The sequence below is a fragment of the Peromyscus californicus genome, unplaced genomic scaffold (assembly GCF_007827085.1).
Source record: "Peromyscus californicus insignis strain IS unplaced genomic scaffold, ASM782708v3 Scaffold_12__1_contigs__length_115047231, whole genome shotgun sequence".
Lineage (NCBI taxonomy): Eukaryota > Metazoa > Chordata > Mammalia > Rodentia > Cricetidae > Peromyscus > Peromyscus californicus.
Window position 1 is genome coordinate 110,186,770 of NW_026294413.1, and position 1,153,433 is coordinate 111,340,202.

The following is a 1,153,433-nucleotide window of genomic DNA, read 5'->3' on the forward strand; positions in this document are numbered from 1 at the left end:
GTGTAACTTTAAGTTGACTTCCTGTTGCCTGCAAGATGTAGCACTTTCAGCTCCGCACCACATCTGGCTGCATGCTGCCGTGCTCCCCACCATGGTAATGGTTGGAACCTCTGAAGCTGAAAACAAGCCCCCTCAGTTAAATGTTTTCCTTGTAAGATTTGCCGTGGTCCTGGTGTCTCTTTACAGCAATAAAAAACCTAACTAAGACAGGGCGGTTTGGGAGAAGATCTCTTTATGTAGCCCTAACTGCCCTGGAACTCTCTACATGGCCTGAGCTGGCTATAAGTCTTTGGTAGTCATGTTTCAGCCTTGTGACCTGGAATTATAGGCTTGCAAAACTATACTCAGCTGTGGAGGTGTTTTTCTTTCTCTAAAGGTTTTTTCCCCTTCCAAGAAGCAAATGTAAGTTGGCAGTGGAAGCCCAAATCTACACTACCAGCACTCAACAGGAAGACTGCAGAGACATGGTACCAGTCCGAGGCCAGCCTGGTCTATTTAGCAAGACCATGTTTCAAAAGCCAAAACCAAAACAAACAACAACAACAAAAACCAAACAAACCAAAGACAAGGACAAACACCCAAACAAAACAAACCTCTATTTTATTAAAATAAAAATGTCATCTGGGGGAGGTGGGGCCAAAGCCGGAGCTGGTGTCTCAGAGACAAGAGAGGTTAAAAATGGCACAGTGATGGGACTAGAGGGCGTTTTGCATAGAAAGTTCTCTTCGAACAATGTGGCTCCTTTTCTGCTCAGCACTCCCATGATATAGTAACAATTTGTTAAATACAGTTTAAAAAATGGGGTGGGGAGGGGCCTCTCAGGCCAGACTCTAGAAATATTTGAATGGCATCAAACCCCGAAATGACTTGAAGTCTGTCTGGCTTTAAGGATTGGTACCAAAAGCCATTTGCCTGTTTTATTTTTCATTTTTTAAGGGGGGAGCTACAAGGACTTGAATCCAGGGCCTTGTATAGTTTGAACAAAAACACTCTGTGCCTGAGCGAGAATTCCAGCCTTTTTGCTTTTATTTTTTCCAAGCTGTGCTAAGTTTCCCAGGCTAGCCTTGAACACACTTTGTTGCCCAGGCTGGCCTTGAACTTATAATATTCTTTCTTACCTCAGTCTCCTGAATATCTGGGATTTTAAGCATGCATCACCGTGTATAGCTCTTTGCTTTGTTTATTGAAGAGTATACATTTTCTGCTTTACAAAAATGCATTCCTATAGTACCTCTCAGAACCCACTCATTGAGTAAGCTTATCAGTACAAACAGGGAATCAAACATAGAAAATAGAGAGCTAGCTAAAGGGGTCGTCAGGGGAAAGGATTTACTTCCAGAAACACTGAAATTCCTGATAGCTGAGGCTTTAAAGCAAGGACAGTACACTGTGTTGTCCTGTTGTTATTCAAGAGACATTGGAAAATAAACCCAACAGCTTTTTGAATCAGACTTCTTTCAGTTTCTTTCCAGTTACTTCTTCAACCTTGAACATTGTAAAGTGTGCTCATTCCTCTTCATATGGTCTCGCAAACCTTAACATACAGGATCCCTTCCTTACAGGTTAGCACCAGCTGGGTTGTGCTCGCACAGCTAGAAGGTGCCATTATGTTCAGCACCAGCACAGTTTACAGGGAAACGATGCAGGAAGCTGAAGTTGTCTGATGATTGTCACTGACTCATGAAAATGCATGGCATTGGTAGAGTCTTCCTCTTGACCGCACTTTTCTCTCACATGAATTTCTCCTGTCTTACACATCTATAATAAAGTGTGTGGGCTTTCTCTAGGGGTGAGAGCTGGAGCAGAGTTGGCTGTTCTGAGTGAAGCAGAGTAAACATGGGATTTAAATTGTAGGTCTAGGATTATGTTGAGAAGATACACAGAGTCTCTACGGTTTTCTTTCAAATCTATAAAATTGACATAAGACTACTGACTATCTCGTGCAAAAGAATATTGTGATGGGAGAATGTACCAATGTTTGCAATGATGTCCCAGGAGGGGAGCTTTGTAGAACTCATGAGTGGCTGTGAGCTTACAGCACTCCCATTGCATGACTTCTGGGTAGATGGCAGGGGATGAATAGCACTGGATGTCGGTGGTGTAAATCCCACCTCTGGGAACATAAATGCTTACGTGTCTGCTACTGAGGAGACATTCGGAAGGTCTTCATTTCCCATGAGGTTTTTGTGTGTGTGCTTTGTTTTTTAAAATGAGGTCTTTTATAATATGTAACCCAGGCTGACCTTAGACTCTAGATCTGCCTACCTCAGCTTCCTCAGTGCTGGATAGATGAGCGCCAACCTCCACATCTGGCTTCCTGAGTTCTCTGCTAGTGGCTAAGTTTCTGCCAAGTTTGAGTCTGCTCACTGCTGGTATTGTGTATGTACCATTTTCTTTGCTCTGCCCAAGCATCCTTCTCCCTCCTCCTCTTCCTTCTTGTGGCTGTCTCCTGCTCCACTTGAGGACGTACCTGTTTTAGAAAAGACTTTCCTAGAAATGAAGAAGTTGAGTAACACTGTTGAGCAGCCCTTGGCCCAGATTTGGCTTTTAAAGATCTTTGGGGAGATTGAACCTTGCCAGCTGGATTGGATTTCTTCGGTTCTTCTCTGCCTCAATCATGGTCCATGTCGTCTTTTCATTTGTTTTGTGGTATCATATATTTCCTTGTTCCTTCCTAATTTGCTATCCCAGAACGTGGAAACATCACATGGTAATGTAAGGTTATGCTGTCATTGGAGTGTCAAGTGTCAGGCCCTATGCCTGGCACATTGTAGACACTCAATAATTCTAAGGTATGAATAAAATAAAGTTTCTCTTCAGAAAAAAAAAATCACGAGTTGCAAATGATATGCAAAGTTCAAAGTGGAGCTGCTACATGTCCTTTGCTCTCGACTGGGGAGTGGAAACTGAAATGAGTAGAATATATATTTGTCATAATAATTATCATTTGCTATGTTCATGGACTTTGATGAATGCTATTTTTAATTTTCCCAACCTGCTAAGCACATGCCATGTTTCAAAAGAGAAAACAGACTCCCAAAAGGCTCCTGTTGGTCCTGAGCTGTGACTCACTAAGCAGTGTTTGAAGCTCACTGGACTCCACATCTTGCTCTGTCCAACTCCCTGTGTTGTCTTCTCTCCTTGTCTACCTGGCCCGACACGGAATTTGGTCCTGCCTCCTTCAGTGGGACTTGTTTTTCTTGGCACCGAAAGCTTTTGATCTATGCGCCTTCTTTGATGGCTGACGTTTTTCTGTCTTGGGTCACCAGCTTTGTATTTCAGTTTCTTTAGCAGCCTAGCCTGTCTGCAGCCTATGGCTCCAGTCTCCTGCCTCCTCCTACTCCTCATCTGCACTGAGATTAGCCACACTGTTGGCTTCAGTCCTTGCAAGCCTTATCCCTTTGTTTCTGCCTGATGTTCTCTTCCCTCTCCCACCCTCTGACTCTGCATTTAGCTCATCTGCATTCTCTAAGGCTCTTATCAAATGTTACCTTCATCTCTGAACACCCTGCAGGATGTACACTTCCCTTTGTATTCTTCCCTCCTAATCTTTTAGGGTCCAAGTACTTAGCCTCTTTCTTGTTTTTCCTTCTTTCCTTCTGGGATGTGATGCTCAGTAAATATTTGTTAGAACGCATTGGATCTCTGCTGTCACTCTGCTTCTCAAAATCCCTCGATGTGTTACTCTTGATAACTCAGGGCAAACATCTTACTGTCCCTTACAAAGCCCCTCCCCATCCCTTCATGTTGATTTTTCTGAGTTCACTCACCTATTTCTCTTCACTCCCCTCCACTCCAACTACTCTGGCCTCATTGGTAGCAAGCAAGCTCCTGCCTCAGGACCTTTATGTGAGCTATGCTTTCCTCTAGACCCCCTTCCTCACCTTCCTTTAGGTGTTTGCTTCTGTCTTGCCCTCTGAGGTTGTAAAAGGCTTCCCCTGCCAATCTACCGGAACTATGACACTTTCCTACAAATACTCCCCATCACCCTCTGGGGCTTTACTTATTGTCTCCTCCCTGCATCAAACTGATGTGTAAAGTTCGTTAGGGCATGAAGATCTTTGGGGGAGATGGAGCCTTCCTCTCTCTGCTGCCTCCCGCTTCATTCGCTTCATTCTTGGATCCCAGGATGCTGTCTCACATAGATGTGTGCATTAAGTACCGAATGAAAAAAAAGGCTGTGTCGTCCCTTCTGGTATGCTCCCCTGCTCTTCTTGGCCTCTCAAGTCCCAGCAAGCCTCCACTGAGTCTCTCAGCAAAGAATGAGAAGACCTAAAGGTAAACACTAAATACAGACCCTTGAAAAGTGTGCTAGACTTCTGCCATTGAACTGTAGATACCTGGGGACTCTGAGAGGAAACCTACCCCTGAGAAACTTACTACTGAGCTGTAGCCTTTCATTGATGCTGACGATGAATCTAACAATTAAACAAAATAATGTCTTCTCCTCCTTCCTGTCTCTCTCCTCTCCCAACTCATGGCTTCTGTCTCAGGCTAAGGAGTCAGCTTCGCAAAGTAGGGCAATTCTAGCAATCCCTGAGCTGTATAAGCCTTTGATTTGTCTCCATTCTTAAGAAAGAAAATCAGAAAGCAATCAGAAAGAATTGGAGAGGTTGAATTGATTTGGGCTTTCCAACTTTATGTACCCAAAGCAAAAGTAGCAGTTTAGGGGTTATGATGATGAATATGGCTCTTGTCTTTCTTTCTTTTATATATATAATACACACACACACACACACACACACACACACACACACACACATATATATATAATACACATACACACACACACATATATATAATACACACACACACACATATATATAATACACACACACACACTCACACCACACACACACACACACACACACACACACACACACACACACACACACACACGGTTCTGCTGTGTAGCCCAGACTTACCTCAAACTTAAGACCCTCTCTCCTATGCCTCACTGGAGATGGGATTACATGTGGGAATTACCATTCCCAGAATGTGCAGCTGTAACACAGGTTACAAGGTGTGAATGGTATCTGCCTCTGCGCTAGCTGGGTTCAGTGATTCCACCACATTTATCAGGTTTCTGAGGACTGGGCGTGTGCCTGCTTCTGTGTTTAAGAAGCCCGTCTTTGAGTACATAGCAGCCCTCTTCCTGAGGAGGCCCAGGACCTGTCCACCACCCAGCCCTACCCTTTGTCTTCTGAGGCACTTGCAGCTTTTCTAAAGCACTCTTGCTCAGGAGCCTGTCTTCTCTTTGTCCACCCTTCCCTCCAGGGGTGGGCACCAGCATATGGAAAGCAGAACTCAACACAATTCATTGAAAATAATGTGAAAATTATGTGTTTCCCCCCTGTTCATTAGAGCTTTGGGATGTTAACTTCTCTTTGACCTAAATATGAGTTATATCCTAACTCCATAATATGCATGAAATGTCTCATTTCCATTTTCTAAAGAAATACAGTTTTAAAACAAAGTCAGTAGAACGTGTACTTATTAATTATCCTGATGCTTCTGTTACAGACAGATGTTAGCATAACCTAGACACCTCATAGGTGCTCCAGTTAGGGACCACATAAAAATTCTGTTATTTCTGAGGCTTTTAAAAAAAATCTAACTTTCTGGGAAACAAACAAACACAACCAACCTTTTGTTCTTCATAAATGACCCTTAAGCCAATATGTGCTCACTCTGGCTTCAGAATTTGCTTCTGCTCAGCACTTAGACTGATCAGTTTTCAGAAATTGTAGGAGAAGAAAATAAATTCTGTCTCCAAATGATGTTTATAATCTCATATCTAAATTAAAACATGTCGATTCCACAGCAATAGTCACTATGGAAATAGAAACATATAGGCCTCGATTCTAAATCAAGAGAGTGTTTAGCTGGGTGGTATATATTTTCCATCATGTTTTTAAAAAATCTGTTACAGTGTATGCATTTTCAAAGACTTGGATTTGATAAGCCTTTAAGAAACAGTACATGTGCGGGTCAGAGTAGAGTGAAATGTACTTTGTGTGGTTTCAAACGGGCTTGTGACATATTTTCCTGTTAATGAAAGCTATGTCGAATTGTTAGAATTACTATAAGATTTTTAAAAAATGAAACAAAACATCTATGAAGTAAGTCCAAGGAAGCTTCCATAACAAGGAACTATGCCCAACTACCTCCACTCAGATTCTTCTAAAATTCAAATGTTGTATTGAGAATACTGGCAAGTATAGAATGGATTTCAGAGTTTAAATAGAATTGCCACTCACATCTCAATTTACACGTAATTATCAAGCTTAATTTAGCTTTAGAAACTGCTTAAAAATATATTTGCCAGTCCAAAAAAAATTGTTAGCTTAAAAAAGTCAAGCAATAATAGAAGTAATTTATTCTAATGTTACAGCAAGCAAAAGGATTTTAAACTTATTTAGAAGTTTTAGAAGATAGAAAGGGCTTTTTCTCCCTATTCAGAAGAATAAATAAAAATGTCTTTATCCTTTCAAACACCTCCCCAGCAATACTTCCTCAACCAGTATCTGCATGCCTACTGTGTGCCAGGCAATGTTCTGAAATCTAATGTCACTCTCCAGATCACAGAAAACAAACATATGCTGTGATCATTTTGCTTTAAAGATCACAAGCTAAGCATATAACTCTTTTACATAAAATATATCATTATTCTCATTTAAAATGGCAAACTTCCTTTCTTTCAAAGAGCTAGATGTTTTCAGAGTCAAACACATCATCTTCACATCACCCTTCTGATGATGGAAACTGAGTCAGTCCCACCTTTTCTTTGTCTAGGTATGTTTTCTAAAAATTAGAAATGGAAAGAAGATAAAGTGATACAGCCAGGATGATACATCCTTGCCCACTAATTGTTCATTGATGGTAAAATGATAGCGTCTTGTTCTCTTCTTTATGGTGAAAAGCTCTTTTGCCAAATGTAGTCCCCTCCCCTTCCAGGTGTGAAACAGAACTCTTGTCTCCCTGTTGATATAGCCAACCTCAGAGCCATCTGCTTATATACACCATTCAGGACCATGTTGTGAAATACATAGATCAGCCCAGTTAGGGGATGTGTCCAGAACTTTAGGTATTTGGAAGCCTTTCTAAGAGTACAGCTTGTCTCATAACTAACCAGAATCTGAAGATCTTTCTTGGTAGCAGCTGACATCTTCTAGTCATTCCTCCAAATGCAGTGGGGATAATGATGTGTGAATCCGAGATGTGTGACGGTTTCCTCTCCTTTCCTGCTGAGGGGGTAACTGAGGCACAGTCATCTACATTTCTTGCTTTTTTCTGTTCAACCCCTTTCAGTGTAAGAACTCCAACTTTTCAGACATTTGAACATCATATCAAGTCTTGCATGATTTAATGTCAAGGATGAGCTGTTTCAGGAGGGGTGTCACACTTATCTGCTGTCAATGTTACAAATTGCTTATAAATGATAGATTGGGAAGTTCACCTGAAATTCTGTCCAGAAAATGTAACACTGAGAGCTCTTAGCTGCAAGCAGCTTGCAAGGGGCTGACAAGCCAACACTGAATGCTGAGGAATATTAAAGTGTGCTACTTTTGTTTATGCTGCATTTAACTCTGTAGAGCTGTGTTACTGTGCCTGTCTAAAACACCTGATGGTCTAATAAAGAACTGAACGGTCAGTGGCAAGGCAGGAGAAAGGATAGGCAGGCCTGGCAGGCAGAGATAATATATAGAAGGAGAAATCTGGAAGAAAGATGAAGAAGTAGCCAGAGAAGGAAGAGGACTTCAGGGGCCAGCTACCCAGCCACCCAGCTACACAGCCCCAGAGGTCAAAAATAGACGGGATAAGTTAAGTAAAACTGGCTAGCAACAAGCCAAGCTAAGGCCAGACATTTATAATTAGAAATAAGTCTTCATGTGTGATTTATTTGGGAACTGGGTGGCGGGTCCCCCCCCCCAAAAAAAAAACAAAACCAAACAACAATTGAGTATTTGGCATTTTAAGAAATCATGAGCAGGAGATGGGGGGTAGGGATGTAGGAGAGGGCCTCAAGTCTGATGCTCCTTGGTCTATAGCTTCCTTTCAGGCTAAAGAAAGTGCCTCAGGCCCAGCCTCATCTACAGTGTCAACCATGTCCAGATGAGCAAAAAGTTTCCACCTTTTTGGGGCTGGAGACCTTTTCCCAGGAGTGATCTTGACTGACTAATTTCACTCCTGCCTTAGGATCAGAGTTGTGTCCCATGTTCATTCCAAAGCCAATCAATGATGAGAAGGAAATTAGCATGATTGCTTTAGGTCAACAGTATATCTGGTTACTAGAAGGGTGGCACCACTCCCTTGAAGGCACAGTAGTTTTTAAAAGATGATACCTGATGGAAATCAAGCTGCACTGAAGAAAAGAGTATGGTGAAGTGATATAAATGACAGGATACAGCCAAAGGTGTCTGCTACACAAGATCCGGGGAAGGAACACAAGGACCTTAAGTTGTAACATCACAAGGGCATGTCAAAGTTGATGGATATCTTCTCATAGGGTAGCAAAAGAAAGACAGAGTGATATATAGTTTCAGATGGCAACATTCAAAATTTATCTATTCTGGCATAATAAAAAAACATAGTTTTATTTAATGTTAGAAATTTCCAATTAGTACAAAAATAGAAATTGTCTTAATTTTTTTCATGTATGCAGCCAATTTGCTTTGTAAATTAGCCACTACAAGTTATTGGTGAAATTATTAAGGCCACTCCACGTAGTTAAAAGGGAGGTTTATTTAGTGGTGTAACTTACAAATGAAGGGATAGGTAGGTTTCAGGGTCTGGGAAAGGCGTGGCGCAGCCTGGTGGTGTTCTCTGGAGAACTCTGTTCGGTCTACCTCCGGCGTCCAGGGTCCAGGAACCAAGAGAGCCGGTGCATCCGGATCTCGGGTCTTCAGGGCCCTCTCTTGGCCCCACCTAGGCGTGACAGTTACCAAAGCCTCAGTGGGGGTTGGAACTTCCAGATCAAAGCTGAAATGGCTACCCACTACAACAAGTAACAACAGAAATTAACTGCTTAACAATCTTTGTGTCTAAAGTTCAAAACATTATCAGTGGAGAAAATTAATTAGTCAAAGTCATCTATATAAACTTTGTAATTTGTTTTCCTTTAAGTTTGATTTGACATTTAGATTAAACTCAGATTTGGGGGAAAATGTTTTTGATGCTACTTGGCATGCCTTTGAAATACATTATGTGTTGCTGCAGAATTTACACAATCAACATTTAGATGTCACCAGAGAGACATACATCCTTGCACTGTGACAGACATTAGCAGGCACTCCCAAAGCAGCAGCAGCTATTCACATTGAACTTCAAGAGGCAACCAAGGAAATGTCAAGAAGCATTGCATTTTTGGAAGTCGGAAGCACAGGCGACTCATGCTTTCCATTTTGAAGTTGCATTCAAGTGACCAGCGGCAGTCTTATGAGCAGGATTCCATATGTACAGAGAAGAGATGGAAGCCAGCGGCTTGCTCCATTCGTTATAAGCGTAGTGACCACCCGCTCACCTTTGGCCATCCTCATTAGATCACTCCCTTCTATTATTTAGTTTAAAAAAAATTGAACTGAATTTTGAACTTTGGTTTCATATGTGTGGAAGAGTCTCCTCTATCCTAGGGTGGTTTCCTCCTTGCTGTGGAACCTAACCAAGCACTTTGAACTTCTGGTCTTCCCACCCCCACCCCCTCAGTGCCGGGATTACACGCACGTGCCACCATGTAGGTAGGTTTATGCTGTTCTGCAGATTGAACAGCATGCAAAATAGGCAAGCATGCTACTTACTGAGCGGTGTTCCCCAGCTCTTAATGTTTTTATTGTGAAAAAAACCCAAACACACAGAACAGTAGAGAAAACAGCACACCTAACATCTGCGATTTGGAAGTCAAAGTGCTACCAAATCTGAAGCCACTCTGGGTGCTTACAGGATGTCACTGTGGACAGTTCTATACCTACTCTTACAGGATGGGACATGGTTACATAGACATACCTGCACACTTAGCAGGGATATGAGAGGCAGAGCTACATTTTCTTATTTAGATATGGGTGCATAATGGGTACACTATTTATATGTAAATATATCAAAATAAAAACAAGACTGGAGCCCTGGTGATCTGAGGCATTTCTTGTGCAGGTTTCCAGCCTGAGTCTTGAATCCTTGCCTGCCCACCCCCAGACACAGTAGTAAGGTCCTGACTGACTGCCTTGGCTCTGGCTTTTCACCGAAACAGCAGTTGTTCGTTGAAATATCATAAAGCAAGTTCAAGATATTCCTTTATTTTGCCCCAGCATGCTGCTTCTGTGTCCTTCAGTTTGGGGATTGCTTCTCCACTCATGTGGAGTACTGCATGTGGCTCATATGCACCTCTGCCTTTGAAATTTAGTTTTCACTTCAAGTTATAGAATTTGAATTATGTCTTTTAAAAGCTATAGGCTTTTTCTTTAAACACAATTACAACATAATTTAATTTAGTATTACCACTTACAAAAACAGTAAGCTTGTAAGGTTATGTGATAGTAAATCCATATATTCCAACTCCCCTACTTGATTAAAAATAATCACTTTTCTATAATTTTTTTCTTTGAAATAAAATTTGTTTTATGTGTCTTTATATCTCCCTTTGGTGTGTGATGTGTGTGTTGTGGTTTTGTATGTGTGTGTGTGTGTGTGTGTGTGTGTGTGTGTGTACATGCCCATGTGATACATACCAGAGCAGGACATTGGGTGTCTTCCTTTATGACTCTTTACCTCATTGCCTTGAGACAGGGTTTCTTGAACCGGAAGCTCAGGGTCGGCTGGCTGTCTGGCAGCAAGTTCTCAGGATCCGCCTGTCTTCCCCCCACATGCTGGTGTTACAGGTTTATGCGGCTGTGCAGCTGTGTGGCTGTGATGTGGAGCTGAGGAACTGAAGGTGGACCTTCATGCTTTGCAGTGCAGAAGCTCCTTGTCATTGAGCTATCTCCCCAGCTCTCCACAGTGTGATATGCATTTATTTATTTTGGTGCTGAGAAGTGAACTCAGGTCTTTGTACTCAAGCATTCTATCACTGCATTACAGCCTCAACCCTGAAATTTATTCAAATGTTTTGAGTTGGCATACATAATGACTTTCATTATGACCTTTTCATTCATGTATAGCATTGCAGTTTTTTCATATTGACTTCTCCCCTTGAAGTACATTTTTAAATTAAAAAAATGTATTATTGTATATATGTGTATGTGTGCATGCTGTGTGTGTGTTACTGCAGGCATGTGTGTGCCACAGTGCATATGTGGAGGTCATGTCATCACATTGTGGCATTAGTTCTTTTCTTTTGCATTTATGTGGTGTGTGTGTGTGTGTGTGTGTGTGTGTGTGTGTGTGTGTGCGCGTGCGCGTGTCCTAGGTTGTCAGTTTGCATAGCAAGCTCTTTACCCACAGAGCCATGTCACCTGCCCCACACTCGTGTCTTAATGTGAGTTGCCATCAAACACATATTGAAAGGTCATGACCAAGGACACGCACGAGTTTGGCTTAGGCAGTAAGGAGCTGACTTTACTAGTCAGGAGTTTCTTGTTTTCAATTTGCTTTTTTATTTATTCTTTGTGTCTTTCACATCATGCCTCCAGATCCCACCCATCTCCCTCTCCACCCCAAAATAAAACAAAATAAAATTTAAGAGAAAAAGAGAAAAAAAGAAAAGAAAAAGAAAAAAAGAAGAAGGAGAAAATATGGTCATGGAAGTTGCTGTGTGACCCAGTAAGTCACGCAGTAAACACCTTTATCTGTATATTTTACATGCAGGCATTTATCAAAAAGAATCATTGGTCTGATTTGAGGCCCCTGGTCTCTGCTGCACTATCGACACTGGGCCCTCACTGGGACTCTTCCTGGACATCTCCTTGCTGCCCTGTGTTGTGGAGATCCTGCAGCCCTGATTCCACAGGACTGACCCCTACACACACACACACACACACACACACACACACACACACACACACACAGATAGGTTGGATGTTGGGGTGGGCCAACACATAACCCTGGTTTTGGGCCTGGGTTCATGAAGGGTTGGTCAGTCCACCAGCTCTCCCCTGTCTTCAGTCAGGAGTTTCTATACATGCAAAAAAAAAAAAAAAAAAAAAAAAAGAAAAGAAAAAGAAAAGAAAAAGAAACAGTAACATCAAAACTTTGCTGGAGCGCTAGCTTCAGCCCTTGTAAGCACACACCGCTCCTAAGACAGCAGTTCTCAACCTTCCTAATGCTGTGACCCTTTAACACAGTTCCTCAATTTGTGGTGACCCCCAACCATAAGATTATTTTATTGCTCCTCAATAACTGTAGTTTTGCTGCTGTTATGAATCATAATATAAATATCTGTGTTTTCTGATTGTCTTAGGCAAACCCTGTGAGTCACGACCCACAGGTTGAGAAGAACTGTCCTAAGAGGATTCAAATTTAGTTTCTAATACCCACATGGAATCTCATAACTGCCTGTAACTCCAGCTCACTCAAGGGAATCCAGCACCCATTTCTGGCCTCCCAGGGACCACAACCACACGAGACACGAATTCACACACACACACACACACACACACACACACACACACCCCACATTCACATACATACACACTACATTCACACACACACACACACACACACACACACACACACACACACACACACACCATATTCACATAGGTGAAAAACATAGAATTAGTGCTGGAGAAACGGTTTGGTGGTTAAGAGCAATTTCTGCTCTTGCAGACAACCTGAGTTCTATTCCTAGCACCCATAGGGGCAGCTTACAGCCTTCACTAACTCCAGTTCCGGGAGATGGGAGATCCAAAGCCCTCTTCTGGACTGCTTGGGTAATGCATGCAAATGGTACGATTAAAGACACAAAGACCACACAGATTACAAATTAAAAAATTAATATTTAAGAAATGTTTATTTTTTCCCTGTGGAGACTGAAAAATACTTGATTTTTGTGTGTGTGAGAGTGTGGTTTTACAACCTCAGAGTTTTCTTACTTAATGAACACACAAGACATTTCCAGGGGCTAATTATCTATTTGTGCTTCTCTACAAAGTACATTTACAAAAAATACAGCCTCAAGTTTAAGACTCACCTTCAAACACAATGAGTTGGAAAGTATTGTCTCTGACTGAACATGAAGATGGCATGGCCGTGTGTGTAGGTGTGTCATTATGTGACTTATTGGCACTCTTTTCAGTTACCCCAAGTGAACACACTAGAAATAACACCAAGAAATGAAGTTTTCTTAGGCAACTAAGTTTTTAAAGATCCACTGAAAATTTAGTATTGAGACTTGTTGGGGAATATCTTTTTGTACATTGTGAAAACTTGTCACTAAGATTGGTTTAAAGAAAGCTAAGGGGCTGGAGAGATGGCTCAGAGGTTAAGAGCACTGGCAGCTCTTCCCGAGGTCCTGAGTTCAATTCCCAGCAACCACATGGTGGCTCACAACCATCTGTAATTTGATCTGGTGCCCTCTTCTGGTGTGTAGGCAGAATACTGTATACATAATAAATAAATAAATCTTTAAAAAAAAAAAAAAGAAAGCTAAATATCCAATAGCTAGGCAGGACTTTCGGGGCAGAGATGATGCTGGGAAGAAGGGCAGAGATGCAGGAGTCGCCAGTCAGATGGAGAGGAAGCAGGATGGGGAGTACAGAGTAAAGGTAACCAGGCCACTTAAAAGAACGTAGATTAAAAGTTATGAGTTAATTTAAGGTATAAGAACTAGTTAGGAGCAAGTTTAAGCCATTGGCCGAGCTTTCATAATTAATAAGAAGTCTCCATGTGGTTATTTAGGTGCTAGCTGGTGGGATGGAAAAAAAAAACACCTATAAATGGCGCCCAACATCTGGCCACATATATCTACATAAGACCTGAGAAAGCTTTAAAAAAGATTCTAAACACACAAAGACAGAGCCAAACACTGCTTCCTACTCTTGTGTCTCTCATGTAGCCGTGGTTCAGAGACACATCTCCCAGCAGCTGCCTGTGTGCTTGAGTGGCCAATATGCCATGAACTAAGCCACATGGTGGGTTTAAGGTTTTGCTCATGCAGACAGAAAAGGTTACAGACACACAGTAAAACAGGTTCAGATGAAAATAAACAAACAAACAATAACAAAAACAACCTGCTAAATGGGTAACAGTGTGTTTGACAATGTGTGTGGCCTTAAGGAAAAAACATGGGTATAGAGAGTCATAGAAAAAATAAATAGTTTAAAAATAATAAAGTAAAGAAAGAATAAAGTAATTAAAAAAAAATAAGCCATGTACGGATGGAAAATACATAGGGAGTCTGGATCCTATATGTTGTCTTGTTAACTTTGAATTTTTTAAATGTGAATATACAAAAAACAATAGCTGCTGAGAAACATTAGATTGTAGAATCTGCTAAATTAAGCCAACCTATATATTTTTAAAATGTCTTAACTTCAAAATCGAAGTTGGACAATATGTTGTGTTGGGGGAAAGATTATGCTTTTGTTTTCACAGGAAATGAAAGGCTGTGGATTCCTTCCAGATTAATAGAGATAAGATTTGGCCAGGGGAGACCTCCTGAGTATCTTGGTTATAGACATGGGGGAGGAAGCCAAAAAAGACTACAGGACAGGTGATATGTAAGCTGATCCTTTGACACAGAAATAGCTCTGAGACTGGATGACACATGATAAATTTTGTTGGCTACAGAGTCCTCATGATTTCTTATTACATGCCATCCTTTAATATGGCATGGATTGAGATTTATATTACAATTTGATTATAGAGTCCAAACAGACTTATAAAGTTGACAAATGGCTTTTACCTGCTCAAATGTAAAATAAAAAATCATCTTTAACTGACTTGTGCACATTGCCCATTCCATACTTGTGTTGATGTAGATATGTATGTTACCTTTGAAAGTGTATGTGTTTTCAGAGCAAGGAGACCAAACACCAATGAAAATGGGTAGCCTAGGTGATCCAGCAGCTCAGAGTGCCTCTGTTGCAGTTTCCTCAGAGTTCTGCATCCAGAACAGCTTCAAGACCAATGGTTGAGATGGTCCAGCCTCACAGACTACTCCAGCCAGGACTTTAGGTAAGTCTTGCACTTCCTCATTGCACAGAAACTAGACAACAAATAACACAACTAACTCTCCCAGGACTCAACCATTATCCCAATTTTCTCAGGGACCCCTAAAGATGCCAGAACCCACAGAAAACAGCAAGCAGTCTGGAGAACACAATACCCACATTCCCAAGAGGTAGGATGAATGGCTTTTGGTCATTTAATGGGTTATAGACATTTGTCATCATTTAGGAGGGTTGGTTACAAGTTGTTATTGGTCATGGTCAGTAAAAAAGCTAAAAAAGGAGTTAGATTCAAGGATCTCTTTCTGAAGGATAAAAGGGGATAATAGTATAAAAATGATGAGATAAAAGGGTAGATTGTTGAGTCTACTTTTGAACAACCACTAGTCTCAGATATTTTACATTGGTATGGATTTTTGTATATTGATACAAATTTAAGGTTATTTTTGTTATACTATATATGTTTCTATTCTTGTTTAAGGTATTGTACCTATGCAGCTAATTTTAAAAGGTTATGTAAAGTTTTAGTCTTTGAAAGCTATTTAGGATAATAAATACAGGTTAATAGTCTATCAAACTTATAGCCATGTTAGATATGTTTTCAAGGTCATACAGAGATATATTTTACATAGATAGGTGATCTTCAAACACTTCAAAGATCTACAGAATATGACATTTAAAATGTTTTAATAACATAAGGCTTTTCACGACAGTGAGACATGTCTGCTACTGGCAGCATCGATTCACTTCAAAGAAGGATGATGGGCATCAAAGAACCTCTGTATGGAGTTTTCTTTCTTTATGGCAAAAACTAGCCATTTGGGCAAGAAACTGCCCTTGTCTCAACTGCTGATAGTATGCTGTCCAAACCAGACCAGCAAGACACAAAGAAAAGTTACGCTGAACTTTGCTAAGACAGGGTAGAACAGTCCTTCAAAAATTCCTGCTTCACAGAAAAGTCTGTCAGATATTCTAGGCCTGTAGGCCAAAGACGGATGTCCCAACATTGCAGAGGAAACTTGAGTAACTGTCCAGGCAGCCAGATATTTCTGTCATTTTTTTTTTTTTTTCAGTTTTGGAAGTTGCTTGCTCTGCCCTTCCTGTTTACTAAGGCAATATTATATCCTTCTGGGGTCTTTGATGGAGTTGAAGACTAGATAGTCATAGTTACAGTTTTCCTTAGTTAAGATAGAAGGTGAAGTAGGTACAGAGCTCTGTACTCATCAAGATAAAATAAATAATTGAGTATTTTCTCTAAATATGCCAAATACAAATGGACTGGACATTGTAAATGTAATTTTTACCTGCTAATTGCTCTTATTGTTTATCGTTTTATCATGTTAGAGTTAAGATCTTTCCTTTTTATAGACAAAAGGAGAAATATTGTGGAATAATCTTTTTATACACTGTGAAGATTTGTCACTTGGATTGATTTCATAAAAAGCTGAACAGCCAATAGCTAGCTAGGATTTTGGGGACAGAGAGGATGCTGGGAAGATGAAGGGCAGAGATGCAAGGAGTTGCCAGTCAGCCAGAGGAAGCAGGATAGGGAGTACAGAGTAAAGGTAACCATGCCACTTAAAAGAACATAGATTAAAAGATATGGGCTTTTAAGTTTTAAGAACTAGTTAGGAGCAAGCCTAAGCTATTGGATGAGCTTTAATAACTAATAAATAAGAAGTCTTTGTGTGGTTTTTTGGGAGCTAGTAGGATAGGACCAAAAAAATCCACCTACAGAGACTCCTGCCAGAGAGGTGGGTAGGCTGACTGCAGATCTGCTCCTCTTCCTCTGTTCCTCCAGATACAATCCTCCAGTCTCACCCCACATCTGCAACAAACAAAAGAACAGCTGCTGCAGCCTTCCCTCCCCCTGCCCCCCATTCTCTGTGAATCCCACAGATCTTCCCTCCTAACATCCCTCCCCCAGCTTGTTGCTTTATCACAGCCCTAATCTCAGCAGGTATGCCCTGCTAACCCACAAGCCACTCCTGACAGGGGAGGAAGAGACTGACTGCAGACCTTCACCCCCCTTTCTGCTTCTCCAGATACAATCCCCCTAGCAGAACACCTGCTGTAGCCTCTCTTTCCTCACAGACCCCATCCCCAATTGATCAGAGTGATCATCTCCTCCAACATTCCTTCCTCCAACACATGCCTTTATCCAAGCCTCTGACACCAGCAGACATTCCCTGGGAACACACCAGCTAAGCAGGACAGAGAAACAGATGCCTAGATGCCAATGTAAAAACACAATAACAGCCGGGCGGTGGTGGCGCACACCTTTAATCCCAGCACTTGGGAGGCAGAGCCAGGCGGATCTCTGTGAGTTCGAGGCCAGCTTGGGCTACCAAGTGAGTTCCAGGACAGGCGCAAAACTACACAGAGAAACCCTGTCTTGAAAAACCAAAAAAAAAAAAAAACAAAAAAAAACACAATAACAACCAGGACAAAATGTTACCACTAGAGCCCAGCAACCCTATACCACAGCAGGCCCTGAATATTCTAACACAGCCAAAGCATAGGAAAAAGACCTTAAAACAGCCTGTGTAAAAAAAATGATAGAGGTCCTTAAAGAGGAAATGAATAAATTCCTTTAAGAAATCCAGACAAATGCCGGGCGGTGGTGGCACACGCCTTTAATCCCAGCACTCCGGAGGCAGAGGCAGGCGGATCTCTGTGAGTTCAAGGCCAGCCTGGTCTACAGAGCAAGATCCAGGAAAGACGCAAAGCTACACAGAGAAACCCTGTCTTGAAAAACTAAAAAAAAAGAAAGAAAGAAAGAAAGAAAGAAAGAAAGAAAGAAAGAAAGAAAGAAAGAAAGAAAGAAGGAAGAAAGGAAGAAAGAAAGAAAGAAAGAAAGAATGAAAGAAAAAAGAAATCAAAAAAAAACACATACAAACAGTGGAGGGAAATGAATGAAACTGCTCAAGACCTGAAAACAGAAATAGAATCAATAAAGAAAACCCAAACTGAGGGAATTCTGGAAATGAAAAATTTAGGAATTCAAACAGATGCAAGCTACACCAACAGAATATAAGAAATGGAAGAGAATCTCAGGCATTGAAGATACAAAAGAAGAAATGGATACATTGACCAAAGAAAATATTAAGTCTAAAAACTCCTAACATAAAACATCCAGGAAATCTGGGACACTATGAAAAGACTAAATCTAAAAATAATAGGAACAGAGGAAAACTTTCAATCACCAAAGATTTAGGAAAATAAGACATTCCAAAATAAAACCAAATTTAAGCAATACTTATCTATAAATCTAGCCCTATAGAAAGTACTAGAAGGAAAACTCCAACTGAAAGAGGTTAACTACAACCATGAAAACACAGAAAATAATCTCATACAAGAAAAATCAACAGAAGGGAAACACACACACACACACACACACACACACACACACACACACCCCACTACCACCACCACCGTCAACATCAACAAAATAACAGGAATCAATAATCATTGGTCATTAATATCTCTCAACATCAATGGTCTTTTTTTTTGTCTTTTGTTGTTGTTTTTGTTTTTGTTTTTCTGGAGCTGAGGACCTAACCCAGGGCCTTGCACTTGCTAGGCAAGTGCTCTACCACTGAGCTAAGTCCCCAACACCAACATCAATGGTCTTAATTTCCCAATAAAAAGACAGATGCAAAAACAGGATTCATCCTTCTGTTGTATCCAAAAAACACACCTCAACATCAAGGATAGACATCATCTCAGGGTAAAGGGTTGGAAAAAGATGTTCCAAACAGATAGAACTAAGTGGCAAGCTGGCATAGCCATTTTAATATCTAACAAAGTAGATTTCAAACCAAAACTAATCAGAAGAGATAGGGAAGGATACTACATACTCATCAAAGAAAAAATCCACCAAGAGGACATTCCAATTCTTAACATCTATGGCCCAAACACAAGGACAACCAACTCATAAAAGAAGCATGACTATAGCTTGTAGGCCAAAGTTTCTGTCTGTCCTGCCAGCAGCTCCCAAATAAACACAGTGAGGCTCATATTAATTATAAATGCTTGGATAATAGCTCAGGCTTATTACTAACTAGCTCTTATAACCTAAATTAACCAATTTCTATTAATCTATGTGCTGCCTTGAGGCTCGTGGCATTTATCTCTCTGGCATTTTTTGCTTACTTTCTGTCTGTCTGGTGACTCCTCTCACTCTGCCCTCCTTCTCCCCAGAGTCTTCTGTGTCGGCTGTTCCTCCTATACTTCCTGTCTATCTACTGCCCAGTCAGTTTTTTATTAAACCAATCTGAGTGACAAATCTTCACAGTGTACAAAAGGATTATTCCACAGCAATAGCTTAAATCATATTTTGATCCTAACACACTGATAGTGCGAGACTTCAATACCCCACTCTCATCAATAGACAGGTCATCTAGACAAAACACTAAACAGAGAAATGCTGGAGCTAACAGACATTATAAAATAAATGGACCTAACAGATATCTGCACAACATTTCATCCAAACACAAAAGAAAATACCTTCTTCTCTGTAGACTATGGAACTTTCTCTAAACTTGATGACTTACCCAGTCTCAACAGATACAAGAAAATTGAAATAACTCCCTGCATCCTATCAGAGCTTCACAGATTAAAGCTGGATTTCAACAACAACAGAAACAAAAGAAAGCAAAGCTTACAAACTCATGGAAACTGAACAACTCACTACTGAATGAAAAATAGATCAAGACAGAAATTAAGAAAGAAATTAAAGAATTTCTAGAATTGAATGAAAATAAATACACAACAGACCCAAACTTACAGGACACAATGAAGGTGGTTCTTAGAGGCAAGTCCTACATAAAAAAAATGAAAACAAACAAACAAAAAACTGGAGAGACCTCATTCTAGCAACTTAACAGCACACCTGAAAGCTCTAGAACAAAAAGAAGAAATCACACCCCCAAAAGTGGCAAGAAATAATTAAACTCAGAGCTGAAATCAATAAAATAGAAACAAAGAAGACAGTACAAAGAATCAATAAAACAAAGAGTTGTTTCTTTGAGAAAAATCAATAAGATTGACAAACCATTATCCAAGTTAGCTATAAGGCATAGAAAGAATATCCAAATATCCAAAATCAGAAATGAAAAGGGGGAGACAGCAGAAATCAAGGAAATACAGAGAATCATAAGGACATACTTTAGAAACCTGTACTCCACCAAATTTGAAAATCTAAAAGAAATGGATAATTATCTTGATAGGTACCACTTATTACAGTTAAGTCAAGATCAGATAAACAATTTAAATATACCTATAACCCCTAAGGAAATAGAAACAGTCTTTAAAAGTCTCCCAAACAACAACAACAACAAAAAATCCCAGGGCCAGATAGTTTGAACAAAAAATTCTACCAGACTTACAAAGAAGAGTTAATGCCAATACTCCTCAAATTATTCCACAAAATAGAAACAGATAGACCATTGCCCAGTTCATTTTGTGAGGTCATATTCACCCTGATACCCAAACCACATAAAAACCAAAGAAAAAGAATTACAGACCAATTTCCCTTATGAACATAAATGCAAAAATATTCAATAAAATATTTGCAAAGCAAATCCAAGAACCCATCAAAAAGGACATCCACCATGATCAAGTAAGCTTCATCCCAGAGATGAAGGGATGGTTCAACATATGAAAACCTGTCAATGTAATCCATCATATAAACAAACTGAAAGACAAAAACACAATCACCTCATTAGATGCTGAAAAGGCCTTTGACAAAAATCCAACAATCCTTTATGATAAAAGTACTGGAGAGATTAAGGATTCCAAGGACATACCTAAACATACTAAAGGCAGTTTACAGAAAGCTGATAGCCAATATCAAATTAAATGGAGAGAAACAAAATGCAATTCCACTAAAATCAGGAACAAGAAACAGTTATTCACTCTCTCCATATCTATTCAACTTAGAACTTGAAGCCTTAGAGCAGCAACTGAAGGAGATCAAGGGGATACAAACTAGAAAGGAATAAGTTAAAGTATCTCTATTTGCAGATATGATAGTACACATAAGTGAGCATAAAAATTCCACATGGTAACTCCTACAGCCAATAAACACATTCAACAAAGTAGCTGAATACAAGATTAACTCACAAATATCCATAGCTTTCCTATATACAAATTACAAATGGACTGAGAAAGATATCAGGAAAATGACACCCTTGACAATACCCTCAAATAATATAAAATATCTTAGGATAACTCCTATCAAGAAAGTGAAAAATCTCTATGATAAAAACTTTAGACATTGCAGAGAGAAATGGAAGAAGATATCAGAAGATGGAAAGATCTCCCATGCTCATGGACCCATAGGATTAATATAGTAAAAATGGCTATCCTACCAAAAGCAATATATAACTTCAAAGCATTCCTCATCAAAATTCCAACACAATTCTTCATAGATCTTTAAAAGACAATTTTCAGTTTCATATGAAAACACAAAAACCTCAGGAGAGCTAAAACAATTCAGAATAATAAAAGAACTACTGGCGGTATTACTGTCTCTGATTTCAAACTGTACTTCAGAGCTATAGTAACAAAAACAGCATGGTATTGGCACAAAAATGGACACATTGCTCAATGAAATAAACTGAAGACCCAGGCATAAATCCACATACCTGTGGACACCTGATTTTTGAAAAAGCCAGAAATACACACTAGGAAAAGGACAGCATCTTCAACAAATTATGCTGGTCAAATTGGATGACTACATATAGAAGAATGCAAATAGATCCATACTTATTACCCTGTACAGAACTCAAGTCCAAATGGATCAAAGACCTCAATGTAAAATCAGACACACTGAGCCTAATAGAAGAGAAAGTGGGGGATAGTCTTGAACACATTGGCACAGGAGAAGACTTTTGGAAGAGAATACTGTTAGTGGAGGCACTAAGATCTACAATTAATAAATGGGACTTCATGAAACTGAAAAGCTTTTGTAAGGCAAAGGACATCATCATTCAGTCAAAGTGGTAGGCTACAGAATGGGAAAATATTTTTACCAACTCTACATCTGATAGAGGACTAATATCCAAAATATATAAAGAATTCAAGAAACTAGGTATCAAAAACAAATAATCCATTCAAAAATGGGGCACAGATCTAAACAGAATTCTCAATAGAGGGAACTCAAATGACTGAGAAACATTTAAAGAAATGTTCAGGTATAGAGGAAGGGACTAAGAGGGAAACATGGGTTTCCCTCAAAGAGGGAAATAGAATAGATTTTCTGGGTGGACTGGAGGCAGGGGAGGGCAGAGCTGGCTGATGGGGGGCGGAGTATGGGGAGAGATAGTTCGAATTGAGGGGCATTTGAGGGATAGTATGGAAACCAGTGCAGTGGAGACTTCCTAAAATATATGAAGGTGATCCTAATTAAGTCTCCAAATAATGGGCGAGACAGTACTGACTGACCATCTCTTGTCACAAAAAGAAGTGTCCAGTACCGGGACTGGGTTATATCCAATTGAGTTGTTGGCCAAAGGGGTCCCATGGAAATTTCCAAACAATCCAGGCTGTTACCAAGTCAAAAAGTTGCTCTCCACAAACTGACTGTAAGCACCCATTGCCGAAGACAATACCCACACAACTCATTGAACATGGAAAGGTTGAGCTGTTGCCTGCATAGAACCTTCACCCCTACATTCTAGTGTCTTTGGTGTGGGAAAGTACTTTGCAGGCTACCGAAAAAGAAATGTAAACACCAACCCAGACACAAACCGTTTGATTACAATGCTGTCCTGTCTGCAAAATCTGCTAGGGCTATGGTGGCACAAAGCTTGTGAGAGTAACCAACCAATGTCTGTTTGACTTAAGGCCCATTCCACAAGAGAGTCAGAGACTAGATAGCCCAGAGACTAGGGCAAAACCACATACTACTAGTCTAAAAAGGAAAAAAAGAGTAATGTTAAAATGACAATGATATTATGCTATGCTGTACTCTTAGATGAGTGCTTTATTCAGTCATTATCAGAGAAGCTTCCTCTTTCAGCAGATGGAACAAATACAGAGACCCACAAGTCAGACATCACACACACACACACACACACACACACACACACACACACACACACACACACACACAGTGGGAGGGGACCTTAGAATACATAGTTCTAAATGGGATGTCTTCATCAACTCCCTCCCCGCCAAGCTCAGAGAACCCTGCAGAAGAGGAGGTGGAAAGAGTGTGAGAGCCAGACTGGAGGGAGGACACTGGAGACCAAGTCTCTCCAAGTCACCTGAGCAAAGCTAATATGAAGCCACAGACACTGAGGCAGAAGCACAGGGCTGACGTGGAGTGCATCAGGTCCTGTGCCTATACATTACAGCTTTCAGCTGAGCACTTGAATAACGCTGAGGAGTGTGAGAACAAGTGAGTCTCTGATTCTTGTGCCTTTTCTTGGACTCCTTTCATTTTTGTTGATTTTTCCATGTCCAACTTCTACATGATGGTTTTTGTTTTATCTTATATTTTATTTTGTCATGCTTGGCTGTTCTCTCTTAGAAGCCTGTTCTTTTCGAAAGAAAGAAAGAAAGAAAGAAAGAAAGAAAGAAAGAAAGAAAGAAAGAAAGAAAGAAAGAAAGAAAGAAAGAAAGAAAGAAAGAAAGAAAGAAAGAAAAAGAAAGAAAGAAAGGGAGTGGATCCAGAGAGGAGGGGGAACTGGGAGGAGTAGAGGAAGGGGAAATTAATCAGGATATATATTGTATGAGAAAAGAATCTATTTTCAATAAAGGGGAGAAATCTAAGTTTTAAAAACTGATTCTGCTGAGCATTAGAGTTTCCAGCGGTGGGAATAAAAGGCATGCAAGCTCTGGAAAAAAAGAAAAAAAAAGAAAACTTGGAGTTGCTCCTTTCTAGGCACAAGCTTTTTGTATTTGCTGCTCCATTTGCCAAAAATAATTTCCTCCTCCACTGCCAACTCTCCTGGTTTTTCCTTTTCTTCTTTTAAATTCAATCTCTTCTTTCTTAACGTTTTTTTCTTTTGGGCTAGGATTTCGCATCGTACCCAGGCTGACCTGGACCTCAGGGTTATCCTTCTGCCTCAGCTTCCCAATGGTAAGGAGTGCAGGCATGAGCCACTACCTCCAGATTTCAATCTTCTTTCTTAGCAAAACCTTCTTTGACCTCCATAAGTTACATTCCTCCACTATACTCTAAGCCACCAACATATATATTGCTTCTTCTCATATATTCATTACCTATAATAAAGTTTAATTCATAAATTAGACAAAAGGAGGCTGACAAAATGTAATAACAAAGTAAGCCATAATAGGATATAATAAAGGTTGTGAAATGTCTGTTTGTACCGTATTCCACCTTGTGATGAAGTGAGATGTTATACTTCACACATGAGGTACCATGAGGTAAATGGTGTGGCATGCTGACCATGTCTGTAAATGGTGTGGGCATGCTGACCATATCTGTAAATGGTGTGGGCATGCTGACCATATCTGTAAATGGCGTGGGCATGCTATGTCTGTAAATGGTGTGGGCATGCTGACCATGTCTGTAAATGGCGTGGGCATGCTATGTCTGTAAATGGTGTGGGCATGCTGACCATGTCTGTAAATGGCGTGGGCATGCTATGTCTGTAAATGGTGTGGGCATGCTGACCATGTCTGTAAATGGTGTGGGCATGCTGACCATATCTGTAAATGGCATGGGCATGCTATGTCTGTATATGGTGTGGGCACGCTGACCATGTCTGTAAATGGCGTGGGCACGCTGACCATATCTGTAAATGGCGTGGGCATGCTGACCATGTCTGTAAATGGCGTGGGCATGCTGACCATGTCTGTAAATGGCGTGGGCATGCTGACCGTGTCTGTAAATGGCGTGGGCATGCTGACCGTGTCTGTAAATGGCGTGGGCATGCTGACCGTGTCTGTAAATGGCGTGGGCATGCTGACCGTGTCTGTAAATGGCGTGGGCATGCTGACTATGTCTGTAAATGGTGTGGGCATGCTGACCATATCTGTAAATGGCGTGGGCATGCTATGTCTGCATATGGTGTGGGCATGCTGACCATGTCTGTAAATGGCGTGGGCATGCTGACCATATCTGTAAATGGCATGGGCATGCTGACCATGTCTGTAAATGGCGTGGACATGCTGACCGTGTCTGTAAATGGCGTGGGCATGCTGACTATGTCTGTAAATGGTGTGGGCATGCTGACCATGTTTGGCTATGCTGTAAGGAACACCTGCATATCACACTGCAATGACATGTCAGTCATCTCACAACCAAACAGGTTCCTACATAGTACATACCATTGTGGATATTCTGGACATGGGGATGATTGACATCTCAGGTAGAATGAAATGAGGTGATATGAGATTTCAATATTCTCTTCAAAATAGCAAATCATTAAAACTATAAATTGTTTGTTTCTAGGGTAGTGGTTCTCAACTTTCCTAATGCTGTGACCTGACCCCCAACCATAAAATTATTTTCATTGCTACTTCATAACTGTAATTTTGCTACTGCTATGAATCATAATGTAAACATCTGTGTTTTTTAATGGTCTTAGGTGACCCCTGTGGAAGGGTTGTTCAGCCCCAGGTGGGTCATGACCCACAGGTTAAGAACAAATGTTCTAGAGCTTTTCATGTAATAGCTCTTGACTGTTGTCCAGTGAAATTATGGAAAATAGAACTACAGGTGTCTGGGAACTACTGTGCTACACAGTTATCCTTCAAAGGGGCGGTACCTACCTGTACTCGTCCCAGGAGCATATGAAAGGCCATTTCCCCATCTACTTAGCAATGCTTGATGCTACACTTTGTTCATTTTTCTTAATGTGATGGGGAAAATGATATCTGGAGCTCATTTCCACTTTCCAGGATGTTTCCAAGATTCAGCACCCTTTCTCACCTTGTTTGGCTGCTGGGGCATCTTCTGTGTGTTTTTGTGTGGATCGGTACACATAACCATATGCGTGTGCACGTGCAGGCCAGAGGACAATCCTGGTGTCATTCTTCAGGAGTTTTCCTCCTTGTCTTTTCAGATGCGAGCTCTCGCTGGCTTTGAACTCACCAAGTAGGCTAGGCTGAGTAGCTCCAAGTAGATCTACCTGTCCCTCACCAGTGCTCTGATTTACAAGCAAACCCCACCACACCTGAATTTTGATTTATGTGGTGGGAATCAAACTCAGATCCTCAGCGGCCTAGAGCAGGCCCTTTACTAGTGGATCCAGGTCCTCAGCGGCCATACAGCAGGCCCTTTACTGGCAGATCCAGATCCTCAGCGGCCATACAGCAGGCCCTTTACTGGCGGATCCAGGTCCTCAGCGGCCATACAGCAGGTCCTTTACTGGCGGATCCAGGTCCTCAGCGGCCATACAGCAGGCCCTTTACTGGCGGATCCAGGTCCTCAGCGGCCATACAGCAGGCCCTTTACTGGCGGATCCAGGTCCTCAGCGGCCATACAGCAGGCCCTTTACTGGCGGATCCAGGTCCTCAGCGGCCATACAGCAGGCCCTTTACTAGTGGATCCAGGTCCTCAGCGGCCATACAGCAGGCCCTTTACTGGCGGATCCAGATCCTCAGCTTCTGCTGTTCTTTGTTGGGGTCCAGCTCACCCGCTTCTTGCTTGGGCTGGACCATTGCTGTAACTTCTTGGTTCTCACTCCTTTTGGCTCTCTAATATTTCTCTTCAGTTTTTTTCCTGTGTAATCTATCTAAAATATAGTTAGTGAGGACCTTTAGTATGCTAGACAGTGGAGGGGCCGGTACAGCGGTAACACAATGGAGTCTTCCCGATCGCGGAGCTTGAGATTCAGAAGGAGAAACAGATGATGTAGTGTAAATGGGCACACACTAGAGTGCCATGCAGTGTGAACACACTGCAGGGAAGGTGACAGCATTCTAGGGTAGAAGGTTGGGGTGCTTCAGAGGAGGCCATCAAAGAAGACCTGCACTAACTGGAGACCTGAGGGGAGGCCGGCATAAAGCGGAAGAGCAGGGCCTGCTGTGCAGCAGAATTAGCACTCACAATGCTGCCAAGATAAGGAGGGAGGCATGGGAAGAAGGCAGCTGTGGCTAGAGCTCAGAGGTCAAGGTGCAGAGTGGTGGGAAACCACGGGGTGGGGGGTGATTCAGGGTGCCTACTTCAGTTGATAGAGACTAAGGGGACATGACTTGAGCTCCAGCTTGGCGGTGTTAACTTGAGACGTTTACTAGGTTGCTATGAGTTAAGTAGACACTGAGCTCATGGGGAAAATGAGAAGGCAGATATTCTGGGGAGGCGTTCCCCTCCACAACTAGATGAAAACTATGACTAGATGCCATTACTAAAAACATCGGGTAGAAAGGAGTAGCGTCAAAAGCTGAGCTGTGATGTGCTGGGACATTTAGGAGGCGTTAGGCTGAGGAAATGTCCAGGTTCCAGAAGTCCATGAAGAGACATCTCAACAAGGAGGAGTGGCTCTGGAGATGCTGCCGAGGAACGGAGAAAAAGGAGTGATTAGGATGGACACTAGTGAGGAAGACCACATTTTGGTGGCCTCCATTGGAGCCTGTCAGCGGAGATAGAAAGAGGAAGAAGTAGAGTCCCCATTTGTTAAAGTCAGGGTCAGAGGAGGATGTCAGTGTCACTACCGGCCACTTTGAAACGGGAAGTCTCTCGGCCACTTTTCACTCTTCATGAATGTTTCATGCAGGGTTTTCCTCTTTTCTTTCCCAGCTTCCTTCTTCCCCAACCCACTCATACCTGTTTTCCAGGCTGAGTTGGAACTCTTGCTGGCCTGCCTGCCTGCCTACCTTCCAAATAGGCATGCCAGACAGTCTTACTATGTAGCTCAGGCTAGGCTTAAATTTCTGATCTTCCTGCCTCATCCTCTTCCTGCTAGGATTAAGGTGTGCACTATCATGCCTGGCTTTTTTATTCTAATTTTGGGGGGTTGGTTGTTTTGATAGTATTTTTTTTTTTTTTTTTTTTTTTTTTTTTGGTTTTTCGAGACAGGGTTTCTCTGTGTAGCTTTGTGCCTTTCCTGGAACTCACTTGGTAGCCCAGGCTGGCCTCGAACTCACAGAGATAGTATGTTTTATTTGTGTATGTAGATGACTCTGCTCATGTGAAGCAAGTATATTGTTTATCTCCATTTATAGTGCTAGTTCATTCTGGATCTAAATATTCATTATTTGTTTAATTGAATTTTCAGTTATTTTAAAGGACATGGTACAAAGAATTTCAGATTTTGACAAACAGGTAAAGAAGCACATAAGGTCTATTAGATGAGTAATCATTTACCCCCATTAATGTAAAAATTTTGAACCATTTTTCATGACATCACATTGACAGTAGCTGCCTTTTGTCAGGGCACTCTAAGGACTTGGTATGTTTGTTAAAGGGAGAAAAACAAAACAAAAACAACAACAACAACAAAATCAAAAACAACAGCTAGGGTTGGGGAGATGACTCAGTGGATAAAAGCACTTGTGAGCATGAGGGCCTGAGTTTGAACCCCCAGCACTCATATGAAAGCTATACATGGCTATGCATGACCATGATCTCAGCAGTGGGGCTAGTCAAAGAGGTGGACCCAGGTAGCCTACCAAAACAGCAGATCTCTGATTCAGTGAGAGACCCCATCTCAAGGCAGGAAGGCAGTGACAGAGGAAGATGCTGACTTCCTGACACCTGTACACTCATATGCATGTACCATCTACACACTTGTGCACTCACATGTATGCACCATCTACACACCTGTACACTCACATGCATGCACCATCTACACACCTGTACACTCACATACATGCACCATCTACACACCTATACACTTACATGCATGCACCATCTACACATCATTCACACACATGGGCTGGGGAGAAGAGAGAAGGTATTGATTCTTTTCACTGGTTCATGTAAAGGTCTTTGTGAAAGCTGTGTTCCCTTTCAACCTGTCTTAAGTGGTAATTGCTTCTCCCTGGTTGCTCTGGAGCACCTGTTTGTGAGGTGGTGGGAGCAGGAGATAAGGAAAACGAAGAACCCTGAGTTCTCAGGTATAGGAAGGGAATCATTGGTGTGACTTCCACAGTCACTTAATGTCACACTGCTTTCATATTGCCATCAATAATATGATAATTTTATCTAGGACTCAGCAGTAGAGCACTTGCCCAGCATGTGTGAGACCCTAGGTTTAATCTCTAGTATCACAGAAAATGACAAAAAATCTAATACCCACAGTGTGCATTTCCTGTAGAAGCTGCTTTGCTGCCAGCAAGCACTAGCATTACATTGAGAGGTTTTCAAGGTTGAGAAAAAGCAAACCTACGATCTTACTACCCAGCTTCTTTTTATCTTGTGTGTATTAGACACAGGCCTAATTATTTTATATGGCTATAGTCTCCTGCTGTGTCATCTTTAATGAATGTTCTTATCAAATGTCAGGAGGGGCATGGTAGTACATGCCTGTTTTCCTAGCACTTGAGAGGCAGAAGCAGGAGGATGGTCACTTGTTCTGGGACATCTAAAATTGCATGGTAAGACTCTGTCTTAAAATAAGAGACTGCTTGGATTGTAAATCTTCTCACTATTCATTCAGTGCGTGACATCTTCTAGGCATCAAGCTTGGACTTGAGATTCTAAAAAGGAGCACAGGTCTGACTGTAACTCTAAAGGCACAGTTCTTAGAAACACCTACTATTTAACCGGCTGGGGATGTCACTCAGTAGAGTACTTGCCTAGGGTGCACAAAGCTCTAGGCTTGATCATTAGCACCACATAAACTGGGTGTTGTGGTGCATGCCTGTAATCTCAGCACTCAGGAGATGCACAGACAAGAACAGGAAGTTCAAGGTCATCCTTGGCTACCTAGCAAGTTGAAAGTCAGCATGGAATACATGAGATTCCTCTCAAAAAATCAAACCAAACAAAAATAAAATACCATTCTTTGGAAGTGAAGTTTGAAAATCTCAAGTATTTATCCAGTTTCCCTCCACAAGTTTATCAATTATTGGCTTTATAATTACATAATAAAGTGGTTAAGTAACTACAAAGACATTGACTCAGAATTGCAAAAGCACTTAGGAAATGTCTAGTTTAATGGTGTTCAGTGAGATATGTGAGTCACAGGTAAAAATTTGAATTTTCTAGTAGATACTTGATAATACGGTTTTTAAGGTAAAACTATTTTGGTAATTTGTTCCATTAGAAATATTTCAATACGCATTCAATAAAAAATTAACCAGTATATTATCATGTTTATATAGCTTTTGAAATCCAGTATGTATCTTACACTGGTAGCAGATGTCCATCAAAAGCCAACTTTTCATTAGTAGTAGTTTCCTAAGATTTAGTTGAAAAAGTACCTAATTTGCACTAACAATTCTTAAAGTAATAGTTGAAAGTCAAATGCATGAGACTTATTTCCAGTGCTCAGGATCCATGCATGAGCAGGTGCTGGGATACTGGATAGAGCTGAGTTTAGAATCCTCAGCAATATAGAAAGCTATCCTGGACACTGTGGCTGTAACTCAGCTCACCAAGGAGGTGCTGGTGGCAGTCTTGGGAAAAGAGATTTTAAAGGAGTTTTTAGGCATATTTACAATATCAGCTTTTTTTTTTTTTTTTTTTGGAGACAGGGTTTCTCTGTGTAGCTTGGCACCTTTCCTGGAACTCACTCTGTAGCCCAGGCTGGCCTCGAATTCACGGAGATCCACCTGGCTCTGCCTCCCAAGTGCTGGGATTAAAGGTGTGCGCCACCACACACCAGTTAGGCAGTATCAGCCTTTTTTAAAAGCAGGATTGCTTAAACAGTCACACGTTGCTCGGTGATGGTGCTGTGTTAGACTGTTTTAGTTGCGTGAGGATCATGGAGTGTGCCTGCATAAACCTAAATGGTTTGGCCTCCTACCCTCTAGGCTATATGGTACATGTGTAGGGTAGCCTATGGCCATGATGAATATGGGATTAATCTGGTCCATGAGCAAATGAGGCAATGAGGAGCATTAAACATGTGATGTATAAGGGACTGCCATCATGGATGTGGTCCATTATCCACCGAAACCTTGTTGGACAATACCTGCCTGTACTTAACTCTAGAAGGCATGAACCTCGCTTATGTGTATTTGGTTGTTACAAATGAAGTTAGCATTTCAAAGGGCTCAAGGTCTGGTTTCTTTTGAGCATTTTTGTGATTGTTTGCCGGTGATAGAGCAGTCCAGTACAAAATGTGTTACAGACTTTTTAAGTATTTGGAATCAGGTATAAAAAATAATTACAGAGTATTGGGGGATAAGATAAACTAGAGAGATGCTGAACAAAAGACATAAATGGAATCTTTTTTAACTTCCCATTTGGCTGTATTTTTCCTAAAGTTGTGTTGTGTGAAATATCAAACAATTTCCTACACTGAAACCCAGGATTAAAGGAGGAGCAGTGACGAGCACGGGGAACCTGTGAGTCGAGGTTAAACAATCGGTCTTCAGAAGATGGAAGCCATAAGCTGCTGCTTCCTAAGATAAGTGTATTTTAGGGTTTTCTCTCAGTACCAGTTCTCACTGCAGTTAAGCTACATGCTATTAATACTTTCACAGAGTCTCTATCTCTGCCTTTGTCTGATAGACAAATTTGAGTTTCTAGAATTGCAAGAGCCTCTCATCACTGTAACTTAAGAGGAAGCAGGAAACTCAACTCTATGGATAGATGATGTCCGGAAATATTCTAGGCCTCTGGCTTCGTGGGAGCTGCTTTCCTTGTCTTGGATTTTGGTAAGGATATAACCTCAGTTCCATTAGAGAGGGCGCTCACAAAGACAGCTGTCAAATCCCCACATCAGTCCTCTCCGGAATTGCCAAAGGTTGACACCTCTGCACATGTCTCAAAAAAAAACTTTATTAGCAACGAGGAATTAGATTTCCTATGCAGACAAATTAACTTCTAACCTATAAGGGAAACAAACACCACACAGAGAGGTAGGGTGGAGCCCTCTCCTTCCAGCCTAAAGCTTTCTCAAAAAGCATCTCTCCTCTCCTGTTTCCCTGGTCTCTTCAATTCTTGTTGGCACTGATCCCCTGGTTATTATCCACTCGGAAGGGTAGATTTGGTCTGCAACTCTTAAAGCTATCTCAGTACCACAATTGAAGGAGAAGTACAATACACTTTGAGCAATTCTTGAAAAGTAGGAGAAATCGGCAGGGTGAGCTGAAAACTTGGTTTTAAGTAAAAGACTTCTTTAAATAGACAAAATGCTATGAATCGGCTTGGAGTAAATTAATATAGCAGGGAAGGAAAGTGAAGAATCCGTTTTGTAAAGGAGCCAGCTTCATGGTCTTCTATGTTAAGTTTTATGTATCGGAATGTGTGTCACACAGATTTTCAAGTCTGTCCTTACTTCTCAAGTTGGTAACTTTATACACACACAGCTCCAGTCACACGATAAGTGATAAAATAGAAGTTGAAATTTTTTCAAACATAAATATGCCCCCATGCTCACTTTATTTATTCTAATGGGTCAGAAGAATGAGGCAGAGGCCAAGATTGGAAACAAAGTCAAGCTTCTCCATAAGCTGAGAAGTTAAGGCACCCCTGTCCACAGCAGAGGCATACCTGTTTCCCCAAGACTCTGCCTCCATCCACGGCTCTCTTTAGAGAGGACCCCATGTCTAGCTCCAGAGCAGAAGGCTTTTTCCTTAGTATCTATAATTCATGAGTTTCCTTTCAGATTTATTTTATGTATGGGTGTTTTGCCTACACATGTGTATGTGCACCACGTTCATGGCTGGAGCCTATGGAGGTCAGAAGAGGGCATGGGGTTCTCTGAACCTGGAGTCATGGATACTAGTGAGCCACTATGTAGGTGCTGGGAACCAAATACAGCTCCTCTGCAAGAGCAACAAGTGCTCTTAACTGCTGAGCCATCTCTCCAACCCCATTTTTTAAGTATGAGGAAAAACTACAGTTCCTTCTGATTTTAGCATTTTATAGTTTGACAATTTCATAACCAGAAATGTTCCAGCAGAAAGTGAGCTTTGAATATTTATGCTTCAAACAAGCCTAGAAAGACTTTGGGGGGAAAATCTTTGATCTTTAAAAGAAAAAAATAAATAAACCAACAGTTTCCCTTCAAACACTATTATTCTAAAAACAAACAAACAAAAACCAACAACAAAAAACCCAATTCATTCTGTTATGTTCATGGAGAATTCTGTTCTGATTGGGATATTGATTTGGTTGGTTGAGACATGGCTTAGCAGTTCAGGGGCCTACTGCTTTTGCAAAGGGCCAGAGTTCTATTCCTGGCACCCACAAGGGGCAGTTCACAACTGCTTGTAACTCTAGCTCCAAGGGGTAAGGAGTCCAATCTGACCTACTTGGCACCTGCACAATGCCCCCCCCCCCACTTAACTAAAAAAATAATAATAATCTAAAAACCATTGTTCTGTAGGAGGAAGGTATGAGTAGATGTCTCCTCTTTCCTTATAACAGTTCCTAGTTGTAGAAGAAGAAACTTCGTATGTAGCATCTCTTCCCTCCTCCCATTAAGTGATGTTGGGAAACTCCTGTGTTAAGCTAATTTGCCATTAGAAATATAAAGCCCTTGAATGGGATATCCAGAGTCCATGGGATTTTTATTTTTTAACAGACACCATGTGCTACAATCTGCTACAGCCTCCAAGGCAGGGTGGGGTGGGTGGCTCTGCAAGGGCCAAGGACAAAGTCCTCTGTGGGAATTCGGGAAGTATTAACCAAAACGGGGAAATGGTTCGGCTGCAGCTTTAGAACTCCTCTCTTCGCCCTAAACTGTGTGAGGTTTATTAGATTATCTTTAAAAAATACCCAAACCAAACTAGCCAGTCAGTCAAAGTAGGGAGAAACAAAACAGTCTTCTGAGAGGGCTATGCTGCCACTCATTTTGTATTTTAATTCAACCTACTGGTGATTTAATTTACAGATCTCAAAGGAAGTGTACGCTCAAATATTTGAGGACGGTAACATATCAACCACTGTTTAATTTTGGAATGTTCCTACTTACTTGACACAATATTTTACTAGCTAACAAATGTTTAGCCTTTTTTTACTTGACTAAAGAGAAATAAGTTTCACGTTGCTTCGTTCACCTTCTTATGTGCATATGCTGGGAGACTGGATGTTAAAAAAAAAAACCTTCCTCATGTTCCGTCCTACATCTAAATCTGTTTACCAATTTGGAGCTGCTAAGAAACCTGCATTTTCCTGCTAAATCAACTGGATGGCTGGAGCCCAAACTGCAATGTAACAGAAAAAATTATCAATTTGTTTTCATGACAGTCTTGAGAATGTATAAAATTGTCTGGCCGCTAAGTCAGCCTTCCCATTTCCTCCTTCTCTGTCTCTTCTCTTAAAGATGCCTTCAGCTCTCAGCTGGTACTTTTTATAGCTCTGTAACAGTTCTAATATTTTGTGACATTTTGTATTGTGACACTATAGATGAAATTGTCATCGGACTGACACCCTGTGCTGCTTATTCCTTAATTACAACTGTTAACACTGCGGAGAAGTGTGCTAATCTGCCAGCGCATATTATGAAAACAATGTTATTGTTACCCACACCAACACCCACTCACCAGGACATTTCCAAGATGGCAGTGAACGGGGACGTGTTGCACACTGGACGTGTTACTAGTTTTTTTGTTGTAGTGAGGCTTATGTGAGTTTTTAAAACTACAAATGACCTGCGTGTAGGTGCTCATACCTGTAATCCCAGTGCTCAGAAGCTGAAGCAGGAGGATTGCTGTGACTTTGAGACCAGCTTGGGCTATAAAGTGAAACTTGGTCTTAAAGACAACACAAAATACCAGAAAGAAGAATCTTTTACACACTGAGACAAAACCATGAGTTTGCAATTCAGAACAGTTCACTGCAATGCAGTGCAGACCACCTCCAGAAGCTGCCTCCACAGTTAAAATACCGGCTTTGTTTTTCCTTCCAGTGCTCATCCAGCGGTGGTGAACTGAGGAGCGGTTGTGTTGAGGGCTGGGACTCACAGCTTCCTGAGTATATTTCTTTAAAGTTTTAGAGAGGAGAGGAGAGGGGAGGGCAAGTGGGAAGATAACACCGAGGGCGAGGCTGTTTTCACAAGGTTGGGAGTCTTCAAGTCAGTCAGAATGCAGTAGCTACTTCCAGCTCTCATGGGTCTTTTTCAAAACCATACCAAGCCTTCCTGAAACTGGCTACATACTGAGTCCTTTAGTCAGAATCTCAGCGAAGCCTGTCTGAGGCACCCAGTCCTGGGGATCCACTTTCCCCTAACTAGTGTTCGACAAGGGCGGCTAAGCAAGCCTCTGTTCCTGTTCTCATGGTGAATAATGGAAGACTAGACAGGGTGTAATGAGGCTGAATGTTTAACACACACAGCACTGCTTTAATACCATCTTTAACAAACATTCTGTCTTAGCATTAGCTTTTAACCCTTTCATTGCAAATCTACGACCTTGCAGTAGTCTAACCCGAGACCTGTCAGTGGCTCTCAGACCGACCTTGCAGTGGTCTAACCTGAGACCTGTCAGTGGCTCTCAGACCGACCCTGCAGTGGTCTAACCTGAGACCTGTCAGTGGCTCTCAGACTGACAATAATGAGACAAACAAAGCACATTACTCCCTCAAGTTCCTGCCACGACTTACAGAGTTTTATCAAACAATTGTTTTTGGATTTTGTTTTTGTTTTCTGAGTAACATATGAACGAGTTATCACTTCATCTCATTTTGAACGGTGTTTCCTGCCTCATTTTCATTTTCGCCACCAATCGGATATGGTGCTCTGCCTAAAAGGAACTGTTCCCATTTGGGGACATGTTCTTCTACTGATGCCCAGTAACGAGTCTGGAAAAACAAAAAACAAAAACGAAGTAAGATAGCATAGCAAGAAGTTCAACTCAGCTCTTCATAATAATCTAAATATTTTATTATCTTAAGTGTGTGTGTGTGCACACATGTACACACTCTCACATACATATATGTAGAGTACATTTCCTCTACGGAACATTTTATGTTAATTTTAGGAAAAAAAAAAACCTGGCTACTTACTAGTGTTAATTTTCAAATTTTTCAGCAAACCAGAGCCTGGCAGAATTAAGGTTTTCAATTTTATTGTGATTTTACACGCCCTCTTGTGGCCAGTTTTGTGATTATTAACAGTAATGTCATTTATGGTACCTGTTATTAAATATTTTGTTTACTATTCTAGATTCCAAACCTGGATTGTCCATATGAAAAGGACCATAAAAGATTATACATGAACAAGTTCCTTGGAATTAACAGGAGATGATATGACCTGGCCTCACCCAAGAACAGGAATGTAGCTAAAATATAGAGAGCTTGTAAGTCAGCTCCTCAGGTGCATGGATGTTACGTATCCACACATCTTTTAAAAGAATATTTGACGTGACACATTTTCATTTTTCTTAAATTTGTGTCTGTGTACAAATGTGGTGTATGTGCACACGAGTGTGCACACATGCCCATGGAAACAAGGATATTGGGAACCCCCCTCTATCACTCTCTGTCTTATTCCTTTGAGACAGTGCCTCTCTGATCCTGGACTGAGTCTGGCAGCCAGCAAACCCAGTGGTGATCCTCCTGTATCTCATTCCCACAGTGCTGGGGTTTCAGGCATGCAGGGCCACACCTCCTTTTTAGGTGGGTGCTGGGATCCAAACTCAGGTCCTCATGCTTATGCAGCACGTGCTCCTACCTGCTAAGCCATTTCTCCAGCTCTTCAGACTTTTATGATAAAATAACTAACGAAGTGGACCCATTTTGATGGCAATAACTTGCAAGTTGAGATGCTGTATATGTCTGACAGTTGTGATCTACAGGCTATAGAAATCCAAGTAGTACTGCTACATGGTGGAGGAGCTTTGATGAGCTTGGAGTGACTGCCAAGGAGGCCAAAGTTTGCATCAGAGGATGGATGGCATTTTCTATTGGATCAACACCATCAGTTTCTGGGGTAATTCTGCACCGAGTCAGATAGCACTAGGAACACATACAATGGTTCTACTGTTTGAAGATGATGTGAGAGACTCGAAATATCTGTACATCTGTGCATGTGGTCTGAGAAACAGCCTGACATACGTAAGATAAAGGTTACCCTGCTGTGCCAGTATAGCTCCGAACACCATCCAAGGCCAGAGACTGGGGGCTTCTGTGCCATTCACGGCTGAATTAACCACTATTGTGTGGGCCCTGTATGTGCTCAAATAAGGCATTGGTGAATTCAACAAAGGAGGGCATACCCAATGCACAACTTTGTGCCAGTTTTTTCTGCACTCGATCACTGCTTTTTCCTGTTACCCTAAATGACACAGAAAATTGAGGGGCAGATTCTCAGCCTCTACTTTTGAGTCTATTCTTATCCCCAGTTGGGCAAAAAGGAAAATGACATCTGAGAAAGCTCATTAGAAGTAGAAAATGAAACTATTCTATATGTAGTGAATTCCCACCCAGCACAAACATCCACAGACTAAGTGTGGCTCCCTTTTGCCAACCATCTCCCCAGTCTGCTTCTGAAAACTGAGCTAATAAAACTGTTTGCATTGTGTGGTAAGCATGGTGATAGACATTTATTTCCTCTTTCTTTTTAATCTTCTCTCACTATGTAGACTCAACAGTCTCCTGCCTCAGCCTTCCACTGGGTGTACTGATAATATGAATCTGAAAGGCTTTGGCCACATCTGAGTCAAGTATGGTGATATTGTGTTCCCCAATATATTGTAACACTTAATAAACTTATCTGGGATCAGAGAACAGAACAGCCACTAGATAGAGAGGCCAGAAAATGGTGGCACACACGCCTTTAATCCTAGCATTCCAAAGGCAGGGATCCATCTGGAACTCTGTGAGTTCAAGGCCACACTGGAAACAGCCAGGCATGATGACACACACCTTTAATCCCAGAAAGTGATGGCAGGAAGCAGAAAGGTATATAAGGTGTGAAAACCAGGAACTAGGTCTGGTTAAGCTTTTAGGTTTTTGAGCAGCAGTTCAGCTGAGATCCATCTGGATGAGGACACAGAGGCTTCTAGTTTAAGGAAATGAGATCAGCTGAGGAATCGGCAAGGTGAGGTTAGCTGTGGCTGGTTCGGTTTCTCTGATCTTTCATTGTTCACCGCAATACCTGGCTCCAGGTTTGTTTTTATGAATAAGATCTTTTAAGATTCTTGTTATAGTCAAGGGACTCCTTATATTTCCAACAAGCACTCCTTGGTTGGGCATGCTGTCACTCAGGAGTCACAGCATATTCAACAGGACATTGCTTCAATGTGACAGGAGGGAGAAGACAAGACGTTGTGTACGATCTCCATTCTGTTGCCTGAGCCCTGGTTAACACTGATGTCCCGGTTAGGGATGAGCACCTAGTCTCATTCTCAGCACTCTGACCAGTTCTGCACTTGCACAGACTGCTGCCCACTGCAGAAAGAAGTTTCTCTGACCAAGGTTGACAGCAGCCAAGGTCTATGGGCACATGCATAACTATGTGGAAGGCAATTTGACAGCATGCCCATTTGGTAAAATAACAATGCTCTAGGGCCTACGACCTCCATAGTCATGGACTTTTGACTAGGATTTCAGTATTAGGCAAGAAATTCCATCCTGTGGAGCAGGTGGTCTCAGATCCTATCAGAAAGTAGTTACCCACCCCATAACAGTTATGACACTATTATAGCAGTAGGCACATCTTGCCTGGCCGACTGGTATTAATGCATGTAAGGTTCAACATTTGGTAAGACCATTGATGTCTTTTCTCTCCCAGCAGCCTGCATAGCACCTTCTGACACAGGAAGTTTCCTGTGGTTTGAAATTCACTTCTCTTTATCTGGAAGCCAAGTGTATGGTGGCTTCAGCAGTAGAGTTTTCCCATGCATTTATGGCAGGTAACCAAGTATGATGGCAATAGCAATAGGCTTTGTTGTCTTGGAGACCTTACAGGCTTCTTGACCAATAACTCATAGGAAGCTATCCAATTTGTATTTAAAAACTCAAGCCTTCTAGTAGTGACACTAAGTCTGCAGGGCAATTCCATTAGAAAAGGAGGCAGAAAGAACGTAGAAGTCTGGGGATGGCAATGAGTGTTGTGAAATGCTGTCCTGTGGACGTGACATGACTGTCCTAGTCATGAACTCATAGCTGCTGTGCTTACCTGCACAAGATCAAGCCAGCCAAAATCTTGGCACACATGAGGTAGATGATCTCCTGGCCCCCTGGCATACTGAAGAGCTATTGGTAGTGGACAGTTGCTGGGGGAGGGAGGCTCCAGGGAATTCCTTACATCCATGCACACAAGGGCAGCTCTAACTGGACTTAATTGTTTTAAAAAGTGTGTGTATGGGGGGGGATAGGTAAGGGGATAGAGATAGATCTGTGTACATGAATGAATATTTCAAGTATTAAAAACATTATTCCATTAGAGAACTAGATGGCTTAGTGAGTTAATACACATACCACTGAGCCTGATGACCTGAGTTTGATCCCCAGAATCCACATGGTGGAGACAAACGGCTCTTGAAGGTAGTCTTCTGATCTCCACCTATGTACCACAACATGTATGCATGCATGTGCACTTGCATATGTACATGTACTGCATCACATACACACAAAACTGGGTGTAGATTAAATTATTTTCATCAAGATATGCATTAATTACCAGCTGTATATAAAACATTGTACTGTGAACATAAAAATATTAACCCTTCTTGCTTATTTTACTGACAAAGTAAACCTAGGCAATACAGCTGTGTAGGCCTTGTTTAACTTGCAGGGAACTTACAGTTGTCACTTTTGTTACAGTTAACTCAGGGTCTTACCTCAAGGGAACACACTGCAGGTTGTGGGCGTGGCTTAAGCCTGGCCTGTAAAGACTTCTCTGCAGCTTCTATGTCCTACAATAGACACCAGCATTTAAAACTGAAGTGTGTTTGTGTGCAACAGAAATGGTACCCCAGTGTCTGTACCTCAAATCTCTCACCACAGCCCTTCTCTGGATACACAGTGAGTTCATATGGTGGTGGAGGGACACATAAGTAGGAGACTGGATTACAGATCAATTAACCCACTTCCACTAAGAGTGCAGGCTATCTTATTTAACACAGGAGTACTGGTGGTACTTTTGTGTCCTACCTTTTTACTCTGAATAATTAGTAAACACCAGTAATTACTTTGTGGAAGAAAAAAAAACCATACTTCCTTTAAAAACCACTCAGAGTGGGGTGTGGTGAAGCATGCCCAGAACCCCAGAATGTGGGAGGCCATGGTAGGAGGGCTAAGTTCAAGGCCAATCTGCATTAGATAAGGAGACCCTGACACAAAAATCAGCACAGCAAAAAATTTTCAAGGCATAAATGGCATTAGCTTTAAGATCACCTGAAAACAGGCAAAGTGATAAAATAATGACACACTGAAACACAAAACTAGATACTCAGAGTCACACTATGCAGTGAAGCATTTGATCTCTGCAGAGGATGTGGCTAGCATATTAATGGCACATATTTTATCAATATTCTAGTTTAGAATGTTATACCATGGAAATATTACACATAGTTAAAGCTACTACTTTGTAACAGGGTTTTTTAAATATGTTACTACACGTCTAACCTTTTCATATTTTGAAACAATATTATCACCTACAAAGTCCATGTTGAGAACTACGTAATTACCCCACTCTCATCTCATGATGGTTTAAAAGTTTGCAATTCTGTGTTGGGCTGTATCATAGCCTTCCTTGACCATGTATAGCCCTCAGGCTGTGAACACCTAAAGGTCTTTAGGATTGGATTTTAATGCTAATGTACATGGGAAGAGTCACTGCCAGATATCACTTAGTGGATGGCTTTGCCAATGGGAAGTGCCATTGCATAGCTCAGAGAATGGCATTCAAGAACCACACTTAAATTTGTAGTTTAATTTCAAGATGAGTATATTTTCTTCTATAGTTGTAAAGACAGCAAGGCGATTAAGCTTAACCTGGTATAATTTTTCTTCCCTACACACCTTAAACACGTGCACAGAAATGTAGGGCTCTGCATGTTGTTACAGAAACATTTGAGTCTGGTTAATGCTCCCCACACCAGCACCGCTGCTGTCTAGAGCACGCTTACTATGTTAAGTTCAAAGAGGTCTGGGTGAAAGGCTTAGCACATTCTGTGTCTCCTTTGCTTGCTAGCAAAAAGTTCTCTTGATCCATGTACACGCATCAGAGCAATCTAAGTAGAGGGTTGTTGGACAGACGGAGAGAAATGGAAGAGGGCGTGGGAGTGGGGTGTGAAGAAGCCAATGCTGAACAGGAGAAGAAAGAGAGCAGATGGTAGCGGCGGCGGCGGGAGCAAGGAATGGGTGTGAAATGTAAAAAGAAAAACAGGAAATTCCCTAAAGGGACTCCCCAAAGTTGCACAACCATTAATGCACCTGCTGTCTAGGGGAAGGTGATTTGAAGGAAAAAACACACAATTTAGGGATATAAAAGCTGATGTTAGCATGTCTATCCCTTACCAGAAGTTTACCGCTAAGACGCATGCTAAAGATACACACTGATGCCATGACAGTATAGAAGTCTGACTCTTCTCTGATATTTACTGAGATTTTACAAGGTTTGTGAAAGTTATATTTTATTGTTAGTAAAGAAAACACAAAATAACCATTCCTCCGGTTCTGCCAGGACTCCAAGAACAGGTCCACTGTTCCTGTCACTGGCAGATCTGTGTGACACTTAGCTCTGATATTATCAAGACTTTTCTTGAAGACAGAAAATAGGGACACTGAGTGTCTCTCACAGAGAGGTAGATATGCAAACAGGAGAGCAGACAGCAGCAGAGGCAGATCCTGGTAGTATTTACCCCACACCACATCACTCAAGCTTCCTTAGCACGAACGGCTTGAGGCTCTTAGGATCTGCTGACCTCTCGTTTTTCTCTTTGGCTGTCTTGGTGTAGGCTTTCTTAAGATGCATGACATCTTGCTTCCCATGCTTACTTTGTCCTTCTTTGTGACTGCCTCTTACACAGCTTCAACCACTCCTGTAGAGGAGGGCTAGACTTCTACCCCACCACTCACTTCTCTACTGGGTAAAGCCACGTGTGGAGTGGGCTGAGTGGTACACCTGGTGCACCCTCTATCTTCATGCTCCCTTACTCCTTGCTAGCAGGATCACAAAGCTCTCTAGAATGTTCCTTCAGGATTCCTTTCATTGTCTCCACTTCATTCCTGGTGTCATGGCCTTATTACTGATTTATTCATTCAAGTGCTCACCAAGTACTTGCTTCGACTCCTGCCAAGAGAATATTTTGTTTTATTTTGTCACTGTCCTAGGATTGATCTGTTGGTTAAATAACCACTTGAAATTTATCCTCATATACCTTAGACTCAAAAACAGTTGATACCCAGTAAACAAGATGAAGTGTGCCTTTCCTTTGCTGGACTGCAGTAAAACAAATGCAACAAAAAGACCCCAATTTGATTAGCACATTCTGTAACAAGTTATATCCTGAAATTTCCATATGAAGCCTCCTCTTTGACAGCTGTATACATGGCCAGAGTTTTATATATATATATATATATATATATATATATATATAGTCACATAAAACTTTTATGTGCACTTAAATAGTCAATGAATAAATAACCATGATGTCAAAGTTTCCTGAGGAAACTCAGAAACTTAAAAAGAAAAAGGCAAAGGGGAAAGCAAAAGCAGGCTAGATTTAGTTGCCTGTAAATTGTTACTCTGTTTTAAAGATCTATCCCCAGACTCTTTAAAGTTTGAGCAGTTACATAATATGAAAAAGCAAGCATCAGAAGTTGGCAGCCAAGTGAAAAAGATGTACTGTATTGGTGGTAAAACCATTTGCTGGTCTTTGAACATAGTAGTGACTGAACTTCCCTGGTAGGACAAGCTCTAGAATCAAAAGCATCTTACTAAAAAGCATTTCTGGTGGTCATAATGGTGCCAGTAGTGATGTCTGTATCACAAGACTGAGTCAAGGAAGTAGTTGTCCTCATCCTTGGTTTTGCTATTCAGTTTCACTTTTCATGGTTAATAGTGGGCTGCAGATAACAAACTGAAAGTTGGGGACTAAGGGTGCATCTTACTAGTACAGTGCTAGCATGGATGAGGCCTTGGTATCAATCTCCCGGTTGGACAGGTACATCAGAAACAAGCACCTGGTAAATTTTAAATTGGGTATCATTCTGAGTGGCATAATGAAATTTCATGACTTCTACTCTGTTCTGCCTAGGCTGTACACAATCTCTTTGTCAGTATATATGCTACACTGGTCACTTGCAGTTGTCTGGGTTGTTAGATCGGCCTTTGAAGTATCTTGGAGTTTGTATCTAAGTAACCCTTTTGTAGTAGGCAAACACCGGGTAACACGCCTCACTTGCATGTCATCACAGAGGCACAATTTTACATCATAGGAAGGGTAAGTACGATACAGCATCCTGAGACTGTATCCACCCAGTCTTTATTAGACTATAACCATTCTACTTTAGTGCTGCTAATTCTTTCTGTGTCTTACTTATACATGAAGCCTCACTGCAAGTGTGTAACTATAAGGGAGAACAGTATGGATAGGATTTGGCATTATCCATGGTTTCAGATGTCCGCTGGCAAGTCCTGGACCATATGCTCCACAGACCAGGTATGCTGCTGATGGGGAGCTCCTCGGGACCAAACATTTGGGTTTTTTTAAACAAAGTCTCACTCTGTGGCTCAGACTTGCCTCAAACTCACAGCAGTCCTGCTTCAGCCTCCCAAGTACTGGGATTACAGATGTGAGACATCACACTTAGTTCAGAACTGAGGTTTCTGGTATAAGGGGGAAAAGTTAGGGGCACAAAAATCAATGGTTTTAAGTTAAAAACCTTACAATCCTTTGACTGAATTGGAATTACTGATAGGAACTCTTGTTGTATCTTATCTTAAAAAGGAAAATCAAAGAAGTTGCAATAAATAGTCCCAGTGCCCAGATTGAGAGCTCTAAATATATTTCCTGCCAAAAGGAGCCAAAGCTCCTTGAAGCAATGACCAATTCCAAGTCTGGATGGCAAATACAAGAAGCCTGCAAGAACTCATCAGGTCAGAAAGAAAGGAAACTATCGAAGACTGTTACTATCTGGCTAAGGCATCCACGGCTAACTTGAGAGGCTTCCATTTGGTAAGAATGGCATAATCTGAATATAAAAAGTCACAAAGAAACAAAACATTTCAAATCTCAGAAAATTAAAGGCAAAGTAGTGTCTCACGAGTCACCCTGGAGAAATGGTGGGGAACTGGCCTGTTTTAAAAACAAAGTACAGGCACTGGAGTGATGGTCAGGTGGGTTGGTTCCTAGCACTCAAATCAGATACCTCACAAGTGCCTATAAATCCAGATCCAGGGGATCAGATGTCCCCTTCTGGCCTCCACAAGCACTTGCACTCATGTGACTAGCACATAACTAAAAACAAATCTTAAAAAAATATAACAATACAAGGTGGGAAATGTGGCTCAGTGATTGCCTAACATGAACAAGGCCTTAGATTTGATTCCCAGCTCTGAAAAACAAAAGCATCTAAATTCACAAAAGGAATCAAGTATTAACTATACTGTTTCCTACATTAACTATATGTAATTAGGTAAGATGTGGGGCAGATTCTCTTTAAATAAATAAAAATCAGAAGTCAAATGAGAAGGAATAAAATAACTAGAACACAAATTTGAATTTTTTTCTCTTAAGATAGAGTACTGCTGTGTTACTTCGGCTAGCCTACACTTCTTCATTGATGAGACTGGCTTGAAATTTGTAGGAACCCCTGTTGGTGCCTCTGAGTGCTGAAATTATACCCATGAGCTATATATAGCCTTTAGAATACTTCTAGTCAGTGATCATGAACACTGAAGCACTCTTGCCCCAAACATCAAACTCGAATTTGATAGGGTTTCTAGATTTCCACTCTTATTGCTATAGCCATCAACCTACTTACCCGGGCTTAAAATGTGCTAGTTGTGAGTTATGATGTACTTAAGTAAAAAATTCATACCAAATTTTGAAGGTTGGTGGGAAAAAAACCTTTTTGAAAGCAATGTTTGCGATATTTTATAAATACTAAAAACTAACTTACTCTAGGGCCTGGTGCTCACTAGGCTCAGCTGTTTCGTTTGTCTTCATTAAAAGTACTTATCATTGGCCATCCAGGTGACAGTTTGTTGAAGTTCCTACTTAATTGCCACCTGCTCCGTGATGGCTTCTAGGCTGCCCTCAGTAGAGGCACTCACTCTATTCCTGATTGTAATGCTTCCCTATCCTATGTTGTCCTTGGGGCTTGAACTTCTATAACCACAGCATGGTTTTTCTGTGGAAGGCTGAGTTTTGTGGGAGGTGTGGAGGGTGTGTATTTTATAATACAGAAGGATTTACACTAACAAAATCCTCCCTCTCCTCCAAATGCACACCAATCATGCTTGTTTTTAAAGGCTGATATTCTACTTAATACTAGTCAGGAAAGTCACTCAGCCTGTGTCTCCTAAGTCTTAGTGACATTTGTTGACGGATACTGGACTCAGGACTGTCTTCCATCACATGTAGTTCATTGATTAAGCTGTCAAATATTTGATGGATTAGTTGTTTCCTTATGCTTCCTTTAAAAAAATTCTCTGGCGTTTGATACAGCTTTTAAAAAATAATTTTAAAGTTAGCATACAAAATAATGGACTTTGTTAGGGCATTTCCCCACGTACATGTCACTATATTTTGTCTTTATTCATCTCTTCCCTGTGTTCCCTTCCTTCCCTCTGGCTGGTCTCACTTGCTTTCACATTGATTACTTGTACTAGTTTATTTTCCCCCAGATGACTTTACAGAAATGTTATCACATTCACTGCAAATTTTGTTGGGATCAAAATATATGTATAAATAACTTAGTAATGAGTGACTGTAGGTAAATAATGAGCTTCTCCAGCAAGAATGAGGTTATTGTCTCCTCTTATATTTTAGTGTAATAAATCTCTTTATACTATCATGAATAGCAGGAAAGAGTGCCCAAGTAGCTTAGAATTTTGTTGCAAATATAAATCTGATTTTATGCATTTTCTAGCTAGATATAAGAATGTTGTTGACTCTTAAATCTTTAATATACTAGTTTTGTTCAATTTATAATATTCGGTGTTTTCAAGGTTACACCCATACAATATAAAATGCTGGTCAATCATCCTTTTCAAAAGAGGCTGATTCCTGGTTAATGTTCGTTACACCAGTCAGAAGACCTAAGGAACGTCACATAATTGGTAGTAAGAGAGGTCATGCTTGTGTTAGTATCGTTGTTACCACACACATTTTAAAGGAACCATCTGTAAGCTGTGGGTACCTCAAATGTGCCTGCCCTAGAGGTAACCTACCCTATTCTTGACAAAATATCAAAGGCAGTTACACTATGGTTTACTATTCTTTAAATAATTAGGCCAGACTGGTGGTTTTTATAGTTCTAGAGCAGTGCTTGGGCATAATGGAAAAGTTGAATGGAAGCAGGGGGGGGGGGGCAGGTCGAGTTCATGTCTATTTTTTAAACCTTTAAAAAACATTTAATGTTAAAAAGAATGTTTAACCTTTCAATAAGAATCTAATGTAATATACGTGCCATTTAATGTCTTTCCCATAAACTGGGCCTAGTGGTATAGTCTGTAATCCCAGCTACACAAGAGACTGAGGCAAGAGGATTACTTTTTGCACACTTATTGCGCCTATCTAGGCAACAGAGTAAGTTTAAGAGCAGTCTAGGAAACTCAGACTCTTATTTCAAAATGAAAAGGAGGCCAGTGGATGGCTCAGTGGGAAAAAGCACTTGTGGCTGGGCCAGACAGCCTGAGTCAGTCTCTAGAACCCACAGTAGACAGAGAAAAATCTCCCACAAATTGTCCTCTGATCTTTGTAAGAATGCCCCCCCCCATATATAAATAAAAAGTAAAATAAGGGCTGGAGATATAGTTCAGCAGTGGAATGCTTGCTTAGCATGTGTAAAAAATCCTGGGTTTAATAAACCCCACTCTCCCAGACCTCATCCCCTATACACACAATAGCTCTCTTGGAAAATGGGAAGCAGTTCTCTGATAGTGTGTGTTTAACATCCATGATGGCTTGGGTTTATTCTCTAGCACCCCATCTCCCCAGAAAATATCTCTCAACACAATATTTTACAGTAATCAAATTCTATTTATCTTACTTTTATACAATGATTTCTATATTAATAACATTAATACTGCTTTGGAATTTTAAAAAATGAAAGCAACACAGGATTTAAAAATGCATATGTAATTAAATGTATAAAACAAAGGCAGGACCAAAATCATGTCTAGCAGCAGTCACCAAGCCTGTGCTACAGCAACTGCTCAATAAATGAGTAGGGCACTCTGAAGACAGGCATTCTGTCCTTTTCATTTCTGTTCACTCGGACGGTCAGGGAAAGCCCAGCATACTAACTCATATCTTTAGGTCATGAGGGCCAGTGTACTTCTACTTCCTTCCTTCCTTATCCACTGATGTTCCTGAACTTGTGATGGATTAGACCCATGGACTCGCAATCTGAAAATCAACTTAGAATGTACTTAATATACCCAATCTATAGAACTTTATAAGATAGAAATATGAACTTTATATAAATATATATAAAATGTAAACTGAACTTTATATAAAACTGAGTTTTATATAAAATATAAAAAATATAAGGAAACTGGGTTGATGACTATATTTTAGCTTCTCTCCTTATCTCTAGTAAAGTCAAGAATAGTTTCTCTATTCACTGAAAAAATTAGTTTTAGATGTATATGTGTGTGACTGAGTGTTCAAGAACTCACTGGGGTCAGAAGAGGTGTCAGATACCCTGAAACTGGAGTTAGGGGTGGTTGTGAGCCACCATGTGGGTACTGAGCATTGAACCTGGTCCTCTAGAAGAACAGCCTGTGCTCCTAACCACTGAGCTTTCTCTCCATCCTATTTCCCTATTCTTGAATCATCTAAGTAGAAAATCAATCTTTCTTAAATATTTGTATGTCTGTGTGTGCTCATATGCATGCGTGTGAATATGTGTGGGTGTGTGCATACCACAGCACACATATGGAGGTCAGAGGACAACTTGTATTAACCAGTTCTCTTCTATCATGTGGGTCCTGGGAATCCAATTTAGGTCATCAGGCTTGGTGGCAAATGCCTTTACATGCAGAGTCATCTTGCCAGCTCCTGTTTATTTCTTATGTAAGTCTGTAGTCTTCTTGAACTTAGACATTTCTAGTAAGACATTACCATTATATATTATGCCTTATGTTCTTTGGTTCTTGTATCAATTACTTTTTCTGTCGCTAAGATGAAATACCATGACAAAAGCAACGTAATAAAGAGTTTATTTTGGCTTATGGTTCCAGAGAGTAAGAGTCCACCATGGAGGGAAGGCATGGCAGCAAGTGACTGTAGCAGGGAACTTAGAGATCACAGATCAATTGCACACAGGAAGCAGAGTGCAAACTGAAGTGAGGCTATAAACCAAAAAGTCCACCCCCAGTAACATACTTCCTCCAGCAATGCTACAGCTCCTAAACGGTCCATAATCTCCCCAAACAGCACCACAAACTGGAGACCTCTAGGGGGCACTGTTTATTCAAACCATTACAGCATCTGAACATACCCAACTTTGTGTCCTGTGAATTTTCAAGCTTGTTATATCATAATCCCACTAACATCAATAGGGTCATTCAATTCTTACTCTTGACTCTTTTTATTTAAGAATCCAGTGGAATGTCTTGACTATTTAAACCCTGATGATGATTAAACACTTCATCTCAGAAGTCTCTATGAATATTTCTGCATTAGTTCTGTCCCATTAATTATGTCTAATATTCAGAACATAGAAATTATACCAAATTATAAATTCATGCAAAATATTTTTGGAAAGGTGGGGGAAATCTCTATATTAAGTAAGATCTCAAGAACATTTTTACTCTTAATCTTCACAGTCTCCATTCTATTCCACGTAATTTAGTATTTGATCACATAAAGTATCGGTCATTTGCAATGAGGAACTCATAGACTTCTTACATTATCTAATCTGTAGCCTCCCTGAAGCAAAAACCTTGATTTATTCTTAGTTTGTTATCTCTACTTTAGCTCTAGGCATTCATCAGATGCTTGCTTATTAAAAGAAAAATACTTGAAAACCAAGTACCACATCACTTGCTACAGGTAGTAGCAATCAAGTCTTCCAATTTAGTTTCTCTAACTTTTCACAGCAAATTCCAGAATACCCTATATATTTCCATTTAAAAATAAATATTGTTAACACCATTGGGCAAGTAAGACATATGGCAATATAGAATGCTTTGGTAGCACTATGGCTGTGACTTAAATTACTGTGGATCAAACTGCCAGAAGCTGAGAAGATAACTGAATTTTCCTCTCCCTTTATCCTGTAGTGAGGATAGAAGATAGCTGTATCATGCCTATCGATGAAAATATTTAACAATAAAAAACTGAAAACACTGCTTTATAACTTAAATAATATAGTCTTACTACCAAATGTTTTAGTCATAGGATCTCTTGGAAGCTTGAATGGAAGCAAACTCTAGGGTTTTAATTATGGATGAAGCCACACAATTCTGGAAGCACAGTATAGCAAGCAGCCAAAAATGTTACACATATGATTTTATTCCAAATGGGCACATTGGCCAAATGGTGAGGCCCTGCGCAATCATACACTTTGACCACCTTCTCCATAACTATCCAAAGGCATCTCTGAAGTGAGCTCTCACACAGTGAATTCTGTGTGTTTCCTGTGAATTAGCTGGGCAAAATCAATGGTTCATGTTTTCATGCTGTTTAGTATTTGAGTTGGATCTAAACACATCACAGCTTAAGGTCTTCGGGGTCCTTCCTTGAAATGGAAGAGTACGAAAAATGTAAGGATACACTTTCTGCTGCTGCTTGCACAAAGGTGACCTTAATATTCTTCCTGTCGTCATTGATTTTTTGGTTGACAGAAAATATTTAGCTTATGTAAACTTCAATTTTTTTCATTTTTAAAAACCAAGAATCCATATGCTATTTGCCCAATAACACAGGCTTGAAAAAGACATTGGCTCATTAATTCTGCTTGTTACTAAAAACAAAGAAATGTGAATCAAAATCGTAAGACGCATGTAAATACCTTAGGAAAGGGGAAAACATCTATACCCAAGTCATGGAAATTACCTGCAAGAGACTGAGGTTCCTTTTTGAAGCAGTTTCAGTGGCTTGGAGAAGACATGCCCTTTCTGTGTTTTGATCTCCAAAATTATTCTTCCTTTTCTGAAGTAACATTAATCTTTGTGATACTCTGAAAAAAAGTTAAGATTATATATAGAGGAAAAAATTGAAAAGCAAACATTTTATTGTTCGACCAGTATATAACATTTCTTTCTTAATTGCATTTCACCTCAACTATGACCCATTATTGAAAGCCAACTATTTTATCAACTAATGAGACAATGAGAAGAATAGTTTGCTATGCCTTAAGTCAATCTGGATAAAATTATTTTTATTTTCATTAACATATACTTCCTATATGCCATAAGTACATGCCTCTCTTTTTTAGCCTCTGTGGTCTTTTGAAATTACTTTAGAGTGTTGAAGATATGTAATTTTTGGTGAAAATGCAAACTGTAATACATCTCTCCTTGTACACATAGTTATATATACCTCCCCACACATATACATTGCTATAACTTGCTGTAGGAAACCTTCTGCTTAACACTTCAGTACCCCTGAATCTCATGTTACACATTTAGAATTGTGCTAAACTTCCATATGTTTGAAGAAGCAATAAAAATATTTTTTATCTCTTTTTCCAAGAGAAAGATGATGGTTTGATATATGAGTGAGAGGCAGTATGTATGCATGCATGCATGCATGCGTGCGTGCTCACAAGGTAAACCAACGTTTGAAAAAAGATGTAAAGTTATGAGTAAATTATTTAACAACTTCATTATATATAATGCACTTGAAAAGTTTCTTGTTCATTTTATAAGTTTTTGGGTCCCCTAAATGATGAGAAATTATGTACAATGCTTAAAAATACATAAGTGGTATACAGAAAAGTAAGAATAAGTCATGAAGGTTCTCAAAGAACACTGTTTTATAGGGCTATCTTGGGATATCGTGAATGTAGAACTAAAAGCTGAGGTTGATGAACATTTGTTTTATTTTTGTTTTTATTAGAATAGTGTATTAGAACACCAAAGGGCAGGCCTTGGTAATTAGTTAAACAACAGGAAAATCTGAGAGCTCACAGATAGATGAAGAAGATTAATATTAACTATAAGATCACGGCAAGCTATACAATATGCTGGACCAAGTGAAAAATGATTAAATGACATTAGAACATTAAAGCGAATGCTAAGCCTGTGAGTGTACAGGTCATGCTCCATGAACAAGAGATTTCAAGTCTATCGAAAGCCACGCCTGGAGCTGGAAAGATGGCTCAGAAGTTATGGGCTCTTGCTTTTCTAGAGGACTTGAGTTTAGTTCTCAGCACCCACATCAAGCAGCAAACAACTGCCTGCAACTCTTAGCTCTGGGAGTTCTAATACCCTCTCACCCTCTTCAGGACTCCTTGTATATTCACACACACACACACCCCCCCCACACACACACACATTTTTTTTTTTTTCTTTTTTTGGTTTTTCGAGACAGGGTTTCTCCGTGCAGTTTTGGTTCCTGTCCTGGAGCTCATCTGTAGACTAGGCTGGCCTCGAACTCACAGAGATCCACCTGGCTCTGCCTCCTGAGTGCTGGGATTAAAGGCGTGCGCCACCACTGCCCGGCACACACAAATTTTTAAATAATAAAGTTTAAAAAAAATTTTAGTTAAAAAAAAAAAAGATCCAAGCACGGTGGTGATTACCCTCACTCCAAGCACTGAGAAGAGAACGATCAGGGGTTCAAAATCAGTTTTGTTTATATGTCAGTTCATGACCAGTCTGCATTACATGAGATCCTGTCTCAAGAACCTCTGCCACCAGAAAATTTCTATTGTGAAGCTTAGGAAGAGTGAATTTTGATATTAGTTTTTTAAAAGTAAGTACAGATGTATAGAACATAATTGTGCCTTTTAATCTTATTCTTAAGAGACAATGAAATTACAATATAATCTCATGTCAGAAAGTGATACTTTTACATTTTTTAAGTCTTCCTGTGCATGTTTCACTAATAAAGCCAGCACACACTCCATATTTGGAGCATCTTTTTCAAAAACTTACATTTCTTCATGTCTTTTAGAAAGGTGAACTTCTTGAGTGAACAAGGAAGTCATCTTTAATCAAAGCTGGGCTATAAGTTTTCTGCTAAATAATAAAAAGTTATTTTTCCCATGTGTTCAGCTATGCGATTTGATCATTTTAGTACTGCAACAACCCACTGATTCTCTCAGAAGAGAAAACTGACAGTTTCATGTGTAGTGTGAAAGAATGCACTCAAACCCACTTGTATTAATGATCTTGTGTTTTGTTTTTTGCATTTACCAGATTCACTCAAAATACTATGGGTCAGGTAAACTCAACACCTGATATTTTGTATCTCCACCCAAGCTCTAACCTTAAACAGAATTTAAACAAGCAGTTGGTACTAAGTGTAATTTTAACAGACAGAAAAAAAGACTATCTAAAACTTCAAAACAGGAATACCGTCCTTTATGCGTGTGCACAGACACAGTGACAGAACGGCAACCAAGTATGAGAACCAACTGGAAACTCATGGTCTTTCCTTCACTGGAAGGCCGCCCGTTTCACCATCACCCTTCCGAACCAGGGAAGTGGTTTTTCAAGTGGTACTTTCACTGTCTCCTAGCAGGTCAGAACTCTCATTCAGAAAAACCCTTCTATGCCACACTTTACACCAGGGGCGCGTACACCTTGGCTAGACACCTTGCACTAGTATAGATGGCGGTCTACAGGTGCTCTGAAAGCGCGGGGCTGAAAAGCACAAAAGCTAACGGTGCCCCACCTAAAGGAGAAAAACTACCACAAAGACGACGTCCCTTGAAGGAGGCTTCCCTCAACTTTCTGAAATGAGACACTCATTCCCTGCACCGCCTCGGTGCGCTGACGGGACGCCTGAGCCCCGGCCCGCACACTGCCTTCCGCAGCGCTCCCGGGCGGCCCGCAGCGCGCCCGCCTCGGTCCCCGCGGGGTCTGAAGCCCCCCAGGCAGCGTCCTGGCGCCCTGCTAACCCCTGCTAACTCCGCTCCTTCGCCGCACGACAGGGGCAAGTCTGCCTTTCGAAGCGAAGCCACGGCCCCCCAGCCCCGCCTCTCTCCCCGGAAACCTCTTGAGAACCTTCCTCATCACCGGGCTCGGCCCTTAAGAGCTCCTCCGGCTCGGCCCACCGGCCTCGGGGGCCAGCGGCCGCGGCCACACGGCGCCCACCTCCGAGCTCTTCCGGGAACGCGCCGCGAACTACGCCTGCGCAGGACCTGGGCGTGGCCAGGCAGCCATCTTTGCGCACTGTACGCTCCTGACGTCAGCCGGAGTCCTGAATGCGAGGCGGGCTTGTCTCTGTTCCTCAGTGAGGCTGGGACTGTGGACGGCCGCCTGAGGGGCCTTGGGGACCTGGAGGACCATCTGGTGATAGCTCAGGCTTTTAAAAAGTGGGATCTCTGTTTAAAAGTCGTCGGGGAGTGCAGGTGGTTCCCTGGGACCTTGGAACGTTCCAGCAGTGTGTGTAGAAGTCGGGGTCTGTCGGAACGGTTCATCAGAGCAGAGCATCCTCAGGATGCTTTGAGGTCCCACATAGAACGGTGTAGCAAGCTCACAGCCTTGTGTTGTTTAGTCTCCAGGGCACTCTCTGCCTCTGGGAAAGTGGGCCCTTAAGCGTCATTTTATTCTCTGAAATAACAGAGTAGCTCTGTTTACCCTCAGCTTATAGAAAGGCATGGAAGAGCAATCAAGCCGGCCTAAAGGTTACTCAGCTGGTAAAGGGTAAAGAGGACGTGAGACATTTCAGCCTGTTTTCCCTTCTAGGTTACCTGCATTACATTTAGCCCCTGCTTTAGACCTTTTGAGCTCTGTGTCTCCTTTGTTTTGAAAGCCTCTTTCCTACACACTGAGGAAGTTTCACTTTTTTTTTTTTTTTTTTTTTTGGTTTTTCGAGACAGGGTTTCTCTGTGTAGCTTTGCGCCTTTTCCTGGAACTCACTTGGTAGCCCAGGCTGGCCTCGAACTCACAGAGATCCGCCTGGCTCTGCCTCCCGAGTGCTGGGATTAAAGGCGTGCGCCACCACCGCCCGGCCGAAGTTTCACTTTTTATATCTTTTTGTTTTGTTTTTCTGAGACAGGGTCTCACTATGTAGACCAGGATCATCCTTGAAATCACAGGTCCCTGCCTCTGCCTCTAGTTCTGGGACCAAAGGCCTGGCTCTTCATATCTTACAATGCTACTTCCTCAACAAAGGTATTCTTTCACCCCCAGTATGAGATTCCCCACTTCCCCAAACTACATTTTTTCTCCACAACAAAATAGCATTTTGTGTTTTGCAAAACTTCCTTTAAATTTTGCTTATGTTATGTGTAGGTGTGTGTGTGTTGGGATGGTATGCCGCAGTATGTATAGGTGCCCTCAAAGGCCAGAAAAGAGCTTCAGATCCCCTAGAGATTCTGTGTGGAAGTTGTGATGGGAACTCTGGTCCTCTGGAAGAACAGCCAGCACTCATAACTACTGAGCCATCTCTCTAGCACCAAGAACAAGTATTTTTTCTTTGATTTACTATTGTGTATTTTCTGTATTTGATTTACTATTGTGTGTTTTCTGACTGAATGAATGGAATTCTTTTGCTTGCTGAAATTTCATCTGATTTCAAAGCACCATGTCTTTACTTGGCAGATCTGTTTAGTTGGTAAATTGCTCCACGCCCTTCCCTCTTTAAACATAGACCCTTGAATGGCCCTGTGTTCTGGGTTCACCTATGAATAAAATAGAGCGTTTGCACGATTACAATGCATTCTTGTTTGTTTTGTAGGATTTATAAACAATGTTTTCTTAAATTGGTTTTGGATCGCATGAACAAAGGGTCTATCTATGAACATGTTGTCAAACTTTATGCCCCCTGCTTTGCGGAAGTTTGCATAACAACACAACTAGGAGAAACCCACAGTTTTTTGCTCAAAGCCTCACCTTTCGGGTCATTGTCTGCCTTACTGTTAAACTAAGGGCTCGTTTGTAAAACTTGCAATCTTTAGGAAAACAGTAACCAGGAATTCATCACAGAAACATAAAGATTATCTAGATATACTGTAATCATATATAGCAACCCATAAAAGTGCTTCCTCTTTAAAGATCAGTTATGATAGCTCCTCTAGTATGACAAATCATATGGGTGATCCTTTCCATGAGACAGCTAGCTGGTGAGGACAATCCTCTGGCAACTGCAAGGGCATCAATTCATACACAGCTTCTGTGTTTTATTAGGTAAGTTTGGTTTCTGCAGTGAAATACTCCTGCTTCAACCTGCAAATCATTATGATCCTCTAAATAGCAACTGGCCCATTGCTGGGTATTCGTCTGTACATGTGTAGTGAAGGTAATGTTTTGTAGTGCTGATTTGTGCACCAGTTTACTGTAATTATTGTCTTAGCCTCTCTGTATAGGAATTGTTGTCTCATTGAAAAGAAAGATGTGTGTGTCTATGGAGGCCCAAAGAGGGCATCATATCCCCTGGAGCTGGAGTTACAGGTGGTTGTGAGTGTGTACTGGGAACTGAACTTGCATCTTCTGGAAGTGCAGCAATTACTTTAACCACTGAGCCATCTCTCCAGCTCCAGAAATACCACCTTTTAAGCTGTACTTTCTGTAAAGGTATATGTAATGTAGTATAATATGCCTTTAAGAGCCTACTGACTGGTTGAGCTCTCAATATATGATCAAAAACTGCCAGAGGATGGCAGCTGACAACATACAATGACTAATATTTGTCACTGCTCATTCTGTACTGGGCATTTGGAATGAATTCCACCTAATCTTAAACAAGTATAGGTGGTGAACTCAAAATTATAGCTGAAGAAATTGATACTTGGAGAAATGACTGACTCATGATCATACTCCTTGCAAATGAGTATCAGCTTGTTTGTTAGAATCTTCCCATAAAAGATTTATTTTCCTAATGGACTGAGAAGTAACAACTGTAAGCAGTTGCTGGTATTAATCAGGGGTTGCAAGGACATTTGAAATTCCTGCTTTTCCCCATGGTCACAAGATGGCTGTTGTAGTCACTTTGGTCAGCTTAGTGCAGGATCAGTTGGCTTTTGGGTCTGCAGTGAAACAGTTCATCATGATAAGAACACACGGCAGAGGAAGCTGCCCTATGGAGCCATGATTTATAGAGTATGGAGGCCCAAGTTACTCAGGGTCAGAGAATCTGAGCATGCTTTACCCAGCAGGGCTGCATAAGGAGATGATTTGGCCAGGGGTATGTTTACCAGGTGTTTGGAAGGGTCTACACTTGGCTGTACGGTGTGCTTTGATGTTGCCAGGGGGAGGTCTCTTGCTGCTCCCCTTGACATGTTATAAAAAGCTTTTTGAATAAACCTTCGAGGCTGTTGGGTAGTGATCCAGGTCCTCCTGAAGTTATCCTGTGTTTCTGTCTTTCTTCTGGTCAATTAGGTTTTCTCTCTTTCTATCTGACAGTTTCTTATCCCTCTCTCCTCCTCCTAAGAACCCTAGAAAGGGTGGGAAAGGTAGGAGCTGGACTCCCACAGTCTCCCACAATAGAGAGGATGTATAACTAAGAGTATAATGTGGATGGATGGCATGGTTGGTCATAGATGAGAGAGTGCATTGCGCTCATTAGTCTGGACAGCATTTTGGAAAACTGAAGTGGACTTGGAAAATTCAGTTGGTTTTAGAAGCCTGTCTCTGAGGTTAAATGTTTCAGGCGGTGAGAGTGGAGTGGTGGTGTTGGGTTTTCTAGGGGAAGGGAAGAGTTTGCACAGAAGTATGTGGGGAGAGAGAGAGAGAGAGAGAGAGAGAGAGAGAGAGAGAGAGAGAGAGAGAGAGAGAGAGAGAGACAGAGACAGAGACAGAGACAGAGACACAGAGAGAGACACAGAGAGAGAGACACACACACAGAGAGAGAATACACATTGAGAAGAATTTTCTCCAGATTTCTACAAACTTTGTAGATCGTATTTCCAGTGCTAAGAGGATATTAGACAGAGGCCTGACAGTAACAAACAGGATTATTAGAGAAGGTGAGTCTAGTGAACAGAGAATAGGAATGAGGAGGACAAGGAAGACTTGATGAAAATGGCAAAGTAAGAAATTTATGAAAAAAATGGCAGAATCCGTGACAATTTCCAACACTCCAATTCTGGCATATGCTGCAGAGGATTTTTTAGACACCCTTCATGTTTACCATAGATAGATAAATGTTTACTAAATAAAGAACTCATGATTTAAATGGTCTTGATTTTTCTTCTTCTTTCACAAATTTGGTAAAATGGGTCCAAATGTCTGTTTTTATTCCATTTGAAATAGAATGCTTAGAATTTTACTGTTCTGTACTCATACTTTGCCTGTTTTACCGTTGAAGATATTTTACACCCAAAAAATATACAAAAATGCTTAAAACTGTCTCCTAATGGACTTTGACCAGGGAAATTTATAGACACATACCATTTTAGGAGCTCTTACTAGTGAATCAAGTACATATCTATCTAGGTCCAGTCAGAAAAAATGCTACAATGAAGAAATCATTATCACACCTGGGACCTGTGTAGTGGCTATCCTTGGCTGAGATAATAAGGTCTAGTTCCTAGAACCGTGTTTAACTCCAGAGATGTCCAGTGAGAGTTTGCATATGCCCTTTTCATTCTTGGGAAATGGAATTACAAATATCACCAATTCTAAAATTGATTGAAGAAAGCATTAGGATTTTTACATTTAATGCATATATGACAATTCTTAGTGAATCATTTATATATTGTATACCTGTTAAATATGTATGCTTCTTACTCCCCAAATCCATTCATGTAAAGCTCACACAATCTGTCTGTCTTATTCTGATAACCTTCTAGCTGTCTATAGTCTATAAACATTTTCCAGTCCTGGGTCCTTGATTTCCCACTGCCATCTGATACATATCTACTAGTCTACAAATTCTTGATATAGGATATCCTTAAAGTAGACATTTTAATCCTTTTAAAAAATTATTTATTTTAATTTTATGAGAATTGATTGATGTTTTGCCTGCGTGCATGCCTGTGTGAGAGCGTCAGATCAGATCCCCTGGAACTGGAGCTACAGACGGTTGTAAGCTGCCACATGGATTCTGAGAATTGAACCCAGGTCCTCTGGAAAAGCAGCAATGTTCTTAACCACTGAGCCATCACTCCAGCTCCAAAGTAGGTATTTTCTACTCATAGCCTTCTTGCTTGTTTCTTTTCTTGAAGTTTGTTTTTTTCTCTCTTACAGCCCTGTGACAACTTTATCATTAGTTCGTGTTGTGTGATATTTTGATTGTGTTCTGACAAATAAAGCTGGCTTGGAGTCAGAGGGTGGAGCTCGCCACTGGCTGACCAAAATGAACCTTAAGGGTTTGGAGGACTGTAGACAGAGAGGAGGCAGGAAGTAGTACGGCGGTGCTGAGAGGATCTCAGCACTTTTAGATGGAAGAATGGAAGAGGTAGGAGGCGACTGATGACTGCTCCCTGCTTCTCTGATCTTTCAAGTTCTTTCCCCAATATCTGACTCCGGATTATTTATTATTTTAATTATATAATAATCTATAATAATAATCTATAATAATAATAATTATTAATCTAACTAATCTTTATCTTCATCTGCAAAAGGGGTAATAAAACCCCCCATAGATAGATTGCACAATGGTTTATTATCTTTAAATTTTCTAAGTGCTAATGAGAAAGGAATGACAGCTGTGGAGAGACATAGGATAGTAGAAAAAAAACTACTGAATTAAATCAGCCTGTATGCTTTAAAGATGTGTTGACCTCAGAATGGAAACCAGGATATGTGTTACATTGGGAAAGAGGTTTTGCTTTTGTTTCCATAGGAAAAGAAAAGGTATGGATAGCATCAAAATTGATAAAGATTAGATTTGAACAAGAGAGACTTCTTGATTAGAAGAGGCAATAGTTCATCAACCAGCATGACCTTTCAATCTAAACTGACTTATAAAACTAACAAATGCTTTTCATTTGATCAGATATAACTTGCCAAAAGGGAAACTCCCCAAAGTCAGGGTTGGGACAGGGTTTTGTTTTTGTCTTTCAAGGAGAGTAAAAGCATCCAACTAAGGAATCTGAAGACCACTGGACAAATGAGACATCTGAAGAAAAAGAACAAATCATCCAGAAAAAAAAGTCCCAAGAAAAAGAGTAAATTGGCCTAATGATATATCATATTTCCAACAGGATAAAATTACGTAAATTTTTCCTAATGTTTGTTTCTGCTGTTCTCTACAGGCATATAATACAAATGGTCTTTTTGTAGTTCCAGTTCAATTAAAAATTAAAGCTGGCTTTGGAGTTGGAGCATGGCTCTCTCCTTCTTCAAACCCAAGCATGTTTGTTGAAGGAAAACCCAAAATCTCTGTCTCATGTCAAAAGAGCCACCTGCTATGGGACAGAAAAAAAATTAATCTCAAATTATTTGGTTTTGACTCTTTAAAACTTTTCTTAAGGTATAAATATTATCTCAAAATTTATAAAATTCATATTTTTTTAAATTTTTTGTTATATTAATGGTCATATAGAGTGCTGACTAATTCTAGAAAAAGGCTTCATCTAGCTTTCTGTACATGATTTTTGGCTTCAGTTTCTATCAAGTAACTAGGAATTAAGTTTTTGTACTCTGGATGTACACAACAAATATTGATCCTTTAACCACTTTGAGATCTGCTGCATTTGACATATGAAATATTTAAGTTTTCTGCAGTGAACCAAGACCATGCCTAACAGTGACCTTTGAAGTCTCTAAAAGGAGGATGGGGCCCTACAATGATGATTCCATTTGCATTGTTGTAATGCCGCTAAGCTGATAAACACAAGCCAAAGATCAGCTTTGGACTACAAATTGCTCAGGACAATTTCAAGGTGGCTAGCTGAGATGATTCAGCCTCATGGACTACTCTAGTCAGGGCTTGAGATAAGCCCTACACTTTCCCATTACACAGAGACTGGACAACAAATGATATAGGTAGCTCTCCCAGGACTTAACAATTATCCTATTTTTTTTCAGGGTCCCCAAAGATGCCATCACCCCCCAGACAACAGAAAGTAATTTTAAGAACACAGCACCCACATTCCCAAGAGGTGGGGTAGGGGTTTTTTGGTCTTTGGTCGTTCAGTGGGTTATGGATATTTGTTATTGTTTCAGGGGATTGGTTACAAGTTGTTATTTGTAATGTCAAGATAAAAGCTAAACAAAGGAGATTTGATTCAGAGATCTTGATCTGAAAAGAAAATGGGGGGGGATATAGAAATGATAGGATAAAGGGTAGATTACTGAATCTACTTTTAAACCAAAAAAGCAACTACTATTGTTAAATATTTTACATTGGTATGAATTTTTGTATATTGATATAAATTTATGTTATTTTTGTTAGAACATACTGTACATATGTTTCTACTCTTGTTCAAGGTATTGTACCTATACAGCTCATTTAACAATGTAAAGTAAATTTTTAGTCCTTGAAAGTGATCATTCCAAACTATTTAGGATAAATAAAGAATTTCAGGTTAATAGTTAGTCACCTATTAAATCAAACTTGTAGTCATGTTAGGTATGTTTTCAAGGTCAAACAGAGATATTTTTTGAGAGACAAGTGTTCTTCAACCACTTCAGAGATCTACAGAATATGGCATTTAAGAGGTTTTAATAATATAAGGTTTTTTTTTTTTAATGACAATGAGTCTGCTCCTGGCAGCACCAATCGACTTCAGAGAAGATGATGGGCATTGAAGAAACTCTGTATAGAGTTTAGTCTCTTTGTGGCAAAAGTTAGCCACTGGGCAAGAAAGTGTCTTTATATCGACTGCTGACAGTATACTGTCCAAATTGGATAAGCAGGACACAAAAGAAAGTGACTGCTGAACTTTGCCAAGACAAGGCAGGACAGTCCTTCAAAATTCCTGTTTTCTCAAAAAGTTTTGTCAGATACTCTAGGCCTGCAGGCCAGGGATGGATGCCTCAACATTACAGAGAAACCTTGGGTGACTGTCCAGATAGCCAACTGTTCCTGTCGCCAGGGATGGATGCCCAAACATTACAGAGGAACTTTGGGTGACTGTCTAGGCAGCCAGATGTCTCTGTCATTTTGTAGTTTTGGAAGTTGTTTGCTCTGAACTTCCTGTTTACTTAGGTGATATTGATCCTTTTTGGGTCTCTGATGGAGTTGAAGACTAGATAGTTAATAGTTTTCCTTGTTACCAAATTCAGAAAAGAAACTCACGAAAGAGGTGAAGTGTATAAGGTTGAGAGACATAAAAGATAGTTTTGGGTTGGTAATGCAAGTTAGGATAGAAAGTGAATTAGGTACAACACTTTGGACTCACCCACATAGGATAGATAATGGAGTATTTTCTCTGAATTTGTCATATGAAAATGGACTAGACATTGTTAATGTAATTATTGCCTGCATGTATTTGTATATAGTTATTGTACTTATTGTATATAGTTTTACTTTGTTTGCTTTTTATTTAGACAAAAAGGGGAAATGTGTATTATTTTGATTGTGTTCTGACAAATACAGCTTGCTTGTAGTCAGAGGGTAGAGCTAGCCACTAGCTGACCAAAATTAAACATAGAGGTTTGGAGGACGGTAGAGAGAAAATAGGAAATAGTAAGGTGGGGCTGAGAGAGGATCTTGGCCCTTTTAGACTGAGGAATGGAAGAGGTAGGAGGTGACTGGTGGCTGCTCCCTGCTTCTCTCATCTTTCAGGTTGTTTCCCTAATATCTGACTCCAGATTATTAATTGATAAAGTTTAATTTGATTAACGCTTCAAATTCGCCATTGAGCAGTCAATTGATAACTCACATAACTGGTACTTGAAGAGTTGCTAAGCATTGTCTTCTGCCTTTCACAGGCTTTTGTAATATGCAGTTAAGTTTTATGAGAACATTCAAGGCTCTGTGTACCTGGACATTTTTTAAACAAATAATTTGCTGTTTGCATCCACTTGAAAATTTTCCTGCTATTTCCTTAAACAATAAAAACACAGGAATTGCAATTTTACTGCATTTCAGTTCATTTATAATTTAATAATACAATAAGAATTTGTCTGAAAGGCTATTGTAGCTTGATGCATTTTTTTGGGGGGGAAACCCATGTCCTTTATTTATATGAAAACAAATGTTTTACCTGACTGAAGACTTCATGTGAATATACTCCCTTTTTTGGTGGACATTGAGTTTTACTTTCAAATCTGATTTTACTTTTTTATTTTTCTTTTGCTTTTCAATAAATACTTTAAAGTTAACTGCAAATGTGGTTTAATCTTATAAACTCTTCAAATTTTAATACAAATGTCATTCAACATATAAGTATTAAAATTAAATTAGGTAGGGACTTAGTTTCATCTATCTAGCTACCTATCTATCTATTTATTTATTTATTTATTTAGAGTGTGAGTGATATGTGTGGGGGTGGAGGATGACTTTCAAGTTTTTTTCTCCTTCCATTATCTGAGTCCTGGGGATTGAACTCAGGTCACCAAGTTTGGCAGCAAGCACATTTACTCGTTGAACCATATTGCCCACCCCTAATTTTTATAATCATATTTTTCAGAGGTTAAAATGAAATAAAATTTTAATATCTTTTTGAGTCTGATTTTCTTAAACTATGAGAATGGGGGAGTTGGAGACAATAGGAAGAGACTATAACATACCTGTGTTTTTGATATATCACCCTGAGGTTTCTTACTTATACAACAAATAGTGGAACATTTGTTAGATTAAATGTAAATCTCACCTACTAGTCGCCCTATAATGACTGCAACAGGTGGGAATGTTTACCTTGATTGACAAGTTGAATAATTAGTTATCCCTTGAAAATCTGGAGTCTGAGTATTTGTTCAACATGAAACTGGTTAAATGTAATTGCTTTTATTCCTAAAAATTTGAAGATTAGTAACAGAGGAGAAAAGAAATGGATTCATTTTAACTCTAGATGGCAGTTAAACACAACTAACAAAGATCAATTTCTTTTGAAATACAGAAAAACAAAAGTAACAAAACACACATTCTGCTCCTGCCTTCTAGTTAATTATATTGTCCAAATGAAGTCCTGAATTGATATTACTAAACAGATGTATATAAAATGTGGTTATGCAAATGTTAAATATATAGTGGAAGCCTGTCATGGCAAGTTTTTCTTTGTTTTGTTTTTTTAATCTGATGGCATGGCATACATATGTGCGATGCTTTATATTGTATTTTGTTTTGTAATTTTAGCTCAGTATAGTTTTATTTTATGTACAGTTTTTTTTACCAAGTCAAGCCATGCACCATTGGTAAAAATACTGCATATTTAGTGGCGGAAATGTTTCTCAGAATATTTATAAGAAAAAGGAAAACCTTGTTAGATCTTGCTTTGTACTTGTTCTTTGAGTGGACTGTGTGTTAGTGGACTTGGGGACAGTTGTAAACAACTCTCTCTTGAGTGTTAGGATGCCTGGCAAGTGGTACAGAGGTTCTTATATGGGACAGAATTAATATACCTCATCCAACTTGTCAGCTAGCTAGAAAGGAAAACTTATGGTAGCTTTAAAACATTTTTATTGCACTAAAAATGGATGCATTTTGAAAGAATTTGCTTTATTTGATTCTCATTTCTGGTGTTTAGTAATTTATGCTGGGTCTTTCTCTAAGTAGTGAATTATTGCATAGCCCCTGGCCCTGCTGTCTACACCGCTGTGGGCCTAATGAAGCTGGAAGGAATGTTGTAGTCAGGATTCAAATGCATGTCGGTCCGGGTACACCCACTGGAACCTGTGACCCCACTGAACATCTCAGATGTTAGAGTAAGTATCTGCTGTTTGGGTTGCTTATAGAATAAATGTTCAGTAGGCTCCACCCAAGAGATGGGGTGAAGCGTGATCCTAATTAGTCTTAACAATAAAAACCTGGAGTCAGATATCAAGGGTGAAAGCTGAAAGATCAGAGAAGCAGAGCAGCCAGCCACCAGAAACTTCTTACCTCTAAGAAATCTCAGATCAAATAGGGCATCCTGTCTCTACGAATCCTCATACTGAATGGGCGGGAAACCCTGTCTCTACCTGCCTTATATTCCTGCCTCCACCTCCCTAGTGCTGGGATTAAAGGTGTATGCCTGGCCTCTATGGTTAATTAGTGGCTAGCTCCGCCCTCTGATCTCCAGGCAAGCTTATTTGTCAAAACACAAACAAAACATACAACAAAGCCGTAATGTTGCAGCAAGTTCCTTGTGGTGTTCAAGTTATCCCCAACCTCCTGACAGCAGGTATTGGTTAGTGCCAGGTTCCTGGATATGCCAGTCTGATGCATTTCAGTTAGCATAAGGATAAATGTTTTTTCTGTTTGAAAATCCACATGAAGTCGTGTTAACTAGAAAGTTAAAGTTATAGGTTACACACTTATTTTAGAGAGACCCCTACTAGAGCTTTTTGTGCTTCCTCTTCTATTACCCTGCTGTGTTTGTTGTGCTAAGTAGTGGTTTAATTGTTACATCTTTACACTGGTGTATTGGGCTTTTGCTTATACTCCTCCCACCCTGCCTTGTCCTCCCCTTCTGCTGGTCCCTTCTCAATAGTCCCTCTTCTGGTTGTCATGTATTATTTTAAAGTATACATTCTGTAGATGGGAGAAAACATGCAATATTTTTGCTTTCTAAGTCTGCTTTATTTTGCTTAATTTGATCTCTAGTTCCATACATTTTCCTGTGTGTAACATGATTTCACTGTTCTTTATGGTCAGATGGAACTACATTGTGTATACATAGGATATTTTATTTAGTCTTCTGTTGATAGACACACAGACTAATTCTATAACTTGTCTGTCTTGAATAGTGATGCAGTAAATACGGATGTGAAGGTTCTATGCAGACTCAAATTAGATGCTGGGAACCAAACTCAAGTCCTCCTCAAGAGCAGCTGAGTGTGCTCTTAGTCACGTAGCCATTTCTAGCCCCAGTATTTTTTTTTAAGTTTGTGGGTATTCTAGTAATAATCACCTGTCAGATGATGAGATACCAAAAATTTCTTCCATTGTGTAGTCTGTCTCTCCATTCTTTACTCACATCCAGGTCCTCAGTATTATTTCATTAATTAATATGTCTTTTTTATTTAAAAAATTTAATTCATTTTACATACCAACCACAGCTTGCCCTCTCATCCTTCCTCCCTCTGCCCCTTAGCCTCCCCTCTGACCTACCTCATCATCCCCTCCTCCAAAAGGAGGACCAAGCCCTTCCCCCTGGCAGGGGCCCCTCAAACAGACCAAGCTACACAACTGTACACAACTGTGTCCCATATGCAGAGGGCCTAGTTTAGTCCCATGCAGGCTCCACAGCTGTTGGTCTAAAGTTCGTGAGTTCCTATGAGGTTGGTTCAGTCATCTCTGTAGATTTCCCTTTCATGATTTTGACTTTCCTTGCTCATAGGATTCCTCCTCCCTCTCTTCAACTGGACTCCTGGAGCTTAGCCTGGTGCGTGGCTGTGGATCTCTGCATCTGCTTCTATCAGTTACTGGATGAAGGCTCTATGATGACAGAGTATTCACCAATCTGATTACCAGGGTAGGCAATTTCAGGCACCCTCTCCATTACTACTAGTAGTCTAAGCTGGGGTCATCCGTGTGTATTCCTAGAAATTTCCCTAGCACCAGGTTTCTCCCTTACTCCATAATGTCTCCCTCTATCAAGATATCTCTTTCATTGCTCTTCCACTCAGTACCTTCCCCAGCTGGACCATCCCATTCCCTCATGTTCTCATCCCCCATCCCCTCCCCTCTATTGCCTCCTCCTCACCCCCAGTTAACTCATGGAGATCTCATCTATTTCCCCTTCCCACCAGGGTGATCCGTGTGTCCCTCTTTGGGTCTTGCTTGTTTCCTAGCTTTTCTGGAACTGGATTGTAGTCTGGTTATCCTTTGCTTTACATCTAGTATCCACTTATAAGTGAATACATACCATGTTTGTCTTTCTGAGTCTGGGTTACCTCACTCAGGATGATATTTTCTAGTTCCATCCATTTGCCTGCAAATTTCATGATGTCGTTGTTTTTTACAGCTGAGTAATACTCCATTGTGTGTATGTCCCACATTTTCTTTATCCATTCTTCGGTTGAGGGGCATCTAGGTTGTTTCCAGGTCCTGGCTATTACAAATAATGCTGCTATGAACATAGTTGAGCAAGTGTCCTTATGGTATGATTGAGCATCCCTTGGGTGTATGCCCAAGAGTGTTATCATTGGATCTTGAGGTAGATTGATTCCCAATTTTCTGGGAAGTCACCATACTGATTTCCAAAGTGGCTGTACAAGTTTGTACTCCCATCAACAGTTGGAGATGTGTTCACCTTGCTCCACATCCTCTCCAAGACAAGCTGTCATCAGTGTTTTTGATCTTAGCCATTCTGACAGGTGTAAGATGGTATCTCAGAGTCCTTTTGATTTTCCTGATGACCAAAGATGTTGAGCAATTCCTTAAATGTCTTTTGGCCATTTGAAATTCTTCTGTTGAGAATTCTCTGTTTAGATCTGTAGCTCATTTTTTAATTGAATTATTTGATATTTTGATGTCTGGTTTCTTGAGTTCTTTATATATTTTGGAGATCAGCCCTCTGTCAGATGTGGGGTTGGTGAAGATCTTTTCCCATTCTCTCAGCTGTCATTTGTCTTATTGACCATGTCCTTTGCCTTATAGAAGCTTTTCAGTTTCAGAGGTCCCATTTAGTAATTGTTGCTTTCAGTGTCTGTGCTACTGGTGTTATGTTTAGGAAGTGATCTCCGGTGCCAATAAGTTCAAGACTACTTCCCACTTTCTCTTTTATCAGATTCAGTGTAACTGGATTTATGTTGAGGTCTTTGATCCACTTGGACTTAAATTTTGTGCATGGTGAAAGATATGGATCTATTTGTTAACTTCTACATGTTGACATCCAGTTATGCCAGCACCATTTGTTGAAGATGCTTTCTTTTTTCCATTGTACCATTTTGGCTTCTTTATAAAAAAAATCAGGTGTTCATAGGAGTGTGGATTATTGTTAGGGTCTTCAGTTCGATTCCATTGGTCCACATGTCGGTTTTTATGCCAATACCAAGCTGTTTTTATTACTATAGCTCTATAGTAGAGCTTGAAGTCAGGGAAGGTGATGCCTCCAGAAATTGCTTTATTGTAAAGGATTGTTTTAACTATCCTGAGGTTTTTTTTTTCTATATGAAGTTGAGTATTGTTCTTTCCAGGTTTGTGAAGAATTGTGTTGGGATCTGATGGAGATTGCATTGAATATGTAGATTGCTTTTGGTAAGATTGCTATTTTTATTATGTTGGTTCTACCTATTCATGAGCATGGGAGATCTTTCCATTTTCTGATATCTTCTTCAATTTTTTTTTCCTCAAGGACTTAAAGTTCTTGTCATACAGAACTTTCATTTGTTTGATTAGAGTAATGCCAATGACTTTTATATTATTTGTGGCTATTGTAAAGAGTGATATTTCTCTGATTTCTTTCTTGGCCCATTTATCATTTGTATATGGGAGGGCTGCTGTTTTTGTTTTTGTTTTTGTTTTTTTAGTTAATCTTGTACCCTGTCACATTACTGAAGGTGTTTATTAGTTGTAGGAGTTCCCTGATAGAATTTTTGGGGTCGCTTATGTATACTATCATATCATCTGCAAATATCGAAAGTTTGACTTCTTCCTTTCCAATTTGTATCCCCTTGATCTCCTTTTGTTGTCTTATTGCTCTAGCTAGAACTTTGAGTACTATATTGAATAGATCTGGGGAGAGAACAGTCTTGTCTTGTTCCTGATTTTAGTGGAATCACTTAGCATTTCTCTCCATTTAATTTGGTACAGGCTGTCGGCTTGCTGTAAATTGCCTTTGTTATGTTTAGGTATGTTCCTTGTATCCCTGATCTCTCCAAGACCTTTATCATGAAGGGGTGATGGATTTTGTCAAAGGCTTTTTCAGCATCTAATGAGATAATCTTGTGTTTTTTTTTCTTTCAGTTTGTTTATATGGTGAACTACATTGACAGATTTTCATATGTTGAACCATCCCTGCATCTCTGGCATGAAGCCTACTTGATCATAGTGGATGATTTTTTTTGATGTGTTCTTGGATTCTGTTTGCCAGCATTTTATTGAGTATTTTTACATCAATGTTCATAAGGGAGATTGGTCTGTAATTCTCTTTCTTTGTTGCAAATTTGTATGATTTGGGTATCAGGGTAACTGTAGCCTCATAGAAAGTTTGGCAGTGTTCTTTCTGTTTCTATTGTGTGGAACAATTTGCTGAGTATTGGTATTAGCTCTTCTGTCAAATTCTGGTAGAATTCTGCACTGCACCATCTGGCCCTTGGCTTTTTTTTTTTTTTGGTTGGGAGACTTTTAATGACTGCTTCTATTTCCATAGGGGTTGTAGGTCTATTTAAATTTAAAATCTGGTCTTGATTTAATTTTGGTAGGTGGTACCTACCCGGAAAACTGTCCGTTTCTTTTATATTTTCGAATTTTGTGGAATACAGGCTTTTGAAGTATGACCAGATGATTCTCTGGATTTCTTCATTGTCTGTTGTTATAACCCCCTTATCATTTCTGATTTTGTTGATTTAGTTGCTCTCTCTACCTTTTGGTTAGTTTGGATGAGTTTGGCTATCTTGTTGATTTTCTCAAAGAACCAACTCTTGGTTTCATTGAGTCTTTCTACTCTTCTCTTTGTTTCTGTTTTATTGATTTCAGCCCTCAATTTGATTATTTCCTGGTGTCTACTCCTCCTGGGTGAGTTTGCTTCTTTTTGTTCTAGAGCTTTCAGGTGTGCTGTTTAGTTGCTAGTGTGAGATTTCTCCAACTTCTTTGTGTGGGCATTTAGAGCTATGAATTTTCCTCTTAGCACTGCTTTCACAGTGTCCCATAAGTTTGGGTATGTTGTACATTTATTTTCATTGAATTTTAGGAAGTCTTTAATTTCTTTCTTTATTTCTTCCTTGACTCAGTGGTGATTCAGTTGAGCATTATTCAGTTTCTATGAGTTTGTAGGCTTTCTGTAATTGTTGTTATTGTTGAATTCTTTAAGGAATGATGGTACAATAAAGTACAAGAGGTTATTCCAATTTTTTTATATCTTGTTGAGATTTACCTTGTGACTAAGTGTGTGGTCAATTTTAGAGAAGGTTCCATGGGGTGCTGAGAAGAAGGTATATTCTTTTGTGTTTGGGTGGAATGTTCTATAGATGTCTATTAAGTCCATTTGAGTCATAACATCTGTTAGTTCCCTTATTTCTCTGCTAAGTTTCTGTTTAGCAGGCCTGTCCAGTGGTGAGAGTGGGGTGTTGAAGTCTCCCATTATTAATGTGTGGGTTTTGATGTGTGATTTAAGCTTTAGTAATATTTTTTTGACATTTGTGGGTGCCCTTGTATTGGGGGCATAAATGTTCAAAATTGAGACTTCATCTTGATGGACTTTTTCCTGTGATGAATATGTAATGTCCTTCTTGATCTCTTTTGATTAATTCTAATTTGAAGTCTATTTTGTTAGATATTAGGATAGCTACACCAGCTTGCTTCTTAAGTCCATTTAACTGGAAAGACTTTCCCCAGCCCTTTACACTCAGATAGTGTCTGTCTTTGAAGCTGAAGTGTGTTTCTTGTAGGCAGCAGAAGGATGGATCCTATTTTCATATTCATTCTCTTAGCTTGTGTCTTTTTATAGGTGAATTGAGCCATTGATATTAAGAGATATTACTGACCAGTGACTGTTAATTCCTGTTATCTTTTGGTGGTAGTGTGTGCATGTTTCCCTTATTTAGGATTTGTTGGTGTGGCATTATCTATTGCCTGTGTTTTAGTGAGCACATCTAACTTCCTTAGGTTGGATTTTTTCTTCTAGTGCTTTCTGTAGGGCTGGATTTGTGGATAAGTATTGTTTAAAATCTGGTTTTGTCATGGAATATCTTTTTTACTCCGTCTATGGTGATTGAGAGTTTTGCTGGGTATGATAGTCTGGACTGGCATCTGTGGTCTCTTAGTGTCTGCATAACCTTCTGGCTTTCAGAGTCTCCATTGAGAAGTCGGGTATTATTTTTTAGGTCTGCCTTTATATGTTACTTGGCCTTTTTCCTTCGCAGCTCTTAATATTCTTTCTTTATTCTGTATGTTTAGTTATTTGATTATTATGTGGCAAGGGGACTTTTTTGGGGGTCCAATCTATTTGCTGTTCTGTAAGCTTCTTGTATTTTCATAAGCATTTCCTTTTTTAGGTTGGGGAAGTTTTCTTCTATTATTTTGTTGAATATATTTTCTGTGCCTTTCAGCTGGTATTCTCCTTCTTCTATTCCTATTTTTCTTAAGATTTCCTGGATGTTTTTTGTTATGACTTTGTTGGCTTTAATGTTTTCTTTGATCGACAAATCTATTTCCTCTATTGTATCTTCAATGCCAGAGATTTTTTTCTTCCATCTCTTGCATTCTGTTGGTTATGCTTGCATCTATAGTTCCTCTTCATTTACTCAGATTTTTCATTTCCAGCCTTCCCTCAGTTTGTGTCTTCTTTATTACTCTATTTCAGTTTTCAAGTCTTGAACTGTTTCCTTCACCTGTGTAATTGCTTTTTCTTGGTTTTCTTAACTTTCTTTAAGGGATTTATTGATTTCTTCCAATTTTTTGTTTGTCTTTTCCTCAATTTCTTTAAGGGAATATTTCATTTTCTCTTTAAATGCCTATATCATCTTCATAAAGTCATTTTTAAGGTCATTTTCTTCTGCTTCTTCTACGTTGTGATGTTCAGGTCTTGGTGTAGTAGAATTGCTAGGTTCTGGTGGTGCCATATTGCTCTTTATGTTGTTGAATAAATTTTTTCACTAGCGTCTACCCATCTCTTCCTCCAATCGATGCAAACAGTGTCTGTGTCTCAGGGAGCCACTCTTGGTCCAGTTGGAGCTGGCAGAGTCTGCGTCTGAAGGAGCAGCTGCGGTCTTGGGGGATAGGTGGGTTGGGGGGGACAGAATGGGGTTTGTAGATTATAGGATCCAATGGGTGGTGGTAGTCAGGACTACCTGCAGGAGTCTTACCTACTGGCCTGCAACTGGGGCTGCAATGGTTGGGGTATGGGGGCATGGTTGTGCTCCTGGGCCTAAGGCCTAGAGGCTAGAGTGACCAGCTAGAACAGTCACTCACCTCCTGATCCAACCAGAGCTGGTGGAGTCTGTATCAAAATGTATCTGTTTTTATGTCAGTACCATGATGTCCAGGGCCACCATCTGCTTTACTGTTAGCATCCTTATCTTTCAAACTCCTGGAGAAAAGCCCACTGAGCTCTGAGAACTCAATGGCTTTTCTAACCCAAAGATCAAATGTCAACACAGTCCTTCTAACAACACATAGGCAGGTCCATCACAGCAATACTCTACAGCCTGGTACCAATCTCTGTCTTACGGTTTCTGTTAAAGCACCATGACCAAACACAACTTGGGGAAGAAAGGGTTTATTTCAAAACCTTATGACTCTCAGGTCATAGTCCATCACTAAGGGAAGTCAAAGCAGGAACCTGGAAGCATGGGGAAGTGCTGCTTCTTGGCTTGCTAAACCTGCTTTCCTATAGCATCTGAGACTGCCAACCCAGGGATGGCACTCCCACACCATTGCATCATTCATTAATCAAGAAAATGCCCTCATGGAATGCCCATGGGACAGTCTGGTGGAGGCATTCTCTCAGTTGTGGTTACTGCTTCAAAAATGACTCTAACTTGTGTCAAGTTGTCATAAAACTAGTCAGCACAATGTGGTTTCTGCCCCTGAATCTGTTTATGTGATGGATTACATTTGTTGGTTTACATTGCTTCATCCTGGGATGAATGAAGCCAACTTGATTATGGGGGTTAATCTTTTTATGTGCTCTTGAATTTGATTTGTAAGTATTTAATTGACAATATTTGTGTCTATGTTCTTCAGATAGATTGCCCTATAATTTTGTTTTTTGTTGTATCATTGTGTGGTTTTAGTATCTGAGTAACACTAGCTCTATAAAAAGAATTTAGACGTGTTTTTTTTTTCTTATAAACAACTTGAAGCACATTGGTTAATTAGTTCTTCTTTGAAGGTCTGGTATAAATATGCATTGTATTCATCTAGTACTAGGCTTCTTTTTAGTTGGGAGAGTTTTAATTACTGTTTCTTTCTCATTGGTTTTTATGAGTCTATTTGTATTAATTACTTTTTCTTTATTTATGTAGATCATGTAAATCTAAAGATGTACTAATTTCCTTTACATTTTCTAGTTCAGTGGAATATAGATTTTAAAGTAATATCCTTATGACTCTCAGAATTTCCTCAGAATCTGTTGTAAAGTTTCCTTTTTCATCTCTGATTTGATTAATTTGGGTCTTCTCCTCTTTTGGTTAACTTGGCTAAGGGTTTGTCAATTGTTAATATTTTCAAAGGACCAATTTTTCATTTCATTCATTCTTTTACCTCCTTTTTTTCGTTTCTATTTCAATGATTTCAGGCCTGATTTTCATTCTCTTTTTGTCCATTCTTTTTTTGGATGATTTTTGTTCTTCTTTTTCCCAAGCCTTAAGATGCATCATTAAGTTATTAATATGAGATCTCTCCAGTTTTTTGTTGTAGTCACTTAGAGCTCTAAACATTACTCTTAAGATGCCTTCACTTTGTCTCTTAGATTTTGGTGTGTTGTTTTTTATTTTCATTCAATTTTAGAAATCTGAAAATTGCTTTCTAGATTTCTCCTTTTTAGATCTCTCCTTTTACCCAGTTTGCATTCAGCAATGTGTTGTTCAGTCTCCCTGAGTTTACGGGCTTTCTGTTGATTCTTTGCTGTGACCATCCAGCTTTATTCCATAGTGGTCACACAGAATGCAGACTGCTTGAATTCACAGAAGTTTGATTTCTCTTCCTCCTCCTATACTGCTGAGTCACAGGTTTGGTCTCTTATTATGTTACAGAGTTCCTTCATGTTCCATTACCGGCTTTTTTAGATTTAACATTTCTCTTGAGTGATCCAGTTCTACCTTGTCTTGGAGACCTAGTGTTCTCTATTCCACTTGATGCAATCTATTGGTATGACTTTCCTCTGAGTTTTCATCTGTCTTTCTGACTTTTTCTACTTTTATTCCAGTTTGGCTTAGAAGATTCTCACTGCCAAGCTTCAGAAGTCTACAGAGAACTCAGCAAACTCTACAGGTGGTTCTGGGGTACCCAGAGCTGGGGTCAGAGCAGAAGTGGGTGGTGATCCATGGAGGGCAGGACATAGGATGCTATAACATACCCAGGTGGAGGGAGGTGGGGTGGAGGCTAGGGAGAAGCACACCAGGGGATCCTGGGACATATTGGTAGATAGGGTGGTGGACTAGCTTTGGAAGGTCCCTATCTGGGGTGGTCACAAGACTTCATGTGGTCCTGGAGAGGCGCAGTGAGTGTGCCTACTAGAGGGATTGGCTCTCCCTAGTTTTCTTAATTGATTTTTTTGCATGGAGTGATTCTGCTAGAAATTTTTAATGATAAATGATAACAAAATTCATGCCAACTTGCAACAGTTTGTAGCCTTTTAAGAGAAAAATGTGTCAAAGCTGTTGACTTTTTTTTCAATTAAAGACAGAAATCTGGATTCCCATGGAAATCATTTTATATTAGTTTTAATGACTCATTCACACTAGGCATATAACTCTGTTGGTAGACTGTTTGCCTATCATGTACACTGACAAGGGTTCAATCCCCAGTAGTTCATAAATGAGGATTCTTGGGGATGTCCATAATCCCAACACCGGGGAAGTGGAGCATGAGTTCAAGGTCATCATTTGCTATAAATATAAAACATAAGAATTGTTTAATACATGAGAACCATTCTCAAAATAAAAACAAACCTAACCAATAAACAACTACACAGCCGCCGGCCGGGCCCCCCCCCCCCCCCCCCCCCCCCCCCCCCCCCCCCCCCGCAAACAACTCATTCAAATTGAAACCCACAAAGCAAGACAAAAGCCCAACAAAAAACCCAAAATGATAAATCTGGACTATTTCTACCCCTTAATGGGTCAGTATTCTTTATATCCTCTAAACCTGGTTACTCAAGATCTTCATGCCTACATATGACCATTTCCTAGTCACCATTTGACAACAGTGGTATTACATCTTCATTGGCTGTCACCTGCAGGCCAAGTGAAGTTCAAACCCTTTCAGATGGCAACCAAGATCTTCCAAGGTCCAGGACTGCTCCTGCTTTTCCAAGTTCATCCCACTTTTTAAGATGAAAATTTTGCTTTGCAAGTTTTTCTCTAACAGTAATATAGAATGTCCCTTTTTTAAACCTATTTTGCCATTCAAGATTTACCCATCTTTTGATACCCAGCTAAAGCATCATCTTCTTGGAACTTTCCTCTGAACTCCTGTGGCACTTAGTTCTGTTTATACTAATTCTTCCAAGGCCTAATGATAAACTCCCATGTGCTATTATTAAAATTTTAGGTCTTGGGGCTGGAGAGATGGCTCAGTGGTTAAGGGAACTTGTTCTCCCAGATGACTCTGGTTCAATTCCCAGCACCCACATGGTGCTAGGGGATATAACGTACACATGTAGTGTATATACATGCTTTAAGGCAAAACATCCATATAAATAAATTAAATAAAACATATAAAAATTTAAAAAAATAATTTTAGATCTAGAGGCTATTAATGGCTCACTTGGCAAAATGCATACCACACAAGAATGAGGCCCTGAATTTGATTGTCACATCTTTGTGTTCTTATAAAGGAAGCAGAGATGGGCAAACCTGAGATGTGCTGGTCAGCCAGTATAGGTGAACTGGTGAACTCCAGATTCAGTGGAGGACTTATCTCAAAAAAATAATCTGCAGAATAACAGAGGAAGACATTTGATGTCAACCTTCAGACACAGGCCTTCACATGTATATGTGTGTGTGTGTTTACTGCACACACACACACACACACACACACACACACACACACACACACACAGAATAAATAAAACTTATATAAATCTTTTATGTGTTTGTTAATGTACATATACACACTATATATAGTTTTCATTGTTTCTGTCTTCTTCAGACCCTAAGGCATACAGTGATAAGTATGTCAAGCATCCTTAATTGGTTAAAGTAGTTCTGATAGTTGCATTCTCTAATATTGTAGTTTTTCATTAGAAAGTTAGCTTTAATTTACTCCCCAAAACTAGGGCACAGACCCTTTTACTGTAAGTGCATTTTTTTCCCTGCAAAACAAAACTCTCAGATTGGAAAAACTCTTGACTAAACTGTCTAAACAAGTATTTGGGAAAGGAACCATATTTAGTCATTATAAATTGTTTTCATGGAATTAGCAGTTATTGAAAGCCCTCATTTTACATGCTCATATTCAAAATATTATGTCAGCCTATCATGTTAAAAGAAAAGCCAACCAGTCTGAGGCAGAGGAGATAGTGATCACCATATCTCTTCATGCTGGATTGTAAGACAGCTCACTTCTCCATCCCCATCCCTCAGTCATCAATATAGCTCAGGGATAGCTGATGAAGAGCGAACCTGGAATAAGTTTGGTAGCAAGAGCATAACAAGAAGTAAGTGGTTAATCTTACAGGTAGATGTTCTGAGCTAACTAGTCAGAAACGTTTTAGGAGAAAGCCGTGGCATGAGAGGGAAATGGGAGTGGTGTGAAGGGCATTGGAAGGGACAACAGGAGTGAAAGGCAATGCGGGAAGGAAGCAGTGGTGTGTGTAGATTGAATGAACCCCAGGCCAGCACAGGGGTGTGAAGACTTCTCTTGAAGATGAGAAGAGACTGGGTGAGTGGAGGTGGTGATGAGGGAGAGGTGAGACTTCTGAAGACAGCTGATGTTTACAGAAGAACTGTCAGATGTTATAAGGTCTGGTGAGGTTAAATCAGTTTAGAGGGAAACTAAAAGAACTGTGTACTTGCATTAGCTAAATGTTTTTTACATACTTTTTTAAGATACCAGCTTTCATCCATTGGCTATCTGAGTGATGTAAATGCAGCTATAGACTGGTTTTATTCAAATTCTGAGAAAGTTTTTTTGAAAGATTGTTTATTCTAATATTCATTTTTAAAAATGTATTTTCTTACCACCATATCATGAATAGGAGTGTAGTTCGTGGGTGTATGTGGTGCTGGGTATTGAACCCAGAGCCTTGTACATGCAAGGTAAGATCTCTTCCCGAAGCTCCAGCTGCAGCCCTAAGCTGCATCTCAGTGGAGGTGTCTGTGTTTGATTGACACCTTTGTTGATATTATCGGATTTTATTGAGAAAGTTACACAATCTTTTAATGGCAGAAGTATAACAATATAATAGTTTATTTCTGCTAATGCCAGCTCAGTTTTTAACTTGATAATTTTACACAAAGATCTGCTGAGTTCATATTTTCTATAAATAGATACATTAATAATTTCTATTTGGATATTATTAAATTGTATTTGTGAAACATTGTCTGGAAAAACATACCTGATCCCAGGGTTGGCTTTTATTTAGAGAACAGAATGTCTATAAGAATATTACTATAAATAGAAAAAGGTTTTATTCAACCACAAAAGTAACGATTGATTAGAAACAGAACTCTGAACAGGGTCGGCAGGGTGCTAACCAGTAAAGATGCTGCCAAGCCTAGAGACCTGAGTTCAGCCCCAGGCTCCACATGGTGGGCGGAGAGGTTGAAGGAGTACACACCCATTCACACCACATAAATGGATCAATCAATCAATCGATCAATCAGCAATGAAACTGAGACATTTTTAAAGGGGAGAACACTCGGTGGACAGGGCTTCTGTTTTCCTTTCAGCACTTTAGGGATGTTGCTCTGTTGGCTTCTGTCCTGTGTGCTCCATGACATGAAGCTGGCTGTGCTGCTCCGTTACGAAATGTCTGTAGCTGTTTTCAAGGAGCTGTGTGTGTGTGTGTGTGTGTGTGTGTGTGTGTGATATGTGTAAGTGGGTATGTGTATGAGTGTTTGTATGTGTGTGCACATGTGTGTATGTGTGCATATGTGTATATGTATATCTATATGTGTGTAAGTGTGTATATGAGTGAGTGTGTGTTTGTGTATGTGTGTACTGTTATTTGATTAGTGTTTTCTAAGACACCTGGATCTGTGGTTTCATACCATTAGTTATAAACCATATGCTTTTATATCCTCAGATATTTCTTCAAACTGCTCTCTTTTTGGGATTCCAATGATATGTACATATATCATTTGCTACAATTTCACAGTTTCTGGATTCACTGTATTGTTTTATTCATTCTTTTCCCATTTACTTTTTTCTTTTGTTCATGTCCTACCTTGCCCTCAAGTTCACTGGTTCTATAGAGTAGACAGTGGTGTTTACATCTCTGAAACGAGTGAGGGCATTGTGCAGCTCTTGATACTCTTACCATTTAGTATACATCTTTTTTTTTTAAAGATTTATTTCTTTATTATGTATACAATGTTCTGCCTGCATGTATTCCTGCACACCAGAAGAGGGCACCAGATCTCATTATAGATGGTTGTGAGCCACCATGTGGTTGCTGGGAATTGAACTCAGGACCTCTGGAAGAGCAGTCAGTGCTCTTAACCTCTGTGCCATCTCGCCAGCCCTAGTATCCACCTTAATAAGTGTTAAAATAAGTGTGGGCTTGAGAATTTAACTTTAAATCAATTTGAATTTTTAAAAATTTTTACGTGTGTGTGTGTGTGTGTGTGTGTGTGTGTGTGTGTGTGTGTGTACATAACCATGCACAGGTGTGCAGATGCCAGAGGCCAGCCTTGGGTTTTGTCACCATGCCCAACTTTTTATATGAGTTCAAGGGATCAAATTAAACATTTCACTTACTTCACTGGCTGACCCATCTTCCATGCCCTTATCTTAACATTTTTTAAAAATTAGCATACAAGTTAACTGGTTTTGTTGTGGCCTCTTTATACATACGTTCTCGTCGATCTTCCTTGCCCACTCTTCTCCCTTACCCAGCACTGGGTTGCTCTCCTTCCCTCAAGAGTGCCTCTTCTGATGTCACGTCTCATATGCTCTATATCCACTTCCCCCATCATAGATCTCTCCTGCCCCTCTCGTGGTCCCCTTCCTTATTCCCTGACCCCCATATTTACATATGTATGTACCTATACGTATATAAAAATTAAAATATAACATCCATATGTAGGAGGTATCTTTTTGTGTGTCTAGATTATTTTGCCTAACAAAATAACTTTTGGTTCTAATAGCTGCTATTTACATATTATGATTTTATTTTTCTTTAATGGCTGGATAAAATTAAAAGTCCATACACACAACATTCTCCTTATCTGTTGATAAGCATCTACACTTAGCATGGTAGTTCTTTGTGTAGTCTGTGTGCACATGTGTGTATACCTGTGTACACACATGTTGTGTACACACGTGGAGGCTAGGGTGATATCAGGCATCTTAATTGCACTCCGCTGTCACACGAATTGCTAAAAGATCTTATTAATTAAAAAAACAAAACAAAACCCAGAGCCAGATATTGGGATGAAAGCTGAAATAACAGAGAAACAGAACAAGCCAGCTGCATTCTTACCTCTACGAAATCCTCAGCCTCAAGAGAGCGACTTCCTGTTTCTTCAGACGGAAAGCTTCCAAGTCCTCACCAGATAGGGTCTCAGTTAAACTGCTGCTTAGTTCCTGTCTCCTCATGCCTTATATACCATTTTCCACCCAGCCATATCACTTAAAGGTGTGTGTGCTTTCCAAGTAAAGGCATGAGATTTCAAGTGCTGGGATTAAAAGTGTGTGCCACCACTGCCTGACTCTGTTTCCAGTGTGGCCTTGAACTCACAGAGATCCAGACAGATAGGATTAAGGGTGTGTGCCACCACTCTCTGTCCTCTGATCCCCAGGTAAATTTATTAGGGTGCACAAGATATTACCACACTCCACCTTATTTGCTGTGGACCTGAGTTCAGATCCTCATGTTTGTGAGCAAACACTTTATTCACTGAGCCAGCTCCCAGGCCCTTATTCTTGCTTGTTTTGAGAAACCTAGATACTGATTTATATAGTAGCTACACCGGTTTATACTCCCACCAGCAGTGAATGAACATTGCTCTTTTCCTACATCTCACCAGAATTTGTTATTTTTTTCTGGATGTTAGCCATTCTGACTTGGGTGATGTGGAATCTCAACATAGTTTAGATTTCATTTCCCTGATAGCCAGGTGTTTATTGACTATTTGTTTTTTGTTTGTTTTCTGTTGTGAGAACTCTCTACTCAGTTCATCAGCCTATTTATTGATTGAGTGTGTGTGTATAAGCTTTATAGATTTTTGTTACTGTTTTCTTTTGTAGATCTTTGAGAACTATCAGTTGAGCTGTTCTGCCCATGTTTAAATTGTGTAATCTCTAAATGTGCTTGGTGCAGTGTTCTGAAGCAAGCGGTAGTCTGGGTTCTGAGACCAGAAGATTACTTGGATTTAAGGACTTGGGGTTAGCCTCGGCAATACAGCAAGACACTAGTTCTGAAAAGATGGCAAGGAATGGACAGAAATCCAGGTTTTTAGTTAGACCTGCATAGACACTATTGCTTTTTATTTACATATGAAAGTCTCAGGGAGAAGTAAGATAAGGAGAAGTGCTGAATTGTGCTTTTATTGTATTACATTTGGGATGCTGACTAAGAGCTACACATGGAAATAATAAATATCCAGCTGGACATGAATCTAGAATGCTCAGTGAAGTGTATACTGGGACTAGATATATACCCTATGAGTCATTGGAATATATATGAGTTTCGTGATAAAACTTTTCTTGGGGAGATGCAACACACATATCTATTCACCCCAGATGGGGAACCCATGATAAACCAAGGTACAGATATCACCAAACTCCAGCATGTTGAACCAATTAGGTTTTGTGGGTTACTTACATGAGTATGGGTGAGGGGTTACTAGCAGGAGCAGAAATGACTCACAGATAGCTGTGTTACCCAAGCCCACCCCAGCACTGGTGACAGCTCCTACAATCTGGGAACCTGTAGCACATTCCAAAGTCTGTAGGCAGCTCATCAGGTTGGAGAGTGTCCTTTCCAAATCACTCTGTTCCAAGCTTCTTCCAGGCAACTCAGCTGGTTTCTGCTTCTTCCAAGCAAGCTGACCTGGTTTAAGAGTCTTCTTTGCAGCTCAGCTTTGCCTAGTCTGAGAGGGTCTCTCAGGTTTTATTGCTTACCACGGCAGCGAGGGGACTTAGGAAATCTGGTCAGTTTCAGGGAATTTCTGAAGCTATTTTGAGTTGTTTACCTTTTTTGCTCAAGAGCTTCCCTACGGGATGGAATGTTTCAATCTTGGAGGAAACTGGTACACAAATGATATGTATATAAAGTTACAGGAGATTGGGTGGACTTGCATAATTACATGAGGATGTTCCTGTTGTCTAACAACTTAAAAAGAGGGAGATTTTAGCCTGAGGCATGCCAATGCTTACATACAAAAGATGAGAAGAAAAGTGGAGTCTGAAGAAATAGCAGATGTTGAGGTAACTCAGTAACTTTTAGAAGCTAAGACAGTTGTTCTTGTGAGGTCCCAGATACTTCCCATCATGTTCCCTAGCAGTGAGGTAAGCCAAACATGACAAGAAAAGACACAGAATGAGCCTCTATATAAGTCTTGTCGTATAAATATGACTGACCAATTTATCTGCCATCCTTTACTGCTCTGCATTCCCATCCAGCTTTGTTTGTTGATATATACTAAATTTTTCATGTATTACTACTTTCTGTCTAGCATCACATGTCCTATGAAGTCAAGAATGTATTCCTGCCACTTACAATGTATCCTGACCTCCTGGAACTAGTAGTTGATTGTAGTTCATTGAGTGCTTGAAGGAAGTAGTTGTTGCTGACGGACTAGTGGAGCAGAGGTAAAGAAGAGTCTTGGGATGGTCATGATGCAAGTCCAGCATCGACAGGTTAAGCAGAGATTGAAGGAAAAGAATGGATTTTTTGATTATAGATACCTCTTCTAAGAAGTTGCTTCCTATTACTGCTGTGGGGAACTGAAGTAGGCAGCATGCTCTCTTGCTGAAGCTACATCCTCAGCCTCTTCTGGGAAGGTTCTCCATCACAGGAAATGGTTACAGTGAGAGAAAAGAAGTCTTGTCATACAGAGCAAGTTTGTATGTTAGTGTAGTAAAATTGGTGACTTGTCAAAGAAACAACTGCCCCATTCAAGTGAAGGGAGGGGAGCTGCACTCATTAGGTTCATGAGAGGACGTGAGGGCATGGGTGGGCTACTGCTGAGTGGTGAAAGATGTTGGAAAAGCTGGCCTTCCATGGCCACAAGGATACTTCTTCCATTGTGATAAGTAGAAGGCACATACTGTGGATCCAGGGAAGCTGATACATTTACTTGTCTTTTGCCTAAGTTATTTAGCTGAGTAATGCCTGAAGATATCTTATTCAAATATTGTTATGTAAATATGCTAGCAGTTGGCAGTGGAAGTGTCATGGTATGGCATAAAGTTATGATGACTTTCCTTATTTTTCTTTGGAGTGTTTTTGCAGTGTCTGATATCAAGCTTCCAGTTTGAGTTTATGCTTTATAAACTGCATGAGAAGATGATAGCAGTATATAACTGCTCTGGGTAATGCCTCTACAGACATGGCTACTGGTGAGTGAAGCCAAGAATATTTTCAGATGAGGGGGAGAAGAGAGAGCTCTTGAGAGGGACAAGGTGAGGCCAGCTGCTTTTCCTCGGTGCTCACAGCAGGGAGGGGATATTGAGCACTTGTTTTTAAAATACTTAGCAAGTCCTTTGTAGTATTTGAAAAAAAAGTCCAGAGTAAAATTGAAAAGACTTGGAATAGTTTGTAAGTACATGGACAGCTTACACACATGTACTCACATAAGACACTTAAGAACAAGTGTCCTTGTAGTATGATTGAGCTTTCCTTGGGTGTATGCCTGGGTATACTGGGTCTTGAGGTAGATTGATTCCCAATTTTCTGAGAAACCACCATACTGATTTCCAAAGTGGCTATACAAGTTTGCACTCTCACCAACAGTGGAGGAGTGTTCTCCTTGTGCCATATCCTCTCCAACACAGCTGTCATCAATGTTTTTGATCTTAGCCATTCTGACAGGTGTAAGATGGTATCTCAGAGTTATTTTGATTTGTATTTCCCTGATGACTAAGCAGCATTATTCATAGTAGACAGAAACTGGAAACAACCTAGATGCCCCTCAACCAAAAAATGGATAAAGAAAATGTGGTACATATACACAATGGAATACTACTCAGCAGTAAAAAACAATGACATCATATAATTTGCAGGCAAATGGATGGAACTAGAAAATATCATCCTGAGTGAGGTAACCCAGACTCAGAAAGACAAACATGGTGTGTACTCACTTATAAGTGGATACTAGATGTAAAGCAAAGGATAACCAGACTACAAACCACAGCTCCAGAGAAGCTAGCTAACTAGGAGGACCCTAAGAGGGATGCATAGATTGCCCTGGGAAGGGGAAATAGATGAGATCTCCATGAGCAAACTGGGGGTGAGGAGGATGAGAACATAAGGGAATGGGATGATCAAGCTGGAACAGGGATGGAGTGGGAGAGCAATGAAAGAGATACCATGATAGAAGGAGACATCATGGGGATAGGGAGAAACCTGGTGCTAGGGAAGTTCCTAGGAATCCACAAGGATGACCCCAGCTTAGACTACTAGCAATAGTGGAGAGGGTGCCTGAGCAGGCTTACCCCAGTAATCAGATTGATGAATACCCTGTCATCATAGAGCCTTCATCCAGTAACTGATAGAAGCAGATGCAGAGATCCACAGCCAAGCACTGTGGTGATATTTTATTTGTGCTGAAATGTGGTGATACTTTATTTGTGCTTTGATAAATAAAGCTTGCCTGCAGATCAGGGGGAAAAGGCCAGCCATTTTAAGTAAACAAAGTCAGGCAGCACACGCCCTTAATCTGATCACTTAGCAGGCAGGGTCCCTGTGTGTTCAAGGACACACTAGGGAACAACCAAGCAAGGTGACACACCCCTTTAATCCCAGTACCAACCATAGAGACCTGGAGGTCTGTACAGACAGACAGTGACAAGAAAGTGAGGTAGCTGGGCTAAGAGTTAATGAGAGGGCAGAAAAGCAAGGCATATAAAGGCATGGGTAGACAGGAAGTAGCTCACATTTAGAAGCTGCAGAGTTGATGAGGTAAGGTTGACTGATGGCTTTTCCTATTTCTCTGATCTCTAAGGTTATATTTGGCTCCATGTTTTTTATTTAATAAGACCATTTAGAAATTCGTCTACAAAGTGCCAGGCCAAGCTCCAGGAGTTCAGTCAAAGAGAGAGAAGAGGGAGTCTATGAGTAAGGGGCATCAACATCATGATGGGGAAGCTTACAGACACAACTGATCCAAGCTTGTGGAAACTCATGAACTTTAGACCAACAGCTGTGGAGCCTCCACAGGACTGGACTAGGTCCTCTGCATAAGTGAGACAGTTGTGTAGCTTGGTCTGCTTAAAGGATCCCCTGGCAGTGGGATCAAGATCCATCCCTAGTGCATGAGCCGGCTTTTTGGAGCCCATTACCTATGGTGGGACAGCTTTCACAGTGTGGATGCAGGCTTAGATCTGCCTCAGCTGAATGTACCAGGCTTTGCTGACTCCCCATGGGAGGCCTTACCTTTTCGGAGGAGGGAGGCTGGGGGGCAGGCAGGAGGTGGGAAGAGAGGAGGATCTGTGGTTGGTATGTAAAATGAATAAAAAAATTCTTAATAAGGAAAAAAGATACTTAAGAAATGAGAAAGACAAAGGGGGTAGAGTGTGAAGTTCTTTATCTGCTTGAGCTATTTGCTTAGTAGCATTGAAGAAACTTTAAGAAGTTGATTAGTTACTTAGGATGACTACAAAATCTAGTTCATATACTTGCAACCAATGCGAACATTTGGTTATATGAATACTAGTGATTAATTCTACTTAGATTCAAATGATTGTAATTCATTTTTTCCATGAAAAAAATGGCTCAGATCTATTCTCTTGTTATAAAACCTCATTCCACAGGAGCTTTCACATCGTCATTTTTGAAACATTGTAATAATTCATGGAAGTGTGATGTATTGGAATGCATTATAAAATGTGTTGTTAAAATACAACAGTTATAAGAGAAATGACCATAACTCACATAACAGTCCTTCAGTCACTAAATCTTTGTGTAAGAAACAAGGGGTCTTACTTGTGTGGAAATATGCTCTACACTAAAGGTAGACACTTCATAGGATTAAGGAATGTCACAAAAAGAGGAAATGGCTCTAACTTAGGTCCACAAAAAGAGGAAATCCTCTTCAAAAGATAACAGTGAGTGGCCAAAGAGGCCTAGTGTGTCTACAGTGGCCAATAAACGAGGCTTACGGTCATGAATGTGATGTGTAGAAATTAGCGGCAATTCTAGTGGTTATAAGTTGGTTAAGGGAGTGGCAATATGGGTCAGCAGGTACAGTTTTGGCCAAGCCTGATGACAGGAGTTTATTTCCCAGATCCTGTGAGGAAGAGAACGTACTCTTGAAGATCCTCTGACCTCCACATGTGTGCAGTGTCATGCCCACGCTGCACAGCATGGAGACTGTAGCCAGGGATAGCACCCCACCCATCTCCTCACAGTGCTGCACTGCAGCCAGGGATAGAACCCCACCCATCTCCTCACAGTGCTGCACTCCAGCCAGGGATAGAACCTCACCCATCTCCTCACAGTGCTGCACTGCAGCCAGGGATAGAACCCCACCCATCTCCTCACAGTGCTGCACTGCAGCCAGGGATAGAACCCCACCCATCTCCTCACAGTGCTGCACTGCAGCCAGGGATAGCACCCCGCCCATCTCCTCACAGTGCTGCACTGCAGCCAGGGATAGAACCCCACCCATCTCCTCACAGTGCTGCACTCCAGCCAGGGATAGCACCCCGCCCATCTCCTCACAGTGCTGCACTCCAGCCAGGGATAGAACCCCGCCCATCTCCTCACAGTGCTGCACTGCATTCCACACTTGCATTCTGCACTTGGTGCTGAAGAATAAAACAGCGCGAAGCTTTCTGTTTCACTTCTCTGAAGTTGTGGGAGTGCTTGTTCTCTTAAAACCGCCCTCTCAGAATTCGGAGAGAGATTTCAACTCGTAGAGGCAGTCTAACTTCTTTACCGGCTGCTGCGGGAACACTGAACATTCAAGGCCTGCCTAGGCCACAGAGTGAGCTCCCGGCCAGCATGGGCAGCTTAGCTAGACCCTGTTTTTAAAGGGCTAAGGCTGTTTCAAGGAGATAGAGACTTGTGTAGCACACACAAGATCCTGGGTTCAAACTCCAGTATAGGAAGAAGGAACATGGCGGGGAGGAGACTCCTCAGTATTGAAATCTCTTGGCATTGTTATGAATATGAGAAAGCTAAAGTAATATTTTGTTTCATGATTGATCATAGATATACTAAGTAAATAAAACTATGAGATCTTTTAGTGGATGATACTGAGTACTCACTATGCACTGTATCAGAATTTTGCACAAATAACCTCATTTACTTCTCCCAGCTGCTTAACTAGGTAAACATTAGTTTTTGTGTTCTCTAGAAGAGGAACGTGGCACTTGGGGAGGGATGGTGTAACTTTCCCTGGATCACTGTCAGTAAGTGGCAGAACTGTCTAGACATTGGCTGTTTGACTCCATATTCCTCATCCATTTCTCTCCACCCACTGGTAAATGTTGTTCCAGTAACTAGTTTAATGTAGAATAAAAGGAATTTGTGAGCATTGTGCAGCCAGAAGGCGTATCTGTGGTGAATGGTTACTTACTTGCTCACAATGGTGCACAGCTGTCTTTTTATTCTTTGTCTAAAATCCATCTGTACTGAAATGTCAAAAGTGTGTTGTTTTTTTAATTTTGTGTGCGTGTTTGAGTAATGTTGGTGTTTCCCTCTGTTGTCTCCACCTAGTTCTGAGATGGCGGTATGTCTTACTCCATCTGGAGCATGCTGCTTTGGCAAGCCAGAGATTCCTCTCCACTCACTCCTCTAGCTCCCCTGCTCTAGAGTTACAGGTGCTGTGTGCTACAGGACCTAGCTTTTACATAGGAGAACCAAACTCAATGCACAGAACCACCTCCCCAGCCATGCCAAGAAATAACTTTGAAGGAATTGAACTTTTGTTTCGTTACTGGAGATTGAGCCCAGGCCCCACACAGTTTAGGCAAGTGGTCTACCTCAGCTTAAAGGACTCCCTTTGAAGACTAAACTGTACTCTCCACCTCATGTGACTGAAAGGCCTTTGTCAGTGACTTTACATTCTAAGAGTAAAGCTACTGTATAGTCTGTGGATTAACGTTAGGTTGCATTTCAGCAACTGCTTGTGAGACGGACTCTACATGATGCTAAAGGTATCTTTAGTTAAAACAAGAGACTGGATTGTAGCACAAAGTCTGACCTTACACCAAGGCCATATCAGCTAATATTAATTTCTTCTTTCTCAGTTTTTAAGCAGCATTTCTAGATAAAATGCAGCTTTTACTATTCTCCCTGCCAAATGAAATGTCATAACCAAAAAGCTATTTTTAACTTGTTAGTTTTCACCTTTAACATAGGATATATAAAGTAAAGCTAGAATTTCATTAGTCTTGGTGTCCGTGGTTTGGAGGAAAGGTGTTATGAAATGATGCTGGACTTGAATTCATTTGTGTAGCTAAGGATGACCTTAATTCTGGATTCTCCTATCTCATCCTTCCAAGAGCTAGGATTATCACCCATGACACCCAACTTGAACCTGTGTCATCTGTGACTTGTTCCTAGGTCATTGAAATTTTACATTTAGTGTGTAAGAAGGTGGAGTTTTACTTCAGCGTCTCCTTCCCAATTCTCAGTAACAGAAATGAAGCTTCCTAGTTTAGAGATATATTCTGTACAATCAAAGCCATGGAGTCGGACAATTGATTGAACTATGTCTGAAGTCATAATGTCTTACTTAACAGTATCATCTTGGTTGACTCCAAGGGAGTCAAGGATGTTGAGCCCACTGTGCTCTGACTGGCAGGGTGTGAATGACAGGTCCATTCAAGGCTCCTGCTGCTGCTCTTGGTGGCTGGTTCACCAGCCTGAGATGAAAATGGCCCTGGGATTCTGACTGGATAGTGTAGAGGCTGCTTACCGAACCTCAAAAGGTTAAATGACTGATAGGGACCAGACACTATTGCTGTGGGAGACTGGGGGGACTGGGAGCCTGCTGCCGTACCACCATCCAGTTTTGAAAAGGAGCTTGAAATATGAATGTAAAAAGTGTATATTTTAAATGTTGGTAACCAATAGGAATTAGCAAAAATACAGGCCAAGTAAAATATGCCTGTTGCCTGACCAGATTTGTGGTCAATACAGACAATTGATTTGTGAGCCTCTAAAACAGTACACTGGAGTCACCAAGGATATAACTTGAGAAAGAGATACATTCTTACAGGACAGGTACACACACACACACACACACACACACACACACACACACACACACACACACACACCCCACACACCAATACACACCTGAGAGAGAATGGTAAGCTAAGAACCCATGTCCTGACATAGAAGAACTTGTACTGATCCTATGTCTACTCCATGATTCTACAAATGTCTTGCCGTGATCCACCCTTCATTCTAGACAGTAAATGTTAAGAGTGGAAGTTGCTCCCGGTGTGGTTAAGATGCTGGCGGAAGTCACAAGGTAGAGGATGTTTGACACTGGTAAGACTCTGTCTTGTTTTCTTGTAAAAGGAGGGATGAATGGAGAGTAAATCAGCATGGCAGGAGCATGTCCTTTTGCTTATAAAGGTGACTACTACCTTTCATTTATTACAGTAAAAACTGATGGAGGGCTGCTGAGTGCTAATGTGACATAAAAGAGAGCAGAATCTTTCATAGAAATGCTCAATACTAAGGAGTACATCAAAAACCATACTTTATTTTATGTATAGCAATACAATTTACATATTAAATAACACTATAATAGAATGATTTGATATAGTTTAAAACAGAAGGAAAAAGGGAAAAATTTTCAGGTTATAAAACCCCTGCCCCCACGGAACAAATCTTAAAAAAAAAAATCACTTTTTTCAAAATGAGTCAATGCGACAAATGTACTCAGTGACTAGTCATGTCTAATTGCTATTGCACTAATGGTCAATGGAATTAAAAAGAAAGCCCGACTTTCACAATCACTGCCTCAAAAGAAGAACACACGCTGGATTCTTTTGGAATGCAAAGATGGTTCTCGCTACTTTAGAACACAGAAGTTCACATATCCACCACGGAAACAAAACAAAATAAAACAAAAAACTAGGACATAGTTGAAACTAGAAAAAAATTAGCTTTATATGAAAATATAAAATTCTATGATTATATACCATAGATACAAAGTTCCCAGGAGATGCTTACTCAAGCAACAAAATATTTACAGTTTTAATGATTTTAGCTACTTGAAAATGAAGTGAAAGAAACACGAGTCGGCATGAAGGTGGAGTTCTTTAGAAACAATGGCTGCTTGTTAGTTTCAAATGTCTTAACAAAAAAGGAGTCACTACCCCAAATGTTGGAGAGTTACGACATTTTATAAAATTGACTGTCTCCTTTTCTGGAGATGTTTATTTCTTAAAACTCAAGATTATTTCTTGAAATTAATTATCCTCTGTAGAAAATGCTTCCCTTTGCAAATATTTAACAAAAATACTAAAAACCTTTTAACAGCTAAGACAAAAGTAGAGGCCAAATGTCATTATAATTTCTTGTTTTTTTTTTTACCATGCCTTCTTTCTAGAGATAAATAAAGCCAATATTGTGTGTTGAGTGGTAACTAAGGGAATTGCAAAGGGTTATGTGAAATTATAGCTGCTATAAAGAAAAAAAGCAGGCATTTTCCCCTTCATATAAAAATTTACTGGCACCATTTGAACAGAAAATTTAGAACATAGGGGTTGAAAATGCATTTTCCAGTTTAATTGCAAAAGCCTTAAGACAACTACATTTTGATTACTTTTTCTTAAATTATGATGCATTTGGGTTTCTTTTTTATTTTTATTTTTTTGCTTAGAATTAGTAATGTGTATCTTTGGTAAATTGGTATCTATATTTTAATTTTAAATATATATGCAATTAAGAAAAAGTCATGAGAAGGCAGTTGTGCTGTGTCTTTATAAAACAAATCTTACTGATTTCATTGTCACTCTGGGGTAAAAATGACCAACCAGACCTTGAACACCATGACCCTTCTTTCATCTTGAACACTTTAACTTCATTTGACCCCGCTGGACTTTTCTATTCAAACAGGCTCTCAAAGCTTGCACAAAGTTTAGGAGAACCACTGAATGAACTGTACTATTCTTGAAATTCAGAAGGTAACATATAAAAACATTAAGGATGGTATTATGGTTCGATGTCTTTAGTACATCTTTGATGTCCAGCATGTCCGCCTGATCTAATTTTAACAATTCAGCTTCGTTTGGTTTGTGTACTTCATTTCCCTGGAGGTAAATCATACATGCAAACAGCTTAGCTCAGGAGCATTAGCTCCAGCAACAGCTCTATCCTCTCCCCTTGACTGTAAGTGGTTACAACCTGATTACGTACTTAAGCAATGCGCTTATGTCTCAAAGAAAACAACATCTTTGGAACACCCTGCCTCTGGAAAGATGCAAAATATTTTTGCCAATAGCAAAGAATTGTGGTACAAGTGAGGGCTGAGGACGGCTGAAGGTAACTATCCTCGGTGAAGGGTGTGTGGACCACTTTGGCAAAATGGGCATATAGTAACTGCTCATAGGCGGGTAGGCTGGGATCTGCAGGCTCTGGTTCAAGGCTGCTGTGGATACACAGTCTTCCCACAGAGAGCCTCTGATCCCCCTTGATTTTATTTCTGGTCTACTTATTTCACCCCTCGTTCCTCCTTTCTCTTTCGCATGTAAGAGATAGTCCCAGAGTTGTGAGGAGTATGCAGTTCCACAAATCGGATCTCCTGTGTGAATAGCACAGAAAGTAATACTTGCTATTTGTCCTCTAAACAATGTTACTTTTATTAAGGGAAAATTGTGAGACTGTGAACTCCAACTCGAATGTTAATTCCGAATGGCAGAACCACTGAGCATCTAACTGAAGAACATCAGCTAATATCAGATCTGTGTACAGCAAAAAGAATGCTTAATTGGCTAGGAAATTCTAGTTCTTACCATGATCTTTTTCCTTCATTATTTCGCTCAGCCCTAGAGTTGTATCTACAGTCAGTCCTTTTTTGAATTGTGCAGGGTGATACCTCTGGTGGGCCGTGTGTGTGTGTGTGTGTGTGTGTGTGTGTGTGTGTGTGTGTGTGTGTGTGTTAGTAAATGTGCTCAGTGTGCTATCTAGCAGACACCATACAGACTTTGCTTAACTGGTCACCATTCCTGAAAGCCACCATGTCAGTTCTCTGTGTGCTCAAAAGCTTAGGTTAGTCTGCACTAATTATCGTCATGGGACTCCGTGGGCCTGGCCCATGCACGGAAACCCTTGGACTCGGCCTGTGACCCTCTCCTTAGCTCTGGTTCTCCAGCACTTCTGTGACTAGCTTCAGAAAAACAACTCAAGAAGAACAAAGCCTCATTCCTGCGGCAATGCCGCCCCAATAGTGATGGCAGCCACAGGGCATCATGGTCAAGCTCCTGGCATAATAAGGAAATCAAACCCTGTTCTTCATGGGCCCAATCTTGGGGGATGATTTCAAGTCTGACAGAAAGGAGACAGGAAAAGGAAGATACAGATCTTGGTGAATAGCACAGTGGGCTTTGTTTTGTTTTAAACAAACTCAAATGAAATTTCTTAATAATGCTTCCAGTTTTCCCATGATGTACTATGGGCTGAAAGCAGCTCCAGCCAGACCTAGCGCTGACTAATGACTCTTGTCACCCTTACAGATGAGCATCTGCTCCTGAATATCCACAACTCTCCTCATTAAACCTACTCTAAAATGGAGACGTCACCTTTCATTCAAAAACTGAATTTTCTCTTTAAGACTCAAATTTCTCTCTCCAAATAAGACCAATTCATCTGTAGGAATTTAGTCCCAAATATATTTCCATTTCAATCTTAAGTAGAGTATTATGTAATTAAGAGATTACAAAACATTTGGCAAAAAAAAGGAAGAAAAGAACGCTGTCTATAGGTAGTTTTTTTTTTATTAGATTGCTATAGGAGTAGTTAGTAGGGGTTTTTGAATACTAAATTTAAATTTAAATACCTATTTTTCCTGTCGTTGTAGCTACTGTGAGGTATGGTACTATATACCAAAAAGCCTTCGTGGAGATAACTAAAGGGTGTCATAAGTAAATTGTATGAAATAGTGCCACCTTTCCATTGTAAAAGACACCCCTGATTTTAGGGTGTAGCTACTTCAGAGAGTCAAAATGGAAATAACACACACTGTTCACATAGCTACTGTGAAATCTGTAATACAGAATGATTCTTTATTTTGACACATTTCAACTGTGAATATAACTTGGTAACTAATAAGAGATGTTCACACGAAGCAACTCTTAAGCCCTCTTCTTAGCGGATTCCTCAACCACTACAAATGGAACTAACGTTAACAGACTTCTTAGGGGCTCCCATTAACCTGCTGTCCTGCAAAAGGAAACAATGCCCATCCACTCCATGAAAACAGAAGGCATGTAGTATTGAACAGTGCCTAAAAGTTGAGGGAGACTGAGGAAGGACAGGGCTGCCTGCGAGGGAAATGCAGTTGCTTTAGAATAACAACAAAACTGAGATTCACTGTCATAACAAAGACCTTCACTGCACGGAGACAATAGTAGCATGTATGTTGTCATGGAATGTCACATCAGGGTTTGCTGTAGCGTTAGAGTATAGGCAGTAACACTGATCATATAGTGCAAACTAGTAAACTTGCGTTTCACTGTGTGAAATGAACAGGTGCAAATGCTCAGTAGGATACCATTAAGACATAAAATGGCAAAAAATAAATATCAAAACTTTTATCAGTGTAAAAAAGTAACTGGGTTATTGTATAACCTAGAGTCTGGCAAAAAAGGCCTCAAAAAAGTTCTGTCTTTACAAGTCTCAGAAGTTTACAAATGAAGCGCCCTCTGGGGTCCAGTCACACCAGAGACTCCATGCTCTCGGCAGGGTCTGATTCTTCTGCAGTTAGCACAGCACCATTTTTGTCCCCTGCCATGGGACCATTTCCATTTTCTTTCGTGCTGACTAAGCTGAGCATTGCTTTGTAGACAAACTGGTATTGTTCCTGGAAGACAGGAGGGAACAGAGGGTCAGACATTTTATCTAAGGTGCAAATACTGATCAAAATATACTTCTAAAAACACTCCCAGAGAGACAAGAATAGCAGAAATCTTATCTGGGAAACTTTAAAAGCAACCACTTGAATCACTGAGCTCAATACCTTCTTCATATCATTCTGTCTTTGTTAGCATAGAACCTGTTTCAGGGTTGGTGGCTCACAAGATAATGGAATATCCCTGTTTTGTAACTGGACAACACTACTCCTAAGCAGAGTTGTCTTTTTAACTACAACATTACTGATATTTGAGTTAGATAATTCTGTATTGGCAAGGGTTGTCTTATGCATGGCAGGGTGTTTACCCTAGCCTTGGCCTTTACACACTAAATGCCACAGAACCTCTTTCCAGTTGTGAAAACCAGTAAGTCTCCAGGTACTGCCAGATGTCTTCTGGTGACACCCCTAGTTGAGAACCCCTGGTCGATAGGACAGATCTAAGGATCATCTAATAGGGTTGACACACACGCAAACTACTTACAATGTCTGTGAATACTCCAGGTCTCATAAGATTGATCATTTTTGCCACCTGAAAGACATCCACAGCATTTTCATTCTCTAGCTGCTGGGACAAGGTGGTAAGGGCACATAGCATTCCTGCAGAAACTGCTCCATACCTGGGGAGGAGAAGAGAAAGATTTATGAATGGACTGCATGGAGGAGACAGCAAGTACCACCACATACTTTCCTAGTAATTAAGTAGGCTAGGCTGGTGTCTATTCCAGACAAAATGAATTAAAATATTAGACGGTGGAGGCGCGGGGAGGGGGGTCTAGAAGTTTACATAGAGGTGACATTTTTGCCAAATGCTCCAATAGAAACTCAGCTTGACATCTAATATGAAACAAAAGGTTCAAAAGAGACTTGGAAATATTACAGATTTGGTGTTGGATAAGACGTATTAAAATAGGTGGGAAAAAAAACAATATGAAAAGTATGACTATTTCCTATCCTATCCAGTAAACAGGGCCCTCATTTTTCAATGATCATAAGCATATCAAATGTCCATTCGGTTGTGACCCTAACCTTTAATAGCTGAGCCAGATAAATTGAATGAAAAAAAATTAATCACTGCATAATGATGTTTTTGCTAACCACAGACTATATTTATGATGGGCCTGTAAGATTAGAGTGTAGCTGGGAATTCCTAATGTCAGTGACATCATAACATAGAAAGATCCCAGTGCACACACCGATGTCTGTGATAATGCTGGTTTAAATTTAAACAGACCACTTTGATGTCCGTCACATACAGCGAATGCAGTGGAGTCGCGTTGCAGCCATAAGAGATGGCTACACTCACGCTGTGGTGCTTGCACAGCAGAATCACCTAATGGTGAAGGTCTAAGAACTTATGGCTAGCATGTATGAATATATGTGGCTCAAAATGAGTCAGAACTTCTAAAACTAACTTCACATTACATTTTAAGTTTCAAAGATACTGCCATATGACCCTCCCTTAAAGTGACCATCACCTGTTCATAATCTTCCCAGGTGGGATACTAATTGCTCACTTTAAACTTTAAAAGCTTTTGTGAAGTTGATGGGTGATTTCCTTGACTATGAAGAAGGTTCCTCATATGTTTTTTTTTTTAAACCATCTTTATTTATTCTTCCGAGCTTTCCTCATTAATAAACTTTGGATACATCTGTTAGGTTTGTTTCTTTCAAATGGTTTTATAAATGATTTTATAGTATTTCTAATACATGTTCCAAGTATTTCCCCTTTATTTAGTTTTTATAAACATTATTTATGATCACTTTTGTTTCCCTGGAATACAATTCAGTTTAAACGTAAATCAAGGTCATCTTTTATTTTGGGGCAGGGAGATTCTGTTTGAGAATTCTGTCTGTAAAGATTTCCTTTTATACCTTCTAATTTTATTTTTCACTGTTTCAAGTATAGGTTATAAACACCTCCTGCTGCTGGGCCCCCAAACCTGTGCACTGCAAATTTTCACTTCATATTCATTTCAAAAAACTTGTAACCTTCTGTCCCACTCTACCCCATTTTCCAGTGATTTTGGAACCAGACTATCAAGGAACAAATACTATTGTTAGGATTTTTGCTACATTGCATGAATATACGGATGAGTTTGAGGACAGCCAGGCCTTTTCAGTCTTGGTTTTTCTCTTCACCAACAGCATGCCCTTTCTCCTTCATTCAGGTCACTTGGGCTTCTGAGCGTCTTCTCTATCCTTGCATACTGTGTTTTAGGTTAATTCCTGGGTTCACAGAGTCTCTGTGTTGGAATTCCTGGCCACTCCACTAGCTACATGACCACACATGCACTGTCTAGTGGCCAGGCAAGATGCTTAGTCATTCGGGGGCCTTATGTCATACATAATCCGTGCACTGGTGGTCACGTAATTTTCATGCAGCGTGATCAGGTAACCTATGCACATGCATGCATGGCGTAGCTATGTAAGCCCGTATGTGCATGTGCAGGGGAATCCATAGAAAGCAGGTCACAGACCCTCCCCTCTCTCTCTCCTTGCACAACCATTTCCATAGGCCTAAGCACCACCCCCTGTTCTCCTTCCCTAATAAACTCCTAATGGGTTCTGTTGTTCCGTGGCTTTTCTTGCACAGTAAACAGCCACCTAATAATGAACACTCTGCTACTCCTCAGAATGGCTTCCTGGGCAATGTCTCTTCACCTTCAGCTGGTGTACAGAGACGTTAATTACGTCAACAAAGTGAGCTTGTAGACAGTCACACAGCAGAACTTTTGAAACTCCAGTAATTTGAAGGCTCTCTGAGTAGTGTAAGCTCTCTGGGTGGTGTGGGCTCTCTGGGTGGTGTGGGCTCTCTGGGTGGTGTGGGCTCTCTGGGTGGTGATGGGCTCTCTGGGTGGTGATGGGCTCTCTGGGTGGTGATGGGCTCTCTGGGTGGTGTGGGCTCTCTGGATGTTATGGGCTCTCTAGGTGTTGTGGGCTCTCTAGGTGTTGTGGGCTCTGCCTCTTGATGTTTATTCTTGTCTTTGTGGTTTACTACCTTGGTTAGACCTAAAATGTTTACTGTGCCAACACTGGAAGCAGGCATGCTCGTTACCATCTTTTATGGTCAAGCCAGTCACATTTTGAATAAAAAAATAAAAGCATGTGTAATGGGCTTCTTGTGAATGATATCTGGTTAAGGATGATGGCTTGTTTTCTTTGCTGAAGGTATTGGTGGGGGTATGAATGGACATTATTTTATTCCATTATTTATTTAGGTTTTTCGAGACAGGGTTTCCTTCCTTCCTTCCTTCCTTCCTTCCTTCCTTCCTTCCTTCCTTCCTTCCTTCCTTCCTTCCTTCCTTCCTTCCTTCCTTCCCTTCCTTCCTTTCTTTCGGTTTTTTGAGACAGGGTTTCTCTGTGTAACAGCCCTGGCTGTCCTGGAATTCACTCTGTAGATCAGGATGACCTTGAACTCACAGAGATCCACCTACCTTTGACTCCCTAGTGCTGGGATTAAAGGCATGCGCCACCATTGCTCGGCTTTTTCCACTATTTATTATAGATATTTTTCTACCTATTTTTAATCTATCTGTTGATTTCTTTTAAATCCCTTTGAAAATGTCTTGACTTCATCAATACATTTTGGCACTATTTAATTAGGGTTATATTACCAGGATAAAGTTTATTTCCTCATAATATGTAACTCCTTTTGTACTAGGTTTTGTTGGACGGTATTTTACTCTCAATTACTAAATGTATGGACTAGCCTGTGCACTGCAGTTCTGGGGCTAGCACTGTCCTTTGAACTCAGTTTGTGCTCCTCTCCTCACTGGATGTTCCTATTCTGAAGCAGCCTCATCGAGAGTTTGGGGGCCCAGGCCCCTGGAGAGCTTGCTCTCTCTCTCTCTCACCCACTTCTTGGTAATCACGGCTGTGTGGTCTATGTCCTCTCCAGATAAGTACATACATGGAGTTAATCTTCCCCATGCAGCTATCCTGCCGTCATCGTCACGTGATGCTGAAGAGGCAGAGTCAGGTGAAGTAACTCACCAATGAGACTTAGAGCGAGACTATGGCTAAATGTAAGTGGCTTAGAACAGAGCTGGGTGCATCTCATGTATACATCATCTACTGCCTGTGCTTAAAGTTTATTGACATAATGTAAGTAAATAGTCAAGTACTCACTTCATTTCCTTTTAAATGTATTTATTTCTAGCTTTATATCAGAGAGTGTGTTCAACATACACAAAAGTACAATCTCACAAGGACCTGTCTGTAACTATCACTCAGCTCCACCAATCACCAGACTGTGAATAGTCTTCTATCTGTTTCTTCCTCCACATGTAATGATGTAAATCACAGATGTTTTATTTATAATTAGCTTGTATAAGTAATTTATAAATGGTAAGGACCTAAAAGAACAAGCTTAAACAGATAATTTCAGATGTTTTTAAGTAAACATGTAAAAATGGAAGTTTTTCCTTCTTAACTTATGCCTTTTTTAACTGTTTTCTTTGTTACATTTCCCAGTGTTTATTCCCAGCCTCCTTCTCAAGATAACTTGTCATTGTGGAGTCCAGGCTGGCCGTGAATTCCTGATCCTCCTACCTCTGTCTCCTCAGAGCTGGGACTGTAGAAGCATATCACCTCTCTGGATATCACCATGTATCTTTTATTAGGCCAGGCCTCTTTATTACTTACACTTTCTCTCTTTTTTCCCATTCCATTCTTTTTTCTCTCATCTGTTAATCAGCTGTATTTCAGCAGTTTTTTTTTTTTTTTTTTTTTGGTTTTTCGAGACAGGGTTTCTCTGTGTAGCTTTGCGCCTTTCCTGGAACTCACTTGGTAGCCCAGGCTGGCCTCGAACTCTGTTCCCCCCACCCCCCAGCTTTTTAAACTGGAAGCCAAGTTTGTTTCTGAACATCAATAAATGCAGATTGGGCTATGACTTTTTAAGGGTGGTACATTTTGGTTCTTTTTGAAAGTTAATGCTTTGATCATTTGTTATTATTTTTCAGTTTCAATCTTGTTTACCTCTTTAAGCCATTAATTGTTTATAAAGCATTTCATGTGTAAGAATTTCAGTTTCCATTAGTAGGATTTAGAATCTTATTTAACTGTGGATTTCTAATACTGTGTTGTGATGAATGAGTGTGGCTTTGTATACAGTTTGCAATGATTGACTGAAATTAGACTGTCTCTCGCTCAGTACCCCTTAGTGCGCGTGTGTCTGCATCAACACTGGGTGAAGCTGTGTTGCTTTTCAAATGGCTCCCAATTGGTTCAGCTTTGAACTCGACTCTTCACTGTCTCTAAAACTTTAGCTGTGTTCTTCTAGGGTTTTATCTCCCTGTGCATCAGCTCTTAGACATGACAGAGGTCCCATGTCTACTTCTGCTAGCTAGGTCTAGGTCGGCCTCACCCATTCCACCACCAGCATTTCCCTTTCATTTTTAATAGCAGCGTTTTGATTTTTAGGTGTTAATTTTGTTAAGTGGTTCATAGCATGTGTTTGTAATTATTTCAAAAACTCTTCCATTGGCCCTCTAAATATATTATTTTACTATTCACTATGGTCACTCTATTTTGGGATTTGTTGTTGTTTTTTTGGTCCTTTCTCATTGTGTTCTCTTTTGTAGGATTCTAAGTTGTACTAAGTTGAGTATTTTCACATAGTATTTTTTTAAAAAAACATTTGTACTGACTTGGTTTTCTGAAGGAAACAATTTAACCTTTACTTAACTGGTTCTAATGAAATAATTAAACTTAAGACTCCCCTCTTTATTTTCCTAGCTCTTCTTAAAGATGAGCTCAAGCCAGTCAGACAGAGCAGTGAGATGACATGGTCTGCTTGTGGAGTGTGCTTTCATGAAGGCTGGCTGCCTTTCCTACCACTGGCCATTCTTCGCCAGGCTTCTTTTTTGGAGGCTGTTCTGGAACTTGCTTTGTTCAAGGCTGGCCTTGCACTTGTAGAGATCTGTCTGCCTCTGCCTCCCAAGTGCTGAGATTAAAGGCCTGCACCACCATTGCCAGGCTTCTACTGGCCATTCTTAATACATACGCTGTTTAGCATTTTTTGTCAAGGACAGGTAACATACATAGTGGTAGTTCTAACACATTGACTAGCTATAATGGGCTAGATGTCTCTAGTTTTATGCAAGGACAACTGTGATGTTCACACAGGAGGAAAGACCTAGAAGCTAAAATCAAGTGTACCTACACACCTAACATAAAGGAAGACTGAAGAAAGAAAGGCCATTCTCTTTTAGAACTTTATGCATTATGTAGGACTGGATGATATTTGCTGAGTCTCCTAGATTTGTGTTCAGAACCCCACAGACCTGGTACAAAGTGATCTGACACTTACAGGCTACACTCCACAATAGCTACAAATCCGCTCACTCTGGAAGTCAGCTCGCCACTTTCTCTAGTTGAAAGTAATGCTGATTTAGTGCTGTTTAAAAAAATGCCCAAGTGCTTGGACTGTGTTGATTTTAAAATAGACTGATGGTCCATGTCAAGTGTGCATAACATCTATGGCCATAAAAGGTACAATTATTCTACCTTTAGAATTGCTTTTAAGATCGCAGCTGGGAATGTTGACATGGTACTAGAAGGTACTTGGCATTGCATGCTAGCAAAGGAGAAAGGTAAACACCAACCCAGCTGCAACCTCTGATCTACAGTGGTGACCAGACTGCAAGATGCGCTGGTGCAATGTGGCACAGAGCTTGTGGAGTCACCAACCCAGATCTGATTAGATTCAAGGCTCCCACCATGAGATGGAGCCCATACCTGACATGGCTTGGGTTGCCAAGAACCTGAGATTAGATAGGCCAGGGACCTGGGGGAAAACCAAACACCACTGTTCTGCTAAAGGAATATAGCAATAAAATGACTCCTAATGACATTCTGCTATATCATAGATCAGTGCCTTGCTCAGCCATCATCAGAGAAGTTTCCTCTTGCAGCGATGGGAACAAACAGAGATCCACATGCAGACAGTATGCACAGAATGATAGACCTTGGAACACTCAGACCTAAACCAGATGCCTCCATCAAATCCCTCCCCTCAGGACTCAGGGAACTCTGCAGAAGAGGAAACAGAAGAGTGTAAGAGCCAAAGGGGATGGTGGACACCAAGGAAACAAGACCTTCTAAACACAACATGACTGAAAAGCACTTACGAACTCAGAAACTGAGGCAGCATGCACAGGGCCTGCAAGGGGCTGCGCCAGATGGGCTCCTAGAGCCAAAAGTAGACACGTGCTCCGTCCCTAACCCAGAAGCTAGTGCCAACTGATAACTACTTGCAAATGAAAACTTAGGGCTTTTTTTCCTAAGGCAGGGAGGGTCACTGGGGAAACAAACCACTCCTATGGGTAGGCCTCACGTCCAGCAGACAGAAAATGAACTCAATAGCATCTTTTGAGTTTCTTTGTCTCACAATGCTGTATCAGGACATTTTTATTTTCCTTTTTTTCTCTCACAGCTCCTTTGTGTATAGCCTATGGCTTCTGGTTTTGTGTTTCCATGAGATTCCTGTGTGTGTGAACGTGTGTCTCTGTGTCTATATGTGTTTCTTGTGCTTTTTCTTTGGCTCTTTTTCTATTTGTCTTATTCCAAATTTTTGTTTTATCATATATCATTTTATTATTATTCCTTAGATACTGATTTCATATCTTTTTAACTTTCTTTTTATTTATCCTTTGTGTCTTTCACATCATGCATCTCCATTCCATTCATTTTCCCGTCCCTTCATATCTGCCCTCTGCCCTTGCAACCTCCCCCAAAAAATAAAATAAAATACAATTTATGAGAAAAAAAAAGAAAAATCAGTCTCATCATGGAACTTGTAGTGTGACATAGTGAGTCATCCAATAAATCCTTTTATCCATATGACTTTCTTTGCAAGTGTTCATCGGTCTGGTTCGAGGCCTCTGGTTTTCTGCTGCACTGTCAATGCTGGGCCCTCACTGGGACTCCTCTTGGAGATTCTGTTGTTGCCCTGTATCATGGAGATCCTGCAGCTTTGGATCTGCAGCACTGGTTCCTTCGAGTGCTCTAGCAGATCACAGATGGGGTGGATGTTGGGGTGGGTCAACTCATAACCCTGGTTCTAGACCTGGGTAGTTGCAGGGTTGGTCAGCCAGACAGCTCTCCCTTGTCCTCACCAACATGGTGCACTCTACAGCATTATCCTGGCTAGTTTACCCCTTGCAGTGATGAGCAAGGGGTGGGGTCAGTTCTCCTCTTTCATGTCCTCAGGGTCAGTTCTCCCACCTGCCTCAGGGGTTGATGGCAGCAAGGGGGAAGGGTGAGGAGGCATTTCTCTCCTGCCCATGCTGCCACATGTAATGGGGACCACTCTCCCATGCTCATAAATTCTGCTGGGCTCGCTTACCCACACCTCTGAGACTATTTGTTTTCTAAGAAGAGACAGAAAGACAGATCTGGATGGGAAGAGAAGTAAGGAAGAAGTTGAAGGAGTTGGTGAAGGGAAAACGTGACCCAAATATAACTGTAAGGAAAAAAATCTATTTTCAATAAAAGAGGCGGGGGGAGGGAAGGAGGGGAGTGGGAGGGAGAGAGAGAGGACTACAGTTGGGAATGCCATCCCGAGTTACATCACTGAAGAGCAGTGGCAGGGCAAAGTTCAACTTAAAAATCAGCTTGTATCCAGAGGCAGGCGGATCTCTGTGAGTTCGAGGCCAGCCTGGTCTACAGCGCGAGATCCAGGAAAGGCGCAAAGCTACACAGAGAAACCCTGTCTTGAAAAACCAAAAAAAAAAAAAAAAAAAAAAAAAATCAGCTTGTATCCAGCATGGCGGAACCCTAGCACCTGGGAGGCTGAGGCCAAAGGAGCGCCAGGAGTTCCAGGTCGGTTCGGTCTTACACAACAAGACCTTGTCAACAACAACAACAACAACAACAACAATGCCCATACAAACAAACAATCCCAACAAACCCCAAATCTAAGATCCTATTAAAGTGTGGGAAGTGAGTGAGAAAAGAAAGCAGGAAAGAGTTATAGCACAGCCTGAGAGAGAGACACAGAGAGAGACAGAGAGAGACAGAGAGAGAGAGAGACAGAGACAGAGACACAGAGACAGAGACAGAAGGACCGGCCACAGGAACAACCAAAGGGAGGCAGTGTGGAATGGCTGGGACGGAGGTGCCTTGAGCCCCAGCGCTGGGCTCCTGTGTCAAGGGCCTTTCTCACTCAGGGGAGCCCTGAGTGCTCAGAACCTGACAGCTGCCCTGGAGACTCTTTGTCTTTTAGGAGAGATCCGTAAATTGTGTGGCTGATGCTGACTGACATGGACTGCGAGTCTCTCCAGGCTCTAAGCACCTTCTGCCCTGTGCCTGTCCCCCCAACACAGAGTAAATACCATAAACCATGTACTTAGTAATGCTAAGCAGGTATGACTCGTGGTGTCTTTGCAACAGTGGAGACCAGTCAATGTATTTTGTTATGGAATTTCTTACCAGTCTTCAGTCCTTGATCTCAAGACCAAATTTCCACTTATTTAGGCAATTTAAGGTATTAGGAATTGAAACTGAGAAAATGTTACCCTTCTGCTCATCTTGAGTGACAGTTTCATTACATGTCAAGTAGCTCTGGAAATCTCTATATATTCATGACAGGCAGTGAACAAGGCAGATGGTCTCTTTGTTTTATATATATTAATGTATATTGTAATATACAGCTTGATTTTTCTGATCTCCTGGAAAGACCTTAAATATACAACCCAAAGGGTTCTCAGATCACATTTTGTGAATTATTAAATGAAACTAGCTTAGTTACACAGGAAACTAGTTGTCATTATTTGAGTAAAGTGTCTATTCTATAACCATCTCAAAAGATTATGTATGCTGCAGGCATCCTGGGTAGGAACAGACTAGCCTGGGAATAGAACAGACTTGAGCAGGTGAATACAGCATGCTGAGAATATTACTGTGAGGGTGTGCCTGCCCCAAGAAAGAATTGGCTTACTTTCTGGTGAAGAAGAGAAGTGTAGTATTTTCCCCTTCTACATCATACACTCTAGGAACACTTAGAGCCTGGCAAAATCTGACCAATTAAAACACAACCACAATGCTTCTGCATATGCATGCACCCAATAGAAATAACATGAAGTGTCGAAAGCAGAGAGAGGGAGGTGTTCCCTTTCAATTTCTGTAGGAATCCAATAAGAACAGCCCCAGAATTTAACATACATAATTAGATACATACTCGTCATGAACGATAGTGGGGCCATCCCGTGTTAAGGCCTCTTCCTTGATGACGTTGATCAGCTCAAAGGTACTGCTTATGGGGGCATCTGGGTTCGGCCATTTGGGGCACTGGAAGTGCCGAACTTCCAGTACATAGTCATCCTACAACCAACAAAACAGAATCATAGCTCCTCCTGTAATTCACTTCTATAGCCAAGTGGCGGAAGCCTGCTCCCTAGAAAGCACGTATCCCAGGAAACTAAACAGTGTTCTGTTGCCCAAACTGCACAAGACCCACCTGCCATCAACAGACACTAACCAGTGAACAGTAGGCAAGACAAAACAAAACACAAAGCCTGCAAGAGACATTATTATGCCCCATTACTACAACTGTGACTTGGGATAGGAAAGAAAGAGGGGAGGGGCTCGAGGACCTAGGCCCTGGGACACAGTCAGTCCCTGGGAACCCCTACCCATCTCTGCTCCAGTTGCTAGGCAGCAGGGAAAACTCTCGTGGGCAGGCCCCCTCACCAGAATGAAGGGATGGGCTTAGGTATCATTTAAACTGCTGATACACAGAGTGTCTCTTACCCTTCTAAGAAGGCCGTTATTATAGGTGAAAATCATGATTATTAAAGTGTTGTCTTCATAACTCATCACAAGGTTATGTTTCTGATGTCAAAGCAGGCAGTATTTCTCTCCTATACTGAATATTATCTCATACACTTATCATTAAGCCAAAAGGTCTACTTGCATGCATGCTGAACCAGAGACTGTTACATTTCATCTACCCAATTGGAAAAAGCAAATATTTGAAGGAAGGAAAAATGGAAATGCACATATTTAGTCTTACTCAAACAGCTGGCCCTATCTTGAGGGTAGTAAAATCACTTTATTATTACTTAAAAGAACGACATAGGGCCCAAGTTGGTCAATTTTGGAGGAAATGTGGTTTAAGTTACCTGTGTAGCTTCAAGGATAAAGTCATGGATGATAATTTGTTCTTCATTAGAGAGGCACAGCCTGTCCTTGCTGATAAGGGTAACAGTAAAGGCCTCACAGTTCATGGATTCTTCTCGACTTGGCCAGTACACAAACTCATCTTCTGCCTTTGGGAACCAGGAAAACAAATTATTTTACAGTGTTACCAAATATTTGCTTTTCAGTTTTCTTGCAAACTGATTCCTCGTACTTGCCATCTCCCAAACCATTCAAGTTCTTTTATATTGGTTATATGAATTATTAACCCCATCTAGTCATTTTTAATGTTATAAATTATACTTTGATAATAACCATTTTATAGTCCGTCTCTCTTGTCATACCAACCCAAATTACTGCTCTAAAGAGGATGTACTACCTGTAAGTGACAAGTGTTCTCAGTTATGATGGACAGGGCAAAACCAGAGATTAGCTATAGTTCATTTAGTTTTGTTATTTTACAGCTGCGTTAGTTTACACGTGATTAGTAATAATGTTTAAAAAATAAATTTTACTGTGTATTTTGAACTATAATGTATGTTATAGAACAGATAGTGAAGTTTACTAAAGTCAACTAAATGAACAGATTATCACTTTACATACATATATATATCTTTTGTGGCAACAGCTACAATATCATTTACCACAAATGCTAAGTATAGTACAATTTTATTATTTATAGTTTTTAGATGGTACATGAACTCTAGATTTACTCATTCTACATACATGCTGTGTGTCCTCTGACCTACCCACCCAGATCACCATCTTGTTAGTTCTGTATCTTTGAATTGTTTTTATTAATGTGGATTGTTGAACATTTTCTTCCTTTGTATGGCTTATTTAACTTAGTGCAGGCTTCTCTGAGCTCAATCTGTGGCAAAAACTAGATCTCATTCTTTCTTGGGGCCAGAAAATACGTGCCTTTGAGACACTTAGGTTGTTTCTGTATTTTGGCTGTTGTGTACAGTGCAGCAGAGAACACTGGAGTGTGGCCACTTCACATAGTGCTTGTCTTCTTTCTGGGGAAATGGATGCCCAGCAGGCATTTTATAATTCCTTAGAAACTTGAATACTGTTTTCCATATGGTTGTATTAGCCTATAATCCAATGTATAGTGAGTTGTCCTTCTCTCTCTCTCTCTCTCTCTCTCTCTCTCTCTCTCTCTCTCTCTCTTCCTGCCATGCTGTACCATGCCAGCAAGAGTTCCTAGTCTTCCTTACCAACATTTGTCATTCCTTGGTTTTTTTTAAAGCCACCCTAATTGGTAGGAGGTGGTATTTTATAAGAGAATTGATAACAACACTGAGTACCTTTTCATATATCTGCTGATCATTTTTGTCATACTTGAAGATATATTTTGCCCACTTTTTAGAGTTCTTTATAAATTTTGGATGATAGCTGCTAGATATGGGATATGGGATTTGTACCATCTGTCTTGACAAATGAGGACATGCTCAGAGATGTCCATAAATTGTCTCAATCACACTGCTGATAAAGGATAAAACTGCACCTTTTGGAGAGGAAGCTGTGCATAAATAAGCAGGCAGGCCATCAGTACTGGGCACCTTGTAACGACAAGTTACCCTGTTGGCATCAGATTTCAAGAGGGTAATACAGAAGCCATTCAGCTTTGAAGCAGGCAAGCTTTTACATGTTCATCTATTTTAAGTTTAAAAATAGAAATTCAGGCTTAGTACTTGAATTCTATCCCTGAAAATGATGGCTTCCTAAGAAAAACTTAATGGTTTTTCTATGAAATATGATTATGAGGATGTATACTCTTCCTCCTTTCTCTAATGAGCTCAAAAGAGAAACTCCCATTTGCCTGTAGCATAGAGGTTTTTATGAGCATTTTACTCAGAATGCTTATTTACTATCACAGAAATCAGGAGTAATGTTCACAACAAAGAAGGCTTTGTTTAGGCTTACATTGTTGCATTAGAAATGAGCCAGCAGTCCAATGAGACTTATCACCCCTTCAAGTTTCAATATACATTATTGCCAAGTACATTTTTATTTTTAAAGCTTAGCATAAGGGGAAGCAGATTAGCAATTGGGTTTAGTCTATACAAAAGAAGTCTGAAACTGTTGTGAGTTTTATTATGCTTTGTTCAAGGAAATGGAAGTATGACCCTGTAAACAGATTCAGGATATAGAGTTAAGATGGACAGAGCATCAGAATCTAACCACTATGTAGAGATTAATTTATCTAGTATTCTATCTCCCCATACTTATCGCCAAACCTTTATTTCCATATTTTAAAAATGAGAACAATATAAGCCTGTATTCTCAAAGGACATGACAGGAACAGCTGATGATACAGTTTGTTTAGAGGTGTCAAAGAGATCAAAGGCAGGAAAAACTCCCAAATATAGACATGGAATTAGGAGTAATAACTCATCTTGAAAGATTAAACAATTAAATTCTATTTTTTTTTCTTTTTGGTTGTTCGTTTTGGAGGCAGAAGCTCATGTAGCCCAGGGTGAACTTGAGCTTGCTACACCAAGGATGACCTTGAACTCCTGATCCTCCTGCCTCTCCCTCCCCAAGCACTGCTGAGATTACAGGCATGTGTCACCATCAGTTTTAGGTGGTACTGGGGATTAAACCCGGGGCTTCAAACGTGCTAGGCAAGCACTCTATCAACTGCACTACAGTCCCAGATCCAAGAGCAACTTCTGAATTCAGCAGGCTTTCTGTCACAGGTATGCACTGTCTGTTAAATTGAGACAAATTCCTTCACAATGGTAATTTGGTTTCCAGTAGTGATATAACTAATTTTTCTGGATTCCTGACTGCTCTGCCCCTGGGACCCCCAGTAGTGGCCCCCATGAAAGGTGTCTATTGATCACCTGGCATTCTTTAACTGACAACTTCCTGGTTGCCCCTAGCAATGGCCAACTTTGGATCCCAAAGAAAACTTTACCACCTTCTTCTCTACCTCCCTTCTGCCCTGTAACTACCCCAGCTTATAGGAATAAGGCAGGCTGACTCTTAGAGACCCCTCTCCAGGTCCCCCCATAAAGATCCACAGAGAGTACAGGCTAGACTTGGTAGCTGATGATAATCTCGAATTCTTGATCCTTCAGCTTCCATCTCCCAAATTCTAGAGATTATCTAGATATAGAAAACTACCTAGACAGAAAGATATGAGTATCTAGATAGAAAGGTCTAAGACTATCTAGATATAAAGATGTAAGACTATCTAGATAGAAAAGTATAAGATTATCTAAATATAAAGGTAAAAGATTATCTAAATATGAAGGCATAAGGTTATCTAGATATAAAGGGAAAAGGTTATCTAGATAGACAGGCATAAGATTATCTAGATTTTAAAGATATAAGATTATCTAGATACAAAGGTATAAGACTATCTACATATAAAGATATGAATATCTAGATATATAATCTAGATGTATATAAGATCTAGATATACAGGTAAAAGATTATCTAGATATAAAAGTATGTAGACATAAAATGAGCATCTAGATATAAAAGTATAAGATTATCTAGATATAAAGGAATTGGTAATACTGATTTTGAATTAGATTAGTTACTTTCAAGTCAGTTAAAAATTGGAGTGTTGTACGGTTATAGTAGTAGTAAAAACAAAACAAAATGATGCCAACATTAGGTAGTCTTCTACCCTGGCTTCAGAGAGACCCTGGGATGCCGTGTTCCATATCAGTCACTGTATTCTATCTGGAGGAGAACAGGTATCTCTTGGTTGGGTCTAACAGTCCCCAGCTTTCCCACCGATGAGCCCTGGGACGAACCTCGGTGGGGAGCGGCCTCTGTTAAATGATAGTAACGAAAGACTGACTCATCCAACCAAGGAACATTTCAACCCCAATGCCTTCCGTTTCCATGTGCCAATCAGAACGGGCCCTGCTGCCGGCTAATGTGAACACTTACACTCCAGTTCTCAGCTTAAGCTTCTCAACCTTGCTGTCATCCCATCATACAGAAGCAACCTTGGGTCCTGAAGCTGGAGCAAAATTCGACAGAGCAAGAAGTTCCTACTGACTGGCACACAGTCAGACACTGTCACCCAGACTCGGGGTTCAACCACAGGCTGTTCTTTCTTAATTAAAAACTCATTCATCTGACATCCAGAGGCAGTTCCTCATTAGTTTTTATCATGTAGGCTCCATGTCCACAGAATAACTTTTCTTTAAGACCCAGCTAATTCTGAAAATGTACGTATGCATAAGGTCTAAGCAGAAACATGCAATTCTGTTTTTAAGTGTGCTTTCCCATCTCCTATACAGACTCTTAATGGAGAAGGACCAAAGGATGCAAAGAATGAGAGGCTTAAATCCTCTCTGTAGGAGGGACCTAAACAGCCTCTCCTTTCTCGTCTCACTGTGGACCTGACTATGGAAAGGAAACACTATCAGCACTTAGTTGAGACCCATTCCTCTGATGTGGTGTGATGGCACACATAGCAAAATAATTAAAAGCATGGACTTTGGAGAGGCAGATGGTATAAATCCAAGTCTAATTATTATTGCACGCTCTTGGACAAGGTCATTACTTCAGTTTCTCCAGCTGTAAATACGTTAAGTCATACAAGGTAAACATAGTGACATATACCATAAACGTAATAAGATACCTATTTTCTGAAAGTGCCATGCAGTGGATAAGAAGTCAGTCTGAAGTCATATTAAGGAGTCTACTAAAAGGCTGTTTTCAAAGCCTTTACCCAGTCCAGTGTGATTGAAGAGCAGTATAAACAGTATTAGGGAATCACGTACTACAAAAACGCCCTTCTTAGCATACACAGACACAACAGCCATGGCAAGGTATCACAGTAAATTATGTCTGTGGCTTCACGGGCTCGTTAATATACAGCAGCTGTACTCTACTCACCAGGCTCTGGTTGTCTGGCAGCATGACAATGATCTGTGCGTTATGATCCCAAATCATCCTCCAGAAATCTTTCGTAGTGTGTGGCAGAGGGTGCTGGGTTATAATGAATTCATTGCTTCTGTAATAGCCCTTCAGTTAGGGAGAGGAAGAATTAGGGACTGTGTATGTGTCGCTACAACTCTGTAGTAGTAAAATACATTCATGTATCGAGGCAGCATTATTTTGGCTTCACTGAAAACACTGAGAAAGGCATTCAGTGCGTTTGGCTAATTTTAAGTTGTACTTCTGTGAGCATTGTGCAGACAATTTTCTCTCCACATGCAATTCACTGCAAGTCACCCCTGCTGTTTTTACTTAACAGCAATTTCAACATTTATTTAAAAGCTAGTTGGGTGAATTAACAATAAAATTAATTCCTTAAGAAGCATTTTCCTTAATTTAGATATTTTTGTATTCCCACCCTTTAGGCATCTTTTGTTAAAAGTTTCAAGCACAGAAATTTCTATACTTTTGATGTTACACATTGAGAAATTACTTCAAAAATGAAATCAGTCACAGGGGTGGTATGTACTCCTTAATCATAAATACAGCCAATTAAACTGAAAGGTGTGAACGGTCGACTCTCACCATGATGTAAGAAGCATTAATGTAATCTGTTCCTTTCATTCCGGGCAATGGTGCAAGCCCCACTCGAGCACGCTCAGCTATCATACGGAAAGAAACAATAACACCACATTTGCCTTATTGTTCAAAGGAACCAGCAATTCTTCCTAGGATTTACTTGGTGAATGGCATGACTCCCTGGCTCCTTTCTAACACTGACATATTTAAGCAAGCTTAAGTGTTATCTAGTGAGGAGGGCATAAAATGAAAATTTCCCTGGGTACTCAGGACAGACACTGTAGCATAAAAATGGAACTGTAGGAAAGGCTTTCATAGTCTATTAGAGTATAAACTTGGAAACGTGTTGCAGATAACCTGACCCTGGTTTATCACATTTCTATAGTTACACCAATATACTGTACTTTGTTCTTCTCCTCCTATCCCTTAGTGTCTTCTCTCCACACAGGGTGTAGAGGGCAGTGACCCTTTTCAATAGAGACAGAGCTATCCAACGATCAACAAATGCCGGTGTTTACAAGGTACACAAAATGTTCTCGGCTGTGTCCTCAGTTATGGATACAAAGGTCACTACAAACCAATAGGGCCCAGATCTCAATAGTTAATCTAATGATACAGTTCTAAATAATCTAATTAGTCCAGATTAATCTAAGACCTAAAGTCTAAATGCTATAGGGATAGTAGCTTTATCATCATTTTTCAAGTTGAAATACGGTGGCATTTTGAGGCAAATCAAAACCAGGTTTCATGTCAGATAGGTCAAGTGACTTGCTGATGTCCAAACCCACTGCTTCTATTTGCCTCAAATGCTTTCACTGAAGAGACTATACCACCTCTCTATGGATAACTGTTGTGTCCTTACACAATACATCATATCTAGTTTAAAAATGTTCACCCACTGAACCACTATGTTAATGTCTCACCCGGTACAACGGAGGAGTTCCTGTTCTTCTCCTTGTTACACTCCTTCTGGGCACTGAAGCATTCCACATACTTTGCATTACACTGTGTGATCAGCTGAAAAGGAAGAGCATTTGGGGCATTATTCGAAGGTACAATCACTGGTGCCTGCTTGAAACTCTGGAAGAATGTCAATCACCAGCCAGACTATTAAGCAATAAAAATACTTTTGTACCCCAAAAGAACACTCATGTTTCACTCGTGGCCCTTCTCTTGGTCCTTGACTTGTGTTAAGGTCCTCAGAGTCTGCTGAAGGTACTGTGCATGTGGTATCTACTGAACTGTGGAGTTTTCTGTGTACGCCACTGCTATTGGGGATTTCATATAATTCTTCAATAGCATATAAGAGTCAAATCTATACTGCAATATTATTTAATTTAATTAAGAGCTAATCATACCTCTTAAAGATAAAAAGACCTGGACTGAGTCTCTGCACATTTCTGTTGATGGCAGGCTATTTATCTTACAGCCCAGTAGTGCTACTCTTCTTGTTTATGTGACTGGGCCGAACAAGCTGCTTTTTGTGTTGTTTTAATGTTTTTTCCAGTCTTTGACAGTTTCATACATGTCTATAATACATTGGTCACTCTCACCCCCTGTGGCCCTCTTATTACCCTTCCAGTGCTGTTGAATCTTGTCTTCTTCACAACAAATCCCCTTATTTGTGTGTTTAATCAGTGTGACCTGCATAAGGATGGACGACTCACCAGTGACTACAGCACAGAAGAAAATGTCAGTGCTGTGTGTATAGTACACAGTGTGATTAGCTGAAATGATAGCAGGGATTCTATGTGCATGAAATGCAGCACAAGAATCTCTCCATGTGCTTTCTTGCCACTGTCCTGGGCCTTGGAGGGTATTTTTCATTTTTGAGTTTCTGCAAATGGCTGGTGCCTTAAAAGAGCCAGTTGCCTGGCTTCTTTCCAAGTTTTGCAAAGGCTGGCTTGTTCAGTGAGTTCTTTGAAAAGTATACATAAAGAAACACAGATCAAGAGGTAATGCTTGGGAGCAGTCTGTCTGCCTGTCTGTCATCTATGTATCTTTAATACATATAATTAGATATCTTGGGGACAGGAATCACAGCATGATGGTAGCTTTATATATCTTTTGTGCATGAAACAATGATTTCATGGTATGGAAATTCTCTTTATGACATCGTGTAGGTGATCAGAAAGGTTTAGATTCTGAAACATTTTTGATTTTAGATTTTTAATGTAGAGATGCTCTTATTAGTCTCTGATTGTATTTTTGGCCTACATGTAAACAGTTTTTCATTTGTGTCAAGATGGACAAAATGAGGTGAATTTGTTCACTCTTTGTTTTCACATTCAAACTTTCCTTAAACTCTGAAATCTTCAAATATATCAGAAATGTAAAACAAAGGAAATTTTAAAAATTGGTATGTACTGTTTTGTGATAACCATTTTTACTTTCACAGCGATACTGTGCCATCTAATCACCTCAAGTGATTTCACAACAGTTAGGCTGTTGAGAAGAGAACTGGAAATTTGAAATTGGTGCTATGATTGAACTCAGGAAAATTAATTTGTTTTTCATTTCATAGCACTTGGTATAATTTGTCTGAATGTCTTTCTCATTTCTTTAGCTGAGATTCCAGTGAGGATTTCAGAGTCTAGGGCAACATGAAAACTTTAACTGTAATCAGCTTTCCATTGTGATATGGAGTGAGGAGATTACATGCAGAATGATGTGCACATGAGAAGCTAAGAAAAAGGGAAGTACTCCGTCACTGGGAAGGCAGTGTCTGAAAGTGACAGCTAACGACTTCAATAGTTGTCACCTCCAACTACTCCCAAGTCTTAACTACCACTAGCCTTCCTGTTCCATTAAAGTAAGTTAAGCTTATCTCTACTACTTAGAAACTCCTTTTTTTAGTTTCCCAATTGCCTTCTGTATCGATTTTTCAAAGAAGTGTATTTTGATCACAATATGTACATAGTCACTCCTCCCTCCCGCCTTCTCTTTCTGACAGGTTCTCACTCTAAAGCACAGGCTGATCTTGAACTTGTGATTCTTCTGCCTCAGCCTGAGTGTTGGGATTACAGGCACGAGCTACCACTCCTGGATCAAATAACCATCCTCAATAAAAGTATTGTTGAATACTTCTGGGGAAAAAAGAAAAACAGTATTGGGGGGCTTGAAAACTGACTGAAAGTCTTATGTCAGCAGGCTAGAGGATGGTGTCTACATTCAGATAAAGCCATCAATGGCTCAAAAGAAAATAAAGCACTATGCCACATCTACGTGATCAAAACTTCCCTTCACATTACAATAATCATTTCCGCATCTACAGGAATATAAAGAAGACATGACCCCAAGTCAGGGCATTTCCTAATAAAGACACTGCCCAGAGCCTTACCTTGAACTGCTTTTCTAGCCGTGTCTTTCCTCCTACTCCTGGGATGAGGATGCTGTTAACATAGCTGTGCAGCTGACTAGAAGATACTTCAGTCTCCTTTCCGAGAATGGCTTCCAACAAGGCATCGTGAATGAAAATGTACTGCTCCTGAAAGGTTCCATGTGTAGCAGTCACTGAGGGGATAGCTACCCATTCATAAAGTTGACTTTCCATCGACACTGCTCTCAAGGACCTATGGTGCATTTCTCAAGCATTTGTAGCTAGATAGTGACCCCAATATTCACTTGCTGATCTGCTGTAATTTACTTTGGAACAGAAGCCTATGCTGAGTTTAGCTCTGTATTTCTCCATGTCTAGAGCAGGTGGTCTGGTAATAACCCAGAGCTACAAACACACGTTCAGTGGAGGACTTAAGAACCAACTTTTCCCACGTGTTTGCCAGAGAGCATGCTTAACTCACTGTGATCTGGAGCATGACTTGGTATAACTGTAACTGATTCCTGAGTGTCTAGACATTAAGACAGCAATAGGAAGCTGTGGTCCAAAAAGAGCATTATCCTCAGAATTCTCAAGCACAAGCCCGGATATTCCTTCAAGTTCTAAGGGGACGGCTCTCTCTCCTCAGCTGCCTTAACCTGCTGGGCTGTCCCAACAGCCACTCCTTACCTCAGTCTGGACGAGGTAGTTGCGCTGTGTCCTGATATGCTTCAGGAACCCCAGGACATTGACTGTGCTTTTGTCTTTTATCTGTTGCAGCATGCTGTCTATTACGATGTAGGTGCCTGTCCTGCCCACACCAGCACTGGAAGAGATGAAGGCACTCAGCTAGTACTTTTAGCCATTGACCAAAAAAAAAGAAAAAAAAAAAGTACAAGCTCGTGACTGAAGAGCTAGCCCATTTTCCAGAGCCCACCAGAAGTGGCATAGGCATTTTCCTTTCAGTAAAGGAGAATGCTATGCCCAGAAGATTTGGCTTCTTGTAGTTATGTTCCTAATTCCTGTTTTAAAAGATATCCAAGAAGATCGGACAGCTGTAGTACTGAATGGCAAGCTTATTTCGGCAGAATGCTTCCGGGAGGTTCCTCATCGAGCACAACACAGGCAGTCTGGCAGACCTCTTTCCACTGGTGATTGCAAAATGGATTAGCAAAAAGGTAGAGTTCTCACAAGGCTTTACACACGGGCTGTGTCTCAGCTTCTGCAAATGTCCTGTTTTGTTAAAGCATATTGTAAGAATTCCCCCCACAGAAATGCTTAGACAATGCTGTGCGGCTATGCGCCATTAGCTACAGAAAACGGGACTGAATACTAAAGTAGGGGGAGAGTCATGAGTGCTCTCAGAAGTGAAGTACACAGTAAAGACATTCAAACAACCATCTCAAGTTGTTTTAGTTTGTTCACAGAAAATAGGATTTTTTCTAGAGTTTTTGTTCAGAGAAAATATGAACTTTTTCAAGAGTTTTTATAAGAGGTAGTTTATGTAGCACATATAAGTTAGAAATTAAAAGAACCATTTTATACATGTCATAAATATTATTATTTAGAGGGTTCCCTCAGTAAATCTATTTAGAGAAAGGTTAGAATCTCTGCTATGAACTCTTTCATGTATATTCCAATTTTCTTAGGCAGAGCGCGCAATTTCCCTACAGTAGTAGGATCTTACCAAAATCATTTCATAAAAACTGGATATTTAGTCAGAGAGTTTTTTCCTCAAAGCTACAGATTTCTTCTTTTTTTACTTTTTTTTCCAGATGATGTTTTCATGTGACTGAAGTCCAGTTATTCATAATTGCACCAAGTTTACTCACTCTAGCGCAAGGAGAGGACATTGGCCACAGGAATCCTCTCTATGTCTTGTTGGAGCACAGGCCGAGTTCACATAGCTCATATCCCCCACCTTCACCCCCTCTACACGCTGCCCTACCTGCAGGGCACCGAATGGGGCTCAGACCCCCAGCTTCACCCCTCTGCACGCTCCCCTACCTGGAGGGCACCGAATGGGGCTCAGACCCCCAGTTTCACCCCTCTGCACGCTGCCCTACCTGCAGGGCACCGAATGGGGCTCAGACCCCCAGCTTCACCCCTCTGCACACTCCCCTACCTGCAGGGCACCGAATGGGGCTCAGACCCCCAGCTTCACCCCTCTGCACGCTCCCCTACCTGCAGTGCACCAACACTGGGCCCATGTCTGGTATCCGGGCTGCTGATGATCTCCGCACAAAGGTCAGGACGGGAAGAGTATATTCAGGAACTCCCATGTCAGGCCACTGTGTGTAGTGATACTGGATCACTGTCCTCTCGTTCTGACGCCCCTTGGGGTTTCCCTTCTGGCCCTGTAGAAAAGTGTAAAAGGTACCTTGAACGCCGAGGGTTAGCTCCGCGTTAAGAACAGTACAAAGCTGTCAGGAAACATGACCTTTGGTCTCAATCCTTAAACTACTGCTTTGGGGATAAATTGTTTCCTGTTTGTGACCGACTTTCATGTGACCACATGGCAACATCCACATCTCTCAGAAGCGAAGAATAAAATGGTCCCAAGAATGAACACTTAACAACTCCACGCTTTTGGACTTGGAAGAATCCAAAGAGCCTTGAACTCTGCTGCGAGGCCTGCTTTCCCCGGCTTGCTGCCCAACGACGTGCTTCGTTTTCATCTGCCATTTCCGTTTCCTCTCCACCGCTCAGTCTGGGCACCTGAGCCAGGGGTCCTTCCTGCCACACATTCTCCAAGAATCCAGGGGAAGCTGGAAGTGTAAAGGAACCTGTGGCTCTAGAGCCCCGGCCACGCCTCATTTCTCTGTCACTCTCACAAGCGACTTTTACAGAGTGGTTTCCATTTAGAAGCAAACTTTTTACAATCTCACTCACCCAAGTGGCTGACATGCTCTGCATCAGTCAAACCCAGAACACCCTGAGTTCCTAGTGCTTTCTCTCACTGAGGCTCTTCTCAAAGAAGGGTCACGGCCTGCTTAAATACTTGAAGGACGCCTAGAAGTTCTCTAAATTTGAGAATGATTACTGATTGGCTTGGACCACCCAGAGGCTGAACAATAAAGAACACGTAATGCTTCTGATTTAAAACAGCGCAGCTGGTGCTAAACATAAGCACACTGAGGAAGGACTGTTCGTCCTGGGCTCTGGGTGGGCTTCAGAGCTGAGTGAATGTGAATTCTTCTAAGGCACGGAGGCCACACCACCTGACTACATTCTCTGAGATGCCCATGGAGATCACACGGCACAGCTTCAGAAAACTGTCAGACACAAGACTGTCACAACTGTGCTTTCAAAATATTGCTGTGGTGACTCCTGTTGGGACGGGATTTGAGGGGGAAAAAACTGAGATAACTTGAAAGCAGCATTTCCACACCGTGATTCTCAGAATACTACTAGTTTATAGAAAAAGATGTTATGGTTAAGTCCCATGACGAAACATGAACTCCAACACTATGGTCACTTGTGTTCACTGTCCATTTCTAAAAGAGGGGCATATTATGTGGCAGCATTTTCCATTCTTACTCAACGGCAGAACATGAGTTTTAAGTAACTGTCTTGCAGGACTAGAAGTCCTTGGGCCAGTCTTCGGGAAACACTGCACTGAGGACGTCAGGAACGTGGAGATAAAAAGCAAAGCCAGCAAACGGGTGCCACTGGACCTGCAGTGCCCTCCACCTCAGACGACACATTCCAAGCCTGGTCTGCGAGGCGAAAGGAGCCAGCCAGAGCACCTAGCGGCTCCATGTACTTTGCCAATACCTTTCACATGACACACAGACATCAGGCAGAAGAGGGACAGGGCTGGAGAGCTAAGGGGCAGAGCCCTGGGTTGGCTTCCTAGTACCATATAAACCTGGAATGGTAGTGCAAGCCTGTAATCCAGCACTCAGGAAGTGCGGATGGGAAGGCTAACTCAATGACCTCAGCTACACAGCCAGTTTGAGGCCAGTGTGAGCTACATGGGTTGTTGTTTTTGTTTTTGTTTTTGTTTTTTGAGATCCTGCCTAAAAAAAAAGAAAAAGAAAAAAGGTGAAAACCGTCCTAAAGGTCTGGCCAGGATTCGCCTTCCTTGTGCAGTGGTCTGCACTCAGCTCCTCAGTGCACACACACCTTTTTCACTTTCGTATTCCTGACTGAAAAACGGCGAACAGTATAGCAGGCATGGACTTTTGTGCTCTTCAGTGTGACAATAATGTTTCCATACTCCTCGCTATTCTCCATTGGCCAATACTGATCACATTTTCTCTGCAAAAAGGAGAAAGTTAGGCTTTTCAAACAACAGTATTAAGACACAGATATTATTATTATTATTATTATTATTATTATTATTATTATTATTTACTAAAAAAGAAAGGTATGGGCTGAAATGCTAAAAGGCTGGTGTGACCTCTGAAGTGGTTCATGACCTTGGATATGTTTGCCTAACATTATCTGAGAAATGAACCAATATTTATGATCAACACACACACACACACACACACACACACACACACACGAGACAGAGACGACAGAGAGAGAACGCTTAAGAGGGAACCTTGTACAAAATACGAGTAGAATATGATACAGACTAGTTTTAAGCACCATCTGGGCTGGGCTTACAGAAGCCCGGCTGGGAATCTCTGTGTTACAAGACCAGGTCACCACCAGCAAAACAGGACCCCATAGACAATGAATCTGAGACTTAGTCTTTATTTTAGCCTCAGTCAGCACCATCTCCACAAGATAAAAGTACAGCATATTCAACTCCACTCTTCATGACGGTCAACAGGGTCAGCCTCTGCTCTCCTTAGCTTCTTTCTTACACATGCATTTCCCAACTTCCACAGTTTCTGCTGTCTCTTATTCCTGTGCATTCTTTTTCTCGTTAGCCTGTTTCTCACCTCAAATATGAGCTTCTCTAAAACTTCCATACTAGAAGGTGCATTCATTTGTCTCACTGAACCCCTAAAACACACCCATGTTATCATTTTAATTTGCACTTGTGATGCCTTAGCTCTTTCAGAGAACACAAGCAATCCCACGTGGAGAGAGGTCTCTTCTTTACACCTGGATGGCTGCCTTCCTACAGCAGGTGCCTAATTCACTTTGATTCACAAAGGGAAAAGAGTGAAGGAAGAGGCTCTTACCCTCCCCTTTTCCACAAGGTTTGTGATCATAATGATGACGCCTGTATTTTGTTCCCAGATCATCCTCCAGAAATCTTCAAATGTCGACTTTAAGGGTCCCTGGGAGGCAATGTAGGCTTTCGCTTTGTTGTAGCCCTTCAAAGACGACACAGCACAAAGTGAGACCAAAGTGGTTTTACAGAGACCAGTTAATAATTCAAGCACCTTCCAGCAGGCCATGTTTTTAGTGACACTTCTGTGTAGTGCTAAAACACACCCACACCTCTGTCACAGTCCTCAATTTCCGGAACAAGCGTAAGAAGCTTTCTTACTCACATCGACATAGTTGGCATTGATGTAGTCGCTGTGCTTAGAGTCTTTTCCTGGTAAAGGTCTCAACTTCACCCTACTGTGATCATCTACAGAGAATAAAAGACAAAACGAAGAGGAGAATTAAAACAGCAACAACTGGCTGCATCCTTAAGACAAAGCGATGTGATGAGCAGCTACTGAGTACAGCTTCCAAGCCATCTCAAGACTGCAGGGCTACTGCTATCCCAGAGGGGGCCTGAGGAGCACAGAGCACAGCCCTTACTAGTTCTTATAACACTGCCAGAAATTTTACAATACTCCCAAATTTCATTTTTCTATTTCAAAAGTAAACTCAAGGCCTTTGATTATCCATTCCTCCATCCTCTTCCTAGTAATATAAATTTAGAGAGAGAGAGAGAGAGAGAGAGAGAGAGAGAGAGAGAGAGAGAGAGAGAGAGAGAGAGAGAGAGAGAATAAGAATACACATGAACAAGAACACAGGAACTCAAGAGGTTGTGTGGGTAAGGAAGTTGGGAAAATTTGGGAGAGAAAAAAGATATGATCAAAATGTATTGTATGAAAAAAATTTAAACAATGTTTTTATAAAGTGACTTTCTATGAAGTTCATAATGTGTGTAGAGTATTTCACTGCTCTGTAAGGATGGATTCTAGCCATCTTTCCAGAACCAAGGGATTGGAAAGAACAAGAACTTTTCCTATATCGTGATTCTGGCACATTCAGGATCTGACCTTACTGGTTTCTGGGACAATTCTTCAGTGTCCTTTGCTATACTGCGTCACGAACAAAGGGGCAGATGAACGTGACAGGCAATATGCACAGAATATGAGTGGCTAAAACACAAAACCTGGGGCTGGAGAGATGGCTCAGAGGTTAAGAGCACTGACTGCTCTTCCAGAGGTCCTGAGTTCAATTCCCAGCAACCACATGGTGGCTCACAACCATCTGTAACGAGATCTGGTGCCCTCTTCTGGCCTGCAGTCATACATGCTGTATACATAATAAATAAATAAATCTTTAAAAAAAAAAAAAAAAAAACACAAAACCTAACTCTCTGAACTTGTGAAGCAGAGATGATGGTCTTCCAGCAAAATACTTCCAGCGGGGCATGGTGGCCCTCAGGAGGCAGAAGCAGGCAGATCCTTGTGAGTTTGAGACCAGCCTGGTCTACACAGCAAGTTCTAAGCCAGACAGGGCTACACAAAGGGACCCTGTCTAAACAAACAACATCATACAAATGCTGCATTGATTTTCTGTCCCATTTTGCCACCTACTTTCTGACTGCTGCATGTGGAGGAGGGCATTACGTGTGCCCTTGCCCGACTCACATGGTAAAAGGGTCTGTCTACAGACAGAGGCTCCCATTCAAAGGCTGGTGACCCTTGACTGGGTGAACCAACAGATACTGTTAAATGGATCCGTGCAGAGAACAGAAGAGAAAGGAAAGACTTTTTCTTGCACCATTTCACCTCCTCTTTACTCATTCATATAAATGAAACCAACAGTCCTACTCCAAAACAAGTTGGTCTCTTAGAAATTAGGACAAATAAAACTATCTCTGTTCATACATGATATGATCAAATAGATATAAGCCCAAGAGGTTCACAAAAATAATCTTTTAGAATAAATGGGTCTAACATGGCTGCACGAAATATAATCAATATATAAAAATCAACTGTACTTCTTTAATACTGAACATTTTCATTTGCGACAAGCATCAAAAAGAATAAATAGAATGGGCAGAGACATGGCTCAGTGGTTGAGAGCACTTACTGCTCTTTGTTGTTGTTGTTTGTTTGTTTTTCAATGCAGGGTTTCTCTAAGCAGCTTTGGCGCCTTTCCTGGAACTCATGCTGTAGCCCAGGCAGGTCCTGAACTCACAGAGACCCGCCTGCCTCTGCCTCCCCGTGTGCTGGGATTAAAGGTGTGTACCACCACCGCCCAGCTCACTTACTGCTCTTGTGGAGGACTGGGGTTCCATCCCAAGTACCTATAAGGTGGCTAACAACTGTCTGTGACTCCAGTTCCAAGGGGATCTGATGCCCTCTTCTGGCCTCTGTGAGCACTGCATGTACATGGTTCATCCATGCAGGCAAACAACCATACTCATATAAATAAATCTCAAAAAAAAAAAGGCCCAACACAATAAAACAAGAATAAATTTCACAAAGGAAGCAAAAGTTTGTGCAATGCCAGTGTAAACCACAGTTGAAAGAAATAAGAAGGTCTAGGTGAAAGACATCCACCTTCGCAGCCCCAAGACAATATTAAAACGGCAGTGGTTTCCCAAGTTCACCTCACGTTCAATACAATCCTTATCGGAATCCTGGTTCTATATCATATAGTAAGAGTCTAGGTGATGCAAAAATTCCTATGAAAATGCAGGGGGCTGAGACAGCCTGAACAGGAGAATCCTGGTTTCCAATTTCCAACTTTGCCACGAAGCTGCCAATAATTACGGCAGTGCAGTGCTGGCAAAGGTTCTGACAGAGACATCACCAGAAACAGAACCCAGGATCCAGAAGCAACTCATTACCTTATAGTACGATGCCTGCCAAACAGTGCTAAGCCATTTCAATGGGGAGCCTTAGCTCTTGAGCCACAGTACAAGTAGATATCCACATGTAACAGAGTGAAGACTAGCTCCTACCTCAGAACACACAAAAACGTAATCAAAGTGGATCAGAGACCGAAACAGGAGTGCTGAAACCATAAAACTTTAAAGACAAGAACACAGGAGTAAACTTGGTATGGCCTTCCTTTCTAAGAACACCACCACCATCAAAAAACAGGTCAAGTTGGATACTGACAGATTTTAGAGGACACCATTATGAAAGTTAAAAGATAATGCAAAGAATGAGCAGAAATGTAGGGAATCCCACAAGAGAAAAAATTCAGCTAAGGAAAAGTGGAAGAAGAAAAGATGAGGAGAGATTTTCCCAAAGAAGATACACAGACGGCCAAGGAGCACATGAGACAGACTGAGCCCACTGGCCACTCGGGCAATCACTAGAGAAATGTACATCGGTGCTTCCCATCTCATGGTTCAGAAGACTCCCTCCACAAAACAAAACAGGATGCTTCTGTAAAAACTCGGAGCCACTGGACCTCTCCTTCACTGCCGGGGAGAGTGGAGCTCAGCACAGGCACTTGGGAAGAAGCCTGTCAGCTCTACTAAACGTTGAACACGGGCTCATCCATAAGCCAGCAACTCCACTCCTATGATGCACCCAAGAAAGCAGAAAACAGATCTACATAAAGCCTTGTCTGTGAACGTTTCTAACAGCATTATTCTTAATAGCCTCAAGTTGATAAAACTCAAACATCTATCAAATGATGAATGGATAATCAAAATATCATACATCTATGCTATGGAGTATTAAAAGTGAACGGATTCACTGATACATAGTACAACATGGAGGAACTCTAAAAAGATGCTAAGTGGGAGAAGCCAGACACAAAGGCTTCACATGTATGATTCCATCCACAGGGACTGTCCAGAAAATCCAAATCCTGAGAGGTAGAAGGTAGTAACTAATTTCAGGGGAGAAGGGTGTCAGTTAACAGTCATTGAGTTTCTTGTTGCTAGAGATACTAGAAAATTAGATTGTGGTTATGACATAATCCCTGAATAAATCCACTGAACTGTATACTTTAAATTGCACGTAGATATGGTGATATTTTATCTGTGCTCTAATAAATAAAACTTATCTGGGGATCAGAGGACAGAGACAGCCACTAGATTAGTGGTGGCACATGCCTTTAATCCTATCACTCGGGAGGCAGAGATCCATCCAGATCTCTGTGAGTTCAAGGCCACACTAGGAACAAAGCCAGGTGTGGTGGCACACTCCTTTCATGCCAGGACTTGAGATCTCATGTCTTGCTTGGGAAAGACACACGCCTTTAGCCCCAGGAAATGATGGCAGGAAGCAGAAAGGTATATAAGGTGTGAGGTCCAGGAACTAGAGGCTTTTAAACTTTTAGGCTTTTAGCAGTAGTTTAGCTGAGATCCATTTGGGTGAAGACTCAGAAGCTTTCAGTCTGAGGATTCGTGGAAACAGAACTGGATGAGAAGTTATCCAGGTGAGGTTGGCTGTAGCTTGTTCTGTTCCTCTGATCTTTTGGAATTCACCCCAATACCTGGCTCCCAGGATTTTTATTAATAAGACCCTTTAAGATTTGTGTTACACATAGATGATCTCATTAACATTTTATTAAAAAATCTTTATAGCAATGTTCAAACTTTAAGTGGTCCAATCTAAAGTCCTCAGATAAACTATTTTGTGTAATATGGTCTTTATTATAGTATGTGTTAGCCATGAAATTGGTCCCTCCATTTTCCAAAGCACCATGCAGTTATAATTTTAAACTGTTTTAAAGTTGGGCGTATTTGACTCAGTTTTCCAAATTTGTATTAAAAAGACTTTCCTCTCACTGGTTAAAAACAAATGTCGAGATAGCCATATTACATTCATACTTTGGCTCCCAAGATCTGATATGACATCACCTCCTGTGAAAATACAAAAGCCCAGAACAGTTTCTTTTAGTCACTTTATTAACCTCTCTGAGTTTTGACAGTCCAAAGAAAGACCACAGGGGCAAAAAATGCCCCACATTGCATATACCTTGTGACATATTAGCTTTCAAGTACCAGCCTTTCTCGGTATTCTGGCTCTGACTGTTTGGCTTTTATGCAGCATGAAGGTTTAATTTTCTCACAGTTGAAGATTGTTTAAAGCTTATTACTCACATGCTAAAATGTTGATGTATCTGTTTTTGTGCTTGTTATCTGGATGATTGGAATGTTCTGCAGTGATGTTCATATCAGCTGTACAGCGCTGGACTTCCTAAAAGAGAGAACCAACAAGGTGTTAGACACACTAGAAACTAAAGGAACTGCCACCATGTATCGTGCTGTTCTGTTAGCACAGGCTACATGCATGGTAGTGGCCCTCTAAGATCACACTGTCACTGAATTCTTATTGCCTAGTGACAGGGAAGCTATAGGACATTTTAGCGCACACTCTGCTGCTGAAACACGATGAAGTAAACAGACCTAGAGTGAGCTAGTCATATAAAGTGCGGCACGGTACAGAGGACAGGGCCCCTGCACTTCATTAAACAATACCGTAAAGCAGTATGTCCTTTTATATAAAAAATGACCTCAATACTCTTGCTTCCTGTGTATCTGGACTATACCACAAGATCATGTTGAATGAATGGCCTAGACTAAGTTTGTCTAGGTTCACTTTATGGCATTTGTATTCGGATGAAACCACCCAATGGGGGCCATTCCTATTATGCGACCCCATCTTACATGGTATGACCCTCCTCTATATACACACAGAGACAGCTACCTGCTCAGCCCCTACCAGTGCTGTTATGTCCTCAAGCTCAATCCGATCTGAGGACTGCTGTAATCATAGCAAGCATATGAATAATGTGAATTAGGTATGACTTCATTCTTTACTAATTTCGTCATTTATCTACTTTGTTCCAAGTTTTGACCTGGTGTTGGAGTGGTACAAAACAATCTCTTTTGGAGTGCTGAGATACAAAAGAATATCTCTTTTTAAATAAATCACAGTCTACAAGAAAAAAAAAAAAGACTGTTAGCCAAATGTGATCAACAGAGAAGAGGCCTGAAAAAAATATGGGAACAAAAATAGAGGAACTGAGGGAGGCTTAAAATAGGACATGGCAATTCACTTGAGTCTCAAAGGATACACAGGAATTTCCAAGAAGGAGAATACACCAGGATTTGCAATGTGCTTGTGGGCTGCATGGCCTCGGTTCATAGTCAGAACCCTACACACTAAAGAGTCTGTAGGACATGACGGTCGTGTTTAGCCGACTAATTATCTTGACTGGCTCAGATACAGCTGGTCCTGATTAAGTGTTGGTGGACTCTAGTTTTAGTCAACTGAACTTTCACTAGAGAAACAGCGGTATCAGAAGCAGCTCTGTACCACTTCCTCAGCCCCAGATATAAACCACATCTATTAGCTCAATATGAGGCCGCTGAAAAGCTGAATTCTTCTACCCTGGATGCTTCACACACACAGAAATACTGGAGCTAACTAGTATTTAAAGGAAGCCATTAGCGTGCGTAGCTGCTACTGAGAGCAGGAGTGAAGTCACAAGACCATTGGGGACGTTTTACACACGACAGATTATTTTGTTCCACAAAGCAGCTGCGTGACATTTATGAATGTTTCTATAGCAGTTACGTTAAGGACAGTGAACACAGGGAACTGACTGTCTCATATAACCTCAAAGTACTTCCTAGCAAGGAGTCCCTTCTCCACAAAGAAGAACTCTGTAGTAAAATAACTTAAGGTATAAAAATGAAGGGTTATGAACTGTTCATATTACTGAGTCTCCAATGCCTGGAAGCTCATATTTATTTTTTCATAACTGAAGGTCTTCCCAGCTGTCCCTGAAGAAAAGACCCCAAAGGCATTAACCTGACCCACAACTTCCGGAGAAAGTGTTGGCTGATGACTCTCACCCGTTTCCTACCCCTACCATGTGTGATAAGTTCTGCTATCTCCTGTTCTAGTTTATGACTCAGTTTGCAACCAGTACTTTAAAGGGCTGTAAGGCTGCCTTTGGCTCTTTTCTCTAAAATGAAAAAAAAAGTGTGAGTACATGATTATGAGTCTGCTATCTTGACAATGGTAAGAACATGGTAATGCTGATCATACTTGGGGTATTGGGACCCGCCTTTTGGAATTGCCTTAAAAGTGTGAGGCCAGTTTAAGGCAAAACATTTCACAAATGGTTCTGTATCCTGAATAGCATTAATTCACTCTATACACAAATCCTAGATATGAGTCAACACTCTGTTACTCCTGGGTAAAAGCCTTTTTGGCAGGTACTGAGATGATCAGATATTTTATACTGAGAAATTTTAGCCTTGAGTTCTTTAGTTTGAGATTCATTTCATCTGTTGATTTTTTTCTCTCTCCTGCTATATGCATCTGACTACCATAGCCATGAACTGAGGCTGGGCCTCAGCTACACTATAACGACTAAGGCTGCTTCTGTGAAGCAGTCATTCAAGACAGCCAATCAAATCCCTTTGTTACCTAAAACCCGTGGTCTGATGCGCTGCCTCCATTCCGTGTTTCCAATTACATGAATGACATAAAACAAAGGAAAGCTAAGTAATGCTAAATCTGATTTTTTAGAATTCATGGGGTCTGGCTAAGGTCTTCAGATTTTGTCTTGTGGATAATAATGTCATCTGTAAATCCTTGCAATATGGCTTGGCTCATTCAGATGCTGATAATATCATTTGATCCTGGAATGATCCTTTTCTCTACCAGACCTGACATTTCAAAGTTAATGTGATTTTAATGGGTGTTAAAGCCTTTTAAAGTGACCCTCGCTGATGGTGCACACATAGGAAACTTACCTATTAGCACTCTGATGAGAAGCTTAAGTCTGTTTGTATTTTACTGTCTATATAATCAATCTAGAATTCTACAAGTGGATATTCTGATATTGACAGGTACACAACCACAGGGGAGGGTCAAGAGAAGATAAGAGGCTTAAAAGAAAAAAAATGAGTTAAAAATAAAACATGAAAATATTAACACTTGGTATCACCAGAATTCTTGGCAGATGTAATAGGCTGACTCTCCTCCTGCTTGGAGTTGTTGAGGGGAGAGGCCGTCTGGAGAGCATGGGAAGGCCTGCCAGCCTGCCGTTCTGTGGCACTATTCAAACGAATACTATCCACACATCTGTCAGACTACCCAACAAAGAACCCTGGGAGAAAATATTTGGACCTGGTATGTTAAGAGGACAAATCCACAGACAATGAGATGCATTAGGTCATGACTAGTCCAGAGCTGGTACAATGTCCAACGGAGTTGGTCCTCAACAGAGATGTGTTATGGTGTGTCTTTCCTCTTCCGCCATTTGTCCTTGGCCATTCCATCTAACTTTCTTCCCACGCAGTGCCGTGTAGGACTCCAGTACGCAGGAACCTTTAGGTGGATTCCAAATGACTCTGCCAACTTTTCAGGGTCTTATCTTCTACCAGAGCCTGTTCTAATCTTAGCCTTAAATACATGCTTTTCAGAAAGGAGGCATGTTTTCCTGTCCTAGGCCTTACTGCCTTTTATCTCTCCACTCCCATAATCCAAATCCATGGTCTTTGCTCCCAGGAGCTGCCCTTTCCCCCTGTCCCACAGCTGGTCTGTAACATAAAATCCTTTCAGGCAGAAATTTATGAAACTCCTTTACAAAAGGCCCTAATGAGACAGTTCTTTTCTTGATAACGTGGATTTCAAAGATGTTCGCACCGTCTACCACATGCTCAGAAGCTCTTCAGGGTCATTTCTGGCATCCTGTGGTAGTCACTGTGCAGCAGTACACCTCCTTCTGGGGACTTTCCTGTTCCACATTATCAGCAGTCACCAAAGTCTCCGCTCATGAGACAAACAATGGGGCCACTAGTCCCTCTGCGCGGGGCTCAGGTGGACAAGCTTTGTGCTCTTAATTTAAGATGAACAACCAGCAGCCCACATTTAGCTCAGTAGTTAATTGGAGGAGAGGTCATCCCCCAAAGGACTATGTCAAGGGCCATGGACCTCTGGCTTCACCTCTGTCAGCCTTTCAACTTCTCATCCTCCAACCCCCATGTACTAGTTCGTGGAGTATTGTAGCCTTCTCCTCATTGTGCCAGTACGGTACTTTAGGAAGCCTTCTGCGTTATGATGGTGGGGGCAGGGAAAGGGGCTTCTCATATTTAAAAAAATAATCAGGCTGGGAACCCACTGTCCAGAAAGCCCAGTGAACTAGTCCATTCAGGAAGTCAGAGAAATGGAACCAGGAAACACTAGTCTAAGATAAGAACCGGTGTCTGCCACTGGCTGCAGAACCGATGGGAGGCACAATGCCACCAGCTTTGCCGACTGTTCACGTTTATCTGACAAAGACAAAACACTGTTTTTCAGCATCACCTCTAGACAAAAACTCAGACTCAAAATTACTCCTCCAGTAGGCTGTTCCCATTACCCCTTAAGCAACAACATTCTTAAAATATGACAGTCACTAACTCTATTTTTTTTTAATCCCAAGACTGAAAAATCATATGGGGAAAGGAGAATCGTCACTGAGATACCCAGTGACAACCTATACCGTGGCAATGCACCGATTTTGTTTGCCCTTATTTTCTAGTACCACCAGACTGAGCTCTTTCAGGAAGGGATTCTAATTCATCTTTGTACGGAGATACTATTTATTTTACCTTGTCTCACTAACTACAAGCTTGAGTGGTATTCTCGAGAAGATCAGTGATTTGATTAACTTTAGGCTTCTGTTCAGATGTTGAGTAAGATTTCTATAAGCCACATTTGGGGCTAAAAAGGCTGTATAATAGAAAGACCATGTACTACTCACATACTATGTGTAGGAGCGGGCCCCTTAACACCCTCATTTTATTTTTTTGCCAAGGTACAGACACATGGCAGTAAAGAGCAAACCTGTTTATTCTTCTTGACTCCAACTCATTACCAGACACTACTTCCAGGAGTCTGGAAGGCACTGGGGTTAACCACAGGGCGTGAAGTTGATGGTGCTGGTCTTAAGCTCTGCTGCCATGTTTCAAACCTTGGCCACCTAATATCTTGGTTTTCTTATGGATAAAGTTTCCTCAACTTTAAAGTGAGGTCAGTGAGAAATGAGATCAAACAGAGGAGTGACATAATCCACTGTGCTAAGTGCTGGCCATGGTTATTTCACACAAGTGGGTGGAAATCTGTGGAGGAGCTTACTACCCTCTAACCGTAAGAAAGGGTTTATTTTAATTATTTAATTATTCTTCACACTACATAAGATCTCCTTTCCTGTCCTTCCTTCCATGGCCAGCTACTACCTCTGCTTATCAAATAGCTTTACTTTCTTACATGGCTTGTTACTATCTTTCTCTTTTAGTACGGTTACCAAGAAGGAATAATGCTTTTGTTTAAAAATACTTCAAAGTTTTGCTCAATTTTAGAGGTCACAGTATACTGGTGAGCTCCTGCTCTGTCCCGTTCTCCCCTTTATGCGTGCTTTACTATTTTTTCAGAATTCTTCCAATTCGAAGTAACTTCAGCTTCTAGTTCTCCCCAGGAGGAGCCAAGAGACGGTAGCAGAAGTGTAGTGGCTGCTCCTACTCAGTTTCCCCATCCCCTCCCATTAACTACCAGCTCATGGTACTGATGCTGCAAAGTTCAGTAGAGGCCATTAAACTGTTAACCCACACACAGTATTAATATTTTTAGGATAGAAACAGGACACAAATAAATGCCAGGATTTGTTCACAGGCATGATTTTGATATAGCAAAGCCCATCGTTAAGTCAGATCAAGTATACAGAGGTGTAGCTGATTATTTTGAATAATTAAATGGTGTCAAAACCAGCTGTGATGAATAGCACTGAGGTCTCAAATCATAAATAATTGAGAAACCAGAGATGCATTTGATCATCCTGATCCAATTCTGTTCTCTAGAGGATAACTGTTTGTCTTGAATACCATCAACATGGTTAAATGCCTCAATATTCTTGCTCAGTCATCCAGCCAACAGTCAATTGAACTAAATCACTTCAACGCCACACACATTTGCTGTCCTCATGAATACAAAATGTTTGACTTAAGCCATGCTCTTTGTCATGGAATAGGCACCTTTTTGGGCCAGCATACAATAGCAGTATTAAATACTTAACAAGCTTTTGTTCATTTTCACAAAGTGTAAGTTCTTTCTCTCTCCTACCTTTGCTACCACTTTTCTCAATAAACCCAAACCAAACCAAAAAACAAAATGAAACAAAAACATTGTAAAACTAACAACAACAACAAAATCCTCACAGAAAGATTTAACTTGAGATGTCAATATAATTGCCTTTCTGATGACCTTTGGGGATTCCAAATTTGCATAGAGACAGGGGTTCTGGTCCCATTTTTCTCATTGTTCATGCAAGATAATTGCACCTCAGAGCTTTTTATGTCCATCATGGTCCCCAAGTGCTTCCTTCCCATTACTGTATTTGAGCCACATAACCAATTGTTTGAAGAGGGAGTCAAGAAAGGATCTTCACCATCATTTCCATTATACAGTAGAAATGGAAAGAGAAAGAAACCCACTCACCCCTACAGCTAGAAGACAGCTGAGCTGCCATGAAAGCATGCCCTGCTCCACACAGCCCCTGCTGCCAGGGATGAGCCTCAGTGAAGAAAAGGGCAGTCTGTTTAATGGCTCCTCATTGACACCCTGTCACTGCTGAACTGGCACGGAACCCAGAGCTGGCAGAATGGGACGCGCCACTTCTCTACCTTGTTCCCTACACACCAGCTCTTAAAATCAGAAGGCTGTGCTAACCCACGTCTTCTCTCCAAGGATTAATACACACGCAAACAACAACAGTCAATTAATAATTAACCCAGCATTTTTGTAGATGTTTATTTCTTAATCTAACAACTTTATAATGCGGGTGACATTAGCACCATCTTTCTAAGGATGAGGAAACTGGGGACCAGAGACGAAGCGATTGGCCTTATGAAGCTCACTTCTGGCAGAGTCTGCACTTTCTCTGATGCCAAACCTCCTGTCTCTACTGTACCATGCGTATCCCAGAGATGACATGGAATCAGGGAGCTGGGCAGTGTCACTGTGCTCCTACTTAGGATGAAGAACCAGAAAAGCTGTCCCCGCCAACTATGCTCTTCTTAACCACTATATCCACTCTTCCACAGATGTGCACACGCAAGACAGGCAGGACGAACCCCCTCTCTCTACAACGGATTCGGAACGGGTTTATGAAAACCATCAACGAAAAGAGAAAGACATCTCTGGTTGGCAGAGTTGTTGTTCTGATGTGCTTAGAATAAACGTAGTCCCCGCTGTCAAAAACCCCTATGAGATCAAACAGACTTTCTAGAAATTAGTTTCCAGTTTTAAAACATACCTCAAAATCTTCAGAGAACCCATGCTGGTTATTAGAATAGAGCTCACCGACGTGTTTAACAAACTGTTTGACAGGGATGGCTTCCATGTCATCTGGAAGAACAAAATAATACTCAGGATCACATAGAATATGTTCAGAACACAAATGATACCAAAAAAGAAAATCCTACATAAGATAAATATTTGACAAAAATGATAAAATTTTATCAACTGAAATAAATTTCTGAAGAAAGGTCTTGGATTTCATTTTACATCAAGATCTCATTAGGATTCTGAATTGCTTACGAGCCAGGCTAAACAAGGTATTTCAAAAACACACACACCTCTCTGCTCTTATTTTGAAGAAAATTTACATAGTAAAGGAAATACATTATACTCTTAGCTAAAAAGTCTGCTTTTATCAAGGGTACCCATTTGCCAAGAAGTTTGGCACTTCCTGGGTTTTTAAATTTTAATTATTATTCAATGGCTAGGGCTTGAGTGTGCAGCACTTAGGTTTGACTAGCAGTCTCTGAAGGCGATTTAGTCTTCTTCTCTCGGACGGATGCCCTGCACCAGCTGTGCAAAGCCTTCTATCCTTAACTGTTCAGAATATTAGCTCAAGACAGCTGTGTCTATATGGTGCCAAACAATCGATTTGATGGAATTAGCTGATTTTTTTTTTTTTTTTTTTTTTTGGTGTTGACAGCCTAGGTAGAGACTCAAGAAGACGACTCTACACACCCTGGTTCATTGTAGTGCTGTCACTTGAAGGGACATTTTCAGCTCGGGAGCCTAATACATGTTTTAGGTTTATTTACAGCCTTGACTGTTTCTGCTAAATGGCCACACCCACTTCCTCACCGCCACTTAACTCCTCCTCCCTCAGCCCTCCCCCGCAAATATTTCCTTTAAAAAATGTTCGGCTGAATTTGAGATAAACAACAGACATGACATTTACTTTATTCAGAGTGAAAGATCTTTGGCAAAGGCACAAACATCTAAACTGCCGCAGATGCTTTTCTTAGCAAAGGGTATGAAGATCTGTATGTGTAAATGAGGTCCTACTTTGGCAAGAATTTCATAGATCCAGGCCTGACAATCTGATTTCTCTTCATCTGGTGACAGTTAACATTGACTCTGTCAGTCCTGCTCTACGTTCTGTTGAGAGAGCAAAGCTCTAGGGTGGCTTTTTGCATCTATTGACATTTTCAAACTTGAATCATTCTTCAGTGGGAAATTGCAACTCTTACACTTTGTTTAAGAAAGGTGATTTATATGTCCATACCCGAAGTTGCTCAGTATTGAAACATTATTTCAATGGAACAGCTTGTACTTTGCAAGCACAAATTCTCCCTGTGTAACAATTAAAGTCCTAATCACTTTAATAGGAAACTTTATGAAAAAATTGCCAAGTTATTTACAAATATTTCAGGATTGAAGATGTTCATGAATATGCAATCATTTTGTATGCCCAAGAAATCTATAGCTTCCATGATGTAACCAGCATTAACAAACTATGAAGAGCCAAAATGTTTGCCCAGAATATTTAGCAGAATGCTATTCAAGAAAAGTTTCCAAAATTATCTGATCACTTAAAATGTTTAGAAGTAAGTGAATTCTATAATAACAGTTATGTGGCAATGGAGGCCCTTCAGGCTAAGGTGAAAAAAGGGATTAATATGCACAAAAATGTAACCATCCAAGGATAAACACATCTTTGGATTTGAACCATATAATGGTTCTCAAGGGCAAAGTAGCACAGTTAATAACTGGATGACAGCAATGCTTTATTCCATAATTACTGTTTGGAATTCCAATTCCCAGAAATTTATGGTGCTGGGATGAATGACATGGAGCTTGGTTCAAAATGAGAAAAAATGTTTGCTATATTTAGATATTTTACATGTAACATAAAAGGTTTTCAAGACATCAAGATGCTGAGGTAAAAAACATGGCATTTTGAAGGTTACAGCCCATGGCAAATCCTTAAAAGAAATGCTTTCAAATTCACAGTAAACTACTTTTTTTCTATAGTGTGATCAACTGTAATGTCCAAGCTAATGTCACACACCCAGAAATCAATCTGCCTGTTGACCCCATGACAGGATGCAGTAAAACTTCAGCAGAGCTCAGTATGGTCACCATGGAAATACATGATGCACCATTTCTCCCATTTGCGTTTTTCTCCAAGGAAACTGAGCCACACCTAATTCACACCCTCTGGGTTCCCAGGCACCACCAAAACCATAATGAAAGTAAGAAACAGGCAGATGTGTCTACAGAGGCACGCTGCACTGACCACTGCCAACTACTCAGATAACACATCACTTGGCCTTCACTCAAGATAAACAGCAGAGGGGTCATAAATCTTTTCTTTCTTAAGATAAATATAACACAGCAATTAACTAGAAGCCCTGGTCAACTCCCTCTTGAACAGTTTTTCTTTTAAGTTTTCTCAACAATTTTGAACAGCACCACAGGCCTGATCTACTCAGCTTTTACCTGGAAAGATCCAACTCAGTATGGGAAACATCTATCTACAGGATATTATTTCTACCTAAACAAGTTCGATTACAGATAACAGCAGAACTAATGAATGACCAAGTGCTTTGTGTACACCTTATATGTGTCCTGGTGTAGGTACCACATGTATCCTCCTCTTACAAGCAAACAATTTCTTAAAGATGAACTAAATAATGGTGTTCTGGTTGGTTTCCTGTGCTGTGATAAAACACTCTGTTAAAAGCACCTTGGGGAAGAAAGGTTGGAAGCCAAGGCAGGACCTTAGGAAGACATCTGAAGTACAAACCGTGAAGAAGCACTGCTTACTGGCTTGTCCAGGTTCACAGTCATCTATGTTCTTATATTGCGCAGGCCCACGTGCCTAGGGGATGGTACTACCTACAATGAGCTGGGCCGCCTACATCAATTAGCAATCAAGAAAATGCCCCACGGATGTGCTCTCAGGCCAATCAGACGAAGGCAGTTCCTGAATGAAGGTTCCCTTTTCCAAGGTATGTAAAGGTGACAACCAAGATTAGCCATCACAGAAGGGTGTGGCCTAAACAGCTGGCTGTTGACCCATAACAGTGTTCCAACTGAGGGAAAGGCCAAACTGTATGTTCCACTGTGGTTAATCACTGTATCATTCATTGGCTGAGCACCCAGGATCAGCCAGAAGTTATGGAGATGGTCCCTGTTCATGGGCAACATTTGTGTCAGAATACAATCAACATAAGAGAGTGAAGGGAAAACTCGTGTGTAATCTCAGGTTGAACACTGCTATTGCTGTCGAAAACCGGATGTGGGGGGACGGCCATTAACGTGGTGGTGACGGGAGAAGATCGAGGAAAAAGGTTGGTAAACTCCAGGCACAGAAATAAATCAATAGGGTATATGCGGAAACATGTGGAAATGGAGCTGGCATGATTCAAAGAGAGCAACCACTCAGCCTGTACCCATGACAACACTTTGAAGTCATTTTTTAGAAGAACCAGGTGAAAGGAACAGAAATATCTTTGTGATACACATGCAGACACTTGAGGCCATTATCTAAACTGAATGGCAGAGCTGAGCTTTGGCCTGGTCAAGTCAACGCCTGGGCTCTCTCCATTCTTAAAATTAGAATAGCTTAAAGGAAAAACATGGCATTGAACAGAGGGCCTTGGGTAAGCTGGTAAATAAACATGATTTTGTACCAGTATTTTTATTTGTAGAATGTTCTGTTGGGATTTGTTAGGTGAAAATGAGGCCACTGCTCTTTATCACTAAATCCCTTGATTATAGAATGTTTTATATAATCAACTGAGAATTCCTATCTAAAGTGTGAACTTTGTTATCAAATATGATCATTCATTCTTAGCTTTTGTGACAAGAGTTAAACCAGGGAAACAGCAGTCTTTTTATCTGGGCTAATCCACAAAAGAACCCCCTTATCTTATTCTCTGACCCGTAGGTACCGGCAGCTGAGCCCTGGAGGATGAAGTGAAGAAAAATGAAGTGGAGAAAGCAACTTTGGCTCAGAGAAGGCATCGAAGCTCAGATAATGGTGAGCTCACACACCAGTGCTAGGAATAAAGAACAAAGCATCTGAACATAAAGAAAATCCATTCCACAGATCCTCGGCAAGTCCCTGCATCTTCAGAACAGAAGAGGCAAGCCTCCAATATCTTAGGCTTCTCCAACCCATTCAGCACATGCCAGATTTGCTCTCTCTCTCTCTCCTTATCTTAAGGAGAATCTGATAGAAAGAGAAAAAAGTTAACATTCTTGTTGCTTTGGCTTGACACCAGAAAAGGGAAAAAAATCAATTTAGCAAAGGCTAGTCCTGACTTCAGCATCTTACCCAGCCAGCAGGAGAACTATGTTTATTTTATCAGTCCCATCTAATTAACAGCTTCTTTCTATAGATCAGGCATCTTCACTCAGTGGCGTAAGCGGAAGAGCCAGAGCCAGGCTAGACCAGTGCTATGACTGCCGCTGGGATTCCCTTCCTCTGTCTGGGAAATGGCAGCAATCACAACGCCTAAGTCACTAAGTCAGCTGTTCTCAACCTGTGGGTCTCAAGCCCTCTGAGGGTCAAACAACCCTTTCACAGGGGTTGCATATCAGATATTTACATTACAGTTCATAACAGCAGCAACACTTCAGTTATGAAGTAGCAATGAAAATACTTTTATGGTTGGGGTCAGCACACCATGAGGAACTGCTGCAGCATTAGGAAGGGTGAGAACCACTGTGCTATCAGAAATAACAAAGTAAGGACTTGTGAGAGGCTTGGCATTTGGTGACTTTAATAACTATGAGTTGTCATTTGGTACGATTTGCTCTCCCTGTACCATCAGATCCAGGGGAGAAATCAAATGATCTATAGACATGGGGGTACTTGCCCAGTGTCCTTCAGCTACTGCTGGGACTAGGCTGTCTCCAGGGCCAGGCTCTCCCTTAGTGCAGTGCCTTCCAGACCTGACATTTGACCAGATCCTTTCCATACAGGGAACTGAAGTGACAAGCTTTGCTTTAATGGTAAGCCTTGCTCACACTGGGTCACTGGCCACCTTGTTGATACCAGGTAAAAAAAGTACTAAGTATTTAGCTTCTTGCCAGGTTGTCAGCTGCTGGGTTTACTGGCTAAAACTCAATTTAAGAAAAGATCCCTTTTGCTGGCTTGGGAAGTGGATGGGCATGTACACAGACACCATTAGGATTTTAGAAGTCCTTAGGTTACCTATTCTGTAGGAAAAAAAAAGAAGAAAATCCCTGTACAATGTTCATCTAACCCTCAGCAGATTTCTAAACCTTATCCCAATTCCAGCATACTCCACCAGCAGGAGGAAGAACACACAAAACTCTGGTACGGGGCTCCGTTTACATCATCACTGCTCAAATCCTCCCCCAGGCTCCTCCACCGAGACACCACCAGGTACCGATAAACACACCTTTAGAGGACAGACCTCAGTCTGAAGAGCCCAGTTCCCCTCTGACTACCCTTCCATCCTCCAGTTCCAGGCTTAGTGTTACCTCTGTGTCAACTCAGGCAGATAAAATAAGCATGAAAGCAAAGAGCACTGTCAAGGTTTTAGTCCCTGAGTTAGAAAAACAATAAACAGATGTTTGTCTAAATCAAACTCTCAGGATGGAGGAGTGTCTGGAGATGAGAGAATTTTATTTCCTGACAAAGAAAAAAAATCTTTTCATTCATGGTACAATGGAGTCAATGAAGAAAGGGCTTCACTATAGTCAAAACACCAATGAATCTCCATTGGAGATAATCTTCGTATAAATAAAATATGCCAAAAGGGTTGATTTAATCCCAAGGGTTTTAAACAGCACGTAGAAAACCCTTTATATGCTGGCACCCAGCTGAAGCCAGTGACCTTCAAATTATTAAGCTGTATTTTAACTGCTGGAAAGGTGTGAATCATTTCTAGATTTTTGGGCTACTGGCAGCCCCCACATTTTGGTTTGTAATATGCTTATTAGAAAGTTAGGTTTTCTAGAGAAAGCATTTTTAAGGACATTTGTTTTTGACATGTTGCATATCTGTAAATCTCTTCCAGTGTTTTCTTAAAGTTAGGTTTTCTAGAGAAAGCATTTTTAAGGACATTTGTTTTTGACATATTTCGTATCTATAAATCTCTTCCAGTATCTTCTTTAAGTAGGTTAATTTCATGAACTAACTTCTAATTTTAAAAAGTTTATCTATAATACAAGTCTAAAAGAATGGTATATTATAGTAAATACAATTTTGAGATAATATACTGTGGTGGTTTGAAAAAAAAAGGCCCCCAAAGGGAGTGACACTATTAGGAGGTGTGGCCTTGTTGGAGGAGGTGTCAATGTGGGGGTGGGCTTTGAGGACTCTTTTGCTCAAGCTTCCCTCAGTCAACTTCCTGTTGCCTCAAAATGTAGCACTCTCAGCTCCAGCACCATGTCTGCCTACATACCATATGCCCCTTCATAATGAAAATGGACTGAACCTCTGAAATTGTAAGCAAGCCACCCCATTAAATGTTTTACTTTATAAGAGTTGCCATGGTCATGGTGTCTCTTCACAGCAATAAAAACCCAACTAAGACATCTATATTGGTAATGCTTCATTAATAACTAATGAAAATTTTATTCAGATTTGTTGTTTCAAAAGAATTGCACCTGGCAAGGAGTCTAGAAGACCTCTGGCATCTCAGATGCATACAAGTATGCATGTATATACATACAAAAATACACACATACATATAGACACATAATCATGCAAAGGGACTTTCCAGATGTTTGGTTACTTTGTTATTTTTTATTATCAACACTGTGTGGTGCTGCAGTTTAACCACATGCCTTGAGGAATGTGGGTACGCATTCTACTCATGAGTACCATGCCCACCATTAGTCATGCTGTGGAGCTTAGGAAGGGCTTGACTTGCTGTGTGACACAGGCTGGCCTTGAACTTGTGAGTCTTTTCCTCTGCCTCGTGATTGATCCTTTAAAAATGACTATCAAGCCGGGCGGTGGTGGCGCACGCCTTTAATCCCAGCACTCGGGAGGCAGAGCCAGGCGGATCTCTGTGAGTTCGAGGCCAGCCTGGTCCCCAAAGTGAGTTCCAGGAAAGGCGCAAAGCTACACAGAGAAACCCTGTCTCGAAAAACCAAAAAAAAAAAAAAAAAAATGACTATCAAATGTCTATAAACCTAAAAACTGTGTGTGTCAGATGAGTCACCAGCAAGGAGAAAGTGGCCCCAGGAATTTCCAGCAGTCAACACACACTCTGGGCAATACCAGAGGAAAGTGAGGACACACATGGTCCTGCGCAGAGCTGGATGAACCAGTCATCCTGATGAAGCCTGTTCGTTCCTCTCTGCGGCTCTTCGTAGCAGGTGCAGTGCCTCCACCAAGGATAAAAGTTAGTGGGAGGAACCCAGGGTATCACAGGGCCTGTCCCCGCCTGCACTGAACCCTTTAGCTGTCTATCCAGCAGGAACAAGCAAGGTCATTCTGTTATCCATCTTGTCTCTTTGACAAATTCTAGAGAGAAAAGGCTGCCTAGATATAGCCAATTCCAGCAATATCTAATGACAACATATATAGACACGTTAAGGGACAATTAAGTCCCCGATTATGACCACACCTCATGACACCCTGCAAACAAAATGGCTTTTGATAGCAGAGAACAGCTGTTCCTTGAGCTTCATGCAATGGTTTTTGCGAACTTTTAAATGTTTTGCTAACATTCATGTATCCATCTGACAGGTTAAAATTGCCTGCTATGTGATAAGGAGTCTTATGGCTTTCATTTGCTCTTATACATCTCCAATTAAAGATAAAGTGACTGCAAATAAGTAAAATAGATTTGCCAGTAAGAGTTCTGTGATAATGAAGCAGACTAGTAAAGCTGCAAGTATGGAGGAATAGCACTTTTAAAAGTAGCTTCTGTGTATAAACAACAATGTCAGGAGGACAGATGCATAAGATATCTGAATGTATGTATTCTCACACACACACACACACACACACACACACACACACACACACACACCCCTCAGCAGTACAAAGGTCCTATCTGACAAAAGGAAAAGGATCAAATACAAATGGTGGGTGAGATCTTCAAACCTCACATCCTACTTATGACAGCCAGCCCAGCTCCAAGTTTCCAAGTGTCTGCAGCAGTTGCTTGCACTTCCTGCAGCATGTCCTGCCAGGCCTTATCACACCACAACTGTTCCAGGCTGCACTGTAGCAGACCGGGCTAGTAACAGCATTATCAAAGTGTCCAAAGTTCCAAAAAACGAACAGACTATGGAATCTTGGAGAAAAACTCACCTTTGAAAATACGTTTACAAACTGTGATTTAAAATCAGTGCATTTCCCACTTTGCTGCTGCCACTTTTTCTCCTTATGTGACGTTGTCCTACACTAACCCATGGGTATTTGCTTCTGTAATGAGGATTTTACCTCTTTGTAGATATGAAAAGGGGCAAAAATTTATTACATTAGCCTTAGTGAAGTATATCTTAGACTGGGCAAGCTTCAAACAGCTATGAAAGTAATATGTTATCATGTACATCAATCCCATAAAACAGAGAACAAAAGAGAAAACCCACTGGGAGTACAATGGTGTCTCACTTACCCGGGATGGGAATAATAGGAATACTTTCGTTGGGGACCACCCGAGGTGAACTGCTGTCTTCCACATAGAAATGAGCAGTCTGGAAACATTTTCTGTGTGGAAAAGGAAAACATGCCAACAGTGAGCACAGAAGTACACTTTGTCTAAGTTTATCATCTCAAAATCCTTCTTTAACAGTTTCCCCAGCTTGAAACATCACATAGCATGGATGGCAAACCCAAGGAAAAGTGGTAAATGCAAGCACAGTGTTCGGCACACTGGAGGAACCCAAAGGTCTGAAGAGCATCTCCTGTTACAGCCAGTCCCAACCCCAGAGCTCCAAACTGCTCAAACGAGTGAGACTTCGGCACAGAGTAACCTCCTGCACAGGCTGTGGGGATTCCACCCACTATCTCTACAGCTGATGGGTTATAGAGGAACCGCCTGCTATTCTGACTAGCTCCCCAAGTACCAAGTTCAAAACCACACCTTGAATCCCCTCCAATATAGTCATCAAACAACCCAACTGCATAATAGCACCACATTGTCTGTGCTTAGCCAAGGCCCCAAATCCTTAGACAGCTTTTAAAGGGGTCAGGGGGCTTCAATAGGATAAGCACGCCCAAATCAGAGGCTCTCTCCAGACAGCACGCAAGGCCAGGGCAGAAGCCTGCAGGAGTTTCTGCTCGTCTTCCTTTCACTTTGTTTTACCTGTACTTCAGGCAAAGCAGGGAGCACACACTGGTCATCACAGGACAGGCAGTGAACAGAAGGGCTAGGAGCAGCTCACGAAGCCTCTGCTGAGATGCTGGCCAGCCCACAGCTTGCCAGCATCCACGTCACTGCTTGCTGAGGCCTTAATGAGCTGCCGGAAACACAGGCTGAATATTTAATGAGACTGCTCAGTGTGAATGGCTATTGTGACCAGAGAAGGGTCCCTGTTCATCTGGCAGAGGGGCTTTACAATAGCCGGCCCTACTGCTGGGCCTTTTAGCCAGACAGGCGGCATCCTTCTGGTACTCCCAGCCACCAGGCCCCTGTGTTTCTTGCCAAACGACGTTTACACACCATGGCTTTGCATCTTCTGGGGTCTGTATTGCAACTACTAAGGACAAGTCAACTTTTCTTCAGGGTATCTTGAAAAACAACAACAACAACAACAAAACAAAACAAAAACCCTGGGATGTTTTTAGGAAGCCAAAGAATGTGGGTGGTGGTGGGGGAACTAGGGAGAAAAGTCAGTCACCCCCCAAAACCACACCAGATCCCGAGAGACTGAGGAGACCTCAGAGTCATGCAGCTTTCCCACAGCAGGGTACTGCAGACCTGCTGTCACCCCTGCTGTTAGAGATGAGCACTTGTCCCAGAAGGAAGGCATTTCCTTTACGGGTGCTGCTGTGGCGCAGTCTGCACAGGGTTCCTGAACATAAATGACCCCACCCCACATATACCACAGGCCTGGCCTTGAAGAGCATCGAGGAAGGTCAGTGTTTTCTGCTTGTGCCTGCCATTTGTAGTAGGAGTGGAGAACCAAGGGTTTATTACTATACTCACTCGCCTTTACCTCGCCTGGGGTTAAGATGCATACATTGTGGGACTCTGGCCCTAAACGTATAGTGCCAAATCCAGGAAAACTAAGACCTCCATATTTGAAATGCCAACTTCTTCCTGTTTTTAAATTAGTTGTTATTTTTTACTGTTGGTTTTCCTCAGGCCCTTTCTCATCGCCTGTGTGAACATATTTCCAGAATGCAATCCGGAGGTTGAAGCATGGATCATGGACACTACAAATGAATGGGAGCCTTACTTGTTTAGGGCCACAGAGATTGGAATTTTGCTTCGGTTTAGTTACTCAGCAGCCTGAACAAGTTCTCAAAGTCCCTCAGATAAATGTCACACACTGCACCAGCTCAGTTTTAAAATACAGAACCACAAGTGAACAGCAACAACAGAAATAATAACTTCTGGGCTGGGAACAGGAGCAAGAGTGTATTCCAGCACTCCAGGGGTAGAGGTACAAGGATCCTGAGTTCAAGGCCAGCTTAGTTTACCAGTATGAGACAAACCTCTAAAACAATTTCATGTTTTAAGACTGCAAATTACTATGCCTGTTACTTCTAAGACAGAAGAGGTTAGCCCATGGGATTCCGTTACTATTACAGTCAGACAGCCTAGGAAGGTACAGACCGTGGTGTGGATTATTATTTTATTACTATCATTATTTTCTAGAAAACAGGCAGACAGTCCAGCCAACCTTACTGTTAAATATAGAACTAACAGCTACACATTATCTTTGGGAAAACAGCAGTGTACTGAAGCAAATCTCACTCCAGTGCCCCATGTGCTGCTGTTTATAATGGATTTTCCCTGGAGCAAAGTAACACTGTGATTGCCAGAGCAAAGCTGGCAAGTGGGCCAGGGGTCAGGAACCTGGGAGATCAAGCTATGCACATCTGTGCCTAGCTGCATATCACATGCTTTTATCCCCCCCAGTGACGTGGGTGGACAAATCACTACAGAACCTGGGGAAACCTCCTCCCTTTGAATGAAGCTTTTAGCATATGGCAGGAGTTAGCTCAGGGCCCAGCCACAGCATCACACATGTAGATTACACACTCTGCAACTGTCTGTGATCCTCAGAACCAGCTCCTTAGCCTAACTAAGCACTGAGTCATTAGAAAGAACACACAGGAGCAGATGAACCTGCTGGAGACATGAGTGAATCCCAATGAACTGAGGGGGAAAATCAATTACAACCACCTCAAGTCCTCCTCCTTCCTCTAACCACTATTCACATTTGGGGGACTATCCTTCCACACCTTTGCTCATTGCTTACTTAGTAGTGTGGGATCATTTTCAATGACGTTGGGAGCAGGAAAAACAGGAGACAAGGATTCTGCCTTCTCACCACTTACGTTTTCGTAGGAAAGGGAACCACAAATCCGTGAGCCCTTAAGAGGAAACACAGCTTAACAGGATAGTGTTAAGTCATGAAGGTGAAAGAGGGGATTTGAGCTGAGACCTCAAAGTGAAGGACAGGCTCACAGTAGGAGTGGAAGAGCATTCTAGGCAGAGCTAGCAGCTACAGAAAGTGTCTAAGAACAGAGCAAACCCGGCAGGTGCTGGAACTGAAAAGCAACCGGGAAGCAAGCCATAGGCTGGACAAGAGGGCAAAAGCCCCAGCATACAAGACCCAGGAGGCCTTTGTTGGCTCTTGTTGGCATCTAAGAGCCATGCAAAGCCAGTGAGGATGCCAACCTATGCTGGGACACACTTTCAGCTACCTCTCTGAACAGGCTCACATGGACTGCTATGTGAGATAGATCAAAAGCATCAAGAAGGTAACAAGAAGATTAACCAAGGGCTACTGTTGTAATCACTCCAAAACTCAGGTAGATTGGGTGTGTGTGCACAAAACATTTTGTGGTATTGGGCACTGAGCCTAGAGCTTCACACACACGATAAGTGCTCTACCACTGGGCTACACCTCTAGCCCTGCTTTATATATTAATATCGAACTACAATCCTATCATAAACACATATCCCTTTTGACAAACAGAGATGACATCCTCATTACTAATGTCTGCCTAACCTTCCACTGCATAGTTAGAATTGCTGCTTTAATAACCATTTACTAAGTGTCTATCCTGGGGCCAGGCTGCCACCAGTACTTCACTGCACTCCCCAAATGTGATGATCTGTTCTCACGTACAAATCCTACACTTTGGTTTTAACTTTCCAATAAGGCAGAAGGATATTGCATGGTATTGTATTTTAATTTCTTCACTTCTGAAAACTCTCATGAAAAAGGTTTTATCTGATGGTTGGCAAGGCACAGAAAAAAAGCAAAAGGAAAAACACCCACATGTTTCAATTCCTCCAAATTTCTCCCTTGGATTTGATCAGAGAAGCAGGGTTGCCTCTGATTTTGAGCCCAAGGGAACAGAGACGAATTTCTCCAAGTGTTCTCAAGTATGTCACTGAGTATGCAATTTCAATTTTCTTTGTAGTTTCAATTCTCTCTCAACTAACATAGCCTAACAATCCCTTCTTGAATGAACAGATTTCTAGAATAGTGAAAAGTCATTTCCAAAATTGCTTTACCATGAATATGTTTATGTATTATTATAAAAATGGAAAAACAAAGTAGGTCATGTTTAGAATAAAGAAGAAATGTATATACCAGTTTAGTTACAAATTATAATCTCATTGATCACCACCACACATTTTGTTTTTTCACTTTCTATGCCTCAGGGCACTCACCCCTCTCCTAAGGAGCTAGGATCAGGTAACAGTATTTTCACTGAATTGACATCATTGGTGTATTGATAATCCAAATGAATTATCTGCTGCCTTCCTGATTCTATACTAGCAATAGATATTTTTCTGATACAGTTTCTAATTTGGAGAGTCTTTAGAGTTTTGAGGGTTCCTGAAGATAGACTGGCTATTTGTTTCTCTCTGTACCTGCCTGTTCTACCACCCTTACAGTAATGTGTCAGTCAACAGTGGTAATTAACTGAAGTCCAGTTCTCACGGTTTAAGTAAGCCATGTGGGATGAAGCCCATACATGGTGACAACCACCTAAGAAGGCTAGATGGGAAACAGCCACTCACTGAGGAAGCTGGTTTGCACTGTTCCTAGTTAAGAACTTCTGACAAAGAGAGTGAGTGGTTCCAGTGACTCTCTGGGGCTCTCACTAAGAAGTCACTGAAAATGAAAAAACCTTAAATGGAAGGTAGACAGTATTGTAAAAGTGGCCATAAAAGTTATGAGAATTTACAGGATCCCACATGGCATGAGAAGTAGTCATTATGACTTTAAGGGTGTTAACATGATGATCAAATTAAGCGCACCATGGAAAGTTGTACAGCACATACTTGAGTAAGCCTGGCAAAGTCCTCAGGTCCACTCCTGTTAGAATCTGAGTGCCAGAAATAGGGTGGCAGCTGGGCGTGGTGGTGCGCACGTTTAATCCCAGCACTTGGGAGGCAGAGGCAGACGAATCTCGGTGAGCTCAAGTTCAACTCACTGGTCTACATAGTGAGTTCCAGGACAGCCAGAGCTACTTAGCGAGACCCTGCCTCAAAAACAAACAAACAAACAAACAAACAAACAAACGGAATAGAATGGTATTCTGATAGGATGGCAAAATGCTCTTCTATATACACTAAATAAAAGTCTTTTTTGGAAAGAGGCTAAATTATAGAAAGGACATTTCTCAGTTTTTCCCTCCTAGGGCTAATTTTTAAATCACCCTTATGACTTACTCTGCCTGTCTGGTAGCAATATTCATTTTAGTTTCTGTGAAGGAATTGAAGTTTGTGGTATTTACTAAATATCAAGGACTGTGCAGTATTCTGGTATCTTCAGTTCCAAGTGCCTGGTTACTTGAAGAATCTAGAAATCACAGGGTGACATGACTTCGCATGACCTGACTCCATGAAAGTAATAGTAGAGTGAGACTAAACAGTATCATATGATAGCAGGAGGCAGACAACACCGTGTGCATGAGGTATTTTCACAGTGCAACTCAGTGAGTGTAAGGGACGGAACAGGAGATATGTATCTGTTACTCCTTTAGTTGGCCATGATTCTGGTGTGTCTCTCCCATAGTAAGCATCCTGACACAGTGAGCCAGTCTCCAACCTAAGTATTCACCTTGAAGGTAAGCATGTCTCCAAATGCATCAGATGCTGGACCAAGGTTGGCCAATGTATTAATCTATACCCACTTCCACAAAAGTACTAGGTAGCCAGATGGGAACAACTTTCCTATATTCTTCTGTATTCATCTGTCCTCTTTGAGAAAGCTAACATGGACTTGTACATTTTGGAATGATTTCTAAGAAAGGCTTCACTGGAAGTCAAAAGGGTAATGTGGGGGTATTTTCCCTAGCAGTTTTTCTAGTCTGTGTGGGTTCTTCGTAGCAGCTCCCTAGGTCTCAAGCCCACCTCCCACCACTGTGGTCCAGGGGGATGTCTGATTTCTTTTTGTTGTTGTTGTACAAGTGTGCATGTGTGTCTAACTTTTTAAAAGCCGAGAGCATTATGGGTCATCAAATTTTGTTCTTTAGCTAACATTTCTAAAATACCTTTCAAATAAGGGGCCTATTTTGAAGAGAGAGATTTTGTCAAAACTCAAGCATTCCATTGTTGTGACAGCAGAAGCTATCTCTAATCAGGATGCGGCAGACACTGACCTGTATCAGCTGTCAGCTCTAAGTCCTACAGCTACCACCGAAGCACACCCCCCAGCACATGGCAGGTTCTGCTGTTTTTAATTGGCCCCCATGACTAACGACACGCACACCAACAGCTGCTCCAATGGCATAATCCAGTTAAAGAGTCCTGCTTTGCCAACAACATACAGCAAACTACAAAGATGAGCAGGGAACTAGATTTTAACACCCTTCCCCATTTCCTTCCAGAAATCTGACATATTCTTAAGGGAGAACACCCAGGAGGCCTGCATGTCTGCACAGCCCCCTCCCCCCCGGCCCCATTCTGCTGCTTCTGCTTTTCCAGGTACCTGTTTAGACAACCTCTGAGGGGGCTAACAATTTTCCTGCTTCTATCTCTTTCTGCTTGCCTGAGAAGAATTTGTGAATTAGCAGACAACCAACACTTTTCTGAAACAAAGGGCTGACACTGAGTCTAGAAATGTCTAAAGCTGCACTCTGTAATGCTGTCTATCAAAAGGGCCCTCCAACGGCATGCCGGGCTTCTGGACTTCCAGACATTTGGCTCAGCATGTCCATCCTTTGGACAAGCTTGTTTCCATTCTCAGTCTTTGGCTTATTACGACACTGTTCCTCTAGTGCTGTGCTCTAGGGCTGTGGGCTGGAGCGGAATCCTAACAAGGTTTTCAGACTTATATGAAAACTCAGAATTTCAAACTAAACAAATGTTGATATACAGAGACTAGAAATCAAATCACTATCTTCAAATTAAGTTCAATGGTTTATAATCACATCACAGTGTGAAAGAGTTTGTTTGCAGTGTGGAGGCAAAATTCTAATTGCAGACTATAGCAGGCAGTTGGCTGAACCACTACTGAATATTAATTAAGCAGTCTTAACCGATTCATAGACTGCTCTCATTTAAATTTACAGTGGCATACTCACTAATAATCTCATTTATTTTCTTGTTGTCAAGAACAGAAGTCCCATTAATATTTATTTTTGTAAATGGGTGTGTTGTAGTGACCTTTGTACATGTAAGAGCCACTCATTCATGGAAAGATGCAAACACTAACGGGCCAGCAAAGATGGAGACTGCGAGCTGTGCTAAAAAGACTCATTGATTTATTAGGGCAAAATGTTTCCAGAAACAGAGTGGCAAACACAATAGAAGGGAAAGACCGTGCACAGTGCTGGGCTTCCCTCAGGAGGGCCTGCCCAAGCTGCTCCCGGCCTTGCTTGGAAGGCGGCCCAATGCAATTCTAAGTTGAGATTTTTCATACACAACAACCCACTTGCTGTTGAGTTTTCCTCACTGACTGTTAAGTGATCCAGCTCATGCAGCTAAGTTTACACAGTGTAGTCTCCGGAAGGGCTCTTCCAGCATGAAAGATTCAGAGACCAAAATATGCTTCTGGTAGGCATATTTTCCAAGCCATGAAAGGGGACACAAAAATCTGACAAGTCAGAATGTGCTTTGGGGGATAGTAAAGTGGTACGTTTCACATCAGGGTTGCTGAGATTCCTGGGCATATGTCTGTCATGCTCTGGACAAATGGGGTGTTGAGTAGGAAAGGGGAGGGAGAGACGAGGAGAGAAAAGGGAACAAGATTCCCAGAAAGTGGATAGGCAAGGAGAGGGAATTCAGAGACTGAGGAGAAAGTGTTCCCAGATCTTAGGGATTTCATATGGGTAGCAACAATGTCCTAACTCACCCTTGCTAAAGGAGAACATGAAAAAGGAAGTTTATTTCCACAGGAAGAATGTTGTTGGATGAGGCAGGCTGCCTGCAGTGAACTTCTTTAAGAAATGGGAGAAAATGAACCAACGGCAGACATAAAACTGGCCTTGAGACAACACTCTTTCTTGCTCAACATTATTTTGCCAAGAAATTCTCATAGATCCCTAGAGATGAGTGCAGGGCACTTTCCAGGAAACAGGACAGCAGAGGTCACTTCCTAAGCCATATCCAGTAACCTGTTCATGCTCTTTTCAGTATTTTAGCCAATTCCAATAAGATGAATCCCTCACAGTCCATCTCCAATACTCAATGAAGACAGGAAAAGCTTGAAATCAGGGTCTTTAAGAAAGCTGTTGTGCCTTTGTACCCTATCCTGGAATGTTCTGAGCACCCAGAATAATGCTCCAAGTGCTCACCATGGTTCAGAATAGCCCTGGCTGTCCTGGAACTCACCATGTAGACCAGGCTGGCCTTGAACTCAGAGAGACACCTGCCTGTGCTTTCCTAGTGCTGGGATTAAAGATGTGCAGCACCACGTCTGGCTTGCTGTATTAGTCTTTTATTTTTTTAATTAAGAATTTTTTTAATTCATTTTATATACCAATCAAACATCACCCTCTTCCCAAAAATATGCAACGAATTTGTGTGCCATCCTTGTGCAGGGGCCATACTAATCTTCTCTGTATCGTTCCAATTTTAGTCTATGCCGAAGTGAGCACAGTAATATTCTCTTTTTTTTGTATTTTTTTGTAATATTCTTTTTTTTGTTTGTTTTTGTTTTTGTTTTTCGAGACAGGGTTTCTCTGTAGTTTTGCGCCTTCCCTGGAACTCACTTGGTAGCCCAGGCTGGCCTCGAACTCACAGAGATCCGCCTGGCTCTGCCGCCCAAGTGCTGGGATTAAAGGCGTGCGCCACCACCGCCCGGCTCTTTTTTGTAATATTCTTAATAGCCTTAATAGTTCAGGATCTAGGAAAATGCCATGTGCTTTTTTACTGACCATCTCCATTGTAGCAGTACTTGTGAAACGTGAGAGTAGTCCCCTGCCTAAAGACACCCCACTGTTATCCAGGTGACATTCCCAATGATCAAGAACTGACTCTTAAAAAAAAAAAAAAAAAAACCACCACAAAGTACCCATACAAGAACTTTGGAATAAGTGTCTCAGAATGAAGAGACTTTCTAAAGATGGTGGTTCTCAACCTGTGGATCATGACCCCTTTGGGGTCAGATGGCCCTTTCACAGGGGTTGCATATCAGACATCCTGTATATCAGACAGTTACATTACAATTCCTAACAGCAGCAAAATTACAGCTATGAAGTAACAACGAACACAGTTTTATGGTAGGGTCACCACAGCACAAAGAACTGTATTAAAAGGCGGCAGCATTAAGAAGGTTGAGAACTACTGTTTTAAAGAAGAACTTTAGAGGAAAGGTCTGATCTCCTTTGGAATGAAATAGCAGCACTCTGGGAGTACACAGACACTATTTCTACACCTTCTAAGAGCTAACAGAAAGGCCATGGCACCCAGCACTGGAGGGGCAGAGCCAGACACAGCTAACAGAAACCCCTCCGAGTCTATCCAAAGCACTACACACACACCCTGTGATGCTGCCGCTTCCCTGGATTTATCCTGCAGTTGTATTTATCCATGTGCAAAACGACACATTAACAAAGCTACTCAGCACAGTACTGTGTTGTCACAGAACCGAGAGCCTTAGAGGACTGCTTAGATAAAAAAATCATGGTACATCTACTTTAGAAGCACCCCTCCCCCAAACAGGGAAGGTATAGATGCCTAGAGAAAACTGTTATCTCAAACAAAGACAAGCACATGGGTGAACATGGAGTACTTTACTATGTAAAAGAGATACCTCTATTGTTTCAACAATAAATTCTTGAATGATGTATAAATTACCAAAGACGAGCACCTATTGGTGAGGAGGTGGGGAGTACGGTGGGTGGATGGAACAGTGAGGGGATACATGATTTTAAACTTTATTATTTTGAATTACGTCAAGTATTTATTCAAAATTTAAACCAACTTCTTTGAAAACTTTAACACTCAAGTCTGTTTGTATAGTTTTACCCTTGGCTCACATCTTTCATGATTTGGGGCCTCAGAGGCACAGCCCTTTCTCACGTCCAGAGGGACAGTTAAGAAAAGCATCGCGGACAGCAGGGCTAGAAGGCTGATGTCACATCAGGTTCATACCTAGCTCCTGCAGCGGTGTGCGGTTCTGTGGTGTGTGGTGCTGCAGCGGTGTGCGGTGCTGTGTGTGGTGCTGTGCGTTGCAGCTGTGTGTGGTGCTGTGCGTTGCAGCTGCAGCTATGTGGGGTGCTGTGTGTGGTGCGGCAGCAATGTGTGGTGCTGTGTGCTGCAGCTGTGTGCGGTGCTGTGCATTGCAGCTGTGTGCGGTGCTGTGCGGTGCAGTTGTGTGTGGTGCTGTGCATTGCAGCTGTGTGCGGTGCTGTGCATTGCAGCTGTGTGTGGTGCTGTGCGGTGCAGCTGTGTGTGGTGCTGTGCGGTGCAGCTGTGTGTGGTGCTGTGCGGTGCTGTGCATTGCAGCTGTGTGCGGTGCTGTGCATTGCAGCTGTGTGTGGTGCTGTGCGCTGCAGCTGTGTGGGGTGCTGCTCTCTCAGCATCTCTGGAGGCCTTTCTTCCCTCCTAATTCCAGGCTGCAGTTTGGATGGGTACAGGCCATGGGAGGAGATGATGGAAAAAGAGACAAAGGTAGGAGACAGGGAGGCTGGTGGAAGTGCCTGTCCTGATGCATTCCAGCCTCCAACACAAGGGGTGGCAGCCTACGCACCAGAAAACTATGCAGTGTGGAGCTGGGTGGGCAGCTAGGGCAGTGGGCACACTGGAGTGACGAGGAACATGTGGGTCGCTGGCCTTACACATAGAGAACACACAGGGGAGGGGGGTGACTGTAGGCTTTGGAGGAATGATCACAGAGGCAGAGCAACTCCTCAGGGAAGATAAGGAAGCCCTGGGCCCTCTGAGGACAGAGTTTCTATGAGGCCCTGCTCTTCCTTGTGGAGTACTAAACCCAGCATAGAGCAGGAGATTAAGGTCTAGCTGCCTAGAGTAGAGCCCTGACCCAACTCATCCACTTCAACAGGTCTGCCTGGCAAGTTACTCACCTTCTCAGAACCTCAATGTCCCTTCTTCTCAGGTGTTAACTAAGCACTCCACACATGCTGCCTAATTTACTCTTCATAGCCATCCTAAGAGGAAGAGTTCTCAATAGACCCATTTTCTAGATGAGGAAATGGAGTCTCAAAGGGATCCCTGGTTACTGAGCCAGGAAATGGTGGAGCTAAAGTTACAATTCACACGTCTCTGATTCAAGGTCTGTTTGTAGCCACAATGCAGGAAATTCATTTTATACTGCACAACTCACACTTAGGTAGAGTTCATAAATACTTGCCATTCCTCAAAATGATTTCTAGCATGGACTTAGGTAGAACTGAGTTCTATTTTTCTCAGTCTTAAGCAAAGTTATCAGATTCCTTGTAACAAAGGGCAGACATGAGGTATCCCCTGTGTGAAGAAGCACAGTGTGCCTGTAGCAAGTCTACTCCCATACAGAGGGCCAAGCACGTAAGTGGACAGAGCATCGTGTCTGAGACCGCAGAAGCTGGACAGGCATTTACCTTTGTGTTAAAGACACGCTGGTTCTTTAAAGTACTATAGTAAGACAATTGTTCACGTGATGTCCATGGAAGAAGCGCCATCATGGACTGGTATAACAATTGTTCACATGATGTCCACGGAAGAAGTGCCGTCATGGACTGGTATAACAATTGTTCACGTGATGTCCATGGAAGAAATATTACCACAGACTGGGTATAACAATTGTTCACGTGATGTCCATGGACCTCTCTCTTAAGATCTTTGAATTGAAAGCTACATAGAGAGATTTCTGGTCCCATTTTTTTAAAGGCTGCTGGAGGTTTGAAAGTGTAATAGAAATTGAAACTTCAAAAGATTAAAAACCCATAGTGAGGAATAATGGCCTCCCCAGTGTCAGTGTGCCTTGCACAGGGCCAGAGCTATACAGGTAGAGAGGCCAGCAAGGGCCTTTCTCATTAACCTATCAAAATTCCTCCTCTGTTATCACAGCTCTGTTGGATTACCCTGGGAATAAAGCTGAAACTTCATCTCAGTAATCTGATCTATGACAACCAATGGAGACAAGTCATTCCATGTAAAAGGCTAGATGTAAATTTTATAAATTGACTCACTGAAAGTACAAAGGTACTACTTACAACATAAGTTGATTAACTACCCTACTTAATAATTTAGTATTAAAAGATTATCAATATTAAACAGTTTAGGTAAGATAAGCAATACAAATATTATCAAGAAGTTCAAGTACAGTAATCGAGACTACATTTACAACTTGCAATTGTTTCTTATAAAACTCGTCAGGTTAGTACTTTTTGAAGTATTACGATTTCATGCACATTTGCTTTTTATGGAAAAGCATGTTATATCTACATTTGTCCATTTTCTCTTTCCTAGTTTTAACCCTTTATTTATAAAGTAAGACATTTTTCATTTATAAGGATTATGCTTTTTTGGAAAAAAAAAAAAAAAGAAGCTCTAAACATGCATTATGCTCTTTTGAAACAACCAAAGCTCTAAACATGCAACATCTGAATTGGTTTTTTGTAAAAAAATGGATGCAACATACATACAGTCACGCACACATAGCGGGCCCATAGTACCACCAATAGGAACAGAGAATACGGGCCAGCCCACAGAAAAAGCAGAGCAAGCAGGCGCTGGAGCTGCTGTAAGGACAGCAGCCACCCGGAGGCTCAGCTGGTCCTTACAGATCATACTGGTGGGGTGGAACAGGTGGACATCAGCATTTTCTGTCTAGAAGACTTTCATCCCCACAGCAACAAAACAAAAGTCCCGCACGCCAGTCCCGGCCACTGAGAGCCCCCATAAGCAGGTCCGCCCTCACCTGCTCCCCTTCTCTCCTCTCTCCCCAGAAGAAGGCACTTCACAGGAGCGTCTGGGCAAGCCTTTGGACTTTATTTTGTTACACCCTCTAAACGGACAAGAAACAAAAGAGAACATGTGTAGAAGACAGCATTGCAATTGGCCACCCGGAGTTCCACACAAATGCCCTCCCTCCACACTCGCACAGACACCCCTCTATCAAGGCCTCATTAGACATTTTCAAAAGGGGGCACTCATGCAGAAATGGCTACTTAGGTAAGTCTCTGATGCTGAAGGAAGAAACACAGGTAGTGTTGTTCTCCAAAGTGATGACATGTATCAGGAGGTGGCATTATTCTAATGTTCACAGAGGTCAGGGAGTCACAATCAAGACCTCATTCAGATGCCTGCCTGTCACTTCTGCTGGCACACTGTCCCAGCAACAGACAGCTTAGAAGAATGCCCGCAACTTGCTGGGTCTCACTGCCCAGTGTGGCCGGCCTTCCACCACCAATGCCTCCGCTTTAGACCGAGTTTCACCTTTTCCCCATGCATCCTTGCCACTTCTGGATAACCTACCTGTACACAGAAGGCACCTCAGCAGACAGGCCCAGTATTGGCAAGAGTCTCTTAAACATTTAAACACCTCAGCCTCCGACACTAGGCTGTCTATGTTAAGGACGCACTTCCTGACCAATGCAAACACCTGCAGGTGGCTGATTATATCAGATTGGCCCAAGCCGCCTGGGCTATAGGATTTCACACTGGAATGATTCTAAGTTCCGTTCACAGAACAACAACAACAACAACAACAACAACAACAACAAAAACCCTAATACATAACTTTGTCTTCTGTGGGAGCCCTGCTGACTGCCATCCAGAAAAGTAAAGCCAGGGCCACCGCTCCACTTCTCAGACTCCTTAGCAGCTGCCCCCTTCTAGGAACAAACACCACTAGCTTTTCAGTGTTCATGATTTCCTCCTCCTTTCATACAAGCTTCAAGTTACTTCGGTCATTACTAGACTGACTATTAGATAAAAGTGCTTGTCATGGGAGCCGACCGTTAGAGAAAGTAGAACTTGGGAACAAGGCTGAAAGGGGGAGGGGCTGCGCAGTTCAGAACTTCCTGTCTCCCTCTGTTGAAACTATTCTGTCACTACAGTGACTTCCTCCAAACATCAGGACTCTGTTGTGTGCCTGTGAACACTAATCTGAAGACACCATGAGTATGTTGGAATGTTTTTATAAATTTTCATAAAAACTTGAAATTTGCAGCTTCCTAAAATATTTAGACTTTTTCTCAACCCTTAGCCCTGCTCTGAATTCTGCCAGATTTACTCGTGGGGGAATTCTGGAGCAGAGCCGGCTAGCTCCACGGTTTTCTCACGCACAATCACAGGCTCTTGAGACTTCCACCCATAAACTGACAACACTTTAGTGAGAAGCAAATGCCAGTAACTAATACCTCCAGCAGCAAGGGGTAACCTGAGCAAGCACCCTGAGCAAGCACCAGGGGTAACCCTGGGGCAGAAGGCCGTGAATTCTGAGGAACTGGAAGAAAATGGCTTACCCAGCCTAGAGCAAACACCAAAGGAGACGCTTTCCCGAAAGTGAGCTCCGTTTAAAACTGTATCAGCCAGCACAGCCTGTGCTGTCTTTGATGCATCGAGGAACGTGTTTAAATGGCAACCTTAGTGGTGCTTCCCTCCTGCTCCTGTCTAATGACTGTTAGCCTGTTCCAAGAGCTTCAACTGGCATCTCAGGGCCAACTTGACAGCAGGGGGCCGGTTACTATAACAACTGACAGCTCTCATGAATTCTGAAAGGCCCCTGAGTAGCCATTTGGGAAACAGTTATTGAGCAAAAAGTTGCCTGGGATCGGAGGCATTAGTTGCCACGTGACCCGGCTTTCCCTGAACAGTTGGGAGGAAAAAGGAAAAAAAAATGGTGCCCACCTCCTGGAACACCTGGGGACCTCAAAACATCCCCACCCCCACTCCTTTCAGATTCTCAGGGCAAGGCAGTTTAACGCCACTGAGTTATCATAATCCCAAACCTCCAAGGCAAGTCTTCTTTTGGCACCATGAAATGTGTCTTAGTCTCCCCACAGGTTTGACACATTTTTAGGCTTTGGAGAGATGAATGGTAAAAATTATTCCTAGTGGTTAACAATCTTGAAATACAGCCAGAAAGAGAAGTTCTAGGTAGAGAGAAGTTCTAGGTAGCAATTAATTTTAGAAGAAAACAAACAACAAAAATGCACACAACACCTATGAATGGTCTGTTCATAGGAAGGGTTAATAAAGGTGACTGCACGCGTCATCAGAATGACTGAAGCCCGGGCTGTTCTACCCTGTCACCGGACCCTGAGCAGCGGGGCCGAAGGCAGTGTTTTGTACATGCAGAACCCTCCAGAACGGGCCTGTGAGAGGCCAAGAAAGTGCCTTTGCTTGACACGAGGGAAGCGTCACGAGCGACACTCCTATGGCATACTGAGTGCACTAGGACCTGGTCTGTGTCTGGCACTGACCCTCCACTTTTCCCAGCAAACTCACAGCTGAGGCAGCCTCTCCAGGAAGTCCTTCCACTGAACCCTAGTCATGTCGATTTCCAAAGGACCCACTGCCCCCCTTTATCGTGCCTGGTGCCCTGGGGAGCACAAATGCATCCAGGAATCAGGCAGGAAGAGAAAGGACGGCAGACCCTGGCCACCTGGCAAACAGTGGCCAAGACAAGGGAGGCACGGGGTTTGCTCTGTCCAGCTTGCTGTCACCACACAGGAAGGTGACAACAGTGTAGCTGGGTTTTCTAGTTCACCATGCAAATGAGACAGCCAGCTGGGGACTAAGTTAGATGTTATTTTCAAAGAGCACAAACATTTTTTAAAAAAACGGGCCAGTTGATACAGGTTAGTGTTTGAGGTAATCTTTATTGACTTATTTACCGCCTGGAGGATTCTCCAATGCCCTGTACAAAGTGGATGTGGAAGAGGTGGTAAATGAGTGATCACTGGAAGGAGCACACAGGCCAACCACAAAGGCCTTAGAAGGTTCCGCAATACAATCCTAGCTACGAGAAACTAACATGAGGTGTGCGATCCTGGTCAGTCTTCCTTTCTGGAAACTGTTTCCTCTCTTGGATCAAGGATGTCTCCTTCCTGATGCCCTGGCCACTGTACAGAATCTCTAAAATCAGAACTGTCATGCATGCAGGGAATGGCCGAGCACAATTGCTGTCCCAGGTTCTCAGGGGTCTGCAGTAGGTGACTTGTTCATCTGAGGCCAAGCAACTTATGTGAGCCTATTGAAAAATCTTTAAAGAGTGTTAGGGCTCAGTGGTAAGAACACTTAACTGGTATGCACGAGGCCCAGGGTTCAATCCCTAGCACCGCACAGGGAAACAGATGGAGCACGTGCTTTCTTTCATTCAACAATATTGGTGGCTTCTACTAGCAGCTTCACATTTGACATCCCTTCAGCCACCTACCTAGAAAAAACAAATTCTTAGTAGATGTCTCCCTTATGGCTCTGCTTGGGTGGAAAGCAGGCAGACACCTAATGTGAAGCCACCTCCAGCAGTTGAGGAAGTGCTGGCTGCCAGAGCAGCAGGTGCAGAGCATGCTCTCATGTGCCTCTCACAGATGATCTGTCATTGTCACTACTGTGTAACTGGAGGAAAAACCCACTTTCCAGAGAAGCACACGGGATCAGTCACGCTGCGAGCACACGTGCCATGTTCTCACATGCCCACACTCTGTGTCCATGTGTTCCTGCCTGCCTGCGCCTCCATTGTGCCAACACAAATCCCCTACACATCTGCACTTTGTATCCTTTCATACCCTCGATACTCCGTCTCCTAGTGAACATCCAGGGAAGAAAAACACTGCAATGTCAACAAAACTCACTTGTGTTCATGAACAGCATTTTTAAAGAGGATGTCAAATATGTAGGAAGGTCTGAAAATGGAACTCAGGAAAAAAGAGACCTTTTTCTACCTGCAGATATGACTCACTGATATGAGCGGACTTGTCACAAAGTTTACAAATGACTTGGTCAGATGATCAAGAGGGACATGAATTTACTAGATCAGAGCAGTCTTGGCCATATCCAACTTTAGTATCCTAGGATCAGAGGCTACAGTTTCCGCTTACAAAGCTTACAGCCTATAGTACAGAATCCATGAAGTTAGGCGAGGCCTATCTGAAGGAAGGCTGCTGCTGTGTACTTCTGCAAAGTCCATTTCCAAGCTAGAATTATGGTCAGTAAGATACTACAGGCATTAGCACTAATTAGCTGGGACTACGACAAAGCAGGTGATATTATTTAACATCAAATTCTCAAACTAATAGAGACGTAGCTGAATGTAAACATCATTTTTGAGTTTCCAGAACACCCGAAAATAGAATTATTTCTCAAACTTTTTATTCACATCATTTCAGCAAATTCAGAACCCAAGTTAATTCCCAGCTAGCCCTCTGGCCAGGTGGTCATTACTGTGAAAATATCACGCAGTAGTAGCTAATGGTTCCTTCACCTGCACTGTCTGTTTGGCCTGCAGACATGAAAGCTGGCTACATAAGGAATAACTGTTCCCATCACGCATGTTATTCCCCGATCTGGGGCAACATAATGTAATAGCTCTGATGGTGGGCCATGGGGTTCTGGATAGACGGACCAGTGGGCAAGAACACTTGCTGGGCCTGGTTCCTATCCCAGCACCCATGTATAAGGCTATATCCTCGGCTCGAGACTCCACAGTGCGATTTAGAGCGGAGTAGGAGGACCACTGGGGCTTGCCTGCCATAAGTCCAGCTGTAGGTTGAGAGAGCGACCATGTCTCAAAAGGAAAAGCAGGACACCAAGTGTCCTCCCCTAGTCTCTGCATGCATGCACCCCCCCCACATGAAGTACATATAACGGTGGGCTATGAAGTCAGGTTGGCTGGGTTCAAATCCAGGATCCACCCACTAAAGATCTGTACCATGACGTGGGCCGAGTACATGCCTGAGATGATAAAACAAAATAAAGCAAAACAGTCAATAGAAAGTTCTGGGCTATCCAGGCCTTTAGGGGCACAAACACCACTTACAAACAAAACCTGCCTTCACGACGATCACAATTCTAGATGTACATTGATGCCTGGCTCACGGTCGCTAATCTGCACTACAGCACAGATGCTCAACAAGTGGCACAAACCAGCACACGCGGCACCTCGCCATCAGCCACCTCAAATTACGCAAATCAAAAAGGTACCGTCCAAAACTTCCCTCTTTTGAGTGGCAGCAGCTGCTGTTCATGTCTTTCCAGGGCGTTAATGCCATATAAGCAGCTTGCCCCGGTAGAGCCGGGATCCACAGCTCTTGCAGTGCGCTTCCTCGCTATTAGTTCAAAGCCTGTGCTGTTCCCACTAGAGTAGTGAGGCCAACATGGCACACTTTCCTTTTCCGGCATCTTTAAGAACTCTGATTTTTTTAAGGTTGTTCTGACTCATTTGCAGTAGCTCTGAGCCACGGAAACAGACGGCAAGATCTGTAATATTTATCACGCACATAAGTGGGTGCCATTTGCTGAAGGAGACAAGCGTTAACTTGGGTGATTTCCTTCCTCTGTCCTGCTCTATTACCCTGTCCTTTGTCCCAAACCACTTTGCATGGATGTCTACCCTCACTGTACTCTCTAGAGTGTTACAGATTTTGGGGTTTCCTTTTTTGCGAGACCATACAAGAGCAAACTGGAGCATCCTATTTGCAACGCCTCTGCTAAGAGTATTACAAAGTGCTTTCCTTTGCAGATCCACATCACCAGCCATTTTCACTCAATAGTCCTGGAGGCTCCTCAGTAGTTCTGGGTGGACTCTATCCAAGATCTCTCAGACATCTCAAGTCTGTGCCCCTACTTTTTTGTTTGGGCGATCTGAAGTAATGAGGCTGTCCCTTATTGGACACATATGCTGATACGATGGCTCTGATACTCAAGGACACCCATGTGTGGAGGTACTTCATAAATGCAGGTGTCCTCAGGGGCTCCAGTGATTTCTCATTTCTCATGCAGCAATTCCAGAAAGTTGGGCCACCATGGAGAAGAGCCTGACCCTGAGAGATTCCATGTGGGTGAGAAGTAAACCTGCCTCTGCTTGACAGGCCGACAGTCTGCTGTAGCTGCTATTAAAGCTTCTAGAATACAACCAGCCCTGAGTGAGCAAGGATGACTCCCAGGCTTCAGAGCTCTTTCCTGGGGGGTTGGCGCCCCTCTTTACTCTGTTCTACTTGATGATGCCCTCCTCTGGAAATGCCTTTGGGCCCATTAGAAGTATCATCCAAACCAATTTTATTAACTTTATAGTCACCCTTTCGTTTTGGCTCAAAGTAGTTCTGCTCAGTTGGTTAACCTACATTTATACTATACTTAGCTCTAAATTGATGACTGAGCTATTTCTAGGCTACTGTGCATAATGAGATCATTCCAAAGAATAAACTCTAGAAGGATATTCCTAACATTTTTTCAAATACTGTCTTATGCCACAGTGAGACTACTGGAAACTATGTACAGCTAGCTATCAAAATAAAAGGTATTTATTTTCATCTAGGGATTCCATTTTCTCACTTCCAAACACTTTAGGTATACGAGGACCCAGAATTATGTTTCTATTTTTCCTTAAAGTCAGATCTGGTATAACACCATGGCACAGATATACTTAGCCCCCATCCACTACCCAGGGCAGACGTTTCTCACAACCTATATTGCCTGCCCATATGCCCTCGGTGGCATGTTTCTGAACTACTTTACAGGTAAGGAAATTGACACTGAAAGATGAATCTGCATTGAAGGTAGTACTTCTTAATGGCCTCTCCCTAGTGTGTCCCTCAGCTCCCATTATAGACAGTCCCAGATTTCCAAGCCCAACACAACTTTTACACCTGACACATGCTGAGTCTGCATGTCTCTCTCTCTCTCTCTCTCTCTCACATACACACACACACACACACACACACACACACACACACACACACACACACACACACAGTGTTTTATATACAAAAGAATTTTTCAGCTCCCCAGAACCACATTTCATCCTTTGGGAATGACAGCAACCTTTGGTAAGAATAGATGTGCACTGTCCCCAGAGGCTATAGGTATGATGGAGTCCAGCTTCAAACCCAGGCTTTGACCTATGTTCCTACTTCACCACTGTACAGTACTACCTCTCAGGAGCTGCCTCCTGCACCGCAGCTCCCCCGGTGTCTTTCAGTCGTTCTTAGCACGATGGCATCCAGTACTTATGGTGCCTTTGCTGCCCCTGCGGTCTGTTCCCATGACCCTGAGCCAGTGTGTCTGCTTGCCGGAGGCCATTCTCTCTCCAGGCTCGTCCCTCTCCAGCTCCCTCCCTGACTTTTTCGTTTCTTTTTTTGGTTTTTCAAGACAGGGTTTCTCTGTATAGCTTTTGGAGCCTGTCTTGGAACTCACTTTGTAGACCAGGCTGGCCTGCCTCCCGAGTGCTGGGATTAAAGGCGTGAAGCCACCACCGGCCGGCCCTTCCCTGACTTCTAACTGTTCAGCTGTCAGCTTTCCAGGGAGCTTCTCCTGGACCTGACTTTCCTCCCAGGCTGTGATGAAGCCCAATGTGCACTTAGCCTTCCATGGACATTCTCCATACTTCATGATGTCACACACCCAATTCTTTAATGAACCCTGAGGGTCATAGGGCTTTGTGACTGAATCACCAAGCACACCACAATGCATGCCACAAACTCCATAAGCACTGTATAAACAACAAGACCACACCCACGCAATGACAGAAGTGGCTTCATAATTACATAAATGACAGGACGCTTAGCTGAACCTTCTAAACTAGCTGTCTTTCTGACCTGGACAGTCCCCTGAGAAACTACCCACAGCCACCGTTCACTTCGTGTTTTTCAGGATACTGGCAGTAAGGCGAATTTTGGGCTCCAGAGCGAAACCCGGGCATGATGGGCATATTCCAGTCTTCAGGCACCAGAAGACTCTGGCGGTGGCCAGAGGACCAAAGTCAGACATGAGAAGCAGCATTAGGGGACCTCACTGGAACTGCTAGATGACAAAGGTCCTTTCTGTTGGGATGGAGTGACAGAAGTCTAGCATAGGCCAGAGGGCTCCCATGAAAAACAAAGCATGCCAGCCATGTCCTCACTCTATCTTCTGAGACCGGTCACGCCTGATGGCCCTGGAACTTTCAGTGGAATGAGTCAATGCTAGTTTTTTGCCTTGGACTTAAGGAAATTTGATTTGTGTGTCAAATACACCAGAAGGTGCTCTGATAACATTGTATTTTGCCTGGCTCACAGCCACTATTCAACAGATGTCAGCTCCCTTTCTCTCCCCAGGTCCCACCTACCACACAGATCTGTGTAAACCGCAGGAGACAGTGCCACCCAAGGGTCTGGCACAAAGCCTGGCACTCACAGTGGACCTGTTGAACATCACACTCTCCGACTGCGCAGCAGGAAACAGAGAGACTACAGAGACCCTGGGTGTCGTTCTCACACTTTTCCACGAACCCGCCTCACCAGCTCCAGGTGAACTTACTAAATCCAGTCCTATGGTTGGGCTGCCACTGTGGGCGCTGGGCTTGCCACCTGAGGACATGATCACGGAGGGCTGGGTGAGCCTCGCTGCTCTGCTTCTGAGTCCCTTTGTCATTTCAGTCATCCTCTGTCTCCACGCCTGAAAAGGCAGAGACGCACTGCTGCTGTAGCTTCAAAGCCACGCCACCACGGGGACACAAGTCTCTGCGCGCTTGCCAGTTCTCTGTGTGAGCTGCCTGGTGCTGCTTCCTTTCATGTTAACCACAGGAAAAGAGTTGGAGAGAAAAAAGGCCTTGTCCCCTCTAGGCTGTTCTCAGGCTTGCCAACGTACCCATCTTAGCACAAATTCAATTCCATTTTTCTTGCTGTCAGGTTTTTTTTCTTTTACATGTTTTGTGCACTTTACACCAAGCTTAAAGGGGAAAGTAACAATATTTTAGCATAAACTATTAATCTGTTTTCCATTTGGACTAGCCAAGTTTTGCAGAAACATAAACAGTCATCATTTCTATATTAAGGGAAAGGATGCCCTGAACAGTAGGTGGTTTAGAGCTGTCCATCCTATGTACCAAGCCCGTTTTGAGTCAAAGTGCACAGGGGATGTGGTTTTCAGCTGCCTGTTGTCCTTGTGTGTCCTGCTACTGTCCCCAGCCCCTCTCAGTCTCTGTGATCTGTGAGAAGAAACAATATGGGATATGGTCTAGTTGGGTTTTTTCCTTTCCTAGAACTGCCTGGTACAAGTGCCATGCCCCGCCCTTTCTATGTAGCCCAGGCTGTAAAATTGCTACACAATACAGATTGTCCCTGAAGTTGCAATCCTCCTGCCTCTGCCTTCAAAATCAAAATGCTGGGATGATATGTGTGTACCATCATACATGGCTCCACTAGATGTTGCTGCTGCTGCTTTTTTCCCCTGGTTTTTCAAGACAGTGTTTCTCTGTATAGCCCTGGCTGTCCTGGAACTCACTGTATAGGCTGGCCTGCAACTCAGAAATTCACCTGCCTCTGCCTCCTGAGTGATGGGATTAAAGGCATGCGCCACTTCTGCCCAGCTCAGATACTTCTTTATGGCAGGATTAGAAGACATGGTCAGCAGAAGAACTGCTCCAGTGGTTCTCAACCTGTGGGTCGTGACCCCTTTGGAGACCACATATCAGATATCCTGCATATCAAATATTTTCATTACGATTCATGACAGTAGCAAAATTACAGTTATGAAGTAGCAATGAAATAATTTCGTGGTTGGGGTCAGCACAACATGAGGTACTATATCAAGGGTCACCATGTTAAGAAGGCTGAGAACACACTGTGCTGTGCCCCCGTGTGGGGAGTTATTGTCACATACGTGGGGGTCCTGAGATGAGCACAGTATCTTGTCCTACTCAGTTGAGAACAGACGTGAGGACACACAGCTAACATGTACACCCTCATTTTCTGCTGAGCCTTCCCTCCAAGTACCCCTGTAGTGATGGATGCTCACCACTCAAGTACCCCTGTAGTGATGGATGCTCACCACTTACACTATCGCCTCCTCTGAGCTACTGACACACCTTACCCGGCCTCCAACTGCTCTTCCTCACATTCTCTGCTTAACACAGCAGCAAGTAATTCTAAAGTTAGACTACAACACTCACATTAGTGTCAAAGGCAAGGTGGTGGTGCACACCTTTAAATCCAGCACTCAGGAGGCAGAGGCAGGTGGATCTCTGAGTTTGAGGACAGCCTGGCCTACAGAGTGAGTTCCATGACAGCCAGGACTACACAGAGAAACTCTGTCTTGAAAAACCAGGAAAAAAAAGGTCCAAAGGCTAAAAGGCTGTCTACACCCAATCCTTCCTGCTCTGGCCTGCCTCTTCCTGACATTCTCCAGTACTCTAGCACTCCAATCATTCTCACTTCCTGGTTATTTCTGCAACATGTGAGGCATGCTCCTGCCTCAGGGTCTTTTACACTTGCTGCCTCCTATGCTAGAAAGGGCACTGGGTGGGGCTAAGATGGAGCCCATCTTTTAGGTCTTTGCTCATACATGATTGCCCCAACCAGGATTTTCATGGCCACTCTGAACACTCAGAATGCTCAACTCTAGGTCCCAGCACGTCCTGCCTCTTTCCAGATGTAGCTTTCTCCAGCTCACACATGGAACTCTCTTAGGAATGTCTTAGAGGTTGCTTTCTTGCCTGTCTCCACTACAGCAGAAGGTCACAAGTGCTGAGCCACAAATGCTGAACCACTGATTCTCACTGTTGCTTTAAGGCCACAAGGTCTGAGCCACTGACTCTTACTGTTGCTTTAAGGCCACAAGGGCTGAACCACTGACTCTCACTGTTGCTTTAAGGCCACAAGGTCTGAACCACTGACTCTCACTGTTGCTTTAAGGCCACAAGGGCTGAACCACTGACTCTCACTGTTGTTTTAAGGCCACAAGGGCTGAGCCACTGATTCACTACTGCTTTGCTTGTCTCAACAAGATGCTCTGACGAAAATGTAAGAGAACTGATGGATGAAGATGAGGAAGAACTGAGATATACCTGTGGCCACTGGCTTTTTCTCCCTTTCCTGTTGCCATGAGCAAATCCCTGAGCAGACTCAGCTTTGGGGAGGAAGGATTACGCAGGGTTTTGAGTGTACTCTTTCCTGCAGGGGAGATGTGGTAGCAGAGGCATAAAGCTACTTAATGTCTACCCGTCATCAGAGAAGAGGATTCTAGCACTCCGACAGCTTCCTACTTCCCCTCTCTGTGTTCAGCCCTGATGCCATCCCGTGGGGCAGTGCTGCCCACTTTCAGGGTGGATCGTTCCTAGGGATTTAATAGAATCAAGTTGACAACCAAAATTAACCACCACGCTGGTCATCCTAGTTTGCTTTCGATGGCTGTGATGAATACCTTGACCAGAAGCAACTGGGTGGGGGAGGGGTTCGCTTGGTTGACACATCTCTACTGCAGGTGCCATTGAGGGAAATCAGGGCAGGACCTAAAGCAGAGCAAAGGGGGGAACCAGGGGCAGCTGCACACGGGCTCACTCCCCTGGCTTTCTCAGCCACTCCTCTTACACATCCAGGTCCACCTGGCCAGAGATGGCACTGCCCATAGTGGGCCAGGCCCACCTACATCAACCAGCAATCAGAAACACCCACAGGCCCGTCTCCTGGAGGCAACCCCTCACCTGAGGGGCCTTCTTCCCAGGTGACTCCAGTCTGTGTCAAGCTGACAAAAGCTAAGGGGCACCCTGCTAGCTCCTTTTAGATGAAGAAGACTGGGGTGCTCCAGCGACGAAGGCTGCCTGGGCCGCCATCTAGTTAGCTGACTTCTTCAACTGAAGTAGCTGAGACTCTAGCTGAAAACTCTGGAACTTCTACACACAGGCTCTAGGCTGGCTCCTGGGGGACACAGTGAGAACTCTCCAGAGGACAACGATAAGGCTGGCCACAAGCCAACACACTTACCTCTCCAGTACAAAATGCCACATGATAGAGTAACTGTTTAGTGACCACCCAATTTAATCTTCACCAAAAGGCTATGAAATATTTTAAAGACAAAAGCTACTTAATGTACTGTAAGAATATTGCAAGGTAAAGGCATGGTTTGAAAGAGACTGGAAGCTCCGAGGCACCTGCCCACTCCTTTTGTAGGTTTGGACAACTAAGATTCAAAACAGAAAAGGAATTTGCATCCAGCAAGCAGCCGAGCTGGGATGTGAGTACGGACCTCCCAGACTCTCCGGCAAAGTTTACCACAAGTGCCTCAGAGGCAGTTCTGGCCTGTGCCTTCTTCCTGAGACAACATGTCTCCAGATCAGAGACACAAGGCTAGCAAACGCTCACTACTGCAGTGTTGAACACAGAGGCCACATGTTCCACTCCCCAGGGGTCAGTACCGGGCTAGCCGCCCTGCTCACTCACCTCCAGTACACGAGCACAGCAATGAGAAGGACGAGGCACAGGAAGGTCAAGGCTGAGACCACAATCAGGGGGATGATCCACTCCATCCTCCCCGGCGAGGGCCGGCTTATCATTCCAGAGGTATTCTTCTCGGCTGCAAGAGAAATCAACCAGTCAATGGGCAGATGATACTGAGCTCCACTCAGGGAGAACTGAGCCCTACCCACACTGAACCAGCACAGGGCAAGAGGGGCAAACGGCTGTCCTAACCCAAGTCTTCTGCAGGTGGCACTCTTTAGTGACCAGAAGAATGGATTCGCTTGTGAGATTAAAGTCATTTCTAGGGAGAGCTCTGCAGAAGACAGACTTCAGCTTTACTCCGAGGATGTTCTCAACCCAGAGAGAACCTTGGATGCACTCAGAAATCGCACTCAGGGCCCAGAAAGGAAGACAAGTGAGAACAGGGAATCAGCTTCCCCCTGCTCACAGCACGCTCCTGCCTCTAGAGTGCAGTCACAGTCCTGGGGTTAAGCGGCAAATCTACTAACTGGTGGAGTTCTCCCTGGCCATCCAATATTCTTACCAGCAGATCTTTCTTCCAGCATCTATTATCTCCAGAAGCCTTAGCAGGACAGCTGAGTCTGTCTTGAACTATGGGGCAGATGCCTGGGAACGGCGAGGGTTGTTGAGTGAGACAGAGACGCAGCCCTGAGAGTCCGCGTGCACAGAGGCAGGCAGTGACAAGGTTAACACTAATCTCTGAGGCAAGACCCCAACCCTCCAGGGCCGCTGAACAGCCATCTATGGACAGCAAGGATCCCACCTGCTCGGCAGAAAAGAGGTTAGCACACTGCCAGCCCAGAAGTGTCCCTTGGCAGCATGGACTACATGCAGCATTAATCAGGCTGTGTTTTCAAGGGACGGAAGATGGGCCCAGGAAGCAAGAGAAGAGATGGCAGGCCTCGGGAGCAGATATTCGAAGAGGAAAGACTCCTGGCCTCGAGGATGCTCCTGTGTGATGCAGTGCACTTTGCTGGGTTTCCTGTGTGTCTACTTTTAGACACAGGCTCCCGAAGCAGGGGCTGCCCAGGGGCTTCCTGACTCACTGAAGAAACACCAGATAGGCAGCAAACCCCACCGATTAAAACCCTAGCAGCCTCTCAGTGTTCGAGACTGCCTTCTGGACCCACTATTCCACTGCAGACACCCTTCCAGAGGACAGGGATGCAGCAGTGGCTCATCCGGGCCTTTGCTGGGATTGGTTACGAGGTAGACTTTGGAAGAAGTAATCACAGGGCAACTAACGTGGTGCCAGGGGAAGCGCAAGGGCTCAGTGGAAAACAACAACAGCACTGAAGGCCCGTGCTCACACTGCGAGATCTGAAGGGTGAAGATAAGTTAGCTAGGTGAGCGTGTTCTGAGCAGAGGCCATGTGATTGTGGGAGTGTAAGGATGGGGGGACCAGGATGGAAAACTAGAAGTCAATCAACCGAGGCCTCAGAGGCTCAGTGAAGGGCACGGACTTTAGTCCTAACAGTGCAAGTTACTGTCGTGTTTGAAGTGAAAGTGAACAAGCTTCTCACCTTCACACTCTTCTCCACACACTGCCTTAAGTGCAAAGAGTGACAACCGTCCAGAGGAGCCAGGGGGTGCAAATGAGAATAACTTTGCAGGGCTCCGACAGGGGTCAGTTCAGCCAGGCATTACCTGGCTGCTGGTGGGAACATCTCAAGACCCAGAGGTCCCGCTATGGAAGGAGTGTCAGGAGGGCGGAGAGCAGAGGCCATGTGACCCGTTAGCTCTGCTTTTACCCTGGGAAGCCCCCAGGTACTGGGGATGCCCAGTGTCTTTCTGCTTCTCTCCCACCTGACAGAAAAGGATTCTTGCCTGTGGTCTACTTTCAATTCTAAACAGCCAGCTTTGGTAGAGCTGGCTGAGTCACTTCTTCCTAGCACTGTGTGGTGCTATGTGACACTGTCCCCAAGGCAATGCTGCATGGGAGACCTCAGTTGGCAGTCACTTGCACCCTGACAGTGCGGATTTCAATCGTCGCCTGTGGCTGGTCTTCCTTTAAACACCTGATACAGGGCTGGTACCAGATTTCCAAATGGGATACGAGACAGTTAGCCTCGCTGCCAACTTCACAGCACTGTCTTGTCTTGTGCATCAGGGGCCTGGAAGTGGTTTCCACTTCCTGTTAAAATCCCACAAGCTGTCACTCTACTGAACCCTGGGTTTCTGCCCAGAGAGAACAGGGGGAGTGCCCAACCAGCCAGCCCTGCTGCACTACAGAACGTCTACCTGACAGACCACATTTCAAGTGGGAAGCCCCACCTTTTATCTGGATATTCCAAGGTGAAAAAATCCACCTTAAATCTGGGCTACACCTTCTGGTGGCGGCCTATATAAAGGCCATGAAAGAAGGAAGTGATTGCTCTTTGCCTGCCCTCACTCTTGCTGGCAAGTTCATCCCTTAACTGGCATTAGAGGGTACTTCAGGAATCCAGTGTCTACTGCAGACCAGCTGAGACATGCAGTCTTGTGGACCTTTCATCAGGGGACAGCCATCGTTGGGTTAAATCAGATCATAACCTGCAAACCACTCTAACAGATTCAGTTTTCATATACATAGATTCGCTCTGTCAGTTGTCTCTTCAGAGAACCGTGACCAATACTGCGTCCCTCAATGGGAAGATGTGTGTACAACACCTGGAAGTGTCCCCACAAATGGAGAGCACCATCCCCCACCTCCATCTGTGTGTAAACCTAGGTAAGTGAGCTACTGTTATAATTACCACTGTTAATTTCTTTATGCCTCAGTTTCCTCCTCCGTAAAAGGAGGTGACAAATCTGTTCCCTGTATTGTGGAGTAAGTACAGATACAACGTTTAGAATGTTGCCTGGTAGGTGTCCTGGCTACCATTAGCTGTTGGGCCTGTCCCCATCACTATATGCTATCATCGCTGGTACCATCACTCCTGCCCTCTGAACTGTGAGCATCACCACATCAGCTCCATCACTGCTGCCATCTGAACTGTGAGCATCACCACATCAGCTCCATCACTCCTGCCCTCTGAACTGTGAGCATCACCACATCAGCTCCATCACTGCTGTCATCTGAACTGTGAGCATCACCACATCAGCTCCATCACTCCTGCCCTCTGAACTGTGAGCATCACCACATCAGCTCCATCACTCCTGCCCTCTGAACTATGAGCATCACCACATCAGCTCCATCACTGCTGCCATCTGAACTGTGAGCATCACCACATCAGCTCCATCACTGCTGCCCTCTGAACTGTGAGCATCACCACATCAGCTCCATCACTCCTGCCATCTGAACTATGAGTATCACATCAGCTCCATCACTCCTGCCATCTGAACTATGAGCATCACCACATCAGCTCTATCACTCCTGAACTATGAGCATCACCACATCAGCTCCATCACTCCTGCCCTCTGAACTATGAACATCACCACATCAGCTCTATCACTCCTGAACTATGGGCATCACCACATCAGTTCTATCACTCCTGAACTATGGGCATCACCACATCAGCTCCATCACTCCTGAACTATGAGCATCACCACATCAGCTCCATCACTCCTGAACTATGAGCATCACCACATCAGCTCCATCACTCCTGCCCTCTGAACTATGAGCATCACCACATCAGCTCCATCACTTCTGCCATCTGAACTATGAGCATCACCACATCAGCTCCATCACTGCTGCCATCTGAACTATGAGCATCATTACATCAGCTCCATCACTCCTGTCCTCTGAACTGTGAGCATCAGCACATCAGCTCCATCACTGCTGCCATCTGAACTATGAGCATCATTACATCAGCTCCATCACTCCTGCCCTCTGAACTGTGAGCATCACCACATCAGCTCCATCACTCCTGCCCTCTGAACTGTGAGCATCACCACATCAGCTCCATCACTCCTGCCCTCTGAACTATGAGCATCACCACATCAGCTCCATCACTCCTGCCCTCTGAACTGTGAGCATCACCACATCAGCTCTATCACTCCTGCCCTCTGAACTATGAGCATCACCACATCAGCTCCATCACTCCTGCCCTCTGAACTATGAGCATCACCACATCAGCTCCATCACTCCTGCCCTCTGAACTGTGAGCATCACCACATCAGCTCTATCACTCCTGAACTATGAGCATCACCACATCAGCTCCATCACTCCTGCCCTCTGAACTGTGAGCATCACCACATCAGCTCCATCACTCCTGCCCTCTGAACTGTGAGCATCACCACATCAGCTCCATCACTCCTGCCCTCTGAACTGTGAGCATCACCACATCAGCTCCATCACTCCTGCCCTCTGAACTATGAGCATCACCACATCAGCTCCATCACTGCTGCCCTCTGAACTGTGAGCATCACCACATCAGCTCCATCACTCCTGCCATCTGAACTATGAGCATCACCACATCAGCTCCATCACTCCTGCCATCTGAACTATGAGCATCACCACATCAGCTCTATCACTCCTGAACTATGGGCATCACCACATCAGCTCTATCACTCCTGCCCTCTGAACTGTGAGCATCACCACATCAGCTCTATCACTCCTGAACTATGGGCATCACCACATCGGCTCTATCACTCCTGAACTATGGGCATCACCACATCAGCTCCATCACTCCTGAACTATGAGCATCACCACATCAGCTCCATCACTCCTGCCCTCTGAACTGTGAGCATCACCACATCAGCTCCATCACTCCTGCCCTCTAAACTGTGAGCATCACCACATCAGCTCCATCACTGCTGCCATCTGAACTGTGAGCATCACCACATCAGCTCTATCACTCCTGAACTATGGGCATCACCACATCAGCTCCATCACTCCTGCCCTCTGAACTGTGAGCATCACTACATCAGCTCCATCACTCCTGCCCTCTGAACTGTGAGCATCACCACATCAGCTCCATCACTCCTGCCCTCTGAACTGTGAGCATCACCACATCAGCTCCATCACTCCTGCCCTCTGAACTGTGAGCATCACTACATCAGCTCCATCACTCCTGCCCTCTGAACTGTGAGCATCACCACATCAGCTCCATCACTGCTGCCATCTGAACTATGAGCATCACCACATCAGCTCCATCACTGCTGCCCTCTGAACTGTGAGCATCACCACATCAGCTCCATCACTGCTGCCATCTGAACTGTGAGCATCACCACATCAGCTCCATCACTCCTGCCATCAGCTCCATTACTGGTCTCTTCTTCATCAGTTGCCCAGCCCAGCCCCAAGGGGATTCGATGGCTGCTGAGTCTGACTCCTCCCTGTATGACTTGAGCATGTGGTCACACAGCACTTTAGACACACAGGGCACAGCACAGGAGTCTGCCTGTCGTCTGCCTACCATAATGAGCTGCCTATAAGACACTGGAGCTTGAAAATTGGCCTCAAGGGGAGACCAACCACATTCTTTCTGCTTCAGAAAGACAGCTGTCCAGTTGTTATCTCACCTATGACCCTAATGGAAGAACGAGCTGCTAGGAGCTACTAAGAACACATGGCATCCTCACAGGCTGTCACCTGCTCCCCAAAACCTTCCACATGCCTCTGAAGACAAGGAATCTCTGGGAGTTCCCCAGTACCTGTAGAAGTCTGTTCAGGCCCCCAGTGCTGCCTGAGGACACAGACAGGACAAGCAAGCTTATATATGCTGTGTTTCTCCTATACATGTTTATGATGCAGTTGAACTCATCAATTAGAGTAAGATTAATAACAGTGAAATAGGACAATTAGAACATCCTGGAATGAAAACTTTTTCTCTCAAAATAGGAACCATGATAATAGTGTCAATTTGATAACTATGTAACTGACGTAAGTGTAGGTGGTGAATCCAGTAACAACAGAGAGAATTCACTTTCCGGCAGCATGGAGTGAAGACAGGGTGACATTTTTTCAAGATTCTCATAACCACAGGGCATTTGGGAGGAAGACAGACAGATCACTGTGATTTTGAAGCCAGCCTGCTCTACATTATACAATTGCTAAATTCTAGAATTTCCCTTTCATTTTGTTTGGACAATAGTTGACTGCTGGTAACTTAAACTATAGAAAGCAAGCCTTGGGGACTCCTGTACACTTTCTTTTTAACTGAGGCAGTGTGTCTGACAGCAAGCTCCTGGGCCTCAGACCAGGTGGAGCTACAAGTGGACAGGTTTGTGTGTGGCTTTGCCTAAGTAACCGGCAGTCCCTGCGCCTCTGGACCCTCCGCTGCTGGAGGAAAGCAGGTGGTAACAATCACCTCTACTGGGCACGTGAGGTTACACTGCCGGCCTGCATAAGGCTGACTCTAAATTATGTCTGTATAATTCTCCAGTCACATGCAAATGAAATCCCGGGGCTCCTTGTTCAAAGCTCACTGAGGAATTTGCAGAAGGGACCTGGGTAACCTGACTGCAGACACGGGCTGTCCTGAGACAGCGGCGGTAAGTGTTCACCTCACGTGGTCACAGAGCTGCTTCTGACCACTAGTGGCGAGCGCCATTAATCCTGCCCGACGCAGAGGGGGTCTCAAGCTCAGAGGATGGACTTGCTTCAGAACCACCTCCCACACGAAACTGAGCAACTGGCTAAGAGGCTCTGGGCATGTGAAGAAGGGAGGTAGGGAACGCAGAAGCACCTCCCTTTCTCAAGATTCATTTCTGTATCCAGCAGCAATTGAATACAGTGCCTTCATTCTGTTAAAAAAAATTCAAAAAAAAAAGAAAAGAAAAACAGTTTTCAGTGGCATATGTCATCACTGAATTAATGCTGTTTGCCTTTTACTGGCTTGGCTCTCATCCCAGTAGAAGCAAATAAAAACGAGCACAATGTACTATAAATGCTACAGGCAGAGAGACGTCAGATGGACCCAGCTCAAGTGCTTCCTGCCTTGAGGAGGGGCTCAGCTCCAGCCACAGGTCAAGAACTCCTGAGTTGTTACAACTAAGACCAGCTCAGTCATGAGGCACTGCCTAGACAGAGAAAATGGCTCCTTTGTTCTTCAGAGAGACATGGAAGGAGGGTGCTCTCATCATGGGTGACTTCACTAGAGTTGTTCTGAGTGACACCCTCATAAAAACCACCCAGGCTGCTGCTGCGTGTGTGTCTGTGTACGCACATAATGTAAAAGTTACCATTTTAAGCATTTCTAAGTATACAGTAAGTATACACGTAGGGCTAGGCGTCACTGTTGGGAAGCTCATCTCCCCAACATTTTGATCTTACAAAGAGGAAACTGCACTTAGTAAATCACAACTTTCTATCCCGCTCTCCCGGCCTCTGGTCCGTATAGAAACTGGCAGGTCCAGAGTCTTACACAGGAATCCCACAGGGTCTGTATTAGTGACTGGCTTGTTTCACTTAGCACACTGTACTCAAAGGCTTCTCCAGGGCACGTGTGTGGCAGGGTTCTGTTTAACTCCCTCCTGCCCGCCCCCATCCCCACCAGGGTTTCCCTTCCAAGGTTCAGTGATGTTGCATTTTGGCGTGCATTCCAGCTGGTTCCATGTGTTGACTACTGTGTGAACAATGGGACTAAAACCCACATGTGCAGATGCCTCCTCGAGCCGCTGCTGGGAACTCTGGGATGAGAGTCTTACGGTCATTCTATTTCCATTTTTTTAAAACATCTGCCTCCACTGTGTCTCCCTCCTAACAACTGCCGAGATCTCTCCTCTAAGAGTGTTAAAAATGGTCCCCATTTCTCCACATTTTTACTGATACCTTATTGTTATTATTAGCTTTAAAATACTGTGATATAGTAATCTCTTTTACAGGGCCATGAGAGTTTTCTTTATCTTCCTGGAGCCCTGAGGGTACAGTAGTTTCAGAGAACCAGTTCCTCATCAATTTACACACAATTGACATGTGTAAACCACACTAGAGTACCATTTGTCTCTACTTGTACCCATGCCCAGAGTTCTCGTGAGCAAATCTCCCTCCCAACTCCACAAATGCCTGTTTACCAGACCAGACAATCAAAGGATGAACTGTTACCTCTGGGAGAGCTTGGAATGTTAAGGGTGTTTAATCGTTGCCAATCTAATTCAAAGCCGCACACATATAGCTAGTCCTAACCCACCAGACTGCTATCAGGGATACTTGAACCATCATGTGGATTATAGTCACGTTGTTCACACAATAGCCAAGACACAGAAGCAACTGGAATGCCTATCAGTGGCTGAAGGATACCAGAAGCACCATATGGTCCTGAAGTTGGTTGGAGAAAGAAGCCATATACACCTTACATCAAATATCCCACCCCTACTCCCACCCCAATTCCTGATTCCAACCTCCTTCTTTGGGTTTGGTTTTTTCACATCAAGAATTACACAGATTTTCTTAGTTCAAAGATCACATGGAGTATGGGAAGAGAAACTTTTGAGGAGCCAATACTCTTTTGAGAGGAAACTAAACCATGTTTGGCATCCTGAACACTGCTTTGGGTTACCAAGAGCTGGTACCACAACACTTGTGAAAGTGGTAAAGACTCACACTAGATATAGATCACAAAAGGAAGCAGACCAGTGTAGCTAGCCTTGGTTGAAAATTACCTGTGGCGTTTCTCCAGTATCTTCTGCCATGTATTTTAAATGCAGTGCACTATATTGGTCCTAACCCACGAAAAGCTCAGTACTGTATTTGTGACTTCTTCTTTATCCTGGAGAACTTGCTCTGATACTAATTTTTTTTAAAAAAATACTACATTTATTTTGTGTGTGCATGCATGTGTGTGTATGTTTGCTTGTGTAGAGTATGTGCACTCAAGTGTAAGTGTGAAGGTCAGAGGTCAACTTGCAGGAGTTGGTTTTCTTCTAGCTCGTTTTCTGGGGATGGAACTTAAGTTATCAGTCTTGACAGCAGGCACCTTTAGTGGTTGAGCCATATTACAAGCTTTTGGCCTTTAAATCGGTGACTCGACTCTCCTCTCTCCGAATAATCTTCCTTCAAAGTATACTTGATAGGAATACCACAAGTCAGGTCTGTCAGCTTTGGCAATGTTGATTGACACTTTGGGACAGATATTCCCTCCCTGTGGGGCTGTGTGTGCACTAGTCCCTGGCCCTTTCCTAGTAGATCCCAGGAGAACTCCCTGTCTAACAACCCAAACAGTTTCCACGGCCCTGCAGGGAGGTGCAGAACACCTGACTGGGAACTTCGGCTGTAATGGAACGCTGGCAGCTTCTGAAGGATGCCCTTTATGATGTTCATGTCCTACTTCATCTGCAATCATCTCACGCTGCTCACTCTCGAACTAGTACCAGAGAAGGCCCTGACGCATCATGCAGACTAGTCCTTGCACCTTGGATTGACAAAGCCTGTCTTGGGCCCTGTTGCACCACATGCTGAGAACTGGACACGCTCCTTTACCCTCCTAAACCTTGGTTTCCTCATAGGTATGGTGGTAACCATGACAGCAAAGCCTTCAAGGGAGTGCCTTAGGATAAGGGACAGGAAAGTGGCGTCAGCACAGGGAGCAAACTCAAACCCAGGGTGTTGTTCCAATAACTAGCTTTTTAACGTTGGGTCCCTTAGAGGTTTTCTACACTTCCCAAAGGAGCAGGCTTTCTGGGTCTCAGCATCCGCCACTGTGGTTCAGCTCAGAGCACAGCAGCAACCTAGGAACCACCTATGTCCCTTTTCAGCATTCACAGCTCATGGGCCATATAACACCGGGTCATATAAGCTGTGTCCTGAAGTTTGTCATTTGCCATCCCTGACCCACACCATCATCTTCAGCACCCAGCTTGGGACAGACTTGAAGGGGTAGTAAGTAGGTTCTAAGTAGGGTGTGATTTGAAAAACATCGTTTCCCTCACCTACGGAGGCAAACACCGACAAGCCCAGCCCTAAATGATGAGCTCCCAGGTGGCATGCACTCTGAAATATTTACGCTATGGCATGCTGTTCTCACACACCATCCAGGAACTACATCAGCTGGCTTCAAATCTGCCTCACATTGCAGGCTATGGCTCCTTAATGAGGACTCACAGGCTAGATGTCCATGCAGCACTGATCCAGGGATGCCTGGGCACTAGAGGATGCTGGGAAAAGGTTTGGTGAAGGACACACACACACACACACACACACACACACACACACACACACACACACACCTCCAGACCCTAAGATCACTGCCAGCACAATGACTGATGGTAGCAGTCACCACTCCAGTGGTGGGCCCAGGGACATATTTAATTTGGCATATGCCAAAGCAAATTGGTTTTAAGATTTAAAAACTGGAGTACTCTGCCCCAAACTAGGCTTTCTGACTCACGCGAGTTTCCAGTGACAACCGTGGGAGCTGAGGTGGCACTCCAGAGTTTGCTAGTGTCCTCGACACTCTGTATTATGTAATATCTGGTCTTCCCTCTCACTGAGATGTCTGATTTCTGTGTGCCTGAGTTTGCCGCGACCTCCATGGAGGGATTTCAGGGATGCAGTGACGTCACCATCACGGAAGGCGTCTAAGCGAGTCTCTGGGGGATACTGCCTGAAGTGTAACGTACTTTGCTAACTTTAGGCACTGCTGATTTTTCAAAGACACTCAAGACTGATTCAGTGACATTTTTCCTTCATGAGAAGAAAATTTAACTCTGGAATAAACAAATACATACCCAAAGTCTCTAAGATCAATCACCACCAACATAAAAATGATGGTTATTTCAGTTAAAACAAAACCAAATCCAAGCTGGCAGAGCAGGTGAAGGGCGTGGTAGGAAGGGTGGAGGAGGACTGAGATCCTGGGACCACACACTGATGGGGCTTTGCCGTTCCCCTCAGTTATCTGAATCCTTTATTAAACAACACATACATTTTTTTTTTTTTTTGCATTTTATACTGGAGGCTGGAAAATGACAGAGTGTGGGACAAATCAGGCCCACTGCCTGTTTTTATGAACAGAACGGCCTGGCGTACAGTCACAGCCAATCACTGATATCCTGTCCGTGGCTGTGTGTGCTGTAAGGCTGAACCTGAGAGCTGAGAACTGTGGCCTGGAAAAACTGTTCACTACTTGGTTTTTCTCCTAAAGGTTTGCAAGTCATGATTTCAACCTAGAACCACTTTCGAATTCAAATCACCAGAAATTCAGAACATTCTCTGTGGCTTTAGGGAGAGGTGGACCTTGCTGTTCTGACTACAGAGATCACAGGACAGATGAGTGTTCCTGGACAGTCTCATGTATCCCCAGCTGTCCCTGAACTTTATGGAGCCTAGGATGACCTTGAACTTCTGATCTTCTTGTCTCACCCTCTGAGTGCTGGGATCACAGGTATGTGTTACCGTGCCGGTGTATGCAGTGCTGGGATTACAGGTGTGTGTTACCATGCATGGTGTATGCAGTGTTGCAGTGCACTGGGCTTTTTGCATGATAAAGAAGCACTCTGTCGATTTAGTTACATTATCAAACTCCTGTAGGTCATTTTAACTTCAGGTAGCTGGGGAATTGCTCTTTAATGCTCATTCAGATTGCGAATCGACCCACTGATGCCCCGCAAAGTTCCCACTGTTCTGTGGCTTTGGCTGCTGGCAGCACTCCTGAGCACTGGTGAGACAGGCGTCTTTCAGGGATTTGTGTGTCATCCTTGCACGGCAGCCATTCTAAACTTCTCCAATAATTTTAGCTGGGCAGTGGTGGTGCACATCTTTAATCCCAGCCTCGGGAGGCACAGGCAGGTGGATCCATGTGGGAGGCCAGCCTGGTCTACAGAGTGAGTTCCAAGACAGCCAGGGATACACAGAGAAACCCTGTGTTGAAACTTCCTGTCCACACACACACACACACACACACACACACACACACACACACACACACACACACACACGAAGACAGGCAGCTTTATGAGCACTATCTCTGCACTGAGGACTTCTCTCATTACTGGCACTTTGCAGACAAGGTCACTGGCACAAACTTACTTGAGGGTCAAGTGAATGAGGGGGAAGACCTACTGAGTTGAGTCGACTCTAAAGGCCACTCCCGCCAACTGTAAATGTTTTCTGATGCTGGGGTGGGAGGGGATGGGACAGGGATGGAGGCTGGACTTGGGAATCCCAGGGTTCACTCTCTTCTCCCTTTCTCTGGAATTTCCGCTCACCAGAATTAGTCTTGGAGCCCAGCCTTGCAGCTTCCCAAGCTACGCAAGCACACAGCAGGCACTGTCTTCAGAAGAACAGCAAAGAAATGTTTCTGAAAAGCAGCCTTGTAGTGGGTATTTGTTCCACCTATGACCTTGGGGTTCCAGCCCCTAGGGCATGGCCTCTTGGCTAGCTTAAAACCTGAAGAGCACACTCTTGGATGGTGGAGACTGACTCAGGCGGCAGCGGGAAGTAGTGTGGGACCAGCTCTCAGCCTTCCAGGACTCTGTGTAGGATTTGCCTTCTCCTGTGTTAGGGAACTGTTCTCCTCAATATAATTCCTTAGTAAACAATTCCTTTATCAGTTATCTGTGGACTTTCTGCATAACAGGCTGAGTGGACTCTATCCCTTGTCTTAAAGCGGAAACACACTGGCCCAAGCCACAGGGCCCCTCCTCCATCTCTAGCATAGGCAAGTGTGCTTGAGAAAAGGTCGATGACACAAGTAACTTCTCCTGCTAGTATCTACCCCCTAGTGTGCTATTTCCATTAAAATCTGACCCTCAGCATGGCCAATGCTCCCTTCATTTTCATGCTCTCCCAGTGTCTGACTCAATCCTTATTACCACTCCCCCCTCTCTATGGTCCTTCTCCACAGGGAGCTTCTCAACCCATCCAAGCTCATTCCCAGTTTAGGATCTCTAGACCTGCCACTCCAGCAGCCCAGAACGTTCTCTCATGAGTCTGTGAGTGGCTGACTCCCCACACTGGTTTCTGTTTAAATGCATTTGTTTGCTGGGATATCTATCCTCAACCCTTCCCATGAGCATGCACCCCTGGGAGAAGAGAAGTCTCCATGGACAGTCTTTCCCTAATGCCCAGGCTAGAACCTTGCACACAGTGGGAAGGGACTCCGTATTCTTTCCTATATTTAAATGCAAGAAATTCAGTTTTTACACAGCAGTCTCTCAGGGGGAATGCACAAGAACAGCTTCATCAATGGCCCCGCGCTTCCGTCATCTATACAAGGCTACTGTGACTGTCTGTCAAACTGCCCCGCACCGAATGACACCCATGGGAGACCCCCACTTGGAAAAAATTAGTTCATAGCAGCTTTAAGGGAAAGTAATTCAAAACATGAAAATGTATTCTAAGTTGAATCTTAACATACGAGATCTCAGCTTTAGATGAATTTTAATGTTTACAAGTGCAAAAGCAAATAAATATTTACCAGTTGCCTTTTTTTTGCACTCATAACTCCACAACAGCTTAAATGAAAAAAACATTGTTGCTAAACGTCTTGCAGTCTGGCAACACGAAGGGTTTCTTATTAAGAAAAGCCCTCACAACAGTAGCAGCCCCTCATGCCACAGCTCCAGCACAAGCATCATGATGGCTCATTAAGATCTGAGCACGTGACTGAGGGAAAACATTGCCTCTGGTGCCACAGCAAGTGGAGGCCGAACCAGCCATGCATGCTTCCCCAGCTACCGATGGGTAGTTCACGCAGCCAGGGACAGCCTGAGGCCAGCCAGCCACACTGCTCAGGCCAGGACCACGGACTCCCCAGACTGGACATGTCACCTTTTCTCACTTAAGGTGGGCCTCCATCCTCCCCATAATTGTCGGTCACAGCACCCTATTTCTTCTGCTGCTCTTTCACAACTGAACATCCCAGTTGGGCAGTTTCCTGGCTTGCTCACTCTCCTAAGTCTCCATTACCTAACTCCTTGGAATGTGCTCTAGGCAGCTGCTGTCAATCACTTTTCCGTCATCCACTCTATTCCAGTATGCAGGCAAGGGGCTTCCCTGGCAGAGCATCCAGCCTAGTGCCTGGCACAATGGCTACCCAGAAATAAATGTGTTTAATAAACGATTAAGGAATAAAAATGCTTGCATGTGCATGCATGCCTTAGAGAGGGTTTCTCACTGATACAGAACTCACAAAGTAGGCTAGGCTATCTGGCCCCTGAGCCCCGGAAATCTGCCTGACTCTGTCCCCTCAGTGCAGGGGTTACAAGTGCATGTAACCATGCTTGACTTCTTTTAAAACTTCATGCTTTCAAGACAAGCAATTTACTTTTCTTTGGCTACCCCCCGCCCCAGGAATAGAATAGGAATGGAAAACGTTTTAGAACCAGCGGCCACTTTCTTCATTTGGATCTCTGTCTGAGGCCTTGGAGTTCTTCTGAAAGACAGAAGTGCAGAGAAAGACTTGCTCCAGTGAAGAGAATGCATCTTACCAGGATGGACAAGATGTGGTCGCAGGCAGAGACGCACCAGGGATCCACACAATCCCAAGGATATTACCTACTTCTCCACTCCTTACTCCCTTGACCCCCCAACTTTTAGGAATAGGTCGAGCCTGCTCAAAGCAACCTGGACCCTCAGGTGTGGACCAGCACCACTTACCTGGGTTAACAGTGATGAATTTGCTATCCTCAGATAATCGGTCCCCTCGGGACATAGGCTTTTTAGATGGCATTTCGGGCCTCCGGGGATCACTCCCTGAATAATGTTCCTCTGTGGCTGTTGGGGGCACTTGGGTGGCTGTGTCCTCATAGGGATCCAAGTCTGGGGCAACATGGCCTGGCTGGTCTGTTGCAGGGGCGGAGGGGTCCTGCCTGCGCCCAGGTATAGTCTGATGTCCTCCCTCCTCTGCAGTCCTGTGAGGGGAAGAAGGCGTGGGGGTAGGAGCGGTCTGGTTCCTCTCTTCCGCTGGATGGGTGGCCTCACTCTTCTCCTTCTTCTCAGAGTCCTTCTCCCCCTCCTCCTCGTGCTCCCGCTCTCCCTCCTCACTCTCGCTCTTCTCCTCCTTCTCCCCTTCCTCTGCACCCTCGTTGTCCTTTGTAGGAGCAGAGTCGCCATCAGGCCCGGGAGCAGCTAAGGCCTCGGTAGTGGCAAGGACTGGCCTCCCTGCCTGCTTGCTGGCTGCCGCTGCAGTAGGAAGGCGCGTGGGCCACACGGCACTGGGGAAGGAGGAGATGCCACCGCCACCGAAGCCCAGGCCTGCTAAGAGTGTGCTGGTGACCACAGAGGCTACTGTAGCCTGGCTGCCACTGGAGGAAGGACCCATCCCAGTTGCCATGGAAACAAATGAGAAGGGGATGCCAGAGGATGTCCAAGTAGAAGAGCCGGAGCTGATGGGGGCCATGTCTGCTGAAGAGGCAGGAGAGGCTGTCGGCTGAAAGGGCCACCCGGGGTGTGGAGAAGGGAAATGAAGGAAAAAGCAGAGCAAAATCAGTAATCAAGAATCAAAGCGAGGCCCCTCTGTAAAGCCTGAGAATATTACTCGTCCATCCTATAGGCTTTCATAAGCTATGGCATGAACATTGAACATGGCTGCTGGCCCAGGGAAACCAAGTCTTATTTCAGTGACTTTATAATTACTTTGAATTAAAACATTTAACTAGTGTATTAAATTCAGTTTTTCACTGATGTGGCTCAGGGTTGGGCTAGATGGGGAAATAGAAGCATTAAAAGTGCCTTAAAGACAAGCAACAAATAAGTCATAAAACGGCCAGATGCCCGCCATTTGTGTGTGTTTGGGGGGGCGGGGAGGTGAGAAGCAGAAGTCAATGCTTCAAGTCAATTTCTGCTGTTGACTACCAGCTCTGAGACGTGGAAAACCACCAGATGGAATTAACTCCGCCATCACACAGGGAGGCAGTCAGCAGAGCAAGAGGGAAGGCGGCAGGCCTCGGTCAGCAGGGGCCACACTCAGGACACAAGCTCTACACACGTCTCTACAACTTCAAGTTGAGTGCAGCCCAGCCACAGAGCCTTTCAGTGTCTGCATTTCTCCACAGTGCAACATTCAGGACAGAAGCAGGCATTCCATTTACGGAGTGCCACCTTGGGGCAGGGCTTGCCATGCTGCCTGCTCCACGGGCAAGGAAGCAGAGGCGCAGAGGTGACAGGGAGCTTATCAAAGTGCATGGCTGCGGAGCCAGAGGCAGGGCTGCTGGGGCTGAAGCTCAGCTCATCCTTTCCTTACGTTCAACTGGGGCACAGTGATGATGTGACTCATCTGAGCCATTTTCTACTAGAGCCAGGAGACGTCCTGGGATAGCAGTTTAAGTTCAGTCCTTATGAGCTGGTGCAGAGAACCCAAAATTGTATCACATCACGTATGCAAGTCCAAAACAATAGAACAAGTCACATTTGAGAACTTCATCCAATTTTACACACACACACACACACACACACACACACACACACACACACACACACACAAACCTTACAGTTTAAGGACGAGTTCGAAAGCTCATTATTCAAAATCAAGTGTCACATAGGATTAAGTACCAAACACAGACAAGCCCTTCATCCCAGCTTTGAGTCGACTCCTTGCCTCATTCTGTGTCATGATGAGCCTCAATTTCTTCACCTGTCAAATGGGAGAGACGGTACTACCCTCCCAGGCTGTTTGGAGATGCAGACAGAATAACCTGTTTCTGGATGCTGGAATGTGCTTAGTGAGTTTCAGATTGCGATTATCTCCAGCACTGGTAATTTCTTACTGGTGGGTGGGTGACAACTTCTGGATTTTAACATGAGTGGAGGGCTGCGGAGGATAACGCCTATATCATCTGATTCCAGGGAACCATACATAATTACAGATCTGAAAGATTTTTATTTTGACAAAATAATACAATAGACGCCACTAATATTGCTGCATAGCATACTAACTTACACAGAAAAATGTGTATTTGTCTCTAAGCTGCTCTATGCGGGCAGTTCAACAACATTATACTGACACCTTGTGGCAAGAGCTTTAACTGTCTCCAAATCAACACCAGCTCACCCAGCCTTCTGCACTTACCACTCCCGTTTTCACAATCCTGGTCCCTTGGAATATTCGGGTAGTGTTAGCTGAGAAAAAAAGAAGTTATAATGTAAACAACACACAGTGTTCACATCTGCTTCCAACAAAACCCTACTTACAGATACACGAATCTAAGCTACACATAATTTTCATGTCACAAAATAGTATTCCTTTGTACACTTTCCAACCATTTCAACCAATGATGCTCTGCTGATTCATGAAGACATGTTCAGACAGTCAGGATCTAGCCAGCTGTTCCTGATGCAAGAAATTCATTTAAAATTTGTAATTTATAATAATTACAGAACTTCAACAATGGTAAGATGCCCATGATTCCAATGGACAGTTGAATTATTGTTACATCTAATACCTGTGTAAGATTCATTTTCAGGTGCTGTTGGGCTTCTGAGTTTCATATATATATATATATAATATGAAATATATGACAATATATTTGAATATATATGAAATATATGACTATATATGTATTGTCACCATCTCTCATCCTTTCTATTATGCATCTTTAACTTATGACAGTTTATCATTTCCTAAACTTCTGTTACATTTATGTATGTATTTATTTATTAGAAGGAGGGAATGGTGTAGGTGGGTGTGGGTGTGTCAGAGAAGGGAGAGGGAAGGAGGGAGGGAGATGTGGAGATCAAAGGACAACTTTGTGGAGTTGGTTCTCTCTTTCCATCATGTGGGGCTGAGCTCAGCTCACCAGGTTTGGCCACAAGTGCTTCACGGACTGAGTCATCTTGCCAGCCCTATGGTTTATCTTACATTAGTTCATTAGTTCATATAGAGTACACTGTGTGCTACCACACACTTTCTTCCTGCTTGCATTTGATGGTCTCTAAGATATGTCTGACACAGTCACATCATTTATCTTCACGGCATACCTGTCTGGTAGTCTTTGTTTCTTGTAGTTCTACTCTCCCATGCCGTATTCTTAAGCACATAACTTCAGTACATATTAAGTTGTATTAAGAGGCAAAGGATATAAAATTTACCATGATAGCCATTTTTAGTGTCTGCTCCAGGAAAGTTCAGTCCATTCACTTTATAACGCAGCTGACCTCGCCACCATCCATCTTCAGAGCTTCCTCATCTTCTAAAACGGAACTCCGGGTACACACCCACCAACTCATTTCCTTTTACCTGATCCCTGGGAACCACTACATGGTGGTATTTTATGTTTCTGCATGTGACTATTCTAGATATGGTAATCATGCCCATTTGTATTTCTGTGGCTGATATATTTCACTTAGCATAATGTCCTTAAAGGTCACCCCTGCAACACAAGCATGGGCCAGAATTTCTTATTTTTTTTTAATGCTCAATAATATTCTCTTGTGTGTCTCCACGGTATTTGTTTAGTCATTTATTTGTTGAGGCACATTTGGCTCCTGAATAATGCTAGACATCATAACTTATAGTAGAAATATATCAACCTTTTGTGGTTATTTAATAAAACAGGAGCATTCTATAAACTCAAGACCTGCCTCCTGTATACACAGCATCAAAACATTACCAAAAATGCCAGTTAACAAAGTGAGGTATGTATCCGCTATGCTTTTTTTTTTTTTTTTTTTTGAGCTTTTTGAGACAGGGTATCTCTGTGTAGCTTTGCATCTTTCCTGGGGTGCCGCTATGCTTTTTACCTAATCTAGAAATGGCAAGGGACCTACATACATTTTTGTTTGCCCTATATGATTAAAAAAAAAAGACCCTCCCAAACCAAAAAAAATGTGTTATTAACAAAAAATGAATGTGTTATTAACTTTAGTCTGCCACTCCTTTTCTTGGGCCCGTGGTGTCCTGTTTCTTACTTTATCAAACATGCCCCTGGCCCCCTGGACACTTGAGCTCACAATCCCTGACCTAATGATGCACTTTCATGCACAGTATGAAGAGTGAAATGTGGAGATGGATCTACTAGTCAACACAACTGTTTAGATTACAGGTCAAATAGGCAGCTAAGGGAGCAAATCTAACCCCATGATCACTGAGCTACTCAAACATGTGTGTACATCCTGCTTCCGTCACACAAGATAAAAGGCTCCCAGGAGCCCTGCGGTCCACGCCCTTTAAAAGGGGCAGTAAGAAGGCCAATCGAGCCGTTCCATCAGCCTGCGGGCTCGATTCGTCTTGAACAGTCTCTACCTCAGCAGCCGCCACAGTGCTGATGACTAGACACGGGCCTTTCAGATCATGAGTGCTTTGCCTGGGATCCAGGGGCCTGAGCACATGCTGCTAACAGGGAGCTAGTACATCTGCACTTTCCCTGAGCTTCCAGTGATGGCCCATTCCTTCCAGGAAGTGGAAGGGTGAGTCTTGGCTGCATTCTCTGGAAGTGTGGCTTTGTCTCTGAGATTTGAGACCTTCCCGCTGTTGGATCGACTCTGTAATTTCAGAGAATTGCTGATGTTGATCACTCAGCAACGACAGCAGCTCCAGGACCAACTGCCTGTCACTTGGTGCTTTCATTAAATGCACACACACATCACCACAGCCCAGATTTGTTTAAAATATTGTGACAAGCGCATATGAATCTAACTGATTCCCCTCTGATGAATTTCAGCTCTTAAGACCACTGTGAGCGAGGATGTGCCTAACGAGTTTGATGTTAGAGGGAAGCCCCATCCTTGACTGCTGAGCACTGTGCAGTGAGCGGCCAGAACAGTTGCCCATCAGGCCGCTTCTCCTCAAGGTGGAAGACCTGCTGTGGTGAGTGATGTGTACTTCAGGATGGTCCACTGCTGTCCATGAGCCATGGGGCTTAGAGTAAGAACACAGAACTCCACTCAGCAGCTTAAATGATTTCTCTCAAGTTACTTGCACTCTGAACATAACTTCCTCATTTGTAAAACCGAAACAAACCAAAACTACAGCCCACACCCCCAAACAAACACACGACAAACTGTCACATGATGTTGGGGTGAAGCAGACGAAGTGGTGACACTCTAATGGGAGCCACACTGTCAATGTCCCTTGCTATTAGTGCTGCTAATACATGTATCACAGTGGCCAGAAGTACAGTTATTGGCATCTTAGTTTTTATTCTCCTTTATTAATTTATTTACTTTGTGTGTGTGTGTGTGTGTGTGTGTGTGTGTGTGTGTGTGTGTGTGTGTGTACCTGTGCATGTCACAGCATGTGCATGCCATAGATACATGCTTTGAAGTCAGAGTTCAACTTTCTGGAGTCAATTTTCTCCTTCTGTCATGTGGATCCTGAGGATCAAGCTCAGGTCTGCAGGCCTGGCCTGGCAGCAGCTGTCTTTACCAGCCGAGCTACCTCACCAGCCCGATGCTTTGGTATATTATATGGGTCATAAATATTTTCATAATCACTACATACAATACTCCATGTGGGTTTCCATGCTCCCAAATCTGATGTAAACTTATTTCTAAAAGCAGTTATTGAAAAAACTTCCCTGGAATTCTCAAAGATCTTGTTTTCTTTCTTAAGCCTTGAGTCTGAACAGGAGGTGGATTCTGCACCTTGCTCTCTCTTGTTCCTAAGCAGTAGAAAAATCTGGGCAGAAAAGGGCAGTGGTCTAACCTTGATGAAGGTGCGGGTTGGCACAAGGCTTCCATGAGTGCTGTGGGGAGGTGTCTCTGAGCAGAGATGGAAAGCATGTGCGGATACCGGTCATTTTCAACAAGCCACTGTGACCAGAGATTTAAAATGTTCCCTGATTTGAATTTATACCTGATGGGGCCTTTTTAGAATTGCATTATATTATAAGCCTTTAATTTTTCAGAGGCCAGGCAGCCCAAGACTATTAATCAAAGGAGGCAGCTCTGCAGCTCCCAGGCTCCTGGTCCAGGCCAGGAGAGGCCTAATCATGATTTATGGGTCTGAAGTCCCAAGGCCTGGCCACAGCGAGCTCCCAGACTGGCCTACCTTCTCCCTCCCCTTTCTCACACAGACCCTGCCATGGCCCAAGGCGCTTGCTCACCATGGAATAATATTTTGTATATGTGTGGATACAGATTTATTCACGAAAATATGCAACTTTGGTAAATTTCAGCACCCAGCACCCTCCCAGCAGAGCCCAGCTCCAACCTGGCATTCTTCAGCACGTAATGCCAGTCAGTGGGGCCGTCTTGCTAGAACTCACATTGCTAGGCCCCACTGCCAGGATTCAGAGGAATTGGTTTGAGGGTTTATGAATGTGCATTGTTCAGAGTCTTCAGGTGCCCCTGGTTCAACTTGCCCACGCGGCTAATAGGGTCTGTAATTTTATACACAACGGTGGCATTTTCTAGTGGGAAGTCCAGATGTTTAATGTGATCCACAACTCAAAAGTTAGAATCAGCTGAGTATGGTCACACATGCCTAGGGAAACTCCATTGCACAAAACCACGGCAAATGAAAATGGGCTAACAGTGGCCTGATGTGCAGGCTTTTCATGTGACAGACAGGAGAGCTGAGGCCTGGAGAAGCAAGCAGCTGGTGCAGCCAGAGTCTCCGTGTGAGGCCTGAGCTCTGACCTTGACTTTCATGATGCGTTTAGTGTCTGATATGAAACTGGATTCACAAACTAAGGCCCACAGCTGACTGCCGATTTCTGTAAATAATACTAGAGCCAGGATCACATGGGGTAGGAAAGACAGACCAAGTCCTACCATTACTTCTATAATCTTTTGTTATTTTCTTTTTTGTGCTGGAGAGTGAACCGAAGCCTCGTGTATGCTAAGCACATGCTGCACTACTGAGCTACAACCTATCTATCTACAGTTCTAATATTTCTGGGGCTTGAGAAGACTCAGCTGTTAAAAGCACTTGCTGCTCTTGCAGAGGAGCTGGTTTGGTTCCTGGCACTCATATGGCGGCTCACAAGGGTCTGTTTGTGCAGTTCCAGGGGATCTTCTACCCTCCCCTGGCCCTGCCCATGGGTACTGCATGTATGTGGGACATATACACACACGAAGATAAAATACTTATACCCATAAAATAAACTAAGTTAATAAAATAAAATTCCAATATTTCATTCATGAAATCTTTGAACTGAGACTGCTTTAATAAAATAACTCCATTAAAATGCAAGAAGGCAGAGTTCCATTTGCTTCACCCTCACGTTGGCCCCAGACCCTCCTACAGGTCTCCAGTTAGCACAGACATAGATCTCCAGACTGGGAACGATAAAGATACTTGTCTGTGTGACGTGCCAATTGGAAGGACAAATTTTATATCTTGGGCTCTAGTTGTTAAAAGACAGTGAGGACCAGTCATGGCAGGCATCTAAGTAAGAGCCTATGGCAGGACTCGGGGAGCCCACACCATCTGACACAGCGGCACAGCTGGAAAACGTCAATAAAACAACGCAAAAGTAGCCCTGTTTTCCTTTTCTTTTGGCCTCTGAAACCAACCCCAAGGATAGATCTAAACGACCAGAGCTCCCTGAATCTGGCTTACACCCTACATGAACCACGTTTCTTTACTTCTGGCCAAGCCCCCGAAGAGACAAGCAGCTTCAGGCACATTGGTGGCAGGAAGAGGACAACCAGACTTACCTTGAAAGAGCATCGTCTGACTAAAGTCACTGCGCATGTCGTTCCGACACACGGCCTGGACTCGGAACAGGTAAAGGCTGTCAGGTGACACATGGCTAATGGTGGCCTTCTGTAGGGGAAGAAAGAGAGGGTGCTGAGTTGGTTTTGAAAGCCCACGGGTGTGATGTACCTGGGTATCCCAGCAGTCCAGACTGTAGGCTTTTTCTAGAGAGAAAGACTGACTAGAAATAACCTTGTGTGGGAATCTGTTCTCAACACTGAAGCAGTAGCAGCAACTGGTCCACATGGGACACGTCTCCAGCCTTCCTGGTCTCACAGCCTGGACTTCCACCATAACTACCACACCTCAGAAACTGTAATTATTATCCACAACAGCCTCCACAGTTATTAAATAAGAGAACTACAGAGCCATGTTGACTTTAGAAAATCAACAAGAAATTCTCTGCCTGGATGTTTTCTTGTTGTCGTTGTCTTAAGGCCTCCATACAAAGAACAAAATCAACACAGTTATAAGATGTTACTCTGCCACACCGCTCTCTGGTTGTGTGATCCTGAAACATATGCTAAATGTCTTCCAAATTCTGCTACCACATGGCAGGCACCGCCACCTAACAGGGTTGTGTGACACAGGCCAGGGAAACTCTGCTCATAGGAACATTGAACCTAACGGCAGCAAGAGTCAGCAAGCTACAGCCTGTAGTCTAGATCTGCAGGCCATCTCTTATTATAAATAAAGTTTTACAGTTATATAGGCATGGCAATTGCTCTGTGTGTGTGTGTGTGTGTGTGTGTGTGTGTGTGTGTGTGTGTGTGTGTATTCTGTACACTTTCACCCAAACATCAACAAGGTTAAGACATTATAACAGATTGACTAAAATATTTATTGCCTGACCCTTTCTAGAAAACTGTCATCAGACGTCATCAGCCACATCCTGGTCACCATTCCTCAATGCTTCTTCTCCATAACCTTCAACACTGAAGAAAGAGAACAGACCTACAAAGCCGGCAGCACTGTTTCGGGAGGAACAAGCGGGGAATGTCCCTGGTCTCCAGAGGTTCCTTCTAAAGGACTCTGGGTGTGCTAGAGGACATATGCACTCTCGGCCAGTCTGAACTGAACTGCCGAGAGGGTTTTCCTGGCACAGCTGCTGTAATCCTCTAGATTGGTATCAGCATGTGACCATGGCAACACTGGTTGCTACAACTGGGAACAACTTCCAGATGGGAACAGGGGGTTAAGGTCATGTTACAGAGCTTCAGGCTTCACTCTGTTCTCTTAGAAAAAGCATTGAGCACCAACACGGTTTGTGAAAAAGGTGTGGGACAAGGCTGGAAAAGCCTCGTGGTAACTGTAAGCTAGAAGAGAGCGCTGTCCTGAGGCAGCACTCCCGACATGTGGCAGAAGAAGAAACTTCATTTTGTGTGTCCCAAAAGGAAATAAGAAAAGCCTCTAGAAATTCTTGTGAAATGGGACGTGCTGCCAAAGGTGCTCTTCTGTACACCTCTTTCTCGGAATCCAATTTGTGCCTTGATCCCTGGACCTCTGCCCCATCCTCTAACCAGAGGAAAATCTTCACTCCATCTATGTGGGAATTTACTAGAATCTACCCCAAGCCAGTGTCTCTTCCTCCCTGCATATTTATTTTCCACTTAGAACAAGAAACAGAAGGAGCGCCTAGATGGTTTCGGCTGATGACCGTAAGTGTGGCTTCAGCGAGAGAGGGCTCCTGATGGACTCCAGTGCGAACGTAAAGGTTAAAGTGCACTGTGACCTTGGGTGTCTTCCAAAACATCCTTCTCCAACTTCAGGAGCTCTCTGTTCCTGGTGTGACCCAGATAACAATGTCTAGTGGGGGAATTGAAAATATAAATGGAAATGAAGTCAAAGAATCTTCATCTAAAGGAATATGAAAAGTATTATTCTATGACTGATTGAATGAGCCCGGAGGATTTTCTATTGGGAGAAAAAAAAGTGGTAAGTCATTAAGAGTCCCGCTCTGAGCTGCAGCATTTTTCATTGCATATACAATTACCGGCTTCATTATTCTGGGGCCTCCTTTGATTAACAATAAAGCAGCAAGGCTTTCAAACCCACGTGCCACTGAGTTTCTGTGTAAAGTCTTAAAGACTAGCGATTGCTGGAGGGTTTACAACGATGAGGAGAACAGCTTCCACAGCAGATGCCCAAAGGGCCTTGTCGGGTGTCTGATGCTAGACATTCATGTACCTTTGAAAGATGTGTTGACTTTGGTCTGTGTGGTCAAAGCGAGGGAGGTCAGGGACATCCCAGCATCTACAACAGCACAGAGTAGAAAGTCTCTGGGCCCTGGAGTCCAGCAGGCAATGAGAGTGTGTGCTGACACATGACACAAGGGGCAGTGGGGAGGTGGAGGCCGAGGTGGGGGACGGTACGAGGTAATACTCACACAGTGCTCACTAAGTGTCGTGACTCACAGTGCACTTACAACCCGGTCAGAAGAAAGGGGTTTGTTTGGGATGAATGAAAAGCAGCCAGTTTAAAAGGGAACAATCTGTATGTGTGATGTGGTCATGTGTGTGAGCCATGGCACATGTGTGGGGAGAAGAGGACAACATCAGGTGTGGTCCTTGCTTTCCATCTTGCTGGAGACACAGTCTTGCCCACTGCCCTGTATGCCAGGCTAGCTGGCCTGCAGCTCCTAGGGACTCTCTGTCACAGCCCCTATCTCCCTAGAGGAAGAGGTATGTTCTCTACATACTGTGAGAGGAATATGAGCCTGGACCCGATCCAAGGTGGCCTTACCAAGTCCTTGTCACTGTCCTTAGTAAATGTCTTCTCTTTCTCATCCTCATTCTTGGTCCAGCTATACGAGATCATGTAATTCATGATGGGCGGGTGGTAGATGGCTTCTGGCTGGCTCCAGGACACCTGCAGCGCTGTCTGGTTCAGAGGCTGCACCTTCATGTGGATGGGTGGAGAGCTGCAAACTGGAGACACAGGTAAGGTTAACAGGCATCAGCACTACTGCCACTCACGTGTGCCCCTGACTCCAGGAAATGCTTCCACAGGAAGTACGTACCCACAGTCCCCCAAGTCCTGTTAGCACTCTTCCACATCAGCTGTTCCTTCCTCTCTTCATTTACTTATTCCTCCATTTTGTGTGTAAACATGTATGTGGACACGTGTATTTGCACACAAGTGTGCATCCACCTGTGCAAATGTGTATAGGAGATGACAACCTTGGCTGTCGTTTCTCAGGAGATAGCCACTGTTGAGACAATGTTTCTCACTGGCCTGGAACTTTCCAAGGACAGGGACCCACTCAGTGCTGAGGTCACATGCACTGGAGCGCTAGTTCACACCTGGAAATCTTTCTCTTTTTAAATACAGGTTCTGGGGATCGAACTTGGGTCCTCAGCTTGCAAGGCAAGTACTTTGTTGACTGAACAATCTGCCCAGCTCCCTTTTTATTTTCTGAGACACAGTCTTGCTGTGGATTCCAGACTAACCATAAAGTTATGATTCTACTGCCTTAGTCCCCTAAATCCTGGGATTGTAGTCATGTACTACCCTGCTTACCCCCGACCCCCAACACACACACACACACACACACACACACACACACACACACACACACACACACACACACACACACTTTTAGCTAACTAGATACTCTGTTACTTCAGCCCTCAATACTCTGGCCTACAACTTTTAAGAACAAGAACATCCTCTCATCTAACCTTATGGCCATTATTATACCTAAGAAAGCACATGCCGAGCAGACAGGATATCTCATACAATGTCCATATTCAATGTGTCTTAAGGATCACTTAGAACTACCCTTCCCATGTCACCCTTTACTAATGAAGTGCTCTCCTCAGATTTTCCTCAGGACAGACTCTTGGAAGAAGAGGACATGTGACTGTAGGACCATCCAACTAATTAAAATTGCAGATGAAATTTTATTGCAAACAGATAAAGTGTAAACGCAATGTAGTCTTTAAATGATTTAAAAGCAAAGGTGCCCACAGAAAGAATGGCTTCTTCTAAAGGTCAGTCTGTCTTTCCATCCATGGAGCTGGGAAGCTTTAGGAGATGAGACAGAGCCACGTCTGTTTAGGGCCAACTCACTACAGGATTGACCTCTCCGGCTCAGCCTGTGAATCGGTGACTGGGACAATTCTCTGCTCTTGAAGGTGCCCAGTGACTGTGCAGTCAAGAGTGCCACCCTGCTCTTCACTGTCACAGCCAAACTTGTCTCTAGACACAAACCAATGTCTCCCCAGTCACCACGGGGAAAGGAAGGTTTGGAGGACCCACCGTGTAAGACTGATACTGAGAGTTGGGCAAGACTACACGGGTGGGGTGGGTGGGGAAGACACGGAGGCCGTGGACGGACACGGAGCAGTGCTCTAGGGTCTGAACAGGACTCTCAGGTGGGACCAAGGCGGGAAAAAGGGCCAGTGAAAAGACAGGTACAGCTGACTGAGAAGGACCGGATGAAAATTCTGGCCTTTCTCCTTGAAGCCCCTGGAAACCACTGGAAAGTCTGAGGCCCGACGGCAAGGTGAGGCTGTTCTGACAAAGACTCATTCGCCCCCACCAAAGCAGAGATCCCAAGAGGGAGGGGAGGCCTGTCCAGAGGGGGAGCCACAGCTTTCTCTGCACCTTAGGGCCGGACTGTGACCAGGAGAATGGCAAGTTCTAGAACAAACAGAACGCAAAACTGAGAACTCAGGTAGTGGAAGGTACTCAAGAGAGAGGGGCATAGAACGGCAACTGGTGTGGGGTACAGGGGCTGATGGGTGAGCCCACTAGAGTGGTCAGGCTTGGAGCGGCACAGGACCTTCCAGAAGCCAGCTATGTGCCAAACAGAGTACCAAGAGACACACACCTCTTTTCCCGCCCCAGACTCCCAAACCTGAGGCTGCCCCTGAAGCCACTGGCCACACTCCTGCCAAGAGGCATGGCCGGCGGCTTTGGCTTCAGCAGCCCTGCCTGCTAAGAGGCTCCCTTGTTTCTGTTGGGAAGACGTGCTTTGTGTGGCTTCCACAGGAAGAAGTGGGGATTGATGAACCATTCTCACTGCCCTGCAGAATGCTCCCTACCCCGAGACGTAGCTACCAAGTCACCATGCATTTGCCTTCAGAGCAGACACAGACTATGAAGAGGGCCGGGATGGCCAAAGGTGACATAACAGAACAAGGACACTAGGTGGCGACAAGGTACTGCTTTTAAATAGTCCAACATACTGGGCTTCTGTTTCTCAAGACAGGACAAAGGGAGGAGGGAAAATCAGCAAAGATCCACACCTCCATCCTTAGCATTGGCAGTGAGGCCAGGTGTATATACTGGGAATATTCTATATCCACAGTGATGACCTAACTTCCACACCCATTCACCCCCGCTCGGATGACTGGGGAGCTGTCCGGGGCACATCTCTCCAGCAGTTACATCACAGCCACCTAAATCATCTCAGCACCCACATGCAGATGCATCATTCTTACTTATTTTTTGAATTGAAAATGGCTGCTCTTTTCTATGCAGATTAAGATGATTCATGTTTTTCTTTAATTACAAAGTATATAAAAGTAAGAAGAAAGTTAAGATTCACCACAAAAGTTACTGTAACCACAGACAACCATTGCAAGCATCCTAGGATTTACTGTCTAATAGGTCATCTATCTCTTTCGGGATATGTGAAAGAGGATTGCATATAATTTGCTGGGTGTGGACATGCCGACATCCTCAGGCTGACACAGGAGGCTCTCAGATCTGAGACCAGGTGAAGCAACACAGTGAGACCCTGTCTCAAAAACAAAACGAATCAGAAACAAATAAACCAAAACCCCAGACAAAGTGACAAGGACAGAGGCATAAGGTCTGCAGGTCAGTGAATGCTGCAGTTAGTAGCCTGTCCCTATGACAAGCGGAGGTTATGACATTGGAAAGTACAGAGTGGAAAGTACAGAATCCCCCAGTCTATTACAAAATACAGAGCTAAGCTCTCAGGGACCAGGATGGCCTGCCAGGAAAAGGCTTCTCTAACTAAGTGGTCACCTAGACCCACACTCGCCCGAGACTGCTCCAGGCCAGAGGTAGTCAGAGGCTGACGGAGGGGCCCTCCTCCCATCACCCCTCGCTGGAGAGAAGTGCAACCAGGGGGGACTTGTCCTCCTCTGTTCCCAAGCCTGCTTCCTATCTTCCTAGACAGGGGGCTCTGGACAGGGGACACGGTGGGGCTGCTGTGGAGGCGGCCTCTGCAGAGAGAGTACTATACCAGAAGGACCCAGAAGAGAGCTTGGCATTCCTATCCACAGAAAGGGCAGATAGGAAATATTTTGGTTTTGCAAGTCATGTGGTCTCTCCTACCATCAAAGCACAAAGGAGCAGAGGCAGTGAGCGTGTGAGTGTGGCATGTGAGAACTTAGACACTGATACTGAATTTTACTTTTGTATGATTTCTGTGGGTCTCAAACTTTGATCTTTTGCATTAAGGATATTAACATTCAGTTTATTTTATAAAAACTTGGTGGTGGGTGATGTTTGCACCATGAAAAGAAACAAGTGTGTTTGTCTTCTCAGCACTGAACTCAGCCCCTCAGCACAGCTCACAGGCGGCTCCTCTACAGAGAGCAGACCCTGCACAGCACTCACCCTGAATTACACTGCTGCTTCACTGTTCACAGATCTGGAACAATCTGCCTTCCCACTAGAGTAAGGTGCCTCTTTGGCCATGTTCCATACACCGAGTCTACAGCAGGGCATGTGTGCCTGAGCAGCGAGCAAGCTGATGGTACAGGGCTTAGGTCCCTGGTCATTCCCTGGTCCACAGGCCTGTGCGATGTGACCTGTTCCAAGCTCCCAGCACTCCACCCTGCTCCTCACTCGCCTGTATTTGGCCAGCACTGCTTCAGTCTTAATGATGGTCTGCCTTCAATGTCATGTAGCTCCTCTGGCCCTTCCTTACCGCCTGTTCATGTCCCTGTCATTCTGCCTGAGCTGTGAGGACCTCCAGGGAAGGGACCACACCATTGATCACCAGGGTACTGGGTACATGCACAGATTTCATCCTTGTGAAGAAAGGATTTTGCTCTTTAGCACTGTGGAGAAAGACCCCATCTACAAAATCAGGGCTGTTCAGCTTATTCTGCAGCCACATTCAGGGACTTCTGTTGGTATAGAGATGCCGTCTACATTCTTTAACTCACACCTCTCAGCAAGGAGATGCTTGCTACTCAGGAAACACATCTAGTCTACACAAGTGGTAAGTACAAGTCCAGGCTGAGGGAGAGGAGTAGCCTTGCGCCTGTGCCTAAGGTTCTGCAGGTGTGCGCCCTTGGGAAACCCTTGTGTCACACAAGGCCTCCCTTCCAAGCCCAGAAGGGAAGGAATCGGAAACAGTGCAGTTTATGGGAGGGTTTGGGAAAGCTGGTATATCAAAGTGTGGGACTTGGGCTCTTGATAACCTGTTGTTTCTTTATCTGTATCATGGGCCACTATTTGGTAATGGCTTCCTCATAGACTTGGGGTGAGTGTGACGGGCACACTGTAACCTCATGGGATTGGGGTGAACGTGACAGACACACTGGAAATAAACTACAGTTGCGGGCCTCAGGCCCGCTGGACATCCAGGCCCCCTAACATTTACTTGTCTGTGTGTTTAAATCAGGTGAGCTAGAACAGGAAAGCAAGGGTCTCCTTTAGACTAGATGTATGTGTTCATGTTTGCTACAGTTCCCACCACACCCCACTGCTCCTACATGGCCCCTCATCCTCAGCTGCCTGAACCCTCAAAGCGAGTGCAGTGGTAACCGCCTAATTTCCACATCCTTCCTTCCCTCAGTGATGGCCATTACAAACTGGGATATTTTGGCACATCCCTTTGTATAAAATCAAAGCCTTTTAACCGTGCAGGAGGTGCCACACCCGGCTCTCTAAACAAACATCCCCTGTGAGGTGTCCCTGACATCAGCCCTTCCCTTCCCAGGGCCTGATGACATGTTCACTGGGGACTGATTGCTTTTCAGATTTCCAGGATGACACTCCCTTGCAGCACTGAGAATTCCTGCTTTTACTCTGAACCACCTTTAATTATGATCCCAGCTTTCGTTAAATAATGAAGAGGCTTCTAGCTGAGCACCCGAGGTCCTCCGATTTTACATCAATGTCAAGGAAATGCTCTCAGTGGTTCCAAAAGTGAATCTAAGTCTGTCCTGACTCTGCTCATTTGGGGGCTTTAGGTAAGCTGCTGGGATAGCTCTGATGAAGTCAGCATAACCCCCAAGTGTCCTAAGTTGTTAGAGTAAATGGCTACTCCAGGGATCTCCCTCTCGGGCCCTCCACTCAGTGTCACATTTGAGGCAATGGGCCAACTGTGGACCAGTGTGACACAGACTGCTCACACACAGCACTTACTATTTCATTATATTATATTAATTATATTAATTATATTATATTATATTATATATATTGTATTATATTATTCCACAGCAATAGAACCCATGCCAGGGTGGAGAGAGGGGTGATACCATGCACCCATGGGGTGGTACATCACCCCAGGGTAGTGAGTGGCAGTTTGAGCCATGCCCTGAAGCACCGCCCCTAGTAGACACCTGTCTATGACCTTGAGGTACATGCCCCTGGGGCGTGGCCACTGGGGGACCCTTAAGGCCTGGGATGTGGTACTTCAGGGCATGGCTCAAACAGCCACCCACTACACCCCTGCCCAACTTAGGAACCCTTAAATGCAGGGAACTTTCCAAAGACCTGGCCTAAGGAAAACGGTCTCTTACTGTATCAGAGTCCCCACAGCAGATCACACAAGACTCAAAACAAAACAAAAACCCCCAAGCCCCTAGAATCTTGCTGCCTCATAGTGTCACCTCCCTTTTCTCTCTGTCCAAGAGCTCATGAACGGCACACCACTCTGAAGAAGGTACAGGGACTCGGGGACAACTTAAAGTGACCATAGCTCTGATGTGACTTGCATTCCCATCTTCCAAAGACCATGGAGTGAGGGCTGCCATCTGCCAAGTCCACGCTGTCTGAGGACAGGCTCTGCACCCATCTCTGATATTCCAGGCACGCAACAGGAGGGGCATCTCCATCATGCTGAGGACTGCACAGTCCAGAGAGAACAAGTCACTAAGCAGACCGTGAGACACCGAGTGCGAGGATTCCGGCGAGGAGAAGAGTCAGCCTGATTTGAACCTGGGAGCGGGGCAGTAAAGCACCTGTGTTTGTTCTCTCCGCTCCTGTCCCCCCCCTCTTATCCCCTCCACATGAGGATGATAAAGGCATCAGGACATGGCTCAAACTGCTACAAGGGGGAGCACTGTCCCATGGGGCAGGCATGGTCCTTAATTGGTGCTGTTCTGGCTGACGTGTGAGACACCTACTATGACTCCACGAAGCTCCCCGTGTCCCCATTGCCTTGTTTTAGAGACCCAGACTTAATAGGATCTCTTATTCACTTACTCAAAAGATGAACATGGGCTAGCATAAGCCTTGGTGTTTTGGAGATCATAGTCTGGCAGGGAAAAAGATAACCATTACCAAACCTGCAAAATCAAGTTCTTAACTTGGGGCTCCTTAAGGGCTGGAGAGAATTTAATGAAACTACAGACTTGGATGAAAAGGATGCTGCTATCTTCACCAGTCTCTAAGATGTCATCGTCGTATTTCTTTACATCTCAAATGCTGGCAGCAAACTGCAGCGATGCTCACAGGGTTGGTGTGACATTACCAATTGGTGGCTGAGTCTAATGATGAACAGCTTGTTGCTCAATCTTGCAAACTAAATGTCACTAGAAAGCAAAGTGTAGTGGTTCAAATGAGAACGCCCCCCCACCCCCACTCATATATTTGAGCACAGGGTCCCCAAGTGGTGGCGCTGTTTGGGCAGGTTTAAGAAGTGTGGCCTTGCTGGAGGAAGTATGTCACTGGGGGCAGGCTTTGAGAGCCTAAGGTCACCATACTCCCACGCAATCTGTGCTTTGTTCTTGTGGTTCAAGATGTGAGCACTCGGCATTCTGCTCTAGCCCCCGTGCCGGCCGCCTCGGCCCTGCCATTATGGACCCTAAGCCTGTGGAAAGATGAGCTCAAATAAACTATCTCTTCTACAAGTTGCCTTGGTTATGGTATTTTACCATAGCAACAGCAGAGTAACTAATACAATAAGTATACCATAATTTAAAAATATTTTCATATTATCTGTATATACCTGGCTTTTTTTATAATCATTTATATTTTATAATATCACACCTAAAATTATTAATATGAGGCCTATGGAATTCTGCAGATGGATAAACTGGGAGCCAGAGTTAGGGCTAACATCAGCCCAAGAATTACATACTCCCAGCACTAAGGAATGTAATAATATGCTTTTATTGACAATATTATAGAAAAGTTTAAAAAAGAACCTGGATCTGGATTTGTGGGGGGCAGGGACTGGGGCGGAGACCTTCTGAGAAGAGTGAGGCTGAACTGAACCCCGAATGACAAACAGGTATTTAAACAGTGACTGGGGGGATGACGGTCAGGCTGGGTCAGACTGTGACGGCCCTGCCACAGGGGTGCAGAAGCCACATGGAGGAGCACGTTGCCAGACTAGAACCCAAAGCTGCTAAGGACTGGTGTCGGGATCTCCTCCTTTGCTCTGACTGCAGAAGTCAGATCTGGCTAGGTGGCTATCGTACCTCTGCCGTGGGAGAACACTGGGTATGGTGGCCTGATCCTGTTGAGCACCAGCCGGCTACTTCAAATCTTCCCTCCTGTGCTGCCTTGGGACGTTCCCCCTCCACCATGGAAAGGCATCTCCTCCATCGCTGCCAGGAGCATGACCTGCAGCCCCACTTCTCAGCAAACAGGGTTAGGGTTGGCTCTAACGACCAGAGGCCAGCAGACACTAGAACAGTTACTGATGCGCTGCTCTAGGCTCAGCACACAGGCGGCCTGGGGAGGCAGAGGGTAAAAATTGTGTGCATTCTGGACTTGCCTCGCCCCGCCTACCATTCTGGAGTCTGTTTAATCCATGATGTCCCTCTTCTGAGAGCTAATGGCCATGGGAGGTGTCCACATCCTGTACAGGAAGAAGCATTGTCTGGCTTGACACTAAGGGAGGTGGCCGTATTCAAATCCATCCATCTTCCAAGCCACACTTAATAAAAACAATAGGACCAAGCTTTGAGTCCTTAGTAGAAGCCTGGATCCTGGACCTCTTTCACACACTCTGGGACACTACCTCCCTAAGCCAAAAGAGCAACATGGACTGGCTCCACCTTCACAGAGAACCCTTCCACATGGACCTCTAACCTTCCTCCATCCCATGGACCTGGCTTTCAGACATGGAGTCACACACAACAGGATCTCTGTCAGAGACCCAGCACCCAGCATTGGGCTGAAGCTCAGCCTCGTATTTCTGACTAAGAGCATGTTACAGCCATGGAGAAACAGCCATGTCACACAGATTAAGGGTCCAAAGACGCCTCTGGCAACCAAGGGAGAGCTCTGTATAACACTCTAACAGCCTACAATCTGACTTAAAGCTATCTCAACAGACATGACAAAAAATTACCCCACAGAAAGTAGCTAGGCTTTCATTTGAGTAAATTAGGGTTAGGAAGTAAGGAATCATTTGTACAGAAACAAGATTAGGGATGAGCAGTAGGTTCTAGGAAACCCTATTTAAACGACGAATGCTATACACAGAGACTGAGCTAGCTCTGACACTAGGCTGCCTCTAACAAATGGTTCCACATGTTCAGAGCAGCTCAGGACCTGTGGCTGGCAACAGCTGGAAGAGGTCAGCCTATTCCTCTTTGAGAAAGCTCTTCTCTTCTGAGAAGCTGTTCCTGGTACTAGCCAAGAAACATTGCTCTGGGTCCTTGATAACACAGGAAAAGTGCTCAGCTTGACAGCATCTCCTCCATACAAGATCTGAAATGGGACAGGAAAGACATGCATCTCAGCCCAAGCCAATGCACTGGAATTAAGACAGACACACACAGACGAGAGAGAGAGAGAGAGAGAGAGAGAGAGAGAGAGAGAGAGAGAGAGAGAGAGAGAGAGAGAGAGAATATTTTCCCAAAGGCACAACCATAAGGCCCCTGGGTGTGTGGAGAAGTAAAGAGCAACGGATGAATGGAGAGTCAGCCTCACACAGATCCCCATGCTGCATTATTCATGGTTCCTTCTACTTCTCAGCAGTATGGAAGTAGCTGTTTCTTAGTTCATGAGAAAGTAGGGGTCTTGCTCATATCCTTGTTCAGTAGCTAAAGAACAGCACCCACACCCACCTCAAGGAGGCCTGAGGAGTAACGGGCAGGAAGATACACTGTCTCCCAGCAATATTCCTCTGCTGACTCTGAGGAGATGCCTGCAATCTGGGAGCCCCATGCTTCATGAGCAGCACCTGCTAGCTAGCAGGAAAGAGGAAGTCCATTGCTCTGGGAGGAAGGGCACTGTCGTCCTTTATTCATTTCCACATGGTTGTTCACAAGCACCCCACTGTCCACACGAATAACCCCAATATCAGAACAGATTTATCTGGCGAGTGGAAGGAAGAAGAAGAAGCTGTAGGAGGATTGCTAAGTTGGCCTTGAAGCTCCAACTCTGCCTACCTGCCTGGAGACAGAGAGGATTAAGTAATTAGGTAATATTTATAAAGTGTGAAAACGACTGACAGCCCCTGGCACCTGCTACCAGAATTGGCTCAATACTCCCAACCGAGCACAGACAGCAGTGGTGCCTGGGAACATCTTGACTCCAGCCAGCACCTGCCAGCCAAAGCTCTTCCTCTCCGTGCTGTAAGGGTGATCTTTGAGACAGTGAAGCAAGCTCTCTCTTCATGGTTGCTTGGAAATGAAATTCAGGAGGATTTTGTCTATGGTAGAAGAAGCCTCTCTGGCTGCAGGTTCTGGGAAGGATGCAGATCCATCCTATAAATGCATGGTTATGCTCTTGCCATGAGAGAACCTAGCCTGGATAGATGGTAATGCCCACATGGCATATACCATCTACCCACCCACCCACCCACCCATCCATCCATCCATCCATCCATCCATCCACCCACCCACACACCCACCCTTCCATCCATCCATCCATCCATCCATCCATCCATCCATCCATCCATCCACCCACCCACCCACCCTTCCTTCCATCCATCCATCCATCCATCCATCCATCCATCCATCCATCCATTCTCTTTACTGAAGAATAAGCAATGATCACAGTGCCACCTCCCCAAGAGACAGTCTCACCACATCATGGTACTCGTAGGGTAGAAGAGGAACAAGATATTCTAAAAACAAACATCAGTAGTGGTAAGTGCTGTGAGGGAAAAGTATGGGTGTCCTCTCAAATGAGCAGACCAAAGCAGCCAAGGTGCCTTGGAAGGGCACCTTAGGCAGAGTTGTGACGGCTGAGAAGAATGAGTCAAGTGTCTGGAGGCAGAAGGAGCTGGCTGCTGGGGCTGGAGCATGCCAGTGAGCTGATGATGCCAAAGGAAGTGACATGCAAGACAGGTCTGGGGAGGGAACGGGATTCAGAGATCACGGTGTCTACGTTTCTCTTCCTGTTGCTGTGATGAGACACTCTGATAAAGGTAATTTAAGGGAGACAGGACTTATTTTAGCCCACAGTTTAAGGTACAATCCATCAAGGCTGGGAAGTCAAGGTAGCTGGAGTTTGAAGACTTAGTGATGTCAAACCAAGGGTCAGGAAACAGGGTGGTGGATGCCATGTTCTCAGCTCACTTCCTCCTTTTTATTCAGCCTAAGCCTCAAGTCCAGAGAATGGTCTTGTCCGAAATTAAGATGGGTCTTCCCATGTCAGTTAAGGCATCGAAGATGATTCTCTACAGGCACGCCCAGAGGCCCATCTCCTAGCTGATTATATACTCTGTCAAGCTGACACTAACCATCACACACAGAAACTATAACCTCCCCAGAGAGGTTTCGACACTTGCAAACAGCCCGGCTTCACACTTCTTCCAGGAGGCATAACCCCTACTTCTGAAATGTGAGCTCCATGTCACAGAAAAAATGTACACAGGACTCTGGGCTCACCTACAGACTGGAAAGTACAATTATTTGCAGAGAATGTTCCGTATCTCAGACTGTGTATTATCTGTCCCACAGACTGCCACATTAAAAGGCCATAGGCTGTCAAGGGGTATGATGACTGCATCCAGAACAAATTTGCAGCCTTAGGACCTGAGCCTTGCTAGGTGCACCCCCAAGCCTGGTTTCTAACGCTGCCGTAGGCTGTTCCCTGAGCCAGTGGACAATGAACGGCCTTGTACCTGTGACAGCACTGGCTACCATGGGAGGCTCCACTTATTTAAATAGTTCCAGGTGAAGTGGGCACGCTGGCTTCCCAGGGGTTGACTCTGTGACCAGGGCCTCAGTAGCTCGTACAAGGAGCACCCAAGGTAAGCTGGCAAGCAGGAACCACTAAGCACATGATGGCGATGATGAGGTGCTTTGTGGTGGTTGGTTTTAAATGGCATCTTGCTACAACTCAGAATCACTGGAACAGGGAAACTTAACTGAGGAATTGTCTACATCAGCTGGTCTGTGGGCATGTCTGTATAGGATTCTCTTGACTGCCTTAACTGATACAGGCAGACCCACCTGAAATGTGGACATCTGTGTGTTCCATACATAGGCTACTCAGGTCATGGGTCATGGGGTAGCCATCAGGAGGGCAGTGAATGCAATCTTGTAGAGATCCAGAGGGAAAGCCCAGGAGTATAGAAAGCATCAGGGAACAGTGAACACCCACTGCTTCTGGTAGCGGCCAGATATAAAAAGATACACGATAAGGACACTTGCTCTTTACTTCCTTGGCCTTGCTACTCACTGCTAATTGGTGGTGGTGGTGCTGGAGGTGGTGCTGGTGATGCTGATCCCTTTGCTGGTATTTGAACAGGCTTTTCTGGGTTTCCAGGATGGATTGAGGACCAGTGGCTCTCTAGGAACCCTCTAGGCCAATGGTTCTCAACCATTCTAATTCTGTGACCCTTTAATACAGTTGTGATCCCCAACCGTAAAATTATTTTGTTGCTACTTCATAACTGTAATTTTGCTACTGTTATGAATTGTAATGTAAATATCTGGTATGCAGGATATCTGATCTACAACTCCCAAAGTGGTCATGACTCACAGGTTGAGAACCGCTGCTCTAGGCCTTTGGCACCAGATTGGAACGGTTGAATGGACATAACAGCTGTGTGAACTAAGCAACTGTGTCTGCCTCTCGGTGTGGGACAGCTGCTGTTGGACTGTTTCAATTACATTGTGTGAGCTGGTTTATAAAAGCCTTTTATCTATCTATATCTATCCATCATCTCTATCTATCTATCTATCTATCTATCTATCTATCTATCTATCTATCTATCTATCTATCCACTCTATTGGTCCTGTCTCTCTAAGAAACCTGACTACTACAATGTTGCATAAGAAGATCTTAGTCTCCTGCGTCCCTGCTTTGTCTTGCCACCTCCTGGCTGTGAGCTTGTGTGTAAGGCACTGATTCTAGCTGTTAAGACTCCCTCCTCTTAAACAGCTGCTATAACACTCACCCAACTCAGCCTCCATCCAAATGCTGAAGTCAGCTCCTGTGGGACACCACCCCATCCCTATCTGGACACTTCTAACTCCTGATCATGTCACCTGACCTAGAACATTCCATGGAGCCTTCTGCTGGTCTTGTGGACTCCTCTGCAAACATTCTTTACATGACAGCCTAAATGAGAGGCTCACACACCTGTTCATATCACTGTACCCGAGCTGTGAAAATGCGATCACCACCCCCAGCAACGTTCCTGGCTTGGCAAAGGTCCATCTCCCCTGCCCTATGTCTAATCTTGCTTCTTCTTTGTTCACTGTTCCATGATGCTTCCCGTACCCAAGGGGATTTGCAAATCACCTTCCCCTCTAGATCTCTTCAGGATTCCCTTCCAGTCCTCCAGTGGCTCACCCCATAATGAGGTCTACCCATGGAACACCCAAGATAGCCTGGCAGAACAGACAACACCAAGCACAGAAGAATGATGGACGGCCCTGCTCAAGGAAACTTCTTCCCCACTGCCTCCCCAACTCTTAGGACACGATCTGGTTTCCTATAAAACCAGTTACACTTGGGCATGATGGCCTGTGCTTGCCTCATTTCCTTTCTTCCATTCACAATGTCAAATGTGTACATGTCTGTCTGTCTGTGTGTCAGTAGGGAGGGTGTGTGTGTGTGTGTGTGTGTGTGTGTGTGTGTGTGTGTGTGTGTGTGTGTCAGTGGTGGGGTGGGGGGTATATGTGCACATGGAGGCCAGAGGTCAATATCTGGTTATCTTCTTTCATCAACTACGATTTTGAAACAAGGTCTCTCATTGAACCTGGAGCTAACCAACTTTGGTGATGCTCACCAACCAATGATCTCTAGGAATCCTGTGCCTCTACTTCTCTGTGCAGTGATTTTATACACACACACACACACACACACACACACACACACACACACACACACACACCAGCAGCAGGTGGCCTTTATGTGGGTGCTATGGATCTGAACCTAGGTCTGCCTTCATGTTGGCAATGAAAGTCAACAAGCTCATCTTCACTCCTAGTGCCTAGATGTTCACAGTGGATACTCAACAGGTATGTGGTCAGTCCTGGCTGAAGGCATTTTGAAAATCAAATAAAACATATGTGAGTGTCAAGAGGCCAGCCCAGCATCTGGCACCACCAAGCTCTTCCTGGGCACAGATACTCTTCTTGGTAAACTTTTCAAAGGCAGCTGAAGATACACATGAAGACAAATCTCCTGGTGGCAAACAGCAAGTGAAACAGGCAATGTCAGCTGTAGTTTGAGTGTGGCTTGTCTCCGCCGAAACCCATGGTGAGGCCTGGTCCTCAGTGAGACACACAACGGTACGGAGTGGCGGTGAGGACTCAGGAGGGAGAGGCTCCCCCTCCATAGGGAACCAATGCAGCTCCCTGGGGGAATCGATGAGTTGCCAGGGAAGCTGGCTGGTAGACGGCAGACCAGTTCCGTCCCCTCTCTTCTCAGCATAACCTCATCCTTTGCTGCCAACACTGTACTTCCTGTCCCTTACCAGACGCTGGCCAGATCCCAAACAAGCCTTGCTGCTTGTAAACAAATTACTGGGTCTCGGGTACTGTGCTGTCGCAACAGGAAACAGACGATATGACATGTCTGCAGAACACTAACACCATGTCAAGCAAAAAAAAAAAAAAAAAAAAAAAAAAAGGCAATCTACACAACCATATATGAGGGGAACCGTGAGATGTCAGACACTTAAAAATGTTTGGTCCTGGGTGTTTTAAACCAGGCCTAGATCTTGCCTTCCTCTTATCTGCTCCCAGGTTAGATCTCAGCCCTCTGCGAACCTGCCTGGAATGGAGGCTTTGCTTCAGTGTGTACCTGCCCGAGAGTTTCTGAAGTAACAAGATAACTTTGCAGAAGCGTTCCTGAGAGGAGCAGCTGGAATGAAACATTCCTATCAGATAATAAGATAAAGTAATTGCAGCTCATTAATGTGGGATGTGGAGATGATTGAACTGAAAATAGAACAACATTAATATTTTCTCCAAAAATAGCACAAAACCAACATTTCAATGTCAAACTCTTTCTGCAGCAATCATGGATTTACATCTTTGTTTGCTCATTTTGGTGGAAAATGTGATGTTCTGCCTCAGTGTGTTCTGGTTTCAAATCAGCTAGTTACTTGTGAATATGTCCTTGTGAATATGTGCTTGTGAATATGTCCTTGTGAATATGTGCCATCTTTGGTACCAGGCTGCTGCTGAAAAGGACATCCCACAGCCCACTTTCTATAAACCAAGGCACGAGGCTGCGACACTGAGTACGTAGGCAGCCAGTGTCCGCTCTGTTTCCTCTGTTTTTATTACATTATACAGTGTCACTTTAATTAAGCCATCAAATCAAATTATCAGATCAAGTGGCTTCGATTCCACTGCGGGTTGAACAGGTTTCGTTAAATTAATAAACCATATGTTTTGTGTTGTTGGAAGCAAAGTTATTTTTCTTCAACCACCATTCCAAATTTCTTCACAATAGCCAGTATTCAGCACTTAATCAGAGGATGCTCCTCCATGTGCCCAGGATGAGCTAAAGAATCACCGAAATGACAGGTCATTAAATCCTAAAGTCTATCCAAGTTATTTACAGACAAAGGGCAGAGTAGCAAATTGGATGTCCCTTGAACAACTGCCTGAGCCTAAATATTGTTTCTGTTTTCTGGAACCAAGGTTTTATGTTTTTTATGGATGGCATTCATTATGTCTTTCTTGAGCAACAAAGCAGGATTCAGATGACCATTCCTCCCCTTTTCTTTGGTGCCCTGTAAGACCATGCTTCTTGGGCTGGGGCAGTAGGAGACTGCATTCTGTTGTCTCCCTGCAGCTGCAACCAACCATCTGGACAGAGGAATGATGAAGGTGGAGATGGGGACCTTGCCTTGGCACCCAACCAGCACTGTTCTCATTAAAGATCACAGCCATGGGACCAGAGACAAAGAGGAGCTACATGCACTCAATTGAGGCTCTAGTTACACCTCTGATGGAAAGACGGTCAGGTTCTAAGTTGAAATAGTGAGAAGCCGACAACCAGGTTCATAAATCTCTAAATAGAATGTAAAAACCAAACAAGTCATAGTTACTACTACCCCCACTGGTGGGGAGGTGACAGGGGATGGAACACCTGTGTCTTGGGCATTTTCTGCACACCCTCTACCATTAAGCTGTATCCTTAATCACACCACAACTGTTGAGATATTCAATATTTACCTTTAAAAAACCATATGCTTTCTCCATCTTACTGTGGCATATTCCCTAGAGCAGGGGGCAAAATTAGGTTCCCATGACAACTCTGTTCTGGACTCATTTGTGCTAAATAAAGTGTCACTGGAGGACACTACCTATGCCCACTCATTTGGGTATTGGTATAAAGTGTCACTGGAGGACACTACCTATGCCCATTCATTTGGGTATTGGTATAAAGTGTCACTGGAGGGCACTATCTATGCCCACTCATTTTGGTATTGGTATTGGCTCCTTCCATGGATCAATGGCAGCCTTGAGCAGTTATAACAGGAGTCACGTGGCCTGCAGTCAAGAGTATTCACTATCTGACACCCAACCAGACAAGTTTAACAATGACTCCTGACTTACATGATTAATTTTTCTTTCTTCTGTAACAATATGTAACAAATGCATAAGACATCGTATCTTTCTGGAGGACCTAGAGCTTCTGAAGGTGAGCTGCTGAGAATGCCAACCAGATACACTTGGTCTTCTGTGAACCATCACGAGATTTCAGCACACCACACTACCCTTGGAGGATCTAGATTTTGCGGATGACTGGAAAAAGGAAAGACTTTTCTTTGCACTGCATCTTTCCTGGTATCCCTAAGTCCAACCACATCAGCTCCTGGGGCTGCCTGGTGACTGTGAGCATCTGTACGTGGGGCTTCTGCCTGTGACACTAGTGAATATAGCAGCTGTCTCCAGAGAAACAGAGGGGCATTTTGCCAGGTAAAATGTCACAGCATGTACATGTAAAAATAAAACATAGCTATCCTTAGTTATTTTGAAAACAAAATCCAAAGGGAAATTACTTTAGCTCCATTAGTGTGGCCAAAATACAAAAGATGCACAGTAACCAGTGTTGGCAAGGATGTGAAGACACTGTATTCACTCCATACACTATGAATGAGAGTGTGAATGGGTGTTGGTTGCCACTGTGGAAAATGTAAGGCTGGTCCTACCAACTACACACCTAGAGATCTGGTATTAATGGGCAGTTCTATGCCTGACTCTATCTAAAGGAGCTGAAAGCATATGCCAACACAAAGACTTAAATCCAGATGTGAATCCAGATGTGAGAGTAGCAACATTCCAATAACTGGACAGTGGAAAGCTCCACACATCCAGCAAGCAGTACGTGAACAGACAAACTGTAACATGGCTACACAGTGCTATCACGATATTCATTGCTGACTCCTGCTCCAACACATCTTACATAAAGTGAAAGAAGCCAGAGACACTCTGTGATCTACTGATATGAACTGTCCATCATAGGCCAATCTAGACTGACAGGAAAGAAATTTGTGGTTACCAGGGGGAGAGGAAGGGTGAGTGTGGAAATTATGGAAAGAGTAGTAGCTAGAGGGGTGTTGTTCTTTAGAACGAGGAAAGTGTTCTAGAAATAGACAGCAGAGATGACCATTCAACTTGCCATCCACATTAAAGCCACTGAAGTGGACACTTAATGATAATAAACTTCGTGGTATATTAATTAAATCTCAATAAAGCTGTTATTAAAAACAAACAGAGGAGCTGGAGAGAGGGATCAGTGGTTAAGAGCACTGACTGATCTTGAAAAGGACCCAGGTTCAACTCCCAGCAGTCACATGGTGGCTCACAACCACCTGTCAACTCCAGTTCCAGGGGACCTGACGCCCTCTTCTGGGCTCTATGGTCACCTGCATACACGTGGTACACATACAGGCAGGTAGTGAGTGGGCATCCACGGTGAAGGAAGTGTCCTCAAACTGGGCTGCACTGACTTGTTGTGTAGCGATGAATCCACTAAAAATAATCAAACTGCACATAACAGGGGTGGGACTGACACGTAAATCTCACCTAAATTTTTGTAAAAGTTGGGAGAGAAAAAGAACTGGAGTGCTGGGGTGAGGCTCAGCAGTAGAGAACTTGCTTAGCATGTACGAGGCTCTGGATTTAATCTCCGGCATCTCAGAGTGCAAAGATTAAATAAATAGGGATATCTCCCACACTGTGGCCAAAAGAGTAAAGAATGAATACAGTCACTCTAGGAAACTGACAAGGTCTAAGCGAAGCTGCACAGTAGAGGATGTGGCCTGACCTTCAGACGACAGACAGTGTCTATATGGTCACTAAGAAGCAGGACGTTTTCATTCTCACTGGAACTTAGAAATAGGTCGTGTAATCCTGTATAAGTAAGTACTTTCTGGACTAGTCACACACGGAATATAGTCTTCAGAATGAACAAACCACACTCCATGTAACACTCTCAGCACCAGGTGGAGTAGGGCACTAAGCAGGCTAGTCACAAGCACACGAGGACAACACCACTCTCTGGTAGTGGTTACCAGGGGACTCCACATCTGAAAGGGCATGGCGACCATCCTTTGACAGTGGGGATGTTAGCTCCTTGATCTGACTTCTTGTTATTACTCAGGTGCATTTCATTGTGGAAATTCGTCCAGCTGTGCTCACATTTCATGCATATCTCTACAGTTGTGCAGCACTGCACTTCCAGTGAGTTCAAGGCTCTTGTGCTAAATATGCTGCTTTGGACTTCAAACTGAATGCACCTATGGGGTGCATCTGGGGGTCACAGATCTCCTCCCAGAAACTCACTAGCTAGGGAAGATCCACCTGTACCGAAGGAGAGGCTGTGTCCTCTTCTCCTCTCTTCTCTATGAGGAAGATTCTAGACCTGGTTTACATTCTCGCTTCTCCTTTATGCAGTGGCCGAGTACATGTACTTCATTTTTAGACCTGTCTTCTACTCATCTGTCTACTGCGTCAGTATGTGGCAGGAGAGAAGGGTTGGATAAAGAGATAGCAAGACTAACACAGAAGCAGCTGGCAGGAAGCCTGGAGACCTGCGCGCCCCCCCCCCCCCACCAGAGTCACACAGGGAGAGCAGAACATGAGCAAAGAAAGTCACATTTCTGAACATGGAAAGAGATGGGTGCTATGTAAATGACACAAAGAGGGTCAAGGCAATGGGGGCAACACGTTTGGGTCTCAGTGCTGTTCCCTCTTCAGCCCACATCCATTCCAAGGAGTGCCTTTTTCTTCCTTAATTAACAGCCTCCATATCCATCACTATCCCTGTGGCCTGGTCCAATGCTTTGGTCTACAATACAAGAACCTGGAAGTTTCCACATGGACTCAGACCCACGCCTACGACAAGGGTTTTATACCGATTCAGTTATCAAACACTGAGGTAGGAAAGGGAGTGATTTCACTTTTCTACAATGCTGAAAATCCAAACAGGATTGCAGAGTTCTCTCGCTCTCTCCCCCCTCCCCCGCTATCTCCCTCCCTCCCCCACTCTTTCTCTCTCCCTCCCCCACTCTCTCCCTCCCTCCCTCCCCCACTCTTTCTCTCTCCCTCCCCCACTCTCTCCCTCCCTCCCCCACTCTCTCCCTCCCTCCCCCACTCTCTCCCTCCCTCCCCCACTCTCTCCCTCCCTCCCTCCCCCACTCTCTCCCTCCCTCCCCCACTCTCTCTCCCTCCCTCCCTCCCCCACTCTCTTTCTCTCCCTCCCCCACTCTTTCTCTCTCCCTCCCCCACTCTCTTTCTCTCCCTCCCCCACTCTCTCTCTCCCTCCCCCCACTCTCTCCCTCCCTCCCTCCCCCACTCTCTCTCTCCCTCCCCCACTCTCTCTCCCTCCCTCCCCCACTCTCTCTCTCCCCTCCCTCCCCCACTCTCTCCCTCCCTCCCTCCCCCACTCTCTCTCTCCCTCCCCCACTCTCTCCCTCCCTCCCTCCCCCACTCTCTCCCTCCCTCCCTCCCCCACTCTCTCTCTCCCTCCCCCACTCTTTCTCTCTCCCTCCCCCACTCTCTCCCTCCCTCCCCCACTCTCTCTCCCTCCCCCACTCTCTCTCCCTCCCTCCCCCACTCTCTTTCTCTCTCCCTCCCCCACTCTCTCCCTCCCTCCCTCCCCCACTCTCTTTCTCTCCCTCCCCCACCTCTCTCTCTCTCCCTCCCCCACTCTCTCCCTCCCTCCCTCCCCCACTCTCTCTCTCTCCCCTCTTTCTCTCCTTATGATCCCTCTAGAAATAGCAGACATCCTTTTAATAATTACACATTTTAAGAGTTAAGAATGGACATGATCTGCAGTAAGCTTTGGAGAACGAGGAACTGACTGTCCACAGCCCTATTTAAGGCTTGGGCCACGTTCAGTGGAGGGCCTTGTCCACACTGACACTTAAGTGAAGGAAGACCACCCGCCTCTAACTTTCTTAGATGACAGATGCCATACATCCTTCCTGCACAGCTCAGCTGTCACTCACTCAGCCGCTCAGCCCACTTTCCAGGGAAGAGCTTTGTGACTGTGGGGTTCTCAGCATTTCTGAGCTAGCAGATTGCTCTTGATCCAGATTTCACATCCCTTGCATGACCTCTGTACAGATTTCTCACAAAGAGAGAACCCTAAGGAGGTCTCCTTTCCCAAGATTCTCTTGGGAAAAAGCCTTCAAGTCCAGTTATTTTTAGCCAAGTTTAAAAGGTTAGCCCAAGTGAGGATTTTTTAATACCAATCCAACCCTGAGGCATCTCATAGGTTTGTGAGCATCTTAATTGTCCTGCTACTGACAGGAAATGAGCTTGACCTGAATCTCAAGCCTTTCGTGAGCATGCCTGGCCAGAGCAGTGTCCTACACTAAACCACAGACAGACAAGTCAGACCCCTACACATCCCTGCTCCTGCTGCCGATCCTCGTGCTAAGGGCTGAACCCAAGAGTCTTGCTCTGACGTTAGGTGAATGCTCTGCCACAGGCTGCATCCTGCTCTTCCCTGTCTCCTTTCTGCTCCGTTTTAGGTCTAGGAGCTTGGAAAACAGGCTCAGTACTATTATCCAAGTACAGGTGTTGTGGACTATAATCTCATTCTTCTGGACCTGAAAAGCTCATGTGCTAATAATGGGGGTGGGGACATTCTTGGAACAAGCTCCCCCTGTCACTTACCACACCACACAGAACACAGTCTGCTTTTCCTGTTGACAAAGCATGTGAGCTCCTCCTATACCACCTAAACACACAACTCCAAAGGAAGAGCGCACTCGGGTGAGAAGGAGCTGCATCATCACAACAAGGCCAAAATTTCTGTTTCCACCTCTCCCAGGACTAGGGCTTTGATCAGACATACTTCTCCACATGGTTCTGAAGAAGCAACTCATAATTGTAAGTGATTTATAAACAAACAACAACAACAAAAACAAGAGTAAAAGGGAGAGCAAGGGTCCCTGGGGTTGGAACTCATGTTCAGTTCACATGAGAATACAGAAACGGAGTAAGATGCCAGCAAATGAGCTCACATGCTTAGCAGACACCAGCACTAAACTCGTCAACAGGAATGCTGCATGGAGTACTTCAAAGATGCTGGTGGTTCAGCTCAGAGAAAATTCCTGATCTCTACAGAGAAATGCCTGAAAGGTAGGACAGGGCTGGGGACATGGCTCAGTGGGGAGTACTTCAACCTAACAGGCACAGATCCTTGGGCTCCATACTCAGCACTGCATAACCAAGGGCATGGTGGCACATGTCTACAGTTTCAGCCCTGAGGAGCTGGAGGGGGGAAGATGAGGAGTCCAAGGTCACCTCTGCCTGCATAGCAAACTTGAGGCCAGCTTGGGCTATCTGAGACCCTGCCTCAAAAAACCAAACAACAACAATAAAACACACAAGTAAGACAAGAGTTTGATTAAATAAGAGTTTCATTTAGACATTACTAATTAGTTTGGAAGTATGAAATAAAAATAGACAGAGAATGACTGATCTATTCCTGCTAGTCAAAGGGGCAATTTTAAACAATCCAACCAAAATTATCCACATCATTTCTATTTATTGTCTAGACAAATTTCTTTTCACAGAGAAACGTATACTCTTAACAACAAGTCACAATTCTTGGCTGACTTTGAACTGTACCTGTGTGTGTGTGTGTAGAGGTTGACATCAGGTGTCTCCCTCAATTTTTCTCTATATTAGTTTTTGAGACAGGGTCTATCACTGAACCTAGAGCTCACTGATTGGAAATACTGGCTGGTCAATGAGCTCTGGGCATTCTACATGTCTTTGTACCCCACAGCCACTCCCAGAACTAGGTTACAGATGCATGGTACTAAGCCTGGCTTTTATGTGGGTCTGGGGATCCAAATCCATGTCTTCATTCCCTTTATAATTTAAAATCATTTATGATGAGAAACCTTCCTCCTTCAGGCTAGAGGACTCAATCAAAATTTACCTTTAGAGGCTTCTGTCCCTAGTGGGTTGTCCAAGAAGTCGGCTAGGTCATGGTTCCAGGCATCTCGGACAGCGGACTTGGACACCACTCTGTCATTCAGAGCCTGCTGTGGTCGGAAGTTGTTTCTCAGGTACTCTACTGACTTGACATGGTCTTGCTGCTCCGTGGTGAAGATGGAATAAAAAGCCTCAAGCTGAACAAAGAACCAGAGAGAGGAGGAGAGAAACTCAATGAGTAAAGCTATATGATCCAAAGGGTATGGGTGATCAGAACACAAAGTGGCAAGTGGCCAGGCCAAGGCTCATCACCGAGTTACTGCTGTTTGCCTTCCAGAACCACCACCAGGGGCTGCATCTGTCATGACCACTAATTGGGGCTGTTCTTAGCTGCAGGTAGGGTGGGGCTCTCAGACCATGTGCTTTCTGTAGATTTTCCCAGCAATACTTTTAGTACTATGGGAAGAGCACAGACTTCTGACGAGTCCTGGAAGTAAACTGCCTAGGTATGAACTAGAGGCCCTGCACACACGACTTCCCCACACTCTCCTTCCATAAAACGGTAGTAATCATAATAGTGTTTACCTAGTAAGGTTTGAGCAACAGGACCAATGATAAAACATTTCATCCACATAGAGCATTCAAAGTACACACTAACAGCTTAAGAAATAGTACTAACTTAATTCTTATAAACAAGCCTCTGTGGATGTATTACAAATCAAATTCAGCCAAGTCATGACAATGCTCAGTGCTAAATGTGTGGGTAAGTTCAATTGCCCAGTTCTAAACTTACCAGATAGTTGTCTAGTCACAGACAAATGACTCAAGCTCTCTAAAAAACGCAAGCTTCCTTATCAGTGAAATGCCTATAAACGTAGGGTTCTGAGAAGATGGAATCTATGTGGGTCATCCAGACCACAACAGGTGTTTAAAGAAGATCAGCTGCTGTCATGATCACTATGAAGAAACATCTTCCACAAGAACACTGATGAAACTTTTTAAGAAAAAAAAAAATCAGCATCCCACAATCATATCCTGACCATCAAGATGGATTCTTTGTAGCCTGTAGCACTGTGTCATTAAGAAAGGTCATTCTTCTGTGGGTGAGGATGGAGCACTGACTGGCTGTCACAATTGCTCTCATCAGAACACAAAGATAATCTTGTCACCAAAGAAAGGGCAGAAAAGCAGAGGAAACTATTGCAGGCTTCAGGGAGCTAGGGAGCTGGCCATCAATACTAGTATATAAAAACTTTTAAATTTTTATCAATACTATCTGGATTTTTGCAGATTCCGAGTTGGGGGTCATCTTCAGGCCTGGATCAACACTCAGTTCAGACAATGACCCAGAAAATGATCAGCTTGAGGTTTCCTTCCTTTGCATGAGAAAGGGATGCAGTTCTAGAGCGATTCCAGCCAAGTAAAATCATTCACTAGACTGCTGATGCTGTGAAGATATGAACCACTGAGCTGGAAACAATTAAAGGGGCTAAAAGCCCCCCAGCCCACTAGCTTGACATGATGACCAAAATCAGACACACACACACACACACACACACACACACACACACACACAGAGAGAGAGAGAGAGAGAGAGAGAGAGAGAGAGAGAGAGAGAGAGGGAGGGAGGGAGGGAGGGAGGGAGGGAGGGAGGGAGGGAGGGAGGGAGGGAGGGAGGGAGACAGACAGAGAGAGACAGAGAGTGCGCACAGGTTTCCGATTTTCTCAGAGGAAATGACTTCCTAAAACTTTATGAAAGGAATTAACAAAGACCCTCTAGAGATGGTCCAGGTAAAGACCGATCAAAATGATTAAAAGTTGGAGAATAAATCCTGTGAGGAAAATAGAAAGGCCATAAGAGAATTGTTTGGCCTGAAGAAAGGGTGAGGGAGGCACAATTTGATTAAAGGCCTTGTAGAAGATGCTGATCAGCTACTCTCATGTCCACTGAAGGCCAAATAAAAATGGCTTAAATAAAAGCCACAGAAATGTGAGTTGAATAAAGGGAAGGATTTCTTCACATTCCGGGTGGGTTTTTTTGTTGTTGTTGTTTGCTTTTTTTTTTTTTTTTTTTTTTTTTTTTTTTTTAACATGGACTGGGCTGTCACATAGAAGTCAGACAGGAAGTCTTCTGGAAGAGAGTAGTCTGGCCAGAGAGCCATTAAGCTTTGAAGAGCCAAAGAGAAGAACCTGGGATACTCTCAGCAATACAGCGTCACACCTTGTTTATTCTCTAGACTATGTGCTTCCTTCTCGGCTAGCACTTAGTTCTAAAAAGTTTACTTCTGAAGCCTCAGTAAAGAATTAGTCACATAACTGTAAAAAGAGGCAGGTTGTGAATTAAACACAAAAGTGCCTCCGTTTAAATTGCTCCCACAGCTTAATGACACGCTATGGCTTAAAAGCTCAAGATGCTTCCTTGTCATTAACTCAACTCGCCTGGCCGACTTTGAGGGAAGGTTGTGATGGTTCTGAGTGAACTGATGACCTGAATGATATTATATTGTCAACTGGATCATAGTTTCCCTTGACAGCCACACAAAAGGGTTCACACGGGAGGACAGGCTTAGCAGGCTTATCTAACGCCTTGAGGTAGGTTGGCAGCCTTCACTAAAGGCTGTCATTCCTCTAAAAGGAACGGAAATTGCCGGGGGCCCATCCCTTTGGCAATAATGGCCACAGTTGGTGACAGAGCAGAAACCTCCCTGATTCTTGGATTAGGGAAAAGTCTACCTTCTTCGTTTGCCAGTAGAACTCGTGACCTTCACATCCAAAGCCCCAAAGAGGAGGAGCTATATGACATGGCAGTCTAAACGCCAGACCACAGGACCAACCAGACAGACATGCCTCTCTGAGCCTTCGACCAGTGTGCATATTTGATGCTCGATTTGTTGGAACCTTTCATATCTGGTTAGAAGTGACACAGTGATCCTTTAAATTGTACACTGGGGCTCTGGAGAGATGACTCAGCAGTTATGACACCAGCTACCCTTGCAGAAGACCAAGGTTTGGATCCTAGCACCCATATATAAGCTCACAACCATCTACAATCAAGTTCCAGGGGATCCAACACCTTCTTCTGTCCTCTATGAGCACCAGGCACGCGTGTAAAACATTCATACACATAAGATAAAAATAAATCCCAAATAAAATAACTGCACACTCCATCATGCTACAGCTCTGGCTCCATACCACCCCAGTCTCCCACTCTTGATGATCTGGCCTGTGCCTTGCTTTCCATCTTGAAAGTTCTCACTCTTGATACTTGGGTCCAACCTTCTGTTTTCAGAGACTGCCTGACGAAGGTGTGGTCTTGGCCTTGCTCTTCCTAGTTTTGTGAGTATTGTGTGTATGTGTAAATGTATATGCATGTGTGTCTATGTGCAGGCAAATGTGGAGACCAGCAGTTAATGGAAGGAGCCTTCACTGGTCACCCTCCACTTTACTTTTTGAGAAGGCATCTCTCACTAACCTGGAGGTTACCAATTCTGCTAGACTGGCTGGCACCAATGCTCAGTGATCCCCCGTCTCTGCGGGGATTACAGTCATGTTGCTGCTCTATCTGGCTTCGTTAGAGGTTACGGGGAAATCCAAGCTCAGGTCCTCATGCTTTCAAACACTGAATGAGCTGTCTTCCTAGCTCCCCACACGTTCTGTACTGTTGAGACTTTACAGGGCAACAGGATAACAAATCTCCTTACCTCATGTGCTTTTTCTAACTCTTTAATGAGTTGCTATATATAAAGTGTTTGAAATAGTTCCTGACACAAGGAAGTACTCAATAAATATTGTTATTACTACAATTATTTTTATTTTATGAAGACTGTAGCTAATGGTGATTGTACTCTGATTACAACAATGTAACATGGCAAATCTGCTCTTTCCTCATTCTCTTTATTACTTATTTTGTCAACTTACTTTATACCAGGCAGTTCATCAAACACTAGAAAACATTGTTTTAAAACTCACTTTTAGCCTAAAAGAATAATATTAATAACATATTATTATTATTATTATTATTATTATTATTATTATTATTTTGTGGTGGTTTGAATAAGAATGGCCCCCATAGGCTCATATTTGAATGTTTAATTTCCAGTGGTAGACTTTTGGGAAGGATTGTGGCTGTCTGTGGTAGAGAAGTTGCATCACTTGGGGTGGGTTTTGAGGTTTCAAAAGCCCATGCCAGGCTCAATGTCTCTTTCTCTCTCTGCCTTAGGCTTGTGGAAAAAATGTAAGTCTTCAGCTAACAGTTCCATGCCTGTCTGCCTGATGTCATGCTCCTCACCATTATGACCATGGACTAAGCCCCTGAAGTCCCCAGCTCAATCCTTTCTTTTCACGAGTTGCCTGGGCCATGGTGTCTCTTCACTGCAATAGAACAGTGACTAAGGCAGACACTGACTCGAGCAGCTAGGACTTACCAAGCCCTTGTGATATGCAAGCACCATAGAAAAAGTAGCATGTGCTTTGTTACTTAGTCATCAGAGAGGTCCTGTGAGGTTGGGGCCATTGTTACTGTTAGCAGTCATGAGTTACTGACACGGATTAGGAAACTGGCCCTTGAGACATTAAATAACATGCCCAGATCACAAAGGGAACAAAGGATGAAGTAAGGACTGAAAACCCATGTCTGAGTCACTCAATTTCTCTCAACCCACACCATGTCACACGTAACAGGCCCATAGCATGATTCAGTGAATGAGAAGCCAGCAGTGGAGGAACCCAATGTGGTGACGGTTTGTCCCCAGCAGTTCCTGTTAGCTAAGTCCAAGGCCAATTGAGGCAGGCTACCCAATATCATCTATTTGTCCTCTTTTGTGTTCTGAAAGGAAGCCACACACAGCCAACAGAGTGGCATGAACAAGATGGCCGCCAAGGAGAAAAACGCTCTCCACATCCCAAAGCCTTTGCCACTATTCACCTGAGCTATTTCCAGGAGGAGGTAATAAACACATTCTGATTTATCTTAACTTTAATGTAACTAATGAAGTCTTTATCATTTAGTAAAAATAAATGAAAGTTTTTATTTCTATAATATCAAATTGACTTTTTAACTTTTGAAGAGAGTGTGTAAAATACTTCTTTCTTTTATCCCTGCTTGGGGAGCTGTAATTGCATTTTAACTGTGCTGTTACAAGAACCATTTTAACCTTGAATCGCAAATGTGCTGGCTGGAAGTGTATATAAATCATTTCAACTTAGTTTTTATTATAAAAGTATTTCAGAGAATAATTAGTTTTTAATCTGTCAGTTTGAATCAAAGGAAAGTTGAAATCTATTCATGCCATGTGTGTGTTGCCAGGGCTCTTGGTCCATAAGATGTCAGGAGGGGACCACTGAGGCTGAAGGGAAGAGATTAGAGAAAATAAAAAATAATAGGATTAGGAGCCATTAAACACTGGCACAATCAGTACTTTAAGAGGTGGGTATACAGCACCGATTTGAAAGACCCGGAGTCCATGTTTAACTCCTAAAACCCAGGGAGCTGCATTAGGAATGAACATATTTCATCTCAGGCCCTGGACATGCTTCAGGACTGGCAGGGTGGGCCCTGTGTGTTGCCTCATTACAGAACAGACAGTGACGATGGAATATTAAATACCCAATAACCCTGAGCATCTCAGGTACTTCTGAACCACAGCTGCAAAAAATGTAATCTGAGACTTGTTAGCTAAATGCAAGGCCACGTCCTTCCTGCGGCTCAGACACTTCTACAGGAAGGCAATTACAGAAAGGCCTTCTACAGAAAGAAATCGCCTTCAGATAATTAACAAGGAAAGCAGTCTCTTTTGGATTAATCATGGCACCTTCACCCCACAATTTAGAACTTGCCTTTCTTCACGTGTACTGTACATCACATGGTGTTGGTGAGGACATTTCTGGATACCAGACACACAGTTGTCATGGCCTTAACACTTCAATATCCAGGGGCTATGCATGCTCTTCCATTAGCTAGCCCACACTGAAGTAATAGTTCAGAATACTGGGTTGAACTCTGTTAAAACTAATTTTCTGTTCTTACTTATATTTTTCAATGTGTCCACTATAGAATTGAAACAAAATACATGGTTTTCTTTATTTCTATGGGGCAAAGCTGTCCTTTGGTTATGGTGATCATTTAATAAAGAAGACAGGAAGGCCATCAAGCTGCTTCCTCTCCTGTCAGGCACAAGTTTCACCTTTATTATGTTTTTACAGATGGGAAGACAGAGGCACAAAGTAGAGAAACTTATCTGAGAAATGGAGTCAGGAATGGAACTCACTGTCTGAAGGCAATTAGCCTCCAAAGCATAAGCTCTGAACTCCAAAGACATAGTCTAATTATTCTGACAGACATAAGAACAGTCAAAAGGAGACAATGCTGATAACCCTGTCCTTTCCGATCTATCTCACTGATAGGGGAAAAAAGGTCAAACATCCAAAGCAGACTAATTAAGACATACTCAGATTTACTGAATATCAGAAAGCATACCCCCAAAAGTCACACTTATTGTAAGAGATAGCTCAGTGGTTGAGCCTTGTTGCTCCTGCAGAAGATTTGGGTTTACTTCCAAGCACCCACATTGTGGCTCACTCTAGTCCATAACTCCAGTTTCAGAAGATTCAGTGCAGTCTGCAGGCTTCCTCAGGTACCATGAATCATGTTCATGCAGTACATGGACATATGTGTAGGCAAAATATCCATGCACATAAAATTCAAAAATTAAAACAAAGTCATGCTGGAGAAAACTATGGACAATGCCATAGTTGAACCTATAGGAGAAGCCAGTCTGTTGGTGATGGGGCTAAGGAGCATCATTTGTGAGACTCTGCTGCAGAATGAAGGGAACCTTACCAACTGAACTCAAGAAAAATATCTTCTGGACTCACCATGAGAGAATGTGTTCAACATCTACTATACACATACACGAAAGTGTAAAGAAAGACTGTAGGCAGCTGACTCAAAGAAGTAGGCCTACTCCTGAAGCTTCCAGACCCAGACTGCAATGCCGTCATTTTGTGTGGATGACAAGGGGATGGCATCATTTTATTTCCCATTTTCTCTCTCACTCTTATCCCACTACCCGCCCCCCTGCCCCGTGTGTGTGTGTGTGTGTGTGTGTGTGTGTGTGTGTGTGTGTACACTTGGAAGCCTGAACAATCATTCTCTATCTCTACCTTATTCATTGCGACAGTCTCTCTCAATCAAACTCCAAGCTCCCCATATAGCCAGTTTTGATAATCAGTTTTCTCTGGGATCTCCTGTTTCTGCCTTCCAAGGTTGGCAGCTACAGGCAGGCCACTGTGCTCACTCAGTATTTTTATCGTTTCCTGGGATCTGAACTTTGGTCTTCACACTTGTGCAGCAAGTGTTTTCACCATTAAATCATATTTCCAGCCCGACGGCTTTTGCCTGGTGTTTACAATGGATGGACAGCGGAGTCAAATAAACCACACCAACTACTGATCAACAAGATGTCTAGGTTCCACCAAAAAGGATCATATTTGGATCTACATTATCATGCAAGCCAGAAGCTGAGTTCACCAGCTAAGAGCTCGTTAGAATGCTATGTAGAGTCACAGGGGAGTACAAAAGAGGCAACTTAAGAACCTGTTCGTGTGCTCTGCAAACCTTTAAAGAAATCCATATCCCCAGTTCCTGCTCCTGCTGGTCGCCACATCTTAGGAAGAACTAATGTCCTCACTGCTTATAGGCACCGCAGCTATGAGAGAAGATACAAGGGGGTGAGGGGAGGCTTCTGAGAAATAGCTGAACAGGACCTGAAAGACCTGGTTTCTCTCTGATAGAGGCAGACGTGGAATTCCTAACCACTCAGCTTTTCCAAATTGGCCTCTGCCTCCATGAAATGTGTGTTCTGTGCTAGGTTCAGAAAGAATGTTGGCAGTGGCGGAGTCGGAAGGTCTGAAGCAAGAATACTTGGATAGCTGACACTTTCCTTTCTGGGTGGAGGTAGGGTGGGGGTGGGGTCGATGCAGCTGTGGCCTCTGCAAAGCTGGCTAGCAAGGAGCCAGTGCAGTTATAGGGGAAAGGAGCCGTCTTCTTCCCCTGGGAGTGAGGCTGTGATGTAGGGAGCAGGGTCTGACAGACGTGCAGCATTAGCTTCAGGCAATTGGTAATAAAAAATTAGAAAGCAAGTATGATTTCTGTCTTTTTTGTTTCTTTGTAACACAACCCTTCCAGGGAAGGCAATGAATTCTTCTCCTTGCATGACCTTGTTCTGTTCCAGAGCTCCAAAGAGCACAAAGGTATCAACAAAGCACTTTCTAAAAGCTCCAATTCCAAATGTCAGAATGCTCCAAATCCACAAACACTTCTGCAGACATCCACTTCTCAAAAGCCTGTGTTTTGTTTGAACCTATTAGATATCCGAAGCTGCCCAAACAACCAGTATATGTTGACGGCCCTCAAATCTCCTGAGCTGGTCAACTGCTACCCTCATCCCCCATTTCACCAGAATCTCTACCAAAAGAAAAATGTGGGCAAATCTGTATTACTTTACTTCAACAGCTCAAGCATTTAAATATTTGAAGACAGAAGCATTTATCTTAAGTAACAAAAAGGACCCTTTTAAAAATCAACTACATTCTTTACTCAACCCTAAGAAATAAATATTTGGACTGATTTCTTTAAAGACAAAACAATGTTGGCTTCACCGTTAGGAAGAAAACTCATCTCTGTTTCGTCTTCTCCTTGCAGCTGGCAGATCCTGTTCAGGAATCAAACCGCTAGTCCTTCCTTTTTTGTCATAGTGTGAATTAAGAAGAAAAACATCCTCAAAGAAAAATGGATGCTACCAGCAGAAAACCCCAGGTTAGCCTGGCACCATGCCACCCTGCTTTGCCAGGAGGATACAGGCTGCTCTGCTGAATCTCCTCCAGCTCCTGTAACCCGAGAAAGGTCAATACTGGCTGCTCTGGGGCACTACCCAGCACCTCTGCCGGCTTATTTAAGGACAGGCATGTGACTCAAGGCCAGATTTTGGTTGGCTGACTTCTTAGATCCATCTTCAAGAATCCTTTCTTGATGGAAGACCTGGCTTTAGCCAGCTATTGCCAGCTTTTGACCTTAAGGGTCCACTGGGACTAGTACAACCATAGTGGACCACGAAACCAAGAGCAAACAGACGGGGCGGAGCTGTGCCAAGGACAGGATCAGTTCCAAAGCCTTCAAGAAGCTCCCTGATTTATGAGACCTCTGGAGGCAAGACAGAAGCAAAGCCCGGGCTTTGCTTCCTAGTCAGAAGTCAGTCCTGTGTAGGAAGGCACACTGTTGTGTGTGCCTCACCTCAAAACGTCCTGACTACTGCTTCTCCAAAATACACTGTCTGCTTGGGCTTACTGAGGTGGTCATCTGTTTGCTGTAGCCAAACCATGCCTAAGCAGAGAGCCATCTGACCCTTCCTCCTGCTCCCTAGTCTCTACCCTCTGCCTTGCTTTAGGAAAAACTCTGGACCATGCCCCAAGATTAAAACCTTATTACCCGTGTTCTTCGTTAAGCACTGGCATTATCACATCATTCTAGAACTTTGCCCTTCCGTCTGTTTCCCTGCTCCCCACCACTGTAAGGGTGGCTGGGTAGGGAAGGGCCTCACCAGAGCCCTTCACAGTCCTGGTTAGTGGCTCCATTCTACCTCCTATGTCCTGCCCACTGCTCCTGGCACTACACACCAGGCATCTTACTATATTTTCCCCAGTACAAGCTGAAATCTTAATTTTTTTTAAATTGCATTTACTTATTTATTTTGGAGGGCCACGCATGTGGAAGTCACAGGACAATGTGTGGGAGTTGGTTCATCTTGGAGACCCTGGGGATTGAACTTACGTCATTAGGCGTGGGTGGCTACAAGTGGCTTTCCCAATGAACTATGTTAAGGACTCTAGATTGAACTTTTGACAAGGAACACGTGCTTTCTAAAAAGTCTCTCCTTCATCCTGTCACCCCTCGGGATGTGATTTAAGGGCCCTCACTTCTCTGGTGGCTCTCTCTCCTCAGCCAGTGTGCCAATTCCAGTCTTATTTCACCAGTTTCTCCCCATGATGAACTGCGTGGCCTGCATCCCATCTTCCGAGGAGGTCAGCCCAGACCCAAACCAAAGGGCAGCAGTGTAGCAGCAGGTCACATGGTTGGGTCCTCACACGGCACCCGATGCCTTTATACTCTCATGCCCTTCGTGGGCCACGTCTGGGCAGGGCCCATCTCTCAGTGCCTTCGTGTCACTGACCCAGCTGACACACATAAGAAGCCTGTTCAGTGTGGCCCCCGGGAGGCTCAGGCATACCGGGCCCCAGATGCTGGCACCACTGAGAAATGAGAGACAGGTCAGGAGGATGCCAGCCCACCAAAGGCTTACCACCGATGAAGTCACAGTGCTGTGCCTTTGGTGTCATGTCCCCACATGTCCTTGCCGCCAGTTGCTTTCTGGTCATGATGGGGTAGGTTGTTTCCTTCCCCATATCCTGTCACCCAGGACCAGAACAGCAAACCCAGCCAACCACAGTAAAAACATAACTTTGCTCCTTCATGTTGGTCTGCTTAGATATTCTGACAGTGAGAAGAAGTGAGGGCCAGAGAGCTCAGTGAGCAACGCATTAGTCATATTTCTTTATGCATATGGATCTGTTTTCTCAGCTGTGGTAGACTGGGTACTCAGAGTATGATACTGAGAACAGACACCATGGCTTTGCTACCAGTGGGGTCCTGGAAGCCACTGACCCCCCACTGTCTCTATATCCACCATAAAATCAGGGTCTAAACAGTGTCTGCCTTCTAAGACCATGCATGGGGAGACACACAGGAAGAACAGATGTGCCTCTGATGTAAGCTTTCACTGTGGACCCACTATTATTTCCCCAAGACCAAATCCCAAACAACACCTCATTTCATGTCTGCAATTCTCAGCTGGTTAATCTTCAACTGAAAACATTTTTTTTTCATGTTTAAAGCTTATCGATTATACCACTTTTACAAATTTTGTTCTTTGTCAATTTCATGCATGTATAATGCAGATTCTGAATACTGTAACCCACCCCATAATCTCTAATGTCACTTACATCCCTATTATTTTCTCTGTTCCCTAAAGTTCCTTTTCCACATTTGTGTCTCTTCACTTATTTATTCTAGAGCCACCAAGTTTAACCAAGACTATCTCTGTGACCATGGGTTTGGAACTACCCATTGAGCTTGTTGGGGTCCTTGGTGAGTACGCAGCTGAATCCAGTGATTGCCCCTTCTCCAGAATCCATCAGCAGCCAATAGGGACGGGTGGGGCCCTGCAAGCCTCTCCTAAATCCATGCCTGACTACTGACAGGCCGGGTCTGTGCAGGCACACTGCCTGAAGCCACGCTGCCATGGGACACTGATGGCACTGGTTATGTCACATCCAGAAGACAGCATTGAGAAATCCTATTTTATATTCTGCTATTCTTGGGTTTAGAACTATATGAAGAAATCAATAAAAAGCAGAGAATTAAACCAAACCCCGTATCAGTCAAGATGGAGAGCACAAGTGGGAGCAGACTGCTCACCTGGTGGTAGGAGATGGGAACAGGCCTCCGGAAGACAATCCACTCCACGATTTCACTACACGGCGGGGTGGTCAAGGAGCCTGTGTACCGGTAGTAGCTACCCAGGGACGCGGGCAGGAGGTCTCGGAGGACGAAAGGATCCAGGAAGGTCTCCTTCTCTGTTTGGGGAGGGGGGAGAAGATCACAACAGTATCATGTATCACAGCATGCCTCTGATACAGAGCTCAAACCGCAGGCGCACTCAGATCCCACCTAGCCTGTCCCTCGGAAGCACAGCCACCTGGTGGCAGGAGGACCTCAGAAAATGAGGCAGGCAGCCAGCCGGGATGGTGAAGACAACAGTACCACTGCACTTCTTATAGACAAGGTTCTCCACGAGGGAGGCGAGGCGAGGCGAGGCGCAGCAGGGTGGTCCCTCCCACCCCAGGGATCAGAACACTCCTCGTGAAGATTCTAACAAGTGCTGCAGAAAAGCCCTTCCCAATCTTGCTCTATTTACCACAGAAGCCTTCTCTACCTAGCACCTATAAACTAACAACCAGGAGAGAAAAACATGGAATAAAATGAGACAATTGCGAAAACAAACAAAACAAATGAACAAACAAACAAAACCACCGATGCGCTAATGATACTAACTTCCCGAATGGGCCACTCCCTTTGCGATGAATTCAGTCAACCGATGCCTGTTAGTTTCCACAGTCACTTGACTGGATTAGAAACAACCAGGGCATTACCGAAGCACACCTTTGGGGGTGTCTCTGAGAATGTTTCCGGAGAGGATTGAATGGGGCAGGGGAAGCCCACCCACCGCACATGTGGGTGGTCCCACTACATGGTCTGGAGTCTAGGACTGAATAAAATAGAAAAAAAAAAGAAAGACGAAAACAAGCTGAGTGTTGGCATCCCTCCCATCCATTTTCTAGTCAGCTAAGACAAGAGCAAGCAATCTCATGACCCCACTGCCACAGCTGCTAGCAGCTCCCTGTAATGCCTCCCCTAACGTAGCGGGCTGTACCCTCAAATCGTGAGCCACAGCAAACCCTACCTCCCGCCAGTCAGAGATTTTCACAAGAATGAGAAAAGCAGCTGGGTGTGGTGGCACACGCCTTTAATCCTGCACTCTGGAGGCAGAGGCAGGCAGATCTCTGTGAGTGTGAGGTCAGCCTGGTCTACAAAGTGAATTCAGGACAGCCAAGGCTACACAGAGAAACCCTGTCTCAGAAAAAAAAAAATGATGTGGGGGGAGGGGTGACTTATTGGTTAAGAGCACTGGCTGCTCTTCCAGAGGACCCGAGTTCAATTCCCAGCACCCACATGGCAGCTCACAATTGTCTGTACTCCAGCTCTGGGAGATCCAACACCTTCAGACCAATGAACAGAAAATAAAATTAAATAAATTGATTTTAAAAAATCGATGAGAAAAGGGGAATTATTCAAGGCCTATCCAGTTCCAGGTGAAGCCTAGACAGGGAATGTCTCTGGCCTTGAAAATGTTGGCCCTAGAAAGAGGCTGGGGAGAAAAAAAGGAAGGGAGGGAGGGAAGGAGATAGAGAAAGAGGGAGGGAGATAGAGAAGGAGGAGGAGGAGGGAATCCTTACTCAAACAAAGAGCAACACTATTTAGGCTGAGCCAATGACCCTGACAAGAACTGTATGTGGAAAGCAGGGCATGCTGCAAGTTGGTCTATGTCCGAGGTTACACAGCTTCGACCAAAGGACCTCAAACGAATTAGCTGAAAACTGGGGGGGGGGGGGGGGGGGGGGGGGGGGGGGGGGGGGGGGGGGGGGGACTGGGAGTGGGTGGGATTTCAGGCAGTGGGGACCGTGAGTGCAGCGCTGCCCAGGCACACAGGAAGAGCGCGCGAGAGAGGACCTGGCCTTGTGTTTGCCATGTGAGGTTTTTTTGGTTAACTAGACACAAGCCAGGGTCACCTGGGAAGAGGGACTACCAACTGAGGGATTGCCTGGAGCACACCGGCCCACGGCCATGTCTGTGACAGACTTCTGACTGAAGACTGAAGGGTAGGGAGGGTAGGCAGTCTGGGCGGTAAGCAAGCCAGCCCACATGAGCCGAGAGTGGCCCAGTCCAGCAGGAGTGCTCCGTGGTTTCTGCCCTGGCTTCCCTCACTGAGGGGTTACGAGACAACAGTGTAGGCCAAACAAACTCTTCCCCTCAAGCTGCTTTTTGTCAGCCCAGGAGAGCAAAGTAGGAAAGTGCCACGTCTGCGTAAGCTCACTCAGAAGCTGGCTCTGAAGGTGGGGTGGCTCTCCCCTTCAGACTCCCAAGCTGATTCTGTGTCCTCTACCGCTTCTTGTTTGTGGATGGGCTGTGACGGGAAGGACGGAAACAACCCAAGAGTAAAACCGCCGTGACTGTGAGGACACCCAGAAGGCAGTCTATTTCCGACAGACCACCACTGTCCATCCCAGAACGTAACTATGGGAGAGAGAAGGCGGAAGTCTGGCCATAGATGTTCGGCCATGGAGAGAAGGTTCAGCTGGGAACTACCCTGCTTGCCTCAACTTCCCCGGGTGGTCTCTGTTAGAGGCTTTGAGCACCTGAACTGAGGGTAATTTCCTGTTGTTTGCTCTTCCCCTTGTAAACTGTACACTTCTGTTTAACGAAGAACCACAAACTGTCCTGGACTATAAAATGACTAAACTATAATATATTATAAGAGCAAATTTGTTTAAACAGGGGCCACTCTACTCTGTCAGAGATTCTCTCTACTGGGGACTCTAGCTGACGGCCTCAACGGGAGCTTCCTCAGTCAATTTATGCTGGGTGTTTTATGTACCTGCTTTGACAATGTTTTGTTATCTACTATCTATCTATCTATCTATCTATCTATCTATCTATCTATCTATCTATCTATCTATCTACCTACCTACCTATCATCTATTTACCTAGCTATTATCTATCTATAATCTACCTATCAATTATCAATTATCTATCATTATATATTAGATATCATTAAATATCACCTATCATCCATCTATCATTATCATCTACCTATCTACCTACCTAACCTATCTATTATATAGATGTCTATCATCTACCTATCAATCACCTATCATTATCTATCTATCTGTCTGTCTATCTATTATCTAGATATTATTTATCACTTGCTAGTTTTACTTTAGCTTACTGTAAACTCAATAAACATACTCATTCAAAACTAAAAATACAGCAACCACATATCATTCTCTAGATTAAATGGAACAGTCTTATTATCCTCCCTACCAGGCTTAGTAGAGTATACACCTTTCTTTCCAAATCAGAGAAGGCTCTAGTTTCTATCTGCATCTCCAGGTAAGACCTGAATTTGAAACAGAAGCCCCCCTGCCCCCTGTTGCACTTACAGATGTCTGAAGGCTATCAAAGTCCTGCTAACGGTTTGCCTCCATTCCTAAGCAGCTTCCACCACAGCTCCCAAGACGTTGGTGGTGGACTTCAAGTCTTCGAGCAACCATTTAGACACACCTATGAGGCCTGCAACTACCTTCTTTCCATGGTTTGACAATACTCATGCAGAATACCCAGTACAGGCACAGTATAACTTCCACACTTCAGAAGTTTGGCAGAAATTGCAAGAACCAGTAGAAAGCAAATGTACTAAAATCACTGAAACTGTAATATTTTCTAGAAGAGATTTTTTTTTAACAAGACATTATGAGTTGTACTCTATATTAGGCAATATTCTATTCATATGCCAAAACACTTTCACAGCATTTAACATATGCAGAAGGTCCTGTTCTAAGAGCTTTGCAAACTTTACATTATTTGATACTTAACTCCATCAAGTCAGTCCATTATGGACTCAATTCCCAGAGTCTACAATGTCAAACCAGGGAGCTAAGAAACAGGCCATTGTAATTCCTAGCAGTTCACCGGTCTACAAAGTATGCACTTTTGTGTATGTACATGTGTGTGTGTATGTGTGCATATGTGTCTGTGATGCATGTGAATGCTTGCATGCAGAGGTCGAAAGTCAGCCTCTTAGGCAGTGTTCACCTTGTTTTTGCGACAGGGCCTCTTGGGGCCTGGAGCTCCCCAGTCAGGCTGGGGTGGCTAGCCAGTGAACCCCAGGTAGAGACCCATCTTTGTCACCCTGCACTTGGATTACAAACACGCTCCACTGTCCCAGCTGTTTTTTACCATGGCTTCTAGGGATCATACTCCAGCTTGTACAGCCAGCACTTCCCTGACTGAACTATCTCCACAGACCACAAGTATACACTTAAAGACACATGAGCAATGTGAAAACCAAGGCCCAGTGAAGCTAAACATGCACCCCCATGTCCTAAGAGGGCACAGTACAGCAGTCACTTAGGGAAGGTCAGCAAGAGAAGCCCATTCTCCTAGAAGCTTGATTTTTTTTAAAAGAAAAGATTACCTAATAAATGCAAAAGTCTTTAAATCATAGGTTTTGCAATCAAAATCATGGGGGAAAAAAAGTAGTCCCAGTTGAACAAAAGGTGAAAATTAGAGGGCTTGCCTCTCCACCCCCTGGCAAGTCTGGCCTTTAATTTTATCTGGTTAGCAGGAAGCCAAATCACAGAGGCACCTATCAAAGTGTGCTTGGCTTGGACTGGTTTGGCTGGGAGAAGGACTATTTTGGCCTCTGCTTGCTGCCTCTGTGTTTCCTGGTCCATGCAACAGCCAAGACAAAGCCTGGAGCCCCCGAGGGTGTGTACAGGGCTTGGCATCGTGAGCGACAAAACTGCCACGTAGCTGTCTCCCTTGAGCAGAGGTGAACTGGGCATCACACCGGCCTGCACCAGGATCAACAGCTCCAAACTAGAAGATCAGAAAAACCTGCAGTTTTCCTCGAGGGGCCTAATCCAATGTCAAGTTTTCAGGAAAGCAGGCTGTGTATAGACCATCAGGATGAAACACGAAAATCCCGGCCAGCCGACACTGCCCCCAACTCCAGGAAGAGGTGATGGCTCTAACAAGAATGAAAAGATGAAGCAGCAACCTGGGTGGGGTGACGTAATATTGTGAGAGAACACTGGCTCGGCAGAAGCGAGATTCATGCGTCTGTGAGCTCTGTACGGTCTCATGAGAGCTACAAGTGTGGACCCTGCTGTATATTCAGAAGAGAGTCCCTGGCCTTGAATGTTTACCAGGTGTGCTCAGTTCTGTGATGGAGATGGTAGATGTAGCTAGGGGCTGGATTCCATTTCTCCCTTCGGTCCCCACTGCTCCACCCAGGAGAAGGCTTGGGATTGCCCTAAGTAGGGGCTTTGAGAAAGAGACTACCATTTCTTCTGGAAAAATCCCACTCAGGAGACCAGCAACTCTAACAGCAAAAAATGTAGCCACTATGTCCAGAGATGAGTTGGAGACCAAGGGTCACTCTCAGAACTGCTGATTTAGTCCAGTTTGTTAACATGACAATAGGGGAGATAAAGGCCACGGAGAAATACAGACCTGGGGTGAGAAGCTTGAGAAGAGCAGAGACTCGGGTATAGTTCCTTCCTAGTATTTGGAAAAGCAATGCCTTCAGGACCTACACCTCGCCTAGAGTTTCTTCTCTTTCAACTTAACTACTGGTGCCTTGAGGACACACGTTTGTCTGTGCAAAGAGAAAAAGCCTGAGCTGTGGAATGCAATGGTACCTAAAAGCTGTGCAACTTTAGGCAAAAGCTTTAGCCTCTCTGGGCTATTTCTATAATCCATAAAACAATAATCATGAGATGTTATACCCTTCAGGGTTGCTATGACAATTAAGAAGCGACTTGGTGTAAGGGGCTTAACAAAGTACCTCATCCACTGTAAGCCTCCATTTATCAAGGCAGCCCTTGGCTGAGGGCAGGCACGGAAGTGTCCCAGGCTAGCCTTTGCTGTGCTTCTAAGCAAGGATAGCAAGCATTCTCTGTAAAGCACCAGATAGTAAATATTTTAAGTTTTACAGACCAAGAGATAAAAATCAGAGATATCATGTTAAGACTTATGTAACAGAATCACTTCTACAATCTTATTAAGGACATTCTAAATTCTAATAATAACTGTATACACCCTTCAAAATATATCTGCATTAATGAGAAGACTGTAACTCATGTTGGGGAATAACAGTTTGCCTAATTAGAGATGCGGTGTAAAAGCTCAGGGGCTGTGCCGAAATTGGCAATGGAAAGGATTGGTTTTCTGTCCACAATTTGCCTACCTCTATCTTTAAGTTTTAGAAGAGGTCCCACAAAATGTGACACAAATGTCACCCTCATAAGCTGTAGCTGGAGTTTTCTCCAGTCCTGCCCAGCACCACGGACCCCACAACCTCTTATAAAATAATCACTCAGAAACTTATATTAATTAAACTGCTGGGCCATTAGCTCAGGCCTACCACTGTCTGGCTCTTACACTTAACTCAGCCCATTTCTGTTAATCTATATGTCGCCACGTGTTCCGTGTCTTCACCTGTTGTCTTTACATGCTGCTCCCTGGACGGCAGGCTGGCGTCTCCCCCAGCTTCCACCTCCCCGTCTCTCCTCTCTGTTTGTCCCGCCTATCCTATACTTCCTGCCTGGCTACTGGCCAATCAGTGTTTTATTTATCAATCAATCATAGCAACACATTCACAGCATGCAGGACATCCCACAGCAATAAGCCATAGCCAGACTTGCAAGAGGGTCAGGGAAGACATGCTATGTGCTCAGGCGCCATCATCACTTATTTTGTTTTTGGGTTTTGAGATGTTTTGCTATACAATGTGGGATAGCCTAGAACTTGGGAATGGAGGCACCTAACACGGCAGAGCTTCCAGTGCTGTCCACAGTCTGATTCAGTCACAGATACTGAACTAACAGCCCAAATGTGAGATTCCTAACGACAGGCTTGGGGAAGGTGAAAGAACACGTTTCCAGCTGAGAACCTAGCTCTTCATGAAGATCTTAATAATTCAGACACTAGGGAGTAGAGAGTCGTACTCCAGCCAAGCCACCTAGGCTAGCATTACAATTCAGCTTCTCCCAAAAAGCTACCAGGCTTCTCTCTAACTGATGTATCTCTGAGACAAGATAAAAAGATACTGGAGTCTGAACAGTAACCAGTTACCACTAATTAAGAGGTTAGGAGAGCACTTGGCATTGAGAGTGCCCAGAAACGCTGTTCAATGAAACTTGTTTGTCTTGTGATCTTATAGGAGCTGTGTGCTCACGCCCACTCAGAACTGCATACTTCCCCCCACTTCCAGACTAATTAGTAACTTGAATCCACAGCATTTTTATTGCACCCACTTACCAGTTGAGAAAAGCACATGAAACACTAGGCTTCGCCCACCATTCACTCCATTATGCCATAATAAGCAGGTACTGTGCACTACTAGATAAAAGAACTGAAAAGGACTAAGCCTCCTGTTCCACTTTCAAGGATCCCGGGTGCTGTATGCAGACAATATTATATTTTAATAATTAATTGTTCATCAAAGAAAAAAATGAGGAACAGGGATGCTAAATTCAAAGTTATTCAAATTGCAAAAATGAATAATGCATGACTTTTATATTAAATACACACTGTATTAAGTAGTCTACATTTCACCCAACTCTGTCTTTCATTTTTTAAGCATTTTGAACGACAATATGAATAATCAGTTAGGGGAGGTTTGTTTGGAAAAAGGAATACCTTATTTGAATGCAAATGAAGTATATTTGAAGATGATTAAATTTTTCTTATCAATTAGGAAATTTTGTATGAGGGCCTTAAAGTCATGGTCAGCCATTAAGTTCAGCCCAGCCCGGTTACCCTTGCAGCTTCCTCTCAACATTAAATTATATCTGGCTCATTCTGTTCAATTTCTTCTTTCTGATAGCAGTGCCAAGAGGCAATTTTTAATTAAAGAAAATTTGAAAGATTCAAACATGCATAATTGGATTAAAAATGTGATCATTAAAACATTAGATGATAATCATCTGATTGATTGCATTTTTCAGTGTGTTAATAACTTAATATTTGTAATGCTTTGGTTACATAGGGACAAAGAGGGTTCTTTATAAAACATGCTTAATAGTCAACATACAGAAGAGACCAGTGAGGTCATCAGGAACCGTGGGATTTGTCAAAGACGGCAGCACACACTGCTAGCCATAGAGAAGAGTGGGTGTTCAAAAGAAGCAAGAACAAGACAACATTACTTATTTTGTCTTCCTAACATGTACACTCCAGAGGAAAACCCAGAACATCTACAATGCCATAAATACCTAAAGTGGTTATGGAGGCCAAGGGAGAATGGTTTATAGGTTGGAGAACCTACCTGAAGAACCCAGATCCCCAGATGCAAACACAGAGAGGCCCTGGATAATGACATAGTCACACAACCCTACTGCAAAGCCACCTAGCCTCTTGATTATGTTAATGGTTTGACCAAGCACGGCATTTTAATTTAAAGTTGATGTTCAAATAAAACAAAAGAGAAATTATATGAAGATCACAGTTAGAGAAATGGATGTGGCACTTAAATTTCAGAAATTATATAATGACAAAATCCAGGACCATCTCAAGCAGATTCAGGGCTTGTCTCTACCTGTAAGGCCCTGGAGATCATAACTGACACAGTGATACATTCATATGGCTTCCTTTTGAACAACTCAAAGAGCTAATTCACAAAAGAGGAACAAGGTACACAAGAACCAACTGATTCAGACAACAAACAAGAAAGTGGTTGATGCCAGAAGGTGGCCCAGCAGAGTAGAATGAAAAGGCATCTCAGACCAGGCAGAGTGACATATGCCTTTCATCCCAGCACTCCAGAGGCAGAGATGGGCAGATCTCTGTGAGGTTGAGGCCAGCTGGGACTACAAAGAGAGAGAATGAGAGACAGAACGAAAGACAGAGAAAAAAGAAAACACATCTCGGAATTTAGTACAACTGGGCTCAAATCAATGCTCCACTATGGGAGCTGGGACAGCTCGGCTGATCTCTCTGAAGCCTCAGCTTTCCTATCTGGAGCAGCATTGTTATCTCCTAGGCAACTGCAGGGACAAAACAAGGCTACCTGTAGAAAGCACCAAGGCAGGGCTAAGTGCACAGCAGGTCAAACAGCTGGACAGATCTGCTTTGTCCTGTCCCCGCCTTCTGGCTCTTTACCCTAATCAAAACAGTACTGCTTACCACAGACCATCTTTACCATCAACATCTCCACTGTTCCCTTTCTTTTCTAGATCCTGTTGTCTGCAGCTCAGACTGCCTCGCCCTTGTGGTCCTCCTGCTTCAGCCTACTGAGTGCTGGGATCACAGGCATTCTTGACGTGCCTGGTTGCATTTCCATGACATTTTGTATGCCCCAGCAAAGTCAAGCGCCACGCATTCAGTAGTCAGGTGGAGGCAGATGCAGAACACTCCAGATGACATCACCACCTGTCCACAGCCCCCAAGTAGAAGTCAACAAGGGAGATGGTGGAGGAGGGATCACAGCTCACACTGAGTGTTTTCCATGTGCCAGGCACACTGTGTGCTGGAAGACAATGTACCTTCAAGATAAACCAAAGACCTCACCATACAGTGGAGAAAACTGAGCCACTGAGAAAGTAGGTGATTTTCTGTACATCTGGTCACAGGGAGAAATAATATTCAAAGCCAAGTCTTGTGCTCTTGGCCCTGGGGTGACAGTACTTCTCCTATTAATGTGACATATGGACAGGAGAGAAGCATGGTAGAAAAGTCACCCAAGGGAGACCAGTGGATCCCTGGAGATCTTTCTTAAACCCTTTGTTCTTTACATTTCATTGAAACAAGCATGTTTCCCTAAACTCCCATAGTCCTGGTTCAAATGCTAAAGCACTGACAAAGGAGGGTGGGTGAATGAGGACTTCTGAGGCCTTTTTATGTCTTAATGCTATTGTTAACAATGCTTTTTAGTGATAAAATAGCAATCACACAGCATCCGACTTCCTGGACTTAGCCAAGAAAAGAAACGGAAACAGTTCACATCTATGGTGGAGGTTTTGATAAACCCAAATCCAGGAAACTGGAAATGGCTTAAGCCTGTCTGTTTCTAGAAGATTTTGAGATCAAAAGCATTCAGATAGGCATCAGTCCTTCCTGGATCCATAAAAAGACAGGAGCCAATTAGCCAGGCACTGGCTGCTGCACATTTATAGCACACTTCAGGAAAGTTCCATGTAATTAAGTGCTGGAAACATAAACTTCAAACGGGAAATTTTGTCGCGTGTTATGATGCTCAAAATCACCAGTGAGCTGTAAATGTTCAGAGCTATCAGTGAGCCACAGATAACATAGCGCTGGCTTCCTCATTCAAAAGAGAGAAGATGATTTGAACGATTGCTTCAAGGTAAACATTCCAACAGAACCCTCATTAATTCGCTTGAAACACATTTGGAGTATGTGAGGATTGAGGAAAGATCAAAACCAAAGCTCAGTCTGTTACATGGTGAGTATTGACCCAACTAAGTATACTATCTGATCTCTCTCTCTCTCTCTCTCTCTCTCTCTCTCTCTCTCTCACACACACACACACACACACACACACACACACACACACACACACACCAGTGGATAGCGGCAGTGCCACGAATAAAGCAAACAAAATTCAAAATTCCAGCTTCCTCTGAGATAAGGCTGGCAAACTTTTTCTGAGAAGGCCCAGAGAGCAAATATTTAAAGCTTTGTAAGACTTATGCATTGCTGGTGACAACTACCGTCTGTACAACAAAAGCAGCCATAGATATCTGTGGACAAATGAGTACGGCTGAGTGATAAAACTTTATTTATAATGACAAGCAGTGGGCCAAGATTTGTGTGACCTAATAAAACTTTGAACAAACAAGCAGGAGGCTTGATTTGGTCTACAGATTATAGTTCCTTGAGTCCTAATCTAGAGTGCTCTGGGCAGCAAGCATCATTCCCCATGTCTGCCCAGCCTCAACACATTTATCCAAGGTAAATCATTATTCTCATTTTTCAAATGGAAATATTAACAAGAGACACAATCATTTGCACAGGATCACATAGCTTCCTAACTGGAGAGTCAGAACTCCAATTCAGGACAGCCTGAACTGACAAGAACTTCTAAAATATTCTCCATGTCTGCGGGGCTCCCATCAAGTGGAAAGTAAGAAAACACACTTATATTTTTGGACACGTGAAGCAACTTTGCAGACATATGAAACGTCAGTCTCGGTAACACCAGGAATGCCAAAGATAGAAAGGAAACTTTGAATGAGCATAAGACTGTCCCACATGCAAGGACTGTCTTTTTCCTTTGACCTCAGTGTCTTGCCTGGTGTTTCCTGGGCACTCCATGGTGGAAGGAGGAATGGACTCATCAAAGATGCTTAAAGCTCTGGGCACAAAACAAGCGAGATGCCTCAAACGAAAGGCAGCTCATCTCTGTGATGGCTTACTGCTGCATGACACAGGTGCCTATTTGCGTCCTGATCAGTGTTCCCAAAGTCTTCTTTCCTAGAATTTGTGCTTTGCTTCCAGAATTCATGCAGATATTTTCAGAAAGTTTAGCCATTTGGCCCCAGATAGTTACTTAAATATTTTTTTCTTTTTAGATATGAGCCCCAGTCATAACAATGATGGAGCAATAGCAATATATTAGAGTCCTCTGAAATACTTTTTAACCTGCTCCTTCAACAGAACCTATCTGGTGGGACTCTGTGAAGACAGAAACCTGCAGATGGGGCCACACACAGACACAGTGGCGACAGCCTGGGAGGAACAGGACCTTACAGCTGGACCACTTGTCAAGGTGTGTCAAGGTGTGACAGCTTCCCAGCATGTCTGCATCACCTGTCTGTGTGTCCTGTGGACTAAGCAGTTGACTGTCCAAGGGTTTTTAACAGATTCCATGATGCCTGTTGGGCTGGTCCGACCTTTCCTGGGTGTACAATGATCATGCAGCAACACAGAATCGAGGGGCTTTTTGTAGACTGTCACCTGCCCCCCTTTGTTGCTTTTTCCTTTTTCTAAACCCCAGGAGCAGAGCAGATTCTGGCATCTAAAGTTAGCTCTTGATGGTATGAGCCCGAGGCAGACACAGTTCTTTCACTGGTCTCTAGCCAATTAACATACAGAAGAAACAGCCTGGCCAAAAGGTTTTAGGAGAGTATTGTCACTCCCCTCGGCTTGCTGTGCGGTCTCTCACTTCTGAATTCTAATCATCCTCTTCTTTGACTGTAGAATGTAACGTAAAGGTGTGCAAAGCCAAAATGCCAATCACCCCAAAAACAGTCCCAGTGTGTGGCCTCCACTGGACTCCCAGGACACACTCCCTCTCCCACTCACTCCAAGAAGTGACCACATCTTTCATTTTGAAATAATCATTGTGTTGCTTTCCTTTCAGACTTACCACTGAAATCTTGTAAAACCTTGTTCCACTCTCCCTCAGCTTCCTGGTTATCAAATACGCCATGCTGCTTGATGGTCCACTCCTTTTCATTGTGGCAAAATGCTGTACTGTATGATTACAATAAGTTGTCTTCGCCTCACCTGCTAATGAATGGGCTTTGAGGCTTTTTCAGCATTTGGGTAATTGGAAGTAGCAATGCCACAAATATTCATCTGTTGCCAGGCACATTTCTGAATTTCTCTTTGCATGGTTTTCCAGAGTGGCTGTGCTAACGTATTATCACACAGCATGTACAAAAGTCCTGGGTATTTGTACCACAGCTAGCACTCAATACTTCTGGCAATTTAAGTATCAGACTATGCATGCTGATAGGTTTTTGTTGTTGTTTAAAGCTTTGTAGATGGGACATAGTTGAGAAATTAGTGTATCAAACACATGAACTATTTTTTAACTCACAAAGAGCCAAATGTACAAATCAACAGGGATACCAGGTTGAAATTGTATTATAACTAAGCAATTACGCTCTATGAGGTGTGTCCAAACACAGATGTGAATATGGCCCAACACAAAATAATAAACTTACTTTGGAAATCACGTAAGTTTTTGGTAATTTGCTTTTGTAAACGCAACTGTGTGATTCTCAGGTATGAACTTACGTGTGACATCATCATGTCTCATTTTGAAAATGTTGGCATACCCATATAAACAGGTAACAAAGGACATTTTTACACCCAAGAAAAGCCCCGAGCCTCCCCGCCACCTCACTCTCCCATTCTGACTTGCATCGCCTTGGACTAACTGGCTTGTTCTTGAGCTTAATATAAACAAGCCATGCAGTGTCTGTTCCTCTGTGCAGGTTGGTAAGTCGTCATTTTTTAACTGCCGTACGTAGTGGGCTACAACCTACTAGGCCATGGCTAGTACATATGTTCCCACTGCTGGACACTTGGTATTTCTAAGTCTTTTGTGTGGCTGTTTCTCTTGTGCACACACTTAACCCTGAGACTGCCAGATCCGAGAGTGAGGCTCTCGTACACTGCAGCTTTCTGAAGGGGCTCTTCTAACCAATTCACTACACACAGCCGTGAGATCACAATCTCGTGAGATGGAGCCTACCTGCTGTTTCAGAAACCCTCCAAGTCTGGGCATGTGTAGAACTAGAATTCATTCTTTATTGGTGAAGCATCAGTTGAGTCAGGTGCGATGTGAAAAAAACAGCGAATACACTGGCACTTGCCCTCACCACACGGCAAAGCTTGGCTGGGGGCTGTTAACTTACACAATTTTACTTGCTCACTCCACTTTCTGTTCGGGGCTTGGAATGACTCCAGCCACTATAGGACTTTGTCCACAGACTAAGTAGAAGATGTATCCTAGGGCAAGGGGAAAAGAGAGAGAAGCACAAGGCAGATGTGCCAGGAAAGGTGTTGCATGGCATCTTCCTCCGAGTTACAACATTCCCCTCACGGGGGAAAGTGGAGGCCCAGGAGCCCCGGGAGTGTAAACAAAGGTTTCATGTCTGGAGCACAGAAACTTGGGAGACTCTTGGGGGCAGCTGTTAACACTCTTAACAGTATGAAAGTGCGTACCAGTTGCTTGAGCTGGAGACTCTCACAAGCCAAATCCAGAAAGAAGGATATATTTGGATCTGGGAGCTGGCTGCATGGTGTACACAACAAGCTCAGGGTCACAGCTTTCAGAAGTCATCATCCATGGTGGAATTGATTTCTGCATATGCAGCTGCTTTAGAGTTGTCCCTGTTCCTTGTAAGTAAGCCCTCACTTACACTCCTGTTAGTAACCCCAATACAATGTTCACCAAATTGTTACCTTGGTCTGTCAAGTGAGTGTTGCATCTCCCCCAACTGTCTGTGGGGTGAGTGCATGTGAGTGTTGCATCTCCCCCAACAGTCTGTGGGGTGAGTGCATGTGAGTGTTGCATCTCCTCCAACTGTCTGTGCGGTGAGTGCATGTGAGTGTTGCATCTCCCCCAACTGTCTGTGGGGTGAGTGCATGTGAGTGTTGCATCTCCCCCAACAGTCTGTGGGGTGAGTGCATGTGAGTGTTGCATCTCCTCCAACTGTCTGTGGGGTGAGTGCATGTGAGTGTTGCATCTCCCCCAACAGTCTGTGGGGTAAGTGCATGTGAGTGTTGCATCTCCCCCAACAGTCTGTGGGGTAAGTGCATGTGACTGTTGCATCTCCCCCAAGAAAGTTTGTCGCAATGTTGTTTTGTTTGACAGGTCACTTGAAGATCTCCTGAGAGACGGGTCTGCCATCTTGTCCTACCCATAACTTCCACTGACAAGAAAAACTTGCCAGAGCCTCATTCGGGGGACATCTTAGAAGTGTGCTCCCAATGATCAGAATTTGTCCTTTCCCAGATAGCTTTCTTGGAAAATCCAGGGAGGGAGCAACAGAAGACGTTAGATAGAACAGCTATCCAGAAAATGGCCCGTGCAAAGTTTTGTTGTGTAGGGCAAATTGCTGTTTCTAATCACCCTTACATTTCTGGGGCAAAAAAGCAGCCCACCTCACATTAAGAAGGAAGAAAAAAGTGATGGCAGGTTAGGGGAGCTCGGGAAGGAGGGGCCAAGAAACCAGGCTCAAGAACCTAGTCATTGGCATCAGCAGGTTTCCATTCAGAAACAAAAGCACTGGGGAGGCAGAGGCAGGCAACTGTGTGTCAGTTTGAGGTCAGCCTGGTCCGAGGAGGAGGAGGAGGAGGAGGAGGAGGAGGAGGAGGAGGAGAAGGAGGAGGAGGAGGAGGAGGAGAAAGAATTAGAAAAGTGGGATATTTTGGTAATGAGAGAGAGGAAGTATCGTGTTTCCATGGATTTTGACAGTGTGTAAAATACATACAAAAAGGTGGTGGCATCTGTTTGGGTGGGTGCTTAAAGGCTCAATAAAAAACATGTATGCCCCAAAATTTAGGAAAAATACATACTTTCAGCATAGAACTAAATGCACATTTCTCAGTTAGGTAAAATGAGTTACATGCCAACATTTCTATAAGGCTGCACATGTACCCTGCATTTTGACATCAGAAAAGTGCAAGTAAGAAACAGCACTTCGCCGGGCGGTGGTGGCGCACGCCTTTAATCCCAGCACTCGGGAGGCAGAGCCAGGCGGATCTCTGTGAGTTCGAGGCCAGCCTGGGCTACCAAGTGAGTTCCAGGAGAGGCGCAAAGCTACACAGAGAAACCCTGTCTCGAAAAACCAAAAAAAAAAAAAAAAAAAAAAAAAGGAAAAGAAACAGCACTTCATGTGGCCTGTAAGCTTCTAGAGTTTATCCCTGCAGCCATGGAGAAAGATGTCACTGAGCTCGAGTCCCCAGGGCACCACGTCGTCTCTCCCCGCCACCAGACACTTCATCTAAGCTCACAGTGCTGAATCCGGAGCGTGCTCCCAGCCTGGAGCATCTCTTGCTCGGCACTCTTCAGGCCTACACTTGACAGCTCCGCATTCCCAAGTCTGAGCGAAACTGGCTACTCTTCAAGCACTGTCTGTTAACCACAGGCTCCTCCCATGCGTTCAGACCCACCCCACACCTAGCTCGGCGGTGTCAATCACCACAGCAAGAACAGATGACACTACTTATAAGATCCACCTAACATTTTAGAAGAAAGGATAAGCAGTAGAGCAGCCACTGGGAGGGGATCAGGTGGATGACTTTGAAAGGAAGCAGAAGAGCTCTACGCTATCTGTAGAGTGGCCCTGCGACACTCCTTCCAGAGACAAGCTGAGGTCAGGTCACATCTTCCAGATTTCACGGTGTCTTCGTGGAGTACTCCCACCATGCTGATCCAGCCAGTGAGCACACACAGCAGGGAGTCACAGAGGCCCCTAAGGATCCTATGCCCGGCTCCATGTGGGGGCAGTCTTGGCTCGGGGGTTCTCTGATGTCCTGGCCAAGACTGAATACAGCCTCTTGCTGCACCTCTCAGCCCTATTCTCCCCAGGCCATCTTTCCCCATGAGAAACCTCTCTTATACTTAAAACTCCATCTTGGCATCTGATTCACAGAGCACCCCTGTAACCAAGCGCCAAGCATGCAGTGTAGCCAAGATCAGATAATTACATCTCAGCTGAAGGAACAGAGAAGATTCTTCTTACTAACAACAAAACGTCAGTTAATAACAAATTAACTTTCTAAGATGCGACCCCTAGAGGTTAGGAAGTCAGGCCGCTTCAGCAATCCATACTGACTCTGCACTTCACACATCGCACCATCACTCCCTCACCAGAGAATCCGTGAAGAGCGTAATTAGTTATGCTCCTTCAAATCAGCAGATCACACAAACCCCTCACAGGACCGTCAACCAAAACCACATCTAATTCAACAAAAGAGCGTTTCAACTCTTCAAGATGTCCATCCTTTCTGGGAGAACGGCACTCTCTTCTGACACCCCCACCCTGCATTTTCACTTTCTCTTCTCAATCAGAGCCAAGCCTCAGTGGTCTTCAGGTCCTCCCCACCCCCACCCCCCACGTTGTTTTCTATTTTCATACATTAATACTTTCACTTGTATGAGTGTTCCTTTCCCTGACTTAGACATTACTTGTGATTTACTGAGTAGCTGCTGCCTGCCAGCTGTGCTGTGTCATCCTTTGGCCTTTATTGAGGCTTACACTTGGGGAGGTGTTGTAAGAGTAAACAAGCAAAGAAGGTCTTCCAGATACGTTTGAGAAAGAAACCTGGATGATAGGACATAAAGTGATGGGAGTGGAGGAGTCACTTGACAGACAAGATCTGAAGGGAGACTAGCAGGCGGGCAATGGAGACACCCTTGGTCAACATGCAGGAGAGGAAGAGAAGTGTGCCAGCAGAGGACTTCACAGGAGACATCTGCAAAGACTTCAGGAAGAGAGGGGCAGCACCTCTCTTCCTCTCCCTTCCCGTAGGAACTGGCTAGGGTGTCTCTATCTATGCCCAAAGCCAGGGCTGCCTGTGGTCAGGCACACATCTCATTTTTACTCGAGAGATGTAAACTTTCTTGTCGGCAGACACTGTTTGCAGCTCCTTCCTGTCAGAGACCAGGGTAGAACCCGGAGTCGCTGTGTCCCTAAGTCAGACAGAGTGCTCCTATGTTGCATTATTTGCACCCCTCTCTGAATAACTCATACCCAAGGAGATGGCATTAGGAGGGGTTTGGGGAAGGCAATCCCCGTCCTGAGGAAAGAGTCCTCACAGATGAGATATGTGGAGACTCCTCAATGGCAGAGTATTACCACCAGTGAGGCCCTGGGTTTGAGTCCCAGAAGGGGGGGGTACCATTCTTAACATAGATTTGGAAGGGAGGGATTCAAGCTGCAAGTGAAAAAGCTCCATGGGATGCTGTCAGTCATCACACACTCTTCCTTCTTTGTCCATGTGTGTGTTTAGTATGTGTGTGGTAGATGAATGTGTGCAGATGCACACGGTGTGCACGTGCAGAGCAGAACTGGGTGTTTTCCTTGATTGCTCTCCACCTTGGTTTTGGAGGGAGGGTCTCTCGTGGATTAGGCCGGGCTGGCTGGTCCACCAGTGAGATCTAGGGTTATCTTGTCTCTGCACACACCCCACCCCAGCATTGGAGTTCTGACATATGCTGCCAAGCTTGGCTTTCTATGTGGGTGCTGGAGATGTGTGTGCAGGTCCTCATGCTTCTGGGGTGGACACTATACTGACTAAGCCACTGTCCAGCTCTCACTTCTCTGTTTTCACTTGGTTTATTCTTGTTACCTGCTGCATGACTGAACAGAACAATTAATGCTCAATCCAACTTAATCAAACTCCAATAACAAGCTTAGTTTCCCTGGAAGAGGTATTTGTTAAGCTCTACAGAGTTGGCTCATGTCAGCAGACAATCCTCTCAAAAGGTGTGAAGACATTTTATCACGGTGGTGGGAATGCAAGGAGATTTATTATGGTTACTAATGCTATTTTTGTCAATGTCGTTGGAATTCTAATTAGAATATTAAAACTTTACAAATCATTACATGAGATCCAGACTCAACACCTTCCTGCAGCAAGGGTGCTTCTGAAATGAGAGCATCCTGGTGCCACAGGTAATGATGCATCGCTGATAATAAAGTTGCAGGGAAATTCCGCCAATAAACCCAGCTGGAAGAGACAGAACCCATTCATCTTCCTTCCTCTCCCAGGCCTATGCCTGAGGATGTGATGTCTGCTGTAGAGAACACCAGCCTCGCCCTTTCCATTTTCGCAGCTGCATGGTGCTGGCTCATAGACTGTGAAGTTTAATGGCTTGTTCTGGCTACTTATATTTTCCCTCTTAAATCTGAGAGGCAAATCAAAAATATTTACAAGTGACAAGACACTTGAAAAAGGAATATTTTTAGGAGAGAAATGAGACAAATGGCAGATTCAACTCCTAAAGCATCATATATCTTAGAGCATTTTGATTTACAACACATGCATTCACAGAAATGCCTGGGGGAAACAAATGGCTCATTGTTAACCCAGGCCCATTTGCAGGTTATAAATGCAGGTGCTCTTTACTCATGAGATAATGGCTCTATAGCCCTTGCACAGCAGAGGGCAAGGAATGCCACCACCCTCTGTCCTCTGCAAGATAACCTGATTCCTTCAGGTGAAGATCCCAGCCCTTCACTTTCTAGCTGAAGGAAGAAGATGGAGCTTACTCACCATGATGTACGACGCCCTTCAACCCATGGATAATAGGATCCAGTGCAGAATTGTCCCTCGGACTGACCTACATGTAAAGGAAACACGATTGGTTAAATCTGTCCTGGCATCAGCTACAACAGCCTCAGTTTAATCTTCTAAAGAGAAGGGGAAAATGGATGCATCTAGCAAGCTGTTTAGGTCTCACATATACCATGGTGCTCACCAAATGCCAGAGATTTATGACACAATAAAATCAAGTGAGGAAGTCTAAATCACAACAAAGAAACTTCTCAGAATACATTATAACAGGAGAGAAATACCACCTTCTCAGCAAAGCCTCAAAAAGCGACTGCTGTTTTATTAAAAGTAGTCATGATCGGCTAAAAAGTCATTGAAAGTCATCAGAGAACAATCCATCATGGACCGAGTATTCCACACCTCCTGGTGGTTGTGTTTTCCTGTTCTCCTTAGAAAATGGCCCAGTTCCCTGTCAGCTCACTCTCCTCCGTAAAGACCCCAGTTCCCTGGGAAAACCCATGTTCTCTGTGAGCTACTTTCATTTTCTAAAATTGATGCTTCTCCAAACCAAGCCTCATTGTCCATGGGCCCTTCAACTTTTAGATACTACTTAGCAAATTATTGTCTTTGCTAGATGAAAATATCCCAGTATGCTATAGTTATAATTTCAAGTACTTTCTCTTAGATAGGTACAATAAAATATTTACAAATGAAATATAACAATGTCTGAAGTGTGCTTTAAAGTAATCTAGGAGTGGATAGCAACTGGAGAGTGGGAAGACATGCCCAATCACTTAGGACCTTGAACGACAGGCATAGGATGTGTCATGATATATCCTTTTTACTTCTATGTATGTCCTTTTTCTCCCCTAAAAATAAAGAGCTTTTCAAAATCCATTATCTGTGGTTAGCATAGTTCCTGCATTTCTTCCCCTTCAGGGACTGCATTTCCTATTAATCCACTTCTCACATAATGAAGTTGAGATATTGATGAACCTTTCAATGTGCAGCAAGACCCAATTTGCTGTTTAAAGCTAACTCAGAGGAATCCAGAAGCAGCCAATGTTGAATTTCTAGGAACTACAAAGGATGTACACCACTTCCAGGTTACACAGATGCCTCCAGCCCTGTTGAGCTGCCATTTCTGACGTGCTCTCTTGGAGAATAATCCACACTTCACACGTTTCCTTCCCTTTTTGCTCCTGCAGCTCCAGGACACAGCAGTGGCTCTAAAATGTAAACTGGGACACCTCTGCCCCCCTAAGGCAACATGTGATCATGCCCAAGACATTTCTGGTTGTCACAACTACAGTAGATGAAGACAGGAGGGAATGGGGCAGGATTCTACAGAGCCCTTGACATCGAGTGCGAGAATAGGACTGCTGTTAAACATCAATGATGCTTACGATTATACCCTAAAATGAAGAATTACAAGATGTTGAGGTCAATGATGTGTTGAAGAACTCAATGTCTGGAGTCCCAAGTTACATCTACCTATTCAGAACACAGTGGCCATTATGCAGTATTATGTTTATAAACTAAAAATGTAACATAATATGGGAGTTGGTACTACACTGTAAACACTACAGATGAGGGAAGGAAGAAAGAAGGAAGGAAGGAAGGAGGGAGGAAGGGAGGGAGGGAGGGATGAAGGGAGGGAAGGGGAGGGATGGAAGGGAAGGGGAGGGAAGGGAAGGGAAGGGGATGGAGGGAAGGGAAGGAAGGGAGGGAGGGAGGGAGGGAGGGAAGAAGGAAGGAAGGAAGGAAGGAAGGAAGGAAGGAAGGAAGGAAGGAAGGAAGGAAGGAAGGAAGGAAGGAAGGGCTGATCGACAGTAAATAAGGACTCAGAGTGTTAGATCACATGGGTGAAATCCTAGAAGTTGCCATGACTGAGTCTCCATATTGTCTGACAGGGAGCCCAGATCAGGGCAGATAGTGATTAGAGAGGAAAACATTCTTAAAAAGCCAACGTATGGCAAGTATTCATAGGATATACCAAACCAGAATTATATCTGAAGAAATACTATATCTCCATCAACCAAGTAATTGATCAAAAATTTAAGCCATGGCCCCCAAAAGGGATCACAACTCAAGACTATAAGATAAGAGACTCTCATCCGTAAATGTGGTCACATTTCAAAAGCCCAGAATAGAATAAGAGCCCAGAGAAAAAGCCACAGCTGTAGGAAGAAGGGTGTTTTGGATGAGTGTCCTTACCGTGTGTTTAAGGCTTTGTTTTCAAGGGGTGCTATGGGAGGTGGTGGAACCTTTAAGAGTTAGGGCCTAGTTGGGAGGTTCTTAGTCATTGGGGACATGCCCTGGTGGGGCCTATGGGACCCTAGACTCACCCTCCTTCTCTTTTAGCTTGCTGAGTGATGACGTCAGCACTACTACACATTCCACCATGTAATAGGACCTCAGGTCTACAGTAAGAGGGGTGGGGCAATCAATCATGGACTTGAACACATAATATGAGTCAAAATAAATCTTTTCTAAGCCAGATGTCTTATGTATTTTGTTATGCAGCAAGAGGCTGACACAGGGGAGTGGAAATGTTCATGTGAGTCTAATTGCCTAAACTCCTAAAGTCTATGAAGAGATGGGGAGGTGGCCACAAACCCCTCACCTCCATGCCACACCTCTAGAGCCGGGGTCTGCGGTCTTCCATCAAGAGTGTGTATCCATTTTTCCTACTTTGGAAAGAAAGTGTCTATCTTATTGTTTGGGGTTAGGGAAATCTGGTGAATGTAATAAAGGCAGATGCTATTAAAGCATTGAGACTATAAGGCCACCATGAGAAGAACCGCAAACTAGCTTATCACAGGCTAAAAGGGAATAGGGAGTGAACATGGGCAATTCCTGTGAGCAAGTCCACTCGAAGGCACGTGGCCTCCGCTGAACACCTGCAACTTGTGTACAGCTGCTGAGCTCGCCTAACCAGAGAATCCAGGAATAACAGTATGACTGTGGTTTCAACCAATCAGGGCCATTTTTCTTTCAACAGAGCGAACTGTACACATGGGAGCCTCTGTGACTGTGTGTAGAGGCTGAAGTTGGAGGAATGGCCATGATAATTTTCTCCACCAATACATGTTGCTTATGCTGTGTTGTAAAGTTTTCTAAACAAGATTACTTATCAGACCAATTCAGCTGACTCAACCCTTCAAAACAATGGTACCCTTCTGCGGCCGATGGAGGCAACGGTCCTGAAACAGTGTGCCAAGGTTCACTGTCTGTATTTCATTCACCTACAGCCAACTATTACCTGAACAGATGAAATGGGAAACTCCTAGCAAGGTGTGGTGATGGGCCTGTCTAATCCCAGCACCAAGAGATGGAGGCAGCAAGCTCAGTTCAAGGTTATCCTCAGCTACAAACGGAGTTCTTAGAAATCCTGGACTATATGAGACTCTCTCTCAAAAAGCAAGCAAGCAAGGAGGAGGAGGAAGAGGAGAAGAAACTTAAAAAAGAAACAAATAATTCCTAAGTTTCAAACTGAACACTGTTCTGGGTTGGGGATGAAATCCTCTGATGTCTAGAACATAAATGAGCCACTGCCCTGTGTGCCCACATGGGACCAGCTTCCTTCCTGTTGGTCCCTTAGTTCTCACATCTCAGGTCTCAGATCAGATGTCCCTGCAGTGCTTCTGTTCAAGTAGCCCTTATTTTACTCACTAATGGCCCCAAATACCAGAAAAATTTATTACAGTACATTGTTAGAATTATTCTATCATTAGTTGTTTGTTTGTCTGTTTTGTGATAAGGTCTCACACTGGCCTTGAACTTTCTAGGAGACTGAGGATGACTTTGAACTCCTGATCCTCCTGCCTCTACTTTCCAAGCACTGAGATGACAGGGATGAATCTCCATGCCTGCTTTCTAATCAGATATTATTGTTAATTTCTTACTGTATATACCAATCAATTAATTAATCTGTCCATTGAACTTTATTGTAGGTATGCATGGGTAGGAAAAATATAATTATGTTAGGTCTGGTATAACCTTCAGGTTTCAGCACTGCTTTGAATGCAGCCCTTGCAGATAAGGGGGATTACTGTACCATGATGCTCCATCCAAGAGGAGAAGGGATGTCTTACAGTCAGGGGCCCCTCAGTGCATTTAGTCTTGTCTGATGGTGTGAAGGCTCAAAGGAGGTGTTCCTAATCCTCCATGACTGACACCCACTGATAACATACAGTGGAAAATAACCAGGCAAACTAATCCAAGCTCAATTTCTGTTCACTTGTGATTACAGTACCTTTGAGTTCAACACTCAGACCTGGTCTCATCTGAGCTCAAAGGCCTGAGCCCAGATTCAGAGCAACCCCACAATTGAAAGTCTCTATACAGTCTCTTCAGCTACCAGTGAGAAGACAGGCAAGGAGAGGGAAAGAAAATGGAGCTGTTGGCTAGTCAAAAAAACTGCCTAATAATACGAGCTCATTCTCCAGTCCATGGGCGGGGAATCCAAACTGCATGCTAATAAGTGGATTTGTTCCAGGAAGGCAAAGCCCTCACTGAAATAATCCCTTCCACTGACTGTTTCAATCAATTTGCCACTTAAACAAAATTGTGGATATCAGCTAAGCAATGTGGGCAGCTTTTCAACGTGATGGCAGTGAACAGGGTGTTCTAGCAACCCGTGTTTACATTCTGGTTTCCGTTCCAGCTAGAAGGAGGCCAAGAGAGAGGGTGAGAAAGATGGGACTCTAAATCAGGCATGAACCCTCACAGCTTCAGTGTCCACACCCCTGCAACGGGGACTGACAGTGGAAAGCACCGCTCAGCATGCAGTGTCTGCCTGGGTGGGTCCTACTGGATAGCAAGTCATCCTGAACCCTTGCATCAACGGTTGCCAAACAGCAGCCGTCCTGCCCAGTATCTCTGTGTGCTTTGCGGTAAGGAAGACCACTTTGAGTTCAAATTTCAGAAGATCTGTGTTTTGTTTGACATCCACTCAATTTTGTAATATGCTGCTCCTTTCAGAGCCACATGAGTGCTTTCCTGGCTTTTTAAACTTGCTTCCTTCCGCTTTAAGATCAAAGCAGTTGCATGGTAATACAGAGAAGCCAGAACTTCCACAAATGAGCTTTAAAATGATGAGGGGGGAGACCCCCCCCCCTTCCCACAGTTTGTGCTTGAACTGAAAAACTTAGCTCCTGGCACTTCCAATTTTGAGCAGCTTTGTAGCATCAGTCATCTTCAAAAGATGGCACATAAACATGACAGAGGGCTCTGAGTCAACGCCTTCCAGTTGTCTTCGGATAGAACTCCACTACACATTGCCAACCCAGGAAGCTGACATGGACTTTGGGACTAAAGACTAACTTCAGGCACAAGCTATTGAGATCTAAGCCACCAAATTTTCTTTTCAAGTGGTCACTTACCATATGGGTTTGTACCATTATCAAATTAATAGCCAGGTTCTCAGTTGTCTCTATATCTAATGCTTGTCATCCAGGCACTACATGATGGGCTGTGCTTATCCCCAACTTGGAACAAAATAAAACAGATGCAGAGCAGCCCCAGCAGACCACGTGTGCCACATTCAAACAGGCTTCTATACTATAGCCTTTTCCTGAACCCTGTGCCATTTGGCCCTTGTCTCAGATTCTAATAATTGTCAATCTATCAAGTCCCAGCCATCTGGTAGACAGGATGGCCAAGACAACTTCCTTGCCCCAAGTCTGACATTGGCAGCTGCTACTTTACTACCACAAACCTCATATCCAGCCAATAACATCCTCTTGGGGAAAAAAATATTTTTATGTTTGCAGAGGGTAGAGCTATCCCATGAACCAGGACTGTGGGGGAAAGTGTCAAACATCAGAGAGTCTGCGCAGCCTTCCTGAACTGCAGAAACGATCCAACCAGCCCGAGGGCTAGCAGATAACTGTGCATTCCAAGGCTGACACACCTGATCAGAAAGAGGGCAGGGGCTTCCCATGAGGTCCAGTTTCACATCAGGCTCCTCTCCTTCAATCTCTCTCACCTAAGAATCACACAGCAAGGAGACTGCGTGTTCTTCCATTGTGACTGCCACCTACCTTTTCACTGCACTCTGGTATCTCTTGCTGTTAAGAGCTTCCCTGTACCAACCATTTTCACCTTGGCCTCTTCCCCACTATTTCAGGGAGCCCTTACCTGCAGCTAAAAGAGTGACTACTTTCTGCTGCTAACATTAAACTCTTTGTGTGTGTGTGTGTGTGTGTGTGTGTGTGTGTGTGTGTGTGTGTGTGTGTGTGTATGTATGTATGTATGTGTTGGGCAGAAGCCAGAGGGTGCTGGGTATTTTGTCCGATCACTCTTCTATTCTCTTGAGACATAGTCTGGTCACTGCACCTGGAGCGAGGATGGTTGGTTGGTTGGTTGGTTGGTTGGTTGGTTGGTGTGTGTGTGTTCCTATTTGTTTGTTTTTGTTTTGTCAACCAGATACAAGCCAGGGTCATCTAAGAAGAGGAAACCTCAACTGAGACATGTCTCTATCAGACTGGCCTATAGGCAAGTCTGTGGGATGTTTTCTTGATTGATGATTGATGTGGGAGGGCCAGTCTCTGCCGTGGTGCCTCTCCTGGGGAGGTGATCTTGGATTGTATAAGAAAGCAAGCTGAGCTAGCCAATACCCAGCATTCCTCCATGGCTTCTGCTACTATTCCTGCCTCAGCTTCCCTCAGTGATGAACTGTGACTGGTCTTGTAAGCAGAATAAACCCATTCCTCCCCAAGTTGCTTTGGTCAAGGTCTTTACGGCAGCACAACAAAAGAAAGTTAACGGGGACAGACGGTAGCCAGCAAGTCCTGGCAATCCTCCTGTCTCTGCCCTCCAGTGTGGGGTTATGGGTGTGTGTGGCTAAGCCTGAATTTTTAAGTGGATTCTGGGGATTTGAACTCAGGCTCTGCTTGTGCTGCAAGCTATCTTACCCACCTATCCATCTTCCCAGCACGGATGCTAGGCAACGTGTCTATGCCCAGGGGGCGAGTCTTCCACTAGCTCAGTCCTGCTAAGTTACACTCCAACCAGTCTCTTACTGGCTTTTCCCAGTCTCTTACTGGGACTCAGAAATACTTCTTTTCTTGGGTACAGCCTAAAGTCTCAGGTGTGGATGCTCAGATGTCTTTCTTCCCTTCTGACATCTCAACACCATCTTCTCTGCCAGCTGTCACTGCTGTAACAGGATTATGAAATGTGGGATCGGAGGTGCTGAAGCGTTTAGCACCTCACATCACAAGGAAATCAAGGAGGAAAATGGGGACAAGCCTCAGAAAGAGGCAAGGCACGAGGTACATGGATGGGTGGAGGTGGGGGGTTGGGGGTGGGAGTGAGGTACAGCAAGGCAGTAGGGTCTTTCCTGAAGTGCACACTACAGTCTCCAGGAGAATCTAAGAGTAGATTCCTGCCCAGAAGGGTGGCTCTAAATGGGACTATAAAATCCAAGATCAAGGGCCAGAGAGGTAGCTCAATTGGTAAGAACACTCATGAGGATAAGGACCTGAGTTCAGGTCCATGACAAACACATGTAACAATAGCCAGACATGGCTGTGTGGATTTTATCTCAGCACTGTTGTGGGTAGGAACAGGAGGATCCATGGGGCTTACAGGCTAGCAGGCTAGTTTCCCATTCAGTGAGAGAGCCTGATTTGAGAGAATAAGGTGGAGAGTGACAGAGCCCAACACTCACACAGACACGTGAATCTGCATACAGCTCTGAATACAGCAAACCCAAGACATGTTTACATACAACACACACTCCAGTATCAGACCTTCCCTCTAACCTAATAGCTTTCTATGCCAAGTGTCACCACAGCCACAGGGTACAGCGAGCCCCTGTCCAAGGGGAAGGTTCTGGCCCTTGGTTATCATCTCACCTCCAGCACTTGACGGACAGACCTCCAGGACCAGCTGCCATGGGCAGATGAAAAATTTCTACAACACAGCTCCCGGTAAGGATTGGCACAAAAAGAAGTGTGTGCTAGGAGGATATAAACTCCTGTCTGTTCAACAGAGCTTGGGCCCTAACATGGCTTAATTACGGTCAGCTGATATTCTTGGTGGTTACTAGTTCACTCAGGAGTTATTCACCTTCAGAACAAGCCACAGATCTGCCCGACATCAGACTGTGCCAGACAGGCTTGCTCACTGCCCTATAGGCAGTGTCCCACGTTCACGGGTGTCAGTGTCTCAAGCATGGTGGTCAAGTCCATTCTTTTGACTTTCAGGTCACCTCCCACTCAATGCAAGGCCATAGAAGAGGAGGAGGGTGTGGGGAGGGCAGTCATGTGGCAAACAGCACCAGCACAGGGCCACATGGGCTCTTGCCCTGTGTCTTTAAATTGGTCTTCCAGAAGCTGAAGATATGGTTCCAGAACCACCTGTCCCATCCAAGTTAGCCTTTTCCAAGGAGAGTTGGCTCTTGAATTGGAGAGCACATATGAACTTCAAACCCATGACGCTCAACCTAGAGTCCCAAGCTACAGTGTTCACTGTCTCACAGTGATACTGATGTGACCTTCGAATTAAAAAAGAGAAAAAAATGTGTGTGATCTGGGGGAGCCTGGAGCAAAAGAGCAGTGTGTTTTAAGCTCAACAGCTGGCCGGAAGTTTCTCTCTGTTCTGCGTGGCGTTGTTGAACAGCCCCTACTCTCCCTTGGTAATACCCCCACCATGCACGGCAAGCTCCAGCACTAGCAAGAGCTTAGGGGAGAAAGCAGGCCAGCCGTTTCCCAGGGTAGAGAGACTTCAAGGAAAACACATTGGATGTGAACTCTCACCTCTGCTATCTCCTTTTCTCCAAGCAAAAAGCTGCTCCAGGCACTCCACTCACAAAAGACTCAGGGTCCAGAAGGGGCCGTGTAGGGACTGATATAAATCCCCACCATGTATGCAGCAAGAGAAGTACAAGAAACAAGGCATGCTGGATCAAACGGCTGCCAGACTGATCCTGTGGCAGCAAATCCTTTTCTAGCAGCAGGGAATGCCACTGCTCACATTAGAAAGGCAGGAGGAACAGGTAACTAAGCGAGAGCTGGCATGTGTCAAACATTCAATCAGGGCCTGGGGGACTCTCTAGGACAGCACCTGCCCAGTATATAGGATGCCTTGAGTTTGATGTCTTCAGCATTGGGTGGGGAAAAAAGGAAAGCAAATCAAATATTAAAATGACATGACTCAGGGCAGTGAACCATGGGCCAGAGGCTGCGTGCAACCCCGGATAGCTAGGAATATGGCCTGATACAAAATTGCAAACAAAACATTATAAATTTTTTTTGACATTTTAAAAATGCTGTGGTGTGTATATGGTGTATGACTGTTCTGCAATGGTGTACGTGCTGGTGTCTGTACCTGTTTGTGTGCACACGAGTGTGTGTAGGACATTGGGTGACTTCCTGTAGCCTCTTTTTCTCTGCCTTATTCCCTTCATGATCTCTCACTGAACCTGGAACTTAACATTTTTCAATAAGGCCAGTGTTCAGAAAGTCTCAGCGATCTTCCTGTCTCTACTCTCTACAGTGCTCTGGTTACCGGCAAACATAACCATGTTTGTGATTTAAAAACAAAACAAAACAAAACAAAATCTGTTGTGGTAGTGAATGTAATTGGCCTCATAAGCTAATAGGGAGTAGCACTATTAGGAGGTGTGGCCTTATTGGAGGAAGTATGCCACTGTGGGGGCGGACTTTGTGGTCTTCTATGCTCAAGCTACACCCAGTGTAGACACAGATTCCTTCTGCTGCCTGAAATCAAGATGTAGAACGAGAGTGCTCCTTCTTCAGCACCTTGGCTTCCTGTATGAGGCCATGTCCCACTATGATGATAATGGACTAAACCTCTGAACTGTAAGCCAGCTCAATTAAACGTTTGCCTTTATAAGAGTTGCTATGATCATGATGTCTCTTCATAGCAACAGAAACCCTAGCTAAGACACCTATGCGAAGTTCTCAAATAGGAACGTTGTAGATGTCAATGTTGTGTCACAGTGTCAAAAGACTGTTTGTACCTGTAGTTATATGAAGAGGTGACAGGTAAGTGAACAGTGTTCTTAATCCAATTACATGTACCCAGCTCTTCAGTCTTATTCATTCAACAAATATGTACTGAACAGCCATGGAAGGCTGGGCTAGGATGACTCCAGAAAGACCTCCAGTAATGCCAATTCCAAGTACCCTGGGCCTTAGAGTGATGTACACTGATGCAGCAGCATGAAGCAAAGCCATAAGATCACTTCTCTGGTGTGGTTATAAAAGATCCTAACCTGCATCTTGATGGCTGGCATCAGTATTCTCCTAATAGTCATGTTGGAAAAGCTCACATCACAAAGAAACACAGGTAACTTTTGCCAACGGCTAAGAGAAAAGTGAGGTTCTCTGAAGGGGTGACCTTGGCCAACAACCTGAACAAGCTGGGAAGTGGATCGTCTCCAAAGTGAAGTTCCAGATGAACCCCAGCCATGGCTGTCAACTGGACCAGTGAGATACCTTGACCCAGAGGACCCAGAACTTTCACAATGATTGTGTGCTGTGTTTAAGTTGTTAGACTTGTAGTAATGTGTTACATTGCAACAGACATATGCCACGACTGGAGTGTTAACCAGGAACGAATTATGGCACTCTGCCTGAAGAGCTGACAATCTAGTTCTGTCTCAAAGAGTACAAGAGGGCTCTTTTCTCCTCTGCCATCTTCCTTACACTGTGACACCAACTCCATAAAAGGGACTTGGTAGTTTCCATCCTTCCGGCTTAGCTCTTGCCCTTTGCAGACCTCAGCTGCCAGCAGTGGGGTAGAGAACGCAGTTATAAGTCAGGTTCAGTTGGGGAAATGGAGCAGCAGTAGTGAAAAAGGTCACCAAGCAGAGCAATTAAGCATCAATAATCAATTCTGAGACAAAGACATTTCAGCAGCTTTTATGTTTTACCAAAGAGAGGAAAGCAATAAATTGCAGCATGGAATTTGAGGCCATCATCATGAAAGGTGTCCCTGGGCATAGTACAGGGCACAGTGCAGCAGCAGGAACAGCTGCTCAGAATCCCGGCAACCAAGTGCAGCTCATTACACACCGCAGCGCTCTTTCACAGAGGGTATTTCTACTCTGACTTCCTTTCGGGACTGAATGATTGCTCCATTAATGTAGTCTCTGAAGATGGATTAAGTATCAATTCACTCTTCTCAGCAATACCTCATAAGCCACCCCCTATTTCACATGGTTCTCCCACATAAAGGGCTTGCTGCCCACCACTATAAGACAGACACAAGCTCCCTGCTGCCGTCTTTTGAAATAAACCTGTTCACTCATCTAAACAGTACACTTCATTCACACACAGTGACAGCTGCATCAGGACCACCAGTACATCTGTCTCGGCACCTGATTTAAGAGCCCCAGCTAAGCAATGCTTTGGACATTACAATTGGATTATCTAAGTGGGTAAACATATCTAAATCCACTAATTAGACAAACTCCTGTCTCCTAAGTGGTCCTGTAAATGGCCAGACTCACCTTGGAGAGAACTCAGCACTTCGGAGTGAACTGAGCACTTCGGCGTTGTACTTAAAATGTACCTGAGTTCAGCAGAGGATAAAATTAAATTGCAACAAGGAAAGACAAAATCTTTCCCAGCAGGCTTTGATTGATAGAACATGCCATTTGTAACAGAATGGAATGGAAAACCAGAAAGTTTGTTCCCGCTAACACTGCCTTACTGGGGCAACTTTCTCTCCTTTGAGAAAATACTATGACTTTCTCCACAGAGCATAAAGTCACTCATCCAGGCACCAGGGCTCCAGCACTCTAGATCTGCCATTAGTTCCATTGGGGGGAAAACCTCTCCATGGGGAAGAGAGAATCCCAATGACATTATAAAACTGTCATTGACAAGAGCCTCAGAAGCAGAAAGGACAAACACAGATGAATCTGCTAAGCTGAATGCAACAAGGCCATTAAAAGAGCTGGTTTGGTACGTTAGTGATTAAATGCAGAGATTTTTTTTAATTAATTAATTTTATGAACGTTTGTATGTTTGTGTTGGAAATGTGCTTGTGTGTGCCAGGAGTTGACATCAAGTGTCTTCCCCAAATGACATTCACCTTATTTTTGAAACAAGATCTCTTACTGACCCTGGTGCTTGCTATTGGCTAGACTGGATGGACTTGCCAGCAAGCCCCAGGAGCCTTTCTGGGTATACCATCACACTTGGATTCTGACATGGCGCTGTGGATCTGAACTCAGGTCCTTAAGCTTGCAATGGCAAGCACTTTACTGGATGATCCATCTCACCACACCCAAGTGCAGAGATTTTGAAAGCAGGTTGGTAGATACAGATTAGAAATCTGTATGCTCTTCAACTACACACACACACACACACAAACACACACACAAATACAAATCTACTCTGCTTCTAGTTACACACAGACCTACTGTTTTGGGGTCTGGAGATAAAGTGAGTTGGCTACGATTCAATTACTACTGCCTTAATCTTTTCCGGAGCTGAGGACCAAACCCAGGGCCTTGCACTTGCTAGGCAAGCACTCTACCACTGAGCTAAATCCCTAACCCCATGCCTTAATCTTTATCTTCAAGAACACGTTAGCAGCTTTTTACCCAGGAAATCAAATCTGCAGACCTGGGTGGAATGCTCACCCCTCCCTTTCTTGATGATACTCCAGATGATGATTCTGCCCACCGAGCACATCCTGAATCCAGCTTGTATTGTCTGCAGCTCCTTTCTTCTGACTCCAGCCTACGTTACTATGGTGTCGGATCCTCACTGCCAACTTAGAAGTGAGATTAAAGCATACCTCCAGTGTGTCTGCGACTGCATTTCCAGAGGCAATGAGAAGGTTTGGGCTCTCACCCAATGAGGAACTTGTGGATTCAAAACCCGAATAGACTATTGGGAGGGAAGGACTGTGCAGGGTAGGAGAAGTAGACCCCCAGGAATGGTACGTGGGGGCTGTCGTGTCTTGGTCCCTTCCTGTAGCACCCCGCTCCGCTCCCTGTCTGTCTTTAGGTGAGCTTCTCTTCCAAATTCTCCCATCACTTTGCTGTTCTGCCTCACCATGGGCCCAACATCAACGGAGCCAAAGAGCATAGACTGAAACCTGCCTGACCAAGAGCAGAAGGAGAAGCCTCCTTCCTGAGGTTGTTTATGTCAGGCATTTTGTCACACAATGAGACAGGTCACTAATAAAGCCATCTGTCTCAAACCAAATCTGACCGAAAATATTCTGCCCAGCTGGGCTTCGGCATTTGCACTTTCAATACCCTCAACCCTGAATAACAGACAGGGTTCTCATGCACACCCTCTACTGGAATCCTTCTTTCCCAGTCCAGGACAATCAGCAGCACAAAAACACAGCAATGACAAACACTGTTTGCTCTGGCCTGGGGCTGGAGCTAGGGCCGTGGAGTATTCTCACTCTCGTGGTCTGCAATCCATCTTGACACCTCTCTCTCTCTCTCTCTCTCTCTCTCTCTCTCTCTCTCTCTCTCTCTCTCTCTCTCTCCTGTACTGTCTTTTTCCTCTAATTAAAGCTATCTTGCAAATCTGTGTGAACCCTTATTTTCAGTTCTTTGGATAAGAGCAAAGGAACATCCATAACACTAAGAGGGGAACAAAAGCAAAAAGCAAAAAACCAAAAACCTGAAAGAGAAGACTGTGTACACTCCCTTCTCCCCACCTCCCACTGCTGGAGACAGGCTCATGTACATAGGCTGGCCTGGAATGCCATATGCAGTGGAGAATGACCTTCAACCTCCTGCCCACATAGGCTACTGTAACTGTTGACGCAGTACTGGGGTTTGAACCCAGGGCCCCCGCATGCTGGACAAGCATTCTACCAACTGAGCCACCTGCCCAGCCTGAAAAAGGGAGATTTTTCCTCCTATCACAAGGCTTTAAAACCTGTGAGCTACCAACAGTGATATAAACAGAGCAGTCAAGGCTGAATTTGTTTGATTTTATGATGCCCTGCAGCAGAAATCCCAGTGCCCGCCCACTTCAAAACTTCTTTGAGCGATGATTGATTGATGGTCATTCCAAAGGGTTTGACTATCACAAGCTCAAGGTACAGTACTCTGTGCCTATTCGTAAGCATCACGTGAGCATCCTGGATACCTAAAACAGCCTTCACAGGAGTGGTACTCACTGCCAAATGATCCAGGGAGACTGCATAGGGAATGGAGAGAATTCACCCTGTGAGGTTTGCCAAGTGCAGGTCTTCTGTGCACGGGACAGTATAGAGATGCACCCCACTAAAGCAGATGCTCAACATCCTGGGATAACTTCCTTTAATTTCTCCAATTCTATTCTTATTATTTTAGAGACAACCCATGTTTTGTTGACTTTTCAAACAAATTAAAGCTCTGCAAGGGCTTTCTGAGTAATCCCTGGGGGATCAGGTTCTAATAAAACAAAAGTCTTTGGGGCGTGGGCTCTCATGCTGAGTGTCCCAGCGGGTGGGTGCATTTACAGCCCTGGGAGCTCTCATGGACTGAGTGTGCTGGATTCAGTGACATATAAAATGAATCTGCTGAACCTGAAAAAATATTTTAAAGTAATTGCCTATTCACGTCTCAAGACTGTCAGGTAAATGACCACATTTAAGTTGGTTGGCAATAAGAAATTTTATTAAGAAACAACTCAAAGACATTGTGGCCTTTAGTTTTGACCAGGTGTGGTGGCCCACACCTTTGATCCTAGCATTTGGGAGGCAGAGGCTCTCATTAGTGCTGCAGAGAGTCCCATCACACAGAAACACCAAAGAAATCTGAGCAGGATGTTAGAAGGGAGGCAGCATAGCAATGGTGCTCAACTTGAACCTTATCCAAAGGCACCAAAAGGCATATGCTCAGTGCTAGAGCGGATTCTCAATTTGCCCCATCACCACAGGAGCTGGAAGAGCATCATGGTTGAAAATAAGGCCTTGATTTGGGTAAACCACTTGACCTCAAGACTTAGTTCCCTTAACTTGGAAATACAGGGTCAACAGTAAACCCTTAACAGCTGTCCTGAGAACTGATAAGATAATCCATTTATAGGATAAGGCCCCCGTGATACCAGCTATTATTGTAATTGGAAAAGTTGCTTTCAATATACAGAAAGCTTGACTGGCTAAGACAGACAGATGTCAGACTAAGCCCTACCTTCCTCTGGTACTGAGCAATCAATTCAGTGGCGTGCACAGGCATGGGCTCTTCCACTGGGATTATATCCCCAGCTCGTGAACATATTTTGAACAACCATTCTACTTACATTCTCTCCAATCATTAGAAAATGCCTTAGATCAATCAGTGCTGTGCCTGCTACCCTCTCTTATCTAATTAAATTCTGAATAGTAAACAGAAATTAATAATGGTCTTGAGTTTAGCTCTCTAGAAAGCAAGCATGTGCTTCATGCTCTTTCCTCTTTTAGAAGTCATTTTAGAGAAGACCCTCCCTGCTTATGCCCCCGCCTCTTGGAAACCTGATGATGCATAGTGAAGATCACAAATTAGAAGAGAGTCTGCACCAGAGATACTGTTTAATCTCCCCCAAAGGGGGCATTTTCTGCTTGAGAATTTTAGTCATCTGCATTCATGTTGAGAGATAAGACAGGAGGAAGGTTATCTATGTATTTTAGATACTCTATACTCTATCTCTAGTGGAATCTGAGGGAGATTACACTGCTGTCTGGTTGGCAGGTTCAGAATAATCAGGAGGTAGGGTACTATGAGACGAGACTAACATGATGGTAGCCTGAAAAAAAATCTTCATTTTATGGATTCTTTGGAAATCTATTATACAAACTCTGTCTGTGTCTCTATACAATTAAAGTATTCAGTCAAACCCCATGTTAGCAAGGCTAGGCCCCTATAGCAGCCCAAGAGTACAAATCACCATCTATAATTTGAGTTTGAAAGATGACTTTAAAATTAACTTTCTATGTCTAGCGGTCAGCATTCCTTATTCTGCTCTCACTTTTTTGGGTATTGGCACAGTGAAAGTCTGTAATGGATAGTGGCCAGGACAGGTGCGAACAACACACAGCACAAGAACCTTGTGAGCAACAACAGTGACCTCCTCCTGAACTTAAAAACTCCCCGTGTAAATGACCAAGCAGGGGCTGGCACACTTCATTAGTGTGCTGCGATGTGTACTAGGTATTTTTAGAATCAAAACTGAGTATTCTGATTGAAATTTACTTCTACGAATTAATACAAAGGAAAAAGAACCTTGCAATCGAACAAGGGCACAAACATGAATGCAGCACTCCTCCTCCTGTGCTGTTCATTATAGGGAAAAAACCAACTGAAAGTCACTGGTCACTTATAACTTAAATAAATAACAGCATTTAGAGCAATACTATCAAATGGATGAAAAAAGATAAGGAAAAATGACACGTGCTAACATTCAGACATGACCTTGACACACTGTTAGGGTCAAAACCACTTTACAGCTGAGTTCCACCCTACTTAGGTAACATGGGTTATAAATATGCTTTAAAATATCTGATAGAAGGAAGATCAAATATAGGTGGTTCTCTCTTTACAGCAGGATTAAAGCATCCCACTTTCTCTCTAACAGACTTTCATGTTCCCTGAACTGTCTACAAACACAATTATTATGTGTGTTTGAATAGGTACATACATGTATTCCAGAGATTAACCTTAGGAGTCACTAACTAGCTGCCACCCACGTTGGTTATTTGTTTATTTTATAGACAGGAGCTCTACATAGCCCTGGCTGTCCTGGACTTATTATGTAACCAGGCTGGCAGCAGACTCACAGAGATCCCCACTTGCCTTTGCCTCCAGAAAACTGGGATTAAAGGCATGAGCTACCATACCCAGTCCCACCTTGCTTTTTGAGACAGGGTTTCTCACTTGATATGGAAGCAATCAATTTAGACAGGCTACATAGCCTCTAAGGCCCTGGGATCCTCCTGCCTCTGCTTTCCAAGAAATGGGATGGTAAATATATACCCCTATGTCTAACCTTTTTTTTTTTTTTAAACACGAGGATTACAGGGATTAAACTACAGTTTGGTCTGTTGTTTCCATGGGAAGTCCTTTGCCCAAGATTATTTTTAGAGCTCCAAAAAAGTTTTCTGCATTTAAAAACATTATATTAAAATGTTAATATTAAAATTATTTGGGGACTGGAGAGATGGGTCAGTGGTTAAGAGAACTTGCTGTTCACCATTAAGACTAGAGTTTGGATCCCAGCACCTACATCACACTGCTCAAAGTGTCTACAACTCAGCTCCAAGAGATCTGATTTTTCACAGAGAAATAAATCCAAGATAAGGAAACCTCATGTTTAATGTTAAAACTATTTCACATGTAAACGCTGATATAGATACACAAATACCAACTCCGATGGCATATTTTAATACTTTGGCCTATTTGGTGAATATGTATGGTGGTGGTTAGTTTTAACTATCTACTGGACACCACCTAGAGTTTCAATTGAGGAATTTTCTAATGTGGCCTGTCAGCATGTTTAAGAGGGGATTATCTTGATTATTAGCTAATGCAGAAGAGCCCACCCATTGTAGGTAGCTCCAGGGCAGATGAGCAGTAAGCAAAGACGAACATAGTCTCTCTTTGTTCTTAACTGTGGATGTGCTGTGACTAGCTGCTTGAATTCCTGCCTTGACTTCCTCCAAAGGATGGGCTGTACTCTGGAACTAAGTCTAAAAACCTCTCTCCTCCCCCATGATGCTTCAACAAAAGTCACATTGGAACAGAAACTGATACTGAGAATGGGGTGTTGCTGTGAAAGACCTGACCATGTAACTTGTACGCTTGAATTGTTTTGGGAGGGAGGACTGTGAAGACTTTGGAACTCTGGGCTGGAACAGCCACTGAGGACTGTGGTGAGAGTGTAACGGGCCTTCCTGTGGGAGCTCAGACGACTGGATGCTCCAAGTAATCGTGACAGTGGAGGCCCAGGTCATGTTTCAGAAGGGAATGAGAACCTCATTAACTGGGCTATTCAGCTGCTATTTTGGCCAAGAATGTGTGTGCTGACCATGAAGAAGCAGTTGTGATTGTCAAAGAGATCACCACCAGTGAAGTGAAACCTGCCAGGCTTCAGACACAATCAGAATATGTTTCTGGTTGTGATGTGCGATCAGTACAAAGAGGCTCCGATCCAAGGGAGCAAGGCTCTATCTTGAGCTGAACTTGGCAATGTAAGCAGCATGCATGTGGTACTGATGTTGAAGGCATGCAAGATGTAAGACTAAGTGAATCATGGAGGCTGAGTGTCTTGTGACCAGGCTGGAAGTCCCTGGGGATGTCTTGAGAAGCTGCTAGTAAAGGTGAAGCCTCAGTTTCAGTCTCTGGGATGCTGGGGATGTTAGGGGCACAGAATGTCCACCAAGAAGAGCTCCAGGTGTGCCCTGCCTATGCCTACGAGAGAAGCTGTGTATGCTGCTGATAACAGAGCTGGGGTAGGGTGGCACTACCCATGCCCTTTGGAGCCCAGAAGATTACAAGCTATATGCATCAGACAGTGAGCTACACTGATTCACACTGCTGGATTTCCTTTTCCTTAAGTATGATTATTGTATGGCCCCATCTTTACATTTTGGAATTTAAAAAAATAGGAGCCCACATATAAGAGACTTTGGACTTTTAAAGTGTTGGAATTTTTAAAGACTATGGGACTTGTAAGGCGGGACCATAGTTTACATTAAGATATTGACTTTGGAGACAAGAGTTGGGAAGTTATGGTTCTAAATGTGTTTATCCTTAAAGTTGACAGGGAGTGGATGGTATTGCTTAGTTTTAACTGTCAACTGATACAATCTAGAGCAGTGGTTCTCAACCTTCCTAACAATGCCACCCTTTGGCCGGGCGGTGGTGGCGCACGCCTTTAATTCCAGTACTCGGGAGGCAGAGCCAGGTGGATCTCTGTGAGTTCGAGGCCAGCCTGGGCTACCAAGTGAGTCCCAGGAAAGGCACAAAGCTACACAGAGAAACCCTGTCTCGAAAAACGAAAAAAAAAAAAAATGCCACCCTTTAATACAGTTCCTCATGTTGTGGTGACCCCCAACCATAAAATTATTTCATAACTACTTCATAACTGTAATTTTGCTACTGTTAAAAATCGCAATGTAAATAGATAATATGCAGGATATCTGATACGTGACACCCAAAGGGTCGAGACCCACAGGTTGAGAACTGCTGGACTGAGCGAGGGAAGAAAAGGCTAAATGAATACTAGCAGGCAGGCAACACGGGGCACATGCTTCCCTCTGCTCTTAAATGCGATATGAGGTGACTGGCTGCCTGTATTCACACTCTGACAATGACTAACTGGAATCTCGAATTGTAAGGCAAATAAACCCTTAGGTGTTTGTCACAACAACAGAAAGAAAACTAGAGCTTGTATTAAATACATAAATTGAAAAGGACTTAGTTTATCCACATCCCTGGGACAGCAAACATGTTTCAATAAAGACCAACCCAGGGCCAATGCGGGTAACATGGTACCTCGGTGTTCAGCCGCCATTGTAGTTCAGAGTCCAACAGGTGGAGTAAGAGCAAAGCTTCATGTGACAATAGGGTTACATTGCTTCCTATGCCCTGTCATGTGTACCTTGGCAGAGACAGGAGGTGCCAACACTGGATATTGTGGGGACGAGGAGACCCTAGCATCACCCTGACCTGGACAAGGGAACTGAGGACACACCCTAAAGTAAGAACCATTTTCTCAAGTTGATGCAGAGTGTGCGAGCTCTCAGTCAGGAATTTTCTTTTCCTCCATGCAACTCTTCATGAGCTTTTACATGACATGGTCTTTGCTGGCAGGCAGGTAGACCTGAAGAAACAGACCCCAATGGGACCATTTCAAGGATGGTCTCAGAAAAAGTCAAAGGTGGACATCTGATGGTAAACCAGAGGGAACATCTTGGTTGTGAGTTGCTGTTTTTCTTTCTCACTCTGACAGGACCTCTCCTCATAGGTCTGAACATAAGTCCACATCTTAGGGACATGATATTCCCCATTTCACCTTGGAGTTAGTGAGCCTCCTCCAACACCCGAAGGACTTTGCACCCCTGGTTGGGAAGGGTTAATTCATTGCCTCTCTGACAATCCCAATGCTGGCACTAATCCTTTGCCAAGTAACACTTAACATGTAGGTGGATCTTTGAAGGGCCATACACTACACCAAGTACCCACAAAGAGCCTCCATGTGAAACAAGCAACTCCCTCTGTAGAACTAACAGTTCTCCTCCTGCTACAGATCCTGCAACCAGAGCGAGAATGAGAGACTTCACCACAGTCACAAGCATGAGGTAGGAGTTGGCTTCACCCTAGGGTCATGGCCACTGGGCCCAACTTAAGCTACTGCCAATACTTCATGACAGGTTTCCATCTTATATTCACAGCTAAGGCCCATGACCACTTAGTTAGTTCTTCAAATCCTTAGGGAAGACAGAGGCCATGAGAAATATTCTTAAATTTTAACATGTAATAGATTTACATGCACTCACCGTCAGGCAATGGTTTGGAGGAACACAGGCAGAAACGATAGTCAGATTCCTGGTATTTTCCCTCTAAGTTAAGTGCAGGGACAGCTGGTATGTAGGGCAAGCAAAGGATCCAGGGTAAACACTAGTTCAGGACTACTGTTGTAAAATGACAGCTTCCCTTTACGGCAGCATTTATCAGAGAGCTTTTACCCCACTAAAGCACAGCCAGTTTCCAGGAGACACACTAGACTAGACAGCATTTCCCAACACTTGATCAAGGTCAAACACGCTCCAAGAGCATTTCTAGGAACAGTGGCACTGGGGCAGTCCGAAGCACCACTTTCAGCAATGGTTCATAGCTCCAAGGGCTGAGCTTGTCAGTGTGATTTAACTACATGACCAGCGACACAGCAGAGAGAAGACGGCTCCACCGGAGAGACGGGCCAGAACACTTCTAGGATGGTGACTGCCTAAATATTATTGTGTAGAGAGTGTGTGTATGAAGGACAGAGGACACCTTCAATGTAGGAATAAGAATTTTGCCCACACTAGAACCATTTCAGCTGGAGTCATCCAATCTCCACAGCCAAACATACATCACAGCATCCCATTGCACTCTGGTCAGCTGGCTTCTAGAATCCCCAGAGTCAAAGGGGTGTGGCCAGGAGCCCCAAAGTATACAATATTCAGACACTATTCCAGAAGCCTAGTGTCATAGACTATTTCTTTCCATTGATTACTGAGAATCTACCAATTTACAGCCCCTGTATCTCCTAGTAGCAAGTATCATAAAGGTAGAGAAAATGGGAAACAATTGAAAAGACAAATAAATGACCAGGCACTTAGAAATGTGAATGGATCACACAGAACAGAATGCTGGTGCTTTATAATATCACTTAGTCTAGAAACATGAGGCCATGCAAATGCTAATGAAGCCTACTTTGCAAACTCGGCTGCCTCCATGGTTAACTTTTCATACACCAGGTCCTGTCTCCCTAACGAACTTGCAAGGCTGAGTCTGGGTCCTTTATTTTTTTTTAAGTGCCTACTCTATTGCCAGTCTGCAGACACTGTTGAATAACTCTCTGCTGAGCAGATAAATGCCTTCATATTACTGAGTCATAAAAGGATATTTACTTATTTTGTGCTTGCTGCAGTCATGCTGGTGAGAATACTCGGCACCTGATTACAGAATGTCTGATGTAATCCAGACTAAAGTAAAATCAGTTATTGAGCATGTTGAGAAAAATAGGGCACTAGCCACAAGTTGGTGATTCTGTGGCAATTAATTATTTTTTGTGGGTGGCTTTTCCTGTTACCCCTTTTCTTCCAGTCAGGGTCCCATCAGGAGATGGAAACCATACCAGTAATATGAATGTGGAAATTTTTAATACAAAGAATTGCTAGCAAGCCAAAAGTAGTTAACTACTGAAAATGAGTGGGATAAGAGGGCCCTAAAGGGACAAGAAGCTACAGCAAGGAGTGACTATTACCTCTGGAAGAAAAAGAAAAAACCAGGGGGGAGAGCTAAACAAGAAGGTAGACCACCCCAAGGCTGATCCACTGAGCTATGGAAAGGGAAGAATGCCAAAGGAACAGGAGGCAAGCTGCTGCTGCTGCTGCAAAGAAATGCTGCTGCTGCTGCACAGAAAAGCTGCTGCTGCTGCTGCTGCTGCTGTACAGAAATGCTGCTGCTGCTGCACAGAAAAGCTGCTGCTGCTGTACAGAAATGCTGCTGCTGCTGCACAGAAAAGCTGCTGCTGCTGCTGTACAGAAATGCTGCTGCTGCTGCTGCTGCTGCTGCACAGAAATGCTGCTGCTGCTGCACAGAAAAGCTGCTGCTGCTGCTGCTGCTGCTGTACAGAAATGCTGCTGCTGCTGCTGCTGCACAGAAATGCTCCCCACTCACCCACCCAAAGCAAAGAAGCTTCCTGGAGGGAAGTGGGCCAGAGGACATCTGGAGGAGTGGCCCATGGATGCCATGGAGAAATTCACCAGGAAATACAGGCTCCAGAAAATCTGGGAAGACTGAACTGCCAAACATTGCTAAGAATCCTATCACTGCACTCTAGCTGACAAAGGGCACAGAACCTTATACAAGGGTCAGCTCCAGGTGGGTAGGTGGGTGGGTTTGTAACTGCGAGGAAACCCTTGCCAAGTGACATACTTTACACTGGAGAGTTTCAGTAATAAAAGACAGATAGATACCAACAGTCACTGAAAATTCTGTAAGGAAATGATTATTTTCCATCCGTCAGAAGAATGAATGAGGAGGAAATAGTTGGTATTCCTGGTACTTCAAGAAGGTAAGTCAAAATAATGAGTAAATAACTGAATAAATATGTAAAAGTTGTTGTTTTATTGTTGTTGCTTATTTTTTAATATATGTGTGTGTGTGTGTGTGTGTGTGTGTGTGTGTGTGTGTGTGTGTGTGTGTGTGTGTGTGTTGAGGTCAGAAGACAAACCTTAGGTGCCATGTCCAAGAAAGTTAAGCTACCTGGTGAGCAAGCATCATCTCTTCCTCCAGGTGCAAGCTCCACCTCAGGCACACTTTTCACATGAGCTCTGTGTGTGAGTCACCTACAGATCTCGGTAACACTTAGCTCTCATGACACATCTGAGCTTCTGAGTCCACTGACGAATTCGGATGAAGACATAATCAATCACAGGCATGCCAACTGAGAGAGAGAGACAGACACATTCCTATAACCAACTCACAATTCTCTTTGTTCTCAGTCTTAATTGGAACACCTTCAACACCTCTAATTTATAGGTAGGAAGACTGGTTCAATGAAGAAAATCAACTTCTTAATGTCAAGAGTGGTTTGACATTACTATTCCTAGGAAAGGTAATCAAGAACAGACAGCCTCTGATCCTGTCTTCAATAAGGTTCTTGTGTTGGTATAAATTATTTGATTCATCATATGTAAACCAAATGATAACTTACAAAGAAGATTGGATATACGACAAACACCCAAAGAATTTCAGAAATACAAAAGGATAAAATTACAATGAAGCTTTGCTATAATGCTACATGAACGACACTGTATCGCTTGTATTTCCCCCCAATGGAAAGAGCAGTTTTACCAAAGGCATTGTAAGGTAAGAGGTGATGGGGATCTGGGGTGAAGCTTAGTGGTAGAGCATCTTGTCTACCAAGCAGAAAGCCCCAGGTCTGATCCCCAGCAGTACTGCAAGAGGTGGGGTGGATTACAACAGTCAAAACAAAACTCAGTTTTGTTAGGACTAGAAGGTAAGTCAGCATACCTGATGTCTAGGAAAGGCAGCCCTTGCTCTTAGATACTTGGTGGAGGTCTCTCCCCTCCCCTCTACTTCTCTGGCTAGTTAGGAATGTACAGGACTTCCCTGCTAAGTCTGATGAGATGTTCTATGATGTGCTACACAATTCTGCACCTAGATTCCAGGAATACAGCAAAAACCACTTACCAGCCACCATGACACCCCTAGATCCTACTGGGAGCCCATCATTTCCTTAAGGGCAAAACTTGTAATTTGCAAATATTTTGTTCATACCATCTCCTTTTCAGTTTTCCGATAGACAATAAAATTTCCCCTAAAGAGATTAAGTAGGCTGAGAGTTTCTTATCTAAAATGGCTGAAGCCAGAAGTGTTTCAGATGGCGTTTGCTCAGATTTTGGAATACTTACATATTCCTAACGTGTTATTTTGGGGATAGGACTCAGATTTCAACATGAAATTCATCCATTATTCCTGTTGACTTGCAGAGAAATGAGGTTTGCTTAGCTCAGTTTTGGAGACGAAGCGCGGCAGCGACAGGAGCTTCCGGGACTGGAGGAGGGAAGGAAGGAGACAAGGCAGGCGGACACCATGGAAGAGCCGGGCCTGCTTCCTGACAACAGCCTCTCCTTTTGAGGAGGGAAGGAAGGAGCCAAGGCAGGCGGACACCGTGGAAGAGCCGGGCCTGCTTCCTGACAACAGCCTCTCCTTTTGAGGAGGGAAGGAAGGAGCCAAGGCAGGCGGACACCGTGGAAGAGCCGGGCCTGCTTCCTGACAACAGCCTCTCCTTTTGAGGAGGGAAGGAAGGAGCCAAGGCAGGCGGACACCGTGGAAGAGCCGGGCCTGCTTCCTGACAACAGCCTCTCCTTTTGAGGAGGGAAGGAAGGAGCCAAGGCAGGCGGACACCGTGGAAGAGCCGGGCCTGCTTCCTGACAACAGCCTCTCCTTTTGAGGAGGGAAGGAAGGAGACAAGGCAGGCGGACACCATGGAAGAGCCAGGCCTGCTTCGTGACAACAGCCTCTCCTTTTGAGGAGGGAAGGAAGGAGACAAGGCAGGCAGACACCGTGGAAGAGCCAGGCCTGCTTCGTGACAACAGCCTCTCCTTTTGAGAACTAACTTGTTCAGATTAGACACAATTATATAGCCCTGGCTGGTCTGGAAGTCACTATGTAGATGGGGCTAGCCTGGAACACACAGAGATCTGCCTGCCTCTCCCTCACAACTGCTAGGTTCCAAAAGGCATGTGCTATCACACACAGCCCATTCCCTTCTCCCCTTTTTTGGAACAGTGTCTTGTTATGCAGCCTAGGCTGGTGACAGATTCCTGATTCCTCTGCCTCTGTCTCCTAAGGACCCAGATCACAGGCACATGTTGTCATGTACTATTTTATATACATGCTTTCAATGGTAATTTCATGTTTTCAGTACACACCCATTTTCACTGTCATATGAGGTCAGGTGTGGATTTTCCTTTTCCAGGCACACAAAAGGTGCTCATCATTTTGGATTTGGGGTACTTTATATTTTCACATTCACACAGAGGACATAGATACTATAGGAAAAGCATCAGATTCAGTAGTGTTATCTTGAAAATAAAATAGGCATTAAGATAATGACTAAAAATGACAACAATACTTCCCAAGTTTATGAATTTTTCTTCAGAAAATATCCTGTCAGAATCCTTACATTGCTGCAGAGATCACACCTGCCATGGTGATTACTGGATCTGAGACATTGCAGCAAGTTTATTAAATAGATGAAGTAATAGACCTGAGAGAAGACCGAGAGGTTCACATGATCTACAAAGCCCAGGCAACCTGTCACTGGGTAGCTGACCGGCTCTGGCTTCCAGGATTGCATGTCCAGGCTCTGTGCCATCTCCAGAGCTGTGGGACTCGTTAAAATGCCAATACAGGAAATGTTACTTCTCACACTAACTCTCCTTTCCCTGTGGCCTCTGGCCTTGCCTTAAACTAGTTTCTCATCTACCCTAGACAACACTGTCAGTCTCTCCCTCAAGGGAAGGTCTTCTGGTCTTAAGTAAAGCTGTAGGCAAGTCAACTGCCGTATGTCTAAAGGGGAGTAAAAATCAAATTGAGGCTTTCCATGGCAAGCTTGTATGATGAGTCTTGCATCTTCAACAGTGTGGTTTACAGCTGCTGATTTCAGTTGTCTGCACAAGAAGTTCAGTTTTGGTGATACAATAGCAATCTTGAATTCTTTAAGTTTTATCTGCTAAAATTTCTTTTAAAGCCTAATAGAACCATGACAAAATTGCTTCAAATTGTTCACTGGAACATTTATCTAGCTGTTTGGCCATGGTGGCTGGTACAGACACCCAGAAAAACAATGAATTTCCTCCTTGATATGACTAACGCATATTATCTTTCCCTTAAACTACACTGTTTAAATAATGAAGACTTCTTTATTACATAACTAAAGCATGCTAATTGAACGAAATTATTAAATATCAGTGGGGAAAGCTATGAAAATAAAAATTCATTTCATTGTCCATAGATAAACAACCTTGCCACTTTGGTTAATAATTCACTTCTAGGTTTTTTTTTATTTAAAGAAACTAACCTAGTGTAATATGATAGATAATAATTCAATTAGTCTATATCTTATAAAAATATCTTCAGAGCTCTGAAGTTTTGACACAGTGGGTCACATATGACTTTCAGGTTATGCCAGGTCCAGGTTTCTATACTGCTACAGCTTGTGGAAAGGCCTCTTCCCAATGTAACGTTGATGTGAATTCTGCTCTTCAGTAAAGCGTCATAGTAAAGTAAGAAGTAGGCTCAAGTCTACGACTGGAAAAGACAGTGAACTGGACTGCATTCTCCGCAGGCCTGACATCACCAGGAAAACGGCTTCACAGGCCTGGTCACACTGAGAACTCCATTGTCATTTACTAAGCGAATGATTGCACAGATACCTATTGCATAAAGCCTAGGTCATTACCAAGAGAAAAGCATTTCCAGAGAGCAAGGCTGAAAAGCCTTTAGGTTGGACTATTACTCTCTGGGAGGGTTTTGACTTCATCTCTATTAGTGTTTTCTGGAATTTCTAACACGCAGGTGGCATCTCCAAATCCCACACTGGACATAAGAAAGTGGAAGAAGAGAACACATGCCAGTCATGGGACCAGTGCCAGAGCAAGATGAGCAGAACATCCTACGGCGATCTCACCAAGACACTACCCCCAAGGCCACCAGCCATGAGAGACAGCCAAGGTACAAGGTCTTTCTGTCTTCTGTAACTGTAAGAAATCCTTATAAAGTTGGTTTCTCTTTTTTTCCCCCCAAGACAGGCTTTCTCTGTGTAATAGCCTTGGCTGTCCTGGAACTCACTCTGTAGACCAGGATGGCCTTGAACTCACAGAGATAAGCCTGCCCCTGCCTCCCAAGTGCTGGGATGAAGGGTGCGCACCACCATTACCTGGCTAAATATACTACAGCTGCCCCTTCTGAGGTCCTTAGAAAGTTTCAAGCTGGGCGGTGGAGGCAGAGGCAGGTAGATCTCTGTGAGTTTGAGGACAGCCTGGTCTACAGAGTGAGTTCCAAGACAGCCAGGACTGCTTCAGAGGCACTCTTGCTATGGGATGGTCTGTATGTCAAGTGTGTTGCTGATTGGTCAATAAATAAATCACTGATTGGCCAGTGGCTAGGCAGGAAGTATAGGCAGGACAAAGAGGAGAATAAAGCTGGGAAGTGGAAGGCTGAGTCAGAGACACTGCCAGCCGCCACGATGACAAACAGCATGTGAAGATGCCGGTAAACCACGAGCCACGTGGCAAGGTATAGATTAATGGAAATGGATTAATTTAAGCTGTAAGAACAGTTAGCAAGAAGCCTGCCACGGTCATACAGCTTGTAACCAATATAAGTCTCTGTGTTTACTTGGTCGGATCTGAGTGGCTGTGGGACTGGCAGGTGAGAGAGATTTGCCCTGACTGTGGGCCAGGCAGGAAAACTTTAGCTACACACTCTGTCTCAAAAAACCAAAACAAACAAACAAACAAAGAAACAAACAAACAAACAAACAAACAAGTAGTGCCACAAGGAGCATTTAGCGCTCCAGCAAGACATGAAGTCAAGAGCTCCTTCCCCACGGCTGAAAGCAGTATTGTGGATGGCATGCATTTTATTACAGAGGACAGCCCTCCCCGAGAACCTGAGGTGGATGTCTAAGCAATACAACGTAGCAACCAGAAATTTATCTGATTTATTTATCTGGGCAAAATTTATCTCTGCTAATTCAGCCAGTGTAATATAGTCTAATGCATCATTGGTTCTATAGTTTGGATTTCTTTTTCTTGAGATAGGGTCTCTTTATGTAGCCTTAGCTGTTCTGGAGCTCTCTATGTAGACCAGACTGGCCTTGAACTAACAATGATCTACCTGTCTTTGCTCCCAGTGTTGGGATTAAAGGTGTACAACACCATGCCAGTGTATAGTCTTTATCTTGAAGTCAGCCAAAAGCTTACACGTTAAGAGCCCACAGGGTGGAGCTATTGGGAGGCAGCAGAACCTGGAGGAGGTGGGTGCCTTGTAGGAACACTGGGGATGTGCCCTGGAAAAAGACAGCAGGACTCTGATCTCATTTCTCTTTTTGTTCCTGGCATGAAGCAAGCAATTGCTGTCTGCCATATACTCCTGTGATGATGTACTACTTCACCACAGGCTTCCAAAAGTAGAGGCCAATCAATTACAGACCTCGGCCTCCAAAACTGTGAGCCCCGGGAAAACTTTAGTCTTCACAAGGTAATTCTCTTGGGTGTTTAATTACAGCAGGGAAGCTAACTAACCCAACCAATGACATTCAAGAGAGCTTAAGGAGCTCAAATTGTAAGTAGATGGATGGAGAGGTACAATCATTCACATACAGACATTCATTCATGCCACATACACATGAGAGGAGGGAGCAGGGAGAGACATGGGGACCAGGAATGTTAAGAAGGGAGATGAAAAATCGGTGGAGGAGGAGGAGAACATGGAAGAACTCCCTTCATTCCTTTGGGCCTTGTGTTAGAAATGCCTATGATAGCAGTGGATCTCCTGTTTTTACCATCTCCAATAGGACAGCACCTTGGTAAGCCAGAGAAAGAACTTGGCTAGTGGATCATTTAGGTTGGGCAGGCAGAATGACTTGAAGTTACTATGGATGCTTGGTAGCATGTGCAGGTGGGCCTCTGCTCTGGCCACGACACACCTCTGATACTGGAGAATCAGTGAAACACTAAAAACAAATCCGATATTCTAGAACTCGAACTTAGAATGTTAGATAATCAGGGTGGGGGACATTGACTGTGCTTTTATTTATGACTTTAGTGCAACAGGATTCTGTGCCAAGGGTGAGAGGAAACTGGATTCAAAGTGTGAGCAAATCTGTACAATATCGGTGTGCTTAAGATTTCCCAACTTCTTACACAATTACATCAAAACTCTGTGCGCAGTCGAGAAACTGTGGCTGCTGGAGGAGGAAGTTTCCAGGCTGCCCACTTCCGCCTCGCCCGGGAATCCATCTCAGCCTGTGAGCTTGGGTTGTCTAGTGACAGGGGGCATGAAAAAGCAGACACAGATACTCGGCCACCTGGCCTGAGCCTGGTGCTCCATTCACCATCTGTCACTAAAATGACAAGAGTCTGAGGAGAAGAGGGTCTGCAGGAGACTGCAGGAGCTTGAACTCTCCTCCTGGGAGCCAAGAGACGGAAGGAACCAAGCGTCACTACTGTACATCCTGTTCTAGGGCCGGCCCTTCCAGGCACACCTGAGACCAGGGGAGGAAGGGAGCTAGATGACAAGAGAGAGAAAGGAGGGGAAGAGGGAAGGGGAGGGAAGGGCAGAGAAAGGAAGGGGAGGGTAAGAGAAAGCCAGGGATGGCGCCTCGTGACTACCATGGAATCCGAGTACTCGGGAAGTGGAGGCAGCGGATTTGCTCAGTTCTAGATCAGATCTAGATCAGACTCAGCTACAGTGTTAGACTTTGTCTCGGAAAAGCAAAAGAGAGAGCTGAGGAGACAGCTCAGCAGCTAAGAGCACACAGGCTCTTCCAGAGGAACTGAGTTCTAGTCCCTGCGCCAACACAGCACCTCACAACCATCTGTAGGGCTAGTTCCAGGAGATTTGACTCTCTTCTGGCCTCTGGCCATCACCTACGCACGTGGTGTACACACAAACATGCAGGCAAAACACACACACATTCCAAACAACACTGAAGGAACAAGAGGGAGGAGAGAAGGAAAACAGAAAGGCGCTAGGGTACAGGGCCGGGATTTTGTCCAAGCTTCTCATTTTACTTTGCTCCAACCCTAACCAACTCCTCTAGGAGAACTCCACCATGACTTGAGGAAGGGCAGGACTCTGTGGGTGCTAACAGCGATGAGGATTTGGTAAGGGCCCAGTGTGCCAACACTTCAGGAGGGGGTTAATTTATGGGTGTGCACCAAGAGCATTGCAAAGGAAAGCCTTCCCCTTGTCAAGGAAGAGTCCCAGCATGCCACGGGACGATCAGAGCCTTGGGGCTGACTGTGCAATAACTGAGAAAACAAAATCAAGGAAGGCTGCCAAGAAGCAGGATTTATGAGGCAAACTGTTTTAAAAAGTGATTTTATAGGAGCAAAGAGCAGGTGTGGAGAAGAGCAGAGCACCACAGAAGACAGGGCAGGAGGAGACAACCGAGAAGCTGGTGGGTCTCTTCATTATGTTTGAGAAAGAGGTGGGGGGATGTCACAAGACAACCTAGGGTATCCACCAGAGTAAAAGGAAGTCTTCCCAGGGCGTGCTATGACACTGTGGTCCACTTAGAAGACGGCTCGAGAAACTGCTGGTTACTTCCATGTGACATGAGCAGCTTCCATATTTTTATTCATTATACTGTCCTGATGGCCAGCAGGCAGAGCTTACCATGGTCAGCCTTGTGCTGTAGCCACTTGCCACCCAGGCCTCTCCGAGGGGCACTGATGGAAAACAGCAATCATGTATTCTGGAGGTAAAAAGTAGGCTTCCATGAGTTGAGTAATGAGTGTCATTTAGCAATGAGTATCACAGAAAACGTCACTTGACAGAGGTATTATTGGGCTGGGGGTATAGCTTACTGGTAAAGTATATGGCTTCTAGCAGAAAGCCCAAGTGTGGTTCCCAGTAAAGAGAAGGAGGAGGAGGAGGAGGAGGAGGAGGAGGGAGAGGAAGAAGAGCAACAGCAGCAACAGAAGAAACATTCTCAGTTTTCTGTTTTATTTATTTTTATTTTTAGAAAGCTGTTAAAATGAGGTAACAGTTATCTTAAGTATATATGCTGAGTTAGGCACTTGACCAGTAACTGAAGATAAAAAAAATGGTGAGATAATATTGGTCCCTTGGCATTAGATAATGGAGTATGAGCTTCTATCTTGCTGGGAAACAAAAAAACAAAAACAAACCTCAGAATAAACAATACGAAAGCAGAGGGTGTTAGAAGCAAATACATTTTAAGTGGACAAGGAAAAGAAAATCAATGAATATGTGGGAAAATCCCATCCACATGATTCCTTTAAGAAAAGAGACAGCTTTTTGTATGGCCTATCATTTCAGAAGATAGTTTTGAAAAATAATAATGTTCACTGTGTAGAAAAGTGGTTTATGCCCTTGGTGGGAGAGCAAACTCATTTCAGGATAGCATTAGAAATAAAGCCAGAGAGTTTTTAAGTAGTTCATTCTCTTAGGATGATGTGGGTCCACTGAGAGAGAATGCTTATGGTTGAAGAAATCCACCTGCAGGGATGGTTTGAGGCCAGACTAAAACATCTGCATTGCATTCACAGGGAACTGGAGAGCAAATGCCACCTTCTGAATAAGGCCATGATACACACTCCTAGTGTAGAGGGAACACTGGCCTCAGAGCTTGCACCCGACACGAGCATTCACACCTGCGCAATGACCAAGTGTGGGACAGTCACAACCTGTAAGAAGCCTCAAGCTCAAACTCATGATTAAGCAGATCAAAATCCAATGATATAATTGTAAAACTAGTTGAAGAAATAATCAAATTCTTCTTTGGCCTGGTCCTATATGCAAATGATGCAAGGATGAAGTGCAAACTTTTCTTTTTATTTTTTTTAAACAGTCACATCATGGAACTGTGGCTGATCTGGAATTCAGTGAAGACCTCAAAATGTGAGAGACCCACCTGCCTCTACTTCCCAAGTAGTGGGATTAAAGATATGTACCGCCACCCATGGTAGACCATGGGAAATTCTAGCACAGCAAAGGCAGGGCAATGTATGCGCTGAAGTTCTCTATACCTTCCTGAACTAGCTCAGTTAGTTGCATAGTATGGCTGAAAAAAAAAAAACTGCTGGGGTAGCGTGAAGTATCTGATTCATTCATTCATTCATTCATTCATTTAATGAAGATAATTTTTCAAATAAATCAGAGCAGAAAGAGTACATATGACGACGTTCTCCCACGTACCCACAGCTCAGCTTGAGGACTGGTCCTGTCTCGTCCTTACAAACCTCCCTCTGCGCTGAAGTCCTCAAATGCTTCACATGCATCTCTCTAAGAAAAGGGGGTTGCTTTGAAAATCTCTTAGCTGGTTCCCTCAGTATTTTTCTGCACCACTTTCATCATGGCAAGCATTTAAGCAGGGCACAAAATTTAGTGGGGAGGGAGCAACAATGAACAAGGAAGCCTCCCCCCATCTCCAAAAACACAGCACTTGAACTAGCATATAAACAGCCCATCTGTCCAGGGCTCTCCAAAAACCGTGCACTGACGAAATGCCTTCCATTATTTATCCCATAATGTCTTCGCTGGTATTTATCCCATGGCTAAAATGGCCAAGCGTTTAGCCAAATCAACTAAAAACTAATGACATGAGAGCTTAGGGACACAGATTTTGTGGCAAGCGCTCCCACATGCGTTTCGTGTCATACTCAGGACAGACGAGCAAAAAGCCTCCCAGGCAGATCCAGACTGTGTCCAGACTCACTTTCTAGAACACTAGTGAGGAAGGAAGTCATCACTGATGTTTGCTCTGGGGACACCAGACACAGGAAGGGACAGTAATGGCAGAGGAGGGCCAGGTGTTCACTCAGTGGTAAGGAAACTGCAGAGGATAAAGGAGGATCCCATTTCCTTGTCTGAAGTCACATTACTTTCAAAGGACGAAAGCACGGTCAGATGCCTAGGGCAGGAACAAACAGCCAGTTCCTGCCACACAGGAGGGAAAAACGCCTGCCACATGCCCTTCCAAATTCTCACACACAGAAACATGCATGTGAACATTTGCTATGTACCCCACAGACCAAACAGCTACGGTGACCAGGATGCTCATCCACTTACTAGCCACATGAGTTAATGGCTGGATTCCAGTTCCCTCGTCTAAAATGAAGCTTCTAAATGGATGCATCTCATCCATCTATGTCTGCCTGCTTCAGCCACTTGATGTTAAATGCCTTGATGGAAACCTGGGAAGGGCAAACATACATATAGTTCCTAATTGCTATGTTTGCCTATGGCATTCATTGATAATGTGCCTCATGCCATCAAAAGTCTCCATGAAGCATCATTTTAATGACTACTTAGTATTCTGAAGTCAAGACTGGCCTAACTTCTCAACTCAGTTCCAACGTATTGAGTGTTGGAGGTCCTATACCACTTGCCAGAACCTGACACATGTGCAACCTCAAATTCCCCCCACCTATCCTTCCTCATTCCTGCCTCTTGAGTGCTGGCATTACAGGCATATAACACTAGACCCAGCTGGAGCTGCAATTATTTTTATAAGGTTAATCTTCAATCTTAAAATATCATTTTTGAAGGACTGGTAATGGTAACGAGTAAGGGCTACTATTTTTTGTTTACTTGTTTGTCTGTTTTGCACTGAGGGCTTGCTTCAGCCAGAATCTGTGGTCAAAGTGGACAAAGACACTTGTGAGAATCCCAAATGAATACAGCCTTGGATTCCAGGGCTTTACTATGAATCATGTGTTCAGACAAATCATCTGTACAAAGGCAGACCCCAGAAAAGAGCATCAATGCAGCTCTACTGAGGACATTCCTCCATGTTTAGAACTTGTATTACATCTATTTACTTATTTCTTGTATGCACTCATGTGGGTATGTGCACGTGTATCAGAGGACACCTTGTAGGAGGCAGTTCTCTGCTCCCATGTGGGTCCAGGCAGTGGAGTTCAGGTTGTCAGTCTTGGTGGCAAACGTCTTCATGAGCTGTGCCATCTCACTGGCCCAGGAGATTTCTTAAATGCCGCAGTGATTTTTGGAGCAAACGAAAGAAAGAGCTGTATGTGTAGACAGGTGGCACAGGGCACCACTGAAACGTCGCCACGAAGGATTTTGTCCACCCTGTGATCCTGAGATCTGCATGCTGCCTCTGTCACACTCTCATCCCCACAGTCCCAGCACATGCTTTGGCTGGGACCTTTCAAGTTCCATTCTGTCACTTCAAGCATGAAGACTAGGTCCTACCAAACTCAGCTGTCAGTCTTCCTGAGATTGAATACAAAACACTTCCCATATGTTCTAGAAAATCCTCTGACCCTGACATCTCAGGAAAACCCAAGAGAAAGCTAACAGCTGGAGAAAAACCAGGTTTCCTGGAAAGCAGAGACAAACCCAGGAATGCATGCTGATGGGTCTTGATCCAATGCTGTGATACCAGGCATGGCAGCAAATACCTGCCCTTCCCCCAAGGTTTATTAAGAAATGGATGAGCATCATAGAGCCTGCATGGGTCTGAACTAGGTCTTGTCTTTTGCATATATGTTGTGGTTGTTAGCTTGGGGTCTTTGTGGGACTCCTAACAGTGGCCCTGACTCTTTAGCCTGCTCTTGGGACCCTTTTCTTCCTACTGGGTTGCTTCGTTCAGCCTTGATATGAAGGTTTGTGCCTGGTCTTATTGCATCTTGTTATGCCATGTTCGGTTGATATCCCAGGAGGCCTGCTCTTTTCTGAAGGGAAATGGAGGAGCAGTGTATCTGGGGGAGTGGGGGTGGGGCGGACCAAGACGAGTATAGGGAGGGGTGGCAGCGGTCAGGGTGTGTTGTGCAAGAGAAGAATGAACACACAAAAAGAACTAGGTGAGCATGAAAATGCTTAAAGCCAAGGTGGAGAGCAGAATGATTCACAATGACTACTTGCCTACTTAAGTATCAAGTTATGCAATGTAGGTAAAAGCACTACGTAAAATTTCAAGGATTATAGAAAAGTGATGTTAAATATTTTCCAAGTCCTTTTAGCAATTAGTCACATGGTTGCAAAGGTCCACAGTGAAGATAATCTGAGGCAGTGACCTTCAAAGCTGCCCAATGTGATGTTGCTCATTACTACTGGGAGGGACTCATTGCTTACTTTAAACCATTTTCAAAACATTTCACTAAAAGTACTTTGGAAAATCCCAAATGCTGCCTCGCCTAAAGCAGATGTTGTGATCTAATGTCTGGCCATGCTTCTCATCTCACAAAACAGTTCTCAACACTAACAATGCACTCGGCGTGCTTTACACTAGAAAACTGAACAAGGATTGAAGAGCAAAGCGTCACAATTTGTTATAAATATGTAATCTAATCAACCTGTCTGAAAGGAGAAAAACAGCAGAATAGTGGAAATTGCATGGAAGAGATCTCTTGGAAAAAGAAATTCCTAGTTTCTAAGGCTTCTGATCATTAGTGTACATTTATTTACTCTGAGTATAATTTAAAGTTATTCCCACTGTTATTCAACATACACACTACAGTGTACTTAACCACTGAACTGCTGGGATTTTTGAAGTTCTATTTTTAAGGCATGTAAGAGTGACATTTTTCCTATCAGGAATACTGTCGTCAAGTTCCTTTCTAGCAGATCCTAATATGCCCCAGCATTTTCTAATTTGGGTAAAGGTGGGAGAAAAATCTTCTGCCCTCAAAAAAAGGTGTGTCCTTCAATTCACATTCATATACCAGCAACTAACACGAGTGTGTCAGGATGTACTGTGATGCCCTTTAAAAAACACGAGGTGCTGCTGTGGGCCTTTTTGGTCTGCATTTCCTGGACGGGATATGGGTCTGGAGTAACACTGCCTTTGGCAGAACATCCTGAACTACATTCGATGGGAGGCATATTCTCCCTTTTCAGCCAGAAGACTGCATGAGTAAGAGCTAAAGGAACTGCAAAGGCCATCCTGTACCAAGCCCATTTATACTATTAGAGTTTTACAGCCATATCTCCTTTACAGCACTAAGTGGCAGGAGGCAATCACTTCCGAAGAGTCTGGGCGTTTGCCCTTCACTTCAGTGTGCAATGATAGGGAAGCTGGCCGCATGCTTCCTTACTGTCTCTAACAGTGAGTTTCTAATGGTGTGATCTTAAGTGAGTCCGACTCCAGAGTTTCACTTTTAAGGTGTTTGGGATTTTGTTTTGTGTTTTTGAAGTAATCTGCTAAATTTTATATTTAAAAATCCTTACATGATGCTATAAGTGGGACAGGAATGGGAGGTCTTGGGAATTGTAAATTGTAATTGAGTACAAAATATGACTGGCATAAAGGTGGTGAAGACAGAGGCCATCCTCCTATTTTGTCCTTTTGTTCAAATAATTGTAATTGGCCTTCTGCTTGGTCATTGATGTGTCCTCACACAAGGGTGTGGAGATAGTATGTTACTGTGAGTAGGGACAGTATTCTTTACATGAGACACCTACAGATTATCTTGTACAAATGCACTAATGAAATCTCCCCAGAGTCCAATCATGCGTTCACAGGTTTAGTAAGACAGGTGCAAGACTAACTTACACACTGGAAAGTGGCCAGTTGTATCTGAAGACACAGCACATACAACACAAAGTGACCATCACTGTCCTCTCAGGCTCACTCCCAATAACAACAGAGCCTCGAGAAGGTAGGAGGCTCACTCAATACAGTCACGTGATGCACACAGACTGGACAGAAACAGATACAACAAGAGAGAACATCAAATGCGGAAAGGGGCAGGAGGCAGCAGCGAGCTTGGAAACACTGGGAGTATCTGAACAACAAGGGTGCTTCGGCAAGCCCCATCCAACTCTCTGCCCTACTCTAGAAATGCTATTTTCATTAGTCACCAAGTTGCTTCAAATAGAGGCTCCCAGAACCAGAAACTAATTTTCTTTCTCCTGCATAAGAACATAAAATCCTTACAATCTTGGTAATAGAAAGAGATTGTTTTTCCCAAGGTTCCAGCCTCCACCATTCCTTTTCTTTATAGCCAAACCACTTCAGTGCACTACCCCTTGCCTCTCTGCAGAGGGTGCACTCACCTAAGCTTGCTTAAAATGTTAACCAGATTAGCCACTCTGCTTCTTGACAGAACTCCCCCAGAAACGTCCGGAATTGGTCGCTTTCAAGGCTTTTTGAATGTCAAGACTCCAGCAAGGCCAGGATTGCTTCCAGCACCTGTGGTTGTTCTCAGCCCCCAGTGACCCACAGTTCTCCTGACAGACCATCAGTGTGCTGTTCCCTTTGAGGGACAATCCCACAACACTCAGTTTGAAACACTTCCCTTTCAGCTGACCTTAGCTCAGTCCTGTGGTCTTCAGGACAGTGTCTCCTGATGCCAAACCAGGCTGTTGATATCACAGGCTCTCAAAGCACGGAGTGACTCCTTCCTTCCCTAGACCTAATGCAAGTTTAATAGAGAACCATGGCTACATGTGTATGTGTGCAATATTCATCTGTGTGGGGGTGCGTATGTACACACATGCCAGTGGAGGCCATGTGGAGCACATGTGGAGGCCAGAGGTCAACCTACAGTGTCCTTCCTCGGGGTTTTATTTCTTAGGTACTGTCCACCTTGCTTTTAGAGATAGGAGGGACCGAAGCTCTTCAAATAGACTAGCCAGCAAACCCAAGGGATCTGCCTACCTGTCTCCTGACCTCTGGGATTACAAGTATGAGCTCCTGTGCTCCAGGTTTTCACACAGGTTCTGGAATTGAATCCTGGTCTTCATGCTTGTCCATCAAACACTTCACTAACTGAGATTCTTCCTGGGCTCCATCACTATCTGAGCTTCCTCCAGGCCTCCATCACTAACTCAGCTTCCTCCAGGCCTCCATCACTAACTCAGCTTCCTCCAGGCCTCCATCACTGTCTGAGCTTCCTCCAGGCCTCCATCACTATCTAAGCTTCCTCCAGGCCTCCATCACTAACTCAGCTTCCTCCAGGCCTCCATCACTATCTAAGCTTCCTCCAGGCCTCCATCACTAACTCAGCTTCCTCCAGGCCTCCATCACTAACTCAGCTTCCTCCAGGCTTCCATCACTATCTGATCTTCCTCCTGGCCTCCACCCCTAACTCAGCTTCCTCCTGGGCTTCATCAATAACTGAGCTTCCTCCAGGCCTCCATCACTATCTCAGCTTCCTCCAGGCTTCCATCACTATCTGATCTTCCTCCTGGGCTTCATCACTAACTGAGCTTCCTCCTGGGCTCCATCACTAACTGAGCTTCCTCCAGGCCTCCATCACTGTCTGAGCTTCCTCCAGGCCTCCATCACTAACTGAGCTTCCTCCTGGCCTCCACCCCTAACTCATCTTCCTCCTGGCCTCCATCACTATCTCAGCTTCCTCCAGGCCTCCACCCCTAACTCATCTTCCTCCTGGCCTCCATCACTATCTCAGCTTCCTCCAGGCCTCCATCACTAACTCATCTTCCTCCAGGCCTCCATCACTATCTCAGCGTCCTCCTGGCCTCCATCACCACATTTGTTCCTTTAGTGCCCATTCCTCCAGTAGACTGTGATGGCCATAAGGTTACATCCATTATGTCCTTACTAGAGCAGATTCTAGGTCCCACAGAGGCATCCTTTTGGCCTTAAGGAATATTTGGTGGCTGGATACCAAAAGAGGCTCAATTAGGCTCCATACTTGAAAAGGCAGGTGTGAATCCAAAGCCTGCTTTGTGCCTCCCTATGAGGCCTCATCCATACCACATCACACAAATCTCCTTCTAGGTATTCTTCCTTCAACTCACTAAAGGCCACACAAGGGACACATGTGTCCTCCAAACGACAGCTCTGTGTAACAGGGTCCCCTCTGACAGCAAGACTGCTGGCGAGCAGCTGCTGATGGTAAGTCATCCTCACACTTTGCTTTATGACCCATGTGCTTTTAAACGAAGCTTTTATACCAAGGATGTAATTGAAGGCACAGCTCTCTGCTGGATGTCTGGCCTGATACTACATTTGCTTGATGGGAAAACACTGCAACAACTCATCACACCCAAAGCCAGGGACGACTGCATTGGAACTAGGCAGATCAAGGCACCCAAGTTAAATGATCTTGCTTGGCCTGTGACAGGTCTCAGCCTTCCCTTCTCTGACATGTCCAAAAGGTTCTCTAGGGATAACAATCTCACCTGACATGGGCAGAGCCATTTCAGCATTTCCCCAGAAGTTGCCACAGCACTAAGAGGCCCACCTGCTACATGTGGTTATTGCAGAGGCTCCCACATTTCACAAGACTATCATTCTTCTTGGCTTGGTGCAGAAATAAATTCTTAGCACTGGGCCCGGGTGGCAGTGGTGAGGACGCTGAGGGACTTAGCTTTGGGCGCTAAGCTCTTCAGCCTGTGCCACAGGTGTCTGGGATATCTCCAGCATCCTCTGCTGAACCAACAGGACTGTCTGGCCAAAGCCAAACTGTAGTGAGGCCCCATAGGCAGCTAACTGAAATCACATGAAGGCCCAGGGAAAGCCAAGCGACTCATAGCCTTAGCCCCACCGGCATCTCAGGAGCAAGCACTGGTAGGAGCCATTCATGAATGCAAGACCCCTTGTGCCCCTAGTAGCCTAGCTCCTTAGGTACTAGGTAAGATCACCAGGGCGCTCAACCGAAGGAGGAATGAGAAGTGTGTTGGGGGTGTTAGCCCTGCTACAAGCAGGCCACACTAGGGAGAAAGGGGGCAGGCAAACCAAGATGCGGAATAATGTTGAGACTGAGAGGAGAGCAAGTCCCTGCAGAGTAAGAAAGACCCGGTTTGGATCTGACCCTTGTCCAGTTTTGAGGCCCATGGAACATCGCTGATCTCTGTTTCCTGGCAGGGGAGGGGAGGAGCTGGGCAGGGATGGGCAGTAAGAAGAAGAGTAGGAAGAGGAAAAGGATGAGTAAGAAAGAAGAGGAGAGGAAGAGGCGGAGGAGGAAGAGGAAGAGGAGGAAGAGGAGGAGGAGGAAGGAGTTTGTCCTTCTGTCCACATTTGATACTGCCTGGGATTTAAGAAGTGGGAAGTGGTTCCCACACTAATTTATTCTGAGAATTTAGAAGTCTTCCTCACACTTTCCCTCCCTCTCCCAGTTCTTTTCACAGACCCCTACATCCACTTAGTACTGGGCGACTCACAGGACAACGGATCCTTCCCTTTCCTCTGGAGTGGCCTCTGGCTCTCTGGGCCACACCCAAGCCTGAGGTGGGGTGGCCTTGCTCCAGTGTTATGCAGACCCAAGACCAAGTCCTTGGTCCTCACACTTGTTTGGTCTAATGGGACAAACGGGACTTGCCCTGCATCCCATCCTGGCCTCTAATCGGCCCTAGATCTGCAAGTGACTCTCAGGTCTGACTTGGTTCTAGCTCAGAGCAGGAAGAAGGTCACCCACAGGCAAGGACACTTCCTAACCCAGGGCTTCCTGACTGCAGGTCAAAATGAGAAGAACATCCAACGTGCAGGAGACCCGGGGGTACTCGGGGAGACACAATGGTGATGTCACTCTATTCTGAGATTAGAGGGGGGCTATCGGCATCTCAAGACGTGAGAATACACTAAGAAAAGTGCAACCCCGAGGAAGGTCTGGCAGAGACAGGAGGGGTAGAGGGCAATGAAAGAACCCAGAGAGCCCACTTGGCGGCGGGCGTGAGCCTGCGACTCTCAACCGCACTGCACTTTGAAATTATGGAGGAAATGAATAAATACAGCCATGCTCAAGCCATGTTCTGGACCAGTTATTGCCACCCCTCAATGTCTGTGGGCCACTGAGACCATCTAAAGATGGCAAAATCCATATGCACCAGTTCCATATATGAAATGTGTGGGCTGCCTATGGTCTATGAAATATCGTACCTATTTTCAATCACCTCTGGTTCATACATCACATATAACACTATTGAAATTCTGTATACATAGCTGTCATACTCAGCTCAGGGAGTAATGATTTAAAAAAGTCCTCATGTTCAGAACAGATGTGACTTTAAACATTTTTAGAATTAGATCTGTGGTTGGACTGAATGCACGGTTGGTTCGAATGCACCACAGACTAACATGGAGGGCCAGCTGTACATTTAAATACTGGGATGGGATTCCAGCATCACCGTCATTTAGAATCTGCTCCATGATCCCAGCATGCAGCCACTGTTGAGGACAACTGTTCTCTCCCTCGTCAGTCCAAGGAACTTGGAAAAACACAAGATCACTAGGCAAGGCAAAGAGTGCCTTCCTCTCTCACACAACCCAAGCCCACACCTCTCCCACGGCACACATGATGATAAGTGCTGCTACTTACACTGTAGTGAAAGTTGATATTTACTGAAGACCTACAACATTCCAGTACATGTTCATTTTTCTGCAAGATTGAATACAAACTTTAAAGCAACTTTCCAAGAATGAACTGTTATTACCTGTCCCATTTTCAAGACAAGTACACTGAGATAGAAAGAGGCCAGGTGGAATTTCTAGAACTTACTGTTTCTAGAAATTTCTAGAACAAGGTCCTTCCGTGTGTGTGTGTGTGTGTGTGTGTGTGTGTGTGTGTGTGTGTATGTGTGTGTGTGTGTGTATGTGTGTGTGTGTGTGTATGTGTGTGTGTGTGTGTGTGTGTGTGTGTAGAGTACATGGTCACTACATATGGCACACTGTAGTGACCTTACAGCTCTACAAAGGGAATAAGCAAAGGCAAGAGAAAGGACCCACGCAAAGGTGTGCATGTCAACACAGAATGGAATCACAGTTCCCACACCCACCCTGGATCCACACTGAGACTAAGGACACACATCATTAGAAGAGGCAGCAATACCCCTGCACAGTATTTAACACTTCCAAGTGCTCACATCTACTGCTGCATTGCCTATGACCAACCATCTCACAGCAGAGGCTGTACTGTATTCCTAGCACTGATAAGACCACAGAGCAAATCTGTTTTTTTATGCTCTTAACACAAGGGGAAAACTCACTGCTAAGAAATAAGGAATCCCTTGGGTAATGGAGACAGCCAATGGGAACTTTTGGCTTCCAATGATCCTCCCCATATCCAGTGGTCCTCCCCATATACAGGCATCTGAGTTCCTTGTCTCTCTATAGCCAACTGGCTGATTGAGTCAGTAACTACTTACTTCACCACCCAAAGTGTGTGACAATTACATTAGCCCCTCTTTATAGCAGTAAAAGAGACATGGAGATGCTCCTTGAGGAAATTTGAATTTAGTTAACTCCTCTTGAATTACTGAGTTACAGCACCAATAGCAACTCCTTAAGACCTTGACTCACAGCCAAGGCAGTCAGACGAGAGCATCTTCTGCCAAATTCAAGAAGGCTGGGAGGGTACACTGTGTAGTCACAAAGGGGGCAATGTGTCTCCATCACTGTGTGTGTTCTCAGAGTAACCAGAAAGGAACGATTTAATGTGTCCCTGTTACTGTGGTATTTCACCTCGAATCATTACAAATAATCATCATCAAAACTATTACTATTTTGACCCTTATTATTTGTTTTTATAACATGCAATCATCTTTGCTCGGCTATCCACACACACTGGAAATAAATATTAGGTACAAAAACTATTATTATTTTGAGATTTCTATGAAGAGCTTCAAAAACTTCTCCACAATAGTTTTTAAACATGAACTCATGTGAAATTTACGACAAATCAATCAGAAAGTGTTATTTCCATTGTGTAGACAAAAGAATTGAAGGACCAACCCACTACAGGAATGACAATAAATGGACATTTAGAATTTTAGCACATAATATATTACTCCAAATCCTTAGACACTGATTTCATAGGAAAAGGAGCTTTTAGCATTTACGAGGGTTCTGGAGTCAGGATCTTCTTAGTGGGAAATTCAGAGCATTATTGTATTGTATGGGATGCGTGGTAGATGGAACAAGCAGGGTTCATCCATATCCCAACTGCTACTGTCAACAGCATTATTTATAGTGAATGAGAATCAGACAGTGAAAGTCTCTTTCCAAAAGGCTTAGGATTTTACCTGTCAGATCGTTTTAGTGAAACAAGGACATGTTTTACCTATAAAATTCAGAAAACAGAGCAACCTTTTGAAAAATGCCTTAATTAGAAATAATTCATGGACACCCCAAAGGCTCAGTAGAAGGGTTTTAGAGATGCCAGGGTGCTGGAGTGAACAGCTCACAAAGCTGAGCAGAACCACAGCCAGAAGCATCACCAAGTGCAGTGTGAACTCCCTGGAATCTACCAAGGTGACTCTAGCAAAGTCCCTAGGACCGTGGGATTTGAGCCCCAACTGGCCATCTTCTATAAGCAGGCAAGGCTCCTAGCAGTGGGACCAGGACATCAACCCAGCCGTTAAGACCTTCAACCTACAATCTGCCCTGCCTGCAAGACATGCTGGGACAATGGGGGCACAGAACTTGTGGGAGTGCCTATCCCATGACTGGTCTAATTTGAGGCCCAGGCCACGAGAGGGAGCCCACATCTGACACTGCCTGGATGGCCATGAACCAGAGGCAGGACATCCCAGAGACCCCAGGATAGAACCAAACACAAGTGGAAAAAAAAAAAAGTCAATGAAATGATTCCTAATGATGATATGTTCAGATCACTCATAGACCAGTGCCTAGCATAATCATCATCAGGCAGGCTTCATCCAGCAGCTGATGGGAGCAGATGCAGAGACCCACAGACAAACATTTGGCAGAGATCAGGGAATCCTGCAGAAGAGGTCGATGAAGGATTGAAGGAGCCAGAGGGTACAAGGACACCACAAGAAAATGGCCCACAGAATCAACTGAGCAGGACTCACAGGGGCTCAGAGACTAACCCAACAATCACAGGGCCTGTATGAGTCTGAACCAGGTCCTCTGCATATGCATATGGTTGTACAGCTTGGTGTTCTTGTGGGACTCCCAACACTGGGAGTGGAGGTGTCTCTGACTCTTTTCCTCCCACTGGGTTGCCACATCCAGCCCTGATATGAGGGTTTGTGCCCAGTCTCACTGAATCTTGTTAGGCCATGCTCGGTGGAAATTCCTAGGAGGCCGGCTCTTTTTTTTTTTTTTTTTAAGAGGAGGAGTTGATCTGGAGGAGAGTGGAAGTTGAGGGAGGGAGGGAGAGGAGTGGAGAGAGGGGAAACTGGATTTGGGATGTAGTATATGAGAGAAGAATAAAAGGGTATGTTTTAAGACATATCAGATGAAAATACTGCATGTCAAGACACACTGGGCAGGACAACCACAGGGCACTGGACTTCAGTGTTACTTCAAGAGTGACCTCCACTAAGCCTGCTTATATGGTCACATAAGGAACCTCTGTGACAACCAAAGGAGCAAGACTAGAAAAATACTAAATAAATGACTGGCAATGTCCAGTTGATACAGAAACCAAACCACCCTTTTAATTGCAATTTTATTCACAGTACTAGGTGCTCAATTAATGTATTCTTACAATACAAAGCAAGGCTTTGCTTACTAAAATTTTGCACAATTCCAAATAAGCAAGATCTAATTTCATTAGTTCTATTATTTTGATTTTTTTAAAATGCATGACTTCAATGCTGAAGATTGGATGGGGGCATGGTTCATATGAACTCCCACTAGACCCCTGTGCTACATATATCTCAAGTCCGTACTATTATATTTTTGTACTATGTACAACTAACTAACTAGGAATTTATGGAATTTGTGTTTAAGCACAAATATCATGTAACTCAGTATTTACTTCTTCCAAGAACGTATGAGTTAAGAAAAAGAGAGCCCGATGTACAAATATATCCAGGAACGTCAATGCAGAGCTATGCTTTACAGCATCCACAAAACTCAAAATGGGGGGTTTGATGCTAGTCATTTTCTGAAAAGACATCTGTAGTGATAACAAAGACACACAGTGAACTCTTAACACCATGCTTATTATACTCTCCCATTTAGATGCTTACCTATGGCAGGTTAAATGGCTGGAAGAATACAGTATTTTTAAGATGGAGGCTCTCCCTACTGTTTCCTAATACCTCACAAACAAGAGTTGCATCTTGAAAAACACCACGGTTGGCAAATCACTGTGGCCAAGATCAAGGGTTATAAAGAAAGAAGAAAGATGAGAAAAACCACAGAAAGGCTCCTGCAGTGCTGTAGTTTGGTATGGTTTACGCTGCAGAAGTGCACAGGCAGGAAGCTTGGCCCTGATGTAACTTCACCGAGACACAGCAAAGCCCGTAAGAGGCGGAGTCTGCAGGAGGTAACTGAGTGTGAGCATCTGCACAGGAAAGGATAAAGGCTGGTCTCTCGGGAGTGGATGAGTTTCCACAAGAATAGGTTATTCATAAAAAGGGTGAGCCTCTCCTCCTCACTCTCTGACCACATCAGTTTTCTCCCTCAGTGCTCCTGCTTACAACTCTCTCTGTTCGTCTGATGCCATCTGCCACACTCTGACCCAAGACACCGGTTCCTCCTTCCTTGGACTGTGCAGTCAATAGAATCATCAGACAAAGAAACTCCTTGTCTTTACATATTTCCTAGTATTGGGTATTTGGTTACAGCATCACAAAACAGACAAGACCCATGGACAATGTTTACTGCATGGCTAAGTCACAGACTCAACCTACGAGTCCCAGAACAGAACAGGTAAGGAAAACGCAGCTTATATGTACAATGGAACTGTTTCCAGCTGCAAAGCAGAGCGAAGTCGGAATTTGCAGAAAAGCCACACAACTGGAGGTAATCGCATGAAACAACTGAAATGGCCTCCAAAGACAAACGTGCTTTTTTTTTCAATTTGTGGTTCCTAGATTTTATGCAGTCGTGCAAAATCATGTGTGTAGGGATTAAATGAAATTGTCTAAGGAACAACGTGGGCTGACAGGAGGAGAAGGTAGGAAAAGGGAGGCCAGAAGGAGCAGGGCAAGTGGAATACAACTAGGCTCAACATAATTTCTTTTTTAAATTTTCAAAAACACTAAACATTTTCTCCCTTGTTTGTTATCATATTATGTAAAAAACAGCTGAATGAATTTCTACTAAACTAGAAAATGTCTGTGTGAACTGGTCCATCTTAAAATACAATCCAGGTGTGTTGCTGGCATCTGCTTTGGGAGTGTGGATTACAGGAGCACTGAGAGATTGACACTATACAGAGCAGATTGAAACAAAAGCCTTGCGCTATGTCTGGATTCAGACAACCGATACTTGGGTCTCCAAACTGAGAACACGAAGCAGTGTCAATGGAAACTCTACGGAACCCGGGGCCATCTTTGCATTTTACGGAACCCGGGGCCATCTTTGCATTTCTTTCTGAGCAGTGAGGGCCACACAGTAGTGTGGACTGGAGCATCAGAACTAAGGAGTGTTAATGATTCTGCCCAAACACGCAAAGGGCCAGGCAGTGGAGAAGATCTAAAAAGTGAAATACTTAATTTTATGATTTTTAAACTAGATAAATAAAGTAGAGAGGAGGGCAGAGGGAGAGAGAAGGAGGGGAGAGATGAGGAGGTAACAATGACCGAAGGTAGACATTTCTCTTCCTCTACCCCTTCAGCAGAAAACTCTTTCTGATTCTGTTTTCTACAAAGAATTTAGACAGACTGTATTCACCAAAATGTTAGCTCTGCAATGTACTAGTCTGTGTAATTGTGGCATAACTTACATTGAAATAAGCCACAGGCCTTTTTTTCTATATCTACAAAAGGAAACAAATCCCTCAAGAGTTAAAAGCCTGCCCTGGGTGCTGGCTTAATGGTACAGGCCTTTAGTCCCAGCACTCAGGAGGCAGAGTCAGGCAGATTTCTGTGAGTTCTGAGTTTGAGGCCAGCCTGGTTTACAATGCCAGGTCCAAGAGTGCCAGAGCTACATAGTGAGATCCTGTTTCAAAGAAAAAGAAAGGAAGAAAGAGAAAGAGCAGCAAAACCCCCTGCCCCAGGGCAATCCTTGGCTGCTAAGGGAAGGGAGACGGACTTGACAGCCTCACAACTCTCACAAAAGAGATGCTCATTTTCTACTGTTTGCTCACTCACTCACTCACTCACTCACTCACTCATTTGGGGTGTGTGTGTGTGTGTGTGTGTGTGTGTGTGTGTGTGTGTGTGTGTGTGAGAGAGAGAGAGAGAGAGAGAGAGAGAGAGAGAGAGAGAGAGAGAGAGAGAGGTCAGAGCATCTTTCTTGACTGCTCTCCAGTTAATTTCTTGAGGACTGGTCTCTTGCTGAATACAGAGATGCCATTGCAGCTAGTCTAGCCCTGGGGATCCTCTGTCTTTGCCTCAGGAGTGCTGGGAGTACAGGCAGCCATTGTGCCCAGTCTGCTCTCACATGGGTTCAGAGATCTAAACTCTGATCCTCAAGCACGTGAGAGAAACACTTTATCCACCGAGCCCCTTCCCAACCCACACTATCTTCTTTGAGGTTTCAAACGGTACTCACTGATGTTTAAGTTCAAAGGAACCTGCATGTACTCTTAGCTCTGTTTACTTTCCCTATCTGAGCGAGTGTGCTATTAAATTGGTGCTTGTTCCTAACATTGCTGCCTGAGAAGAAACACCCACAGGAGCTCTTGAGAAGGCCGTAACACTTAGAACTACAGCAGATGTCTTGCCTGTTAACTGTTGCTGTACTTTATGTTGGAATCCCAGATAGCCAAGATCACATCAGCAAGGACTGGGAGTGTTGGGCCTGGGATTGCTAGTCATTCCTGAATTCTATCAACCTGTATCCTGACATCATCAGCCCCTGGGTCATAATATCATCAGCCTTCCTCGAGCTGGGCACCTTTTTGAAATCAAACTCTAGAATTCTCAGTCACTTAGTAGAATTTCCCAACCTGAAACAGCATGGACAATCTGGCCTTGTTCAGGGAATTCCCCTGTGCATTAAAGGATCTTCCCTGCATCCAGGATTTCTATCCAATAGATGCCACTGGATGCCAACACTACCTCTGCCTCAGGTGTCACAAGTGATGGCATCTTCAGAGAGGACCACATGTCCCCTGGGGAGCAAAATCCCCCATATATTCCCCATCCTTGGTGTCCTTAAAAGAAGTTCCTGAATGACCAATGACATCTTCTCCCTGTTCAACCATACTGCACATTCCATATTTCTATAGAGCTTTGAAAGGAGGGAGGAAACTAAAGAAAAAGCCTGCCAATCAGAATTGTAAGATAACGATATGCACACAGAAGGTGAGGGAATTTAGGATCAGAGGCTTCAACTAAGGACAAAAGAACCAGATCATAATTTAAAGTGAGGAGAAAGTAACTATTCAGGTATCTGCACAGTGAGGAGAGGCCCTGAAGACTTGCACAGCGTGAGGATGATGGACTGACGACTGATCTCTCTCTACCTCTGCAATGTGAAACCCAACTTCACGGTGTGGTTCCCGACAGAGTACAAACAGTGCAGACAGACTTCATTCACAGGAATGCTGGCTCCACAGTTGTGAGCTGCCATATGGGTGCTGGGAACTGAACCTAGGTCCTCTAACAGCACAGCCAACGCTCTGAACTGCCTTGTCATCTCTCCAGCCTGATCGATCTAATTTTGCCATAATTTACACTGGAAAAAGCAATGCCTTAGTTTCCACATTTGCAAAGAAATAATATCTGGAAAAGTTTCAGAGAAGAAAAGTAAAAAGAAAAGTGTAGCAGGCGCTCTGTCTTTGGTATCTTACGGAGCGAATCTTCTCCATTGCTAGCTGGCTGGTAGTAGTTAGTACTCTGTAGGAGCAGCTTTTGAACTAGTCTATGTGGGGGAGGAGAGAGGGGGTGAGGAGTTACCACTGGCCTCTAAGCTTGGAATGTAAGGTTCCATGTGTGTGGAAATCTGATCAATGAAGGCACCCCACACAAACACACTCCAGGGAGTAGCATCTAAGAAAAAACAACGGGACTTAGACATAAAACTCAAACTCCTGGCTTAGAACATTCTGGGTTATAGGAGACAATGGCCATTCACTCCACCTGTCAGAAAGCCAAGCCTGTTGTCAGTTATTTGGGAGTGGAGCAAGTCACTATGGAGTGACTAGGATCCCCAGGTCTAAGACAGAAGAGTCTCTGACATGTAGCAGAACAAATGGCTTCAGCAATTCTAAACTACCACTTAATGTGCAAAAGCGAAGTAGTTGGTAACCGTCCTTGAAGTGCAATGATTTAATTAAAATAGATTTTCACATGGTCACATTCAAAGAACTCAAGTCTCTTAATTATGTAATGCTTTGCCAATAATTAAATAGTCTTCTGTAACATCCACTAGGAGGGAACGGGCTCTTTGCAGACAGGCAATGTGCTGAAAACACCTGAGAAGGCTATAAATCCCGTGTTGTACATCCACAAATCAGCTCTAAAGTTGCATCGGAATATTAAGAATGACTCTGGCTTTCACTTGATGGTAAGTTCTATGAAATCAATTAACTGTTAAAATAGCTGAAATGGAACATATGTATTTTAATTTTTGTGTGTGTAGAAAAAAAAGTATTTTTAATCAACCCCAAACATTGTGAAATTCCGTTTCTAGGTAATGTAGTGAAAGAATTGAACTTATGACAGGAGAAAAGCATGGATGCGGAAATGTGGGAAGGGCGTTAGGCAAACAGCAGCAATTCGAGAGGAGGGCAGGAAATCACACTGGTTGCTGTGATTATGCTGAAAAGCAATCTAAAAACGAGGTTCCTCAGCACAAGTGCATGTTTTCAGACACAAACACTGTTCTGGGGTTGTTAAAATACCTGGGGGTGGGGTGGGGAGCAGGGAAACTGTCCAGTAGGCAGAGGCGCATGCTACAAGTCTTGATGCCCGGAGATAACTGCGCGCTGAAAGTTGTCCTCTGACCTCCATACCCATGGCGTATCTCTCTCTCTCTCTCTCTCTCTCTCTCTCTCTCTCTCTCTCTCTCTCTCTCTCTCTCTTCCTCCCACCCTCACCCCCAAACAAAAAAACAAACGTAATAAAAAGAAAAATGGTGGGGGAAATCTTGGCAGTTGAGCACCATTACTGATTCCTACCCCTGCCCCCTACTTCAGAGAACTCGTGGGGAAAAATGAGAGCTAGTTATAGCTGTGATAAATAATTTATTGTTAACAACAGCAACAACCAAAAAAGGCAGAAAAAAATCCTTGGAAATATGATCTTTAAAATTACCTACTGAGGTCACCATGAACAAAAGCATGATTTATGCTTTAGTATTGGTAGTTGGTTTTAAAAAGAGTAGAAGAAAAGAAAAACAGAGAAAGGACAATTCCAAAATTCATAACTGCAAACTACATGCTCTTCAAATGAAATATTCATCACTGTGAAATTACACGAAAGATACCATTTCACTTGGTATTTTATCTCCTGGACATGGTCTGACTTCCCTCATCCTAAGGACAGAAGGCAGTCACTTCTGAAGACAGGATTCAAGCATCCCACTCTAGGACCTACTGCTCCTGATTACATGGCAGGATACACTGTCAGGTTTCCTTTGAAATTTTCCTGGGGCCTGGCATGGTAAAGTTGTCGTCGGATAAACACTACAGGGTGAAGGAGTAAGTCAGCAAATGAGTACATGATTGAAGAAGGGGAAATCTGAAGGAGAAAACAGATGTAAGTAACAACACCAGTGGAAAAACCAAAAAGACCAAATGCAGTACCACAGAACCGACCATCAGGACCACAGGCCCTCCGAGAGCAGACAACCAGAGGCGGCGGAGCAAGCCAGCAGGTCGGCAAAGCCACCCGCACAGATACATGCAGCCCATACAGCCTTGGCACTCAAATATCCCTTTGGGTCTCTGAATTCAGTCGTGAAGAATTGTAAGGCTTGTTGCTCATTCCGGATTGCAGACACAAATATAGAAATGCGTCCCTATAAGACTATGCTACGGTAGGTGGCTCCGTGACCCCCTGGGGGGAATCATCAGTTAAAGCGAGTCACGAGACTCACAGCCCTCACTCACAACCAAGGTCTGACTATCTCAAGGGTCATGCACTTTTGATATAACCAGTATTTTTATGGGTGACGCACAAAGAGTCATTTGGACAATGCTTTTCCCAAAACACAATTCACAGATGGTGTGGGAAAGCTCTGCTGATTTCCTCTAATTGAATCCTATTGAACACTTATCTGATGAACAGCAACCGAGGCACAGCACTAGTGTGAGGGTTTGGGAGAGATGGGTCAGTAGAAACAGAAAGAAAAGCAGCCATGGGCCTCAGCTTCAGAGAGGTCACACTCCACTCTTCCAGGAACTACACCTCCCAGGGAAAATTTCCAATACTCGCTCACTGACAAGCCATCAGGATATTCCACCACAGTCAACCTCCAAGAATCTCAATGTTATGGTCAATTAAGTATTTGCACAAGCAAGTTACAAAGCCAGCCACATACAAAAGATGCAATGATGAACAGACCCTCTGACCCACAATGAGCTCATGGCACAGAGGGCAGAGGAAGCAAGCAAAATAACAGTTTCTGCACAAGATGGAAGGTTACGGGCCACAGCAGGTCAAAAGAAGGACAAGCCATATCTGCCTCTGACGGGTGGGGGAGCAGAAGGTGAAGGCGGGGAGGTGGAGGAAAAGGCTTTGGAGCCAGCCCTGGATGGATGAGTCACCAAGAACTTCTCCTGCCTTCTCCATGTCTATAAATAATCCCAGGTGCTGCCATTTCATTTAATTACTAAGCCTCTCCAGATGGAGAAAAATAATTAAGCAGTCTGTGGTGCCGACATGATATAAAGAATAGGTTAGCAACTCGTGAGACATTTGAATTCTGATGTTCTTTTTCAACTGTGAAGTGAGGGCGGAAAGGAAAAGGGGTAAAGGACACCACAGACCTCAGGAAAACCCAAATAAGTGTAGTCAAATCCAGCAGAACAAACAGAAATGGGAAGGTAGTGCGACCGTCCAAAGCAGAACTGCTAAGGTGAAATGGAGAAAGTACACTAAGAGTTCTTGATGATGGGCTGTCAAAAAGAATACTTCAGGGGGGCTGAGGCACAGCTCAGCAGGGAACAGCACTTGCTCCTTCAGAGGACTCAAGTTCTTCCAAATGAAATGGCACCTGTCCACACCAGGCAGCTCACACCCAGCTCTAACTCAGGCTGGCTCTCTCTCTCTCTCTCTCTCTCTCTCTCTCTCTCTCTCTCTCTCTCTCTCTCTCTCTCTCTCTCTCTCTTCGGGTGTGTGTGTGTGTGTGTGTGTGTGTGTGTGTGTGTGATAGAGTTCCAATAACCTCTTTTAGCCTCCGCAGATTCTTTTATCAACATGGTATACACATACACATAAATTTAAAGGTTTAAAATAATACTTCAAGAATGCTTATTTATATACAAGTGCAACATAACATATTTACTTCTTAGAAATATACTAATTGGCTGTGTCTTTTCTGACATGAGAACCATTTTATATCTTTGCATTCCGAACAGATTTAAAAGAGACCCTATCCAAGGACTGAAACAGAAGAACAAAGTGTCTAACTCTAGTTGGCCCTTAAAGCCTCAAGCATTTACAACCGAAAATTGCCTGGACTCAATGACAAATGAAGGAAACTTCTGACAAGCACATGTAAGACAGTGGATGTGATGGAGATGACTGGGACATTTCACCAAAATAAAATCAATGAAGTCAACAGTCTTCAGGTGTTCTGTGGGAAAGCAGAAGGAAGCAAATCTCTAAGACGGCGGCAGCAAGCCTCTGCTCAGCAGACCGAAATGCTTTAGATGGTCACATGGCTAAAAAATATCACCTTAGTCCTGGTGGGAAACAGGAAAGTATGGGATGACTACTGCTGAAGAACCAGCTGTAAGTGAGAAACCAGAGTGGACCTAAGTTAGTGGTTGTGATCCAAGACAACCCTACACAAAGAATGGTTATCCTGAATTCTAGATACTCTCCTCTCAGAACTTCAGGTGAAGCCAATTAAATCTTCCAGTGTATTATTTTTAAAAGCAAAATATCCTTCCACTAATCGCCCAATTATTCTCCTGATTCTAGCCCATGTAAGCATGAGTATATTCTTACTTGTTTAACCAGATAACCCATGGAAGGCACTACAATAAGAGAATGGCTTAAAAGAGTACTTTAATAGTTTTCAGAACATTTTACATTTTTATCGGCATTCAAACAAGGTTAACAATAGAGAATATTCAAAGTTCTACTCTAAAAACAAGATAATTATTTTAATTTTTGTACTTACACTAATTATTTATTCTTTGGAATGGTTTAACAACAAATTCTTTTATCCTTAGCCAAGTGTTTATTTCAAATTATCTCTTTTTTTTAAGTCCTTTCAAATGAAACTTTACTCTTACTTATCTTTTTTTTCTCCCCAGGGCTGTGAGCCCAAATGTGACCTGTATGACTGAGAGAACATGGGGTGCAGTCTGGATATATTACTATCAGATTGCCAGGGCCTGCACAGACGGTGACTCTCAGCTTTGTGGACCAGCATTACAGTCACTGGTGGCTGATGTCACTCTATTTCCGGCACATGGAAGCGGTTCTTCTGCCCTTCATGTGGGTCACAGGAAGCACTTGCAGAAAACCTGCCTTGCCACTGTTCAGCACTAAGACTGACTCTCAAGTTGACCTGTTACCAAAAGATGCCAGCTGCCATTCAAAGTTCCTGCAGTCTATGTCCCACACAGAGACCTTAGGAGCATGTAAACATGAGCAGATGAGAACATCTGCATGTCAAAAACACCATGTTACAGTGGGAAGGCTCATCCCGCCAAGGCAGAAGGTCAGACACTTCTCATCTTGATGACTGCTAGAGTATCAAGATATTTTATGCAAAACCTCCCATACCCAACATTCTAAAAACTTTACAAGTTCAACAAATCATGTCTAAGATCTGTAATAAAGCCAGGTCAATGACACTACATTTAAGCCAAAACAAGAGTCCTTGGTCTACCTGCTGGGCCTGTGCTGAATACAACGCTCTGGCAACATTATGAACCTTATAGGTCTAACCATCACAAAGGCACAGAAAGCACCAGAATTACTCAGAACAACAGATCTGTGTGTAGAGTAAAACAGGAGGGCCAACATCTAAACATAAATGGATGACATGACTCTCCATGGTATGGTTAAGGGGAAGGTTTCCATTGTAGGGGGAGGGCGGGGGGAGAGGGAGAGAGCGAGAGAACAGCCAGAGGCATCTAGATGAGTCCAGAGCAGAGAGAGAAAATAGTAGACTGACAATGACCAGTAGGCTGGACCTGGTCCTGTAGAGAAGCAGGAGCAGAGTGGGGGTGGAGGGGTGGAAGAGGATATAGAGAGATGGAGAACGGAGGGGGAAAAGGAGCCAGGGGTGGGGACAAAGAGACTGTGGGCAAAGGAATACCAGGGCTGGAATACCAGGGTTATAAGGAGAATGAGTAGCTGGGGAAAGTTTAAGGTAGGGGTGGAGGTGAGGAGAGCTAGGAGCCCTGCTATTAACAGGTACTGGTGATACTGAGGGAGCCGGAAGCCAGCATGTGCTTTGGTATGCTAATAGGCACCACAGGTAGCCATTTGTCCCTTCTCCAGTGATAAGGAAAATGGCTCCTTTTGGTAAAGGGAAACCAGCTTCATAAATTCCTAAGGAATGTTGGCTTTTATCTAATCTCCAGAATTTGGCAAAGTATAGTTTCCTTTGGACCTGAATATCTACTCAGAACTTGGCCTTGAAGCTTGTACCATATCACTCTGGATTATCAAACAGCAGTAGATGAAGACAAGGTGAGAATGAGGTGTTTCTCAACTCAGATGTGTGTGTGTGTGTGTGTGTGTGTGTGTGTGTGTGTGTGTGTGTACACGTGTGTGTGGGTGGGGCAGGGGGATACAAGTGTGTCACTGCATGCTGTGAATGTCAGAGAACAAGTCTCTCCTTCTACCAGGATGGAACTCAGGCCATCAAACACTCATAGCAAAGACCTTTACCCACTAAGCCACATCAGCAGCTTAAGACAAATAAAAATTTACAAACTTATTCTTCTTTTTAAGAAGGATTTTTTGTTATTATTGTTTTAAATTATGTGTATATGTGTGTTTGTGTGTACGGACACCTGAGTGCAGGGCTCTACAGAGGCCAAGAGAGGCGATCAGATCCCCTGGAGCTGGAGTTATAGGCAGTTGTGAGCCAACTGATATGGGAACTGAACTCAGGTCCTCAGCAACAGCAGCCAGTACCCACTCTTCACCAGTGAACCTTCTTTCCATCCCTCAAACTCATTCTTATAAGGCGATTCAAAAAAGAAAACCAAACCAGACTGAAAAAAAAATAACAATACTACCTTTTTCTTCTATTGCATGGCAAAGTTAAACTCCAATGTCTCTGTACACAGGTGGCCCAAAGAGGAGAGGAACCAAAGCCACTCAGCACAGCTGTGTCCACAGTGCTGTCCCTTTTATTATCTGCCCTGTAGTTTTTGTCTCTAGGACACCAGGCCAAAACTTGGAAAAGTACCAGCTAATGAAATATACAGTCAACTTTTCCATACATGAAATAGGAGCTGTGTCCTAGAAACATTTCAAAAACTCAAAACCTAGATTTCACAGTCAAGTATTTTAGTGGTTTGCCTGCCCAAGACTCTAATTGGTCCTATATTTAACAAGTGTTTGTGGAGGAATCAAAAAGAAAAGAAAAAGAATTCAAACATTTTGGTGAAGCATGCATCCTTCCAATACTCAAAAAAAGTCTTTCTAAATATCTTCTCCTACACAAACAGCGCCCCACAGAGCAGGGCCTGGCTGCTCACAGTGGCTGTGGAGGAAGGTGGGAAACGGACAGTCAGCTGCACAAAAAGCAGCATGCAAGAAGGTCAGAAAACTGGATTAACAGCTGGGTGGAAATGCTTCAGAGTGAGATGTCAGTGTTGCCAACTGTAATCTGGTCACTTCAGGAGCAGGGAGGGGTCCAGACAGAACCCAGCAGAGCAGACCCCTCTGCTCACAATGAGGATACATGATATATTGAGGGTCTCCAGCCCACAGAACCCCACAGGTCAGATGCATATGTTTTCCTTGGTCTAGTGCCGCCTCCGTGTGAGGAGCCAACCCAGTGACTGAGGCTGTGATGTGTTGTTCCCCTTCAAAGGCAGAGTGCTGGCCTAGGAAGGCCAACTGCATGGCTGTCACTCAACTGTGAGGTGGAAGTGGGGCTCAAAAACAAGTGATTCCTACCCTAGTGCACAGCTCTGCAAACACTGTGCCCTACTTTGGTGAATGAATGCAGTCAAGGAAAGGAGAGGTCCTGAGGACCAATTGAGGACAGCAATATGCAGTATAAACACAGATCTCCACAGTATTTGACCCCGACTATGTTAAATAATACTCCTTACAGCTTAACACAGCACCTCTAGATTATATTTTTATGCATAAATAACCAAGGACATTCTAAGAAAAAGTCGCCATGCATGATACATTCCAGTTTTTTAAGTTTTTTATTTTTTTCAATTTTAGCGTATTCTGTCTCATTATATTTAAAATGCTACCAGAAATCCTTGAACTAGTTTCATGGTCCAGTGAAACAGTACTCTACATTTGAAATCTGATGCCAGGGGCTAGACAGAGGGTCAGTGATTAAAACTGCTTTCTTTTCTTGCAGAGGCCATGGATTCAGTTCCCAGCACCCACATCAGGCAGATTACAACTGGAACTCAAGTTCCAGAGGCCCTCCACTTTCTTCTGACTTCCACAGGGACTCCCACATCTAGATCCATTCCCGCGCCGCTGGTAGTGGCCCTTCTGGGCCCCTGGCATAGTATAATGCTAAGGCTGGTCCATAAATATTATACAGAAGGAAAATGGAGAGATTTGTCAATCATATGTTCCCCACTTGAAGGGACAGTGGAATGAACTTACTCCAAACAAGAATGTTCCTTCTCCATGGCAGCAGCCTGCTCACAGAGACAGGTGTGGCAGACCTATTCTGGAGAGGGCTATCAGTCCCTCTGAGTTATCAAAAGAGCACACCCTGCCAACTCTGACCTCTGAGGAAAAGCAACACTTGCATGTAGTGGTATTAGACAATTTTGAAGACTGAAAGGCAAACCACATACGTACTGCTTAGGTAACATTCCACACTAAACAACAGCCATGTTTCCTAAGGACATACTACCTCACTGTGAATGGATTTCTTCAAAAACCTGAGCATGGACCAGAGAGATGACTCAGTTGACAAGGTTTGCCTCGTAAGCAGAAGGACCTGGGTTTGATCCCCACATAAAAAGCTGGGCGTTGTGAGATGAGTGGTGAAAACAGGAGGGTCCCCGAAAAAACGCTGTCCAGAGAGCCTGACCATTGGACAAAGTTCCAAGCCAACAAGAGACCCTGTCTCAAGCAAAAAGTGGAAGGTACCTGAAGAATGACACTCAAAGTTGCCCTCAGATCACAAACACATGCTACATGAGCACACACACATGAACATAAGCATATGTGCAGAGAGAGAGAGAGAGAGAGAGAGAGAGAGAGAGAGAGAGAGAGAGAGAGAACAGGCATCTGAGAAGCATCATCTGTAGCAGGATGAAGGGTTTCCACCTTACACTGAAACCTGATCCAGGAGCTGTGAACAGTAATCAGTATAAATATGTGAAAGGAGAGGGACAGAGCTGAGGCTAGTGGCCAACGCCTGTAGTCCCAGCACAAGGAAGCTAAGGCAGGAGTATTACTGTGAGTTCCAGGCTAGTATGGATGATAATGTGAGACTCTATCTCAAACCAAACCAAACCCGAGATGTAGGATGGAGATTCCTAAGTGAACCAACTTGGAAGGAGTCTTGACAAAGATGAGTTGCCATGGGGACCTGGGGATGGAAGGAAGAGGGTCTTTTCTAACAAGTGGCTGCTGCTACTTATTAATGCTTCTTCAGGTAATGTCAGATTTCAAAGTTGCTTGAAAGAAAACCACCTCTTTTTCATCTGCCTCTTAATATGCTGAAGGAGCCTGTTGAAGACGAGGCAGCCACAAAGTAAGTTAGATGATAAATGTGTTCTTCAATCTGCGCACCAGTCAAGTAGCAATAAAATCAGAATAATTCATGCAAAAATTTTCATTATGTTTCTAAACATACTTATTTACATTTTAAATCACACATTAGACAATATGAAATATCTTTCATTTAGACAGGTGTGAGCTAGAAAACAGATGCATTCATTAAACATGGAACAATTCGGCAAATTAAAGGAAAAAAAAAAGAAGTCTCTGGTTGAAGTATTTCAGCCACCGTTAACTTACTTGAAAAAATATGGCCATGGCTCCAATTATTCTGTTCTCAGAAATTGCCGTTTGGAAGCTGTCAAAGTCGTCTGGATTGTAAAAGAAAATCTGCATCTGTAAAATAGTTAAAAATTGTATTAGAAAGAAACTTCAAACCTATGGAAAAGCAGAGAACAGTACAATGGACCTGTGTTTCCCAAGACTAAGCCCACAACCCATTTATTCTTATATAGTTTTCCTTGGCTGAAGCCTGTGCAAGCACACCCCATATAACATGCCATTTCACTCATATTCCAGAATGCAACACAGCTTCCCACATGACTGCATCCATGCTGCCCAGAATGCACACTTCTACTGATGCCTTCTTATTGCCATTCCCTGGCTCATGACAAAACCTTCCCAAAGGGCTTGCACACAGTTCAGCACATTCAAGTAGGAAGCTAAGCCCATGAGGGGTAGCCAGTGTGTGAAATCGTCAACACGATAATTGACTTGGACACAAATACTGAGAATTGTAACCCATATCTCAGGAGATTGTGGGAAACACTTGAAGTGTGATATCGGAGATTTCACAAAGAAAAAAATGAATGGTGAAAACATTGAAACAGTGTCTTACAGTTTACCGTGTACATAGAGCTATTCTACACATCATGTCATTGACTGCGCTTCAAAAACGATGAAGACGGAAGCCAAAGGCAAGGAAACGGTGCTCAGGAAATGCCCTCCAAGTAGCTGCAGGCTGAATACCACATGAAGACTAGATTTGGGGTGCCCCCACCCCAACCATAAGTACCTTCTCTTGTATTTAGCTAGAGTTTCTTATTCAAAAAACAAAATCCAGACACATCAACTTAATCTTAAAAGATTGAGCACACAAGTGGATGACAAAAGGGACTACTTTTTGCTGTTGTTTGTTTGGGGTTTTGGTTTTGGTTTTTTGAGATGGGTTTTCTCTGTGTAGCCAGGCTGTTTTGGAACTTGCTTTGTACACCAGGCTGGCCTGGAACTCACTAAGATCTGCCTGCCTCTGCCTTCTGAGTGCTGGGACTAAAGGCGTGCGCCACCACTGCCCAGCTGACTACATGCATCCCTATTCCAGCATGCCCGGCTCCTTCTCTAGGAGACGCTGTGGATGGCAATGTTTTCCACAGCAGCTTCCTGACATAGAGAGTCAGCACTTCTATGTGGCAGACGGTTGTGAAGGGGAAGTGCATGAGTAGTGTTAGTGAACCATGCTCGGATCCCAACAGCACTCCATCCAACAACAACACAGGCTAACACCAGCAGAGTTCTTAAAAATCCTAGGAAGAGGGCTGGAGAGACAGCTCAGTGGTTAAGAGCACTGGCTGCTCTTCTAGAGGAAACAGGGATTATTCCCAGGCTCCACATGGTGGCTTACAACCACCTCTAACTCTAGATCTGACGCCCTCTTCTGGCCTCCTTGGGCACCAGATACACAAGTCGTACATAGATACACATGCAGGAAAAACACACATACACACACATATAATAAAAATTAAATAACTAAAAATAGTATGAATGGCATTGGACTCAGTCTCCCAGGAAACCCTGCTCCTTCAAAAAAATCAGATCTCCTATGGCAGATCTCATCTTTCTCTACCACTGCTCCCCCCAGTTCCTAAATGGTGTGCTAAAATGGTTTGTAATGGAAATGATGATCACATCCCAGCTGGGAGCTTGGAGATTCCATACCAAATAATTAATTCCCAGCAGACAAAGTGAACTCAAGGTGACTGCACATAGGGCAAAGGTGAATGGCGTCTGCATGACAAAATGAACTGAGATGCTAAGGCAAGGGTGACAAGCATTTCTGAGGGGAGATGAAGCCTGCTGTAACAAATCACTTTCCTGGGAAATTCAGGAATCTATGTAGATGGGGCAAAGAGGCAGATTCTTTTGTGATATTTTTCTCTTAAAGCAAATTCATTTTCTTAAGACCTTGAGTTCTTACCAACACTGGCAGTCTGGACAGCTTTAGACATCATGAATTTACACTAAGAAAAACCCGCTCTGCAAGGTGCTGATTAAAACCATTTAATACTGGGTCAGTTGCTTCAGGTTCAATGCCACTAAAGCGAGGGAACAGTCTCCACCAGACTCTCAAAGTAGGGGTTCCAGAAAGCCTATGCTTCAGCCCCTGAACAGAGCAGTATTGTTCAATGTACCACCTGAGTAGCCTGGGACACAAACTACGTTAAGACTTCAAGGGTACTCTGACATACAGCTCAAGAAGGAAATGCATTTTTGGAAGACATATTTAGGTGGAGGCTCCACCCACTGCATAATACAATGTCTCAGAAAGAAACCACTAGGGCAGGCTGGACACATCAATTTCCCTTGGTACTGCTTTCAAGTTGAAGCCTACTGAATTATCTTAACATCTGAAGCTATCTAAAGATAAGAAAGTAAATAAAGGGATAAAGTTTTGCTGGGTTAACTGGACTCTAGCAATTTGGTGTTGATAAGAAACAAATGGGGTAGAGACTGGAAATCAATTTTGCAAAGATATCTCTGGCAAACCTTTTTGGTTAATTCAGTCACCATGACCCTGGTTTTGACCTATACCAAGTCCCTCTCATTTAGCTTTGCCTGCTAAATCATTTCAATGTCAGATCCCCTAGAATTGCCAATTTCTGCATTTATTCTCAAAAGCCACACCCAAAACTACGGGGAAGGGGGGTGATGCATGCCTATAATCCTTGTATTTGGGTGGCTGAGGCAGGGGGATATATAGAAAATCTTGACTGAAACAAACAAAACAAAACAAACAACAGAAAAAGTAATACCCACTATAGACTTTACATAGATCTGAGGGACATTTGCTATATAGTAAATCCTTCTATAAGGAATAGGACACAAGCTGTACATGAGCTAAGGGAAAGACCTGGAAAGTCCAGTGACAGAGATGTCTAACTGTGCCGTATCCACCAAGAATTTCCATTTTGTCCCACTGGCCCTGCACTTGCTCTGTAGACATCCCACTACCACCACACCTTTATCTCTCCTTCAATCACTTGGGAATATGAGGGAGATAGTGTGCCCCATGTGCTGAATCCCTAAGTGTTTAATTTCTAAGAATAAGGCTATCCTCTTACATGATAGCGTTGTAATTGTTACAATAAGGAAATTTTACTTTGATGTGATCCGATTATCCAATTCTTGGTTCACTTTCAAATTTAGTAAGTGCCCAATAAAAGCCCATTACAGATCATCTTACAGTTCTGGGTGCAGGATGCAATAGAAGATTAAACTCTGCACTCAGTGACCACATCTGCGCTGTCTGTTCCCACTGCCATCTGGAACAAATCCTTGGCGTTCCTGACTCTGAGAATGAGATGCCCCAAGGACAATTCTACATAAAACTGTGCTCCATCTTGTCACAGTTTCTCAAGGGCACATTCAGGTGGTATGTTCGTGCAAGCCGCCGCCCAGACTACGGTCTTTACTCAAGGCGCTGGGTCAGAGTGAACACGGCAAGGCTCTCTCCTCATACTAGGACTGTTGACCTCAGTCATTTCAAGGGTGACTTTGGACAATCTTCTCCACTATAGTTTTTCATCTCCTTTGGAAATGAAAAGATCTTTTTAGGGATACAGTGTGAAACAACATTCCTACCCTGGTTCCTCACCTTTCACGTACTAGTTTTAACATTCATTAATGATTTTCTAACTCTGTTTTTTCTGTATTCCTGAATGAAGAGTCTCACACAAGGAATATCTGTCCCTTCTCCAGATTTATTCATTCGTGTGTTTTGTGTGTACAGACTTGTTTTAGTTTTTACTTGATTCAGTCCATGATGGTACTTATTCCTAACATTATCATCTTGATGTTCAAACTGCCCCAGCTCCGCCCAGCAGGAGACCCTTCAGAATGCTCCTGTCATTTTCTTGGCTTATTTTTAACTACCTCCATCTAATCAGGTACACTGGTTTGGCTGCAACTTATACTTTATCCATCCCTGCCCCCTCCCCCAAAAAGCCATTCTATTCTAGCATATACTGGTTTCTTTTGGTGGGAAGAGTGGTTTAAAGACTCAGGAACTCACTTTTTTCCAAATGTACTAAATAAAAATAGAAAACATCACGTTTGACAGTGGTGGTGCACACCTTTAATCCCAGCACTCGGAAGGCAGAGGCAGGTGGATCTCTGTGAGTTTGAGGCCAGCCTGGGCTACAGAGTGAGTGCCAGGACAGCTGGAACTGGTTCACAGAGAAACTCTGTCTTGAAAACCATCCCCTAACCCCTTGCCAAAAAAAAAAAAAGAGAGAAAGGAAAACATTGGTTCTTCAAGAACACAGTATAGCTGAAGGCCAGTGTATCCATTCTGAACAGGAAAGGAAACTGAATCAACTCTGTGAATGTATGTCACATGGTTGTCCTTTCTCACAAAGACAGGCTGAATGAAACTAAAGTAGAAAGCTACCGACACAGTATGCTGTGGGACAGTCATGAGACCTGTTCAGTCAACATTTCAAAGCCAGGAGTGACAAGATGGGCTTGAGAGTGCCTACCAAGTGCAATGGAAGAACTGGACAACCCTCCAGGTATTTCTCTAGCCAGGTTAGGTGTGTCTTACCAAGAGCATCATATGACATCACATGGCATTTAGAAAGTAGTCATTTACAGGAGAAAACAAATCATAAGGAAGCCTCACCCCTTCCAGGACACATGTGGTAATGGTGTGTGTGTGTGGCGGTGGGGGGGGGGGATGCCAGCACAAGCTCTGCCGTACGAGATGGGCATGGTGATGGCTGACAATGTGGCATGGCCTTGGGTGCTAAGGAATGTACACAGAGACTAAGATGCTCGCAGCCCTCTCTCTCACTCTGCACAATTTCCCTCTCATTTAAATCGACTCTAGGTGCAATGTGATTTAATGTGGTTTTCTTTCAATTTGCATCACTGTGCATATAAAGTTGAATGAACCACAAAGGATCAATCTGAAATAGACTTGATATTGTTATTTTTCACACATTTATTGACCATCTACAGTATATCAAATCCTGTGCTAATGCTCATTAACACCCTGTGAATAAGACATTACCATGAGTCTCAGGCAAGGAAAGCAAGGGTTTGTAAGACCTCTAAAGTCCAAGCTCTTAAAAAAAGAAAGCACATTAGTACAGAAAAGTAACCTTTTACACTCAAGAGTTCAAGGTCTTCATCACTGTGCTTCCTTCCACCTGGCAAGAATATTTGCTTAATGGTGACTCTGTAAGATGCCATGATGGATGAAGATATAGTCAATGCTTGGAAAGACCAAAGTGCCATTAATGAGACAAGGTCAGCTTTGTCTTTGGATGCCAGAGTTAGGTTGAAGCATGGATAAAGAGCCCAAGGTCATGGTCAAATGAAATACATACTAAAATAAAGCCTATTTTAGTCCAGCAAGGGGGAGGATGGGACGTCTTCACGAGGGTGAACTCATTCTCTAACGTTACGCTTGTGTGCCTAATACAGTGCTCAGGTGACTGTGACAATGGAGGCAACAGGAAACTACCCCAAGTCAAGAGAGGAGACCGCTCGAGTCCTTCTTTGCAGATTCAGAAAGTGCTATGTTTGTATTATCTCTTAGAAACCTCCATGTCCCTTACATATTCTCCACACAAGGCAAAGGGGGGAAGTCGCAGAGAAATAAATAGGGAGACAGTGCCCAGAGAGCTCAGAGGAAAGGCCAGTGGCTGAATGACCCAGTTAACTGGGACTGCTGGGAAGTTTCCATACAGGAAAGACCACACAGATAAATGCTGCAGAACAGAAAGTTAGAGGAACTGGAGAGACGGTTTATGAATACATAATGCTCTTGCAGAACCTGGGTCTAGTATCCTGAACCTATACTTAGCATCTCACAAATGCCTGTAACTCTATCACTAGAGGATCTAGAGCCTTCTTCTGGCCTCTCTGGACACATACATTCACGTGCATATGCCCCCAACCAAGACAGACACAAATGTACATAATGAAAAAAGACTGAATAAATCTTAAAGAGAGCTTGGGGTGTGTGGGGGTGTCAAAGATGACATGTGATGTCTGACCAGACAGCAGTGGTGTGGAAAAGGACACAGAAGATGGCAGTACAGGAGGGAGGAAGTGAAAGGCGGGTTTTTAATTATGGCTGGGGACAATCTGCAGAGAGCCAGTTGGGATGTAGCAGTGGGCAAGAAAAAGCCGCAGAGGGACAATCTAAATGCAATGAGCATCAGTTAGGTTGACTTCCTGGCTGATCTGAAGTGGGTGGTGTGAGAGCTGGAGAAAGAGAACCCGAGTTCTTCTGCTCTTCTGCTGCAATCGTGAAGGCGGACTGCATACACATTATACAGACACAACACTGATTCAAGGGCCCATAGTTCCAGGGCACAGGACTTCACGGTGGGACAGTCAGGGTGGTGGGACTGAGGCAGGTGCTCACACTGGCTTCAGTCAGGAAAAAGAGAATAGTGTGTGAAGCTGCTCAAATCACTTTTTTTTTTTTTTTTTGGTTTTTCGAGACAGGGTTTCTCTGTGTAGCTTTGCTCCTTTCCTGGATCTCACTCTGTAGACCACGCTGGCCTCGAACTCACAGAGATCCGCCTGGCTCTGCCTCCCGAGTGCTGGGATTAAAGGCGTGCGCCACCACCGCCCGGTCACTTTTTCTTTTTTAATTCAGCCCAGGACCCAAGTCCCCAGGAATGGTACCATATATATGCAGTGTGGATCTTCCTGCTCTAATTAATCCAATCTAGAAAATTACAGACATGCCCACAGAATGGTCTCCCAGGTGATTCCAGATCCAGTTTAGTTAACAATCAAGTTTAACCATCACATACACAAAGCCATGTTCCAATTCTTTAATTCTATCAATGTCATTAGCCAGAAAGATCTCTGCAGGCGGAACATAAATCAGCCTGGCTGGAGGATGTGTGTGTCTGACAGTGCTGGTCAGTACAAATACTGTTCATTTGATGCTGGAAGGAATAAAATGAGTGGGAACACTGAGTGGCATGAAGAAAAGATTTCCACAATGACAAAGTCAACAACAAATTCATGAAGCCTTTGATATTTCCAGGAATAAATACCAAGAGACAAAGTGTGATCAGGACATTGAAAGAACAAAGAGATTTAAGCTTCTGGCATAAAATCTTGGGAAGGTACTGATACAGATCAAAGTCACCATAAAGTCTCTAAGTAGCTCCAGGTATGATTCTGTTAAACACAGATTATATATATTAAATTTTCTTTAATGCACAAGATATTGGACCATTTCCTAACGGACTCTGGACTAAGAATATGATGCTCAAACAAAAAAAGAGATTTGCTCATTTCAATTGTAGAGAAAATGGTAAACAAATGCACTATGTATATTATATGATAATTGATAACACAGAGTTCCCAATGATCCAGGACACATATTTTATAAAGATTTATTTTTATTTTTGTGAATAAAATGGGCATGGGCGTTTGTATGTGTGCACATGAGTACAGATACCTGAGCAGGCCAGAAGAGGGCGCTAGATCCCCTGGAGCAGGAGTGACAGGTGGTTGTGAGCCACCTAATGAGAATGCTGGAAACTATACTTGGATTGTCTGTGACAGCAGTATGTGCTCTTAACCACTGAGCCACTATTCCAGCTCCTGTCATTATTTTTACAAGAATCTTTAGATTTTGTGGTAGTGTTATGAGAAAGTATTTTTTCACATGTGCTCAAGATTTCACATGTGCTCATGAGAACTTGAGAGTCCAGCAGATTGACTTCCATGATGTGGCTGGGTCTTATCTAATCAGCCAAAGGTATGAGGTCTCTGGCAATGTCAGCCTTCAGACACAGGATTGCAACATCAAACTGAAGACTAAATTACATGGACCTGTGCATATCATATGATGAAACCAGTCTGATTCAGTGACTTAACCATCATATCTTCATTCACCAGAATCAGGCTCCTCCCAGGAGAATGCAGTCCCAGTCACAACCCAGCCCACCCTTTTGTGCCTGAGAGAAAACTGTTCATGAGGTGGCAGGGGTGGGGAGTGGGTACTCGGTTGTGGATGCAGAGCTCATTTGTTGACTGAAGACTTTGTTCTCATTTATCTATTTTTAGCATGTATCAACTATATACAACATGGATTTCATTGTGAAATTCCCTGTGTATATAATGTACCCAGATCACAGTCACATGCGTCCCGTTACCCTCTCATTTCTCCATGTTTTGCTCTTCCACAGCACTCTCCCTACTAACTCTCATGTCCCTGTTTGGTGTTCCAATCAGCTTAATTAGAGGTACAGAAGGGGCATGGGTGTGGAGTTATTCACAGGGAAACAGCCGCTTACTAGTGGCTCCATCACTGAAGAAAATCTCTGTCTCCCCCAGCATCCCGTAACTACTCACAGTGGGTAGGGCCTATGAGACCCTTCACTCAGGGTTCCCATCTGAAAATCAGAGGCCATTCCCAGCCTGAAGATACACTAAGCAATGCTTTAGAAAAGTAAGAATAAAGGAGACAGCTCGTATTTTCCCATGAATCTCTACAAGCAGAAGGGATATGTCAATTATGGTGAAATCAATCCTTTCCACATGCCAGCCAGTCTCCCAGTGAGTCACGCCAAAAGGTGTGGGCTCAAGCAGCCTTCATTGAAAGAGTATTTTTAGGAGAGCTAAATCCTAAAGAGGAACGAATATTCAGGATCTCTGTGGGCAAAGCAACATTCAAATAACCATCCACATCAACATTCTGGAAGGGTTGCTTAATACCATGCCGTTCAGCACATGACACCCCGATCCTTGTTAACCCCTTTCTGCCTTTGCCATGGACCCTGGAACTGTCTCCAGCTCCTTTGTACCTGGAGTTCTAGTTTGTGGAGCAGATGACCCCAACGTGCACACTAGGTCTAAGGGCCATGAGAGCAGAAGTCAGGACAACTGGGGGTCTACTGTGAATTCTCTCTATAACTTCTTTACTCTGTTACACACTTCCTCACAACTCCAGACCCAGGACACATCATTGCATTTCTCCTCTGACAGGGAAGAATCTGCATCCTTGGTGACTAAGCACGTTGCATTTCCCAGGAATTCACTATGCATGATTCATTAAGTTTTCACCTCAAGCTAAGCGCAAGTCTGGAAAGAAACGCGGTAGGTTCTGTATTGCATATTCTGAACTGTATCGTGCTCTAACCCCTTATCACACATTTAGGGAAGGTGACAATAAGCTACAGCTCTCCCACTTAAGAGCTATGTGATACAGATGAAGGAAGCTACTGACATCCCCAAGAGTACACTCAAGAAAAACTACGGCACCAAGCTACAGGGAATAGCAGATAAAATTAGTCAAGTAAAGCACCTTTCTCATGTCTCCCACACTGCAAGTCACGGTTGTTCATGGCTTTAAATTTAGTTTAAGAGGAAGGAGGAGAGAAAATGCCAATAGCGCAGTGAAAGGCCTACCTTACAGTGTTCTGAGATGAGAACATCCCATATCCAAGGGTAACGGATAATGAAACAGGGACAGCTTCACTCCAGCCACAGCAACAGACAGATCTCACCAACAGAGCCCAACCACACAAGCCACATACACAAAGGGGAGGAAGGGAAGGAGGGGAAGGAAACCCCCGAGTTCAAAGGCAGCATAGTGGCTCCCCCTCGGGCAGAACCTTGGAAAGGCATGTAGCAGGCTCTCTTTCTGACCTGAGCACTCGCTACCAGAAGGAACTCAGTTGCATGCCTATTATTTATGGACTTTCCTCTGTGTATATGATGCCTCAGTAGTGACTAGACAAAATTACCAAAGCAGCTGTGCTATTGAGCCTGGGGTGAATAAAGCCTGTCCCTGCAGAGCTATGATGGCCCATGCCTGCAATCCCAGCACTAGGGAGGCTGAAGCAGGAGGATTGCCACAACTTAAAAGCTAGTGCTACAGAGCCAACAGAGTGTCAGGGCATAATGCAGTTCAGTATAAGCAAAGTAGAATGTATGTCCTCATGTCTGTCCACATTCTCCCTACAGAGACCGGGTCACTAAATAAATAAAGACATTTTGAAAAGAATTCAAACTAAAATTAACAAAATAAAAAGTAGGCAAGGTGGCACACACCAGTACTCCCTGCACTTGAGAGACTGAGGCAGGAGAACTGCATCAGGTTCAACTTTTTAGACACTATTAGAAAAAGCAAAACAAAATAAAAACAAGCCATTTCCTCATGCTTGTAGCATGCGTGCGTGCGCGCATGCACACACACACGCACACACACACACACACACACACACACACACACACACACACACGCTCATGTGCACACACAGACACAGACACAGACACACACACACACACACACACACACACACACACACACGCTCATGTGCACACACAGACACACACACACACACACACACACACACACACACACACACACACACACACGCTCATGTGCACACACAGACACACAGCTGGCTCTGAAACCCAGAGGACTCACCACTCTGAGGACAGAGGACAGGGAGAGTCCCCGGGTGCACATGGAAATACAAACACATTTGTATTTCAGAAACATGCAAATCACCACTGGTGTTTGTGCTCCTTGTAAAGTGAAACTTTGTTGAAATCGCTTTGTATCTGGAAGCAACAGCCACATGATTCACCATGAAATGAATCTGGAAAATCATTTTGGATAAATGGGTCTGTAAATTCAATAGAATTTCCATGACAACACAGACTGCAACACTCACCACAAATAAAAGGCTATAAATCATTCAAAACCAACTAGGAATTGGCAATATGTCTCCCATCTCGAAATGCAAGGAAGCCAAAGCTCAGGATGTTACTCGCCCGCCCGCATTTCCCATTATGCTTCACTCCTTACTTCTCATATTGTACTCTCTACCCCATAATGGGCTGTGGGTGACATCATGAGGCTATAAAACTGCAATTAAGTTAAGGAAAATTAGTACAGGCGTGGCACTGGTTGTGGCCCCTTCCCTACTCCCAGCCAGAGCACCCCCCCATGAATTCTGTGCAAAGACGAGCAACGTAGTTATCCACTGCTCCTGTGAAGCACGGAAACAAGCCTCAGGATCTCCATAAGCTACGGCAATGGGAAGAGGGGATGGCTCAGTTGGGAAACTGCTCAGGCACAAGTATCAGGACCCGAGTTTGATCCCCAGAATCTGTGAAAAGCTGTCACAGGCACTGGTGGATGCTTATAATCCCAGTATTGAGGAGGCAGTGACAGGCAGATCCTTGGATTCACTGGCCAGCCCAGCCTAGCCTGATTGATGAGGTACAGGCCAGTGAGAGAGATGCTCTCCTAAAATTAAAAGCTGGACAGTGCTCCTGAGAAGACACATGAAGTTGTCCTCTAGCTTACAAACACAAAACTATATACAAACACAAAAGAAATGTTTTATGCAAAATATTTCTGAGGAAACATGTGTAAGATACCAAGTGACTTCTCAAATGCTTAAGCTCTGTCAGTGGAGTCCACTGTGGTGCATTTCTAAGATGAGGCAGATTGACCAATTAGAACACCTATAGCGGAATGCACCTAAGGCCATCTTTGAGTTTCAGTTGGAGGCCTCTTAAAACAGGATCACTTTGTAACCTCTATGAGCACTTGGGGGCGGGGGGGGACGGGGGGGGGGGGGGGGGGGGACAGGTGGCAGGACCAAGCATGCAGCAAGTACTTATTTGGTGACTGAGTTTTTTCCTGGTCCAACTCATTCTAACCAACAGCTGTAGAGAGATGCCTGCTAGAGAGGGCAGTTTATGAGGCTCTGGATCTACCTTCCAACAAGGCTTCACGTGCCCTGGCATGCTGCTCAAGGCTGCGTACGGCAATGGCCCGTGTCCATCACATCTCACCACTTAGACTTTGATGACTCCATTTTAGGACCATGAGCTCATAGCCCTTTTTGATACTTGATTTTAATGTCAGCAGAATTGGATTTAGAAGCATCTAGCAGATTGGTAAAGTAATCTGTTAGTCATGAGTCCATTTCAGAGAGGATTAAGTAAGAGGGGAATACCTGCCCTGAATGTGGACTCTAAGTGGGGGACTCAGAACAAATGACCAATGAACAATGAACACAGCTTAGGCATGCCCTTTTCTCTGCTTCCTGGATGCCGGGAAGGTGAACTGCTTTGCTCCATCACACCCTCCATACCAGGATGGATTGACATCTAATAAACCCTTCCTCCCCTGCTTATTCTGATGAAAAAACAAAGCAAAACCACATACCTTCAGTCCTGGTCTTACAAAGTCCAGAGCTTTCATTGGAATCTTCAGGGGCTTAGAATACCAGAATGGTTAGGACTCAATACTCCAAAAAGTCTATGGGCAAGCAAAGGTGCCTGCTACAAAACTGGCCCCTGCAAGTGGCTTAAACCATCCTCTGAGAAGAATGTACACATTGTACACTCCCACTAAGGATGAGGAGAAGGGCTGGAGACGGCCAGTTAGTAGGGTGCCTGCCCTGCAAGCACGAGGCCATGAATTTTAGTCCCCAGCAAGCACATAAAAGTACAGTCCTGTTGTGCACATTTGTAACCAAAGTGCCCGGAGGCTGAGAAAGGCAGCCCACTAGTGGGTCAGTCAGTGAGCCCCTGGTTCAGTGAGAGACCTTCCCTCAAAAGATAATATCAAAAGCAACCAAAGAGGACATCATGGTCAAACTCTGGCCTCCACACACACCTGCATGTACATCTATGTCAACACACACACACACACACACTTCTTACACTATTGCTAATTTAAACTCATCATCCTCAGGATGGATGCTTCTAATTTCATTTAATATTGCCCTGATAAACATTTAGAATAAAGACTTTCCCTCATCTTTTCCTAATGATGGCCATTTCATTACTCACTGAGGCTTTTTATTTAGACAAATCAATGCTCTGCTACAGGCCCTAGAAGTTCAAAGGCAAATGCATGTATACCTGTGCCTCAATGTTGTTGATATAAAGAAATAAACTTGTTCTACATAATGTGTAGGAGAATTAACAAAACAGCTCACTGAGAAGAGGAAAGGAAGTGATTAATCTTCATTGAAAGTTCCTAAATGTACATTCTCAATGGAGAAAGCAATGTGCAAATTAAATACACTGTGACCGCATTCGATTTTCAAAACAGCATGCCCCACCACGCCGCATGCATCACAATACTGGATGCCCCACATATGTGTGTGCGGAGGCTTGGAAATGATGGGAGCGAGCACAGCTGGGGGACCACCACACACTGGTGGGGGTTCTCAGAAGAAGGGAGCAAAATCAGGGAGGGACCCAGACAGGAATTTGTTCTCAGGATAATTTAAAACCCTTGATGGGTTTGTGACATTCCTGCTAGAAGATACAGAAACAACTAAAATGAGGAAAGAAAAAAGTGAAGTAAGATTCAAAGAGAGCAGACCCGAAATTGCTTCCCCAGCTCTGGAGGGAGCGGGAGAAACTAACGGCTGGATCTGGGGACACCATGCTAGCAGCAGCCTCCTCTGCCAACTGCTCTGAGGAATGGAGCCCCACCATGGCTGGAGCGTCTCCACTGCTCACTCCTCACGTGTTATGCCAGGAGTCAGATGACTCAAGCTCCCCAACACTGTAAGGGAGGCAGAAGTAAAAAAAGACCATGTCTCCATCTCTGATGCGGCTCTTAATGGACTTACCACGGCCACTCTGATGAGTTTATTTGCCAGTTTCCTACGAATCCGGTCATAAAGTGACACTCCACAAAGCCACCTTTGAGAACTAGAGAGGGAAGCAGAGCTTGCTGGGCAGAGCGCAGCACTGTCTAGGGAGAGGACAGTTCACTACTGCTTGGCTCAGAGCCCTCCTTTCCAGGAATTCACCAGGGACTAACACTGGGTTTCAGAATCACGTCATCAGAAATAACATCCGACAGTGAAGAGAAGACACCATTAGGAAATGCGAGTTCTCCACTTAGATGATACCCTCAGAGCAGTCAAATCCAGAGATGCAGAAAGCTGAGTGGACACTGTAGGGTTTGTGAGGAAGGACTGGGGAGTTGGTGTCCCATGGGGGTAGAGTTCTAGTGTGACATGATAATAATGTTCTGGAGATGAATGGTGTGGTGCCCGCATAACAGTTTGAATGTAGTAAACATCACTGAACTGCACACTTAATTGAAATGATAAAATAATAATTGAGACGGTAATCTTATATTATGTGCAATTTACTACAATTAGAAAAAATAAGAATGAGCCATTGGAAAAAAGTAAATAAAAATGAAAGTCTAAATGCAAGCTCTACCACACAGGTACTAATATCACAAGCAATCAGTTCAAGTTCCCGTTTCTGAGTGAAATTGAGACAAATGTAGTCATGAATGAGGACAGTTTCAACAAGATGTGAGGATTCCATACATCCTTTCAAGAGTCTGGGGCAAAGATTTAACACCAGAGGGAAATAGAAAAGTCACAACAACTACAGAATGTTACATTCTCCTCCTCCCCCTTCTTCTTCATAATTATCAACATAGCATAAAACTTGTAAAAAATCCCTATTTCTGTTGGGCTGATTACTTGATTCTGATCGTTTACTGTATCATCTCAAAGCCTTTCATTGGCTGCTCTTCTGATCTTCTCATTCCAGTTCATGAGCTTCATGTGCGAAGCTTCATCGTGAGCATTTTAAACAAGGGGCAGAGATTGAAAGAGCATCATTGTGAACACCTCTACGCTCACCGCCTACATTCCACCAGGAATATTTTAATAGATTTTCTTTCAGACACTTTACCCCACTATCCACCATATGGTCAGGCAAAGAATGCTAACGGGCAGAAGCCCACTGGCATTCTCTACTACTCAGTCACTGCCAAACTAGTAACACTGGTGCCAAAAGGAAGCCAAGCTTTGTTTCCCAGGCTCTAGTGAAGTTCTTCTGGCTAGAACATGCTGAGACCCTAGAGCAGCAGTTCTCAACCTGTGGGTCGTGACCCCTTTGGCATCCCATATCCTGAATATCAGCTATTTACATTAGAATTCACAACAGTAGCAAATTTACAGTTATAAAGTAGCAATGGAGTAATTTTATGGTTGGGGGTCACCACGACATGAGGAATTGTATTAAAGGGTCACAGCATTAAGAAGGTTGAGAACCACTGCTCTAGAGGGTAAATTTCAGTGGGTAGTTGCTACTAATTTAGAATAAAATGAAATTTAAGGAGATTAAAAACAACAAAATATCAAAGCATGGCTTTATGAAGACAAGAATCCATAGTACACAGACAGCCCCCTAGTCATGCTATCAATTGACTCTGCTCATTACCTACATTCAATAGCTGACTGACATAGAAAGTTGTCCACATAGACTAGATGCTAATGATAACTGTGCTCAAACACATGTATCCTCGACTTGTCTCAGATCTGTAATGCAGAAGCTCATACCCAGAAGTCTGCACAGGAAGTCTGGTCCAGAATCTCTGAACCCACCAATCAGCTACCACTGACAAATGTGCTCACAAAACCTCCTGACCAACACCTTACTGCAGAGGAGAGTTTAAATGGACATATTTAAAACTGGCTGCCTTCACTGGGATTGAAGTATCTGCTGATACTACAGAGGAGTTAAAAAAAAGAATGAGTTATAATAACACTGCCATTAATTGGCAGGTTCACTTCCAATTAATAAGAGAATGACTAGATCTATTGAGCAATGTCTGAACTATGTATGGAGTATGAAGCAGAACTTAAAAAGAATGGTCTGATTACATTTTTCAGTTAAAGGAGGAAATACAGAAACACACAGCGAGGGAGAGATGACTCTTCAGAGATTTGACTGTTGTTTCTTCCAAGATCTGGAAATGCAGGCTTCAGATGAAGAAATGACTTGGATAAGATAGAGTCAGCACTGTTTAAAACACCATAATACAAGCCACCAACCCCAAGGGAAGATGAAAAGGGGCCCAGTGGTGCACAGGGCCCCTTTTCATATCTGCAGGCCAGTCCACAGTCCCAGTACAATCTCTGAGTAACCCTGGGGAGGTCTCGGAGTGAATGTAACAAGTATTTATGAAGATGCTGAGAAATACTGCCTCTTAGGATCACAGAGTTTACTCGTGTGGTCATTATCAATGGCTACCTAGAAGTTATCTAGACACATGTGAATTCTGTCATTAAGCCTGCGAACTGCTTAGAAAAATGCAGTATGAGCACTTCACAGAGAGTGCTGCCTTCCTACAACTCACTGGAAGAGGTGCTGTTCTGCAATCATTCTAAAGACTAGAAAGGTAGGTTTGGACAGATGAGGAATGACTTCAGGAACACAGCTGGCTTCCTGACTTCTACAGGTACTCCATTGAAACACATCTATGCAGAAGTTCAGAGCTAGTATCTACATATGAGAGAGAACATCTGGCCTTTGTCTGAATTTGGGTTACCTCACTCAAAATGATTATTTTCAGGTTCATCCATTTACTTGCAAATTTCATGATTTCATTTTTTTGTAGCTGAATAATATTCCACTGGGATTATGTGCCGCGTGTACTTTCCGTTCACTAGTTGATGGGCATCTAGGCTACTTCCATTTTCTGACATTTAAATAGGGCAGGAATGAACATAGGTGAGCAAGTGTCTCTGTGGCAGCAGACACAGTCTTCGGGAATATGCCTGGTGGGGGCAGGTAGTGATGGATCATGTGGTAGATTCCTTCTTAACTCTTGGAGGAACATCTACACTGGTCTCTGTAGTGGCTACACCAGCTTGCCCTTCTAACCAGCGGTGAATAAGTGTCCCCGTTTCCCTAGATCCAGTTTGTTATTTGTTCTCTTGATCTTAGCCACTATAACTGGGCCATGGGAAGAGAGCAGAACAGAGGTGGTATGTAGGGAAGGAGCAATATAGAGATAGGAAGAGTTAAATAGGGTGGGGATGGGAAGGCAGGGTGTGGGCTGGGGTACTAAACACTGAAGATCTACGAAACCTGTATAGAAATGCACAACTACAATAGAAGCTTCCTGAAGCATACACATACAGAGGAAGGGTTTAAATGAAGTTACCCTCTACAGAAAATATGCCTCTCTCAGATGCCAGAGGCTACCAAGTAAAATGCTCAGCGCCAAGCATGGGTTACTTTCCTTCCAGTATAAGTATATGGAGACACCCCTGCCCCCAAATAACACAGGCTATTGTCAGTGTTCTTGGTTACCCTTCAGGATTTGACGGATGTTTAAAACAACATATACTTGAGTCACAGGACCTGGAGATAGTCAAGCTGGTACTGACCGAGAAGCTTCATCCATACTGGCTTGCCTTCATAGTGCCAGAGGTCCTATGCATGCTACTGTGAAAGGAAAGGAATCAGCACATCTGGACACAGTTTGCACCCAGATGTAAACTCTGAAAGCCACAATGCAGACTGGTCTAGCGAGATAGCTATCTCCATGATGATTTTAGAGTAGCCAATTTCTTCCTGGTCATATTTAAGGCTTGCTCCACAGGATGAACTCACACTTGGCAATGTTAACTGAGCCAAGACCTGTGTCTAAGTAGGTCATGGGCCGAGGGAAGAATTGATTACTGTCATTCTGCTAAATTGACATAGCATTAAGTATCCCTAAATGGTTACATTTACACCCACAGATTAGTGGCCCTCACAACTCTCTCCACTGAGGCTTCTTTTTACAGCACAGGATGATAAATAGAGGTTCACCATTGATTAAAGCACAGAGAATAAGAGATTGGGGGATGCTTAACACTTAAGTGGGACATTTACATCATAACCCCCCCCCCAAAAAAAAAAAAAACAACTCAGCAGAAAGAGTGCAAGAGCCAGAGATAGAGGAGGACAGTTGTGCTTTCTGGACATGACAAGGCTGTTGCTCACATGATCTCAACAGAAGCTATGACGACATTATCAAGAGTTGCACAATATCAAGTCAGCCAAAATGCCAGTGTGGACGGGGGAGGGGCTCACAAATTCCCACCCTTAGCTGAGGAGCTATTGGCAATTGATGGCTGTTGGGATGAGGGAGAATCAGTTTTCTTCAGTTGTGGTCCCTGACAGGCTGTCCATGCTCCAAAGGATGGCCTGACACCCAAGCACATATTGGCAGAACTACCCAGTGGCTTTAAAAACAAAAGTAGTAGTGCATCGTGTTGGGAGGGAAAAGTGGTGGTGAGGTATGGGAGGAGACAGAAGGGAGAGAGTGGGGTATGGGTCTGATCGAAACATATTGTATCCATGTATGAAATTCTCAAACAAGTTTAAAAACAATGAATACAGCTGGTGGGAGACGATGACCATCTGCAGACTATCTGACTCCTGGGGACAGCCCTCCAGCACACATTGTAGGGATCTCTCTACAGTGTGCTGACCACTCACAGGCAGTTGGCAGTTGAGGAAGAAAAAGCCTCTGCCTTGGGATCAATCTCAAGTTCAGGCAGTGACATACTGCACTGACTGATGGGAGTCTGAGCCATGGGGGAGGTGTGAAGGAGTGCACTGACTGATGGGAGTCTGAGCCATGGGGGAGGTGTGAAGGAGTGCACTGACTGGTGGGAGTCAGAGCCAGGCAGAGGTGTGAAGGAGTGCACTGACTGATGGGAGTCTGAGCCATGGGGGAGGTGTGAAGGAGTGCACTGACTGGTGGGAGTCTGAGCCATGGGGGAGGTGTGAAGGAGTGCACTGACTGATGGGAGTCAGAGCCAGGCAGAGGTGTGAAGCAGTGCACTGACTGGTGGGAGTCTGAGCCATGGGGGAGGTGTGAAGGAGTGCACTGACTGACTGGAATCAGAGCCAGGCAGAGGTGTGAAGCAATGCACTAACTGATGGGAGTCTGAGCCAGGCAGGATGTGAGAACCTTAACTGAAGAAATGCCTCATGGGGCTGGCTTGCAGGTGCATCTGAGGGGCATTTCCTTGGTTGCTGATTGATGTGGGAGGGTCTAGCCCATTGTGGGCAAGGCCACCCCTGGGCACATGGTCCTGGCATGTATGAGAAAGGTAGCTGAGGTGAGCTTGGAGCAAGCCAGTAAGCTCTATGGCCTCCACTTTCGTTCCTGACTTGAGCTCCTGCTCTGGCTTCCCTCGGTGATGAACTATTACCTGGAAGTATAATATGAGATAAAGGCTTTCCTTTCACATTGCCTTGGTCATGGTGTCCATCACGGCAACAGAAAGCACACGAGGACAGTAGCCATCAGCCACGCTCTTCCTCTCTGGATGACTTTTCGTCTTAACAGCTGCTTTGGTCAGAATCAGCTGCCCTCCCCATCATTACTAATACAGACTCTGATTTCACCCTGCTCCTTCAGCTGCTACCAGGGTCACATGGACCAACTGTACCCAGGATGGACCTGTTGTGTACAGAGAGCACCTCAACTCCCCAGACCAGCAACCACACAGCAAGGACAGAGGTAGGCAGAAGTCATCAGAGATATTTCTTGAGCATGAACATGTTGTAGAACAGTATTTTAAGGTGTGTTACTTTTGTTTATGCTGCATTTGTTTAACTCCGTGAAGCTGTGTTACTGTGCCTGTCTAAAACACCTGATGGTCTAGTAAAGAACTGAATGGCCAATGGCAAGGCAGGAGAAGGGACAGGCAGGGCTGGCAGGCAGAGAGTATATATAGAAGGAGAAATCTGGGAGAAAAGGAGGAAGTAGCCAGAGAAAGAGGAGGACACAGGGGGGCAGCCACCCAGCTACATAGCAAGCCATTGAGTAAGAGTAAGATTTACAGAAGTAAGAGAACAGGAAAAGCCCAGAGGCAAAAGGTAGACAGGATAATTTAAGTTAAGGAAAGCTGGCAAGAAACAAGTCAAGCTAAGGCCAGGCATTCATAAGTAAGAATTCATCTCTAGGTGATTTATTTGGGAGCCGGGTGGTGGGTACCCAAAAGAGTAAAAAAACAACAACAACATGAACAGAATGTGGGAAAGGAAGACAGGCTATTGTCATGGGACTGGCATAGAGTAAATAATCAAATATCCAGTTTTCTCCCTATCACAAGCCATGGCTCACTATGGCATTTACTGTTACATAATGCATACAATGTGCTACAAATATCACATGGTACTAATCTATGGGAATTTGTTATCCAACAGTTTAAAACTTTATATTATCAATTATTATGTGAAGTTGGGAATGGGATAAGCCAGCTGTCATACAATGAAGACACATAACTTCTGTGGAGAATGTGACTGGGTAAACACAATTTCTCACCCACCCTTTCTGAATTGGGTTGAGACAGGGAATAAGGTTGTCTCCAAGGGGAACTGTACGAAAGAGGAAACATATCCTCACATACATGCTATGTTTTCAGAGGGGTTTCTGGCAGGGGTTAGATTTTTATTCAAAGCATTGCATCCCAATTTGATGTCTCGACCTTCAGGTTGCTGTACTGTGCCTTGTTACTTCCTCAGCTGCCTCCACCTCGAGGTGTTTAATAAGCTGTTTAGCAATTCTTACCAACAGAGTCCACCACATGCCATTTTCCCTTCCCAGTCAGGGGGAGCAGAGTGGCAGGAAACTTGAAGCTGTCTGTGTTTTCTGAGTTCTAAAAAGCACATTAAGGTCTTGGGCTTTGCGGTTCAGGAATGCTAATCAAATAATAAATATATTTCCCCCTTTTCCTGTGGTATATGTTTGTGTCTGGATGGGTGCACATGTATATGGATGGACAGGCGGTGGAGGGCAAAGGTCAACTGCAGATATCATTCCTCCTCAGGGACCATCTAGATTTATTTTGAGATGGAGTCTCATTGAACCTGAAATTTACTGATCATTAGGCTGGGCTGGTTGGCTACTGAGCCCCAGGAACTCACCTGCCTCTGCCTCCCCAGTGCTGGGAGGACAGGAATGTGCCACCAAACCTAGCTTTTATGTAGGTGCTGAGATTGAACTCCGGTCCTTAGTCCTGAATGAGGGATACTTCACCAGCTGAGCTCCATCCCCAGCCCGTCCTTCCAGGCCACTGGTACTAGGGCTCTCAGAGTGTAAACCTGCCCTCTACTGCATTGGCACTTAGTTATTCCTCTTAGTGGACATTCTTCACTGATAAACTTCTACACTCTGTGTTCAGTCTTTTGGGTTGTGATCAGTGTGTACAACCACATTAGCGGTCGCAGCCAGGGGTAACACACTGGCTGGTATAAAGACACAACACCATTGTGTACCATGTAGACAACTGGACATGACTCAGGAAAGGGTAGTGCCAACTTCAAAGAGTAAACACATCACCACATTCTTGAGCAGCAGAGAAGCAGCATAACTCCGATGATAGACTCCACTCAGAACTTCCCAACAGTACTCCAAAGGCCAGCTGCAAACAGCTGTGGCTTCTCAATGTAAAACATTATTGGTCTTACAAACTGTCCTGCAGGTGTGACCAGGGTAACCACACCCTTTGCCTAAGGACAAGGACACACCAGAACCTTGATGTCAATGGCAAATGTTTCCCAAATGAATGATCTGACTCATTTATTTTTTAGTGAAAGCAGGAATGGTCCCTTATCGATCTCGATCAGAAGAATCTGTGCCATCTCCTACTCATTCCAAATGAGTCCTGCCTTGAACAAATCAAGACACATGTGTAACCGGTTTTCACTTCACTAAGTCTCCATCTTGCCTGAGGATCACCTTCCCATGCCCATGGGGGTTGCACAGGACCCCCCAAGGCACCCACGGGGAACAGATGTGAAATCAGAGGGATGCACAAGTGTCATGTGAGACCAGTTCAGCCACAGTGCCTCCCTCCTATCCAGTCAGAGGTTCTCAAGCTAGCTGGCTCTGCCCCTCGGAAGGCCTTTGGTAATGTTTGAGGATGTGCCGCCTTACAGACAGGAGGCAAAGGATACTTTTAAATATCCTACAATAAAAATCAGAATTATACATATCAGTGCTGAGGCCAAGATGCTGTTCCTAGTTAGACCAAAAAGAACACTATCTGAATGTCCTCTGCACACAGAACAGGGCAAGTATATATAAACGCTCTCATCCCACAAAAATCAGCTAACACTTGTTACCAGGAGATGACCCCAAGTCAGTCCTGTGTAAACAGGGTGTTAGTCTCACAGTTCCTGTCTATCCATGCCTGGAAGATGACATGCATAGTCCTTGGATATGAATGCATCTGTCTCATATGTGATGGAATGGTTGTTCAAACCTCTAGATGTCAATCACATGGGCTGGCGATTGAATTTTGTCTCTTTTGTTCACTAGGGAGTTGGATCAGGAAATTTATGGTTTGAATCGTGCCCTCCCTCTGCCCTTTCTAACAGTGGTTGTTGTCTTATTGAGAAACAGGGTCTTTGAAACTGACTGGGTTAAGATGAAGTCATCAGAGCGCAATAGGATGGTGTTCTTATAACTAGGAGAAACTTCTGCTGCGGAGTGATAAAAGTATGTGATGTACGTAAGATCCATGGACTGTCAAAGGTGGCCAGCACAGTGTTGTAAGCTAACAGCATGGAAGGCATCACTCCCCACTAGCCTGAAAAGTGGACCCTGCTGATACCCTCATCTTGGACTGCTGGCTTCTAGAGTCAGAAAAGGAAAATCTCTGTTCTCACTTAGCTTCTGGGTAGTGCTTTGTGAAGGTAGCTACAGGGATCGGGCCAGTCTTAGTCTTCTATCTGTAAGATGGGATGAAGTGTGACAGCATCTGGTGCTAAAGGATGCTCTGCAAGCAACTGAAGAAGCTGAGAAAGAAGTCATCTTATAAGTCTGACAGACAGAAGTGGTTCACTCCTTAGCAGCCTGGACTCACCTCTGTGGCACCTTCCCACTTCTAATAAGCTTGCAACTGTAATCCAGAATGCAAAAACGTAAGTAGGGTATCATCCTTAAAATGTGTATCCTATAATAATAGCACCATAATAATTATCACTTTAAATTTTGCAACGCAAATTTATGGGCTCAATTCTGCTAATACTTGAAACATAATTGAGCCTTAATTACAATATTAACCACAATAGCAATTTATGATGTGAGTATATCAATTCAGAACAACCAAAACTAGGAAAGCTTAAGATAGAATTCTACCTGGAAACCTCCTATGCACCATCTTCCAAAACTCAAATTTGGGTCTACATGCAAGAGGAAGTATTTCCTGCCCATTGTGCATCACTGTCCTGGCCTGTCTTCCCAGCAGATGCCAGAGTACTGGTAACCTTTTGTTTCCAATAAGGCCTATAAATTTGTCTTTGTAAATACAATATATGTAATAGCATGCAGGGCTCTGCCATGTGCATTCTATATGGTCTCTTTTATCAAGCATGCTGCCATCTGCTTCATGAAAGTCAAAATAATACAGTCCTGTCAAGACTGAGAAACAGGACTCCCAAAAGGAAGAAACATAATATAGATTCTCATGTTTGCATGCATTTCTAAATGTGAAAGGACAGTCATGTCCTAACAGGACCAGTCAGCTGTCTCAATCTTTACTGTGGCTGACCTTGCCTCTTACATATATTTTTCATACAGATCAGGTCAAAGTAGTGTCAAGGACCATCATGTTCCTTATTATTTCTCTGCATCAAATCAACGGCCTGAGTATCTCTCTTTGGAGGAAATGGCAAGCTAATCAGATCAACTGATCTTTATAAATGGGTCTAGAGACAGTAATATGTGGGCAAACTCTTCTGAGCAGATGATATATAAAAACCAAGTGGAGAGAGAAAGCCAAATGGAAACACAAAATAATTATTTCTAACAGTGCTTAATCAACACTGGAGCTTGACTGTTTCCGCAGGTATTCCAGAAGACACTGCAGGCAAGTAGGCCTGTGCCGTCCATGGAGGGCTACAGAAATTTAAGGCTTATCTTGTACACTCTCCAGGAATAATATTCTAACATAGTACCAAATAAGACAGTAACAGCAGCCATCATGGGTCATGAACAGGCAGAAGAGACCTGAAAAAGACTGCAATCATCTAGGCACTGAATTCTGGCTTACAATTAAGCAGGATGTTAAGAGAAAAAAACTTTATCCACATCTTGGTCTGGAGTTAGCTGTGCCCAACATTTCAGCTTATACAAAATTCAAGTTGGAAAAAGTTCCAATCAAATTAAAAATCAAATTACAAATAAATCTGTTTTAAGTAAACTTATGATGTTATGTTGGACAGTAGGCTGGACACACCTGGTTCTGAATGGGGTCTACATGCATGTACACATATGAGCAGCTCATCAAGCTGTTCCCTTCCCCCTGAACACTTTGCTCATCTACAGCTTGTGCTAATACAAAGTTAAAGAACACTCTCACTGTGTGGCAGCTAGGATACAGAGCTAGGAAGTCAAGTGACTCGACTCACGACCCTGAAAGAGCAGCGATGGGAAGGAGTCCATATTTTAGTTTACATTTAGATGAGGAAAAATCTCAGAGCACAGACAGCTCCCTGAGGATTCCGCAAAGCGTGCTGGCTCTAGCTGACTGCGCACCCTTTATCCTCAGCACCACAGGTGTGAGGCAGATGCTATGCTTATCTTTCTCACTGCAAACAAATTCATGCATTTGGAATTCTGAGCACCAGCCAGAGAAGTTTTAAATGTATTAAAAGCAAAGCAAGGCACTGAAGTTCAAAATACAGATAATCGTTTATAAATTACTGATTTCCTTTGGAGTGCAATTACATTTATAAATATGAATACAGTCTATATTAAACCATGAAAAATGACACTCAAATATCTGTCAAGAGTTTGACATACCCTCAGGGAGAAATTTTTTTTAAAACTTAGTTGAATGCACACTAACATATTTCTTTTGTCAAAGTATATTAAAATAGGGAAAGCAAGTGGAAGAGACTTAGGGATAGTTTAAAAATTGATGCATGATATAAACTGAGCAATGACTACTCTGGTGTCTCCCTCTTTTATGTTAATAAATCAACATGTAAATGAATCTGACCACCAGAAAAAAAAAAACAACAACAACTTACCAACACAAACACAGGTGAGATATTTTCCCTAGGGCTTGACTCTAACACTACTAACACAAGCTCATTCTTACTTAGGGTGTTTTTCTCTTCTTTTTTTAACAGGGCATGGCTTTGTCAAGTTAGAGAAGTCTGGAAACAGCACACCTTAATGCCAGCTCCTCCTTCCTCTTTCTAATGTAAGATAACAAGGGTGTTAAAGGTTACGCAAATCTACTAAAATATGGGCATGAGAATCCTAAGTAAAGGGCCCGCCTGCCTACATGCCTCTCTCCCCATCCCTTCCTTCCTCTCTCCCTTCCCCTCTCCCTTCCTCTCTCCCTTCCCCTCTCCCCATCCCTTCCTTCCCCTCTCCCTTCCCTTCTCCCTTCCCCTCTCCCTTCCCTTCTCCCTTCCCCTCTCCCTTCCCCTCTCCCTTCCCCTCTCCCTTCCCCTCTCCCTTCCCCTCTCCCTTCCTCTCTCCCCATCCCTCCCTTCCCCTCTCCCTTCCCCTCTCCCTTCCTCTCTCCCTTCCCCTCTCCTTTCCTGTAACACCTTCACCTTTCAGAATTTGCCCATCTCAACTGTGGCAATTTTTTGCATGTACATATCTCTTTACTTTTGTTTCTTGATAAAAAAATATGACTTGCCGGGCGGTGGTGGCGCACGCCTTTAATCCCAGCACTTGGGAGGCAGAGGCAGGCGGATCTCTGTGAGTTCGAGGCCAGCCTGGGCTACCAAGTGAGTCCCAGGAAAGGCGCAAAGCTACACAGAGAAACCCTGTCTCAAAAAACCAAAAAAAAAATAAAAAATAAAAAATGACTGTATTAGCATAGTATGTTTACTCTCAAAATATAAACTAAAACAAAAACAGAATATCAGATATGGTAGAAGTAATTAAAAACATTTCAAAGAAGCATACTAATATTTACATTACAGTAAGGTAATAATACACAAAATGTATTTCAGGTGAGCTTCAAGGTTAATGACAGGGCATGATAAAAACATGTATTAAATTACATGGATAACTTATAATTTTCATGACTATGCTTCCATCAGACTTGATTATATCCTCCATGGGTTTTTGGGTTTTTTGTTTTGTTTTGCCCAGAAGAATGGTCAAGAAGAAGGATGCTGACTGAGCCATCTGTCTGTTTAAGGAGTGGTAGTTTAGTTACATGGATAATATTAGCACACAGATTCATCTGTAATGTCACACAGATTTTGTTACTCTGTTCTTTCCATATAATATCTATCAAACAATGCAAGTGACCTCCTCTGACTCAAAAAACTACATGAGCATTCCAGCTGTAAAGAATATACTGAATATTAATAATGATTTATTTTCATTGAAAAATATCACAACCTAGCTTTCTAGCATATACTTTTCACCCTGAGCCTTAATAGTTCAATGCACTTCCTCAAATGGGAGGGTAATTTGATCGAATGTCCAAATTCACCTGAGTAGTTAAAGAAAATATAAATTCCTAAGCCCAAGATGAAAAAGCTGAATGGGTCTAGGGTGGAGTACCAGGATTATCATAGTTTAATATGATAATTCCAAATCAAATACTTTATGCCCCTAACTCTGAGGAGCTCAAACCTGGAATGCATATATAGCCTAGATAGCTTTGCACGCAAATATTCATTGCAATGAATCATTGGTCTGGTTCAAGGTTTCTGGTTTCTCAAGCAACATAAGTACTGGACCATTGCTGAGACTCATCTCAGATATGCTGCTGTTGCCAGTCATAGTGATCCTGCAGCTGTGGTCCTGCAGGGCTGCTCCTTCTTGCGCTCCAGCAGCTCATAGTTGGGGTACCTGTTGGAGTGGACCAACTCAAAAGTGCTCGATCTGGGCCCAGATGGTAGCTGAGTTGGGTCAAGTCCCAGTCTCCACTGTCATCACCGTCAGCAGGGAACATTAAGTGTTTTATTAATGTCCCAAATGAAAAATTGGAAGGTGAGGCAGAACCAGGACATGCTCCTCAGGCCGGGCCTAAAGCAATGCACATCGGAAGGCTGCACTCAGGTTGGGTAACCAAGTCCAGATTCCTCTCAGATAACAACTCCTGTACCACCCTTGAGGGGAAATTCCTTTAGAGACTCCAATGTCATAAAGCAGGGGTCTTCTGAGAACCGCAGAGCACGACGAGAGGGGTGGATGCGGATGTGTGAGGATGTAAAATGGTGATGTAGCAAGCAACCCCAAAGACACGGGCTTGTTTGAGGGCAATGCAGTGAAGAACGGAGCCAGGCCACAGACACTGACTCCTGGTGACTAGAGTTCATATTTGCAAACCAATTCCATCCTTGGGTTTCTCAGTTATGTGACCCACTATGTGCTCACAGTATTTTTTCACCTTGCTTGTGATGGATTTGGTAGTTTCCAGCCAAACAGGAGTGCTTTCACCTCTGGTTACTACAGGACTGAGATCAGCTTAGGAACTTGGTAAAGCATACTTCTGGGCAAATCCATGGGAGTGTTTCCAGAGATGAGTGACATGTATATCAGCCAATGGAGGGAAAAGATACTCTGTAAGTAGAAGCATGAGGCTGGGACAGAACCCAAAAATTTGGACCCGTCTCTGCTGTAAGTGGGACTGTTCTACAGCAGGTACACTGATTTTCCTAACACTCCATCTCCTGAGGCATCGGACTTTGACATTTAGCCTTCAAATTAGATACACACTAGCCCTGGGAGAAGCTTCAAGGCCTTCAGCCATGGCCTGGGGCTGATCACAGGTTGGTTTTGTTCTCAGGCTTCCAGTTTTGAGGTCTGGGATCTCTGACTTGAAAATGGCCACTGAAGGACTACTGAACCTCTCAGTATGCCAATTGATCTAGTAAATCCATGTAGACGACTTTCTATTGGTTGTGCTCCTCTGAAGAACTGTAGCACAGTGGTTCCTAACTTCCTCCTCATTTAGAAGCCGGTACGGGCTGCCTCACAAGCCCCTTCCAGCCTACACCTACATCTCTCTCACACAACTGAATGTTCTCTTTCACACAATGGAATTTTCAGTTTTAAACACTGTGCCACCTTTGACAATTTCTCTGTTGGGACACTGCCCCTTTTCTGATACTCTTGCCATCTAGTCAAGGCTCCCAGCCATCTTCCTCCCCAACTCCCTGTGAGCTTTCAAAAACCCCCACTGTCACTGTATCATGGATTCTACTTTTTTTTTCCATTTTATTCTCCATTTTGATAGTTTTCAGGGTCCAGAAAGAATTCTACATATTCCCACATGGAAATAACTTCCCAGCTCACTCAACTTGACAGCTCAAGTAACTTCTTAGGCCCTCCTCTGAATTTCCTGTGACCTGCCAGATAGGGCCAGCATGGCAGGACCTGTTCAACACGTAAATTATCCAGAACTTTCTATTCACCTGCTCCAATATTTCAAACCTTTTCAACTTACCTAGCTGTTCACTCTACATGACAGCTTTTATGGTTTTTGTTTTTGTTTTTTTTTAAAATAGGCACAAGACAATGAACTACACATGAGAAGTTACTGAGTAAAGATATATGTGACTACAGGAGACTGCAAGCATCACTCATAACAAATCCTGGGCAACTGCTGCGGGCCACAGAAATATGAAATAGGAATTCAGCTGGACAAACCTAGTACCTGGAAGAAGCCAAGGGTCCTTCCAGAGGATAAAGCCAAGACTTAAGGAGTCTTGGTGACATTGGCTTTTGAATATTAGCTGTTTCCTGCTACGAATTTTGTATGTACTATTATAGCTTTCCCATTTGATTCTAAGGACTTCTAACAGTGTGACTGATCACTCTTTGGGCACAGTTTTTCCTATAAAATTAAGGTGTTTGGATAACTTCCCCCAACTGTGTCAACAACAGTCACACAGGCAAGACTTCCTTTTCCAGGCTTTTGTTTCCACTTTTTAGCATTAGACTCAGATATCTGCCTTCTGTAATTATCTCCATCAGCAAAAACCCAGGGCCATGGCCATCTCCGGACTAAAGCATTTTATCTGAGATACCTCTCGAACATCCAAGGACAGAGTGCAGACAGATAAACACTCAGACCACCTGCTAGTCTCCTGAAAATAAGGTAAATATCCATACTGAGACAACCGCCAAGGCCAGGCAGGTACAAAACTTGTTTCTTGTGCAAATTACACTTAAACCCTCCTTCTCCCATAGCTCTAGTGGAATCTCTAGACTTCCTCTTTAACAATTACTCAGAACAAGAGGGTTTTTACACTCCAGGTACATCAAGCTGTGACACAAGCTGCCTAGCTACTCCGCCCTGCCAGAAAATGGCACAGCCAAGATCAGGCTGAAATAGATAAGACTCCAAAGGAAAATAAGAAGGTTTTATTTTCATCTGTGACTTTACGAATTATAGACTCTTAACATTTAACTAACTACTTCTAAGAATATAGTTTGAGCACATAAATCCCCTTTTTTGGATTCATTAACCGAATTTAGCCCTCAGTTGATTTTATTCCCCATTAGTCACTTCCCTTTTGGGTTGTAAATGATAGCTGACAATTATAGCTCTTTATGTAGATCTTATTGCCTCTCTGTTTGATCCTGAAAAAATTCAAGTTGTGTGACCTTGCTTTGGCCAGAGCAGACTTGAGAGGTCTAGATTGGAGAACTAGAATGAGGAATTAAGTTGGGTAAGAATTAAGATAGGAAGAACTAGATGGGAAAGAATGAGATGGAAAAGAACTAAACTGGAAAGAACTAGATGGGGAAGAACTACATGGGAGAATTAACATTGAACTTAGAGAGAACAGCAGATAAATGTAGAGAGAATCAGGCAAGAAAGGAGCTAATATGAGAGCAGAAAAGAGGCTGTGTGGAGAGAGAACTGACGCAGGAGAATAAAGGGAATGGACTAAGGAGTTTCTTGTACGTAGATGCATTCGAGAATCCCTCAGATTATTAATCCGCCGTTAGTAGTGTCTGTTCTAGAACTCTGGGAAAAGACTATAGAGGGGCTGAACCCCAATAGTCTTTGTTAGGCAATGTCAGATAAGTACCAAAGCAAGAAAGACCTGTTTGCACCTGACAAGGATGCAACCAACTGACTTCTAAATAAGCCCTTCTCTATCTAGTATACCAAATAGCTGAGCGCTGCATCCGTTTACTAGGAAATGGAGAAGTCTACAAAAGAACTAATACTCAAAGAGTCAAAACCCTGCATAAACTAAAGCTGAAGCTGGAAACAGCAGTATCTTCCTCAGGTTGTATGGACACCAAACCAACAGGGATTAGCTGGGTCTGTGCCAACTAAAGGATACAAAGGAGTTATAATAAGGGGCATTTACAAATACAGTTTTATTATTAAAATTCACTTAGGAGTTTCACCTTCTCACTCCAACTTCAAATTTGTGCCAAAGTCATCTCCCTTTTAACTGTTTTCTCATTCAGTTCATAAAGCATTCATTTTTATAATGTGTCCCTTTGAAAAGTCCACAGGAAATAGGCTGCAGGCCACTCATCCCAGCTTATCTAAGACTCCCTTAGCTCAGCACCTTTAATTAGATGAAAGTCATGTGATTTCCTAGACAGATTCCGAATGACAATGTTCACCATCTTGGTTGTTGCAGGGGGAAAGGACACACTTACCTTACAGATCAAATAAAGAGCAAAGCGAGCCCAGAACATGAATGGCTGTCCATTCTAGATGGAGAACACTAACACTGCAAAGACAGTGATGGTCCCCTATTAACGTGGCTTACTTCAATTTCAGAGTACAAGTGTTCCTGGGATCCAGCAGCGAAGCTCTTCTTAACAGCTACTGCAGGTGGCTAATGCAAGGACAAGAAGAGCTGCCGTTTAATTTTTAATTTTATTAATTGATTTTCTTTCTTTCTTTTTTTTTTTTTTTTGAGACAGGGTCTGTCTTCATAGCCCTAGGCAGCCTGGAACTCACTGTATAGACCAGGCTGGCCTTGAACTCATAGAGATCTGCCTGCCTCTGCCTCCAGAGTGCTGGGATTAAAGGCGTGTGCCACATTCCAGGTAAGGAAGGACCTGCTTTCTAGCTACTCTCTATGTATTTAGTAGACAAACAAACATGACTTTGGAGAAATCTGAATACATTTTAGACTTTTTGCTTATATATACCAAAACTTAAAGTAATAGTAGTAGAGTATTTCTAAATTTCCAAACAATTAAATAGCAATATTACCTATCACCTGCCTGAACAGTTCTCTTTTTTTCCCTTGAGGGCGAGGGCATCTGCAGACCCTGCCTCCTATGGGTATATGGGGGCCTTTTTCTAATTACTCCCTTGGTATGTATATGTACATACATATATACATACATACATGCTTTTTAAGTCAGTAAAAAAAGTATTCTCTTATCTCTACAAAACAACACTATTATGTTAACATGTTTCATTTAATATGAAATACTTGGAGATCTGAGTAGAGGTAATTGTCTTACTTTCAGCAGGCTTCTAAGAAAAAAACAAGGAAAGTTAGGCCTCACAATATGAACTATAGTAATTAATGGAGTGTCAAGTTGATAATGCACATTTAAAAGAGTGAGTAAAATTAGCAAACTGGGGCTAAATAACTGTACAGGCTTTTTAACATGTGTAAATCTAAACCTGAAGTGTATTTTAAAAAAGAATGGAAGGGAATGAGAAAAGCTTACTGCATTTACACACTCAAAGCTCTGCTGGAATGATTTCTATCACAGGATGAGGGGTCCTTCACACTGTATCTGAGGAGTCAGAGCTGGCAGCCAAGCACTCTAAAAGGAAAAGTACCTATTGCATAAATAAGGTGGCAGCTGAAAGAGGAAAGGCGGGTATACAAAATTGAGACTTCTTGCAATTCTGGATCTATGAGTAAGGCATTCGGGGACACTATTTAAATCATAGGCATTTGGGCATGAGAATTAATGGATGCAGCTCATCTTTGCCTGCTGGATGCTGTTTGCAAATGCACCACTGGGCAAGGAGACAGATTATTTGGGGTTATGCTGGCAGAATGTTTTAAGCTGAAAGAATATGACTGAAATTGGAAATGAAGCTTGAAAGCCTGGCAGAGATGGGGCTCTGTTATAGATTCCACCTGTGGTTATTGTACTTATATATGAATTACCCTCTCTGAGTCCCACTTACATCTTCTGTAATGTGGAGCGTAATATCACCTACTTAGCACACTTGTGAGAACTAAGTGACATCATGTTCCTAATTAGCTCAGGGCACCATCTCGCACCCTGCAAATGTCCAATAAAGAGTAGTAGCTGTTATGAGGATCTCTTTCTCCATGCATATTACAAGTTTCAAACATCTATCCATTTAGAAAAAGAGTCAAAACTATCCAGCTAAATAACAACCATCTCCTGCTAAGTTTAAGGATAGTTTTTACAAAAGGCATGCCAATACTCTTGCTTTGGTTATACAATTTTTTTTTTTTTTTTTGCACAGACAACTGTGACTACATCAGATACCAGGTGAAGCATGAATTTTGAAGGGTGGATTTAAAAAAATTCAGCATATGATAGTAAGAGACAGTAAGATTCTGCAGGCTAAAAACAGACAAATAAGACCTTAACTTAAATTGAAGGTAGCAAATAGGTTTAATCTAGCATGCAGATGTTGACTAATTAGGGATGGCTGCTTGACTCTGACCTTTGGGAAAGATCAGGAAGCATCATCAAACTTGGAGTAGAATCTGTGCTCAATTAGTGATGTCTAGCATGAACTCAGTGGGCAACACATAGGTGTTCAAGTCATCTTCCATCATATTCTACAGTTATACTCCAGGGAGAAGAAGAATCAACAAAAGGCACAGTAGATTGACACATGGAAGTGAAATAAGTAAGAAATCTGAGGGTTCATCAAAGCATGAGTGGGAGGGAGTAGTGGAGAATGTGCTATATACTCTCATCACACATCATGAGCTATTTTCTTTTTGCCTCAGGAGTTACTGTTGTCTTTTGGTGAAGCTCAGAGGGGGCAGAAGATTCCATGGTGAGATCGGAATGAGTTTAAGTCACAGCCATCACTCTTGACTGCTATAGTGGTTTGAATAAGAATGGCCCCCATAGGCTCATGGTCATCTGGGAGTGGCACTAATTGAGACAGATTAGGAGGTGTGGCCTTGTTGGAGGAAGTGTGTCACTGGGGAAGGCTTTGAGGTTTCAGGCTGGCCCTGTGTCTCTCTCTTCCTGCTGTCTGCAGATCCAGGTGTAGAACTCTCAGCTACTTCTCCAGCACCATGTCTGCCTGTGTGCCACCATGCTTCTAGCCATGATGATAACCTCTGAACTGTAAGCCAGCCCCAGTGAAATGTTTTCCTTTATAAGAGTTGCCGTGGTCATGGTGTCTCTTCACAGTCATCGAACACCTCTTGGTGATGAATCTATGGCCTGTGGAGAGCACTGCTGAGAAATTCAGGCTGAATGGCTTCAGTCTTGTCTGGTCCTGTCACTTACCTCATTTTTTACTTATCCAGTGGGATCGATCTCATTGCAGCAATAGGACCCGCATGAGTGAGTACAAAGCTTGGTGCCCCTGTTCAACAGCACACCATGAGAAGCGGTGGAGGAAGCAGTTAGGACTATAAGGAGGAGTCTAAGAACATTTTATTCAAAGTAATGATGGGCCCTGGTGACTGCAGCCAGTCTACAGTGCTCTGGCTACCCCGTGAGTCCCATAAGTATCGGCCATGGCAGCAGGACACAGAAGCCTATGAGACAAGGCAGTGGATATTCATGGGGTGTGCATGTTTCTGGTTTGCAGAACTTTAATAAAAAGATGACAAAAAAAGAAGTTTGATTCTACTAGTTCATGTCTGTTGAAGATTTTTAAAGGGGAAAAAAATGTCCAGTAGGAGAAAACAGCTCGGGTTTCCGTTTCTGTTTCTTGGCTTAAGTCTGTGCAGCCAGCTCATCACCAGCTTTGGAGCCTCTAAGTGGGTAAATTTAAATTTCCTTCAGATAAATGTTTTCCCAAATGAGAAAATGCTATTTTTAATGAAACCAAATAGCCTTAATTGGTTGTGATGGGAAGTAAACTCAGAGATAAACACTGCATAAATAATTCAAGGCTTCCCATCTGGGGAAACTTCTATGTGAATTGGATAACGGATATTCGACCTAAGACAGAGTTTGCAGCATGTGAGAACCAACTCGCACCTTAGTCGGCTTTCCAACGCATAGCTACAGTCTGGGAAGGATTCTGGGACTACGGTTTTGGGTTCCAAACCCTGCAACTCCACCCTCTCACCATTCTTACAATAAAAGCAGATTAAAACATTCGCCCGGGTCACACATTTTTATCCTCTCCTCCATCATTATGCTGTTCAATTTAAAATGATTACTATGTTCAGACTGGATTAAAAGGATGGGTGAGAAATGGCCCCAAGTTTCCAGAACTTACATAATAAAATCCATTAAGTATTAAGGGCTATAATAAACACACAGGAAAGAGTAAATAAGAATATAGAAGGGTAATTAATTCCAATGGGGAGGAGGGACTGCTTAATGGAAAAGCTGGCATTTGGGCTGAGCAATGACATCTGAGATCAGAAGGATATTAATAAGGATGGCAACATACTGCACTGCATATGTCATCGATTGTTTTTATTTCACATTAATAGCCACAGTGAAGGATTCAGCTGTATTTACTATGCCAGACCATGAGCTATCTGTCTGAGTGCAGTAGCTCATTTAATTGCACAACAGTAATCACAAGAGGGAAGGATCACTGGTAACTCAGTGTAAAGACAGAGAAACCTAACAGAGAGGTTAAACGTGTTGTTGGATGCCTTACAGCTGGGAGGAGGCTAAGCTGAGGCTGTGCCCTCTCTGCAGATAAACACTGAAATGTGGTGCTAAAGGAGAAGCCTTCTGAAGAGACAGGAAGGGACGGTGGCTGGGTAGAAAGCGCTGCCTATTAGGAGCAAAGGCGGTCCTCCAAGTGCCCAGCTCAGGAGAACGGAGAATCGCCACCGCCACGGTCTGTGTTTGTTCTAGTTTATAAGCACTAAGGACATGCACTGGGCTATGACCATCTTGTGATCAACTGACCTAATGTTCTCTTAGCATGAGTTCAAACTTCAACAACACCGTGTGTGTGTGTGTGTGTGTGTGTGTGTGTGTGTGTGTGTGTTCGTTCATGTGAAAGCATGGAAGCACACATGAGGAAGCCAGAGGACAGTCTCAGGTATCGTTCCTTAGGTGATACATTTTTGGAATGTGGGCATTCACTGGCCTGGAACTCAAAAGTAGGCGAGGCTGCCTGGCCTGGGAGTTTCAGGGATCCTCCTATTCCTGACTATGCAATCCTGGGATTATGGGGCTCAAATTCCTTGTCCTCTTTTTTTCTTTAAGGATTGTGTTATTCCTCACTCACTTTAACAACTACTTTGCTAAAGATTGGGTTTTCTAGTTTTTTAGAACCTAAGAAAGACTAACTTGGTCCAATCACAGATCCAACAAAACTTCAGAAAAACAAAGAAAAAAATGTCTGACCCACAGCAAAGGCTGGCCTAATTTCCAAGCATAGAATATACTACCTAAAACACTGAATAATTAACAGGAAAAGAGAAAGGGAGAAAGGACCGGAGGGAGGGAGGGGGGGGGAGGGAGGGAGGGAGGGAGAGAGGGAGAGAGGGGGGAATGAAAAGGGAGGAGAGGAGGGAAGGGGAGCTCTGAGATGCAGGACTGTTACTTTATCTGCCCTTTAAAGATAGAGGATATGGGCTGGAGAAATGGCTCAGCAGTAAAGCCTGTAAAGCACTCCTGCAAAAAAACAGAATATGATCCCAGCATCCACATCAGAGGGCTCACAATCGCCTCTAACTCCAGCTCCAAGAAATCCAATGCACACGTCTGCAGCCATGCGCATGCATGCACAAGAGCACACACTACACCCCAAAGCATATCATTTAGAAAGAAAGAAAAGTTCTCCCCATCTTTATTATCTCATTTAAAAGGTTCTGCAGCAGTGGTTCTCAACCTTCCTAATGCTGTGACCCTTTAATACAGTTCCTCATGTTGTGGTGACCCCCAACCATACAATTATTTCAAAACTATTTCATAACTGTGAATTTGCTACTATAATGAACTGTAATGTAAATATCTGATATGCAGGATATCTGATATGTGACCCCTGTGAAAGAATATGACCCACAAAGGGGTCATGGCCCACAGGTTGAGAACCATTTTCTACAATAATTGTATAAGGGGGAAAACTCTAAGGACATTATCCCAAGGAAGACACAAATTATATTTAATAATATAAACACAACAATCATTCTAAAATATACAAGAAAGTCATAGTATAATATTGAATATGGGTTTAAAAAGTCTTGATGAATATTGTGAGTAAGAGGATATAGGACACAAAAATATTCTGGAGAGTAAGACACTAACTTGTCTTTATAGAACTGAGTCTATAACATAAATAGAGAAACCTCATGGAAAACTGTAGCTAGAGTTTTCCTGCCTGGCTCACAGTCAGGACAAATCTCTCTCACCTGCCAGTCCCACAGCCGCTCAGACCCGACCAAGTAAACACAGAGACTTATATTGGTTACAAACTGTATGGCCGTGGCAGGCTTCTTGCTAACTGTTCTTATAGCTTAAATTAATCCATTTCCATTAATCTATACCTTGCCATGTGGCTCGTGGCTTACTGGCATCTTCACATGCTGTTTGTCATCGTGGCGGCTGGCGGTGTCTCTCTGACTCAGCCTTCCACTTCCCAGCTTTATTCTCCTCCTTGTCCCGCCTATACTTCCTGCCTGGCCACGGGCCAATCAGTGATTTATTTATTGACCAATCAGCAACACACATACAGACCATCCCACAGCAGAAAACGCATATTTGCTGAGGGATTTTTATATGATGAAATTTAAAAAAATAGGAAGCTAAGTTCTATCTCTCTTTCTCTCTGTCTCTTAAACAGAAGAACCAGACAGGTGAATCTGAACAACTGGGCAGATGGCCTTGACAACCACAAACATAGGCCTCAGGAAGAGCTCTCAAGAAGAAATGTATTTGTGCTATGTGGGGTCAACTGTGTGGTGACATACTGTGTACCCCAATAAAGCTTACCTGGAGATCAGAGGGCAGAGGCAGTCACTGAATTAGACATAGAGGCCAGACAGTGGTGGCACACACCCTTAATCCTATCACTCGGGAGGCAGAGACCCCTTTGGATCTCTGTGAGTTCAAGCCCACACTGGAAACAGAGCCAGGCAGTGGTGGCACACACCTTTAATCCTAGTACTGGGAAGCACACACACCTTTAACCCCAGGAAGAGACATTGCTGGGCAGAGAAGGGTATATAAGGCATGAGGAAACAGGAACTAAAGCAGTTCAGCTGAGATCCTTTCAGGTGAGGACTCAGAGGCTTTCAGTCTGAGGAAACAGGACCGGCTGAGGAGTTGGTGAAATGAGGTTGGCTGTGGCTTGCTCTGTTCCTCTGATCTTTCAGCATTCACCCCAATATCTGGCTCCAGGTTTTTTATTGTAAGACCATCTAAGATTCGAACAACACAACTGTATGTAAGTCAACAATTTTATCCTTTTAAAATGTGGACCAAAAGATGAATGTGACAGCACCATCCCTATTCCCTACTTCCTGAGGAGGTTCTGAGGTACACAACAAAAAATGTTCCACCAGGCCACCAGTCCTGGGGGAACACGGACAGTGTGCCACATTGTGGGCAGAAAGAGCCCATCTTCTAGATTTAGCAGGTTAGCATCCAGATCAACTGTTTTCTGAGGAACCACTGCCAAGGAACAACTCTGCCTCTCAGTTACACAGGTATAAAACTGCAGCAAGAAGCACCGAGAACACTGAATAGACTCGGTGCTGAACACTAACTTCACCACGTGCCGGGGCGTTTAGATCTCATCGCCTGAAGAGTCAGTTATTGCTACCCAAAATTTACAGAACACAAGGAGACATGGGCTCAGAGCCACTGAGAAGAACAGGAAGAGGAAGTACTCCTTGACCTGTGCCTACTTCTGTATCTGCATCCTGCAGGGTACTCACCCCAGCACCGGCCTATGGGAGTCACCGTCCACGTTGGCAAATTGTTAATTTTTTTTATATAAGCAGAGAACACAACCCAGGGTTTTGTTTTGTCTTGGTTTTTCGGTTTTTCAAGACAGGGTTTCTCTGTGTGTAGCCCTAACTGTCCTGGAACTCTGTTTGTAGATCAGGCTGGCCTCAAAGTCAAAGATCCCTTGGCATTTGCCTCCAGAGTGGTGGATTAAATGAATTATTAAGAGTTAAGAACTAGCCGGGCAGAGGTGGCGCGCACTTTTAATCCCAGCACTTGGGAGGCAGAGCCAGGTGGATCTCTGTGAATTCCAGGCCACCCTGGTCTACAGATTGAGATCCAGGACAGGTACCAAAACTACACAGAGAAATCCTGTCTCAAAAAACCAAAAGAGTTAAGAACTAGAGGGTTGGAGAGAGAGCTCAGAGGTTAAGAGCATGGCTGCTTTTCTAGAGGACATGAGTTCAATTCCCAGCACCCATATGGCTGCACATAACTGTCTGTAACTCACTCTTGGGGAATCTGATACCCTTCATGCAGGCAAAACACCCATGCACACAAAATTAAAATAAATTAAAAAAATAAAGAGGTACTCAATAGGACAGGAGACTCTAATGGAAGGGATCATATGTCCAAAATGCAATAAGATGTGTGAATGAAGATGTCAAAATGAAACCCATTGTTTTGTACAGAAATTTAAAATTCTAAAACCACAAAAAGAGTTACACATCCCTGAAACAGAAATAAAGATGTGTTTGCCAGCTTCAGCGGGTGTCACGGATGGTAATAGCTACTTTTGAGTTGTTGTGACAAAATATCTACCAGAAAGAACTTATGAGAAAGAAAGGTTTGCTAGGCATGGTATCACACACTTTTAATCCCAGTTCCCTGGGAGGCAGAGGCAGACAGACAGCTGTGAGTTCAAGGCCATCCTGATTTACAGGGTCAGTTCAAGGACAGCCAGGGCTACACAGGAAGACCCTGGAGAAAAAAGAAAAAAGAAGGAAGGAAGGAAGGAAGGAAGGAAAGAATTCTCTTCTGGCTCCCAGTTTCGGAGGGCCTCTGCACAGAGGGGAGGAAGGGGAGGGTTATAGTGACTGGTGCATGGGGCAGAGGCTCCTCCCATCACAGTGGACCAGATATCAAAGGGCGAGGAGCCAGGACTTCGAAATAATTGTTGAAGACTCCCCCCTAGCTACCTATTTCTATCAGGTAGGCCCCACCTCCTAACGTTTCCAAGGCCTACTACAACAGTGCCTTGATTTGGGACAAGTGTTTAAGCTTGTGCCTATCCAGGACTCTTCAGTTTCCAAGCACAATTCTGGCTTCTTTCCAACCAACTCCTTTACATCACTGCTCTGCTGCACTAAAATATCCACTCATGAGAACCACATCTGAGTTCCATTCAGGCCTTTAAAGATAAGCTGATTTTTCAGTAAGGACTCAGGGGGTTAATGGGACATGGCATTATACATCTTCATCACTAGGGCTGGAGCATTCCCCACAGGTGTTAAATCCTGGATAAATACATTTGTTCAGGGGGCCTTCTTCTCCAGTGTCTTGCAAGGCATTTATACTGATGTTTGGGGGAAATTGTCTCCAATTTGTGAAACTCAGAATCTACTTGGTGTGTGAAATATAAATATGTTGAGAAAATGAAAATGCTTTCCTCTTATGTTCATTAGGAAGAGTCTTTTGAAATGGAGCGGCAATCCTCACGTTATGTTTTATACACAGATGCACCAAGCAGCTATAAAGACAACTTTTTAAATATTAAAGACTTGGAGCTGGTTGTCGGCTGCTAAAGAAACTACCTATACCAAACACTTAACACTGAGAACCATCAGATAGCATCACTTTCTTATTAAATCTACTTAATGTCAAGACTGCTTAGTGAGGGTCACTTGCAAGCTGAGAAGATATTTTTTATTAAACACACTTAATGATGAGTGTATTAAACACACGGTGATGCTGGGTGGGAGAAGAGTTGTAACTATGCTAGAACAAACACTAAGTGTCTGGAGCGGCACTCGCCCCAGATGCTGCCCTATGAGGCATGTGCAGAACCAACTAGCTGTAGCCATACGTGGCTGATCAACCCCATTACATCTTTTCTGACACATAGGGCTGACCTATGTGGCCCAGGCTGGCTTCAAATTTATAATCCTCTTGCCTTTGATTCCTGAGTGGTGGTACTGCAGACAGAAACTACCATGTCCAGTTATCCAACAACATTGTTAAGTTCAATACACAAGCACATTTGCTTAGACCAATCAGCTACGCATTTCATGCCTCACAATGACAAGTACACAGATTCTCTTTAGATCTATCAAAAACTGAAATCTGAGGTTCAAATTTATGTAGACGACTTGTATTGTCATTAAAAGAAGGCAAATATAGAAACCCACATATTGATATGGAAAACATTATAAAGCTTTTGTAAGGAGCACTTCTCATCGTTTCCACCGTTATGTAATAGAAAAAGATTCTTTTCTTCTTCCTCTATTGCATGTGGACATTTAATCTATACCAGAGAGGGTGAGCAAGTTCCCAAGCACTTCTTAGAGACTTTACAGGTTTGAAGATCTGTAGAGTCCTCGCTAATCAGAAAAGAAAGGAGAGAGAGGGAGGGAGGGCATATCTAGTCACATGATTGTGAGCTGGACAAAACCGCAATGAGTCCGCTGTACTGACTACAGATTGACTTTACCTTTCTAACCTTGAAGTGCAAGCATGTCACCCACTTAGGGTCCACGGAGAGAGATTTTAAAGGCAACTGAAGAAGGAATAAAATTTTCTTTCCTGTTAAAAAAAGAGGCATCTTGAGAGAGATTATTTCATTTAGTCTCCAAATTCATCCCATGAAGCAGATAACGAACAATTCAGGAAATGGGCTACACAAAGGTTTCAGACTGCCCAGAACTGGACCAGGAGCAAACGGGCACATTTGACCGATTATTTTCCTTTATCCTTGGAGTTACCAAAGCCCGGCACTATGGAATGAATGTTTATGTCCCTTCCCTCATTTCCAGACTGAAGCCCAAGCTGTACTGCACTGAGATAGAGGCCTTTCTGTTGGATGAGGTCATGCCTGTGGAGCCCCCACATGAGAATTTTAACCTTATGTGAAGAGGCAGGAAAGCCCGCTTTCTCCCTGCCTGCACACAGTGGAGAAGATGCCTCACAGGAACATCTACACACTGGCTCTGGATACTTTCCAACTTCCAGAACCATCGAGAAATAAATTTCTGTTGCTAAACCACTCAACTATGGGCTATGGCATTCTGATGTGGCAGTCTGGGCATACCAATAGAACAATGGTGAATCGTTCCATGATTCTAACATCAATAGCAGATACAAATAACCTGAGAATGTAGAATACAAGCCCTTAAAAGGGTGATTCTGTTCTTCCCTGCCTGTGACACTAGGATCGTCTAGAGACACCCTGACTGTCTGTCATGGAGTACAGAGGACCCAGGGACCTGCCACACAGAGCACCTGAGAAGACAGTGACAGAAGTGAGGGCTGGAGACGTCAACACATCTGGAAGTACAATGCTGTGCTAGGAACATAGCTCAGGAACAGAGTGGCTGCCCAGCATGCACAATGTCCTTGGTTCAACTCCCAGGAATCAACTGGGGGATGGGTGTGTGTGTGGAAAGCCAACATTAAGGTAAACTCCATAGGGCCTACAGTATGTCAGTAAGCCAACAGAAGTGACTTATCTATGTAAGCCTGGGTGGAGTGCCAGGGTAAACCCACACAAGCACTCCTTTCTTGGCTGTGAGTTCCCAGTTCCTGGGATCACTAATTTAATCACCCCAGGACCAACTTTGCATATCTGTATACTGCGATAAAAAGGAACACTTAGCTGATAAGGTCACAGGGAGATAAAACAGTGACATTAAATAACACCTGGCCCTGGCTCTGCATTCAGGACACCAGGAATGGCAGGGCTGAGGGTGGAGGCCTGACAATCCTGCCTGAGTTATCTGAGTACAGAGCTATGCACAGGGAGTGTCATCCCCAGCTACAACAAAGCGCGATGGAGTGTGCCCTGGAGGCCATTTAATCAGAGCAGGGTACAAATTATCCAGCATTTGTCTTCCGGCTTCTTCTGGAGCACACAGCTTTAGCAACTGCTTTTCTTGCTGTTTATTTATACTGTTTCTTTTTAGAACAAAATCTTAGTAAAAGTGCTCTAGGGACAGTTTTATCTCCCCACCCCCACCCCCAAGAAGTGACATGCAAAAAGGAACTGGGAAGAAGGATCGGGACAGTCAACTCACAGAACACCAGGCAGGGTGGGGTGGGAGTGCCTGTGGTGAGGCCTTCTGACCTCTACACTCCTGAACATTAGCAAATTCTGATTTCTTCAGATCCTTGCAGTGTAAGGACGGATGAAGTGCTGGCCAGTGTCCCCAAATAATGATAGGGCTCAGACACAAGGGCAGAAAACCCAGAAGTTGAAAGAGGTGAGGAAGCATTTTTAGTTATAATAACTGGGATTTATTATGCTCCACTTAGGATTATTTAAATTTGTTTGTTCTTTTAATTTTAATTATTTACTTATTTATTTGGTTTTCCAAGACAGGGTTTCTCTGTGTAAACCTGGCTGTCCTGGAACTCACTATGTAGACCAGGCTGGCCTCAGAGATCCACCTGCCTCTGCCTTGAGAGTGCTTGGGACTAAGTGCGCCCACCACCGCACCGCCTGGCAGTTTATATTTTTTGTTTTTTTTTTTTCTTCCTTCCTTCCTTCCTTCCTTCCTCCCTCCCTCCCTCCCTCCCTTCCTTTTTTATATGGTTTTTTGAGACAGGGTTTCTCCGTGTAGCTTTGGAGCCTGTCCTGGAACTCGCTCTGTAGACCAGGCTGGCCTTGAACTCAAAGGCATGCGCCACCAACCGCCCAGCTTATTTATATATTTCCTTCCTTCCTTCCTTCCTTCCTTCCTTCCTTCCTTCCTCCCTCCCTCCCTTTCTTTTCTTTCTTAATTTTTTTTTTTTTTCAAGAGAAGGTCTCACTATGTAGCTCTGGCTGTCCTGGAACACATTATGTAGATCAGGCTGGCCTTGAACTCACAAAGTTCACCTGCCTCTGCCTCCCAAGTGCTAGAATTACAGGCCTGGCATTATTGTTTTTCTTAACCTAACATGGAATTCCTTTGGGGGTTTCTAAAACTTAGCAAGTCACTAAATGGAAGCTTAGCTTTAGCCATCTAGTACTGAGCCTGGTAAACTACAACAAAATACAGAGTTCAAATGATTTCCCTCAGTGAACACTGCTGCTTTTTCCAAAGCACTCTTCACTTTCTCAACTCTGTAATTTTCCCTCGAGAGACTCAACCCACCTGGCCCTGGCGAGGTAGATGTTCACTCTCTGCATAAAGCAGTGCCTGACATAAAGAAAGCATTGGGTAGGGTGAGTATATCACCGAACTAACATGACATGAATTCCTCACTCATAAAATCTACAGGTAAGAACTAACAATGTCCCTCCCATCACTGGACCTAGGCCTACATCTGTCTGAGGTTTAAGTATGATCCAGAGCCTGAGAGAACAGCCTCAGCGAGGACCGTATCCAAGATGAAGAATATTGCAGTGGGTGGACCTGCCAGCTTTCCAGCTAGAAGCTACAGCTTCTCCATTAGAGAATGATAAATGTCACTGTCATAATCAGAAATTTTCTGCGGTTTCCAATGTGCTGGCTTTTACGCTGAAAGCCAAAGCATTAATAAAGCAATTGAAGGAGTTGGATTATAAGTCTATGAATGTCAGTGGCAAGGTTTCCCATATGTCACTCTGCAGTAATAAAGGACTTCAGAGAGAGTGCTCGGGACTGGGCAGAGCAGCATAGCTGCATTTTTAAACAGTGGATGGTGAAGATAGGACCAAAAACAAATAAATGAGAACAATGAAGGCAACTCAATTAATCACTTTGCCCACGGACACGCTAATGCACTACTGGTACACTCTCTGAAATGTACCTGAAGGATCTGCACACCTTCTCAACCCCAGCCCAACAGCCTTCCTAGGTGGCTTTAATGTAGCGAGGTCTCTGCTTTGCAGGTGAGGTTAAGGTTTCTGGAACACCAGTGGTACCAGATCACCACAAATTTGTGTCCACTTCTCAGAGAGGCTCTTGCTTAGAGAAAAGGGCCACCAAATAGTCTAAAGCCAGCACCATTCTGGAGCCCCCAGAAAAGTCTTGACATTCACAGGGCCCACAGACTAACTTTAAACGTTTGGGGGTGGGGTGCATGGTATGCTGTTCCCAGCCCAGCAAGGCTAACTTCCTCAAAGGCACAGGGGTCTGCCTAGGATGAGATCCCAGTGTGGGCACCTGCCCTGCCTCCAAACACTTAATATTCTCAACCACCATTCAAATCAATGTAGCGCAGTCCTATTCCCCGAGGAGGAGCCATGGATGAGGACAGCCACGTGCATCTAGTTTAATTTAAAAGTAATAGAGTGAGATTGCTCCCATTACATTTATCGAACTGGCCCTCAAGTCGCTGGCTGCAGTGGCCGCTAAGTATACTGGTAGGACTCACATGGAAAACCCATCAAAGCCACGACTCAGATTTTATTTATTTTTTAATCATACACGCTTTTCTTCTGCTCCTGCCTATGTGCTGAAACTTTCCCAGTGTGTGGATGCGGACTTAGGCTCCCGCATTCCTTTCTCGCCAGCACTCATCTCTTCTTGTCATCCAACAGGACAGCTGCTGAGAGTTTTAATAGACACATACCTTGAAGGAAGAGTCACTGACAAGCCAGGAGGAACACGAGAGAAGGGTCTGAAGGGCAGGCCACCAGCAGCATCCAACACGACAGCAGCTGCTCCCTTTAAAGACCCTCCCAGGGTGCAGCATGGTGATGCACCCCTTAATCCCAGCACTGGGGAGGCAGAAGAGGGAAAGCACACCACCACCCAGAGGGCTTGGGCTACATTACCATGTATTATAAAATTAAAAAAAAAAAGACTTTGTGCCCCAGTTTTCCTGTACAACAAGCTAGAAAAAACTGCTAATTTAGGTCTCCTGTGAGAATTAAAGACATTTGGATTGGGCTGGAGACATGGTTCAGTGGTTATGAGCACTGGCTGCTCTTCCAGAGGCCCTGAGTTTGACTCCCGGCACACACATGGTGACTTACAACCACCTTTAACTCTAGTTCCAAGGGAAGACCCTTTTTTATTGCCTGCGCAGGCACAAGGCATAATATATGTGATACGCACACAAACGTGGAGGCAAACCACCCATACCATAAATAATAAACACTTAAAAGAGAAATTGGAGATTGTAAGATGTCTGGGGCAGTAAAGTCACTTGCCACACACCTGCCCAAAGGAATTTAATCCCCAGAACCTGAGGAAGGTGGAAGAAGAAAACTGAGTGCACAAAAGTCACCTCTGACCTCCACACATGCCCTGGTGCATGCCTACAATCCCTTTCATGAACACACATACCCACAATAATAATTAACCTTTTAAAAAAGCAGTAAAAATGATATTTGTGGCACACACATTGAGTGGCCTCTGAACAGAACATTAACTCATATTGTCATATCCTCATGAATATCATCAGCTAACAATGGTTTCTGAACACTCCAGAAGAGTTGCCAAAGGGCTGGAAAGATGCCTCAAGAGATAAGAGCACATAGTGCTCTTGCAAAGGACCTGGGTTCGAATCCCATCACCTATATGAGGTGACTCAGAACAACCTGCAACTCCAATTTCAAGGGATCTGGGCACATCTAGAACATCTAAACTCATGCAGACAGACAGACAGACAGACTTGCCAAGCTCATTCTTACTCATGCCTTTTCTCTTGAATTTACACACACTTGCGGTGGGGAAAGGCTTCTCAGCTGTCATATAGGATAGAGCAGCTTCTCAGAGGGAGGACAGGCTGGGAGTGAAGTCCAGAGGAAGAGGTCAGCAGAGGAAGGAGTAAGTAAGGAGATCAGTGGTGCTGGAGCACACAGGACATGGAAAGACTATTTCCAGATGCAACTGACTGGGAGAGCAGGCAGCCATCAGGACACCACGCATCTCAGCCGCATGGTGCACCCACGCCAGCATGCCAGGCAAGCTGAACAACCTTTGTGAGATTAAAACAAGATGAACTCATCATGTCTCTATCTCAGAACTAGGCCAGTCATTCAACCTTTCAATATTATCATGAGGGAGAGATTTTATAGACAAAGCCTGTGCAAATCTTGCCATCTGATTCCCCTTAGCATTAATAGTTTTGCCTGACAAAACCATCTGTACCAGCTGAGAACTCTACTCTTGAAGTCTCTTACACATGAGGAGGCGTCATGATTTTTCACTGATCTGAAATTAAAATTTCCAACCATAAAAAATATATTTAGATCCAAGGCTACGTGTCACTTCTGAAATCTTGTCATTTAAATCACGTTAGATGTTGAATGAGATATAGGTGAAATTTAACTTTCACTGTGATTTAGTCTCGATCACAGAAAAATTTATAACCTAGGAGTAAATCTTGCTGTCAGGCACAACATCTTCACTAAATCAGACTTGTGGCTTCCCTCCTTCCTCCAACACTGTCGTAGAACTGAAATGTTCTTCACTAAAACCAGTTGTCTCCTTCTTTCCTGGCCACAAAGGCCCAGCTGAGGTTACCAGTTCAACACTGGCACTTACTGGAGTTGCCTGCAATTCTATACCGGGTAATCTGGCTTGCTCACAGTTGTATGTTGGAAATGTTTACTCAAATCTGTACAGATTCAATCGGAAGTAGCTGGTCAGGCAGAGGTCACCAGGAAACTCTCCAATAAGCTGCTTTCCACTTCAGTCTTTATCCCCAGCAGCCTGGTGGGGACACTACTCCTGTGTTCCTCAAGTCGATGTGTCCCTTGGCTTTTGTGAGCACAGGATATCCCATCTCAGTGTTCTTGGCAGACCCTGATGCCCTGGGACCCCGACTGTCTCCTTTAGTTCATTGTAAGTCAAAAGACTCCAGTGGGACAGTACACAGTGAAGTCTACTCCCACCAGGCCTCAAGCGTTGCTCCTGATGTCCAGCTCTGACACAGTTTGTGAATGGCAGGTCCATAGGAACCACTGTTCTCTCAGACTTCCCCCAAAGGCATATACCACAGATGTGAAAAGCAGAATCCTGGCACAGTGGTGCATGCCTTGAATTCCAGCAGTTGAGAAGCAGAGGCAGGCAGATCTCTGTGGGTTCGAGGACAGCCTGGGCTACAGAGTGAGACCCTGGGGAGAGAGAGAGAAACAGAATCCATATTCTTGCCCAGGCCTTTCCATCCAACGCTCACCTTCTCAACACAGCACCACCCTGAACCAGCTGCATTAACCCAAAGCCTCCACTGCCTCTGTCTGCATTTTCCCTCCACACTGAACACAGAGACTTGCTCATTGCCATTGTTCTCCCCAGCCGGCCTCCAGTGGGATCTAGATAAACAAGCACCATCACTTTGGCTCTGTTGTTTCCTGAGCCTCTCAAGGTCACTTTGGGTGGCAGGCCTCCTCAATATCTCCCATTCGCCACACTGCTACCTCACTTATCTTCTGAAGACATAGATCTACGTATGTCAATTCCCACTTCAGGATGTTTGAAAGGATTCTCATTCCCCTCAGGGTAAAAATGCAAGCTCCTCAGTGTAGTGAGCCATGTCTATCTTCCTGGCCATCCCTCTGGTGAGGCCCATCTGACTCTGTCACTGTCCATTAGCCATCTGGTCAGTACCTCACACGGCTGAGTCTCTCCCAGAGCTGTAATCTCTCCTCAGGCTTTTCCATCACACTCTTCTACCCAAGTCCTCTGTACTTTCCACACTGAGGAACTCAGAGTTCTTCCTCAGAAGTGTTCCAATCCCCGAGCTTCCATGCCCGGTAGGTCTGTCACCTCCTCCTGTTCCTCAGTGCTGGCACACAGACTGGGACATAGGAGTCCTCAATCCCTCTTTGTTGACTAGTTGCTGTAGCAGTAGCTGGGTCATCTCAAGTTCCTGTCTGCTCAGGAGGTGAAGCAGCTGCCATTTCACATGAAGTCAAGGGCAATTCCTTTTCTTGTGAAGCTCTTTCCACAACTAATTCCTTAATTGAGACTCACATCATATCCTCAGACTTGTCTGCATCCCAATTCTTCATTTCATATTGCTAGCTGCTCATTAAGGAGCTCCTCATCCCCAGGCCATGATTTATGAGTCCTCTTCCACTCCCAGGGCCCCGCCTCCTCAACCGTCCCTTGCCGGTCAACTGATTGATCAATGGTGGCATTTCCAGTAAAAGCCTGATTCCCTTTCCCCGTAATTAAGGAGCATGCACAAGCTGACTAACACCTATTTAACACAAATTCTACCGTAAATCCCCAGGCTGGAACTTTTCATTTTTAGAAATGTTGTATCATCTATTAAAAATACTAATTAGTCTTATGTAGATACTGTCTTCTTCCTTATGTCTAAAACTGACTTAGGGCAATATTTCAATTACACTGTTTGTGGAAACAACAAATTTATGAGAAATTTGATAGGCTGACCTTGGACACCAAATAAATGCCAGCATCAGAAAGGTTCCCCCAGCTCCCCGAGAATTTATGCAGATTTTATTTCCTTTGGGAGTCTGTCATTAAAACTTTTATTTAAAAAAGGCAGAAAGTAAAAGAAAAAAAAGGATAATGTTTTCATCATTGAAAAACTGTATGCATCTATAGAATACATCCATATAAACATATCTGCTTATGCTTAGATATACAGAGTTTCACTAAAAGCCTCATGCAATTTAAAACTTGAGTAACTCAGGATATGTGACCGATAGTGGCAAACTGTAAACAGTATATTTGTTCATCAAACCCATCTCCTTTAATGGAACATGGGGATGATCATGAAAGCAATTTATGAAGTCATTCAACCACAGCCAGAAAATGCAAGTTGGAAAATTATGTTGGACAATGCTTGGTGACAGGTGGAAGAGGGCCAGACAATAGAAAACGCACAGCATTATTTTAGGATGTGTGTCTTGCGTGGATTTGTAATGCACATTTTATTATCATTATGATACAAAGTTTAGAGTAAATGCAAGGTCTCCTAAACGAACCCTGAGCCCACCGAGTGAAGAGCGCGTGTTCCCGTCTTCTCCCACATTCCAGCACCGTCAGAATGGACATGGCTGGCTGTGGTAAGAGGAGCCTGAAGGTCGCCCATGGAAGAGTCAACTTGCCTTGGGTTTTAATTTATGTGTTTGTAAAATGTGGACAGCATCCAGATGGTAAGTTTTCCAATGGGGTGGGACAAATTAATAAATAAATAAATAGCCCAAGCATCTCTTCAGAGGACATGCTGCTGTCTGGCTTGTTCATAAATAACATCTAGTGCTCTATCCATTTTTAAGGGCATGCTAGGGATGTGCAATTTAGGATGACACCCTGGTTACCTTTAAATAATGAGCACGTCTCTAAGAATACATACACTTCTCTGTTCTTGGAGGCAGACCTGAAACCTGTGACAATGTGAGACAAACCCGTGAGAATGACATGGGTGGTGCACCTGGAGGGACTCTTGGGGCCTGCTGTATGCAGCACTCTGTCCAGCGGTTAAAAAGGAGTTTTGTACCAACTGACACTGATGCTGACCCAGGGTGGCGATGTCTCTACAGAAGCTACAATGAAAATTCTCCTTGGATGAGCGAGCTGATGTGTGGGGAGTCTTCCTTGTCTCTTCTCCCCTGGTAACATCCACCCAGGTGTAAGCTTGTGACAGTCATCTTTGTCTTTATATTAAATATAAAGAGCTGAGTGTGAGCACCATCCCCTGATACGTACACGCAGGATGGATCAGACACCTCACCTACTAACAGCAGCAAACAGGAAGAGGCCATGAAGACATCAATGGAATCTGACACCATAGAACAAGGCTGCCTTTTGCTTCTGTCCACATTTGTACCCATGCTCCCGAAGACATTTCTGTGTCTTTGTAATCAAGTTGTCGACTGTTAAACTGACTTTTCTTCCTTGTCTTCTGGGTAGAAGGGCCATGAAAGATGGCACTATTTTGCCTTCAGAGCATGACCTAAAATTTCTTTGGATATACAACATACAACATGGTTTAATGAGGTTTAATGAGGGATGGGAAGGACATAGAATACCATAGCAAACTCCTGTTTGCCTAAGTTGGATCTACATGATTTCCTTCTGGCTAAATTAGCGACAGGATTTAATGAAACCACATATTTCATAATGTGTTTGGTCATGCATTTCAGTTTTGTCTGGAATCAAAATCCTTCCTCTTCTAGAATATGACAGATTAAACTATTAAAAATGTATAGGCAGTAATTAGTGTACAGTTGCCAGGAACACAAGAATATTTTCCCACGTAATGTGGATCCACAGCAGAAAGATCATTTTGGAAAAGCTTTTCTTAAATGACAAAAGGTGCCTGTGTTTGCATATAATACTAAAAGGGCATTTCTGTGTGTGCATGTACATGGGCACACTTGCATTCACACTGAGGTGCAGCTGGAGACCAGGGGTTGACATAGGGTATTTTCCCCATTCCTCTACAACTTATTTTTTGAGACAAGGTCTCTCACCAGCTGTAACTCACCAGTTTAGCTAGGCTGACTGGCCAGCACACCCCAGGAATCCTCCTGTCTCCACCTCCCAACAGAATTACAAGTATGCCCAGCCATGGCCAGCCTTGGGTATGGCAGATGCAAAAATTCAGCCCTCATGTCTACACAGCAAGTACTTTAGCAACGGAGACATCTGCCCATTACAGGAACATTCCGGAAAGTCTTCCTTTCTGCAGATGACGCCTTTCTCCTCTTTAGAACAAAGAACACGGAGATTCCAGCTTCCAGTAAACCGCCGCCTCATCCTCTCAGTAATTAATGGATGCTGTGATACCTAGGAACCCTAAAGGATATTTTTCAAGCCTTAAATGCAGGCTGGGCTGATTCACGCATAGCACATTTCCAAAGATCTGTGGAGTAAATAATCATGAGAAGAAACACTTGCCCAGAGCAATCGACACACTCCAGATTTCCAACAAGTGATGCGATTTTTTATTATAACAAGGAAAATTACTCACTGAAACAAACAAAAAAGTGCCTTCTTTTCCAACCCCTGGCCTTGTCTTATAGATGAACACACACATTTCCTGGATGATCATTTAGCCAATTCTTTTTTTCCCCCTGTGTTGGCTCTGGGGCACATTTTTTGATGGATTTGGAAAGCTGTGTTCATGAAGGACGTTTATTTCTTTTCTAGGCTTCTGACTAGGGTAAAATCTGATTAAGCTAGCCTACAGGTAAATTTTTGTCAACTGCTTGGCTTAAAACACAAGTCGACACTTGGAAGAATTTGGAGGAATTAGAGTTAGCATGGCATACAGGCTTTTTCATGAAAGCAGCAAGCAGACTCCTGCCTCTGCTAAGACCCTGAAGGTCTGAGGTCCTCCTGGTGGCTGCACGGGGAGGGGAGTTGACAGACCTGGGCACAGGCCATGCACTGGGCAGGGGAATGTGGAGAAAAAGCTTTGAGGAAGAAGGACAGCCACTGGTGGCCGTCTATTCCTCACAACCAGCACAGTGAAAGGTGGTTTAGGATACAGCCCTGGGGGGCTGTTAGGGCATTATGGGGAACACCATTTCCCTAAAGGTTTTCCAGAGTTAGGGGAGTCCAGGTGGTAGGTCTTTTTTCTTACATTAATTAACAATTTTAAAAATCACCTGTGAAAATTTTTAATTAATATGCTAAGCTTCATCCCTAATTTGCCCTATTCAATTGTACAGAGTGGAGGGCAATGAAAAAAAGGGGCAGATATATGTCCTTTTCCTAAGTGATAACTATGGTGCCTCTTAGTAACTACTGGGGTGAATAATGCTCTGACTCAGTAGTTATGACAAGGGTAGTAGTCAATGAAACCATGGCTCCCATCCACTGGCTGTGGGGGGCACCTTGTCATGTACTACCTATATACTTAAGGTATTTTTATATACCTGCTTTGGAGATAAGAAAACTGGGGCTTGCCAAAATAAAGCCATGGGCCTGCATCCTGCAGGGAAGAATACAGGCTGTGATTCACACCCAGACACACATGGGAATATAAATCACTCACATTGGTCTGCTATGATATTCTTGCATCTCCAAATGAACATAAGGGAGGTACCCATGGCAACCAGAAAAAATTTACTGAGGTGCAGAAAAGCCAAGACACACAGTTAATATTAAAACATTAAGGGTTGGGGAGATGGGCTAGTGGGTGAGCACACTTGCTGCACAGGCATGAGGACCCGAGCTGAATCCACAGCACCCATGCAGAAAAGCAATGCATGGCTCTCAGCATGCTCCAGATTCAGCAGGAGACCAGGACAGCTGGGTCCTCCTCAGGCCTTCATACACCTGTGCATAGGAACAACAGCCACACATGCATGTCCCTGCATGACACACACATACAAATACACAAGCATGCCCCTGCATGACACACACACAAACATACATGCACGTTCCTGCATGACACACACACACAAACATACATTCACATTCCTGCATGACACACACACACAAACACAAACACACATCCCTGCATGACACACAAACACAATGACACATGCACATTCCTGCATGACACACACACAAACACAAACACACATACATGTCCCTGCATGACACACACACAAACACACATAAACACACATGAAACAAGATGAGTGAAAATTAGAATTTCATAAATGCTGAAGCATTGTATTTTCAATACTTAAGATCTTTTTTTTTGAAACTTTTGTTTGTAAGAAAATCCAAGACTAACCAAGGACAACACTTAATACAGTCATCATCAAAGCCTTGTGTGTGATAAAAGCTGCTTCAGGCTAGGAAATCAATTCCATTATGGCTATTTATGCAGTAGTGCTAGGAAATCCGTGAGAAATAAACTGGCCGCACTTGCTCCATTGATTGCCCAGGCTTAAGACAGATGGCTTTGCAAACCCTAATGCATGGGTTGCGAAATCATTTTTCTCTTTAATAACATACCCTTTATTGAAAAAGAAATCATTTAAGCATCATGACAATAAGGCACCACAATTTCTATTAACCTTTTCAAAAACTTGTGATTAGAAATGTATGAGTAAAATATGAGAAAGAATATAAAAATGGTCTTCCCTTCTATGAGCCAATAAGTGAGGAAGTCACGTGGCAATTTTCTTCCCTAAGTCTGGTAAACATCAGTGGTACCATCATTGAGAATTCCAGCATCACAGCCCACCCCCATGACATTCTCTAATCAGACTACTCATTCTAGCATAAAATGATCATAATTTCTACAATTTTATGAAACATGGGAATTTTTAAGGACAGGTAAGTTTTTGTGGAAAAACTTTTAATAACTGATGTCACATGAGAAGAATTTGAAGGGACAATTTCTTATAGTTGTAAACAAAGAAAATCTTAGACACTTTTGGGATTCTCAAATTCAACTTAAAAAACAAACCCAGTTTCTATAAAAAAATATTTTTTGAAGCTGGTCAGAGGAGGCAGGCAGATCTCTGAGTTCGAGGCCAGACTGGTCTACAGAGTGAGTCCCAGGACAGCCAGGGCTACACAGAGAAACTCTGTCTCAACTCAACCCCCGCCCCCGTACACCCCCCTCAAAAAAACCCAGAAACATTTTGAAAAAAAATCATACCAAGCCGAGGATTCTTAGAAAACACGCAGAGAGAGGCGCAGAGGCACAGAAACTAGTTTTGTGCCTCTCAGCCTCTGTCCAGATCGTACAACTATACTCTCAAACAGCAGAGAAGAGCACTGCCCTCCGAAGGCAACTTAGCAGCATCACCATGGCATGTCAGGGCTGGTGTCTGCCTAGTGTGTGCAAGGCCTGGTTTCAGTTTCCAGGGAGAGCACAAGGCGGGTGGGGAAAGAGGGGGAGGGGGGGAGGGAGGGAGGGAGGGAGGGAGGGAGAGAGGGAGAGAGAAAGAGAGAAAGAGAGAAGGGTGTGTTGCTATATATAATGCACTCAGACCTATAATTTTTTAAAAATAAGTTGACTTTTTCAGCACAGAGGTGGGTAGTGACAGCCAGAGATTGCACACACTGGAATCTTAAGCGCCTCATCCCACTCCATCGTGCAGCGTCTAACTCTGATTTCTCTGCCCATACAGACCTTCTGGTCCAGCTCCTACCTACTGCATAGACACTTCCCTTCTAACTGGGTCATAGCATGGCTTTCAGACTGTGAAAAGAACTCACACTAGCAAATAAACTACTAAGGCTAGGTAATGAATGCAACAGTAGTAGAACCTGCTTTTCAGGACAGATTACTACAAAAAAGGAGATAAATGTCTTCCCACCATCCACTGAACTAGACAATCTCAAGACCAAACCCCTAAAACAAAATCCTACCGGAGTCCCTCAGCTCAGTGTTCTGAAGTATTTTCCAGATGCACACATTCAAACAGCCCATTGTGTGAGCAATCCTAACCTACAGGTGCTAATCCTTAGAGGTTCAAAAAATCTCATTTCTTCAAAAAACCCAATTACAGTGGAGCGTGAGACATGGCGAGAAGGTGAGGAAAAAGAACTAAAGAGGGAAATGGCTGGACAATCCACCACGGCTACCAAACTGGGGTCAGACAACGCGAAAACAGAACAAAAGAAACAAAGACTCAGCTGATTTTCCGGGTACACCTTTGTACCAAGAGTCCCGAGGACAGCTCTGGAAATGTCCTCAGCAGTCTGCTTCTGCTCAGTCCCGCACTGGCCAAAGACAAGCTGGGGTCCCATGAGCTTTTCCTCAGCATTAGGTCATTCCTGCACTGCATGCTTACTGACGTATTTACAGTGTCTGGGGTGGATCTGAGGAGGTGTTAGTGTAGTTGATTGACAGAGTAATATGCACTGCTCTTTCTGTATTCTGTCTTATTCAATATTTAGAGCAGATAATTTAATGATAACATGTGGCAGTACAGTTAAGCTGTGGCTTTTATAGTTTAAATTTAATTAATTAGAATTTTATTAAATAACAAATTCATTTTTTGAATTTATTTATTGTATTATTTTAATAAAGAGACAGAAAAACTGATGACATTTTAAAAGATGAATAGCCAAGGGGAAAATAAAAAGGGCTGAGATAAAAACCTTATCATCAAGAAATAAATTACGTATTTTGTTAGGGGAAATAGCAGCTTTGTTTTCTGTAGAAATGATAGCTCCACAAAAAAAGCAACTTATAGCACACATACAAATGACTCTGAAATACAAGCATCACGAGGGGTTGTTATCTCCAGCTGCTCTGAGGTGAGCTTCAGACCCCTAAGGCGTATCACTGCAGTTCTTAGCAAATCCAATTACTAATCCACCCTGGACTCTATCGATCCCGAAGTCAATCTCCGCACCCATCACCAAAACCAGGGTCCGTACCCACGCATAAGAACATTAGACGTGTCAGAAAAATGCAAGTTCCTATTCAAATCCCAGGTCCTGCCACTCTGACCACCACCGCCGCCGCCGTCCATGCCATAATCTGCTTACACTGAACAAAGTCTGCTGGGTAAGTCCTGCTGAACTGTCTACCCTTCCCCTATCAACAGACACAAGCATTGATTCTGCAGTTTTGACAGGCAGAAAGGGCCATTCATGCAGGTGCTGGTGTCTGGTGCCCTCATGGACAGATACTTAGCATCACCATCTAGTTCTAAATCTGCGACGGAAGATCCCTAATGTGTTCAATTAGATAACAGTAAAAGCAGTGGTTCTGTTCCTTTAGTCAATACAAAGAAAACAAACAAACAAAAAATCCACAACACTAAAGCAGGTCCCGTAAGAAACCAGGGCACTACACTTGGCACAGATTTAAAGAAATTGAGGAGACTCAAATGGTCCTTCTGCGCAGCATGCTGGTCACACACACACACTGAAGTCACTCACAGAAGCCTTCACTGGGAAGTGTTGGTTTTGCTTTGTTTTGGAACAGGCTCCCATTGTGTAAGCCCTGGCTGGCCTGGAACTTGCTAGATAAACCAGGCTGGCCAACACAATGCAATGGAGACACTGTGCCATCCACATAATGATGCACTCTTGGCTTTTCCAATAGAAGTTTCTAGCTTCATTTATAAAGTCAGACATTCTGACCGAGGCTGGCTTATATCCCTAAATGCCACCAAAGCATTGTCAGTGAACACTCTCTTTCATCTTCACACATACATATGCCTGGCCTTAGGTCACCAGAGTTAAACCCAGATATTCTTAGCTGGATGCTGCTGACAGGGACCGATGAAAGAGCCGAAATGACAACCAATGATGGAAAGCAACAATAAACTCTGTGGCATCTCCATCACAGAAGCAGAAACAACATTTGCACATGGCCCGGTATGTGACAGTCCACAAAGCACTGGAATAATTCCCATCAAAACTCCCCCAGATGAGCCGTTAGCTCCGGGTGTCAGTTCACAGAAGGGAAAAGAAGTTCACGAGCAGTCCAGAACGGTCCAGCATCCCACCGTCGGGAAGCAGCAGTGATGGCATCTCAGTGGCAACCTGCCGGCTCCATGGCCCTAGCTGTTGGCATTAATCACCCTGAGAACTCTGGAAGCTGTAGAAGGCACTGCCTGGGTGCAGGCAGCTCCCTCCCCAAAGAGACTCCATCTCCTGGTGAAAGCAGGGTTCGAAAAGTACGTGGGGCATGTTGACATTTCTGTATGTTTTCAAGAAAAGCATACTCCCTTTAACTCATGTTAGGTATGACTTTGGTAATAAAAATACCATAAATGATTTGGAAATTTTATTTTTATACTTTCACATGCTATTTTTCTACTTATTTGTGACTAAAAAATAAGGTCTTAGAAATGACATTAGATTAGACCAAGTCTGTTAGGGTTCCCCTCCCTCCATCTTAAAATAAAATGCTTTAATTGTGGAAAAACCTATAGAATGCAGTGAGATACAAATAAGAAAGTAAGTGATTTAGAAGGGCTAGGAAAAGGTTCAACATCTTTGGAGGTCATAAGGCTGCCTATGAGCGTACTCACTTTGATAGTGTTTAGTGTCTCTCACAGCACTACAAAGCAATGCAAATATATCTGGACATCAGCCAGTCACTGTGTGATCAATGGAAAAGGACCCTGAAGGCACGATTAGTTTCCGTGACTGCTTTGGATCAGATTTAGTTTAGACTCTTTAGAGATTTCTATCAAAATAACCTCTCTCGGCTCAGACTTTGTTTCAGCTGAAAACTGGAGGTAGTGGATGTTAATTAATTGCTACATCTATAAAAGAATTTCTTAAATGATGATTAAATAACAACATATAAACACTGCTCTGAGTATATACAGTCAAAACTCAATTGTTATTATGCTAGGTGCTTCTAGCATTTATTATTGATTTATTTGTTTGAGATAGGTTCATACTCTGTAGCTCTGATGTCTTGAAAATTGCTGTAAATCCGTGTCTGGGAGTGAAACCTGGTACTCTCCTGCCTCACCTCCCAAATGTTTGATATTACAGTGGTAGAGCCCCGTGTCTATGTATTGTTTTAATGTACAAGATTTGTGTTTGTGGAATATACCATGATATTCTGACATACGGACATCACTGTGGAATGACTACAAGCTAATCATGTACCTGTCGCTTCACTTATCACTTCTTATGGTGGAAACATTTTGAGCCTATTCTCCAAGGGCTTTGAGTATGGCTGTGATTCAGCAGTTTCCTAAGCATTAGCTGATCAAACATAACACCATCACCCACAAACAAAAATTACAACAAACAAGAACAAACAAACAAAAACCAACAAAACGGCCACCAAACACACCCAATGTACTTTCTGAGAGATTTTTAAGAATATAATCAGTTGCTACTAACTATAACCACTGTGCTCTGCTCCAGACCTAAATATTCTGCTCTTCCACCAGGAGACACCAGATTCTCCAGAGGGACTGAGCTCAGGACTGGCACATGCCACCAGCATGGGAACTGTGTGATAAGCTGTAACCAGATTCTTCAGTACAGTCTGCTTCTCTAGGTCCTCTTTCCACTAAGGCTGCTGGTTTTGTTTGCTTTGTGCTGCCGTGACAATAACATTCTGATCAAAAATAACATGTGATGGAAAGGGCTTATTTTATCTTACAGGTTACAGTCTACCATTGAGGGGTGCCAAGGCAGGAACTTGAAACAGAAACCATGGAAGAATGCTTAGCGGCATACTTCCAAGTTCACATTTAGCTACACCATCTCTATACAGCCCAGACCTACCTGCCTAGGGATGGCACTGCCCAGAGTGGGCTGGAATTTTCTGTATCAATTAGCAATCAAGAAAATACCCTGCTAGCACATCTACAGGCCACTCTAACGAGAGTTTCTAAACTGAGCATTTTTCTTTCCAGGTGTGTTAAGCTGACAAACAAGATTAGTTATCACTGATGCATAAGACAAAGCTGCTTTGTCCTAAGAGAATCTGCTCAAATCTGTTAAGATGCCCAGCACAGTCTATTCGGATAATTCCCTCAAGAAATGAGGCAAGCTCGCTTGCCCATCAGAAATAAAACCACTGTGCCTATTGATCTAACACTTGCTGTCCTTGATCCATATCCTCACTCATAACAAATCTGGGCCCTCCTTTCCAGGGAAGTGTCATATTCCAGACTGCCCACACTGGGTCCTAACACAGTTGATCAACCATGAACCTATGCTCTGTATACCACAGAAATGCTATCTTGTGAGTTCTACTAAGGCATTCAATACAACTGCAACACACTGTAACTACAGTCTCAGTTTTTCTCCTTTTAGAATAGTTTATCATAGGCATAGATATCTCTCCACAAATGGTAAAAGTTCTGATACTTTTGAGATTCACCTGGTGACCTTAAACTATTCAGGGCTGGCCTACTAGAAAGAAAGCAGTGTGGGTTCCATCATTTGAATCCAGCCCCTATTCTTATTGTCAGAGTTTAGTAACTCTGGAAATATTGTCTGACTGCGGTGGAGAGGAACAGCATACCCATGAAAGACACAGGAGAAACCAAAAAACACTAGTGTATTTGCCATCATTTATTAGTAATGAGAAATGGGCAGAACAAAGGTATACTAACTCAACGCCTTAGCTCATCTCAAATGCCAACTTGATGAGATCTAGAATTTGGGCGCTTTATCTTGATTATGTTAATTGAAGTGGGAAGACCTGCTCACTGTGGGTGGCACCATTTCCTGTTCTGGGACCTTATGAAAAGGAGAAAGTGAGCTGCGCACAAGCTTTCCCTGCCCTCTGCTTTCTGACCATCGTTTTGGCTGCTGCCACATTGACCACCCTGTGATGATGAACGGCATGCACTTAGGAATTGTGAACTGAGATAAACCATCTCTCTCCTAACCTGATTCTGTCAGGACCCTGTATCATAGCAGCAGGAAGAGTGAATAAGACACTTCGGTTTTAGGTTTTTTCTTTCCTACTTTCTTCTTTTTCTTTTTGAGGCAGGTGTCTTAGTTAGGATTACTATTGTTGTGATGAAACGCCATACCCAGAAGCAACTTGGGAAAAAAGGGTTTGCTGCTCTTCCATGTCCACATTACAGTTCATCACCGACAGCAGTCAGCAGGAGCCCCCTCCTCTCAGATGACTTCAGCTTGCCTCAAATTCCAATACTCCTACCCTTGCCAACCAACACAAGCACTCCAGTCAGATCAAGTTCGGTTTACAAGGTAACGATGCCTGCTTCCTTTTGCTGTAAATCACCAGGACTACCGACTTCACTTCTCTTAGTTTTCACAAGCTTAAAGCTTAAACGGATTGTGGGTTTTGATGATTTACATGTCCAAGGGGCCTGGTTCCAAGTGAATCTGTAGGAAAGTATGGCCTGGGAGCACACGGGGTGGAGCTAAGCACAGGAAACTGTAGCCTCCTAAGCTTTCCAGTGCGGGTAATCTTCCAGGAAAAGCAGTGTGCCATTTTCATGGCTCTTGCCTTAGCGTCTAAAGAAACTGCTAATCTCAATCTAAAAGTCCCACAGGCACACACTGTAATTCTACAACAGTAATTGCTCATGTACATATTAACAGCTCTCATGAATCTGAACCTCACTGACTAATTGGAACAATCTGTCTTGATGCATAGATGTGATGGCTGTTAATAGAAGAACCATCCTCTGGAAGAACGGGCCTCAAAAAGAGCATTTCCTGGGCTGCAGGACCAACCCCCAGCCTCGAAGCAGGAGGCAAGCAGATGAATGTGTTTACATGGGAATAATAACTCATTTATTTGAGGGTTTCTCATCCTTCATATAAAGAAGCATGTTGGAGGGAAGATTTGCTCCTTTAAACATCTTTTAAATGAATAAATTAAAAGTTTCCATTCTCAGAAATTAGTTTTTTGGTTTGCAAACCAGTGTGCCTACAAGAAGAGGCTACGTTAAGGAAATGTCATTTTCTTAGCACATATTACATAGCTCATCCTGCTATGGGATTGTATTCCTTAGCTGGTGCCAAGATTCAGCAAAACAGACAGACCGCTTGCGCCCCAAAGCATACACGCAGCTAAGTAGACAGTGGAGGGGGCTAATAAACAAGTAAACAAATCAATAAGTAATTTCAGAAAGTGATGGGCACTGCGAAGAAAATGAAAGCATGGACAGCAAAGGAGGGGACAGGCCTGAGAGAGGAGAGGGTGGACGATGCTGTGCGTGTTGGGGTGTGGGTGCGCGTGGGGGGTGCGGGTCGGGGTGCGGGTACGGGTGCGGGTGGGGGTGGGTGGGGGTGCGGGTACAGTGGGGGTGCAGGTCGGGGTCGGCCAGGAAGGAGCAACACAGCAGGCAGAGAATGCTTTGGAATCAGAAAAGTATCAACGAAAGCAGAGTGAAGAGACACTGAAGAAGGGAGAGGGGAAGAGGAGTCGGATCAAGCAGGATCTGGGAAGGTAAGGGAGGATTTTGGGATTTATTTAAGATGTAGCTGGAAACTAATAGAAGGTTTTAAAGCAAAGGAGAAATGTGGTGCGGTTCCAGGGTTTAAAACAGGCCTTTGTGGAAAGGGACGGCAGTTCAGTCAGGAAAAGGCTTCTGCAGACTCATTAAAAGCCTGGGTCCAACTGAGAACCTAAGGGAAAGGCCAGCAGAGGCGGCTCACCACCGAATCCCAGCATACCGGAGCAGAAACAGCCAGGCAACCCAGTGCAATGGGCAAGCCAGTCCAAGTAGAAGCCTTGTTTCAAAAAACAAACGTGTTTGCTAGGAGTGTTGATGTATACCTTTAATCCAGCACTTGGGAAACAGAGGCAGGAGGATCTCTATGAGCTTGGTCTACTTAGTGAATTCCACACCAGTCTGAGCTACATAGTAAGACTGTCTCAACAACAGAAAAAGGTTGATCTCCAACATCCACATGTAACTATAAATATGTGCACATACATATGCACACCTGCCCATACAAAAGGAAAAGAATAAAAATAAATCTTTTTTTAAAAAAGAAACAGATGGATTGAAGACGAGCCAATGTGAGGAGGAAACTCAAGCAATAATGATGTGAATTCAAGTTGTTCCTTAGTTGGCGATGTTTTGTTCCAAGACAGCACTGTAGGTGGAACAGCATTTGCTACATCTAAGAGGCCAAACATTCCGCTTCCCCACCCCACTTCCCAAGTGCAGAGCAGGGGCTATTTGCATGGCATGGCTGCTGTGGTCCATCCAGGAGAAGACTGGATTGCACAGCAGGGGCTGCCCGAGGGCCAGGCTTAGACTTGTAGCTTGCTTTATACTGAATGCCTATCATTTTCATGCCCTCCTGGACTAAAAAGTTTAAATCAACTCACCCTAAATTGGGTGCTGCCTACCTTGAAAACATGCTTCAGAACAAGCCAGGGCCACACAGTCCACGTCTATCAACTCAAATCCACCCTGAAAAGGGGACTTCTTTTATTAATACTAGGTTTAATAGTCACTTCTCTGAGCTCTGCTGCTCTTCAGCATATAACATTTACTATGGAATGAAACCAGAATGTGAATACTTTATCATCAGACATTTTAAAGGTTTTTCCCCTTAAAAGACCTGATGGCTATATTGGATAGTTATTCATGATTTTCTCCTCAAATTGTTCCTATTAAAAAAAAAGTCAAGAAATACAAATTTTATCATCCAAGTGAGCACTGATACTGTCTCCCTGAGGTGGGTGGGTGTGTTCTCAATACAGCCAGAACTGCTATTCTCAATACGCTACCTCTGCTCCAAGCAGTCACGTCTGGAAGTAAAACCTCGTCTCCTCACAGAGCCCTGCGCTCCTCCACTCCTCCATTCCAGTGCAGCCAGGAACACCTTCTAATCTGGCTTCCAGTAACGCGGCTGCTCTTGGTGAGCAGAACTTACCTACAGCTTCGCATCTCACCTGTGCCACAAGGCCTTGGGATGGCGCCTGTGTCCCCTGCCCTGCCCTTCCTTACCCTCCTCCTGGTGTGCTAGACTAGAAGCTGGACCACAATTATTCTAGGCACACTCCCGTCTTAGGACCTCAGCACCCAGTGAAGTCAAATTCCCAAGACCTGGGACTCTAAAGAGATAGATGCAGTTTCCAAATGAACCACTGCCCTCCACAGTTAAAAACAGGAGAGGGATGCAAGGCATCCATCCACTCAAGCCTTCCACACAGAGGCAGGGAGGCTTCCTTCTGAAGGCCAGGAACCATTTCCCCAAAAGGTTTTCACCCCTACACCATAGGGCATGAAAATACTCAGGATCCTAGGGGCAACTGCATGGGGGTCCTCAGTTAACCGGTAAAAGGAAAGCCAAGCCGGTTTCTGTGCTGGACTAGTTTAGACGTCCCACACATTTGCTGCTCATTAAGCTATTAACAGAAGGAGACATTTTGCAGAGTTTTTTAAATATACCAGACTAAAGCTCACTTTTCATAAAAGGTTTAAGACAGTGGTCCAGGGAACATCACATGATGTGATTCACACATTGTTATGGTATGCTATGCTAATGCATGGGACAAAATGTGACAAAGAAACTAAGTAACAGAGGCAAACACAGTGGCAGAAGCAAGCCCAGGGTGGCTGAGGGCTGGAAACTTTGTTTATTCCAAGCCACCGTGATCTTGGAATGCTAAACACTGACAGAGAACTAGGAAATGTCCTGAAGCTGTTCTCCAGTAGCGCTGCTGTCGGGCTTTAATGGAGACAGGAATATCAAATGGTAAGCACTGGATTTAGGGTCATCTTCCACATATTAACCCGAGTTTTAAACCCTATCTCTTAAGACATCATCAAACATTCAGGAGAGGAAATTTCTTTTTCACATACAGTTCAGTTTTGCTGAATTTGCCATATATCCCCGTAAATGTTTCCAGAACACAGTCTGCACTGAACCCAGTGCCAGGCATACAATCCAGGTTGGGAGCCTGCAGAATGTCCTTCCTGTTCCATTCAGGGCTGCGATGAATTTCCGTGCCAGGGACTGAGTGGAGTAAGAGGAAATAGACTTTCTTTCAAACTTGACTTCTTTCTATTCCCTATAAATCTTTCTGACTGTCCCTTCCCAGGGGCAGTGATACTAAAGAACTTGCTAAAGGCTTTAGATTTAAGATGGCTTGAAGTCTTTCTGTTCAAGTTGTGACAGGGCACAATAAAAGTGGGTGTAGGGGGTGTGAGCGGCATGCCAGTAAATCCTCCAGACTTGAACTCACAATACATGTGATCAGGCTGCCAGAGGCCTCCACATCAGAGCACAAAGGTCTCTCCGGCCAGCTTTATTTGAGTTTTTCAGGTTGGAAAAGGATTCTGAAAAGAACAAGGCTCAAAGCTCTGGGAATAAACATTATGAAAGAAAAAAAGAAGAGAAAAACCAGAAAGTTTATGAAGAAATCAGTTCTGTCATGCCTGCAGTTGAAGTCTGTAATAAAGACGGCATACCCCAAAATGAAATAGAAGAATTATAAATATCTACTGGTATTTTAATATAATTCATTGTGTAGAGATAAAGTGTGTACATGAGATTTGAGACAAAGCTAAATGGTTACTACAGAGAAACAAATTAAGTTATCCAATACACCAACAGATACCTGCATTTGCCCCTGGGGGTTACAGAAGCCAAGGGCATTCGTTCAGGAGACATCCTTCTATGGCCTATAATTGCTGTATTGTGGATTAGACCTTTCAACTTGTTCATCCTACTACTTTAGTAGCGTCTGCTACTTTATGTACTTTGACCGTTTTTGTTCTTCTTAGAAGAGAAAAATGACAAAATATAAAACTCTTGAATGACCTCCACTGGTTTCTGGATAACTCATTACCTAATTCCATTACTGTAGCCTAGAACCTGGAAGTCTACATTTCCACTTAGGGGTCATAATGTGCATGTGGCTAGTGGTGGGCATGTGGAATACAGAAGTGGCTTGTCCAATAGAAATATGCTGTTGTAATATGTAAATTGGAACCAGTGAGATGGTTCAGTGGGAATGGAACATTGCTGCCAAGCTTGACGACCTGATTTGGGGCCCAGGAACCCAAAAAAGGGCAAACTGACTCTATCTATCAGGTTGTACTCTGACCTCTATACACATGCTGTGGCAAAGTGCCCCTGACCAAAGAATAAAGTTTAAAAGATAAACTGAGTTTCAAAAACTTACTATTAAAAACAGAACGCAAGAGAGCTCAGTCATAACTTTCTACAGTTGGTTTTATGTTGGATAATATTAAGGTAAATATTAACATTTTATTAAAATCAATGAAATTGTGATAGCTTTTATAATAAATAACAATAAAATAATCTGCATAAAACAAACTGTGTAATTTAGATCAAATCACCTATTTCTTTTTATCTCTTTTAGTGTAGGCTCTAAAAAATCAGAACAGCAATGCACAGTTCACGTGACATTTGTCCTAAGGTGGTTGAAGTGGTCAGTCTTGGTAACTGCAGGTTTTCCACAGAATCCCCTGTCTGTCTACACCACCTGTCCCACACTGCACTCTCCACAGAATCCCGTCTGTCTACACCACCTGTCCGGCACTGCAGCACTCTCCACAGAATCCCCTGTCTGTCTACACCACCTGTCCGGCACTGCAGCACTCTCCACAGAATCCCCTGTCTGTCTACACCACCTGTCCCTCACTGCAACACTCTCCACAGAATCCCGTCTGTCTACACCACCTGTCCCGCACTGCACTCTCCACAGAATCCCGTCTGTCTACACCACCTGTCCCGCACTGCACTCTCCACAGAATCCCGTCTGTCTACACCACCTGTCCCGCACTGCACTCTCCACAGAATCCCCTGTCTGTCTACACCACCTGTCCAGCTCAGCCTTTTAGGAGCAGTTAACGCCCCTCCACTCTTCTCTTTCCTATTACACAATAAGCAGTAGTTAAGATTCTAACATGACTTCCTGGATGTTTTGTAAAACTGGCGAAGCAATGTCAAAGAAAAAAAAGCAATGAAATCACTCATCAAATCCAAACAGGCATGGCCTACACTTCACAGACTATATAGAGCCTAGACACTAAAACAACAGTTCTTAACCTGTGGGTCAAGCAGGGGTTGCATAGCACATATTGCATATCAGATATTTATGCTACAATTCATAACAGTAACAAAATTACAGTTATGAAGTAGCAACAAAATAATTTTATGGTTGGGGTCACCACAACATGAGGAGTTGTATTAAAGGGTCGCAGCATTAGGAAGGCTGGGAATCAGTGACAAAGAACATAAACATGGGTCTCTGCAAACCAAACTTCTCACTGGTGCATGAGTTCAGACATTCTGGGATTAAGATGGGTGTGGAACTGAACCTCCCTACAGCTCCAGATGAAATCAAATCAAGAAACACCTGGAAATTTCTTAGCACACATATACTGTACATTATATTGGTCTACAACATGACTTGTAATACCCACCACCCAATCCCATTCCCAGTCTTCTCCACGTTGCTGCTTGGACTATGACTCCAATGGAAGCAGGTCTGTTTTTCAAGGTGTGTCATCTCCGTGGTTCTCAGGCTCAGGATGAGTCAGTTCCCAGCATGCCACAGGTGCGGGACACACAATCCATCCTTTCCCTCACAGAGCCTGCCCTCGGGCTTTGTAACAACCAGACTTTAGCTTACCCACTGAGCACACTCCTGCAGAAGACATGCAAAGGGAAGCCCAGCCCAGTGAACACTAGATTTTAAAATAAAGTCTTTATTGCAATGAAGTCAGCATCTAAGTTTCAGGGAAATGCATGGGCATTTGACAGAAGTCACTTCTGCACAAATAACTAACAGTCACAGCAGAGCACAGAACCAGCTCTCCAGGACCCTCAACTTCCCATACAGAGCCTGGCCACAGACGGCAAGCATGACAAAGGACTCTGAGGAAAGTTTGCTTCCTTGTGTATAAAACAGTGAAAAGAAAAAGTAAGAGAACATGTCTCAGTCTCCTCTAAGGGAAGTTCTCTCTGGTGACCAATCAAGATGCTATCGAGTCATAAAGATCTGAATTACTAGTTTTGAATAAGCCAAGAGTCCAGTATAATTTTCAAGATAACAGAAATGTCAAAACACCCCTGTGTCCTCTGAAGATATTTGAACAGGATTCCATTTGAAGACGCCAATCAGAAGAGGGGAAACATCTAAACCTCCATTTTCAAAAGGAAGGTAATACTGCCACACAGATAAAGGAGAGGGTAATCCTCGTATAAGCTGTATCTTCAGATGAGCTTATTGTGTTAGGGGCCAGGAAGGTGGCGCCATGGGTACAGGCACTTGTCCTGGGCAAGCCTGATAACCTACATGAAAACTACACAGTGGAAGGAGAAAACCAACTCCCGCAAGTTGCCTTCTGACTTCTCCATGTACTCTAAACACACACACACACACACACACACACACACACACACACACACACACACACACACCCCAGAAAAATTAAAAAAAAATATTATGTTATGTTAAATAAAACTGAACAGATTTCTCTCTGTGTTATTTATTGTTAAGTTATACAAAGTAATGGGCTTAACTGTGGCATTTTCATACTTTACTTTTAAAGTGGAAGATGCTTCAAATCCCTTAATACACAAGCATATGACATAAATCTTTAAGAAAGCATGCCTTATGCCTGAATTTATTCTCAGAAGAACGCAGAGAAGAGTGGGCCGAACATTAAAACCATAACCTATCAAGCTGTGAAGGTCAGAGATCAAAGTGGGCCAAGATGTCCAGATGCTCTGACCCATAAATGAGCTGTGAGGATGCTGCCATGCATGCAGTGGGTGGAGAGGGGGATGTCAGGGGTCAGCATTGCTCCGACTTAGCAGAAGGAAAGTAGGTATGAATCTCATGAGCCAGAACGCAAGGGTCATGGCAGCACACTGTCTAGCTAGACAGTGACATAAGTACTCCCAGGCATAAGCAAGATGTGTTTCATCAAGGGAAAGTCGCTGCTTTGCCTCTGTGTGAGCAGCAGGCTGTGGGCAGACAGGTCCTTCCTGGAGCACAGCTGGGGAATGACAGTTAACAGGCCCAAGCAGAATACGGGGGAAGTGGACACCCAACAAAGTCAGCACAGACTGGCCACTTCTTGTTCCCTAGACAGTCCTTCATCTTGACCAAGAATGTTCATAGTATTTTGGAAGAAAAGGATCAGAAGAACACCAAAATACAGAAAGATGGTCAACATGCTGGGTCAGGGCTGCAATATGACACTGGAGCTGTACACGGGGCACAAGAACCACAGAATGGTCTTAGACGTCTCTGGGAGACCCAAAGGAATCTTGTTGCTATTTATGTTTTGCAGAAATTTACTCAGTGATGAAACCTGATGTGAGGAGGCATGATGCTATTTATAGAATGTATATTTCCATTAAGTACAAGCATTCTACTTAGGGGCAGGGGCAGCTTCTGTGATGTGAGCACACGTGAAAACACAAGTACACACACACACACACACACACACACACACACACACACACACACACGAACACATGAACCTTTCCAAAAAAGATTGGAGATTCTAAAACATCTGGGCTCCAGAGTCTGAGATAAGGAATCGCTGCCCTGTACCACACGGTAATGTGTACATGGGATGAATTGAGACGAATGTCTTCGCTTCCCCATACTTGCCAAGATGCTCTAACCAGAGCTGAAAGGAACCAGCTGTGAGTCTAGCTGGAAAGGCCATAGACAATCAATTTGGATCATTTAAGCTTATTGAAGACTTCAACTCATAAAGCACCAGTAAGTCTGAATCAACAACTCCTGCAATCTCTTATTGTAATAAATACGATTTTAATTACCTTAGACAACAAGCATGCAATGAACCTCCACTTTAATGGAGCTCTCAGAGGTTCTGTCTGGAGGTTTCCCTTTGAATTCACAACAACTTCAATTATTAGTGGAAACGTGATGTGATGTAATTCCTATTTGTGAGTTAGGAATCGTTAGTTACAGGACCAACCGCAGGCCAAAGAAAGAATATGGAAAGGGAAGAGAGTAAGAGAAGGGGATTGTTAAGAGGACTGTGGTGGTGTTGACACCAGGAAGCCCAGGAGCCAAGGAAGAACAAGCTATTCTCACACTGCAGTCTCATTCCTGGAGAATTTTGAATTCCGTCACAGACAAGTACACTCCCTCATATAAGCAAAGTCACCTCTGCCTACTAAAATACCCACTGGCCTTACAGACCGTCACAGATCTCAGGACCTTTGCATAGCTCTGCTAACAACAGGCTCAAATTCACCCCTTTTACCTTTCTAAGCATCATCATCTCTTCCAGGACCCATTGTCTCTTGGCACAAGCCCCCCGCCCCCCCCTTCAGGGTCCATCTATTACAGCTGAAAGGACACAGCCAGCTGTGCAAGTGCTCACTCTCAGCATCAACCCCAGCACACAAGCAACCGGAAGGCAGGCACTCCGGCTTCCTGCTCTACCTGTGCGTCATCAGCATCTGTGAGGCAGGGAATCTTCAGTCAGCAGGGAAGCTGCTGCAGGGCTACAGAGGGCACCTGAGGGTGGGTCTGTCCCCAACAGGGCATGGCAGACACTCCCATTTGCTTTTCTAAGTTTAACTACTCAAAAGAAAGAGTGGGGGGAGGGAGGGAGGGAGGACAAGAACAACAGCTGGTTTTTGAAGATCACTGACTTTGGATTATATAATGACTTTTTAGTTAATATTAGATTGGATGCTTTTAAGTACAGCCACTATGAGACTAAATCCAGGATTTCAGCCAGGAAAATGGAGACAGGTCTAAACTGTGGGTGCCTAAAAAGCCACAGATAACCCCAAAGAGCTCCTGGGAAGGAGCAAAATCTACAAGGCTGGTTTTGTGGCCATTTACCCTCAGGGAGTGGGGCCAGGTTCTGAGGGGACAAATGCTGGAAATTCAGCCTGAGGGTGGAAGCCTAAAGGAGTCGCTGAAATTGCCAGGGTTGTGCTGCATCTTCAGAGGCAAGGACACCGCTTTTGCAGCCAACACAGGAACCAAGCCCTCAGTAATCAGATGTGTTTACAGTGATGCCCTCGGATGAAGGGTGGCCCCATTCCACTGATGATGCTGGTTTGCTCTGATGGTTCACACATGTGACACTGGTGACACCTGTGGGCTGGGTGGCTTCTTGTACAGAGGGCTGTCATACACACCGGCACATTACCAGCATCCTGTCTTCAATCAACGAGAAACCAGTAGCATACAGTGCCAACAGTGATGACGGCCCCGCTGTCCCGAGCTGGTGACTGGTGCTGTCTGGCAGGAGTCACAGGCAGTGGGGACAGCCCCGTTCCACCGACTCAGTGTAGTCTTCAACACTGCCTCTTTGTAACAACAGTGGCAGAAACAAAGGTACTCTAAAGAAACACCTGGGCCACTCCCTTTGGTTACCAGATTATTAAAACAATGCTCTCCCCCGTACTGGAATTTCCTCAGGAACTACGTGCTAGGAGAAGATAGACTGCAAACCAGAGCTGGCCAGAGAGGGAGTCTATTTCCCAAAAAGAGATTTCTTTGTATGTGTGTGTCTGCAAATACACACCCACACTTGTGGAGGCCAGAGAGCCAAAGGTGTCACTGCTCAGGAACTAACCACCTTGTTTTTGGATACAGGGTCTCTCATTGGCTTAAAACTTACCAATGCGTCTAGGCTGGTAGATAAGATCCCCGGGATTTGCCCGACTCTGCCTCCCCAGCACTGGGATTACAAATGCATGCCATCATACCTGGCTTTTTCACATGGGTACTAGGGAGCAAACTCAGGTTCCAAGTACTATATCAACTGAGGCATCCTACCACACCTCCCTGAAAAGCATTTCCACAGTTGCCTAGCAACAGAGACTGAAGCCAGACAGTGGTGATGGATAGGCCACAGGGAAACCAGGACAGCTTAGCTCGGAGCAGCACTTCATTCCCTCTACATGAGCACAGACCGCATGTCAGAACCCAGTCAATGGGCCTCTCAGTTCTCCTCCCCAAATTTGCTGAACTGGCCCTTTGAGGACACATGACCACCTTATCAGGGCTGCCAGGGCCCAGGCTCTGACCTTAATAATTCCAATAACACTGAGTCACTTATACATGGCACATAAAAAAAAATGATACCCGCAGCCCGGTGGTGGCGCACGCCTTTAATCCCAACACTTGGGAAGCAGAGGCAGGCAGATCTCTGTGAGTTCAAGACCAGCCTGGTCTCCAGAGTGAGTTCCAGGATAGGCTCCAAAGCTACACAGAGAAACCCTGTGTCAAAAAAACAAAACAAAAACAAACAAACAAAAATGATACCCCAGATGCAGATCAAATTTTCTAAAATACAAGAAAATTCAAAGAAAGCCTGCACAAATGGCTGAGTGCTATTAACATACCAAAGGGGAGACTGCTTAGATCTCCCAGCATCACTCAGTACCTGTAGGCCCTCTGCCCCCCCAGCATCACTCAGTACCTGTAGCCCTCTGCCCCCCCAGCTCTCCCAGCATCACTCAGTACCTGTAGCCCTCTGCCCCCCCAGCATCACTCAGTACCTGTAGCCCCTCTGCCCCCCCAGCATCACTCAGTACCTGTAGCCCCTCTGCCCCCCCAGCATCACTCAGTACCTGTAGCCCTCTGCCCCCCCACCTCTCCCAGCATCACTCAGTACCTGTAGCCCCTCTTCCCCCCCAGCTCTCCCAGCATCACTCAGTACCTGTAGCCCCTCTGCCCCCCCAGCTCTCCCTGTATCACTCAGTACCTGTAGCCCCTCTGCCCCCCCAGCTCTCCCAGCATCACTCAGTACCTGAAGCCCCTCTTCCCCCCCAGCTCTCCCAGCATCACTCAGTACCTGTAGCCCCTCTGCACCCCCAGCATCACTCAGTACCTGTAGCCCCTCTGCCCCCCCAGTTCTCCCAGCATCACTCAGTACCTGTAGCCCCTCTGCCCCCCCAGCTCTCCCAGCATCACTCAGTACCTGTAGCCCCTCTGCCCCCCCAGCATCACTCAGTACCTGTAGCCCCTCTGCCCCCCCAGCATCACTCAGTACCTGTAGCCCCTCTGCCCCCCCAGCTCTCCCAGCATCACTCAGTACCTGTAGCCCCTCTGCACCCCCAGCTCTCCCAGCATCACTCAGTACCTGTAGCCCCTCTTCCCCCCCAGCTCTCCCAGCATCACTCAGTACCTGTAGCCCCTCTGCACCCCCAGCTCTCCCAGCATCACTGAGTACCTGTAGCCCCTCTTCCCCCCCAGTTCTCCCAGCATCACTGAGTACCTGTAGCCCCTCTGCCCCCCAGCTCTCCCAGCATCACTGAGTACCTGTAGCCCCTCTTCCCCCCCAGTTCTCCCAGCATCACTCAGTACCTGTAGCCCCTCTTCCCCCCCAGTTCTCCCAGCATCACTCAGTACCTGTAGCCCCTCTACCCTCCTAGCACTTCTCACCCTCCCCCCATCCTAAACCTGTCCCTCCCTGGGGCTAGGGTTCTGCTTCCTACCCCTATATAATTCAGCCATTTTGGCTAAGTGTCCTCTTGAACCACATGCTCTCTTGGTCTCTTTTTCTCCGGGTCTCCTAGCTCACCTCTAGCCTGTTGGCTCCTGGTCGCTATCCTGTCGTCCTTCCTCTCACTCTCCAAGTCTGCTGGCCATGTTCAGACTGGACCTTCCAGATGCCTCTGGCTGTTTTCTCCCTCTTGTCTACAATAAACCTTCTCCTCACCCAATACCTAGGAGCAGTCATATCCTAATTTTTTTCATTCAATATGGAAAGAAGTAAGCTGACTCTGTGATGTTCCAACACTGCAGAGAACACCAGGAAGAGCTGGTGTCAATAATGAGATTTAGTAATGCAAGCTATCACAAAATTTTATAGACACATTTGAGACAGAAGTGAGCAACATTCCTGTGCATATTTTACAGTTAAATTGGATCCAATTGCCTTTAATCCCTGAGATTTAAGTACCTCCAAATATACCACTAAGAACATCAACATGTCACAATTTATAACAGCAAGCTATGAACCAGCTGGGCATAAGGAACCCAGTTAATACAGGCAGGCTTACTACCTGATGCCACTCAAAAGCGAAGAACCCCAGCAACTTGACCACAGAGTAAATCTGGGCACAGCTTATGAGCTTCAGCAGTCAGTGACATTCTTCAAAGAATGGGAAACAGTTTTCAGAACTCATAGGCCTCAAAAGCAAATTCCATCTATGCTGCACGCTGATCTAGAACGAGACTGCAGATGAGGCACAAGCTCCCTTCCTGCTCCACAGACATGCTGTTCCAAGACAGATTAAGTTTTCAAACTTTTGAGCAATTGTAGCTGGAGATTTTGTCTCCAGCTCCCGCCAAGCCCCGGCAGTCCGACAACCCACTTATAAAATAAACACACAGATGCTTATATTATTTAAACTGTTTGGCCTAATGGCTCAGGCTTCTAGCTATCTAGTTCTTACATCTTAAATTAATCCATTTCTATAAATCTATACCTTGGCACGTGGCTCGTGGCTTACTGGCATCTTCACATGCTGCTTGTCATGGCGGCGGCTGGCAGTGGCTCCCTCTGCCTTCCTGTTCTCTCAGTTCTCCTCTCTGTTAGTCCCATCTATACTTCCTGCCTGGCAGGACACAAACTACCCCTTCAACTTCCAGGGCCCATGGGAAGCAGGGTGCGGGGGGAGACCAGAGGGGAAACCACACTTACAAACTCCATGTGAGTCTGACTCTAGGAGGCAAGTTTGCCATGTATAAAAAGTGCTAGTACTTCTAAAAAATGACTCATCCCATTCACAGGACAGGAGGCCCATTAAGTCTAAATCCTACTCAGAATCATATCATTAATGTGACCAGGAGAGGAAGTCCCACAGACAAGGGTGCACAGGGAAGATGTTGGTACTGCAAATTAAATGAATGAGAGAAATAGGAAGCATCTTCTCAGAGTAGCTATCTCTGGTGTCTCCAGGGGAGTGTATCAGTGTAGGGGACATTCATTAGGATACATGTGAGTGTGTGCATGAATGTGTGCGAATATGCATCCATGTATGTATATGTTTTCACCCACAATTCTTGCTTCTGATCTTCCAACAAGCTGAAGAATGCTTCTCTAGAGGAAAGAAATGAGAATCCTACGAGGCCAGTCTGAAAACACCACTCTGCCTGACACTGTGTCTTGGAATTGCCTGTAAGGAGACTCTTTGTGCTTCCTTGTCTGACAGGATAACCAACCCTAGGAGGTTAGTTATCTAACTAGGAGGGCCTGCTCTCTATCCAGGAAGAACGGTACAGCCGGCCCAAGAAGAATTTGAAGAAACAGGTCTTGCTAGGTTGTCCTGCTCAAGCTAGTGGCAGGAGCTCAGACATGTCTGTACACGCTTCTTTAATGCTGTTCACACTTGGATGAAATCTCCAAAAAGACTCCTCACAGATGTGGGGCTAGGAGATCTCTGGAAAATGGGAAAGGAAGAGGCTCATGGGAAGGTTGAGTAAGAACTCATTCGTGGCAACATGAGAAGCTCCCATGGCCAGGATCATCCCAGACCTACTCTATCTACATCTTTTTTTCTAACATATTGTCTAGAACCTTTAAAATTTCATTTGCAACAAACTGGTGAAATGTAACTGTTTCTCTAAATTCTATGAGAAATTAAAGTTCTATTCTAGAAAATTAATAATGTACAGTCTCCCAGGCAGGAACTTGTGAAGGCAGTAGGGAGTGTCTGGTAGGAATGAGGCTTTCGCAGGGCTCTGCAGGATCTACACACAGAGGTAATATTGGAAAGGAACAGATTTCAAGAGAAGCCAGCGGAACTATTCACACACAGTTGGGGTGGAAGCTTCACATATTCCGGGATCTAAAGTGGTCTGTGCTGTGAGAATACAGTAGGAAAAGCTGGCATTGAATGCATCGTCCCATTTATCCTCAAAAGAATCTCCACAAAAGAGATATTAATACCTTTCCCAACTTACACAAGTTCTCATAGAAGTGTCAAGTATTCCTAGAGGGTTCATAAACAGGCTTGAGGAGCTAGGTAATATACCTAACACTTTACAAATCACACATAAATCTGAAATACATGTATTTTCATTATGAAGAGGGTCTGAAATATTTATCAGACTATCAAAACAGGACACCAATTGAGAAACATTTAGAGCTGACAATGATACTCTGCCATCTGGTTCCTTTGATTAAAACATTCCAGCACTCCACAGTGACTCCCTGTTTTGTATAACCAAAGACTACTACCAGATCTAGTGAGATCTGCCACAAGCCTGTCGGGCTTAGCACATGGGGAACAAGCCAATCGGCACATGTTTCCCCAACGGAACAAAATCCAATCGCACAAGGAAAGCAAAACAGGCTGACAGCACCCGTGATGTGGAGGTGACACTGCTGGAGGACCCCTGGTGTCACGGCTTCCTTTTCAACTCTCTCCCATGGCCTTCCCATCACCGGCCTGGCTCTGTGAAAAGACGGACTCTAAGTGCTGAGGGAATGAAGCCGTGTCACCGTCAGTCCTAACAAAAGGCGACAGAGACTCACACCATCCATGCTCACGTCCTCTGTCGCAACAGCTGGCAGGGACCAAAACAAACCGTTCAAAGAAGTACACAACTCAGAGAGGGTTCTGAGACTCCTTTCCATGTCACCAGCCTTGTCATTTTCTAAAGAGTGACAACAGTCTTCTCAGCATCACATGAACTGTCACCTTCAGAAAAGAGGGCTTGAGGAATGGAGAAGAGAAGCTGTGTCAAAGGGAACAGCCGAGGGACATCACTGGGCAGGCAAAGGTCAGTCTGCCCGCTCGTGGACGCTTTGTGCTCTCCTGCTGAGCAGAGATGAGCCTTAAGGGAGGCCCTCTGCCATGCTCGAGACACAGGGTTTCCTGAGAGAGGAAAGCAGGGAATGTCCGTCTAACCTGCACAACGCTGAAGTAAGATTGCAGTAACCCACAGCGGGAATCCCTGGGGCCCCAGTTTTCTCACCTCCACAGGAAACCTCCGGCCATTGACACTATGTTCCGAGCCAGCTGAACCATTGCTGTGGCCCCAGTGAAACTCCACCTTCTCAGCTTTGAATCTGCCAGGCAGTCCAGCACCACTCACAAAATAATCGTCTTTCAGAAGGATGGCAACTGTCCAATGAGAAGAGAGAAGAAAAAGAGTGAGTTCCAAACCCAAACTTAACTTTCTTTTGCTTGTTCTTCTATTGCTTCAGCCGAGTTCATGATTTACCATGGTGTGAATAACTTCCCCATACACCTGTAAGACAATTCAAGACCACGGGTTTGAGTAAAGGAGGGCACTGAAGCCACCGAGAGCCCCGGTTCTTGTGGTGTGGTGTTATCCTTTGAGCATAACGGCCGTCACCTTCATCAGAACGGCTGTGGCTGCTTGTGAGAGAAGCCGGGATTGGGTTTGCTGGCCATGGGGGCTCCCTCACAGAAGAAGAGGGAGGGGAGGATCCCAGCCAGTCCCTCCTGAGCCAGCTACTATTATGTCATTTTGCCCTACTGACACATGGCTCCCTGGCTGGTTTCATGAGTGCTGGAGCATAGTGGATGAAGCTTAACTGAGGTGGGAACTACACCTGTGCACAACTACCGGGAAGTCCTCATCCATACTACCGGGAAGTCCTCATCCATACTACCGGGAAGTCCTCATCCATACTACCGGGAAGTCCTCATCCATACTCCCGGGAAGCCCTCATCCATACTCCCGGGAAGTCCTCATCCATACTACCGGGAAGTCCTCATCCATGCTTTTGGGAGTCACCTACATTCCTGCAAGTGACCCATCTTCCATGCTTTGTGAATAAGCCTAATAAATGCATCAGTCCCCCAATTTGGACTCTGGTGGGCCTTTATTCTGATTTGTCACTTATGTCCTTGAAGGAAGGGGACAGAAATTTGTTTACATCCTCCTAGGGAAAGAGTTAACACAATAGTTCTGAATGGTGACAATTCCCAGGGAGAGGGTGCAGAATCTCTGACCCATTTAACGGACAGAAGGAAATGGAGATGTTTCTAGAAAGTGAGATACTTCTAAAGCACTGACTCCAGAGGCTGCCCTCGGATTCAAGGTCTAAAATCAGATGAGAAACACACAATATACCACACGTGACAGACATGTTTCTTTGACCAAAAAAAAACAAAACAAAATAAACAAATGTTGGGCAGCAAGCATGGAAAAGGTTTGGGAGGCTGGTCCCAGAGCGAGGCAACAACAGTGGGCAGACAGTCCGAGCTGTGGACGGCTGTCTTCAGGCACTCGCCATCCCAGCAATGCAGTGCACAACCTGATCATGAGCACTTCACTAAAATATTGCTCCATAATTGTATTTCCTGTACTGCTTTCCTCTGACTCCAAGCATAGGAAAATTATGTTCAGTTCATGATAATACATGAGTGTATCCACAACATACAGGCCTCGACCAATGAAAACCTCAAATATTAAAAATGTAATTCTCTTCCTCGAACCCCAAGAACAAGAACTCAAGAACCATTTAAATTCTATTTCTACAAACTTTAGTTTTTTTCAAGGGGAATGGGATTATTTTAAGTATACAAAACAGTTTGGGTTTTACAATTGCTACATTCTCACTCTTTTCCCCCACCCCCATCATTCATTCATTTAACAAATTCTTATTGGCTGCTAAATCCGTGGCAGTTGCCAACCGATACACTGACTGGCTAGGGACCAAAAGGCAAGTATGTGTAAGCCATGGGAAAGCACTCAGGTTCTCATTGTCTCTTCTTCCAAAAGATCCCCGTCAGAGCCTCACAGGGGAATCCTGCATGAGAATTAGGTCCACATAAAAGACAGGGACTAGACTAATGACCCATTTCTGAAACAGGGCAATTAGTTTCAGTGCTTTGCTATGGAAAGGAAGCATTAAAAGCAAGGGAAGGAGCCCTGCTCACATAAATCCCCCTATTATTGCTTTCAAAAGGCACTTGTTCACCAACTTTTGAGAAATACACAGTAAATGTTCAATTAGTGGGACAATGCATTAAAGAATAAAATGGAGTAAAAGCAAGCCTTTCTTGTGCCAGTTAAACAAGCTATGGCATTGTTCCAGTGTTGCTGTTTGGGATGTGCTTTAGAACAGAGGTCGGCACACTTTCCCCTTTAATGGCCACTGTAAATATTTTTGGCTTTGCAGAGCACTGAGCCCCTGGTGGAAACTTGGTAGACTAGAAAAAGAAAGAGACCATATGGAAATGAACAAACTAGACTACTTTGAACAAAAACGTAATTTAATCACATTGAAATCTGAACTTAATGTAATTTATATGCATCACTAAGTATTATTCTCCTTTTGAGTGTGTGTGTGTGTGTGTGTGTGTGTGTGTGTATGTGTATGTGTGTGCGCGCGCACGCGCGCACATGCGCGCATGTGCTTTCCTGTGAGCATATATGTGTGTATATGGGTATACATATACATGAGCATAGAAGCCAGAGGTCCAAGTTGGGTGTCATCCTCAATAGCCCTTTAGTTGACTTTGTGAGGTAGATCTGCTCACTGAACCTGGAGCGCACTGACTGGTTAGGCTTGAAGGCCAGTGAGCCCTGAATCCTCTTGGTCTCTGTCTCCCAGCACTGAGGTTGTAAGAACACACCATCTCACATGGCTTTTATACAGGTACTGGGGGATCCAAAATCAGGTCCCCATACTTGTGAGGCAAACATTTAACCAACTGAAACTTTTCTCTAGCCCCTGCTTGTTTTAACCACTTAAAAATATTAAAAGGGGCAGATGTCCTGTCACTAAGTGGAAAAATATTATCAAAATTATTATGAAGTTGTATTGTAGGAATTTTAGCAGAGTCACTGTATCTGGGATAAACATTAGAATGAACAGCTGTTTTCTAGAAGTAGTTGACCTTGAAGAATCCTGGTGGTAAACAGTAAAGAATCCTTGTGGAAAACAGTGATTGTTTCCTGTGATCTGTAGAATTGTTTTTCTGAAGGGGTGTTGTGGCCTTCACATGACTTTGGTCACAGGATGCCTCTGGCACACCTGAGACTCTTGATTATTGTGTATTGCAAACGATGCACGTTAAAGGACTAGAGTCATGAGGGCATGTGATGCTCTCCTTTAGAGAGACATACTGATTCGATTAGGGACTTTGGTATGAGGAAATACTTTACCCCAAAAACAACTTTGTGTAACAATCAATAGAGAGGTCTTTGTATGGCTGTTCTGGGTTCAGTCCATCAGAGAGGCTGGACCTTCCTGCTGCCATATAGGCCTTAAAATTTCATCTTGGAGCGCCTTCTTTCTTCAACCGATCAGTGCTACACAGAACACCCCGACAAAGTTGAGCACACTGTTTTATGGGTATTAATTGGCGGATACAAAACTATTATAAAATACCTCCTAAAGTGTTCTACAACACCTCTGTGTACCTTCATGCCAGTGCCAAGACACACAGGCATGTGTCCAGCAGTGTCTTAAACACTGTAGGCTATCTCAGCCTGCTATGAATTCCACAGACACACTTTTGCTTCAGAAGGATGGAAGCAAAAATTTTTTTAGGACACACCCAGGGACTCGGCATCATCGCATGAATATTTGATTCTACCTAAATCATTTATGCCTCTGTCAGGGGTCATTTTACTTGTTTTACATGAATAATTGAAGGTATAATTAGGGAACTGCATAATCTGAAACATTAATCTCAGTTTTCATTTTATGGAATTTCTCACCAGACACACAGCATGCCCATGCATATATAATCCTCCAAAAACAGCTTATGTTTTGTTTACATCTTATGACATGGGGAAGAGAAGGCTTCCCAGCTATGTTGTGACAACTTTTCTAAGGGTCAGGGATGGACGGCAGCACCACAGGGAGGAAAAGGTAGTTTTACAAAAGTCTTAGGTCAAGTGTTATGACCTCAGGCAAGTTACCAAATGCTCTGTGCCTCAGTTTCCCTCACTGTTCTCAAGGGCATGGTAATAGTGCCAATCCAGTGAGGCTAAAGGATACCAGTTTGCAAAGGCCTCATATACAGTGCCAGTACTGCACGCACATGTCTAATGCCGACTACTGTCAATCATTTCAGGAATCAAGATGGAAAAGCATGTGAGGTGGACAGAAGGCTGTGGTCATGTTAAGTGTGACTCTACATGTTCACAAAGAGCTTCATTCAGGCTTCAGCGTGGCTCGGTGGCATGCTCAAGGCCATGGGTTCAATAACCAGCAAAACACCCACGACAGAATTTAAAGGTAAAGCCAAGGGTGCCCGAGGTCAGTCGTGCGAGGGGACCTCAGGATTGAACTGGCACTTTCAGTTCACCTCAACACAGACCGAAAACAGATACTTTTACAAATTATTTCAATTCTTTCTTCTTTAAAAAGCAAAGAAAAAGCCGGGCGGTGGTGGCGCACGCCTTTAATCCCAGCACTCGGGAGGCAGAGGCAGGCGGATCTCTGTGAGTTCAAGGCCAGCCTGGGCTACAGAGTGAGTTCCAGGAAAGGCACAAAGCTACACAGAGAAACCCTGTCTCGAAAAAACCAAAAAAAAAAAAAAATAAATAAAAATAAAAAAAAATAAAAATAAAAAGCAAAGAAAATCCCTGTTACTTACTCATTTCACTCTTTGTTTCAAAAGGAAATATTAAACTAGAACTTAATAACATAGGAATCTTTGATTTATTTTCATGGATTATAGACTTAATTTTAACAGAGATTCTGTTTCAAACCTCTGGGTTTTCCATTTGTGATTTGGATACAAAGTTTTCTTTGAAAAATAACCTTATTTAATCAAAAGAAAATTATCAAACTTAAAGAAAAAGACTAAGCAAAGAATACTATAAGAATAAATGAAAATAAAACAACAGAAATAAGAGCTAAATATTGATAAGGCAAACATGAGAGAGTTTGCCAGTGAATAAATAGTTCAACACTGAAAAACAATGATTTAAAAATGGGAAGTCTATGAGGCCCTAACCCTGGGACACTGAATTCCCATTCCCAGTGTTCTTTATTAGATGGGGAAGCCCTTGGAAGGAGTTGAGATCATGATGTAGGAGTTTTCATGCATGGAATGAGTGTCCTCAGAAGTGAGCAGGGAGAGATCCTTGGCCCTTTCCATCCACAGGAGGACACAGTGAGAGGAGACCCCTCTAAAAACCAGAAAAAAAAGGCCTGGCTGGGAGTGGAGTCCAGGTCCACAGCAGCAGCCAGTGGAGGCCTTTCTTTGCGCTCTAAGGTCAAGGTCTCCTTCAAGCCAGGGCAAGAACAGTGACTCTTCAGGTTTACATAGAGCCGATGTCTAAGGTGTCCTCTGCAGTGAACAGATAGGTATCTCAATATCGGAGACTCATTTGATGGAAGCTCTGGGAGTCTTGCAGGGAGCTGCAACCTCCTTTGCACTATGTTATGTAGTCAGGCAGGGAGAAGCGGGTCAGAAGCTAGTTTCCTCTGTGTGTCCAATCAGTGTGTTCTTAAGTCTACAGTTCTTACAATGTAGCTCGACTATTAAAGTCCCAAGGTCAGGAAAACGCAAGTAACAGAATGGCCTCTGACTTGTGTCATTAGTTGACGTGAATTACGTGTCTACAAATGTGTCCTCTGCCATCAATATTTTTATTAACATAAAGTGATTTTTAAAAAAGGCTTATTTTTTTGTTTTATGTATGTGAGTGTTTGCCTGCATGTATGCATGTGTACTACGTTTATGGCTGGTGCCTGCAGAAGCCAGAGAGGGTGATGGATTTCCTGGAGTACAGATGGTTTGAGCTACCAAGGGGTTCTGGGAAGCAAAGCTGGGCCCTCTGCAAGAGCAGCTGGTGCTTTTCACTGTGGGGCCAGCTCTCCAGCCCCTTACAACCATTTCTTGAAGATGACTGCAATAAGTGCAATGGTATTTTCAGATGTAGGAAGAAATATAGGCAGAGAGAAAAATACAGTAAATCAAAATACAGTGGGAAAATGGAAGAAACACGCTCCATGGCAAACATGTTTACTAAGTGTCCCAGGTGCAGTACTGAAAAACCAGTGGTTCAAAACAATACAAAAGTCCTCCAATAGTTAAAAATCAGAGGAGAACAAGACTTATTAGTATATGTCAGAAATTCCATGGGAGCTTTAAACCCAATCACTTTGCTAGACATTAATGCTGGCACAGTAATATTACACTGAGGCCTTGTTGGTAGAAGCATTGTCTTTTCGTCCCATGGAAGTCAAAGAAAGAGAATTACTCTGGATGGCTCAGCAGGAGAACTGTAAATCAGACAGCCATGGCTCCTGGGGAAGAAACAGAGAGGCACTATCTGTTTAATCAGGATATTTTAGATGACTTGTCAGAAGTGGGCAAGGGGCAACCAAGTCACCCTGTGATTACGCCGGATGAGACATGTATATGTTGGTCCCAGGAGTAAAGACAGATCTAAAGACTAAGACCGTTTTACAGGAAGCCACTATCTCCATGTAACAGGAAGCTTTAAATATTAGTTTTCTATATTCATATTTCAATATCAGGAAGCATTCCTTTTACAGATAAGTGACCTCAAATCTCTATGGGTTGGGAATACTTCCTGGATTTACTTTCTGGAAATATATTGTAAAAATACTTCCACTGAAGAAAAAATATGCTTAAATAATGTTTTATAGGCCAGGAATATAACTCAGTGGGAGACATCCTGCCTAGCAATGCACAAAGAGCTGGGTTACATCCCTATCACGGTGAAAAAACAAATGGGGAACAACTAATGACTTAAGAAAGAGAAGATTGTTTTCATTATCTAGATATGAAGGGCAGACACGGCTACAGCAAGAGCAGACCTCGTGGCTCACAGAGTGCGGATGCTAAAAGAATAAACGTAATTTTTCTGAGTAACATCTAGTTTTAAGAAACAGGTAAAGATAACATCCCCCTAGAATAATGTTTTAAAACACACAATATGTATGCAAGAAACATCCCCAAATAACTTGAATGTTCCAGGTTATGTCTCAATATGAGTCACTGGAAATTAGCACCTCATGCTAAACAGCTACAAAGGACTCTGAACTCATGTGTACTGAATCCACATGAATTATATGAACTGATATGGTTCAAACAGAACCCTCAGTGGGTGGATATATCTCCCAAATACTAGTAAATCTGTGGACCTAATTTTAACATCAATAGAATGAAAAGTATCTAGGGTTCATCATTTAAAAAGAATACAAATTGGTTTCAGTGCCAAAGCTTCTATAACACTGTATGCTGAAACTTTTAAGAGCTCAAGAAAATGACTGTGTGTTCTTCTGTCAAATAGCAGGTAGTGGCTGTCACTCCGAACACCCCCTCATCTGCCATCATCTTAGTGAATTCATGGGCCGCCATCTAGTCTCCTGTGAATTCCACAGTCCTACAGGGAGTCTGAGAACCAGGGATTGATTCCTGCTTCTCCTAGCACCTCGCTTCTGTATGGCAGACAGATGTATCTGCATGCTACTGGCTGTGTTCCAAAATCTGGAGCACACTCTCTGAGCAACAGGTACCACATCACTCTAGGAAGTCAGCAGAATGACAGAGATTGATAATCAGCTTCTGGAAGGCCAAGGTCATGAATCAACTTACACTGAATGAACCCTGCACATGTCTGAAACCTTTCACTGGTGATACCAAGCTGAAAGCTGTCACTGAAACATGTTATCTCTGCAGAAGGCTGTCAAGCACCGCCAAGTCAAGTAGAAAACCGCAGCAGGGCACCCAGTGCGCTGCTTCCGGCTGGCTTCTAGAGCGAGGCCCTCAAGGTTACCCTGAGCGTGACGAAGCTATCACCCGCTGTACTCAGATGGCTTCGCAGTTTTCCAAGGACACTAACATTTGATCTACAAAACTTGACCACTTCCCGGGAGTGGACTGTAACAGTAAGGCCATGATCTGTGCTGAAGGAGGGGAGGGGACAGGAGATGGAAAGGCATTTGGAAACAGCATTGCTGCGGGGTGTGACATGGCTCAGCTGGTCAAAGTTCAGAGTAGAGAAAAAGAACACCCAAAAGTTGTCCGCTGAGCTCTCCTCTACACACATGCTGGGGCAGATACCCCCACCAACCTCTCTCTGTGTCTCTGTCTGTCTGTCTGTCTATCACACACACACACACACACACACACACACACACACACACACACACACACACGCATGAACACATGCATGAACACATGCATGCACACATACACACACATACCAGTGTACTGATATCATTAAGTAACACTGGCGGGTCACCAGTTTACCTCGAACAGCTACAAAAATGGGTAAATCTAGGCCCAGGACAAGGTTGTCTGCTACCTGGCCGTGTGGTGGTTTGAGTGAGAAGTGTCTCCCATGGATTCAGGTATTTGAATACTAGTTGGTGCCGCTGTCTGGGGAGGTTATGCAGCCTCACTGAAGGAAACATGTCACTGAGGGCCGGATGTAAGAAGGCACAGCTTTACCTAACTCCTACTTTGCCCTCTGCTTCATGCTTGCAGATGAGGATGTGGCCTCTCAGATTCCTGTCCATGCCTGTCTGATGCCATGATGAACTCCTTCTGGAATCAAAACCCCAATAACCTCTTTGTTTTATAATCTGGCTTGTGTATAGTCTTATCATGGTCCAGGAAAGTAACTAATGAAGAGCAGAAGATGATCTGCACACAGGGCCTTACGGGAAAGAACCACTGTAAGGGGTATGTGGCAAACAGTTGTGTGAACAAGTCAGGCCAGGTCAAAGCCAAAAGCGGCTTCACACAGATGCTGCTCTGCAAAAGGAAATAAATCCCTAAAGCTGTCTACGCAACCAAGGAGGTTTAACGAAAATGTGAGGCTGAGGTCCACTGACACACATGGCCATGGCAGAGAATTTCATTTGAGCCCAACACAGCGCCTCAGGTCACCAGGGTCCACACATTACTAAGAGTGACTTGATTGGCTGCAAAGGATTCACTGAGACTGGGGAAGAGAGAGAGGGAGTAAGGACATTTATTTTAATGGACTCAAGTTATAAGCAGTTAAGTAGTAAGATGATAAAAATCTCTTTAGATATGAACTTAATCCTTGGCTATAGTAAGCAGTGACATCATACACACCCCAGTGTTTCCAGTGAGGTCAGAGATGAGGGCACAGCATAACATTCTCTGACTTCTGCGAACAATCCAGAAACCCTTAGTTTTACTGGAGTAATTAACCAGGAGACTTACTCCATTCACTGACCCCCAGATGACAAGTGTGCGCAGGAGAAGAGCAGGAGGTTCAAACAGCAGGTCTGTGACAGACAGGGCTGAGGCAGTTCATGCCACTCCGATAGCTGAACAGTTCTGAACAAAGCACGTTGTCAAGGAAGACAGGACCTATTTCCATTGGTTCACTTGGCACAGTGCATTCTCCCAGGATTTTCCCTATCTGAGGCACTCAGTATGGTAGCCACTAACTCTATGTGGCTGCTGAGCTTCAAGACCTGTTCACTACAGTGGAGGGATCAGTTTCACCTCATTTAATGTCTGTTTTTTATTTATTTTTTTTTTCCCTGCGATGGGATCTTACTGTGTATCCCTGGCTGTTCTAGAACTCACTCTGTCAACCTCAAACCGGTCTCAAACTCAAAGATTGGCCTGCCTCTGCCTCCCTTGTGCTGGGGTTAAGGTAAATGTCACCATGTCCAGCTTTTATATAATTTTCAATTAAAACTTAAATTTTTTTTAAGATTTATTTATTTTATGTATATGATGCTCTATCTGCATGTACACCTGCACACCAGAAGAGGGCACCAGATCTCATTACAGATGATTGTGAGCCACCATGTGGTTGCTGGGAATTGAACTCAGGACCATCTGGAAGAGCAACCAGTGCTCTTAACCTCTGAGCCATCTCTCCAGCCCCTAAAACTTAAATTTAAATGATGCCCTCAGTAGTTAGTGAATGCAACATCAGGTGTTTAGACTTAATGAGTATCTTCCTCAAGTCCATTCCATGAACCTAACACATGAATTCACTAGACAACTGCAACCCTTTAAGACTCTTATAATTTTATGGTACATATTTTATTTATTTGTAAAAATCTGAGGCACAGATTAATCAGATATTTGTCTGAAGTCACACATTGGTTGGTTGTCAAACCAAAGAATGCTTTAGGTTCCCTAAAGCAGTGGATACTATTTGAGAAACAAGCTAGAATAAAGTCATATACCAAAGACACCCCAAAATAGTTTTTTGTTGGTGGTAAACAAAGAGATAAATAAAGAGTCTACCTGTTTTCCCTGTGTTTTTCATCCAGGTTTTGTTAGAGGACTCATTGTCAAATCCATCAAGTTGAAGCTCCTGGTATTCTTCGCCAACACGTGCATGGTGGTCTAAAATGTCTATAGGCGACTGATGGTTGCCTCCACAGCTGACACTGGATGTGACCCAGTGCTCAGGACCATAGGCACCTGTTGAGAAAAGCAACACTTCAATCCTCAGGGCCCAAAACTCTGGCTTAAACAAGTAAGACATGGAGCCAAGGGGGCTGAGGAGGGGCTCGGGGGGTAAAGTTCTTGTGAGCAAGCATGAGGACCTGAGTTCAGATCCCCAACATCCATGTAAAACCAGGCATGGAGGTCCAGGTTTGCAACCTTACACTAGACGATAGGTGGGCTCAATGTCCAGTCAGTCTAGCTAAAGATTGAGCTCAAGGTGAAACAAAAAAAATCTGTCTCAAAACCTAAGATGGGGAACACTAGAATATGTGGATCTCTGCCCTGCATACGAGCACACACATACGCACACACACCCTGATATGGACCTCTCTCTGCTCTACACACACACACACACACACACACACACACACACACACACACACTCCCTCCCTCCCTCTCTCCCTCCTTTTCTCTCTTGAGCTGATTGCTACATCTTCCAAAGTATACTTTTCACATGCCCCATTCACAGAACAGCCCAGTACTGAAACTTGATCTCAGAGAACTTGAGATGGTTTTGGTCTTTGCTGGCTTCATTAGAATTCCTAGCCATTCCCCCTGCTACCCCCCACTACATGACCACACATGTACTGTCCAGTAGCCAGGCAAGGTGCTTAGTCATCCCAGGGCCTTAGGTCCTAGGTAATCCGTACACTGTGTGATCATAGCTACATAAGCCCATATGCGCATGTGCAGGGGAGGTGGGGACGGGGATGACTATAAAAGTGGGTTCCACTTATTCCTTCCCTCTCCTCCTGCACGGTCATTCCATAGGCCTATGCACACCCCCTCTCTATTCCCTTAAGAAACTCTTATAGTGGGTTTTGTTGTACCTTGTGCTTTTCTTGCATGGTAAACAGTGCCGCTTAATAAATAATATTGCACCACTTAATAAATAACAAGCTTCATTTTAGTCCAACCCAGGAAGCTATGTAAAAGGCTCATAAGGGTTGTTCACATTTTTTAAAAACTAAATAAGTTTCCTAAAAATAAGCAGAGTGCTCATTCATAAAAAGTGGATTAATTAATTAAGCATGTTTTAGTACTGCGAATAATATCCCAAGTATGACTTTCTTCTTAGTTCATAATAGCCTATAAACAGAAAAAAAAAGAAAACAAACAAACAAACTCAAGACTAAATGCAAATCAAGACAGGATGAGTATCATTATCAGTGATGAGGAGGCCTTCACTGACCAAGGAGGGGCTCTCGGCTGTCCACAGGTTTTGCCTGCGTCTCTTTCCCAAGCCTCTGTCTCATAAGTCATGGAAGGAAGGAGATCACTGTTGAGACTCAGCACTGATCGGAATAACAGACTTCTAAGAAAATGTATGTCATTAATAAAGGAGAACCACCACACAACAGACCTCAGATGGGTCCCAAGAAGGCAGAGGGCCAGGAAACACACTGTATTTGCTGCTCTGCCCAGTCTGGAAACGAAACACTAGGTGAACGACGGCTGTTCAGTTGAGAACATGCTCTCAGAGCTTTCTACTGCTGTGCCTCACTTTTTATCTTGTTGATATAGCAAAGCAAGAAAGATACAATGTCTCTTGAGAAGATGAAGAGGGAGCCCTTTTAACTTCAGGCCAATAGGAAGTCTAACAAGTTCAGAAAATAAGCCACAGGCATCTCAGTACAGTAAAACACACACACACACACACACACACACACACACACACACACACACACACACACACACTCACTCATGTGTAGCTGTCTTTTTTGGACCGCCAGTCCTCAAATCATGACATAGAGACTTATTATTAATTATGAATGCTTGGCCTTAGCTTAGGCTTGTTTCTAGCTAGTATTTTTTTTAAACTTAAATCAATCCATTTCTATTAATTTATGTGCTGCCCCAGGGCTCGCTCCCCTTATCCACATTAGCATTCAGACCCGCCCTTTGGGTACCTGGCCAATACGCAGGCAATAACTTGGCCCTATGTGCATACTGACAACATCATGCACTCATTGCTGCATGCTCCCTCTGTGCATACACAAAGTCCCCTCATAAAAGGTGGGCCCCGCCCACCTTCTCTCTCTTACTCGCTCTGGGCTCCCTCTCCCTCTCCCTCACCACTAATAAAACTCTCCACATGAACACTGTCTGCATGTCTCTGTCTCTTACTCAACATGGGACACTTTGGCTCCAACCCACCAAGGCCCCTCTCCTGCAGTTGTACAGAAATCTATGTATCATCCATCCTGCTTCTTCCTCTGTGTCTGGCTGGCTGGCAGCTCCCTTTTTCTCTCTGTCTACCAACACTGCCTATCTCTCTCCTGCCTAGTTACCGGTCATTCAGCTTTTTATTAGACCAATCAGGTGCCTTAAGAAGGCAAGATGAAACAGCAACACATCTTTACACAGTTAAACAATCATTCTGCAACACAAACAAATGCAGCACATCTTTACATAGATAAACAAATATTCTGTTCCACAACACTCATGGACATGCACACATACACATGCACACACACACACACGCAACAGAACACACACACACACACACACACACACACACACACACACGCACACACATATATACTTTTGCATTTTTAGCTTTCAGCTATGTAACTATGGCACAGAAAAAGTTGGATGGGAAGGTGGACTAGGCATTAACTACCTGACGTGAGAAGGATTCAGGAAGACGACCAGTCTCTCTGCTCCTCAGCAAGAGCCCCAGTGTGCATCAGCCCTACCCCAGGCCATCAGTCCACAGTCCCTCATGCCTCCTGCAGCCAAAAGGGGACACAAACAATGGCTCCAGGAAAGGAAGGGACAACCACAGACACCTTCTCTGTCACAGAAGTGGATCTGCCAAAGCTGCGAGAGCAATCAGTAAGTCCTTACAATGATTCACATTCTCGCTCTCGGGAAATACTTCAGCTTGGCTACAGTGCTGAGCCGTTTTCCCAAACGCTATCCCTAACAGTAAGAGAAAAAAAGGACTATCAGAAAGAACTCATTCACACATTGGAAAAGGTGTAGTAAGCCTGGGGCACTGTTGAGTCATTTGTTAGCGTTTAGTACTTTCTAGAAAAAGTCAACATTACTATTTTCTTTAGGGCGAGACTGCAGTGGAGCAGGGCAATGTCGAGGGCTTTTCACACAGAACACTGCACCTCTTGTTGAAGTTCCCCAAGGCTAACGTGAGTCACAAAGAGAAGCAGTATATTTCTGCAAACATTTTAGCCAAACTTGATTTTCATCCTCAACACAGCTGAGGAGTCCAAGGGGAGGGGACAGAACAAATAAGTCCAATTAGCCTCTTTCCACCGTCACAATTTTTTTTTCAGATCACACACACACACACACACACACACACACACACACACACAACAAACCTGAAAAAAAAATTGAAAAAAAAACTGAGTGAAGCAATTGCTGATACACTAAATAGAAATGTGTATTCAGGTTCAGCATGTTCAAAACATGAGCTGTTGATATGGACATCAACAAATAAAATGCACAGAGACCTCTTATTGGAATAAAGTAATGACCAATGCATTAGGAAAATAATGCTAAATATACAACACCCAGGAATAATGAAAGCAAGACATCATTGTGGAAATGGAGACTTAACAACTATCCTACTACACCACCACTATTACACTAATAACAATTATTATGATGATAATAAAAATACTAAGGTCAGCAGAGTGTTTACCATCCACATTAGAAGGGTGAAATATAATTTAGGAGATTATAAAAAAATCATTAGTGCTCATACTGGTGGGATTTGTTCATTCCGATCTGAGGGTTCTAGCTGACTGCGTGCCTGCTTCCACACCTCCATCCAATACACATTCAAGTGCAATTTTAATTGAAACTGATCTTCCACTTCAGCTTTCAAATTAATTCTTCTTTGGAGCTTCATGCTCCAGACACCCTTGCTTTGCAAACCCCCATGTCATTAGTGGAGGAAATAGAACACTTTTTCCAAGCTTGCAGGTATTGATTACCTATTTCCACTTGGAAACACTGTTGCCATTCCATGCTGTCTGCATCTTTCTACTGTTAGACACTTTCTAAAACTTCGTATCATTAATCATTCACAGCTGCACAGTCTCACCATGTTGAGCGGTTTTGGTTTTTAGAATTTTGAACAAATGCTTCAAAGTAAAAAAAAAAAGAGAGAGAGAAAACCAAAATGACATTTAATACAGACTAGTTATCTAACCCCCTAGCTTTCTGAGAAAAACAGAACAAAAGCAACCCACCAGCAAGCCGGCTTCCTCTCCAGGTGTGAAGTTACCCAGCTAAAATGAGGGAAACTCACTTGCAGGCTGTTTCTCTCTTAAAGAGAATGGGCAGGGTATTTGCATTTCAGTAGCTCGGTCCATTCCAAACAGCTTACCCCTCTGATAGCACAACTTCCTAACAGGCTCATATTCTCCCATGGGGAAAGCTGGGCTTGGGTAGGAGGCCACAGCTGACTCTTCCACACCCAAAGTAACTAACTTGTCTATGAAAACTCTTACACAAATTAGACCAGAGTGGAGACACCCTGCCAACCTTTACAAACCAAGAGAATCTAACAGTTCCTCATTCAGCCTAGGACAAAAATATTTTCTTTGTAATGAGTGCATCTGAAGCCACTGGCTGAAAGCGTCGTCTTCATAAAAATGGCCTTCTCCTATGGGCAGTCTTCTTATTTTCCTTTGTGCCTCACCGTCACTACTGCTGACTTACTACTTGCTCCTAAATATCTGTCCTCCCCACTCGTGAGCACATCGGTAAGACAATGTTCTTACAGATACCTTGAGTATCTACACCAATGAGTAGTGTCAGATCACATAGGCAGGGTACCTGTGTCATCTCCCCACCTCCAAATAACGGGCCCTTCCAGATAGCAAAGTCCTACAGGAGAAGGGTCATAGGCAGGACATATGACAACTGTCGGGTCCCATACTAACCAAGGCTACTGTTCCTCTAGACGCTCCACATCCAAAACTATCCCTGGGACTTTGCAAATCTCAACTAAAAGTACAAGAAAACACAGTGTGTCTTAGGCAGGTGACTTCAGCCCGTTAGACTCATTTCCTGGTGGCACACCATCTCCCCACTTCCTGTTTCCTTCATGGAGCACCTTGAGAGGGCAGGGATCTAGACTCCTTAGGTGGGACTGGCACTAGTTCAGAGTCCTGCTGTGTAGCCCACATTATTAAAGACTCTAAAGAGATTCTCAATTGAGAAAATGCCTTCACATAAGATCTGCTTGTGGGCAAGTCTGTAAAGCATTTTCTTGATTAATGATCGACATGTAAGGGCCCAGCCCCTTGTGGGTAGCGCCATCCCTGGGCAGGTGGTCCTGAGTGTTATAAGAAATATGACTAAACAAGCCATGAGGAGCAAGCTAGTGAGCAGCATCCCTCCATAGCCTCCAGATTCCTACCTTCAATTCCAGCTCTGTCTTCCTGGATGACAGACTACAATCTACAAGCTGAAATCAACCCTTTCATTCCATGTTCCTGCTGTTTTATCACAGCAACAGAAAACCTAGCTGAAACAGTGGCCTCCACCTAAAAGGATGTTCCCTCTCTGTGCCTCTCTTGTGCCTCCTCATCTAACACCTGCCATGGGCTCCTCAGTACAAGAGGTCCTAAAGCATACTTTGAGATGAAAATAAATTTGAAAAAGAAACAAAAGAGTGACAAAGTATCTTCTAATGACACTCTGCACATTCTTGGCCATGATTTCACTTTAATTTTGCACATCTATCTGCAGACTGTTTAATAAATCTTCCTCACTTCCTGGGTCTCCAGGGTCAGGATGCCAATTTCACAGGTAAATACTCCTTAGCTTCATTAATACATCGAATTAGTCTGAACTGTGACAAGGTAAGATGTGCTGTGAGCAAATGATGAGCAAACTGGACCAGCCGAGCCTGATGACTGTGATTTTTAAAGCAACGGCGTTAACAGGACCTGCGCTTTTGATGCCCATTAGGAAGCATGGTTAGTTGCCACTGAACCTCTCACTGTTTTGCATATTATAATAGACTTCTCTATTCAAAGACAGTCGAGGACGAGGAGGAAGCTGATTTCTAGTGGTTTATTTAAACATGAACTTGTTCAGTGCTGGGCACAGTGAACCCCAGTTTCCTTGGGGTTCAACGTAAGCTGCTGTGGCTTAGCAGCCTCATCCATGTGATGAGCTGCTCATATCAAAGGGTACTTAGGCGAACTCTATGAGCTACCCCATGCCAAGTTCTAGAACAATAGCAGACTATGGAAGCTTGCCAAGGGGTGGTTGCTACAACTACTGGTTCTGCTGTTGGGCTACAAAACATGCTCAAGGAACAGGCCTTAGAACAGGGGAAAGCAGCACAGAGGCCAGCACAGGAGGTGAGAGCTGACTGCCAGCACAGGAGGTGAGAGCTGATTGACACCGCTTCTTCAAGCACACATTTACTAGGCCAAGGTCATCTGCCTTAGGTCCTCACTTGACAGGGAGGTTTTTGTTTGCTGCTGCTGTTGTTTTTAAGTACATTTGATTTCTATGGAACATGGAGCCTAATGCTAGCTGCAGCTGGTTAGTCACATGCTTGAAGACAAAAATAAGGTTGGAGATGTGGCTCAGCTGGCAGAGTGATTAATATGCACCGAGCACCGGGCTGGCTCTCCGTCACTGCATGAAAGTGAGTGTGGGGCACACGCCAGTAATCTGCGCACTCGGTAGGTGAGGGAAGGAGATCAGAGGTCTGAAGTCATTTGAAGAAACCCGAGAATTTGAATCCTAGGCCAGCTTGAGTTATATGACAATGTCTCACCACCACCTCCCCCTAAAACAAACAAAGGAGGAGAGGGAGGAGGTGATGTTAAAAGGTAACTTCACAGCCGGGCGGTGGTGGCGCACGCCTTTAATCCCAGCACTCGGGAGGCAGAGCCAGGTGGATCTCTGTGAGTTCGAGGCCAGCCTGGGCTACCAAGCGAGTTCCAGGAAAAGGCGCAAAGCTACACAGAGAAACCCTGTCTTGAAAAACAAACCAAAAAAAAAAAAAAAAGTAAAATAAAAGGTAACTTCACAACGGAGAAGCCTGGCAAACACCACCACAGCCAAGCGGAGATCACCTGTCACATGACATGGTTACAGTGGCGACATCATGACTGGCTTCCACAGGGAGGCCCACCACCTCTGTAGTGGGTTTTCAAACACTCCGTTACCATTTGATCTAACCAGGAAGAATGCATCGGGCAAAACCCAAGATGCTTGATCAGCACACCTAACCATCAAAGTCAAGAAATAAAACAAAATGTATGCACACACACACACACACACACACACACACACACACACACACACAGAGCAACAAATCATGACAGACTAAAACCCCATCACAGACCACAAAAGAAGAGAGATCTTCACATCAGTATGGCTTGCTGCTTTTTTTTTTTTTTTTTTTTTTTTTTTTTTTTTTTTTTTTTTTTTTATTTCTTTGTGCTTTGAGACAGAGTCTGGCTAGCTGGCCTCTAAATTACTTCCCTCCAGCTTCAGCTACCCATGGACTACAATCCCCCATACCCCATCAAAAAGTCATTCTTTTGTGGATAAGTGCCAATACAAAGAGGAAATATTTTTAAATTTGCACAAGAGCCAGAAAAAACTGTGAGCATTGTTAACACATTCAATTTTCAGTGTTACTGAGCACATTTGGGACCTGCCCGTGGCCTAGCAGGTGATAATGGTTGGCTCATCATTTATGATGACCAGAATTACACTGAGCAAAGACCCAGGAAACAAAGACTGGGCTAAAGGAGAAGCCCAGCAAACTTGAGGCTGATGTTTCATTATTTAAAGTCATCTTAAAAAAGCCTTATGACATATAAAGTAGGAGAAATTCACCTTTAAAAACTGTTGTTAAGAAATAACATTATTAGCTTAATTTATGGACCATCCATGCCTTAAAACAACACACTCCTCCTCCGTGTGCCATTGTCAAGCCACCGTGTTCTCCCCATTGTGAAACACAACGGTTCAGGACGCTGGCATCGGGAAGATGGAATCCATCAGTATGGAAGATGAATCACACGACTGAGATCCATTCCAAACGTCTGCTAAAAGCAGACAGAATTCCCCACAAAGAAATAGCTGCAAGTCCAGCAAATCCAGGCGGGTGTCTCACAGCCTGTTTGACATTCAGGTTTCCTTTTTGGGCAGACATATCTTCAAAGACCTGGTCCACAGGTATCAATACCAGTTATTCCATTATTCAAAAAAATGCAAATAAAACACACACCTACACACACACACACACACACACACACACACACACACAGAGAGAGAGAGAGAGAGAGAGAGAGAGAATATAGTCTCCTAATTTTTGTCCACGGTCAGCATGAGCCATAATCAGAATCAGCACTTGAAAGTCCAGGTAAGACAAATGGACTTTTCCGAGCTTTACACCAAGCACCCCACTTCAATATAGTTCTCTCTTAACAGGATTGGAGATACAGCTAGAAGGTTTACTTACAGCACATACAAGTCACACAATCCCTATTCCAAACATGGTTTCCTAAAATACATACATGGTATTTTTCAGAAAATAAATATGCATTTTTGAAATTATTTTCCACAACAGATTCAAATAATGGTTTCCATTCACTAATGAAAAGCCATTAAAAATAATGAATTCTGTCTAAATCTAATTAAAAATAAAACTAATATACATGTTATGTGCTGTTTGCAGTCAAATATGTTTATTAATACCCCCCTCAAGGAACTTTTATTAAAAACATTACCTGAATCCAGGCTTATTACTCTGCATCTTGTTGTCTACTTTTAACCAACAGTAAAAATCCAAAATACATGTGTTCATTTATTTTACCAAGTATTATTAATGCTTTTTCCCCAAATCTAATATACATCTTTAAATTATCCCATTTTTAATTAAAAACACTTTGTGAGATTCACTTTATGTGTTTGCTCACACCAGAACTAGTAACTTAATTACTATTTATGCATTTATTGTTATACATGTGAAAAAGTGCTAAAAAGCACTCAGATTGCTCTTTGCTGCTTTCATTAATTAATGTATAATTACATAGTTGTTCATCTGTGTTAGGAGCAATACTCCAGTTCCAAATTCAGTTCAGAAATGTTCAGTAACTTTAAAGATGATAAAATCAGCCTCCACATTTTTGTTTGTAAATTTTAAGCATAAAAACATTATGTTTCTATTTCCCATCAATGATGGGAACTATCAATAACCAGCCATTAACACCAGACAACCGAACCAAAAGTGTAATTGACTTTCTTACTGGCAAAAATTGCATTTCTTACTACCAACTATTATCTGTCCAGTTTCTCATGGTACTTGTTTTAAGACTCAGTGTTCTCTCTCTCTCTCTCTCTCTCTCTCTCTCTCTCTCTCTCTCTCTCTCTCTCTCTCTCTCTCAATACATATTTTTGAATGCTTATTTTACGTGTATGGGTATTTTGCTTTGCACGTAGGTCTGTGCTCCATGTACATATGGTAGTGAGACATCAGAGAGGGTATCAGATCCCCTAAAACTAGAGTTACAGATAGTTGTGCACCACCGTAGGGCTGCTGGGAATAGAAACCAGGGCCTCTGGAAGAGCAGCCAGTACTCTTAGCCACTGAGCCATCTCTCCAGGCCCTGGACAGTCTCTCCACTTTTCTGAAACAGGTAAAGTGGCAATTACTGCCATCCAGGAGGCTTGAGCCACAGCGGTTACGGTAGCACAAGACTGCTCAGCAGTGGACGGCCTGGTGTATACAAGAGAACCAGCAGAGGAAACCAGGGTGTGTATGACAGGAGCAGCAGAGAGTACCAAAGGTCTCTCCAAGTCCAAGTCTATAATTATGCATGTATCTTAGATAAAAATTCTACATGTCACAGTTACAGTCTAGTCTACATTCAAACATTCAACACAAATGTCTGGCTCTAAATGGGATCATTTAATACCTCCAAATCTCCTTGGTACAGTTTCAAGTTGGACGGCCTTTATTCTGGCCTCTTACAGACACAGCATAGGACTGGTTAATGATGCCATCACCTTTTTCGCTGCACAACATCTTACAGACTTGTAAAATGGAGAGAAACTGGTTCTAGACCTCAAGTTTTCCACTTTATTCAACAGAGATACGTCTCTAGCAGCCAACAATCATTACTTGGCAAAATACCTGTTCTTTTGAAATTTTTACTTCTTGTTATAGACTAAAAGAAGCAGTCACAGAAGTGAAAAGAGCACTACACAAAGAATGGAGTGACCAGATTTGTATTACAGGGAGGTTAACAAAAAGAGATGCGACTTGTGTACTAGAACCAAATAATTCCCAGACTGTAGGATTACTGTTGTGTGCTTATCCATGAAGCCCAGGTCCATTAGCAATGTCTGAACAGAGCGCAGCCAGAGAAGTAGCTTTGGTCACGGTGGTTCACTGCAGCAACAGTAGCCCTGACTAAGACAACACCCAACTAGAAATGGGGAGCAGCTCGCAGAGGTGCAGCCTCCTCCAGCAGTATGAGTCAGGAAGTGTTCTGGCCAAAGCCTATAGCGAATATGCTATGGGGCTCCTATTCAGAGGGTCTGACTTAGGTCGATGCTATTCACACAGGGAGGCACAGCCTTTGTGTGGCTGACCCTGTGGAACCTGGCTCTTCCCCAAACATGATTGAAGAAGGAAGGGAGGGACCTGCCCTGCAAACAGGAGATAATGAGAAAAGCAAAAAAGCAGGACCAAGAGGGAGGAAAAAGAAGTAAGAGGTCAGGCCCTGAACAAAACACACATGGAATGTAAATTTTATCTTTAGACACTTCCATTTCAAGTGCCTTTGTATTTAAGGCTGAGAGGCTTTCCACTCTTTGTAACTAATACTAGAAGAGATAATCCAAATGCTGCTCTAAGACTAGCAGTTCAATGATCCAGTGCATTCTACATTCATCAGTAAGACAAAAACTGTCAAATTAGAAAGATAAAAATCAGCAGTACGTGCTGGCTGCCATATATAAGGACATTTCTCTGTCCCTTCGTCTTCTATCTCTCCCTACAGCTTCATTCCCTATAAGGGAACATAAACCTGGGTTAGGATTTAAAGATCTCATTTAGACAAAGGGAGAGAAACAAGGTCTGGGGGTTCCTCGCTGTAAATTTTTACTCTGGTAACACCGGGGTCACAGAGAAGAGTTTAAGAAAGTTATAAAGTGAACAGGAACTTCTCAGGCAAGTCCTCTGCCTCAGAGAACCGCATGGCTCAGGGTATTATGTGGGAACACTTGCCAGTGTGGGCATGAACTACTGTGCAAGGTCACAATAGCATCTCAGAGAGGAAAAGAGGCCCTGCACTGAAGGTCTGGCGTAAACAGAGCTGCGTTTCCCGTCCGGGACTGCACAGCTGCTGCACAGTGCTCCACTCTCAGTGCTGGCCCTCTGAAGTTCTGTGTCAGCTGCTTCAGCTCATGATAGACTTCAGCACATCCACGTAAGACCCTGTCTCAAAAGGGGGGGGGGGCAAGACGTCAAGCCCACACTGACACACTTTATCGCGTTCACTGTTTGAAACCCCATTGTCGTCCCAGGCAACAAATGACACAAGAGCAGACAGCAATTGCAGGACACCAGTAGTGCTTCCCCCTTTGGGGAACACTCACTCTATTCACTGTGATAAAAACTTCCTGCACTTTGACACCTTTGACTCTCTCAACAACTCAGTTAAGTATGTTTTTGTTTCTTTGTTTAATAGATAAGGCAATTGATGCTTAGAAGCTAGGAGTTCTTTAAGCTAAAACAGAACAGACTCCAAGTTATATTTCTAAATGGAAAATCCAATATGCATTATGGCATACTACCACTTATTTAAAAAAAAAAAAACAAATAGAAAATAGGGTCTAGGAACAAGTTCGTGGCACAGTGGTGACCTAACAAGTTTAAGACCCTGGGTTCAATCCCTACCACTTCAAAAGGGAGAAAAAAATAACTGACCACATGTTTATATATGTGTATATCAAATAGCCATGCAAGCATATTTAAGATGATAAAGCACTAATGCAGTAGGAAAAGTGACTTTTCAGCAATTATATGTTCAAATATCAAATTTAAAGATTTAATATAAAGATATAATATACGGCTGGCTTAAAAGTGAAGTATTAAGAGTTCACAGAAATTTAAGACAGAGGCAAGAGCATCTCACACCATTCTGTGAAGGAAGAGAAGCTAGATTCAGAGTTGTAACTATACGATTACATCATGGCATCTGAAGAAAAACAAATACACATCAAATCCAGGAATGGATCACACAAAGATGAAAGGGGATCCTGTGAAATGACTGGGCAAAAAGACATGAACTTCATCTAGGAAAATGCATGCCTTCAGGAGTCAATATATTTTGAGAATACATGGACTATGTCTGCCATTAACCAAAGTGAAAGCAAGGGCTGTAGAAGAACTCACCCTGGCAACCTCCCTCTGGAGGTGCCATCACGTGTGGCAGGTACTTTCCTGGAAGATGGACTACCTCCAGTTAAAGTGTTTTCTTACTCTTTTCATCTTTAAAGCATACAGAAAGTACAGGATCTTATATAAAAGCTATCTACAGCATTAAACTTCAGGGGATAAAGTGTTGGTTAGGAGGGAAAACAGGCTGGAAAGATCCCGGCAATAATTTCAGTAACAGAACAAGATTAGCAGATTCCTCATAGAATTATGCCGTCTTTTCCATGCACTGCTAAGTTAGATTCTTATCCAGCCAGATGTACTTTATCCTAAAAGTACACAACTGTAAGTGCCCCATACTTTTGAGAAGTCACAATAGTCTTCACTGTCGCTCTACACATCAGTCCCATCTGATGTCCTATAAGATACAAAGGTTCTAAGTGCTACACACGGATAGTGAGCCTCACTGCCTGGCTGCAACGCATCAGGGCTGCAACGCATCAAGGCTGCAACGGGAAGCCAAGCGCAAGCCTTTCCATCACTGGAATGCACTCCTGTTCCTCATCCATTATTTTCACTCTCCAATCTGACCTTCAAGACTGGAGAGATCTTGAAGTTTTTCCCTCCAATTTCTGACCCATGCCTCCTAGCAACATGTCATTCATAAATTTAATAAACTCATCTCCTTTGTCAAGTTCTTTGATTAGAAATACTCAAAAGGCCATAGCTAAAAACAGATTTGTCACTACAATGGTGTTTTAGGCAGAATTCCCTAGGAAGGGTTTTCTCTGTCAGGATCTTCCGAACTCCATCTTAGCCCTGATGTGACCGTGACATACACCCCAAGGCTTTTGTCATCCTGATGTGACTACAACATATTCCCCAAGGCTTCTGCTATCTTGATGTGACCATGACATACTCCCCAAGGCTTTGGCCAACCTGACATGATCGTGACATACTCCCCAAGGCTTTGGTCAACCTGACATGATCATGACATACTCCCCAAGGCTTTGACCAACCTGACATGACCATGACAAACTCCCCAAGGCTTTGGCCAACCTAACATGACCATGACATACTCCCCAAGGCTTTGGCCAACCTGACATGATCATGACATACTCCCCAAGGCTTTTGCCACCCAGGTATACACATGGGCTGCTCATGAAAATTGGCTCATGTTTTCAACATATGTAATGGCATCTCAACAGGGTTAACAAGAACTTCTCCAGGAAACCTTCAAGGGCAGGGCACACTTCAGTCTCTTCGGCCCTGTAGACCCATCCATGACAAAGAGGGTATCTGATAAATAAGTTATTGGACATATATAGGGGTTTCTAAAGAAACATGACAAAGGAGAGAAATGGCAGGAGCTAGGGGTGTGACACGGCAGGTAGCATGGTTGCCAGCAACACAAGAGGCCCTGACTTCTACCCCAGCGCATCAAAAACCAGCATGCTGGCACAGGCCTGCCCTTCTGAGGTAGCCACAGAAGGATGAGAGGTTCAGGGTCATCCTATGCACACACAGTTGAGCTGGAGGTCAACCTGGGTTACATGAAACCTCACCTCAAAAAACAAAATAAAATAAGGCTAGTATTCTTATTTTCCAACAAGTCCAAGTTTGTCATCAATGTGAAATCTTCACCAAACCTTAAGAATCAGCATGACTCCCCACCTCTCTTTTTTAAATTTTTTCAAGACAGGGTTTCTCTGTGTAGCCCTGGCTCCCTCTGTAGACCAGGCTGGCCTCAAACTCACAGAGATCCGCCTGCCTCTGCCTCCCTGGTGCTGGGATTAAAGGCGTGCACCACCACACATGGCTTCAGCATGACCCTTTTAAGGGCTAAAGGAGGACAGCAAAGTCAGTGACAGACGGTACAGGAAGGACTGTCATTGGCAGGAAGAGTGCCACTGTCACAACAGTATCCAACAGGAAAAGAATCCGCATGTCATTTGGAAGTGAAACACACATGTATTTCAGCTTCAGAGTGGCAAGAGGTACATCACTTATCCTGACCAGGGATGACGAGGACACGAAGGCCAGTGGCGCAATGGGACAGAAGGCCCATGTGGCTCAACAGGGAAAGGTGCTTGTCCCACAAGCCTGACACCTGACCTCAACCCCTCAACACCATCCAGAGACGGGCAAAGAGAACTGACTCCACCGTTATTCTTTGACCTCCACACGTGTGCTGAGGCTTGTGCACCCACAAAAACACAGAGACACACACAAAAAAAGTACAAAATAAAGTTAAAGCAAACAATAACAGCAACAACACACCAGTGCTGGTCTCATTAACAATAAAGTTTCATACTCTTTAGCCCCTAGATCAGTGTACGGTGGCGGCGGTGGTGGCGGGTGTTGAGGTTTTTATCTTTTTCTTTTTTTCTTTTTTTTAAAGACAGAGACTCTATAGCCCAGGCTGAGCTATAGAAACTCACCATGTAGATGACACCAGTCTCAAACACGGTGATCTTCCTGCCTCAGTCTCTTGAGTACTGGGATTATAGGCATGAAGTATCGTATACAACATGGAAATATGTTTTTCATCAAGAGCAGGCTACCACAGTACTAACGGCACACTCAACAACATATCAGCAGGTATCCCTAAGTGCCTCACTAGACCCACATCCAAATTCTGAAACATACTCCATTCTGCCGAAGCACGTGAGAGGAAGAGGGCAAGTGAGAGCTTCAATGCCCTCCCTCATCATTCCTTACTAAAAGGTATCATTCACAGCCACCAGTTAGAGGCCAGCACCCACAGGTGCCTCTGCTCCTGAAGAGACCATTTTCATTTCAGGAACGAAGAAACGGGGGTCTGAAGAGATGAGGTTCTCCGGCACTTGGACGGATCCTGTAGCCAAAGAGGAGAGGGAAGATTGAAGCTGAAACAGACGGTTCCTTGTCTCTGACCTATGCAATCTCCCCTAATTGCTCTTGGCCGATCTCACGGCAGCCATCATCTAGAGGCCAACCTGGAGTTCTCGCGCATGTGTGTAGTCCAAGAGTTGAGCCCAGCTGCAACCTCAATTACTTACTCACTGGTTACCTCTGACCATGGCTCTTTATAAGCCACAAAGAAAATAGTTTACTATCAAGGATTACCCATGACATTTTAAATAAAACCTTACATTTGTGAACTGTATGTAAAGCTAAGCACACAGATAAAAGGCCACGAGGAATGTTTACAACTGCTTTTGATATCTGAAGACAGCTAGCCACAAAGATTCAGGCCCCTCAGTGCCTGCTGTGGTTTCAGTGAGAAGCGTCCCCCACAGGCTCTGTTGGGACACCTAGTTGGTGGTGCTGTTTGGCAATGTTATGTAACTTTTAAGACACGGACCATGCTAGAAGGATGTCACCAGGGCCATCCTTCTCAAGTTTTATAGCCCCACCCTACTCCCAGTTTGCTCTCCCTGCTTCCTGTGTGCAGACACAAGGCAACGAGCCAGCTTCTTGCTCCAGAGCCCAGCTGCCATGCCACCCTCCCGTTACAGACTCACTCCCAAAGAAACGTTTTTCCCTTAAATTGCTTCTGACCATTGTATTTTATTATAATAGTAGAAAAATAACTAATACAGTATCATTCTACGTTTAAAACACTAATGTCATCTATATTGAGAGATTAAGAAGGAAAGAAAAACTAGAGGAAAGATTAACTAAAATCACAGAGCAATAAAAGGAGAGTGTCTATCCATCGATCATGATTAAGCAGGGGACAGCACATTCATGTTGCCTTCTAGATACTAAAAAGAACATTGAAGGGTGAAAGCATAGGGCAATCCCTGTCCACCACATTGATGGAAGATGGAATTCTTGAGCTCAGGTACTCACATCCCAGGAAAACACTAAGTGATCCCAAAACAGATGGATCCTGCCTCTGAAAAACAAGTGGCCTAATGAGGAAATCAGAAGACAGACTAATGCTGAGAAAGCCTCAAGACAACAGAGGCACTCTCAGGAGAGGCTGGACGGATGAAATCAGCCGTCATTTTCTAAGACTGCTTGGTAAGCGGGAAATTCCAAGACGCTGTTTTCATTTATTAGCACTAGGCTGTCTCCCATCTCCCTCCATAAACATGTAATTCAGAAAAACAAAAAACCAATTCTGATAAGGAGCGAACTTTCTGTAAACTGCAGGCTCTTAAGCATGCTTGCCGAGCACGTCCATGTAAACAGATATCCAAACACTGTGGGCCTGAACAACACTTCATACTTCATATTCTGTTTGGCATTTCTTTTAGAATAAATGCAAGTAAGCCATTTTCCTCTCTCTGAATAAGATCCCAAAGAGAAGCAAATTGCAAGACAGGAAGAAAGATTAGTCAAGGCATTCCAGGGTGGAAGGACCGCTGTGGTTCTCTTGTTAGCCACTAGTCTAAGGAGTGGCGCTCATGAGCACAGGATCCTTTGTAAATACAGGAAAGTCCTCTTCCTGCTCGGAGCAAAGAGCACACGCTATATGTGCAGTATTATCTTTAACACAAAAGAGTTTCCAAAACTAAAGAACAAACAAACAAATAAAAACCATTACTTAATTCGAGTAAAGGGTAGCTGACCTCTTCAGGTCTCTGTAAATGCTGCCCTTGGTTTTCTGCATTTCTTTGATGGGAATTGATCAAAAACACAGAAGCAAGCAAAGCTCGCTCAGAATGTCTACTTTGTCACACTAAAGCACAGATGGAACTCAGCCAATGACAAGTGGTTAAGAGTGTTCTTTAGTCTCCTTGCTGGGGACAGATGTTTTTCAGTCCCATCCCAAAGTCATGCAGGTATCCTGTGCTCATGATATGATGAACCTGAGGTGAGAGGAGACCACCGGCAATGGGAAGAAAGATAGATAGCCTGAGATCACAGGGTTCCAGAGAGTGGCATTTCCTTACCTTGTTCTCGGATATTTACGACTAACTACCTGCTGTGCTGAGAAGGCCAATAGTCTAACAGGCACTTACAAGTCGCTTTCATCAAAACGCATTGAACCCTCACTTGGGCTCACAGAGTAGAGGAAAGGAGAAGGCGGGCCTGGCATCTGTGCCTCCATCTTGTCTGACTCCTAGACCTCGGGTCAGACAACTGCTTGCCATCGCATAGTCACTTGAGGAGTGTCTATCTGTGTCTCTCACCTCATTACCCTTAACGTTGAAAGCACAGGGAAAGCCACTGCCCTGAATCTGGAGTCATCTGGGATCCCAGACGAGCAAAACCTCATGAGACAGGCCACACTTCAGGGAACGATAATTCCTTTTATTCCCTGGCCATTCTCTACTACCCACTGTGCCCTATTCCTGCCTCTCTGGATATCATCCCTGTCTTCCTAAGTACATTTTGCTAAGAACCTATCTATATTACACAATTCAGCATTCAACTACTGTGTGCCTACGTGGTTTTTATTATTTTGCAAAGCTAATTAAAACTCCCCATGAAAAATTAATTTATTCACAAAACAGCAAGTCTTTCCTACTTCTATTATACGTTCATAATGCAAGGCTCCATTCACAGTTCCCCATCCCCACCCCCAGGCTCCATGCATTCATTGTCAGTGTGGATTTGAGTCGCAGGCTACTTGCCCAAGTACTAGCTAGGTTCTTAAGTAACATCAAAGAATTAAAGTAGAGACACATAGTTATACAATTTATCAGGAAAGGGAAAGTACACTGGGGAGTGGGAATGAGAGAGTCGGCTGAGGGAAAGCCCCAGAATCCATGTACCACAAGGCCCAGGATGCTTAGGTTGTTTACAACTCCCCCATCGGCGATTCCCAAGCTGTTCTTGAGCATGGTTTTGGAAATTCAGGCGGAGCGGGGCGGAGTTTCCAGTCTTCCTCTGCCAACGGGCCTGAGCACACCCTTTGTTGAACGAAGTACAGGTTGAAAATGGCTCCATTCTCTAATCTTACACCAGATATGTACTGAATCTGCACGCAAGGCACCTGAGAACATGGTAGAGGGGCAGAGCTTTCTGCCTCATGAAGAGTACATTTAAAAATAATTTTTTTTGAAGATTTTGAGCGAGTTTTTGTCTGCATGTGAGTCAGAGCACCACATGTGTATATGCCTGGTGCTCTGAGAAGTCCAAAAAGTAGCCGATACTCTTAACCACTAGGCTATTTCCCCAGCCCCAAGAACACACTCTGGGCACAGACCTACTGCCTCTCTTGCTAGGGCCCTCACTGCCCCCAAGGAACCCACTCATCAAGGTGGCCTGCATTATTGACACATACTCACTCATTCTCTACCAAGAAGAGGACTGTATTCCCTGCATATGGGCAAGAAAATGGATGCACAAAGGTACCCATACACATGAAGTAAGTGAACTAAAAGTATAACCACCCCAGCTGGAGAGATGGCTCAGCAGGCAATAGAACTGGCTGCTCTCTTCCCGTGGAACCCAGGTTCAACTCCCAGCACCTGTGTGGTGGCTCACACCCCACCTGTAAGTCCCAGATCTGACACCTGCTTCTAGTGTATGTGGGCACCAGGTATGCACATGGTACACATACATGCAGACAAAACTCTCAGTGTTCATCCAATAAATAAATACAAATTTAAAAAGAATAATTACTAGTCCACCTAATACTCCTTTCCGACGGTTCTGGAGGCGGGGTCTCTTGTTATTTCTTCCGCTATTGGAGCTGCTTCTTTAAGCATCAGGTTGATCCTTCTCAACCTCCCATTTCATGCTGTGAGCGCTAGGGCTAGAATTATAAATGCCACCCAAGCATACACAGGGGGAGTAGTTTCTTGGGTTCCACGTCTTCATGGTTATTCAGGAAGCATTCTTACCTGCCGAGCCATCTTTCTGGCCTGGGCTGAATCTCACTGAAATTCCAAAGCCACCTGGCCTTTTTCCTGCTTTTGGTTTTCATAGAGTATAAGAAATACTTAGTACAAAATGAGAGGGCCAGGCAAATATCATGACAGGCCCCTAATAACTCAGTTAAGAACTAGGCCTCAGTTCACAAAGGGCAATCAACCACCAATGCCCCTGACACTGGACAAGGAGAATTGCATATATACCCGGGCCAACTCCCCTCCACTCCCACCCCCACCCCTACAGGGAATAACCAAATAAGGACCACACCTAGGACTTGTCCAGACTTACCCAAGAATGGAAAAGCTATAGCCTTAGGCCCATCCCTGCTAGCCCTAACCAATTAGAAATGTACTAACATATGTGCCACTAGTTTAAGCCAATCATAAAAAAATGATCAAATGACCCAACTGCCCTAGGAACTCCCCTGAGCTATGCTTAAAAGCTTACACGTCTTTCTCAAGGTCATCAGCATCTTGTACAGGTGAGCAACCCCCCCCCCCCCATACATGTGGTATAATAAATGCTCTTGCTGACTGCATTGTGACTAGTGGTCTTTTGGGGGACTTCTCGTAGACCCTAACACAAAATAGGTACCCAAATACTTCTCCTGAATTCAGGCTATGAGAAAGAACTAATGCTTGAATAAATGCTAGTTCATTTGGTCTAATCCTCTCAACGTGTTTTCCAAGTTAAAGTAGCATCGTATAAATACTAACTCCCTGTCATACAATTCTACTGGTGCCCCAGAAGATAACCTCACAGCAGTGCATCCCAGCTTAAGACAAAGGTCTGGTTCATGGTGCACTGATGTGACATGAGACCCAACACACCCTTAGACAGAGTGCAGCTTGGCCCTTCTTCACACTCCTCATTCCCCACTCATCAAGATGCTTCATTAAAGGCCCAATTCCAGATGTCTCAAGTAACTTCTCGTCCAGGAGCTGCTGGTGGCTGCCTGTTTCCAGAACCTCCTGCAGTGCACACAAGTAATTAGCTCGCGATGCTCCGCTGGCTCTCACATAGTCCGTGACATCAAAAGGGAAAAGCACATCTAAAGCAAGTAGCTAGGCTTCACGGTGTTGTCCAAGTTAAACTTGATAAGCAAATATCACTGGTAACTGGAGTCAGTATGGGAGTGTTTGTTGACATGTCGGTGAAGTACTGTTACTCCTTGCTTCAAAATCCATTAATCTAGACTGTGTGATGGTACAGATGGCGCTAGAATCAGGAACCGCTCTGGCCTTGGAAGAAACAAACTCTGTGGACTAGGTTCAACTCGGTCAGTTCAATTCAGACAAACGCCATGCATATGCCGGCGCAGATCTAGAGGCCATGGATACTGAAGCAGGAGGAAAGAACCCCACACTTTGGCAACTTAACTAAACTACTTGGGCTTCATTTCCCTTCCTTTATCCATGAGGTTATTAAATGCCCAAATGTGATTATTTTTCTCCATTGTAAACTTGACTGGGTTAAGAAAGGCTTAGAAGGGGCTGAAGAGATGGCTCAGAGGTTAAGAGCACTGACTGCTCTTCCAGAAGTCCTGAGTTCAATTCCCAGCAACCACATGGTGGCTCACAACCATCTACAATTATATCTGGTGCCCTCTTCTGGCGTAGGAAGAACACTGTATACATAATAATAAATAAATCTGAAAAAAAAAAAGTCTTAGAAGAGGAAAACACACCTCTGGGTATGTCTGTGATGCATTTCCAGAGGTTACTCAGGGCTCTGGCTTACTGACTAGACTGATTCCTTGACAGATTCAGAAGCTGATGGCAGGGCTGGGAGGCACAGGAAAGAAGGTAGAAGCAGGTAACGTCCCTCTTTTCACTTTCTGGCTATCATGATGTGAAGAACTGTGCTCTACCGCACCTTACCAGCTGGAGTAAAATGAACCCTGAGACACTGTGATGAACTCTCAGAGACTGTAAGACAAAGTAAAACCTTACCTTGCTTAAGCCCTTTCTTGTATGCATTTTGGACACTATGCAAAAGTAATACACAACTCATGTCCTGGGCCAAGTTCAGTGCTTTATTAATACCATACCAACAGCATGCTATATGTTAAGTTTTATGCTTTTATGATTTAAGATCATCATTCCAAAAGTAAGACCCTCTATTTTTAACTATGCCACCTAAAGTACATAATTGTTCTTTAGGAATAACTGGAAAAACATAATTGTGGATATGCAAACCAAGCAAATAAAAAGTTCCTATGTGAACATCATTTATAGATCCCTGTTGTATTATATACCCATTTCATAGATTAGGAAAGAGAACTCAAAGAAGTAAAAGATGTTCACTCAAACCAAGCAACTTCAGGAACAACACAATTGGGGACACAGGAAGCTAAACCTCAGCTTTCTAGTGTGCTTCGAAAAGTTGTGTTCTTTAGACAACGTATTGGTTTTGTAGAGTCTAATATTCTGGGCCTGTCTTGAGCGTCAACACAATGGTCAACAATCTTCCACAATGTTAAACACTCTCTTAAAGACATGTCCCTATCAACAAGTATTTCTACTCAGGCTCAGGAGAGCTTAAAGGGCTCACAGGAGCTTAAGGTGTCAAGCCCACTGAGGCAGAACACAAACCACACATAAACAACCCAGCCCTGAAGTCCCAGACAGAAACGCCTCGGGTTACTGAGAGGGTTCAGTTATCTCAGTGAGAGGCAAGGCAGCAGGGCAGCATGCAGTCTGCAGAGAACGTCAAAGCAGAATTCATCTCTAACCCTTTCCCAATCCCTGATACAAGGGGGAGTGGCCTGGGGAGTTCCATTTAAATGCACCGGGATGGGAAGGGAAGAGGTGTGGAAATGGAGATCTTTTCCTTTTCTTTTTGGTTCCTCATTTAATTTTTGTTAATCAGGGTCTAACACTAGCTCGTGCTGGCATGTAATTCGCACTGGTCTCAGACTCATGTGATCCTATAGATGTGCACCATGGGGAAAAATGTGCATTTCCGACAAGCCTAGGCTACGGACTGCATTTTGAGAACAAAGACACCCAGAAAACAGCTTCAGGAAGTAAGAAACAGACAGACACTCAGAGCCAGATAGATGGCTCAGTGGGTAAAGGTACCTGTCACGAAGCCTGATGCTGTGAGTTCAATTCCTGGCACCCACATAGTGGAAGGAAACCAACATGGGAAAGTTATTATGCTCTGACCTCCATGTGTGTGTACGCGCGCGCGCATGCACACACACACACACACACACACACACACACACACGCTCACTGTATGAATATAAACGTAGTAAATTTTATTTGATAGACATAGAAATTCAGAGAATCAAGAATTTTCAAACAAAACTAAGTTTTCGTAATCTATTTGTTAAAAACAGTATGCAATCAAATCTGAATTTGTATGTGTTTGGGGAGGGGTTGCATGAGTGTCTTTCACTTGTGTATCTGGGTCCACATATGGCTTTCCATCTTATTTTTCTGATATAAGTCTCTTTCTGAACTGTAGCTAGAGTTTTCCTGGCCCACAGTCAGGACAAATCTCTCTCACCTGCCAGTCCCGCAGCCACTCAGACCCAAATAAACACACAAAGACTTATATTACTTATAAACTGTATGGCCGTGGCAGGCTTCTTGCTATCTGTTCTTATATCTTAAATTAACACTTTTCTATTAAACTATAAGTTGCCACGTAGTTTGTGGCTTACCGGTATCTTAACATCTGCTTCTCATCCTGGCGGCTGGCAGCATCTCTCTGCCTCAGCTTTCCACCTCCCAGAATTCTTCTCCTCTCTGTCCTGCCTACCCTGTCCTTCCTGCCTGACTACTGGCCAATCAGAGTTTTATTTATCAAGCAATCGTCCACAGCACTGAACATAGAGATCACTGTTGAGGCTAACAGGCAAGCAAGTGAGCCGCTGGGACCCACTTATCTCTCAGCCCCATCACCCCCCAGCTGTATTATAGACACAGCTTTTACAAAGCTGCTAGGGACTTGAACTCAGGTCCCCATGATCACATGGTAGACTCTTCACCAATGGAGCCCACAAACTATAATGTCTTACTTCCCAAAGCAGTACATCAAAAATCATCTTGTACTGTGATGCAAAAGTGGAGTGGCTCAAACTGCCTAACTTGCATATCAAAAAACCTTAACATATCTGGACACTGAGTCTGGCAACTGGGGAGCAGAGACACTGATTGGAGTCAGCCGTCACACAAGCAAAACACATTAAATTCTTATGCCTGAGACAGAACCCATTGATTTGTTTTACTTAGATGCAGTCTGGAAAGCAGACTTCATAACTTAGGTTTATGGCTTGATAAATGATGCAGAAAAGCAAGCTCAAACGCTAAATGACTGTCTCATGCACACCATGGGAAGCCACATTCATGGCAGGCCAGCTGACTACACAGCAGGAAATTTATCACCTGGACATGAGGTGAGACAAAGGCTTCAGTTCCAAGTGTTCAAGAAGAGGCTGGGTTACAGTCCTGGATAAATATGACACCACAAGCCAGCAAGTGGAAGACATATCCAGGGTCCCCACTGTCTACAAAGCTATGGGATCCACTGGGAATGAGGCTGAAATGCCACGAGAAAAGAAACCATGAGAGATGAGCATAGCTGCAACTTCAGAGAAATAAGAAACTGCTAAAGGTGTGACTGAGGAGGAGATCTTCAGGAGGTGTGACTGAGGAGATCTTCAGGAGGTGTGACTGGAGGAGATCTTCAGGAGGTGTGACTGAGGAGATCTTCAGGAGGTGTGACTGGAGAAGATCTTCAGGAGGTGTGACTGGAGATCTTCAGGAGGTGTGACTGGAGGAGATCTTCAGGAGGTGTGACTGAGGAGATCTTCAGGAGGTGTGACTGGAGGAGATCTTCAGGAGGTGTGACTGAGGAGATCTTCAGGAGGTGTGACTGGAGGACATCTTCAGGAGGTGTGACTGGAGGAGATCTTCAGGAGGTGTGACTGGAGGAGATCTTCAGGAGGTGTGACTGAGGAGATCTTCAGGAGGTGTGACTGAGGAGATCTTCAGGAGGTGTGACTGGAGGAGATCTTCAGGAGGTGTGACTGAGGAGATCTTCAGGAGGTGTGACTGGAGGAGATCTTCAGGAGGTGTGACTGGAGATCTTCAGGAGGTGTGACTGGAGGAGATCTTCAGGAGGTGTGACTGGAGGAGATCTTCAGGAGGTGTGACTGGAGGAGATCTTCAGGAGGTGTGACTGAGGAGATCTTCAGGAGGTGTGACTGGAGGAGATCTTCAGGAGGTGTGACTGGAGGAGATCTTCAGGAGGTGTGACTGAGGAGATCTTCAGGAGGTGTGACTGAGGAGATCTTCAGGAGGTGTGACTGAGGAGATCTTCAGGAGGTGTGACTGGAGGAGATCTTCAGGAGGTGTGACTGGAGGAGATCTTCAGGAGAGGAGGAGATCTTCAGGAGGTGTGACTGGATGAGACACTCCAGGAGGTGTGACTGGAGACAAAGTTTAAGCTGCCCTGGTGGCTGTCTAAAGCTAAGCAGCAGGGGTTCTGGGAACATGAAAACCACTCACAAAAGCTGTAGCATGCTTAGAAGGATGCAAATCATCACAGATGGGAGGTGAATGAAATGTTTCTTCTCTAAACTTATGAAGAACAACGGTCCAGTGATAAGGGAAGTTCCTCTATGCGAGAGCTCTAACCAAACAAGGAGGTGTGCGTTTATGGGTGAGAAGAGTAAACACACACACACACACACACACACACACACACACACGATGATTAAAGCAATGGAGAACAAAACTACAGCTAACCCTGGTCACAGACAATGCTCTCTTCCCTAAATGTGGTCTCTAACATCTTCGGGTGACAGCAGTGCGCCAGGCCTGCTGGGCTGCTGTGACTATCAGACTATTGAAAACACAGGCTCCAAGAAAGTACAGTTTCACTAGGAATCTCTTGGTGAAGAGAAGAAGGCTGAAGCCTGCGAGCAGCCAAGGAAGGAACTTTTCTCATGGAGAAACATTTACAATGCACAGTTACGAGATACAGACAGAAGGCAGCCACTAACGGGCTCCAGGCCACTGAGGACGGGCTTGCTCTCAACTGTAGTAACTTTAGGATTCCATCTCACATTTCCCCATGCATCTGCAGCAAGTTCCCTTTCCTGAGATCCACACTACAGCAAAAAAGAAAAGAGGGTTCAAAGCTTGCTGTGAGGCTCATTTGGGAAAAGCTACTTCCCCTGGTCAAAAGCACAGATCTTCAGAGTTCTCTCTCTGGTCCTGGTAGAGATATGGCTGGCCCTAACTCAGAATCCTGCCAACTGCCACCTAGCACCTGCTGAGACTCAAGGTGTGCCTTCCTTCCTCCAGTGTCAAAACATCATTTAATACCCCTGGGGGAACCAGCTCACCTCAACAACCACCAGACTGAATAAAGATTTTGACCAAGGTCAATCCCATGATGAAGTTAACATTACACTTCAAACTTGCCTAGCAAAAGCAGTTCAGAAAAGTGCTGAGCATTTAATAGAACATTTTCAGCCATTTTGAGGACATCTACACTAAATCCAGGAATTGAGTCCTTCTTCAGCCTCAGTTTCCAGAATTAATATTTCAAAGTGTCAGATCCAAAATTCAAAAAGTAAGTTTAAAATTAACTGCCAAAGGGCAAGTCTAGCAAAACCTGACTCCCCTTTGGGGGAATCCCTTCAAATTAAAATTGTATCTAAATCCTTGCCTTTTAAGCTAGGTTGAAGACAGATCCAGGTGCTGGGGGATGACTCAGTGACTCCTTGCTGCTGAGGTCCCAGGTTCACTTTCCAGCACCCACATGGTGGCTCACAACCCTCTCTGTAACATGGTGCACACTGTACATGCGGAGAAACACACACACACATACAACAGAAATAAATATTTACAGCACACACACAAAAGCAATTACTTTTGATAAAAACACTTTTTGGTTGTTTTGTTCTTTTTATCAAAGGTGGCTACTCCACCGAATACCTATTCATTTCTATCCCTCACCTTGTAAAACTTCCATGCAGAGGAATTTTAAAACTTTTCAACCCTGTACACTTTCATTTCTGCTAAGGATCTGCTGCATTCCTGGAACCCTGGAAAGCCTAGAGTGGTCAGTCCCTTCCCCCTTTCCTTCATTTCCTTCAATGCTTTCCAAATCATCCAATCAGGGCAGACTGTGAGGCTGAACTCTGGTGATGAGGAACAGCTGAGCTCCCTCCCTCTCACATCAGGAACATCACAGAGGACCTTGGCCATGCTTGCTGCTTAATAGCTGGACCTGCGTTGTAGTATGCCCTATAACAAACAGAAATCGCCCTGGTGGGCTACTTCCCCTTTGTTCTTGTGTTTCTTTGTGTAACTGTTAATCCCAAAGATAGGAGGATAAAGACCTAAATCATCATGGCCAAATTAATTAATCAAGGCAAACTTTTCTAATTTGTGTATATAGGCTGTCTCCCCCTAAAGGCAGGGCCTTGGACATGGAGAAGATAAGGCTTTTATAGCTCTGGGGTAGGAGGCTTCCAATGGGGGATTTGGTGGGCAAATAGGCAGGGTTACAGAACATAACATAAGCAGGAAATAACAAGGTGGACATAACAAGGCAGTCATAACAACAGGTGGTTGTAAAAAACCTTTTAAAACAAAGGTGGAGTTGTAGGATGGTCATAACAACTTTTGAAACAAAGACATGGTTGCCATTTTCTGGAACAGGGAACAGAACCGTTTGTAATTAAGGTTACATGTGGGGCATAGCCCAATCCTTGAGAAACAGTTCCGTCCTGATATTCAGATCCTTTCTGTACATACTTTTTCTGTCCTCTCATAGTCCTAACCAAGCTCCTATGCTTTCAACCTCATCTTCGTCCTCTGTTCCTTTGTCCTCCATCTCTCCTTCCTAGCTCCTTACTCCTGGCTCTGAGAAAACTCTACAAGAGATTTGCCTTACCCCCTACAGAATCTGTCTTCTCTTCTCTCTGGCCACATGGTTCTGTTTTGCCAGGAATCCTGTTCCACCTTTCATTCCACCTGGATATGCAAGAACCTCCTTTTTTTCTGAGTTAATTGCTCTGGAATGCCACTATGCCTGACAGCAAGGGATGGTCTGAGCTTGCACAAGAAACAAAGCTATTCATCTACCGCCTGCTTGTCTCCTAGGCCCTGTAGGGATGTTAGTACCTAGTGAATCAGCATCTAAGAAGCTTAGCTGTTTGCCAAAATGGTCTAGTAGTATGTGGACCCACAAGAATTTTATAGTAGAAGACAGATGAAATATTAAAAACTGAATGATACCAAATATTCCATGATAAATGGTTTCCTCTAGAAAAATGCCTTGAAATTTCTGGGTACAGCTTTAATATACAGCTGAATCTCTATAATATACTCTTGCAGCCCGCAAGAGGAAGTAATAGAGTTTTTTTGGGGGGGGCAGGAAGTTGAGTGTGAACAGGATAGATGTAGATCTGGGAGGAGTTGAATTGAACAAATAGGATAAAATACATCATATGAAATCCTCATAAGATTTAATAAATTTTGAAAGGAAAAGAGCAAACCACAACCCAACGGTCAACAGGAAAGCCAGTCATCACATGGCAGCTGCCAACAGTGGCCCAAAGGAAGATCAACTTGTTGAAAAAAGCCCAAAACAAATAGGAAGGCCAAGCCCAGGCAGCTTGGGTCAGGGAGTCCTTGATTCCCTGTTTAGAATGTTCTAGGGAATTCTAAACAGAGTTGAAATGCTCATATTCGCTGCTTTACCAAAGAGTGGTAAAACAAAACAAAAAATAAAAACCCCAACCAACCCAACAAAAACAATGGAGGCCTCCTAATGTGGGGACGGTGGAAAACTATTCCTGGAATAAAGCGGTCCCGGCAGCAGCTGGGGACCCGCTGTTTCCACCCCATCTGAGGTCACTTTAGTGCAGTGTGCCTAGTGCAGAGTCTCCGAGCGTGCCTTCTGTTCATCCATGGTTGCGATGACTGCTGTTAGTGGACTTGGTATCACAGTCTGTGTCCCAGCCATCCAGGGTCAGCCACATGTCTTCCAAAGGCCAAGAGTCAAGTTCACAGTAGAAAACAGGAAAGGGAGGTTTAATGTCCCCACACTGGGAAAAGAGACAAAGATGTCCCAGCAAACCCCTAACAAACCTGCCTAGTTGGGGCACAGGCTGTGACCCCAAGTCCAGTAATAGCAGTATATTGCAGATACCTGCCCCACGTCTCTGGGAACCATTTCTGTCCCATGTAATCTATCCTAAAGACCAACACTTGAGGATAGGGCGACCCTTTCTAAGATGTCTTGATTTGTGACTTTAAAAAGACTCCCAAGATTGTTCCTATGGGAATGTGAACATGAGACACAGTGTCAGTTAGAGTGTGCCCTAGTGTCTTCAGGATGAAGGAAATGCAGCAGTATTCCTGACCCAGTCATCATGTGAAAGAGAATAAAATGTTTTACTAACAGTGACAGACCAGATGTGTGAGTGCACGCCTTTAAACCCAGCACCGGAGAGGCAGCAGCAGGTGGATCTCTGAGTTCCAGGCTAACCTTTTCTGCAGAGCTAGTTCTAGCACAGCCAGGGCAACATAGAGAAATTCTGCCTCAACCCCCCCTGACAGATGTTACCCCTAGAGATTGACATGCTGAGCCATGGAAACAGTATTGAATGACAGCTGGAGGGAGCACAGGCTAGAGTGGGGATTCCATGACTCTCCCATCAACGGACCTTTTTCTCCATTCCCTGACTAGGTATGCTGCCCAGCCTTGGAAGCACTCCTATATTCTCCAAATATACCCCCCACACACACCTGCTCAAAGAAACTGTGATTTCTGGTTCTTACTACCAAATGATCCTTGACTAGTGCCATGAGAGTTCAGAGGGGATTTAGATGAGAGAAATTTGACGATCACCAATTTAACAAGTCATTATCAACTGCATACTCTGTGTTCGGCAGAGTGAAGCGAGGACTAGAGACTCAATTCCGTCTTTGTAGACTTGGCCATCCAGCAGGGAGCCAGTCATAGAGACCGTGTAGGCAGACTCACAAGACAGAACCATGGACACAGCCACAGCGACGGAAGCGCATAAGACTAGGTGGTGAGTGTAAACGAAGAGAACTACGGAGGGTGGCATAGAAGAAACGAGCTTTGGCCCACATCTATTCTCAAAGACAAAATCACTCTAATACTGTTCTTCTATCCTATTCAGAAAACTTGCTTGAATATTTGCAACCAGCCCAACTTCAGGCAGAGATCAAAATGACAGTAGAGTCCACTGGGCTTTGCTTGGGGAGGACTGTGCCAAAGAAAACGGCAGACTACTCCAGGCTCATTACAGCTAACCCCCAAGACAAATGACAAAAGAGGGTGCCAGAGTCCCGCAGGTTATCCACTGGCTACAGACTCCTGCTTTCAGGTTATGGAGGGAATGGTCAAACCAACTCACTGCTACCGCCTTCGTGCAAAGACCCCACTGAGGCTTTCAGGTAGGGGAAACTGCCTTGTGTAGAACTGGCTTTAGAGAATCACTTAAAATGGAATTAGGAAAATCTCAGGGGCTGAGAGCGGCTCACCCGGCAGACTGCCTGCTCAGTCCTCATGAAGCTCTGGGGTCCATTCCCAGGACTTTACAAAGCAGGCGTGGGAGTCATGTCTGTAAGCCTAGCAGTGTGGAGAAGGTTGGAAAACCAGAAGTTCAAAATCCTCTTTGGCTATATAGTGAGTTCCAGACTAGCTTTAGCTACATGAGAGCCTATATAATAAATGGCTATGTAGCGAGGGTGTGTGGATCTGTGAGCCTATGTGTATGAGCTGCATGCTAAGTTGACATGCTCTATGTAAACAATCAGTGAAGTAACAGTTACACAAATCAAATGGAGTGAAGTTTTAAACTCTCATGGTCTGTTCCCAGTGATCACTTCTGCCTGCAAAGCTGTACTCTGGATCATTTCCGAAGAGTGCCACCCTCTGGGCACCAAGACAGGGAAGGAAGAGAGCTCCTTGCATGTCTGTTCAGATGCAAAGGAAATATGCTAAACTGCCTGCAGCTTCCGAGATCCAAGTCCAGAGCAGTCACTCCAGAACTATGTGGGATGAATCTTCCACATCACAACAGGGAAGCTGCTCGTAGATCTCAGGGAGTGGAGAAGACATCACAGTCCCCAATTGTTCTGGTGGAGGGGGTAAAACTGGCAATTACCAATACCAGAAGACTTTGTTTGGTGATTGTGTGTATGCCTGCCCTCCACACAGATGCTGCATCCAAGTGCATAAATCTGGGGCGTGCGCTACCCAGCACCAGCACACTGCATCATTCACCTAGAACCGTGCCGCCAGGGAAACGGAGCAGATGGCAAGTGAGAAAGAAATATTGATCACCATGAATAATTTTTACTAAAAAGCATATAAAAATGAGATTTTAAAATATTTCAAAATAATTTATTCACTGTGGTCTCACTGTTTTACATTTCTGTTTATAAATATTTACAATGCACTACCTTCATAAAATAATTATTATTCAGTGTTCACAGTAAAGAGAAAGGCATCCGAGACCGACTGTTTGTGTGTACATGCCTTTACTAATCTGTGTGACAATATTTTAGTATAGCGTTAATTCTCCACTGTTCCCAGTTAAACATACACGGCTTATTTGCTCTTTATGTCGGGTGATATTTGTACACAGCAACATGCATCCCAGCACCAGTTTTTATTTGTAGTGATTTAATGATATGAGGGAGAGACCTTAAGTTAATATTAATATGAAATACGAACACATCTTCAACTCAACTGTCTGTTAACAGTAAGCAATGCTCAAAATGAAAATCATGAGAACACTGAACCCACGTTCACTGACGAGTACATTAAAGGGGGTAAGAGACACACTGTGCTTCCATTCCAAGGTGAAAACCCTAGGCAAATTTCCAAGCCAGGAGAGGCCTCCTCGATGTCACACTGCCTGTCCAAACAGGACGGACATAACAACCCAAGTGACTCTGAGAAAGGAAGGCACACACACGTGCCTCTCTGCTGCTGACACAGAGAATTCTCAACACATGCCCATGAGAAGACGTGGGGCATCTTCTTTAACACATCAGTCCAATGCTCCCTCAACTTCAAAGATGGGGATGAACCTAGGGCCTCATGCACAGTTCTCTAAATCAAACCTCAAACCCCAAACCCTAAACTTTGTTTGTTTGTTTGTTTTTTAAATTTTTCAAAGAGGCAGATCCTTACTATGTTGCTCAGGCTGGCCTTGAACTCTTAGGTGTAAGTCATTTTCCCCCTAAATTGTTGTGGATCACAAGTGTACACACACTACCCACAATCCTATCTAGTTTTTTTCTTCCTTATTTCCTTGCAATCTCCCTGCATTTAACCTCTCAGGCTAGCAACTGGTGTATGTACAAACTCACACGGTAGCTGGAATTTAGAATAGGGATTAGGAGACAGTCTTCTTAGGTCTTGTTGACCCATGGATAATAGTGAGGTTGAGAGCCAAACAGTACTAATGACCCAGAGATGTAGATGGAAGGTTCTGGAATGATTCTGTATATAGCTGGAACATTAGTCACTCTGTCTCTTTCATGCCTTTCTTCCTGGGTAATAAATGTCAGCATATCTTGAGGATGTGCAGAGGTGTATGTGCACAGCAATAGGGTGGGTGATGAAGTGACATATTCCCCATAAATAGCTAATGGAGTAAAAATGAAAATGAATTCCCATACAGCCCAGTTTAAAGGAAGGAACTCATGGGTCTACTGGAAAAAAGAAATATAAGAAACTCATATACAGAACATTCTGTCTTCCAATAAACACATTCCGATTGACCCTATGCACTTTCATTTCCAGGTTTTACATAAGGACAAAGTCACCAGAAATAATGAACTCGACAATCCAATGTCTAATGATGTAATTCTGTTCCTTAATAAGCACAAAGTATTTTATCACTTTACCTGTTTGGAGTGTGAAAGGAAAAATTAAGAATTCTCAGACACTTTACAATGATATGAAAAAAGCCTTTTTTATTATTTTATTTCAGATATATTAAAATCATCTCTTGTTGAAGCATAACTCTTGTCTAGCTGAACACACACATGGATATGTGTATGCCTGTAGATCCTATTATTTCAATGAAACCAGCATATAATATACATCTTTAATTCCCCAGAGTAACACAGTATGATAATTGCCCAACTCATTCCTCTGTCAAAGTCAATTTAAGAAAAGGATATTTTTAATAATGGGGAACTGTAGGGAAATCTGACACTTCATTATAATTGAGCAAGCAAGGTTCTAGCTAGATACTGGTATTGTTTGGGAAACAATCTTACATATAAATAGGCTTCATGTACATTTGCACCATTCTATCCTTGATACCCAATTCACATACAGTTATGGAATGTTCAAAACTCCTCCTAACTACTGCAATATAGCAATGGCATTGCAGGGTATAAATATTATTTTTTCAATTAAAAACAATTTAAACATTAGCTAGTGGTGTTCGTCATCCTCTGAGACTACATAAGCATTGAAATTCAATTTATGTAACATTTACTTCCCATAAGGAAAAAAAAAGATCATTAACATTTTCCATTTTAAAAGAACCAGCATCCTTTATTGGGTCTCAAATAATAAAGATTTGGCCTTGTAAGTGAAGTCGGGAAAAAACTGAAGCAGAGTAAAGTTCAAGGATGCGCCATAACACGCCCAGGCCCAGGAACCAGGAGGTGATGCCTAGCTTAGACCACAGCTCATGTCTGAGAACCAGGGTGGGGGTTAATGTTAGATTAATGGCCGAGGAAGGTCATTCTGTAAGGCCATTAAACTAAGACAACATGATGCCTGTTAACAATTTATCACCAGTTGATTCCATCAGAGGACTATTAGGTAGTGACTCTCACTTCCACAGGACATGCTAGCATTGTTTGATTAAACTCAAAGAATATAATCCCCTCTCTCCAAATTGGGTTCTCTTCCTCATCTCTTTCCCACCTGATTTGTTAAGTTCTTCATACCACGTCTCACTGAGATGTTTTCATTAGCACCTCAGCATCTTTCTTTTTTAATGCCACTGGATTCACATAATTTCACCACTAAATACTCCCGGTGGCCAATACTCTATCACTCAGCTCAAAGAAGAATAATGAATGGAGTGTGGGGTCTTACAAGGAATAAAGGAGAGCATCTTACCTGTGTTGCTAACTGGAAAAGCTTCACCTCAAATCCTTCCCTTGCTGCTCTTAAGTCCAGCCTCCCCTCTCCAATTTTGTGGCCCAAACTCTGCCGTTTTTCAGAGCTGACGAGATGCCGTCCATGAATCTCCACAGCTCCCTACTGCTTACTTCATAAGTAGGAGAGCCTACAGGCCAACCCCATCTTCATCTATCATTTTATCTCCTACAGATCATCAAGGTGATGTGAGCAGACAGTATTTACAGCTTTTCTGAGCCTCCCAGCCTGGGAGCCTGGGATTCAGCAGCCCTGCCTGCCCAGGTTCTGCTAACTCCTGCACCTGTGAATACACATTCTCTGGTTTATGAGCACTCGGCTTCCTGGTGTATCAGCATTCAAGGTTCTAAGCAATGACCTCGGCTCAAGAGAGGCTGACAGGGGCTTCTATATACACTCCAACCTCAACACAGAGCAGGGCTATATGGTGGGGGTCAAGTCGGAAGGGTAGTTGGGCACAAGTGGGATTCATGTGCTAAGGTCGGCACAGAATACAAAACCAAGCACTATATAATCAAGATTATCGCCCCCAATCTTTCAGCAGGAGTCTCTTCCCCAGGTTTCCAACTCAAGCCTCTGTCCAGGGATTACTCTGTGCAGAAGCTGGCTTGCAGCATGGCCATATGGATGAAAGGGATTTGCTCTAAGGCTCAGGTGAAAGGTGACTGCTGTGACCAGGCTGCAGCATCAGCAGAGCAATGGGGTCTATGTCAATCCCCTGTCTCAGGAGGCATGTGCTTCACAGAGAAGCACGGAAAGAACTCCACACACTGTTTCCACCACAGGACCCACTTCTTTCCCACTACCCTCACAGCACAGCTAGCTCCGATGAGTTCAAAGAACATGTGTCCTTCTCTTTTGGAGGAGAAAGGTTCAACAGTCAGCCTTGGGCTAGAAATTATGTTAATTACATGAGGGGTTGGGGTTTCATCCTGTGGAAAGGATCTCCCTGCTCCAGAAAACTAGCATTGTTACCAGAGTGCTAGTCCAGAGGGCCAACTCTGGGGGTCCCAACAAATCAAGTCTGGGCACTCACTTCAAAAAGTAATGATGAAAAACAAGAATCCTCATTTAATATGCCTAAATATACCCCAAAAGGCAGAGAGAGCCAAGCACCTTGGCCCTGTGATGAGGGAGAGAAAGATCTTGCACAGCTAATCAGTATTGGTCTGACTGGAGTGGCTGATCATGAGTTCAAGGTCAGTCAGGGGACCTTTGTCACAGGAAGTCATTGCTTTGGGGAAAGGAGGCACAGGTCTTGTCTGAGGCTGTTTGTCCACCAGGTCCACTGTCTCTGGAACCCAAGGTGAGTGCAGAAGGAAAGGGGCCAAGGAGCCAGGCACACGCAGAGAGGCCATATCTCCTGACCTCATCTCCTGGGCATTTGCAGGCTCAAGGAAAGAACCAATGCTCTTAGCAAAAGCAGGCTTGATCTCCTGGTCACACAATCACTGCCTTTGTGATGCCTATCACTAACTCCTGATGGACCCCATGTGAGCCCGAAGAGTGCCGGGCGTCGACAGAGACGTCTCTGCCCCTGTTGGCACTGATGCTAAGTTCCCTCCAGGACAGCAAACTCCCAGGGACAACGTCAACAGCAGCACAGGAGCCCTGTGTCACTTTTGTGGCCTTCCTGTGGCCAGAACGACAAAACCTCCTTTGTCTAGTACTGTTTCTTTCAATGTGGTACAGGCTGTGGGGACAGAAGCCAGGCTCGGACCTCACTGGGGGCATCACAGCCTTCACCCACTACCCACTTCCTAGGAGAAAGAAGGACTGAAGGTGAGGCTTTGTTCTGTTTTGCTGTTGTTGTTACTGTTTTTTAACCAGGGCTAGAACTTAACCAAGGGCACTTGGGAAAGTAAGGTAGGGATGGGGGAAGATATTCCCTGGAATGACTTAGAAGAATCTATGGCTTGGGGGGTAAGGTAGGTCAGGTCCTCTAGGAATGGGTCCTGAGATGCCAGTAAGTCAACAAAAGGTCTTTGTGTGTGTTACTGTTTTGCTTTGCCTTAAAAGGAGTACATCCATTTCTAAAAGACACGTCAGATTTCCCTGCAGATACCAGGAAAATGACAAGAGAGTAACTGGAGAGATGTTCTGAGTTGAGAGATTGCTACTGAGTGACAGCAATGAATCTGGAGGGAAAGATGGGTCCAAGACACCAGAAAAACACAGGAGGCACGGGTACTGGAGGGGTGGGACGGAGACTAATGGAAATGAACTCTTGCCTCAGTTACTCATGGGCGGGGTGAGGAAGACACACTGAGCTCACCTTCAGGGCGCCCACTGCCAAGGGGAAAGCAGGTTATACAGTTTCAAACAAAAAAGGAGATCCAGGCTATAAACAGGCATCTCGGGGTGATCTGGGGACAGATAGTAATTTTAGCTATTATAAGGGTGCCTAGAGATTGTACAAAGAGAAACAGCCTCCAGATGGTCCATAGAGGGATTTCTCCTGGGAATAAATTTAATGAATGACAGCAGTTCAACCTTTTTTAAAATCATCTACGGCCTTGATGTGGTTAAAATGACGGCTTCTCACTCCCAGATCACAAACCTCCAAAGACACCCCACACACACACCGTCAATGCTTAACAATGAAACAAACATCCAATAAAACCCCAGATTCCTGCTCAGAGACCAGAGGCCTGGGTGCCCAGATATCCATCTGCAAAAAGCAGTGATTTCCTGGGGCTCTAGGCATGTGGAGTGCTCCAGTCCTGCTCAGCACACACTGACCACATATCTCGGGTCTGAACCACAGCTGGAGTCTCAATCTGCCATGTCTTATTTGGAATTGACTTCTTAAGACTACTCAGATAAAAAGGACTTCACAGACCTATAGAACTCACCAGCAGCAGCACATACCCATTATGGACTGTGGACAATCTCAATCATTAGCCAACTTTCATTACCAAAAAGAAAGCTTTACACCTTACTCACATATCTTACAAAAACCTCATCCAAAGCAGACACAGGACAATGGGGATACCAGAAAATTAGATGAGTCCTCTGACCTCAGTGGTGTGGGGGCAGATTGGAAGCCATCCAGTAACTGGATCATCGAGACCTGAACATGGAGATCTCCTTCAGCCATACAATGACCAAGTCTGTTTCTTAAAAACCTTGCTGAAATCAATTTATAGCCCAAGTGTCTTGCTTACCACATTCAGTTAAAGGTGATCCTTATAAGCTTGTGTAAAGATACAAGACAGTCTGCCATAGATGAAAGAACTGAATTCTAAGCACACTGCTTGAGTAAGAAAAGAACTGACTATGAAACGGAGACTACTAACACATACAACAGAAGCAAGATATCCAGGTCTAATTAGAAAGGATATCCCACTTTCTGAAACTTCCAACAGATGCCTCATATAAAATGCCAAAGCGAATGAATCAGAAGCATTGGCTAAAGGTGTGGCTTCATGGTAAAGTGCCCGCCGAGCACACAAGGCCTTGGGGTCCGACCACAACACACCTGAGACAGACACCACAAAAGGATGCGCTTGCCACTTCCAATTAGAGTAACCCAGAGAAAGAGCTCAACTGGGAGAGAAGACTCTGCTCCTACATGAGCAAGGCGATCTGAAGCAGCTATAAAGACAGTGTGAGCATCCCTCTAGGCAGCGCAGCACATGGAGTGAGCACCATCACTTCTGACACAGGCAACTCTCCTTCAGAGCTAGGGGACACCTTGGCCTCCTGCACGCTACAAGAAAATGATTTTTCTTAGCTAAGTTCCAAATCCCCACTGGAAATTCTGCAAAGACAGAAATGGAAGGGAGAGACGGCACAGTGCAGATCCCTCCTGGGCTCATGTACACAGGAAGAACCTGTCCATATCACAGGACAGTCGATAATCACACGATCTCCAAGCTTTAGCTCATAATTCGAATCTGCAGTAGGAGAATGCATGAATCCAGCACAGCATGCAGCAGCTCAGTTCTCTTACCAGTTTTGACTCCTTATATTAATAATTTAAAACTAAAGATCTAAAAATAACCACTTCCACATTTCCTGTGGCAGGCATAAATATGGTAAAATAATTAAGGGGCTTGAATCAGCCAGTTCAGCTAAGAATCAAGACTTCCTAGGAAAATGAAGACTTTTTCGTGTAATTACCAGAGGCACAAGAAAGGAGTGGTAATCTTCCCCAAATATAGTCAGTCACTCAGAACATACAGCCAATGATTTTATTTTATTTTTTAATAGTAATAGAAACCACTTAAAGCCTGGTTGCTACTCCTAGGTTTCACTTAGGACTTGAGTACAGAGAGAAATGTCACTACTATTATACCCGTCCTCTCAACGTTGGCTGTAAAACTGTACATTTACTGTATGAAGGCACAGAGGCAAAAGTCAGCGAGTAAGGCTGCAGCTCACAGGGGCACCCGCAGTCAATGCCCAGAAACACAATCTGCAGGCACAAGAGCCAGGAAGACGGCTCTGGGGTGAAGATGGAAGAGAGGCAGAAGACAGAGAGCAGAGGACGCAGGACAGCCGTCTACAAACACACGCTCAGAAAGATGCCTGCAGTCTACTCAAAGCTAGAATGTACTTACTGTACTTTTTTTGCCAATTGCAAAAGACTGCTCAGAGATTTCTCTGCAGGAAGGATTCTGATCATCTCTGCTGTGCTTCCCAGGTCATCTGAACTACAGTCCCCTGCATCGATGGGTTTCACAGTCTCAGAAACAACCAATCATGGACTAAAAGTATTTTGGAAAAACTACGTAAAAACATTTACATGTAAAAAAAAATACAAAAAGTACTTTGTAAAAACATCTGAAGCTGGTGAGATGCTTACAGTGTAAGCCCATGAGGAGCCAGGAGGGTGGCAGTGGGCCTCGACAACCCCAGTGCTCCTGGGGCAAGGCTGAAGGCTGAGACTAGAGTGTCCCAAAGCTCAGGGACAGCTAATGCAGAGTAAGCAGACCCTCTCTGAAAACAAAGAAAAAGACCAACATTCCAAACACATGCCATGGCACTTACACACCTGCACTGGACTGAAAAAGAACAGGCTTTTCCTTGTCAGTATGCCTTAGTCAACTACGAGACAACTATCTACAAAGTATTTGTATTAACAATCTAAGTTACCTGGACATGATATTAGAAAGCAAGAGAGTGTTTATACAAACACTTACATCTCCTTGCATCTGCAGGAGGGCCTAGAACCACCTCCACCTGGGTACCAAGGGACATCGCATTAAAGGTACTGGTCAAAACACAAAGGGAAAAGCAAGCCAACCAACAATGAAGAGCACAGAACACAACACAAAGATTAAGAATAGTTTTTTTCTTTTTTTAAATGCCCTTATGTGTCACAGCCCCAGTTGTCTGTCAAAGGTACAAACACGCCCTTAACTTTTTTCTGCCAGAGATTTCTGCATGTGAACAGGGACAGCACTAGCTCTGCATTGGTGAAAGGTGCAAACAGCCCAGCAGGCCCTCCTGAATGTCTGTGTCCCCCCAAATAAATCCTGATTCTGCCACCATCAATAGGCAGAATTGTTATTTTTATTTTCCTATCTATTCAATTAAATTCATTCCCCTTCAGTTATAATATATCTCCCCCCTCCACCTCCTCCCCTGGTTTTGATTTTTGTTCATTTATTGTTTTATCAGGTAATATGCTGAAGAATGAAACCTTTTAGGAGAAAATAGTCAAACCACAGGCAAAACTATTAAAAGTCTCTGCATGGAAAGGTCCCGTGACAGTGTTCCTTATGTATTTTTTTTGCTATGCCTCCCCCTCTTTGGAGTATGAGCAGGGCGAGCCACATTACTGATAGTTAAAGAAAAGCCTTCTCTCTTTCTGACGGCTATATTCCCACTGTGACAAAGATAATCATAGACATTAGAGGTGCTAACACGCTATTAGATCACTAACTCCTTGCTTCTTCCAGGGAGGGCTAAGATCTAAAATAACACACTATCATGGCCACATTTTCAGAAGTAAATACATTAACTCTCCCACTCCCAATTAACAAACAGGCTTCCCGCACACTGAGGCTGAAGCCCTCTGTGCTAGAAGAAAACACTGGAGGGCTACCCCACAGGCCTCCCATTCGGAGGTACTCAACCCCTCTCCATCCCTTCTTTCTCAGCAAACCTCATCTCCTGTTCCCTTGATTGCATTTCCCAGAATCAGTCCACCCCTCTGCCCTTTGCTGTAGCTATAGCAACCAACCACTCATATCTGGAGAACATTCCCCCACAACAGAGCCCCAACAACAGCATAAAAACGTTGCAGACTCCACAGAGAAAACAATTACAGACATTCTGTGCCCTGTTGAACTCGCAGTACCTTGAACAATGCCTGGATAGTAGATGCTCATTTATTCTTTGTTGAAAGGATGGGTAAATGAATAGAGAGGTTGCTTGGTGATTCCCTTTCAAACAGGTGCTGCACTTGCCTGGCTCGCATAAGCTCTTGTCCCGATTGGTGTGTTCAAATTTCATTTCTGAAAACTATGTCCTCAGTCCAGAGTCTGGCTTTCTGAAAGGCACACTAAGAGTTGTGTTTGGGAGCCCCTCTGAAAATGGAAGGAAGCAGGAGCCCAGGCTCAGTGCTCAGACACACACACCACTATGCATGCAGAGAGCGACTGGCCAGGGGTATGTCTTGCAGGAAACCTTAAAGCGAAACCTGGAAAGCTAGAGGATGATTCACCCCGTGATACCAGAGACACTGGATGTACACCAGCAGCAAATGTCCCATCTAGAAAGAAGAAACGCCAGGTAGCTGTCTGCAGATGCAGCCAAACCCGAGCCACACCAGCCCAGGGTGAACAGCTGTTTGGTGAGTTTTCACTCAGTCCCGATTATCCTGAACCTTCTGTCACATGCTCCAGACCCATGCACCCATACATGCTCCTCCTCACCCTCCAAGGAGTGAACTCCAGCACCTCCTACATAACTGGCATTCCTTCCCCAAAGACCTCTGCATTTCACCTCAGTCATTCCCATGATGTCATGAACCACTGCAGCTGAAGCCCTCTCAAAATCTGATTCTCAATGTACAATTCCTCACGTTCAGACCCAGTGCCTTCCCTCCCATTGTCAGTGAGTTCCTAAAGCCTCTTTCATTTTTAAAGATTTTCTGCACTTGAGACAGATGCTCAATCCATAGGCCAGCCACAGCACTGACCTTTCTTCCACCTTAGTTTATCTCCTTCTGCAGGCCTGCAAATTAGCATGGGATCAAAAGCCTAAATGCAGCCTTGATTAGTTGAGCTAATTAACATTGCTAATAAAAGCGCCATCACCCTGGTTGGTCCACTCTGGCAATTCTTAAAAGAAATCAGGGCCTTTTCCACAAACCTCTGCTAAAACCTGTGAGAGCCTTCCTTATTTAACCCCAAGCTCACAGCCCCCAAGAAGAGATTCAAGCAGAATGCTCCTTCTTTTATTAGAAGCTGTCATTTCTCATCATACTATGTCTAAATTTGTTCAAATGTTTTCACTAATTTTCAACAATTGGGTAAAAATGTTCTAGCAGAGAGAAGATACTGCAAAGAACCCTCCTGGAGGAACAGGCTCCTGTCCTCCAGACTCTGCTTGACAAGGTCTTTGAGAGTTGAAAGTAAACACGTCTTCAAATTCCTGCAATGGAGGAGAGTAGTGCCAGAATAGCACACGGTGCTGAGCATCAATCACCTCGCTTTTACAACATCAGGATGCCTAAACCCACAGCAACGGAGCCTCGCTCCTAGGCTCTGCTTACCTGTGAGTGAGTGTCTCATCTGGATTGCAACATGCTCCCTGAACCGCACAAAGCCCAAAGGACATCTTCTGAAGGTGGGAACAAACTCCCAGGTCAACAGCTCCACAAGAGAAAACAAGGGATTCAATGAGCTCCCCTTTTCTTAAAGTACAACTTGAGCCTCTGTGAAAACAGGTCCTCTCTACGTACCATGGCAAACCTCGTGGATACAACAGGAATTAGCGTTTTTATTGATCAAATTCAAAGTGTATGCTCTATCTCTACTTTCTCTACTCCTGCAAAACACTTCGTGGGTCACATATGTGATCGAATTTACAATTCCCTGTGGTTTGGATGCCTACTAGCCAAGAAAGAATTGCCACTGAGACAGAAAGAGGGCAGGCAAAGGACACTAAGCTCCCGCTGTGAACTGGTCACCTCTCAACAGAGTTCTGAATTTCCTGCTACCTCCTAACTGAGTTCTCAAGTTCAACAGCACAGCAACAGTTCCAGTGTGAGAGACAGAGACAGAAACAGAGTGAAAAATGGACCAGGAAATAGAAAACTAAATGGATCAATCAATCAATCAATCAATCAATCAAGAAGCCTGGCTGGACAGAGACCTGTGCATTTCCACAGTGATGGTTAATAAGACACCCATGTTTCGGTTTCATTTCTCTTCCCTAAGGGACAAGAATGGCAACCGTGGACCCTGCTGTGATACTTAATCTTCCTCACCTACCTCACTGTGTCTTAGAATCACCTAGGGGTACACATTTGAGTGTGTTAGTGAGGGCATTCCAGAGAGGGTTAAAGACCCACCCAGACTGACTACAAAGATAAAAAGGCATTCACCACTCTGCTTTCTGACTGTGAGCTCCACAGGATCAATGGATTTGGGTTCCAGCCAACTCCGCTTCCCCACCACAATGAACTGACTGTACGCCCTCAAACTGTGAACCAACAGAAACCTTGTTCTCAAAGCTGTTTTTGTCGTGTATTTTATCACAGTAACAAGAAGGTAATTAAAGTACTGCTGTGCCTGTCCTCACGGATAATGTCCTCAGTCCTACTGGTCACTCACAAGTCTCGACACAGTGCCTATGTTCACATTAAGCACTCATTAAATAACAGCCCTTGTTGACTTTACTATTTCACAGAAGCACTCCAATAGAGATAACAAATGCTTCTGTGCATCAACTTGCAGAAGAATCCCAAGTGTTTGCTTAAATCCATTTTCGTGATTTGTAGGCGTATTTTTTCTGGCTTAGGTGAGTTCATACAATCTTCTAGCTGCTCTGATATTCAGTTTTGTTTTGTTCTTAAGGAGTTTCAATGACAGCTGGAGCCCAAGCTTTGCAGAAGGAAGCAAAGTAATCTACTATGTTACAGAATCCCTGGCTCTGTGCTTAAGTTGTTAGTCACACACAGGTGTGTGAGCTGAGGCAGGATCATAACCACTACTTTGATGACAGCTCAGGCTAGACAGTAAATTTCAGGCCACCACAAACCTGGGTCATCCCAGTGTTGTTCATAGCACGTGCATTTCATAAGGAGTGAAGTTCCATAACACAGACAGAAGCCTCCAGGACACATATGGGTAGGCGAATGTTCATTCATTGCCAGCAAAGGCCTTCAAGATCATCTCATGGAACACCATCAGTGCCTTGTGGAACAAGCCCGGGTAACTTGAGAGAAGCTAACTGACAAGGACATCATCCCTTTGGATTCCCAAAAGATCAGCTAAGTAGCTAAAATGATAAGCATTAATGTTAAACTATAATGGTAATTAAAATTACACACACACACACACACACACACACACACACACACACACACGTGAGCCAAATTTAAATATTTTGCAAAATTGTACTTCGAGTGGCTAGACAGATGTCTCAGAGGTTAAGAGCACTTGCTACTCTTGCAAAGGACCAGGGTTCAGTTTGCAGCACCCATGCTGGGTGGCTCAAACCTACTATAATTCCAGTTCCAGAGGTTCTGGTGCCCTCTTCTGGCCTCTGCAGGCACTGCATGTATATGGTGCACATACAAGCAGGAGACAGTCATAAAATTGTGCAAGCTGAGGGGGACTTCAATTCACCTCATTCTAGAAGCATTCCCAGACACCGACCAAGCTCAGGCAACTGTGGGCATTGAGAGTGGGGGTACTTGAGCACTGGGTTCAGCTACTGTGAGGTGGCATCACATGCCAGAGACTTACCCTGCTAATCACAATTATAGAAGTATAACACACTCTAATTACAAGGTCACAATTTTGTGAAAACTGGGCATCAAGGATCCTCCTCTGGGGTGCGGTTTTGTTTTCTGTGGAACATTTGGACAGTATTTGGGAGGTGAATGTCATAAGCAGAGGGTTAGTGACACACGGGATGCCCTCTGCTCAGGCCCCTCCGGAACAGATAACCACCAGGTTCCAGACTCATTCCTATTCGGGCTGAGCATTCATAACACAATCAGGAAATTTTGTTTGCCTTAGAGCTCAAGCACACCATAGTCGTTTAGTAAGGACTGAACGGGGAAAAGCATCTTCTGGCAAACACAAACACAGAAAGAAGCAAGGAGACAGTGCTGGGGTAGAGGCTATACTACACTCCTGTTGCTCATAACAGGCTGTCAGTTTGAAATGAGAGTGGGGTATCATGAGCACATCTACTAGACAGCAGCTAGCCAATCCTCTATGGGTGAAAGTCCAGCCCACCCAGTCATATTTCATTCAAAGATACACACAAGGAGATCAGAATACAAAATTCCCAAGCACATCATGAAGAGGATACTGACAGTTTAGGACATGATAGAGGCAAGTCAGTGGCCTGGTGAAAGGTCCTTCATGTAAGAAACTGACTGCAGTGTCTTCTTGACCATAGGAGAGCCATTACAATTCCAGAAGGTAAAGGACAGTGTATGTATCCTTAGTATATTTATGTATCGGCATTTTTACACAGTAGATTTATTAACAATACAATGGTACACTTAAAACCTTAGGCCTTGATGTCCCCAAATGCCAATCTCTAGCACAATTTCTATCATAGAAAAAATAGCCATTTTCAATTTGTGCTTTGGATACAAGGATTTTCCTACAAGGATTCTGAATGTTACAGTTAATACTGTAACAGAAGGAAAAAACTGTAACGAAAAAACAATAACCCAATTCACTTCAACCTGAGACCATCCACGGGCACAGCTGAGAGGGTACCGCTGCCAAGCAGAGTAACATCTACACATGTGCACATCGGCACATGTGCACATCAGCACGGTCACAAAAGGCAAGAACATGCTTGTACCAGTCTGTGGCCATTCATACCAACAAGCCATATTCTCAGAGCTTGAGATGTCAACCTGAAGGAAATCTGACTACTTACTTTCAGCTTAGGGATGGGAAGGAAGTGTGTTCCAGGCTTTACATAAAAAAATCACAACTTCTGTCCCTGAAATTTTTTGTTGTTGTTTTTGGTTGTTTTATTTTTTTGAGACAGGGTTTCTCTGTGTAACAGCCTTGGCTGTCCTGGAATTCACTCTGTAGACCAGGCTGGCCTCAAAGTCACAGAGATTTGCCTGCCTCTGCCTCCCAAGTGCTAGAATAAAAGGCAGGAGCCACCACTCCCAGTGAAATTTTTTAAAAAAGACTCATGGATAAGTAATAATTTTATTTCAGAACACTGAGTAGAGTTTCTATACTGTGGCAAAGACATGAATAACGATGATTATCTGGCAATAAGGCTTACTGCTTCAGTCTGAGAGCTATACGGGAAGCAGCTAGAACCACAGCTTCTGTACCTCGGAGAACCATCCAAGCATCCATCGTCACCATCGCCTCATCCAGAGATCTGAGGAAGAACTGTGGCATTCTAACAGACCTATCACAGTTTTAAGCATGAAGTGGGCAATGCATATGTTTGCTCTGAATGTGATGGAGCAGTAAACCAAAACAGCAAGTACGAGCTGTTGTTAAACTTCCCTGAGTGAACAGGGTTAAGGAAGTACTGGGAGCTTCGGGTTTAATTTTTGTTTTCACTTACTTAGTAAGCATATAAAGAAAGTGTCTACTCTGGCTTCTTTTGGCTCTGCAGATGTGCAGTGACACACAGCAGATGACATGGGGCTTTGCAGTCAGAACTGAAGGGTGGAGCACACACTGGAAGGGCACACACCTGAAGAAAGGCCCAGTTGGACTAGGCTGATTTCTGCCACGAAGCCATCCACATTCTAACTGTTAAGACAATGAAACAAACATGACAAAATAAAACATACCTCCTTTTTACACGTTGGTTAGCATATTAAAACATCCCTCTTAATGAAGTACAAGGCAGCACAACACTCTCAAACCCTTTACGGACTATCTGTAGTCAAGGTGGTCAAGTTGGGAACTCTTCTAGGGGGCTGGAAAGATGGCTGAGTGGTTAAGAGCTTATCGCTCTTCCAGAGAACCTTAGTTCTCAGCATTCATGCAAGGTGACTTAAAACCTCCTATAAGCCGGGCGGTGGTGGCGCACGCCTTTAATCCCAGCACTCGGGAGGCAGAGCCAGGCGGATCTCTGTGAGTTCGAGGCCAGCCTGGGCTACCAAGTGAGTTCCAGGAAAAGGCGCAAAGCTACACAGAGAAACCCTGTCTCGAAAAACCAAAAAAAAAAAAAAAAAAAAAAAAAAAACCTCCTATAACTCCAGCTCCAGGAGGATCTGACACCCTCTTCTGTTCTCCAACAGCGCTGTACTGCGCGCGTGCACACACACATGCTCTCTCGCTCTCTCTCTCTCTCTCAAAAAAAAATAATAATAATTGAGACCAGCAACTCTTCTAAAATAGTGTTTTAAAGGAGGCTGGCTGGAGGTGAAATTTTGGGGGTGACCAAAAAGTCATACTGTAGGGCAAACCATAGACCACGGGTCTTACTGACCCATGAGATAATCAATTCCATGAGATAACCCCCTTTAGAGACTCCAATGATGAGAGTCAGAGCCTCCAGACACTAGGCTAAGCCCTTCAGGAGAAGGAAGCATCCTGTGACAGCTGTGGAGGCATCACTGGTTATCAACTCTCATTTGCTGAACATATGGGTGAGAAAGGACTTTTGATTCTCACTTAATTCATAAAGAAGAAAGATTGCAACTATCATTTTGTTGAGCCTACAGTATCAATTTGTACAACCCCAACTATGGAACTTGTTTCACTGAACTACAATTAACCACCAGATAATAAGCACCAAGTGAGCACATACGACTCCATTTAAACCATGTAAAATTTGGTAGCTTTCCTAGAAAAAGATGAAATACTACTGACAGACCAAAAGTCAAAATCATCACATGATAACACAAGGTTGCAGGCCAAATCAGAAACAATCAGAGCAGAAACCAGAGTCTAGGAAAGCTAAAAAACAAAGTCTTAGAATTTATTCTAGAACATTCCCACGGATATGAGATCAGAAGTTCAAAGTCCAAAGTTTACTTTATTTCATTCACCCATGCATGGCCCTTACAATCAGTACATTCTACTTATGAAATGACTGTTAATGCACAGTTTTCCTAGAAGGGATTTTTCTTGCAACGAAATGTGCACAGAGAAATTAAGGGATGTCAACCCACCAAAAACAAGTCACTAATGAAGCTGAGAAGCAAACTCAGGCCTGGCTTCTTCCATTCAGTTCAAGGGTCTTGGAGTTGTCCTTACTTTCTACAGTACACATGGGTGGACATTCATCAAATGTATTCCGGACCAGAGTCAGCCAAGAGAGTCAGATATGCAGATCTAGGTTCTGATGGTCGAACTTGTCACAAACTAGTTTTCTATTTGGTTTGTCAACAGAGGTAATTATTCTTTATTGGTAAAATTCAGCACACACTGGACCCTTCGTAACAAGGAAATTAGAGCTAAACCTGTCCCCCAATCCATTTCCTGCACTATCATAAAAGGAAGTAGCTCATCATTGCAGGAACAGAATTGGATCATGCTCTTCAAAATGTGTGACCTTAATTCTTTTACATAGGCACAACTCACACAGCTTTATAAAATCTTAGGCAATTTCTCAGTATTTGCCCAGCTAGGACAACAGCCCTGGCAGAACAATCCACACGGAGATTTCATTAACGCCGACTTTTGCATCGGGCTCCACCACAGAGAGCTGTTTACCAGCCCGACGTGTATTTACTCAATTTTGCTGTGCAAGCATCCTCGCCAAGCTTAGCGCTAAGGAGCTTGCCTGAGGGTCTCTCGAAGGCCCATGATGTCAAGTTATCCCATTGAGTTCTGCAAGTGCTCATGAGAGGAAATAAAGACAGCTTCGGATCAAAAGACAGCATCTTATTTGTTGAATGTCCTTACACAGTATGTTCCAAACCTGCTCAGAACACTGTGATGGTGACTGTCAGTTTAGTCTCATGAGCAGAGCGTGCAGACCAGCTCTGACTGTGGAGTGGAGATGCTGCACCTGCACCAACAGCTGACCTCCCACTTGTTTCCACATCCGATCCCAACAGGACATGTCTACACTGACCTGCAGTGGGCCATGTAACTTTTTTTTCTCCCAAAGCAAAAATCTGAATGGGAACGATGAGAAACCAATGATAAAAATATTAGTCAATGAAACTCTCCTTCCTACCCCAGAACATACCCTTGCTTACCATTCCTACAGAAATGAACAACTGTAAGAAAAACTCACTTCCGCATTAGGCTCACTTCTGCATAAGGAGAGCCATGTCAAATACTCAAACAGGCCTCACACTAAATGAAACAAAAGAAAACAAAAACATAAAACCCAAATCCTGAAACTGGTAAGAGCAGTTAGCAGGCTCCTCTGAAAGGTTATTGGAAAATAATGACTGAAGTGGAACCCTGACACACTTCAAACATAGCGACGTTCGTCACAGACTGCCAAACACTCAATCAATTTTGCCTCTCTGCTGGCATTTACAGATTCCTCAAGAACACCTAAAATAGAATTTGATTCCTAATAAATGTCAATTTACATAAAACTCCAGGGAATAGATGAGGCATACCCAAAGTCCTTTTCCAGATCAGAAACTTTCTAATTTGCAGGGTGATGTGGTTCAAATGCTTCCTTAAAACCCAATTTTGAAGTTGATGATTGTACAGAAAACTTGATAAATCAAGCTGCATCAGAGAAGTTTTATGAAAGTAAAAAATTAAAGGAAAAGGCAGAGAAAATGGAAAAGAAGTAGAAAGAATAGAAGGGTGAATGCTAACACAATGATAAACATTAACCACTCAGACTTGGCTAATACAGAGAGAAGTTAATGCAAAAGGAGATTGTTTTTAAAGCCTTACTCAGGTAAGACAGGTTATGTCAAATGAAGCCTTAGAGAGAGCAGGGGGAAACCTGACGTCCAGAGAGAAACAGAAGGTGGCAGTTAGAGTCTTCAGCTCCTCTGAAAGCACGATTCTACCCTAAGTTAATTCACCAAAGAAGTGGATGGAGAAAAAAAATAAGCGAGAGAGAAAAGGGACGGAGGGAGGGAGGGACGGAGGGAGAGAGGGAGGGAGGGAGGGAGGGAGGGAGGGAGGGAGGGACGCAAGATTGAAATGTGGGATTGTTTCTCCTTTTCCTTTACAGCCTAAGAGCTTCTTGGCAGGACCAGGAATCTGTCAGAAAGGGTGAAAAATTGTGCTTAATAGATAATTTTAAGACTACTCAAAAATGTTAATAAATATACTGGAGCTGGAACTTGGAAGTGGCACTAACAGTTCGATGCGCACAATGTTCTCTTTTGCCATCACCTGTTAAAAACCTAAAACTGTCATCACTCTGCCTGCATGTTTCTTGCCTCTAAAATAAGCAGGAAGCTGTGAAAAATGTTTCCAAGTTTCCAGGCCTCAGAGAAGAGAGAAGGAAAATGCATGAAGTATGGTTGCCTCAGCAGCCTCCATCAAAGGCAAGTCGGAGTCACATTTTTAAAGGTTTTTGCTGGGTAACTGAAATCTGACCTGCTTTCACTCGGTGTTTCAAACAAAGCTTTGCCACTCCAGATCTGGCCCCAAACCTGGCTTTGTTGTCTAGCGGACTGCAGCTGTTAAAGTTCAGGGTGTGAGAGAGCACAGCAAACCCCACAGAAGACACCCAAGTTCAAAACGATGGACCGACTGTCACAGCATTGAGACCAGGGTTACTTCGGGATGACCAGTGGTTCTCACTTTAAAATGAGCTGGCAGGAAAGCCAACCAGGTCCTCATTGGACTTGCCAGAAACCTATGCATCAATCAATCTAGGACCCCAAGGTGTGTATCTATCCAGCAAAACCTATGACCGCTGAGATCAAGGCTCTGCATCAGTCTCGATGACAGAGCCGGTATACTGCAGGAGAGATGGTCCCCATTTTAGTTCACAGCATCTGGGAGATGGCTGAATGGAAGATTCTGTCTGCCTAGTTACTGAATTTGCAAGACAAATATTTCACCTTTTTAACAGGGTATTAAATCCAGGGCAAGAGACAAGCGCTATACCCCTGAGCTATAGTCCTAGCCAGCCTTCTCCTTAGTCTAAGTTGAAGAGGCTGGCTTCCAAATCATCTGAAGACCAAGGGGAAGTCATCTTGCATCATCCTGCCTTGGCCTCCCGAGTAGCTATGATGACAGGCATGCGCCACAAAGCCTGAAACAAAAGCATCCATCTATTGACTAACCAACTTACCTACACCTACCTACCTGGGACAGGGTCTCATGGAGCCCAGGTAGGCCTGAAACTTAATACACAGAGGAGGCTGGCATTGAACTCCTGCCTTAGCCGACAAATTCTGGGATTATAAGTATGCTGCCAGGCTAAAAGTATTTCTTTCCTTTTCTCTAATGATGTTTAATATTATGTTTATTTATTGTATTGGCTTTTGTGTAAATGTGTTTGTGTGACTTTGAGGAGGGTAGAGGACAACTTAGGGGTGTGACTTCTATCCTTCCACTGTGTGGGTTCAGGTGATCACACTTTGGTCGTTACACTTGGCAGCAAGTGTCACTACCCACTAAAAGCATGGGTTTTTGTTTGTTTTCCTTTTGCTTGGCTTCTGCTTGGCTTTGTCTGTGTGGCGGCTGAGGCTCATGTAACAAAGCTTGGCCTCAAATGCACTACATATTTGAGCATGGTCTGCAAATGCAAATTCACTGCCTTATCCTCCAAGTGTTGAAATCATGGAGGCCAGCCACTGTGCCCAGCTTAAAAAGCATTTCTTAATTGTACGTCACTTTTCAAAGTTTCAAAGATGGAGCTTGGAGTCTTAGGACTGCTTTTGTAAGGGGATACTTTTGTAGCCATTACTTTTAATGAAGGTAACACAGAAGGCATTTCTTCCTCATTATTGCTTCTGGTCATTTGTAATTCATTCTTCAGCTATAAATAACAGACAATTTTTACAACCAGAAGGTAAGGCTCTGAGATATAATCCAGAATCTTCCACACTGTTAAAAACTGGAATGCAACTGATTATCTCCACTTCACAGTGGGTATGCTAAGAAAAGCCAAGGTCGCTTTCAAGCTCTGAGACACAATGAAGCCAGGCCTGAGGAACACACAGTGGATTTCATTCAACTTGTGCATGATTTGAGTGTGTGTCTATGTACACACACACAGGCGCGCGCGCGCGCGCGCGCGCGCGCACACACACACACACACACACACACACACACACACACACGATCAGTAATGGTCCTATTCCTGGCTTTTGTTTATTAAATATTTAATGTAGTCAACTATGTAGATAGCCAAACTTCAAGGTCGCGAATACTGACATTAGGAGGATCATTTCTGGAACTGTAGCACCTGGTACTGAATCTAATTTTAGAAAAAGAAAACGGGGCAGATTGATTGCTTCTCTCAGCCTCCATGTTCTCAAGAGGACAGAAATGGGATCTGTTCAACATACATGTTAAATAATCATTAACATCAGATAACAACACACAGAATACACAACATATGTGTTAAATAATCTGGGGATAACAGTACCCAGAACATACAGAGGGTTTGGTAAAGGTGTTTCTTATGAAAACAATTCTGTGATGTGCAAACTTAAATATAAAACGCCTTTCCTTGGGTATGAGGCAACATACAATTAGGGAGAAAATTTAACAGAGTTAAGAAAAGGGAAGAGCCTCTGATAATGAGAATATGAAAATGAGAATTTAGAGGCAAACAAAGGCCTGGGCATACTGGTGAAGCCGTTAATCCCAGCACTAGAGAGGCAGAGGTCTGGCTACCCAGGGCTACATAGTAAGAGTCTGTCTCAGAAAAAAAAGGGTGGATGGAGTGGAATGGGTGTGAGCGAATAAATACGAAGCCCAGCCCAGACCCAGCATGCTAAGCAGTCAGGAAAACAGCAGAAAGCAGCTCCAATCAAACCCAGGTTCCGTGCTGCTTAGGTGGCCCCTCCCAAGTTCAGAGGAAGATTTGGCAGGTTGATTACTTCAAGTTTACTGACAAGTATTCCATGTTTTCATGGGTCAGGGTGTGTGGGCAGGAATGTGTGCACGTTCCTATCTTGGCCATTCTCTGTGACACTCAAAAGGAAGTAACAGTCAAGAATTTCTGAAAGACAGGCTGTCCATCAAACACACAGGAGGCAGACCACTTTCTGTCCATCTGTTACTTGCAAAACTGAGAAGCTGTGCTTGTTCCGAACATCACACTTGAGAGAGAAATGAGCAAACTGGAGAGTGTTCCGAGGTGACAGACAAGGCTGGGGAGGCCCTGAGTTTAGGAAAGTGTACGGCACTCACAACGACCACGATGCTGGGCCAGGGAGCTGGGAAGGTGGAGGAAAGGACCACACACGGCCCCTGTCCGCAAACCAAGAAAAGCACTGGAGACAAGGGGTCAGTGAGCCCACAGGAGGAAAAGAACACAGAAGGGAGATGAAGTCAGGACCTTTCAGGAACCCCATAGTCTCAAGGATGAGAGGGGTGCCATTTCATTCACTTGCTAAAGCAATGCGTTCAGGCATTCATGACGTGTTGCTACTCATTTGAGCACCAGTAATAAGACACTCAATAGGACAAACTGTCAGAGAGAGGGGAGTATAGAATATATCATTAGCTCATTTTACAAAAGTGAGTAATAGAACCTCAACATTTTGCCTGCACTAAGTCTGCTACCGAGACGTAAGACTACATTTCTCAGACACCCTGGTAGCATTCTATGTATGTGTATGTGACAAAATTTTGAAGAGCAGGACAAGAGTGGAAGGAGGAGCAGCTGCCCTTAAAAGCTACTTAGCACCTTCCAGCTGGCTGGAGTAAATGCAGTGGTGAGGACAGAGGCCGCATCCAGAGTCCTGTGGACGACAGCGTTCCAAGATGGAGTCTGGATTTCTAAAACCACCATGAGTGGCTCTGTACAGGCTACTCCTCAGAATTAAAGTTAACAAGCCAGGTTGGTGGTGGCACATGCCTTCAATCCCAGCACTTGGGATGCAGAGACATGCAGATCTTTGAGTTCCAGACCAGCCTGGTCTACAGAATGAGTTTCAAAACAGCCAGGGCTACACAGAGAGACCCTGTCTCGAAAAACCAAACCAAACCAAACAAAGAATGAAAGCTAGCACACTGTTTAGGGAACCTGGTTTTGTTATAGCAGATGAACTGGATCTCAATACACATGCACAGAAGAGATACTTTTACCTTGTGAATGAAAGAATCAATATTAAAAAATGTAAGTTCTGGAGCAAATGGAAGAACATAGTCCACTCTGCAGGTAACATAAATATCCATCTACAACTGGAGCATTCTGACATCCATTGAACTCTGTGGTGTCACTGTCCCTAATTCACTTACGACATATATAAATGCATGCACACCTCTACATGTGTGTACATATGGCTACATGTGATGCAAACTATACATAAAATTGATACCTTTCTTCTCATTCTTGCTAGATTGTAATTTATATACACCTCCCTCCATCCACTGAGAGCCAAGCATCCAGTAGAACATGCTAAACGCTCTCACAAAACAAGCCCATAACATATTCCGACACCAGACACAGGTGCAGAAATGAAAGGGTAGGGCCCAGACGGCCCACATGTGGCCCCCTTGCAGGGAACAAATTAGCTTTCCCAGGGTTTGATGGCAAAGATATCTAATGGGGTGAGTTTCATCAGTGGAGACTATTTTCAAACTTGATGATTTACTGATTATACGTTTGATATAAATGCCAAAGAAAGAAAAAGACTGGTGTCACTGAGGAGAGAAGAGAAGAGAGGAACTGAAGGATCATGTCATTTTCTATGGTGAGATACAGAATCCAAAAAATGTCCCCGAATATCTATATATAGAAAAGATAGGCTGGATAGAAGCAGGCAGGGGTATAGCTTAGTGGCACAGCGCTTGTCCAGCTTGCATAGGGTCTTAGATTATAGGTGGGGCAGGGGAAGCCGAGGATACCATGGGAACCAAACTGCTAATTTCAGATAGTCTTTTCTTTTCCAAACATTTATTGCTTCCAAATAGAGTATAAAGAATGGTATAGTAACAATCAGTTAGTGGAAATTATAACCAACATCAAAAGTTTCTGCTATGATTTATGTGTGCCAAAGACTGTGTAGACTCATTCTGTCCTCTGACCCGGGAATTGTTAAGAGTGGCCACTTTACAGAAGAAACTGAAATTGATGGAATGATTAATTCTTTCATCCAGAGCCTATTTACTTTAATCTGTTTTTACATTTGGAGACAGGTTGTCATGAAAGTGGGACTATCCTCAAATGTCACAGAAGACAGCCCTGAACTTCTGATCCTCGAGTCTCCACCTTCCAGGTGCTGAGATTCACACAAGCATCAAACCTAGCATCATCAATTCTAACATATTTAATGAGTATCTGTGTGTCTAGCCAATAACTAGAACAATTACTAAGGATGAGGTCTCTGTCTTCAGGGACCTACATGTTAACTACAGAAGGTATCCTAGCAACACTGTACCCAGCATCAAGCTCGCAAGACTTTGAGAGAAAACACATAGATCTTCTATGTAGACCAAGGCACCCTCATTTCCCTCTGTCTCACACCCCTGCTGTTTTACACATTTATAATGCTTCTAGGACCCCAATTACAGGATCACAGCAGAGGCTGCATTCAAACAGCCTTGCTTGTCTGACCGCAAATTGTCAGCCATATGGGTGTCTTAATTGGAAGTCCCACTCCAGACGGCCATCAGAGCCGTTCTGGACTTGACCATCAGTAGCTGGAAGTAAAACTTCAAGTGGAGTGGGTGGTTTCTTCTCTCCCTCCTCTTGTTCAGTAGCCTACTGATAGGTCCGCGCACCACCTGACACCCAAGAACAACTGTGACAGGAGGAAAAGAGGGGCTGGCGACAGTGGAGGAGTCCCCAAAGGAACATCCAATCAAGACCACGGACCAGGGACTGGGCACAGCAGCTGCACCTTCAATGCCAGCACTGGGGAGAAAGGACAGCAGCATCCCTGGGGACTCCTTCCAGTCAGGCTCCCTGAGCTGGCAAGCCATGAACTCAGTCGGGAACCCTGTCTCAAAAAGTAACTGGAGCTAACCATTGGGCTCCCCCGTGCATATGTGCACACCACATACTCACCACTGTTTAGTATCCAAACACAACTGAAAATCACCTCAAGTCCATCTGTGATGAAAAAGCAATAAAACAAATAAAAGAGAAACAAAATCGTGTCTTCATTTCAGAACAAAAAAAAAATGAGGGTTCCTAAGCTACCCTTTTCTTTCCTGTCTGTCTGTCTTAGGGTTTCTGCTGCTGTGAAAAAAAATCCCATGATCACCTTATGGAGGTAAGGGTTTATTTCATTTTATGGCTTACAGTCCATCATCCAGGGAAGTCATAGAAGGAGCCTGGAGGCAGGAAGCGAAGCAGAGGCAGTGGAGAAGTGCTGCTTCTGGGCTCGCTCCTCCTGTTCTCTTATGGCACCCAGAACCACCAGCCTAGTGGTGGTGCTGTCCACAGTGAGCTGAGACTCCCACATCAATTATCAACCATCAGTCAAGAAAATGCACCACCACAGGCTTTCCTGCAGGCGAATCTGATGGGAGTATTTTCTCAACTGAGGTTCCCTCTTCCAAAATGACTCTAGCTTATGTCAAGTTGACATAAATCTAGCTGGCACACTGTCCATATTGCCAAGTGTCATGAACATCCATGTTCCCCATCCCCTCATCTGTGAGGGAAGAACACTACACACGGTAGCGGTGGTTTCTGGGCTGTGACAACATAAACTCACACAGTAAGAACTCAGCAAAAGGCAGTTTGAGATGCTCGTATACTGGACTTCTTAAAGGCTAGAGCCAAAGGTACTCAGCCAGCTCATGCAGGGAAGCTTACAATATACTTAAGTATTCATATTCTCCTACATCTTCCTCTTAGTTAAGATGCCTGAGGCTGCCAGAAATAATCACACTATTTGTGATCCGATGTTTATGCAACAGAAGTGGAATGGAATTCTATGGTCCGCAGAATTCCATTCCACTTCTGGAATTCTATGGTCCGCTGTGTGCACTCCCACGCCCACAGAGTGATAACTCCAGCAGTGCTGCAGAACAAGAGTCTGGCCAATCCCCTCTCCAGAGATGTGCTCTCACTCTGGCCAGCAGAGCCACACCAGGTCAGTCCCACATCAGTGGGCCTCACCTTATACATCCTTAGCAAGACTGACTGAAATTATCTCCTTTGTTTAAAAAAAAAATAAAAATATTTTGGTAGGAGAGAAGAGTGTCACCAATTTCCTATGTTTTAAAGAGAAAAGAAAAAAATTTAAATAAAAATGCAGGCAGCTAGAGAGATAAGCTTAGCAGTTAAGATCCCTGGCTGATATTCCAGAAGACTTAGGTTCAATTCCCAGCACCCATATGGCAGCTCACAACCATGTGAAACTCCAGGTGTGATGCCCTTTTTTGACTTCTACTGGCACTAGGCATGAGCATAGTACAGACAGACACACAGGCACACACCCGGACACACACAGTAAAAGTGAAAATGGGAAGGGCAGACAACTGGCATGTTCTAGGGGACGCGAAGTACTGTTGGGCTGTGAGAAAGAAACAAAACAGAAGAGAAATGGTGGACAAAGGAGCTGGCAAAAACTTTCGGCACAATGGTCTTCCACCGGAACTAAGAAGAAAAGCACCCTGTTGGCATCAAAGATGCACGCCGGCTGTAGTGTCTACACCTCACAGGCGTTACTACAGAATAGGGAGAAGGTGAGGAGTGAGAGGCCATGCTTGCTCTGCACACACAAGGACCTGAGTTTGAATCCCAGGCATCACATGAAAAGCCAGGGATGGCTGCATGGGTCTGTGACCCCAGCACTGCAGAGACAGGCAGATCCTGAGGGTCCTCTGACCAGCATGCCTAATGAAAACAGCAAGCTTCAGCTCCAACGAGAGACTGTCTCACAGTAGCAAGGCAGGAAGTTATCAAGGAAGCCATCGTCATTTGGCTCCTGCTTCTGTATGTGAATGAATGGGTGTGTGGACATCAATGGACCATATACCCACCCCCACACCCATACAATCCCAAACAAAAGAACAACCAAGGAAAATATGATCATCATTCCAGAACAATGTGCTAACACTGCAGGATGGATCCTTTCTTTAAGCCATCAGGAAGTACACAGCTTTGACCTCCTTGTTAGTCTGACTCTACTAAAACTGTTTTCTGAAGGAATAGTGAAGGATGCATGGTTACAATTTAGCAAGGAAAGATTTTAAAGAGACTGTAGGTGCTGTGAATTATGCACGGGTGGGAAATCCCCGACTGGCCAGGCCAGGGTATCCCACTTGTGCAGGGAATCATGCTGGCATGCTGGGCAGATGCAGCAGCAGGCTGGGCAGATGCACACACGCCATGTGGGCATGGCGGCAATGACCAGTAATTCGCAACCCAGGCACAGTATCCACGTGTAGGGTTTATTATAATAGAGAGATAAAGAGAAAGATAGGAAAGAGAGAGACAGACAGAAAGAGAGAGAGGGGGTTTGAGGGGTGCACACCTCATGGGAGGAAAAGCTAAAGAGAGAGAGAAAGAGGAAGGGGTGGAGTTCTTCCTTAAAATGAGGTTTTTACACCAGGATGCAGGGCGGCACCAAGGGGTGGGATTTCAAGGGGTGGGGCTTCAAGGGGAGGATCAGAATATTAACAGTAGGCACAACACTACCTCAAAGTCTAAAACAAAACATAAAAATGATTTATCTGAGATGAAATAATTTTAATTAATCAATATCAGAGTTTGCTCCATAAAAATCAAAGTCTATACTTTTGAGTGCTAAAATTACATTGTATCCATTCATTCAACTAATATTTATTGGACACTCTGTTCAAGGTGAAGGAACCCAAGAAGAGGAGAGCAAAACAGGGCAAAGTATCTCTCAGATTCCTAAGAAGGGCTTGCAAAAAAGAATTCCCAAACTACTCAGGCCTGTGCGCACGCGTATGTGTGTGTGTGTGTGTGTGTGTGTGTGTGTGTGTGTGTGTGTGTGTGTGTGTGTTTGCACACAAGCACATATGTGGAGACCAGAGGTCAACTTTGGGGATTATTCCTCAGGCACAGTTCACATTGTTTATTTGGAGCCTGCCTAGTGAGCTCTGCTGGCGGGCTAATTAGCCTCAGGGATCCACTTGTACTTGCCTGCCAATGGCTGAGTTTCAGCTATCCCTGGCCACACCTGGCAATTGTTTTCAGTTTCTTTTGTTTGTTTGAGACAAGATCTAGCTGGCTGGTGTGGAACTTGTTCTACAGATGAAGCAGGTATTGAGCTCCACCTCCCGAGTGCCGGGATCAAAGGCACGTCCTGGACACACTTGGCATTTTTATGAGATGCTGGATATCAAGTTCGGGTCCTTACACTAGAGGAGGAGCAAGTACTTGATGAAATGAGCTACCGCCTGGGGGAGAAATAAAAAACTCACCTGAAAAACAACCACAAAACAACACAACTAAGGAACAACAATTAAACATTCTAAAATAACTCCAAAGTCAGCTGTAAGTACCGCCTGCAGCCAGGCACAGGGAGAAATGGTATGGGTAAAAAGGGCCCCGGTGGGCAACACTCTTCAGAGCCTGTCAGACCCCAGGAGCTGAGGTAAAGAAGAGGAGAAAGGAACGTGCAGAGATGGGGTAGAGGATGACCAAGCTGAGAGGCTGGCAAAGGCCAGGTCACATGGTCCACTGGGTGAGAAGACTCTGAACCTCCAAGGGAATAACTCAGGCCAGATGGCTGCATGTTCTCTACCTGAATTTTTTGATAATGCCATCACCAGTATCACTTATGCGTAGACTAATGTGTGGCTCCCCACAAAGAACCATGGGCTATGGGACACTCCCGGCTTTGAAGTCTTGAGATTTACTCACAAAAATACTGTATTGCTTGTCTTTTCTAATTTGCCTCTCATTGGCTGGTGAGGACAATGGTCAATGGTAGCATTTCAAATATAAGATCTGCCGTAGAAGAGCCTTCCTTCTTACACCCAAAATGAACTGCTGAGATCGTCCCCCAGGCTTCGAGTCCCTTGTTGCCATCCGAAGAAAGGGACCCTGACCCTTTCCCAGAAAAATTACAGATATTTTTCCAGATGGAACTGTTCTCTGGTTGTTAGCTCAAAGCCACAAAAGATACACAAAATGATTTGTGCAGACACAATTCCTCTGTTCTCAAATCTGGAAATCCTGCACATTTGATACAGGCAAGATGGCTGTCACCGTCAGCTCTGTATGTACAGCTGTATTTATAGATGCCGTGTAGGTAGTTCCATCCCTATCTCCCTCTATAAATACTTACACTTGCAGTTGTCAACCAGATCGTGGAGAACTTAAAAGCAATTTGTAGGAGTATAAAAAGAAAGATAATGCACTCTCTGTTATTCTATTATTAATTATGTCAATATCCAAGAATACAGGGCAAAGGAGGACATCACTGAAAACTTTAATTAAAACTTGATATTTCATTACTGACGATACGGTGCCTTTTTTTTTTTTTTTTTTTTTTTTTTTTTTTAGTCTCAGCAAGTATGGAGACTTGTATTCACATATGTTATAAAAGAAATAAAGAAAATCAAAATCAAGAATCTCAACTCACACACAGCCTTCACAGATCTCACTGCAAAGAAGCAGAGGGCATTTCCCACTCCTCCGACACTCAGTCACCCCATCTCTGCACGTTCCTTTCTCCTCTTCTTTACCTCAGCTCCTGGGGTCTGACAGGCTCTGAAGAGTGTTGCCCACCGGGGCCCTTTTTACCCATACCATTTCTCCCTGTGCCTGGCTGCAGGCGGTACTTACAGCTGACTTTGGAGTTATTTTAGAATGTTTAATTGTTGTTCCTTAGTTGTGTTGTTTTGTGGTTGCTTTTCAGGTGAGTTTTTTATTTCTCCCCCAGGCGGTAGCTCATTTCATCAAGTATTTGCTCCTCCTCTAGTGTAAGGACCCGAACTTGATATCCAGCATCTCATAAAAAGGGTAGACAGCCGGTCTCTATCAATGCCCTAGGAACACTCACTCTGTATCCTAAACAGTCTGCTGCAGTTTTCACACGAACTTCCAGTCAATGTCAAGTCCCCACCAGAACAAGTTTAGAAGTTGACTCCATCACCTTTTGAGCAGTGACCCACAATGGAAACCTTATATCCAAAGGACAGTCTGGCTCAATTAATGGACCTGTCTCAAAGGAAGCACACCAGCAAAGCAGATGGCCCCAGAAAGAGTAATTCATTTTACAATTAAATGTCAAACTCCATGGTTGGAAAGGAACCTTAGGATTTAATTTGGTGTCATTTGAAATTTAAAAAAAAAAAAATCATAGGATAGGAAGAGATTGTCACTGGACAGAAATACTTGGGTAAACGCAGTCTCTCTCTCTCTCTCTCTCTCTCTCTCTCTCTCTCTCTCTCTCTCTCTCTGAAACTTCAGACATTTTCTTCAGTAAACAATTATTTCAGAATGTGAAGTAACATCTTAGTCCTCACTGCCAAACGGAGGATACCTCTGGAAATTACGGGCTCAGGCAGCTCCCATGTGTGATTTAGAAAATAATGCTTCCTGCCTGTGATCAACGGCAGGGATATTTCTGACAGGTGTTTGGAGATGTTGAAGTCATGTTAACTAACAAACAGCTCAGGGCTCACTCTTAGTTTTGGTTAACATAGTAAGGCTTCTTAATGTACACAAAATCCCCTACTGCTCTGAGAGGGTCTTGGGCACTTCAGGAAGTAAGGTGCCAGGAACAGCTTCTACCTTCTGATAACCACAAACCTCTCCTGACATTGCCAAATATCACCAGGGTGTGGAGGAAAGAACATTGGCAATTAGTTGAGAATTGTGGTACTTCTCCAATCAGCTGCTTCACAGTGAAAGTAAGTAAGTGTTCATCCCACCTCAATGCTTTTGCGGTGTCTTTTATACCTTTTCATGGACATAGAAAAGGCCTGGAAAGAGAAAACACATCTTTAAATCCCTTATTCCAGTATCTTCTGAAGCAAAAGGGAAGTAAAAGTGAAACTTAAAAAAAAAATTAGCCCACCAGTGTCTCCATCGTTTTAAGTTCATATGATCACAACAGTACCAAGACATCCCATAATTTAAACACTCATAAACTTCAGCAACTTGTCTGAGAAAATGTTGACCCCGCAACAGATGAATAAATCCCCTGCTCATGCAATCTGACAATTGCTATGATTTTTCTTTCAGGAAATTCATGTAATTTGATCTTCCAAGTAGAGGATAAAAAAGTGGACTCAGGCAAAATAACAAGTTTGATTTTAAAAATGTGATGGGGTTTCTTTTCATTCCCTGTTCACTTGAGACAGGAAATCGTTCACACTGTAAGCGCCGGGAGGTTAGCAGGCACTGAATTAGATCAGCCGTCTGTAAGCTCTCGTGCGGGAGCTGGGCACTGCCTTCTTTTATAGGGATGTTTAAAAAGGTGTATTTTACATGTCCTGAGTTTGTCTAAATTATTTCCAGCTTCTAAGAGGAGGAAATGACAATAATTGAGGCACACGAGCACTGAGAGCATCAACTGTCCAAGGGGGATGAGAGGCTCCTCACCTCTGCTTTTACGGTTGATCCCGGACCTCACTCACCGTAGGAGGGTGGAACATGCATAGCCTGCCACCTGGCTAACTTACCTCCTCACAGCTGCACAGAATATTCTCACAAAGGAGGTGGCTATGAGAACAGACTCGAGGGGGCTGGAGAGATGGCTCAGTGGTTAAGAGCATTGACTGCTCTTCCAGAGGACTTGGGTTCAATTCCCAGCACCCATGTGGCAGCTCACAACTGTCTGTAACTCCAAGATCTGACACCCTCACACAGACATACATGCAGACAAAACACCAATGCACATAAAATAAATAAATGCAGAAATAAATACATGAATGAATGAATGAGTAAGAGCAGAGCTGAGGCATGGAGGACTTCTGGACCCCTGTGCTGCCTTCCTCTGCTTCAACCCTCACCCTTCTATGAGTGACAGGCTCTCATCTACTGAGGGGAGAAGCAGACATCATGTTTGCTGAGGAATTTCATCTGCAGTTTCAAGTACACTCTAAGCAACTGCTCTAGCAAGGAGCAGATAAGCCGATTTGCAAACCAGAGAAACGATACAACTCGCAAGGAGGCTCCACTTTCCTAACACGAGAAAAGCACGTAGTGAGCTTCTAAACTTTCTACACAAACCACAGCAAATTCAGCCCCAGGGTTATTTTGTCCCGGCCATGCTTAAAAGGCATCATTTTGCAGACTCAGATGGTTAGTGGCAGACCACAGCAAGTTCCCAAATGAAGTCATGCACTTCTCAGAGCCCAGCCTGCAAGGCCACATAAATGGGATAGAGGGCTTCTGGCCGACACTCTCAGCCAAGTTCATCCTGTTTCCACAGTACAGGATATAACCAGTCTCACAGCAGCCAAGTGGGAGACCTGCCCAGATGGCAGGGGAAGTCTTCAATAGAACTCACCTCACATTGCTCTCAACAGCACACCACTTACTGACATTCTAAGGGGCAGCTGAGAGCTTGGCCTTCAAATGTCTCACAAAGACACTGCAGGGAGAGGTGCTGCACAGGCCCTGAGGAGAAACTGTGGGACCAAATGTATTTCCACTTAGCCCAGCACTCATTTCCAGGGAAGCCCTCAGTGTTCGGAGCAGAATAAATGGCCGAGGAAACAACAATTCTCCATGCTTTGGAAGCTGATGCAATACCAATGGAAAAGACTGAATGAACAGGAGAGAAAACAGAAGCAGAACTCTGAAATGGAATGCAGTTGCCTAATAGTGGAGTCGCCTTTAGACAAAAAAAGAATCCAGACACTTGACGGTTCTATGTACTCAAGCCGTTGAGTGACGCTTTCAAAATAAAACCAGAAATGTTCTGTCAGCCTTGCGGACAACAACACGAATAGAAACCATGTTTACAGACAAGTTCTCCTCTCCTTCATCTCGATATGTTTTCTTCCTGCACTTCCCTCCCTCTTTCCTTCTCTCCCTCTTCATCCCCACCTTCCCTTGCTGGCATTCTTTGTCTCTTTGTCTTATTTTTGTCTTAAAATTTCCAAGCACCTAACCCACGAACACTGCTAGGCCAAAAGGGATGAAATAAGCCTTTGACATACTTGTGGTCTATTCCATATGAAACACCACAGATATGCTGAGATCTGGATTAATTATAAATATAAACAAGAACTGTAGTGGCATTACATGACTGGGAGTCAAGGTTAGCTATGAACCTCTCTACTGAAAGTCCAACTTTGGGATTTTCTTAAAACGGCCTTCCTTGATCACTCTGGACTGCTCACACGTTTAGCCTGTCTTTGAGTTACCTGAGGATGTGACTCCCCAGGTCTGGGTTGGGGTGTGATGTTACGAGCCTAACACGCTGTCAGGTGATGCTGCCATCAGAGGACCAGGATGAGCGGCCAGGAGCCAGGAAGCCTGACCAATGGCCCCAGCTATCCTTCTTCTTGTAGGAAAAAAGAAAAGAACAAAACCAAAACTCAACTGACCAGTAACATGGTCAAGCCAGGGAATATGCTTCGGTTGGAGAGGCACCAGCCGCATCCAGGTCCACTCTAATATTCTGGTTTGGGAGGGAGATAGTGGTTCTGTGTTGGCTAGGTCTTCAGGAGACGAAAATGTTGTATTTCCACCTCCTTTTTGACTTGCTTTGGGCATGGACACGTGAGGTGGGGCCTTGAAGAGGCTCAGGTAGCAATCTCAGACCTACAAGGCAGTGCAGATGAAAAAGTCTAAAAGGAGACTGCAGAGCTAATGCAGAAAGACAGTCAAAGGAAAGGTCACCAAACGACAGCTAACTCTACAGGCCACCATGGGCCTGTAGAAATCCAGGCTGCCAACTGTCCCTTCAAATGGGGTGGATTTTACTGGAGAAGAACCATGTCTATTTATGGATGCTCTTAGAGAGCTGTTCTAACAAACACTAACTACTTCAGGTAACCGAAGCTATAGACATTACCTTCTCACGGTTTTCCAAGTGGAGGAGTTTGACATGACAGTGTTTGGACAAGTTCTTTAAAACCTTTCATTCTGGTTTGCAGACAGCTGCTTTTGTGCTGACTCCTCACCCAGTAAAAGGAAAGATCAGGGTGGGCTAGGGTGATGGGCTCATTGGATAAGATCTGGGTGGGCTCACTGGTTAAGAGTGCATAGTGCTCTTTCAGAACAAGAGCATCCAGGGTGGGCAGCTCAACAACTGCCTATAACCCAAGCTTGAGAGTACCAGACCCTCTTCTGGCTTCCAGGGGCACACACACAAACACACACACAAGACCATCCCCTCCCATCCCTGGGCGATTTTTCTTCTGAGGGCACTATTCCCGTGTGTGGAGGCTAATCCTCATGACTTCATTACCTCCCCATGACCTCACCTTTAAAAATCAACCCAGCATCTTGAGGGTGGGCTTCAACATAGGAGTTTCAGGACACCAATGCCACTGGTTACAGTGGCTGCCACTCTGTACTACAGTGGCCAGGATAAGAAGTTGAAAAAAAATTCAGAGGCTCTCCAAGTCTTTGGCCATTTTCAGAAAACTCTGCTGACCTTGCAACATAAAGTCACTTCCCCATGCCATCTACGGCATCTTCCATTTCACCTTCACGGTGTTTCCAGTGCGGTTACAAGTTCTGTGCTCATCTTCCCTTACCACACAACAAGACTCAGCCGCGGGGCAGGCACACAGACCATGTGCAGGTTGTACTTAAGTACCTACATCTTTGCCAGGATGTTCCCAAGTTTCCACTCCTTTCTTTGGCTCTTCCACTGGAGGCGTTTACAATGTGTTAAAAATGACAGCTCTTAATATAGCCTTTTCTTAATAAAAACAAGTTGCTTTCATCATCCAGGAACTCCATTTCCTTCCTCCAGGGCCACTGCAGGCAGGGAATGGAGCTTCCATATCCGGACTCACTACATCCAGAAGCAGTTGGCCCTGGGGACCTGGAAATGCAGGTCACTCTCTCCATGACCGTAAGACCCTTTTGGCATAGACAGGATGACAGTTCCTTGTCCAGCCAACTAGAGCTCCCTGCCCAGCGATAGTGAACAATAGCATGCGACCTTTGTGAGCACCGGAGGAAAGATATATTCTGAATATAGGAAGAAAAGGAAAAGCAAGTTAGGCGATCCTGACACAAAACTCCCCAAGTTCCTGTAGCAGCAGAACATTGCAAAGACACCTCCTGACACTCAGGAGAAGTCTTGGAGACTTCTAATTGTCTTGGAGAAGACTAATAGTACAGCAATGGGAGAAAAAAATGAGACAAGAGTTCCTTATGCACAGCATCAGTTTTCCAATCCAAAAAATAGGTACAATTATGACCCCACTCCCCCAACCTGCTTTCTCTTACTATAATACAATACCTGAGACTGGATAATTAATTCCTAAAGGGAAGAGGTTTACTTTAGTTCATGGGTGCAGCAGCTGGGAAGTCCGTGACCCAGTGAGAACATCTGGTAAGGGCCATGTGCAACCTGAACTCACGGAAGAAAGAAGGGCAAGTAGGTAACGGGGACAGAGGGTCCAAATGAGGACCCTACAATATCCTCTTGGTGTGGCAAATCCACTCACCCAGAGGAGCGGTGTTCACTCCTCAGAGAGAAGCATCAATCCACTCATGAGAACTCCACACCCATGATTCAAAGACCACCCACAAGATCATGACACTGAAAAATTAACCTTGAACATGTTTTCAGTGGCCACAGGTCACACCCAGTCCATAATGCTCACTTGCACAATGTAGGGAGTGAAGAAATCACTGCTACTCATTTCCAATGGAACCCCACTGCCCTCCCAAACCTTCCTCCCCTCCTGTCTGTCTTCTCTTTAATCTTCTTCCCCTGAAGCATTTAGATCTCCCAGAAAGGACTTTCCAGGCCACCTGCCAGCTGACCAATGACCACCCTCCTGTAGGCTGACTCTAGAAGTTGAGTGACTGACACTTCAGTGGCAGCCCTGGCTTCAGAAAGACCCTGACAGCTTCGCTGGAGAAGGAAGCACCAGAGATGTCCACAGCTGTTCTCAGCGCCACTGTGTCACGGTTAGTCCCCAAATGCTCAGGGCGTCTATCCACACACCTGCCAAATCTAGTTTTAGGATAGTAGAGAAAACATCCACAAACAGTTAAAAAAGATTCAAATTATGGTAATGACTGAGCTGACATGTCAGCATTAATTAGCTTAATAAGTTTTACTCAGTAGCTACCAAGCTCCAGGCAGTCAGAAAACAACAGGGTATAAAGAGTTAAATTCTAACAGGGGAAGGGAGACAACCAGCATAGACTGGCCTATGGGTAATTTTATAAAAAATGAAAGAAGTGAGAAAAAATGAAGAGAAAATGAAAGAAATACAGCTTTATAGGGGCTTATTGGGAGGCCACTCTGGGAAGACAAAATTAGAATCCAGACTTGAACTGAGGTGGGAAGTAAAGTACATGGATGTCTGGGGGCAAGCAGGGAAGGGGAGGGAAACAGGCTTCAGATGAGAACTACCAGCAGCTCCAGAGCCTGGACCAAAGAAGCCTTCCTCTGTAGGTGCACAGGAGTGTGTGTGCCTTCACTGTGCTGGACTCCCTGTGCACCACACCACTGCTGCCAGGCTTCCTGTCCATCATTCCTTCCAGACTATGCCCCCAACAGATGCACAAATGGAACATGCATGTGAAATATGTGTTGAAGGGCAGCACCAATTTTCAAGATGTCTGTGTAGAAATGAGACCCAGGAAAAATGTTTTCCAGAACTTTCTGTATGTTACCCATCATCTGATAATGAGTCCACTAAGTGATTTGGGTAACATCTGATTGAGAAGAACTAGCATGCTGCTGTGGTCAATTACCTGGATGCATGTAGCTTGGGTAGAGTATGGAGCAGGCCCGTGGAAGTTCTACAAGTTTGGTAACTGAGCATAGTACACACCACAACTTCCCTTCTGTCGCATATAGGTCAGTTTAATACAACAAAAAACCATAACTGGATGTGTAACATAGCACATGAAATACCCAGAGACTACAGAATCTCAAATACAGGGGCTCGCACGTGTGCACACGCATGTGCGCACACACACACACAAACATACACACACACAGATCTACACACAGACACACATGCTAAGCTACGGTTTAATTAACCCCAATACACAGACTCTGCTTTCTGCTTTCTATGAAGAGGTTATAGAAGAAAACCTATTTTCTGAGCTGTAAACACAGAACTCAGTAAAAACTACCCCTCAGCAAGGGCCAGGCGAACAACCCAGGTGGCAGCCTGTTACAGCAAAGGAGCCCTTTCCATCTCAGTCTCCACTGTTCTCCTATCACTGCCGGGACTTCCTTCACTCTGTTTGCAGCAGCTGTCTCTGCCTGGAAGTCTACCGGTAGTGCTATCCTAACATTTCAACAAAACCAAAGGAGAAAAAAAAAAAAAAAACCTCTTGCAGTCAACACGTAAAATAATAGCTTATATCCTTTGTCCTTATTTGTTAAACAGACAAAGAAGAGAAGGAACCAGAGAGGGGAGGCAGAAAAGAAAATGAAATCAGGAAGGAGAGCAAAATAAACTGGTTTTAAAGGGACCAGGGTGTGGCATGGTGGCAGCCCACCTGCCCAGCACGTGTAAGACCCCGCTCTCCCGCAGCAACACACACAATCCACAACAAAAGCACAACATACACTACAACCTTAAGTTCGCAGCATGAGGCCCCTATACACCCCAGGATTTCTAAAACCAAGCCTTTCACCGGGGAGGCTTAAACCAAACAGGGTAAGCTGAAACAGAGCAAAGCAGCGCATCTCACCAAAACCAAGTCTTCGCGGACAGAAAATTCACTACCATTGAAGGTGCGGGAAAACTTTGAGAGCACCCATGGTTCTCCAACAGACTATAAATTAATACCTTCAAATGCACACATTCAAGAATGTTACAGCACACACTGCGTTTATGTCAAAATACCTAAAAATTGTCTTAAAAACTAAAGCCTAGAAAAAGCCTATCTTACATGTAGAATGACCAGTTACAAAAAGCTTAGCAGGATCTGTCCATGCTCAGACAGCACTGCTGACCCTTCTGGGAGGCAAAGAACACCTCTGGATAGGACCTCCAGAGGTGGAGCTGGAAGCACTTAGCAGGCCTGAGCAGCCAAAGGTCTGTTCTAGAACTGCGGGGTGGGGTGGGGGTGCAGGTGTGAAAGACATCTACTCACCCACAGATCAGCTACCCCTCCCTAAACCGTGTCTACATCTGGAGCAGACTCTAGTTTAGTTTCACACCAGACATTTCTTAGTTGTGGCTAAGAACCAGGAGAATGCATCAGCTTGTGCCTGAGATTCTTCAGGGAAACAGCACAGTTACTGAATTAACAGACAGCAACGACCAGTGACTGCCTTTGAGAAGAAAATGGGAACCAAGGTCCCTAAGGACAGGCCTCATGACTAAAGAAAGGTAAAAGGAGACACCTAACACATGTTTTATTCAATTCCTGAAGCCATTTTGTGTAAAAGCACCATGGACTGGTAAGGTAAACGGTATGCATGTTCACAGAAACGTGTAAGAGACACACAAAACAGGGACCATCCATCCTATGACAAGATGACACCAGGTTCCCAAAGAAACAGAACAGCCCAGCTGGGAACCATTGCCATTTACCCAACTTCTTCCCCAGATGTTGGTGTCCCCCCTGTTCTACAATGGCTGTGGATTAGGACCTCTCCCACACAGGCCCGTCATCAAGCAGGAGACATAGCTTCGTGGGGAAGAAACACAGCTGTTCAGACCCAGGTTTCTGCCTGAAGCAAAGACATGAGCACACTTCAGGAGACCACCTAGACACTGTCTGGATTTCCAACTGGCTTTCTGTTGCAGAAGATGCAGAACCATTCTCTAAATATACTGTTACTTCTGTCCCACCTCTACATTGGGAAGCTACACCCCACATATGCCCCATGCATCGCCTTACTCAACTGTGAAGGACCAACCATCTACCTGTACCTGAAGCCATGCTTAGGACGCCTGCAATAAACCAGGAGAGTAGTGAATGTTGGAGGGCTAGTCTCCGCACAAAAACGCCACCATCTCTGCAGCTGGAGCACCGTGATTCCCAACAGAATAGCAGCAGGCTCCAATTCTCTCCCTTCTCACCTGAACCATTACAGCGCCAGTGCCCTAAATTCTGGGATCACCTGACGTGAAAATTCACATTCAAAGCCAACTCACCTACTGCTTTTGTGTGGCAGGAGACTGCACAGGCTTCCCAGTCCATTCTCTCGTAACTACTCAAGAAGCCATTAATGGCATTTACAGAAGGATAAAAGGGTATTTACAGAAATACGGCTTCCTGGGAAATGAGGTAGCCTTTGTGATTCACTGTGTAAACTAAATCAATGAGGATAAGTTGGCCAGCAATATAAAATGTATCTTACACAAAAAGAAGGCTAGGTAGAGAGACAGGCCTAAATCACACCTCCATTCAATGATGGCAGAAGCACCCCCACCCATTCACAGCTTCGATTCCAAGTCAGCCTTGTAAAATCTGAAGGGGGTAAAGGAGCACCTGATTAGACTGAAACAAAAGGAAACCAATGTATGGATTTTACTGAATGCAAGTAGCTTTTACAAACTACTTCCTACTTACCCCTCAATACTGTCTGTACAGGTGAATAAAGAGTGCACTCATTTTCAATGATGAGTACAAGAAGAAATAGAGGAATGGTGGCCCTCGAGGTCATATAACTAGGAAAGAACTGTCTATGCTTACTATCAAGTCCATGGTTGATGATTATAGTAGCTGGTAGCATTTGCATGTACCATGTTGTACCACATGAGAATTACAAACACATACATGTGCACATGCATATAATCACCATGGTATCCACTGTCGATTCCACTCAACAAGGAGAACTTTCTCACTTAAGGAAAAGTATGATGGGTCTGAATGTATGTATGCATTGAGTTATCCATCAGTCACAGCTTATACTTGATAGCAATTTCGTTTTGAGTTAGTCTACCCAAACGTTTTCCTTTCCACAGTGATCCCAGAATTTCCAGCCTTCTGGCCTGGCCATAATCCAGAACTTTCAGCCCAGTATGTCCCTTGGACGGTCTCTCCACTGATAATACAAGACCTCTATAAACGGTTCTTACTGCCCTGTCTTATGTGACCCAGTTCTAAGCTTCATGGTCTATCATTACTAACCCACTACCCTCCTTAACCATACCCACTTGGATTCTTGACTTCCATCTGAAAAGCAACCTTAATGAAATGTCCCTTTTAGCAGGACAAGTACTATGATTTCAGAGCTATCTGTTTAACTCCAAGGAGTTTCCAGATACAATGTCTGTAGGAGAAAGGTGTGTGCCACCAAACTTCATGCATGGTTCACACTACAGCAGGGTGTCATTTTAGCAGGATGCAGAGAACCTGCAAGACAAGGAAGAGTTAGACAAGAAGCAACTGCCAGGCAACGTGGCATGTTCATCGCTTAAACACTCCATTTCATTCCAAGGTACCAAAACGATAATAGACTTTATTCTAATTGGATTGTCTGCAATGAGCCAATTTAAGTGCTAAATGCTGCGAATTATTCAGCTCGACATAGCAATGCACCGACGTGAGCCACTGCAGGGCAAGGGGGCTGTGGAAACTGTGAGTTCCAAAGCATAATGAGGAGCAGAGAGTCGGACTTGGCAGACCTCCACCATGCAGACTCATATTGTCTCAACAGCTGCAGGAAGCCCAAAAAGAACCGGCTGCCACCTTGACCCAAACGCATCTGCCACCAGCCAGCACAGCTAATTCCAGAACACCCAGCCCTCCATCTCCAGGACAAAGACAGGTCGAAAGCTTCCCAAGAGAAGCTGAGAACCCAAGCAGAATTGTCACAGAAAGGGTACTGCTCAATATCCTCAGAAGTCTCACTGCTTTCTGATGCTTATGCCTATGAAACAGCCAGGAATGGTGGGGAGACAGCCTTACAAGCTTGACTCCCAGAACACACATTAAACACTGTGCACGGTGGCACATACAATCCCAGAGCCGAGGACATAAGAAGCCCAGGGACTGGATGGCCAGTCAGTCCATTCTACTTGGTGGGCTTGAGGCCACTGTGAGACCCTGTCTCAAAGGAGGCAAACAGCCTTTCTGAAAACGACATTGAAGGTTGTCTGTTGGCCTCCATGCTGGTATAGGTGTGCACATATAGACAACACACATGCATTTAAGAAAAAAAGCCTCATATCCCTAATTAAATCCAGGGGAGGGGGTATCATTAAAAGAAGACACAAAAGCAGAAATGAGATGGAGAAGAAAAGGGAGCAGAGTGGGTGGAAGGGGTAAGGAAGGGTAACTGGGAGGTGAATGTGATCAGAAGGCATTACAGGCACACACCACTTAGCTAACTCCAAGGCCTCGTATTTAATATTCCTGCAGCTCACAAACATCACTGTAAATATGGATGTGATAATAGTGCCCGTGTTGAGTGGTTAGTAGAAGTGACTATACACAGCAGCTCTTCTCCTCAGACTTGCTTTCCAACATTCTAGCTCCTTTGTGTCAAGCACACCTTGAAAACATCATACGGGCATTCAAAAAGAGAAACAATGCATTAGAGTATGTTAAATGCTATTTGGACCAGCACAGTGAAATCTCACCTCATCGCTCTCTATTCTACCATCCAGGAATCCTCCCTTCGAACAGTGTCCCCATGATGTATCTGCTACCTGCTAGTTCCAAGCACAGTCTAGTTATTCCAATGTCACAGTAAGGCAGTGCTTGTATCCAAGTAGTCCTCAGATTTCTCAGATGTGACCCCAAAGCACAAGGCGAAAGCAGCTTTACTGCAATGTGTGTGTGTGTGTGTGTGTGTGTGTGTGTGTGTGTGTGTGTGTGTGTGTACACACACACATATAAAATTTTATTACTGGTTATGGATGTTAATTATAGGTTTATAAGAACAGAAACTACAGTGGTCAGGGAGTTCGATGCTGTCTGGAAGTTCAGGCATCCTCTAGGATGAAGGCTGAGCACTGTGGAGGGATTTTATACATTATTAGGGGTCAGGATACATTAGAAATTAAAAACAGATAATGAATGGAATACAGAGAAGACATAATTAACAATAACAATTAAGTTTTCTTCCAAAAAAGTTTTTAAAAGAAATAAAGCAGCCTCTGCCATCCAGCCTCAGCATATGGGGGAGAGAGGTTTCCAAGACTCATGAGCGCCAAGCCCTACTGAAATTATGATTTTCATAGTTAACTAGCAGCTATGATAAACTGGTTACTAAAATGACTTTTGGTAGCTCTGACCTTTTGTCTGACTCAAATTATATTTTCACTAGATATTATAGCTTTATACACATAGCCAAAAATAAGCCTGGAGTCCTGGGAAAAACTCCATTTGCAAAGACCAACAAAGAAACACATATATCTAATTTCTAACACTTTTAATGTTACAAGGGAACATTCCAATGGCTTCCTGACAAAAGGGTAAATTAAGTTCCTCCAGAGGCTAACAATTCTGGTTCCATTTCGGTTGAGGGACTAAGGTATCGCAGCAGCCAAATGTAACTTAAGCGTCCTCTGTATGTTTCCCCTCAAAAGAACCAACAGCTGGTTGCCTCCTCCTACTTTCTCTCTCTCTGTCCTAAGTCACACAGACCCTGGCACATGACTTAGGGACCAGCACAATTAGGCACGGCACTATAAACTGGCTTCAAACTGGACACGATATAGCTGAGTTCTAAAAGCAATGCTAACTTTCTTACATCCCTTATCCGTATCTGTGAAAACCCTTGTTCCCATGACAGCATGTGACTTGGTTTGTTTAAGGCAGGGTCTCACCATGTAGCTCTAGCTGGCCTGGAACTGGCTATGTAGACCAGGTTAGCCTGGAACTCAGAGAGGACCAGCGGCTGCCTCTGCCTCCCTCCCAAGTGCTGGGATTAAAGGTGTGTACTACCCTGCCTGGCCATGAGCATCTGACTTTAGATCAAGTGATAACGTGATGCCTGCCAGACTCCAACAAAACCTCCTACTGTGCTGTGCTCTTGGAGAGGACATTATCTCCATTTACGTGGGTATCTGAAAAACACCCACACTTCTTAGACCTCAGCTAACCCCCAAGGGAAGCAAGTCCCTCTGAGGCCTCACTCCACAAAGTCCCCAAAGGCAGCTTCTGAAGCAGCAGTGTTCTGTAGAACAGACCAGGGAATAAGGAATGATGACAAGTAATGTTGTCAAGTGAGATGTGCTTCACAGCTCGAACTGCAGAACAACAACGCCCTCCTCCAACTCCAAGCCGTCTCCGGCTAAAAACAGTAAAGACACACGAACACTTGCACATTAATCAGGCTCTCAGCTCCCTCCTCCGCCACTGCCACACTCACTTCACAGAAGAGAAGGGGGATCAGTGTCCTGAGATGGTCAGGAAATGCAGAACTGGGCCAGTGGGTGTCCGACACAGGGAAGAGAGGATCCAGAGCTGGTTACCTTAAACTGATGTTCAAAACCTTGTCCACTTCCGAGTTCACACTGGAAAACCCCAACAATGTGTTAATGTTTGCAGGAAACAGTAAATGCACGGCCACAAAGATTCCCACTTGGTCTTGCCTGCTGGCACTCAGTTTCCTGCTGAGGGGTAGGCATCTCTGAGCAGGTTTCCATAGCCACCTTCTCTCCATGACCCCGTTTTACTTCCTGGTCATAAGCTAGGGAGGAACCGGAGCTAAAGAGGCTGATTGGACATTTGACTCTAAAGTAGACAAAACTGAAGTCATTTCAGAACATCCTTATTCATAAAGACCATGCTGACTAATTTATGAACAGTTTCTGATGTTTAAACCTGGAACATGAAAGCAGGGAGACGGGCAGCTCTCTGCTGCCCACACTGCTGTATTCATAGCAGCAAAGAGCTGCAGCCAGTGATGACGACCAGATGGGAAGGAGCTATCAAATCCAGCTGAGTTCCCAGAGCAGCACAAGTGTAATGTCTCCCAGGGAGATATAAGGTCTTGAAGAAAGCCAGCCAGCCAGAGGACATCAGTGAACTTCGTTATCTTACTCTAGCAACCAATGTGGAGTCACAATGCAGAATGGTAAATCAGGAAAAATGAGTCCTTTCCAGCACAGGAAAAAACGGGTCAAAGAAAGTGAAAGGGCTGGAGCCAGGGGGAACTTCTTCCGACCCTGAGCTGATTTCTGATGGAAGCAATTATAGGAACATGCGCCTGAAGTCTTACTGCATTCAAGCCAGGCCTACAGAAGAGACAAGGATGAAGAACGCAATTCTATGAGCAACGGTTTCCATTCAGATGGGAAATAAACCCGAGTCTTTGTAAGCCCGTTCTGAAACAGACTCAATTAGGCTGAAAGAGGGCACATTTTCCTTTGCTAAAGGAGACACAAAAGAGGGTTCTTTCACAGACTTCTACTGATGCCTGAGTGGGGCTGTTCTCGAAGACCATGCCTCTCCACTTACAGAGCTTTGTCAGACCAGACAAGCACACAGGTTAGGAGGAAGCTGCATGAAGAACTCAAGGTTTTCAAATATCCCTTAGGGAAAACCACAGAGGCAAAATAAATGAAGGAAAAGAAACTCACATAGAAATGTAAGACCTAGAAAGCCATGAGTGGCAGCTAAAGTCACACGCCCATAGAATGGCTAATAAGTCAGAGTTCAAATGGATCTGAGCAAAGTGGCCCTTGCTCAGGGAAGCAATGACCAACTGTGCCCACAGCTGCTCTCACACAGAGAAGACCCTGCCAAGCAGACCACTGTGTCCCTTCATATGGAAAAGTTCCCATTAATTTTATATATATATATATATAAACAACTTCAAACCTGAACATCAAGCTTTGACTTGATTTACACCCAGGCAGTCCATTGCCTCCCAGCAAATGAAAATACTCATATCAAACTCCTCTTGAAATGCTTCTAGGCTTTACATACTTTAAATGCTTCAGAAGAAACCCCTAACTGCATAGAGAATAAAGAAATACCAACCTACCAAATCTAGCTCCCAACTGATAAGAATAAGGGGAATTCAATATCAAAACTATGCAGATTATTCAAGTCTATCAAACAAAAAAGCAAGAGATCAAAAAACAGCCATGAAAGTTTTGGAAAAGATTGCCAGTCTTCTGCACACAGGAATCAATCATAATGACAAACTCTGATGGAATTTTTTCTCTTCCTTTCCTTTTTTTTTCATTTACATTAAAGGGTAATTGAGTAAGACTTAAGTGAAGTTCTGCCTTTTGAGTCAGTAAGAAAATGCTCAATGATTATGCATACATAGCTCTTACATTTAAAGGGGAACCAAGAACACACACTCCCACGTGAACCGTTCAATGTGATGCTGCTTAGGTAAAGGAAGGACGCCATTGCTGCTCTGCTCGTATTACTTCGGCATGAGAAAAGTCAAGGGCCACACTCCAACTCCTAAAGATGCAAGATTTCCAAGGCTGACTCCTGACTGCTACACATTTTCTCAGAGAATCAAAGAAAACTTTAAGAAGCTCCTTCTGCGAGCCTCCAAAAATACTACAAAAAACAAAACCACGCAGGGCCAGGCAAGACCCTGACTCTCTGCTCTGCTGGTGCTCACAAAAAGAACAGATCTGATTGCCCAAGCAGGGCATCAAAGAGCGCACACACAAAAGAGGAAATGGAGGGTGGAAATCACTCTGGTGAAAAATGTACAAATTTTCCTGCAGTGAAAGAAACGCAAATTGGAAGAATTTAAAGTTATTTTTCAGGGCTACTAAAACACAGCGAAATTATAAAACCCAGTTTCAGTGGGACCCAAGATAAACAGGTGTACACTGCCAGCCACGAAGCCAACTTCAATCTTCCTAAATGATCCAGCAGCCTCTAATAAGAACTGTTCAATAGCAGTAATTTCAAAGAAATAACCAGGTTGGGGTGGGGGTGGGTCATTTAGACCAAAAAATATTACATTTCATTAAAAAATGATGAAATTGAAAACAATGATTCACCATAGGGAAACAATTAGACAACCTATGACAAAGCACAGTAGTGCCAAATGGCATTTTTGTTAAAGACATGCACAACACATTCCATTAAAAATAAACTTATAGACAATTTTAACAGAAAGATATATAGATTTAATACAGACACATATATTTAACCCAGAAAAGTGCAGTGAAATGTATTTATATACAAAACGTAAAACACAGAATGAAAAGCAGGTTCATTGTAATACACTGGTCTAAATGTTACACAGGAAACCAAAGTTAAAATAAGTACTTAATATATCAACACCTTTATCCCTTGGGACTCATGTGCCTAGCAGCATACTCAAGAGATTTAATGGTTAATTTGACCTATAACTTGACGGGATCTCCAAATGCCCACGAGACAAAGTCCCTAGGAACACTTGCGAGGTGTCGGTAACCTCTGGGCAGGCCTGTGAGGGATTTCCTTGATTAGGTCAATAGGGGTGGGATGCCCCCCTCACATAGACAGTTGTCTAGGCTTTGGAAAAGAGAAAGCCAGCTGAGCGCGAGACTGTCTTTTCCTGTTCTGTAGACACAGTGTGACAGCGGCTTCAAGCTCCTGCTGCCTTGACTCCCTGGCCATGATGGACTGTATCCTTGAACTGTGAGTCTAAATAAGCCCTCCTTCCTCCCTTAAGCTGCCGGGTCAGAGTCCACTATCACAGAAAGTCGGAAGCAAGAGAGGCGCGGGATCCTAGTTCCTGCGGCCCACAGGGAAAAGCCTCAGCTCTCCACTCCCTTTATCTCTAAACAAATAATATATTCATTACTAGTTTACAGAAATGAAGTGTAGGAAAAACTTCAAAAAGGGGGAAGGAGACTGTCAGAGGGGTACAGAGAGACCAAACCCGGAGATGCTGGGGAAGTGGAAGAGGAGAGTGGGGGGAAAGCAAGAGGGGTGAGGTCTACACTCCAGAAGCAGCTGCAACAGGGTACCGAGAGTCAAGAGTGACATCCTGCTGGAAGAGCCCGAGACCCCCTAGAGGCTCAGACCTGCTTCTAAGAACCACTGGAAGTATTGGCAGTCTAAATAAGCCAGTGATCCCACTGGGCTTGAGCAGTGTGTGCCCGGCTGCCCCTCAGGAAGGCTGGTGCTGATGGGGGAAAAGGAAGTGAGAAGCAAATGCAAGAAGAACACAGGAAAGACCCAGCCAAAAGAGGATGCAGGTGATCTCACAGGGAACCTCACGGCCCAGAGTCTACACCAAGCACCATGACGGTCTTCACCCACAACCTCACTAATCTGCTTAAGAAAATGCAAGTACAAGAAAGAAATATTTAAACTAGAAATAGGGGTGTAAAATGATGCTGAGCCTCCTAAATCCAGAGATAAGAAAGGTGGAGCCTACCTGCCCATGACATAGCCAATGGTTCTTCCAAAACCAGGATATGAAGCAAGGTGAATTGGTAATGCTGGAGGAAGATTGTTCAGTCATTCTAGCAAGTAGGAACAGCAGATTTTGTTGAAATTCACCAGCTAATAACCCAATTCAGTAAATTTGTAAAATTCAGTAATGCAACAAAAATTCAAGAAATGCACTTTTGAATAGGATACTTGGCAGTACCCATTAATGTACAGACACACACACGTGTGCACATACATATACACACTTGCACACACACACATTCACACACAGTCATACATACACACACTCACACACATGTACACAGACCCCTAGTCAAATGTTTTTGTATACAAAGATCCAGGAGGCATTAAGTATAAAAATGCTCACGTGACACTGTGTAGGAGCAACAGATGTAGCCAGCCAAGAGAATCGTTCGTTGTGGGAACAGTGAGACACTGGGAAAAGTGGATGCATACAGGGAACACTACATAGGAATCAAAGGTACTGAGCAAGAATAAGGCGATTCAGACAGATTTCAGACAATGGCTACAAATGCAACGTGAACTAAGACATTACGATCGAGAACATACGAGGCAACAAGTAAAGCAGCATGCTAGCGGTGAGTATCCATGGATAAACAAGGATCTACACACAAAGAACAGTATCTTCACACACTGAGAGAGACACCGCACCATGGAGACTACACTGGCTAAACCCTTGGAACTTGGCGCCTACACTCTTGTGTGTTTGTGTCTGTGCTGGTGTGAGCACATGTGCCGGCCAGAGGTCAACCTTAGGCATGGTTCCCCCAAAGCCTTCTTCCTTACTTTTTGAGGCAGTGTGTCACTGGGACCTGGCTTGCCAATTGGATGAGACTAGCTGGCCAGGGAGTGCTGCAGACCCCCAGTGCCCCAGACCTGGGATTGCAGGAGCATAAAACACCCAAGGCTTTTTAATGTGGATGCAAGTATCAAACTTGGGTCCTCAGGAAGCACAGAACCGACGGGGCTCCCTCACAACCTGTGTCCTTTTCTTTGGGTAAGGCATGTCTCACTGTATAGCACTGGCTGATCCAGAACTCACTGTATAGATCTGGTTGGCCTTGAACTTATAGCAATGCCTCAGCCTCTGGGTGCTGGGATTAAAGGCATGTGTCACGTGGCTCGCTGTATAGTTTCTAATTAAAATGCCCCAGTGACCTGGAAACCAGCTTTAATCCTTATCAGCAAGGAAAATTACTCCAGGTGTCTGACAGTGCGCAAACATCATGGCAGCCGTTTTAACCATTCTCCTCTTCTTAAAAAGTGCTGCACGAATTCTCCAACCCTTCTTAAAATCACTTTCAAATGTCAGTCAGAGGTCTGAAGAGCTGAGCTGACGCGGCTATGCATGGGCTAGCTGGGAAGCGCACACTCAAGCTGAGGCAACAGCCTCCCAGTGCCACCAAGTGCATAGCTAACTCCTCAGTGCTTGGCCTCTTCAACGGGAACTCTCGACTCTTGGTAGTTCATTTTTAAATTTTTCACTCAAGAGCTCCATCTGAGCATGTAGGCTGTAATGTGCTCCAAAAATGATCTCAAAATTGGCCAAGAAATGAAGCCAAGAAAAACCCTGTCAATTAAAACTATCTGGTTATTAAAGTGGGGGCAGGGGGAGGGGAATGATCCACTTCATTCCTATTCTGGGGAAAGGCTAAAGCCTCTTCAGTGTTTCTGAGAAAAAGCATCATTATTTAGGGAAGCGTGTGTCATGGAAAGCAGCGGCAGGAACCGTCTCCTCGGATGACAAGGGGGAAGTCAGGTCCCTCTGGCACCTCTCCACATGCTCAAGTTGTCCAGTCAATCCAGGGACTGGAGACTGAAGAGCAGCATCAGCTGTGGCATGATTTAAACCTGCAATCACAACAGCCCCAAATGCTCTCTTCAGGTCACTCATTTCCTGTAGATTCCTGGTGGCTAACTTTGACCTCACCAACAGACACTAATTATGCCTAAGTACATGAAGTCAAAATAATTCATGTTTACTTTCTTTCCTCTCTCTCTCTCTCTCTCTCTCTCTCTCTCTCTCTCTCTCTCTCTCTCTCTCTCTCTCTCTCCCTCCCTCTCTCTTTTTAAAATGGTTTTTCAGGACAGTTTCTCTATGAAGCTCTGGCTGTCCAAAATTCACACTGTGGACCAGACTGGCCTTGAGCTCAGAAATCCACCTGCCTCTGCCTCCTGAACCTTGAGACTAAAGGCATGTACCACCATTCCAGCTCATCTTTGCTTTCTTAACTCCCATCCCCAAGAAGCACAGAGGCAGAAGGTGCCAGGGTTTATCATTGTTCCAACTTACTAAATTATACCAGACTGAACTGCCAATTCCACCTCTCAAGGTGTGATGGTTAGCACTCTGGACTTCAAACTGCTCGTTCTAATCACTCAGTCACACTATGCTCTCCAAGGCTTGTGTGCTGAACTGAGGTCAGAGGGTTAATGATCTCACAGATTTTTACAACATGATTTTCATTTCTGAAATACGAGCTTGAAATGTTGATTCAGACCTATACCTTGGTCTCTGCTCAAAAGTTCCTAAGCTCTACTTCAAGGAGGAATGATATCCTACAGACAGGACAAGTTTAAGTTTAGATCAAGTCGGAGCACCAGAGCACTGTCGGTGGCCTCTGATCTACTCTGATCTATGAATTCCTCACCCCAGGAGCTACCAACTCATTTTGTTTATGGTTCCACTGGGTGTGGCCCTCATCTTCTTTGCTAGAAATTTAATTCCGGGAGAAAAAAACAAACAAAGAAACAAACAAAAAAAAAAAAAAAAAAACATGCCCCCCAGAGACCCTTCAACACCAACTATGCGTTTAAGAGGACCTTTGAAGACAATGTTTTTACTGAAAGATGGGAAGCCGTTTTATCAATTATAGCAGGACTCGGGGAGAAAGCCTGCTGTGCGGCTCACAAGAACTGGAAAGACACATCCGGGCTCTGCTGGCCAGACTGCCTGAGTGATTAGTGCAGTCCTCCATGACTATGGAGGCACGCGTGCAGATCCAGAGTGGAAGCTTTTAGGGTATTGGAAAGGAATCTTCTCGCCCACTGACGTTCACCACACCCCCACTCCCTCCTCCCACCCTCACACCCCACCCCACCCCCCGGGGGTTCTCTTAGTAAAGTTACAAAGCACACATCCAGTAAAAATCTGGACAGCAGCTACTGATGTTCTGTAATAGATACTTCTTGAGAAACAAAGTTGCTATTTTTAAAAGATGGAAGAGGAGAAAGAAGCATGCAATGACCAAAAAAAGAAAAGAAAAGAAAAAAAGTAACCCCAAATCACACTTTTGAGGAACTGCTTTTGAAATTCCAGATTGTATATTTTAAAATGCTCAGCTTAAATGATCTTACTTCTTTCATTCAATTAGTTCTGTTTCATGTGAAGGAAGGAAAATACAAGTGTTTCCAAAGAGAAATCTAGGACACATTTCTTCATGTATCTCTAGTAGCAATCAACGGTAGGTTTGGGACAGCTCTGAACACTACAACGCATGCCTGCCTGTCATCCCAGCCCTCCAGAAGCAGGAGCCAGGGATGAGCTTGAAGCTTCCTAGTCTACAGAGCAAGCTCCTAGCCAGCCGGGCCACATAGTAAGAGCATGCCAAATGAATAAATAACAAAAAATTCAACATAGGTCTAAGCTACACATGATAGATTTCCACATCCTAACACATTTCATACATAAACAAATAAGATACACACAATCCAGTAACCTTAAAAAGCTCTGGGCCTCATGATGTTTTCTCTAGATATGAATTTATAGCCCAAAAAGAATCTCTCCAAACTTAATTCTGTCACAATCAATTCTGGAGCTAAATGAAATCCTGAAAGTAAAAGTACGTGTTTATGTCTTTTTAAGAAAAAAAAAAAAAAAACACAGACAGGTGAACAGAAAGGAATGACTGCAATGGTCTTTCATAACAGTTTTCGCTGAAATTCAGGAGAGCTTTGGTTCAGACGTGAAACGTCCCTTTCTGAGGAAAAGCGTCAAGGGGACACAGACTCAGGAGAAGAGCCTCCGACCTTCCTCTCATCCCCAGTGACTGTTGAAACTTTTCTAACCGTCATGAGAACCATGCGTGTTCTCACACAACAGCAAGACTGAAAAATCAACAAACCCGGGCAAACGTCCGAACCTGTCCTTGACTTCCAGAAATCTTCTTAGATTAGAGCATCTTTTGTTCAAATATGCAGAAGGGGAGAGAGGGGGACAGGAGAGAGGGGACAGGAGAGAGGGGAGACAGGAGAGGGGGGAGACAGGAGAGAGAGGGGACAGGAGAGAGGGGACAGGAGAGAGGGGGACAGGAGAGGGGGGGAGACAGGAGAGGGGAGACAGGAGAGGGGGACAGGAGAGAGGGGACAGGAGAGGGGGGGGACAGGAGAGGGGGGACAGGAGAGGGGGGAGACAGGAGAGAGGGGGGACAGGAGAGAGGGAACAGGAGAGAGGGGGGACAGGAGAGAGGGGGGACAGGAGAGAGGGGACAGGAGAGAGGGGGGACAGGAGAGGGGGGACAGGAGAGAGGGGGGACAGGAGAGAGGGGAGACAGGAGAGGGGGGGACAGGAGAGAGGGGACAGGAGAGAGGGGGACAGGAGAGAGGGGGGACAGGAGAGGGGGGGACAGGAGAGAGGGGGACAGGAGAGAGGGGGACAGGAGAGGGGGGACAGGAGAGAGGGGACAGGAGAGAGGGGGACAGGAGAGAGGGGGGACAGGAGAGGGGGGGACAGGAGAGAGGGGGGACAGGAGAGAGGGGGGACAGGAGAGAGGGGGACAGGAGAGGGGGGACAGGAGAGAGGGGACAGGAGAGAGGGGGGGAAGGAGAGGGGGGGACAGGAGAGAGGGGACAGGAGAGAGGGGACAGGAGAGAGGGGACAGGAGAGGGGGGACAGGAGAGAGGGGACAGGAGAGAGGGGGGACAAGAGAGAGGGGCGACAGGAGAGAGGGGACAGGAGAGAGGGGACAGGAGAGAGGGGGGACAGGAGAGAGGGGACAGGAGAGGGGGGACAGGAGAGAGGGGACAGGAGAGGGGGGGAGACAGGAGAGAGGGGGGACAGGAGAGAGGGGGGACAGGAGAGGGGGGGGACAGGAGAGAGGGGGACAGGAGAGGGGGGACAGGAGAGAGGGGACAGGAGAGAGGGGGACAGGAGAGAGGGGGACAGGAGAGAGGGGACAGGAGAGAGGGGGACAGGAGAGGGGGGACAGGAGAGGGGGGACAGGAGAGGGGAGACAGGAGAGGGGGGACAGGAGAGGGGGGACAGGAGAGGGGGGGGACAGGAGAGGGGGGGACAGGAGAGGGGACAGGAGAGAGGGAGACAGGAGAGAGGGAGACAGGAGAGAGGGGACAGGAGAGAGGGGACAGGAGAGAGGGGACAGGAGAGAGGGGGGACAGGAGAGAGGGGACAGGAGAGGGGGGGACAGGAGAGAGGGGACAGGAGAGAGGGGACAGGAGAGAGGGGGACAGGAGAGGGGGGGACAGGAGAGGGGGGGACAGGAGGGGGGACAGGAGAGAGGGGGGACAGGGAGAGAGGGGACAGGAGAGAGGGGGACAGGAGAGAGGGGGGACAGGAGAGAGGGGGGACAGGAGAGAGGGGGGACAGGAGAGGGGGGGGACAGGAGAGGGGGGACAGGAGAGAGGGGGGACAGGAGAGGGGGGACAGGAGAGAGGGGGACAGGAGAGAGGGGACAGGAGAGAGGGGACAGGAGAGAGGGGACAGGAGGGGGGGACAGGAGAGAGGGGACAGGAGAGGAGGGGGGACAGGAGAGAGGGGGGACAGGAGAGAGGGGGGACAGGAGAGAGGGGGACAGGAGAGAGGGGACAGGAGAGAGGGGAGACAGGAGAGGGGGACAGGAGAGAGGGGACAGGAGAGAGGGGACAGGAGAGAGGGGGAGAGAGGGGGACAGGAGAGGGGGGACAGGAGAGAGGGGGGACAGGAGAGAGGGGGGACAGGAGAGGGGGGGACAGGAGAGAGGGGGGACAGGAGAGAGGGGGGACAGGAGAGAGGGGGGACAGGAGAGAGGAGGGGGGACAGGAGAGGGGGGACAGGAGAGAGGGGGGACAGGAGAGAGAGGGGGGACAGGAGAGAGGGGGGGACAGGAGAGAGGGGGGACAGGAGAGAGGGGGGACAGGAGAGAGGGGGGACAGGAGAGAGGGGGGACAGGAGAGGGGGGACAGGAGAGAGGGGGGACAGGAGAGAGGGGACAGGAGAGAGGGGACAGGGGGGAGAGAGGGGACAGGAGGGGGGGGACAGGAGAGAGGGGACAGGAGAGAGGGGGGGACAGGAGAGAGGGGGGGGACAGGAGAGAGGGGGGACAGGAGAGAGGGGGGACAGGAGAGAGGGGACAGGAGAGAGGGGAGGACAGGAGAGAGAGGGGAGACAGGAGAGAGGGGACAGGAGAGAGGGGACAGGAGAGAGGGGGACAGGAGAGAGGGGACAGGAGAGAGGGGGACAGGAGAGGGGGGACAGGAGAGGGGGGACAGGAGAGAGGGGGGACAGGAGAGAGGGGGGACAGGAGAGGGGGGGACAGGAGAGAGGGGGGACAGGAGAGAGGGGGGACAGGAGAGGGGGGACAGGAGAGAGAGGGGGGACAGGAGAGGGGGGACAGGAGAGAGGGGGGACAGGAGAGAGGGGGGACAGGAGAGGGGGGGACAGGAGAGAGGGGGGGACAGGCAGAGAGGGGGGACAGGAGAGAGGGGGGACAGGAGAGAGGGGGGACAGGAGAGGGGGGGGACAGGAGAGGGGACAGGAGAGGGGGGGACAGGAGAGAGGGGGACAGGAGAGGGGACAGGAGAGGGGGGACAGGAGAGAGGGGGGACAGGACAGGGGACAGGAGAGGGGGGACAGGAGAGGGCGGGAGGAGGGGGGACAGGAGAGGGGACAGGAGAGGGGGGGACAGGAGAGAGGGGGACAGGAGAGAGGGGGACAGGAGAGAGGGGACAGGAGAGGGGGGACAGGAGAGGGGGGACAGGAGAGGGGGGGACAGGAGAGGGGGGGACAGGAGAGGGGGGGACACTGGAGGTAGGAGAAGAGCGACCAGCAGAGGGAGAGTCTACTTCAAGGAGAAAGTCTTCCCTCCCCTGTAATATTTAACAAGTGACCTCACTAGGGTAAAACCCGGGGGTAAGAATGCTAGGCCAATTTTTGTCAACTGGAGAAAAATGTATATGTAAAATCTGAAATGCTAACTGTGTTCATATAAATGCCTTTCAAGGCTTTTACAGACTGATTTACATGTCTTTTAAACCACTCAAGGAACAGCATTTTAGAAAGCCAACATTAAACTCAGTCAGTGAAAAGCCCAGCTACATATGCAGGGATAGGTAAGAGGCAGAAATCTGACCACAAAACCAGGTCGCTAGGAGCCTGAGGCCTTCAGGAACCGAAAGTGTGGTTTGGATCCCATGAGAACCTGTACGGATCCTAGGACAACATTGTCCTGCCCTCCCCATGGTCAGCATGCCCACATTTGCTTGGGCTGTTACACACACAACCAGTCGGGTATCAAGCCACAGGCACGGAAACGGCTGGTCCCTGCTGGACAGAGGAGAGAAGGCCATCTGTATTTCCTTCTTCTGGAATGCAGCTTTCCCTTCTCATAAGTCTCAGTCTCTTGAGTGCTAAGAAAATTCAGCTTCATCTTGAGAGAAAGAAGCAAGGCCCAGTTTCAAGTCGTGTGTACCAGCAAGCTTGAGGCTAGAAAGGGTTCCCCGGTTCTCTCGGCTGCTGAAGCAATGGAGGCAGGACAAGGTGGCACCCCAGAAGAGCACAGGGCCCCATGGCTGGACGCATCCGTTGTTGGGAAAACGACCCTCAGTGTTCATGACTCCCTCAGCCCCAGTCCGAGAAACCCAACACCCAGATATGAAAAAACTCTCCCTGCCGCATCTGCATGACATCTGTCTTGCTGTTGACAGACTCAAGTCTGGCTAGAAACATCGGAGGAGGAATACACATAGAGAGGGGAGTGGGGTGAAGGGCACTGGCGTTTAATGACTTGCTTCCTATTAATAATAAAAAATAATGAAGCAGGTAGAGACTGCCGCATAACTAGACTGTAAGGTACAAGACAGGATTTAAAGACAGAACATAGCTGCTCCCCCACTGACCCTTTGCCTGCTTGCTCTTCTTCCTTTCCCTCTCTCCATCCCTCCCTCCCTCCCTCCCTCCCTCCCTTCCTTCCTTCTTCCCCCCCCCCCCCCCAGACAGGGTTTCTCTGTGTAGCTCTGGCCATCCTGGAACTCACTCTGTAGACCAGGCTGGCTTCAAACTCACTCAGGGAGATTCACCTGCCTCGGCAATCCAAGTGCTGGAATTAAAGAGATGCACCACCACTGCCTGGCTGCCTTTGCTGTCTACATTTTGCTAACCTCTACCAACCAGGTCTGAAAATCTTAAATGGAAAATTCCAGAAACGAAGCAGTCATAAGCTGAAAATCGCATGTGATTCTGAACAACATCGTTTTCCTTTGTCCCAGCTGGCACGTGAACCAACACTCTGTCCGGCACATTCACACCCCAAATGCCATCACCCACTGGTCACTTAGTGTCTGCCCTGGTTATCAAGTCATGGTCAGTCACGGTATCTTGTTGACACTACTATGATTTATGGCTCAAAGTACTAAAGCGGTAAAGCTGGCAGTTCAGGTACGTGCAGGAAAAGCAGAAATGTCATTCCTGTAAGTATCATGCCACATTATCCCAAGACAATACAAAGGGATATCATGACAAGGGACACATGCTCATTTTACTATAATTGCTTTGTTGCCATTTATGGTTGATCATCTCCTATCACACTAAACATGCAAGCTAAACTCTAGCTTGTGTGCACATAGGTTTTAAACATGCCCTGGGGGGTCATGAATCACAGTCCCTAAGGATAAAAGGGGACTACTGTGCATTACATTTCATCGAACCGGTCCAGCTAAGGTATTCATAATAGACCACAGGGAATATGATTTGAGAGGGGAGAGCAGGTAGCAGGGTATTTTTAAATGCATGTTTGTGAATTCGTGAAAATAGGGATTCTTGGCCTACAATTATTGTTCACTGGGCTTTCTTAGGGGGTCATTATCCACGTGGTTGCAACTTTTGAGTGTTTGCTGATGGAGAAGCAGAGGCAGAGCACGGCATGGGGAAGGTAAGAAGCCAAAGGCATCCCGGTGGGAGCACTCTACTATGACAGGGGCAGCTTCACACGGGCCGGCAAAGTGGCGGGTTCATAGTTCACGGTGCTCTGAACAGCACACCCAGAAGGGTGGGGCAAGGCGGGGTTCTTCTCAGCAAGGTCTGCCATCAGCTTAGTCATTAGTCATAGTGTACAACAGAAAGCACTACAGGGCCAGAAGACTGAGCACTCTGCAGACGTGCGCGCGCGCGTGCGCATGTGCGCCCACTACCAACACACACTTTCCACCCCACCCAAAGCATACAGAAAGCAGCACCTCCCGTGAAGAAGGGAGAGCCCAGCTCAGAAGTGACCAGCACAGGGGGGGCCCAGGAGAGCTGGGATGTCTGTGACCACTGCCTGCTGACAGATCCCAGGTAAGCAAAGCTGGGCTAGATATGTGTGCCACTGGAGAGGGAGCAGAGGTAAAGGAAATAATCACTGAACACTGTGTGTTAAAAAAATTACCCCACTGTGAGTCCCACAAATCTATCTGTTTGTTTGTTTAGGTTATTTTGGAGGTCTCACTAAGGAGCTCTGTCAGTTCTATAGCATACTATGTAGACCAGGCTGGTCTACAGAGCTCTGGCTGCCTCTGCCTCCTGGATGCTGGGACTAAAGGCATGCACCACTAAGCCTGGTCTGAGTCTTACAAATTTATAATGTAATAAATATTCTACACTTACACCCTTACTTCTCTGGAATTGGGATAGATCCTATAATTGATAGTATCCTAGCAATACTATAAAGCTGAAACGAGTTTTCTTCCTTAGTGTAAATAAATGATAGTTCTTACAGTCAGTGATGTCTTGGAGTGGATGATACGCTTGGGATGTAGAGACAGGAGGACTGGGAATTCAAAGCCAGCCTGTACTACACAGCACAGGAATTCAAGGTTAACCTGGACTGCTTGACCTTGTCTCAATCAAACAAAGTCTCAAAACACACATGAGAAACTAAGGCTCAATGAACAGCATTAGTTCCCGGAGCCCACGAGGAAACCGCGCTACGAGGAATCCATGCTAGCGCGACAGCACAGTTATGAGCTGCAGCCACACTATACACAGCGGCTTTGTGTGTCTTCCCACCTAGTCATCTTTCTCTTTATGCTGCTCGCCAGATGTGCAGAAAGCAGTTTCAGCTGGCCTGGAAGACAGAAGAAAAATGCTCTCTCTCCAGGTATCCTGAGAAGACTACACAGGCCTGTGCAAAGCAGGTAAGGTCAGTCCATGTGTGGTAAAGACCAGCCACTCCGGAGCTACGTCTTTCATTCTCTCCACACCACAGTAGGGGCCTTTCTCATCCCCATGCATTTATCCCTGTGTGTGCATGCCGGTGCGGAGGTTTCTTCCTCAGTCTTTCTTCACCTTATGTGTTGAGACAGGGTCCACAGTGAACTTTGAGCTCATCTACTGGATACACTGATTGGCCAGGGAGCCGCAGAGGTCCATCTCACCCCACCTCCTACTATCCACGCCCTGTACATAGGTGTTGGGTTTTGAACTCCAAGTTTGGGAGGCAAGCCATTTATTTATTTTACCAACAGAGACATTTTTCAGACTCCATTTTGTTCTTTTTCATCAGTTTACATGGAAAAACCCTTCATGGGGGATGGGTGTGAAAAGATTTAAAGTGTGTTTTAAACAAAAAATGTATTACTTCTGCTGTGTTGAAAGGCTTGGGTCTCTGGTAACAGTATCCATGACTCAAAACAGAAGAAAAAGACAAGGCAATCTACAAACTGTGGTCTTGAATTCCTCCTCAACAGAACTTTTCAGACCCCAGGAACAGGTGGCCACTCTAGGGGACCACTTGGCCAATTGGCTTATCTCACAAACTGTGAAAAGGCTTGGGGCTTGCTGCTGTGGAGGCCTGGGATGCCATCCATATTCAGCCCTCTCCCCATGGGCAAAAGGTAACCTTATATTCTTCTAAATGTCTTTATGTTGGTGTCTTTGTGTGGTATATGTACATGTTCCTGTGGCTGTGCGCCCATGTGCATGGAGGTCAGAGGAACCTCACACCACATATCATCTGTGTATGTGTACACTCTTTACACATATAATGGACGTTCATTCCCAGGTGATAACTTCCAAAGGGGCTAGAACACCACACCCCAGCTTCTGGAACCTCATTTCCAAGTGTAACCAGATCCTAATGTATTGTCACCCAGAACAAGCATTTTCTCCGCATCAGCTGTCACCAGGTAGTAATTAAAAGCAGAAAGTCTTCAGATGAAACTCAAAACATTGAAACAGTTTTTTGCCTGTAACCCAACCTCCAAACTTGTCTGTTAAAAGGTATTGTCACATTGTTGAAAAGTGCTGTTTTTAATCTATGTGTAAGAATGGTAATGAAATATGATTTAAGAGAAAATGCAGCAAAATATAAGGCATATATAAAATTGAATGAGTTGGCACCAGGGTTTAAGAATGTTTAGATGAACACTATGACAACCTCTGAAATTCACCAAAGACTGTTTTCCTCCTGTCTTTTAAGGCCATGGCAGTTTCAGGTAACAGACACCTCAGCCTTGTGGAGTCAATACTGTGTGCCACGTCTGAACTAACACCTTTCTCGTTTTCTTTATGTCTCTGTACTTGTGTGGTATATGTGCATGTCCCTGCGGCTGTGTGCACATGTGCATGGGGCCAGAGGTCAATGGTGACTGCTTTCCTCCATCATCATTCTCTTCTTCTTGCCTTGTCTTCTCCACGGTGTGTGTGTGTGTGTGTGTGTGTGTGTGTGTGTGTGTGTGTGTGTGTGTGTGTTTGTGTGTGTGTGTGTGTGAGAGAGAGAGAGAGAGAGACAGACAGACAGACAGAGAGGGGGAGAGAGAGAGACTGACTCTCAACTGAACCAAGAGCTCACTGACACGGGAGTCTGGCTAGCCAGTTTCATCAAGGCATGTACGGACCCTGCTTCCCAAGCCCTGGTATTACAAGGAAGTTATCAAGCCCACCTGGCATTGATATAACTACCTGGAACCTCAATCTGGTCCTCACTCTTGGTCAGCAAACCTTTTATCCACTTAGCCAGCCTTCGGCCTTATTTACTTTTTTTGAAATGGAGTCTCTTACTAAACACACAGCTCACTGATTAGCTGAAATGGCTAGCCAGTTAGCTCCCGGGATGCCCTCATCTCTGCCTCCCCAACGCTAGGAAGACTGAACTCGGGCATTCAGGACTTCACGGCACTTTACTGACTGGGCCACATTACCAGCCCCTATTATTTGTTCCATGACAGGACAACGCATAATGACAAGAACCCACAGTAACATGTCTTCAATTACCACACACTCTGCTATCATGTCTGCTGAGCGACCTCAACAATCTCCCCAAAAGGTTGGATGTGAAAAATGAGCCTACAATCTGCAAACCCCAAATCCAGCTCGTGTCCAGTGGTGCTCAGGTGCCTCTGACAGTCTTAGCCTTGGAGGCGGGGCTGTTTGGGTGCCTCACTCTGGGCTGTTTCAGGATGGGTGGAGGACAGAGCACTGGTGCATCAGAGGACAGGGACCTGCAGATGTAGATCAGTTTGTAGCCGGCTAAGAGATGCAGAGATGAGTCAGAGACAGGGTGAGCAAGCCTTTAAAGGAGAGACTGGGTGGGGAAAATTAGCAACACAATAGCACTGGAAGAAGTCATTTATTTTTTTAATTAAATCCTCAAATTGGCGGGAGCAGCCTATTAAAAATATAAATGCAAACAAACGAGGATGTTAAGGTCAGCATCAGCATCATTTTTAACGATAAGGGAGATAATACAACCTCACACTCTTCCCTGATTGCTTCCAACTTTAGGGACTTAAAAAGGGAGAAGAAAGCAAGTGTTCTGGCCATCATGTCATATCATTTGATACTTGTAATTTGAGCTGATGCACTCAACGAAACTATTTGTGTTTAAAGCTGTGTTAGAAAATTACATTTTTTTAAAGGCATTTATAGAGCAATTTCTATTTGTAAAGTGCTTTGCAGTCATTTTTAAAAGTAATTCTTAACAACAACCATGTAAAGTAGGTCAGAGTTATTATGCCTGATGCTGCCTCTCTCAAAAGGCTGAGTCAAGGGAGGTGCAAAAAGGTTAAATGATTTTCCTAGGGTTGCAGGCAAGGCAGGCAGGAGAACTGAAGATGTCATTACAGCTGCCAGGACCCAAACGCTGACGTCATCCTGATGCCCCCATCATCCCACGCCTATTGAATCAGAATACAGAAACTGGTTCTGAAGACCCAGTACAGGTGCAAGGTGAGCCTGCAGGGAGATCTGGCTGGGGTTGCTAGCAAGGCTTCTAGAAGGTTCATGCTTCTCCAAGAGAAGACAACAATGTTACAACCAAGGCTGAGACCTCACCAAAGCTGGAACTGTCTCTCCCTCATGATGGAGCTTTAAAAACAAAAACAATCATAAATCACTCCCAATCCACAAGTCTTCGGTATGTTCAAACACAAATGTTTGGGGCATTCTGTTCATTTTCCTCAAAAGATTTCCCTTGGGCTCCTTTTACCTAAATATAGTAACAGATATTTCTTAGTAGCACCGCCTTCTAACTTCTCAGGCTGCTACTATACTAGAACAAACCACTCACTCCATCAGAGCCCATGAACCACGAGCAGATCTGGCCACCTTCTGTGGAGTGTATGGAAGGTACTCAGGCAACAGGCAGTGTACCTCACCTGCATTGGTTCTGTTAATCTAAACCGAGACACTGCACAGATTAAAACACTTCGGAGGATCTGAGGAAGCTGACCAGGAACACAACAGGACAAGTGTCTAGAATCAAGTTTCAGGCCAGATTAATCAACCTCAGAGTCAACATTATCACTTCTACTTCTCATTAGAATTCCTCCTCCACTTCTTAATTCCTCTATATTTGTTCACCTCAGCAGCCAAACTCATTCAAAGAAAACTCTTCTCCATTATTTTTGGTCAATGAGTCAAGAGAATCCACTGAAAAGAAGGAAAAGTAATTTCTGATCATAAAGAAAAGCACCATGATACAGGTCACATTTTGCTGTCAAATCAAAAAAGTCAGTCAGATGCAAACCCACACGGTTCATCTGGGTCATGTAACAGCACCTTCCTCACATTTTGTAGTGTGAGTTGTCTACACCCTAACACACAGAAATCTAGAAAAGAAGCAAACATGTAAGAAAAATAAATAAGTAAAGAGGGAGCTAGGTAAAGAAGAACGAGGCCCTCCACAGCGAGGCAGAGGCTATGCAGTGCTTAAAAGAATGGAGGTCGAACACAGTTCTTAGTAAAAACAAATTCTAAAGCCTCTGAGATGGCTTAGCCAGGAAAGGTACTTGCTGCCAATCCTGATGACCGAGTTCCATTCCAGGACACCGCTGTCCTCTGAATGCATGCCTTGTGTACACTTACGTGTGTTTTCACACACTCAAATAAGTGAAGAAATGTGAAGAGGTTTTTAAAAACACAGAGGCACAAAGTAAGACAGATCATAGGGTGTCACTTGACAGACAAAAAACATTTGACAAAATCCATCTCCATTCATAAACTGGTTGGCCACCAGGAAACAGAAGAATCACTGCAACTTGACAGGGCTGCTAGAGAAAGCCTTACCCGTGGCAACACACTTGAAGTTGAAAGACTGGACACATAACTGCAATGTGCACTGTCCCCAACCTGGCTCATCCCGCACTCAAAGTTCTGCTACTCGCACGGCAGGAAGGAAGTACAGTGTCTGTCTAATGCAGAGGATCGCAGGCAGTCCTGAGTTTGGCATAGTTACAGCTCAACCTGGAAAACCCGCCACATTTCCATATATTAACAATGAGTAAGTGAAACATGCGTCACGCTACGTAGTTATCCCAGAGCCAATGAAGCACTTAGGTTTATATTAAAGAAAGCACGGAAGAGAAAGGGAGGCTGAAAGCCATAAGGATATGAATGAACTCCAGGGAAGCCCAAATCAAAAGAGGCCCACCCTTCTCTGGACCGCATGAGTCCTCACTGATCCATACTGATAATACGCCAAAACGTTGGCAGTGTTCCTCAGACATAAGATCATAAAATTCATGTGGGAAGCAACGCAACCAAAGCCTAAAGACAGACACGCACTCTCTGCCATCCTGAGACCACGCGAAGCCACAGCAGTGAAGACGGGATAGTGGTGCAAAGGTGGGCACGAATGCGTGCAAATGAAGAAAGGACTCAGAAACAGACTCTGCTTCAGCTTAAAATTAGTGAGAGAAGAACAGCATCCTCAGCAGATGGTGCTAGGAACTCACCGCCCATAGGCAGAAACCCTAAGGAACCAAGAGAAGAACACTGACCTAAACCTCACACCTCAAAAAAACATTAACCCCAAAATAAATTTAAAATATGAAACCACAGCTTCAGAAAAACACACTAAGACATCTTCAGAATGTTAGGCCTAAACAAAACCTTCATGCTGCATGTGACACCAGTAAAGATCCAACGGAGGAAAAGTTGACAGACAGGGCTTAAAGAAAACTAAAAATTCGTGTGTGTGTGTGTGTGTGTGTGTGTGTGTGTGTGTGTGTGTGTGTGTGTGTGTGTGTGTGATATGTATGTGTGTTGTGTATGTTGTGTGTGTATTGTGTGTGTGGTGTATATGTGTGTGGTGTGTGATGTGTGTGGTGTGTATGTTGTGTGTTGTGTATATACATACATATACATGTACATGTGGAGGCCAGTGGTTGAGTTTGGTGTCTTCCATTATGACCTTCCACCTTCTGTTTTTGAGACCAGGTCTCTCACTGGCCAGGAGCTCCCTGGTTGATGAGAGTGGCTGACAAGTGAGTGCTGGTGACTGCCTATCTGCATCCCTGCTCGTCCCACGGGCCGGGGTTATGGATATGTGCAACCATGGCTGGCTTTTAGATGATGCAGTGGATCTGAACTCAGGCCCTCACACTTACACGGCAGGCACTTCAGCCAACAGAGCCGTCTATCTGCTCAGCTACCAAAACCAAATAATTTGCTCTAAGAAAATTGTTGAAGACAAATTCACTGAGGATAGAGAAAAAAAAGGCAAGACAAGTAACAAGCAAGCCACTGATTCAATGAAGGACTAGGTTTTGGAACAGATAAAGCATAGTCAAAATTCATCTGTAAAAGAAAATGGGGGAAAGACACTGACCAACACTTTACAAAAGTAGACAACGCAAAGGATTGATTCCCAGGAGTGGGGGAAATTCAACTCAACACTACAACCTGTCTACCAGACAACAATAGTATCAAAAACTTTCAAAGATACAGAAAACCTGGGTCACTCACAGATTGTTGTAGGGAAATAAAATAGTATTCCCCAGCACTTCAGAAACATCTGTAACTGTAAGCTAAATAAACACACAGGGGATCGAGAGACGGCTCAGCAGTCAAAAGCACTTCTGCTCTTCCAGAGGACACAAGTTTAGATCCTAGCACCCAAGTCAGGCAGCTAAACTACCTGTCACTCCAGCTCCAAAGGATAGAATGCATCGTTGGCGTCTGCTGGCACGCATCACCCTACCCTCACACAAGACAAATCTTTTAAAACACACATGTGACTCTCATTCACCTGAACAGCTCCTTTCTTGAGCCTTTACCCCAGAGAAATAAAGACACGTCTCACACACAGAGTATAGACATGTCCATGGCATCCTGGCCTATAGCCAGGTTATCACACACAGAGTGCAGACATGTTCATGGCATCCTGGCCTTTAGCCAGGTTATCACACAGAGTGTACAGATGTGTTCACGACATCCTGGCCTTTAGCCAGGTTATCACACAGAGTGCACAGATATGTTCATGGCATCCTGGCCTACAGCCAGGTTATCACACAGAGTACACAGATATGTTCACGGCATCCTGGCCTATGACCAGGTTATCACACAGAGTGCACAGATACATTCACGGCATCCTGGCCTATAGCCAAGTTACACCTGCCTTCATCTGTCCAACTGTCCTCAAAGGCAAAGGACAAAACTGTCACACAGTACCTTGGAATGTTACTGAGCCATAAAAAGGAACTAGCTACTGATACACATAAGAATTTGGATTCCATCCAAGTGATGACTCTGACTGAAAAGAAGCTCATCTCCAGTGTTTTTAATTTGATTCTTATGCCACTTATTGAAGTGACAGAATCTGTTTTAGAAATGGAAACAAATCAGTGGTTTTCAGGAATGAGGAAAGAGAGGTGGAGATGAGGTTTTTCTGGAAGGAACCATGAGGGACCTTTAAGGTAAAGGGATTGCTCAGTCCTGAATCTTGTCTCTGTTCATGAACGCCATATGGTGACCTCACAGAACTTGAGGATGAGGTTGTGTGAGGTCATGGGTATAAACCCCATTACACAACATATACTAAAAGTTATACAGAAATTGGGGCTGGAGAGAAAGCTTAATTGTAAAAAATTGGCTGCTCTTCCAAAGGGCCCAGGACCCAATGCAACACAAACATGGTGTCTCACACCCATCCATAACTCTAGTTTCAAATCTGAGGGCACTACATGCATGTGGTGAACAGATATACATACAGGCAAAAAGAACAGCATAAACATAAAATAATTTTAAAAGCTCTATATCCTACACATATAGATATAAAAATTGAACTCAGAAATCTGAATAAGATAGAGATTGTTTGGCCATCCCATCACCAGAGTAGGTCAGTTCGGGCTGTCTCTCAACCATTGCCAGCAGTCTATTGTGGGGGTATCTTTGTGGATTTCTGTGGGCCTCTCTAACATTTTGCTTCTTCCTATTCTCATGTGGTCTTCATTTACCATGGTCTCCTATTCCTTGTTCTCCCTCTCTGTTGTTGATCCAGCTGGGATCTCCCGCTCCCCCAAGCTCTCTTTCCCTCGACCCTCGCCTTTCACTACCCCCACTCATGTCCAGGCTGTTCATGTAGATCTCATTCCATTTCTCTGTCATTGGGCGAGCCCCATGTCTTTCTTGGGGTCCTGTTTTCCAGGTAGCCTCCCTGGTGATGTGAGTAGCAGACAAGTCATCCTTGTTTCATGTCTAGTATCCTGCTATGAGTGAGTACATACCATGTTTGTCTTTCTGAGTCTGGGTTACCTCACTCAGGATGATTTTTTCTAGATCCATCCATTTGTCTGCAAACCTCATGATGTCATTGTTTTTCTCTGCTGAGTAGTATTCCATTGTGTATATGTACCACATTTTGTTTATCCATCCTTCATCCAACTACTGAGGGATCTGGATGCAGAGATCCATGACTAGGCCCTGGGTGGATCTCTGGGAGTCCAATTAGCGAGAATGAGGAGGGTTTATATGAGCGAGAATTGTTGAGACCAAGGTTGGATAAAGCATAGGGACAAATAGCCAAATGAATGGAAACACATGAACTATGAACCAATGGCTGAGGGGTCCCCACTGGATCAGGCCCTCTGAATGGGTGAGACAGTTGATTGGCTTGATCTGTTTGGGAGGCATCCAGGCAGTGGGACCAGGTCCTGTGCTCATTTGCATGAGTTGGCTGTTTGAAACCTGGGGCCTATGCAGGATTGCTTGGCTCAGCCTGGGAGGAGGGGACTGGACCTACCTGGACTGAGTCTACCAGGTTGATTTCAGTCTGTGGGGAAGGTTTTGCCCTGGAGGAGATGGGAATGGGGGGGGGGGGAGGCTGGGGGGAAGGTGAGGGGGACGGGAGGGGGGAGAACAAGGGAATCCGTGGCTGATATGTAGAACTGAATTGTATTGCAAAATAAAAATAAAAAAATTTAAAAAAAAAGATAGAGATTGTACTGATGTCAATATACTGAAATAGAACCCCCTCTTGTTTTGTGGAATGCAACCTTTGTGGAACTAAGCAAGGTATATATAAGCTTGTTCCTTATCATCATTATTTTCTGCAATTGCACATGAATCTATACCAACAAAGATTAAGATTACACACAGAGAAAGCAGGCTGCTAACTAAGCAGGCTAGCTGCTGATGGGTGCAATGCTGACCTCTAAGTGGATTCACTTTCAGATTTGTCAAAACCAATTGCAAAGCTGGGTTTGGGAGACAAAGGACTCGTTAGGAGAATCACCTGCTAATACAATGCCTTCTAAACTGAGCTTTGGCTGCAGCCACTGGAAGCTGGCAGGACTCACCCCCAGGGCCAGCCTGGCTTACTTTCAGCAGCAGGAGGCAAGTGTGACATAAAAACTAAATCCTGTCACAGAATCCTAAATTTCACCTCCATCTACTGTGTCAGCCCTGTTCATGACGATCCTTTCCTTAAACTGCTACAACTGAGTCCAAAAAACAGGTATTTAGAGACACAAAAAAAATCTGACTTGCTAAAATAAAATGCCCTCTGGGTGATATCTGCAGAGCCAAAAGGTGGCCGTGTCTTAAGGCATGTGGATAATTGTTCCTTAGTTTATAAGGTCAAAACCCTACACATTTTAATGCACATGTGATTTTACAAGCTGAAAAACCTGGGCACATCTTTAGCTAAACTGTAAACTCAACTTCTGCATGACAGACCAGTGGACCTAAGAGATGAGAAACAGAGCTGGAAATGTCCTAACACTCACTACTCATGCTCTGTTGCTAAGTGAGAAAAAAAAGCTGGCTTCTTTTAGCTTTTTCAGTTTTAGGGGTCAAAATCAGAGCATCACATGTGCCAGGAATGTGCCTCACTACTGCACTATAGCCCAGCCCAAGAGCTAGCTTCTGTGTAAGGACACGTAAGAACCTAAGAACCGGAGAAGAGCTGTGCCTACAGAGACTGACTGATGGGAACATCAGGACTGCGGGGAGACTGGAATGCTTCAAGTCCAGAGGCCAATTAATTTATCTTGGGCTAGCGTTAGCGTTTCCAGGCCCAGCTCTGTGTCTGAACTAACACCCTTCAACTAAGAGATAAAAATCTTTGGAATCTATTAATTTAGCAGACCATAGGCTTCCACTAACCCAAAAGCTAAAAAATGCCAACAGATAGCATCATTAGGCCTATGGAAAAGCTTCCCCAATATTGCTGTGACCACTTTTCTTTTGGACCCACCAATGAATTTTAAACTTGCCTTCATTTAGGACTTTCTATGTTCTGCACACCTACAAAACTGAATAAACTATCTGGCGATTGGCTCATCATGGCTACTTCCGACAGCATTGGCCAAAAAGTACAGCCCAAGAGGTACTCAACCCTCATCACTTTACAGAATCCATGGTTCCTCTTCAAATGTCCAACAATCATAATGCTTGGAACCACTGTGGCAATCTATCAATCAAGAGGTGATTCTTCACACACGAGGGTTTTGGAACTCCTGTTAAATACACACTTGTTTACAATTCTTTGTTTTCCAAGTACAAAGCAATGGTTTTCAACACAGATCAACTCCTCTCTAACACTTAGCAATTTCAGAATTTGAGTCTTGGAAATTTGAGTCTTAACAACTCAGGAGGTAGAGGGGCCAGAGATCCTGCTAAACACCTTACACCCCTGGGGAAAAGCAATATTGTGTCCCAAATGTCAACTGAGCTAAGGGTGAAAATCCCTAACATGAAGAGATATTTGCAGAGGGTTCAACAGGAGAAACACTAACTTATGATTAAACATGAGGATCAGGGAAGGTCCCAACTAATGGGATGACTTCATATTGGAAACATTAGGGGGCAGGCATAAGGAGGGAGACAGCAGGTCACTAGAGTATGGCCTTGCAGAGAACACTGGGACCACAGAACCCCACCCCACTCTTCTTTCTGGTTTTTGGCAACCATGAAGCAAAGAATTACCTCTGCCACAAGCTTCTGCTGTAACAGACTGTGCCACCAAAGGGCCTAAGCAACAGAGCTAATGGCCAGAGCTGCACACTCCAGAAACCGGGAGCTAAAAATAAACATTTTTTTCCTTATCTATAAATGGGTATACTGCTGGTACTTTTCCAAAGTCATGAAACACCAAATAAAACAGCAAGTTTAGCAATCGCAGCTATTAAGTGGAGGTGGTATCCCAGACAACTGCTCTTCCTTTTACTTCTTTACGTCCAACTCACCCAGAGTTCCCTGCGTCCCCAGTACCTTTCAGAGTACCAGTTCTGGGAGCAAAGACTGATCAGTGGATAAGAAAGCTTGCTTTGTGAAAGCCTGAAGACCTGACTTCAAGTCCCCACGCAAAGGCCTGGTCAGGCCACATCTTGGGAGGTAAAAACAGACAGATCTGGGGAGCTCACAGATGAGCAAGCCTTAGCCAAGTAGGCAGACTTGGTTCAGTGTGAAATCTTGCCTCAAAAGCATAAGATGGAGAGCTAATACCATAAACCCCCATGGGGGGTGGAGCAGGGGGAGAAGCACACACAGTGTTCTGGAGCCATAAAACCCTACAGGAACACTAATATTGAAACATCTAGGTGACATTAAACTAGACAATTACCTTTATCAAGCCTCAGTTTATTATCTGCAAAGGGGGATTAATAATTGTTTTCCTGTAAGAGCTGTCAGAGCAGTGAAATTAAGTAAGAATGGCTTGAAGATTCAGAAAATATCTATGTTATTTTTACTAATATGCTCTCTCCCATCCCCACCAGAGTCCTCTACATCTCTGCTGCCAGCAGAGTAGGGTATTTTACTTTTGGCATCATTTCCAGACTACATGGTTATTGTTTTAACTAGTTTCTGGTGTCAAATAAGAGCCATCCATATTTAATTAGCTTGCAAACACAGTGCCATTTGGTTTCTGGGTGGGTAATGCTACCAGAGTGGCTCTTGGCCACTGAATCTGCTAATGTCTCAAAGATAACCTGGAGAAGGCAGAAATTCATCCAGAGTAAACACACTTAACATCATATTCCTTAAGAACTGTTTGTGCAAATAAAACGTTTGCTTTCACCTCTAGCCACCGCAATGTAAAATGCTGAAGCTCAAGAATGAAGGGTCCCCTGACACACTGTTAACACAGCAGAGGGTCTAGCTGGCAGGGAACCAGTGATGGTCTCTATGAGCAAGCCACACACAGGGCTTCTCCCTCAGCAAGTGATGATTAGAAGGTTTGTGCCTAAAGACTACAAAACGCGTTGGTAAAGTAGATGCCACCCAGTGTTCAGCTCGCACGAGGTCCTGCGAGCAGAGGTGGCTGGCCTGTGGTGATTACCAACAGACACTAAACTCTTCCATCATCCATATAACCTAGCCAACCACCCAAGGTCTGATTTCCTCAGAATGTATAAAAGGGATATTAACAGAACCTACCTCATGGGGTTCTCAGGGAGATCGAATTAGTTACTACATTTAATGCAGTCGAACTGTGTCTGGTGCTCAACTGTTAGTGTCGCTTAATATCCTTATTAGCAAAGGAACAGCAATTTCCCAACCTGGCAGCCTGGAGTTCTCCAGTCTTCAACGAAAGCACTAGGACCACCTTTCAGCAGCAAACAGGTACACTCACTCTCCCAAGTATGTTACCTACTAAAACCATGGTAGGTTCTTCAGTTTCCCACATTCTAAGCACTTCAGTCAGAACATTCTTGCCTCCCACACGGGGCTCACAGCAGCCTTTGTCTAATGTCATCAGAAGGCTGCAATAATGCCATGCCACCAATCCCAATAATAGTTTCAACTTAACAACATCTGTTATACTCCGGGGTTACAGGAGCTGGGGAGAGGGTTTCAAGCACACTGCTGGATCCAACTCTTCCCTTTAGAAAGTCCCATGTGCACCTGGTGTGGAATGGATCAGAAAACACCAGCCTCTCGAAGAGAATCCTGGTTACCTCAGTGCCCTCAATACCTACATGCTTTCCTGAAGGCAGGCTGCTATGTACAAAGCTCTGGACCTTGGACTTGGTTCTCTGAAGCCTGAATCCCATCTTCCTATTCATCATCTAAGATATTGCCAAGTAGACTTGCCCTGAACCCCTCAAAAGGCCAGGAGTTTCTAGTGCCAGACAAATGAAATGCAAAACCTCCCTGTAGTACATTGTCAGGAGGCTCAGAGGGAATCTGAATTGACATGCAGGGTAGAATAGAAAATAAAAAAGTCAAAGATCAAATGAGAAGAAGTTAAATGATAACTGACATCTAAAAACAACAGCTCCTATCCACAAAACATCCCCTTTTCTCCTGGAACTACATGTGATGGTAAATTCATCAACTTCTCTAATAGCATATGTTAATTATAAACAAAAATTCTCCACACTGATGAAAAGTTTCTCACTCTCACATTAATATGAGCTGTGTTTCCTGTGAAAGAGTTAGTGGGTACAACCTCCCACCAGCTCTCACAGGGCAAGCATCAGGGTAGATTTTAAAACTGGATGCTGAACAAAGACTACAGATAGTTTTAGGCCTTTTCAAAAGTTCATTTTCTGGCTAGGGCTCCAGCTCAGCTGGTAGGGTGCCGGCCTAGCACTCACAGCTATAGGTTCAGTCTCTAGTGCCTCATACACAAGGAAGTGGGCATACACTTACGGCCGCAGCATAAGGAGGTGCAGGCAGAGGCTTTACACTACAAGGTCATCTTCATCCACACAGTAAATTAGAGTTCAGTCTGGGATACAAGTGACCTTATGTCAAAGACAAATAATAAAAGTGGGGGAAAAGGAGGTCCACTTTTGGACTGAGGGTGCTGTTTCAAATTTGGCAATTCAAGATGGACTCCTAAATTTGATGATTTCAAAGCTCGCCAAGTTTAGCGTAAAAGGGACTAGAAGAGATTAAAATAGTGACTTCAAAGTATGTCTGTAAATTTTCTTGGTGACACAGCATCCAGGCATGTTTACTCAGCGTAGACTTACTGAGTTAGGAGCTGAAAAGAAAATTGAGAAGCTTTGCTATGAATAGGAAAAGTAAGAAGAAAAAAGAGGAGGAGAAGGAAGGAAGGAAGGAGGGAGGGAGGGATGGAGGGAGGGAGGAAGGAAGGAAGGAAGTCCACAAATATGACCATCGCTGCTTTGCATAATAAACGTAAAAAGGCTGGCTTAAATAGGCCAAAAACCCAAAATATATTCACAAAAAGAGACCGTGTAGTGCAAACTCTAATTGGTCTTGATAGTAAAAACCTGGAGTCAGATATTGGTGTAAATGCTGAAAGATCAGAGAAGTAGAGCAGCCACAGCCACCGTCACCTCTTACCCACAATTCCTTGGACCGAAAAAGGGGCCAAGCACCTGTCTCCACCTGCCTTATATTCCTCTCTCTGCCCAGCCATATCACTTCTTGTCTCCTGTCTATACAGACCTCCAGACGTCTATGGTTATCTCTACCCTCTGATCTTCAGGCAAGCTTTATTTGTTAGAGCACAAACAAAATACCACCATAAGACAGGAAGAACCAAAGAATAGAAATGATAATACTTTTCCTGAACTGTGTCCGAAGCTGAATTTGGGGATCCAGTTAACCTAACTTATCAAGCTATGGATTGCTTTCCATTCCATAAATTTTGGAGGGTAACAATTGTGTTTCAAAGCTGACCTTCAGATTGCAAAATGAATCATACTCTGCCACTAAAATGAGCTCAACAGCTGTCCCATATACCCTGCTGAAGAACTTCAGTGGGAAGAACTGAAAATATCTTTTTACAAAAAGTGTGAAAATAGTTATGTACAAAGTCTCTCAATTTAGCAGCCCTTAACAAAAGACTTGTTGAAAAAAACCCATGTATTTCAGAGATTACACCTTCACTATGTCTGAGATGCCTCTTCAACACACACACACACACACACACACACACACACACACACACACACACACACAATCTATCTATCTATCTATCTATCTATCTATCTATCTATCCATCCGATGATGGTAAAATTAATTTTCCTATTCAAATTCAGTATATCAGGAACATATTCAAATGAAGAACATATTAGCTTCCAGGGTACCCACTAGTCAGGACTCAGACAATGTATCTGAACACAGCAGCAACAGTAGATCATAAGCCATTGCATAAAGCAAGTAAGAGTCCTAACGGTAAAAGTCAAAACGTAAGTAAAAGATGAAATCAGACACATCATCCTTCGGTAGAAACTGGGGACACCTAATTCAAGGTACTTATAGGTAACTGCCACCTGGTCTTCAAAATGTCAGTTTCAAAATACCAAGAGTCAGAAGTGCTCCAAACAGCCACAGTGCCTGGGTATGAGTCGTAGTCCTGCATTAGGACTGGGGAGCCAACAGCTGTAGATAATCTGACAGGAACACGCTGTACCATGTGAACATAGAACATGCATTTTAATGATGGCACGACCCTCAGTGGCTGTCCTATTGCTGTGAAGAGACACAGTGACCAAAACAATTTACTCAAGGAAGCATTTAATTGGGGGCTTGCTCACAGTTTCAGAGGGTTAGTCCATTTCCATCATGGTGGGGCGCATGGCAGCAGGCAGGCATGGTGCGGGAGCAGTATCTATAAGCTTACATTTGATCCACAAGTGTGAGTTAGAGAAAGAGAACAAGACTGGGTTTGATGTGGGATTTTGAAACTTCAAAGCCCACTGCCAGTGACACTTTATCCAACAAGGCCACACCTCCTAATTCTTCATAAACAGCTCATCAATTGGGAACCGAACATTCAAATATATGAGCCCGTGGGGGCCATTCTCATATAAACCACCACAGTAACACACTGACATTTCATTTTCCAGCTTGGATAAAAATGTTGTTGCCATATATGAAAATGCTGTATCGGAAAGACAAGGGGAGGGGATGAAAACAGGAGAGGAGAAAGTCTAACTACCTGTGCTTGCAGACAACATAACCCCATACTTAGAAGACCCTAAGGTTCCCCCAGAAATCTGCCAGGATTGATAAATGCCTTCAACAAAGACACAGTGAGCAAATCCCCTTGCAAACCCCAGTGGCTTTCCTGCACGGTGATAATATACTTCCACAACAGCTTCGGGGGAGCGGGGAGACATTGCAGGGATGAACTTAAGCAAAGAAAACTTTCAGACACTGGAGAAACAAATTGAAGAACTCACTAGAAGATGGAAAGGCATGCCATGCTTGTGAAATGGCAGAATTAATGGATAAATGTTAAACAAATGGCTGTATTATATAAAGTGATGTACAGATCCAACACAATTCTCACCAAAATCCCAGAATTAAAAATAAATCATCCTAAAATACATCTAGAAGCAACCCCCCCCCCAAAAAAAAAAAGTACTGAAAGCAATCCTAAGGTAAGAGCACCAGAATGAAGGTATCACAGCACCTGGACACAAACCACGTCATAGAGTCACAGGCACTAAAACAGCAGGGTGGACACAAACTATGTCATAGAGACACAGGCACTAAAACAGCATGGTGGACACAAACCACGTCATAGAGACACAGGCACTAAAACAGCATGGTGGACACAAACGACATCATAGAGACACAGGCACTAAAACAGCATGGTGGACACAAACTACATCATAGAGACACAGACACTAAAACAGCATGGTGGACACAAACTACATCATAGAGACACAGACACTAAAACAGCAGGGTGGACACAAACTACGTCATAGAGACACAGGCACTAAAACAGCATGGTGGACACAAACTACGTCATAGAGACACAGGCACTAAAACAGCAGGGTCCTGGCACCAAAACAACACACAGGTGAGTAGAAAAGATGCCCAAACAGCAACTGCCACTTTTGATTAAAAAAAAAAAAAGTGTCAAGTCAGAAGTATATATTGGAGAGAATCCCTTTTGAAGAAATAGTGATGAGAAATCTAGTCTCCACACACAGAAGAATACAAGATCCTTCTCTCCCCCTGCTCCCTCCCTGAATACCAGGGGGTAAAGATAAATTCAAATTGTATCAAGAATTTATTCAAGATCCCAACTTGGAAATTGCCAGATAGAAAACATAGCTAAAACAGAATATAAGCAGTTCTGAAAGGTCACCATGACATCAGGAATGAATCCAAAGAATTGGCAAGTGGCAACCACAGAGCGTAATAAGTGAATCCATGAGGCAGAGAAGTCTGAACATGCAAAGAACCATGGGAGAGGAAAACAAAATGCCGCACATATAAAATGCTATAATGCATTTCATCGCTCATCATGTGAAGCAAATGCTTGTTCTCCCAGGATATGATTTCTTAATCATATGCAAGGGAAATAATTTCTTGAACTTTAGAAGTAAACACATAACATACATAGAAAAATAATTATTAAAACTTGTGAATCTGTATTTAGTTTTTACACTATTCTTTCAACTACCCTAGAAGTACAAAATTGTACAAAAATAGAAAGACAAGAAGAAACCTTTGCAGAATGAAGAAAAGCGTCTAGAATCCACCACCATCCAACAGCACCGAGTACCTTCCACAGGTCCACTCTGGGCTTTCTAACCCTATGCCATCTTAATCCATTCTGCTGTGCTCTGAAATTCTCCGCTTGACCCTACTGTGCTCCTTTCTAAGGTGAGACTGTGAGTATGGCTCCTCATCCCCTTTGTATTTCTGGCAGAATCCAAAAGTGGTGCACTGATTCTGGTTTAACAGGAAAGTTGCTTTGAGAATTAGGGAGGATTTAATCACGTGTTCTTGCTTTAACTTCCGAGGCCACCAACCTTAGTTATGACCTGATAATACAGGACATGGAATCTGCAAAACAATAGTGTGAAACTCGTTAATGTTGTTACTGCTCAAAGCTAACAAAGTAAACAGGGATCAAAAGGAAGCTCACATCAAAAGTCAAGGAATTTACTAAGTGGCAGAAATTTCCCTTCTGGAATGTGTGGAAATGTGTGGTTTTGTTGCTGTTTGTTGGCTCTGTAGCCTTAAGAAATCACAGGCACATCTGTAAATAGTGAATTGGGAAATCAACCAATCCTTCCATCCTCTCTTTCTGGTGCCACTGGAGACTGAACATGCATCGTCCTGCATACTAAGCAAGCAATTGGCACTTACACCCAAAAACGAAGATAGAGAGTGTTCAAGCTTTTTCTGGAGTCACACGTGTGGCGGGCTTCCTCGCAGATTCTAGAAGATCCTGCCTAGCCTGGTGTGACGGCCTTGGTCAGTGTAGAGAAATGACTGCTGGAGGAACAGAATCCACAGCACACGCTCATCCTGGGATTCTCGTTCCCAGCCTTCCCTCGTTTCCACACTCGTGGCCTAAATTCCAGGCAGAAGTGAGGACTGAATGGTGGCACTTGGGGATAGGATGATGCAGCAGGCTTTAAAACAGTACTTACAGACACTGTTACAGTGGAGAACAATGAGAAAATTGGAAGCAGACCGTTTTCCTCTTATTAGCTGGGGCACACAAGATGCTTCATTGGCTTGCTTGATCGTCCATGAACACTGCACTGTTTGACTTCTTCCCTAATCAAAACTTCTCTTAAAAAAAGTCCAGTCCCCTTCTGATCAATTTCCCAACAGTAGAAAAATGCCACAATACAGGAGCCGGCGAAGCAAACATGTAATCAATTGTTTACACTCAATTAAGCAGAAAATAAAACCCTTCTATTTGGAAGAAGATTATCTATAAAACAGATGTCTGAAAAGACACAGAAAATGGAAGGGCTAGTTAATGTAGCTCACAATGGCTGTGGGCCTTAACTAACTAGGGAGTTTCTCCTCAGCGGCAGTCTCTGTCACAGGACTCTCCAAGCACCCTGTCAGTCACCTGCCTCAAGCATCTCTCCTTTCTGGATGTGACTTTGCAGATCTGGACAGCAATGGGTGGCTATGGCTGACACAAAGAACTAGATGAGGACCCAGAGAACCAGCCAATCTGTCCTTCACCACTGTCCTGCCTGCGCAGGATCCCTGACCATGCAACTATTTTCCTATGATCTCAATTCCAAATATTCAATGAAACACAAACACCACCTACAAAATACATACAGATGACTAAAGGAACCACTAGAAAGCCATTCACTGTGGTAGAGACTTGGAAACTCAATGCAGCAAGGCTTATTTCATATGCACCCTCAAGTGGCCAAAAAGGAAAGTTTACTGTTCATCCCCTGATGGAAGCAGTAATAATTCTCCATCTTAATTCTTTTCCCCTCTTTTCTCCACAGAAAGAAAGGTGGCTTTTCTAAATTGAAATTCCAAATGGGGACCTAACATGTACCCAGAATTATGTTTCTGGTTTAGAAACCTGCAAATTTACTTGTAGAAATTCTCTCTGCCCCCATGTAACATGTGCTAAGTCACTATAAGGTGTATTCTAATTTCCCTGGACAGCTTCTATGCACACATACACACACACATCATTTACCTGTGTTTCTCTCTGAGGCACTTCACAATAAATACAATTTCATACCAGAGACTGGCTCACCATGCATCGCTTTGAGAAGCATACTCCTCATGAAGAGGAACAAAGATACCCAACTATGACCAAAGCTGTGTGTTCCACTCCAGCATTACCATGAATTAAATGGCTAGTTTCATCTTTATCTCAGTGGTGAGGGCTTTCTGAAATAAGACTGGATAACAAGGGAAAATAGTAAAAATACCTGAGTTCCCGCACAGATTAACACAATGTATGTGCACATGCACACATTTGGGGGGGGCACACCACACACCAACAACATTTGGTAAGCATGGGTTGGTGGTGGCGGAAGTCTGGTTAATTGCATTAATTCTTCAGGCTTCACTGGACTGTTCACACTTTCTATAGTACATAAAGAACCTCACAATGGCGTTCCCTTCCTATCTCGCTTCCACCCTCTGAAAACACCAGAAGAAAGAACTACAGTGAAACGCATTTGTGCTATCTGCTTCTCGGCCAAGCTGTCACAGTTTAACCATTCTCTGATCTATGAAATTTCCAAACTGGTGGAAAAGGCAGCAAACCCTCCTCCACATCGCATCTACTTGTATTGTCATGGGAGAGCATGGCTTTGAAATTGGCAGAGAGAAATGACATTCTGCTCGGGTCGACAACAGAAGTGCACACTGCTGTCAGATATTTACTGACTGCACACGCTGGGCAGATCCGGAAGCAGCTCTTGGCTGGGAGCAGGCATTCTGACTGAAACCACGCATCCCACTTTCAGAAGCTTTACCCTCGTTTTTCTCTGAGGTTTTCTTTTGCAATGGACACTTGAAATCTGAAGGAATCCAACTCTCCCAGGAAGTTTAGTGAAAGTGGAAAGCATGGAGCAGGAAGATGTGGAAAACCAGAGAGAGATGAGAGCTTTCAAAGACAAGGGAGGTTCACGCCTTTCAGTAGAATTTCAATTTTTATAAGAAAAGCTAAGTTAAACAATTGGACCATTTTTCTGATTGTATGGACATCCCTTACCTCTTTAAATACATCCAGTCGCTGACAGCCCTGAAGCCTTTGGGTAAACTCCAGTGCTAAACACAAGACCTTGAACATATGTGTATATGTTCACACTGATGTGAGTGTGTGCATCCTATGCCCTCACTCCTTAAGAGAGCCTAAATGCAACCCTGAGGTTCTAACTACACCTCTAGGTAAAGCAAGGGTCCCCAAATTTCCTTTTCTCTTCAACGATTTCTGCAACTTACAATCCTCTAATGCATCTATCGGATCCTACTTGCTGCTGTGGGGTATCTGTACACTGTGTGAAGATATATTGCTGTGATTGGTATAATAAAGAGCTAAATGAGCCAGGCAGTGGTGGCACAGGCCTTTAATCCCAGCACTCAGGGAGGCAGAGAGATCAAGGCCAGCCTGGTCTACAGAGTGAGTTTCAGGATAGCCAGAGATACACAGAGAAACCCTGTCTCAAAATACCCCACATATATAAATACATACATACATACATACATAGCTAAATGGCCAATAGCTAGGCAGGAGGTATAGGTAGGACTTCCATGCAAAGAGAGGACTCTGGGAAAAAGAGAGGCAGAGAAGTCAGCCAGATTCGGAATGAATCAGACACACAGAATGGGAGAGAGGTAAAAGCCATGCGGTAGAATGTAGATTAATAAAAATATGGGATAATTTAAGTTATAAGGGCTAGTTTAGGAACAAGCCTAAGCTATAGGTCAAGTTTTCATAATTAATAACAAGTTTCTCTGTCATTATTTGGGAGCTGGCTGGCGGAACAGAAAAGGACTCATTACAACTAGGCCCCTTGTTGCCTCCTTATTTTAAGGTGAATCTTAAAACCTCCTCAAAGCTTGAGTGTTAAATTTTGGTTGCTAGCCTGTGGTGCTGTGGGAAAGGGGGGAGGGAGACTTTCTGGGAGCTAGCGCTGGTCACAAGGAAGTTAGATCACTGTGAAACCCTGAAGGAGATCCTGGGATGCTGATCTCTCCCTCATCATCTTCTCTCACTTGGGGGTCCGTCAACTGTGTGTGCTGTTCACACAATGCCAGGGACTGGCTGGAAAGTCGTTTCCTCAGCTGAGGTCACTCCAGTTCCTACTTCCTCCAGGGACAAACAAAGCAAGGACGCAATGAGAGAATTACTATAAGCCCATTTCAGACTTTATGACCTCCACGTTTATACTGCAATCATTTCTCAACTAACATTCTAATTCTCCAAGATACATTTCCTCATTTGTATGGAATTATTGTTCACTTTTGCACATTCTCATAAGCAATTTTCATACTCTTTCCAGAATAAGGAGAATTTTGAATTACCAAATAAGGAGGATTTCCCTTAGAATGTTCTAAAAGGACATTTCAGCAGAGATTAATGTGCCTGGAACAATCACTAAAGAAAGGGATTCCAAAGGACAGTAGTTGTGCACTGGTAGGAATTCTGGAAAGAGCTGTGGTTACTCAGCTAGAGTACCACAGGAGAAAAAAAAACAAAACAAAACACACAGACGTAGAGAACACAGGAGTCTCAGCAAGAGGCAGGAAAAGGACCAGGTAAGGTAGGGAATTCAGGAAGAGGTTTAATCAGAAGCCAGTACCCAGGCTAAAGGATCCTTCCATCTTTCCTCTCTTGGCCCTCTCTCACTGTGTGCACAATGGAGGCCGGAGATCAATGTCAGCTGTCTCCCTGTCTCTCACTGATTAGACTGGCTGTCTTGTGAGTTAGTGAGGTACTCTGCCCCTCCAGCACTAGGGTGACAGACATGTGCAGTCAGTCACACTCGGTCTTCATTACAGGGGTGCTGGGAATCCTAACTCAGGCTTCCATGCTTAAGTAGCAGGTACTTTATCCACTGAGCCATCTCTATACCAGGGCATCCTTTTTTGAAATCATTATTCTTTTCAATGACCAGGACCTGGTTTGAAAACCTTGCCTGTGTTAACAGTCAGGGTAAGCAAATGCTGGTGCGGACAATGGCCATCACCTTGAGCATCCTGAACATGGGAGTTGATGGGGGCAAGTAAGCAAGATTGGCACTGAAACAGCCATAAGGCATCACCAAGGTCCCTTGGCTGACTGAGGAGGCAGGAGATGAGATGAAGAATAAGAGCCAAGTACCAATGAGGCAGAACAGAGGGGACCAGGCAACTGGTTCAGTCATCAAACCCCTTTATGTGTCTAGCTTCTCCCAGAACCAGATGACAATTGCTTGGAACACACAAAACAAGAGGCAGTTTACATAGGAGTGTCACAGGGGTTCTGATAGAGCTAAACCCAGACTGCACTGAATCCAAACAGAAACACCGCATGAACTAAAATGGTATGCAGGGGGTATAACCTGTTAACATTCAAAACTTAAGACACCACTTCTGACATTCGGGAAAATACGTTCAACTTTTTTCTAAAATTACAGACCATAATGTGGCATACAGCTTCCAAATCTTTACTTGCCCACACTAACTATGCCACCAAGACTGAACCAAACCAAATCCTCATCTCCAGGATGAAGACTCATCTACCTCATGTCATTATGAGTAAGCCCACATTTAGGTCCACAGATGTCATTCAAAATATGTACTATCAGAACCATACACTTTCCAAGACATTTGGCCTTCTGAAAATAGCTGATAAACCAATTTAGCAAAGCCAGCCTTTTAGAAAGCACTCCATCGGAGCAAGGCACTCAGTTGACAAAACGACTTTCCAGCTAGTCACTGGCATTGTGTGAAGAGCACACACAGTTGACTGACCCCCAATTTATGAGTTACCCAGACGCTTTTTAACTAGGACTCAAATGCCAAATCACTTTTCCATTTGGAAACTGTTCCCAGATTATGTTCCCAGGAAATGAAAGGTTTGACATGCACTTTCTTGAGCAGAGGAAACGCCCTCCATGCTGGTGCCTTCGGAGAGTTAGTCAGACGTGGAGCACCTACATACATGCTTTTGCTCCCTGCATAAGGTCCCGAGGGAGAGGTCAGCAACTCTGTCCCACACTGGTGTGGGGACGGGGCAGATCCTAGGTGCTGCTGCGCTTTTTGTGCAGGGAGAGCATGAGCAATGACTCACATCCTGAAATAAACAGGTATTTTCAAGAAGCTTCTGAAATGTTTAGAGTGTCTACACAAAAATATCTGAAACAAACATAATCAAAGAATCCAAACCCCCTACTGTACTACTACACTGCACCTTAAACTCCTTAAACTCCATACTGCCATATGCTATGAATTACTGACTTTTTATGAGTCTTAAGAGAAATGAATTACTAAAATCTACTTTATAAATAATTCTAGAAACCAGATGCATTATTGCTAAGGCCTAGGCTTTCCCATTCAAAACTGGTACCTATTCTTAGACATTTAAAGTTGAAAAAGCATTACTGTATTCCTAATGTAGACCCTATAATTCTGCACCAGTACCAAGTGTGACTACCACATACACATCCCTCTATTAAGGTATCTGGGAATGTCTGCAATCTTTCAGTTGTGACTGACATATTGACATCTGGAGGGCCCTGACACTCTTGAGGAGCTGAAACAATGAAAATGAACCCCGGAAGAGGAAGGAGAAAAGAGTTTTCACCTCTGCACACTGGAGGTGGTACAATGAGATGGACAAACGTAAGCATGGGTGAGAAAAGTGTCATGTAATGACATGAATCTGGTCATGGCAAGCACAGTCACTGCTTTTATGATCACAAACTTGCTTGTGACAATTCAAAGTACCGTCTAGAAAAATACCACGTTTTTTCTCATGTGCCAATTTAATGATGTTATACTATCTGAAGGGCAGGAAGGGAACCAAGGACAGGGGGCAAAGGACAAGAATGGGTAAGGGAGGTGTGGCTATTAAAGTATGATTCCTGCACACACTGTCTTAAGAAAACCTATTATTTCCTACGTTAACAACAACGCCTCCACTGAGGATCATTCTGAAGGGGACCAGGTCCTGGGGGCAAATAGGTGCAAGCACTCTCACTGTTTTCTGTGTCCTCTTTCATGTGTCAAGACTTGTCTAAATTCTATGTAATCACTCATATTCCATGGCTTCAGATCCTCTCCCAAGGCTCAACGCCATTTACAGATATATCTCAGAATAGGAATCCTGGGAAAGGATGGAGATAAACATTCTAAACAAATTTCACATTTATCAACTTAATTGCTACTTTGCTTCCAGCAAATAGGCTAAGTTTCTTCTTATTTATTTCTTTAAAACATGAATTATGCTTGGTATTGGTGATGAATAAATGAATGAAAACACCCTTATTAGCTTGCCAGATATGACAGCTCTATTAATGGAGCCAGAGGCAGATAATTCTTTTTACGCTGTCATACAGTGGAGGTGCATAGAAGAACTAGCAACGGAAGCAGCTCTTCCACTTCACATCCATGAGAGGACCACGAGCTACAGCAGGAACAGCCTTTCAGAGAGTGACTTGTAACTTGCTTACTCTCATGTCTTACAAAAGCACCATCTAAGGTCATAGACACACTGGGTCCTTATGATTAGAGGTATCTGTGTGCCTGAACAGTGGAAGAAAACAGACCCTAAAACACATTAGAAGACAGAGATGTCTGGTGTACCCACATCCATCTGTCACTGTGCTGCAGGCTTCAGAGAGGGTGGTTAGGGAATAAACATGCAAAGGAGTCAGAGCAGAAAGGCAGAACACAGAACACACACAGAAAACCCCAAGGAACCCACAGAAATAGGGAGTTAATAAAGACTACATTTTCATGATACAGGGTCAATTTGTAAACCTCAAGTAAAAATAGGAACAGGATTCTGTTTAAGGGGTGTCAGAGTGTAAAACTGAGGCTGAGAGTAAAGGGCATACACAGGTGAAGCACTGGCTGTACGTGGCTGAGAGCCTGGTTCAGTTCCTGTAACAACAGTAATGAAGCAAGGAAACAAAGAAAACACAAAACAGGAACAAATGTAACACAAGTAGTATTGTGCTCAAGCCTAGAAAACATTGGGGAAACACGACCAGAAGATTTAAAATTGCTGAGACACAGAACACTGTCCCTCTGCGAGTGTGTGCTGTGTGACCCATGAAGGCTCAAGGTTTCTATTCAGCACTCAGCACACGAAGTAAGCGACATGGCGGTCCTAGTGCTTAGACTGCCCAGTGATCTTTGAGGACTTTGATTCATTGAGAGAGAGAGAGAGAGAGAGAGAGAGAGAGAGGGGGAGAGAACTCAATTGAACAGAATTTATCACTGATGAATTCACCTTAGATAAAGCCATTTCGTTTTCTGTATCCTTGACTAGATTTACCACAACTGTATGGAATTCAGTGGTTTTATAGATAAGACATACCAGTTAAATTATGCCGTCTGATGTTTCTAAGAGCTGCTGCAGCCCATTAAAACACTCCCTAAACACACTCCAAAGCTGTAGAACTGGACTGTTTTACAAACATGGGAGGAAGTCAAATCCTAATCAAAACAGAAGTGTTACCAACGGCGTCAATGTTTGCCCTTTACCTTCTTGCTGGTAATGAGAACACAGAGCACCGGATGAACAGAACCCAACAGAATCCAGCTCTCGTCCACCATGACTGCCCTATTAGAAAGGCTCTCCAGAAAACATGGAAACCACTCAATAGGCTTCTCTAGTCTCCTGAAAGCACCGACTTTTTCAACAGGACATGACAAATTCCTTCGTGTTCTACCACTAAAACTGAAAATGCTAAGTGTGTGGTGAGTGTGGGAGATAGATACCAGAGTAGGAGCAACAACTGTTTACAACTAGAGAAAATGGCTTCATGAAGTAAAAAGTCCCCAGTTTAACAACAGAGACCTCAGGAAGTGAGCCTCTCACTAATGACTCCTGACAGCATTTCAAACTGAACACTCCATTGTGCAAGGAGCTAATCATGTTCCGAGTAAACCAAAGAATGAGGAGGATATTTACTGTGCTTTGAGTGACTATGGGAGCCTTCTGCTCAAGAATATGCCTTGCACTTCACCTAGAACGGCACGGCACTTCCCCTATGAGTTCTATAGCACACACAGTCTTTGGAGTGTATACACTGGAGACACAAAATGTTAATGCTTTCCACAGTTAACCTTCACTTAATATTTTCTCTTCCTCACTATCATTATTTTCATAACTTCAGTCCCCAAACTCCTGAATCTTAAGTTTCTATATGGAAACATGTCACATCCAATGAGGCTGTAATGACTTTCCTATCAAAGTGCACACAAAATTAAGATAATTTATTGTTTAATGTATGCTATTAACCAAGCTAGCATAATGCATTTCAGTAAATTGTTTGGTCACCTGCTCCCTGCCACCCTTTCTAGCCTAATGATAAACTACAATCACTAGCAGGCACCTTTGTGGCTTCCCCGTGGCTGACTTATTAGCCCCCTGCCGGGAGCCTAAGCATTTGAATCAGAGTTTAAAAACACAGAATTAGCTTCTGAGGATGAGGCCAGCACACTGACATAACTCTCCACCATGTCACAGCCATGTTACAGCCAACAGAGAACGGCGAAGACAGATTCTATGGCCTGGGTTTAGGGTAACAACTAAACTGACAGAAGTCACAGATTTAAACACAGGTTTTCTCCCTTGGAGACTTCCACCTGAATGTCCTGACAGTTAGACCCAGACAGCTGGGCTGGCAAGTAGCACTGTAGGGGGAAGAAAAGGCAATGTAAAGGGTAAAGATCTTAGGAAAGGAATGCAGAGATGTGCAACCTGGAAGCCCTCAGAGATCACTGATGGTTGGGTAAGAGGCTACAGCTTTAAAGATGCAATGCTTTAAGCAGAAAATTATGTAAGGCAAAATATCTGCATAAAAACCCAGGCATTATCAAAGACAGGGGTAGAGGAGGTATGATATAAAAAGCCATATACAATATGATACTATTCTATTCACTACACAGTATGTATATCCACATATGTGAAACTAAAACCCCTATATCCCTTCTACCTAAAATTCTGCAAAGAACAGAAAATGAGGAGGGCAGAAAGCATAACTCAGTAAGAAAATTCTCATTCCATTGCATTGTTTAAAACTTTACAATGTACCTAATATTTTTACAGTTTTAATAGAAAGAAAAGTATTACGTTCAAGCAAGTTTATTAGTGTATCCTTTCAACTTTTAAGAAGTGTGTGTGTGTGATGTTTTGGACAGTGTGAGTTTTTGGGGGTGTGTGTGTAAGTGTGTGCAGGGAGATCAGAGGTTGACACTGGAGTCCTTCCTCAGTTCATCTTCACCGTGTTGAGACAGGTTCTCTCATCTAATTTGGAGCTTACCATTGGCCACAAGTGCTGGCTGTTGAGCTGGATTCTCGTGTCTCTGCCTCAGCCCTTGGCACTGAAATTACAAATGTGCAGCACAGCACCCAGCTTTTACATGTGTCTTGGAGATTCAAACTCAGGTCCTGGCCCTGTGCACACACTTCACACACTGAGCCACCTCCACACCTCACAGCCTCCAACTCGGAGGAGTAAGGTGTGAGTTACAGAAGCGTGGGCAGCCTACCAGTGGCTATATCAGGTTTTTTCTCCCACAGTAACCATTAACTGCCCACAAACCTTCAGAGAGGGACAAGCCAGTGAACCCCACAAGCAGAAATTTGGCATATTCTTGAAGAATACTACAGAAGTAATATTTGTAGTTTTCTTTTGATTGCAATTTTTATTTGTGAAACTCTTCTCTTTGACAGATATTGGTCTATCAAACACTCAAATCTCGAATCCATCATTTATAATTCTGTGTATTGCTTTACCACCAACAAAAACCTACTCACCGTCAATCATAGTCAGGACTACCACAAGTCAGGGCTGCCAGCCATGGCAACCCGTGCCTGCAATGTCGGAACAATAAGCGGCAAGGTGGATGTCGGAGCTCTTGAGTTCCAAGCTACACAGAAAGACTGTCTAAATGCAATGCAAATATAAGGTTGGGCTGTAGCTCAATAATGGTACGTGTTGCTGGCGGTTAAGTCCCTAACCTTGTGTTCCCATCAAAGTAGGACAGAAATAAATGGGATGGAATATACCTCACCTCATTTCTGGACAAAAGTTATAAATTAAATAAGTAGAAGAGAGAGGGAAGAAGGGAAGGAAAGGGAGAGAGGGAGAAAGACAGAGACAGAAAGAAAAACTGTCTCTGGACACATTGCCCCCTAATTAAAATAACATAGAAAGCTTGTCAAAGGCATGAAGATGGTATAGTCGTGTGTGTGTGTGTGTGTGTGTGTGTGTGTGTGTGTGTGTGTGTGTGTGTGTGTACACCCACCCCCGCACACAACTGTGGCTTACCTTCTAGTGGGCAGTTTTCCACCTGACAGACACCCAAATCAGTAGCTGCTCAAGTCTCAAATACAGAGTAAGGCCTCTCCTTAGCCAGTAGGTGGCCTGTCTGTGGCAACACTTGCCAATTTCCCCAACACATGGGAAAGGATTTTCCTGATTCCTGGAGTCACCTATATAATTGACACTGCAAACATCATCCCGCGTCCAGTGGAGAAACCCCTGCAGGTGGAAGCAGGTGCCTCTTCCACGGTCGCAGGTACCCCAGTCGCAGGCACCCTGGTCCTCAGAAAGCAGGTGCCTTCCCACCTCCATTGCCGGCTGCAGAGTCACAGCCCAGAACACAGGCGGGCGGCATCACTGAGTACCAGCACTCCGTCCTCCTGACAGTCTGCACGCAGCATGTGCTTTCTCCCGGAAGAGAAGAGACATGAGGAAGGGAAACCAAGGCCAAAGCCCAGGATTCCTGAGATCTTTATCCACTCTGAATCATTTCTTTCCAAATGCGGGGGTGGGGGGTGGGGGTGGGGGGTGGGGGGGGTGGGGGGGCGGGCACTTTAAAAAGGAGCCATTTCCCACTCTTACTTATTTCTGAACCTAAGGGGGATCCCGAAAGTTAAGACTTGACAGATTTATTTGCCTCTCTCCCGACTTGCTTTGTCCTACAAGTCCACAGAGGAAGAATTGTTTGATGCCCAACAGATCCCACAATGAGACACTGCCAATGGGAAGCAGTCTCAGAACTTCAGTTAGAGGCTCTAGCCTACCACACCCATGTTAGCCTTTGACCAGTTCTCTTACCTCAGCACATGAACACTTTGTACTAGACTAGATCATTCTTCATCAGATTGTTACAGTAAAATCAACTGTGTCAGTAGAATATCGAGTAAAGACTAAGGAAGCAGGTTAGAAACCACTCCTAACTACTAGGTTAGAAACACTGAAGAAGGTCGATGAAGGGCCTCAACTGGGTCCGAGACAGCCAAGCTGAGCAGATGGACAGCTTATCAATGAGTGCGTAACAATGGACCCTGGACAGAACGGGGCTCAGCTGGTTCTTGCTGCTGGTGGTAGACATGGGGTAGGACTTCCCCTACAATATTCTCTGTTTAGGGCATAAAGTACCTAGCTGCTCTAATATCTATCTCATAAATATTCATAGAAGTTAAAAATCATAAATTCATAAAAGAATTTAGAATGACAGAATCCACTAGGTTGTTCCCTGCCACAGTGGGTGTTACTGCATCCCTGTCACCAATCCTTATATACAAATAGCGCTCTCTTTTGTGGTCCCAAATTTAACAATCAAATTGATCTTCAAACTTCGCCGAATGTGTAAGTGGGGAGCTACACCATTGGCTGTTGCCTGTCGCCTAGTGTCCCAGTCTTTACATCATCCAGGGTGGGTGAGCATATGAACCTGTGTATAGAAAAGGCAAAGAAAGAAAGGAGGATGGGGGGAAGGAGGGAGGGAGGGAGGGAGTTTGGTTATATGCATTTAAACAAAAAGGGAGATAATTATCTGTCTGACTCCAAATGTAATTCATGTCAGAAGCCTACTTTTGAAATGGCCTCTTGCTCTGTAAACCCAAACATCAGCTTCGCTAAACCCATCTGCATTGTCTAGATGCAGCCAATTTGACGAGAGAGTAGAAGGTTTCCAAAAGGATGGAAGGACTCAACAAAGATGTTAATCCCTTGAAATCTAAAGGTGCTGAATGTGTTGCCCAGTGAACAAGAGCTGTAAGATGAATGAGGACCAAGGACATTTTATGTTGCTAGTGGCTCCAGGTACTTGCAGCTGGGACATTCTGCTTCAGAGACCTCAGAGTACAGTGCTATAACTGCATTCCAGACTACCATTTTCCTTTTATCAAACTCCAATGATAAAAATCAAATAACATTGATTCTGGGCCACATGCTGTCACTGTTTAGTATCTGAATCCAATCCAGTGCCCACTCCTCTACTGGACAGTTTCACACAGGAAGCTGCAGGACAAGGGGTTGGGTCTGACATATATATATATACACACACACACACTGATAGTTCCAATGCTTGGACTGAGAGAGGACTAGCCGTCACCCTTCCCCACAATATATCCAAGTCACTCAAAGCACTTCATTGGGCCACACACACCACACCACACCACACCACACCACACAACAATAGGAAATACCCAGTACAGCCCATTGCCCCTCCAGTAGTATTTTTCTTCTATTCCATGAGCAATCTGAAGTCAAAACTCCCTTCAAACACCCAGAAACGGTGTAACTGACAGCTACACAGTCATTATCAGGATTTGACAAGATTTAAGTTTTTGTCACATTTACTTGCTATCTGTGGTAATATTTAAGATGTGAAATTTTAGCAAAGAAAAGCATATTCACAATGATTTCAGGTTCTTATTTATTCATTTTAGCAGTTACACAGTCTGGAAAGGATGTGGATACGAGGGGGACCACAGGCACCACAAGAGAAACCCAGTTTACCAGTTCCTGTGACAGCTACTCCAGCTGCAGCCAGTTCGCTCCTATAGCAGGATGCCACTATAAATTATACATGTTCTGGCACATGTCATCTCGGCTACAGGAATCAAAAAATTTTCCAAGTGACAAATGAGTTTCCTGATTGTCAAGCACATGAGTTTTCAACTTTACTGAATTACTATATAGCTCACATGTGTGTCTCTATCATTCTACCCTACTCCCCAGCACTTTGAAAACAAAGATGAAAGACAGATTTCACAAATTCTGTTTCATTCCTTGACTAATGTTCACCTTCCCACTGATGGATGGGTCTGATCCAGAGTCCTCCACCTTTTCTCCAAAGACGACTCTGAGGTGGGATATAAGTATAAGGAAAGCCTCTGTGCAAAGCAGTGGTTTTCCTGGCTTGGGTACTTTGCATCTGCAGTGACTTGAGTTATCCTGGGATCACATGGACCAGATATACAAGGATGGACCAGACTAGAGTTGAGTCAGTGTTCATGAAGAGCACACTGTTATAGCTCACAGCAAAACAGCTAGGAAAACTCACCAAGAGAAACAACAGAGCCTCTTGCTATAGATGTGAAAATACTCCACAAGGAGTCATGAGGAACTGGCTGTCTCTGAGTGGGCACTGCCCTTCCAGCAACAGCAGCACAGCCCATAGCATCCTACTGCACCGCCAGGCAGGGAACACTGAGGCTGACCAACAGCAAGCCACCTGCCCACAACCAAAAACCACCAAGTCAAGGCCTAGAACCAGTTCACCCCATTCCCACTGTCAACCACAGCTGCACTAGAAGACTGCTTCAGTTGACGTGCATGCTCCTGTCCACAATAAACTCATTTGGCCCAATCCTTCCCACAAGAAGATGTTTTGAAAAATGATTCCCTTGCTGAGGTCTCAATAGTCCATGGAGGATATGAGAAAAACTCCGTTATCCTGGAAGCCAACACTGCTTTACGGAGCAGAGGGCAGGGATCTCGGTTGTCGGGAGCTTTGCTTCTGAAACCTTTGGCTCTGAGCTGGGCTTCAGTCAGGCTGGGCAAGAACATCGGCTTGGAAACACAGATTCCTAGATCCTTAATGCCCAGGGCCCTTAAAGTCAAACAGCCTTGCTGAGAAAAAAAAAGGAATGGCAGAGGGAAGCGATTGGTTCCCTTCACACGTGAAGGCAAGCAGGCAGCCTTGCTTAGGAGCTGCGACTCCAAAAGGACCTGGTGGATAATAGAAGCAGATACCCCAGTCAATGGGAAGCTGAGTGCAAGGGAAATTCTAAAGCCCGAAGGTGTTAAAAATAAATTCTGAATGTCAACACAACTTTCTTCTTTGCATGGAAGTCACTAGCAAGTCTGCCAAACAGTATCAACAGGATCCAACAGAGGCAGGAACAGGAGGCCCCGTGTATTAGAATCAGGTGCCCTGAGGAGGTAACAGGGGACACTGGTAAAGTAAAATAGATGAAGGATCTCCATGATGCTCTATTATCCACTCTTTCTACAGTCAAAGAATTGCGGACATGCTGTATAAAATCCCTGCCTGTTTCAGGACCTCATTTAAATCTCTGTGTGTAGCTCTACTCCATCACTGGTTCCAAACAGCAGTTTAAAGAGAAAAGCCCCAGCGACACTGATGTTTTTGTGAGAGACTTAATTTATACCATAAACAGATACCTAACACAACCCAGTTATTAATATTATTGCTATTATTGCCTCTATTTTTACCAGCATTTCAATATCACTTGAAGGTTCAAACACATACAACACTTCCTCAGATTTCACATAACCATGTAGTGCACAAAACTGACAAGTAAGAATTATTTTTCAATTTTCTGTTGAAAAATACAGCATTATAAGTATGTATGCATGTGTATGTGTGTGTGCAGTGTTAACATATACAGCTCCAGCAAAAGGAAAAAAAGCAATAATACTTTACACAACAGCACCTATATACATATTTGTGATGAGGCCACAGAACTAATGCTGGGTACTTTATTTATACTACTGTGCTGCAAGTATGTGTCCAACCAAAGTTCAAGCTGACACCTGTCCTCAAGGAAAAGGTATCAATATTTAGGGCCACTGGAAAGTAGGTAATTGGCCACGTGACAGCTTAACTAAACAGTGATGGAGACTAGAGGGAAGGTTGGCCGACAAGGAGAAGACGGAGGGAGGGGGAGGAGGAGGATTGGGAAGGCAGTAGCGGCTGGGGTGAGGTGAAGGCCATGGTCATGTGAGGGAAGAGGAAGAAGGGAACAGGAACTGGAAGCACAAGGTCAACAAGGAGTCACTGGACTTGTCTGAGAAGTGTGCAAGCACTGGAGTGAGAGGCGAACAGCATTTTAGGTCTCCACAGTTTCCTAGGCATGCAATCAAAGTGTTGAGCCATGAGTTTCTTTCTCACAAAGACCGGCCCACAGATGCAGAGCAAGACGGACTTTCATTCTGTGCTTCTTCCAGAGTACCACACCCAGCTGAGTGTACCAAGATACCTTTTGGACAAAAGCATCAGCTCAAGCCGGGAAGTGGTGGTGCACACCTTTAATCCTAGCACACAGGAGGCAGAGACAGGTGGATGGATCTCTGTGAATCTGAGGCCAGCCTGGTCTACAGAGTGAGATCCAGGACAGCCAGAGCTACACAGAGGAACCCTGTCTCAAAAAGCCAAAATAAAAAACAGAAGGAGGAGGAGGAGGAAGAGGAGGAGGGGCAGGGGCAAGGGCAGAGGCAGGGGCGGTGGCAGGGGCAGGGGCAGGGGCAGGGGCAGGAGCAGGAGCAGCTCAATCCTGCATTCTACAAAGACACATGGGAGAAAACTGGGAAATCCCCCTGGATCTTTGGTTCTCAACCTTCCTAACGCTGCGACCCTTTAACACAGTTCCTCACATTGTGGTGACCCCCAACCATAAAATGATTTTTGTAGCTACTTCATGACTGTAACTTTGCTACTGTTATGAATCATAATGTAAATGCCTGATATGCAGGGCATCTGATATTCAACCCCTGTGAAAGGGTCATTTAATCCTCAAAGGGGTCAGAACCCCTAGAACTCATAGGAACTCTAGAGAGATCTGGGTGCTGGGCAGCATCCCTACAGGGAGGGAAAGACAACATCTCCTCAGCCAATAGAAAGTGAGCAGCAGGAAAGGCCACAGTGACCACAGGGATGGCACCTCCGGACTTGTGCAAAGCAGAATGACATGGAGGGCAGCCTTGCCAAACGTTTGTGGAGGTGACCAAACTAAGAGTTGAAAGATCTCATGATTCTGCTAAGATCTTTCAAAGAATTCTGTGCAAGCCTTCAAATCAGACCTTGTAATAAATGTGTGTTGAATTAAATATGAGGCTATTTCAGGTACAAAGGCTGATGCTCAAAGGATTTCGTAATATTAGAGACCTTGAGCACAAGGAGAAACCATATTTGACCTCAGCTCTGGATGGCTTGCTTATTCCTGTGAGAGCATGGGGGGGGGGGGGATGTCCATGTGTGCGCGCGCGTGCAAACACACACACACACACGCACGCACGCACGCACGCACTTTTCCAAACAATTTTCTGCTATAAATTGGCCTCAAGGCAATTCCATAAGCCAAATGTGTTCACTTTGCCCCCCAAAAAAGCTTTTAAATCTCATTCACAGAATGAAAATAGTACAGAAAATGAAAAAACGGAAGCGGGGATGAACAGGGAAGCAGGAGGCCGGGGTGCTGGTGACAGAGGCAGAAAAGGAATTCAGTGAATGCCCAGGGGCACATCTTGCTTCCCACACGTGGAGATTTCAGGCTCATTTTGAGACTCTAAGAAGAGCTGTAGCAGAGAAGTGGCATGGAAGGGACCTTAACCAGTATGATCTCATGGTTTTCCTAACTAGATCCGCTGCAAGGGAATGAGGAGGTGGGGGCTGGGGTGAGGTTCAGTCAGCGACTCTCTCTGCCTCGCAGGCATGAGACTGTGGGTTTGAGCCCCGAACTGCGTAAGACCAGGTGGGCAGCACACGTCTGTAATCCTAGCACTCAGCGGTGGAGGCAAGAGGGTTAGGAGGGCTGAAGAGATGGGTACATGGTTAGGAACACAGGCTACCCTTTCAGAGGAGCCTGGTTTGATTCCCAGCACCCACATGGTGGCCCACAACCATCTGATAACTCCAGACCTGTAAGACCTGACACTCTCTTCTGGCCTGAGGGAACTAAACACACATAGAATACAGGCAAAAACACCCACATGTATAAAGTAAATAAAAATTTTTTTTCAAAAAGATGATCAGGAATTCAAGGTCATCTTCACTACTGAGCAAGTCTGAAGTCAGCCTAGACTATATAAAACCTTTCCTGTCTCAGTAAACAAGCGAGAAGGACAATAATAAAGAGTCGAATGCTGTAAAAGAACAGCCACAGCCTAGCTCAAAACTCAGTCATAAACACGCCCTCTCTTGACCTTTGTAGTCCTTCACCCGGCACAGGGTGTGGCTTCACTGAAACAGGATACCACTTGTGTTGCACTAACCAATCTCATTTGCTAGACCCAGGCAGAAGCACATGTGCTCCAGATGCCCAGGAAAGGCTCTGTGCCCTGCCTGCCCTGGGAAGAAGGAATGCAGTACACCAGGGCCCCGGATCAGCAGGAACTGGCAAAGGGCCATGGAGGTCTGAGTTGCCCTGCTGTAAGGAGTTCTAGAAGTGCTTAGCTACTCCCTTATCTGAACTTGGAGTTCCTTAAGAGAAGGCATCAGGACCTGCTCTGAGACCAGTTTCTACCAGTTATCAAACTGTGTGCATGTCTGTGGGGCCTTCACCCCACTGGGCTCCCCACTCCCCCATTTTAATATCATGAGTCATGAAAGGATCGAATCAGTATTAGATTTAGAAAGCTTAGAGTATGGTTCATAAAAACAATGAATTATTAAGCAGTTATTATAATAAAAGAAGGGACACGACTCACCTTGAGAGGTTATCAACTCCAGCTACACAGGCACAGCCCCGTAAACCAACCAGTTACCCAGCTTGGCTTTTTGCTTCCATCAATTACCCATTTAGCCATTCTCACTTCAGGCAACCAAGTCAGCTCAACAGGGGCTGCTGGTGTGCCTCCACGCACATTTGTTCCTTGGCCATGAAGAAAGGCTGCAGTTCTGGAAAGCAGGGGGTAAGTGGCCATGCCAGGCGACCAGAGGGCCTGCCATCAAAACCTGCTGTTGATGAATCATGGTGACAAGAAACCCTGCTCATCTCCAGAAGGAACTTTCCAGGCCAGGCAGCCATCTGGCATAGAATTCTTTCCAAACGTAAGCTGCCTGCTAAGGGAGGAGGCCGGGCTGGAAGGATGACGCCTTCCCCAGGCAGTGTGAGGCCCCGAGACTCCCCGAACCCTCCTATGAACCTGGGCCCTAGCTCTCAGGGTCTTGCCTTCACTGCAAATAAGCTTCAATCCGAAGAAAACACAGCCAATGCCAAAGTTACGTGAAAGCTGCTGCCACAGAAGCAGCCACATCTATGTCTCACCCTTCCACCCCCCACCAGGTGTTCTAGAATGAAGACATGACCCCCAGCCCAATTCCACACTAGTCTGCACAGAAGGGAGATGTCTTGTAGCATCCGGCACTATCTACCTTCTGCTCTTGGTGGAAGAAAAATTATCACAGTCATTTGCAGGTGGAATCATGTGTTACTAGGGGCAAAACGAAAAGCATTTTACCTTCCTCATGGAAGAGGTAAGAGCACCAAACTGTTAGGCAGTATACAACAATAAAGCGATGCCTGGTTCTTACATCATCTGGAAGTACTTTGCCCTAGACTTGAGTATAGGGGGCTTGGTCTCTCCCCTGAGGAGACAGGGGTGCTAACTACATCAATGGAGTCACCCACCTAAGAGAACAAAGGTGAGTAGATTTAGGAAGTGGGACTCGGTTGGAGGAAGAAGGTAACTGTGTTGGGTCACTGCTGAGAATTATATTGTCCCTGGCCCCTTCCTGCTGTGTTCTTTCTGCTTCCTGGCTGCCATGCAGTAAGCAGCCTTCCTCCATGTTTCTAATTCACCTCAGCCCTGGAAGCAATGGAGTTAGCAGACCATGAGATGAAACCTGGAAGTGCAATCCAAAATAAGCAACTCCTCCTTTAAGTCTTTCAAGTCAAATCCTCTGTCACAGCAACAAAAAGTGACCACCACCCAAGTGAAGGTCATTGTAGAAAGTCAGCCTAGAGAGTTGACCATGAATGAGGACCACCTGTGACTACCACTCTAGTGAAGATCATTGTAGGAAGTCAGCCTAGAGAGTTGACCATGAATAAGGACTAAATAAGACCGTTTAGAATTACATCTACAGAGGACCACCTGTGACCACCACTCTAGTGAAGGTCATTGTAGGAAGTCAGCCTAGAGAGTTGACCATGAATGAGGACCACCTGTGACCACCACTCTAGTGAAGGTCATTGTAGGAAGTCAGCCTAGAGAGTTGACCATGAATGAGGACCACCTGTGACCACCACTCTAGTGAAGGTCATTGTAGGAAGTCAGCCTAGAGAGTTGACCATGAATGAGGACCACCTGTGACCACCACTCTAGTGAAGGTCATTGTAGGAAGTTAGCCTAGAGAGTTGACCATGAATGAGGACCACCTGTGACCACCACCCTAGTGAAGGTCATTGTAGGAAGTCATCCAAGAGAGTTGACCATGAATGAGGACCACCTGAGGATGTAGGAGAGCCAACACTGCATAGATTAGCAGGGCACAGAAGCAGAAGGACCCCGCTTCAGCTATAGGACATTCTCACTGGTGCCTGGCCAGTCTTCTCACAATGCCCCCGCCAAGGAGCTAAAGACAAGCCTGTAAATGAAGCAAAGCCCTCTGACTGACTGCACTATCCAGGCCTGTTATGGCAACAGCCTGCTGGATGATAATTAGCTGTCAGGGCCCTTGGAAACTGCTGCAGCTCGGCACTTGCTAGAAATGGAAAGATGCAGCCCATAGAAAATAAAGAGGATCCAATGCCCCGAGCCTTCAGGGGCCGCTCAGGCTCTTCGGCCATCACAGCAATGTGCTCTCCTGGGGCAGCAGACTCTGGATTCAATGGCAGACACTCCATGCAGAGAGAGGAAGAACCTCACAGATGGGAGGTGAGTGGACTTGGCCCTGCTCATGCCCTGGTCTGTCAGCAGGGCAGGAAGGGGGTTACTCCAAGACAGGATGATTTGATTATGACCAGGTTCAAGGTCATCTGAAGGAGGCAAGTGACTTGGAGACTTAGGGCACGAGTCACACCAACATTAACTTCACCCTTAGGAAGAGTTTAGCACTGTTGGAATCATGAGTTCACTATTGATGAGACAAATCTGTTGGATGGAGACCTCTATGACCCTCCCTTTTTCTGTTTTTCAGTTATAAAACAGAAAAAAAAACCCTTATGGAATTTCTGGCGAATCATATGAGGCCTCCACTGAGGCCTCACACGTGGCTGTAACTGCCAAGAATCGTTATTATCACCATCACTACCATTACTGTTATGCTTGTTCGATGTGCATGGATAGAGCTGAGAATAACACTCTAATCCATTTGGTACTGACTCCACAAAAACCAAAGGCATTTGTCTCCTGGCCACATACACACAGTAACTCCCCAGTATGCCTTGGGACAAAAGCACCATCAGCCCTGCCAATGAGCAAAAATGGCCCTCAATTTCCAGAAGCCAGATGCAGCCAATTGCTTGAGCATTCAGCCCTGGAGGGAGCATACGTAAAAAGGGTCTCAAAGCAGGTAAGAGAGAGGATGACTGAATAGGCCTGAGACAGAGGCACGCTGACCCAGAGCGCTTTCAAGACACCACAATACTCTGATCAAGCCTTTGTAGAACCAGTCCAATAAAACGTGCAGAGGAACGCTGTGGAACAATCTAGTAAGATGAGAAGACATACATTCACATCATGAGGCATCCAAACCCATGGTCCCTACTGCCCTCTTTCCAATGGACTCCTCCACCCTGGCCTCCTCTCATTACCAGAGCACAGATGTTGAAGTGAAAACTTTACCGTGCCTGGGTTATTTAACTGTGCCGGGTGGCTGGTGAACCGGATTTAAAGATGGTAAACACAGCCAGATAATTACAGTGACAAGGTGAAAAATTAAGAGCTGAAACAAATTCAGTTCACCATGCAAAGCTGAACTTGATAGTTGATTAGAGAAAGATCAAGGGACAAGCAAATGTCTCTGGTCGCTAATCCCCTGAGGATTTGCCTTAATTCTCCCAGAACACTTAAAATGCACAGGTAGCTACTCTGCCGGCAAGCAGACCGAAGTATCAGGTTGGGAAGTGGGAGCCCAGCCAGTGGGGAGCAGGAGTGATGGTGTTTTAGTTCATCTGTGCTGCTCTAAGTGCCACACACTGGGTCATTTTACAGAAAAGGGCTCCTTCTGGATCCCAGCTGGAAGCCACTTCTGACAGAAGAATGGGGTACAGAACAGTGACTGGGGTGGGGTGAGGTAGAGGACATGGCTCAGGAGGGGAAGTGATTGCTACAGAAGCATGAGGACCTGCGTTTCTTCCCAAAGCTAGGCATGGTGCCTCAGACTTGCAATCCCAGTGCTAGAGGGTGAAAGGGTAGGAGGATCGGGGCTCTCAGGCTAGTCGAGCTAAGTGACACTGTCATTGGCGAGCTCCATGGGAGACCCTCTCTCAAAAGATGGAAGTGGTTGAAGAAAACACCCAGGATCAGCCTGAGGCCTCCACAAGGGCACTCATGGGTGATTGAGTCAAAGAAGACACATAAAACACACACACACACACACACACACACACACACACACACACACACACACACACACACCGGGGGGGGGGGGGGGGGGTGGCAGGGAGGGTAGAGGAGTAGAGGGAATAGGACCACTAGGCTCCTGTCAAGTCTTTCCTTGCAGAAGGGAAGCTCCTGTGCCTGGCCCTAGAAACATGCCCAATGACTGATTGGTTCAATTGGCTCCCTGTACTTGGCAGGCCGCTGCCTGTCTGCATGAAGAGTTGGACAACGGCACCATGTAAGTTCTTTCGTCAAAGCTGCATGTTAGGTAGAGACTTAACACAACATGGGCTGGCATCAGAGAGAAACAGAGGAGGAAGTCCAGAAGTCAACTGTTCAAAAGCAGGGAAGAAAGTGATGAGGTCGGACAGCTGACAGGTAACTGTCCTCTGCCACCCTCGGGGATTCCTTGAGTCTGGGGAAAGCCACGACCTTAAGCTCATCTTAGGAGTGGTTCCTGGGCCCAAAACCCCAGGAGGCCACTGTCCTCAGGGCCGTGTATCAAAGAGTTTCAACACTCTCATGGTCAGAAGACACACCCTAAGAGGAGAGAGCACTGACCCGTTTGCTCTGCTGGCTCTGCTGTGACTCTGCCCCATAGGTTCTTTTAATTGAATTTCACAATTCATACTGGATCAATGAAACAGCAGTGTGCACCTACTACAGACACATGGCAGAAGATTTTAATAGTGCAATAAAACCCACAGGCATCAACAGCTCCAACTCCTGCCAGAGCAGTGATTGCTGAGAAATGTGCCCAGGCCACCAGGAGAAACTCAGTGCTGAGGGAGTGTGCCAACCCAAGTCCTCCATCCCCACCTCTGACTAATTAACACCATTCTAGGCCTCCCTACCAGGCTGGTGGGAACCACTGGGACCGATATGGCTCACCTGGAGCTGCAAATTACTTTGCCAAGAGCAGAGAAGAATACTTTGCACACTAACAACAACAAAGGCGAGCATCTTCTGTAGCCCTGCTTCTTCTCCCTTTATGTGGAGCAGTTCCCCAAGGCTTTGATGACAAAGGACTGGGTTCTACTACCAGCCAACAGCAAGCCAGTAAAAGGCAGGCAGTATCCCCCCTCCAGGACCTGCTCTACAGAGCAGCCTTTGATCAGTATCTTCACGGGATTTTGTTTTCCACCCGGGTTGACAAAGCCTTAGCAGGCCTGCCTGCACCATTTCCCTCCCTTCATTCCGCTTGAAAAGGAAAGGAAACACGGAGAAGATACCACAGGACAATTCCAGCAAGCAAGCCTTTACAGCCCTGTCACTGACCCTCCGTAGTACAGGGTAATTCTTAACACATCCTCTTAAGGATGGCATTGTGTGTCTGAAAAAATCCACAATAAAGAGAAACAAAATGCTAACGCTCAACAACCTGGATGATTTTCTCCAGAAAACTGAAAAGAAAGAAACCAGTCCCAAACAGTGCATTTATTGTGTGATCCCTATAAATGTTTTTGAAATGATAAAAGTTCACACATGAAGAGAGCAGCAGTTCCCACGGTTCAGCAACAATACAATTAAACAACACACACGCACGCACACACACACACACACACACACACACATGCATGAGAATAGACAAGGGACCTCTTCATAGCTATGATTTATCTCAAATTCTCAATTCTGAAAGTCAGCTACGTTCTACAGCCTGGGCATCACCACCACACTGTTTTCATTAACCAGTAGTTTCCAGAGGCAGAGATGGGATCAGATGTAAAACCTGTACTGGCTGGACAGACAAGATCACCTAAAACCAGGATGGGAGCTGCTGACTTAGAGTACGTGAGGGTTAAGATCTCCTTCCAGTCCAGCGCTCTTGCAGCCAACCCGACATCCACAGCCAACTTCGGTCCAACGGTCAATGGCATTCAATGATAAAGAACCCCCAGATCTTCAAATGCTCAGAAAAACATTAACATTCATGTACAACTGAAACCGTATGGTTTGCAAAGGAATATTCTCACTCCTTTTGAACATATCCTGGATGAGCCTTCATTGTACTGAAATGATTTCTGAGTAAGGCAAAGAAGCTACAAGAGAAACAAAAACAATCAGAAATGTGTTGATCTCCTCACAGGCAATTCTTTCATCATGTCCTGCATATCAGGAGGAAAAGAAAACAACATTGATTTCTAAATTGGTGAGTAGACAGTTTGGTAAAAAAGAATCTGTAATGATCTAGTCTAGCATGCTAGATATAAGCACTGTGTTTATAATCTTTAAATTTTTATTTATAGTCTTCCCCCAAGCATACACGAAGGCACCAGAATTAAAAGTTGAAGAGAATTTACTGGAAGAAGAGCTGGGAGCTGCTAGGATTTCAGCCTCTTCTGACCTGTTTTCTAGAAAAGTCATGTGCTACTCCAGCGTGCTTCTTAAAGCACTGCCAGAGACAATCACCCACTTGCTTGGTCAAACAATAAACCGCAGACACCTCCAATCTAAGGCAATGTAAAAACGGTCTTTCTATACTGCTCCGAGAAAATAACTGACATGTCCAAGTCCACTTGGCTTAATCCCTTGATTATATGATATTTCCATCATAAACACTGTGTTGGTTACATGCTTTGCTTTGTAAACTAAATGGCAAAATTGTCCCCTTTTTAAAGAATGAAATTGGTTTTAGCAGCACTGTGAAGCCGAAGATCCCATTATGGAGGAAAAAGATAAACAGGAATTGGTAATAACATTTTAAAATGAACTGAAACCCCCGCCCCCAAACTCTTCTCCATTCACTTCTGAACTGGGCTTCTGGTAAGAGTGCACCACTACTGTAACACCGGCTTCTGTATTGTGGTTTTCCTGCTCTGTTCATGGGGAGAGAAGCTGCCTTCCCAACAGAAGAGTGTCCTTAACTCCCGCACCATCTCATGCTGCTTTTCAGCACCCAGAACTCAAATGGGCCACGGAAATAAGCCGGTAAGACACCATTCTAATCTACTGAAAACACCGGCCCATTTGAATAAGCAATTCTCAGGCAGGGATGAGTTTGCCCACAGGGGTTTTTGGCAATGTGTCATGGAAATTTTCAGTGGCTGGTGCTGGAAATACAGAGTGGAAGAGATACTCATGGATTGCATTGGGTAGGAACCAGGGATGATGTCCTTAGGTCAATCCTCCTGTAACAGATTCTTCTAGCTCTGATGTCCATTGTCCTGGCTAATCATAATTCAGCCAGATCTGTCATTTCTTTCAAAATATTAAGTTGGATTAAAGAATAGAATAAACCCATTTCAAACAGCCAATATTCAAAAGGAAATTAGTAAACATGGATCAAATAATAGGAAGCATATTAGTCATCCCAAGGTTTATATAAAGACACAAAAAATTAAAGCAAATACTGACCAACTTAAGACCAACACCAACTTCATTTTCTTCATGTGGAGTCTTTAGGTTGACTACTAAAATCCTGAAATAATTTTCTACCTACATCCAAGAACCATCACTGTCCCTACTCTAGGGACATTTATGTCCCTAGGCACATAAACCACCACACAAGCATGTAACCAACAGTGTTTATGGGGGAAGTGTCATCTAATCAAGGGATTAAGGCAAGTGGACTTGGACATGTCAAAGGTTTTCTCAGTGCTCTACACTGAGCAATTTTTATATTGCTTTAGATTGTAGGTGTCTAGTGTATACTACTGGGCAGATGTCGTAAATCAAGGTCTCAGACCTGCTGTCTCATGATGCTCAGGTGACCACTGCCAATGGATGAGGTTTGCTAAAGGAGACATTATATACCTGACGTCCAGAATGGCACATGGATTCAGCAGAGGGAGATTCAAATCATGCCCTGGCCACTGAAGGGCTGTAGGAACTTACGTTCACCACTCAAACTCCCTAGGTATGCTTGTTTCAATACAGAGCACACACTGGCAGATCTAAAGGAACTTCTAACCCTAATTCTAAAGAACTTGCAATCTAACATTTCTGAAGTGACAATGTTGGGGTTTTTGTTTTTAAATTACGCATTTATGTGTGTGGGGAGTGTTTAATGTTCACACAAACAGAAGTGCCTGAAGAGGCTAGATGCCCTGAATCAGCAGTTTGCAACCTGTGGGTCATGACCCCTTTGGAGGGCGAATGAACTTTTTCTATCTGTTTTAGACTATCTCAAAGTAGATATTTACATTACAATTCACAACAGTAGCAAAATTACAGTTATAAAGTAGCAATGAACTAATTTTATGTGGGGCGGGGGATCACCACAACATGAGGAATTGTGTTAAAGGGTCGCAGCGTTAGGAAGTTACCCTAAATGAAAACTGGAGGTATAGGCTCTTATGAACTGCTGAACATGGGGGCTGGGAATAAACTTGGGTCCTTATGCAAGAACAGCACAAATCTAAGCCTGGGGCCTTCCTTCCAGCCTGTAACACCGTTGACGTGCTTCAACTGTGGAAGTGTCTATACTAAACACATGAGACTATCTCCATGAAGAACAAAGGTTAGGCACATGCACGAATATATGAGTAGGATGGGAATTCATCAGGGAAAGAGACGGCAGAACCCAGGAAGGGTATTTATCTACAAAAACATAGGAAAAACAAGCAGAGGCTGTGATAGAATGAGCTTGGAAGATGTCAGTTTGAGTGACAGCCTGACAAATGAGCACTATTTCCACGACTTACAGTAAATGATTTACCCTGTGTGGCTCAGTGCCCTCACATACAAAGGGGACCAATTCTACCTGTCCAGTTACCACCATGGGAATTTCTCTAGATTAATTGCTAAATAGTTAATGGGAATCCAAGAGCAGCCATGACTGAGTAATTGATGGGCTCTCCACACTACAGACCCTTACAGGGCCATGAGTGGATGAGTTAGAGCTCTTCATAAGGACCCGATACATACTCATAACAGCAGGGAGGGCATCCTTTAATCCCATAGTGAGAAACAACCAGAAGTGAACTTTAGACCATGGATGAATCCTTACATATTCAAAGAAGGACAGATCTCATGTCCCGGGGCTGTGGTTGGTAAGGAGGGATGCTAGGATGGGGAGATAGGAGGTGCCTGCCAGGGTTCCTTTCAGATTGTTCTTACAGCATATGCTAAAATAAAACTCTTACAATCCTTTTGAAAATATAAGTGATCTGTCCTAACCAGGTGTGGTTGGACATGCTATCCCTGCACTTAGGGATCAGAGGCAGGAGGACAACTGCAAGTTTGAGGCTAGCTTAGGTTATCAAGCAAAGCCCTATCTCAGATAAAAAAAAAAAAAAAAAGAAAGAAAAAGAAAAAGAAAAAAAAAAATGTTCCCATCTTGAAAGATAAGTGGACACCAGAGGCTGAGAATGTGGTAAATCAAGAGAGAAGACTCAGTGGGTCGTGAGTTTCCATACCAGGTGACAGAAGCAATGAAACCCGGTTGGTAACAGCTATGCTGTACTTCCAACATTTTGAAATGTACACTTTAAAGGTAAATTTTCTGTTAAGTGTACTTTAAGTCTGAGTTAATTTTTGATCTTAGAAACAGAGACCACAACCCATGATGAAGGAACCATGGAGGAAGAAGAGCACAGAGCATGAGTACTAGGGGTGGAGAGGGAAGTATGTCCCAGAAAAACACACAGGCATCTGCTTCTCCCTAACGCAGCCACCATCTCCTCACCACCCCATACCTACCAGTCGCCCCAACCCAGAGCATCTCCAGACATCCAGGAAGCGGGTGTTCAAAGGGCTTCCTCGGAGGCAGGCCTCGGAACGGGAGGCCGAGGACACAACCAGAGCCAGCACCGAGGCTGAGAGCAACAAAAGGCGGGAAATTACTTCAAGTGCAGATGTGCTGTCCCTGGACAATGTCTGCTCAGCCATGTTTCATATCCCCAAGGAAAGCATTATAGAACCATAAAGCCTGTGTTCACATGGACTTTCAAAATCTATCGCTACAAATTCTGCAAACTAGGTTCTGAAGTTTCCCACGGTGGGCTGAAATATTGAAAAGTAAAAACCTGTGAGAATCCACAAAACTACAGAATTCTGAGGAATTACAGATTTTTGGGAAACCCTCCATAGCAGGAGGAAGCAATATAGGAACATCTCCATACTGTGTGAGCAGAGTGGAGCTAATGACCAAAGACAAGGCCCTTCGAATGAAAGTATGGGATATCTACTCTTAAGGTTTTTTCCTTAAAGACAGGGTCTTTCTACATAGCCCTTGCGATCCTCAAACTCACAGAGTTCCACTTGCCTCTGCCTCCTGAGGAATGGGATTAAAGGCATGCGCTAGTTACCACATCCGGGCAAGAACCGGATGATTTTATTAGATGACCTTGACCACACGTCCATCTCTGCTTCCGTCACAGCAATCCTATGCTGTATAACCAGGCCTGAGTCACATCCTCGTTCCTAGAGTCCAGGAAGGTGAAAACTCATTTCAGAATAGATCAGTATTGTGGAGAGAAGCCAGGGGCAGAACTACCTCCTCAAAGGCAACTTACAGAAAGACTTTCCTAGCACCTGGATTAAAAACTATCACACGTGTGAGGCAAAATCCTTTAGAACTCAGTAACTCGCCCCATCAGGAAACAACGGTCACAGTCCCAGGGGCTGAGTCTTATGCAAGGAAGGCCTGTGTGAACTCAGGTGCACAGAAGACAACAGCTGGGCCTACAACCATCTAAGGCCTTCCGTGGACTGGAGGAGCCAACTGCAGTATGACTCACTCACACGCCAGCAAAATGCCAATAGGTTATTACACACTGCTACACAGCCAATAACCTCAGCATTTAGCAGTTAAAAACTACTGATGCCAGGCCAGGTACACTGCGCATGCCCGGAACACTAGCTTTTGGGAGGTAGAGGAGACAGAGCAGGAGGATAAGGCGTTCAACACCAGCTTGGGCTACATGAAAGCATTAATGTCTCAAAAAAATAAAAATCAATCAATCAACATGACACTGATGTTAATTACATCAATTTTTGAGGATTGGCAAATTACAATGATAAACACCAGAAAATTATCTGGTTTTACTTTAAAGTGACAATTAAATCTCAATACTACTTTTTTAACCAGATCTTCTAATTTTGTGCTTTCAAATGATGCTACCACACTAGCAGCCACACCCGGCACCAGTCAGACTAGTCCAAATTACAAAAAAAAAAAAAAAAAAAAAAAAGCCCCATCCAACACGGTCTAATAATTCCGCGCTTCCTGTTGCCAAATCACAGGTATTTCACAATCTGAATGCACTCTGAATGGTGACATACAGGGTCTTACTCTGCTTCCTGGAAACAAACTGTTTCTCTTTCCATGTAAATAAAAGGCATCAGCTGTGAGAACATGAAGTCCATATTGATCAAGCGACCTTTGCCTCCTCTGGCCAGTTTGTTACATGGGCAGTCTGCTGGGCATCTTCTAGCCTCTCTGCATTTGCAGCTCCCCCTCTGCTGACAGCAGTTGGGTACTCTGCCTTCACACTTTCCCAGACAGCTCCTTTCTCTTGATGAACTATTCATTACTTATTCTCGGCCCACAGCAGTTAGGATACTGGGTTTTTCTTTTTGCCATGAAGTCTTTAAGAGTTTATTTCATTTTTTAAATGATGCGTGTATGCGGCAGTGACAGGGGGTAAGGTACACTTGAAGGCACGTGCCTGTGGCAGCCTGAGGAGCCAGGTCCCCTAGGATGGGAGCAGTTGTTAGCTGACCAGCACAGTGCAGACAAAGCAAACCCAGGACCTCTGCAATAGCAGTGTGAACCCTTAACCACTGGACCATCCCTCCAGCCCCTCAAAAACCTTTTAAAGACAACAATGAAAACACTTGTGTCAGGGTCATCATGAATGACTGTAATCCCCACTGAGCTGCAGACCTCGGCTTTCCCAGCTTCCTTCCCTGCCTCTCACCAACCCAGACCATCCCTGAGTAAGCTAGAGTGGGCTCGCTGACTGAGAGTGAGGAAGGTTTGCACTATTTGTGAACTCTTCTCGGTACCATATGGGTACTCAACTGCCAGGATACCCTGCCAGAGGTGAGCAGAGGAAGAGGAGGGCTGGCTTTGGGACACACTGAGAACTAACCTGTCACATCACTCATGGGACTCTCAAGCAACCTGCCTGCAAAGAGCCTGGGAGCTGCCTCTTTCCAGACAGGACATGGGGATACAAAATGGAGACCTGCCTCTCAGTGTAACAGGTTTCATACAAAGACATGCTTGCTTTGCAAAGACAATCCCTAAGACTTACTTCAAGGTGGAGCTTTCCTTCCTGCCAGTTTTAAATGTGGCTCAGATAAGCAGTGGCACACGCGGACATGGAGGCAGGTGTTAGGCAAAGTCTCACAACTAACATCACGGAAGGTCTGAACTGCCCTCAAAGAAGCAACCCATGCAGAACTGGCCAATCAGACAGGCCACAACAGTTTAAAACACAGAAAATGCTACAAACCAGCATAGATGACAAGCGAGGAAGAAGACCTTCTAAAGTGTTTAATTATACATGTTCAAAAAGGCCGACGTAGAAGCCGCCTTACTTTGCAATGACGGAACAACGATGCAAGTCTTGTGCAAAGGGTCAGCAAACACACGGAGAGAAAGCACCTGAGTGCTTTCCCTTAGGGTGGCCGGGATCGGCAGCAAGTGGGGCATCAGGGCCAGGGGGAAGAATTTAATTCTTTTATACACAACTTATAATAATTAAGAATTAATTATAGAAGAAGGGATATGGCCCAATGGGTAGAGTGTCTGGAGTGCCAGCATGGAGGCCTCAACTGGGATCTCTAACACCCAATGAAAAGCCTGATGCACTCAAGATTCTCTGTAAACAGCACCGGAAGACCAGAGACGGACAGGTCTCTGGAGCTCACTGGCCAGGCACCTTAACCAAGTTGATGAGCACCAGGCTGAGTGAAAGACCCTGTCCCCAAAACAAAGGTGGAGAAGAATGAAAGAAGACATCGAAGTCAATCTCTGCCCCCTACATTTACATATTCTCTCTCTCTCTCTCTCTCTCTCTCTCTCTCTCTCTCTCTCTCTCTCTCTCACACACACACACACACACACACACACACACACACGGACACACACACACACCTGCATGACATACATATAAGCAAAAATTAATCATGAAAACAAAGTATCCATGAAAATCCAAGTTTGCTTTAATCAACTCAGCTTTGAGAAGTTGGCAGAAATAGACCTAAAATCAAAGTTTCGATGGTTCTGGAAGGTGGCTTCAGGCATACAATCCAAGGCTAACTAGTTGCACACCCCAGTCCTTGCATATTTGCTGTGGATGTGTGCCTAGGGTTTCTTCCTTTTCTGAACAGTTTTGACTTCTCGCTCCAGCAGAGGAAAATGTCTGAAAGCATCCACCCTATGACACAACTGAGTTCCCCCCAAACGTTAAGTTCATCGTGTGCTCTTCAGTGGCACAGGCAGAGCCTGGCCTTAGGGACCACAGCAGACTGTTCTCTCTTCACCTGGCTGCAGGACCATTTCGTTCCCAACCCATTTTCCTGAGACAGCTTTCCAAAAGTCTGAATCATAGAGCATTTCTTTCCTGAAATCTCAACATTTTCACCGCACTTCCAGTTTCTAAAACAAGCCCTCTGTACTTGGAAAATTCCCCACGCCACAGGTTCCTGTACGTTGTTCAGGTATGAAATGCATTAAACAAACCATCAGTCACTCCTCAAACCTGAAGCACTAAGTGTGGCCATGGCTTCTAAAGAATGTTATCTATTTCCGCCGGGCGGTGGTGGCGCACGCCTTTAATCCCAGCACTCGGGAGGCAGAGCCAGGCGGATCTCTGTGAGTTCGAGGCCAGCCTGGTCTCCAAAGCGAGTTCCAGGAAAGGCGCAAAGCTACACAGAGAAACCCTGTCTCGAAAAACCAAAAGAAAAAAAAAAAAAAAAAAAAAAAAAAAAAAAAAGAATGTTATCTATTTCCATCTTGTACAAATTTAGGAGCAACTGTGGTTTCCTGTTCCAGGGTGTTGTCCAAAAATGACTCCACAGAAGTCTGCAAAAATAATCCTGGGCGTTTTGTTTGGAGAGGGAGACTTGGAGAGTCTCCACTGAGAAAGGAAGTGGTGTGTCCTGACTGCAAACCATCCGGTGTGCTCCCCACACTGCCAGGGCAGGTACAATGTTAGTTAACCATTGTTCCATTCACAAGGCAGGCAGGGCTGACTGTGGGGTGGGGTGGGCTGCACTCTGTTCTCACGCCACAGAGCCTGTCAGGAGACCAACTGAGTTCCTGCTTCTCTACCCATAAAATGGGAACATCTGCAACGCTTGTGTCTTTGTAGGAATGATTGTACTGTCGATGTAAAACACCTCTTGTTTCAACGGGGCATTAGGAGAGTTTGGTCTGGAGCCAGATATGAGTGCCTATGGTCCAGAAACAGATTCAGGTTACACCCCATAACATGTTTCAACGTGGAAGCAGTTCACTGGAGTTTTTACAATGAACGAGCAAACGGAAGCCATGATCAAGGTGCTTTGCAAATGCACTGGTAGACCACCGGGTAGGAAGGTCACGGAAAGGTACGGAAATGTGTTAGGGATTTCAGACACTGTATGATGACATTCTTAGCCTTAGAAACCACAGTTCCTGGGGATCTGTTAAGTTAATACATCCCAAAAGGTTCTTCATATGATAGTCACAAGGATGTAGGTTAGGAATGGCTATTAATGTCTATTATTGGGTTTAGATCTGCAGCAGTCTAACTCTCAACAATTACAAACTTCTAACCAGTGATCTCTGTACACTCTTAATGTAGGTGTGGCTCCTTTTTTTCTCCCTAGAAACTTCAGTTAACCATAAAAATAAAAAATGGACCCACTGTGTTTCAGAGTACCTGAGACATAACGGGGGCATAAAAGAGAACTCTTATGAGAAATGTGTATATAAATACGTACATATGTATACATCTTTTTGTTAGACATTAAATTGACTATGAAATAAGCAGGAACACTGTACATTGAGCTATTTAGGGAAGATGAGGTCTTTTTGCTCCATGTTCATTACAGAAATGACTTCATCTTTACCAAAGGTTTGAGTCTGAAATAACACTTCAGGCAGAGGAGGATACAATACATTTTCCATGAGTTGCCATAAAAGGCATGTTATGTATTCTAAGGTGTATCCCCACTTTAACTTGAAACAGTAACAAGTTGTGACTCACTGAAGGTGGTATTTGCCAACACAGACATCTCAGGTCAAGAGCAAAGAGCCACCAGCAGGTCAGGCTTGCAAATAGCTCTCCTTGAACCAGTCAGCCTGGTAATCAGTGTGTAACCTCAGGAAAAGAGGCAGAGACAGCAAAAGGTCACAATGGCCACCTGTGGCCAAATAACAATACCAACGGAGAAGGAAGGAGACAGTTTCCATCTCCACTCTGTTCCTAGGAGACACTTCCCAGTCAGCCCCTTGACATAAGCCACTCTAAGACAAGGTCCCTCCCATGTCTGCTCCAGCCAAAGGCAAAGAAGCAGGCCACAGTCCCGCAGTTGGAGCTGAGCATCCCTTAAACAGAGGGGCAAAGCCCTCATCTACCTCAGCAGAAGCAAGGGGAAGGAGACAGGGAGGGCAGAGCTGGCTCCAGAGCGAAGCTGTATATAGCAACAATTACATAAGAGCTGACAGAGTGCCACCCAGCACAGGAAGATGGCTGGCTTGGCTGCCGTCTCTGCCTCCTCTGAACAGGAAGTCCCTGCCTGAGTATGGGGCCATGAGCTTCTGCCCAGCCTGAAGACTGAGATTTATTTTTTCCTCTAAATCTTTTTTTTTTTTTTTTTTTTTTTTGCATCTGGCTCTGGGTTTCAGGACAAAGAATACACTTCATACAACTCATTCAAGCCTCTTCTCACTTTTTCTTCTTTTGTAGCTTGTACTTTTAAGGCTATAAACAGTGTGAAATCCCAAAAGTCTCACCATGGCAGCTTCTGCAAAGCTTGTCACGTTCATGATCTTCACCCTGAAAGACAATGGTTGCTGAGCACCCTCAGTGCTGAGAACCTTACCACACCAGGCCTGCTGTGGCTAGGTATCCGGAAGTAGGTGTGTTCGGCCTCTAGTTCAGAAGACCAGAAGGCTGAGCACAAGGTCTTAGCAGCGTTGGAGAGGAGTCAGCTCCGTGCCTCTCTGAGCATCCAAGTGAATCTCCCCTTTCTTCACTAAGGAAATGGTAAGAAAATGACCCTGGATCCCTACCCTCAAGTGCATGTGGTCATCTGTCTGAATGTGTGCCTCTGTCTAGATGTCCCTGCATTATTTGGACACCAGTTACATTGGGTCACAATCCAGAACAATTTCATGTTATCTCACTACATCTTCAGTGTCCTCTTTTTTAAAATTAAAGTCCTTTTCTAGGGTATTGGGGTTTAGTGTTTAAATATATGTATGGGGTGGATGAGTTACTTTTTGGTCACTGTGAAAAAACACCATGACCAAGGACAGCTTATGGAAGGAAGAGGTTTGGAAGGGCTTAGAGTTCCAGAGGGGTGAGACATGGAAGCAGGCTGCTGGATGAGGGAGCAGAAGCATCCCAGAAGCAGAGGGAGCACACCGGAAGCAAGGCCTGCCCCCAGAGCACACTCAGCAAGGCCACATCACGTCTGCAAACAGTGTCACCAGCTGGGGAGCAAATGCTCAAAGACGAGCCTGTGGGGACACTATCATCCGCAGCACACGGGGAGAGGACACAGTTATACTCACCAACAGTATTCATTTCACTTTAATTGACTTGGCACTGGCTTCCCTCCTTCATTCTTGTTCTCTCACCAAGGTCTGGTTATGGTCTAGGCATAATGGCAAGCTCTAAACAGTAAAGGGACTCAGGTGTCAGGACAGGAAAGGCGGAACGTGACATCATCCCAGTGCTCAGGAGCCTGAGGTGGGAAGACTAGGTTTGAGGCTGGGTCACATGAGGAGTTCCAGGCCAGTCTGGCTACTTAACAAGGCAATGGCTGAAAGAAACAGTAAGAAAGAGCTGGCACCACCAGACACCCGAGTTCAAGGCAGGCCAAGCCCACCCTTCCTTCAAACCCAAAAGGTCTCTATGCTCAGTGTTAAGAAGTAACTGCAAATGATTGTTTTCCAACAACAGATCCTAGTTCTGAGCCTTCCCCACAGCTGTTTAGACCATGAAATGTCCTTTGCAATCTGTTCAAGTGTCCTGAACCTGCAACTGCCACATGCATGCATACAGTCCCAGCTGTGTGTTACAGGAAGACAATTCATCACTCAGATATTAATTGCTATTGTACGGATTAATTACTTGCTATTGTAGCTTTGAGTCTTAACAATGTAACAATAATTATCTCTTAAACATTATCTGTATAAGTAATAAAATAGAGCGATTCAAACTTTCTGAGCATTTACCTGGGGTTAGACAATGAAGTGAGTGATTTATACAATTTCAATTCTCACAATTACTGTTTGTGCAACACACTTTTCTTTGATGTGATAAAATACCTGAAGAAGTATTTATTTTGGCTTCCTGTTTCTGGGGTTTCTGTCCACAGTTTGGGCCTGAACCCAAAGGCAGAGTGTCATGGTGACAGGAGTGTGTGACAGGGGACAGCCACAAGGCAGGGACAGGTCCACTGTCACCTACTTCTTCCAAGAAAGGGACACCTTTTAACTTCCGGTGCATTTCAACGTCTTCAAATCATGAATATGTCAATGGGTTAACCTAATGAGTAGACTAGTGTCCTCATGATTTAAAAAGAAAAAAAAAATCACTTCTCTATCATGTATCTATCTAGTCATCAGGCCTCAATACATATTATTTTATATATGTATTTTATATATCAGTAATATTTTATATATGAGCCAAAATACAGGAGCTAAGCAAAGCTTCCATGACTGATCTATTTGTCCAAGGTTACAGAGAAAAATGCATGTTCCATGTAACCAAGGACCAAAGCACACATGGGCTGTGAGTGCAGGCCTTACTATAGCTTAATTCATCACTTATGTACCAATAAGATCCAAGGCAGATAGTACTTTACATGGCATAAAACAGTTCACAGCCTCAGCAGAGATTCACCTTGTTTTCTACTTGGAAAACCCGAGCAGCAGCAAGCTTTTCCCCTCCTCACAACACACAGCCTTATGTTGAGTGTTTCCCTGGAAGAAACTTCTGGCTGGAGAGGTTTAATCCAAGTAACGGCTTTGCATGAAAGTTTAAGGATGAAGCATGCGATTTTAAAAAATACCATCATGGGTTTTTGAGGAGGGAACAGAAGTGTTATTTCAGGTCCCTGGATAATAAGATCAATAGATGAGTTCCCACAGGAGATATTTGCCTGTGACGGCCAAAAGCAACAGTGGTTGCTGTTTGCCACAAGAGGCCACCGCACAGCGTAATCGTCTTCACTGTGAGGTGATTTGTCCTTATCTGCAGCCTAAAATTCTTCCCGTGAAATTTCAATGTGGCATTCACTAGCTGCTCTCATAAATAATCCCTCAGTTTCTGGCACCCATTTAAAAATTCTTAAAAGGTGAACAGTGCATTCACAGTGCTCTGCTCGGGTATCTACCAGGTGCCTTCTAATCACAAACACTTTACTTTTCATACACAAAGGAACAATATAAAACAATCTTGGTCTGCGAGATGCACAAGCTGCCAGGCAAAGTGTGATGGGTGGGGCAGGGTGGGGTGGGGGAAACACCATGACAATGACACCCAGAGAGAAGACGGATAACAAAATGAACGAATCCATTTCTCTTCATTCATAAACACTTGCATCAGCACTAGCACTGAGCTGTTCCAAGCGCTCTAGAAGAATAGAGCAACAAGGAATCAGCCATGCACCGGAGCCCTCGGCTACCACACTCACAGCCGCTGCTGTCACACCACGCGGAAATCTACACACCGCCCACCCATGCTGTGTCATTCTGAAGTCATTTAATGAAACACTCCCAGAAACTAGGCTTGCCAGGTTTAGCAGACAAAATACAGATGCCAATTTGAATTTCACATAAACAAAAAATAATATTTGTGTTAAATATACATTTTAGAGGTATAGGGTCTCATGTATCACAGACTGTCCTCCTCAAATCTGGTATGTATCTAAGGATGGCCTTAAATTTCTGACCCGCCTGACTCTACTTCACATGTCACGGGATTATAAGCATGTGCCACCTTGCTCAGTTTTGTACACTGCTAGAAATCAACTCCAATGCTTCATGCATACTAGGCAAGTATCCTCCTAAGTAACCAGTATGATACACCTATATTAAAAACTAGGTTTGCTTTTTTGTTTAAGTGTTTAAAACAGGAGTGGGGCTGGAGAGATGGCTCAGTGGTTAAGACCACTAGCGCGCCCCGCCCCCTGCCCCCCCCCCCCCCCCCCCCCCCCCCCCCCCCCCGCTTCCAAAAGACCTAGGTTTAATTCCCAGAACCCATACAGCAGATTATAACTGTCTGCAAGTCAGTTCCAGGGACGCCCTCTTCTGGCCTCCGGGCACACAAGTGGTACACAGACAAATGTGTGAGTCAAACACCCATATACATAAAATAAATCTTTAAACTAGGATTTTTTCAAGTTTTTAAAACCAGGTATCTCTTAGTCAGAGTTCAAATACAGCTAACATCCTGCATTTCACCAGAGAAGCCTGTAGAATGTTTAGTTGGTAATATACCATAGCTGTGAGGCAGCTATGAAATACAAATTTGTGTGTTAGATTTCTAATTACATCATAATGATGACTCGAGGCAGACTGCTACATATAACTCCTCGTGTGTGTGTGTGTGTGTGTGTGTGTGTGTGTGTGTGTGTGTGTGTGTGTGTGTGCTGCCACAGGAACCATCCCCAGTAATGAACAGCACCGTTGTGCGGCATAACACAACAACACTGGGGAGCTGACACATACAACAGGAACAAGAAAATGGGGGGGGGGACTTTAATGTTTCATTGTCTTTGTGGGACAGCGATTCCTGGCTTTATTTGATAAATATATTTATGGGAATCAATTCAGTGTTGAACAGGGCAAGAGCTCCATAAGCCTGTCGTTGAGTATCCTGCCACACTCTATACCACATTTAATCCAAAACGGCCAAGTTTAGCAGCCAGCTGCTCCAAGCATCTATCAAATCTCTGTGCATCCATCATACATCTGCAGGCAGGGAAGTTTCGGCTTCTAGAAGGAATTTCATACACCTACCTGAAAGGAGCTGAACTACCACAGCACACTCACCCTGAAACAACACCGACGTATGCACACTCACAATAGACTATGAGCAGCAATCATGGAGTTCTCTTCATTCTGGACTGGCCAATATAGAAAAAACAAAACAAGTCCCCAGGGAAAGAGAGTAACCAAATATGCCCCTTGTATTTCAAGGCTGCAGAGAAAGATTCTGAAAGCCCACACTAAATCAACCCAAGTCACACTATAGGATGTGTTTAATTTATGCTACAGCGGGAACACCATGAAAAGAAAATCTCTTTCCTTTTCTATGACACAACGAAGTGAGTTCCTGAAAGCCCCTCACTGCTGAGCATGGCTAGACAGATAAATGTCTTCAGGCCAATGGAATGTGGCACGTACAATGTACAATAATTCCAGTATGACCTATAAAAATTTCCCAAGCCAGACAAGTACCCAGAGCTACAACACAAGAAACGACCGAGTCCCTGGATGACAGCAGGAGCCAAGCCTACTGACCTACATAACTGGAAGAGGTAGGAAAAAACTTTTACTACGTTGAACTGCAAGATCAAAAGCCCGTTACAGACATCAGCACTATTAATATACGTCCAAAGCACTACAAATCAAATGGAAATCCAGATTATGTTTCATGAAATGTCCAGCATCTCGCCTGCAACTGTGTCGCTCAGGCCTGATCTATACTGTATTCCACATCCCAGGAAACTGTCTCCACTTTTTTCTCAATTTAATATTGATTCATTCTGCAAAGAAAATCTAGTTCTGCTGTTCACGGCAATTTAAACTTCCATAAGCCACATGATCACTAACATTGCAAAAGACTAAGGAACCAGCACAAATAATTTGAGAATGCAGACAGACAGACAGACAGGCAGGCAGGCAGGCATATGTCTGAACTATATGTAAGAAAAAGAATATCCTAAAGTTAGTATTTAAAGCAATGTGGCACACAGAGATAAATAAAATATACACAGAAAAAGGAGAGAGATAAATGGCTGAGGTAAAACTTGCCCTCGGGGAGCAGTCTGAGACAATGCACAGTAAGAAAAATTAATAGAAAAGTTTGGGTGAAGAAGCAGCATTTTAGCTGACTGGGCTTTATGTCAGGTATTTTAATAACTTTGGCAGTTCTCAAATTCTCCAGTCCTTTCCAAATCCAAGAGGATATCCCTGGGGCAATGTTCCTCTGTTTTATTACCAAGCCCAAATATTTATTCTATCAGCAGCATTCCATTGACCAGAAAAGGCTTTTCCTTTCTAATGCTGACATGTTAGCCAGATTTTCTTCTTAGACCTAACATGAATGTTCTGTTAGTCAATGCCACACATGTTATCTGACATCTTCAGACACAGCAAAGCAATAAAAATAAAGTTTTCTTTTAAAATGGGATGTTTCTTTAAAAATACAGATACTTAAAATATCGCAAGACTGGGGTGAAGTCTAGTATAGCAGTTAGTGTTTATGTTCGCACCATCAACAGCTTAGGAAACACATGTTCTACGGATAAACTTTCCCAAATTCTCCTTTCAGTCATCATTTTAGAAACCAAGGCAGGAAACTTACCTATCTCTCCCTTTTAAGTGGAGGTAATTAAGGGATGTGGTGGTTTAAATAGGTATGTTCCTCCATGAGTTCACATGTTTGAACGTTCCATCCCCAGCTGCTGGCGCTGTCTGGGGAGGTTATGGAAGCTTTAGGAGGTGGGGCCTTGCTGGAGGAAGTACATCACTAGGCTGTGACATTTTGTAGCCTGGCCCCACCCTGTCAGCTGATGCAGTGTGACATGCTGGCTTCTTGGGTGGGCTGTGACATTTTGTAGCCTGGTCCCACTTCCTGTCAGCTGATGCAGTGTGACATGCTGGCTTCCTGCCTCTGCCACCCGACCTCCTCCCTTGCTGATGGACTCAAATGTCTGGAACTGTAAGCCGAACAAACCCTTCTATGCTACGCTGCCTTTGTCACGGTGTTTTATCCCAGCACCAGAAAATGAACTAACAGAAGGGATAATTTACCCCAAGTAATTCTAGTTAAGAACAAAATTTGCTATAAATCATCAGCGCGTTTCTTCCCCACTCATCCCCGGTGCACAGACGGCCTAAATCTTGTCTTCAATGGTGTACAGTGATCATCTTTTCTACGAGGCTTACTTCAATCAGTATGTTCTGAGAGTCATCCCTCCGTACCATGGCCAGGTGGGGCTTCCCTGTATGGATGTACCACAGTTGTCCATCAGTTCCTGGACTTCCCAGTTGTTTTGAAAATTTTGAACACTGGAGTTTAAGTACTTTAGGGGCTACATGGTGTTGATCACGGTAGCTTTATATTAATCAGATGACTGAAGTGCCAGCTGTTTGTGTGGGTAAAGTTTGTTTTGGCCTCTCTGGGTCAATTTAGAACCAGGTAGCCAAGTCAGTCTACCCAAGTATGATATCTGATAGCTTGGTATAGAAGCAATACATCAATTTATAGCTACAACTTTAAGAGATTTCAATGTGTGCACTCTCATTCCACTCCTCCCTCCATCTCATTCTGTTGTCTCCCAAGGGACTCTACATTTAAACAAGGGTCCTACACCACCAGGCTAGGAGGAACCAAGAAACTCTGAGCATCCCAAGAGGTTGTGCCATTCTTACCCAGTTTCTACCAACATGAACGGCTACCGCCAGACTTGTGACCATGCACAGTGACACAGCTTTCACCTGGTTCACGAACCATGTTTTGTCCTTGGCTATATAAAAAAATACCGATTCCTCCCAAGTGAGCCTCCAAAGGCTCCCCTCTTCTCTGGCTTTCTCTGCCAAACAAATCTCCTCGGAAAATGATGAGTTGCTGCTTTTTCAACTACTCAGAGTTCTTTCCTGCTTGCACAGCCTTGCAGGAGCATGAGCACTAACCTTCCATTTACACTTCCCGTTTACCTGCATCGATGCAGTGTTACCAGTCTGAAGCACCGACCTAGTCTTTCTGCTGTTTCACTTAGTAAATTGCCAGTGGAGAGAAGCGCATGATTGTTCTTTTCTGGCTCCACTTCTGAAGCATGAAAACATGACTTTGAGGCAGAAAAATGGACAGAGGTGGGCATGGAGGAAGCCTCAATTTAATCACATCTTGTTGAACCTGACAGGAAAGGAGTCAATGAAAGGTTTAAAAAGTGCCACCCTGTATGTGTGCAGTTCAATGCTCCATTAGTCAGAGCGATGGCTTCACAGCTACAGGACAAGTCCCTATCCTCTTTTTGTAAGAAAGAAGGAAACCTCACAAAATTGAAATCACCAGAAAGCAAACAATACGCTCTTAATTTGTTTCCACAGAAAACACTCTAGCAGCGGCAGTCTGTCCCCAAGTTAACTATTATTTGACTTGTAAGACCAAATATGAAGGTTTCCCTGTCCTCTCTGAACTATGATGACAAAGTTTGTGTGTGCATGTGTGTGTGTGAGTATGCAGCTCTTGAATGATTTTTTTCCCCTTGAACTCCTCCTGTAAGAGACACCATGCGGTACTTCTTATGTTTATATGCGTTCCATACTTTGAACTTGAGAAAACACTCCAAGGAAGGGATAAAGGTCTCTCTTTGGCCTCTATCAGAAACTGCATCATTAAAAACAATCTATCTAGACTACTTCTTCTTCTCCAGTGTAAACTCCAACACAGAGCAGTAGATAAAAGTGTAATCCTAGGGCTCACACTGATGTGGCCAAAGCAAGGACTTACATAATCTGCATTTTTCTATCAACTGTAATTAGACCCAATCATCTTCACAGTATTCAACTGTTTACAAATTCAATTAGCTTACAATGTGAAAGCTTCATTTTTTTGTTGCCCAAGAACAATAAGATACATTTGCCTGAATCATAATTTAATGTGTATGGCATTCAATTCATACATTATAATAGACCTACAACCCTTATTACTTAACATCTAGCAACTAGAAGAATAAAGAACAAAAGGGGTCCTAGATACATAGACAAATAGTTAACAAAGAATTTTCTTAGGAAAATTAATTATATTTAGTCAAAAATTAAAAACACTCAAAATAACTAAAACAAAATCACATGAGTTATAAGAAAACTACATCAAGTGTTATGATTCAGCTACTGCAAGTCGCTGAACCATCACACTCCTAGGAAATGCTTGTCATATAATGTCAAGGGGGAAATGCAGTGCACATCTAAATATGTATGTGCATATAAACTGTAAGTATATACATAAATAAATGTGTGCTATATTCACTAATTCTGAGACTCCATGAATTTTGAAATACACAGTCATTTTAATAGCAGCTTTTTTGAAGGAAAAAGAAATAGTGCCACATAAAATGTATACAGCTCTGAGATGCATTGGGGTTACAAAACCAAGCAAATGTGTGAGTTTTCTAACAGAGAAAATTCTGTATGAGTGGGCATGAGGGTTGAGGGGTAGGTGATGGGAAAATGATACTTAAAGGAAAACATAATATGTCAAGAGTACTTCTTTTTATTGTAATTATTTATATACATCTTCTTTGTTTTTTTAAATGTCTATACTTAAGATGTATTACTTCTATAAACTAAATAGCAACAAAATTATGTTTTAAAAAATTTCCCCAAAGAAGGCAATATTGTTATTCTCACTATACTGTATGTAAGGCAAATTCTTGTCTTTGCATTTCAAGCTCTAACTTCATCAAAGTTGGTTGGAAATGCTTTAGGATGCACCTCTTAGAACTTATCCATCCTAGACACTTCTGAAGGCTGGAGAATATTTACTTTGTTTTCATATTCTCTTCCTTGCTTATTTGGGGCTCCCAGGAGCAGTCAGACATGTGTTTAAAGAAACCAAACAATATCATGGAAGATACATCTAAAGTAGCACTCATTCTTCAGAAGCCAATTTTGAACCCAACAGTAACATTACTCAGATGCAATCAACTTGAAAACTAACTAAATATATTGAATACATTAAATAAGCTTTTCTTGCCATTAATAAAATTTCTTAACTCTCTGACACTTCTTATTGGAATGAAAGGTTGTCTCTTATCCAGAAAGATCTGGTACCTTGGTGGCTTTGGATTTGCCTACAACAACAACAACAACAATTCTCCAATAGCAACAAATAAATCAGAACTAGCCAGACTTCTCTCAGTCCACACTGAATTCATAAAGCATAGGTTTTGTAGACATTGTAATTAACATGTGCCAACTTCTTAACAAGTGTCAACTTCATACCATTGTTCCTTAAAGACCAGCATGCTCAGCAGTAAGGCTCCAATTTTATATATCTCCTTTTAAAAGGCAAACTCTCAGGATGCCACAAAGACACTAATAGCATGCTATCCAGTTCAAGACAATGATCCTGAAGAGTTTACCATCTTCACTGAAGCCTGCTTCATGCCCCAAATGCTCCCCAATCACCACACCCGCCCAGCAGCTCTATGTCTACAGGTGTCTCAAAGTCAGCTAGATTGTACTCATTTGTATGCGCAAGCTCTAACCTCTGCTCATGGGGTCACATGTCCATGCCCTGTATCACAAATGCTATCATAATGTGGTTGATATACTGTGCACCCCAATAAACTTATCTGGGGGGGTCAGAGAACAGAACAGCCACTATATTAAACATAGAGGTTAGGCAGTGGTAGCACACGCCTTTAATCCTAGCATTGCCGAGGCAGAGAGCTGTCTGAATCTCTGTGAGTTCAAGGCCACACTAGGAACAGAGCCAGGTGTGGTGGCACACACCTTTAATCCAAGCACTTGACATCTCATGTGTTGCTTGGGAAAGACATACGCCTTTAATCCCAGGAAATGATGGCAGAAGCAGAAAGGTATATAAGGTGTGAGGACCAGGAACTAGAGGCTTTTTAAGCTTTTTAAGCTTTTAGGCTTTTAGCAGCAGTTCAGCTAAGATCCATTCAGATGAGGACTCAGAGGTTTCCAGTTTGAGGAAACAGGATCGGCTGAGAAGTTGGCAAGGTGGGAAGGTTAGCTGTGGCTTGTTCTGTCCCTCTGATCTCTCAGCTATCACCCCAATATCTGCCTCTGGGTTTTCTATTAATAAGACCTTTTTAAGATTAGTGCTACATCATACTACACAAATCATCAGCCTCAAGAAAAAGAACCAAAGTTGAAAACTCATAATTTGAATGCTTATCACTTTCCCATCAAAATAAACTAGAAAATTCCTAAACCCAATCATCATGTGTGAGGGTCCCTGGGACAGAAGATAGTGTTTTTTATAGATGTAATTACAGTTCAAATGAGTCACAGGGATGGAGCCAGGATGAGAAAGGACAAATGCTCCTCCAAGAGAAGGAAGAAGAGAACAAAGACCACGTGAGGGAAGAGAGCCAGCAGCTGTCTGCAGGCTAACGAGAGGACTCAAGAACACTCAACCTGCCAGCACCTCCATCCTGAGCTCCCACCCTCGCGAACTGTGACCAAGTCTATCTCTGCATTTACATCCCTGTTTGTGGTATGTAGCCACGGCTTCCTGAGGAGCCGAATACACCTGGCTTCACGTCTTTGATGACCTCTCAAGTCCATCACTAAATGCACCTCAGAGCGGAAAACACTGTAACCAAGCGCTCAAAGAGATGCTCAAATAATCCCGTTGGAAAGAGGAATTAGAAAACCGCAGATGTAGATGGTAAGTTGCCACCAAGCTGGATCATGATGGGCCTGGATGGTGGGTGACCAGTGACATGACCTGAAAAGGGTGGCAGGAAGCTGAGGCAATGACCAAGTCCTTTTCCACAACTAAGGGAGAGTCTGTAAGGCCCAGACATCCTGACCTCCAACATGGGAGCCACCTGGGAGCAACGCATTCAACAATATAATTCTGAACACGAAACAAATTCTTTCCCCAGAACTGACATTTACCATGCTGGACCGGAGGTATATTTGGATTTTAATTCTACATTTAGCTGAACTAAAGATGAGGAACACAGTAAAATACTGTAAATACAAAACAAATTTTAAAAAATTAAGCCTACTAAAGTAGCCTTCATTGCCTGGACTGAAAATCTGGCTGAAATAAAATCCAACTGTCTACATGGACTCTCAATATGTCCGGTTGAAACAACTTTTAGTACGAGAAGCCAAAATCCACACCTCACATCTGAACCAGACTTTAAATAAGGAAGAAAAATTCTATAATGTAAGTTATCTAACCTTAACAGGAGAACTCTTAGAGAGAAAAATAATCTCTAGGCCAAAAGGAAAGCTTTATGAGCATGCTTGACATTATCAATATTCCAAGTGATTCCAAGACCACGTTTTATTAAACCTCAAACCTCAGTACAACAACTTTAACAGCAAGGTATTGTGTTTGTGAAGAAAGGGCTCCAGGAAGGAACAGTCAAGAGGGCCATGTGGCAAACGTCGCTTTCAAGGCCAGTGCCTTGGTGGACAAAGAACCTGACATGAAAAGGTAGGGAGAAGCCCTCTCCGATGTTTGTTTTCCAAGAACAGTACCGTTCTTTCATCAGTTCTATGGCCGACCTCTATTGTGCTGATCACATTAAATGACAGTGCCATGACTAACAGGAGCAGGAATACAGACGAGAAATAATAAATACCCATAACCTTGAAGATAAGAGTGGACAGAGATCTCCTTTCAAACAAGAGCTTCCCTAGAAAATGCCTCAACAGGTGCCATAGTGCCCACTTCCTGGGGCACTTAACTGGAATGCACAAGATACTGAGTTTGATGTGCCAAACCCCTAAACTTGGGTATGGTTGCCTGGCATCCCAGCACATGGCAACAGAGGCACAGGAATCACAAGTTCGTCTCAGATCCATGCCAAGTTAGAGGGCAGCCTGTGTTCATGAGATTCCCATCTCAAACTAATTCTTACCCCACCAACACCAGCAAAGGAGTGAACTCTGAAAAAGGCTAAAGAAGAAGAGAAGGGCTCCCCTCCCCCCCACCCCACCCCCAGCGGTATCTGCTGGGACATTCTTGCAGAGGCTCTGCATCACATCTGCCACAAATGATGTCCAAGCATAAAATGCATTTTCTCAAATAAGCTTGATCACACTAGGGAAAGCTCTTGAGATTCTCTCTACAAATTTTTAAAGGTGATTTCCTCCTGGGTCAAAATATGCATGCTTGGTTTTGACATATAGCAAAATATACTGCAGAACCGAAGGCATTAAAATCTACATCCTACAGAATACGGAGAATCCATTTAAGAGATTTCAGGCAATGGATTCTTCCCCCACCCCTGGCCAACTCTACTCCATTTACACAGTAAGAAGCAGAAAGAGAATAGAGTGTAAGTCAATAGTGTGCTTGCGGACCCTGGGTCTGACCGTCAGAAGGAGGGGGAGGGGGGACAAATACATGGGTAACCATGCATACCCACTTTTTGACTTGGGGGAGTTACCCTGAGTCCTGGCTTTCTTGCCTGCAGAATGCATACAATAACCATCTCCTAGGGCCACATATGTTAACAGGTAAGGTAACATGGCATGACATGGGTCTGTTACCCTGAAGGCAGCATACCACAGATGTCTATGTAATAGCTTCAAAGCCACAAAGCCTGAGTTCAAGTCCAGACTAGTCTTTTACCAGCTATGTGGACCAAGGCCAAACGTCTTACCTCCTCGAGCCTCCAAATTCACTTCAGAGGGTGACAACAGGAGCTACATCCTAGGTTGATGATGGAAATTCAATGAATTATGCTAGCATAGGTGTACCTGGCAACTAGTGACACTCGTGGAGGAAGTTATTATTGTAGACAGCAAATCCAACACTCCAAATCCAGTAACTCTGCAAGTGCAGGTTCTATCACCATGTCAAAACCGCAAGCGCAGCTGTGGGAGAATATGCCAGTTACATCGCGGGGGAAAGGCGAGCTCATTTGCATGGAATTGTGCATGCACACCAGCTCCTTCTTGTTGGCTGAACAACATGATTACATGCATTTTGCCAGATATAATTTCTTGATTGACTCTTTCTGGGATATTTATAAGATACAAATGTATAAATCAACGTATAAATATAATCCATGTAGAAACATTACAGAAATATTATTTTTTAAATATACCACCTAGAATAGTTACAATGAGTTAACACATGAGCTTATCTTGTCCTTAAGCAAGTGATTAGTTCAGTTTCCCATCTGAAGCAATTAGAAAATTTTACCACCCCCCATATCCACCACAGATGCGCAGGTATGTGTGTAGGGTGCACACAAAAAATCATCTCCTTCTTTAATGGGAAAAGTGTCTCAAAACGCCATCCATGGGAGAAGAAAAAATATTTTCAGAGTTTTGTCTTTGTTTCAAGCATCTATGGAATGTTCTCAGCTTACTCATCCCTAAAACTCTCAAGGCAGGAGCAGAGAAAAATGGTGGAGATTTCCCCAGAACCAGAAGTAAGTAACAGATGGGTGCCACTCACAACACAAGAATGAGGGGAACAGTGGCTTGAGCTTAATTTCATTCCCACCTGCACTGAGTATCAAGTGACAGAGGTCACTTAAGACTATTGTTGAACAAAAGATTCTTCACATTTTTGGTTTATTTTTGATTTGCAAAAATGATCCCACTGATTTTCTGAAAGGAATGTCACTGTATCATGTCCTATCACATACTATGTTCTCTCACAGCAGTTTCGAGACAGAGGCTCACACACACTAACATTTCCATGAGGAGATCCACAGTATTGGCTCAGAATACCCTTGGTTTTGTGCGAAACTGCTGCCTGAGCAAAGCAGAAGGAATACACAAATGTCCTCAGCTCAGTGAGATGAAGTTCCAGAAATAAGTTCAAGGACAATACTTTACAGTTAGATGTCTATCATGGTCGTACCACAGCATTAACTTTCAGAGTCTAAGATTATTAAGTTAAGGCTTCAAGTGTATAAACTGGATGGATGGATGGATGGATGGATGGATGGATGGATGGATGGATGGACGGACGGACAAGTGGGTGTGTGGGTGGGTGGATATAGGGGTGAGTGGATGGATGGAAGGAAGGAAGGAAGAAAGGAAGGATTGATTGATGGGCGGATAGGTGGATAGTTGGATAGGTGGGTGGGTGGGTGGATGGATGAGCAGATGGATAGATGGGTGGATGGATGAGTGGGTGGGTGGGTAGATATAGGGGTGAGTGGATGGCTATATCAAAGGAGGTGGGCAGATAGATGGCTGGTAAGATGGTTTTGTGTGTGAGTGACCAAATGGACAAACTGATGGATTTCTTTCCAGGTTTTATAGCTGAAATAACCACCATTCAACTAAAGTAAACATGATAGCTTGCAAGGTGGTAGCATTTGTTATTGTAAGACAGCAAGCACGGGATTCACACCATCCAGCTCTAAAGCACGGCAGTCTGGAGATTCACAGGGAAGTTTCCAAGAATATGGCAAGTCTGACTTGCTGCACAAGTTTTGGTTGGCAGTATTCCCAGGGTTGTGCTAGATGACATCACAGCACTCCTCAGAACTGGCTGTTAAATGAATAGACCTGAGCAGCATTTGGGGTAAATCTAACTTCTCAGGACAAATTCTATTGACAAAGATGCTGTCCGCACACTAGGATTCCAAGCAGCAGAAGCAAAGCCTTTTGCTTCTTTTTCCTCTGAGACCTGCATCGGGGAAGCTTAGGGCATTACGAAAATTGAATTAAGGAGAGATCATCATCTTCGGCTCCGTGCAAAACCAAGGACATAGAATAGATCATGAGTAAGAAACCTCCCCAAGTTCAAGACCTTGACATATTAGCCAAACAAAATTACTGAGTCGTTTTCTGGATTCTATGTCTCTCACAATATTAATTAAATAAAAAAAGCCAAACAGATGATGGAACTACGGAGAGGGAACACCTGGACCATGCCTGTCATGCAGTACCATGCCTGTCACGGAGTCATGAAGACTGGAGTTTGAATTCTAAGCACCTGAGCAAACAGCTGGGCATGGTGGCATATGCTAGTGAGGCCGAGACAGGAAGATCCCTGGACTTTGGCATCTAGCTAGTCTTGATAAGTTGGTGAACTTCAGGCTTAGTGGGAGACCATCTCTTAAAAAAAAAAAAAAAAAGAAAGAAGGAAGGAAGGAAGAAGGGAGGAAGAGAGAGAGAGGAGGAAGGAAGGAAGGAAGGAGGGAAGGAAGAGAAAAGAAGAGAAAAGGTGGAGGGCTGGAGAGAGGGCTCCATGGTTGAGAGCACTTACTATTCAGAGTACCAGGATTTGGCTCCCATCACCCATATACGGCAGCTCCCAACTGCTTATAGCTCCAGCTCCAGAGGATCCGATGCCTTCTTCTGGTCTCCATGGGGAGTTATACACATATGGTGTACATGCATATACTTGGGCACACACACACATTGGCATAAAAATTTTAAAATTAGTCTTTTAAAAGTACATGGTCAAGAGTAATGACATTAGCCTCTGGCCTACATACACACATAGGTGTATACACACACACACACACACACACACACACACACACACACACACACACACACTTACTTGTGTGCATGCATGAATGAAAAAAATATATAAGGAAAGAAAAGGGAGCCAGAAGCTGTTCTGAACGGCAGCGACACCAGGATGAAACCCTAGAAGAAAGTCGGCCCTGGAAACATTCTTGTGGAGTCATTGGCTTTTGCTGACAATGACGTCAAGTGATTCTAACCAAATCTTAATAGAGCGCGGGGGTGGGGGGGGGTGGGGGGGGAGAAAGGGGCTAAGAGAGACAGACAGAGAAGACAGAACGAAAGTGAAGAAGGAAGGTGGGGCAGCATTTGTTATTGGAGCAGTTAACCCAGGAGAGTTTTCTTTTGGCCTGAGCCTTTCCTATTTCCCAGGTGGCATCTTTTTAGGCAGTGATTGGGCTAAGGGATGCATGATAAATGGCCCCCAGCCTGCACCCGCCATCAACAGAGGCCCGCCTGGCCCTGGCTGCGGAAACAGAAAGGTCATTCATTACCCAATGTGAACAAACAGAGTGCACGTTTGTGATAAATAACAGCCATTATTGAACTACAGTGCTCTCTGGGAATTTCCTAACACTTCCTTGACATTAATGTACTATTTGTGGAAGGCTCCACGAGGCTCTCTCAGTATTATTTAATGCTCCATGTTTTACGTGGGACACTATGATATGAGACATTTACTTCTCTTTGGTTGGGATGCAAGAGTCTCAACAAATACTGAATACCTCCTTTCAAATCACAAGCCAAGTGCTAAGGCATATGTCTGGGCACGAGGTTAGCAGAGGCAGACAAAGCCCATGCTGAACACAGTGGAGACATGACCACTCTGGGTTTGACCTCATCTCTAAAGGGCCGGTCACAAGCATGACTGTCTCACACCCCTGGTCAAAGAAGAACAAATGGAACTGTAAAAGATGCTACCCCCACACACAGATCCATCAGGGAAATGAGAACCCCAGTGTCCCTCTTCACTCATAATCCTGGCCACCGTTTCTTCACACCAGCTGCTGTCGCTGCAGGCAAGACTTGTCACCCTATCCTCGGGAGTTCTTTGCCCAGCTCACTCCAGCTGGCTCAATTCCAAGTCCATCCTAACTGAAGCTGTTCCAATGCATCCCACCCCAGCCAAGCAGTCTTTTCATACTCTGGTCCCCACAGAACCTACTCAGGAAGATTCAGGAAGTGCCCAATGATGCATGGCAAGTTTCTGTGGCAAATCCATGACCCTACCCTCATTCTTCACTGTCAGTCATAGGCCAGTACTGTGCAAATGAAGGGGTCATGTGATGCACAGGAAAGACTTCATCTACCTTGCTTTAGTCTAGGAAGTAGAGAGGGCTTTGAACTTCACTCTTTGCATATTGCCAAGTGCTGGAATCCACACATGACACATGGTGATTGTAAACACATGTGTTGCTCTGTGAAAGGATGGTCAGATGCATTCCCACATACCAAGTAGTCCCCGTGCAGTCAGACACGTCTAAGTGCTTATGGGAAAGCACATTCTAAATGTTAAACCTTTAAAATCTGACCATTGTTCTATGTCAACAGGCAAACTTGGAATACAAAAAGCATGTGGTGTGAGACAAAATATCACAATAAAAACAAAGACAAGCAAAAATAAAACACACAAAACAAACCACAGCAGTTGCTCAACAGAAACAGAAACAAAAGCTGATGGGTTTGAAGCATGAGTCAGCAATGGATGATTGAGCTGCATCCAGAATCCACCAACTGAAAGGAGTAAGGAAAATCCACCTTAATGTTTAAAAAGACAAATTTGCCAAAACATCGAATCTGTTAAGTGGTGCACATGAAGTGACATACTATGTTATTATACCTTATCATATTTATTACAGTGTTCTACACTGAACAATACGTGGGCTCTATTCATTACGTCCTAGATCTCAAACGTAGCTTTAGCAGGTTCTGGTCAGTTGTCATGACCTATATCCCAGAATACAAGATCTTTGTATTTTACCTTCCTGACATTACTATTAGGCATCTTTCCTTATACACAATCTAATGAAGCTTAGAACTGGGAGGCCGACGGTCACGTACCACTGCAGGTGGGGACATCACCATGGACTGACAAGCTGGTGAAGAATGTCATGGGACACATCTTCAGCAGTTAGATGGGACCTAGAAACCAGAACACTGTGTCCCAACCTCCTTTCCTTGCTGTGAAATGACTGCTACTTGTTATGGAGGTAACAAGGGGGAAGACGGAGCCGAATTAGGTCAACACGTACTCAGGTGGCCAGGAAACCGGAGCTAGAAAACCATCTCCAAAATGACAAATCATGGAAATGAAACCTCCAAAATATGATTTTGGCCTAATATTTCCCAAAGTAAGCAAGGTTTTTCAGCAAAAACAAACAGCTCTCCAAAACAGAAACTTAAAACAGCTTGAGTGTTCTCACTCATTGTCCTAGATAGAATGTGAGATGGCCCACTAGGATTGGGTGTGTCCCCACCGGATGACACTTCTTTGGCAGGTGGTAGAACTTTTGGAGGTCACTGAAGCCACCCTGGGAGCTGAACTTCCCGCTCACTTGCTACAGTCTCTGCCTCTGACTCCTGTCCACTACAGGGTGACACCTACTTCTTGCCACCATGAGCCATAAAACTGTGAAATGAGCTCTCTGAAATCATAAGCCACACGCACCAATATTTTCCAGCTTAGGTTGTTTCTATGAAGTATTTTTGTCAGAGAAATGAAAAACCAATTGCCATACTTCCGTGTCCTCTGTGGGATGAAGTCGGAATTGAAACCCGGGCTGGAAAAGCCCTCCCGTCAAGCTAATATGACTTTAGAAAAGACAATAAAGGTACAGACTGAAGCTTGCCCTCACAGCTTGCTCCCCAGGCAGACAACACATGACCCATGGGATTAGTAAGGAGTGGGTGAAATTAAATCCCAGGTTCGCCCCAATACAATCTAGTTGCCTGAGGATGTTCAAGACTTAGGCTCAAAGTAGAAGCAGGCAAAGGTGAGACACATCCATGTCAGGAAGGAGAGCTGAAGCACAGAAACCACTATATAAATCAGGACTTGAGGATAGGCTAGTAATTGGCACCATAAGAACAGCTTGGAAGTTTAGAACCTGTGACATTTATGGAACCTATCATATAGACTCTGATACCACAGATCATACCAGGTATAGAAAAGGTCACTCAAGCATACACAAGATAATCACCCTCAACAAAACCAGTCTGTACTTCAGCCATCACAAGCACTCAGGGTGAAATACCAAGCCATCCCTACCCTGTTAGCAAATCAGCAGTCAACAAAAGAAAGAGGAAGAAATCGTGTAGACATTGAAGTTCTAGAAGATCTGGCTAACAAGCAGGGGTGGGAGGGTCAGGAGAAGGGAGAAACACATTACCCAGTGATGTCCACTGACCCGATCTATCAGCACCAGCTTCCATGTCACTCTTGTGTCAAGTCTACTCAGTGTCACTACAGGCTGGTCCCTTGTGCTCACTAAATCAGGGTACTTACATTGATATTCACTACACGTAGTGCTCCCTGGAGGGATGGCAGGCTGACAGAGAGGGTAAAAGTTCACAGCAGATACCCACTACCTCTCTGAGAATGAAGGAAGAAAGTTTCCCTGCCTACATCCCAATGTAACACAAGCTTTATTTGATGTGTTTATTTATTCTGCTCTGAATCATGCAGGTACTAATGATAACAACAGCTGAGATCTTTCTTCTCCCCCTCCCTCCCTCCCTCCCTCCCTCCCTCCCACCCCCCCCCCCCCCCCCTCTCTCTCACACACACACAGAGGAATTTACACGCATGATTTCAATGACATAAAAATCTTTCTACTCAGTTCAATCTATTAAAAAAATTATGGAGCCAGGCGGTGGTGGTGCACGCTTTTAATCCCAGCACTCGGGAAGCAGAGGCAGGCAGGCAGATCTCTGAGTTCGAGGCCAGCCTGGTCTACAAAGTGAGTTCCAGGACAGCCAGAGCTACACAGAGAAACCCTGTTTCCAAACAAAAACAAACAAAATAAGATTATGGAATTAGTAACTAAACAGTTAGATCAAATATCAGTCTTACTCCGATTTTATGAAGTATATTTCGGCCATGTTGTCTTCTGGACCATACTTCAAACCTCGTAACAACAACTTCAGTATTTCTTTACAGTTATGCGGGGTACGTATATTCTTTGAAAACCTAAATGATCAGTATGGACATTACATTGTTACTTTTCTCTTACTGCACCCTTCTCACCTCTGTGGATAACAACAGGCAAGGTCATCTTGTGGGTGAAGTTCCTCTCTGCACATCTCCACTACCGTGTTTAGCATGGTCAGCCTCAGGTGTGAAACATTTAGCTCACTTCACTTTAAAATAAACCAGAGGACGTTCTGACTAATAACCCAGAACTGTTTCTCTAGCTGATATGACCCCAAGGGCATCTACCTGGTATATCAAATATCCTCACCCTCTCAAACCCTCAGCACAGGCTCCAGGGCAGGGAGGTAGATTCTGGGCCACACCAAGCTAAGTCACATCACTTATGGTATCCTAAGAGCTTTAAATGTGACCCTGGAATGGCTGTCTACCCAACAGGCAAATGGGTAAGCTGAAGCTTACTCTATTCACAATATCCTTATTGTGAAAAAATTACAATCTCACTAAAATATCCCACTAAGACTGAAAATCTTCACAGTGGCCTTTTTCCCACTGCAAAGGAAGCCACCTTTGCTGAAAATTTTAGTCATTTTCCACACGATTACAGTTAGAGTGGAATTCCCCAGTTGCCATCCACCTTGTTTTCTAAGACTGTGTCTCTCACAGGGCACAGAACTTGTAGATTATGCTAGGCTGCCAACTAGTGAGCCCCAGGGATGTGCCTGTCTCCACCCCCAAAACACTGGGATTACAGGTACACACAACCACATCCAGCTGCCCAACTTTTTTACATGGGTTCTGGGGATCAAACTCTGGCTCCCAGGCTTGCAAAGTGAGCCCTTTACAACCTACCAACTTACTCAACAAGAGTGGTTAAGTCTGGCTGGTGAAATTATTCAGTCTCCAATCAAACCCTCTACCATTACTAATCATCATCTCTATACTTGCCAGGCAGACTTTCTAAGAAATGAAGCATTCTTCTACTGTCTTAGTCTTACTTTACCAATTTCTATTTGCTTTCTGAATCAGTGTATATTTTACCTCTGTGAAAAAGAGCCAATTTTTAAATTTTTACCTTAATAGTCTACAACATAAAATGAATGACGACAGTAAGCTTCCCACTATATCTGCTAAGCAAAACTGAGTTCACTTTAAACGCACAAATTCTGTATACCAAAAAGCCTACCACAAACTCATCTTATGCACAGGGATATGTAATTTCACCGAGGGGGAAAAAAAAAACCCTTGTACAACTGTTTCAGTTTCTATAGCCCCATCTACCCTCAAATACAACCAAACTTTGGGGTGTCAAATGCATCTAAAAGAAGAGAGAAAAGGGGGGCAATTATACCCATCAGAGGAAGGATGCTGACCGTCAACAGTCGCAGATAATGGTCACCCATGCTGTACAGCCCTTCCCCACTTAAGAACTGGAGGATAGGAAACACAATCTCACACTCTCTCAACTATGGAAGACTCTGTCCCGAAGCACATATCCCCACCCTGGCCTCTTCTTTTTAGGGAACTACATGAAGACACTGGTAAGAAATGCTTCACCATTACATGTGTGACTGAAAGGGTGAAGGTCATCACACGAAGTACCAACAGCTATTTCAGCACCAAAAATAACCTATTGGTGGCCATGTAAAAATAGCTTCATGATGGAAAATTCCTCCTAGCTTAAATTGGCACGTTAGTATCCAGGCTCTGAGAATCGTCCCCAATATAACTCTCTCAAGTCCATAGCTCCTTTCCTTCAAGCGCCTGGTTGGTTTTTCCGTTCACTTGTCTTTACAAACAGGAAGGCGACCTGTGTCAACGGACAGCGTTCTTCTCTCTTTCCTACAAGGTCCATGTTCTCCACCCTCTGCTGAGGCTGTCTAGGAGGGACAGCGCCATGTGTTAAGGGTTGGTCCTCATTAACGGAAGATTTTGATCTGGAGTCATGAACAAGAAAAATTCTCTGAACACCAGGCTGATATTCCCAGGAGGCCAGAATTATTCCAAACTGACTTTCACCTTTTTCAACTATAATGCAAAATCCAACCCTTACTTCCAGTATAGAAACAAAGGTAGAAAGAAAAAAGTGAACAACTGTTACAAAAGGCACAGAAGTCAAAGAAACAGCAGCAAGGAGAGAGACAAGGAGGTGGCCGCGGAGAAGCTACCACGAAAATAAATTCACTGAACAAAGTACTAACGCCACCTGGTTGGACTCTCTTCTCAGCTCTGCTATTAACTAAACCGCACCTACTGGGCACACAAGATGCCTCGGTAGACAGAGGCGCCTGCGCACATGGCTACTTGAGTTTAATTCCCAGGGCACATGCAAAAGTGGCAAAAAGAACAGACTCAAAAGCTGTCCTCTGACATCCACACATGAACCATGGCACACACACAGCTGTATGCATGCACACATACAGCAACACATACAAACAAAATAAAAATGCAGCTACCGAGGCAGCTTACTAAACCAGCCTGGCGCACCTGACCCCTGGTAGATGAAGAAGCAAATAGGTAACTATGGTGTCTTTCGATTACTAGGTGATACTCCTGAAGGACTATGCTCGTGCAAGGCTCCGAGTATGCCTCTGCACAGTGCAGGAAAGAGCAGTCGGTACCTCACGAAGGTGTTTCAATGCTGTGATGCAATGCTAGGGAAGCCGTATACATTTCCTGGGAGAATGTTCTCCATCACTGCCAACACTAGCCTTATCCTCGTTCCCATTTGCTACTCAGCATTTATTTCCCTCACACCTCATTCCTCGCAGATCTCCACGGCTTTCATCTTCCCATCCTTTGCTCCTCCTTTTTGCCTCTTTCTTATACCCCGGGGGTCATCCCAGCTTCCCTCACTACCTCTGTAATCCATCGCACACCGTTTATCATTTAATTCTCTGTGTTCTGACATAAATGAGAGAGAAAGTAACTCCCTACCACCAGAAATTCAATCATATAAAATACAGAAAGTTGTCTTTTGTCAATTTGAGACAATCATGTAAATGAAGACTGGTCAATATGTATAATTCTGATACTCATCACAAATGAAAACATTAAGATGCTTAGAGCTAAAGAAGTAACTATTGAGAATGGGGGTCTGGTTCAGTACTCTAGGCTCAAGCCTGCCTAGCAAGCTTAAAGGCCTGGGATCCATACTCAGCACCATCAAAAAGACCTACCAAGACACTCTTAGGAGCTGCAGAAAACCGACACTGAAGTGAGTAGTATAAAAGGGGACAACATCCACGAGCAACCCGGCAAATAAAAGGACAGTTAAGGAAAACCCTACCAGAAATGTTTGACATGCAGGAAACAGCACACCAGCAAATGTTCACAGGCAATCAAAAAATACCACATCGAACAAAAGTGTTAGAAAGCTAAGAGGTAATGAGGCTGCCCAGAGTAGCCAGCACACCCCAGGAAATCTCACTCACATATGATTTTCCACCAACATAATACAGAAAGTACAGAATCAGGATCCCCAGAAGATGAATACAGTTAGTTGTTACCTGACAACTTCCAATCCTACCCCGCCTACTGCAGTAGCCAGTGAGTCAACACCAACCCATCACTGTCTGACCACCCACAGCTGGGGGGGAAGGAAAGGGAGCAGGCAATGAAACTGCAAAACAATCACTGTCCATCAGGATGAGGAAGAATTCCAGGCGTCAGTCAGCTAACCAGTATTTCTAAGGCAGCTGTGTAGCGCTTCTCCATGAGATGAGCAATGGAATCAATCAACTGAGGGAAATAACGGCTCGCCTCCATGGAGTTGAACATCATCCAATCAGCCTAAGGGCCAAGGCAGAACAGAAAGGGGAGTGAGAACGAATCTTCCCTTTGTCTGCCTGAACAAGAGTGGGACCTTGAGCTCTTGGGATGGGACCTTTCATAGATGAATCTCGGGCATCTCCTACGGAAGCCATTTTGTTTCGTGATTTTCATAACAGCATCATCACCTTCATAGTCACACGAGGCAGTCCCTGACAAATAAAGCATTTCTTACAGAAACACTTGGGACACAAACATTTCAGACTGTGGGTTTGGGAGCTTCTAGAATATTTGCAGTGTAATTAAGGCACCTCAGGGACCATACTTAATTCTAAACTCAAGATTCATTTACATGGCAGCTATACCTTATATATAGCCCAAAGATAATTCCCATGTGTTATTTTTATTTATTTGGGACATAAAGTTTCATGGGATGGCATTTTCCATTTTCAGTACTGCGTAAGTCCTGCAAATGTTCCAGTTTTGGAATATCGCAGATCTGGGGCTAGCAGACCAGGGATGCTCCAACTGTAACACATCTCTTCACAGGTCTCCTACTTCCATCAGAACCATGGCTGAGGAAGCAGCTAAAGCCTCACGTGGACTTATCCAGCATTTCAAACTCGGTAATTGTCTTTAAGCCCCTTTAATCTACTCTTTTTCATTATTTACTAATAAAAGTCAAGATACATGAAATATTTTTAAAGATATAAATTTTCAAGACCTAAAAATCCATTATTGAGATATTTTCTCAATTACATAATTTTCGTCTGTTTTACAATGTGTTTGCTTGAATCACCTTCCACATGAACTCCGTTCATTAATAAAACAATGTGCTTTTAAATCTCTTGCGACCTCTACATGCCCTTTATTTCTTTAACCCACTTTTATTTGAAATAAATTTTACCTGCTTTGTTTTGGAAGGCGTCCCAAAATCAGTTTGTTTTTTTTTCTGTTTCACTGGCACAGACAAGCAGAAAGGCTTTGTGTGGTCTGAGCCATCCTTACACATTCTGAGGTGGATGGGATACGTAACAGATGAATTTATTGCAGATTCTGTTTGGGATTTTATGGCTTAGTTCTCTGAGTTGCTTTAGTTCCTTCAAGGAGAAATGAAATCTAAAGCGGTCATGTCCATTAATGGGAGCCCTTTAGAATAACTGGCCACATTACAGTGATTCTTAAGACAAAACCATCAAGCATTGTGTTTTCCTTAAAAATAATAAAAGGTCAACAAAAGCATCTCAATTCCCACTGGACATGAGTAACACACATTTTTAATCCTGGCCCTTGGGAAGCTAGGACAGAAGAAAAGCAATTTGAGATATACTTGGGCCATGTAGCTAAACCCGTCTCAAAACAAAAAACAAACAAAACCAAAAAAGGAAAAAAGTTACTTTCTCCAAATCAAACTGTTCTTACCTACCAATGTTTTCAGGGAAACTTAAGTTTTTCTTTTCTTTCTTTCTTTCTTTTTTTTTTTAAGGTAACTTAAATAAAAAGGCTGGTTGCATTAGTTTCAATTTATAATAGTTACTTGTGCATATATCATTCAATAAATGTGAAAAAATAACTGAAATAGCTACTGAGCAGCAAGTTTATTACCAATGCGCCATGTTCCAAAGGACAAGGGACTTTCTCCTGACCTGTCCCCTGGGAAGCCAGTGCCGGCCCAAAGCCTCCCACCCGCCCCATCACTGCTTAGCTCCCATTATCGTCCTCAACCACACTTTCACCAGCTCTCAAGGAGGCAACAGCCAGGCGCAAGCCTCTCTTCAACGCATATTCAAAAATGATATAAGCAGAATGAACTTCTCTGGGAAGCTGATGCCCAAGTGCCCGGGAGCTGGACTGGGTATGGCGGAGGAGCCATTCAATGCTCTGGGTTTTCCCCTCTGTGCACCAACGCCATAAACCAACACCAAGTCAACGCACTTACTCAAAACATGGCTGTTGTACTAGCTGAAACATAAGGCTTCGGTCACCATTTTCACTAGTTGAGGGTTGAGGCTTGACAAGACGGTCCTGAATCCATCATACAACAGCAGGCAAGAAACATTCAGGCTTAGCATGCATGTTCTACAATCTAAAGGTCTTCATTTGTCACTAATAGTTTTAGGTGTTCGCAAGACAGCCAGTCATCATTGACTTTAGGAAAGACAATAATCCAAGATGAAGCAAAGTTGAAGATAATGAGAAGTCTATTCTAGAATTTCCAAACACTACTTACGTTTCTGCAATACATCAAGAATCTGATGTGCTCTGTTCACCCCTGTGTTTCCAGTGCCTATCACTGTGCCCAGCATGGAACAGGCACTTCATAAATATTTATTAGACGGATGCATGGGCCTCCCTTGACCTAATAAACTGCTGCTGTATCTCTCATCTCGCCCAGTAATGACTGAGACCATACAGCAGTGTGGTTCTCAATAAGTACTTGCAATAAAGGATGGATAAACTACTTTTATTCAGTGAAACAATGAAGCCTCCTCATCTGGGTACCTAGGATTTTGCCAATATATAAGCGTGTATTCTCTGATTAGCTCAAATGAGAGATGGCACTGGGAAATGGTTATCCCCATTGTAATGTATTCCATCTCTAAGGCTCCGCTGGAAACAGAGCTGCAGCCAATTGAGACACTAAAATGAAACAATGAGATTTCTTTTAATAATAAACAAAACAAAATCAAAGCAAACAGCAGCCATTAAGGCTAAGCTAGAAGGCAGATCTCACAGAAGCTGAGCCTGAGGCTGTCATGCTGAGAGGTACATGGACTGCATTCATAGCTGCACAGATGTGAAGTGAAATACATCTGCAGGAGCTGAGGAGATGGTTCAGTTGGAAAAGTGACTGCCCTAAGAGCAGAAGAACCTGAGCTTGGATTTATAGCACCAATCTAAAAAGCCAGGCATGGTGGTATTCACTTTGTTGGTTTGTTTAGACAAGATCTCTCTAAGTATCCCTGGCTGTCCTAGAATTCACTCTGTAGACCAGGCTGACCTCACACTCAGTCCACCTGACTGCCTCCAAAGGTCTGAGATGAAAGGCGTGCACCACCATGCCCAGTTTGTAATCCCAGCATAGAAGAGGCTGCAGCAAGAGGATCCCTGGGGGTAGCTGTCCAGCCAATCCACCTGAACCAGCACTCTAGGTCAGTGAGAGACTTTGTTTCAAAGAATAAATGGCAGGTTGGAAGGATGGCTCAGTGGTTAACAGCACTGGCGACTCTTCCAGAGAACAGAGTTTAACTCCCAACACCCTCCAGGCAGGTCACCACTGTCTGGGACTTCAGTCCCAGTACCTTTGTGGGCACCAGGCATTGCATGTGGTAGAGATATTCATGCAGGCAAAACACCCATACACATAAAATGAATAAACTAACTAAAAAGATAAGTGGAGATCAAGGAAGACAACGGTCATCACCCTCTGGCCTCTATATGCATGTATACATACATGAACACATCAACGCCAACATGCATACACAAACCCACCTCCGCACTGGCCTGCCTAAGCCTCGGTGTTTTGATTTGTAACAGGCATAAAAGCTGTTAGTTCCTTAATGGTTGCCGTCGGGGTAAATGAGAACATGCAATGCACTTAGCAAGGTGCTTGGCGCAGAACAGTCATGTAATAAAATGTATTTGGCTGAGTCCTTACTGCTCACCTTCAAAAAAGAGAAGGAAAAAGGAGAGCGGGGGAGAAAAACAACACAGACATCCTCTGAGGCACCCACATTTCAATACAAGGTCTTCCTCATTCATGAGCCACCCCAAGCAGCTAATCTTGACCTTATAGAATGTCACAACGATCTTCCAAGTGACTCATATTTCCCAAAGAGCTGAAAAGACCTGAACAGCAGATCTGAAGTCACAAAATCAAACAAGCAGAACACCAGGGTGCTAACGAGAGTAAGGAGAGGCTGCAGGGCAGGCAGCAAGTCAAATGCCAGCAGACAGTCTCCTGGTGGGCAGAGCAGCTCACTGCTGACAAGCAAGCCAGCCCTTCAGTGGGTTCCTTGATAACAGGTGGGAAGACAACAGAGGCTGTGAGCAGGAAGGAGCCTTTCATCAGGGTGGCACCAGAGCCAGCGGACCACGTTCAAACCCTACTCTACCACATATGACTCAGGACAAGTGCCTTAACTGCCTCTCTTGATATCCTCACCGTAAGAACATAATCTAGTCATGTTACTGTGAGAATTAAAAATTAACTAAATAGTCTTTAGTTAGTGTAGAGTCAGGGATGGTGTTGCACACATGTAATAACTGTACTTGGGGGGTTGAGTCAGAATGACTGTACATGTGAGGTCAGCCTTGGCTACAGAGTAAGAGTGATCTCAAAAAATCAAAATAAATAGACAGAGAGGAAAATAATGGACAATTCACAAAATGGATGGAATATATACAACCTAATAGTCCATCCATGCCCGGGACATAAACTAATTAAAGACTTTACTTCATTTGCCTTGTGGGAATATCAGCAATGCCTTCCTCATGGATTATTCTGGGATACATCAAACTTGATACTCCATAGCGAAGAGCCAGGAATCTAGAAGACACTGAATAAATGCTAAATGCTAATAGCACAACTGTACCTTCATTAATTAACTCAAGGCATGCATCTCCACTGCTGGTCAGCCTAATCCTCAGAATCCTTGTTTGTATGATGGCATTAAAACTGTTCTATGGTGATATTTTATTTGTATTAAAATGTTATTTGTATGTTAATAAATAAAGTTGCCCGGGGGTCAGAGCTATTAGCAAGCCATAGGAAAGCAGGGCAGTGGTAGCGTACGCTTGTAATTCCAGCACTTGGTAGGCAGAGCTGGGTAAGTCTCTGTGTGTTCAGGGATACAGCCATTATTGGATACACATGCTTTTAATCTTAATACCAATCATGGAAAACCTGGAGGCCTATACAGACAGGCTGTGAGGAGGCGGTCATGTGGTTGGGTTTACAACCAATGAGAAGGCAGGACAGGAACTCTATATAAAGACTTTAACACAGGGGTAGCTCTGGTTCAGAGAGGTAGGACCACCGCAGGAGGAAGGGTAAGGTTTTAGCTCTTAGCTCTGACCTCTTGGCTTTCTTCTTTGCATTGGTTCTGTGTTTATTATTTAATAAGAAGGTTGGATACATCTACACTGTTCATTAGTTTTTAATGGTTGCCGTTGGGATAAAGGACAGAAGGTGTGCAGTACACTTTAGCAAGGTACTGGGCCATGCCTTAAGTCATGATGACTTGAAAGTAGTGCCATGCAATCTCCTAACAGTAAATTTTAGTTCCTGAACTTGTTTCTAAAGGCTCCAGACTGGAATCTCAAACAGAGAATGTTTACTGTGTTCTCCCTTATTCCTCTGTAAAGATATCAATACACCAGTCTTTGCTAAACAATAGTTAGTGAGAATATGTTTCAAGTGCTATAAACGATTACCCATTACATGTAACACCACTGCTTACAAAAGTTAAAATGTAAAGATTTCCATGAAGCATGGGTCTCGCTTACGAGCCTATGGAAGTTGTGCGCACTTAGATGAATTCACATCCCATACCAGGAGTGTACATGAAACATTCATCAAACCAGCAAAACAGCTGTTTACAGCCTTTTCATCTGCCTTGATGCCTTCCGTGCTGTCCCACACTCCAGCATGAACTAAGAGCCAGGGGAATATGGGAGGGGCTCCTGCAGGTAGTACCAAAACAGCCCCCAGGGTACCTGTCCTCAACAGACTATAGCCATCTACTGTGGAAAGCAGCTAACTGAGCAACTGTCTAGGATTCAGGAATTCTCATGAAGAAGATTACATTTTAAAATGAAGTTAACAAAGGTGTATACCCATATGCAGAATGATCTGCAGCCTCTGGCGTCCACACAACTGAGATTCTCATTATATGGAAATTTATAACTGCTATTCATAGAGTTTAAAACAGGGTGCTTTCACTAACTGCTGAACCAAACAGGACCACATAGTATCCTTTTCAATTGATATAAAAGACACTACATAGTAAAGAAAAACGGGTCACGCCCTGAAAGGACAGGAAGCAAATGTGAGCTGACTGGGTGACAGGTGCACTGATAAACTGTTAAATGAAAGAATGAATGTCAGCATTGTTCTAAGCTACCCACACGACAATAAAATGAAACAATCAGTTACCAGAAAAACCTGTGCTTTGTAGTGAAGATGAGGCATGTCAGGCTGCAAGTATCTCTCCATCTCACAAAATCACATGTATGTTCCCAAACACAGCATATGGTGATGGTTTTACCTCCTGAGACATCTCAGGTTTGTCTGTAGTTCTCTCTCACTGTGTCCTCACACCCGCTTTGAAATAAAAGCTGTTTGAGAAGATGAGCCTGCTAATAAATTGAATTATTTCTGTTATGCCACAACTACTGGAGAGAAAGCGCAGAGCTCAAGATGAACAATAATCTGAACCGTTAGATCTGATTTGTAACCTAATGATGCTCCAGGACGGCAGAGACAAAACAAGAACAGAGCTGTAATAACAAGCAAGGGATGCTGTCAGCACTGGGAAGAGGGTTTTTATGCTTTGAGCCTGTGGGAATTTGGAAAAGGTCCATGCTACCATTTTCTCCCTTATCTCAATGACACACCTGATTACAGCTTTAAATCAAGTTTAATAATGTATATTTGCTCTGTTAATCACAATATGAAGGCTCAAGTTGTGCTCTGGAAGGGGGGGAGCAAGTCACATAATACTGGGTGAAAGTGGACAGAAATTCCTTTTTTTTTTTTTACAAATGGAGGTAAGCTGGGTAAGCCCTGACTAGCGTGCTTCATTCCCCACATCACTGAACATTTTGACTCCTCTTAAAGTATCGCTGAAAAACAGATACACTGGCAACTTGTCCCTTGCATAGGTCAGACTTCTGCTGTGATAATGTGTAATCGGAAAAAAGGTGCGAAACGCACAACCATTCATTTCTTGCTCATTGAGACCTGAGCATATTAGGTGAGGAGAAGATAACCCGGGGCTGGGGGTCCACCTGCCTTTCATGCGGGGACTGCCAGCAGCTACTGGTCACCCTGGTTCCTGCTCTTCTCAAGCTGTCCGAGCTCCTATTCACCTGCTTTCCAGCCACAGAACAAAGAGGCCCACAGAGCCCAAGACACAGTCATGTGTGGGAAATGTCCTCAGATGGCCCAAGCAGATCACAGAGAAGATATGCAGTAAAGAGGCTGCCCCATGGCATCAGATCTGAATGAGCAGTTCTATCATTACCCAGGTCCACCTTGATGTGTACCCTCCTGACAGTCCCTCACTCCTCACCACGGGTAGCTAAGAAGGGTCCTGGGACACAGGGGCATAACTCCTGGGCTAGCAGGTGGCCGAACAGCCATACCCTCCCTGTAATGTCACCTCAGTGGTGGTCCATGAAGGCAAATTCTGAAGCCATAATTATAGACATTCTTGGGGATGGGGGCTCCATTTGACCTTGAGTTACATACAATAAATTATAATAAGTGTTTATCATATCTGATTGGTGGGAGTATAAGTTAACTTGTCCATTGAAGGCCATGGTGGAAAAGACTACTTCTACACATATGAGACTGAGCAGCATATCTGTGCAGAATCCCCAGGGCAAGCAGGATGGGGTTGGTGCAGACAGACCCAGCACAGGACCCTGATTGCCAGTGGGTCATAAGCCTACAGAAGAGAGGTGACGTTTCTAAAACACGGAATAAGCACCGCTCACTGGCACTCTCTGTGTGGATATCTTAGCAAGAAGCCGTTTCTATGGACTAATTATTTGGCTCATGTCCATTCCTGTCAAAAGTTTCCTCACTTGGGATTCTCCCATTTCTCTGTAACCTTCTAAATGAACTATTCCCCAATCAATACTATAATCCTCCATTACTCCTGTCTACATGCCACTTCCTCCAGGAAAGCTAACATGCACCCCAAATGTACAATGGGCCAAAAGTTCAGTGCACTATTCTTCCATCCTTTATCCAAAGGCCATCACATCACGCCCCATACAATACACTTGGCTTCCCCATTTCATTATACTCCAGGCTGCACATATCACTGGTCACACAGCCAGAAGCCATTTGTCGTGTGCACACAGCACTTCCCTCCACAGGAGCTTAAGCAGAAAGATGCTCTCTCATCCCCCTGTGCTGCTATGGGGTAAGCATGAACCCAACCTGAATCAGAACAAACAGGGAACTGTGAAGCAGGATTCATCTAGAAACCATGAGATTTAAGAGCTGCAGTGTCTATGCACATGGTCAGAAAGTTTTCATAGGGCTTGGGAGATAACTAATTACCAACTTGAGACTCAGTTGGTAATCAGCTCTCATACATGCATGAGGACCTCAGTTTGACTTCCCCAAACCCAGTAAGCATTCGGCATGGTGGTGAGCATCTGGAATCTCAGTAGTGGGAAAGTGGAGGTGGGAAGATTTCTGGGGCTTGCCCAGCTGGCCAGTCTAGCCAAATTAGCAAGCAACAGAGTCACTGAGATCCTATCTCAAAAAGTGATTTTGAGAAAAACTAAAGAAGACATCTCCATGTGTATACACACAAACACACACCACACACTGAAAGTTTCCATGGCTATTGTTGGAGGTTTTTGCTCTTTTTTGGGGTGGCCCATCATCTGGCTCCCAAATAAATCACACAGAGAGGCTTATTCTTACTTATGAATGCCTGGCCTTAACTTGCTTAGTTTCTAGCCAGCTTTCCTTATCTTAAATTATCCCATCTACCTTTGCCTCTGGGCTTCTCCTGTTCTCGTACTTCTGTAAATCTTACTCTGGCTGACTGTGTAGCTGGGTGCCTGGCCCCTGGAGTCCTCCTCCTCTCTGGCTCCTAGATCTTAGATCTCCCCTCCCAGTTTTCTCCCTCTGTATTTCCTCTCTGCCTGCCAGCCCCACCTATCCTTTCTCCTGCCTTGCTATTGGCCATCCAGTTCTTTATTAGTCCATCAGGTGTTTTAGACAGGCACAGTAGTAACACAGCTTCACAGAGTTAAACAAATGCAACATGAACAAAAGTAACATACCTTAAAATATTCTACTACACATGGCTCAAACTTACTAATGGGTAAAATCTAAACTCCTGAGACCATTATTAATATGCTTTAATTGGGAGAAAAATCTTTGTAGCTTTTCATCTGACAAGAGATTAATATCCAGAATATACAGAGAACTCCAGAAATCAAAGACCAACAGAAAGAAACAAAAATCAATCAATAACTGGACAAATGAATGTTCTAAAAACAGACTAGTTAGAACACTAGTAAGTAGAATGACTAGTAAGAACCCTGAAAAAACCCTTAGCCATCAGAGAAATGTAAATCAAAACTACACTGTGATTGCAAGCCACCTGCCGAAGAGGACGCCATTGAGCCAACGAACAGTAAATGCTACGAAATGTGGGTGGGAAGGAATTCTTTTATACTGCAAGCAGGAATGTAAATGAGCCCAGCCACTGTGGGAATCAGTATGGAGGGTCCTCAAAAGCCAAAAACTATCATGTGCTAATTACATCACTCATAAGTACATATACCAAGGAAACCAAATCAGCATCCTACACACTTGCACACTCATGTTCATTCACAACACTCAAGTTATACAATCAGCCTAAATGCTCACCAACTGATGAAGACACAAAATGTGGAAGACACTGCAGGATTCTCTGGCCACAAAGACAGACAGCAGGTTGGAAGCGGACAAAAGACAGAACTAGAAATGACTGTGCACAGGGGAGAAGTGAGACTTGGAGAAAGAAGTAGTGCATATTTTCTCTTATATAATCTAGAACTCGTGGGTGGTGGTGCACCCACACACATGTGCATCCACACATACGTGGGTGTATATACACATGAGTGTAGATGCCTGAAGAGGCCAGAGGCATTGGATCTCCCTGGAGCTGGAATCACAGGCAGTCGTGAGCTGCTCAACATGGGGGCTAGAAATCAAACTTGAGTCCTCTGTAAGAGCAGTATGAGCCTTTAACTATGGAGCCATCTCTCCAGCACATAATCTACACTAAAAAGAAAAAAAAATGGCAAAGTAGGTGAACAGCTGGGAATAGAAAATAAAAAATATAACTATGTTATATACTAGCGAAAAATATAACGCAACTCACTAAATACTACAACTAATACATGCAAATAAAAGGTTTCATAATCTGATGCACTCATATAATTCTAATCTATATGTTCCACCACCACATAAATAAATAAAAATAATTATTATGTATGTACTTCCTGTAGGCAGCCCTTCATAGCCAATGTCCTTACTTACATTCATTTTACAGAATTAAACAGGACCATAATTCAAATCTCATTTCACTGTGAAGAGCATGGGTCACCCCAACTCACTATCTCTGGTAGTCCGCTTGCTGGGCCCCATCCTTCAGGCTCAGCATAGAAAGCCATTTCATGGAATAGTACCTTCCCCAAAGGTACAGTCAAAGCAGCAGCAGCCAGGTCTTCTGAGGAAGAAGCACCATTTCTTAACCTTAACACCGTGTGGGGAAGTCGCTGCGCAGTCCTTCTGGAACTTCCTACCCCTCAAGACAAAAAGTGAGGCCACAGTGACTAAGCCACCATACAGGCAGACAGCGAGTTGACACTTTATACCTACAGTAACTTCTGTGGACTCTCTGTTCCCCATTCTGCAGCAAACACGTGGGAAAGAAAAGTCACAGTTTAAAGTCAGGTTTAACAGGTAGGAGAAACAGATTGAAGAGAGCATGTACAGAAAAAAAGACACGATTTTAAAGGGTCCTATGCCTCAGTTTCCCCCCACTAGGACACAGAGAGGCTCCACTTTAAAGCGCCTGGATTCAGAGGCTCCACTGGGAGTGGGCCCAAGTTGTAAAGCCTTTCGTCCCAGCAGACGTGAACAGCATTGGCTTTAAGAATAACCTTCACTGGGCCTCCCTTGCCAACTCCTATGTGGGAAAGCAGCAAAGAGCAGGCTGTGATTCAATATTATCTAGGCCAGGGAATCTGTGCCCAAGGTACTATAAGTTCCAAAGACTTTAGGCTCAACTCGAAACCTTTGTGTTTTGTAACAAGGATGGTATGTCCTATATAATTCAATCTGTCCCAATATCACATTATGGAGTTTAAATGTCTCAGAAAAAAATTGATTCCTGCCTGGGTACCTTCTGATGAGGCTGATAGCCTACTTAAGATTTCCAAACCAGACCAAGTGACCACTCGCATAAGAATTAGCAGGGAGGGGCTGAGAAGATCGTCTGTAAATGTCTGGCTGTGCAAATCTAAGGACCCGAGTTTGATCCTCAGAACACAGGTAAAAATGCCAGGCACAGTAGCATGTGCTGTAATTTCAGCACTGGAGAAGTGGACACTAGTAGTGTGTGTGAAGATGTCCACAGGCCACGGGAGGTGTGTGTGTGGGGGGGTGTCTACAGCTCAGCCAGCTTAGGCTAACCTGCAGTCTCAGACTAATTGAGTTTCACTACACACCTAGGATGTGTAAGGATCGGAAAGGGTCTAAAGGATCACATCCTGTAACGGCAGGCAGTCCTCCAAGGTGGACCCCAGCATGTAAAGCTCTGCTGCCAGCGGCAGTCATTTTCCTGTGCAACAGAAAACCAGAATCCGACCCTCCTAAGCAGCAACGACAGTGTGGTCATCCGCTCCCAGCCTCCGGCTCTCCCCTGCCTCTCTCCGGAAACCCTTCTTCCATTGCAGCTTCTATGACATAAAGGTGCCCGCTGTGAAAAGCTGCGGACTACGAGTACTAGGCTGCCTGAGAATTTGATCATGTCTGCTCAGAAGGCCTGATCCTAGCGAACCCATGCGACACATTTTGAGACTCTCAGTGTCTGCAGAGGGCCCTCATTGTGTAAGGCTATCAGGACACTGCCTGGATAGGATTATATAACTGCAGGGAGCGCACTCTGAGGCCAGCAGCTTGCCCTTCAATAATCTGATAAACGGGCGATAGCAGCAGCAGCAGCGCAAGCGCTGGGTGCTGGGCAGGGAAGCCTTTGTTGATCCAGATGTCAGGGCTCAGGCCTCCTCCTGCACAGCCATCTGAGCATGGCTGCAAGATGGACATGCAAGACGGAAGGAAAGAGAGGGCACAGGTCAAGAATGCTATCAACAGTCTCCAGACACAGCTCGTAGACTGACAAGGGGGACGTCATATGGGGAAGACTGACAGTTACACTCAGCACAGTTCTGCCTTCAGCTAGACATGGGCATATGTGTACACACAGGTGAACATGTATATAGTTTTAACTATTTCCAGACAGACTTAGGACACGTCAACAATGTAAACCAGTATCAGCTATAAATAAGTAAACAGATAGACTTAAAAAATTAGAAAATCCAGTACGGTGGAGCCTAAACTGAACAGGATTTCACACCGAATTCAATACACTTTAGAGATTCCTGTAAGATGAAAGAAAACAGAGATAGAGTCAAACAAGAAGAATCAGCTCCGTAAGGTTAAATCCAAATTTTGATCCTGTCCTTGGCAACCATATACTGTGTCCCCAATACTCAGCGTAGCACACTGGCAGTGTGACAAGACGTATCAGTTAAACTCTGGCTGCTTCTGAGCTTGAGGAACCTCCAAGTGTTCTGGTCCCCAGCCCAAGGTTTCTCAGCAGAAGCCCTTTCCTGCTGGTCTCCAGCAGACTTCAATTTTCTCTCATCCTCAGATATCGGGGTGTGGACCCTCTCTCCATGGTTTAGACGTGGTCTCAGGAATTAGAAAGTGACGTACTGCTTGTGCAATTCATTTAAAGCGGAATTTGAACAGCTTCTCTTTTCCTCCTTCAAAATACAACATCTTGGGGCAGTGAAATGTTTCAGCAGGTAAAGGCACCCTGTAGCCAAGCCTGATGACCACCATTCCCATCCCGGGAACCCGTATTGAGGGAGACAGAGCAGTCCCCGGAAATTGTCCTCTGCCCTTCACATGTTCACTGTGGCATGTACGCACTCATACAGGGAGAATGAATAGAATCTTTAAACAAATTACAATATCCTAATATCTTGTGTGATAAATAACTCTGAAGCATAACACGAGGTTTGAATGGCAAGATAAAAGACACCATTCCAAACCTCGTGTTTGGGAACGGACAGTTCTCCAAACCTCGTGTTTGGGAACGGACAGTCCTCCAAATGCTGAGGGCTGTGGGCCTGCTGGCTTCCCACCTGCAGAACGTGTGCTAAATCTAATAGAAGGCAGAAGAGTATACCAGCCACCGCAGAGAAACTTAATTTCCATCCTGGTTCATTTGATTTGCTAAAATTACATCAACAGCAAAATCAGATACATGGTGGACGCTGTTTTCACGGAGCATCTAATTGACAAAACTCTATTTTAGTGTTTAAAGAATAGTGCCCCCACTGTGATTCAGCCGGGGCGGGGGGTCACCTCTTTTTCCCTTCCTTTGTGCACGGCACAATGTGCTCACTGTTGTGCCTAACTTTTAAGGTAATTTAAGGACAAAAACAATAATAAACGTATTACAGTCACTGTAAATCCAGAAGCACAGAAACCATCAGAATATCCTCAAATCAGAAACCAATGGGCTAAATCATTCAATTCAACTTTCCATTCACAGCATCTAAAACGAAGATCCCAGAGGACGGGACATGTGTATTTAGAACTCAGACAAGGAGGAAGAAAAAACGAAGTCTTGAACCATTTTAAATACCCTGTGATACTCCAGGGAGACTCAGCCTGGATCCAGTTATGCTGAGAAAGATACAGGCTCACTAACTTCAAACCCACCCTTGGCTGGGAGGATGGCTCAGCTGGTATCTGTCACAAAGCACGAGGGCCTGAATTCAACACCCCAGAACCCATATAGAAAGCCAGGTGTAGTGGTGCACACACGCAGTCAATGTGATGGAGAGGCGGAGACGGGAGGTTCTCTGGTCTCACTGGCCAGCCAAACTGGGTGACTCAGTGAGGCACAGTGAGAGTTTCCATCTCAAACACAAGGTGGATGGACTCTGAAGGTCAACATGCAAGCGTGACTTCTTGCTTCTAAAGGCACGTGTACACATATGTATATACCCCCATATATGCATGCATGCACCCACAGGTAAATGTGCATATAGACATGCAATATTTTTAAAGAAAACATCGTGAATCAAGAATGCTTGCTGTAACTAGACCGTATCTGTCTTTCCCTTCCTCCACTGAGAAAAAGCAAAAGGCTACTCCTGAATGGTCATTTCACACCTTCTCTACCTCATAGCTCAGGTGAACACTGGTATGAGACGTTCTAGAAGACAAGGTTAAACACAAAATTATATTTAGTACACAGGAGACTTTTTGATTCTAAAGAAATATGGTATAACGGTCTGTCTCAGAATGTAAGCCATCAGCCCACCAAAATTTGTCACTACTGACTAAAATCCAGAAAGAGGTTTTCGTCTTCTTAAATGGCAAGGAGGGAATATGATCGACAACTTAATAGAAAACACAGTCCCTGATATGAAAACCAAAGGTCACATCACAACTTTGCAATATGGTATTTGTAAATCCATTTCCACCCCTTTACACTGACTAATGTGTGCCCTTCACTAGAAATAAAACATAAAACTAAAAGGTGTAAGTTTTAGTGTGGTGAGAATTACTAAGACAGTTCTCTAGTGCTTTCCAAATACTCAATGTGTACAAAAAGTGTAACTGCAATTTGTGTTTGGGCATGCACACACATGCAGGTGCGTGCACCTGTGTGCATGGGCATCAGGTGTCATGTTCTATCTATTGAGACAAGTTTCTCACTGAACCAGAAGCTGGCCTGGTAACCAGTAGACTGCAGGATCCTCAGGTGGGTTCTGAAGATTTGAACTCAGGTCTTCATGTCTGCAAAGCAGTCACTCTTACCACTGAGCAATTCCTCCAAGCTCCTGTAATTTCAGCCTGTCCCATCCCCAATCCTAGCTGAGTGTCACATCTGAGAGATACATGATCTTCCAAGCTGTGTTTATTAACGAAACACAGAAACAGTTCTCTGGTGGAAATGTCACCAGTGGGTAAGTGGTAATAGGTCCACTTTGATTTTCTGGGTTTTTTTCTCCCCTTTGGAGGAGAGTAAATCTGGCATTTTCCTTAATATATTATTTATTATTAATGATGCAATGGCCATGACTTGAAGGCATTTAACAACAACAAAAAGGGGCATGTGCACAAGGCCAACTTGATCCTAGAAAGCGTCCCTTCCAGCACAATTCTTCCAGCCCTGGCACTTGGGGTTCATCAAAGAGTAGACCACCCCGTTGCTTTGCGGGACCGAGTTCCAGTGGTTCCCAATATGATGACCAAAATAAGCAGACATCACCAAATGTACTTGAGGGGGTAAAATCACCTTGGGGGTGGGGACGGCAGTGATCAAGACGGAAAGAAATAGCCTTTACAACCGCCCCTCTCAGCCCTGACATAAGCTGGGAGCCACCATCAGGGAGACAAACAACAGACTTTCATCTTAAAGGATCCGTCAAACTCTTCATAATGTGCTCTCATAAAGCTCAAACCCCCGAGGGGTCTTCAAGAGAAAGAACAAGACTCAGCTTTCAGAAGCTAGGGGAGGGAAAAATTCTAGGCTTCAAAACTGCTGCTTTGCAAAGTGCCTGATGTTAGGAGACCTATTTTTAAAAGTTGGGGGTGGGGGGAGTCTAAGTATGTTCATAGTAGCTTTTCATCTTTTTGACATACCAATAAAGTCTCTCTTTTTCTTCATTTTGGGAAAGGAGGGTGGGAAAGTCAGTGAATCCTGCAGTAAAAATAAAAAAATGAGCACATGCACAAGGCAGGCCCACCGTCAGCACTTTCAGTCTACCCTTAAACAAAAAGACACTGATGAGACCGATTTATTTTAACCCTCGGCAAAAGGGGTTGTCAAAAACAGTGCCGAAAAGTGTCATTTGGACAAGAAGGTTCAGGCTCCATTTGGGTGACAGAGAAGCAACCTGAGCCAGGTAGGTGGGAAGCTAAGCCTGCGGTCACCCCTCCTTACCAGGCAATTGGGTAGCTCAGGTGCTGAGGCTTGTACCCAAGAGGATATCAGCTAGTTCCCACTTAACTGCATGTCAGAGTTGGCCTCTTCCCAGTGGCAGAAAGGGAGCCTTTATCTATTACCCAAGGAAGAAAACAATGGGAGCTGAGATCAATCCAAAAGACTGTTTAATACAGTGAGCTGGCCCAGTGCCCTGGCCTCTTTGTGCAAGATGCTAGGAGAACCACACAGAAAAGAGCAGCAGCCCATGGGGACTGACGTGACTCCACATCTTTTGCCTTGGTCCGGGCAATCGTTCGTTTTCTTCACTCTGAACCTGTACTGCATTCTCTCCAAGAAGGAACCTAGTCTCATTTGCACTAAGCACCTTCTAGACTTTTCCACCAAACCATAATTCAAATCCAAGGGAAGGAGAGTGATTAATTCAACAAATGGATCTTGGCAGGGTGGATTTTTCATACTTGACAGCTGCACCCTAGAGGAAGCACAAAAGACCCTGTAGCTTTCCAAAAGCTTCCTGACTATTCTAGCAGACCCAGAAGATCCAAGATGAATGCATACTTTGAAGTCTCTTAAGAGATAATGCACATGAGCTACAAGAAACATACCGATGGTGTCACACACCACAGTGAGATCCTAGTCAGCCACCCGACCACTACTCCAGAAGTTCACATCTGAATACTATTTTACACAAGGCACAAAAATGTACACATGGACTCTCAGGACTGGGAGGCCAAGGCTTGGATAACAAATCCAAGGCCACCCTCGGCTACATCAGGAGATCCTGTCTGGAACAACAACAACAATAATAATAATAACAACAACAATAATAAAAAATAACCAATAAAATAAATATATTGACATTCTCCAGAAAACAAAGTTAAAAAATCCTTTGGGAGAAAATTAATTCATCAGGTGTGCAATAAAACAAAAACAGAAATTAGAAAGTATTGTGAGTGCTCACAAAGATGATTGGGGCACATCCTTCAGCATCATGCTGGATAATGAGGTTGCATACTTGATGTGTGGCCCGGTGGAAACTGAAATATGCTGATACAGTAGACTATGCACTGAGCTCCATACAGTCAACAGGACAATGTCAGGTATTCACTCAGTTTCCCCAATGGCATGTTAAAAATGATAATAATTTAGAGAGAATGGGATAAAGAATATGTATTGTATTGTTTCGCTTGTTTCTTACGGTAGTGGTGAGACCACGAGAGAATATGGAATTGCATGCTGTAACTAGAATAATCAAAGTTATCCCAATCCCACATACTTGGCAGGGCTGAGCCTCCTTAATATCTGGGTGATGGAAACAGCAGCCAACATCCCAATATCCGCTCTGTCTTTCTCTTCGGTTGACCTTCCAAGCTCTATTTTGCCATGTCTGAGTAAGAATCAAGGGGACCTTCTCGATATCCAAACCATGAACTGATCATTCTAATTAAAAATTTAAAAGATTAAACCAGTGGCTCCTGTAATTTGTTTGTTAGGACAGTCGTGTCCAACAGTAGGGCTAGCAACTTTCTCTAACAGACTGACAGAAAATATTTTAGGACATGTTTGTCTCCACTGTACTAAAGTGGCCAATGAAAATGTATAGATAAAAGGGTGTGACTGAGTGCTAGTAACTGTCTATTTGCAAAACAGGTCAGAGCTGAACTTGGCCCCTGAGCCCTACTGTGCCTACCCTAGTTCCAGAATATTGGAATAGTATCCTATGATGAAACAGATGAATTTACCAGTGGCCCCACAACTTGAAATTTGACCGCGCGCACACACACACACACACACACACACACACACACACACACACACACACACACACACACACAGAGTTGAGACTGGGCATGGAAATTCCTGGGCACTCCATGCCCATCACTGCCAGAACCAGAATGTCCTCCTGTGCCATGGCATTCCTGCTGTAGATCTGGTATCATGAAGAAGCGACAACTGAGAAACAATTTAAAATGCATCCCTGTGAGTCACTGAGAAGATGACCACGCAACTTATTGTCCAAGCTAAACCAATTTTCAGAATAAAAGCGACGATATAACTAATCGTCGTGTCTGGATGACAGGATTGGAGAGGAATGTGCACAATTATCCTCCTGATAAAGGAAGTGAGGCCTACAAAAACTGTCAAAAACAATCCCCAAGTCACAGACGTCAAGGAGACTGTTGATGGCGCTCCCCCATAACATGTTGTATTAATAGTAGACACGTCCCTAATAGGACTGGGCCCCCTGAACACAGGAGTAATGAACAGCACAACCACGTCACAATATCCTCTTCATATTCTGTTAGTCAGCTTCCCAAGTCTATTGCTGGGCAACAGTCTTGGTTTTAGCAGAGTGGTCCCACCTCCCCTGTCCAATCATGGACTGATGATATACTTTAAACAAAAAGTTTCACCCAAAATGGGGAATGAATTTATAAAGGCTCATTCTATGCCTTCTCTGCCTCTTATGTATTAATGAAAACCACAACCTTAAAAAAAATTGTTCAATTTCCAACAGAATTTAGGGTTGAACCATGTGCCTCAAGCTGAAGATGACCGGGTGATCACAGAGCGCTGCTGCACCCCATGCAGCCTGAACCATACGTGTCTGCTTCTCCTGAGGAAAAACCTTCCTTCCAAACAACGCCTGATATGTGCTGTTGTGAATACCATGATGCAGAACCAGGGAGATAATGGCAAAGATACCTAAAGGCAAAAAACACCAGGCAACCAACCAGTCTCCTGACAGGCTTGGGAGGCGGGACCAACCAACACCAGGCCCAACACAAACCTTCATCCTTGACTTTTTGGCTGAGACCAATGTGCACCTGCTGCTTGCACCTCCAGGGCTATGCACAGAGTATACCCTGACCTTCCTTGCTTAGCGGACTCTCCCTCTTTCACAGCCTCTTCTGTGTGTATGTGTGTAAAATCCTTGTACAGTGGTTTATACGTGAAAGGTGTATGTAGGTGTGGGTGTGTGTGTAACACCACTGGGGAGTAATAATGAGATGTGTGCTTTCGAAGCTAAATTAAGCAGTCAGAGCCATTTCCCACCTCACGAGCACTCCCCCGAGATACCAATGCATCTGGTGCTGCAGAAGCAGCTGGTTATATACACACTTTCTACCTCCCCAGGAAGTCACTTCCCAGAGGGAAGGTGAGACAGGCCAGGATAAGGTAGGAACCTCATCCCTGAATGCTGCAAACAAAGCTTCCATGTTTTCTGCTTCCTTTCTTCACTGTGTAGGGGGGAAAGGCGGTATCCACGCATATGTGTGTACGCATGTGTATGACCAGAAGTCAACTTCAGATGGCTTCTTTAGTCTCTCGCTACCTTATCCCTTTGAAGCAGGGTTTTCCAATGAACCTAGAGTTCACCAATTTAGCAAGACTTATTAGCCATGGAGCCCCAAGGTTCCTCTCGTCTCCGATCACTGGGATTGTATGTGAGTATCACTATACCTGACTTCTTACCTGGGCTCTAGAGATCTGAAGTCAGGTCCTCATGTTTGAGCATCAAGCACAATACTAATTGAGCCATCCCAAGCCCTCCTTCCTTTTCCAAGGGCTTGTGCGGAGTTTGGTCCATATTACACTCATTCTTCTTTCTCCCTCCCAGGACCCAAGAAAATGAAACTTGGTTCACACAGCTTGAAATACCAATCCCAAAACTTCATAGAGAATTCTAGAGGCAACTTGGGCATCACCAACGGTCGTCTCCATCCTTTGTGCCTGAGTACCGAGTCTGCTGTATCACACTATCGTCTCACAGAAGATCTCTACCCTCTGCCACTGCTCAGGATATGTATGACCCACACTTCTTCTATGTGCTTCAACTTTAGAAACTGGCTCAATACCAGCCACGTGTGTTAGACTCACCGGGACACCTAACACCTCAATATAAACCCTGTAATGCTTCTGACACCTACTGCCAAACTAGCTGCCTTATATAATCACATATTTATCATGCAACCTGCCAGGCAGAGCCTAACCATGGTGCCACAGATCCCACTCATTTTCATTCAGCTCTCGGGTCCATCCTGCACGGGAGGAAGAGCACATCCTCTCCAGGGTCGATGGCTGGCTCCGTGGATGACTGGAATCTACATCCAGTGTCCAGGCTCCTGATTAAATGGTATACTCTCTCTACATTTTGTAGCACCTTGCTAATAAACTCACATTATTCTCGGAGGAAATGTTATGCCCTTAACCTCAAGAGAGTGTAACTAACACCAAACTCCACAAACAGGCTGAACAAAGTGACTTCCAGAGATGGCAGTGCACAGAATGGGGAGGGGGAGGTGACGGCGGAGAAGCCCAATGATCACTGCAGCTGGGGAGGAATGCCCACAGCAAGCCATATGCTGGCTTTCCTAGACAGGATGTGATGTAGATGGCACTTTACATCTCTGATGTCTTCTGCCCAAAAATCTAGAACTTCTAGAGAAATTCTCCAGAACCTTCTAATAAACATCAGTATTCTTCAAAGCCATTGGTGTCAGCTGTGAAAACAACATCTGACAAAAGAACACACACACACACACACACACACACACACACACACGCCATATCCTGTGTGCAACCCTGGAATAGCACGAAAGTAACACCTAGAGAAATCTGAGCAAGCAGGTACTGGAATGCAATTTTCTTTCCGTGGGAGAAGTAAGTGCACCAGCCAGTGGGAAGGGTGAGCAAAGGTTAACAACAGGCAAAGGTAGTTATGAGTTAGACAGAAACTCTGTCCTCTGTACAATACCGGTTTAAATAAAAGGGTTATTGTATTTGTTTATATTTTTCATTTTTACTGTGGTGTGTGTGTGTGTGTGTGTGTGTGTGTGTGTGTGTGTGTGTGTGTGTGTTCAGTTGCACAGCCATGTAAGAGAAGGCCAGGTGTCTCACTCCACCATTCTCTCCCAGGAAGCCCAGTGACCTTCCAGTCTCCTCCCCTCACAATACTTGGGTGAAAAGCACGTGAGCAGCTACCCCTGCTTTTCAGGTCAGTGCAGGGATTTGAACTCAGGTCTTAGGCAGGCACAGCAGATGCTGTTACCTACTGAGCCATCTTTTCAGCTCTTAACAAAGTGTATTACAAGGAGCACATCACTGGCACGTAGGAGAAAGTGTGAAAGACAAGGAAAGGCCGGCTCTGTTCCACACAGAACTCCAACAAGGCAAGCAGCCAGCCGGTGCTTAGTTTGCTCCATGAACCACTGTTCTCATTCATAAAGCAGGCGATTCAATTCCGTAGTCCTCACCTCCAACTCCTGAGTGACAGAGAACTAGTTTCTGAGCCATGATTATGGAGGACACCCACAAATGAAAATAAAACACCTTCATCAATAATCTTCCAATGTGAAGGAAACAGTTAAAACATTTAAACTCATTCAGCCTTAGAAAGAAAAACCAGCAACTCGCCACCCACCTTGACACACTTTGTGTTACAAAGCTAGAGAGGAGCACACTCATTAAAATGCAAAGCGAGTGAAGAAATTGTATTCCTTGCTGGGAAACGTGCTCAACAGCTGCCCAGGAAAAGCAAAGAGCAGGGAAGGAACCTGACCAGCATTACACAGAAAAGGTAACTTCGTGCCTGACATTATTTTCGATGCTGAAGGCTCCTTAGCACACTGAGATGATGAACTTGGTGTCATTTTACTGTTGCGTGCAGTATTTGGGGGGCCCACACAATAAGGAGTTGGCACTTGGGGGCTTGCAGCCATGGCTGCTCTCCCTGATTCCCACTCGTGAAATCTTGCTTTCTAACATCAAGGCCAATACTCTTTGCAAGTCCTATACTACATGGGCAAAGCTAATCTTTCTAGAAATTCGTTAATTTCTGTAAGAGATAACTCAAAAGTTGTAATTCAGACAAATACTGTAAGAACGTTGAAAATTACAAGAACAATCTCACCTTTTTGTCTTACTGTGGCTTTGTGGAGGGGTCCCTACACCAGCACCTGCCTTTCCCATTCTCTTCTCGCTATGTTGCTGTGCACATGTTGGTTTTGTTTTACATTTAGATGTGGTCTCGCTATGTAGCCCAGACTGCTCTGTAACTTTTGATCCTCCTGCCTCAGTGCCAAGTGCCAGCATTATAGGTGTGTGCCAACAACCCTCGCATATCCTCATTCTTACCTACCTTTTCCCTGCATTCCTTTAGTCCTGCCACTTCTCTCCTTTTCTTTTGTAACACTGAAAATCAGAGTGGGTGACCCAGTGACACTGAAGCAGAGACCCATCCTTAGAGCTTCCTGCTAGGCACCTAACTCATTGACAGTAGCAGGTACTAGAGAGTATACCTGCCTACGGGTCCAGGGCTTAGCTGCTCAGTTCATGAGAACATAAAACATCACTGGCAAAAATGATAACAATAGAAAGGAAGCCTATTTCTCAGCCTGAAAGAAAAAAAAAACAAATAAATGAATAAACTTTGATGTAGCAAGGACCAAAGGAAGTGATGAACCAAACGATCAGCAATGGAGACAGAGCACAGTCTGGCAAACTGCTTGCTGTGAAGGTATGAGGGAACTATGTTCAATCACCCAAACACACATGTAAGCGGCAGGCGGAGTAGGTCATACTCTTAATCCCAGCTCCAAGGAGACAGGGACAGGTAGATCCTGAGGCTAGCCAGGCCAGCCTAATCAGCAAACCCCAGGCCTATGAGAGACCAGTGTCCAAAATCAGTGGATGGTTCCTGGGGAGTGATGCCAGAGGCTGCCCTCCAGCTTCCACATGGGCATACACCTGCACACACAAATGCACCTGCACACACAAGAACATGCACAGCAAACATAAACACATGAGATCCAAAGGACCCGGCCTCTCAGAGCAGGGGTGGGTGGGCTTCTCCACAGAAGGGAAATTTACACTGTAATCTTCTTCTTCTCCGTGGTATTGTTGTGACAACACTTTTTGCTCCTTGTTCCTGAGGTTAAGCCTAACATCTATTATATCTAACCCCAGCACATGACCTGCCACAATCACCTTCTTTCATAAAAGCAGAAGACTCGTCCTAAGTCAGTGATGTTCAAAGATAGGATAGAAACAATTTTTTAAAACCCCGAATGAAAATTGCATCCTCATTTCGGAGCTTTCACCACGTGGGAGGAAACGCCACTACTGAAGCTTCAGGAGGTGTGTGAACCAGTGAGGGTAGGTAGCCCTGAATTTCACAGATGATGTAAACCAGACTCAAGGAACTGCTTGTGAGCAGCTAGGCCCTGGGTGTGTGGGAGCATTAGCCTGGTCCCTGGCTTGAAGAGTCTCCCGGGGTCAGGAGTCCTTACCTCCATCCTGCACCGGACCTCTAGTCTACAAGCATATGAAACTGGATACGAAAATGAACTGTCTTGCCAGAAGACAAAGATATGAACACAATGGTTTCACAAAAACAGGGAATAGGGAAGAGGGTTTACTCAGTGAAGTACTTGTCTTGGAAGCAGAGGACCTGAGTCGACTACCTAGAGGGAGGAGGCGGCAGCAGTCGTGACTGGAAAAGGTGGCAGGCAGGTGTCTGTAATCCCAGTCCTGCGGAGGCCAAGACAGGTGGAGCCATGGGGATACCGAGCAAATAAAGCCAGCTCCAAGCCAGAGAGACTATACCTTACTGGGGGGGGGGGGGGGGGGGTTAGAGGAGACGGATGGTACCTGAGGTTTAATCATCAAGGTAGTTCTCTGGAATCAAAACACACATGCACACAAGTGCACCTGCATACACAGGAACACACACGCTCACACACAGAACACATCAGAAAAACAAGCAGTGAGAGAGGAACTGATGTCTGTTCTAAATATCTTTGTATAACTAGTATTCACCATCAGGCCTGAGTTAGTTCAGAGAGAAGGGAAAGAGGCAAACGAAACCCTGGCTTTGGTGTCTGAGGAACCAGAACAAGAGCAAGTTAACACCCACAAGGAGGAGGATATGTCTGCGGGACACAGTCAAGTCCCAGGAGATGCAGATTATTCGCTAGCATGTCACTTGTACTCTGAAGAGAGAAAACATTAGAAAGAAGGAAGAGAGCAGAGGGAATGGTCCCCAGTGGCCCACACCACCCTCAGACTGGTCTGCATGTTTTGGAAAGTGCTCTGCTGGCTTCCCTCCTATCTAAGGAACCAAGTTCTGCCCACTTGGGCTCCTGAACTAGCAACTGTCAGGCTAGTGAGATTGGAGGACTTGTGTTAACTAACCCCAAAGTCAGCCATCAGTTATTACAGTCTTTGACTCATGTAAAAAGAATCAATGATCTGTGTTCTGAGACATGTTCTACATTCCTCTGTTTCCACGGGGATGGTTAAAGGATGGCAGACGCTCTGAAAACCCACCAAGAGATACCGAGTGTAGACTAAGAGCAACACCGACCACTGGGCCTTCTAGGACATCCCTCTCTTCAATCTTGATCATCAGTTGCCATTTGGGAAACAGTCCCTGGTCCCAGACACATTATTTTTGTCATTCCTATTCTGATCTGATGAGTCTGAACCATAAAATATGAACCAGAAATTATCAAGTGGTAAAATCATGTTAATGTTAATTGTCAGTTGGACAGAATCTGGAGTCACCTGGGAGATGCTGGGCAGCGGGGCTCCTGTGGGAGATTCTCTTGACTGCACTGATGAAGTGAAGTCCAAGCCACTGTGGTGGCCTGTTGACATCCTGATCTGCACAGGAGAAAGGGCACTGAGCAGCAGGAAGCCTTCAGGGCACTGTTCCTCAGCCGCAGCCTTGACTTCCCACCACGATGGACCCAACTCTTGAACTGTGAGCCAGAGGAAAGTCTTCCTTCCTTAAGCTGCTTTTGTCAAAGGGCTTTTATCACAGCTCCAGGAAGAGAAACTCAGTCTTCTCCACCTCCATCTCACAAGGACGCTTCAGTCAGCTCCAGATGAGTTCCCACAGCTGAAACCCAATTCAAGGAACTTCAACACCCTTTTCAGATGCTACAGACAACAAAGCCCATCTTTGTAACCTGATGCATTTACTCATTTTTGCAGAGCACACAACCTGTAGATGGTGGTTAAAATGCAGAAGGGAACGAACACTCCCTGTTTGAAGACGTTTGCATATTCTACTCGGAGCCGCAATCTGCTGTGGTGTAAGCAAAGCATACTATCACCGACATCTTACATTTCAATTTTCTTTCCACCAAAACAACAAAATATTGAAACAGTTAACATCTGCTCAAAGACCTAGGAGATGACTGATTTCGGAAGGCATAGGCGGTGTGTTGACTGTGGAAAAAGTCAAATTCCACGGGGGCCAGATTTCCGAAAGTCTGACCTATTATGTCAGGAAAGGACAGCCAAATGCCAGAAAAATGTATGGAGGGGAAGCTGAAATCATAAACAAACTGAGAATATTTAAATGAACAGATGGCAAGAGAAAAATAAAGACGAGAATTTCAAAAATAATAGTAATGCTAACACAGCCTTTAAAAATACGCACAAATACAAGTCACAGGAACCAACCATGATAAATTCTATCTGACTGTGGAGAAAGAAAGAGGGGTGGGGGATAATGGTGGGAGGGGCAGGACTGAGATGGGAGATAAACGCAAAATAATCTGCTGATAAGACGAGGCAGTTGTGCTAACCCACAAAAATGAGCCTGCAGCATAGACCAGACACTCCAGATCGGCGACATCACCCACCCCTAACCCTGCCACCTCCTCCCCAGCAGAATCAGCTTACTCCAACACGGTTTCTGGTAGAAATAACTGCAACATGCCCTGGGAAAATATCAGATTAGCTGAAGAATCAAAAAGATGTTTGTTTATGTATGGCAGGGAGAAGCAGAGCAGATGATGTGCTCGGCGGCTTTCCCGCAGCCTTGCCAAACTTGGGATCTCACTCCTCTTCAGTGAGAGGAACAAAGTGAGGGGCGGCTGCGAAAAGGTCTGTGGAGGCACCCAGGCTGCACTGCAGAGTCTGTCCATCTGAAAGAAAGGTCCCAGGCTGGTGATAGTAGCTTACAGTTTGGTTTGGTTTTAAATCAATGGTGAGCTGGAGGGATAGCTTAGTCAGTAAAACGTTTCATGTGCCAGCATGACAACTGCATTTCAGAGTTCTAGCATTCTTCTTGCTGGGTGTTGTTGTTGTTGTTGTTGTTTTAAGGCAGTGTGAAGGGTTATACAACTGTAACTGCATGCTGGGTGGGCCAGACACGCATATCCCTGGAGTTCAATGGCCAGCCACCAGTCTAGCCAAATCAGTGAATTCCGGATTCAGGGAGAGTCTCTGTCTCTTCCAGGGTTGAAGACCAGGCATGATGATGCATGCTCTTCAGACCAGCCCAGAGGAGGCAGACATGGGTGACTCTATTACTCTGCAGCTACTGGAGCTACACAGTGAGAGCCTGTCTCAAGCAAAAATAAAAACAAACAGGGCTGGAGAGATGGCTCAGTGGTTAAGAGCACTGGCTGCTCTTCCAGAGGACCCAGGTTCAAGTTCCAACACCCACAGGGCAGCTCACAACCACTTGGAATTCTAGTTGCAGATCTGATAGCCTCCTCTGGCCTCTGTGGGTATCAGGCACGAAAGCGCTAACAGACATATGTGCAGGCAGACCACTCGGATGCACGAAATAATGAAAACACTGGATACAAAAGAATGAAAGAGGAAGGAAATGAAAACAAGACAGAAAGCAATGGAGGACAATAACCAGCACTGACCTCTGGCCTGCACACGCACGCACACACGCACAATCAATCAATCAATGGCATTACCCATATGCTGGCTCTCAAAACTGAAGATGTGGGGGCCGAAGTACCTTGAGTTATAGATAAGCCTGGGCCCGTGGCAAAACCTTACCTCAAAACACTAAAAAACTCTACCTCAATAAACAAACGGGATGCTGTACCCACTTTGTCAACTTATTAGCCCTTCCTGAAAACAAGCAAACACCCACTGGCCATGAATAAGGGTGGGGGCAATCAGGAAAACTTGACGCAATATAGCTGAGATTCCAAACCCAAACTCCTGGATTGCATGTCAACATCAGGACATTGTGTGTAGGCCCATGTGAGTACAGCCAGAGGCTCAGCACCTGTCCACGCACAAGAGCCCACTTCAGTGACCGGAGCAGCTGGATGAACACACACCCTCTTACCCTCCCTGCTTGCCCAGATTCAGTGATCTGACATCACAGAATCCTAAGCCAAAGAAACAGGGAGCTCTGACCACAGAAACCACGTTTCTAGAATTCAGCCTCTACCGACTATACATGAAGATACATAAATACGTGCTTTTCTGCCTTCTCCTGCCCTTAAAAGTTTATAAAATGTTAATAAAACCAAAAATGAGATGAGATTCAAGTAAACCAATGAATAAATAATACCTCTGAAAGCAAGAGCGAGCCTTAAACAATTCCCAATTAGCACTGGCTGTGTGGTTCCAGGACAGTCAGTAAGTATTACAAATTTTTTTATTAAATGGAGCAAGCCTAGACCTGTCAACTTCAACCTTGGTCTCAAATAGTCAATCTAAGGAATAAGACCATCTCTGTTCCCAAAGTCACTCGCAACACTGAATCAAAGGCTGGGGGATATGTATGTCTAGGAGCTCATCTTTGCATGAGGAAATAATTTCTGTCTCTATGGGAACAAGACTGAATTACAAATCTAAGACACAACATATTCTAAACACCCTAGGCTAATGTTGACTTTGTTTTTCCTGTCCACGGAGAAATAATAACTTATACCTTCTCAAAACTCCCCCCAGAGCTTGAGATCTAACAGCTCAGGATCAATTATAGAGAAATATATGGAGATACCAAGTCAAATAAAAAATTACTACATACTTCTATCCTGTTTCATTAATAATTTAGAAATATCACAATTATTGATTAGACAGCCATTATTTTAAATGGATGACCACTGTCTTATGTTGACAGTATAAGAGAGAGAATAAAAGAGATGCTGATTTGTAATTCATTATAACCAAGAATTTCCTTGCAAATATGCAACAGATCAAAAAAATCAGATTTGGCATATTCTTCATCTAATTGACATTCAGGGAGTTATCAACAAATCAATCACGTACACACGACAGAGATGAACAACTTACTCAGACACACACTCCTAGATAAAATAACTGAATCGTGATGTGAATGACTGGATTGTAGAGGGAGAAGAAAATCATAGAAGCTGGAGAGACCGAGAGATGAAAAGGCCTCTAAGGCTGGGGGTGTACCGGACCACACTTCTATCTGGTACTGCTCTGCATGTGTGTGCCTGTGTGAGCAAAACTGCACTTAGAACCTTACACATGAGCTTAGGGGGAAAAAAAGAGGTTACTTTACCCAGGAAAGTCACTCACTAAGGCATGAGTAGTAACTTGTTCTCCAGGTTCTTATCTAGCTCTACAAGCTCTAGAGACTTCGATATTGAGGGTGCGGTAAACAGCACACTATCTGAATTTCATCACTGAGTTGATTTTCATCCTACTCACTGGACTAAAATACCTTTTATTCAACTACAAGTTTGTAATCAATAGCTGGGGGGTGATTATGAAAATATGGTGGTTCTGGGATGAACCCTATGTTGGAGGAGGGGGGGCTTAGGGGCTCACCACACCGCACAACATACCCTGCAAATTAGGAGACAAGGCCTTTCTTACCAGATGAACCATCTCAAGGTTCCTTTGGTGCAGGTGTGGGCTGCAGCTGTCCTCTGTGGCCTTTCTATTGCCCATGCCAGACAAAACTACAGGATCATACAGTCACCCTCAATGAGTGCAGGCAGAGCCTATTAGTTCTGTACACTCAGTCAGACACCATCCATTATATTAAGCACAGAACACAAAACTCATTAGCCATGCTGGCCTGTATTCTCCCAGGTTGGTGGACTGGATTTTAAGGATTATTTTTATCTCACCTGACTTGCACATCTCAAATATAGGCATGGTAATCTTTATATATATACTAGATCCCAGAAAGCAAAGAAATCTAAAAATATTCTAGTGTAAGTACTGAATGCCAAGCAAAGAGAAACCTCAGCAATGCCATCCTTGGTGCCCAGCAACAGTGTATGCTTAACTACTGCAGCAATTATAATCTGTGCTTGCCTATACATGTTGATCTACCCAACCAGCAGGAGGGTACATGAGAACAGAGAGGATGTCGTTATCATCTATGCATTATATATCAATCAAGAAATAATGCATCATAAACACACCATGAATGCAATAAAGCACCCCCAACCACTAGGCATGCAAAATTACAAAGAATGACAGCAATGAGTAGTCCCAAAGTGACAATGTGCCAGCCCAGATGAGAGTGAATGTTAAAAAGAGGATGTGAGCAAACTAGGGATGGGACCATGGTTCAAATGCAGCACTCTTCCATGTATCTACAGGAAGCCTTATGGAAACACAGAACACCCATTTAAATGCACCTATGATTGCTTTCATGGAGCATAGCAGAAAGATTTATGCCCACAATGTCAGAAACATTTCCTACCTCACTTTACACAAAACCTTTACAACTCTGGGTCTCCAACAAACTAGCTAGAATCCCAGTGATCTGTGACCTTGCAACGATTTCAGACTCTGGTTGCTGAGTTTAATATTTAGCAATTTACCACAGTACTGGTAGCAACGCCAAGGCCTCTGTCACCATCAGACATCACTCTCATGTTGTAGATGATGCTGGCTTCTCAAGGGGTCACAGGTACACAGGACAACTAATAGATCTTATAGATGTTAATAAGATGTCTCCATATTGCCAATCACAAATTAAAAATAAGATTATCTCTATGTAATTAGTTTTCTCTGTAATCCTATGTACTGTGGTTGGTACAGTTACAAATGATTCTTTTCAACCTATTAGCAATCCTAGGGACCAAAACTTCTTTCTCATTCCTAAAAATAAGCTCCTGTCTCATTCATGAGAAGGCCCCATGAGTTACGCACTAGTGTGGAACATCTGAACTAAGGGAAACATCATTGGTACTGTGGGGCAGAAGTGGTCCACAGTGGTCAGTTCTGAGGAAGAAACGAGATGCAGAAGGTTCTAGCAACTGGAGACTTTGAAGACTGTGTATGACAACAGATCCTTTCTTTTTACCTGACAAGCACACAAGCTGGTAGTCACTTCTCAATCAGGCTCCATCATCAGGACAGGAGAGACAGCATCCTTGGAGAACAGGTGGCCTAATTGCAACTCTTTTAACAGAATTCTACTGATGGCAAGGAGTCTCATGAAAGCCATCATGGCCACAAATGCCTAGCTAAGAAGGTAATTCTCTTCATCACGCAAAACAGCTTTACAGCCCATCAAGCCAATAAATCGGCCTTACAAGAAGTTTCCAAGAACACACTGACTTTAACAACTCCTTGGGAACCATTGTGGTAGAATGGTTCATCATGTGGAAATCAAAGGATCTCAGCAAATTAGAATTGTGTGGTAAGGTCCAAAGCGTGCAGATAGAGACAGTGGTGTTCAGAGTCAGTGACCAACCCTTCCAGGAGTTCCAAAAGTGCTTCATCAAGCAGATCCCGCCGGATGTCCTCTCTGTGCGGTCTCCCACTACTCAGAGGCTTAGGGGAACAGTGAAACAGAATTTGTAATCTTCAGCGTTTCACACACACAGCCCACCCACTGAAACACGGCACAGGTGTGTTTTCCAACAGAGGCTGTGATTTTGCCACAGCTGCCTAGGATCCACCCTGGAACAGGCAGAGAAGGAAGGAACAGCGTGAATTCCCTAATTCCCGGTATGTGGTTTCTCAAGTCCCTGGAATTGGTCCAAGTAATTTCCCTTAACTTAAACCATCAACAGAAAATACAAATGAACATTCAAGGTCACATGAAATTATCCCTATAATTCATTTCCTCCCCCGCCCTACCAGGGATTCTGGATTTCTTGGGGCCTGACAGTTAAGAGCATCTGCCTACAGAGAACTCAAGCTAGCTCTTTTCTCTTTGGAGGTAAGTGTGCTTTGCTTAGGAAAGCACCAAGTCAAGGATGAGGAGGGTGGTAATTCGGGGATTCCAAACTCATCTGTTTGCTCTCCATCTTTTAAGTTCAGTCACATGAGGACAGGTTCTGTTCTCAAGGGGCCATTTCAAAGGCACAGTGGGAATCTTCCTCGGCTTAAGCATATTCTAAATCTGCATGATCTAATCAGAGAGCAATTATTTTAAAATATATTAGCTCCAAAAGCTGATAGACATATGTCATTTCTGATGTTTTGAAAAAAAAATCATGAGATAAGGATAAAAATAGAAGGACCATACAAGAAAATGCAGGCCCACCACCACCACCAAAACAACCCCTGTACGTGCAGTTCCTGACACAACCTAAGATACACATCCAGTTGGGAACTGTTTTCTCTTTCTGAACTCTTGACTCTCCAACTAATTTTGCACTCGTACAGTAATTATAATAACCAGACTAGTTGTTTAATTTTTTTTCTCAAAGTCCTTTAAAGATGGGGAATAGCTGAGACAGGCCTGATGCAGCTCATGAGGCCCAAGGCATCGCATCAACCAAGAGTCCTGCCCCTACTACAGTAACCGAGTTCACATGGACCACTTGGCTTTCACATTATGAAGCAAGCCCAGGCCATAACCTCTGTTCTTTTCTCAGATTCAAGAACAGAAGAAAAACAACAAAATGAACTTTCCGAGCGAAAATGAAATGCCAATTGCCCAAGGCAAATCCTCTCTTTTTCATGTCTCAACACTCACTGTGAAATACCCATCTTACACCACCCACTTCACACCCCTTCAGACTACAGGGAGGAAATTTTTTTTTTAATTTCATAGTGAATGGTAAGGAAATGCCAAAGACATACGAGGTTTTAAGAGAACCTACACTTGACATTCACCTAAGGAGGCGTCTATTTATAAACGTCTGGGCAGAGGCTGCTGCTTTCTGTTTGAGGGGCTAGAGAGGCAGACGGACGTGGGAGAAAAGGTGGGCACTTTCAAATCAGGGTAAGGACAGATTTCAAAAGAAGAGGAAAGGGGAGATTCAGAGCCGTAGGGGCTTCTCATAAGTGGATTTGGAACTAGGGTGGGGACTGTGTACTAAAGTCAGGACACTGAATATATATCCAATCCTATTTCTAATCAAATCCCCACCCTTGTTCATGGGTATCTGGATATAAAGATTCTATACCTAGGGCTGGAGAGACCGCTCAGTCTGTAAAGTGAGTGGCACATGCAGGAAGATCTGAGTGTGCCTCTCAGCACCCTCATTAAGGAAAAGCTGATGGCATAGATGCCTGCCTGTAATCCCAGGGCTGGGGAGGCAGATGCAGGAGGATTCCAGGGCTCACTGGCCGGCCAATAGAGCAAAATCACAGAATTCCAGGTTCAGTGAAAGACTCTGTATCTAAAAGGGGGGGTTGGAGAGATGGTTCAGGAGTTAGCATCAAGTATTGCTCTTATAGAGGACTTGAGTTCAGCCCCCAGGACCTACTCACAAACACTTGTAACTCCAGCTCCAGGAGGGGCTAGTGCCCAGTAATGATCGCTACAGTTAACTATGAGTGAGCAAACATACACACACACAGTGAGAGACAGAGAGAGAGAAAGAGAGAATAAAATAATTTCAAAAACAGAGTGAGAGTGAGTAGGGAAGACACCCTATGTCAGTGCCCAGCCTTCACATGCATGTCCATGAATGCTGAGTTAGGGTTCTCTAAAGGAAGGGGAATATATATATATATATGTATGTATGTATGTATGTATGTATATGGAAAGAGAGAGAGAGAGAGAGAGAGAGAGAGAGAGAGAGAGAGAGAGAGGTTTATCAGAGTGGCTAGCAGGCTGTGGCCACACTACTCCAACAATGGCTGTCTAGCAACCGAAAGAATCCAGTAGCTGCTCAGTCCATGAGGCTGGATGTCTCAGCTGGTCTTGAGTATACACCAGAATCATGAAGCTCTCATGCCAGTAAAAGAATGGACTTTCCAGCAAGAGTGAGGACAAGCAAGCAAAGAGCAAAGGCTTCCTTCTTCCATGACCTTTATATGGGTTGCCACCAGAAGGTGCAGGCCAGATTAAAAGATTCCACCTCAAAAGAGCCATATCAAAGGTGGGTCTTCCCATTTCAGCTGAATTAATTAAGAAAACTCACTCACAGGTGTACCCAGCTTCTTGGGTTTTAGTCAATTCCAGATGTAATCAAGTTGACAACCAAGAATAGTCGCCGCCACCACACACACACACACACACACACACACACACACACTTTTATATTTTTTAAAGATTGCACACTGAAGTCTGTCAGTATACTTACCATAATGCTTGTGATTTGATGCACAATATTTGACGCTGCCCACTTTATTTGACCCTAAAAGACAATCTGCTTATCACATACACACAGTCAGCTGAAACACTAGCAACACAGAGCAAGGATACTTTACACAAATTATAGAGCTAATTTAACACCAAAAGTTCTGTTACCAGAAACAGGCGGCTAATGGAAATCTAAGGATGTGGGGAGGACTTTAATTAGCCTGAATTATCTGGATAATTACATTGATTTTTACTAACGTAAATCCATTCTTAATTGGTGAAGTTAATTATATAAATATATATCTCTTCTACGGTGTTCTAGATTTTTCAAACCAAATAGTTTTCAGTTTAATTTTCCCAGGTAAGTGCTAAATTACGCACTCCATTTTACATTTATCTAAACAAACCCCCGGTGTGGACATGGCCTAAAAAAGCACATATATCTCCTGAACTCTTCAGTTTCTAATTGCATCATTCGCAAAACCAAACACACCAGAGGTTAATGTGCAGAACCTATACTTAATTCACAGACATGCCTTGGAAAACGGATAGCAGGTGCCGGCTGGAGACAGGGCCATGAACACTGCTGTACCCGCTCCTGCATGTAATTAGCCTCCCCCTCCCCAAGCTATTTATGAATGCATAAATATACCTGTGCTCTACGTAACAGTGACAGTTGGTGACAACATATTGATATACAGTGCCACTTCAGAGTTGGAAATGAATATTTCATTAGCTGAGTTATCACTGCTGGGTTACGACCTTCAGCTCTCGCATTTTAAATTCATCCGTTTTCAGACTATTAAGCTGTTCTTGAACACGCCGTAGAAATTACAGAGGTAGAGGTAAATTTTCAAGATAATTTCCAACTCCAAAAAAGGGGTCAAGGATGTGCATACTAAACTCCTGGAAAGAATTCTGTCTTGTAATGAGAGCTAATGGATCGGTGTCTTGTTAATGGTGGCTGATTCTGCATGTGAACGTGGAAAGGCAGGAGAAACAGATCACAGCAGCCCAATGAAATTATCAAGCTTTAATTCCTGAGTAGCTACCACAGGAGACTTACTAAGGGGCAATAACACAAACGCCCAGCTGAGTGGGCCTGGCTTGTGACAGACAGAGGTGTTGGCTTCCAGCTCAGCCTCTACCTCCAGACCTGGAGTATCCTGGCAGCAATAAACTGATTTCTTATACTGTCTTTAGTCGACCATCTCTGCTTCCTCACTCCTGATCCCTTTTCAGCTTTCTAAATTAAAAGCGCATCCTTGCACAATCAAAAATAACCACATGTGGCCAACGGCAATAAGAAATTATCTGAAAGCAATGAATGAGGAAGAGAAGAAAACCACCCCTTGGTTAAAAGATACTTCCTGCTCAGCCAAGCATTGCTCAGCCCTGTCCCCAAGCCCTCCACTCAGTGGCACGTCCTGATCACCTCTGGGAACAGAAAGGCAGATGGCTCCAATCACAGGCTCCATTAGTGTGTTGTCTAAAACTTCCAGGGCAGTTTCCAGCTCACGTCACTCAGACTTCACTGTGCACTTTTCGCCAGGAACAGCCCCTCTGCTGTGCACTGCTCTGCCCTTTCTAGGTCCGTATGTCCCAGTGTCTCTCCTCAGTTAATCCCAAATTTCCTCAACAGCCACAACTTCAATAGTCAACGATAAGGGAAACCATTCCAACAGCACATCCTGGGATACTTCCAATTAACCTAGACAGGCACAGACCACTCTCATGGTTCTCCATTACAAGCTCAAAACCCAGCAAGAATGCTCTCCATGATCAACTCTGCAGCTTCTAATGAGGGCCCTCAGATTCCTTCCTTCCAGAGGTTATGACCTCCCTGTGGGCCCCAGCATGAATTATGCAACAATTTTGTTCAAACTTGTTCCCTGCAGGAACATGCTGCCACCACCTCCTCCAATCCCCACATGATGCCAATGTCAACAGAGAACATTCACCAGTCTCCGCCCTCTTCACCTACATTTCAGTATCAGTCAGCCACAGAAACCCTCCCTGTCCATCACTGACACACTGGGTCCTCCAGTAACCCAGGCATTTCCCTGCTGTCACTGTCATCTCATGCTGGAGTACTGTGAACTGTAACTATCCTATGTGTTTCTCCCAGGAAAACTACAACATACACTAATTCAGAACTTCAGTACCCAGAATGCTGAGCGCAAAGTCAATCACCAATGTGAATATGCTAAAGAAAGTGAATTACAAGCTGAAATGAACAACAGTAATACCCTGAAAGGCAGAGCAGGTATAAGTGAGAAGCCTCAGATTTTAAACATCCTGTGCACAGTGAAAGGTCCTATGGCAACCGATGTACTGGGCTACACTTCCCTGCTTTGGTTTTCTGTGGTACTGGGGAGTGAGCCCAGACACTCACGCATCCTACACAAATAATGTAACAATGGGTGCATCCTCAACTCCCATGTTACATTTTATTGTAGATAAAGTCTCATTAAATTACTGGGGTTGGCCTTGAATTTGTAATCCTCCTGCCTCAACTTCCTGAGAAGTTGAGATTAATGTCCTACCAGGCATGGGCTCTTCAATATTCTCTTCTAGCCTTCATCTCAGTAGACTACTCAGCCTCTATTAACATGGTCATCTACTCAGCTCCTTCAAATGGCACACTCTCTGGGTCATTCAACACCCGTACTTAGCACATCAAGCATCATATACATCACACTTAGAAAATCAACAACTAGTGAGGGATTTAATATTTAATACCAACTGAAATTTAGGAAGGCTGGGTTCATCTGCCTGGCCTATTGACTCAAACTCAATTTACTGATTGATATAGGACAAGAATATCCTGATAAATAACAAAGCACCATCTTCATCTTAGCATCGATTGGCTCGTCAAGTTCCTCAAGTACTTTGCAGGAAAATAAACATGTGACACTGAGGAGGTGGGAAAAGCATAGATACGGCTGCACACAGTTTGACCAGAGTAGGGAGATGAAAACAGAGTCTGCCCCCATGGTCTCAGAAAGTCACAGAGAACCATACAGCTGTGGCCCCTCTATTTCAGAGCCCTGAAACAACTACTCATGTGTCACTTTGCCACATTGCGAGGACAGTGTTGACTCAATGAGGCAGCATGGTCATTACAGGCGAGGCAGAAGCCCTGACAGATTTACATTATGTTTATTTAAAAAGAAACCAGTAGATCAATCAGATAATGAATTCAGTTAATTGAATAATTGACATCTTTATAGCAAGTACAACTGAAAATCAACTGTCTGTCAACAGTTAGGAATGGTACTATTAAACCAACAAAAAGCCTACTAACAAACAAAATGTCATTCAGAAAGGAGGGAGTAGTATAGCGGAAGTCATGATATCCATCTCAAAGTTGCTGGTCTACATTACTCAGAGTAGTATATGACATTAAAAATAGAAAAGATTAGAAACAGTTAACCAAAACAGAGTCATGAGGCCACATAGAGTTTCTATCATTCAGCTCTAGAAAAAGTCAACCTTTAATGTTTATCTGAAAAGCACTCATAGCTAAAATTATTTCATATGGAACAAATGGCAAATACATTAGCTCTTATGATGCCAAAGTCTGTGAAACCCACCTGTACCCAATATTACTTGCATTTGGGGGAAATTTTTGTTTGTTTTTGTTTTATTTATTTATTTTTTTAGACAAGGTCTACAGCCCTGGCTGGCCTAGAATTCTCTATGTAGACCAGCGTGGCCTTGAACCCATAGACATCCACTTGCCTCTGCCTCCTGAGGCGTTGTGAGTGTACACCACCATTGCTCACTCTGAACTTTTTAAATATATGCAGAAGAAGAAAGTCAATGCCGCCTTCTTGCACCTGACACAGTATCCTTGGTCCTCAAGAGGTCACCAAAGAGACTGTCTACCCGAAGTCCTCGCATCCTCCAGTTTTCGGTCACCTTCAACTAGCTAAAGACCAACACTATCCCAGCTAACAATTCTAAGAAGTAGAGAATTGTCAAAGTTCTTGCCACTCTCCCTGGAGGCACTGCAACAAGAGCTCCTGGCTCTGTTTGGTTAACAAAAACCCCATTAACTTGTAATTAATAGTACCATCCTCAAGTGGACCACCCTGTACAATAAAAAGGGTGGACACAGGCTCACATTTTAATTTCATAGGTCCTTTATCTTTGTGTATAAGGCTAATTGGCTGCAGTGCCTAAGAATTGAGTCTTTCAAATAGTTAATGAACTGAAAACAAACTCTTAAATCATAGATACAAATTCTACTCTCAGGAGCAGGGGATATACTTGCCAGAGCCCAAGACTCTTAGGAAGCATAGGGACTCAGCAAATGGAAGCGCTAGGGATGCCACCAACCTGGTCCCCTGCTGGGTCACTGCTTCATCCGACTGTGTCTTCTCAGATGTGCATACACACTACGATACATGGATGCATTTTGGAATGAAATTCTTAAATTTTTAAATACTGGAAACCAACTTGTAGACAATAAAAATTCAAGGCCAAACAAAAACTCTTTAGAGACCAGATGTAGCTGAAAGTTGGAGAACTTTATTTTGTCAGGGACCTCATTAAAACTTCGTAAGTTTCATTAACCATTCCCAAAACATCTTTGCTGGGGGTCTGTGTCCACCTATCCCCTACCACGAGGTTTGGATATTTTCTAGCTTCACCTTTTCCCAAAGGGACTGATCAAATAGATGTGCAGCAACTTCTGACTGATTGTACTGTTTCCCTAACGACTGGAAAGGAAGAGGAAACCACGAGCATGGAACTAACAGCGACAACACCTTTGCTCTCAAAAACACTCGTCATGCAGGAAGGTTTTGCGCGCTGTCTACTTTCTAAGTTCTGCTGGTCTACCTGGAAGAGCACTTATACAACCCAGTCCTCTCCTTCTATCTGCATCTTCATTGCTGGAGGGATGTGAAAATAGGCTTCTCTTTAAGGAGGTATTTTAGTCACAGCTCTCCAGGGACAAGTCAATTGTGATGTACAGTGCCAAACCCCAGGCCTTAGGCCCCCAATATCCAAGTGTATAATTAGGAAGGCTATTAGGAGCAATCACATTCTTCTGGCCAATTACTGCTTCTCCCAGGGAGTCTCACTCTTAAAATTAGACCTGGAGTCAAAACCTACTTGTGCAGCATTCTCCCCTCCACTTGGGGCTCTCCAAGGATCTATCAGATGTTCCCCTGGTTTACTTAGCTTCAAGGACTCTCTGGGAGAGTAGAGGGCTCTACACAACTTCCTAATGGATTTTAATCTCTGGCCAAAATGAAAGGATCTCAAAATAGCAATTGGACTGGCCAGGAAAAGTAAGCAGCAACTTCTAAGACAGACTAAATGTTTTCAAAGTTCTGAGACAGAAGCATCTTCTTGAGGTGATGGAAAACAGTAGTGACCACTGGAAATGCTTCCTGACCAATCTTAGGGCTCTTTTCACTCTGGTACATCTTATTGGACAGTGCAACACCTAGCTCCTCCCTTCCTCTAAGACTTCATCTCAGAACAAGGCCTTCTCCCTCACTTTATTCCAGCCTCCGCAGTTTGCCATCAAATGCTGGGGCAACCCATGCAATGTCTCCTCTGTATGGCTTTGGTCTTGCTAAAAATTACCTCCCCTCCCCACTTGCTGATTACAAGACTGTGTGACTCTCACCACAAAACAGATATCCACTGCCATTATCCATAACTATCCTATTGGTTTTCTTCATGGCTACACTACAACCAGGCTGCTCACTAGAATGCTCTAAACATGTTGACCTAATATGATCTGCTTCAGAGCAGAGGCTGCCAAGCATTTGTGGTATGAATGGTGACATGGAAGTTTCCTTTTGAATTTTTTTTGCAGGAGGCAATGGAGTCTATGAATGGTACTTTAAATCCTAAAAATCTAACAGCATTGGTGCTAAGAGAAAAGAAATAAGCAAAGCCATGGCCTTCAAAGCCCTGTCTTTTACAAGAGACTTTCTTGAGAATGAAGATCAGTTACCAAAATAGCTAGGTGACCATGTGCTATAAAACTGGTCAACTGCTAATGATCTCCACCAGTGGTCCTTAACACACATTCAACTCCAGTGACATCCTGTGGAATACTCACAAAGTCTTTGACTTATCCAGTTTTTGACCTTCTGTTCCCAATTTTGGGCTGCGAACAGTCCTGGCATTAAACCTCTCTCTTCTATAGCTCCCGGTTGCCTGTTTGCCCCAGCTCATCACATTTACTGCCCTGTCGTAAGGAACACTTAATGAGAGGGATCTTGTCAGTCCCTCCGCAGCACTGTCACTGCCTACCCAATCCTGGAAGAAGCCAACGCTGCTTGATATCTCCAGTGCCTTAAAAACTACTGCCACCTCATAGACACTTAGTAAAGGCTGCTGGAAGGAAAGGAGGAAGAGCAATGTTGAAACAGCTGATTTCTCTGCCTGCATTGAGAGATGCATAAGCCACTAGCCACATGTGGTCCTTAAATTTAATTTTAATCAAATTAAATTCATTTCCTTGGCCACACTTGCCATATTTCAAATGTTCAATGGTCACAGGTAGCCAGCAGCAACAGGGCTAGCCAGCAGAGAATGGAACAGCTCTATCACTGTAGAGTCCTACTGGACTATGCACAGACCTTTAAAAAAATAAAACAACCAAATAAACATTTTATTACTTATTGACTAGAAGAAATGGAATTTCTAGCATTCTACAGAGATACTTGATTCAATAAATGCTTCAAATACTTATACAAGTTTTCTGTGTGTATGGTACCATGTTAAGAGCAACATAAGACTATGGGCCTAATCTTGACCCATAAGAATTCCACTAACAACTTATGCAAAGCAAGACACAGCCCTACCAGTCAATAGTCAACTACAATTCAGAGTCAAATAGTGCACAAGTAAAGCTACATAGGCATTCAATCATTAATTCAAATTGGAGAAGGGAGTAATATTCATATTCTAGAAGCATGTAGGCAAAGACCTTTCTGCACTATTCCTTAATGATAAGGAGGATCTTAACAGACAAGCTGAGGCCATCCAAGATTTAAAATGTATAGAAAGTAAGATTCAGCTGCAGAAAAACTGAGAAGAATAACAAATGTCTTTGGTAGTAAAGAAAGAAACTGAAGTGAGGGTATGCCAAAGCCTAAGTGTACAGAAGGACAGAATTCCTTCCATAGGGAGCTGGGTGCAAGCCAGCAAAGGTCCTGGGTCAGAGGCACTTGCCTACCTCACCACCAATGGTACCTTCTCATCTTCCCTATGCCTACGGGAACGAATGTGCTCAGGAGGAAACTGTTAAGAACATACCCCGCCGCCGGGCCTTCTGAATAACCACAGGAGATACACTGACAAAGAAGGGGAGAGGCGTGATGATGGAACCGAAGTGGAAATCCAGGTCACAACATCATGGAACATTCAATGGTGTAAGTCAAGCTCATGGCTTTCAGAAAACGATGACAAAACAGGTAAAGACTTGGCATCAGCACCATTTTCTCAGCGGAGAGCATCACTCCCCATGACACAACTCTAGTGAAAAAAGCCGAAGGTGCGGAGTCGTCAGACCCACCTGATCCACTGGCACACTCAGAAGCTGGAATTCTCAGTCAACAACTTCTGTGTTTACTTTCCATAGACATGAACTATTCATGGGGGGGTGCTGTTTTTAAGATGGTAGAGCACTGGATCAGACAGTTTTACGATAACAGTTCCACTGTCAAAAGGTGCAGAGACCCAAGGAAGCCCTGAGTGTGTAAAGAGTGGATAAAGTCCTGAGTGAATGTGGATGGTTGACATGGGCCTCCCCCATGGGAAATGGGCAGAACCTTCCTCAGGTCAGGCTCAGACTTTGCCAAGCCTTCCCCAGACCCCTGTGATAGTTGCCTCCACTCCATCAGAGTGCACACAGCCCACTCACTCCCAGCTTTTCTGTGTACATATGTCTGTCCTTTCTTCATTCCGAGTGGCCCCTAGTCAGGTTTCCAGGACCATGCATATCTGGACACAGCAAACAGAAGAATTCCATTATGAGAGAGACATTTTTTAAGCAATGCTACTGGAGGAGAAGAAGCGGGGAGGAGGGAGAGAGGGGAGAGGAGGGAAGGAGGAGGAGGGAGGAGGAGGGAGGAGGGGGAGGAGGAGGAAGGGAGGAGGGAGAGAGAAGGAAGAGGGGGAAGGACGGAGGAGGGAGGAAGGAGGAGGAGACAAAACCAGAGCATGTGACGCAGGCTGGGGTATTCTGCATGGGTTGCTACAGTCTTACAAATTTTAAAATGTTGAAAGAATTGTCTTTAAAAGAAGAAATGTAACACATAACCATAACCTGAACAAATATATTCACAGGCAAGGAGAGAACTCACCTGCTACGAACTGAAAATTATGCAAAGCCTAAGAAAATGGCCTGGTTTGGAAATGGATGGAAATTCTCGATTTGGGAACAGGTCAGAGGAATGATTAAGTCACTTGGGCATCTGGGACAATCATGTTTAAGCCAGTAACCTTAGTAGAGCTCTTTTTCTTGGGCAGGGGCATTATTTAGGTTGCTGTCTATAATGCTGGGGAAAACTCATGCTTCCGTAAATGCTCAGCGAGCACTATACAACTGAGCTTCCTTGCCTTGGCTTTTGTGAGACAGAATTGCTATGTAGGCCTGTCCTAAACTCAGTTTGCACTTTGCAAATGCTAATTAATTATTCCTGCCTCTGTTTTTCAAGAACTTCCACTGAAGTTTTTCATTACTCTGTTATTAGTGGTCCATAATTAGATTTTTAATTTTTCTTCCTCCTCTTCTTCAGCTCAAGGAAAAATTAACTTTCAAACCTGTGAACAGTCTAGAAGGCAGCAAGCAGGAGGAATATCATCTCTCTCAAATTCACCAGCTAGTAAACATCCTAGCTCCTGGGCACGGGGGAGATGACCTAGCAGTTAAGTGCACTAATTTCTAGATGACTGGGGTCCAATTCCCAGCATTCACAGGGTGACTCACAACTACCTTAGTCATGGAGGATCTGATACCCTTTCCTCTGGCTCTGTGGGTACTGCATACACATGGTGTAGGCAAAACATCCATACCCATAATCCTATCTCTTAAGTCTAATGAGTAATATTTATCAGGGAGTCTTTGTCATGTTTCTGCTGAAGCGTGTTTTGCCTGCCTCCCTTTGTCCGGCTTCCTTACAGGACGTTATGATGGCTATCAGTGCCCTTGAACACAAACACCTTTCTGCTGAATGCAACCAGCGATAAGTTCACTGAGGACATGCGCCCGAAGGCTTCTACTGCAAGGCTCAGCAAGTCAACGGGTGTGAGTTTCAGTGTTGCTCCTGGATGAGGCAGTAACTCTGCATAGCCTAGCACTGAACGTTACGGGCAAAAGTGGTGGCATGGCCACCTCAGTTTTTTCACCATCTCCAATAAAAAAGTAAAAGTACCCAGACACAGGATGGTTCCTGTAGTGCTGTGGGAATGTCAAGAATCTGCATATAATGCAAACTTCCTATAGTGAAGGAGGGTGATATGCAGTCAGTGTGTTAAAAAAGGGACTTGCATGCAATGGCCCAGGTGGGTTTCACTCTGTATCAGTGGAAGATTGGTGTTGGCAAAGAACAGGTGGTGAAGAAAAAAAAAAATAAAAATCTTGTGTGTCTGTGTGTGTGTGCAAGTGTGTATGTGTATCTGTGTGTGTTCATGTATGTATGTGTCTGTGTGTGCATGAGTGTGTACGTATGTATGTATGTATGTGTATCTGTGTCTCTGTATGCGCGTGTGTATGTGTCTGTGCATGTGCATGTGTGTGATGCACAGAGGATAGAATGGCTACCTCGGGAAGGAGGGCAGGAAGACATACCCCATTGCCCCCTTTTCCAATGACTGATAGAATCATGCTAATGACAACCATGTTTTGAAAGTTATAAAACTGAACATTAAACAACTGATGTAAAAGGTTCAGCAGATCGATGACGTTTTGACAAGCCTACACACTGCTGTGCTAGGCAGCATAAGGCCAGCTGATGAGTCAGAAAGTGTAGCTCAGTGGTAGAGCATCTGACTAGCATGTGCAAGACCCTGGAGCTGGGAGGAGGTGAAAGTGTGGAAGTCCATCTTCTCTGGACTCCTCAGTGGGTGCTTCACAGGTTCTAAAGGACCAAAATCTCTCTGTTCACTTCTTACCTGAACTATGTAATTGCTCTTGAAATCCTAGCGTCACCCTGGTAGGGACTGTGGAAATCCCTAAGAGGAACTCAAGAGGACTCTGAAGCCCCAAGGTTTCCATAGGGACTCAAGCCACTCAAAGCTACTGTGACTCGAGAGTGGGGGTGGGGAGGACACAGAAGAGGTAGCTTTTTATAACATCTAACATTATTTCAAACACAGGACAGTCACTAGAACATATAAAACTGAAGTGGAAAACAGTAATTGTGTAGGTAGGCATCATTAAGTCTTTGGGGGTACTAGCTTTATATCTGGTCTCCATGGTAATTAAACTATAAACAAAGCAAGATACCAAGGTCCCAAAGGCTCAAGGAATAAGCTGGACACATCCAGTTATCTTGAAGTGTGTGCTAACACATAGGTGTGGAATGACTGGCTCCTATGGGCTAAATGAAACTCAAAAACTATAAAACAAAAAAATGATTTTGAATTCCGTAGAGGTTTTGTTTGTTTTTAAGACAAACATTAAGGGAAAGGGGAGCAAGATCTTGAGTTCTGCAGCCAGCCCTTATCCTGCCCTCTGAGGAGCCAGGGCCAGCATGAGCCAAACACAGAGTGAAAGGCTTGGCACACTCTCTGACCCCCACTCCACATTATGGGAACTAAAAGCTTCATTTTCGGAAAATGTCAAAGCTTCGTCATCACGCATCTTATTTTCTCTTTCTTCTGCTGGGGGAGGGGAACTATTCAGTGAAGAAGAAACAGAGTTCAATTCCTTTCCATTGAATCCAAGCCTTCCTTCCTGCTAACCTCAGCCAACACACACACACACACACACACACACACACACACACACACACACACACACACAATAAAACCAAACCAAACCTGGGAACAAGGGAGGAAGTCATGGAAGAACAAGGGCAATGGAGATGTTGTGGAAAGAAATCAGAAATCACAGCCAGGAGATGGAGCTCCCTCATGGGTGTGTGTGGGTGTGGGTGTGTGTGTGTGGGGTGTGTGTGTGTGTGTGTGTGTGTGTGTGTGTGTGTGTGTGTTATATCCTACCAAGCAGAATTGAAGACCCAGCATACCACATTAAAAAGCAGGCAGAAGTGTGACAAAGGGGACCCAGTCACCGGCAAGGGACGGTCATTCCTACTTAATCAAAACAATAGTGAGGGGGGGACCTTACATTCTCTCCACCCCTGAATTTAAAGCAGTCATTTCTTAATTGCATTAAGACAAGAATTCACAGGGCTGACAAGATGGCTCAGTAGTTAAAAGCATTGGTCGCTGTTCTGAATGACCCACAAGTGATTATCTGCACCCACATGACTGCTCACATCCATTTGCAACTCCAGTTCCAGGTGATCTAATACCCTCTTCTGGCCACCATGGGCACTAGGCACACACATGATACCCAGACATACATGTATGCAAAACACAATAAACATTAAGTGGGAATTCACAAATAAGTATAAGAACTATTAAGTTTAAATCCTAGATAAAAATTACCCAAATTGTCTGAGACAAGACACCATGACAAAAAGACAAGTTGGGGAGGAAAGGGCTTATTTGGCTTAAACTTCCTCATTGCTGATCAACACTGAGGGAAGTCAGGACAGGAACTCAAATAGGACAGGATCCCAGAGGCAGGAACTGATGCAGAGGCCATGGAGGGGTGCTGCTTACTGACTTGCTTCCCATGGCTTGCTCAGCCCACCCTCTTATAGAACCCAGGAACAGCAGTCCAGGGATGTCATCACCCACCAAGGCTGGGCCCTTTCTCATTGATCACTAAATAAGAAAATACCTTACAGCTGGATCTCAAGGAGGCATTTCCTCAACTAAGGCTCCTTCCTTTGATAACTCTAGCTTGTGTCAAGTTGACACAAAGCACCAGTCAGTACACAAATAAACCTAATTTCTTTTTTTTTACTTTAATCTCAAGTCATGGTTCATTGAAACTCCTTCACAAAGGCATTTAAAAATTAAATGTGAGGAGGAAGAATATTTTGTGCAGGTAAGAAAATAATTATATGCACATGCATGCAGGAACAGGTGTCTGCATATCCTGCAGTCTAACATGTTTGGGAAATTAAGCTTACAAATGTGTCAACTGCTCTGATCAAGCCAGGGCACATCTTTGATTCCTTATATAAACATGTATGAGGCACAAGTCTATTGACTACAGTCCTGCTGAGGTAAAGCAGTATAACCCAATCACTCATTCTGAAATTCTTACCTGAAACAAAGAATCATACAGACTGGGATCCACATGTACCTGTTAATTGAGAAGCTCTTGACTCTCATTTGCAGTGTGACTACAATCAACATTATTCCCACTTTTCCGGGCCGACAAAGCACAAACTAACAAGAACTAAAATATAGTTTTCTATATTTGTTACAGCAATTGGTTCAAAGCCTTTAAAGCCTGTCAGAAACTTTTAGACTCACTCTATACACGTGTCAGGTCAAGGGCTGGCGGGATGGCTCAGGGGTTAAGAGTACCTCCTGCTCTTGATGAGGACCTACTTTCATTCACAAAGTCCATACAGCAGCTCACTGTCTGTAATTGTTACAATTCCAGTTCCAAGAGATGCCACACTACCTTCTGGCCTCTCTGGGCACCCACACTCACGTGTTCATTCACACACACACACACACACACACACACACACACACACACACACACACACAATTAGGAATAAAATATATCTTTTAGTTTTAAAAAATAAAAATAAGAATTGTCAGATCAAATATCAGTAAATGCACCACTTAATAAATCTACCACATTCTACACTGTTATTAACTATTATGATTTCTGTGTGCATGTTCATGTTTGTATGAGGGAGATGTTAAAGGTCTTCCTCAATTGTTTTCCCTCTTGTTTTCTGAGACAGGATCTCTCACTGACCCTGAAGGTAACTGAGCTAGCATAGGTAGCCAGTGTCTGGAGATTCTCATGTCTGTTCAGTGGTGGGGTTACAGACCCATGTGGTCACACTCCTTTGACTTAAGTCCTGTCCTGCAGACTCAACCTCAGATCCTCAAGCTTGCATTAACAGGCACTTTACCCAATAAGCCATCTTCCTGGCTCTGTTATCATTTCAGACACATAGTAGGAGTAATGGTTCTCAACTAAGGATAAATTTTGTCTGTGTCCACTGGAAACAGGTGGAATTATCTGGAAACATTTCTGGTTGTCCATTTGAAGCTGCACTGTTCTTCACACTCAGAAGGCACCAAAGACCAATAAGAGACACTCATTCCCATGTTTCTTTTCTTCCTCCTAACTGCTAAGCTCATCTTTTTCCCTCATAAAAAATTAACTCTCTGAAGATTGTCTTCCCATAGACCCTCATGGACCCTCACTACCACAGTCTAGCCATTCAGGGCCCAACTGCTTATCATCGCAAACTGAATTCTTCAAAGGTTTCTTTCCTTCATCTGATCATTTATGGGTGAGAATTCCGTTATTTCCAAACCCAGCATGAAATACAGCCATGCAACACTCTCAGAGGAATCAGTGCCCCTCAGGTTAGGTATTATATACAACTCACATCCATAAACTTAAAAGTTGCCATTTCTACTATGTGCATGCATAGTTTCTGAAACATGCATTTTTAGCACAGGAAAACTACCTGGTGTTCCATTTCTTATGAGGGGAAGAAGAGGAAAACACCTTGGAGATGCGTGGGTACTGCTGCTGCTTCTGCTGCTTCAGAGTGGGTTGGGGGGGGGGGGCTCAGAGAGTTCACTGATAAAGATTAAAGTCCCTAGTTGTCATCATCCACAAGAACAGCACACCTCTATAGAACTGTCAGGAAATCACCTATCACACCCAACAGATGGTGGGTGATCTGATCCACGAGGGACCACCTCCAACCTCTACCTACCAAGCCAGGGTCCCTGCTAACACTTTCCCCACCATGTGCATTTCTGTGTAGCCTTCCCTTCCCAAGGAATAGATGACATCAGCGGAAGTGGATTTCTAAATCTTTATTCATGACTCTTGATAATTCCTGCCATAACGAACAGACATTAGTGTCTGCACCTTAACATTTTCCCATCTTCCTTGGCCAGATAAAACACAGAAACAAAACAAAACAGTGAATATGTGCTTTGCTGGTCCACACAGATCTTCGGGACCTTCTTCACTGAGAACTGGTACTGAGATGGTCAGAAAAGGACTGCCATCTGCACTGTTGGTTCTGTGTTCATATAAAGAAACTATAGTCCAGGGGCTAACAATAAGCCAATAAAGCTACTTAAATCTCAGTAGCTAACAGTTACAATAGTTGTAAACGCTTCCCAGTGTCTGAAATTAATTCCTGCATTACACATCAGCCCTCAAAAGACATACATCACACCTGTAATTTGTAGAAAGATAAATCCATGGCTGGTTGTAATAAATGTTAAGATTGCTAGATTTTTAAATTAATAACTGTCTCCATAAAATTCTAAGACCATAAACAGGAATTCTAATAAATGTGTATCTATTACCACTATTTTACAGACAAAATATAAAATCAAATAATACATTTCCTATTATTATACTTCCTGTCCTCCCAATGCATAAATCTCTCCTCTTTAATGAGATCAAAATCCATCACATTAGTTCCTGCAACTTAAATTTTAAAAGTTCAACAGTGTACTTCAGTGCCTGTGAGAACAGTGAAAGTGTATGTTTTCCATCTTTCATATAATAGCTTTGCCTAGTTTATTAAAATAACTGACAGTCAATTAATAGAAAAGATATTTTAAATGCTCTTTACACAAAATACAACAAAATCAACAAAGGGCAGTGCTCATTTGAAACTAACTTCAAGTAAATTATTTAAATAACAATTAATGTATTGGAAGAATTTCTACATGAGGAGAAAGTTTAATAATTTAGTATAAGAATATCATCATGTACATGAAGAAATCAAAAGGGAGGGAGAGTTAAAGATAATGACACAGCATTCATTCCACTGAAAACATAAATTTTCAAAATAAGGAAAGCTAGTTCTAATGGTAACAGCCTTTAATCCTGGCTACTCAACCACAGAGGCAGAAAGATTGCAAGTTCAAGACCAGCCTCAACAACTTAAAAGGGAGCTTTGTCTGAAACCAAAAGGAAAAAGAGGGCTGGACATACAGCTCAATGGTTGAGTGTTTGCCCACTACACACAAGTCCCCAGCTAGGTTTAATCCTAAATTTAAAACAAGAAGAAAGAAAGTACAGTTTTGCAGCTTCTGCTTTCTAGGGCATGTGGATTAATAATCAATAGTTATTTCATTATTTTTACTTAGGAAACATTTCCATGTAATAATGGTGCTAAACAATGGATCTGACTGGAACCTAGCTTCCTTTTCCTAGAGCGGACTGTACTTTCACCAGAGACATTACAAGGCTGGACTCATAAATCTCAGAGAGAAAACTTAATGCAAAAAATCATCTTTAAAAATGAAATATCTTTTTAACAGCACTGACTTTTTTATTTTTCTTTAATAATTATGGGTCTGAGAAAGAATCCAGATGCAAGAGAGGAGAAAAGCTAAAATGAGGTTAATGTCTCTTTGGGAGCGAATGCAGTTCCCAAGGCCTTCACCATCAACAGCCTCTGGACCTGAGCTAACCTTCTGGAACATGGGGGTAGGTGCACATACTGAAACACAATTTGAACCAGAGTGACAAAACATTGCCAAGACACTAGCAACCCAATTGGCAATAGTCCACACTCCTGAGTGGGCCTGGCATCTGGAGGATCTTATCCCCTCTCAAAACTCCTCAAGAGTCCCACAGGCACACCTAGAGTCCACAATGGAGGTCAGCATAAAAATATGTATTTCAGCAGGTTTGCCCTACACTGCCATAGGTATTAAGATTTCCTTTTCCAAAGAGAAAAGAAGAAAATGGAGTCAGAGCCCCACAAGACAGGGACCACATGAATTCTACCTTTAAATTCAAACTTATACAAGAGGGCTGAGGACTGAGCTGAGAGTGAAACAGTGCCGTGCCATGTAGGAAGATGAGGCTCATACAGTAACAGAACATGGACTTAGACCCAGGACACTGAGCCTCTTGTTGATGATATGGAGGTGGGGAATCTACTCCAGGAGCTACCTGTGGTTGCTGTTGTATTTATGTAACTCATCAAATATTTAGATGCTCACACTGACAGAAAGCTGGATGAGGCTGGCCTGTCAATCACCATCCTCAGCTCTTTCCTCTCCACTCCCTCTCTTCACGGTGATCCCAACAAGCTGCTATTCCCTGCTCAGCCCGACAGCGACTTGGAAGATTTACAACTGGGAACTAGAATTTCTCGTGGTGCTGCAACATAACCAGCATACTCTTCAGGGTCCTTCACGGTCAGTGATACTAATGTGGATATTATCTGATAACAACCCCCTAAATTAAAGAGTTGACACACAGAAGAATCATCAGGGACCTTGAAGTAAAACAATACTAATAAAAGCAATCTCCCCAGCTCTCTGCTGCAGGACAGCCATGTCTCATCACCCTTCGGGACAGAAGAGGTAGACTCTTCACCATGATCAGACTGTGACTGTGCCCGGACGATGTCATAACAGACTCCTGGAATGGCTGGCATGCCTGGCCTGCCACTTGTGCTCCCCCAGTTTCACCAAGGACTGAACATCACGTCACTCACTAGACTCTCTAAACTTCAGCAGTCCCCTGCACTGTGTGAATCGTGCTGGACAGGACAAGACAGGTCAACCCCTGGAGCCAGTGGGTAAGCCAACATAGCCAAATCAGTAACTTCCGGGTTCAGTGAGATTCTGACTGCAGAAAGTAAGGGGAAGAGAAACAGAGGCTGACCCTGGACAGCAAACCTCCACATATAAATCATAAATCTGGAAGACTAATTGCCTACAGAGTTAGAGTCCCAATATCATGGTGAGTGACAGCCTAAAAGCAATCTCTCATAAAGCCTCCCTGACAGGGTTTTCCAACTCAGGCTTTGCGGCATTTATGCCAGGTAAGGTAGTCCTTTCCTGCGGCGCTTTCCCTGCGCTTCACAGGATGGGGACCGGCACTTGGAGCGCCACCCACTACCACCAACTGCTCTCCAGTCTGAATTGGGACAAACAAACAACATCTTCAGACTTTGTAAATGTTCCCTAAAGGGACTAAACAGTCACCAGGTGGGAACTACCTGCCTATACCAAGAAAAACCCATATTCTCGGGCAGAATACTGAGCCAGAGGGCTCCCACTGAGGCTAAAGTAACATCAGGAGGAGGACTTTGGATGGACCGTTGACCCTTCTAAATTCCACTGTCTCTCCCCTTTTGCTTCTGCCTGGAATGCTTACCCTCCATATCCACAGAGCTGAGCCAACTATCCCAAATCCATTCTTCTGGTCCCTGGCTGGCTGAAGCATGAGCATGCGATAAGACCTAGGCAATGAAATATGAAGGTTAACTGGCCAGGGATGGGGTGCTTTGAGACAGAGTTTTTGATATTTACTTGGAAAAAGAAGACACGGGCAGCCGGGACAACTGCTCAGTCAGTAAAATGCCCTCTGCACAAACATGAAGACCTCAGCTTGATCTCCAACACGCACATAGGAATCCTGGCATGGCAGCGTGCGCCTGTAACCCGTGCAGAAGAATCATGGGGCTTTCTGGCAGCCGGTCTAGTCAATAGGTAAGCCCCAGGTTCAGTGAGAGATGTAGTCTCAAAAACACGATGGAGATAGATAGAGGAAGACACCCCACCTGACCACTGGCCTCCACATGTATGCACACACAAGAGATGCAAGTTAGGGGACACTTTCTTTTTTTTTTCTTTTTTTTTTTTTAAGATTTATTTATTTATTATGTACACAGAAGAGGGTGCCAGATCTCATTACAGATGGTTGTGAGCCACCATGTGGTTGCTGGGAATTGAACTCAGGACCTCTGGAAGAGCAGTCGGTGCTCTTAACCTCTGAGCCATCTCTCCAGGCCTAGGGGACACTTTCTATTCTTTCCTCCAGCCTGTTATAAATCTGCCATCGAATCTCTGAAAGTCCTGAAGCCATATCAACACCTTAAGGAAGTGATTCTAAGGATCATGTCACCCAGAGGGTGACAAAGTATGGGGAAGATACACCTTCAAGGCAGTAGAACATGAGCAGAGAGGCTGGCTGCCCAAAGGCAATCTGTGCTGTGGATGTGTTGGACTGACCTTCCTGTCAAGCCATGCATCCCTGGTCCTTTGAAAAGCTAAAGCATCCTAATTCATTCCCATATACTTTCAGATACTCTAACATGCTCCTGGAAATAATTCTGTGGATCTGGAGAGTAGGGAACCTCAGTGATGCCGCCAGCTGCATGGTACCACAATGCCCACAGGACACACACCTTGACCAGCTCTTTCCTCCACAGCAAAGAGAGCAGTTCAATGGGCCTGAGTACAGAAACTTCCTTTTCACACTGTAGTGGATGGTGAGAGGAAGGGCAGTCATACATGGCAAAGATGTCATAAGATAGCTCATTAGGAAGGGGTGTGAGAACTAGAAGCCACAAACCCTTCAGAACGTGTCAAAATCACTTATCAAAAGAGACCATCAGCTACTTACTTACCAACAGTGAAAAGAAAATACTTGCCATTGTCACAGAAAGTTCCAGAAGCAGAAATCCCCCTGTACCAGGCTTTCTCTTTCTTTTGGGTCACCAACCAGCTCCCAAATCATGACACAGAGACCTCTTAGTTATGAAGGCTCACCCTACCTTAGGCTCCTGTCTGGCTAGCTCTTTTAACTTAAATTAACCTGTTTCTCTTTATCTGTGTTTTGTCTTGGGGCTTTTTACCTTTCCTCCTTCTGTATATCTTACTTCCCCTGACTCTTGTCTGTTGGCGGCTGCCTGGCTTCTTGTCCCGGGCATATCCTCCTCTTTCTCCTTGTTCCTTTCTCTCTTCATCTCTCCCCTTCTTCGCTTGAGCCTAGATTCCTCCTCCTACTTATTCTCTCTCCCTGTCAGCCCCACCTATCCTTTCTCTGCCTAGCTATTGACCATTCAGCTCTTTATCAGACCAATCAGATGCCTTAGTCAGGCAAGATGAAACAAATGCAACACATCATTACATAATTAAACACAAATAATTAAACAAATGCAGCATAAACCAATGTAACACACCTTTACACAGTTAAAGCACTATCCTGCAGCATAAACAAATGTACATCTTTGCCTAGTTAGAATAATATTCCTTAACAACCCCCAAACAGTCTGGCTCATCTCTGCCAATACTTGTCAAAAAGGCTGGTAGAAACTCACATTTTGTTTTCATGCTTAACTTTCCCAATGGCCAATCGATAGTGACTATAGTACTGGCCCTGCTGAAAGGAGCAGTGTTGTCTTAATACTAGGATGCAGGGAGCAATGGAGAGGGACAAGGAGCCTGCAGGAGGAAACTAGGCCAGTGGGAACCAGAGCAGAGCTTCTAAACGGTACCTCTGGGAGCACGAGTTTCATGCAGATTTTAAGAACAATTTCTTGCATGTAAGAGGAGGGCCTTCAAGCTAAGAATGTGAACAGATGGAAAATCTGGATCTGCTGGCTTCCCCACGCTGTGGAAGATGGCGAGATCAAGTCAAGCAGTGTGACACACCGCACAATGACATCTGAAGGCACAGCCAAACCACAGCACACTTTGAAATTTAGCAAATACTCAGTCAGTAAAGCATGAGCTGAGTTCCTTCACTCATCCCCCAACACCAGCATGAAAATGTGTGGAGGCTGAAGAAGGGAGAGCCCCTGACTCCCTAGATAGACAGCCAGGTCAATGAGGAGCCTGTATCCACTGAGAAAAAGGTACACTTCACAAGCAACAACACCCAAGGTTGTCCTCTGGCACGCGCACATGCGCACACACACAAATGCATGGACACACACACAAGCATACATACCAGAGATTCACAGTGGCTGGTAGAGGACTGGGTAGATAGATATCTACTACAGGAGCCTGAGGAGATCTCTAAACACGGAAGATGCTCCAGGACAGTGTGGAGAGGTAATGGGGGGTGGGGGTAGGACCAGGTGTGAATAATAAGATGCTGAGCCATTTATATGGGTGAATGAGAGCCACTGAGGCACAGTTTCTGAATCTGACCCTACATGTCCCCTGACTTTTCACCCAGCTCCAGGCACCTCTGTACGCTGTGTGACTTTTCACCTTCTATTCTTTGGCTGTTTGGCAGCTAGTCGGCTTTTTCAACTTCTCTGTGACAGCAATATTCCCTTCAGAAGGAAGTTGACTGTGCCACGTTAAAATGGCAGTTTGACTACTGTTTAGATAACTTTGTTCTGTTTGGATAATTTTTCTTTGAATTGGCCCAATGTTTATAAAATCTTCAATATACTTTAACAGGAAGCTTAACATGGCCAAACAGAAAACTAGCAGTCCGGCCAGATAGGAACAAAACCAGGAAACGATGGCATCAACATTCTAAGATACGATCCTGCTAAAGCCTCTCGGGCCAGACAGATCTCTCCTTGTTATAAAAATACTCAAGCAAGTGAGAGAGGCGTGAAAGACCTATTTCTGCCAAACCCATCTCTCCCTGACTAAAAACCACTCAAAGAGGGATGACATTATTAGATTAAGAATCGGACGTTTCTTCAACAACAACAAAAAGTCAATGTTACATTCATATTATTTTATACTCTAGTGATGTCAGTGAAAAAGGAGGAGTCCTAAAATCACTAGAAAGTGTTTCTCAAGAAGGCAACATCAGGACTGGAGAGGTAGGTCAGTATGTGAAGGTCCTTGCTGCCAAGCCTGGGCATCTGAGTTTAATCCCAGGAAGGCGCAAGGTAAACAGAACCAACTGTAGTCTCTAGTAAGCTACCTTCTAACCTGCACTTGGGTTTCTCTCTCTCTCTCTCTCTCTCTCTCTCTCTCTCTCTCTCTCTCTCTCTCTCTCTCTCTCTCTCGTGTGTGTGTCCCTCTGTCTCTGTGTGTATATGTACAAATGGATTTAAAACAAAAATAACAAAGCTGGCAAGATTCATAGCTGGGCATGGTGGTATGTGCCTGTAATTCCAGTGTTCATAAGGCAGAAAGTTCACGCATTCAAGGCCAACCTGGTCTACAAGAGGTGAGGCAGCAAAAGTGAATGCTAAGGGGTGTTACCAAAGAACAATGATATACATATGAAAATGTCAGAATGAAACCTGCTATTCTGTAGGCTGATTTAAAAAGACAATAACTAAGACAAGATTCTACATTAGGTAGATACTACTGTTATATTCCATAGCCTACCCCAGATCTTAAGAATGAAATAGTCAGTTGGAATGTTCTGACAACATGAAGTGTGAGAAAGAAGGTACACGACTCTTCCTGCAGTCAGTCTCCAACAGGGTGTGAGACACAAGGCTCAGGTTCGAGACTTTTCTTAACCATGTACCTCACTTTGTTTTCTGAGGAGAAAATTCAGTCCTGAGGCATACAGCAGCTATTTACTCCAGCCAGGATGGACAATCCTGAAAGTTCCTAATGCAGTGAAACAGCAATGCTTTATTTGACACTGCTACCAAGACCACCTCACCAGGAAAAATGTCAAGATAAGGAATGGAAGTCCAAGTCAGCTTAATAACCTCAACAAGAAAAAGGCCAATCAAGTATCACTTAGGATGATATAAGCCAACAATACGTTGTCAGTGAAAATGCTAAACCATCCCGTAACAATGTCCAGAGGGAAGGACAGACTGTTTCTTTGTCTTCTATCATCAGACAGTGGGTTTATGAACTGAGTCATATATAATAAATGAGTCTGTGATGTCAGGTGTGAAAGACGACCTGTAGCCTTTAAGTGAATCTCGAAGCACATGTGAAGTCTTGCTATGTGGTTATCAGGCATGCACTAGGCTAGATAGACTCTTCCTTTGAGTGATTAATCAGATCTTCCCAGTCATCCACAGCCCCCCACCCCGCTCCTCACGGACCCAGTTTCAAAGGCAGGAATACCATCCTTTCAAATTTATAAGTAGGAGAAAAGATGTTTGACTTTGATCCATCATAGATATGAAAAGTATATACTTCCATATGATGCTGTGCCTTGTGCAGACCCACTGAGTTCATGGACTAATGAATATGAGGATTTATGTTATGTCAAAGTAAATATTGACCTTAGCTCTGCCCCAGTCAGTATTTACTGCTTTGCTCAATAAATCCTGATGTTCATTTCAAGTCAAGTCAATATCAGTTCATTAATTTCTGCACAGTTCATATCAGCATTTTATATAATGTTTCACCTAAAAAACTGGATACAGAAAGTTAAAGAGACAAAACAGTGCTGCTTCCTTATGGCTTCATTCATTTCTAGAGTTCTCCCCCCTTACTTTGTACCCTCAAAACTGTAACTACCACAGCTGCATGAATTTAATACAATTCATTAATCTATCCCAAGATATAATCATTTTCTAAAATGTAGGTATATTGGTATGAGAAATTGAAGCACTATAGAAATATTTCTATAATATACAATATTTTCAAAATATTTATACAAAGAGACAATCTCCTTCATTTCTAAACAGGAATGTGTGTCCACATTCCTCAGCCTATTCATAACGGGACCACATTACTTATACTACATTAATACATACTGTGGTTCAACCTACTTCATTTTGGTGGCTATTATATAAGCATTTCAGTATAAAGTTCTTCTGAAGGTCATGTAGACTGTCTTAACACAGCATCACCTTGGAGACATGCATGAGTGGTTTTCAAAGGTAGGTTCCTAAACTTAGTTGTACTGATGAAAGAACAGCATTCAGCCTTGGGCTAGAGTAAAATGGCTCAGTGCTCGCTGCCAAGCCTGACTATGTAAGCTGTATCCACAAAACCACAAAGTTGTCCTATGACCTACACACACACACACAGAGAGACAGACAGACAATAAATAAACATAAGAATATTTTAATATTTTATATTCCAGAGATGTTCACCAAAACTGCTAGCTTCAGAGTCAAATTAAAGCTCAAATCTAGATCTGCTCACACCCATTTTCAAATGCCCCAATTAGAACCAAATGAAATTGTCATCACTGATACCACTTAATACCAAGGCAGCGATGGACAAGCACTTCTCCCTAGTAAACTTGTTCACAGGTCACGGCGCCCTCATGCATGCAGTCATATCCTCTTCTGATGTTCACTGGTCTCCATCAACTTTATAAACTCTCTGGAGCCATCTCTATAGAGATGATGCCAAAAACACTAGAATAAAGGTTCGTTTTCTGTTTTCTAAAAAAGAAAAAAAGAGGCACTCAAAAGGAAAACAACAACAGAAAATTTGAGTTGAGAAAACAACTTTGAAACAATCAGAGAGGAAAAGCCAAATTTGGCCAACTGTCTGGAAACCCCAAGCATCTGGCACCAAATTTGCCTTTAAATAGGAAGCCAGTGAATGCTGGACCATGTGGGTTCTGGCTGACCCTATCTATCTTGTAGCCAAAGATTGAAAAAAAAAACACGAGAAGACAGTCTCTCCTACAAGTTACTCCCTACCTCGAGGCCCCTCCAATCCTAAAACATATAATTAAGAACATAGAAAGAAAATTCACAGTGTCTACTTGATGAAATAAGTCTAAAGAATACTAGAAATATGGAACAGAAACCACCATGGCACTTTTTGATAGGATTAAGCTCAAGGTTTTTAAATCATTATAACCAACCCCTCACTCTCCTCCACATTCACTCACTTTAAATTAAACGTGATGCCATTTTGAGTCACCCTAGCATCATCATAGACAATTCATTGCTTCTTCTTCTATGTCCAACAGTAATGGAGTGCTCTAGGCTCTTCCCTTTTACTTCTCGAAACCCTGATGATAAGCCTCCTCAAGATTAATGGCACATCTTCTCCACACTTCAGTGTAAGAACATTCTCTGGCGTCTGTCATGACAGGCCAACACCTGGCATACAGTGAGCAGTTCAAAATTGAGCAGAAGAAAACTGTCTTAAAGTCTACAACCAGATTACCAGGGGTGTGTGGAAGTTCACTGTCAATACAAAAGAGAAGACTAAGGGCTATGGGAGAGGTGGATCAGGCCTGAGGAACAAGACAAAGGTGGCCTCTGAGGTGGGGACAAAAGGCTGATGACATCCCTGCCCAACTCCGGCATGTTTCAGCCAATCAGGAGCTATCTACTGAAAAAAAAAAAAAAAGCCGAAGTCTAGGGAAATTACTCCCTTAAGAGACTCTGTAGGAGGCCTCAGGAGAGCAGTAAATAATACAGCAATATTAACATTAAACCTCTACGTTTTACAGCGCCTTCCATTCTTCCAATGACAAAAGCAGCCTTCTGTAGGCATGTGTATTTTGATTTACCCTGTACAGACATTCTTAAAAATAGGCATGGAAATGTAATTTTAAAGAAGTTAATTATATCCTCAGTTCACAGGGGAGCTCATTACTTAAAGGGCTCCAACTGCAAAGTCTTTTGTAAATCACCCGCTCTTTTATCTGAACATCAGAGCCCGTTAGTGAGCACCCAGGCACAGGTTCCGAGGCACAGCCTCTCAATTGTCTGCCCATCCATTTGTCCAGCTAGAACCTGGACCCTGAAGCCTGACCTGGAGACCCGGGAGGCTGACGCCATGCAAATTCAAAGCTAGCTAGCTTGGGTTACAGGGTGAGACCCTGCCTCACAGAGGCATTGAATTTGCAAAATCCAATGAGGCACTCAGGCACGGTGCATGGCAGAGGGGGAAAGCTAAAAGCAATAATCCTTGTCCTCCAAGCTGTATACTTGAAATGAGCCACATAGCTACACACAGAGACACGTGTTCACGGAGAAGGGTGTACTGAAGAGCCATGTGAACAACAGGTCTTCCGGTCTAATGTAAAAACCCCAAATTCATGTGAATGCTAAGATGTCTAACACCTGAACCATTTGTAAGGTCAGTCCTTCATCTCCATTTTACAGGTAGTTAAGAACAGTCTTAGCTATCCTCTGGCCAAAAAGGCAGAAGCAATGCCCATTAAAATAACCCTGTCTGACCTTCAACCTGCCCAAGGACACTACTTCCCACAGGGAATTTTGGCAATTTCGTGTTTTGATTTTGGATTCCTCAGAAGATGGGCACCACTCCCATCCCACACTGATTCATACAACTACTGTATACACAAAGGAAATGATTAGAGATGCAGAGAGTCCAGGGTCAGGACCACACAGTCTGCTTTCCTTCCAGGGTTTGAAAGGGGGAATGAATATACAAGCTTATAAAGACACTTCTTAGTTCCACTTGGACTCCATTCAGGTTTGTCTCTGATTTCTCTTTCCAGCAGCTGTGACCTAGCCAACATATGGTATTTTTCATGTAAAATTACAGAAGTTCTGGGCAAACTCCAAAATTCATGAACTATCATCACCTGAAGTTACAGGAAAAATTCTATTTCTTAGTCAGGTTAAAACTACAGAAGACAAATTGTTTTAATATTCCTAATGATATACTTGAGAGGACTGCATTTTTTTTCTTCTGGTAAATTCTTCATGAAATTCCCTGTAAGGAAAAAGAAATCCAAAGACAAAAAGCATCTTGCAATGATACTGTCCCTCCTCAGATAACCCTAGCATCAACCTCCACTTCTCACTTTTGATGGATGAAGCCTCCACTTGGATACAGATATTGTGACCCTTTGCTATAGTAACTCAAATAATAACTAGAGGAGAATCGCATCTCTGGATGACTGCGATCAGAGAACAACAGGCAGGCTCCTCCACCAACAGTCCTGTATGTTGACGTTCTAGATGTTTGGTAAGTCTGTCAAAGGACAACTTACATAGCAAGTATAAATAGGAGTCTGTAGTATGTCAAATGAATCAGTAGAGATCAAACAACTATGTTCACTCTAGAGTGAAAACTGAAATGTCACCAGTCTACAAATGAAGTACAGCAGAGCCTGTCCTAAGAACAAGCTAGTCTCAGCTCAAAACTCAAAGTCTCTGTAGTGACTGTGAAGTTGCTGTGTAGGGTAGCATGGGAATGATGATGTCAGTGCTGTTTGCAGACTACACCCCACCAAACAGCGAGTGATGGAACCCAAAGAGTGTTGCCTTGACCCATCCTGAAACACAACCCACCTCACTCATCTTGTCTCTTCCACACCCTTTTCTTAAAAAGGAAAATGCAAACACCACCCTAAAGACTTACTGAAGTCTTTGCAGACAAAGAGGATCACAAGGAAACCAAAGTCAGCTTCTTCACCCCTGGGTAGCTCCAAATTAGTCTCAGAGCGAGCAGGCTCTGCTCAGAATCCAAGCTATGTGAATATGAGCAGGTCCTAAAGAATGTTTTCTGTGAAGGGCTGGAGAACTCGATCCTCCATTTTCCATCACAGGGTCCATCACAAATCCTTAGCTTTGGGGGTTGGTCTAGCACATGTTGTACAAACCTGACAACCTTGGATTCAATGGGAAGGTGGAAGAAGAGAACTGACTTCCCAAGGTTGTCCTCTGACCACTACACATACATGTGAGCGTGTGCACACACGCATGTCAAACACACAGTAACTCTCTCTATATATTTCTGAGCTGAGAGGCTGTAGTGAAGCACCACATGTATGAAGCACCACAAAGTAATGAGTGTGGCTGTGTTACAATTAACCCTCAAGTTCAAGCTTAGGCTGAAGCCTGCAACTTGCCCACCTCTGAACTCAATGATCCTTTCCATAAGCCTCATTTGAAAGACACAAAGGCAAAGCATATACATCTGCCCGTGCCCATCTCACCTCCTGCGCCCCCAGTTCTGTCTGCTGGGAAGCATGGCTGGCTCAAGGAGAATTTCAGAAACACCAGCAAGTGAAGGAGAAACAGTCAAGAGCAGGAAGTAGAGTTGGGTACCTGATGACACAGACTGTGCTAAGCAGCTGACACCCATCATCTCCCGTCACGTGATAACACCCTAGGGGAAATGCTCTTAGTTACTCCAATTTCCCAGAAGGGAAACCAAGGTTCTGAGCAACTAAAAGTCTCTCCAAAATCAGACTCAACATTACCAGTATCTGACACAGGTCTATACAGCAGCTACAAAATTCATACTCTATGTCCTACTCCCCCTCCACCGCCCCTCCGCAAAGGACAATTGGCAATGTCCTAAGAGAAACTAAATGGACTGCAGAATTAGAGGCATGATGTTACGATCCGGTCCATTAGACTGATCTTTCAGATGTGGCCTAGTTTACCTTTGCTAAATTTCAAAATGCCTCACAACAAAGACCCACATTTTCTCAAGCCCACATTTTAAACTTCATTTATACCTCAAAGTATAAACCAGGAGTGAGACTACCACAGTCCATACCAGCCTAAACAGTGGAAAGTCAACAGACACCAAGTCTCACCGTTTCCTGCCCTTCCTGTATCTATCAGCAAATACTGAACAGCATCTCTAATGAACCCCAAATCTTCTTTACAAGAGAACCATGAGAGCCCCCACACCCACACACACACACACACACACACACACACACACACACACACACACACACACACACACACACACGAAAGAACCACTCTAATATCCTTGGGGAAGTGGTTTCAACGTATGAGGACTGTATATAGGATGAGCATCCCAACTCAAAAGTTCCAAACTTTTAGAATACTGACATGGTATACAAGTGGAAGATTCCACATCCAATCTTAGGAGGTGGGTGACAGTCAAAACTCTAAATGTAATCGTATAAAATCACCTTTGGATGTCTATGTGATACACAATACCCTGTTCAGCCTTGGGCTCCATCCCTGAGACATTTTAATGTGCAAACATCTAACATTTGAAAGTCTGCTGGCCTCAAGAAGGCCAGGTGAGTTGCTCAGGCTGTCCAGGAGCCCTGTTTCCTTCCTCCTACTCCCCTTCTCCCCTTATTTTCATTACCCCTAGCAAGCGGCTTGAGAAACTCTTCCAAACTGGCCATATCTGTCCCAAGGTTCTTGGGACTGCCCTATATGAACTCAGGGGGTGGAGTTGGGGGGGGGGGGGGATTTACTAAAATAAGAATTGACACACTACAGCCTATGAACATTATCCAGCTGTCTTTCTGTTCTTGCACAGCGTGTAAGGACGAATGCTTCTGAAGACTTGAAAACGCTCAGTTTAAAAACAAACAAATTCAACGGAGAGTATTTCCTTGTGACATGAAAATGATGAAGACTCAAGTCCCAGCACTCAACGATTTCCTCACAGCATATGCAGGCTTTGCCCGGCCACCTAGGGCTGCTCTGATGCTATGTTGGCAGGGATGGGGGCTGTAGCAAAGACTGCGTCCTGAAAAGTCTAGAATGTTTATGATCTAGATCTTTCCAGATAAGTGGAAGTATAGCAAGCCCTAAACCTCAACTATCAGCCTTCAGCTGGTGGCAGAACCCAAACCCAGACACATACACTCTAACACCTAGGAGACGACAGGGCCCACGAGAGCAAGGCCATCAATAACGGCCCCTCTCCTGAGTAATGGGAGAACTTTTGCTTCCTCGATGCCATTTGCAAGGATGCCCTGTAACTTCCAATTTCCTGCCTAAGTGCATTATTATTCTAAATTGATGAACTGTAAATAACAGGCCCACTTTACGCCTCTTCATGACTGATACCACAGCCACACAGTACACAATGATAAATTTTCTTTGCATGTCTTGGCAAGAAGCTGTATGTATGTAACTTTGGCCTCCATCTCCCAATTTCCTTCATTTATCAGAAAATGGTGACAAAAGGCTCTAATTAGATAATTCTAATCACAAAGAAGGAGGTGTGATGGAAGACTTCACCATCACTGTCTAGGAGCAGCCAAACAAAACAAATTTGGCCATTCTCCCTGCAGGGGCAGGAGATTTATCAGTAGACAAAAGAATGCGAACCGCCAACAGATAAGGGGTAATTAAAGATCAGGCCTATAAATTTTACACTGACATAAATTTAACAAGATTTGCAGGTGGAAATTCGGGATTGAAAAGGAAGCCTTGATTCTGAGGAGAATTGCAGTTCCATATGCAACAACACTGCATAATACATAGATTTATTATGAAGAATAATACCCGTGCCTCCAAGCTCTTTCAAACAAGGAATTTGAATTATTCAGTACCACAGTAATTTCAAAGTGGTCTGTCTTCTTCAAGTATTCCTCCTTAATTTGCTATGATCCGTTTTCCATAAATTTTTGAGTTTTAACGTCTCTTTTAAAAATAACAATCCACATAGTTCATTTTTTTAGTTAGGTGAAGGGAGCATAATCCAGAACGGTCTCTACATGCAAGAAAGTTATTTCTGATGTAATATGCACTGAAATTATCAGCAATGCTTTCTCACTTCACTGTCTCAAGGGTGCAAAGGAAAACTGGACTTGGTGCAGAGCGGAGAGCGGCAATAACCTCAACCAACAGGACTTGGAAATGAAGCTGCATTTCTTGGTTGACGGCTGAGAAACCCCACAGGCTATCGAATGCTTTATAATACTTAGCGCACATGAAGGGTCACCATAGCACCCTAAAAGCAACACTCTGTCACTCAATGAATTACAAGTCCATGACTCGTTAACAAGAAAGTTTCAGGGACAAACATGTTGGGGACAGGGGTGCAGATCAGGAAAACATGAAAAGATCAGGCCCCAACATTTCATCTTTTAACAAAGCAAAAATTGCTTGAACAAACAGTTATCAGGAGAAATCCTGATTCTTCTTTTTTTTTTTTTAAACCCTTCCAGGGCACTAACCAATTAGCTGGACTCACCCGAGTATGCCCAGTAGGGGTCTCCGGACGCCTTGCGCCTGCGGATCTGCACGGAGCTGCCCTGTCTGCTCTCCTGCAGGGCCCCCACATAGCCTCCAGTCAATGCTGCAAGAGAGGGAGAACACAGTCAGTGAACACAGTCAGTCATCACGCTCAGGTGGACACGAGGCCCAGGAAAGATGTCCGCCGCAGACAGCAGTAGTAGTCACCAAAGCACAGGCCTTAGGTGCTCTCTGAAGAGAACCTCAGTTTTGCCTTGTAGTGCGGTGCTTGTGCCTGTAATCCCAACATTTGGCTGAGGCAGGAGGATTGCTTCCTGTCCTAGGCTGGCTGAACTACAAAGTAAGAGCCTGACTCAAAGGAACAACAAACTATAGGAAATCCCAAAGCAAGACATCAACACATGTACTGTTCATATTAATAACATCTACATGATTTGTGTTTGAGTTTAGGTTGCGATCTATTTGGTTGTCTGTTTTGAGACAGTGTCACTCTGTAGCCCAAAGTGACCTGCACGTGACCTTGTAGATCAGGCTAGCCTCAAATTCCCATCCAGCCTCCTACTTACCCCATCCTCTCTGCTGGATTAAAGGTATCCCCCAGCCAGACCTTCACTAGGTACCTGCTCTACATAATATTATTTACTCTGCACAAGTGTGGACACAGGGATCCCAGGGATAAGAAATAAGCCTCAAGCAAGGGAATGACTTTCACTTACCCAGGGTCCAACCAAATTTGAACCAAAACGTGTGCTTTGGATTCTAACTACATGAACAAATGTGTGCTCTGGGTTCTAACTACATGAACAAACGTGTGCTCTGGGTTCTAACTACATGAACAAACGTGTGCTCTGGGTTCTAACTACATGAACAAACATGTGCTCTGGGTTCTAACTACATGAACAAACGTGTGCTCTGGGTTCTAACTACATGAACAAACGTGTGCTCTGGGTTCTAACTACATGAACAAACGTGTGCTCTGGGTTCTAACTACATGAACAAACGTGTGCTCTGGGTTCTAACTACATGAACAAACGTGTGCTCTGGGTTCTAACTACATGAACAAACGTGTGCTCTGGGTTCTAACTACATGAACAAACGTGTGCTTTGGATTCTAACTACATGATCAAACGTGTGCTTTGGGTTCTAACTACATGAATAAACGTGTGCTTTGGGTGTGAATAGCCCCCTGGGCACTTGTGCTCTTCACTGTGGTTGTTATATGTAGGAGGGATTTCAGGTACAGAGACACTCGCTGGGCCCCAGCACCATAAAAAGCACATAGCAGAACTGAGAACCAAAGAAATGCATGGAAACTGTGGCCACAGTCCCCCAAAGCAAGCCCATGCACTGGAGACTCCTCAGGTGAACGCCCACCTTCCACACCCTCAGGCCCACAGACCGTCTCCCCTGGTACAGCAGAGGACACAACCTTCCACCGCCAATGCTCAGAAAGAAGTACTGCACACTGGTGACACTTCTGAAAACTCAAGAGGAATCCAGTCCACCCGAAAAAAGCAAAAAGATTCTCTACCATGATGGAGAATGTCTATGTGCTCACTCCAGCATTCAAAACCCTCCCCCCACCCCCAGCCTTCATCTTCTCCATCAGATGCAAATTGCTTCTAGTGATGAGCCTACACCTGAATGCACAGATGTGTACAAGGATAAATATCACAAGCGCCCAGATTAAAAAACAATACACACCACCCACCTGTATTAATATTCAAATGCACCCAAACAAAATCAAGTCTGCTTAGAGGGAGCAAAGAAACTGGTTAGGAGAAACACACATCTGCTCTGAGATGAGGCCAGCAACACGAAACTACAGGACATTTTCTGTTCTGATGAGTCCGCAATGAGGGCACGAGGCACTAGCTTTGATGAGAATGTAGCGGCCACTAAGAAACGTCACAACTGCAGGAACTAGTTTAAGACCTGCAGCAGGGCTGCAACAGAGACGCTTCTGAGTGGAGCCTTTAGAGGAGGTGTGAAAGGAAGGAACTCCACAGGCCCGTTTCAAAAGGAGATGTGCTGTCATTTCCATTCGTTCACTCGTTCTGAATTACAAAGTAAAAAAATGTAAAATGCTGCTCACTGTCATGTGCAATGAAAACGCGGCCCCTCACCATCCCCCTCATCCTTCAATTCTGTAGATGAGCCACTCAGAGCACCTGTGAGTCGAGACCATAGGTCTCACCTATGATCGAAACTAAGCATCCCCCTCTCCTGCTTTCTCATGCTTCCCTCACACTGGACAGTCAGTACACTTTTTGTGCACATGGTAAGTACTTTGATGTGCACTTGCTTACTGTGCGTCACATAATGCCCCAAAGCCTCTTCTCTTTGTATCAGGACAACGAGTACAGCAGCATCTTGACAATATGAGCAAAAAATGCCGAGTCTTTGGGGGTTTGTAGTATTATCTCAGTTTCCTTGTTGGTAAAATAAGAGCCCTAGCGGATATTACAGACGACAACAGGATTTACCGTGAGCAGAGCACCTAGCTCAGCTCCAAGCACAACAGAGCAAATGATACAGGAATTTACTCTTACTAACTACCCTCTTGCTGGATGCAGAAGAACTTGCAGGAAGTTAATTGTCTAGAAGCATAATGGTGTGACCAATGGATTGGTGGACTGCCTCAGCTGTAACCCACGAAGCTGATTTTTGGTTTGTGTTTATTGAAAAACAAGGTCTCATGTAGCTCACGATGGCCTCAAACGTTTGGTGTCCTTGATGCCACGCCCCCAGTTTTTGGATTACAAGTGTGTACTTCAACATACCCAGCTTGTTGGGTAATGGAGGATAAACTTTGTGCATGCTAGACAAGCGCTCACCCCCTGAGCTCATTCTCAGGCCCCCAGTCAGTTGACTTCTTGTCTCACCCTCCTTTCTCTCTCTATAAATGACGTCTGAGCTCATTAGGGGATGGTTTCTCAGAACTTGTTCTGGCTGTTTATTGGGTTCACAGACCATTTTTTATTTTCTTCTGCTCCAGTAAACTCTACAAAATTTAAATTGAACTGTTTTAGAGATGCTTTCCCTTAGCACCATCATAATAGGAATTTGCTCCAAAGTCACTGTTTCAGCAGCAATCATCGCCCACTCTATCTACCCACGGCTATCCAGGCACGTTTATCCCTCCCAACACATGGTTTGCTCTTCTTTGACTTAAGCCACTGAGTCCTGATGTACCAGCACCCTGAAAACTCCTGGGATGAAATCAAGCAAAGGGTATTGGCCAGTCTTCTTTGCTTCTGGAAGTGCTAGATTTAGGATCATGGGGATGTTGGGACCTGGTCCCCAAAGCAAAGGGTGGGGTGGAGTGAGGATCAAGTATGGGGTCAGCAGAAGCTACGATAACATCAAAATCTGGAGCCAAGCCAGGAGGCAGACTATACAGATCAATTCTCTTGATGGCACTAAGCCCTGGCTGGTGCCAACTAGAAGTTAGCCCCAAACGAGTCGCAATGAAGCAATTAGAATGTAAAACTGTGCAAACAGTCCTGCTATGGCAATGTCTTTAAACAATCACTTCCACTTCTGATCAATTTACATTATCTACAAATGGTCATCGTTGTAAAAGATTATCAACCCAGCGATAATTTTTTTTAAAAAATAGAAATCACAAATAAATGACATAAACTTTCCTTGTGCTTTGAAATTCAAATTAAAATGTTTTGGAGTAGGACCCAAATAATAACTTTTTAAATGTCCTAGATGATTATACATATATATACATATATGTATGTGTATATAAATATATATAGAGAGAGAGAAAGAGAGAGAGAGAGAGAGAGAGAGAGAGAGAGAGAGAGAGAGAGCGCCAAAAGTCACCTCCTGCCTCCACTGCCTCTCTTTTAAGACCACTGCTCACCTACCAGAAAGAGCAAACACTGAAAACACAAAGCAGGATGGGAAGGGCCTGAGAACCCAACAGGCAGGTCTTCCCTGAGCAGGGAAGCAAAGCACTCTCTCACTGGGCACCATGTTCTTTCCAACAGATGAGCTGCTCGTTAAAAGTAACTATATTTACTTCCTTTCCACTATATCAGTTATGTGTGGTTCCTTGTCCCACCCCCCAGATAAGGACAGACTCATGTATTGACAGCACCAGTATAAACTAAGGAAGACAGTCTAAAGCCCTCACCTCAAATATCTTTCAATCAAAGACAAGGTCATTTTTAAATATATTTTTAACTATTTAATATCAGTCAAAAATGTATATAGAGTATATAAAACAACTTAATATTTTATTGAAGGAGCAGAGGCTTGCAAATGGTAACAGTCTGTGGTTCCCAAGTAAAGCTACAGAGTCAGCACGCCCAATTCCATCAATTTTAATACTCGTCCTCTCCTCAGCTCCAACAGCCGAGCAGCAGCAGCATGGTATGCTATGGTATGGCTATGAATCATGCTATTGATTTTCAATATCTTCTGTGCAGAAAATTAAATTATGCAAATGCATGCCTTTACGGATCCTTACCTTAATGTGAAATTGCATACTTGCTTATGTCAGCAACTTAATTACACAATTAAAAATAGAGCATGCTTATGAAAATGTGTGGTTTCACTCTTCAGAACAGACAATATGTGTAAATCTGCCTATGGTTATCATTTGAATAACAAGGAGGAGGAGATGGTGTTCTGCAAACATGAACTAGCAAGTTCTACAAGCAAGTCCCTCTGGTTTATGGAGATGAAGTCATCTGTCGACTGAAAGCCTAGGAGGGCCTTTTGTCCTGTTCTATATAATGTTCCAAATTGTTGAACACTTGTATACAACCCCGAAAAGTCCAGTGGTATCCACAGATACATATATTTCTGAGTGAGGTCAACTCTAATGTCATTTTAAGCAACACATACATATCCCCAGTTGTCAAGCACACCTTGGCAGGAAGAATTTCAAACTCAAGCAGTTTTCAAGAGTCCTGACTATAAAATAATCAAATGGGTTTAGGAGGGACAAATCCAGCTACTCCGATCATCCCAGGCTACCAACCCTGACAAGATGAAAGTGGAGATTTAAAAACCAACACTATTAACTAGCCAATGATGCTTACATCTCACTCAGCAGGAGGAATCTTAAGTTAACTTGGTTGCTAGGCAGAGAGCCAGATGAGTGGCAGGCATTTTCATCAGGGAGTTTTCAGACTCTATCTCCTCTCAGAACTTCTACAGAACCTAACTCATCTCCAGCCTAAAGTAAAAAAGATAAAAATCTTTCAGACCCAAAGGCCCAATCCCTTCCTATAAAAATACCCTATGAGTTATTTATTAGTGAAGACTTGAATGAAACAGTTTCCTGTGTGCATGACTTAATTTCCCAGAGCTACTGGACACAGTTTGTAAGAATAAATGTACTGTGGGAACATAAAAGCAGAGGTGCTACCCATCTCCTAAACTGCATCTTTAGGAGGCTTCCAGGTTAATGAACTTGGAAGTTTCATTAACTCCCCTGTGTTTATTTGTGTATGAACGTTTTTCCTTCAAAAAGCTCTCAACTCGTTAAGTAACATTTTGACATAGATAACTTTTTATTTTTAGTTTGCTTTCATTTGTGTGTGTGTGTGTGTGTGTGTGTGTGTGTGTGTGTGTGTGTGTGTGTGTGCGTGCGCGCGCGCGCGCCATGAATATGTAGGTGCCCACAGCGGCCAGAAGGAGGGAGTATCATCGTCCTCTAGAGCCAGAGTTCTGATAAGCAGTTGTGAACCACCAGACTTGGGTGCTGGGAACCACACTCGGGTCCTCTGCAAGAGTCGTGAGCAGTACTAACCACCATCTCTCTATCCCCAAATGTTTTCTTAAGTTTCACTGTGAGAGAGAAGCAAGTGTCTCAAGACTATAAGAAATAAGAATCAAGTTGGGTGTGGTGGCTAGCACCTTTAATCCCAGAACTTGGGAGGCAGAGCTAGGCAAATCTCTGAGATTCCAGACCAGTATGATTTACAGTTCCAGGCCAGCCAGTGCTACACAGTGAGATCCTGCTTTAAAAATAGGAAGGGAGAGAGGGGAGAGAGGGAGTGAGGGAGGAAGGGTCAAGTTGTCATATACAGATACATTTCTTCCCAAATTGTAAAGGCATGACTAAAAGTACATAGCATAGGATGTCTTCTTTTCTGGTGACACAAGCATCATTTGCATATGCAAAGCAGTCCAATTGCATATTCATTTGTAATGAGAAATGGAAGTCTGAGATGCCCACAAGGAAGGAAGGATTTCAGAGGAGCTATTTGCTTACTTCTACAACCCATGTTGTCTTCCCTGCTTGAGCCAGTACTGTCTACTTCATCTCTGCTAAGTCATGATCTGACATAACCTGACATGAAGTCAAAACTCTCCCTCCCTCCCTCCCTCCCTCCCTCCCTCTCCCTCCCTCCCTCCCTCCCTCCCTCCCTCCCTCCCTCCCTCCCTCCCTCCCTCCCTCCCTCCCTCTCTCTCTCTCTCTCTCTCTCTCTCTCTCTCTCTCTCTCTCTCTCTCTCTCTCTCACACACACACACACACACACACACACACACAGGTTTGCATGTTGGAGGCTTCTTCCCTAACTAACCCTGCTATCCAATCTTACAGAGGTGACACTCATTTCATCAATGGTTGGAACTAAGCATGACTTTATAGCTATGTGGACTAGCAGGAAGTGGAGACTGACTGAACTTTGTAGGTCTGTAGGAGACATGCTTTTGATAGGAATCTTGTGTCTCCAACTTCTGCTCTCCCTGCTTCCTGGATGCCATGAAGTGAGTGACTTTGCCCTTCCAATACAAGGTTTCTCTCCTCACAGCTCAGGAAAAGGAGAGTTAGGTACCCATGGACTAAAACCTCTGAAACCACAAACAAACATTAATCTCTATTCCTTTCAAATTTTGTCCCAGATATCTGTCACAACAATGAAAAATTAACTAACACTTATTGGTCACATAAGAAACAAAGCAGTAGGTCAGGTGGTGGCGGCGCACGCCTTTAATCCCAGCACTCGGGAGGCAGAGGCAGGCGGATCTCTGTGAGTTCGAGGCCAGCCTGGTCTACAGAGTGAGTACCAGGACAGGCTCCAAAGCTACACAGAGAAACCCTGTCTCGAGGGAAAAAAAGAAACAAAGCAGTAGAAACTAATTTGGTTTATGATAAGAACATCCCAAATTCCTTCTGAAACATGCTTACGCACCTAGTACACTGTACATGAAGGTATTTTTCCCTACCTAGATGCCTAGTTCAAGGGTATTCCAAAGGATGTGGGGGTCTGGGAGAAGATCCTAATTTCTATTCAAAATTGAAAACATCACAACAAAGCACCCGTGGTTTGCCCATGCACAACGAAAATTACACAGGATGATGGGTAGAACAAGTGTGAGGAAGCCTAGCTCTCCCCCAAGTCCCATACAATAAGGTCACTAACGTTAAGAAACAGACCCTCTCATTTTCATGTGCAGAATGCATATCTTGCAGTGTCAAACAAAGAGTTAAGCAGGCTGTTTATGTCTATTATAACTCCTCAGACAACAAACAAATTAAGGATCCCTCAAGGATGGTGAAATCAGGCACAATTTTCTCTAAATTTTAAAGAGCCTTTAAGAACATTAAACTCCACACAATAGTCTGAAATGAATATATCTTTATCTTTTTTGTGTCTACAATGAGCAAATGTATCAAATTATAGTTAAAAGTAATTAAATATTCTGATGAGTCTCACATTTCCTTTGTGCTACATTTCAATTAATTGTGGTAAAATGTACTTGGTGAGTGTCCCAAAAAGCAGAATCGAGAAGCGTGTGCCTCTGAGCAGCTCCGGTGCTGCAGACAGCTCTAGCTCTTGTGTGATGCTGCTGAACTAACCTAACATCACTGATTATATTTCAGCAGACTCTACTTCACCACATTCAAATGCACCTATTGTCCTAACTACAAAGAATTGTTTTTCATTATCTAACATGATAAAGAGACCTAACATAGGGCGGAGGTTTCTTTTGAAGTAAAACAAACCATCAGAACTCAGAGGCAATTCCAGGGGACAAGAGATCACACAGTAGTAGTGTTAGGTCCTACTGGGCAAAAGAGATTTTAAAAAAACAGCCTCATAAAACTAAAAAAGGCAGAGGAGCAAAACCCTGAACAACTATGATATAACATGATTCCAAAGGCAGAATCTGTTGTCTTTTAAATAAAGACTAGAAAAATTAGAGCCACCCCTCTGCTATAATTAACTCTGCCATAGTTTTGGAAGTTCAGAAACTAAAAACACTTTCCAAAAGTCTGAGACACACATGGCACACTTCAAAAGCTGGCTCTTCCCACAGCTTAATAACCCCTTGCAAAGAAAATCCAAAAGAGACAATTCCCTGTCACAAAGGCACAATCCTGAAAAAGAAAGACTGGGTTCTTGGCTTCAAAGACATCATGGTGCTGGTCAGAGGTGAACTGAACAGCACTCCAGGCCTGTTTTAGAATAATAAATGTTCTTTGGCTCCCAAAGAATTGAGTCTTGCAAGTCTGTAATATAAGAAATGAAGACTTGTCACAGGAAGTATCATGGTCACATTCAATGCAACAGAGAGGTACACTGGTTTTACCACTGTGGTATATCTTTATAAAACTTTAGTGATCCACAAAATCAAAAATACAACTGTTTACACCGTGGTGGTCACCAAGCGGAGCAGCCCTCCACCTAGATGTTTTATTTTATCAGGTGTGTGTGTCCGTCCATCTAGTGTGGGAAAACTCAGGAAAGAACTCCAATACCCATGCTTTTCTAATTCTAATGGAAGTTTATTCCCAACATCAGCAACAAGATGTATGGAGAGCAGGCACAAGAGAAGGGCTTTGAGAAACCTAGCTCATCGCCCCTCCATTTCACTTGACCATTTTTACGGCCCTTGTGGCCGTCTGGGTTTACAGTCATAGCCCAGTCCATCAGAAGCTACTTACTAAGTAACCTACTGCCTATGAAGCAGGCACTACTTAAAAATTATCACTACAGTGGCTCATGGAGTTGATGCAGTGGAAATCTATTATGGTCTAGGAATAATTATTCCAAAAAGCTAGGTACCTTGTCCGAGGATAGACAGCCTGAGGCAGATACTATTCTCGAGTCTTCAGAGGTGACACTGTTCTACAATTCTTGTTTTCTTTTTCCACTGCCTAGTGCTGGAGATGGACCCAGGGCCTGACTCATCCTCGGCAAGAGCTCTACTACTGAGCTACCATCCCAGTTCTTGCAATTACCTTTCACAAAATTGCATTTGGGACACCATAATGTATCTGAGTTAATAGCAAGGCCATTTGCTCAAACTGAAAAAAAAAAAAAAAAAAAAAAACTTCTACATGAGCCTCAAAAACTAAAAATGGAACCATTTCAAAAGAACTGAGCTATCTAGGCTACTTTCCCTACTCCTGTCGGCCGCAAGGACAGAAGCATGCTCCTAACAGTACTCCGGAAATGTAGAGTGATTTTTCTAACATGTGTGGAGAAGATCCAATTACAACTATACAAACATTACTTACTGACTATAAAAAAAAAGTCACCCCATGCCAAATACAAATCAACATGGTTACAATCTGACTTTAGGGGGAAAAAAAGAAAGCGATATATTGGCTAATAAATTCTCTTCATTCCATTCTTTTGTTTAAAATGTATAATTCTTACTGCCTAATAGTTTTTCATTTATCAGAAATAATCTTTTTAACATGGGCTTTTTATATAGTCAAATTATCTATATGTACATACTATTTGTGAGGCATTAAAATAGGTTTCAGACTGAGCAAAAAGTTCTATGAAGTTAAAAAAATCTTACATGTAGCTTAGCACCCATTTGAAAATGACATTACATCCACTAACTCTAGCAAAATATGCCAACAGTAAGCAAGTAATTCACAATTCTAGTACACAGTCATCACTGCCTGCCTGCCACTATTGTTTAAATGCCTACCAATATTCATGTGTGTGGAAACTTAACCCCCAAGTTCATATAGTACTGGTATTAGGAGGTGAGACCATTAGGAGGTAATTGGGTCATAAAAATCAGCCTTCATGAATAGATTATCACAATCACCAGACATCAACAACAAATTCTTATCTGTCTCAGTCACCAGAAACAGAGCTAAATAAACCTTTATTCATTCTACACCATCCACTCTGTGGTATTCAGTTACAGCAACAGGAAGAAAATTAAAACAGGGAACCCCAAAATAACACATAACCACCAAGGTAACCACCACTAACAGCAGATTCCAAGCACAAAGCTGGACTTGATTTGAGGATCAGGTTCAGAGTGGACTGAACTGAAGACATAGTTCAACATCATAGGTCAACTGAAGACATAGTTCAACACCATAGGTCAACTGAAGACATAGGTCAACACCATAGGTCAACTGAAGACAACATAGGTAGAACTCATTCACAACATCCCTTCTATTATCATCAGAGACTTATGACTTCCAGGCCCAGTCATTAGACAGCGCATATAGTCTTATGTCCTCTTGGAACGTGATTTGGGAACACAGGAAAGCAAGTATAAAGACACACACACTACCATGGAAAACACAGAGGAGAATACTCTTGGAATAGTTGGAGAACGAGTATTTTAATTCAGAGCATTCACAGAGAGAGGGGTGGAACCTGAGATTGGATGACATCACGCAGAGGCATGCAGATAGATAAAGAACCATGGAAATGAAGGTCATGAAGAGGCTGGTTGTGGAGCCCGGGAAGGCTGGCTTACTGGGTACAGGTGCTTGCTGTGCAAGCAGGAGGACTTAAATTCAAATCCCAGCACCCTCATAAAACAGTGAGAATGACAATGCATGCCAATAATCTCAGTGCAAGGAATGAGGTGGAGGCAGGAGGATTCCTGGGACTTGTTGGCTAGCTCCAGGTTAAGTGAGAGACTCTGTCTCAAGGAAATTAAAAAGGGGGGAGGGGAATTACAGAGCAAGATACCCCACATCTTCCACTGGCCTCTACAGATGTGCACACCAGTACAATCCTGTCCCGTCCCGTCCCCCCCCACCGCCACACACACACACACACATAAGAATATGTAGACACACAAGAGTCCAGTCTGGCTAAAATTCGGGAAGTTAGGGGGTGGGGGGACAGAAGGTTAAGAAGGCAGGATTCCTGTAAGACCTAAGGAAGATTGGGAAGGAAAGGGGAACTCACAAGTGGCAACCTGTGGAGTCTTGCAGGAGATCGCCTGTGTTAAGACAACCTGTGGAGTCTTGCAGGAGATCGCCTGTGTTAAGACAATCTGAGGTCTTTCCTACTCAGGTATGTAGTGCAATCTCGGGCAGCCACTGCTATGATCTCATTTCAAGGCACTTTTATAGATGTGAACTGAAATGATGACTCTGCTATACCGGAAATACAGTAGAGGTAGGTGGGCTTGAGTACTAGCAGAACTCACCACCCAGCCCCTCGATGGATCACAATACTAAGTGTGTACCAGCAGTTGAGGGCTGTGAAGTTCTACAGAAGCAAATTTCTGGAGATACACACTCATTTGAACAAATACAGCCCCAAATGGTTTTTAACTTTACTTAGCTTCTCTTTTCTATCAACTCACCACTACCCTTTTCACCTAAGCAGAGGCAGGTTAAAAAAAGGACTGCTGAGGACCCAGGATATGCTTTGGTGGCAAGCTGCTGCCTGAGTCTGATATCTACTACCACAAAAGAAAACAAACTCAAACATTTTGAAGGTGATGGGCACCAACGCAGAAACATCTATTTATAAAGAAAAGTGAGAGAGAAAAGTGAGAAAGAAGAAGACAGAAGGCTTTGTGGGTGAAGGTATCTCCCACCCGGACCACCTGACTTCCAACCCCTGGACCCACACAGTGGAAGGGAAACACAACTCCTCCAAATCATCCTCCGGCTCCTCAACACACCATGACCCAAATATGCACATGTGTGCATACACATGCATGCATATATGTATGTGCGTGCACACACACGTACTTTCCAATAAAAAAATGGAAAGAAGCAATAATAACACCACTATATTTTTCTTAGTGATATATACTACATAAAACTATAGCCTCCTGTATCCAAGTGCTTTGTAAACACATCTACATCCACAGACTAGTCAAGCACTTGGACCTCATCAGAGAAGCTTCTTGTAATAATAAAGAGTGACAACTGTAGAGAGACTCAGTCAAAGAACAAATGGACAAGGAGACAAATATCCCAGGTGTGAGAGACTGTGCTGTGGGATGTTCTGTATGTTAAATGTGTTGCTCTGATTGGTTAATAAATAAAACACTGATTGGCCAGTTGCCAGGCAGGAAGTATAGGTGGGACAAGGAGAGAGGAGAATTCTGGTAAGTGGAAGGCTGAGGGGAGGGACGCTGCCTGCCGCCACGATGAGAAGCAGATGTTAAGATACAGGTAAGCCACGAGTCACATGACAACTTAAAGATTAATAGAAATGGATTAATTTAAGATGTAAGAACTAGATAGCTAGAAGCCTGAGCCATTAGGCCAAACAGTTTAAATAATATAAGAGTCTATGTGTTTATTTTATAAGTGGGCTCCGGGACTGGCGGGACTGTCGGGGCTTGGCGGAGCTGGAGAGAAACTCTCCAGCTACAGGACCAGGTGAAACTGTCCTGATGTGACCAGACCAGTCCACTCAGAAACTCCCAGCAGCTATGGCAGCCTGCTTAAGATCAAGCCAGTCAACATTCCAGTATGGACTGCAGAGCCGCACAGGAGCCCCCACCCCTCGTAAGCAGCTATTGGCAGCTGATGACCGCAAGGGGAGAAAGTCGGTTTTCTTTAGGGTGTGGTCCCTGGTAGATGAACCATGATCCATAGATGGGCACAGGCACCAACTGACTCGTGGTTGGATTTCAGTTTTGTTTTTTTTTTTTTTTGGTTTTTCGAGACAGGGTTTCTCTGTGTAGCTTTGCACCTTTCCTGGAACTCGCTTTGGAGACCAGGCTGGCCTCGAACTCACAGAGATCCGCCTGGCTCTGCCTCCCGAGTGCTGGGATTAAAGGCGTGCGCCACCACCGCCCGGCCCTCAGTTTTGTTTTTAAAAGAAGACATGATGCTGCGGACAGGGGTTTGTGGGAAGAGCTGAAGGGGAGAATAGGGGTGGATATAACTGAAATTTATTGTATACATATATAAAAGCCCAAAGCATAAAAATATGTTTATAAAAAAGACTATACCCTCATACATGAAGAGTGCCAACCTGTGTGACATAGTCCAGAGGTCCAGAGCACACTGTAAATTCCACAGGAACAAGAGACAGGACTTCTTTTTTTTTTTTTCAAAGATTTATTTTATGCTTATGTGTGTGCCTGGGTGTATATATGTGCACCATTAGCATGGAGGTGGCATCAGAGGCCAGAAGGACTCATTGGACTCCCTGGAAATGGAGCTACAGGTGATGTGAGCTGTCACATGGGGTCTGGGAATTAAACCTAGATCCTCTGAAGGAACAAGAGTGCTCCTAACTGCTTACTGAGCCATCTCTCCAGCCCCAGAGTAAAGTTTTAAAAACCATTTTATCACTATTTAAACATGCCTAAGAGCATGGACTTGGCCTCAGTTCTGCCCCGCTTAATTACTCGGGGTGGGTGGACCACTCTTCCAACATGATGTAAGCACATGGACAGAAAGTCATTTAGATAACTAATTGATAAATGAGATCTAAGACTACTCATCATGAGAAGATGATCAAGGTCTTATATTTAGCAACAACTCAACTTTGTGTGTAAGTCACACCCAAGAATCCAGGGACAAGGGCTAGAGAGATGTCTCAGTGGTGAAGAGTACTGACTGTTCTTCCAGAAGACCCCAGTTCAATTCCGAGCATCCACATATTTCCCAGCTCATAACTGTCTGTAATCCCAGTTCCAGGGGACTTGACATCCATGGCAAAACATCAATGCACATTTAAAAAAAAAAAAAGAATCCAGGGACAATAAGACGTCCTGCTAGGAGAAGGGTACATGGCCAACTATAACAGATTCTCTTGGTCCACTGGACCATTTCTCCCTCCCAAAATTCTAATAAACAGGCCCCTCATTGGCATCTTTTTATTCAACAGATGTAAATCGGTCTATGGCATTTAAAAGGACAATAAAAACACAAGGAACTGATTAACATTGCCAGGCAACCACACTGGTGTTGCTAGTTAGAGCGACCCAAGGCTACAAGTTCATCTACGCTATCTCCATGTTCTGTTAAATTGGCGTCCATTCCAGCAAGAATGAGGCTGGTTTTGTTCTCTTCGAACACAGCAAGAAATCACCCAGAGAACTGCCTTGCATTCTGCTTTGCCTGAAAGGGAGTTATTAACTTGAAATAACACAATACAACTCTCAAGGAAAATAATTTTAAAAGAGCTATTAGAATCTTAAATAAAATGATTTAATTAAAAAAAACTGTAACCACATAAAATTTTTTTGCCAGATTACATCAAGATGGCTAAAGTACTTATCATTCAGTCTGTTTAAATAGCTGTAATAGCAATTTCTTGAATAATTAAAATGAGGAGAAATTCTCTCTCTCTCTCTCTCTCTCTCTCTCTCTCTCTCTCTCTCTCTCTCTCTCTCTCTCTCTCTCTCTGGCAGGTCAGAGGGAGTATTTAAGCAAATGTCATTTTTCAATGAGGAAATGGCAGTGGTTGGGGGCAGGGATTTTTTCACGTTTCATCTCTTGGTTCTACTATCTGTAAAACCTCCAGCTCAGACCAATTATACTGCAAGACCCATCCAGAGTCAAAGGGAAAAACAGTTTATGATTTGCAAAGCTCAAGCCCCAAATTCAAAGTTTCAGTTCAATATTCCCCCATAACTTTTTGTATACGTAAATCTAAGAAAAGCCAATTTCTAGTAAAGGTGTCCACTTGGAATTTAAGTAGTTTTATAACACTGGGATCTAGTCAATCAAACTGAGGTTGGAGGGGAAATAGGCTCCTTTCTAAAATAAAAAGAATAATGTCAAAAAAAAAAAAAAAAGCTATGTCTTTGGGGGCTTCGCTATCAGGCAAAAAGGAGTAAAGCAGATTGTACCTTTGACTTCTGCACAGATGAGGAGGACGGGGCACAGGAGCCACATGCTGCTTGTTACAAACCGTACAAGAAGCAGGTGGGAAGACACTGCTGCAGTGCCAACTCAGTTCCAGCCTGGTCTAAAGAGGTTCACCGCTACACACCACATCCCCAGCTCCAGCAAGGATGGGCTAAGTGAATGCACACCACGGAGAGTTTCATAGATGAAGAGAAGTCTCCACTTTCTTTTTTCTACTGGTCCAGTCATGTTCTGATTAATCCATTCTGTGACCATCAAAAAATAGAACCTAAGACTACAGGAGGAGTTTTAGGGGGGAAAAAAGTACAGATTTTAGGTTTTGCAGAAATGGAGTATGGCACCGGGCAGTGGTGATGCACACCTTTGATCCCAGTGCTCAGGAGGCAGAGGCAGAGGCAGGAGGCAGAGACAGCCTGGTCTATAGAGCAAGTTCCAGGACAGGTTCCAGAGCTACACAGAGAAACCCTGTCTCAGAAAAACAAAAGAAAAAGAAAAAAGAAAGAAAGAAATGGAGTATGGCATGTGAAGTTTATGCACTATGGGGGTGGGGGTAGGCAACAACATTGAAATGCTCTAACAGAGTGCTATTGAAAAATGAGTTCCAGGGCTAGAGAGATCTCTTACTACACTCACTGTTCTTGCAGAGGACCTGGGTTGAGTTCCCAGCACCTTAGTCTTCCATAACGGCGGTTTGACTTCCTCCACTTCCTGCACACATGGGGTGCACATGCATAATCTCAGGCACACATGCAAACACTTAATAAAAGAATTTTAAAAACTGAACCAGAGAGCTATTATTTGAATAATTTCCAAGAGTGGAGGTTTACTTTAGCAGTAGACGCTTGCTTACTAGCACGTGCGAAACCTTGGGCTCGATTCTTAGCACTGCACACACTGTTTAATTTAACTGTGTCTGGTGGTGCACACCTGTAAACCCAGTACCTGGAGTCTGAGATAGGAGAATTGTGAGTAAAGGCTAGCCTGAGCTACATAGCAAACCACCTGCCTCGAAAGCAAATTTTAAATATGAACAAAGCAATTTACCCAAAGCAAAGAAAGCGATGTTCAACCCAGGATAAAATAGGGCAATAGAAACGGTAAAAAAGGGGAGGTTGACATTCATATTTGGAAATAATCTTTTAAAGTTCCATTTCTTTGTCACAGAAGTAAAGGACTTCCTCAAAGTCTTCCTGCACTGACAGTGTCTGGTTAATACATCTTCTGATACTCAACACCATGGAATCAAAATCTAGAGGGACAAAATAAGCCTGCAGATCCTGGGTGCACCAACAAAGAGTGTGGTAACATCTACATTCCTTTCTTTATGATCCCTCAGTAGCTGAAGAAGCTGGCCCTGGGCCAGGAGCACACCCAGCAGATCTTATCTTCTGCTCACCAGACCTCAAGGGCAAAGCCTTTCATTCTTCTCAGGTGGTAAGGAAGCCACCGAAGCACACAATGCTGAAGTTCCCTACCAACAGGACACTGTATGAGACAAGCTGCAGGAAGATGCTCCTCAGCTAAACAAGCAGAACTCCACGTTCGCTCCAGAAGTCTAGAGAGTGCGTCGCTAAGACCTTTGAAAACATGTATAAAAACCCAACCAAAAGGCCAACATTGGACAATTCACATATCCAGCCTCAAGTACTCCACGGAGCAATACGATGCCCAACCCCGTGTCCCACTAGAAAACACATGTGGTTTTGACTGTCCTTTTCAGAGATTTCACACTGAATAAAAAACACTTTCTGGCTGTACTAAATACACTATTATAAAAGTGATAATTCCTGAAAATCATTACAAGGCTTGCAGAAAATATTCTAACACTACAGCCTACACAGGGAGGCATTATGCTAACGCCAACGAACTGCTGAGAAAACAATTCACTTTCTCTAAACAGAAGAAGAGAACGTTCCATGCGGGCATATGTTCACATTTCCACTGAGAAACGGGGATGAGAGGCCTTTAGAATCGCACTGGCCCACACTGCAGCGGCTGGCCACACGGGCTTCATGTAATAAGACACACTTCAGTTACCAAGCAAGGAAAAGGCACGTCTACCAAATGTGTGCTCTTACTGAACGTTGGCATGGTAGTCTGAGGCGACGGTAAAGCACTGGTGCAAGTGTGAGGACCTCAGCTGAGAACCCCAGCATCCACGTAAGTGCTGGACAGGCACGAAGGCACACCCACAACCATCCCCAGCACTCCGGCCGTAGAAAGGGGATCTCCAAGGCAGGCTGGCTAGATACCGTAGCCAAGTCAGTGCGCTCTAGGTTCAGGTAGGGACCTTGTCTCAGCACAGAATATGGAAAGCAATCAAAGACACTTGGTGGCACTCTGACCTCCACAAGTGCAAGTGTGCACAAACACACTGATATTCTGAATACAGGAAAAAGACTGAGGTGCTGGGGGATCAAACTTGCCCTCGTGCAAGCAAAGCGCTTACTCTGCCGCTCAGTTCATACTCGGCCTCCTCGTACTTCTATTAGAGAATGGAACACGGGAAAGAAAGGAGAGAGAAGGAATGTATGGAATGTGTTGCTCTCAACTGGCACAGCCAACCGTTTGACACTGCATCCCCAGGTCATCTACAAAGTTCGCGCTCAAGAACTTCGAAATCTCCCAGTGTGGTAGCACTGGCCTTTAATCCCAGCACTTGGGAGGCAGAGGCAGGTGGATTTCTGTGAGCTTTTAGACCAGTCTACACAAGCAGTTTCAGGATACTCAAGGCTACATAGTGAGATCCTGTCTCATTCATAAATGAATGAATGAATGAATGAATGAATGAATGAATGAATGAATGAATGAATGAATAAATAAGTAAATAAGTAAATAAATAAGGAAGAGAGAGAATGAATGAATGAATGAATGAATGAATGGTGTGATGCTTTAAGTAAGTGTATGGTTTTCTGTCTGGGGCTACACGTGGCTGGCAAGGCATAGGTGGACACACCTGTTTGAACTTTGCATACCTGTGAATGCCAGCTTTCACATCCTGTCCCTGATAGAGTTCCTACTATGCTCCTGTGGAACCCCATCTTGTTCTCTACCTACCTCATTCCGACAAATTCAAAGATTTCAACTAGTCTGTTTCTGCTCTTTTCCTATTCAAGATATTACTATCTTGGGGCTGAGGGTGGTATTTTTATGCAGGTAGGTGGTTCCCTGGTGTTCTCATTGTGTAAGCATTGGAAACAGAAGGCTCCTAAGTCTATCTGGGGGCCCCAACACCTTGGCTTGACATTGAAGAATGCAGCCAGATAGCGCTGAGCTAGAGGAAGAGAACTTGGAAAGACATACAGCATGCACAGAGAGCAGCTTTACATGTTACTACCAGTGAGACACATAACTAAATGAACCAATATATTCCTCCTACAAATACAGACCATTCTGCAATAACCACAAACTTCCAGGTATCCGGACCTTAGGCTTATCGCCTCGGTTTTCTTTATGATGTGATGAATTAGCAAAACTAAACATACCATCAAATCTAGACACTCTCATGGTGTCTAAGTCACAAATCCCCACCTTAGTGCTGCCTTCTTCTAACTTTCTAAAAGAGAATGTGCCTTTGGGTTCACCACTCCAAATGTCCAGTCTCCAAATAATAATGGCAATAAAAAAATGAAAACTGAAATGTAATGTTGCAAATGAACCTCTAAGCATGCTTCTCATGAAAGGCTGGGGGGGGGGGGGACAGCTAACAAACTTCTAATCAGACCTAAGTAGTTAACAAAAGAGCAACATTCATCTGCTGAAATCTAGTCGTTGTTAATGGAACACAAAAAAACTCAAAATTTTCTCTACACAGTATCATCAGAGAATGACTAGAGATAAAAAGCATGCTCTGCATTTCTTTCTGGCCTATATTTGAAGGTCACAGAATTCACAACAGATGTGGCCTGGTTTGAACCATAAAAGTCTGCATGGCTAATAACAGTCAGTGTAAAGTACAACAGCTGAAGCGCTGTAGCTGCAACAGTTGGTGGGCTCTGGCCCAGCAGGACGCGTTCCTGGTTCTGCCAGCACAGACTGCATCCCCTGCAGGCAAGCTGCCCGGGAAAAACCCAGCAAGCTGAACGGCCTCGGGTGGTCACAGACCATTCTGTCAGGGAAATCACTGCGGACTAGGGAAGCCCAAGGCAAACTTACCTAAGGAGCAAAACTGGGCGGGGCGGGGATCACATTCGTGCAATTCATGCAGCAAATGAAATAGAGAGGCCTGCTGGCAGTGTTCTTGGGACGGTGGACCTGATCAATAATCTTATTATCATACAACTAGGCATGCCCATGGTCAATTCCTTTTTTTAATAGCATTTATTGCTTTTCCTGATTATAGAAGCCATAAATATTTGCAGTAGAAGAATACTTAGGCAATGTACATTAATAAGCAGAGTACATTAAAGAGATGGGTGAGTACATAAAAAGCATAAGCAAGAAAATAAAAATAACTATAACCACTGTTCTCCTCTGTGCCAATAATCAATAGGCCTGAGATTTGAAGGGATGGAAGTCTCTCAGGGGAGGCTGTGAGAAGCTGGGCACTGTAGTGTCAGATGTGATCCAAGTCCCTGAGATGAGCAAGCAAGGGATTCTAAGTAGAGACCCACCTGAGCTGCTTAGCCACCCAGTTCTTCCAAACAGGGGTCAGTGCTGATGTTTATAAAGCCCCAAATCAACAAAATAAAGATGTTTCTCATTTCCATGAAATTTAAAGTATTAGCACTAAACAGCCACCTAACTTCACCCAACCTCAACTTAGCAGTCAGTAGTAGGGATATCCTTATTGTAAGAAATTCCAGAGACATGCTGGTCAAACAGGAGATCTCCCGAGATGCCAAAACTGAGGACCAGTAACAGTGTTACTTCAGCCATCTTACGAGCAAGTCGTCTTACGAGCAAGTTTATGGAACAGTGGTTAGTGGATTACTAAATGGAGCCAAAGATATCCTCAGTACCCCAGGTAAGAAACCACCCCACACAACTCTGTGTGTGTGTGTGTGTGTGTGTGTGTGTGTGTGTGTGTGTGTGTGTGTGACACCAACCTAATGTACTGCATTTCCATTATTTAAAAATTTGACACTGGGCTAGAAAAACGGCTTGCCACACGAGCATGAGGATCTGTTTGTGCCCCGGTACCTGTAAGGAATGGCAGGCCCAGTGGCTCATGCCTGTCACCCAAGAGCAAGGGAAGCACAGACAAGGAGACCCCTAGCTCCAGGGGGCCAATCAGTGAGTTCCAGGTTCAGGCAGAGACTCTGTCTCAAAAACACAGGCGGGAAACAACTGGGGAAGACTCCTGACATCAACGTCCAGCCTCCACACACTGTGCCGTACACACAAAATAAAATAAAATTTGAAATTCTCAATCAAGATCTGATGTTATATGTTCCCCCAGTACAGAGAGAGTTATTTAGCCCAGAGCTGATGATTCTTTTAACAACTAAATTCTATTTTCTACCAATAACCTACACACATACTCTATCCATGGTGAGAAAAATCCCCCTGAGCTAGAATTCAAGAGACCTTGGGCTTGCGCAAAGCAGTAAACAATGAGCGGAAAAGACGAAGGTGTGGCACATAAGCCACACCAATGAGACTTGAATGAACTCGGAAGTGCAGTGCCAGGGTCACAGAGGGCGAAGATGCCCTGGGTGTACTCACACCAGAAGTCAGATGAGAACTGGGAAGGTATCAACCATCCCGGGCAGTCACAAACATGGTCTCCCTACACCTCGCACTCCATGTGCCTTATTTGTTATCTATATCATGAATAACCCACAGTGCTGGCCCCAGGAGCCCATGCGAACTCAAGGATCAAAGCGTGTGCGCCTCTGCAGAGCCCTGCCATCCAGTTCAACACTGGATTCCAGACAAAGAAAAAAGCCAAATAGTTGATAAGCAGACATTTCCAGCCCTTTGGAAATGGCCTTCAGGAAACTGGCCACATGAAAAAGAGGGCTTCTCAGAGAACACCGGGGTCATTCTCAAGGAACACAGTGGTCATTGCAGGTAAAAAAAAAAAAAAAAAAAACAACACACAGAAAGAGGTGGGGTTAGGGAATCAAGTCTTCAAAGGAGATACCATCAAAGAAAAGGAAGAAGGAAAATTACTCTGAGCTGTTCCCTAGCTAAGAAAACGCAGACTGCATGGTGTGAGCACACAGGCCAAGGGAACAGAGCAGAAACCCCACAAAGAGCCACACAGTACGGCCACTTGATTGTACTGGTTTTCACAATGGCACAAAAGCCATTCAACGGAGCGAGGCGGCACTTCTCCACCAATCGTGCCTGTATGTACTGCATACCCAAGGTTTGAAGCCAGGAAGGGAAATGTCACCTCAGCCTCACATCTCACACAGGAAGGAAAATCAAAAAGGAACAGGATTTCATCACAAGTGTGGACTTGCTCTGGGAAAGCTGTTGGTGCAAATGAAGCAGGAAGATCTCATATGGGGGGGGGGGGGGGGGGGGAATTGCAAGCCATGTACCTGACATGGGTCTGCACACAATTCTCCAAGCCCAACAGCAGGTGGAGAGTGAGCGAAACAAGCGAGGTGGCACACATCTGCAATCCCAACACCTGAGGTCATCCTCAGCCGCATAGCAAGTTCAAGGCTAAACCCTGTCTCAAAAAGCGGGGGTTAGGGGTGGAGTGGGAGCTACTAAGAAAGTAGGCAAAGTACACAGAGGAGAAAATAATACAACACTAAACCTGTCCCCTGGGGAAACACAAATGGGAGACACCTGGAAACCTCATGGCACATCTCTCAGAATGGCTAAAATGGAAGAAGAACCCATTGGCAAAAGTTGGGGACAAGCTGCAGAGAATGTGACGTGGCCTGGCACCTTCATGCAGTGACTGAGAACAGAAAATGCATGTTCATGATTAAGTAGCTACATATTGAACAGCTGTGTGCCAGTTTTTCCAGGCTTAGGAATAATGAAATGACAGTCTATTTACATTTCAATCAAAGTGAGCAAATGCAACTGAAAACTTCAGTTATTAATTGCCTACCAAAATAAAAATTTCATTTTGCAGTATAAAACTAAAGGAAAGCAAAACTAGAAATTTGCAGTTGACTTCCATACTCTACACAGTTGCACAGAATGTCAATCAAATAGAGAGACTCAGGTATAAACTGAGCTACAATACCAGTTCCTCTGAGACAGGGTCTTCTGTAGCCTCAGCTGGCATGGAATTCACTATGTAGCCAAATATGCACTTCTGGTCCTCCGTCCTCCACCCCCTGCTGCTGGGATTCCAGAGTTTCTGCAGTGCTGGCAACTGAGTCAGGGCTTTGAGCTCGTCCCCATCCCTGGAAAGCCCCATTCTAATTCCAGCGAATTCAATGGCTGTCCATCTTTCTACTAGTTCCCCACTTACATCTGACTCGCTCCCTCTTCCAGATCAGAATCTACTCAGTTTCTGGACAGTCCTTCCTCCACTGGACATTATGCCTTGTTGCAAGTTGAACATGCACCACAGAGTGAATGTGCTGGAGGCTGGGGTCCAATGCAAAGGGGCTGGGAGGGGACTACTGGTGGATGATTGGGTCACGGGCATATCACTGGACTGAATGGACTAACGCCCTGTCTTGGTGGCCAGTTAGTTTGTACAGAAGCATTTTTTGAAATAGGTGACTGGGGCTGGAGCGCTGGCTCAGCAGTTAAGGCACTCGCTGTGCTAGCAGAGCAGAGTTCAACTGCCAGCACCCACTGGGAACTGTGGGAGCTCACAATCATCTATACCCCAGTTCAGGGAAGCTGATGCCTCTTCTGCCCTCTACAGCCATCGGGCACACACGTGACGCAAAGACATACCCGCAAACAGATGCACACACAAAACAAAAATAAGTGACTGTCAGATGACTGACAGCCTTTTCTCTCTGCTGCTTTGTGTGGTCTCCTCTCACCCTCTTTTCTTTGCTCTCCACCCTGCATCAACCCAGCAAAAGGCTACCTACCAGTAGATACAAGCTACTGCCGTGCACGTCCCAGTCTCCAGAACTATAAACCGTTAATTCCCTTACATCATAAACTACCATGTCATCTGGGATACAGCATAAAACAGACCAAGACAAGGATGCTCCTTAATTTCGTATGCACCGCTTTCAGTAGATCCACATACAACATCTCATCACACTCCACCTTGCCCAGTCAAGAACTCTGCAGTCCAATTTGATACACGGGGGAGAACAGGAGGACAGAAAGCGCCTGGGTTCCGATTCTCTGGAAAGGTCTGACCTCTGGACCTTGAGATTGCTCCCCAATTGTTCTCTTATTGCTCTGAGCTGCACCTTTCTTTCTTGCCACTAAGAACACCCAAAGGTGATGCATGGAGCCTGCTTATGACAGCCCAGCTGAGAGTCTCTGTGGGTTTTATGAGAAGCAACTCAATTTTGCTAAGCATTACCTGGCACCATTAGAAACAGAAAACAAACTCCATAATACATTCCTCCTCCCGAGGTTTAATGAATATGTAATATTACCCACAACACCTTTGAGCTCTATAGTCAAGTGTTGAGCTGGTGGGAGGTTTTATTGGTTGGTTGGTTGGTTGGTTGGTTGGTTGGTTGGTTGGTTGGTTTTACATTTTTGTTTCTCTGGACATGCCTCTGCCATCTTCTAGGATAAAACACCAGCAGTTTCACCCAACAGAGACAAAGGAATGGGCTAAATGGCACACCTTTGAATGTAGACATCTTCACAGCTGGGAAAGCCACTGTATCCTGGAACTCACGATCAAAACTGAAATAGTTAACAATATCATCAGATTTGATGACAGTCTATTATTTACAGCATTTGCAACAACTCAGGCTGTGGTTCTAAGACAGGCAGCCACATGAACAATAACCAACTCTCAAATGGCCCGAGACTGGCCAGTGACCACAGCAGAAATGTACAATAATACCAGTTAGGAAAGAAGCAGGACTGAAGGGTAAAATGGGGCACAAATGTATTGTGCTTGGTTAAATTTACAATGTAGTGAAAGGCAAGAAGTTAAATAATCCTGTAAGACAATCACCAGAGAGGTGTCTGATTAAGTGCCTGGCAAACAGAATAGACGATAAATTAAAATTACGAGCAAAGAGAGTTCACCTTAGGAGATCACAGGTAAAATATTTAAATAATCAAGGCCAACACAGCAGAAACAAGTGACAAACCTAATTGGATAAGTTATAATAGCTGGTGCCTTGCACCCAGATAATACTTCAAAAGCCTCTAACTGCATTTGACAAAGACTGGGATTAACCCATAAATAGAGACCAGCTACCTGAGGTGTTCAGGACTCTCTTCCTGTGATTAAGTCACTCTACTGATCTGCTCTGACTACCTACTTTAAGCTGCTCATACAAAAATGAAAAAATAAATAAATAACAACAACAAGCCAACCCTCAACAAGCCAGGGTAGCAGTTATCCTACAAGAGGAAAAAGGTGTGTGAAGGGCCTCCCAAGGGCCTGATGATGTGCAGGCTCTTGATCTGTGGGTTCATGGCAGGTGTGTATTCAACTATGCTCGCCCACCAACCTGCTCCCTGCAGTGTATTCTCTTTCCAGAGGAAGGAACAGGCAGGGTGGGACCCAGTCAATACACAGATTGGTGCCAAGGAGACCAGACAAATAACAGCAAGTGGGATGACATAGAAGCAACCACCAGTCCTCCACAGATCCCTGCACCTGCCCAGACTGTACTGCTCTGCACCAGACAGCAGAGGGCTAGCAAAAGGTGGACTGCACACAGCTGGAGGCATTCCACCCACTCGTAACTCTTGTGTCCCTTTGGGGTGGTGATGATATTAGCTTTACGTTAAAGTTTGGAATGTAAATTAAAGGAGAAATTGATAATGTTCAAGAAACTGCTTTTCTAGAACTGGCAGGTAAACCTACAGGGATGCAGGTACCACCCCACCATGCTCCTGGTACCACCCGGCCATGCTCCTGTGTAGGCCAGTTAGATGGTTCTGAGGATTTCAGCCTCAGCACTCCTTGAAGCAGAACAGTTCTTTGATTTGACAGTCATTCACACTTCATGTTGAGAAGAATTGCTGGCCTCTGCCCCCTCACTAGGTGTTATTAGCGAGCCATACATCCTACCCCTAGAGATGGCAATCCTTTATTTCCAAGCATTGCCAAATATCCCCTGGGTAGCAACAGTGCCCTAAGTGTAGACACCGCAATAGAGAGAAAACCACCCCAGCTTCCCCCTGGTGTTAGAGTCTGAGTAGAACAGAGTTAAGGAAGAGGGGCCTGGTGCTCCACCTGACTCAGGCAAAAAAAGACTGATAACATGACACTCAAGACACTGGGTGCAGCTGCTAGCCGCCCCTTTCCAATCCCCCACACACAGAGGCTCCGTCAGAGGCCACTCTTCATGTCTTATACATGAACACTTGACAGCCATGAAGACAAATGGGAAGAAGAGCCAAACAGACCCACGGCTTCATTATGCTCTCCGCTGACCCCACTCTGCCACAACCAGTGCCAAAGCTACCACCAGCAGTGCGCCATGGAGGAAGTCGGGAGACACAGAGACACAGAAGAGGCTCCTGAACCATCTCCGGTGCAGCAGAGAGTGGGCGGAGACATGGAGACCCAGGAGGTGTTGGAGACTACACAGATATACCAAGACAGAAGCTGGAGAAGAGGAGACCTGGAAGAGGCTACAGACCACCATGGGTGCACCACAGAGGAAGTCGTGAGACAGAGACACGGAAGAGATTAGAGGTCTACCACAGGGGAAAGATGGAGGATGGAGAAAAGCAAAGAAAACACCCAAAGACCCTACAAATATCAGAAAGGAGGGAGGAAAAGGCCACACTGGGCACCCCACCCTCTGCAAGTCCGAGGCTACACATACTTTATAAAGGCCTGAAAATGCTTGATTCTCTTCTTCTGATAAAAATATTATACTCCAGGAACTCTGTTCAATTCCATTTTCATGTATAACACAGGTAAACAAAGTCCCACAAATTTCATACTCAATTGCCATTTTCCCCAGTGTGGTAAGATCCATGGTTTATAGCAGGTGGTGGAATACGATGTTTTACATGTGGTACCCTGCTGTCTATGACACCTTTTGCAAGAGTAGGAGTGGAAAGCTTTGCCTACAATTAGGCAGGCTTGGGGGTTTCTATTGCTGTCATCGGTCCAGATGACCCCTAGGTCTACCATTTGAGATGGATCGCCAGGGACAATTTATGGAGCCACTGGAGCTCCAACAGGTCAATGATGACTCTGAGTCAGTGGCTTCTGTTATATATCAGATGAAATGAGGTGGGTGGTCAGCCAAAAGCGTTATCCAACCTACCACACAGCCCAGCTCGACTGAGCAAGCTGTCTTGGCAGCCGCTAGGCCACTTAAACATCCTTGCCTTTCCCAGGGCCCTGGTCTCACATCTCCTAAGAAAAGCCACCAAGTCCCACACCACAGAAGCCTGAGTACATGGAACTCTCCCAGACATACTTAACTCCTGACTTATTTCATAGCAACAATGATACAGACAAAACCTCCACTCTCCCTGCTTTCTCACCACTCAGCCATCAGCACTATAAAACAGTCCCAGATTTTAAAACTAAGTAAGTCTTAGAATGTCACACCACTAACCACTTCTAACCCACTAGCGCATACACATACCCCCCAAAAGGGGGCATTAAAATAGATACACAATGAGGAGACATGTCTTCTCCAAAATGTGGCATAAACCCAAAAGGCATTTTCCAGTTCGTTTCTACATCCCATTACAGCTGGCCAAAGTGAACAGTGGCTATGAACATGGAAATCATTTTGGAGGGAGTAATGTCACTGATCTAAACCGAGTATAATATGCCAGCAAGAAGTGAGTGGGGATGGAGTTTTTTGGTTTGAGTCAAAAGGAACTTACTATTTCCTAACCCTGATTCAGCACTGTGCTCTATCAGCGATGCTTGGGACAAGAAGAATTTCTGAGTGCAGAGACTGCAGATTTTGAAGTCTTTGCATAGATTTCACTGTTGTGCATATACCTCGAAGCTTATCTGAAATCTGAAACGTTTTGAGCATCAGAGGCATGTTAAACCTATGACCATCAACACAACTCATCTCTTCCCATAATACCTCCTACCTTTCCAAGTCAAAGGTTAACTGTACTTCGAAGTATTAAGTATGTGAGCAAGAAAGGAGACATTTTGGCTTACCACAGCATCACTCTTGAAGCAGAGACTGGTCTTGGTACTGGAAACTTAAACCTTAGTTCCCACATTTGTAGACCAGGGACTCTAACAATGGGTACTTCATCAGGCTGTGAGTAGACTGCATTGCCTATCAGAAGCACTCAAGAAACTATAACCACTACCATCAATCTTGCTATTCTTCCCCTTTTAGTAAGACATTAATCACAAAGGAATGGAACACCAGGTGGTGTAGGGTTTGGGGCTTAAGAGTTTACAACAAGTATGTCATTCTAGGAAACATTTTACATATGGTCCCCAGCCAATCATGGTTTGACTTATGGGTTTGTTTTCCTTTAAAATATGTGAACATGCTATGCATCCAGAAGAAATTGAAACTGAACTTAAACCTTTAACTTTCCCAGGCTCACAATATGTAGTCCACTCATTCTCATGATGCTGGGCTGTTAACAGTGGTGGTTGATGTGCTAAGAGGAGAAATATTCATTTTTCTACCTACAAGATTTTTTTCAACATAGGGCAGGTTTAGCAGAATGTCACCCACCCTATGCTGAGAAGAATCTATGGGGCTGAGGAGATGGCTCAGTGGTTAAAGAGCATGTTGTGAAGGTGTGAGGACCAGAGTTCAGATCCTCAGAACCCAGTAAGAGCCAGGTCTTAATTCCAAGAGTCCGGGTAGCCAAAGAAGCCAGATCAGTGAGCTGAATTCACCAAGAGACTTTGCCTTGAGGAAGTAAGAAGAGAGTAACAGAAGGCTCTCAATGTCAGCTTCAGGCTTCCACATGCTCCTTCCAAGATGAGCGGGCGCACGCACACACACACACACACACACACACACACACACACACACACACACACAGAGTGTGCAAAAGAAACGCATATAACCAGTAAGTAAGAAGCCAGAGCTGGTAATGCACATCTATCAGTCCAGATACCCTAGAGGCTGGAAGACTGCTGATTTTGAAGTCTGCCTAGTACACAGAGTAAGACTTGGTCTCAAACATAATTTCTTAGAAATGAACAGAAGAAAATGCCTTAGAAATGAACAGAAGAAAATCTAGTGGGTTTTTTTTTTAAAATGAGTAACATCATCATGCTTTTTAGTAAGGGCTCAAATAACTCAAGACAAAGAAGTCAGTCATCAAAATGGTTTACAGAGCTGATACTGCCAGAGGCCTATTAAAAAGTTAGGAATTTTTATAAGATGGTGAAGGTACAGGTTTATTTCAGATGCTGAGGCCAGAGGGCATTCTGCACTCCAGCAACAGTTCCTGTACACACATTTAAGCATAGCTCACAAACATACTATTTTCTTCATGAGACAGTCCTAATTTGTTTAGGTAATATCCGTGAACTTAGTACTAGAATAATTATAATGCAAAGGACTTATGAAACAGACCGTTTGCAAGAGGGTAGATAGTCTTTTCTTTCACTTTGTATGAGAAGTCGGTCGCTCTTTCAATTGACAGCTGTCCTTCATACACAAATTCATTGTTGTGCAAAGATACTACTATATTATTTGTAAAGAAACACCCCAACATGGCAGGAAACAGCCTTCTGAAAGAAAACAAAGATTTTTCCAAGTTTCAAGATGAAGTTAGAGCCTCAGAGTTGAGGCATGAGCCACAGTACTGGGAGAAGAGGAAATAACCATTTGTAAGAAGTGATGGAGGACAATTCTGGAACCTGTCCAGCACTGTGTACACCACAGTCCCACAGGGAACCCCTCTGCATTCACTGTGGCTTTACAGCCCCTCTCACATCGTGCTCAGGACACTATACAAAGCTGAGCACTGATAAGGATCCGCCAGTCCATCTGTGGACTAACAGAGTTTCCAGGAGCTTCTTAATAGGAGAGAATTAAGTACCAAAAAGAAACAGGGTAGAAGAACCCCTGTTGGAAGGAAACTAGTTTACACTAGAACCCGTCCTGGCAGGGATGTGATCACATGTCATCATTACTAACTTGTTTCTCTCCCTTTTCTCTTCTTTGGCTGTGTGGCATCAATCCCTCACCCAATCTGTAGCTTTGACTGTTTGGTAAAAAGTGTGTTCTCTCCACAACAGTCAGCTCTGAGGGGTGCCAGTCACCCACAGAAACTAGGGGTTAAGTGTCAGGGCCTTCCTTCCAGGTGAGCGGACTGAAGGACCAAGGCCTGGCCCAATGGCTTGGTAACTGTGGAGTCTAACTAAATGAGGTCTCAGAGGAAAAAAGAATCATTGCCCTGTGTTGGGAGCCACAGCTCTAAGCAGACCTAACCGGTGTGGATGTGAAATCTATGGCCCTCTTCTGAGCCTCCACAATTTCTGTTGTTTCCCCAACGCAAATTGACTTTCCTCTACCTCTATGTTCTGTAAGCTCTTGATGACCTCCAAACTTCAGCTAGCTTAAACTAGACACATTCAGTGCCTACCGTTTGCGAACATACACACCCAAACCAACAAAGATAAGGATAGTGACCCACGCCAATGCTAGAGCACATGCACCAAAGCCAAGAGCCTCTGACTAGACCTCATCCCTCCTCACAGCTAGAGCAGGTAGTCTGTGATGCTGGCACACACCACAGTATCGAGGTTATGTGGCATCCTTGAATTGATTAGCAAAGGGCAGGCCTCGGGGTGATAGGAGTCCATCTGGTGCACAGTGGTCAGCAAGCACACGAGTCTCGTTGGAAGCAAAGACCCAGCTTTGCTCCGGGAGCACAACTTGGAAAGCAGAGCCTGACTAAAATTTCAGGCTCTCGTCCTTCCAGTCAGAGGCCTTTCTGGAAGCAATCATCATCACAAGAGGACATGCAGAGCTGGCTCTGTCTTGTGTCTCTGAAACACAGCACTAACCTCATGAACTTAAGATGAAGCCCATGTCCACATTCCAGTCAGCAGGATAAAGATGACATGCCTCTCTCCCTTTAAGAAAACCTCTGGACACAGAGGCCATACACCCCACCAGACAGAACTTACATCACAGCTAGCAGAAAAGCTAAAAGCTGGTCTTAATTCACAAGTCTCTGTTTACCGGAAAAACAAACAGAACACCAGGCTTCTCTATCAATAACAAATAAGAGGAGGAAAAAAGCCTCGCACCGAATCTCCAAGTTCAGCTAACACTATTGAGCAGGACAAAAGGTGGTAGGCTGTGGCTTCTCCCTAAGGAGTGAACAAATGGGCAGAGCTGACACCTCACCACGCCTGTTAATAGCTACAGAGCTCATACCTCAAAAACCAGAGAAGACTTCCTTGAAATGATCTTAGAGTTCATTCAGTTCAAATCTCCCATTTGGATATTAATGTTTCATAACTATACCACCTGACAAAGATATGCAATACTATTCTTTAAAAATACGGCATTATCATTCATTTGTAACCAACCAATTCCTTTGTTAATTATTACAACAAATGCTTTAATGCCTTTTTAACATTTAAATCACCCATGCAATTAGCACAATGTCCAATAACAAGTGGAAATAGGCACATAACTGTTGCGGGCCATTTAACAGAGCTGTGGATGCCTCATTGCCTGGTAATAGACAAGGTGACCACCCTTGATGAACCAAGAATTGGAACGCACTGCCTACAGCACACAGGGATGAAGGTAACAGTGCTGCTGAATTGAGTCTCCATTAGCTCCAGATATTACCACTTTTAGAAAAATCACATGACACTAAAATTTAAGAAGGTAATGGAAAGTAGAATGACCTAAGCCCAGGCAGGCTCCACAGGATCATTCTCATACTCTGCCCTCCCATATCAGCAAGATAGGTGGGACATTCAGGGCCTGAAAACCAACGTGTGGCCCTCGGACCTGCCGTCGCTCTGATAAGAACGTAAACTGGCCCTCAAAAGCATGCATTCCAGGAATGTAAAAGGCTCGGACACATTCCTTCCTTTCCTTTTGCCCAGACAACAAGCAGTCTTATGTACAGAACGGAGAGTCTATTTTGGCTCATGGTTCAGGCATAAGGGGGTGGCAGGAGGGAGGATCCCATGTTCACACACAGACAAAGCTGAGACAGCAAACTGGAAGTAGGGAGAGGCTACGAACTCGCAAAGCCAACCCGCAGTGACATACTTCTTCCCCAGGGTCACTTGCTGAGAAGATGATGTTCAAATACCTGAGCCTATAGAGGGCAATTCTCACCTGTGAATCAAAAGAGACCAGCAAGTAAACTGACCGAGGAAAGGGAGAAGGGCGAGTGTTCTAGGTGGGAATTCCAGATGCTGGAGTCGGGTGTGACGGTGCACACCGACGAGACCAGCATCCACGAGCTGAAGCACGATGTCTGGAAGTTCGATGGTAGCCAGAGCTACACAGACTCTACTTCCTAATCTCGAAAAAAGTATGATGAAATTCAAACGCTACCATGTTGATCACATATATTCAACCAACACGCATTCATACACAACCAACAACCCACCGTCCAGTCCCCAATAGCCAGGAAGCTTGACTTCACACAACGGGCTCACCCAACAGTTACTACAGCGCCGACTCGAGGGTCACAGGCTGCTCCTGGACACAGGGTTTCCCCTAAGAGTTGCTCATCTTGCTGTATATGTAAATATGGAAGAAACCAAGACATTACTTTGGTTAGTGAAGGAAGAGGTATGGATGTTTAGGGACCAAGTAATTCTCCAGTGTTTTCTCCACCAGAAAATAATCTCATAAGCAACTGTGACAAAATATTTGCATGTGTTCAATGTGAGTCTGGGGTTTTTTCCGCTATGTAAACTTATAACATAACTCAAATCACAACAAACTATTGATGACAGTGAAACCAGAAGCAAACACTTTTTCCATGAAAATAAAAGCATCAGGAATACTATACCTAACAGCCATTTTTCCCCCAAAGTGAGACTTCTCAAATTTTATAGAGACAGACAGAATTCACTTAACATAAGCGCCAGTGGTAGTGACCGAGGACCACGTCAACGAGATGTTATGACAGTAAAGAGAAAGTTCTCTTAGGTACAAAGATCTGAACCACCTGGGCCCACATCCTAATCCTGGAACTTCAGCCTTGGTGTGCCTCCTTTTACAACGGTGGTGCCACGATTCAACCTCACAACATCACCACATGCCCTACAGGAGATGCATCAGGTAGTTTCAGTACAGAGTTTGGCACATGGTAATCATCACTAATTGATACCAGTGATTACCACTTAAGAGAGGGGCTTACGCACATAGTCAGCCATGTGTCTATGAAACAGTATAGGAAGAGAACGCTGTAGTACTTGGTGCCAGCTAACCCATTTACACACACTGTGGTCATAAGATTCTAACTTGCGGTGCTACAATTAGTTAGGGCATGCTGTGGATGACTGTTTGATAAATAAAACACTGATTGGCCAGTAGCCAGGCAGGAAGTATAGGCGGGACTAGCAGAGAGGAGAAAAGAAAAGGACAGGAAGGAGAGAGGGGAGACATGAGCAGCCATCCAGGGAGCATCATGTAGAGGCAACAGGTAAAGCCACGGAACACGTGGCAACATACAGATTAACAAAATTGGACTTAGTATAAGAGTAAGAGCTAGACAATGGTAGGCCTGAGCTAATGGCCGAGCAGTTTAAATAATATAAGAGTCGGTGTGTTTATTTTATAAGTGGGCTCCGGGACTGGCAGGGCTTGGCGGGAGCTGGAAAGAAACTCTCCAGCTACAAGGGCACGCTATGATCCAACGTGAAGGGGCTGCTCGCCCTTTACGAACACCTACAATGATGTGCTCTAGACTTCTTGGGAATTCCCTAATCCCAGTTCATCCCTCTGACTTAGGCTTCTCCTGTGAGGTCCCCAGACAGCAACATCAGCAAAACCTGAGGACCTGTCAGAAACAAGACACCACTGCAAGCCTCAGAGGGCCTGCTGGCCTGACCTATGCTTAAGTTTGGGAGCATCATCCTGGCTGACTAGGCCTGCAGGTGGAAAGACCGCCTTTTAGCTGTAGATGATGAAGGAGTAGCTAACACAGAAGAGGCTGCTAACGACCCTAGGCTTCCTAGGCCAAGCAGCAAAAATCAAGGTTTGTGACTATTTAAGCAACCACTAAAAATGCAGCTACTTAAAAATGTAAAGACGATTGGATAGGGGAGATAGCTCATTGCATAAAATCTTTGTTGTGCAAGTACCAGGACTTGAGTTCAAATCTCCAGCACTCATGTAAAAACCCAGGCTTTATACATTATGTCTCTGCTTGGTGGCAAGCGGGAGGGGTGTGGGTGAGGATGGGAAGCAGATCCCCCTCCTCTCTGTAGAGCTTGTCGGCCAGCCAATCTACCTCAATCAGTGAGCTTTAGGTTCAGTGAAGAGACCCTGTCTCAAAAGATAAGGTAGAGAGAGGTAGAGAAGGACATTTCCCATCAATGAACAAGTACCCCCCACCCGCTGGCTCTCCCACACAGAGGGTCTATGAAGCAGGTGGCTAACCTTACTGATGCCCCATTACAAAGTTTTTAGTCAGTCTGACTTATATAATTGGCCTCATCAGACTTAGTCTTCTAGCCACCTCTGTGGCCTCAGTCACACAATGGGGACACTCCATTGACTCTGCAAAACTGTGAGGAATCAACCCTGAGCAGACTTACTGCACAGCGCCAGGAATTTCAAATGGACGGCACAACTGCTTCGGTCACATGCTTTCACCAGGCACTATGGACCCCAGATCTAACACAATATGCTTGGGGGAGGTGGGAGGAGCTGAGGTGCCTATTTAACATATCAAAACAGAGGCTGGCTGCCAGGTTCTCCCAGCTTCTCTCAGCCCCTACCTGTTCCAGGGTATGGCTGTCATACCCCACTGCCTACCCTATTCTCCAGGCCAAGGGCTGAGCTGCCCTTCCCTATACAATCCAACCATTTTCGTTAATTGGCCCTTTCATCTACTCTCTCTTGGGCCTCTGGGCTGCTGTACCTGGTCCTCGCCCCTCCTCTCCACCCTCTCCTCCCGTGGCACAGCTCAGTCTGGTCATGCCCATTCTGGACTCTCCCAGATGTCCCTGTCTCTGGCTATGCTCTCCCACATAGCTATAATAAACCTCCCCCATCATACCTAGGACCAGTCATGTACATTTCCTTTATATTTCTTTTTTCACTCAGGGTTGTTTTGGATTATCTGTAGTAAGTAAAAGTAATTTTGTTTGTTTGTAAAACATTCTGCAACTGTGTTCCATGCAGAATGAAGATTTTATACATAGCTCAATTTTGGATGTGCAGAGCACCAGCTCATTAGGAAAGATGTACATGGAGCCTAGTGTGCACTAATGATGCACCTAGCAGGGTGTGAAAGGCACACAGTGTCCCATGGCCTCCACACCCAGTCTAGGAGGCCAGCCACCTAAAGGAGACACTAAGCTACCATGCTTCCTACGTTTGCACAGGAGACTGATAGCATTGAACTTGTTCTACTACAGGGATGTTTTCGTGGACTTACGGTACCAGCTGGCTGGGATCTGTATGAGAGGTGTTTTAATTCAGGGGCAATGGTAAAAAGTAGCACGGCATGGGGGTGGGGGTGATGAGCACAAATGCAAAATTCCTTAGTTACGGTTTTTATTGCTGCAACAAACATCATGACCAAAAAGCAACTTGGGGAGGAAAGGGTTCATTCAGCTTACACTTTAACATTGCTGTTCAACACTGAAGGAAGTCAGGACAGGAACTCAAACAGGGAAGGATCCTGGAGGCAGGAGCAGACGCAGAGGCTGCTTACTGACTTGCTGCCCATGGCCTGCTCAGCCTGCCTTCTTATAGAACCCAGAAGCACCAGTGCAGGGGTGGCATCACTCACCATGCATGGGCTGGGCCCTCTCCCAATTCTCACTAATTAAGAAAATGCCTTATAGTTGGATCTCATGGCGGTATTTCCTCAACTGAGGCTCCTTCCTCTTGATGATCTACCTTGTATCAAGTTGACATACAAAACCAGCCAATACACAAAGAGTGCATTAAAATAAAATTAACTCCAGGCAATGGTAGCACACTCCTTTAACCCAGCAATCAGAGGCAGAAGCAGTGAATCTCTTGGTTTAAGACCAGCCTAGTCTACAGAGAGAGTTCCAGGGCAGCCAGGTCTACACAGAAAAATTCTGCCTCAAAATACTACTAATACTACTAATAATAATAAATTGAAATACCATGGACTGTGGGTCTACCTCTACAGTAGAGCACATGAGTAGCTCTGAGTTCAACATCCAGCACAAAATAAAATAAAATTCCTCTTTGGTACTATGATGGCAAATTTTATACTTAAACTTTTCTGGGCCACACCCAGGTTCCACCGAGCATTATTCTGATGTAAATGGAGGGAGGGGGTGTCTGGGTAAGGGTCATTATCTAAATCTGCAGGTTGAGTGAAGAGGGCCTGGGTCTGGTCCTCATCTAGTCTGCTGGAGGCTTAAGAAGAAAAAAAAAATAATACACCTAAGGGAAGGTAAGCTTTCCTGCCTGGTTGCCTTCAATTTGGAGTATGTTTTTCCCGCCCTCAAACTAATATGAAGAAGCAGGCCATCCAGTCTTGAAACAAAACTACATCATTAGTTCGCCTTGTCATTGGCACTAATTGGCCTCCATAATTACAACAGCCAATCTTTATAATAAATCTCTACATATGTATGTGTGCGTATGTGTGTGTATACATGAATGTATATGCATATATCCTATTTCTTCAGAAATCACTAATTAATAAAAAAAAAAACACTCATTCTTTTTATTTAACCACAGGTAAAAACATACATTTACATGAACATTTTACTGTTATAGTGTACAATAAGAAGCAGCTAGCTGCTGTGTCACAATGGAAAGTTACGTTTGGAAGGCTGTAGACTAACAATCATGAGACCACCAGATGAAGAATGATTTACAAAGATTTCAAAGAGACCCAAAGACTGAGAAGCATACCGACAATATGAATGCAACATTTGGGTAACCTGCAAATGAGCTCCCCCTCCGAGGGAAAACGCACTACAGATGCACAAGATTCAGTTACTTCTGAGAGGGTCTTGGTATTAGGAAGGGGGTTATTTTGAGAATTTTTCAAAAGCTGTATTAATTTGTTGCTTCATTAATTAAATAATATATTAATAATAATAAAAACTCACAAAGAGGAACTAAAGTGATGTAGTTTTTGTACATATTCTCCAAAGTAAGAAATGAGGCTCTCCCTTGCCTAACAGTTTTATAGACTCTATGTCTTTATATATTTTCCAGAGACTTGTAAGGAAAATAGGTCAGAACCTTGATTTAAATGGAAGATGCACATCAACACTGAGACAACTCCCAGCTCAATCTTACATTCTCTGAGGGTTTTTTAAAGATTTTTGTTAAATAGCCCCAATTCTAAAGTGAAGTGTTCTAATTCTGAGTGCCCAAGGCTTGTCAGGGTTCAGTAACAACAATGCTGTCAGGAGTCACATTCCCCTCAATCTGCAGGCTCCTCCTCTGGACTGTAACAAAGGAGGAAAGCGGTCTGAAGAAGAGGTGAGTGATGGGATGAACTTGGGCATTGCTCTGGTTAGCCCTGGGGAAGGGTTCAGAGGCACAGGAGGGAGGGGCAAGTGGAGAAGGAGACACAAGGCATCAATGAGAGATCCCAAATATGAGGGGTACCACATGGCTCCTGCTCAGCCCAGAGTTGCTACATAAGCCAATAAGCCAAAATACCAGCAAATCAATGGATTTACCTCTATCAGGTTGGGGGGAGGGGGTTGTAATGAGGAAGGCCACAGGGATGCAACAGGAAATGAGTCTGCCTAGCTATCAAGGTCTTCCTTTTATAGGGCTTTTCTTTATTGTACAGTTATGATTTGAGCTATCCACTTCTTTTTGGGTGACAAAAAACACCCTTTAAATAATAATAGCGACATCAAATGGCACCTCTTATTTGGTTTGAAAGAATCTTATTAAAGCCGGTACGGCAGTCCTTGAACAAATCCAGCACTAAAGCTGGAAAAGAGAGAGTTGGAAGTTCAAGATCAACCTTGACTACAGAGCAAGTTAGAAGCCAGCCTGGGCGACATGAAACCTTGCCTCAAAACAACCAAATATTCTTACTGGACAAACTCACAAGTGAGCTACTCCACAGCAGCCATGCAGCCATTCAGTTTTCCTTTAACTTTCCCAGGAAATCCAAAGCCCAAAACAGTAAGAAAATGGTATCACTGACAAAAAAAAAAAGAGAAAATAAACAATCTGCTCACCTGCCTATCTTCCCAACATCCACCCGCCCCAAACCAGACAGACACCACAGTTTGGCTCCCTACCTTCCATCTGCCTTTTCAGAAGTGTCGTTCCTACCTACTCTTCACACCCATCCCAGCATCTCCACTAACTCAACTTCACGCCTTAGGTGCACCAAACACCACTCCGTAAGTCTGAGTGTGCAACCACTAATGAGTGAGAAACTCACACCTGGTGATAAGCTCAGCCACCCAACGCTCTTCCATGTCTTCATCACATCGGGTGAGCACACCACTGCCTGCCACCTGTGCCCACACCTCCAGCAAGCTTGTGCTCACGCTCTCTGCAGGGCTGCCTGGCTTCAACCTCCTATAAGACCTCCACTGTGAACATGGACCACAGGGACGAGCCTGTGTGCACAACCCCAGGAAGCCGAACTGCTAACGGGCAGGTAGGAGGACTGTTGTTTGCAGTGGCCAGGAGCAGAAGGCAGAAGACGTGACAGTTCATCAAACTGTGGTGAGCATTCATCCTACCTCACTCGAGAGATGACATCAAGAGTATGAAGCACAGAGAACAGGGACAGACAGACATTGCTACCTGTATGCTGTGGGCTTTCTGTTTCTGAGAAGCAATCAAGGAGAACTCTGTCTTACTCCAAACATTTTTTTCCTAGAAGGTAAAAAATTATTTAACCAATAACTTGACCATAACAGTTTAGCAAGTAATCTAACATGAGACCCAAGGGCCTCACAGCCCCACGAAGAATTCTGACAATGGCTGCAGACAGCTTTCCAAGTCAAACTGCGGGAATCTAGGGGGTAGAAGCCATGGCCGCCAGCAGTACCCTCTACAACAATAATCTGAAACAGAGCCTCAAATAATAACAAGGTCAAAACACTCTGCCCTAGACAACCCTTAGGACACTCTTTTCATAGATGGACAGACCAAAGAAGAGAGGTTTTTAAAACTAGCCACCCAGATTTGAGATTCAAACCCAGCCTGTTTACCTTCAAAACCCAAGCTTTTCACCACTAAATTACCTGGCCTCCCAGGGGACCTGTTCTGAGGGCAACTCCACCTCAGCCCCAGCAGCCTCTCTCCTAGAACTACCCTCCCATTCCAGACCCCGCCCCGAGAAAGACTGCCAAAAACCAGCCCCTCCCTGGGGCTGCTCAAGACCACGCCTACAGGCTACATAAGACCTGACAGCCATCTTCGCCCTGTGAGTCCTCTCCCGCCTTCCCCAGGGTCACCCAGGAGTTGCTTTGCTCTATTAAACCTGGATTTATCAATTCGGTTTGATTGGCTTACTGTTGGTTTTAAAAAGAAGCGGCACTGTTACCAGGTGAAAAAGTCATGAGCCACAAGGAAACCCAGAATCAGAGCTTCATTAGGAAGAGGGAGAGGGGGACAGAAGAGAGTGACCAGGCCTGGGGGATCACCCATGCAGGAGGGGAGGGGCAGCGGGAGAGGGGAGGAGTCTGTGACTGGCTTTTTAAGGATTCCCCTGCACATGCACAGGTGGGCTTACAAGCTACGCCACAAATGATTGCATAATCATAAAGCACACGGATGACCGAAGACCCCTTGCTTAGCTACTGAACTGCGCATGTGCGGTCATGCAGCTGGAGGAGTGGCAGAATCCTAACTTAACTACATCAGCAGTGGCAGATTCCCAATAACTGGGGATTCAAACTTATCAGGATCAATTTTGGCTTCTCTCCACTGGTCACCAAATCCAATCCAACCCCCTCACAGTATGTTCAAGAAAGGTAGAGCTGAAATATGCTAGACTATGTTTCATTAACTTTACACTCCCAACACAAGGATGCCTCAAGGTGGCTGTGGTCTAAAGAGGAGCATGTGTGCTCGTGTCTGATCTGAACACAGGTCACACAGGTGAGGTAGCCTTACCACATTAGTGTACCCAGCCAAGCACCTCAGCTCTGTGCATTTCACTACACAATGACCCAGCTCTCTTCCATGACAAGGCGGCCACGTATCAGCAACACACAGCCAATGCAGGGAAGGGCATTCCCTTCAAAGGACAGAGATGAGCTTTTGTTTAATATTAGAATTGCAAATATCCTTTATAATCAAGGAATCCTAAGCCAATGTGCATGAATATGCTCTCAGAAACCTATACAAACATATCTAGTACAAACATTTCTCAAGAGAGAGTATATCCTTGAGGGAACTGAGGCCCAGCACTCTACTTCACCCAAATGATCAGGAAAAGCTAAGTGCCTTCAGAAGACTTAGCAAACAGCACAAGGGCCAAGAAAGAGATGGCACCGCCTCCCCCAAAGCTGTGCAATGTCTTAGAAATTCTACTTCTTGCTTCTGAACTCCACTCACTCGGCCACGAGCAGCAAGGCTGTTAAATAATGCCAACCAAACCTGGAACACCAGGCAGTGAAGCTGAGCACAGACCTCTCTCAATATCAGTCCTGTAGAATCTCACATCATTGTGTCCAGAACTTCTTCCCAAAGTTTGTAAGCTCTAAGCAATACTGATAAGAAGTTTCCTATCCTCCAGGATTTGTCTTCTGAAGAGCACCATTCTGAAAATGGCAGCAGTTTAAGGGCCTGGCACCTAGATGAATGGGGCGGGACTGGTTGCGAAAAATGCCTGAAGTGGCCAGTCCACTGAACTTTCACATCAAGTCACAGAGTCATCACCTGAGGGGAAAGCAAGATTCTGTCATTACCAACAATAACAGTAGCCAGAGTTCTGGCAAACAGAGTCCAGGTTCAAGTGAAAACCATGAACCCATCTTACAGTTCCTTTGATTAGTGCTGCATACAGACAAGCTCCAACTGGCATTGCTAGAATGTTCTTTACCCTCCTAACCTTAAAACCCTGAACTGGAAGGAATCAAGGGCTTAGCACTAAGAAAATGGGTATTTCACCAAGCATTCACATTACCAGTGTTCACTAAACGCCATAGCCCACATGACTTAGTGAGTGATCTGTACAGACACTACGTGAGCAGACAAGGCAGGACACCTGTAGAAGGACACAAGGCCCCTGTGCTTACGTAGACCACTACAGAAACCACAAATGGTAAACGTGCAGGTTTTCCCTTCAACTGAAGGGATCTATGCCTGTTCCATCTAGAAGCCTGGAAGAGGTGTTGTTTATAGCCTGGGAATCTTTGCTATTCTGTATAGACAGGTTTCACCTGAATCCCCCAGCCTCTTGAGCATGCTTTCTCAGTCAATAGACCCCATTCTTACGAAAGAGTTCCCACGAATTCTGCACAGGAGTTTAATATCTTGCTTATTACAAACCCTTCCTCCCTAGACCCTTACACTGAGCATAGTCTCTCAGTCAATATAACCCATTCTTAAGAAGAAAGAGGTCACAGGTACTTTGCAAAGGAGTTTCAATGTAGTCATGCTTTAAGCTTTATTTGATAACTGTCACGAGGAAACCTTTTCCCAAAGGTGTATTGTGTTTAAATATGTCAAAAATAAAGTGCCTGGGGTCAGACTTCAGAAGTTTGAACCAGCCCAGCGAAGTCATGCTGAACCAGGTCTCCTCCTTGCCTCTCACAGTTCGTTTCTCTGCCAGCGTAGAGCTTGCAGGCACCTCCAGACACCAAAGAGAAAACACAGTACCGCTCTATGTATACTGACGTTCTGCGGGCAAACCTGGTGAACTCCATAGGGATAGTGAGCCATGCAGCCATGGCGCTGGGATGTCCCCATCCTACTCGGGTGGCAGTAACACACACGTACAACTGCAGATCTGTGCACTTTACATATATATACATACATACACACACACACACACACACACACACACACACACACACACACACACACACACACAGAATGAAAGCTGAGTATGGTTTTTGTTTTGTTTTTTCGAAACAGGGTTCCTCTGTGTAGCCCTGGCTGTCCTGGAACTCGCTCTGTAGACCAGGCTGGCCTCACACAGAGATCCATCTGCCACTGCCTCCCAGAAAAACAAAACAAAAAAAGACTTAATCGTGTTAAATGGCACTCAAAGATGGAACCATTGAGGGGGCATTTTAGAGGAAAATCCTGAAATCTAAATGACCCAGTGTGCCTGAATAATGAGAGAGCTCCGTCTGCTTGAATCCTTACTGAGAAAAAGTGACCCAATGAGCCGGGCAGTGGTGGTGCACGCCTTTAATCCCAGCACTTGGGAGGCAGAGGCAGGCGGTCTCTGTGAGTTCGAGGCCAGTCTGGTCTACAAATCGAGTTCCAGGACAGGAGAACCAGGACTGTTACACAGAGAAACCCTGTCTCAAAAAACCAAAAAAGGTGACATTTGGCTTCTGAAAACTGTTGTGTTTTCTTTAGAAAACCTACTATTGGGCCATGGGCCCAGTGGGAGTGCTCATTGTATTCTGTAGGACAGACACTGCCCTGGTTCATAAATTGTGAGTAGCCAATTAGATATGTGACTGTTTGCTGTGTTTTGGCTTTTGAAAGCACATAGGCTGCTATTATTTCACTTCACATCATTATAGTGATGGCAAGTCTTAAAAACAGTTCTCAACTCCTTTTCATAATCCGTTGTAAGGGGTATGAATTGGTCAGTGAATGTGGGTTTTGCTTACTTTGGGTTAAAATGGGAAGAAAAAAAAGCAAAACAAAACACAGCATTATTATCATCACTATAACACAAAATTAGAGGCCTGAGAGTAATAAGGCCATGTGATCTGGCCTCCTCAAATGCAGCCCAGCAGAGAACTGAGAACTGAGACTGTACATCAGCCTCCCTTGTCTCACATTCATGGTGAGTCTGAGTCTTCGGATGCCTCGTTAGCAGTAGGTGCAAATGTGAGAAGCATCGCGCTGCTGTTCTGCATGTTCTGACAAGGCCACGAGGAAACACAGGCCCCAGGGAATCAGGGAACCCAGCATGCAGCCTGATTAATCACCAGAGAAAAGGCCCATATGGCGTGACGGTAGACTAGCAGGGGACACACGAGAAGAAATATGTGGCTAGCAGTAAACAGAACCAAGGGGCAAGTGAGGGGGCGGGGCAATCACCACCACTAAATCTCCCACTGCCCATGTTTCCAGAAACCCAGGAGTCTCACTCAACTGCTATCACTTCTTTGCTAAGTGCTGAGATTCAGTCCAAGGCAGGGCAGTTTGCTCTGTATGGCAGCAGAGCCTACAGCTGTAGCTTTAATGATGGGGATGAGCATTTGTTTCTAATCAAAGTGGTTAGGAGGGTTCACATATATTTCCTGTGGAATATAAAAGTAACAGATGTCATAAGTGGGGAAGGAGGTGTACACACAGAATGGAAATGATGCAGCTGAACATGAGTGTGTGTGTTGATAAAACTCAAAATGTGAACATTCTAGAAAAAAGTAAAAGTCAGTCTCTTCCCCTACACATCCTGAGTTGAACCTCCAAAGACACTCAAGTTCACCTCACCATCTTCCAAATACACAGCTGTATCCTCACTGAAGGACCACAGCTCTAAGAAGTAAATTAAACAGAAATATGTTATAATAGGTAATAACAGTAAGCAACCTGGGAATTCACTGAGCCCAATTTAGTTATAAATTTCCTTTAAAGTTGAGCTAAATATAAAGAAAGGCAATTAGGTCCAAGCTCTCGGTACTGGGCTGGGGAAATATTCATTTCCACCTAGTCAGGCCTATATAAAGTCTCACCATTGAACATGTTCAAATGATTTGCAACTTTACCCTCAATCTGTGTACCTGCAAGTACCTAAGAACTAAACAGATTCGGCTAAAAATAATTTTGCTTTTCTTGGTTGGAAAACACACACAGGGGTTGTTCACGCTCTCACAGCATGGTCTCAGGGACCTGTGAATTGACTGATTCTTACTTGGAAAGTCAACTCAAGGTAGCATACACAAATGTATCAAGTCAGAAAGGGGCAGAAGGAGGGCCAGGACAGGAAAACTCCTCCTCACTAAGTAAGGATGAAGTGTTAAAGACGCCAGACACACAACCTGCCTCATTCCCCAAACTCCAGACTTGGAAACTTCTTTGACCCCTGGACTCCAAGGGCCCTTAAAGGCCCACTATGAAACTCTGGCTCTCAAAAATCCTGCAGTCCTCACAAAAGCAGCCCCTCTGAGGCTCAGCTTCTTTTGTACTTAACCCAATTTTCTAGGAGAGTCCCAGCCTCTCCAGTTGGATGCAAATCATTCTTCACAGTGTCTTTGCCCTCTCCAGCACTCTCCTATACAGCGGCCTCTTTTCTCCCCTTTACACCGACGAATCCAGGCTGTCTACCTTTGTTTCTCTGCTGTGGTAAAACGCTATTGTGGTGCAGCCAGAGCCATTTCAGCTGAGGTGACAATCATCTCAGCATGCCTGCTTCATGATTCCTAGCGCGTGACTAAGTGTCCTCTGCAGGGACATGGAGCTAGACACCACCATGCTCAGAAAGGATGACAAAGGAGCCAGGAAATGCGAGGTGCACATGGATGGTATTGCCAGCTAAATTAATTTCCACTCATGACATCTAGAGAATGGAGATTATCAAAGTGTGGTCCCCACAGAAGCCCCAGGAGTCCCCAAGATTGTTCCAGAGGTCCAGGGGTACAGGTTCCAAAGACTATACAGACTGAGTGCAAAAACTGCTGCACTGGATGTAAAAGAGATTGCTAAGAATGGAAAGCATAGGCACATTTCTGATTAATACTTCTTGGTTTGAAAAATATTTCTCATGAAAATATGCCTTTTATGTGAACATGCTATGGATTTAGTATTGTTTTAGATGAATTGACAGTTTTAAATTTTCTGAGCATCCATTTTTAAAATGGTAAAATATCAAGACATAACCCATATAAACAGAAGTCGAAGTGCTTGCTAATACTTACAAGCACAAAGGAGACCTGAGGTTAAAGAAAGGGTATGAGAGGCACAAATCAGTCCACAAGTCAAATCTAACTTGCTTGGCCAGGGTCATCAGGCACACAGCTGTTCACAGCCACCAACCCAAGGAACCAAATCCACTGTGTCTATTGATGTAAACAGTTTTGTTAGTATGTAAATGACTGGGTGTGGCTGTGTGCTGTCTGTAGGTCTCTTTGAGGGCAAAATTGAGTAGTTCTGACAGAGAAAGTGCTATCTGAAAACTGAAATCCTAGCTGTCCATCCTCGAGGAGCCAGACACTGGACCATGGCCACTCTACATAGATTAAAAAGAGCTCTTTCCCCCATAACTAGTGGCAGGAAACAATGTCAATGGAGTGTTTAGCCACAAATGGAACAACACATACATACACCATTCAAGGCTCAGGACCATCAGAAAATGGGGTGGGGGCAATGGCGGGGAGTGTTGTTAAAAGTGAGAGATCAGGGGGGACCAGAGCAAACCCAGTGTCTTCTGGACAGGCCAGGACTGATGCACTCAAGTACTCATAGCGGCTGTGACAGCCTGGACAAGATCAGTCACTATCCCAGCACTGAAGAAAATGGGCCTGTGAGCCCCAACCCGGGTGAAGGGTTACTGACAGCTGATGGGCTCTGGGTAAGAGAGGATACATTTTAAAGGTATGGTCTCTGATAAGTCAACCATGCTCCACTGGACAGCCCCAAACCCAAGAGTATATGGTGGCTCCAATTAGTCTCAGTGGTCTGCTTTTTGGTTTTGCTATTTTTTTTTTTAAGAAGACAAGAAATCATAGAGGAGGTAAGGTAGATCTGGGAAAAAAAAAATCAAGGTTAGGCACAGGGTCGGGTCGGATACAATCAAACTACACAGCATGAAATTCTCAACAGACTTCTGCCTAGGTTTTCCCACCTACTGTAGGGACAGGGTGAGAACCTGGGGATGACCTTCCCCTTCATGATGTTGTCTCACACACCCCAGTCTCACATTTGGAGGCAGTTGTGTCCTGACCTGTGGGAGCCCACAGAGGTTTCCTAGTGAGATCTGAGCTTGCTTTACCCAGCAGGGCCACATAAGGTGGCATGGTTACCAGGTGTTTGGAAGGATCTACACTCTGCTGTATCTAGCAAGGGGGAGGTCTTTTGCCTCTCCCCTTGGCATTGTGATAAAAAGCCCTTTTGAATAAAGTTCTTGGCCATCAGGTATTGACCCAGGTCCTTCTGAAGCTATCCTGTGTTTCTGTCTTTCCTCGCGTTGGCTAGGTCTATCATTTCTCATCCCTCTCTCAAGAGTACCCTGGAAAAAGTGGGAGTAGGACTCCACACACTGACTCCAACAAAACCAGTGCCTCACACATACCACCCCCAGGAGCAGTGAGACCCCACCCTCCTCTTCACCACCTGGAGAAAATGCTTAAAGCTCATAAAGTTCGGTGCTTTCAGGTCCCGAGGCTGTTCCAAGTGGAGAAAGCTGGGAGATCAACCAGGACCCCATTCATGCATGAAAAGGAAGCAAACATCACCTTTCACAAAAACTTCTTGCAACCTACTTTTGTACTAGAAAGAGCCCGGAAGGAAGAGCTGCGCCACCAAAGGGGTACAGTTCAGGCATTTCCACACTGCAGACCTGTTTTCTGGTGTAGCTACCCACCCCTCTGTGCACCTACACCCCAAGGCACGGGGCATGGTGGACACAAAAGAAGCCATCAGTGAGGGGCCTTCTGAAAGGGAGCTCACATCCCCAGTAGAAAGTAGCACGCTTAGGATGACTGGTAAAGCCAGTGCATATACCATGAGGAGACAGTCCAGCCACTAGAGCGCTTGACTTGCAAGCTTGGGAACCCAAATTCAATCCTCAGAACCCATGTCAAAAAGCCAGGGTGACCTGAACTTGGAAGTCTAGCACCACCAGGTGACAGGCAGGCAGGTCCCTCTCCTCGAGGGCTGGCCAGCCTAGCCTAATATGCAAGTCTCAAGCCGGTGAGAAAGAAATTATGTCTCAAAAATAAGGCATTGAGTGACTGAGGAACAATACCTTAGGTTGACCCTTCGCTTCCATGTACAGAAGCTCATAGGCACCCACACATATATGTGTGCACACAAATATACAGAAAAGAACAAGTATGGCCCACTCACCTCACTCGCACACTCACTATAGTATTGAATGTTCCTAAGAGTGTCTATATCCCAATCTTTCTCCACCACTGCCAACACATACTCATCCTCTCCACTCTTTGGCATTTATTAAAAACATTGTGTATTTAGCAGGGCATGGTGGCAAGGCCTTTAATCCCAGCACTAGGGAGGCAGAGGCAGGTGGATTTCTGTGAGTTCAAGGCCTGGTCTACAAAGCAAGTTCCAGGACAGCCAGAGCTACACACAGAGAAACCTTGTCTTGAAAAAAAAAAATGTGCATTTAAAACAGTAGTGCTTTTTAAACTGACACTATCCATCATATAATCAATAGCATCTCTAAATAGAAACATTGTTCCCTTGGCAAAAACAATAAAATTAAAATTCAATAAACAGAAAAGCACCTTCTGTGCTACAACCTGTAGCAAGCTACAGAAACTGTCACCTCCCAGTGGAAACACATGTGTGACTTTAAGTCCGAGAACAAAACGTGGTGTGGGGGAGGCATGTAGTTCAATGTTGTCTAACAAGCATGAGGCCCTGGGGTCAATTCCACCCACCCACAAACTCACACCCAAATAAAGGAAAAGTAAAGAAAAAGCAAACCAAGATTTCAATGCCTGAAACAGACTTCCTTGATGACAAAGGAAAGACAGATCCTTTAGTCACAGAAAACCTGCTCTCACTTTAAGAAATTCTGAGACCACAAAACAACCAAAATAAGCAGCAGACTTTCAAAGTCAGCAGGCTCACACATTTCAACACTCTAAGACACCAGGGAGCACAAGCCAGGACTGAAAGAAAAGATTCTGTAGGAAAGAAAATGCAAAAAATTCAGGCGGGCACCTCCTTCCCAGGCTACCTAGTCATGCTAACAGTGCCTCTAAGTCACTGCAGACACACAGACTTTACATTCAACATGTAGACTGAGAATCTTCTACATTAGTATATGGGATTGCTTTTTGCCCTACCAATGTCTTTGGAGTACCCCATCACACAAACAGGTCTGATTTAAAGTCCTAGCAATAGGTACTGAGGTCAAGCCTCAGTTTTTGGACATAAACCTCAGTGAGGTATGGGGGCTTTTCCACAAGGTAAGTTCCCTGAAGTGGAGTCACTGAGAGAAAAGAATATGTATTTCTACTCTTCTGGAAACTGACCAACTACTTCCCGCGGAGTTCTCAAATCTTATTTCCAATGACATGACTGCAGCTAGCAGCAGTGAGCTGATAAAGGACTTGAGAGTGCTGCTCTCAGATGTGGCATGTTATCAACTGTGTCCATCTCTACCAATCAGCAGGACAGAAACAATGTTATCTCACTGTCCTTTTAATATGTAAGCGACTTTATTTGAAAACACACATGCAAGCTGGGGGGAGGGGGTCCCCCTAGTCTTAAAAGGTTCCTCACAAACTAGTCTCTTGCCTCCAACACTCTAGTTTTGTCCACTGTAACCTTGGCTACTTCCTCAAGAATTAACTGGCATTCTGTTCCTATGTGACTTAGCATACATTCTCTCTTTAAAATACTGTTCCCTCTCTGAAATGACATGGTTGACCCTCAAGCCCAGTGTCATTCCTCACATTTCCATTGTATCTCTTAATTCCTCTCCACATTCAGGCCCAGAGTCAAATGTCATTGTCTCCCCAGCCCCAGCTCCAGCCCCAGCTCCAGCTCCAGCCCCCCCCCCCCCCCCCACACACACACAGAGGTAGGCCTTCTCTATTTTTGATCAGACTATCTTCTGGTCTCCCTTCCTGGAGTATTTTATTTTTCTTTTCTTTGCTTATCTATCTTACCTCCTTATCTGTCTTACTGGGACTGGAGCCCAGTACCTCCTGCATATCAAGCCCCAGCTGTACCACTGAGGTACATCTTCACCCGTTCCACATCTTCTAAGGGAAGGCCCAGCCCTCAAGGCAGATCCATTATTACTATGCCCAGGCACCTAATGGACAGAAAATGTCAGCAGAATCTTCGGGACACTGGCTAGAGAAGCTATTGGTGTGAGCATATATTCAATTAGAACACATTACCTAGGCAGTTAAAGATAAGGAGTTCAGAACAGAATAGTGGAATACAGTGCCAAGTGTAAGAAGTGGAAGAATGTGGCTTTTCTGTTACATAAAATATATTATTTCCCATCACAAAACCTAATGGAAACATAAAAAATCATTTATTCTAACAAGTTTTGGAAGGGTATTAAATTCACAATTTCTCATATATTAATCATTCATACATCTTGCTAAATAGTTGGACCTTAATACGATGCCTACCTCTCCATAAAACTGAAACCGCTCATGTAATGAATGAGCAAATTGCAATTTTAATATCTGTCCACTGTTAATCTTTTTTTCATTTTTATTCCAAGGAATAGCAACCAATTAATAAAAATTCTCAGTCTCACATCCTATCCACCTCCTTTAAGAGCAACCATCACCAGCAGGACTGAAAAGACGTTTTGAAAGATACACAATAGACAAGAAAGTTTGGGTGTGTGCTTTTAAAGGGAGCTGACTTTCATCATAAATCCTCCTCCTGTTTCCATGCCTGACAACAGCAGCTTACATCTGTCTGGCAGCATGAACCACCAACGACCCCCGAACAGTTCTGCATGCCAGTTCATCTAATACAACCACACTATGATGCTCACTCGTTTGATTATTCACGCTGTGAAGCTGGAAACCCCAAGCTTCATACAAAGATGGACTACTCCTTCTAACTTGAACAACAGAGACTTGAATGCTGTTTGTCTACTCCTTGGGGCATGTAAACAGAAAGAAAGGTATGTGTAACTTACATTATAACATCCAACATGACACCACACCTATGAATCTTAAGGAAACAAGGCCCAGTAACAAAAGAAAAGTCACTATTAGTCACCTATTATGCAGTGTTCAGCACTGTACTACACATGGAGTAGAGTATGTATAAATGTAAGAGTATACGGGGTTGGGGATTTAGCTCAGTGGTAGAGCGCTTGCCTAGCAAGCACAAGGCCCTGGGTTCGATCCTCAGCTCAAAAAAAAGAGTATTGAGGGGGATTGTCAGGAGTGCATGTGGTGGTGGGGGGGGGGGGGTCAGGTGTGCACACCAGTGTATAAGCCCACGTGCAAAGCTCAGATGAAGACATCAGGTGGCCCACACTATCATTTTCCTCCATATGCCTTTGAACAGGACATATCTCTGAACTCGAAGCTTATCAGTTTTCAGCTAAACAAGCACACTCTAGCAATTCTCCTGTCTCCACACCACATGCACACCCCTCCGCTCCAGCACTGGGGCGCTGTGGAACAAGGCTAGAGGACTTCATGCTTGGGCAACAAGTGCTCTGAGGAACAGAGCCCTCTTGCCAGCACAGAATGCTCGTCCCGCATTCTTCAGCCCCTCCACAACTGAGAATGTCTAGTCTGTGACCCACCGGTGTGGTAAGAACTTCCTTCTCTGCCTCGCACCAGCAAGTGCTTTGTGAACTCAGAGAAGAGTCGTTTTACCTGTGCTGCAACACCTGGCAGCACCTGGCAGCACCCACGTTCTTTCCACAGCATGAAATTCACTGAAAGACAGCTTGACGCTGTCATCTGTCCTGAGAAGAACAGGTCATCTGCATTACTAACTAACCTTAACCTTGCTGTGAGATTTTCCAGAACGTATGTAGCGACAGTTTAAAACTACATTCCCCTTCTACAAAAGTAGGGTAATATATGGGTTTGGACAAAACACAATAGCCACCTTTGGTCCCCTCTGCCCAAGGATGTCTCATGTTCCCTAAAGTAACATGGTTTCATGCAGAGCTTGCAGCCACTTTTCAGAGAAATGACACAAACATACAAACAGATACACAATTGGCTGGATGTGACAAGCATTCACAAAGCCTCAAACAGGATCATATTCTGGACCAGCTCTTTTCACCCAAATACACACCAACCTCTCTCCATGTGAGTACACAGATTGCTGATTTGCAGCTACCTAACATTCCATATTTCAAGGATACCATACTTTATTTAGCCAGTCCTGCATTGGCAGAAACTATAGAGGTTTTATTGTGTCAATGTGAAAACATACTGTTAGGTCTCAAACTCAGGACAAATGGCTGAGATGCCTATTTAACATATCAAAGAGGACACTGGCCACCAGTCACCATCTCCAATACCTGTTACAGAGTCCTGGCTCCTCTCAGGACTTCTCACCCCACCCCTGCCCTGAACCTCTCCACCCTGAGCTCCCCTTCCCTTCCCCAGCTGCTCTGATTCCTATCCGATTCCTATATTCCATCTTGGCTATGTGGTCTCTTGGTCCCCTGGCTCCTCCGGCTCTCTTGGGCTCCTAGTTCCTCTCTTCCTCCCCCAGCCCCACCTGTCTCTTTCCTCTCATGGCCGGTTCAGTCTGGACCCTTCCTGATGCCCCAGGCTGTGCTCTCCCTGTACCTACAATAAACCTCCTCAGTCATGCCTGGGAGCGATCATGTCCTCATTTTTTTCATTCACATCCCCCCAAAATCAATCATCCTCTAAGTATTACCTTCTGAGAAATAGAAAGAAACAACACACTGTCCAGGAAGACAGTTCTGAGATCTTAAACAGCCTGGCACTTAGTCTATCATCCATTAATTTCCTTGCGGGGAGGGGATTTCATTCTCTAGCAAAAGGCTGACCTGAGTTCAAAAACCAACAGGCAGTTGCCATTATTTATATAGCTTTGCTTGTGGTTTTAGGGAGGATAGAGTCATGAGGAATCAAGGAAGTGAGGGCCTTCTCCTAGGACATGCAATGTAGAATGGCACAATGCTGACCTTAGTGCGGGATGAGGATCAATATACCCTTTTATGAACTTCCACCCAGAGTGTGCTAGGCATCCTAGCTTTACCTGTGAGCTCATGTGCACTCACCCTGTCCTCCATTTCCCCACATTCCCTTCCCTTTGCTTCAGGTGGCCAGGAAGAAAGGTTCCTGAAACAGCTGCTGCCTCCAACATAGGCCCACATCTAGTATGGGGACAATTAAGTATCTGTTTGCCTTCTGGGCTGGGGTGTGACAGCAAGAAATCAAAAAGGATGAACGCAAAATGCAAATGCACCCCTGCCCCAACACACATAGGCTCATACTCTGAATCCTCCTCAGTCCCTACCTGGCTCTGCAGAAGCTGTGCAGCTGGAGGAAATAGGTCACTGGGTTTGGGTTGAGTTCGTTATCCCTGGCCCCTTGTTCTCTGTTCATCTATGATATGACCCTCTCCCCCAGCACAGGTTCCCACTTCCAGGATGTCCTACCCAAATGACTGAACTCTTTCTCCCTTGTTTATATTGGGTATTTTGACCCACGATGAGAGCAGTAAGGAGTGTGTCGCCCCTAGGGAATGTATGCAATCCTGTCTTCCCTTTTTAATGTTAATAGAGTTCCAGAAGCTCCACCCTTCCAAGAAGTGACGGCCACCACAGGAAGCACTCTGCCTGTGCTCCAAGCCATCTGCTGATGAAAATGAGAGTCAGTGACTTTGTCACAACAGGTGAAGGCCACTGCCTGGCTGGAACTAATGGCAGAGCGTAGTCTGGCACAGCTCCACTGATCACCTAATCCAGGGAAGAAAAGAGGAACGCAGATGAGGATTCGGAACTAACAAGGGCACTGGCTAGAACGTGGCTTGATGCTCCTGCCCAAGGCTTTCATTCCCATCCACGTGAGAGGACCATCATTTGCTGGCGACTAAAACTCCACAACTGAACACTGTCAGAACACAAACAGACCCTCTCCAGGGGTTCTAGTCTAAATGGGAGCTGACTAGGGCCTCAATCTCTCTGATCAACTACTTTCAAAGACAGGGATAAGCATGCCCTCCTTGTTATTAACATACTACTTTCTTTCAGTTTCCTGGGGAAATTGATTCCCTAAGAGCCAATACAAAGACCAGGCTTCTTCTCCAAGCTACTTCACCTGGCTACACAGAAGTGCACCCCACAGAGGCACATCTCTGGAACTGAAACTCTACAATCCGTATTTACCCGTCGACACTTGAGTATTGTATCTGAAATTTTCAAGGCCACCATGGTCTTTAGCATCCTCGGGCAGAGATGACATCCCACGTGGGCCTCACTAGCCTCTGCCTAGGTCTCAGTTACCTATGTCTTCAGCTACCCTAGAAGAGAGTGGGTGAGCACCTGTTTACCTGAAGTATTCTCTACGGCTCACGAAAAGTGAATGTCATATAAGGCAATGTCTACATTCTAACTCAGACTATCAAAAATGCAATTTCAATAACAATCCTTCTAGATTTTATCAAGAGCAAATAAACCAATTAATTCATGTGTGTACAGTTACGTGTGTGAATATATACCATTTCAACTTACCATAGATGACAAAGGAGTTATTACATAAACCACTCCCCAATCACTACCACAAAATATAAATAGTAACAGTGTTTTTCTTGGGCTGTGAAATAACTCAGTTGGTAAAGTGCTCACCTTGCAAGAACAAGGAACTGAGTTTGATCCTAAGCACCCAAATTAAAAAAAAAAAAAATCTGGGACTGGTGGTGTATAACTGTAAGGGATAGGCAGAGAAGGACTGAGCACTGGGTATTGCTGGCCAGTCAGCCTAGCCTAACAATGTGCACCAAGTGAGGAACCCTGTCTCTAAAAGTAAGATGGACAGCTCTGAAGAATGACAACAAAGTTGACCTCTGACCTCTATGTGCATGTATATGTACATAAACCCCACATACGTGTATACAATAGTCACTCCTAACCAAACCCCCAACACCCTCACACAATGGTTCTCATAAACTAACCATTAAACAAACTTTCATTCCGAGAACATAAAGTAGAGAGTGATGAATTCTGGGGTTTTTCCTGGAGGGGTGGTTTGAGACAGGGTTTCTCTGTGTGGCCCTGGCTGTCCTCGAACTCACAGAGATCCACCTGCCTCTGCCTCTGGGGTGCTGAAGCCACCACTGCCAGGCGGAATGATGAGTTCTTAGAGAATAAGCCATCAAGCAGAAGCCAAGATGCCCGGGCTCGGGAAGGTCCGAGTCACTGATTGTGGCTTTTTAACCAAGTATGAGTCCAAAGCTCCTCAACCCCTGGCCTCTTTGTCAGGCTAAAATGCAGCTGTATCCACACAGCTCCTTGTTGTGCTGAGAAGACAGCCAAGTGGGACAAGGTCAGTTCACCAACCCAAAGCCTCTGCTACAGACAAAACTCATACAAACAACACAGAGAAAGAGGCTGGGGGAGGGGCAGTTGGCCCTCCACGAGGTAGTGGCCCAGAAACAAGGCGCACACTTAAAGCAGCGGCTGACAAGAGCTACAGAAATGGAATTTTGCAAACACAAATGTTAAGTCCTTTGCTATGGGAAAGCAGGGAGGTGGGGAGAGGGTGTTGGCTTCTTTCTTCTCTTGGAGTTGCCAGTGTCCTGCTCAGTGAGGGGCCGGATTAGACTGTGCCAACCCACCAAAGACTTGAGAAAAGAGAGAGCTGGAAGAGCCTTCCCTGCCGGGCAGCTAATCACCGACAAAGCTGAGACCTGCTGCCACAGCTGGTGGCCTCCAAGTCTCAAAAAAAGGGCCTTGATGAGCTCCGGCTTTGTGGAGCTCAGATTCCACAAAAGTCCCCAGCGGGGCGACAGATGCCTGGACACAGCAGAGGCTGCCTCTAGGGGCTGTCCTCCCTCAGTCTGTCAAATGAAGCCCTCTCTGGCCTGCAGTAACACCTGTGTAAATCCTGGTGCTCGCCTAATCCCTGTAAATAATATCAATGTGGCTAGAATTAAAGATTGCACTCTACCTTCCTGCCTCCATCTCCATCTCCCTCTCCCCCAAACCCGTACTACACCTTCCCTGACAAGCACCTTACAAGACCTGACGCAGAGAAAGGGACATTAGCCACAGTTCAGGAGAGCCAGACACCCTGAGAGGAAGGGGCTGAATGGGTCGGGCTCTGCACAATGTAATTAGGAGCGTCTGTTAAAGAAGCCCCCAGCTGGGTCCCGACTTCCTCTTCTGGAGGCAAATCTGCAAAGCTTCCCACAGTCCTATCCACATAATGGCATGCGATTAAACTTATTCTCTAGTTCTTCTAGACATGAAAACAAAAAGTCATAATCCTACCATAAAGCTGTCATATTCTGAGGGCTATTTAACAAACTGATTTCCCAAAAAGGAGCAGGTATTGCCGCACATTTCCATACCACCCCCACAAATGCTTCTGAGTGAATGCAAATTGGCCTCTGAAGAATTTGTCTAATGTGTTAATAAAAAGATGTCTTTGGCCAGTAAAGCTACAAAGTCCTACCTTAAAAAAATTCATTATTTCCTAAGTCAGTCTCTCCCACACTTTATGTTTTATAAATATAAAACATAAAAATTTCATTTTCTTTTCGCTGCAATCTCTTACTATAGGGAAAGAAAGATTGTAACTTCTCCAAGATTCCTAACGCCACATTGATGGAGGTCACGCCAGATGACTTGGCTGGACACAGGCCTTGACAAGCCCACCTTGAAGGTGGGCACCCCAGCACTTCTGCTTAGGGACTCCGCATTACTATGACAAATTATCTGGGCAGAGAATCAACTACATGAGGAAGGATTTATCTGAGCTCACACTTTGGTGGTCCAGTCCACCGTGGAGGGGAAGTAATGGCAGGGGAGCGCAAAGCCTGTGGTCACATTGCCCCCATAACCCGGAAGCAGAAAGAGATTACCATCACTTTCTCTTTTACATTCAGTCTGTGACTCCAGCCCACAGGAATGATGCTTCACACATTTAGGGTGGGTCTTCTCACCTAATAACCTAATGTAGATAATCACACATGGACATACTCAGTCAGCCATTTCCATGATGATTCTAAGTCTCATCAAGTTGACAATCTAGATTAACCATCACAAATACTTAGAAAAGCACTCGATTATCCTTACATGAAAGGACAAGGTGACATGGCACAAGAGTCTGTCATTGTCTAGTGACTGGGAGGAATGAAGAGCCTAAGCCAACTCCACACAAGCTCTTCAAGTCAATCTGTTCCCAACAGTTCCTCCGAACTTGGTAGTGTCCTTTCAACTAGAAATAAGGCGGCCCTTTGCTTCACTTCAGGGCTGGCATTTTGCAGGTGGTGCTCTCCACTAGGCATCTTCTTCCTACTCTAATGTCTACCTTCTTTTGGCTTGGCTGGTCTGAAGAATTCCTTTCTTTGATTTATTTTCTGAATTAACGCATGCAGATACAATAATCAAAATCAAAGACAGAAAAGGGGGGATGGTGAAATCCTTACCTCCTCCCTTCACCTCTTCTTAACTTTCTGCTACCACCTTGTGCATACCTCATAAAAACAAAGCCTTGGGTTGGAACTAAGTCGGTCCCCAGAACCCATGTTTTTGCTTTTTGTGTTTTAAAAAAAAAAAAAAACTAAACAAAACTGTGGTGGCCCCATGCTTGTGATCCCAGCACTTGAGAGACAGAAGACTCCTGGGACTCTATGGCAGGCCAGCCTCAGCAGCATGGTGAGTGCCAGGCCGTAAGAGACTCTGGGAGAAGGGGTATTTAAAAAGGACAGTGTTTGAGCGACCACACCTGAGACCTAGACTGTCCTTTGGCCTCCACAAACAAAAACATGGCTTTCTCTAGATTTTATTATGCAATCTAGGGCGATCCAGATAAACACAGACAAACATATGTATCTGCTCGTGGGGAGTTGCTTAGCCGGTCCTAACAGCTGCCTATGTGCCATTACTTGGGTGAGTGTGATTTATTAAAGCTGCCTCAATCAATGGGCTGTCAGGTTAACTCCATTTTTTTTCCAAATTCAAATGTCCCTGTGATGAAGAACCCTGACATGTGTCGCCTGCACTAGAGGACAAGTACATCTACAGAACAAGCACCCACAGCCAGATCAACGAGCATGTGGAACTGTGATAGACACGGCCAGTCCCTTCCCTGAAACTGCACCAATCCACAGCCCTCACTCACAATCTCTAAGAGGACTCATTCCCCACAGCCTTGTCATTTTGTCACGGCTCAGGCCATTTCACTTATGCAGACTATAGTGCAGTATTCAGTGTGGGTCAGTCACCATCCACTCATTCTCACCTCCAAATTCTATTACTCGACAGTAACACAGCTGGCAGACACAGAGCCAAGGTCCCCCCTCTCCACTCTTCAGGTGAGTGACTTGGATGAGCCCTAGTATGTAAGTTCCCTACACCTCACTTTCCTCACTGATAAGGAGGACAGGCATGCGTACACTCTCCACTAAATAAATAAAAGCTAGTCCCTTCCCACTGCCATAAATAAACACAGCCATGTGCTAACCATAGTACTGGGGGGCGGGGGGGGGGGGGGGAGTTTAGCAGCTGTTTCAAGTAACTGCATTTCCATGCAGAGCACTGTGCACGGTCACTAATTCAATAAGAGACCACCTCAGCAAAAGGCCAGACACCTTCACATGCCCGCCTGCCAACAACTGGCCCTTTCTGTGCCCCAGCAGTGCGCCTTGGTGAGCCTAGAGTCAATGAGACTAGCTGAGCCTGAACTTTGGGGACAGAGATTAACTGAACCAATTTGTTGTTACAGCTGATGACCCAAGGCTATGAAGGAAATAAACAGGAGGATGGGAGGGAGCTAAGACAGGCAACAAAGCTACCTTAAACAGTAGAGCAGTCCTCCAAGTGACCCGCTGCCACCTCCCTTCTAGAAGGAACTTGATACTCAGCTTCAAGCATTTAGGATCTAAGCAGCTTTTGAGTCAAATCAAAGTTGTCCCCGGCCAAGAAATTCACAAATGGAATCCTAGGAACACAGGCTGCAACTGGGTCCTGCCTCCCACCTTCTCTGCCACTATTATTAACTACCAAAATACTCTTGCACTACTGTGTCTGTGTTCTTTGAACCAAAACAATAACATAAACATGGTGGTTTGGTCTCTGTGGGGAGTAAGCACAACACTTTATTTTAATGAAAACCTTTTTTCCACCTCCTTCTTGGCCAGACCTCTCCAACCCAACATTCATTCATTCATCCCCTGCCCCCACCCACCTTGCAGTTTTTTGGTTCTTTCCCCCTCCCCTTAAACTAGGGGTGTTACATAGGGCTAGGGATTGAAGCCAGGGCCTTATCATGCCCTGTACGTGGTAGACTACAGAGCTACAACCAACCCTAGCGTGGCTAGCCTGCCCTCCACAAAGAATCATGGCGCACCCCTCCCCATTCAGTTCAGCTTGTTCACATAGCATGTTCAAGGTCTTACATAGCTCCTTCTCCGGTGTTAATTTCAAATTCTGAGCTGAGGGCATGCAGGGGGGATGGCTCAAGCCTGAGAACCTGTGTTCAGATTCCCAGACCCATGTAGAAGGCAGAGCATGGCCCAAACATCTGTAACCCCAGCGCTGCGAGCTCAAAGGCGTGGGAGCAGAGACAGCTGGCCCACTGGGGCGTGCTGGCCAAGCACGTCAGCTAACGGCCAGCTCCAGGTCCAGTGAGAGACCCCAGCTCAAGGAGGAAGACTGAGAAAGGCAGTCCTCTGTGAGAAACACACACACACACACACACACACACACACACACCCCATATACTAAATACAAAATAATAGGGAAATCAATATGTAAAGACCCTCTGTCCCCTTCTTCACGTGTTGTTTCATTCACCCTCAGGACCACCTGACAATATAAGGAGGTACTCTGTCTATATTGAGAGAGAGAATGTGAGCGTGCATGCGCAGAGGCGGGGGATGGGAGGAAGTGGTGGTGGAAGTCAGAAACCGTCAACCTTCAGAAACCAGACTTGGATTAAATGTATCCTAAGGCCCCAGGGACAGAAAAGGCCTTTACACTCCAGGGCTTCTGAAGACAATGGCCATGGTCGTTTTCACCACCCTCTCTTGGTGCTTTTCAAACTCCATTCTCAAGTTCAACAAATCCAAACAGCTTTCCCTAATAAATTCTGAAGTCAGATCTCCAAGTCCCTCCAAAGGTTAAAGGAAGGTTTTAATCTCCATTAATCCAGTGCTGAATGCTGGCTTTGAAACCGCCGTAAGCTGTCTCACAAGGTCTCAGACAGAGCTGTAAATGCACCAGAATCAGAGCCCCAGCTTTGGGGACCTTGCACTTCCCCACAGCGATGGGCAATGGACTTCCCACATAAAACCACACTGGGTGTGGGAGTTCCTGTCACGTGCTGAAACAGAATTCTTCTGAGCTTGGACATGTGCATTTGTCTTCTCCCAGTGTTAGTGAGGTGTGGCAAATACTGGAGAAAATTCACACCAAACTGGATGCGTAAAATAAAAAAGAAACAAAAAGCCGTAAATACTCCCATGAAACAGCAAAAGCATAAAACAAAATGCATACAGTGCTTGAAAGAGCCAAGAGCCCCTGAGCAATCACGCAGGGGTGCAAAGATGCAACATCCTGGCAACGCATCCTAGGGATGGGCTGGCAGCACTGACACATGAGCAACAAAACCACCTTCAGCTCACGTGTGCACACACGTGGTCAGCAGGCCACACGGGGCTGCTCCACAGCTCAGGAGGCCACACCTGGTTCTGAGTGCCTTGCACAAACACAGGAACCATCTCTGCTGGCTCCGGGAATCAGAGGAAACTGCCATCAAGGAAGCACAACTTTCCCAGGGACATTGTGCCTGGAAGGAACCTCAGATGTGTCCAACTCCAAGCACATGGCCATGTTCCTCTTGCCACAAAATGATGTTACCGATACAGCAACACATTCTAATCTCAGTCCTGAGATAGTAATCACATAATTTCTACTTGGTGCAAGAGGGCTATTATTAAGTGCCTAGACTCCAATAAGAAGGCTTTTATAACTAAATTTACCATGTCTTTAAAATGTGAGCTTCACTGTGCCACTGCTCACGCTCAACGAAAGCTCTGGCGGGTATGTTTAAAGTTTCCAACATTGAAGAGAGGGTTAAGTCCAAGCTGAAGGAACACAAGAAAGAACAAAATACAATGCACAGAAGAACAGAACGCTATGTCCTGGGCGGAGAACAATCAATGGGATTCCCAGTTTAGTTCGACTGTGTGGTTTGAGAAAAGGCCACAAATTCAAGAGCACTCTGGAGACAGGGACAGCCAAATAACCCCCAAGGATAAAGGAGTAGCTGAGAGTCATTTCAGCAGAGAATTTGGAAGCTAGGTTAACCAAAGGGTGTGGAAACCACACATTTCCTAAAGGGGTAAAAAGTACATCCTCCATCTGGAATTGAAAATTCCAGTTCCACGGAGAATTGTTTGCTAATTCTAGGCCAGTCCAGAGCAACAGCTGTTACCACTGCTTCACTGACATGCAAGTCATTCAGAAAACCGTCCTGAGCGATCAATGCTGTTTAGGCTCTGCCGGCCTTGTGTGCTCCCAGGTTGGGACTGCTGTCAATTACCAGCCCAGCTGTCTTTTGCCATCATCCTGGTCTTTATAGCCGGACTTTTGCAATACTGACTGCAAAGAGCAAGTATTTGGACTTATGGGAAATACAAACACCTCAATGGCTCCATAATGACCCCTCTGCAGCCAGGTGAGACATCTCTGCATCAGTCAGCAAGACACCTTGAGTTTTGTTAGGCCTAAAACCAAATCCATTTATCTCCCATAGAGGAGCTTTTCATGCCACATGGAAAATTGGGGGGGGGGGGGGGGGGTGCTGCCCACTTAAAGGCAATTTGGCTAATAGATCACATATGTTCCCTTTGTCTTCCGCTTGCCATTTTCCATTTTAAATTTTATTACCCTGGGGCATTTGCACCAAACAGAATCTTTCTCGTTGCTTAGGAATTAATCTGCCCCTGCTGTTTACTCCTCATTTCAAGTCATAATCCCCCATTTGTGACATCACAATTAGCCACTGTGGCGATGATTATAATGTCATGAACACAGGATTATGACTAGGAATTGGAAACACAACAGCAGGGACACTCACTGCTGGGCAAGGAAGCTGTCTTTTCAAACAACCATCCCAGGGCGGGAGGGCAGTCAGGTGGGAGAGAAGGGCAGGATGCAGAGACCCAATGGGATGGGGTCACCTCTGCGTGCAAACTTCTGAAAACCCCCCATTTTCCCTAGCACACTTACCAGTTAACAGCCCACTCTACTACTCTGATGTTGGTAATTACAATCCCAAAGCCTCCACCCTCATCCATTACAGCCAGCATCTGGAAATGTGTTTGATAATATCCATATACCACTTGATAGTCCGTTGTAGATTTCAGAAACCTTAGGCCCCAAATATTTGAGTGCATCTCCTAAAACAAATGTGTTCTCCTCCACAACTGTTACGGCATCCCTGCTCAAATAACTGGACTCTGGCACATTACATAACTTAGAGTCCATACTGACGTTGCATGGATCGTCTGAAGTCTTAAGACATATATTTTTATGACTAGGTCAGGTTAGAATTCCTAGCCACTCCCCCAGCTACATGACCGTGCATGCGCAGGAAAGATGCTTAGTCATCCTAGGGCCTTATGTCCTACGTAATCCGTGTGCTGTGTAATCATGTAATTTGCGAGCAGCATGGTCACGTAATCTATGCACATGCACGGCGTAGCTGTGTAAGCCCATATGTACATGTGGGCAGGGGATCTATAAAAACGGGTTCTACCTATGCCTCCCCTCTCCTGCACGGTCATTCCATAGGCCTATGCACACCCCTCTCTACTCCCTTAAGAAACTCTTATAGTGGGTTTTGTTGTACCTCATGGCTTTTCTCGCACTGTAAACAGCACTGCTTAATAAATAACAGGTCATGTTTTAATAACCAAGAAAATGGTCACACCAGCACTTGGCACTAGGATGGTGGAGGATGAAGACTTGAAGTCAGTCTGGGGTACATAGACAGACCCTGTTGAAGAGAGAGAAGGAAACAGGAACGGACAGGAGAGGAGAGATAGGAGGGAGGCATTTTTTTTTTCAATTTTTCTCCAACAGTCAATAGTATTACTGATCCCCAAATCAGAAGCTTTAAACATTTAAATATACAGCAACAAACAATTCTTATAGGTAAAGTTTACGTGGGGCCCATTTCGTATCTTTAAGGAAGACTGCGCAGGGCTTAAGTCCCTAGAGCGCACATTTTAAAGACGAGCAAGGAGGACTTGCCCGGAGAACCGCACATAAGAACTCTCTCAAGGTGAACCACACAGACTCGGTGCCTGCTCTTTGTGACGCTGCTTCTTCTAATGAAGAAGTCAAGCTAGTCTTCCCAGGCAGTCTGACATGAGCGGATTACTGGGAGCCAGTCAACCTTTGGGACAAACCAGGGCAGATCAATACCCGACTAGAAACGTCAACTGAGTCAGAAGCACAGACTGCAGGGTCACAGCTGACCGAAAGCTTTCAGCACGCAGAAAGAATACCGTACTGCATGGGCTGCCCTGAGTGGGTTTTATGGTTGGGTGTAGTGGGCAGCTTCACTGGCATTATTAACTGCCTGCTTAACAGATCCAGGAATGCCATCTATTCTAAACAGAGAGTGAAGGTTTTAAAAGCCGAAAAGGAAGCTTTTCACAAGCTAAAAGCTTTTAGGACTGGGTGGACCTTAAATCGCCTGTTTCACAGAGACAGAAATGGCTCCAGGGAAGTGAGGACATTATTACTTTTTTTTTAAGGGCATTAAGACATAAGATTAACTCAACTTGACTGAAAACCAAAGCTGCTCATCAAAGCTGATTGTAGAGAAGAACAAAAATTCACAACCTAAAAGCTGGGGCCATGTTTGGAACGATGGTTTCTGTACTGCTCATCTTCATGTATCACAGGACTCGGGGTGTACCTGACTGATGCTGCACACATTTCCACTGCCAAGCAAGTAGTGGAAATGTGTGCACAATCTTCACCCCACTGCATCCTGAATGAAATCCTGACAGCTAGATGTAGCTTGAGTTTTCCTGCCTGGCCCACAGTCAGGACAAATCTCTCTCACCTGCCAGTCCCACAGCCACTCAGACCCAACCAAGCAAACACAGAGACTTATATTGCTTACAAACTGTATGGCCGTGGCAGGCTTCTTGCTAACTGTTCTTACAGCTCAAATTAATCCATTTCTATAAATCTATACCTTGCCACATGGCTCGTGGCTTACCGGCATCTTCACATGCTGTTTCTCATCATGGCGGCTGGCAGTGTCTCTCTGACTCAGCCTTCCACTTCCCAGCTTTATTCTCCTCCTTGTCCTGCCTATACTTCCTGCCTAACCAATGGCCAATCAGTGATTCATTTATTGACCAATCAGCAACACATTTGACATACAGACCATCCCACAGCAGCTAGAACAGCTACCTGAAAGGTGGCTCAACTGTCCACAAAACAGGCCATGGATTCCTACAGAACCTCTTAGTCCACACAATCCAGCCACGGATTCCTATGTAACCTTAGTCCACACTAACCAGCCACGGATTCCTACATAACCTCTTAGTCCACATTAACCAGCCACAGATTCCTACATAACCTCTTAGTCCACACTAACCAGCCACGGATTCCTACATAACCTCTTAGTCCACACTATCCAGCTACAGATTCCTATATAACCTCCTAGTCCACACTAATCGACCACAGTTTTCTATGTAACCTCTTAGTCCATACTAATCAGCCATGGATTCATACAGAACCTCTTAGTCCACACTAACCAGCCATGAATTCCTATGCAACCTTTTAGTCCACACTAACTGGCCATGAATTCCTATGTAACCTTTTAGTCCACACTAACTGGCCATGAATTCCTATGTAACCTTTCAGTCCACACTAACTGGCCACCATTTCCTATGTAACCTCTTGGTCCACACTAACCAGCCATGGATTCCTATGTAACCTCTTAGTCCACAATAACCAGCCACAGATTCCTACATAACCTCTTAGTCCTCACTAACCAGCCACGGATTCCTATATAACCTCCTAGTCCACACTAACCGGCCACTGATTCCATGCCCTCTTTCTCCTCAGTCTTACATGGTTTTGCCTTTTGCTGATCCCCAGAGGAAACAGCAACAAGGAGTGGTGGCCTAGGCATGTAAGCCTCCCAGATTAGAAATGGGGAAAATCTTCACTCAAAGGGGGCCACAAAACTAAGTGTTATGGTGCCTGTTTGGAATGACAGCACTTATATTAGGCTGGGCTGGAACATAGTAGAATAACCTTTTTTAAAAAGTCAAAACAAAGTATTATAAGAGGCAGTCGAAAGATAACAAACATTTCACCAGTGTTTTTGGTAAAGCTAAGTGACTGTCAAATTTCTCATTTTTTCAAACCAGGACATGCACCTAAAATCCCAGATTTCTGGCTTCTCTTGAAATAGTTGGAGTGATTGTATATCTGTCCAGCCTGGCAAGACTGGCAGAGCAGGGTACAGGATACAGGATACAGGCTGCTCCCAGAAATGAGGTCCCTGCCATTCACAAACCTGCCCAACCACCACTTACTCCAACTACAACCTCATCAAGAAGTGCGTGCATGTGTGTGTGTATGTGTGTGTGTGTGTGTGTGTGTGTGTGTGTGTGTGTGTGTGTGTATGGTGTGTGTGTACAGTGTGTGTGTGTACAGTGTGTGTGCGTACAGTGTGTATGTACAGTGTGTGTGTGTATGGTGTGTGTGTGTGTATGTACGGTGTGTGTGTGTGTGTGTGCACAGTACAGGAACATGTATGCAGTAGCATGCGTATGGAGGTCAGAGGATAACCTTGGGTAACAATCCTCAGGTTCTACCTTGAGATAGACTGTTGTTTGCCTCTCCTAACCCAGGGGAGCCACTCCACAAGCGTCTAGGAAATTCTCCACCCCTACCTCCCACTTCACCTTAAGAGAACTAGGATTGCATCTACGTTCTGCCAAACCAGGCCTTAAGTGGCTCGTGGGATTCAGATGCAGATCCTCATGATGCCCACCGACCATCTGCTCAGCCCCTAGACCCAGACACTGCTGACAGTGACGGAGCAGGGCACTAACACACTGGGACAAGCCAGCATTGCTATGGCCTCTCAACCTGGGTTAACCTGTTTGGGCTCCGGCTTTGATTCCCTGAACCAGATTATCTTTGTCTTTTCTAGCCCAGTGTGTGAGACCCATTCATTTTGCACTGGGACTGAGAGGGACAGTTTTAATGTCTAATTAGTAAATTGCTTAAGGCGACAATTGTGAGACTGTTCCAGGCGTGGGGCAGTTCAAGAAAAGTGGGACACCGTGATACAGGCAAGATGTCACAGGTTTCCATTCTCTAGGAACTGTCCTTTGATTCCCATAAAATTCCATCAAATCCCAGGAACCCCACTCAGCTGAGGTTTTATTAGCTGCAAACTTATGAGAAGACCTAAGTCATAAGCCTACTTGTGAGCTCTACGTGTGATCACTGTGTTGCTTACAGGCCTGGAGTGTGGTAAGGTTGCAGTATTTGAGACCATTTGAAGAAAAGTAATACAAGTTCTTGGAAACGGAGCAGCACACTCTCATGCATTCCACATGCCTGAAAACCCTACAGCAGGCTCCTTGCTAAATGTAGTGGCCATCAATTTGAAAACAGTGTGGTAGGCTACACCTCTGTAGACACAGAATCCAAACCAATTAATGTATCACTAAAGGGCAAGCTTTCTGAGCTATCCACTCTCACCGTGCACAGTCCTGCACTATTGCTATCAGCCTCTGCTATCCCAACACACTGGGGTCTTCTGTCAGATAAGCCCAACTCAAGAGTAACTGTCTTCAGGGCAGGAAAGCAGGGCCAGGGCATATTCGAGACAGCCTTACAGGGTTGAGTTTCTGGCTGGCGTGTGTACTTGTGCTCCACTTCCACAACAACCATCTATTGTTCAAATGCATCCGGTCAAAAAGAACAGTTTAATACTATAAATAAAACATTCTCAACAATCAATTGATAGAACCCCAATTTACTGATACATTTCATTATTTTACTAAACTTAGCTGTTTTCTTTTTTGTTTGTTTTTGAAGACAGTGTTTCTCTGTGTAACAGCTCTAAGCTGTCCTGGAACTCACTTTGTAGACCAAGTTGGCCTCGAACTCACAGAGATCCTCCTGCCTCTGCCTCTCAAGTGCTGGGATTAAAGGCGTGTGTCATGACCACCCAGCTTGCTATTTTTATTTAACACTTCCCTCATTCTCTAAAGAAAATTTTCCAGACAAGCAACATACAGGTATGATGAAGAAGAAAAACTGGTATGTGCACACATGTACACAGAGAGATCAAAGTTTGGTTTCCGTAAAGTACACTGCTTGCTATAGATATCACAGACCAGTCTTTACTAGCAAAGAAATCATTATTCAAAAGCTGTTAAGGAGTTGATGCTAATTTATAGGGCATCAGCGCTGAGTGACAGACATCCATGCAAGGGTAATGCTAGGCTGTTTCTTGCTTTGTTGATTCAACAATCAGCACTGAATGTCTTCCGTTCTAATTTATTTTAACTTCTGCTTAATTAAATGCATAAAAGAACTAATGTGTTGGATTTGGGTGTTTAAAATGACTTTCACCCAGCTGTTTTTAAATGCACTAGGAAAATTCTTGAATATAATTGTTCTTTTAGAGGGGGAAAAAAGCACACCGTAACCATGACAGTCACACAGAGGGGAATCATCACCTAGTGACAGTGGTTGACAAGTTCTAAACAATAATTTCCCACCCAGAGTTGGAAGGCATTCCAGAGCTTCCCTAGCTACCTGAGATGATGTAAACGTTTCAGATGGAAAAGGTCAACATAAGATTATTGTAAATTCATTTTCTGCCTATTTAACTGAGGCGCAGGATAAACATTTACTAACAGAATGGAGCCCAGAAGCAGGGCAGAGCTCACATTGTAAGGACTAAGGAATCTGTTCCTCCCAGCTTTCCTTTTTAAAAATTAGCCTTTATGGAGTTCTACTACAGCTTTAAACGCATTGGAAATAGTAAAATCTGAAAGTGGGAGGGGGAAAATGAAAACAGCATCCTGATCTCTCTACTCAAGCCAAGTTAAGTAATGTGTCCGGTGAGTCAGGGGGTTTTCTCAGGCACAGAGACATGGTTCCTTTTCAGACCACAGCCTCTGTCTCTGTTCTATTATGATGCTGTGTTGGGGGTTGGAAGAGAGGGTGCTGGGATTGATAGCACCAAACCCTTTACCAGGTCTTAACACAAGGAACTGGCATTGTTCCGACTCCTGCCCTCTTCACCAGTCAAGTGCTGCTCAGAATTCTAGGATTAAAAGGAAAACTATGAAGGGGATATTTCCTACTCAGCTGATGCCAGATGCCACATTATCCCCGTACACAAAACTGACCTCCACTGCCCAGGCCGATACACCCTCACTTCACAGCCATGAAACAAACCTTAATGGTAGCTTAACTTAACTTTGTGCTTATCAACCTATAGCTTAGCCCAAGGAGCCACTCAGGTGCTTTGTAATTTAGCAAAAATTCTAATGCAGAGTTTTAGAACATCTGACAAGCTGTCAGAAATGTCTATGGGTTTCAGAAAGCCCAGAGAACTTGGTTCTACATGAGGGAGGGACAATATAATAACAACTTAGACTTCAAAATATGAGTGAATGATTGAAATGGTTTTCTCTGCAGGGTTCTGTAGCTGGAAGTTTTCCTGTGTCCCGCCCAGTCTGCAGCTGCTCACACCCAAGTAAACAAACAGAGACTTACATTAATTAAAACTGCTCAGCCACTAGCTCAGGCTTACTACTGACTAGCCCTTACACTTAAACTCAGCCCATTTCTGTGAATCTATATGTTGTCACGTGTTCCATGGCTTTACCTGTGTGCTATTACATGCTGCTCCCTGGACAGTGGGCTGGCGTCTCCTGACTCAGCCTTCCTCTTCCCAGAATTCTTCTTTTCTGCTTGTCCCGCCTATACTTTCTGCCTGGTTACTGGCCAATCAACATTTTATTAAACCAGTGTACAAGAGCATTATCCCACAGCAGAGTTCACCGATGCCAGGGGACACCCAATAGCCTTCTTCCAAACAAGCAAGGCCCAGGGGAAAGATATTTGTCCTAATTTTTTTCTACTTGTCTCTCCTAGATCCCTGGACAGCCAGAAAGCTAAAGATCCTTTTACCAAACTGCATCACACCGTCATTTGGAGGAACCCCAAGGCCTGCTTCATCCCTCCAGGCAGGGCAAGCCCACGCAGAACACAGAGGTGAGAGCTACAAACCACAACAGCCAAGGGCTCTTTTCTGCAGTCCTACTCAATGATTTCTCAAAGAACCCAGCAAGAATTTTCAAATGGCAATACAAAGTCACCCATGACAAATCTCACCATGTGGCAATGACATGCACCAGGTCTCATGCCTACAAGCATGGCTAGTGGAAAATGCAAGGACAGCAGGAGGAGGCAGGGGAGGAGGGTTAATATGCTGTCTCCTTTAGCTAGGCCACAACTGGAAGGTCTGGACTCCCTGTCAGAGGTTAATGAGTTGGTGGGTCTCCTGGAGGCCTAGCTTTGGAGAAGAGCCATATGGGAAGGTGAGATAAGCAAGGGAAAGATGTGACATTGATCAATATGAGGGGGCAGGTGACGCCATTCCGAAAACAGATTACAAGTCTACAAAGCACTGCAACATAATTTAAACAAATATAATGAAATGCATCCCTTCCACAGGAAGGTCTCTTTAGAACGACTCAGCGTGTGGAAGCAAAGTGACATTTTAATGCCCCTGACAGGAGTTAATTCTCTGATGTCCTGAGATGACGCCTCACTGGAATCTGATTTCAGTGAGCCCAAGTCTTCTCTTGGGCTTCCCAAATCCGCACATTAGTCACTGATGACAAACTGAGTCTCTTTGCCATTGAATGCATTCCAGTCTGACTGCACAGAAGCCATCATCTAGTATCCACTGCCTTCCTGGCCTGCTGCTGGGCTATTAGACACCTTTCCAGTAAACTACGTATGAGGCAGATACTTCCACTCACCAAAGGAAAAGCAGAAAAATGGTCAACGTTGAATAGTTTAGAAGGTTCAACAGCTTGTATGCCAGGCCAGAAACCTAGGTCTACAAAGACTCCCAAAGCCGCCTTTCTTTTGAGTCTGGGTTTCACAATATGGCCCCAGGTATTCTCAAAGATGTAAAGCAGGCTGGCCTTGAACTCAGAATCTGCCTGCCTCAGCCTCTCAAATTCTAGTCTCACAGACCTACACCGCCATGCCTAGGTTGAAACTGACTGTTTGGGGGTTTGAGACAGTTTAAGAACAGAATTCTGTCTTATTTCCCTGGCCGACCCAGACTCACTACACAGCTGGCCTCAAACTCCAACGTCATCTTCCTGCCTCCACCTCTGAGTGCTAGGATTACAGGAGTGTGTCATCACACACGGGTTTGAATGAGAAACTCTTAGCCACCTTGTCAAACTGCCTCTGTCTCTTAAAAGCTACACTCACACATTGTCTGCAGTCACAGGCGGTGCATATTTTGGGTTTTGAGACCTTCTAGGCCATCTGTCACTATGTCAGCCCCAACCAAGGTAGACACGGTACCTTATCAGTCCGTGCCGACTGTCTCAGGGACAACAGGTTTGGGCACCCATTTCACAGACAATGCCGACCACAAAAGGGATGCATGCCCAAGAGAATTTTAAGTAGGCGAGCACAGTGTGCTTCCAAGCAGGAAACTCCTCGCTGAAAAGAAGAAATCAAAACAGTCACTCATAGAGCAATGCATCCAATTGAGTAGGTTCAAACGGGCTCTTATGTGAAACAGACAGAATTAAAATGACTGTAGTGGTAAGGTCTGAGATGGGAACAGGGGATCAGGGGGGCAGGAGGAATGGATGATGTTACACACCCTAGGAGCAAGCAGGCAGGCTGCAGACGGGATGGTGCTATGTACCACTGTCCTTTCAAGCCTCTTCTTCAGGGTTCCAGCATCGAAGCAAACCACTGTGGGGATTTTTTTGTGCATGCATGCTACGGGCCACAGCCATGACTTTGCACCTGACAAGCATCAACTGTCACCATTCCCACACATGTGTCTTCCTTCCCGGCGCTCCCACATAATAGGCAGGCACTTTAGCACTACAGCATCCCCAGACCTGTGCTGTCCATCCATTTGGAATGAGTCCTTCTGCTTCTCAGACTCAATAAGCAAGGGACATTTCAGGCTAAGAGGTGCTGCAGAAGCCCTGCGGGAGGCTGGCAGGTAGGCTCCTTTTTTTCTGTTCTGATGGAGGGAAGCCCCCGTTTGCTCTCAAGACAAAGTCAAGTTTGAAAACCCCAGTCTTGGAAAGCAATCCAGAACTCTTTGTTCACAGAGAGACCTGGAAGTAAATGCCAAGGCTAAAAATACAATGCATACTATCCATCTACCAGGGGACAGAACTGTAATTAGAAAGTATTTCTATATTAACTAAAGTTCAGCATAATGAATGAACCAAAAAAAAAAAAAAAATCTAGGCCACCATTGATTCGGCATATACTAAAGAAGTATTCTGTGCATTCGGCATGAGCAGTCAGCTTCCTGTGGCAGTTCTGAGTAACAGCAGACAGAAGCTTGAGTTGTGGAGCAAAGCTTCCTAATAACTGACCGCAGTAGTGGAACACTACGTAGGGCTTCAGCCCGAGATAAACCATCTCTTGGGGGGTCACATATGTGGCGATTCAGCTCTAAGACCTCATTCAAACTCCAAGGAGGGGCAGTCATGTTTGGCAGAGGGTAATGGGCACAGAATAAGCTTTATAAAACAAGCTAAAGGCTCACAATACCGCCTCTAATGCTTTTCACAGATTTGCATAACTTCTGATTCAACAAGAGAAAACTCATGTCTTGCTCCCCCCTTCCACACTTCAGGCATCCTATTACAGGAAGGAACCAGAAATCACCATGTGTTTTCTGTAAAGTCACCATGGCGGTCTCTGTTACGAAATGTGTACATAAAAACAATGAGGGACATGGAAAATGTGAGGGGCTGTTTTCACAGTCTGCATGGAGCGAAAGCCTCACTCCGTAGAGAGATTCTGTGCACACTCACTTTTATCTCTGCAACACCTTCACTGCACACCCACTGCGAGTGTCACCGGCCTGTCCAGCCCCCCACCCTCGCTTTTATCTTTTACTTGGTATTTCACTCCTCTCTCTTAAGCAGACTGTTGGGGATGCCTTGAGGAACACAAATATTATATAAATACTATAACACTGTTCAGAACACTAGGATAGCTTCATACACTTGGACCATCAAAATATAAGATGAATTTTAACTAAGCTGTACTTGGAAGTTTGCTGAATTGTGGTTTGTAGAATTGTGGTTTGTCCTAATTTTCTAGACTGTATGTATAGATGAGAACATTCCTGCATGTTCAGTACACAGATTTCTTTCTTTCTTTCATTTTTTTAAAGATATAGATGTAGCCAGGCAGCAGTGGTGCACACCTTTAATCCCAGCACTTGGGAGGCAGAGCCAGGTGGATCTCTGTGAGTTTGAGGCCAACCTGATCTACAGAACAAGATCCAGGACAGGCACCAAAACTACACGGAGAAACCCTGTCTTGAAAAACCAAAAAAAAAAAAGATTATATGTTAAAGTCCCAAAGGAGTAAATACTTTGAGGTTGGTAAGTTACTGTGATCTCCATGTCAACTATTAAAATCTGCTATTGGGCCGGGCGGTGGTGGCGCACACCTTTAATCCCAGCACTCGGGAGGCAGAGCCAGGCGGATCTCTGTGAGTTCGAGGCCAGCCTGGGCTACCAAGTGAGTTCCAGGAGAGGCGCAAAGCTATACAGAGAAACCCTGCCTCGAAAAACCAAAAACAAAAACAAAAAAAAAAAAAAAAAAATCTGCTATTGGGAGAATCTGGGAGGAATTCTCAAGGAAAGTCTAATCAAAATATACTTAAAATTTAATTAAAAATTATTATTGTTTGTAGCAAGATAATAAGTCACCAAAAGGAGCTGCTAGTGTCCAAAACACCCTTGTTTACAAGCACTGATAGTATTCACTGTCCGTGAGATGTGGTTCAAAGTATCGACTCATAGCATCCACAGGATCAACTTAACGACCAAGGACCAGACTCATAGTTAATAGCTGGATAGCACTGGGCAGGACATTTGCATCCATATCTAGACCCTCTACACAGATATGCATGCACGCATGCAGTCTCACTGTGGATCAGCAGGTTTGACTGTGTGTGATCTTCCTATTAGAAATAAAGACTAATCCCAGTGACCCACAAATGTACACATGAACAAAGAAAAAAGGAATTCTTTGCAAAAAAAGAACCCAAACCCGGCCAGCAGGCACACTAGGACTGGAAGTTTATTTGGTTTTTAATTCCACTACTGTTGGTTACTATGTCTTTTCCCCATTAGGTAGGGTCCACCTTCCAGTGTTTCTTGAAGAATACTGACCCTAGAAGATCAACTGCCTTTGACTTGGGGGAGAGCAGATTTCTGAGGCTCCTGTCTTACTTTCCAAGTGCCAGTATTACAGGCATAAGGCACCATGGCCAGTGTGGCACAAAGGGAGGTGACTTAATGGAACTCCTGCAGGCTCATTCTGGGAAGCAAAAGAATTAAAAAGAGAATGCCGGACTGGAGAGAATTAAAAAGAGAACACTGGACTGGAGAGAATTAAAACAGGAATGAGGAAGGGCTAGAGAGATAGCTTGGTGCTTAAGAGAGAGCACTTCGCTGCTACATTGTGAGGCCCAGAGTTCAGATTCCATCATCCATGTCAGATGGCTCACAAATGCCTGTAACTCCAGCCCCAAAGCATCTGATGCCCTCTTAAACTTGTATGGCCATGCATGTGAACATACAAACATGCACACACACAAATAGTAAAAATAACTGTAAAGAGACAGAATGGTAGCTGGAGCACATCGTGTGTCAATTTTCTACAAGTGCTGTTTTTCAAATGCCTGTATTACCTGTGCAGGCTAGTTATTTGTCAACCAGACACAAGCTAGAGTCATCTGAGGGGAGTCAATTGACAAAATGCCTTCATAAGATCTTGCTGTAGGCAGGTAAGCCTATATGGCATTTTCTCAGTGATGGATGGGGAAAGACCCAGCCCACTGTGGAAGGTGCCACTCCTGGGCTAGTGGTCCTGGGTTTTATGAGTGAGCAAGCTAAGCAAGCCAAAAGGAACAAGCCAGTATGTGGCACCCCTCCATGGGCCTCCAGGTTCCTGTCCTCACTTTCTTGGATGATGAACAGTGCCATGGAAATGTAAGCAAAATAAACTCTTTCCTCCTGAAGTTGTTTTTGGTCCAAGTGTTACGTCACAGCAACAGTAACCCTGTCTAGAAGACATTACCGCAGATTCAGCTCATGCACACACTTTTGCTCATGATTTTGGTTACAGCAAAGATGCTAGATTTTCTAACAAAAGTTAGGAAGAACCTTTCTTTCCATCCCCATGTCAAGGTCTATAAATCTTCAAAGCAGGGAATTTTCAAGAAGTATATAGAATTGGAACATCTAATGGCACCTAAGTGATACAGTTTAACTTGCTGGAGGCATGCTCCAGTTTGGAGCTTCCTCATGAGCTACATGTGGCTTATTTAAAAGTGGAGTTCTTTGTTATGATGGAGGCTCAGACACCACTTCCACAGATACTTCAAAGCCATCCAAGAAAGATTAAGGCTGGCTTTAGGCAATGGGAAGGAGGAAATAGCTGGGCCAATGCTTTCAAAGCACTTTTTAATGAATTTAACAAATTCAGGGCCCAGAATTTACTGCAAGAGGCATTTGGATGTAATTTCATTAACTATAAAAGCAATTATTAAATTGAAGCCACCTAGTCACTTTAGGTTTCTAGTCTATGACACATTTTATTAATTTATTTTGAGGCTAGGTTTTATATACCCTCTGATCGTCTTGAACTCACTACATAGCCAAGATTGATTGACCTTCTGGTCCTATCTCCACTGCCTGGGATTACAGGCATTCAACACCCATTCAGTGGTGGGGGTGAAGAGTGGAATTCGGTGCTTCCTAGACAAGCACTCTACCAACTGAGGTATACTCACTGTTTCTCTCAACTATTTCTAAATAAAAGAAATACCGAGCTGGAGAGGGGGCTCAGCACTTAAGTGTGTGTTCTCTTCCTCTAGAGAAACAGTGTTCAGGCCCCAGCAGCCACTTCAGGCAAACAATGCCCTCTCCTGGCCTCTAGAGGCAGTCATATGCATGCGCGCGCGCGCGCGCACACACACACACACACACACACACACACACACACACACACACACACAAAAACTTCATGCATACACACAAATAAAAGTAAAAAAAAATTTAAAGAAGAAAACCCTGACATATTTTTCCTAAGTACCTTCTTATCAGTAGGCAAGGATATACTTTTCCTGGAAAAAAATTCTGGATCATAAAGTGAACAGAGCAGAAGTGAAATCTAAGACACAGGTCAGAGGTACTGCTGAACAGCTTAAGGTGCTCAGTGAAAAGCACAGGCTGCTCTTTCGGAGGGCCTGGGTTGGATTCCCAGCACTCCCAACCATCTCTAACTCCATCTCCAAGGAACACAGTGCCCTCTCCTGGCCTCTGTGGGCACTACACGCAGATGGTACACAAACAGGTATGCAGGCAAAACACCAATACATAAAAAAGATATAAATAACCCCCCACCCCACCTTTAAAGCTCAGGATGAGCCCAACACCAAGAACCATCTGGCCCAGAATGTCCAAAGTGGCATTTAGACTACAGTCGAGAAACTATGTCTTAGACACACAGAAATGCAGTCAGAGGGGACCCTGAAAGCTACTTGGTGTTTACCACCTCATCTGACCTTCCCATCAGCCCTACAAAACATGATTTTCCCTGGGTTAGTCAGCAGAGACCGGCAGAGACCAGAACAGACAGCCCAGAGAAACCGGGGCCACCTGCTGCAAGCCACAGCCTACACTAAGAGGCGGGGAACCGGGCACGAGCGTGCCATGTTTACCCCACACACCGCCCAGTGGGGGAAACCACCGGAGAAACGAAGGCTGGTAGGTTTAACTTAAGGGAAATGAGATATCCCAAGTCTCTGACTTGCTATCGAGTGGGAGCCTGCGTCTCTGTCAAGCCCAGAAGTAATTCAGACAGCTAGCAGCAGAAGAGAAATCTCATCACCTTCGCACCAGTAAGGGGCCTTCAGCGACGCCCTTGAACTCGGCCAGCCAGCTAAGAGGAAGAAGGTTTCATCAAGCGCCTGGCAGTTTATTACACTCTGCAGCTCGTCCTCCTTTATAGGATTTTCTGCCCAAACTCGATAGCCACAGCATTCAGGAAAGGTTAACATCATTCTTCACTTACCGAGCTGCATGGGCACCTGTTTCTGGCCGTCTCATTTAGACAGTAAATCTTTGTGTCACTTTGTGGACCTCTCCAATTTACATGTGAAACTTCCAACTGAGATCCTCACCTTCACTCTCTTATTTTTTAAATGTATTTTAAAATTTTCATTAGTGTGTTTTCATTGCATGTGGTACTAGGTCACACAAGGACATCTTCATAAGCGTACAATGTATTTTAAGCATATTCACTCTCATGAAAGTAAAATATTTAATGAGTTAGATATATTTATTTATTAAAAACACAATCTTTTCCTCTGGAATTTTTAACTTGCTCCAAGTCTGTCAAGACAATTTGAAGTCTCTATAAAATACAGTTGCATCTATACAGAAAATGTTAGCTACACGAATCTGCCTGATTCTGTGTAATGATGGTAAAACAGAATTTCCAGTAAAGGGGCAGGGAAAATAGAAGGCCCAAAGATGTATTACTTGAGTCCATGTTTCTGAACTAGCCTGCTCTCTGCTCTGAATGGTAGAGAGGTAGGAGCAGGCACACGACTGTTCCTCACAGCTTCACCCTGACCACAGCACATACCTGAGCAAAACTGAATCTGACATTGAATCAGAATCCTCTGGGATGGACAGACAGCTCGGGTGAGAGTAAGAATGAGTAAGAGTAGGTTGAGAGTGTGTGCTGTGCAAGCATTCTAGAATTCAAAATACTCAGTACTGAGAGAGAGAGAGAGAGAGAGAGAGAGAGAGAGAGAGAGAGAGAGAGAGAGAGAGAGAGAGAGAGAAGAAAGCAAAGGAAAGCAAAGGGAAGGAAAGGAAGAAAGCCATGTGTGCCTATAACCTGGCACTATGGTGGCACCATCACTGGGCACTTGCTGGCCATCAGCCTAGCTCTAGATTCAGTGAGAGACCCTGTCTCAAGGGAATGACAGAGCAGGGCCCCAGGTTCTCCTCTGGCCTCCTCACACATAGCCCCCATGCACACAAATAAAAAAATTATGACATATTTACATATATGCTTATATACTATGTGAATCCTCCCCACCATGAGACCCTTATTCAAACGGGTCAGAGCAATGGAGGTACCAAGATCTATCAGAAAATTCCACTCGCTAAAGGTGTTCCTTTAAAGAATCTAAAACAAAAACAGAAGATGTCCAATTCATTAAATATCATACAGCATTCAGACAAACATCCTACTTGACATATACCTGTAATGCCTTCTTCCACCAGCACTGTGTCCCTCATAGCACAAAGGGAAAAAAACAAACCACTTTTACTGATATATTTAAACCCATATTCAAGTTTATTGGAAAGATTTTAAGTGGAAGAAATCAAGTTATTCATCCCCCTGGACTTGAGACAACACAGAGTGAGGAGGGGTCGTCCGATGAAAAGCTCCAGTCTCAGCCACCATCAGAGTCCCCTGAACACAGCTTTCTGCTGGAGTCACAACCGATCATCATCTGCCTGGAAGTGACAGGAGCATGGTGTCTGCCTTACTCCAAGGCGGGTGTGTGGTGGGAGCGTAGCAACAGTCTACTTAATACGATTCAGCTGCAGTCAATGCCAACAGTTCTGAATTCGTCACTAACAAGCTGAAGATCTACATCACTGAGGCCGACACTGCAAAACAGAAAGTGCACCATGGCCTAAACTTTACACTGTCCGGGGCCATCACAACCAGAGTTGATCTTGAGGGTCAGGAGAAATGCACACCCACCGACGGCAGCCCAGATGATCGTTCCTGTACTTTAAACACACCATCTCCAGGCCTTCCAACAGCCTCCGATGTCATTCAGCCCCACTCCACACAAAGGTCTACTGAAATACAAAGAGAGTGTCAGCTCCTGAAAATCAGGCAACATATCCATTCTTTAAAACAAACACACAGAACACCTTCTGAGAGGCTTCTGTACTCTACGATGCCAGGCATTGGGGCTGAACTGAACGCACGCATGCACGCACGTCTTCATGGAGGTATAATCTTCAAGTGGATTTCATTGCACCATGAGTGGGCTCCTTGTCCCTGCTCTCTTCACTTGTTTTGAAAACTAAGAAGCCTCATCAGAAGCTAACTGACCTGAAAATGAGTAAAGACAGTTTCTTTCTACTTTCTCCGACCATGACGCTTGTTTCTAAAGCACCCCTTTGTTTACCTCCACTCCTACACTCTGAGTGGTGTGAACAAAGATACAGATGCTAATTCTTATTTGGGAAATCTGTTTTTGTTCAGGTAACCCCAAAACATTCTCTTTTCTGTCCCTAAAATGTACTAGACAGGGGTCCCTCACCACTGTTTGTCCCATGCAGAGAGAGAGAGAGAGAGAGAGAGAGAGAGAGAGAGAGAGAGAGAGAGTGTGTGTGTGTGTGTGTGTGTGTGTGTGTGTGTGTGTGTACGCGCGCGCCAAGAGTGATGTTACAGGCAAACTGGTGAATCCCATCAGTAATCTAAACTAGTTATCTACTACGTGTAACAATCGGTCCCACCAATGGGGCTTCCAACAGCAACCATATGGCAAGCTCACGATACGGGCAAACCAGGATTCTAGAGCAGATTCTCTGAAAGCTGTATTAGCATGAGTACTATCTTCTCCAACAGGGTCTTTGTGTGCAGTCCAGGTGTCACTCAGACTCCTGGTCCTCCTTCCTGGGACTGACGAGGTGGTTTTGCCTTTGGGTTTCTAACAAGGTAACAGTGAAGGAACTGGCTGGGATGTATGACTTGGTCAGAGGTGGCCTTCCAGACTCACTCCAGGTCTGTCAGCATCAGCTGCACCCCAGCCTCTCCACAGAGCTGCCAGACACTTACCATGTGGCTCACAGCTTCCCCCACAATCAGTGACCCAAGAGAACAAGTCTGTGGTTCACCTCACTTCGACCTTATTGAGCATCTTGTAAATTCAAATCAACAAGCTTAGCCCACCTGCAAAGGGAGAATTATATGGACTTCTGAGGAATTACCCAGGGATTTGTGGACATATTTTTAAAGTCTTTTAACCCTCTCTAAGAAAAGTAAAAAAAAAAAATCAAAATATTCTGAACCCATACTTGTTTGTACAGGCTGGTCTACTCAACAGGAGAGTTACAGTCATACAAAAGGATGCGGAATAAGGGCATCTGTACTGGGGGAGATGTTAAGTCTGGTGTTTAACCTGTATGTTATCAATACTTAAAAAAGGACTGGGGCTGCATTTTCTATCCGTGTTATTGTTGGGGTTTTCTTGGACCCAGCATTTCTAAATTACAACCCCTTCCCACTGAGTGAGTACCCGTATCTGAAATGACAGAGAACAGAAACATTCAGATTTGGGAGTTTGGGGTTTGGGAGTATTTGCATAGACTTCAGATAAATGTCTCTAATCTGAGCACCTAAAATCTGAGATGTTCCAACATTCAACACTTTTTGATGCTCAAAATGTCCAGATTTCACTGCATTTAGGATGTTTTGAGATGAGGAAATCCCATATCATTATTTCTACAATCTCATTTCAAAACAAGCCTACAGAATCTGGGGTTTTATGCATACAAGGCTGTGTTCTTACAGATAACCTGCACTGAGGTTACACATTGAGACAGCACAAAGGAGGAAGGGCTGATTAAAAACACGATGCATCTTAATCAAAAGAAGATAGGATTTTAAACAAAATGGAATCCACTTGTTCCTTAGTTTCCAGTGTTCCTGTCTTCAGAGCAGGATGAACTGCCCTGGCCTAGAGTCATTCCCGGAGGATGCTGTCATCGTACGGAACATTCAGCTGCATAAATGCTTATATATTCCAAACTGCCTCGGGCAGCAGATAAACAAGACATCCACAGCACCAGAGGGAGCTCAGAAAGAAACAAGTCAAGAAGTGTCAGTCACACACAAGCCTGGGTCTGCCACCCAGGAAGAACTCCCCTCCAAAGCTGATAAAAACTAACAAGCCTTCAGTCTCACTAACCAGGGAAGCCAACACCTTTTGGGGGTGGGGGGGTGGGGCGGGAGGCTCAGGGGAGATGGCTTGGTCAGTAAAATGCTTCTTGGCACAAGCATGAATGTAGAGGCAGCAGAAACAGGTGAGTCCCTTGGAATCGCTGGCCGGCCGGCCAGCCTACTCAGGGAGTCCCCGGCCAGTGAGAAACCATATCTCAAAACAACAAGAATAAAATTAGTAATAATTTAAAAAAAAAAAGGTCAAGCAAGGTGAGAAATAACACTCAAGGCTGCCCTCTGCATGCACACACACACAATAAAAGGAGAGAAGTAGGATACAGCTCAATAGTAAGTGTGTGTTCACCATGCACCAAGCCTGGGATCTATCCCCTAAACCAGAAAAAAAATACTCATCTGTTTAATGGGTCACATAAGACATCATCTGCCTAGTACACACACATCGTTGTATCTGCACTGTCGTTACAGGGAACCAGGCGTTACTCTGGAAGCTCTTTTTGAATCAGACCCTTTAGTCCTTGTACCAATGCCATGGTACAAGTAGGTGTGTGGTTACTGTTCTATTAATGCTGTGAAATAATTTTACCAGGTGATGGGTAATGCTGCTAAACCTAGCCAGATCCACAATCTCCAAGGCGACAAACATCTGTGTGTGCGACAGAGTCTATAGACGAGGAGAACTGAGGTGGAGTGATCCACTATAAACGTGGGGGGCACCATTCCATGCACTGGGATGCTAGACTGAATAACGAATCTGAGCACTAGCATTCACCTCTCTGCTTCCCAACTTCTGGGGCAATGTGTCCATCTCCCTAAGTTCTTGCTGCCATGACTTCCCCACCGTGAAGGGCTGGACTGCCCAATAGCTGCACAGCAGTGAGAAATGTAACTATGGCAACCACTCACCAGGTATGTGTGACAGACAAGTGGAGCTCCCACCAACCAATGTAACTATTCTACACCATTGTTCCCACACTGCACAAAAGAGCTCTCCAAAGATTAGTCAGGGGGCATTCTGCTCATTTAACCTCCTGGTCAGTGAGTTACCCACACAGTACCACCCAGCTGCCTTTAGAGAACACAAGGTCTTACCTGCCTCAAAACCCTAAAGCATTGCTATCAGGCTGGTTAATGTTCATCTCCTTTGAAACCAATTTTTCTCACACAATAGTCTTCATTTCTGTTACAGCCTCGTACCTTCTATCTCTAGTTTAGTCTTGCTTAAAGTGTTGACTTGTATCTTCAAGTTTAATGAGTTTATTTTAAAAGAAACTTTGTAACACATACATGAATAAAGAACTAGAAACACTGAGTTTAGGTGAAAGAGTACAACAAATCCCACCTACGTGGCCTATGCCTCTTGACAATCAGGACCATTCAAAATGAAGTCTACTGTCTGTGACAAGGGATCTTAACATACTCTTGGAAAAACAAGGAATTTCAACCCAAAGGTTTAAAGATAAACGTTAAGATCTTGATTCCCCGAAGAATCAAACTCAGGAGGCTGCACTGTGATTCTCCTTCCTGCCTGGACCGATGTGCAGACAAGGTATCTTCATTTTCCAAAGCACACGCATTACCCAAGCATTCTCCTCTCCAGTGAACTGGGCACAGTCAGGAGTGCTCAAAAATTGAATGAGAAAATACTCAGCTGAGGAGCAATGTTTAGACTTGCACAAACACAGCCTTTGGCAAAGGAAAAAAAACACATCCTATATGCTACATAAATCTGAGACTAGCTCATCAGAATGACAGCTTTGGAGCTACAAGAATAAAATAATCAGAAGTCTGTGTGATTCACAACAGGTCATGACTCAGTTCCCTTCAAAGCAGGGCTCAGCAAAGATTTCAGACTAGAAGACCCCAGAGGCGGCTGCTGGGCCCAGGACACTGTCTGGGACAGGGAGCACAGCAGAGAAAGGAGGGGACACAACAGGCTCCTCATAGGCTGAGAGCTGTCAACAATTCCCAGGCATCCTTCTAAGCAAGCTGTGTGACCTGAAAAAAAGCTTACCAGTGCCAAGAGGACGGCCAGCAATCCGCAATGTCTAAAGCTCTAATGCCATATACAGGCAGACCATTCCTCACCCAAACCCCTAAATCCAAAATACTCCAAAATCCAAAACTAAGATCCAACATAACACTAATGGAAAACTCCACATCTGACATCATGTTGAAATTTTGTTTCATGCACAAAAATATGTATATTACACTGAATTATTTCTCAGCTATGTACATATGATAGTCATAAAACACAAATTTTACATTTAGACTTGAGTTCATCCCCAAGAAACTCCATTTTATATATATGCTCAAATATTATATAATCTAAAAACATCTGAAATACTATTGATCCCAAGTATTTGGGGTATGAGACACCCAACTAGTCATCGGATGATGATCTTTTCCTGGATGTGACCAAGAAAGGAAGAAGAAGAAGGAAAAACACAAGGCTGTGACCAGGAACCAACAGCAGACTCATCCTTTCATTCTCTGGATGTCATCTAGTACACACAGGCAGTCCAAATCCTTGGGTATCAGAGGACTTACATCCCAGCTAGGGAAATAAGCAACATGACAAACAGTTATTTCAGAGAAATGTGGTAAAATAGCAAACAAAGCTTGAAAATTAAAAGGGTATGATGGAGACGAGGTGGGCAGAACAGAAGCAAAGGTCACATTAGATCCTTGTTTTCAAGGTGGACAAGCTCAAACTGCTGTGGAATCTTGCCAAAGGCACATAAAGCTCCTGATCACGATGGCACACAGCCTCCTATAACCTTCTGCCTGCTTCCAAGAGCTCAGCTGGATATTCTCCTGGGACACTCATTTGCCACTGACATCTGGGTTCTTGCAGGTTTTGGCACCTGCTCAACTCAAGACAAAACATTCCTGTTGCTACCGTTTGCCAGCCTCTGAAGACTGATGGCAACAGAGGTCCAAGTGTGCTGAAGAAGGGAAGTGAATTCAGGACACAAAGAGCATTCATCCCAAATCCAGAGACCAGTCCTACAGTTCCTGGAGATCTCAGTCTCAACAGAGCTGGGTCTCCCTGGGGCAGGTGTCCAGGGCAGCCTCATAATCAGAAGGGCAAAAGCAGCCACCTCAGCTCCACGAGGCTCAATTAGAAAGAACTGTCTTGAAGCTTATTAAATTTATTTCATTTGTAATCACTGAATCTTGAGCAAAAGTAGTTGAGGGACAGAACATAGAGGGAACAAGGGCACAACCAATCCCAAGAAAAGAAAGGTATGTCATTAGTGATGGCACTACTTTTGTCCCAGCATGTGGGAAAGAAAGTTCAAGTCCAGTCTGGTTTGCATGTCCTGAGGTTCAATAAAAATATTTCCACAGTAAACAACACATTAAGACAATGGAGATGTGAGAGCAGGAAACAAGGACATTGAAAGTAAACAATGTCAGTGCTCAGGGAGGTTGGAAATGACCCAGGAGACCCAGGACCAATTAAACAACTAAAACTGGTATTCAAGAATACTAATGATTCTGAGTCCTAATCAAGCCAGAAAACAAAATCAGGTGAACGCTCTCTGTTAGAAAGTTGGATACACTTGGAGAAGAAACCCATGAAAGGGAATTTGTGAAATATTATCACCAAAATGAAAACCACTGGTGTCATGTAATTGCCACTGGTACTTCAGACAGTGTGTCCCCTTCACCCTCAGATCTACTCATCCTACATGTCTGTCTGTACACGGCATTCCCAAAGATACTCACACGTGAATTGGGATTGTGGAGGACTCTTCTTGCTAACCCCTGAGAGCAAAGCCACAGCCCACCATCTCACCTTTTGCATCCAATCAGAAAAGATCAGGAAACACGAACTCAGAAAAGGAAAACTTATAAATGACATCTACCATCACAGTGACGCACACAAAATGTGCAGCCACTGATGAGCATGCTTACAGTAATTAAGTACTTCCTGGGAAAGGCAGCTAGCAACCCTTCTTGTGTAAGAAGAGATTCAATGATAACATTGATCTAATCCATCTTTTCAAGTACCTATGATGTTGCCTGGCACTATTCTAGGATCAGATGTCACAAAAGGGAATAAAAGCGGTACAGTGCCTATGACCTTATCTCAACCTACACCATGGAACTCTAGCTACACAGAACTCAGAAGAGGAAGGCAAGTATCAGAAAGGTGGGCCTACCCACCTACCAACAGAGCCCCAAACACATGAAGCAAAGGTGGACAAGAATTCTACCTTTATCTCTTAAGCTTATCAAGACTTGATGACAGCTAGGCATAGTGCCTCAGGCCTTTAATCCCAGCACTTAGGAGGCGCAGGCAGGACGATCTCGATGAGTTCAAGGCTAGCCTGGCCTACATAGCAAGTCAGAAAAAGAAAGAAAGAAAGAGAGTGAGAGAGAGAGAGAAAAAAGAGAGAAGAAAAGAAAGAAAAAACCTTGGTCACATGTCATGTATTAGGGACTCTACAGATATCATAAAAAGACATAAAGAGGGGCTGGAGAGATGGTTCAGCGGTTAAGAGGACTGGTTGTTCTTCCAGAAGACCCAGGTTCAATTCCCAGCACCCACATGGCTGCCCATAACCATCTGTAACTCCAGTTCCAGGGGATCTGATACCTTCACACCAATGCATATAAAAATTAAATGTTATCCGGGCGCTGGTGGCGCACGCCTTTAATCCCAGCACTTGGGAGGCAGAGCCAGGCGGATCTCTGTGAGTTCGAGGCCAGCCTGGTCTCCAAAGCGAGTTCCAGGAAAGGCGCAAAGCTACACAGAGAAACCCTGTCTCGAAAAAAACCCCCCCAAAAAAATTAAATGTTTTAAAAAGTCATAAAGAACAACTCCACTCTCTAGAGTAATTCCCACTTCCCATGTCCTGCACTAGACTCCCATGAGGACATCCAAGACCATCAGGACAAGGAGGACAGGACACCACCCAATAACTTTTGTTCCTTACTGGCCAGGCTTGCTCCTTTACAGTTTTCCTGGTTTAGCAAGGCACCAATGCTGTGCTGTTCTCAGCAGGTTCCTGCTCCTGCTGCTGACTTCATTCTCACGCAAACACACTGGAGCTGGCTCTTACACTAGACGCCTTTTTCCCAGGAGAGCAGAAAAAGTTAAAAGGCAAGGGGGTGCCACAAAGGAGCAAAAGGCAGCAAAATGAACCCCAACAAAGCAAAGACAGAGTTCTAAATAGAGATCCATGGGGCTTCAAGTCTGTTCTTCCCTGGGTACCTGAACATGATATGGTGAAAACCAAAGCATCGTTTATCAATACTGGAAACAGTAAATGTCCATCCACAAACAGGAAAATAGATGTCGATCCATTAATTGAAGATTAACGATGAGGAAGGGAGCAGGATACTGTCAGAAAGGGAACCTTAAAGAAATGGGGAACTCTGGGCTGACAAAATGGCTTACAGGCAAAAAACACTTGGCTCCAAGTCTGACAACTTAAATGTGAACCCTGGGACTCACATACATGGTGAGGGAAGAACTAACTCCCACAGGCTTACCCACAATAAATACACCATTTAAAATATATTTTATATATATATATATGAGGGGTGCACCTGGAGAGATGGCTCAGTGTTTAAGAGCACAAACTGTTCTTCCAGAGGACCCAAACTCACTTCCCAACACTCAGGCAGCTCATAACCAGCTTCAGGGGACCTAACTCCTTGGGCCTCCAAGAACACCTGTGTTCATGTGCACATATACAAACAACACAATTAAAATTTTTTAAAAAATAAGGCTAGGTGTGGTGTTGCACACCTTTAATCTCAGCGCTTGGGAAGCAGAGGCAGGCAGAGCTCTAGTTTAAGGCCACCCTGGTCTACAAAATGAGTTCCAGGACAGTGAGGATTATATAGAGAGACCCTGTCTCCAAAAGGGGAGGGGAGAGGGGAAAAGAGTAAAGAAAGAATGAAAAAATACTAATAAAAACAAATATTTTAAAAAGAAGGACTAGGAAAAGCTCAGCGTGAAGTGAAGCGTGAAGTGAAAATGCAGACTGCAGACCACTGTGGACACGATGCAGAACGTCCGCACGTAAGTACAAACAAAGTTACAATCACACACAGCACATTGTCAGGTCACAGGATAATACTCCTCTTCACTGGGGGGTGATTTTAAAACATGTATCTCTTTTGGTCCCTGCTTTTCCAAAGCTGCCTTTCCAATCTTTTATGCACAGTTCGTTTTCCCTATCCATGAACTCCACTTAATCCGATGCAACCAACCACAGATGCAGAAAACTTGGTAAAAACAGAAAATTGGGCCTGTGATGAATAAAGACTCTTTCCCTTGTCACTACCTATTAAACAACACAGAGTAACTATTTCTCTAGACTGACGTGGTGATCTAGGGATGGCTAGAAGGTATACAAGAGGATGGTTATGCTATATGTTAAAAAAAAAAAAAAAGAATACAATATGGACTTTCTGGAAGCAGTGCCCAACAGATTCCAAGGCCTACATCTTCCAGTAACTGCTCTATAATGAAATGTTGGCTAGTAGACCTTCCGGCCTCCATAATACGGAGTGGCCACGTGGGTCATCGGGTTCCCCAACACAATAATTGATAGGGATTCCGCAGCTCCTGCAGCTGTCCCTTTGCTCAGGAACAAATGATAAGTGAATACTTCTGGAGCCATTCTCAACTAGGGGTCACCTGCCCTACAGAAGAACAGGAGAGCCTGCTGAATACAGTGCTGTTGTGTGACAAAACTGTCCCTGGGGAGACACAACACACACATTTGCTTCACCCAGATAGGGAACAGATACCACCAACATTCGAATCGGTGAACCAATGACTTTTATTGGGGTGACTTACAGGAACACGGGTGAGGGGTTACTTATAGGAGCAAAGATGACTCACAGACAGCTGTACCACCAAAGCCCACCCCAGCATGGGTGACATCCCACAAAGCTGAGAACCTGGAGTAGACTGCACAGCTTATGGACAACTCAACAGGCTGGAGAGTGTCCTCCAAGAGACTGTTGTTCTAAACCTCATCTGAGCAACCAGGCAGGTTTCTGTTTCTTCTTGGCAGCTAGTTTGATCTCAAGCGTCTTTGCAGATTGGTTTGTCTGAGAATCATCTTTGCAGCTTTTACTGTTTACTATGGCAGAGAGGGGCCTGGTAAATCTGGTCAGTTTCAGGAACTTCCTGAAGCTATTTTGAGTTGTTTACCTACCACCCCCCGCAGGATAGCTCATTCAGTAGAGCATAAGACTGGAGTTGTTTACCTTCCAGTTTAAGGAGACTCCCTGCAGGATGAAATGTTTCAATCTTGAAGCAAACTGTTAGACTGCAGTACATACACCCAAAATATTCCAGGCACCTTGATGTGTTCACAGTGTTCAAGTTCAACTTCGGAGCTTACAAACCCAGGGAAGGTCAATTCCAATCTGACCTGTTAACCTTGCCAGGACACAGCTCGCCCAGGAGCCGAGCCCAGTGTCTGGCTTCATCAGGCTTGTCCACTATGACATCCTAACAGCAAGTACAGGAGTGTATTAACAATGGGACAAAAAAAATGACAAACTTTAGTGTGCTAAAGGGGCTTAATTTCTGGTGCTGAGACTGAAAACCAATACTAAGAAGTTAATCGACTAGACCCCACCAAGACACCAGATGGCCTGGGAAGCATTTGGGGATTTTTTTTTTTTTTAAGCTTACAGCCAACATACCCATCTGGTAGCATATAGAAATTATGTTTTTCCTGAGATGGGAGAGAAGGAGAGGGAAAGAGAGAATATATCTAAATCCACCCATATAATTGAGGTTGATAAATAGGGTTCTGAAAGTGTAGGCAGAGAGGAAAGAAATAATAAACACACAGAGAGATAAAAGCATAATTTATCGAACCATTAGAGTCAGCAGCGTCATATAAACTTTTTACTAGACAATTCCATGGCAAAAAATATAGGTTCAAATTGCTGAATCACTGTTCAGATGTAAATAGGATTCCTAAAACTTTTATGGGTTGTTAAAATTAGTTTACAACATAAAGTAAACAAGAAAAGCCAGCCATAAAGCCAAACTGCGGGGGAAAAACCCTTCCAAACACAGCATCTTCCCGGAGTCACACAACCCAAAGCTTCTAGAAATGATCGTGTTGATCAATGTCAACAGCAAACATAGCTATGTGTGATGATAAAAATGTTCATTTAATCTGATTAAATGTTCACTCTAGTGTTGGAAACACATTTACTTCATGGAGAAAAAGGTTGCTAATGAGAGGTGCATGCGCTCAAACACGGCCATCTTCCACACTCAGTCTTCACCCAAGATCCTCTGCATTGGCTCACGAAAGCTACAAATGTATCCAATGGTTGGATGAGAATTGCATGCTAATAAAGGCAGGTGCCAATTTCCCTTCTCCTGACAGGCTCAAGCATTCATGAGTCTTTTCTTTGGTTTGTCTGTTTTTTGGTTTTTGGGTTGTTGTTTTTTTTTTTGCATCTCAATAGTTTATAGTTTAGTGCAGAACTCTCCACTATGCTTTTTGAACATGAGTCTTACTTCACAAAAACCTTGTATTACGTATTTCCATCGCTAATACTGGTGTGTGGTAACTGGATTCAGTAATGTTCAGCGGGCATCTGATATTTTCAAGATTACAGGACATGGAGCCTCCATTCTTAATTGGCTTCCTTGACCCAGTTTTGTGATCTTTATATGTTAGAAGATAGTTTCTCAGCAGCATGCCCCCATGGCATACTTAGACTCTGCATTTGTATAGGGACAAAATAAATTAAAACAGCCGGGTGGTGGTGGCGCATGCCTTTAATCCCAGCACTCAGGAGGCAGAGGCAGGTGGATCTCTGTGAGTTCGAGGCCATCCTGGTCTACAAAGCGAGTTCCAGAAAAGGTGCAAAGCTACACAGAGAAACCCTGTCTCGAAAAACAAACAAACAAATAAATAAATTTAAAAAAAAAACAGAATTCTTCACTGTCTTAGTTAGGGTTTTTATTGCTGCAACAAAACACCATGACCAAAAGCAAGTTGGGAAGGAAAGGGTTTTTCAGCTTGTACTTCCACATTGTTGTTTATCACCAAAGGAAGTCAGGACAGGAACTCAGGCAGGGCAGGAACATGGAGGCAGGAGCTGATGCAGATGCCATGGAGGATGCTGCTTACTGGCTTGCTCATCATGGCTTGCTCAACCTGCTTTCTTACAGAACCCAGGACCACTAGACCCAGGATGGCACCACCCACAATGGGCTGGGCCCTCTCCCACTGGTCACTAATTGAGAAAATGCCTAACAGCTGGGTCTCATGGACTAATTTCCTCAACTGAGACTCCTTCCTCTCTGATGACTCACAAAACCAGCCAGTACGTTCATTTTGGAAAGACCAGAAAAATGAAAACCAGAGCAAAGTGAGAAACCAGAGGTGTTCCATATTGTTTAGTTAGCAACACTCACAATACACTTACTATAATTTTCAAGCTACCATTTGTAAAAGGTTGCCTGATGAGATAGGGTCTCACTCTGTGCCACGGGCTGGTAATGAATTTGCTCTCAATTCCCTGCCTCCATTTCCCAAGTGCTGGGCCAAACCCAGCATAAAAGGAACTCTTCACTGTTCGGGTCTGGCAAGCCAAACAGCACATGGTGATAGAACAGACTTCAGGATGTAAGAAAAGGTCCAAACTCCAAACCTAGGCTCTACCAGTTCCATGCCCTCATCAGTCATGGCACCGTGGGCAAATACCGAAAACGTCCCTACCTGCCAGTCTATCTACCAATATGACATTCTCTTCATCTAGACAGTATGACAACTCACTTCTAAGGGAGCCACCACAGGCACACACAAAGCACTCTGCCCTTCCTCAGCACAGCAAAGCTGCCTGCCATTCCACAGAACTCGAAGCCAGATGCTGCCAATATGAGGGTATCATGAGGTTGGGTTGACAGGACGTGATCTGGCCTCAAGGGTTGCTACCTCAAAAATGGTATTACAGTTTTCACAAAGGCAACTTCTCATGTGCTGAAATCAGACAGTTCCAAGGGCCATTTTATCTTTAGACATGTTACTGATAGAGCTATCCAGTATGAGTCTGGACATGGGAAGGGAGCTGTGTGTAAGCACAAAATGACTGACATCAGATATCCAGGAAACCCCAAGAGTAAACACTCATATAATCTGATCCATACTTATGCCTGGCAGAATGGCATTTTTGTGAACATTCAGTATAAATATGGCCTTGAGGTCAGAGACCCTTTGACTTTGCCAGCCTGCCTGTGTGTGCCTATACCTAACTAGATGCTGCCCATACCTGTCTGCCTAGTAGCCTTTGCCTGGAGTGAATACAGTAGGTCTCTTGACATTTGCCACGAAAGGCAGCCCTTACCTCAGAAGCATGCAGCAGTGTGGTACCATGTTGGAAGCAAAGGGCAGCCTTCACCAAATAACCACAGCCACTGACATGTTGACCTTAAACACAAGCCTCCAGAGTTGCAAGAAACAAATTGCTATTGTTAAAAACTTAGTTGTATCAGGTGTTCTCTTAAAGCAGCAGGAACAGCATGATGCGTCCAAAGTAGCCCCTTGGTTATGTTTAACGTTGGCAATCTAATCACCTATTAAAGTGCACACGTTTTTATAACTGTCCTGTTTATGGCTTTTTTAAACAGGGTCTCCCTGTGTTGAAATCACTACTTGGCCTGGGCCAATCTCAAACTCTCAATCCTCCTGCTTCATCTCATGAGTGCTGGAATCATAATAGGTATGCACCCCCAAGCCTGGCAATACTTAACCTTAAGATTTGTTAAGGCATTTTAAGGAAAAGTCATTCATGCTTTGTTCTTTCATGTCATGAATTGCTTCAGCATGTGTGAGTCTTTATATTGGCACTATACTAACCAGGCCCCACCACCATCTTACTCCTCCTGTGTGGATGCTGAATACATCAGGAACACAGAAGACACTCTCACAGTGAACATAATGTTCAGCCCCTCTCCTCAGGAGTCTTCAGGTGCCAATCAAAGGAATGTTTAAGGAGTGAGTGTTCTGCAGGCAAGAGACAAAGGTGTAGGCACTCCCCGAGTGCATTAGCCAGGGAGCTGCTTCCACCCAACACCTTTCATTTAGTGGTTTCTAACGAGTGATTTTGGATCAAGATGGAAGAACTGAACAATCTGAAGGCGGGTAATTCTGTAACAAAGTTCTGTCACTGGCTGGTTTTCATTCCTCTTTCTTGTGATGAACATGCAGACCCTGATAGGAACAAGTTAACTGTCATGTCCTTGGAGACTGGGATTGTGCCTGAACACATGAAGGAATTCAATGAAAGAACATTTAACTTCTTTGAGGGTAGTGGGGGGAATCCATGAAACTAGGGGTCCACCTGAAATGCAGTTCTGAGACCCTGTAAGTGGAACCAAACAGCATCCACAGTTAACATTAATTTCTTCTCCAGCATAGTCCACTAGCCTGACAATAGTTCCTCTGTTATGATATTCCCAGGTGATCACATGCAGGGTTCCTTTATACAAACACCGAGTCCCGCTTACGAAGTTGTGAAATACTTTGGGAATTCAGGTATGATAAAAGCAAGAGGGAAAACAACAGAAGCTCACAAACGGTTCCAAGAACGTGCAAGTCAGTCATCAGGCTCTCCTGGGCCCACAGAGCCACAGTGAGAGTCACTTTACCAGGGAACATCTCCAGGCACTGAGGACACCCAACATTAAGGGCTGCCTTACCAATCGAATGATACTAGCTCCATAGGCAGCCAGGCTGGAGTTTCTAACTCTGCCCCTTACTGAGCTGAATGTATCTAAACTAGTTAATTACATACCTCGTGAATCCACTTTCTTCTCTAGAGAAATAACAACATCAGACCTCCACTGAGGAGTCGTTAAGAAATTAGACAGTATGCACAAGGTGTTGAGTACAAAACTAAGCAGGTTTGAAAGCCACAATTACTGTTTTGAGAAAACTGATCCAGACAAAGCAGTAAAAGAGACAAAATGAAAGACAAGGAGACCTGTTCATAAACTGCCAATTCAATGGTCACATGCCTTCGGAATGGCAGCTTCCTATAAAGGGAGAAACAGGCTTAGCATATGACCTAGCAATTCTACTCAAGAGTATCTATCTCAGATAAATGAAAATTTAAATTGACTCCAAAGCCTATACAAAATGTTTCTAGCAGCTCTGTAAGCACCCCAATTAGAAAAAAACTAATGTCCTTCAAAAGCTTAGATTAGAAGTGAGGAGAGCTGCAGCTGTAAAGGAGAGACATGGGGTCTTTGTGGTTTCTCCTGATGTGGTGGAGGATGGATGCATGGATCTAAAACTACATCTGTATAGAAACAGCATGGACACATGTGTGCACATAGTGAACTAATGAAATCCCAACCAAGTCTGTGACTGTTGATTTCCAGGTTCTGATATTATACTGAAATTACATCAATGAGGTGTTCGGTCAGCAATGACTTCCAGCACAAACCCAATGGGGGAACGGTGTCCAACTGAAGTATTTCTGGATGTGCAATTCCACTGTGAGTTTCGGAGGAACAGGGTGAGTTCAATAAAGAGTCAGACAATGAGGAACTGAGAAATGGTGCAATGGTTAATAACACTGGCTGCTCTTTCAGAGGGCCCAGGTTGGATTCCTCCAGGAATCTGATGTCATCTTCTAGTCCTCATGGGCACCAGGCACTCACATGATGCACAGACAAACATGTATGAAAACATGCACATAAAGTAAAATTAAGTCTTGGCTCAACCATTAAAAGCACTTGTCATTCGTGCAGAGGACCCAGGTTCAGTTTCCAACATCCCATGGCAGCTACTGATCATCTGTAACTCCAGTTCCAAAGGATCCAATGCCCTTTTTTGACCTCCACAGGCAATGTTTGCACACGATGCACAGATATACATACAGAAAATACACCCACACACATAAAAAAAATAAATCATTTTTTAAATAATAAAATGAACCAGGCATAGTGGCACACACCTTTAATCCCAGCACTCAGAAAGCAGGAGCAGGCAGATCTCTGTGAGTTCACTAGACTAGCCTAGTCTACAGAGTGAATTCCAGCACAGCCAGAACTACACACTAAGACCCTGCCTGGAACAGTAATAATAAAATTATCTGCTTCACAGAACAAGAATAAGTTATATTTTAACCCAACTACTGCCACCGCTATATGAAGTGACATCTTTACACAGGTATTTGTCTGCATAAAGCAAAATGAAATTTACAGCTCTTCACAAAGTAAATGAGGACTAGAAAGTCTGGAAATAGCAATTGACATTCTAGTGGCAACACAAGGACACCAAGCCTTCCTTAAAAGCAACAGATGGCTCAGCTACCAGACTCATGGGGCAGGCAAGACCACGCACAACCTGACAAAATTGGAGTCTAACTGAACCCACTTGCCTGCCCACCAATAAAGTTTTACTGGAACACAGCAATGCTCAGTTTACATGACATCTATGAGTGCTTTCACTCCACTATCACTGGGTGTTCCCAGCAGAGACTGCATATCCTGCACCATAAGTATTTACTGCCAGTCCCGTGGCAGAAACACTGCACAAGCCTGGGGCTGGCTAACCAAGCTCAAATACCAGAGGAGTTGAAGGATGCTCCTGCTCTTCTCAATGAGATGCAGCCACTGCCAAAATGCCTTTTCTCTCTTCCTAGGACCACAAACCTGCCAATAATTCTGAAACTAGAGCAGATGCATGTGACTGGTGAAGTGCTAGTCATTTGGCCAAAGACTTAGCTGCAAGGGAGGCTGAAAACCTGAACAACACATGGTCTACCAAATCCGCCAGGACTCAAAGCAGGCAAGGGCTAATGCAGAAAGAGGTTTCAGACAGTAGGGAGGAAAAGAAACCGCACAGAAGAGACATGGAGAGTGTGGCCAGAGGTAATAACCATAACCCAAATGAGTTAGATATTGTTGTCTGTAGCTCCACTCAAACATGGGGTTTCCAGCCAATTTGACCAGTTACCGGTATTAACCTTTGTCATTATTTGCTGTGCCCACTCTTCTATTGGTGGGCATCCATCTTCACTTCACTATCTCACCTTCTTACTATATATTTATCCCTGGGCTGGGAGTGCTTAGATTCCTTTCTAATGCTCTTAGTTTGCTAGGCGGGAACATAGCCAATCAGAGACTCTTTAATTGTATGCATTTATGATGAAGTTAATTTTAAAAGACAGATGCAGCCAGGCAGCCATAATGTACTAAGAACTTCCTATAAGAAGACAGATTTTGTGGACCATAAAGCCACACCTTACTTTCTCACAGGATGCACTAACACAGAGGTCTTGCCTGACCAAAGTAGGAGGCAAAAAGTTCCATCAATTTAAAGTAACAAGACATAAAAATTAAAAAAGAAAAGAAAAGAAAAAAAGGAAACCCGATGTTTCAATTACCATATATCTAGGGATTCTCTCGTTCTTAACATCTTCTTTAAATTTTACAGAGTTCTACAGCTCCTGGGTGTGTTGGATCACACTGCAGCACCCTGATGTGAGTCAAGGATTTTTGACTCACAATTTATTCCAGCCAACAACCACCAACATGTTTCCAGCTGAGACACAAAACAACTGATTGGAGGGAGGAGACAAACAGAAAATGCATATTATTGTGCATATCACATCATAGCAGCTGGAGCTGAGTCACAAGTCCAAGTTCAAGGCCCCTCAGATATAGCTGTCTTGGAAAATATAAGAACAACACTGGACTTTTGCTGTGTGTGTGTGTGTGTGTGTGTGTGTGCGCGTGCGCGCGCACACACACACACAATTGTCCTGTATCCACCCCTACAGCACTGTGGTTATAGACTTATGCCTGGCTACACCAGATTTTTGGGTGTTTGTTGTTACATGAGTGTGGGAGGGTGGGTGGGAGGGAAGGAGGGAGGGAGGGAGAAGCAGAGCCTAAGGAGGTCAGAAAAGAGCGTCCAACCCCTGGAACTGGAGTGGTGGGTCATTGTAATCTGCCACCTGAACACTGAGAACCAACCCAGTTCCCTCCACAGAAGCAGAGAGTGCTCTTCACGGATGAGCCATCTCTCCAGTCCTCACACCAGTGTTTTCACCTGGGTGACTTGCTTTTAACTCAGTCACTCACACTTGCAGGGTGAGTGCTCTCCCCCACTGAGCCCACTCTCCACCCTGACACTCTTCAGTTCTGCTCTGCTGCCTCAGGCTCTTCCCTAGCCTTCCCTTCGCAAGTATCCAGTCTCCCCACAGAGAAAACTGTCACCTAGCATCACACACCCTTGGTGCATGGAAAGTGGAATTTCTACACCCAGAGGTCACAACAGTTTCATAGGAAGGTTTCTTGAGGCACCGAGAAAAATGAAACCCAAACTTGTAGGAAATAACACTCAAAACCTAAAATGACGTTTCCAGACCCGACAAGACGGAGGCCTGACTGACACAGCAGGTGACGCCTCTTTAGCAGCTCCAAGAACTACAGGGCACATCATTAGCACCCAATTAGTTATTAATAACTTAATACTCACACATCTGCTGAAGCTCTCTGCTGCACAGAGTAATTTCAATGTGATTACGGTCGTCTCTGTTAGGGTAGGTGCTGTATAAATAATTAATTTGTTTCCAGAGCCTGGGGGAAGGAACACGAAAAACCAGAGAGCTGATCTTTCCCATCCTACAAAGGGTCACCGGGCAGGAGGAGCTAAATTCTACCCCAGCTGCAAAACTTAATTTCAATGTAAATATTATAGTATATATATTATAGTATACATCCATCTGACCGTTCAACAGCGTCTGCTGGCTGTCAGCTACTGAGAAGCACTGTGTTGGGTGGAGATACCTCAATATGCTTCTAATGAAAGCAGGATATCAGCTGGGAACTGTGGGAAGGGTCAATAATCCTAGAAATAGGGAGGCTGAAGCAAGAGGAACTTGAGTTCAAGGCCAGTCAAGACTGGAGTTGTAGCTTGGTAGTGAGCATGCAAAGCCCTGGGTTCATCCCCCCACACCACCCAATTTAAAAAATTTAAAAAACTAGTATAACAATAACAATCATTTATAAAGATACTGTCACATGCTACTTAAGCTTCTAATCATTCTAAACATGTTTGTATACATTACTTCATTGCTTCATTTAAGACAAATGCCCTCACTTTAAGGTGGATCCTAGTGTTCTCAATAACTTACAAATGGAGAAACCCAGGCAGGTACACATGTAATTAGTCAAATATGAAAACATATTGTGAGGCACCGCCAGGACTCAAACTGAGTTCTCTCTACCCTGACGCCTCTGTCCCTGAGCACCATGGACCTGTTAAGCTCCTGCCCCCAAGGACTCATGCATGACCCCACATGGAGGGTTGGAGAGACCAGTTAGCAACTAAGTGCTTACTGCTTTTCCAGAGAACTTAGCTCCCAGCACCAGCAGTGGGCAGCTCACAACCACCTGTAACTCCAGCTTCTGGGAGTCCAATGTCTCCACAGGCAATTTCACTAATTCCCACACAGACACACACATAAATAAAAACGTAAAAGATGCCCCCACGTGGGTGGGTTTACAGAAGAGTGAGGTCCGAGTGCTCTGCAATGTGGCCAAACCTGTGTGAAAATCTTGCTTCATTGTTCACATCATAATCTTAGATAAGATACTGTTTCCATATCATGCTGCCTCTCATTTTCACAATAAAACTCCTAAATCGGTCTTAAAGTACAATCTACCTACTTCCAAACAAACACCCCACTCTGTTAACACTGGCTGAGCACCCCTTGGCTGAAAGACTTGAGCAAGAAGAGGTTCTGATTACGGACCTTTTCAGATCATGGAATATTTGCATATACAGAATGAGATATGTGTGGGAAGGGACCCAAGTCTAAACTTGCAATGTGTTTCATACACACCTTAGACCCAGAGCCTGACGGTGATTTCATACAGCCCTTTCAGTGCACCTACAATTCAGCTGTGACCTATTACAAAGGGACAGGTGTGGAACTTTCCACTCACAGTGTCAAGCCAGCTCAGAAAGTTTCAGATTTCTGATTTTCAGATTTGAGAAGTTTGACTTCTACCAAACCTCCCTTATCCACATGGGGAGCCTGAGTCTTTTTGAGCACGTAGAAACACAAAGCAACAACACACCATGTCCATCTTTCAAGGATGGGACCGTCCCACAGTGTGAAGGAGAGAAGAGAGAAAACAGAACTGTCCTGCTGTGTTCAACACAAGACACGTTTCCGTGACAGATCGAAATCACACCACGGCTGACTACACTCAGGGTGCTCAAATCAAACCGAAACATGGAGACGGTGGTAGTGACGCCTTTCAATCCTTCCTCGAGCTGGAAGACAGCGAAGGCCTGGCCCCACAAGCCTGAGGACCTGAGCTCAGACACCCAGAACCCAGGTAAGAGGGATGCTGTATGAACACGGATAATCCTAGCCATGGAGAGATGGGAGATGCGGGTCCCTGGAAGGTCAATGGCTAGCAGCCTACATGGTGAAGTACCAGCCAATGAGGGAGGTTGTCTCCAACAGAAGACAGAAGAGTCCTAAGGCCAGCCCTGGAAGTGGTCCTCGGACCTGCACTCACGGCACACTTGTAGACACACAAACAGACATGCCCGTGCACACACTCACATGCATACAAATCCCTTTCTCTAAATTTGCATGACCCACAATTCATTAGCATCTCCTGCCAGCTCACCTATAGCACTCCATGTTTACGAAGAAAACTTTACCGTCTCACTAGTAAACAGCAGAGCGAAGTCAGGACTCAGTATTTCTAGTGTGATGAAAATGACTAATATGCACCTTGGCTTACAGATGCTTCACAGACACACAAGAATGGCATAATCTTTGCTGCCATCTCTCCTAAGAATATTCCCTTGAAGATTTCAGGCTTCAAAGACAATTAAATGAAAATTTGTTAACATCGAGACTTTTTTTTTGAAGAATAAGAAATAACTGGAAATAAAGGCTAGAGCATTATCTCAGGAGTTAAGAGCATACACTGCCCCTCCTGAGAACCCTGGTTTGGCTCTCAGCATCTACATTGAGGCTCACAACCACCTCCAACTCCGGTGCAAAAGGATCTAATGCCCTCTCCTTCGGCCTCCACAGGCACCTGCATTCACATGCACAGACAGACAGACAGACACACACTGCATACACCATTAAAAATGAAAAGAATAATTTTTATAAAAACAAGGCTTCAAGAAGCTTATTCGAGAAGTAAATGAAATCCTTACAAGAAGAAGTGCGTGCAGGTCCTAAGTGAAGCATGAGCAAATGCTATCTCACACACTGTAAAAATAGCAACTTAGCACTTCCAAGGAATTTATTTTAAGGAAAGAAGGATATGCATTGAGATTTAGTTAGAAAGATTTCATCACAGAACTCATTATCGCATCCAAAATTGTAAGCACCATTTACTTAACAATAAGGGACCAGCTAAGTAAAATCAGGGCACAAGCATTAAATCAACATTTCTCCACAGTCGGTTCTAAGGGTTTCAGAACAGCAGTTAATGGCCTAAGACAGCTTTCAAAGTAAAGAGATCAATGCAACAACGGCAGATGACAAAAGCATAGAGCAGAATTCACTTCCACTTTACCAACGGGATGATCTGAATGCACACACACACATTCAGCAAGGTACTCAAAGCATTGACTTGGCCTGTATCACACAGAGGATGTGTGGTTTTATCCAAGGAAAGCAATAAAGGCTTTGCTGCTGATATCTTGCCATACTTCCCTCTTTTAACTTTCAGTTACAGAAAACTTCTAACATGTGTTATGAAAGCTAGCTAAGAAGCCCAAGCCACGTCTTCATGAGCTGCCTCAGATGATAAACTCATGTCTGGTCCAGCTTCCCAACACCTACCCACATGCTCCGATATTGTCTGAAGCAAACCTCAGAAGCATTCATTCAGAAACATGTAAGAGACAGAAAAATGACATACAACTTTTGATACACTTTTTAAAACTGTCAACAGGTACTCCAATTAGGGTTCAGACCTCCAAACACAGGCTTTGCTCCCTTATTAGATCAGAGTGCAAGGGAGAGTCAAATTGGTGTGCTGGTTAACATTGCCGGACAACCTGACAGGGTCTAGAATCATCTAGAAGATAAGTCCTGGGCATGGCTGAAGGAAATACTGAGGTTCGACTAACTGAGGCGTAAGATCCACCTTGAGTGCAGCGTCACCCCATGGGCTGGGGTCCTGAGAATGTGAGCTGAGTGGCAGCACTCATATCAGGGTCCTGAGTGGACACAATGTGACCAAAAGCCTTGCATTCCTGCTGCCATGGCTTCCCTGTCATGATGGACACCCCTTCAACCTGTGAGGGACAGCAAAGCCTTCCTTCCTCGTCCGTTCCTTTGCCGCACGAAGACAGTCACTAACACAACAGGTCTGTCTCTAGAACCCTTCCACCTGTAGGTTTTCTCCCCATCTCTCTTCCTCCTGTGGAACGCAGGTGTCACAGTTACAGTCTCCAGGTGGCAGTCAGTCACCACTCCCTTGCCTGTGATGGTTGTTGAAGGTGGTTCCCTGCCCAGGTAACCTACACCTGACCAACGGGACTAATTGGTTGGTTCTTGTACAGCAACTTCATGGAAACAATCCTCTATTTCACCTCTTTGTTCTCCTGGCTACCTAGATTAGTTTCATTAAGGAAAACTCGTGCTCATCTTGGCTATCCAGTATTAAAAGCTGGGTTGTGCTTTTTTGGTTTGGTTTGGTTTTTATGGGGGGGGGGGGTGTCGAGGATGGAATCCAAGCCACACATACACTACAACTGAGGTATAACCCCATCTCCAAGAGCTATTATTACTTTCCTTTGGCATGGCTTTGTTATATTATACAGTCTGGCCTCGGATTCAGATTCTCCTGCCTCAGATCCCCAATTCTCCTTTTAAGATTTCTATTACACTTTTATCTGTTTATTTTGTGTACATGTATGTGAATGTGTGTGGGAGTGCATACTCCATGGCGCACCTGTAGAGGTCAGAGGACAACTTTCAGGACTCACTTCTCTCCTTCTACCACGTGGGTTCTGGGAATAGAAGTCAGATCTTCAAGCCTGGAGGCAGGTACCTTTAATCCTGAGCCATCTCACCAGCCCAACTATTCTTTATTTTTCAAACACACAGATTTTACACATCAGAATTTCAAGTACATAAAATATGACTAGAATCCACAACCAAAAACTTTATTATTTTCAAATAAAAGTGGTATTAAGAAGATGCCCCCAAACAACATGGCCATCCCCAAATCTGCATCTTATTCAGGGCAATGGTGGCAAGTTGTTCGCACTCCAGCTAGGGATCACACACACCCAGACAGAGGTCACGGGGTGGAAGAGGAGTGGGGGAGGGAGGGAGGGAGGGAGGGAGGGAGGGAGGGAGGGAGGGAGGGAGGGAGGCAGGCTGGTACAACATGTTACTTCTAATTTATTTCCAGAATGTCAGGGGACCCGGGACCCAGGATGCTTCCCAAGACCACAGTCAGGTGTCTGTGACCTGAGCCCAAGCTGAGGGATGAGCTGGGAAAGGTCCTCACATGGAGGCAGCAAAACAGTGCACGTGGGCAAACGCTATAGCACTGAAAACACCAGCCTGAACTCAACTGAATGACGCCTTTACAAACTGGAAGGAGGAAGGACCCAAGGGGAGAAGGCACATGCCCCAGTGCAGGGTCACAGCCTGCGGCTGAGAAAGACGGCTAGAGAGCCCAGCTAATCACTCGGGGTCGGTGCTTGGGCTTCTGCCGCAGAGCTTTGATTTTTATAAACGAAGACTGCAGCAGAGTGAGAAGCATGGAAACAGCAAAGCATGCCAGAGCAAGCCGCTAGGGTCTGAATGCCTCTGGAGCTCCAGGTGCGGAGGCCAGCAGGCCCTCCCTCTCCTGCCATCCAGGTCTCCTCAGAAGGCATTCATTAGCTAAATGTGCACCAGCCCACAGGAAAGGGACCCGGGCCATTAAATATAAATGCAAAACAAAATTAGAGCCATCCATTCTAAATCTCAGACTTCGGCAGCCAGCAAGGTTTACTTCCTGCTCTTCATTTTTCTAAACGGTGTTACAGCCTGGAATGACAGCCCCCACCCTCTAGATTTGGACAGACCCCCTCCCAAACCACATAAAGAATTAGTGGGCTTTGTTTTAGGGTTTTAATCATTACCAGATTTCATCCGGGCATCGGCTGTCACTCTTAAACCGGGATTAAGAGTCTATCTGAGAACCAATGACCCATCTTCTATCTAAACAGAACCACATGTCCATCTGCAGTGAGACAGAACACCACAAAGCTGTTAAGCCTTAAAGGAATGGAAAATGGCTACACAAATGGCAGAAGAGCCAGCTCGGTGATTTTTCTTTAAAAATACACCCATGAAAAGGATGAAAAAGAAGACAAAGAGAAACATGCACATGGAATTTCTCTCTCCTCTAAATGACTAAAGTGATAAGCTACTACACAAATGTCTCACACTGTAACTGCAGTTCATGGAACAACCATGCGCTAGGCTTTTCACCCTCCTGAGATCTGAAATCTGTCCTCAGGATTGAGGCCAGCCAAAAAGGGAAGGTTTCCTCTGCTGCAGTCCACAGCTGCAGCCCCAGCATGCTTTGTGCGAGAGGTGGGTAGAAGTACATTCTCACTGGAACTACAGTGGCTCCCAAGCTACCAGGAACTCCTAGGAGACCAGAGCGAAGGTGAGGCGAGGGAGATGGCTCGGTGGGTAAGAGCACATGCTGCAAACGCACAAAGACCAGTTTGAACGCCCAGCACTCATATAACAGCAGCCAGGCATGGGTGACCTCCATCAGTCTAGGATGAACATTGACTCCAGTTCACTGAGGGACTGTTTCAAGGGCAAGGGAGTGTGCAACAGAGAAAGACAACACCCTCGTCTGGACTCCACATGCAGATACACTAGTGTGAATAACCACACACACACACACACATATGCACAGGTCAAGCAGCAGACTTATTCCCCGTAAATGTGCTCCAATTCCAGTGTAGTAAGAAAATGGCCAGCCTGATATTTCCCTCCCAAGGCTGGAAAAGCCTTCCTTCTATCTCCTCCCACTGTTCACACCAGGCCCTCACATAGCCAGAAGTTTTTCTGTGTCCCACCCAGTCCACAGCCGCTCACACCCAAGTAAACACACAGAGGCTTATATTAATTAAAACTGCTCAGCCATTAGCTCAGGCTTACTATTGACTAGCTCTTACACTTAAACTCAGCCCATTTCTGTTAATCTATGTTAATCTACATGTTCTGTGGCTTTACCTGTGTGCCATTACATCTGCTCCCTGGATGGCAGGCTGGCATCTCCTGACTCACCCTTCTTCTTCCCAGAATTCTCCTTGTCTGTTTATCCTGCCTATACTTCCCACCTGGCTACTGTTTAATCAGCTTTTATTTATCAACCAATTAGAGCAACACATTCACAGCATACAGACCATCCCATAATACCTCCCCTTTTCTGTCTAATCAAAAAGGAAGGTTTAACTTTAACATAGTAAAATTACATATAACAAAACAGTTATCAAGCAAGAATTACAGTTACAATATCTAGTCTATTTGTATTTGGCAAAATTAAATAAAATATTCTATCTATCCTATATTTATGAGTCTAAAGTTTTATATCTACCTTTTCTCTTATCATAAAAGGAAAACCATAATTATAACTACCTAGTCTTCAACTACATCAAAGACCCCAGAAGGATATAATATTACCTAAGTAAATAAGAAGTGCATTGTAAGCAACTTCCAAAAATCTAGAATGACAGAGATAGCTGCCTGCCTGGACAGTCATCCAAAGTTCCTCTGTAACATTGGGGCATCCATCTTCAACCCATAGGCCTAGTCTCTCAGTCATTTTTTCTCTGTGTCCTGTACAATGTCTGGCAATTTCTTCTGCAAAGCAGGAACCTGAAGGACCATCTTGACTTGCAAAGTTCAGTGGTCACCTTTCTATGGGTCCTGCATGTCCAGTTGATACAACATTTTGTCAAGCAGTCCAGGCAAGAAAAGGTTCTTGCCTAAATGGCTATTTTTGCCAAGAAGTAGATAAACTCCATATGGAGTGTCTTCAACACCCATCTTTCTCTCTGAAGTAAATTGGTGCTGCCAGGAGCAGACGTGTCTCACTGGCCAGAAAGTTGAAGTTTTAAAACATTTTAAATGCTATATTCTGTAGGACTTTGAACTATTTGAAGATCACCTACCTAATTGAAATATATCTATGTATACCTAGAAAACTTAACTAACATGACTATAAGTGTGATTATCATAGATGACTAATTATTAAACTGTATTTCTTAATTATCCATTACAATTTCAAATGAGTTACAGAAACATAATACCTGAAGCGAAAGTAGAAATATAAATATAGTATAACAAAATTAACTTTAAATTTGTATCAATAAACTAAAATTCATAGCAATGTAAAACATTTTAAACAAGCTGTTGCTCTTTAAAAGTAGGTTCAACAATCTACTCTTTTATCTGATCATATCTATATTCTATTCTCCTTTTTTCTTTAGAAAGATATTGACAGTGACCAATAACAATTTGTAACCAACAACCTAATTTTTGGGAATGTGGGCATAGTTTTCTAGGCTACTTCCTACTGATAGAGGGTGCTGGTAGTCTTATGGGGATCCTGAGAAAATTAAGAATTATGGTCAAGTCCTGACTGGATTAGTCTGTGAGGCTGTATTCTCTGAGCCAGTTGCCTTGAAGTTGAATTTGGATGTTGGATGATCTGGGCCATAATGTCATGGGAGACCTTTCAGGGAGTCTTGGCTGGTCAAACTGTATTAGCCTGGAAGCAATCCACAGGTTCTCATCTTCTGTGGAAACAAAAGCAGAACCTCTTTTCCAAAGCAACATATCCTTAGACACAGATTTTGAAATCAAGATATCTTTAAAATATACATATTGATTTAACTCAGCAGCTTTTACATTCAAATGTCTTTCTGCAGTTAAAAATCCCAACGACAACATAATCCAGGCTCTCTGTGTGATATCCATCTTTATGTGGGTTATTTTTTAATATTATCTTTACTGTCTCTTTAAAGACTTTATTTTTTAAAACTATTTCTTTATGTAACTGTCTATATTCATTTTCTTCTCTCTTCCAAGTCTACGTACATTTTTACACACATTCAGAGGTTCATCCCATCTGAATCTGACTTATTGTGAATCTATTGCTTTAAACTGTAGAATGATTAGGACTGAAATGACAGCTTTGGCTGCTGGTTCTGCCCACCTCAGCTTCCCAACATGGTGGAACTATGTTTATAGCCAGCTCTGGGAACCATGCTCACCGCCAACTCTGGGAAGGAGTGGGTCTATGCTTCCATCCAGCAGTGTGTAGCCCAGAAACTTTTTTTTTTAAGTAGCAAAAGCTATATCCACCACATACCATGTTGTGCAGCTTGCATAAACCCATGTGTAACTTGGCAGGAATCTACCATGTTGCACTCAAGCCTGAATGCTGTGGCATCTAGCTGTCCACAAGAGACATGAAGCAGAAACCTGTTTTTGGCTCCGTTTAGAATCACTTATTAAGTATTCTCAGGTTTTAGGTGGAAACTAGAGCTTTTGGGCGACATCGGTAGCCAGAACTTTTCCTGTGACCACCCAGTCCACAGCCGCTCACACCCAAGTAAACACACAGAGGCTTATATTAATTAAAACTGCTCAGCCATTAGCTCAGGCTTACTATTGACTAGCTCTTACACTTAAACTCAGCCCATTTCTGTTAATCTATCTATTACCAAATGTTCTGTGGCTATACTTTGTGCCATTATATGCTGCTCCCTGGACGGCAGGCTGGCATCTCCTGACTCAGCCTTCCTCTTCCCAGAATTCTCCTTGTCTGTTTATCCTGCCTATACTTCCAACCTGGCTACTGGCCAATCAGCTTTTTATTTATCAACCAATCACAGCAACACATTCACAGCATACAGAATATCCCAGAGCACCCTCAAACAGCAAAAGGCACTTGTGCAACCCATCACCTTCTCTCCAGACATACAAAACCATCTCATCTAGAACGCTGGTGGAGAACAAAAGAAAGTCTAGCGCCTGAAGCCCTGTTTGGTGTAGACCTATCATATTCTGAAGGTGACCCAAGAAGAAACCAGAAGTCAGAACAGAAAGTGGCTCAAGTCACTGCAGTTGGTGTCACCTGAGTACCTACTTGCTAGACAATAGGACCAATTAGCTCATCCTCAGATTCTGAAATCACAGCAGAGACCCCTGCTAGGTACATGATGTTAACAGGTGATTTATTTTCCCAAGGTATTTGCCTCATCTGTGTAATGGGCTGAAAATGGTAGCAGAAGCACTTGATATCAAGCCTGACTCTTGGTTTACACTTGGCAAGTTGTGTCAATGGAAGGAAGAAGAGGAGGAAGGTCAGAGCCAACCACACATTGGGAGAACCAGGCTACTGCCCCACGGGCTTCTCTGATCTCCCCTGAGAGCAGCTTTTGTTTGGGAGAAATGCAAGACAGTGATGGCTGTGCCCAGTGAAACACATCACTTGCATGCTCCCTTATGACCATTATGAATTTTCATGCTCACATGAACTGTTCAACCAGGAAATGGGGCTGTCAATCACGGACCACAGGCAGAACTGTGAGAAAGCAGATGGACCAAGAACAGGAAATGTCTAGCCGGCAGGGACTGGTCTGAGCTAAAGGCAGGAGACGATACCCGAGATTCTCCAAAGAAAAAGACATAGCAGCAGGAATGTTTAGGGGTAGTTCTGCTTGTAGGTGAGGCCTGCTGTTCTGGTTTGTTTCTGTTATTGTGATAAATGCCATGACCCAAAAGCATTGTGGGGAAGAAACCATTTATGTCAGCATACAGTCCATCAACACAGGAAACTGAGGCAGGAAGAACTCAGGGTTTATGTCAGCCCTTACTTTAAAGTCCTTTACTTTATAGTCCATCACTGGAGAAAGCCAGGGCAGGAGCTCAAGAAGATGCAAAACTATGGAGGAGCGCTGCTTACTAGCTTGCTCTCTGTGGCCTGCTCAGCCTGCTTTCTTACACAACCCAAGACCATCTGCCCAAGGTGGCATCATCCAGTGAGCCAGGCCCTCCACATCAAGCATTAATTAAGAAAACAGCCACAGACTTGCCTACAGGACAGTCTGGTGGAAGTGACTGCTCAAGTGAAGTTCTGTCCCTCTTTCCCAGGTGACTCTAGTTTGTATCAAGTTGACAAAAACAAAAACAAAAATCCAACAACCTAGAAAGATGGTCATCTTCTGTTCAGGGTCCAGCATTCAGAATTTCTGGTTCTGCTTACTACTGGCAATCTGGTGATTCAGATGATGGCAGTGTGTTGCACAGTGCTACCCATCCCCATCCAAAAGATCAATCAATATCCTAATGGCTAGAAATGCAGACCCAGAAAGGCACAACAGAGTGTCTGAGGAACCTCACTGTTGGTTATAGATAAAGCAATACTAATATACCAAAGGGGTCTTTGAAACACACACACACACACACACACACACACACACACACACACACAGAGTTTCCATATCATTTCTGAAGAAAATTAGCTCTGAGTACCTTCATTCCTCAGCCTGTCTGGTTTTTTAAAGACCATTTTCAAATATTGGAAATATACATTATATATTTCTTGTCGTTGGTGGTGGTGGTGGTGGTGGTGATGGTGGTCTCTTTATTAGACATAATCTTACCAGAGGCTGGCCTGGAACTCACTATGCAGTCTTGGCCTTCCAAGCACTCAGGTTCCTAGTGTTAAATTATTATTTTTAATCATAAAATTCAAAATTTAATGTTCTCCAAGGTCTAAAACTTTCTGAACAGTCAGTTTGAGTAGCGAATAATTGAAATTTTCAGATTAGGTATGCTAAACCAGTAGTCTATGCAAATATTCCAAAATAATGCCAATTCAAAACCTCCAAACCCAAAAGCACGCTGGCCCCAAGTACTGAGGGTAAGGAATTCTCAATCCTTAATAACTTCTCCACACAATTCTGAGAAAAACAGCTTACAGTGCAGCAAACCCAAGACTACTGAACTTTCTCCAGTCAAGAATGCTCTTAATGGCTGGGCGGTGGTGGTGCATGCCTCTCATGAAGTTTGGAGGCTGAGTGGGTATGTTTCAGGGTCCTGGGGTATGACATTTGTGGATTTTGCTGTGCAACTTTTTCATGCCATACAGGCCATTGATGATGCCAGAGTTGTTCCAATTTCGGATATTGGATGGTGGGGTTGGGTGGCCCAGGTTGGAGGCTGGTTTCAAAAATGGTCAGGATTGCTTGCTATGGCAATCCTAGGATGTCTTGGAATCGGGGTATGCTTCTGGGCCCTCTGCCAACTTAAAACGCAATTTACCATTCATGCAGGTGTCACCCGACAGGCCCCGCTAGCTGTCTCAGCACATACTGAATCCACTCAAGTGTGGATTCAGAAGCTTAATGAGCGGTAACCAGAGACGGGTAACTTCCTAGGATAGCATGGGTGCCTAAGACAGGAAGTATGGAGGGCACTTTCCTATGACGGGTAAGTTCATGCTACCAGGTGGACCTAAGACAGGTGCTGCTTAAATAAATAAAAAGGGAGGAGATGTTGGGCTCAGAATGGCTCTGACCCCTCTAAGATTGCCCCCACCTCCCCTGTTCTGAGTGCACTGAGGTCAGGCTGTTCTGCCGATGTTTTGCTGTTTGGTATATCTCATGGTTTGGCAGCTGTGGCTTCCTGGGGCATGCTGACCATTCCTTGACCCTGGGTGCTTGATAAATAATTTTGTTTGTTCCTCCTGAAAGGGTATATAAGATGTGGAAGAAAGAATAAAGCGAGTACTGATGCTTGCAACTTGACTGGTGCATGCTGTGTTCATCCCGACTTCCCTCGCCACGTTTCGGGCCCAATTGCCGTGCAGGCACGGCAGTAGATACTTCATACCCACATAAAAAAGTGTGAGTCTTCTCCACACAAACCAATGCCCAGGAGGACAGTCCTGTCCCTCTCCACAGAAACAAGCATAACATGGCAAGGAGGCCGCCCTCTGTCTGCAGAGCAATCTGATCTAGAAGTCAGACAATGACAGAAGATGTCACCGGTTGGCAGGAGACACAAGCTTAAATGAATGGATCAGTTTCATACTTGCATCCAATGGAACCAGTGGCAACAATGTTAGATTTTACTGGGTTGACTGGTGAGTAAATACAGTGTTTCCCAGGAACAGATCAAGTGTTATGTCACAAGGTCATTTCAGCATTTGTGTCAGCTGACATTACTCCTATACAGCGAAGCGTGACTTTAACGCCAGGGATTGGAAGCAGCAGCAGAAGGACCGTGAGTTCAGGGCAAACCTGGACCACATACTGAGGCCTCTTCTCAAAAATCAAACCAAAAGTAAAAAGAATGAACATTTTAAAGGGCAAATTGTATACCATATGAATTCAATCTCAATAAAGTGATCACAAACAAAAGCATTTAATTATAATTACTAGGAATGTAAGGGATCTTTTTTATCTATATCCATGCTTCCTTTAGTTTCCTGATGGACAGGTTTGTCTTTCACCAACTCATTTTACTACATTAACATCAAGAGCAGAAGTTCTCAGGGAATGATGGTAACGTCAGGAAACACGGCAGAGGGTACTGAGATACACGTAGGAGTGGGAAACTGTGGAGTGCTTGGCACACTAAGAGAATTGTAGATAGTGACTGTATAATATATGATTCAAAAGGCAACACAAAAAGAGTTTGACTATTTTCACCATAAAGAAATGATGTGTATTTGAGGAAATAAGTATGTCCAATATGATTTTAAACATTATACAAAGTATACATATGTTAAAATATCATATGGGATGTTTCACTAATATGCACAATTTTTATGTTCTCATATATCAATTTAAAAATAAATCTCGAGCCTAGGGGTGTAGCTCCGTTGTTAGAGCACTTACTTGCCTTGCTTGATACCCAGCACCACACAAAACCAAGCATGGCTTACACACCTGTAAAACTAGGCGCACGCCTTTAATCCCAGCACTCGGGAGGCAGAGCCAGGCGGATCTCTGTGAGTTCGAGGCCAGCCTGGGCTACCAAGTGAGTCCCAGGAAAGGCACAAAGCTACACAGAGAAACCCTGTCTCGAAAAACCAAAAAAAAAAAAAAACCAAAAACAAAAAAACAAAAAAAACTAGTGTTTGCGAAGAAAGCAGAAAGATCACGAGTTCAGGACATCCTTAGCTACACAGTGGGTTCAAATCTTTCCCGGGCAACATGAGACCCTATCTCAAAAAACTGCCCAAAAAGAAACCCCCAAAAAACAGTATATTTAAAAACAACAACAACAAAAACAAAACAAAAAACCCAAAAAACTGTTCTTTGCAACAAAACAATGCCTGCAATGTGGCTGCCTGACAGGCTTTGATGAGAAGAGTCAAGTCTTTATTCTCTGCTCAGGAAGTCTATGTCTGTATTTCACAAGGTCTCAACTCTCCTTTGAACCTTGTCTATTATAAACACAGGCTTTCGATCTATTCTCACTTTGAGATCACTTACACCGTTGACTATCTGCAGAGCGAACAAATGCAATCAAACACTAAAGCTTCGAGGAGGTTAGACAACTGCCAAGGTCTGAAGTATAGCAACAGCTTGCAATCGGCTCACTCAACAGTGCAGTGACAGCATTATGCCTGTAAAACTAACAGAGCCGAGGTGTCCACGGTGGATGCGGCATCACATTCCAGCGGTGTGGTTATGGAGAAGCATTCATCCTACAGGTGCTACCCCTGAGACAGGTGCTGGTCCAAGTAGACAGTGAGTGAACTCAGAAGACAAGGGGATGCATTCCGGAGCTGGCTGTGAGGGTCCAAATGGATACTGTCACCTGCTACTTGTGTTTTAAAAAGAAGGATGCTATTCTATTTGTTTATTTCTCTATTTGCCGAACCAGTGTTTGATAAAATTCAATATTGCTTCACAGATTTTAAAAAACAAAACTATTCAACAAAGTAGATGTGAAACCGGTTCACTCAGCCCAGAGTAAATAAAGAGCTGCAGTTAAAACCCACAGCTGGGCTGTGCAGGGTTTCTTGTTCTTACACTCCATAAGCAATACATTAGAGAAATCCCTTATACATCATGTATACTGTGTTAGATAAAATATACATGTATTTCTGTGTTTACCCAATACGTTACACTGTTGAATAAAGTCTGTTCATTTACACTACACTATAAGTGATCTAAAGACAATTTAAAAGAAACAGGAGGATGTGTTTAGGGTCCATGCACATGCTACCATCTTGTGTGTATGAAGCGTGTGAACACCTGCAGCTCCTGCCATGGGACACTTAACTAGCAGCACTCCCCTGCAGATCCAGAAGTGCTTGTGATTTCTTCCTCTAGAAACAAGCAACTCCTTGCCTGTTCATTCGGCATCCATTTCTAGCCAGCGTTCTAAGCACTGTCTGCATTTTGCCATTTTCTCTAAACTATAGACTCTTGCCTAAATGCCACCTCTGCAGAACTGGTCGCTCTCCTGCCCCCACCCCAATCAGGATGGCTGCACCCTGTATCACAGTGGGTGACACATCTTCCTCTGTATAAACCGAGTATGAACTGCTTACAGGGAAGAGCCACGCCTCACAAACATCTGCTCCTCCTCCTGTGCCCATGCCACAAACAAGAAGCTGTCACCTGCCTGCACTTTCCTTCCTTACTGAGCAAGTGTTCACACTACTACTGAAGACAAAAGTCTTAAAAACTTGCCCACATGGATTTATTTGTATCTAACCAACATAATAATTAAAAGAAAAAAAACACCCACATTGAAAATTTGAAAGGATTTTTGCACCTGGCAAGAAGTTGGCACCCTTTTTTAACTTTATAATTCTAAGGAAGTAAATAAAGCCCTGGCAGCTTGGTCCTTCTAGCCTGAAGATCTGGATTCTAATTGCAGGGGTCTCTTCCTTAAGTAGCTCAGTTGTTACAGCACTATAAAGAGAGTGTGTTAATATTGCTTTGTACCCTTGTTGTCAAAGAGATTTGCAGCGATAAATATTCCGAGCCATGCCAAACCACAAATGCATTGCAAAGAAAGTCAGCTGAACTGAAAAATTCCTTTGGCTGTGCCAATCCCTAAAAAGATCCCCTCCAGGCAGGGCTCGTAGTTCAGTGGGAAAGCACTATCCAGAAAGCCACAGGATCTGGATCGATCACCAGCAAAGAAAAGAAAAAGAAAGAAAGAAAAATCGTGAGTGAGGGAACACCAGAAGACCTCTCTCAGAGCAGTAACTGCCTTGTTTGTGGAGGGTGGTAGAGAACATCTTTGATTTGGGAGAATAAAGCAGCATACCAAATATTTTGCAACTTAGTATTTCAAACACTTAGGAAAACCTAAGCAAGCCATTCCTGTGAGGATCCCCGGTGGTAACATGAGTGGGCTAAAAGCAACTTCTTAAGAGTTAAGTCTGTGACAGACGAGTGCTTTTCTCAGTATCTGCTCTGGTAAACACCATGGTCAAGAGCGTCCAGAAAGCCGAGCTTGGTGGCTCATACCTGTAAGGCTGTGAGAGGCTGGCACACAAACATCTCAACTTCATGAGCTGAAAAGTTTGACCCTGTCTGAAAAAAAAATGAAAGACAGAAAATACAACACACATACACTCAAACCACCAGGAAATAACGTGCAAGAAGGAAGGCAAACCCAGAGTTCTCTCCACACCGACTTATTCCTCACCTTATTCACTTAAACACACATTCAGCTAACCATTCCTACACCTGGAGCCAAGAAACACCGCTTAAGAGCTGAGCTCAATCATCAGGCCTGTTCAGAGGCTCTGACTCACTTCTCCAGGTCTGATGGACCGTCCGGCAGCTCCACAGCAGCTCTTCCACCACTCTAGCAAGCAACCTCCCTCAACATCAGACTTCATCATCTAACGGACAGGACAGTCTGAGCCGAGACTGGTCCACTCAGCAAGACTGTACCGGGAAGGCCTCTCGCGGAGGGGATCTGCACAGCGTCCAGAAGAAACGGAAAACCTTGCTCTTTCTATTCCTTCTTACCTGGGCCCCAAGAAGCTGTCATAAGCCTAAGGACACAGTGTACTCCTGTGACTGCCTGTGGCGGCATGCTTTAGGTTCACCAAGACCCCTGTAGATCCCACTACAGGGGCAGAATTCAAGTGCAAGGTTAAGCCACGGCAGCAAAATTCAAGAGCAAATAAAGTCTGCTCAATCCCTTGTCACTATTTCCTGGGAACGGTGACACACACCTTTAATCCCTGCACGTGAGAGGCAGAGGCAGGTGATCTCTGTAAGGCCAGCCTGATCTACAAAGTAAGTTCCTGGACAGCCAGGTCTACACACAGAGAAACCCTGTTTGAGGGGGAAAAAAGGCAAAAGAAAATATGTCAGTTATAAATTTAATTTACAGACCCTAATATTCATATAGATGCCTTTAATGAATTGTTCGGCAATACAAATGGCCACTGGAACCTGTACCTAAGTGTATCATGATGGCCACAATCATGATGTCCACATGTGTATCATGATGACATAATCAATAGAAGGTCACATCGTGATGTCAACAGAGAGCAGGGTCTTTATTGAAAATAGACCAATTATGGGACAAGGGATATGCCTAAGTGGTAGAGCAGACAACTAGCATATGCAGGTCCCAACACAAACAAACAAAAAAAAATTATGCCTGGAGATGCACATCTGGAATCCCACTACAGCTTGGGATACACGGGACTCGGTCTCATAAATGTATAATAAATATTCTTTTATTTATTTATTCTAAAAGAAAAGGAGGAGAGAAAACAGCCCCATCACCCATCATCCTGGATAGACACTGCATTGGTTATAAATACAACTGAGCCCTAACCCCGTCTGTACTAACAAAAAGTTATTTATGAGCCACAAGGCCTTAATCTTAACCATGACATTAGTTGAGCTTCCTTTCCTCTGTTGCAAACTGGGAGTCAGTCTTCTGGAGGATTTTGTTAATGGAATAAATGAGAACTTTCTTCACGCAGTCACTGCACAGGGCCAGGCACTGTCTAAATGTAGCTGCTCACTTTCTTCTGTGTCACCCCGACTGCAGGCCACTTCAACTGGACCACAGCTTCTCCCCAGATTTGAATATCTGAGCGTGGCCATGGGGCACACCATCAGAAGCCAACAGAGCAGTGTAGCTAGAAAGAATAAGGTAACAAGACAGGACAAGGTGAGTTAGACAGAAAGGCAAAGCCCCTACAATTGTGTGCCTGGCAACCACCACAGGCACTCCATGAGAAGCTGACAATGAGAAAGAAAACACATGGACATTTTAAACTGTAATGATAAACTATAAAGCTTGTAAGAAAAATGGGAAGAACTGGAAAATATTGTAGTGTGGTAACTCAGGCTCAGAAAAAAACAAATATCAATGTTCTCTATCAAATTCAGATCCTTACTTCTAACTTTTATATATACCTATTTTTGTGGGCATGAGTGCAGGGAGAGGTCACAAAACTAGAAAAAAGGGGGAAAGAAGATTTAAGGAAGGAGCAGAGGGCAACAGAAAGGAGAATACTGGATATTAGAAGTGGGAGGAAGCAGGAAGGTGGGGGAGAGTGGGTAGTAGCTCGACCATGTATGAAAATTGGAAAAGGGAGGCTGGAGTAAGCCTCAGCAGTTAGGAGCACACACTGGCTTTGCAGAGGACAGAGTTTGGTTCCCAGCACCCACAAAGGGCAGCTCACAACCAACAATTCCAGCTCCAGTGGCCTCTACAAGCTCCTGCACTCATCTACACATACCAACACAGACACAGACACACACACAGACACACACACACACACACACACACACACACACACACACACACACACACACACATAGTTCAAAGAAATCATTAAAAAGAAAGAAAGAAAATGTGTTAAAGAAAGCGGTTACCCTGTAATCTTAAAAGAAAATGCAAAAATGGAGATAACAGCCTGACATGAAGACAGGGCATAAAGCTGTCTGTAACCCACAGTTATGACAACTATCAAAACTTCCCATTTAGTGTGACCCCAAAATCTTGGCAGTGTTTCATGCCAGCTGCTGTTCCCTTTACTCAGGAAGATCTAACCAAAAGACAGAAAGATTTGACTTTGGCTCAGTCAGTCTACAACTGGGCTGTAAAGCACAAAGCTATGCCTCACTCGACCTCAGTGAACCCAGTAAAGTATGCCAGAAGAGACTTCATCACCCCCAAGTTCTCCATTGGATTCGTTCATATTTTAAACTTCTTATAATGACTTTCCATTGCATTCAGCAAATAAAAAATCCTCCCATTGATAATTAAACACCTGCTAATTCCTACAAAGCATTCTAAAATTAAAAAATAAGAATAATCTGCTGTGGGATGGATGGTCTGTATGTCAAATCTGTTGCTCTGATTGGTCAATAAATAAAACACTGATTGGCCAGTGGCTAGGCAGGAATTATAGGTGGGACTAACAGAGAGGAGAATTGAGAGAACAGGAAGGCAGAAGGAGACACTGCCAGCCGCTGCCATGACAAGTAGCATGTGAAGTGGCCGGTAAGCCTCAAGCCATGTGGCAAGGTATAGATTTATAGAAATGGGTTAATTTAAGGTATAAGAACAGTTAGCAAGAAGCCTGTCATGGCCATACAGTTTGTAAGCAATGTAAGTCTCTGTGTTTACTTGGTTGGGTCTGAGCGGCTGTGAGACTGGTGGGTGACAGAGATTTGTCCTGACTGTGGGACAGGCAGGAAAACTCTAGCTCCAATAATCAGTAAAGAGTCTGCTGAATAAAACATCTTTATTCCATAGGGCTGGGTTCAAATAAAGGAAAATGGGTCATTAAATATCCATTAATTCTGCAAGACTTGGGTACTAGACTTAGTAACCATATTTATACTTAAGAGTACTTTAAGGTATAAGGTACAAGCTTTAAATATTCATTACCCAAAGAATACTTAAAAGAAGGACATGGAAAGTCAGTGGTCATGAGGAAGAACAGGACACGGGCTTATTATTTTATATTTTTAACTGTACTATGAATTTTCCAACATTCAGAAGAAGCAGTGCCCACACATACATTCCCTTCCACTGATTATGCCCATGTATGTCAACACTTATTTCTTTGTACAAAAACTCATTTTCCATTTTTGTTTGGTTTGTTTAGATTTATTTTGGGTGGAGGGGGAGTGAAAACAAAGTCTCATGTAGCCCCCGCCAGCCTTCAACTCCTGATCCTCCTACCTCCATGTCCCAAGCACTGGGATTCAAGGAGTGTATCAACACACTCAGACAAAGCCATCGTAATTTCCCCAATAAGTGATTTAGTATCTGTCCCTAAAAGATAAGGCTTCATTCATTCGTGTGTGTGTGTGTGTGTGTGTGTGTGTTTGTGTGTGATTTCTCTTTTTTTTAATTATTTTATTTATTTATTAAGATTTATTTATTTATTATGTATACAGTATTCTGCCTGCATGTGTCCCTGCAGGCCAGAAGAGGGCACCAGATCTCATTACAGATGGTTGTGAGCCACCATGTGGTTGCTGGGAATTGAACTCAGGACCTCTGGAAGAGCAGTCGGTGCTCTTAACCACTGAGCCATCTCTCCAGCCCCTGTGTGTGATTTCTAATGCACACACCTTAGGGAACCTTCTTCACAGGGGTTATACATGCACACTGTAGTATCTGGCTTTTACGTGGACACTGTGGTCAAACTCATGTCCTTCTGCTGGTATATCATGCACTTTATCAAGACTGAGCCATTCCAGGCTAAGATCAAAAACACTGATGACAGCCTATGTTGGAGAGGATGTGAAGCAAGGGGAACACTCCTCCACTGTTGGTGGGAATGCAAACTTGTACAGCCACTTGGGAAATCAGTATGGCAGTTTCTCAGAAAATTGGGAATCAATCTACCTCAAGACCCAGTTATACCACTCTTGGGCATACACCCAAGGAATGCTCAACCATACCACAAGGACACTTGCTCAGCTATGTTCATAGCAGCATTATTCATAATAGCCAGAACCTGGAAACAATCTAGATGCCCCTCAACCAAAGAACGGATAAAGAAAATATGGTACATATACACAATGGAGTACTACTCAGCTGTAAAAAAACAATGACATCATGAGCTTTGCTGGCAAATGGATAGAACTAGAAAATATCACCCTGAGTGAGATAACCCAGACTCAGAAAGACAAACATAGTATGTACTCACTCATAAGTAGATACTAGATGTAAAGCAAAGGGTAACCAGACTACAACTCACAGCTCCAGAGAAGCTAGGTAACAAGGAGGACCCTAAGAGGGACACATGGATCGCCCTGTGAAGGGGAAATAAATTACATCTCCATGAGTAAATGGAGTGAGGGGGGGCAATAGAGGGTAGGGGATGGAAGATGAGAACATGAGGGAACAGGATGGTCAAGATGGAGTAGGAAGGAGTGGGAGAGCAATGAAAGAGATATCTTGATAAAGGGAGCTATTAAGGGGTTAGGGAGAAACTTGATGCTAGGGAAATTCCCAAAAATCCACAAGGACACCACCAGCTTAGACTACTAGCAATAGTGGAGAGGGTGCCTAACTGGCTTACCCCAGTAATCAGAATGGTGACTACCCCAATTGTCATCATAGAACCTTCATCCAGTAAATGATGGAAGCAGAAGCAGAGATCCACAGCCAAGCACCAGGCCAAGCTCTAGGAATCCATTAGAAGAGAGGGAAGAGGGATTCTATGAGCAAGGGGGAGGCAAGATCATGATGGGGAAATCTACAGAGACAACTGAACCAAGCTCATGGGAATGCATGAAACTTTAGACCAACAGCTGTGGAATCTTCATGGGACTGGACTAGGCCCTCTGCATAGGGGAGACAGTTGTGTAGCTTGGTCTGTTTGAGGGGTCCCTGACAGTGGGATCAGGATCTATCCTTGGTGCATGAGCTGGCTTTTTGGAGCCCATTACCTATGGTGTGCTGCCTTGCTCAGCTTGGATGCAGTGAGGAGGGACTTGGTCCTGCCTCAACTAAATGTACCAGGCTTTGCTGACTCCCCATGGGAGCCTTACCCTTTTGGAGGAGGGGATGGGGGCATGGGTCAGGGGAGGGAAGGCTGGACGTGAGCAGGAGGAGGGATGAGTGGGGGGTCTGTGGTTGGCATGTAAAATGAATTAAAAAATTTCTTAAATTAAAAAAAAAAAGACTGAGCCATTCCAACACCACTATCTATCTAGACCTAAAGACTAGCAATACTGCCACAAACCAGACACTATTCATTGCCCATGTTTCTCCATGGAAAAATAAGTTTTTAATACTGATCTGTTCAAATCAGGACCCAATTCCTCATAGAAAGTGCGACTGACCTTGGCGCTAAAGTCCAGTTTAATCAAAGGGTTTTCTCTATATATATAAACTGACACATGGGTTGAAGAATGGAACCATCTCCATGAACTCCCCGTCCACTTTGCTAACAGCATTCAAGGTCTGCCATTTTACATTGTGATCGGCTTTGGTACTGGATACATGCGTTTGAGCTCAGCTTCTACTCTGTTTTTCAAAACATACTGCAGGTGAAATTGGGTGGCAAATTAGAGTATCCATACTGGTTTACCAAGCAGCATTCTGGCCCCTACTCCTGCCAGCCTGAACTCCTCACACCGGTGGATGAACAGCTGCTCACATCTGGCACCCAGCCACAGCAACGACCTTACTTCCATGGCTGACAGAAAGAATCAAAAAACCCTTTCTAGAGTATTAAACATTGTCAGTGTCTTGGCCTAAAATGGGTTTTGAATGTTAACACTTTAATGATAAGAGAAAATGTTTAAGTCATCTACACATCCCACTTTATGCCGATACAGAAACTGCAACTCCTTACATCTTATGTTAAATAAAAAATGAAATTCCGGGTACCAAATCCCTTTTTAATGGCACACCAGCAGGGTGATGTAGATTTCCAGGCAACAAGCAATTTCTCCAATCACCGCTGTGAGGGGTGAAAGCCTGTCTCCCTCTGTGTCCTGTCAGGATGGATGGGAAGGATGATTATGGTTTAGAAAAATGCTTGTCTGTTTTTTAAAAAGCTTTATCAGGAAATATGTACCATAAAGTAATTATCTATGAAGCCGTGAGGGATACCACCATTTCACCTTAAACTTGAATTGCACTCTTGATTCCTATTCAGCTGTATTTCAATTAGGCCTTTTATTTGAAGACAAGCCCCTGCAAACACATAATGTGACCTAAAAATGATCCTTTAAAAAAAAATAAATAAAAAAATTTTTAAAAATCCTGTTGGGACAGGAATGTTATTTACTTAATACATAAGTAATGTGCTTCATTCCAGAGATTTAATGGTCTCGATGCTTAAAATGTTCACCAAGAAAAAGAAAGCAGCAGTAAGACATAGAGATACAATTAAACGGGGGTTGAAAACATCCCTTATGGGTGGAAACTTCAGCATTTTTAACGTTTAGGCCTGGAATGTGATTTAAAGGAGTCCCACCTCCCAGAACTCTCAACAGAAGCAGGACAGTCTCACTGTCCCCTAAAATATCCCGAGCAGTCTACCTTAGGCGCCCTCTGACACTCCATGGCACCTGTGGCAGATGAATTCACCAGGAACCTCCGCTGCCCTCAGCGGGCTCAGTATACAGTCCATCATGTCGATATGTTATCCTAAAGAACACCAACAAGTGTGGCCTAACATGCGGAGTCTTCAGTCACAGACTTGAAAGGAGGCACGAGGAACATCCAAGCCCAAGGGTATCATAGGACATGATGCCTTCCACCCTTGAAGGAAAAAGGGTGCTAACAGACCTTGAGAATTCGGAATCCTTACACTTACGCTGGAAGTCATTTATCTAAGAACATGTACGTTAGATGATAGGGCAATTTCTTATGAAAATATGTCTGTCTTTTAAGGAGAATCTAAAAATCAAAAAAAGCAAAAGACTAAAGCTTCATGGGTAACATGCTACATAAGAAAAAGAAAATAAGAACCATATGTGTGCTGGATAGTTTCATGTCAACTTGACACAAGCTAAAGTTATATGAAAGGAGAGAACTTCAATTGAAAAAAATGCTTCAATAAGATTCAGCTGTAGAGCATTTTCTGAATTAGGATCAATGGGGGAGGGCCCAGCCAACGGTAGATGGTACTACCCCTGGGTTGGTGGTCTTGGGTTCTATAAGAAAGCAGGCTGAGCAAGTCATGGGGAGCAAACCAATAAGCAGCACCCCTCCATGGCCTCTGCATCAGCTCCTGCCTCCAGGATCCTGCCCTGTCTGTGTTCCTGTGCTGATTTCCTCCAGTGATGGACTATGATGTGGAAGTATAAACCAAATAAATCCTTTCCTCCTCAACTTGCTTTATGGTCATGGTTTTTCAACATATCAATAGTAACCCTAACTAGGGCAATATGCAAGTCTTAATTCCCAGGACCTCAGAATGTGACCTTATGTGGAAACAAGATTTTATAGAAATAATCAAGTTACAAAAAGATCCTAGAATAGACCTTGTATCAACAGTACTCTTGTCTTTGCCAAGAGAGAGAGAGAGAGAGACAACTTAGACCCTCAGTATACAGACAGGGAAGAAGAAAGGAAAAGGCACCTTTCTCCTTTCCCTCAAAATGAACCAACCCTACAACACAAGGTGACGGACTTCTAGCCTAAGAAGCCACTAAGAGCAAAGTGCTGTCACAGGCCTCACAAACTCCTGCCTAGTCTATACCATGTGCTAACACCAACAATCATTCAAACAGCAGGAAGCGGTTTGCACGCTCTCACGCTGTCACGGCATCCTCAGAATAAGCTTACAAGCTAAGTCCTCTTCTGCTTTTACAAATAGAAAGGCTGAGGTGGAGAGAGCTGTGTGTTACTGCTGCTACTAACAGAGACCATTACAGAAAGGGTAAGGGTTGATTTTCTTTCCCATAACAAGGGCTGTGGAAGTAGGAGGCCACAGGAAGACAGCAGTGAGCTTTATCTCTGCATGGCCCTTGGCCTTTCACTCATGGATCCAAAATGGCTGCCAAAGCTCCAAGCCATCTCCTCCTCCCCCTCCTCCCCTCCTCCTTCTCCTCCTCTTCCTCCTCCTCCTCCTCCTCCTCCTTCCCTTCCTTTTCTGCTTCTTCCTCTTCATGATATGCTGGGAATGGAACCCAAGGCCCTGTACATGCTAGACAGGCACACTATCATTGAACCCCACATTACTCCCCACTGCCACTCTATATTACCTACTTCAAATACAAAATATTAAAGAAAAACAAATCTAAAAGAACACTTTAGGACAGCTTTCCGGGAAGCCCAGACAAGCACTTTCACAGGTAAGTTCCTGGCAAACAGGGTTTTTCGAACAGGGTTTGCCGTCATCTTTAGCAGTACCAAGATTCCATTGGAAGGGAGGAGAGATGGATCCAGATTGGGTAAACTAGCCAGAGGCCCAAAGAAGTTCAGTAGAAGAGTCAGGAGGATTCAAACCCCCAGTTTCATTAAATCCCAGCCAAACTCAAGCCATCAAAACACTCAGAACCTTGCTAGGCGGTGGTGGTGCACACCTTTAATTCCAGCACTCAGAGGCAGAGGCAGGTGGAGCTCTGTGAGTTCAAGGCCAGCCTGGTCTATGGATCGAGTTCCAGGATAGCCAGGGCTACACAGAGAAACCCTGTCTGGGGATGGAGGGGCTTAGGGCGCTCAGAACATTGGCCAAGATGTGTTCCACAATGAGGACAGGCTGGGGAGGGTTTCTTCTCAAATGAGCTACTCCTGAACTCAATGGATTCTTTGAGGCAGGGGGAGGTGTGCTGTAGTCACTGGAATGAGAATGGTCCCCAAAGCTCATATATTTGCACGCTTAGTCCCCAGTTGGTGGAACTCTGGGGAAGGATTAGAAGATGGAGTGTGTCGCTAGAGAGTGGGTTTTGAGGTTTTAAAATCCCACATGAGGCCCAGTATCTGTCTGTCTGTCTGTCTGTCTGTCTGTCTGTCTCTCTCTCTCTCTCTCACACACACACACACACACACACACACACAGCGGCGTGTGTGGTGTGTGTGTGTGTGTGTGTGTGTGTGTGTGTGTGTGTGTGTGCGCGCGCGCGCGCGTACTTTAGGCCTGTGGATCAGGATATAACCCTCAGCTACTACTCCAGCACCATGCCTGCCTGCCTACGACCACACACCCTGCCATGCGATAATGAACTAACCCTCTGAAGCTGTAAGCAAGCCACCAGTTAAATGTTTTCTTCTGTAAGTTCCTTGGTCAGAGTGTCTCTTCACAGCAACAGAACAGTAAGTAAGACAGGTGCCAATATAAAGCGAGAAACAAGAAAGCTGGAAGGCTAGCTTTTGGGCTGCCCCTATCCTCACAACTCTAGACGTTTTCTAAACACACATGACAGGCTGTGTTTGCTGTCTGACAGTAAACTGAGGAAACAGCTTTAGCCTGCCTGCTGCTCGCTCTCTCTTACACTGTTTGGTTTGATCAAGGATTCTTACAATCTTTAAAGAGATGAGACCTTTCTCACGCAGCTCTTCCATTGGCTTCTACCAAGAGTAACTACAAGCTTTCTTTGTCCTCTTTAACTGATCTTTTCCAATCACATAGGCATCTCCCCTATTTCTCCCAACATCTCTCTACTTCTCCCCTAACTATGAGAGGTGTGCTTTCCCAATCTGAAGTTGCATCACTCAGGAACGGAACTCCATAGTGTGGTGCAAAGGTAAGGAAACTCAGCCTGCGATCCACATGCAGTTCCAGCTGAGTGTAGAGTAGTTGCTCACTCAGCAGGGCTGGTGTGGTAGTTAAAGCCCTGCTGGCTCCACTGTGTAATTGACACCACGGGCACAATAACCTTTAAAGAAGAAAGCTCAGCAGGGGAATTCACAAACCAATCCTGTATTCCTCCGTGGAATGAAGAGATGCCACCGTCTGCAACTTTCCTCCATTATCCATACAGGTCTCCTGTCCCTCACAGGGAGGGATCGGAATATTCAGGGTCATCCATGAGAAGAGAGTCTGGTAGGGACCAGTCCATTCTAGCAAGACACCATGGCTACTCCTCACTGTCAATTTGACTACATCTGGAAACAATAAAACCCAAGCAGCTGGACACAAGTGTGGGGGATTTTCTGGATCACATTATTTGATGTGTGAAGACCCACCCTAAATCTGGATCATTTGAGGTTAGAATGGCCACCCTGAATCAGGACCATACTTCCTGGTGGCAACTCACATAAAAGGACATGGAAGAAGGAAGCTCTTGCTTCGTGCCTGCTTGCTCTTATTCTTGCTGGCAAGTCCATCAACTCTGCAGCTGGGATATTCCTTCACTAGTGCTAGAACATACTTTTTCAGGATTCCAACATAGACTGAAGACAAGCTGAGACACACAACCTCATGGATTGAACAACTTCCAGATTCTTGGCCTTTCTGTTGGGAGACAGCCATAACTAGACTACCTGGACCAAACCTGTAAGCCACTGTAATAAATCCCCTCTTAAATATATATAAATTCATCCTATCATTTCTGTTCCGCTGAAGAACCCTGACTACTATACTGGCCATCAGTCCCCCACTGGGCTGGTTCCTCCCCTCACCAAGGTCTGATTATCCCACACTTTTTATCCTGTAGCAAACCTATAGAGTCCAAGACCACATTCCACTCTGCTGCTTGCATGCAAGAAACCCTGTTCCTGAATATGTATAAGAGACTTCCCTGCTGTTAGCATGAGCAGTAGAAAGTTAGTCTGTCCTTCAACTTCAGGGGTTCACGCCACAGTTTCAGAACAGGAAAGAGAGAACAGTGTACTACCTTCAGGGGAACAAATGTCCCCTCCTAGAGGCAACATAGGGGAAGAAAGAGTAATAGAGGCATTCCATCTTCTGATTTGGTAAGAGGCAGCTGCTAGCTGTGAAGAACTGAGATATACCCCCCTTCATGCTTGCTCACACAACTTATACATCTTGTCTATTAAGGTAAAGCTATTAAAGACTGCTAAACCAGAAAATGGATTACAAAGACATAAAAAGTTTTACTTTGCTCTGTTACAAGATCTAGTTACTTGTCTAATAAATCAGAGAGAAACATTTTTGGCTGCAAGAGCAACGTAATTTACAAGATCCTGAAGTCCGTTGTTTAGCAAAATTAGGTCTTTACCTGCAGTATCTAAACATTCCGACAACATAATCTTCCAAATCAAAGTGGGTGTCAGGTCCTAAAATATCCACTGCAATCTGTCACCTAAAAATAATAGCAAAAGAAAAGAACTATCCAAAGTGACTGAGTGACACTGGGAATGTAGCAACTTCTGTTCAGCACTAATTACAGCAAGCAATCTTCCTGCCATCCCTCAGGGCCTCTCTTCTCAGTAACCTTCTAGAAGCCTAAAAGGAGTCTTCTGATCAAAGCCAAGGTTTAAGGAACTTAGACCAAAGAGTGCTTCCCTGATGTGCTGTGGGATGGTCTGTATGTCAAGTGTGTTGCTGATTGGTCAATAAATAAATCACTGATTGGCCAGTGGCCAGGCAGGAAGTATAGGCGGGACAAGGAGGAGAATAAAGCTGGGAAGTGGAAGGCTGAGTCAGAGAGACACCGCCAGCCGCCACGATGACAAACAGCATGTGAAGATGCCGGTAAGCCACAAGCCATGTGGCAAGGTATAGATTTATAGAAATCGATTAATTTAAGCTGTAAGAACAGTTAGCAAGAAGCCTGCCACGGCCATACAGTTTGTAACCAATATAAGTCTCTGTGTTTACTTGGTCGGGTCTGAGTGGCTGTGGGACTGGCGGGTGAGAGAGATTTGTCCTGACTGTGGGCCAGGCAGGAAAACTCCAGCTACACTGATGACTACTGAGAATTAGATTATCCTCTAGGCACAGTAACAGGGAAGAGGCCAGACCAGCCGGCCACAAAGGCAAGCTCACTCTACTGAACATGCAGTCCCATCAGTATGTAGACCTGGTATGTAGAGCTTTCTGAGGCAGAATGAAGACTTTCAAAATATGATTTCAAGGGACACTCAGGGTGTTACACACCTGTGACCACAGCTCAGGAGGCAGAAGGATGGAGAAAGTTCAAGGCCAACCTGGGCTACTTAAGACCAAAATAAGGAGGCAGGGCACAAAAGGAGAGACAGAGACAGAGACTGAGAGTTTCATGGTGTCCAAGGACAGAAAATGTTGAGGGAACTGTTAAGCCAAAATTAAATGAACATTTATATAACGTGAGCCCTGTGCTGGGGGCTTTACTGGTTTACTTAATCCTCCGGAGAATGCCGGAGGCACCAGATTCTAGAGATAAGAGAAGGTGAGAACTGCCAACTGGCTCACCAAGCTGGCCCTGCCAACACAGCCTGAACAGGGACAGTGCTGACTTCTTTCACCTATTCAAATGCTGTGACTATGCTAACTGGAAGTTCTACACTCCTACCCCACAGCCTCTGAACCAGAGAAGACAAGTTTATACTGTGACTCAGTTTCCTCACAGAAAAGAAAGACAGTAAACATGGGAAGGATGAAAAGGAGTGGGGGGGAGAAATTCGTGAGGTGAGCTGGGCAGGACACATCCAAGGCATAGTATTTGGATGAGACATGAGTGACGTATGGGCACCAGCTGCCTTAAAAACTTTCTGAAGCTTTGGTGTTAATACAGTCCTATCTGCAGCTCCCACTACGCAATCATTTAACTAAAGGTTCAATGTTAAACCACTCACTCTATTTAGGGTTGGGGGGCATGTGTATGCTCATGTGTGTTCAAACGTGTGTGGGGACCCACAGGGACTGGAAGTTGTTGACATAAGGTACCTTTCTCTAGCACACTCTATTTTCTGAGGGAAGGTCTCTCCCTTAACCTGAACTAAACTCACTCAGCAAGCCTGGCTAACGAGGAATCCCAGGGATCCTCATGTCTCTGCCTCCCTAGCACTGGGATTACAGGTACAATACAACGTCTGACTTTCTACATGATGCTTTCTTCATAGATCAACTCAGGTCTTCATGGTGCAAAGCAAGTTATTTCACTGGGATGACACCATCTCCCCCATCCTATGAAGTCATTTATGTTTAAAAATGTGTGTACATGTGCATGTGATGGTATGCAGGTGCCTTCCCAGGCATCAGATCCCCTTGGAGCCAGAATTATATAGGCTGGAAGTCACCTGATGAGTCCTAGGAACCCAACTCAGGTCTTCTGCAAGAACAGTACAAGCTAGCCATCTCTTGAGCCTAAGTCACTTATTTTAAGATGTTAGAGCTCAATGTTCTCCAGGACCTGGCAGTGGCATCTGTCATTTCAAGGTAGTGGGGTTGGGTGGGTGGATGGATGGATGGATGGATGGATGGATGGATGGATGGATGGATGGAAGGACGGACGTGTATAATTTTTTTAAAGTGATCTGGAGAAATGGCTCAGGACATAAGGCACTGGCTATATAAAAGCATTAGGACAGGAGATACCCACATTGGCATAAATTCTGTAGAGGCACGGTGGCCCACCTGTAATTGTAGCACTTGAAAGAAAGAACCAAGAAATTCCCAAGAAATCCGGTTACCTAAAGTAGCCATACTGGTGTGCTGTGGGTTCAAATGAGACACCCTGCCTCAGTGAATAAGGTAGAGAGCTATCAAAGAAGATTCTCAAACTCTACATGTGCGTGGGCACACACACACACACACACACACACACACACACACACACACACCATACCCACATACACATGCATTACTGAAAAACAAATACATACTTGCTGAGGCCACAGATAAAATTTCCTTACGGATAAGACCAGGTGATCAGTGAAGACCTCTGATCCACACTTGACTTCTCCAAAGGATGTTTTACTTCAAAAACCCTCAACAGCCGATGGCTGGTGAGGGAAATAACAGTCCTGCAGCATCAGCAACCCTCAACAGGTATTCAATTTGTACCTGGTGCTGGTGGCAAGCCATGGTTGACCATTACACACCCGTGAGGAACCTCATCATAAGTGCACACTTAACCAAATCCAATTTTGTCTCTGCAGATTCGATTCACATCAATAGCCCCATCTATCACTGACCGCTGCTGCTGCTTGATTTAAAAACATTACAAAAAAATGTTTTGAAAGATTAGTCAACATGTAATAGGCAATTTCTTCCCTACCCATGTAACAACTACAAACTGTACATGAGTCCTGACATCCTCCTCCCTTATTCCTCCATTCATGGAGAGCAAAATAAACACCAAAAGCCAGAGAGAGAGCTCAGGGAGTAAAGACGTGCAGCCAAGTCTCATGACCTTAGTCAACCCCTAGTACCCACACGGTGAAAGGAAAAAACAACTCCAGCAAGCTGTCCTCTGACCTACACGCATGCACCGTGACACACAATGCACACAGACAGACAGACAGACAGACAGACAGATAGCTGTTGGAGAACGCCCTTCTGTTACTCTATTCATGCCTACTTCCCAGGGTTCTTCCCTTTCTTGGCTGTGGACACAGAATGTAACTGTTAGGGATGGTGGCTGTGGACCTCCAGGCTTCAGCAGGCAGAATTCACAACAAAAGAGAATGACTACGTGACGGTTTGCATTCAGATATTTCCATCAGCACCGTTAGAAGAAGTCTTCACCTGGGAGAGCGAATACTGATGGGGTGAAATGCTCCATAACAAAAGCAGGTGTTTCTCAGAGGCTCCTAAACAAACCCAGCACCTGATAGAACAGGTTCAGTCCAAGATACCTTTTACATGGTTCAAGGCTGACTCATGGCTCACCTTTGACTTCCATTTTACTTTTTCTTTTTGTCAAGATGACAGCTGGAGGGCACGGGCCACCAAGCTCTAGTGCTGAGCTGTGTCCCCAGCCAGAAATAATGACGATTTCTTATGAATTCACATTTAACAGTCAACCCCAAAACTGTAACAAGCATTATTAGAGTACACCTGATGCAGAGAACCCATGCCCATTGTTTCGGTGAGGAATCAAATGAGGCACCACTGGCTCTGTGTTTATGGCTGGGTTTCTCAGCAGCTGCCCTACCATCATTGTGGAGCTGTTGCATGCTCTGCAGTGCGTTTTCAGTGTTCAAGTCCATACTTGACAAATAACAAGAACACCAACACAAATTAAAGGCCAGGACCGGGGGATGGCACCTACTGCCATGTCCGGTGACCTGATTCTGACCTCTACAACACAATGGTGGAAAAAAGAACCCACTCTTGCTCATTGTTCTCTGGCCTCCATAGGAACACTGAGGCAGCTGTGTGTGTGTGTGTGTGTGTGTGTGTGTGTGTGTGTGTGTGTATGTATGTGTGTAACACACACTCATACAATTAAATTCATGAAGGTTTAATTTAAAACAAACAAACAAAAACATACACACATGAGGCCAGGCATTACCAAATATCCCCTTAGAGAAAGAAAAAATGAAATTGTGATTGTGGGCCCTGGACAAGCAGGCCTACACAGAGAGAACCTGGATTTCTACGGACACAAAAGCCCACATAGAAGCCACTCAGCTAATGTCCACTCACATCCATAACCCTTTCTGGAATGCTGAATAAAGTCAAATCTGCCTTCTAAACAGCAGGCAGTTAAGGATGCTACAACCACAAACACAGTTTTTACAACAAAAGAGACTAACTGCTTTGGCTCAATAACCATCCAGAAGACATTGGGAAAACAACCGTCATGGAGAGGGGCCAAAAATACGTTTAATCAATTATTAAGAAGTCCTAGGAAAAAATGTTTTCCAATTTAAACACCCTGAAAGCTAGTTTAAGATAAAAGTTAGATGCACTGTGAATGGAAAGGGGAGCTGAAAGATAGTTTTCCCTAAACAAGTGCTGAACTTTGCAAGCCAATACTAAAAAAGACATTTTTTATGTAACAGTTTAAGAAAACAGCTTCCAAAAGCTCAATTGCCATCTGCAATTATAATCAGGCCTAATTTAGAACACCCCACCATGCTGTGGTCTTCATTAAAAATAATACATACTTGCATGGGGATGCAATTTGAATTCACAGCTTAAATGTTAGCAGGGCACGCACGCACACACGGCCCATATACCGCACCCCCTCACACTACACCACAAACACTCTTTCACCACACACACACACACACACACCTAACATTATAGTCTAAGCTTAGATGGCTGAACTATTTCCCCAGTTCCTTAATGGACATAGCTCCCCATAAACTTTACTTAACTTTCATATTTTAAATTAGAAAGGCGTGTAGATTATATTAAGACAATTTGCCAGAAATACAAATGGATTTTTTAAAGCCTGCCATCTTTCACACAGCACATGGCTAATCCTGTATTCTAGCCACTATTATCTTTACTCTGCATAAAAGGCACAAGGCATAATATTTCCAGTGCTGCAAAAGGAGTTTTTCTACCTCCCTAAATAATCAGATTTACCAAGTACCACTTGGCCTCTTTGTAAGCTTCATAATTAGTTAGAATAATGTGTTCCTGCACATTTATAATTCAGCATAATTTTTGCATTATAATTCCTTAATATGGTCTCCTGCACTTACCAGGCTGTTGCCTACAGGGCATTAATGCAGACATTGTCTGAAAAGGACTACACAAACTTCCTGCTGTCAGTCGAAGCCATTTCAAATCTGACAAATGCAATGATGGTGGATAATGGACCCTGAGAACCACACTGGGGTTAGCTACGGAAGTCAGAGGAAGGTTTCAGACCTATCTGGACACTGACTCCTTGCACAGATACAACTTTCAAATCTGTTCAATTCAGGTGCCGCTGCTGAACACAGCCTCTGGCAAGGAAGGCTGAATGGGATGAGAAGCTGGAAACCACAGCCTGCCTCCCTACACGCCTGTAAAATTAAGCCTTTCTCAGTTGGACAATTAGCTTTATGGAACTAATCAGGGAGAAAGAAATGAAGGCCACCTGGTTCCTGAAATATCTGTATGTGACTGACACCATCTTCTTAAAGTAAATTTCCATGGGCAAGAAGGCAGGAGAGCCGGGCGGTGGTGGCGCACGCCTTTAATCCCAGCACTCGGGAGGCAGAGCCAGGCGGATCTCTGTGAGTTCAAGGCCAGCCTGGGCTACCAAGTGAGTTCCAGGAAAAAGGCGTAAAGCTACACAGAGAAACCCTGTCTCGAAAAACCAAAAAAAAAAAAAAAAAAAAAAAGGCAGGAGAAAGCAGAAAGGGAGCCTTTTAAAACACTATACACACCAACACTGCTCAAGTCCCTCACTCCTTCATCCAGAAGGTAGAAGAAAGATTCAATGCCAACAAACCAGCTGGACAGATCTCTTTTGACTCCCACCTCCACTTCCTATCTGGCTAGCCTTTGTTAAGCAACCTGTCCCATCTAAGACTGGCTGACTGGTCCTCTGTGTTGAGGACCATTGCCAGACCACTGTGCAGTTTTTTCAGGGTCGCCGTGGGACCTGGCTTACATGGTCCACTTAACCTGAAGGATGAAAGGGTCACACTAACATGGAATTGTCCTTCAGATATCAAGCACAGGATTGCAGTGAGTCTCAGACTCAACCCAGGGACATCTACTCAACCTTTCTCCCAAGCCCCCAACAGGCCTCTTTCCTAGCCCTTGTCTTCCCATTTACTCTATTCCCATCACGGGGCCACCAGCAACAGTGTCCTCAAATCTTCTCAAATCCAGCAGCACATCTGTAGTCCTTTCTCAGTTCCAAGGTAGGGCTGGCCACCACTGTCCAAGGATTGATGACATGAAGTCACCATTCAGGCTGTTACATAAGATCGTGCATTTTATGTACAACCCAAGGTGAAGGATGAATTGGGGTAAACGAGTTCCAGCCATCCTCCTCCTTGCCAAGATGAATAAAACTTCATGTAGTGCTGCACTGCACCTGGAAGAAGGCATGCCTTTTCCATGTGCAATGGTCAGCTGTCCAAGCTGGGATCACTAGAGGAAGGAGGATACCTATACCTATGAAGAGAAAGAGTTTGGTGCAGAATTCTGGTATACAGAAAATACAGAGGCACATCTGCACATAGGAGTAGGCCTGAAATGTGTTGGACAAAAGGGAAACACTACACCCAGCCAGTAAGAGCCAACTTTCCCTGACTGGAGAAGAGAGCCACTGGTGTACACAGGAGAAAACTAAAATGGACCATGCCATGTGTGTTGAATCTGTGTGAATCTTTGACTACCAACCCATAATACCACAGCAATGAGTACACCCTGTTAACTACTCCGGGGGGTCTGTGAGCTGCACCACCCCAAGAGCAATGTGCACACACAAGGTCTAGATCCTGGCTTCTATACACCATTCTTATGAAGGGGATCATAAACACACTACCGACTCTGTTCCTGGGCCAAAAACCCAGGGCTGAGTCCAGCAAAACACAGTGTGCCTAGAATTTCTTGCTCAATAGAGTAAGGAAGTATTTGATTAAAATTATTCAACAGTTCTAAAAGGACCTAGGAGCCACTATTTAAGTGTGAGGCAATCGTACACCAAAGAACAAGAAAGAATCATACGGTATTAAATAAAATGGAATTCCGTGAGTCCTCAATCATAATAAATGAGCAGGTTGAAAGCTTAAGTAGTATAATAGCAAAATACTGCCCATAAGGTGCTTACTACAAAGAAGGTAAAGGGGGGTGACTTCACAATGAAATGCCCAGCAGATGCCACCTTTATCCAGTGACCAAAGCTGAACACATGAGCGTAAATAGAAACCACGTGCCACCTAACAGAAAGGACTGAAAGGGATGGACACCCTATCTGTGCTTCTTCTGTCCTGATGCAAGACCTGACTTGGTCAAACAGCAGACACAGCAAAACTAAGGAACAGTCTACATTGTAAGTGCTGTTAAGTTATCTACAAATGCATCAAGGTCATAAAAGCCAAAGAAAGCCTGAGAAAGCGTCCCAGAATGACAGAGCGCACAAGACTCTAAATACCTTTTTGTTGTTGGCAAATTTGAATGGTGTCTGAGAACCATATTGTGAAAGGTAACTTCACAGTTTCAATTGTGATCATTTACAAGAATATCCTTGCTTACTGAAAACACTCATCCACGCATCCTGAGGGAGACAGGGCATCAGTGTAGGGATGGGCCCCAGTACAATGGGGAAACAGTTCCTTTAGGCTGGTCTTACTGTTGCAACTTCTTCTCTTTAATCTTTGATGCAAAGAGTGCAGTGTTTGGAGGTGGCAGGCTCTCTCAGGCCATAGAAACTGGAAGGTTACTGAGGAAGAAAAGGTGCTTAGGATATTATTTACAAGAGATAGAACAGCCACATACAACTCCAAGGGACCAGGGTGGCATATGATGTGTATTTCACAGCAAACGAGGCGCACAGGGGCTGGAGAGATGGCCTAGAGAGTAAAATATTTGCCATGCAAGTATGAGGACCTCTGAGTCTGGGGTCCCAGAACCCACGTGATGCTGACACAGGAGCACACATCTGGAATCCCAGTGCTTCCACTGCAAGATGGCAAGCAGATTGAGAATTCCCAGAAGCACGTGGGCCAGCTAGCCTGGCACCCAGACAAGCAATCAGATACCTTGTCTCAATCAAGGCAAAGGAAAGAACTGAGACCCCCAAATCTGTCCTCTGACCTACACACCACACACAAACACACACACACACACACACACACACACACACACACACACACACACGATTTCTTTTTTTTAACTGTCATCATATAAAGAGAGCTCACTAAGTAGAAATCAATGGACTAAATTCCTTCCATGTGAAGTCATTTTTTTCCTCAATAAAAATCTCAGGAGGATTAGTATTACTCAAGTAAAGCTATATACAAAATCAAATCAACAAGAAGAAACTGAGACCCAGAAAGTTTCCAGTGACCCACACACGTTGGTGAGGGGCACAGCCAGGATTTGAACTTACCAGTGTGGCTCCAGAGCCTACACTCAACCATCCAGGCAACCCACACACAACTAAGCACAAAGGATGGTGAGACAGAATAGGGCCCACAGGACACCCCAACCAGAAGTGGGAAGAGACCAGCAGTGCTGAAGGGCAGAGGCAGAAAGGGATATTTTCGGAAGCCAGTATCAACATTCTGAAGGCAAGGAAACCACTTAGCGGCCTATCACAAGCGCTGACCAACCATGTCAGCAGAAGCTCAAGTGGAAAGCTCAAGCCAGAGCCTTTGATTCCTACTAAAGAGAAATCCAACGAGACTTGGAATGATTCTAGAGCCAGGTGTGAGAGCTTGTTTTTAGTACAACTACATCCCCATTCGGACCCCAGTATCTGCTGGTGGTCTGAGGCTCGGACCACCTCATGGTTCTTCTCCCTTTGAGGCATACAGTGAGTATGCTTTCCGTTCCTGTGACAAAACCTTGAGATAATTTAAGAAGGTTTGTTTTTGGCTCCCAGCTTCAGACGCTCCCCTCAATGGTGAACCAGCCACGCTGCTTAGGGGTATGGGTCAAGGCAGTAAGTATATCATGGCAGGAATACACTGCAGAGGCTTATTCTCCACAAGGCAACCAGGAAGCAGGGAAACACAGATGGGCCCGGGTCCCAAAAGCCCCCTCAAGAACTTGCCCCCAGTGACCTCACCTGTGGGAGTGCAGAGACCCCAGCTTGTGGCCAGAGAGTCGGGTTTGTGTCTCCCCAGCAAGGCTGCATAAATAGAACGTTGTTAGCCAAAAGGCACAGTTACCAAGTGTCTTTTACTTCAAGGCCTATTTACAGGATGGATACTTTGCCGTAAGGTGTGGTCTTGAGTACTAAGGAGGTGTTTACACTTGACTGTACTTTGTCCTTTGAGCCGTGATGTCCTTGAAAGGTGAAGCCTTTTTGCCCCCCTTGCTGTGAGTAATAAACGCAGGCGTCTGTGGTACTGTCCCAGAGCACCACACCACACAAGCTATCCTGTGTCTCTGTCTTTTCTTCAACTATGTCTATATTTCATATCTATCATTTCCCAATTCCACACTCCTCCCTTCAGACCGATCAACAGGTCAAGGGGGACTCCACACTAACCATGCCCCGCCCTTAAAGTACACTGACCCTCCCAATAGCACCATAGCAAGGACCCATCCTCTGGGAGACGGCTAAGATCCAAACTGCTCCGAATGAAGAGGACAGCCACCCTTCCGATCTTCCATTATGACACCTTAGCAACCCACTAGTGGCTGGTGTTTTATTGAGACTCTGGAGTGTTCAATTTATGTAACTATCTTCCCTTGATAATAAACACTGTCCAGTTCATTCTGATTTCATAGCTTCCCTTCCTGGGAGAATTTCTCTCCCACAGATTAAGTCATTTGTTCTCCCTGCATCTCATCAAAGATTGTACCTGGCACCGTAATTGGGAGGGATTTAAATAGAGAACTTAACCTTGAGAGGATGCTCATTTGACTCAACACAGCCTTTCAATCTAAGAAACACACAAATTCCCGTTCACCTCAGCATGTCTGTCTTTAATTATGACAGCAGTGCCGAGAAATTCATTTTCAAAGAGCTGATTGAGCCACAAGGGAATATTAATACCTAAATATTGAAGCAATCCTGATGCTTTGAGGAAAGGGAGGCAGGCTTGGCTAGATGAAAAGGCTTCAAAAAAGTCTCTAGTCTATGCCTTAAAAAATGTTTTTTAGCATATTTTTAGCTCTCTGCATTAAGTCAAAAAGTACAAGGTACTTTACTCTCTTAAAAATGCTTCTTATCCCCATCAAGTGCATGGCTTGCTGGGCTAAAGGGTGTCAGGCTCACTTCTGCATTTGGAGCAAAGATGTTCTTCTAGTCTTTGACAGGCCAAGCAGAAGCCGCTCCACAGTGCCCACTGAAACTGTACGGAAAGCATTTCCCATTGCAGGCAAACACCCACGGAAGAATGGATGGGCCATGAGGACAAGGCTGACCTGTGCTGTCGTGGATGGCTGGTTCACAGCAGACAACTTTCCACCAGAGGGTTGTAAGTTTAAAAAATAATAATAATAATTCCAGGAAACAGAGAATTCAGAACCTGAACAAACCATAGAATCTCATTCCATCCCTGAAGATGAAATCATCAAATCTCTTCGGTGATTTACAACCTGGCAATCTCTCTCCATTGATTATGTGCTATTATGGGATAGAGCTGCTCTCTGTTCATTCTAAGAACTCTTAAAGTGTCTTACTGAGAATACATTAATGCGCCTTTAATGCAGGAGACAGGAGAGAGAAAGCAGGGGGTCAACAGTCAGGGGATGATGGCATGAGACCAACCTCCTTTCACAAGAGGTAAAGACAGGAGCTGTTCAGGGACAGTCAGGCAACTGAGGCCCCTGAGTGAGTGACCTGGGCTCACAGCTGTGGCATCTCAACCTGGAAACCGGCAGCACACTCCATTATCCAGAACCACCCAGACCTGATTTAAAGGAAGCATTTGTGCATCCAACCTTAGGCCGAGGCCACCCAAAACAACAGTTCTGTTCACACCCGAGTCTCCATATGTGCTCCCGATGAGGCTTCACAAAGGTGGGGCCACAGCAAGGAGTGGTGACACACACCTGTAATCCCAGGTCTTAGGAGGCAGAGGAGGAGGAGGAGCTCTGAGTTCAAGGCCAGCCTGGTTGACATAGTGAATTCTAGGACATCCAGAGCTACATAATGAGACCCTGTCTCAAAAAACAAAACAAACAAAAATGCAAAAACCAAAATAGGTGTGGCCAGACAAACTCCCTCCAGGACAGCCTCCGACTGCATGGGTTCTACTACAGTTTATTATCCAGTTTATTAAACCCAGGAGGGCAGCAAACTCCTTCTACTTCCACCTTTCTGTATAGTCTCAAGTAAAGTGATCAAAAACAAACAAAACCTATTTTTTTTTTTTTGGTTTTTCGAGACAGGGTTTCTCTGTGTAGCTTTGCGCCTTTCCTGGAACTCACTTGGTAGTCCAGGCTGGCCTCGAACTCACAGAGATCCGCCTGGCTCTGCCTCCCGAGTGCTGGGATTAAAGGCGTGCGCCACCACCGCCCGGCCTATTTTTAAGTGGCTGAAAAAATATCAAAAGATACTATTTCATGACACATTAAAAGCTTGTGAAACTCAAACGCGGTTTTATTGGTGAAACCAGGCATGTTCGGTGAGGTAGTACCTGCTGCCACATCAGCAATTTAGCCCGTGAGCTGGAGATACAAACGGGAAAGCTGGAGGCCTGCCTGAGCTGGATGGCACACACAGCCAGAGATCTCCACAGAGCCAAAGCTCTCCACAGAGACAGCTCCACAAAACCTTACTTTAATTCTACCCACAATTTCCAGGTAAACACTCAAAATACACTAAAAACTCACGAAATGGATATGATGGTATGTACCCATAATGCCGACTACTCAGGAGGCTGAGGCAGGAGGATTTCTCGAGCTATGAGTTTGAGGGCAGCCTGAGCAACATAAAAAGATTCCATCTCAAAACAGAAAGTACAAAAAAAAATCAGTTATTCATGTTCATGAAAGCAAAAAGGTATCATTCCATTCCTTTCCTTTCCCTTGCTACTGCCCCACCTTAGAAGACTCAGGTAGAATTAGAGTTCAAATCTTTCTGGCCTGAAACCCAAGATGCTGGTCACAGACAGACAGAATGAGGAAAACAAAACAGGACAAAGAAGGCTCTGTGCTGGCCATCACACACACAGGACTCCACGTGCCCCACAGGGAGCTGCTGGGAGACCTGTGTACCCACCCCACACATAGAGACCTGGAGTGCAAGAAGGGTGAGCAATGTCCTAGCAAGGCCGCAAGCACACCTCCCCAGGACCACAGCTGTACGGGGTGTCACCACACCACTGCAGGGACCTTTTAGGCTATCACCATGCCCTCACAGGGGCATGATCTTACAGGATGACACCATGTCCTCATGGGGTCACAGCCCTACAGAATGCCACAAGCCATCCCAGGATCACAGCCTTACATGATGTCACCATGTCCTAATGGAGTCACAGCTCTACAAGATGACACTGAGTCCTCACAAGGCCATAGTTCTACAGGGTGTCACCAGGGCCTGGCAAAGTAACAGCCCTCCAAGATGTCTGCAAAGGTCAAAGATCTTATTTCCTAAATCTCATATTGTTAACTATCACAAAACAATTGAGATTCCTGTTCACAAACTGACCATCACTCTTGCCATTCAGAAAAAGATAATAAGGCAGTGAAAGGATAAATAATGGTAAGAAATGAAAGCACAGACTGCCTACCTTCGACAGGAATGGGCACTTAGCAGAAATGTTTGTCTTATTAAATACCACACACTTTAGTGTTGAGCACTAAGGAATGCTTCCTTAGACTGTGCTAACTGTCACCCTGACTGTAGCCAGATTCAGTCAGGCAAACACACTATATAATCTCTTTATTCCCCATGACGCCTGCTGGCTGGAAGCCTGCATCCCTGGCCCATGGACTCTCTCCCACAAGCTTACCTCCCACAGTCATTTCTACATCCTGCAATAAATCACTTGTAATCTAAAAGACAGTGACAATACATCCACCAATTGATTAGGGTCTTCTAAAATATCTAACGAAGACTGATGATACAGCCAGCAGTGAGCTGCAGATTGCATTAGTTATTTGGACTATGCGGATCAGCAAACATGTAAGGCACTTAAAAGTGTACGAGGCACAGTTCTGAGTACAATGTATTAATGTATTACACAGTTCAATGTAGTAATGTATTAAATTGTTAATTCTCCCATGTCTACAAGAACGAAGTCATAACTGCTTTCATTCCACAGATTAGGAAACTGAGCCACAAAGAGAATGAGCTATTTGCTAAGGTCTGGTAGCCTGAAAAATCACCCAGGTAGCTTGGCTTTGAACACAACCCAGGTGGCATCAGAATTCACGCACGCCTTCCCATGTGCCTCACTGCCTCTCCAAGCTGTACAACAGTAAAAGTGATTAGTTAAAAGCAGAAAGAGTTGTGTGTGTGACCAATACTTAATCTGTGCTATTCACACACATGCAGGCTTCTGCATCCAGAATTTACATTAAAAAATAAAAAATAAAAAGATGTGAGAGCACCGGAGTTTGCTGGTCACCTGGTCTAGCCTACCCAGCAAGCTGCATTCCAGTGAGGGACCCTGCCTCAAAAAATAAGGTAAATGACTTCTGAGGACCAACACCTGTGGTTGTCCCCAGGCCTTATCACATATTTGCATGTGCATACATACACACACACACACACACACACACACACACACACACACACACACACACACACACACACACACACACACCGGCCTGGCCCCAAACCTCTATGGCCAATACAGGTACTTCTGCACTGGCAACCCTGAGCCCGTGGTAGATGGAACAGATATCACTTTCCTCTTCCCTACCCTGCCCATAGGGTGGCTTCCTTCTCTGCACAAAGATGGAGCCTGTCTTGGACAGCTCTCCAAAGGGCCAACACCAAGGAAACAGTACAGGGCCTTCAGATCCGACTGTCAGAATTAGTGGCAGCTAAATACAGCAGCAAGAAAGCTGAGTTCACAAGGGCTAGAACTGAGCAGAAGCCTCTCTCCTGGTTCGTGTGCAGGCCAACCCAAGCTGCCTTTGGAGAGAAAGAAAAGCAATAAAGACTTTTTTTAAAGATTTATTTATTTTATTATATGTATAGGTGCCTTGCCTGCATGTATGCATGTATACCACATGTGCCTGGTTCTCACAGAGGTCAGAAGAGGAGACAGGATGCCCTAAAACTGGAGTTACAGATGGTTGTGAGCCACCATATGGGTGCTGGGATTGAACTTGGGTCCTCAGGGAAGGCAGCCAGTGCTCTTGGCCCTGGAGCCATCTCTCTAGCCTGCAATAAAGACTCTTATCTCATACAAACAGATGTCCCAGGAAGGACAAACTTAAGAGCCATCTGATCTCAGCTGAAGGCTACCACCAAGAGAGCAGGTTCTTCCCGTCCCTTACAGTCGGCCCTTCTCAATTTTGACTTCATCCACAAGGCTGCAAGGAGACAGCTCCAGCCACTGTAGGTGGCACTCAGAGCCCAGGAGACCTCAGCTTTTCAGGCTTCCGGGACAAGCACGGCTTTCCCAGGCAGAAGTCAGCAGCACATCTTCCACTGGACAGTCAGAGCACATATCCAGTGCTGAACCAATCACAACAAGGAAGCTACAGAAACCAAACCAGTCCGGCGCAGAGCTGGGGTCTGGCTCCTCCCCCGCTCGAAGGCATCAAGGAGGAAAGTGGGCTTTTGTACAAAACGGAGGCTCTGTGAGGAGGAAGATGGAAGAGCAGCTGCTTCAGGCCCACAAAGCATCTCCACCCATCTGCTGACCACGACAAGGCAGACCACAGGGGCGAGGTGGCCGGCCACACACAGGGCAAGCCTGGCCCGAAGGCAAAGGCTTCATCTTTCATAGCGTCACACAAAAACTGAATTCCCTAGCCAGCTTTAAAAGCTGCACCTTTATCAAGAGAAACTTCTAGTTTTGACTGAAATATAAGAACGATTTCACAGCACTGGCTCAAATTTCTGCAAGGCAATAACCAGCTCAAGCCAGACCAAGTCGGCCCTGGACAAGAGGCAAGTTGTGTCCAGCTCGCTGGCATCCAGCCACTCCCTGCAGCTCTCCACCCTCCGCCCTCCAGCTTCTGAGCCAGATGGCACTTATTTGGTTTGCAACCCCAGTACCTGCCCGTTATAGACACCTGATGGAAAAACAGGTCATCAAACTGCTAAAGGTAGGCAGTGCCGCTGCGGCCTCCAGACCGCCAGACCTCTGCCCACACCAAACTAAGGAGAAGCAGGAGGCAAGAACCAGGCTAAATCAGATTCCAGCCACAACCTGGGTCTTTGCTCAGACCCTTCCTTAAACACAACAATAAGAAATAAAGCAATGTAAAGTTTAAAGAGTGAGCAAAGCTGCTTTCTGTGTGGGGAAGGAAAGTCCCATGGAAATGAGAGCGTCAGAGAAGCAGCTCCAGGGGCCATGTTTGTGACATCTGGCTAGCATGCAGACCGAGGCATTTCAGCTTTGACAAATCCCAGGAATAGAGCAGGATCTGAGTCCCGGTCCCCTGTGGTATTACCTGGAGATAGTATTCCTAAGGATTTAAAGGATGCCCATGTCAAGAAAATAGGGGATTAAGCCCCATAGAAAACCAAGCAATTAAGCTGGGTGGTGGTGGTACACACCTTTGATCCCAGCACTTGAGAGGCAGAGGCAGGCAGATCTCTATGGTGGTATTTTATTTGTACTGAAATGTGATTTTAATTGTATGTTAATAAATAAAGTTGCCCGGGGGTCAGAGCTATTAGAGCCATAGCAAAAGCTGGGCGGTGGTGGTGCACGCCTTTAATCCCAGCACTTGGTAGGCAGGGCTAGGTAGATCTGTGTGTTCAAGGATACAGCTAACAGACAATGACGAGACAGTCATGTGGTTGGTTTTACAACCAATGAGAAGGCAGAACAGAAAGTCTATATAAAGACAAACAGACAGGAAGTAGGTCTCTTTCGGAGAGGTCTCTTGGCTGAAGAGGCTAGCTGCAGCAGGAAGGGTAAGGCTCTTAGCGCTGATCTCTTGGCTTTCTTCTTTGCAATGGTTCTGTGTTTCTTATTTAATAAGACGGTTGGTTACATCTACAGATCTCTGAGTTTGAGGCCTGACTGGTCTACAGAGTGAGTTCCAGGTCAGGCAGGGCTACGCAGAGAAACACTGTCTCAAAACACTGAAGAAAAAAAAAAAAGAAAGAAAGAAAGAAAGAAAAAAAAACTAGCAACCAAGGCCACGCTTCACAAGTGGCCATGTTACAGCTATACTGTGGTGTGTGACAAGGCACAGAATGCCAATTTGAAACACCTGGAATTAGATTAAGTTGATCTGTACAGGGTGTCCTGATCACTTTTGAGTTCCTAAATGGTCATTTGCCAAGGATTCTTCCTTTTTCTCTTGCCAAAGACCCCTGCTTACTAAGAAAATGCCATTCCATAAGACTAAGAGATGAGCGAGAGGCCCCGCTTCAGTCACGTGGATAAGACAACATCCTGGACCAAGTCATTAAGAGGAAAGCAGGTATCAAGCCTGGGGAAGAAAACTGTGCATCATGTGAGCCTCTAGAGCAGTGGTTCCCAACCTTCCTGAGACCCTTTAACACAGTTCCTCATGTTGTGGTGGCCCCCAACCATAAAATTATTTTGCTTCAACTTCATAACTATAATTTTGCTACTGTTGTGAATATTAATGTAAATATCTGATTGTGCAGGAGATCTGATATGTGGCCCCCTTGAGGGTCACGACCCACAGGTTGAGAACTGCTGCTCTAGGGGCTCTGGGGAGAGGGTGGCCACCTCTCTACCAACATCACAGATGCTTTCAAAACAAAAGAGTCAGCACAAATATGCCACTGACATCGGGCTGTGGAGGTGGCTCACTCTGGTGAAGCGCTGCAACCTAACCACAGGATCAAATCCATGTCCCAGCATCCACATTTTAAAAAGCCAGGTGTGATGACACATGCCTATAACCCTAGCACTGGAGGGGGGATACCACTGGCTCCTGGAGCTCACTAGCTGACCAGCCCACCCCCAGCTGATGAACACCAGGTTCAGGGAAAGACCTGTCTCAGAAGATAAAGTAGGGAACAAGAAAAGAAGACAGTGACACCGACCTCTGACCTCCAGTTGCACGTGCACTGATGCACATAGGTGTGCACACACCAACATAAACACACACATACACACACGAAAATCAATTACATTAAAGAAACAGCACTGACACATGGTTTGAGGGTCTTGATCCACCACCCATTCCTGAACCCAGCACACCCTGCGCTCTGACCCTGAGTTCTACCTGATTGAGGTAGGTTCGGTGTGTCACATTCTCTCCCTTCCAATTCAAACTTCAACGCACTACTGTCTTAACTTTGAAATCAAGAATATTTAAGTGGTAATAGGAGGAAGGGGCTAATGAGGCCCTACCCCTCGCTCGCTGAGGAGCTAATGACAGTTGATGTGAATCCGTCTTCCTCAGGGGTATGACCCCTGACAGGTTGCCCACACTCCAGGGGACAGCCCTACACCCATGCATATTCTAGAAGTACCAAAAGACTCAGTGGGATAAAGAAATAGGACATGAAGTTGGGGGGGGGGTTGTCTAGGAGGAGCTGGAAGGGGGAACTGGGGGTAAATGTGGTCTATATATACTCCATCTGGGTATGAAAGTCTCCAATCTAAATTTAAAAAATAACTAAATGGAAAACAGAGGCACCCCTGAGAATGAAGTCAGAAAACTGGTACTCTGCAAACTTCTGAGGACACATCTGGACACTAAACAAGCAAAGGACTGGCAGCTTGGAGGCTCTCCCCAGAAAGCCCATCACTCGCTTCTCCTGCCCTGCCCGGTATAGGAGCCCCATGGGCATGTTTGGCTAAGGCAGTCAGGGAGTGATGGAGAATAATAACCTGAGTCCGAGGCCAGGAGTGGAGCAAGCAAGAGAGGTCCAGATGTGGCAATAACATTCCAACACCGCCCTCAGATCATCGCCTCTTCTTGATTTCCCAGCTTTATTGAGATATAACTGACAAATAAAACTGCGTGAGTTTAAGGTGTGAAACATAAACATGAGATACATCTATACACAAGAAACGATTACCACTATTTACTAAACACATCCATCACCTTACAGACCTGCTGTGTGTGCATGTGTTGAACTGGTAAGATACACTCACTTAGCAGACTTTAAGGACAAAGTGTAGAATTGGCAACTACAACCCCCACACTGTATGCTGGGTCTCCAGAATTTACTCATGTTATACTTGGAAGTTTCTCACCATCTGCCCAGCCCACCCTGCATCTAGTCCCTATTAAGTGCTGGTCTCCTCCCCGAGTTCAACATTGTTAGGTTCCACATCTACATGAGGTCTTTCTCTTCCTGTGAAATAATGTCACCACATCCCTTTCTGTGGTGACATCCCTATCCCACACCGGGACTGAACCTGTGTTTCACTTCCGGCCATTACTCATGGCAAGGGCGAAGAAGGGATTTTACCAGTATCCTTAAGTCCCTGATTGCTGACTTATATACTGGAAAGAGAATTGACTCATGGTGGGACAGTGGCCTAGCCAAGTGAGTCTTTTAGAAGACACCAGCAACAACAGTGACCAGACCTTAAAAGAGGCGCATGTCCATGTGGTAGAGACACTTTGGGTTACATAGATGCTTGGCTTTGAGAGATGACACTTCAGCCCTGTAACCACAGAACACTAAATGCCACCAACAGCCCTGAAGCTCATGTGTGCCCCAAGGGTGGCTGACACTTTGCCCTCTGCCTGAGAAAGGACCCCCAGTTCATGCCCAATTCATGACCCTACACCATGTTGTCCCTGAGTTTCTAGTCAGCTGTTGCGTGGTAACAGGAAATAGGAACAGGAGGTGGGGAGGCAGGACCTCCTGACCAGTCAGGGAAGTGTGGCCATGAAAGACCTAGCGCCCCCTAGTTGTCAGGCAGCCCACACTCAATGCCCCGCCAGGGTTTTCTCAGCGTTTACCACCTGAATGAGAAACACAGAGGGTGGGAGATAAGTCCTCGGCAGTGGGAGGTTCGGCAGTGGGAGGTGCCTGAGATGGGCGCTTCCTCCATTAGACTATGGCAGAATCTACGAAGGGGCGTCTCTGGGTGTCGCTGTCTCTTGTGCCAGGTCCATACTCCTGGCCCAGGAACAGAGCTCTCCACCCATCCCTTCCCCGGGACTGGAGTGATATCTTCAAAACGTTGTCATGAGAAATACATTAGGCAATGCATATCTAAGTGCTAAGTTCCACTTGGATGTGCAAGTTTTATAAGAAGGAAAAAATGAAACCAACGTCTGCAGTAAAACAGATGGAATTGTGTTAAATGAAACAAGCCATTCTCAGAAAGACAAATACTACATATTTTCTGATAAGTGGAGCAGAGATTTTAACACACACACACACACACACACACACACACACACACACTGTAACAAATAAGGAAGGGGCTGGAGACGGCTTAGCAGTTTTAGAGCACTTGTTCTTGCAGGACTGGGGTTTCATTCCCAGCACCCACATGATGGCTCACAAGCACCCTAACTCCAGTTCCAGGACATCTAATGTCCCCTTCTGTCCTCCATAGGCCCCAGGCATGCACATGGTACACATAAATACATGCAGGCCAAACCTTCACACACACAAACATATAAAAAAAAAAAATTAATGTAGTAAAAAAAGTAAATACATCTTTTTTTTTTCTTTTGGTTTTTCGAGACAGGGTTTCTCTGTGTTGCTTTGTGCTTTTCCTGGAACTCACTTGGTAGCCCAGGCTGACCTCCAACTCACAGAGATCTGCCTGCCTCTGCCTCCCAAGTGCTGGGATTAAAGGCGTGCACCACCACCGCCCAGCTCGTAAATATATCTTTTTAACTGGAAATAATGGCGAGTACACTCCTGGGTAGCTAAGAGATTTCTGAGAGAACATGTGCAAAAGACTGTGCCAGAAGCCACTGGAATTACAATTACCTGGCTCTAATGTTTACTTTTATTATGTGAGTTGTTCTCATACAAGAAAGTAGTCCCAACAGGAAGCTTGAAAACACTGAGTTGTGAACTATGCCCTTCCTGCAAAAGACATGTGAACTGTCATCCCCACATCTCAGAATGTAACATGGTCTGAAAACTGGGTAGCTGCAGACATAATTACTCAAGACAAAGAGGCTCTGGAGCAGGCTGGGTCCTGTTAGGGGCTAAATATAAACTACCTCCATAGGCTTGTGTTCTGAATGCTGGCTCCCCATTACCCCCGGTCTCTCTGTCTCCAGGTCAGCCATGAGACAGTAGCTCTCCTCTGCATAAGTTCCTGCTGTGAATGGGTCCTACTCAAGCAAAGGATGACAACCAACCACAGACTGAACCACCTAAAGGCATGAGCCCAAATAAATCTCTCCCCAGTTGTCTGTGTTGGATGTTTTAGTCACAGTGACACAAAAAGGTAAAGAATGTGTGGCCTTAATTAATCTGTTCTGGCTCACTGGTCTTCATATTGAGAGGGAGAGGAGAAATGGGAAGACCTCCTGGGGAAGGCATAGGCACAAGGATTGTGCCAAGAGAAGGCGGAGTCATGACAGTGTGCACCACAACACACCACAGGCACAGGGCTGGGGCAGAGACATGCGGCGAGATTTAATTAAGGTTGATGAACTGGGGGTATTCGTTACTTCTTAAATATAATTTAATTGAAATCTTACACAATTCTGTGTTTTAAAATATGTGGTTAATAACCAGCTTTCAAATTCCTGAATATGTAACCACCTGCTTTCAGGAGCACAAGCAGTGACCCACGGAAGAGGCAGAGAACAGAAGGGAAGCTCAGGGCGTGCATCATCCGCTCTGCAGTCTCCCAGCCCTGTGCGGAGCAGGGACGTGTCCACTGCCCCATGGTAACAGACACAGTGCTCAACTCCTCCTAGCCCTGATGTGTCTTCCAAGCCAGCCCCTGTGCAGAAGTGGGGCTGCCCAGCTGTGTCACAGTGACAGACAGTGCTCAGTTAATTAGACCAGTTTTACTGCAGCTGAAACCGAGGACCCACCTTCTCCCCGATCCCGTAAAGCATGCGTGGCAGTTTGGGTTTTTAACCAATATGGGAGTAATTTGAAATCAATTTCCCTCTCTTGGATGAGCAAGGTGCTGTTGTAATGTGATCCACAATGGAACTGAGAAGCCTATATGAACACAGCAGCTATCTGGCCCCCAGCTTCAGAAGAACAGGGTGTGTGCCTGATGGGGCACCCTGAGGAAGTGGGTCTTAAGCGCCTAAGAACTTTGTTCTCAACTCTTTCTTGGGTGTCTGGGCTTCTTTCTAATTTCATATAGGGGGATGCTATGTTATGCTCCTTATTCAACCAACACATGTTCAGTGAGCAATGACTATGAGCTAGTCACCCTGGAGACCCATGTGAGTAAGACAGATGTAGTTCTTGTCCTTTTGGCAGACACAATCAGCAAGCACTGAATCAATGCCTGCACAGCCTCCCATTCCATTGCCATTTCCTAGAGAACTGGGCCTTAACCACTTACGTGTGCACACATGTGAGCAAGGGGGCATGCACAAGTATGCATGTGTGCACAGGCAGATGTCCACCTTGTTTGAGACAGTCTCTCACTGACCTGCAACTCAGCAAGGAAGCTAGGCTGGCTGACCAGTAAATCCCAGGGGTCTGCCCATCTCTGCCTCCATAGCAACAGAATTACAGGCGTGTGCCAGCATGGTTACAGGGATCGGTCATCATGGTTGAGGAGCAGGCACTTGGTGGACAGAGCCATCTTTTGACCATCTCTGAGGGCACACCTGATAATGAGGCACCAGCTCCACAACACCACAGGCTTAGCTGTCCTCCTTTAAATGTTTAATGTTAACTGTTTTCAGAAAGGTTGCCCATTTAAAGTAAGTGGCAACCCGCCTAACTTCTTCCTCCAGCCACTCCCAATTTCCCTCATCCCTCTCACTTCTTCCCTGACTCCATCCTCCAGGTGTTAGCCGTTGGTTTTTGTCACTTTTTTCCATATACCTAAAATGAGGCACAGCACATAGGGCATGCCAGGCGGGCAGATTAACAGATGAAGTGAGAGGGCTCCCACGTAGAAGTTGCATCTTCTTGATCCTTGAGCCTCCATCTCACACAAACGACACTGTTTTCGCTGAATAATGTATAGATATGTAGATACATAGATATATATCATGAGTACCAGATCGAATGCATAAAGACCTGTGATGACCTAAGCATATTATACAATATATTTATTCCGTGTAATTTCCTTTTAGGTGTTAAAGCTTGCACAGGGCACACAAACACACTTTCACTCGATAGTTTCTCAATGTCTTCCTGACTGTTCTAGATAAGTGAGCTCAAAGAAGCAGCTGGGTTAATCAGTAATGATCCATATTTTGGATGTCTGATTCATTACAATATCCAGTAAGATTTAATTGACAAAACAGGTCTACTACCAAATGTGGTCTGAAGACACAAATGAAAACACAGCATCTCCAAACTACAGTAAGAAATTAAAGTCAAAAGTCAGTACCTAGCTGGGGCTTAGAGATGTAGCTTAGTTGGTAGAGTGTTTGCCTACCGTGGAAGGCCTTGATTGGATCCCCTTTACTGCATAAACTGGGTGTGGTGGTGCAGAGCTGTAAGCCCAGGCTGGGCATGAGGAAGCAGAATGGGAGTTCATGGCGATCCTTGGGTACACGGCCAATTTGTGGTCGGGCTGGGTACCAGCCTCAAAAAAAAAAAAACAAAGTCCGTTATAAAGTATCAGCCTGTCAAAATTACCCTTGACAAATCCTTAGAACTGCCCAAAATGTACAGTCCACATTTTCTGGAATGACATATTGCATGTTCTGTTGTAATTGGCACCCACTGAACTTGACTGAAATCAGAGTCCTCCCACGTGACTGGAGGTTATACTTATTACACTTTGGGGACCCAGAAGAAAAAGATGAGCAGCGGATTCTGCAGTGTGTCCATTCGTCTCCAGGGTTTGTTTTCTTTTATCGTAGTAATGAGACCTATGCAGCTTTTAGAAACACAAATGCATTTGTTTGCTGTGGTAAAGAATGCAAGGTATGTGAAAACTCTGAGAAGAATCATAACACAGCAGGTGTTCACTAATTTTGAACGTGTAGGTTGCCTGATTGGGGCCAATCTTATCAGAGAGTCTAGAGGCAAAGCTAGTTAAACTTGTAACCATTTTGGACTGAACTGTGTCCCCCAAACTTCCTGTGGGATAAGGGCCAGTGCCTCAGAGTCTGATTTCAAATAACTGCAGACATCCTGAATTAATAAGTCATCAGGGATGACCTCAAGCCAATATGATTGGTATTCTTATAAAACAGAGAAATTTGGAGGGACACATACATGGCCATGAAGGCAGACATGGAGGCAGTTCTTCTGACAGCCAAAGGTCACCTGTAAGGTCCTAGAAGCTAAGGCAAGCCAATGGGCAGAAGCAACCAGCTCTGCTCATGCCTTGATCTTAGAACAGCAAGATGGTGCATTTTTGTTTTGGCTACACCAGACTGATGGAGGCCCTGGCACACTCATCCACCAAACAAGCTTACACTGTTGCTTGTGTTCTCACTATATATGATTGTCATACCCAATTTCCTGGGCAATAGTCTTGTGATTCTAAGACTTTGAGCAGTTCTCAACCTGTGGGTCATGACCCCCTTGGGACCAAATGACCCATTCAAAAGGATCATCTAAGACCATTAGAAAGCACAGATATTTACATTACAATTTATAACAGTAGAACAATTACAGTTATAAAGTAGCAACGAAAATAATTTTATAGTTGGGGTCACCATAACATGAGGCACTGTATGAAGGGTCGTCGCATTAGGAAGGTAGAGAACCACTGCAAGGGAACTGGGAACTTACAGGATACTAGTGTGTTCTGACCTCCACATTACCAGTCAGATGTATAATCCATCTCCTTAGCTCCCACATATTTCAAAAGAAATCAAGAAACAGAAATGGGGAAAGGAAAATGGATTCGCATACACTTTAGTCAAACTGCCTGTGGCAGTTTCACAGTTTACAGGAAACCAGAGGACAAAAAAACCAGAAGATGTGTCAACTGAGCTGTGAGACAATGTCCTTGGTCCTTTCCTGGGAGAAGGCCACTTTCCTAGGCTGCCTCTGTTCTCAGCATGGAGGGTGTGTTATGATTTTATTTTGAGCCATGTCCTCACACAGCCCACGGTGGCCTTGAACACACAAGGCAGCTGAAGGTAACCTGGTATTCCTGTAATCACATACTCAGATTACAAGAGTGATCCACCACATCTGGATTATACAGTTATGGGAATGAAACCTGGGGCCTTAGGAAAGCTTGGCAAGCACTCTAAGTGAACATTCCCGGGTGTATATTTTTATAGGTTATGCTTTACAGAGACCATTTCTTATTCAAGAATGGGCTGGGGGAAAAGGGGTGATACTCCACCTCACAGGGCCACTACTTCTGAAAAACTGCCTCAGGGGTTTCCTGGAATGGTGGGTGAAAGATACCCACTGTCCCAAGTCTAGTTACATCCTTTGATTGGTGAAAGCCTTTGTATCCTTTCTTGGGAGTCAGCTTCGAGCTCTAACTGCTTCGTGTCCATTAACCACACTAACTGGGGAGGGAACGAATGGTCGTCTCTGACAAAGGGAAGACAAGTGTCTCTCTTTAGGACTTAAAATTCCTCATGTTTCCAACCCGGGACACGATTGCACCTTCACTCTTTCGGCAAGGAATAAATAAAAAATAATAATAAAGAGCAGAAGGGTGGGTCAGGGTGACCAAGTTCACACCCTGCTCCACAGACCACAGACAGGTCTGTGGTAAGACCACCCAGGTGCATGCCTTATGCAAAGTATTTTCAATTTCTCTATTCCTCAACTCCTCTGCCTGCCCCATTCCTCCTCGCCCCCATGGTGAACAAAAACACCCAGAGGGATGTATGGATCCATCCACCCTTCAGCACTCCTTCAGACAGGAGCTTGTGGCTCTATCCATCCCTTGATCTGCTCTATGCGGCACACACTGTCTTAAGAAGTCCACACAGAACCAAGATGATTGGCAGGTGGCATCGTTTCACTTTGAGCTTATTCCCACTGAGCCTAGTCAACGCCTAAACAGGAGTGGCATTTGCAAGTCTGTTCATCGTTCATCGGAGTCAGGAGTGCCCTCCCCCAACCACTGTCCTGCCCTCCCCCAACCACTGTCCTGCTGGCAAAGCCACATCTTGGGTGGTAAAGGAGAGCAGACCAGAAGCATCTTTCAATGGGTTTCCATGGAGAATCTTTGGTGTGTTTTGTGTGCTCGGGTGTTTACAAGTGCCTTCAGAGGATAAATTTCTTATTAGTAAAATGACCCAATGACAACTAACATAACAAAACACTCTGCCTAGATGTTTTCAAATAATTATTAATGTGGGGCAAAAATCCAAAAATTATGCCAACTTTAAGATATTCAATGCCCTTTCCAATCATCCATTTTAAAGGACTATACATGACATAAACAAAAACCACACAAGGTGTTAACACACGTTTAGAGTAACAACCTAGCACCCTGCGTGTACGAGGGCTGTATTAGAACCTTCACATTTGCAGCCTTTAGACTCTGGGCAAACAATGGTCTTAAAAGCCGCCAGACCAGGAAAAGCAAAACTCAACAGTAAATGTTCTACACTAATGTTTATGTCAATCACACACACAGGGTTATGATTTGGATGTGTCTCCCACAGCTCATGTGTAGCAAATATGATCCCAGCAGAAGGGATATATAACAGGAAGTGTGGGGGTCATAAGGAACTCCTGCCATGATAATGGATTAGTGTTGCTATCCTGAAAGTGGGCTAACTACTTTGAAAGGATGGGTTCAAGCTGGGCAGTCATGCTTGAGTACAACCCTCCTATGTCTCTCTTCCACATCAGGCCCTTGCCAGGTGTCAGCCCCTTCACTGGGCTTCACGTATTCTAGAAACGTGAGTCAGGGCTCTCTACTCATGACAAATCACCCATCTTAGGTACTTTCTTACAGCAGCAAAAGAGACAAAGAATAAGGAGAGATGGCTCAGTGGCTTGGTTGAGTATTTTCTGTCTAGAGGTCCCAGGTTCAGGTCCCAGCACCTGTGTCAGGCGGCTCACAACCACCTGGAACTCCAGGGACTGGAACCCTCCGTCTCCACAGGCACGTGTGACACAGACACACAGACACATACATTCACACATAAATGAAAACAGAAATGAATCTTTAGGGGAAACATAGTGAGGCTAAATGGAGTGAGGGCCAAACAACCCGAGAGGACGACGCCTTCCGAGAAGCAGTCAAGGCTCGGCATGTCCTCCATGTGGTAACTTTCTCCTGTCGTTCTCTCTGTCACACAGCGAGCACTCAGAAAGCAGCAACTGAGCCGAGTGGCGGTGGTGCACACCTTTAACCCCAGCACTCAGAAGGCAGATCTGAGTTCGAGGCCAGCCTGGTCTACAGAGTGAGTCCCAAGACAGCCAGGGCTACACAAAGAAACCCTGTGTTGAAGACAAAAGAAAAGAAGGAAGGAAGGAAGGAAGGAAGGAAGGAAGGAAGGAAGGAAGGAAGGAAGGAAGGAGAAGCAGCTGAAAGATTTGTGCTTCGAACCCACTCTTGTTGGTGCCTCGGTGTGACCTCTGATGGGCCTCAGACTTCCCTGACCTCAGTTTTGTCTTCAGGAACAAGAGAAAGGTTCACGAGAGCAAAATCGGGAGTCTCGATTTAAAGCCTAAGTCAGGGAGCATTGGCCTGGCTGCTGTTTTTCAGATCACAGCCCTGCTGAATGTGTCATATGCTGCATTTCAACAACCAAATTAAAGCAAATTAGGAAAAGGGGAGGAGTGAGTTCTGTGCTTTTCAAGGGGTGGGGTGGGCATGGAATTTAAGCTAGTAAAATATGGGCTTGGGATTTTGTTTGTCAAAAAAGATTCTGGTCCTTCTCGAAACGGATATGTATATTGTCTCACACACAGGAAGTGTAACACTGACTGAATTCAAAGCTCTCCATAATTTTACGCTATATATGCATATTCACAGCAATTTTAGTGGTCTTAGGAACCAGCAGAGGACAGCAATGACTCCCTTCTACAACTCCAAAGCTTGGGAGGCTGAGGCAGAAGGATCACAAGTCAAGGCCAGCCTGGACAACACAGCAAGGCATGTTTCAAAAGAAGCCATAAAGAATGAGAAGGTAAACACCTTCCCTGTCTGTTCATCCCCAAAATAAGCGATGACAGAACTTCCGCAGCTTAGAGCAGCCAAGTTCAGTTCCCAGCACCAGAAATCAAAATGGGAGCGAGCTCTCTGCTCTGAAATATCTACAGGCCAGAGTGACAGAATAATCAATTAAATGTGTATATATATATATATATATATATATATATATATATATATATATATGATTCATTTATTTCATTTTGAGTGTATGCATTTGGGTATGTATGTGCACCATGTGTATGCCTGGTGCCTGCTGAGGCCAGAAGAGGGTGCTGGATCCCCTGGAACTGGAGTTAGAGATCTACCATACAGGTGCTGAAAACCAAACCCTAGTCTTCTGCAAGAACAAGAGCTCTAACTTCTGAGCCATCTCTTCCACCCCAGAAAATCAACTTTTAAAGTATACATTTGCCATTTCTAAAACCAAATACCAGTTGTGAACATTCACATTTGTCTCTAAAATGAACTGTGTCCTGCCCAGAGTTTGTTTTCTCCAGAGTAGGGTACAGATAAAGTAAACAAGGACTGCAGAATCTACTTTTTGAAAGTATTCTGGAGTGGTAAGAGAGAACTCAACAGTCAAGAGCAACTGCTCCTGCAGAGGGCCCAGAATAAGTTCCCAGCACCCACATGGCAGGACACAATCATCTGTCACTCTAGTTCTGGGAAACCACATGAAATTTCTCACTTTCAGTATGTACTTAGCCATCACCAAAACCAAACAACCCATGAAAAACTGAGAACTAGAAAAGCAATTAGCTTTCTATCCTCTTCATAAAGTGTGTGCACGACGTACGAACATCCTCACCCTATACCCCGCTCTTTCCTTCGCGCTGTACCCATCCTGTTACATTCATGTCTGTGTAACTTCTTCCACCGCTCATTATGATCGGCTTTCCCCTTCTGCAGAAGGCAGGGAGACAGAGAAGGAAACTCTTCAATGTCCCAAGGGCTGTGCTGCCCAGTGAGCAAACAAGCTCTCACAGCAGAAGGCGAGGCCAGCATGCACAGCACAGAAGCGACCCCTCCTCGTGTTGCTTCTGTCCGAGAGGAGATATCACTGTTGCTCTCTATATGCAGGTGCATGCGGCAATCCAGATGCAAACTAAAAAGCAGACGTCATCTGTGCTTTGACTAATGACAAGCATCTGTACACATATAGGCTCTCTCCCTTTTCACCTGGACTGAGAAAAACTGACTTCATTGGCCCACAACAGACTAAGGATGGCTTTTCTTTTAAAAGGTGAGCTAACTGTAACCATTCCCTGTGGATTTCAGACCTGGCTCTGCTGAGATCAGGCCGTTTTGTTACAACATTGTGTCTCTTCCTGTAAACTACTTCCCTAAGCACACTGGCAGACTGCCCTGCCATACTTTATTGATAAGAGCTAGCTTGAAAGCAAGGCATCCAGATGATTCACAGAGGGTAAGTCACAACCAAGCAAAGTGCTACCCAGGTCCAATGCCCCACAACCCATCCAGCACACCCCTGTGGCGTGGAGTAAGTGACATGGAACAGGTACTGAACACTCAGTCACCTACCCAACAGCACCAAACACCACCAGCATCCCTGATGGGTGTGCATCCGCAAATAATGAATTGCAGCAGATGAGGGCAGTCTTTCAGCCTCTGAAGTTGGCCCTGTCCTACAAACACCCTGCACTTTATAATTGCAATCCTCTGTGTGGACTCCTGGGGTCCCAGAGACACAACAGCGGTCTGCCCTTACTTCCTTGAGGTTACCTTAGTCACCAGTTCAATTTACATCAGTCTCAGAATGAAGGAATAAATGTCTTTATAAATAACAACCCCCAGTGTATCTGCAACCTATCCTCTCCTGGATGAGCCTTTGCATCCTCTCTGGGTTTAAATCCAGTGTGGCTGGTGACATTCTGGTTTGTCCAGGATGCTTTCAAATACCAGCTCGTTTGTCCAAACACTTGAGAACAGGTTAGCTCCTCAGGTAACCAGGCTTGGACTGCTGAGCAGGCATGAGGACCTGACCTCCGAGTCCCAGCGTCCACACAAAAGCCAAATGTGTCAGCACACACTTTGTACTCCTAGTGCTGGGAAGGAAGAGGCACATGGGTCCCAGGGATTTGTCGGCCAGACAAAGTCAAACTCTGGCCTACAAATAAACACACACACACACACACACACACACACACACACACGCACACACACGCACACACACGCGCGAAACATGCTGGCTTAGTACCTAACTCTGCTTCTGAAATGGCATTCTTAAAAATAATTCTAGCAATCAATACATATTCACTCCGTGCCACAGTAAGCGCCCTGGGATGTGTTCTTAGTTTTTAAACACAGCTGTCCATCTTCTGTCTACATTGCTGACAATGCTCTAAATACTTAAGGGAAAAAGAGAATCTATTTGCTGTGATAATGCACAAAACTGCGCATCTTTCCTATTGCCTTCAAGCTTGGAAGAAACGGGGTCCTGAGCAGGACCAGCTAGCTACTGACTGCAAAGTGACAGTCACTGCTGTGCAAGCTGACAGTGCTTCTCTGCCTTCTTCGGTCACCCTGATCACCACTCCCCTTCCGAACCATCTCATTAAAAATGCCTCCATCAGAACAGGAAGGAAGAGAACAGAGCTGCTGAGTAAAGACAAGTGGCTATGATGAAAACTTCATTCCTCTCCAACTTCTGAAATCGGTGCTCTTCAGCTAAGAAGGGGGAGCTGCATGCAGAGTTGACTGAGGGAACAGACTTCAAGCTGGCGCAGTTCCCACCCACAGTTCCACAGTTCTCTACGCCCCCCACCTCCTTCTCTCTCTCGTTCCCCTCCCCCCACCCTAAGCTGACAAAGGAGACAGGGTGGCAAGGGTTGCAGAGGTGTCTGTCCTGCTGGGGGTGGAGGCACCCAGAGCGCATGTGCCGAGCTGCAGGAAAGCACACTCGTCCTGAGTTGTCCTGGCTCTGCCCACCTCACCTTTTCTGTCCCCCCATTCCCCACCGTCAGCAGGGAGGAACACACACTGCAGGCTGACACAGTGTGTCATTCAAGACACAGGTAATGAATGCCAAGGCCCCTAGTACATCGTGGCCCAACTTTACACAAATATTGGCAAATGTGTGCTCAAGGGATCCATACAAAAACTCCTGTGAAGCGGTCTTAATGATGAGAACCTGGAAAGAATCTGATTACTTCTATGATGTATTTTTGACAATGGAATACTACACAGCTATTAAAAGGACTGTGCTAACACATAAGGTAAACAATGCTTTATTAAAACTTGCTGGTGAATAAAAAAGCAAGCGATAGAAAAATAAATACAATACTGTTTGTATAAAAATCATCTTGTGTTCCTATATTTATGGATGTATGGCTGCTGAAATAGCCTCTTACTGTAGAAGAGGAGCGGAAAGAGTTAAGATGTAACTGAAATGCTCCCGAGAAGAACATACTCATAAATTAGGAACAGAATTCTAATTTAAAAGAACAAATACCCATGTTTCCTACACTGGGGAGATACTCACTCACTCCTGGCTACTCCCATCTATCAAAAACCAAAATGCAGACCAAGGAATCCAGAGACAAGAATCCAAGGAGACTGGAGGCCTCACTCAGTCTCCATGGGTGGCACACGAAGGGCAAACATTTCTGATGCCCCGTGACTCCCCACCTAGCCTCTTGCCCAGTGCCTCTGTTTCTTCCACAGAGTCCCTGAGGCTGTGGGTCTCTTACCCACGCCCAGCTTGAGGAGGCTTTTTCAGAAAATCTAATCCAACAGTTGACGTCCACACACCCTCTACTCTGCTTCGTTTGCACACTGGGCTGAGATAGCAATCTGTCAACAGAACCACACTCCACTGTTACCCAGGCTCCAACTCTTCACCAGCAAAGAACCCCACAGCCTGACCACGCTGTCCAGCCCACTGTCCTGAGCTCCTCACGCTCACTTGAGTCACCAGGAACCAAGATGAAAACGAGTGGCATGAAGCAACTAACTCAGATCTGTCACAGTGTAACCCCGAACCAGGACAAATCTTTCTCTCTCTAGATTCTTAACCACGGAGCCATCTCTCCAGCCCTTCAAATTAAAAATATTTAAAAAATAAATTTAGATGATTGCTTTAGAGTTTCATTAAAAATAAATCTTAAAAAAAGTTTCAACAATTAAAATATGTAAAAATATATGTATAAATATACTTTTGAGGGCGTTACGGTGTAGCCTTGGCTAGGCTCAAATTCACAAAGATCTGCCTCCAAGTGCTGGGACAGAGGCCTGCATCACAACATCTGGCTAACAGTGTTATTTTCATAGCCCAGTGGCTGTACAAAACAAGGCCAGGGTCACAGCCCCAGGCTACAGTTTCCTGGTCCCTGTAGTGAAGAAGTTCCTTGACAGACAGACAGGAAAGGAAATGCAGGTCTATCATGCAGCAAATGCTTCTTCACCCCATCGAGAGCAGACAGACATCCCAGGTACTGGCCTGCTTCAACAGAAACAATAAAAGAAGTAGGGACTCACATACCTGGTAATTATTTGCATACACAAATATGCCTCTCAGAACGTGTACCGGGGAATATCCTAGGATGTATATAACATCAGTGCAACAGTACATCTATAATTTAGAAAAAGGTGTTCACTAGGGCAGTGTGCAAAATTCTCTCTCCTCAGTAACAGTGTTGGATCAAAGACACAAAGAAGCACAAAGCCTTCCAGAACCAGGGCACACGGCTGCCACAACAAAGAGGACAACGGGGACCACGGGGCGACGTCGGACAAGGGCAAGCGGAGGGAGGTGCATCGGAAGCAGCTTGTGCTCCAAGGTTACAGAGACAAAGCTTCTAGTTTGCTTGTTTCTTTGGATTTGAGACAGGGTTTCACATGGAGCTCTGGCTGACCTAGTATTCACTAGTTAGCCCAGGCTAGCCTTGAACTCAGGAAGATCCACCTGCCTCTACCTGTCCAGGGCTGGGATTAAAGGTGTGGCCACTACACCACCCTCAAATTTACCTTTTAATATTATATATTTTTTTTAAGATTTATTCATTTATTATGTATACAGTGTTCCGTTTGCATGTATCCCTGCAGGCCAGAAGAGGGAGCCAGATCTCATTACAGATGGTTGTGAGCCACCATATGGGTGCTGGGAATTGAACTCAGGACCTCTGGAAGAACAGCCAGTGTTCTTAACCTCTGAGCCATCTCTCCAGCCCAATATTATATTATTTATGGTTGGGGTATATGTGCCGTGTACAGGCCACTGGCCCACATTGGATGCCATTCCTCCATCACTCTCCACTTTTGTTTTGTGATAGTCAACTAATTCTATCACTAAATGTGAGCACACTGATCGGCTACCCTTAGGGATCCACCTGCCTCAGCTTCCCCTCAATGGGGTTATAGGCATAGGCCAACATATCCAATTTCTTGTGTTTTTTGTTTGTTTGTTTGTTTGTTTGTGGGGTTGGGGCATTTTCAAAATAAGGTTTCTCCGCGTAGCCCTGGTTGCCCTGGAACTCACTTTGTAGAGCACATTGGCCTCGAACTCAACAGAGATCTATCTGCCTGTCTCTGCCTCCTGAGTGCTGGGATTAAAGGCGTGCGCCATCTTGTCTGACTTATATCTCAACTTTTTGTTGGTGCTGCGTGTCTAATTCAGTTCCTCATGCTTGCATGACAAAAGCTTCACCAAATAAACCATCTCCCTGGCCCCCAAGTTCCAGATTTCATAAGAAGAGTTAAGAAATGAAGCAACCAAGGTAATGGTGTAAACACAGACAGAGTCTGAGCCTTAAAACGTCATGATTAAAAACAGGAAACATGTTCTCCTACAATGAGATTAGTGCAATAACTGAGTAAATAAAGAGAACCTACCAATTAGATAACACAATCATACCATGCTGTATTTCCATCAGATTCCTTTAAAATATGCCATAAGCATTTAAGGGTGAAGAAGCATCATGTCAAACTCATTATTCTCATACTATCCAGATAGTCAAGTGTGTATATGAGTGTGTATATGTGTGTGTGTGAGAGAGAGAAAGACTGTGTGTGCATGTAAGAGAAAGAAAGAAAACTGTGTGTGCACGTGAGAGAGACAGAGGAAAAAACTGTATGTGTGTGTTAAGAAAAAGACAAAACAACATGATAAACTCAATATTGGGGAACCTTGGCATAGAGGGATTCTTCCTCAAGCATCGTAAGTTCTCTGGAAAGCGGAAATCACTCCAAAGACTAAACCCTTAAGGAGACAAAGGTCAGTAACAATGACAGGTTTGCAGCTAAAGGTCAACGCTTTCTGTGTTTGCTTGATAAACTCACGTCTCCTGAATGCTTAGTACTGCCAACAAGTTAGCAACAAGGCTGTGTCTGAATCAGAAAGTGTGAACAAGCATGGCCACCCAAATCTGATCCCAAGAACAAACATAAAATTGCTGGGCATGGCGAGTCCCTGCTTGTAACCCAGCTCAAAGGCAGGGCCCGAGCTGACCAGATGGAGAAGTCTATTCAGTTAGCTGGGGGCAAATTAGACACAAATCACGTCAAAGGAGGTAGACAGAGTTCCCAAAGATGACACTCCTAAGTTGTCCCTGGCCTGTGCGAGCACGCATGTGTGCATGTACACACACACACACACACACACACACGCACACACACACAACTTAAAAGAAAAATGGTGCTTGTTGAAAACTTGGCATTCAACTAAGCTCTTGAGTAGCATGTACAATGAACGCTCTGAGTTCAGTCCCCAGAACTGGAAGACTGTATCTATTGTTCCCGACAAAAAGAATCCGAAAGCCCCAATCCCAACATAGTCCCAGTTTAGGAGACCACTCCACTCTTGAAGCCACCTAGTAAATATTGCTCTGTAACCACCCATGGTCAGAGGACACACCTGGGTGGATATGGTCCTGGAAAGTCAGTTAGCAGAAAGGGAAGCAGTAGGTGAAATCCTTCCAGTTTTTCCTACCACAGTAATTACTGATTGCAAGCAGAGCCTTTCCAGGGAACAGAGGCAGTCCTAGACAAAACAGACGTGTCCAGGCCCTGTTGGCCCCAAGAATCTCCCAGGCCTGTACTTCCAGATCCCAGGGCTTTGCCACTATGCCCCATCACTGTAGCCTTGGCCTCTTCAAAGCTCTCCCACCCTGTGGGCAAACCACCTTTGAAATGATGCTTTAGTTTTTTCCTCAGCTAGCGTGGCCACTAAGGCAATGGGACATGAGGCCACCCCAACTCCCCACACTGACTAGGCAGCTCTTCCCTGTTCCCTGCTGTATCACCTCACCCACCAGAGTCCAACAAGAAACCCTTACCAAACGCAACCTGGTAACTGCGTCCCCAATGCCTCCATCAGAAACAGAGAATAATTGGCTGTAATTAGCAGCCAAGACAATTTTTTCTTTTTCTCCTAAATTTCCTCACCAAAGAACTTGGCCTTCCATACTCTAAGTTTTAAATCCTGGATATTTTGAGATGGAAAAGGTCTACTTAATCAGAGGAATCTATCACCTAATGAAACGAATTAAAACAGCAATTAGTTCAGAATTCATACTTGCAAAACAAGGAAAGATTAAATAATAGGAAAATTAAGCAATGCAAAATCCCTATATATAATTTTTTTTTCTCAACTGCTCAGCAGTTCAACCAAAGTTAACGAATGGTTGTGTATGCCTTTAGTCCCAGCACTCAGGGGGCAGAGGCAGGTGGATCTCTGTGAGTTTGAGACCAGCCTGATCTACAAAGTGAGACTGTCTCAACAAACAACAACAACAACAAAAGTGTTAAAATTCTCCACTCTGATCAGTGCCTTAAAATTCAGCATTTCTGATTAGCAACTAGATAGTTCCATGAGAAGTCAGTCTCCAACACATAGAAGGACCACAACAAATGCTACAGGTAAATGATGTAGCAGGCCCTTTTTCAAACAATCTCCCATCCTGGGTCAAAGAAGTTGAAAATCTTTTTTCTAAAAATTAAGCTTTATAAATGAAAATATGTTTCTAAATCTACAATGATTATCTTTTACAGAGGCTGTGTGTGTGTGTGTATGTGTGTGTGTGTGTGTGTGTGTGTGTGTGTGTGTGAGAGAGAGAGAGAGAGAGAGAGAGAGAGAGCCTTTATGAGTTCATGTGTATCACATGCATGCATGAGCCCTCAGAGGCCAAAATCCCTTGGAATTGAAGTAACAGGTACTTGTGAGACATCATATGAGTGCTGAGACTGAACCAGAGGCTGTGCAGGGGCAGCAAGTGCTCAACTACTGAGCCATCTCTCCAGCTCCTAGTGTGTGTGTGTGTGTGTGTGTGTGTGTGTGTGTGTGTGTGTGTGTGTGTGCGCGCGCGCGCACATATGTGTACATGCACACAGTGCCAGAAGAGGCGTTGGAGCCCCTGGAGACAGGGCTACAAGCAGCTGTGAGCTGCCCGGCATGGGTGCTGGAAGCCCAACTCTGGTCCTCTGCAAAAGCAGTACACGCTCTTAACTTATGAGCCATCCCTCCAGTCCTCTACAGTGATTCTAATGCTTAGAATCGGCCACTCACCAAAATACCACAGACCAAGCGGTAAACCATAGTTACGACTCAGTGGTGACATCACAAATGACCTCCTAACGGGATGCTCCCACGGGAACACAGCGGACATGGGGAGCTGCCTACACATGAGGCTGGGTAGGGTTGGACTTGCATCTCCAACAATACTTCTCTAAAGGTCCAGATGCAAAGATGCTGTGCTGCTGAGGATCTACAAACACAAACAGCTCCAAAGCCAACAGTCTAACTTTTAAAGAGACGATGGTGAGCAAGGCTTTAAATCGAAGCGGGGCTTACACTGAAACTTAATCGCATTTGGAGGCACCAGCCAGGAAGAATTATTTTTAAATTAGAAAGGAAGAAACAACGAAACTTCGGTTGCAAACTTTTCTTTACTCAAAAGTACAATGTTGGGTTGGAAGCACTTGTCTTCATAGTTAAACACAAATGAAATTGCTTCTTATTGATTTTAATTTAGGTTGGAACATTTGCTGTCCAATAATGCCAAGAGAGGAAAGTGCACAGGACGAGATACGGTTAGGAGCAAAGCTCTGGTGGCAGCCTAACACTCAGCTGACCTCAAGTGCATTCGGAAGTTAGAACAAGGATCAGGTGTGATGCTGCCTGCGTCCATCACCCCTAGGATCAGGTGTGACGCTGCCGCTTCACCCTCGCCCTCTAGGGGTCCTACCATCATGGACTCTGTTATTTTAATTCAAAGTACAAATGTTGCTCAATTAAGTTATACTTTTTTCCTTGCAGATTCTTGGGATTTTTATGTACAAATAAAATCAAGAGAAATATTTAAAGTGAAGTGTTATCAGCGTATTTCCTCAGAGTGTCTGTCTGTCCCTGTGACCAAGAGGGGAAAAAACAAAACAAAACAAAACAAAAAAAACTCTTGCCTTCTTTAAGAGCTGAAAAATGGATGAACTTGGGGCTCAAAGCATAGGGGAAAAGGCCCCTAGTAAAAAAGGACTTCATTAGGCAGGAGACAGATCCTACGCCCTTGTGGCCTTCCAGGTAGTATCGGTGCCCTTTGCTGAGTAATGGCCAAAGTCAACCCTGACTTTAAGTGGGCTGAAAAGAGGCAATAGAGAGATTATGGCCATCTATTCCAATCAAATGTCAACCTAGCTTTAAACACGGTAAGGATCAGAACAGTTTTGAGGGTTCACAACTGAGAGAAATAATGGAATCTCACATCATCTAGCTCAAACACTGGAGTTCAGAGGGGCAAGGGATGCCCAACATAGCCTGGTCTTTATAATGCCCTCCTTCAGGAGTGAAGAGAACCCCTTGGTCAACAGAGGGGCCTATGTAAACCCCGAAAGAAGGATTCACATTCAGAATAACAAAAATACTGTCAGCAAAAGAAAACTGTGTATATGTGTATATATATATATGTATATATATACACATATACATAGTCACTGATGTGCATATATATGCAGTATATATCAATATATACCAGTGACTATATAGAGCTTTCAATGACAGGCATGCGCCTGCTATAGACCAGTTCTTGTTTACAATGCTACTAAATATACTTACACCAACTGACATAGAGACTGGACTGTGACCCAATCTCATCCATGAAGAAATCAGGAACAAAAGACACAACCCTGGTCCATGACAACACTAGCAGCTACTAAAGTCTCGTTTTGAAGACCACTGTGGCAGTCACCGAGTCTTTCAAGGTATTATTTCATGGTCTCCAAAGTCAAGACTTGGGTGCAAATGCCTGAGTCCGGCTGTTGAGAGCCAGTCAATGCAAGTACTAGCTCCCAGGCACCTCGATCTCTCCAGCGAGCATATGCAAGTGGCCAGGCACTGATAACTAATAACTGTACTACATGAGGATGCAGCTAAGATACAAGGCAGGCAAAGACCCACATCTTGAAGCCCTGTGACCCAGTCCTAGGAACAAGTCCTGGGAGGGCCAGCCACCTCCCAGCCTCACTACTACCTCTGCACATGAGCTCCCTACTTTCTGTGCAGAGGAAATACCAGCTAGGCTTTTGAGTGTTTATAAACCACTTTCTCCCAGGGAGGCATCGATAATCGTTAATTCTGATTGTCAACTTGACAGGATCTTGAACCACAGAATGATAAGCCTCTGGCCACCTGTGAGGGAGTTTCTAGAATCAGTTTGCTGAGGTGGGAAGACGCACCCTTGTGGTGATATATTGTGTATCAAATAAAGCTTGCCTGAGGATCAGAGGACAGAGCCAGCCACTAGATTAAACATAGAGACCAGGCAGTGGTGGCACACACCTTTAATCTTAGCACTCGGGAGGCAGAGATCCGTCTGGATCTCTGTGAGTTCAAAGCCACCCTGGATTACATGAGATTGATTCAGTCTAGGAGAGAAACAGAACCAGGCAGTGATGGCACACACCTTTAATCCCAGTACTTGGGAGTCACGTGCCTTTGCTACCAGTATTTAGGAAGCACACATGCCATTAATCTCAGCACTAGGAAGGAAGTGAAATGGCTGGGCGGAGAAAGGCATATAAGGTATGAGGAGACAGGAACTAGAGCTCTTTCCACTGAGGATTCAGTCTGAGGATTCATGGAGACAGGATCTCACCTCCCTTTCAGCCTGAGGATTTGGTACTGGTGAGAAGTTTCTCTAGTGGCTTATTCCTTTGTCTCTCTGATCTTTCAGCATTCACCCCAATATCTGGCTCTGAGTTTTTATTAAATGGCCATTTAGGATTTGGGCAACACACCCTAAATGTGGACAGCACCATTCCAGACACCTTTCAGTATCAGCACTTCTCTCTCAGCTTCCTAACTGTGGTACCATGTGACCAGCTGCCTCCTGCTCCTGCCAATGTGACATCCTTGCCATGATGGACTGTACCCTCGACTGTGAGTTAAACCCTCTGTGCCTTTAGGTACGTGTCCGATATTTTACCACCGAACCAAGAAAAGCAACTAATACAGTATCCTACTGCATTTCTTTTCAGTCCCTAGACACTTGGGTCTGAATCAGGATTTCAGAATTTTATTATCTCCATCTTTAACACAGCTAAACAGCAAACGATTTTAGCAATCTTCCTCCTATTTCTCTAATTTGGAGTTTTAGAACCTTTTAACACTAAGCAAAGTCCAACCAAATGGAGTTTCCACTGGTCGCTCACTTGAGCCCATTACAGTCCCTGAAATAATGTACAAAAGGATGCTCCTTGGTGGTAAAAAAAAACGTGATGCCTCACTAGACAGCAGACATTTGTTTCTTTACTGAAGAACAGAATAGAAAGATTCAAAAGTCAACAGCTTCACTGGGGAGTGAGTCTGGCTGTCCCTTCTTAGTCCAGAATCTCTACAGACAGATAGAATCCACAATAGAACAAATACTCAGGGTATTCTTGCCAGACACTGGCAAAGTGCCTTGGGTTCTCAGGATGCTAGGTCCCAGCTACACGTGTCTCCTGGGAGAAAATGTTCCACCTCACACTACCTCTTAATACCTTCAGAGCCTTGGTGGTGGCGCACGCTTTTAATCCCAGCACTGGGGAGGCAGAGGCAGGCGGATCTCTGAGTTTGAGGCCAGCCTGGGCTACAGAGTGAGTTCCAGGACAGGCTACACAGAGAAACCCTGTCTCAAAAAACAAACACAAAGAAAAGAAACAGCTTCGGAGCTGTGCCACGACAGTGAGCAATCACACGTGGGAAGCTCTGCCCACTGTGTCCACACCTGGCAGCCCGCCTTGCCATCCTGATTACTCACACACAACGTAAACACCCAATACAAGAACCTGTTATCCCAGCACTTGAGAGGAAGAAGCAGGTGGATCAGAAGTTCAAGGTCACCCTTGGCTACTTAAAGAGTTTGAGGCTGTGGGAGCCCACAGAGGCTTCCTAGTGAGATCTTACTCTGGGTCAGAGAATCTGAGCTTTCTTTACCCAGCAGGGCTGCATAAGGAGATGATTTGACCATGGGCATGTTTACCAGGTGCTTGGAAGGGTCTACACTTGGCTGTATGGTGTGCTTTGATCTTGCAAGGGGGAGATCTTTTGGCATTTTTTTTTTTTTTTTTTTTTTTTGTGGTTTTTCGAGACAGGGTTTCTCTGTGTAGCTTTGCGCCTTTCCTGGAACTCACTTGGTAGTCCAGGCTGGCCTCGAACTCACAGAGATCCGCCTGGCTCTGCCTCCTGAGTGCTGGGATTAAAGGCGTGCACCACCACCGCCCGGCCCCCTTGGCATATTATAGAAAGCCCTTTTCAATAAACTTCGAGGCTGCTGGGTATTGACCTAGGTCCTCCTGAGGCTATCCTGTGTCTCTTTCTTTCTTCTTGTCTCCATCTTTCATTCTACCTGATATTTTCTTATCCCTCTCTCCTCTACCTAAGAACCCTTCAAAAGGTGGGAGCAGGTTGGAGCTGAACTCCCACAGACTCCCACATAAGGCCAGTCTCAAACATGAGACCCTGTCTTGAAACAAACAAACAAAATTATTTGTGTATATGTTATAGTTACATCGGCACTAAGCATGCTCAGGCATTTTCTCTTGCCATTATTCCTTAAAAACAGCTATGTGACACAAGCCTTTAGTACCATCACTGGGGAGGCAGAAGCAAGTGGATCTCTTGAGTTTGAAGCCAATAGTCTGTATAGTAAGTTCCAGGCCATCAGGACCACAGAGTTAAGACCCAGTTTTTAAGAAAACAACAACGAACATCATTTGCATTTACACCACTTCATAGAAAATAACCTAGAGACATTTTTACAGACACACAGGCTAAGGGCACCATTGTAAGGAACAATTTCTCTTATTAGTCCTAAGTTCTGAAATTAGGAAGAAAATGAGGGAGCCAGTGTCACATAAGAGAGGACCACAGGATCTGTCACTGGAGCGTATGATGGACTTCAAGTACACTCTAGACAAAGGCTAGCTGATACAGACCTCATGCATGCCACGTGAGATATGATACAGACATTGCATGCAAGTCACATGAGTAATTTTAAATTTTATGGTATTGTGCAAAACAGTAAAAAGAAGCAGATAATATTAATTTTAATAAGTATTTTCTTTTTAATAGACATAAAGTATTATCATTTCAATAGGTAAGCAATATAAATGCTTGGGTATGTATGCTCATGTATAGATGGGTGCACATGTGTGGGGTTACACGTGAGGAGGCCAGAGGGCAACTTGGGACATGTCATTCCTCAGGAACCATCTGCCTTTTTAATTACAACAGGGTCTCTCACTGGCCTGCAACTTGGCAGGTAGGCTAGACCGTCCATGGAGCCTGGGGACCCTGCAGTCCCTCACCTCCCAGAACTGGAATTACGAGCTTTTTTTACACAGGATATAGGGACTAAACACAGATCCTCGCAGTTTGTGACAAGCACTTACCCACTGACCTATCCCCTCAGCCCTACGACATAACATTTTAATGAGGTGTTGTATATACTGTTTCCCTGTGTTTGAAATCCACGTGTATTTTATACTGAAGTACATCTCAGCAAGGCGTACTTCAACTCCCAGCGGGCACATGAAATTAGTGGCCACCACAGTGGACAGAGGAGCTCAAGTGGTTCTCAGGAAGTAATCCAAGGACATCAGAAGGGACCTTTATTAAGACAAAGCCACATCTGGGAAACAAACACAGGACTGTTTGATGTCATCTACGAAATTGGTATGTACCAATCACCAAGAATGTGTCTCCTATGTGTTACAGAAAGGAGTTTCTCACAGTCCTGTCTTCTCCAGATTCCTTTTACAAAAATAACACCCACCAGAGGCTCTATCAGATTCTGAGAGAAAGGCTACCATAAAGGTACCAATGATTTTATTCAGAGTAAAAAAAAGTACTTCACCAGGCATAAACAGAGGAATAGAATGCATTAAGTCAGTCACAGTTTTAAAAACTGCTGTCACTAAGCCCACATTTAACACTTACTTAAATAGCTAAGAATTCAAAAAGGTGTCATTTCAGTATACAAACAGTCCTACAAGAACCATAACTGATGCAAAACCTCTGGGCTTTGAAGAAGGAAAAATAGGTGAGTAAGTTTAGATCCCTAAGCCAATATCCGTCGATCTCACCAATTAGAATATGATGTAACCACCATCAAGAGATTGGATCTTTGTTCCCGAATAAACGAACCTGAGTCAAATATGAAACCAAATCAATTGCACAGAACAGGAAATCTTAAAAACTGCCCACTTTGCGGCATACATATTTACAAGGATATAAAAGCCCACTGGATACACTTGTCCTTACTCTGCTGGCTTTGAAGGTTGGCTGTGTCTTAGTATAGCACAGGGATGGCACAAAAGTCCTCCCGTGAGCCATCTACAAGCCCTCATTCGGGCTTCAGCAGCAAAGAGCTTATGATTGATTAGCAATGTCTGCCACTACTATAGGAGTGGGAACCCTGAGCTCAAATACCAGCCTTTGGCCCCTATGTAGAAAATGCAAGAAGAAGCCATAAGATGCTAAGTTTCTTTGAATGTCCCTGTGCACCCTGAGGACATGATGGGCTTCATATTACCACAGAGCTATCTCAAAAGGTCTAAGTATCCTAGTCACATTGACAATTTCAGTCATAAATTGTCATAGTACACCAAGAATATTAAGTAGGAGGAAAGCCTGTTCCTTCAGACCTCTCCTTCAAGCTGATAAATAAACGGGGCAACTCAAGCCTTAGCGGCTGCTACAATTAGAGGCTTAAATTCCCTCCAAAGTCCCATATGTTAAAGATCTGGTCACTCCTCCACGGCACTATGAGATGTACGCCAGGGGAAGGAAGAAGCATGTCTTTGAAGGGAATATTACGACCCTAACCCCTTCTCTTGTCTTTTGCTTCTCAGCCATCCCACTATGAACAGACCTCCCCCATCACATGTCCCCCCCCATGACATTCCACCGCCATACTGGTCCAAAGTAACAGACCAAACAACCACGGACTAAAACCTAGAAATCAATCACAAGCCAAAAGAAATTTCCCTACTTTTAAGATGACTGAGACATTTGATCACAGCAACAGAAATCTAAATAATACCATCTCCACTCAATTTTGGCCGAGAGAACTTTATCCCTTTGTCTACTACCTGCTCTAGAAGGGAAGCAGAATGAAGCACCCAGAGAGTCAGCTGCTTTGTGAGCTGGGGGGGGGAGGGGGGTCTCTGCTCTCTCTGAACTCGGGCTCACTCCCCTCTCCACAGGACTGCAGCAGTTGAGAGCATACTTATGCAAGCATTTGTTTCACAAGCGTGAGGTTGACGCCAAGTGTTGACTTGACCTGATGAGAAACGCTTGGGAGATTAAGCAAGCACAGCTCCCGATGTGTCTGAGGACTCTGACCTAATCAATAGGTTAATTCACTGATGGATTTATCACTGGGAGGTGGGCCCTGGTGAAACAACCGGACACTACGGTGGTGCCACTGAGGCTGTCTGGCTTTGCACTGCTTCCTGCCAACCACAGTCTGGCATCCTGTCCTGCCACACGTCTGTTCCACCGGGACTGAATGCTCTGAAACTGTGAGCCACGACAAGTCATTTCTCCCAGAAGCTGCTTGTGTTAGGTGTTCTGGTCATGGTGCGGAGGAGCTAACTGATATAGTAAATCCTGAGCAACCCCATTAGAAGCAAGGCTCTTTACAATAGTCTACAGCCGCAGCTCTTTTCTGGTGATCTGCAGCCACTTCACTCTTCTGAGGAATCTAGGAGGTTGAAACTCATTGTTTTCATTTTTAAAGTGAGAAAAACCAATCAAGGTAAGTCGCTGGGCAAAGACAGGGAAGGGGGAGGCTGAGGTTCACTCCAGGGTTCAAGCAGGTTGGAACACATGCATTCGCCACTGGTCTCTTGTCCCCTCAGTACCTTGCTCAAAGGTCATCAAGCATTTAAGAAGTATGTCCAGCGGTCTCCTGCACTTACGTGGTAGGAACACCAGTACATTAGCTAGAATTTTCTAGGAATCCATTTTTCCTCTACTTTGCATCAAGAGCAAAGGCAGAAATTTCAAGACCAGCAGCTACTTATCAACCAAAAAACTATACTGACTGAAAAGTTTAGCTTCTAAAAATCACAACCTAAAATACATGCAGAGAGACACTAATGCCAACCTATGGGCCTCTCTTACACCACAGAATTTCAGTGGCTTCTTCCAAATTGTCCAATTGAGAAAATGAGGGGCTGATAACTTAAAACTCAAGAGATTTTGCACACTCTCCACTAATGGCCTTTATCCACATGTGAGTAAAAGAAAAGAGCTAGCATTAGAGGAGAATACAAGGGATTTGATAAGGAACAAACAGGGCAGGCATCTAGTGCGTTCTAGAAAATTGGTCTGGGGGCTGGAGAGATGGCTCAGCGGTAAAGAGCACTGGTTGCTCTTCTTGAGATCCTGAGTTCAATTCCCAGCACCCACATGATCGCTCACAACCATCTATAATAGGATCAGATGCCCTCTTCTGTGATACAGAAGTACATGCAAGTAGACCACTCAAATACGTAAAATAAATAAATAAATAAATAAATAAATATTTAAAAAAACCAAACTTGGTCTCTGCCCATACACATCTGCAGTCACCATGATGCACTGACCGACGCACATCACAGCCAAGACACTAAGATCAAGGTGCTTAGCCAGCACTTGTCAGTGAGGAAAAAGTCGGAGGTGGCAAGCCCTTCTCCTGGACAGACTGCCCAAAGCCATCTTAAGACAACAGATCAAGCCTGTGTGGTCCACGACCGGCTGAGCCTCCCACTCTGCAACCGTCGACGTGCCCGCCCCACAGCCATTTCTAAAACAACCAAAGCAGAAACGACAACACCAAGTTCTGACTAAGCCTAAAATCAAGGTCATTCTAAAATCAAGGTCATTCTAGTTGGATAGAATTTATTTCTTTCCCAGGAAGGGGAGAAGGGTTTGGCGCCACTACACACACCATCACATAACCCTGCTGTTCCAAACATAGCTGTGCTGTGATCAGAACAGATCTGGCTTAGACATCTTGGTGGCCAGCAACAAAATGTGCAAATTCAGTTTTGTTTGTTTTTTTGTTTTGGTTTTTGTTTTGGTTTTTTTTTTTTTTGACAAGGTCCCACTACACAGCACAGACTGGCCTAGAACTTGTAATCCTATACTCTGGACTGACAGCGGTCCATCATCACATGCAGCTAGTTTTCCCTTTTCAAGATGGACTTCAACCACCGTGACAACACGTACCCTTGGAATTCTACTAAGAAATGTTAATCTTGAGTAATGCAACTCCTAAGAGGAGAAAATAAACAAATGTGACGTTGCTATACATCCAAAGCTATCGGAGCTGTTAAACGTCCGGGACACTGTGGAAGAAGCTCTCTCTTCACTGTCAGTCCTCAAACGCACTTGGTTCTGCACTGAAGACACAGCAGAGGGAAAGAGGGATGTGGGCCTCAAGAGCATCTCAGCATCCCCTCCCATCGTCCATCTGTCAGTCAAAAGCTGCCCTCGACCTCAATACAAAGCTCAGGCTTCCACACACTGCTCTTGATTTCAGGCTGGAGAGGGCACTTGATGTGCAATCCTGAGGACCTGAGTTCGATACCAGCACCCAAGTGGAGACGGGAAAAAGAAGCTGAGGGCATGCCTCTAATCCTCATGCTGTTTGGAAAGGGGTGGGGAATCACTCAAGTTTGCTGGCTGCCTGTGTCTCTCCAGATTATGTGAGAGCCTCTGTCTCAAGGGAATAAGACAGGCAGTGGCAAAGCTGGACATCTGATGTCCTCCTCTGGCCTCCTTGTGGAAACCCACACATATTCACACTCACACATCTACAGGAATACAGAGCAAGATATAGGACTGTATCACCTCCTAGAAACCCATTTATTAAAAACTGGAAAGGGCAGAGATATGTATGAAAAACGAAGTGGCAAGAAGCCCACTACCGTGCATCTCTAACGCTAAGCTACTCAGATCTTACAGCACTGACCACCCACCGCCTTCACCCGGCACCCCATCCCAAACCATCCCCGTCTCAGGTGGTTGGGTAACAGGAGAGTGACGAAGGTGCTAATTTGGAAATCAAATGAGATTTTCTCAGATCTCTGTTTCAGTTGATCAAGCCCACAGTTACCGAAAATCACCAACAGAAGTCACCACACTCCTGTGAGATATTCAAACAGCGGGACATCTGTGAAGTCAAAAAGGGACCAGGACAACTGACAGCTGAGCCCAGCTTCAAAGGCCAGACTGACAGGGATGAAATCACATCACCAGCCAAGAGTGAATGTCCTCAAATATACACACAAACGCACACGCGAGCATACACACACACACACACACACACACACACACACACACACACAGCCAGTCTAAGCAATACAAAACTCTACAAAGTTAAAATAAATAACAAGTAAATAAATAGAAATAAAATAAACAAAACCTGTCCCTCAGTAAGAAATCACCCACACCAAAGTAGCAAACACCTCAAGAGACCAGCCTAGTCCTGTAAATAACCACTGTGGGCCAGGTGTGTGCCCACCCCAGGGGACAGCCTCCCTGTAATTCCAACCTGTGCCTGCTGGTGTTGCCAAGCAAGAATAGGGACTCCAGGACTCTTTACCTTCCAGTTTCTAATGAGTAACCCTTTCGTGGGAAGCTGCTGTGTGGGCAGGAGTTTGCAGCTGATGGCCACCACTGTTTCCATGGTGCCCCCAACACTGCCAGGCAAGCTGCAGCTTCTCAAAAAACATTCATTAACTGCATGAATGTAAAATGCCCAATTTTTTTATTTTTAGTTTCTTATTTTGTTCTTGTTCTTTAAATTATTAGTTTGTGTGTCAGGGTGTTTTGGCTGCATGTAAGTCTGTAGGTCAAATTCATGCTTGGTGCCCTTGGAAGCCAAAAGATAACATTAGATCCCACTGTTAGCAACCATGTGGGTGCTAGAAATCAAAGCCAGGTCCTCTGGGAGAGGACCCAGAGCTCTGACCCACCCTCTTCTGGCCTCAGGCAAAACAACCATATAAATAAGATGAAAATTTAAAAGCCACTAGAAACAGTGCTGGCATGAGCAAACTTAAATCTTTTGAACTGCATTTCAGGGCCAATAGGTTGAATGCTTATTCAAAAAGTCAAAAGTAAGGCAAGCATAGTGGTGTCCATCTGTAATCTAGAACCTGTGGCAAAGATGCTGCAGGATCCCGAGTTCTAGACTAACCTCAGCTATGAAGTAAGGCCCTGACTCCAAAGAAAATTAGAACTGGGGATGTAGCTAGGTTGGTAGAATGCTTACCCAGCATGCACAGGAACCACATAATGGACATGGTAGCATAGTCTTATAATCCCAGACCCTGGAGGTAGAGGCAGGAGAATCAAAAGTTCAAGATCATCCTTGGCTATGTAGTGAGGTCAAAGCTAGTTGGGAATATGTAAGGCCCTATCTAAAATATTTCTTTATTTAGTAAAATTAATAAATAGCCAAGAACTGAAGTACTCAACTTTTACAATCCTATTTTTGATTAGTACTGACTTGATATTAACAGTGAAGAAACTGAGGCCAAGGAGGATGAAATACCTACCTATAGGATTAAGTAGCAGTCAGGATTTGAATCCCTTCTACTGACATTTAGGGAATGCTGGTGCCTCCTCCTCTTGTCAGCCTGGCCAGATGAAATACCTACCTATAGGATTAAGTAGCAGTCAGGATTTGAATCCCTTCTACTGACACTTAGGGAATGTTGGTGCCTCCTCCTCTTGTCAACCTGGCCAGTTTTCCTTCACACGGTGCTGATCCACCTACAGTGGCTCATTCAGTCCCACAGCAGAAAAGCCACGGACTCACTCCAGCCACCACCAGCCTCACCCATTTCTGCCGATCATCAAGGATGGAGGTCAGCTAGACAATGCTCCCATCCCGTAAGGATCAGGCCCCTGTTCTGAACTATGCTATGATGTCATGCCCTGGAATGGCTTTGCCAGCACACCTTACTCTTGTAACTCAAATGCCACTACACGCAAGAATCAGACAATGGCCTTCTTGGTCACCACTATATCACCAGCCCTGGACCACAGGTGCTCAATTATCTGGCCTTTTGTTTTGCTTTTTAGTATGCTTGCTCTCTCTCTCTCTCTCTCTCTATATATATATATATATATATATATATATATATATATATATATATATATATAGACTCACCACATTGCTTGCTAGGAGAGAAAAAGACAGCAAGAACGTGAAAGAGAGAGAGAATATTCCTTCTTTCAAAAGATGATTTTTACTATTTGTAAATATATATGCAGGGTTAACACACACAAGTGCAGGTGCTGACTGAGACTCAAAGTCACGGATCCACCGGAAGCTGGAGTTTCAGCCTGCTGTGGGTGCTGGGAACCAAACTACTCCTCCACAAAAGCAGTACAGGGCTTTAATCACTGAGCCATCTCTCCACCCCCAGTGAGAATAGTTCTTACTTCTTCTAAGTATTAGGATTGAACCTAGGACTTCAAGCATGCTGGGTCAGAGTTCCACCACTGAACAATACAATACCTACAGCCCTCTTTGACCTTTTGAGAAACACTCACTTCAGTTTTCCAGGCCTGCCTTGTACTTCTGATGCTCCTGCCTCAGCCTCACCGGTACCTGGGATTACAGGCCTGTCCCCTGCCCCACAGACCACTTGTGGTGGTTTGACTAGGTATCCCCCTTAGCCTCACGTGTTTGAATGCTTGGTCTATAAGGGAGTGGCGCTATTAGGAGGTGTGGCCTTGTTACAGGAAGTGTGCCATTGTGGGCGTGGGCTCTGAGGCCTCATTATGCTCAACTACTCACAGTGTAACACACAGACTCCTCCTGCTGCCTGCCCATCAAGATGCAGAATTCTCAGATCCTTCTCCAGCACCATGCCTGCATGCCACCATGGCTGTTTCCCATGATGACCTCTGAACTGTAAGCCACGCCAGTTAAATGTTTTCCTTTTTAAGAGTTGCCATGGTCATGGTGTCTCTTCACAGCAACAGAAACCCTGACTAAGACACCGCACCTATTAATATCCTATAGAAGTAAGGAACTCAGGAAAGGTTACCAGACACCATGCTCTGGGTGCAGGGTGCCCACAGAGTGCCCGACGCACTGGACACTTGACTTGCTTAGTAGACAAAGGTCACAACCCTCCCAACAACTCAGTGTGGAAGCAGCAAACCTTGAAACTGCAAAAGAATCTTAGAAATGATTTAGCTAAAAATGAGGAAAATAAATTCAAAGAAATAAAGTCTGGGCTGGGGATGCGGCTCAGCTGACTGAATGCTGCTTGAAGGAGGCCCCAGAACCACTCACAAGCCTATAACTGGGTGACAGAGGAAGATCAGGAGTTGAAGGTCATCCTCAACCACACTGCAAGTTCAAGGCCATTTCGGGCTACATGAGACCCCACCCCCAAACAGAAAGGAAAGATAGAAAGGAAGGAAGGAAAAGAAAGTGAAGGTCTTGACGAAGACCTCACAGCTGGTAAGTAGGCTCCTTAAAGCTAGTTTTACACTCGAAGAAAAAAAATCCAGAACCCACATTATCTCCTGCCAAGTCCAACTACCTCCCTCAGCCCTGTTCCTCCAGTACTGGGTGATTCAGAACCTGCAGCCCACACTCACATGATATATAGGATAATGAAAGGGCACAACAGGCAAAGCCCCAAATGGTTCCCAAGTTACCAAAAAAAAAAAACAGGCCTCTCTTGACAATTCTTAAAAAGCTTAAAAAGACTATCTAGAGACCAGGCATGGTTCAGTTGGTTAAAGTGCTTGTCTTCCATGCTGGAAGACCTGAGTCTGATCCTCAGAATTCAAATAAACAAGATGTGCACTGTGTTACAAACTTGGGAACTCAGAGAGGTGGAGACAGGTGGATCCCTGAGGCTCCCTGGCCTCATCTAGTAAACAAGCTGCAGCCTAAAAAGAGCTCTTATCTCAAAGAACAAGGCAGATGATGCCTAAGAAGCAAAGCAAAGGATGACCTCTGCCTGCACGTGCACCTGCACACACACGTGGGCACACACCAGTCACAAATACACACCAAATAAACAAATCATTTTTTTAGTTAGAAAAAATAATCTTAAAAGACAACAACGTTTCCTCGCTCATCTGGACTCCGCTTCTACGCCTAGTAAAATACTAATGGTGGTGTCCTTTATCCAAATTCATTCAGATAAATGTACTTATCTGATTGAAATGTGCTGTAGACTTTAGGAGGCAGCAGAGCATGAGAAGCCAGAGAGCTCTTCGATTCACATAGTAAGTGTTAGGAATTCCTCAAAAGTATATACCCACTGCCCGATCCAGCAACCTGCCTCTCTGCTCGTCAGCAACATAGTATCACAGGCCCAAAATAAGAGCGCTTGTCCTATTTTCTCTGAGGAAGTGTTACATATTCCATGAACTGTGCTTTCATGTCTTCTTTTTTAGTTAGATTTCAGCAGCCAACTGTGTCACTTTGCTACTCCCCCAAAATAGCTCAACTGAGTACTTTAAAAATCACATTTTGTTGTCTGGCCAGAAAAGCACCATGCTATCTATGCTGACTTGAGCCTTCAGAATTAGGACGAGGGGCAGGAGCTGTGGCCGGCATGGTATCTCCTACACACTCTGCAGGTCCAAGTCTGTGAAACAGAGACACTGATGTGGGCATGGTACAGCGCAACACAGTGCAAAAGGAGAGAAATGCCCAGTACCACTGCTGGGTCCCCTTAGTATCCCGCTAAAACCCAAGGACAACCACAGAGCAAGAGTGTTTCATCAGCTACCATGAAGCTCATGGAAGGGACTGGAGCAATGGTTCAGTTGGTAGTGTGTCTGTCTGACACACTAGCACAGAGACCTGAGTTTGGATTCCCCAGCATCCACATGAAAAGCCTGCCATAGTGGCACAAATCTGTAATTCCAATCCTGGAGAAGCCAAGTCAGGAGGATGGCTGGGGCCTGCCAGCCAGTCTAACCAAATAGGTGAGCCCCAGCTTCAGAGAGACCCTGTCCAAAACACAAAGCAGAGGATAGCTGAGGAAGATACCCAACACCAACATTTGTCCTCTACATGCACACACGCGCGCGCGCGCACACACACACACACACACACACACACACAAGCACACTCACCCTCAGGGTACATGACCAAGCCACTCCTTATACCTAGGGATCAGGAAGACTGCTATCTTAGGTCCACAGGAAACACACAAAGTTGAGAACGCAGAGTGGATAAAGACCACCACAGACTTCAGGTAAAATACAACTGGCCTTCCTACCACCCTCAGAGGCCACGCCCTCCATGCTGACCTGCCTCCTCACCCTTCCTACCCTCAGAGGCCACGCCCTCCATGCTGACCTGCCTCCTCACCCTTCCTACCCTCAGAGGCCACACCCTCCATGCTGACCTGCCTCCTCACCCTTCCTACCCTCAGAGGCCACACCCTCCATGCTGACCTGCCTCCTCACCCTTCCTACCCTCAGAGGCCACGCCCTCCATGCTGACCTGCCTCCTCACCCTTCCTACCCTCAGAGGCCATGCCCTCCATGCTGACCTGCCTCCTCACCCTTCCTACCCTCAGAGGCCATGCCCTCCATGCTGACCTGCCTCCTCACCCTTCCTACCCTCAGAGGCCACGCCCTCCATGCTGACCTGCCTCCTCACCCTTCCTACCCTCAGAGGCCATGCCCTCCATGCTGACCTGCCTCCTCACCCGAAACCAGGCCCGCACAGAAACCCATTATACATTTTCATATCAAAGAAGGCAGGCATGTCACTAAATAGTTGTCCTTTTCTGGTCCAGCTCCCTCTTTCCATACACTCCTATCCAAACTCTTTTACACATGTAAAAGAAAAAATGGCTAATTCATTGAGTTATTATTTCTCACGCACAGCACTAACTTCTTGAGCACTCTCCCCCTCACACTTTATGAAGACCTAAGGAGATGTATACTAGCACTATTCCTTTTCACAAACGAGGAGGAGGATAAGGCATACAAATGGGGAAGAACTTGTCTACCATCCCACACTAGCAATGGCCTAGGCAGGTCGGCTCTAGAGGACAAATTCCTACTATTTCTCTGTGTCCGTGTACAACTCTCAATGGCAACTTACTTTAGGGAATAATAATAATGACAACAACAATAATAATAAGTCATTAACAAGTTCCAGGCTCCTGAAAGATTTCTCCCTTGCTATGTGCTGTTAAACAGTACAGCAGCTCTCACTAAATGATTGACAGAAATGAAAGTTCTCAATGTGAGCTGCCTCCTCCTATACCTGACCCCAAGGGCAGTAGTCATAGTCCAGTTCCAAAAGAGAAGGCATCACAGTGATCAGCAGGCATCCCTCCTTATCCCTCTAAGAAGCATTTTTGTATTTTTTTTTAATATTAGTCCTACCAAGAGCAATTGTCAAAAAAAAAAAAAAAAACAAGCCTGCACAGGCCTGGAGACATCTTACATCAAAACAGTTTTTTTTGCTTCTTTCTGTCAAAACACGAAACATTTTGCTACAAATGATACCAAGTAAAATTGTCCCTCCAAGCCGGGCAGTGGTGGCGCACGCCTTTAATCCCAGCACTCGGGAGGCAGAGCCAGGCGGATCTCTGTGAGTTCGAGGCCAGCCTGGGCTACCAAGTGAGTTCCAGGAAAAGGCGCAAAGCTACACAGAGAAACCCTGTCTCGAAAAACCAAAAAAAAAAAAAAAAAAAAAAAAAAATTGTCCCTCCAAGGCTGGGTGTCCCTAAAGGACCATTTCAACCCTCTAGCTACTTAAAGCTGCACTGCACAACCACACGGAGAAGGATTAGACTCCTTCTCACAGCTAGACACTGTGGCGCAAAGGCAGAGGCAGGTGAGCCATTATGAGTATGTGGCCAGTGTGGTCTACATACATGTCCCAGACCAGCCAGAGTTATACAGTGAGACGCTGTTTCAAAAAAGAAACCAGAAATAGTCCTTTCCACAGTATGAGTAAACCATGAATCTGTTACATGCTCCCATTCTCTCTCTCTCTCTCTCCCTCTCTCTCTCTCTCTCTCTCCCTCTCTCTCTCTCTCTCCTCTGTCACACACACACACACACACACACACACACACACACACACACACACTCACACACCCCACAGGGTCTATTTAGCATAGGGCAGCGTCAACATTTCTGTACAACTGCGCATGCCCTTGAATTTCTGACAGTCATCCCCCTCTACCTCCCAGGTACCACTCCTCAGTTTATGCTCACTGGGGTTCATCCTGGAGCTGCTTTTATGCCAGGCCAGTCCTCGACCAACTGAGCTACCTTCCCAGAACACCAAGGTCTTTCCTCAAAGAGTAATTCATCTAATCTTGCTACAAGATACTTATCTTTTAAAGAGATTAATACTAGTCTAGTCCTGAGAATTTGGAACCAAAGAATCCAAAAAAATGGGGGGTAGGGGTTACAATAAATACAGGATTTTGAAGTACATTCACCTTTTTTATATACATATTTTTTTAAATCAGTGCTAGGGATTGAATCCAAAACCACAGTAAAACACTTTTTATTTACAGTGGGTTATCTTTTTTTTACATTACAATAGCACATAAATGTAACACCAAAAAAAGGGGGGGGGACACTTGATTCTGAGGGGAGAGAGAACTGTCATAGCTTCCTATGAAGTTCTCAGCAGGCAAGATGGTTGCTCTCATTTCTCAGACTGGGAACTGGAAGCCTGTGATCTTTAATCCTGGCAATACTTCCTGCAGATCTAGAGTAGCTGACGGAGGTCTAAAACGTGCCCACTTAGTGCCAAGCCAAGCCGGTGACCAATGCCCGACTCCAGCCTGCTGAGGGCCTGCTCTGTCAAGAACAAGCTTCACTCCTGAATCCCTGCACATGGCTACTGCCTTGACCTAGATCACGGGCAGTGGGGAACCAGGCACAGGGAACTTCTTCCTTGGCTTCCTGGTATTACTAGAAACACGTGCCTTTTATTCCTAGCACAGGTAGAGACAGAATCGCAGAGCCACTGATGACCACTCTGCACCCGAGAGACCACAGGCTGACTGGAGGACGTCACCACTGCAGATGGGACTTTGATACCTTAGTTCTTCCCAGAAAGTTCCAAGCCATAAACACAAGAGATATGGCTAAGGATGGAAGTGTTGATCATATGCACGCCCGTCATCTGTACCTTGCATTACATGGCCCCACTGGCTACCATTAAAACACTGAATAGAAACACGCAATGAAAACCACCAAAGGCACTTTTACCACAGAAGGCCTGTTATAGGCCAGCTCTCCTGCTTGGCTTCATGGCCTTTCCTGCCCCGGGAAGGCGCAGGTAGGTGGCAGATTGCTCCTGTGGCTAAAGATGGCAGCAAGAGACTGAGAGGAGGGACAAGAGGCAGTACAGGGCACCGTGTGGCACAGGCATTCCTTTCCACTACTGCATGGGTACAGGAGATTTTAATGTGAACTCAGGAGTGAGCGACATAAATGTTAAATCTGAGGTGTGTTTTTGACTGGTTGGTTTCGTAGTTGTTGTTTTCTGTTTTCTATTTGCTTTTCTCACAGCATTCAACCATCAACACTTCCTGGACGTTCTCTTAAGCAGCACAGTCTCCGAGGGAACAGTGCTATGCCAGGCCCTTCTCCTGAATGCCCCCTTCTTCTGGTCAACCAAGATGGGAACTTCCTCTTTTTTGGAAAGACTCAGTCAGGTATGCCTTCACGTATTTGTGCCTGTTTGTATTTGGGTTTTAACTTCAGCAATCCTCACCATAAACAATGTATAGAAGAGAAATAGAATTTGATTCTGGAATTGTTGTCAACAGGACTCAGTATGCAGACTAGATAACAAAGTCTTCTTTCTCACAAGAAACACTTGGGGAGTCAGAAGCCTGTCAGATCTCACCCAGCTTCTGAGAGGAAGACAGAAGACTTACAAACTCTACCTCAGCCTCTGCCTGAGGAGGTCCCAAGGATGGCCACTGAAATGCCCAACTCTCATAGGTAGTAACTGGAAAAGCCTGATGCTGGACAAGCCAGGACTCACTGGACATCACACTCAGGACAAAAGCAGTCAGGCTCCTTCTGAAGTATTCCAACAGCAACCTGCTAGATGTAATGTCATCACCACGCAGAGAATTACTCTGATGGCCAAAAGAAAAAAGAAATTGGTTTTTATAAGTCTGTATGATTAGCTAAGCAGTGCAAAACAGATTGTGTGCAGAAGAGAAGGTAACACTTTCCACCCTGTCAGAGGTGGTTCGGTTCCCAGTGTTTAGGGATAAAGACCAAATATTTAAATCAACCGTATTGAAATTAGATTTAAAATCTCACATTGACTCTGGGTCTGTAACCCCAGCACTCCTGAAGGCAGGAGGATCAGGGGTTCAAGGCCTACCTCAGCCCAGCTCAGGTCAGAGGCCAGCCTGAGCTCGTGTGTTGAGGAGGTTGGGGAGCTTCGGATGAGACATCTAAGAATCTGCTATGTCCTCTCATGTTTTTTCCCCACACTGTTTTAGAATTAGAAAACACCGCAAAGTGCCCACTGTCACGTCTGAGAATACTCCCCCCTCAGCACTCTGAAGGCCTCATGTGCAGCACCAGCTGTGGCAGGGATCCCACACTCACCGCGCTGTTAAGAGCAATAACCCTACTTCCGACCGCTGGAAAACACCCAAGCCCTAGCTACTTCCAAAGGCCTCCCTAAACCACAGCAACTCTGAGTTCTGAAGAGGAGCTGGGGGCTCACACGCAGCTGAAAAGTTGGTGGAATTCTAAAAAACAAACAAAAATAACCAACCCGAGATTTCAGTTAAGAACTCACAAGGAGGGCCCAGATGAAAACCAAAAGCTAAAATTGACCCCAAGACAAACATTAAACGTTTCCGAAGCTATGGCAGCAAGAAGTGCCAGGTCCCAAAGCGAACGGTCCCAAGGGTTTTCCAGCCTACCGCGGGCGGCAGCATCGAGCTGTGGGTACCGCCTAGTGCCAGATGTCGCAGACCCCCAGCCTGGGCACCTGGACGCGTGCGCCCCGACCCCTTGGTGCGTGCAGGTGGTTGACTGAGGCAGTCTAGGGGAGGCAAGGGCTTGACAGGCGGCTCTGGGGCGCCCCCTGAGGTCCAGCGGCACCTCACCAACCTCAGAAAACCTGAAACCATCATCTCCCAGGGATGTGACATTTTTACTTTGCCATTTTTACTTTGCCCAAAAGCTGCCTTCCCTGTGCCTCTTACAAACGGCCCTCAGCTCCTGGGTGAGGGAAAGGGCTAGTTGCCTGGAAGCCTGGGCAGGGACGAAAAAATGAGGAGAACTGAAGTGGTTCAAGCCTCGACAAGGCGGCATCCCTAGCGGTCCCATATTGGGTTGCAAGCCTCCTCAGACACCAGAAGGAAGAAAAACATTGTAAAAACACTGGCTATAGCCCGGAGGGGTCAGCCAGAAACGGAATTGGAAATTTCTGTTTTGCAAGGCTGCCTCCCACCGCCCCTATTAAAAAGTGACCCTTACTAGGCTCGACCCCGAGTGCACTCGAGCGCACTCAGCTGGTAAGTCCTTGGCCAAAAAAAAAAGAATCTAGTCAGAGGCTATGATAAAAACAAATGCTGCTCAATGGTCTCTAGGGGAGAGAAGTGCTGATTCTCAGAGGAGATGCTCCTCGGCGACTACTTCCACCGAGGTAGGACCCCAGTGAGCAAACCCGGGCCTCCGAGTGAGTAGGCACGCACACCCTGACCGATCCTTGGGGCGGGGGTTTCTGGATTGTGCCAAAAGCTGGGTTGACAGTTCCAGAGACCGGAGGATGATGAACCGAGAAAAAGGAGCCCAAGAACCCGAAGTGTTTTGTCCTCTGTCCCTCGCAACCACCACCCTCCTCGAACCTACAAAGAAGGGCCCAATCGCTGCCAGTCCCCTTAGAACGGGTCCCTGGGGGCAGCGAGGGTCCTCGCGCCTGGCTCCTGGGTGCAAGACGGGGTTGGGGGTACCCGCTGCGCCAAAACCCCGCGCTCTGGCAGCCGAAGCACAAGCGGCTATTAACCGGGGAAAACGGAAACACTGGGGCACGTATCTTCTTCTTGATTAGAATAACCGCCGCCTCCAAATATTCCAGAACGGGCGGATGAGAAAGCAGAAAAACTGGGTGTTCTGTCCTTAGGAGATCGAGGAAAGAAAAGCCAATCGCGCCCTCTCCCACCCCTTTCCCCAGCCAGGACAGAGGACGTGGCCTTCACCTACAGAGAAGGATCTGAGCAGCTTGAGGGAGACTTGGAGCTGCAGCCCTCGTACTCTGCAAGAGAAGAGGAAGGCGGCTGGCCTCTGCCCTCACCTGGGGGTGGGGGGAGCTGAAGGCTGGGAGTGGAGGGTCGCCGGGCGGCACACTGCTACTTGCAGTGATTTAGGATTGTCGTCAGTGGCCAATATTGTTCCAGTCTTAACCTGGCTAGAAAGGAGCGGGTCTGGGTCTGAATCTGGCAAGCACACTCAGCCTGCAAAAGGGCAAAGATGAAGGTAGGCAGGGCGCGCCAGACAGCAAAAAATCTGCCCGGACCCCAAAAGCAACCCAGCTGCCGACTCGCCCCTTGCACTTGGACCCCGGCAACCCAGCCCAGAAGAGTGGTACAGAAAGGGGCCGCGAGCCCCGAGAGGCTCCGATCTGGCCCAAACCCTCGGCTCCCTGCCTTCCCGCCGCTCCCAGGCCCCCGCGTCCAGGGAGCTGCCTCGCGCTGGCACTGAGGCGTAGCCCGCACCTCAGCCCGGAGCAAGGCTGAAAGGAGGTGGCCCTGGCCACGGCGACCAGAACGCGGGCTGCTCTCCACATCCTGATTCCTCTGCAACCAGCCTCCGCCTTCCATCCCCAAACACCGCCCCCCCACACACAAAGGGTCAGAGGATGCAAAGCTAGCCCCGTTATGAGCTCCTGCCATGCCCGCCGGAGCAACGGGAGCACCCCAGATTACTAAAACCAACAGAGCATCCTCCCCACAGCCAGTCTCCCCAGACACCCTGCAACTCTAGCCCTCTGGATCGGCTCCGGATCAGCAAAGCAAGTCCGTCCCACCCGTCCCCCGACTCCAGCTGCTCCGAGCTTCCCAAGCTACAGTCAGAGCAGATCTCTGAGTCCCCAATCCTCCTTCCTAGCCCTCCACTGCTTCTGCCCTCCCCGACTACCAGCCTCCTAGAACACTGCCGGAGCCAATGAAGCAGAACCCTCTTTCCTCCCCGGCAGCCCGGCCCCCCTTCACCCTCTCCGCGGTCCCTAGACTGGCGCCCAAGCTCCGCGCCCCGGCGACAACTCCGCATACCCCGCGCGCGCGGGCCGGAGCCGCGTCCCATCGGCGGCCCTCACTCACCCGGGAAGCACACCACATAATGGAGCACAGAACTGGTGATTTTCAGGAACAAAATCCACCAACACGGTTCCAGTAACCTCCGCATGTCCGAAAACGCACATCGAAAAGAGAAAAGCAGGGGGGTAAACTTGTTGAATAAGTTCTTGCTTCCGAGCGAGGCTCCGCTAAGCCTGGAGGCTTTCTCGGCCGGCCCGCCACACGGATCCCCCACGCTCGGAAACCGGTCCCTCAGGAATCCGGGATGCTGCCAAGCGCCCCCGGGAAAACCTCAAAAAGTGACCGGGGATGCAAAGCCACTCTAGAGACGATCCTCTCGGAAAGAGAAGGGCTGCTTTCTGCTCAGACACGATCCAGCCGATCCGGCAGGGCGAAGAGAAGGCGCACGGCGGCAGCGCCCGGGGCCCGGGGCAGGCAGGGACCGCGGGTGGCGGCGGCGAGCAGCGGAAGAGCCCCAAGTTGAGTCGGCAGCGCAGCGCAGCCCGAGAACCGGCGGGCGACGGCGGGGCTGCGCGCTGCACGGCGGCTCCGGGCTTCAGGCGGGCAGCTCCTTCCAGGGCCCCGGCAAGGAAGGAGGCATGTCTGCGAGCGGGGAAAGGGAGGGAAGCGGTGGGGCGGAGCGCAGAGCCCCCCAGAACAGAAACGGCCGGAGGAGCTCAGAGAAACACAAAGGATCTCAGAGGGGCGCCGGGGCGAGGGCGCCTTCAGTCCATGCTCCTGAAAGTTGTGGCTCCGGCGCAGGCTGGGGAGGAACCGAGAGCGCGGGGCTGGAAACTGGCCATGCCTCCATACAGGAAGTAACATGTGAGCATGGATCCTGGCAGAGACTTTAAAGCCGGCGAGCGGGCGAGCGAGCGAGCTGGGGGCGCGCGGCGGCGGGGGCGCGCGGGCACGGGCGCGCGGTGATGCGCATCCCCGGGCTGCCGCCGGCGGGGGCGCGCGCTGCACTCTCTTAAAGCGGCCGCGCTGGGCTCCCGCTTCCAAGGACTTGCACTACTGGCCTCTCCAAGCGTGCCCAGGGCTATGGGTGTACGTTTAGGGGAGCTGGTAACGGTGGCTCCGTTTAGGACAGGGAGGAGACCTGCTGCCTTCTAGGGTCAGCGTGGCTCTGCTCCATTTGCGAGCTCTTACAGACGAAGCGTTCTGCGCGGATTCGGGAGAGATCCCAGGCTGGCTGTAGCTCGTGGACCCGGGACTTTGGGGAGGTGGGAAGGATGGCGGGGTTGGAATCTGGAGCGAAGGAGGGGCCGGCAGCTACCTTTTTCATGGAGAGGGGACTTCCTTACGGCCTTACCTCCTTGACCGTGCCTGTACCCCCCGTGTCTCCCTCCTGGTGCATTCCAGGTTAGGAGACAAAGCCCAGCGGCCTTTGCACTCGGGTTGCTTTGAGATTTGATTTTTTTTTCCTTCCCCATTCTGAGCTTCTATTGGCCGAGTCTACGGCTGGGAGACCGGGCGAGGGAGGGGGTGGTCAATCCCAGGCTTGCAAAATCCAGCCCCAGTCCTACACCCGCTTTCCCCGAGCCACCGAGGTCTGTAGCGGAGTTTTCCCAACTCTGGGCTCCGGGGAGAAGGTGGCTGCACCTTGGCCTGGTTGGGCAGAGGGCGAGTGAAGTGCGCCTCTCTCCCGAGGCAGGGGAAAGCAGCACCCGGGGCAGGACTGGTTTCCCGGCAGCTTCCCCAGGAGCCACGGTTTAAGTAAGCTACAGGGAGAGGCATCCGGGGGAAATGCAAGGACTAGGCTTATCTGTAATGAGTTGTGTCCCTTGGCTCTCACTGAGATCTTTATCACTTGGGCTTCCCAGCAACCTATTTTTTCCTCCTTACTTTGGTGCTAAAAGTGGGGGAGGCCGGTTTTTTTTTTTAATCAAATTTGTAATTGAACCAACGTAATTTGTAATTTTTTTCATAATTTTTCTGCCTCTCTTTGAAAACATGTGGACATGTTTTTAAAGTGTCCCCTTGCTGTTTCATCCCACCGCGGCATGGTCCCACACCCACCCGAACAACCCAACCGGATGTTCTTTCGGTTTTCAAATAATATACAGATGTTCTGAGAGCCTGCGGCATGGTGTGATTTGGAAAGCAGTTTCGCACCCACACTTCCAAAGAAAAACCTTTAAAAGTTAGGTTTGGGGTGACAAATTGATATAAGCCTGAAGTTCCGGGGGAGGGCCCCCAGCTCTATCTTTAGCCAAACCCGACGAACACCCTCCTGGGGCTGGGCAATGAGACCGGGTCCTCCGTTTGCTTTGGAATTTGTTTTTTCCTGGCTTTATTGCAATCTAGGGCTGCTTCTGATTGCTTGTGATAACCAGTTATTTTGAAAGTCGTGTTGAGGGGTGCCAATGAGAGTGAGATAGGTTACAATGACCCTAGCGTAAATGACGGCCTACTTCGAGGTGGCTCTTGTTTTCATCACTCAGTTGGTGGGACTTCAATCACACTGGGATCAGCATCCTCAGCTGAGCTTTAGCTGTGGAATAGACGTCATAGGAGCTGCCCTTTGTGCAATGCTGAATTCTTTCTATACACTGTCCGTTCAACAAGTGGAATGTGGAGCCACTCTGCTGGGCAGACTGAGAACAGGACTTCCCAGCCTGTTTGCCTCACCTGGGGAAAATCGAAGGAGGGAGGGTTTGAGAAGACATTAAGTGTGACATGCAAAGAAGGGGCTCCAGCACCCCAGCTTGTTCAGCTTGGAGATCATGCCCTTATAGTGTATGTGCTAACATGTTGCATCCCTTTAGGCCCGTCCTGGCTGGTTCCTGTGGTGGGACCCCAGGCTGACGTTTGCCACAACTTGATAATGAACGTACTAGTCAAGCTCCATAGGCTCCCAAAACACCAAAAGTTTTAACCAGGCACCTTAACACATGCCTGTAATCCCAGAACTCAGGAAGCTGAGGCAGGAGAATCGCACATTCAAGGCTAGCCTAACTTCATAGCAAGACCTTGTTTCAAAAGAAAAAAAAATTTTAATTTAAGTTTATAACAAAAATTCACTGGCCTATTACACAAATATGTTTTCATTTTCATTCTACAATCAAATGCATAGTGAACACACATGCCCCTGTTTTAAGCTGTAGTGGTACAAAATTACCTAGCAAAACACCTGGGCTTCCACCTGGTGAATACCGACAGAGTATTCCTCTCTCAGACTGCACAGTGCTGTGAGAAGAGCTGGAGGGAGGGGCGTGGCACCATGCTGACCACTGAAAAACTACAAAGAGAAGCCACTACTACTGATAGCAAATGCCCCCCAGGAGGAGCAAAACAAACTTACTTATTTCCTCTCAGCGTGGGGGGTGGCGCGGGAGCTCAAGCATGTCCTGGGGCAGAACCGAGGTGTAAACCTGCCTGACTCCTGGAACTGGAGGGTTCTCTTCCAATCTCATTGCCACAGAACTCATCATCCCAAAGCTACGGGATGCTTTCATTCAGAATCCCTCTAAAAACAGTGGTTCTCAACGTTCCTAACATTGCGACCCTTTATATAGTTCATGTTGTGGTGACCCCCAAATCATAAAATTATTTCACTGCTACTTAACTGTAATCTTGCTACTGTTATGAATAGTAATGTAAATATTTGATATGCAGGCTGTCTGATATGTGACCATGGGGGGGGGGGGGCGGGTACAGCCCACAGGTTGAGAACCACTGCTCTAGAATCTTGGTAAACTTCCTTCTTCAAAGCCAGTAAAAGAACCTTCTGTTTTGGCTCTATGTCTTGAGAGTGACTATCCCACCACTTTGTACTACAATACAATCCTATTGAAGGAGTAACTGTCCAGGCACATGGACAGTCTCACTCTCTTTTTTGTTTTCTTTTCTTTTTTTTTTTTTTTTTTTTTTTTTGGTTTTTCGAGACAGGGTTTCTCTGTGTAGCTTTGCGCCTTTCCTGGAACTCACTTGGTAGCCCAGGCTGGCCTCGAACTCACAGAGATCCGCCTGGCTCTGCCTCCCGAGTGCTGGGATTAAAGGCGTGCGCCACCACCGCCCGGCGACAGTCTCACTCTCATGAAGAGGGTATTACGTATCAGCGGGTGGGCATGTTAGAGACCACATTAGAATACTGACTACCATGGTTCCATGACCTAGCAGGAGTACCAATGCCCCTTGCTGCATCATGTCTGACAGCCCAATAAACCCATCCTAAGTTTTATATATGTATAGTCAGCCTGATTTGCTGCCACACACCTGTAATCACAGTACTCCAAAGGCTGAAGAAGGATCACAAATTCAAGACTGACCTGGTGAACTGGTCCTAGTGTGGTCTCTGTAACTATGATAAAACACTACTCAAAACCAGCTTGGAGCCAGGCAGTGGTGGCGCCTGCCTTTATTCCCAGCATTTGGGAGGCAGAGGCAGACTGATCTCTGTGAGTTTGAGGCCAGCCTGGTCTACAGAGAGAGAGAGTTCCATGACAGCTAAGTCTACACAGACAAACCCTGCCTCAAAACAAAACAAAAACAAACAAAAAACAACTTGGAGAAGAAAATGGTTTATTTAGTTTACAAATCACGATCCATCAGTTCCGGAGGTGGGAAGCCAAGGCAGGACCTGGGGGGAGGAACTGAATTCAGCAGAAGCCATGGTGGAGTGCTTTTTATTGGCTTGTTCCCCACAGCTTGCTCAACTACCTTTCTTTGCATAACCAGGACCACCTGTGCAGGGGTGACACTACCCAATGTCAGCTGGGCCCTATCACATCAATCATTAATCAAGAAAATACCCCCACAGACTTGCCTACAGGCCATTGTAAATGAATTTCTAGATAGTCTTATTAAATAAGAAACAAAGAGCCAAATACAGGGGTGAAAGCCGTAGAGATCAGAGAAATAGGGATAGCCACCAGCTAACCTTGGCTCACCATGCCGCCATAGCTTCCCAAGAGAACCAGCTTCTTCCTGTCTAACCTGTGCCTTTATTGCCTTCCTGTTCTGCCTTCTCATTGGCTCTTAGCCCAGCCACCTCTCTTCCTCATCACAGCCTGTGTGTACAGACCTCCAGGTCTCTATGGTTGGTACTGGGATTAAAGGGGGTGTATCACCACGCTTGGCTGTGTCCTTGAACACCCAGAGACTGTGCCTGCCATGTGATCAGATTAAGGACATGGGCTACCACCACCTGACTTCTATTCCTGGCTCGCTAATGACCTCTGATCTCCAGGCAAACTTTATTTATTAACATACAAATATCACCACATTTCAGCACAAATAAAATATCACCACAGGCCAATCTGATGGGGGCACTTTCTTAGTTAACTTCCCTCTTCCTGGATTACCTAGCTTGTATCAACATTTTGTCTCACAAAATGAAAGGGGCGGGGGAAGGGACGATAAGAAAAGGAGAGCAAGAGAAGATACCATAATGCACAGAAGCATTGGATACACTTTAGTAACAAGCACACTGTTTCTCCTTGTGACCCACTGGTCACCTAAGACCTGCAGGTACCCAGCATGTCCAGTGAGTATCATGTGACAGATCACTAGTCAGAAAAAAGGTCACAATTCAAAATTCAAAATTTGGAGTATGGTTTCTACTGGATACTGGTTACTTTCCTATCATGGTCAATATATCACAAATCAAACCATCCTAAGTCAGGGACCATCTGTCTATGCAGACTAGTGGTCAGGGCAGTAGGGCCAGTTGAGCTGGTTTCTCATGTTGTTTATATTTGCATAACGACAGGCAGAGTAGCCACTTGATGGCCCAGCTTCCGCATGTCGTAACATGGGGAAATAACTGCATCTACTCCTAAATTGAGAGGATTAAAAGGAATTAATATACATAAAGTACTTAGAGTAGTGCCAGAGACCTAATAAGTATTTAATAAATGTAAGCTATTACTGTTATCTGTTCACCCAGCAACGCGATAGAGAACGAACATCTGTTATTTTCTAGCTGCTCAGCTTCCATTTCCACTTCTTGTAGAAATACCATCCCGGGTTTCCTTTGTGCAAAACTCCCCAGATGGCTGCAGATCTTCTATGCCTTCCCCCACCACCACCACCCCCACCATGTCCACCTACCAGCTCAGTCTTCCTCCCCACCACACCCACCAAGTCCTCTACCAGCTCAGCCTCACCACCACACCCACCATGTCCTCTACCAGCTCAGCCTCCCCACCACACCCACCATGTCCACCTACCAGCTCAGCGAGGTGCCTAACCTTGACCACAGGAGCATCTCATCCCTCTGGCCTGACTGCCTATGTTTCCAGTTTGTCCAATTACGTACAGAATTCTTGTTGGGACCCATGTGTGGTGGCACATACCTGTAACTCTAGTATTTGGGAGGCAGAAGTAAGAGTATAATGACTTCCAGGCTAGCCTCCACCGTGTAGCAAGTTTGAGGCCAGCTTGACACCCTATATCAAAAAAAGAAAAAGTAAAGAAAAACTTCTTGGGGCTGGTAGTTGGTAAAGTGCTAAAGACCTAAAATCAATCTCCAGAATCCATTTTAAAAGCCAGACATGGGGGGCTGGGGAGGTGGCTCAATGGTTAAGAACACTGGCTGCTCTTTTGGAGAACCTGGGTTTAATTCCCAACACCCATGTGGCAGCTTACAACTATCTGTGGCTGCAGTCCCAGAGGATGCAATGGCCTCTTCTGGCCTCCATGGGCACCAGGCATGCACGCAGTACACAGATATACATGCAGGCAAAACATAATATACATTAAAACAAAAACAAAAACAGGGAGGCTGGAGAGGTGGCTCACTTGTTAAGAGCACAGGCTGCTCTTCCAGAGGACCTGGGTTCAATTCCCAGCACCTATTTGGCAGCTCACAACTGTCTGTAACTCCAGTTCCAGGGGATCTGATACCTTCACACAGGCATACACACAGTCAAAACACCAATGCACATAAAGCAAAATTAAATCTCTTAAAAAAAAAAAAAAACAGACATGGCAGCATAATACTTGTAATACTAGTGCTGGGGAAGTGGAGACGTGCATCTCAGAGGCTCCCTAGACAATCAGGCCCTAGACAAATGAATGAACCCAGACCCCAGCAAGAGTCTGTTTCAAAAACTGAGTTGGATGATTTGTGGGAATAAGTCCCAACACTGACCCTTGGCGTCTACACCCATGAACACACATGAACACACACATAAACATGTACATACAGCCAACTTCCTCTTAGGTTTGCCAAACAGGATGAACTTGAACTTTGAGCTGCAGGGCAGGCCTCAGGTAAGATGCAATTGCCTAACAGCAAAGCCAACATAAAAAGGGAAGCAGAAAAAAGAGGTGGGGCACTACGGGACAACTGATATTTTCATTCAAGTCCTTGAATTAAGTTCTACTGTAAGCCATAACAAACTCTGGACTTCTCAATCACTGGAGCTGATAAATTTCTCTATGTGTGGCTCTTGTAGTTGGGTTGTTGTTTTTTTAATTATTTATTCATTCATCATTTATCTGTTTGTGTATTTACCTGCTTGTATGTGCGCCACATGCCTGCAAGTGTCCATGGAGGCCAGAGGGTGTTGGATCCCCTGGAACCAGAGTTACAAACCATTGATTGGGAGTCATCTGATGTGGGTGCTGGGAACCAAACTCAGGTCCTATGCAAAAGCTACAAGTACTCTTAACCTCTGAGCCATCTCTCTAGTCCCTTCGCTGGATTTTTACCTATCAAATAAAAAACCTGAAATCAGGGTTTCATAGTGCTAGAAAAGTAAAATATGTACATTTCCCAGGATCTGTTAGAATTAAGTGATTTTAGTTTAGATGATTTTGAGGTGAACAACAGAGGACTCAAGCTTCTAACACCAGATCATCATTGCTGAGCAGAAGAGCATCCATTTTATTTGTTCTGGATCTACAGACCAGCAGTCTGGCTGGGCATAGCTGGGCAGTCCTGCTGGCCTAGCCTGAGGTCACTTCTGCAGCTTCAATGCTAAGGTGGAGGGTCACCTTCACTCATGCTTAGCAAGTGGTACCTAGCCTTACAGAGAGATCACTGGATAATAAGAGAATGAGTGAGTGAAAGCTACAAGGCATCTGGAGACCCCGACTAAGTCTTATTATAGCAGCTGTATGAATGATTCAAGGATGCACGTTGTTGATCAAAGTCAGCCATGTTGCCAGGCCATGTTGGCAAGGATGTGGAGCAAATTGCAGGCCTCATGGATAGAGTAGCAAGGTTCATCTCTAAGGATGGGAAGAAGTGATGTGGCCCTCTTTTCCAAAAAAAAATCTTCTTCCTCTACTGTAAAACTAATTAGTGCCTGAGAGGGACTGAATTGTTGAAGATATGTTGAAAAAGACATGTTACAACTCTAACCCTTGGTACTGCAGAATGCAACCTTATTTGCAGATGAGATCTTTACAGAGGAAATCAATCAAAAATATGAGGACACAGTTACAGTGGGCCCTTAGCCAATATGACAAGGTATCCTTATAAAAGGAGGGAATGTGGACACAGAGACAGAAAAGCACACAGGGAAAACAATGTGAAGGAACACAGCTGTATGGGTAGCATGGTCAGTGAAAGCCAATGGATAAGGGGTTGTAGGCAAAGAATTCTCCTATAGGTTTGAGATGAAGCAAAGCTCTTCCCACACCTTGATTCTGGACTCTGCCTGCATAACTCTGAGACAGTGTGTTTCTGTTGCTGTCAACCACCCTGTTTGTGATCCAGTCCTTGGATGCTAACACAGAGCCCAGTAACCATCTTCCCTCACCAGACATGCCTAACCTGTGACCCATGGCACACTTGTGACTCAGGACAGCTATGAAAACAACCCAACACAAAGTCACAAACTTACTCAAAAGATTATGTGATTTTTTTTTTCTTTTTAAAATTTGATTTTGTAGTCCCAGTGTCAAAAGTTTAGACAGGCTTCCCACGCTTTCACCAACACAAATGAATGATTGCGAAACAACAACAAATCCAATTCTAGGCATCCCAGTGCTTGCTTTAGTGCAGCAGAAATGAAGAGTTAGATAGGGTGGCTGCGCTAGTTAGGGTTCTCTAGAGAAACAAAAAAATTGAAATGGTTGTATATTGAAAGAAGATTTGAGCCTGTGGAATGGCTTGGCTGGTAAAGGCGCTTGCAGCCAAGCCCAACATGAGTTCAGTGCCTGAGATCCACATGGTAGAAGGAGAGAACTACTTCCCACAAGATGTCCTTTTACCTACACACACACACACACACACACACACACACACACACACACACACACACACACACACACGGGGCGGGGGACAGAGACAGAGAGATGGGGAGAGAGGGAGGGAGGGAGAGAGAGGAGAGAGTTTTGGGGAACTGCAGTTTCAGAGGGTTGGGGTCTATGAGGGTGGAGTGGAGACAGCAAGCAGCAGGCTGCTGGAACATCAGCTGAGAGCTTGGCAGCGAGCCAAGACAACATCCTGGGGATAGTCCTGTGACAAACTTCCTCAACCAGGCCACACCTCCTAATTCTTCCCAAACAGCTCTCCTAACGGGGGATCAAGTATTCCAACAAATAGCTTATGGGGACCGTTGTCATCCAAGCCATCACAAGTGCCTTAGATGACATACTCTGGGCAGTCTGACAACACTGTCTTCATTCTAGAGAGGTTGAGCATCTGGTAATCCCTCAGTCCGTGAGGTTGGATGTTGTTGGGGGTTTTTACTCTTTTGGGGGCCTGCCACCCAGCTCCCAAATAAATCACACAAAGAGGCTTATTCTTAATTATGAATGCCCAGCCTTAGCTTGGCTTGTTTCTAGCCAGCTTTTCTTAACTTTAACTTAACCCATCATCTGTCTTTTGCCTCGGGCTTTTCCTGTTCTCTTACTTCTGTAAATCTTACTCTTACTCCGTGGCTTGCTGTGTAGCTGGGTGGCTGGCCCCTGGAGTCCTCCTCCTTCTCTGGCTGCTGCTCCTTCTCCCTTCTTTCCCAGATTTCTACTTTTATATCTCCTCTCTGCCTGCCAGCCCCACCTATCCTTTCTCCTGCTTTGCTATTGGCTGTTCAGTTCTTTATTAGACCATCAGTGTTTTAGGCACAGTAACACAGCTTCACAGAGGTAAACAAATGCAACACAAACAAAAGCAACACACCTTAAAATAATATTTCCCAACAAGTGGATGTTTCTGCAGTCCCAACTTCATGCTAAAGGCCTGAAGAGTTCCTGGGAAGCCACTGCTTTTCCAGTCGTATTGGAAGCCTGATAAGGCTGGGTCCTGATATTGGCAAGAGTACAGTGGCAACAGAAACAGCACCGTGTGGAGAGCAATGGGAAAGATAAGCATGCCAGTGGGATGTCAAGGGAGCAAGACAAAAGCAAAGCTTTCTTGTGGAGTTCCTTTGATGTCGGCAGCCACTGGAGATGCTTAGGGCGGGTCTTCTTACTTCAAACAACCTGATCAGAAAAGCCCTAACAGATGCATTCAGCAGTTTATTTTCAAAGAGTCCAGACATGGTAAAGCTGACAACCAAGATTAACCATCAAAGGTGATTCACACCTGTAACCCTTGTAATATGAGCCCTCAGGAGGTGAAGACAGAAGGTTGGAAGTTCAAGGGCAGTCTGAGCTCCAAAAACCCTTTTCCAAAAAAAAAAAAAAAAAAATAGAAAGAAAGAAAGAAAGAAAGAGAAAAGGGACAGAAAAAAAGAAAAAACTACAATTTAGTGAAGTGTATTTATTTTGAAAAAAATTATAACTTAAGAAACAAGAAAATGGCTAGCACCCACATGGCAACTCAAAATTGTCTGGAACTCCATCCAGTTCCAAGAGATCTGATGCCCTATTCTGACTTCCTCAGACTCCAGGCAACTCATGTGGTACACAGACATACAAGTGTGCAAAACACTCATAAACAGAAAATAAAACAAATCTTTAAAAAAGGTGTATTAAAAAAAATGTGGTGTTGGTGATGGTGCACACCTTTAGTCCCAGCCTTCAGGAGGCAGAGAGAGACAGATCTCTGTGAGTTTGAGGTCCAGGACAGCCTGGTCTATATAAAGCCTTGTCTTCAAAACAAAACAAAAAATGAGATGGTCGTGGTTGCTCAAACCTTTAATCCTAGCACTTCAGAAGCAGACACAGGCAGATCTCTGTGAGTTTGAGGCCAGAACGGGCTACGTAGCAAACTCCAGGACAGCCAGAGCTACACAGAGAGACCCTGTCTCAAAAACAAACACAAAAAGTAGGATTAAATAATCATTTAAATGTGCCTGGTTACTAATAACAGAAGACTGGAACGAAACAAATAGGGCCAAGAGAGGAAGTGGGGCTGTGGGCATGAGCTGCCTGTGGTGGGACTGGACTCAAGGCCTTCACAGTGGCTCCAAACTCCCTGTCATCTCCCACCACTTCCCTTGTCTGCGTTCTCTTCTTTGAGAGTCTGTGGAAGCAGACCTTTTCCCGGGTTCATGCTGGTTCCCTAAAATACACTCTGACGGGTGCTGTTCTCCTGCTGGACTAGGGTCCTAGACGGGACCAGCCTGGACATGGAAGCAAGGCTCACTCCTGGTTCCCAGAGCTTTACAAGGGGAAATGTAGGCAGAGAAGAAGCTGCGACAATGTCATTTGATCCTTGACGTCAGTCCTACATGGCCGCTATCACTAGCTCTGTATTAAAGATGGAAAACCAGGGGGCTGGAGAGATGACTTGGCAGTTTACAGTACGTGTTGCTCTTGCAGAGGATCTAGTTTGGTTCCTAGCACTCCCACAGTGGCTCCTAGCTACCCATAACTCCAGTTCCAGAGGATCTGATGCCCCCTTCTGTCCTCCAGAAGTCCATCATGCACATGGTGCACATACAGACATGCAGGCAAACACTCGTATATAAAATAGGAGATATATATATATATATATATATATATATATATACACACACACACACATACACACACACACACACACACACACACACACACACACACACACATATATATATATATATATATATATATATATATATATATATATATATGGAGTTGGAAAGGTGCATCAGCAGTTAAGAGCATCACCTGCTCTTCCAGAGGATTTGGGTTCAGTTCTCAGCATCCACATAGCAGCTCAGAACAGTCTGTAACTCCAATTTCAGAGGATCTAATGCCCTCTTCTGGTCTGTGTGAGTACCAGGCATGTATGTGGCAGGCAAAACACGCATATATATAAAATAAACCATATTTATGATGGGAAAACTAAGGTCCTAAAAGGCCTGTAGCCTCATTGGTAGACCTCACTGTAAAAGGCCAAGCAGAGTAACAGGACTCTGTAGACCGGGAGTAGTACCCTGTTGCTGTGAAACTGATCAACAAGAGTCTTCATCACAGCGTTTCCAACATCCCCCCCCCACACACAGTGGAGAATCAACCTCAGCACCAGTATGAGGGGACAAAGTGTATTTAAATCATAATAATGTTTATCAGATGTAGCAGGAATCTTAGAAGTTCTTATTAATAAAATCAAACCTGAGCCAGGTATTGGGGTGAACACTGGAAGGTCAGAGAGACAGAACAAGCCACAGCTAACCTCACCTGGCCAACTTCTCAGCTGGTCTTGTTTCCTCAGACTGGAAGCCTCTGTGTCCTCATATCCGAATGGCTCTCAGCTGAACTGCTGCTCGAAAGCCTGAAGCTTAACCTGCTAAAAGCTTCTAGTTTCTGGTCCTCACACCTTATATACCTTTCTGCTTTCTACCACCACTCCCTGGGATTAAAGGCTCGCTTTCTGGGATTAAAGGCGTGTGTCACTATGCCTGGCCGTTTCCAATGTGGCCTTGAACTCACAGAGATGCAGAGGGATTTCTACCTCTGGAGTGCTAGGATTAAAGGTGTGAGTGCCACCATTTTCTAGCCTTTGTATCTAGTGGCTGTTCTGTCTCTGACCCCAGATAAGTTTATTAGGGTGCACAATATTTTAGGGAACACAATACCACCACAATCAGAAGTCTCAAAAATGTTGTCTTTTGTCCCAGGAATCAAATTTCCAGTATTCTCTTAATACAGTAATCATTAAAAATTGAAGTTCCTTAAAAACATTTATGAAGGTAGTCTTAGCATATTTGTAATAGCAAATTATAAACTGACAAAAATGTGTTTTCAAAAAGTCCAGTATCAGTCATGGTATTGCCATTAAAATGATGTTTATGGAGACAGAAAGTGACTGCCTTACTCTGTTTAATAAAAATCAGAACAGAGGGACTGAGAGGGCTTGGTGGGTAAGCACTGGCTGCTCTTACACCCAGGTTCAATCCCCAGCACCCACGCAGCAGCTCAACATCTGTTTTAGCAAGAATCTTAAAAAGTCTTGTTAAGAACAAACCTGGAGCCAGGTACTGGGGTGAACACTGAAAGGTCAGAGAAACAGAACAGGCCACAGCCACCTCACCTCGCCAATTCCTCAGCCGATCCTGTTTCCTCAGACTGGAAGCTTCTGAGTCCTCATCCAAATGGATCTCAGCTGAACTGCTGCTCAAAAGCCTAAAAGCTTAACCAGCCTAGTTCCTGGTTTTCATGCCTTATATACCTTTCTGCCATCACTTCCTGGGATTAAAGGCTCATTTCCTGGGGTTAAAGTTGTGAGTCACCATGCCTGGCTGTTTCCAGTGTGGCCTTGAACTCACAGAGATCCATGCCTCCAGAAGGCTAGGATTAAAGGTGTGAATGCCACCTTTTTCCTGCCTCTGTATCTAGTGGCTGTTCTGTTCTCTGACCCCAGAGAAGTTTATTAGGGTGCACAATATTTTGGGGGACACAATACCACCACAATCTGTGTTCATCCAATGGCCTCCATGACCACCAGGCAGGTATAATTAATGTATATTTAACTTTGTCTGTAAAATTTTTATTAAAAAAAATGTGTGTGTGGGGGGGTGTATGTGTTCAAACAATTGGAAATGGGGCTAGAGAGATGGCTCAGAGGTTAAGAAAACTGACTGCTCTTCCGGGGGACCTGAGTTTGATTTCCAGCATCCACATGGTGACTAGCAATGGTCTAACTCCAGTTCCAGAGGATACGATGTGGTCTTCTGGACTCTAAGGGCACACTGCATGCATGTAGTGCACAGATTCACAGGCATGCAAAACATCCTTACACATAAAATAAAAATAAATAAATCTTTAAAAATTTAATTAAATTAGAGGCTGGTCCCAAGGCAGGGGTAGTCTGACCTGTTGGCACTTTCTACCTTGTGCCTTGGAGCTGGCAGTCAAAGATGAGTGCTAATCCAGACTTGTAAAAGTGGAGAATTTGACAAATCAAAACGGAAGAAAACTAATCCTGAAAGGGGCGGGAGGTGGGGGTGGGTGGGTGGGAAACTCCTCCCTTGAAGGAAACTCCCCAGCAGGAGAAACAGTGTGTTAAAAGATCATAAAATGGCCGGGCGGTGGTGGCGCACGCCTTTAATCCCAGCACTCGGGAGGCAGAGCCAGGCGGATCTCTGTGAGTTCGAGGCCAGCCTGGGCTACCAAGTGAGTCCCAGGAAAGGTGCAAAGCTACACAGAGAAACTGTAGGTAGAGTTTTCCTGCCTGGCCCACAGTCAGGGCAAATCTCTCTCACCTGCCAGTCCCACAGCCGTCAGACCCGACCAAGTAAACACAGAGACTTGTATTGGTTTCAAACTGTATGGCCATGGCAGGCTTCTTGCTAACTGTTCTTTCAGCTTAAATTAATCCATTTTTATAAATCTATACCTTGCCACATGGCTCGTGGCTTACCGGCATCTTCACATGCTGTTTCTCATCGTGGTGGCTGGCAGTGTCTCTCTGACTCAGCCTTCCACTTCCCAGCTTTATTCTCCTCCTTGCCCCGCCTACACTTCCTGCCTAGCCAATGGCCAATCAGTGTTTTAATTATTGACTAATCAGCAACACATTTGACATACAGAACATCCCACAGCACTTCCCCCCCTTTTTTTTTTTTAAAAAAAAAGGAAGGTTTTAACCTTAACAAAGTAAAATTACATATAATTTGGGAATTTGGGCGTAGCTTCTCTTACTACTTCCTGCTGGAGGGGGGCGCTGTATCTTATGGGGATACAAAGAAAATTTTAGGATCATGGAAAAGTCCATGAGGGTGTATCGTCTGAGCCAGTTGCCTTCAAACCATTCTGGATGTTGGATCATCTGGGCCATGGTGTCATCGGAGACCTTTCAGGGGGTCTTGGCTGGTCAAACCTGATGTATCTTAATCTGGAACAAATCCATAGCCTCTGGCTTTCTGTGGGAACAAAAGCAGAGTCTCCTTTCCAAAGTAACATATCCTTATATTCAAATTTTGAAGTCAAGGTACCTTTAAAATATACATATTGGCATAACTCAACAGCTTTTACAATCAAATGTTTTTCTGCAGTTAAAAGTCCCAAAGACAACACAATCCAGATTCTCTGTGTAATATTCATCTTCACGTGGCTTATTTTTTATACTACCTTTACTGTCTCTTTAAAGACTTTATTTTTTAAAACTATGTATTTGTTTCTATAACTCTATATATCACCTTTTTTGTCTCTTTTAAGCCTACGTATATTTTACACATATTGTAAACTATTACATCTGAATCTGTCTTATTGTGAATCTATTGCCTTAAACTGCAGCAGCTGTAGCTGCTGGCTCCACCCACCTTAGCTTCCCAACATGGCATTTTCCACCAGCTCTGGGAGCTATCGTGGGTCTCTATGCTTTTATCCAAGCAGCGTGTAGCCCAGAAACCTCTTTTTTTGTTTTGTACCTGCAAAGGCTAAATCCACCATGCAGCTTAATGTGCCACTTGCAGAGGCCTCATTCCCGCCATACTGCAGGTCGGGCGCATACGCTAGGAACCCACCAGTAGCTCAAACCGGCAGCTGCCGCTCATTTGAGAGAGACAATTAGGAAGCTGTTTTTAGCTCCGTTTTAGAATCTTTTTTCTCAGTTTTTAGGTGGAAACTCTTGCCACCACGTTGGACGCCATTTGTAGGTAGAGTTTTCCTGCCTGGCCCACAGTCAGGGCAAATCTCTCTCACCTGCCAGTCCCACAGCCGTCAGACCCGACCAAGTAAACACAGAGACTTGTATTGGTTACAAACTGTATGGCCGTGGCAGGCTTCTTGCTAACTGTTCTTTCAGCTTAAATTAATCCATTTTTATAAATCTATACCTTGCCACATGGCTCGTGGCTTACCGGCATCTTCACATGCTGTTTCTCATCGTGGCGGCTGGCAGCGTCTCTCTCTCAGCCTTCCACTTCCCAGCTTTATTCTCCTCCTTGCCCCGCCTACACTTCCTGCCTAGCCAATGGCCAATCAGTGTTTTAATTATTGACTAATCAGCAACACATTTGACATACAGAACATCCCACAGCAAGAAACCCTGTCTCGAAAAACCAAAAAAAAAAAAAAAAAAAAAAAAAAAAAAAAAAAAAAAAAGATCATAAAATGAGGATCTCCTTGGAAGGGCAAACTTCTACATTGGCTGACAGTCATGGTTTTATGTTTGTTTTTGTAACCTATGTGTTGGGAGAGATTTAAGACAATGCACCTGATGGGTTCAGCAGGAATCAGGACCCGCAGTTCCCTTTGCTGGTTTTTAAACTTCCTCACTGATGCATAAACCAGATGGCAGATGCTACAGTAGTCTCCTCACTGATAATCGTGGTGTCTGCGGTCCTTGTGCCCCTTACAGGGAAAGCCAGTTTGAACCTGTAGTAGATGCTCCGTTTGTTACTCCTCATCATTTTGGAGTTGTGTACCTTTTCAACTTCTCACAGTTTATTCTCATTTTTATTGTAACAATAAAAAGACAAGTATAGGTACTATCTTAAAGTAAATCTAAATTAAAACAGGAAGGAGCTGCACTAAAATGTGTATATGGTCCTCTCAGGATAGCAAAACTGCTCGTCGGTTTTATTTTCTCTTCAAGATTATTTAGATTTTTAGACTTTTCTACCATGAAGAACAACTTTAAGATTTGTTTAATTTACCCGTGTATATGTGTGCTTGGGTGCAGCTGCCTGTGGAGTCCAGAAGAGTGCATCGATCTCCTGCAGCCACCTACCACGGGTGCTGGAAACTGCAGGAGCCACACTCCCGCTCCTGTCATGAAAATTTTGAACTTAAACAGTCACTTGAAAAAACATTTTAGAGTTTCGTTGCCTTGATGAAGTCCCATGAAACTGGCTTGAACAGAGAAAATTTAGTCAGAAAGTCAAATCACAGCTTCCTAACTTTACAACAAGCCCACCTAGTTCTCATTCTTATGTGACACTGTAAGGCTCATTGCTCAGCCAGCACTCATTAGAGGATTTTCAAAAGCCCCAGGAACATATTCCTTCCAGCATATCAAACAGGAGGATGTCAGAAAAACTAAGAGTTCATTTTAGAAAATCAAGTCGTTTTAAGAAAAATTACCAGAAACATGACACTTTGTATCTGAAAAGATTACTGGTCCCATAGTATACACAGTATCCAAGTGGACTGGTTTAATATAAAGTCATGTGACCAGTTACTATTAACCTTAGTCATAGTCTTACTGTCTAATAGTCATTTACAAGTTTACTTATGCCAGCAAGATGGCCCAGCTGGTAAAGGCACTGCCTGCAGAGCATGATAGAGTTGAATCACTGAGCCCCACATGGTGGGAGGAGAGAATCAACTCTACAAGTCCTACAACCTCCACATACATACAGTGGCATGCATACTCGAGCATGCACACACATACAGATAAATAAATGCAATTTAAAAACAAACGTTAAAGAACATTAATCACTTGCTTTAGTCATAGGTTTTCATTGAACAGTGGCAGACAGTGCTCATTGTCTTTGAGACTCCTTGTGCGCTTTTTCCTGCTGAGAGAACACTGGTTTACTGTGTAGTAGTACTGGGTGCAGTCCTAGCCCTGTTCATTTCATATACATGGTTCCCAGCCTTCTTTGAACCTCCAGGTTCAGTGAGCGACCCTGCCTCAACAAATATGAGAAAAAGGAAATTTTGGAAGACAGAGACATTGATCTGGAGCCTCTACACATACATGCACACTTGTTCACCCATACACACAGACACACACACACAGACACACACACACACATATTACAAAAGGGTCTCCATTTCCAGCAAACACATGGATTTATGTAGTTTCAATCAATGTTCCAGAAGAAATGTCTGTAGAAACAAACCCACTGATACCTAATTTATATGGGAAAATAAAGGAACTAGAGTACCCTAGCGATTATGAGAAAGATGAAGGAAACTGGATGCCGAGATCATTCAATTGTAGGTTTGAAGCTACATGAATCAAGTTAGTATATTATCAGTGGAGGCATAGATACACAGAACAATGTAACAGAATAGAAAATTCCAAAATCTGCCCATTGGCCAGGTGGGTCTTACAGAGGCACAAAGGGATTTAAGGCAGTACTTTTTTTTTCCTAGTAAAAGTGAAAGAACACTTGAGCATCAGTGTGCAAAAGAAGTAATTTTCTGTGATGTAGGGCATGGTAACTTGTACTTATAATCCAAGAACTTAGGGAGCCATGCCAGGGGAATTGGCACCAGGCTAGCCTGGACTACAAGGTGAGTTCTAGGCCAATCTGGGATACAAAGGTCTTGTCTGAAATAATGACAATCCTATAATCGACAACTTTAGATCTCACCCTAAATTAGCTCAAAAGTACTATAAATCTAAACACAAAACAAAACACTGTAGAACACGTTTAGCTCTTGGGGAGAGAAGTGTACTTAAAGTATTCCCCAATAAGATATCAAAGGCAAAATTCACAGTAGAAAAAAACTGCTAAGTAGGGTTTAGTCTAAAAAGTTTTATTATGAGAAAGATACAACCAAGAGAATTAAAAGGTGGACTATGGATTTATTCATTTTTATTATTATTTTGTTATTATTATTATTATTATTATTTTGTTTTCTGTTTTTTGAGGAAGGGTTTCTCTGTGTAGTCCTGCCTGTCCTGGAACTCACTCAGTAGACTAGGCTGGCCTCGAACTCAGAGAGCCACCTGCCTCTGTCTGCTGAGTGCCGGGATCAAAGGTGTGTGCCACCATGCCTGATTTTAATTTGTATTATTTATTTCTGTGTACACAATGGAAACCTTTCAGGGATTGGTCCTGGCTTCCATCACGTGGCTCTAGAGATGGAACTCTGATCACCAAACTCGGTGACATGCGCTGGTTTCTGCTAAGCCATCTTGCTCACCACTAGGGATTGAAATAAAATATTTGAAAACTAGATATTCAACAAACAATTTGTATGTAGAATTCTCTTTTTCTTTTTTAATTACCAAGATTTAGAGCTGAGAATGTGGTAGTTTGCTTGCCTGTCTGTGTGAGGCCCTACTTTAACTCCCCAGCACAGCTGATTCATAGAGAAACAAACAAATACTTCTCAAGACTCAGCAGTAAAACTAAAAAAACAGCCGGGCGGTGGTGGCGCACGCCTTTAATCCCAGCACTCGGGAGGCAGAGCCAGGCGGATCTCTGTGAGTTCAAGGCCAGCCTGGGCTACCAAGTGAGTTCCAGGAAAGGCGCAAAGCTACACAGAGAAACCCTGTCTCGAAAAACCAAAAAAAAAAAAAAACTAAAAAAACAAAACAGCACACCAACCAAGAGTATATATGGATGACAAATAAGCATAGAAATAGAAAACGTTACTTACCATCATAACCCGTCCGTCCTGGAGGTCTCCGCCAATGGGCCAGTGATGTGACTCAGTGGTGCTGGCTGTCAGGCTGTCCTCGGACCTCCGCAGGAGCAACGTGGTATGTACAGGAGCACAAGCACCCACACATGTACACATATGTAGCCAGAAGTTTCTCCAGTTCTACCTGGTCCTGAGGTCGGGACTAATCTCTCCCACCCGAGTCCTACAGCCCCTTAGTCCCAAGTAAACACACAGAGGCTTGTATTATTTACAAACTGTATGGCCTATGGGTCAGGCTTCTTGTTAGCTAGCTCTTACAACTTAACTCAACCATTCCTATTAATCTATATGTTGCCATGTGGCTGTGGTGTTACCGGTCTGCTGACATCTTATTGCTCCTTGTGCAGCGGGCTGGCATCTGCCCCATTCTCCTTTCTTCTTCTGTTTCCAGTTGGACTATACTGCCTCACCTTACTCTGCCTCACCATTGGCCAAACAGCTTTATTTATCAACCAATCAGAGCAGCACATATTCACAGTGTACAGAAAGATATTCCACAGCACATGTATGCACAAATAATAAATGAAATTTAAAATTCAAAACTTTTTAACCAAAAAAAAAAAAAAAAAACCCAACAACAACCAACAAACAACCCCACAAAAACCCTCAAAGAGAAAAGCCAGGTGCTGTCTCTTGTGCAGGCCGGCTAAAAACTCCAGATGACTCTGGCTTCCGCCGGGCATTTCTTTGATCCTGGATTGTGCTGCACTTCGTTGACTGTGTGACCCCTTGCTAGCAGCTGTAAATGCTTTAAAACCAACAATGTCTCCTTACTTTCCGTTTTCCTCCAGCTTGTGGCACCATGTACATTTCCCTGCAAGTAACAGCAGTAGGTCAGGGGTGTTACAGCATGCATGACAGAGTGAGTGATAACTCATGGCCGCGAATACATTTACTGACTGTACATTTGCATGAACATCGGAAGCCTCCCAAAGCGCCTTTCCTCATGATTCTCCCCGACCATATGAAGAGCCACGGACCTGCTCATCTTGCTTCTCTCTGCTGTGGGGTTGACACGTGTGGCTCAGTCTTCTACCGACGGCAAATCAATCATTGCCTCACCATCCATCACTGCTGAGTCCTTGGTAATGAAGGTGTCTTTCTTCCCACATTAGCAATGTAGGTGGGCGAAAGGGCCATAGAGATGTATGACAGAAGGCCGGAGAATTGGATTAAGCAAGGTTAAACAAGATTCCATTTTCTGGGACCCTCTTTGTTGCAGCAATTTTGTTGATTCTCAGGACGACGGGCCTGATTGTTTAGGAGTTCTTTTCTTCAAACTCTCAGAAGAAAATTGTACTGAAATCATTTTTCCTCTGTTATTGGAATAGCAGAGAGCTGGGAATAGCTGTCCACATACAATGGCTTATTTATTTTAAATTTATTAAAGAAAATACCTTATCCACCTAAAATCCTGAAATGCAGAAACCATGGGGTCCAGGTTAATTGTTCCAAAGACGCACAGATGAGATGTAGCCATTGCCTCCACCAGTAAAGCCCCAGAAGGTTCTGGCCTGGCCTCTCCATCTTCTGTTTACTCCTTACAGGGTCCCTGATGCCCGCTACACTCAGACTTCCTTAATTCCCACTTCAAGGTCTCAGCAGGTGCCCATCTCATTGGCTCAGGGTATCTTGGCCCTAGGCACAGTTGACATCTGAGTCGAATAATTCTTTTGTGTTTGTGGTGTGTGTGTGTGTGTGCTGTGTGTTCATACACATAGAGTGGTGCTCTCAGGTTCTTCCTCAATCACTTCACCTTATATTTTTAAATATTTACTTATTTTTATTATATATATGAGTGTTCACCCAAATCATGTGTGCCTGGTGCCCATGGAGGCCAGAAGAGGGTGTTATAGCCCCTGGACCTGGAGTCATAGATGGCTGTGCACCACCATGTGGGCACTGGGAACTGAACCCAGGTTCTCTGAAAGAGCAGCCAGTCTCTTAACAGCTGAGACATTTCTATACTACCACTTTTTGGGTGTGTGTGTGTGTGTGTTGTGTGTGTGGTGTATATGTGTGTGGTGTATATGTGTGTGGTGTGTGATGTGTTGTGTATGTTGTGTGTGGTGTGTATATGTGTATGTTGTGTATGTTGTGTATGTGGTGTATATGTGTGTGTTGTGTGATGTGTGTGTTGTGTATGTTGTGTGTGTGTGGTGTGTATGTGTGTGTGTTGTGTGTGTGTGGTGTATATGTGTGTGTTGTGTGGGTGTGGTGTATATGTCTGTGGTGTGGTGTGTGTGTGTGGTGTGTGTATGTGGTGTGTATGTGTGTGTTGTGTGATGTGTGTGTTGTGTATGCTGTGTGTGTGTGGTGTGTGTGTGTGGTGTGTATGTGTGTATGTTGTGTATGTTGTGTGTGTGTGGTATATATGTGTGTGTTGTATGTGTGTGTGATATATATGTGTGTGGTGTGTGTGTGTGTGTGTGTGTGTGTGTGTGTGTGTGTGTGTGTTTCTGTGGCCTCACTCAGGTCCTCATTCTTGCACAGCAAGCACTCTTACCCACTAACTTACTTTTTTTGAGACGAGCTGAATCGGATGTTCAGCAGCTGGCTGGCTGGCTGGCAGCAAGCCCCAGGGATCTTTCCGTTTCCTCCTTCTCCATGCCCCAGCCCAGCACTAGGGTTACAGATGCTTGCCTCCATGTCTTGCTTTTTATGTGGATTCTGGGAATCCAAACTTGGGTCCTTACTACATATGAATGGCAAGCCCCACTCAGCATGTGTCAACCAAAACTATCTCCAGACACTGCCTAGTGTCCCCTGCAGAACCAAACACTACCCCCTTGGGCACGATGTTTTAGCTGAAGGTATATTTCCCAGCTCTTGGGTACTGCATTTTTACTTTTCCAAATTCAGCCCTAGAGAAGCTTACCTGTCATTCATTCAACTATTACAAGCCACTGTCCTCTTCACGGTGCAGGGACATGTCACATCTGTGTGGCCCTGCTGCTTTTTAAAACAGTGACCTTTTCCCTCCACTGGGGTTGAAGCCTCACCCAGGCAGGGAGCTCATAGATCTATGTTGTTCTGGTGCCCAGAACCTGGGACACAGCCTGCACAGAGCCTCAGTGGGCTCCACACAGAGTTATACACGCTGGATTAGTGAGCAGAAGGCATGCAGGGTTCTGGCTTTGTGAGGGTTTGAAGGAAGATGATCCCTGTAGGCTCCTACGCTTGGTCCCTAGTTAGTGGAATTGTTTGGGAAGATTTCAGAATTGTGGCCTTGATGGGGGAGGTGTGTCCCTAGGGCTGGGCCTTGAGGTTTCAAAAGCCCACAACAAGCCCAGTCTTCCTCTCTCTTCCTTGGTCTCCATCTTGTGGATTGGATGCAGTCTCTCTGCTCCTGTTCCAGCACCAGCCTGCCTGCCTGCCTGCCTGCTTCCATGTTCCCCACCATGATGATTTCAGACTGACCCTCTAAAAAAGTAAGCAAGACCCCATTTAAATGCTTTCTTTTCTAAGATGCCTTGGTCATGGTGTCTCTTCACAGCAATAGGAATGTGATTGAACCCAGACTTTTGTGCATGCTAAATGTGTGTGTAACCACTGAGCTTCCCCAGTCTGAGCAGCTACTGCTTTCTTCCTAATTTATTTTGGCATTTATTTATTTTGTGGGGAGTGTGGGTGGGTGCAGTGTGCCACAGTGTGCAAGTGGAGTTGATTGGCTGTCTTCTTTTACCGTGTGGATTCTGGGAAAGTAAAATGAGGCTATCAGTTTAAAGCAGAAAGTGTTATTATTCTCAGCCACATGACTGCGCATGTGCTGTCCAGCACTCAGGCAAGGTGCTTCGTCCCTCTAGGACCTTGAGTCCTACCGTGCGCAGCGTAATCTATGCGCATGTGTGGTACAGCTATGAAGCCCATATACACATGCGCGAGGTGACCTATAAAAGCAGGCTCCACCCGCTCTCTTCCACGTCTCTTCTTGGTACGCCTATCCCCATGCTCCCCCTTTTCTTTCCCTAACAAAACTCTTATAATGGGTTAATGTTGTACCTCGTGTTTTCTCGTGCCTGGTGAATAACGCCAACAAATAAATAACAGAAAGCACCTTTGCCTTGTGAGCCGTCTGGCTGGCCTTCTCATGAAACTTAAAAAACAAAACTATTCTCTCTCTCTCTCTCTCTCTCTCTCTCTCTCTCTCTCTCTCTCTCTCTCTCTCTCTCTCTCTCTCTCTGAATAGTGACTAGAGGCTGGTGTTGGCTATCTTCCTTGCTTGTTCTCTACTTCATTTTTAAAAATTACATTCATTTCTTTTGGGAGGGTGCAAATGAGGTCAGAGATCAACTCCTTCCATCTTCCAGCTCCTGTCTTCCTCCCTCCCTTCCTCACTTAGCACCCACTGTGTTTCAGGCCCCCAGAAAACCATTATTTGGGTTCCAGGGATCAACCCTAGGTCATCAGAGTAGCAGGTGGTTTTACCCTAAGCCATCCCATAAGCTCTCTATGCATTCCACACATTTGCTTAAGCAGGTTTCTTGCTGAACTGAGTTTGGCTTGTAGGTCTAGCTAGCCAGCTTCTTCCAGGGATCCCCTGGATGAGGAGGGGCGCTGGGATTATAGGGGGGCTGCTACACTCTCCTGGCTTTGACCTGGGCTGTGGAGACCCAAACTCTGGTCCTTATGGCTCTGAGCTGACACCGTAGCCTGGTGTTTTTAGTTTTAAGAGTCTCACGATGCGCTTCATGCTGGCCTGGATTCCTGATCCCCCTGCTTCAGCCTCGGAGCACAGCATGGAGTTAGACGTATGGGCTACCACACCTACTCTCAAGCCTTCCACCTCATTGTTTTGAGATAAGGTCTCACTGCGAAGCCCTAGCTGGCTTGGAAATTCCTTATGCAGCCCAGGCTGGCCTCATGTTCGTTGGCTGCCATCCTCATGCTCTGCCTCCCAAATGCCGGGATGACAGGTCTGCGGTACACATGTCATGCTGCCACCAGCTGATATTGGTGTCCCAAAGGCACCTCCAGAGGGGTTACATGCAGTTCTACATACAATTTCTTGTGTCATGTGTCTCAGTAGCATCTGGGGGTGTGTCCCTGACTCTGTCCTGTGCTTCCGGAACTGTTAGTACGCCCCCAGTGTTTGCCCCCTCAGTCTGCATGGGGGGAGAGGGGAAGGTTTGCCTTCCTCTTTGCCTCTTTGCTTTGCTCTCCTGCCTCAATACTTTGAGGGCCCTTTCCTCAGTGCGGTTCCAATCAGGCCCCAGGAAAGTCTGACTTAAGTTACACCTCCATCCACACGCCCAATGCCCACACCACCGGCACCACCACCTCTCATCTTCTAGTCCCCTTCCTCACTGTTCTCCCACCCTACCTTCCTTTCACTTTCTCTCTCCCTCCCGCCCCTCATCAGCATCCATTGTGTTCCAGAGCTCAGAGAGATATGCAGATAAGGCTTCTGACCTCACAGTTCTTAGTCCTCCCCAGGGACCGGCCGGGGCTTAGGACACAATAAGTCCTATTGTGCTATAACCAGGAAAGTTCCCGGGGGACCTGAGAAGGCTGTGAGAAAGGTCTTTGTCATTGTGTGCACACCAAGGTGCTCATGCATGTATGTGCGTTTCCTTCCCTTCCAGGGTTTCCAAGGCCCTGGGATGGGGACTGAATTTGCACCTTTAAATTCCTTCTTCAGCACAACCCAGCATTGTGTTTCACAAGTCAGTAAACACAGTCCTTGAACACTGAATCAGCTGACAGGTGATCTCACCGTGTGTGTGTGTGTGTGTGTGTGTGTGTGTGTGTGTGTGTGTGTGTGTGTGTGTGTACAAGTGTGACATGGCACGCATGTGGAGGTCAGAAGACAACTCAGTCAGATATTTCCTTCCACTTTGTGTAAGGACTGAACCCAGGATGCAGGCTTGTGCAGCACGTGCCTTTACCCACAGAGCCATCCTACCTGCTCACTAGTGGCCTCTGACTCCATTTTGAGGATGGAGGGTGTTTTTGCGCCTCGGAGGACATGAGCATGAAGTCCTATGTCTGGCACCACACGTGGAGACTGATCCATGACTTCCTCCTAACTATAGAAAGGCTGCCACGGTGTCCAGCCATCAAGTGGCTCTGCGGGAACCCCTGGCGTCTTAAAATCACGTCAGGAAACCTTTAATCTCAGCACTCAGAAGGAGAGGCAGGCAGAGCTCTGATTTTTGAGGACTGACGGCAAAGTGCTGTCCTAGGAATTTAAGCTTGGCTTGGTCCCGATGTTGATGAGGTCTGTCCGGACCCACCATCCATCGGACTCCCAGTTCATTTGCCTAGACTTGGTCCTCCTCTTGGCTTCTACAGTTGCTATGGTCCTGTGTCTCACTTCCACAGTTGACTCAACTCTGTAGCTCTACTCAAACCTGCAATCCGGAGGCAGCCTGACTCTGCAGCCACGTCTGCCACAGACCTCCAGCCCAGAGAGTAATTGGAGCAGAGGCTCCCAATCCCTGTCAGTTCATCTCTGTCTCTCAGTCAGGCCTCCTTCGAACTCCGTGAACTCTGCTTTGACATCTTCCTCCTCTGCAGCCCTTCTGCAACCTCCATGCGTGTATATTTAGATGCAACTGCTGTGTTGTGTAGAAGGTATACTCTGAGAGTCACTTGTTGCAGAATATTATTGTAAGATGTGTTACTTTTGTTTATGTTGTGTTTGTTTAACTCTGTGAAGCTGTGTTACTTTGCCTGTCTAAAACACCTGATGGTCTAATAAAGAGTTGAATGGCCAATAGCAAGGCAGGAGGAAAGATAGGCGGGGCTGGCAGGCAGAGAGTATATATAGAAGGAAAAAACTGGGAGGAACAGAAAAAGAGATGGAGAGTGAAAGGAAGAAGTAAGAGAAGGAGGACTCCAGGGTCAGCCACCCAGCCACCCAGCTACACAGCAAGCCACCCAGTAAGAGTAAGATTTACAGAAGCACCGGGAGGAGGTGGCGCACACTTTTAATCCCAGCATTCGGGAGACAGAGCCAGGCAGATCTCTGTGAGTTCGAGGACAGCCTGGTCTACAAATTGAGTTCCAGGACAGGCTCCAAAGCTACACAGAGAAACCCTGTCTCGAAAAACCAAAAAAAAGGGTAGATGGGATAATTTAAAGTTAAGGAAAACTGGCAAGAAACAAGCCAAGCTAAAGCCGGGCATTCATAATTAAGAATAAGCCTTTGTGTGTGATTTATTTGGGAGCTGGGTGGTGGGCCCCCCAAAGAGAAAAGAGCCAAAGACCAAGCAACAACAGTTACTGTCAGCACCTAAGACTGGAACAGAAGGACAGAGGACAGAGCCAGCCACTAGATTAGACACAGAGGCCAGGCAGTGGTGGCACACACCTTTATTCCCAGTACTTGAGATCTCGTTCCTTTGCTTGGGAAGCACACATGCCTTTAATCCCAGGAAGCAATTTGGCAGGGCAGAGAATGGTATATAAGGCTTGAGGAAACAGGAACTCGCTCTCTTTAGGCTGAGGATTTCATAGAGGTAAGTACTAGTGGCTGGCTGGTCTGCTTCTCTGATCTTTTAGCTTTCACCCTGATATCTGGCTCTGGATTTTTTTTTTTTTTTTTTTTTTTTTTTTTATTAAAAGACCATCTAAGATTTGAACAACCCGCCTTGAACCCAGAGATCCACCTGAGTGCTGGGATTAAAGGCCTGTGCCACCACCACCTGGTGCAATTTAAGAAATTAAGTATAAAACTTTTCTGTTTTCTTTTTTTTTTTTTTTTTGGTTTTTTGAGATAGGGTTTCTCTGTGTAGCCTTGGCTGTCCTAGAACTCACTCTGTAGACCACACTGGCCTCAAATCCCAAGATCCATCAGCCTCTGCCTCCTAAGTGCTAGGATTAAAGGCATGTGCCACCACCAAAATTTTTATTTGAAAAGAGTTTCAGTTTTTTTTGTTTTTGTTTGGTTTTTAATGACATTTATAGTTACGTGATATACAGACTTTCAGTAGTCACATTTGGCTAAAAATAAAGGATTTGAATGAACATACAGCTCGAAGATGAGGTGCTTTTTAGTGTGCATTCTGAGCGCTGAAAAGTTGGAGTTGAGAACTTGCAGCATTCAGACTTGAGGGCAAGCTCTGCAGATGATGAGAAAGGGGAAGTTTTATTTCAAAGCCGTCATGGAAACACGAGGTGCTCGCTGTGATTTATGACGACATAGAGGCCATTAATCCAGAGCACTGGGGAGAGGCAAAGTGGGTGGGATAGCGATCAGAGGTAATGAGGATGAGAAGTGAGGAGACGGCGCAGGTCACGGATAACCTCCAATTCTGCTTTGCTAAGCAAAGAGCCTGACAGCCGCAGAGCAATCGTGATGTTGAGCCTGGAATACTTATTGAAATGCCCTGAACTCCCGGTTACAGCAAAGGAGCAGCTGGAAGGCCAGACAGACTTCTTGGAAATGATCTGGCATCCCTGGGAAACAACTGCAAGAGACTCAGCCTCCAACTCAGCTACCGGGGCTGCTCACATCTGCAGACACTATTTACTGTGGCTAAGGGAGGTGTTATTATTCTCACTGTTGTGTGGATGAGGAAGAGGTTCGGAGAGCTGAAGTGGCACGTGCAAAGTCACAGGGCTAGAAAATTGCAGAAGCAGAATACCAGGGTAGTGCTGTCCAGGGCTACTAACCATTCACACTCTTGCTACTCAGCTATTGTTCCCAGCAGGATGCAGAACCTGGGTCTGTCCAGACTTGCAGATTCAGAATCTGCATCTTAACACAATCCACAGATGATGCATATGCTCATGAAATTGAGTGGCGCTGCCGTGGATGGCGCTGCTGTGGATAGCACTCCTTGCTATGCATTGAATCACCAGGGGAGGCTGAAACCGAAGACCAGAGGGTGCACTCCAAATAATTATATCAGTGTCCCTGGAGGTGGAGCAGGAGTTTTTTTGTTTTTGTTTTTTCTCAACCCTTCCCAAGTGACTAATTCTCAGCAAGGTGCTATGTATGAGAAATTCTAAAAGGAAAAATAAAAATATCTTTTGCAAGCAAACCTTGTTAGATTTGAGGTTTCACTCTGGAATAGAAGTTTAGAATGGGCAGAATGGCCAGGGGACACAGAGAAGGCAGATCTTGAAGTTCTGATGAAACACTTGCCTGTTTCAAGTCATGGCTTGTCCACTTCATCTCTTCTCCACCCTTGCTGCTGACCTGAACCTCCTAGGAGCTTTCAAGACTCCTGATAGGCTGAGTACATCCCATACTAACACACTCTAAAGTTTGGGGAGACCCAGGCATTGTGATTATATGTGTGTGTGTGTGTGTGTGTGTGTGTGTGTGTGTGTGTGTGTGTGTGTGTGTGTGTGTCTGTGTGTGTGTGTGTGTGTGTGTGTGTGTGTGTGTGTGTGTGTGTGTGTGTGTATTGAAACAGAGTTTCACTGTGTAGCTTTGGAGCCTGTCCTGGAACTGGCGCTGTAGACCAGGCTGGTCATGAGCTCACGGAGATCTGCCTGCCTCTGCCTCTGAGAGCTGGAATTAAAGGCATGTGCCACCACAGCCCAGCCGGTATTGTGATTCTTAATGTTCAATTGTGTTTTCCATATGGAGCCCAGGTTGAAGAGTTGATAATCCCCCTTCTAATTAGAATTCCTAGGATTCTGGATCTTGTCATTTCTCTAGCAATAAATGCCAGTTTTCAGGAAAGAAAAAGTGTGTAAGAGTAAGTGAAACACAGCCAGCCAAATGTAGAAAGAGGGACACACAGCTTCAACCCCATCTCTGTAGGAAACACAGTGGCATCCAGGGGAAGAAGAGGCCCCTTATTCCTCTCTCTATACTTTTGTGCATAGATATTCAATATTTGTTTGTTTAAAACAGGCTATTCTGTAGCCCAGGCTGGCCTCAAATTCCTGAGTCCTGGGATTATGGGTGTTTACCACCTAGACACACACACACACACACACACACACACACACACACACACACACACATGCATACACAAAACAGGAATGCACACACACTTGTTTTTCTTTTCCTTTGTTTTATGAAACAAGCTCTCACACTGGCCTAGGCTGGCTGATTTAGAACTCACTCATTATGTAGTTGAGGTTGGCCTCAAACTCATGGTAATCCTCCTGCATCGGATTCCCACATGCTGTGAGCTCATACATATGTTTCTGTGTATATGTGTGTGTGGTGTATATCAAAGTTTGTGTCCAGATGTGCATGTTCATACATGGGCAAGGCCAGAAGTGGACATCAGGTATCCTGATCTGTCACTCTGCCTTATTCTCATTTTTTATATTTTTTGGCTCAGCAGTTGAGAACACTGACTGCTCTTCCAGAGGACCCAGACTAGACTCTCAGCACCTACAGAATGGCTTATACTGTCTATAACTCCAATTCCAGGTGATCCAATGCCCTCTGTCTTCCAAGGGCACTGCACAAATGTGGTGTGCACACATATGTGCAGGCAAAACACCCACACACCTAAGTAGAATAGTTACAAACTTATTTTCTTGAAACAGAGTCTCTACCTGAACTAGGAGCTAAGCTTGTGGTCAGTAGATCCTGAGAATTCCCCTGCTCTTCCCATCCCAGGGACCCTCTTGCTCCCATCTCCCACAGTGCTGGCTTTCTAAGTAAGTGCTGTGAACCTAGGACCTTATGCTTGTGCACCAGTGCTCTTACCTGCTGAGTCATTCCCCAGCCTGTGGGAGGCAGGAAGGTCCTGTGCTCACAGATAAGCACTGGGGGAACCAGGAATGTTAAACACACAGGCCTGTCCCTTCCAAGGAGAGATGCATAACCTGTTATCTGCTCAATGGAAGTGATTAATAGCCTGGTGACCTTTGTGCCATCTGTGTGGCTGAGACCACACTGAATCCTCCCCAGACACCTATTGTGAGCTTGTTAATCTATAGAACCTATCTTTTTGGAAGGTGTCAGTCACATGAAGTCAATCTATAGCACCCATCTTTATGGAAGATGTCACATGTAGATAGTTACTGGAGAACACATCTAACATTGACCTTTGGCCACTGTGTGAACATGTACCCATGTACACACTGTCTTCACTGAAAGAGATGTAGACTTAAGCTCCATGTAGGTATACAAATCAGAATTGCCTTTGAACAATTCCTTGCATCTGTGTCAACTTTCTAGACTGTCACTCTGAACACAGAATAGGAACAGTTCTTAGACACTCCTTTAATACATTCCTTTTTTCCCAAGACAGCACTACATTTAAACCAGAGAGATATCACCATCATCATCATCACCATCATCACTACCATCATCATCATCATAATCACCATCACCATCGCCATCGCCATCACAGCTATCCATTTTCTGATCAGCACCAGCAAACAGCAAAAGTTGAGCCTTGGTCTCCAGCTCTGTTCTCAACCTTGTATGACACCAATTACTATATTTCTTTTTTTTTCATACTTCCTTTTCTAGACTGTTTGTTACTTTTCTGTTGGTATGATAGGACACCATGACCAAAGCAACTCATAAAAAGGAAGCATTTAAGCCAGGTGGTGGTGGTGCATGCCTTTAATCCCAGCACTTGGGAGGCAGAGGCAGGCGAATCTTTGTGAGTTCGAGGCCAGCCTGGTCTACAGAGCGAGATCCAGGAAAGGTGCAAAGCTACACAGAGAAACCCTATCTCGGGGGCGGGGGGTGGGGGTGGGGGTAGGCAGCATTTAGTTGGGGCTTACAGCTTTAGAGGATTAGTGTCCTTCAGGGTGAAGCAATGACACTGTGGCAGGAACAGCAAAACAGAGAGGGGCACTGGGGATGGCGAGTATTTTGAAACCTAAAACCCTGCCCCAGCCCACACTCCACCTAGTGACATTCCACCTCCAACAAGGCCAAACCTGATCTTTCCCACACAGTTCCACCAACTGGGGACCAAATATTCAAACCTATGAGCCTATGGAGGCCATTTTCATTCAAACCACCACACAGGCCTTCCTGAGACCAGTGATACCATCCTGGTCATTCAGGGTCCACTTTGTAGCCTTCTTGTCCTCACTGACCCCTTTCTAGAGGCAAGTGTCTCACTCAGACTAATCCACCAAAGCCGGATTTCACCTGTTCCTTATGTAAAATCCCCAAACCGCTGGTGCCTGGCAGAGCTCTTGGAAGGAGGACTTTCCTGTCTTTGGAAAGTCAGACAAAAGAAAAAAAACAATATGGAGAGGCTTAATCCCTCAGAGACCAGACAGGAAATGGTGAAGTGAGACTGCTTGGAATGCAGTAGGTTTATTGGAGCAAAGAGAGTGGGCAGGAACTTGAGGATTCTAATTTGGGCTCTTTCATTAACTTCCATTACAAACTCAGGAAAAGTCAGCCACCACACCCAAATGCCCCAATTTCCTCCCAACCACGGAGATAATGTCCATCTATCCCACAGGAGATCTTCAGAATCGTGTGATAAAAATAATGTGCATGATTATTCTTAAGAGAAGAACAAACAGGTAACCCTTGTTCATGACGGACATTCTTCTCAGTGTGAGCCATGATAGTTTTCTGTCTCTATCAGGAATTCCTATGAGAATTTTGTTGGTCAAATGGATAATATTTCTACTTTGAAAAAAATAATCAAATAGTCCTTAAGCAAATCTTGATTTTAGAACAACTCGCTGCTATATTGAGGAGCCAGCTCATAGAACATGTTACATTGATTCTGTGACTCAGGGACCCTCCCACAAGGGAAACAAGCAGTTTTAGAAACAACAGAGAGACTCTTAGTGACCAAGAGAGAAATCTGAGTGCAGTTAATTCTGTATTAAAACTAGAACCACTCAAGAGTAAAAGTCTTTGGGAACTGGAAGCAAGTCCACTTTCACTGGAGAGATCTTAGAGAAAGCAGCCCCATACCACACCTGGTTTCTTTTGGCTTTCCTAGCCCAACTTTCAAGAGTCACCTCATCTTCTGAGGTTCCTCTTAGCTCTGCTACCCCTGAGCCCTGCCTCTGAGAGCTAAATGTTATTACCACCACCATGTAATGTTTTCCTGCAGAAAAAAAATACTAAAATACTTATATTCCCTCTTCTGTGCGATAAATCCCAACAATTTTAACATTTATGTTTCACCCTTTAAAAATGTAACTGTATTTTCACATTTCTAAAACACTTAGCTGGTACTAATTAATATTACAGTTGGGGAAATGACTTTTTATTTTCACCTCTAGGCAAACAAGCTGAGAGTTGGGTTTACCCTTTTTTGAGAGAAGAGGTCATGGCAAGAATGCCAGTATCTGAACTTCTATGAAGCCCATTAAAGCAATTTTCCAGGGACCAAACAAATGCCCACCTAGTGATGCTGAGCTACTTTGGAAGAGGCCATCTGTTGGCCCCAACTGTGACCTAAAAAGAGTCCCGTGGATTTTAAGGGTAAGAATCTGTAGGAGGTGACCGAGCTCTGTTCCATCAAACAGCCAGATGGAAGGCCCGTGGCCAGTTGATGACAATAGCTGGCATTTATTGATGACAGGGTGTGCATGGATCTAACGCAGTCTCATCATCTCTTCATGCTTTGAGGTATGCTGTCTTAGTTTACTTTCTGTTGCTGCAGTAAACACTGTGACCAAAAACAACTTGGGGAGGAAAGGGTTTATCTGGCTTACACATCCTGATCTCAGTCCAATTTTGAGGGAAGCCAAGGCAGGAGCTGAAGCAGAGACCACAAAAGAACTCTGCTTACTGGCTTGTTTTCAATGGCTCCTTCCGCTTGCTTTCCTATGCCACCAGGGACCACCTGCCCAGGGATTGCACCACCCCTAGTAAGTTGAGCCCTCCCTCATCAATATTTCATCAAGAAAATGCCCTACAGATTTGCCTACAGGCAACCTGATGAGGCATTTTCTCAATTGAGGTTTCTCTTTTCAGATAACTCTGACTTATATCTAGTTTAGACAAAAAAACTAACCAGGACATTTACCTAATTATCTTTTTTTTTTTTTTTTTTTACAAAGTAAAATGTTTAGAAAGGTATCATAACTTGTCTAAGGTCAAAGGCTAACGTTTATATCAAGAACTCTTGAACTCACCAATATGCCCTTGGTTTGAATATCATGATTTCATCTGCGGAAGTTTTTCACCTTGTATAGCTGAATATCCACACCCAATGTGCCTCATTTTCAGAATGTCAGTCATAATGGGTTTCTTATTTAAATTCAAGAGGCTGGCAGATGTGATTTTTCTGACTTTAAAGTTATATGACTAAAGCAAGGCAGGCTACATCACCATTTCTGTTTCCCAATTGTAAACTGTAGATTTACAACAGAATAAAAGCACTGGGGAGGGGGTGATGGCCACTTAGGAACATTCTGTTTTCAGCACTGACTATCAAGCCTGCAGCCTTGCTCCTGCTGTGGAAGTCTTCTGCCATGAAGTTACTGCCCCCAGCCTCTGAAGTTTTTTTACTTCTGCTTTTTTAGAAGGTTCTCACAGGCTGGCCTCAAACTCACTACATAACAGAGGCTACTTTAAATTCTTGATCTTCCTGTCCCTGTCTCCTAAGTGTTGAGATTATAGGCATGCACCACCACACCCAGCTAAAATATTTGAATGAATTGTTTTGGTATTGGGGAACCTAGGGCCTTGCTCGTACTAGGCATGCATGCTCACACTGAGCCATACCCCAGCCCTCTTAGATCTAATTTTGAACCATCAGAAGCAACAAGAGCTGGACAATGTACACAGATATATATCCTCATTGATGTCTTTTTGTAACCATCATAATTTTTTTAAAATTTGAATTATATTTATTTGGTGGTGGTTGTGTGTGTGTGTGTGTGTGTGTGTGTGTGTGTGTGTGTGTGTGTGTAGGCATGCACATGTCACAGTGAGGGAATTAAAGTCAATGGACAACTTGTGGGAGTCTGTTTTTTTCTTTACCATGCAATCCTGGGAACTGAACTCAGATGGCCAGACAGGGCAGCAAGTGCCTTTACTTGCTGAGCCATCTCACTGGCTGCCATATGTTTTTACATTTTTTTAAATGTTTTTATTTTTTAAGATGGAATCTCACTCTGTAGCCCAGATTGGCCACAGAGTTGCAAAATTCTTTTGGCTCAGCTTCTCCCCTGCTGAGCTTACAGGCATGAGCTCTACATTGAAATTTATTGTTTTTCTTGATGATAGTAATTCTGATTGGGATGAGATTATATTTAAAGCACTTTTAATTTACATTTTTTTGATAGTTAAGAATATTGTATACTTTTTCAAATATTTACTGGCCATTTATATATCTTTGTTTTGTTCTCTTTTTTATTTCACAATTATATATATATACATATATTTATATATATACATATATATGATGTTCTTTGATCAAAGTTTCCCCAATTTCATCTGTCATCCCCCACATACTTTTTTTATTTAATTATAATTTAATTATAGCTGTTTGCAGGAGCATAGATGGGAGATTATTTGTCTGGCCGAGGACAGTGTACCTGTGGCTACACCAGTGAGGATGTTACTCCCCTCCTGCTATCCTCTTACTGCCTATAGCTTCTCGGGGTGTGGTGAGGCCCTTTAGCCCTATCCCACTCAGGATGGAGTGTTGATGGGCCCAGTGTTGTGCATGCCACTCCTGCTGTGAACTCATGGGTGGAACAGCCATGTCATGTCCACAAGACAGCCTTTCTACAGCACTTCCTCTCATCCTCAAGCCCTGAACACTCTTTGCACTCCTTCAATGTTTTGTGAGCCTTGAAGGAGTGATATAGACATCCTCATTTAGGTCTGAACGCTCAGGGGTCACTTGTTCTCTGACTAGTTAGGAGTCTTTGCATTAACTGTGTGGTGGTTTGAATAGGAATGCCCCCAATAGGCTTATAGATTTGAATGCTTGGTCATTGGGGAGTGGTACTACTTGAGAGGGATTAGGAGGTGTGGCCTTGTTGGAGTAGGTGTGGCCTTATTGGAGGAAATGTGTCACAAGGCATGGGCTTTGGGGTTTCAAACGCTCAAGTCAGGCCTTGTGTCTTTCTCTGCCTGCTGCCGGCTGAGAAGTATAATTCTCAGCTACTTCTCCAGCACCATGCCTGCCTGCATGTCACCATGCTTTTCACCATAATAATGGAGCAAACCTCTGAATGTAAGTCAGCCCCAATTAGATGTCTTCCTTTATAAGAGCTGCTGTGGTCATGGTGTTGTCCAGTGTAAACAGCAGTTCTCCAACCAAAGCCGACTGCAGCACTAATCTGTGATTAAAAAATAAATACTAAATAGCTGGGCAAGTTCCAAGACAGCCAGGGCTGTTACATAGAGAAACCCTGTCTCGAAAAACCAAATAAATAAATACATACATACAGAAATAAATAAATGCATAAAGATACACACACACATGCTTAGAGAGTGGTTTGACGACATGTCCATTTAGTGAAACAACAGTTGTAGAGCCTCCTGAAAGCCCATGACCTTCTCAGTCATGAGTTTGGGCTCTTTCATTAGGTATAGAGTCCCTCCTACAGAAGGGGCTAAAATCCAACCAGAAAGCAGCTGATACCTCAATAACAGTCCTGCCACTATTACATCTGTAGTATATTTTGTCTGGCAGGTTTGTACAGTACTTTTCTGGGTAAGATCATTGATGACATTCCTCCCCCAGCTGTGTGCATACCATCTTCCCACACACCACCTTCCCAAACTATGAAATCTAGCTTCTAGCTCAGTTCCAGCTTGACTTCTCTATATCTTGTGAGCAAAGTGTGGTGTCTTCACTGATGAGGCCTTATCATCTGAGTCTGGTTGGTGACCAAGGAAAGGGGGAGAGTCTGTACTGCCTAGGGGATCTTAGGGTTTCCCACACCTGGCCCTGGGAGTTCTGTTTATTAGCTCATGGCTTCACACAGCAGGGTATCTCTCTTCAAACTCTGTTTTTTGTTTGTTTTGTTAGATAGGGTTTCACAATCTAGTGCTAGCTGGCCTTGAAACCACAGGGCGGGTCTCTGCATGCCAAGTGAGAGTGTTAAAGGTGTGTGTGACACACTTGGCCCCAAACTTCTTAAGTTATACTTGAAATTAGTTTTTATATAGCTTTTTCTATACACCTTTCGTTTTGGTTAACCTCCCTCCTCATCCCTAATCTCTCCGTCCCCTCCTCCTCTCCTCTGCATCCCAGCACCTGTCACCCTTGCTTTCCGATCATCTGTACTCTACCATTCCCTTTAAAAAAAAAGATTTATTTATTTATTATGTATACAATGTTCTGCCTGCATGTGTCCCTGCAGGCCAGAAGAGGGCACCAATCTCATTACAAGTGGTTGTGAGCCACCCTGTGGTTGCTGGGAATTGAACTCAGGACCTCTAGAAGAGCAATCAGTGCTCTTAACCACTGAGCCATCTCTCCAGCCTGCTCTACCATTTTTTCCTGTGAGACCTGTCTACTTGGTTCATTAGCCCATTTAGTGACTAGATGATGTTTTAAAAGTTGCTATGTGTATGAGTGTTTGACGGCATTTATGTCTGTGTACTACACATGTGCCTGGTGCTTACAGAGGCCAGAAGATGCCCTTGAACTGGATTACAGACAGTTGTAAGTCACCTTAAGTGCTGGGGTCTTCTGTTAGAGCAGCAAGTGCTCGTAATCACTGAGTCACCTCTAGCTCCTACTCTGCTATTTTTAAATTTTGCTATATATTTTTAAATTTTGTGTAATTCCATTGTCAATTACTGTGGTTATTTCCTGTGCTACTAGAATCCTTTCCTGAATACCTCTCATATGCCTCACTCTTGAAGTGTTTTGCCTGTGTGTTTTTCTCACAATTTCAGAGTTTCAGGTCCTACTTAAGGTATGTAATCTCTTTGGAATTAGTATTCATGCAAGATGAGAACTGTAGCTAGAATTTTCCTGCCTGGCCCACAGTCAGGACAAATCTCTCTCACCTGCCAGTCCCACAGCCACTCAGACCCGACCAAGTAAACACAGAGACTTATATTGGTTACAAACTGTATGGCCGTGGCAGGCTTCTTGCTAACTGTTCTTACAGCTTAAATTAATCCATTTCCATTAATCTATACCTTGCCACATGGCTCGTGGCTTACCGGCATCTTCACATGCTGTTTGTCATCATGGAGGCTGGCAGTGTCTCTCTGACTCAGCCTTCCACTTCCCAGCTTTATTCTCCTCCTTGTCCCGCCTATACTTCCTGCCTGGCCACTGGCCAATCAGTGATTTATTTATTGACCAATCAGCAACACACTTGACATACAGACCATCCCACAGCACTTCCCCCTTTCTTTTTTTTTTCAAAAAGGAAGGTTTTAACCTTAACAAAGTAAAATTACATATAATTTGGGAATTTGGGCGTAGCTTCTCTTACTACTTCCTGCTGGAGGGGGGCGCTGTATCTTATGGGGACACAAAGAAAATTTTAGAATTATGGAATAGTCCATGAGGCTGTATTGTCTGAGCCAGTTGCCTTCAAACCATTTTGGATATTGGATCATCTGGGCCATAGTGTCATCTATCGGAGACCTTTCAGGGGGTCTTGGCTGGTCAAACCTGTTATATCTTAATCTGGAACAAATCCATAGCCTCTGGCTTTCTGTGGAAACAAAAGCAGAGACTCTCAGATCAAAACTGGAATGGCTACCCACTACAGAGAACTATGCACCCAGTTTCATTCTTTTATATGGGATATCCAGTTTATGTTTTCTTAGCACCATTTGTTGATTGTCATCAATGGATGCTAGATTTTTTTCAGCATTTATTGAGAGAACTGCTGGGGATACCTTTTTGTGTGCTGTGAATGTGTTACTCTGATTGATTGATAAATAAAATGCTGATTGGCCAGTAGCCAGGCAGGAAGTATAGTATAGGTGGGATAAGCAGAGAGGAGAATTCTGGGAGGTGGAAGACTGAGTCAGGAGACACTGCCAGCCGCCACTGCCATGAGAAGCAAGATGTAAAAGTACTGGTAAGCCACAAGCCATGTGGCAACTTATAGATTAATAGAAATGGGTTAATTTAAGATAAAAGAACTAGATAGCAAAAAGCCTGCCACGGCCATACAGTTTATAAGTAATATAAGTCTTTGTGTGTTTACTTGGGTCTGAGTGGCTGCAGGCCCCGGTGGGACTGGAAAAATCTCCAACTACAGAGGACCATGTGATTTCTGCCCTTAGGTCTGTTATGTCCAATATTATATTTGTTGATTTGTGTATGCTGACCCATCCTTGCCTCTCAGGACTGAAGCCACATGGAGAGGGTAAGAACATCCTGAAGACTGGGTGTGGTGCAACATACCTACAGCACTCAGGAGGCAAGAGGTGGAGGCAGAAGGATGTGTATGAGTTCAAGGCTAGCCTGGTCTACATAACAAGTTCCAGGCCAGCCAAGGATATGTATGAAGATCTTATCTCAAACAAATAAACAAAAATTAAAAATAAAAATATTGTAAAAAGACCAAACAAACAGAAAAAAAGAAGTTAAAATGAAAAAAATTTCTAATAATGAAAAAATTCGTTATCACGCTAACTAAGTGTATGAAGGGGAGTAAGAAAATAAAAGCTTTCCAGAAAAAAATATTAGCAAGAAACTGAATATTCACCAAAAGTACAGTGGAAATTTAGAACAGTAAAAACATAGGTGGCCAGGAAAAGAGAAAAGATGGTTGACGTGGAGCCTGTGTTGGAAAACTGTCCAGTGTCCACCAGAGACGCTGTCTAGCTTCCCTTTTTTGTGTACTGGGGACTTTGGTTGGCCATTTACGCTTGCGATCTGTGGGGTGGGCAGAGTCTCCCATCCTGAGACTCCATGTTCTAGTTGGGGGTGTCTGTGTCCCCCACATGCGTTGGGAAGGGAGGAAGCAAACCCTGCAAAGAGATGTGCAGGTCGACCTGTCTTCAGGCGTTTAAAACCCAGCCAGCTTCAGTGACCCCTCAGGGATGCGGCTGTGGTGTCTGTCAGTCTCAGTGAGCGCCGCCTCAGTTAGGTAGCTCCACCATCTGATCCACCTGCTGACCTCAGAACTTAAGGTTCCAGAGTCCTTCTTCCACGAGGAGACTTCCGGTCAGGCATGGGGTCGGTGCTGTCTTTGCCTACACACTTCATGGCCCGCGCCAGCTTCCTGCTGTCTGCACCTCGGCTTGATCGGGTCAGGTCGTCTCGTGCTCCTCAACCGTCTCCTACGACTGATTCTCACCTTGGGGCTGTGGCAGGCTAACTTCATGCCCTTTCGGTTTTTCCCTGTTCCCAGGTGCCAAGGATAGCTCAAGTTTGAACAACAGATTCTCTCTTAAGATGGCTCAGGGTCGTAGTTATTTACTCTGAGCTGAGGAACTCCCCACTGTTGACCTATCCCTCTGGAGAAATCCGTGTCTCAGCAAGACCTGCAGCTGGAGTAGAGGCTTGTGAGGCTCTGGGCTTGTCCTGTGGGAGGCCTGCCTGGCTTGCCTGGAGGGTGAGGCGTCTGCATCCCCCCTCCTGCCCCCGCCCCATTTCCGCCTTCTCTCTATTTCTCTGCACTCTAGCTGTCCTAACACTCCTTGTGTGGATTTCCAGAGCTCTTCCTCCCCTCTTCTCTTCAGAATCTTATCTTCACCATGTCACACAAAGACAGCTTCTAGTCTGTCTTGCTGGAAAGTTCAAGATTTTTGTTTTTAAGCTTTATAAAAAGCACTAACATCATTTAAAAATGTCGAATCTCTCAGTATTCAAGGTCTTCCCACCACTAAGATAATAGAGCCTTCATCTGAAATTTTATCTGAGCTTTTATTACTTTATGTGAACACTTTTTTGTCTATTTGATATCTATGCATGGAACTCTCATCTTTCAATCTTTAACTAAATTGTTACTTTACCATTTACATCTAAAACCTGCTCTGATACTTCTGCTGACATCATCCTGAAATCATCAGAGTTTCAATCTTTTGTTCTTTTGTTTTTTTTTTTAAGTTTAGATATGGCAGAATGTCACACTTGGATTAAATTAGGCCCACTGGCATTTTTTTCTTTCTCATAGTGTTTTGTAAAGGCTTGAATTAGTTGTTAACACAGAAATTCAGGATTTTACAAGTGCACACACACTCCCACTTTCTCTTGAAAAATCAGGTCTGAAAATCCGGAGCCCACATTGCTTCAAGAGACACTGGTCACAGATGCCACTGTGGACAGGAAACTACTCGGTGTTTCTCCAAGGTCACCACAGTTCCAGACCCTCCAACCTGGCACCTCCCTTTAACCATACTTGGGTTTGCCCCAGCCAGGCTGCCTTTTCCATCCTGCCGGCCTAGACAGCATCTGCCTTGCTCTGTGTGCCATGGCCAGGCTGCCATGTGCAGAATACTTGATGCATAGTTATTGTAAGGAAATGGAAGGGGTGAAACATACCTTTAATTCACGAAGCTGAGGGTCAAATAGGCACCTTGTGGAGGTTCTTAATTGTGTGTGTGTGTGTGTGTGTGTGTGTGTGTGTGTGTGTGTGTGTGAGGCCACAGTGCTGTGAAGCCGCTGTGGAGGTCAGAGGATGACTTGTGGGAGTCAGTTCACTCCTTCCATCGCGTGGGATCTGGGGACCAAACTCAGGATGTTAGGCTTGGTGGCATGAACTTCACCTGCTGACGATCTCAGTGGCACTTTTTCCTTTTTAATTGACTTAATTAATTATATACAGGGGATAATGAATTCCAGGCTGCCTTCTACTTGTGGAGTAGCCAAAGATGACTTTGAATATCTGATTTTCCTGCTTCTACCTGCTGAATGCTGTGATCACAGCCATGTGCCATCACATTTGGTAGACTCAGTCCTGGAGACTGAGTGCTAGGTGGAGTGCTAGGCAAGCACTCTACCAACTTCGGTTCATCACAGCCCATGGAACATTTTCAACAAGACCACAAAGTATGTGACTCTTCTCCAAATTAGAGGCGGGAAGCCATCTCCCATCCCTTGAGCATGAGACCGTCTTCTTCAGCCACTGCTGCTGAACCGAACATGGTGGTGACAGTAACTAGGATTCTTGAGACTACCATAACCAACAGCCAGACTCATATCGCGAGGATGCCCAAAGGCCCCACGGAGAGGCTCTAAGTCTCCTCTCATTGTGACCCTGAGCACACTTTTGCTTCAGCCTCCTGAGAGACTACCCAACTGGCTGCCCTCAAATTCCTGATCATTGACATGGAGACAACCAGTGCTATTTGAACAGTACTTCTGGGGTACTTTGTTACGATAAAATAACCAATAACTAATATATACCTTCAATAACCTAAGTAAATAAGCTTGTTCAGATTTAGGTTTTTTTTTGGGGGGGGAGGGCGTGGACAGAACATCTTCCAGTAACACACACTCAGGAGGCAAGAGCAGGTGGATCTCTGTGAGTTCCAGGTCCACTTGGTCTATACATCAAGTCCCAAGTCATTCGTTGTTACATTGTGAAACTCCTATCTCAAAAACAAACAAAACATTTGTAAAGGTGCTGGGGAGAAGTTTCAATGGGTAAAATTCTTGGTGCACAAGTATGAGGCTCTGAGTTTGGATCCCCAGTGTCCATACAAAAGTCAAGCATGCTGTAACTCAGTTAGAGAGTAGAGACAGGTGGGTAACCAGGGCTTGATGGCCAGCCAGTGTAGCTGGAACAGTCATCTCCAGGTTCAGTGAGTGGTGGAACATCTGAGGAAGACACCAATGTCAGTACCATCGAGTGCACCTACATTCACAGACTCCGCACATGTACACACATGTTCATGTCTTCCGGTGCTGATTCAGGATGCAGATGGGGGTTTGAAGTCCTCGGGGAAGGAGTTCTCTGGTGTATTGATTACTAATTGTAGATCTTCAGATGCTCACAGATCAGGACACTTTGAATATTAATGTTGTAGTGTTACCCAGCATATATGTCATCTTTACTGATGGACCTTAAAATAATCTTTAGGGCTAAGGATACAGCTCAGTTTTAGGGGGCCTACCTCATATATATAAGACCCCAGGTTGAATTGCCAGCACCACAAAACAAAACAAAACAAAAAACCAAATCAAAACAACAACAAAAACCTAAACCAACAAAACAAAAACATAGCCAAACAAAACAAGCTTTCTAAAGATTAAGAATAAGGGACACCTGAGGAATTACCTTAGTTGTCCCAGTAGTTCCCGAAAGTGCTGCTAGGCAAGGTCACTTGTGCTAACAGGTCACTTGCAGCCTGAGATGTTCACAGCAGATGTAGATGCTCAGATCATATAGTTTACTCAATCAATCACACATAGATTCTAGTCAGGGAGGGAGAGCTGGAAGAGGCCACATACTTTCTTCTGGGGTATGGATGGGGTGAAAAGCCTGTGCTATCCAAATCCCTGGGACTTTTATAGCTTTTTCTCCTCTCTTTCAGCTTCATTAGTATCCACAACGACGGTTTGTCCATCAGGACCAGAGGTATGGTTTGAGCAGGACACCTAACAGACAACACCTCTGGGATCAGGATTCCTTCTTGCTCTATCAAAGCCACACTTGACAGTACCCCAGGCCAACATTTAGAGCTGTCAAAATAAACAAAATAGGTAGGCACAGTCATTCTTGGGTAGAAAAGGATACCCTGACCAGAATGGATATCACTATAGGAGTCAATTAAGACCTCAAAGAATATTGATTGAAAGCCTCCTGTCATTTTAGACAACTAATGGATTCTGCATAACATCCCCTTTCCAGATCTTTTTAAAAGAAAAGATGTATTCACTTTCACTTTATGTGTATGGGTATTTTGCCTGCATGTATGTCTGTGCACTATGTGCATGCCTGTTGTCTGTGAAGGGCATCAGACCCCCTGAAATTGAAGTTATTGATGGATGTGAGCTGCCATGTGGATGCTGGGAATCAGCCCTGGATCTTCTAAAAGAACAGTTAATGTTCTTAACCGCTGAGCCATCTCTCCAGCACCCTCCATCCCTTTCCAAATCTTGTCTCTAAGCCAGTTGCATTGATGTAACATGCCTGGAATCCCAGTATTTGGGAAACAAAGGCAGAGAGATCAAGGTCAGCCTGAGGTACATAGTGAATGGGAGGTCAGTTTGGGCTACATGAGACACTACATCAAAAAACCAAAAAGAGCTGGGTGGTGGCAGTGGAGCATGCCTTTAATCCCAACACTCGGGAGGCAGAGCCAGGTGGATCTTTGTGAATTTGAGGCCAGCCTGGGCTACAGAGTGAGTTACAGGGAAGGCATAAAGCTACACAGAGAAACCCTGTCTTGAAAAACCAAAAAAAAAAAAAAAAGAAAAGAAGAAAGAAAGAAAGAAAGGAAATGTTGTCTGTGACTTGGTAACAGGGGTACATGGTGTCTGTGGTCTGTCACATCCCTTCCTTTCTGCGTTTGGCAGACACATAACTCTGCCTGGTTGACCTGTGCTCCAATGCATCTCCTAAGCTGCCTGCTTCCGTGTTTAGTTTCATCTCTTTTTATTTGCTTCTTTTACTCTACACTGCAGAATTGAGTAATCTTAAATAATACAGCAAACATACATTACAAGAGATTATCACAGAATTAAGAGATTTTGAAAAAAATATTTGTTTTAGAAATGATGGAAGCTATTATACAAAAATTCATTTAGCTTATCTGTCTTTGGAAATAGCAAAGGGAAAAAAAATTTTTTTTTGTGGGTGGTTTGTTTATCTAGGGATTTTCCCCTTTTAAAATAGAGGGTTTTGAGAAAAGCAGACTTTGTGGAATTAAATGCGGAGTTGGTTTGTGCAAATGAAAATTGGAAACTGGCTAATTCAATTCTGTTCCTGCCATCAGGAGGATGGGAACTCCAAATACCATCCCAGATGTAAGAAATCAAGTGAGGGAGGACACAGGAAGTCAACTGACTTTCCCAGAATTCCCGGTCCTAGAACATTCTTGCTTGAGTTCTGTTGTTCAGCTCTGTTCCTAGACTGGTGGTTGGATTACAATGTTGGCACCTGCCACGGAAGGCGCTCCCCAAGGGGGAACCGATCTACCCAGCAGGTACCTGCCATGTAAGGTGCTCCCCAAGGGGGAGGCGATCTACCCAGCAGGCACCTGCCATGGAGGGCGCTCCCCAAGGGGGAGCTGATCTACCCAGCCTAGCCAGCGATTTCACTTCACAGATCATGGCTGGCACTCCACCTGATTTTCTTGAAACTCTGAACTCTTTGAGTTACCCTGGACAGGGCTGTCTTAAACATAAAAGTAGTTCCCTTTGGAGTGCAAGAGGATGGTAAGAGTGGGAAGAAGTACACACAATGTATTGAAGAAGAATCTTAGAAATGGGTCCCCACTGTGAGACTCCCGTGGTCTCTCCCAGAACTAATGAAGGAATTAAATTTTCAGGCCTAGGAATCTGCACATAACCAGCTGAAAAAGGGGCTTTTGTGCATACTGACATTTGATAGGAGTTGTTTAGTAATGTTTACACGGGTAGAGTGGCTAGATTTGGGTTTGTGCAGAAGTGAAAGCCCTTTCTTGGAAAGTTGACCCTTTGCAATCAGAACCACAAATGGAAAAAGTAGAAGTTCAATCAATCCTTTTTCCCTTGCATGTGTTGGGGACTGGGTGTGTCTGTGCCTATGTGTCATGTGCACATGGAGGCCAAAGGACAACTTCCAGTGTTCCAGTGTTGTGCCTTAGGTCCAAGACACCTTCTGTCATTGTCTCTCACTGGCTTGGAGCAGCTGAGTAGGGTAAACTATCTGGCCAATGAGCTCAAGTGTATACTTGTATCTCTACTGCTGGGATCGAAAGCCTGTGCCCACCACACCTGGCTTTTAAATATGAGCTCTGGGAGTCAAGCTCAGGTTCCTATGTCTGTAGATAAGCACTTTAAAGACGGAGCCATCTTCCCACCTCTTCCTCTACCCCCACCCCCATCACCACTTCTGTGGGGCATTTACCCAACCACCCCCACAGTTCCCCAGAGTTTTCTTGAGTGCGAGCAGCAGGAAATATTGGATAGAAGGATTTATTGTGGAGAATATCGCGGAGATAAACAGATAGAAAATAAAGGATACCCTCGAGAGGGCCTGGAACCTATTCCAATGGGCCCCGACTGTCTCTGCTCCAGGGTTTTTATAGAGACGCCAAGGGGTGGAGCAAAAGACCTCCTCCCCCAGCACAGCCAAGTGCAGACCATCCCAGACACCTGCACTTAGGCCCGTGGTCTAATCATCCTCTATGTGGACCTGCTGGGTAAAGCCACGAGGAACCCGAGAACGGGCTCCCACACACTTCCAAGTTTTGTTTTGTTTTGTTTTGAGACAGGGTTTCTCTGTGTAGTTTTGGAGCCTGTCCTGGATCTCGATCTGTAGACCAGGCTGGCCTTGAACCCACAGAGATCCGCCTGGCTCTGCCTCCCGAGTGCTGGGATTAAAGGTGTGCACCACCACCATCAGGCCACTTTTAAGTATTTGAGAAAGGTTCTTGCTGTGTAGTCCAGGCTTGCCTGAAGCTCATGGTCCTCCTGCCTCAGCTGCTCAAGTGCTAGAATTACAAGCCTGCACTAGGATGTTCGGCATCCCTTCTAAAGTGATTGTCACCTAGTGTGCTGCAGAATGTTGGAACTTCGTCCGTCTAACAGCCGTTTGTACACATTAAGTCTACCCCCCCCCACACACACTGGCCTTATTTATTGCTATTTCCATATTTATGAGATCAACTTTTTTCGTTTTTGCTTGTGAGTGAAAATGTGGGCATTTTTAGTTCTGTGCCTGGCTTATTTCACTTAACATCATTTTCTCCAGGCTCATGCATGTTGCACAAATGATAGGATTTCATTTTTAATATTTGAACAGTAGTTCATTGTCTCTATACACCACCAAATCTTTTTTGCCACTTCTCTGACTGTGGACACCTAGTTTAATTCCATAGCTTAACATCTGATGATTTGTAAAAGGCCAAAGATAACATTTCCAAACTGAGATTAGATGAACTCAAATGACGGTTTCAATCAGACTCTTCCTTTCTCCTCAGCCCCAAGTCCCATTCACATTTGATTCTTGAGTAAGTTGCTGTTCTTTGGCTTTTGGAATCAGTGTTTGGAATCCAGTGCACCCACCCTGGCTTTCATGGATGGGTGTGGCAGTTCTTAAGTTTCCTTTAGAAAAAAAAGATTTATTTCCATGTGTATGGGTGTTTCACATGCATGTATCTGGTGTACCACTCGCATGCTTGATGCCCACAGAGAACAGATTCCTTGGTTGCAAGCTGCCCTGTGGGCTGGGAATTGAACCCAGATTTTCTGGAAGAGCAACCAGTGGTCTTCACCATTGAACCATCTCTCTAGGCGCTTAGAATTCCTTTTTATGCTGCAGCCTTAAATGGCACAGCAACCCTGATCAACATCAGATCTCTGGAGAAAGCTTGGGTTTTTGTTTTGTTTTCCTTAGAGAGATTAATAAGAAGTGTTGTGCCCAGAACGTGACCCCCCAGAGAGACCACCGAAGACAAGCATGCCAGAATGCAAAAGCAAGGTTTAATTCTGGATATCCAAAAGCAATACAAGCCTAGGGAGGGACTTCGTCCAATACATCCAACACAGTGGAGGAAGTGCCCACCTCTCTGCAAGCTCAGTTTTTAAAGGCAAAAACCACAAGGTTACATCATTTAGGGGTGCTAGTACAGGTACAATTCTGATTGGCTCACTTCTAAGGACTTTCTAGAAATCATGGCTTAATCTTATTTCTAAGGGGGTGGTTGCCTGCCACGATTTCTCATTGGCTGCCCTCAGGTGGGGACATTTCTGTGTTCAGTTACCCTGGAAACCATCTGAGGTCATTACCTGGTGACTACCTTGTGACTCTGTACTTTTACACTTCCTGGTTTCTGGAATCTGGACTGACTGGTTTCAGTAACTCATGGCCTATTCCAGTAACTCATGGCCTGTACCTAAAAGGAGAAATCTTAGGCATTAGTTTTAGGGTAGAAGCATTTTGGTCTTATTTTGGTTCCACAGAAGGAAGAACCTTTGACTATGTTTCAAGACACTAACTCGCAAGTTAGCTGCATTTACTAGTCTAAGTGTGTCCTGTTTTTACAGTTTTGCAACCTTGGAAACAGGAAGTGTCTGCAGGCAGGGTTTCCCAAGCTTGACTCAGAAGAGTCACCAAGAACACTTTTCAACAGAAATAGAAACCCTGGATTTAGAACACAAATACTCAGTGTTACAGGATTGAGCAGTCTGAGGAAGTGGGCGAAGGCACAGGCGGGATAGGCACAGGCATTGTTTAATGAGTTTCCCAGCAGAGTCCTAGGACCTCTCTTGAAGAGGGCTGCCTGAGGACATTGCTGTCTTTTACTAGTCACAACACTGGTTTCCTAAGAAACACTGGCTGCTTTCCTCGCTGGGAACAAACTGGTTTGAATGGGACTGGGCTTGGGAGATGGGCTTTCTTTGAATATGGCCTCTACTTTTGTGACCTTCTACTTCATTCCTAAACTGATGAAGTGGGTAAGGAGCTGGGACAGGAACAGAGTAGGTAGAGCATTTGTCTGCTTTCTGGGAAGCTCTGGGTTAGATTCCTAGAATCCCACAAACCAGCCTTGGTGGTGCGTGCCTTTCATCTCAGTGATCTCGAGGTAAAGGCAAGAGGATCAGAAGTTTGGTCAGGGTGTGGTGGCTATCCTCTTAATCCCAGCACTTGGGAGGCAGAAGCAGGTGAATCTCTGAGTTGCAGGCCTGCCTGGTCTGAAGCTCAAAGTCATCCTTGGCTGTATAAGGGATATGCAACAAGACGTAGCAAGGAAAAAGAGAGAGAGAGAGAGAGACCACAGAGCAGGCGCGGGGATAAGGCAGGGCGGGGTAACTGCAGCTCCCTATCCTGCAAGTGCTGAGCAGCCCCAGCTGCTGGTCGGCATTGAATAATAGAAATATTTGGTTGTCACAATTGTCTTTGTGGGTTTCTTATAGAGTATGACCAAAGGGAACTCTTCTGTTGTTGACTTGGCCAGCTAGTCTTGTCTGCACATGTCCCCTGAAAGTCCCTGCCACCGGCTCTTCTTCCCCCTTCGGTCAGCCCCGTGCAGATTTATCCATCTCTGCTGGTTGGTAAACAGCCTTCCAGAGCTCATTTGAAACTTTTCTTGTGCTCTTTGATGTTAGGTGACCTTGGTGAAGGCGCCAGGGAGCCCAGTGTGTCTCCTGCAGCTCACTGTCCCAGCCGGTTGGCAGGTGGCAGCTCTGGGCATCATTCCCACAAACACTCATTCGATAACTTTGTCTCAGTGAGTTCGTGTCACCTTCTGGGAGAGCAGAAGAGCACGCTGACCTTTTCCTAAGCGACGCAAGGAGTGACAGAAGGAGTGCTTGGGCATGCTCTGGACAGTTTATATTCCAGGGACGTTCTCTGGCTCCTTGTTTGGTTGTTTGTTTTCATCAAAAATGGACTTTTCCCATATTCCCATATTCTGATCATGGTTTCCCATCCCTCATCTCCTCCCAGATCCTCCCCATCTCCCCACCCATCCAACTCCACACCTTCTTTCTCTCTTTAGAAATCAAGCAGGCAAATAAAAGACAAACAAACCAGAATAGAACAAAACAAACAAAAAATAGAGGGAAAACCAGAACAAAATGAAGTATGAGAAGCATATACACACTCACACAAAGAAAGCCCACGAGAACACAAACTCAGAAACCATAATACATAAGCAAAAGACCAGGAGGTAAAAAACAAATGCCCAGACAAAGCTTATGAGACAACAGTAACAACAACAACACCACAAAAACTAAACAAACAAACAGCAAAAACTTCCCCAAAACCACGAGTTCATTTGGAGTTGGCTGTCTACTGCTGGGCGTGGGGCCTGTCCTTGAGAGTGGTCTGTATCCCGGATGAGACTCCATCAGCGAAAACGCATTTTGCCTTTCTGAGGGTTGTCAATTGTAGATAGCTTCTTGGTTAGGGATGGGAGATCATGTCCACATCCCCTCTCAGTGCCGGGACTCTATCCGGCTTGGACCCATGCAGACTTCACGCATGATGTTGCCATTTTCATGAGTTCGTAGATGATCAGTCCTTTTGTTTCTGGAAGGTGTTGTTTCCTTTGTGTCTTCCGTCTCCTCTGGCTCTTACACTCTTTCTGCCTCCTCTTCCTGAAGGGTCCCCTGAGCTCTGAGAGGAAGGATTTGATGGAGACATTCCATGTAGGGCTGGGTGTTCCAAGGTCTCTCACTCTCTGCACATTGTCCAGTTGTGAGTATTTGTTCCCATCTACTGCAGGAGGAAGTTTCTTTGATGATTGCTGAGCAAGATACTGATCTGTGGGCATAACAGAATGTTATTAGGAGCCATTTTATTGCTATGTTCCTTTAGCAGAACAATAGTATTTGGTTTTCCTCTAGGCCCATGGTCTATCTGGTCCCAGTGTCAGACGTGGGTTCCATCTTATGGAGCAAGCCTTAAATCCAATCAGACAGTGGTTGGTTTCTCCTATGATGTCTGTGCTGCCATTGCACCAGTGTGCCATGTCAACAAGTCACCGTTGTAGACTGAAGGGTTTAGAGCTGGGCTGGTGTCCACCTTTCAGTGCCATGAACACTATGCTGGAGGGGCGAAGTTTCTAGTCAGGCACCAGATTGACTTCTCTGTGTTCAGTGAGATATGTGGTGCTGTTTTCAGCAGCAGGGACTTAACCTCAGTTTGTTGAGAGTACCCAATAGACTTGAGTTGAGTTGTTTGGGGGTTTCCATGGGCCCCTTTGGCCAACAACTCAATTGGATGTAACCATTGTTGGTATTGGAGGTTTCATTTGGTGGCAAGAGATGTCTAGCTGGGGCTTTGTCTCCCTGTTATTTGGTGATTCCATTTAGATGGCTTCCATTTATGTGCTTTATTATATTTAGATGAGAAGCTTGTACTGTGGTAGGTTTCTCTATTGACTTCGCAGATGGCCCTTAGTTTTGGCTGTCCCTCCTGTATTCCCTCCCTGACCCCTTCTTCCCGTTCCTTCTCCATTTACTCCTCCCATTCCAGTCTCACCTCCTCCCGGTCTCTCCATGACTCTATATTCTATTCCCGTTCCACAGGAACTCCTCCCCTCCCTTCAAATCTCTTACTCTATACCTACTGTGGTTATATGGATTGTGGCATGCCTATCAAAGGCTTAACAGCTAACATCCACTTATAAGAGAACACATACTATATTTGCCTTTTAGAGTTTGGGGTGCTTCACTCAGGATGATTTTTTTCTAACTCCATTTACCTGTGAGTTTCATGATTTTAATTTTTTTAAACAGCTGAGTAATATTCCATTGTGTAAATGTACCACATTTTAATTAACCATTCATCTGTTAATGGATATCTAGGCTGTTTCCAATTTCTGGCTATTATGACTAGAGCAGCAATGAACCCAGATGAACAAGTGTCTCTGTAGTAGAGTGTAGAGTCATTTGGGTAAGTGCCCAAGAGTGGTATAGCTGGATCTTGAGGTAGATCTATTCCCAGCTTCCTGAGGAACTGCCACACTGATTTCCATATTGGTTGCACTCCCACCAGCAATGAATGAGTGTTCCCCTTGCTCCACATCCTCACCAGCATCTAGAGACATTCTGATTCCACCTCTCTTGTGTGGATGCCCTAGGCTTCCATGTCCTTATCTGTGAAAGGGAATCTAATACCTCCTTTCCAGGATTCTAAAAATTGTATATTATAAGGGATAAAAATCCCTGAAAATGTTGTTTAGCAGCTGAAAACACTACAATTTTATTCATTCTTATTATCGCCAGCTTGATCAATATCTTGATGTATCTTTCACCTTTCTTCCTCTCCCATCCCCCACCCCCTTTTTGATATAGGGTCTCAATATGGATCCCTTGATGGGTTGGAACTTGTTAGGCAGACTACCAGGCTGGCTTTGAACTTGCATTAATCTGTTGTAGACTATTATTTGAACTAGGCAAAGATGTGTTACATTTGTTTAATGATGTAAGGATGTGTGTTTAATTATGTAAGGATGTGTAGCATCTGTTTCATATTGCCTGTCTAAGGCACTTGATTGGTCTAAAAAAAAGCTGAATGGCCAATAGTTGGGCAGGAGAAAGGATAGGTGGGGCTGCCAGGCAAAGAGGATCAATAAGAGGAGAAATCTAAGAGAAGAAGAATGGGAGGAATGCGGGAGACACTTGGGGCAAGAAGCCAGGTAGACACCAGCCAGACAGAGAAGCAGTGAAAGTCAGATCTACAGAAGAAAGAAAGGTAATAAGCCCGGAAGCAAAAGGTTGATAAAGAGAAACAGGTTAATTTAAGTTAGAAGAGCTAGCCAGAAATGTGCGTAAGCTAGGCTGAGCATTCAAAACTAATAATAAGTCTCTGTGTCATGATCTGGGAGCTGGTTTGTGGCCCAAAAGAAAAAGCCTGCTACATTAATCCTCCTGCCTCTGTCTTTCAAGTGCCAGAATTACTAGTATTCCCAGGCATACCTGGTTTTCCAGTCTCTTCTGAAGTGAGAACATATCTTACAACTAGTGACATGCTATAGTAGCAATGATTCTGTTAAGCAGTATGATATCAGGAAGATCTGGCCAGGTTGGGATGGCTGTAGACAGCCTGTAGAATATCAAAGAGGGGCATCATTTCTAGTTGGTATTATCTTTGGTTGGATGAGAAATGTCTACAGTTAGAGTTTTTAAATCAGTACCCGGATTTGGGTACTGTGGGGCCATATGCATTCTATGTTGGGACTATTTAGATCTGTGAGGGTCATTTTTCATATTTGATATGCTGCTTTACAGGTGAATGTCTTTCTTTGACTTGTGTGACGAATGTACAATACCACCTAGAGAGATTGCTAATGTATGGTGCCCTCTCCATACAATTCTGTCCTTGAACTTCAGTGCTTGAGTGCCTCCTCTCGGGAGCAGGCATCTCTTTCTGCCTACAGGGGCCCCAATAGAAAGCTTACTCCAGGCTCAAGACTGCTTTGTGACACCAGGCTCTTGTTCCCTTCAGCAAGTGGCCGTCAAATGAGTGAAAACAGGAGTGTTTAGGGACCCCTGTGGCAGAAGGAGGCAACAGGTAATTGGTTGTGGCACAAAATCCCTCTTCATGCAGGCATGCTGTTATGCTTACCTGGAAGATTAAAGTGCCCCTGAGGCCTGTGCGCTGGCTCATGGCAATTTTGTCTAGAACATGCATGCCTGAATTATCCATGTTGACATTCTTGGTCCCAGAGTTAGCAAGTCTGCCTTTATTAAGCACCACATTATCTCACCAATATTTGCACCATCCCATTAACTATCCCGTCTCACTTAACCCTTACTGGGCTGTGTAAGACTGGGTTGTGTGAGAGACATTCTCTGGAACAGTTGGAAAGACCTGCATGCAGTGCATGCTGGTGGCCGGTGTTTGCCCAGCATGCATAAGGGCCTTGCCGTCAATCCTGCGCACGCATGAGCACACACACACACACACACACACACACACACACAGGTGTACACACATATACAGCATACAGGACCACCATACACACCATTAGGAGTGGAAGTTGGTGTATTTAGGAGTGTTATATACATATTTGGGGAATATCTACTGAAGTTGATGAGCAAACAACAATTTTACTTCTGGGAAAGGATCATACTGCTATGCTACATAGTACCCTTTAGATGTCCAATCATTTGCTGGTGTGGTTTGAATATGGTTTGTCCTTTCCAAGTCATATTGACCTGTAGTTCCCATTGGAGGGCATTAAAAGAGTAGAAACTTAGCTTGCAGGGTTTGGAAGCAGAGCCTTTGGAGGGTCAGACCAGGGCTAGATAAGGTCATCAGGGTTAATGTCTCCATGATTGAAAAATGACTTTTTTAATCATAAGAGAGAGAAAGAACATGTACACAATGTGCCCCTTGTACCTTACCATGTGATGCCCTGTGTCACATTGGAGCTCTGCCAAGCAAGAAGGCCATCACTAGATATAGCCTCTCAACCTTGCACCAAAACCATGAGCCAAAAATAATTTTTATTTTTACCAAATTTTATTAATTATTATTCTCTGCATGTGCATGTCTGCACGAATGGCAGTGCACATGGGACCAGAGAAAAACGCGTGAAGTCGGCGCTCTCCCACTGTGTCTGGGTCCCAAGGGCGACACTAAGCTCGCCAGGTGCTATCCCAGGCTGCACCATCTCACCCACTTTTTCTTTATAACTTACCACTCTGTCAGAATGTGTCTACAGGAACAAAACCCAGAATATTTTCGTATGTGACTAGAGATATATTAACAAGGATGTAGAGTTCACTTAAATGAAGGCAAAACAAAGAAAGACTAAAATAGAATATTCGGGAGGAATTAGAAGAGACAGAAGGGACTTTAACATCTCTTACGATTTTTTTCTTTTGTTATTTGTAGATATTTTGCATGGACAGGAAAAGGCCTCTAAATCCGCTTTAAAATTCTAGGTCTCCTTATCCACTTAAAATACTCTAAAATTTTGATTTGTTCACTCTTTTTGTGGAACACATTTATCGTAATCAGTGTCACCAACGGGTCCCCACATGGGCTTGCTTTCTCATTGCTGTGGAGACTAGCAAGTTGTCGGGGAGTTCAGGAGTTGCCCACACTGTCACAGAAACCTTCCAACAGTCTTAAAGCAAATTGTTCAAAGACTGTCCCAGTGTCCTCTGCAGACGTAATTTCCATGTGGTCCATCCCTATGACCCCAGGGATGTTAAAAACAAAACTTTACCACTTTCTGATGTAGGCTTTTTTTTTTTTTAAACTTTTAAAGCACCATTGATACTCTGATACAGAGCCAAGTTAGAGGACTCCTGCCTGGCACCGACTTGGCAATTTTCTTTCTTTCTTTCTTTCTTTTCTTGCAATCAGCTATGCAGTGGGACAAGTCATTCCCTTGAGAGCAGGAGTCCCCGCTCTCTGGCTGAGCAAAGGGAATCTACTCACAGTTGTCAGCAGCCTCCTGGCTCGCAGAGTGCCAAGGGCAAGAAAGGACTGGTAGGCTTTCCCAGGAGTTTCGTGAGTGAGAAATCATGCCTTCTAAAACTGCTCAGCCAATCACAGTGCTGAGCCCTGATTGGAGGCGGTGGGGCAGCTTGGAAGCAGCCCTTCCAGCCATTTAGAAACCTTCGGGTTGCATCTGGAAGTTTAGTGGAGGTAAGGGTAAGGTGGGGTGGGGAGTGGCCACCCTCGCTGAAACAGTTCCCCCTAATACTTAACTTTTTCAAATCTTGCTGTGGTTCCCTGGTGGAGATGGACATCAGCCTAGTCAGAAACTCGGTTTGGTCTTGAACCGAAAAATCTTTTATGTTGCCCACTGGTCCCTCCATCCGGGGCCTGGCAGCGACCGAACTGCCTCTCAGGACTTTCACTGTCTGCCTTCTGGGATGAGCTGAGTCCACTTCTCTTTGCTCACACTCTTTTGCATTTGTTTTGTCTTTCGAGACAAGGTTTCTTTGGGTAGCCCTGGCTGTCCTGGAACACACTCCATAGTCCAGGCTGGCCTTGAAATCAGAGATCCACCTGCCTCTGCCTCTGGAGTGCTGGGATTAAAGGCATGTGCCACCACCGCCACCCGGCTTGGCCCACACTCTTAATATAAAAACCATGCTTTTCTGAAGATGGCAGGTTTTTTTGCTGGCTCCACCTGTCTCCCCCTGCCCTTTCTCTAGGGGCTCCCTGGAGGCTCTGAGCTGCTAGGTGAGAGATCGGTACAGGTCCTAAGACCAAGTTCTCAGCACAAAGGAGACTTATTTGTAGGGAAGAGACAAACACAGGAGAGAAAGGGGGCAGGGGGATTTGTTCCAGCAGGGAAGGACAAAAGACTGCCTCTGGGCAGACTGCCCCATAGGCAGATGGCAGTTTTTAAAGGTAAAGGGGGAAACCTTTGTTAGGATGAGGTTTAAATTTTATTTGGGCATGTTAATTAGGTGAGCCAGAGGGGGTTTTTGATTGCTGGACCTTGGTAGTCAGCCTCAGGGGGAGGAAGTGGCCAAATAAGGGAATAGACCTTGGTGGCTAGCTTCAGGGATGTAACTGAATGGTTTTCAGCAAGGCAGAGGGTACAGGGAGAAGGGCAAGGCTGCCAGAGCTGTGTTTGCCAGGCTGGGGCTGGCTACAGTCCCTTCAGCTTCCCGCTGTGTCTCTAAGCTCCCTTGTCCTGCCAACTGGGCTGTCTCATGCCCTTCGACCCCAGAGTCAGCAGTGGAGCTCGCCTCTCCAACCTTTGCCCCAGGTTAGGGCCTCCCAGCCCTCCAGCTTTCCTTCAGTAATCATCATCTTACTTAGTAAAACTTTACATAGTTGTCTGTATTTGTGTAAACTATCTCTCAACAATAGCCTAGAAATTAAATGAACTGTTTGGACAGTTGAATGGTTGGGGACAGAGAGGGAAGGATGCTTCACTGTGCATAAACGTTGCCTTCCTTTTGAATTTTATATACATTTATTATCTAGTCCAAAGAATATAATTAAAATGTAGAAACAATAACAAACCTGGGCTGCAGAAAAATTCTATTCTTTACTATTCTCAGATTAACATTTGATAGGCAGATTTCCAAATCTGCCTCTTTTAAAAACTCTTTAATTTCACAAGGAATATGTAAATTTTTCTCCATTGTAAATGCCAATGCAAATAAGCCTTTCTGCCATGAGGCTTTTCTGACATAATATTCACGCAATTTCCATTCTGATCTTCAATGTGTTTTAAGTTGAGCATATTAAAACAATTTTTCTGGAGTGTATTACAAATGCCATGGGGGGCAGTTGTTTACAAAATGTGGGCTTGGGGTGCTTTACATGAGTAATGCTGAATTTTGCTGGGAAGGGTAATTAGGGTGGCCAACTGTCATGATTTTCTGAGTCCTGGGAGGAGATGCTAGACTTTCTGTGCTGAAACTGGAGAAATCCTAGGAGAAAATTTGTTCACCTTGAACCTCTACCAGTCAGAATAAGAGGCCAAATGAACAGAAGGGTCCCTGACTTGAGGAAGACCCAATAGCCCACACTGGCACTGGTCAGCACTCAGCAATGGGTTACCAACCCTGGTTTTGTAGTTCTTTCCTCAGATTTGCAGAAGCACTGTTCACCCCATCTACGACATTTCAAAACAACAGCCTGAAGTTCTACTTTAGACTTCATAATGATGTAAGTGGCGTCCAGAAGGAATTTCCGTGACATTTGATGCTATTATGTTCTTAACTGAAGCCGAGAGGTTTACACCTTCAATGGTACATGCAAAGTCAATCTTATTTTTAACTTTAGACTCTCCTCAAAAAGTACCATTCTGACATCTTTCATTTCCTGTGAAATAGCCCAAGGTTTACTGGAATCACTGGGTGCTGTTGTGCAAGTGTGGCTGAATAAGTAATTAAAAAAGTAAATTAGCAGATGAAAATAATGAGTTTTTGAACGGGAGGGGTAGAAGGGCTATAAAAGTAGTCAAGCTGAGAAAAAACTGAATGCGATTAATTTCAGTTAGAAGTTGGTAGGGCACATTGCCTTTTCAGTCTAGATCTGCAGAGCATGCTGGGTAAGCTGTTCTAGACTTCATTACCCAGTAATCTATGCACATAAGAGTGGCACTGAGCAAATCAATGTGGCAGAGCAAAATAAATAAGGTTTTCAAAACGAATGTCTTTTATCAGTAGTTGGCTAATTACTTAAAATAACACAAGTGAGAAGAGGGAATCGGTGAAGACGCTCCCGCTTCGATGTTTCCTGACTGTTCACAATTGCATTCCCTCATTTCAGAACTTACAGATAAAGGGAGCACTTTCACATTTTCTGTGGATCTTTTTAAAAAGATGAAAGTTGCAGACTGGAGGTTTTGTTTACAGCTGGGTCAGTCACATCACACTGAACACTGGAGCCGAGGGTGACCTTGAACTTCCTGAGTGCTGGATGACAGGCTCACACCAGGCCTCTATAGACAGTTCTGGGGCTCTAGCCAGGACCCTGCTCATGCAGGTAGGCACACTACCCACTGAACTACATTCCCAGCTTCCCGGTGAACTTTTCAAAGGGTTTTACCCTGACGATTTCGCTGGCATTGGGAGGGACCCAGAGTAGGACTTCTTACCTAAAAATCTTTCTAAAGTCCAAAAGCATCTGAAATATCTGTGAAGTTTTGTGTTTATGTATCCATGTGTGTTTTCCTGTAGAAATAGTTTTTAGTGTATTTTAAATTCTCAAAGGGTACTGTCATGCCCAAATGTTCAGTATAATGGAAATTTCAGGAAAGAACATCTCAATGTGTCTATTGTCAGCTCTTTTCTGACATCTTTTCTTCATCTCCAGCCTCCCTCTCTCTCAACCGCTCCTCCCCTGCATGACCTGTCTTCCCTTGTGAGGAAAGGGCTTGGTGGGTCTGTTTGCTTTGCTTTCAGAGGGCTGAGAACCCAGCTCTGCAGTCAGACTGAAAGACACCTTTGCCTTCCAAAGCCAGTGTGAACAGAGATAAACACAGACTCCAGATGACTGGGCAGCTGGATAAAGATGCACACAGAGGGTCTGCGGATTATTGGGAAGGACAGAGTAAATTTGTATAAAGGCTACAAACAATTTTAGAGACTAGAGAAATGCAGATCCCAGCCCTTCTTTTTTCTACTCTCAGTACATTTCTGATGATGAAAGTATCCCTGAGTATTAGCAAAGATTGAGCAGGGCTGAAGTCAGAAAAAAAAAAAAAACAGGAAGAGTGGTCTTCCCTCCCTCCTTCTCTCTCTCTCTCTCTCTCTCTCTCTCTCTCTCTCTCTCTCTCTCTCTCACACACACACACACACACACTCTTTCATTGTCCAGTTTAGGGTAGAGTTAACTTTCTGTAGTCAGGATCATCACAACCCATGGGGCAGAGATTAAGGTGTTTTTTTTCTGACAGAATTTAACCAGGTGAAATTACTTTCTGTTAGGAAGAATGGGTCACCTTTCAGATTATAATTTGTAGCCCTGTCATTGGAGTCAAATTCATATAGCATAGTTAACCACTTATTCATTCACATAATATTTGAAGTATGGAGAGCTTTGAGTTTGATCTGTCGTGGAGACTGGCCTGGTCCTCTTGTCTCCACATCCTGAGTATTGAGATTACAGGCATGCACCACAATGTCCAGCTTAGAAAGGAATGATTTTTTAAAAAGATTTATTTTCATTATTTATTTATTTATTTATTTATTTATTTATTTATTTATTTATTTGTGTGTGTGTGTGTGTGTATGTGTGCGCGCGCGCATGCACACACGAGTATTCACCATGGAGACCAGAAGAGAGTGTGGGTCTCCTGGAGTTGTAGTTATAGGCAGTTTTGAACTGCCTGGTGTAGGTTCTAGGAAGTGAACCATTGTCCTCTGGAAGAACAGGAAGTGCTCATGACCCCTGAGCCATTTCTCTAGTCCCGGATAACTACACCAAAGTGTAAAACTCAGTGGTGTGTTAGACATTTGGAATATTACACACCCACCATCTCCGTTTTAGCTGCAAATGTTTCCAACACCACCCCAAAGTGACCCTGAACCCTATTCTATCATACCCCATCCCTGCAACCACGAATCTATTTCTGTCCCCAAGAATTTGCTTACCCTGAACGTTTCAGTAAATGACACTAATCTTTTGTGTTTGGGTTCTTTCACTTAGGACAATGTTTTCAAGACTTACCTGTGTTAGTTGTAGATCTGTAGGCTCTCCTATTAGTGACTGGATGCTATTCCACAGTTTACCAGTCATCCATCTGCTGATGGGCGTTTGGATTGCTTTCATCTTTGGCTATTATGAATAATGGTGCTCAGGTATTTTCTGAATATCCGTTTTCAGCTCTTTTGAGTAAATACCTGGAATACACCTGGGTGTTGTAGTAGTTCTGTGTTTATTTTATTTATTTTTTGAGACAGGGTTTCTTTATGTAGCCACGGCTGTCCTGGAACTTGCCATGTAGACCAGGCTAGCCTCAGACTCAGAGAGATCCACCTTTTCTGTCTCCGGGGTGATGTGACTAGAGGTTAAGTTTGTGAAGGAATACCAAACTTTTTTCCATGCCAGCTATGCCATTTAACATTTCTAGCAGTAAATCAATGGAGATTCCGATTTCCCCAAATCTTTCTGAACACTTACTTTCCTTTTGGGGGTTTATGGCCAACCTCGTGTGTGTCCTCCGGAGGTGGAGTTACCGGCAGTTGTCAGCTCCTCAGTGTGGAAACTTGAAACTGAACTCAGGGCTTAGCTGTGAGGCCCTCTCTACAGCCCGCGGCTTCAGTTTGTGAGATAGGGTTTCATAATCCCAGCTGACTTCCACTAGCTGTGCAGCTGAAAATGATTTTGATCATCTGATCCCCCTGCCTCTGCCTCTCCAATGCTGGGATTACTGGTGTGCTGGCTTAGGACTGAACCCAGAGCTCGCCATAAACCAGGCAGGCGCTTCGCCAACCGAGCATCTCTCCAGGTCCCCCTTTGCCTCCCCGTTTGTTTGTTTGCATGTGGAGTTGTCTCGGTGCCGGTGTTTGGAAAGACTGTTATTTCCTCATTCAAATGTCTGTAGAGAAATAGGTTTCTGTCTGGACCTTTAATTCAGTTTCATTGAAATGTCTGTCTGTCTTTACAGCAGTTCCTCATCGCTTTTTGATTGTATAGTTTTATAATACGAGTTGAGATCAGCAAATGTGAGCATTTCAACTTCTGCTTTTTCAAGATTGTTTGGGTGACTTGGGGTCCTTCATAAAATTCCTGAATAATTTTAAGATTCCTTCCATTTCTTCAAAACAAACAAACAAACAAACCAAACAACCAAGCTTTAGAATGTTGATAGAGTTTACACTGAATCTATAAATTGCTTCAGGAAATGACATTAATTAATTTTGATTCTAACACAACAACCTTATACTAACATTGCCTATAAATATTTAGTTCCTCACATGCTCTTTGAACTGGTTTTGACATATTACTGGCTTCCTCATTGATGAGTTGAAATAACTTGACACATGCACTTTACATTTGCATAAGAATCCAGATTTTATCTTTTTGAAAGTGGGATATTTTAACAAGGTCACACGTTATTTTAGAGAAGTGATTTTCTACTTCATGAAGATTTCTGGGGGAGCTTTAAGTAATATTGTTGCTTGGATGGTACCTCCAGAGATTCTGATGTAATTGGTTTGGGGCATAGTCCTGATTTTTTTCTCTCCTGGTGATTGTATCTAGGGTTGAGAATTGTTGTCTCCTTAGGGAAGTTGTAGTGAAACTGTTGATTCTTGGACCCTCATGGCAAAAAGTTGCTGCAAGGAAATATCAGTAAAGAGACAGAACCATGGGACCTGGTCTCTTGTTAGTTGTCAGGTTGTCCTTGGATGAAAGAAATAATTGGAAAGTGGAATTTTCATTTTACTATCATCCTATCCCTCAGTGGCTTCTGTGTGTGTGTCTATGTGAGCATGTGTGTGTGTATGTGTGTGTGTGTGTGTGTGTGTGTGTGTGTGTGTGTGTGTGTGTGTATGGTTTATGTATGTGGACATGCTCATGTATATGCACATGTGTGTGGTATATAGAGGCTAATGATCAGTGTTGGATGTCTTCCTCACTCACTCTTTACCTTATTCATTAAATTAAAAAATACGCTATTTGTTTATTTATTTAATTTGCAAGTGCACACATGCCGTGGTAGAGGTGAGGAGGTCATAGGACAATTTGTGAGAGGCAGTTCTCTTTTTCTACCCTGTGGGTTCCAGGGGTGGGACTCGGGTTAGCAGGCTTGATGCCAAACACCTTTACAACCTAATCCATCTCACTGGTCCATCTATCTATCCATCCATCTATCTATCTATCTATCTATCTATCTATCTATCTATCTATCTATCTAGGCAAAGTTTCTCACTGAACCTTGAACTTGTCAAGTGGGTTAGACTGACTGGCAGTGAGTTCCAGGAACTTGCCTGTTCTCATCTCCTCAGCACTGTGATTACAGGCATATGTCATCATACTTGGTTTTTACATGGGAGTTTGGCATCCAAATCCAGCTCTTTGTGCTTCTGTGGAAAATACCTTAATGACCAAGCCATTGTCCTGATGACTTCTTTTGGTGGTTTGAATATGAATGGTCCCCATGGACTCATATTTGAATGCTTACTCACCAGGGAGTGGCACTATTTGAAAGGATTAGAAGGACTAGGAGGTGTGGCCTTGTTGGAGGAAGTGTGTCATTGGAGCTGGGCTTTGTGGTTTCAAGAGCTCATGCCATGTCCATAGTATCTCTTGGCCTATCGATCAGAATGAAGTTCTTAGCTACTTTCCAGCACCATGCTTACCTGCTACCATGCTCTCTGCCATGATGGTAATGGACTAAACTTCTAAAACTGTAAGCCAGCCCCTAATTACTTTCTTTTATAGGAGTTTCCTAGGTTATGGTGTCTCTTCACAGCAATAGAATAGTGACTAAGGCACTTCCTTTTAATAAAAGAAAACTAAGCCGGGCGGTGGTGGCGCACGCCTTTAATCCCAGCACTCGGGAGGCAGAGCCAGGCGGATCTCTGTGAGTTCGAGGCCAGCCTGGTCTCCAAAGCGAGTTCCAGGAAAGGCGCAAAGCTACACAGAGAAACCCTGTCTCGAAAAACCAAAAAAAAAAAAAAAAAAAAAACAAAAAAAAAAAAACAAAAGAAAACTAAGCTTGCATCCTTGTCCTATGCCACCGAAAGGATAGTAGTCCACTGTCTCTAAACAGTGACAAGAAAGATGGCTTCCTAAAGCGCCAATCTCTCTGGTAGGAAATACATCACTAAGCAAACAGCCAACATGATGAAGGGGTGGGTACAGGGAGGCAGCAGTTTGGGAAAAGAGGTCGGTGACCCTAGCAAGCAGGGAATGCATGTTGACTGCATTGGTGCTGTCTGTGTTTTTGCCAAAAGAAGACAGAAATGCACTGAGACTGAACTTGGAAGAATTTGGTGACCATGGGAAACTTCAGAATAATGTGCTGTTACTTTAAATATATTTTTATTTTATGCATATGGGTATTGAGCTTTTATGCATGCCTGTTGAACACAGAGCTCAGAAGAGGATGTCAGACGTCCTGGGACTAGAGTTACATATAGTTGTGAGCTGCCATGTGGGTGCTGGGAATTGAACCCAGGTCCTCTGAAGAAGCATCCAGTGACTTTAACCTCTGACCCATCTCCCCAGCTTCAGAAAACTTTATTTTAAAAAGTTGTTAACCAGCTACTTGGCAGAAACTCAAATTCCTCCAGGATCAGCACTTCTGGAACCAAACCATAAGCTCAAGGTTGCCCTCAGCACCGAGAACTGCATTCTGCTTATCAGCTGTGTGGCTTTAAATCAGATAATCACGTAAGAATGTGAGGCCAAGCTCTGACCACTCACAGTAAGGCAGAGGACCCCTTTGCATTAGTAATACAAACCCCGTGTCATCCCCCCCCCCCCACCAACTGGGTGTGTTTGCTTGATATGGTGTGGCTACACAGTGTTCTTTGGAAGTAAAGCTTTTTGCCTTCCTTGCATGCTTTGGGTTGTAAAGTCACTGTCTTGACTCCCCCCCCCCCATTTCTTACAGTGTGGGACCCTCTCTCAATGACCAAGTCTTGGGAACTGATGTCCTTCCTGGGAGGTGCACCCCACTGCCTTGGTGCGATGATCCTGGACGTGGAGACACTTTCTGGCTTTTGAACTAACAGAAACACCAAATCAAAAACAAACCAGTCATTTGGAGATGAGAGCCTGAAGCAGGCAGGAGGCATAGGTACAGCTGACAAAGGGAAGCCATTACTGGTCCTGTAACACCATCAACACATTCACTCTTCAGGACACTCTTCTGTTCTGCTTTCTGAGACTCTGCTTCTTTATTATTATTGTTATTATCATTATTATTATTAATTATTATTATCATTGCTATTGTTATTACTACTTGTTTTTTGAGACAGGATCTGTGTAACTGTCCTGTTATCTGGCTGTCCTGGAACTCACTTTGTAGACCAGGCTGGCCTCAAACTCATGGAGATCTACCTGCCTCTGTCTCCTGAGTGCTGGGATTAAAGGTGTGTGCCACCACACCTGGCTCTTGCTTCTTTCTTTTTTAAACTTTACTTTTGATCTTATTTATATGTATGTGTGTTATGTCTGTGCAGGTGTCTGTAGAGGCCAAAAGAGGTCTTTGGGTCCCCTGGAGCTGGAGTCACAGGCTGTTATGAGTTGCCTTCTGTGGGCAGTGGGAACTGAATTTTGGAACTCTGGAAGGGCAGGGTGCACTATTAACCTCAGAGCCATCTCTTTAGCCCCCAGAAAGCTTATTTCTAAGAAGGCATTTTGCCAAAGTGTTGGGCACAGATTCGCAGTGCCATGATTACAGCCCAGTTCTGCTACCTACTAGATGTGAGATGCAGGCAAAGTTACCCAGCACACTAGTTTCCTGAAACTAGGGAGAAATTACAGTATTTAGAATTACTTATAGAATTGTTGTGAGTTAATATGTGAAAGCACTTAAAACAGAGCCTGGCATAGAATGAGTGTCAATCTATGTTAGCTATTTTATGACTATATTATTATTATTATTGCCTGGGAATTGGATGCTTTCAGCCAGGGCAACACTTAGGTACGGAAGTCTGCAGGGCCTTGAGAATTCGTAAGGAATTCTTCATTACCATGCTTCAAGATTTTATCCTGTCCTAATATTTGAAAATTTAGGCTTTTTTAGTATGTATTTATCACTTTTAGGACAATTATTGTTCAAACTTAAAATATAGTGATTGTTGAATACATGTTGGCTATAGAAGAGAATAGAAACAACATAAAACTATAGGAAGTATAAGTAGACCCTTGTCCTCCTTTGTCCCCACTTTCTGCCCTGCCTGCAGGCTGACCCCCTTCTAAAGTCTGGGCCTGCAGAGCTGTGTGCACTTAACTTTATTATCTGTTCACATGAACCTGTGAAGTTGTCTGCTAAAAAAACAAACAAACAAAAAAAACCATTTGGGCCAGGTGTGGTGGCACAGGCCTTTAATCCCAGCACTCCAGAAGCACAGCCAGGTTCATCTGTGAGATTAAGCCTAGTCTACATGGCAAGTTCCAGAACAGACAGGAATACATAGAGAGTCCCTGGCTCAAAACAAAACAAAACAACCCCAAAGCCAAATGCCAACAAAACAAACCAAACCAAAACAAAAAAACAACCCTCACCAATTATGTATTGCTAAACTGTTGTGGGATAATCTTTTTGTGCACTGGAAAGATGTGTCTTTGCCAAGACACCTTCTGATTGGTTTAATAAAGAGCCGAACAGCCAAGAGCTAGGCAGGAGAGGCTAGGAGAGACTTCTAGGGAGAGATAGGAACTCTGGGAAGAAGAGGGGTGAGATTGGTCAGGGAGATGAGGAGTAAGTTGGATGTACATTATGGAGGAGAGGTAACAAACCATGTGGCAGAACATAGATTAATATAAATGGGCTAATTTAAGTTATAAGAGAAAGTTGGGAATAAGTCTAAGTTAAGGCCAAGCTTTCATACTTAATAAGAAATCTCCATGTCATTATTTGGAAGCTGGCTGTCCAAAGAAAGTTCGAGCCCATTAAACGACATTCCTTCTCATGTATTAATACATTCTGATCACCATGGTACAGGATTCATTCTCCTTCATTATGGTATATTCTGCATGATCTACCTTTTGTGACTTTCAGACTCTTTTCTCCCTCCTTTTCCACACATGAAAGTGCTTCCAGGATGGGGATGTGTGGCTCAGTTGATGGAGCGGTTGACCGACCACATGGTGCCTGGATTAAGTCCCCAACACGTTAAAGAAAACAACAGAAGTACTCCCATTCACTACCACAGCGAAGCCTGTATGCAGTTTTCAGAACAGCTCTGACCAGCTTTGCTGATATTAAAGGCTTTGAGGAAAATAAGTTGCTCGGGAAGGATGTGGTCGGAAGAGGATTTTATCTCTGATTTCATAATGGTAATGATTTTGATACCTCCTGCTTGTGTTTATATATTTTAACCATTTTCTATAAAAGATCTCATCTACACTCTGTCTAATGATATTTTGTTCTGGAAGAGCCCGCAGATTCTCCTGATAACACTATTTTTATTGTAATAAAGTCTTACAGCATGAGAGAAAACCAGCATGATAATGTTGTTATTGCTACCCATGCAGTCATTACTTAATAGAGATGAAAATTAATAATCTCAATATTACTCCATGCCTGGCCTTACCCAGATTTGAATATTTACTAGCTGTATCCTGCTGTTTCCTACTTCTAAGCTACAAAATACATGAAGAAAAAAATCAATAGAATTAAAGGGAAAAAGACAATTACATGCTTATAGTACCAGATTTTAAGACCTCATAACAATTGATAGAAAAATTGGACCACCCCCAAAATAAGTAAAGAATTGGAAAATTTGAATAGCATCATCTTTTAAGTGACTGAGCTGGTATTTGTAAGACATACCAGAAACTGAAGAACAAGCACTTTTTAAAGGACTTTTGGTAAACTGACAAGAACGGGCTACACATCAGGTTATCAAAGTTAGGTCATCAAGTCTCCATATAGTTAGAAAAATTTAATTGTATACAGTGTGCCTTTAGAAATAAAAATTAGTATAACGCAAAGGCAAGCTCCAAGCATTTACAAATCAAGTAGCACACTTTTAAATAATTCATATGTCAGTTAGAAATCACTAGAGAATTAAACTAGATGACAAGGAACAAATAATGTGTCAAAATCTGTGGGCTCCAACCTCAGCAGCGTTTAGACGGAAGACTTCACTTTAATTCTTACACCAGTGATCAGTGGTGGTATACTTATATGAACCAACATAAGAAAAACAGTGAACCCAAACAGGTAGAAGGGAGAAATAACTACCCCAGGAGCATATCAATGAGCAAAACAAAATCCAAGTAAGCAATAACAACAATTAATCAAACAGTTGAAGGCGGGAAGATGGGTCAGTGAGTCAAGTGCTTTGCCATGCATGTGTGGGGACTTGGGTGTGGATCCCCAGGAGTAAAGCTGTAACCAGAGTGCTTCCATGGAGGGCTGGGACAGAGAGACTGGAGGTCTCTGGAAACCGTCAGCACAGCTAGTCTGGCTCAGACACCAGAATAAACAAGAGACCCTGTCTCAAAGTAGAAGGTGAGGACTGATCCCTGAGGTTGGCCTTTGGTCTCTACACATGTACTACGGTGTGCATATTCCCACATTCACAATACACACACACACACACACACACACACACACAGTGTACACATATATACACACAAACTGAAAACTAAATTGGTTTGTGGAAATGACACACAAAAATCAACAAACTTCTAGAGGGATGATCAGGAGGAAACAAAACCCAAATCACCAATTTGAGAAGTTAAATAGGTCTTATTGTTACAACTCCTATGAGCATTAAAAATACAATTTTATAACTTTATGTTAACTACTTCAACAACCTTAGACAAAACTGATACATTTCTTTAAAAATACAACTTGGCTCACTGGTGAGGAGTACTTGTTTCTTTCATGAGGACCTGGGTCTGATTCCCAGCCTTCACATGGTGGCTGATGATCATCTGTAACTCTAGTATCAGGGGAACTGACAGCTGTTTCTGACTTCTGCAGGCACACACATGGGCAGACATACATACATGCAGGCAAACACTCATAAAATAATAAAATTATTTAAAAAGTACAAGACAATAAAAATTATTACATTAAAAATACAACTTGCTTAAACTGATACAAGTTGAAACAGAAAATCTCAATAGCCCTATAAATTATTTTTTTTAAAATTTCAGGCCTGGATGGTGACATATGACTTTAATCCCCCCATCACAAGACAGAGGCGAGCAGACTCTGAACTTGAAGTCAGCCTTGTCGACAAGTAAGTTCCAGATCAGCCAAATCTGCGCAGTTATACTCTGTCCTAAAAACATATTTATTTGTTCTTTAAATTAAAATTTATTTTATTATTATGGTTTATGTATGGGGTGTGTGCGTATGCAAGTGCAGGTACTCCTGTGCTACAGCATAGTTTTGGTACATCCTTCCACATTCCCTTCTCACTAAAGACAGGGAATAGTGTGGTTTTGAAAAGTCTCTCTGTCACTCCACACCAACAGAGGCAAAAGATAAACAGAGCAGATAAAACTTCCAAAGTCAGCTAATTAAATTGCCATAGAAATCACAGCACATAAAGGCAGGCTGTGATCTACATGCTAAATCTACACAGTATGGTTTAGTACTAAAGTAAAAAGATGTATGTGTGACCTACAGTCTCCTAATAAAACAGAGCAGTGTACAGAATACAACTAGAAACTGCCCAACCAAGAACCAAGAAAAAAAAATCACAATTTGAATGAGAAATATAATCAATTAATAATAGGTCTGATTTTTAAAGCAAACATCATAAAAGTGTTTCACAATCAAATACAAATTCCTTTGAGACAAAATGAAAAACAGAAAAGCTCATTTAAAAAGTTATAAAAAGAAGTTATAAAAAATAACAGAAACATTTAAAAACATGCAAAGTGGGCTCAGTAGTACAACACGGGAGGAGGGGGAAAGAGGATGAATTTGAGGACACTGAAACAAGATTAATTCTGTATAAATAGAAAAGACAAAATAGAAGGAAAAATGCTTTTTGAAAACCTGTAGAAAATAACAAAAGCTTCACATTTGTGTCATCAGAATTACTGAAGGAGGGAGGAAGGGCATGAGGCTGGGGTAGCATTTGAAGAGATGTGATTGAAAGCATCTCAAATTTGGCTAAAGACACAAATTGGTATTTCCAAGAAGCTGATTGTGGGAGTTTGAATGTAATTGGCCCCCATAATCTCACAGGGAGCGGCATTCATTAGGTGTGGCTTTGTTGGAGAGGGTATGTTTGTTGAAGGAACTGTGTCGCTGTGGGGGCAGGCTTTGAGGCTTCCTATGCTCAGGATACTGCTCAGTGTCTCAGTCCATTCCCTGTTTCCTGTAAGATGCAGGACTATCAGCTACTACTCCATTACCATGTCTGCTTGCACGACACCATACTCTCCATCATGATGGCAATGGACTGAGCCTCGGAACTGTAAGTGACCCACCCCAACTAAATATTTTCTTTATAAGAGTTGCCATAGTCATGGTGTCTCTTCACAGCAATAAAAACCTAAGACACTGATCAAATTCCAAACATGACAAACTCAAAGAAATCCTTGCCAAGACACATAATAACTGAACATTAGCAAACGAAAGACAAAGGAAAACATTGAAAGTGGCCAGAGAGACTGCAAGTTAGGTTGGGGTGATTGATACCTGGTCAAATTACAATAGTCTGTTGGACTGTTCATCAGTGTGACTTAAACACCCAATGGAAACCACAAGAGGGAAGAGAGTGTTTAGAGGTTTCTGCCCACCATGGCAGGGAGCACATGGCACAGTAGCTCACAACACAGCAGTCAGGAAGCAGACAGCCAGGACCCTAATGAGTTCCAGGGAGACTCCTTTAGCTAGGAGCCTGTGAAGGACATTTCACAATTAGCTGTAACACATCTGTAAACCCCAGAGGCCGGAAGACACTGTTACATTATTTATTATTATTATTACCATCATTGTTATTTAGATTAAAATAAAGTAACTATCAACAATGGTAGAACTATGGTAGAGGATTTTGCAAATAAAAATATTATTGTTAAAACAAAACAAAACCAAAACCAAAAGCCTCAAAAACATTGGGGCTGATAGAGTTAATCCTGAAGCCTTGCTGAAAGGACTTTTTCAAGTAAGAAGGTAACACTAAAAAGGAACTGGAACCGGGTGGTGGCGGCGGCGGCGGCGGCGGCGGCGGCGGCGGCGGCGGCGGGGGCGGCGGCGGCGGCGGCGGCACACGCCTTTAATCCCAGCACTCGGGAGGCAGAGCCATTTCTGTGAGTTCGAGGCCAGCCTGGGCTACAGAGTGAGTTCCAGGAAAGGCGCAAAGCTACACAGAGAAACTTTGTCTTGAAAAACCAAAAAAAAAAAAAAAAAAAAAAAAAAAAAGGAACTGGAGCATCAGGAAAAAAAAAATCCAGAAAAAAAAGGAGCCATATGGAAAGACACAGCAGACTATCCTTGTACCCACAAATTTCATAAATAATATTTAATTATTGATAAAAATCACAACATCATTCTATGTTCAAGGCCACATGTGTCCCTTGACTGCTACAAATCCCTCTCAACACATTTGTAGGTAACATCACTTCACATTGCCAAAGGCTGGACACCCCTACCATGAATACAAGGGCAAAGAGTCTACTGAACTTTCAAGGCAGCCAGTCATGTCCTGGGTCTTAGAAGGACCTCAGTGTGTTCTATAGAAGCAATGGGAACGCAGCTCTATGATTGTGCTTGCCTGTCCTGTTTAATGCTCTAGTTTAAGCCTCAGCACACCAAACAAATAAAAACACTGAAATCCCAAAGTATGTTCTCTGACTACAAAGGAATTAAAGTAGAAATCAACATCATAAATATAACTGGAAATTCACTGATACTTCCAGATATTTCATGGCTCACAGTGGAAGCGTCAAGAGAAAACTTCTTGAACTCAACGAAAACGAATGTATGGAATCTATGGAGTGCAGCAAGGCCGTGTGTAGAGGGGAAGAGGTAGCAGCCAAATTTAATTAGAACAGAGGAGGTTGAATTTTCTATAAGACAGGGCCTCATGTCACCCAGGCTGGCCTCAGGTGCAATTGGGTCTGGCCTTGAGCTCCTGATCACCGTCCCAAGGACAGGCGCCACTACACCTGCCTGGTCAGCTACATTTTAATCAGGAAACTACAAAAAATTAGAAAAATGAACACAACAAACTCAAAGCAAAGAGAATAATATGAAAAAAAAAAGCCTTAGTGAGGGAAACTGAAAAATAACAAAATTAGAGAGAAGCTTGTAACATGAATCTTAAAAGGTCTTATAATGAAAAACCCAGAGCCAGATATTGAAAGCTGAAAGATCAGAGAATCAGGACAGCCAGCGATAGCTTACCTTTACAAAACCCTCAGCCTCAAGAGAGCGAGTTCCTGTTTCCTCACACTTATAGACCTTTCTGTGTCCTGCCATATGACTTCCTTGGATTAAAGGCATGTGTCACCACTGCCTGGTTCTGTTTCTCTCATGTAGCCCAGTGTGGCCTTGAACTCACAGAGATCCAGAGGGATCTCTGCCTCCCAAGTGATAGGATTAAAGGTGTGTGCTACCATTGCCTGACCTCTATGTCTAATTTAGTGTCTGACTCTGTCCTCTGATCCCCAGGCAAGATTTATTGGGGTACACAATATATCACCACAGAAGCTAGCCTCTATTTCTGAAGTTGTGATTCTACCACCAAATCCAGACAAATACAGTACAAAGAAAGGCTGGAGAGATGGCTCAGTGACTAAGAGCACTTGCTGCTCTTGCAGAGGGTCTGTGTTTGGATCTCAGCACCCATAGAGCAGCACAACTCCAGTCCGGGGATCCAATGTCCTCTTCTGTCTTTTTGGGCTCGGTGGAACACATACAGTGCACATAAACTCATATAAGCACACACACATACTAAATAAACAAATAAATCTTTAAAAAAGACAATATAAAAAGAGAAAACGAGAAAGCAGCATCTTTTGTAAAATTGGATATAAAAATAGCTACCAAAATATTAAAAAACCAAACACAGCAATGCATAAAAAATTATACACCATGTCCAGTGAGATTTATTATAGGCACGAAAGACTTACTCAGTATCTGAAAATCAATTAAATAAGTTCTTCCTTTCAACAAACCAGGAAAAAAAAAATCTTAACATGTATTTATAATATATGTATGTGTAGTATAAAAAGATAATTTAATATATGACAAATAGATTGTATATGAAAGCCACAAACAAGAAAATAATTAAAATTCTATTTACATTATTCCTACCAAACAGAAAATACTTAAAAAAATCTACAAACTCTTTTATGCTGAAAATATTTCTGAGATTTTTAAAGATGATCAAATAAATGTAGATATATACTGTGTTCCTTAAAATTTTTTAATTTTAATTTATTTTTAAAAAGGTTTATCTATATTTATCTTATATATGGGCATTTTGCCTGCATGTATATCTGTAACACAAATTGCTAAACAGTCTTATTAATAAAAAAAACCCAGAGCCAGGTTTTGGGGTGAAAGCTGAAAGTTCAGAAAGCAAGCCAGCCATGTCTTAACTCTAGGAAATCCTCAGGCCAAGAGAGAGTGGATTTCCTGTTTCCTCAGAATGAAAGCCTTTGAGTCCTCACGTGAAAGGGTCTTAGTTGAACTGCTTAAAAACCTCTGGTTCCTGTCCTCACATCTTACATACCTTTCTGCTTCCTGCCATATTACTTCCTAGGATTAAAGGCATGTGTGCTTCCCAAGCAAAGACATGAGATTTCAAGTGCTGGGATTAAAGGTGTGTGCCACCACACCTGGCTCTGTTCCTAGTGTGGCCTTGAACTCACAGAGATTCAGATGAATCTCTGCCTCCCAAGTGATAGGATTAAAGGCATGTGTCACCACTGTCTGGTCTCTATGTCTAATCTAGTGGCTGACTTTGTCTCTGATCCCCAGATAAGTTTATTAGAGTGCACAATATATTAGGGGACATGATATATATGTCTGTTCATCACATGTGTGCCTGGTGCCTGTGGATGTCAAATGAGGGCATTGGATCCCCTGGGACAGGAGTTGCTGATGGTTGTGAGGCACCATGTGGGTCCTGGGAATTGAATCGAGGTCCTTTCCAAGAACAGTAAGTGCTCTTAACCATTGAGCCAATTTTCTAGGCTCTTTAAAAATTTTCTAATGTAATTTAAAAAAAATGTGTGTGGGTGTTTTGTCTGCATATATGTTTGTGCTTGAGGAGATAAAAAAAGTGTGTCTATTGGATCCTCTGGAATAGATGGTTGTGAGCTGCCATGAGGGTGCTGGGAATAGAAACCCAGTCCTCTGGAAGAGCAGCCAGTTCTCTTAACTACTGGACCATCTCCCCACATTTCTCCAGCCTGTAGAGAGACTATTTTAATCATCTCTGGGCCCTTTAAAGCAATTACAGGTTTTTTATTTATTGATCTTTCTTTCTTTCTTTCTTTCTTTTTCTTTCTTTCTTTCTTTCTTTCTTTCTTTCTTTCTTTCTTTCTTTCTTTCTTTCTTTCTTTCTTTCTTTCTGGTTTTTCAAGAAAGGGTTTCCCTGTGTGTAGCTCTGGCTGTCCTAGAACTTGCTCTGTAGACCAGGCTGTACTTGAACTCATAGAGATTTGCCTGCCTCTGCCTCCTTAGTACTGGGATTCAACACATAGCTTATTTATTTATTTTTTACAATGTCATCTCACTATGCATGGCCTGAAGGTACAGATACTTTTAATAAAATGTATAGGTCATGGGTGCTGGGGAGGTAGCTCCTTTAGTAGAGTGTCTGTCATGCATGCATGCAGACCTGAGTTGACTAGCCATGGTGGCTTGCATTTAAAACACCAGATCTAGGAAGAATGAGAAGGGTGGATCCCTGGAGTTGCTGACCAGCAAGCCTAACCAAGCTTAATCGTCAAGACTCTGGTCTCAGTGAGAGACCCTGTCTCAAAAAAGAAGATAGATGTCTCCCAAAGAATGACACATGAGGTTAACCCCTGGTCTTCACTTGCACACATGTACATATACAAATATGTATGGCTGCTTAAAAAGCAATACCCATCTTTTTATATTTACACATTTTTAACTTAAAAAATAGAAGGATTGGGCTTCCAAATTTCTGAGCAGGTAGCCAGGGATCTCTGGTGTTAGCATCAGAAACTTATCCATCTTCTTTTTCCAGGATGGAGGCCCTGAACCTTGGACTGTGGTTTGCATTTAACACATGGGAAATGTCCCCTGGGGTTCTTTAGTATGCTGGTTTTTCATCAAGGAGTTACTTGGAGTCTGGCTTCTGCTAATCCTAGATTAAATTATTCATGGCAAATACTGCTTGCCAGTTGATGTCTTTGTTTATATTCAGTGTGATGGGTCTGGTCCCGAGGTACATGTGCTTTTACATGTGTCACTCAGTTCTCCAAGGGAGATGCAGGGTCCCCTCTGAACTGATAAGGCAAACTCTCAGTTCTGGACATCAGCCTGTGGATTTTACTCCATGCCAGTTCTTTAGTACTATATTTTTAATCCTTAATCCTGTGGACTTTTATAAGTAGCTTTGCTAAATACAAAAGGCTGTCCATTTCATCTCAACTGAAGTTGGTACTGGTCCATGTCTACATGCTTCCAACTATTTCTAATACCCAAAGGTTTTTTTTTTTTTCCTTCTGATGAGATAGGCCCAGTTCAGTATCCACTGTGATTATTCATGATGGCTTTGGAAATCATCTTTCTTTTGATTAGTTCTTAGGACCTTCACAGCACATTAATTAAGTCATTGCAGCCAAAGTCAGTTTTTCCTTCCATTAGGTCACTATAGACAGCGCCAATCCAGTGTAAGAGAATATTTCTTTATCCAGAATGAAAGAACTTATTCTTGTTCAGATTCCTGGTTTCTCATTCTTCTATTTCTGACTAAGAAGATTTAGACAGAGTTGGGATGAAATATAACCTATTTGGCTAAGTCTCTTTTACATTGTCTATGCTGTGTGTGGGTGTGTGGGACACAAGGGAAGCACTGCATTGAATTATTGGATCCAACTCCATAAACCCCAATAGTAGATTCAATCCTATAGGGAGAGGCTGTGGTACCAGTAGTGTTGGTAGCATCCAACTAGCCAATACTCTGCATCTGTAAGATGCTGCAACTAAGTTTTCTGAATATCCCAAAGATAAAGAAGACAAGGTTCCTGGGTGTGTGTGTGTGTGTGTGTGTGTGTGTGTGTGTGTGTGTGTGTGTGTATGTATGTATGTGTGTGTTTGTGTGTATGTGTACCACACAAAAAGTCTAAGATAAAAGTTAATGAAGAGGTGTAAATTAACCAGTTGAAATTGCCATGGAAAGAACCTTACAATTGATCAGATTCTGTGGGAGTCTGTGGGAAACCAGCTCCGACCCACTCCCACCTATTGAAGGGTTCTTGGGTGGAGGAGAGAGGAAGAGAAAATATCAGATAGAAAGATAGACCTAGACAATGAGGAGAAAAACAGAGACACAGGATAGCTTTGGGAGGGCCTGGGTCAATACCCAACAGCCCAGAACTTTATTCAAAAGGACTTTTTATAATATGCCAAGGGGAGAGGCAAAAATCTTCCCCCTTGCAAGATCAAAGCATACTGTACAGCCAAACGTAGACCCTTCCAAACACCTGGTAAACACACCCATGGCAAAATAATCTCCTTATGCAGCCCTGCTGGGTAAAGCAAGCTCAAATTCTCTGATAGATATCTCACTAGATAACCTCTGTGGGTTCCCACAAGATTCTGGGAGATGTCATTGGGGAACATGGAATTTGTACTGAGACAGAAGAGTTGATATAAGTTCTCTTGGGAAGGATATGCAATGTGAATGAAATAGTTCATATTAAGACCTAGAAGTCAAAAAAGCCATGGTTATATCTACAGTCTTCTGGTCAGGAGAACAGCAGAATTCCAGCTATTTCATTCATAATGGTGATCAGATAGGATGCAGTGGATAGATCTACTCAAAAGTTAGCTTGAGCCAGAAGCTGTGTGGGCTGCTCTTTTGAGGAAGGAGATATTCTCCTTCAAAGAATAGCATACTCACTAAGACCCAACACACATGTAAAGATTGTGCCTGTACCCATTTTCTGTCTGTTGACCAGGGTTGGGAGAGCTAGAATGTCATCGGGATTTGACCTTGATCTTTGGATGAGTCAGAGACAAGCAGCTAGTACATTTGACATGATTGGTGATTGGTACAACTCACACCTTTGCGAAGAATCGAAGGAAACCTTAGATCTGTGCCCACATCTGTTTAGGAGGAAGATGAGGCTCCATGATAAAGCAACTAGTCCAAGCTGGCCTGGATCTCAGACAGAGCACACTGAGATTTCAATGCAGTCATTATTTATGTGAGGACAGGGAAAAACTTGATAAATATTACCAATTAATTTTACTTGTACTTGGAATATGATCTTAATATCGCTCATATTGTTTTTATATAAATTAAAAGGAAATATGCTGTTTTGGCTAGTTTCATGCCAACTTCACACAAGCTGGAGTCATGTGAGGAACAGGAACTTCAGTTGAGAAAATGCTCCCACCAGATTGGCCTGTGGGACAGTCTGTGGGACATTTTCTTGATTGAACATTGATGTTGGGGGCCCAGATCACTGTGAGCAGTGCCATCCCTTGGGCACATGGCTCTGGATTCTCTAAGGAAGCAGGTTGACCAAGCCACAAGGAGCAAGCCAGTAAGCAGCACTCCTCCAAGGCCTCTGTCTACAGCTTCCTGCCTTGAGTTCCTGCCCTGACTGACTTCCTTCAGATGATGGACTAGAAGCTGTGAGATGAAATAAACCCTTTCCTCTCCAAGTTGCTTATGGATAAGGTATTTTATCACAACTACAGAAACCCTAAGGCAGGTGACTTATTTAATCTTCTTTGGTTTAAACTAACATTAACATTTATTCTCAAATTCTGAACATACTCTTTAAGCATGACCATTATGGATGGGATTGTACTGAGTGAAGATCAGATTCAAACATGGATGTGCAATGTGGATGAATACTTCCTCCAAGCAACAGCACTTATACTGTCTCATCTAGTCATGATAACAGCACTCTGAAGATGACACTATCAGTCCTATTTTACAATGGAGGGAATAAATACATGGTTAATCAACTTAACTAAGGTCCCAGGAAGCAGAAGTACTAGATATTACCAAATACACACACTTGACTACTGTACTGAATGATAATGGTATGACCCAGGTAGGATAGTTTTGAGCATATTGTAACCTTCATAATGTGTGAGGAGTGCTCCCCTCAATATCTAGAGCATAGTTAAGTATTTACTAGGTGATAAAAAGTTTTGGAAGATGAAGTCATTTGCCTAAGGGTTGCATTGATTAGGCTGACTCAGAGTACCACACTTTTAAGCTTTAACATTTGTTGCTGACTGTTTAATCTTGTTTCAGGAAGCTTAACTTGTATATTTTCACAGGCCAATAAAAGTAAATTTTGACTGCCATATTAAATATCTACAAAAATATCTACAAAGTAAGCATGGATGGGTTTCAGTCACTGTACTGCAAGTATTTAAAGGACAAATGCATTGGAGGCTGGGCATGGAGGCTCGTGTCTTTAATCCCAGCACTCAGGAGGCTGGGTAGTTAGATCTCTATGAGTTTGAGACTGGCCTGGTCTTCTTAGGAATCCCAGTTCACCCAAGGCTACACAATAAGACCCTATCTCAAACAACAGTAGCCCATGAATAAAGAACGTATGTATTATACTTGCATTTGAAGATACCTTTTCCATGAAAGCCAAAGGTGGAAATACCCTGTGGATTGATAAGAAGACATACAAGGTGGGCTGCCATGGAATATTAACTAGCTCTGAAAAGGAAAATAACTAAATGCTAAGCAAAAGATGCAGTCACAAGAGGGCAAGTACTTTTTGAACTTTTACGTGAGATATAAAATCAAATTCTCAGGGACAGGAAGTAGAATGGTGGTTACCAGCTGGCTGGAGGGGAGAACCCTAGTGATTGTGTCGTTTCGGACAGAGATGAGAATAGTATGGAAGTAGTGGTGCTGATGGTTGCCAAGTGGTATGAATACACCTAATGCCACAGAGTTGTGCAATTATGACAGTTTAACGGCTCACGGACAAAGACTTGCTGTGCAAGCTTGAGGACCCACGTTCAATCCCCGGGACCCATGCACAGGTCGGGGGAATGAGCTGAATTCACAAAGCTGTCCTCATCCTCCATATACATGCCTCAACAGGTTCATGCCTACACATAGACACTACACACACACACACACACACACACACACACACACACACACACACACACGCCTCAACAGGCTCCTGCCTACACATAGACACTATACACACACGTAAAATAAAAGAAATGGAAGATACAGTTAACATAGTAAATTTTACCTTATGTACATTGAACTGCAATTCAAAACACATGTAGAAAATTAAAATTCTGTATACTCAACCAAAATACAGAAGAATTTATAAAAAATAAAGTGCTAAAAAACTAGTAAAAATTGTTTTCTTCATAACAAATTGTGAGTACTCCTTGATAAACATTTTGTTCAAGTACTGGAACATATTAATTGGAACCTTCAGTATTCAGTAGTCAAACAGGAACTTGATAATGTTCTCATGGTTGTTTTTCTGAGATTCTTATTCCCCCAGTTCTGAAGACTGTGCCACCTGATGGCAAGTGGGTGTGCTTTATAACTGAAATGTTCAAAAGTAGAGGCAGACATGGGGTAGAGGGCTGGGATGCTACAGCCACTTGGTGGCTAGTGTACCTTTCTAGAAACTAGACAGGAGTTAGTATTTCCTGAGCATCATTGGTACCCATGGTTTGATCAGCCACACAGGGTACTCCTAATATTACTGCATTTAATTCTGAAAAAAAAAAAAAAACTAAAAAACCTGTGTGTGTGTGTGTGAGTGTGAGTGTGTGTGTGTGTGTGTGTGTGTGTGTGTGTGTGTGTGTGTGTGTGTGTGTAGTTTCCCACAGAGGGCAGGGGCATCACATGTCCCCAGAGCTGGCATTACAGGTGGTTGTGAGCTGCCCAATGTGAGTGTTCGGACTGGAAACCAGGTCCTCTGGAAGAGCAGCATGTGCTCTTAACTTCTGAGCTATTTCTTCAGCCCCTGTTTCTTTCTTTCAAAAGAATTTTCAGAAGTAGTCTCACTCTTTAGCTCAGGCTGGCTTGGAATTTATTCCGGAGCCTAAGCTATCCTTAAATTCATGACAATCATCTGGCTGTGGCCTCCTGAGTTCTGGGATTATGGATGTGCACCCTGACCCCAGGCCCTCATTATTGGGTGGTGCGGGGTGGGGAGGGTGTGTGAGGAGTTGTGGAGAGCTCTGTTGCCTCTCTGTCGCAGAGCTACTTTTGCGGAGAGAAACTTGAACAGTTGGAGAAACCCAGTGTGTCTTCATACTGGGAACTCTGGTATTTTGTGTAAAGTTCTTTGTGGAGACTAGCCCGAGTATCACGTGATTTTCAGCAGCATCCTTGGCCTTCACTTGAGGCTTCCAGTGTTAAAAGTTGAGTCTTGGAGACGACAGGGGAGCTGACTAGGTAAGTGGAGCTGGGAAGAAGAGAACCGGGCTCTCTCAGCAGCCATTGGTACACTTCAGAGGGTGAGAGGAGCCTTGTGTTTCTGCTTCTCAGAAAGGTCCAGTTGCACACTGCGCCTGTTTCCCTTCTTCCGTTTACTGTCACCAGGGGACAGGTTTGGATTTCTTGGAGATTAATGATAAAGAACGTAGCTCCTTAAAACAAAACAAAACAAAACAAAACAAGCCCAAACCCCACCTTACTGTGTGTGGTCCATGTGTGGCAGCTGGAGGATAAATTTCAGGAGTCAGTTCTCACCCGACAAACTTGTTGGGGCAGGGTTCCTCTTCTTCTGCTCCTGTGTGTATCTCTGCCACCCATCTTCCCACAGGAGTCCTGGGCTTACAGATGCTCACCAGGGCATCCAGCTCTTTACACCGAGAACCACCCCGCCCCGCACCTCGCCCTCACCCTGTCCGCACCCTGCCCGCACCCCACAGCATCAGGATTTGGGCAGCAAGTGTGTTTACATACTAGGTCAGCTACTTCTTTTTAAAAGTGATGTCATTTTATGTATGTCTTAACATTCAGTGCTGTGGGATGTTCTGTATGTCAAATGTGTTGCTGATTGGTCAATGAATAAATCACTGATTGGTCAGTGGCCAGGCAGGAAGTATAGGCAGGACTAACAGAGAGGAGAATTGAGAGAACAGGAAGCTGGGTGAGGGAGACACTGCCAGCCGCCATCAGGACAAGGAAGATGTAAAGTACCGGTAAGCCACAAGCCACGTGGCAAGGTATAGATTAGTAGAAATGAATTAATTTAAGCTGTAAGAACAGTTAGCAAGAAGCCTGCCACGGCCATACAGTTTAAAACCAATATAAGTCTCTGTGTTTACTTGATCGGGTTTGAGCGGCTTGGGACTGGTGGGTGAGAGAGATTTGTCCAGACTGTGGGCCAGGCAGGAAACCTCTATCTACAATTCAGTCAGAATTGAAAATGGAATTATTACATGACTTAGATAGGCTGGTCTGGAAGTTTCTTAGTGGTGTAAAATAACACAAACCTGCGTCATAATTCCGGAAGTCCAAACTCTCTGAGGTTAGGTCCAGCAGCACACATGTCTGCCCTCCACCTGTGCATGCTGGAAGCGATTTCCTGGCTTCGGTGGCTGCCTGCACGTCCCGGTCCCCAAACCAGCTCTTCTCTTCGGCTCTCCTTCTCACTGACCTGCTGTCTCTCTAAGTAGACACTCATGATGACACTGATGTACCAGGCTGTCTCATGTTGACCCTGTCCCTGGAACCACATAGTCACATCAACAGAGTCCCTTTGCCACGACGAAGTCATGTGTTCCAGAGATTAAAATTTGGATATCTTTGGATACTCTTATTCTGACACCTTACCAGGAGTATGAGAACATGGGGCATGCATCGTCTCATTTTAATATTATACTTGGATTGATGTTTTTAATATTTGAATGCTTAGGCATAACTGACATTTGATTTCACGTTAGAAAAGTAATAAGAATTAATCAAATTTTAATAAAATAATGGAGATACTGTTAAGAGTTTTTAATAAAGAGGTAGCTTTTCTTTCTTTCTCTCTCTTTTTTTTTTTTTTTTGACATGGTTTCTCTGTGTAGTTCTGGCTGTCCTAGAACTCGATCTGTAGACGAGGCTGGCCTCAAACTCACAGAGGTCAACCTTCCTCTACCTCCTGAGTGCTGGAATTAAAGGTGTGTGTGTGGGCCCAAACAGCTTGACCACACAGCTGCCATGACAGACTTAGAGGCCCAGATATGGCTTCTGTGACAGGCTTACTGGCAGGCAATACCCAGACCCAGGAAAAGCCATAAGCTGACCCCACCCAGAAAGGGCTACCTCTAAGGGGAAGTACCTGTCATCCCAAACATTCCAACCATTAGATAAGGTGGCCAGATGTCCCTGAGTCTAGCACACACCTATTTTTGTTTTACAGATACCCCTAGACAAATGTCAGCCAATCAGGGACCTGAACCCTGGAAATCCCCTCACCCTAACCTCTGCTATGATAAAAACCCCACCCTGCCTGGGCTCTGGGCTCTCTGCTCTCACTGCTTCGTGGGACAGACAGAGACCAAGCCCCAGAGCTTGAAGATAATAAAGGCTCTTTGCTTTTACATATGGGATTTGGTCTCTGTGGTGGTCTTTTAGGGGTCCCCGAAATCTGGGCATAACAACATGCACCACCACACCCAATCGGCAAGACACAGTTTTTTAGAACCACGTCTTTTGGGGTTTAATTATTCAGTTTGTAGAGACAGGGTTTCACTATGTAATTCAGATTAGCTTTGAACTCCTCATCCTGCCTCTGCTCCCAGAGTCCTGAAACCACAGACATTATCACCATGCCCAGCTTAACCTCATTCTAGAAACTAATTGCCAATGTGTCCAGAAGGTAGAGCCTGCAGCAAGTACAATGGTCCTCTGAAGTATATGACACACTTCATAGTCAAACTTTCAAATTAAATCCTCTTCCAATTGATCAAAAAAGATCCTACGCCAAGTTCAGTGTTTCTCACATAGTAATATCCCTTGAATGTTGGTTCAATACTTCAAACACTGCATAATCACACCAGATTTTTACTACTATTCAAACATATTGGGCATGGCAGTGCAGTGGGGGTGTGGTGGGGTGGGGAGGGAGTGGGGGATACTGTGAGGGTGGGGTGGGCCTGACAATTGTTAAGCCAGTTGTTACATATTTAGGCAAAGTGAGGTTGGTATTAGCAGCACAGACATTTCCCGTCCCCTGTTCTTCACTATGGTTATGCTGACACTAATCTTTCTGACCAGGCCCCCTTTGCTCACTTTCGTGTTGCGGTCAGGCTGATTCCAAATCCTTTGACTGGAGTCACAGGATCAGAATTATGAGAAAGGACTTGGCAGTCAGCTGGTTGAAATGCTCAGATTCCATTGATGACACCTGCTGAGATGACCTTGACCTTCAATTTCCTCACTTCCGAGGGCTGGTGGCAGTGTTCCCACCCCTGTCCTGGGATGAGTTGTTGACAGCAAGGGAAAACTCAGCCAGCGCCTGTACTGCTTAGGAGATGGCAGCTAAGATCTATTGTATTGAATTGTTACTTAGGAACCCATCGGGTTGAAAAACAGGCCTGTGGCACCTCCCTGTCTCCATAAATACTTTGAAGAGATTTTGGGGAAGAGCCTACTCAGACAAAAGAATATTTGTGTCTCATCAATTTTTGGGAAGATGTGGCTATAAACACATCAGAAAAACAAATGGATATGTCACATGTACAGAATCCTGGCAAGCACAATGGAAGAAGAGCCCTCACCTGGCTCTCAACCTCGCCCAGGGCTGGGAGGGAAGTGTGGAATGAGTACCACAAGGTGTTGTGTTGTCTGAGCGTTTACGTAAGCACTTGTGACACGAGAGAGACAGAAGACATGTGAAGACAAACTATGCTGTTCTTTGTCTTCACAAACTTTTGGTAGCCTATGGGGTTCACAGTGTTATCTCTAAGGGTCATCACAGGTCAGCATGCCCCCCATTTCACAGGAGAGGAAATGAAGATGTCCCTGAGTTGGGGGTGAGGCAGCTGCAGCATCTCACGAAGTGTAAGCTCAAGCCTGTACCTCATTGATGGCTGACAAGGCGACCCTGTTTCTGCTCCCTCTGTTTCTCACCATACTCAGAAAGATGTGAGTTGTGGAGAGAACGTGGATAGACAGAAACAAAATCTAAGATGCAAAAGATAGGTACAAACTGTGGGGCATGGACAGACAATATGGCAGCTTAAGGAGTTCACTGCAGGGAAAACGGAAACAGTGGGGTCTATAAACAGTGTGAGGCCCACCAGGCCTCAACCCACACAAAGAACTTCAGGCAACTAAGGAATGAGGGGGGTGGGAGAAATACTCTTCCCCAGGGAAGAGCACACCAACTGGTTATCCAATACCCAGGAGTCAGCCCTGAAAACATATGTACAAGTAACAGTATATAGACTGAACACGTTGTATTTAGGAATATATAAGTGTGTATAGATGTGCATATATGCATGTAACAACAATTAATGAAAAAGAGGCCATGGATTTAAAAGAGAGAAAGGAGGGGATACAATTATCATCTCAAAAGTCAAATAAAAGACAAATAAAAAACCAAGCAGCTGTCAGAGACCCCAGGAAACTGGAGTTTCAAGCCTGAAAGAAGACGTTGAATAGTTCAGCTTGTTGTTGCTGTTTTTCTTTCTTTCTTTCCTCCCTCCCTTCCTTCCTCCCTCCCTGATTTCTTTCTTTCTTTCTTTCTTTCTTTCTTTCTTTCTTTCTTTCTTTCTTTCTTTCTTTCTTTCTTTCTTTCTTTTCTTCCTTTCTCTCTCTTTCTTTCTTTCTTTCTTTCTTTCTTTTTTTCTTTTCTCAATGCAGGATCTCACTATTTAGCTTTGGTTGGCCTGAAACTCAGTATGTAGACCAGGCTGGCCTCAAACTCAAAGATCTGCTTGCCTCCACCTTCTTAGTGCTGGGATTAAAGGTATGCTCCACCACACCTAGAGAAAAGTTTAATTTTTATTTCTTCAGATACCAGTGTTATGATGAGTTACAGAGAAGACTGATCAACTGGCAGCCTATACCTGGGCAGGCTCCAAGAAAGAAAGTATTATACACTGGGTTGAGAATTGTCTAAGTGACTGTGATCCTGAATAGCCAAGCATGAGGAGAACAATGGCACAATATGGTAGAAAAGGAACTGGAACGGACCTCAGGAATTTACTTTCAGGAGGAAGCCTATGAAGGTGTGGAATGAGGGACAGAAATGGGATGTAAACTGGTGCAGCTTCTATAGCCGTTTGGTAATATCCCAATATGACCAACACAGAACTACCACATGATCAGTAATTCTAATGAGGTGCATGCTCAAGAGAACTGACAGGCTAGGCATGCGGCTCAGTTGGCAGAGTGTTTGCCTAGTTTGAGCCATGCTGGGTTTATCTCTAGCACTGTGTAAAGTAGTCTGGGTGGTAGATGTTGTTCTCAGATGGTGGGGTCCCCCAAAGACCACCAACAAGTCCGAATTCGTGTGTAAAAGCAAAGAACCTTATTCAAGCAAGCTCAAGCTTGGACCCTCTGTGTGTCCGCAGCGGTATGAAGAGTGCCGAGTGTGAAGGCAATATGAAGGCCTAAACTTTACAGATTCCATCTTAGGGAAGGACCACCATCTTAGACCTCCTAGTGACTAGGGACTATACTCAGTTCCAGGAAGAATGGCAGGAATGTGCCATGACAACTCGAACAGATACCCTAGAAGCAGCCAATTAAGAAATAGGGCAGTAAAGTTTAACAAGATCCAGATGCTCTTGCAGACATTCTGTCTACGGTTTATGACCCTTACTGATATCTAGATAATCCTGTCAGCTGGTTGTGTTTTTGCGCCAAAAGTCTAGACCAATAGTTTCAAAAAATCACCTTGCCCCTTATCCCCTTTACCCAATCTCAAACTGCCAAGGTATGTGATTCCCAGCATGCTTTTTTCCATTAAAAACCCTCCTACCCCTAAGCGTGCTGCCACATTTCCCTCCATCCACTGCATCGGAGCATAGGGTGGTAGTCCAGGTTCGAACCTGAGAATAAAAAGACGCTTGTGTACTTGTATCAGAAACCAGCTCCTTGGTGGTTTCTGGGGGATTCATGACATGGGTGCAACACCCAGCCTGGCAGGGCATTGTTGTTGTTGTTTGTTTGTTTGTTTTTTTAATCATAGTAGAGGTTGGGGTGAGGTGATTTCCAGGGTTCAGGACCCTGATTGGCTGACATTTGTCGTTGTGGTAACGCCCGTGCTACCGCTATCTGTTTACCATGTCTGAGCGAGGGGCTGTGGATTAAAAAATAAGAAACAAGAGACAGCGGGTCATTCGCCACAGCTGAATGCCGAATGCTGTTTATTGAAGGAGGGAGGAAACCTTAAACATAGGCTTACAGCACAATGGAGGATCCCCGGAGGGCAGAAGTTCACTACCGAATGTTCTACATTCTTGCATCTAAGCTGTTTACAACAAATGCAGGATACAGGAACAAAGAACCTCTGGTGATCATTAGGTGAGAAGGAAACCGGCAGGGAATCAACATAGGGTGGATATCTGTTCAAGGTCAGCAAGCAAGGTGGCAGCCACTCACAGTGGGGGGCCAGGGCCCACAGGTCCCCCCTTTTTACTAAAAAATGAGCTTCTGACTTAGGTTGCATGGGACATCAGCAGGTCACCTTACCCGTCATAGAGACACCTGCCCAGGCCACACAAGTGCTCTGTCTTAGGTTGATGACCGCCCCCCAAGCATTACCCATCTCTGAATACTCATTATCATACAGACTCAACCACTGTGAGCTGTAGAGTGACTGCTGCCAAAGATCTCAAAGTGGCGCTGGGCTTGCAATCTGTGCGACACAGAAAAGACCAACAGAGGTCCTAACCCACCCATAGCCAGGAGGCTAAAAGCAATTGAGCCATTCCCTTCTTAAACAAGCTTTACTGCAAATTGGAGTCCTTGTAAGATGGTATCCCAAAAGCAAATGGAACTTGAGTTTTACAAATTTTACAACTTTCAAAGCCAATTCAAATGTATAATTGTAGAATTAAATTTATCATGCCCAATAGAATGAAAGATTAATTAACTGTGGTAGTTACTTTTGTTGCCAGGTTCTCTATTGTGCTAGCTGTAGTAACCAATTATGAAATAGCAATCCCAGAAACAGTAGCAGCAGTGGCCACCACCACTATGGCAGCAACAACGGCAACAGTGATGTCAGATTCTCTTTTGGAGCATGTGAGCATCATCTGTGTCTAACTGTCACAGTCCACTGGCATGGACACAGCTCCAGGAACACGAACCACCAAGGCCCATTTTTTTTTGATCCCAGCACGACTTAAGCTGGCAGGTCTGCAAAAGAACAACTAAGAACCATAAAGAAAACAAAAACAAAAACAGCAAACAAGGAGCAGAACTAATGGTCTCTTAATGGCTGCATTCAGGCTCACAAATTTTAAGGTATCTTCAAAAGAGGCTAGATGAATTTCAGGAGGCCAATAAAAGTTGCACAGAGCCACTCCTGAAAAGTAGGTACTACACCAGCTTGAAGAGAATTGCAAAAATGAAAAAGGCTTAGCTGGCATGCTATTGTTAACAAATGAAGGTCATTGACCTTCATGATTATCCTTAATCTCCAAGGTGTCTGGGTGACACATTCTCAACATTTTTAAAAAAGGTTACCATACACTAACCTTCTGAAGAATCCAACCACATGGCTACAGTTCCTGGACTTACATTAATGTTTGTTAAGGCTAGCCATATTGGGCTCTCAATCCCCATTGGCATCAGAAGGGGAGAGTTTTTCACGAAGACCCAATAGGTTTCTGCCATGTTGGGATTCAGCAGCAGCCACAGGGCGCACACAGCGCTCAGGAATCCAAAGAGGAACCTCATTGTCCTGCAGAAAGACACAAACAGAACCCCGGGCCCACACCAACACCGGATCGGGTCCCCTCCAAGTGCCAGTAGAAAGATCCTTCCATCGCACCAGAGGATGATTTGCAACAGGAGCCCTCCAGTGCTTATCTGCAGCAGATACTCCAGCAGAATCCACCGATAAAAAATTTAAAATATATAAAACAAGGGAAAGGATAGAATGTGGAGAGGAGAGATGAGCCCCTAGCTCCCCCTTTTTACTTTAGCAATATATGTTTTTAAGGTATGGCGGCAGCATTTTACTATAGCCTGTCCTTGAGGATTATAAGGAATACCAGTCTTATTAACAATAGAAGAGTCTTGGCAGAATTTTGAAAATCCCGTACTGCTGTAGGCAGGACCATTATCAGTCTTTATGTATTTTGGCACTCCCATGTAAGCAAAAGCATGAAGACAATGATTTTTTATATCTTTAACCTTTTTTCATGAATGGGCAGAAGCAAAAATTAGAGAAGAATATGTATCAATAGATACATGGACATATTGTAATTTTTTAAAGGAAGGCACATGTGTGACGTCCATCTGTCACATATGATTAGGTAAAAGTCCTCGGGGATTAACTCCCAAATGAGGGACAGGTAAAAATTCAACACAAATAGGACATGATTTAACTATCTGGATGGCTTGTTCCTGGGTTATGCCTGTATGATGACGAAGAGATCCACCATTAAGATGATAACATTGATGCAACTGAGTAGCCTTATCAAAGGCAGAACAAACTAATGTGACAGCCATAAGAGTAATGGCATCAGCCCTCTGATTACCTTCGTTTAGAGGTCTAGGCAATTGAGTATGAGTTCTAATATGGCCAACATAAAGGTTATGTGAGCGGGACCATATGAGTCCTTGTACTTGTAATAAATATTTATGAATGGGAGAAATAGATGGTATGTAGGCTGTTGTCTCCAAAGGCATAATAGCATGTGTTACATATTGACTATCAGTAAAACATCTGTAAAGCAAGCAACAGTGCCTGTACCTCTGTCATTTGGGCAGAAGTGCTCTGGACTTTCATTCTGTTCACTATGTTACCAGAAACCACCACAGCAAAACCACGTGAAGTGCCATCAGTAAATACCACACAGGCCTGAGGAATAGGAGTCATCTGTACTATCTTGGGAAATATAACAGGATGCAATTTAAAAAACTGACACACATCATTGGAGGGGTAGTGAGTATCAAACTGACCCTGCATGGAGCATGTCAATATGGTCCAATCATTATCATTAGCTTGTAACCATGTTATTTGAGACTGGGTGTATGGGGTCACCACAATATTTGGCTCCTTACCAAAAGTTTGAACACCGATCTTGATTCCCATAAATATAATCTGAGCAACAGCCTGTGGATAAGGAGTGATGGTTTTCTCTGGAGAAGCTGGGGAATGTACCCATAGAATAGGACCTGTTTGCCAAAACTCTCCAGTAGGTGAATGAGAAAAACAAAATATCAAATACAATAAGGGAGAAGAAATATCTATATACTGTATGTGAGCCTGTTCCAGGGCCTCTTGTACTCGTTGTAGGGCTATATGTCCTTTAGCTGTTAATTTACGGGGAGATAAAGGGTCAGGGTCACCCTTTAAGACATCATACAAAGGCCGAAGCTGACCTGTTGGAATTTTTAAAGTGGACCGAAGGCATTGAATATCTCCCAGAAAGGTTTGGAAATCATTAAGCGTGCGTAGCTGATCCATATGCAGAGTAATCTTTTGTGGATGTATGCCTGTGTGTAACAATTTATGACCTAAATAATGATAGGGAAAAGATACCTGTACCTTTTTTGGGGCTATTTGTAAATTAGTCAGGCTAAGAACCTCTTGTAATTTAGCAAAGTCATCGAAAACAAGTTTTTTATCTTTAGCAGCCATTAATATATCATCCATATAGTGAATTATATAAACATCTGGAAAAGCTTTTCAAACTGAAGCTATGGCCAAAGACATATAAATTTGAATATAGAAGGGCTATTGGTCATTCCTTGAGGCAATACCACCCACAGATATCTCTGATAAGGTTCTTTAAGATTTTCTGAAGGAACACTAAAAGCAAAGCAAGGACTGTCCTCAGGATGCAAAGGAATGTTGAAGAAACAATCCCTCAAGTCAACCACAATTAAATACCAATGTTTAGGAATTGCCACAGGGGCAGGCAAGCCAGACTGTGTTGTTCCCATGAAAAGCATAGTTTTCTTTACAGCTCTAAGATCCTGTAATAGCCTCTATTTTTTTTTTAAACGGGAAATTTTTTGCTCCTTTTTATTGGGAAGATTTTTTTTTATTTATTTAAAATCTTTAGCTGTCTTGCCCTTTCTAACCGTGGTGGTGCCCTATCTGTATCCATGACAATTCATTCTTACCTTTTTTTTTTTTCTTTAAAATGCTGGCCAGCTTTCCAACAGTGTCCATCAGCTTGTTCCTTCTTTCTCGGATCTCGGTAGTGTCTTGGTAGAATCTCGGTGGAACCTCCATTTGTTGCTACAGCTATCTGTTCACCATGTCTGAGCGAGGGGCTGTGGATTAAAAAATAAGAGACAAGAGACAGCGGGTCATTCGCCTCAGCAGAATGCCGAATGCCGTTTATTGAAAGAGGGAGGAAACCTTAAACATAGGCTTACAGCACAATGGCGGATCCCCGGAGGGCAGAAGTTCACTACCGAATGTTCTACATTCTTGCATCTAAGCTGTTTACAACAAATGCAGCATACACGAACAAAGAACCTCCGGTGATCATTAGGTGAGAAGGAAACTGGCAGGGAATCAACATAGGGTGGATATCTGTTCAAGGTCAGCAAGCAAGGTGGCAGCCACTCACAGTGGGGGGCCAGGGCCCACAATTTGTCTGGGAGTATAGGTGTGTGCTGGGAATGTTCAGAATGTCAGGTATTTCCCCTTGATGCTGACCCTGAGTGGGGTCAGCTTGTGGCTTATTCTGGGGATCAGGTGGTACCTGCCAGTAAGCCTGTCATGGCAGCTGTGTCTGGGCCCCTAAGCATGAGGTCAAGCTGTTTTGGGCCCTTCCACAGTATGCAGCTGTAAGGAAGGAGGATCAGAAGTTTAAGGCTACCCTCAGCGACATTTCAAGATGGAGGCTAACCTGGGATACATGAACCAAAACCAAACCTTAAAATGAACAATAACAGCAGCAACAACAGCAGCAGCAGCAGCAGCAGCAGCAGCAAACACCTAAGTCTCCCCCAGAACTTTTGTCTACAGCAGTATTATTCATAATAGCTTGAAGGTGAGAGCAACACAAACATCCACCAACTGTTGAAATGATAAACTTGTAAACAGCTGGCTTGTATATGCAGTAGAGGAGTGTTCAGCTAGAAAAGTAAACAAAATTAAGACAAATGCTACAATGTAGGCGAACTTTGTAAAAATGCTGAATATAAGAAACCAGACAAAAAAGTCAGGCAGCATGATTTCATTTATGGACTGCTCCTAATGGGCAAAAAGGATGCCATTGGCTGTCAGGACAGAGGGAAGAGGGTTGGCTGGGAGTGAATGCTGATGGAAACAGGGTTTCCTTCAGAGGACATGAGGTGGAGGCCAGTGGACAGCTCCCACTTTTATGACCAGGGTACTCTTTAGCAGCGAGAAGTGGGAAATATTTAGATAGAAAGAGATACCTAGACAATGAGAGGAAAGATAGAAACACAGGATAGCCCCAGGAGGACCTGGGTCCAAACCCACCAGCCCAGAACTCTAATCAAAAGGGCTTTTTATAACAATGCCAAAGGGTGAGGTGAAAGACCTCCCCCTTGCTAGATACAACCAAGTGTAGACCCTTCCAAACACCTGGTACCCAAGCCTGTGGCCCAATCATCTCCTTACGCAGTCCTGCTAGGTAAAGCCACTAGGAAATCTTGGTGTGCTCCAACATTGGACTAAATGCCACTGAATTGCAAGTTTTAAAACTGTACAAGTGTACAATGGTGAAATTAGTGTTGTTAGTGTTATAGACATTTACCACAGTTCAGAAGAAAAGAGATGATATGAAAGCCTTCCCCTCCTTAGTGGGATATGGGGATGTTTGTTTATCAGCTGGAATGTGCATCCTTCAGCTTCTAGAAAGAGAATGTTTTAGAAGAAACTAGATGCAATCAGTGTATAGGCCTAGTATGAGCTTCCTGAACACGGGTTGGCTCACAGCACAGGAAATGGCCCCAAGAACTGACAAAAGGGATCACATGAAATTAAAAGTGTCTACACAAGGGAGACTGGCAGTGAGCTGAACAGGCAGCCACAGATGAGAGGACACCTGTCAGCTCTACTCCAGACAGGTTGTACCAGGATATATGAAGGACTGTAGGGCTGCTGAGGTGGCCCAGCAGCTAAGACTGATTGTCAAGCCTAATGCTTGGATTTAATCCTTAGAACCCACATTGTAGAAAGAGAAAACCAACTCCTTCAAATTGTCCTCTGACCTCCACAACCACACTGAGCAATGAATGCCTCCACACACATATACACATTCATAGAAGAAGTAATGAAGGAAAGAATGAATGAAATAACATTTAAAAAACTGTAAAAACAACATAAAAACAAACAAACAAAAACAAAAAAAACAATAAAAGCAAGCCTGCTATTCAGTCACAGGGCTATTGAAATGAATAGACAGTTCTCAAAAGAAGACACATACATGTCCAACAAATATTTTTAAAACTGTTCAACATTCTTAGCCATCAAGGAAATGCAAATTAAAAACACTTTGAAATTCCATTTCACCCAGATGAGAATTATTGGCATTCTGGCCCACCCTTTGGGAACCCACCCTGCATCCTGACGTAAACCCCCTTTTAAGGAAAAACCATTCTCTTCCTCTTCCTCTTCCCCTTCCTCCTTTTCTCTCCTTGAGGTATGCGCGCCTTCGCTTCCCCCCTTCTGTTTCTTCCTCTCTTCCTCTTTCCCTATCTTCCTCCATTTTTCTATTATAATAAACTCCCCATGTGGATGCTGTGTCTACATGGTACGAGTGACTTTCCATGTGCTGCAGCCTGCTGCTGTCTGCCTGGTGTGTCTCCCTCACCCACTGGGGAACCTTGCCCCAACCTGCCAAGGCTACCCACGTGCCATATCATTACATCGGTGATGCATGACTCAGCAGGCTCCCCCTGGCATTTTCTCTTACCTGCCAACAGTCCCACAAATGCTGGGACCCCAGACCATCTCACACCATCACTTTCCTGACTGGAGGACCGCTAGGACTCCTCACCCTATTGGTAAGATTTCTCACTTCACTTCTAGTCATTTTCCAGGAGTGAGGATTCATAAATTTCAACCGTGGTTTCTCACCTTTCAGCTTCGCCCAAAAGACCTGGTACCAGGCACTACACATCTCAGGCTCTCAGCCCTCTGGTCCCTGTGGTCAGGGCCTGCCTGTCCTAAGTCTCCACCCTAATGCAGCAGATCTGTTCCCTCCCATCCATACCAGGCATGCTTTCTGATTGCTGTTTTGCAGCTTTACAGTTTGCTACAATGTGAGTCAGAGATGAAGAGGCCAGCTTTGTCCTGCTCAGCACACATTGTTTCTTCTTTACCTTAAGATTTATAGATTTATTTTATTAGATATGATTAAAAATCTGTTCAAATGAAAGGAAAAAATTAAAACTATTAACACTGGGAATTAAAACAATGCTTGTTTAATAAGATATTAAAGCTGCACCTCAATGTTTTTATACACAAGAATACACCTTGCTCTGCCTGCGAAACTTTATAATTTAAGAGTTACCCAGATGATTATGGTTTTGCCATGTTTTCTCCCTCTTAAAATAAAAGAGGATACTTTATTTTTGATATTGCAGGAAGACATTGGAGAGATTTAAATGCTTCAGATTACTTTCCCCTTCTATGATATTGTTATATTAAGATTTTAAAATTTCAGATTTTAAGATTAATAGAATTCTGATACTATTTGGGTCACAAGCTCAAGATTTAAAATTTTCCTTGGTTGTCTTCTAAATATAAACTTAAACTTCTCATCAGGCCAAAGATGCCTCTGTCCAGTCTGTACCTGGCTCTCTCTAAATGACTAATGTACATACCTTTAACCAAAATCTCTAACTTTCTCAAAGGTATAAGCCTTGATAACCATCACCTGCACCCACTTTTCTATGATTTCAATACTGATTGAAAATACTAATATATCTAAAACTTTTATGTCTTTTTATAAAATAAGAAATCATATAAACCTTAGAGGATCAAAAGAAGCTGTTGGATCCACCTCACAGAAGTCAAAAGGACTCCAGATAAGTACAACAGTACAGTTTGAGTTTTCAAAGTCCTCCCCCTTCCAGTTACTAAGGCTGTGGACCTAAAGGTTCCAATTAAATTCATAGATTTTAACATTTGTCTCTAGTCTATTTGCTTCAGCAGGTTTCCACTTGGCTTGCAGACACATCCAAGCATCAATTGCTGACTACAATCTGCTCCAAATGACCATGATCTCTAGACTTGCTGAAGGCTGATATAATGTGAACCAGTCCAACCAAACATAATTGTTCCCTATCTCTACAGCCAGTTCAGATGACCATATACTTCTGATAAATACCCTATTGTCTAGGTTCCCTTTTTACCTTTGACTGGCCTTTCAGCCTCGCTGGGCTCTGACCACCTGAGCCCCATTTCAGCTTGAAGCAGCTATAGAAGAGCATTGTCCCTGCTTCCTGAAAACAGGCTAAAGGGCTAACTAAGTCAATGAAAAACTCCTTGGCACAGGGGATGAAATAATGAAATTATTACCTATAATGCCCATTGGTAGCCTAAAAAACTGTGCCCAGAGTTGTCAATTAACTAAAATTGTTCTGCAATAAGATAAGACACTTGACCTTGTTTATACAGAACTAAAAAGGTATTATATGATCTTAAGAAATCGTTATTTCTATATAAATCATTCAGGATTATAATCTGGCTGTACTCAAATATCAGAACTACAGGGCCTTACAAAAAGCAGTATAAGAATGTATGTCTGTCCTCCTTGCCTTTGCTACCATTGGTAAGCTGTAACTATTTGGGAAAACTGTATGTCCAGATTTAACTTATATATGCTCTCAAAGTTAATTTAGATATAACAAACAGTTATTAAGAGTCCTTAAATTTCTATGGATTTTTAACCCTTTTGCTATGTAAATCTATTCTGGCTGTCTGATAGATACCTGAAGGTTCCTGGGAAAAGTTCTGCTACTGTATCAAGAAATCTGGTCTGATGAAAACTGACGGCCTCCAGAGCCCATTTTCACCCCACCCATTTTTTTGAGCACATTTTGCAGTTTCACTTTTCCTGCCAGACTCAGGCCAAGGCCAGTCCACAGAGGGTCCTCCAGATACGCCAGCCTCTGCACCAGCTCCAAGGATGCCAACCACCAACTGAGGACACCAATTTGGATGGATGCACCCCCACCTCCAGAGAACCAGAAAATGTGAGGCTCATATACTCCTAAAGAACACTCAATCCCTCAATTCACTGCTGGTACCACCTCTCCAGGCTTAAGCAGGCACCTACCCAGCAACCAGAAACTGGTTTTCCAAGATGTCCCAATAAAGGGCATATCTGTTCTCATGTCTCACTCATTCATTCACCCATGCTACCAGGGCCCTTCTCTGTCCCATTCTTTGTGGCAGTTATCACTCTTCCTATGGCTAGCCCCACTCATGAGGCCAATGATAACAATCTATTTTTTCTCCTACTGACCTGCTTCCTCAGCTCCCTCAAGGAACAGATACCTGAGATCTCAATGATGACAACCACCTGAATGCTCCTTTACTCACACCTCCTGCCACACGTGACCCCAAGGTCCCCCTCCCACTTCCCCCTCGTCAGCTGAAAGCAGGCTCCAGAATTCAGCGCCCTTGTTCCCCCACTTGCTATCCATAACTCACCTTTTTGTAATAATCAAAACAGGGGAATATTGGCATTCTGGCCCACCCTTGGGGACCTGCCCTGTGTCCTGATGTAAATTCTCCTTTAAGGAAAAACCCCTCCATTCTTCTTCTTCTGCTCCCCCTTCCTCCTTTTCTCACCATGAGGTGTGCACGCCTCCACTTTCCCTCTTCCCCTCCCTTTCTTTTCTCCCTCCCTCCCTCCTTCCCTCCCTTTTTCTCTCTGTCTCTCTATTATAGTAATCTCTCCATGTGAACATGCGTCTGCATGTATGAGTGACTTTCCACGTGCTGCAGCCGGCCACCATATCTTCACGGCGTGTCTCCCTCACACACCGGGGCACCTTGGCCCAACCTGCCAAGGTCACCTGCATGTTCAGTCATCACAAGAATGGCTCCCTTAAAAGAACCAAATGACAAGAAATGCTGGCAAGAATGTCTGGAAGCATTTGGTGTAACCATTATGGACATGAATGTGGAAGTTTTTCAAAAATTAAAACAACTACCATATGATCCAGCAATACCATTCCTGAGCACATACCCAGAGGACTATATTCTACCAGAGAGATACCTGCATATCCATGTGTACTGTTGTTCTATTTATAATAGCAAGAAAATGGAGTCAACTTAGATGTCCATCAACAGATGAATGGATAATACAAATGTGGTACATATCACGATAGAATCCTACTCAACCATAAAGAAACAGGAACTTATGAAACTGACTGGAAAGTAGATAAATGGATCTACTTTAAGTGAGTCCATTAAGTGAGGTGAGTCTGCTTTAGAGAGACACATGTCCTCTTCCACACGCAGATCCAAGACTTTAATATTTGTATATATGTTGGTGAGTGTGGATGAGGTGGTAATAGAGCATGTCACATGAAAACAGAACAGTGTCTACTGGAGGTAGGTAGAAGGATACATGGTGGCAGAGAGATGGGGGAGAAAAGGGGAAATAAAGAAAAACAAATTATCAAACCTATTGCTTGTACATTGATTAAAAAATGAAAGAGGAGGAGGATTAGAAAGCTGGGTGTGGTGGTGTGATCTCAGAATTTGGGAGACTGAAGTTGGAAGATCTCGAAGTTGAGACCAGCCTGAGCTACAGAGTGAAACTCTGTCCAAAAAACAAAACAAAACAAAACAAAGCATCATCATCATCAACAACAAAAAGAAGGTGGGTGGAAAGTGGGTCAGACGATGCAGGTTCTGTTCCCCAGCATCCACAAGCTGGTCACTCACAGCTTTGGTTCCAGAGGAATCAATGCCCTTTTCTGGGTACTAGGCATGCACATGGTGCACAGACATACATGTGGGCAAAAGGCCCTTGATCATAAAATAATATTAAAAAGGAAGTTAGAGATTAAACATTTCAAGACTTACAGTCTCTTTGATTTATTAAAAGAATCTAAACTTTTATTTATATATGGCGTGTGTGTGTGTGTGTGTGTGTGTGTGTGTGTGTGTGTGTGTGTGTGTGCACTATGAAATGTTCATGTGGAGGTCAGAGCACAACTTGGAGTCAGCTCTCTCTTTCTCCTATACGGGTGCTGTAGGTTGAATTCAGGTAAATCTGGCTTTGCAGCAAGTATCTTTTACCTGTTAAGCCATCTGGCTGCTCTCATTTATTTAGTGTCAAATATAATTAAATATGTTATTTAAAAACTAAGATGAGGGGCTGGAGAGATGGCTCAGGGGTTAAGAGCACTGACTGCTCTTCTAGAGGTTCTGAGTTCAATTCCCAGCACCCACAGGGTGACTCACAACCACCTGTAATGAGATCTGGTGCCCTCTTCTGGCATGCAGACAATGCAAGCAGAACACTGTATACATAAGAAATAAAAACAACAACAACAAAAAAAACTAAGATGAATCTGATCTTTTCAAATTATTTCTATTAACTATTCTATCAAACTATGTAGCTAACCTTCACCTGCATATATATATGGAAGTTAAATACGTAATACTTATCAAGTATATAAGTTTTATATATATATAAGAGTATATATGTATACATATGCTTATTTAACTTTCAAATGTAAATGAGAATAATTTCTGGATTGGGGAGGTTGGTTGATAAACATGAAGTTTTCTGTTTGTTATGTTCATAATGAGCAGTAGTTTTATGAACACTGTTGGGTGACTTCTGATATTAATCAACTTGCCTAACAAACAGAAAAGACAGGGGCCAGGGGGCCACTATGTAATGACACATGTTCTGGAGGAAATACGGCGGCTGGTTTTCTTCTCTGTGCTTGCTTGGATGTCTGTTTTCAATTCCTAAAGTAATATTTTAAAACTTGTGAAACTTAGAAATAGCAATGCTCAGAAACTTGCTTAATTGTCAGGGACACTTCTGGGTAGGGCTGGCCAGCACTCCACCTCCGATTTGCTTCACCCCAGATCTGGATCCTCAGCCTTGAGATAATCTTGCCATAAGTAGGATGGCTTTGTTTTCCAAAATTCAATCTCAATGCAATTTCCTCTGGATTCTAACGAGGACTGAGTCCCAAATCTTTTCTTCAAAATGCCAAGCTTGTAAGGAGGGCATTGTCTGTGCCTCCTCTTTATGAACATGTTCCTGATCCAGGAAATTATCCACCCACTACCAAAATGCCCAGGCACGGGGCATCTGTTGTGTTCAGGGGACAGACCAGAGCATTGCTCAGCGCCTCTGAGTTGGAAGCAGTTGTGAGTTAGGATGTCCTGAAGCCTACACAGAGCAGCTCAGTGGTGTTTGTTTTTTCCATTTACTCTCTGTTTATTGTGTTCTTGGGAACTATAAATGTTGATTCCCAATTGACAGTAATACTCTCTTTAAGATGCTTTTACTTGCAAAACACAGAAGCCAATTGCAGCTAAAAGAGACATTTTCTTATAGAAATACTGGGTGGCTTTATAGAAAGAGGCTCAGCTGAAACTTTAGGCCAAAATGGCACCTGGGCTGAGACACTGAGTTTTAAAGCAAATGGCCGAAAGTCAGATGGCTTGAACTTGAAGTTTACTTTGTTATTTACTAACTCGCAGGTCTTGGATGATTAATCTCACCCTAGGTTTACTTGTCTGTAGAATGGGTGTTAACAGTGGCTGCTTCACAAACTGTTCTGAGCACGAAGCACGAAGCAGGTAATATACCTGTTAGTAACCATTCAAAAATGGCAGCTGTAATCTCCTAATCATCATAACAAGCAGCTGATTTCTCAGCTTTCCAGTCTTCATGGGTTAGTGTGACCACCCTTTCCTATAGATGGTATGTCCTAGTCCAACCTCCTCAAGGGATGAATTCACTTGAAAGTCTCCATTCTAAATCAGCTTGTAGCGAAGACACTCATCAGCTTAGTGGAGAAGGCAGCAACCCCTAGTGGAGCCAATGGAAGCCACTAATGGGCCTGCGATGTAATCATGACGGCTAGAAAGGCAGGCAGCATTGCAGCCTTGTGGATGCAGACCACGGGGAAAGGAGGAGACACTGGCCAGACAAACAGACCTGTGCTTCTTTATGTGCTACTTCCTTGATGACACACAGAAGAATGGTGGGAATAATGCCTTTATCTTGAAAATCTAAAGAATCTATCTATAATTTTCCATCTTTCTTCTTCAAATCTATCAATCATCCAAACAACAAAGACTGTGGGTGGTTGGGTGAATGAAACATTTTATGATGGAGACTTTCAAAATTATCATGAAGATGATGAAGGAAATGATTTCCTTTCCCACTTCCTTTTCCATGGTGAATTGTTTTAACAAAATCTGCCATTCTGCCATTAATAATATATTTTTCTATGTTAGTGTTAAAAAACTTTTTTTGTATTCAGTCATCTTCAGTTAACACCAACATTGACTAAGATGTCTTACTCCATCTAAGTGGTTAATCCCTAAGCCATGTGGATAGTTTCAAGTAGTGTTTGAAGTTTTTAAAGGGCTTATGCCATCTAATCTGGCACCAGATTTACTTGTTTGCAAAGAAATAGAAAGTTCAAGTCACACTAGCTTACATAATAGGAGGATCTATGTGCTTATTGAACAGAGATTTTCAAAGACAGGCGGGCTTCAGGTGTAGGCTGATGTAGACCTGCAGCCGTGGCCCTCAGAGTCATTTTGTTTCCCTAGTCTTTCTTCCTATGTAATCTGTTTCATTTGAAGACAGACATTTTTACTGGATCTGGTAATTCACACCTGTAATCCTAGCCCTTGAGAGACTGAGGCAGGAGGATTGCTGTTGGTTTTAGCCAGTCTGGTCTGTATGTTGAGTTCCAGGCCATCACGGAATGAGACCCAGTGTCAAACACATGCACACACACATGCACACACACATGCACGCATGCATTGGACTGGCACCCTCCTTGATCACAAGGCTGGCAGCAGGGAGGGAGGTGGAATGTGAAAGGAAAGGTATTGGCTCAGGACCCCCAAAGCCAAGTTCTCAGTACAAAGGACATTTATTTGCCCCAGAGGGACAGAGGACAGGGAATCAGAGACAAATTCAGGAGACAGAGGACAGGGAGAAGGGGAAGGAAAGTAGGAAGGGAGGGAGAGACAAAGAACTGCCTCTGGATAGAGAGGAGAGAGATGTGACATATAGGCAAATGGCAGTTTATAAAGGTATGAGGGGAACCCTGTGTTAGGATGAGCTGTTTAATTTTAATTGGCCATGTTAATTATGTGAGTCAAATGGGGCTTCTGATTGCTGGACTTCATTACTTTGATAGCCGGACCTTGGTGGTCAGCCTTAGGAGGAGGAAATGGCCAAATAGGGGAACAGACCTTGGTGGTTGTTTAGGAATGTAATCTAATGGTTTTTAGAAAGGCAGAGGGGATGGGGGAGAAGGGCAGTGTCTGTGACAGCCATGCCTGCCACGCTCCACCTGCCCAGAGTCTCTTCAGAATGTTTCTATTGTCATAGAGAGCAAAGTTTTCTTTTGGTGAAATCCACAGAAAAGAGAGGATACTTTCTTCTTAGGATTCCTCCAAAAAGCCAGTCACTAGGAGAAAGAGACTACTCAAGGATTCTCAGAGAATTCAATCCTAACCAAAGATTATGATCGAGAATTTGGGGTCCTGTCAAAACTAGACAGCTAAGTGTTCAGAGATGAAGGTGGACAAGTGTTCTCATAAAATGCTTGTTTTATTTATATTTATTTAGTTAAGATATATTTATTTATTTTATTTTGTGTGTATGAATGTTTTGCCTGCAAGTATTATATGTAAAATATGTGTGCCTGGTGCCCTTGGAGTTCAAAAGAGGGCATCAGATCCCTGGAACTGGAATTAGGGATGGTTGTAGCCACCATGTATATGCTGAGAACTGGACCCTCTGTAAGAGCAAGTGCTCTAACCACTGAGCAAACTTTCCAGCCTCATTTTATGTATTAACTTTATTTTTTTGAGATAGGATCTCACTATATAGCCATGACTGGCCTGGTACTGTTTGTGTAGACCAGGCTGGCCTCAAACTCACAGAGACCTGTGTGTCTCTGTCTCCCAAGTACTGGGATCTTCTTCTTTTTAATTTAATGTAATTACTACATTTTTCTTTTTTTTTATGGTGCTGGGGATAATGTCCAGGTCCAACCCTGATCTGCCAAAGGGTCCTTGAAGTGGGGAATGAGGAATTGAGAAATGCTAGATAGGAAAAAATACAGATGTAGATGAAGAAAAAGATAGAGACACAGGATAGCTTTAGGAGGGCCCTGGTTCGATACACAGTCACCTCCAGTTTATTCCTAATGGGCTTTTTATACACTAGCTTGGGGAGAGGCAAGAGACCTCCCCCTTTCAAGATCAAGTACAAACAAATGTAGACCCTTTCTTAATTCTCTAAACACCTGGTAACCATGCCTTACAGCCAAGCACTTGTAATTAGGCCTTGAAGCCTAAGACACCTGGTAACCACGCCTTTGGCCAGAACATCCTACTATGCAGCCTTGGAGAGCAGCAGGAACTCTGACTCTCTGACCTTCAGTGAAGACAGAAACGAACCGCTGGGCGGTGGTGGCACACTCCTTTAATCCCAGCACTTGGGAGGCAGAGGCAGGAGGATCTTTGTGAGTTCAAGGCCAGCCTGGTCTCCAAAGCGAGTTCCAGGAAAGGCGCAAAGCTACACAGAGAAACCCTGTCTCAAAAAAACCAAAAAAAACCAAAAAAAAAAAGAAACACAAGTTGGAATCTTTGTGGGTTCCCACAGGATAAAAGCAGGGGCTTTGCATCTAATAGGCAAGCTGCTCCTCCACTGGGCCTTAGCCCTGCTTGCACCTTGAATTTGCACTTTGTAACCCAGGTAGGCCTTGAACGTGGGACCCACCTGCCTCAGGCTCCTGAGTAGCTGGCTTCTTTTGTTGTAAGTCATGCTACTTTTCTGTCCTTGGCTAAGTTTCATCTGGTGGGCATGTCTAGATGTCTGAGAACCTGTGCTAGAGAATCACCCTTGCACCCTCAACCCCCCATTCTAGTCTGCCTTCAGAGTAAGAAGGTGAGCTCTACTCTGTGCTGTGAAAGACAAGGCTTTGGAAAAGTGAAACAAGTTGGACCTACCAGTGAAGTGCCTTCGTGAAATACTATGCAGAACTATTATCATCACTTGAAGGGATCATGCTGAGACATCCTGATTTAGATTTAAAATAGTTCTGGCATGACTACTAAGCCCTCTTCCCATAATAGAACTGACAATTATTTTTGTATTGGGAAGCAGTAGTATTATCGTATTGTCTGTCAATAGCTAAATATATGGTGATCTGAATTACTTGATATTATATATAGGAGAATGTCTGAAAAAATAAATAAAGAATGCAGAGCAGGCAAACAGTGGGGTACAGAAAGATCTGCTTGGACACTGTTCGGAACTGGTTATTTAAATAGTGTTCTTTGTGGACTTCATTGGGCCCTTTAAACAAATAAAGCAAATGTGAGCATCCCAGAGACAGATCGACTGCCAGAGGGAAACATTGCATGCCAAGATGGTTGTTCCCTTTCTAGTACTTTGGCTAGTGACCCAAATACTTCCCAGAGCCTAACTTCTTTCTTGCCCACCTTCTCTGGAAAGACATTAGAGTGTCAAATGTTTGAAGAAGTCTCCCATTACCCCAGATGGGCTTAGGTGCTGATATAATTCAGCAATTGCCTGCCATTAATTTAGCACATCAACAAGGAGCCTCCATAGCACTTCCAACAGCCTCAGACGCGTTCTCTCTCTTTTCTCCTATGAAAGACAAAGAGAAAAAGGAAAGAGTTAAACAAAGAACGGAAACAAGCCAATCTTTTCATCGTGCTGCCTTCAAGCGTTTGGCCACTGTAGGTTGCCTTAAGAGCATAGTAAAAATGAGCCGGTGCGATGGCTCACACGTTTAATTTCAGCACTGGGAGGCTGAGCCAGAAGGATTGCCACCCATTTGAGGGTAGTGTGTGCTTTGTCATCAGTTCTGGACAGGCTGGGCTACACGGTGAGACCTCGTCTCAAAACCAGTCAACTACCCCACTCACCCCAAGTCCCCGGAAACTGCTACAGATTCTTATGTTTTCATTTTTTACAGCGTGCGTATGGGTGTTTTGCCTGCACATGTATCTATGCACCACGTATGTGCACTGATGGCAGGCGCCCACAGAGGTCAGAAGAGGGTCTTGGATGCCTGTGGGCCTCGATGTGGGTGGGTGCTGGGAATTGAACCTGGGTCCTTTGGAAGAGCGGCAAGTGCTCAACCTCTGAGCCATCTCTCTAGGCGCTGCTTGCAGTTTCTTAATTCACAGGTCTCTGTAGAATCTGTTAAAAACTTCATGTGTGTTTTCCTTTGCTTTCCTGATTCTCTCCTCTTTCTCTCCTCTCTCTCTCTCTCTCTGGTAATTGTACTGATGTAATAAGGGAATGAAATGTTTATTTCTTTAAAAAGGCATGAAAAGACACAGTGTTACTCTATCCTGCTCTACTTTATTAAGTTTTATTCTGAAAACATTTTGGGATCTTACCAGTAGAATTCAAAGGCATGTTTAACCTGTAGCTCACTAGTCACATGTAGTCCTAGGGTAGCTGTGAGTGGAGCCCAGCACAAAATAATTCCCAAATCACCCAAAACAGTATGAAATACTACCACTACTAACCTTCAAGAACATGGTTCCCAAGCTTGAACTTTGTAGCTGACAATGTTGGGCTGCAATGTCAAAAGACCAAAGATAGGCAGGGAAATGGATCCTCAGGCTATGGCTCCAGCTTTACCCAGAGCTTCGACTGCCGTCAGTGCATAGGCTCATTTCTCCTTGCTTCTTACTTGGAGGGTTTCAGTTTTATGTGGAAATAACAAATTATCTCCTTCCTGCTCCCCCCCTGCCCCCAACTGCCCACTCTGAGCAGCTGTGTGCGCTGGAGTTCAAGGTCCGGGTCTCGGAAGAATGTCCTCTTGCTTTATAGCTCCTGGCCTCCGGATAAGCCCCCTCTCCAGCCCCGTCCAGCAAAGCACTTAAACAGACGTTTTTATGTTTTAATCCAGCCCTTTCCTTGTTTCGCTCAGCAGTGCTGTTTATCTTGCGTCTGCCCTGTTGACACGGAACTTCTGAATTGCTTTCTCAAACGGCCTTTCAAAGGTTTGTTTACAAATAAAGGGACTCTTGGATCCAGGAGGCTATAGATCCAGTAATAATTTCCAAATCTGTCTTATCTCTCTTTGTCTCCTTATTAGAAAAAAACAAAAAACAAAAAACCCAAAATCCGGTAGCTCCCATAACCACTCCAAAGCTCTGTGGAAGTTTGTTCCGATGCCGCAATCCCCGCTGCAAATTCAAGAGTCTGAATCTTGAGAGAAGATGGCTGGCGAGGGCCAGAGCAAGAGCCCTGCTCTCCCCGGCCGCTGGCTTTGTGTCGGTGTTGCTGATGGCAACAGGGCTTCATGCAGACCAGGCAAGTGTTCTACTGATGAGCTATATACCCAGGCCACCGTTATATACAAATGGTTGAGAAATTAAAACATTTGTCTCACATTCATGCTACACTGTGTTCTTCTACAAACACCTCTTCAAATACCCCACTTTGTGAACAGTCATTCTGTTTAGGGCTTTTGCACAAACCTTTCCTGGGGAGATGTGAGCAAACGTCTATTTTTTCCAGGTAGGGTGTTAAAAGACCAAAGTAATTATATCATCCAAGGCTATCTTGGTGAGCCAATGAATTTATTGGGCTTTCTTACATCATGTGTAAGGGTTACCTATAGGTGTGTAGGTGATGCCATATAACTATCTGACTGAAAAATCTCACCTCAGCATGTATGATAACTTCCACATAGCTGTATGGCTGGGGTCCGCCTTTCAGTTAACTTCCCTCACTATATACTTTAGCACCTTCCCACGCTGCAAGACCCTAGCAACTGAGGTGAATTACACACAGCTGACAAGGAGGTGCAGAGGGAGTGGCTGATCCCTCAGGGTAAGGTCGGATGACCAGCTGCAAAGCCCCCTTCAATGAGGGAACCTCAACAGGCTCAGTGCTGAGGGTCTCTTGTGACTAATCACAGCTATTCTGATTGAGATGGAAATGGTTATTATGCTCAGAAGACAGCGTTGAATCACAGGGGCATAGCCTCCACTCAAAGGCAGCTAGTTTCCTGAGCCCAGGGCCCTCTTATGGATTTCTGTTGCTCCGATCCCAACACTGTAGCTAGGCTTGCATCCAGTATCCTTAGCAAGAGGTTGATGATATAGCTGGTTGCCTCAGATGCTGTTTGTCTTGTTGGGATTTGTGTGTTGTTGATTGTCTTACTTCTCTTCAGTTTGGGCCACAATTGGAGCCGTATGTTTTATCTAGTGTCAGTCATGTATTTACCTATAGTCCATGCATAGGGCTCAAGAGGAAGCTGATATAAATACTAGAAGCTAAAAAATAAAAGGAGGTGCTGCACATAACTGGCCTGCAGTAGCTTCCTCTTGCTGCCAACAGAGGTAGAATGTGCATTTCCATGTTCCATACTTGTTTGCTTCCCTACCAGGTCTCCTCTTTCGGGGATAAGCAGTTTTCTCTCTGCAAGGTCACGTGGTAGACAGAGCAGAAAGTCTATGTTCTATGGAAGGAAGGGTGTATTCTTCTCATCCCTTTACTTATAGCCTGCCATATATTAGTCATTCACAATTAGAGTGAATGAAAGAGCTGGGTGTGGTGGTATATGCTTATGATAATCTCAGCACTGGGGAGACTGAGGTAGGGGGATCATTGAGTGTGGGGCCATGCATTGGAACATGGGATGTCTAATTGCCAGGGGCCACACTCTTTAAAAACAACACCACCTGACTCTTCCTTCTCTGCTATCAATTATTGATAGGTCCTTATGGAGAAGAGTTCATGAGCCCCTCTGGCCTCCATGTGAGAGTGCGGACTGATTTGGTCTTGTGGGTGCTGTCAACCACGGCTGTTGTGAATCAGTCCATGCGTGCGGTGGACCTGTCATGTCCAGAAGACACTGTTTTGCTCTGGTCCCCCTCACCGCTGGCTTTTACACTCTTTCTTCCCTCTTCAGCAGTGGTCCCTGACCTGGGGGCGGTGGCGGTGGTGGTGGTGGTGGTGGTGGTGGTGGTGGTAGTGATGGTGGTGGGGGGTGTAGGAGTGTGTGTGGGGGTGGTATAGACATCTCTCTCATTTGTGATGAACTCTCTGCAGACTCTTATTCTCTGCACTTTGACCAGATGTGTTCTTCATTATCTACTTTTCACTGCACAAAAAAGTCCTCTGATGACGTCTGAGATGTGTTAACTGTGTGTACAGAGGCACAAATTGGAGGAAAGTTTGACACTATGTCCATTTTGTAGACTAATAGCAGTTTGCTTACCATGAGCTCCCCAAGCGTGGGTTCTTGGCTGGGTTTATAGTAGTAGTTATGCATTTCCTCCTGTGGAGGTGGCCTGAAGTCTAAGCTGAATGTAGCTGGTTATTGCCATAATGGCTGTGCCACTATTGAATGTGTGGGGATATCTCGGCATGCCCATCGTTATTGTAGTTCACAGGGTCCACAGATAGGTGGAATTGATTGTCTCCCTTAGCAGCCTGCACAGCATCTTGCAATACTGTGAGAGGCACCCAGCAGGGAGGAAGCTTCCTGGTTAGTGTCAGCTTGATTTCTCCGTGTCCTGTGACCAGAGTATGTGGTGTCTTCAGCAACAGGGTCTTATCATGAAGTAAGAACAATGGCAATAAATACTTGGTGTGGTTTGTTTTCTGGGATACTGCTGACCAAGAACATGAGGGAAGGTATCCTGTACATCTGGCAACCCATGCCTTCTGGGAAGGGAATACCCTGTGTAGGGTAACTCCAATTAAAGTCTTTTATATGAACACACACACACACACACACACACACACACACACACACACACACACACACGAGTTTGTGAGGCTCATTGATTAACAGGTTTCCTCAAACTTCCTTTGTGTTACTGATCCCTCAACCCTCTCTCCCCACCCTCCCATTGCTTTCTTCCTCCCCATTATCCTCCTTCCCCCATCATTTCACATGTGTTCTACTCTCTGTTACCTGTGGAGTCTGTCAGAGTCCAGCTCAGACCTGTCGAAGGGTTCTTGCGGGGAGGAGAGAGGAATGAGGAGATGATAGATAGATAGATAGATAAATAGATAGATAGATAGATAGATAGATAGATAGATAGATAGATAGATAGATAGATAGAAAGAAAGAAAGAAAGAAAGAAAGAGACTATAAGAAAGACAGAGACACAGGATAGCTTTGGGAGGGCTCTGGGTCAATACCCAGTCACCTCGAGGTTTATTTCAAAGGGCTTTTTGTACAATGCCAAGGGAAGAGGCAAAAGACCTTTCAGCATCAAAGCACACCGTACAGCCAAGGGCAGACCCTTCAAACACCTGATACCCACGCCCTTGCCCAAATTATCCCATTATGCAGCCCTGCTGGGTAAAAGAAGCTCAGATTTTCTGACCTTGAGTAAGGTCTCACTAGAGAGCCTCTGGGCCTCCACAGCTCCCACAGCACCTCCAGTTTTACTTGTATACATGTGTCCTTTTGATCTCTTGGGTTCATAGTCTACTGTATACCCCAGAGTCTTGGGGGAGGAAAGAATGAAGGAATGAATGCCTTCCAAGAACATTCTCCAAATTCTTTGATAAAAGTTGATTATCATTCGGCCAAGAATGTTGGACCCTTTCCTAGATGGTGACTAATGAATAGTTTCAGGAAGAAGGAAGTTTGCAGCCAGTTCAGCCTGGAGAACAAATGAGCTGTCCTACCAGTGACTGGCTCCTTCAGTTACAGCTGAGTGTGAGAGAGAGGAATCTGGTTTGTACTCTTCTCTGGAGCTGTTCAGTTCCTCTGCAGATCCTCTGAGTTCTCTCATCTGTGAAATTACGTGCCAGAGCTGAGGGTTGGAATGCTAAGATGTTTGGCATCTGAGTTTACTCCACCATTACCAGCACCTGTAAACCACGGCGACCGTTCTGATCCCTAGTTTCCTCTTCACTATAGTGGGAAAAATGCAAGTTGGAACTTCTAAGTCTGTGACGGGGAAGATGGTACAAATCTAGAGAGGGCTCACCAACCTAAGTAATCACAAGAGATAAGATTTACAAGTCAAAATGAATACGAAGATTCATGACGAGCAAACACATTTTTTTCAATAAAGACAAAATCGGTGTGATGGTCTGCCAAGCCACACTAGAGCCCAAGGCAGAAAGAACACACGATTAAATGAAACAACGCTTGTAAGGTACTTGGCACACAGCTGTGTACATAGTCAATATAAAATAAACAGACATTGTTATTATGAGATAATTCTCAAGATTTCTTCTAGTTATAAAATTGTTTAGCTACCAGTTGTCCCCTCAATTTAGAGTCTTTTAAAAACATGGAAATTACTGATTAAATTTCAGGCAAAAATTTTGTAGGACTGGCCCAATGCCCACTATACTTCTGAACAATACAAAAATTAGTCCTACAAAAAATTAAGAAATTATATTTTAAACTATTTTTATGTGCATACAGATCCCAATGAACACACTAAAATGTTAATATATTTCGAGAACAAGGTTAAGTCTAAATATGGCCTGAGGAGTGTTCAAACTAACCATTAATGTCCACTGGTTACTCACAATCACCCCAGTTCCCATCCACCTTCTTAAGTGTACATTTACCATGTTAATATATACGTATATGTCAAATATAGATGGAAGGTCTGTTATGCACCATCGAAATGACTAGATGTTGGACACACGGAGATAAAGGGGTATAGAATCCTACCCCTGGAATCTCTAATGGGAGTTAAAATATTCCAGAAAACACCGAGGGTCTGTAGCACATGTTAAGGCTATTTCCCAGGAACAATGCAACTCAGAGTGCAAGGATTTATAATGAGAAACTACTTCCACAAGATTATTGTAAAAACCATCATCTAGATACATACTTAGAGCTTCACCATTCAACACTTTTCATCCATTAACACTGACCCAAAACACATTTAAAAAAACACTTAGAAGGCATTATGTAAATACTGAGGAAACCATAAAGGCCACGTGGAATCATTTGTACCTTCAGATATTGACCCTTGACTTATGAAGAATTACAGGGACCTTGTAAGATGTTACACAAAATGCCACACAGAGAATATTCTTTAGAGAGAGGAGTGATGAGTGTGAGGAGGAGCAGGGATAACTGTGAGAAACCTCCAGAACCACTGCTTTGAACTTCACATCTGCACTAGCTCCATGTATGGTTTGAGTAACTGAGCAAGACTTTGGAAGAGAAGCAGTAAGCTATTGAAGGCCTGTGGAGTCTGTTCCCTTTTGTGTCCTCTTTTTGGATTTTTGCTTCTGTGTTTTGAGACCCGGTCTCATTCTAGGCCAGGCTGCTCTGGAATTCACTCTGTAGCACATACTGCCCTCGAACTCATGACAATGCTCCTGCCCCAGCCTGTATTGAGATTGCAGACATGAGCCATGATGTCTGATATTATATACTCCTTTTTAAAACTGAATATTGCCATTAATATTAGTATTATTATTTTGTGTGTGGTCTAGTGTCCTTCCTGGGGTTGTCATAAAATACCTTGACAAAAAGCAGCGAAGTGGCCGGGCGGTGGTGGCGCGCGCCTTTAATCCCAGCACTCGGGAGGCAGAGCCAGGCGGATCTCTGTGAGTTCGAGGCCAGCCTGGGCTACCAAGTGAGTTCCAGGAAAGGCGCAAAGCTACACAGAGAAACCCTGTCTTGAAAAACCAAAAAAAAAAAAAAAAAAAAAAAAAAAAAAAAAAAAAAGCAGCGAAGTGGAGAGAGAGATGGTCTGGTGGCTAAAGCACTGGCTGCTCTCCCAGAGGACTGGAACTCGGTTCCTAGCATCCATATAGAACAGCTCACAACCTGCAGGTGTCTTTGCCTATGTAGACCAGAAGATGGTGTAGGGTCTCATGAAACTGAAGATGTGAAGAGTTGTGAGCCTCATGTGGGTCCCAGGTGCTGAGCCTGGGTCCTCAGGAAGAGCGGTCAATGCTCCTAATTGCTGAGCCATCCCTCCAGCCCATCTACCACGTGGTTTAGAGGTAGGTCTCTCTTGTTTCTTCTCCCAGTGCGTCATGATTTTAGATGCACACCGCTGCATTTGGATTTTTTACGTGGGTCCTGGGTATTGCACTCAGGGTCCCAAGGCTTGTGCATTGGCCACTTTCACCCGCTCAGCCATCTTTCCAGCCCATTGTGGCCTTCTTAAAGACACTAAAGGAGAAATAAGCCCGTCTGTTTCGGCTACTACTGTATGATTCCATGTATATGACCTTGAGAAGCTGAGACTCTGCAGACAGTTAATAAGATCAGTGGAATACAGGGAGAGCAGGATGGATAGTAGAGCACAGAGGATTTACAAGTTAGGGCAGCTGTAATGTTATATACAAGTCCTTAAACATTTTTCTAGACCCATAGAATATGTCACAACTGTAATTGCTAACTCAACCCATCAACACTGAGAGATAATGATGTGCCAAAGTGGGTACATCAGCTAACAGATGAAACCTTTTTCTGGGGGGAATATTGGTAACTGGAGAAGCTATGCATGGGATAAGGCAGGAGGTATATGGGAAATCTTGGTATCCTTCACTGAATTTTGTTATTAACTTAAAATTCCTCTGAAAAAATAATGTCTTAAAAAGGTGCATGTGTAGGTGTGGGGTGCAGATCTCCACTGCTTTTTATCTGTAGTCATAAAATGATGTTAGAAGTGTTCCAATGATAGTGCTGAGCAGCTGCGTTGGGAAGGTGGTATGTGGGGAAGAGTTTCCATGATTTCTGTAGAGCCAAGACTGTCCTGGCAGGTGCTCCATAGCACACAGGCATCAGAAGAAGTTTTTTTGGAGTGGATCATAGTCGCTCCTTTATTGCACTGTCACCAAAGCCAGCATTACTAGACACATAAGGAGTTCTACCTACTCATTTTATTGTTCATGCCCATCCTGAGTTCTAAGAGCTGGTCTTGGTACCCTAAGTTTTGTACTTTCAAATCTTACGTGAGTGAACTCATGTCTTGAAGTCTGTAATTGGTTTATTTATTTACTTATTTATTTTTGTTTTGTTTTTTGAGGCAGAGTTTCTCTGTGTAGCTTTGGAGCCTGTCCTGGAACTCACTCTGTAGACCAGGCTTGCCTGGAACTCACTGAGATCTGCCTGCCTCTGCCTCCCGAGTGCTGGGAATAAAGGCGTGCGCCACCACCGCCCTGGCTGGTTTTATTTTTTGTTGAAAATAGATTCTTCTCTCATACAGTACATCCTGACCACAGTTGCCCCCCCCCCATTCACTCCTCCCAGATCCACTCCCTCTCTGTCTTCCTTCAGAAAAGATCAGGCCTCCAAGAGACAAAAACCAAACAGCACAAAAGACACTAAGACAAGGCAAAAGCCCTCACACTGGACATGCCAACCTAACAGGAGGAAAACAGTCCCAAGAGCAGTCAAAATACTCAGAGATACACCCACTCCCACAATTAGAAGTCTCACAAAACCACCAAGTAAACAGCCATAACATATATGCAGAGGACCTGCTGTAGACCCGTACAGGCCCTGTGCTTTCTGCTTCAGTCTCTTTGAGCCCATAGGTGCTCTGCTCAGTTGATTTGGTGGGCCATGTTCTCCTGGGGTCCTCCAACCTCTCTGACTTCTACAGTCTTTCCTCCCTTTCTTCTGCAGGATTCCCTGAGCTCTGAGGGGAGGGACCTGATGGAGACTTCCAATTTAGATGCTCTCTCCACATAATGTCTAGTTGTGTGTCTCTGCACCTATTCCCATCTGCTGCTGGAGGAAGCCTTTCTGATGACAATTGGACAAGGCATTGATTTATGAGTATAGATCATTAGGAATCCTTTCATTGTTTTTTTTTTTTTAATGACCAGTCGTGTTTGGTACTATCTTAGGTCTCTGGACTATTCAGTCTTCAGTTTCCGGCCATACAAGCAGTGTTGGGCATGGGCTCCTTTTTATGGAGTGGGCTTCAAGTTAAATCAGACATTGGCTGGCTACAAGTTATGTGCAACCATTGCCTCAGCACATCTTGCAGACTGAACAGATTGTAGGTCAGAGATTTTGTGGCTGAGTTGTAGTCCAAGTTTCTCTTTCTGTAGCCTGCAGAATACCTTCCTGCACCAGAGACTAGAATGTAGGGGTAAAGGCTCCATGTAGGCATCAGCTCGATGTCTGTACATTCATGAGCTATGTGGAGTTGTCCTCAGTGACAGTTCCTACTGTCAGTTTGCAGAGAGCACCTAGCATTAGCCTGGGTTGTTTGGGGAATCTTCACTGAGGCCCTTGGCCAACAACTCAACTGAATATAACCCAGTACTGCCACTGGAAACTTTGCCTGGCTACAAGAGATGGCCAGTTCAGATTCCATATCCTCCATTACTAAGAGTCCTCACTAGGGTCTCCCTCATAAATTCCAGGAAGTTTCCACTGAACTAGGATGCCATATCATTCCCAAGTGCCTCCCAATTCTAGACATCTCTCCCCAAACTTTCTTTTTCCATTCCATCACCCTCCCCACCTGATCCCTCTAATTCCCATCACCACCCACCCCCATTCCACTCACACTATTTGACTTTTTCCTTTCTAAGGAGATTCATACTTCCCCCTACAACTGTCCTCTTTAACTAACCTCTCTGGGCTATGGATTGTAGCTTGGTAATCATTTACTTAATGGCTAATATGTACTTATAAGTGAATACATACCATATTTGTCTTTTTGGGTCTGTATTACATCACTCAGGATGATTTTTTTCTAGTTCCATCCATTTACCTTTGTATTTCATTATGTCATTTTTTTTTAACAGCTGAGTAATAATACTCCATTGTGTAAATGCACCACATTTTCTTTGTTCATTCTTCTGTTGGGAGATATCTAGGTTGTTTCCAGTTTCTGGTTATTAAGAAAAAAGCCACATGAACATGATTGAGCAGGTGTCCTTGTGGTAAAATGGAGTGTCCTTTGGGTACATGCCCAAGAGTAATATAGCTTGATCTTGAGGTGGATTGATTCCCAACTACATGAGGAACTACCATATTGATTCCCATAGTGGTTGAACTAGTTTACACTCCCACCAGCAGTGGAGGAGTGTTCCCCTTGTTCCATATCCTCTCCAGTTTGAGCTGTCACTTGTGTTATTGATCTCAGCCATTCTGACAAGCATAAGATGGAATCTCAAAGTAGTTTTGATTTGCATTTTCCTCATGATTAAGAATGTTGAACATTTCTTTGCTTCTCAGCCATTTGAGTTTCCTCTATTGAGAATTCTCTATTTTTATCTCTATCCCATTTTTAAATTGGATTATTTTTTTGAGTTCTTTATATATTTTAAATATCAGTGCTCTATTAGATATGGAATTGTTAAAAATCTTTCCCCATTCTGTAGGCTGTAGCTTTGTCCAATTGACAGTGTCCTTTGCCTTGCAGAAACATTTAAGTTTCATGATGCACTATTTATTAATTGTTGATTTTAGGGCCTGTGCTATTGGTGTTCTGTTCAGAAAGTCTTCTGTGCCAATGCATTCCAGACTCTTCTCCACTTTCTCTTCTATCAGGTTCAGTGAATCTGGCTTTATATTGAGGTCTTTGATCCATTTGGCCTTGAGTTTTGTGCAGGGTGACAGACAGCCATCAATTGTTTTTCTTCTATATGCAGATATCCAGTTTGACCAGCACCATTGCTGTCTGTTCTCCAATGTGCATTTCTAGCTTCTTCGTCAAAAATCAGGTGTCTACAGATGCGTGGATTTATTTTTAGGTCTTCATTCTATTTCATTGATCCACCTGTCTATTTTTATGGCAGTACCACGTGATTTTTTTATTACTATAGCTCTGTAGTACAGTATGAAATCAGGGTTGGTGATCTCTCCAGCAGATCTTTTATTGTTCAGGATTGTTTTAGCTATCCTTTTTTCCCCCCCATACGAAGTTGAGCATTGTCCTTTCAAGGTCTGTAAAGAGTTGTGTTGGAATTTTGATGGGGATTGCATTAAATCTGTAGACTGCTTTTGGTAGGATGGCCATTTTTGTTATGTTAATTTTACTGATCCATGAGCATCAAAGATCTTTCCATCTTCTGATATCTTCTTCAATTTCTTTCTTCAAAGACTTGATGTTTTTAGTCATATAAGCCCTTTACTTGCTTGGTTAGAGTTACCCCAAGATATTTTATATTATTTGAGGCCATTGTGAAAGGCGTTGTTTCTCTGGTTTCTGTATCAGTCCATTGGTTATTTGTATATAGGAAGGCTACTGATTTTTTGAGTTAGTTTTATATCCAGCCACTTTGCTGAAAGTGTATCAGCAGTAGGAGTTCCCTAGTGTAATGTTTTTAGGGCTATTTATGTATGCTATCATCTGTGAATAACGATAATTTGACTTGTTCCTTTTTCTATTTGTATCCCCTTGATCTTCTTCAATTGTCTTATTGCTCTAGCTAAAACTCTGGTATAAAGTAGTATACTGAATAGATATGGGGAAAGCGGACATCTAGTCCTGTTCCTGCTTTTAGTGGAATTGCTTCGAGTTTCTCTCCATTTAATTTGATGTTGACTATACTTGCTATAAATTGCCTTTATTATGTTTAAGTATGTTCCTTGTATCTCTAATCTCTCTAGGACTTTTATCATGAAGGGATGTTAGATTTTGTTAGAGGCCTTTTCTGCTAGTGAGATAGGTAATCAGGTGTTGTTGTTGTTGTTTTCTTTCAGCTTGTTTACATGGTGGATTACATTGACTGATTTTTGTATGTTGACTCATCCCTGCATGAAACCTATTTGATCATGGTGGATGATCTTTTTGATGTGTTCTGGGATTTGATTTGCAAGTATTTTATTGAGTATTTTTGCATCTTTGATCATAAGGGAAGTTGTTCTGTATTTTTCTTTCTTGTTGAGTCTTTACATGGTTTGGGTATCAGGATAACTGTGGCCTCATAAAATGAATTTCACTAGGGGCTATAGGTCTGTTTAAATTGTTTATCTGATCTTGATTTAACTTTGGTAAATGGTACCTATTGAGAAAATTCTTTCTTTCTTTTTTTTTTTTCCGGAGCTGAGGACCGAACCCAGGACCTTGTGCTTGCTAGACAAGGGCTCCACCACTGAGCTAAATCCCCAACCCCTATTCGTTTCTTTTAGAGTTGCCAATTTGGTGGAGTACAGATTTGTAAAGTCTGCCCTTGTGATTCCCTGGCTTTCCTTGGTATCTGTTGTTATGTCCACTTTTTTGTGGTGATATTTTTTTTGTACTCTAACAAATAAAGCTTGCCTGGGAATCAGAGGACAAAGCTACCCACTATATTAAATATAGAGGTCAGGCAGTGGTAGCACATGCCTTTAATCCTAGCATTCAAGAAGCAGAGATTCATCCGCATTTCTGTGAGTTCAAGGCCGCACTGGAAACAGAGCCAGGTGTGGTGGCACATGTCTTTAATCCCAGCTCTAGTTAGTCATAAAGGTCTGGAGGTCTGTACAGACAGATAGGAAGTGATGTAGCTGGGTAGAGAGAGGAAGTAAGATGGCAGGGCACAGAAAGGCATATAAGGCGTGAGTATACAGGAAGTAGCTTTCTTGGGCTGAGGATTTTCTAGCGGTAAGAACTTGTGGCTGGCTTGTTCTATTCTTTTGATCTTTCAGCTTTCACCCCAATACCTGGCTCTGGGTTCTTTTTTAATTAATAAGACTGTTTAGCCATTTGTGTTACACTTTTTCAGTTCTAATTTTGTTAATTTGGATATTCTCTCTCTTTCTTTTAGTTAGTTTGGATAAAGGCTTATCTATCTTGTGGATTTTCTCAAAGAACTAACGCTTTGTTTCATTGATTCTTTGTATTCTCTTTGTTTCTATTTTATTGATTTCAGCCCTCAGTTTGATTATTCCTTGCTGTTTATTCCTCTTGGGTATGGTTACTTCTTTTTGTTCTAGAGTTTTCAGGTGTGCTGTTAAGTTGCTAGTACAAGATCTCTTTATTTTTTTTTTAAATATAGGCACTTAGTGCTATGAACTTTCCTCTTTGCACTGCTTCCATTGTGCCCCATAAGTTTGGGTATGTTGTCCATTCATTTTCATTGAATTTTTGGAAGTCTTTAATTTCTTTATTTGTTCTTCCTTGACCCAGTGGTAATTCAGTAGGGAGATGCTTAGTTTTCATGAGTTTCTAGTCTTTCTGTTGTTTATGTTGTTTTTGAAAGCCAACTTTGATCTTGGTGGCATGATAGGACACACAGGGAGTTATTTCAGTTTTCTTGTATTTGCTGAGACTTGCTTTTTGACTGAGAATATGGTCAATTTTGGAGAAAGTTCCCTGAGGTCTTGAGAAGAAGGCATATTCTTTTGTGTTTGGGTGAAACATTCCATAGATATCTGTTAGGTCCATTTGAGCCACACCATCTATTAGATCAATTATTTCTCTGTTTAGTTCTTGTCTGGATGACCTGTCCATTGGTGAGAGTAGGGTATTAAAGTCTCCCACTACCAGTGTGTGAGGGTCAATATGTGATTTAAGCTGTAGTAGTATTTCCTTTACAAAAGTGGGCGCCCTTGTGTTTGGAACATTGATGTTAAGAACTGAAAGATCATCTTGGTGGATCTTTCCTTTGATAAGGACAAAGTGTCCTTCCCCATCTCTTTTAGTTAGTGTTAGTTTGAAGTCTATTTTGTTAGATATTAGAATGGCTACACCAGCTGCTTTTTACGTCTGTTTGTTTGGTGTATCTTTTTCCATCCCTTTGCTCTGAGGTAATGTCTTTCCTTGATGTTGAATGTGTGTTTCTTGGATGCAGCAGAAGGAGGGATCCTTTTTTTCCATCCATTCTGTTAGTCTGTGCCTTTTTGTTGGGCAATTGAGTCCATTTATATTGAGAGACATGAGTGATCAATGATTGCTCATTCCTGTTATTTTATTATTATTGTTACTGTTGGGTGTGTGTGTGTGTGTGTGTGTGTGTGTGTATGCCTCATTTCTTTTGCTTTTGCTGGTGTGAAATTATTTATTTCCTGTTTTTTCATTGGTGCAGTTAACCTCTTTGGGTTGGATAGATACTGTTTAAATTTGATTTTATCATGGAATATCTCATTTTCTCCATCTATGTTGATTGAAAGTTTTGCTAGATATAGTAGTAATCTGGGCTGGCATCTCTGGTCTCTTAGAGTCTGCAGGACATCTGTCCAGGCCCTTCTGGTTTTTGAGTCTCCATTGATAAGTTGGATGTAATTCAAATAGGTCTGCCTTTATATGTTACTTCTTTTCCCCTTGCAGCTTTTAATTGTCTTTCTCTATTCTGTACATTTAGTATTTTGATTATTATGTGGCCAGGAGACTTCTTTTCTGGTTCATTCTATTTGATGCTCTGTATGTTTCTTGTTTCTTTATTGGCATCTCCTTCTTTAGGTTAGGAAAATTTTCTTCTATGATTTATTTTCTGGGCCTTTGAGCTGGGATTCTTCTCCTTCCTCTATTATTATTATTTTTAGGTTTGTTTTTTTCATGGTGTCATAGATTTTTCTGGATGCTTTATATCAGGAATTTTTAGATTTAACGTTTTCTTTGACCTATGAATCCATTTCTTCTACCATATCCTCAGTGCCTGAGATTCTCTCTTCCATCTCTTGTATTCTGTTGATGAAGCTTGTGTCTATAGTTCTGTTTGATTCTTGATTTTTCATTTCTGGAATTCTCTCAGTTTGTGTTTTCTTTATTCATTCTATCTTCATTTTCAGATCTTTTTATAGTTTTATTAATTTCCTTCAACTGTTTGTTTGTGTTTCCCTGGCTTTCTTTAAGGGGTTTATTCATTTCCTCCTTAAGGATCTCTATCATCTTCATACAGTTGGTTTTAAGGTCTTTTTCTTGTGCTTCACCTATGTATAATATTCAGGGCCTGCTGTGTTAGGATAACTGGGCTCTAGCAGAGACATATTTTCTTGGCTGTTACTGATTGTGTTTTTATGGTGGTACCTACACATCTGAGTCTGGGGTGATTGTAAGTGTAGGTGTTGAGTTCTTCGAGGTCAGGAGGGAATGGTTTGTGGGATCTGCAGGAGGTGAGGTTTTATTTTTTATTTACTCATGTATTTATTTATTGTTTTTGAGACAAGGTCTCATGTAGCCCAGCCCAGGTTGGCCTTAAATATAGCCAAGTATAAGTTTGAATTTGTGATCTTCCTGTTCCCACCTCCTGAGCATTGGAATTCCAGGTATAAAGCCATCATATCTAGTTCTTGTGCTATGCTGATATCCCCAGGGCTTTGTGTATGCTAGGCAAGCTCTTTTCCAGTGGTGCCACACCCTCAGCTCCTGTAATTGAGCTTGAAAGGAGAGAGAGAGAGCAGGATATCTAAACATGTTGATGAGTTTCAAGTCAAATCACCATGATAGTGGGAGACAGCTTATGGCTGGGAATATACTTCAAAGATGGTCAGTGGATATTCCAAAATGTACATTTCAGATGAACTTAAACATTGGCTATATTTATTGTTGACCAGTAACAAAGGTCATGTTATAATGATAAATAATAAAAGAGCTTTTCCTTAGCAAAATGACTGGTGTTCAAGATAAGTAGACCTTAATATTTAGAGACAACAGGATGCTAAACTCCACTTCACTCTCCAAGTTCAGAATGGTGTGTAAGGCTTGATTGTAATGTGGCCTACCCTCATCTACCTACTTAGACGGTTCCAGTTACCTGGTGCTGGCTATGATATGAGGTTAGCTAGATGATCTCTAAAAGTGTGGTTGTGTCCATCTCTGCTTCATGCAAAAGTAATGGTCAGGCACACAGAATAAAGAGTTATAACTTGGTTGAGTATGGGTACATGTGATTTCTTTTATTGCCTGCTTGAAGAAAATTGCTTACCCAATGATATGTGTTTGTGAGTGACAGTGATTAGATTCACTTTTACTGCATTGAGATTTGGGGCATGTAGTACATTGACTTCTCTCCAAGCATGTAGTAAACAATTGCTGAACAGCTATAATGTGCTTTTTTTAAAACTGCAATCCTCCAAATATCCCTGATCTTTGCGTTTATCTCAATAGTCCTGCATTGCTTAGCTCCCACTGTCCAACTACATTCTTACCACCTAGTGTCAGTCCAACAGAGACTTTGTTCAAACACTAAAGCAAATCATAATCCCCTCCCCCAGCCCTGGATTTAATCAGCATAACAATCATTAAAATAAAAAATAAAGCAGGGTTGGTGGTGGCCCAGGCCTTTGATCCCAGCACTTGAGAGGCAGAGGCAGGTGGATCTCTGTGAGTTTAAGGCTGGCCTGATGAGCTTCAGGACAGCCAGATCTATGCAGAGAAACTCTGTCTCAAACAAAACAAAACAAAACAAAACAAAACAAAGCAAAACAAAACAAAAACAAAAGCAAAAAAACAAAAACCCAACAACAACAACAAAAGATAAAATATAAAAAAGATTTATTTTGTTAGGTGGGGTGGTGCATGCCTTTAATAATCTCAGTACTCGGGGTGGAAGGAGACAGTTATCTATGAGTTCAAGGCCAACCTGGTTTACATAGGATGTCCCAGGCCAGCCAAGGATGCTTAGTGAGGCCCTGTCTCAAAAAACAAAACAAAAAAATTTTACTCATATGAGTATTTTACTTTTATGTATGTGCATTACATGATGCCTGGTACCCCGTGGAGATGAGAATAAGGTGTCAGATCCCTGGAACTAGAATTATAAATGGTGTTAGTCAGCATGTGGGCACTGGCAGGTGAGCCCAGGCCCCTTGCCGGATCAAGCGCTCTTCACTATTGAACCATTTCTCCAGCTCCAAGTCAGCAGAAGAACGACTTCTGTAAAGAAAAAATATGTTCACATGTACCCTTAGAGTCTGAGAATTTGATCACACTCATATTTTAAGACAAAAATTAAATCCAGACCATAATAGATATACATTATATTTATTTCTCCTAATTAAAAAGATGAAAGTAAATTGATTTGGTAAAGTTGGTGTGAGTGTTTTGAAGAAGACCATTATGGTCACATATAAAACACAGTGAGTGCTAGTTTCCATATGGGATTGGGGTATAAAAATCAAGGATTTTTCCAAATCCTTCCTGGGAAGGTCTGGATGTGTGCAGACCACATGCTCTCCTTAGCCTCTAGGTAAGAGCTGTACTCAATGATAAGACTTATGATGCAGTCACTGTGAAGTAACTCCTGCGAAGACGCAATGCGGCTGTACAAGGACAGAGCAGGTATACATACCCCTCTCAGTGCAGCTCTGCAGCGTGTGTGCTCTGAAAGTCATGGAGAAGACGCTAGGATTCAGAGGCAGGAGCTGGTCTTGGCTGAGGGCAGGAAGGGGCAGCTCCTGCAGGGAGAGGACACTTGTGAGTGGCTGAGGCAGGAGTGCCGTGGTCGTCTTTTTCAGTGGTGTGAAGTCCCTGTGAGATTTCAAAGGAGGAAAGAGTTATTGTGGCTCAAGGGTTTGGAGGTTTCAGCTCATGGTCAACCGCCTCCGTTGCTTTGGATCTGAGATGAGAGAGGCAACCACAGTGGAGAAATGTTCACTTCATGGTAGGTGGATAGCTGTGAGAAGTAGAGGAAGAACGGTGGAACAAAATGTTCCACATGCCCATTGACCTGCTTTCTCCAATAGTCCCTACTACCCCAACTTTCCACACCCTCCCAATGATGTCATGAAATTATGAATCTCTCAGTGGATTAATTCATTGTTAAGATCACAGCCTTCAATATCCAATCCCATCTCAGCTGAGGAGCAAGACTTCAAGACCTGAACCATTGCTTGGACACTTCAAATACAGTCCACAACAGATAAAGGATCACATTTATTTGTCCTTATTTAAAAAAATGTAAACCATTTGGAGGAGTTGTGAGTTTTTCAAAAGGACCATTCATCACAGTCACATATAAAATACAGCGAGTGCTAATTTCTCTGCGGGCCAGGGTGAAAAGCATGACCAGGAGGAGAGATGCTAGCACATTTGCTAAGGCTATTGAACATATGATTAGGCCATAAAAAAGGAATTAGATAATGCTGGCTAAAAAAGCAATTAAAGAACATAAGAAGGCTTTTAGCAGGGAGGATATTTTTTGAGAAAACAGGATTTTCTAATAAATAAGTAAGGGTGTGAAATTAATAAAGCCTTGGTGAGTGGCTTAGGCATTACACACCATTTTCTGATCATCTCTAATGAGTTTAGTGGAAAAGAGAAATCTGTAGCATTAAGAAAGAGATGGGAGGCAGTCGGCTCTTTGGGCAGGAGTATGGATTTGACAGCGCCTTTCAGGCTACACCACAGCAGCCAACACCACCTAAATGCCGATGGCCTAAACGAGCGGCTGTCCCTCGCTCAGGCTGTACAGTTTTAGACTGTCATTTGAGGCTTGCATCCACAGTGGACTCACTGCAGCGACCAGGCCAGTGGAGAAGCACCATTAGAGTACCAAGCATCACCATGGGAAGTGACAGAGGAAGCTCAGGAAGGTTTCAGATTAGCAATAAAACAGTGTTTGTGCTTACGGTATTGGCTAACATTCATGGCCTTTCTACAGGCACAGGACTGGGAAGTGTTGAAAGCTGATGGCCGCCGGAAACACTGAGGAGTCTGTACAGATGACTTAGTATGACCTTTTTCTTGAAATAAATATAGGACTTTTTAAATATATAAAAATAGGACATTTTATTAGAATAAAAATGTCTTTACAGATTGATGCAATTCCAGTTTGGGGAATTCATCCTAAGAGAATATTCCTAGAAATACTCAATTCATTATGTTCTATGACAGCTCCTCCAGCATTTATAGATCTGTATTAAAAGCAATATGCTGCTGCTGGGGCATAATGATCGGAATGGCCTGCACTGCCACCTAAGGCCATGGAGATGTCTGGGTCCATGCTGCCACAGAGGACGATGTCTGGTCTGTGGTCTTACCGCAGCTGAGTCTGTGTTGATGTCTGTGGCCCATGCTCCCACCGAAGGCCATGAAGTCTGAGGTCTGTACTGCAGCCTGAAGCCACGTGGATTTCTGTAGTTGGCCTTTGCTGCCACCTGAGGCCATAGTGATATCTCAACTGGTGCTGCTGCTGAGGACCATATAGGGGTCCTTGTCCTATTACAGCTAGGGTCTGTGTTGATATCTGTAGCCCGTGTTACCACTGAAGGCCTAGTGGATGTCTGTGATCTATGCCGTGGCCGGAAGCCTTGTTGATGTTGATGGTACCTACTGCATCCGAGGGCCTTGTCTGGGTCCATGGCCTTGCTGCAACCAGGAGCCCTGTTCATGGTCTGTTCTGATGTCAGAAACCATGTGGAAACACATGATCCACACTCTTGAGACCATAAAGAGCAAAGAGGCTACTTTGGCTGTGATAACAATAGCTGCAGACACACAGTTGAGAAAGAGGACACAGAAGGCTTCTCTGACAACACCCGTCCTTCCAGGTGTCCCCCACCAAAGTAACAGCCTAGAGAGGAAGCCACTGAAGAGAACGCTTAAAAAGTGTGGTAAGGATGCTGAAGTGTCGTTCTCCACAATAGATGGCTTCTGGTGGAGTGTGGGAGGAAAAGGACTTGGTTCTGTGTAAGGGGCAGGCCTCTGAGAGTTTGATCACTCTCCAGTGAGTGTATAGATAACACAGATTGGACTGTTTTCTTTTGTTTTGCTGGGGAGAGGTCACAAGGGAGTATTGGACAGGGAAAGACTGGGAAAAGAAGGAGATAGGGGTGTATGATGTGAAATCCCCAAAGAATCAATAAAAATATTATGCTGAAAAAATGTAAGGAAAAAAAAACAACCTTCAAATAGTGGCTACAACATAAAATACTGGGGAGATGGCTCAATGGATAATGCATTAGCTGTGCACAGTATGAGGACCTGAGTTTAAGTCACCAGAATCCATGGAAAGCCAGGTGTGGTGGGATAATCCCAGGGCTTCTATTGCATGATGGGAAGCAGACAAGCAGCATGTGGGAAATTGCATTGCAGCAGCCAACCAAATGGAGACTTTGTCTCAGGCAAGGCAGAAGGTGAAGACCGAGCACCTCCAGCTCCCCGGGAAGCCTCCGTGATGGGGACTGCTGAGACATCCAGCCTCGTGACCAAACAGTACCAGATTCTTGACATGAGACAGCCATTGTTGGACAGCTTGGAGCACATCCTGTAAGCCAGTGTAATAAATCTCAATATGTAACACACACACACACACACACACACACACACACACACACACACACACACACACATATTTATTCTATCAATTTTGTTCCTTTAGAGTACCCTGGCTAATACAGTGCCAAACCATTGAAAAGGAAAGGAAGAATTGTCATTCTTACTTTATAAATAAAGAAACCAGGGTCCAGAGGAGTGAAGTGTTTCATTTAAGGTCGCACAGAGAGGCAATTCTGTAGCTAGATCTCAGTTTGTTGAATAACAGTTGCTGCAGGCCACAGAAATATGAAGCAGAAATTCAGCTGACTATAGCAAAAGGGAATACCTGGAAGAAGCAGGGCTCTTCCAGAGGAAAAAGCCAAGCCTCAATGAGTCTTGGTGGTATTAACTTTTATATATATATTAGCTGGTTCCCGCAATGGTTTTCTTGTGCACTATGGCAGTTTTCCCAATTGATTGTTTTTCTAAGAAATTCTAAACAGTGTGGATTGGTCATTCCTTGGGGGTATTTGGGTACAGTCATGGAGGCAAAGCTTCCTGGTTTCAGGCTTTCTGCTTCTTTTTAGCATTAGAATTCAGATGTCAGCTTTCTGCAATTATCTCCTTTAGCAAGCACACAAAGCCAGGGCCAACTCCGGACAAAAGTATCCTAGGATAAATGGCAGACAGAACAAGCTCTCCAGACCACCTGCTAGGTAAATATCCATATGGAGACACCAGGTACATAGCTTTGCTTCTTATGCAAATTAAGCTCAGGACCGCCCCCCCCAACCCTTTCTCTCACAGCCAAATGGTACCCTTGAGCAACTTTTTACATACCAGGTGCATCAAGCTATGAGGCAGGCTTAGACTTACCCCACCTGCCCAACCAGGAAGCAGCAGGGCCAGAGGATTGCTGATGGTAGGTGGAGGGAGAGGGGTTACAGGGAGAAGAAAGGAAGGAATGAGGATGGAGAAAGGAACGAGGATGGAGATGAGTACTGGGTGGAAGAACTCAGAGCTATGAGAGGACAGGAGGAGAAGGGACAGAGAGGAGCTAAGTATGAGGGCAGAATTGAAACTGTGTAGCTAGAATTGTGTCTTAGAAGAATAAAGTGGATGGACTAAAGAGTCTCATGTAGGTAGACTCGTTTACTGTCCCTCAGATCAGTACCCTGCCGCTTGTGGTATCTTCCCTAGGACTCTGGGAGAAATCTCCTCAGGCACCTGAAGGGAATTCAATAAATAGTGCCTGCCTCTGGGCAGTAGGTACAGTTAGTGGTGGGGCAGAAAGGAAGGACATTCACTGTACTCTGAGGTATTGAACAAGATTTTATTTGGTTCTTGTGGTAGTTTGAATGTAATTGGTCCTATAAGCTTATGGAATGGCACTTTTAGGAGGTGTGGCTTTGCTGGGGTAGGTATGGCCTTGTTGGAGGAAGTGTGTCACTGTGGGAGTGGGCTTTGAGGTCTCATATATGCTCAACTCATGCGCAGTGTCTCAGTTCACTTCCTATTGCCTGTGGATCAAGATGTAGGACTCTCAGCTCCTTCTCCAGCACCACATCTGCCTGCGTGCTGCCATGTTGCACCATGATGATCATGGACTAAACTTCTAAAAAGGTAAGCCTCCCCAATTAAATGTTTTTCCTTTGTAAGAGTTGCTGTGGTTGTGGTGTCTCTTCACACCAGTAGAAACCCTAACTAAGACACTGCTCTTATAACAAGCACATTTTTGTTTTGAAAAAATAATTTAAAGTATTTGCTTTGAAATTTTGAAGTAATGGGGAAAATAGAAAGTGCATGAGGATCTCTGGGAGGAAAGAAAATCAAAAGTACCAGTTGTGTAGGATCCTGAGCTATAGCATCAGAGGGAATGAAACACTGTATCAAAAACAGAGATGGGCAGGGATGCCTGGTGGAGGATGCTGTGTTGTGTGACTTCCTGGGGCAGAGTAAGAAAATGTCTACTTGTCCCACATAGAGAAGGCTGCTGAGTCCAGCTTGGTGAACCAGTGAATTCATCAGGATTATTTATAGGAATTACTTACAGGTTCCTCAAAGGCTACCAGATCCCTAGAAAGTTCCACCCCAGCATGTCTCGTTCACCTGCAGCTGCAGTGCTGGAAAACCCCATGTCCACTGCACTAGCTTCTTCCTCCCTGTGTGCGGGAACATTAATAGGTCTGACCTCATGAGGGTCTTGTGCAGTTAGCCTCGGCAGCTCTGCCTCGAGACAGTGGTGGTCGTGCTCAAGCAGGAGGAGACAGCTACAAGTGCACACACAGCACAGGACACCCTGGGTGGAGAAGTGTCTCTGTGAGCGAGCACAGCTCTGCCAATGGCTGTGAGGATGACAAATATGTGAAAACAAGCAGCAGGATTCATAAGAACAACAGAATGAGCGGGGGCTGGAGAGATGGTTCAGCAGTTAAGAGCATGCACTGTACTTCCAGAGGTCTGAGTTCTGTTCCCAGCATCCACGTTCCACCTCACAACCATCTGTTACCCTAGTTCCAGGGAATCCAGGGGAACAGAATTGGAGGCCTGCTTCTAGCCTCTGTGAGTACTATACACACTTGGTACACTTACATACATGCAGATAAACACCCATACTCATAAAGTAATAGGATCTTTATAAAACACAGAACAATTAGGGTGGAGAATAGAAGAGCCTCTGCATTTGGATTTCTGTCTGTGATCTTGTCCCAAGAACCATTCTATGTAACATGGTCACACGGGCTGGTGCTTGGGACATGGGTGATTCAGACGTAGGTTGCAGACACATGGAAGGGGCAAAGTTGTGTTTGGATCCTGAAGCAGCTGGATTTTCTCAGGGTCCTTTGATCTGCTTTTTGCTTGCTTGTTTGACACCATCCAAATACTGTGTGTAGTAGGAAAAGCTAGACATGCCTAAGAGGTCCCCGTGGCTTATATTATCTGCCTTTTCATCACGTGACTGTATACCTACCTAATGTGGGTGAAGAGGATTCTTTTTCTTTTTGGACTCACTATCTCCAAGCCCATGGATGCTTGTTCCCATACAGGGGGGCAGACCATCATGCTGTCAGGATTTTGTAGAGGATAGTCACCTCATAGCAGATAGGAAGCAAAGAGAGAGAGAGAGAGAGAGAGAGAGAGAGAGAGAGAGAGAGAGAGAGAGAGAGAACGAACCAGGGAAACCCTTCAAAGTCAATCTTCCAGTGACCTACTTCCTCCAGACAGAGTCCATCTCCTAAAGTCTCTACCATCTCTCAAAATAGTGCCTCCAGATGAAGCACTCAGAACATCAGCCTGTGGGGGACACTTGGCATTCAAGTGCGAACAACAGGAATCAGTGAAAACGTATTGAAACATCCACGAGTGGGCTAACATGTAGCTTTTTCAATCAGAAATTAGTGTCTGTGACCCATGGGCCAAATCTGATTTTTCATTGCTTTAAATGGTGCAAACATTAAACAAAGAGTACTATTTCACAACAGGTGAAGGAAATGTGTTGTGAAATGGCCTTGCGACACGGTCTGTTTCTGCCAGCACTTTGTGGCAGGCTGTTTTCACCCTGCATTGGCGTAGTTGAATGAGTGTAGCAGGGACCCAGGGGTTGCAAAACCTGCCATGTTTACTGTTGGAACCTGAACAAAACAAACCTTGCAAGTTGTTCTGTGACTTTTCCCTGGGGAGACGAGAGCAAATATCAGTTCACCCCAGATAGGGTACCACCAACAGACCAAAGTAATGGTGCCATCCAAGTCTAGCTCAGTGAACTAATGAGGTCTGGGAAGTTACTTCAGGGGCACATATGATTCAAAGGCAGCTGTGTCACCAAAGACACAGCCATTGCATGGGTAGCTGCATCCCTGGAGCTCTGTGCACAGCCTACAGGCAGCCCTGCCAGCTGGAGCGTCCTCCCTCCCCAGCAATTTCTTCTGCTTATTTAACTTTGGGGAGAGGTATCTTAGTCTTGTAAGTTTCAAGAATTGCTTGGGACTTGTGAGGTTCATTTATTTCCAGGAGGGAGTGCTTCAATTTGTAGGAAGTCATTGTGCAACACAAAAAGATCATAAAGGAGATATAAAGAAGAGAAGATGCGTTTGGATCCTGAAGCAGCTGGATTTTCTCAGGGTCCTTTGATCTGCTTTTTGTTTGCTTGTTTGTTTATACAGGATTTTGTTATGTGATCCAAGTTGGCTTCAAATTCACAATCCTCCTGCCTCAGCTTCCAGAGTGCTGGGATTATTGGTGTATGCTACCATGCTTAGTAATCTAGTTTATTTTTTGTTTGGTTTGTTTGCTCCTGTCTTATAGTTATTGCATATTATTAATTATAAAGCCAAGTTTTTGTTGCTGACACTTTCTACAGACCAATAATGTATAATCATTTAAAGAAATATAAATGCTTTATACAAAACATTGTCAGTCTGTTACCAGAATGAAAAGTTACTGAGGGCAATTTTGGTTTGTTTTTGTTTTTAGTTTTTTGGTGGCTGGGTCTTGCTGTGAACCCAGGCTAGCCTTGGACTCAGGATTCTTTTGCCTTAGCCCCCTGAGTGTTAGGATTATGGTCATACAGGCCTGAGCCACTATGCCTGGATCAGGACCATATTCTCGATATATGCTACATCCCTCAGGACTTAGCATAAAGATCGATCTGACAACATGTAGCAGTCCCTCGGGACTTCTTAGTGTGTTACTATGTGAGAACACACACATGATAATGATAACTTTTTGTGTGGAGATGCCTGGGTTGCATAGGCACACAGAGTGATGTGGGATGTTGGATGAGGGATATGGGATGTGGAATGAGGGATGAGGGATGAGGGATGTGGGATGAGGGATGTGGGATGTGGGATGTGGGGTGAGGGATGTGGAATGAAGGATATGGCATGAGGGATGTTGGTGAGCAATGTGGGATGAGGGATGTGGAATGTGGGATGAGGGATGTGGGATGTGGGGTGAGGGATGTGGGATGCGGGATGTGGGATGTGGGGTGAGGGATGTGGGATGTGGGGTGAGGGATGTGGGATGTGGGGTGAGGGATGTGGAATGAAGGATATGGGATGAGGGATGTGGGATGTGGAATGAGGAATGAGGCATGAGGGATGTTGGTGAGCAATGTGGGATGAGGGATGTGGAATGTGGGATGAGGCATGTGGGATGCAGGATGAGGGATGTGGGATATGGGATGTGGGATGAGGGATGAGGGATGTGGGATGTGGGATGTGGAATGAGGAATGAGGCATGAGGGATGTTGGTGAGCAATGTGGGATGAGGCATGTGGGATGCAGGATGAGGGATGTGGGATGTGGGATGAGGGATGTGGGATGTGGGATGAGGGATGTCAAATGAAGGATGTGGGATGAGGGATGTGGGATGAGGGATGTGGGATGAGGGATGTGGGAAGAGGGATGTGGGATGAGGGATGTGGGATGAGGGATGTGGGAAGAGGGATGTGGGATGAGGGATGTGGGATGAGGGATGTGGGATGAGGGATGTGGGATGAGGGATGTGGGATGAAGAAGAGTTTTCCTGAGGAAAACAAGCATCGGAAGCTCCTGTAGTAACTTGCCCTGTGCAGATGTCGCCTCACGCATGTGCAGGGGATCACAGTCAGGAAGTGTTTTGCTAATCTGTCCTGGAGTGACACACTGGCAAGGATGCAGAAACTTGGCTTGGAGCATTTCCTGGGCCTGTGCTTTAGAAAAGTAGTTGTATTTCTGTGCTAGGGTCTTGTGCTGTACTCTTCCTGTCCAGTCTCCCTTTCCTTTTTTCCTTTTCTTCTCTTTTCTTTCTTTCTTCCTTCCTTTCTTTACCTTTTCTTTTTCTTTTTTGTCAAGACAGGGTTTCTCTGTGTAGTTTTGGTGCCTGTCCTGGATCTTGCTCTGTAGCCCAGGCTGGCCTCGAACTCACAGAGATCCGCCTGGCTCTGCCTCCTGAGTGCTGGGATCAAAGGCGTGTGCCACCACCGCCCAGCTTTACATTTTCTTTATCTTACTTATTTTTTCACTTTTGTGTGTGTGCCCTGTGTACAGTTATATGTGTATATGTGTACATTTGTGTGCATGCATGTGTGTGTATGTGAGAGAAACTTGTGTGCAGGCACACCCACCAGAGTAGGCACATGTAGAAGTCAGAGGCTGAGGTCAGGATACCTTGCTCAATTGCTTCTCCATCTTACTTTTTTTTTTCATGTAAAATTTGTACTTTTTAAAATATTATTATTATTTTTAATTTTATAAGCCACGGATTCCCTTGTCTTCCCTTCTCCCGTTCCCCCATCCTCCTCCCGATCCACCCCCCATTCCCATCTCCTCCAAGGCAAGGTCTCCCCTGGGGATTCAGCTCAGCCTGGTACATTCAGTTGAGGCAGGGCCAGTCCCCTCCTCCCTGCACCAAGGCTGAGCAAAGTGTCCCAGCAATGGCCCCAGGCTCCAAACAACCAGCTCATGCACTAAGGACAGGTCCCGGTTCCACTGCCTGGGAGCCTCCCAAACAGATCAAACTAATCAACTGTCTCACTTATCCAGAGGACCTGATCCAGTTGGGGGCTCCTCAGCTATTGGTTCATAGTTCATGTGTTTCCACTAGTTTGGCTATTTGTCCCTGTGCTTTTTCTAATCATGGTCTCAACAATTCTCGCTCGTACAATCCCTTCGCTTTCTCGCCAATTGGACTCCCGGAGCTCCACCTGGGGCCTGGCCGTGGATCTCTGCATCTGCTTCCATCAGTCATTGGATGAGAGTTGAGGTTTGCAGGCAAATGGATGGATCTAGAAAAAAATCATCCTGAATGAGGTAACCCAGACTCAGAAAGACAAACATGGTATGTACTCACTCATAAGTGGATACTAGATGTAAAGCAAAGGATAATCAGACTGCAACTCAACTCCAGGGAGGCTCCCTAGTAAAGAGGACCCCAAGAAAGACACAAGGATCACCCAACCACAGAGAAATGGATGAGATTTACATGAGCAAACTGGATGTGAGGCAGGCAGGGTGGGGGGGCAATGAAGGGCAAGGGTCGGGGGAAAGAGAGCTTAGGGGAGCGGGAGATCCCAGCTGGATCAGGAACAGAGTGGGAGAACAAGAAAAGAGATACCATGATAAATGAAGACCCCATGGGAATAGGAAGAAGCAAAGTGCTAGAGAGCTCCCCAGAAATCCACAAAGAAAACTCCACAATAGACTACTGGCAATGGTTGAGAGAGTGCCTGAGCTGACCTGCTCTGGTGATTGGATGGCCAAACACCCTAACTGTCGTGGTAGAACTCTCTCTCTTACTCTTTAAGGCAGGGTCTCTTTCTGACCCTGGGGCTTCACTGTTTTGGTTAGACTGGTTGTCCAGTGAGTCCTTTGGATCTGCCTGTCTCTATCCTTCTGAGATGGTATTAGAGATGTACCCTTCTGTGGGATAATGCTCTTGTACACTGTAAAGATTTGTCACTCAAATTGGTTTAATAAAACACTGATTGGCCAGTAGCCAGGCAGGAAGTATAGGTGGGGCCAGCAGACTAGGAGACTTCTGGGAAGAGGAAGGGCGGAGTCAGGAGTTGCCAGCCAGACGAAGAGGAAGCAAGATGAGAATGTCGTCCTGAGAAAAGGCACCAAGTCACATGGCCAAACATAGATAAGAATTGTGGGTTAATCTAAGTTTAAGAGTTAGTTAGTAATTAGCCTGAGCTACCAGCTGAACATTTGTAAGTAATATTAAGCATCTGAGTCAATTGTTTAAAATGCGACTGATGGGTATTTGGGAACAGGAGGCAGGAGAGAAACTTCCACCTACAGTAACCAACCACGATGGGCTTTTATCCAGGTGCTGAAGATCAGAACTCACACTGTCATACTTGCATAAGCATTTTACCACTGAGACAGCTCCCCAGCTTCATTTTTTTCTTTTGTGTGTGTATATGTATGTGTGTGAGACTGTGTGAATGCATATGGAGGTCAGAGGTCAACCCCAGGAATCATTCCTCAGGAGTTGTCCATCTTATTTTTTGAGACAGGGTCTCTTCCTGGTCTGGAACTCACCCATTAGCTAGACTGGCTGGCCAAAGGGTGGCAGAGGTCCTCCTGTCTAGGCCTCTCCAATGCTGGGATGACAAGTACGTGCCACCATGCCAGCCTTTTATGTGTTTTCTGGGAATCTAACTCAGGTCCTTATACTTTCTCAGTGAGTGGTTTGAATGAAAATGCCATTCATGGGTTCATATAACTGAATACTCGGTCCCCAGTTGGTGGAACTGTTTGTGAAGGATTAGGAGGTGCCTTGCTGGAAGACATGTTTCACCTGTGGTGGGCTTTGAGGTTTCAAAAGCCTTGTGTGATTCCCAGTGCTCTTGCTCTGCCTCGTGGTCATAAATCAAGATGTGAGCTCACAGGTATTTCTCGGCTCCACCATCATGGTTTCTCATCTTTTGAAACCATAAACCAAGTTAAATGTTTTCTTTTATAAGTTTCCCTGGTCACAGCAATAGAAAATGAGTTAAAACAACAAGTGTTAGCTTTTGGAGTGCAGAGTAAAGAGACAAAAGGCAGGAAGAGACTAGAGTCTGACCTCAACAGATGAGACTGTGTTTATTAGTGCACACAGCAAAAGGCAGCCTTTCTCCCACTGGAACAGAGGGTCTGGGAAGGGGAGTGAGCTGGTCTTATAGGGGTGGACTGGAGGCTTAGGTATGGGGAAGCTGATACAGTAGAAGAGGGTATGAGCAAATAGCAATGGCCTCCTCCTCCTGGGGTTATTATTCCCAACAGGGCAGTGCTATCTCTAGAAACTGGGCAGGATGTGATTCATTGACAGTAGCTGGGCATCGACAGCAAGACAGCCTTGTGGAAACTTGAGGTTTTCTATAGTTGGGCATGTACTGGCTGAGCCATCGCCCAAGCCCCCTACGTCATTTGTAAATGACACATAATAATTGTACACATTTTTGGGACAGGATATGGTGTTTTGAAGCATATATATATATTATATTATATTATATTATATTATATTATATTATATTATATTATATTATATTATATTATATTATATTATATATATGTGTGTGTGTATGTGTCATATTCATTGCCTCATACACTTATTCATTTGTGGTCTCTTATTTATAAATACTCAGTGTAACGCTGTCAATCATAACTACCCTGGTGTGCAACAGAACATCAGAACTTCCCCCTTGTTCCTGTTGACCAGACTCTGCCTGGCCCCAACCTTGAGCCTCTGGTAGTCATTTTCCTCTATCCACTGCTCTGGATCCTGCCTCCGGTTTCTGGTGTTTGGCCTGCTTCTCTGCGCTTCCTTCCTTCTCACCCTCTGCGTTTCCTAAGATGCAGATCCAGGTGAGTGGCATGTGGGTTGCATCTTTTGAACCTAGATTTGTGGATTCAGATTGACACCCCCTACTTTTACAGATGTGGAGATTGGGCACAGGGAAGCGAATCATTTGTCCAGGGTGCAGGTCTGCTTCAGAAGCACTGATCCAAAGTGCTTTACAGGCTGTCCCATCCAGCAGACAAGACTTCTGCACCCTCCTCCAGGGCTGTGCTCTGCTTTACCCACAGTCTGACTTGCCTTTGTGTCTCAGGAGCTGGCACAGAACCTATGACCAGAAGCTGTTAAAAAGCTGGATTAGAAGAACCACATCAATAGCCGCTCCTCTTGCAACTGCTTTGAAAGTACTCTTCTGAAATGACTTGGTTAAAACACTCCAGGAGGGTGAGTCAGCAATGTTGATCGGCAGGAAAATGTTCTCACCACTGAGCGACAACAATTTTATTTCTAGGAGTTTGTCCTTGTGAACTTTCTGTTGCTGAGATCAACACTGTGACCACAAAACAACTTAGGGAGGAAGGCTTATGCTTCCATATCACTGTTCATCTGAGGGAAGTCAGGACAGAAACTCAAGTAGGAGCAGAGGCATGAACCATAGAGGAAAGCTGCTGGATTGTTGTCAGGTACACATTCATCTGCCTTTCTTATTTTCAATTAAAAAAGTATCAAGAAAATGCCACACAAACATGACAACAGAGCAAGGGAATAAAGAGAGGAATTTCCTCAATTGAGAGTTCTTTTTCCCAGGTGACTCTAGTTCAGGTTACGTTTACAAAGACTAATTAGTATAGGAAATAGTCACCGATGTGTGTGTGTGAAATGTGTGTATGATGATGTTTGCTGCAACATTGTTTACAATGTAACATCTGGGCTAGCTCACCACAATCTGTTCTCACACTTTTGGCTAAGATCAACTGAAAAACTGGTTAAATAGATTTTAGTACATTAAAATGATCTCTCATCTATCTGTTGTCCATCTCTCTCTCTCTCTCTCTCTCTCTCTCTCTCTCTCTCTCTCTCTCTCTCTCTCATCCTATCTATCTATCTATCTATCTATCTATCTATCTATCTATCTATCTATCTATCTATCTATCTATCTATCTTGTGTATGGTACAGAGTGGGAATCATTCTTCCTTTTCCACTATGTGAGTTCCAGGGATGGAACTTAGGTTATCAGCCATGGTGTCAAGCACCTTATCCACTGAACTATCTTAATGACACAGAGTACAATACATATCTATGATGGAACATTTTGCAACAGGGGGAAGAAATCATTCTTAATGCTCAAGTGGTTACCATTGGCAAAGAGAATAATCCCATCCAGGAGAATATTATATATATTTCCAAAACATTTATGATTTCATTCTCAAGCTCTTTATTTACTGTATAATTGTGGGGTGTGTGTGTGTGTGTGTGTGTGTGTGTGTGTGTGTGTGTGTGTGTGTTGCATAGGATTGAATCCAGGGTTTCACATATACTGAACAAATATTGGGCACTGAGCTATAGCTCCAGTCCTTTATCCTTCTTTTCATTCTTTATACTTCTTGGTATTTCTAGAATATTAAGTAATTAGCTGAGAAAAGAATTTAAATGTTTATAACTTTTAGTGACACGGAGGAGTGACAATAAAGTATTATGTTTAAGTAAACAGATTGTACTGAATATTATGAGCAGTATCTATTCAGGTAGAGATGGGGATGAAGAGATGGCTCAGTGGTTAAGAACATTGGGCTTGTAGACAGCATGGGTTGGGTTCTCACAACCCATAAAGCAGCTGACCAGCCAACAACCATCTGCAACTTCAGTTCCAGAGTGTCTGATGCCCTCTACTGGCCTCTGCGGTTACTGCACACACATGGTGCGAAGACACACACAGGCAAAACACCCAAACATAAAAAGTTAAATCTTTGAGAGGAGGAAGAATATGCTCAAAACACACTGTTTAAAAATTTAAAGATAAAAAGATACATGATAAACTTTCACTACCTTTAGACACAGGCAGTGGTAATTTCTATTTCTAAAGAGCCAGTCTCATATTCATATTACGATACTTTTGTATTTATTGGTCTCTACCTTTGTCTCCTTCCTACCTTGATGCCTGACTTCCTAAGGAAGAAGCTCCAGCATGGCTGTCTGATAGTCTTCTCCTTTTTACGCTTGTTTCTTTCATGTTCTCAGTCTTCGCCTTTTGTCGCCACAGTCTCCAAAGGTTTCAGACTTTATTTCTGTCATAGATCTAATGCAGCTGATCTTGGGGTTATCCAGACCCCAATCTGGGGGTTTTGAAAAACTCCTTGTGAGTTTTCCATCAGCCATATACATTTCGTCCTGGAGTTTTTTGTGCACAGAGATCAGAGGGTTTGACAATAAATTGCTTCCAAGGAGTCAAGGATGGTGATAAGCTGCAAATTGACTTTAAAACTCCGAGCTAGTCAGGCTTGCTGGGATACTCAGTAGTCCCATCCCATCTTACCAGAAAGGCCATTAAATATTAAGAGACTGGAATTTCTTACTGTGTACGAGCTCTTTAAGGAGTGGAGTGTGCACACTGGAATGAATTCAGGGGGGCAACCTTGATGTGTGTTCTCTCTGATTCACTGGGATGGAGAGCATGCTCAGATACTGGGTGACGATGTGTGGGCTCATGACCTTGGCCTAGAAGAATTTCTTAAAGAAATCACAACTGGAAGAAAGGCATCAAGATGGCGGGGGGAGGCCAGCTACTTCATAAAAATGGAAATGGTTTCCTGGAGAAAGAGAAACAGCAGAAGTCAAGTTCATTTGGAGCTTTCCAGCATATGTTCTGAATTTGAAAACATAGTGCAGAAGGAAGGCAAGGAAATAAGATTTTTCTGCACAGCTTAGGAAATGTGTGGGCAAGTGTTTGTCGTGGGAGGACTCAGTTATAAGAGATTCTTGTCCCTTTCTTATGCCTAGATCTCTTCACCCCCTGGACTCAAAACAGCAGAACAGAAAGTTCTAGGCAAATGGATTAACTACCTCATTAAATTACCTTTGTAGAGGCCAATGTATGGCTCTCTCTGTGTATCAGGGTTTTGTGGTTGCAAATGACAGAAACTCCTTAAGCCAAACCAGAAAAGGCCTTATTGGCTGCTGTCATTAAAAAACCCAGAGGGTCATGGAACTTCCGACATGGCAGAACTCAAGGGCTCACTCAGTGACATCAGAACATCTGCCTTCCTTGGTCTCTTGGTCCAAGAGCAGAGCTTTTTTTGTGACATCGAATTGGTCCTCAAATGCTGTTCTTGGGCTGTCAAGTCCCTGAGCAGGCTTGATTCTTCCATATCTTCTCTCTTAGTACTAGAAGCCCATTCTCTTAGTAGCTCTAGTGGATGCCCAGTGCTGATTTTTATGGGTCTGGTTTTGTCATGTGCAGCGAAACTAAATGCTCCTGATAACTAAGCCTAGAGTCTGTGTTGGGAACTAAGGAGATGATGCCAACCCATTACAATGACATAGAAAATGATGGAGGAATTTGGGTCTCCTGCAGACATGTTGGGATAGCATCCTGAGAGAGGGAAATAGTAATGTGTACTGGTCTGTCAAAAGCCTTAGAAGTTGGCTCTCTACCAGAAGTCCTATGTTCTGAAGATCAACATGACTGCAGCCAACAATGCTATATAACACCAAAGTAAAGAAGACTGCCTGAGCTGGGAAAGGAGGGTCACAGCCCTATTCTTTCCGCTGTAATTTGTTCTACAATGACCAGCTCTTTAGCCACAAATCTGTGACCAAGGTCTTATCACCATAGAAACTTCCTTTGAAGGGACAATTAGCATCTATTGTTATCATTGGGGTGTCATCATCTCATCGGGAGTTGCTAATAATGGTTTTCCAGGCTTTTCTATAGATCTGTGTATTGTAACCAGTTTCTTGAGGTCATGGCCACATCAACACACTACCAGGCAGCTAATTAGTGGCTTGTCAGCTGCGCACTTGGTTCTCCCAACTCTCTTCTACTTTAGACTAGCAAGGGCTCTGAGGTGCACCAGTAAAGAAAAGCTAGTGGGAGCATCTCTGGACTTGACAGGCCAAGAACAGCATTTGAGGACTAATTCAGTGTCCCCAAAAAGCTCCACATTACATGAAAAGATTATATGCTGAACAAAAAGGATGAATAAAATATTGTAATGGGATTTCCCCCTTTGCTTTTGCAAATATTTTTATTACTACTTCTGTTGAAATGATGGCTAATGGTAGTTGAGCTAACCTGCCTTTCCCAAGAATGATCAAGCAGAGAGGCTCTGAGAATTAAGTGCAGAGCTTCCCAAAGGCGGCCTTTGGGTCCCTGCATAAGAACTGCCCAAGACATCCTTTGACTGTGAGCATCACCGCGTGGCCAACTAACCTAGGGAAAATGGTGTTTTTGGAACAGATACTTGAATAACTAGAAGGGGCTCATAGAACTTAGAGCATCCTGGGGACAGTCCCTCTAAGTAAAACTGTGTTGACCATTTCAGCCAAAAGGTAAAAAGTGTGCCATTTATTTGTGGTACTTGCTGGAAATACAGTTGCCAGGCTTAAAAACAGTGTCACTGAGTAAGAATCTCAGAGGCAGAGGTCTTACGTCTGTTTCTATGAGGTTCCCCAGGTGAGACGTGTATACACACATGGGGAATGCACAGGCTGGATAGGAGGTATACTGTGTTACATGTTATACTCTCCATCCGTGTAACAGCGGACTCGAGGCAAGGAACTTAAAACAAGAAAGTTTTATTTTAGCTTACAGTTTTAGAGATACTAGTTGGTGGAAAATTTGTCCAAGTCTTTTGTACCTTTTACAAAGTAGATGTACGATGGGGGGCTTATGGTGGAACAGCTCACGGTGGGCCAGAAGATGCGAAGAGGCTGGTGGTGTCAGGGGCGGTGGTGGTGGTGTCAGGGGCGGTGGTGGTGTCAGGGGCGGTGGTGGTGGTGGTGGTGGTGGTGTGTGTCCCAATATCTCTTTCAAGGGCATGCTACTGTTTGAACAGAAGAATTCTACATAGGCCTCAGCTCTCAAATGTTCTACCATGTCCCAATAGCACTATAGGCTGGGGGGTCTTGCCTTCAAAATACTTAAGCTATCGGGAGATATTTATTCAGACCTTTTAGAAGAAGCAGTTATTGATGAAACACTGACTTGAAAGGAATAATAGAACAGAGAAACAAATAAAGCAAAAAATATTGGTAAAGTTAGTGATCAAGTTCTAAATGTCTGTTTTCTCTTCCCTCCGGAATTGTCTTAGGAGCATGAAGGACCATCTCAGTCAACATTTCAAGATTGAAAGGGCTTCTGACATATTGCCACTTCCTTCAGTTGATCCATGATATTGCAGAGTAGATCTCTTAAGGCTCAGGTCTGGAAGGGGGTTCATATTAGTGTATATTCACAGCATTCATTGCCAGCCATTTCAAAAGCCCAAAAGTCTGGAGGCTAAGAGCAGGGCCCCTAAATCAGAGAGAAGTGGATTCAAACTCTGGTTAGACTGGGAGTCACGGACAGGTCACTTAACACATAAGTATGTATTAATTGTATAAAACAATAGACTTCATGACATGCATGCTATATAAGTTGATCATTTACCCCTCTCACTCTCCATCCTTCTGGTAAATTCCTCACCCTTCCCTAATAGTTCCTCTTCTACTGTCATTCCTTAAAAACAACAACAACAACAAAAATAAAAATAAAAAACCCAAAAAACCCTCTCTATTCCATAAGAGAGAAAACATGTGATATTTGTGTTTTTCACTGTGACTCACTTTCCTCCTGTGTAAAGTATGACCAGTAAAACTACGTCATGTAGCTGTTGAAAATGAGGTGGTGGGTGTGGACTTCTCAGCACTGTGCTGACACAAGGTCTATAGTAATGAGATAATAGTTATTATGATCAAATAACTAATACTATATATTTATAGCTTACTTCTAGAGATGATGGTGTCCCCTCTCTGAGTCTAGGGATGGAAAAAGACCATTAGTGCCCTTGGAGAGCAACCCAAAGCAGGAGACTAGCAAACTTTCTCACTCTCTTTTTTTTTCACACCACTGAACCTTCCTGAAACCTGACCTTGGTCCCTGGGCCTCCAAATGTATGTTGCTTCTGACTCTAGAGTGATGGTAATGACACCTTCTTCGTATGTGATAGGTGATGGGACTTTGTATTCCTTCACAGTCATCAGAGGGGAGCATCTCTAAGAAAGCCAGCCCTTCTATAGCTCACCTTCATATCATCTCTAGAAATCAAATATTATATCCCACTAAAGCCAACTGGTGGTTCCCCGACCAGTGCAGCATTAAATAATATATTCATCAGTTCTGGGGAATCATCACCAGCTAAGAGTAATTCTGTAAAAATTGGTATTGACTATTGGAGGATATGGAGAGCTAGAAGTCATGGACACTGGTGGGGATGTAAGAAGGTGTAACTTTGAAAGACACTTTGGCAGTTCCTCTAAAAGATAAGCCTAACACATTGTTCATTAGATCTGTCCATAGATATTTGCCCAAGATATATATAATGTGTGTGTGTGTGTATAGCATATACCCACACAAATACTTGTATAGAATTGTGTATTGTGTATTTATTCATGCAATAATTGTTAAAAATGGAAGCAACCCAAATGTTCTTTTAAGATAAATGCTAGTGTTGGATAGATAGCTCAGCAGTGAAGAGCACCTGGTGCTTTTGCAGATGACCCAAGTTTGGGTCCTGGTACCCATGTTAGGTAGCTCACAACCATCTGTAATTCCAGCTTCAGGTGCTCTGATGACTATGGTCTTTTAAGGTACCTAGCTCACATGTGCATACTCACACATAGATACATAATTAAAAATAACAAAAATAAATCTTTAAAAATGTGAATGATAAAATAAGTTATGGCCATATAATTGAATACTATTCAACAACAAATAAGAATGAACTGTGGGCAAACATAAGAGTGGACCTCAAATTACTTATGTGGGTGAAAGAAGCCAGCCCCAAATAGCACATACTATATGAGTTCATTTATATAAAATTGTCAAAAATGTAAGTGGAGAATGATAGCAGATGAGTGGTTGCCTAAGAACGCAGTTTACAGGCATAAGGAAAATTTTAGGAGAAATTACAACGTTTATCTTTATGGTGGTGATGGCTTCATAGATGAACCACTATATGCTAAAATGGAACAAATTGTAGGGGCACAGAGATATTTCAGTGCTTAATGTACTTGCTATGCAAGGCTGGTGACTTTGATGGATTCTTAATAGATTCTTGATAGATTCCCACGACCCAAATAAAAGCCAGTCACAGTAGCCCATATGTCTGTTAACCTGTGCTCCTATGGGAAGACAAGAGAGAGACATGGGATTCCTAAGTTGTTAGGTCAGTTTTTTAGGCTAGTTTACACAGTGGTGAGTGATGATAAACCCTGTCTCAATGTGGTTTAATATACCTCAATTACTTTCAGCACAATGGTCCTCTTGAATAAAGACCACACTGAAGGGTGGATAGCAGCTTCCAGCACTGACCTAGATTGTTGGGGGATATTTGATCACACTGTAAACCCTGAGTTAGCATTAAATAAAATTAACTTTGGGTCAGGAGCTGAGTTAGCAACTAGTTGACAGAAAGTAATCATAGAGCCCAGAGGGCGTCTGGAGGAGATAGAGGGAGGCACCAGAAGTAGTGGGGGGGGTTTGGAGTGGCATGGCTTTTTTGTTTTGGTGGAGCAGAAGAACGGATTTTGGAAGACTCATGCAAGGAGAGAAGTTAGCTAGTTGCTCCTCAGCCTCTCTGAGCTAGCAGGTTTTCACCCCAGACTTTGAATCTCGAGTCTTATTTATAAATAAGAGATCTAGTTAAAGCTACCGCTAGTGGCAGCGGCAGAGCTGTGCCTGTGGGAAGCAGAGAAGCAGGCCAGTAACTGCGGAGTCACAGTGGCTGGCTGAAATAGCAGTAGATTCAGGCGCAGCCCCTGTGCCGAAGATAGAACAACACTAGATAAGAAACTGAGGGAAAAGCTCTCCATGCCTTGCCTGCTTGCCATCCTGTGCTGGGGGTTCATCCACTCTCTGGCATCTTGCTGATAGGTTGTCTCTGTTGATGCTGTTTTCCACTGGCATCAGAACCCAACGTCTTTATCCGTCCAGTATGTACTGAAGACCTGTGGCTTGACATCAATCCTCCAGGCCTTTAGCATCACGCTGGATCCACTGAGGCACTCAGCCTTGCGGGCTCAACAGTTAACGTGTTCTCAGCCATTATTGAATTCCCCAGACAGTATCATGTAAGCCAATATAATAACCTCTCTCTACACACACACACACACACACACACACACACACACACACACACACACACACACGCCCTCATCCCCCCCCCCCCCCATGCACATAAGCACACACACATGCACACCATTGGAGGAATCAGAAGACATGATGACTACTCTCCGCCCTCAGCTATGTCTTTGGATGAGTCTTTTGACTCATCAGGGCCTCCATTCTTTCATTTTTAAAATGAAAAGATTAGACTGGTTTATGTCAAAGGCCTCATCCAGTTGAAACTTTTTGGTTAGATAATGGCTTTTGGCCAATAGGTAAGTTTGTAAGGTATCAGTTTCTTCAACTGATCTTCTCACACTGTGATAATTCTTTCCTGTGTTTAACTGATCTGCTGAATTCTCAGATCTCAAGCACAACAGATTTTTTTCCAGCTCTGAAAAGAGATCGATAGAGGCCTAAGATCTTCATGTAAACCTGCTCTCAGCAGCTGCAGATTCATAAGCAGCTCTCTGATGAAGGCTGTAGGCTAAAAGTGCTTCTTGAAGGTGAGGCTCACAAGGAAATACGCTCCCGTTTCCTCGGCAGAGGTGATAGCAACTGTACAGCAGCTGTTTGGGTTCCCTTCCCCCTCCCCCAGTCTCCACTGCTGAGCCATCCTGGCATGGCTTTGAGGGGCTGCGATCTCTCTCCTCTGCCTCCTCCTTACTGTTCAAGTACGATTGGGGAATGTAAGACTCCTCATGTTCCTTATTTTTATTTTATTTATTCTTAGATAGGGTGTCACTACGTAGCCTAGGCTGGTCTTGAACTCTTAGTCCTCTGGATTTAGCTTCCCCAGTGCTGGGATAACAATTGTGTGGCTTGTATTTCTAATCTGTAAAGTGAATGTAATAGTATCATTAGTTTGAAGATTGATAGAGATGCTATTCCACGCTTAACATTTAAGACTGTCTCTGGAATACATCTTTAAACAAATGTTAATTGTAACTGTTCTCTCCCCCACCTCTCTCTCTGTCTGTCTCTCTCCTCTCTCTTTTCTGTCTCTCTGTGTGTGTGTGTGTGTGTGTGTGTGTGTGTGTGTGTGTGTGTGTGTGTGTGTGCAGGTGCCTGTGGAGGTCAGAGGTCAACCGAAGGTATCATTCCTTAGATACCTTGTGTTTTGGGACAAGATATCTCCCTGGGACCAGGGGCTCCTGAATTAGGCTAGGCTGGCTAGCCAGCAAGACCCAGGGACCTGTCTGCCTCCACATTCTCAATGCTAGGATTATAGGCAGGTATTTTTAAGGCACTGGAGATCGGAGTCAGGTCCTCACGCTTGTTCAGCAAGCGCGTTACTGATCGGCTCTCTTCCTGCTCCTGTTTTAGTCTTCAATGGCAGTGGGCAATATCATTATTTTGGTGTATGTCTCATGCCTCTGAGAGAGTGGAGGCTGCTTCGGGTATCTTTGTGTTGAAGGGGGCTGAGCACCCAGTAGGTGTTCAGTGAGTATTTTGGGGGGATAAAGTTGCAAATGATGACTAATAGCAAATGCAGGGACTCAGGATGTTAATTTCTTCATTGGACACACAGCCTCTGTACGAATCTTGCTGACTGCAAAGGAAATGTCACCAACTGTCAGAGATGCAGCAACACATTGCTCAAACATATGTGCCAGGGAAACCAGAAACTTGTTATTGTATGTGTGAGGGAGCTGTAACCAACACAGTCAGAGAAACACTCTGTGTTCTTCACTGGACTCCAACAATGTGTTTCTATGCATTTTACTCTCCCGTGGGCTTACAGGACTGTGTATCAGCATGCTCCTGTGGAGAAAGGTCACAGGCATGATTGGAACCCAAACAGGGTCACGCCCCTCCCCCATGCAGCTTCCCTTCTCTCTTGGAACCGTTTTCTTCTCTCAACAGTGACTCATTCACTTTGAAGCATCAGTGATGGCTGAAAGATTGGGTGGAAGAAGCGTCAGATACAGTGAGTTTTAGATGCATTTGTGTGGGGTGTTTGCTGTTCCCAGAATGATAAAAGCTCTGGCTGGGGAAGAGGACAGAAGAGCTGGGGGCATTACTCAAACTGGACGCTGACTCAGGCCCAAGGTCAGTTTTGGTCACTCTTTAGGGAGAACCATTTAGTGTCTGTGTCTAGTTCTTCTGCCATTGTGTCCAGTCTGAATTTGTAGTTAGATGTGCATTAGAAACCCTGGCTGGCTCTACCCTCAGGCCACTAAAGCCCATGTCTGTGAACAGCCTGCACATTTGTGCTCCAGGTAACCCTTCAACTCTTCCAAATAAAGAATGAAGCATGGATGCTTTGGAGGGAAGAGTGACTCAATAATGAAGCTTTGATCTGAGCAGGTTAACATAGAACCTGTTGGAATTTACCCTGCACTTGGGAATCTTCTCTGTCAGCAATGAGGGAAATTCTGTAATTAGACTTGCTGGGTTCTAACCCTAATGCTGTCATATCCTCACTGTATGAACTTGCTGCTCAACTGAGCTCATCATCTTTTCAGTGGCAATTGATTTCTTCAGCTGTAATAGAAATTGGCCCTACCTTAAACAAGGAGAACTTATTTGAAGGCTGTCAGGACCTTGAGCATTGTAGGCAGCATGGGATATAAGGCAAGAACAACTCCAGGTGGTCTCCCGAATGAAGGAATCTGGCTTACTTTGAGCACCAGAGACTGAGTGGAACAGCAGCTGGCTTCAGACTCCTGCTCTCTCTGCCTAGGAGTCAGATTCCAGAGAGGGAGCAATTGCCTCATCAGCTACAACCTGAAACTTCATGGGAGGGAGGATAGGATGCTTGTCAAAGAGTGCCCACAGGACAGTATTATGTGGAAAGAATAATGGATAGGAGGAGATAATGACTTTTAAGAATTGGGGAGCCTAAGAAGTATCTAAACAAAACTGTGCAGATACATAATTTTTGTGATCATTAAATGAGATAATACTACCAAGCTCTCAACAAAGTGCCTGGCCCAAGACTGGCTTTTCAGTGAGTATAAGCTAGGGTGGCACAAATTGGTGACAAAAGTCAGACTGTAGTTCAGGGGTCAGACTTGCTCTTTTCACAACATGACCTCAGCATTGTCTCAGAACAACAGCAGTACCTACCTTCCCGCAAATCAAACAACAAAACTAAGCAAACAGAAGAGCTAACTTAGTGTTGTAAGAACTCATGGACCATGTACTAAGCTCTGCCCCTGAAGGCTTCATATCACCTCTGCACTACGAAACTAGGAACAAAGCCTCTATGACCTCTTGGGGACAAGCCACATCCAGACAGTAATATCTGAAACCAGACCTATCAGGACTCATATCCTATCTTATGATCAAGAAGCATTTGGATTAAGAGCTCTATATCCTTGGCCTCTGAGGTAAATCTCATAAGAATAATTACAACAAATTTTTCCTTAGTCACTGGGTTTTTATTCTTTTTAAAAAATAACAAAATGAAGTACAATAATATAAAGCAAAAACTATCATTTCAGAATTGGACAAGACAAGCAAACAGAAGGAAAAGATCCCAAGAGAAGGCACAAGAATCAGAGACACACTTGTTCTCACACTCGGGAGTCCCATAAAAACACTAAACTGGAAAGTCATAACACGGATGCAGAGGACCTGGTGCAGAAAGACGGTGTAGGCCCTGTGCCTGCTGTTTCAGTGTCTGTGAGTTCACGTGAGCTTTGCTCATACGGATTCAGAGGGCCTTGTTTTCCCTGTGTCCTCCATCCCCTCTGGCTCTTATACTCTTTTTGCCTCCTTTCCCACAGGGTTCTTTGAGCCCTAAGGGGAGGGATTTGATGGAGACATCCCATTTAGGGCTGAGTGTAATATCCACATGTAAGTAAATATATACCATATTAATCTTTCTGGGTCTAAGGTATCTCACTGAGGATGATTTTTTTTTCCTGTTCTGTAGCAGGAATCTTAACAGTTCTTATTAATAAAATCAAACCTGAGGCCAGTTATTGGGGTCAATGCTGGTAGATCAGAGAGACAGAACAAGCCACAGCTATCTCACCTTGCCAATCCCTCAGCTGGTCCTGTTTCCTCAGACTGGAAGCCTCTGAGTCCTCATCCAGAATGAATCTCAGCTGAACTGTGTTGCTCCAAAGCCTGAAAGCTTAACCAGCCAAATGCTTAACCAGCCAAATGCTTCTAGTTTCTGGTCCTCACAACTTATATTCCTTTCTGCTTTCTACCACCACTCCCTGGGATTAAAGGCGTGATGAGTCACCATGCCTGTCTGTATCCTTGAACACATGGATTTCTGCCTCTGGAATGCTAGGATTAAAGGTGTGTGCTATCACTGCCTATCTTAAGTATCTAGTGGCTTTTCTGTTCTCTGACCCCAGATAAGTTTATTAAGGTACACAATATTTTGGGGAACACAGTACCACCACACTGTTCTATTGATTTACCTGTGAATTTCATGATGTCGTTTTTTAAAATGGCTGGATAATACTCCATTGTGTAAATGTACCATATTTTCTTTATCCATTCATTGGTTGGGGTACATCTAGGTTGCTTCCAATTTCTGACTACTATGAATAGAGCAGCAATGATCATGATTAAGCAAGTGCCTGTGTGGTAGGATGAAGGTCTATGCCCAAGAGTGGTATCGCTGGATCTTGAGGTAGATTGAGTCCCATCTTCCTGAGGAACTGGCACACTGATTTCCATAGTGGCTGTACAAGTTTGCAATTCCATCAGCAATGGATAAGTGTTACCCTTATCCATATGGAGTACCATATCCTCCCCAGCATGAGCTGACACTTGTTTTATTGATCTCAGCCATTCTCATGGTGTAAGATGAAATCTCAAAGTAGTTTTGATTTGTGTTTTCCTGATGACCAAGGATGTTGAACATTTCTTTAAGTGTTTCTTAGCCTTTGAGTTGTTTCCTCTTTTGAGAATTCTGTTTAGATCTGTACACCATTTTTAAATTGTGTTTCTAGTTTTCTTGATACCTAGTTGTTTTGAGTTCTTTATATATTTTTGATATTAGTCCTCTATCAGATGTGTAGTTGGTAAAAATCTTTCTCCATTCTGTAGGCTGGCACTTTTTCCAGATGATGGTGCCTTTTGGCTTACAGAAGCATTTCAAATTTTTTTTAAACAGGGTTTCTCTGTGTAGCTTTGCACCTTTCCTGGAACTCACTCTGTAGCCCAGGCTGGCCTCAAACTCACAGAGATCCACCTGCCTCTTCCTCCCAAGTGCTGGGATTAAAGGAGTGTGCCACTGCCGCCCAGCTCAATTTATTTTTTTAAAGTTATTTATTTTTATTTTATGTGCATTGGTGTTTTTGCCTGCATGTATTTCCATATGAGGGTGATGGTTACCCTGGAACTGGAGTTACAGCAGTTGTGAGCTGCCATGTGGGTGCTGGGAATTGAACCCAGGTCCTCTGGGTTCTGTCTCCAGGTCTGCTATTATACACACTACATACACTATACATATATCTCTCAACTATACATACATCCTTCTTACTTCCTGTCTGGACAGCTAGAAATTTCCTTTAATCACATCTCACTTTCCTAGTATCTCTGGGTTGCAGTGCTTTTATAGATTAAAGGAAGATTTTAGAATTCCTTTGTTCTTGCTCAGTTCAGCCTGGCTTCCAAGATCAGAGTCTCACTTGTGTATCTATCTTACAAGGATAGTGATGGGTGGAAACTCCACCAGAAGAAGTTGGTTTGTGAGACAGAAGTGGCAAGGGATTTGGTAGACCATTGGTTGCAGTGGAATTTGTCTCTGCATTCTCTCCAAAGAGTGGCTTCTCATGTCTCCTGCATTCTTCAGAGGGACCTCTTGCAGTGGCTGATATTACTTGTGTGAGTGAGAAGTCAGCTAGACATGGGGGGTTTCTTTGCTGTTTTAATTATTCATTTCCAACCCCTTCTGTTCCCTTTCTTTACCTGACTTATGCAAAGACTCTGGCCCACGTGGTGTGCCATATGTATTGATGTAGTACAGTCTTATCTCCTTTAGAAGCCACTATAGCCCCAAATAAAGCCAAAGATAGCTCACTGAAGCACCCATCCACCAGCTGCCAAAGTCCACTTCTATAGTATGAGATGTCAAATTTGAATTTCATGGCCATAGCTTAAGTGGCATTTTTAAAAATCATTTCATTGCAGTTTCTGAGCCTTGGCACTGTTCACGATTGGGGGTTGGTAATTAGGAGTTGTCCTGTGCCACTGTGGGATGCTTAGCAACATTCTTGGCTTCCACACAGTAGATGCCAGTTGTTTCTTCCCAGTTCTACCATCAAAATGTCCCCTGCAGGATAAGTTGTTCCTGTTGGGAAACCAACAGGATGTACTATGATATATATCTGCTGCTCAGAAAAAAATTGGAACTATTTATTTAACAATTGTAAAACCACAGTGTACATGACTTAAGGAAAAATCTTAAGTTTAATAATTAAAATAGTATTACAACATTAAATGAAATGTTTATAAAATAACCAGCACATGAGTTTTACATTGTTAGTATTTAGATTTTGGACTTAGCTCTGGCAGGAAAGTGGCTTGCAATGGGTGAGCTTCAAAGTGAGGTGCTGACAACCCCCAATTCCGGTTTTTTAATACTGTCTGATAGTTCTGTTGAGGACTGATTGAAGGAAGAGAGCTTGGTGGTAGCAAGGCCACTCAGTTCAGCAAGAGGGTTCCAGCACTCATGGGAGAGTCTGAACTGGATGTATGTCAATGTGCTGGTGGGGGCCGAGATAATTACCTGCAATCAAGGCATCATTCACACTCCTGTCTAGATGACTGGAAGGCCAATGGCTGAATCTGCAGCCAATATTCCCTTTGCAAGCCATTGTAGCAACAACGAGTTTACCAGAAAGAACCCTTCTGTTTTTAACCCCAGCAGGTGGACCATGCTCCAATCGCAGGCATTTTAGAATGTGTTAATATGACAACCATCTATTTCTTGAAGATGCTTTCTGCTGATACAGAAACATCACTCACAATACACAAAGTCGATTCTTTGTTAGCTGGAAGTAACTTATTGCCAAAAATCAGCACGAACGTTCCCAGGGAATGATGGATTGAGGTTTAGTGCTGTTGTCCTGTTCCAGTTCATAATTTACCTGTTTTACCAGAAGACATGGCTCCTAAACATCCTAAAATATAGCTCTGTTTTGTCACCTTGGACATTTTGTACAGTTTGCATTCTAGTGGATGAGATATGGTGGTGGTTGTTGGGGGAATTAGAACTTGAAACTCACATGGATCAGTCAGTGGTCTGTCTTGATGCAAGGGAGCAGCATGCAGCTGAGGTCAGCAACTGCAGTAGCATCTGACCAATGAGGCAGAACCTGTGTGTGCTCTTGTTTCTGTTTTGAATTGTAAGCTTTTTAAGGCTCCCTACTTATCAGCCACCAGTTACTGATGGATACAGGACATTTTGTAGCTTTTGCAGGTGTAGATTTTAGCAGAAAACATTTTTACATGCCTCTTCCTCCTCCCTTTCCTCCTCCTCTTCCTCCTCCTCCTCCTCCCCCCCCCCTCCTCCTCCTTCTCTTCTTCTTGGAAATTAGAGAATTTCTGCTTCTGCCAAGTCTTTTCTATCTAATCTGAAATCTTATTTATTCTTCACTCAGAAATTAGAAGTGTGTGTGTGTGTGTGTGTGTGTGTGTGTGTGTGTGTGTGTGTGTATTTGCTTGCCCATGCATGTTCATGTAGAGGCCTACAACTGATGTTGGATTTTGAGACAGGATCTCTCACAGACAGGATTTCTCACTGAACCTGCATCCTGACTGGCTGGCCATCAAGCTTTCAGAGCCTGCCATCTGCATGCTCCCATCCTGGGGGTTGCAGCTGCAAACCGTTGCACCTAGCTTTTAGGTGAATACTGAGAATGCTTTTGTAGCAAACTTTACTCACTGAACCACTCCCTCCCCCAATTTTTTTTAATGATAGATTTCCTCTTAAATATCTTGATGGATGGTCTCATCCAGACTGTAATGTTAAATGCCTTTCATAAACCAATTAAATCCTAAAAATTAGTGTACCAAGAAAAATAAGCACCCTCCTCCCATATTTTCTGTAGTGTAATGTCTACAGAAGCCATACTCTTTATTCTGTATAATACCACCGTTGTCTCCTCCCAGGTTTTGCTCATGTTATTACTGATGTACCATTTCTGTTCTTTTTCTTCAAGTTCAGACTAGCTGCTGAGAGCCTGCTATATCCTATGTCATTCATCGGATTTCAGGCCAGGCAGGCCCTCTCCATAGAAAGTCTTGTGTGTAATCCACTCTCAGGCAATACCAAGTGGTCTTTGACATTTTGGAGTTGTTTGATTGTACAGTTCCAAACTCTGGCTTCGTGAAACTCAAGCTTCAAACCTACTGAAATTGCAAAGGCCATTTTCTTGTCACACTAGGCTAAAATGTTTTGGAATATTTTACTTTTTTCAAAATATCTGGCACTCTCTCTACACTTCTCATCACTGACTGTCTTCTGTGTGGTATTGCCAGATGAGGAATATTCCTGAATCTAGACTATAGCAAAACAACTTTTCTCTTAAGAAGAAAATAAGGTTCAAATCTGCTTTAAAAAATTAAAAAAAAACCATTCATGTCAAGGATGATAATAATGATGGTGATGGTGGAGATGGTGGTGATGATGTTGTTGCTGGTGATAATGATAATGGTGATGGTGGTGGTGATGCTGGTAGTGATGATGTGTATGCTGTGGGTAATGGGAACATCTACCAAACTTTAAGAACTTATTGAGCGCCACACTTAGCATTAGGTTATTTGCATATGTTTCCTTGAGTATAAGCATTGCACATGAGTATGCAGATGAGGGAACCAAAAGAGGTTATGAATTTCTGGTGATTATAAATGAAGAGAATAAAAAAAAGTTATTTTGGTTGTTAACAATATTGATAATATCTGATGGCATTGAGTATTCATTTATTTATCAGTAGAATTTTTATTGTACTCTGTATACCAGGCACTCAGGAAGGGGAGCCTAGTGTGCTTACAGTGATTAGTATTTTAGATATTCATAGAAAATCTGACATATATAGGACATCCATGCTGCCAGCTAAATGAAAATTTACCCTGTTGAAAGCTTGGTTATTGGAAAGTCTAAAAGACACAAGTCCCTTGTAGAACATTGAATCAAATGAGGAAGAAATTTAATCCTCTTATTATTAGTATTTAATCTATTTTTTAAAATTAAAATTACCTGCCAGTTATAATAAAATATCAGACACATTTAACATAAAAATGGAAAATCCTGAATCCCATCTATTAATTTTTATGAAGTTGGAATTGAATCTTTATTTCTAAAAGTAGCAAAATTAACAAAAAAACAGTGAGTTCTGTTTTGCATATAAATATGTCTCCATGAATTTGTAAGTTTTATGTCTCCTTTGAATTGCTTAGAATGAATTTATTAGCCTGAGGAGAGGACTCAGTGGGTAGAGAACTTGCTTCACAAGCCTGATAACTGTGTTTCCATTCCCAGAACCCACATACAAGCTGGAACCCAGAGAGCATGAGTCTGTAATTCCAGTGCACTTACAGTGACATGGGAGGGGAGGGGCAGGAGAGCTCCAGGAAGCTCACAGGCCAGATACCGTGGTGTGTGCAGAAGTGAGTAAGAGACCCTGTCTCAAACATGGTGAAAGGCGAGTGTTGACACCTGAGGCTGCCCTCTGACCTCTGTTTGTCTGCTTTTCCATGTATGTATGCTCACGCGCGCGCACGCGCGCACACACGCACACAATTTATCTGATTCTGAAATAGTAGGATGAAGAGCAATGAAACTGTGGGTTAGAAGAATATCCCATTTTTTTTCTTATGGACACTCATTAACTAGTGAAACATTCTATGGGATGATAAAATATATACTTAGGTCTCTTTTTATTTTATCTAAATAACATTTTTTTCATTTATTTTTACATACCAACCACAGTTTTCCCTCCCTCCTCTCCTCCCAGTGCCCTCCCACATCTATTTCTATTCAGAAAGGGGCAGGCTTCCTTGGGGCTTGAACAAAGCATGGCACATCAAGTTGAGCAGGATCGAGCTCTTACCCTTGTGTCAAGACTGGGCAAGGTAATCCAGCATGGGGAACAGCTTCCCGAAAGCCATCTAAGTGCCAGAGACAGGTCCTGATCTCACTGCTAGGAGCCTTACAAAGAGACCAAGCTACACAACTGTCACACACACGCAGAGGGCCTAGACTGGTCCCATGGAAGTTCTTAACTATTGGTCCAGAGTTCATGAGCTCCCACCAGCTCAGGTCAGCTGCCTTTGTGGATTCTCTCTTCATGACCTCCCTGGCTCGTATAACCTCTCCTCCCTTTCTTCAGCAAGATTTCTAGAGCTTAGCCCAGTGCTTGACTGTGGATTTATGCATCCACTTCTATCAGTTACTAGATGAAGGCTCTCTGATGACAATTAGGATAGTCACTAATCTAATTACAGTAGATGGCCAGTTCAGGCACCCTCTCCACTATTGCTAGGATTCTTAGCTGGGGTCATCCTTGTGGATTCTTGGGTGTTTCCCGGGTGCCATGTTTCTCCCTAACACCCAAATGACCCCTCCATCAAGAAGTCTCTTTCGCCGGGCGGTGGTGGCGCACGCCTTTAATCCCAGCACTCGGGAGGCAGAGGCCGGCGGATCTCTGTGAGTTCGAGGCCAGCCTGGGCTACCAAGTGAGTTCCAGGAAAGGCGCAAAGCTACTCAGAGAAACCCTGTCTCGAAAAACCAAAAAAAAAAAAAAAGAAGTCTCTTTCTACTCTCCCCCTCCTTCCTGCCTCCAAACCACCTCCTGCACGAGCCTACCCAAACCTCTCCCTCAATTTTCCATTCCTCCATCCCCCCAACCCCACCCTAGTTTACCCAGGAGATCTCTTCTATTTCCCCTTCCCAGGGAGATCCATTCACTCCTCTTGGGCCCTCCTTGTTATCTAGCTTCTCTGGGGCTATGGATTGTAGGTTGGTTATCCCATACCTTACTCCTAATATCCACTTATTATTATTATTTTTTTCCGAGACAGGGTTCCTTTGTAACAGTCCTGGCTATCCTGGAACTCACTTTGTAGACCAGGCTAGTCTCGAACTCACAGAGATCCACCTGCCTCTGCCTCCCGAGTGCTGGGATTAAAGGTGTGCACCACCACTGCCCAGCCTAATATCCATTTATGTGTGAGTACGTACCATGTTGTTTTTCTGAGTCTGGGTTACCTCACTTAGACTGATTTTTTTCTAGTTCCATCCATTTGCCTGCAAATTTCATAAGATCATTGTTTTTTTACATCTGAGTAAAACTCCATTGTATAAATGTACCACATTTTCCTTATCCATTCTTCAGTTGAGGGCCATCTGGGTTGTTTCCAGGTTCTGGCTATTCCAAATAATGCTGCTATGAAAATACTTGAGCAAATTTCTTGTGGTATGATTGAGCATCCTTTGGGTATATGTCCAAGATTGGTATAGTTGGGTCTTGAGGTAGATTGATTCTCAATTTTCTGAGAAACCTTCATTTTTGATTTCCAAAGTCCTGTACAAGTTTGTACTCCCAACCGCAGTGGAGGAGTGTTTTCCTTGCTCCATATCCTCTCCAGCAGGAGCTGTCACTTGTGTTATTATTGATCATAGCCGTTCTGACAGGTGTAAGATGATATTTCAGAGTCATTTTGATTTGCATTTCCCAGATGACTAAGAATGTTGAGTAAGTCTGTAAATGTCTTTCTGCCATTTGAGATTCTTCTGTTGAGAATTCTCTGTTTAGATCTGTACCCCATTTTTAAATTGTATTATTTGGTATTTTGATATCTAGTTTCTTGAGTTCTTTATATATTTTGGAGATCAGCCCTCTGTCAAATGTGAGGTCAGTGAAGATCTTTATCCATTCTGTAGGTTGCCATTTTGTCTTATTGACCATGTCCTTTGCCTTTCAAAAGCTTTTCAGTTTTAGGAGGTCCCATTTATTAATTGTTGCTGTCAGAGTCTGTGCTACTGGTGTTATATTTAGGAAGTGGTCTCCTGTGCTAATAACTTCAAGGATACTTCCCACTTTCTCTTCTATCAAGCTCAGTGTAACTGGATTTATGTTGAGGTCTTTGATCCACTTGGACTTGAGTTTTGTTCATGGTGATAGATGTGGATCTATTTGCGTTCTTTTACATGTCGACATCCAGTTATGCCAGCACCATTTGTTGAAGATGCTTTCTGTTTTACATTGTATAATTTTAGCTTCTTTTTCAAAAATTAGGTGTTCATAGGTGTGTGGATTTATGTCAGGGTCTTTGATTTGATTCCATTGATCCAGGTGGCTGTTTTTATGCCAATACCAAGCTGTTTTTATTACTATAGCTCTATAGTAGAGCTTGAAGTCAGGGATGATGATGCCTCTAGAAGTTCCTTTATTGTGCAGGATTATTTTAGCTGTCATGAGTTTTTTCCATATGAATTAAGTATTGTTCTTTCAAGAATTGTGAAAAATTGTGTTAAGATTTTGATGGGGATTGTGTTGAATCTGTAGATTGCTTTTGGTAAGATTGCCATTTTTTTTTGAGCTGAGAATTGAACCCAGGGCCTTGCACTTGCTAGGCAAGCGCTCTTCCACTGAGCTAAATCCCCAACCCCAAGATTGCCATTTTTGCTATGTTAATCCTACCTATCCATGAGCATAGGAAATCTTTCCATTTTCTGATATCTTCTTCAATTTCTTTCTTTAAAAACTTAATGTTCTGGTCATGCAAGTCTTCCACTTGTTTGGCTAGAGTTACACCAAGGTATTTTATATTATTTGTGGCTATTTAAAGGGCATTGTTTCTCTGATTTCTTTCTCAGCATGTTTATCATTTGTATATAGGAGGGATATTGATTTTTTTTTTAGTTAATCTTATACCCTGCTACATTACTGAAGGTGTTTATCAGCTGTAGGAGTTCTCTGATAGAATTTTTGGGGTCACTTTTGTATACTATCATATCATCTGAAAATAGCAGAAGTTTGACTTCTTCCTTTCCAATTTGTATCTCCTTGATCTTGTTTTGTTGTCTTATTACTCTACCTAGAACTTCAAGTACTATATTGAGTAGATCTGGAGAGAGTGGACAGCCTTGTCTTGTTCTTGATTTTAGTGGAGTCCCTTTGAATTTTTCTCCATTTAATTTTACGTTGGTTGTTGGCTTGCTGTATATTGCCTTTATTATGTTTAGGTATATTCCTTGTATCCCTGATCTCTCCAAAAACTTTATCATGAAGGGGTGTTGAATTTTGTCAAAGGCTTTTTCAGCATCTAATGAGATGATCATGTGTTTTTTTTTTCTTTTAGTTTGTTTTTATGGAGGATTATATTGACAGATTTTTGTCCATCACTGCATCTCTGGGATGAAGTCTACTTGGTCATGGTGGATGAATTTTTTTTAAATGTGTTTTTGAATTTGGTTTGCTACTATTTTATTGAGTGTTTTTGCATCCATCTTCAAGATGGAGATTGGTCTGTAATTCTCTTTCTTTTTTGCATGTTTGTGTGGTTTGGGTATCAGGGTAACTGTAGTCTCATAAAAAGAATTTAGCAAGGTTCCTTCTGTTTCTATTGTGTGGAACAATTTGAGGAGTATTGGTATTAGCTCTTCTTTGAAATTCTGGTAGAATTCTGTGCTGAAACTATCTGGCCCTGGGCTTTTTTTTCATTGGGAGATTTTAATGACTGCTTCTATTTCCTTAGGGGTAATAGGTCTATTTAAATTGTTTATCTGGTCTTGATTTAATTTTGGTATATGGTACCTATCAAAAATATTGTCCATTTTTTTTTTTTTTTAGATTTTCCAATTTTATGGAGTACAGGTTTTTGAAGTATGACTTGATGATTCTCTGGATTTCTTCATTGTCTGTTGTTATGACTCCCTTTTCATTTCTGATTTTGTTAATTTGGATGTTCTTTCTCTGCCCTTCGGTTAGTTTGGATAAGGGTTTGTCTATATTGTTGATTTTCTCAAAGAACCAACTCTTTGTTTCATTGATTCTTTGTATTGTTCTCCTTGTTTCTATTTTATTGATTTCAGCCCTGAGTTTGATTATTTCTTGTTGCCTACTCCTCCTGGGTGAGTTTGCTTCTTTTTGTTCTAGAGCTTTCAGGTATGCTATTAAGTCACTGTGTGAAATTTCTCCACATTCTTTATGTAGGCACTTAGTGCTGTGAATTTTCCTCTTAGCATTGCTTTCATAGTGTCCCATAAGTTTGGGTATGTTTTGCATTTATTTTTACTAAATTCTAGGAAGTCTTTAATTTCTTTCTTTATTTCTTCCTTGACACAGTGGTGATTCAGTTGAGAGTTGTTCAGTTTTTATGAGTTTGTAGGCTTTCTGTAGTTTGTGTTGTTGAATTCTAATTTTACCCCATGGTGATCTGATAGAATACAGGGGGTTATTTCAATTTTTTTGAATTTTTTCAATTTTTTGAAATCTGTTGAGATTTGGTTTGTGACCGAGTATGTGATCAATTTCAGAGAAGGTTCCATGAGGTGCTGAAATGGTATATTCTTTTGTGTTTGGGTGAAATGTTCTATAGATATCTATTAAGTCCGTTTGAGTCATAACATATGTTAGTTCGCTTATTTCTCTGTTAAATTTCTGTCTGGCAGACCTGTCTATTGGTGAGAGTGGGGTATTGAAGTCTCCCACTATTAATGTGTGTGGTTTGATTTAAGCTTTAGCAATGTTCCTTTTACAAGTGTGGGTGCCCTTATATTTGGGGCATAATATTCAGAATTAAGACTTCATCTTGATAGATTTTTCCTGTGCTGAATATGAAATGTCCTTCTTCATCTCTTTTTATTAATTTTAGTTTGAAGTCTATTTTGTTCAATATTAGGATAGCTACACCAGCTAGCTTCTTAGGTCTATTTGATTGGAAAATCTTTTCCCAACCCTTTACTTGGAGGTAATGTCTGTCTTTGAAGTTGAGGTGTGTTTTTTGTATGCAGCAGAAGGATGAATCCTGTTTTTGTATCCATTCTGTTAGCCTGTGTCTTTCTTATAGGTGAATTGAGTCCATTGATATTAAGAGATATTAATGACCAGTGATTGTTAATTCCTGTTATTTTTTGGTTTTGCTGCTTGTGGTGGTAGTGTGTGTGTGTGTGTGTGTGTGTGTGTGTGTGTGTGTGTGTGTGTGTGTTTCTATTCTTTGGGTTTTGCTGGTGTGAAATTATCTATTGCCTGTGTTTTCCTTGGGTTGGAGTACTTCTAGTACTTTCTGTAGGGATGGATTTGAGGACAGGTGTTGTTGAAATCTGGTTTTGTCATGGAATGTCTTGTTTTCTCCATCTATGGTGATTGAAAGTTTCTCTGGGTATAGTAGTATGGGCTGGCCTCCATGGTCTCTTAGTGTCTCCAAAATGTCTGTCCAGGACGTTCTGACTTTCAGAGTCTCCATTGAGAAGTTGAGTGTAATTCTGACAGGTCTGCTTTTATATGTTGCTTGGACTTTTTCTTTTGCAGCTCTTAATATTCTTAATATTCTTTCTTTATTCTGTATGTTTAGTGTTTTGACTATTATATAGTGAGGGGATTTTTTTTTTTTTGGTCCAGTCTATTTGGTGTTCTGTAAGCTTCTTGTACCTTCATAGGCATTTCTTTCTTTAAGTTGGGAAAGTTTTCTTCTATGGTTTTGTGAAATATATTTTTTATACCTTTGAGCTGGAATTCTTATTCTTCTATCCCTATTATTCTTAGGTTTGGTCTTTTCATGGTGTTCCAGATTTCCTGGATGTTTTCTGTTAAGAATTTTTTGGATTTAACATTTTCTTTGACTCATGAATCGATTTCCTCTATCATATCCTCAATGCTTGAGATTCTCTCTTCCATCTCTTGCATTCTGTTGGTTATGCTGTTTATTCCTGTTTGCTTACTTATATTTTCCATTTCCAGAATTCCCTCAGTTTGTGTCTTCTTTATTGCTCTATTTCAATTTTCAAGTCTTGAATTGTTTCTTTCACCTGTTTGATTGTCCCCCCCCCCTTGGATTTCTTTAATTAAGGGATTTATTGATTTCTTCCAATTTTTGTTTGTCTTTTCCTTGATTTCTTTAAGGGAATTTTTTATTTCCTCTTTAAGGGCCTCTATCATCTTCATAAAGTTATTTTTAAGATCATTTTCTTCAGCTTCATCTGTGTTGGGATGCTGAGGTCTTGCTGTTGTAGGACCCCTGGGTTTTGGTGGTACCATATTGCCCTTTATGTTGTTGCTTGTATTCTTACACTGCATTTACCCATCTAGGTTTGGGATAGTTATAGGTCCAGGTGTTGATTCTTGTGATGTCTTTGTTGGATGGGTCTTTTGTTCCTTTATTATCTGTTTCCTTTTTGACTTTTGGCCTGAATGGCCAAGGGTTCTGGTGGTTGGCTGGTCCTCAGGTCCAGTATGGTTGTCTCAGCTGAGCTTTGGGGGTTTGGTTGCCTAAATGCAGCATATCCTCCTGTTCTTGTATGGGCTTTACTTTTGCCTGTGGAGTCTGTTCTTCCAACTGGTGTAGTTGGTACTTGTGCCTGTAGGGGCTCATGATGGTGAGGTGGATGGTTGGCCAAGGGGAGGATGATGGGGCCAGTGGGTTTGCATGGTGGAGGGGCCGTAGAGGTTACAAGAGTCCAGTGGTTGTCAGGGGTGGTAGTGCAGCCTGACCACAGGTCTCTCACTTGTTGGCTGGCTGCTGAGGACAGCCTAGATCTCTTTTAAAAAGCTATGTTGAGGATCATAAATGGCAACTAAAGAAAAGTGCCCTCAGACTTTGGAACAAGGAAGGTTGTGCCCTCTGGGTACCATTAGTGGCCATCATTACTTGGCCAAGTGCTATGCAGACACTGTGCTACCCACTTCCTGAAACTTTATGTACACCTTCATTCAGGCTCCCTTGTCAGTGTTTGTGCTGGAAGTGAGACGTTGGGTAGCCATGCAGATTATAGATCATTTCTCTTTGTCTTTAACATAACATGAAATGCAGAAAGATACATAGTATAGATATCACTCTGAGAGTGTTTGTTGAACTATTCCTTCAAATGGCTGAAACATGAGAGGTAACCCAAAAGCCCAACAATAGGGAATTTGTTAGATAGATGATGCTTTAAAATGTCAATGCAGAAAACTCATAATGGCATGGAGAAACACACGCACATGACAGACCAACAGTGGCTACCACGTGATGCCATTTTTAAAAGTTTTTATGTGCATAGAAAATTGAGTAGTAAAGATATACTTTAAATGTTAAAAGTGACAAAAATTAACATTAACTATAGTTATTTTGGGGTGGTAAAAATGGTTTCATGTTAATGAATTTCCTTACCTTTGCTTGAGCAATCTTCTACAATAAACATGTATGGTTTGGGTTATTTATAAAAATGGTAACTGTGAGAAGGGGTGGGGGCTGAAGACAAACAGGGAGCCCAGGGGACATTAAGAGCTAGGGCAACATGGTCAGATGGCTGCTTGAAATAGTGGACAATGGCGTTGTCTCCTCTGACTGACCTCTTCCTCCGCTTTGTATTTCTTGAGGTTTGACTAATCCTCTGCTCAGGGGCTATCTAAGCATCTTAGATATGTTTTTGTTTTCATACCACCACCGCCAGATGTTTCTCTAACAGGCACCATTTTTGAAATCCTGTTACTAATTTATGAACTTTCTAAACTATTCACTCAGCTGCATCACTCCTAGAGTTAAGTGAAACACAAGATAAATAGAAAACAATTATGGTGATGAGAATAATCAAATTACATGAAAAAAAATTATAGCTATCTTACCCAAACCTTGGACAAAGCTAATTTTATTATGAAGGTGGGAAAATGTGTGCTTCTGACTATAAATCATGTTGAAATGAACTCAGAAGCTGCTGTGCAATCAGTTTCTCTAATGTTATTGTGGCGGTGTGACTGAAATTATAAGGATATAATGTGATTAGCAAAGGGCAGGGTTGGTAGGGTCAGGCAGGCTGCATGGGCAGGCCCAGGACCAGTGACATAATTCGCAGGGCTCAGTGAAAAATAAAAAATCAGGGCTTGTTCAAAATGATTAAGAGTCCTAAGAGTGTGATATGAAGTGTGCTAAACCACGCACAGAGCCCTTTGACATTCACGGTCATATGTGGTTACTCAGGTTGTGCATCCATGAAGCTGGTGGCTGTGGGAGTTCAGGGCACAGGTTCCGCCATCACCTAGGCTACCAAGCCAGCTACACATTCCCTCTAAACTTCATGTTACTCACCCTTAAAACCAAGAAGTTATTTTTCAGAAAACGCTTTGTTGCAAGTGACAGAGATCCAAACCTCAGTGGTATAAACAATAATTTTTTTTTTTTTTTTTTTTTTTTTTTGGCTGAGGTAACAGTTGGGGATTGTAATGGTCTAACCCTAAAGCATACATCACTGGACTATTTTGGAAATAGCCACATAATAAATACTTTCAACCTATGGGCCACGTGACCTCTGTCACAAACCAGATCTCAAAAGTAGCCAGAAAAATATGTCAGTGAGTAACATGGTTGTCTTCCTGTCAAACTTTATTTGTGGAGGATACATGTGAGTTTTAGACCAATTTCATGAATCATAAAATAGTCTCTTTCTTTGTTTCTTCCCCAAACTGGATGAAAAATGTCACCACACTTAGCTCTCAGGCATCGCGGGAGTTTTACCCATAGGTGGACCGCTTGGGTTTGAGGACGCAGGCGTCATCTGCCGTTGGTGACTCTCTGCATCCATCTCATGTGGCTCCATTATCTTCTGCTGATGCTCTCCCTTTTTCCTTCCACATAACCAGGTGAGTGGTGTCAGGCAGGAAAGAGGAAGCCCCTCTTACTGCTGCAGGTCGGCTTTCTTAGAGGAATGAGTTTCTTTTCTGTCTGCTAGGGTCTACACATGCTGTCTTCTTTGATTGGGTTGATTCGGCTATGGCCTTATCACACATCAATTTCGGGGGATAAATAGGTGGAATATTTTATTTGGCCACTGTGTTTGATTTTTTTATTGCTATAATAAGAAACTGAGAGGACATTTAAAGGAAAGAAAATTTATTTTGGTTCATGGTTTTGTTTTAGGCTTGGCTGATTCCATTGTTGTGTGTCCAACGTGAGGCTGAGCATCATGGAGGGAAGTATGTGTTGAAGTGAAGCAACTCATTCCAGGATGGATGGAAAGCTGAAAGGAGAGATACAAGAGGCCACGACAAGATATATCCCCAAAGACCCCCACCCAGTGACCCACTCTCTCCAGCTATGCCTTATTTCCTAAAGTTTCCAGGACTTCTCAATAGCGCCACCAGCTAAGGACCAAGGCTTTAACACACAAGCTTAGGAAGGACATTGTATACTCAAATCATAACAACCAAACCAAGGCTTGTAGTTACAGATCCCTAAAACAGTAGTAGAGAAGAAGTTTCATTATTTTGTTATCCCTATTAGAACCACATGAGTTAGGAGAAACTTCACTTTATACCAGTGTGTATAGAGGTATTTGCTCTGCCCATGACCTTGGGCTATATGGCCCAAAGGAGACAGTGCTTTTTGTCATTGTACATGACCTCTTAAAAGGAAGGGAGAGGGGTCACAAGGCCCCTTCTCCCTGTTTTCTGCTTCCTGGTGTGATCAAACTGCCAGGTGGATTCACTCCCGGTCATATCAGAGGACAACTTCAGCTGTTTACTCGGTTCTGTATTGGTGAGTGTATTTCCTCAATTTATACCCTAATAAAATCCCTAATACTCCTTAAGCAGACTCCTGTGCATTTCTCAATTTAAGTGTGAGGCAAGACACACAGAAAGGGGGGAAATTTTCAAAGGTTGCCCCTAGGAAGATGATTAATATCGTCTTTAAGATTCTTATAGTAGAGGAGATGGTTCAGTGTCTTAAAAAAATAAGATGTTTACCATGGTCTCCTATTCCTTGTTCTCCCTCTCTGTTGTTGATCCAGCTGGGATCTCCTGCTCTCCCAAGCTCTCTTTCCCTCAACCCTCGCCTTTCATTACCCCCACTCATGTCCAGGCTGTTCATGTAGATCTCATTCCATTTCTCTGTCATTGGGCGATCCCTGTGTCTTTCTTGGGGTCCTGTTTTCCAGGTAGCCTCCCTGGTGATGTGAGTAGCAGACAAGTCATCCTTGTTTCATGTCTAGTATCCTGCTATGAGTGAGTACATACCATGTTTGTCTTTCTGAGTCTGGGTTACCTCACTCAGGATGATTTTTTCTAGATCCATCCATTTGTCTGCAAACCTCATGATGCCATTGTTTTTCTCTGCTGAGTAGTATTCCATTGTGTATATGTACCACATTTTGTTTATCCATTCTTCAGTTGAAGGGCATCTGGGTTGTTTCCATGTTCTGGCTATTACAAACAATGTATGAAGACCACATGAGAATAGGAAGAAGCAAAGTGCTAGAGAGGCCCACAGAAATCCACAAAGATACCCACACAACAGACTGCTGGCAGTGGTCGAGAGACAGCCCGAACTGACCTACTCTGGTGATGGGATGGCCAAACACCCTAATTGTTGTGCTAGAAACCTCATCCAACTACTGAGGGATCTGGATGCAGAGATCCATGACTAGGCCCCGGGTGGATCTCTGGGAGTCCAATTATCGAGAATGAGGAGGGTTTATATGAGCGAGAATTGTTGAGACCAAGGTTGGATAAAGCACAGGGACAAATAGCCAAATGAATGGAAACACATGAACTATGAACCAATGGCTGAGGGGTCCCCACTGGATCAGGCCCTCTGAATGGGTGAGACAGTTGATTGGCTTGATCTGTTTGGGAGGCATCCAGGCAGTGGGACCAGATCTTGTGCTCATTGCATGAGTTCGCTGTTTGAAACCTGGGGCCTATGCAGGGTTGCTTGGCTCGGCCTGGGAGGAGGGGACTAGACCTACCTGGACTGAGTCTACCAGGTTGACCTCAGTCTGTGGGGAAGACTTTGCCCTGGAGGAGATGGGAATGGGGGGGGGGGGGTTGGGGGGAAGGTGAGGGGGACGGGAGGGGGGAGAACAAGGGAATCTGTGGCTGATATGTAGAACTGAATTGTATTGCAAAATAAATTAAAAAAAAAATAAGATGTTACATGATAGGGCAGGTCAGCTGGCATTGACTTCTGGTTCCACATGTGCACACATGAGCGTGTGCACACACTATCCTTATGGTAGTATATTTGAAAGAATGGTTTCCAGAGTGTGTGAATACTGTCTCAATGCTGTGCTTTAAAAGATCCTCCTCACAAGGAAGCGTATGCCACTCTGGCTTTGCAGTTATAATTGCAACCATTCACCCATTGTTGTGGGAGGGACAAGTTCTCGTGGTCCTCTTTCCTTCCTCATTCACCTCTCCCAGATGTCCTGAGAGGGTTCTCCATTGTCCGTTGATTTCCCTATTTCACCACTCTTCAGCAAGTGGCCATTTCACTTCCACTTCTGGGTTACCAAGAGGCCTGCTTGGTCACTAGACCCCTCCAGATTGCCACACCTTTGTCTTAAATTCTTTAAAATGGGCCAGATTTTAAACAGCTGTGTGGCCCTTATGCTTCACGTCTCATCATTTGGGTTTCTTCATTCCCTCCATCAGTGCAGTGTAGTTCATAACAAGTTTGTGACCACCCCTAAGCCCTCTAACTCTTAAAGTAAGTAGGGATATAGAAAGGACGGAGCTTGCTGTCCCTTTTTAGAGTCGGGGCTGCTGACACAGAAATATTTAATGACTCATTGCTGACCCCTCATTTGGTATCTGGGTGGGATATCTGGTGTATCTGGGGACTTGGATGCAGTCTTTGCCAGCCCCTGTTTTGCCCAAGGTGCACCTATCTTGCCAGCATCATGAACCACCTTCTCCTCCACCCTACTCTGGTCTTGATCTTCCTCCTGTATGGAACTGACACTTGTTCTCTCTAAGCCTCTCTTCTTGGGCAATAATTCCTACTTGAGATGATTGTTAGAGGTCTTCCCAGATCTCTGTTCTTGATGGAGTCATCCCTTCCATGGCCCCTGGACCCAGCCTGCTCAATGCCTCTGTGCGGCTTTAATCAAACTGGGCCTATGATATGCTTCATTCTCTGATGAGAGGCCCGGGTCCTCTCCTACAGTTTCTTCTTTACCATTTTCTGGGAACACGAATGACAAACATTTTCTATTAAAATGCAATTAAATTGAATACATGTGACCCAGTGACCCCAGCCAGACTACCTGAAGATGGTACAGAGTAGAGCTTCCGTAGGCCTCCTGACTACTTACCTAGCTTCCCAAGATCTCCCATCTCCAACCTTTGGGTGACCAGAATTTGTTCAAAGTAGAGCAACTAGAAGCGAAGAGCCATGGCAGAAGGCAGTGTTGATCCGTGGAGAGTGTCTGTCTGTACAGACAGCAGTGGCTTCTACAAGACTAATGTTAGGACCTCTACCCTCAATATGAATTCTGCAAGAGGAAATGAAATCTCAATCCTCTTATAACATAACCCTTGCCTCGGTGTTGTATACACAAAGAAAAGAAAGATACAACTAACAAACAGCTCTCAAGTCCCAGCACAGAAACAAAATCAACACAAAAGCCAAGACTTGTCCTTCCCTAGTTACTGACCCCACAATATTGAACTGCAAAGAGAATGACCTTCCAGAGAAAGGGATGGTTGAAACTGTGTTTAAACAACCTGAAGATGATAAAAACAAAGAGCTGGATGAAATAAGAAAGCCAATCCAAGGTATGAAAATTGAGTTCAATAGAGATAGAGTTGCTGAAGAAAACCCAAACTGAAATGATGCTGGAAATAAAAAAAACTCAATAAGCAAAATTAAAACTTCAATGGAGGGGCTGGAGAGATGGTTCAGCAATTAAGAGCACTGATTGCTCTTCCAGAGGACCTGAGTTCAATTCCCAGCACCTACATGTCAGCTCACAGCTATCTGTAACTTAAATTCTAGGGGACCAGACACCCTCACACAGGCACACATGCAGGGCAAACACCAATGCACATAAAATAAAATAAAAATAAACAAACAAACAAATAAATAAATTAGTTAAAAAAAGAGCTCTGCAGTCACTGGGTAGTGGTGGCACATACCTTTAATCCCAGCGCTCAGGAGCATTGTGAGTTCGAGGCCAGCTTGGTCTATAGAATGAGTTCCAGGACAACCAGGGCAGTTACATAGAGAAACCTTGTCTTGAAAAACAAAACAAAACCAAACAAAACACCCCCAAACCCCAAACCAAAACAAAACAAAACAAAAAACCCTTCACTGGAAAGCCTCATCGGCAGAATGGATAATGTGGAAAACAGAGTCAGGGCTGGAAGACAAAGTAGAGGAAATAGATCACTCAGTAAATAAGTGAGAAATAAAACAACAACCACCACCAAAGAACTGTGCATGGGAGAGCCTTGGACACCATGTGAAGACCTAATCTTTGAATTATGGGTAAGTGGGGAGGAGGAGGAGCAGGAGGAGGAGGAAGAAGAAGAGGAGGAGCAGGAGGAAGAGCAGGAGGAGGAGGAGCAGATCACCATAGTGAAGTTGTAATGAATTTTTTTTCAATAAAATCATATAAAAATAATCCCGAAACCTAAAGAAAGAGATTCCCACTCAGATACAAAAGGCTTACAGAACAGCAAATAGAAATAAGCAGAAAAGAAACTCCACACAATACATTATAATTAAAAATACAGAATAAAAAAAGGAACTCAGTATGTGACCCAATGCTCTGAGTGTGACAAGAAAGTAGGGTACATGCTTCTTCTTGCAGGTACAGAAAAGGACTTTCTCAGCAGGACCCCAGAGCACAGGCAGTAAGAGCTACAATAGACATCCACGAAACTACAAAGCTTCTGTGCAGTGAAGGAAATGATCACAGTAGGAGCAGTTCTTTAGTGTTTATACATCTGAAAGGGAGTTAGTGTCTAGAACACAGAAAGAACTCAAAAAACTAAACACCAAGAAAACAAGCAACACAATTAAAAACTGGGGCATGGACCGGCTTGTGGTGGCTCATGCCTTGGAAGGCAGGGGCAGGTGGATCTCTGTGAGTTCAAAGCCAGCCTGGTCTACAAAGTGAGTCCCAGGACAGTCAGGGCTGCTACACAGGGAAACCCTGTCTTGAAAAACAAAAACAAAAACAAAAAAATTAAAAAAACAGAGACATGGAACTAAGAGAGTTTTCAAAAGACAAAATACAAATGACCAAGAAACAATTTTTAAAAAATGTTCAATATCCTTACAGTTCTGGAAAAGGAAATTAAGACTAATTTGAGATCTCATCTTACCTTAGTCAGAATGCCTAAAATTAAAAAAAAAAAAAAGACAACAAATGCTTTTGTGGATGTGGAGAGAGGGGGACATTTATTCTTCATTGGTGGGAGTGCAAACTAGGGCAGCCACTATGGAAACCAGTATGATAAGCCCCTCAAAAGACTAGATATTTACCATGTGATCCAGCTATACCACTTCCTGACATATTCCCAAAGATTCTACCCTACACAGAGATACTAGCTCATCCATGTTCATTACTGCCCTATTCACAATAGCCAGGAAATGGTAACAGCCTAGATATCCACCAGATGATGAATAAGATAATGAAACTGTGGTTCATGTACACAGAAGACTATTATTCAGCTACAAAGAAAAATAAATTTATTTAATTTGCTTGTAAATGCATTATGCTGGAAATAATCATTCTGAGTGAGGTAACTCAGACTCAGAGAAACAAATCCCACCTGATATCTCTCACATGTGGTTGCTAAGCTTTGATCTTGATACATGCATGTTTAAATTAGAGTATCAGTAGAAAACAGGAAACTAGGAAAGGGGCCATTTGAAAATTTCAAGGGGAGAAGGATAGAATGCAGGTGTATAAAGAGGGGGTGTTGAATAATGGCACAAGAAGGGTTAAGTTGGTGGAGATGGGAGGGCAGTGTTAAGGAGGGAGTATGCGGTAGGATAATAACCAGTTGTCATATAGAAACCCACTACTGTAAAAACTTCCTAAAATGTACACATATAAAGGGGTTTAAATGGAGTTATTTTTATAACAGGAGGGACGATCCCTCCCCCAGACACCATAGGCTATCAAAGTGCCCAGTGACAACTTTAGGTTACCTCTTTTTGAATTGGTGACCATTGGGATCCCACTGACCCCACAAACATTACTGCTATTGCTTTGTTGTTTGCTACCCTATAGAACTTGAGAGTAATACTCTATTACTGAAGATATCACATACTGGAGTCACAATACATGGAGAAATACTACCTGGAGTCTTCAGCCCTACTGGCTATCTTTCATGGTGCTGGAAGGTTCTATGCACACTATTGAGGGGGAAAAGTCATAAATATCTTACACAGCTGTAGACACTATGTGTTAAAAATAACATCTTACTTTGTAAGATAGAACCACTGGAGTGATACTGGCACACACATTACTGGAGTATTTCACAGCTGTAGACACTATGTGCTAAAAATAACATCTTACTTTGCAAGACAGAACCACTGGAGTGATGCTGGCACACACATTACTGGAGTAACCAACCACTTTCTGCTTGGATTTAAAGCTCACTCCACATGTTACACGTATTAGGTTTTGTTGATGAGGCCAAAAGCCCATGGCTAGTCACAGACTCTGGGGGAGAACCTAGTACTTTTATTCTGTTAAATGGTCATAGTAATAAACTAGCCCCTAAGTTCTTATCTTTATATCTTTATGCATCTATATATATCTTTATATATTAGTGCATTTCTAAAACCTCATCAGATAAGCTTCTTTTTGTAGTAGATGACAATTCATACAGAGATCTACAAAGAGTCAACTTGAAAACAATTAGTGGCTGTGGAGTGCTCAGCTTTCCTCCCACTAAGTCTCAGTGGTTATCAAAGACGAGAGGCAGAAAGAACTTAGGAGTTAGAGGGGATAGACATCTGTAGAAAAACAGTGTTTGCCAGGTATGACAGCGCAACAGTACACATGAACACATCCCTGCTATGACGTCATGTACAAGACCAAACCAATCAAAATACGGGGTGGATAGGGGAAGGACTCATGAAGTCTCACCCCTATCTTAGGAGCTATTGGCAATTGAGAGCTACTGGGGCAAGGAGAGTGCGGTGGTTTGAATAAGAAAAGCTCTCATAGGCTCATATATTTTAATGCTTAGTTACCAGGGAATAGCACCATTTGAAAGGATTAAAAGGACAAGGAGGTGTAGCCTTATTGGAGGAAGTATGTCCCTTTGAGGGCTTTGAGGTTTCAAAAGCCCATGCAAAGCCCAGACTTTCTCTCTCTCTCTCTCTCTCTCTCTCTCTCTCTCTCTTTCTGCCTACAGATCATGATATAGCTCTCAGTTACTGCTCCAGTGTCTGCCTGAGTGTCTCTATGCTCCCACCATGATGGTAATGGACTAAACCTCTGAAACTGTAAGCAAACCCTCAATTAAATGCTTTCTTTTATAAGAGTTGTCATGGTCATGGTGTCTTTTCACAGCAATAGAATAATGACTAAGACAGAAGTTGGTACTATTGACTGGGGTATTGCTGGGATAGGCTCGACTATGCTGTATTTTTTAGAGAAATATGGGAGATTTTGGGACTTTAGACTAGAAAAATGGTTGGATGTTTTAAGCAGAGCTTAATGGGATATCCTAGTAGGGACATGAAAGACAGTGCTGAGCATGATTTGAACTGTGGGGGCCCAATTCAAGAAGTTTCAGAAGGGAAGAATATTAGCAAGTAGCCTAGAGATCATTATTATCCTATTTTGGCAAATATGTGATTGCTTTTTGCCCTTGTCCTAAAAATTTGCTTGAAGTTAAATGGATTAATGGCATTGGCAGAGGAGATTTCAAGACAACCTAGTACTGACTGTGCCACTTGGTTATTAGTGGCCACTCTTAGGCACATCTATAATGAAAAGGAGCAAGCTAAGCAAGCAAAATGCACACTTTAAGGAGAAAAGGAATACCAGGAAGTGTAATGTTGGAGCCAAGTCCAGTGCCCAAGGAGATAAAATGTTTAAACAAAAGCCAGATGCTAAATTAATAAAGGACATGGTAACCTCAGGGCAAGACCCTGCCCAGTTAAGCTTCCAACTTGAGGAAAGGGAGTGAAGGCAAGCTTAAGCTGGGAAGGACACCATCAAAAGCAGAAAGCTGGTGCAAATGTATTTGAATGAATGGACTAAGTTGCAGCCCAAGCAAGCAGAACTTGGCAGCTTTGGCCACATGGTTCTGGCTTTAGTGTCAAGAATACAAGAAAGGGATTGTGGTATCTCCCTCCTTGACAAAGAAAAGCTGCTGAGGCCAGCCATGTGATAGGGGTGTCCCAGCTTTGAGGCCCAGAGAGACCACTGTATGAAGTTGTAAGGGTGAAGCCTGGGTTGTATTGGAGACTCCAGGATGTTGGAGACCCTAAGATGTTGCAGATGCCAGAGTTGTAGGATACCTGCCAAGCAAAGATGCAGACTGGGTATGGAAGCAGATCAAGAAAAGAAAGGGTACTGTAGCCACTAAAGCTGTCTGAAGAGCTCTATGACCTCAGACATGGAGATGCAGAATCTGGCATTTATCCTGCTGGTGTTCAATCTAACTTTGATACCATATTTCCTCACTATGCTTCCCTTTTTCTCTTTCAGAATGGTAATGTATATTCTGTGCCATTGTATGTTGTAACTATGTGATGTGCTTTTTGACTTTGATTTTACAGGTGGTTACAGTTAAGAGAATGCCTTGAGTCTCAGAAGAGACTTTGGACTTTTAAGCAGTTTTGAGACTGTGAAAAACTATGGAGACTTTTGAAGTTGTGCTAAATGCATTTGCATTATGATATGGCTACAAGTCAGTGGGGGCTAGGGAGTGGAACATGGTGGTTTGAATAAAAATGGCCTCCATAGGCTCATATATTTGAATGCTTAGTCACCAGGGAGTGGCACTATTTGAAAGGATTAAAAGGATTAGGAGATGTGGCCTTGTTGGAAGAAGTGTGTCACTGGGCACGAGCTTTGAGGTTTCAAAAGCCCATGCAAAGCCTAGAGAGACTCTCTCTCTCTCTCTCTCTCTCTCTCTCTCTCTCTCTCTCTCTCTCTCTCTCTCCTTGCCTACAGATCATGATGTAGCTCTCAGCTACTGCTTCAGTGCCTGCCTGAGTGCCTCCATGCTCAAACCATGATGGTAATGGACTAAGCTCTGAACCTGTAAGTAAGCCTTCAGTTAAATGTTCTCTTTTGTAAGGGTTGCCTTGGTCATGGTATTTCTTCCCAGCAATAGAGTAGTGTCTAACTCTATTGACTCTATTGAGAGAGTCAGTTTTCTTCAGGGATGTGAGCCCTGAGAGTTACTCATAATTAGTAGATGGTCCCACAACCATGTTCTAACAGGCAGAACCCAATGGACTCAGTGGGTATTAAATTAAAGAAAAGCCTATGAAGTTGGTAGAAAAAATTAGTGAGGGGGATAGTGGAGGAATTGGAGGGAGAAATTGGGGTGGATTTGATTAAAACATATTATATGTATTTATATGTGAACATTAAATATTAAATATCCTTCTGCATCAAGAAATAATTTGTAAGAAGGCAACTCACAGAATTGGAAAAATATTGATTGGGAAGTGATGTTTTTGATAGTGAATTAGTCTGCAGAATATTTAAAGAATTTCTACAACTTTACAGCAATAACTCTAAACAACTCAATTCACAAATAGCGAAGGACTCACATAGACCTATCTTTAAAGATGGCAGAGTCTTTGAAAAATGCACAAAAAATGCACAAAAGAAGTTCAATATCATTAATCATTAGATAAATGCAAATAAGGTCCGGAATAAGAATTCTACCACCATTGGGATAGCCATTCTGGAAAAATGCCTCTTCCAAAAGGAACTCCAGAATATAACAAGTATTGGCATGGATATGGACAAATCAGAAACTTTGTCCATGGTTGGTGTAGCTATTACGAAGAACAGTATAATGGTTCCTATAGAAAGCAAACATAGAATTATCATATGACCTCTGACTGCCCAGTATCTATACCAAAGCATCTATACCAAAATAACTGAAAGCAGGGACCTAGATATTTATATAATGTTCACCGCACCATTATTGACAAGAACAGAAAGGTAGAAATAAACCCAAAATGTCCATCAACAGTGGAAAAGATAAACAAAATATCCTACACACACAATGGAATATGGAATAGAGAGTTATTAAATGCATACCACTTCCATTTGGGTATGAACCAGGTCTGGAGATGGGTGGTGGGAATGGTCTCACAGCAGTGTGCAAGTACTTAATGACACAGAAATGCACCCTTAGAAATGGTTACATGGTAAATTTTATGTTATATGTACTTGGTCACCATTAAAAAACTCAAAAGAGAGCTAGAGAGAGAACTCTGCCAGTAAATCCTTGCCTTGCAAGCATGAGGGCCTGAGTTTGATACCCAGTACCATATAAAAGACAGACCTGGGGGCTCGGATTCCCAGCACTGGGAAGATGGGGCTAGGCGGATGCCTAGTTGGCCTTGCTTGCCAGATCCAGGCCTGTGAGAGACCCTGACTCAAGAGAATGAGGTAGATGGTGTCTGAGGAATGGGATCCGTGGTTGATCTTTGGCTTCCACATATATGTGCACATAACATGCATATGAATCCTCATACACAGAGGTACGTAAATACACATGAATGGGGATACAGGGGGAGAATACAACTGAGTCAAACTGTATCCCAGAGGTCACGTGTAATTTCTGTACTATTTCTAGTGGTGGGGTAACATGATGCTTAACTTCCAGAGACAATGGGCCATAAAGTCCCAACCCCTCACGCTCCTTTTGAGTGTGTCACCTTGGGCAGGTTTCTGAGCCTGTTCTCTAGCCCAGGAATTGACAGGTGAAGTGGCTACAGCTCTGTGGGCCTGGCTATGAGCGTGTGATAGAGATGGCTGAGATGGCTCAGCAAAGTGTCTGAACTCCAGTGGGCCTTCGGTGAGTTAGTATCAAGATTGCACATATTTTATGTATGCTAAATAATGGAGGTGATTTGTGGAGCTTCGCAATGAGTTCTTTGCCTTCCTGGGCTCGAAGCTTTGTGCAGTCATCTGTTGTCACAGCCGTACGGACACTTTATGTCTCTGTTTACGTTAGCCTCTGTCTCCCATCATCTGCCTAATGACTCGGGCCTGCCAAGGATGAGTGAGACCCATAGGGGAGGTACGTCCACTGCCCTGGCTGGGAGCAGTCATAACTCAGCAGCAGTGCTGTGTGGAACATTTGTGCCATGTACTGCGATCCATGCCCTCATGGGACCGTGAGGACTTGGAGTTAACGCTACTTAGGGTAAACATGATGATAGGATGAAGCTAGAAGCACCTGGAATATTATTTGATTAGGAAAGACATCTGCATCCACATCTACAAGGCTGATCTTGTCTTCTTGGCGATTCCACAGAGCAGGTCTGAAGACAGAGTTCCTGTTGTCCTAGGATCAGTATCTCGGCCTTTGGGGCTTTCAATGTGGAGAATATGTTCATCTGCATTTGTTTATTAGGAATTTGGGAAATTTTACCCTTTGAAGTTTACCTTTTTGTGATCTGTGAAGTATGAGCAATGAATCAGGTAGGTAAGGACATGTTTAACCCATGTTTGTGAATCATTGTTTTTTTCATTTTAGGATTTAACTGTGCTATTTTTCAGGATTTCCCTAAAATCTTTTAGTTAAATTTGTCTTATCTCTTTTTTCTTTTAAGTTACTTTTTTAATTGATTATTTGGGAATCTCACATCATTCACTAACCTCCCAGGCTTCCTGTATCCGCCCCTTTCCCTGTGGGCCACCCCAACCCGCCCTGCAAAAAAAAAAAAATCCATTTTGTGTTGTCCATATATTTACTAGAGCATGGCCAAATTCCTAGTGGCCAGCCCCAGAGGAGGATGACTCTTTCTGACTGCCGAAGCCATCAGCGGGGCTGAGCAGAGCGGGGCTCGCTCTCAGGCACTCCCTCCACGCTGGTGGGAGGCGGGGGTGCCACCACCAGCAGCCTTGTACCTTTCTCATCCCTCCTCTGCTCCTCGGTAATTTTCTTCCAGTTTCTTTCATTAGGCAAGCAAGTACGTTTATTTGTTTGTTTAATTGTTTTTGTTCTTCCTCTCTAGTGAAAACTAAGACATAAAACAGTGACTAGGCATGGAAGGACACGTCACAAAACCTGTAGTAGATTGTGGTTGCAAAGGGAAAAGCGGCCTAGGGAAGGTTGCTGCAAGGGTCGGCAGCATGGACTTCGGTGTCACATGGACACGATCCAGTCCCAACCTTGTCACTTACTGGCCGCGTCACTGGAAAACGTCTCACTCTGCAAACCTCAAGTTGGGTTGTTTTTTAAAAAACGTATTTATGTACTTATTTCTGAATCAGGGTCTTACTCTATTGCCCAGGCTGTCCTGAACTCCTGAGCTCAACTAAGCTGTCTGCCTCAGAAGCTGGGACCAGCATATATCATTATACCTGGCTAGCCTCAGATTTCTGAGGCATGAAATGCAGAGGATTCTAGCCATTTCCTGGGAGGAACAACACAGTGTTTCTAGCTGTAAGGTCAGAAGCCAAGTCCAAAATAACAGGAGGAAAAAACTGCAAATGTCCTGGGTAGGTATCAGGTACAACTGAATACAGGGGGACCCAGGGCCATCATGATCCTGCCTCTCCCATGTCTAGGGTTTGCTTACGACTGTCTCGGCTTCACCACCAAACTCCCTTTCCAGCTTCATGTTAGCCTTCACATTTCTGTGACCAAACACAATTTAAAGGAGACATGGTTTTAAGGGCTTTTAAGCTCACAGTTTTAGAGGTTATATAGGCCATCATAGTTGGAAGGGAATGTAGGAGCTGAGGAGCTTACCTCGTGGTGACCATGAAAAAAATAGAGAGGAGAGGGAGAGGTAGAAGAGAAGGGAGGGAAAGGTGAGGGGAGAGGGAGGGATCCCATGTTAGCAGGTTTTCCACCCAGGCCCCACTCTATGGAATAATACTCCTGATAAATCCCCTTGAACAATCCTCTATGGGAACACCTGCACCAGCACCACCCCAGAATATGCTTCCCAGTCTCCTAGGTGGTTCTCAGTACAGTCAAGCTGACAATCAGGGTTAACTGTCAAGTTGTCTTTGTAACAGACAAATGAAGGAAGCTCTCCTTCCCAGTAGTTCCAGAAAACCCAGGACTAGCCCTGATGGATTCACTTCATCATTTCTGGACAATGGCTATAGTCAGGAAGGTAGATGAGTTTGAGAAGCCCAAGCTGGGTGACCATGGACTGAAACTTCACATACCATAAGAATGTGTGTGTGTGTGTGTGTGTGTGTGTGTGTGTGTGTGTGTGTGTGTAATAAGCATATCAAAAATTGCCTTTTAGACATGTAAAAGTAGCTTAGTGCTCACTACATCTAAGACTGCACCTGATAACCAGAACCCAGTAACATCACTCACTGTGAATAACAAGACATAGTCCTAAAACCCCATGACACCCACTGAACAGTATGTAAGCAGACACTAAGAGCAACACTCTGCTCTGCAGAGATGACAACTTGATGTACCCTGTAGGTGGAGAGTCTCCCCCAGGATCCTGATGTTTGAATCAGAGACTTCTGCTAGAGACTGGACCGGACCTTCAGCTTAGATACATAGCACAGGTGAACAGCCTTGGGATGATAGGCTTAGGAGCGTAGTTAGGGATTTAGAGTATGAACCTTGTGTAATGACCATCAGCATAATAAAATAGAGCTTTTGTTATACTAACTATGCATGTCTGCTCTTGCTCACTACAGTGTGCCTGGATGGTAGGGAGAGAAGAGAAAATCCCTTAAAGTAAGATCGTGATCATACTTTCCAGAAGAAGTGGTGGTGCATGCCAACAGCAAATGTCAAGTGTCTGCTAGAGCAGGCCAGCTTCGAAACTGCCATGCAGGAATGCTTGCTGCAACCATGCCCATGAAAGCCATTCAGAGGAGAATAAGGAACTTGGTCCAGTGGCACAGGCCTATAATCGAAGCTACTCAGGAGACTGAGGCAGGAGGATAGAAAGTTTGAGGTCTGCCTCAAAATAAAAAGAGGCTAAAGGACAACTTAGTTGTAAAGCATTTGTCTAGCATGTGGGACACCGTGGATTTACTCCTTATTAGCATACACATATGTGCATGTACACACACACACACACACACACACACACACACACACACACACACACACAGGTCAGGTTTTCCATTTCAACAGAGGATATAGAGGATAAACTGTAAATTAGGATCAGAGACATTACCAAAGCCCTGCATATTTGTTACCTGCAATAGATTGTTGTTGTGATAAAATACCAGACAGCAGCAACTTAAAGAAAGCGTTTGGCTAACTCTTGGTTCATGGGATAATGGGATTCAGCCCATTTTGGCAGGGAGGATATGGCGGGTTCTCCCAGCGGTGGCAGGCTCTCCGGACTGGCTCTTCACTCCTGGGTGACACACTGCAAGTGTAGCTCCGAAGGAAGTAGAGTTGAAGTCTATCTCTAAAACGCTCTTCTGCGAAAGCCATCCCTCTCGCTCCAGCTGTTCCTCACCCTCCCCAAATTTGCCTCCAGCCAGCCGGGGACCAGCTGTGCAGCACACAAGCTTGTAAGGGACACCTTTTCAAGAGCCAGTGAAAATACCTGGACTCCCTCACAGCTCTCTCGAGTCACTGGAGATTCAGGGCAGCAGACACCCCTTAATAATGACTGTTGCTGAAGTTGCTTTTGTGCTGACAGAGGTATCGGTGACCCTTTAAGAATTATTTGACTCTAATTGAGCAGGAGAGTCAATAAATTCATTGATTCCCTGAGGAAGCCAGATTTCTGAAGTTGTCTTCTTTTGGGGTATCTGCCCCAGCATTCTGCATGTGAGTGGGTATGGAGAAAGGAACTTAGTAACGACCTGGTGATTAGTCTAGGCGTGAAAACCAATTAATGAACCAGTCTTGTATGCCAATTAAAACCAGCCGTAATATCAGGATCAGCACTTTGTAATTTTTTTTTTCCATTTCAGGGGTATGACCTAGAAAAATAACAGCATTTGTTTTCTTTTAAAATATTTTCATGTTCATATTTTGCTAATTTAGGCTGCCCTTCTCTCATTAACCAAAAGTGGTGTGATTTCACAATACACACACTCTTGAATAGTTATTTCTGCATTCCCACCTGACTTAAAAACTGCTTTTTAAATTTCAGTTTTCAAAAAATAAATTGTGATTTTTCTGGCTTTTTCATCCTAAGGCTTAAGACTTAAGCTCAGATATTTTTTAAATGAACCATGGTAAAGAAAAATACCTTGTGAACAAACTTAAAACAAATAACATCTCACTTTTATTACATTTTTTTTCTCTGTGGAAATGAGAATTGAACTCATGGCCTCATACATGCTAGGTAAGGGCTGCTGCATTGAGCTACATTCCCCAGCCTCACAAATATTCTCTGAGGTACAGGCTACTCCAGGTCAGACTTGATTTTCTTTATACACTCCCATGCCAGTATCAAGTTATTATTAATAATCCCATTCTTGTCAAAAGACAATGAGTCATACAGTATTTTGGACTAGTTGATAGTTTTTCTTTATTTTCTATTATTTATTCGGTGTGCCAATGTAAGTCTGCATATATGTATTTATGTTTGTGAGCCTATATACGCATAGTTGCACGTGTGTCATGGTGTGTATGTAGAAGTCAGAGAGGATACTTGCAGGAGTCTATCTTCTCCCTTACATACGACATCAGCCAATTACAACACTGTAGTTTTTATGGATGCCTAAATGACCGTCTGGCTCTATTTTCTCAGGCAAGCAAATGGCCCATATCACAATATCATGTAATACCTCTCTAGATAAGTAAGTTGTCCATATTGTGGAGAATGCCTTTTCTAGTCATGCAGCCTAGAAAGATGAACAGGCCACCACACTCGATACTATATCAGCTGTCACTGGTGATGTTATCTGTATGTAATTCAGCTGGTCTTTAAAGGCCAGAATAAATAGGCTAACCCCTCTGATTCTGTTAGGATCATTTTCTCAATGTTGAATTGTATGGTGGATGTGAAACTATCAGTGTCCTGGGTATGAATCTGTTCCAGAGCAGAAGAAGGCAATTGATTGGCTAGGAGGATTGGTAATTGGAGGTAATTTACATGGCCATTTTGGTCCCACAGATTTTTGAAGACAGTATCCTGGGGTGCGTTGGCCAACCCTAAAATTCACTAATCCTGATTAGTAATGTAGTGTAGTGATTCTTTAGTATCTTCATAGTTGTGCAAACACCACAGCGATCTAACTCTGGGACGTTTCCTGTAACGTCCCCCACGCTCATTTGTACGGATGTTCTGTTTCCGTAGAGTTGCTGTTAGGGAATGTTCTATAGAAATGAAACTGTGTAGCATGGCGTCTTTGCTATTCAGCTATGTCCAGCATTGCTCTGTGTACTTGGGGTTCACCCACATGTTGCATTTATCTCTAGTTTGTTTTTATTATACTCCATTGTGTGAATTGATGTCATTTTGCTTGTCTGTTCACACAAGTTGATAAATGACTGGGTTGGAAAATGCTGTTATGAACATTTGGGCACAAGCCATTTGTAGACATATTTCCAGGTTCTTGGTTAGACACTGAAGAGATTTTGTTTTGTTACATGGTAAATTTCTATTCAACTTTTTTTTTTTTTAAAGATTTATTTATTATGTATACACTGTTCTATCTGCACATATCTCTGCAGCCCAGAAGAGGGCACCAGATCTCGTTAGAGATGGTTGTGAGCCATCATGTGGTTGCTGGGAATTGAACTCAGGACCTCTGGAAGGGAAAGCAATGCTCTTAACCTCTGAGCCATCTCTCCAGCCCTTTTTTTTTTTTTTTTTTTTTTTAAAGACAAGGTCTCTCTATGTACCTCTGGCTGTTCTGGAACTCACCATGTAGACCAGGCTGGCCTCCAACTCACAGAGATCCTCCTGCCTCTGCTTCCCCAGTGCTGGGATTAAAAGTGTGACTAGTACACGTGGCATATTCGGCATTTAAAAATAAACTCCCGAACCATTTTCCAAATGAAATAGCCCATTTTACGTTCTCCTAGCAGTGTCTGAGGGTTCTAGTTTTCCTGTCCTCATCAGCACTTGTTATTTTCTGTCTTTCTGATTATAGCTCTGTCTGTAAATGTGACAGTATCTTGCAGAGGGCAGTTCCATCCACGTACTATTTAGTCACTCATCAGATAAATGGTGGCTACTATGTTCTAGTCCCTCAACTAGGTGATAAGTACACAACAAATAAAACAGTGTCCCTAACACCAGTAAGTTCCAAGAGTACTGGAAGTGAAAAAAAAAACAAAACAACAAACCCAAACAACAACAAAAACCCAAAGTACTAGGTATGTTTTATTGTCTGTCTTACTCCTGGAACTTTCTGTTTTTTCTTCCTCCTCCTCCTCTTCCTCCTCCTCTTCCTCCTCCTCCTCCTCCTCCTTTGTTGTTGTTTTATTGTGATGTCTTGGCTGGGCTGGGACTCACTATGTGGATCAGGATGACCTTGAACTCATAGAGCTCTGCCTGCCTCTACCTCTGATGTTGGTTAGGCATGCATATGTAACTCCTAAGGTACTACCTGAAGTCAGGCATGGAGATCCAGAGATTTGTCTGGCAAGGTTATGTGGAAGATGGGCACTAAAATAGGTAGACCAATGTGTGCATTGAATTTGTCACTGCTGGAGTGTGTGTGAGGTAAGTAGACAAAGAGAGGCAGAGCAGAGGAAGAGAACGGCCTCGGACACAGAAGTGAGGAAGACACATGGAGACATCTCGGGGTCTCTGTTCTGCACGCCCTGGTGCTGTCCCAAGCAACTTCCTTCTCCTCCCCCCCGCCCCGACTCTGTGAACTGGCTCTCATCACTGTTGACCGTCAGTTCTTGTTCTTACTTGAGTCACTTGGAGTTGAATTCTCCTGCTTGTAATCAGAAGAGTGTTGAAGAGAAACAGTCACATTACAAATTTGCAATCATTTCATGCAAACCTCACTTTGAGCCCCTGGAAACTGGATTTCTCCATTGTCCATTACTTACTACCCTTTTCTTTCTGACTACTGACCCAGCCATTTATTTGTCCATATTGTAAAGGCAACCAGTGAACTGCAGAGTCGACCTCATCCTTTCTTGTTGTAGAGTATAATTTTAAGGTGTGTTACTTTTGTTTATGTTGCATTTGTTTAACTCTGTGAAGCTGTGATACTGTGCCTGTCTAAAACACCTGATGGTCTAATAAAGATCTGAACAGCCAATAGCAAGGCAGGAAAAGGATAGGTGGGGCTGGCAGGCAGAGAGAATATATAGAAGGAGAACTCTGGGAGGAAGAAAGAAGTAGCCAGAGAAGGAGGCAGACTCCAGGAACCAGCCACCCAGCTACACAGCAAGCCACAGAGTAGCAAACAAAGGTATATAGGAATAGAAAAAGAAAAGCCCAGAGGCAAAAGATAGATGGGGATAATTTAAGTTAAGGAAAGCTGATTAGCACCAAGCCAAGCTAAGGCCAGGCATTTATAATTAAGAATAATTCTCTGTGTGTGATTTATTTCAGAGCTGGGTGGCAGCCCCCCCCCCCCAAAAAAAAAGAGGAAAAAACAAACCAACAACACTTTCTCCTCTCAAATTCTATACTTTCTTTTGTAATCTATATGTTAAAAAATTACTGGGATTCTCTGTGCAATCATTTCACCCCATACCCAAGGGGAATTTGGTCTTATGCTTGTTAATTTTTTTTCAGAGACAAGGTTTCTCTGTGTTATTTTGGTGCCTGTCCTGGATCTCTCTCTATAGACCAGGCTGGCCTCAAACTCACAGAGATCCGGCTGGCTCTGCCTCCTGAGTGCTGGGATTAAAGGTATGTGCCCCCACTGCCCAGCTACTTGTTAATTTTTATTATTGACTCAATACAAACTAAAGATATCTGTGAGGAGGGAACTTCAGTTGAAAAATTGCCTCCATCAGATGGCTTGTGGGTATGTCTGTGGAGTATTTTATTGACTGATGTAAGAGGACCCAGCCTACTGTGGGCAGTACTATCTTTAGGCAAGAGGGCTGGGGTTTTAAAAGAAATGTAGCTGAACAAGCCAGAGGGAACCAGGCAGGAAGTAGCATTCCACTGTGCTCTCTTCTTCTATTCCTGCCTCCAGGATCCTGTCTTGAGTTTCTGCCCCAATTTCCCTCAGTGATGAAATGTTACCTAAACTATAAGATAAAATAAATCATTTCCTCTACAAGTTTCTTTTGGTCACCATGCTTTATTACAATCATAGAAACCAAACTAGAACAGATGTCCAGTGTGGCTATACTGGGAGGTGAAATGGATCCTTTAACAGGTGTGGAATAAAACCTATCCTCAGGTCACTGAGGACACTTGCCTCAGAAGGACATACAATATTGCCTGAAGTGAGTTCTTGCATAAAAACAAGTTGTTATAAAAATCAAACCCAGTTCTGTGTCATGGTTCAGAGCTTCATTCTCTTGTGGTCTGTCATGAACACAAGGGATTGACCAAATCTTGGACTTTTAGCACCAAAAACTGTAAGCTAAAAAAGCCTCTATTCTGCATAAATTTGCCCTAATTCATCAGTGAAAAATGTGTTAATAGACCCGACTCTTTCCTTGTTGCTCATTTAAGAGTCTTCCTGGCTGCTCACCTGCTGATACCACTGGAAAGATGGTGGAGACGGGAGAAGTGCCCAGTGGGTCTGTCGTAAGCTTTCGTTCCCAGGGTTGCCAGTTACACGAGTAACATGGAAGGATTAAAAAAATATATGTGAATAGTCACAAAATAGATACAAGAAATGAGGTAATGTCAGCCCACAGTGATGCATTCCCCTCATGCATGAGACTACAGTGAAGACAGATGACTGAGCACTAACCCAAAGCCAATTCTGTCCCCAAAGCCCGAGAAGCAAATCATGGTAAAACTGAGCGATTTGTGCCACGAGTAATTCATTTATAGCAACAGAACAGAGGGCTTAACTGGAGGCAATAAAATGCCAAAATTGTAGTGCCGGGGAAAGAAATACAAAGAGACAGAAAGCCCTCCTGCATTCTGTTCTGACCGGGGAAATGTGATGGAAGACAGGGGCAGATCCCATTCTTTAATCCTGCCTGGCTTTCCAGAAGCAGACTGGAGAGTCCAAAACAATCCCAGACTCCCCGGAACTCCTACGCGGAGATGCAGGCACACCAAGATGTTGTCGTCTTCCTGTCCTCACCAAACTACCTTCGAAGTGGAGTGAACTGGAGTGACCAACCCCGCGTCTCCCAGAGGAAGTGAAAATCCCGTGGGTGGAAGTGAGGCGAGAACTGGACGTCTTCATGTGTTCAGTTCTGGCGGTGTGTCCCACACCTTCTGTTTCCACGCTGTGAACTGAGCCCCAGCAATTCAGTCCTGATAAGAGTGCACGCTGAGACACTCCCATGGAAGCCTTGCTGAGCCGGACTTGGGGACATGAGGAGCCCAGGTCGAGGCAAAGCCTTGGGAAGAAGAGGGGGTAGGTGGTGAAGAAAAGTTCACATGAACGCTGAGACAATGGGAAACTGGCCGAGTTCTCGTCAAGACGGATGTTAGTAACAGTGAGACCTTGGACAGGAACCTATATACCAAGGCTGGCTGTGTGCATCAGTAGGCCACCCCACCACAGGGGAGCTTAGCCATGTCCCTGTGCATTGTGGGGGAAGAGCAGTAGGCTAGCACCTGGAGAACTTCTACTCTGAGCTGGATAGCTGTGAAATAGAGAACGTCATCCTTAGCTGTGGCTTGCAACAGCGTAAGGGTCGTGGAGCTGAAGAATCCCACGTGGAAAAAAATCTGGCAGCTACGTTTCTGCAGCACAACTCTGAAAACCTAATTCAGAATCAAATGTGTAATGAGGTGTCTGAGAATTCTCACTTGGGTGGTAACACATCACCTCACCGAAACCTTTGTTTTGACCATGCGCCATGCGCCCTTAGCCCTGCGTATGCCGCTTTCTATGTAACACCCATAAAGAAAGCTGCCAAGACACCGCAGTGCAGATTCCAGCCTGGCTTGCTGCGAACTTCACTGTTTTTTTCCCCCCTCTAACCTTACATATAATTTTCTGCTCTGATAGAAACGAATGATTTAATTATTGAAAAGACTTTCAATGTTTTCCTACCACAGTTCTTCAGTGTGTGTCAAATTACTATATGGTTGGAATGAAAATGCCTGATTTTAAAGATTCCTGTTTGAATTGCTGAATTGAGTTCCATAAAAAAATAGTCATTAAGTGAATTGTGGCTTGGGATTAAGATAGAAATTCCAAAAATGCTTGCAATGGCATTCTAGACATATTTCTGCCATTTTGTACTACAAATTTGCATGAGGTGGCAGTGTCACTATTGATTATAAAATCAAATATTAATCAGCTCTGAAAATGTTGAAGGTACTCTGTCTTATAGTGTCAGGTATTCAGCAAAGAGAATATTGTTTATGTAAAAACAAACACGCACTGTCATCTTGCTAGCATGCAGATTTGCGTTCACTTTAAATGATAAAATTCTATGTATAACAAAGAATTGTTAGGAAATAAATTTACGGTTTATAATCAGGAAGTGTTTAATTTGGATGCCTATTTGTATAATAATGTGCACAGGGTGATGTAAAAACTCCTCAGGTGAACTGAGGTCTTCAGTGGGGAAATGTAAGTAGCCCTAATGTGGAGTCCTAACTGAAATCAAGAGCTGGAGGGTCCCTCCAGCTCTAAGAACATTGTTGTTAGTGCAGTGATTTTGTCCATCACCCAGACCTCAAAGATCTTATCTACTTACCAGTAAATTCTGCTGTGGAAGAGAAGGTTCCAGAGTCATTGACACTAATGTCAGCAGCTGTTCACTCACAGAGACCTTCAACACCTGAGTTTTTTTTCTTCATTTTTCTTTATTAAGAAGTTTTCAACTCATTTCACATACCACCCACAGATCCCCCCTCCTCCCACCTCCCAGCCCTCTCTCCCAATCCACCCCGCATCCCCACATCCCCCAAATCAAGGTCTCCCATGGGGAGTCAGCAGAGCCCAGCACTCTGAGCCTAGGCAGGTCCAAGCCCCTTCCCACTGCACCAAGGCTGTGCAAAGAGTCACACCACAGGCACCGGATTCCCAGAAGCCTGTCCATGCACCAGGGACAGATCTTGATCCCCCTGCCTGGGTGCCCCCCAAACAGTTTGAGCCAAACAACCATTTTTCATATCCAGAGGGCCTAGTCCAGTCCCATGGGGGCTCCACAGCCACCAGTTCACAGTTCATGGGCTTCCACTAGTATGGCCAGTCATCTCTGCATGTCCTCCCATCATGAGCTCGACGTCCCTCACCTGCAGAATCTCTCCTCTCTCTCTCATCAATTGGATTCCTGGAGGTCAGCCTGGTGCCTGGCCATGGATCTCTGCATCTGCCTCCATCAGTCACTGCACAAAGGCTCTATGATGACAGCTAGGTTGTTTGCTAAACCAGTCACCAGAGTAGACCAGTCTAGGCACTCTCTGGACCACTGCCAGCAGACCAAGGTCGGGTCATCCTTGTGGATTCCTGAGAGCCTCCCCAGCACCCTGCCTCTTCCTATTCCCATGATGTCCTCATCTATCATGGTATCTTCCTCCCTGCCCTCCCACTCTGTCCCTGTTCCAGCTTGACCCTCCCATTTCCCTATGTTCTCAATCCCTATTCCTCTCCCTCTGCTACCACAACTCATGTAGATCCCAGTCTGCTCATGTAGATCTCATAACACCTGCGTTTGCTGATCTGTCTGAAATGAGGCTTCTGGGACGACTTTGAGAAACTGATGCTCCAAAATCTTTTGTATGCTATTCAAATAGCCATGAATGGATGGAAGTCCAGGCTTTGGGCAGTTGGGTGAGATTCTTCATAGCAAACTTGGCTTCTCCCAGGGGACTATCACTGAAAATCCTGTGGGAGCAATTACACACTCACTAACCCTTCATCAGGTGGCAGTTCCGTCTAACCACACTGTGCTCCTTCTGAGCATGAGAACAAAGGAGAAATGGGTTCAACACACGGAGCTCTTTATGCTCTTGCCTTGGCTGACGGAGGGCAGCAGGGTGGCAGGGCCGCAGGGCGGGGACTCTACAGCAGCTTGGAGCAGTTTGGGATGGAGGATCTTGGTTAACAACTCCCACCCACCCCTCACACTTCAAAGCAGTCTGAATTCCCAGGGATGTCAGAGAAAGGGAGGTGTGGGCGGGAAATAGAGACACATTGGAAACATCTCCATTTCAAGTGGCAAATGTGAGCCGTACTAACCCCGCTTTGGAGTTGAGGGGAAACACAGGAGACAGACTCTCCGGAGAAGGGGGTGATCAGCTAGGCATTAATTCTCATTTCTTCTGATTTCTCGGTGGTAACACTTTCCTAGGCAGACCTAAATTAATTTATAGTGAAGTGTGCCTGAGAAAGGGATGCTGAAACAAATCCATGTAGTCATGCGGTTATAAAATGGATCCAAAAGAGGAAGACCCAAGATAACATACTGGAAAGACATTCTTGCTGACCCCCTTCTTTCCTGTAAACGACACCAATTACCCAATGACAACTTTGTTTTCTTTTTCTCGTATGTGCCTGCTTTCTGCATTTCCTTCAGCTGTTGGAGGAATGAATAACGTTAATAGAAGCTGGGGTCTGGATCCTTCCCTGGTCCCTCTTAACACTGGAATCATTGCTAAATTTGCGTGCTCCTAGTTCCGGAAGATTATTTGTCACAGTCATTTTCTGATGGTGTGTTGATAAGAGTTTGAAAACAGCAAAGCTAAGGTGTAGTTTCATGGCATTCCTTTGGAGTCCTTGTATGGAGAGTTGTGTGGCACACAGAGCTGTACAGTACCGTGGAGCCAGACTGTGCTTTCGTGTCCCCACCACTTACTAAATGCCTGGGAGTTTCTTAACCATATTTACTGCCTGTGGTTACCTGTTCAAAACAGGAATGACAATAGCAACTACCTCCTAGGGTTATTTAGGGGCAAAACAGACTTATAATTGGCAAAAATTTAATGCCACACCAGCTACATACTAAGTTTTCACTGAATAATTCACTTTTCCAAGCCAGGCATTGGTGGCACACACCTGTAATCACAACACAGTGGAGGTTGAGATGGAAGGATTGTGAATTGAGTTCAGCCTTGCTTACGAAGTGAGACCCTACCTCACACAAACAAATAAACGAATAAACAGACCTTCACTTACACAACCAAACCTGATATAAAGCATTGTTCAGATGTGTTTGAAGGTGCAGAGGCTGGATGTAATGCTATGAACCTCTAGTTCAGCCTCTTGGGAGACTGAGGTGGGAGGATTGCTTGAGCCAAGAGCTCAAAGATGTCAAGACCTACAGCCTGCTCTTAAGGAACTTTCTTTAAACTAAAAATAATATTGGGGCTGTTTTCTTCACTTATTAATATCACTTGAAACAGCAGGGCGCTTAATATTTTTTGGTTCAGCTGTCCTGCTCAGTTGTCCTGTTAGGTATGGATGTAGCTATGGTATACATTGTTGGAGCTATCTCTTTTCTGTGTTCCATGCTTACATGCTGCTCCAAATCTAAACAAATACTTTCAGGTGTTTTTTTCTGTCACACTGTTCGCTGAAGTCACAAAACAGAGCTCACATTCAGGAGCAGTGCTCAACTCTCTCTTTAAACAAAACCTTTACTAATTCTTTAAGAATCCTGTAGCAGGAATCTTAGAAGTTCTTATTAATAAAATCAAACCTGAGGCCAGGTATTGGGGTGAACACTAGAAGATCAGAGAGACAGAACAAGCCACAGCTAACCTCACCTGGCCAACTTCTCAGCTGATCTTGTTTCCTTAGACTGGAAGCCTTTGAATCCTCATCCAAATGGGTCTCAGCTGAACTGTTGCTCAAAAGCCTAAAAGCTTAACCAGCCAAATGCTTAACCAGCCAAATGCTTCTAGTTTCTAGTCCTCATGCCTTATAAACCTTTCTGCTTTCTACCACCACTCTTTGGGATTAAAGGCGTGTGTCACCATCCCTGGCTGTTTCCAATGTGGCCTTGAACTCACAGAGATCCAGAGGGATTTCTGTCTCTGGAGTGCTAGGATTAAAGGCGTGACTGCCACCGTTTTCTAGCCTTTGTATCTAGTGTCGCCATCCACGGGAGCATGGTAGACTCACCAAGGTCCCACCCTTAAGAACGCGAACCTTCTTCTTCCTGGCAGCTAATACCAATAGCTTCTTAGCTAGGGGTAGGACCTTGTGCCTAGCTCCACCTCCATTGGGGATTTTGTCTAGCTTGAGTTTACTCAGGTCTTGCTATTACAGCCACTGTGAGTTCATATGTACAGCCGCCCTGTTGTGTCTGAAAATCACTGACTTATTATCGAAATTCACTGCCTCTGGCTCCCACAGTATTTCCACCCCCTCTTTCTCAGTGCTAGCTGAGTCTTGGGAGGAGGGTGTGTGTGATAAAGATGCCCTGCTTACTCTCTGCACAATTGATCAAGGTGCAGAGAATAAGTGGGACATCTTCATCATAAGTTTGGGTTCTATCGTGTAGAGCAGTCTTTAAGTCAGTAGGAAAGTGAGTTACTTCTAAACCATTCCTGCCACTATTGCACTGGTAGGCACATCCTGCTAGGCCGGTCATTATTGTGTCTTGAAGGGTTCACAGTTGAATTAGATAGAAGATTTCTTTTCTTCTCTGATAGCATTCATAGCACCTATCAGCACTATGAAAACTAGACAGTTTTAATAAGATTCCTGGTCAGCACCAGCTTAATTTTTTTGTGTTCTGTGACTCAAGTATGTGGTATTGTCAGCAACAGGGTCTTACCGTCAAGTTTCGGAGGGTAACCAAGGACAACAACTGTAGCCTGTTATATTTGAGTGTCTATGGGATCTCACTGGCCAACAACTCTAACAGAGATAGCCCTTCCCTGACTCTGAACTTTTTATTTGTTAGCCTGTGGTTTCTAGTAGGGGCACTGTTGCCCAAGAGGCCAATTCCATTTAAGTTCTTTTTATATATGTGTATGTTAATAATTTTGGAAGCTTCTGAAGTATCTTTTCACATGACCTTCAGACGGTCTTTAGTATCAGTTATCCCTCCTCGTGTTCCCCTTTAATACTCCATTTTCCTTTATTCCTCTTTCTCCTTTTATATCACTGAATTCTATTTTCCTTCCTTTGAAAGCAGGGGGCCATGGGGAGGAGAGGTTCCATCTCTTGATAGAGAAGTTCGCCATCTTTGGAAAATATTAACCCACCACACATATCTACCACATATTCTCCAGTTTCCTTGTAGATAATTTACTATGCTCTGGAAAAACGAGCAGGCAGAACAGAAAGTCTTTCCTAGTAAAGTGATGCTTGTTTACCTAGTTCAGACTGAATGCTTGTGTGTCTTCTGGGAAGCCATGCTGGGCCACTCTCCACTCTCCACAGCAGCCTCCTCTGCTGAGTAAGGAAATAACTGGTACTTGAATGTGCTTTGAATCTCACAAAGTACAACACCAAAGACAGTGTTCCAGTTTTATTTCTACTGTGCTATTGTCTTTCCTCCATGATGTGTGAGAATCCTGTGCTACAAATCTCTCTCTTTCTATGTGTGTGAGTGTGTGTTGTATATCTGCGGTATGTGTGCACATGAGCATGTATGATGGGGATCAAAATTTGACACTGTGTTTCTTCCTTGTTTGCAACCTTATCTTTTTTTAAAGATTTATTTTTATTTGCATGTATGTATGTCCTCTGCAAGAGCAGCAACTGCTCTTAACTGATGAGTCATTTTTCCACCTTATTTTTTGAGATAGGATCTCTCACTGCACCTCTAACTCAATAATTTGGCTAGACTGGATAGCACATAAGCCCCAGGAGTCCTCCTCTTTATCTGCCTACTGCGGGCATTACAGATGTATGCCGTCAGGGTTTACTTCTTACATGGTTGTTGTGTATCCAAACTTGGGTCCTTACGCATGTTTGCCAAGCCCTTTATAGACTGAGCTGTCTACCTGCCCCTGTATTCTAAGTCTGGATGTTCTTTCCCATCCCTACAGCTATCCTGGCCTTGAGACCCAAAGCATTTCTGTATGTGTTTCTGTTGGATTAATTAATGTAAGAAAATAGAAGCTAAAACCAAGGGACAGGGAATAATAGGAAAAATATCATAATTAACCAAGAAAACTAGGGTTTCAAATGCCTCCTTGTAAAACTAATGTGGGTTCTGATGGATGCTTCAGTGGGTGGAGGTTGAGTCACAGAACTGAATCTCTCTTCCAAGATAGCATTCATCAGCGGATACCTGCTATTTACACTGGGAGTCCCTTGAGCTGTGCTGCCTTCTGTGTTCCTCAGACCAGTTAAAAGCAAGTTGTTGACAGACCACAGTGTAAATTAAAGGGCCGGGACACATCATTAGACATATGGTCTCCCAGGAACCAAGACTTTCCTGTAGTAGGTGGAATTTGTAACACTCTGGCCTCTAGGACCATATAGCTGTATTTAGATATGCCAGCAGAATAAATGCTTGAGTTTTAGAGTAAGATTCCTTTTGCTGGTCCTCCTCCATAGCCATGAGGAGGGGTTTTGCTTCAAAATTGAAAAGTACAACATGAGTAATCAGTCCAAATCATTTTACTTGTTCGTGGGAATTTTAGCCAAAGCATGAAATTGGTTAATCAAGGGTCATCCTTCATTAGGGTAAGTGACATTAGGCTGATCCTTGAGATGGGAGAGGGAAGTGATCCATGCCTTATGATTCCAGACTGATAAAAGCTGATTGGATGGGGCTTACTCCTGACTCAGGAGAGCACTCTCCGAGGTGGCTTACCAGTCCTAACATCTTCCCTCAAACAAAGAGAGGAAACTATGCTTTGCAGTAAACAACTGGAAACTTAAAACTTTAAAACCAAGATTATTTAGAGCAACATTAGAAAAAGAAATACTTAGGACAATTTTGACAAAATCCTTAAGATGTACCCAATACTGTAAAACATTGCTGGCAGAAGTTTTAAAAATAGAAATAAAGAGATGTAGATGGTTTTCCATGGGTCAAAAGACTCAATACTATTAAAATGTGAATTTTCCCCAAAGAATTTATACAATCTAATCCAAATCTCAATAAGCTGTTTTAAAAATTATTTTGAAATTACATTTACTTATTTTGCATATGTGCATGTGCCCGCACATGAGTGCGTGTATGTGTGTGTGCGTATGGGGGGTAGGTTTGTCATGTGTGTGTGTTTATGTGGGGTAGGTTTGTCGTGTGTGTGTGTGTGTGTGTGTGTGTGTGTGTGTGTGTGTGTGTGTATGTGGGGGGTAGGTTTGCCATGTGTGTGCGTATGTGGGGTAGGTTTGTCGTGTGTGTGTGTGTGTGTGTGTGTGTGTGTGTGTGTGTGTGTGTGTCTGTGTGTGTGTATGTGGGGGGTAGGTTTGCCATGTGTGTGCATATGTGGGGTAGGTTTGTCAGAGGGCAACTCGTTAAGACTGTTTCTTCTTCCATTATGTGAGTCTCAAGGATCTAATTCAGGTCGTCAGGCTTGGCAGCAGGTACCTCTACCCACTGAGCCATCTTACCTGTCCTGTCTTTTAAAAATTGCCTATATTACTTTGAAAATGAGGTTTAGAGATGGAGAAATGGCACTTCTTGAAGTTGAAAGCCATATTAAAGCTATAGTAATTATAATGGTTTGGTACTATTGCCAAGAGAGATAAGCAGATCAATAGAACAGAATAGAGAGTTCAGAAACAGACCTAAGTATATTTAGTTAATAGATTTTCAACAAAGGCAATTCAAAGGATGATATTAAAAACAATGGTTTCCAATGATTGTATATTCATGTAACCAACATGTACCCCACTCCTAACCATTTGCCTGACGTGAACTACAGATCTACATATGAAACAAAATAGCATAGAGCTTCCACAAGAAGTCAGTTGTGCAACCTTTATGACCTGGAGCCAGACAGAATTAGATATAATAGCAAAATCACAGTAAACCCAAAAACTCAGTCATCATCAAAACTAAAACCTGGTCTTTCAAATGTATTGGTATGAGTAAGACAAGATAAATCACAGACTAGAAGAAAACATTTGCAAGTCACATATTTTAGAAAAATTTAAATCTAAAACCATAAATAATTCATAAAACACACTAATAAGAAAATGGTCCAATAGAATAACGAGCAGGAACTTAAACAGAGGCTTCTCTACAGGAGACATGCAATTGCTGAGCAGAACAGAAAAAAGGCTCAGTGTTATTTTTCCTGCATTTCAAATCATTATTCTTTATGCAAATAAATACAACTTGGAGTGACTATGACTATGTCCATCAGTGTGTCTACATTTGACAAGATTGATTTATCAAATGTTGGTGGACATATAAAATGGAACCTCTGATATATTGGTCATGGGAATGTAAAATGATAGTTGTCTTGTAAAATGGTTTGGCGGTTTCCTAAAAATGTAAATGCATATTTCCTCTGCAATTCATTCTTTCTATACAGATAGCTACTCAATGAAAATGAAAGCATATGTCTATACAGAGACCTGAGCACAAATATTCACTGTCTTTTGTTCTTTTTAAAATTTAAATTTATTTATGGATATGATTGTTTTGTTTGAATGTATGTATGTGACCATGTGCAGACAGTCCTGCAGAGGACAGAAAAGGCCATCAGATTCCCTGGAACTGTAGTTAGCAATGGTTATGAATTTCCAAGTAGATGCTGGGAACTGAGCTCGGTTCTTAATCACCAGACCATCCCTTCAGCCCTTGCACTTTACCCTTTTTAAACTTTTATTCTTCTCTCATACATTACATTCCAACCGCAGTATCTACTCCCTCACTCCTCCCAGTCCATCCTCTAACTTCCCGTTCTCCCCCAGATCAACTCCTCTGTTTCCTTTTAGGGGGAAAAAAAAGATCAGACCTCCAAACATGGCATAACAAGCTACAATAAGACTGGGCACAAACCCTCATATTGTGGCTGGACATGGTAACCCAGTAGGAAAAAAAGGGCCCCAAATTCAGGCAAAAGAGTCAGATCCAGCTCTCCCCCAACTCCCAGTGTTGGGAGTCCCATAAAAACACCAAGCTTCACAACCATAAGGCAAATAAGAGAACCTAGTGCAGACCCACACAGTGTCTGTGCTTGTCACTTCAGTTTCTGAGAGCCCCTGTGAGCCCTGCTTAGTTGATTCTGTGAGCCATGTTCTTGTGGTCCCCCTCTGATGTCTGATGACATCTGGGCTAGACACTGATCTATGAATAAAGCAGAATGTCATTAGGAGTCATTTCGTTGACTTTCCTTCCTTCCTCCCTCCCTCCCTTCCTTCCTTCCTTTCTTTTTTGTCAGTCTTGTTTGGTTCTATCCTAGGTCTCTGGGCTGTCCAGCCTCTGCTTCCTGGCCATCCAGGCAGTGTCTAGCATGGGCTCTCAACTTGTGGCCTGGGCCTCAAGTTGGACCAGTCATTGGTTGGTCAGTCCTATAAGTTCTGTGTAGCTAAAGTTTTCCTGCCTGGCCCACAGTCAGGACAAATCTCTCTCACCTGCCAGTCCCACAGCTGCTCAGACCCGACCAAATAAACACAGAGACTTATATTGGTTACAAACTGTATGGCTGTGGCAGGCTTCTTGCTAACTGTTCTTACAGCTTAAATTAATCCATTTCCATTAATCTATACCTTGCCACGTGGCTCGTGGCTTACCGGCATCTTCACATGCTGTTTCTCATCGTGGTGGCTGGCAGTGTCTCTGACTCAGCCTTCCACTTCCCAGCTTTATTCTCCTCCTTGTCCCGCCTATACTTCCTGCCTAGCCACTGGCCAATCAGTGATTTATTTACTGACCAATCAGCAACACACTTGACATACAGACCATCCCACAGCAGTTCTGTGCCACCACTGCAGGAGCATATCTTGCAGGCAGGATAGATTGAGGATTGAAAGTTTTGTGGCTGGGTTGATATCCCGGTTCCATTGCCTTGCCTGGTTACAGAAGACGACCAGTTTGAGCTCTATATCTGCCATTACAAGGAGACTTCTCTAGGGTCACCCTCATAGATTCCTTGGAGTTTCCATTGCACTAGGTTTCTATACCACCCCCAAAGGTCCCCCCAATTCCAGCCATCTCTCCCAGTATTCTCTCCCTGTGTCTCCCCTGCACTACCAGATCCCTCCTGTTCCCATCCCCAGCTGTCCCCAGTCCACCCAAAAATCTGTTCTGTTTCCCCTTCCCAGGGAGATCCACGTGTCCTCCCTCGAGCCATTTTCATTATTTAACCTCTCTGGGTCTGTAGATTGTAGCATGATTGACTTTTACCAATGTCCACTTATAAGTAAGTATATACCACATTTGTCTGGGTTACCTCGCTCAGGTTGATCTTTTCTAGTTCCATCCATTTGTCTACAAATTTCGTGATGTCATTGTTTTTAACAGCCAAGTAATAATCCGTTATGTAAATGCACCACATTTTCTTTATCCATTTGGGGACATCTAGGTAGTTTCCAGTTTCTGGCTATTATGAATAGAGTTGCAATGAACATGGTCGAGCAAGTATCCTTGTGGTAGAGCATCCTAGTGGCATAGCTGGGTCTTGAGGTAGATTGATTCCCAATTTTCTGAGAAACCACTATATTGATTCCAAGTGGCTGTACAAGTTTTTACACCCACCAGCAATTGAGGAGTGTCTCCCTTGTTCCACATCCTAAACAGCATGAGATGTCATTTGTGTTATTGAACGTAGCCATTTTGACAGTTGAAAGATTTAATCTCTAAGTAGTTTTGTTTGCATTTCCCTGATGGCTAAGGATGTTGAACATTTTTTTAAAGTGTTTTTTTTAAGTTATTTGAGGTTCCTCTGTTGAGAATTATTCTCTATTTATATCTGTACCCCACTTTAAGTTGGATAATTGGTTTGTTGATGTCTAGTTTCTGGAGTTCTTTATATGTTTTGGATACTAGTCCTCTGTTGAATGTGGGATTGGTGAAAAACTTTTCCCATTCTGTAGGCTTCCCTTTTGTCCTACTGATGGTGTCCTTTGCTTGACAGAAGCCTCTCAGCTTCATGAGGTCCCATTTATTGATTGTTGATCTTAGTGTCTGTGCTGTTGGTGTTCTATTCAGGAAGTTGTCTCTTGTGACAATGAGTTCAAGGCTATTCTCCACTTTCTCTTCTATCAGCTTCAGTGTATCTGGTTTCATGTTGAGGTCTTTGATCCACTTGGACTTGAGTTTTGTGCAGGTTGATAGATATGGATTGATTTGCATTCCTCTATATGCTGACATCCAGTTATGCAAGCACCATTAGTTGAAGATGCTTTATTTTTCCATTGTGTATTTATGGCTCCTTTGTCAAAAATCAGGTGTCCACAGGTGTGTAGATTTATGTCTGAATCTTTTATTCAACTCCATTGATCAACTTGTCTGTTTTATGCCAATACCATGCAGTTTTTATTACTATAGCTATGCAGTACAGCTTGAAATCAGGGATAATGATACCTCTGGATGGTCTTTTATAGTTCAGGATTGCTTTAGCTATTCTCGTTTTTTGTTTTTCCATATGAAATTGAGTAGTGTCCTTTCAAGGTATGTAAAGAATTGTGTTGGAATTTCAATGTAGATTTCATTGAATTTGTAGACTGCTTTTTGTAAGATGGCCATTTTTACTATGTTAACCCTACCAATCCATGAGCATGGGAGATCTTTCCATCTTCTAATATCTCCTCCAATTTCTTTTTCCCAAGACTTGAAAATTTTTGTCATGCATGTCTTTCACTTGCTTGGTTAGAGTTACCCCAAGATATTTTACATTACTTGTGGATATTGCGAAGGGTATTGCTTCCCTGATTTCTTTCTCAGGTCATTTGTTATTTGTGTATAGGAGGGCTACTGGTTTTCTTGAGTTAATCTTGTATCCTGCCACTTCACTGAAAGTGTTTATCAGCTGTAGAAGTTCCCTGGTAGAAATTTTAGGGTCACTTATGTATTCTATCATATGATCTACAAATAATAATATTTTGTATTCTTCCTTTCCAATGCGTATCCCCTTGATCTCCTTCAGTTGTCTTATTGTTGCAGCTAAAACTTCAGTTGCTATATTGAATAGATATGGAGAGAGTGGACAGCTTTATCTTGTTTCTGATTTTAGTGGAATTGCTTTGACTTTCTCTACATTTAATTTGATGATGGCTGTAGGCCTGCTATAAATATTATGTTTAGTTATGCCCATTATATCTCTAATATCTTCAGAACTTTTATCATGAAGGGGTGTTGGATTTTGTCAAAGCCCTTTTCTCCATCTAAAAAGATAGATGGTCATGTGTTTTTTTCCCTTTTAGTTTGTTTATATGGTGGATTACATTGACCCATCCCTGCATATCTGGGATGAAGCTTACTTGATCATCGTGGATGATCTTCATGATGTGTTCTTGGATTTGGTCTATAAGTATTTTATTGAGTATTTTTGCATGTATGTTCATGAGGGAGATTGGTCTGTAATTCTCTTTCTTTGTTGAACCTTTGCATGGTTTTGGTATCAGGGTAACTGTGACCTCATAAAATGATTTGGCATTCTGTTTCTGTCTTGTGGAATAATTTGAGGAGGATTGGTGTTAGCTCTTCTTTAAAAGTCTGGAAGAATTCTGTGCTAAATCCATCTGGCTCTTGGCTTTTTATGATTGGGAGACGTTTAATGACTGCTTCTTTTTCCTTAGGGTTTATAGGTCTATTTAAATTGTTTATCTGATCTTGATTTAACTTTGGTAAGTGGTATCTATCAAGAAAAATTATCCATTTTTTAGACTTTCCAATTTGGTGAGTACAGATTTTTAAAGTATGAACTAATGATCTGTTGTTATGTCTCCCCTTTCTTTTCTGATTTTGTTAGTTTGGATATTCTCTCTGTGTCTTTTAGTTAGTTTGGATAAGGGTTTGTCTATCTTGTTGATTTTCTCAAAGAGCCAACTCCTTGTTTCATTGATTCTTTGTATTGTTTTGTTTGTTTCTATTTTATCAATTTCCTCCCTCAGTTTATTTCCTGCCATCCACTCCTCTTGTGTGAGTTTGCTTCTTTTTGTTCTATAGCTTTTAGGCGTGCTGCTAAGCAGCCAGTATGAGAACTCTCCAATTTCTTTAAGCAGGCACTGAGTGCTTTGAACTGTCTTAGCATTGCATTATTTTTGTTCCATAAGTTTGGATATGTTGTGCATTCCTTTTCACTGAATTCTAGGAAGTCTTTAATTTCTTTCTTTATTTCCAGTAGTCATGCAGTAGAGAAGTGTTTACTTTCCATGAATTTGTAGGCTTTCTGTTGTTTCTCTTGTTGTTTAAATCCAGTTTTTAATCCTCAGTGATCTGAGGTAGGAAGGTATTTCAATTTTATTGTATTTGTTGAGAATTGCTTTTTGACTGAGTATGTGGTCAGTTTTGGAGAAGGTTCCATGTGATGCTGAGAAGGTATATTCTTTTGTGTTTGGGTGAAATGTTCTGTAGAAATATGTTAGTTCCAGTAACATCTGTTAGCTCCATTAGTTCTTTGTTTAGTTTTCGTCTGGATGACCTGTCCATTGGTGAGGGTCTTCCACTATTAACATGTGAGGGCCAATGTGTGATTTAAGCTTTAGTAATGTTTCCTTTACAAAATGGGTGTACTTATATTTGGGGGATAGATGTTAAGAATTGAAAGATCATCTTGGTAGATCTTTCCTGTGATGGACAAAGTGTCCTTCCTCATCTCTTTTGATTAATTTTGGTTTAAAGTCCATTTTGTTAGATATATAGGTGTAGAATGGCTACACCAGCTTGTTTCTTATGTCCATTTGCTTAGAAAATCTTTTTCCAAACCTTTACTCTGAGGTAATGTCTATCTTTGATGTTGAGGTGTTTTCTTGTACATAGCAGAAGAATGAAACCTGTTTCACAACCATTTTGTTAGCTTGTATCTTTTTTATTGGGCAATTGAGTCCATTTATATTGAGAGACATCAATGACCAATGATTGCTACTTCCTGTTTGCCAGGGTCTGCAAAACCATACAGCAGATGACAACTGATATTCATAAGATTGATCCACCAGATGAATCGCTCTCTGATGGAGGAACCTCGTTAAGCAAGGCTTACAAGACCACTACCTATGAATGACTAATTACTTCTATAAATTTTCTTGTGTACCACCATAATTCTCCCTTAAAACAGCTGTGGGACCCTTCTTACAGCTTATTGGCAGTGTATTTTTCACTTACCAGGTACAGTTACTCCTATGTATTGACAGTATTATTCTTCTTATACTGTGTAATTTTGGTAAATAAAATACACTTTCTTAGCCAGGCCTTTATTCCATGACTTTAAGACAATCACACACTCATTCACTCACTCCCTACAGAACAAACTCAGACAATATATGAATTACATCTTTTGGGTCACGTAGCATTTCTTGAGTAAACAATAAGGGACAGAGCCATGAGAAATCACAGTTTCTCTTAGGCTAAAGATGCCACATTGACCAGCCAGTGAGTGAATAACCAAACCATGGCAATGCTCAGCATTTTCTAAAAGAGAGTGACACTGAAATTCAGGACCTATGCAATAAACATATGGAAAATTTCCCAGGGGCCTGCCCTGAGAAGATTTCTCCCAGAGTCCTAGGGAAGACACTATGGCTGGCATGGGGGTATTGTGAGGGAAAAGAATCTAGGTACACCAGGCTCTTTTATCTGTCCACTTTATTTCTCTAAGACAAAATTCTATCTACACAGCTTCAGTTCCATCCTCACACTAAGCTCCTCTCTGTCCTTTCTTTTCCTGTCTTCTCATAGGCCTAACTAAGCTCTTCTGCTATCGATCTCATCTTTGTCCTCTGTCCTCCATCTCCCGTCTTTCCTTATTCTCTTACTCTCTTGACCTGATTCAAATTCACCTACAATCTGCAAAACCTTTTTCTTGTTCCTTAATCCTCAGCCTGAGCCACTCTAACCCTCCCTTGGAGTCAGGAGTTCTGCTCCAGTCTTCACTCACACCTGATTATGCAAAAAGTCCCTTTTCTCTCCATCAGTAGCTCTGCAATGCCACTAGGCCTGTCAGAGAAAAGGATGGTCTGACCTTCATTTGCACAAGAAACAAAGCTATGTATCTACATAACCCCCTGTCTCCTCAGCCTGGGAGACAGGTGTTGTCTCTGTAGGGGTGTTACTTAGTAGTCTGAGAAGCTTATACTGTTTGCCATATGGCCTAAGAGTATGAGCGCACAAGAAATTAATAGTAGGAAACAGCTGATATATTAAAAGCCAAATAACACCAAATATTCCTTGATGTATGACTTCCCTCTAGAAGTATTCCTTGATCTTTCATGGTGTAGCTTTATCATACACAGCTGAGTCTCTATTTCATATTCTTGCAGCCTGCAGCATAAACAGTTGCCTGAACCTTGAGCCTTGTATCATAAAACTGAGGTTTAGGAGTACATGCATTGCTGAGAGAATTATGTCTGCTAAAGTTGCTTCATGCCTGATGTTGGTTCCACAAACAGACATCTGAAAACTTGTCCTTGAGCATTTCATTTGCAGGAGTAATTAGTCTGCTTTGAATTTGCTCTGAGGTCTGTAATTATTTTGACACTATAGAGTAAAGGTCTGGCCAAGAAAGTACATTTTATCTACCAAAGTTACACAGTATCAGAAGAAGTTATCCTACTGTCAATACACAGGAGTAACTGTACCTGATAAGTGGAAAACACACCACCAATAAGCTGTGGGAAGGGTCCTACAGCTGTTTTAAGGGAGAATTATGGTAGTACACAAGAAAATTTACAGAAACAAAGTCATTCATAGGCAGTGGTCTCGTAAGCCTTGCTTAACAAGGTTCCTCCATCAGAGAGCTATTCATCTGGTAGATCAACCTTCGAATATCAGTTGTCATCTGCTGCATATTTTTGCATACTCTGGCACTTGTTATTTTATTGTTTGTGTGTGTGTGTGTGTGTGTGTGTGTGTGTGTGTGTGTGTGTGTATGCCTCCCTTCTTTTGTTTTGCTGGTGTGAAATTATTTATTTCCTGTGTTTTCATAGGTGTAGTTAGCCTCCTTGGGTTGGAATTTTCCTTCTAGTATCTACTATAGAATTGGATTTGTGGATAAATATTGTTTAAATTTGATTTTATTATGGAATACTTTATTTTATTCATCTATGATGAGTGAAAGTATTGCTGGGTATAGTATTTTGGGCTGGTATCTGTGGTCTCTTAGAGTCTTTAGGTCATCTGTCCAGGCCCTTCCTTTGAGAAGTTGGGTGTAATTCTAATAGATCTGCCTTTATATGTTACTTGGCCTTTTCCCCTTGCAGCTTTTAATATTCTTTCTTTGTTCTGTATGTTTAGTGTTTTGATTATTATGTGACAAGGAGACTTTCTTTTTTGGTCCAGTCTATTCAGTGTTCTGTAAGCTTCTTGTACCTTTATAGGCATGTCCTTTAGACTAAGAAAAATTTCCTCTATGATTTTGTTAAAATTATTTTCTGTACCTTTGAGTTTGGATTCTTCTTCTATTCCTATTATTCTTCGGCTTGGTTTTTCCATAGTGTCCCAGATTTCCTGAATGTTTTGTGTCAGGAATATTTTAGATTTAAAATTTTCTTTGACTGATGTATCAATTCCTTCTATTTTATATCTTCTACATCTAAGATTCTGTCTTCCACCTCTTGTGTTCTGTTGGTGACGCTTGTGTCTGTAGTTCCTGTTCACTTATCTAAATTTTCTATCTCCATGTTTCCCTCAGTTTTTGTTTTCTTTATTGTTTCTTTATTGAACAGTTTTATTTATTTCTTCCAATTGCTTGTTTTTTTCCTGGCTTCTTTAAGGGATTTATTCATTTACTAGTTAAGGACCTCTATCATCATTATAAAGTTGGTTTTAAGATCTTTTTCTTGGGCTTCAGCTGTGTTGGGACAATCAGGGCTTGCTGTCCTAGGATAGCTGGGCTCCAGTGGTACCATATTGCCCTGTCTGTTGTTGATTGTGCTCTTACACTGGCCTCTAGGCATCTGGGCTTTGGGTGATTATAAGTTTAGGTGCCAATTTCTGAATTTGTCTTTGTTGGATGGGCGTTTTAACCCTTGGTTTCTGTTTCCCCTCTGGTCTTCTGGCCTGAGTGTTCTGTGGCTGTGGTGGCTGGTGAGTCCTCTGGTTTAGTAGGGTACCTCCACTGGCGTGTCCTGAATGACCACTGGGGTTCTGGGTACTGCTGTGGCCTCTGGAGTTCTGGGTGCCAGCATTGCTTCTGGGGTTCTGGGATTCTGGGGTACTGGCATGGCCTCTTATAGAGCAGGGGGATTGGCTGGAGTTGTGGGCTGGGATGGCCCTTTATTCTTTTTTTTTTTTTTCCGAGACAAGGTTTCCTGGAACTCACTTTGTAGACCAGGCTGGCCTCAAACTCAAAGAGATCCACCTGCCTCTGCCTCCTGAGTGCTGGGATTAAAGGCGTGCACCACCACTGCCAGGCAGCACTTTATTCTTAATAGTTGGAATCGGAAAATAATCCAAGAATCCACTAGCAGGTAAATGGATAAAGAGATTGTGGTACATTCTTATCGTGTAATAATATAAAGCAATAAATGAAAGAGACTATAATAGCCACATTATCATGGACCAATTAGGGAGGTGGGAGAGAGAGAAATACAGAAGAAAAGGAGGGTAAAAAAGATAACCACCTACTAATAGAGGTAAGTCTGTATAAACCGATATGTATAGTTTAAATAAAATTTCTCATCTGGGCTGATAATGTTCTCAGCAAGAGCCAAAGACCACCAAAAACAAACAGACAGACAAACAAAACATAAAAACAAAATAAAACAAAAACTCAAACCAACACCAAGCATAAGAAATCCTTTTAAAAATTATTGGTTAAGGTTGTTCAAGAGACTCCTGAAACATTAGAGGCTTTTACTGTTGCCCTGGCTGCCCTCGGGAGGTGGAAGTTTAGTCCTTACTGCTGAAGCCACCATGCACTTCAGACAAAGGGTCAAAGGCCCCTGAGATGGAACTGAACTGAATGTCTCTTCCCTGAGGACTAGCTATTATAGTACTACAAGGCACCATGCAAGCATTCAAAGGAGGGAAGCAACCAGTAGTCCTACCCAGCTATGATGCCTATGAAACACAACAACAACCAGCATGGCAGGATAACCCTGAGGGTGTAGTAGTGGCACATATACCTTGGTGGTAACCAACAGCTCTCTAATTGAACTTAAGACCCTCTCAATAAGAGGGAAATCATACCTGGTACTGGAAACCCAGGAACTACCCTGGGCTAGTGAAATCATAAAGCTTAGAGGAAAATCTACAACTAGTGCTTTACTAAACCAGCACAATCCTTAATTACAACCTAAATATTTGTCCCTATACCCACAAATTAGTGTAGCTCTTACCCATCATCAAGGAAGCGTCTCTTTGTGACAAATGGAGACCATTACAAAAAAATCACAGCCAGTCTAAATTCAGAGTTGTGGGGCTCTGGCCAAAAGGATACATTTACAAAACAAGTCTAGTTCCTAAGGCTCAGGGAACATTGCAGAAGAAAGGACAGGAAGAGTGGAAGAGCCAGAGGACCAGAGCGTTTTCTGTGAGACTGTCTCCTAGTCCGTCAGAAGCTACACCCATAACATCTATCAACGTAACTGCCTTAACACGAGCTGAACAAGGACAGCAGCAATAGACATGTTAATGTGATGTGGTGGGTGGGTGGGAGAGCCCACAAGGCCCCAACCCTACACAAAGAACTACAGGCAATGGAGAATAGGAGACATAGTCTTCCCCAGAGAAGAGCACACCAATTGATTATCTGATACCAAAAGATCAGCCCTAAAAAAATACACCCAAGCAATACTATATAGACTGAGCAGGTGCATCTATGCATTTAGGAATATATATGTATAAACATGTATGTATATAACAACAATTTAAAAAGAGGTCATACCTTTAAAAGAAAACAAGGAGGGGGTATGTGGGAGGGTGTGAGGGGGAGGGAAATAATTGAAGTAAAGGAAACCAGTCAAAAGGAATACACACGTATGATTCCTCTTATTAAAAATCTAGTAGTCAATTTAAGATAATCTATATTGACAGCTGATCAGTAGTTGTCTGGGAACAGTGGGTAGGATGGGGGAGGGTAAATGAATATTAAAAAGTAAACTTGGAGGGTGACAGAGATGCTATCTCCTTCCACTGTGGTGACTGATTAGCAGGTCAAAACACACTGAACTATGAATTTTAAACATTTCTGTTGTATTTCAGAGAAGCAATGAAAAGTAGGGAGAGGAAGAAGAAAGGAAGGAAGGAAGGAAGGAAGGAAGGAAGGAAGGAAGGAAGGAAGGAAGGAAGGGAGAAGGAAAGAGTGAGTCACAGAAGCCAAGACTATCTGAGGCATGTCTCCAGCAGAACTTTAGAAGGGCAACTGCATGCAGCCAGAAAGTGAAGGTTTCTAGGGTTTGTCTCTTTTCATCTCTTGGTTTTTCTTTCTTTTCATTGGTTTGCATGCACAGCTGGTCCCTCAAGGTGACAAGATGGCTGCTAAATTTGTAACCAGGGAAAAGAGAGGTTATTTTTTCCAGTGGCTACAATACATGGCTGATGTTGACTTCAGTGATCCAGCATGGGACATGTAGAACTGGGCAGTGCTGGTGACCAGACTTGGCCAGGTGTCAGCTGAGAATGTAGGGCCTGTTGACCCAGACCACAGGGACTTAAGTTTGGTTAGATGTCCTATCCAAAAGAAATGTGTTAACTCAAAGAGAGGATGGGTGCAGAACAGTCAGTAACATCAGGTCACCATCACTCAGCTCTTATAGGAAAAGGGCAGGGCAGTTCCCCACACAGTGGGGTTCCATCTCATTTACATCTTTGCTCTACTTGACAGTAGCCTGAGGGTGTCCAAAGATGACCCTTCTTGCCATGCAGGCATGCCTAGCTTGTTCTAAATGCTTAATCTAATGGGTCTGGTGGGACAGGTTTGTAATCCCAACTACTCAAAGACTGTGAAGGAAGGATGGCAAATTCAAGGCCTGCCTGGACTACAAACCCAGTTCAAGGCCAGCCTATTTGTCTTAGCACGATTCTGCATCAAAATAAAAATTAAATTAAATTAAAAATTTTGGGATATAGCTCAGCGTGAGGAGTGCCTTAAAAGCATGTACAAGGTCCTGGGTTCAATTCCCAGTACCAGAAAAAGAAAAAAAAAAAAGAAAGAAAAGAAAGAAGAAGGAATAGAGAGAAAAGTAAAGAAAACAGGAACAACAGAAAGGAGGGAATAAAAAAAGGAAGGAAAGAAGGGAGGGAGGGAGGGAGGCAGGGAGGGAGGGAGGCAGGGAGGGAGGAAAACCCCTAATCTTCCGTGTTGACTTTCATCAACCTGTGCAGATCTTGTCTTCTGGACCTGGGATCTGAAGATCTGAAAGAAAGTGGCAGACTACAGTCTGATGCTGTACACAACCTTACTTCAGTCTTAATGCACTTTTATAGAATGAAACAAAGAAAGCAATGATCCAAAGTGGGTTTGTCTGAGTTCAGAAAAAATGTAAAGAAATGTCAGTAAGCACATACTAATTATTAGCAGGGCAACCCTTTCCCAGAACTTTCTCAGGACAAATCTAAACACAATTGCCTGGCACCTACTATAGGTTATATCTGGGAAAGCATGGAAGCAAGGCAGAAGGCCGTATCCAGATCCAGGGTACACTGACTAAGTTGGGTTCTATAGCTAAGTTCTGGCATCCAACAAGAGTGAACATGTCTTATAAATTGAATTTAAATATTTGTCATAGAAGGCACAAAATCACATCCAAGAACAATCCAGGAAATGAAATGCACCTGAGGTCAAAGGCCCTCTGCCTTGTTTCCTGGAGTCTCTCTCACAGTTCCCCAAGGCATTGTTCACCATGCATCATTCTTTTGACCATGTTCCAATACTCAGGATGTGCAATTCTCTTCCGATGAGATGCACGTTTACATGCACAGGAGACTGATCTCAGGCACAATTTTTTTTTTTATGATGCATCCCCAGCAATCCTCTCTAAATGGGGTTCCAGATTGTCAGGAATCTGTGTCCATGTGAGGAGACTGAAGTCCCATAATCCTAGAGTTCCATACCCAAGAGGCCAGGAACACAGTGGCTACAACCCTTACTTTGAAGTCAGAAATTAGGGTTAAAAGCTCAGCTCTGTCACTTCTCTTGAGTACGTTGGTTTACCTTTGTCCCTGCTTGCTCAGTTATAAAATGGAATGGTCTCCATAGCTGTGCCATAGCATTCCTTGAGCCAATTCCTATGACATCACAGATATTACTGATTGGGCTCCTCACCATGTATGGTCCAACAGATGTTTATGTTGGGGATGGTACCTGTGCCACATTTGGGAAGTGGAAGGCATGTACTCAAAAATGTTCTTTGAGTGCTTCAAGACTTGAGGGCCCCATGCCTTTTCACACCTTTGATTTAAAAAAGTTTGTTTAATTTTATTCTGGGTTTTAAGGGTTCTGGTATTGCAGGTATGGTGGCAAATGCCTTTGATTGCTGCCCTTGGGAAGCAGAGGCAAGCAGATCTCTGTGCGAGTTCAAAGCCAGTCACGGCTACACAGTGAGACTCTGTCTCAAAAACACCTTTTCCACACAGACTTGCACATGAGAATTCTAATGATGAAGAGCTCTGTGGCTGAGGAAAACTCTGGAAGCTGCTGCACCAAGCACAGAGGCCCCCACTGATGCACTGTTGTGTCATGGTTCTTTTGGAGGAGAAAAGCCACAGAAGCACCATGCTGGCTCTCCCTGTTCTGAAGTTATCATGTGGGTGAAGAGAATCCACAACAGACACATTGTGACTTGATGGAATGAAGTGGGAAGATGTTGTCAGCAATTCCAGCAACCATTTAGGGTGGTGGTACACTGCTGTCCCTAGAGAAGGCCCTGAAAAGGCTGTGGGCTGTCAGGGACTCTCCTGAGAAGGTTCTCTTGATAGCACAATGGGCAGTCACTGGTAAGATTCTCTCCAAAGTCAAAGCTGTGATGCCACGTAACACAGTGTGCTGCACTGCACCAAAGTCTAGGTGAAATCGTATCCCCATATTAGTTGCTAAAAGTCTGGCTTAGAAGAATGTGGTGTAGACAGTTTCACTTTGAACTGCAATGGGAGATACACAGGAAGGGTATCTTGCAAACAGTATAAACTTGCTCATTACCCTTCACCCAGTTTCCTTAAAGTTGACGGATCACATAACCAGTGTGATTATTACAACCAAGAAATTAACACTGGGAGGACTCGCTTGCCTAAATTAGAGTCCTCATTTGAATTTCATCAGTTTGTGTCCTGAAGTCTTTCCCCCAACAGTGATTAATCTGGTTATTATCGCCGGTATATTTAGGTATTTGATCATGGCTGGCCCAAAATATATGAGATAGTCGAAGATTTATTAGCACATTCCATGTGAGAAACTCATTTCCCAATAGGACTGTACCCTGATATCCAGAATCACAGACTGAGTTTGGGTGCAATCTCAGCTGCTACAGCCATGCTTCTGCTGAGAGATCTCCTATTGATTGTACCCAGTGGCCAGCCTTGGCACACTTTGCATGTATGTATCAGGCACTATACAAAGAATGACACACTTCTCATCATCTGGAACCCGTCAGTTATGAGAGAGAGATAAATAGAAGTGTGGAATGTGGAGGCTTGCAGAGACAGAATCACTATGGATGCCAGGGTAGAGACCAGTGCTTTGGGTCAGAGCTGGTCCTCACTCATGCTGGTGTTCTAGAGAAGATAAGCATGCCTGGTCCAGAAGAACTGAACTCCTAGAATCAGTCCCTCTGATGTCACTCCCAACCTACGGAGTCAAATTCTGATTGTAAACATAATATACAATAGTTACATTCAGAATACATGAATATGCCCCACATAAATAAGCTATATATGGAAAGCAAAGTCAAATCGTTATGTTTTTACAGTTCTTTACTAATAGATCCCTTATATCAGTCTCTTTAGATCTACAGAGTAGTGATATTTTTGCTGCTGTGTGGAGTAAAACTATAAAAGAGCAGGTTTGGAAGTTGTGTTTAGACCAGAAATGACACCTTTGAGCAAAAACTGTGAGAACTTCGATCTGCCTTCCAGTGTCAGCTGGTGCTTACTAGCTGTGGGACCTTGGTCAGACTACTTAACCTGTCAGACTCTGTGTTTCCTCCTCTGTCAAACAGGCAGCCAGAACACCAAGCTCATAGGAAAAATATGAGAATGATTAAAAGGATTAAGTGAGGCTGTATAGTAAAGTATGGCTGCTCTTATGTGTGTATGTGTGTGTGTGTGTGTGTGGTGTGTGGTGTGTGTGTGTGTGTGGTGTTTGGGGTGTGTATAGTATGTGTGGTGCTTGGTGAATGTGTGTGTAGTGTATGTGTGGTATGTGTGTATGGTGTGGTATGTGGTGTGTGGTGTGTATGTGTGGGGTGTGGTGTGTTTGTGGTGATGTGTATGTGTGGTGTGATGTGGGGTGTGATGTATGTACGTAGGGTGTGTGTGTGCGTGCGCGTAAAAGAGAGAGAGAGAGAGAGAGAGAGAGAGAGAGAGAGAGAGAGAGAGAGAGAGAGAGAACCTCAGCAGGAAATAGATGGTGCAATCAAGTTAGATAATGCATGAAGGGTTTAATCAAGGGATTATTTTCAAAGCTATCAGCAGAGTTTAGAAATATCCACAAATGTTGGTGCATTAGTCATCTTTCTGTTAATGTGACAACTACTAGAGAAAATATTTGGCTCATAGTTTTGGAGGGTCTGGTGAATCTGTGGTCAGTTGGTCTGTGGTTTTGGGGAAGCATATGGTGAAACAACAACACTCATCTCATGGCTGGGAGACAAAAGGGAAACAGGAAGAGACCAGAGCCCCACATCCCCTCTGAGGACCCACCTCTAGTGACTTGAAGATCTCTCACCAGACCCGTCAATTACTTCATGACAGCCTGCAGTCTAGGGGTCAAGCCTTGACCTCATGGGCTGTGTGTGACCTAAACTATAACCAACAATGTGATATCTAAGGTCATACAATAAAGGGAGTTCTTACCACATGCAGCCCAAAGAGGACAAGATATGTATTGTATGATATTTTGTTTGTGTTCTGACAAATAAAGCTTGCCTGGAGACCAGAGGGCAAAGCTAGCCACTAGTTAACCATAGAGACCAGGTAGTGGTGGCACAAGCCTTTAATCCCAGAACTTGAGAGGCTCATGTCTTTAATCTCAGCACTCAGGAGGTGGAGACAGGTGCCCCGGCCAGCAGGGTGTCAATGGGGGCGACCCACCTGCGGGAGAGAATGAAAGGGACGGGGAGACATGAAAGAAGACAGCAAGATAGGGTTCTGATCAAGCTGCAAATTTTATTCTCCTCAGCAAGGCTTATATAGCATGGGAGGGGGAGGGGGCAGGAAGGAGGGAAGGGGTGCACGATGTGCCGTACGTGCAGGTGAAGGGTAACGTGCAGGTGAAGGGAGACGTACAGGTGAAGGACTACGTGCAAGTCGTGAGGCTGCAGGGTGTTGTGCTAGGTGGTAAGGTCACTGGTCAGGGCCCATTGTTCTGTTGCTGTGCTACCTGACCTACCTGACCTGTTCTTTATCTTTGGGGGCATCTGGTTTAGGGCCTGTGGCTTGTTCTCTGGCCTAGCTAGTACTTTTCCATGGTTCATGTTTGGTCCCTGACAGACAGGAATATAGGGTGGGTGGAGACAGGAATATAAGGTGGGTGGAGACAGGATCTTGGCCCTTTTTGGTCTGAGGATCTGGAGAGGTAAGAAGTCACTAGTGGCTCCTCCTTTGCTTCTCTGATCTTTCAGGTTATTATCCCAATATCTGACTCCTGGTTTTTATTATTAAGACTAATTAGGTTCAGGCTTCATCTGGCACCCAATGTGGGGCAAGAATTTCCACATAAAGACGGAAAAGCTTTAAAAAGGATTCTAAGCACACAAAATGGAGTCAAAATCCGGCTTCTTGGTAACTGCTTTTTCTTGGGTAGGCTATGTTTGCTAGCAGCAAGCAGAGGCATGGCTCCTGTAAGAGATAGCTTTCTAAAGAATAACCAGACTACAACCCACAGCTCCAGAGAAGCTAGCTAATAAGGAGAACCCTAAGAGGGATGCATGGATCACCCTGGGAAGAGGAAATTGATAAGATCTCCATGAGTAAACTGGGGATGGGGGGCAATGGAGGGTAGGGGGTGGGGAATGAGAACATAAGGGAACAGGATGGTTGAGCTGGAACAGGGACAGAATGAGAGAGCAAGGAAAGAGATACCATGATAGAGTGAGATATCATGGGGATGGGGAGAAACTGGGTGCTAGGGAAGTTCCCAGGACCCCACCTTAGACTACTAGCAATAGTGGAGAGGGTGCCTCAACTGGCCTATCCCAGTAATCAGATTGGTGAATACTGTAACTGTCATCATTGAGCCTTCATCCAGTAACTGATGGAAGCAGATGCAGAGATCCACAGCCAAGCACTAGGCCAAGCTCCAGGAGTCCAGTAGAAGAGAGAGAAGAGGATTCTATGAGTAAGGGGCATCAAGATTGTGGTGGGGAAACATACAGAGACAACTAAACCAAACTAGTGACAACTCATGAACTGTGGGCCAATAATTGTAGAGCCTCCAGGAGACTGGACTAGGCCCTCTGCATAGGCGAGATAGTGCTTGATCTGCTTAAGGGGCCCCCTGGCAGTGGGATCAGGATCTGTCTCTGGTGCATGAGCAGGTTTTTTGGAGCCCAATGCCCATGGTGGGACACCTTACACAGCCTTGGCTCAGGGGAAGGGACTTGGACCTGCCTCAACTGAATATACCCAGCTCTGCTGACTTCCCATGGGAGGCCTTACCTTGGAGGAGGTGGGAATGGGGGTGGGTTGTGGGGGAGGCTGGGGGATGCAGGAGGAGGGAAGAGCAGGGCATCTGTGATTGGTATGTAATGTAAACTGAAATTTCTTAATAATAAAAAAAGAAAAAAAAAAAGAGATGGCTTCCTAACTCAGTGCTAGTGGCAAAAACAGCAGGGCTCTTTTAAGAGGCCCTGCTGCCAAACACTTGAGTGGGGTTTATGAGTAGTGGGCAGCATGCTGCTCAATATCAGTGTGGACCCAGAAGCTCTCCAGAGTTGGGGAGGTGAACATGGCTCTGACAATGCCTCCACCATGAAGCTGGACTCTTAGGAACCAGACAGGGCAGAGCCAATTGCTAGGACAGAGATAGAGGTCCTATCCATGCTGCTTAGCAGTTTAAAGGCTCATGTGGTTAGAAAAGGATAGAGATATACAATAAAGACAGACTCAGACAAAAACAAATAAACAAGCCAAAAAACCCTCTAAACAGTTTACAGTATGTTTGGAAAATGTGCATAGGCTTGGGAGAGAGAAGAGAAAGGGTAGAAACAGTCATAGATTAAAAAAATGATTTAAAAGTAATAGTAAAGTCCTCAAAAAGGAATAGAGTAATAAAAAATATGATAAGCCACATAAAGATAGAAAATACACAGAGAGTCTGGATTTTATATTTTATCATGTTGTCTTTGGATTTTTTGACTGTTAATGGCCAAATGATAACTGCTGAGAGACATTTGATTGTGATAGCTACTAAATTAAACCAACCTATATATTTTAAAAATGTCAACTTCAAAATTTAAGTCAAAAGATATGTTACTTTTGAAAAGAGGTTCTGCTTTTATTTCCACAGGAAATGAGAGGCTCTGGATTCATTCTGGGTTAAGAAAAATCATGTTTGATCGAGGAAGACGCCCTGAAAAATCTCTGATGGGAGTAATGGCCCAGATGATCCAACATTTCAGAGTGCCTCTATTGCAGTTTCCTCTGAGTTCTACATCCAGAACAGCTTCAAGGCTGCTGGCTAAGATGACCAGCCTCACAGAATTCTCAGTTGGGACTTGACCATAATCTTGAATTTTCTCAGGATCCTCCAAAGATTACCAGTGTCTCCAATAAGTAGGAAGTAGTCTATAGAACTGCCCCCACATTCCCAAAAGATGGGTCATGGATATTTATTATCATTTAAGGGGGGTTGGGTACAAATTGTTATTGGTAATGGTCAAGAAAAAAGGTGAACAAAGGAGATTAGATTCAGTAATCTTATAAAAAGAAAAGCGGGTGGTGGTGGTGGTGGTGGTGATGGGGGGTAATAGAAATGTGGTAATGCAAGTTAGGATAGAAAGTGAATTAGGTTCAACACTTTGGGCTCACCAAGATAGGATAGATAATGGAGTATTTTCTCTGGATCTGTCAAATGCAAATGGACTAGACATTGTTAATATAATTCTTGCCTATAGTTATTATACTTATTGTATTTAGACAAAAAGGGGGAAATGTATGATATTTTGTTTGTGTTCTGACAAATAAAGCTTGCCTGGAGATCAGAGGGTGGAGCTAGCTACTAGTTAACCATAGAGGCCAGGTGGTGGTATCACAAGCCTTTAATCCCAGCACTCGGGAGGTGGAGACAGGATCTCACCCCCATTTGGTCTGAGGATCCCGAGAGGTGAGAAGTCTCTAGTGGCTGCTGCTCTGCTTCTTTGATCTTTCAGGTTATCACCCCAAAATTTGACTCTTGGTTTTATTGACAAGACTAGTTAGGATCACACTTCAGCTGTGGGAGGAGGCTCTTGTCACTTGCCTCTCACTGCCCTGAGAGTCTGGGCTTGTCTTCGAACAGGAATATATAATAGGAGTTTGTCCTCCTCCTAGCTAGCCTCAGTCCTCTCAGGAACAGTACTTGCTTTCCTTGTAGGGCTTTGTCCTTCTCCATCTCATGATTTATACAAGGATTCTCAATCTGTAAGTGGTCAGTGGGATTCGGTCCTGGGACAATGAATTCTCACAGACATTGTGACTGATCTATGACTGAGTCAGAGTCTCAGTTGTTTGTTGCTTAGAATGGCAGAGAAGTAGGGGGAGGTTCTGTTTCTATTCATCCACCAGGAGGGACACACTTGAGTTGGAAAATAAAGCCAACCTAGCTGCAGAGAGAGCTGAGTGCCCTGGACATTGCAGTTAAAGGACATTAAAAGATGTGTTTCCAGTTATATTATGTTCAGTTGGATTTTCTGTCGTACCAGAATAAATCCTGACCCAGACAACATCCCTATACAGGATTTTTTCCCTAATATCAGTGTAAATCTGAGTTTGAGGATAGGCCATGGCTGTGGTAACTAGAGCAGTTACACACATTCTACATTGTGTACTCCTTAAAGGAGTAGTGTTAATGAGATCTGGCCTAACATAAGGGCTAGTGACTTAAGTCTGTGAAGGTAACGATGAGGTAGTTGAGATTTGTGTTTTAAAACACGTTCTTGTACAATCACTTTCCTGTGGAATTCATGCAGAAAGCTAAGGCTGGAGACCAGTATTGATGTCTCACATCTGCTCAGTGGCTGTCTAGGAGAAAAAGGACAATTGTGCTGAAAGTTAAAATTTGCTATTTGACTGAATTGGCAAAGTAGAAAAATCCCAATTGATCCAATTCCCAGTAGTTGGTTCATTTATCATTTTTCTTAACAAAAAGCATGATTTGGGAATTAGAGTCTCTGTCAATCATTGATCAGCTGTTCCTGTTTAAATATCTCTATTTTAAAAGAATTCTTATATTCTGTCTGGTTGAATTTTAGGATGTAAAGGATGTTTTAAAAGACACGAATTTAAAATCAGTAACTGGGAAAGCTAGTTCTTGATGTTATATTTACCTAGAATTTAGAACACAATAAAGTTTATTTGTCCTAAAACACAATAAAGTTTATTGTTAATAGGTTTATTGGGGGTGTGATTCAGGTGCCATAAAAAGTCCAGTCCACTGATATTTAGTATATTAAGCTGTGCAGCTGTTACCACTGTCTAATCCTAGATCATTTCTATCTACAACCAACGGAGTCCCATGGTCGTCAGCAGTCACCTCTCTTCCCCTCGCCCAGAATCTTTCTGTCACTATGGATTTGCCTGTCTGGATGTCTCACATGTGATCCTTTTAGGTCCAGTGCTTCAGAGTTAGTACATGACAGGGTGGAGGGATTTCTGCCTGAGCTTGCAAAGAACAACCAGGATCAAGACGTAGGTAAGATGTTAAACTCTCTCTGCATCCCTCCCACCCTGCCTTAGTAATCATTCTTTACAGCATGCACAAGGTGATTTCTTAGCCTGGACATCACGGGTGGCCCTTCCACCTAAACTACCAGGCTCTGGTTACATCCCCAGATCCATCAGGTCCTGGCTCTTAGTCCAGTTCCCTGAGGTGCTTCTTCCAGCCAAGGACATCTCCTCATGCTGTTCCCTCCATCTGTGGCTGCTTTTCCATCTCTCAGTTAAATCCAGGTTCCTTCTTCAGAGTTCAATTCAAGTGTCAGTTCCCCGAGTCTAGGTCAGGCTCCTTAATTACTTTTCTGCATAGCATTTATTCAGTTTGTAATTACACCCCCATCAGTGTGACTATTTCATTAATTTTTATATTCCCCAACTAGATCATAAACTTTCAGAGAACAGAGTCCACATCTGTGCAGGTCATTAAAAATCCCACATATCCTAGCACAGGAAATATCCTCTTTACCTCAGATAATTTTTAGAATACGTTCGTGTAGTTTTCCTGTTTGTTGTATTCATTAATAGAATACTTTGAATATTCGGACTGTGTTCGTCAGAATATTGGATTAGCCTTTATCTGGCCAGGCTCTGTTTAAAGCTGACCATGCTGACCAACAGCATTGGGTTAGGGTCAGGCAGAGAGCAAAGAGAACGGTAGTTAAGAGAAGTCCCTCCCCGCTTGGATCCAACAGTTCCCACGGCTCTTCTCTCCTTCCCTCTGCTTCTGAGTTTGTTCCCGTTCTCTCCCTCCCTCTTAGGCAGAGGGGAGCAGCTTTCAAATTAAATTACAGACCTCTCTCCTTTCCAAATGGGAATCAGCACATGGTTGCCTTTTTAAAGCAACCCTACATTTTTATAGAACAATAAATGACATGATCTCATCTTTTTACAAGGTAATTATATTAGAAAAACTCTTAAAGGTTTTACATGCAGTTGATTTAAATGCCTTTAAAAACATATGATAAACCCTGGCAGGTTTGTTCCGAGGGACCAAGTGAAGTGTTCTGGGAATCCTTGCCTTCGGAAGTGCTAAGCTGACATTGAAGGTCAGGTTATGCTGTGGGCTGTCCCACACCTGCACAGCTCTGTCCTCCTCTCTGGCCAGGGGACATCTGACAGTGTTTGGAGACCTCCTTCTGTTGTCACACACAGGAGTGAGAAACTGCTGACATCTGGCAGGTGGGGGTGGGGGATGCTACTAAGTGTTTATAATGCTCAGGAACTCTTTGTCCTCAGGGAAAACCCAGCACAAATGTCAGAAGTGTCCAAAACTGAGAAACTTGGATCTATACAAAATAGGACAACAACTGTGATGTTTAGTTGTCTAAATGGCCATTTCTTTGTTAATGAACAGTTTGGAGGAATCCTAGAATAATAAACTATGGCTGCTTTTGTATACTAAGTCTTTAGCAGCTGCTTTCTGGAAGCAGACATGGAAAGCCACTGAACATAGATGTTTTAAAATGCATGGTATCTGGATCCAGGAGGATAGCTTAGTGGATAAAGGCACTTGCCATCAACTTGAGTTCAATCCCCCGAACCCACAGGGTGGAACATGTATCTGAACGTTATAAATAAATAAACAAACAAATGAATAAATGCTACGGTTCTGTCCCCTCAGTAGCTGAAGCCAGCCCCTCCCTACCCTGGCACTGAACAATTCAAGTCAGGAGGTTGCAGGGATCTGGTTCCTCTCCAGCACTGCTCTCCCACACTGCTCTGCAGAAGTCTTGGGACTTGGGACTTGTGCCCTCATGGTCTACAGTAGAAGTGTTTATTGGCATCTGTGTACAGGTACAGCTCTAGGTACCCAGGAGAATAGACAGAAGTCCCAAACCCATTAGACTTTCATTCTCATAGTAAACAAAATATAAAAATATTTTAAAGCATCATAAAATAATAAATATGTTTATCACTGAGGTGTTCACTTGAATCTGCTTAGGGAGCTTTGGTCACATAGAAAAAATGCTTTGTCTCATCCATGACTCTCAGAGGTGGATTTTTGAAGGGCACAACACACCTGGACTGTATCTCAAAGGTTGAGAAAAGGAAGGGAGAAGCTGGATTTCTTATAGGGACAAACGTGGGAGAAGAGATACAGGACCCTGTATCTGTGAGCATGCTGGTGCTAGTTCTGTAGCATTAACAATGAGGAGAGGCAAGGGATGGATGAGACTACAAGGATGTGAAAGACACATAAGAGATGGTTTTGTGAGCAGGTTAAGGAGCTGGGGGTAGGAAGAAAATAAAACTTGCAATCTATGTAAATGATTCTGGTTTCCAGGAAGAGATGAACTTACAGGGCCAAGACTGGATGCAGGGGGACCAATTAGAAGGCTGTTTCAATGGCACAAGTATGAGATAATGAGTGCTTGGACCTGTGCAATGGCAGGAGAGAGCATGGAGAATGGGACTTGATGAGCAATATTAGTGAGAGAGCTTCAGCAGGGCTGTGATTGGATGTGAGGTCCGGGAGAAGACTCCCATTTTTCTGGCTCAGGGTGGCTGTAGGGTGGAGATAGAGCAGGAAATTTCAGTGGCAGTTTTCCTGTGGACATGTTAAATGGTACTTCCTTGGGCAGTCTACCTGAAGCTCTTGAAAGACCAGAACTGAATGTGTTGATTAAGGAATCACTGGCACCGAGAGAAGAACTAAACCGTGCAGTGTTTTAGTCCATCTGGTCTACCTACCACACAGAACCTAGAGTAGTCGTTCTCCACCTGTGGATCTTGACCCCTTTGTAGGCTGCATATCAGATATTTACATTACGGTTCATAACAGTAGCAAAATTACAGTTATGAAGTTGCAACAAAATAATGTTATGGTTGGAGCCACCACAACATGAGGAACTGTGTTAAAGGGTCGCAGCATTAGGAAGGTTGGGAACCATTGGGCTCAAAGGGTAAAGCTACCAAAATGTGTTCTGTTACAGTTCTGGAGTCCACAAGATCAAGTGCTTTCGGGGCTGTCTGTCACACGGTCTCTGTCTTCGGGCTGCAGATGAGCTGTGTTAAAACATGGCTTTCCCTTTGTGTATGACCATTTTGCCCCCATTTCTCTCACTTCTTATGAGGACACTAGTCACGCTGGCTTAGGGCCTCGCCCTTATGACTTCATTTCAATTAAATTACTTCTCTTAAGGCCCCTCTCTTCAGATACAATCACTCTAATGGGATGAATGTGCTAAAATTTCTGTTCCTCCAAAGCTTCCATGTTGAATTCCTAGCACCAATGTGATAGTGTTGGGAAATGGGGCACTTGGAAAGAAATGGGATCATGAGTAAAACCAGCATCCCTTTGAAGGGACTTTTGGAGATCTTTCTTGTCCTTTTGATGCCATATGAACATTTAAGTTGGTCTGTCAGCAACCTGAGAGAGGGCCCTCATCAGAACCCACCATGCTGGCACTGTGACCTGAGACTTTCAGTCTCCCAAACCAGAAGTAAGTACTTGTTGTTGAGCGACACAGTCTGAGTATTAGTCAAACTGAGAGAATGAGAGGGAATGCCAGAAACAGAAACAGAGAGAATGCCGGGTGGCTACAGAGACGGAAGCAGAATGGTGATTGCACAAGCTTAGGCAGGCCAACAGTTGACTCCGAGACCCAGAAGCTGGAGAAGGAGACTGTCCCACTGGTCCTGCCGGCACCTGTCTGGACACCTCGCCCCCAGAACGAGAAGACAGTTCTATCGCTTGGACTACCCAGCCCTAGGAAATGAATATATACATTCACAGTAAGAAAATTTAAAAATATTGATAGATGACAAATCATAAGTCAAAATACTTTGTTTTTAAGACTCTCATTAGCTCTCTTGGAACTCTTCCTGCATCAGGAGACACAGGAGGCTGAGCAGAGAGGAAGAAAGGGGAGAAAACTCGCTTTAAGGAGAATTAGCCACGAGGGGTCAGCTGGGTCCAGGGCAGAAGTAGATTCAGGAGCATGAGGACTGGACAGTGGCTTGTTATGGGCACCAGGAAGCCCTGGGCCCTCAACATGGGAACATTTCAGGGGCACTAGAGGAGACAGAGCTAATGATAAAGATCTTTCTTCTCAGAAGCTCATTCTCTGAGTCAGGATGAAAGAATCATGCAGAGTGACATGCAGGTGGTGTGACCTACCACAGAGTAGAAGTAGGAAATAACTGTAAGATAAAAAGGAGGGCAGGCAAGAGGGTTTAGTGGGTAAAGAGGCTTGCTGCTAAGCCTGACACCCTGAATTCAGCCCCCAGCACCCACAGGGTAAGGGGAGAACCAGCTCTCACCAGTTGTTCTCTGACCTCCACATGAACACTGTAGCACATGAGTGCCCCCCAACTACATATAAAAATGCTTTCAAAAGGCAATGCAGTGTATGTTTGTGTATGAATACGTAATTTTTACGGGGCAGGGACTAGAACCTCTGGCTTTGTTCATGCCAGGCAAGCACTATCCCTAAGCTACAACCCCAGGCTCAATATTATTTTTTATGTGGTTTTAGATATCAGTATTGATGTATGAACTGGAAAGGTTAATAGTGAAGAACTTGGGAAGTGAAGTTTGAAACCAGTGTCTTCCACCTGGCATAAAGTTTCCTGATCTTGGGGTCAAGGACAATGCAACTATGCAAAGGCCCAGCTGCCTCCTGACACTTACGGAGAACTTCTCCATGCTACACACTGCTCCCTTCATATTTCACTTAATTCGTCCAACCACCTAGGTCCTTAATACCTTTATTTCACAAGTGAGCAGCTCTTAGAATAACAGTTGGCCCAAGTGATGGAGCCAGATGACCATTACCCAAAATCTCCAAAATGGAGCCCCAAAACACTCTCTACCTTAGGTTGATTTTTTTCAGGCTGATGTCATAGTGGTAAAAATCTAACACGATGGGAGAAAAGGAAAGTCTTTGTGTCAATTTGGTCAAGGTCTGAGCTTGAAGAGAAGGGCTGTGGGCATTCAGAAGCTAGTGGCTTCAGCAAGAACTTAGTAGTCCTTCCCTCCTGCAAACCAAGGTGAAATGTTTCACAACATATGTCTTCTTACATATATATTACATATATACATGTGTATATATGCACATGACTTATGTATATGCACATTATCACATCTATAAATATATATTCAGATTGATTTCAAATACATAGAAAAAGAATAAAATATAAAAGCAAATACTCATGTCAGAAGTTGTAGCTAAGATGATAAACAGTTTCCACTCAACAGGAAGCCAAGAGAATATCAAAGTAGTCAAAACATCCTGATCAATGCAACTGGCCCTTGGTCCTGCCCATCCCCAGCCCAGCAGGGAAGAGCACACACAGAGGTCAAGCTAGTGTTTTTAACCGCAAGTTTCTTTACTCTGCCTGGTGTATCCCTAGCATTTAATAAAGACTTTTCACTTATATTCCAGATAAGGCATAGGCTAAATAATACATGTATTAATTTTAAATGAAACAGAAACAGGCACTCAGTCTACACAGGGGAGTCTTTTTTTTTTTTTTTGCCTTGTTTAAAATGCTCTTTTCCTCTTGGTTTTTGATCTAGACATCAGAGAGAAGGATAAATCTGACATGGAGTTAAAGCTGGAGTTAAGGAGATTGCACTCAGTTAGTACAGCGCTTCTCTAGCATGCAGGAAGCCCTGGGGTGGATTCCAAGCACTTCATAACATTGGGTGCAGTGGTACACTCGGGAGGTAGAGGCACAGGCTCAGAAATTCAGGGTTAGCCTTGGCCACATAGTGAGTTTGAAATCAGCCTGGGCAACATGAAGATCTGTCTCTGAATTTCTGCCTGTGCCTTTGATGCTTTACATAGTCACAACTCAGCGTTAGCATCTGTCCTAGCTAGTCAAGAATACCTTGTGTGGAAATCCTCATTTTAACTCAGTAGAACAAACATGTTTATTGCTAGTTTTCCCTTCCTTCCTTCCTTCCTTCCTTCCTTCCTTCCTTCCTTCCTTCCTTCCTTCCTCCCTCCCTCCCTCTCTCCCTCCCTCCCTCTTTCCCTCCCTCCCTTGCTCTGTAGATGAATTTCTAAACAGTCTTATTAAATAAGAAACACAGAGCCAAATACAGGGGCAAAAGCCGTAAAGATCAGAGTGATAGTGAGAGTCACCAACTAACCTTAGCTCACCACGCCACTGTAGCTTCCCAAGAGAACCAGTTCTTCTTGTCTAATCTGTGCCTTTATTGCCTTGCTGTTCTGCCTTCTCATTGGCTCTTAGCCCAACCACCTCACTTCCTCATCACTGCCTGTCTATGCAGACCTCCAGGTCTCTATGGTTGGTCTTGGGATTAAAGGCATGTGTCACCACTCTTGGCTGTGCCCTTGAACACACAGAGACTCTGCCTGCCATGTGATCAGATTAAGGGCATGTGCTACCACCACCTGACTTCTGTTTATGGCTTCACTATGACCTGTGATCGCCAGGCAAACTTTATTTATTAACATACAAATAAAATATCACCACATCCCTCCCTCCTTCCCTCTCTCTTTTCTGTTCTTTCTTTTTTGGTTTTTGGAGACAGAGTTTCTTTGTGTAGCCTTGGCTTTCCTAGAACTAGCTCTGTAGACCAGGCTGGCCTTGAACTCACAGAGATCTTCCTGCCTTTGCCTTCCAAGTGCTGGGATTAAAGGTGTGTGTCACTACTGCCAGGCTGTTAATTTTTCTGGTAAATATTTATAAGGAAAGTTTGACTCCTAGGGTAAGAGAGGGTATTTCTGGACAGTAAAGCAGTCTTTATTTGTGTCTCCATTTCCTGTGAGTCATCAGATAGGGCCACAATACAAATAACAGTTCCCTCTGCATGTGTGAACCTTCTAGAACAGTAGTGGTAAGAGTGTTACACAAATCTTGGAGATCAGGAAACCTGCTGCTGCCCTTGCAGGCTCCTTAGAAGGATAAAACGAAATAACACATGAGTGAGCTTTTGAAAAGGAAGAAGTGCTGTAAACGTTGAGATAGTAACACTGCTGCCTTGGTTGCAATGGTGTTTTCCCATAATGCTCATTGTTAATCAGCTCTGCTTCACACGCATGCTTGGGAAAGAAGCCCCACAGTTCCCATTCACCTTCGTCAAGAACGTACAACTTCCCTTAGATTTTCATACAAATTTCAATTCTTCATTTATTGTCTGTGTCTTCCAGGATGAGTTTAAGATAAGCACATAGCATGCTCTCTGAGGTCTAGTAATGTCTGAACAAATTTAGACAGTACTAATGAAAGGAAGTCTCTGGGAGACACATCTTCAGTCTACCTTCAACACATGTGCAGCCATGGCTTGGTAAGTTAATACTGTGATGTGACAACATTTGATGTCACCCTCGTGGATTAATTTATCGGTACCTTCTACCTTTTCTCCTTTCTGAAATGGAGGCTATCATAATTCTAGACTCCCCAGTTCCAATGGATCTTATTAGTCTTTCTTCTGCAACATCAATTTTTTATCTTAGCCTATAATTTCTTAGATATCAGACAGCAGTCCATTTGTACACTGAAGATTGTACAAATAATGTAATAATACACATTTGAATATTTTCATTTTTGAACAACGTGTAGCTTTTTATAAATACAACCAAAGGCATGAAACTAGAAATAAAGTGAAAATGTGGGCTGTATATATTTGTCTCTGAATGCTACTTGGGTAAGAAATGAGTCCCCAGATGAAAGCAGTGTGGTTCATTTCAAATCTAACGGCCTCATATTATCATAAGATTGCATTGATGTGTTTGTGAATACTCCATGAAGAATTCCATTAGGAACTTTTGATCTTGGAGGGCTCCAGGGGTGCTGATGCAGTCTGAGAGGGGAATGTCTATATGTGTATTTTTTAAACTAGTGGATTTTGCACCATGGTCACAGCCAGTTTACTCACAGAAGAGGAATCAGATTCCTCAGATAAAGTATTAAGAATGAGGTCTGAAGACAAAAGTATTAACATTCCCTGTGTGGAATATCAGATCTGTAAAAGCAGCTCTCCCACACACCACTTGTATTGCTAATAGCTCCCTGCTTCCCTCCTGTAGGTCTCCACATGATCCCAGAATACTTTCAATACAGTCCTCCAGGCAGCCTTGATAGACACATAGAATGACATGTGGTAAAAGTTTATGACTCTTCCTACAGAGCATGTCACACAACTGTTGTTGGTAGTTTTTACTCTTTACTCTTTTGGTTCTTGGTGGGCCCGCCACCCAGCTCCCAAATAACCAGACACATACGGAGGCTTATTATTATTATTTATAAATGCTCAGGCTTAGCTTGGCTTGTTCCTAGCCAGCTTTCTTTTTAACTTTAATTATCCCATCTATCTTTTTCCTCTGGGCTTTTATCTTTCTCTGTTTCTGTATACCTTTCTTTACTTCTTACTCCATGACTTGCTGTGTAGCTGGGTGGCTGGCCTCTTGTGTTCTCTTCTCCTCCTTCTCTTGCTCCTTGCTCCCTCTTTCCATATTTCCCCTCGTATTTATTCTCTCTGCCTGCCAGCCCCCCCTCCTTTTATTATTGCTCTATATTAGACCAATTAGATGTTTTAGACAGGCACAGTAACACAGCTTTACAGAGTTAAACAAATGCAATGTAAAAGAACACAACACATCTTTGCATCATTAAACAAATGTTCCACAGTATAAACAAATGTATCACATCTTAAATTAATATCCCACAACACACAACAATCTTTTATTTCCTTTGAAGATATACCACAAGCATTCCTACTGTACTGTCATGTTCCAGAGGACATACTTTTAATAGTGGAGCTCTGAATCCTGCCTGTGGATGAAATTCTATACAATCTTAGTAAATAGGAAACATAGAACCAAATACAGAGTTAAAGCCAAAGAGATCAGAGCAAGAGCCATCTACCTTATCTGACCACCTCGCTGCTGTCACTTCCTCAGAGAGAGAGAGAGAGAGAGAGAGAGACCTTCTTCCTGTGTGTCTTGTGTTTTTATTGCTTTCCTCTTCTGCCTTCTCATTGGCTCTAAGCCCAGCCACATGACTTCCTCGTCACTGCCTGTCTATACAGACCTCCTGATCTCTATGGGTGGTACTGGGATTAAAGATTCGGGTCACCACGCTTGGCTGTGTCCTTGACCACACAGACACAAAATCTGCCTGTCATGTGATGGGATTAAGGGCGTGTGCCACTAACGCTGGACTTCTGCATAATGGCTCGCTTTTACCTCTGATCTCCAGGCAACTTTATTTATTAACATACAAATAAAATCACATTTCAGCACAAAGTATCATCATACCTGCCCTCAGAGAACTTCAGTTTAGAAAGGGAAAACCAGAAGTAAACAGATGCATCATTTGGAGAGACCTCATGACAGAGCCCTGAGCCTGGCCTGGTACTTCCCTCGTGTCTGTCTCTGTCTCGTATAACAAGCAGGGATTATCCAGACAAAATTTGGGATGTTCCAGAATAGCAACTATTAACTTTGGTTTTGGGTCTTAGATTCCTTTACATTGTTGAAAGTTGCTAAGGATTCCTCCAAAATAAAACATATAAACCAGTTTTGGTGGCTCACATGTGACCCTGGCATTTCCAGGCTTGAAGTGCAAGGGTTGTGAGTTTGAGACCAACTGTGTAGTGAGACCCTGGCTCGAAAACAAAGTGAAACAAACGAAACAAGACAAATTAAATGCACTCCATGGAGTTGTTAAATAATCTAGCAATTCCACTCCAAAGAATTATGGGTACAAGCTCAAATACTTGCATAACAAGGTTCACAAACCCAGATTTGCACAAATGTCCATTAACAAGTGAATGGATAAACAAAACCCAGGACGTCATACAATAGAATGTTATTCACTTTAAAGGGAATGAGATTCTGGCTCAAGCTAGACAATGGATGAGCCACGAAAACATGATGCTAAGTGAAAAATGTTAGCTACAAATAAAAACAAAAACAAAAACAAAAATGTGGTTCCACCTAGAGCAGCGGCAAGATGTTGACTAGAGATTCCTAGAGGCTAAAGGCAGGTGAGTGGTGAGTTGAACTTCTGCTTGGAATGATTGAAAGTTCTGCAAATGTGTTCTGATAGTGCTTGTCAATACAGTGATTGACAGAGTGTTTGAATTCATTCCTAAAAAATGATAAAAAGAGTTCATTTTATTCTATTTATGTGTTTTTGTACTACTAAAAAAAAAAAAAAAAGGAAAGAAATCAAGGCTCCCAAAGAGCTTTTATTTACTTAAGATACATTTATTTCTAATTGCCAAATTCAAAATTAAAATGGAAAAAATCACATTCATTATTTCACTTCATACTAAAAGAATAAAAGCATTGAAGGTTAATGTAACTTTTTGCTAAAGATCAAGTAAATTATGAAAAGCCAGGCAACACATAATGTTGGTTATTTTGAACAGATGGATTCATTGTGTTATTTTTTTTAGATTTATTAATTTTATTTTATGGTATGGTTATATTGTTTATGTGTATATATGGGCACCATATGTATGCCTGGTTCCCCCAAGGTCAGAAGGCATTCCAGATCCCCTGGAACTGGAGTTATATGTGGATGCTGGGAACAGAACCCAGGTCCTCTGTAAGAAAAGTAAGTGGTCTTAACCACTGAGCCATCTCTCCAGACTCTCAGTTTTGTTTTTAAGAACATTGTAGGCTAGGGATACAGCAAAGTGGACGAGCACATGCTTACCATACACAAGACCTTGGGTTCCATCTTCAGCATTCGAAACCCCATAAATAAATAAGGTTTTCATGTAAGGCCTTCCAACACTGAAGTCTAAACACCCATCCCTTATTTCATGAGGAAAGCAGCTCATTCAGCTTGTCATTCAACTCAGGGTAACACCTCTGGTCCTGGCTGTGAACACTAAGCTTTACTATGTAACATCAAGAGTTTTGGGTGTATTTCCCGTTTTGTCGATAAGATATTAAAATTACGTGTATTCAAGGGTTAAGATCTAATGCAATTGCAATTGGTCATTGATTTTTTTGTTTGTTTTTTGCTTTTCAAGACAATTTTTTTTTTTTTTTTGTAGTGCTGGCTCTTCTGGAACTCACTTTGTAGACCAGGCTGGCCTCCAAATCACAGAGATCTGCCTGCCTCTGCCTGCCGAGTGCTGGGATTAAAGGTATGTGCCACCACTGCCTGGCTAGATCATTGATTGTGTGTGTGTGTGCTTGTCTATGTGTGTGTTCAGGCACGTGTGGAAGTAAGCCAGAGGCTGATGTCTGGTGTCTTCTTCAACTGCTTCTCTGCTTTATTTTTTGAGACAGGGTCATTTAGTGAACCTGGAGTTGACCAGTTTGGCCCCGGGATTTTCTCACCTCTTCCTTCCGACCGCTGGAATCACAGGTGTGTGCTGCTGTGTTGGGATTAAAAAAAAAAGATTTATTTTAAATTATGTATCTCTGTGTGTGTGTGTGTGTGTGTGTGTGTGAGCGCAGGTGCTCATGGAGCTGCAGTTACAGGCAGTTATAAGCTGTCTAATATGGGTGCTGGGAACTGACCTCAGATCCTCTGCAAGAGCAGTATTTGCAGGGAACCATGTCTCCAGCTCAAGCCCAGCTTTTTCCATGGGCTCCAGAGTCAGGTCCTTAAGCTTACATGGCAGATAGATACTTTACTGACAGAGCCATTTCCCCAACCTGCATTTCTATACTTTGAATAAGAACATTAAGTGATGCTGGGCATTAAAAAATGGCTTTAGTCACTATTGCTGTAGAACCTTCAGTGGAATGCCAACTCAGTGGAAAAAAACCCCATATATCCTAATGTTAGAATATAAATTCTTTTTTCTTCATGGACTAACAGTAGCACACAGTATTTGAGAGCCACAAATGCCCTAGGCAGAGGGGAGAGAAGAGATGTAAGCCAAAAAGGGACAGAGGGATTAACTGACGTCACGGGACAGACTGAAGGTTAATCATTCATTCAGTTTACTAACTATGTCTACTGTGTTCCAGGAACTACTGTCACACTGTCACACTGGGTCTGTAGTGGCCATCTCTTTTCTCAAGGAAAGTTCATTTATACAGGGTTAAGTGGGTGACATGTGAGGAAAGAGAAAATACACTAATATTGCATGTATTCACTACAATTTGTTCACTCACCTGTCTTTTGAGTGAATTTGCATTCTTTCACCACATTTAGTTATTGAGAATACAATTCATAGAAATGTCTGGGCACAAATCTGTCTTGGTTCAGCTGTAGTGATAACAGCACAGATGGAGCGGTAAACAGCAAACATCTATTTCCTCTGGTTTGGAGGCTGGGAGTCCAGCAGCAGGTTGGCATCCGGTGAGAGCTCTGTTGCAGGTGTGGACTTCAGATGTCTTCATGTATGGAAAGAGGGCAAGAAAGCTTCCTGGGATTTTCTTTCTTGGAGACAGGATCTCACTATATAGCCCTAAGTAGAACTTGCTGTATAGAATAGGCTGGCATTGAACTCACAAAGATCCACCTGCTTCTGCCTCCCAAGTGCTGAGATTAAAGGTGTGGTGCCACTATGCTTGGCTCTCTGGAATCCTTTTTATAAAGACACTTAATGCCATTCATCATGGTGTGACCCGAATGCCTTACCTCTTAATTCCATGGTATTGGGTATTAAGTCTTTGTACTATGAATTTTTTACTATGCATAGTCAGTGAAAGCATCTCTCTTTGTATACGTTTTTTGTTTTCTTAAGTAAATAGCTTGCTGTGCAATGGTTAGATCATAGAGTAGATGGAGGTTCTTCACTAGAAGAAAGTTTTTCCCTTATGGGACATTTGACATTTATTGTTGTCATGACTGGTACCCAGTAGAGGCCAGGATCAGTGCTGAATATCTTAGAATGTCTGAGACATTCCACCAGCAATGGCTGACCCACCATACTGATGGTGTTCAAATTTTGAAACTTGAGGTTACATGTATATTTAACTTTTTTTGTCTCTATTGGTTGTCTCCAAGGCTTTGAATGCATGCTAAGTTTGTGTCCTACCATTGAGCTACACCCTCTCAGGGCTTTACTTTTAAAGAAAGTGTTAAACTATTTTGTAAAGTCATTGGACTGTTTTGTGTTTCCACTAGCAGTGTATCGGCCTATCCTTCTTCCAGCATACTTGCCAATAATTTGGTGCTATTTGTGTCTTTTTTTATTTTATCCACTTTCTAAGGCCAGTGTATTGTGATTTTAATGGTCTCTGATGATTAATGTAGTTGAACATCTTTTTATGTTTGCATATCTTCTTTCATGAAATGTGAAAATGCTGTTTGGTTTCTACTGAATGCATAGCCCTTTTGCCCTACCATAAAGTGGAAAACAATGTCAAACCATCCTAAGTCGAAGACCAGTTACATTTGTTAAAGATGTTGAAATCTATACTCATGAGGGATATTGGACAGCAGTTTTTTTAAAGGACATTTTTGCTGGGTTTTACTATCAATATAATAGTGGCCTTATAAAACAAGTTGCAAAGAATTCTCTCTTCTCTAAGTGGGTTTAAGATTGTTATTTTTCTTCTTTAAATGTTGCATAGAATTCACCAGTGAAACCATCTGGATCAAGAGCTATCTTTGCAGGAAGAATTCTTTTTAAAATAATAGATTCAAATTTACATTCTTACTTATAGTGGGCCATTTAAATTTTAACATATTTTTTATCAATTTTTCCAACATAATATTTTTATTGATTATTGGGGTATTTCATACAATGCACCCTGATCATACTCATTTCCTGTTCCTTCTAGATACACCCTCCCAGTACCCCCAAAAAAGAAGGAAAAAATACACCAAGACCAGTTTGTTTTGCCCATATATTCACTGGTGTGTTGTCCAGCTCCCAGGGGCCACTCGTGTAGGGATAACGCCCGCACTATCACCACCCGTTCACCATGTCCGAGCGAGGGGCTGTGGATTAAAAAATAAGGGACAAGAGACAGCGAGTCATTCGCCACGGCTGAATGCTGAATGCCAGCCGAATGCCGTTTATTGAAAGAGGGAGAAAACCTTAAATACAGGCTTACAGCACAATGGCGGATCCCCGGAGGGCAGAAGTTCGCTACATTTTTGCATCTAAGCTGTTTACACCAAATGCAGGATACAGGAACAAAGAACCTCCGGTAGAACGTTAGGTGAGAAGGAAACCGGCAGGGAATCTGAATAGGGAGGACATCTGGTCAAGGTCGGCAAGCAAGGTGGCTATCACTCACAGTCGAGGGCCAGGGCCCACACACTCGGTTAAAGAAAACTGAGTTCTTCCCACCACCCCAGCCCCAGCCAGAGCCATCAACTGTGAAAAGCTGTTCTTCAGCATCTTTACCATAATTTTTAAGGACTCTCTTCAATGACTTCCTGTCTAGACTGTTTCCTTTTTGGGGTGGTGGCTTGTCATCAACTTTTATGAGTTGTACTCTTTAAAAATCTGTTAATGGAGGGGGGCACAGCCAGGTGACTCAACAGGCCTGATGTTTGCTGCCAGGCCTGATGACCTGAGCTCAGTCCCCGGGACCCGCATGACAGCATGAGGGACCTAGCTTCTACAAGTTGTCCTCTGATCTCCACATGCACATCATGGCACATCTGTATATGCATGTGCGTGCTCTCTCTCTCTCTCTCTCTCTCTCTCTCTCTCTCTCTCTCTCTCTCTCACACACACACACACACATATACACACTAACTCAATGCAGTAAAAAAAGAAAAAGAGAGAAAAATTTTCACTTTGTATGGCTTGTTAATTTTGTGAGTGTAAAGTTGTTAGTGACATTCTGTATCATGCTGTCAGTCTCCAGAGGGGGAGAAAAATCACAAAACTTCCCCCCATCCCCCATATTAATGATTTTCAGATTTTTCTCTTATTTTTGTCAATCTGTCTAGTGGTCTTATTGCTCTGATTACTCTTCACATAGAGCCAGGTTTTTGTTCTTAGACTTTCCATCGTTTTCTATTTTATATGCCACTGATTTATTTTCTTCTGTTTATTTTACATACAATTCTGTTTTTTTTTCTATATTCTTATGAGAATTTAGTTTTTGATTTCACCATTTTCTTCATTATGGTTGTCATCATTTAACATTTATTTTCCCTTTTCAGCAATGCTTTAGCATACTACAAAGTTTCATGTGATTCAATTTGAAATATTTTCCAAATAGAGCGTGGGTTATTTAGAAATGTACAATTTGGCAGGGATTTGTGGCCTGTGCCCATAATCCGAGAGGCTGAAGCAGAAGGATAATGGCCCTCCTGGGCTAGATTGCAGCAAGATTCGTCTGTAGACCCCATGCACCCCAGAAGAGTTATGAAGGAGGCATAACAATTAGCAGATCACAAGGGCAATGCACAGTGTTGAAATGTTGAGCACCCTTGGTAGACATGGCTTACAGAGTTGCTGTGCCCTTTGTGTGTTTTCAGGGCTCAGTCTGAGAAACACTTCCTTAGGCATCTGTTAAAGTGGATAATCCCATCCTCACCCCAGGCTCTCTCCTTTTAAATGAGTTTGCAGTTCACACATTGGAGAGCTCCATGAGTGGGGTCTTACCCCCAGGGCTTTTCTACTGCCCCAGTGAAGAATGTGAGGTTTTATCATTACATGGGCATGAATCACCTTAACAACCACAGATGCTTTCTCTGCAGGGGGCTTGTTTTCAGCTTCAAACGTCCACCCCCCTCCTTCATTTTCATGTCCATCCATTGCACTTAAATCTCTTTCTCACTGTAGATCTTGAGCAGTAGTGAGCTGAAGCCATGCTACAGCCTGAACACCACGTGGTCTTGAAATTTACATTGCCGCAGAAGAAGCCCACTCTTTCTCAGTCTAGCATCACTCCAAGTTCTCAGGACATGGGTAGAATAAAGCAAGAGTCTTTCTAGAATGTAGCACGTAGACTCTAGCCCAACACAGTTTTGTTTCCCTCTGTAATCTTGTGAACAAGCTTCCATCGCCTGCATTTCTCGCTACATTCTGCTCTTCCAAACTCCCACAGAATGGCCTATAAAGTACTGTTTTCAGCTCTCTAAGGCTCCTCAAGCCCATATCATTGTTCATCTTCCTTCTATAGGCCAGCTCCAAACACAGGTTGACCATAGCAGGAAGCAGAGATATGGACGCTGGTAACCACATCACGTTTTCCTGTTTATTCATTTGGGGACTCCATAATGTGGAATAGGGCCACCCACGTTCATGGTGGGTAGTTCCCCCTCAGTTAGTCTTTTCTGGAAAACACCCTTATAAACACACTCATAAGTATGGTTTCCATGATAATTTTAAATCTAAGTCAAGGTGGCAATGAAGACTAACCACCATGGTGACTAAATAAGAAGCATACTGAAAGCAGATACATACTTAGTTAAAAATATTTTTTATACTTTAGAATTTATTTTTTTTAAATTTGACACTATGTCTTTATATTTATTATTATTATTGTATGTGTGTGTATGATGTTTGTGAGAGTGCATATGCTGCAACACACACGGAGGTCAGAAGACACCTTCCAGGAGTCAGCTCATTCCTTCCACTGTGGGCTTGAAGGCTGGACTCAGGCCATCAGCCCTGTACAGGAAGTGTTTTCATCCACTGAGCCATCTCTCTGCACTTTGCCACTAAACAAAACGAAACAAAACCAAGATAAAATAAAAATCTCCTTTCCACCCAGTTCATTTTTGGATACAGTTTTCCCTCACACTACCCACTAGAATTCCACATTCTTTGAGTATCTTTCTAGTTATTCTTTGCATAAATAAACAAATATTAACATATATTTATTTCCTTCCTTTTATATAATAGCAGTATATTATACATAATGTTCTATTCTCTGCTATTCTCACTCAAAAATATGTCCTTTTTTTTCTAGCTGTGTATTTTCTTGCTGTATAGACTTTCACAAATCATAATTTAAATAACCAAACCTCTATTGATGGACATTTAGATTTTAAAAGATCTTTTCTTATGGAAATTATTGTTGCAATGCATAGTCTTGTAATACATTATTTATCTGCAGGATAATTTCCCATAGGTGGATTGCTGGATTTGCATTTGTAAGTTGTTAGCTGTGCTCATCGGGTTCCCCACTGGCAAGCCCAGCTATTTTAGTAGTGTTCACTTCTGAAGTGCTGTGCGATGTTCAACTGGCTGTAAAAGTGTTTCTTCACTGGGCTAGAGGAGAGTGGAGGAGAGATGACACTTTTGAGATCATTTTCAGAAGCAGCATCAAAATTCTTTTTGAAACAGGAAAGAAAGAAAGAAAGAAAGAAAAGAAAAAATTTAGAAGTTTCACTATATATAATGTGTTGTTCTAGATTATGTTGATAAATCGTTAGAACTGTTTTGTGAAGTTGGTTTTATTTTTTCCCAATCAATCCGCAGTGCAGAACAAAGTCCCAGAGAGGTTAAATATCATGTCCAACGTTGTGCTGATGGATGCTTAGTAGTATCCTGAAGACTTTTCTTCTTCCTGAGAGATGCTCCCTTCTTGTTCAAATAGACCATGGTGGTCAGTCCATCTCTTCCCTGAGTTAGGGGGAGCTTCAACGACTGCACATGCCGACAGCGTACTTTTAACTCACCCTCAACTTGGCTGAACTTAGAAACTCATGGTCAGAAGATGGCACTGAGTTAAATTTTCTGGAGTGAAGTTTTTTCACGGTTCTATAGATTATCTTATCTAATAATAGCATTTTCAGTCACACAAAGCTAAGATAAGGCAAACAGATCATTTGCTTGAGGATATAAATTAATTGCTGGCAGAAGTCGGTCATGAGAAAGAGTATATATTTTGACTAGAGTCCAGTGAGCAAGAAATCTTAATTTCAGCAGTCCATTTCTAGATGACCCGAGGCAATGTATCACCATGACTGCTTCAGCACCCCATTTGAAGAATGAAAGGGTACTTATAGATAACTCCCATCACTAACTAATTTTGTACTTGGTAAAAAAAATTAGTCATAATTTTTAATGCTGCATGCATCCTAAGCTGAGTGGAAGAGCAGACTTTGTGTCCAACAGTACCCCACCTGATCACTTTCCGCTCTTCACTACATCTTTGACTTCAGGGGCTTGAGGGATTTTTCTTCATCTCCTTTGATTTGAAAAGACAAACCTATCTGTCAGAAGAGATTATTAAAACTCGTCTTACAAGGCTGTTGTGAGACTTAAATGAGATCACATGGATATCACACTTAGCAGCAAGCCAGGGCAGAAGACACACTCAGTAGATGGTAATCGCTATTACCTTTGCATCTTACTAATCACCCGTGAATTCTGTGCAGAGATCTCTCTAGCACTGACTGTTGGAGGCAGATTTGTGTACCGTGAGAACCAACTTTGTGTGGTTTAGCCTTCCACTCAATCGAAACATGGAGGTAAAGTTTTACCTGACCTTGTCTGTGGTTAGCTTTTGCTTTTTCATGCATGAGATTTGATTATCTCGATCGTTGTCTTAGTGTGTGTTACCTATATATCATAAAATTATCCCATCTTTTTAATACCCTCCCACAAACACTTATCTTTTTGACCTTCAGTAGTATTGTAGTCAGACTGCTTGCTCTTGAATGCACTTGTCTATCTAATGTCAGGTGAAATCACCACAGTTTCTATTTAATAGCTGCACCATGGTCACTTAGATGCCATAGGCTTTGATTCATCCTTGCCACTAGATGGCACTATAATAGAACACATTTACTGGTTAATTGTTTTATGGTCTAGGAATACATACCATAGAAACAAGGGCTTAAGAGTAGCTGCCTATGTGAAGCTGGACATGAAAGGACTTAAAAGAGGCTGATTTATAAATGGAAGAGTTTTTGTTTGTATGTCATATAGGCCAGGTCCCTCCAAAAGATGGTCTCTGAAGTGTAAATGAGATGAGAGCTAGTGAGTGGGAGAGAGGAGAGAGGGGGGAAGGGAGGGAGGGAGGGAAGGAGGAAGAGAAGAAGAGGGGGGACTATTTTTAGGCTTTGGGCAGCAGAGCTCTTATTTCTATTGGATCATACAATGCCCTTTAAACTTACTCACACGGTGGTTCAGAGGGAGCTCTTGTCATGGGTCAACATTGTCTCCTCCACTTTCTATGGGTGTATGTATGGACTAGCATCCTGTTAGCATTCAAAATGGATGGGGCAGAAAAAAATCCTCAATGTGAATGAGAGGAAGGCTCTTAAAAGTATAGTATTATACCCAATTATCTATTCCAACCTGGTTAACATGAGATGAAAGGGTGGGTGTATGTGACTCAGGGCACCAGATGTGTTTGCTATAGCTACCTAATAAATCATGTACTCTGTAAATTCTTCCAGTTGAAATAAACAAAGAATCCTAATGAACCATCTGCATCTCAAAGTCCTTGGGGGCCACCTAATAGGTGTCTTAGCAAATGCTTAGTGAATAAAAATATAAATGGTTACTTCATGAAGTTCAGGTGAAAGAAACATCTTGCCCTTTATATTTTAGAATAAAATAATTGACAAATCATTTTATCCCTGTGTATTAATATAGAAACATGAGGGGATTATTTTTGTAGAATCAGGAAGAATTTGTTAAAAGGAAACATGGGTTGTGCAATAATTAGAGGTCAAATTATATTAACTTGGAAGTTATGAGGTAATGATGAATATACTATTTAGGTCACTTTAAAGTAAGTATAGGAAATTGAGTCTATCTTTCTGTCTGTCTATCTATCTATCTATCTATCTATCTATCTATCTATCTATGTATCTATCCATCCATCCACTTATCCACACATGTATATATACTGTCATGTTTTATATATAATGTGTCCTCCATATAGACTTACGTTTGAACACTCAGTTACTAGTGTGATGGTTAATCTCAACTGGTTAATATCTAATCAAAATGACTTGAATAGATATAGAACCACCTGGGAGGCCAGTCTTAGGGCCTGGCTGTTGGGATTATCCCAGTTAAGTTCCTTGATAGGGGAGTATCCACACACTGTGGTCAGCTCTGTTCTCTGGGGTAGGCTCTGAACTGCATGAGAAAGAGAAAGTGAGCTGAGTGCAAGCACTCATCTTCTGCTTCCTGACTATGGATGCAGCATGGCCAGTTCTTCTAGCTCCTGCTGCCTTGACTTCCATGAACTATACCTCAGTAGGGTGTGTGTTTGTGTGTGTGTGTGTGTGTGTGTGTGTGTGTGTGTGTGTGTTTGTGTGTGTCTTAGTTAGGGGTTCTGTTGCTGTGAGGAAACATCATGACCACAAAGCAAGGTGGGGAGGGGTCTATTTAGCTTACACTCCAACATCACTGTTCATCATCTAAGGAAGTCTGGATTGGAACTCAAGCAGGGCAGGAACCTGGAGGCAGGAGCTGATGCAGAGGCCATGGAGGGGTACTGCTTACTGGCTTGCTTTCCATGACTTGCTCAGTCGCTTTTTTGTAGAACCTAGGATCACCAGCCCAGGGATGGCACCACCCACAATGGGCTAGGCCTTCCCACATCAATCACTAAGGAAATTCCCTACAGCGTGATCTTATGGAAGAATTTTCTTAACTGAGGTCCCATCTTCTCAGATGACATTAACTTGTGTAAAGTTGACATAAAACTACTCAGAACACTATGAGACAGAATAAATTATTTTTCCTTTAAGTCATTTTAGTCAAGGTATTTTATCACAGCAAGAGGGAGAGAAACTAAGACATCAGTGTTGGTGGTATTGTATTGGAAGGCATGGAATCATTGAGAATTTGGAGGTCTATCCAGAGTAAGCAGGTTGCTAGAAGCAGGGTCTTGAGGCTTAAAACCTGTTCCCATACTTCTAGTTTATCCTCTGCTGACATGAGGATCCCCATCTGCACATTCCTGCTTTGTAGTTGTCTGCCACCGTGCCTTCTGCAAATCATGGACTATGTCCCTTCAAACCACGAGCCAAAATAAATTCTTCCTCCCTTATGTTGCTTCTGTAAAGTATTTGGTCCCAATGATGAGACAAGTAATATAGAATATTAGTACCAAATCCGACCATGTGGTTCTTATGTCTTTTGAACTGGTTTGCAGGAGAAATGTGTAAGACTTTAGAGCCAATATCTTGTATTTTGGTAAAGAATCTGGCTATGTCTGCCCATGTCCTGAAAACTTGACTGGGGCTGAACTAAAAAGTCTTGCATTAAGTAGCGTTTGGGCTTTGGCATGGTTTCTGCCCACTGCTTCCCGCAGTATTTACAGTAGGGAATAGCCGAGCCATGGGAAAGCTTGCAGTTTGATGAAGATCATGATAGAGCTTGAAGCTGTGGGCAAGGCTGTTGTGGACAAAGCATCTGTCATTTCTAAAGAGATTACTGATATTAAAGAGAAGTCATGGGTTTTACACTGGGACATCGGGAAAGGTGTCTTGAGGGGAGAACTCTATCCGCTGAGAGCTGCATGGTATAACAGTGCAGATTCATTTGAAAGGAGAGTGAAAAGGTAGACTTCAGGGCACCCTTCTAGAAAGCGACTGCCTCTCAGAGTGTTTCCCAGGTTAAGCCAGCAAGGTACAGAGAGGCCTCTGTAGCTGCCATCCAAGGTGGACAGGCTGTATCTCAAGCAGGCAGTGGAACTTGGCATTGTCACCAACATGGTGCTGGTTTTTACAGACATGCAAAATACAAGAGTTACAAAGGCTTGTGCTAATGCTCTAGAAAACCACTGAGGCCAGGCAACGAGAAAAGGGCCATAGAGAAACAAACAAACCCTAGTTATTCAAAGGGCAAAAAGCTATCTGCTGCTTTTAGAAGTCTCACATGGTGGAGGAGAAAAACACTATCATGGAGAGCCTGCCAAAAGCCAGAAAAACTTCCACACTTTTCTTCCCCCCAGAGTCTTGCTATGTATCCCAGGCTCACCTCGAACTTGTGATGGGCCTCTTGCCTCCACCTCCCAAGTGCAGGGATCAAATGCATGCACCACTGTCTTGGCACTTCCTGGCCTTTTGAATGAGCCTTCTGCAGCACTCTTGCTGATGATAGGAAGAGTCAGATGACAGCCCCCTGCTCACAGGGTCTTGAAGATAACCTCCAATTATTTCAGCTCATGCCTGGATCAGGATTTCCCATTTGTTAAGCAGAAGAAAGTAACATATCTTTGGAGAAACATAGAAACCTCCAGAGTGGTTTGCAATCATTTGTTCATAATGTCATTGTCCAATACTGAATTGTCAACTATGTCAGGAAATTGGCAAATGACAGGAACCAAGAAGGAAAAAATCAGCAATATGGGTTAGACTCGTATTTTTTTCTTTTCTCTTGAAAACTACATACATGTACGCAACAAAATATGATTGTATCTAGCCCCTATTTTCTCCCCCCAACTCCCTTCATATCTCCCCAACACATCCCCCTTCCAACTTCCTCTTCTTTTTCCTCTCTCTCTCTCTCTCTCTCTCTCTCTCTCTCTCTCTCTCTCTCTCTCTCCCTCTTTCTCTCAGCCTGCTAAGTCCATTTAGTGCTACCCTTAGTACATGGATGTGGGCTGGAGCATGGGGATATGTGGCCATATCTTCAAAAAGAATGATTGTCTCGCTCTTAGAAACTATCAGCATCCAGGAATTTCTCAGTATGTCCTCCATCTATGCTGCCGGTTTGGCTGGCCTGATCTTATGTGGGTCTTATGCAAGCAACTATAGCTGCTGTTAGTTCATGAGTATGACAGTCACATTCAGCCATGACACCGTATTCAGAAGCCAGGACCTCACAGCACTTCTCCCCATCTTCTGGCTCTTATACACTTTCTGCCTCCTCTTCTGTAATGACCTGTTTGGGACTGAGCACTCGGTTCTTATTATCAGTACTTTGACAGTTAAGTATGAGATCTCTGTTGACTGCTGCCCACTGCCAAAGGAAGCTTCTCTGATCACAGTTCAGAGCAGGTTTATACCCAGGTCTATGGGTATAAACACAAATGTTTAGGAGATGATTTCATTATTTAGCAAAATAAAAATGGCAGGTTCTGCCCTAGGGCCTATAAACTCCCCAGCCATAGGCCTTTGACCAGGATTACAGTCCCAGGGATGAAAGTCCCTCCTACGAAGCAGGCCTCAAGCTCAGTGAGAAAGTGGTTATCTATCCCACGACAGTCATGCCACTGTTACACCTGTGGGCATTTCTTGGGTGGCAGGTAGGTATTGCAGCGTGCAGTGTCCAGAGCTGGCTTCTCGGACCACTGATGTTTTTTCTCTCCCAGCAGCCTGCATAGCACTTCCAGCACTAGAAAAGCTACCCAGCAGGGAGAAACTTTCCTTTTGGTTTAAGAATAAGAATGTCATTTCTATGTCCAACAGTCAAAGTATGTGGTGTCTTTAGCAACTAAGGTGGGTAACCAAGAGCAATGGCAAATACTTTGTTTTGTTTTGGAGACCCCTGGGACCTTTCTGACCAATAACTCAATTTCCATTAATTAACCCATGCCTTTTGGGGGTGACATTGTCTACCTATGCAGCATAATTTTATTTGAACTTTTTTCCTTTCCTTTTTTTTTGTTATATTTTGAAGTTAGCTTATTAACTGGTGGGTAACCATAAAGCTTCTTCATACATTTTTCATTTTGGCTAATCCATCTACAACCTTTTTCTCACACTCATTCCCTGCTCACACCCCTACTTAATCCTTTAACTCCTAGTAATCCTCCTTCTTTCATTTTACATGTATTTTATTGTCCCTGTAATTATTATTTCTAATTGGGTTGTGAGATGTGGATTAAATCCATAGGAATTGCCACACATTCTTCCTTTGGATTATCCCTCTCCTCTGCCTCTGGCATCCCACACACTCCTGCACCCCTTCCTGTTTCAGTCTTTCTGTCCTCCAAATGCAGAATGCTTGTATTCCACAAATGTATCCTTGTGGAGAGGCCATGCTACTCTTCTCTGTACTGTTCCAATTTTAGTATACATGCTGCTGAAGCAAACATGTGAGTTAGATTGTTGAGGTTAACAGAAATGCAATGTTAAAACAAATATAATTAATACATTAAAGACTATAAATTGAAAACAGAGACTGCCACGAGAAAATTAGTATCTCCAAGAACATAAAAAAGGAAAATGCAGAGATAAAAGGATTAAAAAGTCAAGAGATGACCTTAGCTGCAAGTGTGGCAACAGGAGGGAGAATTAGGGAGCTGAAGGGAGGTAAGGAGCAGTGTTATAACTGAAGGCCTGAGAGGAAACGGGACCAAAATACAGATGGAAGCAAAGGGTGTGCATCGAACTCCGTTCAAGTTCCCACTGTACATCTAATTGAAGTTGTAGAAGAGGCTAGGGAAAATGAAGGAAAGGAAACATTTGAAGACCCATTGGTGAAACAACCTTTGAAACTAGTGAAGTTTATCCAACTGCAGATTCATGAAACTCTACAAAACCCAAATGGGACAAACTGTGTGTGTCTGTGTCTGTGTGTGCATGTGCATTATGTTTCCTCCAAACAATGCAAAAATCTATGCACTCTTCAGTCTCACAAAGAAAATTTGTCTAAATAAACTGTGCCCTGGGTCATAAAGAAAATGTTGAAAATATCGGATGACCAAAACCACACAGGATATATCCTCTGACCATAGAAGTAAGTGACACATACGTATCATACAATGTCAAAGTCACATCCAGATTCATAAACTACAAACTCAAAAGCAAAGGTGTCCCATTATATCTGATTTGGATGACTCACTCCCTGGAAATAGAATGGGAAATGAAAGGTAATAACTCTATAGAGGAACCAAAGCCTGCCCAATAACCAAGGATTCAAGGTGAACACCTCTAGGAATGAGCCACATGGGTACTGCACAACCCCAATAAGAACTCTGAAATATTCATCTAAAACAACTTTAATTCCCACTTAATCATGCAATCCCATAAGCTCAAATTGAGGGGAATTCTACAAAATACCTACCTGATAATTTTTAAAATTATCATGAAAACCAAGAAAAGGCTGAAAATGGTGAACCAAGATGATTAATGAGAAATAGTGACTAAATATGGTGTGGTACCCTGGTTGGGATTAAGGAAGAGAAAAAGGGCACAATAGTAGAAAAACTAGAGAAATCCAAATCAAGCCTGGTCTAGCTATTAATACACCAATATAAGTTTATAAGGTTTCCTTTTAAAATTCCTTCATATTTGAAAATTTCATACCTGTATAAAAGGTTTTTTACTACATCCAACCCCTCATTCTCTCTCCTCCTATTCTTCCCAGACCCCCTTATTGTCCTTCCAAATTCCTGTCCTCTTAATTTTTTTTGTAACTTATTGAGTCCAATATGATGTCCACATGCCCATGGGTGTATTACCATCCCCTGGAACTTGGACAGCCTATCAGGGAGTCATAGTCCTGAGAAAAAATGATCCCAACCTCTAGCAGCCATTTACTGTCAATAGCTCTTCAGCTATGGGTGGGACCCCATGAACCCATCCTCACGTTGAAATGTTAACTGGCTTGACCTTGTGCAGGTCTTGTGCAGGCTACTACAGCTGCAGTAAACTCGTAGATAAGATGGCCCTATCACGTGCCGGAGACTGCATCACAACAGTTATGTTTCCAGGTCTTGGTAAGTGCTGTGGTTTGAATATGAAACGTCTGTGCCCTATTCCCTATGCTCTTGTGCAAGGCAGTGTTCTTTGGGACAGGAGTGGAAGCTGCATGCAGGGCCCAGCTGGAGGAAGTAGGTCACTAGGGAAAGGTCTTTGAAGGGCACCCTGTCTGTGGCCCCTGCTAGTGTTAGGAGCTTGTGCTACCATGCCCATGCTGGCATGACAAGAACATTAGTGACCAAGCTCCCACCCCATTCCCACCTTTAAAAAAGTTAATGGGGAGTCTGGAGAGATGGCTCAGCAGTTAAGAGCACTGACTGCTCTTCCAGAGGTCCTGAGTTCAATTCCCAGCATCCACATGGTGGCTCACAACCATCTGTAATGAGATCTGGTGCCCTCTTCTGGCGGGCAGGGGTACATGAAGACAGAACACTGTATACATAATAAATAAATAAATCTTAAAAAAAAAAAAAAGAAAAAAATTTCTTTAAAAAAAAAAAAAAAAAGCCGGGCGGTGGTGGCGCACGCCTTTAATCCCAGCACTCGGGAGGCAGAGGCCGGCGGATCTCTGTGAGTTCGAGGCCAGCCTGGGCTACCAAGTGAGTTCCAGGAAAGGCGCAAAGCTACACAGAGAAACCCTGTCTCGAAAAACCAAAAAAAAAAAAAAAAAAAAAAAAAAAAAAAAAAAAAAAAAAAAAGTTAATGTACAACGCATTTGAAAGGGTAAGTCTGTAGGGCACCCCTCAAGAGATTTTGCTAAAATGAACGCCCTGCTGTTCCCCAGTGAGACAGAGACACAGAGCAGCTTCTGTACCACTTGAGGCTCCTTCTTGCCTCTTCCAGTCATGGTCCTCCCGATAGGCAAATCACTCTACGAAACCTTCACCACCACTGATTAGCTCATCCACTTTTGAGGTTCACAGAAATAGAACCATGAAGTGTTTTTCTATTCAGATTTTCTTCTTAACTTTGGGCCTGTGAGATCCATTCATATTTTGTTATAGTAATTTCTTTTTTTCCATATATATGTATATTATATATATAATGTATTCCATATATTATATATATGGAATTTCCATATATATATATATATATATATATATATATATATATATATAATGTATTGTTGTATGCCTAGTCACAACTTCTTTGCTTTGTGGCCATTGGGGTTGTTCAGTTTGGGGCTATCATAGAAAGATACTATTTTTTGGTCTTGCCTTTTTCTTAACATACATGTACTCTTACCATGGAATTTTGACTAGTAAGAATTTCTGTCTAGTTTTAGTAACCATTGACACTGCTACCCTGAGTTTTAATACAAGGATATTTTATTAAATTACATGCCCATTACAGTGTCCAGTCACTCAACAGCTTGATAGTCTCTCCTTATCTAGTCATGATGCTGAGATGTATAGTAATAATCTATGGAAACCTTAATCTGCATTATTTCCTTGGGAGTCCTGTAGCTCAGGCTGGTCCTTCTACATCCACTGTCTGAGGGCTGGAATCACAGATGTTAATCAATATATCTGGATTCATAACTTCTCTTTTCTTTTTCAGCTGTAAGAAACATTTGGGGAAATAACATCAGATTTACAGAAAAACCATAAAATAATTCAGGATATTCATGTACACCTCTCACCAACTTTTGTGCAGTGTTAGCATTTTATATAACCATAACATAAGCAAGTCCTCCAAAAACCAGGATTTCAATACCAAATCACATTTTTCCCTGATATGTTATAAAAACTGTACCCTAGTAGTTGTGGGGAAGTTCTGTATGCCTTAGACACAGAAAACCCAACTAATACACAGTAAAAGATGACAGTTTAGTGTGGACTACTTTGATAAGAGATTAATTTGTCTTCTGTGCTTTGAGATTTATTTATTTATTTGCTGCATGAATGGATCCAGGGAGAGCAGTCATAATTATTGTGCCAACTAAGACCAAGTTGAGCAGTAGAGTCTCCTGAAGTTCTCATATTTTGAAATGCAGAGAGAAAGGTTTGAATCCCTAATAAGGTTTTTTACAGAAACTTGAGGGATTTCATAATCACAGCAAGCTAAATATGTTTTATATAACTCTTTAATTTTCAAAACCTTACAACATTGGGAAATAATCTTGCTATCTCCCCACTTTACACATGTAGAAACTGAAGTCTAGAGAGAAAAGATTTCTGTCGAAGACTCTGTGTGTATAAGCAGAGGGGCTACAATTAAAACTTAGACTTAGCCAGCCCTACATCCTATGCTTTGATTCATCATATCGATGACACTGGAATTTCTGAAAGTATGAATCACATGATACCTGCATCCAGACTATGATCTTGTTTTATCCAGGTTCCCGGATGCCCGAGGTGGAGAGTGTCTGAATCTGGAGCCCGTGAGTCTCACTTTTAAAGGACTTGATGTGTGCAAGCCACTCTGTTTCGAAGATTTTGAATGCATCCCACCAAGACGGCACTTACCCTCACATGAACTAACAACACCCCTACCCCCGAGCACGTGCCCTGAGTGTGGCTCACACTAACCCACTCCCATTCATGACTTTTTCACCAGAGGTTTTCAACACTATAGCTTCCATTCCCAACCGCTTGCTAGCTATTGATGTAATGAAATATACACAAAACAAGCATTGGATTGGTTTAGATGAGCTTTGTGACTCAGGAAGAGTGCATGCCTATTGCCTTTCCATGACTTTCTGAATATTAAGCGACAGTAAATTCATCAGAAGGAATATTTTTCTGCCTACACGGTTTTCTATATGGAATCTCTCAAGACTGTTGGAAAAGATAAATATGGCACAGCACACATTTTTTTTTAAATTGTAAGTCTCAAGACAAAATGTGATGGAGAAATAATCAAATAATATAGAACAGCTGTTTTATGCCACCCTGAAAGAAACTATTTTTAAAATGGTCCCTTCCTCTCAGTCTTACTTTCTTGAAAAAAAAAAGAGAGAGACACTAGCTAAAAGGATACACAGAGGTTATTAAAACTTCCATTCTGCATGCCCTTGTTTTTGGAGGAAAAGATCCATTACTGAGACTTGAAAATGTCCTCGTGGTCTGAGGAAAGGGAAGCAGCAGTAATTACCTGGACCTGCTGCCAAGCCACGTCTTCTGTTTCATCTTGGGTGAGCTCCTTCCATATCTCTCTTCAGCTTCTTCCTTCCTAAGTATGAGAATAATGGAACCCACTTCTTGAGACTCAGAATGAAATAATGTGTGATGGCTAACCCGGCGCCAGGTCGTAGCAAGCAGGGAAAAGAGGCGATGATTGCAGTGTGAGTGTCTGTCTCTGTCTGTGTTTGGAAGAACAGTCTCTTTTGGTAGAACATAAATACACACTACACCATTACAAATTCTATCTGTTCAGGAACTGTTGAATAAAAACAGCAAGAGTCCAATTAACAACCATTGAAGATGGGTGTGTTTTCATGAGTTTTGCTGTTCCAGGTGTAGGCTCCCCAGAACAGGTTCCTGACTGTTTCCTAGCTTCATTTGTTGTGGAGGTTTTTTGGTCTTTTTCCCAGAGATAGCTTGGTATGTATGCTGGCTAATTTTATGTCAACTTGACACATACTGAAGTCTTTCTGAGAAAGAAAAACCCCAATTGAGAAAATGTCTCTGTAAGAGGTCCCAGCTCAATCAGGAACAGAGTGGGAGAACAAGGAAAGAGATACCATGATAAATGAAGACCCCATGAGAATAGGAAGAAGCAGAGTGCTAGAGAGGTTCCCAGAAATCCACAAAGATACCTCCACTGTAGACTACTGGCAATGGTCGAGAGAGTGCCTGAGCTGACCTGCTCTGGTGATCAGATGGCCGAACACCCTAACTGTCATGATAGAACTCTCATCCAGTGACTGGTGGAAGCAGATGCAGAGATCAATGGCCAAACCCCAGGTGGAGCTCCAGGAGTCTAATCGGCAAGAGAGAGGCGGGATTATATGAGCAAGAGATATTGAGACCATGATTGGAAAAAGCACAGGGACAAATAGCCAAACTAGTGGAAACACATGAACTGTGAACCAACAGCTGAGGAGCCCCCATGGAACTGGACCAGGCTCTCTGGATAAGTGAGACAGTTGATTAGCTTGAACTGTTTAGGAGGCCTCCAGGCAGTGGGACTGGGACCTGTCCTTGGTGCATGAGCTGGCTTTTTGGCACCTAGGGCCTATGCTGAGACACTTTGCTCAGCCTTGGTGCAGGGAGGAGGGGACTGGACCTGCCCCATCTGAATCTACCAGGCTGGGCTGACTCCCCAGGGGAGACTTTGCCTTAGAGGAGGTGGGAATGGGGGGTGAATTGGGAGGGAAGGCTGGGGGGTGGGAGGAGGGAGGACAGCAGAATCTGTGGCTGATATGTAAAATTAAATTAATTATAAAATAAAAATATTTATATAAAAAAGATTGGGCTGTACTCAAGCCTGTAAGGCATTTTCTTAATTAATGATTGATGGGGGAGGGCTCAGCCCATGGTGCGTGGGGCCATCACTGGGATGGTGGTCCTGGATTCTGTAAGAAAGCAGGCTGAGCAAACCATCTGAAGCAAGCCATTAAGCAACTTTCATCTGTCACCCCTCTGCTTTAGCTCCTGCCTCCAGGTTCCTGCCCGGACTTCCTTCAGTGATAGACCACCATGTGGAAATGTAAGTTGAAGTAAACCCTTTCCCCACAACTTGCTCTTGGTCGTAGTGTTTCATCATAGCCATAGTAACCCTAAGACAACACGGTTCTTTTCTGTGGGTTAGTGTAGAATAATGTCCTGTGGTATTAAGAAAAAGGTGATAGACTCGTGGAAGCCTGTCAGGCCCGTTTGTTTCTGATGATCTCGTATATGCAGAATTATGATGTTTTCTCTGCATTAAAACCAAATCTTTCTGAGCCAGGGAGGTGGCTTAGTGTGTTAAGGCAATTTTTGTTGCTAAGTCTGACTACTGGAGTTTGATCTCATGCTCAACGTGGAAGGAGAGAACCAATTCCTGAAATTAGTTCTCTGACTTTCGTATGTATGCTTAGGTGTGCCTGCACACACACACACACACACACACACACACACACACACACACACACACACACAAATAAATGTAATCAAAATTAAAAAGAAACACAAATCTTCTGAAAAGCTTAAAGGAAGTATATCTGGCATAGAAAAACAGAAAAACTGGAAAACTATGAAAACAATTTCTAACTCTAAAGAAAATTACATCTAATATTCTGACTTAAAAAAACCTTTTTATTGATGCTTTGTGTATTTCATATAATGCATCCCAATTCCACTCATCTCCTTGTCCGCTCACCGCTACCCTCTGCTCTTAGGACCTCTCCCCCCACCAAAACAAAACAAAAATTAAAAGTATAGCCAAAAAACCAAACTAAACCAACAACAACAAAAATCCCAGCATGGAAGCTGTAGTGTGGCCCAGTGAGTCACACAGTGTACCCCTTAATCTTTACTTGTAAGTATTCTTCGCAATGGATTGTTGGTCTGGCTTCTGCTACCCTATCGATACTGGGTCTTCATGGGGGACTCCTCTTGGATATCCTATTGTTGGTCTGTGTCTTGGAGATCCTGTAGCTTTGGATCTGCAGATCTGGCCCCTTTACATGCTCCAGCAGATCAGCCCTGGTTCTGGGCCTGGGTGAGAGCTGGGTTGGTCAGCCCAACAGCTTGCCCTCATCATCACCACCAGGGTGAGCTCTCCAGCACTGCCCCCGGCTAGCTCACCCAATGTAGCAGGCAGCAAGGAGCAGGGCCAGTTCTGCTGCGCTCACACCCTCTGGTCCAGCTCACCCAAACCCACACCACCAGGGCCAGCTGTACTGTTCTGCTGAGGCAAGGTTTATGGCCTGCTCTCCAAATTACTCTGCATTGGTGAGGGACAGGACCAGTTCCTCCATTCTCATGGGCCCAAGGCTGGCTCTCCCACCTACCACAGTTGGCAAGGGGTGTGGGGGGAGGGCATTTCTCCCCCCCAATGCTGTCACATGGCATATGGGAGAGGAGGCAGGGGCCTCTCTCCTGCTCTCATGTCCACAGGATCAGCTCACCTGTGCCCTTGCCAAGAGGGTCAGTTGCAGTGTGCTTCTCAGGCAAGGTGCAGGGCCTGCTCTCCTGTGTGCTGAACCTGGGGAGGGGTAGGACCAGCTCTCCCTCTTTTCTGACCCCAGGGTCAGCTCTCCCACCTGCCACAGGCAGCAAGTCGGAGAGGGGAGGTCTTCTCTCCCTCACCCACTCCACCATATGGCAGATGAAGGATGAAGAGATTTTGAAAGGGTGGATCACCTGTGCCACCCCCCTGTCAACAAGGTCAGTCTACTGTGTGGCCAGGGTGAGGTGCAGAGCTTGTGAGTTCCAGGTGCTGCAGCTAGTGAGGGTCAGTTCTCCACTCCTGGGACCCCAGACTAGCTTTTCCCACCTGCATCTCTCCTTCCCCTATGCCACTGCGTACCAGACAGGAGCTCTCCTACTCTCATGCCTCCAGGGCTGGCTCACCTGCATCCATGCCACTAGGGATAGCTGCCCTGAGGAGGTGCAGGGCCTGTTCCCCCTACTGCTGCCTCTGTCCTCTGGGCAGCCCTATCCTCACTGCTTTTGGTGGCATCAGGATCCACAGATCTCACCACAGATCAAGGCTGTGGCAGGGCCATGGACCCAGACATGGCTCCCCGGCAGTGGCCCAGGTCTGGGTGACATCAGTGCCACTCAGATTTGTAAGGCCCAGCAGAGGCTCAGCACTTGGGCACTAAGGTGGCCCTAGGTGGTGGCCCAGACTTCTGACATCTGTGTGGCCCTTGGTGGCAATATAGGCCACAAATATCCACACAGACCTCCAGCTGCAGTTGGACCATGGACCCAGACATGGTCTTTAGCAGCAGGCTGGACCTGGAAGATACCATAGCCTTGGTTAGCAGTGCAGGCCACTCATACTGGCATGCACCCAGCAGCAGTGTGGCCCTTGAATGCTCACCTGGCCTAAGGTGGCAGCTCAGACCCCTGACATCCACATGGCCCTTGGATATGAATGCAGACCCTGGCTGCAGCAGGGCCATGGACCCAAACATGATTCTGGCTGCTCCCTGGGACCATATGACACCATGACCCCAGATAACCATGAGTGTCATTCAGGTTTGTATGGGCCCGGCAGTGGCACAGCTGTCTGACACCAACATGGCCACAAGTGGCGGCCCAAATCTTGGGCCTTCATGTGGCCTTTGGTGCAATGTAGGCCACGGACATCAACATAGACTTAGTAGGACCATGGACTCAGACATGGTTCTTGGCAGCAGTTCAGACTTGGATGTCATCGTGGCCCTAGTAGGCATTGCCGATCACCCAGATTGGCGTGGCCCCAGTGGTGGTGTGGTCCTAGAATGCCAACATGTCCTCAGGTGACAGTCCAGACAGCCCCTGGGTATCTGTTCATCCTTTGATGGTAACCTGAGTCATGGGTGTCAACACAGACCTTGGTCGTGGTAGGGCCACAGACCCAGGCATGGCTTTGGCCATAGTTTGGGCCCAGAAGACACCATGGCCTCAGGTGTCAGCTCAGGCCTCCCAGGTCTATATGGCCCTGAAGGCAGCTTGACCCTCAAAGACCAACAGGACCTCAGGTACTGGTCCAGACCACGTGCCTCTAGTGCTTCTGCTGGGTCCTCAGTGGCAACAGGAACCATGGATGTCAATTCAGAGCCTGGGCACAGGAGGGCCACGGAACCAGACACTGCTGCCCTGGCAGCAGTCCTGGGTGGCAGTGCAGGTCTCCTGAACCTGCATGGACCCATGGTCCAGATCAGCATTGCCCCTGTGGGGGCACATCCCTCGAACACCGACCTGGTGCTCAGACCCCATGTGGCCGTAGGGCCCTTAGTGGTAAGAGGAGCTGCAGACATCAGACCCCTGCAGCTGCATCAGGGCCACAAAGACGTGGCCCTTGGCAACAGCCCAGGCCCAGATATCATCATGGCCCAGATGGCCAGCAGGGCGTCTATGTCAGCCTATTCCTCACCAACCTCACCTCTCCAGATCCTCCTCTCTCCCCAGCACATGTCCTGCCCTCTCTCACTCTGGTTTCACTCTCATAATGGTGCCTGGCCGTCCAAGGCCCGTTTGTGGTTGATTCTGCGCATCCCAGACCAAGGAGCCTGGTGGGGAGCTGTCTCTGTCCTCTGTGTTCCCGCTCAGGCCTAATATTCTGACTTTCAAAATATGCCTTCTCCTTTATGGGGCTTTAAAATAGATATATTTATTTGTTAATGGCAAAACTATATAGATTATTATAATTTTTTTCTTATTAAGGATTTTTTTTTTGAGACAGGGTTTCTCTGGGTAACCCTAGCTGTCCTGGAACTTGCTCTGTAGACCAGACTGGCCTCAAACTCACAGAGATCTGCCTACCTCTGCCTCCAGAGTGCTGGGTCTTATTAAAGATATGCAACAAGTATTTATCATCATTGTATATTTTCTAATTTAGCTACTTCTTGGTGTCATTTAAAGACAAATTTTAAGAGTTAGAAAATCTACCATTCAAGTGTGATTTTATTTTGGACTTGAAATTATTATTGTCTATTTACTCAGCCATGCCTGCTCTGCACAGAGGCTAAGATTAGCTTAGTCAGGACTCCAGTCTACACTACCTCTAGCTCTAGCATGGCTGCTTGGTTAAGGTGCTCAGATGTTGTTGAAAGGGTATTGAGTAAACACTTAATAGTATCCTGCTAGCCTCCACTCCAGTCAGGGGCTGAATTAAAAAATATGTGATAAAATTATCTGATCTAATTCTGGGGTGGATTCAGAAATGTGTGATGGCTTGGCGGATACCCCCCCTTGCCCTCTGCCGGGTGTACTGGGAAGGACATCCAGACTCAGCTCGCTTTCACGTTCATCCGCTCCCTCCTGCTTCCTCCCTTCTCGCTTCTCCCCACCCCTCCTCGCTGGCCCTCCCCTCTTCACTCTCGCAGTACCGTGGAATGAAAGATGGCCTCATGAATGCTCTGCAAGTGCTCTGCGATTGAGCCATGCACCCCGTCTACACAGACACTTTTCAGAAGCTTTTGATATGCATATTTGTCCTATGAGAGGAAGTGTAGCTCCATGTTACCTGGTGAAGCCTCTCTCGACACTCTCATCCCTCCCCTCGGAGTTCTCCATCCATCTTCAAAATGTTCAACTCTGAGCACAGAAACCTTCTCGGCAAAAAGTGCTTCATATGCAAACCAAAGCTGAAAGTCGACAGAAACTGTGATTTCCAATTGGTAATTTTCTCTCTAAGGTTTAAGGTTAAGAAATAATTGGGGCTCGGGAACAAGGCATGCTCTGTAAGAAAGATGGCTTCTTCCTCTGTGTCTTGTTGGTAGTGAGTTCAGAGTGCAAACTGGCTGCAGTGGAGGAGGTGGGATGAAACCCAGGCCCAAACCCCGGTAGGGCAGTTCACAGACTAATCATTACCCAGGAACCACACTGCACGTGATGGTACACAGCAGATCAGGGTAAGATTTCCCATTCTCTCACCTTTGCACCCATTCAATATGCAAACACGCCTCCTATTCTGTGATTCTTACATTCACACAGTAGTTAATGGTCTACCTTGTATCCTTTCTTCATTAGGCCAGTTTGTATTGCTTTAGGGCTAAATTCAGAAAGAGAAGTGCTGGATCTACAGGGAGAATATTCTAACAGCGGCTGTGTTGTTATTATTATCAATATTTTAAAGTCTTATGTTTTATCAGAGCAGCAAGAACACACAATAAAAAAGCTATTGGTATGAAGAGTTATGAAATGGAATTGTCCCTTGCTCTACCCCTCCCTGCCACTAGAGGGGGAACTTATTTTTTTAATTAAAAAATAATTCTATCGTTTTCCTTTTTCCCGTCCCTTCTTCCACACTCCCTCCTCCATGTATTTACCCTCTCCCCACTATCTCTCCAATTCATGGCCTCTAGCATCTTTTCTTTAATTGTTTTACACACACACACACACACACACACACACACACACACACACACACACACGATCTATATGCATTTATGTGTCTTTCTGAATTTATAAATACAATCTGCTTAGTCCATAAAATCTATTTATGTGAATGATTTCAGAACTGACCACTTGGTATTGGATAACCATTTGGGGGTTTCTATTTTGAGGAAGACTGTCTTTTCCCACTGGCGGCTTTCCTTAGTTGTCTGGGTTAGGATCCTATGGGATTCCACCCTTCTGTGTTAGAATGTCTATTGGTGTCCTTCTTCTTCTGGTCTTATTTAGGCATCCATGTTGTGTGACTTCATGGATGTAGCTTTCCTGACATTTCTAGGAGACACAATCTCACAGCAGACTTCCTGTCCTTCTGGCTGTTACGATTTTTCCTTCTCCTCTTTGGAGATGTTCCTGAAGCCTTGGGTGTAAGAGTTGACAAGTTGTCATTTTCTGCAATGGTCTCTGTTGCAGCAAGGAGTTTCTTTGATGGAGGTGGAAGCTACACCTCAGTCTGGGTATAAAGACAGATGTTTAGAATGCATTAGGGATTATGCTGGTTTAGTTAGTAGTGGTTGTAGGTTCTCCTCCCAGAGCCATGACCTCACTAGCCCTGGCTAGCTGGCTAGGTTTACAGTATCAGGCGTGATTTCCCTCTTGTTGAACAGGTCTTAAATACGATTAGAGGACTTTTGGTTACTGCCAATGTGTGTGTACCACTCCTGCACATGCTGGTCATTGTTGCAGTTCATAGGTACCATAGCTAGATGGGACTATTATTTGCTTCTCTCCTTTGGTAGCTTGTACAGTACATTTTGGTACCATAAAAGTTAGTCCTTAAGGAGGGGACTTTCAGATCAGATCCAGCTCAGGTCTTCAGACTCTGTGTCCAAAGTGCATGGTGTCTTCAGCAACAGTGACTTACCATCAACCTCTAGGAGGCAACCAAGGACAATGGCAATAACCTATAATATTTTGACTCTCCTGAACTCTCCTGACAAGTAATTTGTAAGGGGGCTTCTCATGCCTGGCTGAGGATTTGTTAGAGAGTCTCTGGCTCTTGAGGAGCATTTCCAGCCCACATGGGAGAATTCCATATAAATTATGTATGTAATTTAGTGAGAAGCCCCACAGCATCTGTTGCAAATGCCTATTCTAACTGTGTAGAGTTAATTGAGTTGTATAGATTTTGGGTCTGGCTAATTTTGGTGTGTAATATTTTTATTTACTTGCAGATTTTTAAATAAAGCTTTATAATAAACCTTATAAAATTAAAAAAATAAACTTCATATGTTGTCTTAGTTAGGGTTTCTATTGATGTGATAATTGCCTTGATCAAAAGGCAAATTAAGGAGGAAAGGATTGATCTGGCTTACATGTACTTCCATATCACTGTTCATCACTGAAGGAAGTCAGGACATGAACTCGGGGCAGGATCCTGGAGGAAGGAGCTGGTGCAAAAGCCATGGAGTGGAGCTGCTGACTGTCCCACCTGGCTTGCTCAGCCTGCTTTCTTATAGAACCCAGAGCTACCAGTCCAGGGATAGCACCACCCACCATGGGCTAGGCCCTTTCCCGTTGATCACTAATTGAGAAAATGCCTCACAGGTTTGCCTAAACCTGATTTTATGGAGGCGTTTTCTTAATTGAGGTTCCCTCCTCTCAGACGACTTTAGCTTGTGTCAAGCTGACGTATAACTACCCAGCACATATGTGTAGACACATAGACTTATACGTATTGTGTGTCATCTTAGGTAACTAGATAATAATGTGATTCTTTAAGACTTTTTCAGATAACCTCACTGTTATTTTACATGTCCCTCCCTCTCCCTCTGTGCTCACCTCCCCACCCCTTACAGTAAATCCCCCATTTTCCCCTTCAAATAATGTTTACTGTGGGTTTCCCTCTCTATTGCTTCCCTCCATTGTCCTAGAGGGAGAACTTAAAAAAACGTATCCCACCCTTGGAGTCTCTCCCTGTCTGGGGGATCTTTTCCACTTTCCTTTAATAAATCCAGACAGACAAACAGCAGTGACAACAAATATGGTGATATTTTATTTGTATTAAAATGTTATTTGTATGTTAATAAATAAAGTTGCCCGGGGGTCAGAGCTATTAGCAAGCCATAGGAAAGCAGGGCAGTTGTGGCGTATGCTTGTAATCCCAGAACTTGGTAGGTAGAGCTAGGTAAGTCTCTGTGTGTTTAGGGATACAGCCAGTATTGGATACACATGCCTTTAATCTCAATATCAATCATAGAAAACCTGGAGGTCTATGCAGACAGGCCCTGATGAGGCAGTCATGTGGTTGGGTTTACAACCAATGAGAAGGCAGGACAGGAACTCTATATAAAGACTTTAACACAGGGGTAGCTCTGGTTCGGAGAGGTAGGACCACCGCAGGAGGAAGGGTAAGGTTTTAGCTCTTAGCTCTGACCTCTTGGCTTTCTTCTTTGCATTGGTTCTGTGTTTCTTATTTAATAAGAAGGTTGGTTACATCTACAAACAAACCCCCAAGAGACACTTTCTAATCTCCAGTGACTTTTAGTGCTAATGGATCCACTTTGTGCCTTTGACTTCCATCTACTCCATACAGCTCTAGGAAGACCTGTCGGTCAGAGTTTTATTAATTTGACTTACTGGGGTAGGAAGAACACTGTCAAGAGGCCCTTAGGAGTTAGTGTCTCAGATGGGGAGGTCAGGGAAGGGATTATCATAGAATTAGTGGACCTTTAAAGCAAATTTGTCAAACAGAAATTATTGGGCAAAAGATGAGAATTTGAAGCAAACCTATTAACTTCATTGTATAAATTGTGCAATTCATAGTCTTACTTTCCAGGAGCAAGCAACTGACTTATCTGTGACTTGGTCCCCTATGGTTTAGCATAGAAACAGAGCAGAGTGGCTTTGTGTTCCTGGAGTGGTAAGTACTCCATACTGTAATCACAAAGATGAGATTCAATTAGTCACAGCTTTCCTCTTTCCCTTCAAAACCATGTCTCATATGACCAGCTCCTCCAAACAAGGAGTATAAACTCTGTGTTTCATCCATTGTCTCAGACAGCATCTTTTATTAAAGCATCTCTTCCCTTTGCCTCCATCTATACAGTGTTGGATTTGTCCTGGGGCTCTTCCCAAACTCACATTTCTGTTTGTTGAGTTAAACTACACCAACTTCCACCTCATTAGTCTATTGGGTATGAAATCTGAGCAGAGTTTATTTGTGTCTCTGAGGCCTAGAAAAGAAGTGGTTGTCATTCTGTTTCTCCCCAGCACAGGGTCTTTAAAGAAGACAGTTGTAAAGGCTTCTTTTCTCTGCAGATGTGGCTGCAGGGAATTCACATAATCTTAAAACTTGCTGTTCAGTTCCCGGGGATCCACTTCTTTACTGAACCAAAAAGGATCTTATGATTTGGTTCTGGGGGGCAATGGGGCCTACACCTCTGCCTTTTGTGACCTCTTCTGTTCCCTAAGTTTTAGCGGGGTATATCAGCCTCTTTGGAGGCAGATATTTTTCTTTCTTTAGGTTCTAAAGAAGCCTACATGAGGCCCAGACAGCTCTAACATTCAAATACACACGGCCTTTAACTCACAGACTTTGCAGGGTGAAATCGTACTCTTTCCAGAGCTGATACTAGTGCCCTGCAAACCTCTGTTTCCTCACCGATGGGAATGACCATCAGTTTTCCACAGTGATGGGGAGGGACTGACTCATGTAATTGTCTTAAGGCATTCTTTGTGCCATGCTTGGGACTTAGTAAGCCCTCAGTAAATGTCAGCCAGTATTTTAATTATCGCAATATTGCTTTGTAATTCGAGGCTTTATGAAACAAAGTCTTTCACTCTCCAGAGAGGCAGGGGAAGCTGAGTTCTCCAGGATCCAAAGCTGTGGCTCTTCAGGCAGGAGAGAAGAAAGGTACTCTGAAAGTCAGAGGAGGGCAGAAGGTTTGAATTTAAGATAACACAGAACTTCTGTTGGCCAGGGCTGGATAGTCTTAGTTTATGGGTAGCACATAGCCACACTCACTTGATTGAGTTCTGTGGCAGCTTAAAAGGAGCCCTGGACTCCATAAACCTATGTGTGACTACAAGTCTGAAGTGCTTAATATCTGTCCCTTTAAGAAGATGATTGCCAAACAGGGAATGATGGGCACATGTTTGTCACTGTAGCATTTAAGGGGCTAAGGCAAGAGGCTATTGCATTTGAGGCCAGTCTGAGCTGTGTAGTGGAACATAGTTTCAAAGCAAACAAACAAACAAACAAGTAAATAAAAAAAGATGATGAAACAAACAACCTCCTCCCTAAGCAACAACAAAAAGGGTCAAAGGGAAGAAGATGGTTGTTGATTCCTACCCTGGACCACCTCACTTATTTTAAGATTACTTAAAGTACATTAAACATTCTAACTGGGGTGAACAGTGTGGGGTAAAGGGACCAGCAGGTTAACCCCTTCCCTCACTGTCATGAAAGACTCAGCTTTCCTGGGGAAGTTGGACCTACACAGGTTATCTAAGAAGTGAGGACTACACAGATTGTCTAAGGAGTGAGAGACAGAGTAATAACAAAAAAAAAAAAACCACATAAAGATGGGAAATACACAGGGAGTCTGGATCCTGTATAGTATTTTGTTGACTTTGAATTTTTTGAATGTTGATGAGCAAATAACAAGTCCTGGCAGACATGGGCTTGTGAGCAGGACTGCAAAATTCAACCAACCTAGATACTTTAGGGCTGTCTTAACTTTAAAAGAGAAGTAAAAAATATGTTTGTCAAATGGAGATAAAAAGTGCTTTGGAGTTTTCTTCCCACAGGAGATGAGAGGTTGTGGATTCCTTCAGGAATAATAAGGATCAGGTTTAACCTGGGGAGACCTCCTGAATCTTAATAGTTAATATCTATCAACAAAGGTTATATCTGGTCTTTCCAGGACTTGGCCATTATCTCAAATTTTCTCTTTCTTCACCCACAGACAGAAGGAGGCAGTTTGGAGAACACAAAGCCCACATTTCCAAGAGAAGTGTGGGAGGCTTTTGGTGATTTGGTGGGTTATAGATGTTTATTATCATTTAGGGGAATATAGTATATTGATACAAATTTAAAGCTATTTGTTTCTATTCTTGTTTAAGGTATTGTACTTATATAGTTCATTTAAAAATGTAAAGTAAAGTTCTAGTTTTTCCAAGCTGTTATTATGAACTATTTAGGATAATCAAGAAACACAGGTCAGTAGTTAGGAGTCTATAACAATCAAGTTTGTAGATATGTTAGGTATGTTTTCAAGATCATATAGAGATATATTTTAGATAGATAAGTGGTTTTCAAATACTTCAAAGACCTACAGAACATGGCATTTAAAATGTTTTGTTAACCTAAGGTTTTTCATGACAATGAGACACATCTGCTCTTGGCAGCACCAATTTACTTCAGAGATGATGGACACTGAAGAAACTCCTTATTGAGTTTGCTTTTATTGTGGCAAGGTTAGCCACTGGGCAAAGAAACTGCTCTTGCCTTCGACTGTTGATAATGTGCTATGTGGAATGGACATGCAGGGCACACAGGAAAAAGACTGTTGGACTTTGCCAAAACAAGACCAGACAGTTCTTTGAGATTCCTGCTTCACAAAAGAGTTGGCCAGTGAGCTGGAGATAGGTGACTCAGTGTTGCAGAGGAACATTGGGTGACTGTCCAGGGAGCAAGATGTCTCTGTTGTTAGGTAATATTATATCCTTCTGGGGTCTTGGATGGAGTTGAAGACTAGATAGTTATAGTTGCAGTTTTCCTTAATTATGATAGGAAGTAAATTAGGTATAAAACTTTGAAGTCACTAAAATGGGATGGATGGTAGAGTGCTTTCTCTGAATTTGCTAAATAGAAATGGACTGAATATTGTAAATATAATTCTTACTTGATAACTGTTTTTGTTGTGTACAGTTTTACTATGTTAAAGTTAAAACCTTTCATTTTTATTTAGACAAAAAAGGGAGAAATGTTGTAGAATATTATTTTAAGATGTGTTACATTTGTTTATGCTGTGGAACATTTGTTTTAATGATGCAAATGTGTGTTACATTCTTTTATGTTGCAATTGTTTAACTCTGTGAAGCTGTGTTACTTTGCTTGTCTGAAACACTTGATGGTCTAATAAAGAGCTGAATGACCAATAGCAAGGCAGGAGAAAGGATAGGCAGGGCTGGCAGGCTGAGAGAATAAATAGAAGGAGAAATCTGGGAGGAACAAGAAGAAAGAGCAAGAGAACAAGGAGAGGAGGATGCTATGGGCCAGCCACCCAGCCACCCAGCCAGCCATGGAGTAAGAGTCAAAGTAAGATTTACAGAAGTAGTTGGGCGGGCAGTGGTGGCACATGCCTAATCCCAGCACTTGGGAGGCAGAGGCAGGCGGATCTCTGTGAATTTGAGGCCAGCCTGGGCTACAGAGTGAGTTCCAGGAAAAGCATCAAAACTACACAGAGAAACCCTGTCTCGAAAAACCAAAAAAAAAAAAAAAGATTTACGAAAGTAAGAAAAAAGCCCAGAGGCAAAAGGTAGATGAGACAATTTAAGTTAAGAAAAGCTGGCTAGCAACAAGCTAATCTAAGGCTGGGCATTCATAAGTAAGAAAAAGTCTCCATGTGACTTACATGGGAGCTGGGTGGTGGGCCCCCCAAAAAGAGTAAAGAGTTTAGAGCAAAAGAGTAAAAAACAAACAACTACATGTGACAATGTCGTGGAGCTTCTTCTCTTCCACTTTCACATGGGTCCTGGGGGTGAGCTCAGGTCATCAAGGGTGCTGAGCCATCGTGCTGGCCTGGGCGTCTTCATTTGTAGTGTGTGCTTGTGGACACGGTGTGTCACTTAGAGGTAGAGTGCTTGGCGACATTCGGTCAAGGCCTTGGTGTCCATCCCCAGCACCGACGAGAAGTTCAGTTTTATTTTGGTATATCTGCAGCTATGTGACGAGCACAGTCATCTTAAACTGTTTTAACCACACCAAAACAAACAACAACAAAGACCAACCCTGGGCCTGTTAGCAGTCAGTCTTGTTTCCCACCCCCCTCAGCCCTAGGTGATCTAGACATTTTACACTGGAATTGCACAATATGTGGTCTTGGGTAACTGTTTCATCATGTGTTATAGCATGGATTAGCATTTCATTTCTTTCTTTTTTATATATATATAAGATCTTCCATTTTCTACTTATCGGTTGATAAGCATTTGAAGTTTCTATATTTTGGTTATTGTAAATAACATTTCTATAAACATTCAGGTACAAAGTTTTGGACAAAGTTTTCTTTTACTTGAGTGCCTTGGGGTAGAACTGCTAGATCATAGGATAACTCTGTGTTTATTCTTTTGAGAAACTGCCAAACTGTGTTCCAAAGTGGCTGCAGCATTTTACATTTCCACCAGAAATGTACCAGAGTTCCAGTTTATTCACATCATTGTCAGCTCTTGTTATTGTCTTTTCAGTTTTAGGTAAGGAAAGGGACTTTGAATTTCTAAGGCAGCAATTTGTTAAGAGGAGAAAACATGCCAGTGCCTTGGAACAAAAGGTGAGCCAGCACAGTGTGTCACATGGACTCCTGTGGTGTAGTGCTTGGGCCATAGTCGTCAAGGTACAAATTCTTCACTTTTACATAATAGCGAAGAGAGAACTTTTCCTGTGTCTTTTTCTCCTCTAGTTCACAATAATCCTTCTGCCAAAGTGATAGCTTTTTAAAGATTTATTTTGTATTTTTATTTATGTGTACATATGTGTGTCTATGTGAGCATATGCCAGGTGTGTTCGAGTATCAGTAGAGTGCAGAAGAGAGTCAGATCCTCTAGAGCTGAACTTCAAGCTTTCAACTATGGGCTCTGAGCCCTCTTGGAAGAGCAGTCAAGGGCTCTTAACTGCTAAGATCTCTCCAGGCCCCCCTAAAATGGAATTCTGCCTTCGTCAATGGAATGTAAATTCTCTACTCTGTAGGTTATCTTTTCATGTTCTTGGTAAGGGTCCTTTGGGCAAGAAAATCTTCATTTTTGATAAGGGCTAATTTGCCTGGTTTTTTTGTTTGACTGTTTTTTTTTTGTTTATTCTGTTTTTTGTTTTTTAGTCATTTATACTTTTTTGTTTATCTAGGAAGGCTTTTCTTCCACAAGTTCATGAAGACTTACTCTGTGCTCTTTTCCAGGAATCCTGTAGTTTCACCTCATACAGTTAGGTCTAGGATCCATTTTGAGCTACAGCATCTGGATGGCAGTCCTTCCACGTGCTGATTATCAACTCTACGGCATTAAGAGATTGCTAAGAGAGTGGTAAAGCACACCTCTGTGTGTGCCTATTAGGGTGTTTCAAAAGAGGATTAACTAGGGAGGCGAGATCAGACCTGAATGTGTCTACCACATCACCCTATAGACTGGGAGTCCACAGAATCAAACAGGGAAAAGGAGATCTCACTAGCCCAGGTATTCATTCTGCTTCCTTGTGCTATGGTATGAATGGTTCTAATCTGTCCTACCCACCTCAATTGACTGTCAACCCTAAAACCATGGGCAAGAATAATTTTTCCTTTCTTTGTTTGTTTCTGTCAGTTATTTTATTATAGAGAAGAAAATGACTGATACGTATGTGAATATCCTATCAGTATTTAGTGAAAAGGAAGGTGTTCAATTTTTTGGAAAATCAACACATATAAATATAAAGTTGAAAAAAAGCCTCATTTATTTTTTATTTATGTGTGTATGTGTTGCCTGCATGGATTTATGTGCACCACATGTGTGCAGGTGCTTGGAGGGGCCAGAAGAGGGCTTTGAATCCCCTGGAACTGGAGTGATGCTTTGAACTGCCTAATGAGGATGCTGGGAACTCAACCTGAGTCCTTTGCAAGATCAGTATGTGCTTTTAACCACCAAGCCATCTTTCTAGGCCTGCTCTGGATTCCTGATTGTATCCCATTGATATGTATTTATATTTATTGACACATAACACACTCTCTTGATTATTGCCCATATGTATCTCATTTTAAAACTGGTACTTATTCTTTATTCTTCAGTTTTTCAAGGTTGTTTTGTGTCTCTTATCTTTTCAGATGAATTTTAGGGTCTGTTTGCCAATTTATGAAAAAAAGAATGCAGCTGGGACTCCCACATGGATCATGCTGAATCTGTAGATCAATTTGGAAGCTTTAGTTATTATTATCAAAGATTCTAATCTAAGAGTTGGAAGTGTTTTTCATTTATTTAAATCTTAAATTTCTTTAAAAATGTTTTTTACTTGCTAGGGTTTACATATTTCACTTTTGTTAAATTTACACTGAAGTATAGTAGTTCATTCTTTCTTATGTAATTATAAGTAGGATTATTTCTTGTTTGGTTTTACATTCTTAATTGCTAGTACCTTGAAATACAATTGACTTTTGCATATTGATATTTTATACCACAATGATACTGAACATGATTATGAGTTTTCATCACTTTTTACTGTAGTTACAACCAAGACATCCTGACGTGAGCCCAAATCCAGCTCCTATGCCACCTGGTCAGCACGACTGTGCCCCCATGCAGCTCACTGGAGAGTCAACACTCAGGATTTCAACGGATTTGTGACTTGCCAATAGTATGACACATTCTGTGGCCACATGTGTACCCTTCCCTGGGTGCCTCACGTAAAAGGACTGGGCTTATTCTCTGCTGTCAACGCCTCTGTTTCTCCGCCCCCATCACAGCTATCTTATTTCTATTTTAATGAGTTTAACGGTGTCATTTGGATATTCATTCTGTTAGTTAAAGCATTGTTCCTTTATGATGCTCCATTACCGGCAGGTTGTGAAATGAGACTAGCTGACTGACTACTTGTTGAGTACCATATAAAGGAAATGTGATTAAACAGAGAATCTGTCTTCTTTTGGGTGCTGGTAGAAAATCATGACCATGCTAGCTATAAACTCTGTCAGAAATAAAAGATAAACTTTATTTCCTAAAAATCTTAATTTAGGAAAAAGCCAGGCTTTCCCCCAAAAAAACACTTTCCCCCTTCTCTATCCATTTTATTTTCTCCATTTTATTATTTTTATGATATATTAAATTAAACCATTTCCTTGTAGTGCACTAGTTAAGACAATTTCCTTAGCATTTGCTGAATGACTTGGCAAGCTAGATGTCCTAGAGCTGAATCGTAAAATCCCATTAAAATCCAGTCATATAAAAATAAAAGATGCTTCCTGGTACACCCCATGGCATGTTATGGTGAGGTCTCATCACATTACAATAACAACTGCCAGAAAGAAGTGACTGCTGTGGAATAGAATATGATGAAGAGAGAGGAGTGTATTAATGACACAGACAACTGCATTTAATTAAATCCCATGTCCAAATTAGTTCCCTGATTGGCATGTAAGAAGAAAACATGTTTACTGTGATGTTCAAATGGCACAGTTGTTTTTAAAACACACAGGCTTTTTAGCCTGACTCCATTTCTTTTTGGCCTTCAAGATTCTTGCTACCTCAAGGAGGAAGTTGTTGTTACTGAAGTCCCTTACATCTTAGGGGAGGAAGAGCAAGTCTTTGATGGGATAAATAGCACACTCCTTTCACCAGGCAGAAAACAAGAGCTAAAATACAGACTCAGACCAAGAAGATTCAGGAGCCTGTGCTGTTTATCCATGCCAAAGTCTGGTGAAGAACAGCTGCAAGATCAGATTGCACAGTTGTTTGTTTTGTAGACCAAGAGTCAAGGATGATTACTAAGTGAAAAAATAAAGAATATACAATGAAAGTATGTGAAATTGATGAATTAAGATTTCAATGTCTGTAAATAAAGTTTTATTGGAATATAGTTGCATCCATTCTTACTGTTGACAATAGCTTTTGTGTACAATGGTAGGACTGAGTAGCAGCAACAAAGGTTGGATGGCCTCCAAACCACCTATTAATTAAACATTAAGGTATAAATATGCTGCACTGATTCCTAGCTATCCTGGGATACATGTGGCCCACGCTAACAGGTTGGACATGCCTGATTCTATACCATTATAGAAAAAGTTTGTCAGTCTCTGTGATCTATGATTCTTGAACCAAGGTAAAATTAAACATTTAATATTAAATCAAACATTCAGCTGGACCCTAAGGATCGTCATATTTAAAAAGGAATCCCCAATGTTACTTTGATGATCACAAAGCAGTTGTTGCTGTCTCCTGTCATGGCCATGTGGTTCTTTTCCTCCTCCAGTCCTCGAGGCCTATGATGATGCTGATGATTGGATGAATGAGGTCAGGGTTCACATATTAATTTGTTAGGTGTATACTTCTCTGTTTGTCTTGAGACAGGATCTCACAATGTAGCCCTGGCCAGCCATGAACTTGCACCAATCCTTCTGCTTCTGCCTTCTGAGTGCTGGAATCACTGGTATACCCCACCATCCCTGGCTAAGCACATGCTTTTGATTGTGTGCTATATGCCAAGTGCTATTCAATGCTAAAACCTATAGTTGAGAGGAAAATACATAAAAGGCCCAATATAAAATCACATGACAAGAGGTATACATTAGTTGCCTAAAATAAGACTTACTGTACATAGATGGAAACTCACATTAACCTGTAAATTTCAAATAATGAATATGCTGTTCTACTAGACTAAGAGAATTTGAGAGCATGTATGTTGGTAATGTGAGATTGAACTCTGTAGGTATTGTTGAAATTTGGGGGCAGACAATAAGATGATACCTATGTTGAGGATGGAATGCTGAGCTGATGCGAAGTCACAGGACTCATTTGAACAGCTACTGCTCCTTTTATAAACAAATACAAAATCAGATGGGATCATTATTGCCGTAAATGGATCTAGACAGCGGAAGTCTATTTAACTTCAACAGGAAGGTATTTAGACATTAATTTTAGCAACCAGTATCACTGTGATACATACAATGCTATGTTATATAAGCCTAATGGATTTCAAATTATTTTTCCCTCTTGGACTCAATTCTGGTTTTCTTGGAACTGTTTAGGGATCTCTTTGTCAACATGCTAAGGCTAGCATATTAGAATGGGAAGGCAAGGTTTTAATTATAACATTATCCCTGTCCATTGCTCACAGGAGAAGCAGCTTCCACCACATTGTCAGTGCAGACTCAGTTTTGGGAAACAATGCATTCCACAAAGATTAGAAAATAAAAAATGATAATGCAGTTAGAAAAAAAACTTCACTCTTCTCTAGATTAATACATTAGTTACCTTTGGCTGTATAACAGACTCCTTACAAATTAAGAAGCTTAATGCAGCAAATATTTATCTCCTAGTTAGAGTGTGCTGGGAATCTAGGGGTGGGTTGGGTGCAACTCTGCCTCAGAGTATCTCACGAATTAGCACAGTTAGGCCTGAGGTGCCACCAGGGCTCACCCAGCGCCTAGAATTGCTTCTGAGCTCACCCACATGGTTACTGTCTAGACACAGCCCCTCATGGGCCATTGCCCTGAAGTCTCACTTTCTCTCTGGCCGTTGCTAAGAGATCTCCGTGAATCCTGATCATATGGGCTTCTTTACAGTGGCAGCTCAAAAAAATGGCAGCTTCTATCATAATGGCCAAGTGAGACACAAAAGAGGGCAAGATGGAGGCCTAAGTCTCAGAAGAGACATTGAGTTCATTCTTCTGAATTCTGTTCATTGGAAGTGGGGCACTACATCTAGATTGTCCCAAGACCAGCTTGTACAAAGGTGTGGGTGTCAAGAAGTCACAATTTCATTTTCTTTCCAGATTATCGAAGTAATATGGACACACGAAAAATCCACTCATTACAGATGTATCATGCGCTGCCAAAATACTTACTGAGTACTACCTAGCTTACATATGTACCAGACATGTGTGAGAAACCACAATGCTCAAAATGAGCAAGCTTCTTCATGGAAGCAACCTGCTTCCATGTTGTGTTCTTTCTGGAAGAAATAAATCATGCTACAGTGCTTGGTATGCAAGACGTCTCCCAAAAGATGTTATTTTTATTTCTGCAGGGCAAATATCCTGTCACAGAAACACAGCCAAGCTTCCCAGTCCGTGGCAGCTCTAATCCTGATGTAGACAAATACGATTTGCTTAACCAGCTCAGATATGGCTCTGTGTTCACTTACATTGGAAAAAGGTGGCTCATAACAGTGTGCAACGCTACACACTTGTAACTGCCTTTCCCCTGCTTCTGTTTCCTGAGTGGCCTTTCCCAGACAACAAAAACACTAGAGCTTAACAGAAGTAGCTGTTATGATAGTCTCCCGGGGAGCTCTGCTGACCACCATGTCCTCTTGCCCTGAACAGGCTAAGTCGACCCAACATCTTCCAGCTCTGAATTATTCTAATTGCTTTCTTTTCTAGATGCATCCTTTCAGTCTCTCAAGTGCTCTTTTAAAAATGGCTTCATGAACTACAAACAAGATTTCAAATGTGCGCCTGGTGATGCCAGTATTTTGTGGTTACTTTCTGTAATTAATATTCCACATCTCAGAAACTGTCTCAAGGTTTTAATTGACTTTTGTCACCCCCATCTTGTTCGAGGACTGTGCTGCCATCCTTGTGCATTATTAATCAGCTGCACACACTGTGCTTGCCTGCCCCTTCAACTCAGTATTGAGTTCTTTCCCAAACTTTGTTTTGATTGACAGTCAAAGGAGGCTTTATTGTTTTGGCTTCTAACAGCTACAGTTTGCTGTGATAATTGAGACAATCCTACCAATAGAAGAAGTTCCTCATTTGAAAGAGTGAGAACTGGGGGCTGGGAAGAGGGCTGAGTGGGCAAGGTGCTTGCTGTGCAAGCGTGAGAACCTGAGGCTGGATCTGCAGAACCCATGCACAAAGCTGAGTGAGACTATGCACAGCACTGTGGAGGGTGTCGGCAAGAGGATACCCAGGGCTTACTCTCCAGCCAGCTGGCCAGATGCTCAGTTCTAGGTTAAGTGAAGAGCCCATCTCAAAAACTAAGATAGGATTGATGGAAGAAGACACCCTGTCCTGCCCTTTGGCCTCCACACACACACTTGTGCATGTATACATGCACACACCAAACATACACACACATAAGAAAGAACAGACATATTGCATTTTTCTTAAACACAAACTCCTCTATACAGTGTAGAAATAGTTCCCTAACCCATTGAATGCCATATATTAACAAACCTAAGTTATGATGTATTTTTAATAGAAATATTGATTCATTGCTCTCAGAGTTAAGAATATGTTTCCAAAAATACAATATAAACCTAAGAAGGTTGATCACTGTAGTGATTATTTAATAAAAGTGACACTTTGAAAGCAGTCTTTAAAATGCTTGTTTTTCATAGTTTATTGTTATTTTCATAGGATCTTCCAGTGGAAAAATGTTCTCCTAGTCCCTTTCCAATGCATTCATGATTTCACAGGAGTTACCACCAAGCTAACTTCATTGAGGCAGTGATAGTGTCCATCCAAAGCCCCTTGTTCTCCTCTGTGGATTCATCTGTTCATGAGATTTCTAGGCCTTAAACATCTCTGTGTAGGCAGTATTGACTTTTCCCTGTTCAAACAGCCTTTCAGGGTTGAGAATAGAACCCAAGGCCTTCATGCATGGCAGGTAAGCCATCTACTATTGGTACACACTCTAATCCCCTACAATGCTATTTTTGAATTCATGTGTCCCTCTAAAAGTGGAAATACACCTCTATTCAGATTGCCCTGGTCCATCGAAACTGCTTTGCTGGCTATTGCTTTCACTTCTTAGGTTTTCAATCACCAAGAAGAATCCAGCCCCAAGAACAAGATGGCAGATTTGTTGTACACCTAAGAATAACAGGGTTACTTTCACTCAGCCACCAGAACACTAGAGTCTAAAGACAGTATAGGTCTGAGAACAGATACTTTTTCAAGCTGGGTCATTATAGATGGAATAAAGTACATAAACTTTAAGAAAATTACTTGCATATTTTGGGGTATGGAAGGGTGGTATTCTCTCTATTCTAAGCATACACAGGCTGCTTGATAGTCTCATTTTCCTGCTGCCTCTGGTATATTTACTGTGTTCTTCCCTCTAGCCTATACTTCTGTAAACGGATTTTGACTCCAACTGTTACCAATTCTAAGTCCACAACCATGTGCCAGCCACCTGCCTTTCCCCCACAGAACTATGTTCTCTTCTCCCACTCTATACAGTCTCCAGGATGGTGAGTCTATAAGCAACACTTCCCTGGTACTGATGTCAAGTGACTTTTGTCTGGGTTTGGCCATTGGGAGGTACTGGAAGAGGACTAGAGGTAGACACAAGAGGAGAAGTCAGGGTACTTTAATCTCATTTTTCTTTCTACTTGTCTTTCAGGGGGCAAAAGTTCAGAACTGCCTGGACCTTCTTTGTTAGTCAAGTTCTCGGTGATACAGACCCAACCCTCTTTAGTCTGGTTTCTTATTAGAGATTAGAAATTAGACCTCCAGCTTCTCAATTTGTCATTATCATCCAACTGCTCTCCGGCCAACTTTTCCCTGGAGTAATAATCACTTCCTATGTTTGCAAATCTTTGGGTTGCCTCAATACCATTTGGCTTCCTAGCTCATTCAGCCTTGGCAAGTCCTTGTATTAAATTTCCTTTGTAAATTACCATATATAGGGCCAAAGAGGTGGCTTGGTGGTTTAGAGTACTTGTTGCTCTTTCAGAGAACTGAGGTTCGATTTCCAGCACCTGTGTGATAGTTCATAACCATTTGTAACTCCAGTTCCAGGGGATCTGATTCTCTCTTCTGGCTCCCCATGAGTATGCATATATATATATATACACACACACACACACACACATACATACATACATATGTATATATATGCAAGAAAACACTCATACATATAAAATGAATAAGTCACATATATACATACACACACACACACACACACACACACACACACACACATTGGCACACAACCAAAAACAAAAAACCTACTAAATATGGAGACTCCTACTTACAAGAACATGGACTAGATATACTTTACCCTGTTTCTTTTGCTAAATATAATTGAAAACCCTGGTTACTATACACGAAACAAGTATAAGAGGACTGTGAAAGATAAGGGACAGGATAAAGATGGAAGAAGGGTGTGGAGGCCCACAAAGGTTCCCAGTGAGATCTGAGCTTGCTTCACCCAGCATGGCTGCGTTAGAGGATTGCTTGACCATGTGCATGGTTACTAGGTGATTGGAAGGGTCTATATTTGCCTGAGCTAGGGAGAGGTTTTTGCTCCACCCCTTGGCATTCCTATAAAAGGCCCTTTTAGAAGGGGCCAGTGGATAATGATCCAGGCCCTCCCAAGGCTATCCTGTGCTTCTATCTGTTTCTCTCCCCTCTATCCTTCTATGTAAATATTTCTCACTTCACCCTCCTCAAGAGTACCCTGGGGGCGGGGAAGTGGGAGCTGTCCTCCCACAGAAGGGGATGATGATGATGAGGTAGCTGTGGAGGCAGACTAGACAAGGATATCAGGATGCATATAATGGTGAATAGTATCCTGTGATCACTATTCCCATATCTGAGATCAGACACTGGAGAAACTAGCTACCTACTTCTACCAAAAGGTACAGATAAAAACCTCCAACAAGGGTCCACTATACCCTTTAACCAAAATATGAGGAAAGGGTCAACTTGTTAAAGAACACTGTTGGATAGCACCTACTCTATTGCAGACAAACATCATAGAAGAAAACTGTTGCCCGCCCCCCAAGCAATGCTGCATAGAAAGCCCAAGGGCCCTGGTTTTTCCAGGCAGCAACTGAGAGATCAGTCAATAGAGCTGCAAAGTGAAGAAGACGAATTCACAGTGAGAGCTGAGAACTTCCACACTCCTCCCTTGACAGAAGGACTCCTGGACATAAAACCTGCAAATAGAACTCAACAACATGATCAACCTGCAGAACCAAATGGATATTTACAGCAGACCACCCATCAGTGTCAGAATATACACATTTGTTTTTCTTGTTTATAGTACAATAAACTACATCATGAGCCATAAACCAACCTCAGAAAGTGTAGAAACTGAAATCACGTGGAGAGTGTTCTTTGACCACAATAGAATTAGAACAGAAACCAGCATCAGGTTGAAAGTAGAAAAAGCCCCCAGTGCTTGAAAATTGAACAGTACAGTTCTAAATAACCCAGTAGTCAACGTTGTCTCAAGAGAAGTAAAGCCTACATTGAAGCAAATGAAAATATAACATCTCACAACAGAGGACACAATGAAAACAGTGATGGAAGATAGACAGCATTAATCCTTATATCAGGAGAGAGGAAACGTCAAATGATGTCACCAAGACAGCAGAAGGAGGCCACTTCATTTTCTCAGACAGAAACGTCAAATGACAGTTATCCACAGACAACAACAGTATGGAGAGGCCCAAACAACCACGGACCTGGGTTGCACGGCACCCCGTATACCAGAGTGAAATCCATGTCACATAGAAGGCACAGCATCACCTTCACTGTATCCCCTCCCACAAGTCAGGACACTGAAAGGGCTCCCCAGGGCTCTAGGTTTCTAAGTGGGTGAAAGAGAACCGGGGAGGTGAGTACCAGCTTCTCCATCACTCTGAGAAGCTCCTTAGGAATTCTACCTGTTCTCACTATGTGAGAGATTATGGATTTAGGATGACATGGCTTTGCTAGGCCACTGGAAGTTGTGTAACAAAGCATGGGGGCTGAGCCTAGAGAACCCAGGGAGCAGATGTAAGTTCAGTGCATTTGCCAGAAGATGCTCCTAATTATCAATTAGTACCAGCTGAGAGCTGAACCCATCCCTAGAGCTGTGCTTGTCATTCGCAAAAGATGTGGGGAGTCCTGACTAGTGTGGAGCCCGAGATGGCCAGTCCCAGGCCTCTCCTCAGACCTCTGGGGTCACACAGAGAGAAGACTGCAAAGCAAACCCTTTCCCAACAAGCAGACTTTAGTTTTGCAGTATCTGTGAGTTTAATCACTGCTTCTTACAACCCTAAGGTCCTTCCCAGACCTGTTCAGGAAGGGAGGCAAAGAGCAACTTTGTACTTCCACTGAGCAGAGCAATACTTCACTAATTCTGACCCATTTAATTCTGACTCCAGGCCTCTCCAGGCTACTCCCGTGACTCTGTCCAACTGAGCACACCTATGGCCAGGAGACCTGAATAGATGATGTTTCTAAAATGAGGGGGTATGACTGGCTATCAGCTCCATGAAATTAAATGATTGACGGTAATAACAACAAAGAATAGAATTAAAATACATCTGTTAAAATAGGCATTAATAAAAGCACTAAAGATACTAAGTGTTTTGGTTAGGATATAATAAAGAAAACTTCACACACTGTAGGAAGGAATGTAAACTAACTTATCTGTTTTGGAAAATTATATGGAAAGTCCTCAAAAAAGCCAAAAGAATTGGCGTATGATGAAGTAATCTCACCTGTTAGTATTTATCCAAAATATTTGTAATCTGTATGTTGAAGAAAAGCCTGGAGACCCGTGTTCACTTCAGTGCCATTCAACCAGTTCCAAAGGTGAGAAAGCTGTTTAAAGAGTTAATAACAGAGCTTCCCCAGCCCAGAGAAAAATAAGGGTACCTTCATCCAGGAAGTTCTAAGCTCACTCGTCAGATTCCACTCAACCAAATCTATCCAAAGCCTTAGTACAACCAAGGTTAAAGATGAAGAGAAACTTTTCAAGTGGTGAGAGAGAATGAACTGTCTGGGTTGTCTGGGGTCAACTTCTCAGCAGAGACATCTCCAGCCAGGAGACAGGGACATAATATTTCCACATCAAAGTAGAAACCTGTTGTTCTAGTTTGATTTCTAGTTCTATGATGAAACATTCTGATCAAAAGCAACTTGGAGGAGGAAAGATTTATTTGACTTACACTTCCAGGTCACAGTCCATCACTGAGGGAAATCAGGGCAGGAATTCAAGCAAGAACTGGAAGCAGACACCATGGAGAAATTCTGTTTGCTGCCTCACTCAGGCTCACTCTTAGCGCCATTTCTTACAGCACTAGACCTCCTGCCCAGTGAATGGTGCTGCCCACAGTGTGCTGGGCCTTCCCCCACCAATTACTCAGTCCCCACAGACATCCCTACAGGCCAGTATGAGCCGGGCAATCTCTGAATTGAGATTCCCTTTTCAGATGACGCTAGGATCTTGACACTAGCTTAGGCTATGTCAAGCTGACAGTGAAGGATAACTAGGACACTTGTCAACTAAGAATACTATACCCAACAACGATACCACATAGACATGAAGAGCTAACAATAGTGAGAATACATCTCTGTAACAAGAATCTTAAAAGTTCTCATTGATAGAAAAACCCAGAGCCAGATATTGGGATGAAAGCTGAAAGATCAGAGAAATAGAATGAGTGACAGCCAACCTTACCTCGCCAACTCCTCAGCTGATCCTGTTTCTTCAGATTGAAAGTTTCTGAGTTCTCACCCTTGAGGGTCTCAGTTGAACTGCCACTAAAAGCCCCTAGTTCCTGGGCCTCACGCCTTTATATACCTTTCTGCTTCCTGCCAGCACTTCCTGGGATTAAAGGTGTATATCCTTCCCAAGCAAAGACATGAGATCTCAAGTGCTGGGATTAAAGGTGAGTGCCACCACTGCCTGGCTCTGTTCCCAGTGTGGCCTTAAACTCACAGAGATCCAGACGGATCTCTGCCTCCTGAGTGATAGGATTAAGGGTGTGTGCCACCACTGTCTGGCCTCTATGTCTAATCTAGTGGCTGTTCTATTCTCTTATCCCCTGGAAAGCTTTTTTAGGGTGCATAATATATCACCTACACATCTCCACTAAAATTTGCGACTTAAGATATTCTAAATGGAATTTTCTAAACTAAAAGAAAGTGATTTTGATAAGTAAAAAGTACACACTAGAAGGAATAAAAATTACTTAGTAAGTATAAATTCAAATTATTAAAATTTTAAACATAGTGTCTAACCATTTATATCTTTAGAGGAAGACTGAAAAACCAAAAGAATTATATTAATATGATCATATTAATGTTTAGAGATGACCTGCACACAGAGATGGAAAATAGGGCATCAAACATTCAAAAGGTAGGGGTAATGGAGCTCAACTGTATAATTTGTATTAGTATGTTTTTATTAGTGCGTTAGTATTTTTATTAATGTATTTTATTAGTATATTTGCTTTTTCTTTTTTAGTTTCTTAACATTATAATCAGGTTACCGTGTTAAAATAGCTGATTATCAGTGTACCCTTTTGAAAACCTCATATTAACTTCCAAGCAAAGACCTATTATATACAAATGAAAAATAATAAAGAAGGAATCAAAACATAGTAGTCAAGTTGGAGAATCAGGTTATGTGTCCACCAATAGACAAGTGGATAAGGAGAAAGCACGCAGCTTTTGGAGACATATTCCTGTCATCTGCTACAACGTGAGTGTAACTGGAGATGTGCTAAGTGACAGAAGCCAAGCGGATAGGTGGCTCCTGCATACGTAGATTTCAAAATGATTGGACCCAGAAACAGTAGAAAGGTCATCACCAGAGGCATGGAGTAGAAGAAATGAAATATTTGTCACAGGATACGAGACCTCTGACTTCTGTTAGATGGGAGGCATGGCTTGCATTTCATCTCTGATCTGTCTGCCTTCTTCCCTTCTGCTCTCACTGTTTCCTTTTGGAGTGATGTTGCAAATAGAGATGACTATGCTGGTTTTTGTACATCTTAGTGTTCCAGAGACAGTGGATCTTAAATGTCATCATGGAACATATCAAATATTTGAAGTGATACATGGGGTGATTGGCTTGATTTGGCTTTTCACATTGTGTTACAAAACCACAATGTTCTCCATATATATGTACAGCTAAAATCTGTCAGCTTAGAATTTAAAAAAAGAAGGAAACATCTCAGTCAGCAATCTGAGCTCCCGCCATGACAGACAGCACGCAGCTTCGAGTCCCTATCTTCCTTCCCCTGTGCCTGTCTCTGACGATCTGTTCCAGGGTTGGCACTTTCTTGTGCTTCACTCTTCACAAGGCAGTCACTGTGGAGGGATGGAAAGGGATCTGCTGCCAGGGCCCTGTAAGAGGCTGCATGACCGACCCTCACCAGTGCTCTCCAGAGCCTGGTGTTGGATATGGCCCCGGTAAAGGAGTGCTGTGAGCCCACAGGACCTATTAGATGGCAACGATAAAGATGATGATGTGGGAGATGAAAATCACATCAGTAGCAGAATTAACTCAGACCGACCATCTGCAAAATAGCCAAGCCACAATCTTAGCAATAATTTTCATGAAATTAGGAAAAATACAATAAATGTTTAGAAGTGAAGTCTTTTTTTTTCTCTCAGAACACAGGAATAAAATGGAATACTCAGTAACATGAAGTCCTTTAATGCAGCAAATCAATTTTCATTGTTGCTTTCACTTTTTAAAAAATAATCATTGAATTAAAAAGTGTGATGTTTCCATCTTTCAGCTTGTTATAAAAAGTGTGTACTGTGGTTTGATGTACGTTATATTTTTAAGAACTGATAAGAATAGGCAAAAGTTGTGTGTTAAATGCTAGAATATCAATACTTTATTATAAGTAGTGGGAAAATGAGAGATAAGAAATCTGGAAGAGAAAGGAGAGCCCTTGAGAGAGATGCAAAGCAACCCTGAATTTACATGTAAACTCATCCTAAAGCCAGTCAGGGATGACTATAGTCAATCAATGTGAATTAATCTGATTTACCTTTAAATACTAGTATCTTTTTTAAAATTTTTATTTTTATTTTGCAATACAATTCAGTTCTACATATCAGCCACGGATTCCCTTGTTCTCCCCCCTATGGCCCCCCTCACCTTCCCCCCAGCCCGCCCCCCATTCCCACCTCCTCTGGGGCAAAGCCTCCCCCATAGACTGAGATCAACCTGGTAGACTCAGTCCAGGTAGGTCCAGTCCCCTCCTCCCAGGCCGACCAAGCGATCCTGCATAAGCCCCAGGTTTCAAACAGCCAATTCATGCAAATACTAGTATCTTAAAGGAGCTAAGAGTGTGTTTCTGTAAGACACACACAGACAGACACACACCCCTAAAAATACCAGTCGTAATTAAGCAATCCCTGTTGATTATAACAAGGATCTCCTATCCTGTAGCCATATTTGAATTTTATGTCAAGAATTATTGAATCATTTTAAGAATATATATTCCTAAAATAAAAAAGAGATAGTTGATAAAAGGGAAGGGTTAAAAGACACAGTATAGGACCGTGGGTCTCCCAGGGTTTGCAGCAGGACAATGGATCTCTCAGAGTTTTCAGCAGGACAGTGGATCTCCCAGGGTTTGCAGCAGGACAGTGGATCTCCCAGGGTTTGCAGGAAGACAGTGGATCTCTCAGGGTTTGCAGCAGGACAGTGGATCTCCCAGGGTTTGCAGCAGGACAGTGGATCTCTCAGGGTTTGCAGCAGGACAGTGGATCTCCCAGGGTTTGTAGCAGGACAGTGGATCTCTCAGGATTTGCAGCAGGACAGTGGATCTCCCAGGGTTTGCAGCAGGACAGTGGATCTCCCAGGGTTTGCAGCAGGACAGTGGATCTCCCAGGGTTTGCAGCAGGACAGTGGATCTCCCAGGGTTTGCAGCAGGACAGTGGATCTCCTAGGGCTTGCAGCAGGACAGTGGATCTCCCAGGGTTTGCAGCAGGACAGTGGATCTCTCAGGGTTTGCAGCAGGAGTTTGAATCTCCCAGGGTTCGGGCCTGAGGAGAAGAGGAAGTTTTTGCAGCATTGTGATGGGAACTGTAGTTCTAGGAAACTCCTTGCCTGGCAGGGGCTGGCATTTGTTTGGGGACTGTATCTGCTGCTAGCTTTCAGGGAGAGAGCCTGGATCCACTTGCTAATCTCCCACGTGCTACCATGGAGGGCAACCTTTAGAAATATAGAGCACAGGAAATCCTCGGAGGTTCAGACCGGGTTCCCAGAGCAGAGAGTAGGACGGACATGGGCAGAGGGTGGGTCTGGAGGGACAAACAGGATAGTCAACACAATTTGTCCCAAGGTCATCTCATAATTGCAATGGTAAGCCAAATATTTTAAAGTAACATTTCTAGGCTACCTAAATGAATCAGCTATTTGTGAGGATCAAATCTGTAGGAATTTGAATTATATTTAAAGAGTTAAAAATATTTGCAAATAATTGCCTCTCTTATTTTAATGCCTGTCCTAGCATTCTATGGTAGGTAATTATAGGAATACTGCTAAGCCATGGTAAACCTCAGTTTGGGTTTGAAAAATATCTTACTATTTGGCTCAGTTCAGCATTTTCCTATTGGATGACCTTGGACAACTTACTGAACCTCGAATAGTTTCTGTTTACTCATCTGCAAAATAGATGTGATAATATCTACTTCTTAGAATGGTGTGTAGCTCTGAGAATTAAATGAAAGATGCATGTGAAGGCACCTGGTAGGCACTCAATACATTTTGATTGAATTTGAATCACAAATTCCAAATTAGTGGCTTCAAAATTCATGAGGTAAGGCCACAAGTTAGAATTAAGAGTGAATTTTTGAAAAGAGAAGAAAATCTGTGTTTAGGCTGCTAATGTCATCTATCACTCAGTCAACAATTATGATAATATGATCGGCAAACTGTTCTCTATTGATGGATCTTTCACCATATTTTGATTACAAATGTGAAATCTTATCAGGATTCAGATCCTATTTAGAATTCAATGATTTTTCTTAATTATCTGATAGTCTTCTTAGAAAGGAAGGAACGGAGGAAGAAAGGAAGAAAGAAAGAAGGAACAGGGGAGGGAGAGAGGGAGGGGAGGAGGGAGAGAGGGAGGGAGGGAGGAGCTGAAAATCAAGCCCTTTGGTACGGGTTGTTGGTTGTACCAAGAATTTGAACTTCACCTCTTTAATTTGAAGGATGAGCATGGCTGGCAAACACCAGCTCGAAGGCAGCCTGAGGTACATCTTTTTTTCAGCCCCTCACAAACAGGTTGCCATGGTGATTCTGACAATCACAAACTCTTAATAGCAACAGCTGAGGGTGTGGGAGACAAGTAAATATCTCAGGTAGAGTTGGATTTAGAAACACTTTAATTCTTCCAGCAGTAGCCCATTTCCTTTTTAGTTGCAGGCTTAGACTTGATTATGAACGTTTATCATTACAGCAATCTTTGTTTTTATTAATTACCCTTTTATTGGCACACTTTTCAAGAACAAGCCAGCTGTACATTCTAATAGGCAGGTGTATTTTATACATAAGAACTACCCTGCTGGGTCAGAGCCACATTCTTTGATTCCTGTGAGTGATAGAAGCCTCTAGAACTGTATCTGTTCCCCCTCTAAAGAAATTTTAAGATGACCAAAGATTTGCCCTCACTAGGTATTTTTTTTTTAACAAAAAGTAGGGCAGAAGGGATAATCTGAGCACTTAACAATTTTAGAAGCAGACCATTTTCTCCTCGACGCTCACCTACACAGGGTCCTGTGACTTTATGATTCCACACACCACAAAAGCAGATTCCTCCTCCTTCTTGTTTGTTCCATTCCATTCCACCTGCAACAGTGCTGTGCACACTGTAGACACATGGACAAATAATTATTTTAAACTGAAGAATAAGTATTTTTAAAATGAATAACATTTTCCTGTCTTTAAAGGTAGTCAGACAAATTGAGAAATACCAACTTGAAGCTGCCATCTTTGGACGAAGAGTTAGAATGTCTATGGGCTCCGCTATCATTTTATTCTCTTCTGGTTGCACACCATTAGAGTTTGAAAAATGAGTTTAAGGTAAGTGGGGAGATGGCAAGTTGAGTGTTTGCTGATCCTGCCTGGGGATCACGATTTCAGATCTACGGCACTCATAGAGAGCTGGGCATGGTAGCACACGCCTGTAGCCCTGTGCTGGGAAGAGGGATAAGAGGATTCTGGACACTCACTGGCAGGCCAGTCTAGCCATGAGTAACCTCCAGATTCAGTGAGAGACCCTGTCCCCCAAAATAAAGTAGAGAGTGATAAAGGAAGACACTGGGTGTTGCTCTCTGGCTTCACCTGCACACACAGGCACACGGGCACACACACCCCATGATAAAACCCTTTGTATGCTAACTTGAAACAATCAATAAAAGAAACAGAATAAAAAAAAAGTAATGATGGAAATGTGACCCAGTCACAAAGCCATTACCTAGTAGCACACAGGAGTCGCTGGGTAGCATCCCCAGTACTTCTAGACAAACAGACAATAGACAGCGGTGCTGTCCTTAATCAGCTGTCCCTAATCATCTTATCTTAACCGCCCCTCCGCCCCAGGCTCTTCAAGCAGGGAAGGTAAAGGAATTCTAGTCTTGGGTTACACAGAAACAAGTTCAACCCATGCCACAAATTAATAGTTTGGACGTAAACTTGGTGCAGAATATATTTGTTGTGTGTTTATTGTTTTTAGTATTGAAATAAATGTTTATTTGTGTTTTCACACATAAATGAACTGCAAATCACTTTCATGTGACTTTCCTTTGGATGCCTTCCACTATCCATGTGGATGTGTGTACAGATGTTCTTCTGATTCACACACTGTTACATGGAGGCTCTCTGGATGCCTTCATAGCGTCACTGTGTTTTGTCCCGCTTGTTCCGTGAAAAGCTATGATGAGTACGGCAGCTTACCACAGCACCTCGTCTCTTGTTTTCTCACTCTGTTCTCCACATAGTAGTCACCTGAGTGTCACCTGAGTAGTCACCTGATGATCGACATCATCCTTAAGATGTCGATCAGCTCTCATCACTTCCTTGCTTCCCGTGGCAGGAATGTCAAATCCAAGCTCCTGTGTCCACATGGTGTCAGTCTGGTCTCTGCCTAGCCTTTCTCCTCTTCCATGCCCCTGCTTCAGTTCCCACTAGACTCATGTGTTACAGCATTTCTCCCTCAGCCCTCCTGGGGTCTGCTCTCAGTTATGCTCCTGTGGACTGAGCCCCTCCCAGAATCTTGCCCTGCTGGCTTCTTAGCCTGAGAGTCCTGCTCCCTAAACTAGCACCTCATATATACAAGTAGTGCTACTAGAGTATAGAGTACAGTGTATGACCCTTTTCATAGCCCTGCCTACTGGCACTTCATGACATCTCTCTAGACTCAAATTTCTCCTGTGTAAGACAGTACAGTCTGATCCTTTCCATAGCACACTTATGGTCCATATGGTAGTTCCCATGAGCCAGGATGTGGTAGCAGTGCCCTGGCCGCAGACAGCACTCTGCACATGGCATTCTGTAAATACCAGCTTCCCCTATGGGAGACAAAGTGTCTGGAACACCAATTTTCTAGCACTCCTCTCTGAATAACCTCCCTAGTAACTCTCCCAAGTGACTAACCCAACTGTATCAAATGGGGCCTGGATGTGGGTGTTACTTGCAAATTATTTTGACACATTCAAGGTATGGACCGACAGTGTATTTGGCTTGCTGAAAGGAATGTGTCAAACGGAGTTAGCTGTTATGAAAACTGGTTTGACAATAGCTAAATCATGTCACCCTTCTGAGCCTACCACTGACACTGGAATGATAAATAATACCTGCCACCCACCCTTCTGACAAGAGCGAGGCGAGCTTGAATTGGATTAGGAAGAAGGCAGTCGAAAGCTTTGATTTTCTTAGAGAGAGGGGATCTGTAGGCACTGCTTGCTGGAATCCATGCATATTGTCAGTCACCCTGTTTACTTAGTCTGTGTGGCTCCGGTTATTGCATGCATTGTGTAACAAATCAATTGCACCTTGAATGGAAACTCTTCACAGACTCTCACATTTTGATTTATTTCTGTGGTACAGCCAGCAATTCAAGTTAGCTTAGAAAGGCATGGAGGAAGAGAAGCAAGCATTTACATTTATATTGTGGTCCCCAGGGTTCTATGAAACCCTATGGATGGTGGGACACAGCCTATTTCCCCTGTAGGGGAAGGGAGGCTTAGATCATTGGCTGTGGGGAGTGCCCTGACTGGTGAAGATGTGATTTTATCAGTAGTTTCTCTTTGGCAGTAAAAGCTAAAATGAAGTAGAGAAAGAACATCCTTGAAGTGTGTAATGCACACACACACACACACACACACACACACACACACACACACACACACACATTTCTGCTTAGTGTCTTATTCTGAGAAGTTGCAAGGGTGATAAAGAACACTTGCTCTAGATGGGACAAGTGACCAAACCTCTCCAAGTCTCAGTGTCCATCTGTAGGATGGAATGTGTTGGATAGCTAGCTAGCTTCTCCTTGACTCTCCAAATTGGCTCTCCTTCCTTTTTTGTCCTTCCTTTTTTCTGCTAAAATAGGCTATTGAGGCCTCTGCTTCTTTTCAGATTGGGCAATGAGCAGCCTCAGCCGTCTTCTGGGAGGACAGAAGAGAGGAATTTTATGGTATTTTCTTTCCAAGCTTGAAGGTGTTACTTTGGGTTGTATGGACTTGTCCAAACCAATTTTGATCAACTTGATGAGACCAGGTTTAGATGCTCAGAAATGAGGATGGAGCCTGTGTTCCCACACCCTTATAACAAGCACTTTTGTAAATAGACCTTCCTACCAGTTTAATCTTGAGACTATTTGTTCTCTGTTGGGATCCTAGAAAATACAAAAAGATAACCACAGTAGCTACATTCTGTGGATGGTGTTGGGGTTAAATTACACATCTATAAAATGCTTGGGATCTGTGAAGCATGAATTATGACCCTACCTGTCCAAGGTTCAATTAGAATGCTCTAGGGCTCTGGGATCAGCCAATCAGTACATTCTATGCCCCCACCTATCATGATGTCATCCAGGTCAGTTCCTGTGGCTGGGGGTATGGTAGCATGATGAGTACAGTTGGCTTGGTGGAAGGAACATTTTCTCCATGACTTTTGAGATCACCATTGTGTGGTCATGATGCTTCCGGACCTAATTCTGTTGGTTTTACTGTTGTGTTAAATTCTCTACACTTAGTACCACTTCTTATTGACACCCCAACAGGGGATGCTCCAACCTCCCATCTTGATATGGCCCTGTGCTGAAGTTCTGTGTTCTGGACAGTCAGACAGACCTACATGTGGCTTCTCCAGGAAACCAGCCTGGGGTGACGCTAAAAGGGCCGAGCCTAGCAAACAGCACAAACAAAACTGAAACTGTTCAAACCACATCCGAAGTCCTTCCTATCAATGGATTTTGTCAATGATGCCAACCAATTCCTTTATCACTTGTTGGGCCCCACCCAAAGCTTCCTTGTTGATATGCATGGGTAGCATTTGGATTTGAAACCCACGGTTTCTATCTCTGAAGATTGACATTTTCATCTGCTCATTCTCTCATCATTTAACTTTTATAGATCAAGCCACACCTCATTTTCCTTCCACAATGCACTTTGTGATGTCAGTTTCAGGAAGGAGGCCAAACCTGTGCTGGGATCTCACTTGGTCCTGACTTTGAGCAAATTACCCACAACCCCCTGCTCTCTCAGTGTGGGAGATTGGACAAGACATGTCGCTTCCATTTCTAATGTTTTGTGAGCACCCCCACATGTGATGGAACCGGTCTCTGAACTAGAACAGCTGCTTTAGTCAGACACTATTGGAGGTTTGTGCCCATCCTTAAAAATAATGGAGGAAATCTGCTTGTTAACACGGAGATATGGGCTATTTTGTCCACCTCACATTAACTTCCTTTAATTCAAGTTTCCTGAAACAGATTTGTTCCACATTTTAGCAATTTATCTCAAACTCTCTAATCATGTTCCTGAATTCTTTTCTATATAAAAGACTCATCTCTATGAAAGAAAATGTTAGGCAACTGGAGGACAGGGTCTTCACCGCACCTTGTCCCCTGAAGGCTCCTCAGGTGCTTCCAAAGCAAACTGTGTACTCAGCCCTTTTCTCTATTACATTGGTCTCTCCTCAGGTTCCCACTTCTGTGAACACACTGACATGTGCTCAGCTAGCCAAAGCGGAAGCCAAGGAGTCTTGGCTCCTGCTCACTCATGCTATCGATGGCGTCTTCATGATTTTTCAGTCCTGGAATCCATCGTCTAGAGCTGATGTGACAAATGGGCACAAGCTGGGTGGCGGCAAGACAGCAAAAATTTATTTTCTCTTAGGTCAAGTGTCCAGAAGTCCAAAATCAAGAAGTTTGTGAGGTCAATTCCTTTGGGAAGTTCTGAGGGACAACTGTTCCTTGGTTCTTTCCAAGGTCTGTGTGGTCGCAAGACAGTCTCGATATTCTTTGACTTGTGGGCCCTCTCTCCAGTCTTTGCTCCAATCTTCACAGGTCCTTCTCTGTGTCTCGTTGCATCCTCCTGTCACATTTCTTAAAGAAATTCTCATTACATTTTCATCCCATCAAGATCTGGCATTTGGATCCTTACTTTAATTCCACCCTCCAAGACTTTCTGAATAACACTCTATTTGGAGATTGCTGGTGGACACTAATTTTGTGTGAGGGGTACAGATTAATCTACTCCAAACCTGTTCACCATGATGACAGTATGAGGTCCAGCCCTTCCCACAACAGACTCCAGATTTGTCCTTCTCTTACCCCCAGTCTTTGCTTAAGCACTAGGGCTTTCTAAATGCAAATGTGGTCAGTTCCTTGCCCCTTGTTTATCTAGGCCCGTTCCTTCTCCACGACAGAGGGATAATCTTCAAGCATAGTTGGACTAAAGTAGGTTCCTGACGTGCTGGAAGAAAGAGCTCCTGGATGACTATCCCTACGCAATCCCTTCTTCCTGATTACAGTCCTGTTACAACTCTCTTTACCAGAATCTGCAGCAGAAGTGGCTTTGGTAAGAGACCCCTGGTGTGGTTTTGGTCAGTTAAAAATAACGGACTTCTCAGAGAGGAAAGCAGAGCTCCCTGGTACCTAACCTTCCCTGCATGCCTTTCTTTCCATTCTGCCTGGTGTGGAGACAAGACACTGAGGGTGGAGTCATCATCTTGTGGCTACAAGGGTCAAGTCCACATTCAAAGAGACTCTACAGTGCAGGAGGAGCTCCCCAGCTCCTTCATGGGTTTGTGATGTCTACACCAGCTTAGATACCACTGTTTGATTAGAAAAATAAACTTTTATTCATGGACCTCCTTTACAGGACTTGTCACATTTGAAGGTAGCTCCTTACTGAATTGGGGACACACATCTGCCTCTAACACAATCCTCTATTGTCTTTCTTTTTATTTATTGTATGTGCCTTTTACATCTTGATCCCATTCATTTCCCTGTCCCTTTGCATCTGCCCTCCACCCCTGCACACCCCCTCAAGTAAAACAAAATTTATGAGAAAAAGGGAAAAGAAAAAAAGAGAGAAAACAAACAAACAAAAGTAAACTTAGAAAAATGAAAGAACTAAAACTCTCATGGCGGAAGCTGCAGTGTGACACAGCGAGTGACCCAGGGAACGCTTTTATCCACACATCCTTCCTTGGAAGTGCTCACTGCAGAGGCATTGGTCTGCTCTGAGCCCTCTGGTTTCTGCTTACACTATGCTGAGCCCTCACTGGGACTCACTCCTCTTGGATATCCTGCAGGTGCCCTGTGTTGTGGAGATCCTGCAGCTTTGGTCCTGTGGGTCAGGTCCCTTCTTGTGCTCTAGCAGATCACAGATGGGGTGGGTGTTGAGGCAGACCAAGTCAGAACCCTGGGTCTGGGCCTGGTCAGCTGCAGGGTTGGTCAGGCCGCCGGTTCTCCCCGTCTTCACCACCAGGGTGAGCTCTCCAGCATTGCCTCAGCTAGTTCTCCTCTTGCAGCAATGAGCAAGGCCTGGGGCCAGTCCCCTGCTTTCCCTTCCTCAGGGTCTGTTTTCCCACACCTGCACCATTAAAGTCAGCTCTATTGTGTTGCCCAGATGAGGTACAGAGGCCATTCTCCCGAGTGCTGCAGTTGGTGAGGGCAGAGACAGTTCTCCTACTCTTAGGAGCCAGGGCCAGCTCTCCACCTGTCTCAGGCATCGATGGGTGTGTGTGGAGCGGTGGGCATCTCTCCTCTGCCTGTGCTGCCGCACGTCAGATGAGGAATGGGGATGACTCTCCCTTGCTCATAACATCGGGTCTGGGTCACCCTCCCCTCTAGCTCCCAGGCCAGCTCTGCTGTGCTGCCTAGGTGAGGAGCAGGGTCTACTTTCCTGGGTGCTGCAGCTGGAAAGGAGGAGGGTCAGCTCTCTCATCTGTTGCAGCAGGCAGCAAGGGTTGATGGGTAAGGGGGCATCTCTCCCCCACCCAAACTGCCGAATGACAGGTGAGTAGTGGGGCTGGCTCTCCCACTCACACCTCCACAACAGGGTTGGCTGTGCAAGGTGAGGCGCAAGGCCTGCTCTCCCAAGTGTTGCCGCTGGTGGGGAGCAGGGACAGTTCTCCCACTCTTGAGACCTCAGGGCCAGTAATCCCACCTGCCTCAGGTGTGATGGGGATCCTCTATTTTCTTAACTGTATACTAAATTCTGGTTCTACCAAATTGCTTCTTGTATCATGAAAGCTGTATTCTGTTTTTCACCTCTGAGCTTTTGTAGATAGCCAGTGTTTCCTCAGGTTGACCTGGAACTCACAGGGGTCTGCCTGCCTCTGCCTCCTAAGCACTCGGATAAAGGGCTTGCATCACTACACCAAACTAAGTTTGGGATTTTTATCACACTGTAAGCACCGCTACTCTAGTTCTTTATTATTTTATCATGATACTCTTGTTTCATAGTTTCTTTTTCCAATTCTGGGAGGGAAAAGGGAACTTTCATGCTACAGTGCCTTGAACAATGCCAAGCATGCAGTAGACATTAGATACATGTAATAAAAACAAGAGACCGCATCTGAGATGCACTGCCAAGCACTTAGGATATTGGACAGAGCTGTAACTTAGATAAAGGTGTAAATCAAGACTCTGGGTTTTCAGAGGAGAGCTCTGAGAACAGAGCAACAGTGGGAGTGGCACTAGCGTCCCTTATTCCAGGCAGCTAGCTGAGCCTCATCAGCAGGAGCAACACGACAAAAAGATTAAAGATGGAAGGCGTAGAGGAGAGCTCAGTCTTCAGAAGGATCCAAAGAAGAGGTATAAACCTGGAAATGTGAGGTGGTTCACATCAGCGACATTTTTGAAAGACAAGCCCTCTGGAGCTCCATCAGTCTTAATATCTGATCGTAGGTTACTCCACATGGCCTCCATGGCTTGACTTAATAAATTTCCCACTTAGGATTTTTAAACTCTGTGATGGTGAAAAACAATGTTAGTTCAGCAGGAACAATACTTGCCAGTTTGAATTTTGATCTCGTCCTGGGTAGTGAGTGATATGTGCTACAATCCCCTCTCATGGGTGCTGTGCTCTACAGCAGCAACAAACAGAGCTCCCAAGCTCCACACAGTCACAGGGGTGCAGAGTTGGCACTGCGGTGTCCTGTGGGCCTGAGCCATGGTGCTAAGCAGGCTAGACATAGAGAAAGTATTTGTGACTTAAGATCTTTTCAGCTTACAGTGGTTTGGTTGAGACATAGCCCATCATTACTGGGGGATACTGAGTAGTTCCTCCCCACTATCTGTTCTCTAATTTCCTTTTAATAGCAGAGCACTTTATTGCAGCTAGGCACTTCACAGCTTCTTTGCAGCTAGGTATGCTGTGTGAATAAGACCTGGTCAGTGAGCCAGAAATAGAAAAGTCACATGGGTTCTGGGAAGGATGAGTATGCTCTCTCTGCCTTTTCCTTCATCCACTGATAGGATGATGATGTAAGCTCAGAAATCAAATAGCCATGTGGGACTACCTAAGTGGCACTGCCTGTCATCATGTCCTTGATTGTGGACACCAGGAACCTGGTTTCAGATGGCATCATAGAGACGCCAGAGCAGTTTTCAAGTGGCTTCCTACACGACAGAGAAGGCAACCTTTTCCTGTAAGACATTGTTACTTGAGATTCCCTTTCTTGTAGTTGAACAGTGTTTGCTCCGTAGATCACCAAGTGCAGAGCTAAGAGAACTGGGAGACGTGATAGGGGTTTTCCACAGGGCTAACAGTAATGTTCTCCATGACTGCCTCTCTTTCCTTTCATAAACGTAACTATGTGGAGTGAGACTAGGTGTTCCCAGTCTTCCTTACTTCTTTGCTGCCCCTGCACAAGGTCCTTTTCTGTTTTAAGAATTTGTTATAGCCAATTGCTATGAGGAGGTGAACCAGGATGTAAGAAACAATACACATGGAGGTTATGGGGGAGTGATGAGCTACTTATTGATGCATGACAAATTGTCTCCAATCTGGCAGCTTAACACAGCAAACATTTCCTGTGCCCCAGTTTCTGTGTGTGAGGATCACGGGCATGGCTTTGTTGGGGGCTTCTGGCTGAGGCGGTGTCTTGTGAGGTTGAGTCATCCTCTCTATAGCTGGGCTGCTGTCATTTCTAGACTCATATGGTGGGCTGGAGAATCATTTCCAGCATCACTGACGTGGCTGTGGACAGGTCTCTGAAAATCTGCTAAGTTTCCTTGGGTGGTTGCTTGCGGCTTTAGTTGTCACACCATATGGACCACTCCATAGGCTGCCTGAGTGTCCGCTGATGTGGCAATGGTGAACTGAACGGGGAGAAGAGAATAATTCAGAAGCCACAGTCTATTTATGACCTAATTTTGGAAATGGCATCCTATCACTTATGCCGCATGCTATCTGTTACAAGCAGCCAGTAAATCTGGCCTACACTCAAAAGGGTGAGTATTCCACAAGACACGGATATCAGAAGGGAGTCATTAGGGGAACCTTAGAAGTGGCCCATCGTTTGTGCTCCTGTTGTGTGTTTTGATTCCCGGAGATAGCATCTCCTTATGTGTTCTCACCCTATTAGATGGAGTGCTGTGATAGAACACCACGACCAAGACAACTTAGAGAAGGAAGGGTTTATTTGGGCGTACCGTTCCAGGGGGATAAGAGTTGTTCACCATCACAGTGGGGCGGCATGGCAGCAGGCAAGCATGCAGCTGAGCAGGATGCCGAGAGCTCACATCCTGAGTCACACACACGAAGCATGAAGCAGAGAGACAGATAACAAAATGGTGTATTTTAAACCCTTAATGTCTGCCCCCAGGGACATACTTCCTCTGCCAAGGCCATGCCTCCTAAAAGTCTCCAAATAGCACCCGCAACTGGAGACCACATATATGAGCCTACAAGGGACATTCCCACTCAAAAAACCAGATGGGTTCATTTCCGAGTTGGTGGCCCAGTGGTATAGTAATTCAAGTACAAATATTCAATGACCATCCACTGGATGGAAGGCATATGCAATGGACTGGAGATAGAACAGTAAACAAGTTAGGCATGCTCACTGCCTTGAAGTCTAGCAGGCATCCTGGGCCCCAGCAGTAGGTGGGGTCATTATGTTTCACTGATAGCCCCCTCTCCAATATGAGCAACAGGAAACCATCACACATTTTTACTTTATTCCTTCGGTCTTGATCACCTATCTTAATAAATAATCACTTAGGGGTCACCTGAACCCAAGGGATGGAGTAAGAACCTTTCTACCTCTTATCAGGAAAGTAGTGGGAAAGGGTTGGCAGGGAGAGGATTTTCCATAACAGGCTCCATCTGCTACTAGTTATGTGTGCTTGTGGAGTCTGCTTGTCCAAAATCAACTTGGTGAATGAAAATAAAATGGTGTATGATCTAAGTATTCTAAGAGTTAAATGACAAAATGTGTGTAAAATACACCGTTAGCAGAAACCGAAGGCCTCAAACCAGACCAATGACTCTTTGCAATGAACACTTGCAAGTAAAGACATATGGACAAAAGGGTTGACTGTGTGACCCACTGTGTCACACTGCAGCTTTCACAATGAAATTTCCCCCCTTTTTTTCTTTTCTTTTTTTCTCTTAAATTTTGTTGGTGGAGGGCTGCAAGGGCACAGGGCAGATAGACCGGGATGGGAAATGAATAGGATCAAGATGTGAGATGTGAAAGACACAAAGAATAAATAAAGCCGGGCGGTGGTGGCGCACGCCTTTAATCCCAGCACTCGGGAGGCAGAGCCAGGCGGATCTCTGTGAGTTTGAGGCCAGCCTGGTCTACAAAGTGAGTTCCAGGAACAGGCGCAAAGCTACACAGAGAAACCCTGTCTCGAAAAACAAAAACAACAACAACAAAAAGAATAAATAAAAAAAGTTAAAATATAAAATAAAATAATTGCTGCATAAGCAAAAAAATACAACATTGTACAGAATGTGGTACACAATAGACAAAGGATGCTACTGACTCAGAAACATGACTTCATTGTGACTTTTACTAATGTCACATGTTTGTAGGGAATCAGCATTGGAAAGGGAGTTTTCCACAGATAATCCACTCCATCAAATGGTTTATATGCTACCTCAAATCTTCCTGTGAAAAAAGCAAGGCTGGGTATAAATTAACTAATGAAGAAAAAGGGACCTTTGTTTGGACTTTGTGCAACAGTAATCCCTTTTGCAATTGGGAGATAATCCTTAGGTAAACAGAGAGTATAGAATACCTTCAGACTAATAGCATTCAGTCAAAATGGTCAAATATTTAGCATACCTGATGTATGTGTAAGCTAGACCTCATCACCCTCAAAAATATGCCCTCCCCTTGTGACAAGCAGTCTGGCTCCTAAATGTGCACCTAATCTTTCCAGTACTTCATGCTTAAATATATTTTGAATTTTCACACATGTGTATGTACTGAGAATGATAAACAGCAGTTTTAAAAGCATGTTGTAGAAATGCCAATTTCCAGATGGATTTGTTTTGCTTCAAAGTTAGTTAACACTTGATTCATGAAGTAGTGGGTGGAACGTAGATGTGGTGATGTGGAGTGGGCCCTTAGACCCAAACAGGGTGAAACCTGCCACAGAGTGGATGGCCAACAGGAACTGAGAAATGAGGTAAGTATTCAGATGATCTCCCCAGGATATCTCCTTGGAGAAAGGGAAAACAAGGACTCATAGCACACCAACTGGAGGCTGAGCATTAACCCTTTCAACACCCAAGACCAGAAGAAAGCTCTGATTTGTATCTTGCTGAGACTGCCTGCTTTGTTATTAAATGTCTAAATGTGGGCAGGAGAACAAAGGTTTTACATCTATTACAGCTCCCTTGCTTTCCTTTTTTAAAAATAAAATCTCTCATAAAGGCATAACCCAAGAAGATCTGAAGGAGTCGAGAGGGAATTTTTCCTGTGTGTAGACATGCTCTGATTTAGTCTGGAAAATTCAATAGTGTTGTCCTTGCAGTTGCTTATAAACTAAGTTGTTTGAAAGGGTCAAGATGCCATGTGGAGGTATAGAATGGACAGAGTATCACAGTTGCTCCAGGCTGTTAGACTTTGTGGTAGTGCCATCTCTGCTGGCACTGGACACTCAGTGTTGGGGAGGCCGCTTTGCACTTCATTTTTAATCCTTGGAAGCAGTGCCTGCCCTGAGCTCAACAGGACGGAGACGAAGAAAACTGAAACACAAATCTCTGTTCTCCTAAGTATTCAGTGGTTGTATAAGAGACTTTTCTCACTGCTGTGATCAATTATCTCAAACAAGCAAACTGAGGGAGGATGGGTTTATTCAGCTCGCAGTCTGAGGGGTGCCACATCGTGCCTGGAAGGTGGGGTAGCTGGTCACACTGAGACCACAGTCCGGAGGCAGAGAGCAAACAAGAGCGAGTTCTGCTTGATTCTCGTTTTGTCCAATCTGGGTCCAGCCCAGGAAAAGCACTGCCTGTATTTAGGTGGGTCTTTCCATCTCACTTAACCCAATCTAGAAACTCCCTCAAAGACATGACTAGAAGTTTTTTTCCTAGATTACTCTAAATCCGGTCAAGTTGACATCATTAACCATCGCATTAGGAAGGTAGATAATAAAACATAAATGTGTGAGCTATGCAAACAGTTCTTTAGGATCAGTGCTTAATAGCAAATTAATTGTCATCCTTTTAATTTGATAAAATGAGCATTCACAGTGTCTGTACATGTCTGCCTCCCCCTGGCAAATGAGAAAGAAATCTTTATACCAATATCCCCACAAACTCTTAACACACCCAACTTTGTGGTTTTTCTGGATGTGCAGATTTAATACAATGCTTTTCTAAATGATTTTATAATTTTTATTACCGAGAGAGAGAGGGTGGGGGAGGTAGGTGTGCTCATGCCATGGCCATGGTGCATACGTGGAGGTTGGGGAACATCTTGCAGGAACATGCTCTCTCCTTCCACCATGTCGGTCCAGGGTTCTTAGCTCAACCTACGAGCCATCTCACTTGCCCTAATTAAAAGTGATTTGAGCCTCTCTTCACAACGCTAATATTCCCCTAGACAACTTGCCTGTTCACATCCATTGTTGATTTTCCTATGGAGATTGAATCAAGTTATTATTAGCATTATTAATACGATTTGAGACAAGATCTCACTGTGTAGCTCTGGCTGGCCTGGAACTTGCTTCATAGACCAGGCTGGCTTTGAGCACACAGAGATCTGCCTGCCTCTGCCCACTGGGTGTTGGGGTTAAAGGTATGCGCCATTACATCTGAAAAAACTGTTATTATTGATTGGAAGGAACTCATCTTCTATTCTAGACCTTTCCAACATGGTATATCCTAGTCAAATGTGGTTTTTCAACACTTGAAGTGTGGCTAGTCTGAATTGAGACATGCCATGAACATAAAGCTTGCATAAAATTTTATAGATTTAAGATTTGAAGGATGTGAAAGATCTGAGCAATACATTTATAAAAACATATTGAAAAGATTGATAGAAAAATATATTTTATAAATGAACAGTCCATTTTCACTTCCTCTTATTGAACATCTCTGTATGTGTCTCTCATTCCATTCCTATTCTGTGCATGAATCCTGTGTTTGGTGGACACTCCAAGCATCCCCTGAGCCGTCATACCCATTTACTGTTTCTGGTGATTTGTCATTAAATCTATCCGTTTGTTCTGAGTGGTGCTTTTGAAGTTTTGCTGAGTTATTTCTTTACATTTAGGTCACAGAGATAGTTTCCTATGTTTTTTCTGTTACTTTGATTGCATTAACTTTTGCGTTCTTTATAGATGGTGAATCACATCAGGATCTAGGGTTTTTTTTTTCCTTTTTGTTTTCGTGCCAGGGATTGAACTCAGGGTCTCCCACATGCTAAACATGTGTTCTACCATTGAACCCCACACACCTCAGGATCCATTTGTATTCTTTTCTGAATCCAGACTTCCTTTTCTCCACATGACGAACCAGTTTTCCCAGCGCTATCCATTGACCTCTTTTGTTTGATTTGTGCTGTCCCTTTGGTGGTGTGCTATTTTGTGTTAAGGCCCCTGATGTAAAATTAAATTTAATCAGCCAGCAGTATTAAACAATTGGGATGTATCACAGAGACCTTGGATTTCTTGTATTGAAAAACTGGAAGTTCTAGCCATGTGGGGTTCACTTTTTCCAAGGCAATCAGCAGCTGGCCCTGAGCAGAGACACTTTCTTCAGAGGGCCAGGAGTTCATCTTTGTTCAGATGTCCACAACAGTCCCCATTGTCACTGAACACTGAACCTAGGGGTCAGTTGCCATTTTTTCATGGCACAAGTATTGTGATTTTTCTCATGGTAGAATTAAGAGGTAATGTTATCCTTTATGCTTCTCAGCAGGCAGGAAAAGGGAGACCGAGGGACTTGGCCTCTTTTATTTACTTTGCTGATTCTATACACACATTATATTATATACTTGTGAAGATTTGATTCTATTTCTATCTCTATGAGTGAATGACACTTATGTGCAAGTGCCTGCAGAGGCAGAAGAGGGTGTTGGGTCACCTGGAGCTCGAGTTACAAGTGGCTGTGAGTCACCTGATATCACAGGTGGATGCTGGAAACTGAACTTGAGTTCTCTGGTGGGACAGCAAATGTTCTCAAGAGCCAAGCCCTCTCTCCAGCCTTTGGGGCTGGTATTTTTAATACTATATAAAATTCTTTTTGGCATGATTTTTCATATTTTTTACATCAAATTTTATGTGGAATTCTGTATGAAAATGTCCTGGGAGGAGTGGGCAAAGCTCACAGAGTCCAGAAGATCACATGCTCAGCTTAAAGGGCAGCTGACATCATCTGATGTACTTAAAAACATGCTTCTGACTTGTCTGTCAGGACATAGGAAGGGACAGAGTGTGGCATGAATGCAGGCAGCAGGTGCAGTACTGGGTCTGTCTGTTCCTTGCTGTCTTTTTTTTTTCTTCTTTGCATATAGAGTTAAGTGATGCCACAGGAGAATGTATTTCAGCTGACCCACTGTGGATGTGAGTTAGTGAGACTCAGGCTATCACTGTCTAAATAATGTCACAGCTACACAGAGTCAGCAGGGGCCGAGAAGTCATCCCTCTCACTCCAGAATCTGCTTCAGTCACCGAGCAGGAGTCCACAAGACACAAATGACCCAGAGATTCTGTCATATATTTCTTTATTTTTGTTCTGTGTCAGCCAGCCTCTGAGTGCTGAAATGCGGGATATGTGTTGGGGTGGGGTGGAGTGGGGGGTGGGGAGTATGGATATGGGAGGGCGAACGGGAAGGGTCTGGAACAATCAACCAACCTTTAGTTCTGGTCCTTGCAGTCCTTAACTCATGTGGAAGCCAACATGTGTACCTCAATAAGTAAGGGACAACTGAGGCAGTTTTGTGCAATGTTTCTACTGTTCTTGTAGGAATAAAATACATGTATGAGCTACAAAACTGGATAATTTCAGTGATTTTTAATATAAATTAAATGCTCTTTTATATATACTGAAATCTGTGTTGTCCAATGTAATAATAAATTATATGAATGCTAATAATTAAAGTTTAAAATCTGTCTTTCCTACAAGTGACATTTAAAGGCAAATTAAAACACTGAGACAAATCAGAATAGAGATCCCAGAAGAAAAGGAAAGAGCTTCATATTTTCATACTGCCAGGAGGGAAAATCTCCCCCTACCCTCTGTTTGTTAGTCGGTGGCCTCGAAATGAGCATGAAAAGGACAAGTTGGTGAGTGGAAGGACAGACGCTCACGGAAAACTGAGAAGGGCAAGACTCAGCTCTGCTCCAGTCTAACAAAGGGGGTGGGTTGGCACTTCAAGGCACAGGAAATGACAGCACCATAAAAGGAGGAAGAACAGGAGGGGGCGTTAGATCGAGATCTGTTTAAACAGTTCCAAAACCAGGTATCAACTTCCCATCTCCAGCTGCTGGAGTCAGCCCCACTGCAACCCCCTGGAAGGGAACCTGTGACATTGGTTTTTTGCCTTTTTTTTTTTTAAATCTGGTTTTAGGTTAAGGAAGGGGGGTGCTTCATGGTTTTATTTTGTGCTCAACATTACAACCTCCGTAGCTTCCTGTGGAAATAGGGTAGGGAAGGTAGGAAAGATCTGAATTCTACCCAGTAAGCCTGTCTCTGCCGAGTACCCAGAGGTACAGGTAGAGTCTTGTGCTCCTGCTTTCACTGCTTCTCATACCTGTCTGTCTGGTGGTTGTCTGACTTCTGGCTTCTGGCCTTGGGTATGTCCTTTTCCTTCTCCCTTGTTCTCTTCTCCTTATTCCTCCCCGTCTTCTTCCTTCTCCTCCTACTTATTCTCTCTGCCCACCAGTCCTGCCTGTCCCTCTCTTGCCTAGCTATTGGTCATTCAGCTTTTTATTAGACCAGTCGGGTGCCTTAGGCAAGCAAGATAAAACATGTAATTCATCTTTACTTTCAAAGGTAACATACATATCTGCATTAACACAAGTATAGACTGCACATACACAAGTCAACCAAAGATGATTTTTTGTTTTATGTTTGAACAGATAAAATATACTTTATGTGTCTTGCAGCTTTTCTATGCTTATTTCTTTGTTTGTAGCCAGGATTTTCAGGGGTCTTCCATGATTAAATTCAATCTTGAATAAATCCAAGATTTTCATTTTCTGTGGGAACAAAAGCATAACCTCTTCCCCAACATAACACATCTTTTGACTTCCATTTTGAAGTCAAGATATTTTTTAAAATATATAGGTTGACTTAATCCAACAGCTTTCATAATCCAATATTTCTTAGCAGCTATTGCTCATTCATCAGCAGTCAAATAATTTAAAGACAATACAATAACATACAGGATCCAGACTCCCTGTATATTTCCCATCTCCATGTAGCTTTTTCTTTTTTATTATTTATAAACTATTTACCTTTTTCAGTGATTGTCTATACCCATTTTCCTTTCTTTCTTTAAACCTACACATATTTTTTAAACACCCTGGAACCTGTTTAGAGGTTTTTTTCCTGTCTGAAACTCCTTTACTGTGTATCTCTAGCCTTTTCTGACCCATGAGCAAAATCTAAATTGCGAAGCAACCCTGGGTCCTCTTCTATGGCTTTGGTACTGGCTCCACCCCCTCCTAGGGTCTGTGAGAGGCAAGCCTTAAGCTTGTGGGCTGGGCAGACATGTGTGACTGGGAACTGCATTCAACCTCCAGCTCTAGGAAGTGGATGCCCCTCACTGTGGCAGGCATTTGTACTTAGCTTTTTGCTTCTATTTAACACACTGGCTGCTCAAGGGCTTGCTGTATGGCAGAGACTCTTAAAGAAGTCATATCCATTTCTCTCTCTCTCTTTTTTTCTTTCTTTTTTTTTTCAGCTTTCTTGGGCCCTACATAAAAATATAGGCTCCACATTGGGTGCCATTTGTAGGCAGAGTTTCCTTTCCTGCCATTCAGTTCTACCCCACCAGCCAGCTCCCAAATAATCTCACAGAGACTTATCATTAATTACATATGCTCAGCCACTAACTTAGGTTTGTTACTAAGTAGCTTAAATTAACCCATATTTCTTATCTATGCTCTACCACATGGTGGTACCTTTTTTCAGCAGAGCATGTTTATCTCTTTCTTCCTCTGCATCTGGCTGATGACTTCACCCTCCTTCTTCCCTGCAACCCCCCCCCCACACACAAGTACCACCTAACCTCTACCTGCCTAGCTATTGGCCATTTAGCCCTTTATTAAGCCAATCCAAGTGACAAATCTTCACAGTGTACCAAAGGCTTATTCCACAGTACATGTACTCTCTTTTTATTACTAAGTATCAATAGTTATCTATTTGGAACATTTTAAATACAATAATATTATCATAAAATTCCATAAAATCTCTAGCCTCTAGGAAACCCTTATTTCTCCTTTTACATTTTTGTAGTTATTTGTCTGTCCTAAGTTGATCTTGTAGGCACATGGATCATATCCTCTCTTTAGCTAGCATTTGAGCTTTGTAAAGTCCAAATTATTGTTTTTCTTGGAGTAGTTTAAATTTGAAGGGCCTTCCAAAAATGCTTCCCATTCTTTGTTTAATGGAGGACACTGTTCTCCTCTAGCATGTGGGGATGAATTCCACACTCTGACTGGATGTCTGAGACCTAGAATAGTAGCAAACACTTTCTACATAGTATTTTCCCTATGGTAGTGTTCCACCCTTCATAGGCACACAAACCTACAATGAACTTCACACTTCTTTCTGTCATGTCTGAGTTATCAGCATCACTGCTCTTGAACTTGGTGAACTTGGGGCCTTTGCAAAGTTGGGTTTCTGAAATATAATACAAGCATTGTGGTGCATGATGGTTGATCTGAAAACTAAGACAGAAGCCAGTGATTAATATCTGGGTAGAAATACTATTCAGATCCACTGCACACAGAGATGGTCCCATCCTGAGAGAGGGAAAGGGTTAAGGTAAGACTTCATCCTGAAGGGTTTGCAAGTTACAATCTGTGGATTGCTCATGTGTGCAGTTCCCGAGTTACTATGTTTGGTTGGCAGTTGTTTGTAGGTAATTGAGGTGGCAGAAAGTGAACCTATGGTTAAGAAGGTACTAGACAGCAAGATATGAGAAGTCACATTACCCAGCTACACCTGACAGTCAAGAGCTTCCTGGGCCAGGGTTCTGCTCTGAGGCCATCTGTGACTTTCCCCCACCCCATCTTATGTCATTTTATTTTCAGAGTCAAAAACATCTGGCTGCATTTTAAATTGATTCCCACAATTTGTTTCAGCAGCCTGCAGGCCGCAGACTGTTCCTAGCTATGCATCAGTGTCTGCTCTGGAAGTCAAAGGGGGCTGTGCCTGCCCATCTGAGGATGTAATCTGCCCTTGAGTCATTATGTTAAAATGATTCCCCATGTTGAATTGTTTAGTGTGAAATAGGATTGTTTGCATTCCATTTACTCTTTCCTTTCTTAATTACAGTGACCTCCAGCTCTGATCTGCCAACTGTTGCATTCTATTATGTCTTTCCAGGAACCCTCCTGTAATAAGGTTAACCTTAAATACTGCATTTCCTCAAGGATGACATAAAATTCACTCTCTTTAGAAAAAAATAAATCCAAGTCCTCAGCAAATGGTGCCAGGCAGAATTCTAGGAATATGAGAGTCATGTAGTTTTGGATACCTTCCCCTTTGACACTGCAGACATTGTTTTAATGCAGCCCTGTCTGTGACTCAGAGGCCTGGGGTGCTAGAGCTGTTAGGACTATTCTCCATGCTGTCAGGACAGTGTTCATTTAATGAGGGATGTCATGGGGTTGGTATTGTCAGCTCGATAGATTCTAGACTCACCTGGGAAGGTGGAGGGTTATCTTGATTACTTTAGTAGATGTGGGACCATTCCCTGGGTAGGGAACCCTGAACTGGTACAAGGGAGAAAGCAAGTTGAGTGCTAACGAGCAAGCAGTCATTGCTCTCTGCTTCTGATTGTGGACGCAGTGTGACAGCTGCTTCGAGCTCCTCCCGCTTTACTTCCGGTCCATGAAAGACTGAACCTTGAACTGTGAGCTAAAACAATCCTTTCTATCCTGGCTCAGTGGCACATGCCTTTAATCCCAACACTCAGAGGCAGGCAGATCTCTGTGAGTTCGAGGTCAGCCTGGTCCACAAAGAGTTCCACAACAGCCAGGCCTGTTACACAGAGAAAGCCTATCTCCAAAAACCAAGAAAAGAAAACAACAACAAAACCCTTTCTTCTTTAAGTTGCTTTTGTTAAGGTGTTTTATCGTAGTAACAGAAAAGTAAGACAGATGATGATGTCATTCCAATGTTCTCTTTTTTTTTTTTGGTTTTTCGAGACAGGGTTTCTCTGTGTAGCTTTGCGCCTGTTCCTGGAACTCACTTGGTAGCCCAGGCTGGCCTCGAACTCACAGAGATCCGCCTGGCTCTGCCTCCCGAGTGCTGGGATTAAAGGCATGTGCCACCACCGCCCGGCCCAATGTTCTCTTGAGTCTAAAAATTAATATATGATTACTGCTAAATGCCTTGGGTTTTAATTTTCTGCCTCTTGATTCAGCTTCATCCACACATCCGCCAGTGTTTATACCTCCAGGATTCTTCCTCTCACCAATCACTAAGAATCAGTCAAATTCGACTTTCTGTTTGAAGCAGTAGCTATCCCCTGCTCCTAGCTTTTGAACGGCTTAGCTCGTATTTACTAGATGGAGCTCCTGACTTAATACACTAGGCCTCTTGTAACTTGGCATCTTCCTTATTAGCCTGAAAACCTTACACCCCACACCCCAAACACACCAGCTTGCACCAGGGGCTGCTAGTGGAGATACTCATTCTGCCGTCCTGCAGGGCAGACATTACTGTGTTGCATAGAGTGACCCTCTACCTTGAATACATAAGCTCCTTCCTCTGCCTGGAATGCTTTTCTTCTATTTCCTCAAAGTTGGCTCTTTCCTGTGCTTTTGGACACTGCCTTGAGCGTCACCTGTTTGGATGAGATTTCAAGGCAGGACGATGCTCTGAATATAGAGCCACACAGGAGCTAGTCAACCAGAACAGGCACCTGTATTGACAAGAAGTGATACAGAACAGTAAAGATCTGCTTAAGGCAAAACTATCTCCTTCTGATCAAGACAAAATTTCTGGTTTGGGATAGAGATAGACAGAGACCTAGCATCCCATGTTACCTAAAATACAAATGAATTAATCTGGGACTTAGTCCAGTTGGGCCCATCAATCACCCCTCAGGAAGGCGGGACTACTCTTAGGAAGGCAGGCTGGCTTTGAGCTATGCTAAAGAGAAGGGCGGAACAGTCATCCCACTAACGAGATCTACTTTCTCTTCCCAGCATCCCTGCCCCTTACTGTAATGTGACAGAGGGCACTGGGCTGCTCTGTAGTCCACCTGCTTTTCTGAAGTACTTCATTCCATCTAGTTTTTTCATGTATGCTGCTTTCTCTAACATTTTGGGCTTCCCTAACACGTTAGGTTTCACTCCTTCTTAACCCTTAACCACCATCACCATATGGTATTCTGCCACACAACGGCCCTCCATGCCTGCTTAATGTGAGGTCTTGCCTGCCCTGGAGTTTTTGTTTTATACTCCAAGAAAATGGTCCTCTTTGAATAAATTTTGGCTTTGCTTGACTTTCAAGCTTTCCCTACCTTTTGAGACTTTAATTGGTGGGAAAAGACCCTACCCATCCATACACGCTTACATGGCATCAGTAGTGTGCTCATCTTGGGGTAACTGGGTTGGTAGCAGTTTTTATTAATCGATCTGACTGGTCTGTGGCAGTGATTCCAATCTCTAGGTGTTCGTCCGTGTATTCTTTCTGAGTGTACTCTCTATGATTTTCCCTGGAGTGAGACTTGGCTTGTCCTCATCCTTTGGGAAAGAAACCTTTCATTACAGTTTCCATGTTCAGTGCTTGAGAGCTTCCAAATTGAATTGGTGGTAAGTAGATCAGTCAAAGAAAAGACATTTTAAAACTTGTGTTTCTGTGGGGTGGGGTGGGAGTGGGGATCAGAGGAAGAACTGACTCTCTGGGAAGACAAAGGTAGAGATTTCCTAACCTTTACAATAAAGGGAAAGGGCCAATGGGGAGAAAAGTCTTCCATGGGGAGAGCAAGTGAGTTTCTCTACTGGAGACAAATGGAGTTTCAGAAGAACAAGTTAAGATAAGAAGGTCTGTGGTGATGTTTGTTTGTGCAAATGAAAGTGGCTTTTCCACCTTCTCCCTGGCTACTGTCAACTCCCCTGCAGAGGGATTTATGTCGGTTTTAGTCAGTCTCCTTTCTGGAAGGGCTGCTGCCTGAAGACAGGATTTATGACAGCCTCATTTCCAGAAGTTTCTGTGTTTAGTCAGATAAGGGAAGCTCCAGAATGCTTCTTTCTGCATCTCCTGACTCTCACATGCTCTTAGAGTCATCTCTATATCTGCTCAGGGTCCTAGTGGTCCCTTACCTCCTGTCACCAACTATATGTCATATCCATAATAAGTACTCAATAAATTTGTTGCAATATGAATAAATGAAGCAGCAGTTACTCATAGTAGCCAATAAATCTTTGTGATTGTTTGTCTCAGATGGAAGTATATGTAAATATGTGTTTGTTTTCATCTATATGAAAGTCAAGTCAAAATAGTCACAATGCCAGAGAGAAAAAAAAAACCTTAATATTATGATTTCAGATGTGCTCCTTTCATTGGGTGGTTGGGTAAGACTGTTTATGGGTAAGACCCTCTATGACACTGGCCTGCTCTGACATTTTCTTCTTGGTTCACCAGACAAAGACGTTTTCTCCAGAGAACAGTCCAGAAAGGGCTCATTTCAGTTTCCAAAGCTTGCAGTGGCTGCTAGCAGTGAAGACACTGAGAGAGCTGTGGGTGAAATCCTCACTTTGGAAAGTGTGTGGGGTGAGGGGTCTTCTCCCAGCTTAGGGTGGTGACTTTTCTCCAAGATCCTGTTTCTACCTGAAAAGTTATAGTGGCAGATGTTGTCCTATACCTACTGGGAGGTGATGGAACATTTTCCTGATGGGAAACAGTCCTCTTATCTCACACCTCCTGTGGAACATCACTCACTTCAGTAATGATGATCTTTGATGGTCTTCTTCATCACTGAGCTCAACCACCATTTGTGCATGCTAAATGTGGATGGGACCACGCCATGGGCTGCAGTCCTGGGTTGGTGGGAAGGAGAAAGTGTGAGCATCAGCATTCATACCTCTCTGCTTCTGGATTGTGGCCACAGTGCCGCATGTCCTTGCTGTAGTGACTTCCCTGTTGTGATGGACTGACCCTATGAGCCTTCCTTGTTTTTGTCCTGTGTGTTGTCAGAGCAGCAAGAAGAGTAACTCAAGGACTTGCTGACTGGATTTACAGTGTCAGCACGTGCCTGACAATGTAAGTCTGGCCAAGAAGCCATGGTTGGGGAGCTCTGCTAATGGACACAGGATCAAATTTCCCTCTAAATTCATGTCTCTTGTAGATCAGGACAGCTCTCAGACCTTGTCCAAGAAGTGTCTTTGTGTAGTGGTTGGTGGTCAGTGCAGAACGTCACAATTGGTCAAGACACAGAGAATAAACATCTGTGGAGTGCTCACTACAAATGGGATGTCTCTATCACATCTTCCCTCAAGGTTCAGGGATCATTGAGGAAAAGGAGAAGGAAGGATTTTAAACCAGGGGTGGTGGTACCTTTAATTTAATTCCAGCAATTGGAAGGTAGAAGCCTGTGGATTTCTTTGAGTTCAAGGCCACCCTGGTCTACATAGTTCCAGGATAGCCAGAGCTACATAGTAAGACCCTGTCTCAAAAAATAAAACAAAACAACAACAACAAAAAGATGGACAGACAGACAGACACAGAAAGAAAGAAAGAAAGGAAGAAAAAGAAGAAGAAAGAAAGAAAGGGAGGAAAAAAGAAAGGAAGGAAGAAAGGAAGAAGGAAGAGAAAAGAAAGAAAGGGAAGATTTTTAAAAGCCAGAGTTTGGGGAGGAATAGAACCAAACTGTTTCTAGACTTTACAAGACAGTGGTCACTCAGGCACTCACAACAGCTATTGCCAACAGCACAAGATCAAGCCTGCCAATAGTCTGCCACAGAAGTGGGAAGAGTTCATTAACCCCACCCTTAACTGAGGAGCAATAGACAGTTGATGGCTTCTAGGGGACAGTGATTCAGAGAGTCCATGGCCCTGGTAGATCATCCACTTTCCAGTGAATGGCCCTTCTGGTGGTTTGAATGAAAATGGTCCCCAGAGGCTCAGGCATTAAAATACCTGATCCCCACTTAGTGGCACTGTTTGGTGATGCTAAGGAGGTGTGGCCTTACTGGAGGAAATCCATCACTGGGGGAGGGCTTTGAGCTTTTAAAGCCTCATGCCATCCTCAGCTTAGTTTATGGTTCAGACTGTGAGCTCTTAGCTCCAGCTGCCATGTCTGCCACCTGCTGCTCTGCTGTCCCTGCCATTATGGACTCCAACTCCCTGGAAACCTCAGCTCAAATAAACTTTTTATTCTATAAGTTGCCTTGGTCATGATGTTTTATCATAGCAATAGAAAAGTAACTAACACAACTCTATGCCTGTGAATAGGTGGGAAGCGCAAATTTGAGCTCAGTGGGATGTTTGAAAGAAAAGAAGACACAAAGGTAGGAAGGGATCAGAATTAGGAGGAGGAATGAGAGGTGAGTATGATCAAATTACATTATATGAAATTTCATACATTGATAAAAGTGACTAATATGCACAACATAAAATGTAGTATTTCAGCCATTTTAAGAGTATGATTCAGATTCATTAAACACCTTTATATTCCAGAATTTCTCAGCTTCCAAAATGGAACCTCTGTACCTTATTGGCCATAATTGCCCATTCTCTCTTTCCCCAACCAGCATCTTTGTGTTTCTACTAATTCCACTATTGTAGGTACTGCCTACAGGTGTGTTTTGGAAGGTTTATTTATTTTTATTTATGTGTATGAGTGTTTTGCTTGCATGTATGTAAGTGCACCATGTGTATACAGTGCCCGCGGAGGCCAGAAGAGAGTGCCAGATTCCAAGGAACTGAACTGAAGTTATGGACTGTTGTAAACTGCCATGTGGGTTCTGGGAATCAAACCCAGTCAGTACTATTAGTTGGGGAGCCATCTGTCCAGCCCTCTAGAGGTGGGTTCTTACTGAATATGTCATTTGTTCAACATAATGTCATTAAAGTTCCTTCACGTTGCAGAACTTCCTTCTTTATGAAAAGCCGAATGGTGGCCCACTATATGCTTACACTACATGCTGTTCTTCCACTCTGCCACAGAGGGACATGTAGGTGATTTCCACCCTTTGCCTGCTGGGCATGTGATGCTACTAGAGACATACATATGCAAGAATCTGTTCAGGCTCAGCTTTTCTTCCGGTGTGTGCACATTGCTACATTGTATGATCATTCTTTAAATTTTTGATGAGACCATGCATTAAAAACCATAACCACAGTTCTGTCACACACCTAAAACCTTACTCCCTAATGGGATAGGCTATGCAACTAACCTCCACTTCAATTTATTGACATCTATCATCTGTCGATCTATAAATTTATCTATACCTGCCTACTAACCTGTAGTGTGCTGAGATCAGTGTATGTCATACAGTAAGTGCTCTGTTGTACCCATTCTATTCTCTGGGAAAAGACACATGAGAAGAGGAGCCATTAAGGAAGGGAGTTGGGGGAAGGTTGTGAGCTCTCCTTGGGCAAGAGCTTCTAAAGCCTTCAAGAGATGCAGGAAGTAAAGTCACATAGCACTCAGTCAGTGTTTGAAGAAGATGATGGTAGTGGTGATATCTGTTATCCGGTCCATGGAATCTTAGTGCTGTTATCCTAGGGATTATCATGCTGTCCAGAGGATCTGAGCGTGCAGGTGAGAGGACTGCTGGGATGACTTCACTTCAAGACAAATAGACAGGACGGTGGTTCCCAGGCAGAAGGCCTGCAAATGCCAGAAGGGATCTGTATTGGGGAGCACCACAGTGAACCTGAACATTCCCTTCTCTCCAGGCAGCTGCTTTAGCTTGTCTTGAATGAGATTTTTCAGTCTGGGGATAAAACTACTGGTGTTGGAAGGTAGTGGCTGTAGGGCAGATTCTTGGCTTGTTGGGGCATGGGAAAGGTGGCATGGGATCCCCTGTCTCCCATCAACCTAGTGCTGCACTATTGGGGGCAGGGCTGGGACAAGGGAGGTGGTGGTTTGAATGAGAATGACCCCATAGGCTTATAGGGAGGGGCACTATTAGGAGGTGTGGCTTTGTTGGAGGAAGTATGTCACTTGGGTGGACTTTGAAGTTTCAGAAGCTCAAGCCAGGCCCAGTGTCTTTCTATTCCTGCTGCCTGTCAATCCAGGTGTAGAACTCTTGCCTCCTCCTGCACTGTATCTGCCTGCATGTTGCCATGATTCCCACCATGGCAATAATGGACTAAACCTCTGAACCTGTAAGCCAGCCCCAATGAAATGCTTCCTTTATAAGAGCCTCTGTAGTCATGATGTCTCTTCATAGCAATAGAAGCCCTAAGTAAGACAGGAAGAAAGAGATCAAGCTGAATTCCAGAGACTCTGTCCACATGGGTTCTGATGTACCTCCTTCCCCCATATACCTTCATTGCAGCTGCTTCCTATGTCCTCACTTTCACCAGCATCAGGCTTCCACTCTCCAACCATGATGAGAAAACTGGTGAGGTGTCACATCCACCAGTGGCCTCCACTATGCGGCTGTCTTGGTTATGGGTTTCTTCTTTTTACCATCACTTACCATGTCTTGGCAGGGAGAGATGATGAATGCTCACAGGCGTTCCTCAGCTCCCGATGGATGCATTCCCAGAGATGTCAAAGTACCTTGCACTTGACTGTTCCATTTCTAAGGAAACGATGTATTGCCTGGTGTCAGAAGTGAAGGGCAAGACTATACTATTAGTAAAATATCATCCAATCAAATATGAGCAGTGGCAGCTGTCCTGGGCATGTCCTGTTGTCATTAGATTCACATTGTTGCTGCTTTTGTGAATGACATTCCCAAATGTGGACTCCCATCCCAGCCTTTTGCTGAAGACATTTGTTTGCTGTCTGCCAATCCTGAGACCAAGTTTCCAGTTTTTCAGAAACCTGATTAAAAGAGTTCACACAAATTCAGTGTTGTTCCCCACATGTCCTCCTGTTTAAGAACACCGAGAACCTATAATAAATTCAGATCATTCACTGTGAACAGGACAGCACCATGGATGTCCTATGACAGCCCTCCCCAGAAACACATAGGAATAAATAAAGAGCCCTGGCCTTGGATGTCACATGCTCACTCATGTATTTGCAAGAGCACACAGACTGTGAACAGAAGCGCACATGTAGCCAGCGTTAACTGTAACCATCGCATCCTTAGGGTTCTCTGAGTTTTAGTTAAAACTACTCCCCCACTACTGGCACTGAGTGTATTCTTGTATTCATAATAAAGAGAGAAAAAGGCATGGGAGCCTAATGAGAAATAAATAATGAAAAGAGGCTAAAAAAAAAATCTTTGTTTGTACGTGTATCCGACCTTATAAACTTACATAATCCACGGATCATTTCCATAGTGGACCGTTATGGTTCCAAGAAGAGCCATTGTGCTAATGCGGCAGCTGATGGTGGTTTGCACAGACCCTGCATACTAAATGCCCTTATGAAATCAGGAATGAAATATGGGAACTGAGCACAGCCAATAACCATTTTTAAAAATAATGAAGTACTTTCCCACCTCGATCTTCCGCCAGCCCCCACTCCCACCAAAATCATGAAGAGCTGCATCAGCGTAATGAACTAATTGCCCGAAAATGTTATTAAAAAAGAAAAAGAGCTCTATATTTGTGGGGAGGGGGATCCACCCCAAATAGGGCTTGTATTTTGCAGTATAAAACATGTTTTTGCACTTGGAGAAAATAAGTGAACCTGTGCCATGTCTCATTTCAGCAACTGATATTTAAACCTTGAAAATTAAATCATAGATGCCCTGGGCTTTAGAGAAGGAGTGGAGGTGGGGACCTGGCTTTGCCAAGGCACTTTGGGCCTAAGTAGCAACACCCTGCTTGGCCACATTGGAGAATAGGCTGCCAATTGGGCCAAATTATATGATGCTTTTGAGATGTGCACAAATAGCCCATTACACTTTTCACAGCGTTCCTTCATTAAGCCCAGAGAATTGTTTCTTTATGTTTTCCCCATAATAGCTTCTCAAAGGTCAAGAATTGCTTGCTTGACTTTCTGGTGCCCTTCAGGGAATAATGCTTTAACCCTTTGTGGCTTTCACTGCTCAGAGCTGACATGCTCTCCAAGGATTTTCATAGGCTGTCAAGGCTGTCTGGCCTGCTCATCAGATGCATAAACCCACACACACACACACTGTAAACATACACATGCACACGTACACATGCACACGTACATCATCAGATGCATAAACCCATACACACACACACTGTAAACATATACATGCACACGAACACATGCACACGTACTCCTCAGAGGTGGGAGGTAGGAGGCAGACTCAGGAATCCTTGTTGATTCAGATTTTGTTTGATGTGAGTTGATGTTTCACTCTAGTGGCATTTAAAAGCAGTAGAGCATTAGGTTTTGAGGATCTTACTACCCAAGTTTAGGTTCAGACATGCTACGTTTGCGTGGGTGACCCAGGGTGAGCCATATCAGTTCTCAATGGTTGACTTCCACGTTCCACAAATGGGAATCATAACATAGCACCTTGGAAGATGGTCTCCTTGAAGACAGTACGCACTAAAATGTTGAACTGGGGCTGAGAGGGAGGTTCTGAGGGGACAGAGGAGACAGCTCAGGCAGTCAAGTGCATGGTCATGTAAGAAGGCTGGCCATGGTGGTAGGTGTTTATGACTCCAGCAGTGGAGGAGTGGAGACAGGAGGATCCCTGGAGCTCACAGGCCAGCCAGCAGCCAGACTAGATTACTTTGCAAGGTCCAGGTCAGTGAGAGTCACTTTCTTAAAAGACAAAAACAGCAAAAATGAAAGCCAAACCAAACCAAACAACAACAGTGGATGATTCCAGATGAATGATACCTGAATTGATCTGCACACAAAATGTGCCTCTGCACACAAAATGCTCACATGCGCCCACACACAGTCATCTCAGCCCTTACTTGGATGTACAAGAGGTAGATGCAGTTGTCAAAGGGTTCCCATGTGCCAAGGGCTTTTGTAGGTTTCACACTGAGTCCCTCCCTGATCCTGAAAATAAGTAAATGCAAGAAATAAAGCATACTTTGCATCAAAACCCCTCAATTTCAGACTAATGAAACTACCGAAAGTTCCAGAGAATTCATAATTTGTTATTTGAGTACAATAACAGTTGAAATTTGGTGTATGTTGTACTCAAATACACAAATATACATGTGAAATGCACACAAGCATGTATCTATATATATATACCTTCATACTCTACAGAATTAAAATTAGATTCAAGAGCTTCTTACATGAAAGGCTCTACATCTAAGGCTTTATTGTTGCCAAAGCTGAGAGATAACATAGAGGAAATATTACAATGCTTAAGATACTAATAATAGTGTTAGAAGGAAATTCGTTTTCAATTTGGCAGCTAATCTGATTCCTCTTAGGGTACCCTGGGCCAGGAAAGCATTTATTTTGTATCCCTGATCTTTATTACTGCCCTAAACTAAGGAAATAAATCTCCCTCCATCCTTCAAGTAACACACTTACCCTCTGAGCACACCACTATCTGCTTCTCTAATAAAACAAAACAAACATTGTGCAGTTTACCTTTAAAGACTTTTACCTTGGCCTTGAAATCAGATTTGTGTTTGAGTCCTTAGTCTGCAGCTTATTAACTTTATGGCCTTGGACACGTCACAGAATTTCTTGGAGTCTCAGTTTCTTCATCTTTAAAACGAAGGCAATGTCTACCTTGCCGTTGCCAGGAGTGTTAATGCATTTTTTAAAAGCCCCATGAAATGTTTGCCAGTATTTGCTTTTGCATTTTTAATTAGTTTTTATTTTATTGTGGAAGTAATATGAGCTTCTTGTACCATAAAAAACCCCTTTTGTGTGTGTATTGTGTATGTGTATATTTAAGTGTGCATTTAAGGTCTCGGCACATGTCTGGAGGTCAGAGCACAGCTTTGGGTGCTCTATGCCATCTGCCTTGCTAGATAGGGGCCTTTGTTGTTCATTTCTGATTACCTTAGGCCAAATGGCTCAAGAGATTTCCACCTCCACCTCCCATCTTGTTGTAAGCATGCTGGAACTGCAAATACTTGCTACTACATCTGGCTTGTGTGGGTTCTGGGATCTGAACTCTGGTTCCCATGCTTGCACAGTGAGGGCTTTATCCACTGAGTTATCTTCTGAACCCTTGTAACAATTTCAATCAGTACAGTGCAATGTTCAGTGGAAAGTAGAAGTCCCTTCACTCAAAATGCACCCTGTTCTTTCCCATGGTCAATCTTACATCACTGAAGGAATAACATTCAATTCTTTTTTGTTTGTTTGTTTGTTTCTTGAGACAGGGTTTCTCTGTGTAGCTTTGGTGCCTGTCCTGGATCTCACTCTGTAGACTACCACTGCCCAGCAACATTCAATTCTTGAGACACATGGCTATTAAAAACATTCTAGAGCTGGAGAGTGGCTTAATGGGGAAAAACACTTGCCATACAAGCCTAACAACCTAAGGAGAGTCTCTGGTGTGTGGCACTAATCTGTAATGACAGCATATGTACTGAGGGATGCGGGGAGGAGACAGGAGAATGGGCAGGAAGCTGGTGGATCAGCTAGCCTGAAGTGTGATGTGTGGTGTGGCAGAGACAAGAGAGACCCTGCCTCAACAAGGAGGAAGGCAAAACTGATTCCCAAACTTGTCCAATGGCCCTCCACACATGGACACACACACACACACACACACACACACACACACACACACACACACAGGAAAAAACAACCCCAACATTCTAAAACCAGGCTTGGCAGCTGGTGCACACCTATAATCTCACCCTTGGGAGGATGAGACAGGAGGATTTGTGAGTGTTAGGCCAGCCTGAGATTCATAGACACAATCCTTGAGATCCTGCAAAACGTTCCCTGTAGCTGGACTTTTTCTGTGTCCCACCTGGTTCATAGCCACTCAGACCCAAGTAAACACTCAGAGGCTTATATTAATTAAAACTGCTTGGCCATTAGCTCAGGCTTACTACTGACTAGCTCTTACACTTAAACTCAGCCCATTTCTGTTCATCTATATGTTGCCACGTTTTCCGTGCCTTTACCTGTGTGCCATTACATGTTGCTCCCTGGATGGATGGCTGGCATCTCCTGACTCAGCCTTCCTCTTTCTGGAATTCTCCTTGTCTGCTTATCCCACCTATACTTCCTAGAAACTAGTGCTTTTGACAGGTCATCCTCCTCTTCCTCATCATCATCACCATCACCACCATCATCACCATCATCACTGACACCACCATCATCATTATAATCATCATCATCTTGTTCAGTACTGGGGAATCAGCCCAAGAACAGACACATGCTAAGCAAGGCTTCCACCTCTGAGTTATATCTCCAGATTGAACAATTTTGATGTCTTCACTTTTCTTTAGCCTCTAGAAATGAAAATGTTTCAGCTGAACAGCATGGTTTAATTCCTCTCATGATATAGCATCCATTCTGCTTTGGTTTGCTTGGTGCTCCATCTATTCATTATTTATTTGTTCACAATTCATTTTTTTCATTCCTTTATTAAACATTTCCTAGACATCTGTTCCTACTCAGATACTGTGCAAAATGCTGGAGCCTCCTGAAGCCTGCAGCCCAGGCTAGCCTCGAAGAGAGCTAGGTATCACAAAATGTTGCATAACTGTAAAGAATGGACTCCTAGCCATCCTAATATGGATTGAGATCTGAAAGCTGAGTAGGCATTAAGGTGGTTCAAGAGCCAGAGAGTCAAGGCAACGGTGCATCCAGAGATGGCAACAAGCTATAGGGGGAGATCACCCATACGGAAACAGGGGCTGAGGTTACTGGAGAAAGGCCAGGTATTCGGTCATAAAGGACCTTGTACACTGAGCAGGATGGTCCCTGTCAAAGGATTGCAGGTAGGACAGAGATGTGTTCTGCTTGCCTTTAAGATCCTGTCTGACCACAGGAGGGAGGAGAAACAGAGAAGGTTCAGCAAGAGGCCCAGCAGGAGGAGGCTTCTGTAGTTAACTAGGTGAGAACTGCTGATGGGCTGACTGATGGCCAGAAGCAGACAGACGCAGGGGTGGGGGACTGACAGAAGAGAAGCAGACAGATGCAGGAGTCGGGGACTGACAGGAGAGAAGCAGACAGACCCAGGAGTCGGGGACTGACAGTCGGGATGAGCAGAGGAGATGAAGCCATTTGATTTGGAGACCACATTCTTCAGTAACTAGTGAGGCAGAAGACTTAGTTGGAACTCAGCCTGAAAAATTAAACCAAAATTAGTTTTTGTAATATCAATAATTATGCAGTTAATCACCACAATTACAAACTAGTGTTTAAGATGCAGAATGAGACAGGAGTTTCTGAGGCCCAGTTCTTCAGCACAGACTTATGGAAGCATGAACTGATATCTTTCATGTCACGCTTAAGTTTAGACACAAGTTTTATTAAAGAGCATCTTGAAAACAAATATTCACTCTTTGTCATTTTCCCTTAGGATCCTTTTGATATTCAGATGATTCCCACAATCACTTTGATCGACTTCATGATGCTATTATTCTTTGTGAATTGTGCAATTTGTTTGGAGCGGCTTATGGGCTTTTTAGTGTTGTCTAGTTATTTATAATTGGCAAAGTCTTAAAATTGGGGATAATATTCTAAACGATAATCTCATAGGTAAATATTTTTTGCTATGATAACTTTTGTTTTTCTATGCAATCTGTGGCCTATGGAGATTTCAGCAATGAGCTCTTGGGTAAACAGAAGACCTTATTATATAGCACCTATTCATTGGGATTGTGTACCAACAGAGAAATGCAAAAGAAAGCTTTCCTCAGGGAAGAGCAAACTAGATGAGATCTTCATCTTCCAGGCCTAAATCCTCTGTGTACATCAAAGACATAGCAGAGAAGAGCATGAATGCCCTCTTCAAATGTCTGTCCCACTCTTTCTCAGCTGAAGATGTCTGCTCAGCAGTGCTCCCATCAAAGGGCACAAGATTCACTGGAAGAATCTCCACGCTTTCTGGAAGGAAGCCCATAGCTCATTACCAGTAAAAGAGCACCATCTTCCCCACTGATGTTTATGGAGGAAAAACATTCCCTCCTCAGTGTGAACCCAGCGTTCCTCTACCACTCCAGTCCCATCCCCATCCCTAATCAAAGAGATTCAGTTGTTATTGTCTTCCTCCTCATGAAGATTTAATTTCCTGGGGGTCTGTGAACTGATCTGGAATTTATGTCATTGTTTAAAATCTTTTGATGGATGACCCATTCATTGAAAATCTAATCCAATTCCTTCCCTTCTTTCTTGTTATTCCCTATTTTTGTTCACAATTAGAGTTAAGTAGTACTCTGTAGGGAACCATGCTGGATGCTGGAGCACTGATGACATGCCACCCTATCTCAAGGGAAGGCTCATGGGCAAGTCACACTGGGTTTGATTTATGTTGACTGGGAATAGTTCCCTTACTCTGACTCTTTATTTCTGTGCTATAAGGCATGTCATATAAACAGTAGCCTAAGGAATGTTAGCCCTGTGTGGACATTTTAGCATACTTTTGCTGTTTGACTTCTCCTTTGTTTGACCATCCTTTGTATGATGGGGGAACTTGGCAAGCAACAGTAGTTCCCAGGACTGTCTTCAGCTCAGGTTACAGAAGTGACTGCAAAGCCATGTTCCTGTGTGCACAGTCTCAAGAGTCAGAGCAGTGCCCAGGGCCCCATTGTATGCTTGGAAAGAACTCGGGATTTCATATCATACTACACTGCTTCAACATTTGGTTCCAAAAAGGTAGTTCCCATTAGCTAGATCTCTTCTGGCATCTCTTTGTTTACTATTTGTCCTCCCCATTCTTTTCCTATTGCAGATATGCTGGCCTAATCTTCTCTGTTTCTACATCCATTTCTCCCCCATACACATCTTTGGTTAACAAGGTGATTTGCCCATGACTTGGCAGCCCCAGGCATCATCTTTATTCTCAATGCTTAACAACAGAATCTTCATGCAGGCAAGAAAAATTAAAAACGAATCAATGTGTAGTGACTACATGGATAATCAGCAAGAGATGTTCCAGTCTGTAACAGTGACTCTAGAATCAACCCTGTATTCACTCATTCAGAGACATTACACATTGGTGCCACTGTTTTTTTGGAAGCAGTTATGAGGAATAATGGAAAAGAGAATAGAAATCAGAAAATCAGTGGAGATACAGTATTGAGCTGGTCATTGCAATGGAAAATGTAGGGTGGCCCTCAGACTTGTCCTTCAGAAGCATGGAGGGATAACATCTGTTCATTGACTCGTAGTCTCTCAGGGTTAATGGCTGCCTCCAGGGATGGGCTATCACTCCTTATAGGCTTCAAGGCCCAAAGCTGAGTGAACTCCTACAGAGATTCTTTAGGCAGGAGGAAAATCAGTTGGCTTGCATAGGAGCTTCTCATCTCAGCACCAGAAGGCATGCATAGGACCTACGCATCTCAGCACCAGAAGGCATGCATAGGACCTGCCCATCTCAGCACCAGAAGGCATGCATAGGACCTGCCCATCTCAGCACCAGAAGGCATGCATAGGACCTACTCATCTCAGCACCAGAAGGCATGCATAGGACCTACTCATCTCAGCACCAGAAGGTGTGCATAGGACCTACTCATCTCAGCACCAGAAGGCATGCATAGGACCTGCCCATCTCAGCACCAGAGGGCATGCATAGGACCTACTCATCTCAGCACCAGAAGGCATGCATAGGACCTATGCATCTCAGCACCAGAAGGCATGCATAGGACCTATGCATCTCAGCACCAGAAGGCATGCATAGGACCTACCCATCTCAGCACCAGAAGGCATGCATAGGACCTGCCCATCTCAGCACCAGAAGGCATGCATAGGACCTGCCCATCTCAGCACCAGAAGGCATGCATAGGAGCTGCCCATCTCAGCACCGGAAGGCATGCATAGGACCTACGCATCTCAGCACCAGAAGGCATGCATAGGACCTACGCATCTCAGCTATAGCTGACCACAGTAGAGAGTGGAGCTGGGTGGCTTAGGGGCCAGGAGCAGCCCCTCCAATATCATCTTTTGTAGTTGCACAGGAACCACCTATTCTTGCTTGGTTCCACAGCACGAGGACAATGCCTTCACCTTTGTTTCCTGAGTGCCTAACATAATAGCCGACTCATGGTAACCATTCAGCTTCATTTGGAACTCAAGAAAAGTCAAGGAATTGCAATCAGAAACGAACATTCTATACCTTCCTGGGTCACAGATTTCTTCATGACCTAGCATTTGTCAAAACTTCACTGACTTATTACTTAACAATTCTTATTTAAAAATGTAGACAGACATCTAATATAGTAAAAGAAAGAAATATGATCCCCCTATCCCCTAAGTTCGTGGTGTCCTGTCTTTTGGTGTTTTAGGTTTCTCTGAGGTGTAAGACAAACACTGTTGAGCCGGGGAGGGAAGTGACAGCGTGGGATACCTGGAAAAAGTTTTGTTTTCCCTGATTCGCAGATCTTCTCTAACACTCTCCTGTGAAGAGTGATAGGATGCTAATTTCCCACAGATTCATTATCACCATGAAATGAAATTTTGGAACACATCAGAGGTAAATGTAATGTGCAAATATAGACTCCAACAATTCGAGTTTTAGCTGCCTCATGTTTTTACACCTCTGTCAACAAGACACTCATTAAAGACTTTTCCCCAGCACTGTACTTGAAAGCAAGCAGAAGAGTATGTTACAATACCCAGGAAGGAGAGCTATCTCCCCATCGAACTTCTGAAGGGAGCCCTCCTTGTATGAATTCCTAGGGTTGTGATTGGATCACGAAGTTTATTGTGCTCAGCAGTGTGCTGAGTCCCGGAATGAAAGTTTGAAATGACATATACCCACTCTTGTCCTCGTGGAGTTGGTAGTCTAGTGGAGGAGAGCTACATAAGCTGTTGTTTTTTAAGGATGAGTATAAAATTATATTTTTAAATAAGTGCTTTTAAAAAGGAGCTGTGGTCTTGTTATAGTAAAATCCAAAGGAAATCATATGGTCTTGAAATTTAAATGCCCGTTCTCCCCACAAAGTAGAATTTGAGTAAAAAAGTGAACACTAAGGAGAGGAAAGGGAGGCCAACATTTGCCGAAGACCAGAGGAAAGGACAAGATGGAAGAAACCTAGCTTACTCAGAGAGGGGAGGAATGTGGAGAGGTGAGGGTAGGGACAGGTCAGAGGGCCGGGGTTCTGGCCAAAGAGCAATGGAAAGTCACTGAACTACGTTAGAGGGACTTGATGATTGATGATTGTTCAGGTCTTTATATTTTACACAACCTTTATATTTTCAAAAGTCATATGAAAAATTCAAATAAACACACACACACACACACACACACACACTGATTTTCCAAAAGATGTCAGTTCAGTTTGCTCTAGAATTATCAATCTTTCTCAGTCTCATTTGGAAAACATTTAGTTTGTACTGCCGGGCATGACTGTATTTACCTAGTAACTAAATTCCATGCTGTGGTGTCATGGGAAGAGTCCTCTTCCTGCATATTAAGTATGTAAGTGAAATTTCCCCCCTCTGTTGGAAATGGTAGAGCAATCGTCATCAAATGAACAAAATTGGTCTAAAGGAGTTGTCTGGTGATCTCTGTGGGGACTTCCTAAACTGTGTTTGTAATGCCCATTAGCTCCCCCAAATTTCTTAGCATATTCCAAAGTGGATTAACTTGCTTTGACAGTCTGATTTTTATGAAACTCTTCAGCTGTTACTTACCATGTTATTTTCCTCAAGGTGTTAGTGGACTGATTTATGATTTCATTCATGGTTTTGACTGGTGGTTTGGAAACGTTAACTAATCTACCTCTTCTTGGATCTGCTTTTGGCTGTTTTATCTCCAGCACTAAATCAGCCTGCTTAGATTTCTCTGGTACATGAGTCTCCACAACAAGAAACATGGGAAGTACATCCTGCAGTAGCTGTGTTGTTGAAATGTTCAAGTGATTCTCACCTAGCTCTGCTGATTTATAAATATTTAAATTGTATAACTATGCTCTTACCTGTCTCTTATTAATTCTGTTTCTTCATATTCCCAGAGACCCATTAATATTTATCTTGCTGATCTCACGTTTCCCTCATTCTTGTGCTAAAGGCTGAGACAAAACAGTGGCCGTCTTCACTGTGTTCCACATCTCTCCTCATACCCTTTGCCTCTGGTCTAGAGAAAGCAGCCATTGTTCTCCTGGGTGTAGCGTCCTATTGTGTTTTTCGAAGCCTTTGCCCCCCTCACCCCCCCACCCCCCGCCCCATCCCTTGCAGCTTCTGCTTTTGTAATTCTGCCCCCTGGCTGCTATCTTCTGGAGTGGCTTTTTCTTCATGTTGAGGTTTCTTTTCCCCAAACCCTACGTAATTGGATTTTCATGCCCCTCCCCAGCACATCAGGAAACATTAATGCTCTGAGCCTCATACATCTGATCATGCGTGCTGGTTATAGAAAAGCACCCAGCACCCCTATGTATTTTTTTTCTAGAGGATGTACTTGAATGCTCACACCCATGCTTCCTTCCTTTCAGTAGAACAACATAAGTAGCAATCATTTAGTTCCTGAAAGTTGGTTGGATACAGGCCATTTATTTCGGAGCATGTCCAGAGAATTCATTTGAAACAAACGGCAAGTGAACATGAACTAAGATAAGGAGTTCTCAGTAACAGAAAAATAAAATAATAAAGTGGTTCTCAGAAGAATCCAGGAATCTGTCTCATCAGAAACACACTGGAAATGTTAATGTGTTTTAAAGAGAACATGCACTGCACATCACACAAAAGAGAAACAAAGAGGGAACACACTGTGTCATTATATTTTTAGTGGCTCAAGAAGAATCAAGCTGAGCTGTGGTTGCCGTCAGAGCAGGAGTGTGTCCTGGGTTTGACCGTGCTAGTAATGCCCCCACCTCATGGTGGGACTAGTCTTGTATTTGGACAAGTTCATCAAACTGTGTGTTTGTGGAGAGTATTCTTAAAGAGTTGGCAAGATTTTCTATATGTTTAATACTTCAGTTTAAGAAAAAAACAGTCAGTGTGTTTACAAAGCCAATTGTTTGAAGCTGTAGCATCTTCAGTAGGTATGGTCGAGAGGCTATCTAAAATATCGTTTTTTAAGGTCTGATGTGTGACTGTGTTGTCAGACAATTTTACCTGTCTAGTAAGCTGGTAGAATGTGGATGATCATTGTCACTGCTTGGTGGGTAGCTGTCATAGTACTGTTCCTATAGGTTGTCATCTCAGAAGAGAGACAGCGCCATGATTCCCGTCTTCCAAATGAACACGCGAATCTAGAGAGATCATGAGTATTTTCCAGTAAACACGAAGGTAAAGAGAAGTGATTAGAGGGTCAAAAACAGGTTTTCAGAAATGCCAGCCTCTGTGATATTTTTCCCCATGCAGTGTCTAGGGATCTTCGACAATTGTGAGTCTGTGTGCTTACTAGCCTTTCTGTGGAGTTCTGGACAAAGCCCTCAAATATTTTTGCTTTTATTGGGGGAGACAAATGAAAGTGGATACCTTGAAATGAGTCATCAGTAATTTTGGCTGATGTTCAGGTAGTATCTAAAGTGTGTCTGGTCCTATTCTGAAGGCATTATCAAATTTAACAAGATCAGCATGTCTATGCTTTAAAGTGAAGCATCATCTTCCTTACTTCACAGACAGGGACACTGAGACTGAATGGTTTAGAAGGCTGCATAGCTGTGGCATTTCAGTCTCTGGGGCTCACTTTACCATACCATTTTCTACCTATTCTACTGCGCACTAATGATTTTGATGAATGTATCTGGAGGAGGTGGATTGATCAGATTTTTTGTAAAAAACAAACAAACAAACAAACAAAAAAACCAAAAACTGTTTTAGAACAAGAATAGACATGAACGAAAGGAATAATCATCAGATTTGTATCCATCACTAAGACGTTTGAGAACTATGCTGGCTTACTGGATCTTTCCTAGTGTTTAGCTCCTGAGCTGCTGATGTAAGCTCTTGCATGGCCACGAGGCATGCCACTGCTCACTGCAGTGGCTGAAAGCCAGGGTGCCCACTCTGCCAGCCACCTGCCTGTGGACTTGTCACTGGAGACAAGAGGACCAAGATAACCATCCTCCTCTCTCAACTTTTATGCTTTTATGACTATTTCTGGTTCTTGCATAGCTGTCTTGGATCATTTCCCTCTAGCTCTGTTATTTTAAAGGTATGTTCTTATGCTTAATAAAATCTATTTATATATATTGGGGTCAAACATCATCACTATGGAGACCACTGTAACACGGATGCTTTTGGTTCCCAAAGAATTTTTGTATATTCTGCACACCATTGGGCTGTAATGGTCTCTTGATACTTGTATCTTTATTTTTTTTCCATTTCTCTCCTATCAGATTTGAAGCTTTGCATCATAATGGACTTTTCTCTCCTTGCTTTTTATTGGTAACAGAAAAAATGCAAAAGCTAGCATAATGTCCCTCCCTGCATACTGTACCTCAGCACATCAGTTGTTAGCACTTTACCACACTTATTTTCTTTATCTTTCCCTGTGTCTAAATGTGTTTGTTTGTAATGCATATTTGTGTGTATATATATTTTTGAACTGTGTGAGTATTAGTTACAGACACTGTAACAAAGAGCTTAGCAGGTATAATCACTGTCTTTTGTGACCATCATGCAGTTATTCTATCTGAGTCGTTTAACTTCAATTTAAAGTAATTATCTAATAGCACATAGTAGAATTTCCCCCAGTTGTCCCAATAATATTCTGTATCTACTGCACATTTCCAATCCAGGATTCGACTGAGACTCTTTGATCACATTTAGTTATTTAATTCTGGTGTTTCATGAGTCTTCGCTTCAGACATCTCACTGAGCTCTGAATATGGTTGCAGGTCCAAGCGCTCATCAAATACCTGATTCCTTTCATGGACCACCCCAGGGGGTCCACAGACATAAAATATGGAGATAATCCTCGTGTGTTCTGGAAAAGATGAGCATGCAGCAATCCAGCCAGACTTGATGGACACTAAGACCTCCATCTGAAAGTTGCTCTTGAAGGTGACTTGGGAGTTATGGCACGGTTCTGGGCTTTAGAAAGGGAGCCAAGTTCCATTTCGTACTTTCAGAGCTAAAGTCTGATCAACTGTCAGGAGTCAGGGACACCACAAGTGGCATGCTGGGAAGGAAAATAAGCTGACATGCAAAGCACGACTAATAATAAAATGTTCTGCCACCTAAAGTTACTGTTGTGATTCCCATCGCCATTGCATGCAGTTTCTTTTGACACTAGATTAAGCCTTCTGAGAGAACAACTGGGATCTCCTTGCAAACCAAGGATATTTCCAATTGTTCAATGACTAACAGGACAGTTGTGTGACAAGTTGCCATGACATGATACTGTTGATGGGGCTTCATTTCTGTCATACTGAATTGGGCATGAGATAGTGTTTTAAGATACAAGTCAATGTTGTAGAGGTTTTGAAGAAAAGATGTAAATGTGAGTGGTGTGTACTGAATCCTCTTGTAGAAGCAGTTTGCCAGTAGGAGAGCTTCCAATTTGGTCTTCTCAATTTTTCTGTGCACAGATGTAGTTTTCTATCAAGCTGACCTTAAACGCTGTTTCTGGAAATCGGCTTTGACTCTGCATGGAATTTGATAAACTCTCAGGTTACACATTGCCATTAAACAATCAATATTGGGTCTACCAGCCATTAACAAATTAGTAGGAAACCCACATGTTTATTCTCCAAATGTTGATGGCAGTGCTGGCTATGGGTATTTATGATGTATCCTCCTTTGGTAAAATAGAAAACCATCTTTATGAAAAAAGTGTTCTGTTCTTGCTGTTTTGAGTGCTCTGGGTTACACCATGTAGTTGACATTTTTACGGGCATTCTGTCATTTCTTCCTCACTTCAGATGTTTAGGGCAGAACTCGCTATCATCTTCACTTATAGGTGAGAATCTTGATGCTCAGGTTAAACAGCACGCGTGATAACTATTGCCGTTGGGATTCGATCCCAAAGTCTTTTCTGGGATTCAGTGCTGACTCTGACTCAGCAGATGTTGGTGGAGCCCGAGATCTGACTTCTGAGAAATCTCCTGACAGATGCAGGCAGGTGTTGCTTGTGCAAATCTGTACTCGGAGAAGCAAGGATCCATCTTCACAGTGGTTCTCATTGAGCGTCAGAGAGATTCGTTGTAGAGGCAAAACTTACAGAGTCCCAGGAACTCACCCAAGGACCTTAACTGCAGAACACCAACAACAGCAGGTGTGCTGGTGCGTGCCTGTGATCTCAGCACTGGGAAGCTGAGGCAGGGGGATCGTCAGTTTAAAACCAACTTGAGCTACACAGTCTTTGTCCCAAAGAGAACAATAAAGAAACATTATCGTAAGTAATGTAGAAGTCACTTGAGTCTGGTTGATTAAGCTGTGTTTCAATCAGGAAATAGAATTCACAGTGAAACTTAAGTCTTCTTGTTATAGATGGCAAGGCTTTTTTTTATGATAGTATAAAATATTTGTATAACCGATAACTTGTAATATAAAATCTATGAATTCTCGCCCGTGAAATCTAAGAAAAGGCACGGTAGCAGTCCATTGTACGTCTTGTGGCTTGTAAATAAATTGCACTTAGAAACCCATTTATTTATGAAGTAGCTTTCTTTCTACAGCTCTCCTAGCTGTTGCCCCACTGACAACAAGACAGGCTGTTATTTAGGAACTCCTCCGTGGATCATGATTCTTTCTAGGCACTTCTGTTGGGATACTCACAAAACAACCATAAAATCTCCATTTTTATATGCTGCTTTCCATTAGTATATAAACAGACATCCATATGGACCGGGCCCGGAGGCAAGCTTTTCCGTTTTTGTACTATTCCCTCCACCCTGCCTTCCTTCTCTCTTCTTGTGAGAAAGAAATTTGTACATCTTTACTGAGTTGTCAGGTTCGAGATGACGGATGTCATTGAGGGGCGGGGCTTTACCGCTGATGCTGTACAAATGGACAGAATTGAATTTCACCTAGTTTAATTAGTTCATTATGTGCATGTTTAGTTGGAGAAGAAACAAGGTCTGGAGCAGCAGCAGGAGAATGGGTGCTTGCCCTTTTTCCCCATCGGTTAAATGATTGGCTTTGGAGTGCAGTGGACTTAGATTTGAATCTTGACACTTACGCTATTGAGCTGTGGGGTTTGAGCGTCTACCTAGTGTCACTGACCTCTTTGCAAAAACAGAGCTGCGGTAGACACAGCCAGTACCTTCCAAACCTCCTGGGTCTCTGTCCATAGTGATGGACATTACAGCTCCTGCAGGCTCTGCCCTGCAACTTAGCCAGCTCAGTCTCAGGGGGTCTCCTTACTGTGCAGTCTGGGCCTCACCCTTCTTCCATATCAGCAGTCGGGGATAGGGTCTGAGAATCTGCTGCTCTAGCAAGTCATCAAGTAATGGTGATGTTGCTGCGAGTCTAGGAACTGCCCTCTGCCACCACCACGTACATGCTCCAGAGTGAGCCATCACCATGACTGGTGCAGTTCCCCTAACCAAGGTGTGGCTTCTGTGCACCCTGGTCCTGGCTCCTTCCCAGCTCTATCCTACTTTCTTATTTCCTTCTCCATACCCATCAGTCACTTCCTATCACCTCCATCACAGGTATGAGCTTGGCAGCCCAAACCGAGATGAGGTTCACTTTGTAGAAATCTTTCCAGCATGAAGTGAGGTAGTTTCCTCTTTTTTATTTCCTTTTTGTTTTGTTTTGTTTTCTTTCCCTCTTTTAGCCCTCCCTCCTTCCCTCCCTCCATCTCCTCTTTCCTCCCTTTCCTCCCTCCCTTCCAGAGGTTGACCTCAGATGTCTTCCTCCATCACTTTTTTTTTTTTTTTTTTGGTTTTTCGAGACAGGGTTTCTCTGTGTAGCTTTGCGCCTGTTCCTGGAACTCACTTGGTAGCCCAGGCTGGCCTCGAACTCACAGAGATCCGCCTGGCTCTGCCTCCCGAGTGCTGGGATTAAAGGCGTGCGCCACCACCGCCCGGCCCTCCATCACTTTTTATCTTATTTTTATTTGGGGGGACAGGGTCCTTTTCTCTTCCTGGGCTCACTGTTTTAGAAGAGTTGGTTGGCCAGTGAGTTCCAGAGTCTTCTTCCTGCCGGCACCTCTGCAGCACTAGGGTTACAGACATGCTGTGTTATGTGGGTGTTGAGGATCTAAGCCCAGGTCCTCATGCTTGCACGATAACTGCTTTATGCACTGAATCGTCTTCCTAGCCCAGGTCCTCATGTTCGCACAGTGACCGCTTTATGCACTGAATCATCTTCCAGCCCAAGGTATTATTTTATCCAAACTTCCTTTTGGGATCTTTGAAAATCACCAATTTTAAACTTTTGAATAGCTCAATAAGTTTGTCATTGTATTTCACATAGTAGAATAATCCTATTACATATTTTTTTATACATTTTCCAAATTAAAATGTTCTCATTGTGTTATTCATTGTTTATCAGTGTGCAAATAAAATCAAACTTGTATTATATTGATATAACAATATGATAATTGTATATTACACAGTATACATTAATATCATACATTGCATATTAATGTACTACAGAGTAAACATTTACATACTATGTATGTGTGTATGTTCACATACACATCAAGCTCCTTCCTGCTGTGAGAGTGCTGTCTGTTCCACAGGGGCACTGAGTTAACTGCAGCTTGGGATTCACTAGAGTAAGTGTCCTGGGTCTAGCAGGAAGAATAAAATGCCACCTTAATGGGACTTGACAGGGACTGTGGTTTACTAGAAGCGATGTTATGATAGGAATTTTGGCAAGGGTACAGAGAAGGACATGGATGCTGCCTCATTAATGGTAGAAACTGGGGTCTTAAAGGTATAGTGAGGTTGGGCTTTATGGGTCTGTGTGGCTTGGAGTGTGATTTCCACCAAACCTCAGACCATCTGTGGGCTCCTACCAATTGCTAGTACAGTCGCCAATTCTCCTTTAGCTATGGAGGTCCTATTCTGAGACCCCCTGTGGTTGCCAGAGGCCACAGACAGTACTGAACCCCATGCAGGTTGGGTTGCTACTGTATATAAATATCTATGATGAAGTTTCATGTAATTTTCACCTGAACACAAGTTCTGCAGTTCCATACCAGATCATGTTATAGCCAGGCAGCTGCTAAGCCACCAACAGCTGGTAGAGTGCACAGCATGGGAATGACTGTCATCTTGGGCAAGATTGAACAGAACTGAGTAAGAGTTCGTTGTGCTGCTGGGAATGGCTGTCAATCAAAAAACTGTGACTTTCTTATCTCAATATTTTCACGTTGTGGTGACTTGGGTTCCTGAAGTCACAGAAAGCAGAGACCATTGTAATCACGTATGAAGTAATATTCTGTAATGCTTAAAACCATGAACTCTGTCTTCTAGCTCAGTAACAAAGAGATCAAAATAACTAAAGGACTCAATTTCTCTAAAGAAGACATAAAAATGGTCAGAAGGCACCATCAGGAAGATGCAAATCGAAACCTTAATGAGATGTTATCACCCATGTGATAAGATAACTGTTAACACACAGTTAGAAGATAACATGCCTGGAGAGTATTTGGAGAAACTGGAACTCTTGTACAGGGGATATAAAATGTCATCATAACACTATATAAGATGTGTGTGTGTGTGTGTGTGTGTGTGTGTGTGTGTGTGTGTGTGTGTACCTGTATGATGATATACCATGTGAGTGCAGTGTGAGAAGAGGCCAGAAGAAGACAGCTCCCCTGGAACTGGACTTTCAGTGGTTGTGAGCTGCCTGATGTGGGTACTGGGAGCCAAACTCAGGTCCTCTGGAAGAGTAGCATACATCCTTAACTGCTGACTCATCATCTCTCCAACCTTGTTGTAGCACTATCTAAAACACCGTGGAAGTCCTTGAAAATTTACGCTGAAACTACTAGGTGAGCCAGAAATAGCATTCTTGGCTTTAGGTCAGGATCTCAAAGAGATATTAGAATTTTCATGTTTATTTGCAGGATTATTAACAATAACCAAAAAATGTGGAAATAATTAGATATATAATTATAGTTTTAAAATGACATATATGTTGGGGAATATTATTTTAAGGTGTGTTACTTTTGTTTATGTGGCATTTGTTTAACTCTGTGAAGCTGTGTTACTGTGCCTGTCTAGAACACCTAATGGTCTAATAAAGAGCTGAATGGCCAATGGCAAAGCAGGAGAAAGGGTGGGTGGAGCTAGCAGATAGAAAGAATAGAAGGAGAAATCTGGGGGAGAAGAAGGAGTAGCCAAGAAGGAGGAGGATATCAAGGGCCAGCCACCCAGCTACACAGCAAGACATGGAGTAAGAAATAATGAAAGGTATAGGAAAATAGAGAAAGGTAAAAGCCCAAAGGCAAAAGTTAGACAGGATGATTTAAGTAAAGCTGGCTAACAAGAAGCCAAGCTAAGGCCAGATATTTATAATTAAGAATAAATCTCAGTGTGTGATTTATTTGGGAACTTGCTGGCAGGCCCCTCAAAAGAGCAAAAACAATCAAACAAACAAACAAACTACTACAATAACAACAACACACATATACATTCATATATTCAATGGAGTATTATTTATCCTTAAAAAAATAAGGAATTCCTGGTTTTTGAAAACACATGAATGAGCCTGGAAGGATATTATTTTAACTGTAGTAAGCCAGATGCAGAAGGAGAATTACCCATATGTGTTCTACATAAAAATGATCAAATCAAAGAAGCAAATGGACTTGTGGTGGTCAGAGCATAGAGTTAGGTGATTAGGGGAAGTTGCTTATTAATGAGTGTGAAGTTTAGTTGTGTGAGATAGATAAACTCTAGAGATCACTAACCAGCACTGTACCTATAGATGCTGAGACCTACTGTGTGCCTCCACCACCCGTGTGGGCAGGTTAGAGCAGTTGTACCTTTCTATTTACTCATCTGGAAGTGTCACTGATCTATAGAAAGAGGTTAGTCTGTTCTCTGTAACATTACAACTATGTTAAATCTACTCATGTTCTTGTTGCTTTCGTCATTATTTTTTAGTTTGGTTGCTGTTAAGCAACAAATCCCAGGGGTGTGTCTGCCCTGTCCTGCTCAGTGCCAGTGCTGGGACTGTGTTCTAATAAGGCTCCATGTCAGTATGCCACATGCAAAATGGTATTTACTAACTCACCTTGCCTCACTGTGTGCAAATGTGTCACTGACTGAGGCTTAACATCTACAGTTCACAATGATAAGCCACATTTACGCCACAGTTGTAAATCCCATTCCATAAGTGGGAGAGTTCTCATGATCTCTCTAGATTCATGTGTTTATTTGGAAGATGGGAATCATGATGCTGTCTCTCTTCTGAGAAGACAACCTGTAGGAACAATGCTACCACACAGCAGCTACCCACCAAGCAGTGACCACGATCATCCACATCCTTACTAGACAGGTAAGTTTGTTTAACACCATAGTCACACACCAGAGTAAAGAAAAGTTTTCCAACCTTTCCTGGGAGTGTGGGTCTAACAAGAATGTCTGTCACGATCAGACACTGTTTCTCCTCATAGCCCTGATGTGACAGGTTAAGCCTCATGTGGTGCTGCAGAGAGCGTGGGGGCACCATACAGCCCCCATGATGGCTTGGGAACTAGAGACTAGAATTGGGGTCAAGCAGGAGATAGGGTTCTAAGTTTCTAGCCTGCCTAGGATCATCCTTCTCTGAGATCCTGGGTACTGGTTCTGGATATTGAAAGGATGTCCTCAACTTTCCTTCAATCTTTCTTGACAAATGTCCCTCATTCTCTTTATAGCCCTTAAAGCTATGCTTCCCTTTCTCTGAAGGCTCAAGACAACCCACAGGCACGTTTAAGTGATTGCAGGGTTCCTACAGAAGACAGTTGCTGTGGGCTTCAGACTATCTCTGAGATAAGACACACATCCCAACTCTGTATATGAGGGGGATGGAGAAGACATAGGACAAGCTAACAACAGAGCATCCTATGGCTTTTCACCTGATGGTGGTGCCACACACTTGCTTCTTTATTGAGCACTGGTTGTATGTCAGATATGCATTGGACCCAGCCAAGGAGGAAGCCAAGACAGATTCTATTGTCCTAATCCCCAGAGACTCACAGACAACATGCAGAGTCCACAGCCACTGGTGACCTTGCCTTGCTGAACTTAACCTTGAGGAGAATGCCATCCACTTTCACTGCTTTGGATGGCACTTGTAGGGGCAAAGCCTTTGAAGATGGATCAATTGGGAAGTCACAACAGGTTACTGCCAGGGCATTACTGAGCTGGAGGCTCCTACCTGAGACATGGCACTTTCAGCCACTTTACAAAGGTGTCACTGGTTTTCCCTGCCTCTTGCTTAGAGTGCTTTCTGTTTTTTGTTTGTTTGTTTGTTTGTTTTTAGTTTTCTTAGAATACCTGGAAGACTAAGGATTATTATTGTTGTTGTTGTTGTGTACGTGTAGTGTATGCATGGTATGTATTTGCATGTCTGTGTGTGCGTGGAGGACAGAGGTCAACCTTAGGTGTTTTCTCTATCACTCTCCACCCCACTTTTTGAGACAGGGTCTCTCAGGGAACCTTAGAGATCACAGATTTGGCTCGACTGGCTGGCCAGAAAGCCCTATAGACCTTGTCTGCACCCCACTTCCTTCCAGTGCTCAGGTTGTAGACATTCCCCACCATATGTCTTTTAAACGGGTTCTGGGGATCCAAACTCAGACCCCCACACTTGGACAGCAAGTACTTTACCCACTGAACTATCTACCAGGCTCCTAAAGGCTTTGATCACCCCCTGGGAACCCAGGGAACATTATTATTGGTGCTTACTTGTATTGCAGGAAATCGTTTGCACTCTTCTTTGTGAGGCTACAGAGTGCATGGCATCCTTGGATCACTCTACATGAGTATCTAAGCACCCATTTGATGAGGGTGATTGTTCATACCTTCCCAGGATGGTACCCCACATTGTACATCTCTCTCCCTTGCTATTTTGCTTGCTTATACCTAAATTGCCTTTCTGTACCTGGATGATGATTTCATTTTATTTTTCAGGAACTATTGAAGGAAATATATGAGGAAGCAACTTAATATTATTGGCAAGTATGGGTTGGCTTGGCTGGGTTCCTTAAATGGAAAAACAGTAGAGAAAGGCAGGGAGCTGACCAGCAACTGTTTCCAGCTGTCATTTCCTATTCCAGCAGCTCAATAGCTCGCAGTTTATTTGTATCACAATTGTAGGAACTTGAAGATTCATGGGGGAACCCCCAGGGGTGGTGCAGTACAGCATGAAAGAAGGTGGCTTTGTGATGCTATGAACATTGAGTCAGTGTTCTGCCTCGTCTTTGCTGGGTGACTGTAGACTGGCTTCTCACCTCTAATCCTGTCTCCTCATCTGTGGAAGATGGACTACAGGTATCTGTGTCTGAGGGTTGCTGTGACATTAGCACACAGTCAAGCATGAAAAGTGTCTAGTGATTGCTGCCATGCTTGTTCACGGACCTCATTCCACCCCCTCAAAGACACTTTATAATGCCTCAGAACAAGACTGTAAGGTATTAGAAAAATTAATGCAGACTTCATGCTTTGATGTATGAATAGAGTGAGCCAGTTTGCAATTCACAGATAAAAGACCTTGGCTAACATGTCTAGAATCAGCCTTCTGATCTCTCCTCTCCTTGCAGTGATCTATTGTAGTTGAGTCCACTAACTGGACCTCAAGCTCCCTGCCCCGTATTTCTTCTGACTGTTGAAGATTTTGTGACATCTTCAAGAACGCCCTGCCCTCCTTGTGGTGGTTAATTCTGTGCATTTACTTGTGTTACTTTAACTTTTGCTGAGGAGATGTGAACACAGGTCTGTTTGCTCCAGATAGGGCATTAATGATACACAAAGGAAACAATTCCACCTAAGTTTTTTTTTTTTTTTTTTTTTTTTTTTTTTTTTTTTTTTTTTTTTTTTTTTTGCTTTGGTTTTTCGAGACAGGGTTTCTCTGTGTAGCTTTGCGCCTGTTCCTGGAACTCACTTGGTAGCCCAGCCTGGCCTCGAACTCACAGAGATCCGCCTGGCTCTGCCTCCCGAGTGCTGGGATTAAAGGCGTGCGCCACCACCGCCCGGCCCAAGTTTTGCTTGATGACCCAATGGACTTAATTCGGTCAGCTTCCAGCCGCATGTGTGAGAAATAAGTAAGTGCAGGAGCATGGAGAACTCATAAGGTGGCTCCCAGCTTCCCCCATCCCCAGCAACCATTTACTGCTTATACATCCTCAGGGAGAGGCAGGGTCATGTGTGTAGGTTCCTCAGCAGTTCTGAGGCTACTCGTGAGCCCCATATTGCTGTGTGGAGAGCCCTTTCTTCTAGCCAGGAGGGAATATTACTGTGCCCAATCTTGTGAGAGTTTTCCACTCTGATTTCAATATGGCAACAGACATGTCATTTCAGTATGACAGAGTTCTGTAAGTTGTCTACGTCACAATACCCAGATATTTGGTCAAACGTTAAGCTAGGTGTGGAAAAATTTTAGAAAATGAGATTGACATTAAAATCAGCAAAGTGGGTTACATTCTATTGAGTGGACCTCACCCTATTGCAAGTAGTAAGACAAAAATGACTGACATCCACTGAGAGAATTGGTCCTCCAGACAACCTTTGGGCTTCGTAACAGCAACTCTTGCCTGGGTCTCCACTCTGCCAGCTTGCCCTACACAGTTAGGGCTGCCAACCTCTATAATTACACAAGCTGTCTCCATTGCTTGCCATATTCATCCAGTTGGCTCTGTCTCTAGGAGAACCCTAACTTTCTTAACTCAACGTGAAAAGCTAGGCTAAGTCATTGCCTGTATCTCAATAGTGCTGAAGGAGATTAAAGGGTGTTGGGGTGATCTGTATTCACCCCAACCCTCTGCATGGCAGAGGCTCGTCACTGTACCCACGCTACTCAATCTCTGCTTTTTTTTTCTTTCAGCACTGCAGGTGCACATATCCAACAGGGCACATTCTCAAGGGAAGGCGAAGTGCAGTGCATCTCCCTTTTTAAAAAGGCAAGTTACTAGAAACTTTATCCCAAGGGCTAGGGTGAAGAGTTTTCTGTTAATTAGATTGATTAGGGTCTGTCATCCCAGGAGCAATCTGGTTAATGCACCCCTCAACCTATTCTGGAATATTTCCATAAGTTTTCTCATAGTCCAGCCAATATCTTCGATTTTGGACTTTTATTCTAAAAGTAGTTTATCACTTGTGGATTTTTTTCCTGGTGTGAAGCAGTATGAATTTCATAATTGTGTGTGTGTGTGTGTGTGTGTGTGTGTGTGTGTGTGTGTGTGTAGGTATAAGAATAACTAGACATAAAGTAACATAAACCCCGTTAGTGAACAGCTCAAATGTGCACATCTGCAAGGAGCAGGATACCCTGCCTGCTTTATTTAGCAACCATTTGTTAAACTCCTGCTTTGTCTGTAGAGTAACAGTCTCATTAAATAAGAAACACAGGGCCAAATGCAGAGTTAAAAGCCCAAGAGGTCAGAGCAGTAGCTGAGAGCTGATACTAAAAACCCTTTCTTACCCTTCGCAGTCACTGCCATCCTTCCCCTCAGAAAGAGGCCTACTTCCTGTGTATCTGTCTTTTTATTGACTTTCTGTTCTACCTTCTCATTGGTTGTAAACCCAACCACATGACCTCCTTGTCACTGCCTGTCTGTACAGACTCCAGGTCTTCTATGGTTGGTATTGAGATTAAAGGCATGTATCTCCATGCTGCCTGTATCCTTGAACACACAGAGATCTGCCTGTAATGTGATCGGGATTAAAGGTGTGTGCCACCACCGCCTGGCTTCTGCTATGGCTTGCTATTAGCTCTGACCCCCAGGCAACTTTATTTATTAACATACAAATAAAACCACATTTCAGTGCAAATAAAATATCACCATATTTGTCTGCAGTGGGTGGTAAGAAACAGTTATACTGAAAATAAGATCTTTCAAAGTGAAGCCAACATGTCCATTCACTTGTGGTTTTCTGAGCCCCGTACGCTCCAGCCAGGCCAGTGATCTCCTTATGCAGGGCTTGGCTTCTCTGGAGCCTGTATAGTCACAGAGTGTGTGAGAACAGGGGCTCTGTGTCCTTGTTTTTCCTTTGAGATGCTGAGGGGCCTGCAGGCCAGGCCCCTCACTCTTGCCAGTAGCAGGTTCTCTTGACTGGACTTTTCTTGGGCTGAAGCTTAGATTCCAGACAGGGGGAAAAGCAAACCAGTTCATGTTAATTTAGATATTTTTTCTTGCTGGTGGCTCTCTAACTCTAGACAGCAGCTAGACTTACTAGGAGACGTTGCAAGGAACCACCAAAAGGTAAGATTTCTCATTTTTCCCCCTTTTTTTGTATAATTGTCATCATTTTAAACATTTTTGACAGTTCACATGTGCCAAGAAATGTACTTCACTTTTAACTCATAGTTCTGCAGGTACAAGGCTAAGGGGAACATCTGGTTGTCACCTTCTTGCTGGCAGAGTCCCAAAGTGGTGCGAGGCATCTTGGGACAAGAGACAGGGAATCGTGTGTGTGTGTGTGTGTGTGTGTGTGTGTGTGTGTGTGTGATCACTTGTTTTGTGTGTGTATGTATGTGTACATGTATTTATTCATGTTCATGTGTACGCACATTCAGGTGTATACAGGTGCATATTTAAATGAATATATGGGAAGCCTAGAGGATACCCTTGGATGTCATTCCTCAGAAATTATCCAACTTTTTAAAAAATAGTATTTTGTTAAAGTTTTTAAAAGATTTATTTAGTTATTTTGTGTGTTTGAGTATTTTGCCTGCATGTATGTATGGGGCCCAGGGCAGCTTGGCTCCACTGTTACCATGACAGGCTTGAGAGAGACCACCCAGAAAGGAGGCCCGAGTTTCATTTTCCAGGAAAAACCACAAACTGACACCGGGAATGGGCCAATCAGCATCCAAAGGGAGAAATACCTAATGTTCTAAAGGAAATACCTAATGTTCCAACCATAATAGATATCACCCTTAGCCCAGCAGGCATGTCTCCTCTCATCCCAACCTCTGCTATGATAAAAACTTCACCCTGACTGGACTCGGGGCTCTCCAATCTCACTGTTGCATCAGACAGATGGAGGGTCCAAGCCTGAGCTTAAATAAAGACTCTTTGCTTTTGCTTATGGATTCGGACTCCTTGGTGGTTGGTCTCTTGGAGATTCTGCAACTTGGGCATAACAGTATGTATGTGCACCATATGCCTGGTACCTACAGAGAACAGGTAGCATCGGGTTCCCTGGGATTGGAATTACAGTTATGAGATGTATATGGGTGCTGGGAATTGATGTCAGGTCCTCTGCAAAAGAAACAAATGCTCTTACCCACTGAGCCAACTCTCCAGCCCCCAACTTACTTTTTGAAACATTGGCCTGGATCCCCCCAAAACAGGCTAGGCTGACTAGGCAGTGAGCCCCAGCACTGGGACTGCAAGGACCTGTGCCATAGTTTTTGTCAGCTTGTGCCTCATTAGTTTGCTTTTTATTGCTGTGATAAAACACAGCATAAGTAAAACAGAGAAACACAAACCTAGACACACCTGGGAAGAGAGAATATCAACTGAGGAATCGTCTCTATCAGATCAGCCAGTGGGCAAGTTCGTGATGCACTTGGCTGAGTGTTCGTTCATGGGGGAGGGCTCAGCCCACTGTGTGCCCTGTCATCCTGGTTGACTGTATAAGAAAGGTAGCTAAGCAAGCCAGGGAAGTGAGCCAGGAGGCAGTGGTCCTCCATGGTTCCTGCTACAAGTTCCTGCTCCCTCTTCCCTCCATGGAACTGTAGGCCAAATAACCCTTTCCTCCTCCAGGTTTCTGTGATAGGTGTTTTATCACAGCCACAGAAAACAAAGCAGGGTAGATTCCAGGACTGGAACTCGGTCTTCTGCTTGCAAGAAGCTCATCTAACCAACGGAACCATCTTCCCTGCTTGTCACTTGCCACTTGTTTTTAAGGCCTGTTTTCCAACTAGTTTTCTTCACAACTGATTTAGCCTACATCAGAACAGCTTGCAATTTGTGGTGTGTGAAGTTATTTAATATTTTATTCAGAGGCGGCTTTTGGGCTTGGGTAATTTTGTTGAATTTTTACACATTTGTGTAACCCAGCACCCACTTACTCTAGTTTCACAAACTGTGGTTAGCCCTTTAACTAAGGCGTTTTCTCGCCCCTTTAGAATTTATTTAGCTTTGATTCCTAACTTGGATGAGGCAGGCTTCCTTTTACATTAAGTTTGCCCAGCTTAATAGGATATATTTGCTGAGGGGAGGAAACTCTTGCTCGTCTTGAATATTTTTTGTTGAGTTGTCCACCAACTTTCAGTTTTGAAAATGTTCAGATATACCCGGATGGGTTGTAGTTATTCCCAGGAAGGTCGGCAGAATGTGACTGAATTTAGGGTGCCATCACTACCGTTTCTCTTTGTTGAGTCTCAGTAGGAATGGGTCCCTAGATTTCATATGCAAATAGCATGAAGGTCAAGTTAGCTTGCCTGCTTGACTGACAACTGAGTGCAGCCATGAAAGCCTTGCTGGCTGGTGCATGTCTTCTGAGCCAATCTCAGAAGCAGTGGTGGGGAAAAGCCCACGTAAGTGGGAGGCTGTGTTCCAGCTTGAAGGGATGCAGCTCCCTGAGTCACAGCTGCTGGGGTGAATTCCATATTCCCAGGAAATGGCAGAGACATCAAGTAGTAGGGTAGATGCATGTCCAACAGAGCAAAGATCTGGATGATATCCCCAACCTTCCTGGGTTATTTGTTTTAGGAAAGCATGCCTTTTATGGATGCCTCAGAGCAAAATACAAAAGAAACTACAGTTCTCTTGCCTTTCAGCTCCTGGCAGCCTCTACAGTCGTCCTTGCCTGTGGGCCTTTCCTAAACACTCAGCTCATAAAGCAGCAGGTAAACGAAGCCAGACTGAGAGGGGGAGATTAAAATCTTGTTTGCTGTGAAGGATTAAGAGGAGAAAAATCTGATGTATAGGTTTTCTGTGTTGTAGGACACTGCTTCTGAATAAGCGCCTTTCCCTGCAGACACAGAAGGAGGCATTCCATGCGTATTTTTAACAGGCTCCACCTAACCTCAAAAAAACGAGGTTGAATCGGAGAAACAGATCACTTAGGACAGCTGACCCTTTCTTTGCTTCCTGTATTTGGATCTGGTTTTGTTTGATAACAGAGAGTAGGAAGAGCTTTTTGGCTGAAGGGAAATCATGTTTTGGGCCAAATTTGTTTGGTTATACTTCTTTATCTGCTTTGTGAAAATGTCGTAATTTTCCTATGTGAGGTAATATAGTGTTAGGGAAGTATTACGCTGTTGAGAGTGAAGAGTGAAGATGGTTCCTGGCTAGGTGAAGGTTTCTTTATTTTCTTTATTTCTTTATTTCTTTTTAATCGTTTCTCTTATTCCTTTCTGTGGTTTAATTTTGGAATGCTTAAGTTTCTAGTTTTATTTTCTTACTGAGGTGATATGATGGGGAGCACTAGATTTCAACCTGCCTCGGATCAGTCACAGCTTGAAGCAATTATAGATTTCTAAATAATCACAGGAAGAAGGAAGAGGAGGAAGAGGAGGAGGAGGAGGAGGAGGAGGAGGAGGAGGAGGAGGAGGAGAAGAAGAAGAAGAAGAAGAAGAAGAAGAAGAAGAAGAAGAAGAAGAAGAAGAAGAAGAAGAAGAAGGAGAAGAACTAAAAATTTTAGCTGGGTGTCTGTGAATCTGAATGGCAACAGACAAGTGAACAATGGGAAACTTTGTGGGTGTGCAGTGCGGGCTAGGAAGGAGGACAATGGGAAAGTTTGTGGGTGTGCAGCGCGGGCTAGGAAGGAGGACAATGGGAAAGTTTGTGGGTGTGCAGCGCGGGCTAGGAAGGAGGACAAAGAGAAAGTTTGCGGGTATGCAGCGCGGGCTAGGAAGGAGGGTGAGGCACAGTGACAGATGGGAGAGTTAAAGACTTGTACACCTCCTGGGATGGAAAAAAGAAAGTGAGGAGAAGCTCCCCTAGGACCAAACGGGGCTCTCTGAAGGAGGAGTGGGTTTCTAGAGAAGCAAACAGAAACCAGAGTGTGCTGCATTCTGAAGTGCTGCAGGCGTCCTCCCCGTCCTCCTCCATTGCCTCAATGCTCCCCAGAGGAGACTTGTGCGGTGAGCTCTAGGTCTTCTTTCTGGGTATGAAAGCTGCCCCGAAGTGAGAATTTATGGGATTCTCATTTCCCAGAAGTTTCTGTCAGATAAAGGACACACAGAGAAGTCTTTCTGCATTTGTTGAATCCCAAATGTTTTCAACTTTGGATGGCCTCATATCAACTCTGCACTTAAAAGCACGACTCGGGTGGGTGAGCCAGCCCCAGTATTGTGAGCATGAAAGAGCTGTCCCTATTCCTCATCTGTCATATAGTGTGACATAGGCGGTGGAGAGATGCCTATCCCCATCAATGCCTGAGGTAGGTAGAAGAGCTGGCCCTGAGGTCATAAGAACTGGAGAGCTGTCTCTGCCTCCCAGCACCTGCAGCACCCCGGAGAGTGGCCCCTGCACCTAGACTGGGCAACACAGTAGAGCTGTCCCTGGAGGCATAGGTGTGGGAGAGCCTACCCTGAGGGCATGAAAGCTGGGGAAATGGCTCCGCCCCTTGCTCATTGCTGGCCAGGGCAATGCTAGAGAGCTCACCCTGGTGGTGAGGACAAGAGAGAGCTGGTGGGCTGACCAAGCCTGCAACTGCTCAGGCTCAAAACTAGGGTTATGTTTTGGCCCACCTCAACATCCACCCCATCAGTGATCTGCTGGAGCATGGGGATGGGGTTGTCCTGCAGACCCAGGGCTTCAGGATCTCCACTACAGGGACAGCAACTGGATGCCCAGGAAGAGTCCCAATGAGGGCCCAGGGTCAATGGTGTAGCAGAGACCAGGGACCTCAAACCAGACTGAAGATTCTTTGTGATGAATGCCCGAATATAAAAATGTATGGATAAAGGTGTTTACTTTGTGACTCACTATGTCATACTTCAGTTCCCATGACTAGAGACTTTCCCCTTTCTTCCTTTTCTTCTTTTAAGTTGTATTTTGTAGGGGAGAGGGAGAAGGAGAGGGGTGGGATTTGGAGGCATCTGGAGGCATGATGTGAAAGACCCGGTGAATAAATAAAAAGGAAGTTAAAGACAAAACAAAATGAACAAACAAAAGGAGCATTCCGCTATCTGTAAGCTTCGCAGCTCACTGTTGAAAAGAAAAACTGACCTGAAGATGCTGCTTGGAGACTGGATCATTGGCATCTCCTTGCACTTCATTTGTCTCACTGTGGTTCTTACTCTTCCTCAGCATTAAGAAAGGAAGTGTTGTTGTTGAATGGGGACATACACTAACAATCATGGACCTCTTTGGTTGACTGACACCCTCATCCACCCCCAGCTGTTAAACTCACAGGCAGAGACAGGCTCCTAGTGCAAAGGCTTCCAGCCTTCCATGGCCATCAGTTCACTGCAGGCTGGGGCCAATAGAATGAGGAGATGCCCAGAAGGCCTTCTCTAAATCTCCCCAATAAGAAGGGAGGGGAAGGAGTATGTGCAGGTCACCTTTCCTCTGTCCCCTGCTCAGTCCCAGCCTTCAGCTGACTGGATGTTGCCCACTCACATCAGATGAAGACAGATATTCCTACCATGTGGTAGACATCCATAAATTAGTCAGAACAAAGGCAAGGCAAGTGAGGGCCCAAAGACTCAGTCATCCAAGAAAGCAGTATTGTCATGCAGTGCTTTACAAACTCAAAAGTCATGCAAAAAAATCATGTTGAATCAACTGTCAGTATTCTAAATAAAGATAAATTCCAACCTTGCACTTAGACAACCCTACCTCACTTATCCTTATTTTTGGTCATGGTCCCAGTAAATCCTTATTTACAAAAAACAAAACAACAACAACAAAAACAGTTGTAGATTATAAATTTAATATTTTAAAAGGATTATAGAAAAATATGGTTTATCTGGACTCTTGGATTTGGGCATTCTATTATGTTTTATTCTTCTATCTCACTCCAGTACTTGGCTTTGCTCTAGTAGTGTCTTTATTTACTACATGAAGATCCTGTGGCTCAGACACATGGCACTGGTTGGCACAGATCCCATCAGTGTCCCTTATGGCTCCACGATGACCACTGAACCACGGATGCCATCCTCTGGCATCCTGGCACTGGTCCTTCAATGACTTTGCCCAGAAAATGTTGGTAGTACTTGGCGTTCTCTAAGATGAAGTAATGCAAAGGCAAGAAAAAGAGAAGGGGAGGGAATGGGACACAGTTACACAGATCAGAGGGACTCATCAGGGATCTACCTCAGGTTTGTGGGACTGAGAAGTCCAACACTGCATGCAACCTAGAGAATCAGGGAAGCCAGTAGCACAGCTCAGTTCAGGTGCAAAATACCCCAGAATCAGCAAGGTCAGAGAAGTAGGTGTGTGTTTACAGTGGTGGTGGGAGGCGTTAGCCCCAGAGTCCAAAGGGACAAGGACCTGGAGTTAGTCCAAGAACAGGACAGATGTCTCAGCGTCGGGGAAAGGAAGGGAAGAGTATAAAAGTTCGTATTTCCTATCAGCATTTGTTTGATCTCTGCCTTTGACTAGTTGGGTGAAGCCCACCCACACTGAATGACAACATATCTTCTTTATTCAGTCCACCAAATCAAATGTCAGTCAGTTCCAGAAATATCCTCACAGATGTATCTGGAAATAGTCCTCTACCAGATATCTGGGTATCCCTTAGTTCACTCCAGTTGACATCTACAATTGAATATCACTGTGCGGAACTGATGCACAGTCCTCCAGCCCTGCCCCTGTTCTTCCTGATTTATAGTCTCCCAAGCCAGTCCTTCCTCATAAACTTTCACCTACTCTGAATAATCTTGAAAGAATCTGGTGTAGATCTTTGATGGAAAAGTAAGGCACAATCCTGGCTGCTTATCACACTGCACATGAGCTCAGTGAGTTGAGCACTTCCAACCCTACGGGGGCCCATGGACACACTGCAGCTGGGTGTGTCTATTCACAAGTGTAGAGGAAAACCTGGGAGTGGGACCGTGAAAAGGAAAGGTGGACATTTTATAATTTTTCAATATCTAATAATTGCACATGAATGTACCTGATTTTCCATTAACTAAGTGGAGTTGCCAAAAGGAACTAATGGATACTGCATGGTTGAGTTCTGCTCTTTTTAAAGGGAGGACTGGACATAAAAGAATTTCTTTTAATAAAGAGGCAAAGACAAGTGTCTTTGTAATTTAATGAAGGGAGCCAGATTGGATGGCTTGTGCTGCAGGCTCGCCTCCTCTCCACATGGACCTGCAGAAGGCTCTCAATGTGGGTTTTGATGATTGATTGGCAGCTTAGCTGACAGTTTGATAGGCACAAAGCTTTAGACTCCAAAGCAGGTAAACTGCAAGATGGCACAACTCTTCTTGTAATTACATCCCATTGTTTGGGAGTTCTCACAAATGGTAAAGGAGTAGGCCAGGACTTTTCTCCACTGAAGATGTCAGGGCACTGTTGTGACAGTCCAAGAGACTTGCTTGGAAAGAACACTTCTGGAATTATTAACTTTGCTCTGTTCATTCCATTTACTACTCACAGCTACCAGCTTTCTTTGTTATTGGCTCTGACATGACTTGTTTTTTCCTTATTGATGAGTATGAAAGTATTTTCATTTTAATATTTTACAGTGTTATATATGCATTCTCCTGCATATATAACATGATTCCATGGGCTCACAGGATAACTGCTGGGTACCTAAAGGTGAGCAGATGTCCATACAGGCCCTGTTGATGACCCAGATTTCTTAGAAGTGGGACAGCCTACACATAATCTAGTAAATTTCCAGACTTAATTGGAAATGTTGGCCATTGAAGGGACTGAGAACAAATGAATCCTAATGTCTTTTGGAACATAAAATTAGAATGGGCTGGCTTGATTGACAGCAGTCTAATGTTATTAACAATTATCTGGTTAAAAAAGGGAGGAGGGCATGTTTCCTTGAAGTCATAATCTTCATTTTTGTACTTGGTAAATTATTAACCATTCTATTAGGAAAAATAATGAGGAGCCGTAGATTAAATGGCAAGGCGTAGTTAGTAAAAATAAATGCCGTTTGGTGGCTTTGACCTTGGGAATGAGATGGGTGTGGATTAGAAGTCGATGCTTTGTTTCTGGGCTGACTTTTCTTTACCACCACACAGGGTGGACATGGTTCTAAGCACAGTGCAAGGACAGTTAAGACTATTTCATACCCTCGAACTAAAGATATTGAGAATGTGTGGAAAATGCAAGAATTAGTTTAAACTAAAGACGTACCTGCTGAAAATCTGCTGAAAGACTACTATGGGCAGAATTTTGAGCTAGGGCTTTGAGGATTAAGAGACTCTAAGATCTATTAAAGAGCTTATCTCCTGGCTGCTGAAGCAAGTAGAAATATGTAATAAACGTGGAATTCTTTTTATGTGTGTGCATGTGGATGTGAGTGGGCTGGTCACGTGTGGTCATGTGGAGTCAACAGGTTTTCAGGGGTCTTTCTCATTGATCTTTGCTTTAATTTTTGAGACAGTCTCTCACTGAAACTAGTGCTCACTGATTGGCTAGACTGGCTGGCCAGCAAGCTCTGGGGTGTCTGTCTGTCTTCGTCCCCACAGTAGTGGGTTTAGGCATGTACCACCATGCCTTGCTATTTACACAGATGCCAGGGATCTGAACTCAGGTCCTCATGCTTGCACAGAAAACACTGTACCCATTGACCTATCACTATAGTCCTGTGTAGTTCTTTTTTGTCTTCAATGTGTGTGATAAATTGTGTATTAGAAACAATTTGAGAGTAATGGTATTTTTTTAAGGTACAAATCATGATGATCATTAATTAATGGTGTTTAAATGGAAAGGGTAATTGTAGCTAATCAAAAAAAGATGATACGAGCACTTGCAATGAGCAGGGCATATGCTAGATGGAATCTAAGAGGCAGGTGGAGTATAAAAAGGTCCTTGTCCCACTTAGTCTGTAATAAACTCCCCAATGACAGCTCCTTCTCCATCCCCTTCCCAGTTATCTTTTCTCTCTGATCATTAAATATTAGTTCCTCAACTTGCAGTCATGAGTCTCATGCTTTTCTCAGTCTTCTCCAGTCCCAAGGTTTTAACGTGTGAATGTTTACGCTCTCAGCCCAGATTGCTCCTCTATCTCCAGACCGTGTTAATGTCCCAGCTGTTTTCACTGACACTTCTTCCTGGATATCTCAAAGGACTTTTTTCAAATGCACACACATCAATGTGGAGCAATTTAACTTCCTTCTATACCTCCTTCTTCTAAAGAATCTTCAGTTGAGAAACAGCACCAGTACCATCTGATGGACAAGCCAGAAAACTGAAGGTCCTCTTTGAGGCAGCCATCCATCTTGGTATGGTGTTAGCTCCCCTTCAAGGCCTGGCAGTGTTGCAGTCACAATACCTTGTGAACTCAAGCACCACTTCCCTTCCTCTGCAGTTCCCACCCTCCTGACACTTGCTTCTTGCAGCTGAAGTTCTTTCTTATCACCCAACTGGTAGCTATGAGGCAGCTGGACCAGATACACCCTCCCTGCTCATATCCATCTTTTCCCTTAGTGACAAAAGCTGAATTTTGTTTGGCTACCTACCACTTGCTGCCTACTCAGACTTCCATCTCACAGTAAGCTCTCTTGCTGATGACTGGTCAGCAATCAAATACATGGGGCTGGAGAGATGGCTCAGCAGTTAAAAGCACTTGTTGCTCTTGCAGAGGACCTGGGCTCTATTCCTAGTACCCATATATTTCCTCATGAACACCCATGACTTTCATTCTGGTGGATCTCACACCCTCTTCTGGTCTCTCAAATCACTAGGCATACACATGGTACATACACATGCATGCAGCCAAACACTCATATACATAAAATAAAAATGAACATTTTTTTAAGGTTAGGTATATAACCCAGCACAAGCCGATAAAAATGAAGTGGGATATCTGCTGAGAGGCATTGGTGACAGCATTTCCTCTGTTTAAGATCTGCTGGCTGGTGCCTGTTCTGTGTCTGCTGACCTGGACAAGCTGCCTGAACAGCTGCCTGCACTCCTGTGCCAGATAGATAGTGCAAGGATGGAATTCAGGGAAAGTGGGCGAAACAAGCAGATACCTTATCAAATAAATTCCTCTGGGAGGAGGTATGTATTCATGTTCTTTCTGCCATTGCAGGATGAAGACTTTTCTGACCCTTGAAGCGGTCTCAGTGTCCATGATAATTTTATTCTCAACAACATATTTTTTATTTGAATATTTGAAAGCATTGGTCCCCCAACTACTTGACATCTGTGTCTAGTTTTCCCCCAGCTGAGCTTTTTGTACAAATGACCATGTCTGCTCGTAGGAGTAAGGGAATATTTGATAGATGAGTACATGGTCTAGCTACAGGCATAGTAAGAGATTATACAGTTAAAAAATAGCACCATGAGCTATTGTTCGATCAGTGTTAATGACTGTTAAGGATGAGTTTAGGGGAAGTTTGGAAGACATTAATCCCAGGTCAGTCATTTGGATGGCTGTTCTCAGTGTGAATGCACTAGTAATAGATGCCATTGGAAGCAACATCAAAGGACTCAGGACTTGTCCCAAATGGTGAAGGTTCCTTGAAGATTTGGGGATACAAGTGAGGGCTGACCCTATGTCTTTATCTGATACTTAACTTGTCTGTAAGGATACCCTTACTTTTCAATTTCCAATCATGAGAAAGAATGAAGGGTCCTGTGTTCATGATTGTACAATTAAACATACAATGGGCAATGTAATTAAAAAAACTTTCATGTTAAGCTTTTAAAAACATGTGTCCCTAGTTGAAATTGAAAGAATAATTGCATACATGGTGTCTTACCTGTGGGCACATTTCACAGCCATTCATTTTCAAATATCTGATGTCAGTAATTTAAGAGAGACTTCCAGAACATTATTCCTCTGTGTTACAATGTTGGCCACTCAATAATTTCAAATTGATTCATTGCTGTACCTAATGGAAAAAATCATTTTAAGCACTCTACCCATTTTTCCTTAGGGAGAATGCTTGGGGAGTCTCCTGTTCAATAGTTCTCATGATGTCATGACTTGATTTTATGTGCCATCTTGATATGTTTTTATAGGTTTGGAATAGGGCTTTAAGCATCTGATGCTAACTGGGGAAACCCGATATTTCTGAGAGCTAAATTGCTTCAGCTCTCAAAGATACAGGTTTCCCGAACAACTTTCTGAGTGGCTCATCTAAAATAGTTAATGTGCTTTCTAATTTTTTTGCTGGTTCTCAGGATTTTTAATAATTGCAACTGGGCACATAGTCGTCTAGAAAAAACATGAGAATATGATTCTATTCCTGGCATACTTACTAATCCAAAATAGTGGGAAACACGATAACTTTGCCTTGTCTGTCTTAATATCTACCCACTTTCTGACCAAAGACACAGCTAGCAAGGAGAGAACTTCCTGGAGGGAATTTGGGTGCTCTGTCCAACTGAAGGAGTCACTTGCAGCCCTGGCAAAAGTGCCAGATGTCTCTTATAGCACGCCTACACACTGGGCATCATTTCCCTCACATTTCTTTCCCTCAAAATTAGCCTCCACCCAGCTGCCAGAGTGATTCATGCATGCCACATCCCTTTCTGGCTTAGCACTCTTCCATGACTCCTTAAGGACTGGATAGGGTCTTCTTGCATCTCCCAGCCTGGACATAGTACCTGCTTAGCACACAGCTGAGAGCATCTTGTGTCCTAGTCAGGTACTGGTGCACCTGCCGCTCAGGCTACATGTATCATGTCCTTTTTTGGACTTACTACATACATCAGGTTACAGGATAAGCTAAGGATCTATTTCTTCCAGAATTACACACCATTCAGCGTATAGTATGTGTGTGTGTGTGCGTGCGTGCGTGCGTGTGTGTGTGTGTGTGTGTGTGTGTGTGTGTGTGTGTGCACGTGTGCTCATGTGGAAGCCTGAGGCTGACACTGGTATCGTTCTTCAATCACCCCCCACTTGGTTTTTGAGACGGGGTCTCTTACTGAACCTGAAGCGCATCAGTTGAGCTAGGCTGGCTGGCCAGTGAGATCCAGGATCCATCAGTCTCCATCCCCCAAACCTTCCTAGCACCATGTGTCAAGGTGCACACTGTCACACTCAGCATTTTATCTGGGGTCTGAATTCAGGTCCTCGTGTTTGTGAGGCAGGTACTTCATCAGCTGAGCCACCTCAACAGTACTCCACTTCCACACATCTGGGCACACATCTTTGCATGTCATCATTGGTAGTCCTTCTTGGTGAGTTTTTATAGATGAGTAAATGCACCAAGGCGATGTATTTTTCCTTGATATTCCTTTGTAGATAACTACGGCAAAATCCAGTGTGCATAATAACAGTGTTGTGCTTCTGCTTGCTCAAATTCCTTGAAGGACAATTGGTTTGGGGAGTTCTACTACCACTGTGAAAAACGCCTGGTTTCTTCCTGTGACGGCAGCCTCCTTTCTTACGTTACTTGCCGTTTCTGCAGTATAAAGTGGAGGATGAGCTTTTTATCACAGTAAGGGCTGCCTTTACTCTACCAGATGCTTTACTAGAGCAGAAATTACAAGTGGCAGGGTGATGTGGAGTAATTAGATTACTACCTTTGGGATTTAGCTCTCACAGTTAACCTCACGTTGCTCCTCTTCTAGAATACTCGCCTCCTGCCTTTTTTTGAATGGACCTCATGCATAGTTTAAGCATTTGTGAGTTTTCTGTTCACTATCCCAAGTCCTCTTTGGTCATTTGTTCTCTCTTTAGAAGAATTCTCTGGTTTTGTCTGTGTCTCATAGAATTTTTCCCAAAGTGTATTGTTTTATGTTCTTATAAATTGAACTCATCACATTTAAACTGTTGGGCCTCTCCAAGGTCTGTATTATGCTGCACTGTTGATCTATTTTTCACTGTTTATGATTTTCCACAAATAAGAATAATGGACAATATACTCTGTGCTTCAGATCATTAATAAAGATATTAAATAGCATGTGCTTCGCTTTTTACTTCCTGGCACCCTGCTTTTCCCAGTTTGACTCTGGCCTGTTAACAGTTATTTTTTATTCTGTCAGGGTTTTTTTTGTCTTGTTAAAATATTACTGTAATAATTTCTAACAGAAAGTACCTTGTAACATTTCTTCATCTCAGCACCTTGGAGCAGATAACCAAGATAAATGGACAGACATCCTTTCAACATCTTTTTCTGGGTATGGTGGCACAAGTCTATAGTCCCAGGCACTCTTGAGGCTGAGCTTGGAGGATAGGAAGTTCAAGGCCTGCCTGAGCTACAGAGTGGATTGAAGGCATGCAGGCAACCTTGCTCCAAAGGGGTTTGGCAATCTGGGACGGATGTGCGAAGCTGATGCAGCAAAGAAACTGTGACCACCTGTTTCACACAACTGGCCCCAGATAGCCTGGGCCATTTTTATTTATACAGTTTCAATGGTTTGCATGAACAGTTTTACAATCAAATTTATTTCCTTAAGTTTCTAATAATAGTATTATATTACTATATGGTTATAGTAATTGCCAGTTTGTTCCCTTGCCTCGTTCCCCTTCTGTCCCCCCTTTCCCACCAGTAACCATTACCTATTTGATCCCTAGCTCTAATGTTAGAAGTGTAAGCAGTTTCGCAAGCAGCAACCAGGCATACCTCCAGGTGGACCAGTGTGCCCAGCTGGCAGCATTTCCAGTCACAGTGTCTGCAAAGTGAAAGACGGTTTTGCCTCTAGTGGTTAACATTTACTTCCGGTAAGGACTGAGTTTTCACAGTCAACTCACCGGCCAAGGCTGGATCAACTCGTTCTTCATTCTGCACCACCCTGTCTCCTATGGGAGTACACCAGGTTTTCCCATCATTCTGTAAGCCACGTAACTTAAAAGCCTACTCTTAATAGTTGGCTCTGTTTATCCCTTGTTCTCGTGTCTCCTTCCTCTCAGCTTCCTACAGTACTGGCACAGCTATCAGAAATGCAGGCTTTGTGGGTTTCCATGATTCTGTTTCATCCCCTGTTCCTAGACTGTTCCCATAAACTCCTGACATCATCTATTTATTAGCCTTTCTCCAAGACTGACTCTTGCGGTTAAAATCATTCTTTCCAGAACAACTATGCAAATATATAATATTATCACGAACTATTGTGCCTCTTTGAGGCTAGTTACAAAGTGTGTTGGAAAGGCAACATCCTGTTCTTAAGAAGCCCGAATTCACGGTCACACTTAAACATCAAAGGCTTTAGGGGCTGAAGCAGGTTCACTGTATATTTTTAACAACATCCCCTCTGGCTCATCCAGAGGAGAGTCATCAGTGGGAAGCTTTCCTTTTGTAATAGCTATTCTGTCCACGGAACTAGAGACAGCCAGCAACGTGGCTTGGATAGAGAAAGCAAGGATAGCAGACAGTACAGACGCTGCCCAGAGTCATGCAGCAAGTTGTCCAGAGGCTTTGCCAAAATGGGCCAGATTCTTCAGGGCCTTGCCACGAGGAGAGCTTGTTGGAGCTATTCTTAGGCCTAGTCCCCCACAGAAGTCACATAACTCCCACCAAAGGCAGGCTTGGGTGACTCAGATGCAATAACATAGCAAAGATCTCATAACTTCCCTTTTTGAAGCCCTCGGATTGGTCTCAGGAACAATGTCAGATTCCTCGGCAGCCATCCTAAGGTTCCTGTCCCCCACTTTTCACTTTCTCTCCTGAATTCCACATCCCAAGGGAGTTTCCCCACACTTAGCTGTAGTTAGCCCTCTCCCATATCTGCTTGTCTGAGCCCTCTGATTCTGGTTCCCGTCTCCCTTTCTTATTCTAAGAGTGTTCTGAATGGCAACACTTGGAGAGAGTACGATCAAGCACAGAACAGGCGGAAGTGGCAGCTACCCACACAAAATGTAGAGCTAAGGATGAGAAAAGGTCACTTTTCCGAAGCAAGACCACGATTCTGTTTGCAGAACAGAAGTAAATGTTAATCGAGAAGAGCTGGAAGATTCTTATTTTGTATGAACCATTCTGAGAGCATGGACCATGCCACTGATGTCATATAGGACTCTTTACTTGAAAGTCTTCAATTACCAAAACTCATTTGTAACTTTGATTAACCTCTTCTTTTGTATAATTTTGAATAACCTCTTATATCCAGGAACTTGAATCTTGCTTGATATATAGAGCAAGTGATGTAGGAAGAAGTTAGATGATAGAAAAATCATTAAAACATCTGCAAGGAAGAAATTTGAATTTCTTTGCAGCAGAACACTTTTGAAGCAGTGCATTATTCATATAGAATATTACAACTCAGGGAAGACTCCAAAATTCACTGCTTAGCCAAGGACAGGTATGGTTCCCTTGCTTATCAGCTTTAGAATTTATCATTATAAGACAAGTGTCACGGCAGAGCGAGACTTTGCTGAGAAGTTCAGCCAGGCTGACATGGAGGTTATCTGAATGACTGCAGTACGTACAGGTGCTGTGTCATTTATCACTTGTAGATGCCCCTCCCCATTTCAAGAAGGTCCGGCTTTTGTTGGCAAATGAGGTGAGGAGCGAAGCTCACTGAAGCTATCTAATCATGGCCCCTTTGTGTGAGCTAGATTTAGGGTGTGTTTGTGCTGTTTGCTTAGCTGGGCTCAGGACCAAAGTAAAGAAACCCAGACTTTCTTCTGACTGAACGTGAACACTATGGGTAAAGGAGGAGGAGTGCTAAGAACAAACAGATGTGCCATCCCATGTGTGCTCACGTGAGGCCACTCTTCTGAGTCCTGGGAACGGCCTGAGCAGTGGCTTTCCCTTACTGACAAAGCAGCGTTTGTTTGGCTTTCGTGAGTAATCTGTTCCATTGGCTGGTAAATGAGAAGAACAATTGTTCCCAAAGCTCTTGGCCTCTCAACCTGTCCTCTTGGTCATATCTGCGTTCTAGATCTAAGTATCAGTGGGATACTGAGAACGGAGGAGCCTTTAAGTAGAGTGGGAAAGTACCAAATACTCTGGAGGATTAGAGGGTGACTGCTCAGCCTATATTTAAAAGTCTTTGATGATTTTAAATTTGTGTGTCATTTTTATGATCTTTTAAAAGATCTCTTACTTTTGCAATACAACAAATGACCCTAAAACTAAACATCTTAAAATAACTTCTTAATTTTCTATGACCTATAGTGGGCCAGGAATTAAGGAAGGGTTCATTTGGGCAGTTTTTATTTGGGATCTTCAGTGTGGTTGTAGTTGGGTGTCAGCCAGGGTTATGGCTTGATGTTAGGTCAGGCAAGGTGCCTCAGCCATATGGCTTTAGTTGAGGCTAGCTCTTGGCTGGGAGCTCAGCCAGGCTGTCTACCCCAGCATACATGGTGTCTTGAGCAATGTGGTCCTCTGTGAGTCTCAGTTGTGTTTCCCCAGTGCACACATACAAAAGGTACAAAGTAGAAGCTGCATTAGCATGCCACCAGCCATCGGGTTGTCTCAAGCTAAAGCCATGCTTTAAAGATTTATTAATTTATTTTACTTGAGTGTATACGGGTCTCTGTCTGAGCATATGCATACAGGTTTGCAGAGGCCAGAAGAGGGTGTTGGATACCTTGGAGTTGGAGTTACAAGCAGTTGTGAGCCACTGCAGTGGGTGTTGGGATGAAACTCTGATCCTCAGTAAGAACAATAAGCACCTTTGACAACTGGGCCACCTAGCCAGCTGCCAAATGATCATGCTTATTTAAAATCATCATAAGATGTCTTCATTGGCCACTTGGAAATACCTTCTTGTTGCCCAAGATATAATTTCTAGTAGTTATCCATTGTCCTGATATTTCAGCATTCTTCATCATTGTAGGTGGTGTGGAGACATCTTTTTCTCTGTGTTTCCTAATAAGGACCAGTATAACATACCAGGATATTACTTCTTTTCTAAAGGACAGCCAATAATTATGCTAACTTCTATAGGGGGGAGGAATAAGAACTAAGAAGCATTTGGGTCCTGACCCTAACAATTGGCATAATAAATCACCTGAACTCTGAATCTAGTACTCTGTGAAATCTCTGCTAATTGTGCATGATTTGAACCTAGCAAAAGACTCATTTGAGGTACCTGGTTCTTTGACAGTTGAGTATTGAAAATAAACATGAGGGTACATTGTCTGCTTTATAATATCAAGAGAATAGAAACTGTGCAGCTCGTTTTTTTAAAAAGTAATTTCCTTCAGTAGGTAGACCTTTAACAGTAGCACGTCTGCAAAGGTCTACTCCTAACTAACTCAGATTATCCCATAGAAAAGTGGAATCTTTTCGAAGCCAGCCTTGAAGTCTGCCTTACTTGGGGCTTTCTTCTTCATGGGTTATTTTACAGCATGTTTTGCTCTTTGTACAATAGCATTACTGCTGGCTTTATCTTGGTTGGCCCTGTGATGGGGTCCATTATACAGAAAAGTTTTCTAGTTCATTAGTGAACAGACTAGGGCTGAAATACCTGCCCTCAATTCTATCTGTCTCCTTAGAGGGATGTTCTTTCAAATATAATATGGTTTGCTCATGATATTCTGCATATTAAGGCAAAATACCTGCTTCTTTACATTGATGCTGTTGGCCTATTGCTAGCTCCATGAAGACTGACTGTCAGAGTAGACACATGAAAGCCTTCTTTTAATGGCATCCCTATGAATAATAGACTTTATATTCCAAGCAAATGAACTGAAATAGGTTGTTGCATTTGTATCTGTTGAAAGAAAACAATCCCCCTTGGCTTAGTACATGGAAGTGAAGATAGCCATGAAAATTATTTAATAATTGCTTTTGTTGTCTGGTTGTTAGGCCACAATATAACTGGAAGGTTTTCTCTAATATCCTTCTATTAATGTGCTTTCTAGCACACTGATTAAAAAGCGAAGAAAATGAACCATTCTTTTCCTTTGGATCTCTGTGTTTCTGTTTCAAATGGTGTGATATTGTAATGCCATAGTGATTCTTATAATTGCAAGGTAATAATTTAAAAACATTGAAGACAAAACAAACCACCTATTTCACTGCCCCAAGATTACACTTTTATTTCATTCTTTGTTTCTGATGTTAGAGACACCAAATCAAGGTATCAGCAAGATCCATTATCTCTGTGGCCTGAGAAGGCTTCTCTTTTTGGCTTGTGGATGACTACATTTTCCCTATAGCCCTTTTCATATCATCTTCTTTCTATGACTGTGTTTTTGGATTCAGCTTTCCCTTCTTCCAGGGATATTAGTTATACTGATTAGAGTTTACCACAATGACAACCCCTTTTCAGGTTCATAGAGTAAGTTTAAATTAGAAAGTGTTTTCTGTACAAACATGAAGACCTAACTTCTGTTCCCAGAACCTACATGGAAAACCAGGCATTGTGGTGTGAGCTTATCATCCCAGTGCTTGGAGACAGACAGGAAGGCCCTTGTGCTTGGTGCTGGCTGCCCAGCCTGATGGGGGAGCTCCAGAAGCCAGTGACTTGTCACAAAAATACATGTTCTGAGGAATAGCACTTGAGGTTGATCTCTGAGCCACACTTGTAAATGGACACACATACAAATGCCCTTTCCCATACATGAAACACATGTATACACACTCATAACATTATTTCCAAATAAGGTCACATTCTGAGGTGCTAAAGATTGGGACTTTGACATCCGAATTTGGTGAATAATTCTGCAAAGAGTGTATCTTGGAATCAATTTCTAGGCTTTGAAATTTAGAATATCTAGAATTTTAATGTAGTACTGATTAGTAAAAAGTGGTGTATATGTAATTTTGATAATTATTGCCAAATTATGAACCATAAACATTGCATTCTAGATCACACGAGGAATGGATGAGCGTAGTGTCTCCATTAATTCTCACTACACAACAGGATTGAACACTGGGACTTTGACAAACTCATAAATGGGAATGATTGTTAATGTTTAAATTTGCATTTTGCTTACATCTGTGAAGTTGAATGTCTTTTCACATTACTAAATATGTATTTTTAAAAAGAAGTGTGGTCGAACTACAATAATACTTTATAAGTGTTTTTCTATTAAAGTCACATATAATGGGCAATCTTCCATATTATGCAGTGTTTTTCCACAGCAGAAAAGTTATATGCTTCATTCTATTCCATCTGTATCAAAATTTATTTAATGAATTCCTTATTATATATTTACATTGTTTCCAATATTTTTGCTTCTAAAAGAATGCCAAGGTAAATATAGAGATAAATCTTTATGTGCAGCTTAGATAGCAATGTTTAGTTTTTCAGGTAGACTTTGGAAGCTGATTAGTAATTAAACAGAATCATATCAATACTCGTCTTTTAACCTCCCTGTGCCCTGCACAAGCACATTTGCCTATGATTTTAAAAAATCCACTTCTCAGAGTTTGAAGTTAGACTCCAGAAGTTTTTTGATTTTATGTTTTTCTGTACTACTGCTCAATTTTCCTTTAAGGAAATTAATTTGTTTTTGAAATCAACAAAACCATAAACTTTACCATATAGTAAGTATGAATGACATAATCCTGCAATGGCAATATAGTTTTGGATAATTGGATAGTTGAGTCTCTCAGCTTAAAGCTTGTAGCCATAGTAGGATTTTGGAGAATAAAAACAGAGGAACACTTGAAATTCATGAACTCATTTAATCTTTTCAACAAAGACAGAACTAAGGTGGGGATAGGGACACTGTAATACAGAGCTGTTGCTGTAGAAACACTATGTAACGAACAGTCCCGAACGTCAGGGACTCTCAACAACACACAGAGCTATTGCCGTAGAAACACTATGTCACAAACAGTCCCGAACGTCAGGGGCTCTCAACAGCAAACCTGCCATTGAGTTCTGCTGGTGGATCTGCTGTGCTCGGCTAGGACTAGGTGAGCTCGAATTAGATCCACGTGTTAGTTCAGTTAGATTCGATGTTTAACATCCCAGTCTGTACCAGCTGCTGCCTGTAAATAATGCTCTGGTGATGAAGAGCAGGATGGAGGAGGCAGGCCCCTTTAAGGCTACCACTCCCATTTCATTGTCCTGAGTATGTTTTTATCAACAAGGCAGAGAGGAATGTTTCATTTATAATGGGAGAAAATTGTCAAATTCTGTATACGATTCTATCCTAAGAGAATGAAGAATTGGAACTAATGATAGGTATTTTTGATGTGACACTGTAAATTTTTCATATTTTGTTATTAACATTGATTGGAGTTCTACGGTATTAAAAGTTCCATTAAAGATCATTTTGAATGATAATTTAATTTAAAGATGGTTAGGACTTTAAGAAGAGTCAAACATTTGAAAGAGCAGACCCCCTCATACTCTGATTCTAAATGAAACATTTTAAAAATTTATTTATTAATTTTTTTATTTAAGAAATTTTAAAATTCATTTTACATACCAACCACAGATTCCTCCCTCATCCCTCCTCCCCCTCCCCCTCAGCCTACCCCCATCCCTTCCTCTGAAAGGTTAAGGCCTTCCATGGGGAATCAACAAAGCCTGGTACATTCAGTTGAGGCAGGACCAAGTCCCCCACCTACCCCTGTATCAAGGCTGAGCAATGCATCCCATCATAGGTAATGGGTTCCAAAAAGCAAGCTCATGCACCAAGGGTAGATCCTGATCCCGCTGCCAGGGGACTGAAACAGACCAAGTTACACAACTGTCTTCCATATGCAGAGGGCCTAGTCCAGTCCCGTGAAGGCTCAACAGCTGTCGGTCTGAAGTTCATGAGTTCCCATGAGCTTGGTTCATCTGTCTCTGTACGTTTCCCCATCATGATCTTGATGACCCTTGCTCATAGAATCCCTCTTTCTCTCTTTGACTGGACTCCCGGAGCTCGGCCTAGTGCATGGCTGTGGATCTCTGCATCTGCTTCCATCAGTTACTGGATGAAGGCTCTATGATGACAGAGTATTCACCAATCTGATTACTGGGGTAAGCCAGTTTGAGCACCTTCTCCACTATTGCTAGTAGTCTAAGGTGGGGTCATCCTTGTGGATTCCTGGAAATTTCCTTAGTACCAGGTATCTCCCTAACCCCATAATGTCTCCCTCTATTAAGATATCTCTTTCATTGCTCTCTCCCTCCATCCCTGTTCCAGCTCGATCATTCTGTTCCCTCATGTTCTCATCCCCTATCTCCTCCCCTATATTGTCCACCCTCACCCCCAGTTTACTCTGGAGATCTCATCTATTTCCTCTTCCCAGGGTGATCCTTGTTTCCTAGCTTCCCTGGAACTGTGTATTATAGTCTGGTTATCCTTTGCTTTATATCTAGTATCCACTTATGAGTGTATACATACCATGTTTATCTTTCTGAGTCTGGGTTACCTCACTCAGGTTGATAATTTCTAGTTCCATCCATTTGTCTGCAAAGTTCATGATGTCATTGTTTTTTTTTTTTTACAGCTGAGTAATACTCAATTATGTTTATGCACAACATTTTCTTTATCCATTCTTTGGTTGAGGGGCATCAAGGTTGTTTCCAGTTCTGGCTATTACAAATAATGCTGTTATGAACATAGTTGAGCAAGTGTCCTTGTGGTATGATTAAGCATTCCTTGGTATATGCCCAAGAGTGGTATAACTGGGTCATGAGAAAGATTGATTCCCAATTTTCTGAGAAACTGCCATACTGATTTCCAAAGTGGCTGTACAAGTCTGCATTCCCACCAACAGTGTAGGAGTGTTCCCCTTGCTCCACATCCTCTCCAACATAAGCTGTTATCAGTGTTTTTGATCTTAGTCATTCTGACAGGTGTAAAATGGTATTTCAGAGTCATTTGGATTTGCATTTCCCTGGTGACTAAGGAGGTTGAGCAATTCCTTAAATGTCTTTTGGCCACTAAATGAAACATTTATACAAATAATCTCATAGCAAGCTAGCTGTAAGATGATAGATTGCAAAGTTCAGCTGCAGGTGATTGCATAGAGAGACTTACCATGCAATAACTGGACTTCCTAAAACTTTTTATTGCTAGGGTATCCCCATGTAGCCTAGGCTAGCCTAGAATTCTCGCTGCAGAACCCTGGATGTTTGAAAGTCGCTGATCAGATGGATACTGAGTTCATTTGCAATGAGAAGTATAGGAGAGATTCTCTAATCCCTAAATTAGGAAAAATTAATTTTGCAGAGTTATTACTGATACTATTATGAAAATTTTAGAGGAGACTATTTGCATGCCACAGTTATAGAAAAACAGATTAATGTGTGTTTCTTAAGCCTTCTGTCTTTCAACAAATTGAACAATCTGGAGTGTCAAATTGAAATGTGAAAGCAAAAGAATCTGCTATTAAGCAAAAGAATCATAAAAATAAAATGCGAGACAGTGAGACCCCTGGCTGAGAAATCTGAAGATTCATTTAGCTTTTGAATATGAAGTTAGAGAAAGAAATATAATAACATTGAAAGTAACTCATTTGGGGTCATTTATTTTACAAACTGGAGAAAATTCCTCACTTGTGAAGGCTGGAACCCATTGGTAATTGTCAGTTTTCATATGAAAAAATTACAACTGTGTGATTTTTTTAAAAGCAATCATGTTATATTTTATTGCCTTATTTTGACCAAAGTTATCTAACATTGTTTTAATGGTGAAAAAGAAACAAAAACAAAACACCTATCGAGGCTGAGATTGAGTGATTTCACATAGCTTAGCTCAGAAACAGAGACTGATTTTTTTTATAGAAACATTATTTTACCTTTAATGATATAGATGTTTGAATTAATTTTTTTCAACAACTTGCTAAGATTTTTATAGCCTGTGAGAGAATAATAGAGAATGAAATTGGTAAGCAATGGTACCAGTAAACTCATTATAATGTAAAAGAATTTCACCCCAGGGGGAATCTTCAGGCCACAGCTGAGATTAACAGTTTCCACATCAGTTTGATATGTTCTAATGTGTTAATAAGGATGCAAAACACACCCGAAACGGATGAAGACAATGATATAATAATTTAGGCTCTTGATTAGTGTTATGGGAAAGCTGTGAGACACTTTGCCTGATAAGATGCATGTCTAAATTCCAGCTCACATGTGTTTACTGCATCATTCTTTCTAGCAAAGTCGCTTCTCAAAAGACTCGTTTTTATACAGAGACAAAATACAATTTAGTCATCTAAGGGCATGGTTTTTAGTTTTTACTGTTTATTAATGAGTTACTCAATTTGTTTGAGAGTTACTTTCTACTCTATAAAATGTGGGAATAATATTAATTGCAAAAAGTTGTGATAAGGGGGCTGGGAGATGGCTCAGTAAAGGGCTTGCTGTACATACATGAAGACCTGAGTTTGGATCTCTAACAGGAACATAAAGAACCAGATACACACTAACTAAAACCATAACTTTAATGCGTGCGTGCGTGCGTGCGTGCGTGCGTGCGTGTGTGTGTGTGTGTGTGTGTGTGTGTGTGTGTGTGTATGAGAGTATGTGTATGTGAACAAGTGCGCACGTGCAGAGACAGATGGATTCCTGGAGCTCACTGGCCCACCAACCTTGCCAAATGGGTGAGCTCCAGGGTCAGTGACAAACCATTAATTAAAAATGTAAGATGGAGGTGGGCATGGTATCACATGCCTTTAATCCCAGCATTAGGAAGGCAAAGGCAGGTGGATATCTGTTAGTTTAAGGCCATCCTGGGCTACATAGCAAGTTTCAGGCCAGCCAGTGAGACCCTCTCCACTTGTCTGTCTGTCTGCCTGCCTGTCTATCTTTCTATCACCCCTATGTGGCGTAAAGAGCATTATTCTACCTGTCTACCCCTATGTTAGTACTGCTAGTTCATGTTACAAATGCTTATTCATATACACAGTGGTGAAGGAAGATACCTAGCACTGACTTCTGGCCTTCACATGCATGTACACTTACATGCATCTGCATAAAAATGCACATACATGAATCTGTATACATACATGCACATACAAAGTAGTGATAAGGATGAAATGAAGTAGTTTTATGTGATGACAAAATAAATTTCATTGTATAGTGTATAATATCATTCATAACATAATTATTAAATACATAATAACTACTTCACATGAAAATTCAATAAACTAGTTTCCAGCAGAGATAAAACTTTAAGGATTTTTTTATTTAAAAAAATAGACATGGTCAATGATGTAGCTTGGTAGATCACATGCTTAGTAAAACCCTGAGTTCAAGGCACAGCACACATGGAAGGAAAGGTATAGACTTCCATTACTTTTGAATTGATAAAATGTCACAGATATTGCATTCATAATTAGATAGTATTACTAGAGTCATGTAACTGGCCTTACAGTTACCAAAACAGTATCAAACTGAGAAAAAGGCAATGTCCCGGTGGATGAAGAGGCAAGGCACTGCTGACCCTCTCCCTCCTTCAGTTTCTTGTCTCCTTTTTCCCTTCCAAAGAGATTCACAGAGACCAGGGTTCTTCCTCCCCTCCCTCACCAAGGTGGATCATAGAGACCAGGGTTCTTCCTCCCCTCCCCACCAAGGTGGATCATAGAGACCAGGGTTCTTCCTCCCCTCCCTCACCAAGGTGGATCATAGAGACCAGGGTTCTTCCTCCCCTCCCCACCAAGGTGGATCATAGAGACCAGGGTTCTTCCTCCCCTCCCTCACCAAGGTGGATCATAGGGACCAGGGTTCTTCCTCCCCTCCCTCACCAAGGTGGATCATAGAGACCAGGGTTCTTCCTCCCCTCCCCTCCCTCACCAAGGTGGATCATAGAGACCAGGGTTCTTCCTCCCCTCCCTCACCAAGGTGGATCATAGAAACTCAGATTCCCTGTTCATCCTCACTCCACAGGGCTTCTGTACTATGGTTGGGAGGAAGGAATGCTATATTTGAGATTGAGAATCTGAACAGACAGGTTTTACTGTGATGCCCTCATTCTGTTACCAAAGGTTCTCATGCTGATTTTGTTCAATCATAATTCTACCCAAGCTCTCTGTTTTGATAGTTTTCATTGGGTCTCTGGTCTCATTCTGAAAGTTCCTATGTCATGTAAAACTCTGATTACACAATCCAGTTGACAATCACCCGTATGATGAGTAAGGATCAGTGTCCCACCTGTCTACCCCTTTGTTAGTACTTCTTGTTCATATAATTCCCCCTGTTCCCACTCTCCAGGATGATAAGGTCCAGCACTGTCTTCAGGGGTTAACCTTTGTTAACGTGGTGGGAAGGTGGGCAAGGCACCTCTCACCTCTGTAAGTCTATATCTTGCTTTAACCAGAGAGAGGGAAGGCAGGGTACTTACTTGCCTCTAATTGTCTTTAGCTCAACAGTCCTTCAGATGTTGGGGAAGCATTTTCTGGTGTCCACACCCCAGAGGAAGTACCTCAAAAGGAAGCAGCATGAGAGCTGCATTAAAGTACGCCATGTCTTCATTGTTAACAGGCAATGGCGTTGCGTGTTTACGGTGTGCAAGGTGATATTTCAATATGCAAATTCAGCATGCACAGATCAATTCAGGGTATTTAATGCTTCCATGCATATTTTATTTTCAAACATTTTAAATTAAAATAAAATTACATCACTTCCCCCTTTTCCTTTTCCTCCTTATGTCCCACCCTTAGCCCTCTCCAAACCTTCCCGTGTCCCCACTCTCAAATCGACAACCTCTTTTTCTTTATTATTGTTACATACATACTTATCTATATTTTTGTTTTCAAACCAAGACTCAAAGTCCACCTTACGCTTAAAGAATGTTAAAACCTTGTGGATACTCTTTAGAACTACGACAATCACTTTGTGAGAGTGTGATTCAGTGCGTGGTTTCTCTAATTTGCTGTCATTTTGACACGTGATTGAAAAGCACAGTGAGATTTGGATTTTAAAAGGCAGTGAGACTCTATGGAGCTGATGAAGGGTAGCTCTTAGGCCACAGGAAAGTGAAGAGGACAGACTGGAGCTGCAATCTGTTAAACCACATAGTTACTCTCTAAGGCTAGACAAGTAGGAGATTCTGTATTCATTTACAAAGGCTTGATAAACCAGCTTGAAAAAGACAAAAACATTTCTTTATCAATGACCTAACAGTTAAACCAGAAATAGAGATTAATATAACCCCAGGGAACAAACAAAACAAAACAGGTCCTCACAGCCAAGAAAGGGGCTGGAGTTACCATCCAAGCTGTCCTTAGAAATCTTTGCAGTTGGGGAGAAGATCTGCACTTCAAATATCTTAAAGAGACAGGTCAAATATTAATTAGTCATGCTAATCAATGGTGCTTGGGTGTCCAAATGTGTTTTTCCCTCATTTGACCTGGATTTTGTGATTCAGAGTCCATTCTGGGGTCTGTTCTGGAATTCTCCTAGGCTCTTGTTTCTCCTCTTGATTGATTGGACCTTCCAGAGCAGGGGTGGAGGAAGATGGGAACGGAGCTGTGTGAGGGGAAAGTGACCTGCTCTACAGCCAAGACTGGCAGGGAAGGACTGAATCATGCATCATGTGCAGGCTCTATGTTGCAAAATCTTTTGATATCAAAAAGTAAACAGCTATAAGCACAATGAAGAAATAAACACAGGAAAATGCTGGAAAGGATAAAATAGAAATTCCCAGAGAAAAAGTTCAATGGCATGAGTCCAATGTAGTAACTAGCTTTTTTGTTTTGTTTTCTTTCTTTCTTTCTTCCTTCCTTCCTTTCTTTCTTTCTTTTTTAGATAAGGTCTTGCTATACTGTTTAGGCTGGCCTCCAATTCTCAGTCCTTCAGGCTCAAGCATCCAGAGTGCTGTGATTATGCCTGGCTTAGGAAAGTAATGTGATTTCAAACCCCTTTCTTCTCATTTTGACTTAAATATGACTTGTGGAGAGGAAGAGAATGAGAAACAAAAATGATAAGAAGATGCCCTTTCAGATCAATTGATACTCAGGTTCTGAAGTGAAAAAAAATGTATGCATATTTTAACCTCTAAAGACGCAGATATTATAAACAAAATGGTGGTGAAGAAGCAGATGGAGTGGAGATGTGAAGAACGAAGACGTAGACTCCATCTTCTGCTGGGGCTGACTCCGGCACATTGGCTTGTTCAGTACCTGCCTTCCTCTACAGGCAAGAGAAGCTTGCCTAGGCCTTTGCTCCTGGGTCTGTTAGTCCGAGATTCAGTGCATAAAGGTGTCCAGTGGGAGGGAAGGTCTACTTTTGTGGTGGTAAAGCATTGTTGTTGGCATGCCCCAATTGCTTTTGCAGTAAAATTGAAGGCCATTGCAAGAGTGGGAAATCAGTTGAGTGAGCATAAATAATTGGTCAAATGAGGGGCTGTGCTGCCTGGTTGGCAACATCATTTTGTGGTCTTGGTACTTAGGGAGTGCCTACTGGGTGCCTAACATAAAGGAAGCAAAGGCCATGACTCTGAGGGAATTAAGGGGCCTGATTTCCTTAGGGCTGCATTGTACTTGACTCCTGAATGCCTGGTTCCTTTGTGTCCACTACTCTTGCAGAAATAGCCTTCAAGACTACAGGCCCACCCCCTGCATCCCTCTTTTCTCCCTAGCCATCTGAAAAGCTTAATTCCCTCCCCCACCCCACCCCCCGCTAGCCTAGCTTCAGTGTGAGGCTGTTTCTGCCTTCAGTCTGTGGGGAGGGAAATAACTCAAGATCACTCCTGGGATGCCTCAGTCTGTGCATTTGACCTTGGGTTTTTGTCCAGGAAACAAAAAATCAGTACATGTCTTACCTTTAGCTTTGGGTACCTGGGGAGTTTCCAGCACAAACTGGAGCCTCCAACCTAACCAGCACCTTCTGTAGTCCTGTTCCCTACCTCACATCCAATCTGTCCATAGACCTGTTGTACCCACTGTGCCTTCCACAGTCCAACCCAGCTGCCTCTCCCAGAGTTCAGCTTATTCCCCAAGTCAAGCTATTTTTGTCATTCTCAGGATTACATAACAACCTAGACTCACTTTTGCCCCAACCCTCTGTGTGTGTGTGTGTGTGTGTGTGTGTGTGTGTGTGTGTGTGTGTGTGTGTGTAAGGTTGAAGATTGGACCCCAGGCCTTATATGTGTCAGGAAAGAGCTCTGCTAACCCCAGACACAGGCACTAAGGAAGGCATAGTGGTGGCTGCATTCCTCAGCCACTGGTTCATCTGACCCTCAGTTCTTCCCAGATGAGGTTCCTAATGCTGTAGACCCAACGTGGAGCCATCTTGGCCATGCCTTTTCCAAATCCCTTTCCAAGAACCCATAATTTCTGTGTTATCTCACTATATGTTCTTGTTTATTATGTGAAATATATAGCCCGAAAAATAAATAACCTCCCTATTCCATTACTGAGATGAGGGGAAATGGAAGAAATGGAGCAACCTTTTCACATTCAAAAATGGAAGATGCCCACTGATTATGGCAATGAAGCAAGATGAGAGATGCCTGAATTCTGGACACCGTGGAGCTATCCTGTTGGTTCTCAGTGAGGACAAATAAGATTCTATTTTGTTTAAGTCTTTGTCATTCGGGGATCTTTGTTACTCATTGCAGCAGCTGGAGCTGTCCCATACAAGGATCATCTACATTTTAAATGCTAACTAGGTACCAGCCACCACATATTGCGTATGTTCTCTCATTCAGCCTCCATCACCACAAGTGCATTCATTATTTCTATTTTGCTACAGGATGAGTTGATTTTGGAGATGACTTGGCTGTAGTTTCAAAAGTAGGAAGTAGCAAATTTTGGAATTGAAGCAAACCTGCCTCCCCTTTTTCTGGGAGGTGGGAAACAAGTCTGTGAGAGAAGAGGCAGAGGGTGAGCTACAGCAGGAGCTGCTTTGACAAAAGAAAGGGCAGCTCAATGCACCGTAGTTTTCCTGTTTTCCGGGTTGTGTACACAACACATGTCTTCTTCAATCTGGAACAAAGACACAAACACACATGCTCTACCTCAATATAAATACTTCTACCGACTTGCTTTGCCACATCATTGGAGCTTTCCAGAGAGTAGAATATAGATAGATATAAACGTTCATGTTCTTGTGGATACACACGTGTGTGCACACACCACTTCTCATGGTGCAACTGGGGATCCTGCAACTCAATCCAGACTTCTAATTCAAACGAATTTCAATGTCACAAAAACTCCTTATAATACTCAGGTTAGGAAGTTCAAGTTCGGGAGATGTTGCAAAATCTTTTTGAAAAAGGAAGTTCAGAAGATTGTGGGAAATATTACAAATGATATCATCCATTCTGTCATGAGAGCCACATAATCCAAGTTAATCCTGAACTAATCCCAGCTAATCCTAAAGGCAAGAATTGTTATCCTATTGTAGATTAAGAAACCAAGGCACAGAAAGGTTACAAGGTTTTCTAAAGGTCACACAGGGGAGAGCCTTTCTAGCCAACTGAGACAGAGGATGAGGAAATGCCTTATTATCCACTTTCCAGTATGAATGAATTTGTTGTGTCAGTTGATATTTTATTTATTGTATTTTCTATAGAACACATTCAGAGATGATATCTTAATTACAGCCAAGACTGGTCAAAGATATTCTTGCCATTTTATTTCTGAAAGAGGTGAAAGGTGTCTGACTATGGTTTAGTTAAATGGAATCTAGATGGCAAGGCTAACTATCATCCAGTGTTTGAAAGTAGCAAATTATATGCAAGAAGTACATGGAGAACCAAAGTCAAATATGAAATGAACTATTAAAAAGGGAAAGCCAGACACCCCTGGAAGTCTGCAGTAGACATCCCTGGGAGGGCAGCTCGAGGTTGGTGGCTGAGGCATGTCAGCACAAAAGAGCAGCACTAAATGAGAAAAGATCACGAAATCCAGCTGTCCTAGGATGAGCCCGAGTTCACACCTCAGTTCACACCCCAGGCTTCCTGCTTCCTCTTCCTCTGCTCCTCTGGGTCTATCTGGACACGGGAATGTTTCCTGTGGATTTAGTTTGCATTTGTCTAGAGCAAGAGATTTCCCTGTTTTCCTTTTTAATAAGAACTCTGAATCATACCCCTGACTTTTTTATTTCATTCTAACTGCGCGCAGTGTGCTTCCAGAACTCAGGAATTCTCCATTGTGATGAGTAGGAGGTGTGTGTGTGTGTCTGTGCCTATACGTTTATGTGTGTATACATATATATGCATATATGTGTGTTTATGTGAATGTGTGTATGTTAATGTATGTATATGTGTATGTGAGTGTTTGTATGTGTTTACAGCATTATCTCAGCAAGAAATTACTTAAAGATTGATCATTGTTGTCAGTGCCCTTGGGCAGAGTCGGCCAAACCTCTTCAATGACATGTTCTGCTGCTTCCGGGTTCTAGATCATCCAGTCATTAATAGACACTAAAAACAGTAGACGGTGCTTGAAAAACTAGATTTTCTTGGATTGACTTGTGTATCATAAAATTGCCAAAAGGAACCATAAAAATTTGAATTTAGTGCCACCTCTAAGCCTAAGTTAATGTCCACAGCAGCCCAGAATAAGAAAGGAAGCTGAGAGAAAATCACTACATACAAATTACCTAAGGCACTGAGAAGAATTTGGGAAAAACTATCTTGTTAAGTCTTTCTGTAGATAAAAATGTGTAGGTTCACATTTTTCTAAGTTTATTCTATAAAAATAAAAACTTACAGATTTAGAGCTTTGCAGTTTGGAGCATTTGGGAGTTTATAGGCTTCCAGAACACACACAATTGGTAAAGTACACATATACGCCCAAGTCCCTGAAGCAGTGTCAGTATAAAAGTCATTAACCAGATCACTTTTCAAACAAGTCTTTTTCTTGAATGATCCTATCTTCAATCTTTTTTGTTAATGGGTTAAGTTGAAAGTCTCATTAAGTTACAAGTACAGTAAATATGTCACCAAGCATCCTAGCTTAGTCTAGCCTCAATCATCTGATACAGCATCTATTGCATGGTAAACGGTTGAATGTTTAATGAACTGATTGTATGTATTTACCAAACACTGGAAGCAGTACAGTCTAGAGTAGCAGCTAGCAGCTGTTACTCTAAGGGTCCTGACAGAGTGGAGGGGAGGAGCTGTGGAGGGTGGGGAGCTGTGGGGGAGGGGAGCTGTGGGGGAGGGGAGCTGTGGGGGAGGGGAGCTGTGGAGGAGGGGAGCTGTGGAGGAGGGGAGCTGTGGAGGAGGGGAGCTGTGGAGGGTACTTGGCTGCCTTTGTCTATAATTGACAGAGAGTATTTTGCTGCATATTGCTAGCCCTAAAAAGTATTAAAATTAAAAATAAGGAGAATGGTTCCCACTGAATGTGTGTTTCTGTCCTGCCATCGTGAAGTTGAACAGTAAAACAACAGCAAGCATTTCATAAAGCCACATGACAAATGCTAGAAGTTGGAGACAGTTTGCACTGCTCTGAATTTGAGACCAAAGACTTCCCAAAAGTGTGGACAGCAGCAGGCACAGATTATTGGAGGCTACCTAAGAATTACCAAGCAGGCTTTTCTAATGTTCTCTGTCCCTTCTGTCACCCAATTTCATACTGTAAAAATCTCTGGACTCAGTTTTTCCCCAAGCCTGCCTGTCAACCCGAAGTCTGGACTCCTACTCTTGCTAGTTTTGTCCTAACTCTTAGCATCCATTGCAAAGAATTGTAAGTAAACGTCTCTTGTCTTATTTCTCTTTTGTGTAGGTTTAAGTATAGGCAGTTGCTATTTCTGGAATCAAGTAAGTGTTGTATTAATTAATTTACTCTACAACCAAATACTGTAGACAAACACTACCAAATACCATAGGCTCAAATAATAGGAATTTATTTTCTTGAAATTCTAGAGGCTGAAAATCCATGACTAGATTACTAACATCGTAGCTCAGGCTCTGGGTTGTAGATGGCCACCATCTTATTTTAGGCTCATTCAGCCTCTTCCTCCTGTGTCTACAGAGAGAGACGAGTTCTGTTACCTCTTCCTCTTCTTATAAAGATGCTAATCCCATCATGTGTCCCACCCCAAAAATCTCATCCAAATTTAATTACATACCATATCAAAATTATCCAGACAATTATCTCAAATCCAATCACACTTAGGGTCAGGACGTCAACATAAGAATTGGGGCAGGGCTACAATTTAGGGCACAGTAATCAATTTCAAATGGCTCATTCTAATTTATCTATGAAATTAGTACATATTCATATAATGGATTTAAAATAGAAAAAAAATGAAAGTAAAAATAGTCCCACCACCCTGAGGCAAGCTATAACTGCATTTTATACTTTTACATGAATGCATATACCTCTCTGAGACCAGGCTCATGCCGTATGTGTACCACTGTGACTTGCTTTTTTGAGTTAACACGAATCCTGGGACAATTTTCCATGTCGTTGATGTTTTAAGAAACCTTTTAAATGGCAGTGACCCATTTCTGGGACACCTGGTTTTATCTGCATCTCCCATTTTTAAACTACATATTCATAGAAATTGAGTTGCTGGGTCAAAGGGCATGAGCTTTTCAGCCTGAGCATTTAAAATTTCACACCACAACTTTATTATAAATGGATTCTTAGAAATTTAACAATTCTATTTTATCACTTTGTTTTTTTCCTCAAAACAGGGTTTCTCTGTGTAGTCCTGGCTTTCCAGAAACTCACTCTGTAGACCAGGCTGACCTTGAACTCACAGAGATCTTCCTGCCTCTGCCTCCTGAGTGCTGGGATTAAAGGCGTGTGCCACCACCTCCCAGCTTATCACTCATTTTTACTTAATGTTTAGTAATTTGAAAAGTCAAGTAGTTTTTCTAATAGTGAATAGTGACCCCTTCTTTTATTTCCCCAGGTCATATCGCATTTCAGTTAAATCTCCACAATCCTTCTAGATTTTTCTACAAATATAAACTTAATTGTATCACTTGCATGATAAAGTGCTACATTTCTTTTTCACTGTGTCCTAGGTCTAGAGAATGTTTCACCAGCTCTTTTGTGATCTTTTTAAAAAGTTATTTTTATGTGTATGTGAGTGTGCCTGAATGTGTGCACGTGCCATGGGTGAAGGCCCTAAGGAGGTCAGACAAGGCATTGGCTTCCTTAGAGCTGGAGTTATAGTTGTGAGATTCTGTGTGGATGCTAGAAACCAAAGTCAGGTTCTCTGAAGAACAGTAAATGCTCTTAGCTGCTGAGCCATCTCTCCAGCCCTATAATCCTTTGAATGTAGTTTCAATTTATTTTTAACCACTGTTCTCTAGTCTCCTCTTGAGTAACAATGAAGCACTTATGGTTTCTAAACCACCAATTCTGTAAGTCGTCCTTTTGGTTTGCTCTGTTTGGGTACTTTTCCCCACTGTGTTTCAGCATCCACAGTCTGCTCAATGAGCAGGTATAGGATGGATGGGGATGCTCCATTCCTGGAGCTGGGGCTGCTGTTGTGATCAGCATTGCAGTGGGGATTCCTCAGTGCTGTCCTCATGGAGAAGTGCACGGCCCTTCCCCTGGCAGATGTGATTCTGTGCTCTTTAACCTTCTGAATGACTGACATCTCTTCTGACATAATTTCCTCTAAAGCAGCTTTCATGCAATCTTTGGTGATTGCTCTGCCTGGGTTGGTGTTCATGCTGTCCTTCATAATGCCAACAGATACACTTTTGATCCCGGTTGCCTGATCTTGTCATTTCAAACAGTTCTTAAAGGTACCTGACCCTCTAACACTTGTGTTTGCTTGTCTAGAATGGTTTTGTCACTTTCTTGTGGCAGCTCCTGTGTACAAGTATCATTTGCATACCTTTTTTAAGCACTGGGTGTCAAAATGCTTTTGAGAACACAAAATACATTGGCAATCCACAAAGGAATGCCACAGAGAACAGGCAAGTCATATGTCTGGAGCTCTCTGAGTTCATGACTATATGAACAATGGAGGAATGGGGAGTCTGCAGTCATTGCTGGAGATTATGTGGTAAATCCTTGTGTAGTGCCACTTATTGTCTGTATGACCGAAAACACTCAAGACAGAAAAATGTTGTCTTTTCTTTCTCTCTTTTGGGGGGCCTACCACCCAGCTCCCAAACCAATCACACATGGAGGCTTATTCTTAATTATAAATTCCCAGCCTTAGCTTGGCTTGTTTCTTGCCAGCTTTTCTTAACTTTAAATTATCCCATCTTTTGTCTCTGGGTTTTTCCTTTCCTTACTTCTGTATATTTTACTTTCACTCTTACTCCTTGGCTTGCATAGAGCTGGGTGGCTGCCCCCTGGGTCCTCCTCCTTCTCCTCTTGCTCTTTCTTCCTTTCCTCCCAGATTTCTCCAGCTGTGGCTTACAATTCCAGTTTATAGTCTGCTTACACACAATGCATCTGCCTCTTTTATATGACAGATTTGTATTGGTTTGTGATTTATTGAAAAATTGAGGGGACTTTATAATAAATTACAGATTTGATTTCATTATGATGATTATAATGAAACCTTGCAATCAGGGAATAAGGGTGATCTTAAAAGTCATTTGTGGAAATTTCACTTAATAAAAGTGGTAGAGGGGGCTGAAGAGATAGCTCAGTGGTGGAGAGCACCACAGCTCTTGCAGGGAACTTAAGTGCTATTCCCAGCACTCATTGGGAGGCTCACAACTGCCTTTGTCTCCAGCTCTAGGGGATCAGATGCCCTCTTCTGGACTCCATAGGCACTGCACTCACATATACACACAGACATATAGACATTATTTTAAAAAACTTAGAAAAAAGAAAGTGGTAAAGTCCAATGTAAGCAGACATGGCTTTTGTTGTTAGGAAAGTTAACCCTTGTGTTGGAGAGTATTTCAGTGACACATGCTGACATACAAAATGCACAGTGGCCTTTCAGATGCATGAGAGCCACAGGACATCTTGTATTCTCTTGTACAGACTGAGTGTCTGCAGTTGTTAGAAGAATACAGTGAGCCTGGGCATGCTTTTGTAGCTAGTGGAACTAAGGCTAGCCTGACCCCGGGTCCAGGAATCCCCAAAGAGCACCACAATGGAAACAACTTAAAAGTTTGGTAGCTGAACCTGTTGGTTGGCCAGAATTCCTGTGGTTGAAAGTATAAACCTAATTCAAATCAACTGATGCAAGAAGAGGCTCAGAGAAGCTGCAAACCGGAGGAGTAGCTCTGGGCAGAGGAGTAGCTTTGGGCAGGGGTGCCCTCTCAGATGCTATACTTGGCTGTTCTCTAGCCCTCTCTTGCCCCTGCTTGCCCTCACTTGACTTAATTCCTAGGTAGGCAAGTTAGCCAGCAGTCTTACAGTGGTATCATTTCACGATTACAAAAAAATCTTTGTGACAAAACCCCTGAGGAGACTGCCTTACCTTGGGGTAGTGTCTTCTCAGAGACAATCATTTTGGCCAGGTGGCATTTAGTGCCTTGGTCAAACTTGTTCTACATCTGCAGGAACAGTCATGGTCAGCTCCACCAAAGCCACAGGGATCAGAAACAGCCATGGTCAGCTCCACCAAAGCCACAGGGATCAGAAATAGCCATGGTCGGCTCCACTACAGCCACATGGATCGAGGTTTACTGTTGGAAAGAGGTCAGATTTGATTATCGTTGTGAGGTAGTACTGGGATTAAAGGAGTATGTGTACCATGTTACTTAACAGGGTATTCAAAGAAATTTGGGACTCAAACAGTGAAAGCTCAAAATGCAGAAAATATTTCTAAGGAAGAGGAGGAGGAGGGGGAGGAAGAAGGAGGAGAAGGAGGAGGAGAAAGAAGAAGCAAGAAGAAGAAGAAGAAGAAGAAGAACAAGAAGAAGAAGAAGAGGAGGAGGAGGAGGAGGAGGACGAAGAAAAGGAAGAAGGAGAAGGAGAAGAGGAAGAGGAAGGCAGAAGGATTACCTTTTTATAACAAGCAGGCAATTTTCAACTCAAAGTTGACCTAATGGTATTTTGCACAGTATTAGGACACAAGCTCTATTTTATTGAGAAGCTGCCTATAATGTACTCAAGTTAATGGTTCTCCAAGTCATTTTCCCCTCAGGTGTATATTGTATAGGCTTATAGTCACAGTGCTCCTTTGCTGTGTTTGAACTACACACTTCAATGTTTAACGCCAGGTCATACATTCTGTTGCATATCTAAATTGATTCTGATGGCAAAGATCCCCTGTTGTGAAATTCTTCTTTAAGATATTTGAGAACTACATGGAGGGATGGAGGATGAGCTAGATTAATATTATACAAATCTGATTAACATCATCTGCTCTGTTTCAAAGGTCAGGTACACTCAACGAATTTGCTTAGAAATTATTTTGTTTATTCTGTGGGCATATACATCATGAGCTTTCTAAAGGTCAAAAGCAGAGTTTGCTCTTGGATTCTAAAGCAAGCTGACTTCCATTTACAGTATGCTTTAGTGACCCTAACTGTAGAAACAGGACCAGTTAAGGCACACTTCCAGTTTGTGTTTAATTGTTTCATGAGGAAAATCCCTGCTAGATTAAAGCAGTGCTGACATACCGTTTCTCCTAAATTACTTTTATTTTCAACTGGGTTCATAAGAGAATGCTATTTATGAATGACATTTGAACTCTGAATGTTGGTTTCATTCCCATTTTCTTTCAAAGATCTAGAAGCATCTTATTCACCTAGTTTCTTACCTGGAAACTGAACCAAGGTCAGAAGAGCTAGGACTCCTGGGTTTTATTAACGTTTACCTGGAAGGGGTCTGGAATCTTCATTAATTAATGTCTAATAAAGCACTGTGCATAGTGTAGAGAAGTGGTTCTGATCAGTTATCCAGTCTTCCTTACTTTGTGAGAAAGATCAGTGGGCTACTTATACACAGGAAATATTTTTCATTAATTATTTTAAATGTTTTCTTGCTTACCATATGTACTTTACAAAGATAAAAAGAAAAGCTCTCAGAGTATTTTGTACCCATGCTCATTAACATTCCAAGGGAATAACAAACCTCAAAATGATTCATGTATGAATCAGTGAGGCATGGCTAATTACAGTTTTCAGCCACACAGCCAGCAATGTTCACCATGAAGTGTGCTGTCTGGTAAATACATCTCTCTGCATTTTTTTGTTGGGGAAAGAGTGGTAGGAGATAGGGAGGATTCAAACTGTAGTTTTAAAATGTCTAAATATTTTAGGGGATTTTTACATTATAAATATCTTTCAGGCGAATATTTATCACAAGCATGACATCTTGTTATCAAAACAGAAAAAAAAAAGCCCCAGAGATCTGCCTTAAAAACAAACAAAATAAAATAAAACAGAATCATTGCAAATCCTGAGAATGGACCACCTTTTAGAACAGACAGAAACATCACAAATCCTGAGAATGGACCATCTTTTAGAATGGACAGAAACATCACAAATCCTGAGAATGGACCACCTTTTAGAACAGAATGGAAGAAACTTCTTTGGACATTAGTTAATATAACTTATGATTTGCATAAATTTTCAAAGAACATTTTGTATTGAAGTTTAATACATAAATTTCATCTTCTTTACAAACTCATTTTTACTGTGATTCTAATACAGAACCAAACTTAAAAGGCAAAATCCGAAAAGCAGAGTGCATACTCTGCTTTTTGGATTTTGGATGTCATACTGAAACACTCAAATGTGGAAATGATTTGCAATCCATCCTTTCAACGTCTAGAGAGGTTGCTGGGTCAACACAGTGCTTAGCGTGTACATACAAGGACCTAAGGTCAGTGACTAGAACCCATGCAAAAATGTCGTGTGTGGTAGTGCTTCATTGTAATCTCAGCTCTGGGGAGGCAGAGGTGGGTAGATCCCTGGAGTTTACTCACCATCCATCCTAGCCTAATTGATGACCTTCAAGCAAATGAGAGACTCGGTAGATGGAACCTGAGGGGCGACACTGTCAGGGTGGTTCCTGGCCTCCATAGGCATGAGCACACACATACTTATGAATCCCCTCACACACACACAGTCATGAATACACACATACACACATAAAAGAAAAAAACTTCGTTGAAAACATTTTCTGTCAATACTATCCATTTTATTAGTTATTTTATTTATTGATATCTAAAGAATGCATTAATTAAAAACCTTGATGTCTTCATTAAAATTTTAAATTTGTGTAATTATAATGGAAAAAGTACTACATGGTTTAAAAAATGTTCAGAAGTTTAGAATGGTGTATAGTCACAAGACAGTCTCCTGATGTCGAGGCTGTCTCTGTCTTCCCATTTGGAAGACTTCCAGGAGTTCTTCAGAATCACTAGGGATTATCCCAGGAGTTTCCTTGTGAGTGCAACCACAGATCCACAATTCTGAAAAAACAAAACAACAACAACAACAACAAAACATGCTTGTTTTGTCTGTGGGTTGTCACATAGTGGTGTCTGTTGACAGGATGCTGTCCCAAAACTACCTGGGCAGGGTAGACCAGATAGTATAGGTCTATGATTTTCTTCAAACTATAAAATTTATCAGTTTCCAAAATATACCTGCTCCAAAAGCTTTATGTGTGTACTTACAGACACTAGTGATTGTGTGTGTGTGTGTGTGTGTGTGTGTGTGTGTGTGTGTGTGTGTGTGTGTGTATGTTTGTGTAAAACCTAATCCTTTTAGGTTTATACAAGTGGATATTATACATGCACTGTCTGGCAATTACATTTATGGACTAATTTAGCCTTTTTCCTTAAGACTTTGACTTCATCTCCTATGATTTTACTTTTCATTAACATGACTTTTCACTAACAAGACTAACATTTGACTATCATGACAAACTTGTTTGCGTCTTAAAGACTTTGCATTTGCTGCTCCCTCTGTCTGGAACTTTCTTCCACAGATTTCCTCACAGTTTGTCTCCTCATTTCTTCAAAATCATACCTCTACAAACAGGCCTTTATTCAATGACACCTCTTTCGAGAGGCCTTCTCTGATTACCCCATCTCCATGACCAACGGACTGGTCTCTGGCATATCTGTGGGCCATTTTCTTGACTATTGATTAGTATGGGCAGGCTCAGCTCACTGTGGGCAGTGCCACTCCTGGGCAGGCAGGACGCGGCCACACAAGAGAGGGAGGTAAGCAAGCCAAAGGAGGCAATCCAGTAAGTCATCACTGCTCCAGTTCTTGCTTCCAGGCTCCTGCTTTGGTTTCTCTCCATGATGGGGGGAACCTGTAACCTGGAGGCTGAAATAAACTCATTTGTTTATGGTGTTTATCATAGCAACAGGCAGCACACTAGAACAGTCTTCTACTAAAGAAATACAGCTTTTTAATTTTTAGGAAATGTTTTTAATGGAGTTTTATCTTCCTGAGTGATGAGGTGTCTTTAACACTACAGGGAACCTGGGGTCATGTGTTCGGATGCATCATTTCTTGAAAGAAAGTGATGAGAAATCACAGCTTATCTCTGAGCCCCCCTAGTGAGATCACAGCATGGACACTGAGCTTAGTTTTATGTACCTTATGTTCTAGGTAACTGGGAGATGACTGCAAAAGATAGCACTAAGAAGGATTAAGTGTGATTATTTATGAGGCATAGTTACAAAGAGACAGCGTGCATATGTTCTCTAACTATAGGGAATATCCTGAGCTCTTCAATATCTAATGAGTAGATCTACCCAAGGAATCCATTTAACATGGGAAAACAAGAGAATAAATTGGATGAAATGATAGAAAAATGGAGGGTGGAAAATTTGAACAATATTTAGTATGTCATAAGGCGGCTCTTGCTCTTACTAGCAACTAGATTTTTCCTGACAGCCAGAAAATCTCCAGGATTACAAGCTGGGGTTTGTGAAGGAGACTGGAGCATTTCTGGACAGCTGAATTCCGGTCTCTCTATACTTTGTACAATAAAAACAAAACATTGCTGTCCTTGTTTTAATATATTTTCATTTTGGATGCCTTTTTTCCAAATAAATCCCTTCAGAATGCTCGTCTGAATGTCTAATTTATGACCTGTAACATATGGCTGAACTGAATTATGCAGAGGGTTGACCTCCTTGACTGCTAATGACTGCCCAGTTTTGAGAGTGTTTCCACAATAAAGATTTCTTTGTAGGTCCTATGAGCTTGAGGAGGATGCTCTTGGGACTCCATTATGTGTTCTCCAGGCTCCCTACAGAGGAGGATGATCCTGTATTTGTTATAATGGAAAGTTGTCTGTGCTCATTTGCTTTATGACTTCCTTGAACACTACAGGGCCCTTCTAGTTCTTACATCATGTGCATCCTGTGGCTGAAGCATGTGTATGGCAGCATACTCCTTCCTTGACTCCCATCAAGGAGTAAGTTCATCAGAAAGTGCTTGCTTCTCAGAGCTTGCATTGTATTTGCAGGAGACGAGGGAAAAGCAGAATGACAAACAGTGACAACAATCTTAAGCGAAGCTGTTTGCTCTGAATGAATGTTATGGCAGCACAATCTACAGAGCTCTCTCTCACACACAAAATGTCTTCTAGGCCTATAGACTACCTGGATCTTTACTCACCCTGCACGAAGCTCTTGAGTTTCTTTAAGATCATGAGATAAGAAATGAACATGTCTTCAGCAGTATTTTGTCTAAGTCTCCTTTCCCCGTCTTCTGATCTTTCCCCTATGCAGCCTACTCACCATGACTCCTCTAAAGTCCCCAAGAGTTCCAATTTTCCAGAGTTACTGTTTGGTTTATATGCCTTAATGAAGATATTTAGAAAGGAAAGTTTATCTTAATAGTTCATATGATAAAGATACAAGGGTAAAGTGGTAAGCAGCTTGGAATATACGTGCGTGTGTGCACATTGACACACACACACACACACACACACACACACACACACACTACTTGTACATATCTACTTCATTTTGGAACTATTCTTATTCTACTAGTTTCTGACACAGCTATAGCACATCTTTTAGTGACCTGCCCTCTTATTTCCAATGGCATGGCTTCAATTTCTAACTTTCTGTGTCCACAGAGGCTACTCTGTCTGCTCATATGCATGCCTGGCAACTTAGAATATAAACATACCCCTGAGGAATCCCCTACAGACTGATGGGAATTAGTGTTTCAACAACCCAGATCTTCTGCTTCTCTGGTGGGACAAATCAATTCAACATTGCTTTCTAAAGATCCCCAGGAGGACTGAGCTGCACATGACATGATGAATGGGCTACATTGGTGGCAGGGTTGGGGGGCATGTCTTCCCTTCCCTATTTCACTTTCCTATTTTCTTCCTGGTATTTCCTGTAATTGCTGTGTGATAAACAACTCTCTGTTGAATATGTATCTCAGGACATGCTTCTGGAAAAACCCAAACTGCAGTGATTATTCAATCAGTTTGTAGATTAGATTGTAACCTTCCAGTTGATTGTCTTGGTACTTAGGAGTTTTGGATTCAAGACCAGATCCAAGCTCCAAGACCATGCCTTAGTGTTCTTTACAAATGTATGTATTGCTAGAAGTCACAGCTCACCTTTAACCCAGAAACATCCACAGCCGAATGCTTATATTCATATAGCTATGTTAATATGCTGTTTACCAATGCTATACTCATCATTAGATACAACGTTATATCTTAAATGTATTCATATTCATCTTCAAGTAGAAAATGTAATGACTGTAGGCTGATACTGTCTTGGGAGGGGTTTAAATGTTGAGATTCCTAGCTTCCTCTGGCCCAGGGATTTTATTCCACTTTTAGTTTGGCTCTCTTCTATGCAGAGACACATGTGGTAAAATCTTTCATGCTGATCAGCTCGAGAAAAGCTGGAACTGGCAAGCCAACTAATTCTGCTCATAAAAGCTAGAAAGTATTGTTGTATTATAGGAAATAACCCTGAGCTGACAGAAACATATGCTAGAAAGCCCGGAGGGGCTTCAATCCCTATGCACAAGATTAATCTGTAGACATACTGACCTGCATTCTTGCTATTTTAACTGTAATTCTTTTCAGTTTCACCTTAATTCATAACTTACCTAGGTCTCAGTATTAATAGGCATATTTGTCCACAATCCAGGTTGAAAGTCTCTGGGAGTCAAGCTTCCAAGGACATCAGTATTTCTCACCAGGATGCTTTGTAGGACATCTTGCTACTCTGCATGGGGTTCAAACTTCCAAAAGGATGAGCAATCTGAGACTCAGTGCAACCTCCTGCAAGTAATGAAAAGAAGGCCTGGGTAAGGGTGCTGGGCCACAGATGTCAATCAGGGGCATATTTTAAGGCTTGTCCAAGCATCACTGCTCCTTGTTTCACTCTCAAAACTTTAAGGAAGACTAGCAAATGTCTTTCTTTCCTTGTACTCAGATTTGGGAGAGAATAGACGACGAAAAAGGAAGGGGGCATCTCTAAGAAGAAAGAGCAGTGTAGTGGCAAGATTACAGTCCCTGCTTAGGAGCTGCATGATCATGTGACAATCATTTAGTCGCTCCGAAATTTGCAACTGCATTTATTGGAAAATTAAATTTTTTCTCTCATACATTACTAGACCCAGAACATGTTCAGGTTCAGAATTGGCTAAGTCAACAATTTCTCCAGTATTCAAAAGGCATGTGGTATAGAATACATTGAGAAAATGACTGAATTAAAATGAAAAAGAGCAAGCATAAAAGACCTATCTATGGTGATCAGAGATGAGTTTAATTGATATGGGTGAGAGATAGGGAGAACAGAAGGTCATCTCTAGATATCACTCAATTATTCAGAACTTATTTTCTAGGTTTTACTCATTGTTTGACTCCCCTAGTTGTAAGAAATATTGCAGCCAAATAAAAATCTACTTCTGCAAGTATCCTGGTGGAACAGTAAGACAATAAAGGACACCAATAAGTAACTTGCAGGGTTTTCTGGCAAGAGCCTAGCTGAAAACATTGCAAGGGCAGAGAATAAAGGCAGGGGAAAGGCATGGGAAGGTTGTGGTGTGATTTTGTCAGGATGTCAACGAAGGTCAAGGGTAGCCATATGCTGGATCAAGTAGAGACGTTGGGAACGTGTTCTGGGAGAAATATGAAAGTCTTAAGGAAACAGGAATGAGCCTCGGTGGGGAAGGGAAGTGCAGTACAGTTAGCTCCTTTTGGAGGAAGGGAAGCAAACGTACAGAGCAGGCTTTCATTTCAAGAGAGATAATCGTGTTTCTTTTTTTCATTTGGAAAAAGCCAAAGATTGTGAGCTTTACGACAAAATCCCCTTTCGAAGGGGAGTGTCACCCCAGACACTCTGCCCTTTGGCTTCCGATTGGCAGAGCGTAAGCTCGTGCTCTTCCTCTATTGGCCCCCGCGCCTGTCTCCAGGTGAGAAGCCATATTGGATCCCGCCCCTGCCGCGGGGTGGTGTGGGGATTGTAGTCCGTTCGTTTGGCCCAGCAGCGGCACTGTCCCTCAGCTCCCAGGTCCACCCCAGTGGGCACACGCTCAGGCGGCGCTCCTACCCCGCGCTCCCGCCCTCTGCTTTCCATTCCAGCCGCCACGATCTTGGAAGGTAGGGGCGCGGGCTGGGTTCCACGCGCGTCTGGTCAGTACCTCTGCGG

General features: G+C 43.7%; 3 protein-coding genes, 3 long non-coding RNA genes and 2 pseudogenes across 20 annotated transcripts in view; 2 read left to right on the forward strand and 6 right to left on the reverse strand.

The window, feature by feature from the left end:
- Nucleotides 1-8,702: 8,702 nt before the first annotated feature.
- LOC128107767 (uncharacterized) lies at nt 8,703-27,482 on the reverse strand. 2 transcript variants are annotated; one of them, XR_008217210.1, is made up of 3 exons: nt 26,008-27,482; nt 16,834-16,926; nt 8,703-8,928 (listed from the first exon to the last, which is right to left on the reverse strand). It is a non-coding gene; the product is annotated as an uncharacterized LOC128107767 (long non-coding RNA). The 2 variants fall into 2 exon arrangements; XR_008217209.1 differs by lacking the exon at nt 8,703-8,928 and adding an exon at nt 12,649-15,136.
- Nucleotides 27,483-35,433: 7,951 nt separating this feature from the next.
- CUNH3orf14 (chromosome unknown C3orf14 homolog) lies at nt 35,434-53,549 on the reverse strand. 8 transcript variants are annotated; one of them, XM_052734127.1, is made up of 5 exons: nt 53,435-53,549; nt 52,361-52,441; nt 50,316-50,439; nt 39,918-39,992; nt 35,434-35,934 (listed from the first exon to the last, which is right to left on the reverse strand). In XM_052734127.1, the coding sequence occupies exons 2-5, from the start codon at nt 52,411-52,413 to the stop codon at nt 35,803-35,805; spliced, it is 384 nt and encodes a 127-aa protein (XP_052590087.1). In that variant the 5' UTR covers nt 52,414-52,441; nt 53,435-53,549; the 3' UTR covers nt 35,434-35,802. The 8 variants fall into 8 exon arrangements, with proteins under 8 accessions (XP_052590087.1, XP_052590086.1, XP_052590089.1 ...); XM_052734126.1 differs by having other exon boundaries at nt 52,361-52,444; nt 53,435-53,548; XM_052734129.1 differs by having other exon boundaries at nt 53,424-53,538.
- Nucleotides 53,550-88,265: 34,716 nt separating this feature from the next.
- Ptprg (protein tyrosine phosphatase receptor type G) lies at nt 88,266-791,890 on the reverse strand. Of its 3 annotated transcripts, XM_052734133.1 has the most exons (30): nt 791,247-791,890; nt 611,151-611,255; nt 385,467-385,646; nt 375,229-375,377; nt 300,006-300,101; nt 241,925-241,991; nt 222,959-223,116; nt 211,433-211,625; nt 189,176-189,360; nt 186,394-186,502; nt 180,863-180,912; nt 178,453-179,224; nt 163,953-164,085; nt 151,511-151,597; nt 138,625-138,716; nt 130,026-130,117; nt 122,815-122,911; nt 118,067-118,149; nt 117,752-117,886; nt 116,736-116,870; nt 114,792-114,964; nt 113,298-113,433; nt 112,632-112,778; nt 110,215-110,308; nt 109,298-109,374; nt 108,671-108,799; nt 103,783-103,929; nt 102,840-102,982; nt 93,141-93,276; nt 88,266-92,608 (listed from the first exon to the last, which is right to left on the reverse strand). In XM_052734133.1, the coding sequence occupies exons 1-30, from the start codon at nt 791,329-791,331 to the stop codon at nt 92,462-92,464; spliced, it is 4,332 nt and encodes a 1,443-aa protein (XP_052590093.1). In that variant the 5' UTR covers nt 791,332-791,890; the 3' UTR covers nt 88,266-92,461. The 3 variants fall into 3 exon arrangements, with proteins under 3 accessions (XP_052590093.1, XP_052590094.1, XP_052590095.1); XM_052734134.1 differs by lacking the exon at nt 151,511-151,597 and having other exon boundaries at nt 791,247-791,592; XM_052734135.1 differs by lacking the exons at nt 151,511-151,597; nt 163,953-164,085; nt 178,453-179,224; ... (9 more) ...; nt 611,151-611,255; nt 791,247-791,890 and adding an exon at nt 139,315-139,392.
- On the reverse strand, nt 147,151-147,243 carry LOC128108135 (uncharacterized; annotated as a pseudogene).
- On the forward strand, nt 233,064-235,868 carry LOC128107769 (uncharacterized). The gene is made up of 2 exons (XR_008217211.1): nt 233,064-233,348; nt 234,563-235,868. It is a non-coding gene; the product is annotated as an uncharacterized LOC128107769 (long non-coding RNA).
- A 231,500-nt stretch (nt 791,891-1,023,390) lies between the features above and the next one.
- LOC128108146 (uncharacterized) lies at nt 1,023,391-1,023,490 on the reverse strand (annotated as a pseudogene).
- Nucleotides 1,023,491-1,148,036: 124,546 nt separating this feature from the next.
- The window catches only part of LOC128107776 (uncharacterized), a 6,217-nt gene continuing 820 nt past the window's right edge, over nt 1,148,037-1,153,433 (reverse strand). The window contains exons 1-3 of the long non-coding RNA XR_008217212.1: nt 1,153,426-1,153,433; nt 1,151,887-1,152,061; nt 1,148,037-1,148,246 (exon numbers count right to left, since the gene is read on the reverse strand). The exon at nt 1,153,426-1,153,433 is cut by the window's right edge and continues 820 nt beyond it. This is a non-coding gene — a long non-coding RNA (uncharacterized LOC128107776). The remainder of the gene's footprint in view (nt 1,148,247-1,151,886; nt 1,152,062-1,153,425) is intronic.
- The window catches only part of Fhit (fragile histidine triad diadenosine triphosphatase), a 1,554,732-nt gene continuing 1,554,548 nt past the window's right edge, over nt 1,153,250-1,153,433 (forward strand). For 3 of the 5 annotated variants that reach the window (XM_052734139.1, XM_052734138.1, XM_052734137.1), the window contains exon 1: nt 1,153,251-1,153,384. The gene's annotated coding sequence lies outside the window, so the exon portion shown is untranslated. Of the gene's footprint in view, nt 1,153,385-1,153,433 lie in introns of all 5 variants that reach the window. The other 2 variants (XM_052734142.1, XM_052734140.1) reach the window with 1 other exon arrangement.

What these genes read in the sequence shown, in the direction of transcription:
- CUNH3orf14 (XM_052734127.1), bottom strand. Translation starts at nt 52,413, where the DNA reads ATGACTTCCTTGTTCACTCAAGAAGTTCACCTTTCTAAAAGACATGAA. An exon ending in TCTAAAAGACATGAAGAAAT is followed by an intron (nt 50,440 to 52,360) that starts GTAAGTTTTTGA and finishes ACTTTTTTTCAG; the next exon opens with AGTATCACAAAGATTAATGT. An exon ending in GGAACCTCAGTCTCTTGCAG is followed by an intron (nt 39,993 to 50,315) that starts GTAATTTCCATG and finishes TGTCTATTGTAG; the next exon opens with GACATAGAAGCTGCAGAGAA.
- Ptprg (XM_052734133.1), bottom strand. Translation starts at nt 791,331, where the DNA reads ATGCGGAGGTTACTGGAACCGTGTTGGTGGATTTTGTTCCTGAAAATC. An exon ending in TCAGACGATGCTCTTTCAAG is followed by an intron (nt 180,913 to 186,393) that starts GTAAGTCTGGTT and finishes TTTTTTTCTCAG; the next exon opens with CTAACACTACCCGAATATTC. An exon ending in TTAATGCTTCTTACATCATG is followed by an intron (nt 108,800 to 109,297) that starts GTGAGAGTCGAC and finishes CCCTAACTGAAG; the next exon opens with GGCTATTACAGAAGCAATGA.